General features: G+C 46.3%; 1 protein-coding gene across 1 annotated transcript; it reads right to left on the minus strand.

Annotated features, from left to right (window-relative positions):
• Positions 1 to 311,294: 311,294 nt before the first annotated feature.
• Positions 311,295 to 838,723, minus strand: VPS45 (vacuolar protein sorting 45 homolog). The gene is made up of 15 exons (XM_069652302.1): positions 838,513 to 838,723; positions 755,642 to 755,776; positions 754,773 to 754,833; positions 748,325 to 748,404; positions 724,655 to 724,723; positions 723,629 to 723,766; positions 665,550 to 665,660; positions 663,178 to 663,312; positions 655,977 to 656,090; positions 620,283 to 620,450; positions 568,744 to 568,902; positions 567,171 to 567,278; positions 509,121 to 509,242; positions 452,161 to 452,292; positions 311,295 to 311,901 (listed from the first exon to the last, which is right to left on the minus strand). Exons 1-15 carry the CDS (start codon positions 838,603 to 838,605, stop codon positions 311,814 to 311,816), a joined length of 1,713 nt encoding a protein of 570 aa, XP_069508403.1. The 5' UTR covers positions 838,606 to 838,723; the 3' UTR covers positions 311,295 to 311,813.
• Positions 838,724 to 1,153,433: the final 314,710 nt, after the last annotated feature.

Consider the following 1,153,433-nt stretch of genomic DNA (forward strand, 5'->3'; position numbering starts at 1 on the left):
CCTTTAAAATAATGCTTTCTTAAAACATGAAGTTCATTACACTCTATAAACAGGTGTTTTAAAGTTTGCAAGCTTTCTACGGAATAGCCAAATCTAAGACCCCTTACTATCTTATTTCCCGCTCCCAAGAGTTCAGTGGTTGGATATAAATGTAACTTTAAGCACATAAAATCTAAAATATTCTTCGTATTTGGAAACTTAATTAGGCATTTTGAGAGGAAATTATAGGGTTTATCTTGCACAGTAATAAATGAAGAAGATTTGAAGTTCCCTGCAACACATGTGGTTAAAGTCCAATCACAAATATATAGTTTATTTTTTACTTTGTTGGGATTTTCCAATAAAAGCGTGTGTGTTGCATCTTAACTTTTCAGCAACTCATTACATTCTTTGATCCACACATTTAAAACTGAACAGATCCTGGAATTCATTAGATCTCCAAGATACCCACACAAGGGATTACTAGGGGGGTTTACAACCTTCTGTATAACAATTTCTTCCATAATATTATAGTCTGAATAGAAATCAAACTTAATTTGCATCACATAGATAAAATAGGCACACTCAGGGGAAGATGTAACACTTCTTTTTCCAGAAAAGAGATTCCAGTTTGTTCTAATCTATTTTCAATTTCTGGAGATAAATGTCAGCACCATAAATCATTTTAGGAATGACTAGCATTATATAAAATCAAACTAACAGTGCCAATTAAAAGCACCCTTATTTCAAATTTTTATTTCATTTGAGCCACAAATCAAGAGACCAACAAACCAATTTTTTCAAAAGATTTATCTGCATTAATGCCCCCTTCAATAGTGAAACCAAGATATTTCCAATGACTCTCTTTCTCTAGTCCATTATTATTTATGGTCCATGAAAAAGTACTAACAAGTCAATGGGCCTGAAAAATCAAAACCTATGACTTATTAGAATTGATGGCCAGATCGTTTTTCTTCACATAGGCCTATCAGACAAAGGCTTGATTTTCTGATCCCTCCACAACTTCCCTGGACCATGACTCTGATCCCAAAAGGACTGCCATACTTTCCGCACAGAAAGACTGTTCTGTTTGGTAATTTCATGGACACTGATCCAACTGCTTTTACAGGACTATGGACTGCACAGAGTCCATATATTCCTTTGGAAGTTGAGCACTTGTGAGTATACACTGCACCCATTGGAATAGATTTTGCTTTTGGCGCATGGATTCCATAACATATAATCAAACCTCTGCTAATGGATATTTTGTGGGTTGCATCTAAAGTGATAAGTTTTGTTTGTAAAAAAAACAACAACACACTTGGGGACTTAGGGTGGGTAACTGACATGCAAATGTACCCTAACGTTTTCACACACAAAAGACACAGGTCTATGATTTCATTTACTTTCATTAAATATTGTCAATGTGTACAACCTAAATTGCCCTCCAACCAAACTTGCTAAGCCCTCCTGCAGTGTTTAAGACATAGGTTGTGGTGGTGTGCCGCTTATCTGGGGATAGGGGACAGACAGAAGAGGCTTTCCCTATCTATTGCGGGCATTGGGTTGTGAGACTATGCTGAAGACCAGTGGAAGTTTGGTCAAATAGGAACTGGTCATCTGCGTATGCTAGACAATAGAAGGGTATTTCATATAACTGAGGCGGGAAACACTTAAAGCGCATCAACTCTTGTGCCAGATCTAGAGTACACAAGTTGAAAAGAGTCAGCTTTAAAACAGCAAAAGTCTCTGTATGATGGAATTGGATCAGAAAGAGCACCATTAGCATTTAAACAAGCCTTAACTTCAGTGCATGTATGCAGGGCTGGGCGAAATTGTAAGATTCCGTTTCACCAGCCACGGAAGGGAAATCTGCCTGATTTCTTTCCGCTTCACCCCAATCTGCTGTTCCGCCACCATGTGTATCAAAAAGAGTGGCGGAAAGTTTTGTGTGACGCTGCGCAAACCAAAAAGAGTGGCCCAAAGTTTCTCGTGCCACTGCATGATTGGAAAGGAGCCACACAAGGTGCCACATAGTTTAGCATACAAATTCAAGTCCCAGAGAAATAGTAATAAGATTGTCCGTCTACAGGATGAACTTAGTGGCCTACATGAAGACGAACCTACAAAACGCAAATCCTGTCTCACTATTACAAAAAGTTGTTTACGGCTGGGACTCCTGATGGGGCTCATCAAGATGATTTTATTCGAGACGCACACCTCCCTCTAATCTCAGAAGATGATAGATTGACATTTTCAAATCCCATAATGGTTGAAGAATATCCCAGGCTATTCACACCCTTTCTACCAATAAGGCTCTGGGGCCAGATGGCTTTACAGCTCTGTTTTATAAAAAAAGTCTCAGAAATATCATCTCCCCATTTGGAAAAGCTATTTAATACTTTCACAGACACAGGGACTATTACATCTACCCTGGGAGAATCAACTCCAATATTGATAGGTAAACCTGGCAAAGATCTTACTCAAAGTTCTTCCTATAGACTTATTGCAGTCCTCAAATATGTTTCTTGCATCTACTCTAAAATTCTAGCCACTCGTCTAACCACTGTGCTCTCGGTTGTGGTGGGTAAAGATTAAACAAGATGACCTTGTTGCCTCCATTATTGTACATCTTCCAGGCTTTACCAATATGGATTCCAAGAGAGGTGCTTAAGGACTTTCAGTCCCACATTTGTAGATTGATATGGGCCAAAAAGCTCCCCAGAACTGTTAGACATATGCTTATGGCAGCAAATAAAAGGAGGTTTAGCAGCAGGGCTCAAGTCGAGGGTACACGCGGGGGGCGGAGTCCCCCCACTTTATTCAGAGGGTGGGCTCAGTCCCCCCCAGCTAAAAGAGAACATTCAATGTCCTCTTTGAATTTATGAATTGAAGCAGACCTTGGGGATCAAACCACAGTCGTCAGGTTTGCAGGCTGGTCACTTCACCACTGCAGTATTTAACCTGATAAAAAAAATAACAAACAATTAAAGGTGAAATATCGCATTTCGGTACTGCAGGTCCCAGGGAAAACATTTTTATTGGTTCTTGGAGTCTAAAAGAGGCACACATTTCAACGTTTTCAAAAACACAATTAGAAGAAAATATCCTTTCTTGGTTTTGTGTGTTTGTGTGTTGATATTATGAAAGGCAATTGCCATTCTTCCTGGTCAATTTAGGTGGTTATGCAAAGCTAATTTAATGGAATGTGCATATTTAACTTTGATATGCTAATTTCTGGCATCGTCACAACCCATTGCCTTTGTTGATGAGTCCCTCCACTTTAATTTTTAGGACTTGACCCATGTTTAGCAGTATCGGACATCAAAAGTTATCTGAGTGGGGGGGAGATAGCTGATGGTGAGACGCATTATTCCCCCTTATTTTGTATATCCAACCCATCCTATGTTTTAAGATGCTTCGAGGTCCCAACTTCCCCCTCCCCTTTTTACACAAACACTGGGCCAAGGAAGAGGGTGCCTGAGAGTTACCAGACTAACTCTCTCACATCTTACTGGACCTGTCCAATTAATCGGGTCAGGCACTTTACACTAAGCGCATACACCTGATACCAGTTAGCTCGCCTCACATGAATAAAAGGCAGAACCCAAAGACACACTCTGAGCAAGGTGGAACACGAGTACGAGCAGAACCTCCGGGACAAAGGCAAGCCCACTGGAGCAAGCGACGGACCAAGAGGTGAGAGCAGCGGGTCAAAAACACCAAGAGCTCTCTACTGGAGGTCATTGCCTCTTACATGCAGTGGAAAACACGTGGAGGAGGCCTGATCCCGCAAGTGAAGACTGCATTGTGTTTCAAGGATTCCAGCGACCCTCCTGGGTGAACAGCAGAGTTGGGGAGATGAGGCCAAGCTTGTGGTACTAAGCTTGACTCTTGAATTGGGAATCACAAAACCAAGAAAAGGACGCACACAGCCAGTGAGTTGGCAAGCGGTGTGTGTTAAAGATTGGAATAGCAACATTTTATCACAAGTGAAGGCTACACGTGTGTGAGTGAGACGTGAGAAAAGGCAGACCTGTGAATGAACTTTGAAGTAAAAGTTGGCTGCAAAATCAGCAATACTAAGTAACAGAGTGGTCAGGCCAAGGGAAGTAGCCCACTTGAAAGTCTCAGTGAAAAGTAAATTGTTTCAAGTGATAAAGCGAATGAACAGCAAAAGTGAAATAAAGAAGTTTAACTCCTAAAGAAGGGGAGAGTGAAAGTTGAACTGTAAACTTTCAGTCAAAGGGGTCCTGCAGTGGTCTTAAAGAGAGTCATGCACATTTGAATGTCTTCGACATCCGAAAGTAGTCCGAGCCCGACAGAGGGAGACGCAAAGTGAAATAGGCTTAGGGAAGGGAGCCCCCCCCGGTAAGTTTGTGTTGAACTTTATCGTGACAGGCCAGGACAAAGACTGATATGTTTTGGATATTTCTCCTCTGTGAAAGATAGTGAGCTAAAGAATCGTAAGGCTCTCGTAAGTGGGACTAATGTCCGGCAGAGGAACTGCCAGGACCCCCTTGTTTTTTACTCTTTCTAGTAATGCCACAGCTCATTTTCAAGCATTTGTATGGCAGAGAGGAGGGGAGGAAGACAACTTGCATTTCCACCACCTTCCTTCCTCTACACCATATATATGCTCCAGCATTTGCATCAGCATGGATTTACAAGCCGGTGCAAATGCTGGAGATCCCTGTGGGGTCCACCAACTTTATGCACCAACATAGGCAGCGTGTACACTTACATTTAAATCCTGCCCAGCAGGCAATCATGTTAAACAGTGTTTAATTATAATTGTGAGCGCCGCTTACCATGCAGCGCTCACAATTAAAAGTAAATTCTGTATGGCTTATAAACATGCCAGCCAGCGTTTACTCACTTTTTTTTTTTTTTTATATTTTTATTGGTTTATTTACAAACCTTTAAAAAGAAAAGCAAAAAGGATGAGACTATGAATCGCTCTTCATTACATTCACATTATCCACATTGATTTTTGAGCCACCACATTAGTCCATTAAACAATTCTCAATTAATGCTAACAAAGTTGTCAGTGGTAGTATCAATTTTTGATCCGTTCCTCTAAACATGTGAGACCACCACTCCTCAGCATTGAGGGAAGGGTGACTCTCACTCCAGTTACCCAGCAGTCGGGTTCTTTCTGTGCGTAGATTTGTGCAAAATAGCACTAAGTGTTTTAAAGTTTCTGGTTCTTGATCACAGAGTCGGCACATTGGATTCGTATTCCTGTTAGCTGTCCATGTTCTCAGACGTTCTTTTGTTTTGAACATGTTAAGCCGAAACCGCATGTATAGTCTTCTTGCGTTCGGATCAGGAAATAACTCAATGTATTTTTGCAATTTGTTAAACGCACAAGCCTCGGGTGGCACTTCGCTCAATAATTTCAAGGCTCCTCTTTCAGAACAAGTCAGCTCCCAGTCTAGACGCCATAGTTTTAATTTTGCAGCATCCGGATTTCCTTCTAGCAGGGCTGGTTTGATGTCATATTCCGACATTAAGCTTTCACAGCGTTTTAGCCACATTTCTAGTACTCCTAAAGCTGATATAGTTTCATTGTTGAAAATGGCAAATTGCGGAATTCCCTCTCCGACTTTTGTTTTTCGGTATAGAGACAACAAACTCCAGCAAACACGTGCGTGCATGGAGATCAGTGATAGTTCGTACCTAATTGATGCTGTTGAAGTCCCTTTGGGTAGTCCCAGGACTTTTACCCAGAAAATATTCTCGAGCGTGGACCAAATTTTCCAAGAGCACCCCAAGGCGTTTTCAGCTCCATATATTAGGGATGGGATTACTTTTTGTTGATAGAATTTTAGTACCACTTTGAGTGAAAACCTGCCGAATCTATTCTTTAGAACTAAGGCTTGGTTTGCTAATTGTTTACATTTACGTTTTGTCTCTGTTACCCAAGGGTTGTCATTAAGACAGGAACTGACGATCATTCCAAGGTATTTTACACTCGGCGATATTAGAAGTTTTTCCGTTCCTATGAACCAAGATTGGTTTTTTCGCGTTCTTTTCTGACCCCTCTGCAAATTGTTTAACACAAGAATTTCACTTTGCATGGTGGAGTACAATGCAGGGCAACAGGCAATGTACACACGTGTATGCTGCCTTTTGCCCCACACATTTGCACTCCGCTGTTCAAATGATGAACATTTGGCACCAGGGTCCTGGCTACGCCTGAGTGCAAACGTACCAGGTCGCTGCTGTCAAATTACACACATGAGCAACATGAGCTCCTGTACGTTTTTGAGAGTAAGAGAATGCAACATGCTCTCAGAATCATTTGGAAGTAACGGATATTTGTGGGCTTTAAGCCAATTGTTAAACCTTTGTTTGAATTACTTACGATCTCCCACCTGACCTTCAGGATCAAGGATTTGAGGTCTTCTAAGATTCCATCTCTGCTCTCGTTTCTTATTTTGAACAACAGGATCAAAGACATGTTTCCTACTACGTGAGATAGTTGAGGCAGCAATATTGTTATTAAAATGTACCTCCTCCACAAATACCCCAAGAGAATCAAGAGGGATGTAGAACAACATTGTATCCCTATAATCATTCGGAAAAAAAGTCATACCAGTTAGCCTTTTTCTTATTGAGTGCAGAGATCTTCTTGGGTTTCCATTTAATTAAATTTTTAGCATTGTTGGTCCTTAATATGCCCAATGATTCACCTGCGTGGTTGTCATGGGATTTTAACTCACTACTTAACTGTAATGGGAGATGGTCACTAACTAAAAGGAGTATCCGTTATTGACAGGTGAATACATTTGTCAAAGAGAGTTTGAGTAACAAAAATGTAATCTAAAGTTGAGAAAGAGGCACCACGTTTCCATGTATGCAACAAAGGAATGGGCCCCTCAATATTGCCATTTCATTAAAAAAAAAAAACAGACACTCATAACATTAAGCCAGGCTTGTCCTCTGGAGAGGAGAGAATCAGCGTCATTAAAAGGCGATAGATGGAACCTATTTTGGTCGGGGTCACCATAAAAACAGTTGCGATCACTCCCTATTAAAATATTAGAGGAATGGGTATAATCAAACCAACTATTAAGGATATCCATGAAAGGTATATAAATTGACTTACTTTAGAAGGATATCAGTAAGTAGCAATTAAAGGATATGCAATGCAGGTTCTAATAGAGTGCCCTTATACGTGAGTTTAATTGCCAAAAAATTGTGAGATTTCTCATATCAAACTATAGAGTCAAAAGCAGCATTATTTTTCACTACAGCAATTAAAACTCCTGATGGCCGGCCTCTATCCACCTTTAGGTCAGTGTTTAAATACACCATAAAACCATCCAGGAGGAGTTGCTCTTGAAAATATCAAAAGTATTAAAAATAAAATATTCCATCTTATTATGGAATAAATGACTAAAACCTTGTGTATTCCAGGAGAGAATTAGGGGGTCTTTAGAGTAAAAGATTAAATTATTGTGATGTGACCTGGCACTTACAGCTAGTAGTGATGAAGGGGGGCAACACCAATCTTTTATTACCAAGAGATCTGATTTGTTAAAACCATTGTTAATGATTACAGAACACATATCCTTATCACAATGAATTTTCATTTGGGAGATAGCGGCAGGTTCCCAGATTCTTCCTCTGGATGAACACAACTCTGTGCTATCAAATTCCTCATACAAGTCACAGTTAGCCAATTGCACATCATAACTAAGGGATAGGAATATGTCTGTTTCAGCCAGAATAGCTTTACCAATTAAATGTGAGTATCGATAAACCACTAAAATGTCTGTTCTTTCCACCTTGATGATAACCAATGTTATCTGACTTTATTTTGCGTATGATTGTCCGTATTGTAACTGGTAATGAGTCGGATCTATTAGGTACTTGTCTTGCAGCACCACTTTTGGTTTTGAGCAGATTTCTCCTGATTTCGCTTACCTTTTTTGCTGTGGATTTACAGTGCTTGCCATTGTACCCTCTTTGGATAAATCTGGCTTGAATGAGGTTGCTTTCTGCTTCAAAATCTCTTAGTTGTGAGCAATTCCGACAGGCTCTGATAAGTTCTCCCATAGGTCTATTAGAGATAACTTGTTTCTTATGGCAGCTTGCCACATGTAGTACCGGGTTTACAGATGTGCTTTTACGAAATGTTCTGGTTTCAAAACCTTGATCTGTGATTGAAATTGAAAGATCTAAGAAATCAATGTTATTATAGCTGGAAGTGCAAGTGAATTGAATGCCCCATGTATTGGGGTTGAGGAATGTTACAAATTGAGACACAAGTTGAGCGTGTATCTTATGATCTAATGATGGAATGAGTGTATGAGACGCATACAATCGCTTACATCTGCCCTATTTATTCTTTATCATTTCATATGGGTTTGTTTCCAAATTTGAACCGACTTTCACAAGGACGCTGACCACGCATCTAAATTTTCATGGCTCTTATATTAGAAATGTACATTCCGCAATTGCGAAGAATTGATGGTATGCCCGCCCCCCTCAAGCTTCGCTACCAAGGTAATTCTTAATTGATTACGGTCTAATGATTTCATGTCGCTAATTTCAATTTTATAATTGTCTCTTATTTGTCAATAATGATGGAATTTTCCAGTTGCGACAGATCAAAATAATAAGATAGATCATCAGGATATTTTACCTGCATTTCCTCAACCACTGATCCTATCAGATTTCTTTCAAAGACAAGGTATTTTATATTAAATTACATGCGCATACCCAATCAGCTCCAGTGAATAGATGCTCTTTTGTATATCACCCATGCATCCTAAAACAGAATTCAATCTAATGGCCAATTTGTGTGTTTTTTTCTTTTCCTTTCTTTCTTTTTATTATGGCTCCTTCTCTCCAACTGGCAAATATTACATTCACAGTATTTGGCTTTTTCTTTCTTTTTTAATTCGTACCATTAATGTATTCGGGGTCTTTTTGCTTTTTCTACTACGCATTTCAATGTAATACAATTATGTTGCTTGATGCATTTTCATGTACTCATTTTATGTGACATTAACATGGCTGGTCAATTATTGTGTCTGTCCGTCTTACCTAAAACTCCCCCTTGTATGTCTGCCTCCACCGCCTCTCCTGTTTTACTTGAATTGTGAATAATGTATCACCTTGTTCATTTTATTTGCCTTATGTGGAATAATTGACATTAATTGTCTTGTAATCAGCCTCAGAGGAAGAGCATGAATGCGCTCGAAACATGTGTCAGGCTGCATATGTCAAATTAAATACTCCTGCAAATCAAGCAGTTTCCAATAATTTACTTTTGGCACAGAGTGACTGGAACTCTTGTTTACATTTTCAATTCCTGTGGTGTACTAACGTACCCACACTTTCAAGCCACCTACAGCCTTTGTTACCTTAATTTAATTGCAAGCGCAGTGGACTCATTGGACTTCCTTGCCTCTTCTCTCTTTGAGAATTCAAAGTAGCTCTCTTTTGAGCCAAAGTCAAAAATATTGAAAGATCAGAAATAATAAGGTCATCCCTTGCCCAAGTGACAGATTTCAAAGGTAGGTGGGAGTTGGTGACTATATCCTCAAAAGAGTAGGTTGAAATATCACTCAGATTTATCATCATCAAGCTCGAGTTCAGATCATCATGCTTCTCTTGAACATTAGACAGAATGCATTGAAGCGAATATTTAGTAGCTTCATGCGGCCGCACCAAAACATCATTGGGCCCACCCTCATTATCACTCAATAACACTTGAGCACAGTTTTTACTTTTACATCTCATTTTGGCAGTGTGATGAATCTGGGGATGTTGTCCCTTCTCCCATAGGAGGAAACCATTTTCATAGGCGCAGGACGTGCGTCCACAGTACAATAGTCCCCCTGGGGGTGATTTCTGTGATGGGGCATCACATGAGGAAGCAATCTCTCTATGGAATTGGGACAGCTTTTATTAGAGAATGCAATATTCCCCCCCATACAATCAACCCTAAATCCTCCTTCCCTCTCTCTAGATATGTTTAATGTACTTTGTGCAGAAATCAGTCAAACCAATAAACATGACAAGACTGAAAGACCAAAAGATATAAGTGTTTCACCCATAATGTGAGAACTGGTACTGTGAAGGTGAAGATTATTGCAAGGTCGAGGGTCACCCTGGAGAAGCATAGTGAGCGGTCTAGCTTCTTACCACAGGTGATTGGCCCGGTGAAGTACAACTATCCTGAGCGGATGTTCCAAGGGGGATCAGCTGAGGAGTCGATGAGAGAGAGCGGTCCTCGTAGGACAAACAGCGGGAGCCGTGCAGGAAAGCCGTCGTCACGTGCAGTAAGAGGAGACCTACTGAGAGGAATGGGAGAGTTTCCTCTAGGCGTCCCAAACACTGGCAATGTGCGTAAGAAGGAAAAAACACAAGCCTGGAGGTGTTGTGAGACTGCAGAGCAACTGCAGACCCCGCTGGGAGTCCAAACGCTGCCAGTGACTCACAGAGGGACACAGCTGCCCGGGAACCTCAGAAGCTTGTCAAGAGGAGAGAAACAGTTATGCAGGGTGTCTGGGAGTTGCAGGAGGTCTGGCAAAAGCATTATAAAGCTGGAACAAGAGGGCCTGAGACCCTGAGTGACTTGTACACTTGTCAGGAGAGTAAACCAAGCATGTACAACGATGAAGTGCAAGTCTGGGACCCGCACCCAAATAAGAGATTGAGAAATAGAGGTTCTGGGACCCTGAGTGACTTGTACACTTGACAGGAGAGTGAACCAAGTGTGTACAACGAGGAAGTGGGAGTCTGGCACCCGCGCCCAAATGAGAGAATGAGAAACAGAGGGTCTGGGACCCTGAATACAATTAAAGAGAAAGATTAGTATGTATGTGTTATGTCACCTGGTATCCACGGGGGCACCACACAATACTGGATGGAGGTCTAAGCAATATCATGGACCCCTCACTGCTTGGTTATGTGCCAGACGTTGAGTAGCGCCTTAGGTTTTTGTGCGTTGAACTCTCCGTTCTGGCTCTCTGTGCAGGGGCGCGTGGTTGGTGTGGGCGTTCCATGTAACTAGTTGCTTCACTGGTCCGTGTGCCCTTATATCGGGTCCAGACCGGTTGTGACTCTGATTGCTGTCTTCCAGGTGAGTTATAATGTCTTTTCCGTCTTTATTCTGTCTCTTTCCCTCCGTTTTCTCTGTCTTCTCTGCATCTTGCTCCACTACGCTGTTCCCTAACAATGTCTCTTTTTGTTTTCACAGGAATGGTTCGATCTCGGAGTTGCCGTGCTGATGGCGAAGACCACGGTGAGTTATCGATGCGCGGAGCGCTGCACTGTTTATTGGTGTTAATTGCTAACCTGTGTTCTCTTCCCTTCTTTGTACAGGTTGCAGTGATGTTCCGGAGTGATGAGCGATCGAAGTTCTGCTGGCCCAGGCAAGTGCTTTGTTAATGCTGACCTTGTTCCTTCTCCCTTGCAGGTTGTGGTGAAAGCCGGAGATAGGCGAGGTAAGGGAAGCGCAGGGTCCACTCTTCACTGGAATCCAGAGTTTATACATGGGCAATACTGCAGTGGTTAGATGGGGTACCGATGGGAGAACCTCTGGTAGCATCAGAATAGATAAGGACGTCCGTCAGGGATGCGTCTTGGCCCCCAAGTTCCTCTATGTGTTTATCAACGGTGTGATCAAAGAGTTGCAGGCTGCACAGACAGATGCATGAACCCTGGCAGGAGATAGGATGCCATCCTTGCTGTTTGCGGACGACGCAGTCTTGTTAACACTGACACCCACGGGCGCCCGCAGTCAGCTGGTCATATATATTGCATTCTGGAAAAGAAACAGCTTGGAACTGAATGTCGAAAAGACAAAAACTATGATCTTTAATAACAATGCCAGAATGAAACATAAGGGATTTAGACTTGGCTTGGATGAAGGGGTGATTGAACAAGTGACATCATACGATTACCTTACGGCTGGTCGATTCAGCTAAATAAGGCTAGGTTAACGCTGGCAAGGCCTAAAGGAGCACTTGCCAGATTCACTGCAGAACATGGAAATAGGGCCATGCGGGTTTCACTTGAAGCATACAAAGCTCCGGCCCAGCAAGCTGCAATGTACAGAGCAGAACTGTGGGGGCAGATGAATGCACATACCCTGGCAGTTGTTGAAAATGGGTATCTACAAAACCTATTAGGATTGCCAATCTGCTCCCTGAGCAAACCAGTATTTTTAGAGACTGGCATGCAAGGAATAGAATCCATTTGCCAACTGTGCCCAGTCCTCTATTGGGTCCTTTTGTGGACCAACACAAACCTCCTTAAATACAGAGAAGTATTGCAGAAACATGTTGTCTCAGCAAGGGGTCATGAACTGAAGTGGGCATCCCATCTAAGGAGGTGCTTGGGGGACTTGGGTCTTGGTGGCTATTGGAGTGACCCACATTTTATTACTACTGACTGCAAAACCAAGGTTAAAACTGATGCTTCGGATTCCAAGATGGCCGCCGGGGTGAAGAGACGCGCCTAAGACGCTCTCTCCCTGGGCCGCCGATAATTAGCACAACGAGGAAGGCCGCATCGAATATAACGGCGTTAGAGACTCCCGCCGACACTCCTATATGTCCGGAGAAATCCCCAGTGCCCGGGGACACCGCAGCGGACCAGACGGGGACGGGGAATGAACCGCCCCTCCCACATCGGGACGCATAGAGCTCCAGCCTGGACCCGGAGTCGGGAGCAGCGATCGGAAGGGGGGCCGCGGTCCGGGGGAGAAACGAGGGGCCAAGACTTCCCCCCCCCCAGCCGGCAGCATGAGACTCCGGTGTTTCCTGATCCCGCCAGGCAGAGGAGCTCGCTGAGAAGGTGCCGCCTACCCACTCTGCTGGCGCCATCGAGGGGCCGGGGACGAGCGGGGCTCTACAGGCGACGCGAGGCGTCGTGACTCCACGCTCCTGCATATCAGCGCCGGACCGTGGCCGCGACCACCGAAGCCGCGGGCGGACCGCACTGGGAAGGAGGCGGGGGCCGCCTGTGGAACCCCCGACGACAGCGTGCAAAAACCCCTGCGTGTCAGCGCCAGGCCGAGGCCACGAGCACCTAAGTGCGGGCGGACAGCTCCGGGAAGAGAGGCGGGGGCCGCCTGGGGATCCAGTCGACAGCGTGCAAGGTGAGCCCCATCGGTCCCCCGAGACACGGGGACCGCGAGGAGGGGAGAGTTGAAGGGGCGGTCCGGATCCCCAGGCACGGACAGAGGGAGACACCCGGCGGGGGGGAGACATATGCGAACCAGCTCCCAACACGACCCTCCCCAGGAACACAATAACGGAGGAGGAGTGTAGTATCGGCCCCCGCAAGCACTTAGAAGTTGGGCATAACAGCAGGCACAGAGCCACTCCGCAATCAGGCAGCTTCAAAGGTTACCCTCCACAACACCACTAAGGACCATACGGAGAAAGTCACCCAGAGCGCAGGGGACAGTGAGAAAATTACCCCCTGCTGAGAATCGAACCAAATAAGAAGGGGAAGGAATGTTGTAGTGCGGATCTTGCACATCATAGACAAGAAACAGACCACGTAGAGGGTCGCGGCGTGAGTCAGGTCGTGTCTCCCCACACTCACCCAAGGACAAGACACACGCAACAGATTTAAAGCCACAAGAGGGTCACATAAAATGTCAAGAGCAAAGGGGAAGGGCGGCTCCACGCTACAGACACCACAATCCTCTAAGCAGGACGCTAACATACTGCATATGTGGTCAACGGACAACTCAACACAACCTAAAGGGAGAAGCCAGGATGACCCACAAGGAGAGGATGACACCCACACGAACAGTCAGCGTCCACCCTCGAGAGAGGATATGCAGGCATGGTTTAAGGAACTACAAGAAAAATTCATGTCCACGGTGCAGGAACAATTTGCAACCATGAAAAACGACATGAAGCAAGCAGTACAAGACATCAAAGTAGACATAGCAAACTTGGAGGAAAGAACGGACATAATAGAGAGAACAATCCAGAGTGTCGAAGAAGAAACCCAACAGGTCAGCGGAACACAAGAACACCTGGTGTGACTCACCCACAATCTGGAGATTCAATGCGAGGACCTGGAGAATCGCTCAAGACGTTCCAACATACGCATCAAAAACATGGCGGAATCGGTCCTAGATAAGATCTCAAGACGGCGGTGAAAGAAGTATTCAGGGATATCCTGGAGGCTCAAGATACAGAAGAAATTGGAGTAGACCGGGTCCATAGGGTAGGGCCGAAGAGATCGGGGGCACCGGGTGAACGACCACGGGACGTCCTGATAGCTCTCTCCTACTATCCGCAAAAAGAACAGATATTGAGGAAGGCAAGAGAAATGGAGCACATAAGGATGAATGGACAGGAGATACAACTATATCAGGACTTAGCCTTCGTGACCCTGCAAAAATGAAGGGCTATGGCCCCGCTGATCAAGGCATTGGTGGCGAAAGAAATCCGCTACAAATGGACCTTCCCGTTTGGACTGATGTTAACATGGGAGGGAAAACAAAGAAGAGCAACCACGTGGGAAGAAGGCTTCAATATAATGGGAATACAGGAAGATGAAGTGGACTCGGGTGACCCAAAGCATAGGGGAGATCAATCGAGACACCCGAAAGGCTGGGAAACGGTCAAACAGAGGAGACGTAATGCAGGAAAAGAAATCCGCAAGAAACAATCATGATTATGCTACAATTCTAGATGGTCTGATGAAGGCTTATATCAACGCGTCGGCAATAAACCGCCCCGTATACGGCGGGAGAAAATAGTGAAATGCTACAACTACAACTACAAGGAGACGGAGGCCCAGGAATGACCCACCGTCTTGGAATTCGGTAAGGACAAATGGAAAAGTGGGGTTTAGGATCCCCCACAAAATGTTCCCCCGAGGGTGAGAAGGGCAGGGAGCGATGGGCGCAACGCCCTAGCAGCAGTAGGAACCCTCGCGCTACTCGGGTGCAAGTTGTTTGGTTCATGTTATATAGTTGGGGGGGAGTTAAGGGGAGGGGGACAGGGGGGCATAAGCATGACACAAGAAAACAGTGCAAGGCCAGGGATCAAGGCCCAAAGATTAGAACACTTAATAAAATGGGGAAGTTGCACATCTTAACCTACAACGTTAGGGGGATGAACCACCCAACGAAGCGGCCAAAACTGGAGAAACAGCTAAAGAGGGAAAAAGCAGACATACTTTTACTCCAAGAGACTCATATCAGAACAAAGGACAAACAGAAAACCCGCAGGGGCTATAAAATATGGGCGCAAGCAACGTCAACCGAGAAAAGAGCGGGGGTGCTGATAGCGATAAAGGAAGGGGGAGACGCCAAGGTGGAGGATGTACTCTCCGATAGAGAAGGGAGGTATGCCTTTGCCAATGTAATGATAGAAGGACACCAAATTACCCTGGCATCAATATATGCACCAAATACGGGGCAAGATGGCTTCCTAAGAGATCTCCTGGGAAAACTAGAGGGCTTCGCAAGGGGGGAAATGATCCTGGGGGGAGACCTAAATATGGCATGGAACCCACAATTAGATAGAAGCACAGGGAATGCCCAAGGACAAGGGGCTCCATCAAAATGCCTTAAACAACAGATGGATCACATGGCCCTAAACGATGTATGGAGGGAATTGAAGGGGGACCAAAGGGGCTATACCTACTTCTCGCACGTACACAACTCTATGTCTAGGATCGACTACTTCTGGGTTTCAGTGGGACTCATGGGTAAGATTCATGGTCTGGAGCTGGGAACAATCACACTCTCTGACCATGCCCCGCTTTGGCTAGAATTGGAACTCCCGGGGAGAAAAAATGGGCTCTGGAGGTGGAAACTACCCCAGGATATAATCCAAGATCCGGTAGCAGGGGAATCCATAAGGGGAATGATAGAGGAATACTTCACTCAAAATGATACGGGGGAGGTCTCCTTATGTATGGTCTGGGAAGCATTTAAAGCAGTAATCCGGGGGAAATTAGTGGCGATGAAAATCACTAGGGAGAAACAGAGATACCAGTGGGAGGAAGAACTGGAGAAAGCTATAGCGGATTTACAAGGGAAGATTCTGACCCACCCCACAAGGGCATTGAAGAAAGCATTGAGACACACGCAGGGCCAATTGGATATGCTGCGCACTAAAGAGGCGGAGAGGAATCTTCTCTACTTAAAGCAAAGATATTATGTAAAAGCGAATAAAGCTGACAAGCTCCTAGCAAGGCAACTCCGCACCAAACAGAAAGACACTACGATTATGAACATACGAAACTCGAACGGGGAAAGCCTATCACGCACACAAGACATAGGGGAAACGTTTAGAGAATTCTACCAGAAGCTTTACTCCACGGACTCCCCGGATGGAGACACACAGGACACATATCTAAAGTCCCTCCCCATCCCTCAAATCACTGAGGAAGAGAGACAGACCCTGGAAAGCCTGATAACGGAAGAGGAGGTTAAAAAAGCAATATTAGGACTCCCTATAAATAAAGCACCCGGCCCTGACAGCTTTACGGCCCCATTCTACAGGAAATACGCGGACCAATTAATCCCGGTATTAACAAGGCTCCTGAACTCATTCAAAGATACTGGCAATGTGACCCCCACTATGAATGAATCGAAGGTATTGGTCTTCCACAAAAAAGGGAAAGAACAGACTTGCCCTGCTTCATATAGACCAATCTCCCTGATAAACCTAGATGAAAAAATACACACCAAAATCCTCGCCGCTAGGCTATCCCCGCTTCTCCCAAAGCTAATCAGCCGTGATCAGTCAGGCTTTATCCCGGGCAGACAAACTCATGACAACCTCAGAAGGCTCATACATCTGGTAGAAAAGATAGGCATTACACACACCCCGGCGATACTACTCTCTGTAGACGCCGAAAAAGCCTTTGACCGGGTGGAATGGTCGTTGTTATTTAAAATATTAAAAAGCATGGGGTTTGGAGAGCAATACATGGCAAGAGTGAGATCAAACTATAACTCCCCTACAAGTAGAGTAGCCATTAACGGGGAAGTGACAGGGAAGATACTAATCACAAGGGGAACGAAACAAGGGTGCCCACTCTCCCCACTATTGTATGCAATCTTTCTGGAACCCTTGTTAATAAAGATAAGGGAATCGGCCCACATTCGGGGGATCGAAATGGCGGGAAGTCAACAAAAAGTCATTGCATATGCGGACGACCTGCTAATTACCATAGAAGACCCGGGGAAAACACTAGCGCTAGTAGTGAAGGAAGTAGAAGACTTCGAGGCCATTTCAGGCCTAAAGATTAACAGGAAAAAATCAGAAATTCTAATTTTGGCGGGGGACCGGGAAGAAATAGGAAGGGAGGCAAAACTCTTAAAATTGCACCAGAGGCCATAAAATACCTGGGGATATCAGTAACACACACGGTAGACCAACTCTATGGGGGAAACTACCCTCAACTCCTTACAAGCATACTCAGAGACTTAGAAAGATGGAACCCTATGATGATATCTTGGTGGGGCAGGATACAAACGGTCAAGATGTCCATCCTCCCAAAACTTCTCTATCACTTCCAGGCTTTACCGGTGGGAGTTCCCAATACCTTCTTCAAAACACTGGCTAAGGTGATCTCCGCATTTGTATGGAATGGGAAAACCCAGAGAATAGCTAGAGCGACTTTAACTGCTCCGATCAAGGACGGGGGGATGGCGCTCCCCCATTTTAAGAAATATTATCACGCGGCGCAACTGAGGGTGCTAAGGGAATGGATGGGGGACAACCCGCAACAGATTTGGGTAAAACAAGACAGGGCGGTAGCAAGAACACCGCTGGTGGAACTATTATGGAAGCAAAGACATCACAGACATCCAAATATAGGGATTAGTGAAATAATGAAGACCACAATGGAGGCGTGGGACATACAGACTCGGAAAGGAACAATGACTTCCTCACTAGGCCCGTTCACACCAATAAATAGGAATCCCCAATTCCCACCGGGGATGGAGCAAGGAGCACTTGAAAGTTGGGAGGAGGCAGGTATCACGAAAGTAGGGGAAATGTTCATCAACAACGATATCAGACCACTGGAGTCCTGCTTTCCTGGTGCGTCACTCTCTAAACAAGTCAAATACAGATATGAACAGCTAAGGCACTGGCTAAAATCCCCAGAGATAACTAAAGCAGCTACGAGAAACCTCACGCCATTTGAGAAATATGTCATTTCTAACACAGGGGGAAAAAAATGGATCTCGACACTCTACTCTTTCATAAACTCGCAGGAGGAGGGAATCAAATGGTCATTTATGACCAAATGGGCCAGAACATTGGGGGAGGAACCTTCAAGAAAACAATGGGAGGACGTATGGAATCTGATTCCCAAAATGACGCGCTCAGCTCAGACAAGGGAAATGTGGATCAAAATTGTAACACAATGGCACTATACCCCAGAAAGGCTCCATGCCATGCTCCCCAAAACATCAAATCAATGCTGGAGAGGCTGTAATGAGGTGGGAACGTGGAAACACATCTGGTGGGACTGTAAACAGATAAAACCCTTCTGGGAGGCAGTGAGGGAGGAGATGGGAAAGATGTTTCCGGAGGTGGGACTAATGGGAGAGGGAGTTTGGTTGTGCGGACTTAGGGATGAAACGGCTAATACATTTAAAAGGAATCAATGGAGAAGTTTTATGGGCCTACTAATTGCAGCCTGGACTACGATCGCCCAACATTGGAAGAAAGCAGAGACCCCGATGACGTTCACGTGGCTCCAAAAAGTGTGGGCCCAAATGGCGATGGAAAAAGTCACCCACTCAATACAAGGCACGAAGGACAGATTCACAAAGGAATGGGGAGGGGTTCAGGAATACCTCCAGTCAGACTTCATGAACCAGTGGTGCCCCCATAACGTCAAAGTAGCGGACATATTCAGCGCGTGAAGAGATCCCCGAGTAATCGAACAATTGGTCAACATTGCCCCCCCATGGAGAGGGAGGGGTGGAGTTGGGGGGGGGGGGAGTTGCAACCGTTTGTTGTACTGTTCATATGTGAAAATTAATAAACACATGTTTTAAAAAAAAAACTCATGCTTCAGCTAAGATGCAGCGGGATCTATTGGTCAAAGCCTCATCACCCGAGTCCTTAGCACATTACCTAGCTATTAAGACGAAGCTGGTTTATGACCCTTACCTGGATTATATTAGCCCCAAGTTTGAAAGGTCACTGTACGTGAAATTTTGCCTACAGCATAGTTGATGAACAGCTGGGACAACAATGTTTCCCCTATGTGTATGTTATGTATGAATGGCATGGAGGACCTGAAGCATATGGTAGTGTTTTGCCCAGTCACATGGCCCCTGAGGAGACCCATTGTTCCGGGGCGTGGGCGCAGATCCACGGAAGGGGCGATGGCAATCTGCTTAAATTCAGTGTACACTCCGACAGTGTTTGCGATTAGTCAATATCTGAAGTGGGCCTGGAGAATAAACATGAGAAAACAGTATGGATTGCATTAACAACCAATACTGAAACCTAAGTTTGTATATTATCTTTATTTTGATGGTCCATGTGTTTTATGTATTTTATGATGTGTGTAGATATGTGCACTTTTATGACTTGCTTGTCGAAATAAAGATTACAAAGTATTTGAAGTAAAGAGAAGTTATGTTGTAAATTAGTTGTATGTTTGGCAGGAGAGTGAGTTAGGTGGATATAAAACACAATTGCGAGTCTGGGATCCGCAACCATATGCAAAGCCAAAGTTTAAAACAAAGGGTCTGGGACCCTTTGAGAAAGAAGAGACAATCCATGAGAATCCAATGGCTGGACAGGAGAGTAAACTAAGCCACTTTTACAAGTGTGGACCCATATGCAAGACTGAGAATAAGAGGGTCAAGGACCCTGAGGTTGACAAAAGGAATCCTGCGCTTGATAGTGGAGCATGCCAAACTGACATGATATACAAGAAGCAGTTCCTCCTAAGCTATCTAACAACTTGGGGCAAGAAGTTTAGGGGAAAGGAGCAAAACCCTAGCTTTGAAATCTTGCATTTTCAAAAGGTTTTGCAGCACCTTTTACTACCAGCAAAACTGGGAACTTTTATGTTGTTTGAAAACACAAAGAACACCTGTCACTTTGAGAAGAGAAGGTCCTTGGGCTGTTATTAATGTTAGGGACAGAGGTAGGTTTGAGATATGACAGTGACAGAGTTTATAGTTTTCGACTTCCTAACAATTTCACTAGTTTTCTTTGAGGTAGGAAAACCCTTCTTGGATTTAGGGACAGAAAGGCATTTTTCCAACCTCCTCACCATTGTGTCTGAGACTTACTTCTGCACCTTTACTACAGCCATTGAGTTTAAAGAGGGCCTTGGAGTCTCATGCACTTGTGAGAAACCTGACGGAGTCTCACTGACTAGTCCCTCGTGGTCTGTCATCAGGTGGCCAGGACACAGCCATCCCTAATGGATCCAGTTCCTGGGGGTGGACCACTGAGGGAGGATCACCTGGATGGGGGATCCTCTGGGAGTGGAAGTAGGACACCGATGGGTGAGACACGGTATCCCCCTTCTTCCGACAACATTTCCCCAACCTAGCACGTTGGATACACAAGCACTTTTCCCCCCTCCCCTTTTCCAACGTGAATACTTTCGCACATTAGGAAGGACGACGGACTAACACTCAAGATATTTACCTAACATGTCCTAACACCAGGGTCAGGCAAAGTTAGGCAATTGACCTGAACCACACACACTGACTGCCCTTTCCCTTCCCCACAGGTATAAAAGGTGGAGCACAAGAGAACAATACAAGCAAGGCAGACCGCACAACATGAGAGCTAACTCAGCATGACAGTTAGGAGGAGGAGAAAGACGCGCATACCGAAAGAGTGACAAGGAGAGAACCAACCTTGCCCTTTCCGACCAAGACCCGTAAGACCTTCGCAGAAGGAATCGTAACACTGCAAACAATAGCCAGCGTGTGTTGCAGCAGATTTCATTTATGAAGATACCATGTTCCAGCAGATACACGGTACAAGTATGGGCGCTATGTTTGCACCTGATATTGCAAGCGTATCCATGGACTCATTTGAAACAAAACACATTTATAATGATGCAAATCCCCTCAGGTTGAACATAAGAAATTGGCACTGCTACATAGATGATGTTTTCGTCATATGGAGAGGAACAACAATGGAATTGGAAGCTTTCAAAATATGGCTGAACCTCAAGTTCACGATGACATCAGATAAAAAAGAGCTGCCGTTCCTGGATCTTATGATTCCAAAAGATCGAGAAGGAAAATTGGAAACAACTCTATATCCAAAACCCACCGACAAAAATACCCTGCTGCATTACAGGAGTTATCATCCTACCAATTTGAAAACAAACCTTCCATACGGACAATTCCTCTGCATCAGAAGGAACTGCATCACTAATGATCAATAGGAAGAACATGCTAATGATCTCGTGGAGTGTGTTACACAACATGGTTATCCACCGAAATTCATCAAAAAGGGCAAGAAGAGGGCAAGAAACACCCCCTGTGAAGTGTGTTTAACCAAACATGTCAAAACAAAGGAGGAAAAGATCACATGCGTGACAACGTACAGCCCTCTAAGCAATGCCATAAAGAAAACTATTCTAAAACATTGGCCTCTTATCCTGACTTTGGATTTTCAACCACAAAGACCTAGATTTGCCTTTAAGAAAACACGTAATCTAAAACAAATGTTAGTCCATACATTTGATGAGAAGAACATCAAAAATAACCAACTAAATTTGTGGGGCCTCCCCCCTGTAGTAGGGCATTTTAAGTGTGGTCAATGCTCCGTTTGTGCCTTGACTGACAACATGAAAATGATCAATCTAAAAAACATCAAGTGGGTTTTCAGAGAATTCACAAATTGCAACACTTCATGGGCCATATATGGAATACGCTGCCCTTGTAACTTGCTATACATAGGCAAAATAAAAAGAGAAGTTCGGCAGCGCATATGTGAACATCGGTCATGTGTGAAACACAAAGTAGTGGACAAACCGCTGGTAGAGCATTTCCAGGCCAAAAAACATACTCAAGCTGACTGGTTTGTTATTCAAACGGTAACAATGAAACAATGTGGAGGCAACAGAGATCTTGCCTTAAAATGCCTTGAACAAAGATGGATCCAGAAATTGAACAATGTGAACAATGGCTTAAGCACATGTATTGAATGGAATTTATTTTTGTGAGAGTCTAAGTGACTATTGTTAAGGATTTCAATCAGGCGACACGCCCTGGTCTCAGCCTAGTATGCAGCGCAAAACTGAAATGCTTATGTCTTTATATGTAGATTCAATATTTGAGATATACACCACTCATATCATACCCCCTTTTCAAATACCCTTGGCCACGATGGACTGGGAACCAGGCTGGTTGGTAAAGGTAATATTAATTTTTTCTTTAAAATTCTAAGAAATCATACACTTTATAATATGGGGCAGCAATCACCAATGTGGTGACAATAACAATAGGAATGGAGGCAATGCACTTAATTCAACGCTTTAGCAACACAGATAGAAAACACCAGGGAATAGAAACACTTTTTGGTTTTCGGAAAGATAGTACTCAAGTTAGGATTTCCCCCTACAAAATTCCCTCAACCCACAAACAATCACTTCTGAATGGATATAAGGAAGCAACAGGCAGTTAGGGATATGAATCTGGAAACGGAATTCAAATCTAACTTTCCCTCCTCAAATGAGAGTGAAAAACGGATTTGAAACCCTTGCAATGTTAAAAATGACACTCGGAAATGGCTGGAGCGAACAATTAATGTGTGTAAAAATCTTGAAACAAATACAATTTTTCAGTGGAGCAACACTGGAAAGATGCTAGCAATCACAAGCTATGGATTGAGCAAAAGCATACAATTTGAAAATGAATGGAAGATGAAAACAGTTTATAATAAAAATTACACGTGGGAGACTTGCAAATATTTCGATTCCCGCCTGAAATTAACCAAACGGTTTTTTAGTTGGGGTGTAGCTATAGATCTTAGGTACAATCTGGAAGTGAAATTAAGTCTCTACTTATTAAACTGAGGGAGATAGGCAAGATAGAATGAGGTGCTTTTTTGGAAAAATAGAGCAGAGAAAAACCGAAAAAAGCGGCTTTAAAATGGATTTCAAACATGACTTAAGCAGGATTTAATGACTAAGGAAAAGAGAATGTCACCAGTGAATCTCCACAGTTGCATGGCCATTGTAACCCTTCATGTGGTGTACCCCGTTTCCTTTATGGAAAATGTATTTATTTAATCAAAATCACTAATGGCTTATGTTCTAGCAAAACAAAAATGAAGAGAAAATCGGTACTAACACTAGGAATCAAAGGCAGGGTTTCACATATAATTCTGACAATGTTAACAGGATTTTGGGGTCAGAATATGATAGTATAGAGATTGGGATAGGACAAAGCAAGGCAAGGTATACTATGAATTACTATGGATTCCTATTGATACTCACAGTCCACTTTTTAGTGTTTGGATTTTGGACAGTCAACGGTTTTGGTCACTACATGACAAGGCACCTAGCAAGCCAGCTGGACAGTTCTGGTCACCTGACTGGCACTGGACTGGCACCTTTGGTCACTGGATACTACAGAACAGCTAGATGGCAGGTTTGCAGCAGGCATGCATTTCGTGAGCAGCAAGCCAGGTTAATTCATGATGCTTCCCAAAACACCACAGCTTTTCCCTTGGTTATTGGGATTATTTTAGAATTGAGGCCTAGCTGAAGCAGGATCAGCAATGCATGTGGTTTGGATCTTAAGTCTAGATGGATAAATGCAAGATGAAGACAGGAACAGACAGGAACAGGACACCGGTGTAGGAAATCAGGAATCAGTGTCTCCTGTGTGTTGTCAGGGGCTCTTATTTATAATGCCTAGTGACATCATCACAGTATATGACTGGGGCAGGCTTTACTACACCCGCCTCTATCAACCGGATTGGGCTGGGGTAATAGTCTCCGCCTTGCTATCAGTTGGTTGGATTTCTAAGGGAATGATGTCAGGTTTATGAGGTGAGTTTTACAATGTCCAGAAACTCCCACATTTACTTTACTGAAAATCTGATTTTGCCAAAAACATACATTTTTTCAATTACAAACTCTTGGAAAATTATATACACAGGTTACATATTATGTGCATCACATTTCAGTCCAAACCTCAGGTCTGTGCGACTTTGTTTCGACCTTCTGATACATTTTGGTAATTTTAAACATGAAAGATTTGGCCTAAAATTCCACAATTTTATACACAGATGCAAATTGTCCCCAGGGATGTATGTACAAAATGTTACGTTTGCACCATTAATACTTTCCTTGGACTCTGTCATATTATGTAACTTCTGTTCTTCATGCGGCAATGAGTTCTACCAAGTTTTAAAAGATAGCCCATAAAATTAGATTTGAAACTGCAGACTTTTTACATTTTGACTAATTCTTGCTGCAGAGATAAAAAGTCTTTAAAGTTTCTTTTTAAGATAGTCTTTGTAACCAAAAGGCAGTTGCTTAGTTGGGTAATTGTTTTTCTTTAACTTTAACTGCAACCAACTGTCATTTCATCCCTGTGTGGGGTGGGGGTTCTCCCTTGACTAGAGTTATATAGCCCTCTTCGCACCTCTGGCTTCCTTTGCTGTGAGCTGCATTGTTTGGGTCCCAGCAGAGACAAATGTCTGTTCAACCCCGTAATTATCAGGGGTTTGTCAGTATCTGCTGAGAGTTCTTATATATAGTCCCCTTCCCCTTGGGGGAAGTTTCAGCCTGCCATCTGGAATAAGATATTTCTTCTTAGCTTGCAAGTTCAGCACAGTTGGTCCAAAATCTTCATTTCCTGATTTTTGGGTCCTGAATTAAACAAACCTAATGAATAACAAATAGCTCATGGGTGTACTTTTCCCAGCAACAAAACCTCTTCATATTGCTAAATAAGGCGGGCTTTCATTCTCCAGTTTACTTTTTAAATGGACATTTTTTGTCTTTAGCTTGCACAAGCCCATTTTACATGTGTGGTGAAAACTGGTGTTTCCTCTAATTTTGGTTTTGCATCTGTCTTTCCAATATGGCTTACACAACAGTCTGGACAAGGCAAAGGTCTCCATAAAACTGACATGTGTACATACACCTCTGATTCCTTTTCAAACAGTGAGTTTGACGCTTTTTAGCCAAAATTAAGCGCTTTTCCGTGTTTAATGCAGTACAGCATTTGTTGGTTTTCAGGTTTTGGCTGGCACAGCCTGTCATTCTGGAATAAGGGTTGGTTTTGCTGAAGCACAGTGAAATATCCTGGCCATTGTGGGATGTCTTAACCCACTTATCCAAGCCCTGCAACATCACTGTGCATTGCTGGCAGCAGAAACATCATAATGGCCGCCGGAAAGCATGCTGCTCGCCAGAAATCACCAGAAAGTGCGCAGTGAAAACCTGAAAAATAGGCCACCATCTACTTTTGCCTATATCAGTGGTAACACAGGACACCACTGCGAAAATCCATTATTTGGCTGCTCACAGAGCAAAATCATTGCAGAAGAAAAAGAGTTCTTTCAAAAATCAGTTTTTATTTGGTGTCAAATCTGCACAAATCATGGCTCACAAACCACCCAAAAAGATCCAACCTCCTTGTTGGGTGGTCAACATCATTCTCCCGCAAGAATCTACATAAATATAAGGTCCACAGAAGTGTATCGATATCTGAACAAAGTCCACTTTTGAGGATTGCTTGCCAGAAGAAACCTGTCAAAAATGGGTGTAATACCGTTACTCACCTCTACCAGAAGCCGGCGTTTTAAAACCATTTTGTGTAAAGTTGTACATTGAGCCCAAACTATGCCAAAGAAAGACTTGCTATCAGAAGCCTAAGAGGTGGATACAATTTAAAACTATATTCTGAAAAGGCTTGAAGCAAGAAATTGTTTAATGTATGTGTTAAAAATGTGAGTTATATTATAAGATAAGACAGTTTTTGGACATTGGGTTTCAGAGTTAAAAGTTTCCCACACTGTGTTCAAACGAATTCCACACCTTCTCCCTGGACAAAGGAGACTTCCCCCTGCCCTTGGCTAAGAGATTGACAGGCTGGTGTCAAAAGGAACTGGGAGTGGCACCCTGGCCTGTTGCTCAGTGCAGACAACGTGCACTGAGAAAATGCTAATTCGTGTGTGACGGACAACAAACTGCTGGCAGGAAGGAGAGACATGTGACCTCTGAGTCAGCCCAGACCTTGGAGGCGGAGACAAACCATTGTGTGGATTCAGAAAGCACAGCACATGTATGTTTTAGAAAAATGCTTATGACAAATTGCACTGAACTGACCAAAATGTGAAACTTTGAGATTGTTAAAATGAAAAATTTGCTCACAGTTGAAGACTAAGCTGGACTCCATGCGATGTTCTGAGACCAAACCCCGGAATTATTCATATTGTAGCTACTATGTTTATGCCAGGAACCTGAAAAAGTACAGAAATGTGCTCAGATGGGGTGTGCATGCATGGATACAAAATGGTGCAGAAATTATATTGAGAAACCCACCAAAAGCGTGAAAAAGTGGTCATTTCTGAACCAAAGCTCTTAGGAAGATGAGAGTTGAACAGAAATGTACCTTAGTTAATCTGTCATGTGATTTATGTAATATTAACAAGTTGTGTATATTGTAAATATGTGTTTTATGAAAAATAAGATATACTGTACAGAGACAAAGGGGAGTGTTTTCCCCCAAGCCATAAAGATGACACAGGATGACAGGCTGATCCTTTCTCCAATCAAGGGACAGGGAATCCTCTAACCTATCAGATCCATAGAGGGTTGGGCATTGTAGAGTCAGCCTTCCCACCCACTTTGGAAATACATAAATAGGGACCGCAGAGGACAGATAGGAGACACACACTTTCCACTACTCAACTGATTTCTTGGCGAGGCACCCTGCAAAAAGATCCAGACCAGATCCAGACAATATCCAGACAGAGACTCTAGAACCAAACTCTAGATCTTTGAAGCAGACAGGCCTAACCCCAAAAGCTGAACCTTTCTAAGCAGGCCTGCAGAATCTAGCAACTTGATTCTAACCCCTAAACTTCCAAGGGGCTCTCACATTCAACAGCCGGGCTGTGCTGTTTTGCTATTCTAGCCAAGAACCCTGTGCTAGAACCAGGATCCAGACCCGCAGAGCAGAGCTGTAACCCAGAACCTATCAGATCCAGTCCAAGAGGCTGCACAGACCGCAGTGCTGTGCTGAGACCAGAGTGCCGGAGACCTGTTCGGTGGCGAGAGAAAATCCCAGCCAAACCCTTGACCAGATCTTTGACGGGGCCCACTCCATTCCAAAGTCATAGGAGTGAGTATCCAGTCTAGAACTGTACAGAATCAATCTCTTAGTTTAAAGTAATTCTATTCCATCCATCTCAACCTGTCCAGAACTGCATTACAGAACCTCTGTTGTCTAGCCTAAATTCTTCTCTCCTCCACATAATCTTTGCTCATTGTCATGATAATCATCTTGGCGCTAATATATATTTTCTGGAGAAAGGCAATCGTCTTGTTCAGACAGAAACCATCCGGAGGCGCCTCTGGATAGGTGGCTGGGCTGTCGTGTAGTTTGCGGCTCCATAGACTCTTCAGGGTTAAGAAATCTTTGTTTCAAATCTTCAATAGCGCATCTTTCATTTTGAAATCTTGACTTTATTTCTGAAAAATCCATTCCAATTCCCTATAGTTTTTCCACAATCGCGTTTCACGCACGCGGAAAAATTGTCACAAATTGCATTTTGGTTAAATTTCACCACATGTCAGAATAGCTGTTTCTTGTTTTCAACTGCTGAATTTCGTTTTCAATCTGATAATCATTCATGAATCATTGCTAGTGTTGACATGGACCAATCCAAAGTACTATAATTTATCCTGATTCTCCTTTAGTGAATTCAAATCAATTTAGCATATTTTCCCTTTCATTGCCAATCACAATCAAAAGCATTTTTGCCTGTTTTAAAATCATACCTGTTTTCGATAAGCTTGCTGGGGGACTGGGATTGAACTGCATCATTGATTGTATTCCTGGAACCTGTGTGCCCTCATTTTAATCCCTTCATATTGCATAGTGGGGGGAGTGAGTAGTCACAGGGGAAAAAGTAATTATATTGTCTTTTGATTGAAACCATATCAAGTTTATTTCTGTGTTGCATTTTCCCATCCTGGCATTTCCTTGAATCATATAAAGTATTCTCTGCTACCTTATTCTCCTATTCCTACTCCTAACTGATTAACGAGATTGTTGATATTGTAATATTACCCATTTCTGATCTCTGTTCATATTCATAAGTGTGCTATTCAGATATTATTTTATTCATAAAAGTGTTATATATATATTGTTCCATTCTTCAAATAAACCTTTTTAATTTGCAAAACAAACTAGTGAGGTCGGGGAGATCCAAAGAGAGGGGCGTTATATAAGGGTTCATCATCCAGATTTAAAGAACTTTGACATAAAAATATATAAATAAGGACTTCCATTGGGCATCCCATCCTAAGCATTGACTTAGTTGGAGTGCTGGATTGAAGTCACTTACAAATTGGGGGCTCGTCGCGGGATTTCTGGATTAGAACTACCACTTGTGCAGCTTAATACAGTGTGCTAACTAATAGGATACATGAATCCTGTTGGGCTACCACGCTGTGTTACGCTGTAAAAGCACCCCTCAAAAAGGAACGCTCTCAGGAAACGGTCTGTTATGCAAAATAAAATAATAAACTTCTGTAAGCCAGGAAGGAAATCAATTTCCAAAATGGCGACATTGGTAGACATCAAGATAGCTAGAGAGCACCTTTTACGTAAGCTATTTGTGAGAGGTGAGTGGACTGAGCAGGACCAGAATGCGTGGTTGCAGGCGATCACACAACAGGTCACTGCAACTGGGTTAGATATCTGGAGAGATCAGGGTCCCTTACATGTGGCCCTGAGTGAACTATATATGGCCCTAAGGCCAAGGATGAGCACAACAAGATTGCCAGGATAGCGGCATATTTATATTTATATATGGGAGCCATAAAGGACAAAAGTGCTGAAGGCCAAGATCTGGAAAGTAGGCAACTGTTGGCATTAGAGAAGGCCCAATCTGATCTGGACTCTTCTGAGAAGAGGCTGCAGAGGAGCCAGGAGTCAGAAAACGAAAGTAGGCAGTATTTAATTAAAATAAAAGAGGACATGGGTATCCTGCAACAGGAAAGGGCAGACCAGGTTACCAGAATTCTGGCCTTACAGAAGGAGTATCAAGAAGGTTTGGACTCCCTACTGCAGAGCCAGAAAAAGCTGGAGCAACAACTGGATTTCAATAGGGTATGCACAGAGCAGGTAGTCACCCTGCAAAGCCACCTGGATAGAGAGAAGGCAGAGAGCAATACATTATTTCTGAAAGACCTGGACACCCAGGCAGAATTTGTGGAAGAGCGCCAGAAAGCTGGTGCCCTTCAAAGACAGAGGGAAGACCTGGCGGTGCAGAGGCAGGCTCTTGCTCAGGAAAGGGATACCTTAGGCCAGGAAGTCGTTAACTTAAAAGGGAAGCTGGAAGAAAATCACCTGGACCTCCAGGGACTGGGTGACCTCCAAAAAGAGCATCAAAACTTGTTAGAGCACACCAGGAGGGTGGAAGATGCTCTGGCAAGGAAGGATCAGGCCAGTAGGGACGGGACTCAGGAGGTAACCCTCCTGCAGCAAAGACTGGCCAAGTACTCCAAGACAAACCAGGAGGCACACAGAGAAAATGAGGCTCTCTGTCAGCACAATGATAGGCTCCAGCGACAGGTAGCCATGCAAGAGAGACTGATAGAGTCTAGTAAGGCCTTGATTGAGGAACAAAAAGATCAGGCTCTTGCATGGCAACAGGGAGCAGGCGCTGATAGAGATGAGGTTAGCTGGGAAAGGGAAACACCTGAGCATAACCTCAGGAGCCCTAGTACCAGAGGCCTTCATCTCTCCCAGTCCCTGGACTCTGCCACCCCCATGTCCCCTGGCGCACATGAGCCCAGGGCCACGGGGATGGCAGATTACTATCCAGTCAGAAGTATGGGGCTCATAAGCCAGTACCTCCCAGGAATGGATGGGCGGGCATCCAGGTATGGGCACTCAAGTACAGTGCAATTTAATGGGGAACCCCAGGAGAGTAGGCCCACTAAGGGCATCCTGAAAACCTCTGCCCAGCTAGGTCAGTGTGGGGGGGTACCCATCAAATCCTGGGAGCAAGGAGGAATCAGAAGATTCCTCTGAGCGTCCCAGGACACAGGAGATTAGGTCCCCACATTCTGCCAGCCATTCCTAGGCTCGCAGAATCCGGGAAAACCTGGAAGATCAGACAGGCACCTCTGGGAGCAGTGCCTCTGAGTCAGAGGATGAATGGACCAGGGTTACTCAAACCAAGAAGGCCAATAAGGCCAAAAGGGCCTTGCTTAAGGACCCCTTAAAACAGATTAAAGCAATAAGGAGTTTCATCACGCCTTATCACAAGAACACCAAGTATTCTGTGTGGGAACACTTAGAGCTCTTTGAGCAAATGATGGAGACTTTCCATTTGAAAGACAGCAGTAGCTGCACATTCTCCCCATAATATTCCAGTTTCTTTGCGGGGCTGGAGGACCAAAATCATTCAAGATGGTCCACATATAGGGTGCCCATCCTAAAGCATTTTTCTGTTCACAGAAATCCTCAAGAGGCTCGCAAGGCAGCCTACAATTTACAATGTGGGGAGGATCAGGCCACACAAGAATTTGTGCAGGAGTTGAAGCGTGCCTTTGCGCAGACTACCAAAAGGGTGTGCACGGACAGCAAAGAATTTGTTAATACGTTTTTCCATGCCTTATCCAAATACATCATGACCCAGCTAGTGAGAGAGTTTCATGAGAAAAGGTCACTAGACTGGGTCATTAAACAGTCCACCCGAATATATGAGGTGCAGAAGCCCATAGAAAATAAAAACAATGCTCAGAAAAGCCCTAAACTGACCAGCACACCTGCCGCTGCTAAGGTGTCAGAGGTAAAGGATGCCCCCATGTTAGATTTGGAGATGGGGGGCCTAAAAATTTGCCTGCACCGAATAATTCCAAGCCCAGAAGGCCCTCGGGCCAGTCACAGACAGGGAGTCAAGGAGGTAGTCCCACAAATGGGGTCCCTCACTCCCCTGACTATGTAGGTCCCTGCTACAAGGGAAACCGACCCATCCGGGGTTATGTGTGGACTCCTCCAGCCCAACGGGGGGATCCAACCAAGCACCTAACCCAGGGAACTCCCCTCCTAACTTCCCCCAGGAGGGAAGAAATTCCCAGAATCCTGGGCAGAACTTTTTCCCCACATACCCACAGAACTTCCAACCCCAAAATCATCCATCCTTCTTTCCCCACTTTCCTGAGCCCAGACAACCTAATCCAGGAGAGGGGAGACCAAGGGTGGAGGGGTACCCAAATCTTCCCAACCCGGGGTACTACCAGAGAAGGGATAGCTACCCTTCCCGGGATCAGCCCAGGGGAGAAAACAGAACCCCGTCTCAGCCTGAGCGGGTTTCACAGCTTGTGCGCCAGGTCCAAAACATGGCACAGGATCTGGGTCACATGCTGAGGGCTCAGCAGAACCCTCAGATGAGCATGCCGGCATAGAATGCCCCAAACTCTGGACCTGGTGCTCCAGAACAATGACAGGGGCAGCACCCCGACAAACCACCGGTTCCCAGGGAGGAGGCACAAGGGGAAGGGGGGTGTAAAGCCCGGGAGGAGGCTTCCTCCCCCACTTGTAAATAGCCCCTGGAAACCCAGGAACCGGAAACAAAATCTCCTGCCCCTGAAAGCCTGCCACCCAAGGAGCAGGGGTGGGGGGAGGTTGGAGAAACAAAGGACCCAAACAGACCCATTTTGTGGAGGAGGTAAAAATCTTCCATTTTGAAGGAGAGGGATCCTCCGAGGAAGGATCCTGGGAAAAGGATCTTCTCCTTCAGAGATGGGGGAACTCCTCCCAAAGAAAAATGGTCCCCAAAGGATTCAAATTCAGACTGGGTAGATGTGGGGACTGAGCTAGCGCCGCCCATCATCCCATCCCAGAACCAACAACATCAAAATCCCCTGGTTCAAACCCATCCTGGTGACTGCCTCCAAAAAGGGGGGGGGGCGGCCCACAACCGGAACAAGGGGAACCCAAAACTTCTTCCATCTCTAGTTGCCACCTTTTACTTGCAGATTCCCAAGACGCTCCACAGAATTCTGCCCAAATCTCTTCTCTTTGTATGTCCAAAACTAAAAAACTAGCCCACCAGTTGTCCAAAAATGTGCATTATCTGTGCCCCCTTGCGGAGAAGGAGGGAAGATACTATGCCCCGTTTCAAGTACAGGGGCAGGGTACAATTGTGGCACTGATGGACACTGGATCCCAAGCTACCCTTCTGTCCAAAAAGGCCTTTAATGAACTAAATTCAGGAAGGGTGGAGAATTACCAAATTCCTCTCACCTCTCTTCCTGGACAACTTCAGAACTTTGGCGGGAAGGAAATTCCCGTCGAGGGGACTGCGGATTTGGACATTAAAATTGGGCGACACAAGGTGAATCACCCGGTCATCGTAGTGACTCCAGAGGGCACCCCTTGTTTACTAGGGATTGACCTCCTGAGAAGGTTGTCATCCCTAATAGATTGCGTAAACAAGGTCCTCTGGACCCAGACTAGCCGACCAATAAAAATGAAACAGAGTGTCAACCATGTTAGTTTAAACGGCACATGCCACATGGTTGAACAAAAATCTGACCAAGTAGAATTTCACTTCCAGAACAACCAAATTCCAGACGTGACAGTAATAGCAGTAGGACAACAGACTGGTGATGGGGGGCCCTCTCTATTTCTGAAAATCAACCTTCCTTCCAGTCTAAGGTGGTATTCCACACTGGAAGGAAACACTCTGAAATTCTTTACCAATCCACAATCAGACATTCCCACTCCTATAGTCCAGAAAGATGTGAAATCAGCTCAGAGCCTGGCTGATGTTCAGCAAATTGGAGAGCAGTTGGTCATCCCAGTTCAGTTAAATGAAGGGAAGGACTCTGTTTACGCCGAGTGTGTGTGAACAACGGTAAGAGCTTCATCAGCGAAGCCATGTTCCGCTAACTCCCAAAAGATCCAGCCATTCCCACATTTAGACTCATAGACAAATGGGAAATGGATCTGGAAACACTCAATTCCAAACATCTCCTGCCAAGCAGGTGTATGCTCAAAATCTCCATAGGCAACAAGAGCATAGTTCATAATTGTTGGGTCGTGTGAGACGTCACTGCCGGCTTTTACTTAGGCAGTGACATTCTCAATCGCTTTGCCATTAGTTTGGACCTAATAAACTTCAAAGCTTGGTCCCGATTAGCGGATAATCCCGTGGGCTTTGATGATCCAGAGAAGGCATTTAGGTCAGCTCAACTGCTGCCTTATGCAGTTGAAATTCAGGTTCTATACGAATTGATCGTTTTACAACTGCTCGAATGACAATTGACCTTTTCACAATTGACCGAATTGTGACGGTCAATTGTACCATATATGTGGGGGGAAACCCCCCACAACCCCCCACCCAACGCCAAACCCCCCAAAACCCATATATATATTACCAAACTGATATATATATATATATATATATATATACATATATATATGTTGAAAAAAGAGGAGAGGGGCGCACTCCAGTTCCCTGCACAGTAAACCTTCTCAGCCACAGGTGTTCTCCTCCGACCGGTTTCTGTGCCAATACACGTCATCAGGGAGGCTGTCTTAACTTGCAGCTCACAGCAACTGCAGGTGTTAACACTTAGTGATAATTCTGCTGCAAGGACTTCTGGTAGCTGTAGTCATCAGGTTTGCAAGGAACAGACTCACACCCAATCCCATAAATGGGGAAAGGGGGGGAGTAGCCTACAGTGAGGCACTCCAAAGTTGGGCATAAATTACCCCGGTGCAGCACCCTATAAGATTTCTGAAGATTCCACCCTTCAGAAAACTTGCAAATGTGTTGAAAAAAGAGGAGAGGGGCGCACTCCAGTTCCCTGCACAGTAAACCTTCTCAGCCACAGGTGTTCTCCTCCGACCGGTTTCTGTGCCAATACACGTCATCAGGGAGGCTGTCTTAACTTGCAGCTCACAGCAAGTGCAGGTGTTAACACTTAGTGATAATTCTGCTGCAAGGACTTCTGGTAGCTGTAGTCATCAGGTTTGCAAGGAACAGACTCACACCCAATCCCATAAATGGGGAAAGGGGGGGAGTAGCCTACAGTGAGGCACTCCAAAGTTGGGCATAAATTACCCCGGTGCAGCACCCTATAAGATTTCTGAAGATTCCACCCTTCAGAAAACTTGCAAATGTGTTGAAAAAAGAGGAGAGGGGCGCACTCCAGTTCCCTGCACAGTAAACCTTCTCAGCCACAGGTGTTCTCCTCCGACCGGTTTCTGTGCCAATACACGTCATCAGGGAGGTTGTCTTAACTTGCAGCTCACAGCAAGTGCAGGTGTTAACACTTAGTGATAATTCTGCTGCAAGGACTTCTGGTAGCTGTAGTCATCAGGTTTGCAAGGAACAGACTCACACCCAATCCCATAAATGGGGAAAGGGGGGGAGTAGCCTACAGTGAGGCACTCCAAAGTTGGGCATAAATTACCCCGGTGCAGCACCCTATAAGATTTCTAAAGATTCCACCCTTCAGAAAACTTGCAAATGTGTTGAAAAAAGAGGAGAGGGGCGCACTCCAGTTCCCTGCACAGTAAACCTTCTCAGCCACAGGTGTTCTCCTCCGACCGGTTTCTGTGCCAATACACGTCATCAGGGAGGCTGTCTTAACTTGCAGCTCACAGCAAGTGCAGGTGTTAACACTTAGTGATAATTCTGCTGCAAGGACTTCTGGTAGCTGTAGTCATCAGGTTTGCAAGGAACAGACTCACACCCAATCCCATAAATGGGGAAAGGGGGGGAGTAGCCTACAGTGAGGCACTCCAAAGTTGGGCATAAATTACCCCGGTGCAGCACCCTATAAGATTTCTGAAGATTCCACCCTTCAGAAAACTTGCAAATGTGTTGAAAAAAGAGGAGAGGGGCGCACTCCAGTTCCCTGCACAGTAAACCTTCTCAGCCACAGGTGTTCTCCTCCGACCGGTTTCTGTGCCAATACACGTCATCAGGGAGGCTGTCTTAACTTGCAGCTCACAGCAAGTGCAGGTGTTAACACTTAGTGATAATTCTGCTGCAAGGACTTCTGGTAGCTGTAGTCATCAGGTTTGCAAGGAACAGACTCACACCCAATCCCATAAATGGGGAAAGGGGGGGAGTAGCCTACAGTGAGGCACTCCAAAGTTGGGCATAAATTACCCCGGTGCAGCACCCTATAAGATTTCTGAAGATTCCACCCTTCAGAAAACTTGCAAATGTGTTGAAAAAAGAGGAGAGGGGCGCACTCCAGTTCCCTGCACAGTAAACCTTCTCAGCCACAGGTGTTCTCCTCCGACCGGTTTCTGTGCCAATACACGTCATCAGGGAGGCTGTCTTAACTTGCAGCTCACAGCAAGTGCAGGTGTTAACACTTAGTGATAATTCTGCTGCAAGGACTTCTGGTAGCTGTAGTCATCAGGTTTGCAAGGAACAGACTCACACCCAATCCCATAAATGGGGAAAGGGGGGGAGTAGCCTACAGTGAAGCACTCCAAAGTTGGGCATAAATTACCCCGGTGCAGCACCCTATAAGATTTCTGAAGATTCCACCCTTCAGAAAACTTGCAAATGTGTTGAAAAAAGAGGAGAGGGGCGCACTCCAGTTCCCTGCACAGTAAACCTTCTCAGCCACAGGTGTTCTCCTCCGACCGGTTTCTGTGCCAATACACGTCATCAGGGAGGCTGTCTTAACTTGCAGCTCACAGCAAGTGCAGGTGTTAACACTTAGTGATAATTCTGCTGCAAGGACTTCTGGTAGCTGTAGTCATCAGGTTTGCAAGGAACAGACTCACACCCAATCCCATAAATGGGGAAAGGGGGGGAGTAGCCTACATATTCGGTCAATTGTGAAAAGGTCAATTGTGACCCTTTAAATTCGGTCAATTGTTCATTCGAACAATTGTAAACGACCAATTTGGGTAATACCGAAATTCAGATTGGAGAGGAAGTCACCATCCCAGAAAGGACCCGACAATTCTCCCTGGAAGTGAAAGTTAAAAGAGGACAGAAATTGAAAAACCCTGATGCCTATATTCATCTAAATGCTTCTCTCCAGCAGCAAGGGTTGAGGGTAAAACCCAACACCACTAGTCAACATAGAACATGACACCATTCCAATAGAGGTGGATAACAGCAACTTAAAGAGTATCACTCTAGCCGCAGGCTAGGCGGTTGATGATCGACATTTTTCCATTGATTTAGGAAATTAACTGTTAGGACCCATCTCCAAGGACTGTTTTGACAGTGATGACACCACAACACCAGACAGGATCTTTACCCGGCATGGGGGGAGCTTCCTGGTGTACACTTCCTGCCCTTATGGCAAGGAATATGCGACTTGTGACTTCAGGAGGGATGAGGTGATTTTCCAGGTCCATGAGGGCTGCCTTTCCCACCTGAAGCCACCAGTCCCAATCAGCACTTTGACCAGGGACTTCTCCACCCAGCTGGAGGAGGCCGCTGAGATAGCAAAACCAGAAGTCTTTCCAGGCTTCAGGCAGATGGTTGAAGAGAGAGTCAACCTAGCTGATACCTGTGAGACTCTGGAGCAGAAGCAAAAGTTGAAACAAGTTTTCTTGGATTCTCAAGATCTCTTTGCGGTGGACTCATATGACTGTGGTTGCGCCGACATCCACACAACAACAATTCCCACGGACCCTGGTATGACTCGAGTGTTTGTGAAGCAATATCGCTTGCCTCTTGCATCAATGGAGTCCCTTACTGAAATAATTAAGAACCTTGAGTCCCGTGGGATAATCTGTCCAGTCCACAGCACCTTCAATAATCCGGTGCTGGGGATATTGAAGCCAAACGGTCAGTGGAGACTCTGCGCCGACCTTAGGGAGCTCAACAAACGGATCCATACTTCCCGATGGCCTCTTCCCTACATTGACCAAGGGCTGGCCCAGATCCAGGTGTCACAGGTATTCACTGCAATAGACCTGACCAATGGATACTGGACTGTACCTGTCAGTAGGGAGGACCAATACAAGCTGGCTTTTACCTTTGGGGGCCAGCAGTACACATGGAACCGGACTCCCTTCGGATACATCAACTCCGGCAATGAATTCAACATTTTCCTACATAAGGCCATGCCCGACCTGGGTGAGAGGGGTAACCTGGCTTATGTAGATGATGTCCTCATCAAAAGCTCAACTGTGGAGGAATACATAGCGGAGATCCGTTATGTTCTGACACAGTTGAGGGCCGCTGGAGCAAAACTTTCCTTTCAGAAAGCACAGTGGTGTAGAACCCTAGTTAATTTCTTGGGGCATGAGATTACTCCTCAGAGTCTCTGTCCCCAGGAAAAGAAAGTGGAAGCACTCCAGAAATTGAAAGACCCCACCACTCTGCGGGAACTAAGGAGCCTCCTTGAACTGACTAATTACAGTAGAAAGTTCATTGAGGGCTACGCAGAGATCACCAGACCCCTGATTCATCTTTTGAAGGGGGGGTCAAGTGCGAATGGGGTCCAGAACAAGCCGAGGCAGTAAGATAACTCAAAAGAAGCCTCTCACAAGCGCCTTGCCTAGCTTACCCTGTCAGAAACAAGGAGTTCTTCTTGGAGACAGGGTTCTCTAAAAGTAAAACTTTATCCTCTGTGGAGGAAAACTTCAACGATTGTGAGAAGGCACTCCTGGCAACGGTGTGGGCATTGAAGAATTACCGTCCATTTATTCAGGGGGAACACATCATAGTGGAGCCTCCACACCAGCCTCTGCAATATCTCCAAAGTGACAGAATCCGGGCCGGAAATGTGAGTAATTCCCGAATTACTTCCTGGATTCTGTCAATGCAAGGCTTTCCTGTGGAGGTCAGATATGGCCAAAACAAGTAGAGTCCCCTCGCGCAAGGTTTGGCTGACTTGCATGATTGTGCCAGAGAAAACTGTCTCGAGGACGAGAGTCTAAAAATCAAGGACAACATGGAGGCATACCTTAATTCCCCACACAAAGTCTTTGAAGAAGACAAGTGTGAGGGAATGCCCACTGTCTATGTGGATAGATGCTCTTACCATGTTGACAACAACGGGGAAAAAGAACTAGTGGCCGGCGTAGGGAATGCATGGGTGAATGAGACCCCAGAACTCTCCGCTGGGTACAAGAGTGGTCCCCTAAGTAGTCAAGTGGCAGAGTTGATGTCTGTACATCAAGCCATCCTCACTGCTGTCCAACATCAACTCCACGAACTGGTCATAATCACAGATTCGGATTATGTACGGAACGGTTTCGTGGAGCACCTGGTTAACTGGAAAACCAGAGGCATGTTATGTGCTAATAACAAACCCTTGAAACATGGGAAGTTAATTCAAAATATTGATGATCTGGTCACCTCGAATGGGATGACCATCTACTGGAAAAAGACAAAGGGTCATTCCAAAGTAGAGGGATCAGACAAAACTGGAAATGACTTAGCTGATCAGCTGGCCAAAACCGGGGCCATCCAAGGGGATCTAATGGAGATCGAGTCCCTGTTGGGGGAAATCCAGGTCACTGCTATCACTAGGTCCCAGACAAATACTCACAATGATCTTTCAACTGCACAATGGAGTAAGGAGACCCCAGATGCTGATTTGATTACGGCTCCAAAAGGGGATCCGATAATTGGTAAGTTTAATCAACACATTAAGGACCCTGAGAACTTTCCCCTGATGGATACCGATTACATTGGGAAAGAGGACCTCAGAGTGTTGATGAAATGTCCAAAAATGTTCCGAATCCAAGACGGTTTGTTGGTAAGGAAATCCCTAGCTGGCCATGATCAGTGGGTGGTTCCTACCTCATTCCGAAGCCTGATGTTAAGTCACGCCCATGATGCGGCCACAGCCGGTCATAGGGGGTTTCATACAACACTTGAAATCTTAAGAGAGGTTGCATACTGGCCACACATGGGGTAGGACCTCGACCAATACTTGAAGGGGTGTCTTGTGTGTGCACAATTTCAGTCAACATCCCTCACACACCGTGCGCCTCTCCAAAAGAGGGGGATGACGCTGCCATGGTCAAATTTCCAAGTAGATTTAATTGGGCCCGTGATTCGCTCCTCTAGGGGAAATAAGTACATGTTGACCGTGACATGCTTATTTACTAAATGGGTGGAATGTCTCCCGGCCCCAAACTGCAAGGCAGAAACAGCAGCTGCCCTGATGATCAACCACATCTTTTCACGTTTTGGACTACCCCAAAGGATCGAGTCAGACAGAGGTAGCCATTTCACCAGCGAAGTAATGACAAAGATGTGGGAGATTCTTGGGGTTAAAAGGAAGCTACACATTGCTTACCGGCTAGCCTCTAGTGGTGCAGTAGAATGATACAACAATACCATTGTGAGCATATTCAAAAAAATTGTGGCAGATTCTGGGTCAAGTTGGGATATTCGATTACCTCTTGTCCTAATGGCCATCAGATCTACCCCTTCATCTGCAACTAAAATGTCACCGTTTGAGCTGATGACTGGACGCAGGATGGTGCTTCCCCAGCATCTGCTCTACAGGACCCAAGATCAGACATTAATCAATGCCTCCACAACTCATGAGTATGTTGAAAATTTAAGAAAACACTTTCAACATGCTTTTGCCTATGCTCAGCAAAATCTAGAAAGATCAGCCGATAGCATGAAGACCCACTATGACTTAAAGACTCCCAGAAAAGAATACAATGTAGGAGACCGGGTTTATCTATACAATTTCCAAAGGAACCAGGCCAAACAGCGGAAATTTCTGCCTACCTGGAAGGGACCTTTTGAAATTGTAGACAAGATCTCACCAGTCGCCTACAAGATCTGCATCCCCAAAGGCAGTTTGGCAGAGGGGGAAGACAAGTGGGTCCATATTAATCAACTAAAGTGTTGGCATCCTAGGCACACTCTGCAGCAACTGGAGGAGTCTTCTGGATCCCCAGAGGGGGCCACTCCAGACCATAAAATTCCAACCCTAAAATATTCCACATATAGTATATAAAATACAATAATGCAAATGTCTCCTGATTTATAAAATGTATATGTCCGCCCCACTACATTAATAGTGGTGGGGAAAAGTCTACAAATATGTTTTTTGCTTTGTCATCCTAGGAGAAAGAGAGAGAGATAAACCATGGAGACTGACCAAGGAGGACGACCCGGGGACCACCAGGAGCAAAGATCCGAGGGGCACGGAGTATCGCTCAATAATCCCATCAGGACTGGCGAGGAGAACCAAGCAATCCACCCCTGATGGAGGAAAAGATGCTGAACTTTGCCATGTGTGGAATCCGGAGAGATGAGGCTGACATCCCAGTCTTGCGAATTTCCCTTGATGGAAGATCAACGGCCATCGCAAGAGGGGGGCTTGTGGGATGTCTTAACCCACTAATCCAAGCCCTGCAACATGACTGTGCATTGCTGGCAGCAGAAACATCATAATGGCCGCCGGAAAGCATGCTGCTTGCCAGAAATCACCAGAAAGTTTGCAGTGAAAACCTGAAAAATAGGCCACCATCTACTTTTGCCTATGTCAGTGGTAACACAGGAGACCACTAAGATATACTGTACAGAGACAAAGGGGAGTGTTTTCCCCTAAGCCATAAAGATGACACAGGATGACACGCTGATTCTTTCTCCAATCAGGGGACAGGGAATCCTCTAAGCTATCAGATCCTTAGAGGGTTGGGCATTGTAGAATCAGCCTCCGCACCCACTTTGGAAATAGATAAATAGGGACTGCAGAGGACAGATAGAAGACACACACTTTCCACTACTCAACTGATTTCTTGGCGAGGCACCCTGCAAAAAGATCCAGACCAGATCCAGACAATATCCAGACAGAGACTCTAGAACCAAACTCTAGAACTTTGAAGCAGACAGGCCTAACCCCAAAAGGTGAACCTTTCTTAGCAGGCCTGCAGAATCTAGCAACCTGATTCTAACCCGTAAAATTCCAAGGGGCTCTCACATTCAACAGCCGGGCTGTGCTGTTTTACTATTCTAGCCAAGAACCCTGTGCTAGAACCAAGATCCAGACCCGCAGAGCAGAGCTGTTACCCAGAACCCGTCAGATCCAGTCCAAGAGGCCGCACAGACCGCAGTGCCGTGCTGAGACCAGAGTGCCAGAGACCTGCCAGGTGGCGAGAGAGAATCCCAGCCAAACCCTTGACCAGATCTTTGATGGGGCCCACTCCATTCCAAAGCCATAGGAGTGAGTATCCAGTCTAGAACTGTACAGAATCAATTTCTTAGTTTAAAGTAATTCTATTCCATCCATCTCAACCTGTTCAGAACTGCATTACAGAACCTCTGTTGTCTATTCTAAATTCTTCTCTCCTCCACATAATCTTTGATCATTGTCGTGATAATCATCTTGGCGCTAATATATATTTTCTGGAGAAAGGCAATCGTCTCGTTCAGACAGAAACCATCCGGAGGTGCCCCTGGATAGGTGGCTGAGCTGTCGTGTAGTTTGCGGCTCCATAGACTCTTTAGTGTTAAGAAATCTTTGTTTCAAATCTTCAATAGCGCATCTTTCATTTTGAAATCTTGACTTTATTTCTGAAAAATCTACCTTCACAAAAACCTCTGTAACTTTGGAACCTAGAACCGGAATTTAACTGTCATTTTGAAGCTAAGATCCTAAGCTTTCTAAAGAATCTAAAATTTCACCACATGTCAGAATAGCTGCTTCTTGTTTTCAACTGCTGAATTTCGTTTTCAATCTGATAGTCATTCATGAATCATTGCTAGTGTTGACCTGGACCAATCCAAAGTAACTATCATTTATCCTGAATCTCCTTTAGTGAATTAAAATAATTTTAGCATATTTTCCCTTTCATTGCCAATCACGTTCAAAAGCATTTTTGCCTGTTTTAAAATCATACCTGTTTTCGATAAGCTTGCTGGGGGAACGGGGATTGAACTGCATTATTGATTGTATTCCTGGAACCTGTGTGCCCTCATTTCCATCTCTTCATATTGCATAGTGGGGGGAGTGGGTAGTCACAGGGGAAAAAGTGATTATATTGTCTTTTGATTAAAACCATATCAAGTTTATTTCTGTGTTGCATTTTCCCATCCTGGCATTTCCTTGAATCATATAAAGTATTCTCTGCTACATTATTCTCCTATTCCTACTCCTAACTGATTAAAGAGATTGTTGATATTGTAATATTACCCATTGCTGACCACCATTCATATTCATAAGTGTGTAATTCAGATATTATTTTATTCATAAAAGTGTGATATATATATTGTTCCATTCTTCAAATAAACCTTTTAATTTGCAAAACAAACCTACTTCTTGGCTCAGTGAGGTCGGGGAGATCCAAAGAGAGGGGCGTTATATAAGGGTTCATCATCCAGATTTAAAGAACTTTGACATAAAAATATATAAATAAGGGCTTCCATTGGGCATCCCATCCTAAGCATTGACTTAGTTGGAGTGCTGGATTGAAGTCACTTACAGCATGACAGGGCCTTTTCAATCACAGTGGTTTCAGATGAATGGATGGAATTGGCATCAAACAGCATTTTTAAAGGGTGAAAAATGTTTCATTTTGAAGGGGAATATTGGGTTTTCATCAAAGCAATGCTGCCTCTTGACTTAATTCCCTTTATATGTTTCAGGGCACACTGGCACGCTCCTACAGTGTGTCCCCTGTTTCATCCTGCCTGAAGTGTGTGTGGCAGGATGATGCAGCCATCTTTTTGGTTGTTGCAAAAACACAGTTTTGAGGTAAAGGGCGCGCAGAGGAGCCAGCGCAGCCATTTTGCTGTTTCTTGCGCAAATGCAGCTTAATGATGTGGTAAAGCACAGCAGAGTGGGTCAATATATCCCACACTATTAACCATCAGTAGGCTGATGAGATGCCTATGTCAGACTTGCCAGATATGATATGAAAAATGCACATTATATAGAAAGACAGGTGTATGTTCAATCAGTTTCGTCACATGTAATTCGATTATCTGCAGTCTAGAGCTACTGGTTCTGTCACATCCTTTTAAAACCAAAGGGTGAATACCCTAACCTGCAGTAGCCATTTGTTGGCAGATGACCATAAACATCTGAAGGGAAACACACACATTGTTTTCCTGATTCACGTGTGTAACATGAACAAGATGTTGTTAAAACAAGTTATAAAACAATTAAGTACAAGTCAAGGGAATGCCCCCTGTGATAGTCTCAAATGTTACAATATCTGTCTCAGTTGTGCCACATGATAAACTTGAGCCGAATTACGAGTCCGGCGGTAACCTGCCAGTTTTTCCGGCTCGGTTACCGCCAGACTCGTATTACCATTCCGCCTCCGTGATTCCTTGAATTACCAGGGCATTACAACCCCGTTGACCCGGGAATTCCGGAGGCGGAATTCCGTAAACCCCCGCTCCCATTGAGTCCCATAGGACTCAATGGGAATGGGGACCATGGAAACACTGGCACCATCTCGTGATGGTGCCGGTGTTTCCACGTCCGTCTGCAGGCGGGCGGTGTTAAACCCGCCAGGTCAGACCTGGTGGGAATGACACCTCCGCCTGCAGGACTCGAGATCACCCAGTATGGAAACAACGGTGGCGGCGGTTTACCGCCACCGTTATTTCCATACTGGGTGACTTGTAATGAGGCCCTTAATGTACTGTTTTGTATTATGACATAAGTGTGTGTACTATGTAAAACTGTGCCCGGATCAGAAAGATCTATTGTATCTGGATCAGGCTTTGCATTAAGTTTTCTGCCTAAGCTTTTTGCCTATGTTTTTGAATTGTGCCTTGATTTTATCCTTCACCATTGCTATTACACCATTTGGCAATCTGGAATACAGATGGGTAAAGGGGTATATAATCTGTTACTCCTAAAATTGCTGAGGTTTGATTTGTTATTTCAAAATTGCCAACTTAGTGTCGACAACATTCCCTCTTCTCTGGTCCCTATGTAAGGGTTCCGGTAGGTCTGTGCATTATATACAGGTATGGCACACACAGAGCTATTTGGGAAATGTGAGTCCTCTTTCTAGCTCCATGAATAAGATCATACGGCCAGATATTCGCGCCGCAACAGATTTTTAATTTCCAACGATAAATCCAGTGGTTTGCAGGTTGCACCTGGATTCTAATCTGTAGATTAGAGCAATTAAATCTCCCTCCCTCTAACAACATTACGGGAGCCCACGTGAGTAAGTAGTCTTTCGTCTATTTAGGACTCACGTGTTGTGATCAGCTGACTTGCAACAGCCTATACAAGGAAATATTTAATACCGTGACTGCGGCGCTGCCCCTGTTTCTGCGACAACTTTTCACAGCACTTAGCAGTGACCCAGAGAGCGACACGAATTAGCCGCACGGCACATCGGAAGAGAATTTCGTGGACATGCCATGCTGTAGTTATGAGCCGCACGCCATTTGGAGCCTATGATAGGTGAGCTCTAAACATCTTTGAGTATGGAAAGCCTGAGTAGCTGTATACTTTAACATTAGTGCATTCACAGCAGTCAGTTAGCTTTCTGCGAATTGCGCACACAGAGAGACAAAGGCCTTTTGCTCACAGTCCTTGCCGCATCGACATATGCGGACAGAATTTGCCACAATATTTTGATTATTTTAATTCTGCATAGCCAAATTGAAACCAGGTGGGTTTTGGTCTCTGCAGGAATGGGGCAAATTTGGAAATACTCCTTTCTGGCTGTATTTAAAGCCATCCGACCCCCGCACTCCGCTGAAGACTCCCAGCAGGAAGCAGACTCCTGGTGTAATTTCTAAAGAGAAGGTATGTATTGTAATCTTTGTGTTGGTTGATAAGTGTGTTTTATGACATACTGTGTAACCTTTGAACATTCGCACATGCCCGTAAGGTACTAGCAGGCCTGTTTTGTGATTACATCTAACAGGGCCTACGATCACAGAATTTTGTGAGGGACGCCTAAATGAACATCCTGTCCCTGCTCTGTCCATCACAATAAGAAGAGTGGACAACAACCTAGTAATCACCCACATACGCTCTATTATGTTAGAGCTACTTTGACCTACAATAGATGCTTTCAATTTTGTTGTTTTTATCTGTTTTTAATTCCAGACACTAGAAGTACCACTGGGTTTAGAAGATTTAAGATCTCAATAGACCATGTATACCTGTCCTGATGAAGGCCCGGCATGAATAAAGAGAAGATCAAGGTTAGATGCGGTCTATCTCTACCATTTGGGACGAAACGCACTGCGTCAAAACTATTTTTGCAATTTCATCCATTGCGAATCAAGCCCACAGAGGTGATAGGTAGTAAGCACCTTACAATCTACAAGAGAACTATTTGTCCTCTTTTCTTTGAGAATTGGTTGGAAATCAAATGAGCTGGTACTCTTTGATGTATTGTAACGGATTATTTTGTTGTTTTTTGAACCCAGATCTAATGTTTGTATATGAAAATATGTCCAATGTTAGTGTATCGTTTGTGACATATGTTTTTTATGTGATTGAATATAAAAGAAAAATGTGGTTTTGTGAAAAACAGGCACTCAAGATGAGTTAAGAATAAAATATGGTTTCCTGTTTAAAACCTTTATTAAAAAAAAGGGTGGTTTGATCAATAAAATGTTTATATGGTTTATAACTTCAGGGTGTACCCTTGGTTCTGATGACTGATAATCAGCCAAAATGCAGGAGTAGGAGGAATTCTGTGGTTCTCTTTGTTATTAGAAGATTTCAACAGTACACAAGACTCTCCTCCGCTGATAATTAAGCCGGGGAGAGACGCTTATCTCTGTGGTAGCAACCCTGACTCAGAGGAGAAAGAAAGCCAAGCAGTTCATCGCAGCCGAGGAGTCAAGGGGAGAGTCGATAAGAAACTGAACTGTGTTGAACGAAAAGTAGCAAACGACTAATTGAACTTTGAAAGCATAACATTGATATAAAACGGGGAAAACGAGCAACAGAGGAGTCCAGCACCACGTGGGTGCTCACTCAGGACCCAATTGTTAAAACTACCAATACCAGAAGGCCTTGGGAAAGGCAAGGAAAAGGGTCAAAGTGGTCATATAGGGGTCTTGTGAAATCCTCTGTACAGTCGAAAGTCTTTGACCGAAAGATGATTTTGAAGCTAAGGGAAGTGAATCCTGCATCGTGAGAATTGAATGGAAAAGACAAGATTGACAAGAATGAACCCAAACAAGGGATGCCGATAAAAATAGGGCAAAGTCTAAAGTCCCAAAATACAGTGTGTTGACAAGAGTGAACCCGAATGAGGGTAGTCCACAGTGAACTGTACAAAAAGATATTTGGGGGCTGATTCCTGGAATTATGTGCGCCGAAAAACAGGCTTTGTGTGCCATTCTGCTCGCCAATCCCCATTTGTGAAACAGGGATTTGCGGGCAGAATGGCGCACAAAGCCCGTTTTTCAGCGCACATGATTCCATGAATCAGCCCCTAAGACTTGTGAAGAATTCCATAGTGAACCCGAAGGAGGGAGGCGAACAGTCAAGAGGGGTCTGAGCCCCGACGGGGGAGATACAAGGGGTGAGCAGCCACTCCTTGGAAGATTACGTGCAGACAGAAAGGAACTTTGAACTTTTGTTTATTATTTTGAACCACAGGCCCTCGGAAACCTAGCTATCGGAGGTCCTGGTATCATCAAGGAACTTTCTAGGGCTCTGCACCCAGAAGAGGGGGATCCAAAGGTGAGAGGCATCACCCAACATGCAAGCAGAAAATAACTTTTGTTTATTATTTTGAATACATCAGGGCCACGGCGGCAAGAGACTTTTTGATAGGAAACAGACTTAACCACCAAATGTCCTGATTGCTGAAAGTGTAACTGTTAGCTTGTGCTGGGAAAGCTCAAGTGTGTGCTGTGCTCTAAAGTCCACTCTTGTCCCGTGCTGAAAATGTGGGGAAGGGAGACCTCAAGTACCGCATACTGACTTAGCATTTCTTTCTTAACAATATTATCCCACACTTCTTTTTGTATTTAGCGTAAGGATTGGCAATAGGTTTTTCTTAGTATAGGCCCCTTTATTTGACACAACGTCACTAAGACTGCCTTATTATTATTTGATCGCCGAAGCTTGCTCCCATCTTAGATTTAGGTTTAGATTAGGCATTTTTCCAACCTATCTTTGCAGTTTAATAAACACCCTTGAACTGTGATCAGTTGTGTCTGTCTTTACTGTTGCCACCATGAATTCCTTACACACCACAGTAAGCTGTTGAGCGGAATTAGAGTCCAAAGCATTTGCACTAAGATTCCACAAGAATTTCCTAGACTTATTATTCCTCAAGGAACACACGTTTTTCAAATTCTTGGACTTTTTTTGTTTTGTTGTTGCTTACATATAGGCTTCTTAAAAATGGATGTCTGTAACTTAGTTTGTTGAGCCTGTTTCTATGGGTGATGCTAAAGAAGCAGGGGCCTGATGTAGAAGCCACTACCGGTGGATAAGTGGGATCCTTAATATGATGTTGGAATAACTCTGTGAGGTCTACTTGTGTGCTCAAGGCTGCCATATCATCCTTTAAATTATTGTTTTGTTTAGCATAAATAAATCCTTCTAAAAATGAGAGCTTACCATTTAACTTGTGTAAAACGTGAAAATTGTTTTTCAATTAATTATTTATATTTTCATATAGCTTTAATAAAGAGTTTAAAACAAAGAGCAGAGCAAAAATTGTTGATTGCCCCAAGACTTGAGGCTGATCAGAGGCATCCAATAGCTGGGGTGAATTTAATGGAATCGGAGCTGGTTCATATGAAAAGGCAGACGGCTCAAAGCGCAGTGTTTTATTACCAAATGATGCGAAGATCTGGGTGATATAGTTGAGAATACCCGGGAGTCACAGAGTGGATCAAGAGAAAGTCTGTCTTTAATATTGGAGGGAATTGGATCACTCCGATTATTCCTTTGTATTGTAGATTTGGGAAGAGGCACAAAGCACTGAGCTGAAAGAACCGCCTCATGTTGAGTATATAAAAGCTTGAAAAAGTTAGGGCTCATGTAGGAAAGGTAGGTTCCTTGGACATATCTGTCAGGTTCCACAGGTAAGCTTTATTCCACTTACACTTAAGATGATAAACATGTACCACTGGGACCCATCACCCAGGCTGGACCTCTCCAACTGACATCTGGTGGAACTTTCACGACAAGCATTCCAGCACTCACAGCCAAACATTCTCTCAGACACTCCAACATTCTCTCGTGCATTCCCAAGCACCCGCATTTACACCAAGCATGATACAACACATCTCCCTCCTTCACTCACACACACAAATCCATTAAAGGAAACATACATGGGAAACACTCACACAGTGCATCTTTTTTATGAGAGATGCAACTCAGAAGAACGGCGGAGGGCGTCCCCCCCAATATACTGGCTGTGCCTCCAACACAGCCACTCATTCATACAGAAGGCATCCCCCTATTTACTCATACTCTATTTAACTTGGTACATGAGTGGGAAGACGACGCCCCAACATACTGGCTGTGCCTCCAGCAACAGCCGCTCACTTGTACGGATGGAGTCCCCCCTATCTACACATACTACTTCTCAAACACAACTGACCCTGCTCACTTTAACTCTGCATGCCTGCAAAATACTCATTCCTCACTTCACTTAATCTCTGCATGCAACAATACCAGTTGACCAAACCTCACACCGAAGGAGAGATCCCACACTATCTCCATACACACACTTGTGTAGGCGCGGTGTCGCCACAAACCATACCTCATGCAAATACCCTTACCATCTCCACTATGGTTGCACAATGACCACATGCATCTGTGGCACTCTAACATTTTGACAAAGCCCTACAGTCAGCAACTGACACGTCTGTTGACCTGGACCTCCTTAAGCAGGTCACACTACGCATAATTTCTACACAACATATTTTTACTCAAAAGGTCCACATACCCTACTTTTACCGAAATAAGAATATCCTCCTAAATGTTCATGGCTGATATCAGCTATAACCTGCACATTCTCAAAACATGTTAGTCCTTGTGAGTATTTTCACAACAAAAGTCCAACCACATTGGCCTCTCCACTGCACCTGCTTACAAACAGATTATGCTAGCAGACACTGTGAGACTTGAAAACTGAAAATCCATGTTGCCTGCAACCTAAAAGTCATTTTTCCTTTGCACTCACACAGCCCGCAGGCATCGAGACGCTGTTGCAGGATTTTTTTTTAATTTAAGTTGTGTAATTGTTTTTGTCTTAGTTGCATATTTATAATGCTTAAACACGCAGAGGTTTTTAAGCGCGGACCCGGGGATCGAACCTGTGTTGCTTCACGTTGTCTTGCTTCCAAGGCGTGCACGTTGCCGCTGAGCTACCCTCCTGGGACTGGAGCACGTTGTTGCTGTGCAATTCATAAAAATCCTTGTTGCGGGCAGCAACTCTAAAAATCCATGTAGCTCCCAGTACCCTGAAGCTAAAATTCCTCAAAAGTGTTAAACGAACGCATTCAGACCAATCACTCTCACTTCAGTCCACTCAAATCTTCCCCTATCTATAAACTCTACAATACTCTCAACATCCCTAAATCAACACACTTTAACCATTACATATAGTTTTACATGGCTAGCACTGGGCCTTAACAAAACTCCAAAAGGATATCAAAGAAAAGCTCTCCTTGGCTTGGTCATTTATCTCCTGTGTGCTATGTCTGCACAATCCCCTTTACCAAGTACCCGTTACGCATTGCAGCCGCGATTCAGCATCTGCTAAGACCACCATATCAGCCCATTGCCCTGCTCTCAATACAGTATGTCTGGGTGCCATCTTTGAAGGCCTATCTTTTCTACTTCGACACACCCAGTCTTCTCTGCCTTCACACAGCCAGAGATTTGTGAGTATCTGCATGCAGAACCTTAAGTGTTCTTTGCCCCACAGAGGACCAGTGAAACACCTCTGCTCTCTGAAGTAACCCAGTGAGTGGCAGCCTATCTGCATCCTTCGATCTCAGCCAGATGCATCCAAGCTCTCCTCTAAGGATATCGGGACACATACTGCACGGCGCACCCCTGCCGATAGGGTCCCTTACTCCAACAACACAGAGACACAACCGTGCCAGTTCCACTAGCAGCAGAGGATGCCTATATGTCCCTCTTCTGATCCAGTAACCTCATCACCAACAGTCATCCAAACGCCTGCATCAAAGGTCGCTGACTCACACACTGTCCAAATGACGTCACCACTTGGAAGGTGAGCACAGGGCCTTTTAAGCACTTTTGGGGTCCGGGGCACAGACACCTCCCTAAACCCAACATATTAAGGGGTGCAGAGTACCTGGTCGCGCCCGCAACATCGCAATCACAACACATAGGTTACTATGCTACCTCGCAGGGATCAAAATAGGCAAGGGTACCCTTTTAGTCCTCTTACCCTCATCATGCTTGCTGTAATCAGAGTGATAAACAAGTAGCATTTCTAGGAGAAGATTAGCAGTCCATCATGAGGGTACTTATGTTCTATCATAAGTACAGTACACTTTTCATCAATAGCTGCCATGAGGAAGGTATACCTGCCATAGTATAAATGTGGGACAGATCATATTAAAAATGAGCACATAATCCAGAATAGACAGACGACTCAGATTAGCTGTCTCACAGAATGCAAAAGTGCTCAGGCATGGCTACAGGAGACACATTGGATGCAAGGAGTAAGCTACAAATACTGTATAGTAGATAGTGGATGGAGATTAGAAGCTACCAGAGAGGTGTCCTTATCCAGACAGACTGTGATTATAAGAGGGACATGGTTTTCAAGCATAATTACCATTGTATAGCAAAGAAATAAGTGGATTTGGTGTGCAGTATATCAATGCCTACTATTTTTATAGAAGAAGCAGCACTAAAGCAAGTGAAACGAAATAACTCTAAATGCGAAATTTTTGAAAGCTTTAGAGACTGGCAATTCTGATAGGTTAGGTAATACAAGATTGAATGGGATGCCTAGGATCACACATTGGTTAAGATATGAAGCTGGGATTTTTACCCACTCTGCAATTCCTGCACTTCACCACTTTCATTTTTAGCACTTACAATGAACTAAAATAATCACATTGTATAGAACTTACTTGGAAAGTAGACAAACTGTATAATCGAACACGTCAACTTTGTAAAACAAAATGATATAGAAGCGTATTATGCAAAATGTTAATGTTGTTGCTTCATTGTCTCCATCAACAAGGGTAGTAATTGACATGATCTTAAAATACTTTTTCTGGCGTTCTCTTTTCTATTTTAAAGCTTTAAATTCACCCAAAACACAGGCTTGTGAAATTGTTATTGCTAAATGAGCAGACACACCTCTGAGTTGTTCAACAAAGCCAACTGTTTTATGTCCAAGAAGCAGACTTTAAAATATGCTTGCCAGAAGCCTTCAACATCTGGTCCTCCCTCTTCTGTCTTGAAGCCTTTCTACACAAGTGGCCTATATTAAAGAATGATGATCAGGTAATGGGCTAAACAACGCCATGAGCATTTGAAACGGCATTCCTTTCCACGAAGACACCACAGTAATGTCAGAGATATAAATGATTTGTCCAGGATCACTGTCCCGTCTGCTGGCATAGCCAGGATACAAGCATGAACTATTTGGTTCCTCATTTTTGAATATGGATAGCTTATCACTTCTCAAAACTAACACTTTATGTTCATCATTTGGGGTGGCTGCCTAGGTTTTACAAAACCCCATGTGAACAAACCAATTTCTAGACCTTCACCATATTGATGCTTTGTTTGCTTTTACAGCAACCACTATGTGGTGCAGGTACATTGCTAATAATAGCACCTGATGTGCTAAAAAACAAACTACATATACACAGATGTTTTCAGATTCAGATATAGGAAATGCTGAGTTGACCTTGCTGGGATTTGTTACTGTAATCTTGCATATGAACACAGACCTCTGCAATGGGTGCTTAACACACTGAGCTATATTCTGAATTATTGGAGCACTCACATTTATTAATAAGCATTTGAACTTTGACTATTGCACATGATCAATATAATCAAGAGAAAGGTGAGAATGGTACAAGAATTGTGTCTTAGCGAACACACAAACTATGAATATCATAGTGAACACAAACAGTTACATGATTAATGGATCAAAGCAGAATTTTCTTTTCAACAACAGTAAGGCAATAGGATTGGAGTCTCAGCAGCAAGCCTTTAAATATCCTGAAATGTGCTATTTAAGTCGGATAGACTATGTGAATTGATTTATTTAGAGTTGGCAGCCTTGTGAGGCCCCCTCTAAGGTGGGGGCCCGGGGCAAGTGCCCCTTTTGCCCTCCCATGAAGACATATCTGGGTGAGCATTGGTGGATGCAAACCTCAGCTTGTTCAACCGCACCTCACGGCTCCTCTCTCCCAGGCGGGCTGTCCTTGCATACAGTCATGGAATTTGTGAGGCATTAACAAAAGACTTAACAATACACAGCCCTTTTTGTCCCCTGAGCCCGCTGGACCCAAAAGCAGAACCATTTGTTCCGCTTCATGCCACTTAATGTAGGCGCATCACGAGCTTCCTCTTTAATCATGATAGCTACCTGCATAAACACCCCAACCGTCCTTTACTCCTGTAACCCTACGATCTATGCTGTAATCCTAGGAGGTATGCCGCTCCCGTAGCTTCTCGTCATTTCCCTCCCTCTGTTATCTGAGGCACTGCGGCAGGACATCTGTCTATTTCCATTTTCCCTGGGGCTCTCGTTGGGCGCAGCTCTCATTTATTCATTCCTTATGGGTTGCAGCTGTCCCTCTTTCCTCTACTTGGGGTACCCCTTCATCCTTACACTGCAATTACCAGCAGCTCTCCTTCTTACTTGTAGCAATGATATCCTGGGCTGCCGCACCCCCTTATCTTGTTCATGGGACGCTGGGTGCAGCTCCACCAGTTCTTTCTCCCCGGGGTATCAAATATCCTGCAACTCCCCTGCTGTTGGTCCTGGGTAATGGGACTCGTGTGGGGGGCAGTGGTTCCTCTCTTGCTTCTCTGCACCCCCCGCAGCAGAATCTACACTCTTATACCATGTAGGTTATTTTCCTTTCCTTTGAGAAAGGCCAACTCGTCGCCAGTGTGGAAAAGTAGGTTCCTTGGACATATCTGTCAGGTTCCACAGGTAAGCTTTAATCCAGTTACACTTAAGATGATAAACATGAACTACTGGGTCCCATCACCCAGGCTGGGCCTCTCCAACTGACATCTGCTGGAACCTTCACGACAGGTACTCCTGCACTCACAGCCAAACATTCTTATCAACATTCTCTCATGCATTCCCAAGCACATGCATTCACACCAAGCACGATACAACAGCTCGCAACAGGGCTTGGATTTAAGCTCGCAAATTCAAGTGATTTAATTACATAGTAGTCTATAATGTTGGACCCAGACTTCTTTCTCATTGCAGGCCGAGGATCTTTAAGAAGCAAAACAGCATCTCCCTCTAATACATCTGCAGTCTCTCAATGTGCATAGCTCAGAGCCACGGGAGCAGTTACAGAGTTGTGTGATCCCACAGTAGCTCTGCTCTAGAGCACATACATTCAGTATCTAAGTTCAAACCACTGTGGACACGCTGCAACTGGAAGTAAGGAGTCAAGGCCCCAAACTCTGGAACGCCCTCCCCAACGCACTTAGAGCCGAATCCTCTCTCACAGCTGTCCACAGAAGTCTTAAAATGACACTCTTCAATTAACTCTCTTCCCCAAAGGCACACCCCCACTTCATCCAGATAACAGGTACTGCCAGATAAACAATTGCTGTATATCTAGATGAAATTCAATGTAAATACGTACCTTCTCTCCTGTAACCAGCAAGGCTCTTGTGTGCCACCTCTGTAGCAGCGTCACGATGCCCTAGGACTGTTGTGCGCTATATAAATGCTAATAAATAAAGGCGCTTACAGTTTAAAGATGGCAACAAAGGAGTTAAACTCACTGCCGACTGCACACACTGCAAACTGCTGCCAAGTGCACGTGAAACAGTGCTTTTCGCACTCTTGCGAACACGGCAGATTTGAAAGGCTGCGCGTCACTCTGAGTCACTCAGCCCCTCCTCGTGAACGTGGCATGCAAAAAGCTCTAAGAAGCCCAAAGAATGAGGGGGCAACAAAAGCTGATCCTCTCCGCGCACTCGGCCTCCAACTGCATTTGACGCAGCACTTCGGATACATTTTTAGGCTTGAGTCGAGAGAACTTTAGCTCTTTCTCAGAGCTCTTTGAGGTATATATGTGCAGTTAGCTTAACTGCTTAAGCACTTGCCTAAAATAATTAGGTCAGAACAGGACTCTTTACGTGAGCCTGACTAACTGGAGCGGAGCTACGGCAGTCTCCAAAACTGCACCCAAACCGAGCAGCGCTCTGTCACCCATAAGCATCCCATGCAATTTCTCCTGTGAGCTTGTCCTTAGTTTGAAAGCGGCTTCAAGAGACTCGCTGTAAGCACAGGGGGTGAGGCGGCTGATTGATTTACAAGCTCTGTGAAGCAGTTATATTAATAAGACGTCACCCTTCGGTCAAACAGAAAAGCCCAACCCTCAAATCCATAAGCTAATGCTATCTAAAAGAGTATATAGTAATTGTGGTTTGCAGATATTTTACTATTAGGGTGAATGTTGTGTCAACTGAAATGAGCAGAGAGCCAAGCGTGCGTTACACGCTCAGAAGGTCTTCATGATTGAAACATTATCACACACATATTTCAAATATAAATCATTATGTTTCCAAAAATGCTCTTAGATTTTGGGAATATCTCCTGGAAACCACATTTCTGCTATTTGTCTCTCTACGCTTTTGCGTGGGTGAACTATTTACAGAATGAGGGTGATTTACTAATTCGATTGAATTGTTTAAATATTGAGGTGCTATAACCGAGAGGACGGGTGGACCCTGCCGGTAACAGCTGCTGTCCAAGGTAAGGGCCTAAGCGAACCTAGGGTCCTTTAACACGGGCATGGTCTGCCTGCACTTGAGGGTCAAATCACTATTAGCACCCACCAAGGGCTAAGGCTCGAAAGAAAAGAAAAGGGAAGAAAACATAGCAGAGCTATTCACGACACCACAGGGTTTGGTCAAAGCCGTTTTCAGTGTTGATGACCGTGAAGTCATCGACACTGAAGGGGGACTTTGCCAACCTTTAGCAGCCTTGTGGATTATTGTGGTTGCTTGTAACTCAGGCTTGTACCCATGAATGCATTGCAGCCTGTGTTCGGAGCATTATGACTGGATTGTACATTTTTTCAGGGTCTGTTGGTGTGTGGTTTGGGTCAAGTAGCAGCCCTTTAAGGTCACGCCCATCACTATTTAAGGCAACACCCCTAGATGGAGGAACCCCCTTGGATTCACATTCAGCTTAAAGCACTGGATGAGACTGCACTCACACAATAGAATCCCAGCTGGAGCAACACAGCCCTTCACCCTCACAAATATAAGTTTGAATATGATCAAATTGGGTAATATATACACTATTATTTCAGACCTTAGAAATATTATGTAGGGTTCTCTAAGGGAGTGTGAATTTTTGTGGGGGTAGTCAGAGGCGTAGCCAGGATTGTCTAGCAAATGGGGCCTGATGCTAATGTAGTTGGGCCCACTGCACTGACAAAAATATCTGTAAATTCCCACACAGCGCTGCTGAGTGGGCATTTACAGATTTTGGGTGGGCCTTGCACCTCAGGCCTTACCCTGCCTACGCCTCTGTCTCTCCCCCAGGGCAAAGAGTGGGAAAGGCTCGCTACAGCAAGAGTCTTTTAAATCTTTCACTTTTGAGAGCAGAGTGTTTACATTTAAAAATCAGCCCAATGGGTTAATGCACCTACTGCAGCCTCCTATGTGTAGCCAGTAGGCAACACATTCAGTTGCTGGTGAGATGCTGATACAGGTTTGCTTGCTATGCATGGGTCGGGGGTCACCTCGAGAAGGTGTCCTGTTTGAGTCCCTGTGCAAATATCTTATCAACCATGACCCGAAGGTTACACTTTTTCCCCTCGTTTTTTCCAAGTCAGTTGGGGCCAGAGAGACAAGCTTTTCTATGGGCTTTACCAAGGCCATAGTGCAGAAAACAAAGGCACAATTGTTAGTAGGAATGCAGGTATTGAAGGGGCATTGGGGGCGGTGTATGGAACTTACTACAGAACGCACTTTGAAGTCCTCAGAAGCTGCCCACAGAAGCTGCCTCTACCTGATCCGGCATTGCGAGCTGCTCCCTGCTCCTGCCGCGAACGCTGCTCCAACACGCTTCCTGGAGGAGACGTGGCAACATCGGCACGTGACCCCATCACGTGACTCGGGCCAGCCTTGAAAGGACAGAGGCTACCACCCTTGCGGCGTTAAGCCCTTCAGGAGTAAAGCCCTGTGACTGTAAAGCGACTGTTAGGCACAGGTGGCTTCATCCAACGTACTCTTGCCGAGCCGCCGCAAATAATGACTTTATCGGCAGACGGCCCACAGACCCGAAAAAAATCCTTACAGCAACGGCGCTCTACAAATCCTTGGTCCATGATGAAAGCTGCAGTCGGCCCTAAGGTAAGCAAAGCTACTGGGCGTGCGCTTATGGCTACAAATGGGTTATTACCAACAGAAGCTATCAGCTCTCCAAAGCCCCTAGCCTTGTTGTCTCTTGAAGAGCGATGCGCGCAAACCGATGCCTTAATTCCACCTGTACTGCTCACAGTTCCATCTAATGCCTTAGCAGCACAGTCAGATAATCCCGATTCATTGAGATTCCCCACTATCAATTTGGAATGTAATCCAGCTTCTAATGATGAAATCTCATTTGTGGATGAAACAGACATATCAGCAAACAGAGCGGGTAAGGTGGATTCACTGAACTCAGTTAGCGTCCTAGGCGATATTCCTGTGCCTCAGTCCGATGTTAAAACATCTGATACACCACGAACGACGCAACCGGCTATAATGGCACCTATGCCCTTTCATAACAACAACTTCATGAATGCTGCTGGTCTTTCTACAGACAAAGGTCTCTTGTCACATTTAGTGACTGATGAAGAACTGTTAAAAATCTCGAATCTTGAGACGGGAAACTTTGCGATGAACGATTTACTTCCCAAACAAGCTCTGAGCAATAAACGACTATCTACGCCATCTATGGGGTTGACTTGTCTCCCCACAGTCAATGACATTCTGTTACAGGAGGAAAGCGCCTGTCATTTTCCGGTTCAGTCGCGCGGCCCCAAGAGCGCCTTGGTTAGCACCGAAAATACATTGATGGCCCCTGCTAATATTCCACGTTTTTTGGCCACAATCAATCCAATTTATTCCCAAATTGATCCTCCCATTCTAAAAACAGCAGGTCGTACTGCTCTAGGAGCAGCCTTTGAATGCACCGAACTTGATAACGATAACGCTTTGGCATGTCAAGCTCCAGACGTTGGTCGCTCTTCCATCTCGAGTGCAAATGATCAGCTCAGCGATGTTCAGCCATTCAGCACCCCTCAGCCACCGGCACCAGAATTCAATCCACTCCATATTCAATGCGATCGGAGTGCGATTGCTTGCGCTAGTCGCCTGCAAAGAGTCTCCGAGCTTAAGGCAAAACGTACTTCCATCATACCTCCTGTATGTGAAAACTCAATGCTGAATGCAAGTACTCCACACCCAAGGCCATCTCAGTTTGGCGAAGAAGTTCATCCGACGATTTCTGCAAAAATATTTTCCACCTTTAACCCGCATTATAACTTGGACAATTCTGTTGGCTCCTTGTCCCTTCATGATTCTGCACCTCAATCGCTTGGCATTTCACCTGAACCCTTTCTCAGATACACAACAATGTCTTAGCTGCCTCGGCTGTTGCCTTAGCTCCATTCACCAAAATTTTTGAATCATTGATAGGATCTATAAGTGATCAAGGTGCTGCCATCTCTAACCTAACGGCAAAAATCGATAAACTTGAACACTTTTCGTGCTTCCTTCAAGCCCAAATGACATCAAATGCTGAAAATGCGGCGAGATGGCAAGACAGGTTGAGCAACCTCGCTGCTCGTCATCATTGTCAAAACGACTCTCTAATGGAAGGCTTGTTGGATGCCGTGAAACGGATGCGAAAAAACACAATCTTCGCCTCCCGAGACGCTTGCAAGACACAAGAAAATTCATCAGGATCCCCCCATCCTCAAGTCTCGACCGCACCTACGACAATTGGAAACGAACCCCGGCAGTCTGATCCAACAATGAGCCTTCTGGCTCCTTCCCATGACACTTCGGTTCCAAACTCGAAAATGCAGGGATCAGTCCCTCAAACAAGCAGTCTCGCAACAAAAGCAATTCCGTCACAAGGACATGTACCGGCACAAACCTCCACATCAGTGAATTCATTTAATATATTCAAAGGGCCAGCAAAAACAATCATTACAAGCGCCGAAACTAATCTGAAAAAGTCTGCCGGACAACAGGCAGAGCTTCCTAACAAAAAATTTACACAACCTAAACAAAAACAGCAGCAAATCAAAACAATCTTTATAAGGAACCTAACAACCCCAAAGGAGACAAGTCTGTTCACTCGGCATGTTCATACAATGACTGTAATAAAACCTACAAACAATGCACCATCAAGATCAATAGGTGCTAGACCGAGTCCCTCAAGGACCTCAGTAAAACGCCGGAACATAGCCTCCAACGATGTTTCCATTGGAAATGGTTCTCATGACTCTTCTGTTGACCTATGTGATCTATCAACTTACTCAGCTGACCTTGAGAATTCCACCAATGCTTCTATTGTAGCCCCAGCTGTAATATCGACTGGGCCATCAATGAGGGAGAAGCTAGAGGCAAATAAAACTTCGAAGATCGCACAATCAAGGACCAATGTTCGACAAATCTCACCCTCAACAAAGAGGAAATGTGGAATATATAACGGAAACGTCTTCCGACCAAGTGTTTCTCCATATTTCATCGACGGCGGTAAAAAACATGCTACTTCAAGCAAACGAAGATCTCCTGCTTTACGGCTTCAATCTCACCCTCGAGCCTCTTACTACGAGAGCCGTTTCATCTTCCAAGGCAAATCGTGACCATGAAGCAAGTCACGGCACCACCAGGCGACTGGCCTTGCGCCAGTCTCTAGTCTCATCACCCGACATTTTAGATGCTGCCACGCATCAGTCATTTGAAAGAAGAGCCAACAATGCGAAAAGATTCCCAAATGGACCACGTAAATAACAATGAGTCAACGTCAAACAACAAGAACTAATTCTACTGTCATGGAACACGAGAGGATTCACGCACTTGTTTAACACATTTCAAGAATCTTTGGTGAATGTGTTTGTGATATGCCTACAGGAAACGTGGCTACGGGATCCCCCCACTCGGATGGATTCATTACGCTGATAAATCCAGCTAGCAAGAACCCAAAGGGTCGACCTTTTGCGGGCTTGTTAACACTCTTGAAAATCCAGAACTGGTGGTCGCTCGTCGTCTCCACGAACCCTAATCCATTCGTGCAAAGCACTCTGATCAAACTTTCACTAAGAGCCACCGTTTCCAATCTTCTAATAATAAATGGATACTGGAATCCCGCCATGATCTCATCAACATCTTTCATTCAGTCAGTATTGAATGAAATAGATCACACCTTTTTAGAATACGACAATGTTTCTGTACTCATCTGCGGCGACCTCAACTGCAGTTGGTTTAAATATGACCCACTTACTAAGTTAAACGTTCGGCTTCCTGATCTTGAAGTAGCTCAGCGAGGCCAAACTTGGTCAAAGGATCTTCTGGAACGCAACTGCCAGATGCTAAATGGAACAATAAAGGGCGATTCTCCTGCAAATCCGACGTGGCATTGCATGGCTCGAACAAATACCCTCGACTATATTTGGGCCTCGGCGGATCTCTTTCACAAAGTCTCTTCCCTTAAAGTGCGGCCGATGGCATCTAGCGATCATAACCTGCTGCGGCTTGTTTGGCATGAAGAGCTCTGCAACACGCCAGACAAATACTCCTTTCAATTACAAACAAATGCAGCAGGCAATCGATTAGTAATCAATGGATCTGCTATTGTCAATCTAAGCCACAGCGTAAACGAATTCGAGACAGTAGAATATAGACATCTGCTGATGGACCACACTCAAATAATTTCCAACTAAAGAACGTTCGGATCACTCCCGAAACATCTATATAGTTCTGAAATTGCATTGGCAAAAAAAATATTAAGGAAAGATCTCAGGCAAATTAAAAGAGAGCCGTGCGACCTACGTTGTAAGGCAATGAAGATCAAGAACCGACGACAAGATTATCGAAATTGGCTGAGATCACACTCAACCATCATCGATCAAGGTCGAGCAGAAACGATGTTAAAACTTCTCGTACAGAAAAATACCCGTGAAATCTGGGCCATCCTGAATAAGGGCCGCTCCAAATCATCCCCAGCAATATCTAATGAAATCACCGGCGACAAATGGCGCGAATACTTCACCTTAATGTACGAAAAACCTGAGTCTGAAGATCCCTCGCAGCCTGACGTGACACTTTCTATTTGGGACATCACACCTTCTTGCAAAGAGATTGAACATGCAATCTCTAAGCTGAAAAATTCAAGAGCTGCTGGCCCAGACCAAATATCAAATCTCATGCTCAAAAAACACAGCGTACACTGGGCGAAATTCATCCACGAGTTGTTCTCTCAGATTACAAATAGCAGGAAACTGCCTTCCTCCTGGTGCAGGGCAATTGTAGTTCCGATATACAAGAAGGGATGTCGAGCTGATCGTACTAACTATCGCCCGATCGCCCTCCTAGATACTATTGGGAAAGTATTCGGCTCTTTTTTGCGCCAACAGCTGGTGAATTGGGCAATTTCAGCAGGGAAACTTGACAGTCGCCAAACAGGGTTCACGAAAAACGTGGGGACTGACGTGAATCTGACAATATTATCATTCTTAAAGTTGTCAGCGATGGAGACGAAAAAAAGAATCTTCCTGGCGTTTGTCGATCTTCGACAAGCCTTTGACGCCATAAATAGGACCAAACTATGGGCAAAACTACGCTTGTGGCATTGTCCAGAGCATTTGCTAGAGCCCATCATCGCCCTGCACTCCAACACGTCCATTCAAATCAGAGTCAATCCACAAGGCGACCTTACAGATCCAATAAGAACATTTAAAGGCGTCAAACAAGGCTGCCCCCTCGCAGCAGACCTTTTTAAACTCTTTATAGCTGATTTACCAGAGTGGCTAAAGTCTGTCCATTGTTTTCCCCCCAAGCTAAATGGAACCTTCATTAATCACCTGGTTTATGCTGACGACATAGTGTTGGTTGATCAAACTCAAATTGGCCTTCAACATCTTCTTTTTCGCCTGCATGAGTTTCTAACTTTTAACGAGCTCTATTTAAATGCAGAGAAAACAAAAATCATGTGCATCGGTCAAGGTAGGTCAAAAAAAGACAGGTCTTTCCAATGGCACATAGAAAAAAAAGTGCTAAATGTTGTCAAGTCTATCCGCTACCTTGGAGTAATAGTCAATGACTCGGTCTGCAAAGCTGCATGGACCAGTGATCTGATGGACAAAATAAAGATCCTGAGTCTCCAAGCTGCCAAAATAAACATTGACTACGGGAAATTTTCTGTCACTCCCGTAGTAATGTTCTATCTTCAAAAAGTAATTCCAACTATCACTTTTGGCGGCGAAGCATCCTTGAATATCAATCACAACCTATGGTGCAAATTGGAGGGAAAGTTTTGGAGACGTGTCCTGAGCCTTCCGAATTATATCTCTATGTCAGCTTTGAGATATGAGCTAGCTTTGAACTCTATGTAAATGACAATTGTCTGGAAATCTCTATCTACCTTGCGCAAAATACTACTCGGCTCTACCATCCCGGCATACAACATCTTCAAGCCGGGGCAAGAATCCATCGACAATGTCCTTATTCACACATGGAAGCTCAAACTAAATTCTATTATGGCTGATGCAGGCATATCGGAGGAAGAGCTAGTCAGGCGCCCACAACACGCCAAGAAGAAGCTAGCAAAATGGGATTGGATCACAACCTACAATACCCGCCTAGCCCTCAAATCAACCCTGCCCACTTCCAGAAGTCAAGTCAAATTGAACTGTCAACCAAAATATCTCACGAACTGTCCGTCTCGCCACCATAGGGCACAATTTCTAAGGCTGCGACTGAACGCTCTAAATACTAATGAGATGCTCTGGAGGCAAAAGAATGAAGAAACAGCAAATAATTACTGCCGCTTTTGCAAAACTACAGAAGTCGAATCCCTAAAGCACCTAGCTATATTGTGCCCAATGCTGACAGATCTCCGTGAGGTGCATCTAAATGAATTCAAAACACAATCCCAGGAGCCTGACGATTGGTGGGACCACGCCACAGCAGGTCACAACATCAAGCTCTCCTGCAACCTCATCAACTTCTTTGATGAAGCCCTGAAGTCAGTACCCAACTGAAGGCCGCTAGTATCTGAAAGATCTGCCTTCTTGGTGGTTGCCCTTTCCGGTAACTATGTTACCCTATAGTAGAACATCTATTGTTAAATTTGACTAAGGCTACCCAGGGAGGAGATGAAAAAGATGAAAAGATGGAAAAAAAAAGAAAATGTATCTAAATTTTCTTTCTTTTGGAAATGTAACAAAAACATATGAAATATCAAGTTGAAGTTTTATAATAAAAAAAAAAAAAAGAAGGGGCATTAGCTGTTGGCTGATCGCACAGGGCAATTCATACCCATTTTGAAAAGAAAAAAAAAGTTGTAAAAAAAAAAACATGCCCTGGCAGATTCCAGACATTGGATTACAACTCAGGTCTCCAGTATCCCAAGACCAGGCACTTACCATTTGAGCCACAGGTGGCTGTGCTTCTAAGTGTTGCTTTTGGGCATATATATATTTCTTCTGCATGCCCCTGTGAGCATACCCATTTGCATTGTGAAACATGTTCACTGAAGAACATGAGGATAGAACATCTGGCCCCCCCAGCTCCACCAAATACCAGCTAACTGCAGTGGCCTAGAGGTTAAGTGCTTGCATTACAGTGCTGGGGGCGCTGCTGAGTGGGCATTTACAGATTTTGGGTGGGCCTTGCCCCTCAGGCCCTACCCTGCCTACGCCTCTGGGGGTAGTAGTTATCAACCTATTATGCCCAGCAACCAGTGTCTTTGTCTTCAAAATGTGAGTAGTGTTACATTTGTGAGGAAACAGAGGTCAAACCCCACCTCCGATCAAAAGTATCAATTGGTTTGTCCTCACCAAGGAACTGGGCCACACATCGATTTCAGTTTCAAACTTTTTATTGTATTCAAATCTCTCAACCCTTGTAAGAGAGCCCTTCTGGTGACAGGTGTTTCAGCACTCCCTGTGCCTTTTTCAAATCAGGGCATTAATTATAGTATCACTTAATAATTCTATTATTCGAATACTTTGCAAATAATAATGTACATTTCAAGACAGAAATAAGGGAGTGGTGAAGGGGAGGAGTGTTAGGGTTAAAGAAACAAAAAAGTATATACCGTCAGTTTGTTTGTTATTATTGTGACAAATTGGTAATTACACGTGTATTCTGACTTAATCCATCATTTTATTGTGTACGAGTTCTGTCGTATTAAAAGCAAAGATATCACTTGTGTCAGAAAGTTTCATTGCTTGTCTAATTTGATCCTTGACGTCATCCATTAATGAATATCCATGTACTGCATTAACATTTCATTGACTAGAATCCCAAACCAAAATTGTACATTGTACATTCTCTAAGGGAGGCCAGGCGCCTGTTTGTCACCATGCCATCCACTCTGGGCTAAGTGGTGTGATCAGCTTCCTGGCCCAGTATCTTTTCATTCATTGTGTATGCCAGTACACCCGCCAACACCGGCTCAAGGAGCGCAGCCACACAAAAGCCCCCCCAACCCCAGAACAGAAAATAAAGGGTGCCTTGCCTCCAGCTCAGTGTCATGTAAACTTAAATACATTGGTCTGGCCCAGCGCCTATTATAAAGTCGCGTGATTCTTTTAAATGCACTGGTCCAGACCGATATTTAAGTTTACATGACACTGAGCTGGTCCTTAAACACAATTATAAGAACAGCAGGGGGCTCAGATCTGTTGCTCGACTGATACTCAGCCGAACAACAGAAAGGAGTCCCATGCTGTTCTGCATTTGTGGTGGTTTGGCTATAATGCTGTCAGAATGTTTGGAAGGGTGGGGTTGGGGGGTGGAAATGTGGGAGGGGCGCACTGAAAATCTCGCTCAGGGCGCTGGGCCGCATGACTGGATCTGAATTCATGTTCCCCTCTTTTGCAAAGACTACAATTGTGAAAAGGATTTTGTTTGTCCTCAAATCCATTCACCTGTGAAGCATGTCTGTGACCTGACATCTCATGCCAGTAGCTCCCAGCAGCTAACTAATACCGGCTCACAGAGTACGTTTTCTTTTTTATTGGATCAAGATATAATACGTTCTATAGTTTTTATTATTATTTATTTATTTACAATTATAAACATAAGCAAGAAGTAAACAAACTGAGCAAGCAATTACAAATACCACATAAAAAAATTACAAATCAGATAAAAATAAAAAATTAAATTAAAAAAAAACTTTAAAAAAGTCATTAAACTTATTCCAGATCCTCTCATACAAGGGCAATTTACGTTTCAATTTGTACATCATTTTTTCAGTTCTCGGTAGGCAGTGCATCTCCTGGACCCAATCTTCAAAATACGTTCTATATTTGATTTTCTTGAATTACAAAACCTGGAATCCAACATAAGCAAGCCCCTGCCCCTCTCCTGTTGAAAACATGGTAAACTAACAAGAGAATAAGGAAACATTACATTTAAAACGTTGGCTATAAAATGCATCTTTTCAACTCGTTATTTAAAAATCTGTCCTTAAATGTTATGAACTCACTTACTGCACTCACTCAGGCCAACTCAGGGCAAATATTTTACCTCCTTGATTGATTGAGTGATTGATTTTGTATTTATTATGCGCCTATACACAAGTGTTTCAAGGTGCAACAAGGCAAGGAAGGGGAACAAAGGGAAGGCAAGACAAATGATCTTACTAGGCCTCCTGACATTCAGATCGTGCAAGTGTGCAACGTGAAAAGGAGGGGAGAGGGTGTATGGGGAAGTGCAACTAGGGTACCGGGCTTTGAGTTAAGTGTGAGGGAGGCTGGGACAACAGGGTGAAATCCCAGCCAGGAAGTGCAAGGTAGGACAAGTGGCAGTGCAAGATAGGCCAGGCGGCAAGTGCAGGAGGACTGGTGTGGGGCGGGGACATGGTGTCCTGTAAGACTTGGGGCACGAAGCAGCCAGTCACCAGAGTAGGAGGAGCAAGTGCAAGGGTAGGTTAGCAGGGGAGAGAGAAAGAAGAGGGGGGTCTTGAGGAGCTTCCGGAACTTACGAAGTTCTGGCTCAAGACAGAGAGAGGCAGGGAGGCCGTTCCAGAGGGAGGCTCCTCCAGAGGAGAGAGATCTTCCCCACACGCTCTGCTTGGGGAAGCGACTGACCCGCAGAGAGTTAGAGGTAGATGAGCGGAGAGCTCTAGCAGTAGGGTACATAGGAAGAGGAAGTTGAAGATAGTGAGGGCCACAGCTCCAAAAAGCATTGTGGACAATTAGTAATTCATCAGCCGCCACTGGCTTAAAGCCTAACTCTATGGCAAGTGAAGTGGATTTTTTAAATGTATTTTACTAACCAGCTCCTATGTACCATACATTCTTCTCTGCAACGAATCAGGATTCCCTCTGTTTATTCTTGCACTTTCTGCTTGGTGGTCTGAAAACAATGATAACCAACTTAGCGTCATTGACTGCCTTGGTTGCTATTGATTTTATTTCTGCAACCGAGATTTCACAGAAGTGCTAAAAAAAAGTTCCCCTTTAAAATACGGTCGGATTCATTTAGCTTCTGTGTACCAGTCTGCTCTGAGCCCTAATAAATGTGTCATGCTGCTTTGAATGGGCCCTTACATGATTTACCAACATCGTTGCAAAGAGTTTGTGGGAACATTTTCCTCACCAGAAGACAGATCTGAGACTCCCTTCCAGTCCTTCAAGTGTAGTTTAGATTTGACCTTTATTTGGCAATAACACTGCAGGAACGGTGGAATTCCTTCCCTAAGCTAACCCAAACTCCGTTTATGCACTTACGAATGCTTCTCAATTGTTACACATCATAACAAACGCATTCATCAATATTAACTGTCCATTACTGCAACATAGACTTTTTTTTAAATATTCATTAAACTCGAAGTATCGTTCATCTCCTGTACAAAATGTACATATAAAACAGATACATAATTATATCGTATTTCATGTCATATTTAATAGGATTTAAGACGCCAAAATAGGAAAAAATGGTTGCTTATATTGTACTTTGAACTGTGCCAGGGTTATCATGAAATAGTGTTTACTATTCGTTGGCCTTAACCAGACGATGAGTCCTGTTATTCGTGTAATGAATTATAAATTAATTAAATACTTTGGAGCTCATGTTCCACAAAATCGTAATTTTCGTCATTTGCACAGCAAAGTGCAAACGTGCAGTGCAAAAGGCGGCATACATATATGCATGCTGCCTTTTGCTTTGCTCTTTTGCACTCCACCATGCAAAATGACTAAATGCTGCCTTGTATGCCAGGAAGAGTTTACTTGTGAGCCCCTCTTGCCATGGCAAGAATTGCTTACAATTACAATTGAACGCGATCCTACATCGCTTGTCAGACAGCGTTCATTTTTCATTGTGAACACTGCTTACCATGAATACATGGTAATAAGTGTTCAAAATTACATTAAATGCGAGCATAGCAGGCAACTTGTAGAATGCATCCCTATGAGTCCGCCTGCTTTATGCTATTGCATAAACAAGCACATTCCATATGGATCTGCAGAATTTGCTCTGGCTTGAGAATCCATGCCAGCACAAATGCTGGAGCATTTGTATGAAGGAGAGGAAGGGAGGCGGCTAAAACGCAAGTTGCATTCTGCCCTCCTCTCCGCTATAGAAATGATTGAAAATGAGCCGTAGTGTGAATGGAAGGCATTAAAGCCAAATTCAAGGCTTGTACGCCTTCCATTTATGTTACGGCTCATTGGAACACAAGGTACTTCTTTGGCATATTAATGGCTTATGCTTCCTACCTTCCCTGTTTATTTATTTATAGCACACTTAGAAGCCTGGTCTTTATGAAATACCATACCATTTGTTGTAAAACAGAAATTGAACCATTTAAAACTAACTTGCTTGAGATGTATGTAGCATTAGAAGTAGGAGGCGCAAGCGTGTGTGTGTAATGTGTTATGGTCCCATATACCTTGTTGAATGCCTTCAGTATGGTCGGCCTTCAACAGTTTCTTCAGGGCCTGTTACAGACCACAGGGTAGGCCTGTAAAGCTTACGTATAAGCCTTGGAATGTTCACTTAGTGTTCTCATTGGACACTGCAGGCTATACAAACCAGAATATCTAGAAGAATGTTTTGTTTAGGCCACAGACTGTTCGCAATACTACATTCCATATGGGACGACCTAAAGATAAACGCTGACAACAACACCCAATCGGCCCTCATACAACTGGACATATCAGTTGCCTTCAATAAAATTAAACACACAACATTAATCAAGAGATTGGAAGAATCCACTATTCAAAACTTTGCACTACAATGCCTGAAATCTTTCCTCACTGACAGAACCAACCTAACACAGTTTACATCAAACACAAAAAAAATCACCTACAGCATACCACAAGGATCAAGTCTCTCCCCACTCCTCGTCAATGTTTATATGACCCTCCCAGTGAAGCTCATTCAAATTCAAGGTCTGGCAGCCTATGAATACACAGACGACAATGAGCTCATTTTCAAGATAACCACAAACTACGACACAGACAACACCCTCAATAGATTCCTCACTGATATAAACACCTCAATGGCAACCTTAACCTAAACCCAACCAAAACAGAAATAATGATAACCCCACAAGGAGACAATCTTACACAGACATCTCTCACCTGGCCACCGAGCATGGGAACTCAACCAGAGACGTCAACAGTGATAACAAAAATGGAAATCTTCATGGACAGTGGTCTCACTTTGGAACCTCAACATAATAGCAACATAATATTTCTGCCACCTTCATGTAATAAGAGGGGTCCTCTCTTAAGTGTACGTCTCACCGAAAAACTACAATGCATCCAAAACACTACTCCTGAAACTAAATAGAAGAGAGAACATCACCCCAGCCCCGAGAAGTCTAGACTGGCGGCCAGTGAAGAAATGTATCAACTTTAAAGCCCTCTGCATTGCCCATATATCACTACATGGACAAGGAGCCAAATTCCTCCAAGCATAAATCACTCAATACCAGCCCAGAAGAGCTTTATAATCTAGCACCGACCTCCAAACAGAAACAAGACACTACGAGAAAACACATTTCGGAAGAACGCCTTCTCCTTTCTGGTAGCCAAACTATGGAACTCAATCCTGAAGGAAATCAGAACTACGGAAGACCACCTTACTTTCAGGAAACAGCCAGCTAAAAACCTGGTTATTCAACCCACAGATATAAAAAATGGAACCACAACAACTACACAACAAACTTCCTCACGATTAGACTACTCCACCAACATAGAATGCCAAACCACATCCACAAAGGCATTAAAATGTAACCCAGAATAAGGGAACCGCAAGATCAATGCCCACAAAAAGAACCAGTAGCACAGCTACACAATACCCAGAGTCCACTGAAAACCCACTAACCATTTCCCTTTTCTATTCACATTCCAACACCTCACACTTACCATACACGCTGTCATGGGCACTAGCGTATCTAGCACTTCCAAGTCACCTTCATATTCAATTCATGGCAAGAGGGGAAAACAGATAGGAGCACTGTGGGTGAGAGCATGGCGAGCAAGGATAGGGTTAATATCCATTTCATCCATTGGTACTCCCTACTCCCATAGAATAACATGAGACTTCCTGTTTCCACTAGTATGGATCCTTTTTGTGCCAACCTGGAACTAAGTTGAACACTCTAGTCTTTGGGCGTGGCTCTCTATAAAAGCCACGCCCAATGAGCAACCCATGCTTCGTGTGCTTTCTGTAGCTTCGAGCACACGCTTACCTGGTTCCTGAGACTTCTACAGCTTTCTTCAGCCCTTGTGATCGGCAGATCAGTCTTCTTCACAGCGATCACCTCTCCTGAAAAGAGAAGACCTAAACTGACAAGCGGTTTTCTACTCACCTTTTTTCAGCGCCCCTCCGGAGTTTTCACAACTCCTTTTCCACTTGCGGATCGACAAGTCACTCCCTCTCACCTTCTCTGCAAGCTATTCTGGATTTTCCGCCCCCGAGTGACTCCGGCAACCTGCAAAGAGAAAAAACAAAGGAAAAGCAGGTTAGGACTTAAAGACACTTTGTTGGCAAAGACCTTCATAGACAATACGAACCTGAACTCTTTCACACGCGCTAACCCAGTGAAGCAACTGGGATTCCAAGGACATATAGCACTTACCTTATTTCAAAAAGGACTCCTTTTGTGCACATCTGCTATTCCCGCAGTACGAAGGTTCCAGTGAGGTAACTGGCCTTGGGACACTCTTTGGGAGCTCCAGAACTCCACTGTCCAAAATAAACAGTGGAGTTTACATCGCGGAACCAGTGCAGCAACCAGCAAAACCAGCACCAAGTCAGCGCAACAGCCTGCTGGTCCCGCACCGTAGCGCCCCTGCAGAGGCAGGATGGAGAGCCCGCCATCCCAAACTAAGAGGTGAGCCCCCAGACACTATGTTGCAGCACACAGAGGGGAGAGGGGGTTCCCTGGGTTTGGGTAGCACCACTCACTAACCCGTCATTCTCCTTCCAGGTTTAACTCCCAGTATTCCGGGTGAGAAGGGGGCAGAGCAGAGGTCGGCAAACTCCATCGCTCCTGTGGAGATTCAGGTGAGCGTGACACATGCTTAGACGGACAGAAAACCACCCTGCTAAAACATCCAAACTGCACATCACTCTGTAACCAAATCCCAATCCCAATAACCTCAGACACTAAACGCAAACACTGGATGCCGTCCACCCAGAAACAATAATCAGTTAATGCACAAAACAAAGCACATGCAGAAAGCTCACATGCATAGAAACCAGTTACTCCTTGTTCTGCACACATCAACAGATGATCTCAACAGCTATCCTATCCCTCTTTCCCTCACTAACGAACCCACTGCACTTTACCTCACAGAGGCAGACGTGCACCTGGAGACCATGGAAATGGAAGTGATGCGTTGTATAAATAACCGTAACATAATATAACATAACATTCTAATATTGGCAGCACAGCAAGTGCCTGAAGCCAGTTCCCTGAAATCTCCCAGGTGGATTTATGTTATGTTATTTGGTCTTGTACCATGCACTGCTGCCACTTCTGTGGTCTCTTGGCGCTTTGGCAGATCTGAACAGAAGTAGGGCTCGGGGGGTGGTTAGTGGGATGAAGGGGAAAGGCGCAAGAGCCTTGATGTGTGTTGGTAGTTTAATTTCTAAAAAAACGGTCACTGTGTGCTGGTTTGTGATATTTGGTGGTTGTTATATTCTGCTTGGTGTAATGAATCCAGTGATGTCATCACTCCCTCTCCAAGGAAACTCTCTTCCAATATGGCAAGGGGGAGGGCAGCCTCTACCTGATCCTGACCCTGGGGATGGCTGTCTGAAGGAGGATCAAATGGAGGAGAGAACCTTCATGGCAGGGAAGGAGACTTGTTGGTAAAATCATGGTATCCCCCGCTCAGGGTATGATAATTCATTGACTTCCCAAACATCTATGGCCTATTGTAATATAGACCCTGTCCAACCACTTTGTACTGACTAGGGATCTGCTGAAACATTTTTGTGAAACTATTGCAACAAGGAGTTGCCAAGGAGTAATGCAGAGCACTGGAACTGTCAAGCTAGAAGAGCGCTCTTGTGGTTGGCTGAAACCAAAATATGCCGGGACCTTTAAATTCCTGACACCGCAAAGGAAAGAGAGAGAGTGCTTCCTCCTAGCTGTGGCTGAGAGTTCAGCAAATGGTGTGAGCGCTGTGGCAGCACTGACAAGAGCAGCAGGTTGAGAGAAATCAGAGTGCAGGCGCATGATGTGTCCCTGAGAGCTCTGAGGCCATGGCATAAGGTAGGCCGATGAGGGGAGCCAGAGCAGGTGTTTGTTACTGGCGTGGAGAGCTGGAGAGGCAAGCAACACTGATGCGCTGCTGAGACGCCCTGCCGGTGAAAGACCAATCTGCACAAACCAGTAAAAGACACACAGAAGAGCGGGGGAAAGCCAAGGAAGAAGTTGCATGACTGGTGAACCAATTGTGAAAGTTGTGGGATGCCAGAAGAAAGCCCAGACAGTTTGAAAGGGTACAGGGGGAGAAAGAACAAGAAACCCCTTTGCCCTCCTGCAAGCTATACAGTACCAATGATGTGTTGGCTGGGAAAATAAGGAATGAACATTACAAACATTTGGTGTGATACTAGGATGGAAGTACAATACCCCTTTATGGTGCAGTTGTATGTGAAAGTCCTGTCAGGAGAGTATACCAGGCAGTGAGATAGCGAGTCGGAGACCCGCACCCTGAAGAGAAAGTGTATTGTAAGAACATCCTGGCAGGAGAGTACACCAGGCAACTTGCTGCAAGTCTGGGGCCCACACATAAATCTTTAAGTGAACTTCGTCACAGTCCTGGCAAGCGATTACACCAGGCAAAGTGGTTGCAAGTCAGGGCTCAGCAACCAGTTATAAATAAAGACATTCAAGACAGTTACTGCAAAGTGTGTGAAGCCTAGGGAAAGGGAAACATATCCCTATGGTTGGAAAAATCACTGAAATGTACATTGTTAAGCAAGTCAAGGGGTGAGGAAGAACCCTTGCATGTGGGAGTCTAATGAAAGGAGGCCATACTCCCTGGATTGCATAATTGTCTTTTTATCAAGAGAAGGGAACTGTGGTTGAAAGTTATAAAAAGCTGAGAAAACCTAGGGGAAGGGGATCGCCCTCCTGAGGATTGTGGAACTTTATCATTTGTATATTTGTGCACTGTATTGGAACATGTTGGAACATTGTAGAACGCGGGCCGTTTGAAAGACTTGATCACTTTTCACATTTTCTTCAGTTTAGCTTCTGAGGGCCAGGATAGGATTTTCAACCAAGGGCAGAGAACTCTATTTTTGGACATTCTGACACTAACATCCTTTAATTTTGTTGAGGCAAGGAAACCCCTCCTAGTGTTGGGACAAGATAGGTCTTTCTACTACCCTTTAATTACTTTAATAAAAGTCCATAGCAATTATCATAATGCCTCTGTGTCCGCGTCTTACTCCTGATTCATTACAGTGGGTGTGTTTGTAGTTTGCCTGGTTTGCGTGGTTTGCTTAGTTTCATCTTTTGTGCAGTGTGTGTGTAGTTTATTGTAGTTTGCAATGGGACTATGTTTTGTTGTGGTAGATGTATGTTGTATATTGTTCTGTGTTTTAGGGTGAGTAAGTAGAATATTTGAGAGTTGTTACTGGGTTCGTGGACAGTTGTATAATTTTCTTCTACATTCAACAAATTGGCTAACCTCAAATACATCCAAATCCAGCACACCGGCCACCCACAAGTTATATCCAAATTCAATACATTGGCTACCTCTGAATCATATCCACATTCAATACACTGGCCACCCCCAAACACATCCATATTTAATACATTGGACACCCTCAAGCACATCAAGATTCAATACATTGACTACCGTCAAATACATCTAAGTTCAATACATTTGCTGCCCAAAAACATTTAGCGTGCAGCTATGCATCACCCAATGGCAGTTTAAAGCATAGCAGAACATAATGTAAGTAATATAGAAGTGGCAACCTTCTCCGGAGCGTGGCAATGAATGTTCTCACAACTTACATCACCTTACCTTTTGGCAGATCGGCATTTGATTGTTGCTTGTGGGTGATTGAGTTTCCGGTGTGTGTCGGGTGTTGTGGAGAGAGGATAGAATGTCTACTTTCTTTTGAATAGTGAAACCAAAAAAGTGATCGCTGGAAGGTTTTGAATTAATCTGAACCACTGGCACTGCTCTGGGCAGCCTTCCACACCACAATTATGAGCCCGTCTGCGCCATTGCAAAACGGGTCCAGCCAAATCATTCAGGCACTGGCACCAATGGGAGCACCCCTGCCCGAACCGTTAGGCCAGGTCCCCTCTGCACAGAAACACAAGCAACCCCAGACATGTTTTGGCCTTGTTGGGCCTCATCAGTGAGGTGCAGCTTGGTTCCCCATGGCGTAGCGAGCAAGGGACACACGTCTGGGCATACCCTCTCTCACATAGGGAGACAAACTAAAACCAAAAAAGTGATGGGTGGAAGGTTTTCAATTATTCTGAACCATTGGCAGTGCTCTGGGCAACATTCCACACCACTGTCTTTTAGCCCGTCTGCGCCATTGCAAAAGGGGTCCAGCCATACACAAATCAGTCGGGTACTGCCACCAATCGGAGCAGCCATGCCTGAACTGCTAGGCTTGGTCCCCTCTGCACAGAACCACAAGCACCCCAGACATGTTTTGGCCTTGTTGGGCCTCATCTTTGAGGTGCAGCTTGGTTCCCTATGGCGCAGTGAGCAAGGGATCCACGTCTGGGCATACCCTCTCTCACAAAGGGAGACAAACCAAAAAAGTGATGGGTGGAAGGTTTTGAATTAATCTGAACCACTGGCACTGCTCTGGGCAACCTTCCACACCACTGTATTTTTAGCCCGTCTGCGCCATTGCAAAAGGGGTCCAGCCGTATGCAAATCAGTCAGGTACTGCCACTAATGGGAGCAGCCCTGCCCGAACAGCTAGGCCAGGTCCCCTCTGCACAGAAACACAAGCAACCCGAGACATGTTTCGGCTTTGTTGGGTCTCATCAGTGAGGTGCAGCTTGGTTCCCTATGCTCCAGCGAGCAACGGACCCACGTCTGGGCATACCTAATCTCACACAGGGAGACAAACTAAAACCAAAAAAGTGATGGGTGGAAGGTTTTGAATTATTCTGAACCACTGGCACTGCTCTGGGCAACATTCCACACCACCGTCTTTTATCCCATCTGTGCCATTGCAAAAGGGGTCCAGCCATATGCAAATCAGTCAGGTACTGCCACTAATGGGAGCAGCCCTGCCGAACAGCTAGGCCAGGTCCCCTCTGCACAGAAACACAAGCAACTCGAGACATGTTTCGGCCTTGTTGGGCCTCATCAGTAAGGTGCAGCTTGGTCCGCTATGGTGCAGCGAGCAACCTTCCACCCATCAGTTTGTTGGTTATAGTTTGTGCCCTATGTGAGAGAGGGTATGCTCAGATGAGGGTCCTCGATTTTATAGAGGATTTGGGTGTCGTCTGCGTAGTTATATTAAGTGAGACCATGTTTTTGGATGAGGTTGATTAGGGATGTCAGGTAGATGTTAAAAAATAACAGTGACAGCAATGAGCCCTTTGGGACTCTACATGTTGGTTTCTGAGGTGTTGATTTAAAAGGCACTAAACAAGTTGTTTCTGTTAGGAATGATGTTAGCCAAAGGAGAGCTATGTTGCCGATCCCAATATCTTCTAGTCTTTTGATGAGAGTGTTGTGGTTTACTGTATCTAAAGCTGCTGAGAGATTGAGCAGTATTAGTGCTGAGTTTGTGTTGGATTCTGTGTTGGTCTTTAGATAATCCCAGATAGATAGTAGTGCAGTTTAAGTTCTTCTCATGGGTCTGAAGCCACCTTGTGCCTAATCTAGCAGCTGGTTGTTTTCCACATATTCCAAGATTTGTTTGTAGACATAGCTTTCTAGTAGCTTTGCCGGGTATGTGATATTTGAAATTTGTCGGTAGTTGGTAAGGTCTTCCACGTTTCCCGAAGTATCTTTAAGGAGTGGTTTGATGTAAGCCAGTTTGAAGACTCGCGTCACTGTTTCTGTCACTAGTGAGAGTTGAAGAGGTTGAGATAATATGCTGCAGGTTTTCCCTGGGCGAGGATAGCTTTGTAGACGTCTGGTGGGCAGGGATCTGTTGGAGAACCTGCTCTGTTGCTTTAACTCACAAGCTGTTGAATTTCTGATGAGATTGGGGGGAGGAGGTTTAGTATGGTTGGTGGCTCCGGTGTTGTCTGGTTGATGTGAACAGTGGGGTTTTTTGGCCTGCTTTGTATGATTTGCTGAATGTTAGTGATTTTGTTCTTAAAATGGTCGGCAAGGTCGTTGCATAACATTTGTGTAGGGATCACTGTGTTGTTGCACATGGATGGGTTTCCTATCTCGTTTAAGATTTGAACATTTCTTTCTGGGTGTTGCCTGCTTGTTTGCGATCCGTTCAATGTAGTATGTCTTTTTGTTTTGAGTATTTCGGCTTTGTATAGTCTGTATAGTCTAATCTGTCTTTGATATGTATTTTCTTTTGTATTGGTTGCAGCTTTTCCTCCATTGTTGTTCTATTTTTCTGTTTGTTTTTTTCAGTGCTTTGAGGTGGGGGGGTGAACCACCTTTCCATTGTTTTCTGTGAGTGACGGTTTTGTGGCTTCCAGTTTCACATTTAGGTCCACATAGTTGATGGTTCTCCAATTTCTTTTCCGGTTGAAGGGTTATTAGGGAGATTGTCTGGTATACTTGATGGTGGTTGGAAAACAATGAGGTGGTTGCTCTAGAGGATTCGCATTGGGCGTGCAATTGTGACTACGTTTTTGTTGCCGTAGATTGCATCTGCAGTGTGGACTGCTGTGTGCGTCGCTCCTTTCACCATTTGTCGTAGTTGCATTGTCGCTAGTTGGTTGGTTGGTTAGTGTTTTGGCTGGATTTGATGTTCACTTTTTCGAACCACATGTTGAAGTCTCGACGAATGATCAGGTGGTTGTGCTTAATGGCCATGTTGGTAACTGCTTCTATGAATAATTTTGGTCTTGTTTTGGTGAATGGCTTATTTCCGTTGAGCGTATGGGTGTGCTGTCCCTTGGTGTGTATCTATTTCCTGGTGTGGTATTCCGAGATTGTTCCATTTCATTTGCTCTGTTTTGGTTGTTCCTTGTGCATCAGTCTTTCCTTGTGTGTGACCTATTGAGAGGGGTACTGTTCTGAGAGTGGGTTTTATTCTAGGGGGGGTTTGTCATGGGTCTGGCTTTTCTGGGCACTGGTATATCCCAGAGGTGGGGTGAGGTGTTCTAGTGGCTGTGGACTGGCCCTGGTACCAATGGATTACCCTGGCAGTAGGGGATATTGTTTACTGCCTTAGACTATTCCTGCCTTTTTGGGATTAGCCTTGGTGGTAGGTGATTAACTTTGGTGGTCAGTACTAGGTTTGACAATTGGTTATATCAGCTTCACAGTACTGAGAGCATACCTGTGGTGCACTGTGGTTTGAGTTTTCCTTGAGGGTTCCTGTGTGGCCGTCTCTTCTTGTGAGATGTTGAAGTTTAAGAAGTGGTAGTTGTATTGGATTCTCAGTGGCGAGGGCCTTCCTGTGGTTATCTGTGGTGGCCTGTGATTATATCTACCCGTGTGTGGTGCTGTATTGCTGAGCCTTCCTGTGGGTTTCCTGCCAATTTTTAGTTGATTTTGTATCAGGTTTACAACTGTGAAATCCTCCCTGTGATTCTCTAGGCTTGATTTTTCCTTGTGGGAACCTCTGGTGTTGTAATTGTATGGGATTCACAGTGGCTAAAGCCTCCTTGTGGTGATCAGTGGTTTGTATTATCTCTTGTGGGTCCTGTAGGCTGTCTCTCTTTGTGAGCTATTTTATTTGTATTGGGTTCAACAGTTGTGAGTGGTTCCTTTGTTCACCTGTGGTGGTTAGTTCTTCTCTTGTGGGATCCTGTGAGGGGTTAGCAATGAGAGGTGGATACAAGGTGTTCGTGTTTTAACATAGACATGGGCAAGTGCCATTCTAGCACTATTCTAAAGAGGAATTTCATCTAGAAAGCAACACTAAGGATCAGTCTGTCTTTGTCAGGAAGACCATAACTAATAATCTGTCCTTGTGTCCATAATGTCCTATCCTGGCCCTCACACTACGAACAAAACAAGAAAGAGTGCAAGGAAATGTCTCTTACTTGAAGATGGCAAAATTGTTCAAAACCAATAATTTAATAATAACTCCAACAAATATGATCTCCAAGGTAAAAGATCCTTTGTATTTAGGGCATGTTTCCCTTCCCTCAGATTCTTCAAACAGGATTGCAAAAGTGGTCCTTTAAGTAACAGTTCCTTTAGAACTGCTTTGTTGAAATCACAGGTTTTGCAACAGTGTTTCTGTAAGGCTTTCTTTACTTTGCAGATTGCCTGGTGTACTCTCCTGCCAGGAATCTTAATTCAATCTCAATTACCTGGTATACTCGCCTGCCGGTTTCTTTTAAAGTTCCTTTCAGATCACATGGTATATTCTCCTGCCAGGGATCCTTACCTAACTTCAATTGCCTGATGTACTTGCCTGCCAGGACTTCTTTAATTGATTCACAGTTCTTCAGTTATACCAAAATGGCTTAGAGGTACTTGGTATATTGGCATATGGTAACATTTGTTCAAACCTCTCCCCCACACTGGCATCTCATGGACCTGTATTGGTTTAGGGTTTTTCTTTGTACTGTGTCTTGTCTGCATCCATTCTTCTTATTGGGTGTTGCAATAATACTGTGTCTTAAATGCATTCAAACATTCTTCTTATGCTCTTCTTTTCATCATTAGTAGTCTTATATTTATCAAAAATGGGCTGGTCGGGGTTCCCAGCTGCTTTGGGTAGACTCACTGGTCTCTTCCTGTGCCTCTGACTCTGCGAAACAGCTGCTTCATTCGCTTTCCACCCTTTAGTCAGCTGAGATCTCTCCAGGGCTCTGCGGTCTCATGCTGGCTTCCTCTCTCACTCTGGATGGAGCGGCCTGACACCCAGGAGCTTCGTTTGAGACCCAGGAGCTTCTGTGCAGCTCCTCATGTCTCCACAGCTTTTCCTGCTTCTCTGCTGCATCCTTCCTTCTTTCCAGGTAACCTTCTCTGTGTGTCTCGTGCACGCAAACCTCTGTCTGGAGTTCACCGTCCTCTCCTGCACTGCTCACTTCCGTAGTGTGCTTTCCATCTTTAAATGTCCCGCGCACTGCAGGTATGGCAAAACAACTAGTCTGCTGAGTTCCTGTTACTTTGCACAAACTCCTTTCTCCTTTTCATGTCAGTGCCTGAGTGATTATGGGAGTTGGAGTGCATGGATGGCATTGGATTCTTAACTCTTATTTGGTTTTACATCGTGTTTTTACATAGAGGTAAGTTAGAAAAAGGTGTCATGTATGTGCTAACTCTTAAGTGTTTTTTCTTAGGGTTCTCACATGAAGGCACATTAGAAAAAGATGGCATGTATGTGTTGACTCTTGAATGGTTTTTCTTAGGGATTTTTCATGAGGGTATTTCTGTGGGTTGTGGATGGTTGGGTCAAAGGTGGAGTTTTCACCAAAGGAATTTAGGGAGGAGTTTTCTGTACTTTCTCTACAGGGAGGAACCATTAGCTGACAATAAGCCATTAACGTCTTGGATGCGAGATGGTCTTCTTCATAGGCAAGGGGAGAATACAGCGTTGTCTCTAATGGAGTAAAAATGTCTCCTCGGTACTTGCCCTCTCCCATTTGATCTGCCCTCATATAACTGCCCCCAGGGTCAGGATCAGGTAGTGGCTGCCATCCCCTGGCCACATGGGAGAGGGTTAACGCTGGGGAATTTGTGATGACTCCACTGGATTCATCACAGCTCCTGTGTGCTTGTCTTTCCTTGTGGGGTCTCGTGGTTGGGTCTTGTTGTAGCCAGTTCACAGAGGCGATAGCCTCCAAGTGGTGGCATGTGGTTTGATTTCCTTGTAGGGTCTTGTGCGGTTGTCTCCCTTTGTGGGCTCTTGTTTTGTATTGGGCTCATTTGGTGACCTGAGTTGGTAAGTGTTTCTTTGTGGGATCCTGTGTGGCTGTCTCTCCTTGAGGGTTCCCTGGTTGTGTCCTGTTGTGTCCTGTTGTATCCGATTCAGATTCAAAGAGGTGGTAGCATCCCTATGGTGGACTGTTGTTTGATTTCCTTGTGGGGGCCTGTGTGGTTGGCTCTTCTTGTGGATTTTGTAGCTTTTATAGTAGTTTCTGGTTGTATCCGGTTCGCAAGAGGCAGGTGCTTTCCTGAGGTGACTTATGGTATCCTGTGGTTAGCTCTTCTATTGTATAGGTTCTACGTGTCTCTCTCTCCTTATAGGGTTCTGTAGCTTTTAGTTGTATCTGGTTCACAGTATCCTTCCTGTGGTGGCCCAATTCTTGTTAGTTACCAGATGATGTTAGTCTTACATCTGCTCTTTGTTATCTGGGGAACGCTGTGGGAAGAAGTGCCGTTTGATGCAGTGTGTTGTAGCCTACTGCTACAGCGTTTATATTGTGAGATTTCACCTAGATTCGAAAGGCAGTGTAGTGCAAAATAATAAGAGTTTGGCAGTGTTTAGGTACTGAGAATTCACCTGGATACAGTAGTGGCTGTATAGCAGAAGTCACATGAATTCAACAGAGTTACAATGGTCACATCAGAGCACATGTGTGAGCAATGTACCACACAATGGCTGCTTCAGGGCATGCAAATCTAAATACCACATGAGTTCTGCAGTGTTTCCATTGTGAGAATTCACCAAGATTCAGCAGTGGTTGTATTGCAAAAATCACATGAGTTCAGCAGTGTTTATATTGTGAGAATTCACCTAGATTCAATGGTGGCTGTATTGCAAAAATTCAGCATTGTTATAATGGCCATTTCAGGGCCCAGCTATGTATCACTCAATGGCTACTACAGAGCAGAGCAATGTGTCACTAAATGTGCTGCACCATCGCAGGGAATTGGCTTCAAGAATAATAACATATATATGTTGGCATTATGGACTTGTAAACCACGTTAAATGCCTTTTCTGCGCTTAATTCTCCAACTCTGTCTTCAGGGCCCAACACACCTGGTATTGCCCTTGAACCAGTTCTATACAACTTAATTTTAATCCTTGGAATGTTCACTTAGTGTTCTCATTGGACAATCTGTGGTCTATAAGAACAAGTGTAGCCTGTAAATTAGTTCATATAGCCCTCAGCTTGTTGATAATGCTACATTTCATAATGACTGCCAGCGGTGTGTGTGTCTGCAGCCAATCCTCTGCAAACGTCCAGAAGGATTTATGTACTACTTGCGCCTGCATTGCTGCAGAGAATTGGCTACAGGACTAATCTCTTACATATAATTTGTACTTTCAAGAAGGACTCAGGTTATAATATCTATGAAGAATCCATTCTCGGGCCATACAGAGTGTGATGGGCCTGTAAACCTCAGCCTTTAACTCAGTCTTCAGGGCCCATAACAGCTAGAACAGCCATTGGATGAGGTCTAAAGAAATTCATGATATCCCCTGGAATGCTCAAAGTGTATTCTCATTGGACAATCTGCAGGCCATATGAACCAGTGTAACCTGCAGGTTGTTCAGAACACCCTATTCCAGGTCTATCAGCAGTGTGGGAGGAGCCACAGCCAATTCCCAGCAGATGTATGTACTAATAACTTTAAAATACTTACATATACTACATAACATGGTAACTCATTATGTGACTTTTGAGATGTTTTGGGCTGCAGCTCCCACGATACTTCACCAGTGCTTTGATGGCTGCGGATTCTTTGAGACGAACTCCAAAACATCTGGGCCTAATATATGGTAATTATTTAACATGCTACACTGTATTAAGAGCGACGCAGGATATAATAGATGTATCGACGCCATCTCTGGGCCATACTGTGCATTGGGCTCATAAACGTGCATTGAGCTTGCTGAGCTTGGGCCTTTAACTCGCTCTCCAGGGCCCAAAACGCCCATTAAAGCTTTCGGGCAGGGCCTGTAAAGCTTAGTTACAACCCTTGGAATGTTAACTTAGGGCCTCTTTTAGAATTTGCCAGTAATTTGGCAGTAAATCTGTGAAATTCCTCCAAACACCGAATACCGTTACTACACTCTGTCCCGTGGAATTAGCACGGAATTGTGAGTGGCTGCACGCCAGTGCAAAACTCCAATTTTGGAGTACGTAGGACTCCGTTGGGATTTTAGCAGATTAACCGTGATCAGTAATTCCGCTTTTGAAAATGTGGAAAATGATTGGAGGTAACATGTAAGATTTACCTCCAGCGTTTCGCTGGAGTTAACTCCTTCTCTTCACCTCCAAACCACTCAGTATGTTGGTGCGGTAATGTCCTGGTACAGTGTAAGTAAAATAATTACAGCCATGTCACTGATATTTGTAACACCACCACCGTACATATAATGAGGCCCTTAGTGTTCTGATTCAACAATTTGCAGGCGATACAATCAGTAAAACACATGGGCCTCATTACGAGGTAGGAGGTAGCCATGGTGCTACTAGCACCATGGCTACCCCCTTAACGCATAGCGACTCCGGGTTCTCAGAATGGGTGCTTACCGGGTCATTCCAACCTTGGAGGACCCGGTAAATTCCTATTCTGAGAACCATTCCCCATTCCCATTGAGCCCCCATAGGGCTCAATGGGAATGGGGAAGTAGCTAATAACGGTACCGCAATTTGCGGTACCGTTATTAGCTCTGAAGTCCCTTAGCGGGTCCCGTCCTTAACACCTGGTCAGACCAGGCGTTGAGGAAGGGACCCTCTAAGGGACCTCGGAATATGGAGGTAAGGGATTACCGGCACCCTTACCGGTGCTGTAATCCTTTACCTCCTACCTCGTAATGAGGCCCTGAATGGCTTGTATGGCACGCAGATTGTTCAGTAAACTACACGCCAATGACCCCGGCAGCATGCTGTGTATCTGCTGCCCTCTTCCTGCAACTGCCCAAGCAGATTTATGTTGTAAATCTGCCTGGGGAGTCGCAGACACTTGGCTGTCAAGAGCAATGTGGGTTATGAAATCTTTCTAGACCATAGCTGTGGGCCATACTGGGTGTTATGGGCATGTAACCCTCGCAAAGACACTTAGTGTGCTCAGGCCTTTAACTCGGTATTCAGGGTCCATAACGCCCAGTACACCACTAGGACCAGTTCTATAAAGCTTAATGAGATGAGCTTTAGTTTAACAAGCTCATGAGTTCAATCCCGGATGAGGCCTTTCTCATTCTTTGTTAGAGTACGAACATCAGTATCTGTCATACCTGTAACTGAGCCCTTATTTAAACATTCATGAAGTGTTTGGTCTGTTTTATGTGCTGGCTGCTTCCATTCACAAAGTTCTGCTAATGTCCGCTTATTCACCATGCTGATCCTAAGGTAGAAATTAACAATGCCTTATTGAAGGCATCATGTCGGTACCCTGTGATTTCAGAATGTCTTGGAATCTAGGATATTTTGGGTGGTTGGCCAATAGGCAGTCTGCATCAATACTATACCTTCACATTTCTTCAGTTAAGGATTGCAACACTGAACCACTTGCCTCTTTCTGTGCAAACACCAAAGCTCCAATAAATTAATTGCATGTGCGTGTTTTAAGTCCACCTTGTCTTTTTTGTACCAAAAGAGGAGGGCCGGTCGTTGGTATACTCTTAATATGCCTTTATACAAGAAGCGCTAGCAAAGATTTGCAATGACTCCTCTAAGAAGAATATACCCAGATGCAAGCACGGTGGCTGTCTCCCCTGTATGGTGTTAGATTCCAGCTCAAGGCACCAGAGAGCGGAAGCAAAGGGATATTTACACTGAAGCAGGTCAAAAGTGTCAAGAGGTGTAAGTGAGTGTCCCATGTGGTAAGTCATTCCACGAAGTCCCACTTCAGACCCGGAAATGCCAGCTGCACTATGAGGACATACTCCAGATCCATGATTAGAACTTTCAGAAGTGTGTGCCTCATTCCTGTGGTTGGTAAAAAAAAAAAAGATCAGGGGCACCAGCCGTAAGAAACATTGCTGACAGAAGAGAATGAGCTACATTTACTAATCTCTTGAAAAGCGGGCATACAACTCAGGCTGCCAAGCTATTTCATAATTCCTCTAAAGCACTGCAGATGCTGTAGTGCAGCTCTAATTCTTAGTAGATGAGTGCAAGATGGCAGACAGCTGTTGTGGTGATCTGCTTGTGAGGCATTGGCCATAGGGATCTTCAGGGATATAGGTGGAGAAGCAGGAGGGATTTTAGTTGATAGTGGCAATAGGGAAGACCTGAAATTGGGTAGTCTAGATTGGGTAGTCAAGGCCTAAAATTTTAGAAAATAAGGTAATGTTTCCTTAAGTGTAAAGTCGTATTATAAGAACAGAGGCTAACTGTGATAAGGTGAAGGAATGTTCTATGTGACCCGTCCATTGACCTTAGAATACCTTAGAATGTGGCCTTACCAGACTGCATTCATCCAATATTATGCATGGGTAACCGCTCGTTCTGGAAGCAAGACGACGCAGAGCAACACAGATTCGAATCCAGGGTCTGTACTCAGAAACCTCTTTGGTATTAAGCGTGTTATAAAAAAAACATTTATAATAATAATTCAAAACAGACAGGACCTCTGCAACAACCTCAATGATTATTTTAGTTCAATAGTGTCTAAATTGTCAATGAAGTTTCAGCATCCTGTTCTGACGACTTGACCACTAAGTTCCCCTACAATACTTGACACAACTCAATAGGATCTTTACTGACGAGATCTTGCCACCAACAAGAAGACTCAAACCCGACAAAGAATCAAATGATAGCTGCCCTGCAGGTCATGTAGTGGAATGCATAAAATCTTGATAAACTGCTTTATGGACTTCAATAACCTCTCCTTGTCTCAAAGCTCAGTCCCAGAAGATGCCAGAAGATCTTTAAACATTCTTCTTGTAAAGAAAGAACTCCTGAACCACAAATGCCAACAAACTGCCAACTCTATAGTCACACTTCTTAATCTCTTGGCTTAATTTTGATACTGCGAACCGCTCTTAGCTGCGAGTCTGGCTTGAACAGGTAGCTGCCAGCTCTGTTTAGAATTTGAGATGGTTTCAAGACTTTTACTAAACGCCATCAACAAGACAGGCTAGAGAGTGTCATCTCATCTTACCTCCTGAACCCCAACAGAGTTACCAAAGTCTCCCACCCTCATGAAGTCTCTCATGCACCTTCACCTCAATTATAACTTTAAATTACCTTACTATGCAGACAATATTCAAATCTACCAGTGAAGATTTGATTTTTTTCTTGAGCCTATCAAGAAGTTTGACTGCACTAGAGGAGTGGATGCACAAAGACAAACTAATACTCAACAGCGTTGAAACTGAAATTGGTCTTCTTGGTCCAAAACACTTTGGGATTTACCTGGTGCCCAGTTTACCTTCTTTGGTACCCCCTTCGCCAAATCCTCAAAATGCAAAAAATGGGGTGTCATACTGGATGCTAATATGACCTCCCAAATTGGATCAATGGCAAAATTGTGCTTCTTCCAACTAAATTCACTTCGGCAAAACCTTCCTTTTGACCCACACAAGAATCCTGATGGCTCCTTTTTAAAGTTTTGATTTGACTACACCAACTCTCTTTTGCCAATCTTTCAGCCTACCAAATTAAAAGGAGTTACTGGTTCAAAACACTTTGGTCTATCTCATCACTGACATTCGGGGAAATTGCACCCACCTCCCCTTTCCAGGGACAACTCCCTTAACTACCAAGAAATATAACACATTCACTTTGAACTGATATGCCTCACCTACAAACTACTTCATGTCCTTTTTCCTGCTTACCTTGATGTGCAGACCCACCTATGCCACCCCACCAGAGATCTATGCTCTGCTGATCAACTACAACTAAAGGTTCCCACGTCGACAAACCATGACAAAGGCGACAGAAGGTTCTTAGCGGCAGGTCTGACGGCATGTCTGACTCTTTGGAACAATCTAACCTTTCTCTGCCTTTCTCTCCTATCACACATGATGAGATCACCAGAGTTGTCCCCTGCATGAAAGTCTCCTCCAAACATTCCTCCCACTGTTCGTCCAGAACCGTTAAGGACAATATTGGCTCTGTTGCCCCTGTACTTGCTGATTTCCACAACCACTCTTTTGCCACTGGATCTTCCCCCTGCTCCCTGAAGCACTCCCTTGTGCGCCCCCTCCTGAAAAAACCTACTGCAGAACCGTCTTGTCCAGCCAACCACCAACCCATATCTATCACCCCTTCCTTGGGAAACTCTTGGAGAAGTTGGTATTCCCACAACAGACGCAGCACACTGAAATTGTTGGTTGCCTGCACGACCATCAATCTGGATTCAGAGCATCCAGGGGCACGGAAACTGCTCTTCTGAACACCTGTGATGAACTGCTTGCATCTCTTGACTCCAACTTCCAGCTGTTCTCATTCGACTTGATCTCTTCTCTGCATTTGATACGGTCAACCACTCCAACCTTATAAAACGGCTCCACCATACCCTAGGTATTCCAGAGCGGGCACTGGACTGCTGACCTCCTTCCTCAATGGCCGTCCGTCCCAGGTTATTCTGGCCTCTTTCTCCTCCCCCACCTCGATCTCCATCTGCGGCGTCCCCCAGGGCTCCAACCTTTCTCCCTGGCTCTTTAACAACTATCTTGCTCCACCTACACACCTCATTTCCACCTTTTCTCCCAACTTCCAGTGTGATGCAGATGACACACAACTCTTCTTCAAACTTCCCTCTGATCCTCTCCTTACTTCCTCCATCATTCCTGACTGCCTATCTGCCATCCTGGTGGCTTCCAATGATTCCTGCCACAACTCCAGCAAGACTGAGATCCTTCCTATTGGTACTCCTGCTCCCTCTTTCTTCCCCTCACTCTGGCCATTTTCTGTGGGCTCTCCCCTTTCTCCTTCATCTGAAGCCAGAAACCTTGGAGTTATCTTCAACTCCTCTCTTTCCATCCTCCCTCACATTCAGGACTTTGTCAAGAAGGCCAACTTTCAACTCTGCATCCTCAAAGGAATTCCTCCTTTCCTCACTTTCCCCCAGAAGCTCAATGTCTCTAGAGCTCTGGTTATCTCTACGCTAGACTACTGCAATAGCCTTTTCCTTAATCTACCCTCCTCTTCTCTACGACCCCTCCAGCTAATCCAGAATAGTGCTGCAAGACTTATCATTGGCCTCAAGCCCATGGACCACATCTCTCCAGCCCTAAAATAATCTCTCCACTGGCTCTCAGTTGCTGCAAGGATCAAATAATTCAAATCCCTCTGCATCATCCATAAGGCTGTCTGGGGCCGGGGACCACGCTATCTACAACTGGCTCTCACTAAATATTCTCCCTCCAGATCTTTACGTTCCTCCAGCACCAACTCTCTTCTGTGTGTCCACCGCTTCGCTAAACAGCAAGCTGGTGGCCGATCTCTTTCCTCTGCAGGCTCTCTCCTATGGAGCAGCCTCCCCCTTCCTCTGCGTCTTGAGCCAGATCTCCTCAAATTCTGGAAGCTCCTCAAGACCTTCTTTTTCGCCTCCTCCTTCACTTCCTCCCTCCTCTGCTAAGCCCCACAGTAGCTGAGATTGGTGATCAGGGCCCTTATGTGTCCTCCTGGGTCCTGGCCTCCCACACCCAATCGCCTTCAGCCTCTGCCTTCTCCCAGCACTTGCCTTAGCACCCACTGGCCTGTGCCTCCACAGGCCTGCACTTGCTTATCTATTGGCAGCTGACCACTCTCACCTAGGCACAGCAGCTGATTACTCCCTAGCACTTTCCTCTTTGGTACTCCCAGCAGTTATCCCCCACCCGACCCGCACTCCCTCATCCCTTCTCTCTCTCTCTGCACTTGTACGTTCTGAATGCTCATAAGGCCTAGTAGGTCTTCCTCTATCTTTCATTGTTATATTTGCTTTTCATTCCCATATTCCCTCCCTGTTGCCATGTGGGCACTTTGAAACACAATATACTTGATGTATAAGAGCCTTCCAAATGCACAATAAATAAAATAAATAAATAACCACTTACAACCAACAAGCAACCTCCTTATACTAGTTCAGACAACTCTTAAAGGTCCCGGCTATTCATTCACGCCTAGTAACTTGTTCTGCTAAACTTTATCGCTTGCCCGCCAACCTTGTTCACTGTTGTCCCTGTTGCCTCTTGGTCCTCTTAGTGCCTAGTAACAATTTATTTTGTGGTGTGTGCACAAATGTGTGAATTCTTTTGTTTTATTGATCAAATTGCACACAGCATCACGCAGCAGCAGCTCGCCTGGCACTCGGGGCCCCTTGTTTGACTCCGACCCTGACCCTGCTACGGCGCTTGCATTGGCTTCCTGTTGCGGTCCGCATTGATTTCAAGATTTTGTGTATTGTTCACAGAGCTATTCACAATGTGGGCCCACATTTTCTGAAAAACAAATTGCTAAAATACTGCCCCACGCGACACCTTCGGTCAGATTCTCATCAGCTTCTTAGGGTCATTCAATTCTGTCGGAAGCGTCTTGGTGGCCGCTCTTTTTTGGTGCTGGCCCCCAGCTTATGGAATGCTCTCCCATTGGACCTGAGAGCTTTGGTTGACTACTTTTCCTTTAGGAAAGCCCTGAAGACATATCTGTTTCATCTTTTTCTTTCACTCTGCTAATGACACTGGGCCTCATTACACGGATGGCGGTAATGGTTAACGGTCACCGTTAATGGTAACGGTCACCGTTAACCATTACCGCCTTACTACGAGGTCCCTTAGCGGGTTGGTGCTTTAACGCCTGCTTTTTGCAGGCGTTAAAAACCACCCCGCTAAGGGACCTTGGTGCTAATTACGGCACCGCAAAATTGCGGTGCCGTAATTAGCACCTTCCCCATTCCCATTATGCCCTATGGGGCAAAAATGGGAATGGGGAAGGGCAGTGGTGGAAGGGGGAATTACCGCCCCGCCAACCTTGGAATGGGGCGGTAATTCCCCCTTCCACCAAGGCGGTGCCGCTATTTTACCGGCATGGACCAAGGTGCTAACAGCACCTTGGTCCATGTGCTAATACCGCCATCTGTGTAATGAGGCCCACTGGTTGAGTATTTGAGCCTGCCATCCCATCCGCTGTCAGCGCCTAGACGCCCTGTTGGGCCTTAGAAGCGCTTTATACATTTTAAATAAATAAATAAATATTGATGGGTCCAAAATGTCACAACTGACCTTAAAAAAAGACTAAATAGCAAACTGTATCATTGGATATGAAGTCAGGCTTTTCGACGGGTTCAGGAAGTGGTAACATGTCTGTATTGTACACCCCACCCATGATAAGCCAGTCTGCTGCATTGAACCAGCTGTTTTCTGTCTTTACGTTCCAAAAATACGCTTTCCCACGGAATACATTGCACACAATATTACTTTAACAGGATAATTAGAATAATGATTTATCTGAAAGTGGTTGCTCACATATCCACAGCATGCCATTAGAATATTGCAATGAAATTCTCCTATCCGCATATAAACACGTGTTCCTTCAATTACTTAGCGAATAGTCCCAGTAGAAAACATTTAATATGATTCTTGAACAATGCATTAGTCCTTCGTGTAAAGGAGCGCGGCCAGAACAATAATCAGACGTTCGCTCAATTCCTAGAATTTCCACACAGGAACCTAAACTTTAATAGATGTCTGGAGGAACAATGCCTCTGCTCACCTCAATGCATGTGCACAGAAGTCCCTGCATCTCCATTGCAGGACTGTGCTTTTGGGTGCTTCAAATCTAAAGAACCATGGGGACACAGTCAAACTGCAGGAAGAACTGCCATTTGTTTTGGCTCCCTGATTACAACGAGTATGTTAGAATGGGTGTAGATGGGGGTGCGCTTTCTGGGACCATACCTCAGCCAGTGAGAAGTATTTATAAGCAACATTTATTTTCCAAGATCCCCCAAATTTAGGACGAGGTACCTGCCAACAAAATCACAGATACTTTGACCATAAACAAAACAAGCCAAGAGCTAAAGGTTATGCAATACTTTCCCAAATATTATGCATGGGGTTAAGTATTGGTCAGAAATGTGTAATACAGCCGCACTCCATAGTCATCCAGTTGAAGTCAAAGGGAGAGGCCTACTAAATTACCCTTTTGACAACGCACACATCTCCAATGAAAGTGAGGCAGTCTTAAATGGCACCCATTTCCCCCTGCAATGTAGTTTGCTCAAATTAACTATTGAGGGAAAGTTGTCATGACATTTTACTGGCAGTGCCTTGGCCCGCCATATGCTCATTCCGAGAGGTCTACGTCCACCCAATGTCTTACAGAGATCAGACGAAGACTGTGGTGGAAGAAAGACTCTCCTGCTCCTGGAAAAGACTGGAACTCTTGGGCACCCGCCCATACACCGCAACACAAATTACCTCACAGATTAAATGACAGCTTTCTATTGCCACCAACAGATTCTGGAAAGGGCATGCCCTTTGTAGCCACGCAAAAGGACACTGCTCCGAGTTCAGTCAGCAATCCAATCCCATCTTTGCTTTATTATTGAAGTAGGGAACCACGTCCTGTTACATTTAAATATATTGAAAAAAAGCTGGTGAGCGACTGGCTCCTTCCAACGAATCACAAACTGTTTGGGGATTGGGCATGGCCAGGGAGCAGGATTCATATTTCAGTGTCAACAGAAATTTATTTTCTTGTTGGAACCTGTGACACAGTCCCATGCTATAGGCTAGGGGTATGCACTTAGGGTTTGGTCTCTCCTCCATTTCACCTGCCCTATTCCTTCATTATGTGAGGTCGGCCACCGAGGTAGTAAGGGATGGGTCCCTCAAGCCCCTTCAGCCTGTCAAATAATAGGAACCAGTCAGCTCTGTCCCATTGCATGTCTTTTGTAATGCCTGGCTCTCAGGGACCTGCCACCCCCCCACTTCCTGTCAGTCTCATTCTCTGGTTAGTGCACCTGCCTGTCAGGTGTTGGAAACGTAGCTGTGGTATCTAGAATGCTAAGTCTCTCGTGGGTGCAGACAATGGGGGTGGATGAAGCAACTTTCCTGATAGCTCAAGTAGTGAAATCCTCAACGAAACACTACAAGTAAACCAAATAATCATTCCGTTATAAAAAGATACCGAGCAGTCCCACTTTGGGTTACAGGAACTGTGCTTCAAGGCAGAGAGGGACTGGTTCAAGCGACTGCAGCATCCACAGAGACCAGACAGTAGCGATCAGTGGCGCTACGGAAGGGGGCCAACTGTGGACCAATGCTGCCACTGTTGGTGTGAGTAAAACCAAGATGGAAGCTAGCCCAGGTGTAAGCTCAGACATAGGGTCAGACAGTGGTAATCAGCTTTTACTTAAAACACAGGCTGGGTTGGCTTGGTATTTTCACCAGCAACCAACCAACCCAAATCTATTCATGCAGCCTCGACCCAGATGTACACCCATGAGGAATTAGTGCAAACAGGGGAGAGGAAGATTCCCTAGAAAAAGAGTGCACGTGAATCAGCTAGGAGGAAGGAAGTCAGGAGTACACGCCATCAAGAACAGACTACAACTATGGTTTGTCCGCGAGAAGGGAACGGACAGGGTGACTCCTGAGCCACAAGCGAAGGGAGCAACACGGAGAGCGATGGAGGGTGAAGGAGGTTGGAGCAAAGATCAGGCTTGAGCATCACATGACTGCAGGGAGGGAAATGATGGAGGAACACGGGAGCCGCTGGGCACCGTTCAAAATGCAGAGAGTGGTGGAGAGTGGACATGAGCTGAGAGGAAATAAAATAAAAGGAGGCAAACACCTTCTACTGGGGGAGATGAAACAAACCTAAGGGAACGACGAGAAGCGAAGAAGAGCAGGGCAAAGAGAGGTGAGACCAAGAGAATGAGCTATTAGAGAAATTCAAGCTACTAGGGGAACCTGGGCAACAAGGCCCAACTGGGAAGTGATGCTAATAAAATCAATTTAGTTGAATTCAGGTAAAGGAGGTAGCAGGAAGATAAAGCCCACATGACCATAGCCAGACGGACCCACCGAAGTGATGATACAAATGAGGGAAAAACAGCAAGTACACTAGCATGTACAAGATATGACCTCCACTCGGAAGGACTACATGCCAGAAGTGGCGGTAGAATCCTGGGGGGAATCCTGATGGAAGGTTTTAAGTCTGGAGCACCTTTCACTTAAAGACCGGGTGGGTCGCATCAAAGGATTCAGAAGTCACAACATGCTGGATTGATGACACGACCAATGATCATGTAGCCCAGCAGTAAAAAGCACAGCCTACAAGGAGAAGCAGACGTCCAAACAGCTAAAAGAAGCAGTGGGGTGCCACTTAAGAATAACGTGGAATGCAAGTGCCAGTTTCTGTGCAATCACCAGGAAGGCAACCACTGATGGAAAGAGGGAAGGAATTAAGAACTGCAGTATGAAAAGAATTGGAACTCTTAGCATTATCTGCACCAGTGATCTTGTTAATTTTTATTTTATTTCTGACTAGCAGAAGTACCCGTTCTTCGGACGGGTTCTGTAGACAGACATGATAACACTGATCCTGGAAGTCGCTGTTCTGATTCGCTTATCGCTTAATGTGCTTTGCACCCTGAAGTCAACTGCACTGAGAATGGGCGTGTGTGGCTAGCTGGAATACCCTGGAGCAGATATTGGGGGGAGGCGAGAGTTGGTGTGCTGCTGCATACTGGGACCTTCTGTGCTCTACCTGACCTGTCACCTCGCCCTGGCGTGGTGCAGTTCATTGCGCTACAAATATCTTGGAAACCATGCATCCTAGGGCCTGGACGTCGTGTCTTGTTCCTCGTGTCAGGACCGGTCGTTCTACAATCACATTGATGTTTCACTAATTTCAGGCAACCGTCTAATATGTGAAGGTGCTGAAATCCGGGGAAAGAGGTGGGGTGTCCAAATGTCATATAGCCAGTAATGTCCAAAGGGTCCTAACAGGTAACCATGCAACATTTGGTGAAACAGTGTGGAATTGTATAAGGAACAAAGCTTTGCCATAAATCCCGTCACAAACAAACACATTTTCACTTTTATAGATAGATAGTTAGATAGATAGATAGATAGATAGATAGATAGATAGATAGATAGATAGATAGATAGATAGATAGATAGATAGATAGATAGATAGATAGATCAAACCTAACTCAAAAGCAATGGGAGTGTGTCAGCAACGGGCTTGGCATTTTATACATTGTTGGTTGAGTTAGGGAGGGTTTTATTCATCCTGAAGGTATTATTGAAGCAAAAAAAGAGGAGGATGTTCCCAAGATGGGGAACTCCCGCCCCCTGCACACTATCTAATATCTGTATAGACAGATCAATGATTTGTGCAAGTGGTGTATAATTACCTGGCAATAGGACTATTACACAGTACAACCACTTGTTGCTACTAAGTACGATTCTGTAAATTTTTTACATAGCATGTAAACAGGTTTTAGTAAAGACAAAACATTTACAAATGACAGTCTTCAAATTTATCACAAGAGCTTGAGATTTATTGTAATTGATGGCCCAACACGTTTTGAGAATTCACTCTTCATCAGGGGCAAAATAAATATTTCATTAGTTCTACAAAATGAAAGAGAAGTTATGACAAACTTAGTAATCAGGTATACCATAGTATTTCATAATTCAAGACTTCATGCCAGTTCTTGTCACAATAAATCATAATAAGAAATTGTACAGTCTTATCATTTACTACCACACGGTAGAAATGTATAAATAACAAATGAAGAGTAGTCCTAATCTTTGACAGCTCATCATCAACATTCACTGATTTGTAGATTGTTGTGATTGTTGTCACTTTTTGTATTTGTATTTATTGTTTTATATTTAGCACCTCACAGCTCTTTACAGTTAACAACAAGAACACATTAAACATGGAACAGTAGAAGCAATAACAGTAAACATGAATCAAACCAGAAAATCGGCATGTAGAACAATTTGCATAAGAAAAGGGGAAAGGAGAGGAAGGGGGTGGGGAAGGAGAGAAGAGGGAGAGAAAGTAGTGAGTAAAGTGAAGAGTAGGAGGAAGGAGAATTCAGAAGAGAAGGGAAAAGATAAAGAGAACAAAAAGAAGGGTACTAGAGGGAGGTAGAGAAGGGTGAGAGGGGGAGGAAAGTCAGGGACAGGAATGAAGAAGGAGTGATTTCAAAGAGGAGCGGAAGGAGGAATAGGTAAGGTAGGATAGGGAGTTCCAGTGTAAGGGGGCAAGGAGCTGAAAAGAGCAGAAACGAGCGGAGGCACAAGGGGACGGGGGGACCGAGAGTAAGAAGAGATTAGCAGAACGAAGAGAGCGCGAGGGGGTGTGGAAAGAGAGGAGAGAGGAGAGGTAAGGAGGAGCAAGGTCTTGAAGTGATTTAAAGATGAGTCAAAGGGAGTGGAACTTAAGTTGGGAGTGGAAAGGAAGCCAACCTTAGTGAGAAAGGGAGTTGGAAATGGAGTCATGAGTGGAGAGAAGACCGAGGGTACGGATGGCGGAGTGGTAAAGGGATTTGAGAGGGGCAAGATGGGAAGCGGGGAGACATAAGAAGAGAGAAGAACAATAGAAGAGGCGAGAAAAAATGAGGGCGGAAATAAAGAGTTTAGTAGCATGAAAGGTGAGAAAGGGAAGGATTTTACGGATGTTGAAGAGATGCTTGTAACATGCCATGACATGCCACATGCCAAATCATTGATCTGTCTATACAGTTATTAGATAGTGTGCAGGGGACGGGGGTTCCCCATCTTGGGAACATCCTCCTCTTTTTGTGTTATTTCCAACCTAGATGCCAAGGTTGAGACTATTTCTCCCGCACCTCAAAAGCTCAAAACTTGATTAAAAAATAATACTATAACCTCTCTAATCAATCACCTATACTCATGAAACGTTAGGTGTGCTTAGTGTTTTACATTGGTATTGTTGAAGCAGCCATGTTTTTAGAGTTGTGCGGAACTGGAGGAGGGTGAGGACATTTTTCGAGCTTCAGCCAGGATTGAGTTCCAGATGGTCTGGGAATGACGAGAAAGGGACGGCGATCTTCGACTCCATCTGTTTGATCGTTTTGCTATGTTAGGCTCACAATACGGAAGTGGAACTACATAGATTTTTCCGAAACATACGATTAAAACATTATTTTGAGATGCTTTTGCCAAAACAAAAGAAAGACAACCAATCCACTAATCATGTTGAAAGTGTGCCTAATGTGACTGGACTGAAAACCAAATCTGGCTTCAATCCTCCTATATATGCTTGTCCACCGGAAATTGTGACATTTGAAAATCGGGTAACAAAAGAAGTTCTGAAAGCCATCCAAACAAAGAACTACACCCCAGACAATTTGAATACCAACGAAAGAGAGGTGTTGAGAGTTTTGTGTGATCGAAGAGACATTACGATCAAACCCGCAGACAAGGGAGGTGGGATAGTGATTATGTCCACAGAAGATTACGAAAAAGAATGCACTTGTTTACTGAGCGATGAGAATTCTTATCAAACACTATTGCTAGAACCAACATCTAGACTAGAAGAAGAAATCAAAAGTTTGACTAGTCACACAGAAAGGGAAATGTGGATTAGTAGTGAAGAAGGCCGTTTCCTGAGAAAAAGCCACCCTAAAAAGGCGGCTTTTTACACTCTACCTAAAATTCACAAAAGGATGATTGATCCACCTGGTAGACCTATAGTGGCGGCCATAGACTCCCTCCTGGAACCTCTCTCGGTATACGTGGAATTTTTCCTAAAACCTTTTGTGGCACAAATGCCATCATATGTGAAAGATTCAGGAGATATGATCAGAATAACACAGAACCAGACAATAGAGGCCAATGACATCTTGGTCACAATGGATGTAGAGTCACTCTGTACCTCCATTCCCCAGACAGAATGTCTAGAGGTGCTTGGCACAATCCTGAACAAGAGAACTGAACCGTATACTCCACCTACAGAGTTTATACAAGAATGTGCACGTATTGCGATGACCGAGAACTTTTTTCTGTTTAAACAAACTCTCTTTAAACAGAAAAAGGGAGTCAGTATGGGGGCAACATTCACACCAGACATTGCGAACTTGTTTATGGCGGATTATGAAGAGAAATATATCCTAGGTGAACACAGTCTTCTGAAACAACAAGGTGGTCTGTACCAGGGCCTTCGGGTCTGGTACAGATACATTGACGATGTATTGTTGATATGGAGAGGAACTAGTGAAACTCTGAATCAATTTCATCAATGGTTAAACACATGCGACAACAACATCAAATTTACTATGGAATGGCACGAAACCCAGGTAAGCTTTCTAGATTTACTCATTAAAAAAATCACATCAACAGTTGGAGACCACACTTTTTCGTAAAATTACTGATAAGAATACGTTATTACACTATTCTAGTTTTCACCCAGTGGGTCTTCGCCAGAATTTACCCTATGGGCAGTTTTTAAGGATACGGAGAAACTGCACCGAAAAGGATGAATATAAAAAACATGCAGAGGATCTGAAGGGAAGGTTACTGAACAGAGGGTATCCAAAGAAATTAGTCAAGGATAATTTGAAAAGAGCCCTGAACAAGAACAGAGACGAATGCCTGGTATCAAAAGAGAAAAAGAAACAGGAGAGATTGAAGTGTGTTACAACCTTTAATCCAATAAGCAATGAAATTAAAATAATTATGAATCGAAACTGGGATATAATCAAACAACCAGGAAGCCTGTCGAAGAAACCTATCTTCGTTTTTAAAAAGAATCAAAATCTGAGACAACGTCTAGTGCATACATACAGAGATTTGACCTTAGAACAAACGGTACTGAATCAATGGGGATTACCCCCAGTTAGAGGTCACCATAAATGTGGAAACTGTGTGTCATGTCCACTATCTGAGACAAGACAAGAGTTCAATCATGGGCCAATAAAATGGAAAATGAACACACATACAAACTGCCGCACGAAAAATGTGATCTATCTCATTAGATGTCCCTGTAATCTCCTTTATGTGGGCAAAACAACAAGAGAGATTAGACAGCGCATAGGGGAACATCGCAGCTGTATCCGGAATAAGGTAGCTGAAAAACCCCTGGTGGACCATTTTAGTCTCAAACAACATAAAGATACAGATTTGAGATGGTTTGTGTTACAAACCATAAAAATATCAAAAAGAGGAGGAGAAATATCCACCATTCTACATAGATTGGAACAACGATGGATATATCGTTTAGACACAGTGAGGAATGGCCTCAACCTTTCAGTCGAATGGGGAGCACTGATCACACACTAACGAATGAACCGTGGAGATCGGGCTCTGGTTGCACTATAGCACGTCTCAGAATTCGAGACTCAGATCTCTTTGAATTATTTCTCCAACAGTAGGCAGTCAGTGTCAACATATCCAGGAAGAGAGTTTTTTCTCTCGTCTTTGATGGTTACAAATGAAGCAATGAGTCCCTTTTTAGTGTTCACACACGGAAGATGAAGGGTTGTCCTCTTTCTGCCTCCATGGATTCGCGAGCATAAATAAACACGCAAGAGATGCACTAAATCGGCGCTGGAAGACGAATGCGACACGGCACGTAGATGGACTCTGCAAGCGGAATGAATCAGGTAAGCAGGAGAGGGCGAATGGCAGTCCGGGAGGAAATGAGGGGGATATAGAACAGAGGGAGTGGGTTCAAGATCTAAGAACCTTGAAGATGGACATTTGACACTTTTCAAACTAACAAAATATGCTCATGAGGGCTAGAATTGAAATGGAAATCAGCAGAGAATAGAGACAGGGAAGAGTTGTGACAGGCTATAACGGAAATATCTATTCTTGAGTAGTAACCTAGAAAGATGTGTGTATCACAATGATATAAGTTTGTAAAAAGGCCAGTTTTTCAGTCAGCTTCCCGTAATCTATTTTTTCAGATCCTGCTGTAGGATCATCATCAGAGCGGTACTTTGTGGCTGCAGGTTGATAAAAACAACCCCCTGTATAAGAATACATTACAACAGGTGTAAGTATTTTTAATCCACCATCAATCATAGTTCTTCCACTTCATTATGTATATATTGTGAAGAGTATCAATGAATCCCCTTTCCCTTGTAGGAGCTATTTTGCAATTAATAGCCCTGCCTAAAACGTGAAGAACCTTTCTTGAAGAGTCCATACTAAATACACAAATGGATGAATACAGCAAATTAATTTGAGTAAGTACATGAATGAAATTATGTTCAGTTTGGGTTTATTTACATCTTTTGATGTGGACAGATTAGAGTGGCCATTATGCAATGATGCAGATAGGATTAAATCCGACAATCAATTGAATGGGTGTTAAGAAGTTAATCGCCCATTAATATTGATACAATGATTACTGTTTAGAATCATTTTCTACACATTTAATGTGACGCGAATAAGAGGGAATAGCTTATAATAATGAAATAGAATATATGAAAGTTTGAGTGATGGTTAGTCAGGTCTGTTGATATTCTGTATTGTATTTTAGGTGGTGATACTCACCCTACTTGAGGCTTACAGGAACAAGGCTACTCCCGATTTTCTGTCCTGAAGAAGGTTGCAAGATCCAAGGGGCTACGAATGTGGATGTCCCGAAAAGACAACCGAAACACGTGTAGACATAGGTCTGTGTGATTAGGAACACGCAGGCAGTACCATCACAGGAGTGGATAGAGGACTTTTTTGATAATTGTGTAAACAAAAATTAGAGGCTGTCCATGTAGGCGGCCAAAAGACAAAAAGATATATATATATTGTGATAACAAAGCAAAGAATGGAAAGATTGGTAGGAGTGAATCAGTATGAATGCTTGATGCAGATATTTGTTTGTTATGTTTGATTTTATATATTTTTTTATGAAATTTTGATATGTGAATAAAGGTTTTTAGAAATCAACAAATGGAACATTTATTGGTATTGGTAAATAAATAAATGTTGTGAACAGCTATTCCCTGTTCTGTTGGTCCAATATTATATTATTGTTATATGACGCCTGGAGGACCAGGGACTTTAATCAGGCACCCCTTTGTTGTATAATATTGTGGTGCAGCCCGTGGCTGTAGGGGCAACAAGCTATTGATTGACTGCATCAATCCAAATATGGAAGGAGTACATCTTTTCTCCTTTACGGATGAGCACTATAGAAAAATGTTAGGTGCTCCAGCATTACTAGGTGATGCAACACCAGTAGCTGCAATTAGCGGCGGGGTGGACGATCTAGAGAAAATCAATCAAAAAATGAAGAAATTGACAAGGATAGACCTACACGGCAAATTAATGCTTGAATATCTCAAGGCGGGAATTATTCCCGATGGGTTACAGGTCAGAAACACCCGCGGATATTTGTTGACAACCCTAAATTCCAGAAGAATATTAGCGGGGTTGGCAACAGATGTTCGCGGGATTGGATTCTTTCGATTGTGAAAACTGCAGAAGAAGAGGCTAATAAACAGGGAGAAGAATTGGCAGAACTAGAGAAATTGTTCCTAAATAATAAAAACATCAAAGATGCAAAAAACTATTGGAAGATTTGGGGATAGAAATAAAAAAGTTTAAACAACTGAATTTGGACCGAAAAATTATAAAATTACAAAAAGATGTATCCAATTACAGAGAAGAAAGAACCTACCCATACTTGAGAGAGGGGTTCTTCACGGATCTAGCCAAAGCCCAATCTAATAGAAGGAACAATAGATATGTATCTTTTTCCAATACCTCGGGACCTTCCAGTGGTTCAGATCCCTCCCTCAATAACCAAACGGGTTCTAATTTAGGGGGGCGAGGAAGTGCCTCCAATCAGCGGGGTTTCCCCAGAGGCAACCAGAGGGGACAGCCAAGACAGGGCCCAGGAATGCGTACCAGGCAGTGGTACACGAACCAGTGAGCCAAGAACAGATCCCTGTTTTCAATTTATCCATAGAGACCCTAGGTGTGGTAGAACTGAGTTTGTTGTCTAGAGGTCTTTCGTTTGTGCCTGCCACAAGAGCGGACAGCTTAGATATGGAAGTGGAACTACATAGATTTTTCCGAAACATACGATTAAAACATTATTTTGAGATTTTTTTGCCAAAACAAAAGAAAGACAACCAATCCACTAATCGAGTTGAAAGTGTGCCTAATGTGACTGGACTGAAAACCAAATCTGGCTTCAATCCTCCTATATATGCTTGTCCACCGGAAATTGTGACATTTGAAAATCGGGTAACAAAAGAAGTTCTGAAAGCCATCCAAACAAAGAACTACACCCCAGACGATTTGAGTACCAACGAAAGAGAGGCTTTGAGAGTTTTGTGTGATCGAAGAGACATTAAGAGCAAACCCGCAGACAAGGGAGGTGGGATAGTGATTATGTCCGCAGAAGATTATGAAAAAGAATGCACTCGTTTACTGAGCGATGGGAATTCTTATCAAAAACTATTGCTAGATCCAACATCTACACTAGAAGAAGAAATCAAAAGTTTGACTAGTCACGCAGAAAGGAAAATGTGGATTAGTAGTGAAGAAGGCCGTTTCCTGAGAAAAAGCCACCCTAAAAAGGCGGCTTTTTTACACTCTCCCTAAAATTCACAAAAGGATGATTGATCCACCCGGTAGACCTATAGTGGCGGCCATAGACTCCCTCCTGGAACCTCTCTCGGTATACGTGGAATTTTTCCTAAAACCTTTTGTGGCACAAATGCCATCATATGTGAAAGATTCAGGAGATATGATCAGAATAACAATAACACAGAACCAGACAATAGAGGCCAACGACATCTTGGTCACAATGGATGTAGAGTCACTCTATACCTCCATTCCCCAGGCAGAATGTCTAGAGGTGCTGGGCACAATCCTGAACAAGAGAACTGAACCGTATACTCCACCTACAGAGTTTATACAAGAATGTGCACGTATTGCGATGACCGAGAACTTTTTTCTGTTTAAACAAACTCTCTTTAAACAGAAAAAGGGAGTCAGTATGGGGGCAACATTCGCACCAGACGTTGCGAACTTGTTTATGGCGGATTATGAAGAGAAATATATCCTAGGTGAACGCAGTATTCTGAAACAACAAGGTGGTCTGTACCAGGGCCTTCGGGCCTGGTACAGATACATTGACGACGTATTCTTGATATGGAGAGGAACTAGTGAAACTCTGAATCAATTTCATCAATGGTTAAACACATGGGACAACAACATCAAATTTACTATGGAATGGCACGAAACCCAGGTAAGCTTTCTAGATTTAGTCATTAAAAAATCACATCAACAGTTGGAGACCACACTTTTTCATAAAATTACTGATAAGAATACGTTATTACACTATTCTAGTTTTCACCCAGTGGGTCTTCACCAGAATTTACCCTATGGGCAGTTTTTAAGGATACGGAGAAACTGCACCGAAAAGGATGAATATAAAAAACATGCAGAGGATCTGAAGGGAAGGTTACTGAACAGAGGGTATCCAAAGAAATTAGTCAAGGATAATTTGAAAAGATCCCTGAACAAGAACAGAGACGAATGCCTGGTACCAAAAGAGAAAAAGAAACAGGAGAGATTAGTGTGTGTTACAACCTTTAATCCAATAAGCAATGAAATTAAAAGAATTGTGAATCGAAACTGGGATATAATCAAACAACCAGGAAGCCTGTCGAAGAAACCTATCTTCGCTTTTAAAAAGAATCAAAATCTGAGACAACGTCTAGTGCATACATACAGAGATTTGACCTTAGAACAAACGTTACTGAATCAATGGGGATTACCCCGAGTTAGAGGCCACCATAAATGTGGAAACTGTGTGTCATGTCCACTATCTGAGACAAGAGTTCAATCATGGGGCAATAAAATGGAAAATGAACACACATACAAACTGCCACACGAAAAATGCGATCTATATCATTAGATGTCCCTGTAATCTCCTTTATGTGGGCCAAACAACAAGAGAGTCTAGACAGCGCATAGGGGAACATCGCAGCTGTATCCGGAATAAGGTAGCTGAAATACCCCTGGTGGACCATTTTAGTCTCAAACAACATAAAGATACAGATTTGAGATGGTTTGTGTTACAAACCATAAAAATATCAAAAAGAGGAGGAGAAATATCCACCATTCTACATAGATTGGAACAACGATGGATATATCGTTTAGACACAGTGAGGAATGGCCTCAACCTTTCAGTTGAATGGGGAGCACTGATCACACACTAACGAATGAACCGTGGAGATCGGGCTCTGGTTGCACTATAGCGCGTCTCAGAATTTGAGACTCAGATGTCTTTGAATTATTTCTCCAACAATAGGCAGTCAGTGTCAACATATCCAGGAAGAGAGTTTTTTCTCTCGTCTTTGATGGTTACAAATGAAGGAATGAGTCCCTTTTTAGTGTTCACACACGGAAGATGAGGGGTAGTCCTCTTTCTGCCTCCATGGATTCGCGAGCATAAATAAACACGTGAGAGATACACTAAATTGGCGCCGGAAGACGAATGCGACACGGCACGTAGATGGACTCTGCAAGCGGAATGAATCAGGTAAGCAGGAGAGGGCGAATGGCAGTCCGGGATGAAATGAGGGGATATAGAACAGAGGGAGTGGGTTCAAGATCTAAGAACCTTGAAGATAGGCATTTGACACTTTTCAAACTAACAAAATATGCTCATGAGGGCTAGAATTGAAATGGAAATCAGCAGAGAATAGAAACAGGGAAGAGTTGTGACAGGCTATAATGGAAATATCTATTCTTGTGTAGTAACCTAGAAAGATGTGCGTATCACAATGATATAAGTTTGTAAAAAGGCCAGTTTTTCAGTCAGCTTCCCGTAATCTATTTTTTCAGATCCTGCTGTAGGATCATCATCAGAGCGGTACTTTGTGGCTGCAGGTTGATAAAAACAACCCCCTGTATAAGAATACGTTACAACAGGTGTAAGTATTTTTAATCCACCATCAATCATAGTTCTTCCACTTCATTATGTATAAATTGTGAAGAGTATCAATGAATTCCCTTTCCCTTGTAGGAGCTATTTTGCAATTAATAGCCCTGCCTAAAACGTGAAGAACCTCTCTTGAAGAGTCCATACTAAATACACTGATGGATGAATACAGCAAATTAATTTGAGTAAGTACATGAATGAAATTATGTTCAGTTTGGGTTTATTTGCATCTTTTGATGTGGACAGATTAGAGTGGCCATTATGCAATGATGCAGATAGGATTAAATCTGGCAATCAATTGAATGGGTGTTAAGAAGTTAATCGCCCATTAATATTGATACAATGATTACTGTTTAGAACCATTTTCTACACATTTAATGTGACGCGAATAAGAGGGAATAGCTTATAATAATGAAATAGAATATATGAAAGTTTGAGTGATGGTTAGTCAGGTCTGTTGATATTCTGTATTGTGTTTTAGGTGGTGATACTCACCCTACTTGAGGCTTACCGGGAACAAGGCTACTCCCGATTTTCTGTCCTGAAGAAGGTTGCAAGATCCAAGGGGCTACGAATATGGATGTCCCGAAAAGATAACCGAAACACGTGTAGACATAGGTATTTGTGATTAGGAACACGCAGGCAGTACCATCACAGTAGTGGATAGAGGACTTTTTTGATCATTGTGTAAACAAAAATTGGAGGCTGTCCATGTAGGAGGCCAAAAGACAAAAAATATATATATATTGTGATAACAAAGCAAAGAGTGGAAAGATTGGTAGGAGTGAATCAGTATGAATGCTTGATGCAGATATTTGTTTATGTTTGATTTTATATATTTTTATGAAATTTTGATATGTGAATAAAGGTTTTAGAAATTAACAAATGGAACATTTATTGGTATTGGTAAATAAATAAATGTTGCGAATAGCTATTCCCTGTTCTGTTGGTCCAATATTATATTATTGTTATATGACGCCTGGAGGACCAGGGACTTTAATCAGGCACCCCTTTTTTGTATAAAATAGGCTCACAAGCCTCCAGAGGTGTAGAGTCTAGACACCAATTAAGTTTGTTTATGAACCACAAATAATAAACTTAGGAAGGAACAAGTTACTTACCTGTAACTGTTGTTCTCCAGCATGGGTCTGGCATGGATTCACATGCTCATGAATGATCCCCGTCATCAGGCCGGGAATCCTCGGTAAAGAAAAAATCAGTATCAGTTTCGTTTCTGATCTGTCTTTCTCAGTAGTAACCAATCACTGGTCTCTGGGTCATACTGCCTCCAGCCAATGACTGCCCTCTCCCTAAGCCCTGCCTCTGGCAGCCATCTTCAGATTTGGTAGCACGCAAGTGGCAGTATGACCAAGTGAAGAGCCGTAGAGGGGTAGGAGGGAGGGTTCGCATGTGAATCCATGCCAGACCCATGCTGGAGAACAACAGTTACAGGTAAGTAACTTGTTCCTTCTCCAGCATGGGGTCTGGCATGGATTCACATGCTCATGAATATAAGAATACATAGCAGTACACACATGCACAACCAACATGAGGTGGAAAAAAGGCTCAACATTAAGCATTACATCAACACTCAACATTAAGCAGTTCTTACCTCCTCACCAGGCTCACCTTAGGCGAACAGGTTGCGCAGCACCACTTGGCCGACCCTGGACTCCTCCCTGGAATCCCGGTCGACGCAGTAGAATCTGGTGAAGGTGTGCGTCGACCTCCACGTAGCAGCCCTGCAGATGTCCAGCAGGGGCACACCAGACAAGAACGCCGTGGTAGCAGAGATAGCTCTGGTCAAATGGGCTCTCGGACGGCCAGGCAGCGGTCGGTTTGCCAACCGATGACAGTGCGTGATGCAGCCGGAGAGCCATCTGGAAATGGAAGCCTTCGAGAGAGCCTTCCCTTGGTTCACAGGTCCAAAGTTCACAAAAAGCTGTGATGTCTTCTGAAAACTCTTCGTGCGGTCCACGTAGAACTTCAGCGCTCTAGCCACATCCAGCGAGTGCAAAGTCCTCTCGGCCGGTTACGAAGGTGACGGGAAGAAAACAGGTAACACCAAGGGCTCGTTGACGTGGAAGTCCGACGGCACCTTGGGCATAAAAGAGGGGTGCATCCTCAGCACCACCCTCGTGTCGTGAAAAGTCAAGTATGGAGGCTTGCAGGATAGGGCCTGGATCTCTCCCACTCGCCGTGCAGAGGTGATGGCCACAAGAAACGCAGTCTTCCACGACAGGAATTTCAACAGTGCCGAATGCAGGGGCTTGAATGGCGCCCCCATGAGCCTGGTCAGCACCACGTTGAGTTCCCACGCCGGGGCAGGGGCCTTCACCGGCGGGAACGGTCGGAACAGTCCCTTCATAAATTTCTTCACCAGGCGATGGGACCACAAGGACGCCCGCCCTGTGGTTCTGGTGTATCGGGAGATCGCAGCCAGATGTATCTTGATGGAGGCGTGAGCTAGTCCAGCCTTGGCCAGCGACAGTAGGTACGGCAGCACTTGAGGGGCCTTAATCTAATCCGTAGAGGGTTACTCTTCTGTGCACGGCACCAGACAGAGAACCTCTTCCACTTATGTCCGTAGCACTTGAGAGTTGAGGATATCCTGGCTTTTGCAAGGACCTCTCTGCAGTCAGCCGGGATATCATACCCTCCAAACTCTAGTGCTGCAGGAGCCAGGCCTGCAAGTTCAGCGACTCCGGGTTGTGATGAAGTATGGAGCCTCCTTCTCTGGAGAGAAGATCCGCGTCCGTTGGCAGCTTGACTGGTGGGGACGCTGACAAGTCCAGAAGGTCCGGGAACCAGATCTGCCTCAGCCACGCTGGCGCGACTAGGATCATCCTGCACCGGGACCTTTTGAGCTGGTTGACGAGTCAGAGCAGCAACGGCAACGGAGGGAACGCATATAGGAACAGGCCGTCCCAGGGGAACGAGAAAGCATCGCCCATGCTCCTCGGATGGGGAAACCTGCTGGCGAATCTCTGGCACTTGGAGTTCGTCGCCGTCGCGAACAGGTCGATCTGCGGTTTTCCCCATCGTCGGAAGAGTCGATCCACTTGATCCGGACGTAGTTCCCACTCGTGGCACGAGCGCAGCTCCCTGCTGAGTGAGTCAGCGATGGTGTTCTTTATCCCTGCCAGATGAAAGGGCACCATAAACATCCATTGGGGGACGGCCCAATGCCACAGATCCTGGGCTTCCTTGGAGAGGGCTGGGGATCTGGTTTCTCCCTGCCTCCGGATGTAGAACATCGTGGTGGTGTTGTCAGTGAAGATTCTCACCACCTTGCCCTTGAGGGATGGGAGAAAGGACCTGAGGGCCCAGAACCCTGCACGGAGCACTAGGATGTTGATGTGGAGCGTCTTCTCCTCCGGGAGCCAAAGGCCTCTCGCGTGAAGTTCTCCGGGGTGCGCTCCCCACCCTTCCAGGGAGTCATCCGTCATCACCATTATCTGGTGGGATGGGGTCTGAAAGTCTGTGCCCACCGTCAGATGAGCGTGGGTGCCCCACCACCGGATCGCTCGTCAGAAGGTCTCGTCGAGCGGGATCCTGTCCTCGAAGCTGCCCGTCGCTTGGATCCAGCGGGAGTCGAGGAACTCTTGCAGAGGGCGCATCCGAAGCCTGCACAGGCGCACAAGATATATGCAAGAGGACATCATCCTGAGGAGGGACTTGATGGACCTCACCGTGGCCACGTCCGTGGTCAGCAGACGCTGCACCTTGCCCAGGATGGCCTTCGTCCTTTCCTCCGACGGCGAGGCCAGACGCGCCACTGTGTCGAGCTTGGCTCCCAGAAACAGTGCGACTTGCGACGGGACCAGGTGGGATTTGGGAAAGTTGATGGAGAATCCCAGGTCCGTGAGCAGATGGACGGTCTTTGCTGTGTGATCCACGGTTAGCTCCCTTGTCCTTGCTCGGAAGAGCCAGTCGTCCAGGTAGGGGTAGACGTGGATCCCATGCAGGCGCAGCCGCGCCGCCACCGGTGCAAGCACTTGGTGAACACCCTGGGTGCCGACTTCAATCCGAACGGGAGGGCCTTGAACTGGTAGTGCCGTCCTTGGACCACGAACCTGAGGAACTTTCAGTGTCCTTTCAGAATGGGGATGTGGAAGTACGCATCCTCCAAATCCAACAACGACAGGAAATCGCCCTCCTCCAGTTGTCCCAGTACGTGCTGGAGGGTGACCATCCGGAACTTCTGTGCCTTGATGTACTTGTTCAGTCGTCGCAGGTCTAGGATGGGGCGCCATCCTCCTGTCTTCTTGTTCACTAGGAAGTACCTTAAGTATACTCCGGAGCCCCGGAGCCTCTTCGGGACGAGCTCGATGGCACCTTTTTTGAGCAACGCCCTTACCTCCAATAGCAGTTGAGGGGCGTAATTTTCCTTCCTGACCACGGGTGGAATGCGGGGGCACTTTTTTAGAAATTCGAGGGCGTGCCCCTGGGCCAGGGCATCCAGCACCCAACGGTCGGTGGAGATGGACTCCCACACACTGACGAACTTCGCCAGCCGGCCTCCCACCAGGGTGCTTCTGTGGGGGTCCGACACCGCTGTCGGTTCAATCTTGCTTCGAGGACGCCTTGCCACCTTGGCCTCCCTGGCGATGACAGCAGGGCCCACCCGACTTACCTCGTCTTCTATAGGCTTCCTGTGATGAGGAGCGGGCCGCTTGGCGGTAAGTAGAGGAGCCACCGCCGAATCCCTTGGAGGCACCCTGCTTGCCTCCGGTGCACCGAAAGGACGGCCTTCGTTGCCAGAGAACGCCTAGGGCTCTAGCTGTCTCTGTGTCCGCCTTGATGGCTTGGAGGGACTCATCCACCATTTTCCCAAACAGGTTGTTCCCATCGAACGGCATGTCCAACACCTTGGCTTGTACATCCTGGCAGAAATCTGTCGCCTTGAGCCAACCTCGTCGTCTAAGGCAAGCGCCGTGGCCTAGCTGGCGGAAACGGGTGTCGGCAATGCCCGTTGCCACCGTAATGGCGTGGTCTGACGCCACTTCACCTTCTTGCAAGATCTCCAGGGCCTCAGCCCTCTTGTCATCCGGTAGGAAGTCCAACAGGGGGGTGATCTTGTACCATAACTCACTGTCGTAGCAGGCCACGATCGCGAGGGCGTTGGCCGCCTTAATCATCGTCCCATTGCGTCCAGCTTCTTCCCTTCGCCGTCAGGCAGGGAAGTTGACGTTGAGGCCAATGCCCCCCCGCTTTCTTCTTGGCTGCCGCTGAGACGACCGAGTCAGGGGTCGGTTGTGCCCTAAGGCACAAAGGGCTGCGTCGGGGACCCAGTACTTCTTCTCGTACCGATCCCTCTTGGCAGGCGTCGTAGATGGGTTCTTAAGAAGGGTGAGACCCTCGTCCCAGATGTCATCCAGCAGAGGCACGGCGAGGACTGCCTTCCTCTTGGCCTCGCGCCATTGGTAAAGGAAACCTTCCTTCTTCTTCTCTTCGGGGCTGAGCTGAAAAAGCTCGGATGCCCTGGCGATCATTGCATGGAAAGATCCAATCTCGTCGGACGGGGAGGCCCGGGCTGCCGATGGGAGCTCCGTCCCGTCGTCACTGCCGTCGCCGTCGGTACCCATCGTGGCCATGTTGGTTCCCGTGTCATCCCCAGGGACCGGGGACGTTTGTAAAGGCTGAGCAGGCCGCGAGGGCTGAGAAGGCGGGGCTGGATGGGTCCGTCTTCTCTTGTTCGGGGGGCTTCCCGCCAGGCCTGGCTCTGGTTCCTCCGTCGAGCCTGGTTCCGGATCCTCAGTCGGTGATAAGGGCAATCTCGTCCTTATCTCCGAACATAAGGATTGTATTGCCAACAAAATGGCCACCGAGTTATCCTGCGGCTCCGGAAGCGACGGGTGACTAGGACCCTCACCGGTGCTGCCGTCACTCTTGTCATCACCCTCGTCGGGATCCCTCCCGTGGACACGGGCCTCTTCGACGCCCTCGTCGAGGCCCTCCAAGACTTCTACCAGCTCCTCCTTGGATGCTGTGTCCGTGTCCACAATGGCCTCCGGTCCCCACACTCTTTTTCTGCCGGTGTCTTCACGGGGGTCTTTTCGATGGATCTGAAAGAGACTTCCCTCTGCGGAGACAGGGAGACTCTGGGCCCCGAGGTCGCCTCCACCGGTGTAGCCTCCACAGGCTGTGCCAGGGCTGCCGCAACTCCCTCGATAGAGGCCTTGGCCGGGTGAATCAAGGCCTTCACCGCCTTAGGTGTGCTTGAGGCCTTCACCTTGGGGAGAGGGTCACCGCCTCGCTCCCCCTCGGCCGAATCCTTCGAGATCGACCGGGGCCTCTCCAGAAGCTTACCCGGGTTCTCGGATTTCCTCTTCCCCGAACCAGAGCATTGGCTCGTGGTTGATGGTGCCGGGGAAGGCGCGCATTGCCTGGCAGCCGAAGAGCCCGACCGTTCGGCACTCCCGGTGCCCGCGGACTCGCAGTGCTTTGCCTTCTGTTGGGCCCCCGTCGCCGGGGCGCCCTCACTGGACTTAGAAGACCGCTAGGACTTCTTCTTCTTCTTCTCACCTGACGGACTCCTTCCAGCCAGTTGGAGAGATGAAGGTGTCGGTCCCTGACGGTCCGTTCCGACATGTTCCTGCAAAACGCGCAGTCTTTCTCCACGTGCGCTTTGTCCTCATGAAGGCAGTAGAGACATTTTGAATGCTCGTCCTCCTTGAACACATTCTGTAGCTGGCATCTAGGGCAAACCCTGAACAGCTTTCCGTCGAGCTTCCTTTCTCCTGGGACATGTTCGTGTAGGCTGCATAAACTTCTGGAATCCCCCAAGAAGCGTAACTCGACTAAATCTTCACCCTTGAGGAGCGTAGAAAAAAATCCGACACGGATACTCGTTAATCGGATGTAGAGACGGTGGAGCTTGAGGCTCTGTTTGACCGAAAAATTCGAAATTCCCTTTGAAAAAGCGCGAAAACGCAGCAAAAGCTCGAGAGCTAAACACGAGGACTCCCAACACTTGAGAGTGCGGTAAAAATCTGAAGATGGCTGCCAGAGCCGGGGCTTAGGGAGAGGGCAGTCATTGGCTGGGGGCAGTATGACCCAGAGACCAGTGATTGGTTACTACTGAGAAAGACAGATCAGGAACGAAACTGATACTGATTTTTTCTTTACCGAGGATTCCCGGCCTGACGACGGGGAATATTCATGAGCATGTGAATCCATGCCAGACCCCATGCTGGAGAAAGGTACACCGTGGTATTGAGTCTTATTTGCTCACTCAGCTCTTGGAAAAACACAACAAAAAAACTGTGTAAGATTGTATGTATTCAAGTGCAAGCTTAGCTCCTCTGGCCTCTCCACTCTTACTTGGCTATAGGTCATGACACTAAGGAGGTAATGCCAGAAGTCACAGGAAACAAAACCGCTTCACATTACATAACATTAAAGCCCTGTTTGCAGTACCTCTGTACAAGACACTGCAAGGCTGTCTGGGAAGAACGTAGTATCGGTGGGCTCTGCCAACACAGAGGCTTCCACTTTAGACACCGACAAACAATCTTAAGGGGCATACAGCAGTGGCATATTTCAGGATTACCGCACTAAGGGGCTTTCCTACTAAATACCACAGGCACTCCATTAGGATCATGGCAGAGAAGGAAGTGTGGGGATCCCTTTTTTAACAAAATGAAAACAAGTATTTTATTTGAGCATAACATCATATGATTGTGACCACACACCTCAGATATACATATAAATGTATGATATGAGAAGTCTTTATTTTTTTTAATGCATGAATTATGTAATGTAATGTAATCGGAATTATAAAGCAAAAAATCAAGGCCAAAAAGGCATCTGGGCGCTAGCGAAACCTGAAAGAAGGCAAAGAAATACAAAAAAGGGCAAAGAAGAAACAACACCACCACCACATGCCCAAATCAGAACAGAAAGGTCTTGAGTGCTCTGCGAAACCGAAGATGACCCGGAAGCTCCCATAAGAAACTTGGGAGAGAGTTCCACTGAACTGGAGCGAGCACTGAAAAGGCACACCCTTCTGCTCGAACTTTAAAGAAGCGAGGGACTTTAAGCAGATTGGCAGAGGAGGAGCATACGGAACGAACATACTGTTGAGGCCTCACAGGCCCGGAGCGCTTGCGCGTGAAAAGATCAGACGCGGAGCCACTCAGTAGTACAACCTGCTTTATTGAACATAAGGCGCCAACTGCCGTAATCCCTGGATCCCGCCCCCTTCCACAACCCAGTGCAGCGTAGCGTCCTGTACGCTTGGACTGCAACGGCAGTCCACCCACACAACGATGTGGGCTGGCTAACATCTCCCCCCTTTTTAACGTGTGAGTCCATTCTCACTTCTTACCCCATTTCTTCTATGAGGTGTAGTGATTTCATACGACTCCGTTGTGGTCGCCTTGTCCTGCTTGGGGTTGCCTCCTCGATGGTCTGCGTCATGGTATTTCATTCACCCTCCGACTCTTCCCCATCACCCATGTACGGCTCATCCCTGGTTCTTTCTTCTTCATTGTCTCTGTTTCTTTCCCATTCTTCACCCCCATTAGATGCCACTCGCTTGAAATGTGATATGTTCCGGGTCACTGTTGAGCTGTCCTGTCTCTGAGCCGTCACCATCGTGCCTTTTTTTTGTGTTACCACTAACAGGGTGGGGGCATACGTAGCTTCTTCTTTGCGAGTCTTTGGTTGCCGGAACCAGTCCTCATCTCCCAGCTGTATGGGGTTTTCGCGAGCTCGTCTTTTGCGATCGGTTACTTCTTTAATTTTCACTTTCCTTTCGTCATCATTCGCCATTGCCTCCTGCTCAAGTGCCGTTGGTTCTCGTGGCCGGGGGTCTTCTGGTAGCCTTGTTGTGATTGGTCTCCTGAACATAAGGTCCGCAGGGCATATTCCTGTCGTGCTATGTGGGGTGTGCCTATACTCTCTGAGCAATTGATTTAGAGCCTGCTCAAATGGTTTGTTTTGCACATGAGCAATTTCAAGGGTTCTCTTGATGCTCGCCATGAATCTTTCAATCATGCCATTTGCCTGTGGCCAGTGTGGGGTTATCTTACGATGTTGGAAACCCATGTATTTGGCAAAGTTCTGGTAGTCATGGCTTATAAATGAGGGGCCTTTATCCGACTTGATGATCTTGGGAATTCCATATGCGGACAACATTCGGTCAAGTGCTGGGATGATGCTTGACGTTGAGCTGCTTTCCACTATTAGTGCGTCTGGGAATCTTGAGTGCTCATCCATGAGTACTATTACATGTGTGCCATCGCTCAGTGGTCCAAATAGGTCTACAGCGAGTTCTTCCCACACTTGTTTTGGTAGCGGCGATGTTTGCAAAGGGTTTGGATGTGGTGGTGGTGATACTTGTGCACAGACGTGGCACCCCCCTACTACGTTTTCTACCAGTCTGTCCAGGTGTGGGAACCACACCTTCTGCCTGAGCAGGCGTTTTGTCGCGACCACTCCCCGGTGATCTTCATGTGCTAAGTGCACCGTTTTGTCCCTGAGGGTTCTCCGAATGACCACTTTGCATCCTTTTAGTAAGACGTAGTCGTCCACTATCGTCAACTCGTCTCTCACTTGATCGAGCCATTTGACGTCTTCTTGAGTGGTTTCTGCCTCTGATTTTGCTTGTTGTCTCATGAGCATCTTTTTGTTGTTCTGGAGACATTGTCGCATGATGCGAAGGGCTGGATCACATTCAGATGGAGTGGTGATCTCTGTCCACCCCACTGGCAGCGATTGGAGGTGGTGAACCAAGTAATTTATATAGGCGTCTGCGATGGAAGGTCGTGTCTCTGCGGAGGCCACTGGATGACGAGACAGGTAATTCGCTGGATTCTCGTCCTTCCCTGGGCGATGTCGCACTGTGTATTTATAATCCTGTAGGCGTAGGCCCCACCGGGCGATCCTTGGCGGCATTCTGGCCTTTGGGTCGCCATATATGGTAAGCAGTGCCTGATGGTGCGTGATAATTGTGAACTCCTTGCCAAACAGGAATAGATGAAAATACTCACAGGCCCATACTACCTCCAAACTTTCTTTTTCCACCTGTGAGTATGCCCGCTCTGTGGCTGTGAAACTCATGCTGGCGTATGCTACTACGTATGTGTTGTATGAATCTGTAGGGTCCTTTTGAGTGAGTATGGCGCCCAGTCCTACCGGGCTTGCGTCGACAATGACTTCGGTATCCCGACGGGCATCGAAATATGCCATGTCGCCAGCTTGTGAGATAGCATTCTGGATAGTTTCGAAAGCCTTCTGGCATTCTAAAGACCAGATGAACGGTGTGTCTTTGCACGTGAGTAGTCGCAGGGGGTTGCTCACAGTCGCATAGTCCTTCAGATATCATGCACAATAGCTGGCAAGACCTAGAAATGAGCATAGGTCAGCGACGTTTTCAGGTGGTGTGGCTGAGTTGAGTGCCTTAACCTTTTCAGGGTCCTGTCTCGTCCCGTTTTCTGAAAAGATGTGACCGAAGAATCTTAATGACCCCTTTGAGAATTCACATTTTGTCTTGTTGAGGGTAAGTCCCGCATCTTGAAGGGCTTGGCACACTCTGTGTAGTGCCAGGTCGTGCTCTTCCTGCATTTTTCCATAAACCAGCACATCATCTGAGTAGTTCAGACAGTTCGGAACGTGGCGGATCACTTTGTGTATTTCTTCTTGGAATATCTCGGCGCCCGATGAGATGCTGAAACTGAGTCGTTTATATTGAAAAAGGCCAAGGTGGGTGACGAAAGTAGTGATATATCGAAATTCTGGGGAAATTTCAATCTGATGATAGCCTTTTGTTAAGTCTAGTTTTGAGAAAATGGTTGCCCCAAGAAGAAGGTGAATCATGTCCGTGATTCGTGGCGCCTGATGCCTTTCCCTTTCAATGGCCACATTGGTCCTGCGCATGTCAACGCACAGACGGATGGATCCGTCCGGAGACTTCTTGGGAACAGGGACAATGGGCGACACCCAGGGCGTGGGGCCAGAGACTGGTTCGATGACGTTCATTTTGATCAATTTGTCCAGCTCGTCCTCCACCTGCCTTTGTATATTGCCGGGAATGCCTCGATAGTGCTGTGCCACTGGTTTGATGAGTGGGTTGATTTGGAGACAGACTTTTCTCCCTTTTAGTTTTCCAAGTCCTCGGAAGAGATTTGGGAATGATTGTTCAATGGAGTCTGGTTTGGAAAAGTACTTGTGGGCCATCAGTTGGTACAGAATGTGTACGAGGCCCATGTCCACTGCCGTGCGAAAACTCAATATGCATCCGCTATTGCTTCAGTTTTCAAAATGTGCAAAGGAATCTTGGCTGAGTGCTCTTTATGAGTGCACCCTGCTGTGATTTTGCCTATACAGGGCAGGGGTGTTGTGGCCCCGTACGGATATATGTCCACTGTGGCTGGTTTTATTTTTGGCATCGGCGTGAGCGACTTGAGTTCTTGTTCACTGATAATATTAACTGTCGCTCCTGTGTCTATTAGAAACTTCATCGGGGTGTTGTTTACGTGTAAGATGAGGGTGGGACTGCGTTGCGTGGCCGCGGTGTTGTCGTTGAGGGCCCACACATATCCCTTTTTCCTCTGATCCTCGTCTGACGAGGGGGACTCGCTGCTGGTAGGGGACCGCATTTCGATGTATCTAACGAAACGTCTTCTTTGTGGGCATCTCGCTTCTTCCTGAGGTCGTCTCTCTTCGCGCGAATAGGTGTTTTTCCGGTCCTTTTCCTCCCTCTTGTGAACTGGGCGGTCAGAGTCTCCTCTTGTTCTCGTAGGGCTTCGGCGGGAGTATCTTCGCCTGTCTTGGGGTTGATGTCTGTACTGGGATGGTCCTGGTGCGTTTTTGCACATAGCCCTGTAGTGGTCCATGCCCCCGCAAGCAGCGCACTGTTTTCCTAGCGCCGGGTAGTCTCCCGTGTGTGGGTATTCATAGCCGCACTTATAACATGTGGCGTCGGGGCGTTTGTTTTCTTGGGGAGGGTTCGCATACAATTTGTTTACATAGTCAACGTTTTCCCTGTGCTGTTGAATAGAGACTTTTCCCAAGTTGTCTAATTGAGAGTCTACTGTGGCCTCCATGCGGGCCAGTGCTAGGATTTCCTCGAGAGATCTCTGTTTCTGCAGCAGTTGTTTCTGGAATGGTTGAGAGAGACAGCCGGCGATGACTTGCGATCTGAGCACCTCTTCGTTCGAATATTTGTGGAATTCACAATGTTTGAGCTTAATGCGGAGACGCATGACGAAATTGTCGATGGATTTCCCTTTTTCTTGTCTTGTCATGTGGAAAATGTGGCGTTCATAATCAACATTTGTGTGCGGGGCGAAGTATTCCGACAGCTTAACATGAAGTTCCTGGTATGTTACAGTGTCCCCGTTCAACAGTTCACCTGCGATGTCTCTTACCGCTGATCCTACTGCCATGAAAAGTGTGTTTTTGAGTCTGTCATCATCAGTTAGCCCGATGGCTCCTGCATAAAATTTTAAGTCCCGTAGCCATGTGGTCCAGCGCGGTCCTAAGTTTGAGGTGTCTCGTATCTCAGACGGGCTGGGCATGTGCATCACTTGCGATGATCCACCAGTGGCTTGTGGTTGTGGTATGTCGACTCCTTGAGGGTTGTCGGCCCCTCCTGAGGATGATGCAGTCACAAGTGCTGGGTCTGACATGTCTGCGCAGTAAATTGAGCGGTTTCACTGGAAGTTGGGGCCCTTTGGAATGTTCCGGCCTTGGGAATTTGTACTGATAACAGGGGCCTTTATGGGTGTTCTGGCCATAGGAAGTTATTTCTGAAATATTCACACTGTCTTAAGCCTGGGGCCCTTTTTGTTATTGTGGCCGTGGCAGTGTCCCGCCCCCTTCCACGCCCGAGCGCAGCATAGCGTCCTTGGACCGCAACAGCGGTTAGATTGAAGAAATGAAGGCCTTGTATGAAAGAAAGCCTGATGAACCATACACAGTGTTTTGAATTTAATCCAACTCTTGGCAGGAAGCCAGTACAGCCTTACTAGCAGTTGCGAAGTCAAACACCGAAATGGAGCATTAAGCGCCAGAAATGCCGCAAGATTTTGGAGAACTTGAAGGCGATGGACCAGGAAGTCAGGTTGACCAAAATGAATCCCATTACAATAGTCGAAGGCAGCCATAATGGATGCAGTAACTACCGGTGCCCGAAAATGCTGAGGCACAAAAGGGAGTGCTTTCCTAAGCAGATGCAGTTTTAAAAAAATCTGATCTACATACGGCTGCAATCTGCCCTTCTCTAGAGCCTGAGGGCAGCAACTTCACCACAAGACTCTTAACCGACAATGTCCCAAAGAGTCTGGCCAAAAATCACAGTGCCAGAGAGTGTGCGACTCAAGAGGGCCGGCTAATATAATCTCAGTTTTATCACTGTTGAGATTTAGCAAATTTTGGGACACTGGGCGGTTGATCGCTCCAGGGCAGGCTCTAAGCTTAGCAAGTGGATCAGACACCACCGTGTCCAGCTTAAAAATTGAGTATCATCGGCGTAGGTAAAAAAACGTACACCCAACGACTCAATTATGTTAGCCAGAAAGTGCAGATATAAGTTCAAAAGCAGCAGTGACAATGAGGACCCCTGTGGCACCCCACACCGAATTTGCATAGGCAGGGTAAGAAAGCCTGAAAGGGAAACAGTCTGCACACGATCCTTCAAAAAAGAAGAGAACCAGCCCAGAACTGGGCCTGACACACCGACCTGTTCTAGGCGCTGAAGAAGGATAGTGTGATCAATAGTGTAAAATGCCACGAAGAGGTCAAAGAGAATCAACACTCCACTCCCACGCGGTCCTGGACCAGCGGGAAACCATCCAGGATCGAGACCATAACTGATTCCGTACCCCTGAGCGGTCTAAAACCAGACTGAAAGGGGGTGCAGCCTCTCATTGGTCTCAAAGAACCTAGAAAGCTGAAGAGGCACAATAGCTTCCATCAGCTTCATAACTACCAGGAGGAGAGAGCTTAGATGATAATTAGCAGGAAACAAAGGGTCCTTCTTTAATAACGGGACCACAATCGCGTGTTTCAAAGGAGCCAAGATAACCCCACTCTGGAAGGAGTGACGGACCGCCACAGTAAGTAATGAAATCGCCTCTGAAGGCAGTGTTTGCAATAGACTCAGAGGACTAGGATCAGCCGGCGAAGACGTAGCTATGCCACTGTAGCTATGCCACTGTAGTTATGTCACTGTAGTTATGCAAGCATGCACCACTAGCCCCCGAAATAAAAAAAACATTCAGGTTTAATGGAAGTGGGGGACCCCAATAAATAAATAGGTTGTTCTTAGATGAAAGTGGCTGGGTGTAAAGAAGATTGAGGAAGGCACATTGTACATGCCTCTATAAGGGAAAGGGTAGTGTCTTCACAATACAATGGAAATCAGGTTTCCACGTGTCCAGTACGTTATATTATTATTATTTTTTTTAACCTTTATTTATTTCTGACAAAACAGAACAGAGTACAGTGTGGGACATTTTGATATTTTCTTCACAGTCTAATTAATGCAAGGATTGACAGTTATCATTCTGTCCAGTAAAGTAAATAATCTCAATTTCTACATTTCCAGTAAAGAAGATATTGCCAGTTTCCACTATAACCTAGAAAAACCCACATTGGCAGTTTCTAACAGTGTCATGCTTCAATAAGGTCTATGCATTTCGGACAATCACCCAAGTCATGGCAAAATAATCTCTAGTTCAGACAGTGCACCAGAACAGTGCTTCGTACCCTATCCAGGCATTGTTTCCAAAAATAGTTTTGAATGCAAAAGTTTCGAAAAATAATACATCGAAAAAATGCATTTGTTTAGCAGGTAAACTTCTGGCCTTTGGGTCGCCATATATGGTAAGCAGTGCCTAATGGTCCGTGATAATTGTGAACTCCTTGCCAAACAGGAATAGATGAAAATACTCACAGGCCCATACTACCGCCAAACTTTCTTTTTCCACCTGTGAGTATGCCCGCTCTGTGGCTGTGAGACTCATGCTGGCGTCTGCTACTACGTATGTGTTGTATGAATCTGTAGGGTCCTTTTGAGTGAGTATGGCGCCCAGTCCTACCGGGCTTGCGTCGACAATGACTTCGGTATCCCGACGGGCATCGAAATATGCCATGTCGCCAGCTTGTGAGATAGCATTCTGGATAGTTTCGAAAGCCTTCTGGCATTCTAAAGACCAGATGAACGGTGTGTCTTTGCACGTGAGTAGTCGCAGGGGGTTGCTCACAGTCGCATAGTCCTTCAGATATTTTGCACAATAGCTGGCAAGACCTAGAAATGAGCGTAGGTCAGCGACGTTTTCAGGTGGTGTGGCTGAGTTGAGTGCCTTAACCTTTTCAGGGTCCTGTCTCGTCCCGGTTTCTGAAAAGATGTCACCGAAGAATCTTAATGACCCCTTTGAGAATTCACATTTTGTCTTGTTGAGGGTAAGTCCCGCATCTTGAAGGGCTTGGCACACTCTGTGTAGTGCCAGGTCGTGCTCTTCCTGCATTTTTCCATAAACCAGCACATCATCTGAGTAGTTCAGACAGTTCGGAACGTGGCGGATCACTTTGTGTATTTCTTCTTGGAATATCTCGGCGCCCGATGAGATGCTGAAACTGAGTCGTTTATATTGAAAAAGACCAAGGTGGGTGACGAAAGTAGTGATATATCGAGATTCTGGGGAAATTTCAATCCGATGATAGCCTTTTGTTAAGTCTAGTTTTGAGAAAATGGTTGCCCCAAGAAGAAGGTGAATCATGTCCGTGATTCGTGGCGCCTGATGCCTTTCCCTTTCAATGGCCACATTGGTCCTGCGCATGTCAACGCACAGACGGATGGATCCGTCCGGAGACTTCTTGGGAACAGGGACAATGGGCGACACCCAGGGCGTGGGGCCAGAGACTGGTTCGATGACGTTCATTTTGATCAATTTGTCCAGCTCGTCCTCCACCTGCCTTTGTATATTGCCGGGAATGCCTCGATAGTGCTGTGCCACTGGTTTGATGAGTGGGTTGATTTGGAGACAGACTTTTCTCCCTTTTAATTTTCCAAGTCCTCGGAAGAGATTTGGGAATGATTGTTCAATGGAGTCTGGTTTGGAAAAGTACTTGTGGGCCATCAGTTGGTACAGAATGTGTACGAGGCCCATGTCCACTGCCGTGCGAAAACTCAGTATGCATCCGCTATTGGCTTCAGTTTTCAAAATGTGCAAAGGAATCTTGGCTGAGTGCTCTTTATGAGTGCACCCTGCTGTGATTTTGCCTATACAGGGCAGGGGTGTTGTGGCCCCGTACGGATATATGTCCACTGTGGCTGGTTTTATTTTTGGCATCGGCGTGAGCGACTTGAGTTCTTGTTCACTGATAATATTAACTGTCGCTCCTGTGTCTATTAGAAACTTCATCGGGGTGTTGTTTACGTGTAAGATGAGGGTGGGACTGCGTTGCGTGGCCGCGGTGTTGTCGTTGAGGGCCCACACATATCCCTTTTTCCTCTGATCCTCGTCTGACGAGGGGGACTCGCTGCTGGTAGGGGACCGCATTTCGATGTATCTAACGAAACGTCTTCTTTGTGGGCATCTCGCTTCTTCCTGAGGTCGTCTCTCTTCGCGCGAATAGGTGTTTTTCCGGTCCTTTTCCTCCCTCTTGTGAACTGGGCGGTCAGAGTCTCCTCTTGTTCTCGTAGGGCTTCGGCGGGAGTATCTTCGCCTGTCTTGGGGTTGATGTCTGTACTGGGATGGTCCTGGTGCGTTTTTGCACATAGCCCTGTAGTGGTCCATGCCCCCGCAAGCAGCGCACTGTTGTCCTAGCGCCGGGTAGTCTCCCGTGTGTGGGTATTCATAGCCGCACTTATAACATGTGGCGTCGGGGCGTTTGTTTCCTTGGGGAGGGTTCGCATACAATTTGTTTACATAGTCAACGTTTTCCCCGTGCTGTTGAATAGAGACTTTTCCCAAGTTGTCTAATTGAGAGTCTACTGTGGCCTCCATGCGGGCCAGTGCTAGGATTTCCTCGAGAGATCTCTGTTTCTGCAGCAGTTGTTTCTGGAATGGTTGAGAGAGACAGCCGGCGATGACTTGCGATCTGAGCACCTCTTCGTTCGAATATTTGTGGAATTCACAATGTTTGAGCTTAATGCGGAGACGCATGACGAAATTGTCGTTGGATTTCCCTTTTTCTTGTCTTGTCATGTGGAAAATGTGGCGTTCATAATCAACATTTGTGTGCGGGGCGAAGTATTCCGACAGCTTAACATGAAGTTCCTGGTATGTTACAGTGTCCCCGTTCAACAGTTCACCTGCGATGTCTCTTACCGCTGATCCTACTGCCATGAAAAGTGTGTTTTTGAGTCTGTCATCATCAGTTATCCCGATGGCTCCTGCATAAAATTTTAAGTCCCGTAGCCATGTGGTCCAGCGCGGTCCTAAGTTTGAGGTGTCTCGTATCTCAGACGGGCTGGGCATGTGCATCTCTTGCGATGATCCACCAGTGGCTTGTGGTTGTGGTATGTCGACTCCTTGAGGGTTGTCGGCCCCTCCTGAGGATGATGCAGTCACAAGCGCTGGGTCTGACATGTCTGCGCAGTAAATTGAGCGGTTTCACTGGAAGTTGGGGCCCTTTCGGAATGTTCCGGCCTTGGGAATTTGTACTGATAACAGGGGCCTTTATGGGTGTTCTGGCCATAGGAAGTTATTTCTGAAATATTCACACTGTCTTAAGCCTGGGGCCCTTTTTGTTATTGTGGCCGTGGCAGTGTCCCGCCCCCTTCCACGCCCGAGCGCAGCATAGCGTCCTTGGACCGCAACAGCGGTTAGATTGAAGAAATGAAGGCCTTGTATGAAAGAAAGCCTGATGAACCATACACAGTGTTTTGAATTTAATCCAACTCTTGGCAGGAAGCCAGTACAGCCTTACTAGCAGTTGCAAAGTCAAACACCGAAATGGAGCATTAAGCGCCAGAAATGCCGCAAGATTTTGGAGAACTTGAAGGCGATGGACCAGGAAGTCAGGTTGACCAAAATGAATCCCATTACAATAGTCGAAGGCAGCCATAATGGATGCAGTAACTACCGGTGCCCGAAAATGCTGAGGCACAAAAGGGAGTGCTTTCCTAAGCAGATGCAGTTTAAAAAAAATCTGATCTACATACGGCTGCAATCTGCCCTTCTCTAGAGCCTGAGGGCAGCAACTTCACCGCAAGACTCTTAACCGACAATGTCCCAAAGAGTCAGGCCAAAAATCACAGTGCCAGAGAGTGTGCGACTCAAGAGGGCCGGCTAATATAATCTCAGTTTTATCACTGTTGAGATTTAGCAAATTTTGGGACACTGGGCGGTTGATCGCTCCAGGGCAGGCTCTAAGCTTAGGAAGTGGATCAGACACCACCGTGTCCAGCTTAAAAATTGAGTATCATCGGCGTAGGTAAAAAAACGTACACCCAACGACTCAATTATGTTAGCCAGAAAGTGCAGATATAAGTTCAAAAGCATCAGTGACAATGAGGACCCCTGTGGCACCCCACACCGAATTTGCATAGGCAGGGTAAGAAAGCCTGAAAGGGAAACACTCTGCACACGATCCTTCAAAAAAGAAGAGAACCAGCCCAGAACTGGGCCTGACACACCGACCTGTTCTAGGCGCTGAAGAAGGATAGTGTGATCAATAGTGTAAAATGCCACGAAGAGGTCAAAGAGAATCAACACTCCACTCCCACACGGTCCTGGACCAGCGGGAAATCATCCAGGATCGAGACCATAACTGATTCAGTACCCCTGAGCGGTCTAAAACCAGACTGAAAGGGGGTGCAGCCTCTCATTGGTCTCAAAGAACCTAGAAAGCCGAAGAGGCACAATAGCTTCCATCAGCTTCATAACTACCAGGAGGAGAGAGCTTGGATGATAATTAGCAGGAAACAAAGGGTCCTTCTTTAATAACGGGACCACAATCGCGTGTTTCAAAGGAGCCAAGATAACCCCACTCTGGAAGGAGTGACGGACCGCCACAGTAAGTAATGAAATCGCCTCTGAAGGCAGTGTTTGCAATAGACTCAGAGGACTAGGATCAGCCGGCGAAGACGTAGCTATGCCACTGTAGCTATGCCACTGTAGTTATGTCACTGTAGTTATGCAAGCATGCACCGCTAGCCCCCGAAATAAAAAAACATTCAGGTTTAATGGAAGTGGGGGACCCCAATAAATAAATAGGTTGTTCTTAGATGAAAGTGGCAGGGTGTAAAGAAGATTGAAGAAGGCACATTGTACATGCCTCTATAAGGGAAAGGGTAGTGTCTTCACAATACAATGGAAATCAGGTTTCCACGTGTCCAGTACGTTATATTATTATTATTTTTTTTAACCTTTATTTATTTCTGACAAAACAGAACAGAGTACAGTGTGGGACATTTTGATATTTTCTTCACAGTCTAATTAATGCAAGGATTGACAGTTATCATTCTGTCCAGTAAAGTAAATAATCTCAATTTCTACATTTCCAGTAAAGAAGATATTGCCAGTTTCCACTATAACCTAGAAAAACACACATTGGCAGTTTCTAACAGTGTCATGCTTCAATAAGGTCTATGCATTTCGGACAATCACCCAAGTCAACGCAAAATAATCTCTAGTTCAGACAGTGCACCAGAACAGTGCTTCGTACGCTATCCATGCATTGTTTCCAAAAATAGTTTTGAATGCAAAAGTTTCGAAAAATAATGCATCGAAAAAATGCATTTGTTTAGCAGGTAAAGTTTTTTTTTAACTAAAATGGGTGTTAAGGGGTAAAAAAACGGGGTTTTCAATGCATTTTTTGTCGAAACCTTTGCATTCGAAACTTTTGTAGTCGAAACAATCGCTACAAACCCTTCGTACACCACCCGCCAATCCTTCCCACGAATCCCCAGAACGGATCCCTAGCACAGACCCCTAGTTTGACTTTCCCGGTCCTCCTGCCTTAGGTTAACTCCATTCATGAAGAAAGAAAACTAGACAGAAGCTTTCACCTTATTTAGCTGCTCCCTAATGGCAGCGTTCCAGCATTCTCCTCCGCAGTTTGCGTGACCACTCCTTCATCACACTGCCAGGACAGGGTCCCATTGGATGAGAACCTCCCCATAATACCCACCCAATTCACCTCCCTCACATTCCGGTCCCGTTCCTCCCTAAGAACACCTGAAACAAGGGGATCTTACATTCACCTACACGTCTCCCTTTCAAGCCCCTAGGGCACCACTTCCAATTCCTCTCTTCTCCGCCTTCGTTGTACCCAAACCCCAACAAACCTTAAAGTCTTAACAAGTAGCCATATTCACAACAAGTCACCTGCACGGCATGAGCTTCCACCTTCCTATCATGAGCTTGGCTCTGGGGAGGAGGGTGTGTATCCTGTAATAGTGTGATACTAAAGTTGTGGCCCCATAAAGACCAGGAATGTGTCACTGCACAGTCAACTGTTCACCCAGCATGAGCCCTGAATATAGCGTGTCTCAAATCATGTATTTGAAGTAAACACAGTCACCGAAGCAAAGGGCCAAGAGGCAATGGATGAGGGATTTATTTATTGCATTTGTTAAAGAAATTTGGATGATAAAGAAATAAAGGGAGGAGGCAGAGAATTCAAGTTACCATGCTTCCATGGGTCTACTTACCAATTTTATTTTTTCTGGGATGGGGTCCCTGACTTCCATATCAAAACCTACTTTTATTTCAAAGTTTTAGATTTTACTTTTGACCTTATGAAATAACACTCATTCATTATTCCCAACACTTTCATCCTTGTGTCTCTCTTCATCCTCAACATCTGTGTCTACTCTGGAGTGCTCTTACTGTACAATCCTATATATAATTATCTTTGGATGTCTTTGCATTGGGAACGTAGCATGTGCACAGTCATTCTTACACTGAGACCCAGACACAATTATGTGTGGGGAAAGGCAACATTATCTCCAGATGGTCCTTGGTATGCAACGGAATGACTCTTAGAGCCGTTTCTTTCCCTTACCTCCAAACACTGAGTCTGTCCAAATGATTATATATGCTTCAGTAACCTTGAGGTAAGTGTTGTGAAAAGCACCAACCCCACTGTATTTTGTATTTGTATTTTATATTTGTATTTTATTTATATGTATTGCGCACCTGGCCCAAGGGCTTTATATACTTTATATACTTAGTGATTCATGCATACTACCATTTTATTACAGGCATCATGCAGTGTCTTTGCAGACCACATCCAACATAAAATCATGACCATTCAACAGACCATACAAAACAGACCATGCAACCACTACACTGAATACACTGAACGATTCAAGGAACACCAGAACAAACTCCGAAACTTCCTGCACATATCAGTGGTGGGTTTCATCAAACTCGTAAATCAAAGCAACAAATCGGGCTCCCCCGCGGATCCCTGCCCTTGACATCTACACATCAATCCTCGCACAAGGAACATCCTCAACCAATCAATCTGAACAGGAAGAGTGCCTCAAGCCTACATATCAGCATACATCAAATCACTCCTCAAGGATACAACAGGAAATGTAGAGGACCTCTCCAACTACAGACCGATCTCCAACATCCCCTACCCAGCTAAACTCCTGGAAACACATATATAAAGAACAACCCAAGATTTCATAGAAGTACATCACCTATTATACCAGGCAGAAGTAGGCTTCAGACTGATGAGAGGAACAGAAACAGTACTTATTTAAATCTGGGATGATCTAAAGGCGAATGCAGGCTCAAACAACAGCACCGCTCTGATATGTCTAGACATCTCGGCGGCTTTCGACACAGTTAACCACGACATCCTCATCATGAGACTGGAAGAATTCGGAATCACTGACAACGCCTTAATTTGGATCAGATCCTTCCTAACAAACAGAACAGAAACAATATGGATGAAACCCTACAAATCAAACCCACGAGAATCATCATGCGGAGTCAGTCCAAAAAGGATCATCCTACTCACCACTACTATTGAACATCTACCTGTCACAGCTAATTCAGATCATCGAAAGATATGGCCTCATCTGTTACAACTACGCTGACTACACACAAATAATCTACAAAATACAAGACTCACAAGAAGACAACTCAACACTAGAGAAATGCCTTTGTGAAATATACAACTGGATGAACTTAAACTACCTTAAACTCAACCCAGGCAAAACAGAAATAAGGATCATCACAAAAAATGGAGAAGACAACCTCTACATCCCATGGCCAACTGAACTTGGTGAAACCCCAGCCCAATCATCGACTGTAAAAAACCCGGGAGCCCTTTTGGACAACAAACTCACTCCAGAGCCACAAGTAAATGCCCTAATCAAGAAATGCTTCTTTCTCCAGCGATCGGTTAAAAGGATGCTACCATTCCTCTCATTCACCAACAAAACAACTGCTGTCATCGCCCTCATCATGTCCAGACTAGACTATGCCAATAGCCTATATCTGGGCATGCCTGAACGACTCCTGAATAAACTCCAACGTATACAAAATGCGGCGGCCAAACTGCTCATTAAACTACCTCGAAGAGAACAGATCACAGCAGCGCTGAAAACGCTGCACTGGCTACCCATCAAACAGTGGATCAAGTTCAAATCAATCTGCATAACTCACAGAGTAATCCACAACCAAGGTGCAGAGTTCCTCAGAAGAAAACTAAACGTACATCACACTACAAGGCCACTCAGATGCAGCAGTGACATCCATTTGGAACCCAAATCATGTAACAAGAGAAAACTCAGAGGATCCTCTTTTTCTCACCTCGCTCCAAAAACTTGGAACGAACTACCAAAGAACATATGGAACACAAGAGATCACCTACAATTCAGGAAACTCCTCAAATCATGGCTCATCACCCCATAACCAGAAAGAATGCCCACAAGGACATACACAGAGGAACTAGGCTGAGAGATGAACTTACACTGATTCTCTAAATCATCAACCCTTATAAATAAGGATATACGGATCTGTAACATATCCACTTATCAATTAACAACAAACCACATTGAATCATACCAAAGAACACCCAAAGATCAACTGAAAGTGAGAGCAAGGTATGACCCAGCAATGGTACCTGGCACCCCTCGAAAACACAGTCAGCAATGGACCACCAACAGTAATAGATAGGAAGGAACGGGGAATGAGGGATTATGCTCGCCCCCTAGGTGTACTAAGCTCAATAACGTAGCTGGAGGCCAGCCTCACCACTGCCCTGAAACTAGACAGTCGGGAAAGGGAAGAGAAGAATATATCACCTGTCATATACACTGGGGAACAGGCAGGGGCAAGATGGGTTAGGGCCTGGCAAACTAGACACGCCTTGCAGACATCCACTATTCTCTTGCAGGCATCCACTGCTCCCATCCATCCTCTCACTCCATAGGGCTCACTTTACAACTGCCCCCTTTTTCTGAGCCTGATTAGTTCAGCCGTACTTCCTGTACACCCAACATGTGCCCTGGCAGCCCCTCACAGAACCTTGCAGCACACTCTACTCTCTGCGTGTGGTTGGCTTTATAAGCCACGCTCAAAGGCAGGTCTGTGCTTCGTGTTGCATCTAGGGCTCCAAGCAACACACGCACCACGATCCTGCTCAGTGTGGGATTTATTGACCCACTTTTGCTCTGCTATGCTGCATCACTCTGTTATGGTGGTGCCAGAAACAGCAAAAGGGCCGCAAAAGCCTTGTGCGTGCCAAAACCCCTGATACTCGCGCTTTTCAACGCACAAAAAGATGGAACCAATCTGCCATGCATGTTGTCAGTGGTGGAACGGAGCTCGCACTACTGAAATGTGTCACTGGGCTCCACAACAATTGAAAGTGAAGTGCAGAAGAAAAAAGCAGTGCTTTGCTAAAATGAAACTCCAATGTTGCTTTAAATCACCTTTTCTTTGCTGCTGAAACTTCAGAATGCGGTACAGAACACCTTCCAAATATTCAAATTTCTTGCTGGGTGCTACAATTCACTTAGTTTAAGGAATCACTGTGAACTTACAAGGTCCTGAAAGGCTAAGAGCGTAAAAAGATTTCCACAGCAAAAGTGGCCTGTCTGTGGATCTGTAAAAAAATCTCTGTGCAGCGGAGGGCTACTGTGATGACAGCTGTCAGGGGCCTTCCTGATTAAACTTTAACAAGTTATAAACTAAAAGTAAAATGTTTGCAATATGAGAGGCCTGTTACTGATAGTAATCCATATTATAGTTGTTTTTGATCCCACAGGTTTAATATCTTGGAGGAGAATTCGATTTGTTATTTGATAAAACAAGTTTATTTTGTGCTAAGGAAAAGTCAAACGAATTTAACAATTAAATTAAGCCTGGCTGAAGCTGCAAAACTGGAATAGCAGGTTTTTCTCACAGAAGGAAGGCCTTCCCTCAGCAGGAACTCACGGGGAAGTGTTAATTACAGGGCAGGAAACAATCTGGTCTACAGAGGGAAAAGGAACAATGACAAGCTGCAGCTCAGGAAACTCGAAGTGTGAAGAGGGTCATAAATGGCCTCTGCAAGGAACAAACAAGGAGGAGCCTGCTCCTGGACTGCAGGGAGACAAAAAGAGGTGGACCCAAGCAACCATCTGTGGCTGAACATTAACAAAGAACACTTTTTAAAAGACATAACTTGCTAGTCAAAATGGTGAGAAATATAAAAATGACAGAGTTGTTCATTTCATTTCTGGCTGCACGTTTTAAGAGGCGGCAAAACGGTGTGACATGTTCTGGATAGGAATGGCAAGAAATTTGATTCTACGCAAAATGCATGACTGTTAGAATTGTGAAAATGTACACGCATATAAGTATTTTAGGCCATATTTGGTGTTTTCGCCCAGTCTATACTAAAGATTTTAAAAGTCCTCTGACAGTGGAAAAGCCACTGTTCCTATGGCAGTTACCTTCTCCGTTGCCATTACTCCCCATATCTAGGTAGCCATGTGTCCCGATGCTGCGTATAAACCCTCTGCCTCCTCTCCCAACAGAATCACCTTAGGTAAGAGTGGTAAGTCTCTGCCAGTAATGTCTTTGATGTGGCCCAGTATCTCCTTCCAATAGGAGATTGCCTTGGGGCATGACCACCACATGTGAAATAGATCCCCTCTCCCTCCACATTGTCCCCAGCAGTTTGGGGGATACTCTGGGTTTATTTTGTGTAATCTGTGGGGGGACATATACCATCTGTAGCATAATTTATATGCAGCTTCTTTAATTGCTGTACATTTGGAGGATCTATAGGCTCTTGTCCATATCTGGTCCCACTCTCTTACCGTTATCAACTCTCCTACATCTTTTCCCCAGTTCTCTTTATATATTAGGTTGTCCGTTGGTTGTGCCCCAATGAGCAGTCTATAGATTCTTGATATCCCCCTCTTTGGTTCCCCCTCTTGCATTGTTAGTTCCAAGCCTGTTGGGGCTCTTGTTCCCGCACTTTTCACTGACGGATGGGAGATCCAATGTCGTACTTGCATGTATCTGAACCTTTCGTTTTCCCCCAGATCGAAGTTCTTTTTTCATTCTAAGAAAGGGATTGGGTTACCGTTTTGGGACATGTCCTGCAGTGTCAGGGTGTCTGCGCCCTTCCATCCCTCCCAAAATTTCTTCTTCAGGCCTGGGGTGAAATCGATGTTATGTGCAATTGGGGACAGTGGGCCCAACCCTCGTTTGATCTTTTTCATTTGCATGGCTCTGTCCCAGTTTCTCAGGGCTGTTTTAGTGGCTCCTAGTAATTTTCCTTCTGCTTCACGGGCATTGGGGATCAGTGCCAGGAGCGCTGTTATCGGGATCTGTGTGGATGCTTGTTCTATGCCTCTCCATCCTTTGGTGTTGGCTGGTTTAGCCCACTGGAGCATAGGGGCCAAGTGTGCTGCCATGATGTATCTGCCCAGATCTGGGACCCCCAGGCCTCCCAGGAGTGGGGGACAGGTCAGTATGCGTCCCTGTATTCTGTGTCTCTTTTTCACCCATATGAAGCTATATACTGCGTTTTGGAGTTCTCTGACTAACTGTGACGGGATCTCAGCAGGTATTGAGCTGGTCACGTATAATAGGCGGGGGAGAAGGGTCATCTTTACCGCTGCTATTCTGACAAACCACGATAGTTCCTGGCTATCCCATCTCAGCAGGTCCGCTTTTAATTGTTTCCATAGAGGGGGGATGTTTATCCTGCATAGGTCCTCGAATTTCCTTGCCAGGTGAACTCCCAAGTATTCTAGGGTGTTTTTCTCCCATTTCAGGGGGAATCTCTGCTTCATGCTGTTTATTGTATTTGTGTCCTCCGTTATGTTCAGTGCTTTTGATTTATTGTAGTTGATTGTAAACCCGGATACAGTGGCAAATTCTTCCAGTGTCGCTACGGCTCGCGGTAATGTATTCGTAGTGTCTCCCATGTAGAGTGTCAGAACAGTGAACCTTGATAGGGTAAAGCGCCTGGTGACCGAAGAGAAGCTGTAACCGTAACCCTTCCAATCCACCAAAAACAAAAGTACCGCACGAGATAGCTTGGTGTCCAAAATAGCATTAACCTCATATTCCTCCACCCCTTGTACCAACAGGGGGGGGACGGGCAGGTAGCCTCACCTGCTCAGAACACGGCTTGACCAAAGACACATGGAATACGGGATGTATTTTCCAAGCAGGGGGTAGTTCCAACTTGATCACAAGGGGACTAATCACCTCCTTAACAACATAGGGACCCACAAAGCGAGGTAACAGGGTCTTGCGACCTGGAATACTGAGATTCTTGGTAGAGAGCCAAACACGCATACCAGCAGTGTACTGCGGTGCTGGCTGGCGATGGCGATCGGCGTACTTCTTGGTCTGTTCCTGAGCATGTGTCAAGTGTTCCATAACGCTCTTACATAATGATGTCAGGTCCCTAAGACAAGATTGGACCGCTGGACAATCCGAGGATGAACAAAAGTCCAAGAGCAGAGAGCGAGGGTGTTGTCCATACATGGTATAGAAAGGAGAGACCCCCGTAGAAGAATGCGTGGAGTTATTATAGGCGAACTCTGCCATGGGCAATACGGAGAGCCACATTTCTTGGTGTTGTAGAATAAGGCATCTCAAGTATTGTTCCATGGTGGCATTGAGCCGCTCGGTTTGGCCATCTGTTTGTGGATGGTAAGCCGTAGAATATCTCTCGTCAATGCCCATAGACTGTGTAAGATGTTTCCAAAAACGAGAGGTGAATTGCGCACCCCTGTCAGATATTATGATCTCCGGAAGACCAAAGAATCGGAAGAAATTACGTAAAAACAAGTCCGCCAGGATAGTAGCGGATGGAAGACCCCGACAAGGCACAAAAAGGGCCAACTTCGTAAAACTGTCGACTACCACCCAAATAGTGTCAAAACCACCAATCAAAGGTAGTTCCACTACGAAGTCCATGGAAAGCATAACCCAGGGTTTAGCAGGTACTGGCAGGGGTTGTAGAAGACCCATTGGTTTGGCCGGGGCAGTCTTACATTGAGCGCAAACTGCGCAGGTACAGCACAATGTCTTTTAACATGGAAGGCCACCAGCACCAACGTTTGAGTAATTCCAAAGTTTTTCGAGGAGCGGGGTGTGCAGCCAACATGGAGTCATGACACCAAGACATGGCAGTTCTGCGGGTATGAGAATCTGGTATATATATTTTACCTTGAATGTATGGCAAGGATTGAATAACGTCCAGATTAAGATCATCCAATTCTGGATGTTTTTCTGAGACCCACTGCTGAATGGCAGTCTTCAAGGATGGTTGCAATGTGCAGCCACACACAACCTGGTTGGGCAAGAGTAGGCGACCTTCCTGTGGCCGAAGCACCGGGTCTTCATAAAGTCTTGATAGGGTGTCTGCCTTGGAGTGTAACGTCCCCGGACGGTAGGTCAGTACAAAGTTGTACATAGAGAAAAACTCATGCCAACGTGCATGGCACGCTGTAGTGCATTTCAATGATTGAAGGGCCAGTAGATTTCTATGATCAGTGAATACTTGAATCAGAGTCTCTGCTCCCAAGAGATGATGCCTCCAAACTGTAAAGGCCTCCCGGACAGACAATAGTTCACGTTCAGTGATGGTGTAGTTTACCTCATATGGAGTAAGCTTGCGTGAATGATAAGCGACAGGATGGAGGACCCCTGTGTCAGGACAAGACTGGGACAGGACTGCCCTTACTGCCACGTCTGAAGCATCAGCCTCCACAACAAACGGTTGTTTGACGTTAGGGTGCTGAAGTACCGGAGCCGAAGTAAACGCCTCCTTGAGAGTCTCAAAGGATTTTTGTGCTTCGGGATTCCATTGAAACGGATGCTTATTACTTGTTAAGGCAGTAAGTGGAGCCACGATGCTAGAGAAGTGCCTGATAAATCGACGATAAAAATTTGCAAACCCCAAAAAGACTGCAAAGCTTTTAGTGTGCCTGGGACTGGCCATTCCAGTACTGCCTTGACCTTAGTTTGGCTCATCTGAACACCCTGGTTAGTGATGTCATAGCCCAGGAATTCAACTGAAGTAGTATGAAAAATGCACTTCTCTAGTTTTGCGTATAGTTTATTCTTACGCAAACATTGTAGCACTTCAGTAACATGTTGAATGTGTAGTTCAAGAGAAGGGGAATAAATCAAGATATCGTCTAAATAGACGATCACGAACCGATCAATCATGTCCTGAAAAACGTCATTGATAAAATGTTGAAATGTGGCAGGGGCATTACATAGCCCAAACGGCATGACCAAATATTCAAATAGGCCGTATCTGGTTTTGAATTCCGTCTTCCATTCATCCCCCTCTCTTATCCTCACCAGATTGTACGCACCCCTGAGGTCCAATTTGGTGTATATTACTGAAGAGCCTAGCTGGTCCAAAAGTACAGAAATCAGTGGTATGGGGTACTGATTCCGTATTGTAACTGCGTTCAGGTCCCGATAATCTATACATGGTCTCAAGTCCCCCTCTTTTTTCGGAACAAAGAACAGGGGAGATGCAGCAGGAGAACAGGAGGGGCGAATGAAACCAGAAGCCAAAGCCTTCTCCAAATATTCCTTCAATACTGCATCCTCCTTCAAGGTAAGAGAGTATATGCTCCCAGAGGGGATTCTAGCTCCCTCCTTAAGGTCAATGGGACAGTCATCAGTACGATGAGGCGGTAACTTTTCTGCCTCACCCTTGTCAAAAATATCTGCGAAAGCCTTGTATTCTGGAGGTAAAGGGGTATTGACAATGCCACCTACCATCGAAACAGATTCCAATAAGGCTTGACATGGGTTGTTTTTCACTTGGCTTGATGGGCCACAATGTCCTGAACAATAAGTTGAGGTAAACGAGACAGACCCAGCAACCCAGTCCACCAAGGGATTATGGATCCTAAGCCATGGTATACCCAGAATTAGTCAAAATTGAGGTGCAGAAATGACATCAAACGAAATGACTTTGCTATGACAGCCGTCTATAACTAAGTTCAGGGGCACTGTAGACTCCGTTACCAAACCTGAGAGCAGTGTGGTACCATCAACTGCGTTGACCACTTCAGGTTGTTTTTTAGGTACTAGTGGAATGTTCCAGTCTTTAACATACTGGAGATCAACATAGTTTCCAGTAGCCCCGGAATCCAAAACCGCTTCAGAGGACCAGGTTTGGCCGTCCGGAGATGCAAGAGCGACGTTAATAGTGAAAGGAACAGAGAAATTGGAGCCCGGAAGATCAGTGCTCGGCATAGGGGCTCCCTCTATTGCCGGACTTTGGAGTTTCCCGACTTTGCGGGTTTCTTGGGACATAAACTCAAGAAATGACCAGAGGAACCACAATAAAAGCATAAATTGTTCCTTTTACGCTTCTCTCTTTCTTCACTAGACAGTGGTCCTCTTACCGCCCCTATTTGCATGGTTTCCCCATTACCTGAAACTGAACTTGTCAGACTGACAGGGACCGGGAGCAAAGTCCTCTTCTCCCCCTTCCTTTCCGCTTTACGGGCATCGATCTGAAGAACTAGATCCAAAAAGTCAGGAAAAGAGATGGGGACCACAGGTACCGTAGCAATGACATCCTTGAGGGAGTCTTACAGACCCTTAGAGAATAAGGCCGCCTTCTTCTCGTCTTGCCAGTTAGTTTCAGCAACCAATTGGTTAAACTTAGCAAGATACGTCAATAGAGAAGAATCGCCTTGCTGTAAATTCAATAACTCCAAATCAGTGGCCTGAGACTTGTATCGGGTGTCAAAAACTCTCGTAAGCGCCTCTATGAGAGCGTCACAGTCAAATAACAAATGGCTTCCTTGTTCCAAGAGAGGATTAGCCCAGACCGCAGCAGTACCCCCTAGATTAGACAATATAAAAGCGGCCTTAGTGGTTGAATCGGGAAACGATGTTGGTCTATAAAGAAAATGCAATCTGCATTGATTGATGAACGTTCTGAAGGCTTTTGGATCACCCAAAAAACGCTCAGGGGGAACCAACGGAAACTGTGCAGTCATAACTACCGGAACCGGCTCTGCCCTGGCCTGAGCACCGACCGTACTAGACCCGGAAGCCACTGCAATTGATGGGGGTTCTATGGCGCTAACCCTTAATCCCGCTTGAATGTCATCAATACGGCGATAGGTAACATCATGGGCAGTTTGCATGTCAGCACGTAAATCAGCCACTAATTGAACCAAAGTAGCCAGGGGATCAGTGGCTGTGTCCATTTTAAGGCTTCTGATTCTGTCAGAACAGTGAACCTTGATAGGGTAAAGCGCCTGGTGACCGAAGAGGAGCTGTTGAACCCGTAGTGCAGTAGATTATTTCTTCCCACCAATGTAACACTCAGTTGTGCATAAAAAACAGTCTGAGCATTCAATTGGTTGAAAGATGTTTGAAGAAGGAACAGGACACTCTGGAACCCCTGATGACTGCGACTTCCTTCAAGGTGCTTGGCAACTGCACAGGACACGCTGGAAACCCACTGAGTGTCAGTAGGGTAATGTGCATAACATGTCCCACAAGAAAAACGACAGCAGATTGGAACTAATCAGCCTCTGGAATGATACAAGAGCTTACATAAGACAAGGATAAACAAAAGAGCGAATAACTGGAAAAAGAACAAGAGGTGAGATTTCTTACTTGTATATCCGTAAGAAGAGATGCAACGAAGAAAGCGTGATGTAGTTGATCTAAACGGATCCAAAGGGAAAGTCCAAGAAGAAAGCAGTCTCACAGGTGCTGAAAGGTTTCTTGGGTCCAATACAAAACCCTATTCCCGCCGGCACGCGTACGCCTAGAGTGTTCAGCGAGTTCTCAAGAGTGCTGTAGGCAGTCTCTAGTCCAGCACCAGTTTCCTATTCCCGCCGGCACGCGTACGCCTAGAGTGTTCAGCGAGTTCCGAAGAGTGCTGTAGGCAGTCTCTAGTCCAGCACCAGTTTCGTATTCCCGCCGGCACGCGTACGCCTAGGGTGAAAGATCCTTCTTCTGAGAGACGTAAGTAGACAATCCAAACAATGAATCTGAGAGCGGTCCGCGTCAAATCCAAGTAAGCAGGCAAAGTGAAGCAGGAGACGTGAATCGAAGTCAAAAAAGGAAGTCCGGGTCGTAGCAGCAGTTCGAAGCAGAAGTACCGTGGGCAAGACAAGAGCAAATCCAATAGACAGGCAAATGTCGAGAAGGAGCAAGATCCAGGATAACAAAAACGCCACTGTTGTGTTACGAGGAAAACGATCAGAAGCACCGAAGCAGCAAACGGGGCTGCCCTAAATTTGCGTGACCACAACGCGGGAGTCACGTGAACGGGAAACCGGAGCAACAAGTGACTGCAGGCGTACTAGCGGCCAGCGTCGCCATGGCAACCCCCAATGCCTTTGAAACAAGCCTTTAAAGGAACGGAAGCGATTAATGTTGTTCCTAGCTATTTTGACCCCAGAAAGTCTGTCGGGTAAGCGAGAAAGTCCACTAGGATTCGGTGTTCTGACATAGAGCATCACATCATCAGCATATAATGCTATTTTCTGCGGGGTCTCCTTGATTTGCACTCCTTTTATATTGGAGTCTTCCCTGTAACGCACTGCTAATGGTTCCATAACCATTGCAAATATTAGTGGGGATAGGGGCAACCCTGGCGCGTACTTCTCCGTATTTCCACTTGTTTTGAATTGCGGCCGTTTATCCAGAATGATGTAGATGGGCGTTGAAAGTTTGCCAGGATCATCTTGCTGAATTATGTCCCGCACCCGAATTTCTCCAGGACCCTCTTTAGGTATTCCCAGTCCAGGCTGTCGAAAGTGTGTGCAGCGTCGAGGGCCGCTATCGCGAATTTCTGATTTGTGCTTCTCCCCCATTCGATTACATCTATGGCTCTTCTGACGTTATCTTGGGTGTGTCTTCCCCTGACGAACCCTGCTTGAACCTCGTGAATAATGTCTGGGAGGACCTGCAATAGCCTATTCGCTAATATCTTTGCATATAGTTTTGCGTCCGTGTTTAGGAGTGCTATTGGGCAGTAACTTGAGCATTCAGTGGGATCCTTGTTTGGTTTCAGCGTCAGGATTGTTGAGGATCTTGCCATATCTGGGGAGATCGATCCAGTGTCTCTGATTGTGTTGAAGAGTTGGGTGAGGGGACTCAGTAGTTGCGATCGAAATGTTTTGTAGTACGCATTTCCGAAGCTGTCTGGCCCCGGGGCCTTGTTCCTTGGTAATGAAGAGATAGCTTAATTGATTTCTTGGGCTGTGAATTGTCTCCCCAGGATTTCTGTGTTCTTGTCCAAGATTATGGGTAGATGAGTAGCCAGTAGATAGGATTTTTGGTCCGTCGCATTTAGGTTTGCTCCCTGTAGGAGTTTTTCATGGAATCGGCCATTATCTCCAGTTTTTCTTCCTCTTTTTTGATCACATCCCCTTTTTCATTTCTTAGGGCAACTATATAATTCTGGGTTTTCTGTTTGTTTAATTTGGCCGCTAAGAATTTATTTGCCTTTCCTCCGTGGACATAATAGGATTGCTTAGTGTTAAGCAACATCTGCGCTACCGTATCAGCGGTGGGACCTTTCAGTTGAGCACAGACTTTCTTTAGCTCTCACCACGATTTCTGCGTTTGTCTGGACTTGTGGTTTTTCTCTGCGTCTTTTAGAGCTAGTTCCATCTTGCGGGTTAGTATAGCTCGCTCCCTACAGTATACCGCTGCCTGGGCCATGAATTCTCCCCTGATTACGGCCTTCCCCGCATCTCAGACTGTTTTCCAGTCAACCTCGTCATTGTCGTTAGTATTGCGACCCCTTTTGATTTCGAGCCGCTGGAGGCAAAGTATTGTTGTGGAAATGCCTTCCTTTTTTCATCCGCTTTCAAGAGGTGGGTTTCTTGCAGGATCGCTAACTTTGCAGGCATCTTCTCGAGCCTGTTGAGAATCGCTCGGGGTTTTCCGGGGGAATTCAGCCCTTGTACATTTAATGAGATGATCAGTGTATCTGCCATTATTGTATGGGATATGTTTGTTGCTTGCTGTCCGGTCAAATGGTCGAAAATAAAAGATCGAATCTTTTTATTTATTTATTTGTATATTGTTTTAGTTTTGTTTGGTAAAAAAAAAATTAATATAGAAAAAGAGGGGTTGGGGGGAACCCCCATAAAAAAAAAAAGAAAAAAATTGACCTTTTTTTCAACCATTTGACTCTCGATCAAAAGGCATTCGATCATTTGGTTTTCGACCAAATGACCTACAACCTTGTTGCTTCTGTCTTTTAGTGTGTCTTGTTTTGGGCTATTTTGAAGTTGCCCACCTGCTTTGGTCAGGAATCTCCTCAGGTTCTCTTCCAGTCGCTTCTTTATTTTGTGTCTTCTTCAGGGTGTCTCGCTCGTGATATTTGAAGGGGCCTGCCAGTTTCTTTTCTCTGTTAGTCCTTCTTTTCCTTTCGGATGACCATTCCCATTGGTTGTTATGGCTGCTGGGTGCGCTATTTTGTGGGCTAGTTTCGGTTTGGCTTTGTTCTCCCTCAATTTGTAGTAATGAGAGGCCTTCCTCGCATGTACTGATCCTCCTTTTTTTCTCTTTCCAGGAGAAGGCTAGTCCAAAGGAGAATGTCCATCTGTATGCAATTTGTTTGGCTTGTAGTGCTTTTGTAATCGGTTGCATAAGCTTCCTCTGATGTAGGGTGACTAACGCTAGGTCTTGGTATAATTTTATCCACCCTCCATTGATTGTTAGTTCTTTGTGGGTACGTGCGGCTCTCAAGATGTCTTCCTTCAGACTATAGGAGGCCATAGCGATGAGAATATCTCTGGGTCTCGCACCTGGCTCGTTCCTTTTTGGGCCTACTCAGTGAATTCTGTCAAATACAAATTGCTCTGGGGGGGAATCGTTCAGGATGCTGCTGAAGAAGTGCTGCATGGTGTCCTGTTGGTCTTTATCCTGGATCGTTCTAAGAGGCCCTTGACCCGGATGTTGGATCTTCGTGAGCGATTTTCCAACTCTTCGGTTTGGATCTCAAGATTATTTGTGGCCCTGGCAACTTGGTCTAGTAGGCCATTGTATTGCTTTGCCTCCTCTGCCATATGTGAGAGACCATTTTCTAGTGTGTCTGCTCTGCCTCCGAGTTAATCTATTTCTTGTCGAACCTCTTTCAGGGATGTCTTCAGCTCTTCTTTCATCGTTTCAAATTGGGTCTGGAGTGTGTTTGTTAACCTGGTTTCCATGCCCCTGTGACAGTCAAGTAGCTCTTTCTGGGGCGTGGAGTTGCTAGGCATTGTTGGTTCTCCCTGATTCCGGGGGGTGCTGGGGGCAATTTGTTGTGTTGTGTTCCAGCAGCTTTCTAGCATACGACTCTGATTTTTCCCCGGTGTTTTGGTCCTCGGTTGGGTGGTTTTCCCCTTGTTCCCGGGCATCAGGTTCTCTCACAGCTGAGACTCCGTGTGGGCCTCCTGACACTTGTTCTTGTGGGTTTCTGCTGAGGGTGGTTCCGTCCGTTTGAGTTTCCCAGCGGTATTCTGTGTGGTTGGGTATTATGGGATTTTTATTGCCTAGTGTTGATGATCTGTTCGGGTGCCCCCTGGTGTCACAATGGTCGGCTGGGCTGGGGTCAGATCTGGAGTAAATTCCCTTGTGTGGCAACTCTGGTCACCACTTGGCGTTTAGTGGTCCCTCTTCTCGGCGATCACCCCCTGGGCATCTACCTCCCGTCCCATAGGCCCCTTTAGGGACTATTGCTGGTACTAGAATGGTTGTGGGGAGTGCAGGCAGACGGCGGTACGTATGAAGGGGGAAACGTTCAAGGGAGCCAAAGGGGGCACGAATAGTATCAATCCGACTGGTGTCTCCACGTAGCTTTGTGTCTGCAGCTTATGGGGCCCAGGGGCAGGAAGAAGGGTGGGCGGTCTTGAGCAGCAGTCGGGCAATCAAGTCGTACCCTCCAACCTCAGGCCGAATGGACTGTTGTCTCCCACGTATGCAGCCTTGTGGCGTGTGTCGTCCCCTCCAGGCCTCACCTCAAAGATCATGTGGATGGGCCTGGGGGACAGGCTACTTGTGAACTTCGTTCGGCCGTGAGCAGTGGTGATGTTTTCTTGTGAGAAGCTTGGGTGTACTGAAAAACAGATTGTCCATTATGTGTTCCCCTATAGGCCAAAAGGATAGTGTGAACGTTGGTGTATTTTGTAAGTCCCGCCGTGAGGGGTGCAGTCATTCTGTCCCTAGCAAGCTGAGAGGACCAACCGGCAGTCCAGGGTCCGACCCGTGGCTGGGGGAGGCCGAGCTCCGATACAGGTGTAGGGGTGTGTCACCCCTTATTGCGAGAGGCAGCTTGGGCAAGGATCAGGCTCACCGTCCTCCAGTAGGTGCCACAGGACCACTTTGGTCTAGATAATGCAGTTCTGGGCGCTCATCACGCCCCTGTTTGTCAGCTCGCTGTATGTTTTTTCAGGCACTGGGTGCTGGGGTGCTAGGTGCTCATGGGCAACGTCCAGATGATGGGGGGTGGAGGGAAGGGATGCCCCGCTGCCGCACCCCTCACTGGGGGCTGGCCTCCTGCTTTCGGCCGCTCCACCACGGGACGCTATATCGATCCCCACCCCCCCGGCCTCCTCACCTCGATTGGCAGCAGAGTTCGCTCCGGTGGCTCACTCTCTCACGGCACTCCCGCCCGGCTGGGGGAGGGGAATCTGCTGTCCCAGCCTCACAGACCTGGTTTGGGTGGATTGCCGGCTTCTCCCCTATGCATGTGGCCTTGGGGCAGTGTCTCTGTGCAGCCCTCTGGAGGGGGACTGCACGTACTAAGTGTGCCAGTTGCTTTTCCAGTGTATTCTAGGTTGTCCCAGTGCTGGGGTTGGACAAGTATCCGCCTCACTCGGCCGCTTGCCCTTCTTGTGGTTTAGGTCGTGCCCCTGTCCCCTGTCTTTTAGCGTGTTGGTGTCCCCTTTATGGCCCCTAGCCTCCCGGGATCACCGGAGAATGAGCTCCAGGAGGAAGTACGGCACCGGAGGGGAGGGGATTAGTACTCAGGGGGTGGCTCACCTGGGGTCCAGTGGGGTTAGGCCCGGGTCTCCTGTGGGTGTAGTGGTATCTGTGTCGTCGACACACTCTCTGGGAGCACAAGTTTACAGCTTCTGGGCTTCTGCCCACGTATCAGTTGCGGCCCCTTCTTCCCAGTGAGCGTAGTCTGAAGTAATGTCCATGCACCAATGCTGGGGTCGCATTATTGCCGGCAGGTTCTGCCTCCCATAATTGGTCCTGAGGCCGTGGCCGAATGTTGCAATTTCGGGTGGTTGTGGATCGCAGGGTGTTGGTGGGCTGTGACTTCCAGGTGCGGCAGATGAGCTGACCCCGCTCTTGAACGGCTCCTTACCCGCGTGCTACCAGTCACTGCACTGCAGGCCACAGGGGGAGAGAGTCGTCACTGCCGGCGAGCTTGCCCGCGCAGTGCAGTCCACCCTGGGCTGCTCCTCATCAAACCCCCAGGGTGGGGGGAGGGCGGCGTGTCGCAGGCAACAAACCCACAGGTCGGCTCTGGTGTATTTGGGTGCCCTTCCCACTTCTATGCCCCCAGTCGGGTGATGCGCAGGTCTCTGGTAGGGCTCCCCGGTCTTGGAAGCACCGGACACAGGCAGGCTTCACAGTCTTAATAGTTATTGCGTACTTGCGCCCACTGTATGCCTTCCCTCAGTCTTTATTGATGGTGGGAGCTTGTGGGAGGAGGGTCCTCTGGCCGTACCACGTTCCTCTGGCAGCTCGGGCCGGGGGACTGAGTTCTCGACGTGGTCACAGGTGGGAAATCCCAGAGTGTCCCGACCTCCTTGCTGCGCCACAAACATGTTTCATGAAAGGGACAGGGCGCTCTTTATTTTATTCTCCCCCCTGGGAGGGCCGGTATTATTCACGGTTCTGCTGTCAATGTTACTGGGGCTTTCTTAATGAATTCCGGCGTTGCGAGGGAGAAGTAGAGGCGTTCCACTTCCTTGCGTACCCATCGGGTCTGTGTCCTTTGCGAGTGCCGGAGCCCTCACTTCTCTTCGCCCGATGGCACGGGGGAGAGGAGGAGACACTTCCCACTGCTGTGCAGTCCTGAGCCCGGTATGTTCTCCGAGCTCCAGAGCCATCCTCTCGTCCTGCCGTATTGGCGCTTCCCTTTCGAGGCTTACTTAGGTCTGACCATGCATCGCGGCCGCCATGTTTTTCCTCCAATGCAAATCCGGAGGTCTGGCTTGCACATTCAGTTTACCGTTGAAGGCGCGCACGGTTTCGCTTGAAATTTCTCCCACTGATGCATGGTTTATTCACAATAGAAAACATTCATTTTGAAGTTCTGAGTCTTCGTTTTCTTGCAGATTTTCCTTGCGTAGTGATGCCCAAAGAGGGAGACAATGGATCAGGCTGCCATCAGGTCTGCGGCCCCTGGTCGACCCCCAATAAATAACACCTTTTACAAGCCAGCCTGATTTCTGGTCCAGCGTGACCCGGGGTATTCTTAAATAAGGGGTGTGATACGAGTGGTACATCTTTCAAATAATTGAAACCATATATCAAATAAGTTTTTCCATTGCACTGTACACTAGGCCGGGAGCAGGGTGTATCGCCTGATTGGCATCCTTAACAAATCTGGGGACTCGAGTCCGGGGTTTGATTGACTGCCACCTGTGACAGTCTAACACAGCAGTCTAAACTGCAGAGTAATAATACTTTGTGTAGTGTGAGTACTATGCTACACTGTATAAGCGCCCCTAAAATACATACTCTAGAAATAAGGCCTGTTCGAAAAAGTAAATTTACCCTGAAATAAGCCAGAAGGAAATTAATATTTCCGGAATGGCGACGAGTGGAAATCAATATTGCAAGGGAACACCTACTGAACAAATTGTTTGTCAGGGGTGAATGGGTAGAGCAGGATGAGAATGTCTGGCTGCACGAAATCAAACAAGAAGTCACTGCCACAGACTTAGATACATGGCAGGACCAGGGTCCATTCCACCAGGCACTTAGTGAATTGTATATGGCCCCAAAAGTAAAAGAAGAGCAATGTAAAATTGCCGAAATAGCAGTTTACCTGTACCTCCACATTGGAGTAATGCAGGAAAAATATGCCAAAAGCCTAGATCTGGCAAAAAGGCAAGTACAATCCCTAGAGAAAACCCAAACTGATCTGGACTCTGCAGAGCAAAGGCTACAAAAGAGCCAAGAATCGGATAGAGAAACCAGACAGTACCTAACAAAAGTAAAGGAATATCTGGATCTCCTGCAGCAAGAGAAGGCAGAGCAAGATACCAAATTACTGACACTGCAAAAAGAGTGTCAAGAAAGGTTGGATTCTCTACAACAGAGCCAACAAAAGCTGGAGCAGCAATTAAATTATAATAGAGCCTGTGCAGGGCAGATAATTGCCCTAGAAAAGTCAGATTGATGAACAAAAGGAGGAAAATAATAAATGAATCATTAAAGATTTAGAATCCCAAGCAGAGTTTGATAAAGAGCGCCAGAAAGCTGGTGCATTAAAAAAACAGAGGGACGACCTGGCTGCACAGAGGGGCACTCTAACTCAGGAAAGGGACGCCTTAGGCCAGGAAGTCAGCAATTTAAAAACCAAGTTAGAAGAAAATCACCTGGCCCTTCAGGGACTGGGTGAACTCAAAATTGACTTTGAAAAACTGTTAGAGCATACCAGGAGGGTGGAAGATGCTCTGGCAAAGAATAATCAGACCAGTAAGGACCAAACTCAGGAGGTGAATCTCCTGCAGCAAAAACTGGCCCAATATTCCCAATTCAGGCAGGAAGCACAGAGAGACAATGAGGCTCTCTGTGAAAAGAATGACAGGCTCCATAGACAGATAGTCATGCAGGAACATCCTTCCCGGGATCAACCAATGGTAGATCAGAGGACCCTGTACCAGCCAGAGCGGGTGTCCCAATTGGAGTGCCAGGTCCAGAACATGGCACAGGATCTAGGTCGCATGCTGAGGGCTCAACAGAACCCTCAGGTGAGCATGGCGGCTCAGAACCCCTCAAATCAAGGGTCTGGTGCTCCAGAACAATGACGGGGGAAGAACCCCGACAACCCACCAGTTCCCAGGGAGGAGTCACAAGGGGAAGTGGGGTGTAAAGCCTTAGAGGAAGCTTCCTTCCCTGCTTGTGGAAAGCCCCTGGAAACCCAGGAACCGGAACCAAAATCTCCTGCCCCCGAAAATCTGCAACCTAAGGAACAGAGGGTGGGTAGGAGAAATAAAGAGCAGAAAAAGGCCCATTTTGTGGAGGAGGTCCAAATCTTCCAATTTGAAGGAGAGGGGTCCTCAGAGGATTCTGGCAAAAGGATCTTCTCCTTCAGGGACGGGGGAACTCCTCCCAAAGAGAAATGGGTCCCAAGAGATCCTGATCAGGACTGGGTAGATGGGGGCACTGAGTTAAAAAAAAGCCCATCATCAAACCCCAGAATGACCAGCAAGAAAATCACCTTGGTCAAATCAATTCTGGTGACTGCCTCCAAAAAGGGAGGGGGGGGCAGCCCAGAATCAGAACCAGGGGAGTCCAAAAATTCTCCCATGTTCAATTATCCTGTTTTCTTTGCAGATCCCCAAGACCCCACACAGGATCAGGCCCAAACCTATTCTGGGGACTGCCTCCAAAAAGGGGGGGCAGCCCAGAATTAGAGGAAGAAGAGTCCCTAGCTCCCCAAAACCCTTCCAAGGACTGTCTCCAACAAGGGGGGGACAGCCCTGAATCAGAAAGGGAGGAGCCTGAGACTCCTCAAATCACTGAGTATACTTTCCAAGAGATATTTGGCAGTGTGTGAAGCCTGTAAGCTTACAGTTATTTTTGGTACCATCTGCATTGTACCTTAGAAGCATTAGTATGACATATTGGCTATGTGAGTTTATTTGTATGGTGGAACGATTGTCTGAGTTGCAAAAAGGGCATAATATGCCATAATTTTCATTCTGAAGAAGCTGGTGAAATGGAATGGAGTCACAATTTGGTATTGATACATATAGAAATCGTTCATTAGGGATGTGGTCTTGTGAAACATGGTTGCAGAGAGTGCAAGTATGTTTCAACGTGTATCAAATCTGGAAGATTTCATTTATAGGGATGTTTTGGGTTTCCAGTACTTGTAGTAAGTACATTAGGAATTCTTGTGGATCTTTGTGTGTTCATGGCACATTTGACCATTCCTGCACAGTAGTCCAATTCTTGCCTTATGCCTGAGACACTGTAAGTGTTGTCAGGATTATTTTTGGCATTTCTGTGAAGGACAGGCATTTGCAAACACAACTGGTCTGAGCCGTTTAAGTAAATGTTGTGAAGAATTGGTGGCAATTGAAAGAGAAGATTCATTGTCACATTAGCATAACAATTTACTCCAGTTGTGTTTGTGAATTTAAATGGACCAGAGAGTTCTGTTTGTGGATGGTTATGTGGGCTTGCAGATGTTTGTGGAGAAGAGACATTTGTGTCTTTCATTTCTGATGGATGTGAACTTGACTTTGTACTACATAGTTTTGTGGTTGTATTGTTTGATGCAGCAGTTGGTCCTTGTGTTTTAGTGGTATTGTTGGGAAATCTGCTATAGATTCTGTTTCTATCATTTGTCGTTTAAAAGGTTTCTTTTTTTGAGGTACAGGGTACATATTTAGCTGAGGGGTGTATAGCGCCCATAGCCTCTTTTATTCCAGCATGCAAGGAAAGTCAGCATTGACTTTGTTTGCATCAAGGTTAACTAGGAATAGACCATTGAGTGCATGCAGACGTGAAAGTGCTACGTAACTCATACCTTCTTTAAAGACTGTGCTGCCAATGTATGTCAATCAATGCTTGATCTAGGGTTAGACCTTGTGATGTGTGAATAGTGACAGCATATGCAAGTGACAGAGAGAATTGCTCTCTGTGTACGTACATGTCTTTGAAAAGCAGGAAATATCCTATTTTTCGGCCAATTTGTTTAACCTCTTCAAGTTTGTCAAAGTGGATATTGACAAAATGAAAGTTGTTGTCATGCGGATATGTCTGGAAGCCAACAACTGTACCAATTGCTCTATGCACTAAGCCTTGTTCTACTTCAAGGTAATGTTTTAAAATTACTCTGCAGTTTAGACACAGAGTTAATATTTTCTCCAATCCGACTGTGTTGAAGATACATTTTTCTAAGCTATTAAGTCATGCTGTTGCTTGTTGACACATAGGAAGTGTCATTCTGTGCACTTCTAGTTTGTCTGTGGAGTTGATAGGTTGCATTTGTTTTTTCAACATTGTTTCGTTGAATTGACTACAGCTTGCAAGGGTTGGCATTAAGGGCACACATTTTAGATTTTGTTGCGTTAATTGTTCCATGACATCAGGAGCAGATGTTTTTCACCCATATAGCTCATGGATTAGTCTACTTTTTAATATGGATTTTGCACCTTTAGTAAGCTGTCCAGTTCTAATGCATTTTACAATGTTAGCATATGTGAGGTCTGCAGGCTGGCACATGTTTTGATTTAGTTCTCTGTTGGGAAAATGTTGCCAGAGATTTACAGTTCCAATGCTACCGAGAGCATTACGGCATTCTTTGTTTCCTAATGTTTTGAAAATAGGTTGCCCTTTCACTGGCTTTAACTATTGGGGGTCTCTGCAAAAACAATATATGTTTTCCTCCAAACAGTTCCTCGTAGTTGGTTTTTAGGACTTCTTGCATTCTGAGATGAACCAACATGAGGTTGGACACCATGCTTACTTCATCTATCAACAGCACTTTCATTTGTTTTAGAATTCTGCGTACCTCAGTTGCAGCTTCTGCTGATCATTTGTGGTATTCTACTTTGTTTTGGTGTTCTACGAGGAGGAGTAGTAGTCAGTGTAAAGTGTCACCATCTATGTTGTAAGCAGCTAAACCTGTGGGGGCTGTTACTAAAGCGGAAAGGTTGTTGTTTGTTAAATTTTGTAGAAATTTGCTGATTATTTTAATAACAAATGTTTTGCCAGAACCAGCTTCACCACTTACATACAGGAGCAGAGGATCAGTACAGGTTTTACTTTCATGTTTAAAACCATTAATTTCTTGGGTGACTTCCAGATAAATGGTGAGTTGTTCATCATTTAGCTGAGATCCCAGAACTGACAAGTCTTCCTCAGATTGTTTATATTGATACATGGTATTTTCTACCTCGGCCATGGCTATTTCTGCTTCATTTATAATGGGTGGTTCTCCAAGTGGGTCCTGGCTTCTTTAAGGGAAGGTTGACTTGCCTCAGAAGTGTATTTATCTAGTTGAGCTTCAATTTCTTCCTCTTGTTGACGTTCATTGTCCAACATTTCTTTGTATTGTTTGAAATTGTCATTTGTTATACTGCTTTAAATGCGGCTTCAAATGAGTCAAAGTCACCTAATAATAATCTTTCTTTTCTCCAAGGTTTAAAAAAGTGGAGTCAGGCCATGTAATACAGTTCTCTATCTTGTGGAGTTTTAAATGATAACTTTACATGATTAATTAGATTGGGTTTAGTTAGCTTCACTGGGCTTCCTTCACAAGTTGAAACTGAATATTTGCCAGTTGTCTCATTTGGTGTGGCATTGTTTTTGTAGATTTAGTTTTGGGCAATGTCGTAGGGACACATGTTTTCCAAATCAGTACTTCTGTTTGGGTAGTATGTGTCAAGTAAATTGTTTTTTAAAATGTCCTGGCTGTTGGGATCACTTGTGGATATGTTTTCTATCTCTTGGTAGGATTTTAGTACTCTTTTTTGGGATGAGGCTGGTCCAAGGTTTAGCCAGACAATGTGCTCAAATTTGCATATAAGTCTGTACCTGTTAAGCGGTCTGCAGCTTCGTAGCACCCACATTCTCTATGGGAGAGCATTTTAATACCGAAGCTGTGCAATTTCTGTGATAGTGCTTTGTAAAATGATATGTCAACCCAGAGGTCCTTTAGCTCTGTTTTCTCAGCTTTGGTGAGATAGGCTGTGACATATCTTGCAACTGCAGTGTAATTGTCTGCAATGTATTGTATGTCTATGTTTGCATTCCAAAGAGGGCAATGATTGCATTGTAATCATGGATGTACTTGGATGTTTCATCCCTTCTAATGTTGTATGTATTTGTAGGGGATTTGCCTTTTTTTACGCTGTGTCTAACGGAAGACAGTAAGCTCTTAACTTGTCCTTTTTTGCAGACTGGTCTAGGGAAGCCAAAGCAACATTTGGTATAGTATTTCCCTTTGTTTTTATATCTGTGTCGGCAGCATTTGCCACATTTATGTTTTTGGAATCGTAACACTTGTGTAAGTAGGTCAGTTTGTGTGGTTTCTGGAGGGATGTCACAAGTAATGCTTTTTTCAATAAATTGTAAAACAGTGGCATCACAATTATGGCCAAATTTTGGAGCATCTTTTATCCACCAATGCATGTGGATGTGTGGTGCTTCTCTGGATTGATATACCTTTCTCCAAAAGAAGTGTTGCACTTCTCCGAGCGCAGGGGTAGTTTTAATGCAGATAAAATGCAGCATGGCTATGAAGCGATGGTGAAAGTACCTTTAAACATTTACAGGGTCAAGAGAACAGAGTTCTCACGGGTGTTTTTATGTCTATTCCTTCTTTATTTTGGTTTGCAGTGCGTACAAAGGCATGCAAGTCATCCCATGCGTACTCTGCACAATTTAAAGTAACAAACCATGTTGGTGGCCCTAGGTTCCTTAGCATACAACGTACATCAGCGTGACGTCGGAACCAGTATTTGTTTGTACCATACGTTTGCCAAGAGACTTGTGACATTTGACTGCAAAACTTCATCTTTGTTTTTTTGAAGAAGTTGGTTAGCGGATATGTTTAAAAAGTTAGAGCTTGTTTTTAATGTGTGTGCAACCCCATAACATAGAGTTGCAAGGACACTTTCGACGAGGAGGTGGAAAATGTATTCGACATTTTGCCTGAATCGGGGGTCTTCAGAAAAATTAGCAAAGAGTGATATTCGGATGCACTCATTTGTGTGGACCTTTCATTATATCTTCCTACTTTTCCTGTAGGAAAGAGTAGAGGAAAATGAACGTGCTTCTATACTTTTCCCATATGCTCATTGGGGATCCTTTGGCTTGATGCATTTGATATGTTTCTAAAGCATTGTCTATTGTGTCTTTGGAGTGCGGTGGGTGAATGGTAAACTGGTCTAAAATGTTGGCTGCTGTAACAGGATCTAAAACAAGGAGGTACCCAGACAGGGCACTGAGAATTCATTACCCCTCACTACTCTTACCCTAGAGAGAGTAGAGATTGAGGAATTATCATTGCACGCAGTTTAACATAGCACAAACAAAGTTGCCGGAACACATTGACATAAAGTTAAATATACAGTCCAAAAAAGATACCCAACAGCAGCAAATTCATACAAAAGTAATTTTAATCATATAAATGTTAAAAAAAGATGAATTCATACATCAATGTATCCGAAAAGATACAGCAAAAATGAAAGACATGAAACAAAGGAGAAGAATCAAAAAAAATGAGTCATTCAATAGCCCTATTTTCAGAAGACAAATTCATATAACTATACTGTCTATCTTTAGACATTAGCTGAGACAGAGAGTGTCGACATGTTTCGGCCCAAAGGCGAATTGGACATTTGCTCAAATGTCCATTCGGAGGTGAATGTAATGGCCATCTTCAGGACATATGATTTCTTCACAATTAGTCTTTTCTATGATGTAGATTAAACAACGTAAATCTAAAAATCTAAAAGAATATGTGATATTAATACACAATTAAAAATACAAGCTGCAATACATTTCATAGTTGGTCTATTCTTCAACAGTAAAGTCAGTGAGAAAGAAAAAGGAAACTGTGACATATTCCGTGGTTAGTCTAGTCAGACATGGAGCTGTTACGAATTTCTATAGTGTTCGGTATAACCCTTCAATGCTTGTATTTACCTATAGCCATTGATTATACCAAAGAAACTACACACATAGATGTTGCCCCTAAACTCAACAAAAGGAGACAACACACAAACAAATAACTGAGATAACATTGTGTGACACATAATGTATTCAATCTCTTACTTGATTCCTCTAGGGAGAGTGTAACCATGTCGGAGAACAAATTGCATCCGTCTTTCATAGTAATTTTAGAGTCCACAGAAAAGTTGGCTGATCGTCAGTTCAATGGCAAGGATCACTTTATCCTATATTTCTGGGGGAACATATATGAACCAGTTATCATAGGGCCTCTTCTATTATTAGGCTATTAACTATTGGTTAAAAAACGAGGATAAGTTTGGAACAAACTAATCCCCTAACTCTGAAAACAGCACAGAACTGGAAAGCAAATTCCCCAGTGCTATCAAAAGTAACGTGTCAGTATTGCTAAAGAATTTTTTTAATTGATTTTCAAGCAATATGTCAAGAAACAGACTTACTAATAAAGGTGAATAGTTGGCACCATTCCATATGGTTCTGTTTTGCTATCTGTAGTTATTGGCCCCAGGAAATCACGCGGGGCGTGGCACGACACCTGACATAGGTTAATCGTAAGCTGCATAAAGATGCAAGAATAGAAAACAACAGATTTAATTTAAAACCCGCTCTTTATCCAAAGGGTGAGCTGTACAACAAATGGTCAGCAACTTAACAAAAAGTACCTCGAAACTCTCAATAGATGGAAGGGAGATCGGTCTGTGCCCGAAGTAAATGGTTCAAAACCCAGGATAGCAGTGGAATTGTAAAGGGATCCGCGATCGTACAGAGAACAAAATGCGCATCCAGATATGATCTGTTATGAGGGAGAGACAGAATATCAATTCCCGCATTCACAAGGAATTCAGAAATTGCCCAGGATGTAACTTAGAGCCCACAATGTAAATTAATCACAAGTAGTTGAATTTACTGCTCACATCCAGTCAAATGGAGAACACTGACGTCAACCGCATTAGCCGAGGACACTCGCTATGCAAGACAGAGCGAACAAGACCGTCGGGTTAAATACGTGAAGCTACGTGTCTGCGTGCCGTCCGCGTTTGAAGACACGAGTCACATAACTACAGATGGTTGCCATATGACAAAGGTGGTGGCTTAATTTTAAAGGTATTTGGTATAATTACACCGAAATGCAGGGAAAACCCATTTCACGCTTAATCCGCTGTGTCACAAACGCTCATGGTACACAAAAGAGAAAATGCACCCGTGATGTGCAGAAACTCCAAAAAAGCAGTGTGCCAGACCACACGTGGCAGAACGAAATCCAGGGCATGCGCCCAGGCGCAGCGTGATGAAACCGCATCCCACCTCATCTACAATCACTAACAAACGTGGCCAAAAAAGTCTGTGCAATATCATACACAGAAAACAGGACCAGTGGGGAAATGCAAATGCATGTGGACAGAAGACTATGACATAGATGTCCATCAAAACATATTTTCGTCCAGAGAGTATTTCCCCGGATATTTCAGTGAAATCAATCTGATCCAGTAGATGACACAAAGAGGACTAAAGATCTATCAGAATAGGATCTGAGAAGTAGATACAGTCAGTGTACCTGTCTCCACGTTTGCGTGGACATGGGAAAATAAAAGTGCCGGATACAGTGCGAGCCTGCCGATGACATAGGGAACCGCAGAGGGATGACCAAGGAAATACGGAAAAAACACAGCCAAAAGTGATCTGATATGTAATTCCCGGGAAGTCAGGACAAAGGAGTATTAGATAGAGTGTTCGGTTATCACATTATTCCACTCTACGGATACATTCAAACCCTGATTGACCGTATCCAAATTATAAATCCATCTTTGTTCCACTACAGTCAATGCCAAGTCTCTATTGCCACCCCTCGGTGAGGAAGACATTTTCTGAATGACAAACCACTGCAGTTCTGTGTAATTGTGTTTTGCTGATATATAATGGGCCACCAATAGTTTTTTGTCCGTTTTATTTTTGAGACACGATCTATGCTCATATATTCTTTGCCTTATAGCTCTACTAGTTTTCCCAATATATAGTAAATTACAGGGACACTTGATGCCATGGATGAGCCAAAACGAGCCACAATTAGAAAAGAAATTAAGTTTCCATGTCATCCCTTTAAGTTCCAAAGTTTTACAGTTGGTAGCAAGGGAGCACACTGAACATTGGCCACACTTGTAATGACCAAGAACCGGAGGTAAGTTCCAGAGGGTAGATTGTGTGGATAGAGTCTGTTGTTCTGGATAAGTGTGAACTAGAATATCTCTGAAATTCTTCTGGCGTTTGAACGCAAATCTAGGTTGAGCTGGACAAAAGTCGTCAGTCGCTAGAATTGTGCCATTGTTTTTTGATGGTTCTACGCAGAGCATTGCTAATAGGGCTAAAGGTACTCACGCATGTGACCCTTTCCTCTGAAATCTTTGGTTCTGGGTGGAGACATCTGTCCCTGTTGGCATGTTTTGCCCTCTTGTAGGCTCGATGAATACATTTTTTGGGGTATCTTCGGGTAATTAACCGCTGTTTGAGGTCCTTACCCTCTTGAACAAAATCACCAACTTCAGAACAGTTTCTCCTCACTCTAAGAAATTGCCTTACCGGAAGGTTCTCTCGTAGACTCAATGGATGGAAACTATTGAATCTTAATAGAGTGTTTTTATCCGTCGGTTTTCGAAAAAGCTTTGTTTTCAACAGGCCCAACTCAGTTTTATAAATGGAGAGGTCAAGAAAAGGTATGGTATGTAAGTCATACGTCATGGTAAAAGTAATATGCTGATGTTGATTATTAAGCCATTCTAAAAAGATTGGAGTATAGTCGAGTCGCCCTTCCAAATAAGGAAGACGTCGTCGATGTAGCAAAACCACTTGATGATATTGTTCTTGAAAGGATTTTGACGATCAAAAATGGAGGTGGATTCAAAATGATCCATAAATAAGTTTTCTAAATCGGGGCAAAAGTTGCCCCCATACTCGTACCATGTATTTGTTTATAGAACGTGCCCTCATACAAAAATAAATTTTCCGTCAGGGCAATCTTGATGCATTCCATGATAAATGAGGTAGGAACTTTACTGAGGGTGTCAGTACGTTTGTTGAGATATGATTCCATGACAGTCAGGCATTCTCCCTGGGGGATACTCGTGTAGAGTGAGGTAACATCCAGAGTCACCAGGAGATCTGTGGCTATTAATTGAATGGAATCAATCGGATTTATCATGCTGGTGGTGTCTTTTACGAAGGACTTCATAGATCTTACAAAAGGACGAAGAAACCAATCGGCATAGATAGACAGAGGCTCAAGAATGGAATTAATGGCTGAAACAATCGGTCTACCGGGGGGGTTGGTGGAATTATTATGCACCTTTGGTAAAAGATAGAATGCAGGAGTGGTAGGTGAAGTTTTTATCAAGAATTGGTGTTCATCTTGGTCAATCCACTCCTGCAGAAGGGCATGGTCCATCAAACTTTTGATGTCACCTCGTAGGAGGTCTGTAGGATCTCGATTCAGCTTTCGATAAAACATCGGATTGTCTAACTGAATACAGGCCTCTGCTTTGTATAGTGCAGTATCCCACAGAACAATCCCGCCACCCTTATCAGCTGGTTTAATCAAGAATGCTTGGTTATTTTGTAGGGTAGTGAGGGCCGCTCTTTCTGCCCTAGTTAGATTGTCTTTGGGATGATTCTTGTCCCTTAGCAAGTGCTTTTTTCTTTCTAGGATCTTATTTTCTAAAGCTAAAATGGCCGGGCTGACCATGGAATTAGATGGAGTAAAATTAGAAGGTATTTTTAAACCTGTCGTGCTGGGTTCTTTTGTAGATGCATGTCCGTCTTTAAAAAAATATTTAAGACGGATTAAACGGAAAAACTTGTGTAGCTCCATCTGTGTATCAAAATCTTTAGCTTTTTTGGTTGGAACAAAGCTCAGTCCATTTTTCAGGACTGATTCAGTTTCTGAATCTGTCAAGAGGTGTGTGGACAGATTGAAAATGGGAATCACCAATTCTGTGGTGGCCCTTTCCAATTGCGTGTTTGCATTTGAGGGGGCCCTTGTTGCCAGTGGCGTGTTTTTTTGCCTCGTACCTGAAAAAACTGGGGTTGGTTGTTCGGATTTGTGCCATTAGAGGCAGAGGCATTATCGGAGTCACTGCTGGTCGTGGTATTCAATGTGTTAGAGAAACTTACATATTTGTTTCTCTGGCGGCCTGTATTTTTGTTTCTGCTCTGAGATAATTTGTTTTGATCTGAGTAGAAGGTTTCTACAAGATACGGCTACGTTATGTTTTCCTTGTAATTTTCAATCTTTTTTATATTTCCAGATTTATTTGTGCAAGGTAAACTTTTTAAACTTAACAATTTCCTCTTCCATTTTAGTAAGTTTATCTTTATGTCTTTGATTAAGTTGTCCCCTTTCATCTTGTTTTCTAAAGTTTCAATTTCCAATGTTTGTTTTGTTGCCTCTTCTACTGAGGTATCAATAATCAGAATTAATAATCACCATCAGCATATTACTTTTACCATGAGGTATGACTTACAACCATACCTTTTCTTGACCTCTCCATTTATAAAATTGAGTTGGGCCTGTTGAAAACAAAGCTTTTTCGAAAACCGACGGATAAAAACACTCTATTAAGATTCAATAGTTTCCATCCATTGAGTCTACGAGAGAACCTTCGGTAGGACAATTTCTTAGAGTGAGGAGAAACTGTTCTGAAGTTGGTGATTTTGTTCAAGAGGGTAAGGACCTCAAACAGCGGTTAATTACCTGAGGATACCCCAAAAAATGTATTAATCGAGCCTACAAGAGTGCAAAACATGCCAACAGGGACAGATGTCTACACCCGGAACCAAAGATTTCAGAGGAAAGGGTCACATGCGTGAGTACCTTTAGCCCTATTAGCAATGCTCTGCGTAGAACCATCAAAAAACAATGGCACATTGTAGCAACTGATGACTTTTGTCCAGCTCAACCTAGATTTGTGTTCAAATGCCAGAAGAATTTCAGAGATATTCTAGTTCACACTTATCCAGAACAACGGGCTCTATCCACACAATCTACCCTCTGGAACTTACCTCTGGTTCTTGGTCATTACAAGTGTGGCCAATGTTCAGTGTGCTCCCTTACTACCAACTGTAAAACTTTGGAACTTGAAGGGTTGACATGGAAACTTAATTTCTTTTCTGATTGCGGCTCGGATTGGCTCATCTATGGCATCAAGTGTCCCTGTAATCTACTATATATTGGGAAAACTAGTAGAGCTATAAGGCAAAGAATATGTGAGCATAGATTGTGTCTCAAAAATAAAACAAACAAAAAACCATTGGTGGCCCATTATACATCAGCAAAACACAACACAATTACACAGAACTGCAGTGGTTTGTCATTCAGAAAATATCTTCCTCCCCGAGGGAGACTTGGCATTGACTGTAGCGGAACAAAGATGGATTTATAATTTGGATACGGTCAATCAGGGTTTGAATGTATCCGTAGAGTGGAATAATGTGATAACCTAACACTCTATCTAATACTCCTTTGTCCTGACTTCCTGAGAATTACATATCAGATCACTTTTGGCTGTGTTTTTTCCGTTTTTCCTTGGTCATCCCTCTGCGGTTTCCTATGTCATCGGCAGGAACATGGAGACAGGTACATTGGCCATATCTACTTCTCAGATCCTATTCTGATAGATCTTTAGTCCTCTTTGTGTCATCTAGTGGATCAGATTGATTTCACTGAAATATCCAGGGAATACTCTCTGGAAGAAAATATGTTTTGATGGACATCTATGTCATAGTCTTCTGTCCACATGCACTTGCATTTCCCCACTGGTCCTGTTTTCTGTGTATAATATTGCACAGACTTTTTTGGCCACGTTTGTTAGTGATTGTAGATGAGGTGGGATGCGGTTTCGTCCTGCTGCGGCTGGGCGCATGCCCTGGATTTGGTTCTGCCACGTGTGGTCTGGCACACTGCTTTTTTGCAGTTTCCGCACGTCACGGGTGCGTTTTCTCTTTTGTGTACCATGAGCCTTTGTGACACAGCAGATTAAGCGTGAAATGGGTTTCTCTGCATTTCTGTGTAATTTTACCTTATACCTTTAAAATTAAGCCACCACCTTTGTCATATGGCAACCATCTGTAGTCATGTGACTCGTGTCTTCAAACGCGGACGGCACACAGACACGTACCTTCACGTATTTAACCCGCCGGTCTTGTTCGCTCTGTCTTGCATAGCGAGTGTCCTCGGCTAATGCGGTTGACGTCGGTGTTCTCCATTTGACTGGAAGTAAGCGGTAAATTCAACTACTTGTGATTAATTTACATTGTGGGCTCTAAGTTACATCCTGGGCAATTTCTGAATTCCTTGTGAATGCGGGAATTGATATTCTGTCTCTCCCTCATAACAGATTATATCTGGATATGCATTTTGTTCTCTATACGATCGCGGATCCCTTTGCAATTCCACTGCTATCCCGGGTTTTGAACCATTTACTTCGGGCACAGACCGATCTCCCTTCCATCTATTGAGAGTTTCGAGGTACTTTTTTTGTTACGTTGCTGACTATTTGTTGTACAGCTCACCCGTTGGATAAAGAGCGGGTTTTAAATTAAATCTGTTGTTTTCTATTCTTGCATCTTTATGTAGCTTACGATTAACCTATGTCAGGTGTCATGCCACGCCCTGCGTGATTTCCTGGGGCCAATAACTACAGATAGCAAAACAGAACCATATGGAGTGGTGCCAACTATTCACCTTTATTAGTAAGTCTGTTTCTTGACATATTGCTGGACAACCAATTAAAAACATTCTTTAGTAATATTGACACGTTAATTTTGATAGCACTGGGGAATTTGCTTTCCGGTTCTGTGCTGTTTTCAGAGTTAGGGGATTAGTTTGTTCTGAACTTATCCTCGTTTTTTAACCAATAGTTCATAGCCTAATAATAGAACAGTCCCTATGATAACTGGTTCATATATGTTCCCCCAGAAATATGGGATAAAGTGATCCTTGCCATGGAACTGACGATCAGCCAACTTTTCTGTGGACTCTAAAATTACTATGAAAGACAGATGCAATTTGTTCTCCGACTTGGTCACACTCTCCCTAGAGGAATCAAGTAAGAGATTGAATACATTATGTGTCACACAATGCTATGTAGGTCATTTGTTTGTGTGTTGTCTCCTTTTGTTGCGTTTAGGGGCAACATCTATGTGTGCAGTTTCTTTGGTATAATCAATGGCTATAGGTAAATACAAGCATTGAAGGGTTATACCGAACACTATAGAAATTCGTAACAGCTCCATGTCTGACTAGACTAACCACGGAATATGTCACAGTTTCCTTTTTCTTTCTCACTGACTTTACTGTTGAAAAATAGACCAACTATGAAATGTATTGCAGCTTGTATTGTATTAATATCACATATTCTTTTAGATTTTTAGATTTACGTTGTTTCATCTACATCATAGAAAAGACTAATTGTGAAGAAATCATATGTCCTGAAGATGGCCATTACATTCACCTCCGAATGGACATTTGAGCAAATGTCCAATTCACCTTTGGGCCGAAACATGTCGACACTCTCTGTCTCAGCTAATGTCTAAAGATAGACAGTATAGTTATATGAATTTGTCTTCTGAAAATAGGGCTATTGAATGACTCCTTTTTTTCGATTCTTCTCCTTTGTTTCATGTCTTTCATTTTTGCTGTATCTTTTCGGATACATTGATGTATGAATTCATCTTTTTTAACATTTATATTATTAAAATTACTTTTATATGAATTTGCTGCTGTTGGGTATCTTTTTTGGACTGTATGTTTAACTTTATGTCAATGTGTTCAGGCAACTTTGTTTGTGCCATGTTAAACTGCGTGTGACGATAATTCCTCAATCTCTACTCTCTCTAGGGTAAGAGTAGTGAGGGGTAATTAATTCTAAGTGCCCTGTCTGGGTACCTCCTTGTTTTCTACATTTTTGTCCCATTTGAGAATTACTCCCCCGTTAACAAAAAATGTGCGATTTTGCCAATCTTATATTACTGCTGTAACAGGATCTACACGTTCAAATTGGCCAGTTTCTGGTGACTCTTGAATAATGTGGGTGGTTTATTTTAACTTTTCCTCTATGTTTATATTTTATTAGTATTAATTGTTTTCTTTGTCTAACTTTGCTTAAGTTGACTAGTTGTTGCCAATTTGTTTTGTCTTTTGTTGGCACACCATTAACTAGTATAATCAAAGATTGATCTATTGGCCTTTGTAATCCTATAGTTTGAACATTTTCTTTTAGGTCCAATGCTAAATATACTACTTTGCCACAGATGCCCTTTAGTAGCATGGATGGAGGTAATTTGGCTGAAGACGTATTATAGCTTGAAATGGGTGCACTATTTGTATTATAATGCTCTTGTACAAGTTAAGCTGTTGGAGAGCTTTTGGGAGTGGGAATATTTTTAAGTTATTACTGATAGCACGTGATGGCATTTGGCTATTGTCAAGCTCTGTGTTGCAGTACGTGCACACTCTTGAGGGGTTAGTTAGTTTGTATTTACCTTCTACTGTTAGATATAGAGCTAATTGGAACCATTGGGATTTTTCATTATCTTCTATTTTGTAAACTAGATCTACTATTTTTGTGCTCTTTTAATAAAACGTTCTGAGGCAGCAGACACATATTTGGTCTGGTATTTCAGTAGATATGTTTTGATACTTAGCTATTTATTTTTTGTATGTGTTTATTAGAATGTTGGTGTTCATCAGGTTTTCGGTAATGTTTTCTGAAGGTACAGAATTCACTAAGTCACCTTCAGTTTCAAAGTATTTAAGTTGGATGTGCTCTATTTCTTTGGCTGTTCCATGAAGGAGAATGTTATTTAAATTTTGCAGTTCTAGAGCAGGACTTTTTTTCATAGTACAGTTGATGCACAACAATCAGTTTAGTGGAATGCTGTGTCGCTAACATTTTGATGTGGTGGAAAGTGCTTTTGCACGCAGTTCCTACAGTGTAGGCTCATGCATGTCCCCGCAGACCAGTGTGGCTGCACAATGGACATGAGTCTATGGTTTGTAAAGTTTTCATTTGACTTTTGTCTTTTAATATTAAATAGGGATTGAGGACTTGCCATAAAGGTTTAAAAGATTGTTGGCGTACATTACACATTGAGCTGCATGTCCATGTGTACACTGGACGGTTTGTTTGGGTGAAAGGAGTATTGGTTCGAGGTTTTCTGGGGATTTTTCTTCTGTAAGGGTTTAGTTTTCCATAATGGTTTGATTCACCATTTCATACCCTCAACCACTATTGTCTTTGGCAATTGTTTTTTGTTGTTCTTGTTTACAAGCTTCTTCATTGAAGTATGGATCAGTGCTGCTTGTATGCATCCATCACAGAAGTTTGAAAAGGTCTCTATATTGACACTGTGCATTTTTAGAAGTACTTGTAATTTATTTATTAATTTAGGTAGTGGTTTCATTCTGTTTAAAAACAATATAGGCAATTTTCTCTTTAGTACGAAAGTGCTGTCGATCAGAGCTTGCAGGGTTACTCTCCTGCAATAGTTTTCAAGGGAAAATCATGACTTTTCAGATGTCTTTATAAGATTGTGAAGAACTCTACGGTGGAACATTTTTTGTAACATTATTTCTTTTAATTGCTTTACCGTGACTACTTTAAACACTGGTAAATAGAGGATTGAGTTAGTTAATAGGTGTGCTTTTCTTTGTACATAATGATTTACTTTTTGTTTTAGCAAGAGGGGCCTTGCATTCTTTAGTTGTGGTTGGTTTAGTTTTATTGAATGAAGTCACTAGCTCTTTTGTTTTAAGGTTTTCTATAAATTGTTTTAGAGGTGGGTGACTATGTGGTGTACTTTTAGTCTTATCTGCTCCAGTTTTTCTTTCTTTTCTACTGAGTTGCTGTTTAATGGGCTTGCTGTGTATGTTTGGAAAAGAGAAAGGTTGCATTGGGAAGTTGTGCAATGTATATGCATGTATGGTGCATGGGTATATGGGTGTGATTGTAGAGGTGTATAGATGACTTTTTGATTGTGAGGTGATATATTAGTTGTGGTTGGAAAGGTTGTGGAAAGACGAGTGTACAGAGGTGTGATGGTATTGAGTTAGTGAGGTAGGTAGTGGTAGTGCGATGGAATCTGTATGGTGATTGTGCTGTTTTGAGGAAGAGTGGGTGTTGCAGTGGTGGTGTGTATATGGCAAGAGTAGGAGTGTGCATGGTGGAATATAATGTGCTACAGTGAAAGAAATGTTGGTTTAAAAAAAAGTAGTCTGGGGTAATATATATAGTGGCACTGTATTGCTATAATAACAGACCATTATCCATTAATGTACTTAGTTTGTCGAATGCGAAGGGTATTCGTTTTTCGGTTCTAGATTGCAGTGATGTGTTTCTTGCCTGTAATTGTAAAAGAAAGTTAATGGGCATATGTGGTAATGGTGAAGCACTGTTAGGATGCAAGGGTTATATTTGTAATGGAAAGGGTAGTGGTGGGGGTAAAAGTTAAGAAAATTCATGGACGGTTAAAAATGGTTGCATTTCGGAGCATTTTAATGAAATGTAAGAAATGTGCATGTGCATTTGCAGAAGCTCTGTAACAAATTGTAAAAGCGAAGAAAAGTTGATGGAAAAGTTTTGTAGTACCCTTTAAATGGCAGTTGGTGTGTATAAGTTTAATGTGGTAAGAGTATATGAATAACGTGTTTATGTAGTCATAGAGTTTTGATTGCTTTGTGGGACTTGTAGTTCCACTTTTACTATTATAAATGTTGGAGTACAAGTCACAGAATGTAGAGGAAAAAGTAGGACTGCACAAGCAGCTGAAGAGTGGAATGGGTTCTGTTAGGAATTATGCATGTACTGTTAATATTTTAAACTGGCACACACAGAGCGCTAATTACAAATGGTGTACAAATCAATTTTTCATGCTTTTGCTTTGTTTTATGAGAAGGTGAGACAGTGCTGCAGGAAATGCAGATGTGCATTTGTTTACTTTCTTAAAAAGGCTTCCAAAAAAATATTTAGAAAAGCACAGCATTACAAATGTTTATTTGGAATACATGTCACAGTTTCGAATTGTGAAGTTTAGTTGTGGTTTTTTCTTTGCATTCTGGGACTTGTACTTTCGATTTTATAATGGGTGAAGTGAATTGGAACTGACAGAATGCAAAGGAAAAAAGAAATACTTAAGAAGCACCTACACATTGGAATGGGCGATGTTGGGATGTATGCATGTGCTGCCAAGATATTAAACTATGAGACACTAAGTGGCATTTCAAAATGGTGTACCAATCTATTTTATTTGGTGTTCCCTTATTTTATGGAAAAGTGACACAGTGCTGCTGTACATGCACATATGCATTTTTTTACTTTCATCAAATTGCTTGTAAAAATAAACATTTTGAAATGCAGAGCATTGTAATTGTTTGCTGCTTCATGTGAGCAGGTGATGAATGCGGCAGTAGCAGGAACCCTGTATATATATATATATATATATATATATATATATATATATATATATATATATATATATATATATATATATATATATATAATATATATTTGGCTGGCTTATAACTTCGCTCCCACTGGACGAATCCTCACCAAACTTAGCAAAAAAAGTATATGGCCCAGTCTGAATTGTTTTGCGAAGTTTGGAGAGGTTTGGTCCAGGGGGGGGAAAGTTATAGGGGGGGCCCCAAAACTTTTGTTTTTTCCTATAGACATAATGGGAAAAATCTTTGCGCACGGCTACAGCCCGAACCGCTGGACGGATTTACACCAAATTTGCGGCAGGAGCGGCGGCTTGGTCCCGAAAGTGTGCTTTTGCAAATTTGGTGTAAATCCGTCAAGTAGTTTTTTTTAAAAATGACCAAAATGTAAGGCAAAAAAATTAGTGATATCTGTGTTCGCTTTGCGGACGGACTTCCCTGTTCGCTCCGCGGACAGCACCCCGATTGGCCCATGGGCTTGCGTCATGTCCGTGGAATGCAACGTGTTCGCAGTTTGGACGGCGTGGGGCGTGGAGCGCGTCAGATTTTCTGTGGCGCCCGCCATCTTGTATTCGCCGTCGACCGCGTACAGCGCGGTGAAACTTCGATTAAAAATTGTATTTAGTGGAGTGTGTTGGTGTGTAAGAGTGTTTGGGGAACGTGGGGGAGTATGAGATAGGTTCAATGTTTTGCTTTTTTATGTGCTATACGATTTTGTTGTGTTCGATTTGTCCACAGAGAACACGGCTGTTCTGACATTTTGTAAATAAACTAAATGATGGGGTGTTCAGAGGACGGAGTATGTGTCCTTTTTGTTCGCAAGGAAGGTCAAATTTAGCTAAAAACACTCGCGGTGTATTTAAATGTTCGTAAATACACAAACTGGGGGTGTCCTGAGGACGCTGTCCATATTGTAATCTGTCAAGTTGAATGTGTTCTAAGAACACTCACGGTGTCCCGAAATGGTTGCAATTACACAAAATGGGGGTGTTCTGAGAACGTTGTTTGTATTGTTCGTTGTCAGGTTGAAAGTGTTCTACGAACCCTCCTTTTGTCCACTGATAGTACAATTTCCTATGGGCCTCACCCGACTTTTTGTCCACTAAAGAAACGATAAATCAGGCTGGTGTGCACCGACATTATGTGATAATCCTATGACTGGCGCTATTGACCTGGCTGACTTGCTTTTGCGACACTAAATCATATCTCCCGCCCCTAAGCCTGACATTATGAAAGCATTCATATTCCCCGCCTCTCTCCGTGACATTACAGGGTGCATCATCAAACGCGCCCAGTCGTCTCCAGTCCTACCCGACTTTACACAGAACCCGGAAGACAACACACATTATGTCACAACACAGCGCGCCACAATTCGGAATATGAAACTGTGATTTAAAAGCAAACAGCAAGATTGTAAATTTTGTAAAGTACATTTATTTGACATCAAATGTTTAGAGAATATTCAGCGATTTGCATTTGTCTTTGTTGTCGATCCGCAAAAGTTCATGTTGAGCCACGCGATGTTCCTTTGCGGTACAGAGGGTGTTAGATCAGCTTAGAACACAGTACGCCACAATTCGGAATATGAAACTGTGGTTTAAAAGTAAACAGCAGGATTGTACATTTGGTAAAGTACATTTATTTCACATGAAATGTTCAGTGAAGATTCAGCGATTTTCAATTGTCTCTGCAGTCGATCAGCAAAAGTTTATTTTGAGCCACGCGCTGTTCCTTTGCTGTAGATAGGCTGTTGGTTTATGATAAAAGCAGTAAATGGTCGCACTGATAATCGGAAGGTTGGTCCAACAACGAGGCATTAGACCACCATAATGGTTGGTATGTTGCTTCTAGCCGCTAATACTGCATAAGGGCATATTGGTCCTTGGCAATTGTCCCATAAAATGGTGAGGGTCATGAAGTTGCTTACATGGAGCTGCACCTGGCAGTTGAAAAATCCATCCGCTGGAGTCTGAAAATCGTGACATTGGCAAAATGGGGCAACATACCTGTTTTAAAAAACATAAATTAGTGTCACCAGCCGATCTTTATTAAAAATATTCATTTTATTTATTAGGGCGTGAAACTATTTGCTAGCGAAGATAGTGCAACGGAGTATGTTAATAATAAAATAATAATATTTTCACATTTATATAGTGCTAAGAACCATCAGGTATCTTTTATCGACCACGGAAGGATGAAAGGCTGAGTTTGGCCGTGCCGGGATTCGAACCTGTGTTAGCAAGCTGTGCACGGATGTCAAAGTGAGCGCTCTACTTGCTGTGCCACTTGACCGGCTACAGTGAAGTGGCACAGCGAGTAGAGCGCTTGACCGGCTACAGACCGGTTAAATTATTTCTATTAACTCACCCTGTGTCGTCTGCCTTTTTCAGAGCCCTCTAAAATACAGGGGATCAATTTGGCGGTGATAGTGCGTGGTAGAAAACAATATGTCACATTGAACGAACAAGTACAACTTGACCGGGCTTTAATGCCACGCTATTGTTATTATATTCCGGTATAAAATAATCTAAAGGGTTACTTACATTATAATTGCATTTTCCATTGTCCAAGTGTAGTGCAGTCCCAAAATACGACTCCGCGTGTGCCAACGATCTTTCTCAAAGTGATATAATATACAAAAGTGGTTTCGTTTCAGAAATTTCATCTTTATCGTGTCTTACGTTTTTGCTACACTTCTTCAAAAGAAGTCTTTCAGCACAACCTCTGTCTGTCAAGGTAAAAAAAAAATAGAACCTTATACTGGGAGTCGTGGGCCTCTACGGGCCGCGAGAAATAAATGGAAGCAGTTGACCTTCACTGTGAACGAGCATAAATGCTTACTTTGCAACATTCTGTGTAAAGCCATCTGTGAGAACTTGCTGTTTACAATACATCTTTGCATATTGTTTGCATGCTAATAAAAAAAGTTTGTTTAAGGGACATTATGGTTCCAAGTAAAGCCGAAAAACCCCTGAAATTAGCCAGTTATGGTAAGCTAAGCAACCATAACTCGCGCCACCACCGTGCACTACTAAGACTAACACCCAGGACATCAAAGATGACATAGCAAATGTCATTGATGACATCACTGATGACATCACATGTGCATTTACTTTTCATGAAATTTGTGTACTAGGGTTTTTTATTATAATGTTGCGAAAAAAGTGTCAAGGATCATTGCAATAAATATCATACCGTAATTAGTGCTTTGAACGATGCATTGATATAAATAGCATTGTATTGTGGGGTTCTATCTAGTATACTGAGCTACTAATGGAGAAACATAGCATTGTGTGCAGCGTACAAGATGAAAGTATAATATTTGTAATGTTAATATGTTGAATAATGAAATGATAATTGTCTTGAAATGTTCAAAAAATAAACAGAATGGGGGTGTTCTGAGGACGTTCTTCGTATTGTGTGACTGCTTAGCTGTATGCAATGAGGGAATGGCACAGAGAGTAAAGTGGAAATGGTAGAAGGGGTGTCGAAGAGTTACGCGGTCCGCGGACACCGCGGCTGTCCGTGGACAGGGCGTGCTACATCCGGGGTTTTCCAGCAAATCCAACATGGAAAGAAGACTGTACGGATTAGCCAATCAGATGTCGAGGTTGTGGATTTGTGTTGAAAGAGACTGTGTGTGGTGAAGATGGCAGAAGTAGAGAAAGTCAGGGTGTTGGTGCTTGGAGATATGTTTGTGCATGGTTTACAACAGTACGCTCGATGCAGGCATGTTGAAAAGAACTTTGATGTGAAAGGAGTGGAGGTGGTGTGGAGCACTGTGCCTGATAGCAATGTACAGGGAATTGTACAAGTTTGTGAGGATATGGCCACGATGAACAGTCCGCATGTGGTAGTTTTGCACTATGGTGCTTTCCATTGATTTGGAACGCTTGGTTCAAGCCGTAATGAAGATCCTTCCAAATGCGAAAGTAATTTTTTCTGGATTAATACCTAGGGCAATATGGGACAATAGTTCCGTTTTTTGTCCTCAGCAAAACATTGCTTGGTGTGTCATCAACCGAGGCGTGTGTGTGTCATGATGCCTACCTCCAAGGAGCCAGGTCCGACCCAGCAACCCCAGAGGCAGGCATCATTTCCCCCAGGGGAGTGCCAGCGGGCCCAAGCTGGGGCCCTTTCGACGCAGTCCTGGCGCCTTAGGCGCCAGGCTCATGTTGGACCCCTGTCCTGGCGCCTTAGGCGCCAGGCTCATAAAGCTAGACATGTGTTCAAGTGTTTTAATGTGCACTTACCTGATGCAGACCATGCAGCCACATCCAGGCCCTCTTGAGGGCTGAATGGAACTACTTTACCTGTGGGATTACTTTCCACCCGGGTGTGGTCGGGGAAGGTTACATACCTGATCGGAGGAAGGATACACACTTGGAACTTCTTCCAAAGCTATTTAAACCACACCCGATCAGCAACTCACACTTCGCGTTGTTCTGCTCCTCGCAGCTGGACGCTCACCGTGTCAGCTCCTGCATCTGGACCTCAGCCACACCTGTCAGTATCCTGGGTCACCTGCAAAGGGAGACAAAAGACCTTACCTGCTAAATCAGCACCACAGAGGCATCACACTGACGATCCTGAAAAGGAAGACATCATTCTAAAAGCATTTCGCTACGATCGCTGCAGCGCTGCATTTCACTCACCTTTCCTGGACGCCACCATCTTCAGCAGCGATCATCCGGATCCACAGCCACTTCCCAGAACCTAGAGAGAAAGACAAGAACAAGGTGAGAGAAGGAAGGGAATAGGAAAAGCTCAGTTTCCTTCTAAGTCTTACCTGTTGGGTCATTCCCATTTCATTTCGGGTCTTGCCGCTTCCAGGCATCCGGACCCCGGCCCCTATGGGGAAAAAAGACAAAGACATTGAATGAGCGAATGCAAAGACATTACCCGAGCGCTCATCCAGAACTTACCTGTCATTTACTGGAACTGCACGTATCTCTTCGGGTCGGCGCCATATCTCCGGCATTCCGAACCCCGGCCCCTAAGGGGAAAAAGATAATGAACATTATTATTAAGCTTGGACTTTTGAACTTGCAACAGAACTTTTACAGAGCCTTACCTGAATAGTCAAGCTTACCTAAACTCCCATAATCCTCAATCCAGTGAAGTAACTGGGTTTCAACGCGCCCCTGCATCAGAAGCAGGATGGAGAGCTCATCCTTCCTGAGCCTAAGGTGAGACTTCACGGGGAATCGTGGAAGGGTATCGTGGAGGGTTGGAAGAGAGTCGGAGGCTTGAGTATAACTCAGTCAGTAGGTAATACTCCCTTTTCACGCACAGGGGAATATTCCTGCGAGCCGGAGAAGCCAGAGTAGAGGGGCCCTTCCTGTCCATCTTCAGAGTCCTGCGCTTCACCATTGAAGAAGCATCAGCACTCGAAGCCAGACCTGCGCCTCCGTGGGAATCAGGTGAGCGTTACAGTGTGCCTTCATGCTTAGAGCTGGTATGTTCTTCTGTAATAATGAGAATATTGATGCCAGTAATACTGTTAATTTTAAAGAAGATGGCATCTCTTTATCTTTTACGGGAAATGCCTTTCTATTTTGGAATGTAAGGGTTGCTTTGGAGAAGGTTATGTGAAGATTTTAGGAGTAAAGTAAGAAAGAAAAACAAGAAAAAAATTACAAAATAACAGGTGTCTGTCAAGCATCTGTAAAAAAAACAAATAAAACGGCTCTTTTCAGAGCCTACTTCAAAGGGGAAATGGGGCACACTATTTAAATTTACATTCACCACGCTCAGATTCTCGATATGTCCGCGGACATGGCGGTAGTCCACGGACATCAAAATCACTACGTGGGGGTTCAGTGTGTTCTATGTTACATGTATATGAAGTCAGGGATATTATAGTTAAGTTGTGCTACTAAAAACCTATGAAATTCAGTGAAAAAATGTTGTTAAAGGGACGTTATGGTTAAGTTGCGCTACGAAAAACCTATGAAATTCAGTGAAAAAACTTTGTTAAAGGGACGTTATGGTTAAATTGCGTTACTAAAAACCTATGAAATTCAGTGAAAAAACTTTGTTAAAGGGACGTTATGGTTAAGTTGCATTACTAAAAACCTATGAAATTCAGTGAAAAAACTTTGTTAAAGGGACGTTATGGTTCAAAGTAAAACCGAAAAACCCCTGAAATTCGGCAGTTATGGTAAGATAAGCAACCATAACTCGCGCCACTGTGCACTGCTAACACTAACACCAAGGACATCAAGAGGTCAGAGGTCACGGTGCAACTGGTTGTTATATGTGCTTGCGTAGTGTGCATTGCGCAGATTAGTAAGTGTTGTAGTGCACTACGCACCATTGGTTCTATGCACGTACTAGAGGGTTGGGAGCAGGCACAATGTTGTGAAGATTGTCTTGTTTGGTTGGCATGCTTATAATGCTTTGTGATTGGAAGTCAGTAGTGGTGCCAAACACAGTGATATGTTTCTTCATCACGGTAAGTGGAACACATGTCTTTGCCTCCCTGCTTAATGGTGCAGCGATTGGGTTGAAGTGCTGGTGTGTATGTTGCCTTTGTGATTTCTGGCACATGCCTACATGGTCACCTGCGTGGCTGTTATGTTGTGATGAGTGGGGCCAAGGCCTAGACTGTTGGGTGCATGGCCGAAGGCCACAGGCTGTAGGCCATGCACCCAACAGCCTAGGCCTTCGTCACAGCCACCACAACAAAATGCAGCGATCCAGTTGTCACACTGCATGCATTTGAAGTTGGTGGGTTGCTCACAATGGTTGCAGAGGACATTGTGCACTTGGTAGAACAGCAGAAGTGAGCTGCTATGCGTACATTAGCATATGGTGTTCATCATGCCCCTGTCGCACAATAGGGAGCCACATGTCACCATTTGCATTTGTATGGTTAGGCCCTTATAAGACCCTTGCTTGAGAAAGTATTTGAACACATTGCGCCATGAAAGGAAGTCATCAGCATCAGAAAGTTGCAATATGGACAATGTACACAGCCACTCACATACTTTAGTACAGGCAACACAACGTCATGGAGCCATGCATGTAAAGATGTGGCCAGGGTGAAAGTTGGCAGGCACAATTACAGATGGGGATTGCATTACACATGACATGAGCAGTAAAACATGGGTTGTACTAGGGTGTGCTGTGTGTGGTGAGGCCCTAACGGTAAGTGATGGTAGAGCAATGGCAGAAGGGGAGTACAATGAAGACCACATGAAACTTGAAACGTACACTGCAGTACGGTGTGTTGCGTGTGCCAAGCCAGTAGCCCCTTCTATGAATGGGTGGCCACCTTGCACCGCCAAATATGTGCCCTGGGTTGAAGTAGGTTTCACATTGTTGCCTTCAGTGTGAGGTTTATGATCATTGCATAAAATGTTGATTTCATGGTAGTGGGGATTGGTTGCAATTCTTACACTGTAAGATGTACATGCCTGGACCTGATGGAGTGTCGACTCCTCTAGTGTGTCCAGTGGGTGCAGTGGTGAAGTAGTGGATGCTTAGAAGTGGCTAGGGGTGACCTGCATGTACCTGGCCACTTGTTCACCTGCATGACTCTGTTATGTTGTGCTGGGTGTGGCCAGCGCCTACACTGTTGGGTATATGGCAAAAGGCCTAGGCTTGCACCATAGCACACCACAACACAGACATGCAGATTTAAGTATGCATGTTTCCGATGGTGGTGAGGTTAAAAAAATTGTTCTGCAGGACCTTGTAGACGTGGTAGAACAGCACAAGTGACCTGATATGCATCCAGTACCATATGGTGTACATTATGCCACCACCTTGGACATTAGGGAGGCATATGGCGGTATTTGAGTTTGGCATGAGTTGCCCTTTGCACCACCCATTCTATGTTACGTTTGTGGATTGTGCTATGTGGCAAATATTCCCCTTCATGAGGCCATTATGTTGTGCTGGGTGTGGGAAGGCCTAGACTATTGGGTACATGGCCAAAGGCCGTAGGCCATTGGCCATGCACCGAAGAGTCTATCTCTTGACGACAGCCAGCACACCATACTGCAGCCATGCAGAGTTGCCTCTACATCTCTCTTAGAATGGTGACCTTTCAATAAGGGGCGCGGAGAGCATTTAGCACTTGGTGGAAGAACCAAAGTGAGGTGCTATGCGTTCACAAGCACATGGTGTAGGTCATTGCACATGTTGCACATTAGGGGGCCATATGTTAGCATTTCCGTTTGCTATGGGATGGCCTTTACAATACCCTTGCTTGAGGAACTGTTTTAACATATTGCGCCATGAAAGGACGTCATCAGCATCAGAAAGTTGCAATATGGACAATGTACAGAGCCACTCACATACCGTTCAGCACAGCCAACGCAACGTCGTGGAGCCATGCATGCAAAGATGTGGCCAGGGTGAAAGGTGGGAGGCGCAATTGCAGATGGGGAATGCATTACACATGACATAAGGAGTACAACCTGGTGTGCACTAGGGTGTACTGGTTGTGGTGAGGGCCTAGTGTCTTGGATGCATGGCTGGAAGCCTTAAACAAACAGCTATGTGGGTTGCTTGCAACTACTCCTGAGATTGTTGCATTTAATGTGTGGTTTGTGAGTTGTGCATGCATTGTTGATTCCATGGGTGTGCTCATTGTTCACACATGGTACATTTTCCTGTGCATGGCAGGAGCTTATGGAGTGAACAGTTCTGCAGTGTGTCCACTCAGTGCTGTGGTGAGAAATTGTGTGTACCAGTGCATAGGGTTCAACTGCATAGTGTATGTGCTTGAGTGGTGTGCATTGTGCAGATTACTAACTACTGTACTGCACTTTGAAGTATTTTTTCATTGAAGTTGGTGGAGTGCTTGGAGGAAAAAAACGATGGCTACCTGCAGTTCGTGGTGCTGAGTGCCGCTCTGGGTGAATGTGGATGCTGCAAGCGTGCATCGGTTTGGAGAGCTGTTACCTGGAGGTGCTTTCACATGACACAAGACCTGTACTGTGAGTGTGTAAAAGTACATCTGCAGTGCAGTGCAGAAATGATAGTGTTCGATGCTGAGGTCTTGGATGTGAATTGTACATGCGTGTGTGAACATTGAATACTACCTAATGCGGGAGTGTTGCATATAGAATAGTGGAAACCGAATAAGGAGTGCCTGTGCTTTACTGGGGTGTGGCCCTCGCTGTAGCTGGGAAGACACGCGTGCTACAATCTGCCCTTCTGATCATGGTGCCTTTGCAAATAGAACTGTGGGGATTATCCAATCAGTTGTCGAGGGTTTGGTTCACAGGAAGGGCAGTGATATATTTCCTCAGACATCGATGCATTGACGTTGGCAGAGATGGCGAGACGCAGAGTGCTAATCGTGGGTGATACCTTTGTGCAAGATCTACACATGTATGCCGTGGAAAGAGGCTTTGATACTAACTTTCATTTGGAAGGAATGGAGGCTTTTTGGGGCACAGTGTATGAGTGGGGTTTCAGTGCCATGGTTCTCCTTTGTACATGTGTGGCCTCTGTCGGTACTGTGGATGTCGTGCATTATGGAGCACTACATTTAGGATACACGTCATGCTCACGTTTGCTCCGTCACCTCAAGAAGTTGATGACAGCAGTGATGCCATTTTTTCCCACTGCCAAGGTGATTTTCTCCTCCATACTACCAAGAGGTGCATGGGACCATGCCGGTGTAATTTGCCCACAGCCAGAAGTCGGGGGGTGTTTCATAAACAGAACCATGTGTAACTTTATGTGCAGTGTTGGGGACAGCATTAACGAGCAAGGTTTGCAGTGGTTCCAAGGAAATGGCATTTTTTACCTCCATTGGCAATGCTGTTTTGTTTGCCACTGCACACAGCATTGCAGACAATCCTGTGGAACTGTACGAGAAGCTTTGACGTTCAGTCCGTACAAATGTCAGAAAGAAAAGCAAACAGAAACTCATTGAAAGAGAGAAAAATATAAAAACATGCATGCAAGCGCATACATAACAAAAACAGGAAAACAAAAAAAAGTTTGTTTTCTGAGACAGTACTACAGTACTACATACCAAAACCCCTACCCTGTTTTAAACTTACAAAGCCAACGAGGCAAATGGTGGGGAAACAGAGGGTAGACAGGGACAACAATCCTACTAGGCCAGGTGTGACTTAGATTGCCCAAGTGCATGGGTGGAAGGAGGTGAAGGTACAGTGCATGGGAAGAAGAACAAATGACTATAAGTAAAAATACGGGCCAATTGTGCCAAGTGCACGGATAATTGCACACAACAGGTGGTGGATGCACTGTTAGGCATACAGCAAACAGTCCTCAAATGCGGGGTTTGCTAGAAAGCCAGTGCAGGGGGTCGCCTGTCGGGGGGATGTGACATGGGCCTGACATCACAGAGTCGACAGGTAAGCAGGCTTTGAGGTGCTTCTGGAACCGGCACGTGTCAGAGAGGCAGGGAGGCTATTACAGAGGGAGGCCCCAGGCGAAAAAGCACATCTACCACCAACTGGTTTTTTGCAGAAGCACCTGACCCTGAGGGAGTTGGAGGCAGATGAGGGAGGAGCTCGAGCACGCAAATATATGGGGAGTTAGAGTTGAAGGTATTGAGGTATCAGGGCCCAGAAGGCCTTCTGCATAAGGCAGAGTCTTCTCACTTTATTCCGTGCAGCCACTGGGAGCTATTGACGACATTTCAGTGCAGGAGAGATACCATCCCAAGTAGCACACTCCTCTTCTGGATGCGTTCCAGAGGGCGTAGAGTAGAAGGGGGCAGATTTAAAAAGAGCCTGTTGCAATAGTGCAGCCTAGACAGAAGTACAGCTGTGCAGACAGTGATCTTCTGGAAAGTTGCCTTCGCTTGGTATGATACATGCAATACTGCTATTGGTTGCCTTTTTTTTCCATTTATGTTGGAGGTGGTTTAGTGGGGAAAACGTTTCGTAGCATTGTCGGAAGGAAAGCACAGAGTGCCTATTTCGATGTTACACTGTATGAGATGGGTAAATGAGAATGTTGCAAGCACATATCACTGAAGTGTCACTTCAGGGTAGGGGATCCGAAAAAAAAACAGTATGCTTTTCCAGAACGTAATGGCCGCTCAGTGGCAGATACCGTGCGCAGAGGCACTTATAACACAGTCATACACACAGTGCAGAAAAAGTTTCCATACCTCCATTTTGTGGTGATGGGTGTGCAAGTGGATGAATGTGGATGCACAAATCTTGCAATCTTTTACTGAACTTTCTACTGGACGTGCTGTCCAGTGACAGCACACTAGCAGGCTGAATTTGTAACGGTACCTATGAAGTGTTGTGCAGAACTGGCAGTGTTAGATGATAACTGTGAGTGGAGGTTCTATCTTTGGTCAGTTGGTGAACCCCTGCCTGGGTGATGGGCTGCCAGCGTTTAATGTCCTTTATGTAACTTACTAAGAATAATATAACTGCTTGTCAAGGTGTCATAAGAAGATGGAATAAGCCTTACAAGTATATTCAGAAGGTATGAGAGTCACCTTTTAACAATGGCGACGAGGCGGTCTTCCAAAGAATCTGTGCAAGGAAAGCTGGTGAACCTGCTGCGGGGGGTGCAGGAGAACGGAGAAGGACAACATTGCCCCCACACCAAGTAAGGCCCATCACCCGGGTCGGGAAGGGGGAAGCGGAAAGACATAGCCACTTATGTATGTCAGAGCAGAAAGGGAAGTTTTCCTTTAAGGCTATAATCCCCGTAAGAAGGAGGAAGGGAAGGTACTGTCAACAGCCCATAAGATCTCAGTCGGGATATCAGAGTATGAAATCCATGCGAATTGTCCATGTCTCCAGATGGTACAGAGGGTTATGTGGCTAGAAACAGCATTCAGCAACCTGTAAAGGAACAGTACGGGTGAAACTCCATCTGTTGCTAAAGCTGGTAATCGATGGAGCAAGGCTGGGTGTTTACTAAATAACTGATGTTGCTAGAAGATAAGCAACTCATACCCTATTTGTCAGTAAACTATTGTGATGCAAGGTCCAGCAGCATTGTGACCGTTAGTCAGCTGGAGCTCCTGACCGCTCCGTGGTGGATGAGTGACTAATTACATCACACAACAGGCCGGGGGAGATGGCGATGCTGTGGAACGTTAACCGCCTTCAAAGGAAAAAGAATGGTATGACAGGTGAATGCGCGGCACGGAGGAGGCTGTATCGCTCCAGTGAAGGAGCGGCACACTTTCAAGCAAAGGACCCTGAAAACGTGTCCATACCTGCTCAGGAAGTTCTGAGCCAATAATGGGAAGGAGCGGATGGCAGCCGCGGCGGTCCATCAGTGCGATGGAGGAGCGGCATGGAAACGGTGTGTGCTTCGTTGTCGCCAGCGAATCCGCCCCGCGGTCGGTACCTCTGGGGTTCATCAAGAATCGACTGTTTCGTTTGGACAATAAGGGTGCCGACGGAGGACTATGTGAAGTCATGAAGAGGAAACTTTGGATGGTGCGTGAGGAGTAACTGGTAACTGGCATCCGACGTGGGACAGACTTGACTACTGCAGGGAAGGTAGTAATTGTTATTGGCAGTTCCTGCAACGGTGAGGAGGAGACCATGATATGGCATGGGACAGATCAGAGTCTGGTGGAACTTTGGTTAGACAGTGACTTTTTCATTCAGGAAAATTAAAATGTATCCTTTACTACTCAATGTTCTATTAGCATTGGTGAAGTTTGAGTATTATATGCTACAGGAATATAGTTCATGAGTCTGTGGTAATGTCTGCAGTAACTGAAAACATTTATTTACATAATTAGGCATAACGGCAATATATCTAAGTTTGGTATGTGTCATGTGCAGTGTCAGTTTTAAAATGTCACCGGACACCGTTATGTATTTCCCTGCTGTAGGTGGTGTGTTTGGTTAAGTGAAAAGGATTAGTTTGGGAGTTATACGTGTGTAGGCGGGAAGTGTAATAGTTGAGATATACTGCATTTATAATAACCCATTTGAGGATTTGCAGGTTTGGAGTGCCACATACTGCATTTATAATAACCCATTTGAGGATTTGGAGGTTTGGAGTGCCGCAGTATTGGGCACATGGATTTTAGTTTGCAAATTTTGTTATTGTTTTGTTTGGACAGATGGTGAGAGTGCACAAGTGTGATAGCTCTAACACCTTGAGGATTTGCAGCATAGAGCCTGTAATAGGCTATGGACATTTAGGGGATTTTTGCAGGTCATTATGTGAAAGTAGTTTGGTTATGGATGAAAGAAGATCTAACCAAATTTGAGGAATTCCAGGTAAAGCCAAGGACTGGCTGAGGACTCTTGGGATGTGTGTCTTTTATTTTGCCTTATGGTGAATATGACACTTTAGTATACATAAACCCATGTAATTTAACGGCATGGTTTATGTTTATGATATATAGTGTTTTAAAATAGTACATTAATGCGCACATTTATAGTACATTTGGAATGTAATATGCATATTGTATTATGTGATGTACGGTTGAGTTGGGTATGAATGGAAATGGTTATGAGTGTCTTTAAATCTTGTTATTGGATAGTGCTTATATACATGTCAGGAGCATATGCTTTGGCTGATGGTGAGTGTACCTAGCCGACATGTTTGACCTACCACATGTGGTAGCTGGGTGGTAATCTCGGCAATGTATTAAGTATGGTATGGGTGCGTCTGTGGTAGGGGCGTGCATGGGTTAACGGTGTATGTGGGTTAATGGTGGTTTCACCTCCACTTCCGTCAGGGCGTAACTGTTTATTTGGTTATGCATGGTGAAGCAACGTATGCTGGTGCATGGTGGTAGCGTCACCATTTCAGTGAGGGTGTGACTGTGTTGATAGTCATGCAAGGTTAGTAGCTATCATTGCTGGGTGGTAGCGCCCCCAGTCAGTCGGGGTGTGACTGTGTTGATGGTCATGCATGATCTATAGCTATTATTGCTGGGTGGTAGCGCCCCCAGTCAGTCATGGTGTGATGTGTTAGTCATGCATGGTATAAAGAGGTATATGTGATGGGTGGTAGCGCCCCCAGGTTTTTGGTGAGGGCACTTCTGTGGTGATGTGCATTAGGAGTCACGCATATACTTCGACCTAGTGGTCTTGCTACCAATTATATTTCATTCTTTTGCGCGCAGGCGGTTGCTTCTGACCGCACTGCGTGCCCACTTAAGACTCGCTCCATCTTTCAGGGTCCAGAGTGTGCTAGTATTTAGTTGTTGGTCCCGGTGTGCCTGGCCAGTGCACTGGGAGTGTCAGAGCGTTTGTGCACACGCGATGTGCCTGCCCTGGTCATCTGAGTCGGTGTGGATGGGGTGTGTTGGTGTGTCCCGTTGTGTTTTGTATGTTGTGGATAAAAGCAAGGAGGGGAGATGTGTTGTGTAGTGCTTGGTGTGTGTGGTGTGCCAATGTAAAGGGGGAGATGTGTTGTATATGTCTTTCCTGGGTAAGCAGGAATGTTGTGATGTCATGCGGAGTGTTGATGTCTAAGTGTTAGAATGTGTGAGTGGACGTTCTAGCCTTGGTCAGTTGGTGAACCCCTGCTTGGGTGATGGGCTGCCAGTGTTTAATGTCCTTTATGTAACTTACTAAGAATAATATAACTGCTTGTCAAGGTGTCATAGGAAGCTGGAATAAGCCTTACAAGTTGTCAGAACACAGAATCCTAGTGGACTTTCTCGCTTACCCAACAGACTTTCGGGGGTCAAAATAGCTAGGAACAACATTAATCGCTTCCGTTCCTTTAAAGGCCTGTTTCAAAGGCGTTGGGGGTTGCCATGGCGACGCTGGCCGCTAGTACGCCTGCAGTCACGTGTTGCTCCGGTTTCCCGTTCACGTGACTCCCGCGTTGTGGTTACGCAAATTTAGGGCCGCCCCATTTGCTGCTTCGGTGCTTCTGATCGTTTTCCTCGGAACACAACAGTGGCGCTTTTGTTATCCTAGATCTTGCTCCTTCTTGACCTTTTGCCTGTCTATTGGATTTGCTCTTGTCTTGCCCACGGTACTTCTGCTTCGAACTGCTGCTACGACCCGGACTTCCTTTTTGACTTCGATTCACGTCTCCTGCTTCACTTTGCCTGCTTACCTGGATTTGACCCGGACCGCTCTAGATTCATTGTTTGGATTGTCTACTCACGTCTCTCAGAAGAAGGATCTTTCACCCTACGCGTACGCGTGCCAGCGGGAATAGGAAACTGGTGCTGGACTAGAGACTACCAACAGCACATTTGGGACTTCGCATAACTTCCTAGGCGTACGCGTTCCGGCGGGAATAGGAATCTAGTGCTGGACTAGAGACTGCCTACAGCACTCTTGGGAACTCGCTGAACACTCTAGGCGTACGTGTGCCGGCGGGAATAGGGTTCTGCATTGGACCCAAGAAACCTTTCAGCACCTGCGAGACTACTTTCTTCTTGGACTTTCCCTTTGGATCCGTTTAGATCAATGACATCACGCTTTCTTTGTTGCATCTCTTCTTACGGATATACAAGTAAGAAATCTCACCTCTTGTTCTTTTTCGAGTTATTCGCTCTTTTGTTTATCCTTGTCTTATGTAAGCTCTTGTATCATTCCAGAGGCTGATTAGTTCCAATCTGCTGTCGTTTTTCTTGTGGGACATGTTATGCACATTACCCTACTGACACTCAGTGGGTTTCCAGCGTGTTCTGTGCAGTTGCCAAGCACCTTGAAGGAAGTCGCAGTCATCAGGGGTTCCAGAGTGTCCTGTTCCTTCTTCAAACATCTTTCAACCAATTGAATGCTCAGACTGTTTTTTATGCACAACTGAGTGTTACATTGGTGGGAAGAATTAAACTACTGCACTACGGGTTCAACAGCTCCTCTTCGGTCACCAGGCGCTTTACCCTATCAAGGTTCACTGTTCTGACAGAATCAGAAGCCTTAGAATGGACACAGCCACTGATCCCCTGGCTACTTTGGTTCAATTAGTGGCTGATTTACGTGCTGACATGCAAACTGCCCATGATGCTACCCATCGCCGTATTGATGACATTCAAGCGGGATTAAGGGTTAGCGCCATAGAACCCCCATCAATTGCAGTGGCTTCCGGGTCTGGTACGGCCGGTGCTCAGGCCAGGGCAGAGCCGGTTCCGGTAGTTATGACTGCTCAGTTTCCGTTGGCTCCCCCTGAGCGTTTTTTGGGCGATCCAAAAGCCTTCAGAACGTTCATCAATCAATGCAGATTGCATTTTCTTTGTAGACCAACATCATTTCCCGATTCAACCACCAAGGCCAGCTTCATATTGTCTAATCTAGGGGGTACTGCTGCAGTCTGGGCTAATCCACTCTTGGAACAAGGAAGTCATTTGTTATTTGACTGTGACGCTCTCATAGAGGCGCTTACGAGAGTTTCTGATACCCGATACAAGTCTCAGGCCACTGATTTGGAGTTATTGAATTTACAGCAAGGCGATTCTTCTCTATTGATGTATCTTGCTAAGTTTAACCAATTGGTTGCTGAAACCAACTGGCCATACGAGAAGAAGGCGGCCTTATTCTATAAGGGTCTATCAGACTCCCTCAAGGATGTCATTGCTACGGTACCTGTGGTCCCCGTCTTTTTTCCTGACTTTTTGGATCTAGTTCTTCAGATCGATGCCCGTAAAGCGGAAAGGAAGGGGGAGAAGAGGACCTTGCCCCCGGTCCCTGTCAGTCTGACAAGTTTGGTTTCAGGTAATGGGGAACCCATGCAAATAGGGGCGGTAAGAGGACCACTGTCTAGTGAAGAAAGAGAGAAGCTTAAAAGGAACAATTTATGCTTTTATCGTGGTTCCTCTGGTCATTTCTTGAGTTTATGTCCCAAGAAACCTGCAAAGTCGGGAAACTATAAAGCCCGGCAATAGAGGGAGCCCCTATGTCGAGCACTGATCTTCCGGTCTCCAATTTATCTGTTCCTTTCACTATTAAGGTCGCTCTTGCATCTCCGGATGGCCAAACCTGGTCCTCTGAAGCGGTCTTGGATTCCGGGGCTACTGGGAACTATGTTGATCTCCAGTATGTTAAAGACTGGAATATTCCACTAGTACCTAAAAAACAACCTGAAGTGGTCAACGCAGTCGATGGTACCACACTGCTCTCAGGTTTGGTAACGGAGTCTACAGTGCCCCTGAACTTAGTTATAGACGGCTGTCATAGCAAAGTCATTTCGTTTGATGTCATTTTGCGCCTCAATTTCGACTAATTCTGGGTCTACCATGGCTTAGGATCCATAATCCCTTGGTGGACTGGGTTGCTGGGTCTGTCTCGTTTACCTCAACCTATTGTTCAGGAAATTGTGGCCCATCAAGCCAAGTGAAAAACAACCCATGTCAAGCCTTATTGGAATCTGTTTCGATGGTAGGTGGCATTGTCAATACCACTTTACCTCCAGAATACAAGGCTTTCGCAGATGTTTTTGACAAAGGTGAGGCAGAAAGGTTACCGCCTCATCGTACTTATGACTGTCCCATTGACCTTAAGGAGGGAGCTAGAATCCCCTCTGGGAGAATATACTCTCTTACCTTGAAGGAGGATGCAGTATTGAAGGAATATTTGGAGAAGGCTTTGGCTTCTGGTTTCATTCGCCCCTCCCGTTCTCCTGCTGCATCTCCCCTGTTCTTTGTTCCGAAAAAAGAGGGGGACTTGAGACCATGTATAGATTATCGGGACCTGAACGCAGTTACGATACGGAATCAGTACCCCATACCACTGATTTCTGTACTTTTGGACCAGCTAGGCTCTTCAGTAATATACACCAAATTGGACCTCAGGGGTGCGTACAATCTGGTGAGGATAAGAGAGGGGGATGAATTGAAGATGGCATTCAAAACCAGATACGGCCTATTTGAATATTTGGTCATGCCGTTTGGGCTATGTAATGTCCCTGCCACATTTCAACATTTTATCAATGACGTTTTTCAGGACATGATTGATCGGTTCGTGATCGTCTATTTAAACGATATCTTGATTTATTCCCCTTCTCTTGAACTATACATCCAACATGTTACTGAAGTGCTACAACGTTTGTGTAGGAATAAACTATACTCAAAACTAGAGAAGTGCATTTTTCATACTACTTCAGTTGAATTCCTGGGCTATGACATCACTAACCAGGGTGTTCAGATGAGCCAATCTGAGGTCAAGGCAGTACTGGAATGGCCAGTCCCAAGCACACTAAAGGCTTTGCAGTCTTTTTTGGGGTTTGCACATTTTTACCGTCGATTTATCAGGCACTTCTCTAGCATCGTGGCCCCACTTACTGCCTTAACAAGTAATAAGCATCCATTTCAATGGAATCCCGAAGCACAAAAATCCTTTGAGACTCTCAAGGAGGCGTTTACTTTGGCTCCGGTACTTCAGCACCCTAACATCAAACAACCGTTTGTTGTGGAGGCTGATGCTTCAGACGTGGCAGTAGGGGCAGTCCTGTCCCAGTCTTGTCCTAACACAGGGGTCCTCCATCCTGTCGCTTATCATTCAAGCAAGCTTACTCCATATGAGGTAAACTACACCATCACTGAACGTGAACTATTGTCTGTGCGGCAGGCCTTTATAGTTTGGAGGCATCATCTCTTGGGAGCAGAGACTCCGATTCAAGTATTCACTGATCATAGAAATCTACTGGCCCTTCAATCATTGAAATGCACTACAGCGCGCCATGCACGTTGGCATGAGTTTTTCTCTGTGTACAACTTTGTACTGACCTACCGTCCACGGACGTTACACTCCAAGGCAGACGCCCTATCAAGACTTTATGAAGACCCGGTGCTTCGGCCACAGGAAGGTCGCCTACTCTTGCCCAACCAGGTTGTGTGTGGCTGCACATTGCAACCATCCTTGAAGACTGCCATTCAGCAGTGGCTCTCAGAAAAACATCCAGAATTGGATGATCTTAATCTGGACGTTATTCAATCCCTGCCATACGTTCAAGATAAAATATATATACCAGATTCTCATACCCGCAGAACTACCATTTCTTGGTGTCATGACTCCATGTTGGCGGCATACCCTGGTCCTCGAAAAACGTTGGAATTACTCAAACGTTGGTGCTGGTGGCCTTCCATGTCAAAAGACATTGTGCTGTACATCGCAACCTGCGCAGTTTGCGCTCAATGTAAGACTGCCCCGGCCAAACCAATGGGTCTTCTACAACCCCTGCCAGTACCTGCTAAACCCTGAGTTATGCTTTCCATGGACTTCGTAGTAGAACTACCTTTGATTGGTGGTTTTGACACTATTTGGGTGGTAGTCGACAGTTTTACGAAGTTGGCCCTTTTTGTGCCTTGTCGGGGTCTTCCATCCGCTACTATCCTAGCGGACTTGTTCTTACGTAATGTCTTCCGATTCTTTGGTCTTCTGGAGATCATAATATTGGACAGGGGTGCGCAATTCACCTCTCGTTTTTGGAAACATCTTGCACAGTCTATGGGCATTGACGAGAGATATTCTATGGTTTACCATCCACAAACAGATGGCCAAACTGAGCGGCTCAATCCCACCATGGAACAATACTTGAGATGCCTTATTCTACAACACCAAGAAACCTGGCTCTCCGTATTGCCCATGGCAGAGTTCGCCTATAATAACTCTGCGCATTCTTCTACGGGGATCTCTCCTTTCTATGCCATGTATGGACAACACCCTCGCTCTCTGCCCTTGGACTTTTGTTCATCCTCGGATTGTCCAGCGGTCCAATCTTGTCTTAGGGACCTGACATCATTACGTAAGAGCGTTATGGAACACTTGACACATGCTCAGGAACAGACCAAGAAGTACGCCGATCGCCATCGCCAGCCAGCACCGCAGTACACTGCTGGTATGCGTGTTTGGCTCTCTACCAAGAATCTCAGTATTCCAGGTCGCAAGACCCTGTTACCTCGCTTTGTGGGTCCCTATGTTGTTAAGGAGGTGATTAGTCCCCTTGTGATCAAGTTGGAACTACCCTCTGCTTGGAAAATACATCCCGTATTCCACGTGTCTTTGGTCAAGCCGTGTTCTGAGCAGGTGAGGCTGTCCCCCCCCCCGTTGGTACAAGGGGTGGAGGAATATGAGGTTAATGCTATTTTGGACACCAAGCTATCTCGTGGGGCACGTTTGTTTTTGGTGGATTGGAAGGGTTACAGTCCGGAGGATCGCACCTGGGAACCTGAGTCCAACATCCGTGCCCCCACGCTGTTATTTCGGTTTCTAGCATCTCGAGGTCTGGGAGGACCTTTGAGGGAGGATACTGTCAGAACACAGAATCCTAGTGGACTTTCTCGCTTTCCCGACAGACTTTCGGGGGTCAAAATAGCTAGGAACAACATTAATCGCTTCCGTTCCTTTAAAGGCTTGTTTCAAAGGCGTTGGGGGTTGCCATGGCGACGCTGGCCGCTAGTACGCCTGCAGTCACGTGTTGCTCCGGTTTCCCATTCACGTGACTCCCGCATTGTGGTCACGCAAATTTAGGGCCGCCCCTTTTGCTGCTTCGGTGCTTCTGATCGTTTTCCTCGGAACACAACAGTGGCGCTTTTGTTATCCTAGATCTTGCTCCTTCTCGACCTTTTGCCTGTCTATTGGATTTGCTCTTGTCTTGCCCACGGTACTTCTGCTTCGAACTGCTGCTACGACCCGGACTTCCTTTTTGACTTCGATTCACGTCTCCTGCTTCACTTTGCCTGCTTACCTGGATTTGACCCGGACCGCTCTCAGATTCATTGTTTGGATTGTCTACTCACGTCTCTCAGAAGAAGGATCTTTCACCCTAGGCGTACGCGTGCCGGCGGGAATAGGAAACTGGTGCTGGACTAGAGACTACCTACAGCACATTTGGGACTTCGCATAACTTCCTAGGCGTACATGTTCCGGCGGGAATAGGAATCTAGTGCTGGACTAGAGACTGCCTACAGCACTCTATGGAACTCGCTGAACACTGTAGGCGTACGCGTGCCGGCGGGAATAGGGTTCTGCATTGGACCCAAGAAACCTTTCTGCACCTGTGAGACTACTTTCTTCTTGGACTTTCCCTTTGGATTCGTTTAGATCAACGACATCACGCTTTCTTCGTTGCATCTCTTCTTAAGGATATACAAGTAAGAAATCTCACCTCTTGTTCTTTTTCCAGTTATTCGCTCTTTTGTTTATCCTTGTCTTATGTAAACTCTTGTATCATTCCAGAGGCTGATTAGTTCCAATCTGCTGTCGTTTTTCTTGTTGGACATGTTATGCACATTACCCTACTGACACTCAGTGGGTTTCCAGCGTGTCCTGTGCAGTTGCCAAGCACCTTGAAGGAAGTTGCAGTCATCAACGCTTCCAGAGTGTCCTGTTCCTTCTTCAAACATATTTCAACCAATTGAATGCTCAGACTGTTTTTTATGCACAACTGAATGTTACATTGGTGGGAAGAATTAAACTACTGCACTACGGGTTCAACAGCTCCTCTTCGGTCACCAGGCGCTTTACCCTATCAAGGTTCACTGTTCTGACACAAGTACATTCAAGAAGGTATGAGAGTCACTTTTTAACAGTAACATCTTGGATGGCATTGGTGGAATCGTGTGTGCCCATTTACCCGTACCCAATGAGGTTGTGCTGGACAAAAGGTAATGGAAAGGGAAGAAGGACTGCTCCTGCTTTACTGGGCTGCAGCCCTCGCGGTACTTTCGGCACCGCACATGCCACAATCTGCGCTTCTTATATTGCTGGCCAATGGGCATGGGATTTTTGGGGTTATCCAATCAGGTACTGTGGGTGTGGTTCACAGGAAGGGGCGGTCAAACTGCTGTACATTATACTCTGCGTAGTGAGGCTGGCTGACATGGCGAAACGCATTGTGTTGCCTATAGGTGATGCCTTTCTACTAGATCTGCACAAGTATGCCCTGGAAAGAAACTTTGATGGCAATTTCGGGTTGGAAGGAGTGGTCGCATTGTGGAACGGTGTCTACGAGCACAGTTCCGCCGACATGCATGCACTTTGCAGAGATCTGGCTACTTTTGCTAGAGCCGATTTTATCGTCATCCACTACGGCGGCATGCAAATGGGTGACGTGTCTTGTTTAGGCTTGTTCCATCGACTGGAGAGATTGCTAAATCTAGTGAAGAGGCTTTTTTCCACTGCCAAGGTGCTTTTCTCATCCATAGGACCATGAGGAGTATGGGACATTGCTCCTGGAAGCTGTTCCGAGCCAGAGACAGGAAGGTGTCTCATCAACAGAAGCATGTATACTTTTGTGTCCGCTGCTGGGATGTTCTTCTGCAACAATGACCTCATTAGTTGAGGAAATGCAGAATTTTTCCAAGCAAATGGCATTTCTTTGTCACCCATTGGTAATGCTGTTTTGTTTGCCCATCTACAAGATGCGCTGAAGAGTTTACTGTAACAATGTCTGCACAAGAAAACACAAAATCAAATAAAAAGCAAAAAAAGGTGTTTCTCTAGAAGCATCTAAAAAAAAGAAGAAAGGCTCTTTTCAGAGCCGCCACTTACAACAACCTCCCCCTACCTGGTTGCAAGTTATTCCCCCATGCTCGCACGCAGCACAAAAGCCACATCTGGGGATTTTCAGGATGGCAGCCATGGAAATGGGACTGTGGAGGGATTGCACATCAATGTTTCTGGGCGTGGTGTGTACTCAGAGGACTATTGTACAGATCCGATACTGTTACATGGAGAGCTCTTCAATGTCATTGGTGGAAGCGTGTGGAACTTTTTAATAGTACGCAATGACGGGGTGCTGCAAAGAAGAAACTGGAAAACAAGTAATGTTTCTGCTTCATTTTGACACGGCCCTCGCTGTCCTTGGGGAAAGACATGTGCGCATACTCCTCTTTGCTGCCAGCTACCCATGAGATTGAGACAATGGGGACTATCGCAGCTGTGGGCGTGGGTCATAGCAAGGTCCGTTCATAATTTTCGCCATTACTGTGCGTACTCAGCCGGACTGACATGGTTGCTATTAGTTGCAGACGCACTGTAGCACAGCAGATTTGGTGCACCATTACTTACAGAGCAAACCTGTGTGGCCTGCTACTCTGTTCTCTAAAGTTGCAAACAGATTGCACAGCACCTCTGGGGTGTGCCCTTTTGTAGGGTTGCTGTGGACAACTTTCACCCAGAAAGCAGGCCTACATTGTTCCAAATTAACAAGGGGGATCCTGGGAGTCTCTCTGCCAGACATTAGTCCTGGTTACGAGAGACTTACCCAGAGTTTTTAGGTCACTATCTTTCACAGAGAAGAAATATCCCAAACATATCAGTCTTTGTCTTACCCTGGGGCAGTCCGGCACAGAAATGCTAGGCAATTCTCCTCTGAACAAGAGTAGCAACAGCAACCCCAGACACGTGTTTCGGTCTGGTGGACCACATCAGTAGGGTGGAGCTGTGCCTCTCTAAGAATAGTGAGCAAGGGGCCCACGTCTGGATTCCCCTAGTAACTTAGGGTGAGACCCAAAGTTACTTAAATATGCAAATTAACAAGGGGGGTCCTGGGAGTCCCTCTGCCAGACATTAGTCCTGGTTACGAGAGACTTACCCAGAATCTTTAGCTCACTATCTTTCACAGAGAAGAAATATCCCAAACACAGCCGTCTTTGTCCTGACCTGGGGCAGTCCAGCACTGAAATGCTAGGCAATTCTCCTCTGAACAAGAGTAGCAACAGCAAACCCAGACACGTGTTTCAGTCTGGTTGGACCTCATCAGTAGGGTGGAGCTGTGCCTCTCTAAGAATAGTGAGCAAGTGGTCCACGTCTGGATTCCCCTAGTAACTTAGCTATTTACATTCTTCCAAGACATAAATACATGGGCAACGGCACATTGTGGTGTGTTTGTGAGCGTGTACTTTCCGAAAAACACTCTGTACATTGCTCAAACCTGCACTTTGCCACTGTTCGAGGGTCTGCATCCTGTCACCGAAATAAGGGCCCACGCGCAGCGTGGGTGCGGTTGCATGGTGACATCACCACTGTTCTCCTTTGGGACGGCTGTCCGCTGGATGCGTTTTGGGCGGAATACGTTGTGCGCACGTGCATGGGTTTCCTATGCACACCGTTGCCTCTTCTCTACGAACTAAAAGTGCACCACACGTGCGTCGACCATTTTGGGAGACGCTGGCTATTTATAGGGTGCAGCAGGTGGGATGTTTATCTGTATAGCTACCTGTAGGATGTGGGTGGACGCCCCTACCTAATTAACATTCCTTCGCATATGCTGCACAGTGGCAATGTTACCAAAACCCAGAGGAACAGATACACATGTAACATAACGTCCCTGTAACAACGTTTGTCCATTGAATTGCATAGGTTTTTACTAGTGCAACTTAACCATTATGTCCCTGTAACAACGTTGTATGTCATTGAAATATATATATGTCAGTATTCCAATATAAGAACAAACTCATCTTTACTTTGCGCATGCCACTAGTAATTATACTATAAGAAAACATGTCCAGGCTGGCTCAGCCAATATATGCCAATACCCATATGTGGGCAGGTGCCGGAGCAGTACTTTGTCAGCGCCCCATTGAGTCTGGATCTGAGGGAAATGAGCAGGAGTTCCCCCTCATACATTCAGACATGCATTTCCCCAGCATGCATGACAGTGAGCCATGCAAGGCTGGGGAAGCAAAACGCCCACATCCTTGCATGGTACATTGGGAATATATTTAATTGTATGCTTATGTAACCATGTCTAAATTGCGCCCTGATGCCTCTGGGCCTGATGGTGCGCGTTACAAATAAAACAAATACAAATACAAATGTGCTCTGGGGAACATAACTGTAAAAGGGAAACCATGTTTCCCTTTGGCAGTTTAACCTGTGGCTACTCACCAATGGCAGAGAGTTCTGGCGGGTCAGCACCGCATCACCCATTATGGATGAGCCGACCCTGTTCCTAACGTTCACCTTCGTGACTCAACCTATCTTACCAGGCTACCACCCTCCCTAAAGGCCAATCTTCCTATGACTTCCCCATCTATGGGTGCCCGGCTTTCACCCTTGCTGCAATTTTTAGTTCGGCCCCTTCCCCAAAATGTCTTGCCTTTTTAACCACCCACCCAATACTAAGAATTTCAAATAAACCAACACCCTATTTCCAGCTTCATCTCAGACTCCGACCTCTGGCTCAAGCAAGGAAATGTGGGTTTATATGCATTCACGCTGAAGCCTACACTGGTCCCTCCCTACTCTAAACTGTCTCTTCCAACTCTCTACTGCTTGGGCTGCTCTTTGCCTTCTGTACTTAAACCTCCCCTCCCCTTCCCCTTTTCCACTCCCTCTACAGACTCAGGTGTGGGAACCCCAGGTGTGAGAACAATATGATCCCCAGGGAAAAACGTGCTGCCACGAGATCACTACTTTAGTCAATGGTGTAGTATAAGTGTTTATTACATTACAGTGCATTACATTGTATATCTGTACTACCCCATCTCCACAACCAGCAATAGCTTCTCTTGTACCCATATTTAGTTTTAGCTATTAGGTGGTGCTGAAAGCGCTGCCTATAAGCCGAAATTATTGTCCTGGGAAGTGAGGATAGGCGGGAGACGACATGTAAGCAGGGATACACAGCCTGTGGGTGTTGTTTAGCTATTTACCCACCTATTGAACATCCATAGCCATGCTAGTCCTGATGCCCATTACAATGCACTACCAGTCCCTTTCCACCCAAAAGACCCATTGGATTTCTGAGTCTAGCCATGTGCTTTCTGAGCAGCCTTCTGAAAGTTAATGGCTCAATTGCAGCTGTCAATCTGTTCCTGGTGTTTAAATCTGTCTTACACATGTGCGTCTTCGGCCACTTGATTTATAAGCAGTATGTGTGGCTTTGCATCTGTTCTTTGCACTAAACAAAAGCATTAAAAAGACAACAGTTTTGGCTCTTCTATAGGCATTAGATGGATATTTGCCAGGCACTTCCATACTATGCCCCGTACTAGCACCATTTCCCAGGTTTTGCCATCTTATGGCCAGGTAGTACCTTTGTAGCAGTGACTGGAAATTGCAGATCCCATGCCTACACAAAACCCCAAAATGTTGGCTTTGCCAGTGCTTATTAAAGTGGACAAAGAGGCGTGCCTCTGTGTGTTTAACTACACTACGCCCTGCAGCCCAACCTACTGCAGACAGACTTCTTCCATTGCAGGATCCTCTATCGCTCATGTGCCAACTTGAACATGCCAGGTTTAACTATTGTGTTTGTTTTATGGCCAGAACCCACAGTCCTCCCACCAAAAACGCATGCTTACACTGAAGTTGTTCTAACTTCCATCACTTCTCCTGTGACACTACCGCCTCATCTGAAGTCCAACCCTACTGTTCTCCCATGTTCGTCTTTACTTTCATCAGCACTACTCATGCACTGTGCACCTGCTGACAACCCCCCCCCCACACCTCACATCTTAATCCACTTGTTTCCCTCTCCTTGGTTTCTCCAAACGCTGTGATATGCCTACCCAAAGGCAACATGTAGGCACTATAAAGCGAAAGCCAAAAACAGAAAGTGCTGAAATGAGATTCTGTATCATCTCTAACACCGCGGCGCGTTAATCCACTGCACCACAATCTCGCCCTGCAGTCACCCCTGCCAGTACACCAATGAGACAACACACAGACCTTGCAGCAAGCACACCTGAACCCCTTCCTGTAGACTGATCAACACAGTATAGCACAGAGATAATGGGAAACTCTAGCTACACACCTCAGTTACACAATTAATTGACCCTGTTGATGTTCTAAGGGAACAACACAAAGCTCCGGGACTGCACTTCAACCGCACCTGGCAGCACAGTATGCTAGTACCCTACTGAGAAAATACACAGCTCTGCAAAATCATTACACCACTTTCAGGCAGTAACATCAGTACTGATGTTTCTATTCATTTACTGTATCCTACATAGCACCATTCTGTTGCTGAATGCACACTTCGAAGCGTTGTGGTATCATCCAAGCACTTTGCTTCCTTCTGGACACTGGGATGTCCCAGAAAGCAGCAGCAAAACAGTCTATCAGCCCATAATATAAGACAGCATAACACTCTAGTAATGCTCCTCAACCATGGTCATGTGGTGTCAGTGCTTGGAAAACCCACACATCCACTGATGCACAGTTGCACTGCCGTGAAGCAACTACTACTTCACCACTTATGTAAACCACGGGTGTCTCGGGAGGATAGCTCAGGGGCAATGTGCTCGCTTTGGAAGTAAGACGACACGGAGCAACACAGGTTCGATCAGAAACAGGGTGCTAAAATATAAACACTGAGAATGTGAGGGCGGATGCAACCCTATCAATTGACTGCAGAGAAAAAAACAATAAATGAACATAGAAAGAGTTCAGAAAGAAAGATAACTTACACTGCGCGTGAGTAATGTAAGCATTCTAGAGTCTGGTATTAAAAAGGTGTCAAAAAAGATCCGTTATTAGGGTGATAGGATGTGAAGATGGACACACAGCCTGTTGGTGTTTTTGGCTTTTTACTGACTTATTTACTGCCCGTAGTCATGCTAATGTCCATGGCCAGTCACACCCACTACCTGTCCCTCTCAGCTCAAAACACACGCTTTGGGAATTTCTTTGAGCTGGCTCTACCACACAATAACATCAAGCTATGTGTTTTATGGGCTGTGTAAGGATGCAGAAGTAAGGCTCGGACACAATGGTGGCATATTTTTGGCTACAGACTTTTATTAACTAAAAAAGTGTTGGGAAAAAAAAGCCTATCTATAAAGCTAAGAGGGGGATATCCCTGCATAAAAGAAACTTGTGAAATTGTCAGGATGTCCAAAACCAAAAAGTCTGTCAGCGTTGTATCTCGAAAGAAAGCCTACCTCTATCCCTAACACTAACAACTTTAACCAACTGTGCAAGGATGATCGCTTCCCAAAGTAGTATTCATGGTAATTCCAACAAATAGAAAAGTTCCACGTCTCTCAGACAATCAGTGATGAAATAAACAATGTTCATATGTATAGGACTCCAAGACTAGGGTTGTGCTCCTTTCCCGTAGACTTCTTCTATTTCATTGCTTTTTGGACTTCTGAGCCCTGCATCCTTTTAGGTAAATGTCACTGGGTAATTGACAAGGATAGTCTTCTCAGCTTTACAATTCTTTTATCCCATAAACTTGGCACACTTCCTTACCAGGCATAGGATTAAATGCTTTTCACTTCCATGGTCCTTGACCCCCTTATTCTCAAGTTCTTATGTGGGATGTGGGTCCAGACTCACAAAGAAGTGAACAGCTTGGTTTAGTCTCCTGCCAAGCGCTTGTGCTCTAATAGACTCCCTTTTTCTTTCTTTTACAGGGTCCCAGACCCTCTTGTTCCTCGTTTCTTCTGGCCTTTGCCTTTCGCATGGGTGCAGGTCCCAGGCTCGCAATGTAGGGTTGTACTTGCTTGGTTTACTCCCTTGCCAAGCATACCACTTTGCCTTGTTTGCTCTTTCTTCAATTAGGGTCCCAGACCCTCTTATTCCTGGTTTCTCTTATTTCTTGGGGTCCCAGTCCCACTTACACTTTCACTTCCATATGGGTGCGGGTCCCAGACTCGCAGTCCCTTCTCTGGCTCCCAGACCCTATTGCTCCAACTTCTCTCTTCACTCCCTTGCTTTCCGAGACCTCCAATTCCACTCAGGCAACCTGTGTTCCTGTTAGCTTCCTCGTTGTAGTTATCAGCATTTACCAAGCAGCTGGGTTGTTCCTCGAGGCTTCTGTAGAAGTTAGATGGAGCTGTGGGGTCTGCAGCAACTCTGCAGACGTTGGAGTCTGCCCGGCTCTGCGTACCTCCTCGTAGGTGCTTCGCCAGGGCTTGGGTGCACAGAGATTTGTTTCGGCAGCACCACGAGCGGCTCTTCCAGCATGATCCAGGTCTGTGTTCTTCTTTTCCTCCGTTCATGGCTTCCCATTTGGCTGTCATCTGCTTGACAGATGCACGGCTCCTGCAGTTCCCCCTCATAGGATGGTTCTCCTTCTCCATTCCAGCTGAGCTCATTATGAACTCCCACGCTGGTGTGTTGCTTTTGTTTGGACCAATGACATCCCATGAGAAGCTAGAACGCTCACGTTGATCCTTGAAAGTGATCGTTGGACTCTCGCTCATCTTCTTCTTCACAGTACTTCTTTTAAAACCTGATGCAAAGTACTTATTTGGTATTTCAATCCTGTCAAGTATATTAGTATGACTTCTTTGTCAATAGAACATATTACCTCTGGCTAGAGGGCAGTGGGGGAGGACTTACTGCTGGAGAAGGGGTTGGTAGTTCTGAAGCAGGGGAATACCTCGTCTCCTGAAAATATTCGTCCACAATCCCATAGGGGTTTCCTTCACCATGTGATCCTCCCTTGGTGTATCACCCCCCCCAGGGGGACTATTGTACTGTGGACGCACCGCGCTGGCCCCATGGGAAAGGTCTTGCCCTAGGGGAGAGGGGACGTCATCCTCAGATTCGTAAATCAGTTCCTGGTGTGATAAAAATGGCTTAACTAAGTGAACCTTTAGCTAATTGATTTTTAAACAATAGTTCTGTCCTTGAATCTGTTTGTTTCATTGAATTCAGGTAAACAAACATTGGAAAAGCAAACAGCTTTAGCTCTTTTATCGCATTATATAGGCATTTGCCAGGCACAGCCATCATACGCCAGTTATTGACCTTATTTGCCAGCTGTTGCCATCTTATGGCCAGGTAGTACCGATATAGCACTGCCTATTCCATGCCTACTCAAAAGCCAAAAACTGTTGGTTTGCCAATGCTCGCCTTTCTCATGGCACGTCCTCATAGACCTGATCGAGATGTAAATCAAAGATAGCGGGGCAATTAACCAGCCGCAATGGAAACTTACTAACAGTGGAATGCGCACATTAAAACTTTGTGACATTAAAAAAAAGCACAAAGTATTTTTAACAAACGTAAGGTTATACGTTCTATAATTTCTCTTGGCATACATTTTTTAAATGTAAGTTATTTCGTTAAACGGCACTCTGGATAAACACGCGAATTACTGAATGTCACTTTTCATTGTGACTGGCCTGGCTTTGCAGAAAACATGAAGGGCCTCGCTCCCCCATCTGCATCTGGGCTGGAGGTCGCCATGTGCAAGAATTTTAAAATTGCACAAACGAGAGAGGAAGAGAATCACCCTTTGTGCTGTGACGCACTTCGATCACAACATCTCAAAAGGCCTTGTGTTTTCCAGGCAAGCAGGAAGTCTTCAGTGTGGACGCCAAACAGCGACTGAGCTTCCTGAGCACATGTTGTGGCTGGACAAAACGGATTATTTTATGATGTGGGAAGCGCACTGAAAGTAACAACTGCAGTTCACGCACAAGTTCAAATAGTGTAACATATCAACAGGAAGACAAAAGGGTTCCAACAGGAAACAGAAGGCATCGCTGCAGGTGCAAACCTATCCGCTTTGGCAAACAAGGCTTATTCCAAACTCACAGCATGAGCCAGCGGGTACATTTATAGAGCAAAGCAAAAGTGTGGCATGCGACTACTTACGCACAGAAGCAGTGTGATTTATATCAGGGGTAAATTTACTGTTGATTTGTAAAAGTATGAAATGTCCACTTTAAATGTGGTAGCCCATGGCCAATTAGGGGCCTGGCTAAAATGGGCTGCATGCGCTTCCCCTAAGGGAAAACCTAGACAGAAGGAGAAACGCAGACACTGGGGTTAATACCATTTTTTTAATAAAATGTGATGTGTGTGTGTGTTCTAGGTGTGTTTTTTTAATTAAACCATCCAGCCCATTATTGGGCTGGATAGAATGTTAGAAAAAGAGAGAACAATGGAATAGAACTCCCCTGCCCAAAAATGGGCTAGGCAGGGGAGAATGGAATCCTAAGGGGATTTGAAAAAGAAAAACTGTTAAAATACAGTTGAAAAAATAAGAGAAGACAAGATAGGGGGAGAAGAGAGAAAACAGAGGACAGAGAGGAAAAGAAAAGAAAACATTTACCTTGGGGGTCGGTGCCTCGAGCGCCACCCCCCCCCCCCACGATCTGGGCGCTGGCCGTGTGTGTGTTGGAACCCTCACAGAGTTAACCGTAAGGGTGAGCTGCTTGTCTGGGGCAGCTCAACCGCCAACCGGACCATGATGGGTGTCGGCCTGCCCGAGGGCCACATCGGACAGGCCCACAACTATTCAAAGGCCCGGGCAGCATGCATGGGGCTGCCCCGGCTGAAGAGAAGATGCCCAGTTCGGGCCACACGAGGGGGGGCAGCCCGAACCAGGCTGCTTGGCCGTGCCCCCAGTTGGTTCGACTCATGGCCAGCGAGGAGGGCCCTTCTGAGGGTCCTCCCAGGCTGCGCAAGCCAGGTGGCAGTCCGGGAGGTGAAGATAGGTGAGCCTGCTCCACTCCAGAGGGCAGAGCGGTGAAGAAAAAGTCCTGGGCCGGCACACCAATCGGCCTGGTGAAGAGCAGAATGCAGAAGGCCAGAACGCTCTATCAGGCAGCCCCCTTTTTAGAGTCCCCCCCCCCCCGATTTCACATTCCTCTTAAAGCACTGAACGTAATCAAGTGTGTGTGTGTGTCAGTGGTAGAGCAAAGAGGGGCCAGGTCCCTTCTTCCATGCCGGTGTGCCCTCTGAGCCAGTCTCCCATGGGTTGAGCTAGCATCAAAGCACTGCCCTTAAAAAATAAAGGTGTAACGGTGTGAGCTGTGCAACGCACTGACCCTACGGTATTCAGGCACTGCATTCTGTTGCCCACTGCTTTCTAGGTAACCAGGCTAGAGCCTGTCCGGTGCATGGCTTGTTACAGACTTCAGTCATTGCGCCAATCAGGCAGATACAAGACTACCAAAAGCAGCAACGTGTGAGCTTGAAGATAAGTTAAAACAAAAACGAGCGTATGTGTGCACGTTTGAATCTATTGCAATTTATGTGTGCACAATTTTGAATGTGTGTTTGTGTGTCTTTGTGCAAAAGTGATATGTGCATGTATTTGGCAGCACTGCTGCATCATGAAAGTTGTTCATAGTGACATTCTGCAAGGAACTGGCCAACCCTGCCGCAGTCTCTTCCTCTCCTGTCCCCTCCCAGGCCCTCTGTACGGCACTGGCGTCTCACTTCAACTCAAAAACTCAGGACATCCTGTCCTCTCTCTCCTCCTACCCCCTCCCTGCCCCCACCCTCTGCTCTTCCTTTGGCCATTCTGCAGCCACCACTCCTCCCTCCTTCTCTGCCTTTCCCCTGTTTTCTGCAGACAAGGTTTCCAGACAAGTCCGTTCTATGAAAGTCTTGTCGAAACAGGTTCACCCCTGTTCCTCCAAAACTATCAAGGACCACATCGACTCCCTGGCCCCTGCCCTGGCTGATTTCTGCAATCACTCCTTCACCACTGGAGTCTTCCCATCCCCCCTGAAGCACTCCCTTGTGCACCCTCTTCTTAAGAAACCTACTGCCGACCCCTCCTCCCCGGCCAACTATTGCCCAATCTCCATCACTCCCTTCCTGGGCAAGCTCCTGGAGAAACTGGCCATCTCCCAGCTTAATCTCCACACTTAATTTGTTGGTTGTCTCCATGACCATCAGTCTGGCTTCAAAGCTGCCAGAAGCACGGATACTGCTCTCCTGAACATCTGTGAAGATCTGCTCTCCAACCTTGACTCTAACACCCCTTGCGTCCTCATCCTGCTTGATCTCTCTTCTGCCTTTGACACTCTCAACCATGCCATCCTGCTCAACCGTCTCCGTGATAACCTGGGTATCACTGGTCAGGCTCTGGCGTGGCTGACCTCTTTCCTCTCCGACCGGCCCTCTCAGGTCCAACTTGGGTCCTTCCTCTCTGCTATCTTTTTCTCTACCTGTGGTGTCCCCCAGGGGTCTAACCTCTCTCCCTGGCTGTTCAACCAATACCTGGCACTCCTGTCCCACTGCATCGCTGCTCTGTGCCCCAACTTTCAGTGCTACGTGGATGACACTCAGCTCATCTTCAGGCTACCCTCAGCCTCCTCCTCTACTTCCCTCATCTCTGTCTGCTATCAAGGAGTGGTGTGCTGCCAATGGCCTCTGCCTTAATGCCAATAAGGCTGAGATTCTCCTCATCGGCACACCCGCTCCCTCCTTTTCTGTAGCTCTCTGGCCGGCCTCTCTTGGCCCTCTTCCTGCTCCCACCTGTGAGGCTAAAAACCTCGGGGTCATCTTCGACTCTACACTCTCCTTCTCTCCTCACATCTCTGACCTCTCTAAAAAGTCACAATACCAACTGCACCTCCTCAGAGGTATTCTTCCTTTCCTCTCCTTCCCACAGAAGCTCACTGTCTCCAGAGCTCTGGGTCTCTCCAGGCTGGACTACTGCAACAGCCTCTTTCTAAATCTTCCTGCATCTACTCTCCGCCCCCTGCAACTTATACAGAACAGGACTACGAGATTTGTCCTTGGCCTCAAGCCCAGGGATCCTATCTCTCCAGGACTGAAATCCCTGCACTGGCTCCCAGTGGCTGCGAGGATTAAGTTCAAAACCCTCTGCATCGTCCACAAGGCCTTCTGGGGCCTGGGGCCTCAATACCTTCAACTCTCTCTTCCTAAATACCTTCCTTCTCGAGCTCTCCGCTCACCTGCCTCAAACTCCCACAGGGTCAGTAGCTTCTCCAAGCAACGAGTTGGTGGTAGATCTCTTTCTTCGGCTGGGGCCTCCCTCTGGAACAGCCTCCCTGCCTCTCTTAAACTTGAGGAGAATCATCTTCGGTTCTGGAAGCACCTCAAAACCTTTCTCTTTGCCTCTGCTTTTTCCCCTCCTCTCCCTTGCTGACTTCCTGGCTGACATTGATATTGCACTGGTTGCCTGGCCACCCTCTGATCTCGGGCCTGGGCCTGCTCCCCCGCCAGTCGCACTCCTGCACTGCCCTCCTGGCAACCCTGCACTTGGACTGTTTCTGTATCCCTACAGTCCCACTACCAGCACTTGACACCTGATGTCTGCACTTACCCTTGCACTTGCCACCTGCTGGCCTACTTTTACTTTGTTTATTTATTTTCTTATCCCATGTACTGCATTGTCCTCCTCCCCTTTAACCCGCACTCTCCTCCCTCCCCTTCCCATGCACTTGCGCAATCTAAATGACACTTGGCCCAGTAGGATCGCTGTCTGTCTTCCCTCTGTTCCTCTCCCTTGCCTTGTCGCGCTTTGAAACACTTGTGTATAGGCGCGTAATAAATGCCATATCATATCATCACATCAATAACGGCCTACTTTGTGCAACTCTGAATTCTATAAGGGCACAATTCCTTCTTTGGGGCTTCTACTGTCCCATTTAATGGAACCCCTACACTTTTCACTTTTACCCCCTTTGGTGTCTAGGATCTCTGACTCATGTTTGTGGTAAGGGGGACCTCTACTGAAGTCCCCTTGGCACTGCAACCCTTTTTTAGTGTATTGCCCATGATAGACAATATGGCTAATTGGACTGGGATGTGCTTTACATTGGTTTTGGTGAGAAGGCTGGTGGCGGCTGTAGTTTTGGCTTCTGAGCAGGTACAACCCTGATTTACTTCATTACTATCCCATTTTACCTTTTAGGTAGCCATTGGGGTATTAATGTATTTTTAAAGTCCTACTCTAAGTCATTTTGATTTTGGGCCTTTCTTTTTTCTGGGTAAACCATGAAGCAGGGCTAAAATAAGCATTGTGTATACACTGGCTCACTCTGAGCTCATCCTCACACCCTCTATTGTGGCTTGGACGGGTTTAGGTTGGTTCCTAGCCCTACACAGGCCGAAATACATAATGTGTGTGTGGACCTGGGTGTTTGGAGGTTTATCTTGATTGGTTGGCCACCAAAACCTTTGTGTGAGTGCCAGTTTGTGTGATTGGATAGCTGTCTTGGGACAACTAATGAGTAAATGTGCATATCTTTGTGTGATCCTGACTCTTCCAAATGAGAATTTTGTAGGTTGCTTACTTGCAGGGAGGAGACGTTCTACCACATAGATGCTGCTGCAATTTTAGGACTACATTTGGCCATACTGGATGGGCTCTGTGTCCTTACCCTTAGCTCTGGTTCATTTTTGGCTGATGGCGGTCTTTCCTCGGCTGTCGGCCTCCTCCTCGCTGGATGAGCTGGACATCCAATGCTGGGATCATTTCTGGGTTGTTTTATCAGCATCTTCCTGTACTATCCTCACTGTCATGTGCCGGAGGATAGGAAGCTGCCATTGTCCAGAAGTGTGGCAGGACATCACTTCCCTAACTCTGCTTTTTATTTGGGCAATCCCGATTCACCGCTGCTATTCTTTCCTTTGTGTGAACATTTTCTGCAGGCTGGCTACTCCTTTTTGCCCATCATGCCATCGGGATCTGTTTGGTGCTTCCGTCTTCCTCGTGTCCTCATTGCCATTATTTCATTATTGGCTGGTGGGTCACCATTGTGGAACGGCTGATTGTTGTTCTTTTAGGTCGTCTGGTTTGTTATTGGTTGGGATTCAAGGCCCTGGGTGTCCAGATCCTGTAAATGGGCCTTCCACAGAAGACGTTCACTCACCAGGTTATTTGGAGCAGGTATTTTGGAGGGGAGAGTTCCCATCCACTGGAACTCCTTGCCTCTCTCTATCTGCTCTTCTCCTACCCTTTCCCCTTTCCGCACCTCCCTCAAATCTCACCTTCTCCATTCACTGCCATGACACCCCCCCTACTCTCACTCCCTTCTCCTCCCCCCTTCTCCTCCTCCCCCCTTATCCTCTCCCACCCCCTCCTTCCAACCTCCACCTACCTTCCCTCCCTCTTCTTCCTAGCCCTCTCCCTCCTCTCCCCTTCCCCTCCGAATAATTGCTCTACATTCGGTTTTTGGTGACTGATTCATGTTTGTAATTTGCTTCTGTTGTTATAATTTTTTGTTATGTTAAATGCACTCTGTTGTAACTGTACAGCGCTTTGGTATAAAGTGCTATATAAGAATAAATACAACACAATACAATACAATTTCGCCGTTCCTGAGCCCTGTTCCCTGTAGCTACCATGTGAGCAACTACCACTGAGTCCTGGACTGGTGGGATATTCTTCAACCATACCCTGAGAGTTCCCTGTGCTCATTGGTGTCTGCACGTCCCCTTCTACCAAGCTCTGCCATAGACTTTCATTGGCCCGAATCCTGCTTTGCTGCTCTTCTTACTGAGTCTTCTGAGTCTTGAACCCAGAACAGATGCTCTTCAAGAGGGTCTCCTCTTGCATTACCTGGAGTTGGTTGCTGTCTTCTCTGCACTTGTGGGCTAAAATTCAGACTTAGTTGTCTTTTCCCCATGACTGTGGCTCTGCCTACCAATGTTTGTGCTTTAAATCCCCTGGGGAACTTTTCCTGAATTGGCAAACTCTGCTTACATTACTTTTGACGGTTCTTACCTGGACACTGGCATTTGCATGGATCCCTCTAGGATGCCTGGAGTTTCCTACAAAAGACTGGAATGTCAGCATGTGCTCCTGATTTTATCTGTATTTTGAAAGCCTTGCTATTACACTTCTTTCAATGAAAGCCCATTGGTATAACTGTTAGTTATTACGGTATCTATTTTCTAGGAGTGCATTGATAATTTACGGGTCCAGTGGTATACATTTTACCTAATCCTAAATTGCGGTGGCCCTATGGGATTGGCTGTAATAATTTGTTAACACCTTTTTGTCCCTCTAGGTGCAGTATTAATGTTTGGTGTGAATGGGTAACGTTCATGCTACTATGTGCTAGTGGTATAAGAATTATACTGACTGTTTTCTGTGCAGCATTATGAGATACTTACCATGACTGCATCAATGTTGTTTTATTGTCTACGGTTCCCTTTTCTTCACAGTCCTTAGCATTGTATTATGCCTTCCACCTGGAAGTGTGCAATAAAAGTAATTTAGGAGTGGGTTGTGTCTTCACTGATTATTTATGTGTTCATGCATACACTATGTTTTTCCTTATGCTATGTTTAACCTAAGTGCTTATTTGACCTAATAGATGTTAAATGTGTGATTATATTAAAAGTGTATGTTTTTCAGTATACCTGTGTGTTCTTTGCGGTAACTTTGGGGATTAACTGTACTTCATTGCTAGCCTTCCTCTCTTACTTGAATTAAGCCTGACTGCTCTGCCACAGCTATTACAGATAGGTCTAGCCTACCATTTGGTGGGGACCATGTTTTACTACGAGGTTATATGATTTCACTCTCATCCCCAGAGGGATGTGGAAAGGTCTAACAGTCATCAAAGTGCTACAGTGGGAATTATGCAGCTTTGTGAAAGTGATTTACAGTGATCATACTGGCATAGATTGTGTCTGCAATACCAAAGTGATTTACCCTTGGAATCCTTGCAAGTATTAGTGCTACAGCATCATGAAGTGATTTACAGTGGCAAGGTTCACATATATCAAGGACAGAGCTGCACGATAGTGACTGTAATGCATTACAACAAATGTAACCCTTGATTCCAAAATGGAGTCTAAGTAAAATGCATTCTGTGAACACAAATGAACATTTGAGTTCAAGCTCAAAGAGAAGCCCATTTCTCTGAGCACAATGTACGTTTGCTGGAGCGATGGAAAGACAGCTTGTTTATGTGTTCAGATGAAGCTTGTTTTGTATTCTTTTAGCAGCCTAGAGAAAGGTCTGTCGGGTCCTCATGAGAATCCAGAGATTATTTACTAATTCAGTGGAGTCCAGTAGCTGCAACGGCCGCGCAGCTGTGGGATTCTACTGATGGTGAACCTCTCTGGAAAAATACTGGATTATATTTGGAGGGAAAGACATCACACAGACAGGGAAAGAGCAAGTCACTTCACTTCTTGACTTCTTACTTTGAACTCCGGCTTGGCTGAATGAAGCAGACGTGTTTCCGTAAGCCTGTTCCCATTGGCAAAGGATTCTCTCTCCCACCCTGGTGATTCCCAGTGAAGGCTTGGCAGGAATGAAGAATGTTAGAGAAACACTAATGCTGATTTATTTCTGTTTCATTTCTATCTGTCTTTTGCTGTGATCATCTTTAATTGTGATAATAAAGAGACCTAAGACAGGTCTGTTTCAAACTTTACATGAAGTGTGAATTAATTCTTTGCATTCCAAGACAAAGCACATTGCCTTCCAGCCTTTTTTAAGTGCAGAGGGAAACCCCTTAAGTTAAAAGATATCTTTAAATTAGTGAGAAAAACAGGAAGGAAAAACAATTGGCATCACGATCAGTGGCCTTGAGCTGGTAATTCCTTGGCAGACTAATTGGTAGTTTTTGTGCTTTGGTGCGCAAGACTAAGGGGCTGAATCATGGAAAAATAGGGATTTGTGCGCCATTATGCCCGCAAATCCCTGTTTAACAAATGGGTATTAAAAGGTCTGATTTTTTTTTTCTTTTGGCTTTGGTTTCATAACTTAAAGTGTTTGTTGTGTGTGCTGCTCACGGCAGTGCGCAACTGTTTATTTTAACTTTTTTAAAGGGACTGCAGTGATTTTTTGCTGTACTTGAATTAGTACGTAGTTCTGTGGTAATATGCACTCAATATTGAGAAAAAGAGATAAAACTTGTCCTGCTGGCAGGCACTCTTGTGAATTACTCATTCCTGGTTGGAATTCTGCCCTGTATGATGCGTTAGCTGCAGAATTTGCATTTAGCTCTGGTTTGTGTGAGCAATGGGGATAATTTTTGGCTAGCGCACAGCCTGATGATGTGATTGCTTGTTTGCAAAAAGTCCCAGTAATTAAAGGTAGTGAGTCTGCTGCTGTGAGCAGAAGAGGTTGGATTGTACTTGAAGCTTATCGTAAGGTACATCAAAGGACTGTGCACTTTCCGGTGGAAGTGAAGTGCGTAGAAAGAGAATTGGCAACAGAAAGGCAAGCTTCTTTAATGCAGCAGTTGCAGTTAAAAATTTGGAGTGACAAGGCTTCTAAATTTCAATAAATTGCAGAAAATGCAGCAATTAGAGTGGCCCAATTCCGATATAGGAATCGCAGAGGTAGAAAAGATAAACGCAATGTAGCAGGTGTCATTTGAAATGCTGATTATAAACTAGAAATTGGATTGTTGGGATGCGAATATATGGCATTCCTCTTCGAATAGTACATCTTCTGACACTTAAATGAAGATAGAACCTACAGTTAAACAAGATGTGAAAAAGGTGACTGTGAATGTGGTGTAGGCACAGGGACGGACCTCATTTGCATAATTCAGCAGGGGGCATAGTTGATTTAACCATACATGAGGATTTCACTGAGCAAGAAGGGGGTGAAATATCAATAGATTGAGACAAAAGTCCGGTGAGCCGTTATTGACTTGGATGCTGAGGTTATATGATGGGGGTGGGGTAGGTTTGTTAGTGTATTCTATGGACTCACTCATACTAATGTTCAGGAACTGTTCCAAGCTGGTTCAGGGCATGATGCCAATGGTCAAGCCTCGCAGGTGTCTTTATTACACCTTGCAGCTCATGGATGTAATAGTAAGTACCCAATTATCACTGATTGGCCATCTGAGGAGAAGAGATGGTATGCTTTGAAAGAGACAGTTCAAAAGATCAGGGAACATGCAATGAAGGAGGCAATCCATGTTGATGAGCCGGGACATAGGGGTTTAGTGCCACTATCGGTGTCAACCAGAAATATGGTTATCAGAACTGCCCCTCCAGCATGCAAGAGTATCAACATGACTTTGCTAGTACGGATGACTGGCAAACCCACTGATGAAGTGGTGGATGTCATATGGCAATTGTTAGATCCGGGGGAATGGGACAAAACTGAAGACAAGCCTCGTGAGAGGGGGGGTCACAGTGAGAAAAGAACAAAGGGCAGGAGACAAGATAGTAGAGATTCCTGTCTGTCATGAAAGGACATGTTTTTAGCACTATTGAAAATGGTGTGCCACGGGAAGGAATAGATGGTATTGAGACCAGGGAAATGTGTGAGTTGTACAAGAGGAGAGGGCTTGCTGGGAAAGAGAACTATAAGCAGGTCAAGAGACAGTTGATGTCTAAGCAGAAGGGTGACACCTCACCTTCTGCGCCTCCTGAGGATAATCAGGGAGAATGTTCTATAGGAACTCCTTCCCAGTACCAGCCAACATATGCTGGGTTGAGAAAGGCAGTGAGTGCAATGTTGAAGGCTGAGTCTGGGCACACTCACTCAAAGTCTGAATAGGATTATGGCCAAGTCCCATTGGTGTCAGCTTGTATAGAAATTGACAGGCGACCTCATGTTGATGTAAAGATATTTTGGAAGCCTAGAAATACACAAGAGGTCAGAGTTTTGATTTACACCGGGCAGAGGCCTCATTGATTCATGATTCATTGGATCCTTCAAGATTTAAAGGCAGACATTTTACCATTACTGGACAGGGTGGAAAAGAGACACCAGCAGTACAGACAGGAGTGGAAATGAAGATTGGCAATTTGAAAAAACAGAAATATACGTGAATACATTATTGGTTAATATAATGAGGCCGGTGGACGAGGCGATGAGGGATTGTAAAAATGCTAGGATTATCATCTGTGGTGATTTAAATATTAAGTTATTAAACAAAGAAGGCAGCCCTTTGAATGATAGGGAATGCGAGTTGAAAGTGCTTAAGTGGATGACGATCATGAGAGGGAGGAATATGTATATGCTCAATGCACAAACTGAGGGTGAGATTCCGGGGGAGTGTACGTGGAGGTGTGGGGTATTAAAAACCTGTATTGACTATTATTTTGTATTGTAAAATTTGAGGCAGAGGGTCGATCGATTTGAAATATTACAACAGAAATCGAGCGATCATGACCTACTGGCAATCTCGATCTCCCTATTGGAATCAGTGAAGTGCCCGGAAAAAATGGGGAAGGTGGATTTGGAATGGGGCATGAATCGTCAAAGATTGAGAAGTGAAGATGTGACCCGAATATATAGCCAATACAAAGCTATATATCCAAGAAAACCCCTTAGGAGTGGAATATTTGAATATTTTGAAGGAATTCTCTCGAAAGGGGCGTAAAAAGGGGTAAGGGAATGAGATGCAGTAGCATGTGTATGACCAGGAATTGGTGGTGGCTAGACGCCAGATGCGAGCCTCTATTCGATAGATTCGTAGAGATGGGGGTGTGCTAATGAAGGAAAGAATCCAGAAAGCCAGGCAAAAATATTGCAATTGGCGGATTCGTTCAAAAATAGGGAGAGCCCAGAGGGACGCTGAACACATGCTAAAGGTGGTATATTCTAAGAACTCACATAATTTATGGAAGTTGATAAACAATGGGGGCACGTTTAGAGCGGCCAATATGATTAGCATGGTAGTGGAAGAAGCCTGAGTTTCCCACTACACCACCCTATTTACAAACCCGGGGAGGGTGGGAACGGAGAAAGCTGACTTTTCAACTCTAGTTGACATTTCTTATTTAATGAGGAGGATGGCCAGCAAACGATCAGCAACTTAAGCTCATCTAGAGCTGCGGAGCCCGATGGGGTATCCAACCAAGAACTTAAGAGAAATAAGGTGCAATGGGGAAAGCTGCTTGTTGTTATGTTTGCACTGATCATGCAGAAAAAGGAGATACCATCTACCTGGAGAGCGGCTAATATTGTCCAATCTTTAAGAAAGGGGATAGGGCGGATCCAAAGAACTACCGCCCTATCGGTCTCCTTGATTCAGTTAGGAAACTGTTTGCAACCCTACTATTGAGAGATTTAAGGGTATGGGCAGCTAGGAGTGGGATCTTAGACCCAAGACCAACTGGCTTTGTCAGGGGAGTGGGGACAACTCTCAATCTCTTTATTATTTACAATCTTAAAGAGAGGGCTTTGTCCATGAAAACCTGCCGGTACCTAGCATTTATGGACCTCAAAAAGGCCTTCGACGGTGTACTCAGAGAAAAGCTTTGCAGTGCCCAGTCATCCTGGTCGAGGCCATGAAGGCATTATATTGCAGCACCTCAGTTAGGATCTGCTGATCGGAGAAAGGTCATCTAACAAGACAGAGCCCTACCCATCGAGGCTTAAAGCAGGGGTGTGCTTTAGCCCCCCTGCTATTGTGCATCTATATTGCTGACCTAGCAGGATCTCAGAAAGATGTGGCAGCCTTCCTGCCAAAGATTAATTTGACCGAAGTTCCCTGGATTCTATTTGCGGAGGATCTGGTCTTATTAGACCAAACGCCCATTGGTCTACATAGGAGAATCGAGGCATTCAATAACTTTTTAACAGAAAATGGGATGATGGTTAATGTGGCCAAGTCAAAAATATTGACTATGAGATCTGCTCGCAAGAAGAAGGGTAGTGGATTTACGTGGAGAGTGGGTGATAAACCTCTCGAAGTAGTCGAGATATACCCTGGGGTAGTTGTAAATAGGAACATGGACGAAAAGGGCCAATATATTCATTTAAGAGCACAGCTATCCATTTTGATAAATCAAGGAATGGCCCTTCATCAAAGATATGGGACAATTTGATGATACCAATCATATCCTTCTACAAACAAAAGGTGGCTCAGACTCTGACCTATGGGTCAGAGGCCGTCCTACAACTATCCTGGCAAATCTGGGAAAGATTAGAGGGTTTGTTCTGGTGAAACATATTAAGACTGCCCAATTCGCTCTCCAGGAGTTTGATTAGACACAAACTGAGGCTGCAATCGATTGAATCACTGGTCTTGTGGAAGTCTGTAACTCTGTATTGAAAATGTACATATGAGAGTGCAGTCATTCCGTTTGCTATTTTTGATCCAGGCAAAGGTGGGCAGGATAGATTCCTAATGGAGTGGAGAAGGAAGATCGAAGGCATTTTAGAGAGAAAATGGATTGATCTGTGTGAATTGGAGGGAAATCGGACTCAAGTAAAAAGACTGGACAACAACAGTTGAGAGATAGGAGCAAGATAAGTTGAGACAACCACTTGGCTTGGAGCGTAAACGCTTAAGCTGTCTTCGAGTATATCTTCAAAAATTCCTGTCGTGGATATACCGTGATATCCTTCTAAGTTGTCGGTTAAATGTGCTAAAAACAAGAGAGGTCCAATGGGCGAGGAAAATGCCGTGAATTAGAGATACCCAATGTAGGTTCTGTAATGAAATAGGAGGTGTAGAAACACTACTCCATTGGGTAAGAGCATGTGAAGCACTAAGGGAAGTCAGAAGTCAGTTTTTGGATGGGAAGTTGCATGGGTGTGCGACATTGGGGCACTTGCAATGGTGGGAATGGGTTTTGTTGGGAGAAAAATACAATCTTGTGATTGCTGTGATGAAAATGGTGGAATTTATCCTAAGAAAAATCGTGGAAATTGAGGGTGAGCCATTAGGAGACGGTGTAAAAGTGAAAGAAAAAAAAAAACCTGAGGGCCTTTTCCGTCCCTATCATTATCTAAAATCCTTCTTCTCTCCTTTTTAGCCCCTCTCTCCCCTTTAAGTTGTGCTCTGTGATTGGATTCAAATGGATTTTAAGGAAGTCTGTATTAGAGGACGCTATTTTAAATTAATTGATTGAATAGTAGAAAGTGATTGTGATGATTTGATAACAGACGATTGAATGATATATATGTTAAAGGTTTAATTTTTATATTTTTCTTTTAAACCAAAAAAACATTTTTTAAAGGAATTATTGGTTTTGACATTTTGGAAGGGTTGACTTTAGGGTTAGGAAGTAAAACATATCAATTTGGAGTAAATGCATTGATTTGTACACCAGTGATTGTAGGCAAAATGAAGATCCCTCCAGTGCACGTGCCATTGGCCACGAACCGTCTGTCAATGAAATTATACCGTATTCCAGGGGGGACACAAGGACATTTCAGACACCATCAAAGAGTATGTGGAGGCAGGTCTGTTAAGGCCAGTCTCTACTGCTTGAAACAACCCCATCTGGCCTCTTAAAAAGGGGAATGGGAGCTGGAGGATGACTGTGGACTATAGAGAGTTAAATAAACACACTCCCCCTTAATTCCTGCAGTGCCAGATACTGTTACCTTGATTGATTGAGAATATCCAGAAGTTTGAGGGAACCTGGTACACTGTGCTAGATTTGGCAAATGCCCTTTTCACAATGCCAATTGCTGAAGGGTGCCAGGAGCAGTTCTCATTTTCTTGGTGTGGGCATCAGTACAACTTCACAGATTGCCTATGGCGTACATGCATAGTCCCACTCTCTTTCACCGGCTGGTGGCAGAACACTTAGAGAAGATACCATGTAAGCCTGACACCCAACTCACCCACTACATTGATGACAATTTGACTCAGGGAAAGGATGATCGCAGTGTGCAAAATCAATTGGAAGCAATCATTGTAGGATTGAAACAGGAAGGCTGGGAAATGAACCCTAACAAGATTCAAGGGCCAGCTGAGACTGTGATACTTTTAGGAATTCAATGGCCTAATGGCCATCGAGAGATAGTGCCAAAAGCAAAGCAAAAGATACTTGAATATGCTACGCCAATGAACAAGAAGCAAGTTCAATGGTTCATAGGGCTGTTTGGGTTTTGGAGACAGCACATGCCACATTTAGGGCAAATCTTGGCCCCACTATACAAAGTGACATGAAAGAAATACGAATTTAACTGGGGAGAAGAGCAGCAAAGAGCCTTTGAATTGGCAAGGACACTGTGCAACATGTGCTTTATTTGTGGCCTCTGAAGCCAGGAGAAGTAGAGTTAAATGTCTATGTACAGGAAAATGATGCTTACTAGTGTTTGTGGCAGAAGCATGGCAATATATAGCAAACCTAATTGAGGAACAAAACCTGGACCTTTGTGCACTAACGGAAACTTGGGGTTGGAAAGCTGCAGCCCCCTCCTTGAATCTGGCCATACCGGAAGGGTACAATATGATCAGGAAAGATGGGGCGGAGGCAGAGGAGGTGGGGTAGCGTTTATTGTTAAGGATGCCTTAACAGTCTGGGAATCAGCGGGTCTAGCCATCGATGGGGTTGAATCCCTTCACGTTAAAATAGGTATGAATTCAGAAGCTACTACTAATTTTGTCCTGATTTACCGGCGTCCCACTTCTAAGACAGATTTATCAGAGGAAATTAGTAATTATTTACTACCTCAGCTGAAAAGCACATCGAAATACATAATTTTGGGTGATTTTAACCACTGGCTGGGATCAGCTTCTGATCAAGGGGCTGCTGCCTTGCAGTCGTCACTGAGTAATTTGGGCTTTGCCCAATACATAACGTCACCTACCCATGCTCAGGGCCATACTGTGGACTGGCTTTGCGCGCTCAATGTTTGTTGTAGTGAAGTGGCTACTAGCGCATGCCCCTGGCCTGACCATTTCTTTGTTAACTTCTTCAATACTGTCCCATTCGCTAGGAGTAAGAAAGGTAAACTGTCGGGAAGTATGTCCTGTAATCCAAAGAAATTAACTGAAGCCAACATAGAGCCTTTGATTGCTAACTCATTAGATTTTTCTTCTGGTAAAGGACTAACGGAACAACACATGGCCATAGCTCTCACGAAAAGCTTTAATAGTATATCTGACAATCTAGCACCATTAAAATCAAGAAAGTGCCAATAACAAAAAGATTTGGTTTACAGAAGAACTGAGAAGACTAAAATCTGTCTCCTCAAAGGCTTTTCAGAAATGGAAAAGGGAGCCCATCTCAGACTTACTAGAAAAATACAAGAAGTCCGTAGGAGTGTATAAATGTGCCATTTTTCACGCTAAAAGAAATCATCATAATACTCGTATAAGCAACGCTGAGTCCGATACCAGAGAATTGTTCAAAATTCTTAAGGAACAGGAAAGTACCCCGGCTCCATCAGGCTTAACTGAATTAAATGATAAAGACTGGTGCCAACGGATCCAAGATGGGCTTCAAAACAAGCTTCTTAAAATTCGCTCGGTAATGCTTGAAAAAAAGTTACAGAACCAGGCTTGTCCGGACATTGGCAACCCTAAGGTTTTCACAAGGAAAGGATTCATGCAGTCTGCTCCTTTGTTAATGCCTCATTGGCAGAGGTCATAGTACCCAAAGAATTGAAACACACTATGGTTACACCAATCATCAAGAAGCCAGGTCTGTCAAGGGCTAATCCTTTGAATTTCCGACCCATCTCAAACACCCCTTTTCTTCTAAAAATACTGGACAAGGTAGCGTACCAACAAATTTCAGAACACCTGAATCAACACACCATCCTGCACTCCCACCAGTTGGGTTTCAGGAAACTCTATGGGACTGAGACTTCTCTCCAAGAACTTAAATCTAGACTACTCTCACAAATGGATAAAAGTAAGCTCTCACTGATTATATACTTGGACCAATCAGCGGCCTTTGATTTAATCGATCACACTATATTAAACATAAGGCTAAAGGAAGTAGCCAACTTCTCGGAGCAAGCAGCTCGGAGCAAGCAGATCTCTTCCTTTCTTGAACATCGGCTGAGTAGTGTGTGCTCGGACACGGCGGAAGCAGATCCTATTGCGGTACTCTATGGAGTTCCACAGGGGGGTAGTACATCGCCATGCATCTACAATCTTTTTATGGCTCCCTTCTTTTTCATGTTAGAACAGGAGGAGGTTGTCTTCTCAAACTATGCTGACGACACTCACTGCATAGTTCCATTGACAGGCAATCATGGACAGGATGAGGCTGAAGTAAATAGAGTTTTCAGCCTAATCGAGAGGTGGATGTTAGACAACTATCTTGCCCTCAACAGGAGTAAAACGGAATTAATGATTGTAGGGAGTCCACACGCAGCTAAAATGTTAAAATCATCCTACAGTGCCTTTAAGTTAGGGGATGACATCATTAACCCTCTCCCCAAAACCAAGATACTTGGTGTTACACTGGATCAATCTCATAATATGAAAGCGCATGTATCCTCTGTGGTAACCTCAGCAGTATACTATGTAAAACTGTTGTCACATTTGAAGCCTCTTATCTCCCAGAAAAGTGCCGAAACTATTGCTAGGGCCATAATAGGGGCCAAGCTGGACTATTGTTGCAGTCTTTTGTTGGGATCCAGTATGGGGGTCATACAGAGATTACAGGTGGTCCAGAACTGGGCCGTGAGAGTGGTGGTCAGCCTCGCTAGACATGAGCATGTTACAGAGGCTAGACGAGGCCTAACACTGGCTGCCAGTGGAATCTAGAATTACATTTCGAACGATGATAATTACCTTTAAGTGTCGAATGTTGTTGATGCCTCCGTACCTTCAATGTTATATTACAGATAAAGCTATTAGGAGATCCTTAAGGTCAGATTCAAAAAAATTCTGGAGCAACCTAGAGCCAGGACAGCTAAGGCCGAACAGGGGGCCTTTGCATTTAAGGCACCAAGTGTATGGAACAATCTTCCAGACTATCTGCGTAATCTTGGTTGCCTTGTTAAATTTAAGAAGGCTCTTAAAACCTTCCTTTTCTGACTTATAATTTCTAGTTTCATCCATTCATTCCTGATACTTCTAGGGCATTAGGGGTCTTTTTCTCTCCACTCTTTTTTTGTTGTCCGCGCCTTCATGCCTGAGGGTCTATAGTGCACTATATAAATACCTTGTAATGTAATGTAATGTAATAAGTGAGTCCCTTTGGGATTTTGGAGTGGCGAATTACCTGAGGCAGGTGATAACTACACTCCATTTGAGAAGCAATTGCTGGCATGTTACTGGGCTCTTATTGACACTGAACAATTGGCTGTGGGTCATGATGTACTGATTACACCTGAAATCCCAATTATGCAGTGGGTATTGTATTGTATTTTATTTATATAGCATGCCGAGCCCTTAGGCATTTGGGCACATATGGGGTAGAGAGCTCTCCTAAAAGTTACAGTATAGGTCATGCCCAAGAGGCTAGCATAAACAAATGGAAATGGTAATTTCAAGACAGAGCTGATTCAAGAAAGAGTGTAGCTGCAAAATTACATGAGCAAGTGGTGAATATACCACCCGTAGATTACATGCCACAGGAAGTGACTGAAGTACAGGAATCTCCAGTGAAATGGGGAGTAATTATGGAGATCTGACAGTGGAGCGGACAGAGCATGCTTGGTTTACTGATGGCTCTGCTCACTATGTAGGGACTGAGCGCTACTGAAAGGCAGTGTCATATAATCATAAAACAAAAAGGATCTTGACAATGTCAAGGAAAGGGAAGAGCAGTCAGTTTGCAGAACTCTGCAGTCTATCAAGCTTTGAAACAAGAGACACCTAGTCAATGTCATTTTTACACAGATTCATGGTCAGTGGCCAATGGCCCAGCTATGTGGCTGCCAACATGGCAAAATAATGGGTGGAAAATACATTCAAAAGAATTGTGGGAAAAGGGACTGTGGCAGGACATATGGGAAATGCTATCACAAAGGGAAGTAACATTGTTTCTTGTGGATGCACATTGTACTACTGACTCATTAGAATGTTGGTTTGGTACTGTTGCAGATGGATGCACCAAGATTTCATCTGTGGACACAGAGGCTCAGGAGGAGGATTTGGAGGGCCTGGCCAAGTGGGCTCACCAGAAATGCGGGCATCTTGGAGAAAAATCTACTTGCATCAATATCCCTTTAGAAGAAGTGAAAACTGTTATTTAGAATTGTCCTTCAGCGACATAGACCCACCCCTCATACTGTCCAGGGCACTTTGCAAAGAAGCAAGTTACCAGGTCAAATCTGGTAGAGCGATTATATTGGGCCAATGCCAATCAGTAAAGTCTGCCAATATGCATGTACTATTGTGGATACTTTTTCAGGTTATCTGATGGTGTTGACATGCAAGAGGGCTAAACGGGTGAACACCATAAAGTTGCTAGACCAGATTATATTGCATTATGGAGTGTCCTTGCAAATTCCGAGTGACAATGGCACACATTAAAAAAGGCAAACTAATTCAGGAGTATTGTCAAGAGACAAATATTGAATGGCTCTACCATGTCCCTTACCATCCTCAAGGGGCAGCCCTCATTGAGAGAATGGACTGCTGAAGGAGAAGTTAGGTAAGTCAGGGAATGGGAGCCTAGTAGGCTGGCGTGAGTGAATTTTTGATGAAGTTAAGATTTTGAATAATCGCCCTGTGTAGGAGTGTGAAACTCCTTTACACACGCCTTTGATGCCTACTGTACAGATGCAACCTCAGTTAGCTACAGAAACACTAATTTAATGGGAACTGACGCCAGGTGCTTTAGCTCCTTGTCAAGCAACTCCAATATCTGCGGGAGTAGATTTGCATGCTCAGAAAGAAATCAGACTGGAACCTAGAAATAGAGTAGTCATTGAGACAGGGATTGGAGTACACATTCCCTCAGAGCATATAGAACTAATTGCCCCTAGATCTGGATTGGCCTTGAAAGGCATTCACATGTTGGGAGGAATGATAGATGATGACTCTCAAGGAGGGGTTAAAGTTATTTTGATGAACAGTGGAGATCAGATTGTGCCTATTCATGTAGGAGATAGGATAGCCTAATTGATTGTCAGACCTGTCAAACTGTCTATGGTCAAAAAGGGAGAGCCCCCTAGTGTATTCAATTATTCGGGGGGACCGTGGTTTTGGTTCATCAGACCACATGGTACTGGATGCAAAAGTGTGTGTAGAGAAGAAGAGATAATTGCTGCAGGCAGAGAGCAAGTAGTTCTAGTCATGGAACCTGGCCAGAAAAAATTGAAGTATGTTCCTGCTGAAAAGTGTTATTTAAGAGAATAATTAGCAACGCTGATATGCCTGTTTCTGGTTTGTTTTGCAGATTTTGTATTGGATTTTGTACTGGATGTGCCTAACTGGTGCAATTGCAAGTATCAATGGTCTCCATTTGGAATACTTACAGCAAACAAAAAATTGAGAAACCAATCCAAAATGCCACACATGGTACCAAGATCAATGTGCAATTGAGGAAAATGGAGAATGTGATTTACATATCAAGTGATGACAATGACAAAACAACAGTCCCAGCAGGCACGAAGAAACGGATTTGAAAGGCAATAAGAATTACGCAAATTAAATTTACTCAAACACAGAATAATTGGAAATATTTGCCAAATAAATCTTGAATACGTCTTACTTTTGCCTATTGGATGTTGTAAGGGATCCCCAATTTACAGGGGTATCCCTAATTATAAGGGAGCCCCTAATCACGCTCACACCAGAGTATGTGTACACCAATCCCTATTTCAATGACTACTCTATTTCTAGGTTCCAGTCTGATTGCTTTCTGAGCATGCAAATCTACTCCCCTCTAGGGAAGTAAGGCCAAGAGTCTATCTTGCAAGGATAACAAGTTTAATCTTTACAGAAATGAGGATGGCAGCAACAAACTCTGCTCCCTGAACGGCCTTCTGTCCCTCATCCGTTTCTTTCTCCTGCCAAACTGGAGTCAGGCAGGAACATATATACCCCTGGCTTGCTGCAGTTGTGTCACTGGATACGGGCCATGGTTTCATCCCAAACTGTCCTGTTGCCATACAAGGGATGCTCCAGTCTTCCTTTCTTCATTGTCAGTGATTTCTGTCCGGCCATGCTACTTTACATGTGCTAGCCTATACAAAAATCCCGTCGCTCATGTTTTTCATCATTTTGCTGCATATGAACATTTATATATAAAAAAAATATTCCCATCATTCTCTCCATATTTAATTAATTCTACTCATATTTGTATCTGGTCTTATATTCTCCTTAAAACCTTGTTTCCCATAATTCTGCATTGTGTGCATTGAACCTTAGCCTGCCTGGCTCTTTGACAGACAGCAGACAGATGGTGGGTCACGTGTGCTCTGCCAGTGCTTGGCTCTAGTGACGAAAACACAGCATGAGCCCTGCAATCCATTTCTAGCACACGCCACATTCCTTCTGGGACGGAGTTAGACTCCTCTATAACATTTAAGATTTTACATTTGCCTAGGATCTGTCATTACAAATGTATTCAGCTAATAATTAATTGTGCTTTATATTTAAACAATAACTGCCTTCTTTAGTGTCTGCCCATGTCCGTGTGTGTGATTATATTTGCATGAAAAAGCTTTCCCAGTGCCCTCCTCTCCCCTGGTCCCTTTGTAGTGCCTACAAGAAGTCAAAAGAAGTATTGCCTAATTCCAAAACACTTGGGGGTGCGGGAAGACCCTAGTTCCTTCCCAACATTGTTCATAATGGAACAGACCTACTGATGACATGTCTGGTAGCAGTGCCAGCACCTGCTCCAATATTAAAACAAATCTTTCAAGGACTTCACAAAGATGATTCAGTTGAGGACAAAGATGTTCGTCAAACTTTTTCAGTGTACAGTTCTTTTCAATTTTGCCAGCGGACAAATGATACATGGAAAAGCATGACCAAACTCTACACTTACAACTTTGCCAATTGAGACATTTGTTTCAAAATGACTTGTCAGCCAAAGGAGGTTGGCAAGTGTCAACAATTTATGGTACAGCAAGAAATCAACCAATCTGTGTTTGAAAGAGAGTCTATACTGCGCGTGCCCCAAGCACATGCACCAGCGTCAACAATGACATGTGTAAGCAACTCATGGTGTCAACAGTAAAGACCGACACAAGTGATCACAGTTCAAGGGTGTTTTTTAAACTGTAAATGCAGGGTGGAAAAACGCCTAATAAAAACCTAAATCTTGGATGAGAGCAAGCTTCAACCATCAAATGAAAAATAAGGCAGTTCTTGTGGCGTTGTCCCAAAATAAAAAAGGGCCTATACTAAAGAAAAGCGATTGCCAATTCCTTACAACTAATTACAGATAGGATTTCAATAAAGAAAGAAGTGTTTCAAATAATAAGTCAGGATGTGATTGCCAGCGTCTCCCTTCCCCACGTTTTCAGCGCAGAACAAGGCAAGGTGGGACGAGCTGACAGTTCCGTTCCAGCTATCAGGTTCCTTGATGGCTAAGTCTCTTTTCAATAAAATGTCTCTTACCTTCGAGGGCCTGATGTATTCAACAACCAATAAACAAACAAAAAGTTCCTTTTCAAATGGACTTTGGGTGAGGACTTTTCACCCCTGGATCTCCCTCGACCGGCCTCGAACCCACTTGACAAGGGGGACAATTCACTTCCCCTAGTCTTCCAATACTTCTTACTTTCAGGAGTCTAATGTCTTTTTAAAAGGTTCTTCAGGCTTCGCCGCTGATTGTCGGCTTCCCTCTGCCGGGTTCACTCTGTCGCCAACCTTTACCAAACAGTATACTAAGGGGGACTCATTTCCCTTTCTTTCACAATCATCTGTCGGTCAAAGACTTTCAAACGGTACAGAGGATTTTACAAGACCCCTGTATGACCACTTTGACCTCTTCTCACCTTTTCCCTAGGCCTTCTGGTTATGGTAGTCTCTACCGTCGGGTAATCGCCCAGAGTTTCCTGTGTAAGCACCCACATAGTGCCGGAATCCTCTGTAGCTGGTTTTCCCCCTCTTTTCTCAATAGTTCCTTTAAACCTTTCAAAGTTCAAATTAGCCACTTGCTACTTTTCGTTCAACACAGTTCAGTTTCTTATCGACTCTCCTCTCGACTCACCGGCTGTGATGAACCGCTTGGCTTTCCTCTCTTTCTAGTCAAGGTTGGTACCACAGAGACCAGCGTCTCTCCCCGGCTTGGTTATCAGCAGAGGAGGGTCATGTGTACCGTAGACATCTGCTGCAACATAGGCTGGCTATTGTTTGAGGTCTTAATATTCCTTCTGTGGAGGATTAACGGGCCTTAGTCAGAAAGAGCAAGGTCGCTTCTCTTTTTGTCACCCTCTCGGTATGCACCGTCTTTCTGTTGCTCTTGAACTGCTGTGCTGAGTTACCTATCACATTGTGCGGTCTGCCTTGCTCCACCTCTGCTCTTGTGCTCCATCTTTTATCCCCCGTGCGGAAGCGAAAGGGCCATCAGGTGTGTGTGATTCTGGTCAATTGCCTGACTTTGCGTGACCCTTGTATTGAAACATGTCAGGTAAACGGCTCTGGTGTTAGTCCGTTGTCTTTCGTGTTGTACGAAAGTGTTTGTGTCGGAAAAGGGGGGGGCAGTGTTTTGGAATATCCTAAGTGGTAGGAGGGGGAAAAGTGGTTGAAAGTAGGGGGATCTGAACCGTCTGTGTCCCACACCCCTAGCACTCCCCATCCAGGTGATCCTCGCTCACTGGTCCACCCCCAGGAACTGGATCCAATAGTGTTGGCGGTGTCCTGGCCACCTGGATGACAGGTCCCTGGGCACTAACTAGGGAGACACCGACAGGTTTCTCACACATGACATGTATGAGAAAGCCAGTTTTGCAAAACAGAGCTATTTTTTATCATCTTTTATTAAAGCATAATTTAGGGTATCATGCATTTGAAGAGGGTGTGTTGTTTCACTTTGAGCAAAATCATATCATCAAATGAAGGAATTGACCAAGGAGGTTACTGCTTTTCATTCACGTAAATGGTGCCATTGGCTATTTGCATAGATCCCAAATATTGGTGGGATCCTAAGTTATGCCCTTGCCTGCATTTTCTGTTATTTTAATTATTTTGGTTTTATTGTGTTGTTGTTCATAATGTTTTTCTAGCTCAGTTATAATGCTGCATAGATTTCAAAAACCTAATATAGTGCCATTTAGTTATGAAAGTCAAATGCCCAAGAGTGGGATGTAATGCATTACAAAAAATTTAACCTTTGATTGCAAAATGGTGTCTAAGTGAAATGCATTCTGTGAACACACATGAACATTTGACTTCAAGCTTAAAGAGAGGCCAATTTCTCTGAGCACAATGTGCGTTTGCAGGAGCGATGAAAAGACAGCTTGTTATGTGTTCAGATGAAGCTAGTTTTACATTCTTTTAGCAGCCAAGAGCAAAGTCTGTCGGCTTCTCATTAGAATCTGGAGATTTACAAATTCAGTGGAGTCCAGTAGCTGCAACTGCCACACAGCTCTGGGATTCTACTGATGGTGAACATTTCTCGAAAAATACTGGATTATATTTGGAGGGAAAGACATCAAACAGACGGGGAAAGAGCAAGTCACTTCACTTCTTGACTTCATACTTTGAACTTCTGCTGGGCTGACTCAAGCAGATGTGTTTCTGTTAGCCTGTTCCCGTTGATGATTCCCAGAGAAGGCTCAGCAGGGATGAAGAATGTTAGAGAAACGCCAATAGTGATGTATTTCTGTTTCATTCTGTCTTTTACTGTGATAATCTTTAATTGTGATAATAAAGAGACATGAGACAGGCCTATTTCAAACTTTACATGAAGTGTGAATGAATTCTTTGCATTCCAAGACAAAGCACATTGCCTTCCAGCCTTTTTTAACTGCAATGGGGAACCCCTTAAGTTAAAAAGATATCTTTAAATTACTGAGAAAAACAGGAAGGCAGAACAGTGACTTACAATGGCAATGCTGGCATATACTGTGGATACAGGGACCATGTCATTGTTGTACAATGCTCATATGTACTCTTAGTGACATAATACCTACTGTTTTTTTCAGTTGTTACCCTAGAGAACTATTTTGAACATTTTACGTCTTTTTACCTCCTTTTTCTTACACATTTTTCTGTAAAATGTAACCCCTCTACCTTAGTTAGGGCTCCCAAGCTATGCTTTGCGACTTTGACCAATTCCTGATAAACGTTAATGATCTACCACTAACAATATTCACCTGTGGCCCTGACCTTGAATCGCCCCCTCACCACCGTCACAGTAGAATGGTTGGAGAAGGGCAGTGCTTTTTATTTCATTTCATATGGTTTTATTACATGCCAAAAACCCGACAGGCATCAGGGCATGGGAACATAAAACACACAACACAACAAAACAAATTACACTGAGCCTAAAGTGGTATATCAGATTAAAGATATATTAATGACTATTCAAACAGATGTGTTTTCAAGCCCTTTCGAAAAGATGCCAAGTTACAATCCATGCGTAAATTCAACGGAAGTGTGTTTCAGAGGGAGTGTGCGATATACAGGAATGATTTCCGGTTTGCTTTCATCCGTTTGGGTCGTGGACAATTCAGCAGCATAGCGTTGCTTGAACATAATGTTTTAACTGGTTGGTAGGTATTGATTCCTTTCTTTAGGTATTCAGGGGAGGTACCGTATATGGCTTTATGGGTGAGGACTGCTAATTTAAATTGGTTTCTAGCTTCAACAGGGAGCCAATGAAGATTCCTCTGGTGTAGAATAATGTGTTTGCCATGCGGTACTTGCTGTATAATGCACACATTATTTTGAACCACTTGTAGGCTATGCAGATTCTTTTTAGATGCGTCTTCAAAAATGGCATTACAATAATCCGTCCTCGAGAGGATGGTGGCCCTAGCCAGAGTTTCACAGTTTTCCTCAGAGATCAGAGGTCTGATTTGTCTAAGTAGTTTCAGATGATATTGAGTTCTGTGGATAATATTATTTACTTGTGCATCAGTACCAACATTACAGTCAAACACAGTGCCCAGTGTTTTCACTTTAGACTCGGTTTTAATGACACATCCATCAAGCGTGAATTCAGTGTATCTTTCATCAAGTTTGGTTCTCTATGGGGGTGAACCAAAGAGCAACAACTCTGATTTAGCATCATTTGGGCACATCCAGTGTTCCACCATCCACTGTTTTACAATTATAAAGACCTCATTTAATTTAGCAGAATCCTGTTCATAATTTTTGTCTATACTCAGCAGAAGCTGAGTATCATCCGTGTAATTAGTGAAAAGGATATTCACCCCCTCTAATAGATCACACAATGGTTTGACATAAAGATTGAAAATGGTGGCGGACAGACATGCCCCATGCGGTACTCCAAAGGAAAATCACGCATAATCTGACGGAGCTTCCCCCCAGTGGACGCCTGACACTCTGTGTCATTCCCATAACACATCGAGTGTACCGAAGATGTTATGCACTCAGACAGCCATATAGAATGTCTCCTCACATTGAAGTAGAAGGATGCCGTACAGAAGGATGCCAGCATGCACCTATGGACATCATGGAGCGGTAAGTGAAATCTGATGAGAGCAGAGTGATGTCATAAAGAAGATATATGAACCTATGATGAAACGATATGAACATACTGAAGAATAACAATGTAAGTGAAGCATAAAGAGAAACATGTACCCAAAGCTAAAGTAATCCTGACTAAAAAGAAGAAGTAACTTACTGATCAATAATTGTAAATACGCAGTAATGCAAGGTAGAAAGGAAACATATAGGGCCTCATTACAAGTGAGGCGGTAAGCGGTTAACGGCGCCGGTAAAGGTGCCGGCGCCGTTAACCCCGTACCGCCTCATTACGAGGTCCTGTCGCGGGACCCGCTCTGGACGTCTGGTCAGACCAGACGTCCTTTGCGGATCCCGCAAGGGGACCAGCATGCTAACAACGGGCCCGTCATTAACGGGCCCGTTGTTAGCATGCTCCCCATTCCCATTGAGCCCTTAGGGCGCTCAAATGGGAATGGGGATGGTCCGGGTCCGGATTCCCTGAATGGGGAATACCGGCTCCTCCAAAGCCGGAATGGCCCGGTATTTCCTCATTCAGGGACCACGGACCCGGACCCGAGTTTGGAGGCAGCCATGCCCTTATTAAGGGCATGGCTGCCTCCAAACTCGTAATGAGGCCCATAGAATCTTGTTATAACGGTATATATATAACGTGGCTAGGATGGCCATGATAGGAAAATGGATGCCGATTCATGTCTGATACAACCAAGCTACCTCAGAAACAGACTAAGGCTGCATGATCAGGAGACGCAGAAGATTTGCTCTGTGTGCAGAACCAACGATGAGTCAAGGTTTGCTCAGAGTAAAGGATACTATTTAAAGGGATAAGCACAGAACACAAAGGGAGTTACATGGATACACTCTGAATATGGGACATTCCTCATAGATTGAAGAATAAGAAAACATCTGCAAAAGCCAACTGTTGATCAATTAAAAGTGTATAAAGTGCATATGAGAGAGTGAGCAAGTCTCTAGAGGCCAAGAGGAGAAAGTGCATCCAGCATAATTAAATCAAATTGCAGAAAATAGAAGGATGACATTGACACATTTGTGGTCTGCTGATACGTGATTTTCGGAGCAGAGAACAAGGGCTATACATTAGGCCTCGAAGATAGAGGTGTGCTCACACTCCCTTGAATGTTCCAGGCCAGTGAGCAGTCAACAAGGTCAACTACAAAAGGAATACTTTGGCTTATGGCCTACCGGTGAGAGGTGATGAACTAATTGGGAAAGCGGGGAGTAGTCGGACGGGAATCAAACACCTAGGTTTCGTTTTGCTTACGGGCTGCTAAAAGAGTCGAAAGTCCAAGGTTGGGATAGTATGCCAACCAATCAGTGAGTTTGAGAGACAACCTAACATACAATGTTGCATAGACCAATCCACAGACAGTTTGTCCATTATAATCAGCACTGTACGTATGTAGAGGTAGTTTAAGGCATGCCCTACAGATAAGGGGTAGCCAATGATGCACTAATCCTTATATATTCTATGAGTAGATATGATCCCTTAATCAATACTTGCCTTCAATAGGTTTTGTTTTTTGCCACATAGAATGACATCATAGATGAAGCTTATTGGGGTATAAAGACCGCTGTGTCATAAAACTGCTTTGTGAGAGTACATGCATCAGTCTGATGTTTGTCAGGTCTCCCTACTTTGAATAAAGTAGTGTTTCAACATATTCTTTGAGTCTGTCTGGTTATTTGTTCTGTGATCTTTATTTGTAACTCCATCTAGCACAAGAGATGCTTCAATGTGGTAGAGCACATTTGGTAGCGGTGCGGATGGTTACGATCTAATCGACTTAGACCCAGACTTCTGGACAATCAACTGCTCCTGCCATTAGCTAGACGGTCGCAGAGCTTCCTGCGGAGAACAGAGTGCCAAAAACAAGTTTTAGAAGAGACAGTCAGCAGGTGCCCCTTTGACGAAATTCCTGTTCGCTCCCCGCCGGCACCGGTTGACGAAAGGTGAATTGGTTGATTCCTGGAGAGTCGATGCCGGGGGACTCAGCTGAGCCACGGACGCAAGTATAACATTGATAGTGGAAAAAATGAAGGGAGGGATTGTGTTGTAAATAATAAGTATAAAAAGTAACAGGATTTGGGGGTATTATAAAGAGAAGAAGTAGATACCTTGATTCCTAGTTCCAAGAGGGACAGAAGGGCACGCACTAACAAATTAACGATTCCTGAGGCAAGGCCCGCAGAAGAGTGAGTATCACACTCCAAAATGGAGTGAAACTGAGAAATGATACATTTACTAAAATAGTAAAGGAAGGTATACGCAGTACAATTGAATAAGTGCACATGATATATGATATATGATATATGATATGGCATTTGTAACGCGCCTATACACAAGTGTTTCGAGGCGCGACGAGGCAGGGAGGGGGGAACAAGGGGAAGACAGACAACGATCCTACTAGGCCAGGTGTCATTCAGACCGCGCAAGTGCAGGGGTAGGGGGAAGGGAAAAGGTGCAAGGGGGAAGGGGGGAGTGCAGTACAAATAAGTAGAATAGAAATAAAATAATAAATAAATAGGACCAGCTGGTGGCATGTGCAAGGTAAGTGCAGACAAGTGCTGGGGGTGGGGGGGCTGTAGTGATACAGAGACAGTCCCGCAGTGCAGCGGTTGCCAGGGAGGCAGTGCAAGTGAAGAGTGACTGGGCCCAGGACCGAGGTCGGTGAGAGTGGCCCAGTTGCAGAATCAGTGCAGTTTTGGTGAAGAATTTAGCAGGGGAGAGGGAGAGAGAAAGCAGAAGTGAAGAGGAAGGTTTTGAGGTGCTTCCGGAACCTGAGATGGTTCTCCTCAAGTTTCAGGGAGGCAGGAAGGCTGTTCCAGAGGGAGGCCCCTGCCGCGGAGAGAGATCTACCCCCAGCTCGTTGCTTCGAGAAGCGGCTGACCCTGAGGGAGTTGGAGACGGATGAGCGTAGGGCTCGGGAAGGAAGATATTTAGGAAGAGAGAGTTGAAGGTATTTAGGCCCCAGGCCCCAGAAGGCCTTGTGGACAATGCAGAGGGTTTTGAACTTAATCCTCGCAGCCACTGGGAGCCAGTGTAGAGATTTCAGTCTTGGAGAGATACGGTCCCTGGGCTTGAGGCCAGGGACAAGTCTCGCAGTTCTGTTCTGGATGAGTGGCAGAGGGCGGAGAGTGGAGGCAGGCAGATTAAGATAGAGGCTGTTACAGTAGTCCAGCTTCGAGAGAACCAGGGCTCGGGAGACAGTGAGCTTCTGGGGGAAGGAGAGGAAAGGAAGAATACCTCTGAGGAGGTGCAGCTGGTAATGTGACTTCTTAGAGACGTCAGATATATGAGGAGAGAAGGAGAGTGTGGAGTCGAAGATGACCCCGAGGTTTTTTGCCTTGCAGGTAGGAGCAGGAAGAGGGCCAAGAGAGGCCGGCCAGAGAGCTGCAGGGAAGGAGGGAGTGGGTGTGCCGATGAGTAGGATCTCAGTCTTACTAGCATTAAGGCAGAGGTCATTGGCAGCACACCATTCCTGGATAGCAGACAGACAGCCAGAGATGAGGGAGGGAGAGGAGGAGGCCGAGGGTACCCTGAAAATGAGCTGGGTATCGTCCGCATAGCACTGAAAGTTGGGGCAGAGGGCGGCGATGCGGTGGGCAAGGAGTGCCAGATACTGGTTGAACAGCCAGGGAGAGAGATTAGATCCCTGGGGAACGCCACAGGTGGAGAAAAAGATGTCAGAGAGGAAGGACCCAAGTTGGACCTGGGAGGGTCGATTGGAAAGGAAAGAGGTCAGCCACGCCAGAGCCTGACCAGTGATACCCAGGTTATCACGGAGACGGTTGAGCAGGATGGCATGGTTGACAGTGTCAAAGGCAGAAGAGAGATCGAGCAGAATGAGAACACATGGAGTGTTGGAGTCGAGGTTCAAGAGCAGGTCCTCACGGATGTTCAGGAGAGCAGTTTCCGTGCTTCTGGCCGCTCTGAAGCCAGATTGATGGTCATGGAGACTATCAACAGCTTCAGCATGGAGGTTAAGCTGGGAGATGGCCAGTTTCTCCAGGAGCTTGCCCAGGAAGGGAGTGATGGAGATTGGGCGATAGTTAGCCGGACAGGAGGGGTCGGCAGAGGGTTTCTTAAGGAGAGGGTGCACAAGGGAGTGCTTGAGGGGGGATGGGAAGACTCCAGAGGCGAAGGAGTGGTTGCAAAAGTCAGCCAGGGCAGGAGCCAGGGAGTCGATGTGGTCCTTGATAGTTTTGGAGGAACAGGGGTGAATCTGTTTAGACGAGACTTTCATAGATCGGACTTGTCTGGAAACCTCGTCAGCAGAAAAAAGGGGAAAGGCAGAGAAGGAGGGAGGAGGGGTGGCTGCAGAAGGGCCAGAGGAAGAGCAGGGAAGAGAGGGGGGGAGGTGATAGGAGAGTGAGGACAGGATGTCCTGAGTTTTAGAGATGAAGTGGGAGGCCAGTGCAGTGCAGAGGGCCTGGGAGGGGACAGGAGAGGTAGAGACTGCAGCAGGGTTGGCAAGCTCCTTGCAGATTTTGAAGAGTTCAGCCGAGTTGTTAGATGCCGCAGAGATGCGGGCTTGGATAAGGGATCTCTTCTTGGTGAGAACAGAGAGACGGTATTGCCTTTGGAGCAGGCGGCAGGCCAGTTTGTCAGAGGATGAACATGAAGCACGCCATTTCCTCTCTGCCACCCTGCACTTGCGTTTTAGGGTGACGAGATCCGAATCATACCAGGAGTTACATTTGGCTTTGGGCTTCAGGCGGATTTTCATGACAGGGGCAAGGATATCAAGAGTATCAGATATAGCAGAGTGGAGCAAGGAGAGGGCTGTGTCAGGGTGGGAGTCAGCCGAAGGGGGAGGGGGGGCGAGAAGGTGGCAGCGAAAGCCGCAACTGACACGCGCTTCATGGGTCGGGTGACCGAGAAGGTGGGTGGCAATGATGAGGGTGGCTTTGCCTGTGGGGTAGGGAGGGTGAGGTGGGAGGATAGGAGAAAGTGATCACTCCAGGAGAGAGGAGTGGAGAGAGGGACAGAGAGGGGAAGGTCAGAAGAGATCAGAGCATCAAGAGTGTGCCCTGCAGAATGAGTAGGCCCAGACGGGAGAATAGAGAGTGAGAGAGAGTCGCAGAGGTCACGAAAGAGTCCAGTGGGGGGACAGGAGGCATCTAGGTGGATGTTGAAGTCACCAAGAAAGAGGAGTTGAGTGGTAGAGGACAGGAGTGAGGAGGAGAGGTCAGCCCACTCAGAGAGGAAGGAGGAAATTTGACCAGGTGGCCGATAGATAGTAGCCACGGTAAGGGAATGGCTAGGAGAGAGAGAGAGTCGGCAGACAAGACATTCAAAAGAGGAGTAGGTCTGCGTAGGAGTGACAGTGGCAGGAATCCACTCAGGGAAGATAAGGGCAACACCCCCCCCTGCACGGTTGGGCCTGGGCACAGAGAGGATCTTGTAACCTTCAGGTAGGAGTGTGTCAAAGCTCGTGACAGAGCTGGCTGTGAACCATGTCTCAGTGAGACCGAGGACGTCAAGGTCCAGTTCCTCAAGAAGGCGACAGATATCGGAGGAATGCTTGATGGCAGAGCGAGAGTTAAGAGTGGCAAAGTGGAGAAGGTTGCCATCCTTGAAGGACTTCCGGGGAGGGGTACAGATCAGAGGTACGCCCTGCGGATGTGTAGAAGAAGGAGGTGAAGAGGGAGTGCGAGAGGGGGCAGGGAGGGAGGGTAGAGGCAAGGTAGCCGAAGACAGGGGGGGACAGCAGGGGAGGAAAGGAAGTTGATGAGGCGAGGGAAGCGTCTATCAAAGAGGTGAAGGTTGGCCTGAGGGCCTTGGACCAAGACAGTCCCATTAGCGTAGACATTAAGCGGAAGGGGGCCAAGAGGACATCCCAACGGGTGCCACCATTAATGGGAGAAGAGGAAAAAGGAGAGAGCACAGAGACCATATGAAGGGTCCATAGGTCAGGTGAAGGCACGAAAAAGAGGATGTCAGTGAGAGTTTCCTTAGAGCAGGCACTAGTGTAGGTGTCAGCGATAGGGAGGCCTGGGTTGGAGACCAGGATGTCCTTTTTAAACTTTTTCCTACCAGATTTAGTGAGGAGAGCAGGATAGTCAATAGAGAAGCAGTTAGAGAAGATAGGCGAGATAGAGAGCACCATGGAGTAGGAGGGAGTGTGGGGGCGGGAAGACAGGCGATACGAGAAGCACGCAGGCAGGACGTGAGCGGCAAGCCCAAGTTTACCACATTTCAGAACAGTGAATGAGTATTAGGTGCAGGCCACCTAAGTTAGAGAATCCTGCGAGGGGAGAAAAAACCCAAGTTTACTGCGAGGGGAGAAAAAAACCCAAGTTTACCACATTTCAGAACAGTAAATGAGTATTAGGTACAGAGGCCACCTAAGTTAGAGAATCCTGCGAGGGGAGAAAAAACCCAAGTTTACCACATTTCAGAACAGTAAATGAGTATTAGGTACAGAGGCCACCTAAGTTAGAGAATCCTGCGAGGGGAGAAAAAACCCAAGTTTACCTCAACTGTGGAACACAGTGAGGTGAAGACACCATGCGAAGGAAGTGACCAGGTGTAGGTGGGGTGGGCCGCGCAAGGTGGAAATGGCAAAGTACAGGCGCCTTGCGTCCCCTGCGGACACCTGCAGACACACAGGGAGCCGCAACTGAAGGAGTCGCCCTTGGCCTTGGGGCCCTTAGCCGCAGGGGGCTGCCGGGCATGTGTGCGGTTACGTTAATTTCAATATAAAGATTTAGTTGTGTTTATACTAACAGATGTAAAATGACAGTAAAAAAAATAAGGTGATGGTCGTGATTTTTTTACCAAGAGATAACAGAATATCATTGCATAGATTTTTAAATATAAAAGTAACCTGTTAAAATAGTTCCTTGTGGGATTATAAACAGTGATTGATGGTGTCTGTGCCAATTGATCAATTTGGTATATTTGATAAAATAAAGAATCAAACAAAACATCGGGTAAGTATTGGCAGTCGATATCGACTTGCCATTATGGGGGACACTCCTCTTTTACATTTATGTAGGACACTGCCAAGATATACAGTGAAGATAAGGAAATATTTGGAATGGGTTTGAGGCATGACTAATAAGACACTCATGCTGTGGCCTCAGGAGGGTTCGCTGTCAAAAACCATATTGCGGCATATAACAACTTATTTGCATGCCACATATAAGGGAAAAAATTTACAGAAAAGGCTGACCATTTGAGAGTGTTGGAAGATGTACCAGAGTGAGAAAGAAGATCCAGCCGAGAAGGAGTGAATGCTTAATCAGCATAAAGGGAAGAATAAAACGCCTTTGACTCCCCTTTCCCCTCCTGAAGACAAGAGCCTAAATACAGAGGAGAAGGGATTATACCCTTTAGAGGAATTAAAAGCAGAGGCAGGGTATGTTGATCCAACATATGCGCCCCCCGCTTATAACAGTGAGGACTATGTGGAAGAGAGCCAAAACGGAGAATGCAAAGATATATTAACACGCAATGAAAGTAAACAGTGTGACGGGAGAAAGGACAGACAAGAGAGGCAGACAAGATAGAGGAAGAAACAAGGAAGCAGAAAGAAATAAAGAACAAGGCTGAGGGAATAGCGTTAGTACAGAATGAATGGATGGGAGGACAAATATTACTTAAGTCAGATGATAAGGGCATAGATGGGGTTTGAGAAAGAGAGGAATGAGAAGAGCGGGAAAAGTAGGAAGAGGAAAGAGCATACAAAGAAGAAAGGGATAAAGAATGCAATCGAAGGGAAGAATGAAGAAGATATGAGGCAAGAAAAGAAACAGAGAGATTAGAAGAGAAGAAAAGGGCAGAGATAGAAGCCCAAAGAATGAAAGTACATAGGTTACAAAGAAGGCGAGAAGAAGATGAATTGAGGGAGATGAGGAGAAGAGAAGAAGAAATGAACAGGAGTAGGGGATTAAAAGATGATGAGAAAGAATAATTATGCCATAGGAGCATAGCTCCGATTGATGCACAGGAACGATTGGAGGAAGGGAGAGGGTCACAACAGCCCTGTAGAGAGCTGCAAGAAATACTGAGATCAGCATGGGCTGGTGGGCAGGACGCAGTAGAACTAGAGCAAAGGCTCGGGAATTTATACAGACAAATGAAGGATACAGACAGGTATAAAACCGAAGGGAACGCAGGGGGATCCCTATTAAGGGGGACTTAAGGTAGGTTAGATGACGTCATAACAGACGAGTGCGGAACATTGTCTTTAAATAGATTAGATCTTGAAGACATGGAAAAGGACAATAGTCACACAAGTTGGGGCATAATGATGTCAGACGAAGAAAGGGAGGAGAATGAGAGGATGCAGAGAGAGGGTGCATGCCAGTTTTCAAAAGAATCAAGCATTGAAAAAGGGGTAAAATGGTCAGATTTAGAAGACTTCAAAGAGAGAACCCCGGAATCAACATTATATGACTATCGATCACAAGAACTATTGCGCAGTACAGGGGATATATCATTGCCTTATGTAAGTAGATTAAGGGCATTACCAGGAGGCAGACAAACGAGCAAGACAAGCCCGGCCTGGAAAACAGGAAACATGGGCGGGAGTGATTATGACCCGGGATTTTCACAATTCCCATTATTGGAGAAGGGGGACCATAATATATACTGTGTTCGCAGATGGATAAAGACAATTTAAGATGTACATTGCCGAGTTTGACTTCTGGTGCGGGAAAATTGATTTATAAGTTCGAAAGAATGACATCAGGAAGGATGCTAGCTATAGGTGCCGTCAGTGGCCGAAGTGCGTGGGAGCAGAGCTCCTCTACTTTTTAAAATTACGTTTTACTGTGCCTATACTTTTATTTTAAAAAAGAAACCGTTCCGGAATGGTTTCATTTTGAAATAACAGTATAGGAAGAAGTTGAAACTTGCAATTCAGAGCACTACACTGAACGCTCCTTTAATAATAATAATAATAATAATAAACAGCAGGCACATGTGTTTTGGGGTTGTAATACACATAGGAGGGGGCGTGGACGATCGGGTTGGTGGGGAGAGGGGACAGCCCAGCAGGGAACATAGTTCCACTACTTTTTTTTCGTACACTTCCACCACTGGGTGACGTTAAAGGCTTACTAGCAGCTATTCTTTAGGGGAGAGCTGATGACATTTGGTAATGAGCAGGATACGCAGGTATGACTGAGTAAAACACGACACACGATGGAGTACCATTTAATAACTGCAGAGCAGACATATGGCGGGCGCTCAGAGTGCAATAACTCGATACATCATATATGGGTGCGATTATGGCTTGGAAAATGGGGGAGGATGAAGGTACTGTTGTGTATATTCAAGATATATGGCATCAGATGACTTGTGCACTGTGGGATAAAATGGTAGCATTATTTTTCCACATTTTGTGTCAATGGCTGACTGAACCAGTGCAACGGCAATTGAAAAAACAGGTTGGATTGGAAGTAAAGCCACTGGCCAGAAATACAATTGACAGTCGTGCAAGAGAAGAATAAAAAGTAAACCGAGAATAGAAAGCAGGAGGAAGCAAAGTCAGTCCAGAAGAAATTGTCAGAAATAGCCATAGAAGGAGCTGTATTGATGAGTAGTAAAGGAAGGGTGACACAGGAAATACAATCAGGGCAGCAAAATAACACCGGGTATCTCACAGATCAGAGTGGGTACAATTTGTGGCCAAGAGGAAGACGGAATGGGTTTAGAGGAGTAGGACGAGGTGGATTTCAAAACCCTCAGTGAAGAGGAGGATTTAATGGCAGACAGCCACAACAATGTTGGAATTGTGGAACAATAGGACATATAGCTAGGACATGCAGAAGCAGAGGAGGCATTCAACAGAATTGGCAAGCTCCAAGAGGGGGGATGGATTATGCTCCACAATATAATACAGAACGACAGGAATAGTATGGCCAAGATTACACGTAGGCTCAGACATATGTGCTGCAACCCCAAAAAATGGAGTCAGTGCCACAACAAATGCAAGTACCCATGCACGCACAACAGGTACAACTGAAGCAAGCACAGACACAACAGACTATGGCACCACAATGGGATATGAGTACAGGCAAGCCCCTGCACCCAAACTGGGGAGTGTGACTGTGGTAGGAGGAAATCATTTCAGAGGTACGGGCATGAATGTATTCCCACAAAAGGATAGCCCACAGGGTGACCTGATACGTTCAGTACTATCAGTAACACAAGAGCCCCAAGGGGAACCAAGGGTCAAGGTGACGATCGGAGGCAAGGCATTTTCATTTCTTGTAGACACTGGAGCCATTCGTTCCTGTGTTCGTGAAGGAAAATACCCAATTGTCAGGTACTGCCATGAATGCTCAGGGATTCTCTGGTGTGATGAGTTTAGTTCCTATTACAGACGAAATACCAATCTCTATAGGAGAACATGATATGTCAATGCCATTATTACATTTTAAGGAGACGCCAGTTCACATTTTAGGGCGTGACTAAATGATGAAACTTAACATGACAATAACTTTCACTGATGATGGGATAGTGTGTTCAACCCCAGGGATACATTACATGAATGTGGGAGAATTTATATTAGCTTCTACAGGCCAAAAGGCATTGCAAGGAGTTCCTTTAGATCCAGAGGTATTTCTGTACGGAGTGACCATTTTATTATCATGGTTACCCAGACTGATAGGTAAAATATTTAGAATACCTGATTAATTTTTCTTTAGGACATAAATCCTTATGGATGAGGAAGAATTCCCTTAGAATCAGAAGCAGCAGTGGTTAGAGATGAAAGGGTGATGCTCCATGGGACATATGATGAACAGTGATAGCTCTCAGTGAAAGATACAGACTGACAGATTTGACTGACGAAGAGCTGTTTAGAGATGACTACTCAGATGATGAATTAGTATTTTTTATAAGTCTAATTTATTGGATTAAAGTAAACAATATAGAAATACCACAGAGAATGGCATTGGTAAGAAAGAAACCGCAGTTTTTTCAGGAAGACTTAGAGAAAGTGTCAAATATTCTTAGGACCACAAGCCCATATGATGTGGGTCTATTAAAAGGAATAGGGGCAGTTAAAATTAAGATTAAACCAGGAGCCCTGTTGCCACGTGCAAAGCAATACCCTATGTCTAGAGAAGCCAATGAAGGCATATTTTAGACCATTTCTGCTCTAATGTTAATGTTAAAGGATATTTTTACCGTGCACTATTACCACTGGAGTGGTCCCCTGGCGCTCTGGCGGCTCTGAAAAGGGGAATGTGGGGGTGAGTTAGTGGGAATAAGATGGAAAAGTGCAAGAGAACAGTGATGTGCTGTTGGCAGCCTCAGCCCGGTGGGTCCGTTGGCTGGGTTTGGGGTGTTTTACAGTCGGTAGGCGTTGTGTGGTGTTGTACAAGTCTATGGGCCTCATTACACGGACAGCGCCATGGTTGCCGCCGGTATTTTACCGAGTCCGCCTTGGTGAATGGGGGAATTACAGCCCCATTCCAAGGTTGGCGGGGCGGTAATTCCCCATTCACCAAGGCCCTTCCCCATTCCCATTTGAGCCCCCATAGGCCTCAATGGGAATGGGGAAGGAGCAAATAACGGTACCGCTACTGGTGGTACCGTTATTTGCCCTGAAGTCCCTAACCGGGTCCCTTCCTTAACGTGTGGTCTGGCCACACGTTAAGGACGGGACCCGCTGAGGGACCTCGTAGTATGGCGCTAAGGGATTACCGGCACCGGTGCCCTTAACGGTGCCGGAAATCCCTTAGCGCCATCCGTGTAATGAGGCCCTATGTGTGGTTTTTTTGTTGTTGCAGTGTAGTGAAGTTTGTGCGGATTGCTGTATTTAGGTTTGTGGTTGTGTTTGGTTAGAGTTTGAGAGGTAATTCAGAGGGATGAAATTGTTAGTGGATTGTTTAGTTGGTGTTGCTTTCCTTGCGATTGTGTCTACGTGTGATTCTTGCTATCATACACTATTCCATCTGAGTGTGGCACTTGCTAATCTTCAATATCCTGTCCAGATTTGAGGCAGGCTAGTGATCACGATTCCATCTAAGTGTGGCACTCGGTGACAATCAAAGTTCCATATAAGTGTGACGCATGCTAGCATTCACATTTCTATCTAGATGCGACGCAGGCTAAGGTTAAGAATGCCATCTAAGTGTGGCGCACGCTAACATTCACAATCCTAGCTAGATTTGACGAAGGCTAAGGTTAGGAATGCCATCTAAGTGTGGCACATGCTAGCATTCACAATCCTAGCGAGATGTGACGCAGGCTAAGGATAAGAATGCCATCTAAGTGTGGTGCATGCTAACATTCACATTTCTATCTAGATGTGATGCAGGCTAAAGTTAAGAATGCCATCCAAGTGTGGCGCATGCTAACATTCACAATCCTATCTAGATGTGATGCAGGCTAAGGATAAGAATGCCATCTAAGTGTTGCGCATGCTAACATTCCCAATCCTATATAGATGTGACACAGGCTAAGGTTAAGAATTCCATCTAAGTGTGGCGCATGCTAACATTAACAATCCTATCTAGATGTGACGCAGGCTAATCTTCATAGTTCTCTCTAGGTATGGCACTAGTTAACATTGGCAAGTATATTAGTATGTAATGCGGCAACATTTACTGTCCATCCATGAGTAGATTTAGGCTGGTGGTCACAAATCTAAGTATGCATGGTGCAAGTCTATGGCAGTCTACGTTATGGAAAGGTAAGGTAGAGTGGCAGGGGCTTTCTGGAGTAGAGTAATTGCTCTATACCACACTCATGCCACACTTACAGTTTTTAATGGTGTCTGTTGACTGCTGGCTTCATTGGCTTCCCCTGCGAACACCTGCAGACACGCCTTGGAGCTGCCAATGTAGAAGCCGCCCTTTGCCTTGGGGCCCTTAACCACAGGGGCTGCTGGGCAGAGGGCTGCCCTGGGTGGGTGTGCTAAGAAGGGGCAAATAACCAATCATGGTTGATAGGTGGGAGGGGAGGAGGGTACCGGCCAGGGCCGGTACAGGTTCTGTTTCGAGCTGGATGGGCCAATCACAGGGGGGGGTGGGAGAGCTGGGAGGTGGGTCGAGGGGGGGGAAGGGAAGCCAGGAACCGGGGCTGCAGGCCGGGGCAGGGGCCCCCAACCAAACACCAAAATGGTGCATCCAGAAGCCCAGGAGGGTCTTCTCGTGCCCCAACTCACCTGCAGCGTCAGATGGAATAGCGGCTGCAGGGAGTGGGGCTCCATACGAGCCTAGCAAGGCTCAGTGTTAGGCTGCCCAATCAGGGATCAGGGGCTAGGCTGGGAGGCAGTCCGAGGGAGGGAAGGGAAGCCAGGAAACGGGGCTGCAGGCCGGGGGCCCCAACCAAGCACCAAAATGGTGCGTCCAGAAGCCCAGGAAGGCTAATGAAGCAATGCAAATTAGTGCCTTCTGAATCAACGTATAACAAGGCCGTGTACCCTATGAAAAATCAAAGGGGGGTCATGGAGATTTATTCAGGACCTTTGCCCCCAAAACAATATAGTCGAAGCAGAGTTTACTCTAGTTCCAAGTCTTGTGACAATATTGTGCAACATCCCATCTAAAGCCAAATATTTTACAGTTATAGATTTAAAAAATGCATTTTTCTCAATTCCCCTACACGAAGAATAACAAGATTTGACTTCCTTTTACTACAGAACGATCCACCTGAAACATACTCAATTGCTCCAAGGGTACTGTGAGTCCCCTTCAATCTTTAACAGAGTCCTCCAGATGGCCTTGGGTAATGTCCAACTCGAAAGTGCGACAATCTAATATGTGGATGACATATTGGTGTGCAGTAAGACAGAAGAAAGATGCAGAGAAGACTCAGTTGAGCTTGTGACAATACTCTCAGAGAAAGGGTATAAAGTAGACAAAGTAAAGTTACAATATTATCAGGAAGAAGTCTTGTTAAACTCTCATGAAAGGAAAAAAGTTACACCTGAAAGAGCAGAAGCAAACATGAAAACCTCCGCACCCAAAACAGTGATGGAAATATACCAATTTCGAAGCTTATGTAACTACTATAGAGCCTTCAACCACTTATAAAGGACTTAAGGAAGCTCAGGTAGACAAGAGCACATTAGCATGGACAGCTGAGATGACTGTAGGATTTGAGGAATTAAAAATGGTCATTAGTACAGCCACTGTGTTAGGGATTCCACATTATCATGAAGAATGCTACTTATTCTGCCATTCAAATGGAGAAGTTATGACCGCAGTGCTCACACAAAAGACAATATTAGGGTATGGGCACAAGCCATTAGCTTATTATAGTGGGATTAGCAGCTGCTGCATTCACAATAGAAAAACCTTCAAGTATAACAATGGGGTGTTCAATAACGTTATTTGTAGAGCATGTATTATTTACAATTTTAGAGAAGCTCAAAAGTACATTGACCACACAAAGAGCCCCTGGGTATGAGGTCATTGTTTCAAACCCTCCGATTAAAATTGTTAGATGTAATGATTGCATAACGTATGTTGAAAATTATAATAAAATCCCCCAAGTTACAGAAAATGCTCTTGGGAGGGGGAAGTTGTCTTTATTGATGGATCATTGAGAATTGATAAAACAAACTGGGGAAAGGCATACGGGATCAGCAGTAGTAAAGCTGAATAGAGAGTGTGAATTTGAGGTAGTGACAAGGGCAAGATTGTCCTTGAATTACTCAGCACAGGCTGCAGAATTAGTGGCTCTCATCGAAGCACTGCAGAGCTTTGAGGATGAGTAAGTGGCGGTGTATGTGACTTCAACTGGGCAAGCAGGTTTGTCATGCTGGAAAAGTAGGGGCTTCCTTTGTGCAAACTGCACTCTGGTGCAACATGCAGCCATATTAGATAGGCTTAGGAAAGCATGAAGTCTTCCATTGATCCTAGCAGTTGTAAAAAGCTCAGCGTATTTTAAAAGAGTAGACATAATTTTGCATGGAAACGAAGCCGCAGATGTACAGGCCAAAAAGGCAGCCTTTTATCCGCCTATGTCTAGTTTAGAAAGTAAAGATGCTTAACTAATGACAGGACGATGCATGTTAGTAAGGGAGGGCTTTAACTTGCTCTCTATTGTCCAGTTAATTGAAATACAAGGAAGAGCTTCGAAAGAAGAGCAGGATTTATGGAAAAAGGGGTGGTGTTCTTTATCCCCCACTGATGCAATTTGGAGACAGGAAAGCACTGGAAAGCCAGTTATGCCTCTAGTATTATTAAGAGTAGCGTTGGAGCAGCTTCACTGCCCAGCACACACGACTGACGAGAATCTTGCTGCTGCAACTGCAGAAGAGTGGTTCTCCCAAATCAGTTTATTGTAAATTGCATCTTGTGTCAGAAATTTACTGCAGGACACACTTTGCGAACAGTGACAGGAGCAATTACCAGTCCCAATGGTCCCTTTCAGCATTTGCATATAGATTATGTGGATATGCTACAGACCTGCAACGGGCTACAGATATATGCTGGTCGTGGTATGTCCATTCTCTAGGTGGATTCCAAGTATCCTGAAATTAAGACGCCGAGTAGAGGAACCAGTGGTGACCCGCTGGAAGGTTTGGCACCCTGAGACTGCTGTCGTCCCATGGGACCCCTCTGCCTCTGGTTGTCCTAGAAGCTCGGCGAAGACGCTTCGACCCATTGGAATAGTGGGACCAACTACTCTCGGCACCTTCATCAAATCCTGCAAGTAAGCCTTTTTTGGAAGTGTCCCTGGGCCAACTAGTGGGCTGAAAAGCTTGCGCAGGAGTTTTGCCCTGATACCGCTGTCGTTTCAAGGAGGCCCTTGAATCTTGGTACATCGCAAGCTCTGTGTTCACGGCTCCCTCACACCAAATTTCGTACACTTGGCTTTCCCAGGTCTGGAGTAAAGTGAGTGCACCCGAACCGGAGTATACACGGTTTCCGTGTCGCCCAGCCGTGGTGACAAACTTTGCAAGTTCATTGCAGCTGCGGTCCTCTGTGCCCTGATGCTTGCTACAGTGGAACTGGCCTGATCCATCCACCAGGAGCGGAAAAATCACCACTGTCCCGTAGGGGAATCAATGCTGTATCTTTGTTGCTGAAAGGCGCATAGCCACAAGATTTCTGCATTTGAACCTGCAACCAAAGTGGACTCAACTACCGAAGTTTGGTCCAGAGTGCACCAGGAGTCGGTGAGTAAGAGTAATTGCAACCCTTGCCGGTGGCCCCTAGCGCATCGATCCATTTTTATGCACAAGTGGCCCCTGAGGACCCCTCTCCTTTCCACTGCTAGTGCAAACTAGCAAACTATTCCCAACTCTTGGAATCGACTCTGCCCTCAAGTGGAGGCCCTCCTCGAATAGTGGGAACCTATTCTGCATCACCTCACCTACCTTCCTGAGCTGCTACAGCCCTTACAAAAGATACTGCTTTGCCCATTTGAACTACCTTGTGCACCAGCTTTGCAAGTACATTTGAGCATTAGGCTCCCCTCATTTTAGGGATAGGACTGCCTTTCAGTTAGGACTGTGTTTGATGCAGAAGGGCCTAGAGACTATTTGCACTGCTTCCTTCCCTGTTTAGGTTGTGGACCCATTTGGTGCATTCATCCTTTAGACCACATTGGTCTTGTATATATGTGTATAAATCGGATTGTATTGGTTTAATAGTATTGCTGTGATTTTCTTACTGTGTGTTGAGTTGCAAGGGCCTTGGAATAAATGTATTTGTGTTATATATACACCTGACTGGGAGTGATTTGTAAGTGTCCTTTAATCTGTGTGCTCATTGAGATCTTTCAGTCACCCTCATGCCTCCTGAGACCTAGTCTTGACCGCCACCAGGCTACCTTGATTGGTCTGGCTTGTCCAGAATATTACCCTGTTCCAAGAAACTAGGGGCCTTCTGAACCTCTGCCCACCAGGTCAGAGTTCAGAAATCCGTCTTAACAGTTGAACAGATGAAGAAGCTGAATTGCTCAGAAATTAGTGAAAAACCAGGAGAGCCAAGATGTGGAGCGAGAGCTCAGCTAGTGGCATATGGATGTGTTGTCACCAGTACCAGATGGGAAGAAGGACTATTGGCATGCCTTGCACATTTATTGAAGAAAGAATCAGCAAGCATAGTGCAGATAGTGGGACACACATTCCTAGGATCATGGGCCAAGTATTCAAAGTTACTCACATGGGTTGACAATGAAGCAGGACCTGTATCTATAATACCACTAAAGAATGCAAGAACATGCTTCAGGAATGATGGCCTCCTCCTGGTTGGAGAAAACAGAAGATGTGGACAGATAATCGAAGTCCCAAAAATGAATGGAGGAACTGCAGTATTGATGGACCGATATTGGGCCTGTGGATCCAGCGTGTACATGCAGTTGCCTAGGAATTGGGGAGGAATATGTTCCATGGTAATGATACATATTCCAGCATTGGTGATGCACCCAATGTGACCTTTATATTGCTGAATTTCCGGTATATATTGCTGAATTTCCAAAAATGGATGATCATATGAGAAAGAAGAAGTCACTCAACCTCCAGCGGCAGAAGAGAAGTAATTATATCTCAGCAAAATCAATGGAGGCTTATGAGAATATTCCAGATGAACATAAACTGTTCAGCAAGACAGCAGTAATAATGGCAGCTATAATTTTGCCAGGACTCCAGACTGCAGTAAATGCCAAGTGGCTGCAAATTGCAAGATGGGAGCTGCTGCAGATGATCAATGTAACAATAAAGGATCCAATGCAATCAGAGAAGAATTAAGAGCCATCATGCTGATGACTCTCCAGAACAGATATGTTCTATATCCAATTACAGCAATGGAAGGAGGCGTGTGCGCCAAGATCGGGCCTTCATGCTGTACATGTACACCATCTCATGACGGATGGAAGGGAACCCTAACAGAGGTAATAACTATGCTGACGACTCTGCAAACAAAAATGGAGGATGAAGTTGATGAGAAGGCGGTAGATGATTGGTTCTCATTGTTTATATCATGGATTCCAATCTGGCTGGCTAATGCTTTCAAAGTACTTGGAGCAGTACTAGTGTTGGTATTGCTGGGATTCTGTCTCATAAGGATCATCTTGGGACAATGCCAGAAGACAGCCAAGAAAGCTACTGATTGACATAAATACTGCAAATGGAGAAGTGCAGGATGAGGAAAGTACCAGTGAGAATAGAAAGAAGAGTTCCCTTGCACCTCCAGGAACAAAGTTCTATCATCCCAAAGAGCATAGGAAATATGTAGGGCGTTGGATATTCTGTCCACCATCTGGAGAGGGCTGTCACATGACCTAGAGTGTGGATGAGCACCTAAATAATGCAGGCGACCTGAGGGGGGGTGACAAAGATGGGGATTCCAAAGAAACGATCATATGAAGAGATGATAAAGGGGAATGAAAACCAGTATGAAGAGAAGATGAAGGCAAATGATGAAGAGAAGATGAAGACAATGGAAGAAGAGAATATGCTTGAAGATTCAACCGGGGGGGGATGGGGAGGAGCAGGTCTCTGCTTTCTCACTAGTTCCTGACCACTCACCACCATCATACTAGTATTGTCAGCGAAGAGCGGTAAATGGGACACTCTGAGTCATTCCCATATCACATCGAGTGTACGTAAGACGTTATGCACTCAGATAGCTGTACAGAATGTACCCTCACATTTAGCCAGTAGAAGGATGGTGTATAGAAGGATGCCAGCACGTACCTATGGACATCATGGAGCGTTAAGTGAAATCTGACGAGGGCAGAGTGATGTCATAAAGATGACGTATAATCCTGAGTTGAAACAATATGAAAATACTTAAGAATAACAATATAACTGTAGCACAAAGAGAAACATGTACCCAAAGCTAAAGTAATCATGACTACAAAGAAGAGTAAGTACTTACTGACCAATAATTGTAAATATGCAGTAACGCAAGGTAGAAAGGAAACCTATAGAGGCTTGCTTTAAAGGTATATATAGCATGGCTAGGATGGCAATGATAGGAAAATGGATGCAGGTTCATGTCTGATGCAACCAAGCTACCTCAGAAACGGACTAAGGGCCTGATTCACAGAAGTGTTTTATAATGGAGCAATCCCATAGGAAAATGTTCTGTGAATCAGGCCCCTAAGCTGCATGATCAAGAGATGCAGAAGAATAGTTCTGTGTGCAGAACCAACGATGAGTCAAGGTTGGCCCAGAATAAAGGATGCTATTTTAAGGGATAAGCACAGAGCACAAAGGGGGTTACACGGATAAGCTCTGAATATGGGACATTCCTCGTAGATTATAAAATAAGAAACCATCTGCAAAAGCCAACCATTGGTCAATTAAAAGTGTTTAAAGTGCATATGAGATAGAGTGAGCATGTCTTTAGAGGCCAAGAGGACCAATTGCATCCAGCATAATAAAATCAAAGAGCAGAAAATAGAGGGCTGAAATTGACAGATTCATGGTCTGCTAAAACATGATTTCGGAGCAGAGAACAAGGACTGTTCATTAAGCCTCAGACAAAGATAGTGGTGTGCTCACACTCTCTTGAATGTTCCGGGCCAGTGAGCAGTCAACAAGGTCAACTACAAAAGGAAGACTTTGGCTTATGGCCTACCGATGAGAGGTGATGAACTAATTGGGAAAACGGGGAGTAGTCTGACTTGAATCAAACACCTAAGTTTCATTTTACGTACGCGCTGCTAAAAGAGTTCAAAGTGCAAGGTTGGGATAGCATGCCAACCAATCAGTGGGTTTAAGGGACAACCTAACATACAATGTTGCATAGACCAATCCACTGACAGTTTGTCCATTATAATCAGTACTGTACATATGTAGAGGTAGTTCAAGGCGTACCTTACTGATAAGGGGTAGCCAATGATGCACTAATCCTTATATATTCTATAAGTAGATATGATTCCTTAACAATCCTTCCCCTCGATAGGTTTTGTATTTTACATCATAGATGATGCAATTCCATCTAGCACAAGAGACGCTTCAAGGTGCTAGAGCACAACTTTGTCAAAGGCGGCACTAAAATCTACAAATGCCACAAATACTCGTAAGTTACGTATCATCCATGCCTGCTGGATGATCGTTACTAAAGCCAAAGTGTTGATTGAAGTGCCCAGGCATTTGCAGAACCCAGTTTGGTTGAATGGCATGAGATTATTTGACTCTACCCATTCTTCAAGCTCCTTCAATAATACCAGAGCAAATATTTTCACTGGGGCATCCAACATCGCCAATAGGCTACAATTGCGAGGGTTAGCATGATTACCCTTTTTTTACTGGGACTAATATACTGCTACACCAGGAAATAAGGATGATTTGTGGATTTGGGTTGTTTGACCGTGGTAGAATTGATTGCGGCGGAATTGACTGTAATCAATTTTGCCCCAAATATGATTTTATCGTGGCCAAACACACTAAACCCATGTTCTCCCAATTCCCTAGTACATCCTCCACTACCCTACTTACCTTTTCTCCATCAGCCACCTCAACTGATGCTGTGGCGTCAGTTCCGTCCCTCTAACGTGAGTCGGATCTGATGCCACAGAGAACCATTTTCTTTTTTTTGTCCCCCGACTCCAATGTTCAGGAGGCGTGGGACACCCCTGCAGCCCCAAAAGCCAAAAATACCAAACATGGGGAGCGGGGACACCCCCGCAATCCTTGCTCCACATGTTCGGTATTTTTTATAATCAATCGAATGGTACTGGCCAAATTCAGTCAAATGTACCATTCGATCGATCATATTCGATCAATTTGGGTAATACCTGATTTGTGTCACTCCGATCCAACGGAACAACCAATGTAATTTTTTCGCCCAAATTTCTGTATCTAAGTTGATCAGCGTACTACACATCCCATCCAGAATAAATAAAAAAATCTCAGTAGCAGGACTTTCATTAAAGGAACCACTACAGACTCCAAAGTAGTATCTGCATTTTAGAAAACTGTTAAAAAAATATTATAAACAGGAAGTGAGTATTGGCCTCTGAAATTGTATGGAATGTTTCATTAACTGCTGGTATTGGTCTGTGTTCGAGCCATCTGCTGGCCACTGCATTTAATTAGAATAACATACCTTTTGGAACCAGGCTGCTATCCATCCTCTGCTGACTTCCCTTCGCCAATTCAGTGTGAAGGGGGCACCGTCATTTCAGAAGGAGCTCCAGTTTCCGTTTCCACTACAGACATCTTTGTTTTTCCATATGTGGCAAAGTTGAGTGAGGTCAAAGTGCCTCACTTTGGGAGTGCACCCATCACCTTTCTGATTTTCAGGAAAAAAAGTATCAGCGTGTCTTTCCCAGTTGCTAATAGCCATGTAACCTTTCATACTCGGCTATACAAGACTTTAAAGGTGCCAAACACCATGTTCACTTGGTATCCAGACCGTTAATTCCTGGTATATCCTGCTGCTATGCTGGTCAATAAAGCCACATGTTCGATGAATCTACATTGTTCTGACGGCAATGTCTTAAGAATTCCTGCTAATGTTCTTGGTTGTTAATGAAAAATGATCAGGCTCGGACTGGCCTACAGGGCAATAGGGCAATGCCCGAACCAAAAACGCAAAAATGCTGGTGTGGGCCAGTTTTTGTTGGTCAAAATGGACAACTCTTTTGGCCAATGTGTGTCAGTTTGATGATTTACTTCACTATGTGGCTAGTAATTTATACTATTGTTGCTGAATAAATATTCTTTAAATAGGACAATTTGCATTATTTTTTTCATCAAAGAACTCCTGCTTGGGTACTATTCAAACAGTCTGTCACAAATGGTTGAATTTGCACTTTTTCATTGGTACCCGAGATACTTTTATGCCCCAGTCCGACCCTGAAATCGATTCCATCTCTGTTCTGCAGCTTAACAAAACTCCACCCAAAAAGTGCAGTATTTATGAAATGTCAGTCTACGCAAACCGGGTTGGCACAAAAGGGTGCTGTGAGGGTTCAGCAATCCGAGGCAGACAACTGTTTGATAATTGTTCTAAATATGCCATTTTATTAAAGTAAAAATTATATTAAATGCCTTGGTAACCCTACTCTGCTGAGGATTTCCCAGCCTAACTAAACTAAAGGGAAAAACTATAACACAGGATATCTGGCCCTCACTCTTTAACATCAAATAAAATATATGGCAATTCAAATAACAACATTTACAGTTTCTTAATAACCTCTCAATTGCCTGGGTGAGTTTCCTTCCCCAGGATTCAATGTGAAGTCAGCTCCAATATTTAAGAAAAATAAACAAGGAAATCCATGTAGGTAAGATAGTTTCAGATCAGATATTGGTGTTTCAATGTCAAGGTAATGTTTTGTTAACCAAAGTTCCAACTATAGCAAGTATCTTCTTCTTTGTGAAATATGGGTCCTCATTACGACATTGGCGGAGGTCCATGGCGCTATTGGCACCATGGACCATGGCGCTAAGTTGCCAACTCCGCCATGGTGGTTGGCGGACTTACCGCCCCATTCCGAGGTTGGCGGGGCGGTAAGTCCCCAATCCCCATTTACCCTTCCCCATTCCCATTTTTGCCCCATAGGGCGTAATGGGAGTGGGGAAGGCGTTAATTACGCCACCGTAAATTACGGTGGCGTAATTAACATCAAGGTCCCTTAGCGCCATGGATTTTTACACCTGCTAAAAGCAGGTGTTAGATCCGCCATGGCGCTAAGGGATCTCGTACTCAGGCGGTAAGGGTCAGCGATGTTTACGCTGGCGTAAACCCCTTACCGCCAGGGTCGTAATGAGGGCCATGGACTTTCCACTTCCTCAAAACTACACCAATGGTGTTCCCAGTAACAATGCTATGCCACCACTTCCAATAATCCAAGAAGACTTGCAATGCTTCAAAAGAAATGCACCTTTTACAATCGTTAGTGAAACACAGTTCTTGGTTAACAGTTATTATGTCACTATTCACTTTTAGGGGTCAGAGTAGGTTTGTCAGGAGGACTTCACAGTACTTCTGCTTCTACTTCAACAACTTCACTTCTACTATAATGTACCATGAGGTCATTCTCCTTTCACAGCACTCGACTTCACTTGCACTACTGAAGTTTTGCATCCACTGACACCCAAATATACCACTTTGTGATTCTACCACAGCTTCAGTATTTTGTGATTTATTACAGGTTTTAGTTCTGACAATATGTACGTTAAGGCACTTCAACACCTTCAAACAGGCAAGGCACTCTTCCTCTGAGTATCTCTCTTCAAAAGGGGCAGCCTCTTTGCCTCTCCTGCCTGTCTGCCACAACAGCTCTCAGTTTGCCTTTATGACCCACTTCTTTCTGATGTTCAAAGTCTTTGGCAATATAGATTGTGTCAACAGCAAATGGTATTTATGAGCAGCAAGTTTCCCTTCCTCAATTTAGCATTCATCTCTCTGCCAACTGTTAGCCAAAAGATTACACAGACCTTTTGGTGCCACTCTCTTGGCTTCAGGTAATGCTTGCACACTTGTATCTTAAGTAAAGTTACACTTCGATTGGGCTCACAGTCTTGGTTGAATTGTTTTCTGGCTTTTAGAAAGGCTGCTTTCAGTCGTAATAGGGAAATATTCTTGGCTTGTGCAATGATTGTTCTTGCTTCAATTGTAGATACAATGCTTAAACACTTCATTTCTTTTATAAGTATTTAAGGTTTGCGTGATTAAAGCTGTAAATGTCACTCTTTCCTTGTAAAGTGAAATTAGGCACACGCCACCACTTCTTCATATAATTTGCAATGTTTAAATTGACGAACAATCGCTTTCGTTAGCGTTTGCTTTTCATGCGGGTGAAGGAGCAATGACCAATCACATGAAGTGCTACTTTCCCAGTGACCCATTGTGAAAGGTTAAACAAACAACTTCAGCTCGCTTCTGCTTATAAGTGAGTGAAGATTGGACTGGATACTGTTGCCGGCAGTGTTCATGCAATGGATCAGCACGCCTGGTTTGACTCACCAGCTTCTGTGATCCTTGTTCTGCGGGCCACACAACTTCCACAGCCTCTGGTACAACTTCTACTGCTTCTGGATTCACAGAGACCCACACCAGTCCCCAATGAAGGTGTCTCCCATGTGCCACTCAATTAAGGAGCCCCTCTTGCCCCTTAGACACACAGCTTCACAGCAGCTTCTTGCCTCAGTCTCCGACATGCTTCTCGCTGTGTAATCTCTGCAATTAGGCTGACATGGGGAAAGGCAGTCTTCCTGCATGCCTTCCGCTGTGCACCCTATGCACTTCAGAGTTTTGGGGAACAGGACCCTCACAGGATAAGCAGGTGAAATCTGCTGCATCAAAATCCTGGTGTCCTTTTGGGTCTCCCACTTCTGCCTGGAATACCAACACTGTCATCTTCTTTCTACCCTGCTACTACAGCACACACTACAGCCACAGTTCCAGCTACTTCTAATTGCCTGCACCTGAGGGGCCTTTTATATCTTACAGGTTCCTTCAGGTGTGGGCTGTTAGGCTTAATTGCCTGGCTACTGCTACAGAATGCCACTTCAGCCCTTTTCCTCGTCCCAGTACATCTGGGATTATGGGACTTGTAGTCCCCAACAACAAAGTTAATTCTTTTGGGTAACTGCTTGATTTTAAGGGTAGCTTTACTTTCCATAAAATCATTTTAAGATGAACCATTAGGATTTGTTGTTACAGGGGAAGACAATCTACTTAAGGCAATATTTAAAGATTTCTTTCCATTATACCTTTGAGAGTAAGGAGGGTGTATATCCTGAAATACCTTGAAGGGTCTTTATTTTGGTAAGACTTGCTCAGATTTTAAGGCACCTATGCTGAGAGTCACAGATCTTATATGTGGGTCAGATGCATTATATTGACAATAAGCCATTACTTGACTTGCCCACCTTAAAAGGTCCTCCCTTTCAAAGAACAAATACTGTGTCTCATCCCACGGGATCTTCTCATCACCCTGGGCCTTATCTTCTCCCAGGTGATCCTCCTGCAGTACACCACCCCCAAGGATAGGATCATGAAGCGTATGCCTTTCCCCAGCTGCCTGGGAAGAGACTTTAGGCAGGGTTTCCGTGAGGTATCCGTAGGATTCATCACAGTGCAATGTGCAGGTATGACGCAACACGTGTACATTCAGAAACAGATGAGCACTCATGACCTACGGGGAAAGAAGCAATCATCCTCTGCATGGCAGAAGAGGTCTTATTTCAATGGGAAATCTGAAACCCTGCGCTATTATTTATTCTGCTTTATGCACGTGTAACAGTCACTGTGGTACTTTTTTGTATATGGCCACAATTAAAGAATCGTTTTTGTGGATTACATGATAAACGGCTCCCTTTCTTCAGCATTCTTAAGGAAATGAAGATCAGCTGGCCAGAGCGTGGCATGGATGGGGCGCACATGTGACAGTGCCGAAATAAGCACATGTTGAACTGCTATGTAACATATGTCTTGTTCCACACTGTGGCATAAAAAAATAATTAGCGGCTTGATTATGAGTCTGGCGGAAGTACCTGCAGTAACACTGCCAACATCATTAACTGTTACTGTTGTAAAAATCTAGTACCCAGAGGCGGTTTCATGGTTCCAAGTCATGTGGTCCCATCTTTTTTCACCATTTTGGAGTCTGCTAGGACTCCATGGGGATCAGAAATTACTGCATGTGGTTATTGCTGAATGTGGTAATCTTTATATATAAAGCTGAACGTATCTATGTGTGTGTGTATGTTTGTCCGGCTATACAAATCCACACCGTTAAACCCACGTGTACCAAATTTTGCATGAATTTCTCTTTTGTCTCGGGCAAGATCATAGTCTATGTTTGGATGCAAAAATCTTATATGAAAAAAAAGTGGATGTGTGTGTTTGTTTGTTCGGCTATACAACTCCACACCGTTGAACCCACCGCTAACACATTTTGCATGGATTTGTCATTTGTCTGAAGCAAGAATGTAGAAAGCCTCATTTACTGATGCTCACCCCGATTCACTACATTAGGCACTAGAAGGAGGCAAAACTAGGAAAAGTGTCTCAAGCAAAATGTTCGATGTGTTGGTTATTCCTTTGAAATGTATTACTACTGTATACAGTTTGAAAGCATTTTTTTATCATGCCACTCCTAATATGGGAAATGGCAAGGTTACAGTTTACTTAAGTTCATTCACGAGAAGAGAGCACAATTAATCAATCTTTCTTGGACTTTTTCTCAAATGTGCTGAAGCCATTAAGTGACTGAAACATGCCGCACAAAAAACAAACATCACTTGGAAAAGCTCTGACTTTATGCAAAGCAAAAATCAATATAGAGCGCTTCTGAAACACAACAACAAACAGCAAAACGACTTGCCGGCCAGAGGACAAGAGCAACTTTCTCCAGGGCACATGAGACACCAGAGCAAACTGAAGCAAGACTTGCCGACAAGAGGACAAGAGCGACATCCTCCAGGGCACACCAAACACCACTCGATCAGGACACAGGCAACGCCAGGTACCCCAGCTAGTTACTGCTACACCACATAAACAGGTGCACACATTTGGCAAAGGGGTAAAACATCTGGCATTGTAAAATACCTGATGTTTTGTGGCAAAATGCACAGTATTGTAAAATGGCAGATGTTTCACCACCCAACCAAACTTGCAATCAGGTCCTAAGCGTCAGAGGCTGTTTAGGATCCGTATTTAGAAACAACACAAGAAAGGACTAAAATGCATAATTCAGTTCTCAAACCTCACATTCGATATTGAGAAAAACAAAATACAAATAATAGATAACTTTGGGAGCCAACATCCTACTGAATAAGACCACCTGCCAAGTGTAATTACCGATAAAAACAAACAGGCATACCGGAAATTACTTCTCCTTAGGTAGGGCACGGGGCAGCTTCAGACAAGGTGGGTATTTAGTATTGAACTTCACGAGGCCAACAGTGGTCCTCGCAGTACGGTTTGAGACTATCCCTGAGGAGCCTGCAGTCAACATCGATTCAAGAGCAGCATCAAGGGGCATAGGGCAAATCGCTGAATGATACATGCAGCCCAATACATTCAGGTTTGAGACGCCATGCCAGCAGGATTAATCTGCGTTTGGGGCCTAAAGGACAGCAATGAAACTGTGCTCACCAACAATAGCGCTGGACCGCCAATTACACAGGATTAGATGATTAATAAAGGGTCATACTTCCAGGAACATCACACTCCACCCCGGGCAAACTGCTTTCCTTTCATCCGGACCTTTTCCATGGGACATCTTGCTGGGAATCATCGGTCTCTCGGGCCTGGCTGCTCTGCAGAGGACCTCAAACAACAGAGACGCAGACCCTCCTCAATAGGAAATAAATAAGAACATGAGATCAAATAGGTTCTAGAAGGATTTCCCCCACCTTACAGGAGGATACTGTCACGAAAATTAGCAGGACGAACACACAAATACACTGCTTTGAATGTCTATGGGTGTTTTATTCTGGATAGTCAATATATGGTGACTTTTCTTAATCGTAACAAGGTCTCCTCCGTTTCATAGGTATTCTCTAGGCGCAAGGAAGAGTCTCAATATACAATCTCTAACAGAATCAAATGGGTGTTGCTGGAAATCCTTCCAGATGTAGAATCAAGGGGTAAACGTTGCTAGGATTGGGCTTTCCCCAATTCTTATGCCATCAATCAAAGAGGGCCATACTAAATAGCAGGCTATCTTCTCTCGGAGGGCAAACAAAAAAGAAATCTCTAGGATTAAACAGTCTTTGAATCAGGCCTCCCTCCCAGCAATATGTGGGAGTTTTGATTTGTGGCATTTAAGTGTCTCCTGCACTTCTTTCCTGCACCAGTAGCAGGCAATTCTCCTAGTGTCTTGCTTCTTTTCTCCTTGTCTTCTTTGGGGGACCCTTGACAAATCAGCTTCAGGGCACCCTTAGTCCAAGGATAAATATCGGTTTCTAAACCATCAATCACCCCAACACCTTTAGTACACCAGATAGGATCCGAACAGATTGGAAATGCAAGCCAATTTTAAACCACCTTGTCCAATTGTAGTAACGTGGACAGAGCGGCAAGCTCATCTCCGAAGGATCATGAACTGTTGCTTTGTTTCAACACAGCGAAAATACAATTATTACCCAATGATAAAAGGGACTGTCCAGTCAAGGTTGTATACAAATATCTACTTTATTATTATCACAACAGACAGTTCTAGCACACCACAAAATACAACCCCCCCTGTAGAGAAATGCAGAGGACAGGAAGGTAGTCAGTATAGTAATTAATCGCAATAGTTCAAGGATACTTGGTTTCAACACAAAGGGAGCAATGGGTCGTAAAATGCCAATAGGGGCCTTCAGAGAAGGACCAGGGGGACAGAACCACAATGTACCTTGTGCTATAAGAGTTCTTGGTGTTCGACTGGGTTGAGTCAGTTTCAGGGACTTTTGCAACTTCGGCGACAGAGTTCAAGACAGGAGAGAGCTGTAGGTATCAGGCGGGAGGCAGTTTGGCGAGCGAAGCTGGACGGACCACTGTAGGCTGGCCTACATGGCAGCTCAGGGTCAGGAAATGTTTTCTCAGTGCTGGTTGGTGGTTGTGAAGCACTGGTCGTGGCGTCTTGGACGGTGTTACAGACTACGGTATAACAACAATCAGCGGTACAGTCGGTTGCAGCTTGAGGAGCTTGACTGGCTCGAAAATGTCCGTTAAGGCAGATGTCGGAAGATGCTTGTCGATGCACTCCTCCTAGCTTCTTAACTGGGCTCGTGTTGTCCTTTAAGGTGGACGGCCCAAAGCTGTGGAGAGTGTTGCAGTTAGCTGCCTTGTTCTTGGTTTGGTTCAGAGACTCTTTGGCACTTCCCACCTAGGAAGCTTGCTGCAGAGCCTAGCAGGGCAGGCTGTGTGCTGGCTGGGTACTGGTTCTGGAGCAACAGGAGGGCCCTCTGGATTCGGTATCTCCCTCTGTTCCCTAGGAGATGTATAGGGGAAGGATCTTACTTCCCTCTTTGGAAATCCTGGCCTTCCCTAACTGGCAGAAGATGTAAGGCAGACTGTACCTTCAGCCAGGGCCCAATGTTGAGTTCTTCTTTCTGCTTCTGGTGAAGTCTTCAGATGATCTCCCAAAAGGAGGGCTCAGTCCTCTTTAAAGCCAAATGGGCCACAGTGATTGGTGTAGGCTAAGCCTACCGTAATTAATCAATCCTGGGTCCCCACCAATAATCTGCTGTATGCATGAAGTCATAACCAGAGAGCTTTCTTCAACAGAAAAGGTTAAGGGGTAAAAACATTTAATACTAAGTCACACCCATCTTCCTGTCTGCTGTGGATCAAAAGGTCTTGCTGGTTAATGGAGATCTCTGTGGTTCCTGATTAAAATGGCAGGTCTCCCTTGAAGCTGTGGCGAGACCGGACTTTCTGTCTCTGCCAATCCACATACTCGCACATTCTGAATGGGGTCTCCCTGCAGGGATGACTATTGTAAACATGCAGTCCCAGATATGACATTTCCCTGTCAACCGATACTGAGGGTGGGAGCTGCCATCAGGTTGACACAGTGAATATGAATGGGTGTTGGGGTTTCCTGTTTCCTTTGTTAGCCTCTGCAGCTAGGCCCCATGTGGGCCAGTTTGAAGTACAATCTAGTCGCATGTTAATTATGTTAATCATTGCCACCAGATGCAGGGCTCAACAAAAGGACATGGTGGATCCATGGAGCCTTTGTTAGTTAAATATGCTGGCCATGGCAGGGGGAAGGTTTGGGCCTCTTCTTTCTGGCGATACGTTGTGTACTTCACCTGTCAGATCCCAACTGAAAATGACAGGGGGCCTGCGCCTCTAAGCTGGCTCCACCCATATTACACAGGTCTATGCGTATGTCGTACAGTGAGCATAGGGAAATGTGTGTAGATTAGCCCCAGACATTTTTGGTAGGTTGATCTATCATCATTCAATTTCATTTAAAATTTCAAAAAAGTCCAGGCGAGCGCACACGCACCATGCAATGGTCGAATTCCTCACAAACCCATTTGTCTGGGTCTCTGTGCATCCTCATCCAAGGCCCAAATGGTGAGGAAGGCTGGGACACTTGCTGTTGGGCCTGCCCGCAGAGTTTCCCTGAGGGCTAAGGCAAGAGAGCTGCTAACAGGCCATGAGTGGGACTGGTTTCCCTCTCCCTGACCAGGGTATCTGTTCCTACTCCCAAACACCACTCCTCTCTCTGCATCCTCATCAAACCTGCTCATCCTCATTAGTAAGGGCCTCCTAATTTCTCCACTTCCCGACCTGTCCCACTTAACTTCACTTGGTTGCCATGTCACCTCCCTGATGTTTCACCAAAAGCTTGTCCTTCCTTTCTTTCTCCACTCTGGTCCAGCGGTTTGTAATGTAAATGGGGCTCCTTCCCTCCCTGCCCAGTCCCTCCCATGGGGTTCCTATTGTCCACCTGTCCTTCCCTATTCCATCTGTCTGTTGTCACCTTGTTCTGAAGTAACATCCCCTCTGGCTCCTGATTTTGGAACCCCTGTTCCTCCCGATAATTCTTCTTCTTGATGTCACCTCACCACTACCTCCTCTAGCCTCACCTCTTCCTTTCCCAGATGTGTCCAATCTCCCCTTCTCTTAATTCACATTCTCAATCCTCCATCTCTCCTCTCAACTGCACAAGGCTCCTTCTCCCACACTCTTCTGTGAACTCCTATTCCTACTGCAGTAGTGTTTCTCCGCCTGCCAGGGGATCCCTCTCTCAAGAGTGGGGGGATTTATTTTGAAAATAGGATTGGTTTGTCGTAATGGTTAGGTTCTCCTCAAACTTCATTATTTCCTCTACCTCACTCCCTTGTGGGTCCACGGTGGCGGCACAAGCCTTTAGGTGGGGCTTGCAACCTCTTGGTGCCCCTGTTTGCATGTGGGTGGAGATTTTTAGTGTCTGCATCAGATAGGGCATTTAATCCCTCCCTCAGTATTATAGCTGCGACGTATGGGGTCCTTTAAGAGACAGGAGGGCCTAATCACAGAAGCGTTTTATAATGGCAAAACCCCATTGGAAAGCGTTCTGTGAATTAGGCCCAGAGTATGCAGGCAGTAACAAAGTCCCTTTGAAGCAATCATGGGAGGGTGGGGTGTATACCGAAGCATCACCCTCATATCGCCTCGCGTCCTGCATCACTGAGCCCGCCCCCATGATCACCCCGCCCCAGACTTTAAGAGCCAAGCACGGAGCGTTGTCGCAGTACATAAACCCAGAAGAAATAGTACCACTGAACGAGAAGCCTACGTCAGGAATTGGTGCTGGACCGAACCATTTTCGCGCTGCAAACTTTAATGTGCATATTATTATTTTTACCTGTTCTCTGCTTGAATCATATTTTAATAGTCCTTAGTACAGGACTTAAAAAACGTCCAACAATTACTCAAACGCTGCATAGCATAGATTTGGCAATGCTTAGCCATGTCAATAAAGCAGTCGCGTCATTGTATGTGGGTCTCAGTGTACACAGCCATTTGGACAAACCCGCGTAGAGGGTCAGGGCCACACATACACGTATCATTTCCCTGGCTGGTGACGCTGCATCAGACTCTTGGCTCCGTGTCAATTCTTTCACTGAAAAATGCTGAAGGGTCGATTCCCGCCGCTCGATGGAATAAATGCATACGGGTGGCTATTTATAAAGTACCACGAGCTGGTCCGTTTTACAGGGCCCTGCATGTTGGCAGAATGAAAAACAGAGGTACAGCAATGCCAGGCTCACGGGTTTAGAATTCAGGTCTCCAGCTTTCAAAGTCGATAATTTCAGCACTAGGCCACAATTCCCGCCTTTCCTATCCTTTGATCTATGTGGCGCCGTGGTGACGTCACCCATGGAACCTAGCAGATGTGTTATAATGCGCACACTATGAACTGGTCACACACTACATCTCGGACCTTGTAAAAGGGCACTAGGATGCCAGGTCTGCCGGATGAAAATGTATCAGAATGGTTTGGTTTGTCCTGAAATGAATACATTACAACACTTTATGGTGGGTCACAATAACCCTATTGGTCTCTAGGTGCTGGTGATGAGCTAATCTCCAGACTTAAAGAGCCAGGTTTTCAGATTGCTCTAAACTGGGACAGGGGGTTGGATGCTTCTGATTTTTTTGTAGGCATTTGATTCCAAATGTTAGGTACTTCCACGCAATATTATCTTCCTTCTTTGGATTCCAGTTGTTATTTAGGGATCATGCTGAAGCAGAGCCCAGAGGCGCAAAGTTTTCTTTTAGGCAGGTAGGTCGCAATATGTTTTTTCCAAGTATCCAGAATCTTAGTGATGTATACCATTGAACATCAAGCACTCTATCCCGAAGACCACTTGCTCAGCACTAAGAAACAAGTGCCAAACCCGGTCGGCTTCTGGCACATAGCGGTGTCAGCCAACACTGCCAAAACATCAGTCAAAGTTTAGGGATTCCTATTCTCATATTTTCCTAGACAAGGTATTGGGAAGAAATGACTTAAGAATTATGTGTTCGAGATAATTCACTCACTCAAGGTTTCTACGTGCACAATAGTCATGAGGGGATAATCAGTGTGTGTGTGGGAAAGTTGTCACAATATATTATGCAGCATAAGCATGTCAGGGACCTTTTTCCACTGCACAGGGCGTGTGCACAATTGAACCGCTTTGTATTTTTACAATCCCCAAATGGTTTTTAAGGAGTCCTCCAACCCGTCTCACACCCAACCTCCACCAGCACCCTTTGTCCCAATATGCCAGGAACCAGGCCGGTGGGTTATCAATTAATACTTTATTAATTTATTATTTTAATATTCAATCAGAACAAAAATACGACAGCAGCCAATAAAGTCATGGCAACACAATGCACAGGCTTCTAGAACATCACCAGTTTAAGATAGACTTCAATGCCACACCAAATTTGGGTTGTGAAAAGCAATGCCAAATAATTTCCCTCAACTGATTGCAGGAAGGTTAAGCGCTCCCCCCTGTTACAATGGACAACTGTGGTTTAATATTACTGTTATGGGATAGCACACAAGGGCACTTTGTCCTGCTTACACCAGAGAACAAAGAGGGCTTCAACCCCCACTAGACAGGACACATAGGAAATGTGTACACAGGCAACACATGAGAAAGAAAATCCAAAAAGTAAAGGGAATGCAATTCAAAATTAGTGAGAGGGGTCTGATAGAAGAAGAAGGATAGAATAGGAAAAACGAGTTTTCAAAGGATAAAATAAATTTTTTAGAAAAACGAAAATTTAAATCACCTAAAAATTTGACTGGAGCTGCAAATGACGGAAGATTTAAACCATGGAAAACAAAGGAAAGGCAATGCAAAATCCGAGCTCAGAATCTGATAGAGGACTACTCTAGAAAAAACACTTTTTAAAGGATGAGAAGAAATATTTGGAAAAAAACGAAATTAGAAATCCCCCTAACTTTCGCTGGAGCTGGAACTGACAGGCAAGCTCAAACCCATGAAAAATGAAAGAAAGGCCATACCAAATCCGAGCTTAGAATCTGATAGGGGAGGGGACTACTTTAGGGAAATCACTGTTTAAATGATGAAAAGAAATATTTGTAAAAACAAAATCATAAATCCCATATATTTTAGCCAGAGCTGGAAATGACACACACGCTGTCAACTATGAGACAGGCACATAGGAACCACAGTTTTTAGGGAAATGACAGGGATAACTCACAGGTATGTTTTGGGCAAAGAGATTCTCACAGTGGGAACAACAGTTTGGGTTTAATATGACAGATGCACATGGAATTAGTTTTTAAACACACAATTTAACACATGGACAAATTTGCTTTTAGCTCCTAATAGGAATAGTTCTTTTGGGGCAACACTTTAATGATTATAACAATTAAATAACAACACTGGGCACAAGATTGTTGATTTTCAATTTCAACAACCTTGCTCTGTACATTTCAATGGGGAATTAATTGATTTATTAGGCAAAATACTAGGGAAATAACTTACTTAACTATGCAAACCAACAAATGACTTTTCAGGGGAAAAAGAACTATGATCATCAACAGATACACAAGGGATGATTTTGTTCCATAAAAAAGATGACTTAGATGCACAGAGGTACACAGTATTTGTCAAGGGGAGAGTTACCAAAGTGCACAGACAATTAAATCATTTTTCAATAGAAAAATTACTTTCACAAACAGATAGAATAGAGGATTTTTCTAGAATAGTGCTTAAATAGATAGGACTTGTTTAATCTATGGCCCCGGAGATCTATACTTACATAAGAAAAAGGACCCTATAGTCATCAATGGCGCTAGAGCTCCACTGCCAGGACCATCAAAGGGGTCAAGCAACGCCTCACCCTGTCCTCCCAACCAGTTACTCCAGGTCCCTGCTTCACTCCAGGACTAGGCCCGATTTCTGCAAGTATAGCTCCAGATCTTCAGTCAGCTGCACAGACAGATTTTGTAGAGAGAATCCCCAGTTAAGGAGGAGTAACCTATTTATAAGCCAAATGACATCACAGATGTGTCATTTTACTCGCACAACTGATAGGGCAGTGGTCAAGGGGTCCCTCCCCCTCTGCACACCGATAGGTCTAGTGAATGCAGGTGTGGTTCGAGCAGCCAGGGGAAGATACCCCATCAATCATATGACAAAACAGGGGGCTGGATCTGGCTTTGGTACCTAGAAATCTTACATTTTAATAACTACCCTTTCTCATCATGTTATGTCACCGATGGCCATATTTCTAGATACTATATTTTTTAGGCAGTCACCTAAACTTTATTTGATGACCGTGGGACCCACTGAGGAAAAGCTACAGTTTCCCCTTGTTTCTGCCCCAACTATATTACTGAAAAATCGGGCATTCGATAGGCAGAAGGCCTATCATCTGTTAGACATTTTCTCAAATGTTTATGATTGTCATATATACGCAGAGATCATAATCAATTTACCCTTATAACTTTTGTTAAGTTGGTGTCACCCAAATCATTTTGGTTGATCAGATGCAGCTTGTGGACAGCTTTCCAGAAATCCGCAACATGAATATTCTGAGATGGATACGGGGAATTTTACTCGACAAAATGCATATTTCCCCATTGTGTGCAATCGGACACCAACCCCCTCATTAAATCGGCCCCCACCCTCTGCCATGTGGGGCTGTGATGTCACGAGGGTTGCTGTTCTTGCTTCAAACGGCTTGATTGCCAACTACAGCAGAGTTTATGAGGTCCTTAAGTGCTTTTGGTCATAAAACTGGGAAGGCAGAGAATTCCTCAACCCATCTCCTTGGCAATGGGGTTTGGACGCAGCCAGGATCACACCTCAGGAGCCCACAGCAGAAACGAAAGTGAAACTCCAGCATTTCCCCCAGTGCAAGCATTTTCTTAAATCAACTATTAAATTGGCACAATTACAATATTTAAAAACCTTCACATAGTGGTTGCCTGCAATCCCTGATGATAGAAAGGCACATAATGCATTTTACAAGACTTTAACTGAAATATTCACACTTGGACGCTCCGCGTCATAGGTGTGACTTAGCATCAGGCTTCGGAATGAGGTAGGTACCACCCACTGGTCACATCCAGAGATGGATCTCCGTACCAACAAACCGTCTTGGATTCGGAACATTTTGGGAAGCTTCATCAATAACCGGAGATCCTCTTTCCCGACGCAATCGGTTTCGGTCAGAGGAATATTCACAGGGTCTTCAATGTGTTGATAACATTTCCCAATTATCGGATCCCCGTTTTGTGCCGTGATCAAATCAGCATCTGGGGTCTCCTTACTCCACTGGGCAGTGAGAGTTCATTTTGGGCACGTGTTTGGGACCTGGTGACAGCAGCGACCTGGATTTCCCCCAACAGGGACTCATGCAAGTCAGCCAAACCTTGCACGAGGTGACTCTTCTTGTTTTGGCCATACCTGACCTCCACAGGAAAGCCTTGCATGGACAGAATCCAGGAAGTTATTCTGGAATTACTCACATTCCCCGCCCGGATTCTGTCACTTTGGAGATATTGCAAAGGCTGGTGAGGAGTCTTGATGATGATGTGCTCACCTCGGATGAACGGGCAGTCATTTATCAATGCCCACACCGTTGCCAGGAGTGCCTTCTCACAATCCAAGGCATAAATTCGTTTTCAGAAATTGATTAGCAGAGTTTGCTAATTAAAATGTTCTTGATTAGCAAACACACCCATTTGATTAGCAATGTCGTACTAATATGTTTAATGTCACTAGAAGTTATTTGCATCCAAAACATAAAATGAACATCAATACACCATTTTTATTTAGCGCTGAAGTAAGGTATTAGAGACGAATCAGGCCTTGCAAATTCTTTAAAATTCTACTAGTAGACCTGCAGGTTAAGTAATTTAGTTTACCTACTCGACATAAAAGAAATGCACATGACGTATAGCAACGGGTGACAATGTAAATGCGCTTTCTGTAAAGTGGTCCATGTCACTACAAACCCACTTTATGTTTGGCACACTGCTGTCAGCTAAGCGCAGTAAAACATTTGACATGCACTGCAAACAAGTCAATGTTACGTAAAGGTTTCAAACAACCCCTGGAAATGGGAGTGGGCGAGTGAACTTTGCAAGCTCTGGCTGAGTGTCTGTAAAAGGTTAGGTGCAACAAAAAAATAGATATGATAAAAAGACTCTGAAAACAGTTTGGCCAGCTCTATCCAGCAGGTGCTAATATACAATGCAATCATAATAGAGCAAAGTGAGCTCTGGAGGCTAACTACAGTGTGTTGTATTGCAGTAGATATGTCGATATACAAACATTGGATGGAACTATTGATCATTCTTTTGCATAAACATCTAGTTAGCCTTGTGTATTCATTATGTTGGTGGAAAGAAAGTAAGAGACTAAGAGTAGATGGCGTAGCAGGCAGATAATTGGTCAAAATGAAACACAAACGCGCCCTCCAAATGACTAATGCGCCACACTCAAGATTCTGCAATTCAAAAAACGGTTGTTTATTTGTACAAGCAGTTCTGAATGTACATCACAATCTGCCCTATGTTGATTAATAATTGGTCAGACTAAGAGGAATATTGTAGTTTGCTGCCATCTCAATTTCAGGGTAACTGGTATAAAACCTCTCATCGGTTGAACACTAGTTGCAGAGATAAATGCAACCAGCTGGTCACATAACTAGATGTGCCATTAAAAGCAGTTGGCCATGGGATCTTGTACATTTTCAAAAGTGTTCACTCGTCAATTTGATGAAACTTACCCAACAAAAGAAATCTAGTGAATAATATGAGATTTAGATACATTAACCTAAACTTTACTGTAAATCATGGATACAATGCAGTGTTTTACATAAGAAAAACTGTAGTTATGCATTATGTAACAACTTAAATTGTTAGGAATGGAATTGCATGACTGTTTTTAATAAAGTTACACATACTGGCCTTTGGAAAGATGATATAGTTAGCTAATACAAGTATCATTCAGATTACTTCTGGTTTTCAATTGCTTGAAAAAGAAAATAAATCTTGCCTAGTGCTCCCACACAAGCCTTTGGCACTTAAGAGTGAAGGAGATTATTACTATTTCACTCTCTCCATTAGCCCCTTTGAACTTGCAGTAAACATAGAAGACGGTAGCAAGAGCCTTGAGAGCCAGAGAGGAATTCTGGGTGAGAAGTGCTTTCATTGAGCTGGGTAACTTAAATAGCTAACATTGCTACACAAGTGTCAATTTAATTAGCAAACCAACAGAATTGCATAGCAAAGTGCTATGCGACACTGCTTATTTTATGCCTTGCAATCGTTGAATTTTTTGTCCAGAGGGGATAAAGTCTTACTCGCATAAGAGATGACTTTATTGACCTTGTCATGCTTCTGGTATAATACTGCTGTCAGGCAAGTACTTGAGAACCCAGTCTCCAAGAAGAACTCCTTGTTTTTGACAGGGTAAGCTAAACGAAACACTTGTGAGAGGCTTCTCTTCAGTTGTTTCACTGCCTCAGCTTGTTCTGGACCCCACTCCCACTTGACCCTGGCCTTTAGTAAATGGACCAATGGTCTTGTGATATCTACGTAGTCTTCTATGGACTTTCTACTGTAATTAGACAGTCCAAGAAGGTTTCTGAGTTCACGCAGAGTCATGGGGTCTTTTACTTTTAGTAATGCTTTCACCTTTTTCGCCTGGGACAGAGACCCTCAGGGGTGATTTCGTGCCCTAAGAAGTTCACGCGGGTCTTACAACACTACACCTTCTGGAAGGACAGTTTTGCTCCGGCTTCCTTCAACTGGGTCAGAACATAGCGGAACTCCGCAATATGTTCCTCCATGGATGAGCTTTTCATTAGAACATTGTCTACATAGGCCAGGTTTCCGCTTTCACCCAAGTCAGGCATGGCCTTCTGTAGAAAAATGTTAAACTCATTACCAGAGTTTATGTATCCAAAGGGGGTTCGTGTCCACGTGTACTACTGCCCCCCGAAGGTAAAGGCCAGCTTGTACTGTTCCTCCCTAATCACGGGTACTGTCCAGTATCCATTGGTCAGGTCAATGGCGGGATACACATTTGACCCTTGGATCTGGGAAAGTTCCTGATCAATGTAGGGAAGAGGAACAGGAAGAGGATCCAAAGTTAGAATCCTCCCGTCCCCTGCACACTGTCTATTACTGTCAAAGACAGTTAAAGGTTCAATTCAGAGTCCATGTATTATACAAGTTTCAGTCAATAAATTCAAAAAAGTATTCAAACAGGTAATGTAAATAAAATTAGCAATTTAATAATGAAAGATTTTTCGGCAAAGCTATCGGTTAGTCCAGTATCAGTGGCTGACGCGTTTCAAGGATGAATCCTCTTCTTCATGAGCCTAATTGGACGCAGGCGGGGTGTCACCATCAACTTGTGAGGCCGGCAATTGCCATAGACTGTCCTGAGTTGATTAACGCACAAAATGCTGTTCGTAATCTGATGTGTAGTCAATTTAGAGTACGGGTAACCCCATGGGTTAATTCCTGCAAATAAAGAATTGCTGTCTAACGGTTTCTACGTCGGAGCCAGAAAAAAGTTCACTCTGTCTAAGTCTATTTTGTGCATTAATCAACTCAAGACAGTCTATGGCAATTGCCGGCCTCACAAGTTGATGGTGACACTGCGCCTGCGTCCAATTAGGCTCATGAAGAAGAGGATTCATCCTCGAAACGCGTCAGCCATTGATACTGGACGAACAGATAGCTTTGCCGAAAAATCTTTCATTATTAAATTGCTAATTTTATTTACATTACTTGTTTGAATAGCTCTTTTTGAATGTATTGACTGCAACTTGTATCATACATAAACTCTAAATTGAATCCTTAACTGTCTTTGACAGTAATACACAGTGTGCAGGGGACGGGAGGATTCTAACTTTGGATCCTCTTCCTGTTCTTGTTTATAGTGTTGGTTCTGTGCCAGGACCTCAGTTCCTCCCCTGCACCTTGAATCTCTTAAATTGAATTATTTGATTGTATGTAAAGATTATACTGTGAATAATGTTGTGCACCAACTATCCTTGTTCTTATACAATATAGGGAAGAGGCCATCGGGACATGTGGACCTGTTTGTTCAACTCCCTATGGTCTGCCCATAGTCTCCATTGGCCATTGTGTTTTAGTATCCCCTGTACCGGATGGTTAAAGGTACTGTGGACTGGACAAATTATTCCACGGGACTCAAGGTTCTTTATGATTTCCGTGAGTGACTCGATAGATGTGAGAGGCAACAGATATTGCTTCACGAATACGGGAGTCATCCCAGGGTCCGGGGGTATGGATGTAGAAAGTATCTCAGTACGACCACAGTCGTACGAGTCCACGGCAAGATTTTTTGAAAATCCAGAAACACCTGCTTCAGCTTCTGCTTTTGCTCATCGGTCTCACAGGCATCAGCGAGGTTGATCCGTTCCTCAACCATCTGCCTTTAAAGACCTCGGGTTTGGCAATCTCCGAGGTATCCTCCAGCTGCGTGGAGAAATCTCTGGTTATGCTGTTGGTCTGGACAGGAGGTTTCAGGTAGGAGAGGCAGTCACTGTTGACCTGAAATACCACCTCACCCTCCCTGATGTCGCAGGTCACCTCTTCCCCTCCTGTAAGGGCAGGAAGAGTACACCAAGAAATTCCCCCCTTGCCAGGTGAACTTTTTTTCTGGAGGTAAATCATCATCACAGTCGTAGAAGTCGTTGGGGATTCGTCCCATGATTTAATTCCCTAAGTCAATGGAGAAATGTTGGGCATCAACCGCCATGCCAAGAAAGGTGTCTGCGCCCAGAGTGATACTCCTAGGGTCGCTGTTATCTACCAATATTGGAATGGTGTCATGCTCTAAGTCTCCTAGTGGGGTTGGGTTCAAATAAAACCCCTGCTCTTGGAGATGATGATTTAAATTTACAGAAGCGTCCGGGTTTTGGAGTTTCTGCCCTCTCTTAATTTTTAGGGGGATAATGAATTGTTGGGCCAGTCGTGCGATGGTGAACTCTTCTCCAGTATGAATTTCATCAGGACCAGACTTTGTAATTAATGAGGTCCAAATTAATTGCGAATCAATTGAGAATGTCACTGCCTAAGTAGAAGGCAGGGGGATATCTTGCACAACCCACCAATTATGCTCTGTGCTTTTATCACCAATGGAAATTGTTAGCATGCACCTGGTAGATAGGAGATGTTTGGAATTGGGAGGCCCATTTCCCACTTATCAATCAATCTAAATGTGGGAATGGTCTGATCTTTTGGGAGTTTCCTGAATAATGCTTCGCTGATGAAGGTTTTTTCCATTATTCAGGCATACTCTGGCAAGAACAGGCCCCCCCTCATTTACCTGAATGGGGAGGAACAGCTGTTTACCCTTTTTCTGACTATCAGCCAAACTTTGAGCTGGCTTTTCATCATCTTGTATCATGGGGTTTGGGTTTTCAAATTGTGGATCAGTATATATTTTCAGGGTATTTCCTTCTAGTTTGGAATGCCACTTAAAACTGAAAATAAGGTTGATTCTCAAGAATGGAGAAGGGTTCCCATCACCAGTTTGTTCTGCTACAGCAATTACCGTTATGTCGGGGACTTGATTGATCCTAAAGTGGAACTCAATTTTGTCAGACCGCTGCTCAACCAAGCCTCTAGATAAGGTGCGTACTAGGCCTTTTTACGCATGAAAATCTTGTAAATACGACAGCTTTATTAATTTCCTGTATACATTTACACACAGGTTTAGAGCAGAGGGCAGTGCAAAGGTCGGGTTAATTGACAGAAACCAGAAGTATTCTTTTTATTTTTATCTACATGGATGTAATTGTAAGCCACCTCTGAAACAGAATTTATTTACCTGCAGCCTTTAAAAAAAGAAACAGCACACTGTGATAAAAGGAATGTTTTCTTTCCATTCAGCTTCTGCTGTGTTGATGCTCATGGAGAAAACAAAAACAATGTGCATATTTATTTTCCTAGATTTTTAGGAATGTATAATTAATAAGATGGAAAACTAAGTTGCAATTGAGAATTAATATTGTGTAACAAATTATGCTTTTTTTCCAGTGAAAGCAAACCAGTATTGCACAATTGTATTTTTCAGAGAACTGGTGCTGTGTGCATAATCATGCGGAGGCACATCATTTTTGCACTTATAATTTAATTTACACTCTAATTAAAACAGTGTGTAAAATGATCAATATGGAAAGTCTAGTTTGCATCCATTCAACCTTGCAGTCAGTGTGGTATATTACTATAAATGGTCAGTGGCATCAGAGTCTTTGCTCAAGGGTAAGTGATTGTCATTACACCAATCACAGGTGTTCTAGCCTCTCAAATCTTCAAGACTACAATTAAAACATCCAAGACCTGACTCTCCAGGAAGTGCAATCGCAGTTCAAAAACAAACAAATGAAAGTTACGTTGGAAATTGAAATAGAAACTCAGCAAAACCTGTCCCTGTGATAATCCAGATTGGTATTTAACTTTATGTAGCACTTTATAAATGGTTTGTCCAACATCTAGGTACTGTGATTATTATACCTCAGTCGATAGTCTGTTAACCTACCTCTCAAGGATGTTAGCCAATAAGATAGCTCAGCCAGTTGAGCACTCATTGCTGCAATCTGTGCATGATCTGTAGGTTGCAGCTTTGAATCCTGGCAAGGCCAACTCAGCCTTTCATCCTTTTGAGGTCGATAAAGGAGTACCAACTTTGGTTTGGTGATAATTGTGATAAATATGTTCTATGTACAGTGCTTTTGGCAAAGCGCTATATAAATAACCATTTGACCAATAACATGGTGTCCTTGCCTCTCTGCACTGGTGTATCATAATATTGGCATAGCATTAGGTAGTAATAGCTACTGGAAATGACGACTTTTATTAAATGTCAAAAGACAATTCTGCTATCGAACCTCAAAACATAAAATACAATTCATGTTTGCTTTACTATGTAATTGGCTAGGTTTTTGTGATTTCAACATTTAAATATATACAGGAGAGATCAAATGACCAGACCTTACAGAAATAATGAAACGTGTATTCTGTCACAATGCAGAAAGCTGCCGCATAGTAATGATTTCCATACAGTTTTTGCACATATCGGCTGGATGTCACATATATTTTACTCAAAGTTTAAAAATAGGGAGTAAAATACTCGCACCTCAAATCTTATCTGGAGCCCTGGCTGATGCACTGTTTTATTTTATTGGCCGGTTATTCTGGGTCCAGAGGACCTTGTTCACACAGTCTATTGGGGGTGACAACCTCCAAAGGAGGTAATTCCCTAAGAGACAGTGTTACCTCTGGAGTGACAACTATAACCGGGTGTTTCACCTTGTGTCGCCCAATTTTGATCTGCAGATCTGCAGTCCCCTCGATGGGAATGTCAATGCTGTCGAAGTTCTGGAGTTGTCCAGGAAGAGGTGTGAAGGGAATTTGGTGACTCTCCCCACTTCCTGCATTGAGTTGATCAAATGCCCCTTTGGAAAGAAGTGTGGCTTGGGACTCTGTATCCCCCAGCGCTGAAAATGCACAATGCCCTCGCACCCTGATGGGGGCATAAAGCCTACCTTCTTTCTCATCAAGGGGGCAAAGGAAATGTGTATTTTGGGCCAGATGGATGGTTAACTTCTTTATTTTGAACTCCGACACTGTGTGATCTCAGGCAATTTTCTGTGTCGGAGTTCAGGAATCTGAAGAAAATTTGGCAACCTGAGATTTGGGGGATTTGGGAATCCCCTTTTTCCCTTGATTCTGTGCTGTCACCCTTTTCCTGGATACAATCACTCAAACCGGTTTGGGGGGGCATCCCTCATTTATTTGTGAGTTCTCGGGACATTTCTGGGGTTCAGGAGTTAGTGGCCCTGGGGCAGTACGCATACTTACCCAGTCTAAGTTAGGGCCTTTTGCGATCCAAATTTCTTTGGGAGGAACCCCCCATCCTTGAAAGAGAAGACCTTCTTCCCAGAATCCTCCAGGGATTCTTCCCCTTCAAACTGGAGGACGCAGACTTCCTCCACAAAATGGGTCTTCTTGATCATTTGGTTTCTCCTACTTACCCTCTGTTCCCTAGGTTGCAGCTTTTTGGGGGAAGGAGATTTGGGTTCAGGTTCAGAGGTTTCTAGGGGCTTTTCATGGGTGTGGAAGAAAGCTTCCTCTAGGGATTTGCATCCCCCTTCCTCCCAAGCCTCCTCCTCTGGAACCTGTTGGTTTTCAAGGTTTTCTCCCCGTCATTGCTCCGGCGCGCCAGACCCTGGGTTTGAGCTGTTCTGCGCAGCCATGTTCATCTGAGGGTTCTGCTGAGCCCTCAACATGCGACACAGGTCTTGGGTCAAGCTCTGGACCTGGCGCTCCAGTTGTGACACCCTCTCAGGTTGATATGGGGGTCTAGGATCAAATCTTTGCTGCTCTTGGGAAGGGTAACTGTCCCTTCTCCCAGAGTAGCTTTGGTATGGACGGTTTCCCTGGTAGCCCTCCATTCTTGGTCTCCCTTCTCCCTGATTTGGTGGTCTAGAATCCTGAAAGCAGGGAGAGAGAGGGGGATTATTCTGGAAGTTTGGATTTGGAGGATGCCTAGGGAATAAACTTAAACTGGAGGGTGGAAGATTACTGCCCTCCTGAGGGAATTTTGTAGGAAAGTTTCCTGGGGCTGTACTTACCTGATTGGACCACCCCCCCCCCGAGCCAGGGGAGTCCAAACGTACCCCAAGATGGGTCTGTTCTCCTTATACCTTGGGCTAATGTAGTCGGCAGAGTCAGGTGACACCTTTGTGGGGTACCCTGCCTGTGTACCACCTGCTTGGGACTGGTCAGAGGGTCTTCTCTGCCTCTGGTTTGGTTTGTTAGCAGGATATGTATTTGTAGGCCCCCTATTTCTAGGTCCAAAATGGGGGTATTCTTCACCTCCGCCACCTTGGCAGCAGTAAGGGTGTTGGTTGTTTTGGGATTTTTGGGGGAATTCTTATTTTCCACAGGCTTTTGGACCTCATAGATCCGGGTAGCTTGCTCTATTACCGAGTAAAGGGTCCTTTCTTCGTGGAAGTCCCTAACCAGATATGTCATTATGTACTTAGGGTGGGCATGGAAATAGGTGTTAATGAACTCCCTACTGTTTGTGCGCACCCACTGCAGGTTGTAGACCCCCTTCACGCCTCCTGGGGGTTCCGGTGCACAGAGAAGTGCTTCAAGATGGCCACCTTGTAGGTAGACCCCCTTGAATGATCCTCCAGCTCAGCAAAGAAGCTGGAGTATTCCGGGGAGAACGTCAACTTGGCAAGCTCCATAGAATTATGGTCATTTTTGATGCCAAATTACATCATCATCTGGTCATACAACTCCAGATGCTCCCAGACTGAGTATTTGCCATGTTTATGGTAAAGGGTCATGAAACTTCTAATAGCTTTTATTTGTCGAATGGGGTGTTTTACCTAAGTTCTCTTTTGTTGGGCAGCCTTCTTTTTCTGCTGAACCCGAGTCCATTCGCCCTTAGACTTAGAGCTGCTGCTATTTGATGTCCCATCCCCATCCTCTAGGCACTCTCTGATTCTTCGAGATTGGGAGTCTCTTCCAGAATGACGGGGTCTAGTCTCTTCTCCCCTGTTGTATTGTGGGCTCTCTGTGTCACTTCCCTTGGACTACCTCTTTCGAACAGGGGAGTACTCATCTGCCTCCTCTTTTCTTCTGGGGTTGGTGGAGAACTCGCCCCACCACCCTGATTGGGTGGAGGGTTTCAGGATGCTCCTTTGGGGCCTAAACTCAGACTCCTTTTTATCTGCAAGTGGATCAGGTGGTCCCTTTGTAGCTGATGTTTCTGCCAGTCTAACTCCCTGATCTTCTCTTCATAGGAGTCCTCCTGGTCAGATACATTTTCCAAAATATTTTTGAACTGAAGCAGTGATGCACGTCCATCAATCTCTGATGGGGGTTGGCCTTCCGGTTCAATCATGCTAGGCCTACTTAAGGCAAACTTCCTCCTATTATCTTGTTCATGTGAACTCATCGGCACAAAGTTAGCAGTGCCTTGTGCATGCCAGGTGGTGAATTGGCTTGAGGCCCTTGGTACAGAGGGCATCACACTGTGATCAGGGGTTGCCCTGCCACTCTTTAACTGTTCGGGGTTCCTCAAGTCCCGATTAAATCTAGCCCATTATTTTTTCACCTCTTGAATTTCTCTTTCTCAGCCTCTATTTCTTGATAGTATGCAGAGGCCTGAGCCTTGTGCTCTGCTATCAGGGCTTGACTGACTTCTATGACCTTCCCTTGTGCTACTAGTTGGCTATGGATCCCCTTGTTCTCCTCACACATGGCCTCACTTTCTTTCTGTAACCCTTGTAGGATCTGGGAATACCCAGACCTCTACTTTTGAATGAGGCTAATCTCCTCACTCTGTGCAGTTCTGCTCTGTGTTGTCTGCTCTACGTCAAATTCTATTTGTCTCATGTGTCCCATTAATTTTTCATACTCTACTTTTATCTCAGTCAGTTGCTGAAGACATTACTCTCCTTTCTCCAGGTGTGCCTTCAACTGGCACACTTCCTGGCACAGGGCATCTTTTTCCTGACACAGCCTACTATTCTGTTCACTAAGGTGATCTCTCTGCTGTTTCATAGCATACAACTTCTGGCGTTCCTGGTCAAACTCTGCTTTGGAATGGAACTCCTTTATAACCCACTGATTAATCTCCTCTTCCAATTTCTTAATCTGCTTTTGATATGCACACAAGTCATCTAAACAGGCTCTATTGTATGTCACTTGTTGGTTCAATTTGAGTTGAGTCTCAGGGAATCAACCCTTTCTTGGCACTCCTCTTTTAGTGCAGATAACTGGGGTTTTCACTCTGAATTGGTTTTGTGCTGTAATGCCAACTCATCCTTTAGCAGCTGAATGGTATTTCCTAATTCTAACTCAGAGTTTTGGCTCTCTCACACTTTTTCCTCTACCTGCCTTCATTCCCCTTTTACTTGCTTCAATAACTCAGATTGATTCTGCCAGGAGGCTACACTCTCCTGGTACCTTTCTTCCATGATTATCATGTGGAAGTACATGTATCCAGTGAAGTGGACCATTTTAATTTGCTCATCTTTGGTGGTCTGCGTCATATAAAAGTCTGTCAGGGCTTGATGTAACAGGCCACTGTCTTGCCACACATCCATATTTATAGAGGTCACCTGTTGCATCGTATTCGATAGCCATGCTTCATGTCACTGTTCTGTCCATTCCCCTTTAATGAATAATTTGGACAGGAGGTGCTGTCTAGCCATGTTAATTTCCGCGGTGCTCATTGTGAAGAGTGTTCTTCCTTTGGTTATCTATGCAAGGGCAAAATCTCCACCCTGCTCCTTCCTAGTTTATGGTTACAATATTTTGTTTGTCCACACAGCTCTGACACCTAGGGTACTAGTTTGGCTGGCGCCTTCACAATGTAACACAGCTTACTATCCACTAAATGCAACAATACTTCAATGAGCTAGTCTGCTGCGCTACACTGTCACGGGTGGAAACACTGCTTAATCCCAGACTCGAGCCCCAAAGTTGTCACGATATATTATGCAGCACAAGCAAGTCAGGGACCTTTTTCCCCTGCAAGGGGTGTGTGCGCAATTACACCGCTTTGTATTTTTACAATCCCCAAATGGTTTTTAAGGAGGCCTCCAACCCGTCTCACACCCAACCTCCACCAGCACCCTTTGTCCCAATAGACCAGGCCGGTGTGTTGTCAATTAATACTTTATTCATTTATTATTTTAATATTCAAATAGAACAAAATATGACAGCAGCCACTAAAGTAGTGGCAACACAATGCACAGGCTTCTAGAACATCACCAGGTTAAGATAGACTTCAATGCCACACCAAATTTGGGTTGTGAAAAGCAATGCCAAATCATTTCCCTCAAATGATTGCACGAATAAGCGCTTCCTCCTGAGACAATGGAAAACTGGGTTTTCAATTATTTAATATTACTGCTATGGGACAGCACACAGGGTACTTTGGGCTGCTTACACTAGAGAACAAAGAAGGCTTCAAACCCCACTAGACAGCACACATAGGAAATTTGCACACAGGCAACAAATGAGAAAGAAAATCCAAAAAATAAAGGGAATGCAATAGGAAAACCGCTTTTTAAAGAATGAAAAGAAATATCTGTAAAAACGACATTAGAAATCCCCCTAACTTTAGCTGGAGCTGGAACTGACAGCCAAACTCAAAACCATGAAAAATGAAAGAAAGGCACTACCAAATCAGAGCTTAGAATCTGATAGGGGAAGGGGACTACTCTAGGAAAATCACTGATTAAAGAATGAAAAGAAATATTTGTAAAAACAAAATCATAAATCCCATATATTTTAGCTGGAGCTGGAAATGACACACACGCTGTCAACTATGAGACAGGCACATAGGAACCACAGTTTTTAGGGGAATGACAGGGATAACTTACAGGTATGTTTTGGGCAAAGAGATTCTCACAGTGGGAACAACAGTTTGGGTTTAATATGACAGATACAAATGGAATTGGTTTTTAAACACACAATTTAACACATGGACAAATTTGCTTTGAGCTCATAATAGGAATAGTTCTTTTGGGGCAACACTTTAATGATTATAACAATTAAATAACAACACTGGGCACAAGATTGTTGATTTTGAATTTCAACAACCTCGCTCTGTACATTTCAATGGGGAATTAATTGATTTATTAAGCAAAATACTAGGGAAATAACTTAACTATGCAAACCAACAAAGGACTTTTCAGGAGAAAAAGAACTATGATCATCAACAGATACACAAGGGATGATTGTGTTCCATAGGAAAGATGACTTAGATGCACAGAGGTACACAGTATTTGTCAAGGGGAGAGTTACCAAAGTGCACAGACAATTAAATCATTTTTCAATAGAAAGATTACTTTCACAAACAGATAGAATAGAGGATTTTTCTAGAATAGTGCTTAAATAGATATGACTTGTTTAATCTATGGCCGTGGAGATCTATACTTGCAGCATAAAAATGACTCTATAGTCATCAATGGTGCCAGGGCTCCACTGCCAGGACCATCAAAGGGGTCGATCAAGGCCTCACCCTGTCCTCCCAACCAGTTGCTTCAATCCAGGACTATGCGCAATTTCTGCAAGTATAGCTCCAGATCTTCAGTCAGCTGCACACATGAATTTTGTAGAGAGAACCCCCAGTTAAGGAGGAGTAACCTATTTATAAGCCAAAAGTCATAACAGATGTGTAATTTTACTCGCACAACTGATAGGGCAGTGGTCAGGGGTTCCCTCCCCCTCTGCACGCCAATAGGTCCAGTAAATTCAGCTGTGGTTTGAGCAGCCAGGGGAGGATACCCCATCAATCATATGACAAAGCAGGGGGCTGCATCTGGCTTTGGTACCTAGAAATCTCACATTTTAATAACTGCCCTTTCTCATCATGTTATGTCACCAAAGGCCATATTTCTAGATAGTATATAGGGCCTAATTCATGGAAGTGTTTTATAATAGCAAAACCCCGTTAGAAAACATTCTGTGAATAAGGGCCTATATTTTTTAGGCAGTCACCTAAACTTTGTTTGTTGACCGTGGGACCTACTGGTGCGAAGCTACAGTTTTGCCTCGTTTCCGCCTCAACTATATTAAGGAAAAATCAGGCATTTGGTGGGCAGTAAGCCTATCATCTGTTACGCATTTTCTAAAATGTGTATGATCGTCATATTTACGCAGAGATCATAATCCATTTTTCCCTTATAGCTTTTGTTAAGCTGGGGTCACCGAAATAATTTTCAGTTTGATCAGATGCAGCTTGCGGACAGCTTTCTAGAAATCCGCAACATGAATATTCTGAGCTGGATATTGGGGATTTTACATGACAAAATGCATATCTCCCCATTGTGTGCAATGGGACACCACCCCCTCATTAACTCAGCCCCACCCTCTGCCTTGTGGGGCTATGATGTCACGAGGGTTGCTGTTCCTGCTTCAAAGGGCTTGATTGCCACCTACAGCAGAGTTTATGAGGTCCTTAAGTGCTTTTTGTCGTAAAATTGGGAAGGCAGAAAATTCCTCAACCGCTCTCCTTGGCAACAGGGTTTGGACACAGCCAGGATCCCACCTCAGGAGTCCACAGCAGAAACTAAAGTGAAACTCTGGCATTTCCCCCACTGCTAGCATTTTATTAAATCAACTATTAAAATAGCACAATTACAATATATAAAAATCTTCACACAGTGGTTGCCTGCAATCCCTGATTATAGAAAGGCACACAATGTATTTTACAACACTTTAACTGAATTCGGAAACTCCAAGTGTGAACATTTAAAGCACAATTGCCATGAATACTTCAGAAAGTTCCAGCTGTGACCCTTCATTCTGTTGCAGTTTCACATTACTCCACATGAATTTTGCGAATTATGTCTTTTCATGATGGGCTCAGGATGAACAAACTTACAGTTCCTTTATGGCATATCTTTTACACATTTTGAAAATCATGTCTTTAATATAATGAGAGGGAAAAGCAGATTTATGAAGACAATCATTCTTGTTACAGTAAAAACCCCAGTCTGTTGTGCAGGTTTCCACACATTTTGGCCCTTTCATTTACATGCTGGATGTCGCCGTTTTTTGCCAACATGGTCTCAGCCTTTCTGGATCTTTCGCAAAAGTGCCATGAGGTCTTCCCCTCATGTGTGGCAAGGAACATTTTCAGGCCTCAATTGGCTTAAATGCCTAAATGTGCACCTTTGTGTTTGGGCACAGGCCTCATTTTCCACGTGTTCATGCGCAGGCCTTTTGCTGAGGGGCATATCTCCCCCTCTGACTCCGGCCCGTAGTTATGGCATTTTAGGGCTATTTCACCCCACAAAAGGAAAAAGGGGTATTCCTATTAGGACCCATTCAACCCATAATGTTACCCTTCTCAGGCCCAAGGTGAGCGGCATAAGGCTGCCAGTACAACCTATGGGGCTTGATTACAAGTTTGGTGGAAGTTGTAAAGCACCTGTTAATCGCCATTACCATATGTTTTGCTACTCAACCAAATTAGGAGTTTTCATTTTAGAAACTCTTCTTTCTGTCTGCTTTTGTATGGTGGAAATTAATGCCACACACAATCATTACTGCATGCAGTAACTTCCAGGTGCAGTAATAACGCATGCAGAAATTACCCGAACATCATTGAGACCTATGGGATCGCACAATGGGGAATAATGATACGGTCTGCATGACTTGTAGCCATGCAGACCCACTAGGACACCCAGTAATTGCTGCATGAGGCAATAGTAAACAAGTTTGTAGGTATTAACAAGTGTAATACCTCCAAACCTATTCTTCGGCAGTTAAATGTCCAGACTTCCTTCGGGATGTCCACCTTTTGACTGTCTTCTGGTACAGCCAATCAGCTTCCTGGTGGGCATAGCTGCCTGCTAAAGTGCTACCCTTCTGACTCAAACGCTCGTTATCACACTCCAATGCACTATTCCTCCCCAGGCCCCCCAAACACCCGCGTGTCTGTGTTTCTCCTTCTTAGCCTGTATGCTCCATGCGTAAAGAAAACCGGGAACTAGTTTCCTGATGGTACTGGCAAAGACTGGACAGCAGTGGCGCCCAAATGAGAATATCCCAGGAATAATAACCTGGACTGAAAATAATCCAGAAATGTTGAAGAGGTAAAAACAACTAATTGTACAGCCAAGTAATGTAAACAGTAAAAGAAAAATGATGAATAAAGTAAACATTACATTTCATATTTTCCTTTTTTTCTTAAAAAATGAAATTCTGTGCAAATGTGTTTGTTTTAAGAATACGTTTTTGATTTCTTATTGGATTTAGAGTACCAGTGGAACCAAACTATACCACCCCAGCTAAACCCATCACCCCATTTGCACTTACACATTTCCTGCCTTGAAGATGTACTTTTAGAATGGCTGGACTCACCCCAAGCACCAGTCGCACACTCATGCTCCCCTCGCGTGCATTAAACCATAAACTAATCCCAGATCTGAGTTATTTACCATTCACATTGATCAATGTTATATATATTTCAAATTAAATATTAAAGTAGGGATGTTTCAGATTCCTTAATTTTTGCTTACGGTATTTTCAACAAACGATATGTGTATCTGTTGATTCTTAGTAGTCTTTATTTTTACTTCATATCGGCAGTTGCTGGTAGTTGTCTAGATCTGGGTATTTTTCTCAAGATCCTAGAATCTTATCTATGGGCTGATGTCCAGACTCATGTAGCCACCCGCTGCCTCCCTAATGGTGTCGTCCCTCACTTCTGGTTTGGCTGCCTTCCTCTTTACTTTGGCAGGTCCTGTTTTTCACTACCCACCCACTGTGTCGACTGTCACAGGCTTATGTGGCGCTCTTTTTGGGGATGGGGATTTCCTCCTTTTGCTCTCTCTGTAGTTCTACCCCACCTCCCAAAACGTCCTTTTGTCTCTCAGTCATCCAGGGTGCTCTCGTCTCCTTTTTCCAGGTTTTACTTTCTTTCAGCCCAATTCAGGGTAGATCTCCCTACTCCTCCAGGTTTCCTCCTCTCTTCTAGGTCTCCACCTCCTGTTTATCTTCTCCTCCAATATCCAACCCCTTGTCACTACCTACTTGTTACTTCATGAAGTCCTCTCTCCGCCCACAACACTGAAGAATGATGGTTGGAAAGTTTTAAATGAACAAAAATGGCAGGCATTGTTCTGGGTAGACTTCTGGATAAGTCTTTCCCAGTCTGCCTGCCACCACAGAAGGCAAATTACCATATGCAAATCAGGGTTGGTCCCACTTGCAGCCCAAAAGTGGCAGTCCACCACAAAATGCTGGGTCACATGCCTTCTGCACGGCACCATAGCAACCCAATGTTCAGCTTCATTTGGTGTCCTCAGTGAGGTGTAGCTTGGGTCTCTAGGCACAGAAAACCCGAAACCCATATTTGGGCATACTTGCAGCTTCCTGCTCTTCTCCAGGCTTCTGGTTTTGGCTACCGCTCCCACCTCTCTCTTCATGCATTTGTGTTAAGCTGCCATTTGTCTTCCATAAGCTCCAGGAGTCCCCAAGTTGTTGTGGCGGACACACACTTTTTATCGGCCTGTTGATTGGCTAGTTGAGACCCTATGCAGCTGGCCATGCTTGCTGAGCAGGAGAGGTCTACCAGAAATGAATGGGGAGGAACCCCCCCTTCTACTGCTACCCTACCCCAAACCATGCACCTACCATCGGGAGTCCTCCCACCATCAATCCCAAATATGGACTCTACCACCTCCAGGGCTGCAGTAGATCTACTCCAAGGGAGTGAAGCCTCCTTGCCACCGGGGCCTCCTACACTGCCTCACCCAGCAAAGTTTTGTCTCTCGTGAAGTCAGAGTCCACACCTCTCATACTCCCATCGTCACACTCTGGTAAGTTCCAAGCTCTATCCATGTCTTAACTTATGGACTGCATAAGTGCTACCATGCCATCCCAGACCTTAAAAGGGATCCACATCTCCATTCTCTACCCATGTAGCCAAAGGGTACCAACCTTAGGAACTAAGTTTTCACTATGCCTCTCAATAGAAACAGATGAGCTGCATACGGCCCGCCAACATCAAAACACAAGTACTTTTACAAGATCCTGGTATGGAACACACCCTTTACTATGGAACCAGTCGTGGCTCATTATAGAAGATTTCCCATCCTCCATGTCCGAGTTCAGACATGTCACTTCTTCACAATGGACAGAAGGAATGCAGTCCTAACATTAGCCTGACTGCTGTGTTTCCAGCCAACTGTGGATTGGCTAGGCTGCCTTACAGCATACTGCATTAATCCAAGGGGCAATTAACTGCAGCACTCGAGACAGACCACCTAGAAACAGACGCGCACTCAGCACCCGGGTGCTTCCAAACTGCCTGCATCAATGCCAGCACAAAGCTAACTTGCATTTTCCTTCTCTCTTCACTAATCTAATGTACCCCCCTTCAATAATCTAATGTACCCCCCCTTGCCTCCTATATATAGTAACATGACATAACTGACAATAATGGACCTGTATTCCTGTAAAGGTAGGTGAGCAGATCTTCTCAGGATCATTCAATGAAAATGGCCATTCCCGTAAACTGCTGACCATCTCTTCATGTGTTATTTTGTGAGATGTTGGATTTTCATGATACTACACATTAATATTCATGAGCTATATTTACATTCAATGATTCTAAATGTATGCAAATTTGTTCTCATGAATCTTAATGAGGGATATCATGAAAACCAGTCAGGTGTCCGGCCTTTAAGGCCTGGAGATGAACAACCCTGGATAATTAACACGTTGAATTAATCAGGTGGATGGACATGTACTTTTGTTTATGCTCATTAAGGTCTCAGGGAAAACGGGACGGCCAATGTTTTTGCTGACATAATAAAAGTGTTTTTAAAATTAGGATATTGCAACGTATTGGTAGGAGGCTTAGCCTACTGGCAAAATGTTCAATACAATGGCTGAAGCAGAATAACAGCAGCCGTAGTGGCTTACCAACATGATGCACAGTTCAGTAGCGAGGGTGTGGTCTGGGGGGGAGGGATCTAGGAGATAAAAATGAGGATTTGTTTTTTCGATGTGTGGGTTTGTGAGGAAGTATGCGCTCCAGTGGCACCTGATGATGCAGCCCGGTGCCAGAGGGTGTGGTCTGGTGGTGATATGGTCATGAAGTGCACTTTAGTTGCTAGAATTGTGTCATACAGGTGCTTTTCTTGCAGAGGCAGCGCGTTATATAATGCCAGTGGTACATTTTAGTGGTAGCATGTGTGTACTGGAGACTTGCAGGGTGACCTGAGTCCAAAGGTTTTAGTGATCAGGGGTGTGGTCTAGAGTGTGGGTCGGTGGCAATATCCGACACCAAGACGGCTCTGGGTTTGAGGCCGGCGGATGGGTAGCAGGAGACATGGTCTATTGGCACTGCCTGTAGGCAGATGCTGAGCTATGGCAATGGTGTAGACAGAGATGTGGTCTTAGGGTAGTGGGTGAGATCTAAGGACAGGGTGTGTAGTGAGGTGAAGGAGTCTAGGGGGAGGATTGGATCAAATATCAGAGTGTTTTTTTAGTGTGCAGTTCTGTGGCTGGTGTGATCTAGTGGTAGGGGGTGTGACCTAGAATGTGTACTATGTAGTGTAAGCGGTCATAGGCCTCCAGAAAAAAAGCAATAATCAATGGCAATATATGCTGGCAGAAGATCAACAGGAATTGGTAGTCGAGACATGGAGTGGGTGGTCAAGGTAAAGGGTTTGGGTTCTAGAAGAAATGCACGCTTCACTTGTGGTCTAGAAGCAAATTGAAGCACTGTCTAGTTTTGGCGTTAGCTACAGTGTGTCAGGTCCGAGCTGAATGACTTATCAAAATTATAGATATTGGACAGATCGCTGCATGTGGTGCTCTGGCGCTCAACTGTAAATGAGAAGCTCTTGGAATGGCAGTAACAGCTAGTATTTTCTCTTGGAGACCCCAAAAGTCAAAGCGAGCTCCCCATTCGAATGGCGATGAAATAAGAGCCAGCAGTGGATAAGTGTTACTAAACAAAACAAGTCACGAATTAGGCAAAGCCTTACTTTTAGAAATCGGTCTTCATTTTCACGCATTCCTACAGGGTCAGCTGATGATGCCTCCACTGCAAGGTTAGCAGGGCTGCATACTTGCCAACATTCTGTGACCAAAAAGATGTAGGATTTTTCAAGTTTGAAAAATAATAATTCCCATAACAATGACATCACAGGAAAATACTAAACATACAAACAGCACACCAAATTGTCGGCAGATGCTGTGTGATGGTGTTACACTGTGCCACTTGCTTTCACTGCTGGTTCACCTGAGGGCTGTACCGGCAAGAGTGCAGGAGAGAGTCACATAGCTGACAGGTCAGTGGATTGGTCTGAGCCCAATCAATGTAATCACTGACTAGCCCACTGTACAGACAGACTAATTAATGTGTTGCATGTTTTGTCCTGGGCTGGTCTCAAGCCTTAGAACCACATAAATTACTTAACACCCATTACCTCTTACCAGCACTCCTCACCTCTTCCACACTACTAGGACAACTACCAGGACCATAACACACTGACAACACAACACAACTCCCAGCCTGTATTGGGCCAGACGTCACCAAAGACAACCATGTCACAAATAGACAGGACCAGAATAACGTGGCAACAAGAGCCATGGACCCCCCAATAACATTGGGCTACCCATCCCTCAATGTCTAAAATTCAGAGGAGCACACATTTCTGCCGTACCAGAGACAACCATGTCACAACCAGACAGAACCAAACCAGTCTGTAAATTAGAAGCCATGGTCCCTTCAGAAATATGGGACCTCCTCCCCTAGGTGACATTACTCGAAGGAGCTCAATTTCTGGCTCCATTCATTCTCACAACAGTGAAGTATACGCAGACTTCAATTGCAATTTCCCCATCTTGCCCACTGGCACATGATTATCTTTGCCAGACCCAACTAGACCATACTTCCCAGCAACATACTTGTAGCACCCACGTGCACATGTACCACTCACAGGAGATTCCTAAGCGACAAACACCCAACGCGCATGTATGAAAGAGAAGAGACTCGCCAGTCGCTGCACACGCATGCGCACCACCGGTATCACTATGCATAAACAGTCAGGACAACCAACTAGCGACACACGAGCAGGACGCTACTACGCAGAGCAACATGGAATATTAGATAAGCAAACCCCACCATTGACTTACTGGACCAACGCACCCCCTCACGGATGCCGGCTCTATTCACCACCCCAATCCCTCACATATTACCAAATACAACTATCACCACGCACCGGTAACTAAGTTGTGACAACAACTTTGTGAGCCTAGCTAAATGCTAAATCAGTGACCACGACTGGGTATCTTCCCAGTCAAGCAACAGTACCGCAATATATTTGTCGCCATATACGAAGCGCTCTGATTATGTGTACAGCTAACCAACCAAGGATAATGAACCATGCTGAGCACGCACTACCCAGCTTCACACTTTATTAGCGGTCGGCCCTTAACCAGTGCTACTAACACTGAAAATGCGCCCTGCAGGTTTTTAGAAACCTGCCCACCATATAGCAACCACCAATAAGGACTACCACTAAAAGCAGAGCAGCCCTTTATGATCACCACGGCACACTGCCAACAAACCCTTAGGCCACCGTATTGCATGGGCACAACCAGTATATTATGGTAGCAGTAACAACCACTATCCCTATAAGCAGGACATTGGACTCGAACTCTCATAATATTACAGGGCCCAACAAGAGCCCAGCTCTAATTACAGGAACTAACACAACTTATCACACAAGGACCCCATAGGGGGCGCTGGACCGCATTACATAGGTAAGAGGACATTAGATCCACCAATATCACAATCCTGAACCTCTTCTTGAACTAATGCTGACCTTGCTTTCTTCCCTCTCTCTCTCCTTTATCTCTCCCCCATATGATCCATACTGGTTTCAACTAAACTACAACATGTGCAAATGTATGATCCATGTCATGACCCTACACTCTTTTCCACCTAACACCATGCACCTTGCACAAATTAACACGATCTATGTCACCAAATGTCACACGAAACACAAAATGTCACTATATTTATGTGATTTTGAGCATGTATCAACCTTGAAATGGACCTACGGGTCAAAAAAACACGTGTCGACTGACGACATTCGGGACAGAAGAGCCCCCACTGTATTTATAAGAGGTTTTCTCAAAACAATAAGACAAAATAAAACAAAAACCGTCTTGCTACCAAGCACAAAACGTGATATAACCGTGTTGAAAATCTACTTCTGCTTTGAAAAAACAGATGCAAGGTATCCAGGTTAACCCCCCTTCTCTCACATAAATTACTTGCCACTGTAAAAAGCAGTGGGATCTGTCACTGAAATCTGTAGGCGGTAGGGCTGCTTCAAAAGCAGTAGCATACTGCCTAAATGTGTAGGGTTGGCAAGTATGGGGCTGGAAGCAATTGGCTGCAGTACTCAATTTCCAGTAATGGAGGCTTCAGGATGTCCCTGCGCACTGTCTTTTTCCAGCGCCCGCCCTTTCATTGTTAGGTGCGCATCTCATTTCCGGTCAAAAGAAACAAGATGCCCTTGAGTGTTTTGCTCTGTCAGCGGCGCATCGGGCAATGACGAGAGTTGCCAAGGCAGGCTCGCAGCCCACAGCGATACATTCTCCGAGACAACTCCCTTCGCAGAGGGCTGCCAAGGCTGGGCCACTGCACTTTAACATCCCAACTTCACAGTTAATAGAAAAACAGTCCCCGGGCGTCACTGGAGCTGCCTCCGCGCCAACGGCCACCGTTTGTTTTTGTTGTGATCTTCCAGCAGCAGGCAGCTGAGGTCATCTCCCCTCCTGCGCAATGAAGTCAGGGCTCTGGCGGCGCGGCTGTGACTTGTCGGCATTGATACTTTCGCTGTGAGGGAATTCTCTCGCAGGTGATGTGTGTGAGGAGGAATGCGGGGGCAGTCTGCCACAGTTAAAAGGAATGAACAATAACATATTCTTGATGTTTAGAGCACTACGCGATCTACAGTGGAGAGAGAGGCTATGTGGGTGTGTGTGTGTATATGTGCGTTTGTGTTACACTTGGTATCACATACAGCTGCTTAAAGCCAGCTTCTGTGTGAACCCAATTTCGTAATTCGAATGTTAAAAATCACATCGTACAGCTGCGACATCCTCACAAGGCCGTTTACACAATAGTTTTGTCACCTGACAAGAACAGAGCGTTACAATATTAAATACAAAAAAGATAGCCACCCCACCTTAGACAGTGACAGAAGGTACAAGGTGAGGGAGGAGGGAGCAGGAGGGGGATGGGGGGCGGGAGGTGCATTCAGGCAACCACAATCTTTTTTTATACGTCAGATGGTAATAGTGAGCTAACTTAATAGTTGCAGAGGTGTCAAACATTATATCCACAATTGTGACATTCTTTGCTCAACCGAATTAAAAGTACATATTTTACTTTTTACTACACACATATTTTCCGTTCAAGTAATAGATCACATAAGGTGTGATGAATGAAGCACTACGTTGTGATGTCTTTCACTCCCTGGTGTTCTCCAGGGTAGAGAACACTTGGCCCCTCACTATAAGCTTGGCTAATTTAACAGCAAAAAGTCTGCACGTGGTAAATACTGTTAATCCATGCACAACAGTGAGCGAGTCAGCCTGATTACAAGAAATGTAATCTCAGCGTGCAGACTGCAGAGAATTCAATTCAGCATGTGGTGAATGTTAAGTACCTCTACTGCATGCAGAATTGCCAGGGAAAAAATAATGTTAACATATGCACACAGAAGCGTTGTGGCTGCCATTTTGAAAAAGTCAATCACCAGCTTCCTGTTGCCATCCAGGCAAAGGGGGAGGCCAGTCCGAATTTGGAGGGTATGGAGGCGGTACTGGTGCTGATAGGCATGACCTCAGGAGGGCAATTTCATTTTTTTTATTTATTTTACATTTATAAAGCGCTCACACAGCCCGCAGGCATCGAGGCGCTGTTACAGGAATCGTTAGTTTTTCTTAGTTGTGTAATTGTGTTTTTTCTTTGTCTTAGTTACGTATTTATAACGCGCTTAAACACTCAGAGGTTTCTAAGCGCGGACCCGGGGATCGAACCTGTTGTTGCTTTGTGTCGTCTTGCTTCCAAGACGCGCATGCCGCTGTGCTATCCTCCCGGGACAGGAGAACTGTCAGAGGGAGAACTGGAGGTGCTGGGGAAGCGTTGGCTAATGAGGTGCTTCGGGGGCCCCCTGGCGGTGAGCCAGTGCCTGGAGGATTATCTGCCTGCACAAGGCTATCCGAGTGAAGGATGCTAGGCCTAGTACAATCGTTTGTCTTGTCTCTCCCTTGTTCCCCTCCCTTACCTGGTCTCGCCTTGAAACACTTGTGCATAGGCACATTATAAAGAACTTATCAATCAAACCCTTGCCCCATTGATGCCAAGAAGTGGTGCAGCACCGAGTCCACACGCTTGTGTCAGAGCACTGAAGGGTGAATGTGGCCACAAGAGGAGGACTCTTTCCACCGCTGTTCCTGCGACCATGGGAGGAGTGGCCAGCTCAGTCATTAACATTTTGCGGGTGATGAGCATTGAACACAGAAGGTGGGAGAAGGAACCTTTGCAGCCTGGTGTGTGTGCATTTCAAATATATATTAGGCCGCCACAAGTCCACCTAACATATAACTATGTGCTTTGAATATATGCCATTTGGAGAGTTATGTATCAGTCACGCCCAACAAAACCCCAAGGTGCAAGCATGTTTTTCATCCAACCCTGTTAGACATCACCCATTACGGTCTGGGAAATGTCGCAAACAATATCATAGAGAGCGACGTAACAATTCCCAGGATGGCATTGTGAAATGCTTCCCAAAAGCAGGCCTGCCGGCAAGGCCCCATTACTCTACACATCACCAACCAAGACATATTGGCCATAATTCAAAATCTACGGACAAAAAGCGTGCATCGAAGGTTCCCTTTTGCATACTCAGCAACAATGTAACATTCTGCTAGCCCTTTGAGTGAACTCCTATCATGTTGGTCACTAAACCTGACGGTTCCCGGAGATTCTGTATCGACTTCCATCAAGTCAATGCCATATACGACTTCAATGTCTATCCCATGCCACACATCAACGACCTTATTGATAAACTTGGAGCAGTCACCTTCCTATCTACCCTAGATTTAACCAAGGGGTACTGGCAAGTTCCCGTATATGGACCAGATAAGGAAAAGACTGCATTTTTAACACTGCAGAGACTATTCCAATTTAAAGTCCTACCTTTTGGTCTATACAGTGCGCCAGCCACTTTCCAATGCCTCATGGATCGAATCCTCGAACCCTATTCTGATTTCTGCGGAGTTTACATTGACGATATCATCATTTATAGTAAGACTTGGGAGGATCAACTATTCCATCTATATACCATCATGAAAGTCCTCAGAAACGCTGGCCTAACTGCTAATCCATCTAAATGCAGATTGGCCCTATCAGCCGTAAAATATCTTGGCTTCTTCGTGGGAATGGGAATCTACAACCACAACATGAGAAGGTAAAATCCATCTTAGATACACCAACTCCCAAGACCAAAAGAGATCTTGGAGCTTTTATTTGGGTTAATAGCATATTACCGAAGGTTTATCCCCCACCTTTCGTATAAAACAGCTCAGCTGACAGATAAACTTAAGAATGCCAAACCCCAGAAACGTCATTGGAATGACAAGGGATATGTTATAACACCTTGAAACAGAACCCAGTCCTAAAGGTAGTCGACTTCTCTAAGGTATTTGTCTTACAGACAGATGCCTCCCTCACAGGGTTAGGAGCCGTCCTGTCCTAGGTTTGCAATGGATTTGAACATCCCATATTATTCACCAGCCACAGGCTGTTCCCACGTGAAAAGAATTACTCCGTGTTGGAACTGGAGGCCCTAGCCATCAAGTGGGCCATTATCCATCTTAGGTACCTATTGGGACAAAAGTTTGCACTCTTTACAGACCACTTACCCCTAGTTTGGATTAGCCAATGCAAAGACTCCAACCCTAGAGGTCATGCAATAGTTTCTAGACCTACAACCCTATTGTTTCACAGTGGAACACTCAAAAGGAAAAGACCAATGAAATGTGGATTTTCTTTCCCGGTTCCTCTATGAAACAAATGCGGCTTCATCGCATGGAGGAAGGATATTTGAGAGACCTGAAGGTGTCTTCATGGATAGTCCACGGGGATCTGTCACCCAGGTGGCCAGGACACGGCCATCGCTTTGGGATCCAGTTCCTGGGGGTGGACCAGTGAGGCAGGATCACCTGGATGGGGGGTGGGAGTGGGACACCGACGGTTGAGAAGCGGTATCCCCCTTCTTTCAATACTTTTTCCCCATCCTACCACGTAGGTTATTCCAAAACACTGCCCCCCCTTTTCCGACACGATCACTTTCGCATAACACGAAAGACAACAGACTAACACAAGAGCCGTTTACCTGACATGTCCCAATTGAAGGGTCAGGCAAAGTCAGGCAATTGAGCTGAATTACACACACCTGACAGCCTTTTCCCTTCCGCACAGCGATAAAAGCTGGAGCACGAGAGCACAGGACGAGCAAGGCAGACCGTACGACTAGAGAGCTAACTCAGCACGGCAGTTCAAGAGGAGGCGAAAGACGGCGAATACCGAGAGGGTGACAAGGAGAGAAGTGACCTTGCCCTTTCCGATCAAGGCACGTGAAACCTCCGCAGATGGAAAAGCCAGCGTGTGTTGCAGCAGATGTCTACGGTACATGAGACCCTTCTACGCTGATAACCAAGCCGGGGAGAGACGCGGGTCTCTGTGGTACCAAACTTGACTCGAAGAAAAAGAAAGGCAAGAGGTTCATCACAGCCAGTGAGTCGAGGGGAGAATAAATAAGAAACCGAATTGTGTTGAACGAAAAGTAGCCAACGGCTAATTTGAACTTTGTTAAACATATAAAGAAACTATTGAGAGAAGGAGGGGAAAACCTGTAACAGAGGCGAATGGTCTTACGTGGGTGCCCACGCAGGAAACTCTGGAAGATTACCCGATGATGAGAGTCTACCTTACAGATGGCCTTGGGAAGAGGCGAAGAGAGGTCAAAGTGGTCGTACAGGAGTCTTGTAAAATCCTCTGCACCGTCGAAAGTCTTTGATCGGCAGAAGATTACGAAAGCTAAGGGAAGTGAATTCTGCATGGTGAACATTGATATATGAACAGTGTTTTGTAAAGGTTGATGAGAGTGAACCCAGCAGAGGGAAGCCGAAAAAAGGGGCAAAGTCCCAAGGACTGTTTAAAAAGACTTTGTGAGCAGTGTGGAAAAATGCCCCAAATGGCGTGAATGTGCACTACTAGAGTAGAGAAATGCCTAGTGAATAGAGTGATTGCATGCGTGGCTGCAGCCGTGTGGTTAGGCTGGTGATCTTCCACTATCACCTATGAAGAAACGTGAATATGCGGGGTGCTAACCTTCCAGACTGCGCTCTTGCAAAAAGTTCTTCCACATTTGGAGATGTGTTAGAGTTTTACTTGAAATAATTGCAAGTTAGAGGCAAAGTGATTGGATAATGAATTGTATTGACATGTAGACAACTGTCTGGTGACAACTTCAAAGCAAAAAAAGTCGTAATAAAATCATACACTTGAAAGATTACTGATCTTTGTGCATTTTCACAAACCATAGAATGTGTGTCATATGTAACTGTCAAATGCCTCATTACTAACAAAGAAAACTACGTCGCGCCAACACGTGTTTCAACCTAACTAGGCCGTCTTCAGGGCGTAAAGGTGGTACTGAAAACATACAATGATTACATTATTTTAAGCCATAATGTTGGTTAGCAATTCTTGTTCAGGAACAAGAAAAGAAAAAAGGGGGAAAAAGGGGATGGAAGCAAACACAGAGAGAAAGGAAGGAGTAAAAATAGGTTTAGAACACCGAATTTGTAAAATGCATACATTCAATCCATTGAAGATACATATCGTAACATCCTCTTATCTAAGAATATATTTAGCAACTAAATATCGGTTCAGTGTGAGGTGCACACATATACATGTTATAGCATTCTCTTGAAAAGAAAGAGATTTCACGCTTGAGTGATGAATAGGTGTTTGGTCTGAAACAATTATTGCTTTGACTAAACATAGGGGCAGAAAAGCATGCATTAGGTTATTCCGATTGTGCCAAAATCGCTTAATAGTATGTTTGTATCATTTCAAGAACGATAGATTGAACAATAAATTTGAAATATAAGTTGGATGCTCAGCGGCAAAAAATAATTGGGTACCTGCTGTATTAGGTGGTCACAGGTCTGCGCAAATAGCCGGTTATATTCATCCTTTGAGATACGATGTAGTATGTGCTCTCTACTGCTGTTATTGAAGGCTTCTGAGCCAGTCTGGCACTTGGTGCTCGAGTTGGATTAACTATAAAATGGTTGACATAGATAAACGTAATGTTTTAGATCACTAATTCTAATTGGTATGCCGTTATATCTACATCATCCAAAGTTGATTTTTTGTGATACTTAGATATTACTTGACCTTAAAAAGCATTTACCTCAGGCAAAATTGATGTGCTAGAAGTTGTAGTATGAACGCCATTGGTAGGCTGCAACGTTATTTCTTCTTAAGTAGTAGCGCCGTATTCTAGAAATTAGACAAACATGGTAACTATAATTGACATTCCCCAAACTAATCTACGTTTTTTAGATAAAATCGCATTAGATTTGTTAGTAGAAGAGCGCACATACTGTGCGCGGCTTACCGGCAGATTTCTAAACGCACAATAATGGTGGACTCTGTCGGGCAGTACTGCAGCATCGGCAGACTGAATCCGTAGCTATAGCAACGTTAGTTACCCTCCTAGTCATGTGATGCATCTTACAAATCTATTACCAAGGAGATACACAAACACATGGATGGTGTGCAATCAAGCTTCAGCAGTAAACATAACAACCTTACAAACGGTGAACGTCGTGCTTTACAAGAAATATGCAATGACAGTTCAATTATTATAAAGGAAGCAGATAAAGGGGCAATATAGTCATCCTTAACAGAACTGACTATATAAGAATGGGAGAGGAACATTTATCCACCCCAGGCTGTTACATGAAACTCACAACCAACCCCACGGCTTCAACCCTGCAAGAGCTACAGTCTATGTTACAACATTGGCATAATCAAGGTCTACTATCTGATGAGGAGAAGTCTTTCCTAACAGTGTCCAAACCACTAATGCCGACCATATATTTTCTGACGAAAATTCATAAACCCTTTGACTATCTGCCAACAGTGAGACCAATCATGAGTGGGCAAGGAGGGGCCACAGAAGCACTAGCAGACTATATAGACAGTAGTATTAAAAACATAGTACCAGAGATTCCATCGTACTTAAAAGGTACTATGCACACTCTGCAAATACTAAAAGATGTAATATGGAAACCCACATATGCTCTAGTTACCCTAGACGTCACAGCATTATATACATCTATTCCACATTCTCTGGCCTTGGAAACAATAGACTACAGCTTTAGAACCTTTTCAGCTTCCCACAATACCCATGTACAAATCATGGGAGCAAAATAGGCGCCCTCTTTTGCCAATTTATTCATGGCTTTCTTTGAAGACAAATATATTTGGATTAACAATCCCTTCAAACATCATATTATCACCTGGAGAAGGTATATCGATGATGTTCTTGCTAGTTGGGAAGGCACTAGAGAAGATTTTGAGTCATTTTTGCTCTACTTAAATAACAATACGTTTGAAATCAAATTCACAGGACATATGGACATGTCTAAAATCTTGTTTTTAGACTTCCAAATCAATATTGTTTCTGATACAATCCAGACCTGTACCTATAGGAAGGTCACTGCGGTGAATTCAATCTTGCATGGCACCAGCAGTCATAAACGCAGTGTAATCCTCAATATCCCAAGAGGCGAGTTCCTTAGATCCAGAAGGAATTGTAGTCAAGAAGATGCCTTTATAACAGAATGTAAGTCGATTGGCAACAGATTTCAGGAAAGAGGGTACCCAAAACAGCTCATCAGGCAAACCTCCAAATCTATGCAAAAGGTCGCAAGACCAACACTACTTCAAAATAAGACTAAAACTGACTCAACAACTTATCCAAAATTTGTGAACTTTATTACCAAAATACTCACAAGACAGCAAATTCCTGTATCAGATTTTGAATAAACATTGGCATATACTGCTCCTAGATGCAGACCTGACTAACTACATTGGAGAACGACCAAATATCATTTTTACTCAGGCTACTACCCTAAGAAACCTTCTAAGTCCCTCTTTCCTCAAACCCGAGCCAATTAGACAGGATCATTGGTTAACATCGAGCACCAAACCAGAAGGTTTTCACAAATGTGGCTCATGCAATTTTTGCAAGTATGCACTTTCACCGACTAAAGTGTTCAAATGCCCTGGAGACTCCAAATCACAATTAAGGACTTTATTAACTGCCGCTCCAAATATGTCATATATGGTATCCAATGTGTTTTTAAGAGGATATATTTTGGCAGTACCATCCGTGAAGTCCGTTTTCGAATTTGTGAACACCTCGATAATCTCAGCAGTCAAGACATCAGATTACCATTCGCCTTACATTGGCAGGAACATCATCAATTGGACAATGCTAAAGACATCCGATACATTGGACTACAACAGATCAAACCACATTTGAGAGGTGGAGACAGAGAGCTGAAGCTACGCCAACAGGAGGCGAAAATGATTTGCAAATTACGCTGTCTTTCACTCGGCCTCAACAAGGAACATGAGCTCAATGTCTTTTTATAAAGTGGCACTACACACCGTTAATTTGTTTGCTTTTAAATATCAGTACTAATCAAGGCATGAAAATGTTTCACTACTTCAATATATAAGCCATTCATGCTTAAATGTAACAATTATCAGTTTATTCAAATTGAGGAGCATTCCACAATCAAAATACCGTAGATATATCTCCAACAATCCAGGAGGTACTGGCAGTACACTACAGCATCATACTATACTCTTCAACACATTTTACCTGCAACATTATGTTGCTATATATATTTAAATATCAATGTATTCATTCCAATAGTGAGAGTTTTATGACAAGGTCACAAGGCCACTCACTAACTAAAAGACTATGGATCCAATTGGACCACTTCACATAGGCCGAGTGCTGTATAAATTCAATGCATCATTTCACAAGTTTATTTCAGTACAATATGTATTATACAATAGTATGCGTACGGCAATATCAGCTAAGCAATAGGCACAATATGCAGCAAATATACTTCACGCTTTATATTATTGGCATATATACTTGCCGGCGAAATTGCAGTAAAAAATATCCATTTCCTGATACTATCTGTTTCTTAGCAACCCAGAACACGTGTTGTACCACCTGACTATGTGGAACTCACGATGTCATATATCTAGATGCAGTCTGCAGATGAAACAGACCAGCGGGACTGCGTGAAACTAGGGCCAGTTTGGTCTATACACTAATGTTACATTAATAATTATACTGTATGTAGTACACCAGGAACAGTGATAGACATCCAACTTACTTGCACTGCTGTCACTTCCGTACTTCTTTGGATCTCCTAGCAACGTAGGACATGTGATGCATCACGTGACTAGGAGGGTACCTAACGTTGCTATAGCTACGGATTCAGTCTGCCGATGGTGCAGTACTGCCCGACGGCATCGTTTAGAAATCTGCTGGTAAGCCGCGCACAGTATGTGCGCTCTTCTACTAACAACTCTAACGCGATTTTATCTAAAAAACATAGATTAGTTCGGGGAATGTCAATTATATTTATCATGTTTGTCTAATTTCTAGAATACGGCCCTACTACTTAAGAAGAAATAACGTTGCAGCCTACCAATGGCGTTCATACTACAACTTCTAGCACGACAATTTTGCCTGAGGTAAATGCTTTTTAAGGTCAAATAATATCTAAGTATCACAAAAAATCAACTTTGAATGATGTAGATATAACGGCATACCAATTAGAATTAGTGACCTAAAACATTCCGTTTATCTATGTCAACCATTTTATAGTTAATCCAACTCGAGCACCAAGTGCCAGACTGGCTCACAAGCCTTCAATAACGGCAGTAGAGAGCACATACTACATCGTATCTCAAAGGACAAATATAACCGGCTATTTGCACAGACCTATGACCACCTAATACAGCAGGTACCCAATTATTTTTTGCCGCTGAGCATCCAACTTATATTTCAAATTTATTGTTCAATCTATCATACTTGAAATGGTACAAACATACTATTAAGCGATTTTGGCACAATCGGAATAACCTAATGCATGCTTTTCTGCCCCTATGTTTAGTCAAAGCAATAATTGTTTCAGACCAAACACCTATTCATCACTCAAGCGTGAAATCTCTTTCTTTCCAAGAGAATGCTATAACATGTATATGTGTGCACCTCACACTGAACCGATATTTAGTTGCTAAATATATTCTTAGATAAGAGGATGTTACAATATGTATCTTCAATGGATTGAATGTATGCATTTTACAAATTCGGTGTTCTAAACCTATTTTTACTCCTTCCGTTCTCTCTGTGTTTGCTCCCCCCCCTTTAATTCCCCCTTTTTTCTTTTCTTGCTCCTGAACAGGAATTGCTAACAAACATTATGGCTTAAAATAATGTAATCATTGTATGTTTTCAGTACCACCTTTACGACCTGAAGACGGCCTAGTTAGGTTGAAACACGTGTTGGCGTGACGTAGTTTTCTTTGTTAGTAATGAGACAATTGACAGTTACATATGACACACATTCTATGGTTTGTGAAAATGCACAAAGATCAGTAATCTTTCAAGTGTATGATTTTATTACGACTTTTTTGCTTTGAGGTCGTCACCAGACAGTTGTCTGCATGTCAATACGATTTCTTATTTTTGTTGTTATCACCAGACAGTTGTCTACATGTCAATACAATTCATTATCCAATCACTCTGCCTCTAACTTGCAATTATTTCAAGTAAAACTCTAGCACATCTCCAAATGTGGAAAAACTTTTTGCAAGAGCGCAGTCTGTAAGGTTAGCACCCCGCATATTCCTTTTTAAAAAGACATTGAGATTCGTGAAAGTAAGAAAGGGGCCCGAGCCCGAAAGAAGGAGATCCGGGGTGGAAAGTCGACATTCAAAAGTGCATTGAAAAGCAACTGTTGAGTACGATTTTGTGAAGTTCTATGCCCAGAAGAGGAGGGCCCAGGGGTGAAACCATCACCTAAGGTATACGTGAAGCAGAAATTTGTGTTTGTTTGTTGGATACATCAGGCCTCGAAGGCAAGAGACTTTTTATTGAAAAGAGACTTGGCCATCGAAGAACCCGATAGCTGATGCGGAACTGTCGGCTTGTGTTGGGAAAGCTTGAGCGTGTGCTGTGCTCAGGAGATCTACTTAGTCCTGTGCTCAAAACGTGGGGAAGGGAGACCCCCTGGCAATCACATCCTGACTCATTATTTATGAACACTTCTTTCTTTATTGAAACCCTATCCCAAACTCTTGCTGTAATTAGTTGTAAGGATTTGGCAATAGGTTTTTCTTTAGTATAGGCATTTTTGTGTGATACAACGCCACTAGGACTGCCTTATTTTTCATTTGTGGTCGACACTTGCTCCCATCTTTATGTTTAGATTAGGTGTTTTTCCACCCTGCATTCATTTTTCAATAAACACCCTTGAACTATGATCACTTGTGTCTGTCTTTACTGTTGTCACCATGAGTTCCTTACAATATTCAAGGAAAAAACTTCAGTTGCAAGGACGTTAAGGTGAGAACTTAATGCAACAAAACCCTGGAAATTCAGCTAAAGCAACCTTAACTTATAAATTTATATTTTCACTGAAAGAACTTTAAAGTTTAGTTAAGGTGCCCAAATGTATTGCAACAAAACCCCTGAAATTCAGCACATTTGGGAAGTCAGGAACGGCTTAACACGCCCTGCTGCCGTTGATGTCCCCCATAATGCCATTTACCCTCATAATGCATGTTGTATGTCATTGTGAATACCTTCTTTTATAATATGTATGTGCTCATGGGCTTTGCAACGGGAATGTGCAGAGTTAAGCTGGTCTGGACTTCCCAAATGTGCTGAATTTGGGGTGATAAATTTGGGCACCTTAATTAAACTTTAACTAAAGTTTTTCAGTGAATTTCCAGGGTTTTGTTATACCAGCAACAGCCTTCCCCCGTGTCCACTGTATATTTTACAACATTACCAGGCCACTAGCCATGACCCTTGGCCATGGCCACTGGCCACAGCCTTTGACTATGCCCACTGTATATTTTACAACACTAACAAACCACTAGACATGGCCTTCGACCATGGCCAGTGGCCATGGCCTGTGACTGTGATGTATATTTTACAACACTACCAAGCCTCTAGTGTGTTATTTTACAACACTACCAAGCCATATACTGTGATGTATATTTTACAACACTACCAAGCCACTAGCCACGGCCTTCGGCCATGGCCACTGTATATTTTACAACATTACCCGGACACTAGCTATGGCCACGGCCTTTGGTCGTGCCCACTGTATATTTTACAACATTACCAGGCCACTAGCCATGGCCATTACCTTCGGCGGTGCCCACTGTATATTTTTACCACATTACCAAGCCACTAGTTACGACCGTCACTGTATATGTTACATTACAAGGCCATTGGTCATGGCCGACACTGTACATTTTACAGCACTACGAGGCCACTAGCCATGGCCTTTAGTCACAATCTTCGGCCATAGTCACTATACATGTGAATCGGGCCTACTAACTGGGCCCACTGTATATTTTACAACATTACCAGGCCGCTATCCATGGCCTTAAGCAATGGCCAGTGGCTCTGCCCTTTGGCCATACCCACTGTATAATATACAACATTGTAGGCCTTCGCCCGTGCCCCCTCTATTATTTAAAACACTACCAGGCCACTAGCTATGGCATTTGGCCATGGCTAGTGATTTTACACCCCCTACCTCACGGTAGTTGTCAAAATATTTAAACTTTTTCCCCATAACCGCAGCTATAATAACTATGTACTACAGTTAGCCGTGGTTATTTGCAGTTGTTAGATTATCGGGAAAAACAACAGAGTGCCCCCCTCGTTTGTGCCTGCTCTCTCCACTCCCCTCAAGACCACTTCACCTCCCCAGTCCTCTCCCATCCCCTCCCCCCTAACACTCGTTCCTTTGTGACGCACTTTAATTCCTGCTCGCCTTTTCTTCTGTAACCGCGGTTATCCTTCTGGTAATCGCGGCAACGGGAAATCGGTTGTGCTCTTAACTTGGTCCCTGCCCACCCTCCAACTCCCAAATTTCACATGGTGTCCTCCTGAACAGCCCTCCTCCACCTCTAGCCTGATGCCATTTAATCATTTTTCCTGCCCCAAATGGCCATTTTCTGCTTTTGGTTTTTGGGTAGACGCTGGTATAACTGCGGTTATCTCTGGCATCAGAAATAAAAGATGGCAGGTCTGTCATTTGTGAGAAGCCGCTATCCTGCAAAGCACCATGGGAGATGTCTATTTTTTTTGGGAGAATGTGGCACACCCTTCTCTGTCAAATATTGCAAAAAGACCAGACCGAATAAGTCCAGAGCACAAAAGGATTGCGAGTCAATGCTTCGTGCCCAAGTTATTTTCGGACATTGTCCAATTACATCCAGCAGTTTTCGCTGTGCATCCGACAAAAATGTAACTTTTTTGTCTATGGGAAAATGAATCTTAACGAATCTTAACAAATCTTACCCAAACTTTTCAGCCAAATTCGTTGTACAAATCAAAAGTTACACATTTTTTAATTTCCTATGGTACTCACCTGAACTACAGTGTGCCGACTGCCACACTATAATAAATATAAGAGAGTGCATGCATACACTATGCAGGGCAGCAGTAATTGGCATGCCAGCAGTTGTTAGGCCGCACAGTATCCAACATAAAAGTATGCAAAGCCAAAACTGGGCACATCCAGAAAGTAAGTAACAATTTCTCAAGTAGGACTTCTTTTAAAAGCGTAACCGCCACAAAGGAATCCCTTTTTCATCATACAAGGGTCTATTTACACATCTCACTTTACTAATCCAGTATTATAGAGTGACGGGGGGCGTGGCCAGCGCTGATGGCGTAAAGACGTGACTGTGTGGAGCTCCCGTCCCGATCCTGGCCCAGATCCTTTACTCGACCTATATTCTCGACCCGATCAAGACCCAAACTCACACCCAGGAGGGGGGAGCGACTCCGACCCCGCTCGGCGCTGGAACGAGGGGAATCGGAACCGGCGTTCCCGAAAACGCAGCTTTCGTACTGATGCCCCCGGGTGAAACAAGATGGCGGACGGCGGCGAGGCCTGACGGAGGGACGGACCGAGCTGGCAGCGAGGCAGCGGGGAGACAATCCATCGGGCGCCGCCTCCCCTGTCTCGGAGCGGAAAGACCGGACACCCTTGCACCTCCCTGCTCCTCGGGGGACGTCCCGCTGCTGGGGGCCCCCGAACACGCGAGAGAACCTCCGCATTGCCCAGGGGAGCGGACGGAGCCACATCCGCGGCTCCTGGATCGCCGCGGAGGAGACACGGAGAGCGAACGGACCGCTGCCACCACGTGGGAGACCCCGTCGGCGATCTGCCGGCCGCGAGGAGCTCCGTGTGTCGGGGCAGCGGAGACCTAAGCAGGCCCCTGTCGCCGCGGCGAGCTACGCGGGTCCCTCCTCCTCTCACCCTGAACAGATAGCTGGGCGGCTGGGGAGTGAACAGTTCATGCACAGATGCACCGGTAAGCCTGTAGACCCTAACCCAGTGCTTGGGAGCCGGGACTCGCCTGTGCCATAGACGGCAGGGCCCAGAGGGGCTGCGGGATAGCGGCCCGGTGTGCCAGGGGATCGCAGAGCACCCCGTTGTCCTGCTGGGGGAATATTCTGTTTTGGGCCACATAATTACCTACACCCCCTTGTGCCCTCCGGCGCCGCCAAAGAATACCGCCGAACTTCACTGAAATACGCAGTCCTGTGTGGCTCACATTGTTTTTACACTGCCTAGGGGCCGTTTGGGGGCTCATCCCTGCCGTCACAATACCAGGAAGGACAAATGTCTACTTCACGCAACAAGAACAGGGGTGCAACAATCATGGACTCGTTCTCAGGGGCTAAACCCAAACAGCCCAGCCAATATGAGATCCCCACGCAGACAGAACCCCCAACAACCGCTGCCGACCCCAGCAATGCCCAAGTGCTACAGGCTATCGCAGCACTCCAGACGTGCATGGAGACCAGGATAGATGAACTCAAGGTGGACATACAGCTCATCCGTCAAGACGCCCGCAACCTAGCGGAAAGAATAGACAAGGTGGAAATAAACCTACAGGACACCACAGACACTGCCAAGGACTTAAAGCAAAAAGTCATCACACTTGAGAGACAAGTGGCTCATCTTGAAGCGAGATCGGAGGAAGCAGAGGGGAGGGCTCGCCGCAATAACATCAGAGTCCTTGGCGTTCCGGAGGGGATGGAAGGCACTAACCCCACAGAATTTATTGAGTCCTTACTAGTGCAGGAAGTCGGAGCTGGCAAGCTCACACAGGGCTTCTCCGTCGAGAGAGCCCACCGCGCCCTACAAAAGCGACCCCCTCCGGGATCACACCCTCGCCCAATGATCGCCAAGATCTTAAACTTTCGTGACAGGGAGACGATCCTCAAATTTTCGAGGGACGGAGGTGAGATCAGACGCGATGGCTCCAAGATCGTAATCTATCCCGACTACACCCCGCAAGTGCAGCGAGCCAGGAACTCATTCATACCTGTCAAAGCCCAACTGCGGAAGCTCGACCTTAAATACATGCTCCTGTACCCCTCGCGCCTCAAGATACTATACAAAGGCAAAGCCGTCTACATGGAGACCCCGGCAGCAGCCACTATGTGGATGGAGCACAACAATTTGGCTGAGGGAGAGGACCACATCTTGACACCCAACGGCTAAAACCAAATAGATCTTTTCACAGCAACGATTGATTGGCTCTTTCCAGGACGGGAGCTCTACGGACCACCCCACAGACATCGTCACAACCCACCCCACCCCAAGCATGGCTGGCCCAGGGCCAACACCACATCCGCACCACATGACCTGGTCAGGCCGATGGGTAGCGGAAGCCCCCGAGCGTTGTCCTCCCAGTACAGCTGCTGGGGGCAACACACAGTTAACTTTCTTGTTCAATCCACCTGTTCGAGTGGAAGTTAAATTTGTTCACAAGTCTCCGATTAGCACATCAACGCAACAATCAAGGTCAGCAGGTAGATTGCAGAGCACGGACCCAGGGGGCAACCGCTCAGCACATGGAGCTGGCTCGTGGAGGGTTGAGACTGCCACGGGCTCAGCGCCCCGGCTCCTTTGCCACCATCATGCCCACACGCCTTAAAATCGCCACCTGGAATGTGAGGGGTCTGGGTACCTACTTACGCCGGAACAGAATAAAATCCTATCTGCACAGAAAAAGGATAGGGTTGGCCCTATTACAAGAAACCCACTTAACCAAGGAATCCATGGCGGCACTCAAATCGTACTGGGGTGGACAGGGGTTCGGGTCCACATACTCCAAATTCGCCAGAGGGGTGTTCACCTGGATCAGTCCTCACATCCCCTTCCAGCTTACTAAAGCTGAACTGGACCCTGATGGAAGGTATGTTATACTCTTGGGCCACATTGAACAAACAGAGATATGTATTGTCAATTCATACCTCCCCAACAATAACATCCCCGCGCATCTCACCATGTTATACACAAAGATTGCACTCTATAGAGATGCATTCCTTATCTGGGGAGGCGACTTTAATTGCGTCAGCGACCCCGTGCTTGACAGGTCGGCTCCCCCCTTGGCGGGCCCGTCGACTGCTACCACCGCCATGAATACCATGCTAAACCGTCTAGACCTGGTGGACATCTGGCGGGAACAACACCCCGGGGATCGGGGCTACTCTTTCTACTCCTCGCCACACAATCTTCACACCAGAATCGACTATCTCTTCACCGGCAGAGAGAGCTTCCCCCAGATTGACTCTTCTAACTACCTGGGTCGCACCATCTCCGACCACTCTCCCCTGGTAATTGAATGGAACATCACTGGACCCAGTTCTCCCATACCCACATGGAGGATGCCCACCGAGGCACTTAAAGACTCAGTGTTCAGGGACAGCCTCAGAGAATCTCTAGAGAACTACATCAGTGAGAATAAAGACAGTGTTGACCACCTAAGCACGGTCTGGGATGCTCTCAAAGTAGTCGTAAGGGGAGAGGTCATAGCAAAGGCTGGAGGCATGAGGAAACACCTAAGAACCGAACTTGAATTATTAGAAACTGAAATAGAACAGCTAGAATCCAACACCCTGGACCCCCAACCACAGGAGGACAAGCTGGCCAGTACTAGGGCCGCCTGCAAGGAAGCCTGGGACAGACTGGCCAAATTTGATTACATTACCAGAACCAACAAAACACACGCCCACGCCGACAAACCTGGTAGGCTACTCGCCTGGCTGTGTAGGAAAGAACACCCTAGGTACTCGACCACAGCCCTAAGAGATGCTGATGGCACGCTACAACGGTCCCAACAGGGAATTAATAACACCTTCGGGCAGTTCTATACCCGACTATACTCCCATACTGATATGGTGCCTTCCGAGGAAATCTCAAACACCCTGGACGAAATTGGTCTGCCCCCACTCCCGCTGCCGCATAAGGAGGCTCTGGATGCTGATATCAACATAGATGACATAAAAGATGCCATCGAGTCCCTGGCCACCTGCAAGGCTCCGGGCAGTGATGGGCTACCCGCCGAATTTTACAAAACCTACGAGCCGGAACTGTCCCCGCTGCTGCACGAGGTGTTCCTAGAAGCCTATGAGTCGGGCATCCTGCCTGGGAGCATGCGTGAGACCTTGGTGGTTCCGCTCCTCAAGCCTGGTAAGCCTGCAGATGACTGTGACTCTTATCGCCCTCTCGCTATGCTCAATTATGATGTTAAAATCCTCACAACCATCCTGGCCAAGCGGCTGTCCAGGGTGATCGGAGAGGTGGTGCACCCCGACCAGAGTGGCTTTGTGCCGGGCCGTAACACCACTGCCAATCTACGTAGATTACAACATGTATTGTCACATCCCGCTCATACAGGTAAATCCCACGCTTTGCTTTCTTTGGACGCCATCAAAGCGTTCGATTCAATTTTCTGGGAATGGCTGATTGCGGTACTTAGGGAGTTTGGTTTCGGAGAACGATTCATTCGATGGATCACAGTTCTCTACACCAAACCGCGAGCTCGGGTGAAAACTGGTCGGCTCATCTCCACGGCATGGGACATACAAAGGGGCACAAGGCAGGGCTGCCCGCTCTCCCCCATGCTATATATAATCGGGCTTGAACCCATTGCCATTTTCTTTAGGAAACAATTCTTTGATGCTGGTATAAGGATTGACGGGGTGGACCATATAATTTCCCTGTATGCGGATGATGTTCTCCTTTATGTGAGGGACCCGCAGCTGAATGTCCCAACCATGTTGGAGGTCCTCGGCAACTTTGCCAAGGTATCAGGTATACACTTTAGCAAACACAAGTCTTGTCTGTTTCCGTTGGGCGCCCTCCGGAACACACACGTGGATGACCTCCCCTCATTGGGCATAGGTTGGTGCCCCACCACGTTCCGCTATCTGGGCATCAATATTTATCATACGCCTGAACTCATGCATGCCAACAACACGGTAGCGGCGCTGCCTCCCTTGCGCAAGTCAATTGGGTTTTGGGCTCGCCTCCCCCTATCCATGATGGGTAGGGCCTCCATCATTAAGATGATTGTTCTCCCCAGATTTCTCTATGGTTTCCAAAATATTTTTTATTACATTAGAACTCCCTTCTTCCGTCTTTTAGGGAAGATACTCAAAGACTTCCTGTGGGGAACTAGTAGGCACAAATTTGCATTATCCACGCTGACCCTCCCCTACGAACAAGGAGGCATTCGGCTTCCTGACCTGGAACGTTACTACCTGGCTGCCCAACTAAGCTTTGTGGCTAAATGGCTAGCCGATGATGTTACCCCTGAAACGCTGCTTTTACAGCACCCGATTGCTCCAATCCGGTTAAATGAACTCATTTGGGCCCCTCAACGTCTTATGGACGGGATTCCTTTCTTAGCTACCCTGGGTCGTCAGGTATGGCAAAGGGTTATGAGTCTTCTTCACTTGAAACACAGATACAACCCGGACATACCGCTCTTAGCCGACCTATGCCAGAACTCGGTGGACCTTGCCTCCATTCGACACTGGGAAAGGCTGGGAGTATACACTTGGGGGGACCTATACAATGAGGGCACCTTCCGGGATTTCTCCTCCTTGCAATCTGATGATGGCGTCCCGGCTGGTCAATTCCTTTGGTACATAAAGATCCGCAAATTGGCTAGGACTAAATGGGACACATGGCCCGAGGAGCCTGAAACTGACTCCTTCATAACACACCTATATAGCTTGGCGGATGGATGGAGGCCTGTGTCCCGCATATATAGTCACCTAATTGACAGGCCCAACCCCCGTAGTCAGGACCTCAAAATCAAATGGGAGAGAGACCTGGGTCACGAACTGTCTGAAGCCGAATGGGGTAGAGCACTAGCGTTCCCTAATGCGGTATCCAGAAATTCTAGATTTAAATTGATACAACTCAACATGCTATACCGTTCGTACTTGACACCACTTAGAATAGCCAAAATATATAAGCTACCCCAGCATAACTGCCCATGGTGTGGCAGAGACGAAGCAAACCTCTTACACATGTTCTGGGGATGTGTCCAGGTCCGGCGACTATGGGCGAGAGTGGAACTCCTATGTAGCGAGGCAGGCATGACCAGATATGAATGGACCCCGAAAGAGTGCCTTCTTGGAACGTATCCCAGACTGGCCAAGTTCAAACACTCAGTCAAGCTCATGGACCTGGCATGCATTCTGGTCAAAAGGACCATTGCTATGGCTTGGAAGCGACCTGGAGGCCCACAATACCAGGTATGGCACAACGAACTGGAGCGCTGGATAGGGGCAGAAACCTCAGCTTGGGAGAACGGCCTCACCACATCCCCTGAAAACACGAGCTTGGGACTTGCTGCCTGGAAAACTCTTACCTGGGCCTTACTTAACCCCTCCAACGACGATAAACCCCCTTGAGCATCTAGCCCCCGTTGACACACGATATCTGGAATGGAATACTGGCGCAGCACCTAACCTGTGCTCGCTTGCTGCCTGACCCCCCCCTTGTTGCTTACATCATCGACCATATGGAGACTTGTTAATGTTGTTATTGTTTTGTTATTTCTGTTTAATCGTTAATTCACAAATGGCCTATTTTGTGTATTCCTGACTATTACTATTGTGATTGTTTGATTCAGTGATGCAACTGTTTTATTACATAAATCCCAATAAAGAAATTTGAAAATAAATAAATAGAGTGACGGAAAGTATGGTGTGGAATTCATTTGCTAAAATTCATCTATGAAAATGTACAATTTGTAGACCAATTTGTAGTCTGAGTCTACAATTTGAAGGGTACCACAGGAAGATGCACACCAAAGGAGCTCAAGTATGCAGGTATAGAACCATAGCTATTCTAATTTACACATTGGTCATCTTTGAAATAAAAATAGGAATTTGAGAGCAAGCAGATTTCAATCATATATAACTGTACCACCCACAGGTCTGGTGGAAGAATTGATTGGTCAAAAATAAATATGAAACTATGGCTTGAAATAGTGGCCTACAGAAAGCTACTTGTAAACTGGCCTAAACATATAGATGTCATTATATTCTCAGGCTTGTTTCCAGTGACTCTCCTGTTGGAATGTGTGTATCAGCATGTCTGGGTTGGGGGTCCTGGCTCTTACAACAGGATCAAACCCAGCCCAGGATCCTCCCATTGTTTATGCGTGGGAAGACTTGTCACCTTCCCAGAGAACAGGACAGGCCCCGGGGGGCAAGAATAGGTCCAGGGCTACGAATAACAAGCTCTGCTAGCAAAAGGGAAGCCACACCATCGGGTAATTACTATAGTCATCTTTGATGTAGTACAGCCAGGGGGAGGGATGAGTCATAGTAGCCAAGAGAGTAGTGAAAGCCCAGAGAAGGGTTCCACCACATTGGATTTTCTTAGACCACTCACCTTTCATATGCCTCCTCCCAACTTCCTGCAGACAATGCCCTGAGACCGACCTCACCAGACACTGATCACAGCAGCCAGGATTGGATCCTTGCAAAAGGCTTGAAATTGACCAATACGCAGTGACAGATTGACTATATAAGGGGGTCAGAACACCCCTTCACCTGCACCATCTTAGGACATCAAAAGAAGGATTTCACTTAGATCATTATCAGGGTACAGTCTGCCCAAAGTTTCCTGCCATTGTGATGAAGATAAAGACTCCAAGGCGGGAGGGAGAAAGAGCCCCCCATCACCCATCGCAGATGTACATTTGGGGTGAACTGCTGTGTGAAGAAGGCCTACTGGCTGCCTGGATACTGGAACAAGGATCACGCTCCCTGGAGGTGAAAGCCACTGCAAGTGCTCTCTGGCAACTTTCCTGGTTGGGAAAGGCAGAAAAAGTATTCTCCTTGTCCTTGGAGAATCTGGACGGGGTCCCACAAAAACCCAGGCGTGAAGGAACAACACTGGGCTCTCTTTCCCATCTAAATTCACTTTTGAGCTCATTCGACTGCTTTTGAATCATTCGAGATGCTGCAGGTCTCCCAGAGCTGCTTTTGACAATGACTGCGTTTTGATATAATTCAAGGTATAGAGTGACTGACTTTACCATCATTTTCCAGCGCTCCAGCCGTTTTAGCCGATGGCCATTGAAGAAATGCATCACATTGTTGGACCTTGTCGAAACCGATTCAACCAGAACAGGACTGCAAGACTTGTCCTTGGGCCTCAAGCCCAGGGATGGTATCTCTCCAGCTCTGAAATCTCTTCACTTGCTCCCCGTGGCTGCAAGGATCAACTTCAAGACCCTCTGCATCATCCACAAGGCTTTCTGGGGCATGGGACTGCTCTACCTCCAGCTTTCTCTTCCAAAACGTCTTCCTTTTGGAGCTCTACGCTCATCCACCTTCAACTCTCGGAGGGTCAGGCGCTTCTCCAAGCAGGGAGTTGGGGGCAGATCTATCTCCTTGGCTGGGGCCTTCCTCTGGAACAGCCTCCCTGCCTCTCTCAAACTTGAGCAGAACCACCTCTGGTTCCGGAAGCAACTCAAGACCTTCCTTTTCGCTTCCCTTTTCTTTATTCCTCTCACCTGCTGATGCACCTGACTGCTTTGTGCACTGGTCACCTGGTCACCCTCTGAACTCGGGCCCAGGCTCCTGCATGTCCAGTTGCCCTACAACTGCCTCTGGCTGCTCCCCAGCACTTAACGGTCTTTATCTGCAACCCTACTTTCCCTTCTCTCTGCACTTATGAGCCACCCGCTGGCTGCAATTGTGAGTTAACTGCACTTCCCACTTCCCTCCCCCTTGGCACTTCTCCCCTTCCCTGCACTTGCACGATCTGAATGATACAAGGCCTAGTAAGATCGTTATTTTGTCCTCCCTTTGTTTCCCCCTCCTTGTCTTGTCGCGCCTAGAAACACTTGTGTACAGGCGCGTTATGAATGCCACATCATATCATATCCGCTTCCAAGAAGCCAGCTCAACCATCCCATGCCTGTTCTTCATTTGATTAGAGCCGATCACCGCTGCAGGACTGCATCACAGGACAGAGTCGAGCCAACTCAACTGTTTAAGCACATTCGATCCATTGGGAACATCCAATTTGACCCATCGTAAAGTGCCTAAAAGCCTGTCTTGGTGTGTCAAGCCTCAAGAACAAGCACACATGTATTTGTTGTGGTTTTCCCAGCATGGCCTGGCTTTAAAGGGAATGAGGGACATTAAGAGCCCACTCCTTACCTGCCATCCCTCCATTATCTTCATACTCAGAGTGCCTCTTTCATTTTAAAGTCTGCATATTATGTGCCTTCCTTTAAAGGGGTGGGCTATTAGTGTTTTAATTAGTGCATTTGTATTTTTAGTTTAAGTACATTTTTTAAATAGAATCTCGTTTGGGCATTTCCTTTATGTTGTCATTACAGTACTATAGTTGTTTGGATACATCTTTGCTAGCACACACCCCTCTTGAAGTGTATAGGCTGCCCTCAGCCCATGTCACCATAAGAAGCACAGGAGGTGTGGCATTCATGTTGTGCCTGTTTCACATTTATGATTGAGATATCGACTGATCTATTAATAGTGTGGGGCTGAATAAGTGTTTAGAAACAATACACATTTCTATACTCTGCAGAGCAGAAGTCATTTTTATCAAACTGGTCATTAGCGGTTGGGATCTAGCACAGACTGCATCTATAAACTGTGCAGGTAACATTTGAAACATTGGCAGGTCAAGGGGAAAAGGGCTTCTCATATCAAGAGGGCCATTGGGGCCTGAGCTAGGTACTAGCCTGCTAGCTGGTGTGTCAGTCAGGTGAGCGAGACCTTGGGGGATAGTGAGGATCACCATTCCCAAAAGGCACCAGAGGTTGTCCTAGAGAAAGCTAATCCTAGTGTTAATATGGGGGACATAGTTCGAACCCCCTTACTTTAGCCTCCCGCCCTCATTTATTTAGGCCACTATCAGGTGCAAGTGGACATTGTTGAGTAGGTTTGCATTCTGGAAGGCACATTCAAGGTACGGCAGGTAGCTGAATGCTACTGGGTAACCAGTTTTAGGAATAAGTTGTCCCGCGAGGCGTTGTTAGATTTAAGGCCCGCCAGAGATACATTTATAATTACATGAGAGGTAGTCTGGCAGGTCACTTCCGTGATACCAGGGAGCAGTATTTTAGGCATTCTAGTGTGCAAACACAGATCTGGGAGCCGATTTCCAGTTTTGTTGCCGGTTCCACTGACATGGATGGTCTTTTGGATGGTCGGAATAAGTAACATTTCCCCACATTTGTGAGAACCAAACAGGGCCGGTCAGGGATTCTCTCCCCCTCACCCCCCGCACACCACCCCCAAGCAGAATACATGACTTCCTAGGTGGTTACCATACCAGTCCACAAAACACAGGCAGCTGGCAGAGACCACTGAAGAGAGGGCGAGCTCCGAGAAAAGTAGATCAATTATGGGAGGGGATCCACCAGCAAAAAAGTGTGCACATAAAAAGAGGAAAGACAGAGGGCCTACCCCTAAATGTCATCCAGGGCGCTACAATAAAAAAAATGTGAGAAAAGCCAAGGGGAAATGCAGCTGACCCAAAGGAACATTTGGAAAGAGATGGGTGCCCTAAACACTGGGTTGCCCCGTTCCAAACCCAAAGGGTGCTGGGTTTGTCGGGAAATATCCCATACAGGGGATAGAGCCTGAAAGGTTTCACCGAGAGGTTAAGTGACTGGTTCAGGAGCCTCTTTGGCAGAGCCTGGGGTGAGGCAGGAAAGGTTACCCTGTGCCTTATCTCATATGTAGGGCCAGTGACAGACCCACGGGAGATGCTAAGACGAGGGGTAGCTGCCACAGGAAAGGTTGTGCTACGTCTATCACTCCCTAAAAGTGTTCCTGGACAATGCATTGTCTGATCCGATGGCAGCGGCAGTGGTTTGCAAAACGCACGCCCACCTCCTCAGGATAGGTCTCATGGGTTGGATCCTAAGACTGGGAGCAGTCAAGAGGGTTATTAGGCATGACCGGCTCAAAACCCGCTGCATCTTCTACTCATGAGGGAGCGGGGCCTCTGTATTGCTTACGTCTGAGTGAGGGCACACACAGAAGAACCAGATGTACCTAGTTTCTGTGAAGGAGGACCCCTCCGAGTTGTCTACGTCGCAGACAGTAAGAGGTCCAGACCAAATAGGTTTCCTTTTCACGCACACCTCGGATGTACAGCCCTTGATTTCCTGTATTCGCAGGTTGAGAATACAAACAGCATGGATCCCTGCAGTGGGACAACGGGGGCCATTGGCCCATTCGTTTTCCACTAATATGGGAGTGGAACCAGTGGCTTCAGAAAGTCCTATTACAGGAGAGGAACCAAAGTTGGCCTTGGTACCCCAAACTTTGGCCATTGGGGTCTTGCCTGTTGTGACCAAGTTGCAGTCTACAGGAGGACCAGATCAGGCGGACTTTAAACAGGTCCTGCAAGAACAGCCTGTCCTGAGGGATTTGTACACATAGGGTGTTAAGTGCAAGGGGGCACCATAGCACTGGATGAGGTGTTAGGGGGGAGAGGAATCTATGCCTGGTGGCTAGGTACTCCTGCCCTCAGAGCACATCAAGGTTTCAGCCTGAAAGGGTCCATATAGTTAATGTCCTAGGGACTTTGCAGGCCTCGGAGTGATAATCCTGTGGTTCACACACTTGGGTTATGTTGCCCCTGGTTAGGGGAACTGCCCCATGGCATCTCCAAGGAAAAAACGGACAGCTATTGAGAGAGCTTTACTATCAAACTGGTCCATAAGGTTTTCAACCTAGGGGTGACGGAGAATCCTTTCAGTGAACCAGGTCAGGAGATGCCTGCACCAATCTCAGCGAGGACTCACATGGGTCCAGTTGGGCTACCCAGCCCCTGAACAGGGCAAATGTTCCATGGCATCTTTGCTGAGAGTAAGGGCAGTGGCACAGAAGGAACCTCAAATGCAGAGACCATTCAAGATGGAATTCCAGTTCTGAGGGTCATGCCTTGGCTACGTTGCAGTCATCAGGAAGCCAATATCAGACTGGTTCAAGCCAAGTACTGAGAGAGCACACTGTCCTTGCAAGGCTTTGCCCGCAGGAGATATCCAGACCCAGGGGGGAAACCTCTAAACTGGAGGAGGTAGTCAAGGAAGGAGGACCCATATCCCCAGGACACCTGAAGCCTGTTGCGTAAAAAAAATAACCCATTACAATCCATCCCTATGGTCACCGATCTAGAGACACCAAAGGACTCTGAGCGTGAGTGCGATGCCTGACCCCACCCCACAGAGACACCAGATTAATTCAGTTGGCCCATTCTGTCCCTGGATGCGGAAGCTGCCCACTGACGTTTTTTAGGAGAGCCAGGACAGCAACCCAACAAGTGCTATCCTCAAGTCTATCCCTGTGGTTGTCAACTTTGGGACAAAAGTTGACTCACGGAACGGGGAGTGCATCGGACAGCCCATCGCAGATTCAGCAGTTTATGAATCTATATGAGTTTACCGCTAATCAGGATGGGAACAGAGTCTCTTAACCTATTGTCTGAGGGGCAGGCCTGTGATCCAGTAGTCCAGTCCAAGAGAGAGACCTCTGGAATGGACATGGAAAGTCCCAGGGTCGGATGCATAGGCCTCAGGGATATGGACTCATACCCTGAGATTGTATGGTAGACTCAAAAAAGCATCCCAGAATTGTACTGACCAGGTTAAAACAGGGACTAACTAATCTATTATCGACAACAAAGAACCCTAGGTCAGAAGCAGTTTATAACCCCCACCTAAATGATAGGGTGGAACAAAAAACCCTATATCACTGTGTCCTACGGACTACGGCTGTGCTTCCTTTAAGGAATGAGACCTATACTAATGTCATGACCAACTTGTAGTTGCCTGGTTAAGCTTCTGGCTACCTCCGACAGTTGTTATTGTTGTTTAATGCTATGCTGATGTCAATGTGTTGTGCAATGAATCTCTCTAATAAAATGTTGGATTGAAAAAAATATATGTTTATTTTAATACATAGAAAGTAAATTCAATAATCCATATAAAAATTGACAAGATTTCACAAACATGTAAAAAACTTGGCAGTTCCTACACATAAATCAATACAAAATAGTACAAGACAAACAAACCCAATGATTCCTAGCACCTATACACAATTGCTTGTGTGACAAAAATGTACACTTCTGTTCTTATAAGTCTTTCAGGTCCAATGGGAGAAAAGTGCTCCCAACGTGTTCTTAATGACCATCCAGCTGAGCCCTACATGTTTCAATCCCACTGGTGGGTATGGGGATTTTCATCAGGGGCTACTATATCCTATTGGTCGATGCACAGTGCCGAAAAGCGGGTACCGGTTCTTTTTATTTTTAGCGGGTAACCGCCAGCCTTCTTTATGTTGAGGGACGTGTCCTGCAGGTTGAGTAGATGTTAGGTATCCTGAGTATTGAAAGATGCCAAATGGGGATATAGAGAGTAGAAACATTGGTTGTTAACCTACCTCTATCTACTGCAGGGGGATTCTGAATATCCTGCACGTCCGTGTTACAGCTTACAAATGAGCAAACCCATACCATGAGATTCCCAAGAGATGTGTGGTGTCTCGCGTGGTTCACGTGTTACACCATAGGGACTGCAGATGGCTCACTAAGCCAACAGGTGCATGAATTACTTGGCGCTGCCTTAGGAGAGCCTCCCACCAGCCTCACTGGAGCAAATAAGCCCCTGGGCATGGTTCCTACTATAGTGTTATCTCTCAATTGATGGATTGACTGCCAGGGAGCCTGGAGTGCTCTCTGGCTGCCCGCCACAATGTGCTACTGTCCTTGACCATAATGGTGGGATAGAGCACCTGGAGAGCTGCAAGACCTCGAAATTTACGTGATGAACTTGTTGCCCAGATATACAACTAAGAGGGCGGAACAAAGGATTTTATGAGTTCACGCCCCACCATAGGGATAGCTGAATCAACTCCCAGTTGGAGAGACCAAGGTATTTAGACGTTGGCTTGGGAGAAGTGGTTAGCTCGGCCCAGAGTAAGTCTGATAGGCAGGTACTGAGAGAGGTCGGGTCCCAGGAACCAAAGAGGAAACTTTCACCCACACTCCAGGGTAATACAGACTGGCCACTATGGGTTCCCAGTCTGCTGACTCTCATGGAGGTGAAAGAATCCTGGAGTGGGGAAGAGTGAAGGAGGCAGAGGGGGGAGGCAAGGAGGGAGGGAAAACTAGAGTAACAATTTCTCAAGTAGTTTCTTTTTAAATGCATAAATGGCACTAAAGAAACCCTTTCACATCATACAACAGTCTATTGACACGTCTCCCCTCATTAATCCATTATTATAGGCTTAGGGAAGATATGGTGTGGAATTGCACTCTGCTAAAGTTACATTCATCAGTAGTAATATAGCATTGCAGCCAGATTTAGCCCAACATGCGAACATTCCCAAACAGGTCCCAATGCCACGTTTGTCGAACATGTCTAGAACTATTAATGTACACCCACTTCCAAAAGGTGCCACCGAGAACACAGGATTGACACAAGTAGGGAGTGGAGGAGCACCAGCCAGCAGCAGCCTGCCGCCAGTGGAACTGTGAGAGCACCAGCTGTGTTGACCATCACATGCATTCACTCCTATCTGCATTGCTACACCCCCTCATCTCTACCCACAATATCCACTACCCCCACTGCCACCCTCACATCTCTGGATGTAACAATCTTCACTGCCTCTGCTCCTATCTTTGCCCCTATTCCCCAACCCCCTGCAGCAAGGGGCAGGTGGCCAAACTCCTCAGTAGAGTATGCTGCTATCCCGGAAGTTACATGGGATTTCGGGGCTCCACTGCCATCACACTGGACGCATCTGAGGAGCCCGGCCCCACACTGAGCTTAGGTATGTGGGGCATGGGGAGGAAGCCGATACAGATGCATTGCACTACCCAGAGTGGCAGGACTCGCAAGACGAATCTCATCATCATCATCATCACGATGACACCATTTACCACAGAGATGATGATGATGGAGGTGTTGATGGGGGTTAGTCTGGAAGTACTACTGGTACTCCTCGCAGCACACCACCCGTGCAGGGGCGGGAGGGAATCCACCCAGTTTGCCTATTTTAACAACCGAAGCAGTGCCTGAGACGTTCAGCACCATGGAGCACAGGCTGGAAGCTCGGCTGCTTCTGGCATCTAGATCATTGGCGGTGTTCCTTGGCATCTGGAAAGGCAGTGGGGAGGAAGCAGGGAACAGCAGTAGAAAAGTCATGCATGGTGCAGAAGGACGCAACCCAAAAGCTCATCTCTCAATGCATGCAGGATACCACAGAAAGCATGCAGATCGCAAATGTCCTTATTCATGACATCCTGGAGAGGATGGACGGGTCCTTAACCTAGCAGGCTATCAGCAGAACCACCACAACCCATTCTGTCTCCAGAGACAGCAATTCCCCCACTGCTCCCAACCCATGCTGGAGGTCTTGGTAGACTGCTTCCCTACCACCCCTATCCCCCACGCTGCTTGGTCATGACAAACGGCCACACAGGCAGTAGTGTGCAGACTTGAGGAACTGGGTGGGTTTTAGTGTTCTAAGGGGAACAGTGTTAGGAATTAGGTTGTGTGTAAATGGCATCTATTAAAATAAATAGCACAAAGTTAAAACACTTGTGTACCGGGCTGTAGTTGTAGAAGATGAGGGTGATAGGTGGGGTTAAAAAAACAGCAACTTCTCCTCTGGTGATTGCAAGTTTGCTTAGGTTTATTTTCACATATATTGGCCGGCAAGATAGTTCAGCAGGTTGTGCGTGTGGTGCTGTGATCTGTAGATTGCAGGTTCAAATCTTGACAGTCAACTCGGTCCTTCATCCTTCAGAGAGTGATAAAAGAGTACTAACTTCGGTTGGGTGATACTGTATTTAGTTATACTCTTTGGTGAAAGTGCTATATGAACAACAAATCGTTACCATATTGTACAGACTGCAAGCTAAATACGTGTTGGAACTGGCAACCATCAGGCAAGTGTGACAATTTACTCATAAAATGGTGGGGGAAAGTCTAGATCTGGCAGGAAAACTGGGGACGCAAGATTGTGAGGGTTCAGAAGAGGATCGGGCTTGGAAGTAGGGGAGAGGGCGAAGAGACAGCAGGCATCGCAACCAAGGAGCGAGACTAAAGCAGAGGGTTAGAAAATGAAGGTTTATATTATTGCCCTGAAATGCATGATGAATTCGAGGGCTCTAATGTGGGGGAAGGGCACAAGGAGTTCTGCAGACAGTGTTCTCAAAAGCACTATTCATTCTTGATCGACAAACTAAGTATTATGTCCATCAGGCCTGCCAGGCTGACCATACGAGTCGTCCTGGTCATACTGGACCCTGCTGCTCCAGGAGAGCTACTGGCACCCGAACCGTATCGTTATTTTGTAGAAAATGCATCAGCGGGTGGCAATCTTGTAAACTTTGTCTGAACTCTGCTTCAATGCATCGCCTGTATGCTGCAGCCAACAGAAAGGCGCCTTCAGCAGCCCAGATATGGGGCCACGGCTCATAACATATGGCCCATTGTAGAGTTTCTCCTGTTGGGTGTGGTCTATCCGATACGGTAATAAGCCATGCAAGAAGTGGGTACTGCCGTGCAGTTAAATGGCAAATGCCCTGGTGATATGCAATACACTGCCGTAGGTTCGTTATTAGGGTCGTCTTCCACCACATATCCCTGTGCGAATGACATGATGTTGGTGTAACATTTCACACCATGAAAGGGAGAGGAAGTGGTTGAATGGATAGATTTATTTATTCATTCATTTATAAACCGCGCATTGCCCAAAGGCGACTAGGCGCTGATTACCGCTCAAGGATATGGTTACAACTTTGAAGTCTTAGAGGCATTACATTACAGGCTACAAAGTACATTACATATAGAGCATTAAGCACTCGGGCAATTGCATTACCAGTTACACTGTACATTACGTATAAAGCATTAGACACTCCAAGCATAACATGTTAAACAGCAAATTTACATTATGCTCAAGAGCAAGAATCTCAAAATGTACATATTTATATATTGTTGCTGAACCTTGTCCTAGTTTGTACTGGAATGAAGGGCTTAGGGACTATTGCAGGAGGTCAGATCTGGAGAGCAGGGTTTTAAGGTTTTATTCTGAATGACCACATTCAGAAACCCACTGTGTGGGGGATGCAATGGGTTAGGAGGGAGGCTAAGGTTACCAGATCGCCATATGTCACTGGGGACACCAAGCCCGAGTCCTAGGTTTTAATTTCTCAATCAGATGTATTAGGGGGTGTTGCATTTAAGAAATTAAGGTTCAAATGAGAGTAACAGGAAAGGTCAGAAGTGGAATGAGGTGTTCACAACGAAGGAGTCGCCCGTCTACCTTCGGTGGGAGAAGAAAGCCCAAATCACAAATACTTTCTCTTGTCACATAACTAGCAAGAAGGTTGTGTTGGTCTCAGTGAGTCAATGAATCGGGCCAGGGAACTTCTGTGAGTAGGCACAGAAGTGAATGATGATGAGGGCACCATCTTATGTCATCTGCTTGATGGAATGTTGATGTTCCTTTATGCAGGGGGAGGGGTGAAGGAATATTTGAGAAGCCCAGTACCCGAGCACATTAGGGAAGCCAGCACTGGCAAATACTTTTGCCTTAGGTTCAGTTTAGATCTTGCTGTTATGGGGACAGACATGTGGAGATCGGGGAGGGGCAGCAAGGCATCCAGGACTTGGGGTGGCACAAGACTAAGTCTGGCGGTACATTGGGACAAAAGTCGAGGACAGTCAGCATCTTGTATTAAGGGGTTATGTGTTAGAGACTGGCCCCATCTCCTTCTGTGCAATACTCATTGGATCGCGAGGTAAGGTCTGTTCCTCTCATTCACCACTTTGACAACAAATACGTTCCTCAGACAAGTCGCTTAATGGAAGATGAAACCATTGAGGAGAAAACTTCTTTATAGTCTTGTGCCCAGATATGATGGCTCCAAGGGGAGTGGTAACAGGAAGGGCTGGAATGCAGGAGGCTTTTTCCAGAATAGACGAGCCCAGAATAAATAGACGGGTTAAAAAAAAACAGCAGGTGAGCCCGCTAGATAGCAGGAATATTCTGGGAAGGCAAGACATCAACACAAGACTGCTGCAAGCAGCAAGGCAGTAGGAGCACGGTACATCAACAGAGGACAGGAACAGGAGCAGGGGGTGCTGAAAAGGTGGGAAAGGAGAGTAGGCGAAAGCAGACATCTGAGACCGTGGCAGCACAAGAAAGGCAGAGTAATTGGGGGAACATCTGGAAGCAAGAAGGCGTCATCAGAATGGTAGCTATCAGTGTTGGTGTAACAACTAACAAACCTGCTGTGACACACAGAGCTGTTCTCTTTCGGACCATACATAGAGCGTATCCGTGGCTTCTCTTGGAAAGAAAACAAACATTGGCATTGCCAACAATTTGGGCTTTTGTGTAGGCATGGGAAAGGCACTTGCCAGGCACTACCACAGGCAACTGGGTTGATTTTGGACGCATTTTCTCAAGATTCAAAGTATAGAGAAGCATGTTTGGATGGCACCAATGTCTGGGCAAATGCCAGGGTGAAACTCAAACTCTGCCCCCAATACAATACTCAGGAGTCTTTCTGTTTTGATCAGCCATATTCTTGTATTGTTTCTGTGCAGATTAGAGGTTGGCTTCAGCTTGCTGGTGACCTTTTCATATGACATCTAAGAAATTATCAAGAGAAAGTATGTTGGTTTTTGAATGAGTGGCTTCAAAAAGCCTAGTTGGGTGATATCTGAAGGTAAACATAACTGATTGGAGCCCAGTGGATGCATGAGAGGAGTTTTTGTAGTCAAAGTTTGCTGTGGAAAGGAGGTCGTATCTTGGGCACAGGGAGAAAAACAGCATACATATTGCTCTAATGTCTGATTCAGTCCCTCCTTCTTCCCATTGGACTGAGGGTGGTAAACAGAGGTAGTTCCAAAATGCAGATGTCTATTTGGAACCAGTATTAGAGATGATTATGGATGGAAGTATATGTAACCGAAAAATGTCCAAAAGAAATATCCTGGCCATTTCAGCAGCAGATGGAACTGACTTGAGAGCTGAAAAGTGTGCTAAGTTAGAAAAGGAGTTGAGGGTAACCATTGTGACAGTATCCCCTCGGGTAACCACTGTGACAGTATCCCCTCGTGAAACAGGAAGGTGTTAGGGTGCAGTAGGAGAGTGACAAGGAAGGCTCATGTTTGTGTCTACAAACTTTTATTGTGCAACTTAAGAAAACCTTCTTCTCCCTACTTCTAAGGGGCTTTCCCTGCTTCAACCTAGGAAAACATTTGTGAGCCGTAAGAATGTCTGTCCAAATTAAATATACTCCGTCCTCCATCAGAAATCAACTAATCTAACCCTAACACTCTACACATTAGCCTTTAACTAAAGTAAAGTTTGAGTTTCCTTCACCAGGATAATGACTCCTTCTCCTGGGGTCTTTTTTCAGTCTTATAGAAGCAGCAATTATTTCAATGTCCCTTCAAAAAGGACCAAGAGAATGACTCCCTTCTCCTGGTTCCTTTAAACAAGTTCTCCACAGTGGTCTTTAAGCACTCTTGCAGAAAACTTGGATCAGTCTCTAGCTCCTTCCAGGAAGTAGAAAAACGAATAGCCTTATTTGGCTTCCATTTAAGATTTGGATGATAAATATATTTTCCAGGCTTCTCTGTATCTTTCTTGTAAGTCTTTCTCAAGTCTGTTTGAGCAGTGGTATTAGGTGGACCACTGAAACAAGGGAGATGACTCCCAACACAGTCTGCTTGGTCAGTGGTATTGTTTGAACCACTGTAACGCGGTAGAGGACTCCAGATGTGTTCTACTTGAGCATTGGTATTGACTTGGCCACTGCTACGAGGGAGATGACTCCTGATGTACTCTGAGTTGGGCCTCTTCCCGGTCCCTACCTGGTCTTCCCGCCATTCCTGTTACCTGTGGTAACTTGGGGACACTGCTCTGGTGCTTACCAGTGTCATGGGGGATTCTCCTCATCCTTGCTTCCTGAATGGCTTAGTGGCAGGCTCGTGGTCTCTGCACCATTTCTGGACCCAAAGGTCAACCTTCCAGTGGTCATGCCACCATCAAGTGAGTCGGCCTCCTACTGGCTCTCAGGACACTCTGGCAATGTCCTGTCCTTCCTCTCTCTCAGAGAGATACAACTGCTCCGGCTGCAGCATTCCTACTTTGAACGTTGCATACTCCTGGCTTCTGCAGTGGGAGACCCTTAGTACGTTCTTGCTTTCTTCTTTATATTGTTGACTCTGCCATTGTGTAACATCAACACTATCTTGGAAAGTTTCTATGGCACTCTTCATGCCTCCAGTGAGCCAACTCGTTACAGTACTTGATTGGCTTTGCATATGGTTACTCCAGATGCCACATGTTCTTTTTCATCTAAGTATGTTTTACGCTTGTCACAGCCATGGAATTACAATAACACATGGTTCCACTATCAATAGTGGGAGAAAAGGGTAACCATGGGGGTAGGGGTTTAGGAGGTGGGGTTGTATGGAGGCTTTTCCCCAGGTGGTTGTCCTAATCCCCAGGAGGGAAGTCCCTCTCTATTAGGTTCTCCCACATATCACCACCACTAGGGAGACTATTGGGTAGCAGCCTCACCTCCCTAGCATGTAGGAAGGCGCTACCTACCCACCACCACACCCGGGGAGAAGTGACAAGTCCTGGTAAATCATCACACAGGTCAGTAATTCAGTCAGTTGAAATGGTGTGTCACGGATATGAAGGTAAAGGAAGAGGCAGGAGCTTCCTTGATGGCCATAGAGACTGTTTGAAATGGGCACATATCTTGCATGTGGTCCCATGTTGGTTTATGGTTCTGTTACGTTTTGTTACATCCGTAATGCCTAGGTTCCACACACCCTCCATTCCACACCCTATCACTGAATGATATGCGCCCCACTATTTCCTCACCTGGTTGCTTGTAGACCCCCTGCTGCCAAATTGGCCCCCCTCACCCAAATTGCCCCCCCACTCCCTTTTTTCTCTGCTTCTCTCACTGGATTATTCTCCCTATGATTATAAAGCACTCTGTTGCTTTCCGTAGCTAGGTCCGCATTTAACAGATACCCCAATAGTAATAATAATCCCCACCAATACGAGCATTTCACTAGTTTACATGTGGTTTTTATCCCATGAAGACTACCGGCTTTGCTGTCATAGCACAAGGCTATCACTTGTTCTTGTAGTTCCTTTGTAGGCAGGAAGCTGCACGTTCCATGAACAACCCTTGCTTGATGCTTGTTGAGTTTCTTCATGGGTATCAAGTCAGGCTTCCATTCAGCATCAGCTACACATTCTTTCCAGGAACTTGGTACAGCACGAATTCTGTTTTTCCTGCTAGGATCTGGTCATGTGGCTCAGAATGATGTCTGCATTTTGGATATCAGCGAGATAAAGATTCAGCTATGATGGTCCATCCTTATTGCCACCAAATGCTTTGCTCCTAGCAGACAGTGTCTCCATGCAAGGCAAGCACCCTCTTTGGTTCAACGCTCTCTCTAATACTGAATAATACTGCTCACTGGTGAATAAGGTCTGTGAAAGTAATGGCGTGTTCCTCAGTCTTCTTGCTATTGTTTTAAGACCGCTTCATTAGCCCTCTTGGAAGCATCTATTTTGACGATTAATCCTCAAAGTGGATTTGGTTGTCGCAGAATAAAGCAAGGTCTTCTTCCTTGGACTAGCTATAGGAAGAATAATAAAGACATTTCCCAGGATTAAGTTGGCCATACCTAAACGTCATTTAATTTCCTTTAAACTGGTTAGATGGGGTGGGGGAGGGGAGGGCATTCTAATATTGTGGGCACTCTTCTTGGATTCATCTTGATCAGATGAGAAGACGTAGCCCAGAAAGGAGATGACATATGGATGAAACAGATCTACATTGTAATACCGAATCCCAAAAGCCCGAATTACTTGCTAGCATTTTGTAACTCAAGCTTTTGGGATTTTGGTTGTTTGTCCCCCGCTATACATTTAATGTATGCGGAGGACACCCCTGCAACCCACAATAACGAACTAGGGGGATACCCTGCAACCCTTGCTCCCCTTGTTCAATATGGCTTTGGTTTATTTGACCATGCTGAATGCACACAAAATACGCATTCGGCTTTTTTAAACATTTTTTTGGGGTAATACCGGATCAAACACACATTTCTCCAGTTCCACTAATAACCAACGGTGGTGAAGATGATTAGGGACTTGCAGAACATGGGAGATAGGCTCATTAGGACGTCTAACGACATCCGAAAGGCCATACGTCACCGGCTTTTATCCTGATCATATGACAGGCTCCTCACACGTAGAACCTGGGGACTACACCAGCCCCATCAATAGCTTCTAGGATGTTAGAGATTAAAGGAGGATGCTATTTATCCTTGATGGTAATTTTATTTAATTCCCTGAAGTCCAGAAAAGAGCATAGATATCTGGTATCTTGACAGATATGAAAAAGAGGGAGGCCATTCTCCTGGAGATTAGGATCTACCAATAAGTCGATTTCTTATATTGGCATCCAAATATTCCTTGTGAGTTTCTTTCTCAGCCTCAGAAATGAAAAACATCTGTCCAAAAGAGACAGCAGCATTGGTAAGCACATCAATGGCACAATCTTTCTTCGATATGAGGTGGTCATTCTTTCTCTTGAAGTTCTTAAGAAACATCTTGGAATATGTGTTATTTTTTCAGAAGCATTTCTAGATTGGAAATGGACATGACTGAGAAGGGTGTGACTGATAAGGTACGCCCTTCTATAGGGTTCGAGGTAATAGATTTCAAACAGTTCTTCAGGCAGCGTTCAGAGCCCGAGAAACAAGGTATAAGCGTCCCAACTCACATTAGTGTTTTGCATTTTCAGCCCAAGTAGTCTCAATACTACAGGGCAATGAGCTGGCCGAAAGAGCTTAAAGAAAATGGCTCCAGCATGCTTGCCAACTTACATCAATAGGGGAACTGAGTGTTCCACCACAGGTTCAGAAACTATTGGTTTTGCCGTCTATGCCTTTTACGGTTTGAGCCTGTGGTTTGGTTAACTGAATCATCCAAAGAAAGACCAGCAGCCCCTGAATTACTTAATGCCAGTCCCTCCACCTCCAGATGTACTCCTCCAAGGAAACAAATTGAAATGACACAGAGAGACCATTTCCCATCTGGAGTAGTGCCAAACAGCCAGAAAGTGCAAGGGGACTTGCTGCCTTCTACTGTTCTATCGTCTAATTTAGGAGTGGGAGCAGGCGTTGCCCACCTTACGACAGGGTGTGACTGGACAGTGTCGCACAAGATGACCACTTGAACCGCAGTACATGCATAGGCCTTCTGCCTGCCGTCTTTCTTGGCCAGGTAGAGTTCCTCTAGAGCTCCTATTTGTAGAAGTCCACTCTTCTCAGGTAAGCCCAGCCCAGGTGTCTTGGCCTTTGCATGTACAGAAGGCATAGATGGCTTATGTGATGGCTTATGTTTGCGTTTTCTTGAGACCGCTTTCCTGCAGAATCTAACCATAATAACAAAATCACCATGGCACCGAAGGTGGCGGGACATGCTACTTTAGCCAGTTCTTCCTTCAACACTTAAGTCCTCAGCGTAGAAAGGTAGGTCCTGAGTCCTCTGGACATTTGTCCCTCCTCCCCCCAATCTGTTTGAATTCAGTAACATATATTAGGAGATCAATAGTACCCTGCGAAAAGTCAAGGAAGGATTCTTGTGCAGTATAAACTAAATTTGGGCCATCCTCTGTAATTCCATACATAGCACGTGTCTGCCACTTTTCATGGAAAGGAAAAGCGTGCAATAATTTGGTGGCCATCTTAACATTGGTCCACACTGTGGTGCTTATACATTTTGGCAGTGTGTATGCTATTTATGTCATCCTGAATAAGATGGATAATGGCGGTGATGGTCAATCTGTTCAGCCTGTGAAAATACAGTACTCGCTCAATACCGAGATGTAAAGGCGATGGTTTTGGCCTTGTGATATGGGCCTGCCTCCTCTTCCTCTGGGCCAGCTGTCACTTTTTGTCCTCCCTCTGGTCGCGAAGGGGGAATTATGCATATGTAGCTGGATCTATATTTAATTGAAAAAAATCTGATTTTGCAAAGTGAGACAAAGTTACTAAAGCAAGATGAAGTATGTTGTGCAAGGCCGATGGCAAGGTGCCACAAGATCAGTTGTCTCAGAAAATATACACAGGGTATAAAAATGGACCAAAGGCTATGAAGTGCTTACACAAATGTTTCAAATCTGAGTTTAATGCATCCTCAATAATGGGAACTATTATGGTTGTAAGCAGTCACAATATATGATTGAAGCTTGACTTGTGCTCGTTTTGAGGCTTTTCAACAAGCAATTCACAACTTTTTAGAGGTTAAATGTTAAGGGTATTTGTACCGCGCACCGTCACCAACAGAATTGGTCCCCAGGCGCTCTGGCGGATCTGTAAATGATAAGGTGGGAAGGGTTAGTAAGGTGAAGAGGGAGTAGGATAGTGAGAGGTGTGGTGTTCTGTTGGCAGCTTCAACTCGGTATACACCCTGTGCTGAGCTTTGGTGCGGGTATCGGATCGTTGTCAGTCCGCTGTTGCTCCGGCTTATCTGTTGTTGCAGTGTTGTGAAGTGCGTGCGGCTTGTTGTGCGAGAGATGGTTGTGTGAGTTTTTTGAGTGAGATAAGTATGCAGAGTCTGAGCTTATATTGGTTAGTGGGTTACCTGACTTTTTACATGCTAACATTCACAGTTTTGTCTAAGTGTGGCACTTGTCGGCCTTCACAATCCCATCCAGATGCGGCGCAGGCCAACGACCAGAATTCTATCCAGGTGTGGGCATGCCAACATTCACAACTCCATCTGGATGCTACACAGGCTGGTGTTCACAATTCTAAGTGTGGCACTTGCTAGCATTCAAGTTTCTTCCAGGCGCGGGCATGTTATCCTTCAATCAATCCTATCCAGATGCGACACAGGCCAATGTCCACAATTCTAAGTGTGGCCTATGCTAGCCTTCAGGTTTCGCATAGGTACGGGCATGCTAACATTCAAAGTCCCATCCAGATGCAACGCAGGCCAACATTCACAACTCCATCCAAGTATGGGCATGTCGACATCCAGGTTTCACCTAAGTGTGGGCATGCCAACATTCAAGGTCCTATCTAGATGCGACCCACGCTAATGTTCACAACTCTAAGTGTGGACATGCTAACATTCACAACTCCATCCTAGTGCGGGCATGCCGTCATTCAATGTCCCATCTAGATGCGACATAGGCCAATATCCGCAATTCCATCTAAGTGTGGCCATGCTGATATTCACAATTCTATCTGGAAGCGTCTGCCGGTATGGATATGGTTCATCCGGTACGTACGAGTGGGAGAGTCAGTTGAGGGCTTTCGTCTGGGTCTAGGTATATGATCAGTCTATGGAGCCTTCCTTTTGTGGCTATTTTCCATGATATCTTATGCTCTGTCGAGTGGTTGGTTCTTTGGTTTGAGTGTTTGTCCAAAATATTGTGTTCCTGGGAATATACCATTTCAATTTTCCCTCAAAGGGATGCAACATGCAGCATCACTAGACTTTTGGGTGGAGGGTGGGAGGGTCAAATCAAGGGAACGTGTTTCTGCCCCCCAGCTCTCTCGATCAGTGAACCCATTGAAGGTGAACCCTAAGGTCTCTAAAAGCACCATTCTGCTGGGACTTTAGTTCACGAGTCTGTAGCCTTTTGCTATCCAGATGTTTTGAACTACAACTCCCATCAGTCCTAGCCAGCATTAATCAATGATGATGGATCATGTAATAAAAGGGGTCGACTGCTTCCCTGCACTGGTTTGCCAAGCTACATAACTACTCATCCCTGCTTCTGAAAGCCCAGGCAACAGCAAGCTCTCAGTTGCTACGAACATTCCGTTTACATAAGTCTTTCTGCATTGTCATCTCCTTCCTCCTGTTGGTGTGGTTGAATAGCACCTCAACACATTTCAAGATGGGGTGCTATTCTGTACAAGTGGGCGCATTTAACTCTAACAGCAGCAAGCAAATGAACATTGGAAAAAGTTCACTTCACGGGACAGTGCTAGGGTAGTTCCAAAAGGCCACTAACCATTTCCATGTCACCACCATCCAGGGACAAGCAGGTCAGTTCTATCAAACGTGCCCAGGCAGACACAAATGGTCACCCGCACTGCGCAGACAAGGGCGCCTTGTGATGTGAAATTATTAATACAGTCACTCCCTTGACAGATTTAAAAACACGGAGAAGCATTGTGGCATGAAGGATTTATTAACTCCACAGTTTTTAAGATAACAGTAGATCTGACGGACTAGAACACTTCCACAGTGATACACTTACTGTTGCTTGAGGTCAGTGCACATTTCTGATTAGAAGCCTGCTGCCTGGGTAGGAACTTCATTAAACCATCAGAGTGGAAACATATGGGCAGCGGCGGCAGACCCAACTGCACAGCTCTGTGAGAGAGGCACAGAAAATAAATACCAGTTCATGTAAAGGAGGTCCTACACCTCTAGATGGAGATTGCAAATCCAGATGTTACGTTCAATCACCCTTTCCTTGTGCTAAGGATTACCCCACTGTCACAGTGTTCCATCCTGGACTCATCATTTCATCAAAAAGCCATCATACTGTGGACTCCATGAGTGGTCTTAAAGTTCAGAAGTGGATCAAGGGGCGAGCTCCAAACATCACCGGAACGAAGGAAGGATAAAAGGACTGGCTGGTCTATAAGCAGGCAGCCTGGTGGCAAGGCTCCATGTGCCCACATCTCACCGCCTGGACCCTGGCCGCGCTGTCACATGAATACTCTCTGTGCTTCTGCTCTGGAATCCGGAAGCTTGGACCTCTTCTAGAAAACTGAACAGAAAAGCGCATTATTAGTACGATGATGGACAGAGGGCTAGGGCAGTAATACATTTGCTGAAATCTGGACACTAGCATCAACTCTGTCATTATTCCTAAACTGAGCAAGCAAAATAACATCTGCACCTCGATGCAGACTCTCTGCTTGGTTCCGAAAGGATCTGAGCATAACAAATGCATCATCATCATCAACAACAAGCATGTTCTTATATCACAGCTCATCATGTCTTGGAGAAGGGTAGTGTGCGGAAAAGCCCTTTATTGTGGCGGTTAGATCTCTCATCATTCAAACATTTCAACATTCACAATTTTTTCAAGTATCTAACCATCTGACATTCATACCTGGATAAATGGAATATCATATGCATCCTGTTCATGGCAATGTGGAGGAACAATGACTTACAAATATTGGAGAACACAGATAGGCAGAAGTCTGATATTGACCAACAATCATCTCATCCACTAGGATTAGAGCTTGAGCTGCAAAAGTCAGGCAGCGTGCAGTCTCTCTACTTGCCTCTTCATGAGAAATACAAGTACTGTCGAGTTAGGAGGATTGCAGCCGTACTCTAAAGTGTCAGTTTACTCTCCCACTTTAATATTACTGGCATACAGCTGCCTCGCCCCTTTTACAGCAAAGGAAATTGCTCACACCTTGAGGATGAACCATAAATGACTACTTTGCTTCAAACGGAACAGCATGAACTGCACATGCACATCCCCCAGGGTCACTAGTCCAACCACTCCCATACAGACATTATCACCCTGTCAGGGGGCATGGGAGTACAGCCCGTTCAGGAAGCTCGGAACCCGGGCTGTATTCACTGTTACATGTTTAGTTTAGTTTATTGTTTTTGTATAGCTCTGCCTGGCCCTGGGGCATCTGGGCGCTTGGCATGGTTACATAAAATATATACATATACTTAGATTGTAGTGCATGATGATATATACATCTACATAGTTATTTTGGTACAGGATATGTAAGGTATGAGCACCAAAAATAGTCTGAGAGTGTTAGATATATATATAGATATTTGAGCAGTAAGGTATTTACAGGTTGTGGTAGCTATGTATATCTATAAATATATGTACAAGTGTCGCGGGTGGGTGATAGGTGCGGGTTTAGGCTTCTTTGGCGAGTAGCCAGGTTTTGGCATTTTGTCTGAATCAGTGGAAGGATGGTTCAGTTCTGAGAGCAAGTGGTAGGGAATTCCAGAGTTTCGAGGCAAGCACAGGGAAGCTTGTGCCACCTGCTCTTTGGAGCTTGTGTCTGGGGACATTTAAGCAGTGGGTTTGAACTGATCTGGTTGGCCTAGATGGAATATTGAGAGTGAAGTTGTCTGCCAGGTATCTGGGGGATTGGTTGGACAGGCACTTGTGGGTGAGGGAGTGTTTTTTGGTACTTGATTCTTTGGGGTACAGATAGCCATTGGGTGGATCGTCTTAAATCTGAGATGTGTTCCGATTTTGGAATATTCAGGGCTGCTCTTAGAGCATTGTTTTGAACTACTTGTAACTTGTTGATGTTCTTTTGGCTAGTGCCCAGGTATAGTGAATTAGAGTAGTCGAATTTTGAGAGTACTAGAGCTCTGGCGAAGGTTGTGAAATTGGAGGGCGTTAGGTAGGGTCTGCAGGCGTTGATAAGCTTGCAGTGTAGGCGTAGGAGGATGAGATGGCGTTGATTTGCCTAGTCAAGGTGAGGGAGGAGTCAAGGTATATCCCTAAGATTTTGACGTGGTAAGATACAGGACTGTTGTTGCCGTCAATGGTGAATGTTTGATAAAGTTTGTCAAGGTTGTCGAGTCTGGATTGGGAGCCTAGGTGAAGAAGCTTTATCTTTTCGTCATTGATGCAAAGTCCATGCTTGGCCATCCATTCTTGAATGATACAACAAATGTCGTTGAGGACTATGTTGTCAGATGAGTATTTGAGTGTCATCTGCATAATTTGTGTAGATGACACCCAAATGATCCAGGATGTCGAATAGGGGTTTGGTAAACACATTGTATAATGTGGGTGAGACGCATGATCCCTGTGGGACGCCGCAGGTTACGGGGGCTGGTTCGGCGGCGGGCGCAAAGAACCTCATGGATCTGTTATTCAAGAAAGATTGAATCCAGGTGTTGGCTTTGTCAGAAAAGTTAGCTGCAGTTGCTAGGTGTTTGCATAGAATGTCGTGGTTAACCAAGTCGAAGGTGGCCGAGAGGTCAAGAAGGAGTAGAAGGGCCAGTTTGCCATTGTCTTTTAGGTTGTCCATTTGTGTCTTGCGGTCGAGCAAGGTGGTCTCTGTGCCATGTTTAGGGCGGAAACCCGATTGTCTTAGTCCAAGTAGGTTGTTTTTCTCTAGGTGGTTCTGGATCTGCAGGTAGGCTGATCTATCCAGAATTTTTAAAAGGAAAGGCACTGTAGTGATGGGTCTGTAGTTGGTAGGGATGTTGGGATCCAGTGAAGGTTTCTTGAGCAGGGGTAAGACCCAGGAGTCCTTAAGGTTGTCGGGTACTATGCTCGATGTGAATGATGAATTTATGAGTGAAGTGATGAATGGAGCTAGATGTTTGGCCGCGTCTTTGATTACTGGGGCCGGGCAGGTGTCGCCTTGGCATTTGGATGGTTTCAGGGTGGATATTATGTCTTCGACCTCTTCGGTGGTGATAGTTGAAAATTCGAATGGGGTATTGTTGTCTATTTGTTTGGTGGGTGGGGGTGAGGTATGGCTATCAGCAATGGTGAGGCTTGCTTTCTTGGACTCGATTTTTGTTTGAAGCATGGCAATTTTTCCTAGAAGGGATTCTTGGATGTTCATGCACCAAGAGGTATCTTTGGTGCATGTGTCAGGTATAGGGATGGGGATTGGCATGTCTCTTGTTTTTGGAAGGGTTTTTAGGTCACGGGTGAACCAAGAATTAAGGTGCGCACGTGGTTTGGGTTTGCGTAGTTTAAGTGGCGCAACACTACTGATGGCTTTGAGAATTGTTGTGTTGTAAAGGTCTACTAGATCCGTGAGGTTAACAATGGTGGGTGTTAAGTTGATGATGGGTTGGAGCAGTGGGATTAGTTTCTCGACTGTGATATTTTTGCTATTTCTTGTGAGTGCAGGTGGAGCATTAGATGGTGGTGGTGAGGCTTGTTTATCTTTATTGATGCTGAAGGTGATAAGGTGGTGGTCAGTCCAGGCACAGGGTGTGTTGGATAGAATTGTGGTGTTGCAGTTTAGGTCCGCTAACCAGTCAAGGGTTCTACCTTTGTTGTGAGTTGGTTGAGAAATGTGATGGGTGAATCCTAGCTCTGACATAGTGTTGGCGACCATGTTTGCTTTGTCATCTTTGGTGTCGTTATAGCCGAGATTGAAATTGCCTAGAATAAGTATCTGTGAGTTAGGTTTGGTGTTGTTAGAGAGCAGGAGAGCGATATCATCGTTGAAGGAAGAGATGGGGCCAGGCGGTCTATATATGAGGTGGATGGTGATGGTGTTCGTGTTGGCTGTGGATAGTTTGATGGTGAGTAATTCTGCAGGTGGGAGTGTTTGGTTGAGTATGTGTCTGATATTGAGGGAGGTCTTTGCTATGAAGGCGACACCTCCGCCTTTAGCTGTTCGTCTGTCTAGGCGGTATATGGAATAACCATTTGGGATGGCTAGTGCAAGGGTGGGTCCTGATGCTGCATGGAGCCAGGTCTCAGTGATAGCTAGGAAATCAAGGTCATTGGTAGAGATAATGTCAGCTATGTCGAGAGCGTGTACGGTTAGAGATCTTGCGTTAATGAGCGCACGTTTGATCGTTGGGGTAGTGGACTGTGACTTTCTACTGAGTAGAAGTGGGGTGGAGTCATTGGGGACGGGAGTGTGCGAGTTGTCAGGAGGTGCTATGATGTGTGTGTCAGGAATAGCAGAATTGGGTTCCGTTGCGCTATGATGGGAGTGTGTGTTTGATGTGTCCTGGAACCTAGTCTAAGGTTTCTGGTCGTGGTGGTGCAGGGTAGGAAGGTGGAAGGTCTGAGAGCATGTGGCCGTGCACCAGGCACTGTATGTTAGGCTTGGTTGGCACCCCCCTCTGCTCAACCCGTTGCATGCTCCGACAAAGGCCCTTGATACTGTGAAGAACACACAAGGTTGAAAAGAGCTTGTTTGAATAAAACGGTGTATTACTTATCCACCAAGTGGGGCAGGCTGGGGGGACAATAAGGAATCTGTGGTAAGAACATCCATCAGAAGTGACATAACCAAGAGGTAACTAATTTGTTCTTCTAATTGATCCTTTCCTGACACAGATTCCTCATCTATGATAGACTTCCGTAGCAGTACGTTGATCTGGAGGAGGGAGGAGAGCAAGAGGACACCACCTAAACCAGAAAACTGGAGGATTGTTCTGCTCAAGCATGTATCCTGCCCTAAAAGGGAAACCAAGCAGTAATGTTTGTGAAACGTGTGTAGAGAAGCCAAGGTAGCCACCAGCATAACCCACAAAAAGATGGTAATCTTTCCTGACGTCCCTCGACCAAGAGACTTATTTAGTTGAGAGACTGCACTGGGTACAGCAGATGGAACCGCTCCTCTGCCTTAGAAGGATGGGGCAGAGGAAAAAACAATAGAGGTTGGATCTTTTGAGAGAGATGAAGTCTGAGCCCACCTTTTGGAGGAATGACTCTCAAATCAACCTGGAAAATTACCTTAAAGATGACCAATCTAAGAGAACATGAATGCAAGGGCTCAATCAGAGCACCTGTAAGACATAACACTAAATTCAAATCCCACAGTGGAACCGCAAACTGCCATGGTGGAAATGAAATTAACAGTCCCTGCAAAAATTGCATCACAGTGGGAATTGTAAAGGAAGAGCCTTGCTCAGGGTCCTTCTGAAAACTTTGAAAACCTCACAGTGCTGATCTGCAGGGCCGCTGGGCCTTGGAAATCAAACAATCCCAAACAAAGGAGAGGGACAGGGTCATATCTCTCTTCCGGGTCCAAGACATTAGTTTACACCATCTGTAGACATACATAGGCTTGATGAGGTTCCACCTGATATTTTCGCTTCTAAAAAGACCGATTATTTTTGAATGATTTTTTGCAGCCTGCAAAAAGTGAAAATATCACATTCCTTTTCCCCGCACCCACGCTGGCAGGATGTCTTCAAAATCGAATCCCTATGTCTCAGCCGCCACCACCTCCCTTCCCCACCCAAGAATTCCCAAACCCATAAACACAAAAACATGCAACAACACACACACACATATATACACACACAAATAAACACTAACCTGTTCTCCAGCAACGCCTTGTCCGGGTTCAGAAATTGCCTGTCAGCCCCTACAAGCACTTGTGTGTGGCAGGGGCATGACAGTTTGATTTAGAAAGACCACTCTGTGCAGTCACATAGCAGTCTTTCTAAACTGGTCTTTTTTCTATTCAATGAATAGATAGAATACATTTTTACTCCATCCGGGTTGGTGTGTCTCTGAGCTGAGAAAAGCACAACCAGGACATTGTGCACCAGGTCCCACTCTTTGTATCTCAGCCTCTCAGATGCCAAGCATGAAGGTTCAAGCTGCTGAGGTTCCAATGGAGGACTCACCACTCCCGCTGGGAGAGCAGATCCATTCTCTTTGGGAGGGGCAAGGGAGAGCAGATGGACATGTCCAGCAACTCCGGGTGCCACGTTCTCGGAGTCCAGTCTGGAGTGATCAAAATCAACATGGACCTCAACAGGCTTAGTTTCCTGTGAACCAGTGGTATGACAGGGATTGTCAGAAAAGCATAGTGGTGGTCGAACGTCGAGGCTATTGTCAGTGTGTGCCCCATTGCTCCCTGCCGAGGAAATTCCCTGAAGTGGAACAACTCACACTTCCTGGTCACACTGGAAGTGAAGAGGTCCACTTGAGGAGTCTTCCAGTAGGAGAACTCCTCCAGAAGTTCCTGGTAGAGCTCCCACTCGTTGGAGGCTGACGTCTGTCTGCTCAAGGCATCTGTTATGACATTCTATGTTCCAGCAGGATGAGCCGCCGTCAAAGAGACCTTGTTCTGCAGAGCCCAGAACCACAGTCGTATTGCTTCCCTGCAGAGATGCAACGACCCCACACCACCTCGCTTGTTGAGATGAGTGCATGTCTATATGTTGCCCGTTAGGACCAATATTCAGTTGCCTTACACATAGAGGAGAACGACAACCAGAGACAGCCTGATTGCCCTCAATTCCAGCCAGCTCTAGTGCTCCAGAGACAGAGTCCGCTCACCATCGGATCCGATATGTGAGAAACTCAACCTTTCAAGGACCCATCAGTGATCCCAGTTAGCTGAGGGCAGGGTTGCAGAACCGAAACCACCTTCAACAGCTTATCTCGCATGGACCACCACCTGAAGTCTCAAGAAAGTTTGCTCAAGACCTGCAAAAGTTTGGACATGTTCCCCTGATACCGAGACCAATGGCAACCGAGGAGCCACTGAAATGACCTTATGCACAGTCAGGCCTCCGGAACTACCAGAATGCAGGAGGCCATGAGACCCAACAAGGGAAGGAAGGCTGAGGCAGGAAATTATTCCTAGGATTGGAAGACTGACACCATCCAAATGTGTTCCCCCGAGGCGAGCCGCGACCACTGCCAGCAGCTTGATGAAAACCCTGGGTTCCAAAAATAGACCGAACCGCAGGACTTTAAAATGGTAGTGGCAATGGCTCACAATTAATCTCGGGTACTTCCTGTGCTTTCTGTGATTGTCACATAAGGGCGCAAAATGTATAAAGTAATAATTGAATCTTGGTGAGTAGGAAATTGTGTGCTGCCTGTACATATAGTATTGAGGTGGTGAGTGACTTTTTATGGCTAGCTAGTGGCTTGCAAACTGAATTTGTGCCCCTTGGCAGTAACCTCAGATTCAGGAAGGGGGCGCAAGCACCTGTCCTCCTCCTCCTTCGGAACCAGAAAAAAAACTGATTACCAGCCTCTGCCTCGTTCCGAACGAGGTTCCAGTTTGATCGAGGGTTTGGAGGCAAAAGAGGGCTGGAAGGAGGATGATCTGGAAGGTTTCAGTGAAAGGCAGACAATATCCCTGTTGAATGGCCTGCAAAGCCAAGCATCGGACCTAATGCACTACCATTCCAAACCGAACCAGGAAATTCTCCCTTACACTGGGGACTCATGAAAGAAGTGCCCTTCCCTGGAGCTTTGCACTGGGGGCAGCAGAGGGCACCACTGAGGCAGAGATTACACACCTTGGAGCTCCTCTGCCCCTGCAAAAGTTGTTGTTGCTGTTTGCCCGAGGATGCTTGCACCTATTCCATGATGGGCATATATGCTGGAGGGCTGAAATCCTCTTTCCCTACCAGCGGGAGTCGAGGGTTGTTGCACTGCTAGACCCAGGGACTTTGCAGTGGCCTTAGAGGACTGGAACCTCTGTAACAAGTCCTCAATATTGGCCCCAAAGAAGTATTGCCCTTCAAAAGGCATATCTAAGTGTACTGCTTAGCAAGTAAATACCAGGGTTAAGGCACACAGTTTCACTAACCTGGATCAGATGCTGCAGTGTGAAGAGAGTGAGAATTCTCCTGGTCACCCTACCCTCTCTTAGTGAAATTGCCAGGAGAGAATAGAGTTTCCAGGGAAATCCTCTGGGGAAGAAAACCCTGCGTCTTCTCTGGATGGTGTTCTTCAGAACTGGGATGAAGAGGAGATGGATAGTGCCCCGGAGGTGGAAGTCAATCTGAGCTGAAATGTAGGGAGAAGGGCTACAGAGTATTCAATAACAAGGGTAAAACTTGAGATAGGGGGGCATGTAAATACCCTTAGTATGTCAACTGGGTATTTGGGCTTGTTGTTTCGTGCTCCAATGTAATAGACGTAGACCATTTTAGAGGATTCACAGTTGGAAACTCCAATGGAGCTGAAGAGGAAAAGAGTAGAATGAAGAAGGTGGCTCGGGCTCAGGAAAGCAGCTGGGCACGGGAAGTCACCTACTGAATATTTTGTCTGTTAGCGCAGAAGGTGCGGTGATGAGGGTCGTGGTCTGTACGTTGTCTGCAAGGTAACGAAAAGCTCTGTAAGTGGAGCTAGGATCTGCCTGTATGGCCAGTACCGTAGCGAAACATAGGCTGTCGCTGATAGTTTGGAAGCTGTGATAATGAGAATCAGGGTTACAGGGAGAAGGCACGAGGAAGGAGGGATCGAAAATTAGAATTCATACCAAAGTGGGCATAACCACTAGGACCGGGAGACTCAACGCAGAAAAGACACGGACTGAAAGCAGAGGTTCTGGAAGAGAAAGAACAGGAAGGAGGATGAGACTGAGCATAAAGTATTGGATTCAACAAGGAAACAAGGAATAACCTAGGCGAACTCACAGAGCGTTTGCTTAGAAATGTAGCAACGCGAAGCAACTCGGGCTGTGCTTCGTGAAATCCTCTGTCCACCTCAGCGGGCGGAGTCAACCTTCCGTGAGAGTCGCCAGAAACTGGAATGCCGCAGCTACTAAGAGCAGCCATTTTGGGGAAATATGGAGCACCAATCCGCTTCCACCGGTGCCACACGGACCACTGCAGCCTATCCCTGACACTAGGAGCTTTGCCTCCACTTCCTGTGTGAACCCGGAGGTCCTCATCCAGGAGCACCTTCTCACCACTGTGCCCGTAGCCATTGCCTGTCCCACACAGTCAGCTGTGTCCAGCCCTGGCTGCAATGTCTAATGAGATGCTGCTCTGCTATCTTGAACCAGGACCTCAAAGCCCTCTCTCACCTCCCCGTCAGGTAGGTGTCGAGCCATCCCACACATTGCAGACCATAGGCCAAAATAAGATTTGTATCCAGGCCACAGGAAGCATTTATAACTCTGAGGGCAAGACAGCCCGAGGTGAAAACCTTTTTCCCCATGTATCCAACCTCTTGCTTCCTCTATCCTGTGGCAGCAAAGGAAATCTGGGCGTTTTCAGGTTGGACGTTGCAGCTTTAACCTCCAAGCTCTTAAACCAAGCATGGGTGGAGAGAAAGGCCATGTTTGAAGAAGCTGGGTGATGTTTCTTTGCCAAGACGGAGGCAGGCCTTTCCCAAGCATCCATCACCGGCGCCTGAACTGCTAGGTTGAAGGACTGCAAGTTCTCTATCTGAAGACATTCATCCTTGACGTTCATAAACTCAAACTGAACTTTCAGCCTGGAAGGGGTTGACAATCCTAGGGTCTTCACCACTTTGGCTAACACCCGTTGGAATGTGTCTTGCCCGGAGTCGACACTGATAAAATGTCAAACTCCGGGGATGTAGCCACATAACTGGCCTCCTACAAGTCGAAAATCAATTTCAACACTCCTTCCCCCTCACCATAGAACTCCCCTGGGAAGTCCTTCAGCCCTCGATGGCATAGGGGTTCTATTCCCGAAAGGGATAGTGTTAACCCTCCTCATCAGAGATCTCTCTCATCTTTGACATAAAATCGGCCATGCTGAGCAGGGCATACTCCAGAGGAGCCTCAGCATCATCAGCGTTGAGCAACGCCAATGACGCAGAGGAAGAGGTGGCCGGTGCCGATCGTTCGATGCCCAAGCATGGAGGGTATCGATGCAGGGATGGGTCCTCGCCCATACAAGCCAAAACCAAGCACTTAGGCAGGCAGTCGCAGTGCTTTGCAGGATCCCTGCTGGCTTGTCCAAGCAGGGCAGTGGGCCTTTATGCCACTTCCGGGGTCGATGCCGGAGCCTTTGCGACAATGTGAAGCATCTTCAACCTGAAAGCTACGCATTTCCCTGTGGTGGAGGATTGGGTGGGAAACAATGCATGTGGAGCCACTTCCTGGGAGTACTGGAGTGGCGATTCCTCGAATTCAAAGAGAAAGAAGAGTGCTGCCTCCCCCTTTTGGGCCCGAGATCTGTCTTCAGACATCCACCCACTATCCTGCGACCACAAACAAGATCTCTTGCTGTCTTTTTCCTTGAGGAAAAGGGTGAAGAGCTTCTCTACCCATTTCCAGAGAACCTTCAGATGTGCAGACTGACGCAACCTGCGTATTAGGGGTCATGCTCCTCCCGCAAGCCGTCTTGACAGATCCTGTGAGGGTCAGAAACCGACATTCAGCTCATTCAGGGCTTGAAGCCGAGGCCTTTGTGGGAGTAGGCATTTCTTTTACAAAACACGGAGTAGAAGTGTTCAGGAAGCGAACCCAGTGCACAGATAAGAACTGCGGGCATGGGGCACAACACCTCGATATATAGTGGGCCAGCACGGGTCATATAGTGGTTTTAGGCAGAGGTGTGCTGCGCCCTCTGGTTACGCTGGAGATAGAATATCATAGATGAGGAATCCGTGGGAGTAAAGCATCCATTCAAATGTATCAATAAGGGCTGCGGATATAAATGTTTAACATGCAATGGTGGGCGTGATGAGGCAGGTCAAAACAAAACAGTCGTTTCACAAGAACATTATGTTCTGATTGGCACCCTTCATGTAGGGACTCCACTTAAACCTTTGCCCGCTGCAAAGGTAGACAGGGGGTGTCTCGTCTCCAATACCGTGTGTTATCCACAGGACAGGAAAGCCAGGCTGCAATGCCAAACAGTGACTCTGCCTTCGCGTTTGGAGAAGGCTACCCCTGATAAAGGGCAGGGTTACAAACTGCCGCTGCTTCTGCTGTGTCACATTACAACTGCTTACTCAGCTTACCCATCAACCTTTAATTTCTCTACAAGGCAAAGGGGATGTGATAACAGACTTGCGAGGAACAGCCAGCTTATCTGCTTCTTTGTTCCACGGAAAGTCCACCGCTAATCCTTACAGTGATAGATGTTCGACAGAGTGATGGCCCGTCAAACAAAAGCCATCGCATTAATACTGTGTCTTCTTGAGAGCGCTGCCATCGCTGCCTCTCCTTCACAGGGAGGTAGTGGGTTTAGTGCCAAAAGCAGAGAACCGAATTCAGGCACTGAGGGCTTAATGAAACTCAAACAAATCGTACGTTGCTATTTAATGGCAAATGTCATGACTACCATAAACAACTGCCACACACATCACAATGTTTATATACACTCAAATGTGTGAAGTACACTGATGAATTCCTTCAATTTTGGGAGTGGGATTGGTGTGAACGCTTAAAATGTCATTCTGTGCTTTAGCTGACACAATGTCAAATGGGGTGAGGTTTGAAAACGGCCTCTTTAGGTGGCATTGATACCTTTCCCTTCAGTGTAGGGTGGCCAGACGTCCTGGTTTTGCCAGCACTGTCCCAGTATTTGGTGCTCTGCCCTGTCCCCTTTCTCAAGAGTATGTTCCCATTGGAAACTGCAGTGGTCCTGGCAGGGACGTCATTCCACCAAAATGCCAGGGGTAGCGGAAGTGACATCACACAACCCTGGACCCCCTGATGACATCACAGGAAGTGATGTCATTTGATCCCACCCCGAAGTGATATCGCGGGAAGCAATGGAACACACCTGGTTACGATATCACTATAATGTGATGTACATTTCATACAAGAATGGATCGCCATATGTATCGTTAAGATCAGTGTATATAGGCCCATATTACCAAATTACTGTGAATGTAAGCACCATGACCAAATGATAATGATGTGTTATTATATAGCAATTACGCTTAAGCGCTTTATATAGAAAAAATACACACCCAATATCACCCAACCTGTGTTGGTACTCCTTTATCGACCTCAGAAGGATGAAAAGCTGAGTTGAGGCGTTTAAGAACAGACTAAATCAGTGACTCGTCCCCTGAAGTGTGCCCGAAATAAACCTTTAATGAGTCTAGCAATTATTGTACAAATTTCCAGAAAGACACATTATTTGGTATTCCGATTCTTTCTCATTTATGGTCAGTGCTAAAAGTGTTACACTTGTGGCACACCCTTGTTCTTATTGTTCTTTTTTTTTAAAGGGGCTTGAACAAGAAGGCCAGCCACTCCAGAAGTAAAGAGCCACATGGTGCTGGCCAGACCCCAGGAGCTTATGCATTCCAAAAAAAAATAAAAAATAAAAAAGTTCTGTGTTTATTTATTTATTTCTTTTTTCGGAAGGGAGACCACAGAGGTCGCAAGGGAGACCTCACAGGTTTGGCGACCCCTAAATGACGTCCCTGGGTCCTGGTTTTTTGTAGTAGGTGGTCGTCATAGCTGGCAGCAGGGAGGCATGCACAATCTCTCAAAGAAGAAATTCTGCATTTTACAACTTAAGATAGTGTTAGTTTGTGATTCATTAATTATAATATGTATTTCTTGGAGCACTAACACTTAAACCCCCCTTCTCCTCCAAACGCTACTGAAGTGTAGTGCCTTGACTACCACTTACAAGAGTTAGTCCTACTTTTATGTTAGTTGCCGTGTCCTGGTTGGTCACCCTACTTCAGTGCTGTGGCAAAACCCCCGCCAGGAAATTGCAAACGAAGATGAACTGTGAGTTTTTTTTCCTCATTGAACATAACCCTGCAACGCTTCCCGCGGCATCACGAGCCCGAGGCTGTGAGAGGGGAAGCAGGGTTGCCAGACCAGGCTATTTCCCACACAAGTGTGCGGGTTGCCCAATAGTGGACTGGTTTGGTCTACTTTCCACGGCAGACTGAATTACCTCAAAAAGTAGGTAACAAGGCCAGCAGAAGGCTGAGCCGCAAGGGGGCCACCGAAGGCTTTTCTCTCCTGGGGGATTTTCAGCACCCATTTACCTTCAGAACGACCATTAGCAGGACACTGTGTCAAAAGCATCACGCTGCCAAATCTAGCATTAAGGACATGCAAATGACGTCATGTGTCTGCGCACATCTGAACGGGCAAACTCCGTGTCCAGTGTGAATGGCAGCAAGTGTCCATATATTAGCGTTGATATTTGGGTGATAGGAGATGATGCAACCGAGAGCCCCCCCACTGCTCCACCAGTTGACTACTGAAATATTCTCTCAAGACTCATTAAAGGAGACACAAAATAACCCATTACCCTGGTTTTAAAATGTCTTTATTTCAACGACGATATGAATGCGTGAAAACTGTTTCCCCCCCTTTATTCAACATTTTCTTTACATTGTTCATAATTACAAGCTGCAGATTTGTGTGCCTAAGACCTGAAGTTCAAGAATCAATAGGTGAATGATTAGACTTGCATTACTCTGCATTCTGTTGCGTTTATGCTTTCACTACAAATATCAAATAAAGAGCTGTGAAAGGTACACAAATCAAAATAAACGAACTTGACCAAAATATAAAACCTTAAAGAAATATGTAAATAAAGGAATTGTGGATGTTGCTTTATTGTACCCACCTTAAATGGAAAACAGGTACCACCATGCAATGTGAACATATAAATACTCCTTTGGGTCTTGACAAGTACCACCATGCAATGTGAACATAAAAATACCCCTTTGGGTTTTGCAAATGCACTTTCCATACACAACAAAAGATGCAATGTGAACATAAAAATACTCCTTTGGGTTTTGACAAGTAACACAATGCAATGTGAACTTAAAAATACTCCTTTGGGTTTTGACAAGTACCACAATGCAAGGTGAACATAAAAATACTCCTTTGGGTTTTGACAAGTACCACAATGCAAGGTGAACATACAAATACTCCTTTGGGTTTTGCAAATGCACTTTCCAAACACAACAAAAGATGCAATGTGAACATAAAAATACTCCTTTGGGTTTTGCAAATGCACTTTCCATACACAACAAAAGATGCAATGTGAACATAAAAATACTCCTTTGGGTTTTGACAAGTAACACAATGCAATGTGAACTTAAAAATACTCCTTTGGGTTTTGACAAGTACCACAATGCAAGGTGAACATAAAAATACTCCTTTGGGTTTTGACAAGTACCACAATGCAAGGTGAACATAAAAATACTCCTTTGGGTTTTGCAAATGCACTTTCCAAACACAACAAAATATGCAATGTGAACATAAAAATACTCCTTTGGGTTTTGACAAGTACCACAATGCAATGTGAACATAAAAATACTCCTTTGGGTTTTGACAAGTACCACAATGCAATGTGAACATAAAAATACTCCTTTGGGTTTTGACAAGTGTCACAATGCAATGTGAACATAAAAATACCCCTTTGGGTTTTGTAAATGCACTCTCCATACACAACAAAAGATACTGTGTGATAACTTTATTGTATGACAGAATGCAATCGTGAAGTCGATTGAGCGAACACACAACAGGGCTAGAAGCTTTCGGGCTCACCTGGGCTATATATATATATATGTAGGTATCCATTTCTGGCAACCCTGAGGGGAAGACCTGATGATGCTGCAACGAGCAACACAGGGAAGCAATATAGAGCCCATTAAGGCAGACAATGTCACAAAGAGAGCCTGCAAGCACCAGAGAGAAAAAGATATTGGCCACATGTAGAAAGCATGAGAGAGAAGGCTGCTGATAGGTTGGGGAGTGAGAAGTAGAGATGGAAAGCCAGAATCTGTGACCACACAGAGCCACCAGAGGAGTCCCTGTTTGGGAAGACTACACAAGGGAATAGACAAGAAGAAAGAGGCGGAAGACAAGTGGAACCTAAGCTGGAGAGAGAGTTGCTGAGGCTGCCATTGTGGATTGGGAGAACCGGTGGGAAGACCACACGATGAAGACAGGATACCCAAGACAAAACCCGATACAGCCATTTGATAAAGTGATAGCAAAGAGCAAGTCTTGTGGCTGGAACCAGGAGGGATATTGAACAGCGTCATGTGAAAAACGGACTCAAAGGAGAAATGCCACAAGCAGGAAATTGAAGACCGAGTTCCCAGAGCCAATGCAGAAACTGTCAGGAATGGCACTCTTTCAAGAGTGGCACAGGGTACCCAGGTAGATTTTGGGTGGCTGTGTCGAAGTAAGGTAGCAGATAAGCACACACAGCAGGGAGTTAAACAAGAAAGAAGAGTAGGAAACTGTAGCTGTGAGCCAAAAGGGGCAAAAGATACAAAGGTACAAACAGACTGGATTCCCTCTTAGGGTGTATGCTGAAATGGGAAAGAGTGTTCCACGAACCTTTGGAAACTCCAGCCTTCTGCACAGATTGCTATAACAGAGGCCCACACTGTATGCTCATGGCTGGGAACAACAGCAGTGGGTGTCTGTAACACTGAAAACGCGACAAGGGAAGGGGTAGAGGTTGCCTGCCGGAAACCAACAGGCAAGCTCTGTACATAGGGATTACATAAGACACATGAGAAGACAAGAACAGATATATCCAGCGAAAAGGAAGTCAATGAGCAATCTAGCAGAAGGAAATTAAGGAAGGCAGTTAGATTGAAGTAGATATGAAGTAGATAACCTAAGGTGGAGTACAGAGGACTCAAGGAAGAGAACAAGGGAGCAGCAGTCAGGAAAACAGAAGGGCTGCAAAGTAGGAAGCAGGTCTGCAGTCAAGAGTGGCACTAGGTGCAGGCAAACTGTAGTGGACTGCGGAGGACTGTAGTAGGCTGCAAGGCAGGGAGTCCAGAAGAACAGGACAGAGAGAGATTAGTAGGAGGCGACAGACAGAGAGCCCAAAAGAATAGGGCCGCGAGGTAGGGAGCCCAGAGGAGCAGGGCTGTAGGCAGCTAAGTGTAAAACAGGCTGCACTGCAGAGGAGTGTAGCAAGCCACAAGGCAGGGAGTCCAGAGGACACGGGCTGTAGGCAGCGGAGGGAGCAGGCTGCAAGGAAGGAGCCCAGAGGACAAGGGCTGTAGGCAGCGAAGAGGTGCAGGCTGCAAGGTAGGGAGCCCAGAGGACAAGGGCTTGGAGACAGCAGAGGGTTGCAGGCTGTAGGGCAGGGAGCCCAGAGGACAAGGACTGTAGGCAGCCGGAGTGAGGCAGGCTGCAGGGCAGGAAGCCCAGAGGACAAGGGCTTGGAGACAGCAGAGGGTTGCAGGCTGTAGGGCAGGGAGCCCAGAGGACAAGGACTGTAGGCAGCCGTAGTGAGGCAGGCTGCAGGGCAGGAAGCCCTGAGGACAAAGACTGTAGGCATTTGGAGTGAGGCAGGCTGCAAGGCAAGGAGCCCAGAAGAGCAGGGCAGCAAGGAGTGAGCCCAGAGGAGCAGGGCTGCTGGCTGTAGAGGGCTGCAGAGGACTGTAGTAGGCTGCAAGGCAGGAAGCCCAGAAAGGGCACTGGATCAAAACAGGATAATGCAGCAACAGGAACAGCATACAAAGTAGCGGGTCAAGGCAAACAGGAGGGGGGAGATCTCAAGATGCAAGACACAGTGCTCCTGCAGGCAGCTGCTTATATACAGCCTTCCCCTGTTCTGAGGCAGGCTAATTGACAGCACCTGGGGCAGCACACCTGATGACAATCTGCCTCCTTCCTCTCTGGTCCTGAGCAGGTGGAAGCAGCACTGGCCGCTAGGGCTTCTGGGGATTGTGGTCCCAATAACGATGAATGAGAATAGCCAGGAATTGAGGACTGTAGCCAGGTGCATTATGGTAAATGTAGTTATTTGAATAAAATAAGAAAGAACCAAAGTTGAGCAAATGGAAATAAAAGACCAAGGCGTGAAAAGGAGTTGTTCAAGGAGTATTAGGAGGATAACTGAGTACCAAGTAGTCCATGATGGTTGCCAATGCGTGTGCCAGCGGCGCGGGCATGACAGAAACTGAATGCAAGGAGAAATGCTCCATTCAGGAACACAATGGCAGAGTTCTTGGAGCCAACTGAGAAACTGACTGAAAGGAGAGACGCTGCATCATGCTGGAACAGTTCACAGAGCCAAACACCAAAGTGACCAAAGAGAGAAATCCTGCAAATTGGAATTTTAACACAAAGTTTCTAACTCCAATAAATAGACTGAGATAACACTGAAACACAAAAACGAAGTTCACACGAGGAAGACCTAAGGGAGAAAGGAAGCAAGGTTACCCAGCAGAATTAAATCAGAAGTCCAGACCACGGACAGACCTTATGAATAAAGTTGTTGAACTCTAACCATGGTCTTGCACTGTTTTTTTCTCTCCAAATAATTAACTAAAGTGTAAATCAAGAGCACGGCAATTGCCACGTTTGACATTCATACAATGTTAAGTAGGGACAAGAAGAGCCATTGGACATTGTATAGTGGGAACTGTGCCTCAGACCAAGCTAAAAGCACACCCAAACACACAAATGCAGATTGTTTCAGAGGCTTTTTGTTGAGCTTTTCCTGTGGGCAGGTCTAAGGGATACCTGCAGACAATACTAATTAGGAGGTATGCATCCCCTTGTTCAGCACAATACAAACCTGCGCAAAGAACACAATGGATGAACAAGGATCTGACCAACACACTGAGAGCTGAAGGGCGTGATTAGCGAATTCTCTTTGATCAAACACAGAGGCACTACCAAAGTAAAGAGCTACTGAATACAACGTCCTAAAACACAGCAAGAGCTGCAGAGTACTATAATTGCAATCTGTGTGATCACACACAAAGTTACCACCAAACACTGACAACAACACATTATTATCACAGAAAACCCTGAAAAGGCCATGGTGAGGATTTCTTCACTGGCTTCTAAGGTCACAAATGTTGGTTATTCTGCCCAGCACTGTCCCGATAAATAGGTAGGACCGATAGAGATCTTACAGACCTTCGAAACTAGAGTATCAGACTACCAAAGAGCAACAAAAAAATAATCACGTTAAACAACTGTAAAATAATAACTGCATGGAAAAATCTGCCGAGACAGATAGTCTTGTTATGTAGGATTGCCTTCCCATTGAGATGCAGTGTCGTCATTGAGTACACAAGACTGTGTGCACCTAGTCTGTTGGACAGCATAGATACAGTCTCATGTAAACCAGCTGTTCGGTGGACACAAGCACTGGAAAACAAACACACGGGATTACATCCGATTTATGATGAGATGCCCAGACGATTAATATTGAAATCCTACTGTGTACCAGATACCATCTCTAATCCTGTAGTACTAGCGAACAGTTAGTGGCAAGAAGGCCCAGGATTATTGCTCAGACCAGCATTGTGATTAAAATGTCCAGTTATTTGAAGGTTGTTAACAGATTTTTTAGATAGGTCCACTTCCTGACACATAGGCAAATGATAAACAGAGCTCAATCATCTGCGCTAAACATACACCAAAGGGTTATTTGAGGAAAATCTGATTTAAAGAACAAACTTTTGATGGCACGATATATGGCAAAGCCATTGCTAGAGACAAAGAGAGGATGAGTGCTGAAAAACAGAAAATCTGGTTGGCATGGCAATTAGCACTGCCCGTGGATTTTGGCCAATCAGTAGTGTAGGATGCTACATGTATGGAATTTCTGGTTTGGGGCTGCACAGTGATTCACTTGCTCTGGCCAGCCACCAATCTCTGTTTGCATGTCGCCTCGCCCTTTCCATGCTCACAGCAGCCAGGACCAACCAGGCACCCCTCTCATAGTCCCACACCCAGTCACCCATCTCTCCTTGGCTTGCCTCAGGCAGTGATTCTCCCCTCGGGGTGCTGAAAGAGGTGGCAGGAGGAAGGTTCCGGGAGAGGCAACTAGGTAGGGCAAGAGCAGCAGATGCACACAGGAAGGATTGGGCAGCAGCGCTGGCTCTGTTTCTTCAGCAACGCTTTTGATTTTGTCTATTTTAGTGTCCCCACACCACCCTGACCACCCCATAGTCTCGGCATCCTGACTGAAGGGGACAGCGACAGCCATCATTCGATGGAAAATGAAAGGAAAGCTTGCAAAATAAAGGAAATTAAAGTGTTTGTATGCACGTCTGTGATGAATTAAATATGTGTGTTCACACGTTTAATTGAGTGTTAAAGTGTTCATGTGCTTGCCTTTTGTGAATTAAACGTGATCACACGAGAGTTTGCATGAATTCTGCACATGAGTGAATGTTTGCGTGTGTGTTTTCTAAGTGCTTGTTTGCGTGCAAGTGTTTGAATGAGTGTGCACATGTGTCCGTCTCAGAGAGAGACTGTGACAGACACATGCATGTGTATGCTGGGGGGCTGCACCAGCTCCGTAAATGTGTTGTACAGTAGCATATATTGCAGCACAATCACAAAAAGTGCCAATACTGCTACATAGTTGGGCATGTGCGACAAGGTCCGGGGCTTGACCCTGTCAAGGGGAGCAGGGACTCTTCCCAGCCCCGGACAGGAGGCCTATCAGGGTTTTTACCAGAACCAGTCCTGCCCCAATGTTGGGATGAGGGAGTTGGGAGGGGCTCAGTCTCTGCCCCTCTGGATGTACCTTGTATAGTGAATGTGGCGCCACAGTCAAACATTCCATTCCTTGCAGTTCCAATACGGTCCTCAGTTCTTCTTGTGTCTTTACAGAACTACCAATACCAGCACGCCCAGCTGCCACCAGAGGAGGGACAGGAGAAAGTGGAGAGAAGAGGAATGAGAGAGGAGAGGGGGGGAGAAGAGAGTGGAGAAGAGAGGAGATAGGAGAGTGTGAACATTTGAGGGACAGACGAGGGGGTCCAGCAGAGATAGGACAAGGAGGAGTAGGAGAGCGAGAACATTTTAACTTGAAGCGCACTTACCTGGGAGTTTGTGAGGCCATCTGTGGTATGTGACATTTTTCTGCAGGGCAATGCTACCTATATATTGACACAGGCCTCACAAACCCGTGTCTAAAAGTAGTAGTGGTGGCATGCATTGTGGGCACCATCAAGAAACTGTTTTACAATGCCAGCATATATTTGACCACTGACAGCAGAACAATTTAACAGGGCCAGGCTGGTATATATTGAGGCATCATGAACCTATGCCTCAAAGCGGTAGTGGAGGCATATATCTTGGGCACCATCATAAACGTGTATTACAGTGTGTCATAAAGACATGAGGAAAACGAAATCAAACAAGTACGTTTTGGTTTAGCACATGATCGCTTTCGGGATTAAACAAAGGATAAAGTAAACTAACAGCCATAGGGATAATTCTCCCTAGTGACCTACTGCTCTATGTCCCGAACAAGTCTCAGGAGAGGGTGCTATTAAAGAAAAGTGTCTCAGAATTGCTCTCCTAGGAAATGCCTTTTCTGGGTGTTATGGGTATGCCACGGTCCTGGGACTCTCCGTAGTCCTCCGACCTGGCAGTAGGGCCCCTGGTCCACTCCTACGATCTGCCCAAATGGGTTCGTTTGCAAAACAAAGTCTCAGTCCAATTACAGGGTGGCTCTTCTTCTAGAGCCACAATGAAAGTTCTCAAACAAATACTCTCTTCGGGTCTCTCCCCAGTGTCACTTTCAAACTCTTATGCAAAACTCCCAAGAGTGTTATTGCATCCAGGTTCTGTCTGGGGTTCTCGATGCAGCCGTGGGTTGGGCAGCGTCACTCAGGTAGAGTAAACACGTTTGTTAAACTTCAAAGCTGTTTCTGTACAAAGTCCCCAGCATCTTGCATGGATGAGGTAGGCCAAGAGGGCTTCTACAGGCCTGGTCAAGTTCTACAGTGCTTCACGGTCTCAGGGGCCTGATACTATTACCCAAGCCCATTTACTCTTGCACTCTCCTCTTCCCCCTTCTTAGTCTCCTCCTCCAATCCTTCCAGTACAATCCCCCCCACCATGTTCTCCTCTGCTAACCTCTTTTGAGCTCCCTCCCCCCTTGAACTAGCAACTCTTTGCACCTCCACCTCTTCTTGCACCTTGTAACGGTTTATTGAGAAGCCACCCTCAACAAAGGGATTTCCTTCCTTCGCCACTCAAGGTGTGACTTAACAAACTGTTTTTTTCTTCAGCCCTACTTCAGACACATATCATGCCCCTTGGATCCCTCCCCCTGAGCTAACAATGAGCCAAGAACCAGTCCGCTGTACAGGAAATATATTGGCATTTATTTAAATTAAAAGTAAAAGAAATTAGCACAAAGAAATGTCAAACACCACTTCATCCATGGCACCACACAATCAACTTTTCCCAGCATAAATAAATCGTGAAAGTGAGTTGAAAAGAACACAATCACAATTTTGCAAATTTCATTTAAAGAAATAATTACACTGATCAATAATGAAAGCAAATATGTAGTGTGGGATTTTTGATTTTCCTGCGGGGTTAAAAGGCTAGCAGTAGGATTTCAAGATTGGTACAAATACATATGGCAATTATGATTTTGCCCACACGTCTGGTTTAAAATAAACACAGGGTGATTTAGCTGTTTGTTTTCCAGACCACCCCTACTTTGGTCTGTGTTGGGGAAGCTGGATAAAAAGGTTGGACTGATTTAAAAACAAAGACACCCCTCGTCCTTAAAGAAGTCGGGGTCACCAGGACTAAAAGGATTACCCAATGAAATGATAGGCTATAGTTTTCAGCACACACTGGGAAGTGAGCTTTGTTAATTCCAAATTGTAACAAAATTCACCCTGTAGTGGTCTGCCAAATGGGGAATTAATTAAATTAATATTTTTTGTTAAGTAGGCTAAGAATCTACACAGTTTAGCTATAGGGAAAGTATTCAAGGCAAGCGGACTTCCCCACCTTTTGGTTTCCCAGGGCTCAGTTATACTTACACAGAAAGCCTCTGTTTAAAGTTCAGGAAAGCCAGCTGCATCTCAGGACACTCTGGAAGGATTGGTCAGGGGTCTGGTCACTCCACTCTCAAAGATGGCCACACGACTCCACCATAGAACCCAGTCCGCTTCGAGGACTTCCTAGAAATAGACAGCTCCACCCAGATGCATCCTCAGCAATCTCCTCTGGTGTTTCCTTACAGCTGTCAGATGGTAAGTTTCAACAGCCCTCTCTGTCTCTCTTCCTGTCTGTGTCTCTCTGTGTCACTGTCTCTTGGTGTAGTCCCCCTTATGTAGCAGCGATGACACCACCAATTTTACAATCTTGGGGAAGTACCCTGCAATAATCCCTGCAACTAGGATTGGACACTTACCCATCTCTCTTGCCCCAAACCCAGCCTCCAAGTCAGGATTAGTTTAGGGGTCTGGAGCAACTTATGGCAATTCCCATTTGTAATCGGCAAAAACTAGTTATGTATCACAACTTCATAATTTTACTAGCAACTGCCATCATATACATATTTTCGGATTCAGCTAATCATGGGGAATTAGATACGTTGACCACTAGGTCCGTACCATGTAGCACAGCCATGTGGCACCTTTCTGCCCATTTCCATAAAAAGTATAACAGTTATGATTATGTAAGTTATTACCCATATCCCTATTTTTATTTCCACCCGCTCACCGAATCTCACATATGGAACATGTTCAGATCAGCTGAAAACCTAGTTTAACTGGCCTACAATCGCCTGGAAATTACATGAAAAATAGTACGAAAATGAAAAAAATCCGCCTTATGGTTGCAAATTAATTGTTGAATCTTCCTGTGGGACAAATGGCCCTCTCCTACCTTCCGGCCATTTGTTTTCACTGGATCAGCCTGTACCCACAGTTTTTTTAATTAGTCTCTTTGTGTTGGAAGCTTGCTCTTTGAAGTTGTTGCCCCCATTTTCGCACATATTAGTCGTGCTCTGGCCAAGGGGAACTTCTCCTGCAGTCAATGCCTTCAGAGCCAGCAGGTCTGGGGAACACTGAATTTCGACACCTTTAGCAAGACACTTTATTGCAGTTGGTAATTAGATGGGAAACGTGACATCGAGACTGGGAGTGAGAGATTTCCTCTTGAAGTTTTCCCACAGCCAGCAAAAGGGTTTGTCTTGGGCTAACATTTTTCCATGAAAACAAAGTGGCTTTTCAAATGTCACTGGTGTTTTGTATGGGAAATATAATATGCCTTGCTTTTTGTCAACACGCACATCATGTCTTTTCCCTGACATTTTTCTGTTAGCAGTGATACATTTTCAAATTTTAACTGCTTTTATTTGCACACACCTGTGCAAGCCGTTTTTGCGTCACTGTTTAAAAATCCTGTTTCCCATGTGACCGATCTTTGATTCCTCCTTTTGTAAATTAAAATGCTGCTTTTCCTTTGGTAATGACAGGTAGGTCCCTCTTCTACATGGCTCTTCAATTTTACTTGAAAAAAACCAAAGGCCAAGCCATTTTTGTTTCAGGGTTTAAAGCCCTGCTGTTCATGTGACAGGGACCTATGTTTGGGGCCTTTGAATGCACGACACATGCCCCCCCGCTGTTCTTCCATGACTATTTGTAGGGGGAAGAGCAGGGCAGAGTGGGGTTTCATTGGGCGTAATTTCCTTCATCAGGGAGTGGGCACTTCAGTCTCCCCTTCCATCTCTGGGTTGGGGGTATGGCATAGCACACCCTTTTCTTCCTCCTTTTGGGAGTGGGCACTCCAGCCTCTGCTTCCATCTTTGGGTTGGAGGGTGGGTCACAGCACCGCCTTTCTACCTTCCTTTGCAGGTCCCTGGTGTTCTCACCAGACTCCTCTCTCACCTATATATCAATATAGGCTGTACGAAATGATCATACAACCACAAATTCTGTCAACTGCATCATACGGTTCCATTATAGCGAACAACAGTAACAGGGGTGTCCCCCGCTCCCGTTGCTTGCTGTAACGAGAATAAGGGTTGCAGGGGTGGCCCCGCTTCCGGGACATTTGAAGCGGGGGACTTTCAATAAAAAAAATAATAAAAAAAAAACAGAGAAAGGGACGCTGCGGCGTCAGTTCTGACCCGAGTTGCAGGGACGGAATGGATGCTGCAGTGTCAGATGGAAAGCGGACGATGAAAGGTAAGTGGGGGGACGGTGGGGATGTATTGGGTAGTTTGGAGGGGGGCATGGATTGGTATGATTTTGCCAAAAATGCTCAATTTCGCCGCAAACAATTATGCCACAGTCAAATCATACCAATCCCTCCAGGCTGGAAGTTAAGGAGGTTAGTTCTCTAATTAACAACAGAAAACGAGTTGCAGTTCTTTTTACACACATAGTTCCCTGGAAGATTTACATAGAATTTACAACAACAACATACATTTATAACTTGACATTTTCACCATTTCACAAAACATATATTTTTTTTTATTTTCTTCACTTGTACAGTAACACCAAGTAAATTACTCCCTGTTTTATATATATATATATATATATTCATCTTAGTTTCTATCAATTTTTTCATCCTTCCTTTTCATTCTTCAGATGGTTCCTCTGCTCGACTTTCAACTGGCTCATCAAACAGTCGAAAAGCGTGTCTGAGATGACAACTTTCAATTGGTTGATGTGGACGCATTTTTCTTCTGTATGTTCTTCTTTTGGGATGCGGATTTTGTAAGCAACAGGTCCTATTTTATCTACAATTTCAAAGACACCACGCCAAGATGAGAGGAATTTCTGCTCCTTGGCCTGATTCCTTTTGAAAAGTGTACAGGTAAACCTTACATGTTCAATGTACTCATGAGTAGTGGACACATTTATCAGTGTCTGCTTTTGAGTTCTATACAGCAGATGCTGTGGTAACACCATTTTCTGTCCGGTCATGAGCTCAAATGGAGACATCTTTGTTGCATAAGTTGATGTACACCTAATAGCTATCAGGAGAAGCAGCAATCTGATGTCCCAACTGGGTCCAGAATCAGCCACAAACTTCTTTAAGATATTCATAATTGTTTTGTTGTATCTCTTTACCCCAACGCTTGTGGCCCGGCGGTAGGCAATGTGGAATTTTCTTTTTACCCCTTAGAATCTTCCACATCTTCACCATCACCTCACCTGTAAACTGTCTTCCTCGGTCCGACTCAATGCTTTGTGGGAGACCGAAATTAGAGAAGATGTGTTTGATCATTAGTGCAGCAGCTGTCTCTGCCTTACAATTCGGGGCTGGAAGACATTCTACCCACTTTGTGAACAAGCATGCCACATTCAACATGTACTTGTTTCCTCTAGAAGAGCAAATCACTGGGCCGATGAAATCGACTTGCAAATCTGAACTGCCAACAACTCTGCAACCTACTTTGGGGTCCTATTTTAGAACCAGGAGAGGGTTCCAGAGTATCATTCACCCAGGGATTCTCAATGCCAGCGACCAGTTCTTTTTCCCTGTTACTATCAACATGGTAGGTGCACCCATCCACAAACTGTGGGTATCCCCTGACGCATGTCCTCTTCATAGACCTTGTGTGGGGAAGTTAAGTACGCCTCCATGTTGTTGTTGGTCATTTGACTTGCGTCCTCGAGACAGTTTTCTTGAGCACAATCATGCAAGTCTGCCAACCCTTGCGCTACGGGACTCTTCTTGTTTTGGCTATATCTAACCTCCAGAGGAAAGCCTTGCATGGACAGAATCCAGGAAGAAATTCTGGAATTGTGAACGTTCCTCGCCCATATTCTGTCACTTTGTAGATATTGCAAGGGTTTATGAGGAGTCTCGACAATCATGTGCTCCCCCTGTATGAATGGGCGGTAATCTTTCAGCACCCACAACCTTGACAGTAGTGTTTTCTTGCAGTCATCAAATTTTTTCTCCACAGAGAACAAAGTCTTGCTCGCGTATCAGATGACTGTTGACCTTGTCATGCTTTTGGTACAACCCGTAGAACCCTGTCTCCAAGAAGAAATCCTTGTTCTTTATGGGGTAAGCCAAACGACGAGCATGGGAAAGGCTTTTTTTCAGTTGTTTAACTGCCTCAGAATATTCTGGACCTCACTCCCACTTGATTCCAGCCTTTAATAAATGGACCAAGGGTCGAGGGTCGAGGGACCTCTGCATAGCCTTCAATGAACTTCTGACTATAATTACTGAGTCCAAGAAGGTTTCTTAATTCTTGCAGAGTGGTAGGGTCTTTTAATTTCAATAAGGCTTCCACCTTCTTTGCCTGGGGATTAAGACCCTCAGGGGTGATCTCGTGCCCTGAGAAGTTCACTCGGGTCTTACACCGCTGTGCCTTCTGAAAGGACAGTTTTGCTCTGGCTTTCTGCAACTGGGTTAGAACATAGCAGATTACTGATGTTCCCCCACAGTTGAGCTCTTGATCAAAACTTCATCCACATAGGCCAGTTTTCCCCTTTTGCCCAAATTGGGCATGGCCTTATGTAGGAAGATGTTAAACTCATTGCCAGAGTTTATGTATCCAAAGGGGGTTCGGCTCCACGTGTACTGCTGGAGTACAAGCTCCAGAGGTAAAGGCAAGCTTGTACTGGTCTTCCCTACTCACAGCTACTGTCCAGTAACCATTGGTCAGGTCAATGGCAGTGTACACCTTTGACCCTTGGATCTAGGCCAGTCACTGATCGATGTAGGGAAGGGGCCATCTTTACATGTGGACCCGTTTGTTCAACTCACTCAGGTCTGAGCATAGTCTCCATTGTCCGTTTGGTTTGAGTATCCCCAGTACCGGGTTGTTGAATGTACTGTGGATCAGACGAATTATCCCACATGATTCCAAATTCTTAATAATCTCTGTGAGAGACTCCATGGATGCGAGAGGTAACTGGTATTGTTCCACAAATACTGGAGCTATCTCGAGGTCCATGGGAAGGTGGTTGAATGAATGGATGTGTGTTCACAGTGGTAGGAGTGCACTGAAAAGATATCGTGGAATTCCAGGAAGACCTGTTTTAGCTTTTCTCTTTGCTCCTCAGTCTCACAGGCATCAGCAAGATTGATCCTTTACTCGACCATCTGCTTGTAACCTGGGAAGACCTTAAGCTTGGTAATTTCAGCTGTAACATCCAGTTGGGTGGAGAGATCTCTTTTGATGGTGTTGACCTGGACAGGGGACTCGAGGTAGTGGTCCTTGACTCTGAACACTACCTGCTCCCTACTAATGTCACAGGTCACCTCTTTCACACCGTAGGGGCAGGAAGAGTACACCAGGAAATTCCCCCCATACCTAATACAATTTTTTTCTGGAGGAATACTGTCGCTGATGTTGAAACAGTCGTTTGGGATTGCTCCCATGATTTCATTATCTAAATCAATAGAATAATGTTGGGAATCAAACCGCCATTCCAATTGAGGTGTCTGTGCCCAAAGTGATACTTCGAGGGTCGCTGTTATCCACCAATATTCGAATGGTGTCGTGTTCTAGGTCTACTAGCGAGTCGGATTTAAATACAAACCTTGCTGTTGGAGATGGGAATTTAGATTTATATAGGCGTCCTGATGTTTGAGGTTCTGTCCTCACTTAATTTTGAGGGGAGAGAAAATTGTCGCACCTGCCCTGGGATGGTAACCTCTTCTCGCACTTGAACTTTAACAACATAAGTCAGCAATAGAGATGACCTGAATGCTTTTTCAATGTTGTGAAAGCCAAGGGGGTTACCCCTCAGTCGGGACCAGGCTTTATGGTTAATTAGGTCCAAATTGCGAATTGATTGCGAATCGGTTGAGAATGTTACTTCCCAGATAAAAGACAGAAGGGACGTCTCTCACGACCCAACAACTATGGTCTATGCTTTTGTTGCTAATGGACATATACACCTGCTATGCAGGAGATGTTTGGAATGTGGGGTTTCCAGACCTACTTCCCATTTGTCAATTAATTTAAATGTGGGAATGGTCTGATCTTTTGGGAGTTTCCTGAATAATTCTTCGCTGATGAAGCTCCTCCCATTATTCAGGCATACTCTGGCGAGCACCGGTTCCTCCCCCTCATTTAACTGAACAGGGGAAAACAACTGCTCGCCCTTTTTCTGAATATCCGTCAGACTTTGAGCAGGTTCTTCCTTGTTTGGTCTCACAGGACTCAAGGTTTCTTCTGACTTTGGACTGGTGTAAAACTTTACGGTGTTCCCTTCCAGTGTGGATTTCCACTTAAAACTGTAAGGAAGGTTGATTTTCAAGAATGGAAGGGATGACAGTGATGTCTGGGACTTGGTTATTCTTGAAATGGAACTCTACATACTCAGAATGTTGATCAATTATGTGACAGGTACCATTAAGGCTTACATCATTGGTACTCATTTTTAATTTTATGGATTGTTAGTCTGGCTCCAGAGGACCTTGGTCATACAGTCGATCAGAGGTGATAACCCCCTCAGGAGATCGTTCCCCTGTAAACAAGGTGTGCCCTCTGGAGTCACAACTATCACTGGGTGTTTCAGCCGATGCAGTCCAATTTCTATGTCTAGATCTAAAGCCCCTTCGACGGAAATATCATCACGGGAGATTATGCAGTGGACACTAAAGCCTTGAATGATATCTACATGGTTATTCAGGCATGGATGGCACAACATGAGCTTTGCTTCAATGTCAACAAGACAGAACTACTTGCTCTGGGTTCACACCAACGTCTTAATAAACTTGACCCTTCCTTCAAGTCATTCATCATTGATGGCAACGTCATTAAGGTCTCCAAGGACACCAAAACTTTAGGAATCTACCTCGACTCTACACTATCACTGTGCAGACAAACCAACACTGTCAGCTCAGCATCTGCATATACATGCAAACCTATTGCTGCATGTAGAACATTTCTGACTACTCCCAATTGCATTACACTGCCCAGAACATTTGTCATGCCCAAGATAGACTACTGTAGCACCCTTTATCTAGGGACTAGTCAATCAAACCATAACAAACTGCAAGTCATTCAGAAAAATGCCATTAGAGCAGCATTAAACATACTTAGAAATCACCATATCTCCAACCACAGGCGTGATCTACATTGGATTCCTGTTGAGCATAAAATCTCCTTGAAAACACTTGCCTTGACTCACAAGTGCCTTTCCAACCAGGCAACCATCTACTTAGCCAACCGTCTCACACCCCACACTTCCGCCCGGCCCATGAGAGCGGCCCAAGCCCACAGTTTACACCTCCCTAGGTTTAACCTACAAAAAGCGGGCGGCGCTTGCTTCCCGGTACTTGCCTCTAAGCTATGGAATACCTTTCCTAATGCTACAAGAGCCTAGCCTTCTTTCCAAGCCTTTAAGAAAAAAACTAGAAGGTGGCTCTCAGTACAAAACATATGAGACATCTTACGTCACACTTTGGCTACTGCCACTTTGTCACCCACCTTAGCACTCTGCTGTATAGTTCACACGTATATAATGTGTGTATTCCTCTTTGCACCTATTTCTTGTGCGTAGATCACTTATCTTCCTGTGCATATATTTTTGTGTGAACCTCCTATATTCTTATGCCCTAATTGTGAGAGAAATTGTTTGTATATCCCTCGTGCCTGTACATGCCTCATTCTATTCTATATTGTACGAGTCCTACCTGCATGTTTACTGTAAGCTGGTAGAGTCTTCTATTCCATGTATGTAAACGTAACTTTGCCTTCTATGATATGCGCCCAGATGCCCTTGGGCCCGGCACGCTATATAAATAAACAAAATACAAATAGAAATACACATTCCTGTCGAAATGTTTGAGTTGTCCGGCAAGTGGTGTGAGTGGAATTTGGTGGCCCTCCCCCCGTCCTGACTTTAGTTGGTCAAAGGCCCTTTTTGACAGGTGGATGGCTTGGGATCCATTATCCACCAGAGCTCATAATTCACACTGACCAAGCACTTTGACTGGTACATAAAATCGGCCTTCTTTCTCTCCAAGGTGCAAAGAAAGGACAAGTTATTTGACAGTGCAGTGGTCATTTTCTTAATATTGAACTCCGACACTGTGTGATCTTGGGCAGTTTTCTGTGTCTGAGTTCAGGAATCTGTAAAAAAACAAAATTTCAGAAAAAAACATTGCAACTTGCAATGGGAGTTGTTATGGAATACTCCTTTTCCCCAGCTCTTTGGCTGTCCCCCGTTACCTGGCAACAGTTCTCAGAACCGGTTTGGAGAAAGGACACCCCCTCCGTATCACTTATGACTGGTTCACATGTTTGGGGTTGAATAGTTACTGGTTTCTCAGTCCGTCTCCATACTTACCCTGTCCCACTCAGGGTCTCTTGGGACCCATTTTTCTTTGGGAGGGATCCCTCTGTTTTTGAAAGAGAAGGTCTGCTTACCTGAATCCTCCAGGGATTCTTCTCTTTCAAACGGGATAAAGAGTTCCTCCACAAAGTCGCTTATTCTTTGGCCTCTCCTACTTACCCATTGCTCTTTGGGTTCTAACATTTCGGGAGTAGGAGAGAGTCTTTCAGGCTGAGAGGTTTTGAGGGGTTCCGTTTGTGTGAGAAAGTGAGCTTCCTCTAGGGCTTGGCATCTCCCCTCCACCCGGGCCCCCTCTTCAGGAACCTGTGGTTTGTCAGAGGTATCTTCCCGTCATTTCCCCGCTGGGGCATCAGGCCTGGGTGTTGGGGAATTCTGGGAAGCAGGTTTAGTTTGAGAGTTGGACTGAGCCCTCAGAAAGCACCACAGATCATTGGTCAATTGCTGGACCTGTCACTCTAGTTGCGACACCATGTCTGGATGGTAGGGAGGTCTCAAGTCATACCTCTGCTGCTCCCGAAACGGGTAACTGTCCCTTCGCCGGAGTAGCTCGGGTGCTGGAAATTCCCCCCATAATTCTCCACCCTGGATCTCCCTTCTCCCAGGTTCAGGGATCTATTGTCTGGAACCGGGGAGAGGAGCATTGTTTTGGAAGTTCTGATTTGGGGGCTATCTGGGGAAAAAGTTCAGATTGGGACGTAGAGTGATACTTCTCTCCTGAGGGAAGTTTCCAGGGCAGTACTTACCGGATTAGTCCCCCCCATGGGCCCGGGGGAGTGTATGCATACCCCAGGATTGGTTTAGTACCCTTGTACCTAGGACCTATATAGGTGGCGGGTTCAGAGAGATCATTGTTCTGGGCCCCCGCCCGACTACCATTCGATTGGGCCGGGTTGGGGGACCCCTTCTGCTTTCCATTTTGCACGTTGGCAGGAGGGTTACTTTTAGGCCCTCTGTCTCCAGATCTAATGAGGGGTCGATTTTACCTCTGCCACCTTTGCAGCATTAGGGGTGTTAGATGTTTTGGGGGTTTTGGCAGTATTTCTACTCTCAGCAGCCTTTTGGACCTCATAAATCCTGGTGGCCTGTTCAATCACCCAATCCAGGGTCCTATGCTCGTGAAAGTCACGCACCAACTGAGTCATTATGTATTTGGGGAAGGCATGGAAATATGTAGTTATGAACTCCCTTCCCTACTATTGGGGTTAACCCGCCCAGAAGTCTGAGAAAATGCCTGCTTTAACTCCTGAACAAACTCCGTAGGTGCCTGATCTTCCCCACACTGCAAGTTATATGCAGTCTTACAGGCCTCTTGAGGGTTCCTATGAATGGAAAATGTTTTCAATATGGCTGCCTTATAGGCGGACCAGTTGTCCTCTAACCCTGCAAGGAAACTGGAGTACTCAGGTGAGAACGTCCATTTAGCAAATACTATACAATTCACATCATTCCTTATCTGGAATGATGCCATCATCTGTTTATAAAGTTCCAGGTGTTCCCATACCGAATACTTGCCATTCTTGTGGTATGGGGTCATGGAGACAACCAACAGATTCATTGTGGAGAGTAAGCTGGGAGATGGCCGGCTTTTCCAGGAGTTGGCCCAGGAAAGGAGTGATACAGATCAGGCAGTAGTTTGCAGGACAGGAAGGATCGGCAGAAGGCTTTCCAAGAGGGGGTGAACAAGAGAGTGCTTCAGGTGAGAGGGGAAAGTTCCAGTGGCAAAAGAGTGATTGCAGAAATAGGCCAAGGCTGGAGCGAGGGTGTCAATGTGATCCTTGATGGTTCTGGAGGAGCAGGGGAGATCCTGCTTGGATCAGACTTTTCTAGAAATATCGTCAGGGTCGTCAGAAAGAAAAAGGAGGAAGAGAGGTAGAGGTGGCCAGGGTGGGGCACAAGAGAAGTAGAGGTAGAGGAAGAGGAGAGAGAACAGGATGTGCTGAGGTTTAGTGGTGAAGTGAGAAGCCAGAGCTGTGCAGAGGGCCTGGGAGGGAACAAGAGAAGTAAAGACTGCAGAAGGAGTGGCCAGTTACTTGCAGATTTTAAAGAGTTTGGCATTGTTGTTAGAGGCCGCAGAGATGCGGGCTTGGATGTGGGCTCTCTTCTTGGAAAGAACAGAATATGTTTTGCCTTTGGAGCAGGCGGCAGGCAAGTTTGTCAGAGGATGCGCCCTATGCCCTACACTTCCTCGCATCCACCCTACACTTGCGTTTCAGGGTGGTGAGATCGGAGTCATACCAAGAGTTGCACTTGGAGGTAGGCTTCAACCGGATTCTCATGACAGGGGCAGGGAAATCCATAGTGTTGGAGATAGAAAGATGCAGATTAGAGAGGACTGTGTCAGAGTGTGAGTCAGCTGCAGGTGTAGGAGGAGCAGAGAAGAACAAGTTACTCTCTTACCTGGTAACGTTCTTTCGATGGAATGGTCCGACAACGTATTCCATATCTATGACAGTAATCACCACAGCTGTGCTGCTTTGGAAAATCTTCGGCGTCTGCGTCCTGCGTCGATGACGTCGATACGCTGTCCTTGAGCCGACGTCATCAGATGTTATAAGTACGACGCACGTAGCTTCAGTTGTAGATTTTTCCTCAGAACGTGTGGCACCAACTACTGCCAGTATGACCACAGAAAGCCTTGCGGAAACGTAAGCTGCAATCGCATAAGAAATTCTGTAGTGGGGTAGGCAGGGAGGGAGCGATATGGAATACATCGTCGGACCATCCCATCGAATGAACGTCACCAGGTAAGAGAGTAACTTGTTCTTCGAGGGGATGGGTCCTCCGACGTATTACATATCTATGACAGACTCCCAAAGCAGTACCAACGTAAGGAGGTGGGAAAAGAATTTAGAATACAGAAATTTAGAATACACAATCAAATTGCAGAGTAAAGGACCGCCTTGCCAAAGGCCAGATCCTGCCCATGGATAGAATCTAGGGAGTAGTGTCGTACAAAAGTATGGACCGAAGCCCATGTGGCTGCTTCACAGATCTTACGAGTAGGAACACCCCTCTCCAGGGCAGTAGAGGCAGCCATACCCCTAGTAGAATGGGCCCGTAAGCCTACCGGAGGGTCCTTACCCTCCAAGCGGTAACATTCAGAAATTGCCAAGATAATCCATCTAGACAAAGTCTGCTTAGTAACAGCTTGTCCCAAACGCCTTCCAGCGTAACCAATAAAGAGCTGATCGTCCACTCTGACCCGGGACATGCGCGAAATATAGAAACTTAAAGCTCTCCTAGGATCCAACCTATGGAGCCTCTCCTCTTCCTTATCCGGATGTGGAGAAGGGTAAAACACCGGAAGAATAACCTTCTGGCTTAAATGAAATTCCGACACCACCTTCGGAAGAAAGGAAGGACGAACCCTAAGGACAACCCTGTCCTTATGAAACACAGTGAAGGGTGGCTTAACTGAAAGTGCCTGCAACTCACTCACTCTGCGAGCGGAAGCGACCGCAACTAAAAATACAGTTTTAAGTGTTAACAGTCTCAAAGGACAAGAATGTAAAGGCTCAAATGGAGCACCCATTAGGAATTTTAGAACAAGGTTCAAATCCCAACCAGGCACCTGGAAAGGTGACGTCGGGAACACGTTAGTGAGCCCTTTGAGAAACTGAGAAATGAAAGGAATTTTGAAACAAGAACACTCCTCAGACGAGCGCTTAAAGATAGACAGCGCCGCCAGGTAACCTTTAATGGTACCCACTTGCAACCCCTTGTGGGCTAACGAAAGCAAAAAAGACAGAACCACAGGAATGTCACATAAAAAAAGATCCACATTCTTAACCCTGCACCAGTCGCAGAACTTTCTCCAACGGCAACGTTAGAGGGACTTTGTTGCCAGCCGTCTGGCCGAAAGCAACACCTCCATTACGTCTTCAGGGAGGTCCCAATCCTTATACCTCAATCTTTCAGAAGCCAAGCGTGAAGATTGAGGTATCTGACCTCTGGATGGAGAACCTGACCCCAACTCCCGTGAGAGCAGATCGTCTCGGTAGGGAAGACGACGTGGCGGGCAGATGGACAAGTCGAGAAGGTCCGGGTACCACGTCCTCCGGGCCCATGCCGGAGCAATGAGGATCATCCGGGAACCGAACCTCCGTAACCTCCGCAGCACTTGCGGGATGACGGAGACTGGAGGAAACGCATACAGCAGTGGGAAGGACCACTCCACCACGAACGCATCTCCTGAGGCTCCTCTTGGAGGAAATTCCCACGAGCAGAACCTTTCGCACTTCCGGGTTGACACTTGAGGCCACCTGAGGGGTCCCCCAAAGGGCGAAGATCTCCAGGAGAATCTCATGAGCCAGCTCCCACTCATGAGAGATCGCGCTCTGCCTGCTCAGAGTGTCCGCCATCTCGTTTTCGTCTCCGTCCAGATGAACTGCCGAGATCGAAATTTCCCGCTGGATGGCCCAGAACCAGAGTTGCATCGCCTCCCTGCACAGAGTAAGTGACCCTGCCCTCCCCCTTTTTGTTGAGGTAGTGCATGGCCACTGTGTCAGGACATTCTTTCCTCGCACAGTCGGCAGAAAAGCCTTCAGGCCAAGCCTGACGGCCCTCAGCTCCAACAGATTGATATGGAGTCTGGACTCCGACAGAGACCGCTGACTGTCAACTCGTTGGCATGAGCTCCCCATCCCGTGAGGGATGCGTCCGTCACGATCGTCACCTCTGGCCAGGGTAGCCAAAATGGAGCCCCCCCCTCATCAGATTGCCTTCGACGGCCCACCACAGAAGGTCCTGGGTGACCGAGGGCGGCACCTGAACGGGGTCCGACATCGTGCCGGAGGACTGTGACCACTGCATCTTGAGAGCCCATTGCAGAGATCTCATCGGCAACCTGGCCTCTGGTACCAGAAGAATGCAGGATGCCATGAGGCCGAGCAACCTCAAGAACTCGAACGTCGGGAGAGTCTGGGCATGTTGAAACTTGTGCACCATCTGCTGAATGTGATGAGCCCTCACCTGGGGAGGAAAACACTGCCCCAGGGACTTGTCGAGCACTGCTCCGATGTACTGGAGCCGCTGAGTTGGCGTCAAGTGGGACTTCTTTAAGTTGAGGGAGAAGACCAGCTTGTGAAGGGAGTGGCAGGTGATGGACAGATGATCCAGGACGTGCTCGGGAGAGCACGCCCTGATCAACCAATCGTCCCGTTAGGGGCAGACGTGAATCCCCCCTTTCCTGAGACACGCTGCCACCACCACCATAAGCTTGGTGAAGACTCTCGGGGCAGACGTCAATCCGAACGGCAGGACCCGAAACTGAAAGTGCAAGTCACCAACCGCAAACCTCAGGTACTTCTTGTGCTTTGGATGGATCGGCACATGAAAATAAGCGTCCTTAAGGTCGAAAGACACCAACCAGTCCTGAAGTTGAAGGGCCTGGAGGACTTGAAAGAGTAACCATCTTAAACTTGTCCTTCCTGAGGAGCTTGATCAAACCACGCAAGTCCATGATGGGTCTCAATCCCCCGTCTTTCTTCTAAATCAAAAAATAAGGGGAATATCATCCCTTGTTCCTCTCCGCTACAGGCACCAGTTCTATGGCGCCTTTCTCCAGCAGGGATTGAATTTCCTACACAAGGAGCGGATCTGGACTCTTCAAAGAGAGATTCCCCGGTGGATTGTCATGAGGCCTCTGCCGGAAAGGAAGACAGTCGCCGTGGGCTACGATCTCCAGAACCCACACATCTGAAGTAATGGCACGCCACTCTACAAGATGCTGCGCCTGCCTTCCCCCAACCGGCGAACCATGGGACATGGCCTCATGACTGAGCTGAAGCGGCTGCGGCAGTGCCTGAGGGCAAAGAGGCAACTGTCTGAGCGGCCTTGGCACCTCCAGTACCCTGTTTTCCACCTCTGGCACTCCTACGGTGGCCCCATTGACTTGCTGCTCCTCTCGATTTACTAAAGGATGAGTAATATCGAAAGGAACCTCCCCTCCATTGCTGTCCCCTAGGACGAAAAGGCAGAGGTTGGCGAACTGCAGCGTTCAACGACTTTGCTGCAGCTTTGGAGGTCTGCAACCTCTCAAGGCTCTCGTCAGCCTTGCTGCCAAAAAGATGTTCGCCGTCAAAGGGCACGTTGAGGAGCCGGGCTTGCACATCAGGAGAAAACCCCGACTTCCGCAACCACGCGAACCTGCGTATTGCGGTGCTCGCAGCCATGGACCGGCTGACGCAATCTACCATGTCCAGACCCGACTGAACGGACTCACACATGGCATCATTGCCATCCTGCACGATAGCAAGAAAACCATCCCGTTCCTCCCCTTCGGTAATATGTTCAGCCACTAAGGAAATACAGTTCCACAGAGTGTGCGTGAAACGTGACAAGGCACGGCACATACGGAGTTGGCTGCCCGAAGAGCCATACCCCTTGAAGAAAACACCTTCTTCGCCCAGCCGTCAAAATGTTTGTCGTCCCTATCAGGAGGGATGGTAGGGTACTACGCCTGCTTTGCGGGGGCCGTAGCCGCCCGCACCACCAAACTCCCTGGAGTAGGGTGCGTGGTCAAGTAGCCGGGGTCGTCACTGGCTGGCTGATATTTATTTGGACTTGCTCACTGCCGGGAGACTCTCCGGAGAAGTCCAAGCCGCAGCCACCCTTCTCTGCAAGGCTATATGGAATGGCAGCACCGGATCAGTTGGTGGACCTTGGTCAAGGATATCAGTCAGGTCATCCTGCTGAAAATCCCCAGGGGGGGCAGACCACCCCAGGTAATCCATGACCCTCGACATCCGGCGCCGATATGAGGACTCTGCATGCGTGCCAGGCTCAGGCCTACCAAACTCCACCTCCGGAGTGGTGTCTAGACCACTGGCGTCGTGCAACGACTGACGCAGGTCCTCAAGTTGGCTATGAACAGAAAGGAGGTCATCCGGAACCTCTGCAGGAACCTCACCTTCCTCAGACCCCTCATCCACCTCAGAAATATAATCCAGAGGCCGGAAGGAGGGTACAGAAAAAGGAACAAAGACATTTTAGCCATGGCTAGAGCCTTTTTGGGGGGGTTCTACCGTGCCACGGGGAACCTCTGACAAAGCCACCTCGAAAGGCGTCAAACGCGTCTATGGAATCAGCGTCGACGTCAAGCGCGGCACCGGCAGCTTCGACAGTGTCAACACAGGCCTCGAGGGTAGAGCCCCGAGCGTGTCTCTCGACAGCCTTGGCGCCAATGGCGTCGACGACTTCCTCGGCGCCACAGGCGTCGATGTCTTCTTCAAAGACTTCACAGGTTCTCGCGGTCTCGAGGGCATCGAAGACCAGGACCTGGAACGGGCATGTCTAGAGCGACCATCCTTGTCTGACCAGGACCTCGAAGGCGCCCGGTGGTCGCGATGACCATTCGAGCCCGAAGGCGTACGAGCAGCGTCTCTAGAACAGTCACGGCTGGCGTCTTTCGACGGCGCGGACTGACCAGAGCCCTGCGATTGGAAAATCGCCAACATCTCCTTTCGGAAGGAATCCCATTCCTCAGGAGTGGAATGCTTGTTGGGACAAGCAAACCGCCGAAGGGCGGAGTCCTCGGACGAGGACGGGGAAGGCGACCTGTGACGGCGCTTCCTGGAGTGCCTCGAAGAGGCAGAGGAATGGCGGGACCGACTCCCAGACCGAGAACCCCCGGACTCACGACGACGATGCGGAGTCGCCCCTCGAATCAACCGTCGAAAGACCAGTGGAACGCGACTTCCGGGGCTTGGCCACCTTACTGACCGACAGCTTCTTCTTACGCTCCTGCAAGGCCTTCGATGTGAGCGATTGGCAGTCGACACAGTCATCCGTATCGTGGTCTTCCCCGAGGCACCAGAGGCAAGCGTCGGGCGTGTCGCCAGCGACATCTTGGACCCGCACACCCGGCACTTCTTAAAACCGGACCGCGGGGTGGAAGAAGCCGAAGACATCATAAGAAACAGGTTCGAAGAACCGAAAGAACAGGATTCAGTTGAACCGAGGCGCACCGAGATCTCCGAAGCAAACACGTTCGCTGAAAAAACAGAACTGAGGCTACGGGCGTCGTGCATCCTACTTATAACATCCGGTGACGTCGGCTCGACTGAGGCCCTCGAGGACAGCGTATCGACGTCATCGACGCAGGAGCCAAACATTTTCCAAAGCAGCACAGCTGTGGTGATTACTGTTATATATATGGAATATGTTGGAGGACCCAATCCCCTCGAAAGTACCGGCAAAGGCCTCCACTGACACACGCTTCATGGACCGGATGACCGAGGAGGTAGGTGGCAGTGTTTGGGTCTGATTTGCCTGTGGGACAGCGAGCTTCAAGTGAGAGGAAAGCATAAAGTGGTCAGTCCAAGAGAGAGAAGTGGTGAGAGGGTTTGAGAGGGTGACGTCTGAGTAGATGAGAACATCCAAGGTGTGCCCGGCAGAGTGTGTTGGACCAGAGGGTAGAATGGAAAGAGAGTGTCGCAGAGGTTGCGGAAGAGCCCACAGGAGGGATTAGAAACATCCACATGGATGTTAAGATCTCTGAGGAGAAGTTGAGCGGTAGAGGCAAGGAGAGAACAGGAGAGGTCTGCCCACTCTGAGAAGAAGAGGGCGACCTGGCCAGGTGGCCTGTACATGGTGGCCACAGTCAGAGATAGGCCAGGAGAGAGTGAGAGCCTGCAGACCAGGCATTCAAAGGAGGAGTAGGCCTGAGTAGGTGTGACAGTGGCAGGGACCTACTCAGGAAAGACCAGTTGGTTCTGGGTTCTGAGAGCATCTTGTAGCCATTAAGGAGGAGGGTGTCCAAATCTGTGACAGAGCTTGCCGTGAACCATGCCTCAGTGAGCGCAAGGACATCCAGGTCACGTTCTTGAAGGAGGTGGCAGATGTCAGACAAGTGTTTGACAGCAGAGTGAGAGTTGAGAGTATTGACGTGGAGCAGGTTGCCACATTTGAAAGACTTGTGTAGAGGGGTACAGGCTTGAGGTACGCCAGGCAGAGGTGGTAGAGGGGCCCAAGAGTGGGCAGAGGAGGTGGCAGAGGAGCCGGAGAGGTGCTGGTAGGAGTAGCAGGAGAAGGATGGAAGTTGATAAGACACGGGAGACGCCTAACAAAAAGGAAGAGATTGTGCTGAGGGCCCTGGACCAAGACAGTGCCATTCAGATAGACATTAATGATGGTCTTGGAAGAGTGGAAGGAGGCCAAGAGGACCTCCCACGATTGCCACCTTTAATGGGCAATGAGGAGAGACCATATGAAGGGTCCATAGGTCTGGAGAGGGAACCACAAAGGGGATATTGGCAAGAGTAGGTCTGGGAAAAGCACTGATGTAGGCTTCAGCGATAAAGAGGCCAGGGTTGGAGACGAGGATATCCCCCTTGAGCTTCTTCTTTCCTGACTTAGTGAGAGGCATAGGATAGGATATAGAGTAGCAGTTAGAGAAGATAGGGGAGACAGAGAGCACCATAGAGGGTGCGAAGAGGAAGTAAAAGGAGGGGGGAGCGAGAGGAAAAGATGCACAGCCTGTGCCGCGCAACACAGGATGCACAGCGGTATGGGGGGGTGGTCACACAGAAGGGGCAGACAGGTACACTGAACAGTACAAATGGTACCCCTGGTGGGGTCCTAGAGAGTGGGAGAAAGCATAAGACGACACAGATCACAGTAACCACATTAGGGAGAGGGGGTGTCCTAGAGAGTAGGAGAGGGCCTAAAAGGACACTTGATCACAGTACAATAGTAATTGCAAATGAGGGACCTAGATAAAAGACAGAGAACACAAAGTACGGCTAACCGCTGGAAGGGGAGAGCCTAGGATTGCGCAGGGACAGAGTACGTTATGACAGATGGTTAGGTGGAGGTACGCACAAAGGCAGGGAAGCTTAGCAGAGAGCGGCTGCTCTCCCTACCTGCACCTTTCTTACCCTTCGGAACGCTGACCCCTTCCCCGCCAAACACCTGTGTCACACAACACCGCACCCTTGTCCTGCGAGGGTTTTGCCGCAGGGGGTCAGTTCCTCGGTTCTTAATGGTTTGGATGCGTGTACGTCGGTGCAACGTATTACGGGTCTACGGGGAGCATCTCCTGTGCACCTGTGTCGCACAACACCATGGCCTTGTCCCGCGAGGGCTTATGTTTTGGAGGCATGTGTGCTGATGCATTCACACAGAAATCGATAAGCAGAGCCAACTCTGCTTGTGATAGCCCAGCTCGCCTGTGGGCTCTGCTTGTTTCTTCTACTTGCGGGTAAGGTTTGTCTCCCAATTTCAAGTGACCGCCCATGACCATGCAATACCTACAGGGTTCAGTTACCAAAGTCTGTGGAATTGCTACTTCTGCACTAGGTGACAAGCCCCTAGCTCTTGTTTTGTCAGGGGAGCTGTTAATCTTCACCATAAAACCCTTGCACCACAAAACATATGAGTACCACTCTGTGGGATAATAATGTCTTCTGTTATTTCAGCGCTCAGACCTATAGTTGTGTGGCGCTATATAAAAAATAAATTATTATTAACAGGTGGTGGAGCCCAGCCCCTTGAGGTCACCGACCCCCACAAACACCAAAAGGATTAGGCAGGGACATTGTCACAAGTGGCAGTGGTGCTATATATTTTGGGGAGTCGGTGCCAACACAAAAATGTTTTACAGTGGTAAAACTGCCAGATAGATGGGCAAAGGCAGCATGATAACGTGTTTTAAATGGCTATTGCTGGCATATATTGCAGACCAAAGTATCATTAACATGTGCTTTACAGAAGCAGTGCTGATATACTGTGTGCACAGGCATCACACAAATTAAAGTTACTCACTATAGTGACTAGAGTACTCATAGTCCTTGGTCTCCTTTCCTTCATCCTTCTGGGCGTCCCCCAACATGGGGACGATACCGGAACCTTTGGCAGTGAAAAATGTAGCATCCCTTTAAATTTAGTCCAGTGCACAGGGACGCGCCCCCGGGTTTGGGAACGCCCCACATCGGATGCTTTAATAACTGGTAATACTGAATACTTTAGCCCCCTGGAATACAAGTCGGGGTGGTGGTTGGAAGGTATGGAGGAAAGGGGACTAAGGACTATGAGTACTCTAGTCACTACAGTGAGTAACTTTAATTACTAATGCGTCCCGTCCCCTTTCCTCCATCTTTGTGGGTGATTCCACCGAGCAAGACCATAGGGAGGAGCTGTGACAACCTGCCTCATAACTACGACGAATCAAAAAGGTTCTTCAGAACCGCCTGACCGAACTTTGCATCTTGCCTGGAGCTGGTATCCAGGGAATAGTGCTTACAGAACGCTGATGGAGCGGCCCAAGTAGCCGCCCTGCTGATGAAATCCCAGGCCTCCAAATGGCCTGGACAATCCACCGGGCGATAGAAGATTTGTAAGCCTGGATGCTGGGAGATGTGCCCACAAACGTGATAGACAACGCCCTAGACTTCCTGAAAGATTCTGTCCAAGAGAGGTAGTACTTGAGGACTCTCTTGAGGGCCAAGGAATGCAAAACCCTTTCGGCATCCGACTTCGGGCTCGGGAAGAACAACAGGCAATAGATTTCCTGATTCAAATTGAATGGAGTGACCACCCTGGGAAAAAAAAGAGTTAGAATGGGTGCGCAAGGTGACTGTGTCGCTTTGAAACGTGGTGATGGGCTTGCATGATGACAGAGCCTGCCGCTCGCAGTTACTGCGTGCCGACGTGAGCGCCACCAGTAACACTGTCTTTAGTGTAACCAGCCTGATGTCCACCGAAGCCATCAGCTCAAAGGGTCTGCGCTGCAAGGCCGCAAGAACCACATTGAGGACCCTGACCGGATGAGGCCTGTGAACCGGATTAAAGAGCCTGGACAACCCCTTGAGGTGCACCTTAACCACCGGTTAGGCTGCTGAAAAAACATGCTTTGAGGAATTCTTGTAGGCCCCAATGGCCGCCAGACAGGTGCACCAGGTATCGACCTGAACACTGGAACGAGCTAGATGTGCAGAAAAAGCCAGCATGTCGTACAGGGAACAGGTAAGGGGGTCAAGCCCCCTGTCACAAGCCCTGTGGCAAAACCTTGTCCACTTCCTCTTATACAGGGCTTGCGTACACAGCCTCCTGAATTATGTCCCAGTTGTCCTCAGAGAACTGAGCATCGTGGAGTCTCAGCTGGTCAGGAACAAGGCCGCTAGGGCAAGCCTGGCAAGGTACGGGTGCTCCACTACCCCGCCCTGCTGCGTTAGGAAGCCCCTGCTGGGGATCAGAAGATGGACCAGTCCCTGGGAGCACAACTGCAGGAGATCCGAGAACCAAGCCCTCAACACCCAGTACGGGGTGATCAGGATGAGGCTGCAGCCCACCCGGAACTTGCGGAGGGTCTGCTGGAGCAACGGTGGAGGAGGAAACACATTGTGCTCCCCGAGACCTACGGGTGAGTGGTGCGTTATATAAATTTAAGTAAATAAATAAATAGCACTAACGGCTGTGCCAGCAGAGCTGGAACCCGTCCCTTTGAGACCTCTGACCCCAGCCCACCCAAGAGGCAAACTGGGGGCACATGGAATTCAGAGGAGATGCAAATAAGTCCAGATCCAGAAACCCCCATCTCTGGAACAGGGGCAACAAGGAGGTTATGTGTAATTCCCACACATAGGTGTTGAACCCCAAGCGGCTGAGTTGATCCGCTTCTGCATTGTTGTCTCCCAGGAGGTGTACCAAGGAAATTCAAATCCCTTCCGCAAGGGCCCATTCCCAGATCGCCACCACCTCCATGCACAGGAGTGGGGGAATGGGTGCCACCCTGCTTGTTCAGGTAAAACATTGTTGTGGAGTTGTCAGTCCTGACCAGAACTGCTGTGTCCTTGATGGAGGCAGAAAAGCCTTGAGCGCCAGGCCCACCGCTCTGAGTTCGAGCAGATTGATATACAGGAGGGTCTCCCCCTGGACCATGCGCCATGAATGGAGTAGCCCCCGAGTCCGAAAGAGAGGAATCCGTCGTCACCATCAGAGTTGACTCCGGCTGGTTAACGGCGGCTCCCACTGCCACACTGCTGTCCATCAACCACCAGCAAAGGTCCGGGAGGAGGAGCGGGGGTATTGGGATCCTGTCTGACCGAGCCCCCAGCTCCTGGTCCCAAATGGCTGCCAGGTGGAGCTTGAGGCATCTCATCTTGAGGTGGGCGTGCTGGACCGTGAGCAAGTAAGATGTCATCAGTTCCAGAAGGTGTTGCACCCACCATGGTAAGGTGGTCGAGTTGGCCAGAAAGTGCCCTATCGCCTTGCAGAGGGAAAGGAGCCTCTCAGGGGCGGGGAACACCTGCTGCACCGCCATGTCCCAGTGCACTCCAAGAACACCAGATCCTGGGCGGGAGTCAGCTGCGACTTCCGCCGGTTGAGGGAAAAGCCTAGCTGGTGAACGTCTGCCAGTCATTGGCAGGAGTGCACCGGCCCCTTGGGTGAGCTGGCCCTGACCAGCCAGTTGTCTAGATCAGGTTATAAGTGGCATCCCTCCAGGACAAGGAGACAGGCCACCGCATTCATCAGCTTCGTGAACACACGAGGAGCCGAATTGAGGCCGAAAGGCAGCACCTTGTACTGGAAGTGGTATGACTAATCGTGAACCTCAGAAATGTCTGATGCGCCTGGTAAATGGGGACATGAAGGTACGCATCCTTAAGGTCTAGGAAACCCATCAAGTGCCCTGAGCACAGAGACTCTGCTATTGCGCAGGAGTAATCATCTTGAAGCGTTCGAGCACTAAAGACAGGTTGAGAAATTACAGGTCCAGGACTACCCTCAGGCCATCTGGTGTTCTTGGGTACCGCAAAACTCCTGGAGTAGAAGCCAGAGCCCCTGTCTGACTGAGGAACCGGTTCCACCGCCTGCATCTGCAAAATAGAAAGGATCTCCTGTAATAGGGCCGGGACCCTATCTGACGCAGAGGAGAGAATGGTAGAGGAAAAGGAAGAGGAAGACTGAAGCTTGTGGAGACTATAGAAAGGATCCAAGGCCTCTCGAAATTACACTTCCAGCTGTCCTGGATGAGAGCCAGCTGGCCCTTTACAGGCAAGCTGTCTACTCTGACCGTTATATGTCACTGCTTTTTGGCATCTGAGGTGGCAGCGGAGGAGGGGGAGTGGAAAAAACCGTGCACAGTCCTCTGCTGCTTCCTCCTGTGGTCACTGGGAAACTGCCCTGAGAATGAGGGAAGAATTTTGCCCTGGTTTAGTTAGGATGGCCATGGACTGTGTCGAGGTCTTCTTTGTCAACTCGTCATCAGTGGACGAATGAAAAAGATCCAAGCCCTCAAAAGGAAGATCCAGGATCCGCTCTTGCACATCTGAACAGAATTCAGTGGCATGCATCCAAGCCGCCCGTCTCATCTTGACCCCAAGGCACAGTTCTCTGCTGGCTGTGTCGATGTGGGCGACCGAAGACTCCATGAAGTCCTGCGCAACCGCCCGGGAGTCCGCCATGCTGGCCTTAAAGGAGGCCTGCCTCTCCAGAAGGAGATCAGGCACAAACTCCCCAAGCTCTCACCACAGCTTCTGGTTTGCCACAGCTAGGAGGATGTCAGCGTTAGCTTGCTGCAAATGCAGCCCTGAGATGACATAGCAACCTTTGCCAAAAGACTCAAGGACTTTGTCCTCCTTGGACAGACAACTGGAGGTGGCTCCCTCAGAGGAAGACGATGCTTTAGAATAAAATGAGGCCGCGCCCACCACTGAAGATTGAGGCTATGGGCGGGAGGCCAGGATGACTGACTCCTTATCCAAAAGCCTGAACCGGCTGTCCAATTTCTTGTTCAACTGGGCGTTGGCCCTGGGCTTTTCCCAGACCTTTCTCGCCACCTGGAGGACATTCTTCTGGAGCGGAACGCCCAAGCGGCTCGTGGTAATGGGCGTAATGGAAGGCCTTTACAGATGCCATGGATTCGTCGTCCTGGGTGTCGTCATCATCATCGACGTCATCGTCCCCCCTCCTGACCCCACTTTCGAGATGGAGGGGAGTCCGGGTCCTGAGACAACGGAGAAGGAGGGGTCGCCCCTGGATCCGGACCCGAAGATAGCTGTGGATCCAATGGCTGCTCTGGGGGAGGCATTGCTGATACAGGAGAAGGCAGAGAGGTTTGAAGAACTGGTAGGGCCTGGACCAGAGGAGGACCAGGCAATAGCATCAGAGGAACTGGTGGAGGGTTCAGAGGTGGAGGCCCAGGAGGTACGACCTGTGGGATCACTTCCTTGACTATACCTTTGAGGAGCCCCGTCATCTGCGGGGAGTGCATGAGGAGGAGGTATCCCGCGAAGAAGCGATCCTCGTAAGCAACCGGATACAGAGGAGCCCAGCCCTCAGCAGTGCTGGGTCTCCGTTCCTGATTGAAGCGCTGAGGCGCCTGTGGATTGTAGCTGCAAGGCTGTGATTGGTATATGTAGCCTTGCAGACCAACCGCCTGTACTGTAAAGTCTGCTGCCGCTTCCAGAGGGAAGGGGACTGGAACCTTCTTGATGGCTCACTCCATGGATGAGGGACTGGGAAGGCCCTAGTTTGAATCCAAGATGGCCACCGGTTTGAAGGTTTCCGCTATGTGCTTGTCTGCTATTTTACGGCCTTGCGCCCCCCCTAGGTGAGAGGGCGCGAAGGCCACATGCAGTATAAGACATGGGAGGACTCTCCTTCGCCCTCGAACCTGAAACAGAAGCGTCAACCTCAGAGATAGCTCTGGTAGGCTCAGAGCCCTCTGCCTGCTGGCCAGTAGTCGCATCTCCCTGAACCATGCCCTCGGACATGGCTCCGGTAGGCTGTGCTCCCACAGCAATAGAGCTGGTAGTTGTGCTGGATTGTGCTAAGGACTGACTCTTGGAGGAAGAACATGACAAACCCTTGCCCACTGGGGCTGAAGAGGACGAACTTGATTGCCTCACCGTGGACTGCCCGGTAGAGCTCCTGCGCCCCTCGGCTTAGGAGCCGGTAACCTTGCCTGCCTCGGGTCTGTCGACGGATCACCCGGAAGAGCCCCTGGACCCCTCTGCTTGGGAGCCGGTGGCCTTAACGGCCTCTGGTCTTCCAGAACCAGTATCCAAGTTGCCCTTTCCTGAAGGAGTCTCTGCACTGAGGAGCCGTACTAAACAAAAGGCCTGCGAGCCGTGCATGCGTCCCAGCAGTGGTCGGGCCCCAGGCACTCAAGATAGAGCGCATGGGGGTCCGAGGCCGGGAACGAGCGACCGCAGGATGCGCATCTCGTGAATCCTCCTGCAGCCGACATGCGCCAGGGGAGTTGAAGCACTGATGGGAGATGAAGATGATTAAAAATAAAAACAATAACGGGGAGCAAGCAGAAAAATAAAGTCTCTGCGCCTAGCTGCCAGGTCCAACATCGTCCATACGGAAAAAGGGACTATGGTGAGGCACTGGAAGGCGGGACACAGGGGGGCGTTCCCGCGCCCCTGCGCGCTGTACTATATTTTAAGGGGGAATCTCAATTTTTCACTGCCAAAGGTTCCAGTACCGTCCCCATGTTGGGGGATGCCTACAAGCATGGAGCAAAGAGGAAGGGACGTAGGAGTATGTTGTACAGTGCTGCTATATACTGTTTCTGGCTTGGTATCCATCTAATGGATTTTCTATTCCACTCTCTCCGCCCTCTGATTTCCCCTCCCAGCACTCTCATTCCCCATGCTCTCATTTATTCCCCATGCGTTGTCTTTCTGCCCCACTGAGCTCTATTTCATCTATGTGAAGCTGTCTTTCCTGCCCCCAGGACTGTCTTTCATGCCCCCAGAGATGCCCTTCCTGCCCCCGGAGCTGTCCTTCCTGCCCCCGGAGCTGTCCTTCCTACCACCAGGGCTGTCCTTCCTACCACCAGGGCTGTCTTTCCTCCCCCCAGAGCTGTCCTAGCTCTCCCCAGGGGTGTCCTTTCTTTCTATGTGAGGCAATCTTCTTCAATTGTTCATTAGTTCCTTTGAGTATTGCTGTCTTCTTATGTTACTTCTTCAATACATTGTGTGTGAGTGTCAGTCAGTCTGTCTGTGTGCATGCCTGAACTTGGTTGTTAATGCAGGGCCCCGCACATCCGAAAGAATCCCAAAATGCCATTCTTAGTATTTACCGGCACATGACACTAATAATACACATGGTAAACAGACTTCCATTCACAGCTGTGTACAAACAGAAGTCTTTATACTGTGTAAAATTAATATTGATACGTATTTTTAAACATTTATTTGCATTAAATATTGAAACATTGAAAACATTACTGTGCATGTAAGGCTAATGTGCTTTCTGAATTCATGTCTATTAATGTAAGATACAATAAAAAATACAAACGCCAAAACCCTTGACTTTGCCAATGTTTGTTTTTAAAGATCCTACAGTATGTTATCCTTTAAATACAGTTGTGAAAACTTGTACTCATGGGATTAAAAAATAAAACACTTAGATACAAAAAACAAATCACTGACACAAAGAAATCATTGCTAATGAGGTACTGATGTAAACGCAGGATGATGTCATAACTTTAGGTCAATGCAAGATGTCATCATTGGTGTACATAAATGCAGCATAACAATCACTGTACATCAATAATTGATGCCTTTTAGTCTAAATCATTGCAGGATGAAGCTACAATTATACATTAACAAAATACATGGGTGGGTTCCCAACATGTGCCCACATGATTTAAAAGCATGATTCTAACTTATTATGTGCATAGAATGTTGGTTCCTTAAGGTTTATGAATGGGACCTGCAAATAGTAAAGATACTTTTCATCAAAAAAACCTGTGTATTTTTTTCTCTTTTTTGTGATTTTATATTCACTAATACATATTTTTGGGGAAAAATATATATCGTTTTACTATGTCTGTGTGCTAAAAAATGACCTGTAGTAGGCTAGTAATCACAATCAAATCAGTTGAAATAACAAAAAATAATCTATGACGTAATGCATAACGAATACAAGGAATGATGCAGGTTGGATGAGGTGCTACAAACTAAACCAAGTGCAGAAATTCAACACATAACATACAACCAATCAAACAATGTTGCAAGTTCTGGTAAGAAAGGATATCAGGGTCTTCTTGGCCTTAGTGAATAATCATTGCAGGTCCCAAGCCACTTTTTTCATGCAAATAGTATTCAAGAACAGGAATGGCCGGATATTTTCCTGGGGAGATTTGGTTTAACTACAAATTGTTTTCAACGGAATTCGACGACGATGAGGTCCTATTAAAAATTCAGAAGGCAAGCACATCCATCATATACCATGGGACTCAATATGCTCACAAATGTTTTATTCAAATCTGACCCTGATCTTTGGACGATAATCTTGGGATTTATTTTAAGACAGATTCTACTTAGAAATGAGTTCCCAGTGTCATGGCAGACTTTATATGTCATACATGTGTATAAAAAGGGCCTGCGCTTTGACTCCAGTAACTTTCACCCCATCATGATCATGGACGCGGATAGCAAGATATTCACGTCCTTGGTCCTTTCCCAACTGGAAAGATGGGCGTAGGAGAAATGCATCATTCAGAAAAATCAGACAGGCTTTAGACAAGGCCATGGGTCAGCTGTAAATGGCTTTATGCTGCATTGTTTCCAAGACCAAGCTTGAAGAAAGAAATAAGAGTCTATTTATGTGGCGTCTGTTGACCTTACGTCGGCCTTTGAACGTGTGGATAGGGGTAGCCTTTGGACCAAGTTGGCAGCGTGGGGTTTGGCAGATGGACTGCTGATATTCTCATTAAGCTCCTGTGGATCTGGGAGAAACTAGAGGTGTTGGAAGGCTCTGTGTGGAGGCGTGCATTGAAACTACCAAAATGTATTCCTGCGGTGCTCACTACATATGAGCTGGGCCTGCTGGCGCTTAAAGCCAAGGTGAATTGTAAATTGCTATTTTTGCTACATTTTGTAAACCGTTAGCCCAACCATTATACGGGGATACGAAAAGCTTAATCATTCAAGCCCAGAATGAGACGATAAGTTATATGGTTGCTTATTGTCAAGAACTTGGAGGAGGATTTTAATGAGGAAGATTAGCTTCTCAGGCCTGGTTATGTAAAGCGTTCTCTATATCAGTCAGACTGCATTGTCACAAATGAGAAGTTGCATAAGTACACCTCTCTGGTTCACTTGCAGTATGAACACAAAACATTGGGTGTGATAGCCCCCTATTTATTGCAATGTCCGAATGGGTATGTGAGAGGAACATTAATCCGTTTCAGGTTTAACATCCTGCCGACAAGGTCAACTATGGCTCGAAGAGGGGTGATCTCGAAGGAAGCCTCCAATTGCATACATTGTGGCGTACAAACAGAAATAGAGACATGGAATCAAATGTTTTGGTCCTGTCCTGACCTCTTATTCTTAAGAATGTTGCATCGGGGACAGTTTGTGTACTGCACTCGAAAGTTGATAATGATGCAGTTTGGCAAAGGCTATTGAGCTTCCAGAATTCTAAAACTGCAATGGCAGTCTGGGGCTTTATTAATTGCTTAAAGGTTTACACAAACCCCATCAGATGAATGAATTAAACCATGTTTTAGGCTGCAATTTAGGTGCTTCTTAATGGATATGTAGTACTGTATGATTTTAAAAATCGTTGAATGAAATAAAGGATGTTTACGGGTAGGAAAAAAGGTGACGTGAAAATGATTAGGTATGGTTGCATGGTCTTAAACTGATGAACGAATTGAATGAAGTTTTAATGGTTAAAAGGATATGATGTTAAAATGGATAAGACTTATTGTGTACTTTTAAAAAATAATAATGTTTGAATGGAATTACAGTCAACTAAAGTGCTAAATTATAGGTTTCTTACTGAATGAAGGCAAAGTTGTTTTTGACCTGTTTTATAGTGAATGAAATTAGGATATGTGTTCTGGCCATTTATTTATTTGATTAAATGTTTATAATTTTGGTTCTTATGATGTTAAATTGTAAAAGTTGATTTTGGTATTTCAACATTTTTACCAAAAAAATAAAAAATGTTTAAAAAATAAAATAAGATCAAACTAAATGTTCTTAAATGTTGCAAACCACTGTATTATTTAGAAATGTGGTGGTTATGATGCTTATTTGAACTTAAGAAATAAATCCTTATGCATATCTGCGACTGAAAAAAATTAACAAGGGCCCACGGGAGTGCCCTTTTAACCCATTGACAATGGCTCATGGCCTAACGGTCTTCCGGCAAGATGTTTTGGGAACTGTCTATAACTTGTCTGTTGCATGTGAGCATACGGAATAATTTGTATGTTTCTCTCTTAGGTATGAATGAATTAATCCAAGATGGCCGACCGCTCCTAGGACTGTGGAGCCTCTCTTCCATGGTTGCTTCCCTGTGCTCTCAGTGGGCTTCCTTTCCCTCTTCAGGCTCGATCGGCATATTGAGAAGGGTTGCTTGTGTCTCTAATGTAAAGCCTAACTGGCGTAGCCATGCATGGCGCTTTATAAGAGTACCCTCTGCGATGATTCTACCAGCATTATCAGCCGCATCTAAATTATTTTTAAAATGCAGTTAGACACCGTCTTCCCTTCTGCTTCTGCGAGGGACAGTTGGGACTTTAGAGGCTCTGGGTATGAGGCCATTAGTGTGGCAATTTCCTCCCACTTGTGGCAGTTGTAACTGGCCAGCAAAGTGGTGTTGTTGCCAATTCTTGTTTGATAAGCAGCAGAGGTGGCCACTTTTCTTCCGAAAGTGTAAATCTTCTTGCTCTCTTTATCGGGGGGTGCCTCTGATGAAGCAAGAGGTGTTCCCGCCCTTTTGCTTGTTGTAGTAACTACCAGTGAGTCTGGCTTTAATTGACCTCTGATGTAAAGGGGGTCTGTGGGCGCTGGGCGGAAAGTTTTCTCAATGTGGGGTTTTACTGCCCGCATTAGATTAGGGGTTTCTAGAAAGGGTTGTATTCTTCTCTGTACGGATTGTAATATGGGTATAAATTGGGTTACAGATTTTTTTGTCGCCCAATATGTCTTCGACAAAATCCTTGTTGAACTGTGTTTCCTGCATTTGAATTTGGAAATGATCTGCTGCTTTTTGGAGCAGGTCATTAAATTGTAGTTGTTTATCTACCGGTGAGTCTGCCACCAGTGGGTCTACGTGATCTGGAGAGGGTAAGACGTAAATGTCTTCTTCATCTTCATCATAGTAATGATCTACCTGCCCTAAGGTCTCTTGATCCTCAGAATCTGTATTGGGGTCATAGAGAACAAATTTGTCTGGGTCCTGCTGTGGGGTGTCTTGAAGGTTGTCTGGCTGTGTCCTTTTTGCTGGGGGTTGAGACGATGTGGCCCGCTAGCTGGTGGCATGGTTTGAAACTTTTCTATTGCTTGAGGATTATTTTCAAACAAATCGGCCATAAAGGACATACGTCTCATCCCTCTATCAATATCCTCAGCAGACCACTTCGAGGAACTCGGGATAACTACAGGAGAGGGAGTTAGTTCAGATGTAGGCTGCCTCTTATGTTTCATAGTTCAGACATAGTACCCTCCCCTTGGGAAACACTTTCTTTCTCCCTATGGGATCCACTCCCTTCCTCCTTATGGGATTCGTGGCTCTTCGAAGTGTGGTATTTCGAAGTCCGCCCTGTACGCAGTGTTTCAGGGACATATTTCTTTACAAGATGGGACAATTTCTACGTTTTTGGTGACTTTGCCGATTTCAACGTTAGTATAGAATGTTTTTTGGCGGATGAGCGAGCCGGAGCCACGTCTCTCAACAGTCCGTCTTCGGCGGCAGTATTGACACAGCGTCCAAGTCGGATTCATCCCTCGACTTTTGGGGCCTGTCGTGAGGTGCACATGATCGCGAATGCCCAGAGGACAGGGAACTGGTGGACCTTCCCCTCGACGCCGTGTAGACGGTTTTGTCATCGACTTATGGCCTTGGGTTGTATGCTTTACGTGGGATGATTTGCCTGTGCTGATGCCACCGAGTGTCGTCCCCGTAACAGCGCCGCCCGCCTGTCTGATGGGGTTAGGGGCTTGCACGTGGGAATCCAAAGGTTCCCTTTCGCCTTGGTCGTCCGAAAAGACGCTGATGCTGCCGTCGCTAGAAGCACCCTCCGTGTCAATGGCGGCCTCGCCTGCATGGCATGGTGGGTCCAGCGTTTTGTCTTTTGGTCCTTTAGGGTCTTGGGTTTAAAAAGCATGCACGCTTTACAGTGACCCTCGTTGTGGTCCCTCGGGAAGACAGAGGTTGCACACTCGGTGCAAGTCTTTCCAGGGAAAGATTTTATTATACTTGGGGAAACATTTTAAAGGTGTATTTTCCATGTCTAATTGGAAATCCAGCTTGGTGATGATAAAGGGGGCAAAGGGAAATATGCATTCTCTTAGTTGCCTAAGATATGTCCACCCCCCCACTCGTCCTACTGTATGGGCCGAGGCCCGGAGTGGCCTTCCGAGGCTGTATGGAATGTCATTGAGGCAAGTTCTGCGTCCAACGACGTTTGTACTTGAAACCATTGTCGAAGAGGTTTGTCAAAGAATGGCAATATAAAGGACAGAAAGAGTAACTAGCTCTAATTTCGTTGTTAATAAATGGCGTCAGCCGAAAAGGAACTCTGCGTTTAGCGTCCGATGATGATGCCGGAAATAAAACGATCTGAGGGACCTAGATGAGTGAAGGACCATGGGTACAGTGGACGTCACACTAGGGATAGTATTACTGACACGCCCTGTCGACGTCCCTTTTCGAGTTTTGAAAAAAACAACTGTAATACTCTGCAGCTTCCGTTAGATGTCGGCCTATGCATAGTATGTGATCTAAGCAGATTCCACAAGCCTCAGAAATATATATAAGCACCTGGCTATTCGTTCTGCTCCGAAGGGCGCAGGGGTGTTTACGGGTGGTGTGCATGTGTGAAGGCCTGGTAGATGGTTAAGGGGGCCACGCCTAGGCGCTTTGGCATATAGGTAGAGGCAGGTTGTCAAGGGGGCTGGTGATTTCAATAATGCAGGTCAGCAAGAAATGTAACCTAAAGGGGCCTGACCTGTGTGTGTCTAGTTTGTGAATCCACCAACCCTCTTTGCGGTTGAGGGATGCATTTATATTGGATGCATTTGATACCACCTGAAGCACCCACCAGCAGATTTCATCCTGCGTGCGTTGGTGGGAGACCACTGAGGCTGTGACAGTCCAACATCTGATCTTGGACCAGTGCTCAATTATTCTTTTAGGTACCGGTCGGTATTGAAGACCTGCAGGGACACTGTATGCAATATAAGACATTGGCTGTTTTGCAGTTAGAATAATGTTTAAACTGCAATGAATGTCCTGCCATTGATTTCAAAACCTGGCATTTTCTTTTCGAATTTGCATGTGCTACATGTGCCGCAAGGGAAGTGCCCCATGATGGGTCTCATATTCCACAATGTGCTTCTACTGTTGGGATTTCTGAAACATGAATTAGTAAGTAGTCCCTTAGATTTCTTTGATCTTTTGAGGGCCATTAAGGGAGCCGGTTCATTAGGGAGGGTTGTTTGAACTAGTGGTATACATTAAACCAGGATGAGGTCTACAATGTATGGGAAGGCAGAAGAGATTATTGGTCCTCCACCACCTAAACAGTGGTGTGACAAGCTACAGCACTTTTTTTGCGCTTAGGATTGAAGACATTCATAACAATATACTATCAAACTCTAGGGCACCCAGAGGTTCTAACACCTGGTCCTTACAAGAGACATCAGGATGCTCAGTGCCAGACTATTGGGCTCTCCTTGAACCCAATCAGCCATAGTGATATTTGCTCCATTATAACAACCTTAAATCCCACCCCCCGTCCAGGGACCCTCAATCGTGATCAAATCACATCTGGACAATCTAGCCCCATTTATCTGCTCCGGTTAAATTGCTAATTGCCCTCATCTTTCAAACATTCTGGACAAAGTGATATCCATTTAGTTACAGGACTTCATTGAGGATTTCAAGCGCTGGGGAGATCGACCGCCAGGCTTTGACTAATAGGTGCAAAACTCGATGCTTCCCCTGGTGGCAAGTAAAAATATGTGGCGGTGTCTCCAGGTACTCCACAACACCAGGGATCAAATTGTGACCAACACACACAGACATCATCATGTTTCACCAATTCCTAGAAAACGTCTTTGGCTTCCAGATTAGGCTAGAGTTCATTTCAAGGCCCTAACAATAATTCATAAAACATTTTATGGTCATGCACCATATTATTTAAATGTGTAAAATGAATTGGGAGGATCCTATTTCGGGGAGCGCCACCTTCAGGGATCAAGACTCCTAACTTACTAACTGCGACGCTCCTGTGGATCGACCTTTCCCAGAGACTCCGGAAATAACAAGCAAGCGAGTAGGATTTCTCTGACGAAATGGCGTCTGACCCGCCTTTCGCGTATGCTTCACCACAAGTACTCCACAAATAGTACTTGACATATGTTAGATCTACAACAATAGGGGCTCTCAACGCTCAACTTTGAAGTCTGATTACAGCGGACAATAGCTACGGCACCTCTCACGGCTTCCCACAAGGGGCAGCTGTGCATCACTGGAATAAACCGTGATTGAGTGGGATACAGCCGACCACATCAGACTCTTACAACCAGCAGAGCTGCACCTCTGGCTTAGAGGAGTTATATTTCAAATAACACTAAGAAGTTCTTTCTTCTTCGAACTCATAATTTGCAAATTGAATAGTAAGAGTGGGGTAAAAATTGAAACAAGTATGAACAACTAGAAGTATTCAACACAGAAAAATCTCTTTGAGATGAATAGTCCTTTTTTGTCCTGAAGACGGCTACACCTGCAATAACAAGCATATTGTGAAAGTGTCTGATTGTTTTTGTTGCTATTAGCCGAAACATATGTCGACTATCACAAGAGCCAAGGATTCCTAAAAGGCTCATTTCTTGATAAAGCAGCGTCCTCTGAACAAGAGTGTTCTACCCCCTTGCTTTTTGAATAACAGTGTTATAAAAAACGCAAACGCACGTACTAACCCCACTATATATTTTTAAATGTCATGTATCAGACCTTAGTCTGTTCTTGTTTGTCCTATACTGTGTTTCAAAGATCTTTTTTTAGTAAATGTTTTTATATATGTTTCCTTGATAATTGAATAAAAAATATTTTTTGTTCTATTTGTATGGTTTCATGACTTGTATTGCATACCAGTAGGAGTGCATCAGGAGGAATTAATTTCCATCAATACAGGTATAGATTGAATCTCTGTTTTGAGTAAGTGACATTTACCGATATAGGCACACCTACTGTTAGATGACATAATCAAGAGACAGGGTCACCACGTTTGCTGTGCTCCTTTTCCATATTATTTAAAGAAAAATATCTCAAGGTACACAGAAAACTGAGCTCAGCCACCAGACTCCTCCTCCTTCATGTTACCAGTTTCAAATGGAAAAAAGTTATGAGCCGCGCATTTCAAATTTAGGCGTTTTACTATTGAGATTTATCTGACCGAATAACTGTTGACCTTTCAGGAAAAAACTGAAAACATTCATTCAATAATGCCCCTCGTGGTGTTGCTCTTCCTGTTGTTCTTTTACTGGTTCCTCAAGCAGTTAGATAGCGATGTGGTCGTAAGCACAACACAAATGACTATCAATAATCAATCAATCATTGCACATTAATGCAGAATTATGTTCCTGCAGGATAATGTCATTACTATGCATGAATGCAGGGTAAATTGGTTTTCATTGTAAAAGGGTGTCATTGTATTCTAATACATTACGTATGTATGTCAGTAATGTCATTGTACATCAGCGCAGAATATTGTGTCGGTGCAGAATGAAGTAACTACTGTACATCAACAAATGAAAATGTCATCAATATACATAAATGAAAGATGATGTAAACATAGTAACATTGTATGAAACTGTATGATAATGTCAAGTTACTTCAATGCAGGATGATGCCACTCAGTCAATGCAGTGATAATCAATAAAGTTCTCAACAATGCATCACTGACTAATAAGAGCATTGATCTAGCACAGTAACCCTGTGGTATCTGCAGGCACTAATAGTGTGCCAAATCAGTAGGAGATTACGAGAAGCAGGGTACGAGTTGCTTTCTGAGGTCGAAGATGTGGATGCGAGTGTTGTACGGAGAGTGGGAGATCAATATGTGTTTTAGTAGCCTGTGATGAAAATGCACAGCCACCTTTTCCTGGTAACTTATACCCAAATATCGTAAATAGAGCAGTAACCCATGCTATCATGACACGTGCTGGCTCATAATGATCCACTTTCATTATCATGATCATAATGACCGTCCCTTTCGTACGGGTCGTTCAGCCACCATTACTCTGGATGCTTCTCAAGTCTGTTTATGTGACTTTGCGAAAGGCCGGGGTTAGCAGTCATGGCGCAGTTGTTGGACTACACGGTCCACCCACTACGGGTCATGACATCAAAAACCCATCTCCCTCCTTCCATTGGGCCGGTTCCTGGCAGACTGGTCCAAAGCGGTCTGTGCGTCTCACAAGCGAACATATGCTTGTTTTGCCGGGGTGCTGTGCCGATTCTCCTCTTTCAGGACACATAATTTCTTGCCTATGGATTTCAATTAAATGTTGCTCTTTGCTGAAATAATAGGTCAAAGAAGCTGATAACTAAAGTCAAGCAAGAAAGAACGAAAAGTTTGGAGGTTTTGAGAGAACAAGGGGTCCAAGCCAACTCATCCCAGTTATTTGTCTTCCTGGCCGTTCAAACTCGACATTGGCTACTGGAAGATCTCCTTCACCGCCTAGCCATTCCTGTACATTAGGACACCAAGACACCCAGAAAAATCTGAAAGGGTCATCAATCAATCCCATTGGGCAGCTAAAGTGTGACTTGAACACTCGTAAAAACGGGGTGGTCCTTCACTACAGTACCTCAGTCTAAACCTACCAAAACAAATGCCTGATCCAGTCAACCGATTTTTTAAATTGTATTGTTTAAAGCACGGACCTAGCTCGAGAGCAGTAGAGCAGTACAACGTTTGCGTAGCGAGCATTTGAGCTGGCATCTTTCAACCGTAGTGCAGTACTGCGATTTGCGTTCTGCTCATCCTTTGAGATAAGTCCATTGTCAGGAGCTGTTGAAAAAGACATTTAGATATGTGGAACTTAGTCGCCAGGTACGGTGGTGTCTTAACCATGACTGCTTTGTAGATGATGCAAATCGCACAAAAGGGCAAAATACTCACAAGACATCCAGAGGACAAATTAGCAAAACTATAGACACAAACTGGGAGGTCCCCAAGATGAATCACTTCAATTATTAATCTTCAATCGGTCGACCTATATTTAGGTACGCCCATTACTTTTGGTGCTAAACAAATCTATCAGTAGGCACACATTTAGGTATAAGGCAAAACGATTTTTATTTTATTTAATACATAGACTACACAGGCGAGGGTCAAATAAATTACTACAATCCCTGCCTGACTGCTCTGAGATAATCACCTACTTGAATCTTGAAGTAGCCTTTTGACTATTGCTTTGAGTAATTTTAAATACTTGAGTTTAGTTTCGTTTTTTGAGACTTTTGTTCTCGCTATCCCTGTTAGACAAGCGGCACATCACAGGTGACTAGACACTGCAGCGACTCCGGTTACGCTATTTCTTCCTGGGGGACAGGAGAAGTTTAGAATTAGGTTCTCTTATGAACAGGATACATATTGTCCACCCTTGTGTGTTGAAAACCTGCTTTCTTGGTGGACTATGTTCGTCCCTAGGGAAGTTAAGGTTAAGTAACTTACCGTGTGTGTGTGTTCTTTGTCCCTTCTCATATGTCATTTCCCCCTGGCTACTCTAATGCAGTAGTTTCGGCTTTAATAGCCAAAACGAAAAAGAGTAACATTGTGCACTGAAATCCGAGGCCATGCTCCATAAGGAGAACCATACAGTAGTGGGAGGTCCTCGAGCTCTAACAGACAGGACCTGAATTACCAGAATACACAAATGGCATCAGGGTCCATGAGGGGTCTTCATTAGCACCTGTGGGGTGGGATGGTGGGATGGGGTGACACTGTAGCCAATATTGACAATCTAGCCTTCTGGGATCCCAGGATGCGTTCTGCACACAGTGCCCATGCTTCTCGGCCTAACAGCTGGCAGCGCTGCCATCAAGCCACAGGGATGAACCTAAACTCTCTGGTGACACTCTGGTGACATGCAGGCATCTCATAGCAGTCTGCTGCTGTAGAGTCCCCAGCTCGGCGCGGCTCTTCATTAGAGGCAACTAACTGCGTGTGTCACTGTGCAACGTCTTCCCACGTCTTCAAGACCTACTGCAGGAGTGCCGTGGGAGCCCCGCTCTCTGGTCGTGGGTTGAGAATTGACACCGTCTCACCTCACACATCTGTCAAGCCCGGGCGTTCATCGCACTCAGTCTCAGCCCTACGTCTCCCCCCTGCAAATCTGTCACACGACTCTCTTTTCTATATAAATAATTCAGGTGCGCTCTCAGTTTGTCACTACACGAGGGGGTTGTTTCTAATGTTACCTGTCACAGAGGATACACGAGGCCTCTCCACTCCGCATGAACCGGGCGGCTTCACCAAGCCTTGCCTTTTTCCAGCTCTCTCTTAAATGGCGTCTGCGGGTTGTTTTTCTCCAACTTTGAATCGTGCTCGTTGATTCCACTCAATTATTCAACACTTTTGGTTATTTTTGAACGTACATACGGCGCCTGGCGCACCAAACTGTCAGTCATACAAGTTCACTCATTATATATTTTTTTCATTTCATTCCACGTTCATTAAAAACAGATATGGCAGCAGAAAACTATTTACATTGTTGCAGAACAGTTAGCAGGGTTTACGGACGCATAGAACATGAAAAGGGAATTCATAAGGCATGCGCTTATGCATTTAACCGTGTTGAGGCATTTCTGTGCATGCGCTTATGTATTACATGTGCACAAGTACATACGCATTGAATGCCTAGTGATCACAACAAAACTTAAGGCATTCTGAATATGAATGCCCCTTACTGTGGAGCCTGGCGGCCTGCTTCCATGCTTCACATGTAGGTGCAGAGGCGTTGCTGGGGTGGTCGGCTGAGGGGGCTATAGCCCTGGGTCTTTTGGCGGTAACCCCTGGATAGAATCTCGGGGGCTACAACCAAAAGGCTAGCTAGCCCCCGAGCTCAAACAGTCCCGACATTAGTGTAGCCCCGGATCTTTTCCGGACCTAGCAACACCCCTGTGTAGGTGTCCCTCATGCAATGTTGGGCCCTCTGGAAACCATGCAGCACGCCTCACCACAGGACTAAGACAATTCGACATCACCCTTACCCGCCAGAGGCTGCATGGGTTACTCCTTCAAGCTGGTTCAGGAGATCAAACACTGCCTGTTGTTGCCAACAGGTACCGCCCCCCCCCCATGCACTCCGCTGTGACTAATCGCAAACTCAATCCATAGGTTTCAAGCAGTATCAATATGTTAGAAACAAGGAATAATTCATGTAAGCCAAAAAAGCTTTTAACCACAGTGATTCATACAAAAAGTAAAGAATTAATATAATTAACTGTATTGAAAATCAAGTAAAGTTTATAAAGTATCTGGCATGTGAAGCCGGTAACATAGCTCAGCAGCTTGAGCGCTCGCTGCTGCAATCGGAGCGTGATCTGCAGGTCGCAGGTTTGAATCCCGGCAAGGCCAACTCAGCCTTTCATCCTTCCGAGGTCAATAAATGAGTACTAATTTCGGTTGGGTGATATTGTATGGAAATATTTGCTCTGTAAAGCGCTTTGGATTAAGGCGCTATATAAATAACACATTATTATCATTATATACATAACTCCAACACTTTCGGCAAGGTAAAGAGTCTTTTTCTTTTTTCAGGTACATACAAGTAACAAAAAAACCTCGAAGTATGTGAATCATACCAAGAATGAACATTTCAAAAAAAGTTTGAGCAAACACCAAGCAGTCACAATAGAAGTGCACAATCCTACAAATGCTATTCAGTGCCACCGCAAAAAAACGGACGCGTTTCGGAATCTAATTCCATTTTCAAGGCAATGGTTTTAAGTTTCGAAAGGTTTTTAGTAGCTAAAAAATATAGTATATAATTACTATACCATAAAATTAACATTTCAAATCTTCCATCATAAACAAATCCATTACTGACCTCTCACTGAAACGTTTCCTCGCATGGGTCTAAGTAAGGAGCCCAGTCAGTCACTAATGTTTCAAATCATCTAGCCAATCATCTGACATACAGAAAATGTAGCATGAAGTACACTCCCCCACTGGCAAGTATCGCGGTGCCAACGTTTCAAAACAGAAGCCAATGGTAATCAGCTCTCAACATCTCAAGCTCTCATCAATTACTGCAACAATACGGAGATGTAGGGGGGTCAGTCTATACTCCGTCATAAACAACATACAGCAATGTTAACCAGTCCCCACACACTCACCAAAACTATGTGTAGAATCACACGCACAAACTTCGACGAACGCAGGGCATCAGATGGGAAAACCGGCCGGGGGGCCCCATGTCTGTTATAAAGACAAACAGTAAAGGTCCTCCCCTTCAGCAGGAATGGAAAAGAAGGATACTTGCACCGGCCACCTTGGAAAGGTGAATGCTCACACATGTAAGCCTCAAGAGAGTGATCCAGAATCCATTATGGTACACTGAATCCACAGTGTGACACACCAAATAGTTCTACATTAGTACTTCCAAAGGGAATGGGTATAGCACCAAGCAATTAAGAATATCTCAGTTATGGAGTAGTTCCTATAATAATTCCCCAAAGGGGATAACCGGTAAATAGTAGCAATATGAGTAGACATCCCTACGACCAAACGATACAATGGCCAATGTTATTTTCCAGTGGGTAACCGATATAAAACCCCAGTCGCAACAACAGGATTACTATCGCTCAAGTCTGTAGCGTAACAGTTGCACAATGTACCCATAAAACTCTCTGTGGTGCAATAATCAAGATGTCCATCTCTTTAATAGTCAGAAGGAGACGTTCCTCTGGGAAAAATAAATGTTCCACCCATAACTATCTGTAATGAAAGCAAACTGCACCAATTAAAACAACTAAAGGAATGTACTGGTCAGTGGTACCCCTCTCGGGCGAACCCACTACCGTTCTTAGTAAACAACACCAAACAATGTATCTGAACCCTCCCAGAGACATAATACACAGTTCTGCAGATATTCACATGGGTAAAGTTATGGCACCATAGTACCCAGTCGGACACCTCACGGGAAAACACACTCACATTCTCAGTCAGAAGTTCTTCAAAGATATTGCCTCCCAGATAACACTGATCACTATCTATAGAACACCCAAGGACCACTTTCACAGCGAGTACCCCCGTGTATTAAAGTGTATCCCCTGTTAGCAACTAGTGTTCCCAATGTGCAACACCAGACCAATACCAAAGAACTTCAGTCAGAGATTGTATAGATAACAAGTCAGGTCTCAGTCACTATTCATCCCTCTAGGTGTCAAGAGTCCAATTTGTCAATCCAAACAATTTTCATCTGCATATGACCTACAATGACTTACCACTTATTGGTGGTATACCGCCCGCCTAGCCCTACAGGCAACTTTCTCGAAGGTTTTCCTGATTTAATAGCTCAACTTCAAGTGCAATATACCCACTTGATTGTCTTGGGCAACTTCAATATTAAATCTAACCAACCCAGACCACCTATATTCAATAAATGTTTTGATAGTTTACACAATCTCGACCTTCACCAGTTTGTCAACACCTCTACACATAAATTAGGCAACACGCTTGATCTGATTTTTGCTAACAAAACACTAATGACCATACAGGCCATTGAACCTGTTCTTTGGTCTGATAATTTCTTAGTGTCCTGCTCATTGGAAACACCTGGGCGCCAACTCAAGACCCCTGTGGCGAAAATCCTGAGATGCTCATGGTGGTCCATTGACAGCCAGAACATGGCATCTCTAATTACGGCCAAATGCAGGTGTGATCTTGTAGTCTCTCTCTCTCCTCTCTGTCCCTGGCCCTTGAAGAAGCTGCTAACATAGTGGCTCCTCCACACCTGATTCAACCGTGCAGTCTACCATCTGAACCTTGGTTCTCGGACCATCTAAAATCCATACGACTTAAACTAAAACAGGCCGAGAGACAATGGTGTAAAGCCTATGACCACAAGCCAAGGAAGTTATATAAAGCTTGCTCCACAGAATATTCAGCCGCTATCAAAACAGCTAAAGGGACGTACATTGCCACAAAGATTGAATCATCCATAAGCCAATCTATAGCTCTTGTCGTGGCAGTGAACACACTGGCCTCGACGGAAAAACTGACTTCGAAGGTCACTCCCACTCAGGAACTCTGATGACCTATCACAGTATTTCATTACAAAGATCAACACTATCTGTCAGAATATTGCTGTGTCACTTGCTACTTCAACTTCTATGGTTAAATATGATCTCCCTGCTTGGGACCTTGCTAACCAGTCTGGCTGGTCGGTTTTCCCCATATTCTCGGAAGAACTAGTTATGAATGCAGTCTCTAAAATTAAATCTTGCTCTCCCTCAGATACTATTCCACTAACGGTGATGAAACAGATTGCCCCAGCTCTCCTTACAGAAATTAGGGCAGCCGTTAATAATTCTTGTCAATCTGGATTGGTCCCTCAAGAATTGAAGGCCGCTATAGTGATTCCTCTCTTGAAGAAACCCTCCCTTGATCCGGCAATTCTATCTAATTTCCGCCCTATTTCCCTTCTTCCTTTTCTATCTAAACTGCTGGAATCACTGGTCTCCCCTTTACTCTCTATCTTTCTTGAATCCTCATGTCTACTCGACTCTGCTCAATCTGGGTTCCATCCTGTTAGAGGCACTGAGAGTGTTCTAGTCGCCGTCCAGGACGATATGGCCAGACTGGTGGAGGCAGGCAGAGTGGGTGCTCTGATTTTGTTAGATCCGTCAGCAGCCTTCGACACAGTCGACCACTCCATTCTGCTGTTCCCCATTGCCCAGTTGGGAATCTCTGGACAGTTGGTTGCCTGGTTCATGTCCTTCCTGGCGGACCGTACTCAGACTCTCTCCATACCCCCCTTTTCCTCCGCTCCCTGCCACCTTAACTGTGGAGTCCCGCAGGGCTCCTCCCTGTCGCTGATTCTGTTTAACATCTATATTTGGGCTCTTGTGTGTCTCATTCTGTCTCTTGGCGTCAGGTGCTACTCGTACGCGGACGGCACTCAGATCCTGATCTGTTTATATCTGGATCAGGCTGAAGTCTGGTCGAGCCTGCGGCAGTGCCTGGCGGCCGTAGGAAAGTGGATGGATCAAAACTAGCTCAAATTGAACGGCGACAAGACAGAGGTTATGGTGGTTGGCTGCCCCCTGAAGCATACACTTTGGGTGTCTTCTTTTTGGCCTTCTTCGCTGGGTCCTCTCCCCACTGCGGAAGACAAGGTAAACAATCTGGGGGTAGTGCTATCTGCCGGCCTGTCTATGGAGAAGCAAGTTTCTGCCGTGTGCCAAGCTGGTCATTTCCAACTGAAAACATTAAAGAAGATGCTCCTGATGATACCTGCCCCCTTACGTCCCCCGGTTGTAGCAGCCATGGTGATCTCGCGGAATTGACTACTGTAATTCCCTTTACTTGGCACAACCTAAGGGAGTGATTCATAGGCTGCAACGCCTTCAGAATCTGGCTGCTAGTAGGGCCACCGGCTCCCCTTATGGAGCCCATATATCCCCTGTTCTCCACTCCTTGCACTGGCTTCCGGTGGTACTACGGATCGACTTTAAGGCACTGTGTATTGTTCATTGTGCTGTTCATGGCCAAGGGGCGACATATCTGCAGGCAAAATGTACTCCCTATGTCCCTCGGCGGCCTTTGGGCTCTGCCTCTGTCGACATGCCAATTGTCCCCTCATATATACGTGTTCGGATTGGAGGGCAAGCCTTTTCGGTGGCAGCTGCAGAGCTGTGGGATAAACTTCCTCTGACCATCAAGAAAATCTCGAATCATCTAGCTTTTAGAAAAGCTGTCAAAACCTGTCTTTTTTAGACTATTGGCTCTGATCAAGCCACCTTCCCTCTAGTGCCATGATGCCCTCGGGTGACTGTGCGCTCTATAAGTGTACTTAACATCACATAAGTCTTCTTGTTACATCAACCCCCCCTGCTTGATCCAATAACCTGTTCAAGAATAGTACACGTCATTTGAGCTATGTTGTGTCTCGCCTCAAGGAAATGTGTTGCAACAGGTGATATTAAGTTCTTTGTTCTAATATTGGTCCAACAATCTTTTGCCTTTCTAGTTGTTATACACACATAAAAAAACCCACATGGGCATTTTAGTGCGTATATAATGTGGGATGTTTTAACCCACTAGTCCAGGCCCTGCAACATTCCTGTTCGGTGCTTGCATCAGGAACATCAGAATGGCCATCAGAAAGCATTATGCACACTAAAAATCACCCAGAAGTGCGCAGGAAAACCTGAAGAATAGGCCGCCAATCCACTCTTTGCCTATGTCAGTGGTAACACAGGAGACCACTGCCAAAACCTATCATTTGGCTACCCACAAAGTCAAAGGAAACTACTGGAAAAAGTCATGCTGCATTGCAAAGAGAAACACAGAGCTGTTTGAAAATCTGTTTTTCTTGGCTGTCAAATTTACAAAAACCATGGTTCACAAACCACACAAAAGATCCCACGTCATTGTTGGGTGTTAAACATCATTCCACTTCAAGAATCCACATAAATACAATGTCAGCAGAAGTACATTTACCAGAAGAAAATACACATTTAAAGATGCTTGCTTTGAAAGTATGTTGAAAATGGGCGCAATACCGCTACTCGCTTGTGTCAGAAGCTGTCGATCTCTAAACCTGTCATGTTAAACTTGTGTCTCAAAATCTATGTGTGGGGAAAGAAGAGACTTCCAATCAAAGGCAATCTAGGTTGCGACTACTTAATGTTCATGTTGGAAAAGACTGGAATTGATGATATGTTTGCTTATTTTTAAAATTGTAACTTTAAATTTCACAAAGAACAATGTCACAATTTACTGTAAAATACCCTGATTCAGCTAAACTTCAAAGAGGTTTCCCCCACTGAGAACACACCACCCATTTCCTTCCCACCAAAAGGAGAGGATCTCTCATTTGGATGCAATGAGAAGAGGAGAAGACTTGCTCTGTTGCTCTGGTAAAGAGACAATGGGCTTCTTGAACTGAAAGAAAATGCTAATTTAGGGCATCAGCAGAAACCAGCCCAGGCAGGAACAAGCTCCTATTACTCTCTGACTCAGCCAAGCCTTGGAGGCGGGCCAGACTGAAAATGTGGATTTGAAACTGAAGAAACTGTATGTTTGAGAAAAAGACTTATAGGAGATTGTGCTGAACTGGTAAAAATATGGAATTTAGAGGTCATTAAAAGGAAAAGATCGCTCACAGTTTAAAAGTAATCTGAAATCTGTGCGATGTTCAGAGACTGAACCACGAAAATGTTAAGATTGTAGCAATTGTGATAATGTTAGGAATATGAAAACTCAGATGTTATGTGCATATATGTAAAAAACAAATTGGCAAATCCGACAATGGGTAACCAACCAAAAGCGTGAAAAACTGTCATTTGTAGGAAGAGGAGACTTTGACAGAAATGTACCTTAGCTAATCTATAATGTAAATATGTATTATTAACAAGTTGGGGATATTGGAAATATGTTTTTTATGAAAAATAGATTTTCTGGGTAGAAACAAAGGGGAGGTTTTTTCTCTGGACCATAAACACAGTGTCACTTTGACACATCATGTCACATCATGACACACTGTTCCCTTCTCAAATCAGGGGAGACAGAATTCTCTGACCTATCAGATTCTTAGAGGGTTGGGCATCGTATAATCAGCCTACCCACTCCCTTGGAAAATACATAAATAGGGACTGCTGAGGACAGATAGACACACACATTCACTCATCAACTGATCCACTGGTGAAGCACCCTGCAGGAAGAATCCAGAACTATCCAGACTCCAGAACTATCCAGACTCCAGAACCCTGAAGCAAAGGCCCAATCCAAAAAGCTGAACCCTTCTCAGCTGGCCTTTGAAATCTTGCAACTTGATTCAACCCCAAACTTCCACGGGGCCTAACCAATTCAACAGCCTGGCTGTGCTGTTTTGGCTGCTTCTGGCTAAGAACCCTTGCTAGAACCCCGAGATCCAGATCAGTAGAGCAGAGCTGTACCCAGAACCAACCCGTCCGATCCAGTCCAAGAGGCCGTGCAGACCAGAGAGCCTTGCTGAGGCGCCTGAGACCTGTGGCGAGCGAATTCCAGCCAAACCTTTGACCAGATCTTTGACGGGCCCATTCCTACCCATAGTTGTGAGTATTTAGGATAGAACTGTCCATAGCAAATCTCTTAGTATTAAGTAATCCAATCCAACCCATTCCAACAAATCCAGACTGCATTATAGAATCTCTTTTGTCTATCCTGAATCTTTCTCTAATCCATATAATCCTGTGATAATTGTAGTGATAATCATCTTTGCGCTAAATATATTTGCTGAAGAAAGACAAGTGTCTCGGCGGGCAAAAGTCAGAGCAGAGGCGCCCTGTTCTGGTGGCTGACCTTTCGGGTATCTTGCATCTTCATAGCCTCTTAGTGTAAGCCAATCTTTGTTCTAAATCTTCAACAGCGCATCTTTCATTTTGAAATCTTGACTCTTTTGAGAAAAATCTACCTTTACTAAAACCTCTGAACCGTACTTCAATTCCTTATAGTGTTTCTGTAATAGCATGTCTCGCGCGCTGAAATCTTTGCCGCGATTTGAATTTGGCTCAATTTCACACCATATAAAAATAGCTATTTCTTGCTTTCAACTTCTGAATTTCGTTTTCAATCTGATAATCATTCCAACATCATTGCTAGTGTCTACCTGAATCTATCCAAAGCGGCTCCCACTAGTTTTGAATCCCATTTAGCGAATTAAAGTAATTTTAGCATTTTTCCCATCACTTCATATTACATTCAAAAGCATTTACCTGTGTAAAATCATTCCTGTTCTCTAAGCTTGCTGGGGGGAATTGGGATTGAACTTGCAAGTGTTGATTGTTATTCCTAAAACCTGTGTGACCTCATTCCATCTCTTCATATTGCATATTAGGGGGGATTGAGTAGTAACAGGGGGAAAGAGTGATTACATTGTCTTTGATTGAATTCATATCAAGTTTTATTTCTGTGCTGCATTAATTTTGTATCATTGCATTTCATTGAACCCACACAAAGTTATTCTCTGCTACACTATTCTTCCTATTCCTACTCCTAATTGATTAAAGAGATTGTTGATTATTGTAATACTACCCATTGCTGATCATTGTTCATATTCATAATAGTGTGATATTTAGATATTGTTCATATTCATAAAAGTATGATATATATATTGTGCAATTCTTCAAATAAATCTTTTAACTCTGCAAAACAACCTACTTCTCGGTTCAGTGAGACCGGGGGGATTCAAAGAGAGGGGCGTGATATAAGGGTACATCATCCAGAAATAAAAGAACTTTGACATAAAAATACATAAATAAGTGTTCCAGCTGGGCATCTCACGCTAAGCATTGACTAAGTTGGAGTGCTGGGTTGAAACCACTTACAATAACATTTGCGGAGTCACATGTGCATGAGTGTCTACATTGAAATTTGCGCTCAGAGTATGGATGTGAAATGATGTCCTCCTTGACAATGTCACAATGTTGGCAGTTGTGACAAGGTTGTGTGTCAGAGAAATCAGTTTTTGACTTGCCAGGAGTGCATAATTCAGCTCGCACTAAAGAATTCTTGATTGCCCTGCTGTTTCTGTAGGCAAAAGTTGGAGGTCACATATCATTTTCAAGACAGCCAGCATCACCTACAAAACAGTTGCATCCAAAACACCACTCTACCTGGCCGAGAAACTCACCATCTCTGGATGCCTTTCCCAGATTTGCACCCGGGCTTTGGAACAAGTTACCAATGCAGGCAGGACTGGCCCCCTCCATCCTCCGTTTTGGGCCTGACGATGCTACTCTTTAAAGAACATCTCGCGAATCCCTGATCACTGCAGGGACGTAATGTGCCATATGGCCATTTGAGCTATTCGTTTTTTTGGAATTCCATACAAAATTGCTAGACTCATTAAAGTTTATATCAGGCACACTTCAGGGGGTGAGTCACTGATTTAGTCTGTTCTTGAACACCTCAAATTCACAATGCAGACAAAATCCTCCAAAAAGCATTTAGTGTACAATAAGCATCCATTTTGGACTACGTATTTTGCTTTTCACAAGGTGCAGGTATGGCATGTTTTTTTCTTCCGATACATATGGTGATCCATTCTTGTAATACATGTATAGCATGTTACAGTAATTGTGTAACCATATTTTTCATAGTGTACTTGGAAACAATGCTTTGTGATGCCACTTCCTGCTTTGTCAAGGGCTAAACCGTTGTGTTCCATCACTTCCCATGATGTCACTTTGGGGTGGGTCAAATGACATCACTTCCTGTGATGTCATCAGAGGTCAAGGGTCATTTTATGTCACTTCGGCCACCCCTGGCATTTTGGTGAAATGACGCCCCTGCACTGCACGCAACTCTAATTCCCCACCCCTGCTCCCCTTATCCATTCCAGCTCCTCTGCTACCCCCACTGTAAATCCCTTGGTTTCTCCCCCATGTATAGTGCTCTGTTTCCCAGCTCGCTTTGTTCTTAAGAAATCCGACATATACAAACCTGATAAGATGGTTCAGTCAGTCGAAGTGACACATGTTCAAACTGCAGGTCAGAAGCTCACACACCAGTGAGCAGAATCACCTTTTTCCGCTTCCCAAGCCCATAACATTGAGGTTGTCGCCAGAGCTGCCTAACCTCTGGGATTAGCCCAGAGACTCCTGGTTTCTCAGTCTCTCTCGGGGTCACCGTGAGAGGCTTCTGGGATTTCTGGTGTGCTACCCGAGTCTGCGACTGAAGGGCCTCCTGGCCTCTTTGCAGATTGTAACATCCAGAGCCTCTCTCTTAAAAAGGACTTAAAGGGGAGGCGGTCTAATCACCCAGCCGTCACTTGCCTAAAACAGCTGTGTTGATGCCTGTTGCTGGAATAGACAGGATACCATAAACATGTTTGTGCATTCTGGTAGTTGTAGTATTCCAATAAAGATGGGAGGGAAAACAAAGCTGCAATTTACTGTTTGCTTAACATATTTCCATAAAGATTTATATGTTTGTCAAGCTGGTTCATTATGACGTGCAGACTTTCAAATAATCCCTTTAAAACAGAATATTCTTAAATTCCACACTAGGCCTCAGAAATACGGAGCCAAGTTGCAGACTAGTCTTAAAAGTGTGATACTGGGAAAACCAGTTTACCCTGTGCTTTTTCTGTGGGAGTTCTAATGTGAAGCACATAAATAAACCTTATTTTTCCAAATAAAGGAAGATCTAATAATTAAAAAAGACACATCTGCGTGGTTGTTTTTAATTAAGAACAATTCAGCAATCTTTAGGTTCGCCCAGATGGAAATTAATTGTAATATGCTGATGCTAAGTTGCAATAACTGCTCTTTTTCAGTTTACTTGATAGAAGTGTTTTATCATACACGGCAAACAAATATACACAAAATGCATGTATACGTCCATACAACCTCTTACCCCTAGGATGAGGCAATGGTAGAATTTAGATGATTTCTGGCCATTGGCATGCGCGTGCCTTGAGTGAACAGCAGAAATCTACGGGGTTTTTATATTCAAATGTAGATAGTCTCGTTGGCACTCGAGAGCCAAACAGTGCGGAGAGGCCCTGCATGTCTCCATGGCATGTCATGCTATGATAACTTACCGATACTCTTCATTACTCCTAGTCCTAATCTTCCTCGTCACACTACTGACCTGCGAGGCCCCGCCTCCAACCCAGGAACCCTTCTTCACTTTATTTTCCCTTCATCCATAATACCACCTCCTTACCCACACACCCCAGTTCTTAATGACGACGCCAGAGCAAAAGGTCCTCCCCGTAGGGTGGCAGAGGAGGGTCGTCAGTACTGCTACAAAGAAGAGTAGGACTAATGAAGATTACTGCTAAGTAATCATAGCATTACCTCCACGTCCCTTTTCGTTGTCCCAGTACTTACCTCTGAGGTATATCAAAGCATAGCCAACGGGCAGAGGTCCCAAAGAAACACAGAGACAGAATTGCTGCAACACAAAACAGCACTCAGAGAATCACATGCCAACAGACAAAAGACAATTCCAAAGGAGCCAACCCAGGGGTGAGAAACATCCAGCTGGGATGGGGTGAGAAACGTGCACTGGTCCACCCAGCGACCAGCCCCACTAGTCACCTGCAGAGACACCCCAAAGGCCTCCGCCCTGGAAAGCCGCCAACCCCCTTGCAGAAGGACACGGACACAGACAGGCACAGTCAAGCCAGTAAAGACATAAACTAAGCAGAGGATAATCCGGAGCCAATGTCAGACTGACACCGAGGCCTACCACCCAGCCCCAGCAGAGCCAAACAAAACAAGCAGACCAGCAGAACGATGGACCAGCACCGTCTGAGAAAGGGAGTCCAAAACAGCCCACCTAACAGCAAAGGCCTGATCCCGTCAAGGGCCTGGGACCCTGGAAACTGGGATAACCAGAACCAGGGACGTGGGAAACTAGACACCACCGCCGGCAAAACCTGGGGACACAGTGCAAAACAAAGGAATCAGGGAGCACCCGCAAAGAGAGAGAGCCATACAACAGAGCCCCCACACCACCCAGAACCAGGGCAGACGGGAGACCAAAGGAATGGCGATATCTGCAAGGGGATCAAAGGCGGACCCAGGAGGAAATTGTAAAATCAGAGGAAACGCCACCCCCGCCCGCCCCTGACAGAGGAAACCCCACAAAGGCACAGGGATGAGAAACAGCCAGACCCCCAAGGAATGGACGCACCAAGCATCCCCCACCATGAGTGCCCAGAGAGCTACCCTCCCCCGGAAACCAGGGTTACCCCTGCCCAGGGACGACAGACCTGCAACCACCACAGCAGACCCGAGAGACCAGTACAGCGGCAACGTACACCTGAGAAGCCATAAGCCAGTGGCCCAGAAGCAGCAGATGCAGACGGAGGCGGTACCAGAAACACAAGAGGTCACGCGCCCCAGCAGAGGAAGCAACAGGCGAGCAGGATCCACAGCCGCCAGAGATCCCAGAGGAGGACAGAAGAAAGCCGCTGGACCCCCTCCAGAGACAAGACATTCTCCCCACCCAGGAGCAAGCCAGAGTCCCAAATAAACCAAACCCAGGGAGCGTGTGCAGAATCCTGGGGATCCCCCACTGAAACCCTGCCTAAGGTCTCTTCCTAGGTGGCCAGGATAGGACAAATGCTTCCTGATCCCAATGCTGGGGTGGTGTACTGCAGGAGGATCACCTGGGTAGAGACAAGGTCCAGGATAGTGGGGAGAGTTTGCACGATGAGACACAGTATTATATCTAGAGAGGGACACTTGTGTTACTGGGTTAAAGGAGGAATTGGCATATTGTCAATTTAAGGGATCTAAACCTGGTGCTAATAAAAGGAATAGGACAAAATGACTGAGGGCAAACGTCTGACCCCCGTTTTCCTGCAGATATATATGTGGGGGGGAGTAAAGTTAATAAAAATGTATAGGGGTAAGGTGGGGGGGCTATGGGGGTGTCCTCCCACATATATATATATTTGCGGAAAAATGGGGGGGGGGAGGTCAGACTTTTGGTAGTCGGACTTTTGCATTCGGTCATTTCACGCAGATCCTAATAAAAGGGAAATAAACTGCCTAGGTACAACCCAACAAAGTAGTATATTGAGGGAACCAGTCTTTTGCCACCCTAAAAATATCTATCTGCCCGAGACCAAAGGTATACAAAAAGGGATGCTGGAAATGTGGCCATTCTTATTTCAACTATCTCTAAGAAGGCTGACTCTTACTGTTCCTCTTCTACAAATGTTAAGAGAAATTAAACTGCAGAAAAAAACCATCAAAGCAGTATAAATAATTTTCCCAGAATCAATTCGATGTTCATTCTTCTGGAGTTTTTTTTTCCGCAGCACTTTTTGCTGAAAAATGTTTGCCAAAAAAAATCATCTCATTGTTTTTATTTGGGGGGCAGGAGGTTCCCCCAACCCCTCCTCTTATATATCCCAATACACCACCCACCCTACCCCTTATATGCCCTCCTCCCCACCCCCATATATTTTGATGTTTTTTCAGCAAAAATGTTATGGCAAAAAGTGCAGCGGAAAAAAAACGGGGGATAAATGAACATCGTACCCCAGAATCCATCGGGGACTGTGATGAAGAAGAGGGCTAAAGAGGCATGCAGAGGTGGAGAACAGGCAGGCAAGCAAGCCTAATAACCCTATGGCACGGCCAGGCAATTAAGACTGAGGGTCTGCACCTAAAGTCAATTAGCCCACCTGAGGGGAATTAAAGGCTGCTGCAGGAGGGTGTCGCAGGGTGAAGCTGGAGCAGGAGCTAGAAGGGCAGCAGTAGCAGTAGGAGAAGGAACAGAACTGGAGGCTGGCAGTTCACAAGGAAGTGTGACCACGGAAGGGACGCCAGAGCAAAGAACAAGCACATTTCACCTACAAACTCTGAGTTGGTCCCGTGCTCACAAAACCTGTCTGGCTGAGGCTGCATTAGTCTTTCCAGGTGCGCCTGATTGTCGTGAATGCAGAGCTGAAGTCCTGTATTTTACCCGTGTTCCGTGTGCAGAAACAAGCTGAGGGAAGCTGGAAAGAGGGAGGCACTCATTGATGAGTGCCGATCCGAAATACCCGTGCTGAGGAAAGGTGTGGATCCTGAGAGTACCTGTAGTAGCAGTAGCAGAGGAAAAGAAATTGGGAAGTCGAGGCAACACACATCCTCTGTAATATTGGAGCCGGTGAATGAAAGACCGAACTCCAGAGCAGCGACTCCTTGCCAATAACTGTAACCAGTGGAATTTCATTTGCGCTGAAGTCGAAGCGAGTGAAAGTCTTCGTAGTTGTGGGAAGTTCTATTCAACAAAGGGGAAATGTATCACAGGCTTATTCTGAGGTAACTGAAATGCTCGCGTGTGAAGAAAGTCTTTATTTCCCATTGTTCATTAATCAACGACGTCGCGTGTCTCCTACTAACAGGGAGAACGGTGGTAGTAATGATCACATAAGCAATAACAGACTTTCCCACTGTGTTACAAGGAAATATCACTTCAGAGAGGCCTTGGTATGCGAGATTCTGTTTCCAGACTGTTGATACAGATGAAAGCCATCTTTATAAAAGGGAACGCAAGTAGCAAGTCACATTTCACAATCAATAAGTTATTGCGTGTGCCTAAAATCAATTGTGAAGTGACTGTTAACTCTTGTAACATCCTGCTTTGAAATATTATATAAGTTGATGAAGTTTCTAACCATAGCAGCAGAACAAGCTTTGCCCAAGCCAATAGGCAGAACCTTCCCAAGAGGAAACCAGCTGAAATAAGAACTAAAGCTTGCTGAGGCTAATACTCACCCAGGATCCTATGATATAGGGGTGACATGGTCTTATGAAACTGGGGAAGTGGCATTACAACTTTGAGGAAGCCCTGAAGACGCAGAGAAGCATATGAAGGTGGGGAAGGGAGCTGGGTGCTTGTAACCAGAACCAATTATATATCAGTTAAACTGACAGTGTGGCAGTCAGAAACTGAAGCAGATTTCGAGGTAGCTACTTCACTATACCAGGCTACAACAATAGAAGTTGAATTGTGGTTGTCTAAAGTTTTGTCAGAACTATTGTATGCTGAAGAAGTTGAAGTAAAAGTAGTCTGTGAGAACGGGAAGCCTACTCACAGTAACTGTAAGAAAGGAAATTGTCAGAGAGGAAGCAATTTCCTTAAAAGTAGCATCCTGACAAATTGCAGACAAAACTCTGCAGGAAGTAAAGTTGATATAACATAGATGTGGTATTATTTATTTGAACTTTATCCAGGATTACCATTGGTGCTGTTTTCTTTATGGAAATTTGAACAGGGAGCTTTTCATCTAGAGAAGAAGAAACTGTTGCCTTTGGATTTTTATTTAAGTGACTTTAAATTTTCTTTGGAACTTTCCAAGAACTTATTGGAGACTTTGGGCCTCATTATGAGTATGCCGGTCCAGTAACAACGGTGCGGGTAAGCTACCGGCACTGTTGTTACCGGACCGGCATACTCTGAATTCTGCGAGCGGGTGCCTTTCCGCCCGCCAGGTCTCACATGGCGGGCGGAAAGGCACCCGCTCGCAGACCTTGACGGATGCACCGGTACTCTCGCACACAGTGCTGGTTCATCCGTCCTCCCCATTCCCATTGAATCCAATGGGACTCAAATGGGAATTTTTCCTGGCTGTAATGCCCCGGTAAGTCCCCATTGCCGGGAGCCAGAAAGAAAATGACTCTTGTGGCAGCCGTGCCATTTTTACCAGCACGACTACCGCCGGGGTCATAATGAGGCTTTTTGTTTTCACTGGAAAAAACTGACTGGATATTATGCTTTGTTTAAGGATAACATTTTATGTGATTAGTTGTGTTAGATTTTTAGATTTCAAAAGTTTGTATAAACTGTGTGAAATAAATTTTTAAAAAAATAATAAACTGACGGTGGACATTTCTGGGGGAGCAGAACCTGCCCAGATCCAGCAGAAGTAAACCAAGACCCTAATTGTTTGGTAACATTTTATTTATTGTTGCTTTATATGGTTTGTTTGATTGTTTAGTGTGAGAGTTCGTTTTGTGTATGCTAGGAGGTGTTCCCTTAGATCTTAGAATAGGCAGTGGAATCCCCTAGTCAAATAGGTTTAGTTCGGATTTGTATATTGTTTCTTTTGCTAATAAAATGTCAAACTTTGAAGAAACTAACTTCAGTTGTGAGCCTCACATTACTGACCCCTCACAAGGGACACAGGCAGGAAACGCACCAGTTGGACAGAAACCCCCAGATGTGGGAACAAGTGACCTGGAGAACCAGGGACGCCAACCAAACCTCAACGAACCAGAGGGAGAAACGTATAGCAGTCACAACGGGGAGCCCAAGAGAAGGACACACTGCCTCTGCCCACATACGCACACAGGGACCACTGACCCCCGGGCAGAAAGAGCGACAGCTACAACAGGGAAGCAACTGCTGCAGGAAGGTGGGCCCCGAGAGACTATGACAGCAGAGAAGCAAGTGCCACAGCGTATGCCAGAGGTCCATGTAGCAATCAAATGCCTGTAAGAAATCACTATTCTGAGCCAAATGTTAGCCACCACAACAGGACCAAATAAAATAAAACAACTCACTATCCAGCACCTCACATAGTGCACAAATGCTGTATCAGTGGAAGCAGAAATGCCATACCGGACCACCACAGGAAACTGACGAATCCTACGGATACCTCACTGAAACCCTGCCTAATGCCTCCTCCCAGGTGGTCTGGGGAAGGCAGACGCTTCCTGATCCCAAACCTAGGGTTGTTGTACTGCAGGAGGATCACCTGGAAGGAGACAGGGCCCTGGGTGGTGAGGAGATTCTGTGGGATGAGACACAGTATTTTTCCTCTGGAAGGAAGTAACTTCCCAAGATACATAAAGAGGTAATGGCTTATTGTCACTTTAATGTCCCTAACCCTCATGCTAGATCTAGAGTTATGGACCTTAATGTTGGGACGGTTGAACAAGCTTTACCAAAAGAAAGATACTTTTGGTTATCCCAAATTAAACACCTTCCTCAGACCTAAGGGTGCAATATACAGGAATGTGGAAATACTGTCTTCAATAAACTTCCTCTGTAAAGGATAATTCTTATAGCCCCTCTCTTTATACATTTACGGGAATTAAAATCTACCCTTAAAAGTAACTTAAATATGACAAAAACAAACTTTATTGAAGGAAACTACAAGTCCCAGAATTCTAGAGGGACAGACAAGTAAGAGGGTTGAAGAGGCATGCAGGTGCAGCAGTCAGGCAACTAAGCGTAACAGCCATTGCAGTAATCAGGCAATTAAGCCCAACAGTCATTGCAGTAGTCAGGCAATTAAGCCTAACATCCATTGCAGTAGGCAGGCAATTGAGCCCAAAGGCCATTGCAGTAGGCAGGCAATTGAGCCCAACAGCCCATACCTAAAGGGGCCAGGGAGGCATAACAGGCCTACTCAGGAAGAGGAAGGAGTGGGAGGAGCAGGAACGTTAGCTGGAGTGCAGGCTGTAGCAGTAGAAGCAGAAGGAAGGCACAAGGCTGGCAACCTAAGCAGAAGTGAGAGAACAAGAGGGACGCCGGAATGTGGAGACAGCAGATTTCACCTGTGTGTTCTGAGAGAGTCCTGTCCTCCCAAACTCTGAAGTGTAGAGGCTGCACAGCAGAAGTGCAGGAGAAACGGCTTTCCCCCATGTGAGCCCGATTGCTGTGGTTGCTGAGCTGTTGGTGTGCCAGAAACTGAGTCCAGAAGCAATTATGAAGCCGATGGTCTCGGGAGCAGAGAAGACTCACAAAACGTGTGGCCGGGCCTGAGATACTTGTTCAGGAGAAGGGTGTGGGTCCCCAGCGAGCCAGAAGTAGCAGAAGTCAGGAAAGCAGTGCGATCCGAAGAGCAAGTGTTTCAGAAGCCGGTGAGAGAAGCGCAACTTTCTAAAACATTGCACAAGCCTTGTTGGAAACTGTAACCAGCTCCTTTACCACTCACGTAAGACTTCTAAGAGAGTGGAAGTTGACCATTGTATTAAAAGCCATCTGACCAATGGAATTGTAACACGCGCACATAGAGAGAAGAGCTTCTTAATTGCACAGGAAGCGAATGCTGTTAAAACCCATTGTTCCATTAACCGAAGACTATTACTGTTCAGAGAGTGATCGTGTGTCCCTAATTAAGGAAATCGAACACTGTGAAGACAATCTCAGAATGCTGAACTGTGATGATATGAAAGGTACAATCTTTACCATGGGAAAACTGCATTAACAAATGGTTACGTGTGGGGGGGGCGCTGTTGAGCAGCCGAGGAAAATGGCTGCCTAGTCGGTGAGCTCCGTCTGTACCCATCTGAATCTATCGAACATCGGCGTTAATCTGCAAGCCTGCCTGGCGCTGCTGCCATGATTCTGCTAATCTAACTATCCTGTGCGTGCAGTCGAAGTCTGGGGAGGAATCGGTGCCTGGAGCCGGCACTGCAGACATTTGGGCTTGCGGCCCCGTGTGGCCTCCTTGCGGACCCCTGCTATGGCCGCTCGCGGCCTGCGGGCACGCCTCTCTCCCTGGAGGCGCTCCCCCGCCTAACCATCGGGTGCCGCCGACGCGGGCTTCCGGCGCTGCTCTGGCGCCCCAGAGATCGGATTCCGCCACTGGAGCCCTGCTGGTGCCCTGCGGATCTAGCCTTGGTGCGGTGCACTAGCCGCCCGCGGACGTGTGCTGCGGCGCCCTGGGCTGCTATTCCGACGGCCGCCGGGCTCGTTGGGCTGCCGCTCGGATCTTGCTGCCGCGGGCTGGGCTGGAGCCCCCCCGCGTCCACACAAAGCCACAGCTCCGCTGCCCTGGAGGACGGGGGCGCTTGAGCTGAGCTGTGCCGGGAGACGCCGCATGGATGGAGCGGCCTTGGTCTTCCGGCAAGCAGTAATCTCCTCTACTGACGCCGGTCGCGGGATGTGGGCGCGGCCCTCTGAATCTGTAGACCTGCAGCTCCATCGGGGGCCTACCATCATACCCCAGTGACACACATGCTTTTTTGTGTGTTCTCAATCAATAACGAGGGCGGTGCTGACCACCGGCTGGCTGGTACCCTCTATGCCGCACTGACCCGGATCCGGGCCTGCCCTTGCGGGGTGGGGAGCGCCCCTGAGGGACAAATCTCAAGCCACGGAACAAGCGAGCCTGGTCGCCCTGAAGATCACAAGGTGGGTGTTTGTCCCCGAATTACACCCCTCTGCTCCAATTTAGAGGGGCCCCCTGCTCACCCCTGCAGTTCATGCTGTGTGCTTGCACGGGAGCTTGGCCAGCTCCCCCCAACTCACGCTACTTTCACCGCCTCAGCCCCCCACATGCCATACCCCGGACCTTGAATCCCCATCACCCTACTGGAGTAGTAGTATACCCTCGTGGCCACTGCCCCACGAGGCTCCACATATCCACGACCCGGGGCCCTTGCGCCATTGAGCTGCTGCTTCCGCGGGGCGGTTAAAGGCTACAACTCCCTGCCCTGTCAATGTACACTGCTGAACGCAGGGACACCACTCCAGCCGGTGGGAGGCCCCTACCTGTCTTACAAACGACGCAACGCCCGGCACGCCATACCACACTTCTGAGTGACGCCTATCACTTAAGGCTTGTCGCCCCCCCCGGGCTCACCCCTACCTACAGCTCCGCCATCACTGCCTCGCCACAAACTGGCCCCCTCCACCCTGGCTCGACAATACCAACCCCACTGCTGTCGGGCTGTTCAGGCGCCGCAATCACTGCCCTACTACCATCCTCTCCTCGGGGGGCTCGCCTGAGGCCACCTTCAACCCCAGCAAATCGGGCGCTATTTTTCTCCGCTGCAATGCCCAGCAAGGCTCGGGCTAGCGGCAAAGTAGGCGCCATGGACAAGTTCACCAGGATAGCGACCAGAGAGGACGAGGCGTCATCTTCTGTTGTACAGGAGGGGGAAGAGGACAGGCCGGACCCCCCGCAACCAGACTTATCCGCGATGATGGAATCCATGGCCAAAAATTTCGCCGCCTTCCATGAAAAGCTAGACGATATCAACGCGAACGTGGCCTCCCTGAAAGCGAAAATCGACCAACATGGGGCCAGGATCACTGAGGCGGAGCATAGGATAGGAACCAATGAGGACAATGTTCATACCCTACAAAACACGGTCACTGAGCTCGTCCGTGACATGAAACAAGTCAAAGCTAAGTGTGATGACCTAGAATCAAGGTCCCGAAAAAATAACATTCGAATAGTGGGGGTTCCCGAATCTGCACTAAGGGGCCGCATGGAACTTGCGGTCGAACATTTCATCAAGGACCTCCTTGACAACCCTACACTCTCACCATTCTTCACTGTGGAAAGGGCACATCGCTCCCTTGCACCCCGACCGAAGCCGGGAGACTTCCCCAGACCAATAATTGCGAAATTACTAAGTTATAAAGACAGAGACCATATACTCCCACTGGCAAGGGAGACAGGGGAACTTAAGCTGGAGTCTCAAGTCATCAGGATTTTTCGGTGGCGGTGCAAGCAGAAAAATGTTAAGAGAAAGACATATTGAGTATGCAATGCTTTTCCCTGCTCGCCTAAAATTCACCCACCTTAACAAACTCTACTTTTTCACTGTCCTGGATGAGGCGGTCAAGTTCATTGAGGCACAGATCCCACTAGTAGATCCTCCTGAGGAGCGGATGGAGGATAACTAATGCCAGGACTCCCTGACTCCCGCAATTGACCCCAGTGGATGTGGTGTATCTACTGTCGACTCTCCCTTGGGCTCAAGGCTCCCCCTCTCTGTCCTGCTGCAGCCCGCTGTGGCCTAATATCACTGCAGTAAGCGCACAACTTCCTGGAGAGGATACACCCTTAGCCCAATTAACTCTGGCACCACTCCCTGGGCCCGAGCATTGCAAAGCCTAGCTTCACTGTTGCACACTGTTTTAGGCAGTTCTGCCTATGTCCTTGCTACTCTAAAACATGAGTGTCCTTGCTTCGTAATCTTAGTTTCATCAGCCTTTCAAAAGATTAACGATGTATCATCCGAATAAGGTAATACCTAATGTGGGTCAAACGGCAACGGCAGCCCCCATTGCAGCTGCAATGCCCTTTAAGGCGAACTGTTTGCATTTAAGCCCCTCTTGGGCGGTTTCTCAAGCGTTGCCAAGTTGGGGACGGCACGTAGTTGTTTGCTCTAAGGGTGGGTACCTATACACTGCTAGGATACACAGGGCGGTGAGGGTTGGGGGTGGGGAAAGGGGGGAATGTTATACACAAAATGGCAAGTTGGTTGTGACTGGTTTCACAGAGGGGTGCTCTTACCCCACTGCAGTACACATGATAGAAATGAGAGACAGAATCTACACCAGGGACGTCCCATAAGATACCTGCATGGCTATTAAAATTATGACATGGAATAATCGGGGACTGATGATTTCACAAAAGTCCCGCAAGATAACGGCATACGCACAAAGACATGGGGTCAAGGTGCTCCTATTACAGGAGACACACGCTCTGAGACTCTTGTCCTCGAACCTAGCACACACCTGGGGTTCCACCCAATACTCAACTCAAGCCAGGGGAGTGCTTAGCCTCATCCACAAATCTGTTAACTTCACACTCCACACATCCCACATCGATACAGAGGGAAGATACGTGATTCTACACTGCACCTTGGCTAATGAAGAATGCTTGCTTGTCAATTTGTACGCGCCCAATACTGATTCCCCTGAATTCATAGATGCAATGATCGCCATCCTTACGAAATACGTAGAGATAACGATTATATGGGGAGGGGACAAGAACCTCATACTTGATAATGTCTTGACAGAACAACCACTACTCGCAGGGCCACAACTTGGGCTGCCACGCGGCTCCGTATACACATGAGCTCTCTGAATCTACACGATGTGTGGAGAACGCTCCATCCCCAGGAAAGAGACTATACTTTCTATTCAACTGTCCATGACAGTTCCTCAAGAATAGATCTGGTCCTCCTGTCTGTTAGCCACGTGGGCAGGGTACTGGAGGTCAAAAATCCTTGCACGCACGCTCTCTGACCACTGCCCCGTACTGCTGCAGATCCAACTGGGTAATACACTGTCGGCCTGACCCGCCTGGCGCTTTAAATCTGACGACCTATCTGACATTGTTTTTAAGGCGGAGATCCTAGCGGACGTAAACACATTTTTTGAAAACAATATGTCCGACACACCAGAAGGTATCCGCTGGGAGGCATTTAAAGTATACATAAGGGGAGGTGTATCTCTAGGGAAGCCGGGGTCCTCAAAACCATCAGGCAGGCTTTAAACAACTCGGAAACCAAGCTCAAGACCCTAGAACGAGAGTATGTTTCCAAGCCAACTCCAGCAACCCTAGCAAAGATCAAAACTGAACTGGAACAATTGAGTCACATGCCTTAAGCGAGGTGAGTTACTTTGCTTGCCCCATCGCCGCCCGTAGATACGGTGAAGGAGACAGACCCGGTAGAACCCTGGCCAGGCTGGTGCGGGCGGAGGGGGGCAGGACCCATATTGATAGCATAATTGACGAAAAGGGCGTAAGACATTGGTCGGACCAGGCCATTCTTGACACCTTCGCCAGCTTCTACGCCAATCTATATGGCCCCCAACCTGAACACACAGCCCAGGACCTAGACGACCTGCTGGAAGACATTCCCATGACCCTTATCTCTCAGAACACCAGAAACTGCCTTGATGCCCTGTTCACCCTAGACGAGATAGTCCAGGTAATTTCAGACCTTCCCAAGAACAAGGCCCCGGGCCCTGACAGGCTCACATCTGAGTTCTATCAGGAATATGTCACCATATTAGCACCTGTACTGTACGGGGTCTGGACTGAATCACTTCGGTTAAATACCCTCCCTCCTTAAAAGAAGCCGTAATAACAGTCCTCCCCAAACCGGGGAAACCCCCGGATGAATGTGGATCCTATAGGCCCCTCTCCCTCGTCAACACGGACACGAAAATCTTCGCCAAGATAATCGCCAACAGGTTCCTCCCACTTATGCCCCATCTGGTCCATGCTGACTAAAGTGGTTTCGTCCCCGGTCGCTCTACGGCACTTAACATCCATCGCTTATTCAACGTGCTGTCCAGAATCGATCCGAATGTGGATGCAGTGGCAGTAACATTAGACGCCCAAAAAGCATTTGACATGGTCTCATGGCAATACTTATGGGCTGTGCTGGAAAAAATGGGAGTGGGTCCAAATATGATCTCCTATATAAAACTACTATACACAGGACCACTGGCGAGGGTGCTGTTCAACTCTATTCCCTCCTCTCCCTTTGCGCTACATAGAGGCACACGTCAGGGATGTCCATTCTCCCCCATCCTTTTTGCGCTTGCCATTGAACCTATGGCTGACCACGTACGGGAACGACATACCAATAAGGGCATTAGGTTACAGGACACGCAGGAAATCATCTCACTATACGCGGATGACGTACTCTTATATGTCAGAAACCCCTCCACATATTTAGACCCGATCATCCGAGACATAACTAAAATTGGCACATACTCCGGTTTCACTATTAACTATTCTAAATCAGAAATGTTTCCTCTCACTATAGCAACTCAGCAACCAGTGTGCGAATACCCCCTACGCTGGTCCCCGGGCGGCATCAGATACCTAGGGGTGCATGTGTCGCTAACCAGAGCTTCCTTGCTGGCGGAAAACTTCGAGACAACAGCACAGCTCATTGAGTCCAAGATGCTCAAATGGCGCAATCTCCCACTATCCCTTGCGGGCAGACTCGCTCTAATAAAAATGATAGTGGTCCCCAAGCTCCTCTACATCTTTGCTAACGTGCCTGTGTGGCCCGGTAGGCAATAATTCAAGCGGCTCCATTCTGAGTTCGCCCAATTTCTGTGACACTCTGGTGCGGTCCGCAAGAAGTGGCTACAGATGACCTTACCATATGAAAAAGGGGGTTTTACAGCCCCAGATTTAGTATTATACTGGAATGCGGCGCAGGCCCAGCATGCTACCCACTGGTACACACACCTAAACCCGCCCCCACACGTAAAATTAGAGAAACTAGCAGGGGCTGGGACCAACATCATGACCCTGCTACTTCACCACACACTCCAGACAGACGCTCCATCAGATCCGGTGGCCACCACGATCAGAGCGTGGAAGAGTATTCTGCACTTTAATCATGAACAATACCCATAATATAAGTGGCTCCCCATATGGCAATTTCCCGGGCTCCCCCCACACATGACCAGCACCTCTCGTGATACTGGGAAAACCAGGGCTATCGAGCCCTGACCGATTTATTCCCTGACGGTACCTTTATCACCCCTCAAACATGGCGGCCCGAACACTCCAACTCCGCGCTCGAGATGCTGCAATATTACAGGCTCAGAGCAGCGATACAGGCAATTTGGCCTTCTTACCAAGACGAACCCCCAGACTCACCTGAACTCCAACACATAGCAAACTCTGCAGGCAGTTGGGGCATAATATCCTCTCTGTACAAAATGCAGCTGGAAAAAGGAGCAAATATATCCTTCAAACCACGGGAAGCATGGGCCAGGGAGCTCGAACCAGAAATCACGAAGGATCTGTGGAGCAAAATGTGTGCACACGCGCGCAATGTTTCCATTAGTGCCAGATTCCGCTGTATACAATACAAACTCCTCAACAGGCTCTATTATACACCGCATAGAGTTGCGAAATTCACACGCACCCTGACTCACACATGCCCGAAATGTAGATCAGGGGTGGCAGATCATATGCATATGTTTTGGTCTTGCGCAGCGCTCAAATCATTTTGGGTGTAAGTGGCCAAAGCGCTCTCAGAAATAATTGGGTCACCAGTAGACCTGGACCCATTAGCCCTATTGTTCAGAATTTGGGTGGGGAAAATGAAAGGAAAATGTCAAAATTTCTAAGTGTAAGTACTGTTGTCGCCAAAAGATGCATATTGCAATGCTGGAAGGGCCGCTATCCCCCCACCCTCCAAATGTGGCTGAAAGCCCTCACCTGGGTACAAAGGTGCGAAGAAGAGTATATCGGATCCCTGCCCTTGCCATCGCGCCCCAAAAATGTGTGGTCAGAGTTCTGCACTTTCTTGAATGGTAGAGATGAGGTTGAGTGGAGCTCCACCCCCCCACCTGCCCAGCCCAACTCACCATGAGGAACGTGATGTTTATACTTTTCTATGCTCGTAACTCCCCTCACCCCGGAAGGTCTGAAATGGTTATGATGTAATGTCTCTGTACGCTATTATGATGTTTGATTGTCTCTGCTATTTCTGTGCTGCACCTGTCTTAACCTTCTGCCAATAAACAAATGTTTTTTGTAAAAAAAGAAAATTTGGTCACGTTTGCCGTATTGTCATTCCCAAAGGGGGTCTGAACTCTATCCTTTGCTTCTACGGAAATACAATCACATATCCATCTTTAAAGCCTGAAAACTACATGAAAGAGTGGTCGCGTGTGCCAAATTGTAGTTTCTACCACAAGACTGACCCTTATACTTTGAATAACAGTAACATACCTTTAATTTACAATAAGTTAAAAGACTATAACCATTTGAAGAGAACACACATTGCCCCAAGCCATGATGAAACCCCATACTAATTGTAAAGCTGAACCTTTTCCAGCGTTTAGAGCAATCCAGCTGCATTGTGAAGTTACTAAGAAGCAAAAGGCCTAAGAAACACACGTGCAAGTATTACCTGAAGCTAAGAGAGTGGCACCAAGGCTTCTGGATAATTGTTTGGGCTGATAGTTGGGAGAAAGGTCAAGCTGGGAAAGGGGAACTGGATGCTTGTATCAACGTATTTTGAAGCAGACCTAACCTGTAAGCCCCAAGACTACTGAAGCCAGAGATAAGAGGGTCTTGAAGGCAACTCCAGGTTACTATTGTGGCAGTTAAGACAAGAGAGGCAAAGAGGATGCCCCTCTGAAGAAAGCTATTCAAAGGAAGAGTGCCTTGTCTACCTGAAGAGGTTGAAGTACTTTAAAATGATATCTTGTCGAAGTCTGTCTAAATGTTATGGAAGCTGTGGCAGTAGTCCAAAATATTGGAACTAAAGAGGTATATCTGGTTGTCAGTAGATGCTACATTGCAATTGTCGAAACAAGGTGAAATACTGTGGGACAAAGGTGACTATGAATATGAATCCCAAACTGTTCCCAACTAGCAAAATGGAGATATGGTGGTCATTCAGCCAACAAGGTATTGAATACTTGTATATAATGATTGGGTTTCCTCTCGTGTTTTACGATTACCTTCATTTAAGAGGATAAAAACATGTTTAGATGACCCTTACTTAAAAGGATTCTAACAGCAATAGAAAGTGTGCTCTCTCTTTGTTGTCTAAGTTTACACACGGAACTTTGTGGATAAAGTTACGTTTAAAACACATATGTAAACCAATATGTTTGAAATGAATCACTAATATATAATTAATATTGGATTAATTTCTTCTTTATAGAGTTTTTTTGTAAGAATCAAGAATACTTTGCCCCTGATGAAGAGTGAAAGCAATACTCGAAATGCGTTGTGCCAGATTGAAATTGAATGTTTTTGTTTCTAATATAAATATCTGTCTTATATACATATATGAATTGTCAAATATCAATTGGGTCACTATTGAGAATTTTCCCTGCTATAGCAAGGACAACAAGTATACCAAATGTAAGACACACGTACTGTCCATAAACTTAAGAGGCCTTTATTCTCTGTACTTCCTCTACAGAAGCACAGACATATCCCTCTACTAACAAAAATCCATACAGGCCTTGGCCTACTTTGAAAGTGTGCAGGGGACGTGGGTTTCCTAAATTTAGGAAACCATCTTCCGTTTGTATATTTGACCAGCCTAGATACCAAGGCTGAGCACTTCTCCCACGCACCTCAAATTACATTAACCATATGACTAATTATCTACAGCCAATATCTGAAATTCTTGAAATAAAAAAATCACGAATAAGGTGTGCATGGTGGTTAAAAATTGGTTTTCTTAGCCATCAAACTTTGCCCTCAATGTGCCTGCAAGTGTTTCCTCAAAGGAGTCTTCTGAGAGTTCATGACTTCATTGGAGTTGTAAACACGTAACTGGTGTAATAAAAATGTCTTAATCAGGTCTGCCTTTGGCCACTCAATTTAAAAACACCCTGCGTGTCTTTCGCTGAAGTTCTTTTAAAAATAAGCATTGGCAAAGCCAACAGTTTTGGCGTGTGTATAAGTATTAGGTATTTACCAGGCACTGCTATTAGTTGATCAGGTACTCAAACCATTTTGCACTGGCACTATCAATGGCCAGCTAATACCAATACAGAAGTGCCTTTCCCATGCCTACACGAATGCCCAAACTGTTAGTATTGCCAGTGCCCTTTTTGCTTTACCCTTGATGCACAGGACTATGCATCAAGGGTAAAGCAAACATACTACTTGGCTAAATTGCCCCACATTGAATGTAGCCCAATCTAGCCAATAATAACACTTATGTTACACAGTCAGCCTGGATATACTTTCTGGGCATTGGCATTTCTACTGGCTGGGAATCCGTGCATGGTAATAATGGCATATATTGATGCAGCCTGCATCAACATAATTAGAACAACCAGCATGAATATATTTTTACACTAGCATATCTCGCATGGAAAGGCGGCATGAAATGTATTGGAAAATGTTCCTATGCACAATTTGTGATTTGCAACTATTGGGAATTTCCATGTACTTCCATACAAAACCAATTGCAAACTGTGTGGATGTCTACCCAATTTTGCAAAGAAAGTGCTGTAAAATGCATACTTTTAACCCAATGTTTCGAACATTTTCTTGGCAGTGAGAACCCCCCTCAAGCAACCCTGGTTTGGTTTGGGTTCCCTCACTGTGCTCTGTTGATCCTGCCTAATTGGCACAAACATTTAAGCCTCTTAAGTTCAGAAATGTACCAGCCTCCACTGTACATCATTTGTCACTGTGTATGATGTGTGTTTTAATGCGCACACAGGGGCAGGGTGCTCCTTAATGATATATGGCATTTATAACGTGCCTGTACACAAGTGTTTCTAGGCGCGACAAGGCAAGGAGGGAGAAACAAAAGAGTAGGACAAAACACAGATCTTACTAGGCCTTGTGTCATTCAGATCGCGCAAGAGCAGGGAAGGGGGGAGGGGAGAAGTGCCGAGGGTGGGGTAAGATGCAGAAATGCAGGAACAAAGGAGAAAAAAAAGAGTGCAGCCAACGGGTGGCAAGTGTGGGTACTCATAAGTGCAGCCAACGGGTGGAGAATAAGAGCAAGAGCGGGGACTGTAGGGTTACAGATACAGACCACAAGTGCAGGGGGTCAAGAGGCAGTGCAGGATTGCAACAGGACAGGCAGGGACCTGGCCCCGAATTCAGAGCTTGACCAGGTGACCAGTGCATGGATCAGGCAGGTGATCAGCAAGGGAGAGGAATTGAGAAGGCAGAAGCAAATAAACAGGTCTTGAGGTGCTTCCGGAACCAGAGAGGGTTCTCCTCAAGTTTCAGCAAGGCAGAGAGGCTGTTTCCAGAGGGAAGCCTCAGCCGAAGAACGAGATCTGCCCTCAACTCTTTGCTTGGAAAAGTGACTGACCCTCAGAGAATTGGAGGTGGCGCAGTGGAGAGCTCATGCAATCTTATATATATTTATTCATATGATAAAAAAGTTAGTCTGGCATTAACCTTTCTTCAGTAGAGAAAGGAGTAATAAACCATATTTGGGATCCTGCACACAAACTCAAGGGTAGATTTCTTGAGTCTCCTGTTTGCGGATGTGCCGCCGCTGGCCGAGTGCATAAAATTGTAAGGGGGCCTCACCAAATGTTTTGCCCTGGGCCTCACCACATCTTCTGACAGCCCTGACCGGGACACATGCCTGAGCTCAGACAGAAGGTGAGAAGTATAGGCAACTGTAATACTACAACTGACAAGTGTAGCAACACTCACAGATAAAGAAAGATACAAGCAACAACCGCGTGCATTGGCCAGGCGAACAGCACCCTGGGACGGCACACTGAAATTCAATAACCGGAGACCCCAGCAGCAGGACAGGCAAAGAATCCACATTCATCAACAAGAAGGAAGGTAGCAATGCTAGGCAAACAAGATGGCGATGCCCACACACATCTCCATGCAGCCAACATGATAGTGCAGCTAATTCACAACTGAAAGAACCAGAAACAGAGAAAATAGGGATGGTTGTGAACAGCAGGACACTCAAAAGCCAGCAGCCCAAACACCGGGCAAGGTCAGTGAAAAAGACAACGTCGAGAGGAGCGCCATCAAGACCGCCAAAGCAGTGCATGGTTTGACAGGGAAAAGAGTACAGTAAAACTGCGCTTCTATCCGTCCATCAAGATACCAGAGGAGGAAAGCAATTTGCTCTAAATACCATGAACAAACTGACAACAGGTACAACTTGCCACCAATACAATCGGAGCAAAACGATAACCATGATGCGCGATAAGGGACATGCAAATATTAATCCTATATCAAGACACAAGTCATGTCTACAGGCCACTGTAAATCAAACAACTGCCATTGCAAGTACCACCGCCACCATAAATGAACAGGAGGGAATTGCAGCCCAAACCCCAGTTAAAAAGACACAGTCCAGAGCAGCCACGGGCAGGAGGACAGTGGGAGCTACCTGCCCAGATGTGTAAGAGGCACGCAAGAACATATATCAGTGCCCAGGGACATAATCTCTGACAAAGTAAGCAACAGGCCACCCTCCGAACTAGCATTAGCACCAACCAGTCCGACATAAAGCACAACCCCTTCAAAGCTACGCGCAGGGACAGAGCAGAACATCCACATCTGCAGGGCCTGGAGCGGTCCGACAGCTACCCCACCACTGACCCGATGAGTCAGAAATGAGCCCGAGAGCCTGCCAAATCACCAACAAATGCAGAAACATGAACGGGAATGCCCCCGACCATACTCCGGGGAAAGTGGGCAGCACATCTGCATGTCGATACTTTATCAGGGTGCATCATGAGCGGCACAGAGCTGACGGAAATACACAACGGATGTGTTTCTGTGTCCGTCCAACACAAGAACAGCCAAGTGACAAGTATCCTCAAGACCACAACAAAGCACAAGCCTGGCAAAGCCACAAGCAGGGGACAGATCACAACCAACACAGCAGGGGGAGGGGCCAGATCGGACCAATAGCCACCATTCTGACGAGCGGCAGGGACATGGCATTAGTCCCACCAATGCTGAAAAGCAGGAAGCCATCCAAGGCGTCTGCACCAGTCAGAAAGGTGGCAAAAAAGGGGAGACCCGTGCACCTGCTTCTGGGCGCTGCAGCCAACCTAGCCGCACCTGCAGGCAGACGTACGTGCATAGAAACCGGACCCCTGCGAGCCCAAAAACCACCAACAAGCCCCTGGTGCACCCGAAAGGCGGCCCAGAGCAAAAGCAGAGAAAACTGCTGGTCGCGACCGGTGGTGCCAAAACCCCCCAAAAGACAGGCAATAGGCACACGTATAGAGAGCCCATAACACCTGCAGCAGGAAGGCTGCCAGCAGAACCGGCATTAGGGCAGGACAGGCCGGGTGACTGCCCAAGGCACCATAGTCCCCCAGGGCACCAGCTCGGGGGAGCCTTTCAAGGACTCCCCCGGGCTGGCGTAGTTGGAGAAGTGTAATTTTGAAATTAAGTGCACTCACGGGAGCGGGCGCAATTAACAGCAACAGGGTGCTGGCCCCTTATTGAGATAATTACCAGCCTGCTCCGGCGCGGGAGTGGGGCGATAATCATCTTAATAGGGTGCCGCAGCACCCTATTGCTGCTAAATGCGCCGGCTCCTGCGAGCGCATTTAATTTTAAATTGACACTTCTCCCACCACAAAAAGAAACATTTGGCGCTTCTACCCTGCCCCCTCCTATTGACCAGGGGTGCGGCGGGAGCCAAATTGTTCTTTTTCTGCCCGGGGCGCAGCTGCCACTAAGGCCGGTGTAACGTCACTTTTTCCTATCTGTCAAAAAATCCTATCTTGCTGACTGAGCATGCGTGCGCATGCTCAGTCAGTACTTAAAGGATAGGATTTTTTGACAGCAGGAATGTGGTGTCCCTGTGTTTGTGGGGTCCCAGGGGTGCCGTTTCTGTAACTTGATGTGAGCCAGGCTCACTGAACTAATAGAACATGGCGAAGCCCTGTTAAGAGCTACTCGGAAACGGCCGCAAACCTCACGAATCCACCGGACACCGGAAGATAAACACAGGGGACACTGTGTTTCATAAAGTCCCAGGATTCTAATAATCACTAAATGTGCAAAACATATGAAAGTATGCATAACAAATATATATGTACGTGTATGTGAAGTAAGTGCATCATTATCACGTTAATAATGCACTCATTTCACATACACGTACATATTCGTGATAAATCCGGCTGACTGTGCATGCTCAGTCATGACTTGTAGTTTTTTTTTTTTTTTCTTTTTTTTTTTCGGTTCATTTTAATTCCAGCATCTCATGTCTCAGTGTTACTTTTATCTTGTGACAATGAGGCTTTAATTCAAAAGCGATATCCTGGTAAAATAAAATTCATTAGAAGACTTGTATTTTTGAACAGTCGATATTATCTTATGCTTGATATTGCCACACGTTTGCCATTGTTCACTCTTCCTTTAAAGCATATTCCCTGTCTGTATTGCCATTGCGCTCTCGGGCCATACATAGGAATCCAGCACAAACGTGTCATAATCACTGTTATAGATCTTTGCGCGGATGAATGCCTCCTTGTCTTGGGGCTCAGGCTGGACTGATGCTGTATTGGTGCTGTAGGCGTGTTTCACAATCTTGACAGTGAGCTTGAGGGAAACGTCTCTGATAGTTTACAAGCGGCCCTCCTGCAGATGCTGATCAGAAACCTGCTGTGCTATGAGCTCAGCAGTAATAAGGAATACTTCCTCGCCTCATTCCACATGCAACAACACCAAGGGCCACTCCAGGAAACACATAAGCATTGTTACCCTGTCCAGGATGCAAAGTAATTCCGCTTGGGAGTGTGACTGGGTCAAAGGGACTTCCACTCGCAAATATGCGACAACCCTCGGTCAGAGTGTAGCACTCTTCTGCGGTGCACTCAGCATTGCTGGTTGGATTGCTGAGAGCAAAAATGATAGGTCTTTCATTAAAGGAAGCCATGTCTTTGATGATTTTCGTAGTAAAGGCACCCCCGATCGGGTGCACAGATGGTGAGGTACAGCCAACCCAGAAGGATTTTTAGAAATGGAGGCACAGATGCAAAACCAGTCTGTCCCTCAATTTCTAAAAATCGTTTTGGGTTGGGTGTATTTCTACATCTGTGCACCCCTGTTGGCAAGAGGGATGCACAGATGTACAAATACACCCAACCCAGAAGGATTTTTAGAAATGGAGGTACAGATGCAAAGCGAGGGAGGGGGCAGGGAGCAGGGGCAGGGAGAGGGAAAATGAGACTGTTTGCATGTCTCTGAGTGTGCACGTGGTGAGGGTGAATGCTATGGGCGGGGAGCGGAGGCGTATGAGCCAGCACTTTCTAGTAGAGCTGCCATATTTGAAATGGGGCAATGCTGGTACTCCTCAGTTAGCTGGCTATACTCTTGATGGGATAGTACTGCTGTAACAGGGCTTCTATAATTGTTGAATCTTCTCAGCGATAATACTATGCTTTTGTTGAGGCAATGCTAGTTTATCTTAGTGGGGCTGCTATACTTTTGATGGGACAACATCAGCACCTCTCAGTTGAGCTGCTACACTCTTATTGACAAGGCCCCAGCACTTCTCAACAGATGTATTTCTTTTTATTTCAATTGGTTATTTATAATGCGTGTACTACCCAGAGGTTTCTAAGCGCGGACTGAGGGATAGAACCTGTGTTGTGCGGACCGAGGGAGCGAACCTGTGTTGTGCAGACCGAGGGAGTGAACCTGTATTGCGCGGACCGAGGGATCGAACCTGTGTTGCTCTGTGTCGTCTTGGTTCCAAGGTGAGCACGTTGCCCCCGAGCTATCCTTCCGATACTCTAAAGATCTGAAGTACATTTAATGATACAGAACCAGAACTATTGAGCAAGTCTGTCATCATCAGAATAACTCAACACTGTCGTGGTTATACAAGAGCTCATATATTTAAAGGGATGGAATTACTCAGAATGTAGCAGCACTATTCAATAACCCAAAGTTCTTAAGCATAGTTAATGTGAAAATACTACACTTCTCACCGTTGGGCCAGTACTGCCACTTCTCACAGAGGCTTTTACACCTTTTATGGGGAAGCACTGATCCAGCCTACTGCTCACATGCTCAGAATTGTCATTTCTCAGCAGGACGCAACACTATACCATTGTGTTCTGTGTGTTAAGTGCTTCTTCACCACCAATGTGGATTCATGGCTCTCTCCCAGTGTCTCAATAGTAGATCTGTCTACATTCAATTGGTAACAGGCATGTCTGGAGCTGCATGCTGTCCATAAGCTGCCGCTCAGGATGTTGGGAGCCGTGATGGGGCAAGGGATAGAAGGCTCGAGCCTGTCGGATAGCAGAATCAGCAGGATTCTTAAAACCTGCTCACTGCTTCTGGAGGGGCCATGGGGCAAAATGTGCCTGATCCCACATACAGGGGGTTGTTACCCCTTTATCTCTCCTGAATGAAAGAATGAGCTCTCTCAGACACAAGTTATCACCCCTGCACACACTGAATGAATATGGTATGGATCTATAGATCGAGAAAACTGGAGTGACAATTCAGAGTGTTTTAACAGAAATATAATTGTCTTCCCAGATGGGAGACTGACTCCATTAATATACATGGGGTCACTGAGATGACCAAGAGTGAAACTGTACATTCAGTTGTGAGATTGCCAGAAACGGTTGATACTATGCTCCAAGGAGTGAGGTGCCCACTCAATATATCACACTGTTTATAGGTGTGAGACCCATCCTGAATGCTTGCCCAAAGAGCCTTGGCCAGAGTTTCACACTGAAGTAGTGAGCATGCGGTCCGGGGTCTGCAGCCCACACACACGCAGGGGATTCCCATGCTCCCACTTGCGAGATTTGCACCAAATTAGTGAGATTGTGCTCCAAGGTAGGAGGCACCCGCAGTCTTTGCTCTGACGTCTGACACACTCACAGGATGGGACGACATTTCGTTCTCCCATCCTAGTTGTGTTGCTCTGCCTTTCGAGGGCTACTACAACCTGGATGGTTATAGAGGGGTGGAGTAGGGGCAGTGATGGCCTATTGGAATGCAACTTGAAGGCTTAAATCTCCTTCTTACTTGACTTTAGTATATGCAGTACATGCTAGCCAATGTTTCCACTGTTCTGCGCTGCGTGTGACTCCACCCCCCCGAGCGCTCTTGCCCCAAGTTGGCGACTACATGCAAATTTGTGGTCCTATAACTGCCAGTGATGTCACTTCCTGTATTTGAACCCCCCCCCCGCCCCCAGGAAATTCATAAGTCGGCTCCCCTCCCACCATGTACACGGGGCCTGGGTTTTGAAATGGCACAGAAGTGTGTTGGCAGTTCAGCTGTGCCATGCCACGTCCAGGTATATTGCGAGGTAGGATGATTTTGGACAAATGGTATCATTTTAGTAAAATAAATGACAATTACTATGTGGGAGACTACAGAAAAAACATGGAGGGACTGGCAGTGTCCAAAATTGGACTGTATATAAACGGTAAGACTCAGGTCCACAGGATGAAACTTGAGTTGCTTGAAGCTGTTTGCATCTCTGTCATTCTGCCAACGCCCCAAAAATATGCACCCATCACTGCGTGGTGCAGTGCAAAGATAAAGGTAGGCCAGCATTCTGATGTCAAAGGAGCCTCAAAATACAATTGTAAGGTGATTGCTGTGCTTCACTGCAGACTGTTAAGGGCACTGCACAGACAGAGAACCTCACCAAATGCCAAATTACGGAGCATGTTAGGGAGAAGTATGGAGATGAAAATCCCACCTTTTACAGCCAAGATGATTTGAAGATGTTGTAAACACAACTTTATCCTGGTACTTCAGTGAAATGGAAGGCATTTCACTGGGAAGATTTATAGATAAGAATAGCCTCTACCTATCATTGAGGATGGGTTCACCCCTCCACCTCTGTGCACCTCTTCATTCTCCAGGCATCTGACAGTGCAAATAACAGATACAAAGTTCATTATTGTTGGGTACTAATCCGTGAGGACAATTCTGAGACTAACTTCAGTGAAATGTGAAGAAATTGGATAGATGCATTGGATGCTGTAATGCCTCGCACAATAAATGAGACTTCACTATTGGCTAGAAACTGTTGAATGTTCTGGAGCAGCGTGGACATGCTCACGCCTGTCTTATCAGAAGTGAATGCGGGTTTGTTCAGTCCTGGACCACAGGCACCTGGATTCCGTAGACAGGTATAGTCTTCTGCTTATGGTCATCTTTCCCAGAGAAGGCTCTCTTGCTGTCCCCTTTCTAGAGTATGCACTAGTGCCTCCTATTGATGAATGCCACTTTGCCTACGAGAATCCGCCTAGCGCCTGAGCTGTCTTCCTAAAAAGGGCTGCCCTGTGCCACCTCTTGAAGTGCCACCCAGTGGAGACACATTGCAAGCCCACATTTCTAAGGATGGCACATGCAAGGCTGACTATTGCCCATCTACTGGCTGACTCTGAGTGGACAGGGGTTTGGCATCATCTTAATTGATATTGGGTGGGTAAGCTGTAAAGAGGTTCTGGTGCTAATGGAGTAATAGAACGCAGAGCCTTTGATTGATTTGATAAGCGGCCCCCTTCCCCATGTGGCCCCAAAGCATGGGGCCACAGCGCTGGAGACCCCTGGGGGCAGATGATCACTGCCCCCAGGGGTGAAAAAGAAAAGAAAAAAAAGGTGAGGGAAGGGGGGAGGTGGGAGGGGGTTTGGGGCCCTGGGGCCTACTAGGCCACCAGGGATATAGAAAAAAGTGGTGTCCTTGGAAAGGGGAGGTTCTCCCCTTTCCAAGGACACCACGTATATGACGCATTGCTGGTCACGGATCAGCGCAGCGCGCTCGATCCGTGACCAGCAACCCACTGGACCACCATGGAAACGTTTGTGACGTGGGGGGAGGGGGGCTGCTTCAAGTAAGCAGTCCTCTCCCCCCCTGGCCTCTCCCTGGCCCCCAAAGCATGGGGGCACATATGTGCACAACCCTGGTGGCAGATGGCTGATCATCTGCCCCCAGGGAAGGGGGGCAAAAAGAAAATAAAAATAATAATAAATAGAACGGGGATGGGGGGTGGGGGTGGGGATCCTGGGATTTTTTTGCCCCCATGAAATGGTGGTGGCACTCCCCCTCCCACACCAAGTGGAAAGGGGGGCCACCCCTTGTAGCCTTCCCTAGGGGCAAATTTATGGCCCCAGGCAGGAGTACATGAGGTGGACCCCATCCAATTGGGGGGTGGGCTACCAGGAATTAGTGTGCAGGCCCCCCAAAGGATGGGGCCTGCAGGTTAGGCCCCCCCTGGGGGCAGATGGCTGATCGTCTGCCCCCAGGGAAGGGGGCAAAACAAAAAATTAAAATAAGAAAAAGGGAATTATGGGTGGGATGGGGGGCACTAGCCACCAGGGATATATTTTACAGAAATGGGGGGTGGCCCTCACCCCCTCACCCCAAGGGAAATGGGGCACCCCTTGTAGCCCTTCCTGGGGGCAGATATCCGCTCCTAGGAAGGGGCATCGGACTCCAGGGAGGGCTGCATGAGATGCCCCCCTCTTATCTGCCCCCAGTGAGGGCTGAATGAGATGCCCCCCTGCATTTGGTGTGGGGGATAGAGGGTCACCCCCCAGTACATTAGAAAATTACCTGGTAGTTTAGGGTGCCCCTTAGCCCGCCCTAAAGTGTAGTGTACCTTTTCCATTTTTTTGTTTGTTTACGAAACTTGCCTTGGCGCAGAGGGGCACATTGGTGTGCCAATCTGGTGCCAGGGTGCCCAGACCTTACTGCCTCACCCACGGGGGGGCCTGTCCCACCATTTTTGGGGGCCCTCTCCCTCCCTACCCCAAATGGAGGGGGGTGTGCCTCACGCAGCCGTTTGTAGGAGGCCCGGGGAGGCCTGCATGAGGTGCCCCCGCCACCCATTTGGGGTGAGGGAGGAGAGGGCCCCCAAAAGTGGTGGGACAGGCCCCCCAGTGGGTGGGGCAGTAAGGTTTGGGCACCCCAGGGCCAGATTGGCACACCAATGGGCCCCTCTGCGCCAAGGCAAGTTTCGTAAACCAAGAAAAAAATGGAAAATGGTGGAATGCATTTTAGGGTGTGCTGTGGGACACCCCAAAGGGACAGGGAATTTTCTAATGGGACGGGGTGGTGACCCATCTCCCCCAACCGCAATGGAGTGGGTGCCATGTCATGCAGCCCTCCCTGGGACCAGATATCTGCTCCTAGGAAGGGATGCCTGAGCCCATGGAGGAGTGCAGGAGAGCCCCCCCACTTATCTGCCCCCAGGGAGGGCTACATGAGATGTGCCACCCCTCCAATTGGGGTGGGGGTGGAGAGGTGCACCCCCCTTCACATTAGAAAATTCCACGGCGGTGTAGGGGGCCCCTCTGCCCGCGCTAACGGGCAGCCTGCCATTTTGAATTATTTTCTTTGTTTACTATACCTCCCTTGGCGCAGAGGGGCACATTGGTGTGCCAATCTGGCGCCAGGGTGCCCAAACCTTACTGCCCCACCCACTGGGGGGCCTGCCCCACCCACTGGGGGGCCTGTCCCACCATTTTTGGGGGCCCTCTCCCCCGCACCCCAAATGGGTGGCGGGGGCACCTCATGCAGGCCTTCCTGGGCCTCCTACAAACGGCTGCGTGAGGTACACCCCCCCTCCATTTGGGGCGGGGGGGAAAGGGCCCCCAGAAATTGTGGGACAGGCCCCCCAGTGGGCGGAGCAGTAAGGTTTGGGCACCCCGGGGCCAGATTGGCACATCAATGTGCCTCTCTGCACCAAGGGGAGTTGGGTTACCAAAGGAAAAAAGTGAAAATGGTGGAACGCTTTTTAGGGGGGGCTGTGGGGCACCCCAAAGGATCTGGGAATTTTCTAATGGGATGGGGCGTTGACCCCCTCGCCCCCTAGCCGCAATGGAGTGGGTGCCATGTCATGCAGCCCTCCCTGGGACCAGATATCTGCTCCTAGGAACGGACGCCTGAGACCAGGGAGGAGTGCAGGACAGCCCCCCCTTATCTGCCTCTGGGAGGGCTACATGAGATGGGCCACCCCTCCAATTGGGCCATGTGTGGATTCCCACGGGTGTCCTCTTTTGGGAAATTCATGGGGTTCCCTGTTTTCCTTGCTGGCTTCGACACCCTAGGCCTAAATCTGTAGGTAGCCCACATGAACAAAATGGTCAGTGGCGAAAGGCTTGGGGTTACCAGTGGGTTACCCTTTTCCTTTTGCGCCCCCGGTAGGTGCACCCACACATGTGAGGTACCTTTTTCATCGGGACACGTGTGGGGACGTGGGAAGGTAGGCCATGTGTTGTTGGCGGTGTGTTTCGGTGGGTGGTCAGAGCAAAATGTCTGAGAATTGTCTTCATTTGCAGCCAATTTCAGAGACATTTCCCTGTGTCCACTCACCGAAACACGTCGCCAACAACAGATGTCATACCTTCTCGCGCTCCCACAGGTGTCCCGACGAAAAAGGTACCTCACATGTGTGGGTGCACCTACTGGGGGCGCAAACCCGCTGGTAACCACAAGCCTTTCGCCACAGCACAATTTGTTCATGTGGGCAACCTACAGATTTGGGCCTAGGGTGTCGAAGCCAGCAAGGAAAACAGGGAACCCCATGCATTTCCCAAAAGAGGACACCCCTGGGAATCCACAGAGGTCTGACTTGCGCGAAGCGGCACAACATTTATTACCCCCAACCCCAGACAAAGTGAAAATTGTGTTTTTATTTGCACCAAATATCACACTTTGTCAGGGATTGTGGCTAATAAAAACTGGGGCAATTTGCGCAAGGCAGACCTCTGTGGATTCCCACGGGTGTCCTCTTTTCGGAAATGCATGGGGTTCTCTGTTTTCCTTGGTGGCTTGGACACCCCGAGGCCCATATCTGTATGATGTGAGAGTGTGAAATTCAGGTGTGAAAAAAGACTTGGGGTTACCTGTGTTTTAGGCTTTCCCCTTGGCGCCCAGGTAGGTGCACCCACACATGTGAGGTACCGTTTTCATCGGGACACCTGTGGGAACACAGAAAGGTATACCATTTGTTGTGTTTGTGTGGTTTTCCTAACGTTTTGACCCATTTGATGGTGCCCTTTGTCACACAACCCTTTTCATTTCCCAAATGTGACCTACATTTAGTCGCTGCTTTAGGCACCATACACTTTTGTAACCTGCTCAAGTCACATACCCTTGAAAAGGTCTGCCTGTGCTCTTTCAAAAAATGGATGCTTGCCGTTCCTCACCACATTGGTTTTCCCGATTTACACATGCTAAGTGCATCTGTTCAGGCCGTGAGCATAAAACTCCTGTGTACCATGGCTCAGTGTTTGGCTTGTGGTATTGCTTGTTTAGTAAAACACTACAAGAAATGTGTGGTTTCCTAACTGCAAGAGTCGGGGGAATGTAGCGGAGCATTGCTTTTCTCAAAATTCATAGAAGCCATTGCTGTACCAAGCCAACCATGTCCAACACATACCTTTTTTTTCGGTCATTTTCCCGCTTTTCCCCCAATCTATGGCATTTTCCCCTACCTAGTTGTTGCCTGACCTATGCAAATGACCCCTTCCTAAACTTGGAATTTTGTCTACTTTTCAGAAATATATGCCTTTCTGTCCTCCAATTCGGCTTTCCTACCCTTTTCTTCCATTCCGTCCAGGCATGTCCAATTGGCAAAAATGGCCAAAATCGCCTACCTCTCAAAAAACAGTTGATAACTACATCAACATCAACATAATGATGTTTCGTTTCCACTCAACCTGTTCTTGAAAGCCAGGAAATTGGGGAATTCAGAACAGCAAACCATTTGTTCCTAGCTCTTACAAGGAAAAAACCACAGGCTTCTTTGTACATCATTTTATTGGCATTTTTTTAAAAAACCCAAACTTTTCGCGCTTTTTGCTTATTTTCTCTCACCCCCCTACAGCAACCTAGGATTCCTGGGTGCCGTTACGACCGCCTACATGTGGGGAAAAAAGGAGCCAAATTTGGCCGAGATATATCATGTAATAAAAAAGTTACAAGGATTTAAATGGCCACATACCGAAATCACCAAAAAAGGCCTTGGCACTGGGGGGTAAAACCCATGGCAGTTAAAGGGTTAAATAATAATATGACAAGTAAAATAAACGGAAATCACGAATTATGATAGTGAAAGCAAATTATTTTTCAGGGCAGCACAGGAGCGATGAAAAGAGTAGGCAGAGCAGATAGGGAGAGGGAGAGTTCCAAAGTATGGGAGCAAGTAACAAAAATTAGCAAAACTGGGATGGAGCCCAGGGGATTTGCGGACAGAGATACGGAGAAGAGGTTCAGAGCAAAGAGAACGTGCAGGAAGGTAGAGAGAGTTAAGAGGAAAAGATAGGAAAAAGCAGGACCCTTAAGGCCATGAAGACCGTGCAGAGAAAGTGAAAGAGAAGTCGGTTGTCAAATGAAAGAAGGAAATTGGAGCATCAGTGACTGCTAACGGAATCACGAGCAGGAAGAGAAAACATGAGACGAATAGAGGAGTTGAAGACTGAGCGGAAGGGACGGCGAGACAAGAGACCAGAAGGGACGGGCACGACAACCTGAGCGGAAGGGACGGTGAGACAGGAGACCAGAAGGGACGGGCACGACAACTGTTATAAAGGTGATAGCGGCCGCACAAGCAGACATTGCTCCAACAGTTGCCAGAACATGTGCAGACTTGAAATCCACCGCTGCAGAAAGGAAAGGGCCAGAAAAAAAGTATTCCCTGTCTATGCCCCAAGACTATGGAACCTCCTCCTCGTTAGCATCAGACTCACCCCCACGCTCCTACAATTCAGAAAGGAACTCAAAGACCCACCTCTTCAAGGAGTCGCTCATAAACACCTAGGCCATCACATCGCCCCTTGCACCACCTGACTCACTAGATGGCGTCTGCCCCTCTCCTCAACACCACCCGGTACAGCTGTACCCCTCCTCTGTGCTCCCATGTATCCTACACCCCGATGTATATCTGTTCTGTTGTTACCTCTGAAAAGCACTCTGTTATGCATCTGTACTTTTGTATACCCCTCTACAGAGCTCCATTATACATCTGCACTATTGTATACCTCTCTTAAGAGCTCTGTTATGCATCTGTACTGTTGTATACCTCTCTAAAGAGCTCTGTTATGCATTGTATACCTCTCTAAAGAGCTCCGTTATGTATCTGTATTGTTGTATACTTTTGTAAAGTGCTCTGTTGCTTCTCAAAGCTAGGTCCGCCTCAATAGATACCATCATATCAATAATAAAAGCAGTAGTAGAGATATGAGTAGTGAAAGAGAGTGAAGACTCAAAGATTACACCAAGATTTCTCACAGTAGAATAAAGGGGATTAAAGCAGGTGGGAAGGAAATACGAGAAGGGTAGGCAGAGGGAGGCAGAGTGGAGGAGGGGAATAAATAGAAGCTCGGATTTTGACTGGCTTTAAGGTGAAGAAAATGGGTGTGGATTCAGAGTTTTAATAGCTGAGAAGCAAGCAGAGACATTGGCCTCAAGGGAGTCAGAAAAGTTAGAAAGAGAGGAGAAAATGTTGGGTGTCATCTGCACAGAAATGAGGCAAAGATTAAAGGAAGATATGAGATAGGAGAGCGGCAGTGTATAAGGAGAGACGACAAGAGGGACAAGCACAGAACCCGGCAGGACACCAAATTGGAGAGGACGAGAGTCAGATGTAGAGCCAGACCAGGATACCAAAAAGATTGATAAGAAAGGTAAGAGGTGAACCAACGAAGGACAGCACAAGAGAGCAAGTCAGGCAAGGGAAGACAGGAGAGTGGAGTGATCAGCAATGTCGGCAACCGTTGACAAGTCAAGAAGGCTGAGAACAGAAGAACGTTAGTTGCGCTGGGCAGAATAAAGAACGTGGCATGAAGGAGGGCGGTGTCTAGTTTACCTTAGCACTGAAACCCACTCACTCTAGATTACCACAGTAGTGAATCCCAACCATCCGAGCACACCCCAGTCCTATGTTATGTTATGTTACTTGGTATTTATATAGCGCTCTATATATCATTGGTAGGACCTCAAAGCGCTGGTAGGTTGAACGCCCTCGGGAACCGTAGTTCTGGTCAACAACTTACCTGCCTCAGCTTTGCCCTTCCTCCATCCATGTACCCTAGTACATGCCAGCCTAAAGCTCACCACACCCAACCCCACCCCACTTCACTTCATCCACCCAGCCTGTCCCAACGACCTCACCTCACCCTAAACCCTCACCCAGAAATCTCAGACCGGCCACAATCACCCCACCAATACACCTAATTCCACCCAGTCACCACCTCTCCTCAACCAAACCAACCCCCCACTACCTCACATCACCCCATCTACAGCACCCATCCAACCATGTCACCTGCTCACCCAACCTCATCACATTAGCTCGCCTCATCCAACATAATATCACCCCACCACCTCACTGACCCCATGACCCCTCCCACCTAGGCTAACAATCGCACATACGCTTGAGGACCCTAGCTTACCCTAGCACAATACCCACCTACCCTAGCTCATCCAGGCACAACAACTCATTTTTCATAACTAGCCCCAGAACACCATAGCTCACCCCAACACCCCACTCACACACGCTAGGTCACCTCAAAGTAACACACCACCCACCCAACCCAGCGTGCCCCGCAACCCACCCAGAGCTCACCCCAGGAGTCCACCCACCCAAGCATCTCAATAGCTCACCCACACTTGTTACCCCAGGATCACACCTAACCCTCTACCCACTCTTCCTCACCTAGAATCCCCCCTGCTCGTTGCAGCATCACACCAACACACACACCCTAATAAACCACCCAACCTCACTTCCATACCCTAGCCCACCTCATACCCTATGACACCCTGATCACTCCCAGCCCGGCTATATCACTGCAACACATGCGGCTCACCCCAGCACCCCAACCACCCTTGTGCACCAAAACAAACCCTAACTCACGCCAGCAAACCTACCTCACCCCAACACAACCAACCACACCCAGGAACCCTAGCTCAGCAAAGCATTCACCCCAATGCAAATGCAATAAAAACAAGCACAACTCATTCAACATAGCTCATCCCAGCTGCCCACCTATCCAACCACCGCCAAAGCACCCCAGAAAACATGAGTTCACCCCAGCGCCCCATTCTCCCCAGTCACACAACCTCCCTCACACTTCACCCAACCTCATACACACCACCAAACTTCAACAAACCACTTTGCCGCATCCTACACAAGTTTACCCAACGTCACCCCGCCCTAGCTACCCAGCATAACACCGACCCACCCTAGCTCACAACATAGCTCACCACAAAAAAAAACATTCCACTCACCCTAACTCTTACTAGCATACAATCTACCCGCCCTAGCTCACCTGTTCAGTACAACCCCAACCGTCACTTTTTCCTACCCCTGGGTGGGTTGCCCTTGCTAGCTGTCGGTAGGATTTTCTGACGGGTAGGAAAAAATGACAGGTCAGGCTGTCAGATTTTCCTACCCCGTCACTTTTTCCTACCCCTGGGTGGGTTGCCCAATGCCTGCTCTCGGTAGGATTTTCTGACGCGTAGGAACAAATGACAGGTCAGGCTGTCAGATTTTCCTACCCTGTCACTTTTTCCTACCCCTGGGTGGGTTGCCCAATGCTAGCTGTCGGTAGGATTTTCTGACAGGTAGGAAAAAATGACAGGTCAGGCTGTCAGATTTTCCTACCCCGTCACTTTTTCCTACCCCTGGGTGGGTTGCCCAACGCCTGCTCTTGGTAGGATTTTCTGACGGTTAGGAAAAAATGACAGGTTAGGCTGTCAGATTTTCCTACCCCGGGGTGGGTTGCCCAATGCCTGCTCTCGGTAGGATTTTCTGACGGGTAGGAAAAAATGACAGGTCAGGCTGTCAGATTTTCCTACCCGTTCACTTTTTCCCACCCCTGGGTGGGTTGCCCAATACTAGCTGTCGGTAGGATTTTCTGACGGGCAGGAAAAAATGACAGGTCAGGCTGTCAGATTTTCCTACCCTGTCACTTTTTCCTACCCCTGGGTGGGTTGCCCAATGCTAGCTGTCGGTAGGATTTTCTGACAGGTAGGAAAAAATGACAGGTTAGGCTGTCAGATTTTCCTACCCCGTCACTTTTTCCTATCGGTAGGATTTTCTGACAGGTAGCAAAATGTGACGTTAAACCGGCACTGGCTGCCACTATACACTGCCGCGTGGCAGCGTATCACCACAGGGAACTCTCCAGCATGCCCTGTGTCCGATGACCCAGGGCAGAAAGCAAAGGCCTCCAAGCACCACCCACTGCAAGCCCCAACATCCCGCAAGGAACCGGGGAGAGCCTTTGAGCTCAACCGGCCCCCGAGCCCCACAGGGGAACCAGGAGCGAGCCCCAGGAACCTACAGGGGTCCAGCAACATAGCCCTCCGGTGCTCCCCCCACCCCTGCACCGAAAACAATCCTGGCCGGAGGAGAGGAACATTTTAACAGGGGCATGTGGGTAAGGAGGTGGTATTATGGATGAAGAGAAAAGAAAGTGAAGAAGGGTTCCTGGGTCAGAGGCGGGGGCCTCACAGGTATGTACTGTGACGAGGAAGAGGGACATGGAAGTAATCACTATTCACTGACATGATGATGGAGAAAGACCAATTACCGCCTCTCAGCAGGCATGCTGTGGCTGAGGTCTAATGCGTTTTGGCAAAGAGGCCATGCTGACAATAAAGTTAATCAGGTAGGACACAAAACTGTGGAGCAAAAACTGCAGACAAAGGCAGCGCACACATCGATTTTTCCACAGCGTACGTTCTGCTCAGCATGAGAAAAACTCAGTCCGGCGTAAATCGATAACAAATAGAGGCATTTCCAAACCCACTGCATGGATGCCCAGCCACCCCTCCCCCCGTCGCGCTGCGCAGGAGGGAACACTGCAGGTCTACGGCCTGTAAATACGCGGCAGTCACACAGAACCACAACATGGGCCAAAACAACATTAAACACCATAGACTGACGAGCAAAAATTCGTCTTCAATCTGTTTTAGAGGGTCCTACACGGACCACAGGATGGTCCAGGGAGGACTACTATGGTCTGATATGTAAATGTAGTAACTGTACTTCGCATCTCCTTCATAGGCAGGCGCGTCTCACAAAATCTCACGACTTCCCTCTAGGCCCGCCAATGGAAAATGATTAGTTAAAAAATCTGCAGACACAGCTGTCATATGTTATAACGGGCCGAATGGGAGGGGCTTATGTCTGAACAGTATACATAAAAACCGAAATGAAAAAATATTTATGTTGTGTCCCTCCAGTCTTATTTTCGAATCCCATTCGCAGCAAAACAAGGTCTACCTTCAAATGTGCAAATCTTCATTGAAGTAAAAGCCTTCATTAAAAATCTCTCGGCCAAACGGTCTCTTATTGTGAGATTTACTGACTAGCGATTAGTCAATAACAGCCCTTTCCCTATTCCTCGTTTAATCGCACTATACAAAATGCGCCTCTACAAAACAATCTCATTTTACAGTGACAGGTACATGGTTTTAGGCCTGTAAATTAACGACGTCGGGGTCTATACTTAGCGGCATCTGTGTTCTCTCACAACGAGGCACCTGTATTTAATATAGCACCTGTCAAAAAACTCAGACGTGGCATCTATTTACCGCCACCCGCAAGCTGTAGAGGTCAGACCCGTGTGAGCAAAGGACACGGGCAGGCGGCATCGTCAGGCACCAGTAGATCCTTGGGGGGTCTCTGTTGCACAGGTTTTGGTGGCATGTTTAATAAATTAGCCCAGGGACTGACAGGGTGACGCTGCGCACCAGCATAATGGCCTAGTGCAGTCAGGGGAGTATCCAGCATTGCAAGAGGGGGTGTTGGAGGAACTGGGGTGACTCATCTGTTAGAGCTCCGGAGGCACCATGGAGGTAACTTTAGAATAAGTAGCCAAAAGTAGGCCAAGTGGCAAATAACGTATTGGTGAAACATATTTAAATTGCACTATTATTATATATGGAGCACCTCTATAGTCATCATTTTTTTATAATAGCATGATATATAAGCTATGAAGTGAATCAGAATCACTTACAGAGCTGCAGATAAGAGACGGTGCAATTAAACCATTTGCCCAGGTTCACACACTTGGATTAAATGGCGAAACTGGGATATGGACAATTTAAGCAACTGAGCACATCTTCCAGGTTTAGTTGATATGGATATTTATTAAGGTTTTGCTTTGCATTTCATGTGCTTAAATAATGCTTTATTCATAGCAACGCCTTGGAAGATACCAAATTACATAATAATCTAGCCTTCATAGTAAACTAACACTGTGGGCCTAATTCACAGAAGAGTTTTATAATGGCAAAACCCTATTGGAAAACGCTCTGTGAATCAGGGCCTATATACATTGTCATAGAAATATGTTGAAACATAAGAGTATGGCTTTAGTTTTATTCTCCCCATCCTGTATGCAAAGTCACAACAGCATCATGCAGATTAATGCGAGCCTTACAAACCCCTCTTGAGTGTTAAAAGCCATAGTCCTCATTCCATAAAGCATGTGACATTATGCACACTTCTCACTTCTGATCACTCCCTCCCATTAACATTTCTAAAGGGACAAAATTCCCTTCTAATAGGCCCACCTCCCTCCCATCAGTGCCTAATGGCTCATGTTGTAATGCTCTGTTGACAAAGAGCAACGCGAGAGCCCCTCTGCTGCTCGGACCTCATAGGGACATTGTCCTGCCAGTGGGACATCTCTACCGTTTGGAAAGGGTAAGGTGTCCTGCTGCCAGGACAATGAGCAGGAATTGCTTGGCACACATTGTCCAGCCAGCATTACCCCTTTTCCGTTGGGCACCCTCATTGAGATACCGAATGGGAGAGGTGTCCCACTGGCAAATGTCACAGTGGATGGTAGTGGCAGCTTGCGCCCCACCCCAGCACGCCCGCTCGGTATGCCACTGAGTGCAGTGCTTTAAGTGGGCTACGAAACTGACTTCTATGCAAGTCGATAAGTAGTAAAAGTAAAGGGGGAATTCCTGCGTCTCATAGAATAAGTCACATCTTCTAACGGTTGACACAGACCAATGTAGAGGAACTTTCTATGAAACATAAGTAGATCATTGTGTTGTAACTAAGTACATACTTATCAAGGATCAGTTTAAAGGTTAAGAATTTGGTCCAGGGTCCCCCTTCCTTTGCAAAAACAGTATTGGAAATTTGATAAAATGTTATGCTCCCTTGTCCAGTCCAATATCCTGGTAGAGCATACTCTCCTAAACAATTTTGCAGAGGTATCAAGAAGGGAGATAGGACGGTAACATTTAGGGCGATGTCGATCTCCCTTTTTGAAGAATTGAACCAATATTACTTCCTTCCAGCTAGTGGGGAAGATTTGTACTGATAGCAGAAACGCATTAACTGCAAGTCCATCTTTTGCCCTTCCTAACCAGAAAAGTTGCAAGGAAAACCTGCAGGGCTTGCCACTTCAGCAGGCAGAGTTCAGAGTACCCGGGTCCAGCTGCAATCAGGCCTTTTCAACAGCAAGTCACTTAAAATATTCCCCCGAAGCAGAACAGGAGAAAGGCTGCATCCTCCTTGGAAATGCTTCCCTTCACCCTATAAGGGTACAGAAGTACGAGTATGACACACAGGTGGTATATTGGTTGATATAAACCTTTTAGTTTAAACACCAAAAGGAAAAGAAAAGCCTATCTTGCCCCATTTACTACGAGCGGTTGCCCTACCTCAACAAAAATATTAAGTACCTAGTCAGGATGTCCGTAAAGTAAATGTCCACCATCCTGTGTCTAAACCTATTTCTGTCCCGTACACTTTCAACTAACTAATGAAACACTGGATGTCTTATTTACCCATAAGGAGGCCCCTCTCACTCTGCATGTGGACTCCAAGGCACAGTTCTTGTGCAAAGAATATATGGTTAAATATGTATTGCTTGTATGTTCAAACCAGCAAAAAAAACACTGTTCCTCAAACCCCTGAGAGGAAGCTTTTCCTTGGATCTTGCTTCTACTTGTGAACATAATATAGCTCCTCAAATCCTCTGGAGGAATCAGTTTCCTCTTTTCGTTTAAACAAAATGCACCTTTCCAGTCTTTTGCCAGGTCTGGTTCACTAACCTGCCAGACTTGACTTCACAACATTTAGACCCAAAAAGATGTTTGCTTTGTCGCCGGTTTCCTGTTTTATTTCTCCTTCTGTTATTTAGGCACTGTTGAGGGCCCTCAATCCTTAAATATGTTACTGTTGGGCCTTGCCCGATTCCATTTGGGTTCCAGACCCTGCTGCATGATGGTGTGGCTTCCCCATTTCCATGTGGGTCACAAACCCTGTTTTCTCTGCTTCATCAGGATTTCCTTCCCTCTTGTACCTAATAGTCCATTTGGACAGACCAGGTATACTCTCCTGCCAGGCCCTATACCACATAGGTGGCTTCCTAATGTTATTCTGTTGTGCTATAGGGAGGTCTGATGGTATTAAATTATGTCTCTCCCCCGTGTCAGTTAACAGACTGGTCGTCACCACTGAATAAGACTCTACCAGGTCCTCCTTCTACTCTTTCAAGATGTTAACATGATAGATCTGGGATTTGAGTCTTCTATCTGGTAGCAATATTGTATAATTACATGGGCCAGTCTGTGCTAAAACTTCGTATGGTCCATACCATTGAGAGAGCATCTTATTCTCTGATGCAGGGAGGAGTACCAAGACCTTCTGTCAGATGTAAAAAGATTGGTGACTGTCTTTCAGTCGTATAACCCCTTTTGATGTTCTTGGGTTTCACTTAGATGGGAATGTACTAGTTCTCTGACAATTCTCATATGCTCTTTTATTTTTTAAGCGGTCTGGGATAAAGGTAGAAGAGCTTCTTCCCTTTCTTCCCAGGTCTCTCTGAACATATCTAACACATCTCTGGGTTCACGTCCGTATAATAGCTCAAAAGGTGAAAATCCGAGGGACGCCTGGGGGTCTTTCTCACAGCAAAGAGAACCCAGGGAATCATTATATCAGTCTCTTCCATCAGTCTCCACAGGCTTTCTAAGGACCATCTTGAGGGTCTTTTTAAAACGCATCTGTCTGTTTGGGGATGATACACTGATGTATGCAGCGTTTTAATTTGAAGGATCTCTTTCACTTTGGCCATCAGTTTACTCATGAGGTTGGTTTTCCTGGTCGAGGGAGAATTTTTGTAGGGAACCCCACGCGTGATAGAAAAGGGATGAGGTGTTTCAGAAGTTGTTGGGTTGAGCTATTTCGCATGGGAAATTCTATGGGTTTAGCTGGTTGCGCAGTCTAGCTAGTATGTATATATTTCCAATCCATGATGGTTCCAGGGGACCCACAATATCTACCCCTATCTGGGAAAAGGGTATCTCTATAATGGGTAGGGATTGAAGGGGGGCTGGAGCGGGAAGCTATTGAGTGGTTTTCTGACATAGTGTGCATGTTGCCACTACATTCGTTACCTCTGTAAAGATTTCTGGCCAGTAGAACCTACTTTCTACCTGTGCTTGGGTCCTAGCTGCCCTTAAGTTTCCGGTGGTAAGGTGTGCATGTGCAATTTCTAAGACTATTCTACAATGGCCTTTTGAAACTACGATTTGTGAGCGTTGTGAGGAGTAAGTAAATGCAAGTCGGACAACTGCTTGTGTATTTCTCAGTGTTAAAAATGTTATTAATAACACAAAGAGCAAAGAAAACCTTACTAAACCCACTCTACTAGGGAGTTCCCTACCTAGTCTAAGTTCCAAGGGTCCTAGCATACACAAAATGGGCCCTGACCCTAAACAAAACCTTCAAAGTAAATCATATTCAACATAAATAAGTGATTACCAAACAACCAGTGACTTGGATAACCTTCACCTGTCCTGAGTAGATCCTTTTCCCAGAATTGGAAGTCAGTCTCTCCAAGTGTTGATAAAGAAAAGTAAAGTCTTGTTTCAGTAGAGTTCCAAAACAAACACAAGTTCACCCAAACAAAAATCCACTGGTAACAGTTCTCTAGCTTTCTGTTGAAGTTCCCCTTCCAATTCTAGCAAACGAAAACAGCACCAACTTCAACAACTGTCCATATGTTTAGAACCTCTGCAGCGTATTTGATATCATTTGTCAGGTTGCCTCTTCCCAGGGTGTCACTTTACTCTGGACAGCCCCCTGCTACTACTGTTACTGTGGAGGCAGGCTCATTTGCCCCACAGTATGCCACTGCTTCAACCACCTTGAATACAACATTCACTGTCAGTTTTATAGACAACCACAGTTCTGATAGTTCTGCGTCAACTTGGTGCGTTAGGCAATTTAAAGACGAGATTCTTCGACCTCCAAGGTAGGCAAGGCACTCTTCTTTCCTATGTTATAAGAAAACTTCTATATTTATAGAATACTTGTTCTGGATGTTACAAGGTTCAAGCTTCACAAACAAAACAGATTTAGGTACACATGACCACTCTTTGATGTAGAATTTTAAATGTAAAGGATTGTAAGGACTTGCATTCACTTTCATCAACAAAGAGTGATACTTTGACTCAGTTCGGAAATTACAATTGTCCACATGCGACCTCTCTTTCATGTAATATTTCTTGTAGCAGTTTGTGAAAGTTTGCTTCACTTTTCTGAGTGATTTAGCAAAGCGTTCCAGAGACATGCAACCACTCTGGTAAAGGTATAAAGTTCAACAAAGGAAAATTGAAAGCTTTTTGTTTACGCAAGCACTCCGACTTGCATTAGATGTGCGTGTGTTACATTTTCTTTGTTATCAGGACTACTCACAGCAACAAACAACTTCTACTCGCTCCCACTCTTATGCAAGTTACAACTAAGTTGATAACAGTTACCAGCAAGAGTTTTTCAGTGCATCTGAAAACATAGCTTCACTCACCGGCTCCAGAAACACTGCATTTGTGGGCTGTTTCTACTTTCCGACTTCTCTTCCTTCTACTACTACTTTAGGCACTCTTGGGACCCACATCCCTATGCACACACAGGGAGTCTTCTTCACTCCTCTGTCCCTCGGCTTGCTTCTGCACACGGGCCTCGGGTTGCAGCACAATCTCGGCTAAGCAATTACAGCCACTAGGGACTCCTGGGAAGACCTTCAATATCGCCACATATCTCTCAGTGCAGCCACCGCAAGGCAGGGTTTGTAAACAAAGGACCAACTCAAAACCTGCAGGCGAAATTTGCTCTTCTCTTGTCCCGGCGTCCCTTAAGTGATTACACTTCCTTCTAAACTGCCAGCCTTGTGCTCTTCTCCTTCTGCTACTACTATCAGCCTTCCAGCTCATGTTCCAGCTCATTTCTCCAGCTCCTCCCTGCTGCAGCTTTGTATGCTTCTCAGATGGGGCAATTAATTTCAGGCGCAGGCCCACAATGTTAATTGCCTAACCCTAGCCAAGGCTGTTAGGCCTACTTGCCGGTCCTTCACTTGTACATGACTCTTCAGCCCTCTTCTTCGTCTCAGTCTCTGAGGGTTTCTGGGACATGTAGTTCACTTTAGTGACATTAGGTTTTCCCGCTCCTTTTATACCTTTAAGGGTAGTTTTAATTCCCTTAGTATTTTTAGAAGAGGGATTGTGGGTTTCAAGCTCATTAGAAACAGATGTTAATGTTAAAGGATAATTGTACCGTGCACTATTGCCACCGGAGTGGTCCCTTGGCGCTCTGGTGTATCTGAAAAGGAAAGGGGGTTGGGGGAGAGTTAGTGGGAACGAGCGGGATAAGCGCAAGAGAGCAGTGATGTGCTGTTGGCAGCTTCAGTTCGGTTAACACCATTCACTGAGCTTGGGGTGCTTTCCGATTGGTATCCGTAGTGTGCTGTTGTGCAAAGCTTTGTGTGGTTTGTTTATTGTTGCGGTGTAGTGAAATGTGTGCGATTTGTTGTGCTTTAGGGTTGTGGTTGTGTTTGGTTCGAGTTTGAGAGGTGTATGCAGAGGGGTGAAATTATTAGTGGGTTAGTTATTGGCCTCGCTATCTAGAAGTGATATGTGCTAAATTTCCAAATATTTTTCTAAATGTGGCACGTGAATATCACTGCATTTCTTTCTAGAACCGGTACTGGTTAATATTCACAATTCTGTCTATATGTGACACTCACCAATATTCACAATTATATCCAAATATGGCACTTGCTATCATTCACAAACCTATCTATATGCACCGCAGACTAATGTTCACAATGCTAACTAAATGTGGCCATTGCTATCATTTACAATTCTGTCTAGATGCGACGTAGGCTAATGTTCACCATTCTGGGGGGGCGTGGCTTGGAAGCCATGTGAAAAGACGTGCCTGTACGGGGGCTCCCGTTGATCCGTACATTATCCGACTGATAGCGCGCAAGGACCGCTGCGATTTGGCGAAGATTGTGATGACTGCGTACATGAAGTTCGGCTGCTCGCGAGGATACATTTTTACACGGGTTCGCATTGCGTACATGTACTTAGGAGTCGAGTAAAGCGCTGGTGGCGAGACCGCGACGGACGACAAAATGGCCGCCGCCGCTTGACGAGGGGACAAAGGAGCGGTGGACCGGGACCACAGCATACGTGCGCCCCCTCGGCGTTACGAAGGGGGCAGCGCGACCCGGCCCATCTGGGGGGAGCGCCGGACAACAGCGGTGCCTGAGATTGTTGGGCGAGCTGGGACTCTCAAACTGAATTGTGGTGTATGGGCATAGTGCCTCCCAGCCTTGGACCTGAGCGCGGCCAGAAGGACGCTCCTGACTGGAGATATGTCGAACAAGCTTCTGAGAGCGAAGAATAAACAGCCCAGGCTCGACGAATACGCCAAGACGCCGCCCGGCCCGGAAGGAGCCAGGAGCAAGGATAAGGCTCAGACCAAGGAGATGGCCGCCGGTGGTGCGAACCAGGAGGTCCTCGCTGCGATCGCGGACCTGAAGGCGACGTGGGAGACTAAGCTCCAACTTGCTGTGGCCGAATTGAAAACTGCGATGGAACTACAGGTTGGGGCGGTGCAGGAGGACGTGAACCTCCTGAGGCAGGGTGTGCGAGCCCTGGCTGAGCGCACGGAAACTTTGGAAAAGGAGATGGGCCCTATTGTGGCGGACTGCACCGCACATAAGCGTGATATCCATGCCCTGGTGCAGCGGGTGGGCAACTTGGAAAGTAGCGCTGAAGAGGCGGAAGGACGTGCCCGGAGAAACAACGTTCGCATCGTGGGCCTGCCGGAGGGGGCTGAAGGCCAGAATCCCACGGAGTTTATTGAGAACTTGCTGCTGCAGGAGATCACTGGGGGAGCCCTGTCGCAGGGGTTTGCGGTGGAGAGGGCGCACAGGGCCTTGATCAGGAGACCACCGCCGGGGAACCCGCCTAGGCCTGTGATCGCCAAGATCCTCAATTATCGGGACCGGGAAAGGATCCTCGAACACTTTCGTAAGGGGGGCACCATACGGCGAGGAGAGGCGACCATTACTGCTTACCCCGATTACACCTTGCAAGTGCAGCGCAGTCGCATGAACTTTGGGGCGGTTAAGAGGCGATTGCGGGCAGCTGGGTACAAGTATATGTTGCTCTACCCGGCCAGACTGAAGGTTTTCTTCAAGACTAAAATGCTGTTCTTTGACACTCCGGAGGAGGCCATGGAGTGGCTCGATGCACAAAACTGTCCTCAGGAGCCAGATGAGCGGACGGCGGATGGAACGGGAAGAGATAAGTGACGATGCGGGCCCGGTTGGGCTATGAACATTGGGACTGGAATGTGGTCTTTGTGACTTTGTTATGGAAGTGTACGCGTTAGGAGTTTGGAACATGGTCCGTGTGCGCGGATGCGGATGCGAGGGAGAGGAACCTCCAGGGGCTGTTCTTTGTACCCCAGTTTGAGTTTAGGTTAGTCACTGTGTGTGGGGTGACACCCTGTCGGGTTCTCTACTTGGGTTCCAGAGAGAACCGAACACGGGGATGCCTGAGATCCAGGGATGGAGCTGGGCAGTTGGTTGGGTTAGGGGGGTCGGTGTGTTAGTTTTTACATGAGCCTGGGAGAGAAACTGGAAATGGGGGTCCTTGAGGTGGGGGGGGAGGCGAGCAGACCTGGGAGGGAGGAGGGAGCTACTGAAAAATCATGGGGGACCTTAGGATACTAACGTGGAACGTTAGAGGGCTTAACAGCTACCTTAAGCGTAACAAGGTCATGTTGTACCTAAAAAGGCAAAAGATAGATGTCGCCTTGTTACAGGAGACGCATCTGACACGGGATAAACTGGAACTGGTGGGGAGGAAGTGGAGAGGGACAGTAGTTGGATCTACATATTCTGCCTATGCTAGAGGTGTGCTGGTTTGGGTTGCACCACATGTCCCGTTTAAGCTACTTGGGGAGGTTGTGGAGTCTGATGGGAGGCTGGTCATGGTAAAGGGGCTTGTGGAAAATAAAGTAGTGTGCATTATAAATACTTATGCTCCCAACCAGGACACGGCGACATACTTTAGGACGCTGATCACTAGACTTGGTGAAGGGATGGGGGGGTCCGGTGATTTGGGGTGGGGACTTTAATTGTGTACTAAACCCCAGGGAGGACAGGTCGGATGACAGGGTGGTCAGGCCCAGCCCGGCGGCTAGGGTACTGCAGACGCTGCTGGTAGACCTTGGCCTGGCAGACGTGTGGAGGACGAGACACCCTGGCGTGAGGCAATATTCGCATTATTCAGCCCCGCACCAGCTACACACAAGGCTGGATTACTTTTTCGCCACTCCGGACGTTGACGCGGAGTGTGACCAGATAGACTACAGGGCGAGAGTCCTTTCGGACCACTCGCCCCTGGTCATGCGATGGCAGCTTTGTCCCCCACGTGCGCGAATTCCAACATGGCGCCTTAGGGCGGAAGCGCTCAAGGATCCAGTCTTCAGGGAGGACATGAGGGAGGAGATAGTTGCTTACTTTGAGGCGAATACAGGTAGTGTCAAGTCGGCTGGCACTTTGTGGGAGGCCTTTAAGGTTGTAATGAGGGGGGTTGCCATTGCGAAGTCCAAGGGATTAATGGGTGGAGTCCTGGCTGATCTGCGTAAGGCCGAGATTGAGTTGGAGAAAGAGCTGGGGGAGGGTGGGATTGATACGGAGGCGGTCACTAATCTGCAGCAGAGGTGCGCAGAACACTGGGACAGGCTCTGTAATCTGAATTACAGGAAGTACATTGAGAGGTTGCATGCGGGAGGGGACAAGACGGGCAGGCTTCTTGCTTGGCTGTATAAGAGCGAGACCCCGAGAACCCCGATCCGATCAGTTATCACTGAAAAGGGCGTGGAGGAGGACACCCAGGAAGGGGTGAATGGGGCATTCGCGGAATATTATCAAGTATTATATGAGGATCGAGAAGGGGGAAGCCGGGAGGAGATAGAGGTAGTACTTGAAGACATTAGGCCTGCCCAGGATAAGTGACGAAGAGCGAGAGGAGATGGATGCTCCGATCACTCTAGAGGAGCTGCAGGAGATTGTGCGGCAGCTACCCACTTGCAAGGCCCCAGGAGCGGATGGGTTCCCCAGTGAATTTTATAAAGCGTATGGAGAGGAGGTGCTCCCGCCCATGCTGGAGATGCTTAATGAAGCGTTCGAGGTGGGGCGGCTGCCGGAATCGCTCAGGGAGGCGATTATAGTACCGCTCCCTAAACCCAATAAACCGGGACATGATTGTGGCTCCTACCGGCCCCTGTCGATGCTGAACCAGGACAGCAAGATCCTAACAGCTGTCCTGGCGGCCAGAATGCGGAGGGTGATAGGCAAGCTGATCCATCCTGACCAGACGGGCTATGTCCCGAATCGGAATATTACTCAGAATCATAGACGCCTTCACAGGGTGGTTGAATGGGGGTGCAATGAGGACAGCGGAATGGCGATAGTGGCGTTGGACGCGGTTAAAGCGTTCGACTCTGTTCGATGGCCGTGGCTGCTGGCGGCTTTGGGGCGGTTTGGACTGGGACCGGGCTACATGAGGTGGGCCGAGCTATTATATAGTGCGCCTCTGGCTAGGGTCCGTACGAGAGCAGTGGTGTCAGATAGATGGCAGTTAGGCAGAGGCACTAGGCAGGGGTGTCCTTGGTCCCCAATGTTGTACATACTGGCCCTCGAACCCTTAGCAATTTACCTCCGGCAGCAGTATGATCCGGTGGGCATAGAGGTGGGAGGGGAGTGCCATCTTATATCCCTGTATGCAGACGATATGCTGTTATACTTGAAACATCCGGAAGAGAATTTGCAGTATATCTTGGAGGTATTGGAGAGGTACGCCGGGTTGTCCGGCATAGCGGTCAACCCTCAGAAATCCGCTCTATTCCCGCTAGGCAGTTATGTGGGGATACCGGTGGAGAGGTTGCCAGTGCTGCGGATCCCGTGGGCAACGAGCTCCTTCCGGTACCTGGGCATTGACGTGGATCACACGACCGAGGAAGAACACAGGCATAATACCGAACTAGCTGTGGGAAAGATTGAGAAGTGCATGAGGTTCTGGGAAAGATTGCCTTTAGCGATGATGGGTCGGGGAGCTCTGCTTAAAATGGTGGTGCTGCCCAGGCTCCTGCATTACTTTAATAACATCCCGTATATGATACCTAGGAAGTTTTTTGCTAGGTTACATAGTGTATGTAGGAATTTCCTATGGCACGGCACGCGCAACAGGGTCGCATTGTGGAAATTGCAGAACTCTTATGAGAAAGGTGGCGTGAAGCTGCCGAACTTTGAGACCTATCATATGGCGGCGCAACTGCAATATGTGGCCAGGTGGCTCTCGGATGAAGAGACCTCCGAACACAGGCTGCTAGGGAAAGACTGTTCCCCCTTCTATCTGCGGGAGGTGATCTGGGTGACCGGTTCATGGATGAGGGAGCGTCCTAAGATGCTAGCCCTTGGCAGGAACATATGGCGGCGTGCCTGTCGGATGATGGGTGACCCCTTGCCGTGTATGCCGCAGTTACCTCTGGTCGCCCTGGCGAAGGAAGACGGGCAGCTGAGAGCTATTCTCCGGACATACTGGGAGTCAGTGGGGTTGATCACTATGGGTGACATCTGGCAGGATGGGACCCTGATGGAGTTCGATGAACTGGAGGCAGGGTCGGGGCTACACAGGGGTCAATATGTGACATATCATAGGGTGGTCCGGGAGGTCCGGAGCACGTGGCCCGAAACTACTTTGGCCGATGAACCGGATGCCACGCTGGAAATAATGTATGACGCATCAGAGGGTGGGCACGAGGTCTCTAGGTTGTACGAGATGTTGATGACAAAGGTTGGGAAGGATTTGGGGCACCTGAGACTGGAATGGGAAGCGGAGATGGGGGCCTCGATGGCGGATGGGACGTGGGAGCGCGCCCTGGGGTACCACAAAAAGGTATCGAGGAACGCCAGGTTTAAGCAGATACAGCTCTATATTACGCACAGGGCATATATGACCCCCCTTAGAATTTCCAAATTTCTGGATAATGGGCGGCAGGCGTGCCCCAAGTGTAACGAAGAGAATGCGGACATGATACACATGTTCTGGGCGTGCCCAGTGATTGCAACCTATTGGGGTGAAGTGGCGCGGAGGCTGGCAGGGAGGGGTATCACACTTAAGGTGGATTCGGCTTGGGCCTGTCTGCTGGGAGGGTATCCCAGGGCGCGTAAGCTTCGACATGTTGAGAAACTTAAAGATCTGGCCTATGTGCTTGCCAAACGCAGGATAGCCATGGGGTGGAAGGAACGTCATAAGCCGCGAGTGGAGGTCTGGTGGCGAGATCTCCAAAAATGGGCTGATGCCGAAACGGCAGCGTGGCAGGATGGCAGTATGACAGGGGAGGAGGAAGAAACAGGCTCTCTCACGGCATGGAAGTCATTGGTAGCTGAGCTGTTTGGTATGGGGTCGGCCTCGGCTGGACTTGAGAGCGATGAGGCCCCACCGCATGGAACGGACACTGATGGCGGACACTCTACAGGCTCATAGGGGGGAGGGATGGGGATTGCAGTGCCTTATTTTTTGTTTGTTTGGTTTTTGTTGTTTTATTTATGTTTCGTTGTAATGTTGTTTGGTTGAGATAAAATAAAAATATATTTAAAAAAAAAAATAAATGTTCACCATTCTGACTAAATCTGGCCATTGCCATCTTTCACAATTCTGTCTAGATGCGACGCAGGCTAATGTTGACAATTCTAACAAAATCTGTCCATTGCTATCATTCGCAGGCTAATGTTCACAATTCTGACTAAATCTGGCACTTGCTATCATTCACAATTCTGTCTAGATGCGACGCAGGCTAATGTTCACAATTCTAACTAAATCTGACCATTGCTTTCATTCACAATCCTGTCTAGATGTGGCGCAGGTTAATGTTAACTATTCTATCTAAGTGTGGCACTTGCTAACATTCACAATCCTATCTAAATGTGGTACTTGCTAATATTCACAGTTCGAACTGTGGCTTTTTCTAACATACACAGTTCAAAGTGTGGCTTTTTCTAACATACACAGTTCAAAGTTTGGTACTTGCTAACAAACACAGTTCTAAGTGTGGCACATGCTAACATACACAGTTCTAAGTGTGGCACATTCTAACATACACAGTTCTAAGTGTGGCACTTGCTAATATTCACAGCTCTAAGAGTGGCACTTGCTAACATACACAGTTCTATGTGTGGAACTTGCTAACATACACAGTTCTAAGTGTAGCACTTGCTAACATACACAGTTCTAAGTGTGGCACTTGCTAACATACACAGTTCTAAGTGTGGCACTTGATAACATACACAGTTCTAAGTGTAGTACTTGCTAACATACACAGTTCTAAGTGTTGCACTTGCTAATATTGACAGCTCTAAGTGCAGCACTTGCTAACATACACAGTTCTAAGTGTGGCACTTGCTAGCATACAGAGTTCTAAGTGTGGCACTTGCTAGCATACACAGTTCTAAGTGTGGCACTTGCTAGCATACACAGTTCTAAGTGTGGCACTTGCTAACATACACAGTTCTAAGTGTGGCACTTGCTAGCATACACGGTTCTATCTAGATGAGGCGTAGGCTAGTGTTCACAATTTTATCTAGTTGTTAAGCAGGTTGGTGGTAATATCCAATCCTGGTATGCTACAGTATGAGGGTAGGTAGAGTGGCAGGGCTTCTGTAGTAGAGTGATTGCTCTACTCCCTACCCAGGCCACACCTACCTTGATGGTTGCTGGTGATTAACGGCTGGCCACTGGCTTCCCCTGCTGACACCTGCAGACACTGGTCCTCATCACAACTTCGGCGGTAACCCTTAAAATCGGCGGTAACGCTATCTGCGCCGATTTTACGGGTCCGTCGGATCACGAGTCCAAATACCGCCGGCACCATTACAGCCGGCTGTACAAGCGTCGGCTGTAAAAGCGCCAGTAACCATTCGCGCTAAAACATCAGCAATCACGAGTCTGGCGTAGGCGCAATTAGCGCCAGAAAAGTGGCGGATAATCCGCCGAAAATACCTCCAGGAAAAAGCTGGAGGTAACAGAACACAGGCCACAGCAATAAGGGCTCAGGTGAAACCAATGCAAATCAGAGGCCTACAAAGGACCCCCCCATGCACAACACACCCTCCCCAACACCATTACACCAGCAGGAGCAGGGAGGAGACAGCAATAAGGGCCCAAGTGAAACCAATGCAAATCAAAGGCATACAAAGGACCCATCCATGCACAACACACCCACCCCAACACCTTTACACCAGCAGGAGCAGGGAGGAGACAGCAATAAGAGCCCAGGTGAAACCAATGCAAATGAAAGGCCTACAAAGGATCCACCCATGCACAACACACCCTCACCAACACCACAACACCATGCTGCCATTTGGAGCCGGGAGCCTTGATGTTGACTTCTACCTGCTGCGCCTGGAGCTACAGAGGCCAGCCAACCAGGCCTGGGGCCTGGGAGTGCAGGTGGTAGTGGGGATGAGGAGAAGGAGGAGGAGAGCAGCACCAGCAAGGCGGCCAGCCATCCCCAGGGTCAGGCCAACACCCTGGACCCTGACTGATGGCCAGTTGGTGACGGAATATCGACTGGACAGGGCAACCATCACCCAGTTGCTGGACACAATCCAGGGCGACATCGGCAGCCGCATAGCCACCAGCACAGCAGTACCTCCCCTAGTGAAGCTCGTGTCTGTGCTTCAATTCCTTGGGACTGGCAGCTACCAACATACCATTGCCATGATGCATGGAATGGCCCAGTCCACATTCAGTGCCATGCTGGGACAGGTGCTCGATGCACTGTTGAATCATGTGAACGAGCACATTGCATTGCCAGCCACAAAGGCACAGGTGCACCAGCTGAAGGGTCAATTCTATGCCATTGCCCAAGTCCCGAATGTAATAGCAGCCCTGGACTGCACACATGTGGCACTCGTACCACCCCAGGCACATGAGGCAGCCTACAGAAACCAGAAACAATACCATTCCCTCAATGTGCAGATGACATGTGGACCTGACCTCACCTTCAGCCACTGCTGTGCCCGCTACCCAGGTTCCACCCACGACTCCATGGTCCTGCGCAATAGTACCCTGCCGGCGTACATGGAAAGGCACCGAGGCCAAAACACATGGCTGCTGGGTGAGTACAAATGTATACCATAATGCATCTCAATCCACAACTGATGGTGCATGTCATGAAATCCATGATTCACAATAGGCAGCACCATTACTGCAGCATTCACATACATGCAGCTTGCACAACAAACCTTGGACATGTCCAACACAGCAGAACACACCCATTCAGGATGACAAATACATGTGGCAGCACAGTGACATATGGAGGCCACGCCACCATAAAGCCTCCTGTGTGAGTAGCACCATGGCTCCCAACACTGACACAGTACAGAAATACCACCCTGCCCACCCGCCAGTAATGAAATTCTAACCCATAAGCTGGCACATTCACAAATGCACCACACATAGGTAGCCTGAGTAATGGCAATGTGCATCCCACGAACACTGTCCCCAGAATGGCCAAGCAAATGCATGGAGAACAGTACAGAATAGTGACAACCAGCAAATGCAACTGTAGCCAAATGGAATTGCAATGACACATGAGGCAGCCACTTCTGTCATGCAGAAGTAGATGGAAGGGCCCCCTTACCCAGCGACAAGTGAATGAGTACTGTTACATCCAGAAACATAGGCGTACCAAGTTGAGAGTACCTCATTGATTCAATTGTGCCCTTAGAACAGCACACTTCACAATGTTGTAGACCTAATGACAATTATGGCAAAATGACACTGATGACAGAGCTCTGTACACCCACTGGACTTACCTTTCTCTCCCATGCAGGTGATTCTGGATATCCCCAGTACACGTGGCTCATGATCCCTGTGCGTCAGCCACACACGGCAGCGGAGCGGGCATACAACCTTGCCCATGCCCGTACACGGATCAGCGTGGAGAGGGCATTTGGACTGCTGAAGGCACGTTTCCGGTGCCTCGACCGCACGGGAGGGGAGGGGCAATGATGTATGCACCAGAAAAAGTTGGCAAAATTGTACTGACATGTGCCATGCTGCACAACATCTGCTATCGCAGAAATGTGCTACTGCCCCCTGATGCTCATGTGCAGCCACCTGAGGATGGGAGTGAGGGTGATGACGTGCCAGAAGGTGTTGCACATGCACAAAGGTTTGGGCTGAGGGAGGGGAGGTTGGCCAGACAGGGATTGATTGATGCATTTTTGTAACACGGGTTTTGGGTAAATTGAACGGTTACCAGTCAAATGGTCGAAAACATTTGGTCGACAGACAATTTGGTCGACACCATTTGGTCGAATGCCAAATGGTCGAATTTTTTTTTTTTTTTTTTAACCCATTTTTTGGTTTTTTTTGGGGGGTCCCCCCCGAACCCCCTTTTTTTTTCTTTTTTATTTTTTTTCCCCACACGAAAACCCACAAAACACATATATATATAAAAAAAAAAAAAAATTCGACCATTTGGCATTCGACCAAATGGTGTCGACCAAATTGCAGTCGACCAGTTTGTTGTCGACCAGTTGACTGGACACCAAATTGAACAGATGTCACCTCAACATTAAATTGGATTTGTCAACAATCACTACTGTCCATGCCTTGTGATTTTTCAAACGCGATTTATTTTCAGTCCAACAATCCCCCCTGCCCCAGTGAACACCCAGCACACAATCCCCCCTCCCCCCAGTGAACACCGAGCACACAATCTCCCCTCCCCCCAGTGAACACTCAGCACACAATCCCCCCTCCCCCCAGTGAACTACCCTCAACTGTGCAGATAGGTGCATGTGTCTTATCAGGGCACCAACAACGATGCCATGCACCACTAAGATGGTCGTGGGCGCTTTCCTTTTCTGGGCCCCTCTGGTGTGTGTGTGCCCTGAGTGGCGCATAGACCGGCGCCTAGGAGATGGCTCGAGGGAACCCTCCGTGGATGTGGTTGATGTTGAAGGGACTGAAGCGGCGGCCTGCATGTGCTGTCGCATGAGGATGTTTCCCTCCCTTGTTTGCTCAGCAAGTGCTGACACTGCCTCGCTCAACTCCCTCACTCGTTGTCCAAACCCCGTCAGGGCAGCGGTACATTGTTCTACGACTCTGCGTGTGCGCACATTGTCACGCGCTATGTATTTGCATCCATGCCGTATAGATGCACTGACAGCCTTGATGTGCCGGCTCTGCACCTTGGCCATTGATTCCACCCTGGCCTGTTTGGCCTCAATAACGTCGAGTCGGCCCATCACTGCTGCCCCTGTGACGAAGGACACCCCTGGTGTGTGTGTCATGTGCTGGCCTGCGACTTGTGCGCTGTCGGGGGGGGGGTGCATGGGGACATGGCGCCGGCTTGGATTGGGCTGCCAGGCTCTGAGTGCCGGTCTTTCTGGGCTGCCATATGATGGTGTGTCCTCGTCCGGCTGTGGTGTGCGGACACGACGTACAGGCACATGTGGGCTTTGTGCTTGCTGTGTTCCAGGCCTTGGGGTTCCCTGTGGTGTGACCATCCCTTCTGCGTCACTGCTTCTGGGTGAATGCTGTCCTCCTGCATGATGAGCACGTGGAGGCATACCTCCCACGTCAGGCTCCGATCCACAGCTCAGTCCCTCTGCATCGGGGCTGTGTCTGGTGGCTTGGGGCGAGCTGGTGGTGGCCTCCCTGTTGCCATGTGGGTGCTGCTGCCGTCTGATAGTGCTGCGTTGGGGTGAAGTGGTGGGTGGCCTGGGTCGTCTCCCTTCCGTGCGGCCTCTACATGGGGTGGTGGTGCTGGTGGAGGGTTGCTGCCGTGGGCGCTGTGTTGGTGTGGCCTCCGCCCCATCGTCCTCGTCCTGTTGGGTTTGACGTGTGCCTGTGGGGTACACAGGGTGTGGTTTGAGTTCAATGCTACCTACATTTGTGTGATGCAGTTCATGCCAACAAGTGTGATTGAAGACAGTATCAATCACGCATTCAACTTAAATTCTGCTCAGTCACCATGTGGTGCTTGTTGTGAGTGGGTATGGAGGTACACTGCATGGGAATGTCAGAGTGACAAGATTGCATGCGTGGTTGGGGTGCACTTCGCTCAGGGTTTAGGGGGAAGTATTCATGCACACTCAAACTCTACGTAGCTGTCCCATGGCTATGGATGTCTATCCCCTGCCCCTGTCATTCATGCATTGCACGTGCAGGGTTGTCTAGGTAGCTCTACACTTCAATGGATGTAGGCCTCACTTATGGGTGTATGCAGTTCCTCACACACATTTCTAAGCATTCATTCACTCAGGGTCTACATGTGTGGTACTTTCAGCTGCATGCATTCGGGGTGGGACTCACCTGCAGTTGGATCAATGCCAGTGCCTGCCTCTGCTCCACCTCGATGGTGGCAACATCTATCAGGGCACTCATTTTCTCCTCCCAAGGTGTGAGTTCGGGTGGGGGTGGTGGTGGCCCTCCTCCAGTGCCCCTGCTTGCACTCCTGTGCTGTGACAGGATGCTGCGGACTCGCACGCGCAGGACGTTCAGGTGCTTGCGGCAATCCTCCCCATCCCGGGGCACGCGCGCCACAGCAGTGACCCTTTTGCTGATGGTGCGCCAAATTTGTGCTCTGCGCTGCGCACTGGTTTTGTGCTGCTGCAGCTTCACATGATGAGTATCAGCCTCCTCCACCAGTACAGCTAGCTCCTGGTCACTGAATTTGGGCTTTCTCACCCTGTCCAGGGCAGTCTTGCCCCTAGTGCGCTCCTGTGACATGTTTTGGTGTCAGATGGTGTGGATGGCTTCCAGGGGCTATGATATCTGACGGATTGTGATTTCCAAGATGGCCACCGCTTTGTTTCCCGTTCCGGCGGTGACGCGTTTCCGCGAGCTCATAGTGCACGCTATTAGCGCGATATGGTGGTAGCGCACGGACCGTTGGATTTAAGAGTTTGCGCTATTTGCGATAACGCCATGGACCGGGGCGCATGCACGATAACCCGTGATTTGGAGGATTATCCGCTGGGGGACTTGGCGTTAGCGCTATTTACGTCCGACGGGAAAACCGCCGCGTTACTGCCAAAGTCGTGATGAGGCCCACTGTCTGGAGCCACCAATGTAGGAGCCGCCCTTTGAGTGAGGGCTCTTAGTCGCAGAGGGCTGCCGAGCAAGGGGCTGCCCTGGATGCAGGGGTGGACTGGCCTATAGGGAACTCTGGAGATTTCCCGGTGGGCCTCTGCGCCCTGGGCCTCTTTTGTGTGGTATTTCCAAATGTTCTCATTGGAAAAGCATTGGGCTTGCTGAAAATGTGTCATATGGGGCTACTTTGAACTTTATGTCCAGGGCCTCTTTTGGTCCCCAGTAATAACTTCCAGGGCCTCTTTTAGTTCCCAGTCCAGCCCTGCCTGGATGGGTTCCTTAAAAGGGCCTACGGGGCCAATGGGAAGGTGCTGGGCAGGATGGGAGGTGGGTGGAGTGGGGTCAAGGAGAGGGATTGGATGGGAGCACAAGTTTGAATGCACAAAGGGAAAGGAAATAAAAAAAAACACAAACAAGGAAGGGGATCGGGGAGGGTTGGGTTAGCACACAGCCGATGGATGCCAAAATAAGTGGAGTTAGGGCATTTTACGTGGTCGGAGAGCAGCACAACACTTACCATGTGCACTGGGACTATGTCGATGTGGTATTGGAAGAAAAGGCCACATTTGTCCACATGTGGTACAGAAAAGGTCACATTTCCGCCATTCCTTTAAGTATACCTTTGGTATTGAGGAAGGCATTTATTTTTAGTGCTACAAAAGATTTGTTCTTTTGATATAATAAGTTGCAGGGTTCCAACTTTAGCATTTACCATTTTAGTTTTACTAGGAGGTTGAGATATGGTAAAGTAACAATAAGCCATAACCTCTTCTGACACGGTGGTAAGAGTATCCCTCTCAGAGGAAAAATACAGTGTTTCATCCCCTGGAATCTCCTCACTACCCTGGGTCCTGTCCACACCCAGGTGATCCTCCTGCAGTAAACCACCTCCAAGGTTGGGATCAGGAAGTGTCTGCCTTCTCCTGGCCACCTGGGAGAAGACGTTAGGCAGGGTTTTGTTGAGGGATCCGCAGGATTCATCGCAGCGTATAACACCATCCGCGTTGGTATATCCCTTATAAAGTAACCCCCGTTTGTGGAAAAACAAGGGAACCTCTCCTTTTCTCCCCACTTCCTCCAGCATTACCTTTTGGAAAGCCTCGGTTCAGATGGGATCATTGCGCCGAGCAAGGGCGAGGTCTGGCATGATCTCCATTTCCTCAGCCTCTGCTCTTGGGCTGGAGCTTCCTATTTTGGGTTCCTCCCTAATGTCAGCTTCCCCAAAGCCTTTTTCACCTCTATCGGTTTGGTCTTGGTCAGGGACTTCTAGATGGTCACGGAATACAGCTTTTTCAAATATCCCTTGTGCTTATTATATCACCTACCCTAATGGGGCAGGGCTGTTTCCCGTTGTTCTGTAGGAGGACCTTAACATCTCCTCTATAATCACCCCAGCTAAGACATCCAACCCATACTTCTACGCTAAGCCTGATTTAGAAGTTAACCTAATGTATGTTCCCCTGGGGGCTGCCAGGACTAAACCGGTTGATATTACTTATCGCTCCCCAGGGTTTATAACAAGATATTGGCTGCAGGACAAATCAAACCTGTAGAGGAGGTCCCAGATACGACCTGCACCTCTGCCCCCCATTGCGAGTTGCCAGTAAGGTACTCGCCAAGGTATGTGGCGTACGAGGAGCAGCTGAACCAACAAAGGGCTGCAATGGGCCCCTGCCCTGTGTACATTAGAAGATCAATACCTGTTGAAATGCCCATAACCAGGCAACCCTGGGCAGCACGGTACCCAATCAGACAACCGTACCTGCCATTGGTACGAAACAACGAGTATTCACAGACTGTTCACAAGGAAACCCTGAAGGCCTTAATGGAAGGCCAATGGAAATAGACTAAGGGCCTAGGCAGCCCCGAGAACAACCAGAAGTGGCTACTGAAAGCTATGCATGCCAGTACCGACAACTGCAAGGATAATTGTAATGGACGAAGGGGAGAGACACTGTGAAAAACGTATGAGAATGGTGCCATGAGACAAGATGGAAGCAACCGCCCTATTGAACGTGTGTAAATAAGCTTGAAACGCAAGAAGCTAAGTAATCGATACCGCCTGCAATGCTTAAGTAGAAGAATAGAGCGGCATGAGCCAACTATATATGTCTATCTCAATGCAGCACAATGTACACGTGCGACTCCATTTTGTATAAGCAGAAGTACTCACAGGCGGCCAAGGCCTGACTGGCCAGGTTTCATATCCAGGTCCAAGCCAAGGAAAGGAGCAGAATCGAAACCTAACAAAGGATGGCTTAAGCCTGGGGAATCGAGGTCAACCCGGGAGGGGAAGGCAAGCTCAACTAAAGAGTGTCGAAACTTCAGAGCATACCAGCCTGCCCTGTGAAGGTCAGGATAAGAGAGGCCCATGCAGGTGGCCAAGCGAACACAGAATCAAATGCACGAAAAGACTGAGAACTGAAGCAGATTCATGGTGAACAAACACGTGACCAGACCGACGCGAAGATGTACCACCGCCTGATGTCATCCAGAACCCGAGGATGCCATAAATTTTCCTGATAAGAGACTACAGATCCGAGGCCATACCCAGCCAACTAATTGACACATAGCCCTAAAACACTGATTGATGGAAGGGAGGAAGGGTGAATCTTGGGACACTAGGCACCTGGGTGTCTATTCTGCATGCTGCTAATTAAAGTGGAGATTTATGTTTAGGGGTGTAAGACGCCCAATCACAATGGACCATGTAATCTAGGGTCCTATAGAAATTGTGACCAATAGGACGTCGTACTTTCAGTGACGTTAATCACGTGTGTTGTAGAGGGATGGGCGTAGACGCCCACCCGATAAGAGTTATCCAATCCGTATGCTTTATTTTCATATACAGATATAACCCCTATACTTAAGTTACCTTTCCCAACCAATTATATTGCATGATGATTTTTTATAGAAGTGTACGTCAATGATGACGGAATTTGCCAATAAAAGAGGCTGCTTGACTGAAGTTCGGGGAAGTCGGGGGGAGACAGGTTTGTTTGTTTGTTTGTTTGTTTATTTATTTAGTATAGCGCGCAAAACCCAGAGGTAACAGGGCGCAACAGAGGTCAGGAAGATAGGATTACATAAAAACTTGGTTACAGAATAAGATAGGCATGAGAAAAAGAGCGATGCTGCTGATTTCCATAAGCTGATGTATGTATCATTAAACGGACTTCCCTTTGCCAATTTACTGAGTCCTGATTATTGATTCTTGCCAGAGTATGTGAATCCTGCACTCTGTCCTCACCTGGTGCAGCTATCTTGTATTACAAGTTTTCGAGGGTGAGTGCTGACCAATGGGCCCGTCAGTAATTACCTCTCCTCGTCAACACTTGGTAGCAGAGGATGGTTACGGCCATCGATTATTGATAATCGATTAATATAGTTATAAGACACCTTTAAACCGACGGCACAAAGTAACTCTGGGCCTCCGGTTACATCACAAGTCCTTTCGCTATTCCGGCTGAGTAGGCTGAGAAGCTTCCCGTGGACAATGATAGTGTAATTATTCCCAAAAAATCTGCAGTGGGTCTGAAGGAACCCGCCTTTCCAAACATAACCCTTCTCATTCCCACGGGCAGCGGATCAGACGAAAACCATAAAAGCAGGAAGAGGAAGGGGCGGTGATCCTGAAGTTCCAGAGAGGAAAAGAGTTGATTGGTGAGTGAAACAACAAAACTCGTTATCCTGGCAAAGGTCTTATAGGCCTTAGAGTAAGAAGGGAAAGGTAACGGTGGGTGGCGGAGAAAAATAATACAGCTAGAAGTAGAAAAGACTGTATATATATAGAGGGTAAGGACCCGGACACCTGAAGTAAAAACTGTAAAGAATACCGGGGGGGCACCCGAGATTAAAAACTGTAAGGAATACCGGGAGGGCACCCGAGATTAAAAACTGTAAGGAATATCGGGGGGGGGGGGGGCACCCGAGATTAAAAACTGTAAGGGATACCGGGAGGGCACCCGAGAGAAAAACTGTAAAATTCGCCTTGTTCCTGCGCTTTAAAGAGTGGTCAGAAGGAACTTGAACCCAGAGCCCACAGAGAGGGGGACGCTAGGCAACGATGACGTTTAAAGACATCATAAAGGGGTAGTTCAAATCCGATGACGGGGTAATAATTAGAAGGCAGGTATACGTTGACCAGCTGGTGGTCTGTCTAGTCTGTCGAGCGTCTGTCCTATATGTTCTGTGTATGCTGAATGTGGAATTGTTGTGATATTAAATGATGGTAATGCATTTCTGTTTTACGCGATTCTGTAAATGAGAGGGAATCGCCACTGAATTGATGTGTTTTGAGTAAGACCGTTGGTATAAAAGGTTGCGGAAAATTGGATAGGAGCTTGCGTATGTGGTGCATGCTCATAATAGTGTAAAGTTGAAAACTGCACGAACATTGTTGGTGACAAAATTAAGAATGGAGGAAGTTACCCCACTTGCACACTTGTGCAAACAATTGCCAAAACACGCTACAAACTGAATAAATATAGCCAGGAATGGGTTAAGGGCACCGCAAACAAAATGTTTATGCCATGGCCCCCGAATGGGTCATTGTCTAAGGTTGTCTTACAGCACATGACCACGTTTCTACATGCCACATATAGCGGGAAGAAGCTCGAGAAACGCCTTGCCGTTCGAGCTTTGGAAAATGTTTGAACAAGTGAAGGAAGAATAACCTCCCGCAGACTGGATATTAAATGTATGTACGGAGGGGGGTGAGACGCCTACCGCGCCACCTGCCCCGCCGGAACCAGTTGTTGAGGGAAGCAAGTCGGAAGGCCTTTACCCACTACGAGAACTTAAAGCAGCCACTGGTTTTAGCAACCCTGCATATGAGTCACCTGTGTGTAGCAGTGACAAGACGATAGAGAAGTAACAGGAAATTGACTCGGCCTCCACAATCCTGTGGGACAAAGAGAGGAGAGGCGAGAAAAGGAAGGACCAGGCACAAACGAGTACACCTCTCGATAGAGAGAGACAGGGAAAGAAGCGGAAAGGAACCGATGAGGTAACATTTGCAAAGGACGAATGGATGGGAGGGCATACTATTGAAATGAGATGGAAAAGGAAGTGATGACGCAAGGCCGAGTGAACGGTCCGTCGAGGCGCAAAGTAAGGAAAAGGAGAAAGAAATGGCTATGAGAGACGAGAGGGCAAGAAAAAAGGATAGGTTGAGGCGAGACCAACTATATCGCGAAGAGCAGGGTATAATGCTCAGTCGCACGCAATATGGAGCCTATGAAAAGTGCAGGCAGAACATGCTAAAGTTGGTGGAAGAAAGGAGGGTGCACGAAAGGAAAGTGAAGAAGAGAGAAGATGAGGAAAGTAGAAGGGCAAAAGAACGTAGAAACGAACGGATGAGGGAAGTAGATGAGGCTAGAGAGGAGGCGAAGACGCAAAGAGAAATGGATGAGGAAGCAGAGAGTAAACGCAGGCAAAGGGCACGAGATTTGGAATATTTGCAGCGGGAAGTGAAAAAACCCAATCCTGTTGTAGACTGGGAAGACATAGAAGAGTTCTTCCCTGCAAATAATGCGGTACCAGGTACAAGCGGGACAGTTATTGATGATGACTTCGACACCAGAAGCATCGGGGAAGCGATTGATAAAATATATGATGAGATGGGATTGGAACGAATTTCCCAAGAGGGAAGGGAAGATGAGCGCTTAGAGAGCACTCAGCTATATGAAACTGAGGATGTCACCCGGTGTAGTGGGAGTAGGGGACGTTCCCTAGATAGACTAGAAGTTGGGCAGAACAAAGATGATGCAAGAAGTTGTGCAAACTGGGAGTACTCAGTCAGATTACAATGGAGAAGCAGAGGAAGTGGAGTATGATGAAGGGAACCGAGGCGAAAAGCGGCTCCCAGGGAACCGAGAGGGGCAATGGTCTGATGCTAGGGGGTCCATAAAAAGGACACCGAAGTCCGCTGGACAGTCCAGCCGACATGAAGAAACACCCCACAGTCAGAGGGGGGCGTCGGCACCTGCCTATACAGATAGGTTAAGGGCACTGCCAGGTAGAAAGCAAGATGGGAACGCCACCCCAGCAAGAGACCGAGGAGGTAAAGAAAAGGAAAAGGAGGATTGCGCATTCCAATTCCCACTGCTAGAGAAAGGGGGAGTAACACCGCAATATATTCCATGGCCACACATGGACAGAGAGAATCTCAAAAATAAGCTTCCAATGTTGACATCGGGAGCCGGGAAGTGGATACATGAGCTAGAAAAAATGACGGGGGTGTCCCCCTAGCCATAGGAGACATTAAGAGTCTCCTAATTGCTATACTCGGAGAAAGAGCAGACAATGTGTGGAAAAGGGCAGGCTATCCTAGGGTAACCATAACTAACACCTCTCATGACAGAGCGCCATTTAATAACTGCAGAGCAGCAGTGTGGAAAGCCCTGCGTACGCTATATCCAGACACATCCGATATGGGAGCTATATGACTCGAAAAATGAAGGAGTCAGAGGATCCGTTGCTTTATATCCAGAATTTTCAAGACGCGTGGGTGCTCGAAACGCATGAGTCTTGGACAAAATCTATCCCTGTATTCTATCATATACTGTGCCAAGGGTTGCCAGAACCGGTCCAAAAACAACTAATAAAATTGGTAGGAATAGAAGCTAAACCGTGGGCCGAAATCCATTTGACAATTGCCCATTATTGTAGGCTGTTGCAAGAAAAGAATCGAAAGAAAGAGGCAACGCGTAAGGGAGAAGAGGCAAAGCTGGTGCAAAGGAAGCTCTCAAAGTATGCGCTCGAGGGAGCCATGCTAACAAGCCCAGCCGATTCGAGTGCACAATGTGTCACTAACCTGCCGCAAAACAATCAGGGTAACGCGGGATATTATCCGAGAGGATGGGGATTTGGAGGAAGAGGATGACGGAGTAATCAGGGAGGCTTTAGAGGTAACCAAGGAGGTTTTCAAAATGTTCAAGGTGGTATCCAGAGCGCACCAATGGGCAGTCCAGCTATGCCAGATGGACAGATGGCCCGACCACCGCCAGTGTGTTGGCTGTGTGGAGTGACAGGACATGTGGCACGCATGTGCAGAAGCCAAGGCATGTGGCAGAACAATCAAGGGATGGGGCAGGCACGGTGAATCAACCGGCTACCCCACAACAGGGCAATGCTCAAAACTATACCGTGCAGCAGCAGGCAGCTGGCTTGCAGCAAGGTGCACTGCAAGTGGTCCAGCCACAGAACATGAGGAATGTACCACAGGGACAACCCCAGCAGGCACTGTCGCAAGTGGCTCAGGGCACTAATTCCAGTGGGGAAAACCCACAGGCATATAGTGGACCAAACCTATATATGAAATAGGACGGCTCACAGGGATCTCTGATGTGTTCTATCCTATCAGTGACACCAGACCCTAACAGGGAACCTAGGGTAAATGTCACCATAGGGGGAAAAGAATATTCCTTCTTAGTTGACACGGGTGCAACGCGCTCGTGCATACGAGAAGGCAAGTTCTCCTTGTCCGGCGAGGCAATAGACACCCAGAGTTTTACTGGAGCTTATAGCAGAGTTCCCTTTACAGATGCACTCCCAGTCTCAGTGGGAGAGTGCGACATGAATGTACCTTTACTGTGCTCCCGTCAGTCCCCAGTAAACAGCATGGGTCGAGATCTAATGACAAAGCTGAATATGTCAATCTCATTTACTGAGGATGGCATAGTGTGCTCCACGCCAGGAATGCATTATTCCAACGTATGCAAAATGATCAGGGCATACTCGGGACGTGCAGCTATGAGAGCTTTACCGCTGGAGCCAGAGGTCTTCGAATATGGCAGAGGTCTAGTGCTTATGGCGGAATTGCCGGGCCTCGCAGCGAAAACTATGAGGACCCCTGACAAGTTTCTTTTTAGACCAAGGATACCCATGCATGAAGAAGAGGGACAAATATTTCCTTTGATAATACAGTTTGCCGAAGTAAAGGGGAAGGTGGTTTTAGTAGAAGGATACGATGACGAAGGAAGGCAATGGGGCGCTGTTATCGCCATTGAAGAAGGGTATCGAGTGACTGACGTCACAGATGATGATCTGTTCGAAGAGCACCCTGACTTAGAGGAGACACGGATGGAAGTAAGTCTCATTCTGGGTCAAAATGATCAAACGACAAGTGCCACAGCGAATGATGCTAGTGATGGCACAACCAGAATACTTTGAGGAGGACATGGCCCAGGTGCCAGTCACAGTATGGACAAAAGGGCCTTATGATGTAGGACTCCTGAAGGGGGCAGGAGAGGTGAAGATTAAACTCAAGCCTGGAGCGATCCTACCAAAAGCACGACAATACCCCATGTCCAGAGAAGCAGATGAGGGGATTGCAAAGACAATCTCTGCCATGATGGAACAGGGCATTCTGGTAACGTCAGAATCACCTTGTAACACGGTGATCTATCCTGTCAAGAAATCGAAGGGAGGATCTTGGCGTTTAATCCAGGATTTACGAACATTGAACGACATAGTCGAAGCCGAGTTCCCTCTAGTCCCTAATCCATCCACTATTTTGTGCAACATACCCACGGAGGCAAAATATTTCACGGTAATCGATTTGAAGAATGCATTTTTCTCGATTCCATTGCACCGTGACTCACAAGACCGGACGTCATTTACTTTCAGACAAATGCGCCTGAAAAGTACAAGGCTGCCACAGGGGTATTGTGAATCTCCGTCCATTTTTAACAGAGCCCTGCAAATGGACCTAAGCAACATTGCGGTAGACAGTGTTGTATTGCAGTATGTAGATGACATTCTGATCTGCAGCACCAATGAAGAGCAATGTCGACATGACTCTGTCCAGCTATTGACCATATTAGCTGAGAAGGGATACAAAGTGGACAAGGACAAGTTGCAGGACTGCCAGAGGTGTTATACATAGGGCAACTAATCTCACATGAGGGGAAAAAGGTAACACCAGAGAGGGCTGAAGCTATCATGAACACGGCTAAGCCACTCACGGTAAAACAAATGCAGAGCTTCTTAGGCCTATGCAATTATGTCGGAGCATGAATCTTCGATTACAGCTCATATACCAAGCCCTTGCTCCATGCCTTAAAGAAAGCCCAGGCAACAGGGGAAAAAATTGAATGGACTGAAGAGATGGAAAAGGGGTTTGCCGAGCTCAAGGGGGCAATTTGTAAGGCCCCAGTTCTCGGGATCCCCAATTATGCAGAGGAATTCTATCTCTTCTCTCATACCGATGGAAATTTTATGACGGCAGTGCTCGCTCAGCGAACATCGCTGGGGTACAAGCCCCTAGCGTACTACAGTGGGAGCTTGAACCCGGTCATGAGGGGCCACTTCCCATGCGAGCAAAATGTAGCAGCCGCCACGTTTGCCATCAAGAAAGCGTCATCCATTGTGATGGGATTCTCCATGACATTATATGTTGAGCACTCATTATTTGCCATATTGGAGAAGCCAAAAGGCACCTTGACTCCACAGAGAGCATCCGCATATGAGGTGATTATCTCAAATCCATCGATCAAAATAGTGCGATGCAAAACTGTGAACCCTGCTATGTTTATTGCTGAGACAGTTACAGAGGGAGAACCTGTGCATGACTGCGCCAATTATGAAGAGTTTTATAATGAAATCCCCAGAGTAAGAGAGAAAGCTCTACCAAGCGGAGAAGTCGTCTTCATTGACGGGTCATCGAGAATTGACCAAGACGACAGGCAAAGGTATACAGGCGTGGCCGTGATCAAACACATGGCAAATGGAGAGTTCTAAGTACTTGTCAGTGCACGAATACCATCCCACTATTCGGCACAGGCTGCAGAACTAGTGGCATTGATACTCGCCATTGAGAATCACGCAGACCAGGAAGTAACAGTGTACAGTGACTCTGCCTATGTGACGTCCACTGTGCACGTAGGCCTGGCACGATGGAAAAGGAGGGGCTACCTCCGAGCGGACGGCACGCCAGTGCAACATGCAGCCTTGTTGGACAGGCTGATAAAAGCACTACAGCTCCCCGTGTGCATAGCGGTCGTCAAGTGCGCCGCTCACACCAAGGGAACAGATTTCGTGTCACGTGGAAACCATGAAGCGGACACGGAAGCCAAGCGCATGGCATCCAAGGGTGAGACAATCATGGACGTGGAGGTGGCATGTACCCATGAATGAATGATGATAGCCCGAGCCACTCCATAAGCCTATAGCAATATGGGGCAGACACAGTTAATGGAACTCCACGGCGAGGCACCTCACGATGAAAAGAATTTATGGAAGCATCGAGGGTGTTCTTCAAACCCCTCTGATGGGTTATGGAGGCAGGACAGCACTGGTAAACCAGTAATGCATGTCACCCTTCTAAAGGTAGCGTTAGAACACCTTCACTACCCTTTCCATATGTCAAAAGAAAATCTTGCTGCAACGCTCTCAGAAGACTGGTTCACGCCGAATTTAGCAGAGCATGTTGCATTCTTTATGGTCAATTGCATAATTTGCCAGCAATTCACCTCTGGGCACACATTGAAAGTGATGAGAGGAATCATTCCCAGACCTGAAGGGCCTTTCCAGCACCTGCATATCGACTATGTCGATATGATTCAGGTTTGTAATGGGTAGAGGTATTTAATTGTCGTGGTGTGTCCATTCTCCAGATGGATAGAAGAAGGGTCCTGTACACACCCTGACGCTGACTGAGCTGCCAAGTTCCTGGTGAGGGAGGTTTTCCCTAGGTGGGGGGTGTGTGAGGTTATGAGGTCAGATAACGGGCCCCATTTTGTAAACTCAGTGTTTGAGCAGATTAGCTTGTTGCTTGGTATAAAGCACACATTTTCATCGGCGTATCACCCAGAAGGAAATGGCATATGTGAACGGCTCAACGGCCTGTTGAAAGAAAGGATAGCTAAGTTGAAGTTCACATTAAAGAAGGGATGGCTGCACTGCCTGCCATTGGCACTGTATGCGCTTCGGAACCAGCCAGGCTCCGACCATCACCTCACGCCGCACAGAATTATCACTGGTAGAAGGATGAGAACCCCTCCTACCCCCCGAGATAGAGCTAGATGTGATGCCCAGCCTGCTAGGGAAGTTCTGGGAGAAGAAATGAAGGATTACCTTGACTGTCTTACCTCTAGTACATCTGTCATTTCAGGCCAGCTGCAGCGACGGCATAAAGGGAACAGCACATCACAAACCGCAACAGACAGTGCTGAGACAGGCGCAGCACATAGCCTTTGTGCGCCACTCATCTTCCCTGGTGACAGCGTTTTGGTGAGGAAGAAATGGGACGAACCACGATTTAATGGCCCTTTCATCGTAGAGGACTGCACCCCGTCCCCTGTCAAGCTCCAAGGAAGAAGAGCCTGGATCTTCCTGAATGAAGTCAAGCCCTTTATAGGAGAAGGCACTCCTACTACATCTACTGCCGAGGAATCCGCAGACAACGGAGAAGAACCTCAGCACGCGCAGACAAGGTCTATGGTGAGGAAGAAGGACGCACAAGCAGAAAAGACAAACTGAAGAACTCGCTGTGAAAATTGTGGCTATACATTGAACTTTTTCTCTAAGCACTGAACGAGATGCAAGACTTTTCAAACAAACGCAATGTGCAGCTGAAATCGCAGAGCAAAGGAAATGGTCACATACTTTGAATCTGCAGTGACGCTGGTAACGTAAACACGTAGAGCCACAGAGTAGTGAACAAAGAACTCTAAGACTCCGAGGACACTCTCATAAGCTAAAACTGTTATCCTGAAAGCATCCAGTGTCTAGACTTTGTTCACGAATTTATGGTACTCCCCAGCAGAAGCCTTAAATGGGATGTACTCACCTACTTCCAATTAGTTACATTGACTTATCCATCACTCATAGGGAGAGAAACAAGTGTCACAGAATTCATCCAAGATCCAGAAAATAAGAAGATAATCAGACAACTATTGACTGTCATCACAGAGGTCCTCGCTGAATTGCCCGAGCACGAGGAGCAAAAGACTGATGCTACCACCACAAGCAGTCATTGATGAGATTACTTACGCGTTGTTCTTTCGGATCGTAGAGGAGTGCCCAGAACTTGTCGGGAGGACCACCGACACACTGACTTATATACGAAATCCCCGAAATAATCAGTTCCTGACCCAAATATGGAATAAAATAAACCACGTGGTAGCCATCCACACAGCAGGCAAGTGCAAAGACTGCTCAAAGCAAAATCGAGGCGTGCGATTGGGACCCAGCAAGGCGAAGCAAATGCCACTGTCCCCCGCAGACACGCAGCTAGCCCACAATGTTCTGATTAGATTGGTCACAGACTTTCCTGAAATGGTGGGAAGGCCCTCTGGTGTCGACGTTGCAACCTTCCTCAGACATCCAGCCAATTTATTACACATGAAGACTCTTCTCCACGGAATCATGCTCCAGGTAGAACTGACCAAATTTCAGCAAGAATTCCTCAGGAGTCTCCAGTGAAACTTTCCGCCGAGGGACAGATTGGGGAGATAAGCAAAGCAACTGTTCATGACCGCAAAAAACCTTGTGATTGAGACTCTGCAAAACAAATAAATGTCCCTGTCCCCTGAGGACAGCCTACTAGCCCACAATGTCCTCTTTGGCTTAGTAAATGACTTTCCGGAAATGGTAGGGAGACCTGCTGAGGTTGACGCCCTCACCTTCCTCAGAGACCGTGCCAACGCGAGAAAGATAGGAACACTCTTCTACAGCATACAGCTACAAATGGAACTGTCCAGCTTTCAGAGGGAGTTTGAGAGAATTCCAGTGAAATTATTCGACGAGGGACAGATCGAGAAGGCAAGGACTGATCACACTGCAAAAAAGACCGGTGACCTAAGAGACAGAGAACCAGAGCAAATGTCATTATCACCTGAAGATAGCAGAATTGCCTTCACAGTCTTCTTTCACCTCATCGAGAACTTTCCAGAGCTAGTGGGTAGACCCATCACTGTCGACGTGCACACTGTGATCCAGCAAAAAATGCACAACTCAACAGACTCCTGAGAGCTATTGCATCACAGCTGAGAAGCAACCATGGACATCAGCTGCTGAGAAGGGCTTTAGACGGGAGAGGTCCAAGATAAAACTTTTTCATCATCTCCACCCCCAGGGGCAGAGCACGGAAATAAAGACGCAGTTCTCCATGCTTTTAACGGAGGACAGATCGAGGAAAGCAGAAACAAGGGTACCAATATCATGATTTTATTTTTCTGTTTTTTCTATTTTTCATCATCCTCCCGCAGTGGAGTAAATGGGGGGAGAGAGAGAGACTTTGCAGCAACTCGACCTCGAAGAACCAAGCGAAAGGAGCAAAGCAATGAACTTCACTTCTCATATGTTCACTTTTATTTTTATTTTTGTTTTTATTTTTTCAATGGTTTATCGATGCGTGATGTGCAGCGAAGCCACCCTTTTATGGTGCCCCAGTGAACAGATCCCTGTATGTCCTCAGGGCCTAATCGACTTTGAAGAATGTCCTGGGACAACGTTTATCATAGAAATACAAAACGAATGTGATATGCTGGAAGCGATAGTCTAACTTTTTTCCATAATCTAGCAGAGAAACTGTAATGCATTAAGCAGAGACTACCATCATCATCACCCGTAAAAAAAAAGGGGGGACATTGAACTGCACTTGTCACTTTAGTGTGTATTGAACTTTGAGCAACGAGCCAGAACAAGAAGAAAAATTGACTATTGACTATGGACATATTTGAAATGGGGGCCCAAAACAGTAATTTAGTCATGCCACCAGCAGAAGGACGCCCCCGGTTTCCTGGAAAGAGATGCTGCAAATTGTCCTTTAAAGCCATAATATGTATATGCATAGTGATTATTGTAGTGTTTTTGTCTCTAGCTATCAGAACTGCATTGATTATCGGTGCATGGAGCGTCCCAATGTCTGTGCTTCCACCAGGTAATGAACACTGGGGCCCACAAAAGCACCCAGACCTTATATTGTCATCCCTGTTCCAAGAAAAACTGATGATAAAACAAACGATTTACAGTTGAATGTAATTAGCAGTAACACGTATACACTTGAAGTAATGAATGGTGAGAAAGGCTGGAGACAGGGTCAGCACGGAATGAATGATAACATAGCAATGTCCACGGCACGCACCCATACACTGAGTGCACACGAACAAGGGCAAGTGTCAATGGCTACAAAACCGCAGGCCAAACTAACTGAAAGGGAGAAATCACCGGTGGAACAAGCAGCTCCAGAAAGCAGGGAGCAAAGTGAGAAACCGAAGTGAGAGAGCACAATCACTCAATGAAACTGAGGAAGCTGCAAAAGAAATCACTGAGAAAACGCATGTGGTAGTCATGTATGTGTTCCCGCTCATAAGTAGAGCAAAGAAACTACATGAGGAGTTGAGCAAGAAAACCACAGAACCTGTAATAACGAGCACGTCTACTCCAACGCCAGAGATAAGCAACAGGCCTACAATGCCACCACGCGTTGGGAAGATAACGAGCCAATGGTGGTGGGAAGAGTTCTACAACAGAGTGTACGAGGGAAAGAAAAGAAATGCAAGCCCTTCCTCTACCATGACAGTGCAGGAAGTGAGACCTGCCCCACCAAGGATAACGCCAGAGAGACTGCCTGAACGAAAGAGCAGTACAGACGCATTCAGAGACAGTGATAGCCAACTACAGAAAAACGCTAAGGATCAAGAGAAGTCCATATGAAACTGATGACGAGTTAAACGATTACTTTCGGCCAAATCAGAAGAGGCATTTCATGCGATTCCATACGAACACCGACTGTTTAGCCTCACCTCAACAGTATTCATCACAATGCTCTTGCCACACATCCAAATTGGGGTGAATGCTAAATGGTTGCAGATAACCAGATGGGAGTTACTGCAGACCATCAATACCACCATAAAAGGGTTCAACGCAATCAAGGAAGAACTGAGAGCAGTCAGACTGATGACCCTCCAGAATAGATATGTGCTTGACATGATCACCGCAACGGATGGAGGTGTTTGCGAAAAAATTGGAGAATCATGCTGCACTTTTATACCATCACACGACGAAGAAAATGGAACCCTCACAGAGGCCATAAGCATGTTAACTACCCTGAAAACCCAGATGACTGAGGAAACAGATGAAGTAGATGATGACAGCTGGTTTGGGAACCTATTCTCATGGGTCCCGCAATGAATGGCCGATATATTCAAGTTTCTGGGAGCTTTGCTAGCAATGGTGCTGCTAGGAGTCTGTGTTATCAAGATAATCATCACACAATGCCAGAAAACTGCAAAGTGCAAAGAAGGCCATTGGGATGGAAATTATGGTCGATGTCGAACCAGGCTGGAAGCCCAGAGACCTGACAGATGAGGAGATAAAGGATTTCGTGAAGGCCAGTGAATTTGCACCAGAGGGAACGAAATTCACTTATCCCAAGAAACGAAGAAGGTATGAAGGCAAATGGATTTACTGCAGTCCAAATGGACAATGCCAATTGATGACCTGGAACAAAGATGAGCATGTGAAAACAGCAGGAAGCTTGAAAGGGGTGATAAAGATATGGACACCAAAATTGCATACTTTCACGCAATCTTGTGTAAACCCAGGAGACGATGAGCAAGAAGCTGAGGAATCAAAGAAATTGAATATAAAGGAGGAAGTAGGAGTGGTCGATGAACTGACCAGAGGGGGGAGTGTAGAGGAGGTCCCAGATACGACCTGCACCCCTGCCCCCCATTGCGAGTTGCCAGTAAGGTACTCGCCAAGGTATGTGATGTACGAGGAGAAGCTGAACCAACAAAGGGCTGCAATGGGCCCCTGCCCTGTGTACATTAGAAGATCAATACCTGTTGAAATGCCCATAACCAGGCAACCTTGGGCAGCACGGTACTCAATCAGACAACCTTACCTGCCATTGGTACGAAACGACGAGTATTCACAGACTGTCCACGAGGAAACCCCGAAGGCCTTAATGGAAGGCCAATGGAAATAGACTAAGGGCCTAGGCAGCCCCGAGAACAACCAGAAGTGGCTACTGAAAGCTATGCATGCCAGTACTGACAACTGCAAGGATAATTGTAATGGACGAAGGGGAGAGACACTGTGAAAAACGTATGCAAATGGTGCCATGAGACAAGATGGAAGCAACCGCCTTATTGAATGTGTGTAAATTAACTTGAAACGCAAGAAGCTAAGTAATCGATACCGCCTGCAATGCTTAAGTAGAAGAATAGAGCGGCATGCGCCAACTATATATGTCTACCTCAATGCAGCACAATGTACACGTGCGATTCCATTTTGTATAAGCAGAAGTACTCAGAGCATCACTTCGCACAGCAAAAATAAAAAAAAACTCATGATTGCACACCATTGCAGATGGCATTCAGTCACGAGGGAATGGGCCCTTTGATCCAGATAAAACTTCAAGAAAGAAGTATATAATTTGTCGACAAACAAAAGCAAAGAACATCCTATCACGCACTAACCCTAATTGTTTAATAGGATAACTGTAAAGAACGTCTTCGTTTTATTTTTCACATTATCAATTAGAGAAATTAGAAGAGAAGCCATTAACTGGAAGCTTGGAGTGCAGCAGCAGTGTGCTAAGCTTTGTAGACATTCTACGACTCTGTTTTCTGCTAATCAGCCTTGTCACCTGTGTATTGTCTATGACCGATATCCCCGAAATACCAAGGGGTAGCCTTCTTTGTCATTTCATCATTTACCTTTCCACTCAGCAGCACCAACATATCATGGCAGGCTGGGGACGCTTATCAAGTTTAACAACTGCACCCCAGCCAGTTCAGTTATATGAAAGAACAAGCCCTGCAGACTTGGTAGGTGTGGATGCTTTTTCAGCACACATTGAATGGCGACTCCATCCCATTGAATCTGTACCCTGTAAAGCGAGGCGAGAGCTTCCCAAAAAAGGCGAGTACACATCTGTAATCACCCTCTTCTTTCTTAGTTAACATTGAACCAAACCAAGAAAGTCTCATGTAAAGAAAATAATGCGGTCTGTATCCTAAATGTATGTTAACTAATTGGGCTTACAGGACACGTTTCTGACAATGCAGTTCGTTAACATGAGCACATCATAGCGGGTGGCATGAACATGTCTTGGGCGATGTTCGGGGGATAGAGGGTGTTTTTTTTTTAAAGCATACAATGTGGTGTTCTTTCCTACCCAAGCTATTCTCAACTGGAATGTTTTGAAGTCTCCGGGGTAACAGTGTGTGGGGAAGAGAGATGTTAGTCCCAGACCATTCCATGGCTATTGACAATAATGTAAAGGTTTTGGCATGGCCACAACTGAACAGCTATATCTGAAAAGACAATGGTGCCCCTTACCTCTTTGTGTTATGGATGGTCGTTCCCCCCAGCACTATTCGGACTCCAGGCGTGGTGCGGTTGAGGTTATAGACGGTTAATGCTTCCTCGTAGGTGGCTCCACCGATCAGAAACACAATAATATCCTGAGGCCTGCAGTGATCAAATAAAAGAAACACTAATTCCAGACACAAGGAGAGAAGCGAGCAAAACAAATTCACACGTCATACTTTGAACTTAATGTTTACATTTAACCCCAACTTGGCAAAAAGGCTCCAAGCACACCAGGCGCCTGTGCCCAGTGATGTGACAAGTACAGGAAGCCATTTTAGTTGAATAAATGACGTTGTATCAAAGGTGTTCGGTATTATGTGCTTCTGCACAAATCAAAGCGTTGCCTCCCTGTGAGGAATTAGACCATGCGCACAGGGAGTGTGTGCACTCACCTGGCCTTTTTTGAAATGTTTAAAGAAATGTAACGATGTGAGATCAATCTCAGAAAATGTGTGGGGCTAATACGCACACATTTTCCTATGCTCGCCGCACAACAAACAAATAGTCAAGTTTACTCCGGGTGGGGGGACACAGCCTACAGGTGCAGTCCTCCCGGTCATGTTCAGCTGGAATGTGACATCCACAGGTAGATGAAAGCATCTCAAGAAGGGGGGAAGGCAACACCTTCCTCCAGCCATGGCCAGCCTAATTAAAATATCAAAGGCTCCATGGATCTGCCCTGTTCTGTTGTAGTTCTGTGTGTTGGCAGCGCATACTGATGAGTTAATTGAAGCAGGCCTGCGAAGGGGCTTGCTCACAGAACACAAGGGACAGGAAACACCAACCAACCCCTCTTTGATATGCAATCTGTCAACTTGAAGCTAGCTCCCACCCCTATTTATACAGTGCAGTGAATGGCATGTCTGGGACAACTGTTTACAGTAGGCAGCCCCTGCAGGGAACCCCCTTTTTAGAGGGAAGAAGTATTTGATTTGATGGAGACAGAAAGTCTGTTCTCGCCACAAACTCCAAGAGACCTGTGCTTTGATCTGGAGCCACAGAGAAGTCAATTAACCAGAGAGACACTTTGATCCACAGCAGACAGGAAGAGGGGTGGGACTTAGTAGTACATGTTGTCACCCCTTACCTTTCCTGTTGCAAAGCACTCTGGCTATGATCTCACGCATAACGGAAGATTTTTAGCAGAGACCCAGGATTGGTTCAATAAGGTAGGCTTAGCCTGCACCAATCACTGGGACTCATTTGGCTTTAAAAGAGGATTGAGCCCCTCATTTGGGCAGATCATCCGACAACTTTGAAAGGAGTAAGAAGGACTCATTTGGTCCAGCAGCTACAGAACCGGTACCCAGCCAGCACACAGCATGCCCTGCTAGGTCCTACCAGGAAGCTCCCTAGGTGGGTAGTGCCATATAGTCTCTGAACAAAGGGCAAGGCCGTTGCCTGCAAACACTCTCCTCGGCTTTGGGCCGTCTGTCTTAAAAGACGACACGAGCGCTGCATAGAAGCTAGGAGGAGTGCCACAACAAGTATGATATGATATTTTATTTATAGCGCGCCTACACACAAGTGTTTCAAAGCGCGAGCATCAACCAGTGTCCATCTTTTAAGGACATTTTCGAGGCAGTCGAGCCCTCGAACTGCGACCGGCTGCACCACTGACTGTTGTCACGCTGCAGTCACTAAAGCCTTCCAAGACGCCTCAACCAAAGTTCCAGATCTGCCAACCAGCACTGAGACAATTCTTGACCCCGAGCTGCTGTGTAGGCCAGCCTGCAGCCGTCCGTCCAGCCTCGCTTGTATAACTGCCTGCCGATTGATACGCGCAGCTGTCTCCCGTCTTTAACTCTGCAAAGCGTCCTGGAACCAATCATCTCAAGCACCAGGTACATTGTGGTTCTGTCCCCCTGGTCCATCTCCGAAGGCCCCTAGTGACATTTACAACCCCTTGATCTGTTGGGGCTGAAATCAAATAACTTTGAACAGATAAAACTGATTGCTTTACCGACTACCGTCCTGTCAGTATCCAGAGTGCATCCATTTCCTTTGTGAAACTATCTGTCCTCTGTGTTCCTTTACAGGGTGGGTTGTATTTTGTAGCGTGCTAGAGCTGTCTGTTGTAACAATAATAAAGTAGATATTTTTATACAACCTTGACTGAACATTGGATAATAATTGTATTTTCGCTGTGTTGCAACTAACCAACGATCCACGAACTTGCGGACATAAGCCTGCCGTTCCATCCACATTACCAAAACTGGACAAGGAGGTTTATAATTGACTTGTGTTTCCAATCTGTTCGGATCCCTTCTGGTGTACTAGAGGTGTGGGGTTGATTGATGGTTTAGAAACCAATATTCATCCCTGGCCACTGGTGCCCGGAAGTTGATTTGTCTCACTCCCCCGCCCACCGGCCTGAGAGAGGTTACATTGTGAAAGGCAGATGTGAACATATTCCAATGATCAAAGAGTTTTGCGGTATCCCAAACAGAATTATAACCATCTCACCGTACACGTTCTTATGTACGTGAGCTTCCATGTAGCACTGTAAGTAGGCGTGATTCAGGACACCTAGACCGTCTTCTCCATGTGCAACAAAGAATTATAGATGAGTAACTAGCAACTGCTGGGATACATTCCACCTTGGTGTTATGAGTGACATTTGATAAATGAAAGCAAAGAGGTTGAATGCGCCCATTAGTTGAAAGCTACCCACCTATAAGTGTATGTTGTGTATGACCTCCCCTGCATCTCCTTTGCACCCCAGAATTGTTCCTTATAAACCAGCACTGCAGGAGGTGCAGTGTGAAGTCATGAGGGGACCATATACAACATACAAAGTAGCCAGTTCCCTCCTTCCTCATCCCACAGCAAACAGAAGAATGGGCCTGGCAGAGAAATGCTGTGAGATGTCCGAGCAGTGGATTATGAATTGCACAATCATATGTCATGAGATTACAGTATGAGAATACAGCCTTCAGAAGGGCAAATAGTTGCTAATGGCGCAACACGTTTGCAAGAGGGTGGTCCCGGTTTACAAGGAACGTCATCTTGCACCTAGTGCATAGAGACCAGCCGTTACTATACATTATTTCAGGATTCTTCTAAGTCTAAATGATCTGACTACAGAGAAGCCCCCTACGTATGTATCCCCCCCCACCCCCCGAGCACCTCAGTGTACCAGACCTGCATGAAGGTTGTACACAATGCATCTGTGTATGGCAAATTATATAAATTAACCAACAAAGTTATGAAGGGCTTGAAACAACCCTTGCACCTGAAAAGACAATTTCCTAAAGCAAAAGCCCTGCATTTGGGCCAAAGTGTATACCCACAATGCCTTGCTGGTGAGGCCCTGAACTGGAGGTGAACTTCCAGTGACGGTTACTAGGTGGCATTATGGCATGTGCATTATTACACACACACACACACACACCCACACACTTCAACTACATTAAAAAAGCATGTCAACAATATACTACCACTAAGCACAAATAGCAAAACAAACAAATCAACATGCAGACGTCATCAAATCCTACATAATTGTATGATTCAATGTTCCTAATACAGGAGTCCATCATATTTGCAATTCATTCACAAAACCATCTCCTATTCTTAACTAGTGTGCTCCAGTGGCTTCTCACGTGTAATGCATAACAGAACAAATATATCATTTCTTTATTCATTCTTTCTAACCAAACTGAAATTTGTGAACATTCATGTATACTTGGTTGCCCACAGAGACATCAGGAAAAACATTCAGATCACTCAATATACAAACCAATGGTACCTATGCCCCGTTTACTCACGTCTGTGTGTCGCTATTTTCGCTCCTACCTCTCTCTTAGGAGGGAAAAGCACTGTGCCTGGGAATTGCTGTCATACTGCGACTGCTCGCTAGGCGTCGCTGTTGCAAAAGTAGCAACCTGCTCCCATTTCCCAGAGTGCCTAGACCTAAGAACCTCGGCCAGCAGGTCTAGGTTCAAACCTCTCAACCTTTTGAGTCATCAAGGTGGCTACATGTAACAGCGCCGTGATGCCCTTGGGCTGCCTGTGCGCTATACAAATACAAAATAAGTAAATAAATAAAAACATTATTTTGTTTTTAGTGGCTGAGAGCCTACTGACAGTGGCGCCCGAGACATTTTTCACAGGGGTGGCATGATGAGGTTCTTGGGGTGGCACATTCATAGACTCTAAGAGGCAGGCGGGGGCGGTGGTGGGTCCAGTGTTTTTATAAGCGTGACCGTGGCTCCCCTTGGCGCCCTCTTGGTGGCGCCTCCGCCATTGAGGCCTATGGATGGGTAAGGGGCTTGGAGGGTCAGTGAACTGACTCCATGGCAGCTGACACCCACCACAAGCATGTGACCTAAGAGCTATGCAGGTTACGGATGCTGACATACTGTAGATCTTATACTGCATGCTCGTTCATGCCTTTGGTCTACTGTCACTTCCCCAAATCTTGTATTTGGCAAGCTTTCCGAGCACGCCTTTACTATTGCTCATCTATTCGTCAATAAACAATTACCAGATGGGCCCCAGATAAAGGGGGATGCCCCACGTCCCTCCCTTAACCTAGAGCGATAATTAGGTACATGTATAACACACCATTTTGCATTTAAAGTTGCACTTAGCAAGGTCTGCACATGCAGTCGCCCAGATCACAAAAGGTCACACACAAAAGCGTGCTGTGCTGTGCCCCAGACTTAGTGCAGCCCGAAGAGAAGAGAAGCAAGCAGCCGGAGGCCAGAGCCTGATTAAGCAAGTGGGGGAAGGGTTGTAGGGTGCCACATAGCGGCTCGAGGTTCTGGGCCTTGCCCCACCCCACAAAATGGACCAGGAGAGGGCCACTCAGAAAAGTTCGCATCTGCGGAGTTGCTGCCTTTTGTGCTCTGCCAATAGACATGAACGCAAGGTGTGAACCCTTCTACAGTCACATACTGGTCATTGCTGCCTGGGTACGTGTAGTGCTACCATCCTTGATGTGTTGGCGAGGAGGCACTTCCGTGCTGTCAAAAGCTAGCAGACGCCCTTGCTATATTTTCAGGAACAGATCATCAAGATGCAAACTAGCATCAGGAATGGCATAGGACAGCTGGCCGTCCCTTAAGAGAGGAGAACTCTCATGCCATCTGTTCCGCCTTCAAACCAATAACCACCAAAGAGTTAACAGCAGCGTCTCAACTGCGGCCCTGCTACTAACAAAACTCTCCCCAAGGATTCTCTTCCATTCTCCTCGCTTTCCACATGCCCCAGTGGAAAAAAGCGAGAAAAGCTGGGATTACTTTTGACGAGTGCTCCCATTTGCCACACAGATAAACGATGTAACCACGAAAGAGAGTGAAATCCATGATCCACCAGCGCCAACTCCTCCAGAACAAGGCAGCAAGTCTAGAAATGGCTCTGGCGCACATAGACCAAATCTCACCAGCACTTAAGACCATCCACTGGCTCCCCGAGGATCAAACAAAGCTCCTTGAAGTTTGTGTGTCATACACCCATTACTACTGAAGCATAGGTCCTATCTTGCCCAAACTCATGCAGTACATTACACCTGGAATCCTCAGAGCCACACGTCTGATGACACTTTACACATCTCCTTTCAAAAGGAAACGCCATCGAGGAAGAACACGGTCTGTCAATGGGATTATCCTCAAGGAAACCTTCCCTTTTAATCTGCTGAGGGAAGAAAGCAAATCTCAGGTTGAGGAAAGCACCACAACCTACTTGCCTGTTCAAATTAAGAAAAATCCTTAGTACCCACGTTCCATCTCAGCCCTTTACAGCCCCAGAACCTCACCCAAAGTCCTTCCAGTACTTATCCCATGTCCGGTTCCCTCTAGAGCAGTGGTATTCAAACATTGTCATATCGAGCACACGCTTAAGTAAAATAATTTATCTCTGGGCCCCCTGACCGAGGGCTTCGCCCCCCCTAGGGGGCCCAAAGGATGTCCACGGGGGTCAGACTCTTCAAAATATAAACAGATTTTCGACTGCTTATATTTCCTATTAAAAGCAGTCACTGTACTCATTTTCATATTAAAAACAGTAATCCCAATCCCTTTCTAAATAGTCTGCCCTCCCCCTGGACATACTTCAGGCCCTGCCATCGCCACTGTCCACATTGCAACAAATAACCAGATCCCACCAACCAAGACCAGGCTCTGGCCCTGGCCCATACGCCCCTCACTAGTAAATAACCAGATCCCATCTGCCATGGTCTTTGGCAGTGGCCAGTGTCCACTCTGCAACAAGGAGTATATTAGACAATGGTCAGGGTCCGTCTCCCCCGCTTCTTTCATCTCCGCAGCATCAGGAATTTTCCTGCAGTAACATTACTGTGATCACCATGACTGCCCCTTGCAGAGATAACAATTACTACAGTTATGCAGCCTTTTCCGATTACCGCGGTAATGCACAAACACTAAAGTGTTCTCCCTCCCCACTGCCTCTCTCCATGCCTCAGGTATCCTCTCCTCCACCCCGACTGTAGATCCCTCCCCATTCGACGGGATGCACTTTTTTTCAGCGGTACCTTTCTGAGGTCCTTCTTACCGGCTTCCCGCGGTAAGAAGGAAATTACCTGGCCCAAAACAGGCTACCCAGCGCTTCCGAAAGTGGCCACCTAACTATTTGGTCTTCGTTACCCACCCCCTTCCCGCCTCCAAATATCATTTTGTGCCCTTTTCTTTTTCACCTTCTAGCGGGTGTCGCTTGCATTTAACATAGAAAATAATAGCTGCCTTATCAGTTCAGAAAATCCTCAGTGCTGCACTGCACCATGAGAGATGTATACACGTTTTTTAGGACTGGGCCACCCTCTTCTCTGTCAAACTTAAAAACTACTTGACGGATGTACACCAGACCCCAAAAAAAGGAATGCCTGCATTGCTTTGTGCTCAGAGGTTTTCCTGGTGCACGCGTTCAATAGCAGCAGCTTTTTCGCTATGGGAAAATGAATGTGAGTAGACTGAAAACGCCTTTTCTTCTTTGCCTAATAACCTTTGACCCGTTAATGGATTTTCCACACATTTCCAGTTTTGAGGAGCCTGTGGCAGGCATTCTTTTGAGAAAATGTCGGCCTAATTTGTCAAACGTTATTAGCAACAGAATTTTGGAAAAAGTCAATGCAAATGGATTTTACCTTAAGTATAAGGTGGGGATTGGCAGCCTGGACATTTACAAGTAGAGGACAGTATTCCTACTCTGATTTAAGATAATAAGTTTAGAGGAGAAAGTTCAGGGCAAAGCCCAGATGTAATTTCAATGAGCAGGAATTCAACTGTAGAGGAAAAAGATTCTCCTCCAGGGACGGAATGGGGCATAAAACTGTCTCGGGCACCAACGGAAAAGCGGCCCACCGTTGCAAATGGGAATTCATTCCTTTTGTGACGCTGTTTGAATAGTACCCAAGGGGGAGGTTTTCGATAAAATGTGATGCAAATTGTGCATTTTAAAGAATATTTATTGAGCAACACTGGTCAAAACTATTAGCCGCATAGTGGAGTAACTCATCAAACTGCCCCACATTGTCCAAAAAAGTGTCCCACTTTGACCCAAAAAAACTTGCCCAGACAAGCATTTTGCGTTTTTGGTGTGGCTATGGGCCTATTGCCCTATAGGCCAGTCCGATCCTGTTCTATTCCCCTCCTGAAATCCTGTTCCCTCTCCTCAACTTTCCAGCCCCTCTAAAGTAGAATAAGTTAACCAAATGCTGGACACTAATTGCATTTATGGCTTCAAGTAGAGGTGGTATTGTACAGTCTAGGGCTCGTGAAAACACAAGGCCAAGTACTATTGGTAAAACCTTAACCCATACCCCGCCCTCCAATACAACCCTCTGCATCCTCCAGGTCTGCCCATTCGTTTGGTATATTTCAATCTCCCTAACAACCCTTAGGGCAAGGTAGGGCAAGGTAGGGCACTCCGTTGCAGCACATACCAAATTCCATACCTCAGTCCGACTCTCTGCGAATGCCTAAAGAACAGAGAGCGTGAGGTGACTGCATCTTCTGCAGGAAAGGGAATACTAATACAAGAGTCACTTGTACAACTTAGTGAGTAACTTCTACATCCTAGAGCCCCTTTTCCACACACTGCCAGGATCGAATATGCTGCACCGAGAAGCCAGATTTTAAGTGGGACATGGTGGCAACAGTAATCTGCTTAGCCAAAAAACTTCTTTAGAAACTGGTCAGAAAGAGCATCCGACATAAACCAGAAGCTCAGGAGTAATGTTGACAGTGCACCACTGGCGCTACCCTAGCCCTTACAGAACATGCCCGAATGCCTGCTGGAGGAGGAATTCTCTGCAACGCTCACTACTCCGCTACTACCAATGCCCACACCATCTACTTCTCTGCCCAGGCCTTTACGAGCTATGTTCCCTTCCCTTGGGCAGAACGTCTTCCTATGGGCTGCATCTGGGTACGATAGTTACTCTGTTTGGTCTTGGTTGGGCTGCAAGGATTTGAGGCAATTGGGTGTTTAATATTTCCCTCACGTTGGATCTCGCTAGATACTGTCTAGGCTACAAAAGGCCAGTCCACCATCTTGGAATCCTTTGGCATTTGCACGTAGGAATCTAGCCAACAAGTCTACCACGAACTGTGGAGGGAGGGGTCACTATTCACTGTACCCACGGGGTGGTTCTGCTGAAGACCAAGGTCTGTACAGTCTGGATCCCTCTTCTCAGAATTTAAACCTAGCATATGGGTTTAGTTTCTTTAAATGGCCGGTAGTGGATTTAATGGGACAGTCGCCTGCAATAGACGCCCAATGTTTTGCGTACAGCCAGCTCCAATATTAAGTAGCAAGTGGTGGGTCCATGGCCCATCAGCACCTTCCTTCTGCCCCCACAAGATTCAGCGGCAGCCCCAACCTCAACGACAGGGGGTGCACATCGCAGTCCACGTCGTCTGTGCGATAGCAGAGCACACTGCCTACCTGGGAGCCACACAAGGTCATTCACATGTATCATCGATTTTTCTCCCAAATTTTAGTCACACTGTTCCCTCCCGCTCATCTTCTAAATAAAGAGATGGGAGAGTAGTAACAGGTGGAACCACAACATCAAGATCAAGTACTTTGGCAACTGAGGCGGCACCTAGGCCTTACTCGGGCACTTCAAGGACAACGCCAGGCTCCTCGTCTCTGGAGCCCAGAATGAGGTCAGCTTCTCGTGGGATGATCCTGTGCCCGCGCTCCCACAGAGAAGGCGCGCAGAACAATTCTATCGCCCAGAGGCGTGCTTTATCGTGTTGCTAAAGTTAGACGAGGAAGTGTGGCTTTTCTCTCTCCCATGGTGATGTCAGATGCGCTGGCAGCAGCTTCTCGCAGAGCTCCTCATTAGCCCATCTTGCGGGGGAGCGACGGGGGCTGAGGCACTGATTAGAGCTGCAGGTGGCACCCGGGCCCTCCCTCAGTAAGAATGAGTGGGCACTCCCCTAATAAGACAGAAGAGCGAGGCCAGGACGTAGGGGAGGCCCTGGACACAGAGGAACGTCGGCCTGGTTTGGGGGGGGGGGGATTTAATCTACTGTCCGGTGGGATCGAAAAACGCCTTCAGCATCTGAGGCAAGCCAGCACAAATGAGAAGACTATTTCGGGCTGTCTTGTGAATCCAACTGATTAAAAAGATAAGGAAGAAATTCAGTGGAGGATTTAATTTTGGGACCAGCGATGGTCCTGGCATGCCGGAAGGCACAGGGACACTTTAAAGCTATTACAATTAGCCAATGGGCAGCAATATCAAACCAGGGCCGGGGGGCCAATCAGAGAAGGGTTAAAGTTAATTTACAGCCTTTTTCACTACATCAAAGTGGTACTGAAAAATTCAGCCAATCAAGCGCTTGAGATGCCAAAAGGAAACTAGGCACCCAAAGGCAAGGGGCTTTCCCTCGTTTGGGTAAAGCAAAACCAAAAGTTGACGGGTGGAAGGTTTTGAATAAATCATAACGATGGATACAGCTCTGGGCAACCCTCCAGACAATGGTTTTCCAGCCTGCCAATCCATTACAGAAGTAGAAAACCAATAAGCAAATTAGGTTTGGACCCACCCCAAAAGGTCCCACTCCAAAAGGGGCAGTCCAGCCCAAACTGCTAGGTCACATTCCTTCTGCAAAAGACCACAAGCATCCCCAGACATGTTTCGGCCTTGTTGGGCATCATCAGTTAGAGCTGGGCGAGCCTTGCCGGGCTCGGGTCGGCCCGAGCCCCAGCTAGGGCTCTGGCCTGACCAAAGCAGAGGCCAGCCACAAGCCCCAGCGGGTGCTCGCCCATTCCGTTTTTTTTACAAATAAATGAAAAAAGACGCACCTGACTGCCAGCATCAGGTCCCAGCCTTGCTCGCCAATGTATCCGTGCTGTATAATAAGTAGCACTGTTCTTTGTTTGGTTTCTGATGAATCCGTGCAGAGACCCGTAGCTACACATGTTTTCGTGTTTGGGCTTTACTTGAGGCAGCAGTACTTGGGTCTCCAGTCCTTTACCGTTTGCTTGTGCTGGCTGAACCTCTCCCTCACCCCAGGCCCCACCCAATTTACTTTGGCTGAGCATGCTGGTGGCTTCTGTGTCACCAGGAGCAGTGCCAGCCTTAGTGCGCAGGGGCAGGGTGGTAATTATCTCAATAGGGTGCCAGCACCCTATTGTTGTTAAATGCTCCCGCAAGCGCATTTAATCTCAAAATGATACTTCTCCAACCACGCCAGCTCTGGTAGCCCTTGAAAGGCTCCCCTGAGCTGGTGCCCTGGGTGCTAATTGCGCCACATGCGGTCGCTCGGCCCGTCCTGCCCGAAGGCCAGCTCTGATCCAAGAGCTGGTTTCAGGATGCTGAATAAGCGTACACCAGCTTGCGCGAGAAAGACGCCTCTGCTGGAGGCGGGGTGTATCTGACACTTCGGGGACAGACATAGGGGGTAATTCATAGAATTCAGCGCACAAGTGGTGCACGCGGCTGGCGCACAGTGTGCGCGTGCGAATCCCTGCGCCAGCCGCGTGCGCTAAAATCCATTTCCGCGCACAGCGTATTCATGGATTCCAGCCACCAAAACCAGCCGTGGCGCACAGTGGCGCAGCGACCCTGCAGCAGCGCCAGTTACGCCCCCAAGAACGCCTCTCGTGCAGGGAAAAGCCATCAATATACCCAATCCAGCGCAAAGGGCTGCGCCAACCCTGTACCAGCATGGCAAGCGGGCTACGTGCATCACTGGGGTGCGCGGGAAGTTCCACACGCGATTCCCGCAGGGTACGTGTATTTCAGGGGTGCGCGGGAAGTGCCACACGCGATTTCAGCAGGGTACGTGTATTACAGGGTGCGGGGGAAGTTCCACACACGATTTCAGCATGGTACTTGCATTTCAGGGGTGCGCTGGAATTTCCACATGCGATTGGGCCTGTGCGAGCAGGGTACGCGTATCTCAAGGGTGCGCGGGAAGTGCCACACGCGATTTCAGCAGGGTACATGTATTTCGGGGTGCGGGGGAAGTACCACACGCGATTTCAGCATAGTATGTGCATTTCAGGGGTGCGCGGGAATTTCCACACGCGATTGGGCCCGTGCGAGCAGGGTACGCATATCTCAGGGGTGCGCGGGAAGTGCCACACGCGATTTCAGCAGGGTACGTGTATTTCGGGGTGCGGGGGAAGTTCCACACGCGATTTCAGCATGGTACGTGCATTTCAGGGGTGCGCGGGAATTTCCACACGCGATTGGGCCCGTGCGAGCAGGGTACGCGTATCTCAGGGGTGCGGGGCAAGTTTCACATGCGATTTCAGCAGGGTACGTGTATTTCAGGGGTGCGCGGAAATTTCCACACGCGATTGGGCCCGTGCGAGCAGGGTACGCGTATCTCAGGGGTGCGCGGGAAGTGCCACACGCGATTTCAACAGGGTACGTGTATTCCAGGGGTGCGCGGGAAGTTCCACACGCGATTCCATCAGGGTACGTGTATTCCAGGGGTGCGCGGGAAGTTCCACACGCGATTCCATCAGGGTACGTGTATTTCAGGGGTGCGCAGGAATTTCCACACGCAATTGGGCCCGTGCGAGCAGGGTACGCGTATCTCAGGGGTGCGCGGGAAGTGCCACACGCGATTTCAGCAGGGTACGTGTATTTTGGGGTGCGGGGCAAGTTTCACACGCGATTTCAGCAGGGTACGTGTATTCCAGGGGTGCGCGGGAAGTTCCACACGCGATTCCATCAGGGTACGTGTATTTCGGGGTGCGGGGCAAGTGTCACATGCGATTTCAGCAGGGTATGTGTATTTCAGGGGTGCGAGGAAATTTCCACACGCGATTCCATCAGGCTACGTGTATTACAGGGGTGCGCGGGGAGCACCACACGTGAATTGCACGTGTGGGTCCTCCCAGGTGTTCCCTCTACACCCTCCACGGCCCCTGCAGGTGGCTCACACCACAGGGGCCTACCCTGCACATGTCCTGCAGGCACCCCATCCACCATGGCCATGCCCCCCAGCCAACCCACATGTCAACTTGCACTACTGCCCACCAATGCATGTCCCCCTGCACCCCCAGCCACCAGGGGCACCCTCCACCAGGCCCCCACCCATGTCTCCCACCACCCCCCAGCAGTGCAGGGGCAACCTCCACCAGGCCCCCACCCATGTATCCCACCACCCCCACCCCCCAGCCACCAGGGACACCCTCCACCAGGCCCCCACCCATGTCTCCCACCCCCTCACCCCCCAGCACTGTGGGGCACCTGCCAGCAGGCCCCCATCCATGTGCAACTCATGTCTCCCACCACCCCACCCCCCAGCCACCAGGGGCACCCTCCACCAGGCCCCCACCCATGTCTCCCACCCCCCCACCCCCCAGCACTGTGGGGCACCTGCCAGCAGGCCCCCGCCCATGTGCAACTCATGTCTCCCACCACCCCCACCCCCCAGCCACCAGGGGCACCCTCCACCAGGCCCCCACCCATGTCCCATCCATGCCCCCCTGCACCTGGGTCCCACCAATCCCCAATCATGTCCGTAATGGCCATCCTCCCCTGCCAAAAGGCCCAACCAACTATCACATCCACCCACATATCAAAGGCAATTACATGTTACATACCCAATGTAAATAATGCAAATGAACACATGTCTGTCACACTCAATGGCTGCAAGTGAATGTTAAAACACCCAACATGGCATGCATGAAAGCAATGAGATGATACGACACATTGAAGGATGAAAATAAAAATGTATTTAAAATCAACTTGAATGGAAATGAAATGAGAAAAACCACAAAGCAAAACAACCAAAAGAAGATGAATGTCCATGACAAATAATCAAAAACACACAGCACAATCAAAATAAATGGTGTCCAAAGTCACAGTCAGAAAAGTAATCCAAGTGTAAATGATAAACAAAAACCATTGCTCCATGGCAATGAAAAAAATCCAGAAAATAAAAAAATCCATTGAAGAACTATTTACAAGATAATCCCGGGTCCATGAGCCCAACCAAATGAAACCTAACTATGACAACTAACTAATAACTGAACTACATACAAAAATGTGGCGCATTGTCCAATCGCAACCAAATAAAAAAAAAGAATAAAGGAAACCTAACACTAACTATATAACTATATACAAAGGCGGTGGGCAAGTCCAGCGGCTCACTCCGTGGTGTTCCGGGCCAGGGCATCATCGAACTCCTGTTCGATGTCCCGGAGGTGGTCCTGTTCCATGGCCCCGAGGGTCCGCAGGGACGACGCCATCTCCTCCTCCAACCCCCTGCGGATTGCCTCGAGGCACTCGGCCCGCCTCAGGGCCCTCCGCATGGAGTTCTCCGCCCTGACCATTGTGAGCCACGCCTCTTCCGCCCGCCGCCGCTCCGCACCTATCTGCTGGCCCAACCGCTGCCACACGGAAGACACTTCCCGTCCTGGGTCCTCCTGCCCTCCGGCCGATGCCTGTCCCTCCGATGTTGATGGCCCGAGCCATGATGCCTCCCACGTGGACTCCGCTGCTGCCTCCAACGCCACTACCTCTGCCAGCACGACGGCATCCAGGCTGATGGAATCCACCGACGCCGTCGTGCACGTGCCCTGCCTGATGATGCCGGCACATCCTCCATCTGCTGGGGTACAGTTGCTGTGGTGTCCACCCCTGCTGGACCTCTGACTCCCGACTGTGGCAGGGATGGGATCCCCAACGAGCTGGCTGCATTGGTCAGGGCAGGTCCACAGGGGGCCCTGGTGGCATCTGGGCCGGAAGACGGCAAGGAGAACGACTGGCGTATAGTCTCCACAGAGGAGGAGAGGGCCGCCAGATTGGCCGACACATGCAGGAAACCCCCGAACATGGACGATCCCAATTGGGCCACATCGGCACGGTGCTCTTCGTGATGACGTGCGTGCTCCTCCTTGGAAGCACGCACGGCAACACGAATCACAGCTGTGCGCATCGCGACCCCAATCAGGACCTTCTCCATACGGCCAGGGGTCCCCTCGTCCGCAGGTGGAGGGGAGTCAGATGACATGGACATCCCCTCTACCTGCGGACGGGCCTGGGACGGGGCATCCCTGCTGGTGCATGGTGGTGCACCCACAGGGTCAGGGACAGCGACATGCACAGGCCCCTCCACGGTGACCTGTGCTGCCTCCTGCCCCTGCCCCTGGACTGCACCACTTGCACCAGCAGGGATGCCCCCACCAGGCCCCATGTGCACCTCAGTGGCGGCCTCCTCCTCCTCTGTGGAAACCACCAACCTGGATGGCTCCTCACCGTCTTCCGCCGTAGCAGGCCCCTGTGGGGGCTCACCCACCCCTTCCGCTGCAGCTGTGGGGGCATCCCCGCCGCCTTGCTCCACAGCGCCGTCTCCGCCCTCTTCTTCACTAGCCGCTGCGTAGAGGGAGACATAGAACACAAGCATCAGGGTACTGTACAATGGTCCCCTAGACAGGAAGCAATAGCAGATGAGTGCCACTGTCAAAGTACACTTCCATCATGTCCCTCCACAACACATGTGTCAGTCCAGGCAAAACACACACAGTGACAGTCATGGTGCATGCCATGGACAATTCCATACATGTCCAATGGACTCTCGAAACATACAATGTAATGGAACTCACATGCATCATGGGTCATGCCTATCACATGCACACACTTCACCTCAGTCACATCCATCTGGCCCCGTACACCCCAATCACAGTGGATACAAGGATGACTAGGCTGCATCAGTGAATCTGTACATTGTCACAGACATGTGTCATGCATCCATGGCATTCACAAGTCACAGACACGCAGGTCAGGCACACAGACATGCATACCATATATGTACCTGGCATCAGCACCCATCCCTCACCCCCACCCATGTCCAGGAACAGAGACTGCCATGCTCTCGTGTGTACAATCTGCATAGGGCTCCCCACGTCGCATTTAAACACATGCAACAACCGTGCGGTTCACACATTACTGGTCGCACATGCATTACCATGATGTCCCTGCACACATACATGCCTACATGGCCTATGTAACACATACAGGCAAGTATCAGACAACCAGCACACTGCAACATGCCCTGTCTCACACAGCAATGCTTGGCCACTTACCGCTCAACTCCAGACGGGTCTCCCTTTCAAGGACCTGGGCGTGGAGCGCTGGGTGTACGCGTTCCAGGACCCTCATCTGGATGGAACTCATGCGAGGCGCCGGGCCTTTATGAGGGTCCTGGACCTCAAGTCCTCCCAGCGCTTCTTGACCTTCTGGATGGTGCGGGTTGCCACCCCCTCCGCGTTGATGGCAACCACACAGTCGGCCCAGATCCTCTCCCGTCCTTCCTTGTTGGCGCGGGACGATCCGAAGAGGGCATCATACTGCCCCAGGACTTGCTCCACCAGGACACCAACTTCGGTGGCAGTGAAGCTGGTGCCCCTCTGCCCCTCTGGCCGGGGGTTGCCACTGGTGCCAGATGTTGATGTGCCCGGCATGGCAACCCCAGGGGCAGGAGTGGGTGGGCAACTGGGTCCTGGGGCTGGGCTGTGGAGCGATGTTATCCGAGTCGGGAGTCTTCTGTTCCAGCAGGGGTGGACACAGCAACTGGACCCCTGCAGATGGCTGATGTGCAGGCACCAAATGGCAGGGCACGGTGGCAGCAGGCAGGCAGGGAGACAGCAGCAGATGGCACGTGGGAGGCTGCTCGGGGCACTGGGGGGCAGTAATTCGGCCTTCTGGGCAGGAGCATGGTCTTCCGTGTGTTTTCGCGTGGCCAGCTTGATACGGAGTGATTTGGCACGTGAAAATCCTGCATGTTAGCGTGAAATTCGAGGAAAGGCCCTTAGCGCGTCAGCACGCGTACGCAATTTCATTGGACCAAAGGCCCTTACAGCGTAAGCGCGTCTGACATTCCGCGCATGGGCGTTGCCCTGGCAGGGCTTGGAGATCCCGCGTGCCTTTAAACTGCTCTGTACGTGCTTTTCGTGCGGTGCGTGTGTTTTCCATCCGTTGGGGTTCACACGCTATTACTTCACAGCGGGTGTTGGCTACGCGTTCTTCTACACGCAAGGCAGACGGTGAGTGGTACCCCGGTCCCCCCCCCCAGGCCCGATCGCGTGAAAAACTTCACGCGAACCCCTGATATACACGTAGCCCGCTCCCCCAGGCCCGATCGCGTGAAAAAGTTCACGCGAACCCCTGAAATACACGTACCCCGCTCAATCGCCTGTGTAACTTCCCGCGCACCCCCGAAATACACTTACCCCGCTCAATCGCGTGTGTAACTTCCCACGCACCCCCGAAATACACGTACCCCGCTCAATCGTGTGTGTAACTTCCCGCGCACCCCCGATATACACGTGCCCCGCTCACACTGGCTCAATTGCTGTATGTTGCCACTTTTGTAATGCGCAGGGACGCTACCGCCTGCCTTCGTGTGGCGGACGTGTTTCGGCTTGTGCGTGTCTTTGGCTGTGCGTGGCTTTGCCCTATTCGATTCCATGAATACGTGTGGTTCGAGTGCGTGTGGGCGTTCCGTCTGCTTCCCTGCAGTACATCCCCAGTTACGCCCTTATTTTCGCGTGTTGTTCCCCATTCCGCGCGTTACGCCCCGTGTTCCGCCCACTTTCTGGTGTATGCGCCGAGGTTGTGCGCTTTCACTGTGCGCGTCGCGCACGCCTTTCGGGATGTTGCAGTGACTTGTGCGCCATGCACAGGTTTGGCGCACATCCCGAGGTAAACACGCGCAGGGACTTCCATGAATCGCACATGTGCGCGTGTTTTTTTGCGCTTGCGCCTGCTTGCGCCTGTTTGCGCCAAGATTTTCGGCGCACGTTTGTTCCATGAATCGGCCCCCATATGTTTCATGGTGGAGAATGTGACCGACTGTCGGGAGAGTATGTCTTTTGGGAGTTGGTGCTTCTGTGTGGGGGGCAGGCTTATGCTACGAGGCACGCTTTGAGTGGTGTGAGGTAGACCTAGGTACTATGGAGATACATTTCCTTAGTGTTGGGTACGGCACGCTGTCAGAGCGCCCCGCAAGAGTCTAGAGAGAGACACCAGTGCCCAGTGGCCCATCAGATGGTACAGGCCCTTTAGTGATTCTTACTCGCTTTCTTTCTTTAAGCAGCGCATTAGAGTGGGCGCGATTTACAAATGATGCCCATTTAAGAGACCATTGTTTTGGAGGAGAGGTTCGTAATGTTTCTGTGTTAAGAAATGCAAATAGGCATTTTCATTCAGAAACCACAAAGCACCAGTTAGCTGCCTGAATCTACCTTTCCTCTGGGTCAATTACAATATATCCAACAAAACAGTTTTAAATTAGCTACATTATTTTCAGATCTTCATATTTAACACACCAAAAAGTATATTTTTGGAAAAATGTGATATTTTCATCACATACTAGATGAACTCTCCATTTGTCAAACACTGAAACACAAACCTTTTTATTATAAGTCTTGAAAATACATTTTCAAACCCCAAAGGGCTTTTTTTGTTGAATTGTATTCTGGTATTTGTAGTCTCCCAGTCAAGATGCCAGTATAATGCCACAATTGTACACTTTTTGCTTAACATATTTCTGTAATGATTTATATATTTCAGTCGGTACCTTTCTATGTATGTGTACTTTACAAGTCAACTTCATAAAGCAGAGTATTGTTGAAAGCCAGGAGTGGGGTTGAGGAGGGGGAATGATGAGAGGGCAAGTGAGTCCTGAATATTTGCCCAGCATGTGGCAAGAGAGGTTGCAATCCGGGAGACTGGTGCAGTTATTTTTCCCTGATTGTGGCCATGTGCTGCTTTTCAGGGCACAAGTAAAGGATTCATGTGGGTGTTTTTCTGAGGGCGGTCACAACCCCCTTTTTGAAGTTGGCAAGCTTGCTCAAGCATTTTGCGACCAGGATTTCACCCAAGTTGTAATGTTTCCAGTGCAGACACTCACCCACCCACAAGATGCATAAAATGATCATCAAAGCACATGTTCTTATTGGGATTTTGTTTTCTGGGGAATATTTCACTACATATTGCTGGGTTAAAAAGGTGAGCACCTTTTTATACTTGCCAGTGTATTTAATGAAAGCTTTCCTCTCAGGTTATTTTTCTGTTGGTGAAAACTATTTTTGAAAAGCCAATGCTCTTTTGTCTGGTGCACTTTCTTCCAATGGGAAATGTCAAGTGAACCAACTTTTTTATCTTTCACTTTAAGATATGTTCACTTATGTATATTCTTGGGTGCCAGCTTTTGATTTTCGCTATGGGGGCAATAGCTCCCACACCGAGTGTAGAGCAGGAGCCATACCCATCCTCCAAGTCAAAACACCATATTTTACAGCACATGTTGCTGCAGGAATAGGAAAGAAGGCATGATTTACAGGAAGGTCAAAATGTAGAACATCTCAGCAACAGTCTCCCAACCTGCTCAGTTGCCTTTGCAACTTTCTGCTATCGGATCCAATGCTTTTCTACACCCCGCGAACAGTTTTGGCCTGCTCACACCCTATGATAATGGCTCGGGGGTACATTAATGAGGCTACCTTCTCATTTTGTAGTGAGCAGCACTTTATAAACGTAGTTATTAGTTGCTATTAGTTTTTTTGACCATCAAAATAATCCTTATCTGTAGCTTCTGAAATAAAAGCATATCGCCACTTAACCAAGGTGAGAACACCCGCACCATTTATCACACTATAAATTATCTGCCAAAGTTAGAAGTCTGTAGAAGGTATTCAGCAGTCTACTACTTCAAAAAATGCCTCACTCCTGATATTGCCACAAAGGTAAATGTTAATATTGACATTTCATATACTGGACGTCACATTATATTTGTCTACTACCTTATGCATGGAAACATGTTTTTAATGTAATCTCCCATGATACCTTTACTTATCACTGATGTCTAGTGACTATTTATGTCACTATTTATGCAAATTAGGGAGGCCCACACATCCTTTGCTGCCCAGGACCCTGCAACTGCTGGGGCTGGCACTGTGGGCCATGTCTCAGTCTGGCACTGGTGTATACCATAGGTGAGGCGCTGCAAAGACTGGAAGAACAAATGCTTTATTGAATACTCGTAAATAAATATTTCCACATACAGATCATGAGGGTCTAGTGATGGATCGATATATAGAGCAGAGTCCCGGCACTGGCCCTGCGCACTGTGTGCTTCTCCCATCAATACATGTGATCTCTGGCCTTGTTCCCCGTAGCCTTCTCCTTCCTTCTATAACCAGCTGTTGCTAACATGCTGTATTCTCTTTGTTTTCACTCAGACCTACTTCTTCTCCCCGGCCTTATGTTGTGTGGAGACAGCGGCCATGTGCCGGTCTTGAATATCAGTTTCCGAACACATTGATTGTTCTATGCTGCAGGACTTTCTGTTTGTACAAATCATAGGATGCTCACGCTCCGTTTTTTTAATTACTCTTTTCCGGACACAGATGTTGCAGCAAAATAGATTCACAAGAGTGACACTGAAAATGTTCCCTTTAAAGCTCACTCTTTTCCTATTTAACTGTCTCTTGCCGTACCATTGCTACATGGTATTATTGATGGTTTGTCACCATCTTTTTTTACCCTGACGCAGCCCCCTCCTCCCCATCCCAGAGTTGTTTTGTGCAGCCATTTCCCAGGCTCAGCCTGTGGTGGGCTCCTAGAGTCAGGCCTGACCCCCCAGGATCGGCCCCGGCTTGGCTCTACCCATGAAATCTCTGACTCCCCCACCTCTATCATCAGTGAGGAGTAGCTTGGGTCTCTAGGCCCAGTAGGCTCGGGATCCACATCTGGGTATATCCGTCCAACTCAGGGTGACTAAAGCAAAACAGAATGCTGATGGCTGGAAGGTTTTGAATAAATCATCACCACGCGCACACTCTGAGCAACCCTCCAGACCATCGTTTTTCAGCCTGCCAAGCCATTACAGAAGGATGAAAAACCATATGCAAATTGGGCATGGTCAGTCCACGCCAAACTGTTTGGTCATATCCCTCCGGCATGAGACCATAAGCATCCGCAGACATGTTTTGACCTTGTTGGGCATCATCAGTGAGGAGTAGCTTGGGTCTCTTGCCCCAGCAGCCGCGGGACCCACTTCGGGGCATACCAGTTAGTACAAAGCCAGGAGTGCAGCTAGTGTGCGCCATGGTGTCTGGGTCAACGAGGAAGCCTATTGGCTCATCAAAAGCAGTGTTGGCATCACCAAGTTACTTTGATCGCGTCGGGAACGGGAGGGTCCACATCACGGGATGGTCCGAAATTTACGGACCAATTCACAAGAACCCACCAATTATATGGGGATAGTATAGATGTTACAAATCGGTCAGGGACTTGCGGGGGGGGGATTAGCATGTTCTATAGGTGGTAGCCAATGAGGGTGGTGGGATTATGGTGTACTCATTATTTTGCATAGTATTGTTAATGTGTTTTTTTTTCGCTATCAAAGATGTAACGTCTTAAAATAAGATGAGCTACGTGTCACTTTGGTTATACGGGACCGTCTGGGACCCTTTTTGCATGTAATAATACTGGTTTTCCCTTGCAAAGAGGTACAGTGATTATTTTCTCATTTGGATTGTTTGTATTCACTGTTCTTCGGGCTGCCACTCTTACAATTTGGTGACCCCTATGTGATCCCAGACTCTCTGTGAGGTCGGTGTGCCCCAGCCGCGCATCTAGGGTTGTCCATCTGCAGTGACCAGTCCCGTGCACGACTTCAAGAGAGGTTCAGAAGCGTTGTATTGCTAGATGGCCCGTCTGCTCTTTGGAGGGGGGCACTGCTCCCAGGTTGTGCATGCTGCTGAAAGGACCCCGTATCAGAGGAACTCGGGAGAACACACAAATATAAGTGCACCTTTGCGGGAGAAAACAATAAGGGGAAAGTGTGCATGTATGAAGTGAGTGATGGGGAGTGAGTAAAGTATGGGAAAACCAAGTGGCAGTATATAGTAGTTTTGTATAAGGTGATGTCACAGTATATTTTATGAAGTAAAAGATGACGGAAGTGTAACAGGAACTTCTCAGATTGTGAAAGAAAGGCAGTGCTTCAGGATAAAATAAGGAGTGACGTCTCACCCTCCGCTCAGCACAAGGGAGTGTGAGAAGGTAAATTCCCTCTTCCCGAGGCAAGAGGAAAGACGAAGGGTCTACACCATTTGTAAATAAGTGTGATTTTGATGTGTAGGCCCATTATATTGCAGACCTGTGGTCCCTTCACCTGGAAGAAGGGGGCGTAAGGAGGTAAATGCCCTTGTCTCAAAGTGGAGATTGAGGAAGGCTCTAAAGCATTGTGTATATATTACTGTTTTTATTGATTTGTGGTTTAAGATGTTATTGAATTGTTGTGATATGAAGGAGTGGTTGGTGAATGGTGTGGGGAGTTGTGTGGGTTATTTAGTGTGTGGTGTGTTGGGCAATGAATGGAGGGGTAATGGGAAGTGTGAACAATAGTGGGAGGGTGAGGAGGACGAGATTGCTGGATCGGCGTCCAGGAAGTGAGATAGCGTTACGAGGTCAGGTTTGGTTACAACATGAGTTCCCTGACGCCAGTCGAATATTTGTGTACAGCACTTTAGCTGTCCCGGTGAAAAAAACAGCACAATCAGTGGGTGGTTGAAATGAGAAGGGAAATGTATAAACCCTGGCCAGAAGAAGGAACAAATAATATAGACGTATGGAGTCAAATGTACACGTATCTGGTGGCGATATGATATGATAAGGCATTTATAACGCACCTATACACAAGTGTTTCAAGGCGCAACAAGGCAAGGTAGGGTGACAGAGGGAGGACAGAGAAACGATCTTACTAGGCCAAGTGAAATTGAGATTGCACAAGTGTAGGGGATAGGGGAGGGGAAAAGTGCAAGGGGAGGAAGGACAAGTGCCGTACACAGGATCAAATAACAAGTACTGCGGCCAGCAGCTGGCAGTGTAAGGGTGAGTGCAGACATCAGGTGTCCAGTATGTGCAGGTAAGGGCAATGTAGGGTGGCAGATACGGCCCCAAGTGCAAGAGTTGCCAAGAGCAGTGCAGGTGTGCGACTGGGCGGGCAGGGAACCTGGGCCCGAATTCAGCGGGTAGCCAGGTGACCAGTGCAGTATCAGACAGGAGATCAGCAGGGGAGAGGAAGAGAGAAGGCAGAAGCAAAGAGGGAGGATAGCTCAGTGGCAGCGTGCCCGCCTTGGAAGCAAGATGACACGAAGCAACACAGGTTTGATCCCCGGGTCCGCACTTAGAAACCTCTGGGTATTTAAGCGCGTTATAAATATGCAACTAAGACAACAACAACAAAAACAAAAATTCTGTAACAGCGCCTCGATGCCCCCGAGCTGTGTGAGCGCTTTATAAATGCAAATAAATAAATAAGGTCTTGAGGTGCTTCCGGAATCGGAGATGGTTCTGCTCAAGTTTCAGAGAGGCAGAGAGGCAGGGAGGCTGTTCCAGAGGGAGGCCCAAGCCGAAGAGAGAGATCTACGACCAACTTGTTGCTTGGAGAAGCGACTGACCCTGAGGGAGTTGGAGGAGAGAAGAGCTCGAGTAGGAAGATATTTCTGAAGAGACAGTTGGAGGTAAAGAAGGCCCCGGCCCCAGAATGTCTTGTGGACCATGCAGAGGGTCTTGAACACGATCCTTGCAGCCACTGGGAGCCAATGAAGGGATTTCAGGGCTGGAGAGATATGATCCCTGGGCTTAAGACCACAGACAAGTCTCGTAGTCCTGTTCTGGATGAATTGTAGAGGGCCGAGAGTAGGAACAGGCAGAATTAGAACCAGCGCTCTAGAGACAGTGAGCTTCTGGGCGAAGGTGAGGAAAGGAAGAAAACCTCTGAAGAGGTGCAGTTGGTAGTTTGATTTCTTAGAGTAATCAGAGATGTGAGGAGAAAAGGAGAGTGTGGAGTCGCAGATGACCCAGAGGTTCCTAGCCTCACGGGTGGGAGCAGGAAGAGGGCCAAGGGAGGCCGGCCAGAGAGTGACAGGAAAGGAAGGTGCAGGTGTGGTGATGAGGAGGATCTCCGTCTTACTGGCATTAAGGCACAGATATTGGTGGCACACCACTCCTGGATTGCAGACAGACAGAGATGAGAGAGGGAGAAGAGGTAGCTGAAGGGAGCCTGAAAACAAGCTGAGTGTCATCCATATAGCACTGAAAGCTGGAGCAGAGAACAGCAATGTGGTGGGCGAGAGGTGGCAGGTATTGGCTGAACAGCCAGGGAGAAAGGTTAGACCCCTGGAGAACACCACAAGTACAGAGTGAGATAGAGGAAAGGAAGAACCCAAGCTGGACCTACGCGGGTCGGTCAGAGAGGGAAGAGGTCAGCCAAGCCTGGGCCTGATCGGTAATACCAAGGTTATCACAGAGACGGTTGAGCAGGATGGCATAGTTGACCGTGTCAAAGGCAGAAGAGGGATAGAGTAATGTTGAAGGATATAGGGGATGGCGAAATAGAAGGGGGAAAAGTTGAGAACTAGAAAGGGCCTTCTCGAATGGTAGAGGATTTGGAAGATGTTGCAGAGGATTCCAAAAGAGGAAAGGTGCCTTGCATTACCCCCACCAATCCTAGTATCACGACGGTACCCTGTGAGCAGCCCAAAACACCCAAACCACCAAGAACCCCCACAGCCCTGCCACCCCCACAGTGGTGTTACCGCAAGCAAGCAGCTGCAGGGTATACTAACCCAGAGTATGTGCCCCATGCAACTCTGCGACAGCAAGCCCCTGCAACATAAGAAATGTCCCACAGCCCCTAGCAGCAAGTGCCGTGCGCAACCCATTAGTGATGGAAATAGAAAATAGGGCACAAAGAAATTTAGAAACATCGCCCCGAAGCACAGAAGCAGAGCTTGCATGAGTAGAGTGCTGATAGGTACAGACAAGTGTAGAGTGGGAAATATTTTCTTTAGAATTGACAACACTGCGTTTAGAGATGTACATGTTGAAACGAGGGATGATGGTTGCAATGATGAAGGATATTGGGAGGGCGACCTCAAGCAGATAGTTTAGATTACTAATCTTTCCAATCAGATGCTGATGCAGGAGTAGCGATGGGGGGGACAGCGGGGGACCGACGAGGAGCAGGGAGAAGAGGTGCCACCTACAGTGAGGCCAAGACTAGATAGTTTGTGGGGCCCAAGATTAAGAGCGTGACCAGGTCATATGGCAGTGGTAAAAAGGGAGGGGGAAGAAGTTACTAGTGACTAGCGAAGCAGGTGGAAACAAAGTTTCCATTGTTACATAAAGGCCCTGGCAGAGCACAGTATGTGTCCTCGCGACACATGGATAGAAACAATTTAATTACGGTGATGCCCTCACACTCGAGAAACAGACTGCAGGCATTACATTGGCAGTAGGAGATTTGCCGCAATATTGGGGGATCAAGCAGATGACATTTGGAAGCAAGCAGGATATACAGGGGTACGAATGGGTGACAGCACTCATGATGGAGCACACTTTAACGATTATCCGGCTAAAGTCTGGGCTGCATTGAGAACAGCATACCCTGACACACTGGACATATATTCAATAAGGAGCGCACTATGAACGACGACGCAGATCCAGTGCAATACATATTACAGATTCAGGAGATGTGGAGGGCTGTGACAGGGGAAGCATGGGATAAGACACTAGCTATATTTTATCACATGTTAAAGAAGGGACTCCCAAAGGAAGTGCAGACAGACTTGGATAGGGTACTAGTAATTGAAGCAAAGGGATGGGCAGCGACTCTGGCGATTATAGTGCATCATTGTAAAAGGCGTCAGGAGAAGGAAAAGGAAGTAGCGGATAACGCACAAAAGACTGGGTTGGTGCAAAATAAATTGGTGAAATTGAGTATAGTATGAAATTGAGTGTGTGCGCGGTTTCCTTGGCACACAGGACTGGTACAGTATAAAATCCCCAGTTTATGGCACACACCTTATTATTTTGACCATCTCTCTCAAAATAAAAGATATCCAGCTATCGCCTTCTTTACTTTGATGTGCCCCGGTCTCAACCAAATAAGGACTGCTCTCAGAAATATTTCCTGTTCTCCGTGTGACGCTTCCTCTCAATGGTAAACGGTACCAGTCCTGTGTGCCAAGGAAACCGTGCACACAAGAAAAGAAGTCCATTCAGAAGATTGGTCTGTGAGACACCCCGAGGGAGACTCCCCCTTTGGCTTTCTAAGCAATTTGATCCACCCTACTAGGTCTAAAGGGACGTTATTGTTGTTCCTGTTTGTCCTGAAGATGGTTGGTGTACAATATATAGTGGACTGAGTAAAGTCTAGAAAATACAACCTGAAACACGTGTCGACTAACTGCCTAACTTGAGACAGGCAGTCATCCATATGTGAAGATTGTAATAAGAGGATCGAATACTGAACAATAATATATTAGACTATTGGAGTGTGACCGAATTTTTGCAATTATATTGTATTTGTATGAATGTTGGTGTGATAAAGTTAAATGAATGGTATGTAGGGTTGAATGTTTTTTGTGGATCTTAAACAAGTGTAAACTGTGTTTTATGTTTTAAACAATTCTTACACCATTGAGTGTTATTTTAGATACAAAATATTATTAAAAAACTCTGTGTTTAAGTAAAAATATTGAATCATTTGTTATTTATTAAAAAAACAAATGCACATGGTGTCATCCTCCAACTATGGGTTCATTTTCTGTATTGTATTGTACATTTAGCCCAAAGGACCCTAGATTTTTGGGCTATGCCCTTTAATTTTGAAATATACTGGAAGAACAGCGAGAGCACTGCGTGTGACACCAGGTATCGTTCCAATACCGCATTGAAGATATGACGTTACGCACTCAGACAACCACATCGAATGTACCCTCACACTGACGTGGTAGAAGGATGTCTGCATGCATCACTAAACATAGAAGAGCTATAAGTTAAATCAGACCAGAGTAAAGGGATGTCGTGAAGAAAAGACCCAAGAAAGAGAATTGTCAGGAAGGTCAACTACAGAGAAGAAGCCTTGGTTTAGGGCCCAGAGATGGCAGGCTAACTGACCAAGTGGGCAGTGGTCTGACATTGTTCTCCACACCTGGGTTTTGTTTTGCTTACGTGCTGCTAACGAGCCGAATGTCCAAGGTTGGGAGAGAATGCCAACCAATCATGAGGGCCTATCTAGCAGTGTACCATACATTGTTGCAGAAGCCAATCCGTTGCTGTTATTCTGCTATTAATCTGTATTATACGTAGTAAGAGGTCATTCAAGGCGTGCCTACTAGAGGGAGCAGCAATTATGTTACTAACACCTATATAAAGTATAGGTATATATGTTATGATATGATATGATATATTTTATTTGTATATTTGTAGCTCTTACAGAAGGGTTTCAGAGCTAATATTCCCTTAACTAAACCCTCCTTTCGATAGGTTTTTACTGTTTGCCACATAGGATGAAGTCATAGCTGACATACATCGAGGTATAAAGCCTTTGTGTAATCGAAATGTAAATGAGAGTGAGTGAGCTGCAATCTGTTTGTTCATCAGGTTTCCCTACTTTATTTGAGCTGATAATAAAGTATTATTTTGCCATATCTTTTGAGTCTGTCCGGTTATTTGGGTCTGAGATCATTAATTGGCAATTCCATCTGGCACTTGGAATGCTCCAGGTGCGACTGCACACTATCGCTTTTGGATCCCAACCCTGTGGGGTGGATATGCTAGGGAGGATCAACTGTGTGGAGGGAATGTGGGGAGTGGGGAGAGGACGTCTTTAGGTGAGACATGATATCTCCCATTCCCATTTAAGAATGAACCTTCTATCCCTCAAGCCTTTGTAGGCTGTGAGCCCTTTCTATTTTCTTCCCCCGAAATGTCCCACAAAAGCACCACTTTAACACTGGGACGAGGAAGAGACCAATTAGGAGGATACTTCCTCATTTGGGTGAGATGACTATTTGAGCCTTATATTGTTAATACACACACATATCAGTCACATACCACGATGAGGAAGAATCAACATAGATTTATGCACACTTCCTGTGATTCAAATATCCCCAAACACCACTTTGATACTAAGACGAAGATGAGGGCTACGCAGGAGTTCAGATGGACCAGCCAGGCATGTTCTGTTAACTATGGTCAGACAATTGGCCTAAATGACCGCCACCTGTGGTCACTTAGCAAGCCTAACAGACATAAAAAGTTGGGCTGTCCACGAGAGAGAGGGAGAAAAAGCAGGCTGGGGTGTGGAGCCAGCTGGAGCTGCAGAGAGGTGGACCGGAGAGACAGGAGTAGGAGACACGGGTGCTGGGAGCCGTGTCAAGCAGGGACAAGAGACGACGGGGCCGGACCACAGAAGGTGTGGAAGGCCTGTACACCCTCCATGTTGGGTGCAAGCAGAAGGAGCTGAGGGGCACCAAAGCACATCAGTCACCGTGGATCTCCAGGAGAGCGAGCAGTGCTCTCTCCCCCCTCCGCGAGGGAAGAGCGGAGTCAGTGGAAGCTGAATGCAGAGCGAATAAAGGAATAAAACCAACGGGATCTTTCGCATGAAGCCAGTGAGTGCAAACAGGGAACACTCATACCGGGGCACTCCGGGAACCCGAAGCAAGCATTTCTTGAATATCGAACAAATTGGAAGTCGTAAGCACTTTTGAAGGCTGAAACAAGTGCCTTTAAATCTCGAATGAACTGAAATTAGTTGCAAGGCTGAAACAGATGAATTTTGAATACTGAACGAACTGAAAGATATAAGCATTTATGAATGCTGTACCGAACCAAATCAAGTTATGAACCTTTCTGATTGTAATGAAGCATTTCTGAATGACGCACAGAACTAAAGCAATTAATAAGCATGATTGAATCGAATAAAAGCAAGGTGGTACAAGGGGAATATAACACAAGAGTAAACTGGTTGAAATACAAGTGTTGGCAAAGCAACCAGAATCCCAAGACAGGGATGAGAAGAGAAACAAGTATTGACACAAGCAAAGTGTTAAAGGAACTGCAGGTTAAGAAGAAACCTGTATAGACAAGATTCAAGAGAGTATAGAAAGAGTAACAAAGTGAATGGTGGACAAACTAGCGTTGGCAAAGTGTTGGAAGAGTATATCTTCACTGTCAAGGGAAAGCAGTGGACAATTGTTAATGAAAAGCAAATGAGCATCGGTTGCGTGACCTGTAATGGGTGGACAGCGTGGTCTGACAACAGCGCCTACACAAAGTGGCCCTTTTTGAAAAAGCCAATGAAAGTATCTATAAGGAAGTGTGTGTTTTGCTGCAATTGCTCAAGTGATTTTGAAATCAAGAGACAGAACTATTTAAGTGAACCAGTAAAGAGTACTGATGACAAGAGAGTTTGGAAGTGTCCCAAGGAATTGTGTAATTTTTGAAAGCTGGAAGATTTGAACTTTTGTGCTTGAAAGCTGGAAGATTTGAACTCTTGGGGAAGGGAATCCCCAATACTTTGTGAACTGTGTTCAATTTGGGGAAGGGAAGCTGATTACAAGCCAAGAGATGAAAGAAGCTCAGAACTATTCATTTTGAGGCCGACATCCTTACAAATTGTATTCATTTAATTGTGAGGGCAAGTATAGCTTTTAGACACAGACTCACTTTTGATTCAGACTCCCTGACGCAGACTATCCGTACTTTTATTTAGGTAGGTAAATCAGACATTAGCATAGGGCAAGTTAGGCCTTACTCCATCCTGACATTTCAGTTAAAATAAAGTTTGTTAAGAAAACTTGAACCTGTTGTCTCTGTCCGACTCATGATGCTTTCACAGTATTGACCTTGTTCAACCATTGAGTAGAGTGTTAGATGGACAGTTGTTCGAAGATGCTGAAAATGACGGCGAGATGATCTTGGAGGTTTGCATTCCTTGTCAAATAATGATTCAGCATAGGAATGTCCCATGTCTTGTACTTACTGCTAGAAGCATCCCTGCACATGTACAAAACAAACTACAAACTGTTACAGGTTGCAAGCACTTTATGGACAGACAACCCTCATGATGTAGGCCTCTTGAAGAGCATAGGAGCAGTACGTATTAAGTTGAAGCAAGGAGCAGTATTACAAAAAGTGCGACAGTACCCACTGTCAAGAGAAGCAGATGGAAGGGATACATGAGACGATTGTTGTGCTATCACGACAGGGCATTATAGTGCCCTCAGAGTCACTGTGTAATACAGCAATATACCGTGTCAAAAAAGCAAAGGAGTCAAGTTGGAAGTTCATACAAGATTTAAGCCCATTGAATAGCATAGTGGAAGCAGAGTTCCCACTTGTACCAAATCCCGCCACAATTCTTTGCAGCATACCAAAAGAGGCCACATATTTTACTGTCATCGATTTGAAAATGCATTCTTCTCTATCCCATTACTCCCTGATTCTCAATATCTTAGCGCATTCATCTACCATGGGCAGAGGTTTCAACACATGGCTCTCAGTGATCCTGCGAGTCCCTCAGAGGCGTTTTTATGGGAGGGCAAAAGGGGCACTTGCCCAGGGCCCCCACCTTGGAGGGGGCCCTGCAAGGCTAGCTGATCTGAAGAAGTAAGATTCCATTGTTCACCGGTCTTAAATAGCACATCAGGATATTTTATGGGGTGCTGCTGAGGCTCTAAACTCCTTGCCTTTCTGTTTTGGAAAGTGCATTCTGCCTTAATCAATTCAACATGTATTGCTTTCTGTGTTCACTGTGGTATATATAGTTTGTATGTTCCCTGCGGCACAACTGTGTAGCATTCTTTCCTTCCGTGAAAATTATGTTGATCATGTGCAATAGGCAATGGTGACATGCATATTGATAAATTGAGTGCCACAATGGTTCTGAAGTTAGCTATGTGTGTGAAGCAACCATTGCAGAGATATGTGCTCATATGCAAAATTAGAATATCACATTCCAGCAAGGCTGGCTGAGCCTTCCCTATGTCTGAAGTTTATAAATTTGCCTGCATATGTACTTGGTTTTGCAGAACAGCCTCTGCTATTATCAGCAATGTACCTGTACCAGATAGGGGTTGCTATACAAACTAACATATTATCCGTATGGTGAAGGTCTAGAAATTGGTTTGTTCAGATGGGGGTGAATAAGTATCCAAATTCAAGACTATGGAACAACAGCGTTCATGTTGGTATCCTGGATTTGCCAGCAGACGATACAGTGATCCTTGTCAAATCATCTAATATATTTTATATTACTGTGCTGTCTTCTGTGAGGTTTGCCTTCTTGCATGCTGCTGGTAGCGTTTAGCCCATTACTTGATCTTTCTTCTTATGCAGGCCATTTGGGTGGAAGAGTTGGTAGACAGAAAAGAGCAGACCATATGTTGCAGGCCTCAGGCAAGCATATTTTAAGGTCTGCTTGTTTGACACAAAGCACGGTTTGCTTTTTGGTAAAAGTCAAAGGTTTTTATGCACGTTTATAAATGAAAATGTGACAAGCCATTGTTTTGGAAGTATTTAAAGCTTTCAAATACAAAAGACAAACCTAGATAAAATTTGTTAAATCACATAGATTGTTATACTGGTTCTTATAGACTTCCGTGATGATGGAGAGAATGAAGCTAGAATCATTTCCATTTTGCATAGCACCCTTCTATAATATTTTGTTTAAAAATGGTCATGTTTGGTAATGTGATTTGTGTACTTTCCAAGTCTGTTTTTTAATAAAATGAGATTGTTTTAGTTCATGGTTGGCACAAATCCCAGCTTCACCCCCTAACCAATGTGTGATCCTGGGCATCTCATTTAATCTTGTATTGCCTAACCTCTCAATATTGCCAGTCCCTAAACCTTTCAAAATGGTCAGCCCTTCCAAGTGATTTCCTTCTCACGGTATGATCTTCACAAAAGCCTTATTTATGGTTGCACACCACAGGCATTTGTTCCTTTGATATCTAATGGCAACACTATTTGAAAACAATATCCCACTTCTAATCTCAGTCTGTCTGGATAAAGACACCTTCCTGGTAGCTTCTAATCTGCCTCCACTATCAATGCAACGGTATGTGTAGTGTTCTCCTTCCTTCCAATTGGTGGGCTCTATCCATGCATGCGCACTTTTGCATTCTGTGAGGCAGCTAATGTGAGTTCTCTGTCTATTATGGGTTAAATGTACATTTTACATACATTAATACTACATCTACCTTCTTGGATGTTATTGATAAAAAGTATCCTGTATGTACTAGAACAGTAACCTCTTTGTGGACTGCTAATGTTAGTCTTCAAATGCTACTTGTTTATCATTCTGATTAGAGCAAGAATGAAGAGGGCAAGGAGACGTAAAGGGAATAAACGTGCTTATTATGCTGCGATACAGCAAATCAACCTATAGGTTGTGAGCGCAACGGGTGGGGGCACGGCCAGTATTCTTGATCCCTCAATTCCTTTGGTTTGGTGGAGGGGGCCCCAAAGATGTCAGTTAAAGTGCTTAAGATGGCCCTGGACTCCCTGACTATTTTTAACAGAGTATTACACATGGATTTAGGCAATATACATGTACCAAGCACCATCATTCAGTATGTATATGATATGATATGATAGGTTATTTATAACACGCTTAATACCCAGAGGTTTCTAAGCACGGACCCGGGGATCAAACCCATGTTGCTCCGTGTCGTCTTGCTTCCAAGGCGAGCATGCTGCCCCTGAGCTATCCTCCCGAGACATGTAGATGATCTTCTAGTATGTAACACCACAGAAGAGATGTGCAGAGCAGATTCTATCACACTATTGACATTGCTTGCAGACAAATGATACAAAGTAGACAAGGAGAAAATGCAATATTGTCAGAAAGAGGTTGTGTATTTGATACAAATAATATCATCAGCAGGGAAAAGAGTAACTCTGGAAAGAGCTGTTACAGTGAAAAATACACTACAGCCCACTACAGATAAAGAGATACAACAATTCCTGGGTTTTTAGAGCTTGGATTTTTGACTATTCTAATTACACAAGCCTGCAGGGACTCAAAGTAGCACAGACAAGGAAGGGGTCACTGACATGCACAGGAGAAATGGTGACATGTTTTGCAGAATTGAAAAATTCTGTAAGTAATGCTATAGTACTCGCAACCCCTAAATAAACAAAATAATTTTATTTATTCCCACATTCTAACAGGCAAACATTGACTGCTGAATTGGCCCAATAAACATCCCTGGGACACAGGTCCTTAGCATATTACAGCAGTAGTTTAGATTCAGTAATGCAGGGCCAATTTCCCTGTGAACAGGGGCTGGCTGCTGCAGCTTTTGCTAATGAGAAAAGCTCAACCATCACTATGGGGTGCTCAGCTACATTCCTTACTGGAAAGATTGATTTATGCATTATCCCACTCCTCCTTGGTATCAGTGGTTAAATCTGCTGCTCACACCCAGAATACAGACCCCATTGCAATGATGCAGCAGGCAAGGCCACACAAAAGGAGCGTATCACAGGGACCCAGATGTCACTGCGTTTCCTGAGTTGGCAAATCAGCAGTTACAGTTAACTATTACATACACTGCAGTACCGATTACACAAATAATTGAGTTGCAGGCACAGGCACACCAAGAGGAGAACGATTTATGGGTAAAGAGTGGTTCCTCGTAGTACCCACCGGACGTGATTTGGACACAAAATATTACAGGTAAGGTGGTAATCCCACAGAAGTTGCTAACGGTTGCTTTTGAGCAGCTGCACTAGCTGGTGCATGTTTCGAAACAGCACATTGCTGCAGATATTTCAGATGACTGGTTTGTCCCCAATTTGCAAGAGTTTCTCAGCACATATGTGGCAAACTACACAATGTGCCAGCTCTACAACACTGGCCAGATGCTCAGGACGGTGTGTGGTACATTGCCGTGTCACACTGGGCTGTTCTGGCAAATTCACATGGACTATGTGGATATGCTTAACAGGTGTAGTAGTTACCATTACCTTATTGTTGTAGTATGTCCGTTCTCCCGTTCGGTTGAGGCTGGCCACTGTGCACACCCAGATGCAAAATCTGTAGCAAAATGTCTAGCATGCAAGATATTTCTATGTTGGGGGTGTGTGATGTTCTAAAATCTGATACTGGAACTCACTTTTTTAATGATTTATTTAAGGAGATTGCATCTGTATTGAGAATTTGGCATTAGTTGTGCTCCATATAACACCCTCAAGCCAACGGGATTGCTGAAAATAACTGACTTTTGAAGAGCAAACGATCTAAGTTATGTGTAACCTTAAGGAGAAACTGGTGCAATGTCTCCCTCTGGCTCGGTTTACCCTGAGAACGCAACCCAGCAATGACCACCAGTTGACCCCGCACAAGATAGTGACAGGCAGAAGAATGCACACACCTCTTATTCCCACACACACAGTATCAGATGCTTATAGGGCAGGAGTTTTGGGGGAGGAGTTTCATGGATATTTCCATGAATTAACCAAATGCATTAAAGTGCTCTCTCGACAGATTGCTCCTAGAAGAGAAGATGCAGCTTTAACATTGGCGATCGATGAACTGACCTTGCTGCCACTACAGTTATTTCTAGGAAAGGTGATCTACGTTCATAACTTAGTCTGCCGCTGTAACCAGCAAAGGTTCCAGGGACCATTCACTGTGGTGTTTGTGAAAGCCATTTACTGTTAAGGTGAAGGAGTTGCAGTATTGGGTTCACATATCCGACATTCGGAAGGCACCAGACACCGCTCCACTTCTCATGAAGCAGACCTGAGTATTGATCCAGAGTAAACTGCATATTGCTTTAGGCTTCAGATTGCCTCATTACATTTTGACTTGAACTAAGTATTGACCCACTATGAGTTGTATCTTGCAGTACATTCCCTATTGATTTATTACTGTACAACACGTTTCCTTTCTGACCCAGTTGTTCATTCAGATTAAAGTGCATAAACTATCACAATCCCTTTTTGATAGTATAGCAGATTCTGGTACCTTTTCTAGAATGATGGATTTGCAGTTGTTTGCATGGATGTCTGTATTTTCTCTCCCTCTGCGAGGTGCAACATCACAGACATTGTACAAGGAACAAGTTACTTACCTGTAACTGTTGTTCTCCAGCATGGGTCTGGCATGGATTCACATGCTCATGAATATTCCCCGTCGTCAGGCTGGGAATCCTCGGTAAAGAAAAAACCAGTATCAGTTTCGTTTCTGATCTGTCTTTCGTAGTAATAACCAATCACTGGTCTCTGCGTCATACTGACCACAGCCAATGACTGCCCTCTACCTAAGCACCGCCTCTGGCAGCCATCTTCAGATTTGGAAGCACGTGAAGTGGCAGTATGACCAAGTGAAGAGCCGCAGAGGGGTAGGCGGGAGGGTTCGCATGTGAATCCATGCCAGACCCATGCTGGAGAACAACAGTTACAGGTAAGTAACTTGTTCCTTCTCCAGCATGGGGTCTGGCATGGATTCACATGCTCATGAATAAAGAATACATAGCAGTACACACATGCACAACCACGGGAGGTGGCAAAGGCTCAACATTAAGCATCACATAAACTCAACATTAAGCATCTTACCTCCTCACCAGGCTCACCTCAGGCGAACAGGTTGCGCAGCACTGCTTGGCCGACCCTGGACTCCTCCCTGGAATCCCGGTCGACGCAGTAGAATTTCGTGAAGGTGTGCGTCGACCTCCACGTAGCAGCCCTGCATATGTCCAGCAGGGGCACACCAGATAGGAACGCCGTGGTAGCTGCGATCGCTCTGGTGGAATGGGCTCTCGGACGGCCAGGCAGCGGTCGGTTTGCCAACCGGTGACAGCACATGATACAGCCGGAGAGCCATCTGGAGATGGAAGCCTTCGAGAGAGCCTTCCCCTGATTGACAGGTCCAAAGTTCACAAAGAGTTGTGACGTCTTCCGAAAACCCTTCGTGCGGTCCACGTAGAACTTCAGCGCTCTAGCTACATCCAGCGAGTGCAAAGTCCTCTCAGCCGGCGACGAAGGCGACGGGAAAAACACAGGTAACACCAAGGGTTCGTTGACATGGAAGTCCGACGGTACCTTGGGCATGAAGGAGGGGTGCGTCCTGAGCACTACCCTCGTGTCGTGGAAAGTCAAGTACGGGGCCTTGCAGGAAAGGGCCTGGATCTCTCCCACTCGTCGTGCGGAGGTGATGGCCACAAGAAAAGCTGTTTTCCACGATAGAAACTTCAACGGGGCCGAGTGCAGAGGCTCGAACGGAGGTCCCATGAGCTTGGTCAGCACCACGTTGAGCTCCCACGCCGGGGCCGGAGCCTTCACCGGCGGGAACGATCTGAACAGTCCCTTCATGAACTCTTTCACCAGACGATGAGACCACAAGGACGTCCGGCCCGTGGTTCTGGTGTATCGGGAGATCGCAGCAAGATGAATCTTGATGGACGCGTGTGCCAGACCAGCTTTGGCCAGCGTCAGCAGGTACGGCAGTACTTGGGGAGCCGTAATCCGTAGAGGGTTAATCTTCTGTGCGTGGCACCAGACAGAGAACCTCTTCCATTTGTGTCCGTAGCATTTAAGAGTCGAGGACGCCCTGGCCTTTGCAAGAACCTCTCTGCAATCGGCCGGTATGTCGTATCCTCCCAACTCTAGCGCTGCAGGAGCCAGGCCTGCAAGTTCAGCGACTTCGGGTCGTGGTGGAGGATGGCGCCTCCTTCCCTGGAGAGTAGATCCGCGTCCGCCGGCAGCTTGATCGGCGGGGACGCTGACAAGTCCAGAAGGTCCGGGAACCATATCTGCCTCGGCCACGCAGGTGCGACGAGGATCATCCTGCACCGTGACCTCTTGAGCTGGTTGATGAGCCGGGTTAGCAGAGGCAAGGGAGGGAACGCGTAGAGGAACAGGCCCTCCCAGGGGAACGAGAAAGCAACGCCCATGCTCCTCGTCTGGGGAAACCTGCTGGCGAACCTCCGGCACTTGGTGTTCGTCGCCGTCGCGAACAGGTCGATCTGGGGTGTGCCCCACCGTCGGAAGAGGTGATCCACCAGATCCTGCCGTAGCTCCCACTCGTGGCACGAGAGCAGCTCCCTGCTGAGTGAGTCGGCGATGGTGTTTTTTATCCCTGCCAGATGAAACGGCACCAGAAAAATCCCTTGGGCGACGGCCCAATGCCACAGGTCCTGCGCCTCCTTGGACAGCGCTGGGGACCTGGTTCCGCCCTGTTTCCTGATGTAAAACATGGTGGTGGTGTTGTCGGTGAAGATCCTCACCACCTTGCCCTTGAGGGACGGAAGGAAGGACCCGAGGGCCCAAAACACTGCACGGAGCTCCAGGACGTTGATATGTAGGGACTTCTCCGTCGGGAGCCAGAGTCCCCTTGCGTGCAGATTTTCGGTGTGCGCTCCCCACCCTTCCAGGGAGGCATCCGTGGTCACAGTCTCCTGGTGGGCTGGGGTCTGGAAGTCCATGCCCGCCGTCAGATGCGCGCGGGTGCCCCACCACCGTATCGCTCGTCGGAAACTCTCGTCGAGCTTGATCCTTTCCTCGAAGCTGCCCGTCGTCTGGATCCAGCGCGCATCCAGGAATTCTTGCAACGGGCGCATCCGGAGCCTGCACATGGGAATGAGGTAGATGCAGGAAGACATCATCCCGAGGAGGGACTTGATGGACCTCACTTTGGCCGCGTCGGCCACCAACATCCGTTGCACCTTGCCCAAGATGGTCCTGGTCCTCTCCTCCGACGGGGAGGCCAGAAGGGACACTGTGTCGAGCCTCGCTCCCAGAAACAGTGCGACTTGCGCGGGCACCCGGTGGGATTTGGCGTAGTTCACGGAGAATCCCAGGTCCGTGAGGAGTTGGACGGTCCTTGCCGTGTGGACCACGGCGAGCTCCCTCGTCTTGGCGCGGATGAGCCAGTCGTCCAGGTAGGGGTAGACGTGAATCCCCTCGCGGCGCAGCTGCGCCGCCACCGGTGCAAGGCACTTGGTGAATACCCTGGGTGCCGACCGTAGCCTGAAGGGAAGGGCTTTGAACTGGTAATGACGCCGCAGGTCTAGGATGGGGCGCCATCCTCCCGTCTTCTTCTTCACGAGGAAGTATCTCGAGTAGACTCCAGAGCCCCGAAGCCTCTTTGGGACGAGTTCGATGGCGCCCTTTCTGAGCATCGCCTTTACCTCCAGGAGAAGTTGAGGGACGTGAAGTTCTTTCCTGGCCACGGGGGGGACGCGCGGGCACCTTCTTTGAAACTCGAGCGCGTGGCCCCGGGCCAGGGCGTCCAGCACCCAACGGTCGGTGGAGATGGACTCCCACACGCTGACGAAGCCCGCCAGCCGGCCTCCCACCGGGGTGCTTCGGTGGGGGCCCGACCCCACGGCCGGTTCAATCCTGCTTGGACGCGGCCTTGCCGCCTTGACCTCCTTGGCGACGACGGCGGGGTCCACTAGACTTGCCTCGTCCTCTGTAGGCCTCTTGCGACGACGAGCGGGCCGCTTGACGGTAGGAAGCGAAACCGCCGCCGGAACCTTTGGAGGCGCCCTTGCCTCCGCCGCTCCGAAAGGGCGTCCGTCGTTGCAGGACTCCAAGGGCCCGGGCCGTCTCCGTATCCGCCTTGATGGCCTGAAGGGAATCGTCCACTGTCTTGCCAAACAGGTTGTTCCCGTCGAAGGGCATGTCCAGGACTCTGGTCTGGACGTCCTGCCGGAAGTCCGTAGCTTTGAGCCATCCACGACGTCGAAGGCAAACGCCGTTGCCCAGCTGGCGGAACCCAGTGTCGGCGATGTCCGTCGCCACGGTGATGGCGTGGTCCGAGGCCACCTCACCTTCCTGCAGGATCTCAAGGGCCTCCGCCCTCTTGTCGTCCGGCAGAAAATCCAGCAGGGGAGCCATCTTGTACCAGAGCTCCCTGTCGTAGCGGGCCACGATAGCCAAGGCGTTGGCCGCTTTAATCGTCGTCGCTGCCGACGAGATGACTCTACGCCCCATAGTATCCAATTTCTTTCCCTCGCCGTCCGGCGGGGAAGTCGATGTGGAGGCCGCACCCCCCCCGCTTTCTTCCTGGCTGCCGCGGAGACGACGGAGTCCGGGGTAGGCTGCGCCCGGAGGCATAGGGGGGCCGTGTCCGGGACCCGGTACTTTTTCTCGTACCGGTCTCTTCTAGCTGGCGTCGTGGAAGGGTTCTTGAGGAGGGAAAGGCCCTCATCCCAAATGTCGTCCAACAGAGGCACTGCGAGGACCGTCTTCCTCTTGGCCTCGCGCCGCTGATAAAGGAAGCCTTCCTTTTTCTTCTCCTCAGGGCAGAGTTGGAAAAGCTCGGAAGCCCTGGAGATCATGGAGTGGAAAGATCCGATCTCGTCGGGCGGAGAGGCCCTGGTGGGAGGCGACGACGGAAAATCCTCGTCGTATGCCTCGTCGTCCGTACCCGTCGCTGCCGTGTCAGTCCCCGTATCATCCCCTCGGGTGGACGGGGAGGAGGGCTGGAAGGGGCGCGACGGTTGAAAAGGAGGTGGTGGATGGATCCTTCTTTTCTTGGTAGGGGGAACACCAGAAGGTCCCGGTTCTGGATCCCCCGACGGGAGAGGTTCCTCCGTCGGTAACGGTAGCCTCGTCCTTATCTCGGAGCATAAGGACTGTATGGCCAACAAAATGGCCGCCGAGTTGTATTGCGGCGCTGGCAGAGGGGAATCCGACGGGCGAGCAGGGGCCCCGTCGGTATCCTCGACGATGTCGTCGTCGTCACCTGCGTCGGGGTCCATTCCGACGGGCTGGCCTTCTTCCACGCCTAGGCCGTGGCTTAAGACCTCGATCAGCTCCTCTTCTGAGGTTGAGGCCGACTCTACGACGACGCCCTGCCCCCCCTTCTTCTTCCCCACGGGGGGTTTCACGGGGGTCCTATCGATGGGCACAAAGGAAGACTCCCTCCGAGGAGGCAGGGAGATTCTGGGCCCTGAGGTCGCCACCACTGGTGCAGCCACCACAGGCTGAGCCAGGGCCGCCGCGACCGTTTCGATAGAGGGCTTGGTCGGATGGATCAAGGCCTTCACCACCTTAGGTGCGCTCACCGCCTTATCCTTGAGGGAGGGGGCACTGCCACGCTCCTCCTCTGATGGGGCCTTCGAGCTCGACCAGGGCCTCTCCAGGAGCTTCGCAGAAAGAGTGTTCGTCCTCCTTGAAGACGTTCTGCAGCTGGCATCCAGGGCAGACCCTGAACAGCTTTCCGGGCGTCGAGCTTCCCTTCTCCTGGGCCATCTCCGAGACCGGGCCTGAGAAGCTTCTGGAGTCCTCCGAAGTGTAGCTCGACGAAATCTTCACCCTTGAGGGGCACAGATGAATCCGACACGGGTCCCCGTTGATCGGATGTAGAATCGGTGGAGCTTGAGGCTCTTTTGACCGAAAGAATCGAAGTTTTTTTTTGTAAAAAGCGCGAAAAAATAGCACTAACGCTCGAGAGCAATAGCACGAGGATCCCAACACATGAACGTGCGGTAAAAATCTGAAGATGGCTGCCAGAGGCGGTGCTTAGGTAGAGGGCAGTCATTGGCTGTGGTCAGTATGACGCAGAGACCAGTGATTGGTTATTACTACGAAAGACAGATCAGAAACGAAACTGATACTGGTTTTTTCTTTACCGAGGATTCCCAGCCTGACGACGGGGAATATTCATGAGCATGTGAATCCATGCCAGACCCCATGCTGGAGAATATACATGTTATGTTGTATATATATTGTTTTTTCCTTACCAGTTGTATACAGTTTCTATGAGATTACTTTATATGGTGGGGACATACAAAGGGTTGTTAGCAGGATTATGGAAGGGAAACTGAGGAGGAGTATAATCTGTATAAGGGTGTTACACTTGACACTATGGCCGATGTGCACCACCCTGAATCGGACAACATGTGGAATAATCACATGCGCAATGTGGGGAGGGAGAGGTCAATTGAGAGATGCTACGTATGCTCTTTAATACCTCATGCGACGGGCTCATCTAATTTGCTTATATACCAAGAAATGCTGTCTCCAATAGCCCAGTGCATGATACACTTAGCCCTGTGCAGAATACAGAGTCTTTTGCAAGGGCACACTGTTCAAGAAGTAATTATGGACAGGGATGATGAAGAATGTGCAAGAAGAAAGAACCAGCACGGTGTAAGGTGCAGCCATTATTGAAGATGGAAGGGGCGTTGTTTTCCAACAATAGATGGGTGGCAGGAGTAATGAGCTGTACAGCAGGGGGCTTACTGGGGTTTCCTGAAACATGGTGACACGTGTCAACCAGAACTGAAAAATATTGGTCAACTATGTGCCGAATTTGACCTGGATGTAGTTAAACGAAACACCATTCAAAGTACAAGTACAAAGGTCAGCAGAGTACTCTTTTTGCTTTCAAGGAAATGGCACTGAACCCATAGGAATGGACAGCCGTTGTAATGAGACATTATTCATCCCTAATCTAACTGAGGGCACAGCAGCGTTAATGGACGTGTACTGGTTGTGTGGACAATATGCATATTTACACCTCCATCCATCATAGAGGGGTGTATACTCGCTGACCACCCTACACTCCACAGTTCTAGTATTCCTGATTCTCATCTATCAGTTATAAATCTGAAGGCCCCAGAACCAACTAAGGGCCGAATCGTTAAGCGTTTTCATTGATCACTAAGAGGTCATCGTCAGAAGAGATCCAACTATCTGTCCAAAGAGTCCTCTGAGAAACTAAAGGAGATTCCAGATCAATACCGGTTATTTACTAAGACAGAACCCTTTTTTGCCTCCCTTCTGTTGCCAGGTAGTCAGAATGAAGCCAACGCAAAGTGGCTGCATATAACTAGATGGGAGATGATTCAGATGGCTAACTAAACAGAGGAGGGCCTTAATTCAATAACGACCGAGTTGAGAGACATTAGGCTCATGACTCTCCAGAAACTATATGTTTTGGACCTGGTCATAGATATGGAAGGGGGCGTATGCAAGAAAATTGGACTGTTTTTCTGTACGTACCTAGCCCAAAATGATGCTGACAATAGATCGTTATACCATGCGATAGGGGTCCTTCACAATTTGAGGATTGCCATGGAGAAAGAAACTGGAGTGAGTGCAGAAGACTGGTTTGATACCATGTTTTCATGGGCACGATCATGGTTAGAAATATCAGTAAAAATACTGGTTCCCATTGTATTTCTGTTAGTTTCTTTTGTTCCTGTCAGATGATCCTGAGGTGCTGCACAAAGATTTTGCTGAAGAGCACCAACATTATGATGATTTCAATAAGGGCGGGTTAAGCTCCTCCTTTCACAAAACACAAGTACACCCAGACTGATAGATGGGATGGGGTTGTTAGGCCAAGAATGGTAAAAATAGAGCGACCTTTGGAACCCCTGGGAACGGTGCCCACACCCACATCAGGCACAGATAATTATATTGAGTGTTGGATCGATTTGGCAGGGGATGGGGGTGCTGTTTTATGATTGGCACCCTGGAAGAATATGCCAGAGGGGCTGGCTGGGGGAGTTTACTTCACATGTGTAGAGCATGGGTACTCAAGGACGAGGAAGGAAGGAAGGAAGGAAGGAAGGAAGGAAGGAAGGAAGGAAGGAAGGAAGGAAGGAAGGAAGGAAGGAAGGAAGGAAGGAAGGAAGGAAGGAAGGAAGGAAGGAAGGAAGGAAGGAAGGAAGGAAGGAAGGAAGGAAGGAAGGAAGGAAGGAAGGAAGGAAGGAAGGAAGGAAGGAAGGAAGGAAGGAAGGAAGGAAGGGTTAGTTAATGGTGTATTAACTATAGGGAGAAGGGTTGAAGTTACTTACCTGTAACTATTGTTCTCCAGCATGGGTCTGGCATGGATTCACGTGCTCATGAATATTCCCCATCGTTAGGCTGGGGATACTCGGTAAAAGAAAAAACTGCTTCACTTTCACTTTCAAACTGTACTTCTCCTCTAAACCAATCACTGTCCTCTGGGTTATACTGGCACCATCCAATGACCGCCTTCTCCCTAAGCCCCGCCTCTGGCACCAATCTTCAGATTTAGTAAGCATGTAAAGTGTCAGTATGACCAAGAAGAGCCGCAATGGGGTCGGAGGGAGGGTTTGCATGTGAATCCATGCCAGACCCATGCTGTAGAACAATAGTTACAGGTAAGTAACTTAAACCTTCTCCAGCATGGGGTCTGGCAAGGATTCACCTACTCATGAATAACGAATACACAGCAGTACAACATTATACAACCATGGGAGGTGGCAAGGCTCAACAGAAGCAATTAACGCTTACCTCTGGAACAGACTCACCTCACGTGAACAGGTTGCTTAGCACTGCTTGGCCGATTCTGGACTCCTCCCTGGAATCCCTGTCGACACAGTAGAACTTCTTGAAGGTGTGCATGGACCTCCACGTAGCAACCCTGCAGATGTCTAGCAGGGGCACACTAGAAAGGAATGCCGTTGTCGCAGCAATCACTCTGGTGAAGTGGGCTCTCGGACAGCCCGTCAGCGGTCAGTACGCTAACCGATGACAGTGCATGATGCAGCTAGAGAGCCACCTCGAAATGGAAGCCTTGGACAAGGCCTTTGCATGGTTCACAGGATCAAAGTTCACAATTGAGAAGACTTCCGAAAACTCTTTGTGCATGTCACGTAGAACTTCAGGGCACGAGCTATGTCCAGCGAGTGCAAGGTCCTCTCCACCGGCAACAAAGGTTTTGGAAAGAAAACAGGCAACATCAAAGGCTCATTGAGGTGGAATTCCGACAGAACCTTCGGCATGAAAGAGGGGTGTGTACGCATTACCACCCTCGATTCGTGGAAAGTCTGGTACGGTTGCTTTCAGGATAGGGCCTGGATCTCACCCACACATCTGGCAGAGGTGATGGCCACAAAGAAAGCAGTCCTCCACGAGAGAATCCTGAGTGGGGCCTGATACATAGGCTCGAAGGGGGCCCCAATGAGCCTTGTCTGAACCACGTTGAGTGCCATACCGGGGCAGGAGCCTTCACCGGCGGGGAGGATCAGAAAAGTCCTTTGAGAAACTCCTTGACGAGTCTGTGGGACCACAGCGAGGAGCTCCCCGGGGATCTGGTGTAGCGTGAGATGGCAGCCAGATGTACCTTGATGGATGCGTGAGTCAGCCCAGCTTTTGCCAAGGACAGCAAGTATGGGAAATTCTGTGGACCCGTGACCCTCAGAGGGGTAATCTTTTGTGATCGGCACCATGTAGCAAAACGCTTCCACTTATAGTCGTAGCAATTCAGAGTCCATGACGCTCTGGCCTTGGCGAGGCCTTCCCTGCAGTCCGATGGCAACTCATAACCTTCCAATTCTAAGGCTACAGGAGCCAAGCCTTCAGCTTCAGCGATCCTGGGTCGCGATGAAGGATTGGATCTTCCTCTCTGGTGAGCATGTCCGGAAACAACAGCAACTTGACTGGTGCTGATAGGCTGAGAAGATCTGGATACCAAATCTGCCTCGGCCACAATGCAGCGATGAGTTTCATCTTGCATCGACACTGTCTGAGTGTGTTAATCACAAGTAGGAGGAGAGGGAACGGGGAAATGCGTACAGAACAGCTCTTTCCACGGGAAGGAGAACGCATCCCCCCAGGCTCCTCGGCTGGTTAAATCTGCTGGCAAACTTCTGGCATTTGGAGTTCACCGCCGTGGCAAACAGATCGATCTGGAGTCTGCCCCATTCGACGAACAGGAGGTCCGCCAGATCATGACTAAGTCCCCACTTATGGCAGGAGCGCAGTTCCCTAGTGAGGGAGTCTGCAATGGTGGTCTTAACTCCCGCCAGGTGGAGAGCGACGAGGAACATCCCCTGTCTGATGGCCCAGTGCCACAAGCCCTGAGCTTCCTTGGAGAGCGCTGGGGATTGAGTGCCCCCCTGCTTCCTGATGTAGAACATGGTGTCGGTGTTTTCCATGAAGATCCTCACCACCTTGTCTTTCAGAGATGGTAGGAACGACTTGAGGGCCCAGAACACTGCCTGTAGCTATAGGATGATGATCTGCAGATCCTTCTACGGCAGCCACAGGCCTCTGGCGTGCAGACTTCCGGTGTGCACCCCCCCAACCTTCCAGTGAGGGGTCTGTGGTGACCATCTCCTGGTATGTTTTTTTTTTAAATCCAATGTCTATGCGTGGATCCCCCACCTCTCTATTGCATGCCGGAACTCCTTGTTGAGAGGGATCTTTTTCCGTGAAACCTCCGGACACTTGTATCCAACGGGCATCCAAGAATTCCTGTAGGGGCTGCATCTGCAACCTGCAGATACAGACACAGTAGATGCAGGACGACATCATGCCCAGTAACGACTTGATGACCCGCACCGTAGCCGTCTTCACTGACAACCGTTAAGCAGGACTTCGGATAGTTGACAGAGAATCCCAGATCCGTCAATAACCTGACGGTCATCTTTGTGTGTTCGTCGGCCAGCTCCTGCAAGCAGGTACATATCAGCCAATCATCCAGGTAAGGATATATATGTATGCCCTGCAGACGTATATGGGCCACCACCATGCCAGACATTTTGTGAAAACTCTTGGGGCTGACTTCAAGCCGAATAGTAGGGCCTTGAACTGGTAGTGCTGGCCCTGCACCATGAAACAGACATTTTTGATGTTTCCTGTGAATGGGGACATGGAATTAGGCATCCATCAGGTTCAACGACGTCAAGAAATCCCCTCTTTCCAGTTGGCCGAGCACGTGTTGCAATGTGACCCATCATGGGAGGCTTGCTGAAATCCGCGCAGGAGCTGATGCTGATCCCACAGACCCTCACCAGGAGTTCCCTGCTCAACCCTATGTTTACAGCTGAGTTGAGAACCCCAAGGAAGGGAAAGGGGTAGTGGATAAAACAACAAACGAGACACAGCAGACTCCCAACCTTCTGGCCCATCTCTGGTCTCTGTAGCAGAAAAATACACCAGGTTACATAAGCTCAGTGTAGATCAAGTGTAGTTAAAATAATATCAGTAGTTAAGAAATCTATTACCTCTGCTACTAGCTTAGAGGCGTAGTATAAATTACTGAATACTTTCGAAGTAACTGTCTTTGGTGTACTCAGTTTTGAATAGTTGAGGTTAACAAGAGTTATTTTATCTGATTCCTCCGGGAACTATACTGACTTATAACTTTCTGCATTTACTGTTGAATACTGGAGTTTATGGGCCTCATTACGAGTATGGAGGCAGCCGGTATGGAGGGCATGGCTGCCTCCATACCGGGTTCCAGTACTGTGTTCCTTCAATGAGGAACTTTGGAGGACCCGGTAATTCCTCCTTGAAGGAACCCATCCCCATTCCCATTTGAGCCCCCATAGGGCTCCATGGGAATGGGGAGGGAGCTAATAATGGGCACGTTAATAATGGGCCCGTTATTAGCTCCCTGGCCCCTCGCGGGACCCGCAAAGGACGTCTGGTCTGACCAGGCGCCCTTACCGGGTCTGCAAGGGCACCTCGTAATAGGGCATCCCGTAATGAAGGGTGCCGGTCCCGACCCGGCACTCTTCATTACGGGAGCGCCTATGTTGTAATGAGGCCCTATGTCTTCACATGAAATACAATTGTAGACTGAAAACGAAATCTTTTACATGAACTTGTAATTGTAGAAGGAAAACAAGTCTTTTTCATGAACTTGTGCGCTTGTAACCAGAAAACAATGTCTTTTCCTTACTTTCAACAATTATTTAGTATTTATTTTACTTTAAATTGTCTTTGCACTTTCATTTGACACGGCTGTGCTGCAAGCATAAAGGAATTCTCTTAATTTAGATTTCCCCTATTAAGTGCATAGTCCTCTTTCTGTTTCCTTGAATTTCTCTAACTAGACATGATCACGAGTTAAGCTAACTCGCCGAAATGTTGCTGCTTGAGATTTTCAAACGTTGTTGCTTGCTTACAGGTACCGCCGCGCACTATGTTATTACACCGTGCCACATGACACGCGCATTGCTGGTCTCCCGCTGACTGAAGCCATACCACACTTCAGAAATATATTCAAAGACTCGCGCTGGAATTACAGTGTGATTAACTTCACTTGCGCGCATCGACGCGCTCCTGGAATTGCTGTGCAATTGACTTCACGCGCGCACATGGACAAGCGCCTGGAGTTATAAAGCATACGCCGCCGCGCTACACACATTTCTTCACCCGGGCTGTGCATATTAACTATTAAATGTTGGCAGCTTCCTTTAGGATACTTGCTGTGATTGTTAACGGCTGTGATTACAAGCGCAGCATACACTTTACGAGTAAGCACAAAATATATCCCATGCAACTCGCTTATTCTAACATTACAACTTTAACTTTAAAAATGAAACTAGCAGGAATACAGTTCTGCAATAATACTATGGCAGTATCAGCTCCCTTTCTTTAACTGTAGAAACTTCTTCTCGTATCAGCTTTTCTTAATGAACTGTTTTTGGTTTGTTGTTTTCTAAGCATTTTACCTCAAATTGAAACGCTTCCACCTGTGGGATTCCACCAGATTAATAAATCTCACAACAGCAGATGACTTCTTACTTCTTTGGAGAGGTTTCTGGACTCTGGACTGGGCTTAAATTAAGGAACTAAAATTACACAACCTGTCACAACATCTCTATGGGATGAAAGGCAGTTATAGAACGCTGTGCACCAGCACACCATTGTCATCAATGACATTTGTGATGCCATCCTTCATGTCCTGGGTGGTAGTGTTAGCAGTGCACAGTGGTGCGGGCAGTTATGGTTGCTTAGCCTACCATAACTGTCGAATTTCAGGGGTTTTTCGATTTTTCACTCTGAGCCATAATGTCACGTTTATAAAGTTTTTTTAGTGAATTTCACAGGTTTTTAGTAGTGCAACTTAACCATAACGTCCCTCTAACAAAAAAATGTTTAGTGAATCAAAATATATACATACAAACCACTGCTCGCTTTACTCACCTAATTACTTAGTTCATACTCTTGTTTCATAAGACATAGGCTGAAACAAAACTCTCAAATCATGTTTTTTAAGTCCTGGCATTTAAAGTACATCATTTTGCATTCCGGTTTAGTTTTATAAATGTAAGTGGACAAACACCAGAATGCAGTGACGCTAGTCGTTTTCCACATTTACTTAAAAGTAAAATTGCTGATAGAGCTTGAATTCTGGAAATTGGGATGTGCATAGAGGTGGTCTAGTCCATATCATGGCAAATTCCATGTTAATGTTTAATACAATGGGGTTACTGCTCTATTCAGTATCATCAATTAAAAAATTAAATCAGTTTTATCATAAACAACAACACCCACCACTAGAATTACCTTTTTTCTTGCAAGCATCATTTGCTCCCCCCACCCCCATAAAAAGGGCCAGAATGGAGAGGTGGTGTGCGAGTTAGAAGTTAGAAGTACAGAGTATGTTGCCGGGTGGTGTGAGAAACCTGAAGGTGACTCGCTTACTAGTCCCTGGGGATCTGTCATCCAGGTGGCCAGGACACAGCCATCGCTATCGGATCCAGTTCCTAGGGGTGGACTAGTGCAGGAGGATCACCTGGGTGAGGGGTCTTCGAGGGGTGGAAGAGGGACACTGAAGGGTGAGACGCGGTACCCCCTTACTTATGACACAGTTTCCCCATCCTACCCTATAGTATATCTAGAAACTCACCCCACCCCTTTTCTTGACATAAACACTTTCTTACAGACCGATAACCACGAAAGACGACGGCCAAACACCAGAGCCCTATACCTGACATGTCCCAACACAAGGGTCAAGCAGAGTCAGGCAATCGTTGAGAATTACACACACCCGACTTCCCTTCCCTTTCCCTATAGGGATAAAAGGCAGAGCATGAAAGCACACTTTGAGCGAGGCCAAAGGCATGAGGAAGCAGCTATCCCAGGACAGCAGTACAAATGGAGGAGAAAGGTGGCGAGACCTGAAAAGACTACAAGGAGGGAGTTGCCCTTGCCCTTTTCAACCCAGACCTGCGGAGCCGCCGAGGAGGGAAACATAAGACCGGGAATTGCAGCTGGCGAATGGTGCGAAGGATGTCAGCGGTACATGGGACCCTCCCACACGGATATTCAGGGTGGTGAGAAGCAGTTGCTATCGTGGTACCGTCTTTTACTCCAGAGGCAGGAGATGCCAACAGAGTTCGGCACAGCCGGTGAGTCGGAAAGAGCTGACAATAGATCGGACTGTGTTGGGCTCAAGGTTGTCAAGAGCAACATTGTATGAAAAAAGAAGACTAAAGCAAAGATCTTTTTTCAGCAAAATAGGTATCAGTTAGAGTGGTCCGGCGCCACGTGGGCAGCTCAATCGAAAGACTCTGACGGATGCCCTGCTCCTGAACAGGGAGAATGTGTTGAACTGAGAAATCGAAGTGGTCCTACGAGGGTCAAGCCAAACCGCTAGTACAGTCAAAACTCTTTGGTTGTTGTTGAAATTACAAGTATCAAGAGGCCCTAGGGGAGGCCGGCGTGAGGTGTCGAGGTGGTCATAGAAGGGTCAAGCCAATACCATTGTACAATCGAAAGTCCTTTGCACGTTGCAGTACTCTTTGAGGAATATGAAAGTGTAAACCCGACTAAGGGAAATGTGAAACTGGCGTATGAGCATGGATGAGGGGAACACTGTATGAACTGTGATATTTTGAAGGACGTACTTGCCAGAGAATAACAGTAACCCAGCGAGACGTGATAGTCCTTCGGAGGTCTTTGTTTGAATTAGCAAGTGCTTTAGTAAACCGATGACGGAAGGTCTGAGCCCGGATGAGTGGGACCCAACTAAACTAGATGGTTGTTTAAAAAGATTTTGAGACTATTGAATATTACAAATGAAGAGAGTGCGATTGAAAGGCGGTAGTAAACCCGAATGAGGGTCGTCAAGCAAAAAGCTAAGGGAAGTGAATCCCACATTGTGAGAAAACTAAATGAACAGTGTTATCTTGGCAAATGTGAACCCGGTTGAGGGATGTCAACAGTGGTTGGTCTGAGCCTGACTGAGGGAGGCTAACGTTGGGAGAAGGATCAGAGGCCGGCTGAGGGGGACCCAAGGGTGAAGAGTAATTGCCCGATGTGAAGATTAGTAGAAGCAACTTTTTTTTTGTTGTTTACGGCATATCAGGCCCTCTAAACCAAGAGACTTTGCATGAAAGAGACTTGCACACAGAAGGTCCTGATATAGAGAAAAGGAACTGTGGCCTTGTGCTGGAAAAGCCCAGGAGTGTGCTGTGCTTAAGAGTCCCGCTTTGTCCCATGATAAAAACGTGGGGAAGAGAGACCCCGGCAATAACATCCTGACTTATCATTTTGTGTACCCTTCTTTTCTTGTGAACACTATCCCACACTATTTTGTAGCATAGCGGTAAAGATTGGCAATAGGTTGTCTTAGTATAGGCCCTTTTTATTTGAATAGACGCCACTTGGACGGTACTCTTATTATTTGATGGTCGTAGCTTGCTCCCATCATAGATTTAGGTTTAGATTAGGCGTTTATCACACCCATTTTTACAGTTTGATAAACACCCTTGAACTGTGATCACTTGTGGCTGTCTTGCTTTGATACCATGCCTTCCTTACAGTGGCGAGGAGGGGGGAAGGAAGAAGCAGAGAAAGAGCAGGAGTGAAAACAGATGAGGAGAAAGAGAAGCCAGAGAGATAAAGAGGTGGGAAGAAGAAAAATATAAGACAGGCTATGGAAAAGTTAGACGAGAAAAGGAATGAGGTGGAAGAATGCAGGGTGAGGAGAGAGAGAGTGAGAGACAGAATGGGATGAAGGTAGGAGTTGGACCCTGAGCCTGTTTCGTAGAAAACTTTTTACGCTGGTGAATTGACGTCTAGCTCAAACAGAGGAGGCCCCTACATACGGGAGGGGAAACCTGGGAGCCTGTGGGGTCCAAGGAAGCTGAAAGAGTCTGATGCCTGGACCCCCAGTAGACAACCCAAGGAAGCAGCACTGTTGGTGCCAAGAAGTCTTCACGTCCTGGAGGAGCAACACATTTCGTCAAGTCCAGAATTTGACAAGACAGACAAAAGACAATGTCAAGAAAAAAGTGTGGGATACTATAAATCCCATAGATAACAATGTTGAACAGAGCAGTAAAACATCCAGGATGAAAATTGTCTGATATCTAGGGCGAGAAGCAAATGAACAATGTGTTCATTATGCACAGCGAGGCCACCAAAAGCGGCAGAAGGGCGCTTCACGGGACCACTTAGATTAAATTACATATCCTAATCAGAAGCAGACAACTTCCAAGAAAGAAGCGTAGGACAACTAAAATCCCAAGAACTGTGAGTGACGTTTGACCAACGTCAAAAAAGGGGGAACACGGAGGAAGAGAAAGAAGGACTTAATTTCTACGGTCTGACAAGTAAACTTGAATTGTTCAAGTTTTGTGGAACCTACTAGTCCTCTGTAATACCTACGTTTTGTGTTCATGGCCAGAAAGAGCCTCCTTGAAACAGTGTCTTCGGTGCTAGTCATCAGTTGATCCTTTGGACGCCTGACACAGCTTAGCCATCACTAGTGACTAGAAGTGACTGGGCTCACTCTGCATGTGCTCAGCCCTGTTCCTTGATATTGACAGATGATGGACATTTGATTTCATGTGGGAAAGACAAACTTTTGGCCCATCACGGAACTGAAGCAGAGGGAGAAAAAATTATTTGGCCATTATTTGGCCAAGATCAAACCACTATGGTCACAAGGGTCAAATCACATTAGGATCCACATCACTTAATTCCAAAGTCATCAAATTGTTACTTCATTGCAAGTCAACTATTCCATATCCTTGCCTCTCCTTTTTATTTGATTTAACAACCGAAACTAGCATTCAGATTATTTATTAGAGCACGAGTTTCGTCAACTAGGGAAACCTGGAATAAAGTCAGTGGCTTTATTTCACCAAATTCACTGAGTCACGGAAGGGATACCATGACACCTGTGAGTCATCAAGGACATCACGGAAAAGAATATCAAATGATTCTCAACTTTGATTGTGTCCATTTTATGCTTTGGAAATTATATTTACTGGAATTATGAAAATGCAGAATGGAAAACAGTATTTAAAAAAGCGCCCCCAAAACAGAGTTTTGAAAAGGTACAAAATGTTACAAGGCATACTGACTGTTAACAGAATAGTAGCCAGAATTGTTAAATCATAGGAGTCACAAAGCAGTCTGCAATGTTTGCATGCAGAAACACATGGGAAGAAAATATGAACCCTGAATTTGGTCCACGATTATGATCCAGAACCTCTGGTTGCAAGGTCCATAATGTAAGCACTGCATCATGCGTCTCCTCGTTAGTCTTTTTGATGTACTACTGTACTTTATGCTGGTGATCAGTGTTTTGAAAAGTTCAAATGTTTTGTCAGACATTGAAACCTACAGTAGAGCATGCATCTTCAGATTCTAAAGTAAAAATCCTCACTGCCAGTCTACATAAGTTGCCTCTTCAATCTTTTTGATTTAGTGTAGTCCATTATACTGGAGTTCAATTTGTTTCTAAGCACTCCCTTGTCTGACATATAAGGAAACTAGAGACAGCTAAAGCGTTTTCCTCATGTTTACACAATGTTAGTCAAGTGGGGAAGCCACTTACTCTAGTTCTTAAGTTCAGCTACAAAACCACATGCATCCTCTCTTCTATTTCATTGTAGGAGCAGGCTGCCTCTGACTTCTTTCCTCTTCCTAACAATCTTTTTGATGTAATGTTGCCCATTATGCTAGTGTCCAGTTTATTTCTAAGCACTCCAATGTTTGGCAGATAAGGAAACTGGAGTACATAGAGCTGATGCAATGTCTGAACATCAAAACAACTTTGGACAATAGGGAAAGCCAGAATTCCAATTCATGTGTTCCGGTTCTGATGTTTGCAGTCCAAATGTCTTCTCCTGGCCAGTCATTTTGGTGTAATAAAGTACATTATTTTACCTGTAAACCCTCCAATGATTGCCTGATAAACACTGTATGAGAGGACTCTAAAGTGATGTGCTCAAGATCACACAATTTTAGTGAAGTGGGGCATCTTGGATTAGAATCAAGATCTTCAGGTTGCAATGTTGTCACTGTGGTACCTATAGATCTTTCTTTGCTTTCCTATCCTCTACTCCATCTCCTTCCTTACTCCTCTGCTACTATCTATTTCCACTTCTCCTATATGCCTGTTGTCTTTGGAGAGGTGTGTAATGGTGGCGGTATTTGTCTGTGGGAGTATGGATGGAAGGCGGTGCTGTGTCTGGGGCGATTGGTGGCTGGATGGACAGTGAGGATATCTCTGCAAGGGGTGGATGGGGAATGCACATGTGTGGTGCATTGGGGATGTGCCAGTTGGGATACGTATAAAGAGTGATGCGATACAAATGGGTGGAGTGCAGGAAACTGTCTGTGTGAATGGTTCCAAGTACAAAGCACCGAGATGAGAATGTGGAGTCTGCACATGGGGGAGGCATTGTGCTTGGGAACGCATGAGGACGATTGTGGGTGGACCTACCTCTGTGGGGCTTTGGTAGTGATTGTAGTGTAGTGTGGGAATGGTTGTACGTATGTTTGGTCAATGGAGTGTGGAGATGTACATGTGGGGCCATTGACAGTGGGTGGGAAAGCTATTTGTGTAGAGGAGGTGGGTTGGGATTGGTCGGATACATGGGCAATATAACGTTCAAGCTTTATGAAATGTAAATATGGTTAATCCAGCATGAGATTATCATGGTTAACGGCCCGGGAGAATAGCTCAGGGGCAATGTGCTCTCCTTGGAAACAAGACGACACAGAGCAGCACAGATACAATCCCCAGTCCTGCACTTAGAGGCTGCTGGGTCCGGCATGAAGCGAGACAAAAAAGTCAATAAATCCAGTATGCTAATCTTTATTGATAATACCACACAAAATCAATATAGTTAATCCCCCGATTGATCACTCTATATTGGTAATCCACTGCTAGTTGATCACTGAGTTTCTAGCCCTGCCTGTAGGTTTTGTACCTCCCAAAGTCATGAATCATCGTGACATTGTGAATCACTGCAGTGGTCCCTTTATCTGTGACCCGTTACCAGCTGGCCAATACTGCAAATTCTTCTTGATGGTCCTCATTTCGAATCCTTTCTGATGGACATTCTTGTTCATCCTTTCTGATGTCATTATTCCTCTGTAAAGTTCAGCGATGTTGGTGTTTATGACTAAAGAACTTGAGAAAAGTGTGCTCGATAAACAGAGTTTGGCACCTGAATAAAGAAGCATTTTAGCGGCAAAACACCCTTAAATTGCTTTGAAACAGGTTATGCGTGTTGGCTCACTGGCCCGGTACTTTGCCCCAAAGTGATCTAAAGTTTGTGGGAAATGCTTTGCAGGCTTGTCAATGTGTAATGGCATTTCCAGGAAGGTGGAGCTGGACAATATATTTTTTTTTACTTTGCAAGGACAAAGATCTCCGGGGAATCCTGAGCATTAAGCTTTTTAAATTGGGTTCCTGAGAAGGATGAGAGGATGGTTTTTGTTAAATTGTGTCAAGGATTTCAGTTCATCCCATCACGTGATGAGGTTGTCAGTATCAGCTTCTGGGGCATGGAGAGGGCGATCCGATCATATCGTCTGAATGTTCGTGTGAAAACGAATGGCAATTTTATCACAAATATTTCGAGCGGATAATGTACAGCTCAATGCTAAAGCGCTTTGATCTTTGTTTGCACTTTAAACCAGTCTTGTGAGAAGCTGTTACTGTTAAATATTCTGTTTATATAGAAACACAATATACTGGATACGGGTTCCCTATGACTTGTGTTACTAGATCATATATTCTTTGCTGTGCTATTTGCAATTCATAAATGATAGTGTTACTTTTGATGTTGAAGCATCTACTGCAAAATCACCAACTTCGTGTTGCCATCATTAGTCTAAATTTATTGAACTGTATCCCTCCTAATAGCCCAAGTCGACCTATAAATTGCTATGTAGAAAGTGGGCCTCATTACAGGTCAGCCGGTAACCGCCAGTAAAACCGGCAGGTTGCTGCCGGACCCGTCTTGAATTACCAGTGCCTGACTTCCCAGTAACACCACGGACGTCATTTGGGGGTAGCCAGAGGTTGCATGTGCGACCTCTGAGGTCTAACTTGCGACCTCTGTGGTCTCCCTTGCGACCTCTAAAAAAAAAATACCAAAAAAATATTTTGTTTTGTTTTTTGGAATGCATGCTCCTGGGCTGTGGCCAGAACCATGTGGATCTTTAATTCTGGAGTGGCTAGCTGCCTTGTTCAGGCCCCTTAAAAAAAGAAGAAAAATAAGAACATGAGGGCCACAAGTCTAACACTTTCAGCACTGAACCTAAATAAGAAAGAATAGGAATGCCAAAAAATGTGTCTTTCTGGAATTCTACACAATAATTGCTAGACTCATTAAATGTTTATTTCAGGCACACTTCAGGGGGTGAGTCACTGATTTAGTCTGTTCTCAAACGCCTCAACTCAGCCTTTCATCCTTCTGAGGTCGATAAATGGGTACCAACACAGTTTGGCCAATATTATATGTATATTACTTCTATGTAAAGCGCTTAAGTTCTGTATAATAACACATCATTATCATTTGGTCATGGACGTCTACTTACAATCACAGTAATTTGGTAATATGGGTCTATACACACTGATCTTAATGATACATATGGCGATCCATTCAGGTATGAAATGTACATCACATTATAGTGATATCGTAACCATATTTTTCGTAGTGTACAATGCTGCAATGCCACTTCCTGTTTTGTCAACGGGTAAAAGGTCGTGTTCCATCACTTCCCGCGATATAATTTTGGGGTGGGGTCAAATGACATCACTTCCTGTGATGTCATCAGGGGACCAAGGGTCATGTGATGTCACTTCCGCTACCCCTGGCATTTTGTTGAAATAAAGTCCCCGAGTAACACCGGGGTATTCCGACCCCAGAGGCCGGGAAGTCAGGCGCAAGTAATTTTGTAAGTCCACATTCCCATGGATTTCTTGGGAATGGGGACCACGGAAGCACCGGCACCGTTAACAAGAGTGCCAGTGCTTCCGGGAAACTCTTGCAGGCAGGTGTGTTTCACCCGCCAGGTCTGACCCTGGCAGGCGGGACAGCACCCGCCAGTAGAGTCGTAGTGTGACGGTCCAGAAACAACAGTGCCGTTAGGCTTACCGGCACCGTTGTTTCAGGACCGGAACACTCATAATGAGGCCCACTGCGTTAGTTTGTGTTATGATACCGAAGTGCACTATTGCAAGAATTTCTTTGTATCCGGAAGTCCGCTTCTTGCTCCGATATCCAACCATCATCGTTTGCTCTTATTAACCCCAATTGAATGACATCCTGTCATTCAAGTATGGGATCTTCTTGTATTCTACTGTATGACACAGCAGAATCTTTCATTTGTCTTTTCCATTCCCTTACGTAATCTTGGCGTTTCAGTGTCCCTATGACTCCCCCTTTACCTGCTTCCCCTATTGCAAAGGCACACTGTTCGCCAGATTCTTTACTGCTCCTTCCTCGTCCTTGCTTATATTTAAAAATTCCTGGTGGGTTCCTTCTCCAATCGCTCTATGTATTTCATAACCTTGTTTTGAAACACCATTAATTCATTGAGCGCATCATGCACTTTATTTATCAAGACACAAACTAACACACTTTATATATAGAACTATATGTATGTTATCTTGGTCTATTGTAAGGGCTACTGTATAATAAATTGAAACAAATGATAGCAACAACGGGGCTGATTCATGGAATTATTTGCGCCGAAAAACAGGGATTTGTGTGCCATTCTGGCCGCAAATCCCTGTTTAACAAATGGGGATTTGCGGCAGAATGGCACAAAATCCCCGCTTTTCGGCGCAAATAATTCCATGAATCAGCCCCCATATGTTTGTCATTTTGCAGCAGATGCGTCAACACTGAATGTAACGCTTTATGTAATTTATGAATTCATTAATAGAAAAGCAAAAAGCAAAGTGAAGAATATATGATCCAATAACACATGCCACGAGCCACGAGCCTATGGTGTTTCTATGTGAAGTTGAGTATAACCCGCTATTGATGTGGGTGGAGTGCCGGTAGATCTTACACCAAGTATGAGCGAAACAGTCTGTTTATGACATTTATTTTAAACATTGTTTATGTCCTAAATTAGTTAGGACGAGCTTCAAATTGTCCTCATAACATTTTGCGATTAACCACTTAACTCGAATTTGCAAATTGAGAGTTTTGTGCGAGACCATGGTTGGGTTAGTGTTTTCCTGTCGGGTTTAAATGTGTTTTTGTGTCACCAAAGTGATGGAGGGGTGCAACCAAGAGCAGCACTTTGGGAGTAGAGGGTCTGTTGCATGTGATTTGAGGCAGGATCTCTATCAGCTGCTGTGGCTGTGCGGATGCAAAAGCAATGGCATCAGGCAGTGCAAGTGCTGGTTTGCGAGTTTAGGGCCATTGCGCTGTTTGGTTTTTGCTGTACAAAATATGAATGGGAGCTTGAATACTGGTCCACCCAGCTCAACTGCTGGGGGGCTACCAAGTCGATACAATTGACAGTTTTGAGCACCGTGGCTGAGGATATGCATATGGTGTACCACCAGTTGGCCACAATACAGAAATTCCATTAATGCTTTCGCTAGGCCAATGGTCTCAACAGATATGCCCTTCTCTCTTCTAGTCGAGATCTGGGCGCTGGGTCACATCATCTCCGTCCTTACCTGTCTCGGAGGGTGTTGGGTCCCAAGTATGGGTAGAGATTATCCTTCAGTTTCCCTTTGATGAGCTGGTCCAAAGTCTCGTGCAGCAAGGGCTGGTGTTGGGTGTAAACATTTTCCACTCCCTGTCATGTGAAAAGCATATGTGAGCATTAGAAGGCTACTATTAAGCAACAGATAATTACATCTCTTATTACCGGTGCACCAACAGATTTACCTTCATGCATAGTGGGTATCTACTGTATACATGCAGATTATCACACCCATTATTAAACAGAATAATTTCAGTCATAAAAAAACAATTCTGTGTCAGCTCTGAATTAGGGGGCATGAAAAAAAACCAATGAATGAGCTCCAGGCAGTCGTGAACTGCCAGTGGTCGACCTGCAATATTAGATTTGGTAATTGTTCCACTGGATGAGCGCCAAAAGGGAAAAGGACGGAATGTTTATGCAGTGCAGGGGGATTGAGATGTAAAACAGAGTTGAGGTTTTGTGATCGTAGCTCTGGGCCATGGGCTTAGAGATGCATTGTTTGTGGATGTGAAACCGTGGACCAATCACAGAACTAGAATGAGGGCCTGGCATGGGAACCGGTGGTGCAGCTGTGAGGTGGCCTGCCTGTGTCCTGAGAGGGAGGACGTAGGAAGGCTGGTAGTGACGCCGATGGCAGATTGGTGTGCTTTTCCCGGGCTTGGAAGATCACGCAGCGGTGGGGAGATGGATGAGAAGGCTGTTGCAGTAGCCCACCTCGGCTCCATGCACTCAACAAGCCCTTGCTGGGCACACAATCATTTGGGCGGGATTTTGTGGAAGAGCTTTGGCAGGCACTTTGCCCTGCTGGGGGCGCTACACCGTTCTGCTGGGGCAGTTCAAGTGGTCTGTTGGCCTGCTCCTTTCAGAGAGGCCATATACACCCAGAGCACTAAACTATTGGGAATCAGGCTCTATGTATCTTAGACTGGATGCTGGTGGCCGGCACAATTAAATCATCATCTACATCTACAGCAATACGCGGTCAAAATGAATACCAAAATAGGAAAATGGGTGCGTGGTACAAACCCAGAAACATCACACGAATTAGCAACGCTGCGGGTGGTTTTATTTTCATCGTGACTGCAGGCAGAGGTGAAGCTTCTTTAATCTGGTCCCTTTTTGCCCGATGATGTATAAATTTAGTCCTTGCACATATCATTTGCCGGCTTGAACACAGCAGTAATGTTCCGTTGTATTATTAGAAACGCGAGAAGAATAGACGAGAGACGCAACAGTACCCAAATTGCTCAAATTAAATTAAACTACGGCAAGAGAAGGCATTTTCAGACCGTTTTTATCTGTATGTTGAGGAATTTAGCAGTTCGTGTTTTGTTCCTTTAACTTACCATTGTCGAGTGTATTTATTCATTCTTTTGGATACACACAGCTACATGTATGGAAAGAAAGCCAGCACAGTAGACTTCTGTGACTGGACAATGACCTGCCCTGGGGACATATTCCAAAGGCAAGTGATTAGAAAAAAACAAGCATTAGCAAAGCCAACAGTTTTGGGTTTAGTGTAGAAATGGGAAAAGCATTTGCCAGGGATTACCATAATGGTAATACCTGGCCATAAAATGGCAACAGCCGGAAAATGGCATAAGCACCTAGGCATATGATAGCAAGCCATCTAATCCCCAGAACAAAGCCACAAATGCTAGCTTTGTTAATGCTTGTTTGTAATAGGACTTCAGTGGAAAGCCCAGATATCAATAAAGGTGCGGATGGCACACTTAATTGGGACATTTCTATTACATCAGTAACATTCACTGCTGCAATTGTGCCATTACCTCTCAAGAGGCTGCTTAGAAATAAAAACTGACAGGCCATGGTTTGATGTTACTGCTTCATAGAGCTAGCTCAAAAAGACCACAGCAGGGTGGGGTTTGGGTGCAGGTAGTGAATGGGAGCGGCTATACCGATTATGCATACAGATTAGCATAGCCCTAGGCAGTCAAAGTGTGGGTAAATAACCGAACAACCACAGGCTCTGTGTCTTGCCTCACATTTCAACTCCCTCATATGTGTACTCCAGTGCAATACCTTCAGTTTATTGATGGTGTTTACACACCACCTATTAGCCAAAACTAAAAAGCAATATGCTCAATACGTATTCAAGTCAATTACGAAAAGCAAACATAAATGAAGAACCCAAGGTACCAAATGACTTATGGTCTCTTTTCACTATTCTCAGTTTTCCTTCTAAAGATTTGATTTTGTGCAAACAACAGTTTTCCCCTTTCCACCTTCCTTAACCGAAACGATAGTAAATGTGTCCTTTTTGAATTTGAATGTTTTGCTTCTACGACTTTGATATGATATGATATATGATATGGCATTTGTAACGCGCCTATACACAAGTGTTTCAAGGCGCGACGAGGCAGGGAGGAGGGAACAAGGGGAGACAGACAACGATCCTACTAGGCCAGGTGTCATTCAGATCGCGCAAGTGAAGGGGTAGGGGGGACGGGAAAAGTGCAAGGGGGAAAGGGAGAGGGGAAAGTGCAGTACAGGGTTAGTAATGAACAAGATAAATAATAGAGCCAGCTGGTGGCAAGTGCAAGATAAGTGCAGGCAAGTGCTGGGAAGGGGGGCTGTAGGGATACAGAGACAGTCCCGCAGTGCAGGGGTTGCCAGGAAGGCAGTGCAGGGGAGAGTGGCTGGGCCAAGGACTGAGATTGGTGAGTGGCCCAGTTGCTGATTCAGTACAGTTTCAGTGATTTAGCAGGGGAGAGGGAGAGAGAAAGCAGAAGCAAAGAGGAAGGTTTTGAGGTGCTTCCGGAACCGGAGATGGTTCTCCTCAAGTTTCAGGGAGGCCGGAAGGCTGTTCCAGAGGGAGGCCCCTGCTGCAGAGAGAGATCTCCCCCCAACTCGTTGCTTGGAGAAGCGGCTGACACTGAGGGAGTTGGAGGCGGAAGAGCGAAGTGCTCGAGAAGGAAGATATTTAGGAAGGGAGAGTTGAAGGTAATTTGGCCCCAGGCCCCAGGAGGCCTTGTGGACAATGCAGAGGGTTTTGAACTTAATCCTCGCAGCCACAGGGAGCCAGTGTAGCGATTTCAGTCCTGGAGAGATACGGTCCCTGGGCTTGAGGCCAAGGACAAGTCTTGCAGTCCTGTTCTGGATGAGTTGCATAGGGCGGAGAGTAGAGGCAGAGTAGAATAGAGGCTGTTACAGTAGTCCAGCTTCGAGAGAACCAGGGCTCTGGAGACAGTGAGCTTCTGGGGGGAGAGGAAAGGAAGGATACCTCTGAGGAGGTGCAGCTGGTAGTATGACTTCTTAGAAACGTCAGAAATGTGAGGAGAGAAGGAGAGTGTGGAGTCGAATATGACCCCGAGGTTTTTTGCCTTGCAGGTAGGAGCAGGAAGAGAGCCAAGAGAGGCTGGCCAGAGAGCTGCAGGGAAGGAGGGAGTGGGTGTGCCGAATCTCGGTCTTACTGGCATTAAGGCAGAGGTCGTTGGCAGCACACCATTCCTGGATAGCAGAAAGACAGTCATAGATGAGGGACGGAGAAGAGGAGGCCGAGGGTAGCCTGAAAATGAGCTGGGTATCATCCGCATAGCACTGAAAGTTGGGGCAGAGAGCAGCGATGCGGTGGGCGAGAAGTGCCAGATACTGGTTGAACAGCCAGGGAGAGAGGTTAGAACCCTGGGGGACACCACAGGTAAAGAAAAAGATGTCAGACAGGAAAGACCCCAGTTGGACCTGGGAAGGTCAATTTGAGAGGAAAGAGGTCAGCCAAGCCAGAGCCTGACCAGTGATACCCAGGTTATCACGGAGGCGGTTGAGCAGGATGGTATGGTTGACAGTATCAAAGGCAGAAGAGAGATCAAGCAAAATGAGAACACATGGAATGTTAGAGTCAAGATTCGAGAGCAGGTCCTCACGGATGTTCAGGAGAGCAGTTTCCGTGCTTCTGGCAGCTCTGAAGCCAGACTGATGGTCATGAAGGCTACCAACAGATTCAGCATGGAGATTAAGCTGGGAGATGGCAAGTTTCTCCAGGACAGGACTTTGGTTAATGCATTGACATAAAAAAATAAAATGTGCCTTTACACGTATTTAAATTGCGCCGGATGTTGCATAACCAAGTGCAAGACTGCCAATTCAACCAAACTTGGCCACAACAAGGTTTTGTTAGGTCTTTCATGAACCACACTTTCTGTAAGAATCAGAGAAGCGCTTTACACAAAACACTCACTGAAATAGGAGCATTGAGGAGCTGCATATAGAACAGTAAGGTTTGTGTGTGTGTGTAGTGGGTGGGAGGAGAAGGCCTTCTAACTAGGCCTTTTTTCCCTCTTTTTGAAAAGTCCAATCTAGTTTTGCATTGTGGTTCTGTGGTACTGTTAACTGTGCCCCATTAGGCTCTCTCCTAATCCCTAGATCCCCACCACGCTGAGGATACAGTTGTACTGTTGTGTGTCTTCTCCTGTGTGTTCCCTACTATGTAATCCGCAAGCCCCCCTGTGCTTCCTGCATCGCTTGGCTGTGTCCCTCCCTCTCTCTTTCGCTCCCTCCTCCTCCTACCTTCCTTCTCGTACCTTCTATGGTGCTTTCCGTCCCTCCCATCTTCTCTAACTTCTACTCTACCCTATCCTTTTCACTAAGTCAGGAAGGGAGCAGTTCAAGAAGGACATCCCAGTCTACAACCCAGGCCTCCGCATCACTGATATTGCTGATACCTACATCAGTGCTTCCTCAAGACAGACTCTCACTGACATCCTCTTTGTCGTTCCCTCACAGACCTATGGACCCCACATATGGTCTTGGCTCTCTCTCCTATCTCTTCCTCTCCCATTATTGGTGGCACTCGGTGGGGGGTCCTCTTGGGCTCTTTCCACTCCTTCAAGACCATCATTAATGTTTATCTGAATGGCACCGTCTTGGTCCAGTGTCCTCAGCTCAATCTCCTACTTTTCGATAGGCTCCTCGCACTTCTTATCAACTTCCTTCCTTCTGCTGCTACTCCTACTAGCACCTCTCTGCCTCCTACGCCATTTCCTGCCTTTTCCGCCTACATGGCACCTCCTGCTACCACCTCCGCCCACTCTCAGGCCCCTCTTTCAAATGTAGCAACCTGCTCCACGTCGCTACTCTCAACTCTCGCTCTGCTGTCAAACACTCCTCTGACATCTGCCACCTCCTCGAAGAACTTGACCTGGTTGTCCTCGCTCTCACTGAGACTTGGTTCACATCCAGCACTGTCATGTGTTTTAACACTCATTCTCTGAGGGCTACAAGATCCTCTCCAAAACCCATAACTAACCGACCCGGAGGTGGAGTACCTCTGATCTTTCCAGAGTGGGTCCCTGCTTCTGTCATTCCTATGCAGGCCTCCTCCTCCGTTGAATGCATGGTCGGCATGCTCACAATCTCTCCTGGCTTCTCTTTGACTGTGGTCACCATCTACAGGCCACCTCGCCTCTTCTCTCCTTACCTCTACCTCTCAACTTCTCCTCCTCTGAGACGTCAACATCCACTCAGTTGCTTCTATTCCCTCCTCAGGACCTCTGCGACACTCTCTTTCCATTCTACCCTCTGGTTCGACACACTCTGCCAGACATACCTTGGATGTTCTCATCTCCTCAGACATCCCCTTCTCTAACCCTCTCACCGATCCTCTTTATTGGACTGACTACTTTCTGCTCTTCTTTCACGTGAAACTCTCTGTCCCTCTGGCTAAACCCATCCCAGCACTGCCACGCACCTTCTCTGTCATTTGGCCCATGAAGTGTGTGTCAGTGGATGCCTTCGCCGCTACTTTCTCTGCTCCTTATATGCCTGCGGCTGACTCACACTCTGACACAGCCCTCTTTAACCTGCATCTTTCTATCTCAAATACTCTGAACGTCCTTTCCCCTGTCATGAGAATCCGTCTAAAGCCTACCTCCAAGTGCAACTCTTGCTATGACTCCAACCTCGCCACCCTGAACCACAAGTGCAGGGTGGCCGAGAGGAAGTGGGAGGCTTCGGGCGCATCCTCTGACAAACTGGCCTGCCGCCTGCTCCAAAGGCAATGCAGACTCTCTTGTCCTGTCCAAGAAGAGAATCCACATCCAAGTCCACATCTCTGCGGCCTCTAACTACGTGGTCGAACTCTATAAAATCTGCAAGTAGCTGGCCAATCCTTCTGCGGCCTCCACCTATCCTGTTCCCTCCCAGGCTCTCTGTATGGGGCTAGCTTCTCACTTCACCACTAAAACTCAGGACATCCTGTTCTCTCTATCCTCTCCTTCTTTCAGCCCCCTCTCCCTCTCCTCCTCCTTTCTCCTCTTTCTCTCAGACAACACCTGACGATGTTTCTAGACAAGTCCGATCTAGGAAAGTGACGTCCAAACAGGTGGTCCCCCGCTCGTCCAGAACCATCAAGGACCACATTGACACACTCGATCCAGCCTTGGCCGATTTCTGCAATCACTCTTTCGCCATTGCATCTTTCCCCTCTCTCCTCAAGCACTCCCTTAGGCACCGCCTTTTTAAAAAGCCTAGCGCAGATACTACCTGTCCAGCAAACTATCACCCGATCTCTATCACTCCTTTCCTGGGCAAACTCCTGGAAAAGCTGACCATCTCCCGGCTTACTCTCCACACTGACGCTGTTGGTTGTCTCCATAACCATCAGTCTGGCTTCAGAGCAGCCGGAAGCACAGAAACTGCTCTCCTGATGACCCATGAAGATCTTCTCTATAATCTCTCCTCCAGCCTTCCTTCTGTCCCAATCCTTTGTTTTTGACACGTCTAATCACGCCATCCTGATCAATTGACTCTGTGAGAACCTGCGCCTCACAGATCAGGCCCTGGAGTGGTTGACCGCCTTCCTCCTGAACTGACCCTCCCAGGTCCAACTTGGGTTCTTTCTCTCCACCATCTCTCCCTCCACATGTGGAGTTCCCCAGGGCTCTAACCTCTCACCCTGGCTCTTCAATGTCTACTTGGCACCTTTGGCCAACCTGATCTTTACTTTCCTCTAACTTTGAGGGTTATGCGGATGACACTCAGCTCTGTTTCAAGCTCCCCTCAGCCTCATCTCCTGTCTCGCTAACTCCGGACTGTCTATCCACGATTCAGGATTTATGCCAGTAAGATGGAGATCCTTTTCATTGGGACTGTGTCATCAACCGACTCCACTCCCTCCTTCTCTCCTCACATTACGGACCTTGCCAAGAATGCCCACTACCAGCTGCACCCTCCTCAGAGATATTCTTCGGTTCCTAACTTTCCCCAGAAGCTCACTGCCTCCAGAGCCCTGGTTTTCTCTGGACTGGACTACTACAACAGCCTCTTTCTCAATCTGCCTCCCTCTACTTTCTGCCTTCTACAACTAATCCAGAACAGGACTGCAAGACTTGTCCTTGGCCTCAAGCCCAGGCACTGTATCTCTCCAGCCCTGAAATCTCTCTGCTGGCTCCCAGTGGCTGCAAGAATCAAGTTCAAGACCCTCTTCATCATAAACAAGGCATCTGGGGCTGGAGCCCGCACTACATCCAACTCGCTCTTCCAAAATACCTTCCTTCTCGACCCCTCCGCTCAGCTACTTCAAACTCACTGAGAGTTAGACGCTTCACCAGGCAGAGAGTGGGGGTATATCTCTCTCCTCGGTAGGTGCCTCCCTCTGGAATGGCCTCCCTGCCCCACCCTGACGTTCAAGATCTCCCCCCCCTCTTCCTCCTTTTTCCCACCCATCTCTCCCTCTCTACCTGTCTGTTGACCGACTGGTTGCTTGGCTACGATCATATTCTCACTGGGTACCCGGCTCATCCATGATCAGTCTCACCACACTGCCACCGACCTACCAAACACTTAGGGGCTGTAACTGTAACCCTACAATCCCCTGCCTCCTTGCACTTACTCAGAGCTGTGCTGCCCTGGTTGCACTTCCCCTGTCCCACTCCCTGGCAATTCCCCCTTCTCCCTTCCCCCTGCATTTTGCATTGCTGTACTGCACTTGCACGATCTGAATGACACAAGGCCTAGTAAGATCGTTTGTCTTGTCCTCCCCTCTGTCTTCCCCCCCTAACGTTGTTGCGCCTAGAAACACTTGTGTACAGGCGCGTTATAAATGACATATCATATGAAGGCCCTGTTCAGACCAGATTACAATCACCATGATCTTATGAGGTATGCACTAGGAACACAAAACTGGGCCCATAAGATATGCCCTGCATTACAGTTTGTTATAACAAATGTACAATTAATAGAGACAAGAAGTAAAAATGATTTGCTGAGATTTTTGGTCAAGAGCAGTGCTGAGTCTGGAACCCAAATCTGCAGATTCCAAGATCGTAAGCGAATTACAGGCAACGATCCAAGAATACCAACACAAATGCAAAGCTAACAAAACATAGAAGTTGAGTGTTTCACATGCATCAGAGTTAATACATTTCACATATATTCAAATATGATTGTGTTCAATAATCGGCAGTTGAGGGGACATAGGATCCGCTGGGTAATTAATCGATAACCGAATATTCTCCATTCGGGAATTAAATAGGTTAGAACCATTTGCCCCGGCTCTAGTTCAGCGTGAAATAATTTTCTTCAGTGGAATATGAAGGGTCTATTTGGCAGACTTTGAAGGTAGCAGGAGCAGAGTTATCCCAGTGTTGAGCTGTAAGAGATTTCACCAGTGCGATAAGCTAAGACATTGAGTTGTCTTTCTTACGTTGAGGAACTCTGCCTAGTAACAAACAATCAGAGAAAGTTCCACCATCCACTTAGTGATCTCCGACAGTCAGGCAAACTGACACAAGGCCTTCACAGGCACCCAATCCCTCATTATATGCATAAAGGTAGCTCTAGGGTTGCTACAATGTGGGAATGGGCAGAATGGCTGCGAATGGGCAGAACAATCGGGAGAAAACCCATGCATAACTGGAATCAAATTAGCACTATCCAGACAGTTGCACTGAATGAAGTTCCAAGCAAGAATTCATATATAGTACTTTTGTGTGATAACATACTCATTCACTGACTCTCTGCTCTGTGAAGCTTAAAGCTAGGGCAGTAGGAATGACCTAATCGTCTAGTGATCCTCTTTCCCCCTCAACAAGACACTTGATAGCCACCTGAGATTGCATCCGCGAAGACAGGCCACGATTTGCACACCACAGCAAAAGTGGCAGCGTATACCAGTAATGGACTCTAGTTTCACCCAGTTATTTAAAGGACTCGGTTGATGGTGGAAGTGCAAACAGATATGCTGTAGCACAGCCCAGCAGGGTATACAATGTGGATTTTCATCAATTACCTATAAGATCAGATACTATGCCATATCGTTCAATCGTTCTAACATTGCAGGCACATTTGCAGACGTGGTTTAATATGCAGTAATAGGTCATCAGCAAACAGAGATACACCAGGGTTCACACCTGCCCATTGTATGCCATAATGTGCAAAGATGGGCCTGAATGTACACATTAACGGATCCATTACCAGGGCAAATAGCAGGGGGGGCAATGAACACCCCTGTCTAGCACCCCTACAGTGTTCCTCACAACAATCATGAAATGGCAATACCTAGACATCCCTGTATAGCCAGCCCACTGACAAGCCGCCTCTGTTAATCCACGTCTCTCTACTAATGGGTATGGCAGACTTTTCAACATGGAATTCCCTCATAATGGCATATTCATTGCAAAAATGCAGGTCGTCATACCTTTGCAGCCAAGACCGGTCTAGGCTTTACGCAATATTTTCAAAGGAGCAGAACATGCATTTGCAGTAATCCTATCAGCCCATAACACAATGATCAGCTTCCTAGGGTGGATCCATTTGTCAGATCATTTTTCCGGGCATATACAGTACACCCCCCAACACAACAATACATCACATATTCAATCTGTACAGCATGACAGTACTTTAACTCAAAGGGCACTATACGGTGGAAGGTGCTCTTCGTGGAGAGCCACCTTCCAGAAGGTATTAGTGGTCAGTCTAGCGCTCAAACCAGGCAAGAAGAGATAGTTGTGGGAGTTACACCCTGCTGCTCTTTAGGCTTGACCTAGAGCAAGCTGGCATGGCTGTTCGCCTTAGGTCATGCCTTGAGGCCATTGGTGAGTGCATAAGCTCCCGCTGTCTCTCGATCTATCTCAGACTTTGGTCTCTTTAAACCTAAACTTAAAACCTATCTGATCTGTTGAGTCTTTATGTCTCATCTATCTTGAGGGAGGTGGGGAGAGTAAACCTACATTGCGCACCTCCAGAAACACTTCATGAAGACATCGACCCACAAGTTCGAAAAGCAAGCATGAAGCTCAATAACTAGGCCAGTGCTTTCCAATTCCTCGACTGTTTAGCCCAGTAAATTTCATGCCGATCTCTGTGTCATGTAAGCAATGCGACACAATCTCAAATACCTCTAATGATTGCTCTGAACCCTCTCTCACTTGACGGGTGTATAACCTCTTCTGTAAAAGTGTGAAGACCTCATCATTTACCTGCTGATCATGGGAGACACTACCACCAGCATATTCAAGGCGGGTAATGGGTTTTCTATTATGATCTCCAGAGACCATCCATACTCGTGCCTTGCCTATCCCCAAATCTATGCGGGTACTTTGTATAGTCATTATACTCCAATATGCCCAAAGCATCCAGTGCCCGGTTAAGTGTGTCCCTTGCTATCGCCAAATGGAATGCAAAAGCGATGTTCATATCCAGACGTCCATCAAAAAACTTAATCTGATTATCTAAGTCATTCATATCTTCGTTCATCTTTCTCCTAACCCCATACATAAACTTGTAATACTTCCCAGATCTTGCACATTGAGTCAACTGAACCATTATTACTAGAATCATGTCTGATTCGCAACACTCATCTAGTTCACATAAGTACCAAACAACAGAGATGCTTGGAATCGAAAGGTTTGCGCCAGTGTAACCCGCTGCCTACTCTTAAATTAATGCACAATGGGCCTCATTGCGAGTACGGCGGTAGGGGGTTAACAGCACTGGTAAGGAAGCTGGTGCCGTTAACCCCCTACCGCCACATTCCGAGGTCCCTTAATGGGTCCCACTAGGGCCGGCTGGTTTTACCAGCTGCCCTTAGCGGGACCAGTAAAGGGACCAGGGAGCCAATAACGGGCCCGCAATTTGCGGGCCCGTTATTAGCTCCTTCCCCATTCCCATTGAGCCCTATGGTGGCTCAAATGGGAATGGAGAATGGTTTTCAGAATGGGGACTTACCGGGTCCTCCAAGGTTGGAATGACCCGGTAAATCCCCATTCCGACTACCCGGACCTGGACACGGGTTTATAGGCAGCCATGGTGCTGTTAGCACCATGGCTACCTCCAAACTCTTAATGACCCCCAAAGTAAATGTTTGGTTAGTGAGCTAAATACTCACAATTGTATATTCTAAAGATGTGAAAGTGATTGATAAACATATCTATTCTTGTGAGAGAACCATGCAAAGGAGACCAGTACTAACGTCCTTGCTCCTCTTAATTCTGTCCTTTCCATATATAAACGGCCATGATGTTATCGTATTATATTCAATAATGTTATGGATGCAGCGCCCAACAGACAGCCACTCATTTATTTATTCGCATTTGTAGAACGTGCAAACAGTCCAGGGGCACCGTGGCGCTTGTTACAGAAAGGTTCTTAGTTACAGAGGTGAAGAATTACATTTTTGGTACAGAACAGAAGTATATACAGTGCAATCAAGGATTAGTTGAAGAGAAAGGTTTTCCGTTTTTTACGGAAAGCAACGGGGGAGTTCTCTGCTCTGATATCTGTAGGGAGCGAGTTCCAGAGTTTTGGCGGCTATTTAGGGGAGGCCGATCCCACCTGCTTTGGCCCTCTTGGTGTGGGGAGTGTAAAGTAGATTGGAGTAGCGGGTTCTCGTGGGTCGAGTAGATGTGGATTTAGCAATGGTCTCTGATAGGTATGACAGGGCTGTGAGGGCGAGACATTTGTGTGTGAGGATTTTAAATGTAATGCGCTCTTTAACAGGGAGCCAGTGTGCAGTCTAGCGTGAGAATTGGAGCTCAGATTGGAGCTTTCATCAAGCAAGTCCCTTGGTCGAAGAATAAGGTTGTCATTTTAATAGAAGGCTGTGCATCATCTGTATTAGCTAGGTAAGTGCTTAGAAGAAACCAGTGTCACATGAACTCTCTATTTCAAATTACACATTAGGGGCCAACCAGTTTGCCATGTCCCTCACAGGAGAAGGACAAAAAAGAATGGTCTTTCCTCATGGTGTGCAGCTTAGCGTGTGCCGCTCCTTCATAATGAGTGTTTTATATCATCGCTATATTGGTTTTCTCTCTTCAAAAGGTAGGACTCCACTCTATTCCTCTTGATATCTCTGTTTATAACCCACATATTCCAAGATAGAAGTTCAATATCGCTGAACATGAGGGTCTAGAAAAAGACATTGGGCCTCATTAAAGCTTGCTGGTATAAAATCGGAATTACCGGCATGCCGGTGCAACCATGTCAGTGTGGCACTCCTGCCGGAATCACTGGTTGATTCTGTGTCAGCCTGCACGTGCATTCCTGCATTGCGGAAATGGTAGCACCAGCATGTCGGTAACACCACCAAACGACCCCAAAAAAAACCATACCAGCAGCCTCGCTGACACGGACACTGACTCCGATTCCGATTCTGGCTCTGCGCTCACAGACATACCGGTACTGGTATAACCCTGACCGGAAATAATGTGATCGCGGGAACAGGAAATGTACCAGCGGCCATTAACAGAACACAATCCATTGCAATCCTTAACGCACAGGAGTCAGAGCCATATCCATAGCACTGAAAAACGTCCCCAGACATGTCCTTAAGGCAACCAGCTGCACAGAGGCACAATCCGCGTTTCAGTGAAGCTGAACTCAACATGTTGGCGGACATGCTAGTGGAGAACTCAGAGGACGTCTTCTGCAGTGACCTACGCCAGCAAACCCAATCAAGGAAAAAGGCCATCTGGGAGGAGGTGAACTGGAAGGTCTCAGCGGTTGGACTGCCGCAAGAGGTGGGACGATCTAAGTCTCTGGGTGCGGAACCTCCTGGCCGCACAGCTCGCCCAGGGCATGGCCACAGGAGGCAGACCTGCATCACCAATCAAACTCGAGGTCTGGGAAGAAACCTGCAGCAGCATAATGCACCTCGAGGAAGTTGGAGATGTGGCGGCTGGAGATGTCACATCTGATGAGGCTGGTGAGTCCCCTGTAACACCAATGTCATTTCACACACCTTGTAGCCACAATGCAAATGAGTAGGCCAACATACCAAGTATGTCGTACCCAAGGCCAGTACAGCCATGCAGGCAGTCCACACACCGTCAATCTGGTTGCACACATCCACATCGAACCTGCCCGCAAACCACATCCATACACCACTCACACATCAAACAGGTTCTCTGTATTGCCCCCACAAGATGCACCTGCAGGCACTCAGACACACATCCCACTAACACTGCACCACTGCTGTTGGCACTGCTGTGCTACCACATGCACAAAGTCACGTCAGTGTCAAGCAACCCCACCGCCAGCAAATGACAAGATGCACACATCAATGATACATGTGGGCCACTTGACCCATCCACCATGTCCAATCCCGCTAAATCACCATTATCAGCGGACCCCTGGCAAGGTAAGGAGTCTCCTCACCCTCACCTCCCAAGAAGGCAAATTTAAAAATAAATACATGGCGCTTAAAAGCACCATCCATTGCACACTCGGTGCGTGGTTTGTCTCCCCGGCGCTGGCCGCTTCCTGGTCTCCCTTGTGCCCGCCTCCCCGTCCCGATTGGCCCATCCAAGATAATAAAAAAAAAAAGAACCAAACAGAGGCCGCAGCGAGGCTCGGCTCGAGCAGCACCCCGCCATTATCAGAGGACCCCTGGCAAGGTAAGGAGTCTCCTGACCCTCACCTCCCAAGAAGGAACATTTTAAAATAAATACATGGCGCTTAAAAGCACCATCCATTGCGCACTCTGCGCGTGGTTTGTCTCCCCGGGGCTGGCCGCTTCCTGGTTTCCCTTGTGCCCACCTCCTAACCCGCCCACTGCACCCGGATTGGCCCACACACCCCATATCAAGAACATCCCAAGGCAGCCCTCTGCCCGGCAGCCCCCGCGGCAAAGGACCACGAGGCAAAGGGCGGCTCCTACATTGGCGGCTCCAAGATGTGTCTGCAGGTGTCCGCAGGGGACGCCAAGGAAGCCAGCAGTCAACAGACACCAACAAAAACTGTGAGTGTGGCATGAGTGGGGAGAAGAGCAATCACTCTACTCCAGAAAACCCCTGCCACTCTACCTTACCTCCAAATAACAGAGTGCCATAATATTAGCATGTCCACACTTAGATAGAATTGTGAACATTAGCCTGTGTCGCGTCTGGACAGAATTGTGAATGTTAGCATGTCTGCACTTAGATAGAACTGGTAAATATTAGCATGTGCACACTTAGAATTGTGAACATTAGCCTGTGTCGCGTCTGGACAGAATTGTGAATATTAGCATGTCCGCACTTAGATAGAACTGGTAAATATTAGCATGTGCACACTTAGATAGAATTGTGAACATTAGCTTGCGTCGCAACTAGATTTTGACTGAAGGATAACATGTCTGCGCCTAGATGAAACTTGAATGTTAGCATGTGCCACACCAGCCTGCACCGCATCTAGATAAGGCTGTGAATGTTAACATGCCCACACCTAGATAGAACTCTGAACATTGGCCTGCGCCGCACCTAGATAGGATTGTGAAGGCCAACAAGTGCCACACTTACACAATACTGTGAATGTTAGCATGCAAAAGGTCAGGTAATCCACTAACCAATATAACCTCAAACTCTGCATACTTATCTCACTCAAAAACTCACACAACCATCTCTCACACCACAAGCCGCATGCACTTCACAACACTACAACAACACTACAACAACACATAAGCCGGAGCAACAGCACACGCGGACCGACAACGATCCAATACCTGCACCAAAGCTCAGCACCCGGTGTATACCGAGTTGAAGCTGCCAACAGAACACGATTCCTCTCACTATCCTACTCCTTCATCACCTTACTAACCCATCCCCCCCTTATCGTTTGCAGATCCCCCAGAGCGCCTGGGGACCAATTCCGTTGGTGACGGTGCACGGTACAAATACCTTTAACATTTAACATTTAACGCAGCAACTGCCATAGGCAGCAGTCACATGTGTAATACATCCGGGTCACAATCAGACAACACCATGCCATACAGCTTGTGTGGCCCACCCATAACACCCAAACCGGAAAACACCAATAGCCCAGCCAACAGCCACTGCACACACCATGTACACACACCACACATGCACCCACACAGCATACATGACACATGCATGTGTGCACCATGCCATGGCCACCACCATGTCCATGACAATGCACATATATATGAAAGTACTTGCACTTATGTCTGTCTGATGAATCCACACCCATCACTGATGCCCTGCCTTTCTGGCCCACTCAGGCACATCATCTGGCAATGAGGCCGAACAGCCGACCACATTGAGAAACACCAGGCCACGCCGCAGCTGGACAACCACCACCTCCACCCAGGATTCAAGTGCATCTGCCAGCAGACGGGAGCAGGCACTCCCACTGCTGCCCAGCCACCACTAGACCAGGTGGCAGCTGCGACCAGCCACCACCCGAACATGCGGCTCCTGTGGCACATCAATCAGCACAGCGGAGGCACCTGTGTCTCATCCACCGGCAGAACAGGAGGCACCTGTGGCACAACCACCAGCACAGCAGGAGGAACCTGTGGCACAACCACAAGCACAGCAGGAGGAACTTGCACCCCTTATGAAAGGGGGTCTACCCGACAACAATGGGGAAGACGGTGGGGTCGAAAATCTATCTAGCGACTAGAGCTATGCGGAGGCAGAGGGATTCAGTCCAGTGGGCCTGAATCCCAGCCCCCAACCCAGAAACCCACCATCCCTACGTAATGTTAGGGATATAGAGGAGTGCCTGTCAAGGATGGAGGCAAGACAGGAATCGATGGCCAGAATGGTGCAACAACATCTGCACGACGGCGCAGCTCATGCGTAAGACAATCCAGGCCACCTCCAGGAGGTCAACACCAGTGCAGGGCCGAGCCACAGCAGCCATCTACCATCTGGCATAGCGTGTGAGGGAGGGGAACGGGGTAATGTAATCCCTGGTGGAGTCCATATCGGTATTGGTGCAGGCACCTGCCGACCAACAATACATGCCCTTGCCACTGGCACCATCCACAAGTACCACTCCCGCAGGTTCACTACCAAGCAGCCCTGCAGAAGGGCACACCCCTCAGCCTAAGAGGGCATGTAAATAGGACACTGTTGGGTGTGTGTGGGGAGGGATAGTTGGGGAAGGGGTGTGGGGAGGGATAGTTGGGTGGGATGGTAGAGGGAGCGAAGGCCTTTTTCAATTGTAAATATTAATAATCACAATATATTTTGTGTTGTCAAAAGAAATCAGGACTGGACATTGATCTTTCAGTATGAGTGCATTTATTCAAGTACATTGCCCAGTGCGCTCAATGTCCTGTGCCGTGTGTGTAACAGGTGCTCAAAAGTAGTTATCAATAAGTTCCTCACGTGTGGCACGTCCATCCCTGCCCTTGCGGCGTTGACCAATAGCCTCCTCATCATCATCATCATCATCATCAGTGTCATCATCATCCTCTGTTGGCAGCATGTCCATGTCAAGGGCAGGGGGACGTTGCGCCTGATGCACATGTTGTGCAACATGGTACATGCAAGCACAATCCTTCCAACCTTTTCCAGGCTGTACATCAGCGTGCCACCAGATCTGCTGAGGCAGCAGAACCTGGCTTTGAACAGGCCGAAAGTCTGCTCAATGGTGCAGCGAGTACGGAAATGGGCACGGTTTTACGCCTGTTCGTGGATGTTCGTGGATGTTGTGTTATGTTATGTTATGTTACGTTAAGGAATTTGTAGTGCGCACCAGGTACCCGTAGGCTGATGGGCGCAGACTAACAAACACAAAACAGAATTACATATACATCAAAGCTAGAAGCATTCCAAGGTTAATACTGATACGGCTCTAAACGAAGAGCAGTGTTTTCAACTTTTTTAAAAAAAAGTTCTGTTGAAACCAGAGTTCTTATATAAGAAGGGAGGGCGTTCCAGGCTGTAGGAGCCGCAACTTCAAAAGACCCTTGTCTAGTCTTATTGGTCCTATGCCGGGGAACAACAAGTATATTCGAGTTGTCAGATCTCAGTGACCTTCCCTTGTTTTTCATAACAATGGCCTCCTTCAATTACGATGGCATTGGACCCACAATACATTTCGGAGTTATCAGGAGGAGCCTGAACTGAATTCTTGCTCCAACTGGTAACCAATGTAGACTCCTTCTGGCCTCAGAGACGTGATCTCTTTTTCTCAGGCCTTTTACCACTCTTACTGCCCCATTTTGGATGACCTGAAGACGATGAATCTCCGACTGCGGAATGCCCACCAGGAGACAACAGCCATAATCTAATTTCGAGCCAATAATGGCTCTAGCCAGCGTCTGAGTTCTTTTCAGAAATGAATGGGCGAAGATGGCGGAAGAGTTTGAGGAAGTAGGAGGCTGACGAGACGAGGCTATTCACCTGTGCCTTCATATTTAGATGTCTATCCAGACATACTCATAACGTCTTAACCTTGGACAGTGTATTAATAACACAATTGTCCAGGTTAATATTCTTATATTCCTCTCCTAATTTGTCCAGTTTGCTTGGCGACCCTACCAGGAGGAGCTCCGTTTTGGCACTATTCAGGGCCAATCCGTTGGCTACCATCCAGTTTTGGATCTTCGCATAAATTCTATTAATAGAAGCTTTGTCCTTTTGATGTATTCCTGAGATGGGAAGGATGCATTGCGTGTCATCCGCGTAATTTGCAAACACGATCCCTTCCTCCTCCAGCATCTGGAAGAAGGGGATCATGAAGATGTTGTAGAAGCACGGAGACACGCATGCTCCCTGTGGAACTCCATATAATAGGAGCACAGGATCGGCTTCTGCTACTTCACTGGCAACTCTGATTTGCCTATCCTTTAGGAAGGATGATACCCATAGGATGGCCTCTTCAGAAAATAATGCATTCTCTTTTAATCTGGTGGACAGAATCGAATGGTCCACCAGGTCAAAGGCTGCTGAAAGGTCCAGAATCATTAATAGGGCAATCTGGCCCTTATCCATACCTTGACAGAGATGAGAGTTAAGTGTGAGGAGCACTGTTTCCGTGCCATGATTGCCATGGAACCCAGATTGGTAATTATGTTAAATTTGATTCTGTTCCATGAATGAAGAAATCTGGTTGTACGCCACCCGATCTAATATCAATAACCATGGCTTCAGGGGATACCCAGCATCACCTTCACGGGAGCAACAGAAAGTGTACATGTCAATTTCCTGGTTATATCATGTTGGCACAGGCTGTATAGTATATAATGTATTTCTCGACTGCATTATATGTGCCGCTTTACTCACCGCGCTGACTGAAGAGATGAGGTTGTCCTTTTAAAGATTACAACCGAAAGCCTCTTGAAGCGCTTCCAATAGTATTTCATTATTTATGTGCCTGCATTTTTAGGTGTTGTTTTTACTATTAATCACGGTTGCTCTTAATATATTGGCCGCAGTGGATAACTGTTTCTTTCATTGTGTAGGACGCTGCTGGTGCGGTTAGTCCTCTTTCTGCTTCTTCAGTGGGCATTTCTCTGCCTCACTTGCATTTCTCGACTGCATTTAATGTGCCGCTTTACTCGCCTGCGCAGCTGACGGGCACAGACAGGCTTGCTTAAGCGTGCGGACTGTGCAGGACCTTCATGCTGTTACAGGTAACTCCAGGGAAATGAATGGCCTAGAGCACAGTGTACTGCTGTCTCTGGCCCCTTCTAATACTAGATGGCCTGTGGGTTTTGTTAGGTCTTCCATTACTACTAAAACTCTGCCAGCAGTAGGCCTGCAATGTGGCCTACTTAACACCCGCTCTCTAGTGGCGCACTATATGGGATGCCACGATTTAGTTTTGAAATGTCAGCTTGATTTTAGGTTTTTGATAGAGACCTGGCTTTGTGACACATCCGGTCCAGCCATTGTTCAGGCCCTGCCCCCAATTATGAGCTGGCACACGTTGATCTCAAGGCAACCCATGCCAGCGGTGGGGTGGCCATTATCTATAAAGCCAAATCTAAAGTTGTGTGCACTGTACCTAAGCACTCCCACAAGATGGAGTGTCTCTTGGCTCGTATCTGCTCTTCCCCTACCTCGACACTCACTGTTTTGGTGATCTACCGTCCCCCTGGGGTCGACAGCCTGTTTTGCCTGGAATTCCCGGCTATAGTCCTGGAGCTCCAGATTATATATCACAGTTTACTGATTGTTGGTGATTATAACCTGCCTGCTAATCCAGCTACTAATGGCAGATAGCCAATTATTGGGCCCTTATGTAAGATCTTGGGCTCCCTCAGTTGATTTTAGAGCTGACTCATCAACTGGGAAACATTCTGGACTTTATCTGTGGCCCCAGATTGTCTACTATTGTATCCTCGCCTAGTCCGGTAGTATGGTCTGATCATTTCTTGGTGCCTTTCTCTATTCTCCAAGAGGTCACAAACCCATCTCCTCTTAAACCAGCTATTCTTAAACGTAGCTGGTACAAGGTGTCCAACCACAAGCTAATTGCCTCCCTTCAATCACGGTGTGATCGGGATGGTTCTTGTTTCCTGGCCGTCCTGGAGGCCTCATTTACAGCAGTTGCTAAGCGGCTGGCCCCCTTAGATTATGCAAACAGAAAAGCCACTCTTCCGAGCCCTGGTTCTCTGATAAACTCAGGGTTGGAAAACTACGTTGTAGACAAGCGGAGAGAAAATGGCGTATTAGCTACTCCATTGAAGCTAAATCTGCTTTTCGGAACTCTCTGACAGCCTACCAGAAAGCAATTATTAATGCTAAAAAAGTTTTCTTTAGTCGCAAGGTGGAAGATGCTGTCAATCAGCCGAAGGCTCTTTTTTAACTGGTCCAATCTCTATCGACCCATACTAAGGCAGGCCCTCAAGTGCCGGCCTCACATTATCTCTGCAACTCACTCTCCTCTTTTTTCTATATTAAAATGATGATCATTCATGAAAACATCTCCGGTGGGGTAGGCCATCTGGGTACTGGTGCTGTTCCCGGTGTACTACCCCCCACTGGCCCTCTTGAAGGAGATTGTGTGATTTGATTTCCCAAATGACTGCAGCAGTTAATGCCTCATTTGCTGATGGGGCTATTCCTAATACTTTGAAGCACGCTTTGGTGATCCCCTTAATGGAAAAACCCTCTTTGGACACTGAGGCGCGTGCCAATTTTCGGCATATTTCCCTCCTGCCCTTCTTGATGAAGGTATGGAGGCCTTGGTTTCCCCTCTGCTCTTCCTTCCTCTACCTTTTGGGTTCTTAGTCTCTTTTCAATCTGGGTTTTGGCCTGAGAGGGGCACAGAATCAGTCGCCCTTGCCTGCCTGGTGGATCAGGGTGGTGTTGGAGCAGTCCTTTTGTTAGATCTTTCTGCTGCTTTCGATGCGGTTGACCATCTCACCCTGATCTCCCGTCTTTCTGCTGCAGGTCTTTCTGGCTAAATTCTAGGATGGTTCACGGCCTTCCTGGCCGATCGCTCTCAGTCGGTCTCCAGTCCTCCTTTTCTGTATACATCTGCATTGCTTTTACCCATATTATTCAATATTTATATCAGGCCCCTTCTGCTTCTTATCTTGTCCCATGGGTTTCGATAATATTCCTATGCCGATGACACACAAATCTTGGTCCGCCTGGATCTCAACAGACCTGATATGGCGGCACGGCTTAGGAGGTGTCTGGAGGATCTGGGTTCATTGATGGCGACCAACTGGTTAAAGTTAAATGGAAACAAGACCGAGGTTCTGGTTGTTGGTACCACCTCTCCTCTTTTTTGGACTGCTCATTTTTGGCCTATATCTCTTGGTCCTTTCCCCTTGCCGTCACCCTCTGTGAGGAATTTGGGGGATAAAAGTACCTCATCTCTTTCCATGGACAAACAGGTGGCTGCTGTTTGCAAGACCGGCCACTTCAAGCTTTGCGTCCTTCGAAAAGTTCTTCCTTTTATTCTGGTTAAATGTCAGGCCCCTGTGGTGGCCATGCTTGTTTTGAGTGCGGTAGACCATTGCAACTCACTCTATTTAGCTCAGCCTCGTTTTCTTATTAATTGTCCGCAACTTCTTCAGAATGCCCCGGCCAGGTCCATTCTTCATCCTCCATTTGGAGCCCATATGTCTCCTCTGTTGAGAAAGCTCCACTGGTTACTGTTAGGGAGAATTCTCATAAATGGTTGATTTCCCTTACCTACTGAGTCCCTCAGCAGCTTTGCTGAATTTCTAGGATTTCTTTTTTTCACCTGGTAAGAGTGTGAGCCTTTTTTCCCACTCTTACATGTGTTTTGCTATGTGTGTTTCTACTTTTTGTGTGATCTTGGGAAATGAACCTACTCCAGGGCAACCTATTTTTCATGTGTGTTACAAAGCACCTTCAGTGCAGTGACACAGGGTTGTCTTTTAGACTTCCCGCTGACTCCATTTTCTGGGGCTGACTGCAGTCCCCCAGAAAAGGGTAAAGTTGCCATTTACTTTACCTTAGTCACTTTAAACCACAGACCCAGTACACCCCATCTTCCATGGAGTATTGGAAAGGGTTAATTATTATCCCTTTTTGTCTGTGCCTCTTGGGGCCTTGTTTCGCTCCCTTTACATTAAGACTTGGATGGTGGCAGTGGTATCTACCCTAACTTTTCTACCGCGATTATCTTACATAAACGTGGTAATGTTTTAGGCTATTATATTAGCCTCAAACATAAACCTGCTTGACCAAATACATTTTATTTTGGCTCTGGCCGGGTTTATTCACCATTTCTTTTTGTTAAAGTCTTTCTCGTGTTTTACTCTGTGCGCCAAACCAGGTTTGGTCCCTTTGTTCATCGCTTTTTCGCCGGCTTCCACACAGAAGCCCTCCTTTAGGCGCCTGAGAATCTGGGTAGGCAGGATGTGAAGGAGGGGTTTTAGGACCCCTGCCATGGGTTCCCTTGGTAACCCAAGTCGCACTCCTATCTGATTGGCTAAGGGGACTGGCCTTGCCAAGCCAGCCACCCTGCTGTGTGATTGACAGCCAGGCTGTATGAATGGGGGAAAACTGCATAAAAACCAGGTCTCTGGGAATGGAAGAGCAGAGTCGCCACTGGAACGAAAGAACCAAAGAGGAACTGGAAGAATAGGACCTCTACAACGACTGAACCGCCCGGTGAAGCCCTGCTGCAGGTCCGAATCTCCAGAATCCGACAACAGAGAAGATCCTCCAGGAAACTTCTTCCCTTGAGCTGGGGGGACCAACCAGTTCACCCAAACTGCAAGCCAGGACCCCTCCTCTGGTCGAATTCGCTGTACAGAGCTACAGTGGGTCGGATAGCCAGGAAGGTCAGACCCTGCTTGGGTTTTAAGGAGCGCACCTTTTATTCGTTGCTTTGCTCATCTGCTGGTTTCTTCCCTGGGTAGAGCAGGATCCTCAAGTCTTCCTATTTCTGATCAGTCCGACAGTCGCTTCATGAACCGTGAGCCTGCAGGAACTACCAGGAACTTCTGCCTCAGCTACAGCTCCCTCTCCGTTTTAAGGAACTGTGCAAATCCGGTTGTGCGTTTCGTTCAGCCGCGGTGAAAGTGTTTGAAATCTTTCTCTAATCCGAGGGCTTGTCCTTCTCTTCTCTTTGAACTAACTTTTCTACCAACCAATCTCGTCCGGAAACCGTGCCACGAACTTTACCGCAAACTACCCTGAACTGTATTATCTTGAGCAAAAGACTTTTGAACCATTGACTTTGGCCCTAAGCCTTTTTCTATCTGATTTTATCATTGTAGTCTCTCTGGTTCGCTTTCCCCCGAGTACTTACCTGTTGGTGTGGATCCATTTCTGTTAACTTTTGTCTTTTCCTCCCTTTTAAATTGCTGGAGTGCCATTTTGCTCCCACTTCATTTTGTGAGCTTAACCTGTCTGGAATTGAAGGGAAGTAGTGTGGTGTATTAAGAGTGTGATTTTTAGGCTGCTTATAATAGTGTCATGTTATACAACTGCAGAGTGAAATAAATGTATATTCTTTTACTTGAAAACCTTGAGTCAGTGTTTGCATGGATCATAGTAATTGCTGTCCTTTGTGTAACTATTTGATACTGCTCACTTACTCTTGAGATAAGTCTGGCTGCTCTGCTACTGCTACCACTTTAACTGTGTAGTACAGGCTTGTACCAAAGGTAGAATTGTGCTGTCACTTGTAGTCTTAACTGTGTGTGGTGTTCCCAAAGGGTACTGAATATAATTCTGCCTAACAGTTACCTATTGAGAAACAGATTATTTTCCAATCCATGTGCATCGTTCATCGTGCTTTTCATGGATTAGGCACAGAATACTTACAGGCTAAGTTTCCGTGATACGTTCTTGCCCATGGTCTTCCATCCCAGTCCGCTCTTCAAGTTCTTGTTCCTCGTATCGGACTGTCCCGCATGTGTGGCCGTGCTCTTTCGGTGGCCGCTGCCAAGGCCTGGAACGCTCTTACCCTCTCCGTGTGACTGCAGACCACCTAACCTTCTGTCGGTTATTGAAAACATTTTTATTCTAAACTCTCTATAGGAAATACTGTTGTCTCCTGCTTCTAGCGCCAAGATGCCTTCGGGCGAACGTGCGCTTAATAAGTACATGTAACATAACATAACATACATTTGAGACAAATAAAATGCACAAGTACAATTGAGTTTAGCTCTCATTCTTCATCCTTTGTGTACCAGATAGGGCACTTGGTCAGTATGTAGGGGGTGGGTTTGCCAGTTGCATTCACATGGACCATTCATACACCACATGAGCTACATCACTTCTCGTGCAAGTGATACACATGGAATTGATGTGTCAGTTATGGGTCACAGGTGAAAAGGTACTATATGTGCATGTAGCACAGTGTCCTTAGCATTACATGATGTGCACGTGTGACTTAGTGGTACGAAGGGTATGCAGTCTTCATGACAAATTCTCTATACAGACTTACTCACACATATGGGTCTAATGTGTGAGTGTGGTGAGGACTAGTATGTACAAAAGTGTGGGGGAGGGTATTTAGGGCTGGAAGGCTTTGGTTGGTGACCACTCTAATCATCATAGATTGGAGACGATATATCTTTCAGTAATGTTAAGTACTGCAAGTTTCAGTATGAATGCATGGATTTGGACAGTGTCCGTAATGGAGACATGTATCCGGTACTTATAAGCTGACTGTACCAGTCACATGTGTGTGCAGCAAGATGATGTTTTGGGGGTGTTAGCCCATGCGGCCTGTGGCTATGAATCATGAGTTGTGTATTTGTTTGACTGCATTTTTGCTTGTTGTAGTCACAGTGGTGTGGTGCATTCAGGTACATATAGTTTCTAGGATGTTTGGGTATGCACCAATTACATTAGGCATGCCTGCAAGGGCAAGGAATGCTATTTTTGTGGCATTTACCTCGTCAGCACTCTGGGGTAAGCTGATGTGGTCCTGTATGTGACACAGGAGTGCATCAAGCACCTGGAAAAGCACACGGGAGAAATAGGGTTGGGAGAGCCCATGCAGCTGCCCAACTCTGTGCTTATATGTGCCTATGGCAAGAAAGTGTAGCACAGACACTACCTTCAGCAAGGGGGGGATGGCTGTACGGATGTTTATGAGGCTCACCAGGTCATCATGTATTAGGTCCACTATAGTGGTGATGTGTCCCGGTCTAGCTAGTACAGGGTGTGAATCTGACCAAGGGTGAGGATGAATGGGGTGGGCCGTAGACAAGGGACTGATGGCTGCCTGCAGGGTGCAACCTGCTGCACATTGGGTATTTGCTGGGCCATGATGGCCCTCATTCTCCTGATGCGTCTCTGCTGCATCCTCAGCCTCACTGCCTCTTCAATCATTAGCTCTGCAGGTATGGCCTCCAGGTCCTGTACTGCTACAGCTACTGCTAGCATTCTGGTTTTGGAAGGGGTGTGGGATATGGGTGTGTTCCTTTTGTGCAGTGGCACAGCCCATAGGGAGCACCTGTGCTGATTTTGAGCACCTGTGGCATGTTTCTACACACCAGATTGCACTTAACGCCTGGTCCGTGATGCCAGTGTTTCCGGCATCATTTTCATGTTGTTACCGGCATATCCATGCCGGTGATTGCGTTTCCGTGCAGCTCAGGATGTGCACTTACTTATGCCATGCCGATATCTCTGGCACGGCTGCCACGTGTCCGCAGATACCGGTAACGGTGTTGCCGGATGCAGTGGGTCACTTACAATGCCTGTGTTACCGGCATTACGACTCGGACTACGCCGGTCTGGGAAAAGGGGGCGGTATGGATATACCGGCACTACTATTTCCAGACCAGCATACTTGTAGCCCATTCTCTTCTTAGTGTCAGTACTGTGCCCAAGCATGGATTTGCGGTGTTTGCCCATATTGGAAAAGTTTGCGGCCGAAATGACCGTAGCTTACTTGACCGTTACAACCCAAAGTAAATGCCTCCCCAAGCATACCCTAAAAATACACTCCTCCACCCATACTTAACTTTTGGCGGCACACCACGTTGCGTGCCGCCGGCTCCCTGCGACACCGTTTCCCTTCACTTATGTGCTTGGGAACCGGCGCCGCAGGGTCCTTTCCTTTTTACTGTTATTTTTTCTTACTTTATTCCCCTGTGCGGGGACACCCCCGCAACTCCCGAATCAGAAAATGCCAAACATGGGCAGCGGGGGACACCCCCACAACCCCTGATCCTCATGTTCAGTATTTTCCGATTCATATGAATGGTACAGGCCTTTTTCGGTCTTTTGTACCATTGGTACAAATGGATGCAGTCTTTTGGGGTATTTCCCGCAAGCAAAGGTGAATGCAGTCACCTTATTAACCTAATTAAACAACCCTACCTCCCATGGATCCCAATCTCAACAAGATATAAAACAACATTATGCCATAGTACTCTTCTTTGGGGCTGTGTAGCAACCCTTGCCTCCTTAGCAACACAAATTGCAAACTTCTTGGGTTCAGAACTCGATGATTCCCAGGAAGGAAGTAAAGTCATCCAACTGGGGGCCAGGGTCATGACATAAGGCACCAAACCATGCTGTCCAGTAACACAAATGTGTACAGACCCACAGCATTAAACACAGAATAAAAAACATGGTGCCAGGTTTTTCCAAGTATGCACATACCCAATCAGGGTGTACATATTATGGCAAGTCATAAGAAATGTCACAAATAATTCTAGTTTAAGAAGACTTATTTGTTTTGTGATTATTTGTGTTAGTTTCTCTGGAGTTTTAGCGTGCCTCCCAAGCTATGAGAAGTCTCCAAGGGGTTAGTGCCTAGGCCACACCAAAGGGTTGCCCTTGCATATAATTGACCAACTCATTCTTGGTCAGGCCTCAGACCTTCCCTTGTCTCCCTTTTCTCTGAATAGAGCTTTGGCTTTTCTTTTCTGTGCCATTTCCTTGGCCGGGGTGGTGTCCTTTTCCCTCCTCATTCCACTACGGCTTTTGCCTGTTTGCCTTTTGCACGGTCTCTGAGAACTTGGATTGAACCTTTTTCCTCTCAACCTTCTCTTTGGCCGTTGCATCTGCCTTGACATTTACTTCCCTTTGAAAGGCCACAGTCTCGGCCTTCTCTGGGTGTAAGGTGGCCCACTCACCTTCTCTCTGCCTCTGCCTTTTCACGGACCACAGGCTCTGTGTATTCATAAGCCACACCCTCTTTCTTTTCTGGGGAAAAAGTGCAAAAATCACTTTCTTCTCCTCTTGGGGTAAACTGTTCCAATCTTTATGTTTAATTTTCTCCACTCTTCAGGCTCTCTTTCATTCCAACTTCCTCCGCTCTCCAGGTTTACTATTTCTCTCCACTAGCTCCACTCTCTGGGATTCCTCTTCCACACCATGTTCCTCCACTCTCCAGGATTTACAGTTTGCCTCCTCCACACTCTTCTGGTGATCACCTCCACCAAACCACAGTCCTTGCCTCCTCAACCAACAGTTCTCTGGCTCTCTGATATTACAACTTGCCAGCATTGCACTGAAACTCCTTTTCATCGATGTCCTGGGAGGTGGTCTTTATGCAGGGCTTGAAATAAATGGCATCTTCATATGTGACTGGAATGGTAAGGTGCTTTGTCTGAGCATGCTCAGTAGCAGGGATGCTTTGTAGTGCTCTGTCTAGGATATAAGCCGGTAAACAGGGCATCCACCATTTTGAATTCATTTTCTGTTTAGAGCTGTAAGCTGCTGTGATGGCGTAAGTGTCCTGACTCTCTTCGTTAAGGCTGCAGAACAGGACCTCCCTTTCTTTGGAGTTTGGTCTGGCTGTCCCCCAGTACTCATTAGGTTAGTTTGAGGGCTACAAATGTATTTTTCGGCACTAGGCATTTGGAAAATATTTCTTTTGTGTTGCATGGGTATTTCTCCTGTTGATTTCAATGGGGTTGTTGGCTGCAGGGAACTCCTTCAACTGGGCTGCATCTGTAGGGAAAACATGGTGTTTCCTTTCCACAGGTTTTCCTGTAGTGTGAGGAAGAAAGTAAGTCCTCTTTGTGTATCTGGTTGTTGCACAGGGAAGAGCTGGCTTCTCCCAGTCACCATAGGATTTAAATGGAAACAGTGATAGTCTTCTCAGGGTGGGGAAGATCCCCACCCTGAGGAGACCCTTGGGCGCTCCCCATAGTATTTCCTCATTTGGATCTGTAGTTTTACAGATCTGCTCAGGGTTTTCCCTCTGTAAGAGGTACATTCTCAGTGATGTCGTGTTTATTTGTTTGGTCCTACAAAATGACCTGGAAAACTGGTCCTTGGGACAGGTACATAAGAGTCGTTCTCAGGATTGTTGTCTTAAAGAACCTGGTTATGCCACTCCCAGGCCCTTGTGACATAACCAGAAGGATTCCAAGTTAAAATATTCAACCAACAGCATTACAACAAATTTCCTGGTGTGGCACTGTGGAATAGCACCATGGCTACCTCCAAACTCGTAATGAGGCCCCACGTCTCGGATGCAAGACAGAGCCTGCACTGGCTCACTGTGCAAGCCAGAGTACGCTTTAGGCTGCTATTAATCACCCAGAAATGCATTCTGGTCATGGGCCAATCTATTTAATGGATGCAGTGGTAATAAAACCGACCTTGAGATCATTAAGATCTGATAACTCAACTGTCCTTAAAAGCATTCGCTGCAAAACCAACATAGTGCGCAACTGAGCCTTTAATATAGCAGCCCCACTTGCCTGGAATGCCTTAGCCCCGGATCTTAGAACTATTGAGTCAACTGATGTGTTTAAGAAAAAATGTAAAACCTTTTTATTCTGCTAGTCTCTATACGGGTCTCACTCAATTCAGGTCTCAGCCTATATTGTTCTTGCCGTTGGTCTTTGTAGTCTCTTTATGTTCTGCGCGTTACAAATCCATAAACATAAACATTATCTCAGCCCAGGCCATTCCAAAGGGTCCAGTTTGTCCCCATCTAGGTATACCAGTCCTAACCTTGGAATAATGTGCAGAGAACCGATAAGGGACCCCCTTACCAAATGAGCGAGCCGCCTTCTTCCTTTAAACAAACGTTTAGCTCCAGTATAGAAAAAGCTGCCTTTCCCTTTAGCATAGGCTTGCATAATAGCCTGGCAATTAAGAGGTTAAGGGAAAACACTTCAATTCACTATACAGTGCTAGCGTGTGTAATAATATAAGTTAAAACTTTATTCGGAACATCAGGAAGCACATTTCGCAACTAAAATGGAACATTTGATAACTGACAACTCATTCACTCATGAGACTTGGTGCCAGAGTTAGTAGAGGGGGACGGAACCCCAGAAAGCTTGCATCTAGATCAATCAAAGAAAGAAGATTAAGGAACTCTGTGAGCCCACAAAGCCAAAAGACATGGAGGTGAGGTAACCTTCCATAAACTCTAAAAAGACATGGGGCCTCATTATGAGTCAGCCGGTCCGGAAAGAACGATGGTGGTAAAACCGCCACCACCGTTCTTTCCGGACCGGCTTATTCCGAGTCCTGCAGGCGGGAGGTGTCATTCTTGCCAGGTCTGACCTGGCGGGTTTCCCACCACCCGCCTGCAGGCAGAAATGGAAACACCAGCTCCGTCATAGACGGAACCAGTGTTTCCATTGCCCCCATCCCCATGGAGTCCTATGGGACTCCATGGGAATGGGGACTTACACAATTCCGCCTCCGGAATTCCCGGGTCACCAGGGTCGTAATGCCCCGATAATTCCGGGAATCACGGAGGCGGAATGGTAATTCGAGTCCGGCGGTAACCTGCTGGTTTTTCTGGCTTGGTTACCGCCAGACTCGTAATGAGACCCATGGACATTGGTCTAGAGGCCTGAAGGACTGGCTACCTGCATCCAACAGGCGAGACAATCATTCAGAGAAGACCATCCTGATCAGTAATATTTCTTGCCTGAGTTCTTTTTAATTTACCCTTACTTCCCATACTAGAAATAATGAACCAATGGTACATGGTCTTGGAGTCCCTCTTATCCGAGGTGTCCTAAGTGACAAGAATATAATGACAATGATATGGATCATCAACACAACAATTTCTGATCTCTCCCATCACTCATGGCCTTTAATATACATTGCTGTTAAGACCGCCCAGAGACTCCAAATTCCAGGCAGAGCCACACCCAGCGCATACCGAACACCCCGTTGCCTGGCGCCTGTATCCAAGATGGCGCTGATGGGCAGCACCAGGCGAAGGGTTTTCGGACGCAGAATGGGTGGTAACTAGTTACTTCCGGTTAGCACAGACAAGAGGAAACACTGCGATAGACTCAGCGACTCAGCAATAAATGCAACTCCTTGTTCCAACGCTGTCAACCCCTTCCGTTTGCTGCTGCGAAAGTCCTTGTCCATGCCCTGCACAAAACTGAGTATAACCTAGTGAGAGACAGCAGGAGACTTAGGTCTCGTAGAGAGATTACTTACTGTTCTTTTGGGTTCCTGTTTCAGATTTGTTGTTTTCTACAGCCTCTCAATCGCTGTCTACCCTAGCCCTTGATAACAGAGCACCAACACATTCACCCTCACAGACCTTTCACGCATACCAAAGCCCACAACGGCTTGTACCTCCCACTTCCACTAGTTACATACCATTCTTCATCTCCATCACCAGTCGCCAATGCAACAGCTTCACACAAAGAAGTTCACCTGTCTGCCCCACAGCCATGCCTTATGAAGTACACTGTCACCTAGCAGCACTACTACCATTTCTGTCCCTTGCACAGATATCCCACTACTGAACTGTGCACTAATCAACGCTAGGTCTATTCAAGCGCATCCTCTTGACATCTTAGACCTCATCATGGTGAATAACCTTGATATGCTAGCTGTTTTGGAAAATTGGCTCAACACCACCTCCGGCCCTTGTCTATCCATTGCCATTCCCCCTAAAGTATACCATATTTCGCTGTGACAGACTTGACACGAGGGGGTGAGGGGGGCAGTAGCCCTGATAGTACAAAACACCCTATCAATCAGACAAATCAGCACTACACAGTTGGAAGATTGTAACCTACTCCTTCAAATTACCCCTTTCCCTACACGGAAACTATCACTCTGCATGTCATATATCGGACTCCAGACTCCATGAACTCCTTTGGGGAGTACTTGCACCACATGCTGAGCACCAGTATCAAACCCACTTCCAAAATGATTCTCCTCGATGACTTCAACTTAGCCTCTCAATCGCTGTCTGCCCTAGCCCAATGACCCCAACGCTGCCTCAGTAGAAAACACCTTCAATGCCTTCAGCTTTAATCAATGCCTCTTAGCACCTAGCCACCATAAAGGTCGCATGTATCTGGTCAAATCATTGTTTCCTGACATGTCGTCTTGGATTACCAGCTAAATCTGTAAGAGTGCATGCCAAAGCACATACGGTTAAATCACGGAATTTCAAGAATATCACATATGATATTTTAAAAACTAGCACAGAGTTACTCTTAAGTATAACGGATGACCTAGACGATCCTGAGAGACTCATAAAAGTATATAATGATGTCATGTTAGAAATGCTAGATAAACATGCACCTATGAAAGATACAACAGTTAAAGATCGGCCTAATCGTCATAAGTGGTTTTCGCCCGCATTAGCTGAACTTAAAATCGCTAAAAGGCAAGCTGAACATACTTGGCATAAAAACAAAACGGATGATAATCTGCTAGCTTGGAAACATATTGAAAAGCGTTATAGAGTGATGACTATAGAAGCTAAGAAATCCTTCTATGATACGCAAATAAACCAAGCCGGAGATAAAACTAAAGAGCTCTTTCGTCTCTTTAGGTTATGGGAAAAACCTACTGTTTGTAATCCCTTGATCAAATCCATTACAGATGACTGTAGTAGAGTCCAGAAGGAATTTGCAGACAAACTGTTGAAGGCACAAAAGAAAATTGAGCAAGAATTACTAATTTCTCCTTTGCCCAATCCCCTGTTAGCACCAAAAATATCTAAATTAGGTATCCCTATTAGTACCTTAGGTAATTTTAATTTTGCAGAACCAAATGTAACGCTCACCTGGTTCCCACGGAGGCACAGGTCTAGTCTGGATTGCTGTGGCCTCTTCAAGCGTGATGCGCAGAGCCCGGAACACCGATTGAACTGGTTCCCCAAATCTTGCTTGACTGGCCCGTAGGAATATCCTTCTGCAGATGAGAAAGGGAATTAACCGTCTGCAGAATAGTGTGCTTGATTCCCCCCTTGTTCCCCTTCGTTCTCCTCTAACTTCCTCCTCCAAACCCCCGGTTTAAGCTCACCTTATGGTTTGGAAGGATGAACTCTCCATCCTGCGTCTGGTGCAGGGGCGCACGTTAGTCCAGTTACTTCACTGGTTTTCAGAATGGCACTGGCAAAATCCTCTTGACTTTTCTGAGCGAAACGCCGTAAGTATGAAGATTCAAAAGTTCAAGAGTGAGCCCCCTTTTATGTTGTCTTCCTAACTTGTGATCTGTCCTTTATTTCAGATGCAGAATGAAGACGATGCGTTGAAGGGGTTAATTGCCGATGGTAAACTCAGGTGAGTTAGTGAGGGCGATTCCTCTAAATGTCTTTATCATTTCCCAATAATGTCTTTTGTCCTTTCCCCATAGGGACCGGGGTGCGGTACCTGCCAACGGAGCGGCGCCGACCCGAAATATGGGATGACGCCAAGAAAAGCTGGCTGTATTATTATTATGGCTGTAAATTAGGCTTTCCTCCGGTGTTCCCTTTGCTCACCTTTTGTCTCTTCTTCTCTCCCCTAGGCGCAGAGATGTGGCGACATGTGCTGACAGCCGCGAAGGAGCCGGGAGATGTCTCGAGGACAGGTGAGTGAAGAGCGCGCTGCAGCGAGCAACGCGATGCTTTTAAATGGAAGTCCTTCTTCAGGGATGCTGGAGTGAAGATTCCGGATGCAAGTAAGAAGCTTGAAATAGTTCGTGGTTTTCACCTTTCTCTTCTCTTCTTTCCTAACAGGAGTTCCAGATTCGAGGCGGGCGTGGCTGGAGTCCAGGAGCAGACACGGTGAGCGTTCAGCTGCTGGAATGCAGAACAACGCGAAGCATGAGCTGCTGTCTGGGCGTGGCTTAAATAGCCTCCAAAGAAGTCCCAGGTATGTATCCTTCCCCAACTAGGTATGTATCCTTCCCTGGCCACGCCCGAGTGAAAAAATAGTCCCTTTCAGGTCTCAGGGAGGCCTGAAGCGTGCAGCATGGTCTGCATCAGGTAAGTGCACCAAACACCTCCCTTTATGAGCCTGGCGCCTATGGCGCCAGGACTGATGTCCAACATGAGCCTGGCGCCAAAGGCGCCAGGACTGAGTCCAAAGAGCCCCTATAAGGGGCCGCTGGGCTTTTACCCGAGGGCATGATGCCTGCTTCCAGGGGTGCTGGGCCTGGCCTGGTGCTCCGGGGGCAGGCATCAGGACACCAAATCTAGCTGAAACATTGTTGCTATTGAAAGATATGCATCCAACAAATTGCTCAGGTGAATATTTCCATAAAAATATATACTGGAACATCAAGAACTGTTTGCTCTTTTTCTTTGCAGGTTTATAAAGTCCTCTTTCCGTACAGGTTCTATCCCTGACTATTAAAAATGTGGCTGTCACTCCTTTGATAAAAAAAACAGGTCTGGATCCATCGGACGCAACTAATTTAAGACCAATCACAAATGCACTATTTTTCCTTAAACTTATAGATAAGGCAGCGAACATCCAGCAACAAACCCATGTGTTCAACTCTGGCATATTACATGTGAAGCAATCAGGTTTTCGAAGCTTCCATGGAACGGAGACAGCTTTATTGGATCTTCAAACACATATGTTGGATAAATTGGAACATAGCAAGTTGGGGCTTCTGATGTTATTAGATCTATCGGCAGCCTTCAACTTGCTAGACCATAAGATCCTGCTCAACAGAATGGCGTCGGTCGGTGGACTCTCTAAAAATGCCATATCCTGGCTTAGATCTTTTTTGGAGGGTCGTCAATCTCGTGTCCACTGGGGTGACTGTGCTTCTGAGCCACAGGTGGAGTCCCCCAGGGAGCATGCCTCTCTCCCCTGTTGTTCAGTATTTACATTCTTCCCTTATGTAGTTGAACATAACTTGGAATTATGAGGCTGACCAGCAAACGGTAGCCGAAGCATACGAAGTCAAAGCAATGGATGTCAACTAATTGGCTCTGTTTGAATGCTGCTAAAACCAAGCTGATGCTTTTCGGCTCCCAGCATGCCCAATCCAAACTAAGCCAAGACTACAATTGTTTCATGATAGAAGGTGCTAAAATTAAAATCGTAATGAAAGTTAAGACCTTGGGTACCTATGTGGAGGAAAACGTGGATAGCGAGGCACATGTCACAGCCATTTCTACTAATACAAACTATCACCTAAAGGTTTTGAGACAAGTAGCCCCGTTGATTTCAGTAGAAAATCGCATAAAACTTGTGAGAGCAGTAATATTGCCTCACGTAGACTATTGCAACGCACTGCTGGGGGGGGAGCTAATAAAACTGACATCCAACAGCTGCAGAAGATACAAAACGCAGCTGTCAGAATCATCTTTCAGATGAAAAGTTCTGAACCCACTAGTGCAGCCAGGAGAAAACTTCACTGGCTTCCAGTGGCAGCTGGGATCCAATTTAAAATACTTACCATGTGTCATTTTTGGAAATGCTCCCGCATATTTGAAGGAGAAAATCAATGTCTACCAACCAACAAGAAGTTTACGCTCCTCAGTTTGATCTATGTTAGTTTTGCCCCGGATAAAAAGGTCTCGTGGCTTAGGTCGGGCCTTTTGTGTCTGAGGCGCACAAGCCTGGAACTCTCTTCCGACACAGATGCGCACGACAGAGAACCACCTTGTGTTTCGTAAACAGTTGAAGACAATACTGTTTAAATAGATTAATTCCAGCTCAGCTAGTCTTCTACCTCTATCTTTCGGCGCCTGGATGCCTAAGGGCTTTGGCGCCTTATAAGTGTAATTAACATAACATAACATAACATCCTGGACTGGCTAACTGTCCTAAACTGCCAGATCTTCATCCTGTCCAAACCTGTCCAACCTCCCTTGCCCATGGACCGACTACCACATAATTTCTTTTGCAATCACCCTTAACAGCACCCCCGCCTGTAGCACCACCCCACTGCCACCTACTATTGCACGTAGCGTGAGAAAACCTAACAAAGACCCCATCCTGCTATAACCAGCCCACCTGCCCAAACTTGACCCAGACATGCTCGCCAACTTATATTCCATCACATTGCTGCATGCAGTCGACACCATTGCACCTTGTGCACCTTGAAAATCTAAACCCACTACACACCTCAATGCATGGTTCACACCTGACCTCCAGGCACTCTGTGGTATGAAACTTGAGGCAGAGTCTAAATAGAGAAAGACCCCCTTCACACTACTGAAATCCACTTTCAACATTGCAGCCAAAACGTACAAGACACCCATTTTACAAGCGTAATCAACCACATAAAACACAAGAATCGCCAATGCGAAACTGAATTCCCAAGAAATGTTAACCATTCTCAGAGAACTTGAAATGCCCTCTGCCCCCACACTCAACTTCCCCAAAGATGAGACCTGGTGCATCAAAGTTCAGAATGCCCTCCTGGATAATACGCCCTACTTCACAATAAACTCTTAGAGAAGCAAGTCACTACCATCCCTAACAGTCCTCCTCTCAAAATCGCCCCATCCCAACAGCCTTACAAGACAGCTGCCCCTTCTGCTTTAACACCATCCCTGAGGACGAAGTCACCTCCTTACTCAAAGGTCTGAAGCCCTCCAGATGCAAAGGTGACTCCTGCCCTGCCACAATTATTAACCCTAGTCCCCTTCATCACCACCTTTATCAACTCATCCTTCGCCTCTTGCTGAGTCCCTATCAGCCTGAAGGAAGCATGCATACTTCCGCTGCTAAAGAAACCATCTCTGGACCCCACCACCCCCAGAAACTACTGACCTATCACAACCCGTCCACTTCAATTTAAAGATTTTGCACAGAGCAGCTTATATCCAAATTCAGCATTACCTGGAGTCCAATCATATACAAGGGATCCGTCAATCAGGATTCTGCCCGGGACACAGCACTTAAAGAACCAGCTTGATGAAATAAAGGATGCAGGGAAATCAGCCCTCCTACTACTGCTGGGCCGCTCAGCAGCATTCACCTTAGTGGACCACAAAATACTTTGCCATCATCTGACCTTCGTGAGCAACTTCTCACCAGAGGCATCCAGTTGGGTCGCCTCATTTTTGAAAGACAGAACCATCACAGTCTTTGTCAACAATGCAAGTGCCCCCACCCCACGCACCTATCTCTGCAACAACAGGGAGAGGTGCAGACTTTGCTTAGGCAGTTTTCCCCCATGTAACCCCAGGGCTGAAACCTTGATGTAAGCATGACAGATACAGGAGATAGTGTGCCTTCTAAAAGTAGGAGTTACAGAACGTCAGAGTGAGAGCAAACATCAAGTGTGAGGTCAAGAAGATGTTGGACCTAGGGATGACCGAGCCCTCTATCAGTCCGTGTTCCAGAGTAGTAGTTCTAGTACCAAAAGCAGGTACCACAGATTTAAGGTTCTGCGTGGAACCATACAGCTCTTAATGCTGTCAGATGCTGACCCCCTTCCACAAACCCATGAGTTAGTGAAAAACAAGGTGCTGCAAGGTATCTCAGTACCTTTGACCTTACTGCAGGGTATTGGAAAATATCCCTGACAGAAAATGTTTTGTTATGCCAAGTTGATATATACTGTGCAGCACTGCCATTTTCATAGTCTCCAGGCGCTCACATAGCTCTGTAAGGAAAAGAGGGTAGGTTTGGTCAGTGAGGGAGAGAGCGATAGGATAAATGTTGTGCTCATCTGTTGGTGCGTGCAGAATTAGAAGCAACTAGAGTCTGTGCGTGAGCTTTTTGGATATGCTTGGTTTTGTGCACTGGGGCTCGTTATGCCTGGAAGGGCGGCATCCAGTGTTTAAGCTGTCTGTTGTCTGAGGTGATGGGGTTTGTAACTTGGATTTAGGCGTGATGTGCAGTTTGCATGTTTTGTTGAGTTCATTCACTAGCCCTCTGCGCACGTGTTGTAGGGGAGAAGTGTGGAAAAGAGAACTGGTTAGTGGGTTTTGGGTGATCTCTGGGCATTTGTAGCTATGTTATTGTTTTCCACTCTGAGTTGACCCCTTCTCGTCCTTGTTTCCGGCTTATGGTTTGTAGAAGCAGGGATTGTGTAGATGGGTGGTCAGTTTGTGGCGGTAGTTGTTGAACAGTTGGTCTTTGTATCTCGGTGAGTTGAACAGCCAGGTTTTTAGTTTCATGAAAGTTAGGCGGTCACCCATCATTCTTATTTCCTTCGGGATCGAGTTCCATAGTTTGCCTATCAGACAGGAAAAGGTAGTTCCACTGTATGTTCTTTTCTTGTGCCCCCTTGTTTCTATTTGGAGGTCGGTGGTAGATCTTAAATCTCTTCTCGGTTGGTATTGGGAGATTTGTGGGATGAATTCAGCTCCTTGTCCATGTAGTGGTCTATTGGCAATGCAGAGGGCTTTGAAGGTGATGTGTTTTCTTTACCGGTAGCCAGTGTAGAATTTGTAGGGCTAGTGTGATGTGGTTTTCCATTTAGTCTCAGGAATAGTCTTGCTGCTGTATTTTGGATGTTTTGCAGTTTTCGGGTGAGGCGTTCAGGCATTCCCAGGTACAGACTATTTGCATAGTGTGAGAAACCTGCCGATATTTTCCCATGTAGACCCAGAGAATCGTCTATTCAGGTGGCCAGAGGAAGGGCACCACTTTTGAATTCCAACCCTGGAGGTGGACAAGTGAGGGGGAGGGGGGATCACCTGAGTAGGGGAGGCCGGGGTTGCCCTCAAGATAATACCCTAGGAGAGATGAGGTATGCTAACAGGACAGTGGTGGAGGACGAGGAAGTCCCAGATGCCTTCTTGGGATATCTTGATTCCCATGACCCAAATCTAGGTAGCAAAATCCTTAGATCTCATTCTATCCGTCATGACCCCATACTGATAAGATAAGCAGTTCATTACCCAAGAGGGCGTGGGAAGAAGACGCAAGTAACACAAGATCAGAGCCCTGAGAGCACAATGTATTCATCCTCTCCAAATCATAGGAAATACCACCTAGGACCCTATACACAAGGCATTGGCAGAAAAAAGAAGGGGACAACATCCTCCTTAGTGGAAGAGCTATTCAGGAGATCTTCTTATATCCCCTGTCAATACCCTGATAAGATGATCAGACCCCAATCTAAATCTTGTTCCACTTCTAATCCCTTTCCCTTAAACTCAAGGAGATATTTGCAATCTCATCCAATCTCCCACTGTGCATTTCCAACAAATACTGAGAGGAGGAGGAGGACACTAAGATCAGTAAGATTACCCAGATTAATAACATGGGGAAAGTAAGGGAAACCTAGTCCCACTAATAGTCAGGCAGGGTCAGGCATTCAATAGTAACATCTCACACCTGACTCCAATTGACTGGTTTGTTCACTATAAAAGGTGTGGTCGTGCACACCGAAATGAGCGAGCTTGGGATGCAGTCCGGACCGGAGGAGCCCAGCAGCAGAGAGAAGGAGCTGCAGGCTAGAGGAGGATGGCATGCGGAGACGCAGATCCAGTGTCGATTAAAGGCTGCAGCATGGTGAGGGAGCCGGAGAAGTGCAGTCTGCATTCTGCCCGCCAGGTTCAGAAGAGTGCTCGGTCCCTTGCGGCCTGTGCCGACCCCTAAGGGTGCCTGAGGGGGAGGTGGTGAGACCCTGACCTCAACCCCGCATTTCCTGGAGGAACCGCCTCTCAATGCGACGATGCCCGGTGAGTTTCATGAAGAATGTGAGAGAAACACGGGAGCGTGCGTGTGGATGAGAGCGGAGCGTTCGAAATTGCAAGGAAAGGAAAGTGTAAAAGCATAGCTGAAAGCAAGAGCGAAGCAGAAAGTGTAAAGGCTAAAAGCACAGCTGAAAGCAAAAGTGAAGCAGAAAGTAAGAGAAGCAGATCGGAGCGGAAAGCGAGAAAGACTGATCAGAGCGGAAAATGTAAAAGAGTGAAAGAAAAGGAAAAGGGTGCACATGGGTGCGAGTGGTCCGTAACAGAAAAGAGAGGGGCACGAGAAGAGTCAATGAAAGGTGCCAGGGCCACGTTAAAGAGGAAAACAGAAAATAGGGTGCAAGCTAGCACAAGGAGAGTAATGGACAAGTGCCAGGGGCATGATAAGAAAAGCAAGAATAAACATTGCAAGTGTGCACGGAAAGGAAAGAAGGTGGTATCAAGTATCAGTAAGAAACCAAAGAGAGGGGCAAAGGATCCGAGTGATTGCGCTGAGGAAAAGCAAACAGCCTGGCGTTTTCGAAAGGCTTCGATTCTACCCCGTTAACGGGTGGTATCTGAAAAAGAGTGTCAGTAAGAAAAAGGTATATCCTGACGAGCTCAATTTATGTTTTGGATTAGAGGGGCCTAAACCTGGGGAAGGGCACCCTGTGAAATCAAGAATGAACTGTGGTAAATTGTGTTTTGTTTTTGAAAACTGGAAGAGGCCTGAGCTTGGGGAAGGGGACCCTAAAAGGCCTACCAAGGAAACGAAGTGTAATCAGATAAAACTGACTCGGTACTAAAAGCTGGAAGAGGCCTAACCTCGGGGAAAGGAACCCCGAAAGGCCTATCAAAGGAAGCATCCTGATAACAGAGACTTTGTGTTTAAAGATTGGAAGGGGCCTGAGCTTGGGGACGGGAACTATAAGCGTCCAACCAAGTTGGAGACTTGTTAGTGTTGTTGTATTGTTGAAAGGATTAAAGCGTGGGGAAGGGAACCCCGAGAAGCTTGCAAAAGAACTGTGTTACATTTCTTCCATGGTGTTTTGAAACTTGACTAAGCTGAAGCTGGGAATAAATACAAAGGCCCTGTGGAGAAGGTCTTATGAACAGTCCTGTTAATTGAACTAATTTGTATGACATTCACCAAACAACACCTGGTGAGAAGACCACCTGAAACCAACATTGGTTTTCCAATTTTTGTTGAACCACTATTTTTCCTTTTTTAAAAGACGTCCTATCACATTTCTATACAGAGTGAGAGCAACCATAGGTTTAGACACAGACCGACTTTTATATTGGACCATTAGACAACAAAGGCCATTAGAAACATCAGATAAGGGAATTACCCCTCATGCATTACACCAACCAAGGAACCTTAATAAAGGTTTTCAAACAGACCCTTTTGAGCCTGTGTCTCTCTTAATACCATGCCTCTCACAATAGTCTATCCTTGATCAGACCAAGGAGATCATTGTGAGGGTTCTTTGTGCGAAGTGGAATTCCTAAGCACTGCATCTGACCACAACTAAATTCCATGTCCTAAAGTTACCTCTGAACTCTTAACCCCTGTGACTTCCGTGGCGGGATCAAGCACAGAAGGCACTGCCCCCAACGGAATTCAGAACCTCAAAAGTAGTCAAAGGGGTAAGTTAACATACCTGTTTCTGCACTCCCCGTGTTCTACTCATCCGCCCGTGTTATCCCCTGTTCTACATAGGGTTACATGGGGATAAAATCCTGTCCCTAAATCAATCTTTCCTGACTTTGGTCAGTGAAGGCCTGGTCAAGAATCCCTTACTAGGGTATGGGATTGAGTGAATTTACTTACATGAACTTTCCCTAACTCTTTGACTCTTAATCATGACCACTCAAAATCATCAATCTCTTAATAAACCTACCTGTGTATTGTACATTTGGAACTGGTAACCTTTGGGCAGAAGACCACAAACCATTTTAGGGTTGGACTTCATCAACTCTAGGGAAGCTTTTCTTGGTTATTCTAAAGTGTCTTTTTACTTATTGCATCCGAGTACTTATCTGCGTTGCATGCTTTCCCATATCACCTAAGGATGAATGTATATAGTTGCAGCCCTGATTTTGAATAAGCTGAAAGAGTGGGTGAAGGAAGGAATCCTGCAGATATGATATACAGCAGACAGGCTCTGTGTGAGGAATAGGCACTAGTATAAATGTATTTTTTTTAATGTATTTTTTTTAAAAGAGCCTGTGAAAAGGGAACTCCTATCTATATGGTCTACACTGATTTCACACAGGCCTTTGATTGCGTAGATCGCTTATTGCAGTGGAAAAAGCTGAAAGCCTGGAAATGTCCGGGAGATCTGCTGGACATTATTGGTGCACAATAGTGATCACTCCCATCTAGACTGGCTGAAGCAACATCGGTTTGCCCAGCTAAGCTTGTGGGCTTGCGTGTTTATTCTGCTGAATTAGCCATTTGTTAATATTAGAGTGGTGGATCGCCCCGTTCAAGCCTTGCTGTAACTACATTTACAGCTGATCATCCTGCTTGCTGTACAGCTGTAATCCAGGTTGCTCTTTACTTATTTCTATATCACATCGCCATTGTGCCCCTCGAGGCATAACATAGGCTAAGATGGCCGCTTTGTTTATTTGAGGAACTTTTCACTGCCAAACTCTCCACGAGCCTTGCCCCTGACGTCTGATTGGAGCCCTTTAATATTTGTCCACCAACCAGGCGCCGGCAGGCGTTAGCCGGCTCCCGAAACTAAGGCGTGCAAACAAAGGCACCTGTCCTGAGTCAACAGGCTCCCAAGTCAGAGACTCTGCGTGACTCCTGTTTCACATACTACAGACTCCGCTTGGTGTATTACTCCTTACAGATCTACTGACATTGCACTGTTTATCTACCTACTATTGTCTACTATGCTTCTCATATACCAGAGCTAGCGGTAAGCACTGCATCTGTGTCTGTGTTAGCTTTATAATACGCTGCTTGTACCATTAGATCCTTTACCTAAGTGCCACCTGCGCCCATTGCTAGTATTTAGTAACATAGTCTACCCTGCTGTGCTTGCTTGTCACTGTACGCCAATACCCAGCCTCCTTTGGTCATACTATCTTGAGTCTCATTGGGCCCTCATATATGTGTCTCTATTGCACATTTTGTTAGGAGTGGCGGCTCTCTGCTCCCTTGTATTGCACTAGACCGATTTGTTTGTATCCTGCTTATTATGCCCTTGGTTAGCTTGATGTAACAGTTATGACCTGTAACACCATCTACTATCCATACCCGCGTAGTTGTCCCCAATACTGTGGCCTTCGCCTAAATATAAATGCCACCTCTACATAACAAGTAACTCCTTTGAGTAGAATGTTATTGTCAGCATTACGCTGCATTTAACTGCTGCACCCTCATCACTGAAAATGTCATTGGGCACACTATGCCTTCAACATTGCAGCCCATTGTGCCCTGTCTTTGAAATTTGCATTTAGCTTTCTGTGGCGTAACACCGGAAGTGGTTCCTAGTGTACTGTGCCCGGCCTTTGAAAACCGCATATAGCATTCTTTGCCTTAACATTGCAAATTGCCATACTGTGCCTTTTACATTGTAGACCATTGTTCCCTGCCGTTGTAAATTACATCCAGCATTCTGTGTCTCATTACCGCAAGTGGCTCTAGCTTACTGTGCCCTGCCTTTTGAAAATTGCAATTAGCTTTCTTTGCCTAACATTGTAAGTGCCCTATAGGGAACAAGTTACTTACCTGTAACTGTTGTTCTCCAGCATGGGTCTGGCATGGATTCACATGCTCATGAATATTCCCCGTCGTCAGGCTGGGAATCCTCGGTAAAGAAAAAACCAGTATCAGTTTCGTTTCTGATCTGTCTTTCGTAGTAATAACCAATCACTGGTCTCTGCGTCATACTGACCACAGCCAATGACTGCCCTCTACCTAAGCACCGCCTCTGGCAGCCATCTTCAGATTTGGAAGCACGTGAAGTGGCAGTATGACCAAGTGAAGAGCCGCAGAGGGGTAGGCGGGAGGGTTCGCATGTGAATCCATGCCAGACCCATGCTGGAGAACAACAGTTACAGGTAAGTAACTTGTTCCTTCTCCAGCATGGGGTCTGGCATGGATTCACATGCTCATGAATAAAGAATACATAGCAGTACACACATGCACAACCACGGGAGGTGGCAAAGGCTCAACATTAAGCATTACATCAAACTCAACATTAAGCATCTTACCTCCTCACCAGGCTCACCTCAGGCGAACAGGTTGCGCAGCACTGCTTGGCCGACCCTGGACTCCTCCCTGGAATCCCGATCGACGCAGTAGAATTTCGTGAAGGTGTGCGTCGACCTCCACGTAGCAGCCCTGCATATGTCCAGTAGGGGCACACCAGAAAGGAACGCCGTGGTAGCTGCGATCGCTCTGGTGGAATGGGCTCCTGGACGGCCAGGCAGCGGTCGGTTTGCCAACCGATGACAGTACATGATACAGCCGGAGAGCCATCTGGAGATGGAAGCCTTCGAGAGAGCCTTCCCCTGATTGACAGGTCCAAAGTTCACAAAGAGTTGTGACGTCTTCCGAAAACACTTCGTGCGGTCCACGTAGAACTTCAGCGCTCTAGCCACATCCAGCGAGTGCAAAGTCCTCTCAGCCGCGACGAAGGCGACGGGAAGAACACAGGCAACACCAAGGGTTCGTTGAGATGAAAGTCCGACGGTACCTTGGGCATGAAGGAGGGGTGCGTCCTGAGCACTACCCTCGTGTCGTGAAAAGTCAAGTACGGGGCCTTGCAGGAAAGGGCCTGGATCTCTCCCACCCGTCGTGCGGAGGTGATGGCCACAAGAAACGCTGTTTTCCACGACAGAAACTTCAACGGGGCCGAGTGCAGAGGCTCGAACGGAGGTCCCATGAGCTTAGTCAGCACCACGTTGAGCTCCCACGCCGGGGCCGGCGCCTTCACCGGCGGGAACGATCTGAACAGTCCCTTCATGAACTCTTTCACCAGACGATGAGACCACAGGGACGTCCGGCCCGTGGTTCTGGTGTATCGGGAGATCGCAGCAAGATGAATCTTGATGGACGCGTGTGCCAGTCCAGCTTTGGCCAGCGTCAGCAGATACGGCAGTACCTGGGGAGCCGTAATCCGTAGAGGGTTAATCTTCTGTGCGTGGCACCAGACAGAGAACCTCTTCCATTTGTGTCCGTAGCATTTAAGAGTCGAGGACGCCCTGGCCTTTGCAAGAACCTCTCTGCAGTCGGCCGGTAAGTCGTATCCTCCAAACTCTAGCGCTGCAGGAGCCAGGCCTGCAAGTTCAGCGATTTCGGGTCGTGGTGGAGGATGGCGCCTCCTTCCCTGGAGAGTAGATCCGCGTCCACCGGCAGCTTGATTGGCGGGGACGCTGACAAGTCCAGAAGGTCCGGGAACCATATCTGCCTCGGCCACGCAGGTGCGACGAGGATCATCCTGCACCGTGACCTCTTGAGCTGGTTGACGAGCCGGATTAGCAGTGGCAAAGGAGGGAACGCGTAGAGGAACAGGCCCTCCCAGGGGAACGAGAAAGCATCGCCCATGCTCCTCGCCTGGGGAAACCTGCTGGCGAACCTCCGGCACTTGGAGTTCGTCGCCGTCGCGAACAGGTCGATCTGGGGTGTGCCCCACCGTCGGAAGAGGCGATCCACTAGATCCTGCCGTAGTTCCCACTCGTGGCACGAGCGCAGCTCCCTGCTGAGTGAGTCGGCGATGGTGTTTTTTATCCCTGCCAGATGAAACGGCACCAGAAACATCCTTTGGGCGACTGCCCAATGCCACAGGTCCTGCGCCTCCTTGGACAGTGCTGGGGACCTGGTTCCGCCCTGTTTCCTGATGTAAAACATGGTGGTGGTGTTGTCGGTGAAGATCCTCACCACCTTGCCCTTGAGGGACGGAAGGAAGGACCTGAGGGCCCAGAACACTGCACAGAGCTCCAGTACGTTGATATGGAGGGACTTCTCCGTCGCGAGCCAGAGGCCTCTGGCGTGCAGATTTTCGGTGTGCGCTCCCCACCCTTCCAGGGGGGCATCCGCGGTCACTGTCTCCTGGTGGTCTGGGGTCTGGAAGTCCATGCCCGCCGTCAGATGCGCGCGGGTGCCCCACCACCGGACCGCTCGGCGGAAACTCTCGTCGAGTGTGATCCTCTCCTCGAAGCCGCCTGTCGTTTGGATCCAGCGCGCGTCCAGGAACTCCTGCAACGGGCACATCCGGAGCCTGCACATGGGAATGAGGTAGATGCAAGAAGACATCATTCCGAGGAGGGACTTGATGGACCTCACCTTGGCCGCGTCGGAAACCAACATCCGCTGTACCTTGCCCAGGATGGACCTGGTCCTTTCCTCCGACGGGGAGGCCAGAAGGGACACTGTGTCGAGCTTCACTCCCAGAAACAGTGCGTTTTGCGCAGGTACCAGGTGGGACTTGGCGTAGTTCACGGAGAATCCCAGGTCCGTGAGAAGTTGGACGGTCCTTGCCGTGTGCTCCACGGCGAGCTCCCTCGTCTTGGCTCGGATGAGCCAGTCGTCCAGGTAGGGGTAGACGTGGATCCCCTCGCGGCGCAGCTGCGCCGCCACCGGTGCAAGGCACTTGGTGAATACCCTGGGTGCCGACCGTAGTCCGAAGGGGAGGGCTTTGAACTGGTAGTGACGCCCTTGGACCACAAACCTGAGGAATTTTCGGTGCCCCTTTAGGATGGGAATGTGGAAGTAGGCATCCTCCAAATCCAACGACGACAGGAAGTCTCCTTCCTCCAGCTGCCCCAGGACGTGCTGGAGGGTGACCATCCGAAACTTCTGCGCCTTGATGAACTTGTTCAGACGTCGCAGGTCTAGGATGGGGCGCCATCCTCCCGTCTTCTTCTTCACGAGGAAGTATCTCGAGTAAACTCCGGAGCCCCGAAGCCTCTTTGGGACGAGTTCGATGACGCCCTTCCTGAGCATCGCCTTTACCTCCAGGAGAAGCTGAGGGACGTGAAGCTCTCTCCTGGCCACGGGGGGGACGCGCGGGCACCTTCTTTGAAACTCGAGCGCGTGGCCCCGGGTTAAGGCGTCCAGCACCCAACGGTCGGTGGAGATGGACTCCCACACGCTGACGAAGCTCGCCAGCCGGCCTCCCACCGGGGTGCTTCGGTGGGGGCCCGACCCCACGGTCGGTTCAATCCTGTTTCGACGAGGCTTTGCCGCCTTGACCTCCTTGGCGACGACGGCGGGGTCCGCCAGACTTGCCTCGTCCTCTGTAGGCCTCCTGAGACGACGAGCGGGCCGCTTGACGGTAGGTGGAGAGACCGCCGCCGTAACCTTTGGAGGCGCCCTTGCCTCCGCTGCTCCGAAAGGGCGTCCGTCGTTGCTGCAGAACCCCAAGGGCCCGGGCAGTCTCAGTGTCCGTTTTAATGGCCTGAAGGGAATCGTCCACTGTTTTCCCGAACAGGTTGTTCCCATCGAACGGCATGTCCAGGACTCTGGTCTGTACGTCTTGACGGAAGTCCGTAGCCTTGAGCCATCCACGCCGCCTAAGGCACACGCCGTTGCCCAACTGGCGAAACCCAGTGTCGGCGATGTCCGTCGCAATAGTGATGGCGTGGTCCGACGCCACCTCGCCTTCCTGTAGGATCTCCAGGGCATCCGCCCTCTTGTCGTCCGGTAGGAAGTCCAGCAGGGGAGCTAGTTTGTACCATAGCTCCCTGTCGTAGCGGGCCACGATAGCCAAGGCGTTGGCCGCTTTAATCGTCGTCGCTGCAGACGAGATGACACTGCGTCCCATAGCGTCCAATTTCTTTCCCTCGCCGTCCGGTGGGGAAGTCGATGTGGAGGCCGCACCCCCCCCCGCTTTCTTCCTGGCCGCCGCTGAGACGACGGAGTCCGGGGTAGGCTGCGCCCGGAGGCACAGGGGGGCCGCGTCCCGGACCCGGTACTTCTTCTCGTACCGGTCTATTCTAGCCGGCGTCGTGGAAGGGTTCTTGAGGAGGGCGAGGCCCTCATCCCAAATGTCGTCCAGTAGAGGCACCGCGAGGACCGTCTTCCTCTTGGCCTCGCACCGTTGATAAAGGAATCCTTCCTTTTTCTTCTCCTCAGGGCAGAGTTGGAAAAGCTCGGATGCCCTGGCGATCATGGAGTGGAACGATCCAATCTCGTCGGGAGGAGAAACCCTGGTGGGAGGCGACGACGGTAGATCCTCGTCGTATACCTCGTCGTCCGTACCCGTCGCTGCCGTGTCAGTCCCCGTATCATCCCCTCGGGAGGACGGGGAGGAGGGCTGGACGGGGCGCGACGGCTGAAAAGGAGGTGGAGGGTGAATCCTTCTTTTCTTGGGCGGGGGAGCACCAGAAGGTCCCGGTTCAGGATCCCCCGACGGGAGAGGTTCCTCCGTCGGCAACGGTAGTCTCGTCCTTATCTCTGAACATAAGGACTGTATAGCCAACAAAATGGCCGCCGAGTTGTCTTGCGGCACTGGCAGAGGGGAATCCGACGGGCGATGAGGAGCCCCGTCGGCACCCTCCACGATGTCGTCGTCACCTGCATCGGGATCCATCCCGACGGGCCGGTCTTCTTCCACGCCAAGGCCGTGGCTTAAGACCTCAATCAGCTCTTCCTCTGAAGCTGAGGCCGAATCTACGACGACGCCCTGCCCCCCCCTTTTTCTTCCCCGCCGGGGGTTTCACGGGGGTCCTATCGATGGGCACAAAAGAGGACTCCCTCCGAGGTGGCAGGGAGACTCTGAGCCCCGAGGTCGCCACCACTGGTGTAGCCTCCACAGGCTGAGCCAGGGCCGCCGCGACAGTATCGATAGAGGGCTTGGCCGGATGGATTAAGGCCTTCACCACCTTAGGTGCGCTCACCGCCTTATCCTTGAGGGGGGGGACACTGCCTCGCTCCCCCTCTGATGGGGCCTTCGAGCTCGACCGGGGCCTCTCCAGGAGCTTCGCCGGGTGCTCGCCCTTCCTCTTACCCGACCCAGAGCGTTGGCTCGTGGCTGAAGGTGCCGGGGAGGGTGCGCCCTGCCTGGCGCCCGTAGAGCCCGACCGTTCGGCGCTCCCGGTGCCAGCGGACTCGCGGTGCTTGGCCTTGTGTTGGACCCCCGTCGCCGGGGCGTCCTCAAAGGTCTTAGAAGACCGCTCGGATTTCTTCCTCTTCTTCTCGCCTGACGGGCTCTTCCCTTCCAGCCAGTTGGCGAGACGTTGATGGCGGTCCTTCATGGTCCGCTCTGACATATTGCCGCAAAACGCACAGTCTTTCTCCACGTGCGTCTTGTCCTCATGTAAGCAGTAGAGACAAAGGGAGTGTTCGTCCTCCTTAAAGACGTTCTGCAGCTGGCATCCAGGACAGATCCTGAACAGCTTTCCGGGCGTCGAGCTTCCCTTCTCCTGGGCCATGTCCGGGCCTGAGAAACTTCTGGAGTCCTCCAAAAGCGTAGCTCGACGAAATCTTCACCCTTGAGGGGCGCAGGCGAATCCGACACGGGTCCCCGTTGATCGGATGGAGAGTCGGTGGAGCTTGAGGCTCTTTTGACCGAAAAAAAACAAAGTTTTTGAGAAAAAATGTGAAAATATAGCACTAACGCTCGAGAGCAATAGCACGAGGATCCCAACACATGAACGTGCGGTAAAAATCTGAAGATGGCTGCCAGAGGCGGTGCTTAGGTAGAGGGCAGTCATTGGCTGTGGTCAGTATGACGCAGAGACCAGTGATTGGTTATTACTACGAAAGACAGATCAGAAACGAAACTGATACTGGTTTTTTCTTTACCGAGGATTCCCAGCCTGACGACGGGGAATATTCATGAGCATGTGAATCCATGCCAGACCCCATGCTGGAGAACTTATGGCGCCGTATCTCTGAAAATCGCAATTAGCTTTCTATGCCTCACATTTTAAGTGGATCTTAGCCCACGGTGACCTATTTTTGAAAACTGCATTTAGTCCACCGTACCTTTCAACGTCAAAAGCAGCATACTCGCCAAGAGGTCACGCTGTATCATTCCATTGCACTATAATATGACTATTTGCAGTCTAGACGTGTAATGTGAACACATGACATGCCTATCTAGCCCTTCATAGTAATTGAGCCACTAGCGCCTGAACCTACCTGTAATATCAACTCTGTTCCGCTACTTGCCTGTGATCTCAAATGTGTTACGCTACTTTTGTACTTACTCTGCAATCAACTTGCATTACATCTAGCACTTTATAGCTCACACCAACTGGCTGTAGACCCATAGCCCGGACTACCGCACAACCAGATGGTATACGCAGGCACCCTGTTTATCTTTATTTGAATTAGCCATGCAGTTATCTCACCTAGTGCCAGTCTACATCATAGTCGTCCTCACTTATCGAGACCTGCCCACATCTGCTTTCACGACAGGCAGACCTCCCATGAGAGCTATGGACACATCCACTAACTACAGAGTACCAGTTACTCGCCAGTCTATGTCACCCAACCTCCCGCCGTCAGCCCACATACCACCATGCATACTGCTACAACATTGCCTGCATTTTAAACGCCATCATCCTCAGAGATTACCTCCACTAGACTGAACTACCAAACACATAGCCCAGTATTTGACCGACGCACCCCCCAGGTCACATCAACACAAGCATTTGCTAAACTGCTTTCCTGCAACACCAACACGCTACCTTATCACTCACCTACACCTTACTCTACCTCCCCTTGCTCTATACCAGTTCGAAACCTTAGACTCAGTTCTAGATTTCCATGTCAACATCCTACACGAATCACTAAAGTTAGTATTGCAGCAACCTCTATTCCAGCTATTACAGCCACAATATCCACGCTTCTGGAATCAGTCAGAGGTCACCCAAGGACAAACCTAACAACCCCACACCTATTATCAAAGCCGGCCTCATCAATGCCAGACACTTCACGATCTGGACTTTATTGCCATCACGGAAACATGGCTCCATTCAGCATCAGGCCCTTCACTCGCCCTTGCCATCCTGGATACCTATTCCATTCTACGATCTGACAGAGACACCAACACTACGAAAGGAGGAGGCATTGCTTTCATGTATAAAACGGCCCTAGGTCTTAGAAATGTCAATAATCAACCTCTACCTTCAGCAGAATTATTATCTATCAAATTTCCTACATCCACCACATTCACTATCTCCATCCACCTGATTTATCGTCCACCAGGCCCAACTACAACCTTTGAAAATGATATATCACATTTGTTATCAACCAACACCAAAAGTAACACTCGTAATTATCCTGGGAGATTTTAATTTAGGTTTTCAAGACCCTAAAGACCTTAAAGCATGTGCCCTTAAGGATACCATAACTGAATTAGGGTTTATACACCGGATATCCAATCCCACGCACAAGAAAGGAAGAACATTAGATTGGTTAGCAGACCTTAATTGTAATATTGGTATACTTTCCAATACCCCCTGCGCTTGGACTGACCACCACCTAATATCTTGCACTATCAAAGACTCCGTACTACCTATTCCTCAAACCCAAGCACCTGCCTTGATGACAAGAAATAAACGTAATCTCACCTTAGAAAAACTCTTACCACTATTTTCAACCGATTATTCACCCCACCATAACAAACTCAGACCCGACATTATTAGTAGACCTGTATAACGAAAATATCCTTAAGGCTATCGTTACTATAGCGCCCCTTAATCTACGCAAATCTAAACCTTGTGCGCACCTCAACAACTGGTATACCCCCCACTTGAAGACTGTTAGGAAACTGAAAAGAACGGCTGAAACATTATGGAAAGGCACCCCATCATCACTTAACAAGGACAATTTCACTGCAGCCTCATTTAACAATAAGATAGCCATTGTCCAAGCTAAAAACTTCACTGACCGCATATCCAAAGCTAAGTCTAGCACAAAGGAATTATTCAACATCCTTAAAGAGATGGAATCACCTGCTCCACCTCCCGATACTTGTACCAAAGACGCCCTATGGTGCACTAATATACAGAATGCGCTTCAAGACAAAATCACCTTGCTTCAAAACAAAATAGAAACTAAGAAAACCCTGATCACCGACACTGAGCCGACTCTTGATTTTCAGCTTCTTTCTAGGAACAATCTGCCCCAATTTAATTTCTCACCCCTTTCTATCAAAGAGGTGGAGACCATCATCAGGAAACTCAAACCATCCAATTATCAGGGAGACACTTGTCCAGCCTTGCTTATCAAGGAGGCGGGAAATGAAATGGCTCCATTCATCACTTCCTTCATCAATGCCCCATTCAAATCCAGTATAGTACCCAATAATCTGAAAGACGCCTGGGTACTCCCTCTATTAAAAAAAATCTTCACTAGACCCCAGCAACCCTTCAAATTACAGACCCATAGAAACGGTTCAATATCTGTTAAAAATTCTGGATCGCGCAGCCTATCTGCAGATACAGCAACACCTCGAATCCAAAAATCTGCTAGGACTGAGACAATCAGGATCTAGACCCAGACATGGAACAGAAACAGCACTAATCGACTTGAAGACCCAAATCCAGACTTTGAAAGACAAGGAAAAATTAGCCCTGCTTCTGTTACTTGACCTATCAGCGGCATTTGATTTGGTGAATCACGAAATCTTATGCAAACCCCTCTCATCTGCTGCGCACTTCTCGGATCAAGCAAATGCTTGGATTGAGTCCTTCCTAAACAACAGATTCATGATGGTCTTTGCACCCTCAGCTTCTGCCTTACCAACCCCAGTCACCTGCGGGGTCCCACAAGGATCTTGTGTGTCCCCTACTCTCTACAATGAGTTAATTAAGCCACTTTTTGATCGACTTGACTATCTGGGGGTCACGTATATCAATTACACGGATGACACCCTGACACTCATCCCTATCACTGGTGATCACATTGTAGACAGCAAGACCCTCAAATACATCTACAGCATTATACAGCCTTGGATGGTAAAGCATAGGCTCTGTCTCAACAATGAGAGGTCAGAGTTGCTTCTCCTAGGGTCCACTGCCAAACTGAACAAATTGGGTGCGCTATTCACGTCATTCAATATCAATGGCAATGTCATTAAAGTAGCCAATGTTGTGAAAACTCTAGGAATTTACATTGACTCCACGCTCACCCTATCGAGACAAACCAGCGCCCTGGCATCCTCCACAGCTCACACCTGCAAGCTCATTACGGCCTGCCGCCCATACTTAATTACAACTAACTGCATTTCAATAGCCAAAGCATTAGTACTATCGAAGCTCGAAACAAAATGCAAGTCATGCAAAATAACGCTATCAGATCAGCCCTGAACATTCCCAGGAAGCAACATATCTGTGCGACTAGACACTCAATAAATTGGCTTAACATTAAGCAAAGTATCGACCTGAAAACACTTTCCCTCACCCACAAGTGCCTTTCCAACCAAGCCCCTACTTACCTATCGAACACCATCACTCGTCATTCCACCACTCGACCTATTAGAACAACCCAGTCACGCTGTGTCTCCATCCCTCGTTTCAAGCAACAACGTGCAGGCGGAGCTAGTTTCCCAGTCCTTGCAGCTAAGAAAATGGAATTCACTACCAGAGGAACCCTCATTTCTCTTATTCCAGAAAAAGGCTAAAGCCTGCCTCCACGAGCTAGACCTGAACATGGTTGTATAAATAGCTAGGCTAAATAGAAACAATCACCATCTGTTGTACATATGTGACCTTGAATAGTTTGTAATGCTGACCTATGCCTACTTGTAAATATGTGTATCTTCCTGTGTAATGCTGACCTATGTATATTTGTTAATATGTGGATCTTCATCTATGCTAATTTTTTATTGTATTTCCAGCTTTGTATATTTTCTGCTTTAACTTGTACGAATAGCGCCCAGATAGCTCTGGGCTTGGTTGTGCTCTACAAATAAATAAACTAAACTAAACAATATAGTCAAACTACACTGCGAGTTATCAACAGGGGAACCTCTCAAAAACAAACACCAAGCGAGGACTCAAACAGTGATGTCTTTTAGTGCCAGCACTATTTAATTTGTTTATTTTAGACTTGGATGAAGCCCTGGGAAAGTTAATGCCTTCCCTCCTTGATATGATATATGATATGATGTGGTATTTATAATGCACCTGAACACAAGTGTTTCTAGGTGCAACAAGACAAGGAGGAGGAGACAAGGGAGGACAAAATAACGATCTTACTAAGCCTTGTGTCATTCAGATCGTGCAAGTGCGGGGAAGATGGAAGGGGAGAAGTGCCAGGGGGAAGGGGGAAGTGCAGTAAACTCACAAGTGTAGCCAGCGGGTGGCTCATAAGTGCAGAGAGAAGGGACTCTAGGTTTGCAGATACAGACCCTTAAGTGCTGGGGAGCCCAGAGGCAGTGCGAGGGCAACTGAACATGCAGGAGCCTGGGCCAGAGGTCAGAGGGTGACCAGTGCGCAGAGCAGTCACGTGCATCAGCAGGGGAGAGGAAGAGAGAAAGCAGAAGCAAAAAGGAAGGTCTTGAGTTGCATCCGGAACCAGAGGTGGTTCTGCTCAAGTTTGAGAGGCAGGGAGGCTGTTCCAGAGGGAGGCCCCAGCCGAGGAGATAGATCTGCCCCCAACTCTCTGCTTGGAGAAACGAGGTGGATGAGCGGAGAGCTGGAAAAGGAATATGTTTGGGAAGAGAAAGTTGGCGGTAGAGCGATCCATGGGAACAGAAAGTGTTGTGGTCTATGCAGAGGGTCTTGAAGTTGATCCTTGCAGCCACGGGGAGCCAGTGAAGAAATTTGGGAGATAGAGAGATAGGATCCCTGGGCTTGAGGCCAAGGACAAGTCTCGCAGTCCTGTTCTGGATAAGTTGTAAAGGTCGAAGAGTTGAGGCATGAAGATTTAGAAAGAGGCTGTTGCAATAGTCCAGCCTAGAGAGGACCAGAGCTCTGGAGACAGTGCGCTTCTGGGGTAAAGTGAGAAAAGGAAATATAACTCTGAGGTGCAGCTGATAGCTGGACTTCTTGGAGACATCAGAGATGTGAGGAGAGAAGGAGACGGTGGAGTCGAAGATGAGACCAAGGTTCTTAGCCTCACAGGAAGGAGTAGGAAGACTTAATGGAAGGGCAATACAGTGGCTCCTTTACGCAGATGACTTTGTATTGCTTGGCAGAACTCCAATAGGATTACAAAGGCAATTAGATGCCCTCCATAAGTATATTGAGGGAAATAATCCAATGACAAAATCAAGCAGCTAAGTCTAATATCATGGTTTTTAAATCCCCAAAGGCAAAGAAACAGAGTAAGTTTACATGGAAGATATGAAACATACCACTAGTGAAAGTTGACATTTATCGTTATTTGGGCTTCATGGTAAATGTCTATGGAAAGGATCATTAAATGAAAATGCCTTAAAAGTTGGTAGATTGACAAGTTGTGGCCTTTGCTTGAGGTGATATTTTGGAAAGGATTGTTGGGGGTACCGAGAGGCTTCCCTGTACATATTTTGTAGTATGAATTGGGCCTAGTATCCCTTGCGGGCCTTGTGTTATGGAGAAAATGTACTTTTTTTTAGATAATGTTTGCTTGCACAGGATATGTCTCTGTTTTATTGAAAGATGCGTTGCTCTCAGTAGGATGAGTTTTTAACAACTTACAGAAGGGAATGTTTGGACATTATGACGGAGATGGATATTGATGTTATAATGCTAGTATATGATGTGGGAAAAGCAAGGTGTTGGGCTGCAGAATGGATATTATCACAATGTGCCTCTTACGTATTTGAAAATTTGAAACGAGAAATGAAGGCACTGAATCATCTGCCATACTATCTAAAAAAAGATGTCCAAATACACATTTTGGGAGTACCTTTTTAAGATTCCATTTAAATTTGCATCCTATGCGGGATGTTCTGGGAAAGAGATCAAATCTGAGGCATGAAGAATGTCTGTAGATTTTCTTATGATTTATCAGAACAGGAATCTCTGAAACATTTATTTTTGAGATGAGCGTCCTTGGCTGAGCTAAAAGGATTGTATTTGGGTAAATGTATATCAGTCAATATCTGACTCGGACACAAGAAGAGTGGTGGGCGATTATCAGAAAAGGGGAGAGTCCCTCGCTAACCTTTGCAGTGATTAGACTTTTGAAAAAAATGTACTTGTAGAAGGATGGCTATTTTTAATTGACGGGACGGTTTCTAATGCATTGTATGTTTTGTGTTGGGATGGAATTGTATTATGAAAGTTTTATATATCTATATATAATGTATTTATGCATAGGATTTATCTTTGTTTTTCTTTTTTCTTTTTAAAACCAAGTGTATAATGAAATATTGTAATGGCTGTGTTTTAACTTTATGTGATTGTTTTATGTAATATGCTTGATCAAAGGCCGAAAGATTAGCTTAAAGCAAGTCATAACGCTTCAATAAAATTAAAAAATAAAAGAATGTATAAATCTGTTTTATAAGTGTTGGTGTAACAATATTTGACTAAAAGGTTTACTTGCGTAGTGTGCGTTGTAAGGGACTAATAAATAATTGTATATTTTTGTACTTTAGCTGTCTAACTGGATGTATTGGTGTTGTTCTGTGTGGACTCATTGTAGCCCTAGACCACTCTCACAACCCTCCTGAGACTAAGCCTTGCCGCTCTGCTATCTTACCTTGATTGGGTTTGGATAAAATCTCATTATCTCCTTGTTTACCATAGTATGGTGGCTTCCCAAAATCTACCATGCAAAATACAAGGCGGACTGTTACAATAATGTGTATCCTCACACTGCCGTAATCTACAAACCAACTAATAGCACTATGAGGAACAACTCAGCAATCTAAAAGTACACTGTGGGACCGTGAGATCATTTCAAATATAAAAAATACTTTTCTCAATTTTTATTATCACATACACATATAAGAAAAATAAAAAAACCTTCATCAATAAACACACACAATATTTAACAAAACGGATCCAATTCAGGTGGTTAGTAAAAATGCAGTGCGCTGAAGTACAAAGTCAATTAACATTCTTCAGAGGATATACTCATGTACTTTGACTTAATTTAGCAGTAGTACTAGAAAGAAATAGACCGGTCTTTGTTTGACATTTCCATGAATAACCCTAGTGCATTGTCATTACTATAGTTCAACATCACTAGAGGTGAAACTGCCGGTGACAATTTTTTAATATTCGATAATATCACTGGCCTCTTCAGAACATACAACATCATCTACAGATTGTGTTTCGGCCAGACAACCGAGGATACTGTCACCTCTCTATGTCCCTTTTTATTCTTATATCAAGGTCTTCATCAGGACCAAAAACATTGCAGAACAATGAATGTGCCCCTTATACACCACATTTCAAGACGGAAATAGTGCATCTGTGCTTCTTAAATCTTGATGGTCGAGTACATTTCAATGTAACACCTTATTTCATGTATGGCTCCTATTAAGGAGCCCTGCAAACTGTCTGGCTGCGCTCTCCGCCGCTGGACATAATCCAAATCTCATTGTTCCCTATTCAAACATGGGAAAGCTCATCAAATGCTTTCACGACACTAGTGGCGTAACCCCCCTCCCCCCGCATCTTCGAAAACTCGACTTCCTCGGGTACCTCATAGTTGGCTCCCAAAATCTACCCCCATGGTTGATTTTGGAAATCTATCCTAATAATGGGGTCTACATTTTAGGTTAAGGAATTAGGCTTTTACTGGCCATTTACTGGTTTTTATCTTCACTATGTTCTGCTAGGTGTTCTCTATAACCCAGGTTCTTATTTTTCCCATCATAAATATTTGTATGTGTGACCTTATTAAAAAGTGTATATATTTTCAGTATACCGGTGTGGTGTATTCTTTTTTGTGTGCAGGCTACAACATATCCAAGGCATTGTTTAATTGGACAAAAGCAACCGTGTCGCAAAACGGTGAAAGTAGCCCGTTAAGCCTGAACACTCCCAACAAGTTAGTATAAATGATTAAAGTGATTCGGTCTTCTTCCCCATCCAGCACAGTTCAGAGCAGTGGAGGGACCATTTCTCAGCACATTCATGACAATGGAGAGGGCTTCACCAATCCATGCTCTTTGACTTGGGTCTCGCGGCATCAGGAACACCGATGAGGCAGTCCTTTTGCCTTTTTTGAAACCAGAGTGCAATAATTGATTGAAAACATTCACTTGGTTAATTTGCGCCCAGTTACCGGGCACAGCTACCTGAGCACAGCTGTCAACATGTTCCACAAGTAACCTAATTAAATACAAGAGTGTCATTGGTCTGAAACCGCTCTAGAATTTGCCTCCCCATACACAATTGAATCTTGCACTGGAGACATAGAAAAAGGAGCATTGTGCCCACCTATATGTTTTGCCCTGCATTAGGTCCATGTATAGGTGTAACCTACCTTTACAAGATTCCTTCGACAACCAAACCAGACTATCTCGGAACATAATTCCCTTATGAAAACCAGATGTCTGGGAAAAGCTCCGGATTCCAACATAAAATCTTTGATTCAGAACAGAAAATTTCCACTTAAGGTTGGCTTTGTACATCAGGTCCAAAATCACTCTCAAGCTCGTACTCAGTCATTGGCCCTCATTCTGAGGTTGGTGCTAGTCATGGCGTGATTAGTGCCATGACTAGCACCAATACCGGTACCGCCAACGACTTGGTGGTATGGGCACTTACCGGTCTATTCCAACCATTGCGGGACCGTTAAGTCCCCTTTTGAAAAGCCATTCCCCATTCCCATTTGAGCCCCCATAGGGATCAATGGGAAGGGGGAAGGCGTCAATAACTGTACCGCAAATTGCGGTACCGTTATTGTCCCCGGTATCCGTTTGGATGTCCCGTCCATAACGCCTGGTAAAACCAGGCGTTAAGGGAGGGACCCGCAAAGGGACCTCGGAATAGGGCGCAAAGGGATTACCGGCAACGGTGTCATTACCGGTGCCCGGGATCCCTTTGCGCCCAGGTCGTAATGACCCCCATCGAGCCTTTCCATCCAAATGTGCCTAGGAAAACATTCCTCACTTTTCTGCATATGATCTGGGCATTCAAGGTTTTGGCTCCCTCACAATTAATGCTGCAGCTAAGGATTATTGGTCTTCTCCTCTGCCAGTTCTAATGCTTTACGAGAGTACTGAATTTTGTGCCAACGCTTGAACTATACTGAAAAGCTAGCACCAACACCAGAAGAAGTCTGCATTGGCTGTTGGTGATGCACAGCTTTGAATTAAAGGTGTTAAACATTACCTACCCTGGGTTTCACCAGATAAGTCTTCCCTTTTAAATGGACAACACAAACCATTCTATTAAAACAGACAATTTAGATTTGCATTGATCTTACTGCTGAATCTTCCAATGATAAATTATGGAAGCCTTAAAAAATATTATTTCCACAACAGACATGAAGATTTTACAAAGTCAAAGATCACATGATTGCTACTGTAACACTCTAGCATCAAGAAGCAAAACAGCTGATATAAAACCTCTTAAGGATGGTTAAATGTTTTTAGACAATTCAGAAGTCAGAATGTCTCTAATCCTGCAATATGCAGCCTGAAACCTTAGTTGCATTTCACTCATTGCTTTTCATGCAGTCTGCATGTGATGAAGTCTCTGGCGAGTTGCCCTAGCATTCACAGAAGTCTGATTTCACTATAATTACCTTTAGTCCTTTGAAGAACTGCTTGGTAATTGCCACGGCATCCTTGGGGCTGAAGAGGTCACTGCCACGGACCCGTTTGCCACCATAGTCCACCACTGCGGAAATCAACTGCACAGCAAAAGAAAATAAAAAGGGATCTAGCAATGACTGTGATCTGGATAGTTAAAGGCATGAGTAAAACATGTTCTATCTGATGATTAATATTACAATTAGCAAAACATGTTCCATCTTTTCACCAGCTCCTACATCCACCACATTCTGACCCATCAACCCGTTCTGCTCTTACAACTTAGGATTTCGTAATTATTTCACTTTCAAGTTTGACCACCTTGGATACTCTTACTAACACTAACCTTTCTTCTCTCCCCTGCTGTTGCTCTGTCTACTGAATCCCACCACTCTTATTGGCAATTAGCACCCTGGACCGAGAGAGCAGCCAATTAGGTTCCGTGGATCGCGGGCTGAAACTGCTAATCTCAGCCGGCATTGAATCAAACCTGGAGGTTGCTTCCCCTGCCCTGGAGCGCCATCTTCTTCCCACCCTCCCGTTCCCTTCATTTCTTTTAGAACCCCTCTCCTCAGCCCCACTAATCTGATTGTGGTGGCAGCACTCTGTCTCCCTTTGTCGGCCGCCATGGAGCTCCGCCTTCCCTATCCATGGCGGCCCTATTGTACCTGTATTGTCATTCAAGGAACAGGACGCATGCAGCGTTGCGTTCCTTGAATGAAACTCAATTTTTCCTAATAACCCGGGTGCTAATAGCCTTAACACCCACTCTGGCATGCCAGAGTGGGTGTTATGGGCCCGGGGACCCTCTTTAAAGGCCCAGACTCGGGCCCCGGCCGATAACACCTATCGAGCATGTTAACACCATGTAGTTACTCCTCCATTTGTCCCATCTGCTCGGCCTCCGTAATCGCTCTCTTTCCTAACTGTTGTTCACCCTCACAGTTGGCTTTTTTGACATTTATTCAGACACATCCCCCCTATTTGACCCTCTTAACCCCCATAAACGAACTCATGTACAAGGCACTGGGCAAAGCGCTATATACATTTAGTAAGGCAAAGTGGAATTTAACTTGCAATGGAAAACAAAAACATGTTATGATCCACTGCAATCCTCTCCTCGCATAACAAGGGTTTTCACTCCAGAATCAAGGCAAATTGGCAGTATGCACATTCTCTGCTGAAGACCACAACCCTTCATCATCAATTATTGCAAAATAAAGCTCTGAATAGTGCTAATGTAGTTAAACACGACAATGCCAGCCAAACTCGGTTGCAACTTATTACTCGATCATGAAGCTAAGAAGTGGGTGTTCTTCACCAAACTACAATGACCTCGATTCCATAAGAAATCGTTCTGAGAGATGTGTGGCATGAAGACCATGATGAGCATGTTCTGTTCCAATGGCACGTGCAAGAAATGGTATCTGTTAAATAAAGAGCTGGTGCAACTGGGCTGAAGAGCCCATTCTAACAGTAGAAGTGGGGCATGATGAAGACATGGTCCAATCTCTCCTTCTTCCGACAATCAGAAGACAGTGTTATTTGAACAGGCTGTTGCATTACCTTGCGGTTCCTCTCCGAGATGCCCCGGTTCTTTAGGTCCATCAAGAGTCCAGGAAGGTTGTTGCTGCTGTGACGTTCGTAATGGAGGGCGTAGAGCATTACTAGTCGAACTGCATCAGTTTCGGACACCCTTAGATTCTGCACTAGCCTGCGAACATTCTAAAAGTTGAGACATCGAAGTGTTACATGACTATTGACACACAAAAAAAGCACTTTGTGATCTCCCTGAATTGGCCAGAAATCAAACCAAATGGAGCTTTGTTCTTTATCGAGTCAGCCCTTGTTATTGTAAGATGTTTGTTCTTATTGTTGAGGCATACTGGTGAAATGCAGTAAGTCGAGTGAGACAGCCTCAGCAAGCCCTTGATTCAGAAATCAAAGAACGTTGGCCTTCCAGTATGCTTTTATACACAGGAATCAAATTATCTAAAACTAAGGTATATCAGCATCGAAATTGTTGTAACATTTCAAATAAAACATTTTCCCACACTTTAAGCTTGCCTTATTTCAAGCAGCGTGGTGTGTGCTTTAATTTGCAAAAAAAGGAACATTTCGAAATCGTTTTGCTATTCTCATCTCTCTTCCCCTGGATGACATAGACGTAGTCCATATTATTTAAAGTCTGCATTTTAGGGACTGTGAGTTAGAACGGCTTCTCTGATCCCTGTGACCTGGGGGTGAGAGCCACTGACCCATAGCTAGGCAACATGGATGATATGGCAAGACACAGAGGCAAGTGTTAAGTTTCGCTTTCTTTACTGAAGTCTTCAGCAGTAAAACAAATGTACATGAGAAACTACATTTCACATCTTGCTAGGTTTTTTTTGTCGTTTCACCTAAATTTGAAACATAGTGATAGACAAATTCACGGTCTCCAATACTATCCTACTGTCTCCAGGTTATAAGAACTTATCATAAGACCTTACTTCATTTTGTTAGCCTCCTCTTTCTTTGCTGCTCTTCAGTAAGATAGGTGAATTTTATTTATGCTTTTCATTTTTCAAGCTTATAGTGTGTGTGTTACTTTGTTGGGTGTCTAATACTATCACTAAAGATCAAATGAGGGACCACATTGAGTGCTGGATGGCCCAGTGCATGGGGGCTCTTATTGTTTCAGTAGTCCCTGGCACTGTAGCAAGTGTGCCCCCATTCGGCTGAGGGCAAGGGAAAGCTTAACTATCTACTCCCCCGTTAGCCCTCCCACTGAAAGACCATTTATTCGTGTTAGAGAGACAATCGTACAAGGCGCACGTCTGTGGTCTTGTCCGTTCTCGCTGTTTTAGGGTCAGCGCAGCCCTTACTTTGAACTCCCCACCACTGGTGCTAGTGCATAACATGTATCATGTGATAAATTAAGAAATACCCCAACCAAGTAGGAATATGGATACTGACATTTATTTGGGAAAACTCAAAGGTGGTGGGTCAATATAGCAAAACAAAAAGGGGAATAACAAATTCAGAGGAGCCCCAATTCTCCCAAGTCGTAGGGTTACCCTCCTCAGGTTTAGGCTTCATACGCAGTCTTCCCCTTCTCTCACTCTCTTTTTTTCTCTCTCTCTCTCTCTCTCTCTCTCTCTCTCTTTCTCTGGTTCAGTTATTGCTGGTGATTTTTTTTAATTGGAGAGGCATAAACATTTCGAATGAATGTTCGCTAATGTCCGAGCGTAGCGAGCAAGCCCGTCCCGTTTGACTTATTATTTGAAAAAATGTCTAACTGTTGCATTTTACAGCACTATTTTTCAGTGAAAAAATTGGTAAAGAGCCACACTATTTACAATCAGTGTTGTAGGGTAACATGAAAAAATACAAAAGATGTCAGGTCACCAATAGTGCACAGAAGCAGTTTCCAACACATTTTCCTTTGCCCACAATCTATGCCAGTATTCTGCCATTATACAAAAAAGTGTCCATGGTAACTGCATCATTAGATGCCAGTATTACTAAGTAAGAACAAATGTCTGTTTGATTTGCCCATAATGACAGTAGAAAATGTTGATACTGCATGCACCAATGTAGGCCAGTATGCCCATGTAAGAATACTAATCCTGTTAGCTTTTCCCATAATGCCAGTACAATTTCTATGCCACTACAAGAAAACATGTTCGTACTGTGTGCTCCATTGTAGCCCACTACAAGAACACTCAGGTTAGCTTTGTGCATAATACCAGTAAAAATGTCATGCCGCTGTAAGACAAAATGTACATAATGGTTGCACCAATATAGCGTCCTCTCCCGGAAGTACACTTCTTGTGTTAGCTTTGCCCTTAGTGCCAGCAAAATGCTATGCCCAAACAACAAGAAAGCATGTTCATGCTGCCTGCACAAATGTAGGACCCCCTGCACCTCCACGTAAGAGCACTTACACTTCAACATACACACTGACTGTCCTCTTATTCACACTTGCACCAACAGAGACACACCCTTATATGCACGCAAAAATACATACAGATTTATTTTGTACCTGCTCCAGCACCAGAATCCAGAGGTGCTGCCAAGATGGCAATTTGGACACCCCTACAGAAACTTGGCCTTGCACCACCCCAGCCAACCTTTCCAATGGGTCATTTAAGGGTGGTGAAGCAATATGCTCCTTGCCTTGCATGGCCCATTGGGAAACTGTACTGTCAACGTAAAACCCAGTTTCCCTTAAACCAGGCCAGGAGCGCATGCAGAGTTGTTAGCTGGAGCTGAGCAAGTGCTCAGTGTTTTCACTGGGTTAGCTTAGCTTATCCATAGAGCAACAAGTCGGTTTCCTATCGCCTATTATAAATGAACTGTCACTGGTCTGATGACTCCTCAAGTGCCGTTTCCAGCATAGGGGGAACTTTAGTCCCAGGTTCATGGAAATTTCCAATATCCTATTACAAACTGTCCTTTGCGGGCTTTGCAGGAGTTCCCCAACCCTTTTCTAGGCGGTCCCATTGGTGGAAACCATCCACACCTTGTCCATGTGGTACTGGCATTATTCTCTTTGCAGCAGCCTGAGGTCTTGGGAGTAGCATCCCAGCATAGCAGAGATGTTGAGGAGATCTCCGGACTCTTCTAAGGCTGGCCTGCCTGTTCACCATCACATGCCTTTACAAAGGTCTTCCTGCCCTTTCTCAGCCACCATAAAACATATTTCTCCTCCCTTCTGATAACCTGCCTTGAGCCAACCTGGCCCACTGGTGCCTTCCTGGATCATCTAACTAGCAGAATCATTGCCTTACCTCTTCAACCCTCCAGCCACCCAACATCTCTTACACCTCCTTCGAGTGTATTCTCTTCTGGTTCTCCCTTCTACTCTCTCTGCACTTTCCTTCTCCAAGGGTGTTACAATTTATTCTGCATCTCTTTCCCCACCTTCAATGTTATTACCACTTCCTCCTTGCTCTTTCCCCTACCTTCCTTCTCAGGTCCTGTTACCACCGCCTCAACAATTTTTGGCATCCTACAATGAAGGAAGGACCTGAAGACCCTATTCTTCAAAGTAAATGTTTCCAATCACGGATCTCTCCATTTAGCCCCAATTCTCCTCCTCCAAAGTCCCCCCTGGGTGCATCCCCTCTGTATAGCACTCCTTTGCTTACTAGCTATGTTTGGGCTTTATAAATCGCACACATATTTGTGTCAACGCTTTCTCTTACTGACCCCACCTTGCTTTACTTTTGTTGTCACAACCAAATCCTTACTTCTCCCACCTTCGTCCACTGTTATTGCCACCTCCTCTTTCTGTCATCTTCCTCGATTGTTACGAATGCCTCATTACCACTCACATTTCTCCACTACTTACTTCCTCCAATTATTACTAACTCCTCGTCCTGCTGCATATGCTCCCTGCACTGCTGCAGTGTCCACAACTTCACAAAGTTTCCATGCTCCTGTATGTTTTCTCCAAACACTATTTCACACACTGTTCTGCACAATTCGGAACCCACCTACCATGTCTTCTGTCCCCAAACACCCACACCAACTGCCTCAAATGAGGTCTTTTTATACATGCATGTTTTCCTCCACAGGACCGAGACTTGACCTGGATCTTGAGTCTAAACATGGCTGATAGTTGGTAAGCTAAGCGTGGCACACTAGAATCTGATTTGGGCCTCCAAGTGTGGATCAACCGTACATATGGTGGGTCCGCTATCTTGGATTCAGTCCTTCCTCCCGCTCAACCCGTTTGGATGTCTTGACAACCAGTGTGTGTTTTTCTCAACCCTGTCGTATTTTACATCCCCAGTAAGTGTAAAAGAGGAGCTTGGTTGCTCACCACGAACCGCATGACAACTAGGTTCACACACCACGAGCTTGCAAGAGTGTAGCCGTGCGCCATCTTGGAAAAACATACAGGAGCCCCATGCGCCCTCTTGTCGGGTATGCTGTTTCTCCAAGTGGTGCTATTTATTTGGGCCATGACTGACATTCCCAGCCTGTGATTGAATGTGGTGGAGGGAGATGGCGGGCTCTCTAAAAAAGAACTATGCTTTTAAAGAAATGTATGCAGGTGGCCATGTTCCTCAGTTGGACCTCAGAGGGTGGAGCATTACCCTCACAGGGATTTGGGGGATGAACTCAAATCTATTGGCCCCTACTAAGGGGTAGCTGGGTGTTTAGCCATCTGGCGACTGTCCCCTGCCAAATGTCAGACAAAGGGAAGGTGACAAGGGGATCCTCCCACTAACAACACTGGACCATTCATCCACTGGCTTAAGGCGACACTCCTCATTGGTCATTCCCTTGAAAGATTAGTAGGTCCAACCAAATTCAACTCAACAACACAAACAGTGAAGAACATTATTTTCAGTGAATGGAAATCTTCACAAAGGAATAATAAATTGAAAATAATCACATAGAAACCACTTATGTGCACACAAAAGGGAAAGTAACCCAAGGGCCACGTTAATCACACCTGACATCTTAAAATAGGCGCACCAATTTGTCTTTGAGATTCCACTGAAGGGTATGTGCCCATTTATAAACTCTTTAGTATGCAACAACCTTTCCAATGGAAACACATTCACATAACCATCAAGTGGAAAAAAATGCTAATCATTAAGCATCCTGGCTCAGCAAATATGTCAGCTTTATCATACAGTGCTCATATGCAATGGTGTTTGTGGGTGAAACAACCATAACATTACATGAACGCATACCGGCGGTCACCTGAAGGTTTCTATGAAATCATTGGTGGCAAGACATGTCAACAGTATGGATTGAAGCAGATGAATGCATCATTTGCACCTTCTGCCCTCACTTTGCCCCATTGCAGCAAGGGTGATAGATGTTACAAACTGAGACAGCCTTACCACCCCATGAACCTTTCCGTGGTTGATAATATAAGTTAAACTGAGATCCATGAAACAATAAGCTTAACCACAGTGAATGTACATGCAATCTGCCACAAATAAGTAGTTAGGTTGTGCGACACACAAGGACTAAAAGTAGTTTGTAGAATGCACACATATTGTGCCGTATAAATAGTGCAACACAGTATAAAGGGGAAGGAGGTTCCTGTGTACCAAGAAAGGGACTCACTACACAGTTAGGGCAGTTGAATTATAGGTAGATAAGATGCTAAATACACAGGCAGGGACACCATTGTATGGCAGACATACTAGACGAATAGACGCGGCTATTGGTCGCCAATATGGTAATAGGAATACAGAAGTGTAGCCCTTTTCCTAAATGCAGAGGGTGCAGAAGGTCTCAGAATTAAGGCCTCTGAACTCAAGATGCTGAATTTACAAAAAGACATGTGTTCTAGAAACTCCTGCAGAGCCCAGGCAGTAGCTCAGAGCCAAGGTCAGGAACAAAGAAGGGAAAGATGAATATGGCGCAGACACAAGATAACCGTTCCCGGGACGGAAAGCGGTAGACTCCCAAGTTGATAAATTTTAATAAGTGCACAAGCACCCATTGATGTCCAGGTGCACGAGATCAGTAAAGCCAAAGGACTTCATAGACAGTAGTTGACTAGCACCCCAAGTGGCCACAAGGAACACAACATGTATGTCAGAATTAGCTAAAACCTTAATAAACAGAAGGAAATCCATTCTCAAGCACGGTACTTTAACACGTGCTCCAGACAGGCAGAACACTGGCTGTTCATCATGAGCCAAACAGATAAGACACCTGCAGAACTCCCGCAGTACACACACACACACACACACACACACAGACACCAGACAGCACACAAGGCCAAGTACAAAGGTAAGGGAAGGCCTCATCGCATCGGGATGACCAGGAGTAATCTTTAATTGAAAATACGGCAGACTAAAGAATCTCTTCCCCCACTTAAGTGCCACTAACATCTTGTCAAAGTGTCCAAGGTTGGTAAGCTAGGTGCCAACCAATAGAAAGTCCACTTGCCACACCGCCTATAATGGGTATTGCCAACCACTTAACCGACCCTGTAATGATGTATTAGAAGTACTATCTATAGTGGGATGGGTCCAGGCAAAGCCACCAGATAGGTATAGACCAAGAAGGTAACTAACCCATATGTATCCTATATGGAGTTTGAGCTACTAAACAACTCAACTTCCCTGTAGGTTTTGTAAACTGATAATGTAATGGGACATCATCGCTGACTTCGTTTTTGTACAAAACTTGTTTGCAAGCAATGAGGACGAGATGCTGGACATGCACCCTAGTCCTCCATCACTGAGTATTATTTGGACTAATTGTGTGATCTTGGGCGCACCTTTACACTTGGCAGCAGAGGATGGCTCTCTAGCAGTTTTCGGACTATTGAGGGTTCCTTGCCACGTCCGCTTGGACAGCAAGAGTGGTCTGTGGAGCGCACTTGAGAAGAGAGGTCGGCAGGTACTGTGAGGGGTCAGAAATGAGAAGCGGACACAAAGTTGTAAAGTTTTCAACATCTTTATTAACATAAAAGCGTTGGATAAAGGCCTTTCTGTCCCTATCCTAAAGAGTTTCCCTTCCTAGGAAACTAAAACTAAGGATCTGTCTATGTCTCGTCAAAATCATATACACGGTCCTAGTTTCCAAAACATATTAATCTGGCCCTCACACTAGAAATGAACAACTACGACTGTAAGGAAAATGTCTCTGATTCAGGTTTGGCAAACAGTGTTCAAAAGTAACACAAGTAGATAAATCCAACAAAAAATAGTCTCTCCCAAGGAGAAGTCCTTGGATCCAGAGAGTGGCTCCCTTCTCCTGGATTATCTCAGGTAGGATGGCGCAAGTGTCTTTTCGAAACAATAGTTCTTTAAGGATGGCAAAAGTGTCTTTTTCACACAACAGCATCTTTGGTTCCTTATATATACGAGTAAGGAAGTTTCTGTGGAACCAACATATCCTGCACCATTCAGCTCTTTCCAGGTTTCCTTGCACTGAGTTCACAAGTCAAAGGGGTCTTATTCACAATGAGATGTTTCACATAGGGTTCTATGCAACCTCTGATATTTTAGCAGACCACCTGTTATACTTGTCCACCAGGGATCTTCCCATGAGCTCTTTAGGTCATTATTTATACCCTTCCTGCAGGTATCTGGATTTCAACAGGAAAAATGTCGTTGCTCAGTTTCACCACTTCCGCTGGTGACCATGTGAAAGGGGATCCCAGGTGCAAGAGTAAACCTGCAGGGGTCCAATCTGTCTCCTCAGCCTTCATCCCTGAGGAGGAAGCTGAAGTGCCACTAACATCTTGTCAAAGTGTCCAAGGTTGGTAAGCTAGGTGCCAACCAATAGAAAGTCCACTTGCCACACCGCCTATAATGGGTATTGCCAACCACTTAACCGACCCTGTAATGATGTATTAGAAGTACTATCTATAGTGGGATGGGTCCAGGCAGAGCCACCAGATAGGTATAGACCAAGAAGGTAACTAACCCATATGTATCCTATATGGAGTTTGAGCTACTAAACAACTCAACTTCCCTGTAGGTTTTGTAAACTGATAATGTAATGGGACATCATCGCTGACTTCGTTTTTGTACAAAACTTGTTTGCAAGCAATGAGAACGAGATGCTGGACATGCACCCTAGTCCTCCATCACTGAGTATTATTTGGACTAATTGTGTGATCTTGGGCGCACCTTTACACTTGGCAGCAGAGGATGGCTCTCTAGCGGTTTTCGGACTATTGAGGGTTCCTTGCCACGTCCGCTTGGACAGCAAGGGTGGTCTGTGGAGCGCACTTGAGAAGAGAGGTCGGCGGGTACTGTGAGGGGTCAGAAATGAGAAGCGGACACAAAGTTGTAATGTTTTCAACATCTTTATTAACATAAAAGCGTTGGATAAAGGCCTTTCTGTCCCTATCCTAAAGAGTTTCCCTTCCTAGGAAACTAAAACTAAGGATCTGTCTATGTCTCGTCAAAATCATATACACGGTCCTAGTTTCCAAAACATATTAATCTGGCACTCACACTAGAAATGAACAACTACGACTGTAAGGAAAATGTCTCTGATTCAGGTTTGGCAAACAGTGTTCAAAAGTAACACAAGTAGATAAATCCAACAAAAAATAGTCTCTCCCAAGGAGAAGTCCTTGGATCCAGAGAGTGGCTCCCTTCTCCTGGATTATCTCAGGTAGGATGGCGCAAGTGTCTTTTCGAAACAATAGTTCTTTAAGGATGGCAAAAGTGTCTTTTTCACACAACAGCATCTTTGGTTCCTTATATATACGAGTAAGGAAGTTTCTGTGGAACCAAAATATCCTGCACCATTCAGCTCTTTCCAGGTTTCCTTGCACTGAGTTCACAAGTCAAAGGGGTCTTATTCACAATGAGATGTTTCACATAGGGTTCTATGCAACCTCTGATATTTTAGCAGACCACCTGTTATACTTGTCCACCAGGGATCTTCCCATGAGCTCTTTAGGTCATTATTTATACCCTTCCTGCAGGTATCTGGATTTCAACAGGAAAAATGTCGTTGCTCAGTTTCACCACTTCCGCTGGTGACCATGTGAAAGGGGATCCCAGGTGCACGAGTAAACCTTCAGGGGTCCAATCTGTCTCCTCAGCCTTCATCCCTGAGGAGGAAGCTCCAATGATAGGGGTTCACTTTCACTTACTAGCTGAATAACCCATTGGAGTTCAAGCTAGTGTTTCTTTAGTGTGCTTGGATCACAACATTGATATGTATAATACAATCCATGACAACATCAAAGAGTATTACAAGGACAGTGTACTTGTAGATGGACAGGAGACTCATGCCATTAGAGACACTGGGGCCAGCATTACAGTGGTTGATGAAAGCTTTTTCAAACCGGAGTATGTGACTAAGGCACGCAAGGGTCCCACTAAGCTTGCTGGATGCCCTATCCAAATGGTCCCCATTTTGCCAGCGCTCATTCAGTGTAATACCATGACTGTACACATTCCTGTTAATGTGCAATCTGAAGTACCTGGGAGAGTCGAATTGGGTAATGACTTGAAAACTAAAGGAGTAGTCTCAAGCACCCCGAGGCCTTCCAGTAAAAAGTAACAGGAGCTGACAAGATTGGCCAGAGAGGCAACCTTAAAACACTCTTACTTTGAGGTTAGGGAGCAATCCAATATCTCAAATCCACAGGCATGCCAACCTTCTACTTCTCACAAGATCAAAGAGACCAAGGAGACATCCAGAATCTCTGGGAAGAAAAAGGGCCTCAAGCCCAGACCTGCTCGGAAGAAAATTACTCTGATCCCCTCCCTCCCCCCCCAAGAGGATAGTCTCAGGTCACACCAGTGACCCCAACTCCAGTTGATGCTGAGTTGGTGGTTGAAGAGACTCCTGATGAACCAGCTACTGGTGAAACAGGACTGAAGGACATCTGTCCCTGCTTGAAAGATCTAGAACCTAGAGACCATCCTGAGCTGCAGACTTTACTTGCAGAAGGTGGTCTTTCCAGGGCAGATTTCAGCAGAGGACAAAGAGAGCATCCCTCTCTATATGGTCTGCGTCAGCAGACAGCTTCCCAGCTGGAAGGGCAAGAGCCAGGGAAGCACATACTCTACTTGGATATAGGGTAAGTTGAAAGTAGCTGTACTATTTTGGAGGCATACAAGGCGGTTCCCAGCTGGAAGGGCAAGAGCCAGGGAAGCACATACTCTACTTGGAGGATGGACTCCTCTACAGTGAGCCTACAGAGTCTACTCCAGGGGACTTCAGGAGACTGGTAGTACCCCAAGAGACAAGAGAAAGGTGTCTACAACTAGCACATGAGATCCCTCTGGCTGGTCACGAGAGTTCCAAGAAGACCAAAGAGAGACTCTTCTTGTACTTTTACTGGCCCAAGATGGGTGCAGATGTTGACAAACATTGTAGAAGCTGTCATACTTGCCAGCTCTCTGGCAAAAGTTGTACCAAGAATGTGGCACCTTTAGTGCCACTCTCCCAATCGCAGGAGTTCCTTCTGAGAGGGTGGTGATTGACATTGTTGCTCACCTAGACCCTCCAACCTCCTCAGGCAATCGATTTCTATTGGTTGTAGTAGACCATGCTATTAGATACCCTGAGACGATACCTATGAGGATTGTTACTGCTCAGGCCCTCCTTGGTATTTTTATCACAGTAGGGTTTCCTACAGAAGTCATCTCTGACATGGGGTCACATTTTATGTCCCACTACATGCAAGCCATGTGGAAAAACTGTGGAGTTACTTACAAGTTCTCAACTGCCTACCACCCTCAAACACATGGGTTGGTAGAGAGGTGTAACCGTACAATGAAGAGCATCATATGGGCCTTAGAAGAACCCCTGAGAATAAAGTGGGACCTTCTACTGCCATGCCTTATCTTTGCTTATAGAGAGCTGGCTCAAGCTGCAGTAGGTTTCAGCCCCTTTGAGCACCTCTAGGGTCATCCCGTCAGGGGCCCTTTGGCTCTGATCAAAGAAAGATTGGAGAGTGTTCCACCCTTAAATCCAGTCTATGTAACTGGCTATGTCCTAGGCATCAAAAGAGGATTGTGCAACTAATGACTGAAGCTTTAGAAAACGTGAAGGCTGGTCAATTTCTGGTGAAGCATTGGCATGACCACAAAGCTAACATGATGGAGTTTCGTCCAGACCAGCTGGTTCTTGTAATGGTTCCCACATGACAGAGTCTTGCAGGGCAAATGGATAGGTCTCTTCAAAGTTGTAGGCAAACCTGGAGAGGTCAATAATTTAGTGACTTAGGCAAACACAAGAAGGTACCCAGGGTATTTTACACTAATCGTTTAAAGGCTTATGTCTCCAGACCAGAACTAGGAGCTTTGCTTCTAGCCTCTGACCAAGAGGAAGAGGCGAGTGAACCTCTCCCTGATCTCCTCAGGGGAAACCCTTCAGATAAAACTATAGAAGGAGTAAGACTCTCTTCTGATCTGACGATCTAGTAACAAGAGGAGAGCACAGCTCAGTTTACTCGGTTTGCCTCTCTGTTTTCTCTGACACCAGACTTGACCCTTTGGGGGCAGCATTATATCCTCACTGGTGACAGTCTCACTGTCAAAATCAGGGGCCACAGAATGTCTGATCAAGAAAGAACTCATAATGGAAGAGGTCAACAGGATGCCTGACCTTTGGGTTATTGAGCCATCTAGCAGTCCATGGGCTAGTCCAGTTGTATTAAGAGGTGAAATTCTGTGTGGGCTACAGGGCTCAGAATGTAGTCACAAAGACTGATGCCCATCCTTTACCTAGGACAGATGAGCTGATGAACAAACTTGGAGCTGCCAAGTCCCTCAGTATATTTAACCTAACCTCAGGCTGATTGGCAAATAGCTGTGACAGACCATGCCAAGGAGAAGGCTGCGTTGTCTACCCCTGGGGGCTTGTACCAATTCAAAGTCATGCCCTTTGGACTACAGAATGAACAGGCCCATCTGACCATAAAGGAAAACAAATGTCAAATTGATCAGAGTAAAGTAGTCTACCTTGGACATGAGGTAGGAGGAGGTGAGATTAGACCCTTGCCTAGTAAAGTACAAGCTGTACAGGACTGGGCCACCCCTACTACTCAGACCCAAGTGAGAGCCTTCATAAGTCTCACAGGGTACTACCGAAACTTCATAGAGAATTATGGAATCATAGCCTATCCACTAAATGTCATCCCTTCACACATTTGCAAAGCTGTTTAGATGGAATGGAGAGTGTGCTATGGCATTTGAAGGGCTGAAAAATGCCCTCTGCAAAACTCCAGTACTAAGAGCTCCTGATTACACCCAAACCTTTATTGTACAGACAGATGCATCTAATACAGGAATAGGGGCAGTCTTGAGACAGCTAGATGAGCAAGGCAAGGAACACCCTATTTGCTTCATCACTAGGACACTGAAGGACCGAAAAACAAGGTGGGCAACCATAAAGCAGGAGTGTTTTGCCATTGTGTGGTCTCTGAAGAAATTTAGGCCATATTGTTCTACATTCCTTATTCAGACAGCCCATCAACCCTTGAGATGGGTAATGCTAATGAAGGGGGGAAATCCTAAACTGCTCAGATGGGCTATCAGCCTCCAAGGGTTTATTTGTAACATTGAGCATAGGTCAGGAACCAATCTTCAGAATGCAGATGGTGTCTCCAGGAAGTATGAACGGCTGGAACAAGAAATTAATTCAGGAGTGGATTAAATCCCCCTGTGCTAATCACCTTTAACTTGAGCGACCCCAAGCACTTTTGCTGGACTCTGGACTTTTTTTATTTTAAGCTCCCGAGTGAGTAGAACATTTTACCACTCACTCATTCTTTTTCTCTGACTGGGATTTTGATTCGCTACCGTTTTATGGAGTTTGGTAACCTCCATATGGGAATACAGGTATCTGCTTTTTGTTTGGTGACACCCAGCAGCTTCTGTTCAGTGTTACTGGGGAGTCCCTTAGACTTCCCACAAGAAAATGCATTGAACATGAAGTGAAGTACAGTTCCCAATAATAGTAAGGTAACTTTTATCTTGCATACCTTTTTTGTTTGTGGGTCGAGCACACAGCACCACATTGTAACTCCTTCTCCCACTCCTCAACTTAAATGGCTGGTGGCAGTAGTTACTTTTTACTACATTTTGTGCAGGTTATTAGCAGTCTGAATTCTCAGCTACAGTACAGCACCCATGGTGACGATTTTCTCAAGATGGCTTTGGTCTTTTTTCACCATTTTGTCGATTGTCAGTTTCTTCTGGGCTTTTCTCCTATCCTTTAGAGTAGATTTGAGTCCTTTGTGGGTTTTATCCTTGGTGGGCTTCTGCCCTCAAGCCCGCCCAGGCTCCAGTGTGTCTGGGAAGGCAGAAAGTGAAGGAGGAGCCCGAAACATCACTGTCCTTTGTCTATAGGTATGCCTGGATCAAACCAGTTCTAACTGGGCTGTTGGCTATCCTGCAACCCCCAAGTGATTGGCAGCTCTGTGTGTGAATGAATGGGATATCCTCAAAGCCTTCTTCATTTTGGGCCATCTCCCAACATCCTGCGACTTTCCCAGGCTGCAGGACACCAATACCCAGGGAACCTGGACCATTATTGAGTGCATTGTCTTTGGAAGATCAAATCCGGCTGAAACTTTGCATGCATCCATGTGGACCTCCGGAGGCAGGAATTCTTCATCAAAAGTCCCCTCACCAGAGTTCAGGACTGAGTAATCGAAGAGAAACCAACTGCCAATATTCGTTTCTTCTTGGCGCTGAGAAGGCGGTGCCAAAACCACAAAGAGCTGCTGAATTGAGCTGAATCCCTTGCTACCGACCCCTTCTCCCGAGAGTGGCCACAGAAGCCCACCAAAGGTCCACCCATTCGTCACCACGACCAAGGAGCAGGAATCTGGGTCTGCAACGTTGCACCTCGTAGGAAGACAGCTACAATTGCTTCTTCTTCTTTGTGCTACTGTGGGGCTTGGGGTGTAATAAACTTGTGTCATTTTCGGTGCTTCAAAGTTTGTAAAGTGCTTTTTTCTTCAAGTAAGAGTTGACCTCAACACCTCTGTGCAGGCTTTGCAGCCAGTGTCTGAACAGGAAGGCTCCACTTGAGCCCTGTGTTTTCTTCATGAACTACCGACTGCTTAAGTTACTTTTCCTCTGAAGATCTTCATTAGAACTGGAACTGTCCATTTGACTTTGGCTGTACTGGCTCCCAAAAGGTCCATCTTCTGATCCTAATGGCTTTGGCAATGCTGGGTCCTCCATAGGTTTTAATTGTGAAAACTTGTATTGCTAACAACCAAACTGCCTATACCAAACTGACTGTGTCACTCTCTGGCCGGCCTCCCTTGGACCTCTTCCTGCTCCATTCTGTGAGGCTAAGAGCCTCAGGGGCATCTTTAATTCCACACTCTCCTTTTCTCCTGATATCTCTTGACATCTCTAAGAAGTCAAACTACCAACAGAAGTATTCTTCCTTTCCTCTGCTTCCCCCCAGAAGCTCACTGTCTCTAGAGCTCTGGTTCTCTCTAGGCTGGACTAATGCAACAGCCTCTTTCTAAATCTGCCTGTTTCTACTCTCTGCCCTCTGCAACTCATCCAGAACAGGACTGCGAGACTTGTCCTTGGCCTCAAGCCCAGGGATCGTATCTCTCCAGCACTGAAATCTCTTCATTGGCTCCCAATGGCTGCAAGGATTAAGTTCAAGACCATCTGCATTTTCCACAAGGCCTTCTGGGGCATGGGTCCTCAATACCTGCAACTCTCTCTTCATAAATACCTTGCTACTCGAGCATTTCGCTCTTCGCTCCTCCACCTACAACTCCCTCAAGGTCAGAGGCTTCTCCAAGCAACGAGTTGAGGGCCGATCTAGCTCTTCGGCTGAGGCCTCCCTCTAGAACAGCCTCCCTGCCTCTCTGAAACTTGAGGAGAACCATCTCTGGTTCCGGAAGTACTTCAAGACCTTCTTCTTTGCTTCTGCATTCTCTCTTCCTCTCCCCTGCTGATCTCCTGTCTGATCCTGTACTGGTCACCTGGCTACTCTCCGATTCGGGCCCAGGTCCCTGCCCGCACAGTTGCACACCCACACTGCCTCCTGGCAACCCTTGCACTTGGGTCTGTATCTGTAACCCTACAGTCCCCCTACCTGAACTTACACCATTGCTCCTGCCACATGCTGGCCGCACTTTTTGTTATTGTTTGATCCCATGTGCAGCACTGCCCTCTCCCCTCCCCCCTGTACTTACGCGATCTCATTGTCACTTAGCCTAGTAAAATCGTTATATCTGTCCTCCCTCTGTTCCCTTTCCCTTGCCTAGTCGTCTCGTGAAACAATTGTGTATAGGCGCGTTATAAATGCCATGCAATATCATATCATAGTGTAATTGTTATTAACAGTGGTTACGCTCACCTCATATCCCCGGAGGCGTCTGCAAGGCTCTGAGATCTGGAACCCTGGATGCGTAGTTGCCCAATGCTGAATAATGAATCTTAGTTATTTGTAGGGTGAGCTATCCGTCCTGCGTTTCTTGTGCAGGGGCACTTGACGTTTGTTGGCGAGCTGCACGAGTTGCTTCACTGGTGCAGTTCACCTTCCTTGGGCCCAGGCCTACTGTGACCCCAAATCTGCTGGTAGGCAGGTAGGTTTGTTAATTGTAAGTCTTTGTTCTGTTTATGGTGGGAATTCATTAATGTCAATATCTCCTTCTTTTCGGGTGTGAAGGTCTTGATGCTGGCGTGCCGGATGGAGAGGCATGTTTCTAGGTAAGAGAAAGCGCAGCGCCTTTATTGTCTTTTGTAGCTAACCTGTGTTTTCTTCTTCTTCTCCTCACAGGCCGCTGTGGTGCTGCGAGTGGATGAGAGTGCGATGAAAAACAGGCCCCTGGAATCCGTTAAGGTAAGTACAGTGCTGTGCGGTTGTTTAATATTGAAAGCGAACCTGAATATGTCTCTTTTCCTTTGCAGATGTTGCTGTGGTGCTCCGGATGGAAGCGTGGCGTAGCGCGATGGAATTCAGGTCAGACTGATGGAATTCGATGTTTTGGAAGCGCTCGTCCTAATTGTTTTTCCCTTTCTCGTTATTGCAGGTCGCAATGTTCGAACAGCAGCTGTGGTAGCGGTTCGCCGGAAGTGCTTAAGCTAGTACTCACAGGTGAGTGTTGTTTCTTCTTCTCTCAGTTTCCACAGATTGCAGCCCAGTTGAGATGCTGAGTGATGGTGTTTTCTCAGGTAAAACAGAATAATCTTGTTCTTGCAGGATTACAGGAAGATGCTGAAAACCAGGAGCTGGACCCGGTGAGCGTCAAGCTGCTGGTTGCAGAATAACACGAAGCATGTTCTGCAGTCAGGGTGTGGTTTATAAAGCCCAGGTAAAGTAGTACCAGGGAAAGTAGTTCCAGGCCTGCCACACCCAAAACACTAGACCGCATGGCTTGGTTCTTAGAACTAGACTGTGTGGGTGCTTCCACGTTGGATTTAAAGGCCCATGTACATAAATGGGACCTAGTTTGGACAGCGCTTCCTTCCTACATATGAGCCTGGTGCCAAAGGCACTGGGGCTGGCTCCAGGAGCCCTTTTGCAGTGTTCTTAAGGCCCTCAGGGTTCTGGTGGGAGCCTGCTTGTGGAACAACTTGTGCCCCCCTCACAGTGGTCATGGCACAGTTGTGAAACTGTGTACTGTATAACCTTTATTTTCCCTCCGTACTCAATTTTGCAAAGGTGATAACTAAATGCTTTACTGACCTTAACCGACGTCACTCTGTGTGCTGAATAGGAAAAGTATAACCAAAAGTTACTCACCTGCATTATTGTTCCATGTATAACGTAATTCCATTTCTAATTCCATGTTATTGGTAGTTGCTACATTTTAGAATTGACTGTGCCTTGTGTATATATAAATAAATATATTTCAATATAACTAAGTGAGTGTTTTCCTGGGTGTATGTACTGATTCCTTTGTACTGCTCTATAGCTCACATAATTCCCTCTTAAGATAGTCTGACTGCTCAGTCACTCTGCCGACTTGTGTAGTACAGGCCTATATTAACAGTTGGGTTCCTAATACCAAGAGATAAGTCTTATTAAGTCCCACACCAGTTGGACTTTAGAAATACTTACCTAACACATGTGTTGCAAAAGTATGTTTCTTTCTATGATTTTTGTGGATCTCCTGGTATACTCCCCTGCCAGGAATTGTATAGTAGGTTCATCATATTGCCTGGTATACTCTCCTGCCAGGTACTACTCTCCTGCCAGGTACTACTCTCCTGCCAGGTACCTTCCTGCAATCATAATGTACTTATTCAACTTCAGCTTGCCTGGTGTTTAGACTGCCAGGGCATATTTGAATTTGGTTCTTAGATCTCCTGCTATAATCTCCTGCCAGGTATCTTTTCACAATGTCTTATCCTTCTGTATATTTCAAATAGATTTCCTGGTGCACTCCACTGCCAGTGATCTCTTTCTGGGGTCTTGCAGATCCCCTGGTATGCTACTCTGCCCGGTATCTCCCCCCCCCCACCTCCCAAAGGCTTACTGCCTGATGTGCTTCTTTTACCAGGACTTCTTTTAATGTCCTCATTGTCTTTCAGTATAGCACAGCTGTATTCCTTCACTGTCTATACTTCTTTGGTTTAAGGCACTACTTGTTCCAACTTTCCTCATATTGATATCTGATACATGAGGATTTGTGCAAATTCTCTCTTTGTATTCTACTTGGTCGGTATTGATGACAAGTTCTTAATTTCTCACACGCCTGTTGGTACGCCCCCAACATCTCTGGGTAGACTCACTGGTGTCTGGTAGCGTCCTGACCCATGGCATGTTGCTGCGGTGAAGCTTTCACTCTGGGATGGCGTTTCCCACTCTGCAGACCTTCTCCTAGCTCTTCTGCCAGCTCTGTGTTCATCCGCAGGCAAGACAGCTGCTGCTTGGCATATCCACGTCCCCAGAAGCTTTGCTGCTGCTGGTTCCCTAGCAGTTCTCCCACAGTGCCTGCTGTGCCTCCAGCAGCCTTGCGCCATGCCGGTAGTTAATGCTTATGGGTGGCAACTTGGAAGCACTTGCCTTCTTCAGCACGGTCCGTTCCCCTGCTGTTGCCTTCTCCGTCGGCTCTGCTATCCACTTTTCTTGTTCTGATTTTCACTTCTCCGACTCCTGTTTGAGCATGCCATTTTTAATTGTCCCACGCACTCGGGCTTCATTGCAAACACTAGTCTGCACGTTCAACTTGGTATTTCCTTCAATCCACATTAACTCCTTCTTCCTCTTCCTTATCTCAGTACATCAGGTTTTATGGGAGTTGGAGTACATAGGATTTATGGGATTTCTAAAGTGATTTTGTTTAGGATTTTTATTTAATCCAAAAACATCAGAGACTTGAGATGTTAGGTGAGTGTTAAGTGGATGTGAGGTATACATTGTATTCTGCTTAGAGTGTTTTACAGGAAAGGGTTTTTGGGGTTTATAACAGAAGGAACTTGTATAGTGACAACAAGCCATCAGGTCTTCTTCTCTGGCAAGGAAACAATACTGCGTCTCTCCTGATGGGATCACCACCTCTCCACGACAGTCGTCTCCTACCATGTGATCCTCCCTCATAATACCACCCCCAGGGTCAGCAATCAGATAGCGACTGCCTTCCCCTGGCCACATAGGAGGAGATCTCTGACTGGGGATCAGTAATGACTCCACTGGATTCATCACATGCCCTTCCCCTAAAGATCTGGCCTCCTGCTCTAGGGTTATTGGTTTGTTGAAAACCAATAGAATCCCCCATATAAAGGAAGAGGCTCTTTAGTTTGGGGTTCCCAATCCCAAACAGGACTCGTTGACGGGAATCCCTCCTTTTCCCAGGAATAATTGGAGAATATGGAAGGGATGTTTAACTAGCATTCCTATGAATCCTTTCAAAATTGGGAAAATCTGTACCAATAATTGTTTCTTTGGGTAACCCGGGAATGACAGCAGCATTTATCCTAGTAGCCTCCCCTTGAAACCTAATAGTTACTGGGGTTCTATGATACACAAGTAACTTTAATTGGGGTTCCTTTTTTCCGATCTTTGGGTGATATTAAATTAGATCTTACGGCTGTTCTTTTACTCCCAGAATCAATTAAGGCTCTAACTGGGACTTTGTTAACTACTGTAGTGTCATGGGTTTTAAAAGAATTACTATCAAGCAAGAAGTTACCAGTAACTTCTACTTCTTCCTTGTCTAACTCATCCTCCTCCCAATCCTGGCAGTGGATGTGTTCTACCAACTTTTGTGTAGTTTTTACCCATGGCTTGTACTCACAGTCCGGTAATGCACAGAAGGGTCACATTGACCCAAAATGAGGACTGTACTCAATTTACGCCATTTCTTGTGTGCTTGTTCTCTCTTGGCCCTTCTTCTGCCGTGCTGGGTGGGTGAGGTCCTGGTTTGACTATTGTCTTTGTCAGGAATCCTTTAAGTCTGCCGAGGTTCCAGCGTGTCTGTGAAGACAGGAAACGAGGGAGGAGCCTGAAACTCAGCAGTTCTTTGACTTCTGGCAAGCCTGCCTGGAACCAATTTCGACTGGGAGGCTGGCTGTCCTAAAAGGACAGCCACCCCTCAAAGTCTAAATGCAGCATGAGTGCCGATTGGCTGGGTTCCTGGATAAATGTCTTGGATCTTGAGACTGAAGACAAGTCGAAAGCTGGAGCTGGATTCAATGAGGAAGAAGAAGAGAAGACGCCTGTAGCTATTTTCAGCAATGGGAGATGCCTGCCGAGTGACCACTGCTGTGCTGACCCTTTCTTCCACGCGACAGAGGAGACCCGAAGATCATGTCTCTTTCCCTTGGACTGGTGGGACCAATTAGTCTTAAGAAGACCTGCATTTTGAGCCATCCTACGACGAGCTGTGACCTTCCTGGGCTGCAAACCGCCAATAATCTGGGACTTCGAGGCTGAGTGCTTTGCATCGCCTTTTGAAGAACACATCTATCTGAATCTTTGGTAGATGCCTGCTGCAACTCCAGAAGCAAGATTCCGCTCCTTGAAGTCCCCTCAGCAGAGTCATGGACCGACAAAGTGAGGCGAATAATTCGGAAAAGAACCGTTCTTGTGGTGTCACGAAAAGGACACCAAAATCACAGAGCCACGAGAAACAATGTAGAATCCTTTGCTGGCGGCCTTTCCACTTGGCTGCTGCTGCAGAATCCCTTCCAGTGTCCTTTCTTTTGTCTGAAGACCAAGAATCCAATGACCTGGTCCTGTAACTGCTGCATCGTGAGGGCGTCCACCTGCATCATCTTCTTCACTGCTCAAATACTGTGAGACTTAAGGTGATACTGTGATGAATCCTACGGATCCCTCACTGAACCCATGCCTAGATTCTCCTCCTAGGTGGCCCAGGAAAGGCAGACGCTTCCTGATCCTGGCCTTGGGGGTGGTGTTCTGCTGGAGGATAACCTGGGATGAGAAAAGACTCAGGGAAGTGAGAGAAATCTGTGGGGTGAGACACAGTATTTGCCTTCCTATAGGGAAGACATATCACAAATGCCAAGGTATATAATTGCCTGTTGCCACAATAACCTAGCTGTTCCACATGTTGAACATCTTAATGTAGATGAAAGCAACCAGACCAGAACTCTTGTGGTATAAAATGGGACAAAATCAATTCTCAAACCTATAGAGCTAGAAACTTCCCTAACTCAAAAGGGGGTAATATTGATGGAAGTAATTTGTGACTAATAACTGTCAAAATTCTAGAAGGCCTTATTCCCCTTTCAAAACAAACTGTGTGATAGTCCTTCAATAAATATTGTAGAGAACGGAGCTCAAATCAGAAAAGGTTAGGAAAACTAATTTTGCTGGTAGGGACTTGAAGTCCCATAATTTCCTCAGTACTGATACGAGGAAGAGGGGTGCAGGCGAATACTCCTGTAGGAGCGGTCAGCTAATTAGTGTAAACGACCTACACTTGAGGGGGACTGAGAGGCTTAAAAAAAAAAACTCAGGTACAGGCAGCAGAGCCCGCATGAGCAGCAAGAGCAGCAGGAGAGGAGAAAGCAGTGCTGACCGTGTGTGCAGAGGAAAGTGAAACAGGAGGCGAGAGAAGCCGCCAGGACCACTCTAACACCAAATGCAGTAGCGGGTCCTGGGAGGTTCTTTGCCTAGAGTTATTCCTGTTGCAGAGGTCGCGCAGCAGGAAGCGTGAGAGAAGGAAGCTTGCGGGCTCTTTGTGTAGAGGTCGCACAGCAGGAAGCAGAAGTAGCAAGGGAAGTGTACCCTCTTTAGAGGCTTCATGTGGCTGGGCTGCACCTGTACCTCTCCATTAGCGAAGGAATCTCCATTTCCGAGTGGCGCAAGCAGAGGTAGACCAGAGGAGGCTGCTCGCCTGATGGTGAGGAGCCACGACGACAGAAGACTTGCAAACACCAAGCGGAATGTGAGCGAGCTACTTACCCGGTGAGTTCACAGCTTGCAAGTGACTCCAGAGCGCTCCAATGCTATTTGTGTGTTCGCAGCAAGCAGTTTCACTCACGTGTGGGTGAAAGAAGCAGTGATATAAAGTTTGAAATCTGTTCTTACTCTAGGAGGAGTTGGAACATACTATTTCCCTTGGTACATTGTTGAGACAACAGAACTTTTTCTTATCAAGTTTAAATCCTCAAGAACTGTGTTGGAACTTTGTGGCAAACCAGTATTAGGGAGAATGTTCAGTTTCTGTGCTAATTTCCTTTAACCTGAGAGACCCCCAGTACTTGTGCTGGACTCTGAACTTTTTTGATTTTAAACTCCTGAGTGAGTGGAACTTTTTACCACTCACTCATTCTTATCCTCTGACTGGGATTTTTATTTGTACTGTTTTATGGAGTCTGGTGAAGCCCATATGTTTAATACGGGCATCTGCGTTTTGCTTTGTGACACCCAGCACCCTATGTGCAGTGTCACTGAAAAGTCCCTTGGGCTTCTCTTTATGTTTAAATACATTTCCTTGTGAGAACAACAGTTCACAAGAGTAGTAAGATAACTTTGATCTTACTTAACTTTTCTGTTTGTGATTCCAGCACACATCACATTATGTGGGGTGCTGGGGGTTACATTGTAACTACTTCTCCCACCCTTCATGTAACTTTTTGTTACACTGACCAACTTAAATGGCTGGTGGCAGTGGTTACATTTTACTACCTTTTGTGCAGGTTACTAACAGGCTGATTTATCAGTTGCAGTACATCACCCATGGGTCACCATTTTTCGTTTGTCAGTTCCTTCTGGCCTTTTCTTCTATCCTTTGGGGTAGATTTGGTTCCTTTGCGATTATGGCCTTTGGCGAGCTTCAGGCCTGAAGCCTGCCCAGGCTCCAGTGTGTCTGGGAAGGCAGAAAGTGAAGGAGGAGCCTGAAACATCACTGTCCTTTGTCTGTAGGTATGCCTGGCTGAAACCAGTTCCAACTGGGTGGCTAACTGTCCAGGAGGACAGCCAACCAACAGCCAACCCCCAGATGAGCTCTATGAGTGTGAATGAATGGGTTCCAGCATAAAAGGTGAGGATTTTGGGACTATAGGCAGAGTCAACCATTGGAACAAGGAATCCAAAACAGAAGACGAGCAGGGACGCCAGCAGCACCTTCCAAGACAGCGAAAGCCCCAGTGAAGCCTTGCAGCTGTGCTGATCCCGTTTTCACATCGACAGGGAGGACCCGCAAAGGATGACTTCCCCCCCTTAGGCTGGTGGGACCAACTAGCCTTAAAACCTTCATTTTTGGTCATCCCCGACTTGCTGCGACTTTCCTGGGCTGCAAAATCCCAATACCCGGGATACCTAGACCATTATCGAGAGCAGTGTCTTCCAAAGTTTGAACCCGGCAGTCATGTGGACCTCCAGAGGCAGGAATTCTTCACCAAAAGTCCCCTCACCAGAGTTCACGACCGAGTAATCAAAGAGAATCCAACAAGCAATATTCGTTTCTCCTTGGCGCTAAGAAAAGGCACCAAAACCACAAAGTGACGTTGGAGTGAGCTGAATCCATTGCTACCGACCCCTTCTCCAGAGTGCTGCTGCAGAAGCCTGCCAGAAGTCCCCCCCATTTCTTCACCACGACCAAGGAGCAGGAATCAGAATCTGCAACTTTGCACCTAGAAGCAAGCCAGCTATAATTTCTTCTTCACTTTCTGTGGGGTTTGGGTTCTAATTACCTTGTACCATTTTCAGCGCTTCCTTGCTTGGGAATTGCTGTTTTCTTCAATTATGAGTTCACCTCAACTCTTCTGTGCAGGCCTTGCAGTCTGTGCACTATCAATTAGGCTCCCCCTGAACGCCTGTGTTTCTTGAAGAACCACTGACTGGTTAAATAAGTTTTCCTCTGAAGATCGTCATCAAAACTGAAACTGTCCATTTGACTTTGTCTGTCCTGGTTTCCAAAAGGTCCATATTCTGATCCTATTGGCTTTGGCAATGCTGGTTCCTCCATCGGTTTTAATTGTGAACACTTTTATTGCTAGGAAACAAAGTGCCTATAGCCCTCTGCGTGAGTGTACTTGTTATTTACAGTTGTTTGTTTGTTAGTTTTATTATTTATAATACACACCAGACCTGAGGGTATTAGGGCTCAGAGAAATACAAGAAGATTTTCAGCTTAGGTTACAATGCTGTACAAATGGTACAGTTGTGTTCTGCCTCCCATATCAATTTTTCAAAGGTGATATATATAAGTGCTGATATTGACCATAACTGAGGTCACTATGTGCTGGATATGTAAAGCATAGAAAAAGTTACTCTATCTGCACTATTGTTTCTTATTTAAATTAGTTCCATTTCACATTGAATGTTGTTGTTAGTTGCTGCATTTTAGATTTGCTTGTGATGCCTTGTGTATATATGAATTCATCTATTTTAATATAACTTGAAGTGAGTAAGTGTTTACTTGATACCCGTGTGAACTAATTTCATTGTACTGCGCTACAGCTCACATAACTCCATCCTAAGATAAGCCTGCTGGCTGCTCAGCTACTCTAACTTGTGTAGTACACGCATTATTAAGTTGGGTCCCTAATACCAAGAGATAAGTCTTATGAAGTACCACACCAGTTGGACTTTAGAAATACTTGCCTAACAACCAGGATTTCCTATTTTCTTCTCAACTGTGGAGCAAAACCTTGCTCATACCTGGGGAAGGGGGAATTCACCCACGTTATTAGAAGAGACATTGGTTACATTGCGAGTTTGATCATATGATATATATGTTTGTTGAATTGAACTGCCATGCATTTCCTTATTGCTTTATTGAATGTACAGATATCCGTTTGTTAGAGTGTTTCCTTTAGTTTATTTTAGGCAGGGAAATCCTCGTCAAGGTAGGGATAGTGAGGCCTTTATCCAACCTTTTTATGTAATAAAATGGCTGAAGTTGAAAACTCTTTACAATGTTGTCCACCGCACATTTCCGACTCCTCACATTAGTTAGAGTCGTTCTGTCGCTCCTGTGTTACTAGGGGGGTTACTTGTGTAGTTGGGAGTTCGCCCATCCATGTTCGCCCAGGCCTAACACAGGAACGCATTCAGGAAGCCTTCTATGAAGTCCCTGAAACCTTTTACCCACAAGAACTGTAACTTAACTATTACAAAATAATTCCACAGGAACTCTTGCCTCTTCTACAGCTCATGCCTGCCTTTTTCACCTCCAATCTGACCCTGAAAGAGACTCAGAACTAGATAGGGAAGGACTCCTAAAGCCTAGGCTCTGTGAAAGGATTGCTAAATAACTTACCTTGTGTTGATGTTGTTTCTGTCGTAAGGATCTGAAACAAAGTACTTGCTTACCTTTGGATTGTGTCTACTATTCTGAAAAGTATTACAAGCGCTACAACGTTATTACTCACCTCTGAGTTGCATATTGCCATTCTAGAAAGTTTAACAAGGTTTACTACACAGTGATTTTTACTTACATTGAATGGCATACTGCCATTCTATAAGTCTTTTACACGATGGTTCACTAACCAGAAGTATTGTATTGGTTTTAAATTGTGCTTGCTAATTGTGATAGTACTTACCTTTCTGAAGATTCATCTTTACCTGTGTATATATACATATGATAAACCAGTATTTTTAAATAACTCTAGAGTGTATACGTGTTTTTTTCTTCCTTCTTCCTGCAGTCCTCTCTCCCTCCGAAGATAAGCCTGACTGCTGTGCCATTGCCACTTACTTTCAGTAGTACAGACGTATACTAGAATTTAGAGCTCTCTATTGCCAAATAAAGAGTCTTATAAAGTCCTTTGGGTGGAATTTAGGAAAAAAGCTCCCTAACAGGACTGCCTTTGCCTACGACGGTCTGAAACCGGTTCTTGACCGGAGCAAACCACTCAAGTAGCTTCTGTTTCTCAAGCTGCTAATGACATTATTGCCTTTTCTTAAAAATCCAATGAAGTTGCCCTTGCATAATATAAGTGACTACCTATCCGCTATCTCCCTCTTTAACTGTGGTGTTCCCCAGGGGTGTAACCTCTCGCCCTGGCTTTTCAACCAATACCTGGCAGCTCTCACCTACTGCATTTCCATTTTCTGCTCAAACTTCCAGTGATATGTTGATGACACCCAACTAATGTTCAGGCTTCCTTCAGCCACCTCCTCTCCTTCCCTCATCTTGGATTGCCTATCCGCCATTCAAGATTGGTGTGCTGCCAACGATCTTTGTCTAAATGCCAACAAAACTGAGATCCTCCTCATTGGGACACCTTCACCATCCTTTCCACTCACTCTCTGGCTGGCCTCCCTTGGCCCTCCTCCTACCCCTACTTACCCCAGGGTTATCTTTGGCTTAATACTTTCCTTCTCGGCACACGTCTCTAACGTCTCTAAAAGGTCAAACTTCTTATTACACCTCCTTAGAGGTACTCCGCCTTTCCTCTCCTTCCCCCAGAAGCTCAGTCTCCCAAGCTCTGGTTCTCTCCAGGTTGGACTATTCTAACAGCCTCTTTCTAAATCTACCTGCCTCCACCCTCTGCCCTTTACAACTAATCCAGAACAGTACTGCAAGACTTGTCCTCGGCCTCAAGCCCTGGGATCGTATCTCTCCAGCTCTGAAATCCCTTCATTGGCTCCCAGTGGATGCACAAGATTACATTTAAAACCCTCTGCATTGTCCACAAGGCTTTCCGGGGGCTGGGACCGAAATAACTTCAACTATCCCTCCGTAAATACCTCCCTTCTCGAGCCCTTCGCTCATCTAAGTCTAATTCCCTCAGGGTCGGGTGTTTTTCAAAGAAACGAGCTGGGGGCAGATCTCAGTCTTCAGCTGGGGCCTACCTTTGGAACAGCCTCCCAGTCACCCTGAAACTTGAGAAGAACCATCTCCGGATCCGGAAGCACCTCAATACCTTCCTCTTCGCTTCTGCCTTTGCCCCTCTTCTCCCCTGATGATCTGTTTCTCTCTCTCGGCACCGTGCACCTGGCCACCATCTGTCCTTTGGGCCCAGGTACCTGCGAACCCTGCCTCCCTCTTGCACTGCCTCCGGGCCACCCCTGGCACAGGGATCTGTATCTATACCCATACAGTCCCCCACTCTTCCTCTGCATTTATCTGATAAACCCTATCTGACTAATCATGCACTTGCCACTTTGTCTGGATGCACTACCTTTTTGTCTGCATTTATTTATTCATCCCACTTATTATTTATTCTGTTCTCTCCTCTGTCCGAACTTTCCACTTCTCCCCCTCCATGCACTTTCCCCCTTTTTCCCCTTTTCCATGCACTTGCGTGTTCTTAATGTCACTGGACCTAGTAAGATCGTATGTTTGTTCTCCGCTGTTCCCCTCCCTTTGCTTGGTCGCGCTCTGAAACACTTGTGTATGAGCATGATATAAATAAAATATATTATATCATACATAGTAGGCTATTTGTGCAGCAATTTTAGAACAATTTTAGAACAAATCGGAGCCGTAGGCGCCAATCCAGGATGGAAACAAATATTTTCAAACATCATTAGAGGGTCCCAATCGCATTCTTCAAGATTGCCATTCAGTTGGAATACGGTTACAGTATGTTGGGTAAAGTTCTGGTCAAATACATAACATAATGTATTTAGACCTCTGCCAGAAGACATAGGGCCTCATCAGAAGGTTGGCGCTAAAAATCCTGCCGAACCGGCATGGCGGTAATAACATGTCCGGCTTGGCACCAACCCGCACATAGCGGACGATCAAGAGTGCGCGGGCGCGCGCATCCCTGCATGCCGGTTATGGCCGTACCGGCATGCCGGTAACAACCCCCACACAGCGGCATCGACCAATACGCACAGAACGGCTCCGCCCTCGGCAACCCCTAAATACCGTTACCATTATTAACATAGTGCAAATAACGAGTGCGTCAATACCGGACCCGGAAGTAACGCCATCGCGCCGGAGCGGGAAATGCCATGGCGGCCATCTTTAAAAACACAATCCATTGCCATCCTCCACCTACAGGACCCTCTACAACCCAGCTCCCAGGCCACCACTGACAACATGTCGAAGACCACACGGAGAGGCACGGCCCGCCTGCGCAAACCACGTTTTACAGACGATGAGCTGAACATGTTGGCCGACACCCTTGTGGCAAATGCAGAAGTGGTGTTCTGCAACGACCTCAGGCGTCCAGCCCAGCTCAGGAAAAAGGCCATCTGGGAAGAAGTTGCCCAGAAAGTAAGTGCAGTCGGCACCACCGCACGCACAGTGCGCGATTGCAAAAAACGCTGGGACGACCTCAGGCTGAGAGTCCAGCACATATTGTCAGCTAATCGGAGCTAGGGGCTGGCAACAGGAGGACCACCACACTCCCCACTGAAATTGGCCAGATGGGAGGAGACCTGCAGCTCCATCATAGACGTGGAGTCCATCGAAGGAGTCGGTGAAGCAGAGTTTGGCGTGCCAACATCGGCAGATGAAGGTGAGTGTCCCTACTGAAACAGTAAAAATCATCATAATCACCCTCCCCCAATTGTGGCTGCTACACCAGCCAACAAATGGGCCATCATGCACACCTACGCATATCCATGTACGCATTTTGGGTCTACCACCATCCCATCCCATCCCAATGCATGTTGCGGTCATACACGAATACACCCACAAGACACATATCATGGGCATGTGCCACCCAGGACGACCCTCCCAAAACACATCAATGTGCAACTGCACCCAACAATGTGTACATGTGGACACGACTACGCTATCAGAATCCACTCTTCAACATTGCATGTACACAGTCCCCTACAAATGCACAAATGCAACTGATCAGATGGCGCCACATGTCCAATGACTAATGCATGCACAATGCAAGCGGAACAATCACTGATATCCTGCCACTCTCTGTCCCCCACAGGTACGGATGCTGACAGTGATGAAGCGCAAGGTAGTGCACAATGCACAACACCAGCCAAAATGCCTAGGAGGCAATCTGATGGCACAGGTCCATCAACCGCAAGTGGACCAAGGATGGGCCATACGGGAAGCGGGCCAAGAACCGGTGCAAAAAAAGCACCACAGACAAGTACACAGGAAGAGCTGACACCTGCACCTGCATCCGTGGTCACACCATCCATACTGGTTGAGGACACAGCAGGCATGGAGGATGGCACACATTCTGCTGCTGCCAGCACAATTGGGGAGATGGCTGCATCAGGTGATCATAGTGTTGAAGAGGTAGCTGGGCCGGACAATGAGGGCGATGCAGGACTTGTCCACTCAGAGCCTGTAGTGCTCACACCAAGCCCGCAGGCCACCCCACAGGACACACCTCAGCGGGACACATCCGACCAGGGCAGCCATGGACAGTGGTCTCCGGCCATGCACAGCCCCATGATCCATGCTGTGCTAACACATCACCCACCAACCACAACCCACACTGCCATACGGGACCTTGAGGGACGTCTCTCCAGGATGGAGGCCCAGCAGGATGTGATGCAAGGCTATGTGCAGCAGTACCTTGCTGAAGGGGAGACAACACGCCGTATTATCCAGGACAGCACTGCGTCCGTTATCCAGGCCATTAACTCAAATGCACAGCAAGTGCGTGATGGCTTCAATGCCTTGGCTCAGATCCTCACCAGGATTGCTGACCGCATGGATCAACGGCAAACCCAGCCCCTTGGATCACAACCATCCGGGTCATCCGCATCATCCACGCCATCGGGCTCGAGGCAGACCAGCCCTGTGCGCATGTCCCTGCGGAGTTCGCGCCGCACAGAGATCCAACCCCCAACTCCCAAGGGGGCTCAACAGTAGCAGAGCCACCCTGCATAATCCCTTTGGGCATACATGCAGACACGTCTTGCCATAGTTGACTTTGGGTGTTAGGGGGTGAGTGGAGGGGTGGTGGTGGGTTTAGTGTGTAGTACTGGGGTGTTTGGGGGAATGGGAGTAGGTTGGGGGTGGGTGAAGTGGTGGTGGGGGCGTGGCTTGTTGTATAATGTTGTACTTATATCCTCACGAATACACCAGTTGTGTAACAAACATCACATGAGTGGACATTGCTGATTTATTGCATGTCAATTTATTGCTTCATGGTGATTCGCGCACATGTGCCCACACACCCAGTGCCCACAGTTCACAACACATGGCACCCTCTGCATCAAAGTACATCAGAATGATTGGTCTATGACCATTTGGCGCAATGCGCGACCCTCACGAGTTTCACGTCCTGGCCTATGTCCTACTTCTGCTCCTTCCTCTCCTTCTACTTCACCAGGTGGTGGCAGCTCCACGTCAGGTGGCAGGGGTATGTTCCGCCGGATGCACATGTTATGTAGCATTACACATGCCGTGATGATCTTGCCCACCTTCGCAGGCCCGAATAGGAGTGCCTCTCCCGACCTGTTGATGCAGCGAAACCGTGCCTTCAAAAGGCCAAACGTCTGCTCAATGACCACATGTGTACGTGTATGTCCACGATTGAAGTCCTCCTCGTGCCCGTTCAGCGGGTTCCTGACAGGGGTGAGTAGCCACGGCTTCAGGGGATATCCAGCATCACCTACATGGGAGCATAAGGAGGTATGTATGAGGATGAGGCTCAGTTGACAGGTGTGTTCAGCCTGTACATCATTCAAGGTCATATGCACTATCCTGTCATTGGCAGCCACACCCACATGACTGTCAGCCCTGTACAGTGCATGCCAATCCATAGAGGGAGCCTTGTGTGACATACACGACCTAGGGTCCTAGGATTTTAAAGCACCAGGGAATGTATGTCTTGGCTAGGGGCATTTTGCATGCATATGTGAGGGCTGTGTGTCTGCGGATGACTTAAGAAACTACCATTCCCCCCAATCCATCTGCCCCCATGGCCCAGAGGGCATTCCCCTAGCATATGCAGGCACCTCCCCCCCAATCCATCTGCCCCCATGGCCCAGAGGGCAGACTCACCCAACAGCCAGCCATTTCGTACAACGTCTCCTTCCATGTAGCGGGGTAGTGAGGAGTTCCGCAGCACCATGGCATCATGCGTGGATCCTGGGTATCTGGCACAGCAGTGTGTTATTATCTGGCTGGCATCACACACCATCTGCACATTGATGGAATGGTATAGCTTCCGATTGCGGTAGACCGCCTCCACGGCATGTGGGACTACCAACTCTACATGGGTACAGTCGAGGGCACCAATTACATTGGGCATGCCTGCCAGTGCATGGAATGCTACTTTGGTGGCATTTGCCTCCTGTGGTGTCCTTGGTAAGGATATGTAGGCACTTGCGTGCTTCAGTAGTGCATCCAGCACTTGGTTTAACACAACAGAGAAGCACGATTGGGACATGCCATGCATTTGGCCCACTGTGTGCTGATAAGTGCATGTGGCCAAGAAGTGGAGCACAGATGCCACCTTCAGCAAAGGGGGGTGGCTGTGCGGATGTTGATCAGGCTGACGAAGTCGTCCTGTATTAATTCCACTATGTTGGTGATGGTGTCTCTGTCCAGGCGGTATAGGGTGTGGATCTGTGCTGGGGTTAAGTCAAATGGATTGGACCTTATACGTTGGATTGTTGGCTGTCTGCGGGGAGCGACTGCCTGCACTGGTGGTATTTGCTGGGCATGTCTCACCCTCCTTCTCCTCCGGCGTCTCCTCTGTGTTTCCTGTTGTACTGCCTGCTCAAGGAGTAGCAGTGCAGGCATGTCCTCCAGGCCCAGTATGGCAAGTACAAGTGGTAGAATTTTGCCTTGGAGGGGGGTGTGGTGTGTGGGTGTGCTCCTTTTGTGCTGACCCTGACTCCATTGCCTCCACCTGTGCTGATTGAGTGCACCTGTGGCACTTGGTTACACAGCAGTTTGCTGTTTACGGGTGGTCCGCGATGCCGGTATTGCCGGCATCATGGTGGCCCTTCTTACAGGCATTTTGATGCCGGTATGTACTTGTACGTGTGACTCGTGGTCTCCCCTTCTTTGCGGCATGCCGGTATTAAGGCCTCCCCATATGCGCGCGTGCCGGTACGGTGGTGCACGGCCACAGCGGGTCCTTGGCGATGCCGGTAGCAATGGCATCTAGGGTCATGATACACCGGCCTGGTAATGGATGCCGGTATTGCCTTACCGGTGCCTTTCTTACCGGATCGCCAACCTTGTGATGAGGCCCATAGTATGGGTGGAAATGGTGATGAGGCTTCCTTGAGTACACTATGTTAATGTAAACCTTGAAGCCAAAAAGTACAAGAACCAAGTAAAATAGATAAAGATGGTCAGTCTAGCCTTTTAGGATTCCTATATGAATGAAAATGTATGTGATTTCTTGGAGACTGGGAGTAAACCACTCACTGGCCCTCTATTCACTAAAGGCAGATTTGCTGCATGAAAACGATTTATCAACAATTAACCCGGCTACAGCCAAAAAGCTTTGCACAAGGGCAGACTAGATTGCTTGCACACACTGGTGCAGGAGGAAAGATGGTCAAATGCCAGTTCACCACATTTTTACACTCTGCGTGAAACAGGCCATAAAAGGCACTTCAAAGATTTTCTCTGTTACCTAGGACAAAGACATCTAAAGGCCCCACATCTACCCATTGTTGATCCAATACAGAACTAGTGTTTTGCGCTACTTTCTAGTCTTGCAATCCATCGGCAAGCAGTCTTTAACTACATTGAAAACTTTGCTATAGAAGAAACCTCTACTGCCATAATGTAAAAAGTACAAGCTCATGCTTGCAATACAAAAATTTTACCAATGTGTATGTCAGGTTGACTGAATCTGCACTTTGCATATAAACTGTTTCACTGCCTATGGAGTGCTTACTTTTTATGTATATTCAGAAATTAATAGTATTCTCTGCTTTTTACATCCCTAATTCTTTAAATACAACGTATCTGTTGACAGATTTTATGGATGATCAATATTTGTATTGATTCCTGTGGTTTTACAGAGCATCGATGAAGTATTCATTAAGAAACATTGAAACTTATGCAAATCTATTTTTAGGAATAGCAATAATAATAAGATAAAGTATAAAACCCTGCCCTTAAATCTTGCTGAGAAAAAAAGAGCCTCCTTGTAAGATTAAGGAATATCACCTTGTGGTGCATACCGTTACCTTTAGGTCTGGCGCAATAAGAGACAGATATCACTGAATTGTGTGCGAAATGGCAAAAAGATGTTCTGAAACGCATCCGCAACAGAATGGATTACAAAAGAACAATGTTGAATATATTTCTCGCAAGAGGAACTTTGAAGCTAGGACCCTTTTTCTGTTGCACATGCACAGAAAGTGTGGCGGGAAGGAGACACGTTTTAAGACACCATAAAGGGAACACAAAAGCAGACTGTAAATCCAGACCAAGCACACAAAAAAAAGTGGGAGTCTTAAGGTGTACAGTCAGTCGGTCAGAGACCGGGTTCTGCATAGGAGCAACGATTCAAAAAACAATTTAAATGGACTTCCAAAGCATATAGTCCAGTTTTAAATGGTAATCCTTTGCTGGACTAGACTTCCATGAAGCGTACATGAAGAGGACTGGCCAGTAAAATTCTTATTGATAACTTCATCAACAAAGTATGTGGAGTACCAGAAAACATCCATGACTGTAATACATTAATGCGAGTGAGTGACGTCAATTTTTGAATGAATTATTGGCCAGCCCCATTTTCACAGCACTAACTGTTTGGTACCCCTCAGGGCAGAGTCTGGACCTCAATGGGCCCATTTTCCTCACATTGTCATCCGCAATGGGGCATAAAGCCTGTACTGTTAACTGCCACCCAAATCCATTAGTCATTACTGTCGTCGCGTCGGGTCAGTCATGATTTTCCACAGGCGCTCGAGGGGTCAGAGACATTGTCGCTCAGGGTTGTGACTGGACAGCATAGTCTTCAAGGCATGCTGATTCTTAATTACATTATTACAACATTGCTTTGGCTGTCCAATCAGTGTGACTCGGAACCTTGTGACCTGCCAGCATTATGTGGCTAATAATATATTTTGTAGAGGGAAAAGCAGAGTTACTAACAAACCAATGAAGCAGAACGAGGATTGTCATGTGGTGTCATAAGAGCTAGGTCTCTTTAAGCTCTCCCTCTTCACCTTTTCACTAAGCACAAAAAATGTTCTTCCCACCGCACCTTTCTTTGACGTGGGTCCCTGGCCAAAGTAACCAGGTGCACCTGCACTTATGCCCAAGTCGAAAAAAATAAGTAGCAAAACCTTAATTCTGTGCAATACAGGGGTTTAATGAAAGAAACTAGTCTCACTGACTGCAGATCGCCACAAATGAATACCAGTATCATCGCTACTCCCTCATAATGTGAAGCTAATAAGCTGGCAATAGTATGGGGACATTATTACCTCAACAATGATGGTTTTGCCTTTACTGGATTGAAGAACCCATTGTATAATTGAAAACACAGAGTTTTGTAGACTTGCTCTAGTACCATGTGAGCCCATTTCCAACTCCCTCAATTCCTGTTAACTTTCACTCTGGTCCACTTTTATGGCAAAGTGCTATCAACAACCCTGAATCGATTGAAAAATCCAGTTGTATGTGTATTTTCCTCACCAACTTCATCAGAATTGTGTTATCCGTTACAGAGAAGTTTCAAAATACTTTAATTAGGATTTTATAGTTGGGGATCTTTTGGAAACACAGCGTTTGTTGTGAAAAATTACTGGTAAACCCAAAACAAGATGTTTAAGGTCAAGACTTCCAAAAGAAACAGGTGGATGCCTTTCTATTAACTTAAGCTACAACTGATTGACCCAATTAAATAATACATGGTTGCATTTGTGAAACCACAAGATTTTCTCTTTAAAAACTAGTTCAATGGTTGGTCAGGGCCAAACTCCAACGCAGAACTCAAGTCCTCAACAACACCTTTGAGATGGCAGCCTTACCCAGCATTGATTCAGCCTCCAAAGCGTAGGTGACTCAGCATTTCACTCCTTATAAGATTTACCTTTAGCGCATTGGCACACCGAGCATTTATCTTTGGTGTGGTCCCTTGGAAGGCAGTTATTTATACTTATACACTGTTTGTGTATCCAGCAAAGGAATCTTTGGGCTGCACTCAAGACAGAATTTAAACTGAGTATTCTCCATGACTTCAATCGAGGTTAGTGTGTGGGGAAATAAAGGCATTTTAATGCTACAGGAATAATACTATGTTGTATCCTTTCCCACTCTCTCTACTGTGTGCCTATCAGTGGTTGTGTAACTGTCGATTGGCTTCAGAGGAACTACTCGCGGTCTGCTGCTCTACCTCCGAATGATGAGACATCCTTTGGTGCTGAACAAAGTGGTCATAAGGCATTGAAACAAAAAGTTATTCTCTGTTCCACTTAAATGCGACCAACCGATGGCAAAAATAAAACAATAGGTGGATGTCGACCCACAAGTTTTTCTCCCTCTCCCTCAAAGAAAAAAGCTTGTTATACTCCAGGCAAACTACAAGATGGCAGCCGATGCAAACCATGTCGACCTAAACAGATTATCTAGCCGCAGAGATTATAATATATATGTACATACAACACAAATATTACTTACCTAGTAATCGTATTTCTATGGCTTATGTATGCTTAGAAACACATGCTTTTGTGTAGGCCACCAGCTAGTGCTTGTCTCGGGGTATTACATGTTTTTCAAAGAAGGGACGTTGAAAGGGGCGTACCGGTCACACCATCATTCCCTACCCTAAAGAACTTGTGAAGGGGATGTTCACCCCAAATGAGAATCTTCCACATACTCTCATACTGTACTTTGGGGTCACATTCACATTCATAGCAATATTTCCATCTCCTCACCCTTCCTCCCGTACCTCTGAGCATTTCCACCTTTGTTTGCCACTTACCATGGCGTCTAATTTTGGACATTTTGGTCACCTGTTCGTTATAGGTGTTGATCTGAGAAACAACTTTCCATCTTCGCAGGTGTTATCAGACCTTCTCACAGCAAGCACAGTTGCAAACATGTGTTCACCAGGCAGTGGACAATCATGGGCCAGCTTTCCATCACCAGTTTAACTGCATTCTGGTCTCTCTGAGCCTTGGCAATATCTGCAACCTTTGAGGTCTCAGCAACAGCTCCTTCTTGTGTGAAAAACCTGAGGATATGCTCACTCCTACACCCCCTGGATGCTCTTCTTAGATGGCTATGGAAGGGCCATCGCTCTTGGATCCCGTCCCTGGGTGTAGAGAAGCGAGAGAGGATCACCTGGGTGGAGGGTCAGTGGGAATTGGGGAGAGGGCAGCCTTGAGGGAGACATGGTACTTCCCCTCTCCATTCCACAATGAACCTATAGTCCCCAAGCTTTTGTGGGGTGCTGTTATTCCATTTCCTTTGGTCAAGATACTATCAGGAAGAATTATAAACCTCAGAGATGCAAATAGAGGGAAGGAAAAGAAAGATGCCCCCAGGCGAGACATGGTATTCCCATTTCCCTGATAATGACCAACCTAGCTCTCCCCCGACCTTTATGGGCTACTACAAGACTACTCCCATCAGTTCCCCACATTTGACAGTTGACAGTACTGGGACGAAGAAGAGGAGACAGAGTGATACATCCTATACCTTCCTTTTACCACTATGGTACTGGCACAAAGAAGATGCCTCTAGAGAGTCAGGCATGTTCCTTTAATCACGGTCAGGCAAAGCCAAGTGTATACACACACCTGCAACCTGTTAACTGGTTGCAGGTGTACAAAATGAGGGTCAGAGAAGGAGAGAGGCGCGCAATAGGGAGGTTGCGTGGGAGAGACCAGCAGAGGAACCCTCATGTATGGAGGCCGCCATGGTGGGACCAGCGCGGCAGAGACCCCTTAGAACTTGTGTGGCCCAAGACAAGTGGGCTGTGTTGTGGCACAGGTGTGGTAGCCTCCAGCGTGTTGCTTGAGCAGCAGGAGCTGCGGGAGAAGGCGGGAGAGAGAAGATGCCATCCAAGTCCAGAGAGAAGCCTCTCCGAGTGCCGGCGTCCAGGGAAGACTGCCCGGCAAGCGAGTAGTCTTTGAAACAAGTACACTATATGCCTATTTATTACTGAACCAAGCAGAAACTTGAAATTACATATTACGAATGCCTTATAAATACTGAACTGCATGAAAACTTACAACAAGCATAACGGATGCATCGTAATTACGGAACTAAATGGAAACGTCGAATTAAGCCTAAAGAATGCATTTTTAACACAGAACCGAATGAAAAGGAGAAATTGAACATAACAGAAGTATATTGAATACCGAACTGAATGAAACCATGAAATTAGATACAATGAATACAGAATACACGAAAAACTTTATGAACAAAGCCAACCTTGAAGGGCAATTAAAGTGCCCATGTGAAAATAAACTACAGAAAAAGGGCATACGTGTGAAAGAGTGCCACAGAAGGTGGGTGTGAGCAATTCAACATTCCGCACAGTGGGTGTGCGCTCACCTGGACTTTTGTAAAATTTGTAAAATTTTGTATGAAATTGAATGATGGTAGACCAACCTCTGGAAAATCTGTGGGGCTAATCTGCACCCATTTTCCTATGCTCACTGCACGGTATACACATAGACCTGTGTACTCTGGGTGGACACAGCCTACAGGCGCAGTCCTCCCTGTCATATTTATTTGGGATCTGACAGGTGGAGTACACGATTCATCTCAGAAGGGGGAGGGCCAAAATAGTCCTCCTGCCACGGCCATCCTAATTAACTATCAAAGGATCCATGGATCCGCCCAGCAATTAGCAAACTAATAGAGTGTACTTCAAATAGGTCCACATGGGGCCTGGCTGCAGAGGCTAAAACAAAGGTTACAGGAAACCCCAACACCCCTTTCATATACACTGTGTCCACCTGAAGCCAGCTCCTGCCCTAAAGTATCAATGACAGTGAGCTGTCATGTCTGAGACTGTGTTAAAAACAGAGAACATGGGCCATTCACTCCATCGCGCACACACACACTCAATCATTCATACTCGATTCATATTTCTTCAACTTAACAATAGGTTTTAACATATATATAACATACATAACAGGTTTCAACATATATGTAGTCTATTCACAAATATTATTTACAACATATTTGTACACCCCTTTCTTGAAATGGTGTGTTTACCTGTCAAGACAACAGACGGTATTTGTCACAAATACCGTCCGTTGTCTCCGTGTGTGTGAGATGGAGTGAAATGACGAAAAGTTATATTTTATTATGTGATTGACATGTATATGTTTGAAAACCTATGCTGATCTAACACTATAGTAAGATTGTTATGAACTTTGAATACATTGAAAATGGCTTTATGTTAACTTGCGTAAGTCTCTTGCCACTCTCAACTGAACGGTCCATGTTCTCCGTTTTTGACTTTAACTTACCTGGAGGACCGTTCAGTATAACAGGTACCCTTCTATTTTGTAACTGGGACTATGTGTTTACAGCAGGCAAGCCCCGCAGGGGGACCCCATTCAGAAGGTATGAGAATGTGGTTTGCAGGTGACAATGGGCCTCATTCCAAGCAGGGCGGTAAGGGATACCGGGCACCGGTAAGGAGACCGGTAATCCCTTACCGCTCTACTACGAGGTCCTGAACGCCTGGTCTGACCAGGCGTTATGGACGGGACCCGTTAAGGGACTTCAGAGCTAGTAACAGTACCACAATTTGCGGTACCGTTATTAGCGCTTTCCCCATTCCCATTGAGCCCTATGGGGGCTCAAATGGGAATGGGGAATGGCTTTTTCAATGGGGACTTACCGGTCCCGCAAAGGTCGGACTACACCGGTAAATCCCCATTGAACCATACCGGCGCCGGTACCATTATTGGAGACAGTCATGGCGCAAATAGCGCCATGACTACCACCAATCTAGGAATGAGGCCCGATGTCTGTTCTCGCTGCAGCTTCAAGGGAGACCTGCCGCTTTAATCAGCAACCACAGAGAGCTCAAATAACCAGAGAGACCCTTTGATCCACAACAGACAGGAAGATGGGAGGGGCAGTATTACATGTTTTCACCCCTTTATCTTTTCTGTTGCAAAGCACTCTGGTTATGATCTCAGGAATACAGGATTGGTGGTGGGGACCCAGGATTGGTTCATTAAGGTAGGTTTAGCCTACACCCATCACTGTGGCCCATTTGGCTTTAAAAGAGGAATCAGCCCCTCTGCTGGGCAGATCATCTGAAGACCTTGCAAGGAGTAACAAGAACAACTAATTTGGACCCTGGCTGAAGGTACAGTCTGCCATAAAGCTTCTGCCAGTAAAGGAAGGCCAGGCTTTCCAAACGGGGAAGCAGGACCTCTCCCCTAAATATCTTCCAGGGACTAGAGGGCGATACTGAATCCAAAGGACCCTCCCGCAGCTCCAGAACCGGTACCCAGCCAGCACACAGCGTGCCCTGCTAGGCTCTACAAGGTGGAAAGTGCCAGAGAGTCTCTGAACCAAACCAAGGACAAGGCCGTTGCCTGCAACACTCTCCTCAGCTTTGGCCCATCCGCCTTAAAAGATGACACAAGCCCAGTGAAGAAGCTAGGAGGAGTGCATCGACAAGCATCAACCAGCATCTGCCTTCAAGGACATTTTCGAGCCAGTCGAGACCCTCGAGCAGCAACCGACTGCACCACTCACTGTTGTTATGCCGCAAATGCTCACGCCGTCAGAGACGCCTCGACCAGTGCTTCAGACCCGCTGACCTGCACTGAGACAACAATGCCTGACACTGTGCTGCCGTGTAGGTCAGCCTGCAGCCGCCTGTCCAGCCTCGCTCCCCGAACTGCCTACCACCTGATACCCATAACTGTCTCCCGTCTTGAACTCTGTTGCAGAAGCTGCAAAGCACCCTGCACATCTACAAGCACAAGGTACATTGTGGTTCTGTCCCCCTGGTCTTTCTCCGAAGGCCCCTAGTGACATTTTACGACCCATTGCTCCATTTGTGCTGAAACCAAGCATCCTTGAGCTATTGCGATTAATTACTTTAGCGACTACCCTCCCGTCAGTATCCAGAGTGCATCCCTTTTCCTTCTTGAAACTGTCCACTGGATTCCTTTACAGGGTGGGTTGTATAAAGTAGATATGTGTATACAACCTTGAGTGGACAGTCCCTTTTATCACTAGGTAATTGTATTTTCGCTGTGTTGCAACTAACCAACGATCCACAACCTTGCAGAGATAAGCCTGCCGTTCTGTCCACGTTACTAAAATTGGACAAGGAGGTTTATCATTTGCTTGTGTTTCCAATCTGTTTGAATCCCTTATGGTGTACTAAAGGTGTGGGGCTGATCGACGGATTATAAACCTATATTCATCACTGGACCACTGGTGCCCTGGAAGTTGATTTGTCACAGTGGGACAGGAACAAAACACCACCAAGGTGAACTTGTATGGATGAATGAATGCAATGCGGCAAGACCACAGACTGGCGAGAGGTGTGTGGCACATGGCAGCAGAATCAAGAGTTTGACAAGGAGAAGCCAAAGAATTGTCAACTTGCACATAATGCGAAGAAGCCAACAAAGTACAATTAAGAGAATGTGACTTGGTACACAGGGGCAGGAGCTGAAGAACCTGTGTGGACCAGAGCCTAGGGATCCTGGTTGCGCGACCTGTGATGGGTGGACGGTGTGGTCTGAATGAGTTGTGAATCAAACCAAGGAGAAATATTGTGAATAAACTGGTGAAGCCAACAACAAAGAGAATCAAGTTGACCTCGAGTTTTGTTGCACTTATTGAAAGACTAAAATAAATCTGGCGGAGTTGAAGTCTTGAGGCAGGGCACCCAGAGACTTGAGGAACTGTAGATGTTGCCTTGAGGGCAAAGCCTCAAGACCCCTTTTCATTGTGAACTGTGTTGCTTGGAATTATGGAAGGGAACCCCAAGGATTATTTGGAACTGTGTGGCCTTGAATGTGAAGAAGCTAATCTTGAGACTTTTTGTGGAGCTTTCTTGCACTTGGGAAAAGGAAGCGGAAAAAAAGCTGAGAGCTGGAAGAAGTTCAGACTTTGAGTTGAACAATGTTGTGAGGGCAACAATAGGTTTTGGACACAGACAGACTTTTAACTTCAACACTCTGACTCTGACTTTCCTTAGTTTTGTTCAGGTAGGGAAATCCCACCTTAGTATAAGGCAAGTTAGGCCTTCAACCATCCTGACATTTAAGTTAATAAATACCTTTTGTTTGAACTTTAAGTTTGTTGTATATGACTTGCTTCATGATGCCTTCACTCTTGTTGGCATATACTTCCGACATTCTCCTGTCTGGCTCTTGGCCATGTGTCTTCATCCTCTGCGACTTTTTTCACCATAACCACTCCACTTCTCTGGCCGTCTTCTACTGCTTGGACCCACGGGATCACGTGGTCATAGTGATTGAAGAAAAACTGCTTTTCTCCCTAACTTTATGTGGCAAAAGTTACTGCTTCATCACACATACCCTCTTTCAACTCCAAGATAAAAAAAAAAACAATAAAATCAGTGTTTTGATGAAGCCTGCCGGTACGATGCTGAACCACAAAAACAAATGAAGATAATACAAAAAACTATTGGATGACTTGAGCATTTCAATCCTTAACCCTGGCAAGACATGCAACTTTTACATGGCCAGTTATCAGAGTAAATGTTCCGATAGAAAGAATCTCTCAGCGCTTCCCACCACTTAACTGGCAGACGCTCACAAACAATTATTGGACATTTCATTTCCCTTGGAAATCGTTTTCTGCTGAAGTATGACCTTCTCTTCCAGGCTAGGTTCTGAAGATACAACTGTTCTAAAAAGACTAGGGAAGTGTTGGGCTGCAACATAAAAAGTTTGGTAAAAATATGGGGAAATCAAAAATGAGGCAGTGCAGAAAGTTTTAGGAATTGAAAAGCCTTTCTGGCCTGATCTGCCTATCTCGGATCGTTCAGGTGATTATTGGACAGCGTACCAGTCAATATGGTAGCTCTGGGAAATAATTGAGATATACTTCAAAGATAATAACCTAGAAGGTTCATGATCCCTTCTTGTCGGGAAGTTTAATTGACCGGTTTGGACCTTAGGGTTTTCTGACCACATTGCCTTCATAGTAGCCTAAGTATTTCACAGTATTTATGGGTGTATTTAGCAGGACCGGCTGTTAACCCTGCACCTCTTGGTGCTGTATTTGCAGAGCAAAGATGAAACATATGATCAACCCATAAATTCATATACATATGAATATCATCCAAATAGACACATTAATGTTTTTGTTGTTGGATGAGGGGGAGATCTGTCAGTCACTTACAGGTGGCTGGGGCCCAGTGTAGCTCAAACAGCAGAAGGCTGGCGAGGGACAGGCTCTGATTTGGAGCAAAGGCAGACTTCTCTTTATCAGTGAGATGGAGGGGATCTTACCAGAATCCCTTTGTAAAATTCAAGCTGGAGATGAAGGTTGATTTTTATAGACACTTGATAAACCTGTTTAGCAAGGATTAGGGTAAATGTCAAACTCCTATATGATGTTTAACTTCCAAAGTCAAAACTGACCCTCAATATTTTGTCAGGTTTAGGGACTAGTACAATTGCTAATTACCATTCACTGAACAGTCTATCAATTACTCCCATGTTCGTCTTATCACAACATTCAGTGTGGTCAGAAAACAATGTATGGTGTCCATTATCCTTCCAGATCGTCTTTTGCATCTGTGATATATGTTACCGGGGTGGGTTCTTCATGGTATTGTTCCTGCCAAATCTTTAACCTGTTCATATATATCTCTGGTCTTTCTATTGCCTACCATGCTTGTGAATTCAATAACTACATTTCCCAATGAGTAATGTTACTTTGTAGCAACCATTGCACTGAGCTAAAAGTTGATTGACTTTATCTGGTAGTAGGGCAAATATCAGAGCCCCTAATTAGACGATCCTTAGTTTAGTGTCTTTGTTGTAACTAACTGTCTGGTTGAACTGGGCTTCTGGAAGTTTCTCCCTGACTGATTGTTTTACTGCTCTCTTAAGTTATTCATGTGCTTCTTATGGTCTTCGTTTACTTAGCGTATGACTGAGTGCCTTATTGAAACCCTTGACAAGACCATCCGAGGATGAAATATTAACATCCAGAGTTTTAAAACATGTTTCGATAAGCTTTATTTTTGTGCGTGAACATTTTATTTTGATAGTAAATTGTTGTACTTATTTGCAATAGGCAAACAATCATTGAGTTCACATTTCTGTTATTATTTCCTGTAAAATTTTCAACCTTCTCAAACTGTGCATACATATTTGAAGAGTGAATTTCTGTTATTACTTCCTGTAACATGTTCAACCTTCTGAATCTGTACATCAATATATGAAGAGGGAAACAAATCAACAGGTAAGGCAAAATAAAGATATAAAAACACAACCTACAGAGCTGTATTGTTCCATTCCTGGGTATTCTTTGGGGGTTGCTTGGATTCCAGTCTCATCGTCACAAAGCATTCTCTGCCCAAAACATGACAGTTGACTCCCAGCCATTTTAAAATCACATACATTTTCATCCTCCCCATCCCTTTTCCAAAGGCCTTCAAACGATCAAGAGTTTTTTTCCATAAAGTGGGCCTAAAAAGTAATCTTCTAGATCTTTGACATATTCTATTTAACCAGGAACAAGTTAGGAAATACTTCAGGAAACCATTGTGTGAGAACTGTGAGAAACCCAACAATATTCTCCGGCCTACTCCCTCAGGATTTTCCATTCAGGTGGCATGGTAAGGGCCATCGCTTTTGGATCCCAACTATGGGGCTGGACTAGCGAGGGAGAATCACCTGAGTGGAGGGTCATGAGGGATTCGGAGAATACCCATGTGCGAGACATGCTATTCCCCATTCCCAATAGTACCCCAACCCACTCTCCCTCAGCCTTCATGGGGTATTTTCAATCACACCTCATCTTGTCCTCCCCATTTCCAACAAACACTGAGACGAGGAAGACGCAACTAAGATCAATGAGGATTAGCCACAGGAAAGGTATTGGGAAGCAAGACAGGGCTTACTACTACAACCTACCACTAGGCTGTCCCACTAATAGTCAGGCAAGGTCAGGCACGTTATCCCAATTGTGCACATCAGACTCCACTTGACTCTTCCCTACACTATAAAAGGTGGAGTTCTGCCAGAAGCAGTGAGCGAGCTGGGTATGCCATCTGGACCAGAGAAGCCAAGGAGCAGAGAGAGGCAGGAGCTGAAGGCTTGAGGGGAATGATGTGCGGATATGCTGGCCCAGTGTATGTGAGGGTCTGTGGCATGGTGAGGGAGCCGTGTCTCCAGGGAGCCGGAGTGAGGCTGCCTGCATCCTACTGGCAGCGTTCAGTGTAGTGCTCATTCCCTTGGGACACGTGCCGGCCACAAGGGTATCTAAGGGGCAGATAGTGAGACCCAGACCTCAACCCTGCACATCCTGGAGGGACCACCTGTCAACACAACGGTGCCCAGTGAGTTTCGTGAAAGTTAATGAGAGAGAAGCTCGGGAGCGTGCGTGTGACTGCAGCGGAGCAGGAGAAAGGCACTGAAGCAAAGTGGCACGGAGCGAAAACAGATTGTGAAAAGGCATAACACATGAAAGCAAGTAGAAAGAGTGTAAAGCAGCATGAAAGAAACAAAGCTGAAAAGAAAGAGAAAGAGAGAGAGAGAGAGAGAGAAAGAGAGAGAGAGAAAGAGAGAGAGAGAAAGAGAGAGAGAGAGAGAGAGAGAGAGAGAGAGAGAGAGAGAAAACAAGCAGAAAGTCAGAAAGAAAGCGTGAAGGAAAATGTGCTAGGGGCACTGAAATAAGAGGAAAGTGAACTGTAAGAAATATAAGAGAAAGAAGGGTGCGAGTGACCAGGAGCAGGAAAGAGGATGCGAGGAACCCAAAGCAGGAAAGAGGGTGCGAGGGACCCGACAGATTGAAAATGTAATGTAAAAGCGAGAGGAAGTGAAAAGAGGATATGAGCGACCCAAAAGTGAAAACAATAAAGTTCGAGCAGCACAAGAAAGTGACAAGAATGTGCAAGAGTGCACAACCAAAGGAACAGAGAGTGCCAGTGGCACGATAAAGGAAAGAGAAAGGTGTAAGAGGCATGACAAGATAAAACACGTGTACACAAAAGAAAAGAAGGCGTGCAGGAGGCACAGTGAAGTGGAAAAGAACAGAGTGAAAGAGGCACAGAAGAGAAAAAGTGCCAGAAGAAATGTACAGCGAGCAAGGAGAGGGGTTGCAGGTCAGAGTGATCGTAATTGGGAGGAGCAAAGAGCCCAGCATTCTCGAAAGTCTCTGATACTACCACATGTAAGAACTGTACAGTGAAAGGTACATCCTGAATAGGAGAACTGTGTTTGTTTAAAGATGAAAGGGGCTTGAGCTTGGGGGAAGGGAACCCTGAGAAGCCTAACAAGAGTTGTGCAAGCGACAATGTTGAACTGTGTAAAGAGAGGCCTATAGTTGGGGAACCCTGAGAGGCCTCACCAGAACTGTGTATTTATTTCATTTTGGAACTGGAAAAGTCCAGGCTTGCGAAAGAGAACCACAAGAGACTCAACGATAATGTGAACTTTGTTGATTTGTTGCAAGAGCCCTGTGTGGAAGGTTCTAAGGGGCCCTTTTGAATTGAACTATCTTGCACTGGCAGAACTACTCCATTGGTAAGACTATCTGAAACCAGCTGTGGTTTACATCTCCTTTTCTTTGAACCACTATGTTTTCTTTTTAAAGTCTTCCTAATACATTTTTGTAAAGAGTGAGGGCAAGCATAGGTTTAAACACAAACAGATTATTGTTTTGGACTTTTAGGCATCAACAGCCTTTAGAAACATCAGTTAAGGGAGCCATCCCTTTAGGGTTAGGGCAAGTTAGGCATTCCACCAACCCAGGAACCTTAGTAAATAAAGGTTTTGAAATTAACATCGTTGAGTCTGTGTGTCTCTTGATACCATGCATGTCTCACCGAGCATTATGATCCTTTCCATAGCCGATACCTCCCAAATCTTTACCTACCAGTAAGCTATTATGGGTCATACAGGATCTTTTCACAACTGAGCTCGATTTTGGCTGGCTCTGTTTAGTAAATGTGTAATTAGAATCATGGAGGCCATTGCATCAAATATAAGCCTTCTTCATTTTTATTACCCAATAAAATCACTTTCGACTTCATTGATAATTGGACTCCTGTTACATCTTTAATTGACAACTTTTTCAAATATCTTTGTCTTTTGACATTTCCACCACATGTGATCCATGTCCCCAGTCGCCTCACACCCACTGCAGAAAGAAGGGGTTGAAGGAAACGCCATTTTAGGAATACTAACTAGTGTATTGTGCCATTGGTAACAACTTTTATAAGTCCTTCTTTTATGGTGGTACATTTGGAGGCCTTGTGTGTTCTCTCCCATAGCCGAGCCCATGACTCCTCAGAGATGGAAATATCTAGTTATGGAGTACTCTGAAGAATTTAGAAGGACTCAACCTTTTTTTTTTATCACCTCTCGTGAAATGAGACATAGGTTCAACAATGATATAGGAGTTGCTGGTTTTTCAATATTTCTTCATATCTTAGTATCAGGGGTCAGAGTACAGTCCAGCAACGGCCTGATTTGTGATGCCAGAAAATAACGCTTAATGTCTAGTACTCCTAATCCTCTTAATAACGGGTTTTCATCATAACTGTTTGTTGTGTTCTCAGGAGCTTTTCCCAAAGTCCAGATGTTTTTTTATGGCCAGTAGTTTTTTGATATAATCCATAACCCTCAACATGAAGGATGTCCCCTTATAAATCAGGATTAAAACCTGAGTAGCATATGAGATTAATACTTTCAGCATGTCGTATTTATTTTCATCCACTTGTTTGGGATTTTAAAGAGCTAATGATAACTTTGGCAATCCAATCAAAGGGCACTTGAATGAAAGAACATTTCAAAAGTGTAGGTTTAAGTATGCCTTTATTATTAATCTTTTGGCAGATTGGGCAAGTCTGACTTCAGCAAGTGATTGTGCTGCAAATCCCTCTCCAATATCAGATCATATAGGGGATAATCTACGCAAGGTTAGTCCCGCCCTGATTGTGATTTTTGTTTGTTTCTGTTGACATACCTCTGGTTGCAACTGTGCCTGTGTCAGGCCTGGCAGTACAACACAAAAAGGATGCCAGCTAAATATGTACCCACATTAGTAAGATGTTAACAAAAAGGCAAACATTTTTACTTGTTCCCACACTCCGCCTACACACTCAAAAACAGAGAGAGGGGACTGTATTGTCTTCTTGTTGTTAGTTATTTATTTTTGTGTCTTTTAAGCCTTAGCTCCCACGGATCAGCCGGACAATCTGTAGGCTATTAAAGTAGGACACACCCTACTAGATGCCTGGTGCTCTGAATCTGGGTGCGCTGTTTTAATATTTATATCTTTCTCTTCCAAATGCGTACACATAATGGAAGAGTGTGGTTAATGTATTACACCCTATAAAAGTTGATAGTTTATCTCTTATTATACCTCTGTTAGATAAGCAGCACACCTGCACGACCAAGGTGAGGTTCCTGGACGAGGCAGGGATAGCTAGAAATAGCTAGAATTTTGCACTATTCTTTCTGTCCTTCACCACAGCCTTGTTCCCCTTCTTTTTGTCCTTACCACTGAGGTTCCTCGTCTGGATCTTAACTGGCTATAACTAAATTACGATACAGATGTGTCTTGCCCAGTTTTTGTGTTAAACTGTGTATATAGTAAGGGCATCACCCTGGTAACTTACTTTTTGCCCCCATGTGTTTTGTTAAAAGCTGCACATTCTAGACCAATAAAACCTATTAAATGTGCACGTACTAACTCTATTACTTTCGCTGAAGTGGTTCAGGCACTACCAATTGGAGTCAATGTTGTCCTTTCCCCTTGAGATTAGGGTTTACTCTAAATAGCAGGCCTTATTGTTCAGTAAAAAAACTGTGTTTTTCTCTAGAAAAACCTCTTCATAGGTTTGTACATATACACAAGAGTGCTGTAACAAAGTGTAGACACTCTGTGCTTTTGCAAACTTTAATGGTATTTCCTCTTTCTCCAAGTCCTTTTCCGTTGCTTCCCATTTTAATGGAATCAATCACCAGTTATCAGTGCTGTGTCTCACCCAGATATTTAATCTCTTTCACAATTAGATATCTGTTAAGGAGGTTTTTGTACCACTGCTGGGGGCACTACAACCACTGACCTCAATGTGGCTAACATACCTGACAGGAAAGGGAAGCAAAACCCCTCTTAAGTGAAGATAACAGGGGAAGAGAGGCACGGCTCAACTCTCAGTTAGGGGTAACAGATTGACACAAAGGTACAATTAATCCACACGCATATCTCTAGAAAATACGCAGTGATATACTGAAAAATATATACTTTAAATCACATATATAACTATCAGGTCAAATAAATACTTAAATAATAATAGACCGTATTCAAAATAATCCCAGTATATAATAAAAACAGTAATGTCTATGAAAGGGCTCTCCTAACCCCACTGCGATAAGTAGGCACCCAACATAAATTAACAGGGGGTGGGGAGAACAAGGAAAGCACAACATGCATAACAACTTCGTACAGTGTCCTAAATACACAACCCATCCATGGTATATGTGGAAGCCCGACCTAACACAGATAGGTACGGGGTGGGAGAAAAAGGGAAACACCAACAACTTTACCCATGAGGAAAAATATTCTAAAAATCCATAAGGCCTATAACCATGATACACATTAATTTGGACCCCTTAGGATATATTAAAATTAATTCAAATGCCCTCACGACGATAAAACAACACCAGAGACGGAAGTATGCAATTTCAAAGCCAAAGTCTGCCAAGAATAACTAGAATTTATTTACATTATTCATTTATTTCAGGGAAAGTATTTACAATGTCATCCAGTTAAAAATACAGTCCCATTGGAGAAATACAGAGCATGACTTTAAAAATGATAAAAACTCAAAGCTAAATATGAAAAGTATGATTCTTGGCCCAGAGATCACTGAACCCTTTATGAATCCAGGAAAATGTCCAGGGGCAGGCAAGTACCCCAGAATCAATTTAAGGAAGTTCCAGATCAGGTTGAAAGTTCCATATAAAACAATGGGAGGAAAGGAAACAGGCCATACACTTTTGTGGAGGTAAGTCAGTTTAAACCCACAGGTGCAGATTCTGCGCAAACAACCTCAGGGAAGGTCAGAAGAGACCCCATCGAAAAGTTCCAGAGGTTGATAGATGGATCAGAAGCCCCAGGGGAGGAAGCAGCAGAGCATGAGGACCCTGTACTCCAATAGAAGTCTGTGGAAAGGTTAGTACAGACTCGCCTCTAAAGACTCTCAACCCCAGATCAGAGGGATGCATGAGGGTGAGTAGCTTGAATAATCACCCAACCCAGGACCCAAAGGTAGTTACTCAGATTGGCAGTTTTGGCTAAAACTCTCCAGCAGCACAAAACAACCCGTTAGGTACAGGGCTTCTTTCTTTCCACAGGTGCCGTTTCCAGTACTCAGTTCCCAATGGCTTGCAGACCGAGCCAGTGATGGTCCTAGAATCCCAAGAAAGGAAGGTCTTCCTACATCATCGAGCTTCAAGCCAGGAGTGGAACACTTGGTGAGCAAGACACCAGGAAGACATGGGAATCCACAAAGACAGCTCCCTGCGGCTCTGTAGACAAAACATGAAGGTAGAACAGCAGAAAATGATCCCAGGACAGAGAAACGTCAGGAGGCACCATCAGGCATCCAAAAATGTAGAAATGACAGCATGGTGAAGTCTCACAACCCGCTCGACACAAGCAGTGACCAACAGTCAAGCACAAGAGCCTGGCAGGAAATGGCGGGGTCCAGTGGTAAACGGACCAGAAAATAGTTCTGGGCTTGACCTAACAGATGTGGGGAGACAGCAAGAGTCTACAAGAAGCTTGGAGTGGACTTCCAGAGGCCTAAAAACCAAAAGCGGGATATGCCCAAGCCACAACCCTCTGCTAGTTTTGCCAAGTAAAGTCTTAAAAATCAACACCAATAGTGGAGAACGCTGGAAAACACCTTCAAGCAGGTCAGCCAATCTGCCACCTCCAAGTTCTGGAAGCGCAGCAGCAAGAGAAAGTGAGGCTGGGGCAGGTGGGAGCCTAAATAGCACCGAAAAAGGGAGCTGGCCAAAGGCCAGCCAGCCAATCACTAAAGAGGGCTGGGATCAAAGGGCCAGATAAGCCAACCATTCTTGTTGGTCACTGGAACTACCACTTAGCCAAAGCCACCCCCACAAGAAGTGAGAGGGAGAACCCTACATTGGCCTAAACCAAAAGCACACATGGTTTGAACAGCCATTTGAGGCCACCTCGTGGTCACCTAAATAAAGGAAAGCCCCATTCTACAAAATGACAGAGCTAGATTTAAAGAAAATGCACTAGTGCCCCAAATGGCCACCAATAAGGCACATTGGGCTACCAATGCAGTACAATGGCTTGCACCCTTAGTGAAGCCAAAACTAAAGTTTAGCTGCCATCAACTTACTCCCTACCTGTGTTGGTGGATAAAACCCAGGGCTATGCACCTTAGGAGCGACACGATACCATACACATTACGTAAGGTTAAAAATGATGATAATGGCAAAGGGACTTCAAGAGAGGTCCTTCTGGCTACCAAAAGAAGCCAATGATGCAAAAATCACAAGGGGAAAAAGGTAAAACTTCAAGATGCCCCAAAAAGTGGCCTTACAATCCCCAAAAATAGCAATTCTGACATAACAATATCCACTCTTCATGCAAATACTTTGGGCAGTCTGTCACCTAGTTGTATTTCCAAAAGAAGGCTGGTTAGAAAAACAGAATCAATCTCACATTTCTGTTGCAATCTTAATTAATTATGTTAGCTCAGATTTTGCCAAACCTTTTCAAAGTAAGGCCAGACCTGGGAGTAATTTGACGATAATACCTAAAAGGAAGTTCTATCTGCAAATGCGTTGACATGCGCATCGGTTCATGAAGTGTAAGCCTGTAGATGTATGCACTATACAAACATGCTCCAGCAGTTCCTTCATCAGCCCTGGCAGCTGTAGAAGCCTGAAGAGTTACAACAGTTTGAAGTGCAATCCTTTCTCTTGCGGTTTTTGGGCTTTGGATGGGTTTATAGTGATAATGTCGAAAAAAAATGTCGAAAACAATAATGTCGAAAACCTATACATATAATGAAGAGTCAGTTTTTAGAAAAAAAAATGTCAAAAAAAATGTCATTTAGCACTATCAATAAATACATAAGAGTCCCCCCAACCCCCCTCACCCAACACCCCCGTCACCCTCCCAAACCCCCATCACCCTCTCACCCCTCATACTCAACACATTTTAATTATATATTTATTTATTTATTCAATAAATAAATAAACAAGAAGAGTATCATTTACTAGGGGGGTCCCCCCAAACCCTCCTCACCCAACACCCCCCTGCCAGCCCCCCCACCCCCCCGCCCTCTCACCCCTCATACTCAACACATTTTAATTATATATATTTATTTATTTCTAAAAATTCGAAAAAATGTAGAAAAAATTCAACATTATTGGTTTTCGACATTATTTTTTTCGACATTTTTTTTTCGACATTTTGACTGTCGACATTATTGCATTCGACATTATCACTGACCACCCTTTGGATGTAATCCTTTCCTGCTGGGTCACGTCTTTGTTTCAGATCCCTCCGATTCCACTTATGAAACCATTTGCAGCGTTTTGCAAGTGATGACGTCACACTCAATTTAAGTATATAAAAAAGGTTTTACAATTTTCTTTGTACACAATTAGGTATGTTCAAGATGGACCTCTCGCTCTAGCCATCTCTCAAACTCTCCCTTTCTAACTTAAAGACCAGCATGTTGCGGTGCATCAGATAAAAAAAAAATTTAAAAAAAAAGAGTATGAGCATCAGCAAGACTCCCAGTACCTTCATATCCCCACTTTCACTACTAATATCCCCAATTTTGATCACTGTCGTTACATTCACAATGGTTTTAAAATAAGCATCAAGCTAAACTAAACAGGAATCTTTTTGACAGAAATATGGGATTGTTTGAGCTATGTAAGAACATCACTGTTCTAGAATGGTAGCAGAGCATGCATTTTTTCACACATCTGCTGTACTCTGAGAAACTCAATGAAACCCTACAATTTTTTCTAAAGATCCTGCCCGAGGGTGGAATGCAAAATAGGATTACAGAAAATTGCACAGAACATCTCCCTGAGACGTCTACCCTATAGTTGTGCAGTTGTGTGTCTTGCCCACTTTCATTCATTGGGTACTGTGAAGGGGCAATAAAAGTAAATATAACATGTGAACAATGCAGAACATAATTAAGAGTGAAATACGTGAGGAGTCTCAAACATACTTGAAGGGCGCTGGAGTGATCATTCTGGCAGGCTAGCTCCTGCTCCACCTCCGACACCTCCATCAAGTGCCGATCACTGACTAGCCGGGACAGCTCTCCCACCACAGTGACGTGCTTCGAGACTGTGCCGGACATCTTCTTAAATTGAGGATAATTCTCAACAAAGGCCTGAAACACAAAGAACAGAATGCAAAAAGGCCCAATCTGATAATCTCTGCTCTTAAAAGGTAAACCCAAAAACAGAATGTGCTCTAAAATTCCCAAAGAATTAAAACTATAATTGCAGACATTATTGGAAAAATTAGAAGACCTTCCTCTCCTAGACCCAGAAGGCCCTGGCAAAGGCGTTTGGTTTCAACCAGTCATTGTTTGATCGTGTGGCCCAACTGAGAACTGAGGAAAATCCCTCCTCTGCCATCCTCAATCCCAAATCTTTCTCTTTAACTTTGAGTTTGAGACCCTGCTTAGTTTCAGTCGGACCACTGTGTAACTTACCCCCGATAAAACACTGAATTTAAAAGAGGAAGACTTTAAACCATTCCAGTTTGGGTTAAAATAAAAGGGCTCTAAGGCATGTGAAAACGACACAGGCTTCATCATAAAGAAGTAGTGAAAACAAGCATTAATGTCAGCCCTTCCTAAAGTGGTAGCATCTTTTCTTAGCAGAGCAGGAACATCAATAACATGTTTTGGACAGTGGCGCTTAAACCGAAATTCCTACTAATGCGTAACCCACTACAATTAAAGATACTTGTGCTGATTAGCTTCTTGACTCTAACCCCTTTCATTTTCTATGCTTCTACATCAAAGCACCTACCTAAGGATGGAAGAACCAGTTTGGGACCAAAAGGGAATTATGTCCAAGCAGGACTCTGGAAAGGACTGCTCGCCTAGCAGGGTCCAAATGAAATCTTCTTCAAGGGTGCAAGACACCTTTTCTTAAAGGTAAAAGTTCACAGGTGATTGGACTAAATCTAGGCTGCTTTATGGCCTTCCAACATCACATCCAACGTGCTTTGTGCACTGCTACAGGAAGTGGAGTGGACGTGGAATAGAAAGAGAGCCAGAAAGAAACAAGATGGCAGAAGTTTCCAAAAAATTGTACAGATCTCACTCTGGCTACACTAACCCTCCCCCAGCACCCCATCTCAATAGAATCAAAGGCATTTAGATATGCAGCATCCGGGTGTGAAGCCTAGCCCTTAGTGAATGGGTCTGCCCTTTAATTTATGTTCCCAGGCCAGCTACCTGTGGAATGGCTGTCTCTGGGGAAAGGGTGCTACCTGCCCTTACAAAAAGGAACAAAGAGAGGCAACCCCCAAGACTTTAGTTATGCCAGTGGGCTGACACATGTACAATATCAATTTGATGTGCCTCTGGATCCCCAGAGTTAAGCAGTTTTTGGTTCATGGGTGCATATCCTAAATGCAGCCCCCTTTGTGGCAGAGACTTGGCAGTCACTGCCGACGTTAAGAGGGAACCTGTGACCTCTGAACCTGTTCTGTGTCACTGGTACAGAACGTGCTGCGAGTTAGGCTACTAATGCAGCTGGGTACAAATACACACTATGCTTTTGGAATGGAGCCTATGAAAGGAGAATCTGATCAGCAGATTTCCCTTTCAGGGATGGAAATACCTGCACCAGTGTATTACTTAATAAAAATTTAAAATTAGAAGTCGTGGATCCTACACCCTTGGCAAAGGCAATTCCTCACACACCCCTCAGCGAAAAAGGTTGAGACTCACCCTTCAAAGGGTCTGGCTCATCCTCAAGTCGCAAGTATCTACTGAAGCCAGCTGCATTAGAGTGCTTTGACCCAGGTTTGTATTGATGCCCATGTCCAAGCCCTGTAGGGATTTGGCCCAAAGCAACAGCTTGGGATTCTCATCCTGATTAGCCATAAGCCACCTCAGAGGTCTGTGGTCCGTTTGGACAGTAGAATGAGACCCAAATATGTAGGGCTTACAAGCCACCCACATTACCGCAAAAGCCTCCTTTTCAATTGTGGCCCTGTTGCGCTCTTTATTGGTCAATGGCCTACTAAAATATGCACAAGCTAGCTCTAAACCCTCAAAATGTAGCTGCGCTAACACTGCACCAATTCTGAACTCACAAGCATCTATCTGTATGATGAACTCTTGCTGCTGATCCAGGATCCTCATAACTGGGGCTTTGCACATCACATACTACCTGAGGCCCCCCCGGAATTTGTGAAGAAACTTACCAACACATCTACTGAGTACTTTGATAGGAATGGCTCTTCACTCTTGAGTCGCACAACCTTATGGGAGGGTTATAAGGCAGTATTAAGGTTGGTGGCTGCAATCACGCTGTGGAGACTGCCCACCAGGTCTACTTGTCCTCTAGGGCCTGAATATAGCATACTGGGAATAAGGCGGGGCAAATGCTTGCGTGGCGAGCGGTACCACCGAGCTACATCCAGACAGTGACGACAGCATCTAGTGCACGGCTCTCAGAAGACACTGATCAGCAAGTCAAATGCGTAATACTATAGGCACTTCTTCTGGCCACTCGAGGAACGGTTGTCCTTAAATCATATGGATCTCCTAGAATCGATTCTGTTACCCAAGATTACGTCTCAGCAAAGGGATTCCCATGACTCAGATATTACTGAAGAGGCAGTGGAGACAACAATAGCCTCACTACAGTCAGGTAAATCCACTGGACCTAATAGATTCCCAGTGGAATTATGGAAAAGGCTGAGCAACATAATTGCTAGAAGAAAAGAACAACATAATTGCTGACCTAATGCTCTCAATGCTTGTGGTGAGTAGGAAGGAGAGAGGTACTCCCCCCCGATTTACGAACTTCCAAGACAATCACAATATCAAGGAAAGACAAGCCACCTGATAAATGTGCCTTGTATATGCATATTTCGCTTAAAGGATAGTTCCGGGACTTTTTTTTATTGTCCCTACGGTTCGGCCATGTGTTTTTAAGCATAAATCGGTAGATCGTAGAAAACTTTCCTATGGACCTTACCCGACTTTTCGTCCATTAACGCACTCGAAATCAGCCGCCATTTTGTGATAATCCTATCATTTCCCCCCATCGCCCTGGCTCACCTGCGTTTAGGGCACTAAATCAAATCCCCCGCCCCTGAAACAGACTTTATCAAAACATTCATATTCCCCGCCTCTCTCTGTGACGTTTCTGTGCTGCGTAGGCAAACGCGCCCAGGCGTCTTCTACGCGACTCCACACAGAACCCGGAAACCAACACAGATCAGCTCACAACACAGCGCGCCACAATTCGGAATATGAAACTGTACTTTAAAATCAAACAGCGATACAGTACATTTGGTAAAGTACATTTATTGGACATAAAATGTTTAGAGAATATTCAGCGATTTGCATTTTTCTTTGCTCTCGATCCAAAATAGTTCGTCTTGAGGCAAGCGATGTTCGTGTGCAGTACACAGGGTGTTGGTTTACGATAAAATAAGCTCTTCGGTCGCACTGATAATCGCATGGCTGTTCCAACAACGAGGCACTAGGCCACCACAACGGTATGTATGTTGCATCTAGCCATTAGTACCGCGTAAGGGCATACTTGTACTTGGCGATCGTCCCATAAAATGGTCAGGGTGGTAACGTTGTTCACGCGAAGAAGCAACTGGCGGCTGTAAAAGCCGTCCGCCGGTGTCTGGTACTCATGACACAGACAATAATGAAGGATGTACCTGTTTTAAAAACATAAAAAATGAAATTAGTCTCACCATCAGATCTTTATTAAAATTATTCATTTTATATATTAGGTCGGGAAATTATTTCATAGCTAGGACAGTGCAACTGGGTATTATACGTCATTTCCAGTAACCCACCCCCTCTCCTCCGCCTTTTTCAGACCCGCCTGAGCGCCAGTGGACCACTTCGTCACTGACATGATATAATATGGCATTTGCAGGGCCAGCTGGTGGCGAGTGCAAGGTAAGTGCAGAACAAGTGCTGGGAAGGGGGGGCTGTAGGATACTGAGACAGTCCCCCAGTGCAGGGGTTGACAGGGAGGCAGTGCAGATGGAGAGTGGAAGGGCCCAGGACCGAGGTCGCAGACAGTGGACCAGTTGTAGCAGGGGAGAGGGAGAGAGAAAGCAGAAGCAAAGAGGAAGGTTTTGAGGTGCTTCCGTAAAAGTGCGCGGTACAAAACAATATGCCACATAGAACGAACAAGTACAACTTAACCCGTCTTTAAAGCTACTGTATAGTAATTAAATTGCGGTATAAACTCATCTAAAGAGTTACTTACATTATATTTGCATTTTCCATTGTGTCTGTGTGTAGGGCAGCCCCGAAATACCACTCCTTCTATGCCGACGTTATTTCTTCTAATGAACGAACATTAAATGGCTTTCGTTTCTGAAATTTTTTTCATTATCGTTTCTTACGTTATTGCACCACACCCCCAAAAAGAAGTCTTTCGGGATGGTCCCGGCCTGTCAAGGTCAAATAACAATAGAACCTTATACTGAGTCGTGGGCCATTCCGGCACCCGAGCAAAAAATCAAAGCAGCTGACCTTCACTTTGAACGAGCACACATTCCTAGTTAGCTACATTCAGTGTAAGGCCATCTCACAGGACTTGAAATTTACACTCCATCTTTGCATTTTGTCTGCGTGCTTTGCAGCCCCAGAGAACCATAAATACGGAGACTTTCTATATTTTTTGAAAAATGATTTATATTACTGTTTGGTTTAATTTAATGCGCAAATGAACAAGGTTGGAGACACACATTGCATGTACACTGAGCAATCACTTTTATTTACACAATACATAGCTACACATATTCAATGGGCCTGCGACATGAGGAGACTCGAGAGCAAAGTCACAGGTGACACCCGGGTGGTTCGCACTACTGCACGGTGAAGGGAGGGGCAAGGGTGTAGAGACACAGTGCATGTACAGACAATCAAATTACAATCATTTAAACCGTGATGTGTATTTCTCAATGAGCTCTGCTTTAGGTGGACATGGAACAGAGGCAATGTTGGGTGGCAATGCAGTTGTCCCCTGCACAGGTTCGTTCACAACTCCATGTATGTGCCTATCTAGGACATCAACAATAAGTCTCTCAATAAACTCATATTGCATATCCTCAAACACTGGTTTGATCACCCATTGTTTACTTCTTTTAGTGAAGGCCTTATTGTAGCGAAGCGTCCCTAAAGTTCCGGTCGTCCTACTTTGCTGACGGCCAACATTATGGTTATGTGCCAAGACCGCTAGAAGAGTCCGATTTATCATGCCCTCCATGCCAAAATGCAATCGTTTTGGCCTGTACTTTAGGCACATATTGTGGAACACTTCCAAATATCCTGTGTGGCAGAATTCCGTGAGTCCCCTCAAATCTCTTGTTATAGTTTTATCAAATACAATCTTTTCAATGGCTTTGTGAGTGGGTGATGAAGGAATCAACCACTTCTTCTTCCGTGCCTCCTCTGTGGACAAATGGCCATGTTCACAATTGTGGAAATGTTGGTTTGTGGTCCAGCGGTGAACGTTGCTACAGTGTAGCATTACTGACCGCCATTTTTCCAGTAGAATTTCCAACGACCCTTCACATGTTTTTGAGCTCCACCAAAGATGGTTGCTGATTGACTTGGACCACTGTGAAATACCTTGCATATCTTTTTTTTTACCTGCAGCCGACATTTTTTTATTGATTGTTTTTGCAAGATGCCATACGTCAAATTGGTGATTTATATTTTTGTACTCTTCTCTCATTGTCTTGGCAATTGAAACGTGTCTGTCCGTGGCTATCAGGTCGATCACCATTCCCCGCGATTGTAGTTCTTGCAATGATGCTACAAAGCCAACTTTCTCCATGGCCACTGAGGATGTACTTTGTGACACCTGCACGACCACCGAACTCACAATTTTCTTACTTTCCATGTCCTGAAAGTGGTAGGTGCAGTACTTGGCTGAAAATCCTGGGCTGTCGCACTGTCCATCACCGGCTAGCCTGAACCGTTTGCCCGCGAATGTACTTTCAATAGACATTTTTTCCATTCTCCAAGCTTCGCTAATGGCTGGAAATAGATAATCGGTTTGGTATTTGTAGAACTGAGTTTTCGCAATGAAATGGATTCCCACAAACTGAAAGAAATACTCTAACTTTTTAAAACTTGAACCACTAAAAAGTGCTGCCGCTGCACAAAGTAGATTGCCTGCTGGCAGTTGCCCCAGCATGGGTTGTGCAGACCATGAGAACGGATGATATTGTGTACAGGTGGCATGTATTTTAAGGTTAGTGCCTCGAATGGCACGAGTCACATTAATCAATGGCTCCCCACATACTTCCCCACCAACCGAATGCCCACATTTCATCATAACGATAATATCAATCAAACAACTATCGAATACAATGAATTTGGCCTCTTTCCTTATACTGTCACTCTGCATCCCAGCTGGTTCGGCCTGTAACGTTGAGGACATGTCACTCACATTAAAGGTACAATCTCTGATATCGTCTTCCGCTATGTTCAGTGATATTGATGGTGTTTCATTGTCGTCCATTTCATTCTCTTCCATTGCAACATCTGTTCCTTCTCCGGCGATAGGAGAATAAAACAATTTCTTCAACTTTCTCGCGTTCTTAGTTTTTGCGGGTGTGGATTCTGTGAATTGATCTCCGACTGCATCCGAACTACCAGGAGGACATTCACTATCAATGGCTGGTGGTGGTATAGCTCCGTTGTCAATCACTTCATATTCTTCCCATTGGCACGATGCATCTCCAGTCTCAAGTCCCTGCCAAAAGGTTTGACAAGCAACATCTCTCGTTCGCTTCACTGTCTGTGTAGATCTAGTTCGTACACCCACTCGCAACTAGAGGACAGATTGGAAAAGGGATGTTCAGTTTAAACACAACTAACAGTATTGAACTATTAACAGTGAAAAACAACATAATATAGTGACCAGGACACTAACCTTCTTTTGCTTTCTTTTCTTTGAAACTTTCTTGCCTCGAACTTCAACATCTGGACGCTGTTGCTCCGACTCGTGTGTGCATGTCTCCACTTCCTCTTGCGCTGCAACGACTATATTTTCCTGATAAACACATCCATCACGCACTGACGCTCCGTCGACTCCCTGAAACATAGAACTTTCATTACTATGTATAATAATATTGAAAACACAAAATGTACTTGGGGACCAATACCCACGTACATCTCAATAGCAAAACGCGAATGAACGCATTGTGTAGAACATTCAAACGACAATTATTCACGCATTGTTGATCTAGTTAGATGGAACTGTCAAGATCCATACCTCGGGCTCCGCATAGACTTCCATTGATGATATTATTGAAGATGACGCTTCAGCAACTCCCTGAAACACAGTAATTGCATTAGTATGGTTTTCTATTTTGTTAAAAAGAACATAAACTTTGTGCAGGCGTCAACGGCTCATCTAAATAGACCTGCACAAATGATCAGTTGTCTAAAATAAATAATGGATATCTAAATATGATTCGATTTGCTCGATCGTTGGAAGTGTCACCACCCAGAGATCTGCATCAACTACTAGGGGTGATGTTCTTGTAGAAGAAGCTCCGTCATCTCCCTGAAACATAGTACTTGCGTTAATAAAGAAGGAAGTATAGCGGATGTAATCACGTCATATGATCTCGCTCGATCGAGCTGTCAGTATCCATACCTCGAAATGCATAAGAACATCAAGGGACGCTGTAACTGCGCTGCACACTTCTGCAAGCTGTTGCGCCGACCCGTAACTGCATGCTCCCCCTTCTTCTTGGACTAATGCTCCATCGACTCCCTGAAACATAGGACTTTCATTAGTAATGAACACAATATTGAAAAAAGAAGACACATAGGAGGGCGACGACAGAAGGACATATCAATGGCTAAAAACGAAAGAAACATTGTGTGTAACAATCACGCTACAAGAATGCAAGATCTGATGATCTCCATCGATGGAACTGTCCAGAAAACGTACCTCGAGCATCTGAGAGACATCAACGGTTGTCGTCAATGCGTTGGACTCCTCAGCATCTCCCTGAAAGACAGTACTTGCATTATTTTGGATAACAATAATTATAACTGAAAACAAAGACTAGAGGACGAGTACTAGGGTGTACCATTAGGTAAAATAATTACACGATAAATTAAAACTATTGATTTACATGCCTAAAACAAGTCAGTGGCAGAATAGCTAAGTAAGATTACCCGATAGGCACTTGAAGTGGCTGATGACTGCAATAACGACACGGATGGAGAATCTTCCGCCTTCATATTGAGTGGATACATAAATGGGGAAATTATTGTTAGCTAATGCTACACACTACCGCAAGGCCGAGAGCTAAATCCGTAAACTTGACTCACCAGTGGAGGGATGTGGACGAATAGAGTGGGAATAGCGGTTGAGAGCAATTTTCGCCTCGCTCGCGGTGTTTTATTCTTTATTAGCAATGATGTGGAGTACATGTCTGAGCTAAAGTGCCTGCTGCAGATGCGGTATCGATCACCCCTCTTGTCCGCAAAGACTTCTAGGACTCTACTTTCAAGCTCAGACGGTGGATATCCGCAATATCGGACCCATTCTCTTATCTGATCTATTGTCTTAGGGAAAACATGCATTATAGTACCTTCAGATTTATTATGGGTCTTCGAAGGGCAACCGCCAATGGAACAGGCAGGCATTGTGGAAAGTTCTGAAAAGTAAAGATCAACAATTCTCAATGAATACCAATGTGTTAAAAAATTAAATGACACATAAAAGGTCCAATGCAAGGTTCGTTTTGGTTCTTGGAACTATACACGTTATTCACATGCGGATAAGTATTTGAATAACTTTAAAATAATAGAAAAATAATTTGACTAAACTCAGAACATGTGACTAGTTCCTTGCATGTACTGTCTTGAACGAAAAGAAAACATGGATGCAATTTGATGACTACTAGCAAATAGATATAAATTAAAAAATTGGACGCAAAATGATTATGGTACATGGCCTTACCTTGATGAACATACAGTTAGATGCAGGGATCAGAGTAGTTTCTTGTCGTAGAACAGGGAGCAGTTCACAGGTTGCAAACTGACGAGTTTGCTCGAAGTGGTCACGGAAGTTCACAGAGACGAAGAGCAGATAACCAGAACCTTCACGGGTTGACTAGCAAAGCGCAAAGAAGTTCTCATTAGAAATATGAAGTGGGTTATAAAGAATTCGAAACAGGGGTGTGTTTGTGAATGCATGACGTGTATATGTCGTGGCATTAAGCGGTTTGCAGGGGGACGTCCAGCGTGAGGGGGGATGCTTGGCAGGAGACACGGGGTCTGGAGGTAGACATGGGAACAACAACCCATGCTCTATAGACCCCTTTGAAGTGTACATGGTCTTTGGCACCTCTTGGCCTTTATCGCTCCCTGACAGATCCGTTTGCCAGTTCAAGTACCCCGGTGCGAACTGCCTTTGATAGGGCGGGGGGTGGATTGGGGCGGTGGTCGTGCAGACAAGACACAGGAAGACTCGTGAATGGAGACACACTTATGTGGATTGAAGGTGGGCGGCCAGCGTGAGGGAGGATGCTTGGCAGGAGACACGGGGTCTGGAGGTAGACATGGGAACAACAACCCATGCTCTATAGACCCCTTTGAAGTGTACATGGTCTTTGGCACCTCTTGGCCTTTATCGCTCCCTGACAGATCCGTTTGCCAGTTCAAGTACCCCGGTGCGAACTGCCTTTGATAGGGCGGGGGGTGGATTGGGGCGGTGGTCGTGCAGACAAGACACAGGAAGACTCGTGAATGGAGACACACTTATGTGGATTGAAGGTGGGCGGCCAGCGTGAGGGAGGATGCTTGGCAGGAGACATGTGGTGTGACAAGACAAGGCACAGGAAGACTATTCAATGGAGACACACTAGATTCATTTAAAACATCAAAACAACCATTGTTAAAATATATGTTGGGTTTTATTTTAGATCTTAATTTCAATTGAACATAAATAATAAACATTACACATTGTAAAGTTCCGGTTGCAGCACATCCAGGGAAAATCCGCGGTATTGTCCACTGTCGCTGGGGAAATGTTGCCTAATGGCAAGTACCGCACAGGCAGGTATTACTCTCCGAACGCGGTGTCCGAGCCTCCCGTGAAGCCACCAAGTGAAGCAACGATAGGCCACCAGCCTGTACCACCTGTGAAAAAGAAAGAAGCAAACTGTATTAAAATGACAAAACTTTCTTATCAATGTCGATTCAGGTAAACAATGTCATTCTGCTTTGAAATAGTAGTGGCATCATTGACATCACAACCAGAGTATACTTACTCGTTACTCGGATTACGCGGACGAACAGTGCCGCGAAGTTCGTGCATAAGCACCATCATCATCCTCAACACGGTCCGTGAGAGGCAGGCTTCCCTGAACTCTGGCAGCTCGGTGATGCATTGCGGACTTGGCTCGCCTTCCGAAATGTAGGCCAAGCACCCGGAATTTTCACGGCAGCAGCAGTTCTCCTCCTCAGTTGGCATTAGCTCGCACCGATTGCACGTGCACCAGGTGGAGACGCCGTCCATGCGACATGGTCCAGGCTCTTCATCCGTTGACTGGTCCTCCCAACTGCCGTCCGAATCCCCATCGTTTTCGCGTGCTTGTCTTTCCAGTAGTTCCTCCTCGGTGTACTCGGCCTCGTACATATACGGCATTATTGTAGCCATTGTGTGGTAAAGAAAGTAAAATAATTTACAGAGATGGTACAGGTGTTCACAAGGCCTAGAAGCGGCAAAGGTAGCTGACCAGAGCACTGAAACGAGTCACAGAATACTCAAAGTAACACAGAGAGAGGAATGGAATCGGAAATCGGCTGCTGTGTGTTGTGAAACGGTGTGTTTATACTTATTGAGGAAAGAGACGTCCTGCCATTTCCATGGCGACACTTCATTAGCTGAGGCGCAGCGATTGTTGACACGAAACGTGCTTTGGCGTTGGGAAATGGGCGGTACGCGTCTGCTGATGTCTGTTTCAGGGGCGGGGGATTTGATTTAGTGCCGCAAACACAGGTGAGCCAGGGCGATGGGGGGAAATGATAGGATTATCACAAAATGGCAGCTGATTTCGAGTGCGTTAATGGACGAAAAGTCGGGTAAGGTCCATAGGAAAGTTTTCTACGATCTACCGATTTATGCTTAAAAACACATGGCCGAACCGTAGGGACAATAAAAAAAAAGTCCCGGAACTATCCCTTAATAATACTGAGGCTGAAATGTTAGCAAAGATCTTGGTGACACGCCTGTTAATGACAACACCGGCACTGGTTCACCCGGATCAAAGTGAATTTATGCCGAATCAGGCCGCACGGATGAATATTCGTTGACTCCATATCGCACTTGACAAAGCGGAAAACCTCCTGAGCTCTCTCGCCATTGCAGTGATTATTTTTGAGAAGGCCTTCGACAGTGTGTTGGGACTTCCTGTGGGCTGTGATGGTTCAGGGGTAAATTCCTACAATAGATTAAGTTACATGACCCCCAAGCAGCGACTCAGGTGAATGGAGTGGCATTGAAGCCCTTCCCCCTTGGAAAGGGGCATGCGCCAAGGGTGCCCTATCTCGCTGTTGCTCTTTGTCCTCACCATGGAGCCTCTGGCGAAATGGCTGAGTGAGGATTCCCTGATGAAGGGTTTTCAGTGGCCCACTGGCCGGAAAGATAGGGTCTCCCTCTATGCAGATGACCTTCTCTTAGATCTGGGTAACCCACAGAGATTCTGTGCCAGGGTGGTAGACATTCTGCAAACATACTGGAGATATAGGGGGCTTCGGATGAATTGAGATAAACCGAACCTGTTCCCAGTGCAGGGTGGGACGACAACAATTAAACTAGCCTACTCATTTCGGGTGGCTGTTGACTCTTTCGTGCATCTGCTGGGTATCTGTATTTGTTGTAGGTTGGAGGATGTCCTCAGATACAATCTTGAGCCTGTACACATTTCTGGCCGATGTGAAATTCTGATCAGCTCTTCTTCCCTCCTTGTTGAAGTGTGCTCCATTTTTCAAAATGATGACCCTGCCAAAATATTTATATGTTTTGCAAAACACCCCAGTCCCGGTCACTAAGGATTGGACAGACCCTGCAGGGGCTATTATGGCAGGGATCCCAATCCAGAATCGCCCTAGACACATTGTATTCATATCAGCATGCGAGGGAGACACAGGCCTTACTGATGTTAAAAAATATTGTTGGGCCTCTCAGCTGGTGGTGGCAAATGAGTGGCTACACGATGACAGTACTCCCCCGCACATTGCAATTGAGTGGTCCTGGCTCATCGATTGCAACCCTTTACACACGATGTACTGCAGATGCAGAATCACTGCGTTGCCACTGGCAATACAAGTCACCCACACACATAGAATGGTCACTAAATTGCTGGGCGGGAAGTAGTGGGTCTACTGGCCCCTCTTTGGAACAAATGCGACTTGCCGGAGCTTCATACGTTAGATTTTGCAAGGAGGTGGTGGGTCAGGGACACTAAGGAGATGGGGAACGTTGTCCTAAAGAGGGAGCTACAACCGTTCACGGCTCTCGTGCAGAAATTCGTGCTGCATGCCTCCAACCATTTCCAATAACGGAGGCTTAAGCATGCAATGAAGATGCAACTTCAGGGCCGGGTTGATCCCCTGGCACAATCTCCAACAGAGGCCAACATCAATGAGATACTAATTCCCCATAAATGCCCTTTCTGTGCTGTACCAAGTAATACTTAACTTTACTCTGCACGCCCTCCCAAAGCTTAAGCAGAAATGGGAAGAAGGCGTGGGGTTGATCGAGATGGGAGGATTGGCAGGAGATATTAATGGCACCTCGCGAAATAGCCATTCCAGCTCACTTGCAGCTGATCCAACTGAAATTCCTCCATTGGGTCTATTACGCACAGGATTACGAGCTATTACAAAATCCAGAGGTTCTGTGGGATGGTCTCACACCATTTATCTTATATTCTTGGCCAATTGGTACCGATTGATTCAAAAGGTTTTCTACTGGGTATTTGGGGGAGCTCCGTCTTCTCCCAATATGAAAACATGTTCTTGCCAATACCTTCATTGTTGCAAAATGCAATGTCGCTATGCACTGGGGCTCTGATATCCCCCCCTCAATTTCAAAATGGTAACGTGACACGGGCCACTGTATGCTCATGGAGAAGCAACTATAAATTGCTGGGTTGCACCCAAATACATGTTAAAATGTGGGATTAATGGAAAGCTGGAGATTTAGCCGAATAGTCAGTTTAGGCGTATATTTTATGGAGGGGCGAGTATATAAATGGTGTGGCTGCCCCCAAACAACATGGTCAAATCTGGGGTAAATGGAGCGCTGGGGAGGCATCTGATCTGTGTAATCACTTTATGTGAATGTTTTAATAAATGATAGAAACATTTACTATACGATGGGACTGGAATGTTGACTGTGGTGGGGATCGCTTGTTGTTCATGAATTCAAATGTCAAGTTGTATTCTTTCTGTGCTTGCTCTAAAAAATCAAAGAATTTTGTTTAAAAAGATAGGCAACGCTCAAGTCCAGATAGGACCGATTCACCATCCTCTGAGAGATAGCAGTGGCATTCTTTAAACTAAAAAACATCACAATGAACTGGTAGTTCCCTTCTGATGTGGAGAAGCGGGCCTCTCTTTTGCTTTGTCCGTTATGCCAACCTGTCAGTACCCCGCTGTGAGGTCAAAGGTACTCATAAATTTGGCAGCACCTTACTGGTCAATTTGCTCATCTGCCTGAGGTATAGGGTGTGCATCTGTCTTGGTGACAAAATTGAGCCCCCCCCGGTAGTCCACACAAAAGCAGACTTCAGTTCTCCACTACTGGACTTCTTGGGGCACAATACTACTGGGCTACCACAGGGGCTGTGGGAAGGCTCAATCACCCCTAAGTCCATCAACTTGGAGACCTCCTCCCTGATGGTGTCCTTTGCCTTTTCGGACATCCGGTGAATTCTGCTCTTCACCCGCTTACTGTCCCCACTGTCAATATCATGGATGCACCAATCAATTTTACCTGGAGCCAGTGAGAACAGACTTGCGTACTGGCCCAGCAGATGCTGGCAGTACCGCAATTGCTGTTCACTCAGGTCTAGGGAGATCTGAGCTCCCGCTTGAGACCCATCGGTAGACTCTGCGTGCAACAAGTCTGGGAGGCGATATGTCTCTTCATCAGTCTCATTGTCCGTCACAAGAGCCATCAACAATTCATCCTAGCTATAATGAGGCTTCAGTCAGTTGACATGAAAGACCCTGTGCATCTGCCTTGGTGTCTGTGTGTCGATGAGGTAGTTATCCTCACTGATCTTTCAAGCACCACATAGGGCCCAGTCCACTTATCATGAAGGGCACTGGGTTTGAAAGGCTCCATAATCAAGACCATCTGTCCTAGTGTACACTCAGTCACAGTGGCTTTCTGGTCATGCCGTGTTTCATGAGCTCCCGGTTGGCCTTCAGATTTTGAGTGTTCTGTTCTCTGTACTTGGCTATCTTGGATCTCAGGCCAAGTACATACTCCACTATGTAGTGAGTAGGAGTTTGGGGATTGCCCTCTCATCCTTCCTGCACCAGGCTTAGTGGACCCCTAACATGATTGTTAACAGAGGTTCAAAGGGAGTACACCCTACACTGCTCTGTGGCACCTCCCGGTATGCAAATAGAAGGCATTTCAAGAAAATACCCACTTTCTCCTCAGGTGCTCTTCCAAGCCACCTATCATGCCCTTTAGGGGCTTGTTGAACAGCTCAACTAGCCCACTGATTAGTGGGTTCCGCTGAGAACTTTTAAGCAACTCCACATTCATCCGACATAGCCTTCATATACGTGTAAATGAAGTTTGATACCGTCAGAAATTACTTCTTTGGGGAGTCCTACAATATCCCTATCAAAGCGTTTGCCACCACTGGGGTTTTGAGGCTTCTTAAGGGTACAGCCTCTGGGTACCGGTGGAATGGTCTACCACAACCAAAATGTACCGGACCTACAATGTCCATGCCAATTCTCTCGAAAGGCCGCCCGACCACTGGTAGTGGAATTAAGGGGGCTTTGGTTTCATTGTTCCGCCAGAGTTACCAGATGCTTGACAAGTCGGGCTGGCCCTTACAACCACCTTTATTTTTACACCCCTGTGGGGCCAGTAAAAATGGGCGGACAACCTTTCGGTGGTCTTGGTCACTCCTAAATGACCTGACAAAGGAATGTCACGAGTCATGTCTAGAAGGAACCCCCTGCACCATTGGGGCACCACCAACCTCTGGTTGGTCCCTGCCACAGGATTCTTAAGCTCACAGTAGAGGAGACTGTTCTCCCAGTACACCTTTAACACCCCAGGGGCTTCCCCCGAGCCTGTTTCTCTTCCTGTTCACGCAGATCTGCCAGAGTTGGACAGTCATGTTGCGCTTGGCATGGCAAAAGTTAGTCTGGCTGGGACCTCCAGCTGTCAAAATGTCACTTAGCTCTGGCAGGCCCTTGAGGTAAGACTACTGTGTCCTCCACACCAGGTTGGGGCTCTACACCTCTAAGCAACCCTAGGGTAACTGAACCTGGTGCCACCACAGTAGACACCTCAGTGGCCACTAGGTCCTCTCTGATAGGAGCAGGTGCCTCTGTGGACTCTAGACAAAGACTAGGCAGCTGGTAGCATGGCCTCTAGGTTTGCTAACCGCGCTACTTCTTTGGCTCTAGATCTCGTGATTGTGGCAATTATTTCGCCATCAGGCTTGTCATTCTCTAACAGGCAATCTATTGGAACAGCGTTGTTGACGGCAATGCAGATTTGAGAGGTTTCACCCCTCCAGCTAAACATTACGATAGCCAGTTGGCATCTGGTGAGGCCATCAATTCCCCCAGACTAACTTGGGCGGACCAGTAAGAATCTGGTACTCGCGCACCCATGATCAGCAGTCAGCGTTAATATTCGCAGCAGTACCAAGAACTGCTGGGGCTTTTCTCCTGTTTATGAACACATGGTCCAAAATGACTGCAGTGTTAGCGCCAACCGGGTTCTCGTGGGGAAACCAGCACCTTTCCCACATAGCAATATCAGGGTGCATTCGGCAAGCCCCTGGTCCTGGGGAATTCATCATCTATGATGCCCACACTGACTATTGCCTCTTCCCCTATGAGGGTAGCACTAACTACTGCCTGCTTGCAAGCTGGATCTTCTCGCCTACGTTTCATATCACCAGATAGAAAGCTGCGTTTTGGGGCTGTGGAGGTAGGTGCCCCACTGCTAGGAGTATGTGCACTAATTCTTTCAGTGGGTGCAGACAAACCATGTGTCAGGGATTTACCTTTGTGCTTGTGGGGCCCTTTCTTGGCTGGGGAGTGAAAGCCTGTGCTCTTACCCTCCTCATATTTAATTTTATAGATTGCCTTATCTGGTTTAGCTGCAGTTGCCCAAGCCTTCCTCTGGACTCCAATGCTCACATAGCTGTCGGCAGAACTTTGCAAGCTCCTTTGGGTCTGTAATACTCCTGTGCACTAGATGCTGGTGTAACTCCATTTCACAATTCTAAAGTATATTCTCATGTGCAATCAGATTGAATATGCCCTCAAATCTGTCAACTTTGTTCCCTGTAACCCATCCATTCAGATATTTCAAGGATTGATGCACAAATGCCTCAAAGGTTTGTCTTCCTTTCTTGGTGAGCTCTCTAAAGCTCTCGAGGTACTGTTTCGGGATCTTGCAGAACTTCCCGAGGATGGCAGCTTTCATTTTCTTATAAATGGGCCTCTCCCCAGGAGCCAACTGAATTATTACATCAGTACCAGCCGTCAGTAGACAACTTCTAAGGGCTGCACCCCACAACTCTTCTTCCACATCCTGCATGCAGAAGGCGAGCTCCAGTCCCTCAAACCAATCGATGATGTCCTTCCCTATCTCATAAGGAGGGACTACCTCCTTGGGAATGTATCGTCTAGGCCAAATCGCCAAGCCCTCTTCTGGTTCTCTAGTTCCATTTTGAGCAGTAACTAAATCTCTGTTTCTTTCTCTCAGCCTGCCATTTCTATTCCTCTAAGGCAACTCTCCTTTTCTCTAGGAGGTACCTTCTTTCGTCTAGGCCCAAGCAGAAGCATGTGTCCTTACAGAATTATGGAAGCCGACAGAGGCTTGGGACAATTGGGACTGCTGAGACCCCAGAAACTCCAGAGAGATTACACTAGCTGCCCTCCGGGCAGAATGGTGGGAAGCACTACTGTTGTCACTCTCCCCATCTACTTCCACACCCTCCATATAAATGTAAACTGGTACTGGAGGTTCAATACTGCTACTGGCCTCATGGGAATCCTCTATGCCCCTGGCTTCCACAAAAGCCTTGAGGCTTTTCAACAGCTCAGCTTTCTTCACCTTACTGCTGCAGGGGAGTCCCCTTACTTGACGGTGCTCCCAGAGTTCACCTATTGACAAGGTGGCTGCAGAGCTCATGTCAGTTTCCATTGTAGCACTTAAAAATATATGCCTTGGCAGTGAAACTAACGTTACACGTACACTCTTATTTTGGCTGACTAGGCTGTAGGCACAGTCTGTTCCAAATCCCAACCGCGGCCTACCAATGTGACGAATTGTCTTCTACCCTGCAACACCCATTAAGCCCCACTCTTCTACAAGCCAAGAGCCAACACAGTCAAAGTAAAAAAAAGCACAGTCAAGAGATATAACTTCTTCGTCTTTTGTGGCAACGTCAGCCGAGGGAAGGCTATGCTCTTAAGAGGGGTGTGAATGTAGTTCAGTAGCAACCCAAACAGAAAAGTATAACAGTCCAAAATAAAAGGTATGTGCAATCAAGGTTCTATTAAAATATATACTTTTAGCAAACACACCATGCACAATAATAACCAACTACAAAACACTAACAACTGTGGCAAACCCGAAGAAGAAGCCAAACGAATTACTGACATGTTCAAAGGCTTTATTTAAATCAAAAGAAAAATGTCCAGCTATCCATATCGCTGTGAGGGAATTTCCCTACCGAATAAACAAGGGTGCACATTAAAGCCCAAAGTAAAAAGCCTGAATCCTAACCCAATAACTGGCCCTACCACTTTAGAAAACAAATCAAAAGAAGGGGTACATGACAAGGCTGAGACTTGTGTCTGGCCCAACACTTGGACATTTCTTCCAAACAGGTTTCTCAGGAAGTCATTTTTTTAATAAAGTTACACAAAGTTCAAGGTTTATGTGAAGCTTAGAAAAATTCTACATTTTTGTACAATACAGTTCTTAGATCTCCCCACAGACTCTAGATATCAACTTTTCACGTCTTGATATAAGGTTTCTTTCTGCTCGTGAAAGATAATATTTCTTTAACATGACTACGCCATTTACATCTTGGTGATTGACAGTAAGCTTTTCTTACTCTGACGGGTTTCAAACTCTCCAGGTTCGTTCTCGAGTTCAGACTTCTTGTGTTTCTCATTTTTGTAGGGTTCTCCGAAGCCCTCTGGCTCTCTGGTAGCCTTGCTTTATCGCTGTGCAGGTTTTATCTGGCTCCCGTAACCCTTGTGGCTTAACCAGCCTTGGATATCAACGTTTCTCAATGTCTCAGGGCTCTCTGAAGCCCTTTGGCCCTCTGATAAACCAGAGCAGAGAGAAAGCGAGCCTTTCGGGGCTCAGTAAACTCGTCAGCTTCCCCAGGCTTGACTACCAATGTTCTGTTGCTCATCTCAGCAGCAAATACACTTCTTGTGCGTAGGTCAGGGATCTGGGCTCCCCTATGCAGTCTGGTCTCAGCGTCAGTTGTTGGGCCCCAGGTTGACCATGGGGTCACGACACCAGATAATGGGCGGACAACCTTTCGGTGGTCTTTGCCACTCCTAAATGACCTGCCAAAGGAATGTCATGAGTCAAGTCTAGAAGGAACCCCCTGTCACATTGGGGCACCACCAACCTCTGGTTGGCCCCTACCACAGGATTCTTAAACTCACAGTAGAGGAGACTGTTCTCCCAGTACACCTTTAACTACCTGCTCACGCAGATCTGCCAGAGTTGGACAGTCACGTTGCGCTTGGCATGGCAAACGTTAGACTGGCTGGGACCTCAGGCTGTCGAAATGTCGCTTAGCTCTGGCAGGCCCTTGAGGTAAGACTACTGTGTCCTCCACACCAGGTTGTGGTTCTACACCTCTAGGCAACCCAGGGGTAACTGAATCTGGTGCCACCACAGTAGACACCTCAGTGGCCACTAGGTCCTCTCTGATAGGAGCAAGTCCCTCTGTGGACTCTGGACCAGGACTAGGCAGCTGGTAGCATGGCCTCGAGGTTTGCTAACTGCGCTACTTATTTGGCTCCAGATCTCGTGACGTGGCAATTATTTCGGCATCAGGTTTGTCATTCTCTAACAGGCAATCTATTGGAAAAGCGTCGTTGACAGCAACGCAGCGTTGAGAGGTTTCACCCCTCCAGGTAAACACTACGATAGCCAGTTGGCATCTGGTGAGGCCATCAATTCCCCCTGACTAACTTGGGTGGACCAGGAAGAATCTGCTACTTGCACACCCATGATCAGCAGTCAGCGGTGATACTCACAGCAGTATCAAGAAGTGCTGGGGCTTTGCTCCTGTTTATGAACACATGGTCCAAAATGATTGCACTGTTAGCGCCAACCGGGTTCTCATGCGGCATGCGCAATGGTGCAGCGGCAAGCTGGAGTCGATTCGGGGTTGAACAGAATGTGGCTGCGGTCTCATATCGTCTACTCGTGTTGTGCCGATTGGGCGGTCACCAGGTTTGGTCAGCAGTCGAGGTTCGACAGCAGTGAGCTGGTACCAGTGTGTAAAGGCAAGTTTATTCTAGGTGGAAACCCAGAGGTCACTGTTCGGGAGACACCGGGGTTAGGTTGATCGACTTACAGGCACGCCGACGTCGAGGCTGGGGTTTCAGATGGAGAATCAAGCAATGCAAGGCAGTGGAGCTGCATTGGTTCGAGCAGAGGCAACAGTGTGATTCACCTGGCACAGTGCATTAGCAAACAGAGTTGAGAAGTGTGAGAAGTCAGTAATGTGAGACTCACAACTGTATCGAGTTTGCTCAGGATTTGCCATTTTGTTATACACCAAATAATAACACACATCCTAACTTAACCTACTCTACCAGGGGATTCCCTACCTAGTTTATGATCTATGGGAAAACCTCAGAGCTTCACAAAACTAACTCTCACCATAAACAATATCAACATTTAAACAATATAAATACAACATAAATAAAAGGTTTACCAAACAACATGTGTTGTGGCTGACTTCTCATGGTCCTGGGCAGATCTTGCTCCCCCAAGAATGTCCAAAAGTCTGTCTTCTCCACGTAACAAAAAGTCTCAACCAAAGTCTTGAAAAGTGCCAAAGAAACAAAAGGTTCACACAAATAAAGTCCAATGGTAAAAGTCTCTTCTTTGTTTGGTGAAAGACTTCCTTCCTTCTTTACAGTTCCAAAAAGAATAAACAGCACCAATGGAGTTTCCTGGGCGACTTCCTTAAGTAAGAATAGACGAAATTGACAAAAGTATCTTCTCCCACTTTGCCAACAACTTCTTCACTTCTAGATTCTGCAGTGTCTCATTTACAATTGTCAGGATGTTCTTGCTGAGATGTACTCCTCTCTCAACCAACTTCCTTTTGCAGTGTAAGTGTGAGATCAGTTCCCTTGGGCCCACAGTTATCTTCAACAGTACTGAGTGCTACAGTCTTGCTACTGCAACTACAACTTACACTGCTTCTCAATGTGCTGCTAGAATGGTAACTTCAAAATAAGGCACTGCTACAAGGCATCTACCTCCGTAGGCTGGCAAGGCACTCTTCTTTCTATATCCTAAAAAAGGGCAATCTCTTTACCTGTCTTGCAGCTACCATAGGCTCTGCTTCAGGCTTCTAGACCATTTCTCAATTTCCAGACAGTCTTTGCCATGCAGATATAAAACAATTTGGTGAACAAGTACCCAACTCCTTTCCCCAGCTTTATGTACACCTGGTCTTCAGTAGTTACCCCAAAATGGTTGTGTCGCTCTCCCAACTTTGGATGTATACTCTTGGGTAACAACACATTCCTCTGCTTCAAAACACCAGTGTACATTTCTTAAATGCATGAGATTTGGCTTTCATAGAGATCCCTCTATGGGATTGGTCATTGCCTGCTCTATCTTCAGCTTCTACTACTACTGTATTCTGCTGCTTCAACCTTTGATGTGTTGCAAGATATGTGTCTTCAATGGAACCCAAAATTTGGCGCACGCAATTGCGTTTTAGTATTGAACTGCCATTTCCAATAAAGACATGTACCCACCTTCCGGTCAGCACTCAGCCTCCAATACACAGGGAACCACTGTCTCATGCATGTGGTCCTTTTAACAACACTTGCAACTCTTTAGGAAAGTCAGGTTCGCTTTGCTTAGGCTACTGGTAGCGTTCTCCTTGTTAATCAGAGACACATGACCGCTCGGCAACAACGTATTGCTGCTCTTCGGGAATGAAAAGCATTTCATCAGACACAAGGTTTTCAGGTAAGCGCGTGTTACTTTCCCATTATTAAAAAACTTCACACTTCTACGGGTGACTCTCTCATAACTCAAGACGAGTACAATTGAAAGCTGGCTAAAGTTACCGGCAAGGAACTTCCCTGTTTCTCAGGAGCACAGAGCTTCCTTTTCTGACTCCCAATGATAAAGACTGCGTGCTGCAGTTGCTTCCTGACTTTGCTGCTTCTCCTGCTTCTCCTGCTACTAACTACTGGCACTCCTGGAATCCACACCCCTCTGCTGCACGGCTATCTGTGATCCGGCCTCATTAAGGCAGAGCTTCCCACTCCCCAGTTTCCCTCGGCTTGACTCTGCACACAGGCCTTTGGAACAAATGCAACTTCAGCTCTGCATACACAGTATTGAGGCACACCTGGAAAGATGGCCTGCTGCCTTCTTTTCCTTCCAGTGCTGCCACAGCTATTCAGGGTTTGCGAGCACAGGACCAGCTCAGAGTTTGCAATTGGAATTTGCCTCTCTACTCCGGCAACCCTGTGGTGCTCACACTTCCTCGTGGTCGGCTGGCTTAGTGCTCTGCTTCCTCTGCTTCTACGATTTACAACCTGCCAGCTCCCACCCCCGCTTCTTTCTATTGCTTCATTCTCAGCCAGCCTTTTATGCCCCTCAGGTGGGCTGATTAGATTCAGGTGCAGGCCCTTAGGTTTAATTCGGGATCTTGATTTTGGGTTGCGCAACAGAGGTGACACCATTTTCTTTGTTCTCCTTAGGTTTCATTGCCTGACCTTGTTTAGAGCCATTAGGCTTACCTGACTGACCTAGACTCCTGCCTGGCTCTTAGCCCTCTTCCTCTTCACAGTCCAGGAGGGATTCTGGGACTTGTAGTTTGATTTAGAAAGATACTGTTGTACTCATCTAGAATGGCAAAAAGCCATGAAAAGGGCAGGGTTATGGGGAATATTAAAAAGGGGTTCTCCCAGTCATCCTTGTCCGCTTCCCCTACCCATGAGATCCTCCCACAGTACACCACCCCCAGGGTCAGGAACAGAGGGCACCTGCCTTCGCCATGCCACATGAGCAGGGTCCCAGACCATGTACCTCGGGGGAATCCCATCAGATTCTCCACAGAAGGCAAACAGTGGTTAGAAGAACAAAGAACGCCAAAAGCAGCGTCAAAGTGCCCTGATAATTACCTAGGTATCGAACACACTCAAATCAGGGATCACAGCGGATCGACGTTGAAAACAGGGATCTCGGATGTTCAGTCCTTTCTCAGGCTCCAAAACACGGGGAGGTTGGCACACATCTTCAGGGGTCCTGCAACGCAGTGAGGCCGGATGCAACAGGCTGGCAGGCCGATATGAGTTCTTGGTCCAGCAGTAGAGGTCACCCCCAATGGTCCTTGGGAATGTTTAGGGGACAGAGCTTACCTCTGCCTTAGAACACCCGCCGTCACCTCACACCTTGAGGACCCTAGAAAGGACTGTTCTACCAGCAGGGTCCAAACTAAATCTTCAAGGGTTGGAGTCCAAAGGATGATTGCCCGAAGTTGTACGAGATCCCTTCTTTTAAAGGTTAAAAGTCCACAGGTTATTGGACTAATGCTAGCCTGCTTTACAGGTCCAATCCCTGCTCATGAAATGAGTGCACTTTGCCCTTCTGACATCACACACAAAGTAATTTGCGTTACAGGAAGTAGAGGGGGCAGGAAAGAGAGGAAGAGAGCTAGAAACAAGATGGCATAAGTTTCCAACACTTGTACAGACCCCCCTCTGGCTACACTAACACGCCTCTTCCCTTCTTAATAGAATCAAATGCTTTTAGATATGCAGCACCCTGCTGTGAGGCATAGCTATTGGTGAATAGGTATGCCCTTTGTTTCCTATTCCCAGGCCAGCTTCCTGTGAAGTTGCTGGCACTGGGGAAAGGGCATTACCTGCCCTTACAAAAGAAACAAAGAGATGCAATCCCTCCAGGCTATAGTCCTGCCAGTGAGCAGGTGGATGAGGTGTCTGAAATTAATACACATAACCCTGCCACAGCTGAACTGGGCCCACAGGGCTGACATGTACGATATCAATTTGACGTGGCTTGGATAACTATGAAAGATGCTGGCCACCATACCCAAACTTGGGTATGGCTTATATTTACCGTTTACCGTGCCACCAAGCCAGGATCCCCACAGTTATGCACTTTTTGAAACAGCGGTTGCTTATCTTAAATGCAGCCCCTGCACGGCAGAAACTTGGCTATCACTGCTGCTGTTAAAAGGACACATGTGACCACTGAACCTGCTCTGTGCCACTGGTAGAGATCAAAAAGAAAGGCTGAAGCCAATAATCAATCTGTAACAGAGTGGGTATACGGCTTATCAACACAAGAACAACATTGTTTAATCCCAACCTGAAATTTCAGAAAATGTATAACCCGACGCCCATCAACTTGGACGCTCCATTGCAATAGGTTACTCTGGTGAAAAAGTTTTTACATTTTTTTTTTAAAACAAAATTCATGTATCAATCAATATACATATGAAAAAAACAGACAGGGCCTCATTACAAATCAGGTGGTCCGGAAATAATGGTGGCGGTAAACCCGCCGCAACCGTTGTTTCCAGTCCGCCTGATCCCAACTCCTGCAGGCGGGAGGTGATGTTCCCGCCAGGTTTGACCTGGCGGGTTTAACACCGCCCGCCTGCAGGCGGACGAGGAAACACCGGCAGCATTACGAGATGCTGCCGGTGTTTCCATGATCCCCATTCCCATTGAGTCCTTTAGGACTCAATGGGAATGGGGATTAACACCATTCCGCCTCCGTGATTCCCGGGAAACCGGGGTTGTAATGCCCCAGTAATCCCAGAAATCACGGAGGCGGAATGGTAATACGAGTCCGGCGGTAACCAGGCGGTTTTACCGCCTCGGTTACCGCCGGACTTGTAATGAGGCCCACAGACTCTTATGGCAGGGATACAAACAGAATTTCAACTTCCCATCTGTGCCTTGAAGAGAAAACACATCTTAATGATCAAACAGTAATCAAGTGATACTATACACAACACAAATCTACATAGGAACCCTAAACCTTACACTCATAACAATCGCGTTACAGTCACACCCATCATACTCAACATACATGAAAAGAATGCAATGCAATGACACAACAAACACAAGATTGTGAACAAATGAACTAGGTGTTAACTAATCATAGGGGATGTGTACAATTAATGTAGTTCACTGCATCAAACCTTAAGCTTAGCAGTTTACAGAGGTGAATATATAGGTCTCGCTGGTGTGACTGAACACTTGAAGAAATTTGACATGAGAGAAATAAAAATAACAAAACAGTAATCTCATGGCTCCCAGATTGCTGAACTGTCGACTCGACTTTCAGGCAACCCCGGTCTCAGGCGGAAGCCAGGACCGGCCCTCTTCAGGACAGTATGTGTGGAGGTTGGGGGATTTTTGCTTCCAATAGTTAGATGCGATAAAATGTATGAGCCAAGCAGCCAGGACACTTCTTAAAAGTGCTGCAATGGAGGGAACTGTTTGCAAGGGGCATCACGACCACTTCATCATGTCGTGGTCCAAGTGCAATGAATCCCTATGGACAACCGGCCTTTGTTGAATTGTTGAAGGAGGCATGAGTTAATGTTTGACTGCTCCGGTGTGGCGATGAAAGCCAACATTCCCTTGTAGTTGGAGACATTTCCTACGAACTATTATTTAATTTAAAAAAATGTAAAATTCCGAGCTCCTACACGCTTGCCAGATGGAAATTCCTCACAGATACAATAGAAAAAATGAATTTTCCACAACACATTACACACCTCACACCCTCCAATTCGTTTACTGAGGAACGTTACCGTAAATCAAGGCAAGAACACAAGCCCCCGTTTTAGTTTTGAGTGTGCAGAACAAAAGCTTATATCAATGTCATACTCCAAAGCCAGAGGCACTTTAAGTGCAATTGAGGTAGCGAGAAACAGACATCACTCAAAGATGCTCAACAATTGCATAATTATTTGTACTATTTGTTGCTGTTGTTGTGATACAGTTCAAATGCTTTTAGCTTTCAAGAATCACAAAGTCTGCACTCTGGTAGCCACAAGGTCAGCCGCAGCCAATCTTCTTTCTCAGAACCCAACACAGAAGAGTATAAGCCAGGATCACAACAAGCCTGGCACTTATAGTGGAAAACATTTGCATGTGGGCCAGAGAAGCTGATGAGTGTTGAGAGTGTTTGGGATAAAGAGTGCACTCTGTAGTTACTTGCAAAGAACTGCATTCTAAAACAGGTTGTGGCCATAACAGAAAGAATCGGAGTGTAGAACCACTCATTACTCCAATTACTGCCATCATCAATGCCTCCATCGCTGCAAACACTGTCCCTTTGACCCTCAAAGAACCTTGGATGAACGCCCTGTTTAAAAAAAAAAAACTCACTTAACCCAGCCATCCACACAAACTACCAACCAATTACCACTGTCCCATTCCTCCTGCAAATCCTAGGCAGAGCTGCCTACACCCAAATCCAAGCATTTCCAGAAGAACACTCCATCCTCAGACCCCGCCAATCTGGGTTTCATCCTAGTCACAGTACAGAAACTGCCCTCCTTGACCTAAAGAATCAATTGAATGACGCCAACGGCGAAGCAAAAACTCTCCCTCCTGCTTTTACTTGATCTCAGTGGCGTTTGATCTTGTGGACCACAAAACGTTATGCCACCTGGGGCGTTGTTGCGCAAGACGGTGGGCTAGGTGTGTGGATCTAGCTACGATTCTGCACAGGGGAGGCGTTCCGACCTACTCATACCGAAATAGTTACGGCTGCTGGGAGCCCTGCAGAGCAGGACTCATCCAGAGTGCGGGAGGCAGGGATTGAAGCCCCGACAACCGGTGTGAGGCGCTGAAAAGAAGGGCGAGTGAAGTGGCGGCAACACAGCGAAAATGGCAGCGTGAGGTTTGCTGTTCCGGAAGCGCACACTGAAGGAGGCGGCCTGGAGGAGGAAGGAGCGGGAGCCCAGGACACTACTCCGAGAGGGCTCGTGCTTGCCAACCGAGCTAAAAGACAGAGATAGGGGAGGCCGAAGCCGGGACCGCAGTGATAAGGTGAGCGGGACCCGGCGTGGCATTCCCTACGCAGGCAAGCTCAGCGTAACAGAGCGGTACACATCATATGACTGCGGCGGCCGAGTAGCGAGGAGGACCCAGGGCTGACCTGAGGTGGGTAGAAAGCGGCCCGGGACTTTGCCCCCGCCCCCCGAGGGGGACAGCTGGGAACCTGGAATGCCCTTGAGAGTGGCTGAGATGTCAGAGTGGCAGCAGTGCCTGAAGCCTGGTGAGGGCCGGAGGGGCACATCCTGAAGATCAAAGGAGGAGAGAGGGGGCGACCCACATATTGGAGGTCCTGGATGGGCTTGGGGGAGCGGACAGGCCCTGGCCCACAAATATAGCACATACCACGCTGGTAGAGGCGGACTGGAGGAGCGGGGGCCGCCTAGGAACTAAACAAGCTGCTGGGGGTGGTGAGAAAAAAAACAGAGCACTATGCCGTTGGGGCCCAAGATCTAGAAGGCCCGGGGGAGTGGTGTTCTGGGACACCAGGAGGTAAAGGGCCGGACATTTACCATGGTTGAATAGGATCTGGATCACCCTCCAGTCCCCCGGGGAAAAAACAGAGTAAGCCTCTGAGGACGGGTGGGAGTGAAGACGCTAGCGGCCCCTGAAGTCAAGGAGTGGACCACGGAGCACAAGGGAGAGTAAGGGAAAGGGGGGCTCTGGAAGCACTTAAAGGAGCCAGCGGCCGACGGATGAATGGAGGTGGGAAAGCTGCACTTCCCGACACAGCAGGGGCAACGAGTACCAGAGGAGGGGAGCACCTTGGCAAAAGAAAAGGGAAGAAGGGCCGCCTGCAAGTAAAAATGGATGCCTTCACAATCCCCCACCCAAAGAGGCAGCAGCGGGACAGTGAGCGGAGCGGCTGGTGGAGGAGAAGAGCCGGGTGCATCGCCCTCCATGCGGGAGCTCCTACTCGCCATAACAGTATCTAAAACTTTGCTTGAACTAAAGGTTGATGCGGTGGGAGCAGAGGTGAGCTTCCTGAGGCAAGATATGCAGAAGATATCGGCCAGAGTGGAGGAGACAGAATAAAGAATTTCAGACATGAGAACGCCCTGCAACCATGAAAAAAGATATCCAAGAGCTTAAGCAGAGGATAAAAGTGCTGGAGGACAGGGCGGAGGATGCGGAGGGGAGGGACCCCAAGAATAAATAACATCAGTGTCCTGGGCCTCCCCAGAAAAGTAGAGGGACAATCTGTGGAAATGTACTTGGAGAAATGGCTGGCAGAGTGGATGGGTCCGTCAGGTCTTTTAAAATTCTTCTCCGTGGGGGGGTAATGTGTTCTTATCTGTGTGTATGCGCCTCCAGCGTTACACTACAACAAGTCCAAAATTGGTTGGTGAACTATGGGGATACATCATACTGGTGGGGAGGGGAACTTTAATGACACAGTGAGGCCTGAAATAGACAGTGTGCCATATAGAGGACGGCAGGGACAATCCATCCCAAACTCAGAACATTTATGGAGGCCACAGGGCTAAGAGATATATGGCAGGACCTACATACGGAAGAGCAGGGCTTCTCCTTTTATTCTAACGCACATTCAGACCTTTCACGAATAGATGACATGTTCCTTCCCGGCACGTTGGCGAGAAGGGCGACGTCAGCTAAGAGATGTGGTCATGTGTCTCCGATTCCGAAACGAATATCAGACCACTGCCCATTGATGGTTCAGGTGCAAGGGAGGGGGAGGCTGCAAAGAGGAGGGTGGCGGCTCAACGCGTTCTACTTAAAGGACACAAAGATAGCAGACGCATTAGCGAGGAATCAGAAGCATACTTACTTCTCGATCAATAGGGGGACGGGGAATAAGAGCTCCACCCTATGGGAGGCGTACAAGGTGGAAAGCGATGCAACTGGTCCGGCAACATCTTAGGGAGAGGAGCGAAAGACTGGACCAACTCGAGTGCAAGGTAGAACAGGCACAGCAGATTGCACACAATGCAGAGTGGGAGGAAACTGTCTAAAGGGATAATTGTGGTTGCTTATTAGCATGGTTAGACAGGAGGGATGAGGAGGTGAGATGGGTGAGGGACATCCAGCTGCCGGGCGGGGGGCATAGCAAGGGAGAATGACAAGATAGCAGAGGCGGTCGCAAATTATTACTGAGGGCTATATGGGGAGGCCTCAACCAGGGATACGGCGGCAGACCTCCGTCAAGCCATGGTAGTGGTGATACACAAGAAGGGATGCCCGCTAATCAATGTGCAGCATACCGACCAATATCAGTGATTAACAGGGAAACGAAGATCCTCGCAAAAGCTCTAGCCAATAAATTGTGGCCGCTAATGGGCAAATTGATACACCCAGATCAGTTTGGGTTCGTTCCTGCAGGGCGACCAGAATGAATATTCTACGCCTGTGTAACATGCTGGATGCAATCCCCTCCCTAAGGGGCCCACATGCTGTTATGGCGATAGATGCTGAGAAAGCATTTGATTCAGTGGGGTGGGAGTACCCATGGGCGGTAATGGATACATTTGGATTTGGGCCCAGATTCGTTAGATGGGTTAAATTGTTGTATAAAGACCCAGATGCAAGGGTAAAGGTCAACGGCAGGATCTCTAACAGATTCACACTCCAGCAGGGGAAAAGATAGGGCTGCCCGCTCTCGCCACTGCCATTCTTGTTGGCCATGGAGCCCCTGGCAGCGTGAGTTCGATCAGACACGAGATACAAGGGTTGGAGAAACTGGGAGAGGGGAAAGACTGTATCTCACTATACGCAGACATCCTTATCTACTTGAAGGATCCCAAAAATACAGGGCCTCGAGTCATGGAGGATGGTGGGAGAGACGATTCCCGAAGCTGTTCCTGCTGAATGTGTGGGGAGACACAGGCTTCAGCGCTAGGGATAAATCATTACTCCGCACAGCTTTGACACTGGGTAAAAAGATGCTGGCGAAGGAATGGGGTACCCCGGAAACCCCCAGCTACCACCAATGGTTGGAAGACATGAACTATTGTGCAGGGCTAGAAAAAAGGGTATATAGAGACAGGTGGATGCCCCCAGAAGTTTAAAAAAATGTAGGTGTCATGGTTGGAGACGGGATAGGCTTTTGTGGGTGGGTGTGGGGAATGTGGGATAGAAGGGAGGAGGGTGACAGGAGGACAGGCAATGTGGGCCATTATGACCCTGGCGGTAGCTGTGTCAGTAAATACCGGCACGACTGCCGCCGGAGTCATGAATTTTCTGGTGCCCGGGAATGGGCAATTTCCTAGGGCAATACAGCCCCGGCGGACCCGGTAATTGCCCATTCCCGGGCACCAGAAAATATTACTTCCCTTTCCCATTTGAGACCCATTGGACTCGATGGGAATGGGGAGGCCGGATGCACCGGCACCATTCATGAATGATGCCGGTACATCCGTCAAGTTATGTGTGCGGGTGCCGTTCCGCCCGCCAGGTCAGACCTGGCGGGCTGAAAGGCACCTGCTCGCAGAACTCATAGTTTGCCAGTCCAGAAACAACGGTAATGGCCAAGTTTACCGGTACCGTTGTTTCCGGACCGGCAAACTTATAATGAGGCCCAATGTCTTTTTGGGGGTGGAGGGAAGGGATATGGGGCAAGGGGGGGCAGGTACACTTTATGATTATGACAGAGCAATGTTTGACCTGTTGTTGCAACGTTTTGTTTATTCATGTAGGCGGTTGATGAAGAAAACTAATTAAAATGTTTACATATTTTTTTTTAAACGTGGTGCTACGACCAGACATCAGTAGCATGTTTCTCACCGGAAGCCGCCGGTTGGGTTGCCTCCTTAATTGACAATAGAAAATTCATAGTTTTCAAAGGGGGGGAGGGGTTGAAATCCCCCCCACCGGCCCCAAGACCCACTACATGTAGTATCCCGCAAGGTTCATGTGTGTTCCCCACCCTCTACATTTACACAAAACTGCTATTCAACCACCTCGACTCATTGTGCATCTCCTTTACGAACTATGCAGATGACACACAAATTCTCATCCGCCTTACAGAAGCCTATGACCAGGACTGCAATACTGAAAACACTATTAAAGAGACAATACAAACCTGGATGGCCCAGCATAATATCTGCTTGGACAACGAGACTGTCTACTAGTTGGCCCCCCCACCCTGTTTTGCGCCTCTTCACCATAGATGGCCACAAGATCCCTGTCTCCACCTCAGTAAAAACATTGGTCATTTACTTGGATGCCTCGCTCAGTATGACCCGCCAAATTAACGATATCACCTCTGCAGCTGCCTACACCACAAAACACATACGAGCAAGTAGACCGTTCCTCTCCACTATCAGCCGACTTACGGTGGACAGCACCCTTGTGGGGTCCAAGCTGGATTACTGAAATGCCTTACTCTGTGACACCTCTGAAAAGAACTTGAACAGGCTCCAAGTTATACAAAACAATGCTCTTCGAGCGACACTGAACTTGAGCAAATCCGCCCATGTCTTAGATGCCAGAAGATCTGTCACTGATTTCCCATCAGCAAAATAATTAAATTCAAAACCCTCTCAATTGCCCATCGCTGCCTGACCAACAAGGCCCCTTCCTACCTTGTCCAGAGGATTAAGAAATACCCAACAGCCAGACCATTCAGATCCTCCTACAGCCACCGCCACATGACCCCAGGATTCAGACAGATACAAGGCGGTGGCTTTAGCTTCCAGGTGGTGGTCGCCAACCTCTCGAACAATCTGCCATTTCACTTATGATCTGAAACCTCCTACCAGCTATTCAGAAAAAACTTAAGACACACCTGTTCATCTAACCCCAGACACTTACCTAGCTGCTATTTCTACCTGCTGCACTTTCTGTCTGCAACCAGCGCCTAAATGCCCGGGTGCTTTGTGTGCTTCTATAAATGTAATAATAAATAAAAAAGTATTGTTAATTTATTTTATTTTGGACTATCACACATTTTATCGGGAAGGGTGAAGTACTGTACTGTTAATGGTTGTTCGAAGGGAGATTGCATAATTAGTGTCAAGAAGGGCTTGCTTTAATTCTGTTGATAACAATGGCTATTCGTGGTGTGTATTGCCTACGAGCAAAGAAAGAGCTGATGATTACCCTGTGCTCCTGGCATTGTAGCAGTCAGGAAGTGGTTCTATTAACTAACATCCTAAGACTAACAATCCCGGTCCACAACAGAACAGTACAAATGAAGAGGTTAAAAGTAATTGATTTGTCTTTGAAACGTACTGAATGTAAACAGTAAAGCAAACCGAAAGCGCGATGGTGGCAAGGTTTTGAAATCAATCATAACCCTGGGCAGACTTCTCTGCAACCCTCCAGACCATTGTTTTCCAGCCGGCCGTGCCATTACAGAAGGGGGTGTGCAAACCAAGCTTGGTCCCCAAGCAACCCATGTCTGGGGATGCTTGTGGTCTCATGCAGAGGGGGTGTGACTTAGCCGTTCGGGCTGACTGCCCCTTTTGGGGGGGAACAAGCCCGAGTTGCATATGGTTCCTCATGATAACCTTGGAAGGCTAAAAGACGATGAACAGAAGGGCTGTCCTGAGGCTATGATTCATTCAAAACCTTCCAGCTACAGTAAAAACAAAGAAATTATAAATGAATTAAGTAAAAATAACTTGTTTACCATTGTACTTGTCTATCTTAAAAGGAAATGCTGTCTAAATATATGTATATTTTATTTAAAAATGTGTTTTTGGTTTCTTACACATTTAGTATTATGGGGGAACTCTGCTTCCACCCCACCCCACGGGTCAACTAACCTACATCTTCTTGTAAACTTTACATAATCTGTCTGTGAAAGTATACTTTGACATCCAAGGGGAGGCGGGACCTATATCTCCTGTGGCATACATCTACCAGCCCAGCAGAACCCCCTACCTCACCAAACTACATCTCAGCAGTCACCAGCAGAATGGTTGTGCTGGCCCCGTTGAGCACTCTTCCTTTGCATCAAAACTGAGTTTGGCAGCTACAAAAATGATGGCTGCGCTGTTTCACCAGACACATATGGGGCAAGAGGAAACACCGAACACTGAGAATTGCTGCCAGTAATTTCTTCATTTGCACCAGAGAAAAGAAGTCAAGGGCAGCATTGCTAGGCTGCCAGCTCAGAATTTCCCATAGAAAAAGAAAGCATTCTGCATTTAAAAAAGATTGCGCACTGATGCCCCGTCCATCCTTTCAACTGTACACAATTCGGTTCCAGTAAAACCCAGCTATGTTTATCCACCTTCAGGTTGTGCTCCAGCAAAAAGGGGCATTTCTCATTGAATGACAGGCTGTGTCAGGCAAGATCTGTGAAATAGCAAAGAATTTCACTCCAAGCTGTATTCAAAACACTTTACTTTTTGCAACAAAATATCACTGACAAGCTGTTCACAAGAAGCCCTCTCTCTCTCGTTCTCTGTGCTCATGTCAGTTTCAGTGGACCCTTGCCTTGAACAGATTTCTGTGTATGAGAAATTGACTAGGGATACAAATAATGTTTAGAATCTAGATGAAAGAGAAAACCGCATTGTAAAGTGACAGAAAAGGAAAATTAACCACGTGTAAAATTGTGCTTTTTACAAACAAGACAATGTTGGTTTGAAAGTGAAAATGTTATATTAAGGCCCTGTCCTTGCAGAGAAATGTGATGGGGGTTGGTTTTAAAACATATGTAGGATATTTAATTCCAACAGACTTGCTTTCTGGTTCAGAAAAGAAAAATAAATAATAATAATTTGCTGAAGCCACAGAACAGGTTTTTTTCCTGGCCTGGCTTCAAAGGACTTTGCTTCCTGGGAACTGGATCTGCCTCCCTTCAAGTGGACCAGCCATGGGGGCATATGAATAGGCAAGGGTGGTGGATCTTGCACCCTGGTCAGACAGTGAGGCAGTGTTCCAGCCTGATACAATGTCACATAGGTGTGACTTTTTAGCAGCACCTGCCCTCAACTCAAACTGAGGAACTTCAAAGAAATCATCATGACAACCTCTGTGCCAGTGGGCCAGAGAAAGACATTTGGCTTGGAAGGTTGGAAGACTGCCCCTCTTTGGGGGTTAAGCTGGCCCACTTGGTTCTAAAGACATTTCTTCGTAAAACTTGTATTTCTGTAACCTGAAAACTTAGTAATGTACATTTTTAACAGTATGAATGTAAATGTTACGCTTTTAAAACAAGACGATGTAGACCTTTCTGACAGGTTGTGGACTCAAATGCTGGAAAAATGACATTTCTGGGAAAAGTAAAAAGGACCCGGTTATTCAAGTTGGTTGTAACTATGACCCACATTCATATGCTTCAGTGCACCGAATTGTAGAATTTTAGGTGAACCGGTTCCCACCAAAAATTGTCAAAGATTATTAGAAGGTCTAAACCACCTTGTACAAACTTGTGAGTTGGGTGCCATCTCAATCTGAATTCTTAAAAAAGAAAGTAAAAGTATTTTGATTGTGCGCTGCATCCTAGGCCAATATCAAGAGCCCTGGCCTGGTGTGTGACGCCCCTTTAAAATTCTTAACACTCCAAACAATCTTCCAGCCCTCCTCCGCTCTCTTCACCTACGTTACCCCTTAGAAAGTGACTTGTTTGTCTGTATTGTGTGTTTCTTTATAAATTATATACAGGTTATGTTTCGCTTAATATTTTGATTTGTTATTCTCAGTAATAAATATTTTTCGCTCATCATTGTCAAGGCTGTTCATTTTTGTAGTCCCATTTTATCTGTGCAGTAGGAAATGGGCAGCTGATGCGAAAGGTCCGCAGAAGAAAATAACGAAAGTTATTTGAATGAAAGTGACTATTGTTTTTTCATCCCGCTGACATTTCTGGCAACTCGCTCCCCTCCCACCCCCTTAATTACCTGTTGGCGGCACACCTCTCTGTCTCTCTGCAACGCAAGTTCCCTTCACTTACGATCATGGGAACCGGCGCCATAGGGTCCTTTTTTTTATTTGTATTTTTAACTTTAACCTATCAGGAGCGGGGGACACCCCCGCAAACGCAGATGCCATTATAGTGAACAAGGATGCGGGTGACACCCCTGTAGCCCCCGCTTCCCTTGTTCACTATAATGGCTCTGAATGGTATAATTGTTCAAAATGTGTGGCTGCACATAATTTTGGTACAGCCAAAATTTGAACAATTCTACCATTCATTTTTTTTCTCAAATATTTATACGGATACCTTAAGGTCCAATATGATTATAAATTTTTACTCGCAAACTTTGCAGTAAATCTGCTCTTTTTATATGTTCCAAGACACTTCCAAGTAACATAATGCCACTGCAGCCACTGTCCACACTTATTATTTTGTCTCCCAAGCCTGTGTTACAAATTCTGAGAAACAACTCTTCTTCTGTGAAGGCACAAACATATATAGAGGAGCGGCACATTCAGAAGATGGAAGAAAGCATTTACCATGATGCAGCTGGCACAATCATAGCCTTCTTCTTATGTTATTGTATTTACCAAATGTCCTTTAGACCTAAAAAAAGAAAGCTAATCCCAAAATGTACTCTAAAGAAGTCGCCTATCAGTTATTGCAGACCTACTACAGCTGAAGAGGTATAATCCTCACTCTAGTTCCTTAACTTGGAGGCCTACTGTTAAGTTTGTGATTCAGGAGCACATATCACAACGCGAGACACAAGCAAAGTCCCGGAAGCTACAATTAAGCAACAGCGAATGAGCAAGTCACTCTTGGCATTTCTCATCCCACCAACATTATCTTCGGAAATATGGTGATGTGTAAAAGGGACAAGACTGCTAAATTGGGAATCTACAATAACATAAAGCCCAGTGGAAAAATTGGGGTGATGGGAGGGGTGGAGGAGTGAAAATTAGAAGGTTGTAATCCAGACCATCCCAATCCCAGGATCACCTCATCCTACCCTATGAAAATTGTCGATGTAACGCGATCTTCAATCTTACTTTCTTCTACATCCAGGGACCCATTGATGTAATAACATAGGTGCAGCATATGTTTAGTATGCTGAGCTTTAAAGATTAGTCTTATGTGCAAACAGATAGGTGGTAAGTTCTACATAAAAAGCACACAGGAGCATGCAAATAATTATCAGGCCCCCACCCAAGCAGGACAGGATAATGGGGGCATTATTGCAGGTCCCTCTAATTCCCATTTACCTTCATGTCCGAGATAGACTCCAGCTTCTGCTGGTCCTTGGGTTTCCTCTTCTGGAAATCTTCCATTAAGTTTTTGATGTTGGTGCCAATCTCGCCAAAGTTCAGGTACATGTTCTGCATGTGAGGAAAGCATAGAATAGTTCCCATTAAACGGCTGAGTACACAGTGCCACAGTCAGAAGGGCTTCAGCTAAGGAAGGTTCTAGTACCCAACTTGGATCAGGAAAAGCGAGTTGAGGTCAATGGCGACTATGAAGGGGGCCAAAAGTGCTGTTGTGATTTCACTGAGCGATTGAGGCAGGGAAAGACCATTTGCAACAGTGCTGCAAGCTACATGGCCTGTGACCTTAAGTCTGAGATTCAGGTTCCTTTATTACCCTAGGCGAGGCTTTGCTTTGGCAAACGAAATGCCAACTTGTGGATTGTCAAACAAGGGATTCTGGAAGAAGCCTGCTCACTTTCAGAAAGAGTTGCTGCAGCAAGAGTGCAGGGTACTAGGAGGGCACTTCAAACCGCTGCAGAGCTCTTTCAGTCAAGACACCACAGGAAGCAGTAGCTGTGTATTTTTCACAGCTCTTCATTATTATTCTTGTAATGGTATTTATTGAGCAGGGTCCTAGCTTTGGGAAGCATCGGGGTGCTTTACAGTTACAGCGAGAAGTACACAGCGAGGAAAGCAGTGATGCAAAGGGGCAGGAAGCGAACCATAGCACATCATTCACGGTCATTTAAGACTACAATTCCCATAAAGATAGCTGTGCAGAGAATGCTAAATAATACAAAGTGCATGGGCCAGTCTAAATTGAACAAACTTTGCATATCAAATTGGAAAGCAGGTTACAATACCCTAACTAAAGCCTACTACTTTACGGGTATTCATAAACAAGGCATTCGAGAGGACAGTCTAAAGCTACACGCGACATTGCCAATGCAACCCTTCCTTAGAGGGGGAAAGAGGGGAGGGTCTACCCAGAAAAAAAAACATGAGCAGAAGCTGTGAGTTTTACAATCGCTTCAATCATTTCATGCACTGGGTTAATACAAGAGATAAGTGGGGCGACGGGGGGAACTCTCTTTTTTGTTTACGGGGCCTGCAAGAAAGGGAGTCAGAAGCTATCCGTGTTTAAAGACACAGTAGGGTCGGTCCAAATTGCAAAAAAGAACTAGCTTTAAGAAATACTAGCCAAGAGCCACAGTCAAACAAAAACCGAAGTGTATTCAATATTTATTTTAGGACAAAGATCTAAAAGTTGTTTCAGATATCAGATAGCCGACACAGCAACAGCTCTGCAGCCCCCGGAATAAGGTACAAGGAGATCCTGTTAATCTGTACTGCGTCCATTGCGGCATCATCAACCAACTCTCCTTCTTTTCGCCTGGTTTCATCTACTATACAGACAACAAAGAACCATTCAAATGTTGCCAGTACCAAGCACAGTAGCCGTCCATTTATTTGAGTTTAAAAGACAAATTCATGGTACTCTACAGTACCCTGTCCTCCAACATCCTCGTCCTGATGACAGTTCGGTCCCTTCAGACAAACTGACAAGATAGAACACCTTTTCCGAACCAGAAACACCAACTACATAAGGTGTCGACAATAATGGCGTACTATTATCCTTAAATAGTACTGAATTCTGCACAAAGATTATTGCTACTAACCCTCACTACAATGTATTGTTTAACATATCATTGTATATTTTTGCACTCATGGGCTTATGTATGTCTTTTTTAAGGCCTTGTGTGACTTACAGGCCTACCAACTTTTAGATGTTTGTCCTAAAATAAATATTGAATACACTTCGCTTTTTGTTTGACCATGGCACTTGGCTAGTATTTGTTAATTAACTGCCATGGGCCCCCCCCCCCCCAGTGTCAAGGCCTTTTTTGGTGATTTTGGTATATCACCATACAATGCCTTCTAACGTTTTCTCTTTCATTAACCCCTTAAGTGCCAAGGACGAGTTATCTCGTCCTTGGCAACAGGGAGGTAATCCCAAGGACGAGATACCTCGCCCTTGGCACTTAAGGGGTACCTAGTCTTTTGCTGCAATTCGGACCGACCCTACTGTGTCTTTAAACAGGGGTACCTTCTGACTCCCTTTCTTGCTCGGGGTTACAACAAGCAAGTGGGGGTTTCCATCTTTAAAGTGCACCCTAACCTCTCCTGCCTGTATTGATTCTGGCGGGAAACAACTGAGCAAAGTCTGCATGGAGAGGGTGCACACATTATTTTCGTAATGAGTTGGGAGATACTTGCTAGGGAATACCTAGGCTGTGGTATACGAAAGAAGGTTGGGCTATGGCCATTGGTGAGGAGCGCAGGATTACAGAACGAGATCACACTGGGAGGGTGGTGGGTGGGTTTTTGGGTGTAGGGATCGGAGGCGCAGTTGGGGCTTGTTCATGCAGGGCCGATGTGAACGTCGTGTTGGTGATTTACGCTGTAATGATGTTAGATGCTATTAACCTGCAATAAATACATTTAATTAACAAATGATGGATATTTTCTCTTGGATAGCAGAGTGGAAGATGTATTCCTATTGTATTTGTGTACATACCATACGAGGAAGATTCTTCGGATATTATGGATGTGGAAATTGGACTGGTCTATAAAACGGTCCTACATCTCCCTCTAGAGGGAGACTTCGGCCATTACAAAACCTGCATCAATTTAGTTGCATGTGACCAAGAAACTGCTGCTCCATGCATTTAAAGTCTCTAACAGGGGGAAACATCGGACTCGCATTAAACTAATTTTTAAATAGGCACTTTTATTCTCGAGATTTATACAGACCCAAAGTGTCTGGGCTGGTGCGAGCATTTATAGCGTTGCAGCAGAAGTGCTATATTGGCGCTACTCACAACCCCATTGAAATTAGGCTAGATGTTCAGTTGTTGGAGGCAACCTGGCTCACTGGTGCCCCCCTCCTTCAGGGCATGCCCTAAGTGGCTACCTAAAATTGCCTGACTGTAGAAACCCCATGCAGAGGGCTGAAGCTGATGGCATAAGTGGCTCGCTTAGTCCTGTTCTTTTTGCCATTGCATTCTGGTAATAGTAGACCTGCATTTATAATGGGAAAGCCCCAGGCTGACTTCCAATATTATATGGTAGGTTATTTATAACGCGCTTAATACCCAGAGGTTTCTAAGCGCGGACCGGGGATCGAACCTGTGTTGCCCCGTGTCATCTTGCTTCCAAGGCGAGCACGTGGCTAGTGAGCTATCCTCCCGAGACAACGGCTGGATGAGATACCGACGCCTCTAATCAGGCCACTATCGAGCTTTGTTCATGCTTCTTCTAGCCAATCGCCAGCTTTTCTCAAAATCCTCTCTAAAAGGAATGAGCATTCATCTGTAGAACAGCCCCTACTGCTGCACTCCCTTTCTTTGGGATCAGATATCCAGGCCTGTCCCGCTCCCGCCACCTACCTTCACTGTCCGCCCTCTCCCCTCCCCCTCTCCCTCCCCCTCACCCACCTTCACCCGCAACCCTATTTGGTCCCTTACCGAGCGCCCAGTCAAAGAATGCATGTACACAGTTTGTTCAGTTTCGGGTTCTTGCTTTTTTATTCTGGAACTGTATAATTCTGAACAAGAAGACAACACGCAGGGTCAGAATGGGCCACAAACCGGACAGGGCACCAATAGAAAAGTGACCCCAAAATCGCAAATCACTTCCATTACTTTTTTAAACAAACTGAGTAGCGCTCTGTTAAGGCAGTTTTTGTCCAACCCTTTGTTAAGGGATCTACAAACACTGACCTTAATGGAGAGGCTAGCACAACAGACAAAAAGGAGAAGCCAAACCTCTCAAAGGTAAGTAACGTGGACAGAGCAACAAGGCTCAACTCTCAGGTAGTGGTAGTAGGGTGACACAAAGGTACAATTAGTCCACATACTTGTCTCTAGAAAATACACCACACTGATATGCTGAAAAATATATACTTGAATTATGTTACACGTGTAAATCTCTATCAGGCCAAATAAGTACTTCACAGAATATACAGTATATATAAATATGTAGTATACTATAAAAAAAAATTAGGTTTTTAAAAGGAGTCTTCATACCACTGCCTGTAGGTGGGCCAGCCATCTCAGTTAGGCAGCAAACATAAATGAACAGAGGGGGGTACAAGGGAACCACACAACCTGGTAAAGCAGGAGAGATCCCCTATGGGACTGCGCAGTTCAGCATATTTGTTAGGACCTAGACCGGGGTCAGAACCCAACAAACATGGATATGGAAAAAAGGGAAGCAGACATTTTAGCCCACCAGTAAATTAGTATAACTCCCCATCCCCCCCAACCAACCAACCCCTTCCCTCCCCCAGGTCCACAGCAACACCCCACAATAATTCTGACCCTCTAGAGCATAGTACTAAAAATATTACATATACACACAACTCTCCATCGTAATAGAGGATAGGAAATATATTATAACCATAGCAAAGGCCTCCAAGAATTAAGGATACATTTTCGAAACAGTTTGCTTTGCAATTCACTTCAAGGAAAAATATGTACACAGTCACCAAAACTATTTACTGTGTAATATACATTTACAATATGAGATGTAAGTCCAACAAATCCAGTTTCTGGCTTAGAGCCCATGGAATCCCTCGCAGGTACAAGACAAATGTGGCGGGCCAGGCAAGTACACCCTGAGTCACTTTGTGCGGGTTCCACCCGCTTGCATGGTAGTATTTTAGCCCACAAGTGAGGATTCTGCAGCAAAGAACCCCAGGAAGGGCCAGAAGAGACCCCAAACAAAGAGATACAGAATGTTCAAAGGATGAAGCAGGAGCCCCAGAGGAAACGGTAGCAGAGCAAGACCACCCCCAATGTTAATAATGTGGTTGAGACTCTCCTCTGAATAATCACAGCCCGGACCAAGGGGACCTCCGAGGGCGAGCCTCTTTAACAATCATCCGCCCCAGGACCCAGAGGCAAGAACTCCTGTCAGCGGTTTCAGCGTTAACGTCTCGAGCAAGGCAAAGCCACTCGGATAAGGACGGGCTTCATTCCCAAGTGCCCAGGGGCTTGAACCCATAGCCAACAAAGATGCCCACGACCAAGAAAGGCCACACTGACAACCTCCAATACCAGAGGAAAACTCTGGGAAAGTGAAGGAACTAATGAGCATGGCTCCCAGCAGCTAGTGAGCAAAGAAGCAGAAAACAATTCCAGGAAGCAGATAACAGCGGGCGGCACCTTCGGGCATTACAAGCAGCCGATCAGGTGGGATGTTGGCGTCGCAGCACCATCCAGTTGACAGCAGAGGCGAACAGACAATTGGAAGATCCAGGCTGTAAAAGGGCGGGCAACAGTTGTAAACGGCACAAAAAACGGTACCTGCATGGAAAGATCGACCCAGCAGATGAGGGAGTCGGCAGCGGAAAACTGGAAGCGCGGACTGGCCCTCCAGGGGCAAAAACGCAAACCTGGATATGCCTAAACCACTACACCAAGCCAGTATGGCAGTTAAGGGTTAAAATATGGCAAAAACATTATTCGTAGGCAGACCTGCATCTTTCAAGCCGCAGAACGGAACAGCAAGAAAGAAAGGCAGGGACTAGACAGGACCTTCAGCACCCCTGAACAAGTTGCTGGCCAAGGGCCAGCCCACCAATCATGAGAGGGGCTAGAGCAAAGAGTCAGATGACCAATCATATTGGTTGGCCAGTGGGACTGCAACTCATCCTAGACCACCCCCACAGCAAGAGAGAGAGAGAGAGAGAGAGAGAGAGAGAGAGAGAGAGAGAGAGAGAGAGAGAGAGAGAGAGAGAGAGAGAGAGAGAGAGAGAGAGAGAGAGAGAGAGAGAGAGAGAGAGAGAGAGAGAGAGAGAGAGAGAGAGAGAGAGAGAGAGAGAGAGAGAGAGAGAGAGAGAGAGAGAGAGAGAGAGAGAGAGAGAGAGAGAGAGAGAGAGAGAGAGAGAGAGAGAGAGAGAGAGAGAGAGAGAGCGCGCGCGCGCGCGCGCGCAGGGATACACACTGGCCTGAATCACTGTAAACCAACACGGAAGCTGTTATGAGGGCTTACAAAGAGCCCAAGAGGTCAGAACGGCAATTTTAAGCCATCCTTGTGGTCGCTCTGGTGAAAGCGAGCCCTGAAATACAAGCACCTGGCTGCTAAAAAGGTACATTTGTCTACCAATGCAGTGAAATGGCTTGCAGTGCTCGGGAAGCCAAAACAAAAGTACAGCTGCAAACAAACTAATCCTTAAAAACAATGTAGAGTAATAGAACCTCCACCGGGCAATATCGTGGATCTAAGAGGTATCCGTGGACGGCTCATTACCATAAGTAAGGTAAAAAGGGTTGTACTGGCAGGGGCTTCAGGAGAAGTCCCTCTGGCCACCAAAACTAAGTCAGTGATCCCCAAAAAATAAAGAGAAAAAGCAAACGTTGAGGGGCCCGAAAAGGTTGGCGGCGAATCCCCAAAAATAGGAATCCTGTCTTAACACCCCATCAGGTACATTTTTTAATAAAATTTGTGGCAAATGAAGAATTGGAATACATATTGGGTCTATACCATTGGTAAAAGTTATCAGATGCACAAAGCATTAGCTCAAACTCATTGACCATTGCAATCATGGCACTATTTTACAGCTTTGTTGCAACCAATTTAAGATTCACATTATTTTTAAAAACTGTTTGTCAATTAATGAATAGGTTTAAAGTATGCCTTTCTTTTTATAAGTGTGTGGAAAGTTATGATCTATAAATGATAGTAAAACAATTAGCTCATTTAAAAGACCCACATTGTCTCAGAAAAGAGGCATTCATAAGGTGACTCTCTCCAGGCATTGCTCTAAAGGGCAGGGCAAATCCTTAGAAAGGAAACCATCAACTTTAAGATTTGAAAAACAATTCTAAAAGTTAACCAATGGACTGCAAAACAAAGGCAACTCCTGGCACACATCTTTCAATTCCATCCAGAGTAACATGCCTGGTGCTGCCTCAGGCTTATTTAAGGCAGTCATGTGGGCAACCTCCTGCTGTTCAACAACATGTCTGCAAACATTGTGTATTGGGAAGGTGGAATACTGGGGTAGCAAAGGGGTCTGCATCTCCAATCAAACCAACCCGCATACCCAACACCAGCCAGGCTTTACTACTCCGATCTAGAGTTCAATACCTGCGTCTCTACCATCAGTTCCATTTCACCCCGGAAGTAAATCTACAGTGCAAGATGGACGTACGTTAGCATAGAACTCGTCATTCTCTGCAGACAGCACCACTTCCCGGAGGTCTTTGTTGATTCCAGGCACTCGAGAAAGGTCGATGCGGTTGTTGTTTATCCCCAACAGTTCATGGACCATCGCTTGATACGTCCACTAGAAAGCACAAAACAAGAGGCAGGAATGGATTCATATTTTCTTACAGAAACATCCTGTTGCATCACTTTTCTTGTAGACAGGTTCTCATCTGTTATTTGTGAAAAGTTTTAAACACAACTTTTCTCAACCATAGACATCAATGACACAAAAGGATTTTGTCCTCTGTTGCGACACATACACCTAGAATATCACCAGCCCCAGTAAATGTCTGGTCCAAAAGGAAAAAAAAAAGGGTGCATATTGAGTCAGGGCTTGTGGGGAAATCGTGATGGCTCTGGAAGGGTATACAGTGGGTGTAAGGTTAAGAATGAGGTTGGCTGCTACTTCACTTCGTCTTTGGTCACCCCAAAGAAGAAGTGCTAGAACTACACTGGTCATGACCTGAGGAGGAGGGAGCTTGCTGTGTAACCCAGCCCATGTACTGAAATGCTCTGTCTTGTAACCCAAATTGCTGGCAACTGTTGATGATTTTGCGTGGCCGTGTAGTATGAGGCCAGGGGTCACATTCTGGGTATAGGCGATATATTTGTTTTAACTGTTATGGTCCTTGCTGCTTCTCTGCTGCTTAGCAGTGGTGGTTCCTGAAACAGTCACTACAAACGCTCAACCGCATTAGGAAGAAGTGCCCATTGTTTGCCCTAATGACACTGAGAGGCTGCGAGTGATGGTTCACACCTGGGCATGAGCCGAGATTCATGTTTGGTCACTGAAAAGACCAATGTGGCACTAATGGAGCTTTCTAACCGGGGGGCATCAAGGGGGATTAAGAGGTTACATACAATTGCACGTAAGTTATGTGAACTGGGGACCCACTAACTTGCACCCTACCCCACAAATTCCAAGAACTTGCCAGCCACAGCAGCTAATTCTACATCAATGAATGACTTCAAAGTTGGATTCCATTTCAGGGGAACTAAGGAGTCAGCCCCTTAGGTGCGGTGCTGCCACAAGAAAAGAAGCACTTTTTGCTATCCATAACCAACTGTACCAACTGTCATTAACAGTGTATAAGAGTATCTAGGGTTGCAACTTGGCAAGGTAGTCTTTGACAATGGGGTCCCTTTGCTAGCCATCAGGCAAAGCTGATAACCTCTGTTGGGGAGTCTAGGGAAGAAGTCCCTGTTCTGGTCACTTAGCCATTGATGGGGAACTGGGGCCAGTAGTCTAGGTTCCCAGGCTTGATCCACAGCAATGATGCCTAATGTGGGACATTCTATAAGGCACAAAGGAAAACTAAAGTTTGCATATTTGTGCGTCTCGGTTTGAATATTTAATATAGTGGGTTATGTGCACGAACACTCTTCATTTGTAGTTCACCTGTTCTCAAATGATACTGCATGAACATTGTAGATTTGCCCCGCTCACAAGCATCTAATATTTTCACTGATGCCAATCTAGGTTTACTTGAATAGAGCAGTGACCTGTATTATCCGCACATTCTGCACATCTAGTGGCTACATGCATTTAAACGTTGCTTTGTTACTGAAGCAGCAAAGGGTCAGGCCTTGGTCTCCTGAAGCCTTCGCCTACAAGAAAGTCAAAGCAGAACACTTCACACCCTGAAGAGAGCGCCTCCTTTCAGCCCTGGTGTCTATCTGCCCCACGAGGAACAGACATCAAAGAATACAAGAGTGATAGCTTAACAGGCCCTCAGCCACTCCCTTTATCCCTATACTTAAGTGCATCAATAAGTGAAAGAAAAGGGAATAAGGGAGGCTCTGTCACAAGACACTCAGGGCAGATCAGCGAAACATCACGCCGGTGGCTGTTTCACTGCCGTTTTTGTGGTTTTTATTGCGGGGCAAGCCAACCATGCTCCCATCCCATTACTCTAAAAATCAATTAAATCTGCACCTCCCCCTGTTCCTTCCGAAAGAAATGCTTGAAAAAAATAGGCGAAAAGGCCGATTAGCAAATGCATTGAAAAGGATGCGACGAGGAGTGCAGGTACCCTCAGGGTTGGCATGGACGGGGCAGATTGGGGCTATATGCAGATAAGAATCAGCAGCTCCCATGTGTTCTCTCTTTCAGACATTGGGTCTATCTTGCAGTCACACCTCTTTCATCTCATTGCCATTCCCCCAATTCCTGACTCACTAGTACAACTGGATTAAACTAAATGATTATTCGCAGCTCAGAGTGAGACCCCAATTCCTTTCCCTACCACCCCCAATTTCCAACTTGCTACCATGCACCGATCCCTAAAGACCATCTATGCAGCTCTGTAATCTCACCTGGTTCAAAAGTGGGGTAATGGCATCATCACAGCGATCCAAGATCAGCAATAACGGGGGCACCTCGGTCCTTCGGAAGTCAAAAAGCTCATATTCCTTTGTGATGACTTGCTAGTGAGAGAAGAAGGAAAGCGCCTCATAAATCATAGCAGAAATGGAAAGGACAGGCCCATCAGCCAATAGCCCATGAATGCTGCTCAAGGGGGATGTAACCCCAAGTGTTTAACTCGCCCAAAAATGGCACTCTTCATACCACTCAATAGATTACAAGGTCCTATTGACATCTAACAAAAGTACTAAGACCAAAAGGTTGCTGCTCTGAAGAAGGGACTCTTCCTGGAACCCCCAGCCCACCGCTCTACACCCCTTCAGCTATTGCTAGGTGTTCTGCCTGCCAGAATTCAAGAGCTGCTCCCACTAGAAGAAAATGAATGGCCTGGGATGCAGCTTCCATCCATCTTTCTAAAGCACACGCATTTTTATTGCAAATAATTAATTAAATATGTCTCGGGAGGATAGCTGACACAGAGCCCCAAAGGTTCCATCCTCGGGTCCGCGCTTAGAAACCTCTGGGTATTAAGCGTGTTATAAATAACCTATCATATCATATCATATCATTCATTTCAGTAACAAAACATGAATTAAAAATATGTACATGTAAAATGCATGCGTTGCTCAGAATCAAAAATACGGGGGATGCCATGCAAACATTAAGATTGTTGGAAAAAAAATGGGAACGATTAGGGGGTCACTCTAAAGCATATGGGAGAAAGGATGACATAATGTAACCGAAGAAGAGAACCAAAACCATTAAGACACACATAATAAGGGGGAAGGAGGAGTAAAGCAAGGAACAACAAAGAGAGGGAGGTATAGGAATATAAAAAAGGCAAACATAATTACAGCAACTACCAATAATACTATTGTAGCGTAGCAATATCATGGCAACAGCGAGAAAAGCAGAGGAATACACCATCCTTGGATGGTATTGTTGAACAGTAATCAAATGAGAAGACACCAAGTGTTTTGCATTCACATAAAATGACAATATGGTACCAAAGGGCTATGGTTGGGGGAGGAAGCAGCAAAATCTTGCGTATCACCAGGGATAATTCATCTCACTGAATATGCGACCTCCCCCCAAAGATTTAATGTGATTAGGATCCCAAAAGGTGTTATGCTCCTCACTCGAGCGCAGATGCACAAATCCCCCCCACCCAGGTCACCCACGTGACGTGACTAAAGACACCAGATTTATATTGTTCCAATTCATAGTGATAGTCCTAATGGCTGATAACATTAAAAAAATCTAGGAGTGACCTTACGTGGGTAAACCACAGACAGAATAAAAGAACAGAAGGAGGTTCATTTTCCCTGAAACTGGGAGAATACTTTCAACTATATATATAGATCTCATACACATGACCAAGTTATTCATCCATCGGCATGAAAACATCATGTGTTGTAAAGGGCCAATTTAAGAGAGACAGTGACAGAAATTCGGGGATTGAATGAGTCCAACTTGAAATACTTCAGGATGGGTCAAGAAGGCCATCCGAAAAAAAAACAATGCTAGTTTGGGGTAGGGTAGCAGAGCTGATCTCCAGGATTACCCTGACCAAGAATGTCTCAGTGTAACCTCTCCAGGACAGTCCCCAGCTGAAGCTTGCGCTTATTCAGTCCCAAAGTTGATTGATGAAAAAAAAAGAGCATCAAACTGTTTTATAAACTTTAGATGTCCAATGACCCACGGATGTCAATCTGGAAAATATCTGCACAATGTATGCATCTAGAGGGGAATTCAGTGAGTGGAGTCTTTAGTATGGCATATCCAAGGAACTGGGCTCAGGTAACTTAGAAGATTTCATGGGAGAGGAACATGATTTGATATTCCCATTACATCATATCCCTATTTTGTGGATACCACTGTAGATCCATCTGACAGGACTTTTGCTTCTTGTAATATTATGATCTCCCCAAATAGACACACTGGAAGCTTCAGCAAGATTGAACTTAATGTTTTTTTTATCAAAATGAAGATAAAGAAATTGTTCAGGCAGCACATTCTTAGTTGAATGAACAATAGGGGCCGTAGTTAATATGTTTTGGCTCTGATTGGAGGTGCATGCTATGTTCCACCAGCCGCCACTGAGGGCTGTCAATGCAGTAATTAACGGAGAAACATAGCACCTCTTGTCTAACTAATAAGACCACATGGGAAAGCCTGGCATCTATGTGACCCAAAGATCTTCACGTTTGGCAATGCAAAACAGGCTTTTTGCCCTTTTCAAACAAACGCAGAGAAGAAATGATCAATTTTTACAAGGATAGGAGAAACACAAAAACCAGTAAATATATGGCTTGTACTTTGGGGTGCTATAATCAACCTGCGTGGCTTCAACCTCACACCACCAGAAGAGATATAACTGGGAACAGCTGTTGATGGATATATTGATGGAGTCTAGAAGTTTCTTGGAGTGCAATGATATCTTATCTGCTCATAACATTCACAGATATGTTATGCTACTGAAACACAATAGAAGACAGATGCGTTTTATCCCATTTAGAGTGCATAATGTATTGAGAGGAAAAGAATCTGCTTTGCTTTTATTTAGCGAATAGCCTAAGGCCAAGCCATACTCTTGGATACAGTTTACTATCAGGGGGACAGATATTTCATGGTCTGAGACAGAGTAGGAAGTCATCAGCATATGTCAATAGGTCAATCTTTGGTTTCTGCAAGATGGCAAGTGATGGATTTGGATATTAGGCCTTCTAATCTTTCATTGCCATATGGACCATCACATTACGCTAACAGTAAGCTTGCCGGTACCGCTGTTACCGGACCGGCAAACTACAAGGTCTGCTTGCGACTGCCTTTTCGCCAACACCCGTGAGCAGACCGTGTCGGATGCAACGGCACCATTCACGAATGGCACCAGCATCCGGCTCCCCATTGAGTCCAATGTGACTCAAATGGGAATGGGGACTAATAATCTCCGGCGCCCGAGAATGGGCAAGTACCGGGTCCACCAGGGTCGTCATGCCCTGGTAATTGCCCATTCCCAGGTGCGGAAAAAAAATGATTCCAGCCGGTTTTACCAGCACAGCTACCGCCGGTCTCATAATGAGGCCCAGTGTCTTTAACGCAAAATTTTCCCAGAATCTAGGACATTCTACTGTAGGACCATAGATACTAAAAAGGTTGAGAGCAGATATTCTAATCTCAACCTTCGCATGCGCAGTTCTGCCTCCGCTATCTTCCTTTAGACACATGAGCTTAAGCTTTGTCGTTTTGGAAAATAAAACTGTGACCAATAGCGAGAGAAGCGAGAACCGGCTTTAAGCAAGCACCCTTAGAGTATAATAACCTTGGGCTGCAACATTTCAAAAAGTTCCTTCTTTAAATGTAGCAATACAATCTTCAGAAGATTTGTTCTGCCATAAGGTTCTATTTAGGACAGTGCAAGCGATTAAAATATATAGCAGAATTTGCCATCCTGCCCATGGCCACGATGAGATCTTGAAGGTAATGCTACACCCCCATGATCCAGTAATTTCACACACACAAAACAACAAAAACAAATCACACATTAAAACGAGGGACTGCAGTGGGTAGAAACAGTATAACCATAGCATCCACCCTATCCCTTTAGGCCATTGTACATTTAAGGCTGAATGACAATGGTGAGTAAAATGTCTATGCATCAATACATGGTCAGTGTTTGCAGGTCTGGGAGGGCTTTCTTTAACCAGGACCTAGTCAGGGCAGATTTAAACGCGTTTGGAACTTGACTTTCCATGAAACTAGTTGATAAACTCCTTAATAAAGAGGGTTAGTAAATGCCACTGGCTTCGATAGTCCAAGATGGAATAGGGTCAACACGAGAATCAGTGAGCTTAATTTTAATCCAACGCATACAATCTCTAAATTCAACATGTGCTCAACACCAAAAGATAGCATTGGCAAGTCCAAGTCTACTGCATAAACCGGAACTACCAAGAGAAGAGATGCATTTGGGGCAGCAGATAGCATTGCAGTCACAACGAGGCCAGCCCTCACATCATTCACATTATTATTATTATTATTATTATTATTATTATTATTATTAAAGAAATGAGAGAGGGTATTATATAAATTGAGCGGTGTGACTAAGTCCCATGGGTAGCTAAAGTGACATCACACGCCCAGGGAGCCCCATGACAAACATCTGACCTGATGACATCACATACTTGGATATCATATGACTTTTGACCCGAAGATCTCACAGGAAGTCACATTAGTAAAATGGCCAAAACATTTCCTCAATTAATGAAATACTGACATAAAATACACACTATTACTGAAATAGACAATTGATTGAGAACTATCCGAATTGGTGCATACCTAAACACTATTAGACCAAGCACCTACACTAGAAATTCTCCAAGAGACATATGTACACTTGTTCACCCAGACGTCATGAAGATAGTTTGCGAGTAAAGTACCTGTGTGAATCTCCCACACGCATGGACAGGATACCCGTTCATTAGTGAATCATTTTATATTATACTGGCAGATGTACCTGTGCTTTGCACTGTAATTCCTACTTCAGTCCCAGTTTGACATTTATTTAATGAACTGAACCAATGTTTCTTTGTAGACAATATTGCTAGTCTTTCCTGTAGGAGGTAGTGTGAACAAATTGTCTTTATTTCCAACTCTGGAGTAAGCCACATAAAGATGACCATGAGAAAAGCATGAATCCTGTAAATTGGTTCCAGCTACTTTGAGTTGGACCATTGAGATTGCGCAGCAACATTATTGGTGTCCTGATCTAAAGCCGAAGCAGCAGCGACCTAAGCATAAGTGCTGCATGTGTAGGGCTGAAGCATGTAAGCTTGAAGTGCCATACCCGTACATGTACGGCTGAAGCATGTAAGCTTTGTACTGTTGAGATGGCATACATTCATCAACTTCCGTGGGAAATTAAGTTTCTGTAATCATCATGAGAGATTTGCCACGATGTGACAGACAACATCATTGCGGACACTATTGAAGAGACATGCACCGGTTCCGGTCACACGCATTACTACAAAAGCAGCGTATTGTGTCCCCCCACAAGACTTCAAAAGTGAGTGCCGCTAATGTCAGCTAGAATGCTGATAGTGAGGAAAGTTTAGGAACAATGAACTGCTGAAGTTTTCATGAATCGCTGAACTTTATGAACAATGAACGTAGAACTACGGCACAAAGGGGCATATGGCAGGGGTATGCATAGCATTCTGCTTAAAAAGTAAATCCGAAAAGGGTATATTTTATACTTGTTACATTGTCTACACCATGGAGCCTACCCAAATGCCACATTTCAGGTTTGTAGCATGTTGGGGGGTATGCTGAACATTTCGAACAGACACACACTCACATATTCACACATATCCCATATATATATATTACACAGCCACATTAGTGGCTGTGTAGTTATGGTTAAGTTGGTGTTTCCATAGGAAGAGCACTTTTTGGGCGGCTTATGACTTATCCCCCTGGACGAATCCTCACCAACCTTTGCTAAAAAAGTATATGGGACACACTGAATTTTTTTGCAAAGTTTGGTGATGTTTGGTTTAGGGGGGGATAAACTATAGGGGGGGGTCCCAAAATGTCTTTTCCCATATACTGAATGGGGGAAAAACTTTGCGCACGCCTACAGGCCAAACCGCTGTACGTATTTTCACCAAATTTGCGGCAGGGGGCAGCGGCTTGGTCCCAAAAGCGTGCTTTTGTAAATTTGGTGACAATCCGTCCAGTAGTTTTCTTTAAAACGACCAAAAAGTAGGTCTAAAAAAATAAGTGATATCTATGTCCGCTCAGCGGTCACACTTCCCTGTTCGCTCCGCAGACAAGATACCGATTGGTTAAGGGGCTGGCGTCATGACAGCGGACACGCAACGTCCCCGCCGATTGGCTGCAGTGAGCCATGTTCTGCGTCAGATTGTTTGGATGCGCCCGACATCTTGGATCCGCCGACAGCGCGGCGGCAACCAGCGGCGAAATGCTATTTCGGAAACTGTTTTGGTGTGTCAGAGTGCTTGGGGAGGTTCAGAGAGTAAGGGATGGGTGAAATACTGCATTTGTTTAGGCGGTAGGTGGTAATTATGTATTCCCCATGCCCGCCTTGTTCGGGATGTTTGTAAGTACAGAAAATGAGGGGTCTCATAAGGATAGTACTTCAGTCCGTGCTGTGCGCAGGCAACTTGAAACTGTTCTAAGGACACGCGTGGTGTTAGCGAACATTGAAATTGAGTACATGCCGTAGGTACATTTTTTGTTTCTATGGGTGTGCTATTGATTTATACGCCGCCATGGGTGTGACATGCGGCGGTGGTTGTGGCCAGGGCCTAGAGTCTTGGGTGCATGGCCGTAGGCCATACTCCCAAGACGCTAGACCCTGGCCACAACCACCGCAGCATATCACAGCTATAGATACACCCGTAGTATTGCATATCGATAAGGTGGTTGTGGGGAGGGTCTACAGTCTTGGATGCATGGCCAAAGGCCATGCACCCAAGAACAAAGTTATAAGCACTGGAGTTATAAGCCACTGCACACCCATACATTCAAATATCTATGGCCTTACACCCAAGATTCTAGCCTCTGGCCACAACCACTGGAGCATATCACAGCTATAGGTATACTCATAGTACCAAACATCAATCAGGTGGTTGTGGGGAGGGCCTAGAGTGTTGGTTGCATGGCTGAAGGCCATGCACCCAAAACCAAATTTATACATAGTGAAGTTACAAGCCACAATCGGTGCAATATGGTGTGGTGGTTCTGGGCAGAAGCTAGAGTCTTGGGTGCATGGCCGAAGGCCATGCACCCAACAACAAACTTATAAGCACTGAAGTTATAAGCCAACATGGGTTTCATATAGTGCGGTGGTTGTGGGCACGACGAAGACTTTTGGGTGCATGACTGCAGGCTGTAGGCCATACACCCAAGAGTGTAGACCCTGCCCACAACCACTGCAGCATATGACATTCATACAGCACACCCATACAATCGATTATGTATCTGGTAGGTGTGGGCAGGGCCTAGAGTCCTGGGTGCAAATTGAGTACATGCTACAGTTAAAATGTTTCATTCTATGGGTGTGCTAATGATTTATAAGCGACCATGGGTGCAATATGCTGCGGTGGTTGTGGCCAGGGCCTAGAGTCTTGGCTGCATGGCTAAAGGCCGCAGGCCGTAGGCCATACTTCCAAGACTCTAGGCCCTGGCCACAACCACTGCAGCATATCACAGCAATGGATACACCTGTAGTATTGCTCATCGATCAGATGGTTGTGCACACACATAAATTGTACAACAGACCAAACCATGCCTTCTTTTTTTCAACAGACCCCATAGAATGCCTACCAAAAAGCAAGTCCGTAGAAAGGAACGCCGAAATAGAGCAAATGAAAATAAAACTGTCCAAAGTAAGCAACCATCTGTAGCAGAGTTTGTAGAGAACGTTGGAACAAAACAGCTAATACAGTCGTTTAGCGAAACAAAGGAAGCTTCAACTACCGAAACTGTGGCTCCTCTATCAAAATGTGGCACGAAACAGAAAACTCTTTACAAAAAATCAGCTACCAGTACTGCTAACAATGCTCCTATTAATCCTGATATAGTAACAAGAACCCATAGTAAAAAAAAAAGTATTTTAGCAAAAATGTTTCGTCACAGTCTCCTTCAGAATCTAATAAGAAGAGGACCGAAATCATCCTCAACCCTTAAAACCTACCGTAGAAAATTAATCATACAAGCTCTCGTAGACAGTGCAATCCTTCTCAAAAGGAAGTTATTTATTTTAGTGTTAAATAAGATGAAACCACTGACAAAACTAAGTACTAAACTACAAAAGAAACTTAGCAATAAACAGAATGTCAACAAAAATAACTTCTTAAATATTTGTGGAGGTGAATGGAGTCACACAACAACCACAGGACCATATTTTAATGAAGAAGCATACAAACAAAATCTAACAAACACAATTGCCATCCATACCAGTGGACGAGGGTATGAAAAAATCAATAATACCATCATGGAACAAGAAACACTGCTTACAAAAGTATCCCCTGAAAACTCAGAATTACCTCTCCATTCGACTGAACCAGACCGTCCAGTATACAAATGGCTGTGCATGTCAATGTGTGACATTCCTAACAAATCTTTCAAATCTTTACGTCAGTTCCTTAATCAGTTTGTGAAAGGTAAAGACAAAATCAAAATGAAACTGCTGCAAAATATGGATATCTGTCGAGTACGCAAATACACAGGATTACAAGGACATTCATTAGCCTGCATTTCAGGACCTATTTGCAAAATCACCTTCCATGTTATCAAAAGGATATCAATACATCATTCAAATGTAAGAAATCTAATGTATAAACTGTACTATGCTAAAAGTTCAGCTTTAGAATTAGCCAATTTAAATAACACTCTTCTACATGGTACACCCACATACCTACAAGAAGAAATCGACCGTATCCAGAGAAAATATTTTGTAAGTGAAAGCCACTTACAAAATGCTATAGTTTTAGAACAGACTAGCAACAATTCTGCATATAGCAACTTTCTATTACAGACATACAAAAAAGAAATACCAAAATTTAAAAGTGCATCAGCTGAAGTACCAAACCATGTGTGTGTGTGTTGCCGCAGAACGTTTTACAAAATGAACACAAAAACTATAGAATTTACATACAAAAGAGAAGACAATGAAGATTCCAAATGATGGTTTGAATTAGCTCTCTACCTTTTAGCAGAAAACAAATACCAAATAAGTGAACCCCTAATATGTTGCAGTTACTGCACTACAAAACTGGACAACAACCAAACTCCTTCACATGCTATCACACATAATTTAGAATTATTCCCACTACCAAAACCCCTACAACACCTCAATTTGCATGAGAGCATCATAATTCAAACTGTTCACCCATTTCAAGCAATAATACGCCTTCAACCAAAAACAGCAAAATTACCTCCCTCTGAATTGGTGAAAGGCATTCATGGCAAACTAGTTTATTTGCCATTAGATCTGACAGAAAATGTACACACTCTAGGAGTGCAACGTCCAATAGAGCATTCTTTAATTGTCTTAGTAAATGGTGTACCAACAAAAGACAATAAAATTTGGCAACAACTGGTGGACCTACATAAAGTTAGACAAGCCTTGCAATATCTGAAAGACAATAACGAATACTACAAAGAAATAAATATTGAAGAAAGCTTAAGGGAAACAACTGAAATAATTCAAGAGTAATCAGAAACTGGTCAATTTGAACTTCTGGATCCTGCTGCAGTATCCACTCTTTTGGACAATTACACAATTCATCCATTGCATTCCAATGAAAGCATAGATGATGCACTAGAAACGTACCAAATGCGACAAACCAAAGGGTCACCAATGAGCATATGGGAAAAAAGTATAGAAGCGCATGCTTTTCCACTGCTATTTTCTACTGGCAAAGGCGGAAGATACGATGATAAACCCACTCAGATTACGGCATCAGAATACCGCTCATTACGAATGAATTCTCAAGATCCACATTTTGTCCAAATCTAGGAATACATATTCCACCTACTCTTTGAAAGTGAACTAGCAACTCTTTGTTACGGAGTTGCACACATTTTGAAATCTGGAGCCCACTTGCAAAATATGTCAGCTACGCAATTAATACAAAAAGTACAAGAACAAGATGAGGTTTTACAATCAAGTATAACAAATCTGTATGCAAACATGCGTGGTACAAAAGAATACTGGTTCCGACGGCACAGAGACGTATGTTGTATGATCAGAAACCTTGGACCACTGACTTGGTTTGTTACACTAAGTTGTGCAGAGTATGCATGGGAAGATTTACATGAGTTCCTGCGCATATCAAACAACAACAAAACCAACATAGATATATTAACACCTGGAGAACTTTGCTCTCTAGATACAGTTAAGGTGTCAAGCTATTTCCATCATCGTTTCATTGCTATGCTACACTTTATTTGTAATAAAACTGTTCCTCCCCTTGGATAAGTGCAACACTTCTTTTGGAGAGAAGAATACCAAGCGAGAGGAGCACCACATATTCACATACTTTTATGGATCAAAGGTGCACCTAAATTTGGTCACGACAGTGATGCCACTGTTTTGCAGTTCATCCAAAAATATGTCACTTGTGAAATTCCTTCACAACGGACACATAGTAACCTGCATGGACAGATTTTACAATTTCACACACAAATGTGGCAAATATTGTCGTCGCAAATACAAAAGCAAAGGGAAATACTACACCACATGCCGCTTTGGTTTCCCTAGACCAGTTACAGAAACAGGTGAAGTGAACAACTTCATGTCTTCAGTTCGACAGTGTTAAAGGTAAATCACCTGAGAACATGTATTACATACAAAGAACAGAAGAATCAAAATATATCAATGATTACAATGCAATCATTGCCCTCTTATGGAATGCAAACAGAGATGTGCAGTACATTGCAGACAATTCCACTGCAGTTGCACGATATGTTACAGCTTACTTAACAAAAGCAGAAAAAACAGAGCTTCAAGACCTCTGAAATGACCTATCATCAGACAAAACACTATCTCAGAAATTGTACAGCCTAGGCATAAAATTGCTCTCTCAGAGAATGTGGCGCCTATGAAGCGGCAGATCGTTTAACCGGTACTGCTTTGTATGGAAAATCAGACAACATAGTATGGCTAAGTCTTGGTTCTGCTAAATCTAGAAAAAGAGTTCTGAAATCATATGAGGACATAGAAACAATTGCCAGAAATGATCCCAACAGCCAAGACATTTTAAAAAACAATTTACTGGACACATACTATCCGAACAAGAGTAGCACTTTGGAAAGCATGTGTCTATACCACATAGCTCAAAACTTTGCATACAAAAATAATATAAAACCCGATTAAAGCAAAGGTAGATATAGTGACAGATAGTGACAGATTGTGAAGGCAGTTTAGTGAAACTTACCAAACAAAGCTTAATTAATCATGTCAAATTGTCATTAAAAACTATATTACATGTCTCTGCTACAACTTTTTAAACCATGGAGAAAAGAGGAAGAGATACTAGATAACTATGACTGCTATGAAGATGCTTTCAAAGCAAATGAAAGCGTTATCACCAATGTGAACTTTACACAGTACAAAACAATGCTGCACAATGAACAGTAACACGAAGAAGAACTTCAGGCCCAACTAGATAAGGACACTTCCGACAGCAGTTAACCTTCTGTAACAGGAAGCCAAGAACTACTAGGACAGCCACTAATTGTTACACTCACCTGGCTCCCACAGGGGCGTCGGTCGGACCCGGACAGCTGCGGTCTCTACCCATGTGATGCGTAGTGCAGCGATGACTTACTGGATCTGCCCTCCTAATCTTGTCTGCTTAACCCATAGAAATATTCTCCTGCAAGTGGAGAGATGGATTTAGCCACTTGTGGATTCAAGTGATGGTACCCCCCACAGTCCTCCCCAACTAATCACCCCCGAAATGCCCTCACAGCAATCTCACCTTATATTCTGGAAAGATGAGCTCTCCATCCTGCGTGGATTTGCAGGGGCGCGTCGATTCCAGTTACTTCACTGGTTTGAAGGCTCGGGAGAGTTCCGGAGAGTATTGACTCTGAGGTTCCTGGTGAGGACCAGTAAGTATTAAGTTCATAAAGTTCAATATGTCCGATGTTCACTCTTGTTCCCCCCTTCCTTTCTTGTCTTGCAGCTGGCTCGTGAAAAGATGCTCTTGTGGCAGCTGGTGGCGCTCAGGTAAGAGTCTGTATTACCAAGCGCTGTCCGGTAAATGTTGCACGAGGAAAAATGTGTTGTTTTGTCTCTCTTTACAGACACGGCACGTGAAAATATGGAGAGTCACAAAAGGATGCCTCCGGTGGTAAATCAGGTAAGTCTATGGTGGTAAGAATTATATTTGTTGGTTCCCTCGGCTCACCTTGTGGTTTTCTTTTGTCTCCTAGGTGCCGAAGTTCAGCGAAGAAATGATGGAGGCAGCGCCGACCCGAAGGATGCTGTGAAGACTGGTGAGTATGGCGCGGCGCTGCAGCTGGAGGTGCGGCACGTGCAGAAATGATGTTCTTTACAGGTCCGGAGACAAGATGGATCCAGAATCAGATGTGGAATAGAAATAAGTTTGTTTTCTAACCTTGTCCCTTTCTTTCCTCTTTGTTTTAGGAGCTCCGGATTCGAGGCGGGCGTGGCAGAAGACTGGATGCAGGCTGCAGGCACGGTGAGTGTTACGCTGCTGGATGCAGAATAACGCGAAACGTGTGTTGCTGGTCGGGTGTGGTTTAAATAGCCTCAAAAGTAGTCCCAGATAAGAAGTCCCTAGAACCACACCCGAGTAAAAAATAGTCCCTGTACAAAAATAGTCCCTTTCAGGCTTCATGTTGGATTGGAGTCATTTGCAGCATGGTCTGCCTGAGGTAAGTAATGACTATGAGCCTGGCGCCTTAGGCGCCAGGACTGATTCCTACTATGAGCCTGGCGCCTAAGGCACCAGGACTGAACCCAGATAGCCCATAGCCGAGGCTGCTGAGGTTTTACTAAATGTCAAGATGCCTGCTCCCGGGGCTGATGGGCTTGGTCCGGATGCCTGTGGGTAGGCATCATGACAGCACTCCGAAACCCCAACCCCCCCCCCCCCCCAAGGCCCCTCCTAAAGTTGTTCTTCCCCTGGGCCCTGGTTTGTCTGGGAAGTTCCGATGGAATATTTTCACCAACCGAGGTGCATGGACGTGGTCACTAGGTTCCCATGACCTTTCCTGTGGTCCGTAGCCCTTCCAATCGATTAAATAAAAAAGTTTTGATTTAACCATCTTGGAGTCCAGGATATTTTTTACCTCGAATTCAGGTTCTCCATCTATCAAGATGGGGTCGGGTGGTTTGGTTAATCTTGTTCCTGGTTGAACTGGTTTTAAAAGTGAAACATGAAAGACAGGATGAATGCGCATATTAGAGGGTAATTCCAATTTGACGGCTACCGGGTTGATAATGGCCTTAATAGTGTAAGGTCCCAAATATCTAGGGTTAAACGTCCGAGTTCCCTTCAGAGGTATGTGTTTTGTAGCCAGCCAAACTTGATCCCCAATCTGGTATTGTGGAGTTTCACTTCTATGTCGATCAGCATTTTTCTTATATTTCTCTTTTGCTTGTTTCAAATGTTCTGTTGCCTCTTTAAAGGCTTGTGTAATAGTAGAATGCAAATGACTAACTGCAGGCATTTCTAAATGCTGAGGCGAATCTAGTTCTGAGGTTCGAGGGTGATGTCCATATATGGTATAAAAGGGGCTTTGTCTGGTTGCTGAATGTACAGAGTTATTGTATGCATATTCGGAAATCCATAAAATATCTTTCCAATTACTTTCGATCTGGTGTAGCATGCAACGTAGGTACTATTCAAGGGTCTGGTTGGTCCTCTCCGTCTGACCATCGGTCTGGGTATTGTGACTGGTTGATAACCTCACGTCGATTTGCGCCAGTTGACAATATTTCTTCCAAAAATGTGAAATGAATTGACTACCTCGGTCAGAGACCAATACGGAAGGAAATCTGTGTATTCGAACAATGTTTTCGAGGAACTCCTTGGCCAGAATTGAAGCAGAAGGTAATCCCTTTAGAGGAATAAAGTGGGCCATCTTGGAAAAAAGATCCACAATAACTAGAATGGTGTTAAATCCATTACATGGAGGTAGATCTGTAATAAAGTCTAACGATAAGGTGTGCCGTGGTGTAGGTGGAATATCCAAAGGTTGTAAGAGGCCAGCTGGTTTTTTCTTCTGACTTTTGTTTTGGGCGCAAATGCCACAAGACATTACAAATGACTTTACGTCTTTTCGCCAGGTGGGCCACCAGAATTGTCTCTTAAATTTAGCTTCAGTTTTTGCGATACCTGGGTGTCCTTCCATCAGGGTGTCATGTTAATTGGAGATGACTAGTTCTTGTAGTTCCTTGTGTGGTAGAAATAGTCGCCCTTGATGACTGAGTAGTCCGGGCCTTTCTTCACCCAGTCCTGCAGGGCTGTTGGATCGAAGAGTTGTTGCATCTTTACTTGAATATCCTCTAGTGTCTGTAGAGTGGTTATGCCAAGAATTCTTTGTTCTGAAATTATAGGCACCGGTTCCGGGTTCGCATATGCTTCTCCCATCCCTATTCGGGATAAGGCATCTGCCTTGCCATTTTTACAACCTGGTTGATAAGTGATCACGAAATCGAACTCGGCAAAGAACAATGCCCATCGAAGTTGACGCGACGATTGGGCCTTGGCTGTTTTTAAATACTGCAAGTTCCGGTGATCGGTGATTACCATAATGGTATGCCTGACACCGAGAAGATAATGCCGCCAAGCCTTGAAGGCGGATTTGATGACTAATAATTCTTTATCGGTAACCGCATAGTTTAACTTGGGTGCCGAGAACTTTCTGGACCAAAATGCTACTGGGTGAAGTTGACCGGTTTCAGGATCCTTCAGGGACAGGACAGCTCCCATGGCTAAACTGGATGCATCAGTTTCAACTATGTATGGAAGTTCAGGGCGTGGATGCTTTAAGACAGGTGCAGACGTGAATTTCGCTTTCAGCTCTTGGTAGGCCTTTTCAGCTTCTTCGGTCCACAAGAAGCGTTTGTTTTTTCACAAAAGTGCTATGATAGGGTGTACAACATGTGAGAATTCCGGAATTAATCTGCGGTAGAAATTAGCAAATCCGAGCATGCTTTGTACCCCTTTAACTGAACTGAGTGATGCCCACTTGAGGATTGCGTCCACCTTTCGAGAGTCCTTTCGGACTCCTTTTGGAGTCAGGATAAATCCATGGAATTCAACTTCCATAGCATGAAAAACGCATTTTTCCATTTTTCCAATTTTGCAAATAACTTGTGCTGGTGTAGTTTCTCAAGGACTGCACGAACGTGCTTCACATGGTCTGATTCTGAAGAGGAGTACACTAGAATATCGTCTATGTATACAACAACACAGACGTCAATGAGTTCACAAAGGACATCGTTCATAAAATATTGGAAGGCTGCTGGTGCATTGCACAACCCGAAGGGCATCACCTGGTATTCGAATAACCCTTACTTAGTGCGAAAAGCAGTCTTCCATTCGTCGCCTTTCTTTACACGTACCAGATGATATGCCCCTCGGAGATCTAATTTAGTGTAGATGCAAGCGTCCTTTACTTGGTCTAGTAATTCGAGGGTCAGAGGCAATGGGTATGGGTTCTTAACCGTGATCTGATTTAATGCGCGGTAGTCTATGCACGTTCTGAGGTCACCTTCCTTTTTAGGCACGAAGAACAAAGCTGAAAATGCAGGGGACTTGGATGGACGAATGAAGCCATTAGCAAGGTATTGGTCCAAGTATTGTCGTAGGAGAAGGTTTTCGGGTTCCGTAAGGGAGTAGATCCTACTACATGAAGGTTGTGCACCGGGTATGAGATCGATTCCAGTTACTTCACTGGTTTGAAGGCTCGGGAGAGTTCCGGAGAGTATTGACTCTGAGGTTCCTGGTGAGGACCAGTAAGTATTAAGTTCATAGAGTTCAATATGTCCGATGTTCACTCTTGTTCCCCCCTTCCTTTCTTGTCTTGCAGCTGGCTCGTGAAAAGATGCTCTTGTGGCAGCTGGTGGCGCTCAGCTAAGAGTCTGTATTACCCGGCGCTGTCCAGTAAATGTTGCACGAGGAAAAACGTGTCGTTTTGTCTCTCTTTACAGATGCGGCACGTGACAATATGGAGAGTCACAAAAGGATACCTCCGGTGGTAAATCAGGTAAGGCTATGCCGAAGTTCGGCGAAGAAATGATGGAGGCAGCTCCGACCCGAAGGATGCTGTGAAGACTGGCGAGTATGACGCGGCGCTGCAGCTGGAGGTGCGGCGCGTGCAGAAATGATGTTCTTTACAGGTCCGGAGACAAGGTGGATCCAGAATCAGGTGTGGAATAGAAATAAGTTTGTTTTCTAACCTTGTCCCTTTCTTTCCTCTTTGTTTTAGGAGCTCCGGATTCGAGGCAGGCGTGGCAGAAGACTGGATGCAGGCTGCAGGCTGCAGGCACGGTGAGTGTTACGCTGCTGGATGCAGAATAATGCGAAGCGTGTGTTGCTGGTCGGGCGTGGTTTAAATAGCCTCAAAAGTAGTCTCAGGTAAGAAGTCCCTAGAACCACACCCGGGTAAAAAATAGTCCCTGTAGAAAAATAGTCCCTTTCAAGCTTCATGTTGGATTGGAGTCATTTGCAGCATGGTCTGCCTGAGGTAAGTAATGACTATGAGCCTGGCGCCTAAGGTGCCAGGACTGAACCCAGATAGCCCCTAGCTGGGGCTGCTGAGGTTTTACTAAATGTCTAGATGCCTGCTCCGGGCGCTGATGGGCTTGGTCCGGATGCCTGGGGATAGGCATCATAACACTAATAGCAAATGAGGCAGAATTAGCTATGACAGAAGTGGAAAACATCATGTGTCACTATGAAGAAGATGTAGAAGACTTAACTGTACTACAAGCAAAACTTAACAAAGATCAGCGCACCATTTTTGAAGAAGTAACAAAACAAATTGCACATGGTGTACAACACGAAAATAAAGAATGTACCTGCCAAAATTACAAACCTATACTGCTGTATGTCAGTGTTGAAGCTGCGAATAACAAGGGGGGTCCTGGGAGACTCTCTGCCAGACAGGAGTCCTGGTTACAAGAGCCTTACCCAGAGTCTTTAGCTCACTATCTTTCACAGAGGAGAGATATCCTAAACATATCAGTCTTTGTCCTTCCCTGAGGCCGTCCAGCACCAAAATGTAAGGCAATTCTCCTCTGAACAAGAGTACCAACAGCAACCTCAGACACATGTTTCGGTCTGGTTGAACCTCATCAGTAGGGTGTAGCTGTGCCTCTTTAAGAATAGTGAGCAAGGGGTCCACGTCTGGACCAGACTCTGGGTAAGTCTCTCTTAACCAGGACTAATTATTATTATTTTTTTTTTTTTTATTGGAACTTCAGCTCAGTGAGCCTGGTAGCGAACTAACAGGCAACCAAACATTTGTTACAGTAGGACATCATTGTTCCTTTGATATCTACAAAACATTGACAGTTGATAAAAAAGAAAGAGAACTTCTTTCCCTTTGAAGACATTGTGTAACATTGTCATCTACTTTGACATTTTGTTTTGCATGAATTCCTTAAAGTTATTTCCCATTTAAGTGTAGAGAATCTACAAAGTTCACAATGGCACAGGTCAGCTTGATGTTCTGGCCTGTTGCCGCGTAAGACCACCAGTTCTGGGAATCGGAATCAACAGGTGTAAAGTCTCCTAGATGGCGCACTCGTTGTGTGATGATCGCAGGGCATCTTGTAATTAGATGTTCGATGGATTCAATTTGGAGATTGCAGAAACGGCAAAGATTGCCATTTATTTTGTCGATGTGTCTTACAGATTGTATTTCCCTGGTGTACAGGGCATTCAAACGCATCCTCAAAAATTGGTCGCGATGATGTTGTGATGGACACATGACCAGATAACGACTTTGGACATTGAGTTTGTGCTCGCCGATTCCTGATCAAGAACGTAGGCTTTGTACGTAGAAAGTCAGAATTCTGAATCCAGCACCATAGTTCAAATTTCTTCTTGACACATCGCGGTCGGTTAAGTAGATCATCTAGGCTGAGATCTGCATTAGTTAGGACTACTTCCAGGAGCTGTTGCCAAATTTTAAGTAGACTTGGTTGACTGCTTCCCGATGGATGTTCAAATATTTTATATGCTGGGTTTAGTGGATTCAGCTTCATCTTGCGTAGTAACATCAGGGACTTCCACATGACGCAACTATGCAGTGAATTTAGTGAAAGTTTGTATCAAAGAGACAATATTGAAATATAAGAAGTTAAGAGCAATACACGACGCCTGAATAGACCATCGAGCTGCTGCCAGAATTGGGCGTCGATATTCCATCCCGGTTCGGACCCAAAAGTGATGTCTGGTAAGACCTTTTGTACATAGAATGTTAGTACTGGTTCGAATGAGAGTTTTCCGTATTGCTTGTTTATTTTTGATGCTTGAATGCTAAATTGGATCATTCGATTTACAAGGTCCATTTTCCAATGATGTTTGTTGATAGAAGTATTGAATATAGATTCCAAGATAGCGGATAGAATTTACCAGACTCAAAGGGATTCCGTTGATCTTCCACGAGAAGGCCTTCTGTTTTTTGGTGCCGCCTGCTCCAATAGTCATGATCTTGGTTTTATCCGTGTTTAATTCTAGCTCGTTCTCATTAAGATACTCGTGCAGACTTGTTAGGAGCCGTTGGAGGCCGATCTGCGTGAGATCTAATAGGACGAGATCGTCAGCGTAAGTTATGCAACGGATTTCGATGTTGTTTATCTTAGGTGGAAAGCAACAGACAGATTCTAGATGATTTGGTAGATTAGCAATGAACAGTTAAAAAAGTTCGGCTTCCAGGGGGCATCCCTGTTTCACGCCTTTGTCAGTTGTTATTTTTTTCGATAAATCTCCTTGATTATTTAAGCGGATCCGAATGGAGGTACTGGAATGCAACGCTTTAATCGGTTGGAGCAAATTTTGTGGACAATTCCAAAGTGTTAGTTTCTGCCAGAGCTTTGTGCGATTGACGCTGTCAAAAGCGCCTCGAAGGTCAATGAAAGCCAGATGAAGTTTTCTTTTTGCTTTTATGGATTCCAATTTCAGTATGTTGAGGATCAATAGATTCACCTCAACTCCAACTCCTTTTGTGAATCCAGTTTGGCGAATGTCACAAATCTCTTTATTCTTAGACCACAGTTCAAGTCGTTGTCGCAGGAAAGAGGCAAACAACTTTCCTATCGTGTCCAATAGGGCAATCGGGCGATAGTTGTTGGGATCAGCCCGATTCCCTTTCTTGTATATAGGCACGATAATGGCCTCACGCAAAGGACTCTGGAATGGTCTTCAAAGAGGACAAAGAACAGAACAAGGCTTCTATGAAGATTGACCATTGCTCCGCATTTTGTTTTAGCATCGTGTTTGATATCATATCCGGACCTGCGGCGTGTGAGTTTTTTAATGCGCATATTGCAGTTAGGATGTCATCTTGAGGAATTTGCAGGTCCCATAGAGTCTCGGTGTCGGGTGAGTTAGTCACTGGTTCGCTCACCGAAGACCTGAGAATTATAGTGAAATGAGACTCCCATGTGGATGCTGCAATTTCATTTAATGGTGTTGGTAAATTGGATGAATTTCCTGCATTTAAAATAGCCCAAATTTCACGAGAGTTTTTTGTTACTAGCCTTTTCATCATTAGTTCTGCTTTGCCTTGTTCAATGATGTTCTTTTGAGATTTTAGCCAGTTTCTGTACGTTTGGCGTCGAACTCGGATTGCTCTTTCAAGGTTGTTATCATGTGAGCCTGTAGAGAAAGACTTCTTTAGTGCTCTTATGTCACGGTGCATCCCCATTTTTACATTTGCTATTAGTTGGGATGAGAGGTGTCTATGGGAAGTACCCATGACTCTATCAGATGTTTTGACAGTGATGAAGTTGGCCAAGAGTGGTGCATAATCTATCGACTGTTCCTCATTTTGCATAAAGAGTTGCTGACTTAAGATGTGGATTTGAGAATTATTCATCCGGAGTCGATTGCCTCTGGCATTCACAGATAAGGTGAAATCATAGGAGTTCTCTCGATCTGGCCATTCTAGTAGGCAAGAGAAACGCAGCAAGTCATGATCGCTGTTAATCATCGTGCGTACTTCGAGATTCAGATCTTGAGCAAAGAACGATTGAGATACCCAGAAGTAATCAATGATTGAGCACGATTTAGAGTTCGACCATGTTGCACACGGTGGTTGGTCGCCTTTCACATTGCCATTGACCATTTGGCAGTTTCGATTTTGTAGAGCCGTGGTCCACATTTGGCCTCTACTGTTCACCTCTTCAGTCAGTAACGCAGAGAAATGCCTTGAGACACTATTGAATTTAAACCATGTACAATTTAAGTCGCCGCAGCATATGATTGAGGTGTTTGAGTAAGATGTTAAGAATTCGTCCATGGAAAATGTTATGGATTTTAAGAAATCCTTGGTACTAATTTTATCGGGATTCCAATATCCATTTATGAGTAACAGATGTTTTCTTGCTGACGGATTGTCGTCGCCAGTCTGCATTAGGATCACTTGAACATAGGGATTCGGGCAGCTTGAATTTACAATTGACCACCAGGTATTGATTTTTATTAGTGTCAACAAGCCCCATGACGGTCGCCCTTGTGCATTTTTGATGGCTGGGTTCATTAGGGTGACATAGCCGTCCCTTGAGGGAGCTTCACTTAGCCAAGTTTCCTGGAGGCATATGGCAAAGGCATTTTCCATTGAAGCATCAAATCTGTTAAACAAATGAGTGAATCCTCGAGTGTTCCATGAGAGAAATTGACAAATCTGGTCGCTTACGGCTTGTGATGGCTACTTAAAGTTGACCTTGTTATTCCGGGTTCCATACGTATTGGACGGTTGTCTTTGGGAGTCGATGTTATGGTGACGATGGTCAACAGAAGGTTTCATGGCTCTGCGTAACTCACAACGTTGGTCAGAATGAGTATCATTCAACTCAAAGTTCATTCCTAAAGTGCTTGTTGTTGAACAGATATTAATTGGTTCAAGAGTGAGGTCAAATCCAAATACAAGCAATTTGTCTATGGCATTCAAAAGTGTTTTACGTACTGATGCAGATTCAACATGCAGAAGGACCTGATCACAACATTTTTCTGTCGCATATTCAACTATTTTGATGTCGTCCGATGGTATGGTGCGAAGAGAGGGAATGCAGCTAAAAAGTTTCATCACATTTCTACGGTTCAGATTAAGATCTTCATCCTCATGCTGGAGATTCTGTAGTCGCAGTTTACTATTAGTTGAACTGGATTTGACGATATGAGAGGCATGAGAAATGTGATGGATTGAGATGTTTTTCTCAGCACTGGTTTGGTTTGGGTTCAGACTTGAGGTCGCTGCTAATTTATGTGACCATAATCTCCTCTGACTCACTGCTTGCTTATCGCCATGATCATCTGGTTTGTTCATTTTTGGTTGATTTAGTATTTCAGTTGCGACACTGTTGGTAGCTACTTCGCGTCCTGTAGCGAGCTCGACTTGATTGTCAGAGTAAGTTGATAAATTACAAAGGTCGTTGACAGAATCAATTGACCCTTCAATGGAGCCGTCAGTTCCAGAATCAATTCTTCGACATTTGTTTGAGGGTACAGTTACTCGACATTGTTCATGTGATGTAGGTTCTTCAGAATCAATTATCATTGGGGCCTTGGACGTCTGTGTTCCTGTCCTACTGAACAACCCAGTTTTGGTTGGCGGACCTATGTTTCTGATAAATTTTCTTTGTTTCATTGGTCTTTGGTCTCCTTTCGAAGATAGAATTTCATTGGTTAGTGGTTGCTTCAAAAGGAATGTTTTCTTTGCAATTGATTTTGGGTCGAGAGGCATGGATTGCATGATTGATTTAGCAGCGCCTTCGAAAATCCCAAAAGAGACCGCTTGAGGCACCAGACTGTTTGACTTGTTATTACAAGATGTCTGTGGTTTAGCTGAGCTAGACTGAACAGGAGTTTCATCCGTTAGGTTGATCACTTTCATGGTAGTATTGTCAGAGTTGCATTTCAGGGACTCAAGAGTTGTTTGAGTAATAAAGGAATGTTTGTCTGCTTTTCATAGAGATCTATTAAGTGCTGCTACTGAGTTGTTTTTTTTTGTTTGTTTTCAGTGTTGAATGTGACCTTTGACTTGACGGTTTCCATGTTGGATCCGGAATTATGTGATTTATGACTGAATATCGACTTTTCTCTCGGCATTTGCACACTTTGAAGAGTTGCAGCAGTGGAATGTCGCATCCATTTGACTGGCTCCAGTAAACCGTCAGTCAAAGTGTCGTTTTGACAATGATGTTGTGCCACTAGGTCACTCAAACTTTCTTGCCAGCGGCTTGTTTGGTCTGCTTCGCTTAGTAGTTGGTTCTGTAGAAACAGGTTTACTGTTTCAAAAGGTGTCCATTTTTCCTTTTAAGTCGGAAATGAGAGACGTCTGATCTTTTACGGCGTCCAAAAGTGAATCATACATTTTAAGAAATGGCAACAAGGCAGTTGATGAAGCTGCAAGAACGTTGTTGTATATTTGCATAGCAGCAGCTGTAGACAGACTGGGTTTAACACTTGTGCCAGAGTTCTCAGTGGTAGACGAGTGCAGGTTAGGGCTTGTTTCACAATGGGGATCAGCGATTGCTGATGAGTTTGCGAACGGCAGGGCGCAGGAGACACTCGTTAGATTTGTGTGCGTTGGTCGAAGTCCTGCTGGGCGCGGGGTACTTGAAGACGCCTTACTGTTACGCAAGGTTTTAGATTTCTGACAAAATTCCGGCTGTGAGGCGTTATTAGGTAGGCATTCAGCCAGTACTGCAGATTTGCCAATTGTCAGTTCAGGTATAAGCGCGCACTCCGCATTTGTTTTCAAAGGCGTATTAGTACAAGGCTGCGTCCCCGGACTGTTCTCGCCAGTCATGTGCAGAAGGGGGTGTGCATGTGTTTCGTCTACAGTCCATGTCGTGTTAGCGTTCTCGTTAGGCCTTTTGGGCTTCGAAGATTCGGTACCTAAACATTGGTGGACGATGTTAGGTACTGTTTTTTCTTTGGATCTGGACTCAATGTCGAGGGTGATTGCAGTCTTTGGGAAAAATGTCCTCAAAGCTATGGTTATTTGTTCAGTGGAGATGGCTGTATTGGGATTAAGTGTAAATGCTTCTTCATTTTGGGAAGCCGCCATTAGCTCTGCATCGGTACATTCAAAGGGGGAGAAGAAGACATCAGCAGTTTCATGAGTGGAAGTCGGTCTCTCTCTTTCACTCTCGCTCGACGTAGAGATCGTAAGAGGAGGGACAGAAGATTGAAGTGGAATGAGGGATGAGTCATTTAGGGTGAGAGGTACAAAATGTTGTTGTCTTTTCGCTCGACCCACAACAGGAGCAGCCACAATTAGAGCAACCTCAGATGGAATAATTGGGATAGTTGAGATAGCGTCAAGGCGAGTCACCTCGCTTATGTGCGGGGCGGCGGTCGACGACTCATTATCGTTCCCCAAATTAGCCGTATGATTACATTGTTCGTGGGAAGCTGGAGACGCATCTCGGGGCGGGCCTTTATTGGCCGTGTCTTCCGCATCTTCCACATATTCTGGGTCTTCCTCCTGCACGGATGAGTCTCTAGGCCTGACAGGGGCAGCCTCGAGTGAAATAACAGAGGGGACGCCAGATGAGGGATCAAAGGGTAAGGGTGAGGAATGTAAATTATCAGTGATTAGTTGAGTTGCGTGCTTTGAAACGCGTACCTTCGAGACTTTAGTAACCATGACAGCGGCAGTAGCTGAATCAGATTTCAATGCAGTCCATGATTTTTGCATTCGTCGTTGTTGGAGCGTTTGTTTCCGTGTCGTAGGGCCCTCGTGGTCAGTGTTTGCAGTCATTGCAAACCAGGACGGACCAGGGCGCACTGGGGCAGACTGGAACTCTGCTTCCTGACTCTATCATTAGAAACAAGTCACTTACTTCCACTTAATTAACTGAGTCAAAATAACTTAGAACCCACTATCTTTGGCAATGGGAAGTGTGTTATTATTATGCCTAGATTAAGCAGATGTGGAAAACTAAGCAATATGCTGCTCCAAGGCAAAAGCCCGCAGTCACAGCGTATTAATGTCCGGAGAACGATCAGATAGTAGTTTCCCCAAGATTGATGGACACTCGTCTAATTAATATGAGATAGTGATTACCTGGTGTCCGAGGTGTATGACCTGCAACGAATCCGCGAATTGCCAAGTCCCGGATTCAGCGCCTCTCAGAGCCAAACAGCAGCAAAACAGTTCTTGCAAAAACAGAATGCACCGCCCTTTACTCCGCGGCTGGTCATAACGCCGCAAGGGTGGTTGAGGCTGCTACTTGAAGTCGAATGAAGTCACGTGACTGATCGCGTGACTGGCGATGGGCTCCGCTGTTAGGGAGAATTCTCTCTTTAGGCTGAATTTCCTAACCTAGTGAGTCCCCCAGCAGCTTTGCTGGATTTCTGGAGTTTGTTTTTTCCTCCTGCCAAGAGTGAGACTCTTTTTCTCCCACTCTTGGACATGATTTATGGTATTCCTTTGACTGGTAATGTGCTTTATGGGCTATGGGGTCCTTTACTCCATAGGGTCTCATGTGTTTTTCCTATATGTGTTACAGAGCACCCTCCGTGCCGTAACACAGGGGTGTCATAGTGACACCCCACCATAGACCCCATACCCTGGGACTGACTACTGTCTCACAGGACATGTAAAGTTACCATTGGCTTAACTGGTCCCAAATTATTAACAGAAACCAGTAAAAACCATCATATTGTGGACGTACTGGTCGGGGCAATTCGATTGCCCTGGGGTCTATTAGTCGAGGGGGCACGTCTCCGTCCCCCCCTGATCGAGTTTTGGCTGGTGGCAGTGGAAACTACTTTTTATATTCGACCGCAAATATTTTCTATGGGATTTTCCCATTGTTCGAGGCTACCAACTTTAATTATTTAATTCTTATAGCCTCGAACATACCGCCGGTTTATTTAATTAATATTAATTCTCCGGTTGGTATTTTTTGCCAAGATCGATTCTAAAATGGCGTTTGTGTTCTCTTCTGTGACTCCAACCCAAGTTGAGCCCTTTGTTCCACTTTTTGGCAGGCTTCTCCACAGAAGCCTCCAAAAGTGGTGCCACTTGGTCTGGGTAACACAGGGGGTGTGGGAGGGGGTTTAGGCACCCTGGACTGAGTTACCTTGGTAACTCAAGTCACACTCTTGTGTGATTGGCCCAAGTGGTGAGCCGGCCGGCTCACCACTTAGCATGTTTGAGTGACAGCTAGGCTGAGAGAATGGGGGTTTTCTGCATAAAAGCAGGGCTTTAGGGACTGGAACTTCAGAAGTCGCCACAGGACCTGAGAATCCGACGAGGGAGAAGCTGAGCCGACCTACCACGACGACACCACCGGTGGAGCCCTGCAGAACCGACTCACCACTTCCCGACAACAGAGAAGATCTCCCGGCTGGAGAGGCTACTTCCCCTGACTGGTGGGCACAACCAGTTTACCTTTCTTTCTTCGCACCCCAGCCCGGTTTGTGGTCGAACTGCCCATGCCAAGCACCCCGGCAGCCGGATAGCCACTCACCACTGAACCGCGAATCACCGGACCGCTGCTTGTACCTGAGAAACTCCGTGGCTGGTTTCTTCCCTGGCAGTGCAACGGACTCCTGTCTTCCTCCACGACGAGATCCTCTCTTCCCTCGGACGAAGCACCAACTTGCATCCGCTGCCAGGAACTGCCCCCGCTGGAGCGTTCTCACCACTTTAAGGTACCGTGTCCGCCAGGCCTCCCTTTCTAAAGATTGCTACATGGTAATAATAACCCCTTAACCTTCTGGACTGGGCTGGCCGCCTTGACCCTCTAACTGGTCCCTTTCTTTGGTCCAACTCCTTTTTGGACCTTTACAAGACTTGTGCACTGCAACCGTGTGACCCTGGAAACATTTAGTTTGGATCCTCTGAAAGTGGATCCGGCCTCTTGAACTCTAACTTCACGGTTTTACATTGCCTTCCTCTCTTGTTATGTTCTGGTAAAAGTGTTGGGATCTGTTTCAACTTGTTCTCTGCTTTTCTCTCCCTTTTTAAAACAAATTATTAGAGTGCCATCAACGTTAAACGCTATCCGCTGTATGAAAATAAGTGGGGCTTTACTTAAGACGTGTCTGATATTCTTTTAAGGGAGTGTATATCTTTTAGTGACCGTGTTTTTGAATTGCTTACTATTAGTGCCTGTGTGTTTTTCTAGATGTGGTTTTAAATAAATAATTATATCTCTTTTACACCAAGCCCTGGTCAGTGTTTACTTGTTCTACTGTGTCCTCTTGACCTATTGTGAATACTCTGTATACTGCCTAACTCTTCTTGAGGGAAGTCTAACTGCTCAGCCACAGCTACCAAGTGAATCTGTGTGGTACAGACTGCTACCAAGTGGGTTTACTGCCAAACACCTGTAGTCCTAAATCTTTTGCAGTGGTCCCAGAGGGAACTGCACAGGTTTCTGGCTAACATCCGCCTCCTCCAGGAAGCGAGCACGGAGTAAAGTGGCAAGAGTCCCAGACTTGCAGTGCCAATAGAAAATGCTTCGCAGATAGAACGTTCACAGTTCACTGGCAAACTTCCTCAGTGCAGCACGATACCAGGACTAATGTCTGGCAGAGGGACTCCCAGGACCCCCCTTGTTAATCTGCATATTTAAGTAACTTTGGGTCTCACCCTAAGTTACTAGGGGAATCCAGATGTGGACCCCTTGCTCACTATTCTTAGAGAGGCATAGATCCACCCTACTGATGAGGGCCAACCAGACCGAAAAACGTGTCTGGGGTTTCTGTTGGTACTCTTGTTCAGAGGAGAATTGCCTAGCATTTCGGTGCTGGACTGCCCCAGGGCAGGACAAAGACTGATATGTTTGGGATATTTCTTCTCTGTGAAAGATAGTGAGCTAAAGACTCTGGGTAAGTCTCTCGTAACCAGGACTAATGTCTGGCAGAGGGATTCCCAGGACCCCCCTTGTTAATCTGCAGTGTTGAAGCTGGGTCAGGAAAAACATTCTTAATCAAAATCATCAGCAAGTTCCTTCAACAATTGACAAACAACAAACTGTCAGCTGTTGTAACTGCCCCCACAGATTTAGCTGCCTACAACATAGGCGGTATCACTTTACACCGAGTACTACTCCTTCCAGTAGAACACCAAAACAAATTAGACCATTACAAACTTTCTGCAGAAGCTACAATGGAACTACGCAGAGTATTAAAACAAATTAAAATGCTACTAATAGATGAAGTGAGCATGGTCTCCAACCTAATGTTGGCTTTGATTCACCTCAGATTGCAAGAAGTACTTAAAACAAACTACGAAGAACTCTTTGCAGGGAAACACATTATCGTTTTCGGAGATCTTCTACAATTGACACCAGTGAAAGGTGAACCTATTTTAAAAACCTTAGGACACAAACTCTGCCGTAAAACTGTTGGCAGCATAGGAAAGGTCAACCTTTGGCAACATTTCCAATACAGAGAATTAACAGAAAACATGCGGCAATCTGCAGATCTCACTTACGCCAAAATTTTTAAAAGTATTAGAGTTGGTGTACTATCTCAAAAAGCACAAGTAGTATTGAAAAACGACACATTCATTCACTTTATGGCGATAACGCATGTGCTTCTGATGTTATGGAACAATTAGCGCACAACAATGTCAATTGTATGGCCTTAATGCCAACTCTTGCAAGCCGTTTCAAATTCAATGAAACAATGTTAAAAAAAGAAATGCAACCAAGAATGGAAATTTGCGCCACAGACAAACCAGACGTACGTGGTATGACACTACCCATGTATGAGCAAGCCACAACAAGACTAAATACCTTAGAAAATTCAATCTCCAACACAGCTGGGTTGGAAAAAATATTAAAATTATCCTTAAATTGTAGAGTAATGCTTAAACGTAACCTTGACGTGGAGAAAGGGCTGGTTAATGGGGCACCGGGTACAGTTGTTGGCTTTCAAACATACCCACGTGACAACAACATTCAGTTTGTCAATATTCGCTTTGACAAACTTTCAGAAGTGAGAAGGATAGGGCGCTCAACTGCTCGATTCCTTCTCTTCAAAGACATGTATGTACGTAGAGAACAATTTTCTCTAACTCTTGCATATGCAGTCACCATTCATAAATCCCAGGGTCTTACCCTAGAGAAAGCATTGATAGATATAGGAAACACAGTCTTTAAAGAAGGCATGAGCTACTTAGCACTATCACGCTTACGTACACTTGAGGGTCTATTTCTAATCAACTTTGATGCAAGTAAACTGAACGCTGATATTCCTTGCATTTTAGAATACGATAGACTGCGTTCACTGTACACCCCCCCATCTGAAATCATATCCTGTTCCAGAAAAAGTAAAACGTGATAAAAGAAAACGAATTCAAACAGAAATGCAACAGAATCTGACAGCAAATCCTTCAAAGAAAACAAAAGAAGGTAAAACTTCATCAATTACCACACGCAAAGAAGAACCTATTAGGGAAAGTAAATCGGGTACTTCTTCAAAGAAGCAACAGAAACTCCAAAAAAGCACTCAGACAGAACTAGCTGGTCCATTCAAATTTTCAAATGAAACTGGTGTAAATTGCTATGCAAATGTAGCAATGAATATTCTATTTCAATTGCCACCAATTGTTAACAATATTTACTTACACAGTACAGACCAATTGTGTTTGCAAATGTTAGTCCTTCATAGAAACGCAACAAACAATCCTGACAACACGTACAGTGTTCACGGAATAAGACAAGAATTGGACTACTTTGCTGGAATGGTGAGATTCACTATAAACTCACAAGAAGATCCACAAGAATTTCTAATGTACTTACTACAAGTACTGGAAAACAAAAACATACCTATAAATGAAATCTTCCAGATTTCATACATGTGGAAACATACATGCACTCTCTGTAACAATGCGATACAGGAACAAATCCCAAATGAGCGATTTGTGTATGTATCCATACCTAATTGTAAATCCATTCCCTTTCAGCAACTTGTACAGAATGCAAACCATGGCAGATTATGTACTATGTGCAATTCAGATAATCGCTCAACCTTACTGGTACAAACACATAGTAACTACATAATACTTATGCTTCTACGTTACAATGCAGATGGTACCCAAAACAACTGCAAGCTGACTGGATTCACACACGGTCAAGTGTCACTTGGGAAGAAATCCTTTACAACAATAGGTATAATCTACCACGCAGGAGCTACAACCAATGCAGGTCACTACACTGCATACATTAATAAGAAATGTGGCAGGCGATTCACTAGATGACATTCACACCTACCTGGCAGAACACCCTCTACCCAAGCTGTCAGAAGAGGCCCTGGAGGGGGAGATATCGGAGGAGGCCCTGGAGGGGGAGATATCGGAGGAGGAGGTGGAGGGCGCCATCAAAAGACTGAAAGCGGGAAAGGCACCGGGGGTGATGGCTATACGGCGGACTTCTATAAGCAGACCCAATCTGTCCTCCTAAAGCCACTAGCCAAACTATTTAACCAAATCAATAACCAAGATTCAATTCCCCGACGTTCTTACAGGCCCTCATCACCGCCATACCTAAACTCGGCAAAGACCCGACGGAATACGGGTCTTATAGACCTATTTCGCTCCTAAACCTGGTTGGCCAAAATCTTCGCAAGAATCCTGGCCTCCAGATTAGAGTGCTGCCTTCCTTGCCTGATACATCCTGGCCAAGCGGGGTTCGTTCTAAATAGACAGGGCTCCAACAACATGCGGAAGACTCTCCACGTGCTCACATCCAAGGTGGTTCGGGATGAAGGCGCACTCCTACTGGCCCTTGACGCGGAGAAGGGCTTTGACAGGGTCAGTTGGGCTTTCATGGGGGAGGTTTTCACGACAATGGGCATGGGCCGAAAGTGGCTTGGTTGGATGTCTGCGCTTTATTCCTCGCCCTCCGCCAGGGTAGTAGCGAATGGGATGGAGTCCAGAGTGTTCCCCCTCGGGCGCGGCACACGACAGGGTTGCCCACTGTAACCGTTAATTTATGCACTTGTAATGGAACCATGGGCAATCTTGGTCCGCAATAACGAAGCCATCAGGGGGCTACAGATAAGTGATAAACATTGCAAAATCTGCCTTTTCGCAGACGATGCTCTGCTATACATCACAAAGCCATCCCAGACGGTCCACAGGATGCTACCGGGTCTCGCACGTTACGGAAAACTGTCCGGCTACAAGGTCAACCTGGAGAAGTCGGTGGCATTCATAGGGGGTAACCTGTCGGACCCAGAGGCAGCCTATGTGAGAGAGCTCCCATTTGCCCGGCGGGGGGAGGGGTTCCGGTATCTGGGGGTCCAGGTGACGCGTGACTACAAGGACCTCTGGTCAGCAATCAGAAAAGACGCAGAAAGATGGGCGGGGTTGGGTCTCTCCTGGATGGCACGCCTTAATCTCATAAAAATGGTTGTCCTCCCCAAGTTCCTATTCCTCTTCCAGATGCTCCCGGTACTGGTCCCTAAAACATTGTTCACGGAAACGAAGCAAGTCCTTCTCAACTTCCTCTGGCCCCTCTGGTCAGCAATCAGAAAAGACGCAGAAAGATGGGCGGGGTTGGGTCTCTCCTGGATGGCACGCCTTAATCTCATAAAAATGGTTGTCCTCCCCAAGTTCCTATTCCTCTTCCAGATGCTCCCGGTACTGGTCCCTAAAACATTGTTCACGGAAACAAAGCAAGTCCTTCTCAACTTCCTCTGGGCGGGTAAAAAACATAGGATCTCTTACGAGGTACTGACCAGGCCGAAGGAAGACGGCGGGGTGGGATACTCCAACTTGGAAACATACCACAGGGCTTCCCAGCTGAGAATCTTGATTGACCACTTTACCCCAGGTACAGAGAAACAACGGGTGGCTATGGATAATAGGGTTCTCGCACCCGTCACAGTGGAGGAGTGGCTCTGGGTCCCAAGGAAAAAGATCCCAAGAAGTGTCTTGAACCATCCAGTCCTGAGGGTGCTGTGGTCCCTGTGGAGGGAGGGAGGTTACTATCGCTGGCTCACGACCTGGCCCTCTCCGCTGAGCTGCATTTGGGGTCTCCCCCTTCTTAGCCAAGATAGCAGAACCAGCAGCATACCAAAAGTGGTTTGAAGCCGGCCTTAGCAGGACCGGCCACCTTTGGGTGGGGGGCACGTTCTTACCCTTGAAAGATCTAGGAGGAGGCCCTGGGAATAGGTACCTTGTCCCCTTTCCGTTATCTCCAACTCAAGAGAGTTCTCACGGAACCATCATGGGGGGATACCCTCAGGAAGGACCTTACAGACCTCGAGAGACTCCTCCTCTCTGCCAGAGGCTCTAAGGGGATAATATCACACCTCTACAAACTCTTCCTGTTCTCCGTCCCAAGTGACCCACCCCCGGCACCTACACAATGGGAGAAGGAACTAGGAGAAGAAATCGATGACGAAAGGTGGGCAGCGATGTGCAGGCGGGCTAACCGATCCACGGCCTCCCTCCAATATCGCCACCAGGCCCTAAAAGTCCTGCACCTCTGGCATTACCCCCCACAGAATGAGGTCGGGATACAACCCGCATTGCTGGAAATGTAAGACAGCGAGAGGGGACTACATTCACATGTGGTGTGGTGCCCCATGGTCCAAAAGTACTGGAGTGAGGTGTTAATGTGGATCAAAGGGGTTGGCGGGATTGAACGACCCGCTTGCCCTTGGCTTCTCCTCTTTGGAATTGACTCCGGAGAGGGGCAGGAAAACACCCAGGATCACATGCTGCATATCATGTTGGTGGCGGCCACGTGCTGTCTGGCACAGAAGTGGAAAAACCCTGGAATGCCGGGGGAAAAAGCATGGGTCACCAAAGTGCGCGCCATCTACAACATGAAATTCCTTACACACCTACTTGACGAGGCTAAATCAAATATCAAAGAGACATGGCTGCCCTTCTTTGACAAATATGGTCGCCCCATCTAATGCGAAACACCCTGGCCGGGGGCTCCTCCCCCAAGGGTGATGGGTTGCTACCCACTAACTCAATTGCGAAACTTTATGAAACCTGTCCTGTGACTTTGGCGTGCTAAGTAACTCATTCTGATGGCACCGCTATGCTCCTCAAGAACCCGCTAAGCAACAACCAGATGCAAACTTGAACTGGAGGTGGGTGGGTGGGGGTGGGAGGGAGCAAAGGAGGGAGGGAGGGAGGAACAGGGGGGGAGAGTTGGGGGACGTGGTATGATTGGTTTCTTGTTATTACGTTCTTCAATATGTTCTGTGATGTTATAACACATGCAAAACCCAATAAAATATGATTTTCAAAAAAAAAAATAATGTGGATGGTTCGAATGCAATGATAGCACCATTACTCTAAAGCAGAGATTGCCAGCTAATCTTACAAATGCAAATTTAATCTTCTTAAAGCCAAAATGTAATAACTAATGTGTACTTCAACATGAACAAAAATTCAAGTAAAAGACTATAAACAGAATACGCCAACAGGTATCTAACTGTTTTTAAAAATGTGCAACAAGCCAACAGACATAACATTAATCAGAAACAACAAGTAAACACTCAAAGAAAACAAAGAAATAGTTTGTAGCATAGCAAAGAAAGGGTTTTAATACGACAAGGATTTTTTTTCCCCAGACCCAAGGATTTGAAAAACAAACACAGAAACTGAGCAAAATGCACAGTACACTGGTTTGTAAACTAAATAGGAGGATAAAAAAAAAAGCTAAAATGTCTATTGTACAATGTAATAAGTCTTTATAAAATACAAACACTAACATGCTCTTTTCTTTTATCACAGAAATTAAAAAAGGATATTTCCGCCAAGTACTAAAGTCATGTAAGATACATGGATTCTCAACAAAGTAAACAGTAAGGATAATTTCACACATGTCATAGATATTCTGAAGGCCCTAGGGGAGGTGGTGGCGGTGGAGTGTTTGGGGGTGGTGCTGAGGCTAATGAAGCCACAGCAGCCATGGATGCCATAAGGATTAGTCGATGTAACGCTCACCTGGTATCCAAAGGGACGTCACTCAGCCTGTTCTGACCTCTTACGACCTCGAACCCTTCCCTGGAGTCTACTCGACTGGAGACTGGGCCTGAAACACAGGATTGGTAGAGTTTAACTCCCTATTGTCTGTGTGCTTGAACCCCTTCTTCCCCTAGGTCCAACCCTTCGCTTCGATCCACAGCTCACCTTGTTTTCTTGGAAAGTGTGCTCTCCGTCCTGCTTTCAGCGCAGGGGCGCGTTGATTGATGCAAGCTCGTTGCTGCCTAGTTACTTCACTGGCAGGAGTCCAACAGGTAAGTATAATGAGTCTTTTGAACAGTTCTCTAACTTCTTTCCTTTCCTTCCTTAGATGATGGCTGGCGTCCGGGGATGGCGACGTGCTGCTGAGATGAGTAGCGCTGAAGGTGAGTGAGAGCGCGATGCAACCCTTTTGTATCTGTATTGAACGGAGTTCTTTTTCTGTATCTTTTAGGTGCCGCAACGTTCTCAGCGTGGATGCCGGTTATGAAGAAGAAATGTGGTGAGTAAGCGCGGTATGCGGCACCTCTAGATGTTTCCACGCTAACCTGGAGTGTCTTTTCCCTCTTGCAGATGGATGAGAAGTTCCAGAGACAGAGTTCCCCCAGATCGGCTGGGATTCAGGTAAGCGTTTGAAGCTCGTACAGTCTTTAAAAATAAGCGAAGATTTGATGAATGCTTACAAATGCCTTTTTTCTGTTCTTTTTCCTTTGCCCTAGGAAGCAGCGTGCCGGGATGGGAATGGCACAGCCAAAGATGCCCGCAGAACAGAAGGAGCGATGAATGATGGGCAGAAGCGCTGCAAGGTAAGGCTGTTCCTAACGGTGTTCTTGCAGGAGCTGAGCGCAGAAGAAAGATGCAGGTCTACTGGAGACCGATCCAAACACAGTGAGTGTCACGCTGCAGGTGCAGAAAACACAAAGCATGTTTCTCAGCCTGGGCGTGGCCTAAATAGTCTCTGGGTATCCCAGGTGTCTCTGGGCTGAACCACACTCAAAAGACTGGACTGCACATGCAGTTCTGGGAACCGAAATATGTGGGGGCATCCATCTTGTCCCCATCAATACACTACAAGTCCAATCCCCAATGTTATCCTATGGGAGTGAGTGAGTCTGGTGCCACAAGCGCCAAGTCTGACTCCAAGTGGGTCTTTGGAAGGATGGAGAGGCCCTTGAGGGCAATGTAGGTGATTGTGGCCTGGCACCAGCCTGACATCTTGGAGGGCTGGAGACATGAGGGGCAGGAATCATGACAGCCGGCTAATGTTCGCTACAGCAGTAAAGGCAGCACAACTGAATCTGCTATAGCCAGAAGCACAATAAAGATGAGCTCGGGAGTGTGGCCATTTATAGGGGTGCGGTTCGTGACCGTATCGATCACTCAAAAGCGTTGCAAAAATTCTAAACAATACTTTGAAAGGTAGAGCCATTGTATGGGACATGTGAAATGGCGATTTTATACTGTAAAATAATTATGGTAATTTTTTTATAAGTTCTTTCGAAATGTTGCGGAAGCAGACAAACTGCACAAATTAGTCCACACACTCAGCGTGGGTGCGGTCACATGATGACGTCGTGAACACATCCGCAAAGGAAATGGCTGCCCGCTGGACACCAAATGCAGAGTAACTGACGTGCATATACGCACGGGAGTTCTACGGACAGTGTTCGGGTCTTGAAACTAATTAAAAGTGCGACAAAAGTGAGACAGACAATTAGGGACAGGCGCGATGTTCGCTGTACTTATGGGTGTGGTGCGCATGTGCTTAGATGTTCTGCTGACTGCACGGCCAGGTGCAGTGTCCTTAGGACAGCTCCATTTTGTGTGACTACGGACATGCCGGACACCGCGCCTGTTCTACGGACAGTTCCATCTTGGCTCCGGATGGTACGGATAGGTATACTGTCCTTAGGACACTCCCATTTTGTTCATTTACAGACATCCCGGACACATGGTGTGTTCTAAGAACATGTTTTATCTTGGTTGTGACCAGTACGGAGAGAGAGGTCTAATGTCCTTAAGATGCCCCCATTCTGTCCATTTACGGAGAACTTGGACACCTGGTGCATTATAACATTAGTTCCAAATTGGTAGCGATTGGTACGGGTAGGTGTATTGCCCCTAGAACATCCATACTATATTGATTACGGCCGAGCCCGAAGAGGCGCGCTGTCCGCGGACATTTTAACTCTTTTTACAAAAATGTTTTGCCTCAAACCATTTCACTACAACTAACATAAAAAAATGTTCAATACACACACACACACACATCAATCAAGAGAAATACAGGGGGAAGCAGAAACTGGAATGAATATAGGGGAATTAGGGTTTAACGGGCTGGTTGTAAGGGTATGAATTGTGAGGGGATGAAGGGATGGATGTTTCATCAAAACGTTTATTTTCTTCTTGAAGGTTTGGGGATGGTTCACTAGGAAATGGAGAAGGGGGGCAGTTACAGGTGGGACAGTGATATCGTATTTTACCTCTCACATATTCCTCCGCAAATTGCCTTAAACGGTTAAAATTGTCATTTAGTATGTCCATTTTCACTTCTATCAGTTTCATCCTGTCTTGCTCTGTGTCCTTTGTTGGAGTTTCTTCTTTTTTTACCTGGTCTGTTAAAAATAAATATATATATGTTAAATGCCCATAAAATACTGACTATTAATTTCCTTATGCAGAGTAGTGTGTACCATTATTATCGCTATCTTCCGACATTTCCCCAATCGGAAAATTCTCCTCCAGCCACTCCAAAGTACTGCACATTTCTGTGTCAGAACAACAGAAATACATTATTTTTTCTGCCCCTCATACAAAAAAAGTACACACAAGAAAAATGAAGTTCACTTACTATTTTGTTGTAATTTGTCTTCGTTGTACTGTGTGCGTCTACTGTCGCTCCTGGCTGCACAGTTTCTGTGAGGTAATTACGTTGGAGGCATACCTTTTTTTGTTATGGTATAAACCATTTCATTCTACATGGTCATTAAATGCATGTATAATGTTTCAGACGTTTAGGTTCAATTGGTTATTTATTAGTACTTATAATGTCTTTATGTGTTCTTTTTCAAAGTTGTGCATTTTTCATATAACACAATAGTACAATTTCAGATACCCCCCTGACTGTTTGGGTAGTGTTGATCTCATCCGCGCCCGTCTGCAGACAGGCGCTCAGTCCTTGCCTTTCAAATATCATTAGCTAAGGGGGTTCAGTATGTTCTATGTTACATGTATATAAAGTAAGGAAATTATAGTACATATGTCCCAAAATCACATGATGAAAGTGTATATTCAGTTAAAAATACTTTGTTAACGGGACGTTATGGTTAAGTTGCCCTACTAAAAACATGTGAAATTCAAAAAAAAAACTTTATAAACGTGAAATTATGGTTCAAAGTAAAACCGAAAACCCCCTGAAATTCACCAGTTATGGTAGGCTAAGCAACCATAACTGCCCGCACCTCCTTGCACTGCTAACACTAACACCCAGGACATGAAAGATTACATCACAAATGTCATTGATGACATCACTGTTGTGTTATGTTGCTTTATGATGCAAAACTCAATAAAAATGGTTTATAAAAAAAGAATACTTCACAGGAAACCTTGCAACACGGAAGTGACTTGCAAAACCAAAGAGCTAGAACGACCTAAAATGTGTTTAGGAAATGGACGCACGTGCAGTAGTTATCACAGTTGCATGATGTGTTGCCCTAGAAAGGAAGGAGCTTCTTGAATACTTGCTCCTTATTCTAGTATCCACAAATGTAAACGTGGAAATAGTTGCTGTTTAAATATTGGAACACCTCTGATAAGGTTGATGGAGGTGGTTAGTGGAGAAAGGCAACCGTTTAGATCCAAATCTGAAGTTATTGAGATGGTTTATCTGGATGTATGCGTGGTGGGGATCATGGGATATGGAATGGGGTAGTGGGGTGCCCTAAATATCAGGAATAGAACAGCATGATAAGGAATGTTTGAGAGATTAGTAGGACTGTTTCGATTAGTTCAGAGTTATTATACTAAAAACAGAAACCCTTTTTCTTTCTGTTGTCAGGCATGCTATTGCAGACTACCACCTTGGGCCGGTTACATCGCTTATCTGACCTCAAAGCTACAGTTTACCTAGATCTTCATGTGTGAATTAATATAGTCGCCCAGAATATTCCAGGAATACATTTGCCAACGAAACAGAAAGCCATGATGTTTGCTTACTGAGATGGATGCCCAAATAGGTTTTCTACAAGAGACTCCCCTGACTCAGCAGGATGAGTTTAGGCAAAATAATGCAACTTTCAACTGCAATATTCTACTTTTAGAGGGTGTACAAAAAAGGGTATGGCAATCCTATTTCACAGAAGGCTTTTGATTCGGAAAAGGAGATGTACAATTAGACACAATGTTGCCCCAAATCGCCATTGGTCTTCATGCTTTCAATGGAAACTTTGACAAAGGCAATTTGCTGAAGTGAGAAGATCACTGGTGTGAGAAGCGGGTCCAAGAACATGAAATGGCAGTTCACGATGATGATCATATACTCATCTTGAGCCAAGTTGATGGTTCCCTTCCTAGCACAGCAGAGACATCTGGACATTTTAGGGAGTCCTCAGGCTTTATTATCAATGATTCAAACAGGTTTACATTTTACTTAATCATCAAAGGTATTTTGAACGTATCTCTAATCTTCTCCCAGTCACTTGGGCAAAGGATGATGTAGAATACTGAGGGATTAAAATAACTCCTCCTTATGACTCCTTTTTCAAGGCTAATGTCTTTTTTTTTTTTTTTAAAGGGGGGGGTCTGTATTAACGAAATTACTATGTTTTCAGAGTGTTACCTATGTCATTCCCAACCAAATGGTTTATCATTTTCAGGGGAAAATGTTCTCTTATTTGGAGGGAGGCTAAAAAACCAAGGATCGCTCATTAGATCTTAATGCAAGCCCCGCATATGGGTGGGCTGGGAATCCCTTACATTAAAATATAACCGATATCTGCCCAAACTAGCACAATGCTCAATTGGAAGCTGCTCTAAGAGGAGAAGCATTGAAAAGAAACAGAACAGCAGTCATCAAGGATACTGTAAGGGATCAAGACTCTGACACAGTAATCAAATCGATGCAAATGTGGAGTTTTATTGATAAGATAAAAATAAGATGGGTTGGGGGAACCGATCTGTCCCTAATACTAAAAGGGGTTTCCATGCCTCAACAAAACTAAGGAACGTCTGTGTCAGAATGTCAAACAAAACAGCATCCTCCGTCCTGTGTCCAAAAACCCTAAACTGACCCTTAAGCTCTAAACTCAGTATACTGTGCAAGTTCTAAAGGTACAGCACATAAATAAAAGTTCCGCATTCAATACTTTAACATCCTTCCACTTCACAACAGGAGAATAAGTCCTCCCTTTTCAATTCCTCCATTTGTTACACTTAAATCCACAATTCAACTGTACTCAAGGAGCTTGACGTTTCCCTTGAGTACAGTTCACGACAATATTACATTAGTCATACTTGATCCTCTTTCTATCCCTGGTATACTCTTGGTAGTGTATTTGTTTTTTTCTTATGGAGCCTTAAAGGGGGTATGGATCATCCCTCTTGTATTTACAATTTCAGGTTCAATTCTCAGCTCACTCCTGGTTTACTTCTCCTGTCAAGGTATCCCTTCACTTTTCTTCTCAGTCCTGGTTTACTCTCCTGCCAGGATATTACTTCACTTCCTTTTATCACGCTTGGTTATTCTCCTGTCAGGATATATATATCTCCTGTCGGGATATCACTTCACTTCACTTCACTTCCTTTTTATCTCTTCTGGTTTACTCGTCTGCCAGGATATCTCTTCACTTCCTTTTGTCTTCCTCTCTTGGGTGTGAATCCCAGACTCACAGTCTGTCTGGTTAACTAACCTGCCAGGGCCTTACCTTTCTCCATTCACTCCTTCTTCCATACATGCAACAACGTTTTTCCAATATTGAGTTACTGACCCTGTTTTGACAAAGTATGTTTGTTTCTGTTTTAATTCCTCTTTTCAAGTGTTGGGTCTCCATCCCTCTCTCAACACTATTCACAGACGTATCAAATCTTCCTCTCAAGCATTGGGTCTCTGACCCACCTTTAACACTGTTCACATATGTATTAATCCTTTCTTTGGAATAATGGGTCACTTCCCCTTTCTTAACAATGTTCTCATCCGTGTAATTTTCTTTGATATGTTCGATTGGGCTATCCTGCGTTATCACTGTGAAGCAGTATTTGACTTCCTGGTAAACCAATTTGCTCTTCCTGGGCAGGTGACTTTGGCAGTTCTCGTGTCTCTTCTTCTGCTTCTCTCCCAGTCCGCTCATTAGGCGTGCATCCCGTCAGCAGGTCAGCTCCTGCTTTGTTTTCCTTCACTCCGGGCAGCTCCAGCTGCCCACGGTCATCAAGCAGTAAGCTTCTTCTGGCTCTGTCTCCCTGCACACAGTTTGTGTCAGCCTCTGTGCTGCTTTTTACAATCGTCTCATCTCTGGTGTCCCGACCGGTGTCAAAATAAGTTGTGAAAAGCTTCTGACTCTGCCTTTTTCTGAGATACCCGTCAGCTGTGGCAGTGTTAAACTTACCGACATTGGTCCATATTTTCCAAAGACTTGAATGCAGCGTTGGCTTAGCGGTTCTGGTCATCTTCTTTGCTCTATTCCTCTTCCTCGTCTCAGTAGTAAAATGGAAAGGGGGGGTGGGGTAAATAGGGTGATCGGTTGGGAAAAAAATGGGAAATTAGTATCTATGTGACAATAGGCCATACAGGTATGTTGTAAAGCTACATGGGTGTCATTTGGACTTATGGCAGGAAGGTTATTTTGGTTCAGTGTTTTCCTACCTCTCTGGAGTTGGTCTTCCCCTACGTGGTCCTCCCGCAGATAGCCATCGCCAGCATCAAAGTCAGGTAGCTTCAGCCTTTTCCTGGCCACGTAAGAGAAGCTTCCTTCCAGAGAATTAGTGACGATATTGTTAGATTTGGGACAATACCATTTGGAAAGGTACTGTTTCTTTCTAATATGGTAAGAGTGCAGGCAGGCCATTTATTAGAATCCACAAAGCGCTCACTACATTATTGCGACAGGGGTAAGAACATGACTTGAATCACGCCCACTCTGGGCCTCCAAGTCCTGGTGGTTGGTAACCCAGACATATGGGAATGCAACAACAAGCCTATACGATTTGGGAAAGACAGGGGCACAGGACTTTGGACAAGTTATATGAAGGAAGGCATCCCTTCACCTTTAAACAATGTAAACTTAAATTCTAGATCTCGGAAGGGGAACAGTTTTGTTATATTCAGGTGAGACATATTGGATTTCCAAAAAGGAGGTGCACATGGCTGGAACCAAACAAGCTAGGGGTCTGGAATTGTTAGTAGCTGAAGGTATGCCATGTGGCCAAATATCTCAATGATATGAATTAATTGTAACACTACAGCGGATGGAACCCCTGCCATGCATGTTTAAATGTGAGTGTGAATTAGAAGTAGCGATACCTGGGGAGTTTTGGTCCCATATCAGGACTAGAGCACGTAAGGGATCAAAGTGTATGTTTATAAAAGAAGGTGTCTACACAATATTCTTCAGGTGGCACGTGACTCGTCTAAGGTTACAAAAAATAGATCCATCTGTGTCCTCTCTATGTTGGAGACATTTTGCCAGATTGAAAACTTAGCACATATGTGTTGGCACTGCAATAAAGTGCAGGGCTTTTGGAATAAGGTGCTGAAACAAGACCACAGATTTGATGGGGTGCTTCTACCTCAGAATGACCTGGTAGCAGTCCTAGGGAACAGAATGGAAGAAAAGACAGCTGTCTGATTTCAAGCCCCCACAGCCAGCCTTGTCATGCATTTCTCTAATGCTGCATGCTTAACACTGGCTCCCACACAGAGTGTGATAATCGGTCAATGGCAATCGAAGGTCTGGAACACACTGGCCATGGAACATTTGGTAGCATTGACTCTGAATAGGTTCCAATTATTTCTCAACCCCTGGTCTCCATTTACAGAATTTGTAAAAGATGGAGAATACATCTATCACAAGCCTGTGATTCTTACAAATGTTAATGTACAGTAGAACAATGTCAAATAGTGCATAGAATAATATGGAAGTATCCTATGAAGAGCCATGTATAAGATTGACTAGGGAGTGGGTAGGTGAACTTGAAACAGGTCGTTATATCTAGATTATTTGAATGTATTCATTAGTATTTATCGATAGGCTTGTGTGAATTGTGCTTTGCTTCCCGTTCCCCTTTGTTATTTGATAAAACAAAAAAGTCAGTTCACAGATTTCATCCACCATTTATAGTTGCAATTACTCAAGTAACCACAGATAAAAGTAGATACTTAAGTGATGTAGGTTCACAATCAAACATATTGTAGGTTTCATTCTGAAATACACTTTCTGAACACCTAAAGGACCCTGGTATATACAGTGTTAAACACACCACACTTGGAATCGCAGCTACGGCTTGGAATAAAACATGCAGGAATGTAAAATGTGACACTGAGTTCATTGTATTCCACTTCCATCCGCAAGCAACTCCTTTTTCTACTGCACATTCTGCATTGTTGCCTTCTGCTTCCTTCTTCAAATTCCTTCATCTCTTCTGTGACCCGTCTCAACTTCAGATTTCTGTAACGCTCACCTGATTCCCGCAGAGGCGCCGGTCTTGACATGGTGAATGCCGTATCTTCAAAGGTGATGTGTAACACACGGTTGGTTTTTTGGGCTGGACCTCTGTGCACTGTATGTCTGACTCGAAGAGTAAGATGTCTGCAGATAGAAAATATGGGATTAATGAACTGGGGTTATTGGGTGCCTCTCTCCTCTTCCCTTTCTCTTCTCCTGTAGAACCCCAAAGATTAACACCCTCACCTTAGGTAAGTGAACGCCGAGCTCTCCATCTGCCTCGGGGCAGGGTGCCGTAACCAGTTTCTTCACTGGATAAGGGTGCAGGCCTCTTGACCTCAGAGGACTGCTGTCCGTCGTTAACTGCACGAACGGTAAGTTCTGGGCACTTCAAATGTCTTAAAAGTCTTTTGTAATGATATCTCTTGTTTTGCAGGGTTCCGGCGAAGGCAGATGGCGGGCTGATGAGAGTTGAGGATCGAACCCGCGTGAGGAATAGAAGCGCCTGGAAGCACGTAAGTAAGCGCTTGTAGCCTGCTTCACGATGCGCACTAACTGTCCCTTTTATCTTGCAGGTACAAGTTCGGAGCTTTAGAGAAGCTGAAGGGTGCTGGAATACCCACTGGATTCGGCGTGGGAAGGAGTAATGGCACGTGAGTAATAAAGTTGCCCAATGTCTTTAAACGCACCTTCTTTTGTCTTTCAGATGCGGGATGCAGCGCCGAAGGCCTCCGGAGCGTGCGAAGAGCTGGTAAGCTTTTGTCTTTCAGATGCCGGAATGCAGTGCGAAGACCTCCGGAGCATGCGAAGAGTAGGTAAGCCTTTGTCTTTCAGATGCCGGAATGCAGCGCGAGGCGTTGGTGACAGCCGATGGACCAGGTAAGAGATGCGCTGCCACTGAAGACCGTAGTGCTAACCTGTTCTTTCTTTGTCTTTACAGGTGCTGCTGAAGACTGGATTCCAGGATGGTAAGCCTTTTTCCCTTAGGCCCAGGATCAGAAGCAGAAGACACGATGAGCGTTCTGCTGCAGAGAATGCAGAATAACGCAAAGCAAGATTCATCCATCGGGTGTGGTTTAAATAGCCTCCTGTAGTGCTTAGGTGTCTCCTTCCACAGCCACGCCTAGGTAAGAAAAGAGTTCCTGCTTTCCAGAAGAGTTCCAGTGTTCTGAACCTAGGGAGTGGCTCCTGCCCCACCCAACAGGAAAAGTAGTCCCAAACAGAAGAGGATCAGGGGTTCAACTGGCAGGTAAGTAAGCAGCATGGTCTGCTGCAGGTAAGTCCACCCAAGCATTATGAGCCCGGCGCTTCCAGCGCTGGGACTGGGCATCTTTATGAGCCTGGTGCCACTGGTCCCAATTGGGACTGGCTGGCACTCGGAACCGGGGTTATGGGTCTGCTTCCAAGGGAGTCGGGCAAGTCCTGATCTTTTGGAAGCAGAGATCATGACAGCACCCCCCCTCAAGGCCCCTCCCAAACCGGGCTTCTCCGGGGGTTTGGGCTTGTTAGGAAATGTTCGATGAAATCTTTTGATTAGACGAGGCGCGTGGACATATTCTGCAGGTTCCCAGGATCTTTCTTGGGGACCGTAGCCTTTCCAGTCAATCAGGTAAAATAGTTTAGATTTGGAGATCTTGGAATCCAGGATGCTTTTGACTTCAAACTCGAGTTCTCCATCAACTAGAATAGGTTTTGGAGATGTAGTTAGTCGGGTTTGAGGTTGCACGGGTTTTAATAGAGAGACGTGGAAGACCGGATGTATCTTCATGTGAGGGGGCAAGTCCAACTTGACCGCTACTGGATTTACTATGGTAGTGATGGAATAGGGACCAAGGTATCTTGGGTTGAATGTGCCTGGTCCTTTTAGAGGTAGATATTTGGTGGATAACCAGACTTGATCTCCTACTTGATATTGGGGGGGCTTCCTTCCGATGTTGGTCTGCTCCTTTCTTGTATTGTTCTTTAGCCCTTTGAAGGTGAGAAACAGCTTCCTTAAAGGCTTGGGTGATTGTAGAATGCAGGTGGTCTACTGCTGGTGTTCCAAGATCTTGGGGTGGATCCAACTCCGAGGTTCGAGGGTGACTACCGTATAAAAGAAAAAACGGGGTCTTCCCAGTTCCCGAGTGGACAGAGTTATTGTAGGCATATTCGGCTATCCAAAGGATATCTTTCCAAGTTTTTTCAGTTTGTTGTAGCATGCAGCGCAAATACTGTTCCAGAGTTTGATTGGTCCTCTCGGTTTGTCCGTCGGTTTGAGGGTGCTGGCTGGTCGAAAGTCTCACATCAATTTGAGCCGACCGACAGCAACTTCGCCAAAAATGAGAAATAAATTGACTACCTCGATCCGAAATTAGAACTGAAGGAAAACCGTGCAGTCGGACGATGTTTTCGAGAAATTCTCGGGCCAGAGTTGCTGCTGTTGGTAAGCCTTTGAGTGGAATGAAATGCGCCATCTTGGAGAATAGGTCCACGATTACTAGGATCGTATTGTATCCGGAGCATGGAGGTAGATCGGTGATGAAGTCCATAGAAAGCGTATGCCAAGGGCGAGGCGGGATGTCAATAGGGCGTAAGAGGCCGGCTGGTTTTTCCTTTTGACTCTTGTTTTGGGCGCATACTCCACAGGACATTATAAAGTCTCTGATATCTTTTTTCCAAGACGGCCACCAGAAGTAGCGCTTGATCTTTTCCGAGGTCTTGGTCATACCGGGATGTCCTTCCATTAAAGAATCGTGATAACAAGAGATTACCTTTTTCTGTAAATCTGTGCTGGGCAGGTATAACCGTTCTTGGAAATATAATAGGTTGTCCTTCACCGTAAAGTCCTTTCCCTGCAGATGCCAATTCTGTATGTCTGCTGGAGTTACCAGTAGCCTGGCTTTATCCTTAACTTCCTCTATGGATTGTGTGGCGATTACACCTAGAATTCTTTGTTCGGGAATGATAGGTACAGGTTTAGGATTGATCAAATGTTCTTCCACTCCCATCCGAGAAAGGGCATCAGCTTTACCGTTTTTTGTACCAGGTCGATAGGTAATTATGAAGTCAAACTGGGCAAAGAATAGTGCCCAACGGAGTTGCCTAGAGGATTGAGCTTTTGCGGTTTTTAAATATTGCAGGTTTCGGTGATCTGTAATCACAGTAAGGTTGTGTCGGGCCCGCAGAAGATAATGCCGCCAAGCCTTAAAGGCAGACTTGATAGCTAGAAGTTCTTTATCAGTAATAGTGTAATTGATTTCAGGAGGCGAGAATTTGCGGGCCCAAAATGCCACGGGATGCAACTGATTGGTTACTGGGTCCTTTTGTGATAGAACTGCCCCCATGGCAAGGCTCGAAGCATCAGTTTCAACGATGTAGGGGAGTTCTGGGCGAGGATGTTTTAAGATCGGTGCAGAGATAAATCTAGTCTTCAAATTCTGGAAAGCTTGTTCCGCCTCGGTAGACCATTCAAAACGTTTGTTTTTCTTTAACAAGGCGGTGATGGGCTGGACTATTCGAGAGAATTCGGGGATAAACCTGTGGTAAAAGTTAGCGAAGCCTAACATGCTTTGAACACCTTTTACGGAGGATGGCGATGGTCATTTGAGAATCGACCTTCTTTGAATCCATACGCACTCCGCTAGGTGATAATATGAATCCCAAGAATTCAACTTCAGTCACGTTGAAAACAAAATTTTCCAACTTAGCGAAAAGTTTGTGTTGACGCAATCTCTCGAGTACCATTTTCACGTGTTTCCGATGTTCAGTTTCCGATGAAGAATAAACGAGGATGTCGTCAATGTAAACAACAACACACACATCTATGAGCTCTCTGAGGACATCGTTCATAAAATATTGAAAGGCGGCCGGGGCATTGCAAAGTCCGAAGGGCATGACCTGATATTCAAATAGCCCATACTTGGTGCGGAAGGCCGTCTTCCATTCATCGCTCTCTTTTACTCGTACCAAGTGGTAGGCTCCTCTAAGATCCAGCTTTGTATATATGCATGCTTTTCTGACTTGGTCCAGGAGTTCAGGGATTAAAGGTAACGGATATCTATTCTTAACGGTGATCTGGTTCAGGGCGCGATAATCTATACAAGTTCTAAGGTCCCCTTCTTTTTTTGGAACGAAGAACAAAGCTGAGGAAGCAGGGGACTTGGAAGGACGAATAAACCCATTCGCTAGGTATTGATCCAGGTATTGTCGGAGGTGAAGATTCTCAGGCTCGGTGAGGGCATAAATTCTACTACAAGGAGGAGTAGATCCAGGTATCAGGTCTATCTGGCAGTCATAAGACCTATGAGGAGGTAGAGAGTTAGCCTGATCCTTCCGGAAAACATCTTGGAATTCTAGGTATTCAGGAGGTAACTGAGGAGCCTCCGAGGAAATTGCTGCCAGTGCAACACCAGGTCGAGGGTGACAAGTAGAGACACATTCTGGAAACTGAACCGTTCTTGCTCGCCAATCGATCTGAGGATTGTGCTTCTCTAACCAAGGAATTCCTAGAATAATCTGGAACTGAGGGGCCTTGATCACATCGAACACGATCTTCTCATGGTGTCCATCTTGACTTACTAGCGTCACTTCTTGGGTGGTATGCATTACTGGTCCGGAGGCTATCTCCGTGCCATCCACCGTAGTAATGACGTCCTTTACAGCCTTTGGACAAAGAGTCAGATTCATCCTCAAAACCATTTCATGATCCACATAATTGCCGATGGCACCGCTGTCGACGTAAGCTTCAATCGCATGTAATCGATCCGGATGTTCAGGGCTAATGAGGACCATAGGTATCACGAAATGCGAGGTCACGGAACTGGTTTTAACGCTCGGCAAGAGGACCTCTATTCTTGTCGGGCGAGGTTGTTTCCCTGCTCAGAGTTTGTGACCCTGGTAACTGCAGCTCCTACTGCCTTCTTGGCTGGTTTCACCGGACAGTCTCGAAGAAAGTGCCCAGAGTTTCTGCAATAGAGGCATAATTGCCGCTGTTTTCTCCTTTCCCGCTCCTTTTGTGTTAGTGGTCCTTTCAGGCCCCCTATTTGCATGGGTTCCCCGGAGTCTACTCCTTTGGTAGGAGTTGGTGGTTTGGAAAATACTCGAGCATCAAACTTGGAACGATCGGCCTTCCTGTTCTGCAGTCTGTGGTCAATTTGAACGACTAAGTCAATATAGTCCGAACAGTCTTGCGGGGGATTCACTACTTGGGCTAACACATCTTTGAGCTCTCCACGTAGACCTCTATAAAACAGCGTAATCCTTTTGTCCTCAGGCCATCGAGTTTCCACTATCAGTCTGTTGAAAGACGCAATATAAGCCAAAAGGTCTTGATTATCCTGTCGCAATGAAAGGAGCTCATTGTCCAAGGCCTGCCCCTGTGAATGTCTTGCAAACAGTTTTTCCATACTGAGCTGAAAAGCTTGAAAATCATGGAGAACCGGATCATCTTGATTAACTAGAGGGAGCGACCAGTCTGCCGCATTGCCACTAAGGTACGAAAGCACGAAAGCTACCTTAGCTTGATCAGTTGGAAAGGCTGCTGGCCAGCATAAGAAATGCAACCGGCACTGATTGATAAATACTGCAAACCTCTTTGGGTCACCAGAAAAACGTTCGGGCGGAGCCAGAGGTACATTCCCAGGTAGGTTGATCTGCACTGGGTTCGTAGAGGATGTTGAAGTAAGATTTGCCCCTGATGCGGGTAAGAGTTTGTCCGGCTTGTGACTGTAGCAATTGTCTAGCGAGAACGTCTGTTCGCTCCTTGGAAATAATCAGTTCCCTTCTTAGAGCATTCGTTTCCTGACGGGCTGCATGCACTTCTGCTCTTAGTTCCCCAAGTAACTGGGCTTGCTGGTCGGTATCCGAGGTTTCCATAGCGCCTGGGTGGGAGTTTTGCGATAGGCTTTGCGTTCTGTAACGCTCACCTGATTCCCGCAGAGGCGCCGGTCTTGACTGGGTGAATGCCGTATCTTCAAAGGTGATGTGTAACACACGGTTGGCTCTTTGGGCTGGACCTCTGTGCACTGTATGTCTGACTCGAAGAGTAAGATGTCTGCAGATAGAAAATATGGGATTAATGAACTGGGGTTATTGGGTGCCTCTCTCCTCTTCCCTTTCTCTTCTCCTGTAGAACCCCAAAGGTTAACACCCTCACCTTAGGTAAGTGAACGCCGAGCTCTCCATCTGCCTCGGGGCAGGGTGCCGTAACCAGTTTCTTCACTGGATAAGGGTGCAGGTCTCTTGACCTCAGAGGACTGCTGTCCGTCGTTAACTGCACGAACGGTAAGTTCTGGGCACTTCAAATGTCTTAAAAGTCTTTTGTAATGATATCTCGTTTTGCAGGGTTCCGGCGAAGGCGGATGGCGGGCTGATGAGAGTTGAGGATCGAACCCGCGTGAGGAATAGAAGCGCCTGGAAGCACGTAAGTAAGCGCTTGTAGCCTGCTTCACGATGCGCACTAACTGTCCCTTTTATCTTGCAGGTACAAGTTCGGAGCTTTAGAGAAGCTGAAGGGTGCTGGAATACCCACTGGATTCGGCGTGGGAAGGAGTAATGGCACGTGAGTAATAAAGTTGCCCAATGTCTTTAAACGCACCTTCTTTTGTCTTTCAGATGCGGGATGCAGCGCCGAAGGCCTCCGGAGCGTGCAAAGAGCTGGTAAGCTTTTGTCTTTCAGATGCCGGAATGCAGTGCGAAGACCTCCGGAGCATGCGAAGAGTAGGTAAGCCTTTGTCTTTCAGATGCCGGAATGCAGCGCGAGGCGTTGGTGACAGCCGATGGACCAGGTAAGAGATGCGCTGCCACTGAAGACCGTAGTGCTAACCTGTTCTTTCTTTGTCTTTACAGGTGCTGCTGAAGACTGGATTCCAGGATGGTAAGCCTTTGTTCCCTTAGGCCCAGGATCAGAAGCAGAAGACACGATGAGCGTTCTGCTGCAGAGAATGCAGAATAACGCAAAGCAAGATTCATCCATCGGGTGTGGTTTAAATAGCCTCCTGTAGTGCTTAGGTGTCTCCTTCCACAGCCACGCCTAGGTAAGAAAAGAGTTCCTGCTTTCCAGAAGAGTTCCAGTGTTCTGAACCTAGGGAGTGGCTCCTGCCCCACCCAACAGGAAAAGTAGTCCCAAACAGAAGAGGATCAGGGGTTCAACTGGCAGGTAAGTAAGCAGCATGGTCTGCTGCAGGTAAGTCCACCCAAGCATTATGAGCCCGGCGCTTCCAGCGCTGGGACTGGGCATCTTTATGAGCCTGGTGCCACTGGCGCCAGGACAGGGTCCAAAAGGTCCCAATTGGGACTGGCTGGCACTCGGAACCGGGGTTATGGGTCTGCTTCCAAGGGAGTCGGGCAAGTCCTGATCTTTTGGAAGCAGAGATCATGACAATTCCCTCTCCAATGCCAGCTCACCTCCTGCAATCCCCCATTACCTACCTTTGTGATCACCTACATAAAACATTCTTAATTCCCTTCTTTTTCTGGACATTGTCTCGTCTCTTTGTCCCTCTCACCACCTACACCCCCTTCTCTGCCCCGCTTCTCGTATAGCACCTATTTCTCTCTGCCCTCCTCACCTCTTGTAGCTCTTGCTTCCCTATCCGTATTCACACCTCTTGCAGGCCTGCTATTTTCTGTCACTATTTTTTAAGATGGATTTCTAGAATCTGGCCTGGTGGAGGCCACCATAGATATAATGAAGAGGAAACTCTGAGAGGTTAGCGCAAAGCCAATCAAGGTGGCAATGGAAAGCAGTTAAGGCTATTCAGGGGCCCACATTGAGTCCACATAGTTAAGTACACAATAGTTCAATTAAGACAGGAATATATACAAATAAAATGTTTATTCTAGGCCTTAAATACACACTGAAAATAGCAGGTGATATTATTGCACAATGCTCAATAATAAACACAAATATTCACCATAGGTTCTTAAAATGCATTCAATTACTTAAATCAGCACAGGGTGTTGGTGCATTAATGCAGCAAAGATGGAAACAAGTCACAAATGATTTTCCCCAACTTCAGCAGTGCAATCCATACGACGTCTGGGGCCTTGTGCCCAAAATTGACAGGAACCACAATGCGTCTCCCCAGAATGTATCTGTAACTAGGAAGTTAGTGTGTTGGTGGTGGATTAAAAAAGCTGGACACTGGGGGGTCACCAAGAGGCCTGTTGAAATTGATTATGAAGCTTCATGATAAGACTGGTATTACAGTATGGTTGAATTGCGCTGGGCACCTGTCACAAATGATTCCAACAAGCTCAGGACTTAGGCAGGAGTGTGTTCTAGCCCCCTCCTTATTTAATCTGTATGTATCAGACATTCACAAAAGCTTAGCACTTGCAGCCCTCGTTTCCCCCGAGAGCAGGTAGGGAGAAGGTGTCATGGTTGGCCTATGCCGATGATTTCCTTCTTTTCAACAACACCAGAGTTGGCTTGCAGAGATTGTTGAGGGCTTTTGAGAGTTACGCTACACACAATCATCTGTTGATTAACCCTAGTAAGAAAAAGATCTTGAAATTATCGAGGGGAAGGAAAAAAATAAAGTCGGTTGGACCTTGGCAGGCGCAAGAATTGAATGTGCAAGGAGTCTTGTGTAGTTGGGTTTCTATGTAAATGCTCAAAAGGCAAATTGCTTGGTGAATGAACTTGTAAGGTTCAATAGAAAGTTCGGTAAATTCTAAATTAGGCCGGCAATCTCTTGAATTGTGGAATGATGGTATGCATCAAACTTTAGACCTTGTAAAAGCAAATCGTTGGCGCAGAGTCAGTCCTGCTGCCGGCTATCCGGTATGAGCTGGGGCATCCATCCCTGAGAATAAGAGTTACCTGGAGAATGTTAGCTCTATTTAGGGGCATTTAGGGTTCCCAGGTAAATGCACTGTATGGAGTAATGAAACATTATATGGAGTTGAGTGTATGCTCTGGAGGGAATTATGGGTACTTAATACAATTAAAAAATTGTTGTGAAAATATGCTGATTGAACTGAATCTGGAGTTGGATGATCTGCTACTAACCCCTGACCGGGTAAAGAAAGCGTTGTTTGATTATGATTGGACAGGTACAATTGATGCTTTCCACGCGTATCCTTCTATTGGATCACTTGACAGAAGAAGATATTAAGAAAGAAAAAAAAAAAAAAAAAGAGTGCCTTCAACACTATTTAAATCTGTTTCCAAATTGTTATCTTCTTGACCTCTCCTCTGCCTTTGACACAGTAAACCACAACATCCTGATCGCACGTCTGCATGACACCCTGGGAATCACAGGTCAGGCTCTGGCATGTTTAATCTCCTTCCTTTCTGACCTTTACCTCGCTCATATCCGATTGTCTGTCCACAATTCAGTCATGGTGTGCTGCAAATGACCTCTGCCTCAACGCCAGTAAGACTGAGATAATTCACCTTGGGACTCCTGCTCCCGCTTTCCCACTCTCATTCTCACTTTCACTCTGGCCGGCCTCCCTTGGCCCTGTGCCCGCACGCACCTGCGAGGCATAAAACCTTGGGGTCATCTTCGACTCCACTCTCTCCTTCTCCACTCACATTTCGGACATCTCTAAAAAGTCCAACTACCAGTTACACCTCCTCGGAGGTACTTTTCCTTTTCTCACCTTCCCCCAGCGACTCACTGTCTCTCCAGAGCCCTGGTTCTCTCAAGGCTGTACTACTGCAACAGCCTCTTTCTCAACCTCCCTGCCTCTGCTCTGCGCCCTCTGCAACTCATCCGGAACAGAACCGCGAGACTTATCCTTTGCCTCAAGCCCAGGGACCGCATTGCTCCGGCACTGGAATCACTCCACTGGTTCCCTGTGGCTGCAATGATCAAGTTCAAGACCCTCTGCATTATCCAGAAGGCTTTCTGGGGCCTGGGACCTACCTATCTGCAATGTTACCTACCTAAATACTGTCCTTCCTGAGCCCTCCGCTCATCTACCTTCAACCTTCTGCAAGTGAGCTGGTTCTCCAAGCAGAGATTCAGAGGGATATCTGTATCCCCTACATGGGGCCTCCGACTGGAATAGCCTCCATGCTGCACTCTGTCTTGAGCCTGATCTCCTTAAGATCCGTAAACTCCTAAGACATTCCTCTTCCTTCTCTCGCCCTCCACCCTGCTAACCTTTCTCTCCGCTCTATCCCCTTCTCCCTCCTTTTCCGTGCAGCCTGCTGACTGGCCACCTGGTGTACCTCAGAGTCTCAGATGTCCCAGACAACCCTTGCCAGTCCTCTCGCACTTGCCTCCAGGCCTTGCACTTGCCTGATCGGCACTTAACCAAGCTCCTGACTGACTGGGAGCACTTGGTTCCCTCCACCACCCTCCCCCCACCCTGTGCAATTGCCCCCCCTCCTGTACCCGTCTGTGCACTTGCACAATCTGAATGCACCATGCCTTGAAGATCGTCTATCTGTTTTTCCCTTGTCTCCCCTCCTTGCATGGGGGCACCTCAATGCACTTGGAAAAAGTGCAGAATCGTCGTCAGACATATTTGCTGTTACCTACACGTTAATTGTATTACAGGCACTTGTTCCATGCACCCACTCTGCCCGTGCAAACTTGCATCGTTCAGAATCTCAAGGGCTCTGAATGACTGCCCCCCCCCCCTTGTTCCCTCCCTCCTTCAGCACTTTGAAACACTTGCTTTGTATATAGACACTTTACAAATAAACAATGCCATACCAAACCATACAAATCCGCGTACCAAGCCAAACCACTATAGAGTATGCCATCTTGGGCTCACAAAGAGACCAATTGGCCAGAACAGCCCTTCTAAGGCCTGTCTCATGGCTTCCCGAAACAAGAAGAAGAGGGTTTAACCCATTAGTACTCCAATGGCTATCATAAAGGTCCATTGTCCTACTAATGCTGTAAATCAGCTTGCACCCCCGGTGAAGCCAAAACGAAATATTAGCTTCTGCAAGCCTACTGTAACGCTCACCTGATTCCCGTAGAGGCGCCGGTCTTGACTGGGCGTATACCGTATCTTCAAAGGTGATGTGTAACACACGGCTGGCTCTTTGGGCTGGACCTCTGTGCACTGTATGTCTGGCTCGAAGGGTAAGATGTCTGCAGATAGAAAATGTGGGATTAATGAACTGGGTTATTGAATGTCTCTCTCTTCTTCCCTTTCTCTTCTCCTGTAGAACCCCAAAGGTTAACGCTCTCACCTTAGGTAAGTGAACGCCGCGCTCTCCATCTGCCTCGAGGCAGGGTGCTGTAACCAGTTTCTTCACTGGATAAGGGGAGCAGGCCTCTTGACTTCAGAGGACTGCTGTCCGTCGTTTACTGCACGAACGGTAAGTTTCGAGTAATTCTAATGTCTTTAAAGTCTTTAGTAATGATGTCTCTTGTTTTGCAGGGTTCCGGCGATGGCGGATGGCGGGCTGAAGTGAGTTGAAGATGGAGCCCGTGTGATGAATAGAAGCGCCTGGAAGCACGTAAGTAAGCGCTTGTTGCCTGCTTCACGATGCGCTCTAACTGTCTTTTTATTTTGCAGGTACAAGTTCGGGGCGGCTGCAGGGTGCCGGAATACCCACTGGGTTAGATGTGGAAAGGAGTAATGGCACGTGAGTATTAAAGTTCCCCAATGTCTTTAAACGCACCTTGTTTTGTCTTTCAGATGCGGGATGCAGCGCCGAAGGCCTCCGGAGCGTGCGAAGAGTTGGAAAGCTTTTGTCTTTCAGATGCCGGAATGCAGCGCGAGGTGACAGCCGATGGACCAGGTAAGTGAAGAGCTGTCACTGAAGACCGTAATGCTAACCTGTTCTTTCTTGTCTTTATAGGTGTTGCTGAAGACTGGATTCAGAATGGTAAGCCTTTTTCCTTAGGCCCAGGATCAGATGCAGAAGACACGATGAGCGTTCTGCTGCTGAGGATGCAGAATAACGCAAAGCAAGATTCATCCATCGGGTGTGGTTTAAATAGCCTCCTGTAGTGCTTAGGTGTCTCCTTCCACAGCCACGCCTAGGTAAGAAAAGAGTTCCTGCTTTCCAGAAGAGTTCCAGTGTTCTGAATCTAGGGAGTGGCTCCTGCCCCACCCAACAGGAAAAGTAGTTCCAAACAGAAGAGGATCAGAGACTCAACTGGCATGCAAGTAAGCAGCATGGTCTGCTGCAGGTAAGTCCACCCAAGCATTATGAGCCCGGCACTTCCAGCGCTGGGACTGGGCATATTTATGAGCCTGGTGCCACTGGCGCCAGGACTGGGTCCAAAAGGTCCCAATTGGTACTGGTTGGCATTCGGAACCTGGGTTATGGATCTGCTTCCAAGGGAGTTGGGAAAACCCTGACCTTTTGGAAGCAGAGATCATGACACCTACCCCCAAAACCAATGTCGAGAGATAAAATAAACTTAAAGCAAACATGGGGTGCCTGAGAGGCTCCCCTTGTACTGGCCGCCCTATAAGCAACCAATATCATAGACATGAAGGTAAAAAAGCTTGTAGTGCAGGGTGACTTCAGCAGAAGTCCTTCTAACCACCAAAGTACAATAGAAACCCCGGAAAATGAAGAGGGAAAAAGCAGAGAGTACAGGGCCCATACAATGACACTACAGACCCTCCAAAAAATGAACTCTGCTCTACGACCCCAACATATTATCCAGTGAGGGAGAGCTTGGCCATCTGCTGAAGTCCTGGAGAATATAGCTGAGCCAGATGCAGCCCTAACCAAGGGAGGAGGAGGCACAGCTCAGGGTTCAAGATTTTAGACTCAGAGAGGTCAAGACAACCAAGGGCACCAGGAGTGGTTGTGCAAGGTGTTTTGCAGTAGCCCTAGTAAAGCAATGAAGCATTCTGATCAGGACCATCTAAGCCAAAAAAGACCCTGCAAGACTGTCAATAACGAAATGCAGAGACACTTAAATCACCAGAGAATGTTAGTAACTGTCTGCCACCAAGAGGATGGATTTACTCATGAGGGAGAGGGGGAAAGACTGAGGACCATGCTCTTAAGATAATAAAACATCTTTGCACCCACTTTGTGAGCTGCAAACCTGTGATCTTGGTTAAACCTTTCCCCTGCTATTTTGTTTGCTATTATTAAGCTTTTGTGATCCGACTTCGGGCTTTATGTTATTCGATACGGCGATTTTCAGAGAGTGGAAACAAGATTAAGGAGGAGGAATCAAGTTCACCACAGATGTAAATGCTTTCTGGAAAGATTCTTCAAATAAGGGATATATTACATTGCAGTCTCTGGCGCTTCTTAACATGGGAGGCCGTTCCAAGCCTGCAATCGCTACTACTGATAAGCTCCACTGAGTTGACAATCTTCCCAGCCAATTCTAAGGGGACCTCCACTGCCATACACAAACACAAACAAATGAGCATGGTCGAACAAAAACAGCACAATGTGACAAGACTTGTAAGGCACAAGGCTCAATATTTAGCATTTTAGATGCGCCCCACAATCTTGCGCTTTCCTCTGTTCCATTTAGTTTGGGAAGAACCACCAGTTTAGTTTCTTGCCAAAACACAGCAGTTAATGGAGTACAATAGATAGACTTTCTAGTAAGTTCTATTCTTAAATTTTGCTCTTCATTGGATGCATTATTCTCACCAACAGGCCGATCGGTCACCTGTCCCTTTCAAGCATAATAGATACTTAACATCAGAGAACACGCTTGTGTTCACAACTTTAACCACACACTCATAGATGTACTGTTGATTATAACAAACCTATTTTTTGAAACAATAAGGTTTAAACATATGTTATATGCTAAGGAACAAGCATTTGATATACCTAAAAATGCCTTGATTTGTTGTCTTTTGAATTGATACTGTGAAAATTGTCATTACCACGTGCACTAATGTATATTATTTGAATATTTCTGCTAAAAGAAAGTGTTGAAAATTGTTCTTTGTTGCCCCTGAAGAAGTGATTGCTCACGAAACGCGTTGGGCCACCATTAAAACAGCTAAACTTAACCAGAAAATTTGATTGGGTCTATTTTTCGGACTTGCAAACGAATCTCAAATATACATGAACTGTCTAATTAATGCTTTATAAATTAATGTATTTGCAGATAAGAATACAGATACAATAATAGTATTTTTTCAAAATCTTTAGGGCTCACTTTGAGCCACCAATAGTGTGCAGGGGACGGGAGTTCTTACAATTGGGAACTTGATTGTTTTTTTTATTACTGAAAATCACTCACACCTGACGTCCATTAAAACTACACACGGATAAAAGGCGTGGCACGAGAGCACACGAAGGAACAGCAGTTTCTAGTTGGCAGCTTAACGAGGGGAGAAAGACAGGAAACCAAGTAGGGTTCGTAAGAAGGAAATTACCCGTGACCTTTCTGGCAAGACGCCATTACTTTCAAGAAACCTTTGAGGCAGAAAGCGTAAGGCCAGGAAACCAGACTGAAGAATCCTGCATTGTGTGTCAGAGATACCGAAGGCCCTCCTGTGTAACTGACCAAGGCGGGGAGGATAGGCAGCAGCCCCCGTGGTATCGTTCTTGGCTCCAAGAACAAAGAAGCGCCAGAGAAATCAACACAGCTGTTGAGTTGTGGAGACCGATGCAATACCTATCTCTGTTGAAGTCAAGGTTGCAAGCGGCAACATTGATTGTTAAACGTGTGTGATGAAAGACACGAGCAAAGCTAAACTGCTGACTGCTGATGAATGTTTGAACTTGAGAAGGAAAGATACAATACCGTTGTCAGAGTGGTCCGGCACTGTGAATGTGCTCAATCGATGGTATCTAAAAGGTATCCTGCCTAAAGAAACGAAAGTATAGATTGATTAGAGCAATTGTGTGAAGTGAATCGAAGTGGTCCTGCAACGATTTAAGCAAAACCAATCGCTCATTCGAAAGTCTTCAATTGTGATATCAAGAGGATCCAAGCCCAAACGAGAGAGATCCATGTCAAGGGGATCCAAGCCCAAAAGAGGGAGATCCATATCAAGGGTATCCGAGCCCGAACAAGGGAGAACCATATCAAGAGGAACCGAGCGTGAATGAAGGGGATCCATATCAAGGGGATCCATATCAAGGGGATCCGAGCTGGAACGAGGGAGACCAAGTGTGAACACTGTGATAAAAAGGGGGTCTCAACATAAAGGTTGGAGGCCCATGATGAACATTGAAAGCGAGAACTTGTGCATGTGACAATCCTGATAAGAAGGCAACTTTGAGATTTGGTTGTTACGACAGACCCTCTGCAGTAAGAGACTGTTATTGGGAAAGAGGCTATGGCAGAAGGCCCTGATGTCTGAACTTTGAACTGTATCTGATGGCCGAGAAGCCAGAGTGTGTGTGAAGCGCGAACGTGCCGCCTTGGACTGTGCTGAAAACATGGGGAAGGGAAGTCAACTGCACAACCGTCCTGACATATTATTTCTTGCACACTTTTCTTTTTGCAAACATCATTGTCCCACAAGCTTTTGTATTTAGAAGTAAGGATTGGCAATAGGTTTATTAGTATAGGCCCTTTTATTTGACAGAGACTGGTCTAGGACAGCATTATTATTATTTGATGGTCGTAGCTTGCTCCCATCCTTAGATTTAGGTTTAGATAGGCATTCAACCAACCCATTTTAAGTTCAATAAACACCTTTGGACTGTGATCACTTGTGTCTGTCTTCACTGTTTGATACCATGCCTTTCTTACACACACGAGTCAGAGATAATAGCCCACCCTAATTTGAGAGTGTGGAAGGAAGGAGTTCATCGTACTGTCTCCAGGGTACTGCCAGAGTCTAGCATCAGCCCTTTTCTCCAGACTTAGCTAACCCAATTCTCATGGCAATGCATAGAAAGGTTAGGAGAGGTGACGTATCCCACTTAGACATAGGGCTGAAAACAGTCCTATGTCTAAATGCTGCGAGTTCATGCAAGAAGGCGAACCAAACCACAGCGTTCACTACATAGCAGACTGGACAGGGAGCACACCACCCTCACCCTAAAGACTGCATCCCACCAACCGGAGAACAGTTTGGTAGTCGCTCTCTTTCAAACGCTAGATCAAATAATCCATAGTCCATTCAGGCATCGCAGTGGTCAATCAACACAGGGAAGACTTCCAATACTATGGCATGGAGAAGAATGCCTCATGTCACTATATACAACATAATTGTCGAGTTCCAAAGGGAACAAGCCTTCCTAGCCAGCTTGCCCTTCCACAGCATGACCAGGTCCCTCCAGCCCCACAACGAGAACAGATATGCTAGATTCAACAGACATTTGAGATAGGGCCACAAGCTTCATCGTAAACATTTTGGGAAGACCCTAAATGCCTCAAAGTTACAAATCAAACCAGAATACTTTTTTTGCAATGATCACATCTAGTACGATGGGAACATCTAAGCTAAGGATGTATTGAAGGCCCACTAGATTGCAAAACCAAAATGAAAAAAATACAGTATACTTGCCAATGATTAACCAAAAACTGAAGCCAGGCTTCATGGCATGACGAGGTTGGTCAATATGACAGAAAATCAAAAGCAGTAAAATACAAATGAAATCACTTTCTATGGAAATATAAACACAGACCCTTTCTGTTCAACGTATGCTGTGGAATTGTTTTTTGAAATTACCTTTCACTGATATAGGGCCAACCAACGGCATTGCTTTCTTTTCTAGGAACTGCAAACTGTCAAACATGTTGGAGCCACAAATGTCAAAAGAACTTGGCTCTGTAGGCAAATAAGTACTCACTGACACTGGATGTACCAACACAGTCAATCCCTACCTTGACTCCTTCAGCGAGCCTCTTAGCTGTGTCCGAGGACAACTGGTAACGGATCATTGGGCACTTCTTCAAAGACAAGAGCAAAGCGGTCAGTCCTTGGGTTGTTCTTGACAGTTGAACAGGATCCCAGTTTCGTCCCTGATCAGGGAAATTAAAAAAAAATAGATGTATGCTGGAAGAACACCTACATTAAAAAGGATCTTCTATAAAGGAGACTGAGAGTTCAACAGTTTTAAAAAAGATCTGCATAATTTTGTGCTTAAAGGCGGCCATTTAAAAAACGGTGCCATTTCAGACTGGAGGACAGTTGCTTAGTAGCTAACGGGCGAGTAGTTAGTGGCTTCAATCCATTTCCTATTGTGCAGTCTGCATAATGTCACTTAAAGTTAGTAGATTCCTATACAATCCACTTAAAGGTTTCTGTAATGTCCAACTATAAATATACATTACAAAGATTATGATGTAGCTCATGAAACTACTAACTCAATTATAGCAAACGGGCAGAGCCAACCAATCATCTAAGCGGTACAATTGGCAATCATTGGGTTGTTTGCGGCCCTGCACCTATCCATCTATGGCACAGAGATTCAATGTTTCCAGTTCACACAGCATGTTACTGCATTCACTCATCTGCACAATTTCTATTTTGATCTACTCTGACCCTTACATCAGAATAATGCCTGAACTACACATCACTCAGAAAAGTCTGCAATTAACAGGAAAGAGATCCCCGAAAGACATGACCACCTTTCACTAAGGTTTATCAAATGCAAGTCCTTCACCTTTAATCAATGATCTTCTATAACCTTCATTTTTTCATTTTGTAAAATGAACTTTACTGGCAAAAGAAGAAGTGCGTCATTGTTAGATCACAAGAGTCAAAGTTAATAAGATGAAAAGGATATGCAAAAGAAATGCAGGCGATTTATACCCCACTAGCAGGAAATCAATGCCTGATCATGAAAGAGAATAATAACAGGTAAGTCACTACAATGCAGTAAATAGGAATATTGCTCTGTTCCATACCTGACAGCAGCCCAGAATGTTCAGAGAAAAAACATGTGGATTCACAGCAATGTAATCGCCATAAAATTCCTGTAAGAATCAAAACAAAATATTATATTTTAAGATTACATCTGCACTTTAATAACATTAAACAATAGGTGTTCTGTTACCCAAGCTGTACTATGGCTCTTATACCAATCACTTATTATTGAACTCTTCAATCCACTTGGACTGCCCAGAGAATTTGTCGGAATCTACAAATTACCAACTTATTGAGATGGTGGCATAAAAAGGAATTTATTTCTTCATTTTAATTAATTAGGGGCTTGGCTACAGAAATCTTCGTACTCGTCAACTGCTTCCGAGCAGAACAGTGGGAAGAGGAAAGGGATCATTGGGGGTTGCAGAGGGTGGGAGGATTGCACAATTCAATTCAAGTGCTACTTCAGTGTTCAGAGTGCCCCACTAGTAAAGACACATCTTGATTTGTTTATACAATCGAACAATGTCAAATCAGGTAAGTGCATACCTTGTTTCAGCTAAGGAACAGTCAATCCTACACTAGACAATGGAATACCACAACGCCAAAGGTGACTCTTCAACACATGAGTAGTCCTGGGAAAGGTACTCCTAAAGTCTGGGTCTGGAGTATGCTGTTTTCATCAATGTTATTGACTCAAAGTGCTTTAAAATACACAAATTGAGGGTAGTGGGGATTGCAAGAATTGAAGGTGGCACTTTCTGCTGAAGCACTGGTGTTGGCTCCCATCTAGCAGCCGATTCATCAAATAGGATCGGAACAATATGTGAGCAGCCGCAGTGACGCTTGAGGGTGAAGGCACCATACATTCTGGATCAAAGCAAAACAGAAGAGAAGGTGCTGTGGCGCGCGTATTCCAGCGTGACCCTCATTTCTCCATCTGAACCCTGCAAGACTGAGCCAAAGTGGACCTGACGCTCATGGTAGAGGGGAGCCACAAAACCCACAGGACCAACATTCTCCAAGCCGAAGACCTAACTAAGGGAGGTAGGCAGTGGCGCAACCACGGGCAACGAGGAACTGATGATATGTCATACTTTTCCAATGCTTAGTGGAGTCTGTGGCAAGGAGAAGCTTGGGTATGTGATCAGACCTGAAGGGCTGGCATGTGCAGGTGGCAATATTTGAGTCAGGCTGTGCCCTCTCTTCCCCCACTGCATGCATGCAGTGTGGTGCTTGCCTGGTGTGGGAGTGAAGATAAGCTGAGGTAGACAAGAAGGTGATTTGACCTCCTGCCCAGATTGGAATGGACTCGTGGGTGGAACAGCAGGGTTCATACCCTGGAATCCCAAGAGTTTTGTCAATCTGACCATGTGCAGTGTCCTCCATAGTGATCTTATAGTTAAAAGCAGAGAGATTTCAGAACTGCAATCTGATGGATCAGGATTTACAAGTCGCAGATAGGCAGGAAAGCCTGGAGATCATGGTCCATATTGTTCTTAAAGAGGTAGTGCAGATTGCAGCGACTGATAGGAGTGTGAGAGTCTGTAAGGCATTCAGGTTGCCTACTCGAGATCCTACGGGATAGCGAGCAAAGGCACATACTGTGATTGTGGTCATTGAGAATCCCCAGGTGAGAAAGCTGGTCTTTTAGACACTGTCCAAGAAACATGAATGGCGGTTTCAGGGTAGAAGGAGCTTACCTTTGCCTAATGTATCCAAGAAAACACAAACGCAGCAAGGAACTGAATGGCATTAAAAAGGAGTTCATACAAAGAGGGTTGAGGCATTAATGTTATGTGTATTAAGAAAGAGAAAGACATAGATATTTATGCAGGTGGAGGCAGCTCACACTCACTTATAGGAACTCCGATGAAACAAGGCCAATATGGCAACACCATATACTGTGCAAGAGAAGTGCTCTAGGAAGTGTGCTGTTCATGTTGGTGGTCATATGATCCATAACGTGACAACATGTTCATTTGACTAGACCCGCCTTGGGGATGATGTCTTTTCATCATCATCCGCATGGAGAGTAGCTATGTGTATTGCTTGAGGACGACTTTGTGTTGTACAAGTAAAGAAATGAGAAAACCGACAGCAGAAGTCTTAGATCCACAGAAGACTTCAGGCCAGTCCCACCTGATCTCTGACACAACCTGGTGGAGACAAAAGACGACAAGGAGGTTACTGCCAAAACATCCGGCAAGCATGAGTAGAGTGATCCGGGGGTATGAAATCAATAGAATTAAAGTTTCCAAGGGATGAGCTCTGTGCAGAGAAGCAAGAGAAACAGAGCAAGCAAGACAAGGACAACCACTGCCCACACGACAACAGGTGAAGAGGGAAAAGCCAGTGTATGTGCATCTGGACACTCAGAGAGCAAGAGGGGAGCATGGTCGAGAAGAGAGCCAGATGTGTAAATATTGAAGGAGTAAATCTCAACACTGGAAGAGCGAGGCCAGAGGGAATCTGACGAGATAACCAGTTGATGAAAACATGCTGTAAACTGGAAAATGGAATCTGAAATTCCCTGGGTAATGTGGGATATTTTAACCCATTCCAATGTGCCCCACTGCATTAATTCATAAATGGTGAAAGAAACCGCCCAAAATGGATGCGCTGACCACTACATGTGCCAAAATCTGCAAAACTGCGTTTGGGTCACAACCAAGGAAAGGCTGCACCCCTGCCACACACGGTCAAAGTGGGGGGGGCAGAATCCTCACTGCAGGTGCATGCCAGTGGGCTTTGCCACATTCAACATGGAACGAAACAGCAGAGGTGTGCTAAAAACCGAAACTGCCTTTTAAAAGGTAGTATTGGAACCTTCAAAGTGGTGTTTTGGCGCTACATCCATTTTATTTTCCAGTGAATCATTGAAATTAAAAGGGTACTGAAATAACAGATCTTTCAGGTGGCTCAGACTGACAGCAGCTAAGAAATGTATCTCATGAAAAACCAGCCCCGCAATATTTGTTTTCAGTTCCATGGGAAAAATGCAGCTAAAACTGGCAACATGTAACAATTTCAGTTGTGCACACCAAGCAAAGGCTGGATACATACATAAAGACTGCAAACAAATCCCAGCACTCAAGGGAAGAAATCATACTGAATCAAATGTATATGTACTGCATAGGAAAAATGGATTTAAAAGAACTCAGTTTAATGTGTTTATCCATGAAGAAAGTGCAAAATCGCCTGTTTTAGAATCATGTTTTGTTTAAAGGTTTAATTCTTTCAGAATGATTAGGGATTGCTAATGTAAACATCCATCGATAAACTATGTTCATTTTATTTGTTTTAATGAAAGATGTAGGTGAATCCTAAAGTTAACCCAGTCTTGAGTTGATTAACTATTTCAAAAAAACTACAATTCTGCTTTGACAGTCCTCAGCCTGGGAAAGAGTGACACTTTAGGTTGACATTTCACTGCTGGCAGGAAGGCCTAATTGCTATGGGGAGGCCTTGCATACTCAGAACAAAGGCCCTCATTAGACATTCCTCTTTGCTTCAGGCACAGGAAATAGAAGTCTTGGACACCCACCCTCCCAGACGAGGGGAAGGATGTGGAGGAGGCTTCTCAGTGAACTTCAAAGGACTGGCCATTTGCTCACTTGTGAAGAAAGAAAAAAAACCTGACTTGTGATTTTGGAGTTAATTTGCTTATTTTGCCAAGGAACTTCATGACATTTAAATTGGTGGCAAAAATAAGTAAAGGAAGGACAAGTACATACATTGAAATCTGAATCTATGATAGACATTTGAAGATTTGGTCGTTCTTACTGTGTAAGGAACAGAAGTTACGCCAAAAGACTAATTTCACCAAAACTATTAATGCTGCAAATCTAATATTTTGTAACCATGTTCTAGGGGTGATTGCACATATATGTACCTAATTAGGAATTGTTCGGCAAACCCTTTATGATTAAAATTGACAAAATTCAATAGAAAGATAACGCCAGGTCCTACCGACTAGGGAGTTAGAGGTAAATGTAACCCACAAAATATGTAATGTATGTGTCTGATTTTATTAGAGGGTAGTATTTGTGGGAAAGTTAGATTTTAGTCAAAATAACTGGGGGAGTTTCCCAATCCACATCATAAAATACGACAACCCTTTCTGCCATCCTACCAGCAAGGAGCAAGGAGGGAGCTGTGCCTTTGGCAATCAAAGCCTTGGGGGTGTGGGTTGTAAGTCTGCCCATACCATAAACTTAGTGATGTCATTTGGCAGGATATATAGAGGAACCTCACAACACACAAGACACCGATTCCTGACTCCATCCTGATTTCCGCGTGACGCTCTGTTCCTGACTTCTTCATCTTGCTACTGATTCCAGATTTCTTTACCAAGCCGAGGCCTCAGCATTTGCTGAACTCTTTTCAGGAAGGCCCAAATCCTGAACCATCCCAAATTTCAGGGAATCGATTTTGATCCAGTCTGGCTTGCCACCATTACGGCCTGCCTGCTGAAACTCGCATCCCACTGATCTACAGTGTCCAGCAACCAGAAGGGCCAATCCAATCCAGTCCAGTCAAGTCCAGTTTGAGCTGCCAGTCCAATGGACCAGAAACGCCCAGCTAGTTCTGGGTCTTCAGTGAGTTTCTCCTCTTTAAAGGGGTCTTGGCTCCAATGACTATCTGAAGAATGGCTACAGGAGTATTCCATTATCTCGAATTCAAGCTGGAGTTGCCCACATGCCCACCAATGGTAAAGATCTGCACCGTTTAAACTGGCATGGGCGGTCCAATTATGACAGCCTACAGGCACGATAGCTGCACAGCAACAGACACACTTTGGCCAGGATGTGGACTGGAACCAAGGAGTCCCAGTCACCACATCCGGTCATAAACACACACTGCTGCATTGCCTGGGAAAGCTAAGTGTCAAGGAAAGGGTTTACCATATTATGGCAAATTCGGGCCTCAAAGTGCAGAAAGAAGGCCAGAAGACAAGATAGCCAAAGACAAGGCGAAATCTCACAACACAGCCATTTTAAAGCATATGGTTTTTGAAAAGACATTTTCAGGTAAGGGCATGTGAGAATGTATAAAAAACAGTTGGAAAATATCCGCTGGCACCAGCCTATGCTGGACACATCATGCAGTAACTATAAAGTAACTAAAAACAAAGAGAAAAGGGTACAAAGTATTACCACTGGAGTTCACTGTAAGAGGATGAGAGGATGTGCGAGGTGTAAAACACACAGGGGATTTCATAATGGGAGGACAGAGCCCCCCTGCACTGGAAGCCAAAGGAACTGATCAGTTCAAAATAGATGATGTTACCAAGGCAAGTAAAGCAAAAAGTCTTTCCTTGCCTCCAAAAGTCAAGTCAGATTCAACATGGCAACAAAATGTTGGAGTATTCCCCGACTAACGAAAGGGGGATGTAATCCACTCCTGGATGGATTTAATGGTCCATTCGGTTAGACATCATGAACAGACGACTAGCTTTGCTATGTTGGGGACGTGGCTCAATAGTGAAGTCAAAGTCTTGAATGCTTATGGACCACTTGAGCAATTTATGATTTTCACTATTCATGCTATTCAGCCAAGTTAAGGGCTTATGGTCAGTCAGAATGGTGAAGTGAGCCCTGAGAGGTAGGTTATCTGTTTCCAAAGTGCTCACACAATGTAAAAACTCTTTCCACCATGGCCCACCTCAATTCTCTGCCTTTAATCTGGCAAATGATTAAGCATATGGGCTGTTCCCTGCCTTTGTCCTCTAGCTGTGAGGGGATTGACCCTATTCCAGTGCCAGAGGCATCAGTCTGTACTATAAAGGGTCTCAGAAAGGCAGGTGCCCTGAGAACAGGTGCCTGGCACAATGAAGCATTTAAGGCCTGAAAGGCCTGCTCACATTCAGACCAAGAGAATGTTTAGGTTTATTTGAAGTGACTAGAGTAGTCAAAGGGAAAGCTATTGTGCCATAGTCTGTGTTAATATTCCTGCAACACCTAGTGAGGTCTGAAACACCCCTTACCTGGGTTTCGGTTGCAGGGGTCTTACAACCTGCACTTTGCTAGTTAAAGGCTGAATCCTGCCCCCACCAACCTTGTGCCCGAGTTAGGTCACTGAGCTATGACTAATCTGGCAATTGGTAGCCTTCAGGGTTATGTGAGCCTGGTGTAGGGCCTGCAATGCTATCTGGTGGTATCGCCTATGTAGAGCTGAAAACTACAATATTATCTAGATATGCCATGCAGAATTCATAAAGCCCATTTAGGACATTTAATCAATCTCAGGAATGTAGCAGGGGCGTTTAAGTCAAAGGGCATTACCCTGAACTGGTGAAGGCCATCAGGTGTGGAAAATGAAGGAGTTTCAACCCTAGTAAGTCTTTCAAGCTCTATCTAAAAAGCTCTGTTCTTCTCCTTTTCTATTTAGCCTGGCTCCATCATAGCCAACTGTGACAGAGTAAGGGACCTGACCATGTCAAGGGGGGTTGGGGACCCCTTTCTTCCTGGGGAAGGAGGCCCATCAGGGTGTTTGCCAGAACCAGTCCTGTCACAGAGGAGGGGTGAGGAAGTTGGGATGGCCCCAGTCTCCGTCCCCTCATCGTGTGCCTAGTTACAAAGATTAAGTACCACATTTGATCGCCCTGTACCTGCCATGAAATAAATGCTTTCCAGTGTTTTTTCTTTTCTCTTATAGGAATGGTAAGTCCAGAAGTCCCAGCAGCAGAGGAAAAGATATGTAAGCCACCCGCAGCGGAAACAGCAATGAACATTGTGGCCCCCGGAACAATACTTAATACAAACCAGCGAACTGGTCACTCCAGACCACTAGATTAAAGACTTTAAAATGTACTGTTTTGGTTGCGGGATGTCATTCCTAAACACAGGCAGACACACGTTTGATAAAGGGGAGAGGCTAAAGAGGTGTTTTAAAGCCTTGTGCATGTATAACCTAATCCCTGGGGAAAGTCAACACATGGATTGGCCTGGGGAACCAGAGCCAATGTGATGGGGAGGAGGAGAATAGAAATGGGACAGTTGAGGTCAAGGGAAGACAAAGCAGACCGAGAAACGAGTGGGAGAGAAAGAAAAGAGTGGGAGGGAGACAGGAGCAGAATAGAAGGGGAAGGAAGCAAAGAATATCAGGGCAAGGTGCATGACAGCATGAGAAATAAAAGACAAGAGTGAGACCTGGGTGATCGGAAGGCACCATTTTTAAGATGCTTCTTCTTTTGGGACCCCAGGATAGGATCCACCTAGGAAATTCTCAGGAGGTAGTCGGAAAGGTAAGGGCTTTAGGACCTCATTTACAGCCAGCCAGAATTCAAATAGCAGGTTTACTGATCTCTAAAGATTCAGGGACGACTGTGTTAGAGAGGGAAAAACCTACCAGAGATGAGAGAAGGACAACCCTTAACGAGACCCTACTTAACTATTTTAATAAAGAGATTTTGTGTGTTCTTGAGGCCATCTGTGACACAACTTATACTTCAAATGTATTTCCTGCAGCCTAAAACTTTCTTTTCCAAGATCAAAGATAGCCTAAGCATCAGCAAGTATTCACAGAGAGGACATCCTAAGAACTTTACTTCTTTTTTTGGTCTCAACTTCTAAGACTGCCCGTTAGCTTTTGACAACACTTGATTGGGCTACTTTAAAGACTCCTAGCCTCCTGCAAAGGGCTCCTTTGGGAACCGTGGCTTTAAGGTCATTTACAGAGGAAAGGACTTTGAACATGCATGGTCTTCTATTTATAAAGCTTTGTATTGTTTTGTAACTCCTTTGCTTTTCATCTATTATTTCTCAAATTGGTTTAATTCTTACTTTGTGTTTTTCTTCACTTGCTTTGCTGCCAAGCAGTGTTCTAATTCTGACCTGTGTTTAAATGTAAACTGTGGGAGCTCTGTAGCCACAACCTCCCTCAAAAGTGAATGTCTATAATTGGTTGTGTATGTTTAGTGATTTACGTACCTGTGATTTTTGATTAATAAGAGTTGTCCAAGTCCTAAATAAATATATGTGTATTTTCATACATTCTGCCTAACTTGGACCCTTCACTACTCTCACACCCTCTTATGTCTAAGCTTTACTGATCGATCACATTATCTTGATAAAGTTTGGCTAGACATTACATTTGGCTTTCCCTGTTCACCAGGATAGAGTGGCCTCTCAGAATCTGTTCAAGGTGCTGATTCTGAAAATCCATCTTAACAAGGACCCAAAAAGTAAAAAAGATAACCTTTTTCTGCCTTGTTTGAACACACAGAGAAGTGCGGTGAGCATAATCTCTGAAAAGGCAAACAGACCCCGATTTGATCCCTCATTGCCTTGAATGTGGATATCAATAGCAGTAGGGTAGATGGCATAAAAAGGGCCACCCAGCAGATAAGGTGAAGCTGAAGTCACTAGTGGGCAGATTCACATGGGTTTAGCAGTCTCAGAGCAAAGGAAAAATTGAGAAATAGGCAAAGATACGAGTGGAGGCAGAAAACGCCCTAGAACAGCAAGGAAGATTTAAAAAAATGTGCTGTTGAAAGTGTTTTACAGGTTATTAGAGGAATGGAAAAGAGGAGCTTTTGGGGTGTAGGAATACAAGCAATTGGGATACCATTTGATGTGGCCAATCCACGTCATTGAAAGCATGGTCTCAGAAATATTCTGCTAAGGGCACTGGTCTGGGAGACACAGGTCAAGAAACCGTTCTGATGGTAACACAAATCGGCCAAGCATAAAGATTTACAGGCCGATTCATGGAATTAATGTGCGCCGAAAATCTCCGCGAAAGCGTGCGAATCGCAGCGCAAGTGCGAAAATCGCAGTGCAAGCGTGCAAAAGCCGCGCACATCGATTCATGGAAGTTCGTGCGCGTGTAAATACTGGGATGTGCGCCAAAATCCTGCGTGGCGCACGCGGGCACACACGTTATCAAACGGCATGCGCTACGCGCACAGCGAAAGCGCACATAGCGCGGCGCACACAACAAAAGTAGGCGGAACACGGGGCATAACACGCTGAAAGGGGAACAACGCGTGAAAATGTGGGCGTTACGGGGGAAGTACAGGAGGCAAATGTGCGGAACGCCCACACGCGCGCCTACAACACGTATTCATGGAATCAGACAGGGGAAATGCGCGTGACAAAAAAGATGCGCTAATCCGGAAACACGTACGCCAGCAGGAAGCAGGCATACGCAGATCCGCGCAGCATAAAAGTCCGCGCAAACAAGCTCAGACGCTACGATGAATATTCCGTTCCTCGCAGCAGTGGTCGTGGGACACCGCAGGAGGAGGAGGATAGTCAGGGCCAGAATTTTTACAGCCAGGAGTAGCCTTTTTGGGATGCCTGATGACCAGGTGTATGGAAGGTACAGGTTTCCACCTCACATAATACTCGAACTGGTGAGTGAGTGGGAGGATGACCTCACATCACCCACCCTGTGCTCCCAAGCACTGAGCCACTTGGAAAAGGTGCTCAATGTACTGCACTTCTTGGCCACTGGTTCATTTCAGCGTACAAGTGCCATAGTGGGGGGGGTGTCACAGGCCACGCAGTCACGCTGCCTACACCAGGTGTTGGACATCATGACTGCACGCCCATCAGTCCGCAGGCACATTTACCTGCCCAGAACACCTGCAGAAAGGCAGGCTGCCGTCCAGGATTTTTACGGGTTGGCACACTTCCCCAAAGTGCTAGGTGCCATTGATTGCACCCATGTGGCTCTATGTCCTCCCAGGGCAACTGAGCACATCTATAGAAACCGCAAGCACTGGCATTCCATCAACGTGCAGGTAGTATGTGATGCCAAGGGTATCATCACCTCAGTATATGCCAACTATCCAGGGTCCACCCATGACAGTTTCATTTACAGAATGTCAACCCTAAACTGGGACCTAGAAGCTGGGCGGCATGGCGATACATGGCTGCTTGGTGAGTATAAATGCCTCTGCACATGCATGCATGTCAGATACTGAGTAATGTCACAACTCCACTAATGATACCCATCATCACCTCCCCAGGGGACAGTGCCTACCCTCTGAGCACCCACCTGATAACGCCAATTCGGAACCCCACCACACCACCCGAGGTAAGATACAACACAGCCCATATTGCAACCCGGGGCATAGTGGAGCGCACATTTGGAGTGCTCAAGTCACGCATTCGCTCCCTTGACCGCTCTGGTGGGCAGCTGCTATACACGCCCCCAGTAGTGTGCAGGATCATAGTGGCAGTATGTGTCCTGCACAACGTTGCAACCCGCCGGGGCCTGCCGGTGGACATGGTGGTGGCCCCACATCCCCAACCACATGCACGGCCGCTGCGCATGGGAGGGGAAAGGGCACATGGTGAGGCAGCCCGTACGCAGCTGGTGGCTAATTACTTCACCTAAAATCACACCCCTGTGGAGTGCACACAGCCCTGGTACATACCGGCTGACAATCAATGATGATGACATAAGGGACAGTCAACTGTCACAACCATACCAGCCTGAGATTGGTCACCTGGAAGTGTTACATTGTGTGCATCCCTAACTACCTAAAGACAACCAATGCTATGTCACAAAGACACACATTTATGCTGCATGAATGACTACCCCCTTGCAAAATAGAACATGAAAACAGTGCCATGTCACCCAACCCCTCCCCATCTCCGCTACCCAACATACCATGGCATGTCATGCAATGTGAAAGCAAACAAAGGAATGCACAACACATGGCACAAGTGTCACAAAGTGCACTGTCCCAAATGGAAACAGGCCACAGACAATATGCTCCCAGTAATCAATAACAAACAGCACACATGACCAAATACTTACCAGCAACACAGGATGAAACATTGCCAAAATATGACAGTACCAAATCAAAGTAGTGCAAGTTTTACAACCTGAATGAGCCAGCACATCCACCCCTTCCAACTGCAGAGTGTTGACGTCAGGCAAATGTGTCAGTGTACTGCATGCAACATGAACTGCATCCGCAAAGGAGACGGCCTTGTGAAGACATGAAGAAGGTACCTGTGAATAAGGAGGAAGACATGGATGCACAAGCACATATCAATACACCATTCAGTGTTCAATACAACACCAATCCCCACTAGGGATGTACACACAGTTTTGACTACAGACTGCCCACACAGCTCATGGGAGCCTAATGTCACTGTGTAAGTCCCTGTCACTTGGTCACACCACACCCTTTGCAAGCCCATGGAAAGGGAAGCAGGAGGGGTGTGTGTGTGTGTGTCAGGAACCCAAGCATCTAACCCAAACACAGGACAAGCCTGCATGTGCCCAGCTGGAATACACAGTGGATGCCAACGGGAGCCACACAGGGCAACGCACTGTAAAAAACAAAAAAAACAAAAAAAAAAAAAAAATGGCCATGTGGGGCCCAGGGGAAGAGGGGGGAGAGGCCACCCAGGAGGTTCAAGGACAGGGTGCACACCAACACCCACCTGCGTGGATGTTGCGAGAAAAGAAAATACCTCCATGGGCTCATGGCCTGCACGGCTAAGCTATTGTGGGAGAACTGCTGCTGTCGCTCTCTTCACCCTCTGCTTCTGCATCAGGAGGTGGTGGTGCTATGGGAGGCAGCCCACGCTAAGCCCTGGTATGGTCCTCCATGGCAGCAAGCATGCGGGTGTTGAAGGTCTGATTATGGAGGATAGTGCGGAGATCCCCATGCAGCACCTCACGGGTTGCCTGCATTTCTGCACGCATGGCCGGATCTCCTCCCGAGTTGCCTGCAGCTCAGCTGAGAGCGAACGTGGGAGCTGCTCCAGCTGCTGTTCTGACCTTAAATTTCAGGAAGCCTCAAGGTCACTTAGAGTCTGCTTGAGGAACTGGAGTTCTAACCTCAGGGCTTCCCTGTGGCCCTGTGACTCTACAGAAATGGCTTCCCACAGAGTCTCCAGTGCCGCCCGTCGGTTCCTGTTGGACGCCAACATGTCTTCCCTGTGTGATTGGCAAATGGAGTCTGTTGCCTGCTGTTGTTGCTCCATCTGCCTTTCAGGGGGGGAGAATGGAAGTGGCCACCCTCTGCATTGCCTGAGCCATCATTTCAACTGATGCTCCCTGTTGTGCTGCTATACCGTACATGGAGTTTTCCCATACAGTATTGCTTGGTGGCACACGGCCACCGCGTCGGCGGGCACCACACCTGGTTGGGGCAAGGCGATCTGCACCTTGCTGTGCCGGCACTGCCTGAGGCAGCAGGACTGCATTCCCCCTCTGATCTGCTGGCCCAGGAACAGGATCAGATGTTGTGGAGTGTGACCCTGCATCCGAAATCACCAAAGGCGGAGTTACCAACACGGACATCCCCATAGAGGGTTCTACCTCTGGTGCAGGTGGGTTGGACAGAACAGAATCCCTGCCAGAAACACTCACCTGTGACAGCACATAAGTCTCATCATCCGATTCAGCACCTGAATCATAGAGGTCTGGGGATGTGCAACCAGAGACACCCCTGGACAGTATAGTCTGCAATAAGATTGGGTTTTCACCCACCACCACACCACGTCCTCTACTGGTGCCCGGTCATGCCTGAGATTCCTCCTGGGTCTGCACCATCGCCTCAACCTCAACAGCATCAAGTACAACATCACCTGCAAACACATGAAAGACAACAAATGGAAACAGGCATGAGCACTGTAGCACACACACAGGCCTGACAAGCCAGCGATCCAGTACATGATTTACACATGTCCCATATGACAATAACCCTGGCATGCATGCACTGTCAATGAGTTGGAAGGGGAGGCAAAAAGAAGACACTGAGGACACCAAGATGGAAAAGCAACACATTTGCTGCATGCTGGGTAGCACTGGCATCACACATTAGCCTGTGAGTGGCATGTCCACTACACATACATGACACATGCCAGCACACAGATGGCATGTAGCCTAGCCATGGTACATTTGACAAGTACAGCCATATGTCAGTGAATAAGTACTGTCACCCATCCATGTGAGATGGACATGATGAGATGAAAAATGCTAAATAGTGTGACGGAATACGCATGTGCAACACATCCAGTGTACAATACTACAGTGATCGCAGCAGATGTACACATTAATGGTTGGTCACTTCAACATGACAGGAAACAACTATCATGTTCCACATTCAAACAGGCCCCAAAAATTAATGTGAGCAGGCCAATACTCAATCAGCCTGAATGGTCTAATCATTCACATAATAAGGCAAGAAATGTGGGCCAATGTGGGGTGTAATCAATGACAGAAGCATGTCACATATGTGGCATTAGGGCTGAAAAATGTGTTGCAAAAATGGGAGAATTGAAACAATCAGCCTGAATGAACACTGAAAAATTCAGAACAATGTTGTAGCAAGATGACAGTTCAAGGGCAACTGAAGTAATGTGGCGCTAATTGGCTACTGTGGGCGGAAGGGATACTGTCATACCCAAATCCAAGGCCGGTGAATGTTTTGGAGGAACCACATGGGTGACCCACAACCACTCAGGAGTACACACCCTCACCTGGCACTCAATCAGAACCCGTCCCCCAAACAACATACACATGGATTACACACACATGCATGGGCACTCACCTGACAATGCGTCGTAATCTGGTAGGTCTCCCACGCCTTGGATCTGTTCCTCTGTGACGAAGGTTCCAGCAACAGACTCATGTTCAGTGAAGTGGTTGTCCTCTGGTGGAGACCCACCGCTAGTCACCAGAGTAGAGGCATGATTTGAGGCCAGCTTGTTCTTTGCTCTGCGTTTCAGGTCATTCCACCGCTGGTAGCAATCGTCAGCTGTGCGCCTCACAAATCCAAGGGCACTAATGTGGTCCGCGATGGTCTGTCAGTGTGCCCTACGTTGACCAGGTGTGGTCTTGCACCCTGCAGTCACCACCATTTTGTGGCTATGTGCCGACACATAGGCCACAAGTGCATCAAGTTCGGCGTCATTAAAGCTAGGCTTCCTTGACGTGCCGGAGTGTGTAGCCATGTCTGGGGTCTCAGCCTGTAGTGCCAGAGCACCCTTCTTCTTTTTCAAAGGTGGTGCGGATCCTGAGTGGCTTACGCCGCTCTGGTCAGTAGGGGCAGAAGCGCAGGTGGACTGGGTACAGTATGATGTCCTCTTTGGAAGTTCGCGCACCGACAATGAAGGATGGACCAGGATCTGGATGGACATTGTGACTGCCATCAACGAGGAGGGGGTGGCAGTCCGCAACATCAAACATGTCCGGAAGCGCTGGGAGGACTTCAGGTCCAGGACCCTCGACAAGGCCCACCCGTCAGACCACCAAATGAGGGTCCTGGAACGCATACGCCCAGCGCTCCATGTCCAGGTCCTTGAGAGGCAGACCCGTCTGGAGTCGAGCGGTAAGTGTACATGCATACTGATTGGATGCTGTGCATGTTGTGGTGTGCCAGTAGTGTGCAGGTTGCACATGTGTTTTTGTAGGGCCATGTATGGATGTGAACAAGGGCGTGAGGCTGACACATGTGAGTCCTCTCATGTGTGAGACACATGGATGGTGTATATGTTGGTAAGCATGCAGGCCAAATGCAGGTGTGGGAGCACACATGTTTGAATTACTGTGTATGTACGTCGGCATGGTTGTGGTGTCACACATGGATGGTGGATCAAGCTGCATGTATCTGCACTGTGTACATGTGCATGTGTATGCATTTAACAAGTGTGCAACTGTGATGCAACATGGATGCATGTGACACTGACATGTAGAAGGCTAAATGGCAGATGTGACATGGATGGTGATCTCATCACTGCAACAGTTGGTGGAGATGTACACATGCATGTAAGTGTGGTGGCCTGTGTGCATGTGTTGTGCACTCCCCGTGTTTCTTGTGACATCAGGCTCACCTTCGGCTGCTCGTGCTGTTGTTTGTGTATGGATGGTGCTGCCTGGTGGAATAATGCTGTTGAATTGCTCATGTGTGTGAGTTGAAATGACATGTGTGTTGGGGAGTGTGATGTCATGTCTGACGTTTGACACTGACACTCATGTACAACTGTCATGTGTGTATCAGTCCATTGTCCAGTGCCCTGATGCCTTTGTTCTATCTCTCCCTGTCTGCAGCGTCAACTGATGAAGAGGGCGGAGAGGGTGCTGTGGAGCAGAGCGGCAGGGATCGCACCACCAGCCGGAGACGCAAGGCCCGGCTCCCCTTCCAGGTTGCCATTTTGTCGGGGAGTGAGGAGACTGGTGCCGCGTCCCAGGCCGCAGCTGCCGAGGCTAGGTCCAAGAGGCGGAGGTTGGAGGTGGACTCCTCGGCAGCAGAAGGGGCAGCTGAGACCCCACAGGGTCCGACAGAGGAAGATGGCACGGAGTCATCCAGGTTGGTGGGGGGTTTGGTGGAGGAGGAGGCCGTGGAAGGGACACACACACAGGGTCTGGAGGTGGGGATTCCACTGGTGCTAGTGGTGCAGTGCCGGGGCAGGGACAGGAGGCAGCACAGGCCACCGCGGAGGTGCCTGTGTGTAATCCTGTCCCCGATCCTGTGACTGCATCATCCCGCACAAGCAGGGATGCCTACGTCCAGACCCGTTTTCAGGGAGGGGGTCTGCTTACAACAACTGGCATTCCTCTCCCTGCAGACGTGGCTATCCGGGACCGGGTTGAGTCTGTCCTGAGTGGGATGGCGTTGCGTCAACGGGGCATGCAAGGTGACCTGCAGTGTTTTCGTGAAGACACTGCACATCATCTCGAATGCCTCATTGACCGCGTTGACCTACTGGGACTGGTCACCAGGGCTGGATTCCTCCGTTTGCTGGACCTTGATCTGACCCCCTCCTCACCAGAACACCCTACGCGCCAGTCGTCCTCCATGCCATCTTCCCACCCATGTATCACCTGGGTACCCTGTGGAGCTGCCTCTGACCCAGCGGCCAGGCTGGTGGGGGACACATCCGTGCCACAGTCGTGAGTCGGACGTCCAGCAGGGGTGGCCACCACGACAACTGCACCCCAGCCAGAGGAGGAAATGCAGGCAGCAAGAGCAGGGGCACAGGCACAGCAGCAGCAGCAACAAGGTGGGAGCCATTATGGCTCAGGGCCATCGACATCGGAGGGGCAGGCATCGGCCAGAGGGCAGGAGGACCCAGGATTACAAGTGTCTTCCGTGTGGCAGCGGTTGGGCCACGCCACAGCTGCGGAGCGGCAGCGGGCGGAAGAGGCACGGCTCGCAATGGTCAGGGCGGAGAACTCCATGCAGAGGGCACTGAGGCGGGCCTAGTGCCGCAAGGCAATTTGCAGGGAGTTGGAGGTCAACATGTCATCGTCCCTGCGAACCCTCAGGGCCATGGAAGAGGACCGCCTCCAGGACATTGTGCGGGAGTTCGATGATGCCCTGGCCCGGGACATCGAAAAGTGAGCCGTCGGACTAGCCCGCTGCCATTGTAAATAGTTTTAGTGTTAGGTTTCATTTTCATTTTCCATTTTCCTTTGATTTGGGGTGATTGGACTATGCCCCACACATTTGTATTTAGTTTTCTTCTTAGGTAGGTTTCATTTCTTTTGTTGGGCTCATGGACAATTGACAATGGATTGTACATAGTTGGACAATGGATTAATTTGAATTTTTTCTTTGGATTTCACCATGGATTCATGGAATTTTCTTTTTACGTTTCCTTTGGATTTGCTTTGGTGGAGGGAGAGTTTGGACTATTTTTCTTTTGGATTTCTTTGGATTGGTTATACTTTTCATTTACTCATCTTTTGGACATGCTTTTCATTTCATGTTTGCTATTTTTTTATGCTTTCATTTCATTGCTTTATTTTTGTCCATAATACATTTTGATATTTTACTTCCATGTGTGTGATTCGCTCATTGGGTTCATGCATGTGAAAATGTGGGTTTACGCAATCAATGCCAACCAGTGTGTGTGTGTGACGGACATGTGTTGATGTACATAGTTGACTTTTGCTTTGTGTCTTAAGATAGGCATGTCAGTGCGGGGTGGATTGGGAAATCATTGCGTTTCAAGACTGGGGTGGGGTGCTGTAGAAGTTGGTGTAGAGGTGGGCCATGATTGTGCATCTTTATGTCATGTGGGGGGGACATGGGTGGGGGCCTGCTGGCAGGTGCCCCTCACTGCTAGGGGGTGGGGGTGCAGTGGGACATGAGTGGGGGCCTGCTGGCAGGTGCCCCTCACTGCTGGGGGGTGGGGGTGCAGGGGGACATGAGTGGGGGCCTGCTGACAGGTGCCCCTCACTGCTGGGGGGTGGTGGTGCAGGGGGACATGAGTGGGGGCCTGCTGGCAGGTGCCCCTCACTGCTGGGGGGTGGGGGTGCAGGGGGACATGAGTGGGGGCCTGCTGACAGGTGCCCCTCACTGCTGGGGGGTGGGGGTGCAGGGGGACATTAGTGGGGGCCTGCTGGCAGGTGCCCCTCGGGGCTGGGGGTACAGGGGGGCATTAGTGGGGGCCTGCTGGCAGGTGCCCCTCACTGCTGGGGGCTGGGGGTGCAGGGGGACATGAGTTGGTGATCACTAGGGCAAGGTGACATGTGGCCTGGCTGGGGGGCATGCCCATGGTGGATGGGCTGCCTGCGGGACATGACCAGGGGTGCAGGGTAGTCCCCTGTGGTGTGGGCTGCCTGCAGGGCCCGTGGAGGGGGTAGAGGGCACACCTCGGAGGACCCACACTGTCAATTCACGTGTGGGACTCCCCGCGCACCCCACTGGATACACGTACCACGCTCTGAGAGCGAAATTGCGTGTGAATCTTCCCGCGCATCCCCGAAATACACGTAGCCCGCTCGCAAAGGGCCAATCGCGTGTGAAACTTCCCGCGCACCCCCGAAATAAACGTACCCCGCTCGCACAGGGCCAATCGCGTGTGAAACTTCCTGCGCACCCCCAAAATACACGTACCCCGCTCGCAAAGGCCCAATCGCGTGTGAAACTCCCTGCGTACCCCCCCAAATACACGTAGCCTGCTCACACAGGCCCAATTGCGTGTGAAACTCCCCGCGAACCCCTGTAATACACGTACCCCGCTCGCACAGAGCCAATCGCATGTGAAACTTCCCGCGCACCCCAGAAATCCACATACCACGCTCGCACAGGGCCAATCGCATGTGAAACTTCCCGCACACCCCCAAAATCCACGTACCCCGCTCGCACAGGGCCAATCGCATGTGAAACATCCCGCGCACCCCCAAAATCCATGTACCCTGCTCGCAAAGGGCCTACCGCGTGTGAAACTCCCTGCGCACTCACCAAATAGACAAAGCCTGCTTGCACAGGCCCAACCCCGTGTGAAACTCCCCGCGAACCCCAGTAATACACATACCCCGCTCGCACAGGGCCAATCGTGTGTGAAACTTCCCGTGCACCCCCGAAATACACATACCCCGCTCGCACAAGGCCTACCGCGTGTGAAACTCCCCACGTACCCCCCCAAATACACACAGCCTGCTCGCACAGGCCCAATCGCGTGTGAAACTTCCCGCGAACCCCAGTAATACAGGTACCCTGCTCGCATAGGGCCAATCGTGTGAAACTTCCCGCGCACCCCCAAAATCCACGTACCATGCTCGCACAGGGCCTACCGCGTGTGAAACTCCCCGCGTACCCCCCCAAATACACGTAGCCTACACACACAGGCCCAATCACGTGTGAAACTCCCCACGAACCCCAGTAATACACGTACCCCGTTCGCACAGGCCCTACCGCATGTGATAATTCCAGCGCACCCCAGGAATACACGTTCCCCGCTCGGCGTTTGCTGTGTAGCGGCCCTGTAAACTGGTCCAGGGTTAGCGCAGCCCTTTGCGCTGGATTGGGGATTTTGATGGCTTTTCCTTGCGCGAGGGGGGTTTTGGGGGCGTAACTGGCGCTGCGGGATGTTCTCTGCACCAGGGCTCTTTTTGCCTTGGGAATTCCATGAATACGCGGTGCGCCAGAATGCTGTTTAGCGCACACGGCTGGCGCACGCTGGTGCATGATCCCTCTCTGCGCTGCTCGCGTGCGCTGCCTCTGTGCTGAAATCTATGAATTACCCCCTTAATATTAAGAACTGTGATTCATAAAAAGGAAATACAATAAGCAGACAGTACCGTCTTATTCCTGGAGTTGAGCCCGAGGACACTGGCTCATAAAGGAGAAATATTTGCTATAAAGAATAAGTTGTAAAACATATGGGTTTTGACTAGGTTTAATAATACTGGGAGGCATAAAGTGTCCCCACAGAGCATGAATTTGCTGTTCTCCCAAATCGATGCTGCTTAAGCCCTTGTATAATAAATTAAAAGAAAGTGTGGTATGTGCTCTCCCTGAATGATGTTTTGTGCTATGTGCCTAGGGAGGCGCTATTGCTGTAGCAAGGATGAGCTCAATGGGGTTCAAACTGGTATCTAGATTGAGTTTTATGGGGAATTGACTTTACTTAAACCCACCCCGAATTCTATGTTCATTGAAGTGTAGAATGTAGTATAGAGTTATGCTGCTGGAGGATTTACCACCATTGCTGCATTTTAAGGCCCACATTTGGACATAGTAACTAAAATGTCCTTGGCTTCCAAGCATCCAACCTGGGCTTCCTCAAGTTGATGAATTTTGTTTAGCAATCTGTGCTACTTTCTTTAACAACAGAATGTGGGGGGGGGGCTAGACCCCTGCTACCCAATTTAATTCCCCCCATCTACATACATTACCAGTACTTACAATCTATGATTTAAAAAATAAAACCTACAAAATGACTGTGTTACCACTGATCTTGTAAAGGGACTGGCATGACATACCGAGCTTCAACTGGACTGCACATACAATGACTGACACCTAACCAACCCCTTCTGCCTTCCTGAGAATACACAAACAGGCTGGGTTGTTTTTTCATTTCTTTTCCATGCTCTCCACTTTACCCTATTTAACACAGTGTACCATTTAGGCCTGGAAGATTGCAAGGTGTGTGGGGGGGTTGAACATCCACATGCCTTTCTGAGCAAAACTACAAATCGGGCACAGACAGACATAAATAACGGTGCATCTACAGGGGGGGGGGGGCTATGAAAGCTGTAATGCTGTGATGTTTTCCAAATGCTTCATGTTATCTCTGCCTGAGGAAGTGGAGACATTCCACGAAAGCTCCCAAATATGCAAAATAAATAATTTTGTTAGCCAAATTAAGGTATTGACTAGTTGTTTTCTTCTGGATCAACATTCTATCCAACCCTTGGCTAACATGATACAACTGAATTGATATATATACGAAAATGCATTCAGTAAAGCTGCCATTCTGCAAGATTGGGGAATAAGTCTGCCCCTACTTGACAGGCCTTCCAACCTTGGACAGTCTCTGGCCCGTTCAGCTGCTGTTGTCCCGTTTTATTACTGAGGTTGTCCCACCTTGGTGCTGGAAGCTGCTGCTTCCGGGAAGGGTGCTGAGACACCAAAACCCCGCCTCATCAGGGCCACCTTTGGTCCTCTCCACCATCGTCTTCAGGGGACTGTGTTATGTGACTGGGCACCCTCTGCTTGTCCTCAGAGTTGCCATATCACTTTGCTGAGTTCTTTCACCATCCTAGAGACGTCTTTACCATTTCTTTCACTTCTGGCTTGAGGGGCTCCTTTGTGGGAAGGCCGCGGATTCTTCTTTCCCACTGTTGGGGTTGTTGTTGGCCCACAGTTTCTCCTGTCCGTTGCAAATCGCATCCTTTAAACCGCACCTAGAAAAGAAGGTCTGCGCTCACCAGCAGAGGCGTTGCTAGGGAGGGTCTGGGGGTGGGGACAGGGGCAAGAGGGGGAGCCCCTGGTCTTTTGGTTGTAGCCCTGGATAGACGCTCAGGGGCTACAACCAAATGGCTAGCTAGCCTCGAGTCCCGACATTAGCCTAGCCTTGGATCATTTCCAGACCTAGCAATACCCCTGCTCACCAGGCTGTTGCACCTTATCTGTGGGCCTTAGGATGGTGGGTTACTCATGATATTCACCCTCAGGGTGTCCCTGTGGTCCCGGTCTGAAACTTCACAAGTGAGTCTCAACCTCAGTTCCCCACTGGTTTACATTGGGGCTTTTCCTGCTGTGCTGCATCTTCTTCTGGGGCTCATGTTTTACAAACTGACCTCTGGATCTCTTCTGGGTGTCTCTTCTGGTCCTCCCTGGGGTTGCTGGCTGCCAAGTCCACACCTATGGGGTAGAACTGGGACTTACCCGACTGACTTGGTTTTGTTGACTTCTATGGGAACTTTCTTCTCAAATGAAACTCTTCTAACGTGATTTTCGGGGTCGCTTTATGTCCATGGACATGTTTCTCTGCATCCAGTTTGGGTCCTGTGAGTTTTGGGCCAAAGACTAGAAGTTAGCATTTACCTGGGATTGGTAATGTATTTTCAAAGATCTACTATCCACTTCTACAAATGTGAGTGCATATTTACTATGTGACTATTTTGGTTGACACTGTAACTAATTTGCCTTTAAGTGTGTGGACTTTGTAATTCTTGCTAAAATGTATCTTGTCTTTTCGTGGCCTGTGGCTATGGTTTAGAACAGTTTTACCCGCTCTCAGCAACTTACTGGGATACGTGCATTTGTATTTTTCAACTGCTTCGGTTGAGAGGCGTAGAAGTACTGTGACTTTGTTGGTGTTGGCACTAAGGATGCTGAATTACTATTTTAACTAGGTTTCAACGTCTGGTTCCATTTTCTTCCCTCATTTGTTTTCTGAATGCTGTACATCACCAGTTAGTGGACCTAAAATGTAATGCAGCAGTGGGTAGTCTCTATTATGACTATGCACAGTATTTGTGCAGGCACTACATATTTTAACTGTGAGTTATTAGGTCTGGTTCCCCATTTCTCCCCCCTCCTTATCACTGTAGGTTTTGTGTTTATCCTTGGATAGTGGACTTATATTTTGGCATAGAGGTCTGAGGTGTCTTCACATTAGCTGTTTTATAATCCAGGAGGTCGGTTTACTGCGTGTATTGTGTTTATTAAAGTACGTATTCAACTCACAGATGAATATATACGTATAACAAAATATATGTGCCTTCATGTTTCAGTACACCATTGTGGTGCATGTTCTATGTGGACTAAAAATTGTACCATTGCGTCAGCCTGGATCCCATTCCTGGAGTTGAATTCCACTGCTCTGCCACTCCACCATTCTAAGAGAGGTTTAGGCTTTCTTTTTGTCAGGGTGCTCTGTCCCACCTTAGGGGTAGTGGTTGTACAGCCCTCAACAGGGCCTTGTATAAACACTCCCTTAACAAGCACCCTTGGCCACTGTGTGATTTCGTACTGAAGGATGTGTTTTTCTCAGAAGTTGGTGGGTTCATTTAAAAAAAAGAAACAGATAAGCCAGAGAGGCAATCTATATACTATTTGGAAGGTATCAGATTTTTTGTGTCATCTGACATCACTTGGAGGCAACATACCACTACGCACCCTACATTTTTGAGTGCTCAAGGCTTCTAAATATCAATTGGTGTGCACAGGATTCAAGATCTAATCTTTGGAATTATCCCAGCAATACTTCTGTCTAGAGAAAGTCCCGTGGGTCTGGGTCGAAACACATGTTGGCCGTATGTTTCAAGAACATTGTACATGGGCACAGTACCCGCAACATTTATGCACAATTATTACATTTTGCAAGTCAGCACAGTGTGACAGTGTCCATCTAATCTCAACCTATATATTACACATCTTCAGTGAGTGGGTGGAGAGAGAGGGACGGGTAGTCCTTGCCTACCTATGGACATTAGGAAGCCTCAGCAGTAAAGGAGCAGCTTATTGTGATGGGGTACTGGTACTACACCATGTCCTAAGAGCCAAAATGCCCCTGGTACGGTCAATCTACGGCTACTTTGAGATAAAGCTTTGCCCCCAATCCTAGCTGCTCCCCTATGAACAAGTGGGCGAATTGAGCAAATTAGCAGTTGCTTTTGGGGGATTATGTGGTATCATTTTCCACTGGTGAGCACAGTGCTTCCTATTAATGTTTCCAGACAGTACAATACAAAAAGTAGCAATCTTTCAAAGTGCCTTGAGCGGCATGTTACTTTTCAGAGATTTCTTTAGACACAGGCCACCATCGGGAGATAATTTATGTATGAATGGAATTGCCTTCTTTGCTAGCTTAGATCTCTTTTCAGCCGATTCACATAGTAATGTGAATTGTATTCATCACTGGTGCTGCGGACACTTCACACATGGTTTGACATGTCTGTTTCACAGACGGCTTGCAAACACCCTAACAGAGGTGTGTGCTGCAGTCTTTTCCTTTTGTGAGGAGCTGACCGCACCTATGTGGATCAAGCTGCTGGAAGCAAAATTAGCTTTTTATCCACCATTTATTTGCAATAGGTAAGGGACGAATCGATATACATTGCTACAACTAATTTCTCTCTCCCAGTTGTGCACACTGGGATAAGCATTTTGCAGAACCATACGATTATGACTAGTTTTCAAAATACTATGACTTTAAATCAATGTTGAAAGATTGGAAATTATAGATTAGTCATCACAGTAAAGAATTACACAAAAAGGTGTAAATGTAAGGCGTTGAAATGAGCTCTGAAAACATCAAAAATATATGTCAGTTGAAAGCCTTGTGAAACTGTTACTTGTGTTTTTTCCTGTGCTACTTGCCATTAAAATAAAGGATACTGAACTGACTGTTACAATGAAAAACCCTTGAGTTTGCAATCACATAGACTGCTTCTCCCGTTGTCGCCAACGTATTACAACCCATAATGTCAGAGTGTGGTATAGTTTGCAGCTCGTAAGATCAAGCGGTTTTTGTTAAAGACAAACAATGTACCTGAACTTCGGCCACAACTTCCTGCTCATCAGCCTCGGCCAGAGACTTGACATCGCTCTTGCTGATGACGTTACTGAAGTCTGAAATCAGTAAGACAAACATGTGAGAACATTGGAAATGTTGGTAAGATAAATGAGCACGGACTGAAAGAACCCAGTGTCCCACCTAATACCTACGCGGGCTAGACAGCATGTGATTTCCTATCAACAACCAATGTAAACTTTTTCCATGGGCAGAGGCAGTACCTAACCAGGATTTACAACAGGTTCTGATACAAACTCTAAATCCAGGTCTCATAAAATCTACAACCGGGAAGAAGATAATTTGGAAGCTAGGAGAGGCATATAGCCTGGTCTCCCGATACCTTCTTGCCAAAGTTCCTGGAGTAGACCCAAGGTCAAGTACACCTACTTTTGACAGGGAACCACTGGTGTGTTCTAGCTGTGGGTAGGTATGTGCTCTCTATAGAAAAACAATCACTTTAGGGTCACCACTCTGCCAAAAAGTTTTAGCAGTTGTCAAATGTGCCAGTTGCAGTGCTAATGTAGTGATGTGCGTAGAATGCCTGTGATAAAGTGGCCAAGTAAACACTTGAGACAACAAAATATAGTTCAGCAGGTCATGGTTGAATTCAGTGGCATAACACAAAATAAGGAGACCTCCGCGAGCCCTCCCGAGGCCCAGTTTCCCCCAACCTCCTCAAAGAGGCATAGTCTGCACCACAGACTATCGGGCCTACCTGGGCCACCACTCATGCCTAATGATTAGGATGATAACGCTGCTGCAGCGGAGCGATGCAGGCTATGCAAGGAGAAAGATGTAAGGTTTTAAATCATAAATCACATCTTCTACCTAACATTAAAAAAAGGGGGGTGGGGGGGCCCGACCCCGGGACCCAAATGTTCATGCAACCATAGTGTGTACGGCCAGTAGCATTATTATGCACATGGCAGTAGCCAAGGCAGCTTTTGTTGACAGGGATTGGGGCAGCAACGGGGAGCGGGGGTAAAGGGGGGGGGGAGTGCGGTATTAGGGCACTAGCATTGTAAATCATTCATGGTCAGTGGGGACAGGTGAATATCTTTAGTGCAGGGGCATTAACATCTTCCACAAATTAGCACAAGCAAAGCAAGAGAGCCAAAACGGTCCCCTCGCTAAACAATAACTCGTGCAACCATGGCCCAATGATATGTCCCTATAAGGATTTGATCCGCAATTCTCGGATTCAGAAAAATCCTTAAGCTTCACCATCGACAGCAGCCAGTCTTTCCAGAAACACATAGCCAAGGAGACCCAAAATGGCATGGCTCCAAATCTCTACCCTTTGCAAAATCAAATTCTTCATTCCGCCGCAGTACTTCTTGACCATAGTGCGGGCCCTTGTGGTCTTGCAAATAGATGGGGAAATGCCCTCCCGATGGGGCTTCCAGCTGCTCACTTTGCTCCACTAAAATCAGTCTGCTAAACACTGCTGCACGTCTTACGCAAACTACATTGGCTTCAGGCAACATACTGTTCAAAACTGCATGCATCATCTACAAAGCAGTCATGAGTAGCACACAAGTGTACCTGGCGGCTAAACTCCACATATCTGGAGGCGCATGCCCCTTCTGCAGCAAATCAACCAACCAGCTTGAATCACAACCCATCTGCAAAGAGACAAACTGTAAACATTCCTTCTCTTGTCACACACTCAACCTCTGGAACTCCATCTCAGAATCAGCTTGGAATGCCCACAAAATTCTCCAATTTCACAAATCTCTCACTCGCACTTCTGCGCTACTGTTAAAAGACACCAGCCCAAATGCTGGCGACCCACACCCTGTACAGTGCTCTTCTGCTCTTGAGCTAGGTCTGTGCTTTAAACAATAAAAATAAAATGGGGGAGATCGAGTGTTTGTACGGAGAACATCATTATATAATCTCTTGAAATGGTGCATTTTGCAGCAGATCATTTGAGAAAAATTGGTTAACTAGTCATACATTGTACACTTGATTCTCTAGGGTAAGCATGGAAACGATCTAGTAGATGCCATGTTACCAACAGCAGACAGGAGCATTTGACAACATTTTCAAGATGTCAGAGTTCACAACATTTACCAGCATTGCCATTGTAAGTAATTTTTATGCAGCTGTTCCCATGACTTATACAGGCATGGCTAGTGTAAATCATTCCATGAAGCAGAGTCCAAAATAAGTTCCAGCATTCCTAGTACAAAGCACTTTGATTCTGTGGTCACAATCTATGCAATTACGGTCACGGTATATAATTTTTATGAAGCTGCGAAAACAATCTAGCCTTGCATGGTCACTGTAAATCATGTTGAGAAAGCTGCAGCCACAATCTATTCCAAAATGTTCAATATACCAAATTGGATGATGTTGCACAAACACGATAAGCCAGCATTGTCACTATCAATAACTGCATCCCTGTGCGCCGCCAAACACATGGATGCACTGCGCACACTCACACAATAATTTAGAAGCAAGCAGTCAGGACTGGTGTAGACCTGAGCTACGTGGTTGCAGGAAGGAAAGAACCAGTAGAGAGGCCTTCTCTGTCTATGCACCCAGACCCTAGAACCTCCTCCCAGTCAACCCAAGATGCGCCCCCTCGCTTTTACATTTTAGGACAGAGCTCAAGAATCTCCTCTTCAAGGAATGGCTTCTCCCCAAGGCCTAAGTCCACACACCCTCGCTCTCCAACTAACCGGAGACAGGGTGACAAGTCCGCGGTTTACTCTCCTTCTTACTTATAGATCTCTTGGTGCCAAATTGCCCACCTTGCTCATCCCCCATTTCAGCTCCCGGCTCACTTGTACTGATCCCTTGCAATCTGTTTCCCTCACCGTGTACTTCTCCCTATGACTTGTAAAGCCCTTCCTTACTACGCGAAACAAGGTCTACGCTCAACAAATACCTTCATAATAATGATTATAAAAAATAATAATAAAAATCATGAGACACTGCCAGCATGTATATTGGGACACTCAGCATGATCTTGGGTGGTATTGTTTGCATCCAGGTTGTATTGTAAATACATTTCTCTGGACCAGTTTGCAAATAAATTGTTGTTTATAAATGAAATATTCTCTCCCTCAGTATATAAACAAATCAATAAGTGAGTAAAACACCCTCATTCTGTAAATAAATCTCCTATGGGAAAGGGTATTAGGATAACTGGCACAATAGTTCCCGGCTGCTTTAAATAAAATCAAACAGGATTTTTTTACGAACATAAAAATGGACAGAGTTTTATATGCAACACATATGACTGTGCTAATGGTGTAAGCATGCAACTATTTTGAGCAAACAATGCACACTGGGCTTGTTTTTCATTTGTCACATTATACACCCTAAAAGTAAAATCTCTACAAAATTGGAGTCATAACAATTTATATATGCTTTTCTTTTGGGTGCAAATGTTGTGATTTGCAGAAAACGACTTCTCGTTTCGCTCGCTGTATTTGTCGGACATGGAAAGAACGTCTCTGGTGACCATTAGTTGGGAAAAGCAGCTTGCGACTGGTCTCTTTTAGGACCCCCGCCCACCCCGGCCTGTGGTTCTCTGCTGCGCCAATGGTTGAATTAATGCACAATGGGGTAAGTGAATTTCTCTGCAGAAAAGAACAGGGTGGCTGGTCTGATGTAGGAAGATCAAAGAGCAGCTAGGACGAGATTAACTGATAACCTCCACACCTTATCAGTCCTACTGGGTTTCGATGGTCCTCCCGGGGTAAAGGTTCAATCTCTTGATTAAGCCTAAGCCAACTCTTTTGGCTAAAATCTCTTGTTAGGTAAAGTATGGGATGTCTGAAGGACCAATGGGTGCATACTACACTCGTAAATTGACAGCAAACCTAAAATGGCAGGATGGAAAACTAATTAGGTGTAAGGGGCTATCAAAATGTCTCCTTGTCCTGGTCTGGATCCCCTGCTCTTGTACACACAGTCACAATGTTTTAGCGTCCCGCTCACTTTTTCACTTCACAATCCCAGGTAAATTGCATCCTTCAGGCCCTCTGTTCGCCCCCTCCTTGGTCAGGACTCTGCCAGTGTCTGGGATATGGCCACATGAGGTTTTCAGGTTTCTCTCTGGGTCTCAGGGTCCCAACCTCGGGCTGGTTCTTTTCCGGGGTCCGTTTCTGAATGATGGATAGGGTGGCCTTCTCAACAGATGAGGTGTAGGGAGCCCTGGTCTTTTACTCTCGACTGTTCTCAGCTCGCCTGGCTTTTGCCTTGCCTGTGAGTTCATGGCTCTATCATGTACATGTGCGCTTCTGCTTCCCTTTCCTCAGACTGGGAAACTAGTGCTTATTTTATACTGCTTGAGAAAGGTGTCCTCTCTGTTATTGGCAGAGCTGATCAGGGAGTTCTCTTCAGTAATCTTATTAGAAGCAGGAGTTGCAGTTCAGAACTCAGAGCAGCAGGTTTCCCCCTCTCCATGGTTTGCTGTCTTATTTGCAGGTAAATGCGGTTAATTAAACCTGTGAAAGTTCTTGAGCCTGCATACTTCCCTTTTTCTTCAGGCATTTTGAGTTGATGTTTCCAGTGTGGTTTTAGAGCCTGTGTTTTGTATACCTAAGGCATGCTGATGGATGGTGAGGGGGGATGTTTTCAACTGGACTGTTCTGCCGGAACTAAGGGGGGTACTATTCATGACTTCAGGAAGTACCAGGGAGTGTTTTCTTTCACTCTTGGAGTACCTTGCCTCTTCTCTTCAGTGAGCGGGCGGGGGATTGCATTTAAAGTCAATGTGGAATATTGCAGTCTTGGGAAGTCATATCTTGGGTGGATCCCTGACAAAAGGGGGTTGGGTTTTCTGGGACTCCCACTGTGAATGGGTGGATAAAGGAATATCGAATTGTGTACTCCCACATGTTTGTTAACGGGGGTCAAGTCTGTTTGAAAGGGAGAGTGTACACTGTATTAAAGCAAAAGACAGACTGACTACCCCTCTCTAGCGATCCTTTATGTACAACCGGGCGAGACGATATGGCTCTACCTTATTAATGAGTAGAAAGGTCACCTGGGTAGATTTGGATTTCAAGCAAACAGCTTTTATTGCAAAACAAAATTCTCTTTTAATTATTTTTCATAAACATTTGATCCTTTGATCATCATTCACCACTTTCATTCAACATAAACTAATACAATCATGGGGTACTTCGAATTAGTTATTCTTCAAGCATAACAGTCAGTGAATTAAAATCCAAATCCCAGGTGGCCTTTCTACTCATTAATAAGGTAGAGCCACATCGTCTTGCCCGGTTGTACATAAAGGATCTCTAGAGAGGGGTAGTCAGTCTGTCTTTTGCTTTAATATTGGTGGATAAAGGGACATCCCGTAAGAAGTCTTGCCTGGGAGCCCTGTCATCTACTCCCTACTCCCCGGTGTACCAACCAGGACGCACTATGGAATGGGGGGGGGGGCAGGCAGCGGAGGGGTTCTAGGGAATCCCCTGTATATCCTGTCCATGATTCTCATCAGTTAATGGGTCAAATCCCCTGATCCCCATAGCCCCTCTCTCCTCTCCCCCACCCCCAATGCACAACTGGGGAGGCTCTCAATGTGACTTTGTTACACGCTGAACATGCAGAGAAATCCAAACATAATGTCATTACTATTCAAGGTCATCGCATGCACAGGATCTTTCATTTGTGAGGCTTAACATTGTCGGTGTATCATTATAACATTAAACAGACATACAATGTAACACTTTGGACAATACATAGGTGTATTGTCTTTATTTACAGTTAGATAATCAAAAAGATACACGTTCAATGGTATTAAACTGGCAACATTTTACCACTTGTTTTCTGTTATTGACATTTCATCAGAGATTCCTATATTCAGTCAAATTCGGACAATGAAAGGCAGGGGTGAACTGGGAACCAAAAGAGGCCCTGGAAATAATTATTCAAGGTTCCCCCATATTACACATTTTGAGCAATCCCAACCCTTTTCCTATGAGAAAATGTGAAAATAAAATACAAAAGAGGCCCAAGGTTCGGAGGCCCACCGGGAAACCGCCAGAGTTCCCTGTAGGCCAGTGCAGCCCTGATTAACGGGCCAGAGGAGCCCCCGAACATCGCCACACCCCAATTTGCAATGTGCAGCCCCTGTCTTTTCCCATCCTTCTGTGAAGGCTCCCTGGTTTACTTGTGATGGCCCAAGGGGGAGGAGCAGAGAAGAAATAGGATGACCACCTCCAGCCTATAGGAAAAGGCAATCAACAAGTAAGAGGGTCTCCCATCAAAAGGAGTTCATGGCCATCTTCTGCATGCAGGACCTAAAGCCCGGGATTACTATACTAGTGATTTAAGAGTAAATTCATGAGGAATGTATTCTTGGATACAAGCATGTTTCGTTGACAGTACTTAGCAGAAGACGTATTTTACATTCACAGTGCTTGGAAAAAATCCCCATAAGTGAACAGATACTTACAGATGAAATAAACGCAGTACTTGGGCCTACGCAGTTCTTGGATGAGGTAATCAACGTTTTCCTACACAAACGAGAAATGAGGAAAAACAATAATATTGGCTTTCTACCAGGGCTCGTAGCCCAAACGGCAAATGATGCAGATGAGAAGTAACGGCTCCCAAGCGACCCGTTACCAATGATGTGACACGTTACAATAGGGAGCCTATTGGAAACCTAGCACAGGAATGGCGACCACAACATCACTCAAAGGGCGCAACGGTTACATGAGTAATGCAGTGTCTGGAAACACCTGTGATGTGATCCACGCCTGCCTTGTAGCTTTAAGAACTTCATAAAACATCTTACTAGGGGTGCCTGGATGGGGAAGACAGCACGTTTTGACTCAAAATCAGTATTCGAGTTCACAGCTGCAGCTCACTTCCCTTCCTGCATTTGTCATTGTCAAATCAAAACAAAAAATCCGAGGCCATTCTTTTTGTGTAGCTCGGTTAAAGTACTTGGGTACATCGTAGTAACATACCCTTCTCTTTCTGTGGAGAGAGGCTAGCCTCTTTAAAATTTCAAAAACGGAAATGAAACTATCATGTTGATAAATGCTTTCAATTTAAGTTAAGTTTAAACAAAAAATATTTGAACATACATCGATAAACTGTCGTAGAGTTGATACACAGAAACACTAGAATGTGATCTAGTGCAACACCTATTAACAGGTCCTTAAACATGCTATAAACCATACAATGTGTGGTTCAATTTGCTGAAATGTATCTCTAAAGCACACCGGTCAGACCCACCTAAAATATGCCATTTCTTAGGCCACGCCTACCTTCAGGATCTACCCCAATGGTTAATCCCCACTGTAGCCTAATTACCTTAGTGGGTCGCAGGAAGCATATGGCTTTAAGGTGTTTCATGACATCTCGGTTCATAGAATCAATGCGCTCAAAGAGGTAGACTTCCTTCTGGAGGATCTCGGACTGGGTGTAAACCATGCTGACTATCCCAGTCTAGAAAAAAGGCAAACAGAACGGTTAACACGTACTGCGGTAAAAAAAATAAAAAATAAAAAATTATAATAAATCAATGTGCATAGGAAAGGAATAGCAATACAGAAAAAACAGGCATTGGCAAGGCTACCAGTTTTGACTTCTGTGTAGCCATGAGACATTTGACAGGCACTGGGATAATGGCAATACAGGGACATAAGATGCCAACTTTTGGCAAATTGGCATAGGATGTCAGATCCAGCTGTACTGTCCACAACAATATCTTCGCTCAAGGGAGCAGAACATATTGCAGGTCCCATTAGTGAGAACAACTATCTGGGGCGACAGGCGGTTCTCTTCTTCTGGCCCTCGGGCCTGGCATTCTCCCCCATTAGCCCTTCGAGGTATCGATTCTTTGACTGTCTTCAGGAAACAGTTAAAAACCTATCTTTTTCTGTAACTGCCCTTACCTACTACGACAGACTTTGAGCTAGTCCGATGTATTATCAGTTGTTCACATCAGCGCCTAGATGCAGTTAATGCCTGGTCCCCTCGGGGTATGCGCTTTATGAATAACCAAATCAAATCGGTGTCTGGCAAATGCCCATTTAATACCTACACACAATCCAGATCCGATGGCTTTTCCAATACTTCAGAATTCAGTGCAAGATGCGAGGACACACATATTGCTTATGAATTAAGTGGCTGAAGGCACGCTTTGTTAAGACATTTATATTGCACCTGGAGCTCCCTTACAGCTGGAATTGAGCCATGAACTCTCAAAATACAGTCTACAAACACACTGGCAGGCCCAATGCAGCTTGATGTGTGATGCTACTACCTGTTCGAAATACTCCAAAGAGATCACAGCAGGATGATTTTTGGTCTAGTTGGTGCTGGTAGCGGCATGGAATGGCCGTGGGGATTAGCACTAGCGTGTGCATAAAGCACCAAAGAAGACCCACAAGCAGTGAGTCCCGCCTCACATCCCATCTACCTCCTACATGTAATCCCATACAAGCATAGTTCTGGCGCATAGGTGGGGCTAAATTGGCCCATAATAGCCAAAACTAAAAAGAGAACTTCCAAAAGTAGTGTGAACAGTTGACCCCTGAAACACCTTAAACACTGCTACTGCTGCTTCAAAGGTGATCAGTAAAATATCTGCATTCTCTGACTGCCCAATCACCATCTCTTGAAAACTGTCATTATTCCATTCCGTTTTTTTTTTTAATATAGCGAAGACAACATGGAATTGGCTTCCAGCAGAGGTGATGGAGGCCACAGAGGGTTGCTGAATTTAAAGCATTTCAGGCACAGAAATAAAGGTTAGGAGTGGGAAAGCAAAATAAAAACGTAAAAGGCAAACGCAATCTGCAGTTGACGGAGATATAATGGGATTTGAAGAAGAGTTGGTGAAGGGAATAACGTATACAGAATCATTCAAATTACATGTAGGCATCATGTAAAAATTCAAGCATGAACACGACATAACAATAACACAGACGCCCTGCAATCAATCATCCCTGTATGCAAAGATGTCCACCCACTGCTACCTTCACTGCTGCAGTTGCCAGGAATGCGACGCTGATGTGCAACACTGAAAAGAGTCACATGCAAACCATTTCCTTCTGCACCACCCGCACCTTCGCCCTCCCTCTGCCATTTTGCAAGAGGCACGTTATACATGTGCATAGATAATGATATTTCATGTCAGGAGATCGGAGTTTCAATTGTTGGTTATTAAAGACAAGGACCTGGACTGTCCATAAAACATAGGGCCAGGGTAAAGAGCTGATGTTTTGTACGATGGTCTTGGGGAGAAGTACGTATGTTATATCAGTTTATGTTCTATTGAATGAAAGCGCCGAGACCTTGTCCGCAATGGAGAGGATTGTGGCCGCACGCAGGCGACAACCAGATCGTCGTCTGGCTGAAGAAAAGAGAGGGAAAGGCAGAGCGAGGTGGGGGACAAGTCAGACAGACTGTTAGGGTGCTAGTGGCAGAGATGGAAGTGTGGTATAAATCATTGGTGCACTGTACCACTAGATCTTTTAATTTGTACGGAGCGTACACTTAGTTCAACGGCTGAAGAAACGCCTCCTTGCCGCTTTTCTCTGGCACAGGCTGGACATTCAGCGTCTGTCCTTGGCTCTGCAGGTCGTTGAGGTGCTTAGGTTGTAATTTCTCTCATGAGTGGCAGAGCCTTTCATATGCATGATGGACCATTTCCAACCCAAAGAGCTCACAAAGCACCAGTTACCTTGCAAATCTGTGATAGTTAAAGTGAGCAACACAAAGCGCCCATTTAAAGGTTTGTTTATATCCATGATGTCTACTATCTTGATATGCAAGACAATGAAGTTGCTTTAAGTCACTAATCAAATGTTTTCAACATCATGAATAACAATGCTCTGGAAGCTTATGACAAAGAATATTCACATCTATCTTTGTGTATTGCCAACCTAAAAAAATCTAGTTAACCACAGGTTAACTTGATTTTTCAGGTTGGCATTATCTTGCATTCTGGAATTCATAGTTTAGGATTTGAAAATGTAAGCCACAATGATATTCTTTTGGCTTAACGTGTTGCTATAAGGATGTCCATGTTGCCATGTGGTTTTATTATGCAATTTGTGTTTTTTGTACGTAAACGCCTTAATACATTATTACTGTAATCTAGACCTTGAAATCCATGAGTCAAAGTGTGTGATCCTGGTCACCTCCAACTCGACACCTGTACCCTGCACCCCTCCCCGCCATCTGTCCGACCATCCCACTCGCTCCTTTTTCTAGCAGCCAGAGTGCCACTAGTTCCTTTTTCCCCTTCCACCACTGGTTAGTTGCCGCAGGGATGCTTGTGAAAGCTGAGCATCTTTACTAAGGGAAAGGGGGGTCAGGAAAGCTAAAAGAACAGTCCTTATTGCCACTCTCCTTTTATGGCGGTTGTTAAAAGTGTTGATCAAATCTGTTTAAATCGAGTTGTAGATGTCCGATGGCCTTGAGATGTGCTCAAGACCAGATACTAGTGTTAAAGCTCCCCCCAGAGGAGAGTACTGGGATCTGCTGAACACCAGCCCACTGACAACAAAGCCAGATCTGAGAGCTGATGGCTGTGCGCCGAATGTATGCTGGGGGCACATGAGGAAAATAAGACAAAAAGACCTCTCCGGCAGCCCTGTGACTAGCTGATATGAAATACATCAAATGCTTCGATTATGCAGTGCTGCAAGACGAGGACCACTGGAGGGGCGTGAGGAAGAAGACACGATAAACATTGCTGAACTCTGATATTTTGTGAGTAAACAATGAAAAAACAAGTACATTGATGCGTGTAAGCAGTAACATATGCACACAAAGCCAAATCTTGGTGGATGCGTTAAATGCCACAACGTAAGTATACTAAAAGAAAAAAAAGCGCACATCAGCAGAACCAAAATGATTTCTTATCCTAGAATGCATTTCAATTGGGTTGCACCAATTTTAAATATAGTATTCATTAACAAATACGGAAAATAGAAACAGTGTCATAGTAGTTTTCCCAACTGGGTTACTGAATGGAGTCAGAGTCAGATGGAGAGTTGAATGTGGGTGGCGAAGGAAGTTGGGGGATTGGCACTGCACACAACCACTGACTGGTTTTCGGTGCCCATGCTGTGGCTGTTCAAAAACTGCACATTTTCTCTATGGGAAAATGAATGGGCTGAACATTATGAAACTGTGGTGTTTAGTTTTCTTAATAACTTTTTCTATTTTATAACATATTGTTCCCAAGTTTGCAGTTTGGTGGTGGGGGCGTTGACAAACTTTGTTTTGAAAATGTCATCCAAATCCATCCAGCAAGTCAAATGTTATAAGCAATTGAATTTTAGGGAAAAATGGCTGCTTTTTCATTTCTGAAAATCCTGTCAACCTCTCCGCTGCCAAGCACCATGGAAGATAGCACTATAAATTTGGGAGAAGGGGGCAACCCCTTCTCTGTGAAATATTAAAAAAAACTACTGGACACAAGAACCCCAGAGACACACCGCCCATCCCCTGGAAATTTAGTCAACACTGCGTGCCTAAATTGCTTCTTGCTTGGTCCAATTCTGTCCAGCGGTTTTCGCTGTGCATGCAAGCAAAAATTTGACTTTTTCCTCTATGGAAAAAGGAATGGTGACTAGGCCAAAACTGCGTTTTTTTGTTTTCTTAATAACTTCTTCAATTTTTAAAAGATCTTTCCCAAAGTTTCCCATTTGGGGGAGGGGCAGGGCAGGTAAGTATACTTTTGTTTGCAATATTTCAGCCAAATCCATCGTAAGAGTCAAACATTATTAGCAATTCACCTGATGTATCATTCTTTCGGTTCCTGGGTCTACAACTGTGTTTGCCATTTTCTATATTTTGTAAACCGTTAGCACACTGTAACAAATGTGTGGCCCACTTATACATTGCCATGGGGAACCTGATCATTGTCCCTTTCCAAAAAGGAAGGACATTTTGAGAGACACATTGGGTGTTTATTCTCGGCAAAACAAGCTACTCTAAGCTAAAAATAAACTATTTGATTGTAAAATGTTAAAACGAGGTAGTTTGCAATGTACAATGGTCATTTTCGTGACACTTCTCTTAGTTAGCAAAGCATATTATCAAAACCTAAAATAACCATATACATTATTTTCAGATAAAAGGTTATCATTCCAAAATGGGCAATCTGATAAACACATATTATACTCTTTCGAACTACCCATGTGAGAAAGGCTTCCAAGTGCTTTTCCACAGTTCGAGGACTACTGAGATTGGTCGAGTCGGGCTTCCCAATGTCTCGAGTCAGCATGAAAGATCATTGCCTCCACGTGGTCGAGTTTTAGTTGGCGCTGAGACATGTCAAAACTATTGCTTCCACTTAGTCGAGTTGCTGTTGGAGACGATTGCTCCCAGCTTGTTGAATTATCATTGAGAAGGCTTGAAGAAGGGTCTATGCAGCGTCTCAATCTGCATGGAGCGATAAAAGCAGCTATGTGGGTCCTGCAGCAGCTCAAAATAACTCAAACACAGTTGAGTCGGCACAAATAAAAGATTGTGAGGTGGGAGGCAAAGCTGGAGGCTGTTCCTTTGCTTCTCGGTTGTTGGTCACCTCCAAGGGGCTGTCACCTCCAGTCAGCAGCATCCTGGTTTCCATTGTTCATGCAGCAGATAGGCCTTGCCACACAGCAGTTCATCCCAACTGTTTCTCTGACGTAGGAGAGGGGAAGGTCTTTCTCTATCCTTGGAGGCCTATACCTTCACCTCTATGATAACCTACTTTGGGCAGACTGTTTCCTGATAGAGTTCCTGCAAAATCCTTCTTCTGACGATATTCAAAGATCATTTTATTAAGGGGGTCGTCTCGCCCCCTTACGTATTCAATCTTTCAGAGTGGATTGGTCCATTTCAAGCCTTCGGCAACCAATCCTGGCTGCTGCGATCAGTGTCCTTACCGGATGATATTAGTCCCATTGTGCTTTGTCTGCAGGAAGTGCAGTGGAGGCACAAGAAGTGTTGGGTGTGTTGGGAGATTCCATAATGATGTGGTACTTCACTGGACTCTAACTCCTCTCCTGGCCATTTTAACTTGGTCTGCTCTCCTGTCTGTCCGCATTAAAGTTTTTCTACTAATTACCACCCTGCTGTGACCTTCCTCTTGGTGGCAGAGCTTGTGCTTAGAAGCATTGTTCCTCGCTCTGTCCCCTGTGGCAGGTTCTGTTCTCCTAGAAGATGACAAGTCTTTCGCAAAGAGAACAAAGTCTTTTCTGGAGCTGAGCCCAATTGGTCTGCTTTGAGACAAATAACACCAAAGGGGTTTGGTCAGTATAACTGTAGATTCCAATAGACATTACTTATATTTTGATATTTATCTGGCTCGAGAGTCTGGGACAAAGCAATGATGAGATATGTATCGGGTATACCCACAATTAAAGGCAGCCCAGAGCTATTGGAATTTTGGGTTCCGTCAGACAATTTGCAGGAATGGACAGGTTACTCTGTAATTGGCATGTTACCAAATTACACGGCTGCTAAGGGGTGTCGGTATACAGGTTCAGCAGAGTTACATATTTGCACTATACTTTTCACCATGCCACATTATGAAAGCAAGTCTGATTAGCAGAGCTTGCTTTCAGAGGCAGAATTACCAGCCCCACTTTAGAGTTACAAAAATAAAAAAAAGCTCATGCGCCCTCACAGATGGCATTCTATCACATGAACATATAGCACAAATTAAGGTTCTTAGCTACTTTTCATAAAATCAAATATTTGAAATTGCTGGAAGCCATTTAGCTCCTGCATGTGGCCGGGAAGAGGGTATTCCCTCAACAAAACGAATAAGAAAATAACGAGGTCGAAAAGGTATTTCGGAGATTCGAATAAATAAAAACTCGCATTTTCAGCCTCATTAATTTTTTGTTCGGTATTTCAACGTAGAAACAGCAAGAGCCTGGTTAGTTTAGCACCAACTGCCACAAGGAGTTACATTTGACTCCCCAGACCAACTGTTGCTATACAAACAAACCTACCCGAGGTTAATTTGGTGTGCTTGTGTGTAAAGGAACATTAGGACCCCTTTAGAGGGCATTTAAAGCACACGAGATCATATATAATAGTTTTAAAAGGCTATACTACATGTAAAAGTTTGATTTGGGTCATGCTATATATTGCTGTTTACTAATTATTCCCCATTGCTCATTTCATTTTTCCACAACACTCACCCTAACACTGAACGTGACCAACAACCATACATAACCATTAGGACAGCATCAGGATTTGGATGCAGGGAAACAATGTCTGTTTCAGCAACCAAGTAAATCTTTGGCAACTAGTTGAAAAAGAGCTATGCAGAGTTAGTGTGCACACAGAACTTTGCTGTAGCACCTTGAAGCATCTTTTGTGCTAGATGGAATTACAAATAATGATCTCAGACCTAAGGGGGGGTGTGGCTACATGGCCACAGGCTAGGACGTGTTCCCTGTGAGCTCCTGCTGATCCGACGTCGAACCGCTCAAAAAAACATACTTTGTGTTTGCAAAGAGCTGCCTGTTTTAAGCTGAACATACATGAATATGGGAAGCATACGGAGATCGAAGAGCTGGCGAGAACTGTGCATGAAACGCCATGATGTGAATTAATGAAGTTGGTGAACACCGGATGGCGAGCAAATCAAAATGGCGCTCAGGTGAGAACAAAGGGAGTCCCGGGACAGCCAAATTGCAACATTGCGGAGCAGCGCCGTTCGTCAACAAAGGCGGCTCTACTTGAAACGAATGACCGACTGTGGCAGCGCTCCCCGCTGATGAGCTTTGGAGGACCGGCAAAGACGTGCACACAGAGGATCAAATGCAAAAATGTATCGCCGCCGGAGCCAACTGTGAGCGTGTGAAGGAGCGCGGCATGGAAGCTGATCAAAGATATATGGCAACAGGCTGCTGGAGATCGAAAGCGCTTACACACGAAGCGCCGGAGCAAGAGAAGGAGAAATACACAGCGTGAGAGGGATGTGGCACGCGACGCTGACAAAGCCAGGCGGTGGGCCCCCATATGAGTAGTCGGACATATGGAGGAGTACAGGATATGCTCCGCACACAATACGGAATGGTGAGCAATGTCGGGCATCGTTAAATCCCTAGCTGACACCGCCGGAACTAAGCGCGCACGCACTGTAGTGCTGGTATACAAGTGAAAAGGACAAGCCTGCAGTTGCGGGCGAAACGAAACGGCAACTATAAAGTATTGGACCCAGCAGAAGACGCCGAAATTTAATCAAGATGGCGGCTGCTTTCATCCAAAAATAAAATAAAAATATAATATAGTGCCTGCATTCTAATACAACGCAGATCGCTGCGTGCGTGCTAGTGACACGGCCACAGCAGGAGGGGGAACGGTGAAGGTGACTGGGAGTTAAATAAGTGTGCATGATACTTAACTCCCTTGGCCATATAAGCGCTGGAGGACATCAGAGGCTCAGAGGCCGGAATCCAGATAGCACAGCACACAATGCAGTATTGATTCAGTGTCCCGGGCGAGGACCAGTTGCTAGTGACCCACAGTTAATCATTCAAGACCGGAATAATGTCGGTGAGAGGGGTCAAAACGAAGGCCAAACAGCCAACTATAGACATATTTTCAAGGACTCCGACCACCCCAGTACAGACCTCCGCCAGCGCGCCAGCAGAAGGCACACCCCCGAGAGATGACCAGGTGATCCTAGCTGCCATTACAGAATTGAAAACCTTGTGGGGATCAATGATGGCAGACCTGAAAGTGGCGCTGGAGACCAAAATAGACGCTGTGGGAATAGAGGTCAATTTATTACGGCAAGACATGAGAGCGCTCGCAGAAAGGACGACTTGTCTCGAAAGTGCTGTGAAAACTATTACATAGACAAGTGCCAGTAACGCTAAGGAGGTTCACATATTGAAACAGCAGGTATCTAACTTAGAAAACCGAGCAGAGGAAGCCAAAGGGAGAGCGAGACGCAACAACATACGTGTGGTGGGCCTTCCGGAAGGAGAGGAGGGCCAAGACCCGACGGACTATGTGGAAAGCATTATCATGCAGGAGATTGGAGCAGGCAAGCTCTCCCAAGGGTTCGCAGTCGAACGCGCACCCAGAGCCCTGATGAGAAGGCCGCAGCCAGGGACTCCACCCCAAGCGTTCATAGCGAAGATCCTGAACTACAGGGATCGGGAGAAGATCCTGGAGTTCTTTAGGATAGGAGGGACGATTGAAAGAGAGAGGGCGACCATAACAGCATACCCTGACTACACCATGCAAGTGCAGAGACAACGCTACGGATATGTAGCGGTGAAAAGGAGACTAGGCACAGCTGGTCTTAAATACATGCTCCTGTATCCTGCAAGACTCAAGATAATACATAAGAGCAAAGCACATTTCTTCGACACCCCGGATGAAGCAGCGAATTGGCTGGACGCCTAGGGTTGCCTGGATGACGAAGTGCAACAGAGGCGAGAGGCACAAGATAAGTGACATGATGCAACGCTGTGGGTAACCAAGAAAGGGATAATGTGGGAGAGACACCTGATAGTAAATAACGGGGTAGCCTCACAGAGTGGCATTGATGGCATAGGATGAATAATGTTGGACATACTGGACTGGAATATAGACGGCACAGTTAATTATTGATATTGATATCCAAATATGATGGTTAATGTAGGAGACATAAGAGGGGCATGGCCTACACCCGGTAAATAGAGTGAGGAGGAAAGCCATTAGGGCAGAACCACCCTGCTGAGCACCGAGCGCGCAAATTGTCGGGTTAGGGGCTAGATGCAAGGGTGCCTGAGATCCAGGGATGGAGCTGGGCAACAGTTGGGAGGGTTGGGGAGAGGTAGAGGGGTAGATATTGTGTTGGGGCAAGTTGGGAAGGGGGGAAGAGGAGGGTGGGGTGGGTGTTCGGGAGTTGAGTGTGTTTTTTGAAGTTGGGGACCGAGCCTATATGAATCTACATGCGGAAATAAATGTTCTGGATTGGAACTGCGCCGGTGTGGAAGGGAGAGACACATTGATAAATAATGGGAGATCTCAGAATCATCACGTGGAATGTTAGAGGGCTCAATAGCTACCTAAAGAGAAATAAGGTTATGATGTATCTGCGCAGGCAAGAAAATAGATGTAGCATTAATACTGGAGACTCACCTCACGCGCGAAAAGCTAGAAGGGATAAAGAAAAAATGGAGAGGGCCTGTGGTAGGTGCTACATATTCGGCCTATGCTAGAGGAGTGATCACATGGGTGGCACCGCATGTCCCTTTTCATCTTCAACTACGGTGGAAGCGAACGGGAGGATGATAATGATAAGAGGGCTGATAGAAAACAGAGAAATAAGTATTATTAATACATACGCCCCGAACCAGGACAGAGTGGCATATTTTAGGTCTCTGTATAGTAAAATGGGCAGGTGCCTGGGAAGGATGGTGATTTGGGGAGGAGACTTTAATTGCGCGTTGAATCCAATAATTGATAGATCAGATAACAAAATAAATAGACCCACCCCAGCAGCCAGAACATTGCAAGCACTGATGTCGGACCTTGGGTTCGAAGATGCATGGAGAGTGCAACATATGCCTGAGAGACAATACTCCCATTTCTCAGCCCTGCAAAATTTGCGTACAAGGTTGGATTATATATTTGACACGCAGGAGCTGATGTCGGAGATAACACTTAAAGAATATAAAGCTGGGGTCCTATCAGACCATTCGCCGCTAGTACTGGGATGGCAATATCAACCCCCGAGAGCAAGGATACTGACTTGGCGACTTCGTGCTGAGGCGCTGAGGGACACTACATTTAGAGAAAGTCAGAGATGAAATAGTAAGCTATTTTGAAATTAATACTGGTAGTGTTGAGTCAGCCGGGATGCTATGGGAAGCCTTTAAGGTGGTAGTAAGGGGGATAGCTATAGCAAAATCTAAAGGATAACAAGGAGGAATCGTGATAGAATTACAAGAAGCTCAAAACTAACTAGAGAAAGCGCTAGCAAAGGGCGGCACCACCGATGAAGAGAACGCTGAGATAAGACTGCAGCAAATATGTGTGGGATGCTGGGAGAGATTGTGTAACCTGAACTATAAGAAATATGTAGAGAGAATGCATGCCGGAGGGGATAAACTAGGAAGACTGCTGGCATGGCTTTACAAAAACGAAACCCCTAGGCCTACTATCAGGACGATTATGAAAGATGATGGGAGCATGGTTGACACTCAAGAAGGGGTTAATCAAGAGTTCGTAGGATATTATACAACCCTATATGGCGATAAAATAGGAAGTGATCATAGGAAAATAAATGAAATGTTAGAAGATATAGCCTTGCCACAAATCAGCGCGGAAGAACGAGAAGACCTAGATGCCCCGATCACACTGGAAAAACTGGAAGAAGTAGTGGTGCAGTTGCACACGAGCAAGACCCCAGGAGCTGATGGGCTCCCGAGTGAATTTTACAAACAATATAAGAATGAGGTGCTCCCCCCGCTTTTGGAAATGCTAAAATGAGGCCTATGATAAGGGTAGGCTCCCGGAGACCCTACGAGAGGCGATAATTATACCACTCCCAAAACCCAACAAGCCAGCTAAGGAATGTGGATCATATGGACCATTGTCAATGCTAAATCAGGACAGCAAAATACTCAAAGCGGTTTTAGCAAACAGGATGAGAGGAGTCATCACCAAACTCATACATTCCGATCAGACAAGGTATGTCTCAGGCAGAAATATCACTAATAACCAAAGGCGGCTCCATCAAGTCTTTGAGTACGCAAATCAGGAAGCGGGAGAGATGGCAATTGTATCAATTTGCGCTATAAAATCATTTGATTCAGTTAAATGGCCCTGGCAGGTGGCTGCCCTGACCAGCTATGGGATAGGGCCAGGGTACCTTGGATGGGTGTGCGCCTCTAGCCAGTGTGAAAACGGGAGCGATAATATCAGAGAGATGGCAATTTAGCAGGGGCACTAGGCAGGGTTACCCATGGCCCCCAATGTTATATATCTTAGCCTTAGAACCCCTAGCAATATACCTAAGGCAACAGTACAATGTGATAGGTATCGCCATAAAAGCAGAACCACATCTAGTCTCCCTGTATGCAGATGACATATTGTTGTACTTACAATACCCTGAGGAAAACCTCCAATACGTGCTAGAGGTGATGGAGCAATTTGCGTTATTGTCTGGCATAGCAGTAAATCCCAAAAAATCATGCATGTTCCCGCTGGGTAGATAGAAGGGGATCCCGCTGGAGCAATTGCCTGTATTACAAACACCATGGGAAGTGGACACGTTTAGGTATCTTGGGATAGACATCTACCATACGCTGGAGGCAGAGCGCCTACATCACACTGAGAGGGCGGTCAAAAGTATAGAAAGTAGCATGAAGCTCTGGGCGAATCTTCCTTTGGCAATGATGGGGAGAGGGGCAATGGTGAAAATGGTGGTCCTGCCGAGACTATTGCACTATTTCAGTAACATACCGCATTTGATTCCAAAGCGATTCTTGTCCGATTACATAGTATATGTAGAGATTTCCTCTGGAGTGGGACGAGAAATAGAATCGCCCTCTGGAAGCTGCAAAACACGCACGAGAAAGGGGGGATAAAATTGCCAAACTATAAGGTTTATTACTTAGCGAGTCAATTACAATATGTAGCGAAATGGTTATAGGAAGACTCGAACTCGGAATCCAGGCTGTTTAGACCAGAATGTGCACCATTCTTCTTACAAGAAATGATCTGGCTGCCCAGAGTGAATGTGAAAGAGTGTCCGAAAATGATGTTGCTGGGATGGGACATATGGCACAGGGTCTGTCCGGTAATGGAAAACCCCTCCCCATGTTCCCCGCGGGTGCCACTTGTGGCGCTTGTAGGAAAAGACGGCCAAATAATGAAGACAATTAGGAAGCACTGGGAACCAGTTGGGATAGCAACGCTGGGTGATGTGTGGCAAGAGGGGAGGATTATAGAATTTGAGACTTTGGAGGAGGAAACCGGGCTACATAGGTGACAATATATCGCGTAGCACATGGTGGTGCGGCGGGTTAAAGAAACATGGTCAGAGATAATACTGGAGAGTCAACCGGACGCCACCCTCGACGTGATATATGACATAGCAGAAGGGGGACACAAGATATCCAGAATATATGAGATGGTTATGTCCAAAGTGGGGAAAGAACTAGCACAATTAAGACAAGAGTTGGAGGAAGAGGTGGGTACCCCTATGACCGATGGGATGAGGGAGAGAGCCCAAAGATATCATAAAAAGGTGTCAAGAAATGCAAGGTTGCAGCAGATACAGCTGTATATCACCCACAGAGCGTAATTGACGCCCCAAAGAATAGCCAAATTTGCAAATACAGAACGGCAAGCATGCCCTAAATGTAACAAGGATGATGCTGGGATGGTGCAAATGTTTTGGGCATGCCCAGTGATTGAAAGATTTTGGAGGGAAATGGCGGAACACCAAAGGGGTTAAAGGAATGGTTTGGTCAAAAATGTTTATTGTCCCTACGGGTCGGCCATGTGTTTTTAAGCCTAAGTCACACGATTTTAGAAAAAGTTCCTATGGACCTTACCTGAGTTTTCGTCCATTAAATGCACGCGAAAACAGGCACCAGGGCGCTGCCATTTTGTGATAATACTATCACTTGCCCCATCGCCCTGGCTGACCTGCTTTTGCGGCACTAAATCATATACCCCGCCCCTGAGCCTGTCATCAGCAGACGCGTACCACCCATTTCACAACACCAAAGCACGTCTCGTGTCAACAATCGCTGCGCTTGAGCTAATGACGTGTCGCCATGAAAACGGCAGGAAGCCTCTTTACTCAATAAGTATAAACAGACCGTTTCACAACACACAGCAGCAGATTTTCGATTCCATTCCTCTCTCTGTGTTACTTTGAGTATTCTGTGACTCGTTTCTGTGCTCTGGTCAGCTACCTTTTCCGCTTGTAGCCCGTGTGAACACCTGTACCATCGCTATAAATTATTTTAGTTTGTTTACCACACAATGGCTACAATAATGCCCTACATGTGCGAGCCCGAGTATACCAAGGAGAACTACGGGGAAAGGGAAACACGTAAAAACGATGGGGCTTCGGACGGCAGTCGGCAGGAAGAATCAACGGATAAAGACACTGGACCTAGTCGCATGGACAGTGTTTCCACCTGGTGCACATGCAATCGGTGCGAGCTAATGCCAACATGTGGCCTACATCTCGGAAGGCGAGCCACGACCGCAATGCATCACCGAGCTGCCAGACTTCAGGGCAGCCTGCCTCACACGGTCCGTGTTGAGGATAATGATGGTGCTTATGCACGAACTTCGCGCAACTGTTCGTCCTCGTAATCCGAGTAACGAGTAAGTATACTCTGCTTGTGATGCCACTCCTATTTCATGGTCTTCTACTATATCCAAAATTACATATACATATCATGTTAACGCGTGAAAGTCGTTCAATAGTGTGCAGTCTCTAGATAGCATTTGTCCAAGCAGAATGCTATTAGTTACAAGAATTGTCATCGACAACAAACGTTTAATAAACTTATCTTGTTCATTTAAAAACAGTTTGTATCATTCTTTTTCACAGGTGGTACCAGCTGGTGGCCTATCGTTCCTTTACATGGTGGCTTCACGGGAGGCTTGGACACCGTGTTCGAAGAGTAATACCCGCCTGTGCCGTTCTGCCATATGAGAAACTTTCCCGAGTGACAGCGGTCAGTACAGAGGATTTTCCCTCGCTGTGCTGCAACCTGACCTGTACAATGTGTAAAGTCTTGTATTTTTGTGGCATCAAAATAAGATACAAAATAAAACACCACATATATTTCAACAACGGTTGTTTTGATTTTTTTAATGAATGAAGTGTGTCTCCATTCAAGGATAGACGTCAGACATCTGTGCTCCGAATGGGTGAAGGCCAGGTCGCTGTGAAGCGAGGTGGTCACTATCTAAGCTAACATAATATATTCTCAATAATGCATGCACTAAATAACACTTGTTCAAAGTCTTTCAGTAGGTTATGTCTCTATAAAAGTCACACATATATCTATACTATCAATTAACACACTGGTTGAAGTGTGGGTCTGTGCTCACAAAATCTCCGGTATGTGTCATTTGTTATTGATAGGCAACGATATACTGTGGTAGGGGTCTAATGTTAGTTGGGGATCTGCTAGGTGGGCATCATGGCCTGGTCAGTGGTCTGGCACATGCAGGGACACAGGGTCAGAATGGCAGTAAGTTTCCACTGGCGAGGGTGCGTGGACAAGGACACGTTTGTGGAGATGAACGAGCTATGTGCTTAGTTCAGGCTGGTTCACATGCAGGACAGTGATCTCAGAGGAAGATTGATGTGTTACATTTATTAGCTGTTGTAAATACCTCCTGGGTTTTCCAGTCAGAGTGGGAACGAGGGTGGGAGCCATGTGCTCTGCGCGCTGTACTATCGCAGTGAGGCCTGGTCATCAAGATGGAGTCGAAAGGGGGTACAAAAATGGATGCCCAGTGTCCTGCTCAGTGGTCCCATCTACGCGAATGTAAACCAAAGTTAACATCACATAAGGGCAAGGGGCTAACCCACTACTGGAGGCACTTGGTCCGAGTTTCTACTGAGAAGTAAAGCATGAGAGGGGCCTGATGGCCCCTCGCTCCCACACACTTGCCTGCATGCCCACCGGCCCACCCATCCGCCCCCCTCCCCTATCAAAGGCATTTCACACCCATGGATGAGCGCTGCCACGGTGTGCTGTCGGGGGCGTTAACGGCCAAGGTGCCAAACACCATGTACACTTCAAAAGGTATCCCACGCCAAAGGGGCAATCGCTCACATGGCCTCCTCAGAGCCTGTGTCTCCAGGCAGGCCTCCCCCAACGCTGGCCGCCCCCCTGCAAACCACATAATACCACAACATACACACGTCATTCATACACAAACACACCCCTGTTTCTAAAACTTTATAACCACCTGAGAACATCTTTGTGCTTTGCAAGTCAACTCCTGAACGTTCTACCTGAGAAGCACTGAGATCTATGCTAATCTGCTCGTCGTCGTGCCATCTGTGACCGCTTCGAGCAAACTCGTCAGTGTGCTACCTGTGGCCATCTACCTGTTCTCCTGCAACATACTGCTCGGCCTGCTGAATCCAACTGTTTGTTGGTCAAGGTAAGGCCATGTATCCTAGTCATATTTCGGTCATTTTTAAATGTCTATCTATTTGCGATTAGAGTACCCAATAGTGGTATGTTCATTTGGCTCATTGCTATTGACTTGAGTTTCAATTTTTATGCTATCGATAGATCTATTTATTTTCATCTGTGTCAATTGTCATCGAATTGCATCGTTCAGGGGTCCAGTCTATAATGTAAGCATGTTTCCTTCTCGTGCAAGACAGAACATCCAAGGGACGAGTCGCATGTTCAGAGTTTAGTCACATCATTTACAAATTTCTGCAACCTATGCAAACACTAAGCCGCACATGATGAACTGGTATAGTTCTGGTGAGTAAAACAAACTTTGCATTGAACATTGTATGGTTCATTTACTTTTGTATCACATTTTTATTCATCAAGATTGTTTAATAATGTCGATATTTACTTTTCAGAATTTTCAACAATGCCTGCCTGTTCGATTAGCGGTTGCCCTTCGAAGACCCATGCTAAATCTGAAGGCACTAAAATGCATGTATTCCCGAAAACTGTTGATCGAATAAGAGAATGGGTCAGACATTGCGGATATCCACTGCATGAGCATGAAAGTAGAGTCCAACAAGTCTTTGAGGACAAGAGGGGTGATCGATACCGCATCTGCAGCCAGCGCTTTCCCTCGAACATGTATGCCACATCTTGGGTAACAAAGAATAATAAACGGGGAACGACACAAAAACTGCTCGCAAACGCTATTCCCACTCTATTCGTCCACATTCTGCCACTGGTGAGTCAAGTGTCCGTTTTTAGCTTTAGGCCTTGCGGTAGTGTGTAGGTAGCCGAATGGATTCATTGATATTTTAGGTGTTGTTTCCAATTTGTAATACTTTCGACATTGATATATATTATTTTTAGATTTCATAACCCACAAACGAAATCTATATATGGGCACAGGGAACTGTGCTATATTGCGCATTTCGAAATGCATTACTCAAGTATTCTGTCTCCTTACATGGCAATTTTAAATATTGGCATTGCATTATCAAACAATAATTTACCTTTACAACTGCTTGTAAAACTGCTTGAATCTGAAGCAAGAACATTCTACTTCCGTGACGTGCTCGCAGTTATCAACCACTTCTAGCGTGTATCAGGTAATCTTACTTGGCTATTCCGCTACAGACTTGTTTTATGCATGTCAAGTAATAGTTTTTATGTATCGTGTGATTAGTTTACCAATTGTTTGGTTAGCGCTTTCCAATTGATATACACCTTGGTTGTCGTCCCCTGGTGTTTTTTTTCAGTTATAATTAGTGCTATCCATACTAATGCAAGTACTGTCTTTCAGGGAGATGCTGAAGCGTCCACCACATTGACAACAGCCCTAGATGTTCTTCAGCAACACGAGGTATGGATACCGACAGCTCCATCGACCGTGATCATCAGGACTGGAACACTTGTCGTTTGTTCTACACCATGTTTCATTCGTGGTTAGCCATTGATATGTACCTGTGCGGTCGACCCCAAGTGTGTGTTGTGTTTTCAATATTGTAATCCTTACTAATGCAAATACTATGTTTCAGGCAGTTGTTGAAGCGTCAACCCCCGCACTTGATGCAGAGCCTGACATTCAAGTAATTCCAGGGGAAGTGGAAGCGGGACCATGTGGATACGAATCGGCGCAACAGCTTTCGGAAGTGCGCACTACATTTACAACATCCCTAGATATTCTTCGGCAGCACGAGGTATGGATATTGACAGCTCCATCGAGCGTGATCATATAACGTGATTCCATTTGTTATAATTTCTTCCCTATTAACGCAAGTACTGTGTTTCAGGGAGACGATGGAGCTTCCACTACAATCACAAGATCCCATTTAGATTATGCAGATGTAAAGAAATCGGAGAAATAAGTCGATTAAATCGGATCATAATTAAATATTCCTTGATTCTTTTAGACAAAGCATCATTGTGGTTATCTCTTTATATGTACCTGTGCCGTCGACCCCAAGTGTGTGTATGTTTACAATATTGAAAACCATACTAACGCAAGTACTGTGTTTCAGGGAGTTGCTGATGCATCCTCTCCAATACAATCATTCATGGCAGTCCATGCAGAGCCAGAGGTATGGATACTGACAGTTCCATCGAACTAGGTCATCAGAGCTCGAATACTTGTCATTTGATTGTTCTACACAATGTTTAAATCGTGTTTAGCTATTGAGATGTACCTGTGTGTTCGTCCTCACGTGTGTTTTATGCTAACAATATTGTGATTCATAGTAATAAAAGAACTGTGTTTCAGGGAGTCGATGGAGCCTCAATCCGTGCTGTCTATGCGGATACAGAAAATATAGTCGTTGCAGCGCAACAGGAAGGGAAGAGATGCGGAAACGGATCAGAGCTACAGCGTGCAGATGTTGAAGGTCGAGTCAAAAAGTTGAAAAGAAACAAAAATAAGGTTAGTTACAATCAGTTCATAACTTTAGAATTTTCTTTGTGCTGGGGACTATTTTATGTTTTTTTCCAGTCAATTGTATTATACTTTATCTTGTGTTTAAACTGAACATCCCTTTTCCAATCTGTCCTCTAGTTACCCGTGGGTGTACGAACTATACATACACAGACAGTGAAGCGAATGAGAGATGTTGCTTGCCAGACCATTTACACTATGGAGGAACTATTAATTCAGACGCCGCGTGTTGAGACTAGAGATGCTCATGTCCAATGGCCAGAACATGAAATGAATGTGTCCGGAGAATCCAGTAAAGTTGTAATGGACCATTGCTACAGTGCGACTGCAACACCACAAGAAGATGATACTGAATGTATTGAAGATAGCTCTGAAGTAGTCGCAGATCAATTCACACAATCTACACCCGCCAAAAAATTGCCACCAAAAAAGCTGTCAACATTGTTGTGTTCTCCCATCAATATTGAAGTAACAGATGTTGAAATGACAGAGAATGAACCAGCAGCAGCATTCACCGATGCATCAGAACCTGATATCGGCGATATTTCTTTCAATGCTGCTGATATGTCCTCAACGATGCAGTCCAAAACAAGTGTGATGCCGGATGACAGTCTAATGAAAAAGGGCAAATACATAGTATTCGACAGTTGTTTGATGGATATTATAAGTATGCTGAAATGTGGGCATTCCGTCAGAGGGAAAGTATGTTGGAAGCCATCGATTCATGTGACTCGTCAAAAACAAGGCAGCAACGTCACAAAACATGCCGCCTGTAGATTAAATCATACGTTCTCATGGTCTGCACAACCGATGCTGGGGAAACTGCCAGCAGGCAATCTACTGTGTGCAACTGCATCACTTTTTAGTGGCTCCAGTTTTAGAAAGTTAAAGTCTTTCTTTCAGTTTGTGGGACGAACGACGGCGGCAGTTCGATCCATTGTCACACAAGATGGCCGACAACATAGGAAACGACACTGGGGTACCTGATGAGGACGAATAGAGGCGGCGGCCACCGGGAAAGAACGGCAATGGCGAGGTGAAGACAGAACAAAACCCCTGGTGGCTGTGGGCCTTGGGGGCTGGCCCGGACGGCAGGGGCCTGAGGGCAACAGAGGTGTGAAAATGCAGGCCGCACCACGACAAGCACGAGCGGCGCTCGCTCGGCATTGATCAGCAACTAGCAGCGGTGAGAGGATGTCGTGACTGCCTTGAGATCACCACGACGGTCGGTGAAGAGCAGAAATTACAGTTGGGAAGACACTCGGACGCTAGGGAGACCAAACGGAGACTGGAATATGGCAGCGCGAGGGGCCGTGGGCAAGAATAAGAACAAACAACCCACAATGGATATTTTTGCGAAAACACAGCAGTCTCCTGCAGCCAGTGCAACCAAAGGCCCGGTGGCACAGGCTAAGGGCGCCACAGCGGCTGATAATCATCAGATTTTAGAAGCCATCACGGAGCTGAAGGAATCTTGGAATCTTGGGGGGTTGTGATGATGGACCTACGCACTTCCCTGGAAGCTAAAATCGAAGCAGTGGGCATTGAAGTCTCCCTGCTGAGACAAGATGTTAGGGGACTGGCGGAACGCACTAGCTACCTGGAGGGTGCAGTGAAATCTAACACGGACACCAGCACCAACAATTTAAAGGAGATCCATGTCCTTAAACAACACGTGGCCAACTTGGAGTCTCGAGCAGAAGAAGCAGAGGGGAGAGCGAGGAGAAACAATATTCGCGTGGTAGGCTTGCTGGAAGGCGAAGAAGGCCAGGACCCGACTGATTACATTGAGAACTTACTCCTACAAGCAATTGGGGCCAGTACACTCTCGCAGGGTTTTGCGGTGGAGCGCGCACATAGGGCCCTTATGAGGAAGTCGAGACCAGGGGCCCCTCCACGAGCGATAATTGCTAAAATGCTGAACTATAAAGACCGCGAGAAAATATTGGAATATTTCCGGGGCGGAACAATTGAGAGGGCCTCGAGTACCATCATGACATACCCGGACTATACTATGCTGGTCCAAAGGCAGCGGTACAGCTATGTAACTATCAAAAGGAGGCTGCGGGCTGCTGGGATAAAATATATGCTGCTGTACCCTGCGAAACTGAAGGTCGTACATAAGGGCAAATTGCATTTTTTTAACACTCCGGAAGAAGCAACAATAAGGCTGGATCTGCAGGGCTGCCCGGATCAAGACACAGAAGAGACACAAAATGGACGCGAAAAGTGACTTAGATACGGTATGCATACTGCTAGGGCGGTGAGCGAACTTCCCGAGGGCGCCTAGGCGAAGGCTGAGAACGATGGGCCCTGCTGTAGGAGGCAGATGTTCGATTAAATATTGCTGATTGTGAGAGACTTGATGAACTGGAATATAGTGGCAGTTACATATATTTAAATTTTTTGGCAATATGTAGTTGATTGATGTGCTATTGGAGCGCAGGGCGGAAGTACCCTACCCCCCGAACTATAGCTGTTGTAGGTTGGCCACTAGGGCGGCCTCACCCTGCGGAGCTTCGAGTACAGGGGAAAGCCGGAAAGAGCTAGATGCGGGGGAGCCTGAGATCCAGGGATGGAGCTGGGCAACAATTGGGGGGAGAGTGTTGGGGAAGGGATGGGAGGCGGCAGGGAGAAGGAACGGGAAGTTTGGTGTGTTTTTGGTTAAAGGGGTTTTAGAATGGAATGCGAGCCTATATGGATTGGATTGGAACTTGAAGCTAAACGATACCTGGGGGGGAGGGAACGGGACTATACCAGGCCATGGGGGACCTTAAAATACTTACATGGAATGTGCGGGGGCTTAACAGCTATTTAAAAAGGAACAAGGTTATGCTATATCTGCGCAGGCAGAAAATAGACATTGCATTGCTGCAGGAAACCCACCTCACACGTGAGAGGATGGACATGATTGCGAGAAAGTGGAAAGGGGTGTTGGTGGGCTCGTCTTACTCGGCCTACGCAAGAGGAGTACTTATATGGGTAGCGCCACATGTCCCGTTTCAGCGGTTGCAAGTGGTGGCTGAGACAGACGGGAGGATGGTTATGCTGAGGGGATTGGTAGAGAACAGGGAGATAAGTATTGTTAACACGTACGCCCCGAACCAAAACACAGCGCTGTACATTAGGACACTGAGTGCGAATCTGAGCGGGTGTGTGGGTAGCGCGGTGATCTGGGGAGGGGACTTCAACTGCGTACTGAACCCGAGGGTGGATAGATCGGAAGGGAAATTAGATAGACCGGCCCCTGCAGCCAGGACGCTACAGACACTGCTTGATGACTTTGGGCTGGAAGATGCATGGAGAGTGTGGCACCCTGGGGAAAGGCAATATTCGCATTACTCGGCCCCACAGCAGTTATCAACGAGGCTGGACTATGTCTTTGCATCACCTGACATGATAGCGGAGATGGCATACATAGAGTACAGGGCCAGGGTCCTCTCGGACCACTCGCCCCTGATTCTTGCATGGCAATATTGCCCCCCGTGCGCGAGGGTCCCGACATGGCGCCTACGAGTGGAGGCGTTGAGGGACCCCTTCTTCAGAGAGGACTTGCGGGAGGAGATAGTAAACTATTTTGAAATCAACACTGGGAGTGTGGACTCGGCGGGGACATTATAGGAGGCCTTTAAGGTTGTCATGAGGGGGGCGGCCATGGCGACATCCAAGGGCCTACGGGGGGGGTTTCGGCTGAACTGAGGGAGACGGAAGCAAAATTGGAAGAGACCTTAAAAGCAGGGGATGATACAGCGGAGAAGCTAGATTTGATACTTAAGCTACAGCAAAAATGTGCGGAATATTGGGAGAGGTTGTGTAACCTTAATTATAAAAGGTACATAGAGAGAGCATGTGGGAGGCGATAAACCATGGAGACTTTTGGCGTGGTTATATAAGAGCGAGACCCCCAGAGCCACAATTAGAAATATAGAGAGGGAAGATGGTGGCGTAGAGGATACCCAGGAGGGAGTTAATGAAGCGTTTGTGGATTACTATAAAGGGTTATACGGGGAAGACGGGGAAAGCAGCCGTGTAAAAATAGAGAAAACGCTGGAGGATATGGGGCTGCCCAAGATAAGCGAGGAGGAAAGAGAGGAATTGGCCTCCCCGATTACCCTGGAAGAACTGGGGGAGGTGGTGAGGCAGTTGCCTACTAGTAAGACCCCGGGGACAGGTGGGCTCCCAAGCAAATTTTATAAAGGTACATATAGAAGAGGTCCTCCCCCGCTGCTAGAAATGATAAACGAAGCATTCGAGATGGGCCGCTTACCGGAGTCACTGAGAGAGGCTGTCATAGTACCTCTCCCTAAACCAAATAAACCTGGGCGTAGCTGTGGCTCCTTTAGACCTGTGTCGATGCTGAACCAAGACGGCAAGATATTGACTGCAGTCCTGGCGAATAGACTGAAGAGGGTCATTAGCAAGTTAATACATCCGGATCAAACGGGCTATGTCCCCCATAGAAACATCACCAATAATCATAGGCGACTCCAGAGGATCATTGAGTTTGGCAGTGGAAGGGATGAGGAAATGGCAATCGTGTCCTTGGATGCGATCAAGGCCTTTGACTCCGTCAAGTGGCCGTGGCTGCTGGCGGCCCTGAAACACTATGGGTTAGGGCCTGGCTATGTGAGGTGGGGAAGATTTTGTACAGTGAACCGCTGGCTAGAGATAAGACAGGATCTGTGATTTCAGAGAGATGGCAGCTTAGCAGGGGTACTAGACAGGGATGCCCATGGTCTCCTATGCTCTACATACTGGCCCTGGAACCTCTTGCGATCTATCTGCTGCAACAATATGACACTATAGGCATTGGGGTAAAAGGGGAGCGGCACCTGATTTCCCTATACGCAGATGACATGCTACTGTACCTACGATTCCCAGAAGAAAATCTCCAGTATATCCTAGAAGTGATGGAGAGATATGCTGTGTTGTCTGGTATAGCAGTGAATCCCCAGAAGTCCAGCATGTTCCCATTGGGAGGGTACAAGGGGATTCCATCGGAGCGATTACCTGTATTGCAAGTGTTTGGGCGGTTAGCACGTTTCGGTACTTGGGGATTAATATATACCACACTGTGGAAGAGGAGCACTAGTCAAACACAGTAGTAGCCATTGGAAACATCGAGAAGTGCATGCGGTTTTGGGCGAAGCTGTCTCTGGCGATGATGGGACGGGGAGCGATGCTAAAGATGGTGGTCCTGCCGAAGCTCCTACATTACTTCGGGAATATACCATATCTGATTCCTAGGGGGTTTTTCACTAAACTAAATAGCATGTGTAGGGACTTTCTGTGGCACGGCACACGAAACAGAGTGGCGTTGTGGAAGCTTCAGAACTTCCATGACAAAGGGGGAATTAAGCTGCCCAACTACGAGGCGTACTATGTGGCGTGCCAGTTGCAGTATGTTGCCAAATGGCTATCGGATGAAAAGACCTCCGAACACAGGTTGATTGTGCACCTTTTTATCTGAAAGAAGTCATGTGGGCACCCAGAGCAGAAATGGGGGGGGCGCCCTAAAATGATGCTACTAGGATGGAAGGTGTGGCGCAGGGCATGCCAAATGATGGGGGACCCGTCCCCATGCTCACTGCAGATGCCATTGGTAGTATTGACAGGGGCGGACGCTCAGCTGCGACTGATACTCCGGACCCACTGGGAACCGGCTGGGGTGGCAACGATGGGGGACATCTGGCAGGAGGGCTCTAGTGTTACTTTTGAGAGGCTACGGGAAGTAGCTGGGTTGCATGAAGGCCAGTACATTACGTACCACAGAATGGTACAGAGGATTAAGAGAACATGGCATGAAACTGTGCTCGGGGAAGAATTGGACGCCACCATAGACGTGATATATGATATAGCTGAGGGGGGTCACGAGATTTCCAGACTGTATGAGATGTTGATGTCTAAAGTGGGGAAGGAGGTCACGCAGTTGAGAATGGACTGGGAGACAGAGGTTGGGGCCCAAATGGGAGATGGGATGTGGAAAAGGGCGCAGGGGTATCATAAGAAGGTGTCTAGAAACGCGAGGCTCAAAAAGATACAGTTGTACATAACACACAGGGCTTACATGACGCCTTGGAGGATATCGAGATTTGAGAATGCAGGTCGGCAAGCATGCCCCAAATGTGACGAAGAGAACGCGGGCATGGTGCATATGTTCTGGTCATGCCCGATCATAGAGAGGTTCTGGAGGGGTGTAAAGGAGAAACTAGAAGGAAGAGGGGTCAAGATGGTAGTGGATACGGTGTGGGCCTGTCTGCTGGGGGGGTTCCCAAGACCACAGAAACTCAGGCACGTAAGCAAACTAAGGGACCGGGTTTATGTGCTAGCAAAAAGGAGGATTACCATGGGATGGAAGTCATGCCATGTGCCGTGGATAGAGGTGTGGTGGAAGGACTTGCAAAAATGGGCAGAAGCCGAAACCACGGCATGGCAAGAAGGGTGTGGCAATGGGGGGGGGGGGAATGAGTCCCTGATTGCCTGGAAATCACTGATAGCCGGACTGTTTGGGTCACTGGACGACCCGACTGAGCCTGTAGAGGAGGTGACCGAACCACAGGGTGTGGAAACTGAAGGTTCAATGCAATAGACTTGCAAGGGGGGGTGGGGTAGAGGGAGTAGTGGTTAGGAAGTTAAAAAAAAGTGTATTGAAACTGTTGGAACATGCACTATTTGTTCGTTTTATTGTTTGTTTGTAAAATTTAATAAAAACTTTAAAAAAAAAACCTTTACGCTGGCCTAGTGCCTAGTTGATGGAACAGCCTTGCGGTTCACTGTGCGACCAAAGTGCTTCTTTTAACGAAAACCAACACCTTGTGTACCATAAAGGAACAGAGTGTGACTTACGATAAAATGGAACAGCATTTGCGGATAGAGAGAAAAATAAATAAATAAATCACATTCCGATTTAATATGCCAATTGATGAATATTCTATAAACATTTAATGTCAAATAAATGTACTTTACCAAATGTACCGTGTTGCTGTTTGATTTTAAAGTACAGTTTCATATTCCGAATTGTGGCGCGCTCTGTTGTGAGTTAATCTGTGTTGTTTTCCGGGTTCTGTGTGAAGTCGCGTAGAAGACGACTGGGCGCGTTTGCCTACGCAGCACAGTAACGTCACGGAGAGAGGCGGGGAATATGAATGTTTTGATAATGTCACGCTCAGGGGCGGGGGATATGATTTAGTGCCGCAAAAGCAGGTCAGCCAGGGCGATGGGGCAAGTGATAGAATTATCACAAAATGGCAGCGCCATGGTGCCCGTTTTCGCGTGCGTTTAATGGACGAAAACTCGGGTGAGGTCCATAGGAAGTTTTTCTAAAATCGTGCGACTTAGGCTTAAAAACACATGGCTGACCCGTAGGGACAATAACATTTTTTGACCGAACCATTCCTTTAAGCTAATGGTAGATTCGGCATGGGCATGCCTTATAGGAGGGTTTCCCAGACCAAGTAAACTGAAACATGTCAGCAAACTCAAAGATCTGGCATATATACTAGCGAAACGAAGGGTAGCTATGAACTGGAAGGCATGCCATGGTCCGATAGCAGAAGTGTGGTGGAAGGACCTACAGAAATGGTCAGAAGCTGAAACCGCAGTATGGCAAGAAGCAAGTAACTCTGGTGGGGAGGAAGAAGCAGAAACACTTAAAGCTTGGAAGCATTTAGTGGCTATGCTATTTGGGCCCACGCACGATTGGTCGAGTGACCGAGACTCAGTAGAGAACCTAGATGAAGGATCCCACCAGCTTCATCTGAAGCAGAGCTACTTCTGCCCCAGGAACTGTTTGGGTAAATCACCCGCCCGTAGGGCACCAAGAGACCTAGGTCTATGGAGCGGAAACGGGAATGTCAGAACGGGGAAAACCTCGCTAGACGCGTTTTGTTTAGAAGAAAGTTGACGATTATAGTTCACTCGAAAGGGGACCCCATAGGGCGAACCCAGTTAAAGTTACACAGGTTACAGACCAAGTCCACCCGCTGCAGGATCACTTTGGGGCTAGCCGGGCCCACCCGCAACCTCGCCCGGGAACCACCCACAAACTCACAACTATGTGTCGACCATGGCTGACACAATCAAAATAATGTCCTGGAACGTCAGGGGCCTAAACAGCTATGTCAAGCAACACTGCATCCTTTCCTTTATGAAACGCCACAAAGTTGGTATCGCCCTCCTGCAAGAGACGCATCTTAACGCACCCAAACTCACTGCACTGGCCAAAGTCTGGAGAGGAACCTGTGTTGGCTCCACGTTTTCCACTTACGCAAGAGGTGACCTGATTTGGATCGCGCCCTCAGTCCCCATTACCCTGTCTCACACCAAAACGGATAATGAAGGCAGATGGCCCTAATACAAGGCTCCATAGAGGGGAAAGACCTTTGCCTAATCTGCACCTATGCTCCCAACCACAACGCCACTGTCTTTTTTTGTTCACTGTATACCCGCCTGAGCCCTTGCAGGGAGGGTCTCATAATTTGGGGAGGTGACCACAATTGCACCATAGACCCGCGCATAGACAGATCAGACAGCAAACATTCTCATCCCTCCCCCCAGCCAAGTGCTCAACGCCCTCACGTAACAATTCGCCTTGAAAGACCTGTGGAGAGTACAACACCCTGACGCTAGAGCCTAGTCCTTCTATTCCCCGCCGCACAACGTGCATACTAGAATCGACAGCCTTTTTGCCAGCGAGGAACACCTGGCCCACTTCGAACACACACAATATCTGGCCAGAGTGCTCTCTGATCACTCACCACTAAACACTACATGGACCTTGACAGCCCCTAGACCCCCCCGTCCCGACATGGAAGCTTAGAAGCGAGGCGCTCCTTGACAAAGCCTTTAACGAACAAATCCGACAAGGTACGGCGAACTACTGGCAAACTAACATTGACAGTGGTCAACACATTAAGCATAGCATCGGAAGCATATAAGGTAGTGATAAGGGGGGAAATGATAGCCGCTGCGGGAGGAGCTCAAAAGGCACACCACGTCCCAGCTTGAGCACACTGAAGCTAAGTTGAGGGACCTTGAAGCTACGCCATTCCCTGACCCCTCTCACATGCATAAAATAATAGAACTCAAACAGGCTTGTCTAAAACACTGGGAGACATTAGGGAAACTAAGCTATGCAAAATACACTGAAAGGAACCACGCCCTAGGTGATAAGCCTGGTAAACTACTCGCGTGGTTATACAAACGTGAGACCCCTAGAACACCCATCTGCCTTCTCCGAGGCAATGACGGCCTGAATATCCTACGCAAGCAGGGATAAACCTAGCGTTTAAAGAGTACTACCAGACCCTATACTCTGATCCCACTCCCCCCACAGACAAGGACATTGATGATGTCCTTGACATCATTAGGCTGCCGTACCTAGACGAACACATAAGCAAGGCCCTGGATAGCCCCATCACGCCCGACAAAGACATGGCCACCATTAGAACACTGCCCTCGGGGAAAACACCGGGACCAGATGGACTTCCTGGGGAGTTTTATAAGAACTACGAGGACTTACTAGCCCCCTTACTATCCCATGTATATAACGAGGCGTACGAAGTAGGCCGCCTCCCCAACACCATGAGTGAAGCGGTCATCATCCCCCTGTTGAAACCCAACAAAGACAGTCTTGGCTGTGGCTCATACAGGCCTTTGTCCATGCTCAATGTGGACTATAAGGTGCTGACAGCACTGCTAGCTAGGAGACCGCAGGCGGCCATCCCGCACCTGGTACACCAAGACCAAACAGGGTACGTGCAGGGCCGTTCTATCACCGAGAACCTACGTAAGCTGCACCACGTCATACACAGCACAGACAAAGAACCTGATAAAAGCGCGGTGGCGTCCCTTGACGCCTCTAAAGCTTTTGATTCAGTCAGGTGGAAATGGCTCCATGCCACCATGACCAAGATGGGGATCGGGCCTACCTTCCTAAACTGGGTCAAACTCACCTATGCTGACCCAACCGCCAGAGTCCGAACCAATTACACCTACTCTGACAGATGGTGTCTCTCCAGAGGAACCAGACAGGGGTGCCCCATTTCCCCCTTACTCTACATCCTGGCCATCGAACCAGTAGCAGCATATCTTAGACAGGAATATGGTGATGGGGGCATAACAATAAATGGAGTGACCCACCTTGTCTCCATGTACGCAGATGACATGCTCCTATACCTGAAAGGCCCTGAACACATACTACCCTACATACTGGAAACTCTGGAAGGGTTTTCTAGATGCACAGGGATCCTAATTAATCAAGACAAATCCTGCCTATACCCCTTAGCAGCCCTAAGTAAAACCAGGAAAGAGCACCTCCCCTCACTGGCACTCCAATGGGAGCCCACCACATTCAAATACCTGGGCATCAGAATCCACCGCAACCCTAGAACTGAGCACACGCTAAACACAGTAAGGGCTTAGGACTTCTGGAGCAAACTGCCCCTTTCGGTGGCAGGCAGAGCGGGTCTGCTCAAAATGGTGGCGCTGCCTCGACTCCTGTACTTCTTTACCAATGTCCCGTTCTACATCCCGCTGCAATTTTTCAAAAGCCAAAAAAACTCTGCCGGAAATTCCTATGGAACGAGGGGAGACACAGAGTTGCTCTAGAAACTACACAAAGGCTGTATGACAAAGGAGGCCTCAAAATCCCTAACTTCGAACTCTATTATTTGGCGGGCCAACTGAAGCATGTGAGACAGTGGATGCCGGACGACACCTCCACGGACACTTGCTTACTACAGCCCACAAACTCCCCGTGGCTGCTCAGAGACTTACTTTGGTCTGAGTCGGAACAGAGTCACCGTGACTCATACTTAATCCACCTGGGTATCCGAACTTGGAAGCGGGCCTGCAAGATCGTCAACCTGGCTGACCCCTAGTCCCCACAGATCCCAATAGTCGCAATAATGTCAAACAGACCAGAGGACCAGAAAGTGATTAGGAACATGTGGGAACCCTTGGGCATCGCCACCCTGGGAGACCTTGCAGATGACCAGGGCATTCACAAGTTCAATGAATTGCAGGGAACCACAGGGATACCATCTGGGCAATTCCTCCTACACGGGGCAGTAGTGAGCAGACTTGCAAAACGATGGCCAGAGATGGAATCCCTCGACACCGGGCACGAAGCTATCGAGAACCTACTGTGTGTGGCGGAGGGAGGCCATGAAACCTCGAGGCTCTACGAGACCCTGCTAAACTGCGCCACGCAACAAGAACTCAAGAGCAGGAATAAATGGGAACGTGATCTTGGCGAGACGTTGAAAGACAAGGAGTGGGAGGTTGTGACACAATATCACAAAAAAGTATCCCGAAACGCCCGCTTCCGGCTCATACAATTTTACATTATTCACAGGGCTTACCTCACCCCAGACATTATCTCCAGATTCAGCAGCACAGGCACCGCAACATGCCCCAAATGCCACAAACCCTCCGTGGGAATGTCTTGCATGTTCTGGGGATGCCCGGCACTCCAAACCTTCTGGTTACAGATCCAAGCAAAGGCGGCCAATGCAGACATAACACTAGACGTGCAGACCCCCAAAGCTTGCATCCTGGGCCGATACCAAAGAAACAAAAAAAATAGGCCACTGAACAGACTCAAGGACCTAATGTATATCTTCGCAAAAAGGAGAATCGCCATGGCCTGGAAATGCCCTAAGGAGCCCAGTGTAGCAACATGGTGGGAGGACCTCCGTAGATGGACCTCCGCCGAGACGGGGGCATGGGAGCTGGCGCAGAGACACCAAAAAATGGACACCTCAGATGATCTACTGCAGTGGGTGGCCCTTACGGTGTCCTTGTTCCGCCCAGAAGAAGACAGCTCAATCGATGGTGACCCGGACAGCCCACACTAACTTTTGGTGAACAGAGACTGCAGCACACTGTTATATACTTGGTCTATGGGGGGGGGGGGAGGAAGGGGTAGTTATTAACAATATTCAGTTGGCTTGATAAAGATACCTTGTCTGTATGACTGTATTGTTATTGAGAATAATAAAGACATTTAAAAAAAAAATGAAGGATCCCACCAGCAAGGCGCAGGAACAGGAGGTGTGGAAGAATAGGCTCGGGAGGGAGGGGGGCAGGGGTGGAGGGAGCAGTATATATCATTGATAAGAAGTAATATTTGAATGATGTTAAAATGTACTGTAAGTTTGGTTTGTTTTGTTGTTAAAATAAAATAAAATTTGTTTAAAAAAAAATGATCTCAGACCAAATAATCAGACACACTCGAGGATTATGGTACTACCTTATTCTCATTTAATAAAGCAGGGAGAACTGACCGTCGGACTGATGCATGCACACTCCCACAGTAGCTTGATTACATAGAGGTCTATACCCCATGTGTCATCATGATGTCATTCTACGAGGCAAATTATAAAACCTATTGAGGGAAGGGATTGATTAAGGGAACACATCTACATATAGAATACATAAGGGTTAGTACTTCATTGGCTGACCCCTATCTTTAGGGCACGCCTTGTACTACCTCTAAATACATATAGTTCTGATTATAGCGGACAAAATGGCAGTGAATTGGTCTATGCAACATTGTATCTTAGGTTTCCCCTTAGAACCACTGATTGCTTGGCATGCTATCCCAACCTTGGACTTTTGGCTCTTTAGCAGCACCTATGCGAAACAAAGTGTTTGAATCCCATCAGACTACTCCTCGTTTTCCCAATTAGTCCATCATCTCTCATCAGTCGTCCATAAGCCAAAGTCTTATGTCTGTAGCTGACCTTGTAACCTGCTCACTGTCCTGGAACATTTAAGGGAGTGTGAGCACACCACCATCATTGTCTGAGGTTCTAATGAATAGCCCTTGTCTTCGACCTCTGGGTCACATGTGAAGAGACCGCAAATTTATCAATTTCAGCCTCTTATTTACTGTTATTTGATTCAATTATGCAAGGCCATTTTGCTCCTCTTGGCATCTCGAGACTTGCTCACTCTACCTTGCATAGACTTTATACACTTTTAATTGTCCAATACTTTGGCCGCTGCAGATGTTTTCTTCTTCTTTAATCTAAGAGGAATGTCTCCCTCGTTCATAGCTTATCCTGGTCAACTCCCCTTGTGCCTTGCAATTATTCCTTAAAAAAGCATCCCTGATCCTGGGCCAACATAGCCTTTCTGTTGTTGTGCACACAGAGCTTTCCAGCCTCTCCTGATTCTGCAACCTTGGTCTGTCTCGGAGGTAGCTTAGTTGAATTCGACATGGGCCAGTGTCCATTTTCCTTGCCACGTTATATATAGAGGCTTGCTATAGAGGAATATGTTTTCGTTCTATATTGCGTTACTGCATATTTACAGTTATTGACCAGTAAGTTACTTCATCTTCTTTGTATTCACGGTTACTTTAGCCTTAGGTAGATGTTTTTCTTGGTGCTTGAGTTACATTGTTACTCTGGTGCTTCAGTTACATTGTTACTCAGAAGTATTTTCCTATCGTTTCAACATAGGTGTATATATCTTCTTCATGACATCACTCTGCCCTTGTCAGGTTTCACTCTAACGTTCGATGTCCATAGCGGTGTGCTGACATTCTTCCATGCAGCATCCTTCCACACTTTCACTGTGAGGGTACATTCTGTATAGCTCTCTGAGTGCATAACGTCGCTCATACACTCGATGTGTTATAGGAGCAATACAGGGGGTCCCATTTACTGCTCTTCTTCTACTATTCCAATATTACGGCAGTGAGGGCGGGAACTAGTGTAAAAACACCCACCTGCTCCTTTACAGCACCTCACACTCCGCATCTGCACATCACAGATGTGTCTACAATACTGAAAGTGTAGATGCAGATCCTCTGCATCACTTTTGGTGAACTTGAAACGTGGCTCGATATTGTAATTTGCTAATGATTGTTCCCTGTATTTTACTTGCTGTAAATTGTTGAAACATTGGTCCTATTGTTCAGCCAACAGGTGGGGCGTGCAACAAAAATAAAGTAAATTAAAACCAATATGTGTTCTATTCTTGGTATGCTCACTCTGCCATCTTGTGACCTGTGTTTGTATGAAAGCAGCAGGGGTGGCAGCCTGCTTAATAGAAAGCTAGTTTTTTTAATCAAACAAGAAGCTGCCGGTCTGCACCATTGACACCTCCTGGGTGCAAAGGTTTAGCCTCTTTTTTAATGGTGTAAAACTGGTGCTGTGCCTTCAGACCCTGCATGGACCAACAGCTCTGCATTTTTGTGGTTATTGTCATGCCATATGGCGAGAAAATGTGGCAGGGAATGAAAGTGTCAGATTCCATTTTAGCCCCGCAACTTTTGTATTGCTGCAGAATATGGTGCTATTTAGAAAAGTGTTAAGATGGTCAGTGTTTCCTACATCCGCTGAATTACATGTTCTGCTGCGATGAACCAATTATCTTACCTCTCTATGCTTAAGTAACTTGCTTCAGTGAATTTTAAAGCTTTTGTTATGCCATATCATCTCCAGGTTCCATGGCCACAGCCACTGTTCATGTTGCAATGAAGATTCTTAACCTCGGTAGGACTACCTATAAAAGGAGGTACACCCTATGTCTCAGCTCTTCTTGGTGTGCTTATGTTACCTCAGGAAATTGCTATTGCAAAATGCAAGGCTCACCGAGTTACAAAAGGAAATGCTTTAACAGATATAGTGGCTAAAGAAGCGACTCTTTCCCACACTCAGGCTATGTCCATGTTCTTACAAATGGGCCAACTCCAGTAGCCCCCATTTGCACCCCTAGAGGATCTTGCTATAAAAACAGACAATGCACCAGAAATGTAAACATGGTCATGAAATATTCTGTGGTGCCACTTAACATCGTGATCATCTTTGGTGTTCCCCGGATGGCTGCTTGGTTGTGCCAAAGGTGCCATTGTCTTATTTTGCTTGGGTGCATCATGGGATAACACATGTGACAAAAGCAGGGATGGTTGCTGCTGTGAAAAGAAATTAGAATGCTCTATTCTTCCTACTATAGCACAACACTATTGTGAGCATTGTGTTATTCGTCATAAATATAATGCTGAGAACACTGCAAAAACGAGCACTTGAGCACACACCCCCTGATAGAGACTCTTTACAGATATTCTGATGTCATACAGGTACTGAAGGGTTGCGGATTTGAATGCATAATTGCTCTGTTAATAAGGCTGAAAGGAAAGCAACTGAATAGACTTTAATGAAGGACTTTGAGTCAATATTTGGAGTGTTTGAGCATAAAAAGTGACCGGCTCCCCCGGACAGGCTAAGGAACTTTGTGCAGTGGTAAATATTCAGAAAAAGCTCCACTATGCAAACCATTCTCAATCATCAGAGGAAGCGGAACAGAAAAATTGCAATCTAAAAAAATACATTAGCCAAGATGCGCTCTGAAAGAAATCATAAATGGCCAGATGCCCTCCCATTAGCTCTTGTGAGTATTTGAATCATGGTTAATTGATAAACATACTTACAAGGCGTCCAATGTGCCTTCCAGCATTGAAAACAGTAATTTGGTATATACATATTCATCTGGCCGATGCCTCCATGCTAGAATATTGCAAGACTGTTATGAAATATGGCAAGGCTCACCAATCACATGCTCAAGGAAGCACTGCCAAAAGAACCAGAGCAAGTGTGCCATTTCCTAGATCCCAGGGATAGGGGTTATGTTAAGGTAAATGCGCAAAAGACAGCCCAGGCACCAAGCTACAAAGCTCTGTATCAAATTCTCCTAACAACTAATACAGCTGTCAAGTGTCACAGACTGGACATCTGGTTTTATGTTGCCAACCGTAAGGGGCAAGCCCCAAAATATGCTGCCCCTTCATCTGATCATTAGTGTTGTTTACGTTAATTAAATCGACCAGGAGAGGTTTCTGAGAAGAGCAAATCGGCAAATGTTTTCTAACAATAGCACAAGGAATATGTAGATATGAAAGTGCCATGAAAAAAGTTAGAAAGTGAACCGTGACTTGCCATGCAAGAAGGTATTGGATAGGTAACCATGTTTGTTGGCCAAACGAAGCATAAATGCAATAAGACATGGAGTATAAGATGGCAGGGTACATAAGGCACTGAAGAGATGGGAGCACAGAAGGTCTTATAGCACATGATATGATGGAGTGAGGATGTCTAAGCAAGGAATGATAACACGTGACCAAGTCAGTCAGGGATGTACAAGTGAGAGATGGAAGGAAACTGTGCTATTATGGTAAAATGTTGCTTTTTCATAAGGTCGCGAAAACCACCATCGTCCTACTCCCTATTTGTTATGAAAAAGGCTATATAAATGGTTTGTTCTGTCTGTTTGGGGGTTCACTTCTAATGACATTGATACCATGTTGGGATGTTTTCTTGCATTGCAAGGAAATTAAACAGACTCGGTTACCTGTTGCAAGACGAAATCGCAGAATGGAGTTATTGCTTTGACACAGGGGAGGCCCCAGGAACACCAAGGATAACTTGGGATTCAAGACAATGTGTTAATGAGTTATTTGTTTCAATGCTCCCATAAAATGCTTCCAACCCAAGTCCCAAATAGGTGCCAGGAGTGCTGAGCTGGCTTGAGGGGCATGGCCCACTGCTGCTTTTTGTGAGTTGAACTGAGTCCGAGGGTGTGGGGAGACTAAGAAAGAGAGGAGAGAGTGCATGTTCCAAACACACGGCCCATTGTCTGATGTTATGAACATGTTTAAATAAAGCAGAATGTAGGTGAGGATGTGATCTTTTGCAGCATTTCAACGCTGAAACTGGCCCGATTAAATAAAATGTTCAAGGTGTAAAAATTGTGCTTGATGCTTCGTGGCAAAAAAAATGATATGCGAGAACACTTAAGGAGATTGACATCCATTTACCTGCTCGCCTGCAATCGTCATGCTCAAGCTAATAAGATACAAAACACAATCTAAACATTCATATGCCCAAGAACAGCTCTTCTACACTATTCATGGCAAGTGTTAGATCTTTTGGGGCAGCTTTATAGATGATACTGGAGATGATTTTAGATGGAGACCTACCATCACTCCAGAGAAACCCAACATAGCTCAATGACAAAGCGTACAATATTTTATTAACCATGGAATACCGCGATACCAGAATCACTTTTCTAGACCTAAAAATAAACCTAACACAGAACATTACAGACAACTCTATTTATAAAAGGAAAACACCATTTAGAAAACGTGCGGCTGCCAAATCAGTATTGCATGCCACAAGCCGTCACCAAAAACGACTTCTAAAAAACACTGCTCATGAAAGGTTCCTCACTCTGACCCTACCAAGGCCATGCAGGGCTGACGGTTCGGACCAGCCCCGCCTGCATGATTGACTGATAGATTTTTTTATTTATTATGCCCTTATACACAAGTGTTTCAAAGCACAGCCATGCATGGGTGGGGAAGAAACAGCATACCTGAGACAGGAATACAGAGATATCGGAATAAACATAGACGGGGTGGCACACATTGTATGCAGATGACAAGTTAATACACTTACGAGATCCGGAGATTAACCTAGAGTATGTGCTGGAGGTCCTGGAGAGCTTTGGCACATTATCAGGGATAAAGATAAATAAGACCAAAGCCACCTGGTTTCCTCTCGCCCAGTTGGCGAAGGCAAGGCAAACAGACTTGCCCGTGCTTCCACTGCCATGGAGCGTGTCCTATTTTAGATATCTAGCGCTCAACATATACCATGATCCCAAGTAGGAGCATGAATGGAACACCATTCGAGCTAAAGAGGGTCTGACCACCTCTATGCAATTTTGGCGCAAACGACCTCTCTCTATGATGGGCAGAGCTTCCCTCCTTAGAATGGTGGCCCTACCTCGACTAATGCACTGTTTCGGGAATGTCCCATTTGACGTACCCAGGAGGTTTTTCTACAAGTTAGATAGGGATTGTAGGAGCTTTTTGTGGCAGTGCAGCAGGCACAGGACGGGGTTACATACGTTGTAGAGACCTTATGAGAGGGGAGGGTAGAAGACACCCAATTTTAAACTATATTACATGGCGGCCCAGCTACAATGTGATGAATTGGATGGTGGACGAACCCACAGTTAACACTGCTCTATTGCAACCCGCGATCAGGAGGCTACACCTGAGAGACCTGGTGTGGGTACCTGTGCGCGACCCCAAGGAGTACCCATACCTAGTGACCCTGGGCATCAAAGTATGGCACAAGGCATGTAAGGTCATGGGAGTAAAGGACCCGATCCCACCGCAAACGCCACTGGCGACAGAAATGGCTGACAAAAAGGAACTGCAGGAGGGGGTCAGGGCACATTGGGAACCCTGTGGGATAGCAACAATAGGAGACCTATGGGAGGGTAATAACGAAGTCGCTTTTTCCGAACTACAGACATCAACGGGCATACACAGTGGCCAATTCCAGATTCCTCGGGAGGATAGCTCTTGGGCAACGTGCTCCCCTTGGAAACAAGACAACACGGAGCAAGACAGGTTCGATCCCCGGGTCCGCGATTAGAAACCTCTCGGTATTAAGCACGTTATAAATAACCTATCATATCATATCATGACTATTTTAAAAACAATCAAACAAAGATGGCCAGTGATAGACGGGGCTCAAATAATTAATGCAGACATGGAAACCATGCATAACGTCTCGGAGGGTGGCATGCTGTTTCAAGGCTGTACGAGATCCTAATTGGGAGCACCTCAAAAAAGGAAATTAAATGTAGAATGGGATGGGAGATAGAGAACAAGGAAGGTCCTTTGAAGATAAGGAGTAGTACACCATTATAGCAAACCAAAAAAAGGTTTTGAGAAACTCTACGTTTCAGATGCTCCAATTTTACATAACCGAAAGAGCATACCTCACACCTGAAGCGATAGCCAAATTCAAAGGTGTGGGTACCCAGAAGTGCCCCAAATGCAGCACTGAAAATGCAGGTATGACGCACACGTTTTTGGAATGTGCTGCCATACAAGAATTCTGGAATAACATAGCCACCAAAGTGGCGGTGGGAGGCATCGTCCTGGACGTACAGTCAGCAGGGGCATGTTTATTGGGGCAGTTCAAAAGAGGTACGAAACAAAAAGCAATGGGGAAGATCAAACGCCTCATATATGTATTAGCAAAGCGTAGTATTGCCATGATGTGGAAAGCCAAAGTTGCCCCAACTGTGAACAAGTGGTGGGAGGACTTGAGAAAATAGTCTACAGCCGAGACAGGCATATGGGAGAAGGCGATAAGGGAGCAAAAACAGGCACCTGGACCAGATCTAACGCAATAGATAACCCTAACTGGGACCATGTTTTGTCAGACCGTAGATAATGACTAGCCTCAGATGTGATATTCCAAACGATGTAAGATCAGCAGAACCACTGCAAATATGGTGTACTGTTGAAGGCTTGGAGTGGAAGGGAGGGGGGGGTTGTTGGGGTAAGTTGGAATGGCTAATTTTTTAAGTTAGATAACACTGTCATAACAGATGATTGATTGATGTGCCATAAGTGTAAGTTCATAAAAACCAATAAAAGATATTAATTTTCTAAAAAAACGTAATCTTTGCAGCCACAGGGAGCCAGTGAAGGGAATTCAGAGCCAGAGAGATGCAGTGCCTGGGCTTGAGGCCAAGGATAAGTCTTGTGGTTCTGTTCTGGATGAGTTGAAGAGGACAGAGGGCAAGTTGAGAAAGGGGCTGTTGCAGTAGTCCAGCCTAGGGAGGACCAGGGCTCTGGAGATGGTGAGCCTCTGGGGGAAGGTGAGAAAAGGTAGAATACCTCTGTGAAGGTGCAGTTGGTAGTGGGACTTTTTTAGAGATGTCCGTGATGTGAGACGAGAAGGTTAGAGTGGAGTTGAAGATGATATGATAGGTTATTTATAACGTGCTTAATACCCAGAGGTTTCTAAGCGCGGACCCGGGGATCAAACCTGTGTTGCTCCGTGTTGTCTTGCTTCCAAGGTGAGCATGTTGCCCCAGAGCTATCCTCCCGAGACATGACCCCCAGATGTTTTGCCTCATTGGTAAGTGGAGGCGCAGGGCCAAGGGAGGCCGGCCATAGAGAAAGAGGGACGGCGGGAGCAGGAACCCGAAGAGGACAATCGCTGTTTTACTGGCATTGAGGCAGAGGTCGTTTGCAGCACACAACTGAATTGCAGACAGTCAGGTATGAGTGAGGAAAGGCCTAGGGTAGCCTAAAATCTGCATGTTGGCAGTTAGGACCAGCCACTCACCCTCTTCCCCGAACCCTGCTCCCTCCCATTCCTCGTTTCTGTACAGTTGCTTTGGATTTAAAATGTATAGATTGTGTACGTTTTGGCAAACCCAGGATCTATCGGTGGTGAAAAGATAAAAAATAGGGGAAGTTTAAGCACACAAAATCCAACTGAAAACAACATTGAACTGCTTGAGCACTTCAAGCAGCAACCCCACTCCCCCAGAGTACTACTGACTGGTAGTACCAGATCCGGCAGCTAGAACACACCTCCAAAGTATCAGCGCCTCAGCTCTACACCGATAGTTGTCTGCACTTCCTCACCCAAATGAAAGAAGTCGAGCCCACACGCACCAATTTACACACGCCCAACCCCATTGCCTTTTCGTACCAACCTTCTACTTTCTGCTTCCTACACCTACTTTCTCCAACTCCTCTCAACCCGACCCACATCTGTCCACCACAGACACAATCTGGAAACCCAACTGTGGGCAGAATACACTGTTATCCACTTGGGCAATCCTCGGTGCAGGGAGACCGCTACAGTGGTAACGGGAACATAAATGCTTATTACATTATATTAAGTTACATTAAACCGCAGTAATCTTAAACGACTTGAGAAACATGCAACTGAAGCAACTAATCCATTACAAAAAGGAAACGAGTACTAATTTGTCTCGCAATAAAGAGCAGCTTCTTCCACTGAAAAGTCAGACAGACTGATTTGCGATTCCTTTCAAAAGTACAAAGTGATCACCACCTAAAACGCCCACCGTCACACGCGTGAAATCTTCCTTTTATTTCACAGTTATATGCTAAATATTGACGGCTGTATTTGGTCAATAATTTTCATGGGCCGCAGAGACGAACAACGACTCTTGCTCTCCAGCACCTTGATGCACCTTAGCACTAAGTGTGTATCCCATTCGCAAGCACCCTGGGAGTGTGGGGGTGCAAACATCAATCATTCAGGGCTTTACACATCCTAAAACAGGACCTTATTAACACTGCCAAAGAAAAATAGGCTCCCGCACGCTCGCATACAGTCTTAAATTGTTAATTTATGTTACAAACAGTTTTTATATTTAAAACTCGCACATTGCATTAACAAATATGAACCTGAATGAATTTTCACCACACACACGAATAAGGACATTTGCATTCAATTTAAAAATCATATAATTCATAAGTTAACAAAATGGATACGTTATTTTGTTGTTGTGCAAGCAGTCTAGTTGTATATTGAAGCCAACTTTAGTTACCAGAAAAGGCTGGTCACATTTAGCCGAGATTGCAGGCTGATTGCAAAACACCCACATCAATCAGTTTAACTCTCTACAGAAATACATAGCAGTTAGGGTAAGACGCAGTGTTCAAAATGTAAAGTTTTACATCTCTAAATGTGTGTACATCATTTTCCCCAATTAGCATCCTCACATGTTTGTGTACCTTAATTTCACCTCGAAAATGTTCCATTTTTTTTTTTTTTTTTTATTTTTGTTTGTATATAATTGTATTACAATTTTTACAAATTCTGTCCAAATTTTTATATCCTTGTTTCCTGTTTTCCTTTGGGACTGTCCTGGAATTTTCTGTTCAATGGGATGTTTGAAAGCTCTCTGTTGTTATTTCTTTTTCGTCCAGCTTCAATTTTTCCAAGAAGGTCGCTGTGGCGACCGTCAAAGATACGGAATTGCCGCACATTAGCATATTCCACCAGGTTTCTTCGTTTGCCGTTTGATACCGATCTTTGAGTGGTTTGAGATGGATAGTTCGCATGGTTGCCGTTCCTGCGCAGTGAAGAAGAAGATGGCGTAGTGTTTCGGTTTCCCTCTGCTCCCAATATCTACAGTTTTTGGTTGTCGACTGTTTTCTTCGAAAGAGAATCTCATTGGTTTTCAATATGTTTAGCCTTGCTCTCAAGAAAGTTGTTCTCAGTCGTTTGTCTGGGAACTTTTTTAGGTAATTTCTGACTTCATCTACTTTTTGGGTGTTCATAGTGTAATGTGTTGTGATTGTGAGTTCTTCTGTCTTATCTAAAGTCTCAATCCAGTCTTGTATTTTCAGTTTTTTCTTTACTTTTCCCGGGATCCGTTCTATTTCCCATTCAGAACATCCAATTTTTTCCGCTTGTTCCAATAGTCTGCTGTACCAACTTGATAGCATTGGGTTTGTTTCACTCTTCATCTCTTGATATATTATCTCCAGTATTTTAGGACGCGGCTGCCTTATGATTTTACCCAGGAATAGGAGACTGTTTCTTGTTACCAAAGATTCCAATGATTGGAGACTCAGTTCGCATCGAATGATTGTCGCAGAAGTGGAATTTGGAAGATGTAGTACTCTCCGCCAAAATATACCTTCTAATTTAGCCCACAATGACTTTGGCAGGTATAGCATGGCCTCGGCTCCATAGGTCAAAGTTGGACCTACCTTTGCTCTATAGAAGTTTATTAATGGGAGGATTGAAAATTTCCCAAATTTTCTGTCCAAGGATATTGCCTGAGCTGCTAGCATTTTTGTTTTGGAGATAAGATGCTCTTGCATAGATATTTCAATTTTGCTCGACGATAGTTTTACCCCTAAGTAGGTACAGCTTTTCACTATTTCTAGTGGCTCCGAGTTTGCGAACCATTTCTTTTTTTTTTTTGTTCTCGCTGGTTTTTCTAAGATCAGGATTTTTGTTTTAGATGTATTAAGTTCCAAGTCATTTTTAGTCAGGTAGGCTGTGAGGCTGTCTATTTGTCTCTGTAGACCAATTGCTGTTTGATCTAGCAATAAGATGTCGTCTGCATACAGCAATCTTGTCACTTTTGAGTCGCCTATTTGAGGAGGAAATGATCTGGTGTCATTTTCGGGATCTGCAATGTCCGCCATGTAGGCCTTATATAGTGCCGGTGCCAGGGGGCAGCCTTGTTTCACCCCTCTGTTTGTTTTTATATTTTCCGACAACAAGCCTGCTTCATTGAGTCGAATTTTGATCGATGTTCCACTATATAGCGCTTTCACTTGAGCGAGAATGGCTGATGGACATTTTTGTTTCTCCAGTTTTTTCCATAGTTTTTTTCTGTTCACACGATCAAAAGCTTGCACCAGATCAATTGAAGCAATGAATATTGGTGGTTGCCCCTCGAAGACCTTTGATTTTAGTATGCTGGTCAGCATAATATTTACCGACGTTCCCAGGTTCTTCTCGAATCCTGATTGAAAGGGGTCAGTTGTTTTTGCCTCTTTTTGCCATATCTGAAGTTTGTCCAACAACAATGATCCGTAAAGTTTGCCGAGTACATCTAGAAGTGCAATTGGCCTGTAGTTTCTCGGATCGTCTCTTGGGCCCTTTTTGTAAATTGGTACGATGTTTGCAGTCTTCCATGTCTCCGGAATAGTTCTCGAAATCCTAGATCTCCTAAAGATTTCTGCTATTAATGGAGCCCAATTTTCAGCATCCTGCTTCAGAATGGCGTTGGAGATGCCGTCCGGTCCGGGGGCCCAGGAGTTGTTCAGCTTCTTAATCTTAGACAAAATGTCCTTTTCTGAGCATACTATCCAGTTGACCTCTTCTTGGATAATCGATGTTACTTCTCCTGGAGTGGGGTCATTGTATAGATCATTAAAATGGTCATTCTATTTTTCTTCTGCGACACTGTTTGTAATTCTTGTGTCCATGGGCGAGATTTTATGTTTTACGATTGTCCAAAAATCTCTTGAATTCCTTTTACAAACTGCTCTCAACATGTTCTCTGCGTCCATCTGGTATAATTTCCATCGTGTCGCTTGTAGCCAGGATTTATACAATTTTTTAGTTTTAGATGCCAGGTCTACATTTGTTTGTGTTGGATTTGTTCGTGCAAGACGAATCGCCTTTCTTAGATTTGATTTCTTTGCTCTCAATTCCTCATTGTGAGTATGTAAATGAGTTTTATCATCTACTCTTTTACGTCGTGGATGGAGATAAGGGATCAAGAGAGGCGTGTAATCCAAGTTTGCTTTCAATGTATTTAAGGTCGTTTGTCCGTTATAGGCTGCCGTGATGGAAGTTATGCCTTCTGTTGTAATTTTCAATCGGTTTCCTTGTTGGTTTAGTTCCAGATTTTTCGACATTGTCACCGGCACCTTTTTTTTTGCTGGCCATGTTACGGTTAGTAAATTATGGTCACTGGCCGTAGTCTTCACTACCTTGAAGCTTGTGGTTAGGAGATATAATTCTTTAGAGGCAAAGATGTAGTCAATTGTACTTCTTTTACCCGCACTTTCCCATGTTGGAATTCTGGATTTGGCTGAATCAAGGGAGTTTAAATTGTACAAATCCCTGGAGTCCATCAGTTTGACCCATGCTGCACCTCTCGTTGTTGATTGAGTGTTGCTCGTGTTGTGCGTTGGTCTTTCTTTCTCCGATACCGGGCAAGAGGCGTTTAAATCGCCACATATCAAGATGTGGTCCATGTCATACATCTCTGTTGTATCTGTAAGGATTTTTTCCACCTTGTTTAGAAAGTTTTTTGTCTTTGTTATTGACGGATTCCAGTAGATGTTTAGTACCAGGATAAGCTCCTGCCTTGGTTTTTTTTTTTGCCGGGGGTCCTCTTTATTCCATTCCAGCAATGTCGCCTGAATTGTCAGAGATGATATCAGGTTATGAACTATTCTAAGCGCTCCGCCAGTTTTTACAGCTGTCAACAAGCCTGAGGTAGGACGTCCTCGTGTTCCTTTTTGTGCCGGCGAGAGTGATACTTCAAAACCATCCAGGCTCGGTTGAGATAATAACCAGGTCTCCTGCAAAGTTATTAGGTCAAAAAGGCCAAGGTTGACATCTCCTGAATGAGTCAGGTGAATGTGGCCTCTTGTGTTCCAGGAGCCAAGAATGATGTTTTGATCCGGTTCTTTGCCCTCGTGTAGCTCCTTTAACGTCTCTCCAACGAAATTGTCAGATTGACGATTTGATTGCTATTTCCTCACATATTTTGTTAGTGCTGTAGAAATCCATGCCCATTTATTGGTGTTTTTTTCTATTTCTTGCGTCTGGATCTGTGTTGATGTGTTTCTACATGTGATACGTTTATCTTTTTCTCTGCTGGACTGTGTCAGAAACGGCCCTTTCGGGTATTTTGGGGGTAGTCTTTGTGATTTCTTATCATTTTGTATCCGGTTGTCTTGGGCTGAAGAATTTTCTTTGATCTTGTCTCTTTCTTTGTCCTTTTTCTTTCTTAAATCACTTTGATCTAATGTTTCTCGTGGTTTTCGACGTTCATCTTCTTCCTTTTGCTCTTCTCTTTCCGGTGTATAGTTGTGTTTTCTCTTTGTTCTTGTTCGTCTTTCAGTTACAGGCGTTGTCTTCCATGTTTCTTTTGCGTTTGTCACGTGTTTACATTTTTCTTTTGTGTCATACTCATCCTCTCTTCTGTGCCCTCTTTCTTCTGCAGTTGTTTCTCTTAAGGTATACCCTCTTTTGGCTAAATCTCCTGCCACAGACAACAGCAGTTTCTTCACTGTATGAGATGTAATGTGGAGGAAGATACTGTCCGTTCTAGTTTTATGTACGAATTCCACTATGTTTAGGTCGACACTTTTGATTTGATCTCCATTCTGTACTTTTTGTAGTAATCTCATGGTTGCTCTCCTGTTTAATAAAAGTTTTTCTCCCTTTTTGTCACTTTTTTCTAGTTTCAAGGTACGTGATGAATTGCTCTTGTGAGTGAAAATTGTTGATGTCCGGGTGGGGTTAGACTGTGTAAGGTGATCCGAAGGTCTTCTGTTTGATCTCTTATTTCTTTCTGAGTGTCTCTCACTTGAGCTCGTTTTTTCTCTTCTTTTATTTCGATTTTCTGGTGTTTTTGTCCTTTTTCTATATGGAGAAGTTTCTGGTTTGTATTGTCGAGCATTTTTGTTATATTGAAAGTGTTGTTTGTGGCGTGTTCCGCTATTCGGCGTATATCCGGCCCATTCTCTCACGTGCTTTTCCTTTGTGTTCTGTGCAGGGCCATCCCTGACTTTTTCGTGTTCAATTTTGTTTATCTTTGTGTTGGCCACTCGGAACAACGTTTTCCTTTCTGGGGTTATCCGACTTCTTCTGTAGCTTAAGTCATCTGTTTTATTTATTTCTTTTCCAGGTGCTTTTGATTGTATCTGCTTGTGATTGACCCTTTGTTCTGTTATTGGTAAGGTATCTTCCATAAATGACACCTTTCTTTTTTTTTTTAATTGGACGAGGAATTTCTGACTCTGAGTTTTCAATCGAATATGTACTCAGGTCCAACAGGTTTGACGAGCTCTCCTCCACCCGTTTGTGATTTGCTTTCATGTTTGTCTCTTGTAATTCGCTTTCTACACTTTTGGTTTTTTGGGATATCCCAGCTATCCATTTGGAAATACTCAAATTTGCATTTTTTTCTGTATTTTGTTTCTCCTGTACTTTTGACCCTGTAGTGCTCAGTTTATCTTTTTGACTTGAACTGATTTTTGAGATCTTCTGTTTCTGGGATTGAGGGTTATTTTCATTTATTGTTTCGTACAATTTCCCAAAAGGTGCCAGAGCAATGGTCATGGCTGACATTACAGGTAAGATGTCCGAGTTTTTAACTGGTGAGTTTTTTTCTTTTTTTTTCAATGGGGTTCCAATTTCGATTTTTGCTTTCTGTGGCGTTGATAACAAAACTCGTAAGGCATCTGTCGAGATGTCTAACTTTTTATGTTGCGGCGAGCGCTTCTCGCCTATAGTATTCTCTCTTTGTTTTAGCATTTTTTTATAGTTCAGTATTGCTTCTGCCAATTTTATTTCTTCTTGATTCCACATATGACTTGGTTTTGGCTTTATCAAGTCTTCCACTTTCTTGTCCTTTTTTGTGTTTTTATTTTCGTTGTCTATAATCTCAATAGTTTTTTCCACTGGTTTGTCTGGCTGTGTGTACCCCACTTTTTGGTTTTCGTTATTTGTTACCTCTGATGATTCCCTGGCTTTATTGTTTCCTTCTGTCTGAATAGAGTTTGATATGTCTTCCTGTTTTTTTTCGATATCCTTTTCTGATGTTACCATTTTCAGTATTGATTTGTTTTTATCTTTCTCGTGCTCCTGAGGTCTATTCTCTGTAGTTTTCTTGTCTATGCCAGTTTTAGTTGTTTCTGTCCTTTGGCATGCAGGAGGTTGGCTTGGGTGCCAACGTATGTGTGGTAGTAAGACTCCTCCCTCTGTCGACTTTTCTATCTTCAGTGGGTTAATTTTATTTCTTTGGGGGGATGGTGGAATTCCTGCCAAGATTTCTAAATCGGAAAGCTCAAAACGATTTACAGTCGGAGGCTTCCCCAGTTTTTCAAAGAATCTTCCAATCGGGTTGTTTGACGGTATTAACGGTTTTCCCGTTTTTTTCGTTTGTGGCTTTGGTGGGAATCTATTTTTCGGAGTCGACGCCTCAGTGGGATTGTATTTTTCCCCTCCTAGTCTTTTTGTTTGTTGGTCCATTAAAAGTTCATTATCTTTGTGACTAGAAAGTATTTGTGTTTCTTTTCCTTTTAAGTTGTCCTCAAGTAACTGTTTTGTTATTGGTTGATGAGGCTCTTCTTCTTGCTTCTCTAGTTGTAAATAAGTATGTGTTTTTGCCCAGTTATGTTCTCTCAGGATATTTAATTCATCCATATCTTCTCCTTCCTGTTCCTCCGAGTATGATAGGGTAATGTTCTGACAGCTCGCATCTCTGGGCTCTAATTGATTCCATTCCGGGCTGGGTAGGTCAGATCTCACTGTCACTGGATGAAGGTCACTTTCGCATGTTTGAAGATCTTGTGGTTCTGGCCTCTTATTTGTCTTTCTCACCTCGATCTCTGTATCCTTTTGTGTGTTTTCATTTGTACTGGTTAAATTTGTAGCTTTGCACTTCTTCGCTGTACCACCAGATGGCGTCTCCTCAATCCGCACGGCGGCGGGCCCGTGGGCTCCGCTCTCCAAGAGCTCCACGCTCAGCCCTGAAACCGCTCGTGCGGGCTCTTCTTCCATGACAGTTTCTCTTTGCTCTCTCAGCAAGTCCTCCGGTGGTGTCTCTTCCTTCTTCTGCACGGTGGAGGGCCCGCGAGCTCCGTTCCCCAAGAGCTCCGCGCTCAGCCCTAAAACCACTCGTGCAGACACCTTGCTCCTATCTGTGACTTTGCACTCCTTCGCCCCGCCCTCGGCAGGCACCATCTCTCCCTGCATAGTAGTGGGCTCGCTAGCTCCGCTCCCCGCGGGCTCCGCACTGGGCCCTGGAGCCACTCGTTCCGGGTTGGCCTCGATTCCTCTCTCCCTCACCCTCACCCCACAACAGTCTCTCACATCACTACCGCTGCCCGACACACCTTTTCCCCATTCCTCCTGAGCGGGAGACGGCGGAGCCCGCCCCGATCTCTCTGGGAACACCTCCCCTTCATCATCGCCCGCCTCGCCTCGCAGAGACCGAGACTGGGGCACCCGCCTCTCCCAGCTCTGCGGCCGCTCACGTCCCTCGCATCCAGGCTCCGAATTCATCTCCTCTCTCCAAGGTGAGACATATTGGTGGGGGGATCTGAGGGGGGGTATTGGAGGAGAGGCTGTGCTGATTTTCGAGATTGAGGTTTCAGTCGTTTTATTTAGTGTTTTTTTCGTGTTTCGCTCAACACTGTTTCTTTTATATTTTGTGCGCTGCTCCTTAACACGCGGCCCGTTTCTTCATGTTCTTTTGACCGTGGGTTGTTGCCCCCAGTGGTGTCCTCCATGGTGTCGCAAAACTCTCCTCTAGATGATTTTTTTGTTTGTTTCTTAAACAGTGGGTCAATAGAGATGTATTGTAATGGGGGAGGAGCGGTAGGGTGGGTATCTGTTTTTTTGTCCATTCCTAACAAAGGGTACCGACACTTTGTTTAATCCTTTTCAAAGTTGCTATATGTTGACTTTATGCAGTCTCAGTACCCAGTGTTCCAGCGCTCCAGCGGCCAGACTGCCAGACTGCACCTCCTCGCAGCTCTCCGCGGCCGCTCCGCGGCCAAAATGGGTTTTTAAGCCCTTGTAGCAGTAGACACTGTAGACAGACTTCCACTGCAAACAGGAAAAAAAAAAGATCAGAGTTTCCTGCCAGACTGCACCTCCTCGCAGCTCTCCGCTTCCATTTTTGAAATTTGCCACTCTCAAAAACCCTCATAATCCTTCATCTTTCTCCTGCATGTCCTTAAAGGATATCCTAACCATCCCTGATGTGTCATTTCTTTTTAAATGTGATCAAAATGTTCTTCTTATGGCCTACTAACCTGCTTCAATTCCTAGCCCCAATTACACATATTTTCACCTACACATTTATGATTATTAGGGTGATCAGACGTCCTGGTTTGGGGAAGGGGAGAACAGGCAAGGTTTTTCACACCAAGCCTAGTTGCTCCAACAAATTCATGCTAAATACTCAAATTTTGACTTTTTACGATAGGCATTGGAGCTAGATCTTTACTGCAGCAGCACTACCACTTAACTAAAGGATGAATGCAGGTCAGGTTGCGGCTTTAGGGAAAGCATGGGGTGAGGGTGAGACAGTGCAAATGTGACCCTCTCTTAGTTACTGGCAGAAGATACAATTTCTCTTTAAATGAGTTTGAAAGAGAAGTAACATGTTTTGGAGGGTGATCTGACTGATATCGACGCAAGAATTTTTTGGAGGGCAGCCATTTGTCAAGAACTTTTCAGCTAAAACCAGGAGAAGATATTTCATATTTTGTGTGAATCAGTTAAAAACTATGGAAGTGAGGAGTCCTAGGCTGGGCATTATGTTTGAAGCAAGGGGGGCGTGGCTAACTAGCTATGTAGGAGGTTAGGCTGCTCAGGAGCTCCCGAGGATCCGTTCATTATCCTGTTGATGCCCGCCGCCTAAACTACTGAAAACGCACTACACAGGCGAATTGATGGCAAAGTAAGCTGCATGCAGCGAGACGTCCAGGAGCCGTAACTATGTTGCACTGAGGAAGCTGTCCGAGTTAAAAGGAACTAAATGTTACAAAGAATACTGCAACAAAATGGCCGCTCTGGAGAACAAAGGGCTCAGAAGACCGAGCGCTGCAGCGACAAGCGAGCGCTGACTCGAATATGAGACGAAAAGGACTGGAAAGTGCTCGACTGCGAGCCTGGCTGCGTGTCGAGGAAAGGGCATGCTGACAATTGAAGCGCATCAGCCCTGCATGCACGTAGACCGCAGCCCCCGCACAAGGCTGTGACTTCAGGCTCTGACGCGGAAGACCAGCTGGTAGCACCCGAGCCGGTGCATGAGAGTGTGCCTGCGCGTGAAGGCCCCCATGGCGGATTGGGTCTGTACTGCCCCCAAAGAGCCGCACGCAGTATGCGGCCGAATGAGAGCGAGGCGGATGCCGGCTGCATCCAATGCAGCTGGAGCATCCACACTATAGTGCTCAAGCACTGGCCGCGAATGTTGAAGGGGACGCAAGGCCAATGCATATGAAGCACATGGAATGAATCAGAGGAGTGGGACCCACCGGCAGGCTAAGCAAGGCCAATAAAACACACGGCTAAACACTTAGAAGGGGGAGACACCGCAATATGAAGCCCCAGCCCCATTTGGATACACGCAGGGGCGCAAGAGGAAGGACAGGGGTGCATGAGACCGGCGGAGGTGGCCCCACTACATAATTCTCAAGTAAAGCGGACCACACCGGACAGTGGCTTGAGAACACAGCACCAAGTAGGGCCACTGCTCAGAAGGACTCTGGCATATAAGATCTTCCAGACAAGGCAGAGCCAGTGCCTCATACAGAAGGGGAGACATGGCTGGGGCATAAGAGACACCATGTGTCTCACTCAACCTCTGATCCTACCTGTTTGTCCTTCGCCGCTCTCTTCTTTGTGGGTTTCTCTGAATTCCGAGAAGTGCTGGACTTGAACAGGTACGGCCGGTGGTCCTCTATATCCAGCGTGGAACGTGGATGGAGACAGAGGAAGAGTTCAGGATTCCGGGAAGCAAGGGTAGACTACGTTCAGGAAAAAGCGTGGAACCAGGAAGGAAGTTGCTGCTCGTAAGCTAAACGAGCAGGGTGAATGCACGGAGCAAGGAAGGGAGTCAGGAAGGAAGGAGCGAGGGGCCTGGAAGAGGAGTAACCGCTGCAGGGTCCGGGAATGAAGGGGAGAAGGATTGAAGTATCGGAAAAGCGATGTGAGGAAGGAATGCAAGGCACACTAGTCGCTAACTAGTACAGAAGCGTTGAGACACGGAGCGCCGCGGGGGCGTGTCCTTTTTGTAGGAGTCCATTGCACCGGCATAAACCCTGGAGCGCAGCATGACTGATGCGGTGGCCATGTTGAGCGGAACACCGCCCGGTGGTACGATGCATCATGGACCAGGAAGTCCAGAAGGACCGCGAGTGGCGGTTCATGACAGCATGCCCCCTCCTAAACCCCGATCCACCGGGCTTGCCTGGGCGAATCAAATGGAATTTCCGCACTAGGCGAGGGGATTCATGTTGAAGACAGGTTACCAAGTTTGTTCACTGGGAGGATATCCTTTCCATTCCACCAGGTACTGAAGTTGACCTCTTCTATATCTAGAGTCACAGATCCTGGAGACCTCGAATTCAGTCTGCTCGTTGACTAGCACTGGATTGGGTCGGCGAGTTGACCTAGTGGATAAAAGATAAGGTTTGAGCAGGGAAGTGTCAAAGACAGGATGAATCCCTCTCCAGGATTCTGGTAACTGGAGTCGATAAGCCACTTGATTGATGACCTCCTTGATACGAAATGGCCCATAGAATTTGGGGGCCAATTTATTAGGATGTAGATATCGAGGTAGTAGTTTTGATGGTAGCCAGACCTTGTCACCGATCCCATAGACAGGGGCAGGTCTCTGTCTGGCATCAGCATGTCTTTTGACATCCATCCTGGCCTTTTTCAAAATGTTCTTTAGCATCCCTGAAGGAGCGTGGAGAGCGAAGGAGCGTGGGAGCGGCCGAGTGTGGAGAGCGGCCGAGTGTGGAAAGCGGCTGAGAGTGGAGAGCGGCTGAGTGTGCGGAGAGCGGCTGAGTGTGCGGAGAGCGGCTGAGTGTGCGGAGAGCGGCCGGGTGTGCGGAGAGCAGCCGAGCGTGCGGAGAGCGAACGAGGGTGTGGAGAGCGAACGTGGGTGTGGAGAGCGAACGAGGGTGTGGAGAGCGAACGAGGGTGTGGAGAGCGAACGAGGGTGCAGAGAACGAACGAGGGTGCAGAGAACGAACGAGGGTGCAGAGAACGAACGAGGGTGCAGAGAACGAACGAGGGTGCAGAAAACGAACGAGGGTGCAGAAAACGAACGAGGCTACGGAGAGCGGACGAGTGTGTGGAGAGCGAACAAGTGTGTGGAGAGCGAACAAGTGTGCGGAGAGCGAACGAACTTGTGGAGAGTGAACGAACTTGTGGAGAGCGAACAAACGTGTGGAGAGTGAACGAGTGTGTGGAGAGCGAACGAGTGTATGGAACGAACGAACGTTGTGGAGCGGACGAACGCATGGAACAAATGAGTGTATGGGTGAATAGTGCATAGAGCGGATGTGAACCAAAACACATAGAACGGACCTGACCGCTCAGAATTGCGCGACGTGCATATTTTGTTTTGGAATGCAAGGAATCTTTGAAAGAGCATACTGCATATCACACCCCACGCTTACTCTCTCCTTACACCACCATTCAACTAGAACACAGATATACTATGACACCATTCGGTATAACTGTTCTCATATCAACATCTGCCGCTCACCCCCCATCACTCAAACATGGCTGGTCTCACACCACCAGCCAGGCGTTTCTCCTCAGGCCTAACGCCGCCACACTCGGTCTGGATAATTCCAGCCAGACCGAACACATATCCCTGATCTCTCAACCACCACACCTACCGCTAAGAAGCAGCTACCACATGAATTCCGCACCAGCTGCACACATACCGGTGCGCACACGCACCTTTGGACTCTCTCTAATCTTTCCACTGACCCGAACTTCGGTTCCCAAGGGCGTTCAACCTACCAGCGCCTTCAGACCATACCAATGGTATATAAGGCGCTATACAAATTCAAAATAACAATAACAATAACAATCCCTGTGCGAGGTGACCAACCTTTCAATCCAGGAATCAACCGATGGAACCGTGGTGGCATGAGGTAGAATGGATGGTAGCAACGATAGATGAAAACCTTGACTACAGAAGAAGGGGCTTGTCTTAATGGCTGAGTGATCAGAATTGTTATAAGCGAATTATGCCACTCGAATCAAGATTGACCAATCATCCTGGACTTTGGCTGAAAAGCAGCGCAAATATTGTTCTAAAGTCTGATTAACTCGCTCTGTAATCCCATTGGTTTGAGGGTGGTAACCTGAAGACAAGGCACGTTGGATGGCCAGCATGTGACATAGGTGTTTCCAGAACTGTGAGATGTATTGAGGACCACAGTCTGAAATGATCTTGGAGGGTAGTGCATGTAATCTGAAGATGTGTTTCAGAAATATACCTGCCATTTCCTGGGCTGAAGGTAACTTATGCAACGGGGTGAAATGAGCCATGTGGGTGAACAGGTCGATGGTAACCATTATGGTGGTAAATCCTTTGGAAGGGGGCAGCTCTACGATAAAATCGGTAGCGATTATTTCCCTAGGATGATCTAGCAACGTAGGTTGATGGAGAAGACCAGCAGGTTTCCTATTATCTGACTTATTCTGACTGCAGACCGGGCAGGCTTGGACATACGCCTTTACGTCATCCTTCATGTTACGCCACCAGAATTGTCTCTGAATATGACAAAGGGTGGAAGTAATTCCTCGATGCCTGGAATGGAAGGTGTCATGACAAAGGTTTATGATCTTGGTTCTCAACTTGTTCGTGGGTACTGCCAACCTATTATCTTTGAAGAGGTAACTATATTTTGTAATTAAAGTCCATTGGTTCTTTCCGACGAAGTCCTTCCACAATTTAGAGGATGGGGTTTCAGCTCGAAACCTTTCCAGCAGGGAGTTGGCTTGGGCGACAAACACAGTGTCAGAGAACATTTTTGGAAAGGCACGGGCCTCCACTGGCTCGTAATCCGGGCACCTAGATAAGGCGTCAGCAATTACATTGTGAGATCCAGGAACGTGATTAATGTGAAACTGATACTGTGCAAAGAAATAAGCCCGACGAGCTTGACAGCTGTTCCTGCATTCCAGGGATTGTAAAACCTGTAGATTTCTATGGTCAGTTAGCACCTGGACAGGAAGTTTGGCACACAGGAGTAAATGGCGCCAATCAGTAAAGGCTTGCCGGATGGTGAGCAACTCTTGCTCCAGCACTGAATAGTGGGTCTCACTGGGAGTTAAAGTTCGAGATAAATAGGTGATGGGGTGTTCGAGGTTGTCCTCGAATTCCTGTTTCAGTACGGCTCCAATTGCGTGATCTGAGGCATCAGTTTATACCAGGAAGGGTCTGTCGATAGCCGGTTGGGCCAGGATAGGACCCTGAGTAAATCTTCGTTTTAATTCCTGGAAGGCCACTTCTTGAGCTTCGGACCAAAAGGATGGGAATGTCTTTCTTTAACAATGCAACTATTGGCTGTACAACATCAGAGAAAGTGGGAATGAATTTCCGGTAAAAGTTGGCAAGTCCCAGGAAGGATTTAATCTGTTTTACTGTGGTAGGGGCTGGCCAAGATAGGATAGACTGCACCTTGGAGGGATCCATTTCCATTCCCTTTGCACTCAGGACGAACCCGAGGTAATGGACTGTTTGGGTGTGGAATATACATTTCTCAGGTTTGACCAGCAATTTGTTCCCACGTAAACGTTGTAATACCGATGTCACATGTTTCTGATGTAGCTGAGGATCCTTGGAATAAATCAAGATGCCATCCAAATATACTATGACAAAGAGGAACAACATATCCGAAAAGACTCCATCTATGAATCGCTGAAACACTGCAGGGGCGTTTTCAAGGCAAATGGCATTACCAGGTATTCAAAATGCCCAAAGGGGGTCCGGAAGGCTGTCTTCCATTAATCGCCTTCCCTTATCCGGATGAGATGGTAGGCGCCTCTTAGGGCAAGTTTAGTAAACATTACAGCTCCCCTGACTGCTTCCAATATGTCGGATATGAGCGGTAGGGAATAGCGATCCTTGAGGGTGCATTGGTTGAGTCCCCGATAGTCCAGGCAGGGTCGAAGTTCCTTAGTGTCTTTCTTGGGCACAAAAAACAAGGAGGCACCGGCTGGAGATTTGGAAGGTCGAATGGTTCCATTGGCAAGATTGGTATCCAGATACTCCCGCAATGCCCTTTTTTCCGGCTCGGAAAGGATAAACATTCTTCCAAATGGTATCACCGCAGAGTCTTCTGTGTCGATAGCGCAATCTTCTGGTCGATGTGGTGGTAGTGATTGAACTATAGCTGTGGAAAACATGTCGGAGAAGTCATGATAAATTTCCAGAACCTGGGAAATACTTGAGACACAGATGGACGGTCGTTGGGAAACCTGGGATTCCATATCCACATTCTGAATCATGTTTTGGGGTAAACAATGGGACAAGCAGTATTCAGATCCTAGGAAAAAGGACCCTGCCGCCCAATTGATATATGGGTTGTGTTTTGGTAGCCAGGGCATTCCCAGAACCAAGGGATAATGTGCTGCCTTCATGATGTCAAAACAAAGCATCTCCTGATGATTGTTGATCAAGAGTAACAATTTTGTGCTTTGTTGGGTTATGGGTCCTGACGAAAGTGGTTTTTCATCAATTCCTTTGACAGCCTGAATTGTTCCCTTAGCTTCCCGGGAAATGCTGTGTTTCAAGGCCCATTCAAGGTCCAAGAAGATTCCCATTGAGCCACAGTCTACTAGGGACATAACAGAACGAGTCTCCTTATTGGCGGTAGATTAGGATGTTTGTAGGACCACCAAGGTGTTCAATCGAGGGTAATGTAATGAAGGAGCTGAGGCGGAGCAAACACCATTCTCCCGAAGCTGGGCTCCGCTCAAGATCGGGAGCTGGCGTTTCCCGAACGCCGGGGTGGAGCAATAGGGCAATTCCGTACTAGATGTTTATCCGAGGCACAATACATACAGAGCCCTGTGTTAATCCGATGCATCCTTTCTTGTGCGGATATTGGACCCCGTATGGAGCCCAGTTGCATAGGTTCAGGATCAGGAGAGTGAGATGTGGTCGCTTCCTTAGGGCTGGGATATTCCATGGGAACCTTAGGAGAAGCTGTTTTGGTTTTTTTCTTTTCTGCTCTTCTTTCCTGGATTCGAAAGTCAATTTGGAGAGATAGGTCAATCAGGGCCTGGAAGGAACTTGGACGGCCACTATAGCAAGTTCGTCTTTGATTTCGTTGTTTAATCCCCTTCGGAACAGGTTAAAGCTTGCTTCCTGGGACCAATCTGCTTCTTTAGCCAACTGCTTAAAACGGGTTACATATGAAAGCATGTCTTGACTCCCCTGTTGGAATTCTAGGAGTCTTTCCTGAGCACTGTATACCTGTTCAGGACTATCGAACATGGTTTTGAAGGCTTCCACAAACCCGTCTTAATTATCCAGGAGTGGGTCCGCAGAATTGACTAAGGGAGTTGCCCAGGCTAAGGCATTTCCTGAGAGATGAGCAATTATAAACCCCACTTTGGCTCGAGGTGTAGAAAAATAGTAGGGTTTAAATGTGAAATGCACCAAACAGGAATCAAGGAAGGACCGCAGTGATTTGCTGGAACCATCATACTTGTCCACTATGCCCCCGACTAGAGCACTTTCCTGTAGTGCGGAATCCCGGGAAAGCACGAGTTGCTTTAAGGCTGCATTTTCTGCCTTGAGGTTCTGGACCTCTGTTGTTAATTCCTGCATTCTTCTCATTAGATCCTGGACTGCAGCCTCCATATTGAACACTGTATCAGGTTTGTGGCGTCGCAAACTGTCACACTCAACCCCTGATCCTACCGGTTTGTCCTTCGTCGCTCTCTTCTTTGTGGGTTTCTCCGATTTCCGAGAAGTCCTGGACTTGAACAAGTACGGCCGGTGGTCCTCTATATCCAGCGTGGAACGTGGATGGAGACAGAGGAAGAGTTCAGGATTCCGGGAAGCAAGGGTAGACTACGTTCAGGAAAAAGCGCTGAACCAGGAAGGAAGTTGCTGCTCGTAAGCTAAATCAGCAGGGTGAATGCACGGAGCAAGGAAGGGAGCCAGGAAGGAAGGAGCGAGCGGCCTGGAAGAGGAGTAACCACTCTGGGGTCCAGGAATGAAGGGGATAAGGATTAAAGTATCAGAAAAGCAATACGAGAAAGGAATGCAAGGCACACTAGCCGCTAACTAGTACAGAAGCGTTGAGACGCGGAGCGCCGCAGGGGCGTGTCCTTCTTGTAGGAGTCCTTCGCACCGGCGTAAACGCTGGAGCACAGCATGACTGATGCGGTGGCCATGTTGAGAGGAACACTGACCGGTGGTACGATGTATCATGGACCAGGAAGTCCAGAAGGGCCTCGAGTGGCGGTTCATGACACCATGGAATAGCAGGCGAGACTGGCGCCAGCACAAACACAAGTGGAAATCGTATGGCACAGCCCCCCAGAACACACGGGGACAGCCACCGCCATCGGCAGGAAAGAACAATTGAATTTCAGATCAGTGAAGAAGAGGCTTTGTGAAGCGGGCCTCAAATACATGCTGATGTATCCGGCGAAGTTGAAAGTGTTCCACAGGAACCAAGGCAATATTTTTTGAGACCACTGAGGATGCAATGGAGTGGCTGGATACACAGAACTGTCCCATGGGGACAGATGACCAGAAGGAATGTGAAACGGAGAAATGAGGCACTGGCTCCAGGTGCTGTATAAACTGGGACATGGGGACTTCATTATAGACCTGTGAAGCTAGACGAAGGCGGGCAGAACTTGATCGGGAGGTACAGAGGACCCAAATTCATACCCCAGTAGTTAGTTTAGTTGGGCTACCAGTAGTACGGTAACCCCCTGCTGGGCTCCTAGAACCGGGTTAGCCAGGGTAGGGCCAACTGCGGGATCGCCTGAGATCCAGGGATGGAGCTGGGCAACAGTTGGGGCAGGAGGGAATTTGGGGAGTTTGTTGTGGAGTTTGATGGGGAACGAGCATGCACCCACGTGCCACTGCGCGTGATACGGAGGACGAAAGAGGTTAGAGGTGGAACAGGGTATGGCTGAGAATAGGGGACCTCAAGATAGTAACCTGGAATGTCAGGGGAATTAACAGTTATTTAAAAAGGAATAAGGTAATGATGTACCTGAAGAGACAGAAAATAGACATTGCCCTACTACAGGAAACCCACCTCACAAGGGACAAACAGGAAATGATATGGGGAAAATGGAAGGGAACCACCATTGGGGCAACATATTCGACATACGCTAGGGGGGGTGGCTACCTGGATCGCTCCACATATACCTTTTCAGCTAATACAGTCCACAGAGGACACAGACCCGAGGATGGTTGCGATAAGGGGATTGATCAAAATAAGGAGGTGAGCATCATCAACTCATACGCACCCAACCAGGATACTGTAGCATATTTCAAGACCCTATATGGTAAAGTCAGCCCATACCTAGGAGGGGTAGTTATATGGGGAGATGACTTCAACTGCACGCTGGACCCAGGGATGGATAGATCGGATGATAAACAAAGTAAACCCACCCCCGCTCCCAGAACCTTGGACCTTGTTAGGGAAACTACAATTAGAAGACATATGGAGGTTACGCCACCCACAAGATAGACATTACTCGCACTTTGCGGCCCCACAAAAGCTATACACTCGGCTGGATTACGTGTTCGCCTCTTCAGAGGTGACTGGGGAAATAGCGCAGGCAGAATACAAAGCGAGGGTCCTCTCGGACCATTCACCACTGATCGTAACATGGCAATACCTGCCCCCAAGGATCCCCACACGGCGTCTCAGGGTTGAGGCATTGAAAGATACGGTGTTCAGAGAGGATTTAAGGGAGGATATTATTGAATATTTTGAAACACTGGTAGTATACGATCGGCGGGCACCCTGTGGGAGGCTTTTAAAGTGGTGGGAAGGGGTTTGGCCATATCAAAATCTAAAGGGCTCCAAGTTGATATAATTTGGGATCTACAAAAAGCAGAGGAGAAACTTGAAATATCCATTAAAAAGGGAGATAGCTCGCCGGGGGGCGCCAAGCCATAAGTAAACCACAGCAAGAATGTGGGGGACAATGGGAGAGACTATGTAACCTAAACTATAAGAAATATACGGAGAGACAACACGCAGTGGGGATAATCCGGGGAGGTTGCTGGCATGGCTGTACAAAAAGCAAACGCCCAGATCAGCTATCGGAGCAATAAAAGGGGAGAATGGTCAAATGCTAGACACCCAAGAGGGAGTGAATGATGGGTTCCTCAAATTTTCCCAACAACTGTACCAAGATGCAGAAAAGAGGGAAGGGAGCGAGATTACAGAAATATTGGAGGATATAGCCCTACCAAAGCTGAGTGCAAAAGAAAGAGAGAACTTGGATGCCCCGATTACGCTAGAGGAGTTGGAAGCAGTGGTAAAACAATTGCCCACCAGTAAGGCCCAGGGAACTGATGGACTGCAAAGTGAATTTTATAAAATGTATAGCACAGAAGTACTTCCCCCAATGTTAAATATGCTGAACGAGGCGTTGGAAGCTGGGAGGTTAACGGAATCCCTCAGTGAGGCTATCATTATCCCACTTCTCAAGCCCAACAAACCAAGCACGGATTCTGGGTCATACAGACCGCTCTCCATGTTAAATTAGGATAGTAGGATCCTTACGCTGTACTGGCAACCAGATTGAGACAAGTCATAGGCAAGCTCATACACCCAGATCAAACCGGATACGTGCCACACAGAAGCATAGCCGACAACTTAAGAAGGCTCCACCATGTTATAGAACAAGTAGAATGTGACACGCAGGAAGTGGCTATAGCCTCGCTAGACGCGGTGAAGACCTTTGACTTGATCAGATGGCCTTGGCTGCTGGCCGCCTTGAGCTGCTGGCCGCCTTGAAAGAATCCTGAATAGGGCCTGGGTACTTACTATGGGCTAAATTGTTGTACAGCTCCCCATTAGCCAGAGTCAAGACAGGGGTGATCATCTCAGATAGATGGCAGTTCAGCAGGGGCACCAGACAGGGCTGTCCCTGGTCTCCAATGCTGTACATCCTGCATTGGAACCCCTAGCGATATACCTGAGACAACAATACGGAACTGTGGGAATCCACACCAAGGGGGGACCACATCTCATATCGCTGTATGCTGATTATATACTGTTATATCTGAGATATACAGAGGAAAATATACAATATATCCTTGAAGAAATGGAGCAATTCGCGTCGCTCTCTGGGATCGCAGTCAATGCCTTGAAATCCAGTCTGTTCCACCTTGGTAGATGCAAAGGGACGTTGCGTGAGGACCTACCAGTATTACAGATACCTTGGGAGTCCAGTACCTTTAGATACTTGGGGGTTGATATATATCACAGGGTGGAAGACGAACACATACACAACACGGAGAGGGCAGTAGCAAACTTGGACAAGAGCATGAGATTCTGCGCAAAGCTCCCCCTGGCCATGGTAGGGAGGGTGGCGCTGTTGAAAATGGTGGCACTGCCCAGGCTATTACACTTTTTTGTTAATATCCCCTATATGATACCCAAGCGATTCTTTGGTAAACTACATATCTTATGCTGAGGTTTCATATGGCACAATACCAGAAACAGGGTAGCCTTATGGAAAATGCAGAACACGTAGGATAGAGGGGGTTTCAAACTACCCAACTTTGAGATCTACTACCTGGCTAGCCAATTACAGTACGTGGTTAAATGGTTGAAGGAGGACCCCACAGCTGAGTCCAAATTGCTTAGGTCCGAATGTGCTCTGTTGTTCCAGAAAGAAATTATATGGGTGCCCAAATTAGTACTGAGCGGGCGATCGAGGCTGTTGGAACTGGGATGGAGGGTATGCCGTAAGGCCTGTCAGGCCATGGAGAACCCGACTCCGTGTCCGTGGTGGGAGTAGATGAACAACTGCGAAAGACGATTCGTAAGCACTGGGACTCGGTGGCCATCGCAACTGTGGGAGACCTATGGCAGGAGGGAAAGGTTATAGAATTTGATGAGCAGATAGATAGAACAGGATTACACCCGGGCAATACATTACCTACACCCGGGTAGTTCGACAGGTGAGAGAATCATGGCCTGATTTCGTGCTGGAAGACCAGCCAGATGCAACTGTTGAAACAATTTATGATATCTCGGAGGGAGGACATGAGGTCCCCCGAATCTATGAACTCTTGATGTCCAGGGTGGGGAAGGAGGTAATGCAACTGAGGCGGGATTGGGAGGAAGAAGTGGGGACACCCATGCATGACGGGCTGTGGGAGATGTATGAGGATTCAATTCAACACTACAGCTAAGTCAATGCCTAGTCTGGGATACTGAATGGAAACCCTTTTTAATATATCTTTATGTCCAGTTCATGCGTTCTGGATGACTACCCCTATATAACACCCCTCTCTTGGAATCCCCCTGACCCCACTGAGCCAAGAAGTAGTTCTGTTTTGCAAGTTTAAAGGTTTATTTGATAATTTAAACAAAATATATATATATATATCACACTTTATAATAAATTAATAATTGAATATCACACTTAATCTGAGCAGTAATCAATAATGGATAGTCCGGCACTAGCACACTTCTTTATAATCAATGATGAGTGGTTATAGGATGGATAAGATAGCAACACTGGTAAATAGGGACAGAAGAATAATGTGGTAGAGGATGCTTTATAGGGTTCAAGGAAATGCAAGGTTGAATGAATGAAATGCAGTATAGAAATACTCAATATGACTTCAACAAAACAATGTAATCACTTTTCTCTGGCAATCCCCTCCCCCCTTTATGCAATGCAAGGAAATGGAAGGAAAGCACACAGTTCTCAGAAATGCAATCAAATGTAATTCAGTTCACCCCAGCAAGCTTAGACTACAGAAGTTTGAAAAACAGGCCCAAAATGCTTTTATATGTGATAGCAATATATTGGAAAATGTGCTAAAATGCTTTTATATGTGCTGGCAATGAAGTGAAAAATATGCTAAAATGCTTTTAATTCCTTCTAGAGGTTCAGGGTGAGTGGTATCTAGTTAATATTAGTCCAGGCTCACTCTAGCAATGATTCAGGGATGGTTCTTAAGAGGCAAACGAAATTTAGTAGTTCAGGCAACAGCAGCTGTCTTTTTACAAGTAAAGAAATCGGGCCAAATCGCAAATCGTGGCAAAATTCGCGAGTGCGTTTTTTGCGATTGCGGCAAAAGTGTATGGAATAGGAATGCGGTTCTAGGTTCGTTGTAAAGCCAAGATTCCCAGCTTTCAGAGGAAAGTTACTGCAAGTCTCTAAGACAAACGGTCACGGAGATATGAGCGATATGGTAAAGGTCGTTTTTCAGATTTTAAATTTTAAAAGTTCAAAGTGACAAGTGACAACTAGCAGCTAGAAATGACAGGTGACAGCTTTTAGGCAGTTCTACTTAGATTAAAATAGATTCAATTATATTATTTTAACTAAGAGATTGGTTCTGCACAGTTCTGCTAGGTACTCACAATATATTTTTAAATTCGGCCTCGCCAGGGATCTTGTCAGGTTTTGGACTGGACTCCGGTCTGGTCTGGGTCTCTTCACAGTGATCTGGGTCAGCTCTCTGGTTCTGCTAACAGCGGTCTGGGTCAGCTCTGCTCTGCTGGTCTAGCCTCTCTGGATTCTGGAGATTGATGGATTTGAAGTCTGGATCTCTGGATGTTGTATGGTCCGGCAGCATGCTCCGCAGCAAATGGAATTGAATGTAACTATCTGTCCTGACTGTCTGCTTTTATGTGTTTTGAAAATGGGTGGAAAGGCTAGCTTCCTAGGCCCTAGCCCTCTCCACTTGTCATTGGCCACTTCCTCCTCTTCCCCTTGATTGGGGGAATGAAATGAAGTGTCATCATGATGAGGTCTGTTTATGGTACAGAGAACCCACCCCTGTCAAATTACACACAATCTATATTTTGACCCAAAAGACATATTTGCACAGGTACACATTTGTTTAAAATTACATGCACCCATCACATATCACAGGAGGTATACCCTGTCCAAATCTGCTCTTCCTAGGAGCTTGCATTCAGAAATGGCAACATATTTCACTTTTTGGTCAAGTTACCAATATCAGATTCTTATTCAAATTTACCCAAATGTGTGCAAGGCATGCAGGCATTAATTGATGAAGTATCAGACTTTTCACATGCAGACATTTTAAGTAATACCCTCTTAACTGCTAGTTTGCCCCCAGATCATGCCACTGGTTCTAAAAACCTCTTAAAATGTGGGCAGAAAAATCACAAGAATTATGGTATCATTTAAATAATCATGACAAGTCCATACTATGAGGTATTCATCTTTTTCTAAAACCATATTCTCGCTCCAAAGGGGTGTGGTTTCCCCCAGCACAAGGTTGAATTTCTGGTTTTTCCAGTTCTGCCAAGCCAGCTTGCTCTCACAGGCAGTGCTCCTCCCCTTTTCTTCCAGGAGGAAGCCACTTTTATGGCCCCCATGATAAACCATCTGCCTGGGCCCTGGAACGCCCATTGTTCAAGAGGAAGCCATTTATGGCCACTTCAATACACCCTCTGCCTGGGTCCTATGTTTAGTCTCTAGCAGTCCCTTGATAATCCAATCAGAGAAGTGTCATATCCCTTTTGGTGGGAACAGCAAAAGGCAGGTAGGCCTGGGAACACAGCTGTTGTGCAAGTCAACTCCTGTCGGGGGTAGCTGGTGGGCAGAATTCAGTTCCTTAAGCCAGGCCCCAGCTAATGTCACTTTTAGTTACCCAGTTTTCTGCATTCAAATAAAACTAACCATTTTACATATGCAGCTAGAATGCGGATTCTAAGTTTAAAACTATGACATTTAAACAAATGCAACCTATGTGACACTCAAAAGTAGGTCACTCATTTCTTTTAAACATTTAGGTTTTTAGTGTCTTTCAGTCCAAATTTACTTAAACTGCTGAAATCCACAGCTTAGCCAGTCTTGTATAAACCTTCAAGTCACTTCAGAATATAACTGTCATGATCTCTGCTTCCAAAAGGTCAGGGTTTTCCCAACTCCCTTGGAAGCAGATCCATAACCCAGGTTCCGAGTGCCAACCTGTCCCAATTGGGACCTTTTGGACCCAGTCCTGGCGCCAGTGGCACCAGGCTCATAAATATGCCCAGTCCCAGTGCTGGAAGCGCCGGGCTCATAATGCTTGGGTGGACTTACCTGCAGCAGACCATGCTGCTTACTTGCCTGCCAGTTGAGCCTCTGATCCTCTTCTGTTTGGAACTACTTTTCCTGTTGGGTGGGGCAGGAGCCACTCCCTAGATTCAGAACACTGGAACTCTTCTGGAAAGCAGGAACTCTTTTCTTACCTAGGCGTGGCTGTGGAAGGAGACACCTAAGCACTACAGGAGGCTATTTAAACCACACCCGATGGATGAATCTTGCTTTGCGTTATTCTGCATCCTCTGCAGCAGAACGCTCATCGTGTCTTCTGCATCTGATCCTGGGCCTAAGGAAAAAGGCTTACCATCCTGAATCCAGTCTTCAGCAACACCTATAAAGACAAGAAAGAACAGGTTAGCATTACGGTCTTCAGTGACAGCTCTTCACTTACCTGGTCCATCGGCTGTCACTAACGCCTCGCGCTGCATTCCGGCATCTGAAAGACAAAGGCTTACCTACTCTTCGTGCGCTCCGGAGGTCTTCACACTGCATTCTGGCATCTGAAAGACAAAAGCTTACCAACTCTTCGCACGCTCCGGAGGCCTTCGGCGCTGCATCCCGCATCTGAAAGACAAAACAAGGTGCGTTTAAAGACATTGGGGAACTTTAATACTCACGTGCCATTACTCCTTTCCACATCTAACCCAGTGGGTATTCCGGCACCCTGCAGCCGCTCCGAAATTGTACCTGCAAAATAAAAAGACAGTTAGAGCGCATCGTGAAGCAGGCAACAAGCGCTTACTTACGTGCTTCCAGACGCTTCTATTCATCACACGGGCTCCATCTTCAACTCACTTCAGCCTGTCATCCGCCATCGCCGGAACCCTGCAAAACAAGAAACATCATTACTAAAGACTTTAAAGACATTAGAATTACTCGAAACTTACCGTTCGTGCAGTAAACGACGGACAGCAGTCCTCTGAAGTCAAGAGGCCTGCTCCCCTTATCCAGTGAAGAAACTGGTTACAGCACCCTGCCCCGAGGCAGATGGAGAGCACGGCGTTCACTTACCTAAGACATCTTACCCTTCGAGTCAGACATACAGTGCACAGAGGTCCAGCCCAAAGAGCCAGCCGTGTGTTACACATCACCTTTGAAGATACGGTATACGCCCAGTCAAGACCGGCGCCTCTACGGGAATCAGGTGAGCGTTACAATAACTTTACATTGGATCCACCTCTCAGTAAGTCTTTCTTTGGCCTGCTTTGGGTTCATTTATTCAGTTTTACACGAAAAAGAAAAAAGTCTGGTGTTGTTTTAAAACGCCGGCTTTCTGATAGTGGTGAGTACTGGTAATGCACCCATTTTTGGGATTTAAGAAAATGAATTCCCCACAATTCTAGGTTGCTTTTGGCAATCAGCATTGCCATTCCCAATGGTTTCAGACTACTGTGTGGGTAGTCCAATGGTGGTTTTAGGCAGTGCCCTTCTGTGCCCATAACATCAGCAAAAATGAGTGGCAGCCTATTCTTCATGCATTTCCCTGTGCATTTTCTGGGAAGCTCTGGCCATCATGATGTTTTCCATGTCAGTACTGCACAGTTTTGAGGTAGGGCTCGGATGCATGGGTAAAAACATCCCACAAGCCCCCCTCTTGCGATGGCCATTCTGTTTCACTGATGGGACTCGCAAGACCTGGGATGTTTCCTCATCTTCTTCCAATAGATGGCACAGTTCAGCATCTTTTCCTCCATCCGGTCGGATCGATCGGTTCTCCTCGCCGGTCCTGATGGGAAGATTGGGCGGTACCCCGGGCCCCTTGCGTCTCTGCTCCCGGTCTCCGGATCGTCCTCCTTGGCCAGTCTCGAGGTTTTCTTTCTCCTAGGACGACAAAGGAAGAGCGGCAATACCTATTCATAGACATTTTTCCCCCACCATTGATATAGTGGGGTGGCATATAAATTTATAGTCAAAACATATGGACATGCACATTTCTTTTTGCATTCAAAAACGAAAACACCCACATTGAGAAACTCAGAATTTGATAGGCGATATGTAGGATATTTTAAGTTAGAACTGAATTAATCTGAGACAGTACCCTCTAGGATTCCAGAGGATTCCTCCAGTTGTTGCAGAGTGTGCCTGGGATGGCAACACTTCAACTGGTTAATGTGCACCCACTTGTCTTCCCCCTCTGCCAAACCGCCTTTGGGGATGCGGATCTTGTAGGCCACAGGGGAGATTTTGTCTATAATCTCAAAGGTTCCCTTCCATGTAGGCAAACATTTTCGCTGTTTGGCCTGGTTCTTTTGGAAATTGTATAGATAGACCCGGTCCCCCACCTGATATTCCTTCCTGGAAGTCTTCAGGTCATAGTGGGTCTTCATGCTATCAGCTGATCTTTCTAGATTCCGCTGAGCATAAGCAAAAGCATGTTGAAGGTGTTTCCTTAAATTCTCCACATACTCATGAGTTGTGGAGGCATTTATTAGTGTCTGCTCTTGGGTCCTGTAGAGCAAATGCTGAGGAAGCACCATCTTGCGCCCAGTCATCAACTCAAATGGTGACATTTTGGTTGCAGATGAAGGGGTAGATCTGATGGCCATTAGGACCAGAGGTAATCGGATATCCCAACTTGGCCCAGAATCTGCCACAAACTTCTTTAATATGCTCACAATGGTTCGGTTATATCTCTCAACTGCCCCAGAAGAAGCTGGCCGGTAAGCAATATGCAACTTCCTTTTGACCCCCAGTATCTCCCACATCTTTGTCATTACTTCACTGGTGAAGTGGCTACCCCTGTCTGACTCAATCCTTTGAGGTAGACCGAAACGGGAAAAGATGTGGTTAATCATCAGGGCAGCTGCAGTTTCTGCCTTGCAATTTGGGGCTGGGAGACATTCCACCCACTTGGTAAACAAGCATGTCACAGTCAACATGTACTTATTCCCCCTAGGAGAGCGAATCACTGGGCCTACAAAGTCGATTTGTAAATCTGACCATGTCAGTGTCATCTCCCTCTTTTGGAGTGGCGCACGGTGCGTGAGGGATGATGGTTGAAATTGTGCACACACAAGACACCCCTTCAAGTATTGGTCGAGGTCCTGCCCCATGTGTGGCCAGTATGCAACCTCTCTTAAGATTTCCAATGTTGTGTGAAACCCCCTATGACCGGCGGTGGCCGCATCATGGGCGTGACTTAACATCAGGCTTCAGAATGAGGTAGGAACCACCCACTGATCGTGGCCAGCTTTGGATTTCCTTACCAGCAAACCGTCTTGGATCCGGAACATTTTTGGACATTTCATCAATACCCTTAGGTCCTCTTTCCCAATGTAATCGGTATCCGTCAGGGGAAAGTTCTCAGGGTCCTCAAGGTGTTGGTAAAACTTACCAATAATTGGTTCCCCCTTCTGAGCGGTAATCAAATCAGCATCAGGGGTCTCCTTACTCCTTTGGGCAGTTGAAAGGTCGTTGTGAGCATTTGTCTGGGACCTAGTGATAGCAGTGACCTGGATTTCCCCCAACAGGGACTCAATCTCAATTAGATCCCCTTGGATGGCCCCGGTTATGGCCAGCTGATCAGCTAAGTCATTTCCAGTTTTGTCTGGTCCCTCTACTTTGGAATGACCCTTGATCTTTTTCCAATAGATGGTCATCTCATTCGAGGTGACCAGATCATCAATGTTTTGGATCAACTTCCCATGTTTCAAGGGTTTGTTGTTAGCACATAACGTGCCTCTGGTTTTCCAATTAGCCAGGTGCTCCACGAACCCGTTCCGTACATAATCCAAATCTGTGATTATGACCAGTTCGTGGAGTTGATGCTGGACAGCAGTGAGGATGGCCTGATGCACAGCCATCAATTCTGCCACCTGACTACTTCGGGGACCAATTTTGTATCCAGCGGAGGGTTCTGGGGACTCATTCAGCCATGCATTCCCTACGCCGGCCACCAGTTCTTTCTCCCCGTGGTTGTCAACATGGTACGAGCATCCATCCACATAGACAGTGGGCATTCCCTCACACTTGTCCTCTTCAAAGTCTTTGTGTGGGGAATTAAGGTATGCCTCCGTGTTGTCCTTGATTTTTAGACTTTCGTCCTCGAGACAGTTTTCTCTGGCACAATCATGCAAGTCAGCCAGACCTTGCGCGAGGGGACTCTTCTTGTTTTGGCCATATCGGACCTCCACAGGAAAGCCTTGCATTTACAGAATCCAGGAAGTAATTCGGGAATTACTCACATTTCCGGCCCGAATTCTATCACTTTGGACATATTGCAGAGGCTGGTGTGGAGTCTCCACTATGATGTGTTCCCCCTGGATAAACGGGCGGTAATTCTTCAATGCCCACACCGTTGCCAGGAGTGCCTTCTCACAATCGTTGAATTTTTCCTCCACAGAGGATAAAGTTTTGCTCGCATAGGAGATTACTTTATTGACCTTGTCATGCTTTTGGTATAGTACTGCTGTCAAGCACGTATTAGAGAACCCCGTCTCCAGGAAGAACTCCTTGTTTCTGACAGGGTAAGCTAGGCAAGGCGCTTGTGAGAGGCTTCTTTTGAGTTGTTTTACTGCCTCGGCTTGTTCTGGACCCCATTCCCACTTGACCCCCCCCTTCAGGAGATGAATCAGGGGTCTGGTGATCTCTGCGTAGCCCTCAATGAACTTTCTGCTGTAATTAGTCCAAGGAGGCTCCTTAGTTCCCGCAGAGTTGTGGGGTCTTTCAGTTTTTGGAGTGCTTCCACCTTCTTTTCCTGGGGACAGAGACCCTGAGGAGTAATCTCATGCCCCAAGAAATTAACACGGGTTCTACACCACTGTGCTTTCTGAAAGGAAAGTTTTGCTCCGGCGGCCCTCAACTGCGTCAGAACATAACGGATCTCCGCTATGTGTTCCTCCACAGATGAACTTTTGATGAGGACATCATCTACATAAGCCAGGTTACCCCTCGCACCCAGGTCGGGCATGGCCTTATGTAGGAAAATATTGAACTCATTACCGGAGTTAAGGTATCCGAAGGGAGTCCGGGTCCATGTGTACTGCTGGCCCCCAAAGGTAAAAGCCAGCTTGTATTGGTCCTCCCTACTGACAGGCACAGTCCAGTATCCATTGGTCAGGTCTATTGCAGTGAATACCTGTGACCCCTGGATCTGGGCCAGCCCTTGTCAATGTAGGGCAGAGGCCATCGGGAAGTATGGACCCGTTTGTTGAGCTCCCTAAGGTCAGCGCAGAGTCTCCACTGGCCGTTTGGCTTCAATATTCCCAGCACCGGATTATTGAAGGTGCTGTGGACTGGACGGATTATTCCCCGGGACTCAAGGTTCTTAATTATTTCAGTAAGGGACTCCATTGATGCGAGAGGCAAGCGATATTGCTTCACAAACACAGGAGTCATGCCAGGGTCCGTGGGGATTGTTGTTGTGTGGATGTCAGTGCGACCACAGTCATATGAGTCTACCGCAAAGAGATCTTGGAAATCCAAGAAAACTTGTTTCAACTTTTGCTTTTGTTCCAGAGTCACACAGGCATCAGCTAGGTTGACTCTCTCTTTCACCATCTGCCTGAAGCCTGGAAAGACTTCTGGCTTGGCTATCTCCGCGGCCTCCTCCAGCTGGGTGGAGAAGTCCCTGGTCAGAGTGCTGATTTGGACTGGAGGCTTCAGGTGGGAAAGGCAGCCCTCATGGACCTGGAAAATCACCTCATCCCTCCTGAAGTCACAAGTCACATCTTCCTTACCATGAGGGCAAGAAGTGTACACCAGGAAGTTCCCCCCATGCCGGGTAAAAATCCTGTCTGGTGTTGTATTGTCCTCACTGTCACTGTCAAAACAGTCCTTGGGGATTGGTCCTAACAGTTCATTACCTAAATTGATGGAAAAATGTCGGTCATCAACCGCCATTCCAATAATGGTACCTGGGGCTAGAGTAATACTCTTTAAGTCGCTGTTATCCACCTCTATTAGAATGGTGTCATGTTCTATGTTGACTAATGGTGTTGGGTTTACCCCCAACCCTTGCTGTTGGAGAGAAGCGTTTAGATGTATGTAAGCATCAGGGTTTTTCAAATGTTGTCCTCTTTTAGCTTTCACTTCCAGGGAGAATCGTCGGGTCCTTTCTGGGATGGTGACTTCCTCTTTGATCTGAATTTCAACTGCATAAGGTAGCAATTGAGCTGACCTAAATGCTTTTTCTGGATCATCAAAGCCCATGGGATTATCCGCTAATCGGGACCAAGCTTTGAAGTTTATTAAGTCCAAACTAATGGCAAAGCGATTGAGAATGTCACTGCCTAAGTAAAAGGCGGCAGGGACGTCTCGCACGACCCAACAATTGTGGACTATGCTCTTGTTGCCAATGGAGATTTTGAGCATTCACCTGCTTGGCAGGAGATGTTTGGAATTAGGTGCTTCCAGGTCCATTTCCCATTTGTCTATCAGTTTGAAGGTGGGAATGGCTGGATCTTTTGGGAGTTGGCGAAACATGGCTTCGCTGATGAAGCTCTTACCATTGTTCATGCACACTCGAGCGAGAACAGAGTCCTTCCCATCATTTAACTGAACAGGGATGAACAACTGCTCTCCAATTTGCTGAATATCAGCCAGGCTCTGAGCTGATTTCACATCTTTCTGGACTATAGGAGTGGGAGTTTCTGATTGTGGATTGGCAAAGAATTTCAGGGTGTTTCCTTCCAGTGTGGAATACCACCTTAAACTGGAAGGAAGGTTGATTTTCAGAAATAGAGAGGACCCTCCATCACCAGTCTGTTGTCCTACTGCTATTACTGTCACGTCTGGAATTTGGTTGTTCTGGAAGTGAAATTCTACTCAGTCAGATTTTTGTTCAACCATGTGGCAGGTGCCGTTTAAACTAACATGGTTGACACTCTGTTTTAATTTTATTGGTCGGCTAGTCTGGGTCCAGAGGACCTTGTTTACGCAATCTATTAAGGGTGACAACCTCATCAGGAGGTCATTCCCCAGTAAGCAAGGGGTGCCCTCTGGAGTCACAACTATGACCGGGTGTTTCAACTTGTGTCGCCCAATCTTAATGTCCAAATCTGCCGTCCCCTCGACGGGAATTTCATTCCCGTCAAAGTTCTGGAGTTGTCCAGGAAGTGAGGTGAGAGGAATTTGGTAATTCCCTCCCCTTCCTGCATTCAGTTCATCAAAGGCTCTTCTGGACAGAAGGGTAGCTTGCGATCCCTTGTCCACCAGTCCACCAGTGCCAAAATTGTACCCTGCCCCTGTACTTGTACCGGGGCATAGTATCTTCCCTCCTTCTCCTCAAGGGGGCACAGATAATGCACATTTTTGGACAACTGGTGGGCTAACTTTCTGGTTTTGGACATCGCTAGCGAAGAGATTTGGGCAGAATTCTGTGGAGAGCCTTGGGAATCTGAAAGAAAAAATTGGCAACTGGAGATCAGAGCCATTGTGGGTTCCCCTGGCTCCGGTTCCGGGCGGCCCCCCCCTTTTTGGAGGCAGTCACCAGGATGGGCTTGAACCAGGGGATTTTCTTGCTGTTGGTTCTGGGATGAGATGGTGGGCGGCGGTAGCTCAGTCTCCACATCTCCCCAGTCTGAATTTGCATCCCTAGGGACCCATTTTTCTTTGGGAGGAGTTCCCCCCTCTCTGAAGGAGAAGATCCTTTTCCCAGGATCCTCCGAGGATCCCTCTCCCTCAAATTGGAAGATCTGTACCTCCTCCTCAAACTGAGTCTGTTTGGGTCTTTTGTTTCTCCTACCCCCCCCCCTCTACTCCTTAGGAGGCAGACTTTCAGGGGCAAGAGATTTTGTTTCCGGTTCTTGGGTTTCCAGGGGCTGTTTACAAGTGAGGAAGGAAGCTTCCTCCAAGGCTTTACACTCCCCTTCCCTTTGTGCCTCCTCCTTGGGAACCGGTGAGTTATCGGGGTGCTGCCCCCGTCATTGTTCTGGAGCACCAGGTCCAGAGTTGGGTGCGTTCTGCGTCGGCATGCCGATCTGAGGGTTCTGCTGAGCCCTCAGTATGTGACCCAGATCCCGCGCCATGTTTTGAACCTGGCGCTCTAACTGGGAAACCCGCTCAGGCTGATACGGGGCCCTGTTTTCTCCCCTGGGCTGATCCCGGGAAGGGTAGCTATCCCTTCTTTGGTAGTACCCCTGGTTGGGAAGATTTGGATACCCCTCCACCCTTGGCCTCCCCTCTCCCGGATTCGGTTGTCTGGGCTCAGGGAATTGGGGAAAGAAGGGTGGAGGATTTTGGGGCTGGAAATTGGGTGGATACCTGGGGAAGAAGTTCTGCCCAGGGTTTGGCGAGTTTCTGCCCTCCTGTGAGAAGTTGGGAGGGAAGTTCTCTGGGTTAGGTGCTTGGCTGGATCCCCCCCTTGGGCTGGAGGAGTCCACACATAACCCAGGATGGGTCTGTTTCCCTTGTACCGGGGGCTTACATAATCAGGAGAGCGAGGGACCCCATTTGTTGGACTACCTCCTTGACTCCCTGTTTGTGACTGGCCCGAGGGCCATCTGGGCCAGCATTATTAGGTGCAGGTGGGTTTTTAGGCCCCCCCATCTCCAACTCTAAAACGGGGGTGACCTTTACCTCTGCCACCTTGGCAGCAGCAGGGGTGTTGTTGGCTTTGGGGTTTTTGGGCACATTATTTTTATTTTCTATTGGCTTCTGCACCTCATAGATCCGGGTCGCCTGTTCAATGACCCAGTCTAAAGATCTTTTCTCATGAAAATCCCTCACGAGCTGGGTCATTATGTATTTGGGCAAGGCATGGAAAAACGTATTAATAAATTCTCTGCTATCCGTGCGCACCCTTCTTGTGGTCTGTGCAAAAGCACGCTTTAACTCCTGCACAAACTCTTGTGGGGCCTGATCCTCCCCACATTGTAAATTGTAGGCTGCCTTGCGAGCCTCTTGAGGATTTCTATGAGTAGAAAAATGTTTCAAGATGGCCGCCTTATAGGCGGACCATGTTAAATGATTTTGGTCCTCCAGCCCCGCAAAGAAACTGGAGTATTCCGGGGAGAAGGTCCACTTTACATATTGAATACAGCTTTGGCTATCCTGCAAATGGAAAGTCTCCATCATTTGCTCAAACAACTCTAAGTGCTCCCAAACAGAATACTTGGCGTTCTTATGATAAGGCGTGATGACGCTCCTGATTGCCTTAATCTGCTTTAAGGGGTCCTTAAGCAAGGCCCTTTTTGTTTTATTGGCCCTTTTGGTCCAGGTAACCCTGGTCCATTCATCTTCTGACTCAGAGGCACTGCTCCCAGAGGTTCCCGTCTGTTCTTCCAGGTTTTCCCGGATTCTGCGAGCCTGGGAATGGCTGGCAGAATGTGGGGACCTGGTCTCCTGTGTCCTGTACCGCTCAGAGGAGTCTTCAGATCCCTCCTTGCTGCCAGGATTTGATGGGTACCCCCCCACTGACCTAACTGGGCAGAGGTTTTCAGGATGCCCTTAATGAGCCTACTCTCCTGGGGTTCCCCATCAAATTGCACTGTGCTTGGGTGCCCATACCCAGATGCCCGCCCCTCCATTCCTGGGTGGTACTGGCCTATGAGCCCCATGCTTCTGGCTGGATAGTAATCTGCCATCCCTGTGGCCCTGTGCTCATGTGCGCCAGGGGACATGGGGGTGGCAGAGTCCAGGGACTGAGAGAGATAAAGGCCTCTGGTACTAGGGCTCCTGGGGTTATGCTCAGGAGTTTCTCTTTCCCAGCGAACCTCATCTCTATCCGCCCCTGCTCCCTGTTGCAATGCAAGAGCCTGCGCCTTCAGTTCCTCAGTTAAGGCCTTACTAGACTCTATCAGTCTCTCCTGCATCGCTACCTGTTGTTGGAGCCTATCATTGTGCAGGCAGAGAGCCTCATTCTCTCTCTGCGTTTCCTGATTGGTCCTGGAGCACTGGGCCAGTCTTTGCTGCAGGAGGGTTACCTCCTGAGCTGTGTCCCTATTGGCCTGCTCCTTTCTTGCCAGAGCATCCTCCACCTTCCTGGTGTGCTCTAACAAGTTATGGTGTTCTTTTTGGAGGTCACCCAGTCCCTGGAGGGCCAGGTGATTTTCTTCCATTTTCCTTTTTAAGTGGCAGACTTCCTGGCCTAAGGTATCCCTTTCCTGACTAAGAGCCTGCATCTGTGCCGCCAGGTCGTCCCTTTGCCTTTGGAAGGCACCAGCTTTCTGGCGCTCCTGGTCAAACTCTGCCTGGGTATCCAGGTCTTTCAAAATCAGTTTATTGCTCTCTGCCTTCTCCCTATCTAGGTGGCTTTGCAGGGTGACTACCTGCTCAGCACATGCCCTATTGAAGTTTAACTGTTGCTCCAGCTTTTTCTGGCTCTGCAGTAGGGAGTCCAAACCTTCTTGGTACTCCTTCTGCAAGGCCAGAAATCTGGTATCCTGGTCAGCCTTTTCCTGTTGCAGGATGTCCATATCCCTCTTTATTTTAATGATGTGCGGTCTACTCTTATTTTCTGACTCCTGGCTCCCCTGCAGCCTCTGCTCAGAAGAGACCAGGTCAGATTGGACCTTCTCTAACGCCATCTGTCGCTTATTCGCCAGATCTTGGCTTTCAGTACATTCATCCTGCATGTCTCCCATATATAGGTACAGGTATGCCGCTATCCTAACCATCTTGTCTTGTTCATCCTTAGCTTTAGGAGCCATGTATAGTTCACTCAGGGCCACATGTAAGGGACCCTGATCTCTCCATTTATCTGACCCTGTTTCAGTGACCTGTTGCGTGATGGCCTGCAACCAGACCATGCGGTCCTCGTGAGTCCACTCACCTCTCACAAATAACTTATGTAAGAAGTGCTCTCTGGCTATTTTCAGGTCTACTAAGGTCGTCATTCTGGAATTTGAGTTCCTTCCTGACTTACAGAAGTTTGTATTTTATTTTTGCAAAACAGACCTTTTCCTTAGAGCGTTCCTTGGAGGAGTGCTTTACAGCGTAACACAGCGTGGTGATCCGACCGGATATGTGTATCTGGTCAGCTGGCACACTGTATTAATCTGCACAAGTGATAGATCTAACCCAAACGTCCCACTCAAGCCCCCAATTTGTATGAGGATTCAATTCAACATGACAGCTAAGTCAATGCCTAGTCTGGGATATTGAATGGAAACCCTTATTAATATATCTTTATGTCCAGTTCATGCGTTCTGGATGACTACCCCTATATAACACCCCTCTCTTGGAATCCCCTGACCCCACTGAGCCAAGAAGTAGTTCTGTTTTGCAAGTTTAAAGGTTTATTTGATAATTTAAACAATATATATATATATATATATCACACTTTATAATAAATTAATAATTGGATATCACACTTAATCTGAGCAGTAATCAATAATGGATAGTCCGGCACTAGCACACTTCTTTATAATCAATGATGAGTGGTTATAGGATGGATAAGATAGCAACACTGGTAAATAGGGACAGAAGAATAATGTGGTAGAGGATGCTTTATAGGGTTCAAGGAAATGCAAGGTTGAATGAATGAAATGCAGTATAGAAATACTCAATATGACTTCAACAAAACAATGTAATCACTTTTCTCTGGCAATCCCCTCCCCCCTTTATGCAATGCAAGGAAATGGAAGGAAAGCACACAGTTCTCAGAAATGCAATCAAATGTAATTCAGTTCACCCCAGCAAGCTTAGACTACAGAAGTTTGAAACACAGGCCCAAAATGCTTTTATATGTGATAGCAATATATTGGAAAATGTGCTAAAAAGCTTTTATATGTGCTGGCAATGAAGTGAAAAATATGCTAAAATGCTTTTAATTCCCTCTAGAGGTTCAGGGTGAGTGGTATCTAGTTAATATTAGTCCAGGCTCACTCTAGCAATGATTCAGGGATGGTTCTTAAGAGGCAAACGAAATTTAGTAGTTCAGGCAACAGCAGCTGTCTTTTTACAAGTAAAGAAATTGGGCCAAATCGACAATCGCGGCAAAATTCGCGAGTGCGTTTTTCGCGATTGCGGCAAAAGTGTATGGAATAGGAATTCAAAGTGACAAGTGACAGCTAGCAGCTACAAATGACAGGTGACAGCTTTTAGGCATTTCTACTTAGATTAAAATAGATGAATTATATTATTTTAACTAAGAGATTGGTTCTGCACAGTTCTGCTAGGTACTCACAATATATTTTTGAATTAGGCCTCGCCACGGATCTTGTCAGGTTTTGGGCTGGACTCCGGTCTGGTCTGGGTCTCTTCACAGTGATCTGGGTCAGCTCTCTGGTTCTGCTAACAGCGGTCTGGGTCAGCTCTGCTCTGCTGGTCTAGCCTCTCTGGATTCTGGAGATTGATGGATTTGAAGTCTGGATCTCTGGATGTTGTATGGTCCGGCAGCATGCTCCGCAGCAAATGGAATTGAATGTCCCTATCTGTCCTGACTGTCTGCTTTTATGTGTTTTGAAAATGGGTGGAAAGGCTAGCTTCCTAGGCCCTACCCCTCTCCACTTGTCATTGGCCACTTCCTCCTCTTCCCCTTGATTGGGGGAATGAAATGAAGTGTCATCATGATGAGGTCTGTTTATGGTACAGAGAACCCACCCCTGTCAAATTACACACAATCTATATTTTGACCCAAAAGACATATTTGCACAGGTACACATTTGTTTAAAATTACATGCACCCATCACATATCACAGGAGGTATACCCTGTCCAAATATGCTCTTCCTGGGAGCTTGCATTCAGAAATGGCAACATATTTCACTTTTTGGTCAAGTTACCAATATCAGATTCTTACTCAAATTTACCCAAATGTGTGCAAGGCATGCAGGCATTAATTGATGAAGTATCAGACTTTTCACATGCAGACATTTTAAGTAATACCCTCTTAACTGCTAGTTTGCCCCCAGATCATGCCACTGGCTCTAAAAACCTCTTAAAATGTGGGCAGAAAAATCACAAGAATTATGGTATCATTTAAATAATCATGACAAGTCCGTACTATGAGGTATTCATCTTTTTCTGAAACCATATTCTGGCTCCAAAGGGGTGTGGTTTCCCCCCAGCACAAGGTTGAATTTCTGGTTTTTCCAGTTCTGCCAAGCCAGCTTGCTCTCACAGGCAGTGCTCCTCCCCTTTTCTTCCAGGAGGAAGCCACTTTTACGGCCCCCATAATAAACCATCTGCCTGGGCCCTGGAAGGCCCATTGTTCAAGAGGAAGCCATTTATGGCCACTTCAATACACCCTCTGCCTGGGTCCTATGTTTAGTCTCTAGCAGTCCCTTGATAATCCAATCAGAGAAGTGTCATATCCCTTTTGGTGGGAACAGCAAAAGGCAGGTAGGCCTGGGAACACAGCTGTTGTGCAAGTCTCAACTCCTGTCGGGGGTAGCTGGTGGGCAGAATTCAGTTCCTTAAGCCAGGCCCCAGCTAATGTCACTTTTAGTTACCCAGTTTTCTGCATTCAAATAAAACTAACCATTTTACATATGCAGCTAGAATGCTGATTCTAAGTTTAAAACTATGACATTTAAACAATTGCAACCTATGTGACACTCAAAAGTAGGTCACTCATTTCTTTTAAACATTTAGGTTTTTACTGTCTTTCAGTCCAAATTTACTTAAACTGCTGAAATCCACAGCTCAGCCAGTCTTGTATAAACCTTCAAGTCACTTCAGAATATAACTTTACATTGGATCCACCTGTCAGTAAGTCTTTCTTTGGCCTGCTTTGGGTTCATTTATTCAGTTTTACACGAAAAAGAAAAAAGTCTGGTGTTGTTTTAAAACGCCGGCTTTCTGATAGTGGTGAGTACTGGTAATGCACCCATTTTTGGGATTTAAGAAAATGAATTCCCCACAATTCTAGGTTGCTTTTGGCAATCAGCATTGCCATTCCCAATGGTTTCAGACTACTGTGTGGGTAGTCCAATGGTGGTTTTAGGCAGTGCCCTTCTGTGCCCATAACATCAGCAAAAATGAGTGGCAGCCTATTCTTCATGCATTTCCCTGTGCATTTTCTGGGAAGCTCTGGCCATCATGATGTTTTCCATGTCAGTACTGCACAGTTTTGAGGTAGGGCTCGGATGCATGGGTAAAAACATCCCACAGAGAGGGCCCAAAGATACCACACAAAAAGTGTCCAGGAACACAAGGTTGAAGCAGATCCAACTATACGTAACCCACAGAGCATACACGACCCCTCAGAGGGTCGCTAGATTTAAAAACACAGGAACACAAGCCAGCCCTAAATGTGGGGAGGTGAATGCTGGGCTGGTGCACATGTTCTGGGCATGCCCGGAGATTGGGAAATTTTGGGGCAAAATCACCCAACGATTAGCCGAGAAAGGAATCCAGCTAGACGTGGAATCAGTGTGGGCATGTATGGTAGGGGGCTTCACGAGACCTTGCAACCTGAGCCTTGTAAGCAAACTCAAGGATCTAGCCTACATACTGGCCAAGCGTAGAATTGCCATGGGGTGGAAGGCGAGCCACAGGCCCAGAATAGAGGTGTGGTGGCAGGACCTCCTGAAATGGGCAGAGGCGGAAACAGCGTTATGGTATGAGGCGACCAATAGGGGGGGAGGAAACGGAAACTCTGATGGCTTGAAGACACTTAATAGCTACACTGTATGTGGTCTACACAGGATTGGCCAAATGAACAGAACTCCTCTAGAGATACAAAGGGTAGTGAACCTCTGGAGTACACCACAGTGCAAGGTGTGGGAGAGTAGGCTCGAGTTGGGGGAGGGTTAAGGGAGAGCAGTGGTTAACTTGCAGTATTGTGTCAAACGCCTGATAAATATGACAAACTGTTGGATTGTTTTTGTGTGTTGATTGTTGTTAATACAAATAATAAAAACATTTACAAAAAAAAAGAAAATGTATGAAGCAAGGTACTGCAAGTTAGGATAAAACACAAACACATTTATACTTTTATTTTAGGGCGGTAAATAGCCCTCAGTACCTATATAGGAACCGTTTTATTCATTATGTTAGATTCTTAAAAATGCAGACGACCTGTGGCAGTGAATGAGAAATGAAAATCAGCATGCATTAAGATTAGCTACAGTTGAGTTTGGTTGCAGTTTAGTATACTTTTTAGAGCCAACGTTTAAAAAAAATATAAATGTTCATTATATTTTAAGAGATTCCTAGTGGAAATTACAGCTGAATTGTTTTTTGGCGTGACTATAGGATTTTAATTATATTTATATGAAATTGGTATTGTTTAGCATTACATTTGATGATTGTGTCAAAAGGTTTTCTGTTTAGCTACAACACATCCTAATGATATTTTTTTTTATTTGTTTATGGTTAATAAACATTTTTACAAGATAACATACATTTACATCTAGTTATTTGTTAAAATTCTTCATAAAACCAAAAATAAAAATCATTAAACATTACATTCTATGATACAACTATTGTCATTCTTTGACTTTCCTACAATATTTTACATTTCACAAGGGCCGTTTCTAATTATCAAAGCATTACAAGAAGTGGATACGATGTATTTACACAGGCCAAAAAAATATGTTTTAAACCATAGGAACTGGCATTACTAAGTATCAAGTACTATTACATCAAGGAAATACGATACATAGTATTCATATTTTTCCTTATGAGCAACATAAGATACATGTTTTAGAGAATTTCCTCCAAGTAAAACACATTTATACAGTTAACGACAGAGAGTCCTCAATGAGCCTTAGCAGACCTACCAACCCAAAAGTTAAAGGATTATGGTTCCCTACCATCAGCCTTTCCCACAAAAATTATAAGCACTCATCGAAGTCTGGATTAACAAATCTTAACAATAGTTTTGTGCAAGGTGTTCTGAATTGAGGACATCCTAATACCAGGTGGTTCTGAGCAAATAGCAAATAGAAATTTCACCTGTCGCAAGCCTGTCAATGAGTTTTCCCAGTACTCGCAACGCTCGCGTGTGTGAAATTGATTAAGCTTGAAACGTATAAAATACATGCGTGTCTGCATGCAAGGAAACATAGTTAAATATAAACAACACAGCAATCTTCTGTGCGTAAATTTAGCGTACTCAGCTGTTCTATTGTAGTTAGCTAATCCCTCTCACAATTTCTTCTTTACAAAAGCTGGTCGGTAACATAGGTCATCGTTAGTAACAGAAAGAGCCGCTAATGTCATCTGCATCCGTCTTTGAAATTTGTTGAGAGATTCAACACTTTTTGATTCCATTATCTCCTGCAGATCTTTATAGACTGAATTATTAGGGCGGTTCAACATTTTTGCGTAATTCGTCAAAGATCGCCATACATGAGAGCGAAATTAGGCCGAATTCGTGGCGAATAAAGAAGTTTGGGATGAAAAGAGCTAAGTGCAAAGCACTTTTAATTAAGGACCCCTGTATGGTTTCTAGTACATGGCTTAGATCGATCAGACACATGTCTAAGCTATAAATTAATACACCATGGACTTTCATTATTAGAAAGTCGTGCTGGGGAGTTAGGGAGAAATCAACAGTATTTGGCAAAAATTAGCTTTAACTGGCAAGCCAGAGGACGCCTTTTCTGGTGGAGTCTGTCTTTCCACAATTTAGCAGAGGAGTTTGAGCTTAGATAATAGCCTAAGTATACTATTTCTGGCATCTGGCGGATTGCCTCACCTCCGATTTTCCATTTATAAGTCTTCAATTTCTTTCCTGCGTTAAATACTAGCGTACTCGTTTTGGATGCAAAACGGGTTAGGCTGTGAGCATAGGCATATGTCTCGAACATGTGAAGTTTGGCTTGTAATCCAGCTTGAGTCGAATCTAATAGTATAATATCATCGGCGAATGCTAGCCAGTACATTCGCAACGCTCCCATCCTCACTGGGTTTATACCCATGCTTTGCCATTGCTTCTCTAGGTCGCATAAGTACAAATTAAAAAGTGTTGCAGCTAAGTTACACCCTTGTTTCAGGCCTATGTGTGTTTTTATAGGCTTAGTTGTTACACCCTCTTTGGTAATCCTAACTTTATATGCTGTAGAATAGGCGATCCAAAAGATCAAGAGCCCCGGGATGCCAGTGTCTGCCATTTTCTTCCAAAGCAGGTCTCTCACTACAGTAGCGAAGGCTGAGGACAGCAGCGTTTAGCGTTGTACCCATCTCCCTCCTAAAACATATTTGGAATCTAGACAAAATATTGTGCTGTGCTATGAATTTGTGTAGGTCATGTAGGACTAGGATTGCAAGTATTTTTGCGATACGATAATATCAATTAAAGAGATGGGACGGTAATTGTTAGGATCTTTAAGGTCCCCTTTCTTATAACTGGGTATAATTATTGATGTACCCCACTTTTCTGGGATACATTTAAAACAGTGGTGTAAAACAGGAGACTTTTTTTAGACGCACATTAATTTGCATTATGGGACTTGTAGTTTTCCATACAGGGTGTGGAAACTCAAGTTTAGATATTTGTTTGGCTTCATGTTTTCATAAGGATTTACATACTATCGGTTTGCTTTGCTATGCAATTTATGTATTTCTTAATTAACTCTATAAGATAATATTGTTGTAGCCCTTGAACGCCGAAACTTAAATATTTGCATCAAGTAGCACCCAGATGAGATGTGGTAAAGTTCCCCAATTGCAGATTGGGTTAAAATCCTAGCTTCCCTGCCTATCCAAAGTGTGTGCTCCTGTGCAAATATTTTATTCTCGCTGTGACTTAACTGCAAAAATTGGCATCCTTAGAAGTGGTTAAGTTCACACTATTCAACAAAAAAAGACTTTGTTGCGATGGGGTATATTTAATGATTTTAGGAACAAAATGGTGTCCCTATGTGCTTTCCTGCCAACGTCACATGGGCCATCACATAGCCACATTACATTGTTGTTGCATTGGCCCTCTCTCAGTCCCACTCACTTGATTTTATAGGCAGATGTAGAGTCTCGTCGGTCATTTGGTGCACCAGAGATTCTAGTGTATCATCAGACTGCAGCAGAAGCAACATTATTTACCTCCTCTGTGCTGCCAATCAGCACGTTTTTTGGGGCGCCCAGAGTACTGCCCCACAGGAGAACGAGTGAAACTCTTTGCTCTGCGGTTACTGTGTTTTGTATAGTACTCATTTTCACAGTTTCTTGGAGCTTCATGATCTAAAGAGGTGGGGTAAGGACTGTAATAAAAGTGAAGCAGGACTTCAGTCCCCCAAAACAAAGCACTGCTCGGGCTTTTTTGTACCCCACAAAAAGCCCCTACAGGATTTACTCAGCACGCACAGGATACACACACTAGATTGATTACCCAAAAACAAACTATGAAAGGAATGCGTACATGGAAACACGAAATCATCTCACTCAAGCAGGACAGCCAATGCTGATGGACACAGATGTGAAAAGATATAGCTTGCTGTAGTGTGGAAGTTTAAGATATTTTGTAAAATGTCATAACACTGTTTAATGTGAGCACCAAGTTGCTAATGTACATTTTAGTGTGTTTTTCTTTGGTGTATGTCAGAGTGGTTCTGAAGGAGTGTGGGGAGCTGTGTTGGTGTATCTCTGGCGGGGTAGTGAAATGTTTAGAACATTTAGTGCAAATACGTAACTTCGGATGTGAACGTTCCATTGTAACCTGTGTTGTTTGGGTTCTGGAGTTGTGTGGCGAGATGTGTCATTAGTTAGGATGTGAGGTAGAATAGTTTTGGGGTGATCATTGTTACCTACCTTGCCCAACAGACCACTCAATAACAACTGAGAACCACCTTTTTAGTTTGCTAAGGTGTCACCTAAAAGCCAGGAAATGCTGGTAAACTATGTGTACACGAGGGCATATGATGTCAGTGCTTAGAAAATGCCTAACACCTATACAAAAGTCAAAGCTGTTGGCTTTGACAATGCGTGTTCACTTTGGATACATCACAGTTGGTAGTATTTGTTTATATCCATGCAAAAGATTCCTTCTCCAGCTCTTATGCCTTGCTATGCCATAGTATGTGATGTTAGCCTAAGTGATGCTACATCAGGTGACTGCCATAGCATAGCACAAATTCAGGGCTCAAAGTTTCTAGTCAGCTGCCCAGGAACGGCCTTCTGACTGCCCACTGACACGTCCAATACATTCCAACCTTAGCGCCTTTCAGTTTTACATTGGATTATGGTACAATGCAGGTGGACGCGCACATCTCCTCTTACTCTTCTTTCCGCTCTTCCTTAAAATCCCACCTACTTCACCTTCCCCCCTGACTGCTCTTACTACTTCCTCCCTGCACCCCCCAACCCAGATTCTTAATCTAATGTACTCAGCAAATTGTTCAACATACTGTTCTCGTTGGTTTGACTCGTGACTTGTTCATATTGCTTCTATTGTATCTTTGATGTTCTTATGTGAAGCGCTTTGGATTAAAGCGCTTTATAAAATTTAATAAAATACAAATACATGATCTATCAAGTGATAGAGCCAACCACGCACCACATCAGAATCACAGCATTTTCAGCCTGGCATGTAAAATTACACATGTGCATTTTGCCTGCAAAGCCTATTTTGTTTTTGGCCAATATCACTGCCCAAAGGTGATTTAAATTGCACAAGTTTCTGCCAATTTGACACTAGATGCCAGAAACATCCCTTGGGCAAGGGGGGGGGGGGGCCAATACAAGTAAGCTTGCTCCACCCACACATCAAGTCTTTGAAGGTAGCTCCTCCCACACCATTTGAAGCCTTAGCACCTCCCACTAGCCCCCGACATTTCTGTCTAGCTACTCCCCCGGAGGGCTACCTTGTACTATGTGGTGATGATGCAGGGCTGTGTGTTCCCTGGGCTGGCATCAGTTAAGTGCTCTATGTGTACTATGGGCTGCTGACTGTGCAGGGTTTAGTGCTAACCATAAGCTGTCGAACTGTATGTGTACAAGGTGGACTGAGGACGGTGAAATGCTCTGGTGGTTTAGTGCTTGGGTTGTGCAGTAGAGCTATGTGCATACTATTGGCTGTGTGTGGGGGGAGGGGTGGGGGTATGCAGGACTTGGCATCAGGTGCAGGGCTGAGAGCTATCGCTGGGGATAGTGCAGGGCTGTGTACGTACCATCAGCTGGTGCAAAGCTCCACCTTGGGCAGTGGATGGTGCACGGCTGTAGCATGGGCAGTGTTCAAATCATGTGCTGTGGTGGTACATTCGATCCTCTGAGTGTACTATGGAGGAGCAGGGTGCAGGTCTACGTGCACCGCGGGCTGAAGGGCTCCGCACGTACAATGGAATGACACAAGTACAGGACTTTGTGTATACAATTGATAGGGATGGTGTTTTGTCCTGTTTAACACTGTACGGGTAAGGTTGAGGGTGGGCATGCTTTCTCACCGTCTCCTTGTCCATGAGCAGCACCTTCATGCCTGGCCCACTCTCCTCTATCATCTTGGACACATATTGCTTTACCGCCAACACTACGTTCATGATCGCTGATGGCAGTGGCACTGCAAACGTATTCTTCTGCTGCAACTGCACACCGCTTCCGACTCTGTCTGCCTATGCCAATCTACAGCTTCTTTTCCTGCTTCGACTTGAGGATTGTGGGAAATGTAGTTTTGTGTCTTCAATGAGCACATCCCAGTATCGACACAGACGAAGGACTTTTTTTTAACAACTAGTCATTCAAAATAAATACATAGGATCTAGTGAAACATATATAGATTTCTGTTAACGAGCGTAATGCACAAACACATATTTGTATTTACATATCTTACTTAGCGATAATCTTCATTACTGGCATTCTTCTTCGTCTCAGTACTTACTCATGAAGGCAGGGCGGGCAAAAGATACTAGGGAAAAGGGCCCATCAAAATGTTGTGTGGGCCGAAAGTGCCTCAGTTGGAAAAAACTGTATAGGGTAACATAAATGCAATGATCTGGTGGTTTTCTAATTCAAATAGTAAATACGTTTTCATACTTGCCAACATTCTGTGACCAAAAAGATGTAGGATTTTTCAAGTTTCAAAAATAATAATTCGCATAACAATGATATCACAAGAAAAAACAAAACATACATTGTTAGCACAATTGAAGCATTCTAAAATACACAACCCATCAAACAGCATAACATGGAAAGATGTTCAAATATTAAAAATGTATAATTCTGAACGGTAGGTTAACACCAAATTCAATTACCTAACTTCACAGAAGGTAATCACACAGAGCTGGTAAGCAACATTTGCCACTGTTCTGTAGCAGCAGTCTGTGCAATTCATATGTATTCCTGCAGTGCAAGTTGAACACTGAATGGCATGGAGACTAATACCTCCATCAGTCTGATAGGCAGATGCTGTGTGATGGCGTTACACTCTACCACTTGTCTTCACTGGTGGTTCACCTAAGGTTTGTACCGGCAAGAGTGCAGGACAGAGTCATTTAGCTGTCAGGTCAATGGCTTGGTCTGAGCCCAATCAAAGTAATCACCTACAAGACCACTGTACAGACAGACAAATTACTGTGTTGCATGCTTTGTCCTGCAGCCTGCCTTAGAGTCACATACATTACCTGCCACTGTAAAAAGCAGTAGGATCTGTCACCCAAATCTGTTGGCGGTAGGACTGCTTAAAAAGCAATAGCCTACTGCCTAAATCTGTATGATTGGCAAGTATGCGCTTTTTGGGGCAGTTTCAGTTGGTGCAGTTTTTTTAATCTCAGGAGCACATATCTGATCATACAATCATATAAAATACGAATGGAAAGAATGATTTCAGTGCAACATAGGTAAAAGACTTATGTTGGGGAGGCAGCTTAACATAGCTCTCAACTCACCCGCTTTTGGCGGGTGTCACCCACCTTCAAAGCAGAGAAAACACCCACCAAGTCCCTCATACGCCCATTCACTTCAATGGGCCTCTCATCCGCCAAAAAGAAAATCGGGTGTTTCCACCCGCCTAGGTGACAAAAAAGGTTGGGAGCTATGGCTTAATGGTGCACACATCGTTGTGTTCCTCCCTGCCAGTGCAGTCAGCGTAGGGAGAGATGATCAGGGCCTGTGTCAGGGGCCCTACAGAGGAGCCAACAAAGGACGCGACACGTTTGCTCTGGCTCGTGCCCAGAACTGCCTGCCTTCGGCAGGGCGGGCCCTTTATTAAATATGCACCTCACGTCGCCACGCATGCGGGACGTGAGGCGTATGTAACATTCCTCCTTTATTCCAACCAAACACACCAACACATGAATACAGAACCACATCAAACAACATCACCAACTTTCCTGTGCAAATCTAGTCCGGCACAGTTCTGCACTCTCCACCTTGTAATTTCACCACTCATAGTCTCTTAGCCTCTCTGAAGCCTTCGGGGCTGCCCTTAGGTCATACCGGCTGGGATTTTGCCGGGGAGCTGTCTCAGGGCCAGGTGCCCCCTCTGGTCCTTCTGGTTGCTCCTCTGGCTCTCCACTCGGGGTCGCTTCTCCCTCGCTCCGGTGACTCAAAACATCTGGTGGCATCTCTGCCTCAGCCTGGGACTGTCTGTGTCCATCAGTCCACATTTGCTGGGGCACCCTCATGAACCACAAAGCATTCCCGGCACTCGTCTGTTGCCCTCTTGCCACTGTCACCATCGTTCCTTCCGTTCGGGTCACTGTCCACGGTAGGCAGTCATACCGTGTTTCAAGCTTGGACTTTGTGGGGTTTCGCAGCACCAATACGTGGTTGCTGACCTTGTGTCCCGACCTTCTTGCATGCCTCCGGATGCTCATGTGTTTGTTTGCTGCCACTCTCCTTCGTTGAGTGCGGTTGCTATCGAAGGTGTCTACTCCTCTGCTTGGGTGGTATGGTATGGTTGAGTTTACCAATGTCCCATACATGAGGTCCTCCGGGGGTAAGTTGGTGGAGCTGTGGGGCGTCACCCTGTAGTTCCGTAGAAATCTGTATAGATCCACTCTCCAGGGGCTGTTTTGAGCCCTGGATATGCTTAGCACTTTTTTTGATTGTCTACATGAATCTCTCCACATCGCCATTCGCCTGTGGCCACTGGGGCGTGATGTGGTGATGTTTGATGTGCAAATCGTCCAGGTATTTCATGAGCTCCGTCCCCTGATGCGTTTTGGCAGGCCATGTGTTCCAAACATCTTCTCGAGTGCAGGTATCGTGAGTGGTCGTCAATGGCCACAAGCAGTATGTTCCTTCCTGTAGTGTGCAGAAGTCGATGCTGATGGCATCGCACCTCGATAACCCACGCTCCGCCGAATGTTTAGGTTCAAGGTTTGGAGGTGATCCTGTGATTTGGCAAGGGTGGCAGGATGTAATGACTTGCTCTACCTTGGTGTCAATGTGAGGAAACCACACCCTGTGTCGTATTCTGACCTTTGTCTTGACCATTCCCTGGTGGCCTTCGTGTGCCAGCGCCACAATCCTGCTATGCAGGCTGCTGGGGATCACAATGCAGGTTCCCCTCAGGATGACCCTTCGCTGGTGACAGACAATTCCTGTCGTACTCGGAATATGCCAGTAAGGAAGTCTCTGGCCGCTGGCGTGCAGTTATGTACATGGCAGAGGAAGGATTTCCAATCACCTGATATGATAGTGTTCTTGACTATGTCACAGTAAGGGTTAGTGTGCGTGGCCTCCATAATGTCTTCGATGCCGACTGCCTTGGGCTTCATGGTGTGAATGATTTGGCATATGTGCTCCTCCGTTTCCTCTGCTTCACTCACTTGCCCCAAGGTCGCAGCCCTTGGGTTCCTGGATAGGAAATCCGCCGGATTGTCTGTGCCCGCTTGGTAGGCCAACTTGAACTCATACTGCTGAATGTGGAGCAGCCACTTCCCAATTCTGGCCAGAGGGTGTGCTGATGACCCTGTGAAGATTGAGATGAGTGGCTTGTGATCTGTGTAGGCCCTGAATTTTCGTCCATCGAGGTAAATGTGGAAATGGCGGCAGCCCCAGAGCACCGCTATGGCCTCCTTCTCGATGTGTGAGTATCACTGTTCAGTGGGCGTGAGTGCTCGGGAGGCATATGCGATGGGCTTTGTTTTGCCTATCCGTGATAGTTGAACGAGGATAGCCCCAAAGCCGACGGGGCTAGCATCAACATATAGCTCAGCCGTCAACGTTGGGTCATAATATGCCATTGTTGTTTCCGATGACGTCTTGATTCGCTCAAACGCCTCCTGGCATTCAGAGTTCCAGTTCCATTTGGTGTTCAACCTGGTGAACTCCCTGAGAGGCTGGGACATTGTTGCCAGGTTGGGGATGAACCTCCTGCAATAGGTTGCCATCCCCAGGAAACTGTGTACCTCTGTGGGTGTTGTCAGAGGGGAGGACTCCTTTATGTCTGCCACTTTTTGTGGGTCGGCTGATACTCTCTCACTGTTGAAGACATACCCAAAGAATATTATCTCCTCTTTCAGGAACCCACATTTGTCCCGGGTGGATGGTTAGGCCTGCGGTCTCCAGCCTGCTGATCACCATCTCGAGGCGACGCATGTGTTCCTGCATGCCGGTGCAGCCGGCGGAGGGAGGGATGATCAGGGCCTGCGTCGGGGGCCCTACAGAGGAGCCAACAAAGGACACAACACGCTTGCTCTGGCTCTTGCCTGGAACTGTCTGCCTTCCGGCAGGGCAGGCCCTTTATTAAACGTGCACCTCACGTCACTGCTCATGCGGGACGTGAGGCGTATGTAACACACATTACAATAGACATGCAGCAAGTTTGTTTGTTGCAACTAAGCCGAAAGCGACATAAGCAACAAAGCATATGTGGTGGCCCACCACCGGTCACAAGGGCAGGCTACACCACATGCTGGGAACATCCAGCTCCCACCTCACGTGTAGCAACAAGTGCCCCTGTAGCAAAGAGGGCAGCGTCTTAAGAGGACCTTGCGGCAAGCTTCCAGCAATTCCAGGACAAGGTCTCAGCATCATTTCAACTAAAGTTTACCCCCTTTACTACGGAAATCAGGCCAACATTATCTGACTTCAGTAAAGATATTGCCACTCTCGGTGAGCAGACTGATGTTAACGAACGGGCTATCCAGGAATTGACAAGGGAGAGTAAACAATCAGATATCACACTTGCAGAGCTGGCCAGGGCAACACGCAACCTCAAACTACAATATGAGGATCTACAGAACAGATCTCAACGCTCTAATATCCGGATTAGAAATCTACCAGAATCAATCCTAGATTCGGATTTGAAAGACATAGGGCCTCATTACGAGTCCGGTGGTAGCCGTGCCGGAAACACCGGCAGGCTGCCGCCGGACCCGAAATACCATTCCGCCTCCGTGATTGCCAGAATCACCAGGGCATTACAACCCCGGTGACCCGGTAATTCTAGAGGCGGGATTACGTAAATCCCCATTCCCATAGGACCCCATGGCGATGGGGACAATGGAAACACTGGTTCCGTCTATGACGGAGCCAGTGTTTCCATTTCTGCCTGTAGGCGGGTGGCGTTACTCCCGCCAGGTCAGACCTGGCGGGAGTGACACCTCCCGCCTGCAGAACTTGGAATCAGCCGGTCTGGAAACAACGGTGGCATCAGATTTACCACCACTGTTGTTTCCGGACCGGCTGACTCATAATGAGGCCCATAGTGACTCATATCTTTGCTGACTTGATCTCGGGGGAAGAGACCCCCACAATCTCTCTGGATCGCTTACACAGAACAGGACCAAAAATGAATGACCCTGGGGCCCGTCCACGTAATGTTCTATTGTTATTGTTATTGTTATTTTGCATTTATATAGCGCCTTATATACCGTTGGTATGGTCTGAAGGCGCTGGTAGGTTGAACGCCCTTGGGAACCGAAGTTCAGGTCAGTATAGAGAGTAGAGGGAGTCCAAAAGTGAGTGTGCGCACTAGGTATGTGTGCAGCTGGTGCGGAAATCGAGTGGTAGCTGCTTTTTAGTTGTACGTGTGGTGGTTGAGAGGTCAGGAGTATGTGTTTGCTCTGGTCGGTTTTACCCAGAACGAGTGTGGCTGCGTTAGGCCTGAGGAGAACGCCTGGCTGGGGGGTGTGAATCCAGCAATGATTACTTAGAGTGATGTGGAGTAAGAGGGAGATGTGGATATGAGAACAGTTATACCGAATGGTGTCATAGTATCTCTGTGTTCTACATGAGTGGTGGTGTAAGAGGGAGAGTAAGCGTGGGGTGTGGTATGATGTATGTTTTCAAGTGTTTCCTTCATTCCAAAGCATATTAAGCATCGTCTGTTGTACAAATTCGTCCGTTCCTCATATTCGTCCGCTCCACACATTCGTTCAATCATTATCATCGTCTAGTTCACACCCTCGTACACTTCTAAACGCTGCTGGGAACAGTTCTGAATTCAACTTTCACAGAGAGGCTATTGGGTGCAACTTTCAAGTGTAACTGGGTACACTTCTAAAATGCTATTGGGTACACTTCTAAATTAAGGTGGGAACCGTTTTACAATCAGCTATCAGATAGGCTATTGGGTGCAGCTTCTAAATGCAATTGGGTATATTTCTAAAATGCTGTTGGATACACTTCTAATTGCAAGAGGGTACAATTCTAATTCAACTTTCTCTGAGGAGGTGCGGGGTACAGTTCTAGTTGCGAGTGGGAACAGTTCTTTATTCAACTTTCACAGAGAGGCTATTGGGTGCAAACTTTCAGGTGCAACTGGGTACACTTCTAAATGCAAGTGGGAACAGTTCTAAATTTCAGCTTTCACAGAGAGGCTATTGGGTGCAGCCTCTGAATGCAATTGGGTACACTTCTAAATTCCGTTGGGTACATTTCTACATGTAAGAGAGAACAGTTCTAAATCAACTTTCTCACAGAGGCTAACCGGCGCAACTTCCAACTCTAATTGGATACACTTCCAGGAGCAGGTGGGAGCAGTTCTAATGCGGGTGGTAACGGATTTAAATTCAACTTTCGCAGAAAGGCTATTGGGCGCAGCTTCTAAATGCAATTGGGTACAATTCTAATGCAGGTGAGGACAATTCTAAATTCGACTTTCTCAGAGAGGCTATTGGGTCCAGCTTCTAAATGCAATTGGGTACACTTCTAAATGCCGTTGAGTACACTTCTACATGCAAGAGGGAACAATTCTAATTCAACTTTCTCAGAGAGGCTATCCGGCGCAACTTCAACTGCAATTGGGTACACTTCTAGATGGAGGTGGGAGCAGTTCTAAATGCGGGTGGTGACAGATCTAAATTCAACTTTCACAGAGACGCTATCGGGCGCAGCCTCTGAATGCAACTGAGAACACTTCTAAATGCAGGTGGGAACAATTTTAAATTCAACTTTCACAGAGAGGCTAATTGGGGACAGCTTCTAAATGCAAATTCGAGTGTATCTTTCTCAGAGGGCTATCCGGCGTACTTCTAAATTCTAACATTCACAATTCCATCTAAGAGTGGACATGCTAACATTCACAATTCCATCTAAGAGTGGACATGCTAACATTCACAATTCCATCTAAGAACATGCTAACATTCACAATTCCATCAAGGAGTGGACATGCTAACATTCACAATTCCATCAAGGAGTGGACATGCTAACATTCACAATTCCATCTAAGAGTGGACATGCTAACATTCACAATTCCATCTAAGAGTGGACATGCTAACATTCACAATTCCATCTAAGAACATGCTAACATTCACAATTCCATCAAGGAGTGGACATGCTAACATTCACAATTCCATCAAGGAGTGGACATGCTAACATTCACAATTCCATCTAAGAACATGCTAACATTCACAATTCCATCAAGGAGTGGACATGCTAACATTCACAATTCCATCAAGGAGTGGACATGCTAACATTCACAATTCCATCTAAGAGTGGACATGCTAACATTCATAATTCCATCTAAGAGTGGACATGCTAACATTCACAATTCCATCTAAGAACATGCTAACATTCACAATTCCATCTAAGAGTGGACATGCTAACATTCACAATTCCATCTAAGAACATGCTAACATTCACAATTCCATCAAGGAGTGGACATGCTAACATTTACAATTCCATCAAGGAGTGGACATGCTAACATTCACAATTCCATCAAGGAGTGGACATGCTAACATTCACAATTCCATCTAAGAGTGGACATGCTAACATTCACAATTCCATCTAAGAGTGGACATGCTAGTATTACGGCACTCTATGTTATTGGTAGGTAAGATAGAGTGGCGGGGGTTTTCTGGAGTAGAGTGATTGCTCTACTCCCCACCCATGCCACACTCACGGTTTTTGTTGGTGTTTGTTGGCTTCCTTGGCGTCCCCTGCGGACACCTGCTGACACATCCAGGAGCCGCCTCTGTAGGAGCCGCCCTTTGCCTTGGGGCCCTTCGCCAGAGGGGCTGCCGGGCAGAGGGCTGCCCTGGGAAAGGCGGGGATAAAGGGGAGGTGGACGAATCAGGGCAAGGGGAGGACAAAGGGGGCGGGACTGAGGGAGGAAAGCTGCCGTGCAGAAGGGAGGCAGCAAGGGCCTCCTGGCCCCAAAATGGTGGCATGGGGGGGGCAGGGGCACAGAAATTCCTTTGTGGGGGGCATCTGGGGTCGGCTTGCCCTGCGCAGCACTCACCTGCTTCCCGATGGTAAAGGAAGCAGGGAGGCTGCCGCGGGTCGCTAGACCCGAGCCCACGGGCCCAGTTAGCCAATGGGGAACAGGGGGCGGGATGGGAGGCGGGAGCAGGGATCCAGGAAGGAGCGGGGAGCGGGGACGCAAAGAGGGTACAGGGGCCTGGGGGCACAGAAATTCCTTTGTGGGGGGCATCTGGGGTCGGCTTGCCCTGCGCAGCACTCACCTGCTTCCCGATGGTAAAGGAAGCAGGGAGGCTGCCGCGGGTCGCTAGACCCGAGCCCACGGGCCCAGTTAGCCAATGGGGAACAGGGGGCGGGATGGGAGGCGGGAGCAGGGATCCAGGAAGGAGCGGGGAGCGGGGACGCAAAGAGGGTACAGGGGCCTGGGGGCACAGAAATTCCTTTGTGGGGGGCATCTGGGGTCGGCTTGCCCTGCGCAGCACTCACCTGCTTCCCGATGGTAAAGGAAGCAGGGAGGCTGCCGCGGGTCGCTAGACCCGAGCCCACGGGCCCAGTTAGCCAATGGGGAACGGGGGGCGGGATGGGAGGCGGGAGCAGGGATCCAGGAAGGAGCGGGGAGCGGGGACGCAAAGAGGGTACAGGGGCCTGGGGGCACAGAAATTCCTTTGTGGTGGGCATCTGGGGTCGGCTTGCCCTGCGCAGCACTCACCTGCTTCCCGATGGTAAAGGAAGCAGGGAGGCTGCCGCGGGTCGCTAGACCCGAGCCCACGGGCCCAGTTAGCCAATGGGGAACGGGGGGCGGGATGGGAGGCGGGAGCAGGGATCCAGGAAGGAGCGGGGACGCAAAGAGGGTACAGGGGCCTGGGGGCACAGAAATTCCTTTGTGGGGGGCATCTGGGGTCGGCTTGCCCTGCGCAGCACTCACCTGCTTCCCGATGGTAAAGGAAGCAGGGAGGCTGCCGCGGGTCGCTAGACCCGAACCCACGGGCCCAGTTAGCCAATGGGGAACGGGGGGCGGGATGGGAGGCGGGAGCAGGGATCCAGGAAGGAGCGGGGAGCGGGGACGCAAAGAGGGTACAGGGGCCTGGGGGCACAGAAATTCCTTTGTGGGGGGCATCTGGGGTCGGCTTGCCCTGCGCAGTACTCACCTGCTTCCCGATGGTAAAGGAAGCAGGGAGGCTGCCGCGGGTCGCTAGACCCGAGCCCACGGGCCCAGTTAGCCAATGGGGAACGGGGGGCGGGATGGGAGGCGGGAGCAGGGATCCAGGAAGGAGCGGGGAGCGGGGACGCAAAGAGGGTACAGGGGCCTGGGGGCACAGAAATTCTAGCTGCTTTGTCTGTCATATCAGAAGGAGCACATTTTACAGAAGGCTTGTGAGCAATCTTCGATTACCTACAATGGGCTTGAGATCCAACTCTATCAGGATCTCTCCCAGATCACCCTTCAAAAAAGACGCAAAATGCAGCCGGTGGTCAAAAGATTGCAGTCACAAGGAGTCAAGTACAAGTGGACATTTCCTTTTGGATTGGTTTTCTCTCTTGAAGGTAGACAACACCGGATCACCTCGCGAGAGTTGGGCATGGCCTTATTACAAATTGAAGAGGATGAAGTGGAAGTCCCATCCGAGGCTGGGAACGGCTGTTCGACTCAACAATGAACACTCTGGGAATGGTCGACTTCGTCGCGCCGAAGGAGGAAGCAGAAAATTCAACAACGAGAAGACTGGAAAGCACGACTAAGAGGACCCATCGCTAAACCACTGGAATAAGGAACTGTCAACTAGAAGTATCCCCAGCACAAGACTTAAGCATCACAACATTGGACACATTTTGAGGAGAGGCCGGAGCACAACATCTTGGAACACATCTGTTCAGGTAACAGATGGGGTTACTAGGTTATCCTGCACGTTGCCCTGGGGTTTAGTGCCCCAGATTATGTTAGGTACCGTTGCCCACACCAGGGGACATCATTGGGGTCTATAGTGGGAAGAATGGGGTTGGGGAGAATTAATGGGGAGGGTGCTGCTGGATGAAGGGGGACTCAGTCTGGGATTTCAAGGTACTCAATGGAAAGATTAAGAATGCTGGTATTCGTATGATCTTCTGATTCATTGAGTTCAGTGAAAAATTGGGACAGTTTAAATGTCTAATGCTAAATATTAGGGGTTTAAAGGCGCCGGTGAAACGCAGGAAGCTGGAAGCTCTATTGGGGTGTCACCAACCAGATTTGGTGACGCTACAAGAGACCCATATCAGCCTGACACACATACATAAATTGCATCTTCGCAGATACCCGGTGGTGATTCAGGCAAACGCTGTGGGAAAGGTTGTAGGTGTATGGATAGTAATGAAGCTTGCTCCCCACATCAAGGTGCTTTGAACAAAAATCCACAACTAGGGATGTTATGTTTTTACAATATTGGGAATAGGCCCGAAGAGAATAACGGATGCCTCCATTTTTTAAAATCAGTTATCACGCTACTGAAGCCTTTAGCGAGTGGGAAATCATTCTATTATGTGATTCTAATTAAGCTTGGGATCCCCTGTGTGATCGGAGAGTGGCTACTCGCTCAACACAACAGGCACCTTCTAAAATATTAAAACAAACATTTGCAAATCTAAAGTGGTGGATGCCTGGCTAACATTAATGGGAGATTTGAAAGGATACACTTATTACTCACGTGTAAATCAGTCTTTTTCCCATATCGATTATGCCTGGGTTTCCAAAGCATTGCTAGGTAGGGTTACCCAAATCACTTGTCAGCCAATTACGCTTTCAGATCATCCACCCTTGAACATAGATATGAATATCGTAGGGGCCAGCCAGAGGGTATGGTCCTGGCGATTCCCATCTGAAATATTGCAGGATGCTGTAATAAAAGTCAAAATTGACAGCAAAATAGTGGAGTTCTTTGAAGTTAATCAGATGCAAGACACTTCTGTCAAATAACCTGGGATTCAAAATGGAAACAAAAAATGGTGTTGGAAATAGAATTGGAGCAAGAACCTCAAAAAATAATGGGAAAAATGGAAACAAATACAGGCCCCTCCATTCAAAAAGCATATAGAACAATAAAGGGTAAATTGAATTTGCTTCAAGCGAAAAAGGCAGAAAAATCCCTCTTCTACCTTCGTCAGATATACTATGTGGTGGTCAGTCAAAAGGTCGAAAAAAAAATCTCGAATGTCAATAATCTCGAAACAAAAATCTCGGAAAAAAAGGTCAAATTTATTATTTATTTATTTATATGTATTTTTGGGGTCAGGTAAGTAAAAAAAAATGGGTAAAATAAAAAAAAATGAAAAAAAGGGGATTGGGGGGGGGGTGGAGCCCCCCATTTCGAAAAAAAAGGTATTGAAAAAAAAATGCGACTTTTTTTTCGAGATTTTTTTTTCGACCTTTTCACTATAAACCATACTATGTTAATGCAAATAGGGCGGGGGCGCTTATTAGCTAGACAATTACGCCAAAGAATAGCGTCGCAAACTATTCAGTCGATCCAATCACCTGTAGGGAATACAGTAGCAGACACTCCTCAAATACTCTTGCAATTTCACAGCTTTTACTCAACCTTTTGCTCTGATCTTTACCATTCTGAAAATCCAGACGAACAAACGCAGGTGATGTATCTAAAAACAGTCACGCTTTCCCGGATAGTAGTGGCGGACCGGGAATGTCTAGAGAAGGATATCACTTCGGAAGAAGTAATAAGGGTTATAGATTCTCTCCCTCTAAACAAATCTCCAGGTCCAGATGGATTTCCTGCACTGTTTTACAAGGCGTATAGGCAAACACAGGTACCGAAACTTGTATCCCTATACAATATGTTCATAAATTCAGGTTGTATATCTCCCACTATGGAGGAAGCAAAGATAGTTTTATTTCCAAAGCCGGGCAAAGACCCGGGTACATATGGATCCTACCGCCCCATTGCACTTATTCATCTTGACGCTAAAATATATTCCAAAGTATTAGCTAATCGGATAGAAGACTTACTTCCCTCAATCATAAATCCGGACCAATCGGACTTTATAAAAACCTGACAGACCCACAACAATATCAGGCGTACTTACCACATTTTAGAAAAGGTTGTAAAAAAAGATATCCCTGCGGTTTTTGCCAATAGACAGCAAAAAGGCTTTTGACCGGGTTGAGTGGTCATTCTTCTTTCAAGTATTGGTAAAAATAGGCTTTGTCCCCAGTTCATAGCCTGAATAAGAGTAAACTATAAATTTCCGGTAGCCCGCTTACTGATTAACAGACAACTTTCTTCTCCTATCGCTCTTCAAAGAGGGACAAAAAAGGGGCGTGGCCAACATGCAAGCACAGAGGACGTGAACCTCGTGAGCTCCGCTGGCCGCCGATGAAAATCCTGAAAGCAATCCTGTTTTGGCGGTACGATTTTAGCTGTCTTTGCATCCCCAGAAGGGTGAATGCCCACGGCTACCCGTGGTGAAATCCCAGGTCTGAACAGCTATTCCTTCGGGTGGAACCAATGGACAAAAACTACGAGGCTGTGGGAAAGGAAGGCCACCTAAAATGGCCACCGAGTCGGATCAGCGGAGCTAATGATCAGAGAAAGAAGGCGCAGCAAGTAACACACCTGCGACCCCGCGCACACAGCGAGACCCAGAGACACAACGGAGGTCTGAGATCCTGATCCCAAGCAGCACCACCGTGGGACACGAACAGGAGGAAGCAGCCTGGAGGATCGAGGCAGAGACTGCCCCTGGACGCTCTGAGCACCGGTGGAGGGGTGTTCCACCTCCCGCGTAATACTCTGAGGCCTTGGGGGCCAACCACGGGGCCAGACCAAGGGAACCTGGAATGGGTGAGCCCCCTCGGACTGCGCTGGCGGCGCACTACCCACGCCAGATATCCGGAGAACGGAGCGGACAACACGCAGCCTCCTGCATCCGTGGGTCATCACGCAGCCTCCCTGCAAGCCGCAGCTGGATACGCCAGGGAGGGCGTGAGTGTGTGGAAGGATCCCTGGATTGTGCCTCCGGAGCTGCAGTGTTGGTCATCATCTCCCTATGCTGAGGCAGTCAGCCTCTAGGACATACCGCCCGAGGTTGCCCTGGGACACCGACGGTGCTGAGGGCGTACTCCATTCCGCGAGGCACCGTCCCACATCGAGCTCACAAAGGAGGGAGCGCCCTAAAACACAGCATCACACCCAAGAGACACAGAGACATGGGGAGCACACACCTGGAGAACATCACCCTGAAACCTGCGGTACAGCCTCCAATGGCACCCGCTATAAAGCACGCCAGCACGTCCAGAAGGCCCAGAGACATGAGGTGCGCACTTCAGGTACCCTGCATAGTGATAGCACAGTCTACAGGCGCAACCCACACAGAGGCAAACCACAACCCAGCCATTGCCTATTAGGTACGTTCACCAGGCGGTATTGTTGAACACCCTGGTTAAAACCCTGCTCCTGCCCACATCCTCCCAGTGGGCCGCACGACGGTCAGGAACACAGCAAACAAGAGCCTGAGGCGATACGGGTGGTCTGCTCCTCTCTGCAGAACACCACTGGGCGGCTGGAAGAATCATAATAGCCTGGGAGCCTTCCCTCCCATAGAGACGTTAAGGGCGCCCTCTCACCATGCCCTACCACACCATATCTGGTGTGCTACCGTCGGGGACGATGGGCAAGGATAAAATTAAGAGAACCACCACGCAGAGTACTATGGACCAATTCGCCACAAGCTCCTCGACCGCAACTCCTGATACGGGGCCACAACCGCCCCCGGGGCCGCCAGATGACTCCTTGACACTGAAGGTCATGATGGCGGCCATCACCAACTCCCGCTCCTCAATGGAAAAAAGATGGACGGTATTTCGTCCAAGGTGTCCTTTCTCCGGCACGACCTCCAGAAACTCTTGGTTCGAACTGGAGAAGTGGACAATCGTGTGTCTGGAGTGGAGGACGGCCTCGGCGGGGTGCAGCAACAACTATCCCAGGCACTAACACGCCTGAAAACGCTGGAGGCGCGTGTGGATGAGAGCGAGGGCCAATTGCGCAGAAGTAACATCCGCATACTGGGCCTTCTGAAAAACACGGAGCGGCCCAGCATGGTACTCTTCCTTGAACAATGGTTGGCAGATCTTTTTGCGCCCAAAACCCTCTCAAAGTACTTCACCAGTGAGCGGTCCCACAGGATCCCAGCGGGCAGACCAATTCCTGGATCGTCCCCGAGAACGGTTATCGCCAAACTTTTAAATTACTGTGATAGGGACACAATATTGCAGATGGCCCGGACCAAGGGGTCGATCACGTATAATGGCAGCAGGATCGCCTTTTTTCCGGACTACACTCGAGAAGTGCAGCGGGCCAGACAGTCATTTGAACACCTCAAGAGGAAGCTGCACACGATGAATTTGAAATATGGCCTATTATTCCCGGCCCACTTAAGGATACAACATCAGGGCACCACTATCCATTTCACTGACCCTCAAGAAGCCTGGAAATGGGCGGAAACTCATATTGACGGAGACTGGTCAGTGCCAGAACCTGGAAACAGACCACGGAACAGACCACGTCAGGAAAGACTGCCCAGACAACCCATTCCACAGGAAATGCCGGAACCAGGAAGAAACGCGGAACACTAAAGACAGCTGAACACGAAGGCTTGCGGAGGCAAAGCAGCCACTTACAGCTAGACCAGGGTGGTCACTATCCCACCCTCCACTGGCCTCACCAACGCCTCACCCGCTGATGTCGGCGGCCAGGCTGGCTACCAACAAGCCCCCCGGCTCCCCTGCGAGGGTAGTAAGTACCGGGAGTGACTGTGTTTGGAAAGTTAACTTAGTTAAATAAGCTGTTGCCCTAGTTCCCCAGCGGCAGCCATGTTCGGGCGACAGATACTTCAGGTTGGGGTGGAGTATGGGGGCAGGGGGAAATGTTTTTATTCACAGGGGAGTTACACCAGTTTTACTGCCACTCAAGAGACCGCCAACCGCCCTTTCCTGGACATACCCAAGGTTGCCCTATGTGACCGCTATGTCCCTAACTGCAATCTTACCACTGCTCACTGCGCACGCCACCACATCCCTCACAACAGAGCATTCACGTAGATCACCACTGACCATATGACGGAGGTACACAACCTGCCAACAACCGCAGACCACCTCAAACCCCTCAAATTCCTCACTTGGAATGTAAATGGCATGGGATTGAGCATTAAGCGACGTCTGGTTGTTCAATTTCTGAACAGACGTTCCCCCACGTGGCCCTCCTTGCTGAGACCCACCTAGCTGGCACGACCTGCCAATTTTTCTGTAGAACAATTACCGCCAGGCGTTCTACGCGGGATATACCATTGGGTCTCGGGGGGTCCTGATACTTCTACACAAGCGACTCCCATTTGAGTTGAGTGCGGTGGAGCAGGATCCCAGCCGCCGGTTCGTGCTGGTGCGCAGCAAGCTCTGGGGGGAAACACTTGCAATACTGGCAATATACTCCCCACCCGGATTAGGGGAAGGGCTGCTGAGGGAAGTGACCGCCATGCTGGCTCGTCACCAGCCGTATTTGTGGATCCTGGGGGGAGATTTCAACGACGTGTTATGCAACACTCGTGACCGAACCCACATTCGGAAACATAACCCCAACATACCTACCAGACTGGCTACCTTCTCATCCGCGCTGGGCCTATGTGACATGTGGCGGGAACTCCATCCCGGAGCACACAGGTTTTCCTTCCACTCGGGCACTCACGCATCCCTGTCCAGAATTGACTTCTTCTTCCTCCCAACTTCCGAAGCGGGTAGAGTTATCAGTGCAAAACATCTCCCCTGAGACATCTCAGATCACTCCCCCCTGGAGATGACGATCCGAACGAATCGGCCACAGCCCCCCAAGACGTGGAGACTAAACAGCTATTATCTGGGCCTTCCCGAATTTGTGGAGTTTGTCACAGAGAAATCCGATGAATACTTTGAAATAAACACGGGCTATGTAGAGAACCCAGTTATACTATGGGAGGCACACAATGCAGTGCTCAGGGGGGAGGTGATCGCTTGGATAAGTAATAGAAGGAAAGAGCATCACAGGAAAGTGACAGAGGCAGAAAGGGAAGTGGAAAAATAGGAAACTAGATACATATCGGATTCCTCCCCTGAAATACACCGCTCTCTGATAAAAGCCAGGGAATCCCTTCACAATACAGCACTAGATAATGTAAAACAGGCGCATAGTGAAACTAGGACCAATCTATACGAGTGTGGGGATAAGGCGGGCAAGTTGCTGGCCTGGCTGGAGAAACGCAAGGAGGGGCATAGATATGTTCGGCAGATCCTCAATAATGGGAATAGACCGGCACAAACAGACTCAGATATAGCAGAGGCATTTGCTGAATTCTATGCAAATCTATATAGGGCTCCAGCCGCCCAAACAGATCCGTCCCTCCTGGACGAAATCGTGCTCCCACAATTATCGGAGCAGCAACGAACAAATCTCGATAGGGAGCTGGAAGAAACCGAGATAGCGGCGGCCATGGCCCACTTACGATCAGGGAAGACGCCGGGCCCCAACGGGTTCCCGGTGGAGACGTGGAAAAGGATGGGATGCGACAAGATGGCAACACCCCTTCATAAAATGTTTCACGCTGCTAAGGAGCAGGGCACTCTTCCCATGGACCTTAGAAGGGCTAGCATTGTGGTAATCCCTAAACAGGGGAAACCCCTTGAATCGTGTTCATCATACAGACCAATATCACTTATTAATAGCAAGGCCAAAATTCTTGCCAAGGTAGTAGCCACCAGACTGCAAACGGTCATATCCACTCTGGTTCATCCGGACCAGTGCAGCTTCATGCCGCACAGGTCGACTAGAATGAATCTACGCCGCCTCCACCTATTACTGGAACGTGCCCCAATTCCTGAACCACCGCTTGTTCTTCTAGCAATCGATTTTGAGAAGACGTTTGACTCGGTGACAAGGGGAAGTCTGTGGGCAACGATGCGGCGCATGGGGATCGGAGAAACCTTTATTGAATGGGTTCAGCTTCTATATGAGGGCCGACAAGCGGAAGTCAGGGTGAACGGTTGGTCCTCCAGAACCTTCCCATTGGGCAGGGGCACAAGGCAGGGTTGCCCGCTATCCCCCCTCCTTTTCGCGCTGGCAATGGAACCACTGGCACAATGGCTTCGACAGGTCTCTACATGGTGCGGGTTTCGATGGACGGAAGGACGAGAGGATAAGGTCTCCCTCTATGCGGACGATCTGCTACTCTACCTGCGTGACCCAAACCATGCTGCCCCGATAGTGACCCGGATGTTGACGGCCTTTGGGGACTTTAGTAGTCTAAAAGTAAACTGGGGCAAATCGATCCTGTTTCCAGTTAAAGGAGGAAACCGGGCGATTCCACGGGACGTCCCTTACCGAGTGGAGAGGGAGGGCTTTCGCTACTTCGGTATATGGATCTCCGGGAACCCCTCGACCTACGTACCCCGTAATTTGCACCCACTAACAGATCGATTCACCGAAGATGTGAATCACTGGATGCTTCTCCCCCTCACGATAATGGGTAGAGCAGCGATTTTCAAGATGCTGGCACTTCCACGCTTTGTATATGTGTTGCAGAATGCCCCACATGCGGTACGGGACGCAGAATTCGTCCGAGTGGAACGCCTCGTTAGGAAGCTGATATGGAAGGGCGGGCAACCCTGGATCACGTTAACAATGCTGCAGAGGTCCATTTGGGAGGGGGCATTGGGGTACCACACCTCCAATCCTATTACTGGGCCACCCAGCTGGCGGTGGTCAATGACCTGCTTCATGGGGACCAGGAACTCCCACATATTAGAGCAGAGATGTCCGTCATACAAAGCACCCCACCACTCGCCATACTATACCAGAACCTACCCAGACCACCCCTGCAGACTACATCCGCACATATTGCAGTCACTTGGAGGCAGGCACATACACATATAGGCTGGGGGAATAGACTAACCTTAGCGCAACTGCTATGGCACAACTACATGCTTACCGAAGTGCGGAAACGTGCGACAATAACCCGTTGGGTAGGGACTGGAATGACCACAGTCGGGGATGTAATGATAGATGGCTCCATTCTCCCATTTGAAATGCTCCAACAAAAAAACAGAATACCCGAGAACGAGCGCTACGACTACTTGCAGCTGAAGCATGCCCTCAGCGGTCACCGGCAGGCACTCGCGGACGCACCAGAATGCTCCCCCCTGGAGCGTAACCTATTTCCACAACTCATCTCCACCAAAGTCACGTCAATTCTATACAAAGCTTTAACTGCTTTTGGTACACCGGAATTGGCCAGCCTCAAAACTGAATGGGAAAGGAACGTGGGCCCCATAGAAAAGGAAGACTGCATCCAAGTACTCATGCACCCACGTGAGATCGCCATAGACTCCAAGATCCGACTGGTACAACTCAAGATACTCCACTGAATCTACTACCCCCAAGTTGCCCTGTTTGGATGGGGGCGGGACGCTGATCCCAACTGTTTGAGGTGCCGGGGTGAGGAGGGCACCTTTTTCCATTTGATCTGGGAATGCCCCCAGATAAAAACCTTTTGGACGCAATGCTGCCAAAGACTGTCCGGGGTCCTGAGCCGCACACTGGCAATGGAACCCACGAAACTGCTGTTGGGGGTCCCAGACGAAAACGTATCAAACAAGTGGGACGGTATCTTCCTGTCCAATGCAATGGGCCTAATAAATCGGGATATAGCACAAAAATGGGGAGCCCCGGACAGCCCAACCCTAGCCCAATGGTCCGCCGAAATGGACGCCTGTGCAATAAAAGAACACAGAATATATACTGCACGGGGATGCCCAGCTAAGGCTACCAGGATCTGGGGGAAATGGGAGAAGGGTGCGGACTGAGGACTGCGGTGTGGAGGTGGGCGGACGGTTGGGAGAGTACTCAACGATGTAGCAGTGGGGCACACTGCCGTAGAGGCAAATAAGATGCAACACAACGAAACCTCATGGACCTGATAAGGCGGCTGGAGGCGGCGGGGGGTGGGGGGTGTTTGCAGTTTGTATGTTGTACAATGTTATTAAAACTAATAAAATGAGATATTAAAAAAAAGAGGGACGGACTAAAAAGGTTTGCCCGATGTCATCATTACTATATGCCATAGGGTTGGAGCCATTTTTAGCAAGGGTTCGACAAATGGAAGACATCCAAGGCATACAATTTGGAGGGATAGGGCATAAAATGATGGCTTATGCAGACGATATGTTGCTAGTTATATCCGAACCGGTAAGAACATTACCTGCAATAGAACGTGAGTTAGAGAGGCTCAATAGCAGGTTTAAAAATCAATCTGTCTAAATCGGAAATCTTAAATGTATCTCCGCCCGCTAATGAAAAACTTTCACTATGAGCTCAAACTCAATTTGGCTGGACACAAAATCAAATTAAGCTATTGGGGGTCGCTTTAACCCCTGATATAACTGGATTGTATGAGAAAAATGTTCCTCCCTTATTGAAAGTCATCATGGAATAATTAGCGAAATGGGGCCCTTTAACAACTTCATGGCTAGGGTGAATTAATGTGATAAAAATTACCATCCTTCCTAAAACACTTTATTTTTTCCAGGCACTCCCAATCTGAGTTCTGGCTCCTTTTTCAAAAATGCTTTGAAAAACGATTTCTGCTTACGTATGGAATAATAAAACCCCAGGGGTATCATATGAGGTTTTAAAGGCTCCTACTAGCAAAGGAGGTATGGGCCTTCCTAACTTCCAAAAATTCAACAATTGGCTCCACTCCCAATAGTAAAAGAGTGGTGGGATGTGGATGTGGAGAAACGCTGAGTGCAGATGAACGAGCATTAGGTCGACCGCAATTTGGTGAAATCTTATGGCCCCCTAAAAGAGATCGACCCACCCAATATTCATAGGAGTTAGATAACAACTAGTAGTAGAAGAGGTCTGGGATACCGTGGCTAAGCCTTATAGATAAACATAATTTCCCTCACCCTGCATGTCGCTTTTCTTTCACCTTAATTTCCCACCGGGCCTTGATCCTCTGGCATTTCTCAAATGGAAACAAGCAGGCTGTATGTAGCTGTGAGATATGTTTTTTGGCAAGGACTCTAAGCTGTTACGTTAATCTGGTCTCTGCAGGGACGTAGGGGCACGGTTGCAGCCCTCCCTGGAAGTGAATCCCCCTTGTCAGGCTTCTTCCCCTGCTCATATGCTTTGGGCTGTGACAATTGTTGACACTGCTCCTGCATAGATATGAGAGCTCATAAAAATGCTGCTATGTGACGGCTGTCTCTCTCGAACCCTTCTTCCCAAAATTTGGTGAGCATGTGCCGACCCATATAGTCTCACCTGTTGATTATTGATAACAAGCTCTCCTTCCTGCTTCTCACTGCAGGGGCGCTTCTTGATGGACCGAGTTCCTTCAGTGGCCCATTGTGCGTGGCAGCCCAGACCAGCTGTGGCTTAACCACTCCTGAAGGTAAGTGTTTTATGGCTTTAAAATATCGTGATGTTGATTCCCGATTAATGTCCGTATCTTTTAATGATGTCTGGGGGCATTGCTTGGCAGCCATGGAATAGGCTGCACGCATCCGGAGCTCCTATATCCGTCAAACAATCCGACTGAAGCGCAAGCCTGCAAACTTCGCGAACCAACAAGAAAAGATGTCATATGCTGTATGAAATAAAGCGCATCCCAGCGAGAGTTGTTTCATGCAGCTGGGACGTGCACAACAAAAGTTATGGATGGTTGAAGCTTCAGTAAACAACCGACGGACTGTAACCAAAATGGCTGTCGTCCCCGAACAAAGGAGCCTCGGAGGGTGATACAAAGAAACAACGCTTACGGGACATCAAAGCCTTTCCCCAACGTGCTGACAACATCAACCGATGTGGTAAAGGCTCGGCGGGCACGAAGATCACTGGATGACTGCGGAAAAGAAACACCGGCAGCTCCATACGGCATCGGCCCCCCCTGAGGAAGTTGAGGAACGAGAACCACATTACTGAAGAAGCGCACAACAAACAGGCAGCTGACCTGTATCCCCCCGCGACGCAGACACTGCAAGCGTCAATCTGTGCGGGCCGGGGAACTGAGGAGAGCGGTCTGTGGCTGCATAATGCGGGTGGCATTGCTAGTACAGTGAGGCTGGATTGGCATACGGTTGGTGCCCTCTCGAGCCGTGCTGAAGCGCGGAAGAAAGTTGTCTCCGGCGGACTGCAGAAATCAGCTGAAATAACAAACTAAGCACCGCGGACTGGCATACCCCATAAGACGAAGCTTGCGCAGTCGATACAAGCTCAGAAACGATAACAATGTTGCAAGTCATGCACGCGAACAACGCACACGCCATCTAACGAACGGGCACTCGAATGCGAGCAGATAACTCCCCAGGGGATAAAAGCCAGGGAACAGGGCCCAAGGGCTCCAGCAGAAGGAAAGCAAAGTGCGTGGACTCTGGGAAGGCTCAGTATACACATAAAGGCCCTAGAGGCATATAACATTGGGGAAAGCACGCCGGTGTGACAGGAAAAGATACTGACTGACCCCCAACCCAAGCACATAGGAATAAGCTGCATGAACAGCACGCCCCAGATGAGAAGTGTAGGCTGCCACACAATAAGGATGGCGGCGACACTTTAAGGGGGACCCTGCGTGCCATACATTGAGCGGGCTCGCTGGTGGAACCAATGTTGGATTTGTCTCACCTGGCGGCGAAGACGGATGGGGGACCCATGCACGGATAGCCAGTAGTGCCATCAGGAGCCCCGATAACAGCAGGCCACATCTGGAGCGCAATTTGGCCAACAATACTCAACTCTAAGCAGAGAGCGCAGCACAGAGGGATGTCCCTCACAAAAAATAAACAACACAGTGGTTAAGGCCGAGTTGAAGGGAAGAAAGGAAATCCCGCAACGGGGTGCAAGGAGCGCCTTCAGAGCTCCTAACCCGGAGCAGCTAACACCCAGCCCGCCAGCCTGTAAAACAGTGCATAAACCCTTTGGCGGGGCCCGGACCAAACAACAAGAGAAACTAAAGAGGAGGAAGACAGGAAGAGCGCGACGAGCCACGCCATAGGAAACCTACAGCCACAGGAAGAAGCTGGGAGGGTGCATAAAACCTGCTCACTTCTGGAGAAACGGATCCGGGCGTAAAAACAGGGCGGAAAATGTCTGTGAGAGTAGGCAAAACCAAAGGCAAGCAGCCCACAATGGACATTTTTGCTATGCCCCAGCAGGCCCCCAACACCCCAACACGAGGTACGGCTACTGTACCCGCAGCAGAGGAATCGCCAAGTGAAAACCACTTGATCTTAACAGCTATCACGGAGCTGAAAACCTTGTGGGGAATAGCGATGGCAGATCTGAGGACTGCGCTAGAAACCAAGGTAGATGTGGTGGGGTCGAAGGTCAATCTGCTGAGGCAAGATATGAGAGCGCTTGCAGAGAGAACTAGTAGCCTAGAGAGGTCTGTGAAAATTAACACGGACACCAGTACAAGCAATGCCAAGGAAGTCCACATATTGAGGCAACAGATGGCCAACCTAGAGAACCGGGCGGAGGAGGCCGAGGGGAGAGCGAGACGCAACGACATACGTGTGGTCGGCCTGCCAGGGGGGGAAGAAGGCCAGGACCCCACGAATTATGTGGAGAACATGATCATACAAGAGATAGGCACCGGCGGGCTCACCCAACGGTTTGCAATCGAGCGTGCGCACAGGGCCTTGATGAGGAAACCGCAACCCGGAGCCCCACCCCCCCCGAGAGCAATTATAGCAAAGATCCTGAACTACAGGGACAGGGAGAAGATCCTAGAATTCTTCCGGAAAGGAGGGACGATAACAAGAGTGTCTGCGACCATCACTGTATACCCTGACTACACTATGCTGGTACAGAGACAGCGCTATAGCTATGTGGCGATCAAAAGAAGACTGCGCGCGGCTGGATTGAAATACATGCTCTTGTATCCTGCAAAGCTTAAGATTTTACACAATGGCAAAGCGCATTTTTTGACACCCTGGAGGACGCAGCGACATGGTTTGATGCACATGGCTGTCCGGAATGAGATGAGGAACAAAGCCGAGAGGAACACGATAAGTGATTAAACAGCCATGCATGATAAGAGGTGGGTGGGGGGGCCAGGGCAGAGATAATAGAACAGACACAATGGTGCGACTAGAAAAGACAGTAATGGGAGACTCTAACATGTGACATTTGAACATGCTGGACTGGAATATAGAATGTAAAATGGAATATGGGCGGCGTTAGGCACGCTTAGCTTGACAAAAAAAGGAGTAACGAGATGGAGACACCCTACCCCCGGGAAGTAGAATAGTAGGACCGCCAATAGGGCGATATCTCCCTGCTGAACCGTGAGTACGGCAATAGCTGGAAAAGGGCTAGATGCGGGGGTGCCTGAGATCCAGAGATGGAGCTGGGTAACAGTTGGGGCAGATGGGGAAGGGAGGAGCAAGGGAAGTTGGGGAAGAGTTGGGGAGTGTGATGGGGATGGGAAGGGAGGGGGGCGGGAAGGAGGGGGTGAAGGGGAAGTTTTTATATTTAGGGGAAGTTTGTATTGGCGAACAAGCCTATATGCAAGGGGGGAAACCTTAGACATGGACTGTACTTGCGGAGGGAGGAGCAGGATTCAAATATGTCATGGGGGAGCTTAAAGTAGTTACTTGGAATGTTAGAGGGCTCAATAGCTATCTAAAAAGGAACAAGGTCATGATGTATCTGCGTAGGCAGAAAACAGACATAACCTTGATACAAGAGACTCACCTCACACAAGAAAAGCTGGAAGTGATCCGGAAGAAGTGGAGGGGGACCGTTGTAGGCGCAACATACTCAGCCTATGCTAGAGGGGTGATTACCTGGGTTGCACCGCATGTCCCGTTCCAGCTATTGCAATCTACAGTTGAGACTGACGGGAGGACAGTTATAATAAGAGGGCTGGTGGAAAATAAGGAAATATGTATTAATAACACATATGCCTCGAATCAGGACACACCGGCATACTTTAGGACCCTGTACAACAAACTCAGCATGAGCTTAGAGGGGGCGGTGATTTGGGGAGGAGACTTCAACTGCGCACTAAACCCAAAAATCGATAGGTCAGACAGCAGAACAGATAAGCCTACTCCAGCCGCTAGGGCACTGCAGTCTTTGTTAGCAGATTTTGGGTTCGAGGACGCATGGAGGTCTAACCATCGGCAAGATAGACAATACTCACACTATTCAGCTCCACAAAATTTACACACCAGGCTGGACTACGTGTTCGTCACACAAGAGCTCATGACAGAAATAGCTGAGATTGAATATAAAGCAAGGGTCCTTTCAGACCACTCGCCCCTGATACTGGTATGGCAATACCGACCCCCGAGAGCAAAGATACCGACATGGCGCCTCAGAGCAGAGGTGTTGAAAGATACAATTTTCAGGGAGGATTTGAGAGAGGAAATAATAAGCTATTTTGAGATTAATACTGGCAGTGTTGAGGCAGCGGGCATGCTCTGGGAAGCCTTTAAAGTGGTAGTGAGGGGGATAGCTATAGCCAAGTCCAAGGGACTACAAGGAGGGATCTTAGTTGACCTACAAGAAGTGGAAATGGAGCTATAAATAGCATTGAAAAGGGGAGGTACTACCACGGAAGATAATGAAGTAATGCTTGGGCTGCAACAGAAATTTGCAGGACATTGGGAGAGATTGTGCAATCTTAACTACAAAACGTACATAGAGAGACAGCATGCAGGAGGGGACAAACCAGGGAGAGCCCTGGCATGGCTATATAAGAGCAACACCCCCAGACTCATGATCAGAACGATAACGAAGGATGATGGGCGCATAGTGGACACCCAAGATGGTGTTAATCGAGAATTTGCAGATTATTATCGACTCCTGTACGGAGACGAAGGGGAGAGTGATAGCAAGGAAATAAGAGAAACACTGGAGGATATTGGATTGCCGCAGATTACCGCAGAAGAGCGAGAGGAGTTGGACGCTCCGATTACTCTAGAGGAACTGGAAGAGGTAGTGACGCAGATACCCACCAGCAACTCCACAGGGGCCGATGGACTCCCTAGTGAATTTTATAAAATGTACAAAAATTAGGTACTCCCCCCGCTCTTAGAGATGCTGAATGAGGCATACGAAGTGGGGAAGCTACCAGAGTCCCTAAGAGAGGCAATTATCATACCACTTCCCAAACCAAATAAGCCTGGCATGATTGCGGCTCATATAGATCCCTATCGATGCTGAATCAGGATAGCAAAATATTAACAGCGGTCCTGGTAAATAGAATGAGGAAGATCATCGATAAATTAATGCACCCCGATCAGACTGGCTTTGTCCCTAACAGGAACATAACCAACAATCTTAGACTACTCAATCGAGTCATTGAACACGCAAACGAGGATGCGGGCGAACTGGCAATAGTATCGCTGGATGCTATAAAGGCCTTTGACTCTGTCAAAAGGCCATGGCTGATTGCGGCCCTCACCAACTATGGAATAGGACCTGAGTATCTCAAATGGGCCAGACTATTATATAGCACGCCGCTGGCTAGGGTTAAAACGGGAGCGATAATATCAGAGAGATGGCAACTTAGTAGAGGCGCTAGGCAGAGATGCCTGTGGTCCCCCATGCTGTATATTCTAGCCCTAGAGCCCCAGGCGATATACCTGAGGCAACAATAGGACATAATAGGCATCACCATAAAAGGGGAACCACATTTAATTTCCTTGTATGCTGACTATATGTTACTGTATCTAAGTTACCCGGAAGAAAACCTCCAGTATGTTCTGGAAGTGATGGAGCGATTTGCAAGGCTGTCTGGCATAGCTGTGAACCCAAAAAAATCCTGCATATTTCCACTGGGTAGATATAAAGGCATCCCACTAGAGCAGTTACCAGTTTTACAGATCCCATGGGAGGTCAGCACGTTTCGATATCTTGGAATAGACATATATCATACGGTGCAAGCAGAGCACCAAAATAACACTGAGAAAGCGATCAAGAATATTGAAAATAGTATGAAGTCCTGGGTGAAGCTCCACTTGGCGATGATGGGACGAGGGGCAATGCTTAAAATGGTGGTTCTGCCAAGACTGTTGCACTACTTTGGGAACATCCCATACTTGATATCAAGGCGATTCTTTGCTAGGATAGATAGCATATGCAGGGAATTTCTCTGGCATGGGACGAGGAACAGAAGGGCCCTTTGGAAGCTACAAAACCCACATGAGAAAGGGGGAATAAAATTTCCAAACTACGAAATCTATTACATAGCAAGTCAGCTGCAATATGTAGCTAAATGGCTTTCTGACGGAACAACCTCAGAGTCTGGGCTGTTCCAATTAGACTGTGCCCCATTCTTCCTAAAGGAAATGATGTGGTTGCCCATATCGAATATGGAAGGACGCCCAAAGATGATGCTACTCGGGTGGGAGATATGGCGTAGAGCGTGTCAGATAATGGAGAATCCATCCCCGTGTTCCGCGCAGGTGCCATTAGTTGCACTGGCGGGAAAAGTAAAGCAATTAAGATTGATGACCAGGAAGCACTGGGAACCGGTGGGGATAGCAACAATGGGCGACATGTGGCAAGAGGGAAGGATTAAGGACTTTGAGGTGCTGGGGGAGGAAACAGGGTTACATACAGGACAGTATATCATATACCATAGGGTGGTGCGGCGAATCAAAGAGACATGGACCGAAACAGTACTAGAGGATGAACCGGACTCCACCATAGATACAATATACGACATAGCAGAAGGGGGACACGAGATATCTAGAATATATGAGCTGATGATGTCCAAAGTGGGGAAGGAAGTGGTACAACTGAGACAGGACTGGGAAGAGGAAGTGGGTGCCCCAATAAGTGAGGGGATGTGGGAACGAGCCCAAGGGTACCACAAAAAAGTGTCAGGAAATGCCAGACTACAACAGATACAATTATATATAACCCACAGGGCGTATATGACACCCCAGAGGATAGCCAAATTAAAAAATACAGGAAGGCAATCATGCCCCAAATGTGACAAAGAAAACGCCGGAATGGTACACATGTTCTGGTCATGTCCAGTAATAGAGAGATTTTGGGGAGAAATAGCACAGAGGCTGGAAGAAAAAGGGATTAAGATAGTGGTAGATATAGCGTGGGCTTGTCTGATAGGAGGGTTTCCCAGACCACGTAAACTCAAGCATGTAAGTAAACTAAAAGACCTGGCGTACGTACTTGCGAAGAGAAGAATCGCTATGGGGTGGAAGGCATGCCATAGACCACGAATGGAAGTATGATGGAAAGACCTACAGAAATGGGCTGAGGCTGAAACTACAGTATGGCAGGAAGCAAGCAATGTTGGGGGGTAGGAGGAGGCTGAAACCTTGATAGCCTGGAAACACCTAATAGCTGAATTATTTGGGCCCACGCAAGACTGGTCAAGTGACCGGGACCCCACAGAAACCATGGAAAGGGCATCCCTATTGCAAGACGAAGAAAGGGAACTTGAAGGAGAGTAGGCTCGGAAGGGTGGGAGGGAATGGGTGAAGCAGTGGACACAGATAAAGAGATGTATATTTAAAACGTTACTATATGTACTGCATGTTTGGTTTGTGTTTGTTGAAATAAAACTAATACATTTTTTTAAAAAAAAATCTTTTAATGATGTCTTTCCTTCGCTTTCTCCCAACAGATGAAATGCGGCCCAGCGGTAGTTGTGGTGCATGAAGCAAGGCCAAATGGGAAGAGAATTGAGTCCACGATGCTCCGACAGAAGGTGAGTGTTGATTTAAGGTTAAGCGTGAGGATTTGTTAAAGCGCGACCTTAAACGTAATGTCTTGGCGAATTCTAACCTTGTCTTTATCTTTTTCTCTTGCAGGCACCGTCTTCTGATGGATTGCTCGTAGTGTCACAATGTCGGCCTGGAGTGCTGCTTTCCGGAGGTCTGGAGATGGATGATGAATGCCAGAGTCAACAATGATGCTTGCCGAAAACAGATTCCAAAGTAAGTGCTGCTGCTGGTAGCTGGAAACAAGGTAAGATGCGCATAGGCGGCAGTGAGCGTTACGCTGCCATCAGCAGAATAACGCGAAGCGCTTGCATGCAGGCTGGGGGGGCTTATATAGTCTGGCTCTGGCCACGCCCATTAGTCTTGGCCCAACGGCCCCACCCTGCCACTCCTAAAGGATGCTGCACGTGCAATCCAACTCTCTCTATAAGCCACACCCAAACACATGCACATGGAGGCCTCTGCAGAGATAACAAGTACTTTGCACCAAATAAAAGTTTGCCAGTGCACACTTATTCATGAGCCGACTGAGTCCAGCTGGGCTCTCTATGCTGTATTGTCCACAAGGGACAATAAAAGGTTGTGTTACCCCTTGCTCTCGTCCCCTGATGGTGCAGGGTCTATGGTTCCGGGCCAATGGCCATGACATAAACATTTTACCCAATGCAAACTAGAACTGGGACTGAATGAATCAGATCGCTTCCAATATTTTCAGGTCCGGGATTGGATACTTGCCCCTCCACTTAAACAGGGAGTTGACCTCCTTTGAAGTGAATTTTGGTTTAAACTGTTAACCCAATGGCATTATACTCCGGCTCACTTGCATAAAATGAAAACATCTATATCAGAGCAATGCTGGAGACAATGTGGTGCGCCTGGAGGTTGGGGGCATATATGGTAGAATTGTCCGATGCTGGTGGGATATTGGGCAGAAATTGATGTTTGTATGAAGCAAATCTTTGGTGTGTCAAAACCTACTTCCATGAAGTGAATTTTATTGTTGATCCTAGAGCCTAGTATGTGCCATAGCTCGAAAGCAAAATGTATTACTTTTATTATGTTACAACTGGCAGCATTTCTAGGGATTGCACAGAAATGGAAATCGCAACTGGCTGAATGGCTATCCAGAATTTGGAACTTTGTTGCACTTGAATGGATCACTTACACGATCCAAGGAGACCAATCAAAATTGTCACAAGTCTGGGCTGAAGTACTTGCCTTCTTACAATCTGACTTTAATGCTCGATACTGTCCTCAACACTTTCGTATTCTCAGCATTCAGTGATTTCTTGGATATTTTAACTTGTACCATGCAAGGGCACTTGGGGCAAGGGGGGTCCTAGTCCTAGTTCTGAAGGGGGAGGGGACAGTGGAGGGTTGAAGTGTTATTATTTTAATTTAAAATGCCAATAAAAATATAAAAATAAAAAAGAGATATAATAACTTCCTTAAATTGAACCGGAACCACACCTTCAGCTAAGAATGAGTTGATCAAAATTCTGATAGGTTCAACAATAGTCTTCGGAAAAGATCTTGCCGTCAAGGCTGGTAAAGGGTCCTCAGAGCAAATAATTGGTTTCAGGTGTTTTAATAGAACCAACACTTATTGGATGCAATTCTAAACTACAGGATGGTTGGACAGATACAGAAGGAGCTACTAGTCTCTTCTCCATAAAGGATTGCCTAAAGGAGCTCTCTGTTTTTGTGACTATCTTCTACTTCAGAAACAAAGAAATAGTTTAAAGTTGTGCATTGTACATTGGTGCAAGCCAGAGGTAGCTTTGCCAAGGAACTTGGGTATAAAATGTCAGAGATGGTTTGGAATAACTTTCTGGGGATATTATCAGGTCCAAGAATCTGTTTTTGGAGAAAGTCTTTTTTTGCTTCAAAAATTGTAACTTTATATGGATATTTTTAAATAGAGTTTAAAGTTATCTCAGAATGTTGTTTTTTTCCATATGCTTTCTGCTCATAAAACAGAGGTTTTAAAAATCCTAAGGTTGGATCCAAACCAAGGTGAGGATTTCTTATGCTGTCCTTTGATTTTTGATAACTCGGAACGGCACACTTGTATCGCAGATATTACTAAATAATGATGACATCATTCATCTGCGTAAACCTGGCAAGAGGAATTAGGACAGAGAGTTGTCATTTCAAGATAAGTCTTTAAATCAGATGAAATAAGGTTAGATCTTTTACGAACAAGTAAAATAGGGATTTGAAGGGTGTGTGTACTGGAATAATGAACTTAATTTAGATTGAAGAACTCGATCAAATGTTCCGACCAATCTACCTGTACATTTTCTAAAAATTAAATGTTCAGAAGAAATGTGCCCAAAACTCCAGTAATCACAGATTTGTTAGCAAATAGGTTACTAAAGTGCTTCAGCCGTTGGTCTGCCTTGGCTAATGAAGGAACATCTGAACCAGCATCAGTGGCTCTACTATAGGCTACTAGCTGCAAGAATTTCTTTAGGTCTTTCACGGTTGCAGTCTCCATTATCACGGGTCAATGTTCATATCCTCTGGCTGATTTCTTCTCAGCAATAAAAGATGTACACTCTGAGCGAAGAGCTGAGATTAGAGCAGCATCTGAATGTATATCCTTTCGAGTTCATCCCATAAACGTCTCTTAGCTTCCCTGCATTCTATATCTAAACACTTTTTTTCCTTTCACAGGTGACTTTAGATTTTAGCCCACAATTTTTTATAGAAACTGTGGGCAATATCTATTTACATAATTCCTCATTAATCCCCTTTATATCCACTTTGCCTAAAGGTAGGTGCAGAATAAAAGAATTCTCCAAAACTGGTAAAAGTCTATAATACAGAGGAGGAGGATGCCAAAACTCCCTTCCTCTTCCTCACCTGAGTCTTCGATCGATGAAGGAGATGGGGGATCTTCTTGGGATGTCTTTTGGTTCTTGTTCTTCTTTGAAGCTCTTCTCTCCTTGTGGAGATTTGGTCTGCTATGGAGGGAAGCCACCATGCCAGACCAGGAGGAGTCGAGACACAGGACCTCTCCCCGGAACTGCTCGTAAGGGGAAAAAGCTGCAAGGCTCAAAAAATCCCTGTGAAATGGAGCAATGATAGTATTAGGTAACAGCCTTCAATGTACAATATCAAAGAGGAGAGGATTCCATATAACAGACCACATATGATACTGATAAGGTATGGCAATTGTCAATCGGAAAGAACGAGAGCAAGATGAGAAACTCTGAGCGAAAGGAGAGCAAGTCAGGTAAAGCATGTGGAAGATAAGAAGCTCCCAAAGCAAAGATAAGGGAATGAGAAGCCAAAGTGGACCCCTAGAGAGCGCACAGCAGAGATGAGGGACAGGTCTGCAAGCAGTGCGCGGAAAGCAGGAAGGGAGGCAAGCAAGAAAGTTAGCAGAGCACGAGGCTCAAAGGGAAAAACTCACATCATCTGGCCCAAAGAGAAACGGGTTGCAACGCGATGAGTGCAGGCAGTGGGAATGCATACATGCCAACATTAAAATGCACCTGGGAGGGAGATTTCCACAGGGAAATGGGGAGACGCATATTTCCCTATAGGAATGCATTGTGGCTACAGTTATTTTAGGCGGGAGACTGTAAAAAATAGCAATATTTTTCACTTCAAAATCGAGAGTCTCCCACCTAAATCGGGAGGATTGGCATGTATGGGAATGGGATATGCCGGCAGTGACCATGTTGAAAAAGACTAGACCGCTAGTCGACGTTCAGCAGGGAACATGACGGCACCTCAATGGCGTCAGAGCTTCCACTTACTCCAAAGACACCAGGAAGAAAGCGCTGTCACAGAAGACAGGAGTCTGGATCTAAATGAGACCACTTAATTCTCCATCTAATGTTTGGGCAAGCAGCATCACTAACTGTAGAATAACTTGCAGTCTCAGGGAGAGTTCGGAAGTGTTTAACCTTTCAACAACAGAAAATGTGCAGGTTATTCACTGTTATGATGTTCAGGTTGTTCAGGTTTTTCAATGTTTGATCGAGTGCTCTGCAATGTAACACACCGGGCAGGAGAAATGGTAGGAAAATACACTAATGGGTATATCTCTTTGGTCTCCCATGGGCTTTCCCTCCCAACCCCATGCATCCCTGCATCCCAGGGTTCCCTACCAGCACTTGGTAACACCTACTATGTCAAGCTGGTAATGATGGCCTAAAGGCAACATCCTTATCTAGCTGGCTCGCTAAGAATGTTGTATAGAATCCCTATACTAACACTTTCTAGGATTGTAAAAGTGTCTTGATGGAATCTCACCAATCTCAAATGCTCTGGTTCAGTCGCTTACTTTCGCTCCTCTCCCTGATCTTATTACCTCCTTCCTTTCTTTTCTCCCATTGACTCCCCCCTTACTTTCTACTCCCTCTGGTCTTCTTACACCCTCTCCCTCTCTCTTCTTCTCTCACCGCCCTCTTCCCCCTCTTGTAGCCGGTCACTATACCACCCCCCCACCTCTTACTACACCCCTATCCTCACCTCTTGCTACACCCCTATTCTTACCTCTCACTATACCCATCTCCTCACTTCCCACTATACTCCTCTTCTCACATCTCACTACACCCCTCTTCTCTATCTGTGCTTTTCCACATGCTTTCCACCTCTCTTGCCACTACCTTCAACCCTTTCTGCTTCACTCTGCCCACACTTCTACTCCCACCACTGCCTTGCACTCTCCACAGCCTATCCCATACACACTTTCTCACACTTTAACTCTCTCTAATTTCCACTAAACCACTCCCACTCTGTCACTTTCATTCTCACTCACCTCTTACACAGACCCCCTCCTCACACTACACTACACGCAAAACCAGTAACACTCTTTCTCACAAATATCTCACCTACGCTATGCTCTGCGACCAACTCTCCAGTACTACGCTCTTCTGTCTGTCCTCCACCTGGTCTCTCGGTCCACCTTCATGCCTTCTGACCTGACCCCTCCAACCCACACTCTGCCTCTCCTTCTGTCTCCTTTTATATTGTTGCACTGCTGGCCCACCCCACCCCCATTTTCATTGGCTGCAGTGCCAATTGGTTTCAGGTGTTTTAATAGAACCAACACTTATTGGATGCAATTCTAAACTACAGGATGGTTGGACAGATACAGAAGGAGCTACTAGTCTCTTCTCCATAAAGGATTGCCTAAAGGAGCTCTCTGTTTTTGTGACTATCTTCTACTTCAGAAACAAAGAAATAGTTTAAAGTTGTGCATTGTACATTGGTGCAAGCCAGAGGTAGCTTTGCCAAGGAACTTGGGTATAAAATGTCAGAGATGGTTTGGAATAACTTTCTGGGGATATTATCAGGTCCAAGAATCTGTTTTTGGAGAAAGTCTTTTTTTGCTTCAAAAATTGTAACTTTATATGGATATTTTTAAATAGAGTTTAAAGTTATCTCAGAATGTTGTTTTTTTCCATATGCTTTCTGCTCATAAAACAGAGGTTTTAAAAATCCTAAGGTTGGATCCAAACCAAGGTGAGGATTTCTTATGCTGTCCTTTGATTTTTGATAACTCGGAACGGCACACTTGTATCGCAGATATTACTAAATAATGATGACATCATTCATCTGCGTAAACCTGGCAAGAGGAATTAGGACAGAGAGTTGTCATTTCAAGATAAGTCTTTAAATCAGATGAAATAAGGTTAGATCTTTTACGAACAAGTAAAATAGGGATTTGAAGGGTGTGTGTACTGGAATAATGAACTTAATTTAGATTGAAGAACTCGATCAAATGTTCCGACCAATCTACCTGTACATTTTCTAAAAATTAAATGTTCAGAAGAAATGTGCCCAAAACTCCAGTAATCACAGATTTGTTAGCAAATAGGTTACTAAAGTGCTTCAGCCGTTGGTCTGCCTTAGCTAATGAAGGAACATCTGAACCAGCATCAGTGGCTCTACTATAGGCTACTAGCTGCAAGAATTTCTTTAGGTCTTTCACGGTTGCAGTCTCCATTATCACGGGTCAATGTTCATATCCTCTGGCTGATTTCTTCTCAGCAATAAAAGATGTACACTCTGAGCGAAGAGCTGAGATTAGAGCAGCATCTGAATGTATATCCTTTCGAGTTCATCCCATAAACGTCTCTTAGCTTCCCTGCATTCTATATCTAAACACTTTTTTTCCTTTCACAGGTGACTTTAGATTTTAGCCCACAATTTTTTATAGAAACTGTGGGCAATATCTATTTACATAATTCCTCATTAATCCCCTTTATATCCACTTTGCCTAAAGGTAGGTGCAGAATAAAAGAATTCTCCAAAACTGGTAAAAGTCTATAATACAGAGGAGGAGGATGCCAAAACTCCCTTCCTCTTCCTCACCTGAGTCTTCGATCGATGAAGGAGATGGGGGATCTTCTTGGGATGTCTTTTGGTTCTTGTTCTTCTTTGAAGCTCTTCTCTCCTTGTGGAGATTTGGTCTGCTATGGAGGGAAGCCACCATGCCAGACCAGGAGGAGTCGAGACACAGGACCTCTCCCCGGAACTGCTCGTAAGGGGAAAAAGCTGCAAGGCTCAAAAAATCCCTGTGAAATGGAGCAATGATAGTATTAGGTAACAGCCTTCAATGTACAATATCAAAGAGGAGAGGATTCCATATAACAGACCACATATGATACTGATAAGGTATGGCAATTGTCAATCGGAAAGAACGAGAGCAAGATGAGAAACTCTGAGCGAAAGGAGAGCAAGTCAGGTAAAGCATGTGGAAGATAAGAAGCTCCCAAAGCAAAGATAAGGGAATGAGAAGCCAAAGTGGACCCCTAGAGAGCGCACAGCAGAGATGAGGGACAGGTCTGCAAGCAGTGCGCGGAAAGCAGGAAGGGAGGCAAGCAAGAAAGTTAGCAGAGCACGAGGCTCAAAGGGAAAAACTCACATCATCTGGCCCAAAGAGAAACGGGTTGCAACGCGATGAGTGCAGGCAGTGGGAATGCATACATGCCAACATTAAAATGCACCTGGGAGGGAGATTTCCACAGGGAAATGGGGAGACGCATATTTCCCTATAGGAATGCATTGTGGCTACAGTTATTTTAGGCGGGAGACTGTAAAAAATAGCAATATTTTTCACTTCAAAATCGAGAGTCTCCCACCTAAATCGGGAGGATTGGCATGTATGGGAATGGGATATGCCGGCAGTGACCATGTTGAAAAAGACTAGACCGCTAGTCGACGTTCAGCAGGGAACATGACGGCACCTCAATGGCGTCAGAGCTTCCACTTACTCCAAAGACACCAGGAAGAAAGCGCTGTCACAGAAGACAGGAGTCTGGATCTAAATGAGACCACTTAATTCTCTATCTAATGTTTGGGCAAGCAGCATCACTAACTGTAGAATAACTTGCAGTCTCAGGGAGAGTTCGGAAGTGTTTAACCTTTCAACAACAGAAAATGTGCAGGTTATTCACTGTTATGATGTTCAGGTTGTTCAGGTTTTTCAATGTTTGATCGAGTGCTCTGCAATGTAACACACCGGGCAGGAGAAATGGTAGGAAAATACACTAATGGGTATATCTCTTTGGTCTCCCATGGGCTTTCCCTCCCAACCCCATGCATCCCTGCATCCCAGGGTTCCCTACCAGCACTTGGTAACACCTACTATGTCAAGCTGGTAATGATGGCCTAAAGGCAACATCCTTATCTAGCTGGCTCGCTAAGAATGTTGTATAGAATCCCTATACTAACACTTTCTAGGATTGTAAAAGTGTCTTGATGGAATCTCACCAATCTCAAATGCTCTGGTTCAGTCGCTTACTTTCGCTCCTCTCCCTGATCTTATTACCTCCTTCCTTTCTTTTCTCCCATTGACTCCCCCCTTACTTTCTACTCCCTCTGGTCTTCTTACACCCTCTCCCTCTCTCTTCTTCTCTCACCGCCCTCTTCCCCCTCTTGTAGCCGGTCACTATACCACCCCCCCACCTCTTACTACACCCCTATCCTCACCTCTTGCTACACCCCTATTCTTACCTCTCACTATACCCATCTCCTCACTTCCCACTATACTCCTCTTCTCACATCTCACTACACCCCTCTTCTCTATCTGTGCTTTTCCACATGCTTTCCACCTCTCTTGCCACTACCTTCAACCCTTTCTGCTTCACTCTGCCCACACTTCTACTCCCACCACTGCCTTGCACTCTCCACAGCCTATCCCATACACACTTTCTCACACTTTAACTCTCTCTAATTTCCACTAAACCACTCCCACTCTGTCACTTTCATTCTCACTCACCTCTTACACAGACCCCCTCCTCACACTACACTACACGCAAAACCAGTAACACTCTTTCTCACAAATATCTCACCTACGCTATGCTCTGCGACCAACTCTCCAGTACTACGCTCTTCTGTCTGTCCTCCACCTGGTCTCTCGGTCCACCTTCATGCCTTCTGACCTGACCCCTCCAACCCACACTCTGCCTCTCCTTCTGTCTCCTTTTATATTGTTGCACTGCTGGCCCACCCCACCCCCATTTTCATTGACTGCAGTGCTCACCTAACTTTAGGAACCAATCTGTGACTGCCTTTTACCCAGGGTCTGGGTTACACGGGTGAAAGGCTTTAAAATCCCCTGTAATCCCCTCTCGCTTTTCCAAAACAGTTTTGGAAACAGCCTCTGATGGTGTAGCAGCCAGGAGTTCAGGCTGCTCATTCTTCCTGTGGCTTTACTCCGATGTGGGTGAGTTTTGCTGCCGATTTGTTTTGGGGAGGGTTTCTGTGTCTCACCTATCCCCTTGCAGTCTCTCCTCACTTCCAGTTTGTTTTCTGTTGGCACAGCATTTCCCTGGGATCCGTCTGGGGTTGGCCGACGGCTGTTGGGTGTCTCATTTCTAATGGGCACTGACATTCCCAGTTCCTTCTTGGGCTGTGCTTGATTCCATTCTCCTGGCTCCGGTCTGAGTTTTCTTAGGTGTTCCTAGTAGCACTATAAGGGTTGGAGTCCTGCAACAGACAGAAGAGAACTGTGAACAGCAACTGTACTGGGAGGCATTGAGTGTTACATGGCGGAACCATTGATGACATTCTTAGCACATAGGGGGGTTTCGGGCACTGCCCCCCTCCTTTGACAGGATCATGACCCTGACCCTGTCGCAAGTAGTAGTGTGTAAAAAAATCCCTCTAAGTGAATTTCCAACAAGATTTGATCATGGTCACTTTCCATTCCAGGCACAATCGAAGGCCAATAGCCAAGAACCTTCTTTTCAAACATAAAAGTATGTAATCAGGTGAACGGTACTAACACCTCTTCAAATTGTGGGAGCAGCTGGGGGATTGCCCCAAAGTCTACCATACACTTCTATGAGCTGTTGCTCTGGGAGCACCATAGCTTTCTTCAATGCTTTGGGCTGACAACCGCAGGGTACATTGGCCTGTGGGTCTAGAACATTCCATGCTTCATCTAATTCATCAGTTATACCCCAGATGACCATCAAAGGTTCATATTGGGCATTTCGATTTCCTGCCACAATGCTAACAGTGTCATATCACCACTCATTAGAGCATTTTACTAATAGATAATTTCCCCCATGATCTCGAAATGTCTGAAGCCTAACTTACAATTCATTGGACTTATATATATATATATTTATATATATTAAATAAAACAGGTTTAACGAAAGAGGTATCCATAAACTTCAAGCACACCAAATTATAGCAAGAGGTTTCAACCCTAATAGCAACATAGCGTAAATCCCTGTAAACCAAAAAAGCTACCTTTCCACTAGGCGTCCCCCAGGGCCTTTAGATTTCAGAGCTTTAAAAGATTGTAGCCCTCTTTAAACATTGGGTATAAAGGGCACACTCCCTGGAACATACACTAGTGCAGAACTCAGTAAAGTCAAGCCTGTATTCGTGAGGGAACAAGGGCTGTTAGGTTCAAGAGATCTATATCAGGTGGAGGGCTGCAACATCAGTCAACCGAAGGATTAACATATAGGAGGCTATGGGTATTCACACTGCATAAGGCCACTGTGAAGGATTGCCAACTGGCAAGGGTGTGGGAGCCTGGCTTTTTTTCTTTTTTCTTAATAATAAAATGATGCAGGTAATTCTGTTTCAGAAAGGGTGGCCTGCTAACCAGACTCCCCTCAGGAAACCCCATGTCAAAAGCATAGTGTACATCAGTATCCTGATCTGCAGTGCCTGCTCTCGTGGCACAGAGCAGGTTGAGAGGGCACAGGTACCCTCTTGAATGCTGCAGTGACAGCCAAGTCACTTCAGCATAGGAGCTGCATTTTAGATATGCATCTCTGTTGCCAAATCACATAACTATGAGAGTTACCATCCTGGTGGCAGTTGTAAACTTTAAAGTTTGTAAGCCCCTCTCTGCGACATTTGATGCCATCGACCACAACATCCTCACTGACAGAATCCACTCACTTGGCATAAGGGATGCAGCAGTAAGGTGATTTTCTCCATCCCTCGCTTACAGATCACAAATCACTCTCTTCCCTCCCTTCAACTCACCCCCTGCCCTGTCACCAATGGGGTCCCATAGGGCATCTCCCTATCGCCCATACTCTTCAACCGCCACATGAGCCCCATCCCTTCCCTTGTTCTCTCACATAACCTAACCTGCCACAGCTATGTAGACAACACCCAGATCATCTTCAAGATTCCTATGACCTCCCCCACCACCCATCCCGACCTTGCTTCTTGCATCACAGACAACGACCACTGGACCACTGGATGACGAATAACCACCTCCTCCTCCTCAACCCCCGGAAAAAACTGGAATCATGATCTATGGGACTATGGCTTTCTTCCACCAACCCATCCCTTGGCCATCCAACCTAGGCTCTCCCCCCACCGCATCTAATGCAGTAAAGAACCTGGGAGGCGCCATGGACGCTGCTCTGACACTCTCACACCACATTAACTCTGTCTCTAAATCTTCCTATCTACACCTCTGCATTCTCAGACACATCTTCCCTTACCTCTCCTACCCTCACAGAGTCAATGCAATCATGGCCATCGTCCACTCCCACCTAGACAACACCACAAATGAACTCAGAAAGCTCCAATGGATCCAAAATACTGCAGTTATGCTCCTCCGGTCCCTTGGCCCCATAGAGCACATCACACCCACTCTACATGTTCTCCACTGGCTCCCTGTCGGGCGATGGGCCACTTTGAGGGCCATGTGCATCACCCACATTGCCCGCCACAAGACAAGCCCAGAATACATTCAACAGAAAACTCATCCCTTACCAACCTAACAGAAACCAGCGACCAGGCACTGCACTCCTCCTTGTGATCCCTCCCTTCCAAAACAACAAGAATAGGAGGTCCTCCTTCTCCGTCCAAGCCCCCTCAAGCTGAAACACAATTCCCCTTAGAGTCCATCACCTTGCCGTCCAGAGGGCCCTTAAGACCTGTTTTTTCTCCCACACTGCATACTGACCAATCCTTGCTACACTTCGAGTTTTTAACCACCTCTCAGGTTGGTCTGGGCAGCAATGACCCACCATGAAATGTACTGAGGATGGAGAGAATAAACTCCAGCAGAGCACAGGACAGAATCCACACCACATCTACAAAACCAAGAAACCAGCCAGAACACACGGCTAGGTATGACACTCCATGCTTATAAAAGATAGCCAAAGGCATGGTCACCCACCTGCACACAACTGCTATCATACACTACTCTAAACACATTACACAGCACCTCTACCATAAGAATGCAGCTATCCCCCACAACAAAAATTAGGTCTAGCTGAACACATAATTAGTCTCCTACACTTGCTACTCTCCAGTCTACCTCACAGCACCCATCCACATGACAGCTCAACATGGGTAGCTAACAAGGACCTGCCCACCCATACCTACCTTTGTATTGGGTAAAATGCACACATGCATTCTCCTCCTTGGATGAATTTCCTTTACCTTGGAATTCAGTCACCCGAGGGCATTCACCTACAGCGCTTTGAAGCTATAACAATGGGAAAAGGAGGTATACAAGTGACAATTACATTACATAAGCCATACCTGAGTTTTGGGTTAGGTGGCTAGTATTTTGCATAATTATTAAAGCCACACATGAATCTGTATGATCATACATGTGTCAACACTGTGAGCCAGCCCAGTTATGGATAGGCTGTGTGTATTCCCCCTAGACTGGTTGTCTCTGCAGCACAAAGCAGGACCATTGCCAGTGGGGCTTCCTTCTATTGATCCTTTGTGAGGTCAGGTAACATCTCTCTCTAGAGAGAAAGCCACTCAGCAGTGGTTGTCCTGGGAAACAATAATCAAAGGTCACACCCTACACAAAAGGACTTGCCTCTCACTAGGGTATTTTATACCAAAATATCTTTGTTGCTATGGGTCTGAGAAGGGGGGCGGGTTAGTGTAGGCAGAGGGTGCTCAGGAGAAGTGGGGAATGGTTCCACCATCTTGTTTCTCACTGTAGATTTCTTTCCTTCCAGTCTCCACCACTTCTTCAGCACAAAGCACTTTGGGTAGGATGCAAGCAGGCAAATCCCACTTGTCACAAGAACAGGGCAGGAATGTCAATTGGGGATTGCCATGGGTCACAATTGCAACCACTGGCAACGCCTGTGCGACCCCTGGCTCTGCCTCTGCGACACGTGGGGTCTGCAAAGCAGAGTGAAACCGAAAGTAAAGAGGACTCTCAGACGACATTCATTTCTTTTTTTAAGTCAGTCTGACTTCAAAAAGAAATTATTTCCATTACAATTTGAATTTCTTTTTGAAGTTAGACTGACATCAAAAAGAACCCTCTCCCCGCGCACCCCAAAGTACATGGAAGGGTCTATCTCCCCTGCTCTGCGCATGACAGGCAACAGAGCTGGTTCCTTGCGTGCGTGGAGCATGCAAGATAGGCCTGCCTGCAGAAGAGTTCCTCGTCGGAGCAGCAGTGGATTTGGAAAAGGTAAGAAAGTGGGTTTATTTGTAAATGTGTGTGCGTGCGTTTATGAAAGGGCGTGTGTATGTATATGTATGTTATGTAATGTATATTATGTAATATGTGTGAGTGAGTGCATGGTGTATGTGTGTCTGGAAGTGTGAGTGAATGGTGGATGGGTGCAGTATAAATGAGCATGTGAATGGTGTGCTTGGGTTAATGCCTAGATTACTTACCTGTAATCTTCAGCACTCATAATAATACTCTTCCACGTCCCAGTACTTGCCTATGAAGCACCTTGCCTCATACGTAAGTACTGGGATGAGGAAGAGGGAAGTGGAGGTAATGCTGGGCCATGGGGCTGAGTTTGGAGCTGAGGAGGAGAGTTGGAGGTATAGGGGTGGTGTCAGGAGGGTGGTGCAGGTGGGGGGGTCACACTATCATGTAATGGGAATTCATGATAAAGCAGGCATGATATATGATATTAGTGTCTAGACTTGCATTTTGGTACAGTGAGTCTAGTCCTTTCTTACTGTGGCATGACATTTGTACAGGGCATCTATAATAAAGTAAGCATGATACGTGTTTATTACCTGTCTAGACAGGAATTTGGGTGTAGCCAGTCTAGTAATTTCTTACTGGGATATGACATTTTTACAGGGCATCTCTAATAAAGAAAGCATGATAGGTGTTATTATTTGTGTTATTACTTGTCTAGACTGACCTTTGGGTGCAGCCAGTGTAGCCATTTCTCACTGCACAATAGCATAATATTCTGGGCATCTATAATGAATTAAGCATCATAAGTGTTATTACGTGTCTAGACTAGCATTTTGCTGCAGCTAAATTAGCAATTTCTTACTGTGGCTTGACATTTTATTCTGGACATCTCTGATAAGGCAAGCATGATAATTGTAATCTCCTGGCTGGACTGGCATTTGGGTGCAGCCAGTCCTTACTGTGGCATTGTATATTTTTCTGGGCACTATGATATGGCAAGCACGATAAGTGTTGTTACATGGTTAGATTGGCATTCTGGTGCTGCCAGTCTAGGTATTTTTTTACTGTGGCATGGCATTTTTTACTGTGCATCACCAAGGCTACAGCAAACATGATAAGTGTTATTACATGTCTGGCCTAGATCGTGCAGCCAGTTTTGACATGCTTTCCTATGGTGGCATTGCATTTTTAATAGCAAACTGGTAAGATAGCTCAATGGGTTGAGCACTCACTGCTGTGATCTGTGTGTGATCTGCAGGTCGCAGGTTCAAATCTTGGCAAAGCCAACTCAGTCTTTCATTCTTCCGAGGTTGATAAATGAGTACTAACTCCGGTTGGGATGATAATTGCATGTAAATATGAGCTATGTACAGCGCTTTGGTGAAAGCGCTATACAAATAACAAATCATTATCATTAAAGCATTAATGCTCCTGTTCAGTGAAAGTGACTTACATCTGGATTTTTTGGATGCTGTATTATCGCAGCAACTGGCAATGTAGGACATTTACTTTTCATATAATGACAATACCCGACATGCAGCTATAATTGGCATAATATGGAAGTAACTTGAAATACAATGCTGAAGTGGCCTTACTATGGCAGTGCCCAGGCCTATTTTTTGTGTGTTTATAGTTTATTAAAAACTTTAACACATATTTAATCATCATATACTTCACAACTCTTTGTTCATTACAAATGGCAATAAATGACTTCTGGTACAACATTCTAACACAAACATTACAGACATGAATTCATTCAACACAATATAACATCATGTTCTATATATCTATCAGGACCTCCCTTTCTAACGCCCAAGATTACATTTTCCATCTATCCGACAAATTACTCCCTTCCCTACTTCATTACGGTGGAGTAATTGAGAAAAACATTTTCCCCAAACATTTTGTGTACAGTGTTAAACTATTCATTAAAACAATGGTCATTACAATAGATTATCCATACAAGAGCCTAGTCCACTTGATCTCACTGTTTAAATCCTCCTTTTGAACTTTCCCAACCACATTTTCCTCAGTCCTAGTGTTAATGTTTTAGCGTTTCTGCTTCACCTGGCTTTTTACAGAGCCAACAATTTCTTTCTTGCCAAGGGATTCCTCTTATGGGACTCCACCTTTCTAGGAAGCCTAATGAGTTAAGTCAAAAGCGCATATAAATGTAACAATATTTCGGACCTGGCAATTTCATCACAGAAAACTGTATCCCCTTATATTTCCTCAGGTGTGTGGTTAGCTCCCTTTATAGTCGATACAATGACCTTCTCTGTATATCTTTCCCGGTTTTACAATTTTCATTTTGTTGTACTTCTTCACCAGGCTTTCCATCAACGTAAGCTTGTCTGAGTCCATGTCAGCAGGAACCTGGTTACAGCATTCCCCAAAACTGCTCAATGCTAAGGCTTCATCACGAGTTGGCCGGTAGCCCTTAAATTTAGCAGTAACACTATTACTGCTGCATTTAAGGGCTGGCCATATTATGGGTTGGGGGGAAAGTGTGGAGTTTTACCTCCAGTTTATTTCTGAAGGTGATAATATTGCTTTCTGCTTATTTTGGACACTATTAGCACAGCTCCAATTGCGCTGGCGTTTATAACGCCATGAAAACCCCAATGGTCAATAGGCAATAACTGCCAAACCGCTACTCGTGATACAGCACTAATATCGCTAAACCAACCAACGATGGCACTATTTGCGCTAGCGATATCCCAGCGGTATTGCCGCTGGGATACCGCCAGACTCGTGATCAGGCCCTTTGTCATAATTATTGCTTAAAGATGTATTCAAATCTTCAAATAGCAAACCCAGTGGTGGAACCAATGTTGCCTCGGCCTATGTTGTGCTATTGGGTGTAACCCATTATATCATGACCCCATCCATGGCATATGAAGGCAGCAATCTTGTTAGATTGGTTGGTTGGTATCTAAAATATTCTTGTCTGCTTCAGTATGTATTTAGTCATTTTAAAATGTTTACCTTTATGTACTTTTTTTCCCTCCCGCAAGCCACTTTCGGTAATGTCACCAGGGTTAAAGAGGAACTGATGACATCCAGTTCAAAGGTCAAGTGACATCACTTCCTGTAATGTCATCAGGTATGTGATGTCACTTCCGCTACCCCTGGCATTTTGGTGAATCGAAGTCTTTGGAACAGGCATTGGACCATTAAAGCATCCTTGCTTTTGTCCATTTACCTCAGCACATTTTTCTATGAAAGAAGGGGTCTACCAATCCTTCTTTGATTCACCTTTGGACAAGCCAGGATTTAAGGTGAATTAATTTGGAACTTTTTCAGAAGAGTTGATTTTTCTAAAGCCCTCAGCCATTGAGGTGAAGGAGTAGTCCAAGGTAGAGGTAAGCTCTTCTGCCTACCCACTCCCATGACATGTTAGTGGTGACTCTTACCAAGGATCAGGACCTGACGCATATCTAGACTGGGCAAGCAGAACCTGAATGGACTCATCCTGTCCTAGACCCCATGCAGTGCGTCTCACAGAATTTGGAGGACCAGATCAGCCAAAGCTTCCCGTTCTACTGCATTGAACCAGTCAAAAAGCATTCAAACCGTGTTCACACCTGAGGGACTCACTGGTGCTGCTTTTGGCACTCCACCAAACTTTGAACTGCTGTTGTATCATACCTGTTGAACCAGCTTGCCGTTGCATCATTCCAAGCCGAGCACATCACCTGTTTGACCCCTGCTTGCTACTGTGGACTGAACTCTAACTGCTGCCTCTTCTAACCCTGCATCGGAGCAGCAAGGTCACTGCATCGAACCAACAGCTCTCCACTTGAACTGTTGGAGCAACGCGCCAACCTGAACAAGTGGTTGGTTACCAATGTCTCAAATCAACACGACACCCGATCCGACCCTGGTCAGTCATTTGAAAACCATGACCCAAAATCTGCCCTCGAGTTGCATCGAGCTCCCACTTCAAATCAACTAGACACCAAGTCACCGGTTTACCTGGCATGACTGAACCTGATTCTACCGGCACTGCAGTATAGCTTGAAGCCTGGTTGCGACACTATCAAACCGCCTAAGAACAGCAAAAACGGTACAATTGACTCATAACTGCCCTCCTGGTCCATCTGCGGGCCCCAGAGACTGGTTAGGTCACTTTGCACTGTTTTTCTCTGAAAGACATAGGGGGTCATTCCGAGTTCGGAGGTAAACACGCTGCTATTTGTGGCATGGCTGCCTCCGAACTCGTCCAAACTCCGGCCTGGTGAATGGAGTAATTACTGGTCCATTCCGAGGTCTGAGGGACCAGTAATTCCCCATTCACCAGGGCCATTCCCCATTCCCATTTGAGCCCCCATAGGGCTCAATGGGTTGGGGGAAGGCGGCAATAATGGTACCATAAATTACGGTACCGTTATTGACCCCGGAGTCCCTTTGCGGGTCCCGTCCTTAACGCCTGCTAAAAACAGGCGTTAAGGAAGGACCCGCAAAGGGAACTCGTAGTAGGGCGGTAAGGGTTTAACGGCACCTGTCTCGTTACCGGTGACAGTTTACCCGTACCGCCCTACTTGGAATGAGGCCCATATACTCTTTTAAACTCAAATTGGTTGTGTGAGTCTTGAAATTCCCTCCCATAGCATAGCCGGTGTATTTTGTTGGCCAAAAACCAACCACATCATGTGTTCAGCATCGTTTGTACAGCCTCATGAGCATGACCAGACAGTGTCCATTTTGTAGGAATAGAATTCGCCATTTTGATTCATTTTCACTTCTTGCTTTCTGTTCAAACTGCTTTGCTGTATGCGTATTCTATTCCGTTGTTGCTCATGCATAGAGCAAGGACACAAGATACATGTTGAAACACAACGTAGGCATCCCAGAAAGCAATGCCCGGTCTCCTCCCTCACAAGTCCTTGGAAGTAAGCAACAAGGCATTTAATCACTATGCAGGTACCAGCTAGTCTCGCTGCTGCGGTAGAAATGGTAGGAACAAACAATTAATGGCTTGAATTATGCTCTCCTTTGTGGGCCCCTTCACTGAGCCCTGTAGAGCGAGTTGACCCCTAGCACACGAATAGAAACTGGAAGATAGTGAGGCCTGGAATGTGTCTCTCCCCTGCACGCAGCTTGCTTGCAAGAACAAGGGCAGTATGTTCCCTAAAACAAAGAAGCGTGTCTGCAAGTCCGTAAATTGCAAACTGTTGCTAAATGAATGTCTGAAGGTGTCCTATTCGTCACAATTATCAATCATCAAACCTATTTCAAAGGAAGTACATTATGGGCGGTATTGAATATGTCATTTCTGATAATAAGATGTTTGTTTTGTATATATGTAACTGTTGTAGAATGCTCACTCTCTTGTGCCCCTCGGGGTCTGGAGACGCATGTCGGGGGACGTGAGACCCAGTTGGCCAACTGAGACTATTTGCTTTGCAATAAACCCTAGATTTTGGGAATTGAACCTCGTGTCTGGTGTATCAGTTCATGTGTGGTGATTGTGCCTTGTTTCCATACGCAAGGGTCCCTATGGGCCCCATCAGTTGATTATTACATTTTCACCCTGTTTCATTAACCAGAGATCTGCCTCTTTCTATACTTTTGCATATTCATTACACAAGAGTGGGTTTGTATAGTGTTTTTTTATAGTTATGTGTTCATTGGGGTGTTTAATCAAATTACATATGGACATTCTTTGTATTTTGGACTGTTGTACTTTTCTTTTTGGGTTGCTACTGGATCACATTCACATCCCTTCTGGGAGTACAGCCTTCCTTCGGCCGACGTTACCACAAAAGGCGAAAGAGGTACATCTCTTAGCTGTGCCTGTTTTACCTATATGATTGGGAGCACTCTTGTTTTGTAGAAGTGTTATAATATGATATCGCATTTATAACGCGCCTATACACAAGTGTTTCAAGGCGTGACGAGGCAAGGGAGAGGAACAAAGGGAGGATGGACAACGATCCTACTAGGCCAGGTGTCAGATCGCACAAGTGCGTGGGAAGGTGGCAGAGACAGTGCAGTACATGGGAATAGATAATAACAATAAGTAAAGTGACGGCCAGCATGTGGCAAGTGCATGGGTAAGTGCAGACATCCGGTGTGAAGAGCTGGTAGGGGGACTGTTAGGATACAGAAACAGTCCCCAAGTGTGGGGCTTGCCAGGTGGGCAGTGCAGGTGTGACGCTGGCAGTGGAGGGACCTGGGCCCGAGATCAGAGGGTGTCGAGGTAGCCAGTGCAGTTCCAGTTACAGCCAGGAGGTCAGCAGAGGAGAGGAGGAGAAAAAGGCAGAAGCAAAGAGAAAGGTTTTGAGGTGCTTCCGGAACTGGAGATGGTTCTACTCAAGTTTAAGGGAGGCAGGGAGGCTGTTCCAGAGGGAGGTACAAGCTGAACAAAGAGATCTACCACCAACTCGTTGCTTGGAGAAGCAAGTGACCCTGAGGGAGTTGGAGGCGGATGAGCGAAGAGCTCGAGAAGGAAGATACTTAGAAAGAGAGAGTTGAAGGTATCGAGGCCCAATTTTGGTGCATTAGTCACAAGGAATACATTGGCTAGGGCTGATTTCTTGAAAACCTCTTCAGTATGAATACCACTTCCTCACTTGTAACCCCCAAACCCGTACTCAAAACCCTTATCATGTCAAAAAATTCAGTCAGACTTACCACAGACTTCTGTCTTCTTCTGGATTTGAAAATGTAAAGCCTGTTCCTGTAGTAAGCCAGCCTGTCACCTTGGTGGGTACAAGTTGACCAGAGGGGCTTCCCCAAATACGGGTCCTGGATGGAGGAATCCCGCAAGAGGATGAAAACCTCCACCGGCTGCAGCTGAAGAACTTCTGATAGGGGGGCCTGGAGGACTCCCAATGGTGGCTTGAAAAACCTCAGGACTGGTAGATGTTGGATACTCTAATTCCTCTTAGTGGCAGGAGAGAAAGAACTTCATGTAAATGAAGATTGGGAAAGGAAACTACGAGGGCGACGGACAGAAATGAATATGCCTGGGAAGAACAAGAACACAGAAATAATGCAGAAATCAACTCACAGAACAAGTAGAGTAAAGGAAACAGAAGCAGCCTGAGGAATTGCGATGCAGTGCGCATCAGGCTCCTCTGTAATGTGATGTGTAGCGGTCATCATCTTGGAGGAAATCAGGGGCACCACCATGCTGGAAAACACTAGATGGCCAATGCTGCTTCCCGGTAAGTACGTAGTGAGCTCCTGTATGCGTCCTGTGACAGCATATTGTATCCCCAGGCACCAGCCCCCAGGCTTAGATGGATGATAATGATGAATGTTGTTATACACATGGGGGCACACACATGGTGGGCCGGTTCCAATGTCCTGTCACAAGGCGAGAAGCCCTTTTAATGCACCAGGTATTGCACAAGACCCCCCCCCCCCTACAATGATGGGAGTCACAGATGTCTGCAATTTCATATTCCATCACGTTCACATCAAAAGGTAGGAGTCTGCAATAAGAAGCTTGTCCAATGCGATCCTGCACATAGTCAGGAGAGATGCGTGAAATACTGAAAAATTCTGTGCCATAAGGCGGCCAACTGCAGTTTAAAGGGTTCCATGTGTAAAATTTGCAGCAAAAATGGTCGTTTACACAAAAAATCACAGCAAAAAGGCAGTGGTTTTGCTGCTGCATTCCATGTAAAGGATGCAGGGGACACCCCCGCAATCCCCAGACCCATTACACAATTTAAAGGGAGCGGGGGACACTCCTGCAACCCCCGCTCCCCTTAAATGGTATAATGGGGCACACCTTTACTGGGTCAAACCACAGCATTTTTGCTGCAATTTTTTGTAAAGGCGACATTTTTGCCACAATTTTATTACTGCATACCGTTTAAAGGCCACAGGGTTAACATGCTGGATGATGTGAACAGTTCCAAAATACCCAGGATGGAATATGATGTTTAGAAAGTTTCTTGGAAGCAAGCCAAACCATATCATCAACACCAAAGGCCAGTTCTTTCTTTCTGTGATGAACCACAATCTTTTTCATATGATTCTGTGCAGATACTAGGTTCTCCTTGATAGTTCTATGAGCAGCCTGCAGTTCGACGATCCCCTGATCCACGATCAGCACTTAGATTTCAGGGATAGGACAATCCAGAAAACCTCTAGGGTAGAAACGCTATATAGGAAGCAAAGAATGGGGATATCTTGATGGACGTCTACAAGGAGCTATTATATAGGCGAATTCAAACCACAGAGCAGAGGGGAACAGAACTGACCATTAGAAGCTTTGGAAAAATAACAGAGATACTGTTCAAAGATCTGGTTTATTCTATCTGTCTGTCCATTAGATTGATGTCGGTGCCACGAGGACAGACTTGTATCAATGTTAAAGTCTTTGTATAAATATCCCCAGCATTTGCATACATACTGTGGTCTGCAGTCCGACACTATTGAGGAAGGTAATCTGTGTAGGCTTAATATCTCTTGAAGAAATATTCTTGCCATTTCAAGAGCCAAGGGTAGCTTAGCCAATGCCACGAAGTGAGCCATTTAAAGTAGTCATATTTCTAGACAGGCGATAGATCTACTATTAAGTCCGTAGAGATCGATTCCCACGATTTCGAAGGAATTGGTAGTGGTCATAACTTCGCAATGGTTAACTGATGAGAATTCTCATTCTGAGCACAAATCGAGCACCATAGTATTCACTCAGGTACGTCTTGTTGCCACTTTGGCCACCAGTAATAACGGGATATGGCTGACTTTGTAGTCATAACCCCTTGGTGACCAGCTGTGGGGTGGTCATGGAACAGTTGGAGCACTCTTTTCTGTAAAGGGGCAGACAGAATGAATAGTTTCTTCTCTTTAAAGGCATAACCCTGTTTTATGTACATCTCAATTCTTTGAGCAACTGGAGGGTACATACATTCGGGAGTCCTTTGAGTACCTTGAAGAATTTGCTGAAAAAAGGACAACACAGTAAAAAATGCTTTGTTTGCCGATGTTGTAATCAAAGGAGCTCTACAACTCTCGTTCCTAGAAAGAACATCTGCGTCAATGTTGGTGTTACCGGGCATGCAGGTGATGAAAATATCAAATTGTCTAATAAAACAATAGACACATCTGGCCTGTGTGCTGGTTTGAGATTTTAAATGTTCATGGGTCTGTAAGCTATTGTGGTTGGTTCTGAACTCAACTTGATTTCTAGCTCCTAAAAGTAAGTGTCTCCTGTCTATGCTGGCGTGTTTAAGTGCTAGCATTCCCTTTTCAACACAGGATAATTTATTTGTCTGATCATAAGGGAGTAGGACAGGTAGACAGTCGGGAGTTCTTTTCTATCCTGTTGTAACAGAACTGTTCTATAGCTGATTTTGAAGCGTCTGTTTCAACAAAAAATGCCATTTCAATGTTGGGCTGACACAGACCACGAGCTTGAGTTGAAGGCATTAGACCCTGAAAGGCTTTTTCGGCCTCCTCTGAGCAATTAAATGGTTGTTTTCGTAGCAGCTTGGTAAAGGGTTTCCCTTGTTGATAGAAATTGGCTATGAAATTGCAATAGAAATGTGCCAATCCTAAAACCATTGTACTTGTTTTGCGGTAGTAGGAGACCCCCATTCCAGCTTTGCGTGGATCCATAGCTATACCTTCTAAGGGTCTTAGCTAAGACATGGAGTATTTGTTTAAGATACACTTTTCCACAAACTCAAATGATGAATGTGTGGATGTGGTAGAACGTTGGTTACATGCACAGTGAGTTTGATAGAGGATTTAGAGAAAATCAAAATATCATCCAAATAAACAGTCCCCAAAGTAAACAGGAGATCTTCAAAAACTCTGTCCATGAATGTCTGGAATACAGCGGGGGCGTTTGCTAACCCAAACGGTATAACCAGATATTCAAAGAGTTTAAAGGGAGTCCGAAAGGCAGTTTTGCACTCATCACCCGCCTTTCTGTGAATTAAATGATGTGCCCTGCACAGGTCTAGCTTTGAAAAGGTGATGCTTGTCATTCGGCCTCTACAATGTCATTGATCAGTGGTGGGGATACTTGTCTTTCACAGTTCTCTTATTCAACCCTCTCAAGTCCAAGCATGCCCTGAGATCTGCAACTTCCTTCTTCCAGACGAAAAATACTGATGCCCAGCTGGAGGCTTAGGTTATCAACATGTACATGTTCTCATTCATATATTCTCGCAGGTCTTCTTTTTTTGATTCAGACAATGCATATAGTTCAACAAATGGAATTATGCTCTGTGAGGGGTCTGACCATGGAGACAGACACAGTTTTGCTTGCTCCACAATGCTTTTATTTGAATAATGCCTCACTAACCATAACTCTATGAGGGGTTTGCATACCTCAACAAAACAAACTAATGAAACAGTCCTTATCAGAATGTCAAATGAAAGTCACCCTCCTGTGTCCAAAATCCTATTCTGCCACACAAACTCTATGTTCTACAAAATTACTATCAGGGAAAATAAAATGTCCTTGGCTGCTTTCCTGCAGCCTTCCTCCTCTTGACTATACCAAGTTTCAATTTGGAAGTTCAGCAACTCAAAGCAATGCAGAATGTTCCTAAAATAAAGTTATAAGTAAGTTCCTGTTACCTGTTGGAGCATTCCCTTATTGGGAAGTGACTTTTTTACTTGTCAAGTGGATTTTAAATGCCAGGGAGGGCATCTGCATCCCCGGTCTTTCCTCAGATTTATGGAGAATACCTTTTTTTTAAGCCATAGCTTAATTAATGTTGTATTGTCTGGTGCAATAGTCAAGTTTCTCCCCTTCTTTGGACAGACTCAATATCCTTGTCTGTCAAGTTCTGCCAATTGTTATTCCCTGAATCACTGGGACGAGGAAGAGTAGGGGACTATAAGTAGTACTCTCTGGTGTATTTTCGATTGCACTGAGTTCTATATCCTTCTGAGATAACAGACTGTTAGGTGTAGGGGAACAAGAAGATAGTCCAGGTATTTCTCTTTATGCATTTAGGCACCTCATGAAATCATCATTTCCCAATCTGTACCTGTGTTTCACCAACAGATCAACTGCAGTATGTTTTGCTCCTCAGTTCCTTTGACCACAGCCCCACGCAGGGGCGCCGAGTACGCCCCCCCACACCCACGGCAAAATCAAGGCGGGGCTGAGCCTCCCCCCCCCGCCCTTTCCATCGATACTGCATCACTTCTCTCCGGCCGGGTATAATCGCGAAAATGTGCGATTAAGCCCTCCCCTCTAGGCCTCATATTGGTGTATGGTCCTGGTGCGGGAGGGCTTAGGCGCAGCAGTATTCAAACTGTGGGGCATCCACAGTTTGAAAAAAAAAAAAAAAGAGGATAAATAACCAAAGGATTGGGCTGTTGCTTCATCAACAAGCAGCAGCCCGGTCAACGGCCCCTGCCACACATGCTTATAAAATAAAAAGCGCACACCTTCTTTTGCCTTGATGATGGTCATCGCGGCAAAAGAATGTGTGTGCTTTTTTTTGTCTTCATGAATAGGCTCTTAATGGAGCCTGAGGCCCCACAAAGGCCCGGCCTCTGTCACACTATGGGTGGTGGCAGCAGGGTCGGATTGCCCCCCCACCGAGCCGAAATCGTCCATGGGGAGTAAGGGATGGTTTCAGGCCATGCTTGGGGTGGTTTGAAAAAAAAATATGGGATAAATTAATTTTTTTCAAATTTATTTTTTCATTTTTTATTCTTCAAAAACCATTCATCCTTCTTGGGTTGATATGAGTACCAACACAGGTTGGGTGATATTGTATGCATATTTGTTCTATAAAAAAGAGCTTAAGGGTAAGTGCTATATAATACCATATTATCATGTGGCCTTGGACGTCTGCTTGGAGTCACAGTAATTTGACAATATGGATCTATACACACAGATATTAATGATACGTATGGTGATCCATTCTTGTATGAAATGTATATCACCTTAGTGAAATCATAACCATATTTTTCGTAGTGTAGTTTACTTAGGAACAATGTTATTTGATGCCACTTCCTATTTTGTCAAGGGGTGAAAGGTTGTGTTTCATTGCTTCCCGGGATGTCACTTTGGTGTGGGGTCAAATTACATCACTTCCGGTGATATCATCAGAGGTCAAGTGTCGTGAGGCAAGGGGTGGGCCACTTTTTTGAGGCGAGGAGTGGGTCACACTTTTTTTTTGGGTGACCGGGCCTATTTCTTGTCCCAGTCTGTCCCTGGGTGGCAGCAGTGGTGTGGAACTGCCCAAGTGTCACAGAAGTGCTAGAACATATTTGGGCACAGGCACCTACTGTTTTACAAATTAAGCACTTGGTATACACATGCAATTGCAATTAAATGTTCATTAAAAAAAAAGTATGCCCTCAAGAGTATGCTATCACAAAGAAACAGGGACCCCAAAGCCACTTGAACTACCCACTCCCAGGTGTGCTACTGAACAGGTAGATGTAAGTCGAGAGCCAACCAACCTCTTTCTCCTATCTGTGCTACTGTACCATACAAATAAGGGGGAATCGCTCTCCTGCAGCCTCTCTCCCAGTCATCGATTCTTGATGATTTACTGGTGAAGTCACAAAAAAAATATTTTTTGGGGGTCCATTTTGTTTACAAAAGTAGCGCATTGCTAAAACCCCCTGGCTGCCAATTCATTGTCCTTGGAGCGTCCCAGGCTCCTTACCCCCTGAGAGCCATCAACCTTGGGTGCTGTTTTATAACAAATGAAAGACGCAGACAGAACAATAACTGTGTGAGTCAACTGAGAGATGAATGCACTCATGCTCCATTCAGAGAGAGGCTTTGAAAATGTAGCTCTGACAAATCAGAGAATCAGGTGGGCAAAGAAGCACTGCACATCTCCGCTCCCTCTTCATGGATTTACGGTTGCCACCTGAAAGGTTGCCAGCAGCTAACCTGCCATCCTGTCCCAACTCCATGCCTCGTGTGCTATTCCCTGGTCAACCAAACCCTGTGAACTCATAGGCCGCATAAACCCACAGAAGTCTTTTTACCGCCCGTCCTGAACGCTTCTTGCACTAGTGCTATTAACGCGTGCAGCTCCAAGGTATATTATTAACAACCAGTGTTTGTGGGTAAAGGGCCGACATAAAGTCTCTATTTCAGAGCCAGAGTCAAATGATAAGGTGCTTGTGGCAGTATGGAGTTCCAGGCCTCTGCTTGGAAGCCGGATTCTGCAACCTTTAGCTCTGCAGATGTGTTGGACTACAATGCTCATCAGCCCCAGCCAGCATAGTCAATGGTGATGGATCACAGGAGTCGTAGTCCAAAACATCTGGAGAGCCACATGTTTAAGACCCCTGGCTTTAAGGAACAGGAAGTAAAATAATCCATGAAAGTAACAGGAGTATGACGTTCCTGGATCTACATGGGTAGAATAAAAGTAGACTAGAAGAACAGCCTGGGGGCATCAAGTTTATGTAGGATGGAATGGTGGGGGTCTGAGTCACCTGAGGAGACAGGGGTATCTTACAGGTCTGAAACCTGGTAATCCACTTTACAATAAAAGACAACATGGAGAGAGGTGATGTCTCTGTGTGGCCTGTAAATCTGCCGAGATACCACCAAACTGTACTGCCATTACTGCCACTTGGTCTGGTGGTATTACTGCCAGATTACAAGTGGTGGTAGGCAGTGTTAGTCCCCATTAACTGGAGTCCATAGGAGTCCATGGTGGATTTCAGCGGTATTACTGCTGGTAGTAATTTTGCTGGTTGTAATATCCCAAATTGTTCTATTTTGGGCGATATGGTGGAAGAAATACCTCCAGCTTCTTGCTGGAGGATTTTCCTCCACCTTTGCCCTCAAACTCATAGTTGGGCGGTGCGATAATGTGGCTCTATACGGTATTACCAGTGTTGCCAGTCAGAACTCATTTACCTCAACAATGTATTCAGTTCTCCGTTTTTTGTCCTGACGCTTAAAATGTGCGATTTGCATTACAAGCTGTGTGCCGCAGACTGCTTCCACTCTAAGCGAGGGAGAAGTTAGGACTGTGGGGACTGAGATGGCAGGACTTTTCAACCTTTTGACACAAGGGGCCTTCACTGAATCTTGGGGGGGCGTCACCTCCCACGGGATATGGTACAGTATAATTACCTCATTGCTTTCTATCACTGGTTCCTCTACATCAGCCTCTTGCTGACATAGAAGGGTTTATAGCTTTTCAGTGGGCATTCAGTGGTTTAGATCTATGCTGGCCTGCCATCTTGTGATAAACGGCAGCTATTAACCTTAAATTTGTCGCCATTGCAAGTCTCACTTCTCCCACAGCAACAACAGAGCCCGCTTGCCAGTGCCTGATAATACCAAAATTCTCTGTAATTTTATGCAAAGCTGCATTTTATTTTTATAAGGTTATTTTACTCACTGAATGCTGTTCAAGTGTTTTAAGTCTGGACTTTATTAACTGAGTGCTTGTAATTGCAGCACAAGCACTCTTTACAATCTAAACTAGAGGTGTGTTTACAATGTTGATTGTTCAAAAATACATCTCCTAGTGCGCTGCTTTGGGTCAGGTGCCCCCCTTTAAGCTGTACACAATGATATATTGTCTGGTTGACATACTATGTGATTTGTGTATTTTATAAAGGAAAGTAAGACCACTAGAACTCACCACCCCAGAAACTCCCAATCCCACCTTTGGGGACATTCCTGTGGACATGGGAACACAGAGGAAAGAATGAATAAAAAAGTATTTTCCTTCAAGAGGAAGCTAGACCTTTGCAAAAGAACAGTTGGAGCTGGGCAAGCCACCTAGCAACATTAAGGTCCAGCTTTGATGAATACTTCCCTGAAGTAAATGCTGGCATTAATGACTGGGTGATGCAGACTTTTCTGGCGAAGGAGGTGGTGCATCATCCATTTGATGCCCAGGAAGGTTCAGTCGGACACTACTCTGCAATCTGAATTTAGGAACATTGCAGTGGGTGAATTTTGACTGAAGGTAATCCTGGAGTATCCTACATTGGCATGGTCTGCTATACAGTCGCTCTTACCCTTTGGGTCTTACTACTTGTGCGAAATAGGCTTTTCAGCATTGGCTTTTTTACTGACTCCTTCATTTTTTGAATAAGGGGTGTTTCAAATGAATGTTGAAAACCCGGAAAGTGGGAGTTTTTAAAACATGGAGACAACCATGGCTACAACATTTAGACGCGAGTGCTTCCATCAGTCCCAGACATCACCTGGGTGCAGGGTGAGCCTGGGTAACTGCTTTTTAACATTATACACTACTTTACCAGAATTTCTGGTTAACTACAATGTTAAAAGCACTTAAAACTCTTCCCCCCAAGTCTGAAACCACACTTGATTGCATTACACTTCAGCCAGGATTGCATTATACTTCAGCCAGGATTGCAGTATACTTCAGCAGCACATCTGATGTGTCCACTGAAAGGTTTAAGATTAAGCTACATCCCTAACTCTATCTGGTTACCCAGAGGTAACATCTTAGCAAATGTCACTTGTGGCTGGCCAATCTACAGTGGCACTATTGTAAGTTTGAATTGTTGATGTTTTACTGAACTATGGCACCACACACGACTTGCTGGTAGTTTTTCATCGGGAAACGTCTTTACTTCTCGTTTCCCTTGAATTGGGAACTTTTTTTTGGTGACGGTGGTGGTACTCCACCTTGCAGCTGTACCTTCTGTTTAGCAAGCATTTCATTCTCCCATCCTAGTTGTGTTGCTGGACGATTATAGAGCGGTGGAGTAGGGGCAGTGATGTCTTGCTGGAATGCAACTCGAAGGCTTAAATCTCCTTCTTTCTTGACTTTAGTATATGCAGTGCATGCTAGCCAAAGTTTCCACTGTTCTGCGCTGCGCGCGCCAACACCCGCCCCCCCCGCACCGTTGCACCAAGTTGGCGACTACATGCAAATTTGCAGTCATATTACTGCCAGTGATGTCACTTCCTGTATTTGCTCCCCAAATTCATAAGTCGGCTCCCCTGGCCTGGCCCCACGACCTGTCTTCCACGGTTGTTTCAGTGGTCTTCATAAGGTTTCCAAAAGTGTTGCCACTTTTCAGCCGATTGCTGCTGCTAACACCAACCAGGAAGTCTTTGCTCCGACGGCTTCCTCCTGGAGCCTGTAGTCGGCTGGAGGTCGCAAGACGGAGCGGCAGTGCAGCCTTTTTGGATTTTGATAATCCACTTCCCCCGTCTGCAAGTGCGGGTCCGTCGCTTGTCTGGGAACGTTTCTGAAGCTCCAATGCTGATCCTGCCTGTGCCGTTCCTCACAGATGTTTCCCATACCACAGGAACTGACACTGCCTCTACTGCAGCCTTGCTGGGGCAGTCCTATTTCCTGCGTGGTGTTCCCACAGTGCCCAGCTGCACTGTGACCCCCTTGGAGTTCCGCGTTGGCAGTCGCCGACAGCTGTCCCCTGTCAGGAGTCTCTCCGGGTATTTTCTTTGGTTTCAGCACACGCATTCTACACGTTCCTGGACTCCAAGGGTATTGTCGTGTGTCTCTGTTGGTGTCTTAAAAACGAAGTAGCACCACTAAAGAAAGCCCAGGTTTCTGCCAGTGTAACGTCACTTTTTGCTATGTGTCAAAAAATCCTACTCTGCTGACATTACTTAATGGATAGGATTTTTTGACACCAGGAATGTGGTGTGCCTGTCTTTCTGAGGTCCCGGGGGTGCAATACTTTTCACTTTATGAGAGCCAGGCTAACTAAAATAACAGAGTAGAGTGAAGCCGTGTAAGGAGTGACTCCAAAAGGAACGGACAAAGCGCGAACCCTGCAGATGAAAGAACCTGAACCCAGCGGACACTTTGTTTTATAACCTCCAGGATTCTAGGGAACGGTGTAAAACCCGGAACAGGCCGGAACGGGCCGGAACGGTACCCTAATATATAAAATGGCAGCAAAACTCACCTGAAAATGATGCAAACACACATGAAGAACATTTTGGAAATGGGATAGGTTGAACAATGTGCTGTCGTTAACCCATTACTGCCCAAAATCTAAATTTTCAGACAAAAAAGTACCCGGAACGGCCCGGAACGGTACCCTAATATATAAAACGGCAGCAAAACTCACATGAAAATGATGCAAACACACATGAAGAACATTTTGAAATGGCAAAGGATGAACAATGTGCTGTCATTAACCCATTACTGCCCAAAATCTATATTTTCACACGAAAAAAAACCCGGAACGGGCCGGAACGGTACCCTAACATATAAAATGGCAGCAAAAAGCACCTGAAAATGATGCAAACACACAGGAAGAACATTTTGAAATGGCAAAGGATAAACAATGTGCTGTCATTAACCCATTACTTCCCAAAATCTACATTTTAACACGAAAAAGTACCCGGAACGGGCCAGAACGCTACCCTAATATATAAAACGGCAGCAAAACTCACCTGAAAATGATGCAAACACACATGAAGAACATGTTGAAATGAGAAAGGTGCACCAATATGCTGTCATTAACCCATTATTGCACAAAATTTACATTTTATCACGAAAAAGTACGCGGAACGGGCCGGAACGGTACCCTAACATATAAAATGGCAGCAAAAATCACCTGAAAATGATGCAAACACACATGAAGAACATTTTGAAATGAGAAAGGTGCACCAATATGCTGTCATTAACCCATTACTGCCCAAAATCTACATTTTATCACGAAAAAGTACCCGGAACGGGCCGGAACGGTACCCTAACATAGAAAAAGGCAGCCAAAATCACCTCAAAATGATGCAAACACACATGAAGAACATTTTGAAATGAGAAAGGTGCTCCAATATGCTGTCATTAACCCATTACTGCCCAAAATCTACATTTTATCACGAAAAAGAACCCGGAACGGGCCGGAACGGTACCCTAACATAGAAAAAGGCAGCCAAAATCACCTCAAAATGATGCAAACACACATGAAGAACATTTTGAAATGAGAAAGGTGCACCAATATGCTGTCATTAACCCATTACAGCCCAAAATCTACATTTTCACATGAAAAAGTACCCGGAACGGGCCGGAAAGGTACCCTAATATTTAAAACGGCAGCAAAACTCACCTGAAAATGATGCAAACACACATGAAGAACATTTTGAAATGGCAAAGGATGAACAATGTGCTGTCATTAACCCATTACTGCCCAAAATCTAAATTTTCAGACGAAAAAGTACCCGGAACGGCCCGGAACGGTACCCTAATATATAAAACGGCAGCAAAACTCACCTGAAAATGATGCAAACACACATGAAGGACATGTTGAAATGAGGAAGGTGCACCAATATGCTGTCATTAACCCATTACTGCCCAAAATCTACATTTTATCACGAAAAAGTACCCGGAACGGGCCGGAACGCTACCCTAATATATAAAACGGCAGCGAAACTCACCTGAAAATGATGCAAGCACACATGAAGAACATTTTGAAATGAGAAAGGTGCACCAATATGCTGTCATTAACCCATTACTGCCCAAAATGTACATTTTATCACGAAAAAGTACCCGGAACGGGCCGGAACGCTAACCTAAAATATAAAGTGGCAGCGAAACTCACCTGAAAATGATGCAAACACACATGAAGAACATTTTGAAATGAGAAAGGTGCACCAATATGCTGACATTAACCCATTACTGCCCAAAATCTACATTTTATCACGAAAAGTACCCGGAACGGGCCGGAACGCTACCCTAATATATAAAACGGCAGCGAAACTCACCTGAAAATGATGCAAACACACATGAAGAACATTTTGAAATGAGAAAGGTGCACCAATATGCTGACATTAACCCATTACTGCCAAAAATCTACATTTTATCACGAAAAAGTACACGGAACGGCCCGGAACGGTACCCTAATATATAAAACGGCAGCAAAACTCACATGAAAATGATGCAAACACACATGAAGAACATTTTGAAATGGCAAAGGATGAACAATGTGCTGTCATTAACCCATTACTGCCCAAAATCTATATTTTCACACGAAAAAAAACCCGGAACGGGCCGGAACGGTACCCTAACATATAAAATGGCAGCAAAAAGCACCTGAAAATGATGCAAACACACATGAAGAACATTTTGAAATGGCAAAGGATGAACAATGTGCTGTCATTAACCCATTACTTCCCAAAATCTACATTTTAACACGAAAAAGTACCCGGAACGGGCCGGAACGCTACCCTAATATATAAAACGGCAGCAAAACTCACCTGAAAATGATGCAAACACACATGAAGAACATGTTGAAATGAGAAAGGTGCACCAATATGCTGTCATTAACCCATTATTGCCCAAAATGTACATTTTATCACGAAAAAGTACCCGGAACGGTACCCTAACATATAAAATGGCAGCAAAAATCACCTGAAAATGATGCAAACAAACATGAAGAACATTTTGGAAATGGGAAAGGTTGAACAATGTGCTGTCATTAACCCATTACTGCCCAAAATCTAAATTTTCAGACGAAAAAGTACCCGGAACGGTACCCTAATATATAAAACGGCAGCAAAACTCACATGAAAATGATGCAAACACACATGAAGAACATTTTGAAATGGCAAAGGATGAACAATGTGCTGTCATTAATCCATTACTGCCCAAAATCTATATTTTCACACGAAAAAAAACCCGGAACGGGCCGGAACGGTACCCTAACATATAAAATGGCAGCAAAAAGCTCCTGAAAATTATGCAAACACACATGAAGAACATTTTGAAATGGCAAAGGATGAACAATGTGCTGTCATTAACCCATTACTGCCCAAAATCTACATTTTATCACGAAAAAGTACACGGAACGGGCCGGAACGCTACCCTAATATATAAAACGGTAGCGAAACTCACCTGAAAATGATGCAAACGCACATGAAGAACATTTTGAAATGAGAAAGGTGCACCAATATGCTGACATTAACCCATTACTGCCCAAAATCTACATGTTATCACGAAAAAGTACACGGAACGGCCTGGAACGGTACCCTAATATATAAAACGGCAGCAAAACTCACATGAAAATGATGCAAACACACATGAAGAACATTTTGAAATGGCAAAGGATGAACAATGTGCTGTCATTAACCCATTACTGCCCAAAATCTATATTTTCACACGAAAAAAAACCCGGAACGGGCCGGAACGGTACCCTAACATATAAAATGGCAGCAAAAAGCACCTGAAAATTATGCAAACACACATGAAGAACATTTTGAAATGGCAAAGGATGAACAATGTGCTGTCATTAACCCATTACTTCCCAAAATCAACATTTTAACACGAAAAAGTACCCGGAACGGGCCAGAACGCTACCCTAATATATAAAACGGCAGCAAAACTCACCTGAAAATGATGCAAACACACAAGAAGAACATGTTGAAATGAGAAAGGTGCACCAATATGCTGTCATTAACCCATTATTGCCCAAAATTTACATTTTATCACGAAAAAGTACGCGGAACGGGCCGGAACGGTACCCTAACATATAAAATGGCAGCAAAAATCACCTGAAAATGATGCAAACACACATGAAGAACATTTTGGAAATGGGATAGGTTGAACAATGTGCTGTCATTAACCCATTACTGCCCAAAATCTAAATTTTCAGACGAAAAAGTACCCGGAACGGCCCGGAACGGTACCCTAATATATAAAACGGCAGCAAAACTCACATGAAAATGATGCAAACACACATGAAGAACATTTTGAAATGGCAAAGGATGAACAATGTGCTGTCATTAACCCATTACTGCCCAAAATCCATATTTTCACACGAAAAAAAACCCGGAACGGGCCGGAACGGTACCCTAACATATAAAATGGCAGCAAAAAGCACCTGAAAATTATGCAAACACACAGGAAGAACATTTTGAAATGGCAAAGGATGAACAATGTGCTGTCATTAACCCATTACTGCCCAAAATCTACATTTTAACACGAAAAAGTACCCGGAACGGGCCGGAACGCTACCCTAATATATAAAACGGCAGCAAAACTCACCTGAAAATGATGCAAACACACATGAAGAACATGTTGAAATGAGAAAGGTGCACCAATATGCTGTCATTAACCCATTATTGCCCAAAATTTACATTTTATCACGAAAAAGTACCCGGAACGGGCCGGAACGGTACCCTAACATATAAAATGGCAGCAAAAATCACCTGAAAATGATGCAAACACACATGAAGAACATTTTGAAATGAGAAAGGTGCACCAATATGCTGTCATTAACCCATTACTGCCCAAAATCTACATTTTATCACGAAAAAAGTACCCGCAACGGGCCGGAACGCTACCCTAACATATAAAATGGCAGCAAAAATCACCTGAAAATTATGCAAACACACATGAAGTACATTTTGAAATGAGAAAGGTGCTCCAATATGCTGTCATTAACCCATTACTGCCCAAAATCTACATTTTATCACGAAAAAGTACCCGGAACGGGCCGGAACGGTACCCTAACATAGAAAAAGGCAGCCAAAATCACCTCAAAATGATGCAAACACACATGAAGAACATTTTGAAATGAGAAAGGTGCACCAATATGCTGTCATTAACCCATTACAGCCCAAAATCTACATTTTCACATGAAAAAGTACCCGGAACGGGCCGGAACGGTACCCTAATATTTAAAACGGCAGCAAAACTCACCTGAAAATGATGCAAACACACATGAAGAACATTTTGAAATGGCAAAGGATGAACAATGTGCTGTCATTAACCCATTACTGCCCAAAATCTAAATTTTCAGACGAAAAAGTACCCGGAACGGCCCGGAACGGTACCCTAATATATAAAACGGCAGCAAAACTCACCTGAAAATGATGCAAACACACATGAAGGACATGTTGAAATGTGAAAGGTGCACCAATATGCTGTCATTAACCCATTATTGCCCAAAATTTACATTTTATCACGAAAAAGTACCCGGAACGGGCCGGAACGGTACCCTAACATATAAAATGGCAGCAAAAATCACCTGAAAATGATGTAAACACACATGAAGAACATTTTGAAATGAGGAAGGTGCACCAATATGCTGTCATTAACCCATTACTGCCCAAAATCTACATTTTATCACGAAAAAAAACCCGGAACGGGCCGGAACGGTACCCTAACATATAAAATGGCAGCAAAAAGCACCTGAAAATGATGCAAACACACATGAAGAACATTTTGAAATGGCAAAGGATGAACAATGTGCTGTCATTAACCCATTACTTCCCAAAATCTACATTTTAACACGAAAAAGTACCCGGAACGGGCCGGAACGCTACCCTAATATATAAAACGGCAGCAAAACTCACCTGAAAATGATGCAAACACACATGAAGAACATGTTGAAATGAGAAAGGTTCACCAATATGCTGTCATTAACCCATTATTGCCCAAAATGTACATTTTATCACGAAAAAGTACCCGGAACGGGCCGGAACGGTACCCTAACATATAAAATGGCAGCAAAAATCACCTGAAAATGATGCAAACACACATGAAGAACATTTTGGAAATGGGAAAGGTTGAACAATGTGCTGTCATTAACCCATTACTGCCCAAAATCTACATTTTAACACGAAAAAGTACCCGGAACGGGCCGGAACGCCACCCTAATATATAAAACGGCAGCAAAACTCACCTGAAAATGATGCAAACACACATGAAGAACATGTTGAAATGAGAAAGGTGCACCAATATGCTGTCATTAACCCATTATTGCCCAAAATTTACATTTTATCACGAAAAAGTACCCGGAACGGTACCCTAACATATAAAATGGCAGCAAAAATCACCTGAAAATGATGCAAACACACATGAAGAACATTTTGAAATGAGAAAGGTGCACCAATATGCTGTCATTAACCCATTACTGCCCAAAATCTACATTTTATCACGAAAAAGTACCCACAACGGGCCGGAACGCTACCCTAACATATAAAATGGCAGCAAAAAAATCACCTGAAAATTATGCAAACACACATGAAGTACATTTTGAAAGGAGAAAGGTGCTCCAATATGCTGTCATTAACCCATTACTGCCCAAAATCTACATTTTATCATGAAAAAGTACCCGGAACGGGCCGGAACGGTACCCTAACATATAAAAAGGCAGCCAAAATCACCTCAAAATGATGCAAACACACATGAAGAACATTTTGAAATGAGAAAGGTGCACCAATATGCTGTCATTAACCCATTACAGCCCAAAATCTACATTTTCACATGAAAAAGTACCCGGAACGGTACCCCAATATATAAAACGGCAGCAAAACTCACCTGAAAATGATGCAAACACACATGAAGAACATTTTGAAATGGCAAAGGTTGAACAATGTGCTGTCATTAACCCATTACTGCCCAAAATCTAAATTTTCAGACGAAAAAGTACCCGGAACGGCCCGGAACAGTACCCTAATATATAAAACGGCAGCAAAACTCACCTGAAAATGATGCAAACACACATGAAGAACATGTTGAAATGAGAAAGGTGCACCAATATGCTGTCATTAACCCATTATTGCCCAAAATTTACATTTTATCACGAAAAAGTACCCGGAACGGGCTGGAACGGTACCCTAACATATAAAATGGCAGCAAAAATCACCTGAAAATGATGTAAACACACATGAAGAACATTTTGAAATGAGAAAGGTGCACCAATATGCTGTCATTAACCCATTACTGCCCAAAATCTACATTTTATCACGAAAAAGTACCCGGAACGGGCCGGAACGCTACCCTAATATATAAAACGGCAGCGAAACTCACCTGAAAATGATGCAAGCACACATGAAGAACATTTTGAAATGAGAAAGGTGCACCAATATGCTGTCATTAACCCATTACTGCCCAAAATCTACATTTTATCACGAAAAAGTTCCCGGAACGGGCCGGAACGCTACCCTAATATATAAAACGGCAGCAAAACTCACCTGAAAATGATGCAAGCACACATGAAGAACATTTTGAAATGAGAAAGGTGGACCAATATGCTGTCATTAACCCATTACTGCCCAAAATCTACATTTCATCACGAAAAAGTACCCGGAACGGGCCGGAACGCTAACCTAAAATATAAAGTGGCAGCGAAACTCACCTGAAAATGATGCAAACGCACATGAGGAACATTTTGAAATGAGAAAGGTGCACCAATATGCTGACATTAACCCATTACTGCCCAAAATCTACATTTTATCACGAAAAAGTACACGGAACGGGCCGGAACGCTACCCTAATATATAAAACGGCAGTGAAACTCACCTGAAAATGATGCAAACACACATGAAGAACATTTTGAAATGAGAAAGGTGCACCAATATGCTGACATTAACCCATTACTGCCCAAAATCTACATTTTATCACGAAAAAGTACACGGAACGGGCCGGTACGCTACCCTAACATATAAAATGGCAGCAAAAATCACCTCAAAATGATGCAAACACACATGAAGAACATTTTGGAAATGGGAAAGGATGAACAATGTGCTGTCATTAACCCATTACTGCCCAAAATCTAAATTTTCAGACGAAAAAGTACCCGGAACGGTACCCTAATATATAAAACGGCAGCAAAACTCACATGAAAATGATGCAAACACACATGAAGAACATTTTGAAATGGCAAAGGATGAACAATGTGCTGTCATTAACCCATTACTGCCCAAAATCTAAATTTTCAGACGAAAAAGTACCCGGAACGGCCCGGAACGGTACCCTAATATATAAAACGGCAGCAAAACTCACCTGAAAATGATGCAAACACACATGAAGAACATGTTGAAATGAGAAAGGTGCACCAATATGCTGTCATTAACCCATTATTGCCCAAAATTTACATTTTATCACGAAAAAGTACCCGGAACGGGCCGGAACGGTACCCTAACATATAAAATGGCAGCAAAAATCACCTGAAAATGATGTAAACACACATGAAGAACATTTTGAAATGAGAAAGGTGCACCAATATGCTGTCATTAACCCATTATTGCCCAAAATTTACATTTTATCACGAAAAAGTACCCGGAACGGGCCGGAACGGTACCCTAACATATAAAATGGCAGCAAAAATCACCTGAAAATGATGCAAACACACATGAAGAACATTTTGAAATGAGAAAGGTGCACCAATATGCTGTCATTAACCCATTACTGCCCAAAATCTACATTTTATCACGAAAAAGTACCCACAACGGGCCGGAACGCTACCCTAACATATAAAATGGCAGCAAAAAAATCACCTGAAAATTATGCAAACACACATGAAGTACATTTTGAAATGAGAAAGGTGCTCCAATATGCTGTCATTAACCCATTATTGCCCAAAATCTACATTTTATCATGAAAAAGTACCCGGAACCGGCCGGAACGGTACCCTAACATATAAAAAGACAGCCAAAATCACCTCAAAATGATGCAAACACACATGAAGAACATTTTGAAATGAGAAAGGTGCCCCAATATGCTGTCATTAACCCATTACAGCCCAAAATCTACATTTTCACATGAAAAAGTACCCGGAACGGTACCCTAATATATAAAACGGCAGCAAAACTCACCTGAAAATGATGCAAACACACATGAAGAACATTTTGAAATGGCAAAGGATGAACAATGTGCTGTCATTAATCCATTACTGCCCAAAATCTATATTTTCACACGAAAAAAAACCCGGAACGGGCCGGAACGGTACCCTAACATATAAAATGGCAGCAAAAAGCTCCTGAAAATTATGCAAACACACATGAAGAACATTTTGAAATGGCAAAGGATGAACAATGTGCTGTCATTAACCCATTACTGCCCAAAATCTACATTTTATCACGAAAAAGTACACGGAACGGGCCGGAACGCTACCCTAATATATAAAACGGTAGCGAAACTCACCTGAAAATGATGCAAACGCACATGAAGAACATTTTGAAATGAGAAAGGTGCACCAATATGCTGACATTAACCCATTACTGCCCAAAATCTACATGTTATCACGAAAAAGTACACGGAACGGCCTGGAACGGTACCCTAATATATAAAACGGCAGCAAAACTCACATGAAAATGATGCAAACACACATGAAGAACATTTTGAAATGGCAAAGGATGAACAATGTGCTGTCATTAACCCATTACTGCCCAAAATCTATATTTTCACACGAAAAAAAACCCGGAACGGGCCGGAACGGTACCCTAACATATAAAATGGCAGCAAAAAGCACCTGAAAATTATGCAAACACACATGAAGAACATTTTGAAATGGCAAAGGATGAACAATGTGCTGTCATTAACCCATTACTTCCCAAAATCAACATTTTAACACGAAAAAGTACCCGGAACGGGCCAGAACGCTACCCTAATATATAAAACGGCAGCAAAACTCACCTGAAAATGATGCAAACACACAAGAAGAACATGTTGAAATGAGAAAGGTGCACCAATATGCTGTCATTAACCCATTATTGCCCAAAATTTACATTTTATCACGAAAAAGTACGCGGAACGGGCCGGAACGGTACCCTAACATATAAAATGGCAGCAAAAATCACCTGAAAATGATGCAAACACACATGAAGAACATTTTGGAAATGGGATAGGTTGAACAATGTGCTGTCATTAACCCATTACTGCCCAAAATCTAAATTTTCAGACGAAAAAGTACCCGGAACGGCCCGGAACGGTACCCTAATATATAAAACGGCAGCAAAACTCACATGAAAATGATGCAAACACACATGAAGAACATTTTGAAATGGCAAAGGATGAACAATGTGCTGTCATTAACCCATTACTGCCCAAAATCCATATTTTCACACGAAAAAAAACCCGGAACGGGCCGGAACGGTACCCTAACATATAAAATGGCAGCAAAAAGCACCTGAAAATTATGCAAACACACAGGAAGAACATTTTGAAATGGCAAAGGATGAACAATGTGCTGTCATTAACCCATTACTGCCCAAAATCTACATTTTAACACGAAAAAGTACCCGGAACGGGCCGGAACGCTACCCTAATATATAAAACGGCAGCAAAACTCACCTGAAAATGATGCAAACACACATGAAGAACATGTTGAAATGAGAAAGGTGCACCAATATGCTGTCATTAACCCATTATTGCCCAAAATTTACATTTTATCACGAAAAAGTACCCGGAACGGGCCGGAACGGTACCCTAACATATAAAATGGCAGCAAAAATCACCTGAAAATGATGCAAACACACATGAAGAACATTTTGAAATGAGAAAGGTGCACCAATATGCTGTCATTAACCCATTACTGCCCAAAATCTACATTTTATCACGAAAAAAGTACCCGCAACGGGCCGGAACGCTACCCTAACATATAAAATGGCAGCAAAAATCACCTGAAAATTATGCAAACACACATGAAGTACATTTTGAAATGAGAAAGGTGCTCCAATATGCTGTCATTAACCCATTACTGCCCAAAATCTACATTTTATCACGAAAAAGTACCCGGAACGGGCCGGAACGGTACCCTAACATAGAAAAAGGCAGCCAAAATCACCTCAAAATGATGCAAACACACATGAAGAACATTTTGAAATGAGAAAGGTGCACCAATATGCTGTCATTAACCCATTACAGCCCAAAATCTACATTTTCACATGAAAAAGTACCCGGAACGGGCCGGAACGGTACCCTAATATTTAAAACGGCAGCAAAACTCACCTGAAAATGATGCAAACACACATGAAGAACATTTTGAAATGGCAAAGGATGAACAATGTGCTGTCATTAACCCATTACTGCCCAAAATCTAAATTTTCAGACGAAAAAGTACCCGGAACGGCCCGGAACGGTACCCTAATATATAAAACGGCAGCAAAACTCACCTGAAAATGATGCAAACACACATGAAGGACATGTTGAAATGTGAAAGGTGCACCAATATGCTGTCATTAACCCATTATTGCCCAAAATTTACATTTTATCACGAAAAAGTACCCGGAACGGGCCGGAACGGTACCCTAACATATAAAATGGCAGCAAAAATCACCTGAAAATGATGTAAACACACATGAAGAACATTTTGAAATGAGGAAGGTGCACCAATATGCTGTCATTAACCCATTACTGCCCAAAATCTACATTTTATCACGAAAAAAAACCCGGAACGGGCCGGAACGGTACCCTAACATATAAAATGGCAGCAAAAAGCACCTGAAAATGATGCAAACACACATGAAGAACATTTTGAAATGGCAAAGGATGAACAATGTGCTGTCATTAACCCATTACTTCCCAAAATCTACATTTTAACACGAAAAAGTACCCGGAACGGGCCGGAACGCTACCCTAATATATAAAACGGCAGCAAAACTCACCTGAAAATGATGCAAACACACATGAAGAACATGTTGAAATGAGAAAGGTTCACCAATATGCTGTCATTAACCCATTATTGCCCAAAATGTACATTTTATCACGAAAAAGTACCCGGAACGGGCCGGAACGGTACCCTAACATATAAAATGGCAGCAAAAATCACCTGAAAATGATGCAAACACACATGAAGAACATTTTGGAAATGGGAAAGGTTGAACAATGTGCTGTCATTAACCCATTACTGCCCAAAATCTACATTTTAACACGAAAAAGTACCCGGAACGGGCCGGAACGCCACCCTAATATATAAAACGGCAGCAAAACTCACCTGAAAATGATGCAAACACACATGAAGAACATGTTGAAATGAGAAAGGTGCACCAATATGCTGTCATTAACCCATTATTGCCCAAAATTTACATTTTATCACGAAAAAGTACCCGGAACGGTACCCTAACATATAAAATGGCAGCAAAAATCACCTGAAAATGATGCAAACACACATGAAGAACATTTTGAAATGAGAAAGGTGCACCAATATGCTGTCATTAACCCATTACTGCCCAAAATCTACATTTTATCACGAAAAAGTACCCACAACGGGCCGGAACGCTACCCTAACATATAAAATGGCAGCAAAAAAATCACCTGAAAATTATGCAAACACACATGAAGTACATTTTGAAAGGAGAAAGGTGCTCCAATATGCTGTCATTAACCCATTACTGCCCAAAATCTACATTTTATCATGAAAAAGTACCCGGAACGGGCCGGAACGGTACCCTAACATATAAAAAGGCAGCCAAAATCACCTCAAAATGATGCAAACACACATGAAGAACATTTTGAAATGAGAAAGGTGCACCAATATGCTGTCATTAACCCATTACAGCCCAAAATCTACATTTTCACATGAAAAAGTACCCGGAACGGTACCCCAATATATAAAACGGCAGCAAAACTCACCTGAAAATGATGCAAACACACATGAAGAACATTTTGAAATGGCAAAGGTTGAACAATGTGCTGTCATTAACCCATTACTGCCCAAAATCTAAATTTTCAGACGAAAAAGTACCCGGAACGGCCCGGAACAGTACCCTAATATATAAAACGGCAGCAAAACTCACCTGAAAATGATGCAAACACACATGAAGAACATGTTGAAATGAGAAAGGTGCACCAATATGCTGTCATTAACCCATTATTGCCCAAAATTTACATTTTATCACGAAAAAGTACCCGGAACGGGCTGGAACGGTACCCTAACATATAAAATGGCAGCAAAAATCACCTGAAAATGATGTAAACACACATGAAGAACATTTTGAAATGAGAAAGGTGCACCAATATGCTGTCATTAACCCATTACTGCCCAAAATCTACATTTTATCACGAAAAAGTACCCGGAACGGGCCGGAACGCTACCCTAATATATAAAACGGCAGCGAAACTCACCTGAAAATGATGCAAGCACACATGAAGAACATTTTGAAATGAGAAAGGTGCACCAATATGCTGTCATTAACCCATTACTGCCCAAAATCTACATTTTATCACGAAAAAGTTCCCGGAACGGGCCGGAACGCTACCCTAATATATAAAACGGCAGCAAAACTCACCTGAAAATGATGCAAGCACACATGAAGAACATTTTGAAATGAGAAAGGTGGACCAATATGCTGTCATTAACCCATTACTGCCCAAAATCTACATTTCATCACGAAAAAGTACCCGGAACGGGCCGGAACGCTAACCTAAAATATAAAGTGGCAGCGAAACTCACCTGAAAATGATGCAAACGCACATGAGGAACATTTTGAAATGAGAAAGGTGCACCAATATGCTGACATTAACCCATTACTGCCCAAAATCTACATTTTATCACGAAAAAGTACACGGAACGGGCCGGAACGCTACCCTAATATATAAAACGGCAGTGAAACTCACCTGAAAATGATGCAAACACACATGAAGAACATTTTGAAATGAGAAAGGTGCACCAATATGCTGACATTAACCCATTACTGCCCAAAATCTACATTTTATCACGAAAAAGTACACGGAACGGGCCGGTACGCTACCCTAACATATAAAATGGCAGCAAAAATCACCTCAAAATGATGCAAACACACATGAAGAACATTTTGGAAATGGGAAAGGATGAACAATGTGCTGTCATTAACCCATTACTGCCCAAAATCTAAATTTTCAGACGAAAAAGTACCCGGAACGGTACCCTAATATATAAAACGGCAGCAAAACTCACATGAAAATGATGCAAACACACATGAAGAACATTTTGAAATGGCAAAGGATGAACAATGTGCTGTCATTAACCCATTACTGCCCAAAATCTAAATTTTCAGACGAAAAAGTACCCGGAACGGCCCGGAACGGTACCCTAATATATAAAACGGCAGCAAAACTCACCTGAAAATGATGCAAACACACATGAAGAACATGTTGAAATGAGAAAGGTGCACCAATATGCTGTCATTAACCCATTATTGCCCAAAATTTACATTTTATCACGAAAAAGTACCCGGAACGGGCCGGAACGGTACCCTAACATATAAAATGGCAGCAAAAATCACCTGAAAATGATGTAAACACACATGAAGAACATTTGGAAATGAGAAAGGTGCACCAATATGCTGTCATTAACCCATTATTGCCCAAAATTTACATTTTATCACGAAAAAGTACCCGGAACGGGCCGGAACGGTACCCTAACATATAAAATGGCAGCAAAAATCACCTGAAAATGATGCAAACACACATGAAGAACATTTTGAAATGAGAAAGGTGCACCAATATGCTGTCATTAACCCATTACTGCCCAAAATCTACATTTTATCACGAAAAAGTACCCACAACGGGCCGGAACGCTACCCTAACATATAAAATGGCAGCAAAAAAATCACCTGAAAATTATGCAAACACACATGAAGTACATTTTGAAATGAGAAAGGTGCTCCAATATGCTGTCATTAACCCATTATTGCCCAAAATCTACATTTTATCATGAAAAAGTACCCGGAACCGGCCGGAACGGTACCCTAACATATAAAAAGACAGCCAAAATCACCTCAAAATGATGCAAACACACATGAAGAACATTTTGAAATGAGAAAGGTGCCCCAATATGCTGTCATTAACCCATTACAGCCCAAAATCTACATTTTCACATGAAAAAGTACCCGGAACGGTACCCTAATATATAAAACGGCAGCAAAACTCACCTGAAAATGATGCAAACACACATGAAGAACATTTTGAAATGGCAAAGGATGAACAATGTGCTGTCATTAACCCATTACTGCCCAAAATCTAAATTTTCAGACGAAAAAGTACCCGGAACGGGCCGGAACGCTACCCTAATATATAAAACGGCAGCGAAACTCACCTGAAAATGATGCAAGCACACATGAAGAACATTTTGAAATGAGAAAGGTGCACCAATATGCTGTCATTAACCCATTACTGCCCAAAATCTACATTTTATCACGAAAAAGTACCCGGAACGGGCCGGAACGCTACCCTAATATATAAAATGGCAGCAAAAATCACCTGAAAATGATGTAAACACACATGAAGAACATTTTGAAATGAGAAAGGTGCACCAATATGCTGTCATTAACCCATTACTGCCCAAAATCTACATTTTATCACGAAAAAGTACCCGGAACGGGCCGGAACGCTACCCTAATATATAAAACGGCAGCAAAACTCACCTGAAAATGATGCAAGCACACATGAAGAACATTTTGAAATGAGAAAGGTGGACCAATATGCTGTCATTAACCCATTACTGCCCAAAATCTACATTTCATCACGAAAAAGTACCCGGAACGGGCCGGAACGCTAACCTGAAATATAAAGTGGCAGCGAAACTCACCTGAAAATGATGCAAACGCACATGAAGAACATTTTGAAATGAGAAAGGTGCACCAATATGCTGACATTAACCCATTACTGCCCAAAATCTACATTTTATCACGAAAAAGTACACGGAACGGCCCGGAACGGTACCCTAATATATAAAACGGCAGCAAAACTCACATGAAAATGATGCAAACACACATGAAGAACATTTTGAAATGGCAAAGGATGAACAATGTGCTGTCATTAACCCATTACTGCCCAAAATCTATATTTTCACACGAAAAAAAACCCGGAACGGGCCGGAACGGTACCCTAACATATAAAATGGCAGCAAAAAGCACCTGAAAATGATGCAAACACACATGAAGAACATTTTGAAATGGCAAAGGATGAACAATGTGCTGTCATTAACCCATTACTTCCCAAAATCTACATTTTAACACGAAAAAGTACCCGGAACGGGCCGGAACGCTACCCTAATATATAATAAGGCAGCAAAACTCACCTGAAAATGATGCAAACACACATGAAGAACATGTTGAAATGAGAAAGGTGCACCAATATGCTGTCATTAACCCATTATTGCCCAAAATCTACATTTTATCAGGAAAAAGTACCCGGAACGGGCCGGAACGGTACCCTAACATATAAAATGGCAGCAAAAATCACCTGAAAATGATGCAAACACACATGAAGAACATTTTGGAAATGGGAAAGGTTGAACAATGTGCTGTCATTAACCCATTACTGCCCAAAATCTACATTTTAACACGAAAAAGTACCCGGAACGGGCCGGAACGCCACCCTAATATATAAAACGGCAGCAAAACTCACCTGAAAATGATGCAAACACACATGAAGAACATGTTGAAATGAGAAAGGTGCACCAATATGCTGTCATTAACCCATTATTGCCCAAAATTTACATTTTATCACGAAAAAGTGCCCGGAACGGGCCGGAACGGTACCCTAACATATAAAATGGCAGCAAAAATCACCTGAAAATGATGCAAACACACATGAAGAACATTTTGAAATGAGAAAGGTGCACCAATATGCTGTCATTAACCCATTACTGCCCAAAATCTACATTTTATCACGAAAAAGTACCCACAACGGGCCGGAACGCTACCCTAACATATAAAATGGCAGCAAAAAAATCACCTGAAAATTATGCAAACACACATGAAGTACATTTTGAAATGAGAAAGGTGCTCCAATATGCTGTCATTAACCCATTACTGCCCAAAATCTACATTTTACCATGAAAAAGTACCCGGAACGGGCCGGAACCGTACCCTAACATATAAAAAGGCAGCCAAAATCACCTCAAAATGATGCAAACACACATGAAGAACATTTTGAAATGAGAAAGGTGCACCAATATGCTGTCATTAACCCATTACAGCCCAAAATCTACATTTTCACATGAAAAAGTACCCGGAACGGTACCCTAATATATAAAATGGGCAGCAAAACTCACCTGAAAATGATGCAAACACACATGAAGAACATTTTGAAATGGCAAAGGATGAACAATGGGCTGTCATTAACCCATTACTGCCCAAAATCTAAATTTTCAGACGAAAAAGTACCCGGAACGGCCCGGAACGGTACCCTAACATATAAAACGGCAGCAAAACTCACCTGAAAATGATGCAAACACACATGAAGAACATGTTGAAATGAGAAAGGTGCACCTATATGCTGTCATTAACCCATTATTGCCCAAAATTTACATTTTATCACGAAAAAGTACCCGGAACGGGCCGGAACGGTACCCTAACATATAAAATGGCAGCAAAAATCACCTGAAAATGATGTAAACACACATGAAGAACATTTTGAAATGAGAAAGGTGTACCAATATGCTGTCATTAACCCATTACTGCCCAAAATCTACATTTTATCACGAAAAAGTACCCGGAACGGGCCGGAACGCTACCCTAATATATAAAACGGCAGCGAAACTCACCTGAAAATGATGCAAGCACACATGAAGAACATTTTGAAATGAGAAAGGTGCACCAATATGCTGTCATTAACCCATTACTGCCCAAAATCTACATTTTATCACGAAAAAGTACCCGGAACGGGCCGGAACGCTACCCTAATATATAAAACGGCAGCAAAACTCACCTGAAAATGATGCAAGCACACATGAAGAACATTTTGAAATGAGAAAGGTGGACCAATATGCTGTCATTAACCCATTACTGCCCAAAATCTACATTTCATCACGAAAAAGTACCCGGAACGGGCCGGAACGCTAACCTAAAATATAAAGTGGCAGCGAAACTCACCTGAAAATGATGCAAACGCACATGAAGAACATTTTGAAATGAGAAAGGTGCACCAATATGCTGACATTAACCCATTACTGCCCAAAATCTACATTTTATCACGAAAAAGTACACGGAACGGGCCGGAACGCTACCCTAATATATAAAACGGCAGTGAAACTCACCTGAAAATGATGCAAACACACATGAAGAACATTTTGAAATGAGAAAGGTGCACCAATATGCTGACATTAACCCATTACTGCCCAAAATCTACATTTTATCACGAAAAAGTACACGGAACGGGCCGGTACGCTACCCTAATATATAAAACGGCAGCGAAACTCACCTGAAAATGATGCAAGCACACATGAAGAACATTTGGAAATGAGAAAGGTGCACCAATATGCTGTCATTAACCCATTACTGCCCAAAATCTACATTTTATCACGAAAAAGTACACAGAACGGGCCGGAACGCTACCCTAATATATAAAACGGCAGCAAAACTCACCTGAAAATGATGCAAACGCACATGAAGAACATTTTGAAATGAGAAAGGTGCACCAATATGCTGACATTAACCCATTACTGCCCAAAATCTACATTTTATCACGAAAAAGTACACGGAACGGCCCGGAACGGTACCCTAATATATAAAACGGCAGCAAAACTCACATGAAAATGATGCAAACACACATGAAGAACATTTTGAAATGGCAAAGGATGAACAATGTGCTGTCATTAACCCATTACTGCCCAAAATCTATATTTTCACACGAAAAAAAACCCGGAACGGGCCGGAACGGTACCCTAACATATAAAATGGCAGCAAAAAGCACCTGAAAATGATGCAAACACACATGAAGAACATTTTGAAATGGCAAAGGATGAACAATGTGCTGTCATTAACCCATTACTTCCCAAAATCTACATTTTAACACGAAAAAGTACCCGGAACGGGCCGGAACGCTACCCTAATATATAAAACGGCAGCAAAACTCACCTGAAAATGATGCAAACACACATGAAGAACATGTTGAAATGAGAAAGGTGCACCAATATGCTGTCATTAACCCATTATTGCCCAAAATCTACATTTTATCAGGAAAAAGTACCCGGAACGGGCCGGAACGGTACCCTAACATATAAAATGGCAGCAAAAATCACCTGAAAATGATGCAAACACACATGAAGAACATTTTGGAAATGGGAAAGGTTGAACAATGTGCTGTCATTAACCCATTACTGCCCAAAATCTACATTTTAACACGAAAAAGTACCCGGAACGGGCCGGAACGCCACCCTAATATATAAAACGGCAGCAAAACTCACCTGAAAATGATGCAAACACACATGAAGAACATGTTGAAATGAGAAAGGTGCACCAATATGCTGTCATTAACCCATTATTGTCCAAAATTTACATTTTATCACGAAAAAGTGCCCGGAACGGGCCGGAACGGTACCCTAACATATAAAATGGCAGCAAAAATCACCTGAAAATGATGCAAACACACATGAAGAACATTTTGAAATGAGAAAGGTGCACCAATATGCTGTCATTAACCCATTACTGCCCAAAATCTACATTTTATCACGAAAAAGTACCCACAACGGGCCGGAACGCTACCCTAACATATAAAATGGCAGCAAAAAAATCACCTGAAAATTATGCAAACACACATGAAGTACATTTTGAAATGAGAAAGGTGCTCCAATATGCTGTCATTAACCCATTACTGCCCAAAATCTACATTTTACCATGAAAAAGTACCCGGAACGGGCCGGAACCGTACCCTAACATATAAAAAGGCAGCCAAAATCACCTCAAAATGATGCAAACACACATGAAGAACATTTTGAAATGAGAAAGGTGCACCAATATGCTGTCATTAACCCATTACAGCCCAAAATCTACATTTTCACATGAAAAAGTACCCGGAACGGTACCCTAATATATAAAACGGCAGCAAAACTCACCTGAAAATGATGCAAACACACATGAAGAACATTTTGAAATGGCAAAGGATGAACAATGTGCTGTCATTAACCCATTACTGCCCAAAATCTAAATTTTCAGACGAAAAAGTACCCGGAACGGCCCGGAACGGTACCCTAACATATAAAACGGCAGCAAAACTCACCTGAAAATGATGCAAACACACATGAAGAACATGTTGAAATGAGAAAGGTGCACCTATATGCTGTCATTAACCCATTATTGCCCAAAATTTACATTTTATCACGAAAAAGTACCCGGAACGGGCCGGAACGGTACCCTAACATATAAAATGGCAGCAAAAATCACCTGAAAATGATGTAAACACACATGAAGAACATTTTGAAATGAGAAAGGTGTACCAATATGCTGTCATTAACCCATTACTGCCCAAAATCTACATTTTATCACGAAAAAGTACCCGGAACGGGCCGGAACGCTACCCTAATATATAAAACGGCAGCGAAACTCACCTGAAAATGATGCAAGCACACATGAAGAACATTTTGAAATGAGAAAGGTGCACCAATATGCTGTCATTAACCCATTACTGCCCAAAATCTACATTTTATCACGAAAAAGTACCCGGAACGGGCCGGAACGCTACCCTAATATATAAAACGGCAGCAAAACTCACCTGAAAATGATGCAAGCACACATGAAGAACATTTTGAAATGAGAAAGGTGGACCAATATGCTGTCATTAACCCATTACTGCCCAAAATCTACATTTCATCACGAAAAAGTACCCGGAACGGGCCGGAACGCTAACCTAAAATATAAAGTGGCAGCGAAACTCACCTGAAAATGATGCAAACGCACATGAAGAACATTTTGAAATGAGAAAGGTGCACCAATATGCTGACATTAACCCATTACTGCCCAAAATCTACATTTTATCACGAAAAAGTACACGGAACGGGCCGGAACGCTACCCTAATATATAAAACGGCAGTGAAACTCACCTGAAAATGATGCAAACACACATGAAGAACATTTTGAAATGAGAAAGGTGCACCAATATGCTGACATTAACCCATTACTGCCCAAAATCTACATTTTATCACGAAAAAGTACACGGAACGGGCCGGTACGCTACCCTAATATATAAAACGGCAGCGAAACTCACCTGAAAATGATGCAAGCACACATGAAGAACATTTGGAAATGAGAAAGGTGCACCAATATGCTGTCATTAACCCATTACTCACAAACATGGTCTATAGTGATTTGTCTGCCAGTACCTGGATATATGGAATAGAACTTGTCAGTTAAAGGTATGAGGGTATGCTGTATGGTAGAAGAGCGCAGTCTTATCACAGAAGCATTAGCCGATGGCTGTTCAGGCAAGGCTGCCCTGGAGTTCTTCAGGATGAGGGACACGTGATTCGCTCATGGCCCAATCCAGGAGTTGCAGGCGGACCAGGGTGTGCAGGGGTGAAGGTCAGGGAGGGACTGGGAAAGGACCAAACAAGCAAAAAAACACTAAGACGAAATGAAAGTGGAGGGATGGGGGACAGTAAGAGGAAACACAAGAGCAGGGGCACTCACCAGCAGTGTCTGGTAGGGCTGCGCAAGTGGAATCAAGTGGGTGAGGGGAGCACATGCAAAGGAGAAGACTCTCCGCTCTTCGCTACCTGTTGGGACAAGTGACTCGCTCAGTATAACTTGGCTAGTGCTGTGGATATGCTTATGTTTATATACATTCCACTACACAAGTGGAAGGCACAGGCAGAGGAGTGCAACTTTGTGTGACAAGTTTGTAAGATGGGGCATTGGGTATGACTGCAATGAATACCCAAATTCAGCAATGGCACTAAGTACAATTCACCAGTGTCACTTACCACCCTCAGTGTAATAAATCAGCAAAGGCGAGAGACATTAGTACTTGTATGTTAGCATAGATTTTATAACATTTAACCAAATGTAAATACATGAAATAACATTGTAAATGAGACACTATAACATGGTTTCAAGCTACCAATAAGACATGTATGGATGAGCTCTCTTTCACAATATATGCCATCCCTTTCTTCAAAATCTTGACCAAGCCACCTGAGAGCCTTGGGAGATCATCTCACTTGTAGGATGTCAGTAAAACCTGCCTTCTATTCCTGTTAATCTAGCACACGAGACAAGCAGATTGTGTTGCCTGAACCAGCTGCATCTGGCAAATGTTGTGCTAACAAGTCACATAAAACTTAACATAAAATGTCTTTCAAAGGTTGTCCATAAACTTTGATGCAGTGTGAGTGTCATATTTTATTGGTCTTTTGGTAGACATCTGTGTGTATTTGAAGAGATTTATTCTGTTTTTTCAAATACATAGTGCTTCCCTAAATGCACTTCGGACATTTGTACAGACCACTAGGGAAATGAGCTAGGTCAAGGCAAGACAAATGATACCAGTCCTGGCATAGTCCCTGGCAGAGTATCATTTTTGATTTTGTTGGTTTTTTACAGAGTTTACCCATGAAACAGAGGAACCAAGTTGCTGTGTAATAGTCATCTAATGCTGTAGATAAGAATTCAACAGTGGATGTTGCCTCTTTTGGAGGATTCCTTGAAAAAGGTGTATTACAATCTTTCTTAATATTCTGCTTAATCTCTTTTTTTGCTCTGCAATATTTTTGTTTCTTTAACTGTGATTTTGGGAGAAAGGATTTTCCACTAATTAATTCCATAGCTATCCACTGCCGCACAGCAGTCATGCCTGCAGGGAATGGTACAAGTGACCCACTACACAATGTATGTGCAAATAAGCAGAGAAATAGTCCACAACTGGATGAATCATGCTGAGCTGGTACATCATGAGGAGCATGGATTGTCCACTTAGACCAGTCAATTGTGGATGCCACCTGAATGTCCATGAATGTTTGTAGTATGTTTATGTACTTTGTGTAGAGGGTTTTATTGGAGTCTAAATATAGAATAATCTTCCACTTCATGAACACCAGCATAAGTACCCAGTGAGTATTTTGCACATTTGTGGGGATGATCCAGATGTCCTTTGCCATAATATCTGATTTGATGCCAAACTCGTGAACACTTGAAGAGTATCCACGTAAGTCAATGGAATGAATTATGAATGGACTGAAAACACTCACACGTACATCACATTCAGTGACATGTTTTAGAGAAGCTCTAGTAAGCAAGACGCCTTCAATGACTGTGTCAACCAGCCAGTTATCACCTAAGAGAGATTTCATGTCTTCAACATTGATGTAAATATTTTGAACTAGGACACTCTGCATGCGTGGATAATCTGGTATTAAGTCCCATGGAAGGGGCACCGTTTTATTTGTTTGTTTAGGTGAGCTTGACCGCTGCGGTACACCCAGATCATACTCGTCTACCAGAAAAGAGGTAAAATGTTCTTTCTTGGGAACATTCTCATATGGGTTCAATTGTTTAGTATGTTTATTTTTTGCTTTAATGTCTTCCTGAGTGTCATCAAATTTAGTTTCACTCATCAGAATAGAATCCATTGCGGCTACAGTCTGCAGCTCATCGTTCTGTCTAATTCTTTTCCTTCCAGATTTGCCTTTTCTGACATTTATCCTGAGCATTTTCAGAGAATACACTATTCTTTTCTTACTTGAACTCTTACCAATTGACTTCTGTGCAGCCAGAATGTGGTAGCATGTTCGTGAACTGTTGCAAGAGCATGTTTCAACTGGGAATAACTTTACCACATGCTTTTTGTCTCGTAATCCGGTAACTATGAAACATCCAGACTGTGCCTGAAGAAATACTCGGTTTTGCTTAACTATCAAGTCTGCTAGGCCTTCCATTGCATTTGATTTGCGCTCATCACCTTTTGATATTGTTACAGGTTCTTCATCATAGTGACCCTTCTTTATAAAGTCCACTATCTTTTCCACAGGTATGTAATCAAATGGGAATTCAATATCACCAGAATTAAGTTTTTTGCCAGCATGCCTGTTTGACAGGTGGTAATTCCCCATACCACACTGTCCTCTCAACACTTCCTTTAGATAAAATGTTTGCAAAAAGTAGATTGCCAATACCATTTCATCCATGTGAACCTCTTTGTGCTTAGTCAGTCTTTTCATCACTGCATTCATGCTTTCTGACACATTAGTCGTAACTCCACTGGTTTTCCTATAAATGCCAACTGTTTCCAAGACCCATCTGCCTGCCTTTGTCAAGATGTCTTTGCTCAGTTTTTCCTCAGAATATTTCACAAAAGAAGCACTCCATGTGGCCCTTAGTTTTTCCAACAATGTTAGAAAGTCTTCTTCAGTTTTGCAGTCTAAGAGCTGTAGAATATTATTGGTGTACACTTTTCTGTCTGCTTTTCCTCCTTCATGACCTGAAACCCAGAATTCCACGTCTTTCAGTATGTGGTTCCAACAAACCACATGCTTGCATCTTGGAATAATATTCTCTACAGATTTCACAATAGCAGCTTCTCTGTCTGTTACTATAGCAATGGAACTCTGGTTAATTTGAGGCATACGCTTTGCTACAAAAGAAAAAAATGTTTCATGGACAATCGTTGTGCGTTTATCATGAATCAGTACAAAGGCAGGGATTGCAGGATTTTCCTCAAACAATGAACATTGAAATATTAGTGGAGAGAGGTAAAAATCACCTAATTGAAATGTTGTGTCATATGAAATTAGGGTTCTTGAATTCAACTTCATCACTTCCTCAAAAATATTGATAATGTCTGGAAGAGCCAAAGTTACAATAAGTTCGGGAACCAGAGAGTAATGGCATACAAACCCTTCCAGTGCATAGTGAAGCTCGAAGATGTTATATAAATCATCATGACTGATACTACATTTCTGTTTCCCATACTTAAGTTTATTTTTTATTTGCTCTGTATTTTTCGGCACTGTAACTCTCATGTGGGTAGGGGAAGCATCGCATTCTGCAATTATTTTCTGGTAAATTGAAGTTGGACCTAAATCTTTATTTTCAGCAATTTCTATCAGCACAGATGGCATTGTGCGAACATGAGCTCTTAAGGGGTATTTTCTCATATTTCCATGAGGCATGCATGGCACAGGTGTTTTGTCTTCACCTAGATAATGGACAATCACTTTTTCAACACTTCCATCAAGAACTTCATAGCCACATCTGTAAAATGTAACTTCCTCTCTACCAATTAATCTTTGGAAGTAGGTCTTCCACACCAGAGGACTGGCCCTCGGCAGAGCATGCCTTCCTTTCTGAATCCATTTATACTGATCACATCTCCAATCATCTTTTCTATGCTTTTGTCCTTCATAACTGTATAGGAACACCTGACCATTTTCTGGATTAGTTGCCGGAAGTGTGGAAATATTGCCTTTTAGGTGATGCCTTAAAATGTTGAATACTTCTTGTGGTGAAAGCGGCGTTTGTTTGTTCATATAAACTATGCTGCGCATTCTGGAGGATAAAGTAAAAATATGAATTAAATTAAAAATGAACACTGTTTCCCTCACACCCTAAGATCATTACAAATACGCAGGCAGTGGGTTTGTTACTCAAGAAGGGACATAGTGATAAGGGATGATGTCGGGACATAGTTATAAAGGAAGCATGTCTGGACTTAGTGGCCTATTCTGATGGAGGTGTAATTATGCTAGAGGTGTAATTCATGGGTGAATTCCCCATTCGGAATGTACACCTGTTTTTTACACCTGTTTCCTATCTTTATAATGGGCCTATTCTGCTAGAGGTGTAATATCCCCATGGGGTTGTTCCACCTCTAGCAGAATAGGTCCCATTATAAAGATAGAAAACTGGTGTAAAAAGCAAATGTACATTCCGAATCAGGAATTCACTCATGAATTACAACCCAGGCAGAATATGGCCCTAAGGGCCATGGATGTGTTACACCTCTAGCAGAATTGGGCCCTAAATTCCACACTATATCATAAAATGGGTCTCTATGTGCCGATAACCAGTAACCTGTGTGTATCAATGGGGTAAACACCATGGGCCTCAATTCGACCTAGGCGGAGGACCATGGTGCTTTTAGCACCATGGTCCATGCCGGTGTCCGCCATGGCGGAATGGGGAATTACCACCCCATTCCGAGGTTGGTGGGGCGGTAATTCCCCATGCTGCCATGGCCCTTCCCCATTCCCATTTTTGACCCATAGGGCTCAATGGGAATGGGGAAGGCGCTAATTACAGTACCGCAAATTGCGGTACCATAATTAGCACCAAGGTCCCTTTGCGGGTGCCTACTTTAACGGCTGGAAAAACCAGCCGTTAAGGTCGGGTCCCGCAAAGGGACCTCGTAATTAGGCGCTAAGTGTTTAACGGCGCCGCAGCCTTTTACCAGGGTCGTAATGAGGCCCCATATCTTCATCAGCCTCACTAGAAGCCCTTCACACTGATTCCTCTAACTTTCCCTACTCTTACTGATTATCCTAAAAGGATGGCAGAATGGGTAGCAGGATGGCAGGATGGGAGGTCTTATGATCAGTAAACACACGCCATCCACCTCTCTCCCCAATTACTTAATCTCATTTTCTTTTGAGTATGTTTGTATTCAGCTCCTTGCTCCACCTCCTCTTGCATAATTCTCATCTATTGACCTCTTTGAGTCTTAAATCTCTCTTTTCCAATGACTTAGACCTCTTAATCAAATCTCTGACACTGAACACCTGTCAATTCAACCTGCCGTAAACATGACTACAGCCACTGTCTTCACCTTGACTCCTCATACTCTGACCATTTTCTGGTCACCCTCCACAATCAGTCGGCCCAATTTTTCTGAAACTCACTGGACTAAATAACTCCTCATCTGAATAAAGTCAGGCCCTTCCTTTAGGTGCTCTTTCCATCTGTTACCAACTCCAGTGAGAAGGCCTTCCCAGATTTTAACCTAGCACTAGTGCTCTCGTTGAGTACCATTATCCCTCTTGCCTGTGCATTGAACCTTGGATTTCCCCAACCATCCAGCATCTCAGAACCTATTGTGAGGGGTAAGAAATGTGAGGCCGACAACTTTGTAAAGAGTTTTCAACTTTAGCATTTTATTAAATAAAAAGGTAGGATAAACGCCACTCTATCCCTAGCCTGACAAGGATTTTCCTGCCTAGAATAAACTAAAGAAAATACTCTTACAAAAGGATATCTGTCCCTCACACTTGTATACTCAATAAATCAATAAGGAAATGTATGGCAGTTTAATCCAACAATTATATATAACATAAAACCACATCACAATGTGGCCACTGCCTCTTCTCATAACCTGGGTTAATTCCCCTTCCCCAGGTTTGAGCAAGGATTTGCTCCACAGTTCAAAAGAAATCAGGAAATTCTGTTTTGCCACAAAGTTCCAACACAGTTCTTTCGGATTCAAAACTTGATAATAAAAAGTTCAGTTGTATCAACAATGTACGAAAAGAAGTGATAGGTTCCAACTTCTCCTGGAGTAAGAACAGGATTTAAATTCATCTCCTTCAAGTAAACAAACACTGTCTTTGTCAGGATGATATGCCATTGTGTCGGGAGAATAGCTCTGGGGCAACGTGCTCGCCTAGGTAGCAAGACGACGCGGAGCAACACAGGTTCGATGCCCGGGTCCGCGCTTAGAAATCTCTGGGTATTAAGCATGTTATAAATAAACAATTACAATTGTGGGTGACTTTAATCTTAAGGTCAATGAGGTGGAGAACTTTAAGATTCAAAGCTTTCTGTCCTCTATGAACGAACTCTCCCTCCCCCAGCAGGTTCATGAACAGACCCATTCCTTAGGTAACACCTTGGACCTGATTTTCTCAGCAGATGCTGAGATCACTCTTTTTGTGGCCTTTCAAATCCTGTGGTCTGATCATTTCTTTGTTCCCTTCCCCTGGGGCATTAAGGGCCCGCCATCTGCTCCACCAGCCAAATTAGTCCAGCGGCGTGGATGGCGCTCAGTATCTAAATCTGATACGACCTCTTTGATACTTGCCCGACTTTCAGGGCTGTCCCCTGTGGACATGAATTCTTTAACTAGTACTCTGACCGCAGTTGCAGGCAGCCTTGCTCAGCTCAAGACATCTAGGCTATCTTCACGCCCCTCTCAGCAGTGGTTCATGGACAAGCTGCGTGCCCTTCGCCTACAATCAGGCAGATGGAGCAAAAGTGGAGGCACTCTTATACCCCCAGGAAAAGGTTTGCCTTGTCTCTGGTCACCTCCCAGTATCACCTAGCCATTTCATGTGCCAAACGTGTCTACGTTGCATCTATTATTGAAACTTCTGTGAATCACCCCAGGGAGTTGTTCAAAGTGGTTCGTAATCTCTCTACTAGCTTACCGGTTCCTCTTCCCTCCTCTCAGGCCCTCTGTAATTCCTTGTCCACATGTTTTATGGATGAAATCATTTCTATTCAATCGAATATTGCTGTTACTCACCTTCCTTCTGAGGCTGATATTTACATGATATGATATTTTATTTGTATTGCGCCAATACACAATTGTTTCAGAGCGCAACGAGGCAAGGGAGGGGAAACAAGGGAGGACACAACAACGATCTTACTAGGCCCAGTGACATTAAGAACGTGCGAGTGCAGGGGAGAGGGAAGGGGGAAGTGCGAGGGGCAGGGGAAGAGTGGAAAGTGCTGAACACGTGATAGAACAACAGGTAGTGTGCCCAGTAGGTGGTAAGTGCGAAAATAAGGTGTAAACAACGGGTGTATTATAAGTGCTCGAAGGGGACTGTAGGGTAGCAGATACAGACCCAAGTGCAAGGGTTGTCAGGAGGCAGTGCGGGTGTGTGGCTGGGAGGGCAGGGATCTGGGCCCGATATCAGAGGGTAACCAGGTGCCCGGTGCCAAAGCAGACAGTTTAGCAGGGGAGAGGAAGAGCGAAGGCAGAAGCAAAGAGGAAGGTCTTGAGGTGCCTCCAGAACCGGAGATGGTTCTCCTCAAGTTTCAGAGAGGCAGGGAGGCTGTTCCAGATGTATGCCCCAGCAGAGGAAAGGGATCTACCCCCAACTTGTTGCTTGGAGAAGCGACTGATCCTGAGGGAGTTGGAGGTGAAGGAGCGAAGAGCTCAAGTAGGAAGGTATTTACAGAGGGAGAGTTCAAGGTATTGCGGAACCAGGCACCAGAAAGCCTTGTGGACAATGCAAAGGGTCTTGAGTTTAATCCTTGCAGACGCTGGGAGCCAATGAAGGGATTTCAGGGCTGGAGAGATACGATCGCAGGGCTTGAGGCCAAGGACAAGTCTCACAGTCCTGTTCTGGATGAGCTGCAGAGGGCGGAGAGTGGTTGCAGGTAGATTGACAAAGAGGCTGTTGCAATAGTCCAGCCTAGAGAGAACCAGAGCTCTGGAAACAGTGAGCTAATGGGGGAAGGAGAGGCAAAGAAGAATACCTCTGAGGAGGTGCAGTTGGTAGTTAGACTTTTTTTGAGACGTCAGAGATGTGTGGAGAAAAGGAAAGCGTGGAGTCGAAGATGACCCAGAGGTTCTTAGCCTCGCAAGTGGGAGCAGGGAGAGGGCCAAGGGAGGCCGGCCAGAGAGTGACAGGAAAGGAAGGTGCAGGTGTGCCGATGAGGAGGATCTCTGTCTTACTGGCATTAAGGAAGAGGTTGTTGGCGGCGCACCACACCTGGATTGCAGACACACAGTCAGAGATGAGAGAGGGAGAAGAGGTGGCAGAGGGGAGCCTGAAAACAAGTTGGTTGTCATCCACATAGCACTGAAAGTTTCAGCAGAGAGCGGAAATGCAGTGGGCTAGCGGTGCCAGGTATTGGTTGAAAAGCCAAGGAGAGAGGTTAGACCCCTGGGGAACGCCACAGGTAGAAAGTGAGATAGAGGAAAGGAAGGACCCAAGTTGGACCTAGGAGGGTCGGTTGGAGAGAAAGGGTGTCAGCCAGGCCAGGGCCTGATCAGTGATACCAAGCTTATCACAGAGGCGATTGAGCAGGATGACATGGTTGACCATGTGAAAGGCAGAAGAAAGATCGAGTAGGATGAGGACAGATGGGATATTAGAATGAAGGGTGGAGAGCAGGTCTTCACGGATGTTCAGGAGAGCACTTTCCATGCTTCTGGCAGCTCTGAAGCCAGACTGATGGTCATGGAGACAACCAACAGAATCGGAGTGAAGATTAAGCTGGGAGATGGCCAGCTTTTCCAGGAGTTTGCCCAGGAAAGGAGTGATAGAGATCGGGTGATAGTTAGCCGGGTAATAGGGGTCGGCTATGGGTTTCTTGAGAAGAGGGTGCACAAGAGAGTGCTTCAGAGGGGAGGGGAAGGCTACAGAGGCGAAGGAGTGGTTGCAGAAGTCGGCCAGAGCAGGAGCAAGGGTGTCGATGTGGTCCTTGATGGTTTTGGATGAACAGGAAATAACCTGTTTTGACGATACTTTCATAGATTGGACTTTCTGGAAATCTCTTCAAGGGAGAACAGAGGAAAAAATGAGAAAGAAGGAAGAGAGGCGGCTGCAGGGGGGCCAAAGGTAGCAGAGAGAGAAGCGGGAGGAGGAGGAGAGGACGAGAGGGTGGACAGGATGTCCTGGGTTTTGAGATGAAATGAAAGGCAAAGGCCATGCAGATGGCCTCGGAGGCGACAGGAGAGGTAAAGACTGCAGCAGGGTTGGCCAGCTCCTTGCAGATTTTAAAGAGTACGGCCAAGTTGTTAGATGCCACAAAGATGCAGGCTTGGATGTGGGCTCCCTTCTTAGTGCGGACAAGGAGCTGGTATTGCCTTTGTAGCAGGCGCAGGCCAGTTTGTCAGAGGATGCACAAGAAGCCCGCCATTTCCTCTCAGCCACCCTACACTTGCGTTTAAGGGTAACTAGGTCAGAGTCATACCAAGAGTTGCACTTGGTTTTGGGCTTCAAGCGGATGTTCATGACAGGGGCAAGAACATCAAGAGTATCAGAGATAGAAGAGTAGAGCATGGAAAGGGCTGTGTCAGGATGTGAGTCAGCCAGAGGAGGAGGAGGGGGAGAGAAAGTGGAAGTGGAAGCCTCAACTGACACGTTTCATGGGTCGGATGACCGAGAAGGTACATGGCAGTGTTGGAGTTGGCTTTGCCTGATGGGTAGAGAGGGAGAGATGGGAGGAAATGAGAGAGTGATCACTCCAGGAGAGAGGAGTGGTCAGAGGGATAGAGAGGGGGGTCTGAAGAGATCAGAGCATCCAGAGTGGGCCCAGCAGAGTGAGTTGGGCCAGAGGGGAGAATAGAAAGAGAGAGAGAGTCACAGAGGTCGCGAAAGCATCCAGATGGATGTTGAAGTCTCCAAGAACGAGGAGTTGAGTAGTTGAGGCCAGGAGGGAGGAAGTGAGGTCTGCCCACTCAGAGAGGAAGGAGGTGATTTGACCAGGTGGCTGATAGATAGTAGCCATGGTAAGTGAGTGGCAAGGAGAGAGAGAAAGCCTCAGACAAGGCATTTGAAAGAGGAGTAGGCCTGCATAGGAATGACAGAGGCAGGAATCCACTCTGGGAAGATCAAGGCTACACCCCCTCCAGAACGGTTGGATCTGGGCACGGAGAGGATCTTACAGTCATCGGGAGGAGAGTGTCAAAGCTTGTGACAATTGTGACAATTGACAATGTGACAATTGTGACAAACCTGTGGTGCTCCATGTCGTCTTGCTTGTAAGGCGAGCATGTTGCCCCTGAGCTATCCTCCCGAAATCTTGAGCAATGGTTGTTATATTTGTATTGCCGGGTTTTTAAATACTCTTTTGCTTGGTATTGTTTGTATGCTTTTGTTTGGACTAAAGCTTCACCACAGGGATTTTGGCCCTTCCACCAACTCACATGCTTGCTTGCACAGTCACTTTGGTTTAATAAGTAAAACATTTGTTGGTTTTGTACGGTTCAGTATTCAGAATTGTAATCACTGCTTCTCTCACTCACACGCGAGTGAAACTGCCTGCCGTGGATAGTGTCAGAGCGATCCGGAGTCACTTGCAAGCTGTGAACTCACAAGGTAAGTCGCTCAATCTAGCTCCGCTTGGTGTTCGCAGGTCTTCTGTCATTGTGGCTCCTCGCGGTCAGGCAAACAGCCTCGTCTGGTCCACCTCCGCTCACGCCACTCGAAATTGGAGCTTCCTCCACTCGGCAGGGGCTCAGGTGCAACCCAGCCACCTAAAGCCTTTAACGAGGGTACACTTCCCTTGCTACTTCCTCTTCCTGCTGCGCAACCTCTGCACAACAAGCCTTCAATGGGCAAGCGTCCCGTTCTTACGCTTCCCACTGCGCAACCTCTGCAACAGGAATAGCTTGAGGCAAAGACCCTCACAGGACTTGACACCGCTCTTGGCTGCACAATGGTCCCGGCGTCTTCTCTCGTGCCAGCTTCACTTTCCTCTGCAGCCTGCACTGCTTTCTCCTCTCCTGCTGCTCCTGCTGTTCATGTTCTCCCTCTTCCTGCACCTGAGGGGGCTTTTTATGCCTCTCAGTCTCCCTCAGGTGTAGGCCGTTTACACTAATTAGCTGATTGCTCCCACAGCAATATTCCTCTGCATCCCTTTTCCTCGTCCCAGTACTGAAGAATTATGGGACTTGAAGTCCCTGCCAACCAAGTTAGTTTTCCTAACTTCTTCTACCTTACAATAAGCCATTCCAAGATTGGGGGTTCAGAGAAAATTAAACAAGGGAGTTTCTCCTTCCTCCTGGCCTGTTCCCACCCCATGTGATCCTCCCGCAGAACACCACCCCCAGGGTTGGGATCAGGAAGCATCTGCCTTCCCCTGGCCACACGAGAAGGGTCCCAGGTCAAGATTCTGGGGGGAATCACTACTGATTCATCATACTATATGGACATCCATCGCTGCTGTAAAATCCTTTCCCAGGTTCTTTTTGTCGCCTACAAGGAATCACTCCCCATACTCTGTTACATCCTGCACTCTGTCACATCACACTGCTACACCAACCTCATCTCTTCTCTTCATTTTTACCGTCACAAACTATCCAGGACCATCAGTTTTTACCCTTCTTCCCCCGACCTCTCTTCATTCTTTCGTCTCTCACTGCAAAAGGCTTAAAAATCTGTGATCTCACTAGCCTCCTTTCCCTCCCACCCCTCAGTACCTTCTCTCCACTATCCCCCATTCACTCAGATTTTTTCTACACTTCCCATCCTCTGCTCTGCCAACCCTTCCTGTGTGCCCACAGACCCCTTCGTACCCCAGACCTGGAGCCCCAATCAATGCCTGCGGGCCTTCGCCACCATATTTAAATAAATAAATAAACTTTAAATACATAAAATCCCCTCAACCGTCCTACCAATGAAATGCTAGAAAAACATCACAACTGAAAACACGTCACCATCCACACCGTTGACCAAACAACAGGAATTCACACAAGGGACCGGCCTGAAACCCCACGGAACGACTGCTGACTACCCATCTCAACCAAACAAAACCACTTTATCACCTAACCAAACCAACACTGAGGCTGCTCGACAGACAAGCAATACTACACCACCGCAAATAGATGGCGCATGAAAATGCACCACCAGTGCCCCAACAAGGAGCACCCCAACCACAAGAACAAAACATAGGTTGAGACCACCACATTCAAGGTGTGGGAGTGACACCCCCACAAAGGGTACTGGGGTCCCCCCAACACACAATGGCAAAGCACACTTGACCAAATGGCAAAAAAACATGTGAGTGCGGGGTCCACCTCCACAGAAACAAACTAATGAGGTAAACTACACTCAACAACATTTCTCCAGCCACAACCATGAACGCAAATGGCACGGGCACATAATACCTCCCCAAAGTGCTGTGGTGTGCCATGTGCTGGCAGCTAGCAGCCCAGGTGGCTGGCACTACCCTGCCACACAAAACACAAACAAAACTGTCCAACCCCACAAGGTGGTTTGCCAGGCCACCCAGTGAGCACAACACACACAACACAAGTAACCCCCAGTAAGTCCATGCCCTATTCTCACATCCATATTCTGACAGACCTGTGGAGGGAAAAGTTAAATCAACATGCAAGAACAAACCAAATTTCAACTTCCTTCAACTAACAGAGGACATGTCTTTACCAAAATACACCAGACACGTCCCAGATCCACCACAATCCACAACGTACCAATGGACAACTTACACCCAAACAGGCTTCACTTCATATAACACTGTTGATCAATATTCACGGTTCAGCATGGACAGCTCCCTGAAAAATGACAAAGCCCTGATCTAGCTTGTGGAAAACTGCCATATATTGACTTCTTGAATCACCCAGGTCAGCCCCACAACCAAGGCAAAAACCCCAGAGCTCTTCCCAGCGAACAGTCAATTCCTGCTTCCCAGAGACGCAGTCAGGATACAGCATAGTTCCATCCACACCATACCCGGAGCAGCTGTCAAGCTGGTACCTGTGACCCCGACCCCAACACACGTTGGGCCCAACCTCCATCACTGCCAACTTGACTGTTTCAGGTACCAGCTGTTCACTGAGCTGACTGTGCCCACATGGGTCTCCAAACACAGCACCCAGCTGTTCACTATGCTGACAGCACTCACACGGCTCTCCTGAAACAACTCCCAGCTCCGGCTCGGATAGCATTCCATGCTGGGCGCCGCACTAGATGTTACCTGCCGCTTTTTCTTATCAGCAGCATTACCATCAGGACACATCTCCTCCTCTGAGACTCAGTTCAAACCCTTAGAGGCGTGCAGCGGCAAACCGTTGTACAGTGTGTGATGCTGTCCATCCCCTTCAATGGCACATCATTCGACATCCTCAGCCATTAGCCACGTCACAACATCCTCTCTGATTGGCCGCTGAAGCCTCAATGCCATCATTCAAGCCCCAGCCTCCAAACTGCAAGGAGCTCTCAAACACTCTCTCAACATTCCAGAGGCAGGCATTCCACAGCACCCAGGCTCACAACACAGGAACAGGGGAGAAAGCAAGACATAACACATTACACAGAGAAAACAATGAAACAGCTTTCTTCATGATGCACATCTAGGTTTCTCCTAGGAAGAGATGATGTGTCTGATTTTTAAGGGCCCCTTCTTAGGGATTCAAGCTTCCTTGTTTGCATGAAATGTGTTTATAAGCTTCTGAGCCACCTTGAAGACCTTTTATGATCCTTGCTGTGTCACATACGAGGCTGGGCCCTGTCCACTTGAAGACCTCTTTCCAACCAAGTAGTGAAAAGGCAGGGTGGTCCTACATTTGTCAAAGTTGCTGCAGCAGAGCTTTTCTATAAGAAATGATCTGGTCAGCATGAAGCAATCCATTGTTGCACTCTTATGCTCAAGGCTTGCAGAGAGAAAAAAAACATAAATCTGACCTGTATCTAAACTCAAGGTGATCAGCACAGACAAGATGAAGCTGCAACATCTAAGTGAAGAAGAAACATGTGAAATGTTACCACTTCCTGAAACAAGGATATGCATAGCTCTCAACCTTTTTCGATGCAAAGGCGGGTGAAATCATCCGATTTTGTGTTTGGCGGGTGAGAGGCCCATTGAAATGAATGGGCGTGCACGAGGCTTGGCGGGTGACTCACCTGTTTACAAGGCGGGTGACACCCGCCAAAAGCGGGTGAGTTGAGAGATATGGATATGGAAGTGATAAAGGAAAACCTGACTATGAACACAACTAAACAGTTACTGCTCCCTCTAGTGTTCAGTAAGGTGTAGTCACCCTCCAGTAATATTTTGAAATATATAATTTCCCTTCATGTCAATCAAATCAAAAGTGTTACAATTCTACCTTTATGTGACTAGAGTATATTTAGGTAGATGAGGATTTTCTAGTACAATATAGATGTCATCACAAAGTCCCTCTTTGAGTTTACTTATTAGCTGCCTTTTTACTGAATTTTGGGCAGTAATGGGTTAATGAAAGCACATTGTTCAACCTTTCCCATTTCCAAAATATTCTTCACGTGTGTTTGCATAATTTTCAGGTGAGTTTTGCTGCCGGTTCATATATTAGGGTACCGTTCCGGCCCGTTCCGGGTACTTTTTCGTGTGAAAATGTAGCTTTTGGGCAGCAATGAGTTAATGACAGCACATTGTTCAACCTTCCCCATTTCCAAAATGTTCTTCATGTGTATTTGCATCATTTTCAGGTGAGTTTTGCTGCCATTTTATATATTAGGGTAGCGTTCCGGCCCGTTCCGTGTACTTTTTCGTGATAAAATGTAGATTTTGGGCAGTAATGGGTTAATGACAGCATATTGGAGCACCTTTCTCATTTCAAAATGTACTTCATGTGTGTTTGCATAATTTTCAGGTGATTTTTGCTGCCATTTTATATGTTAGGGTACCGTTCTGGCCCGTTCCGGGTACTTTTTCGTGATAAAATGTAAATTTTGGGCAATAATGGGTTAATGACAGCATATTGGTGCACCTTTCTCATTTCAACATGTTCTTCATGTGTGTTTGCATCATTTTCAGGTGAGTTTTGCTGCCGTTTTATATATTAGGGTAGCGTTCCGGCTCGTTCCGTGTACTTTTTCGTGTTAAAATGTAGATTTTGGGCAGTAATGGGTTAATGACAGCACATTGTTCATCCTTTGCCATTTCAAAATGTTCTTCATATGTGTTTGCATCATTTTCAGGTGAGTTTTGCTGCCGTTTTATATATTAGGGTACCGTTCCGGCCCGTTCCAGGTACTTTTTTATGTGAAAATGTAGATTTTGGGCTGTAATGGGTTAATGACAGCATATTGGTGCACCTTTCTCATTTCAAAATGTTCTTCATGTGTGTTTGCATCATTTTGAGGTGATTTTGGCTGCCTTTTTATATGTTAGGGTACCGTTCCGAGTACTTTTTCGTGATAAAATGTAGATTTTGGGCAGTAATGGGTTAGTGACAGCATATTGGAGCACCTTTCTCATTTCAAAATGTACTTCATGTGTGTTTGCATAATTTTCAGGTGATTTTTGCTGCCATTTTATATGTTAGGGTAGCGTTCTGGCCCGTTGCGGGTACTTTTTCGTGATAAAATGTAGATTTTGGGCAGTAATGGGTTAATGACAGCATATTGGTGCACCTTTCTCATTTCAAAATGTTCTTCATGTGTGTTTGCATCATTTTCAGGTGATTTTTGCTGCCATTTTATATGTTAGGGTACCGTTCCGGCCCGTTCCGGGTACTTTTTCGTGATAAAATGTAAATTTTGGGCAATAATGGGTTAATGACAGCATATTGGTGCACCTTTCTCATTTCAACATGTTCTTCATGTGTGTTTGCATCATTTTCAGGTGAGTTTTGCTGCCGTTTTATATATTAGGGTAGCGTTCCGGCCCGTTCCGGGTACTTTTTTTCGTGATAAAATGTAGATTTTGGGCAGTAATGGGTTAATGACAGCATATTGGTGCACCTTTCTCATTTCCAAATGTTCTTCATGTGTGCTTGCATCATTTTCAGGTGAGTTTCGCTGCCGTTTTATATATTAGGGTAGCGTTCCGGCCCGTTCCGTGTACTTTTTCGTGATAAAATGTAGATTTTGGGCAGTAATGGGATAATGTCAGCATATTGGTGCACCTTTCTCATTTCAAAATGTTCTTCATGGGTGTTTGCATCATTTTCAGGTGAGTTTCGCTGCTACTTTATATTTTAGGTTAGCGTTCCGGCCCGTTCCGGGTACTTTTTCGTGATGAAATGTAGATTTTGGGCAGTAATGGGTTAATGACAGCATATTGGTCCACCTTTCTCATTTCAAAATGTTCTTCATGTGTGCTTGCATCCTTTTCAGGTGAGTTTCGCTGCCGTTTTATATATTAGGGTAGCGTTCCGGCCCGTTCCGGGTACTTTTTTTCGTGATAAAATGTAGATTTTGGGCAGTAATGGGTAATGACAGCATATTGGTGCACCTTTCTCATTTCCAAATGTTCTTCATGTGTGCTTGCATCATTTTCAGGTGAGTTTCGCTGCCGTTTTATATATGAGGGTAGCGTTCCGGCCCGTTCCGTGTACTTTTTCGTGATAAAATGTAGATTTTGGGCAGTAATGGGTTAATGTCAGCATATTGGTGCACCTTTCTCATTTCAAAATGTTCTTCATGTGTGTTTGCATCATTTTCAGGTGAGTTTCACTACCACTTTATATTTTAGGTTAGCGTTCCGGCCCGTTCCGGGTACTTTTTCGTGATGAAATGTAGATTTTGGGCAGTAATGGGTTAATGACAGCATATTGGTCCACCTTTCTCATTTCAAAATGTTCTTCATGTGTGCTTGCATCATTTTCAGGTGAGTTTCGCTGCCGTTTTATATATTAGGGTAGCGTTCCGGCCCGTTCCGGGTACTTTTTTTCGTGATAAAATGTAGATTTTGGGCAGTAATGGGTTAATGACAGCATATTGGTGCACCTTTCTCATTTCAAAATGTTCTTCATGTGTGCTTGCACCATTTTCAGGTGAGTTTCGCTGCCGTTTTATATATTAGGGTATCGTTCCGGCCCGTTCCGGGTACTTTTTCGTGATAAAATGTAGATTTTGGGCAGTAATGGGTTAATGTCAGCATATTGGTGCACCTTTCTCATTTCAAAATGTTCTTCATGGGTGTTTGCATCATTTTCAGGTGAGTTTCGCTGCTACTTTATATTTTAGGTTAGCGTTCCGGCCCGTTCCGGGTACTTTTTCGTGATGAAATGTAGATTTTGGGCAGTAATGGGTTAATGACAGCATATTGGTCCACCTTTCTCATTTCAAAATGTTCTTCATGTGTGCTTGCATCCTTTTCAGGTGAGTTTGGCTGCCGTTTTATATATTAGGGTAGCGTTCCGGCCCGTTCCGGGTACTTTTTCGTGATAAAATGTAGATTTTGGGCAGTAATGGGTTAATGACAGCATATTGGTGCACCTTTCTCATTTCAAAATGTTCTTCATGTGTGTTTGCATCATTTTCAGGTGAGTTTCGCTGCCATTTTATATTTTAGGGTAGCGTTCCGGCCCGTTCCGGGTACTTTTTTTCGTGATAAAATGTAGATTTTGGGCAGTAATGGGTAATGACAGCATATTGGTGCACCTTTCTCATTTCCAAATGTTCTTCATGTGTGCTTGCATCATTTTCAGGTGAGTTTCGCTGCCGTTTTATATATGAGGGTAGCGTTCCGGCCCGTTCCGTGTACTTTTTCGTGATAAAATGTAGATTTTGGGCAGTAATGGGTTAATGTCAGCATATTGGTGCACCTTTCTCATTTCAAAATGTTCTTCATGTGTGTTTGCATCATTTTCAGGTGAGTTTCACTACCACTTTATATTTTAGGTTAGCGTTCCGGCCCGTTCCGGGTACTTTTTAGTGATGAAATGTAGATTTTGGGCAGTAATGGGTTAATGACAGCATATTGGTCCACCTTTCTCATTTCAAAATGTTCTTCATGTGTGCTTGCATCATTTTCAGGTGAGTTTCGCTGCCGTTTTATATATTAGGGTAGCGTTCCGGCCCGTTCCGGGTACTTTTTTGTGATAAAATGTAGATTTTGGGCAGTAATGGGTTAATGACAGCATATTGGTGCACCTTTCTCATTTCAAAATGTTCTTCATGTGTGCTTGCATCATTTTCAGGTGAGTTTCGCTGCCGTTTTATATATTAGGGTAGCGTTCCGGCCCGTTCCGGGTACTTTTTCGTGATAAAATGTAGATTTTGGGCAGTAATGGGTTAATGACAGCATATTGGTGCACCTTTCTCATTTCAAAATGTTCTTCATGTGTGCTTGCATCATTTTCAGGTGAGTTTCGCTGCCGTTTTATATATTAGGGTAGCGTTCCGGCCCGTTCCGGGTACTTTTTCGTGATAAAATGTAGATTTTGGGCAGTAATGGGTTAATGACAGCATATTGGTGCACCTTTCTCATTTCAAAATGTTCTTCATGTGTGTTTGCATCATTTTCAGGTGAGTTTCGCTGCCATTTTATATTTTAGGGCAGCGTTCCGGCTCGTTGCAGGTACTTTTTTGTGATAAAATGTAGATTTTGGGCAGTATTGGGTTAATGACAGCATATTGGTGCACCTTTCTCATTTCAAAATGTTCTTCATGTGTGCTTGCATCCTTTTCAGGTGAGTTTCGCTGCCGTTTTATATATTAGGGTAGCGTTCCGGCCCGTTCCGGGTACTTTTTCGTGATAAAATGTAGATTTTGGGCAGTAATGGGTTAATGACAGCATATTGGTGCACCTTTCTCATTTCCAAATGTTCTTCATGTGTGCTTGCATCATTTTCAGGTGAGTTTCGCTGCCGTTTTATATATTAGGGTAGCGTTCCGGCCCGTTCCGTGTACTTTTTCGTGATAAAATGTAGATTTTGGGCAGTAATGGGTTAATGTCAGCATATTGGTGCACCTTTCTCATTTCAAAATGTTCTTCATGTGTGTTTGCATCATTTTCAGGTGAGTTTCACTGCCACTTTATATTTTAGGTTAGCGTTCTGGCCCGTTCCGGGTACTTTTTCGTGATGAAATGTAGATTTTGGGCAGTAATGGGTTAATGACAGCATATTGGTCCACCTTTCTCATTTCAAAATGTTCTTCATGTGTGCTTGCATCATTTTCAGGTGAGTTTCGCTGCTGTTTTATATATTGGGGTAGCGTTCCGGCCCGTTCCGGTTACTTTTTCGTGATAAAATGTAGATTTTGGGCAGTAATGGGTTAATGACAGCATATTGGTGCACTTTTCTCATTTCAAAATGTTCTTCATGTGTGCTTGCATCATTTTCAGGTGAGTTTCGCTGCCGTTTTATATATTAGGGTAGCGTTCCGGGCACTTTTTCGTGATAAAATGTAGATTTTGGGCAGTAATGGGTTAATGACGGCATATTGGTGCACCTTTCTCATTTCAAAATGTTCTTCATGTGTGCTTGCATCATTTTCAGGTGAGTTTCGCTGCCGTTTTATATATTAGGGTAGCGTTCCGGCCCGTTCCGGGTACTTTTTCGTGATAAAATGTAGATTTTGGGCAGTAATGGGTTAATGACAGCATATTGGTGCACCTTTCTCATTTCAAAATGTTCTTCATGTGTGTTTGCATCATTTTCAGGTGAGTTTCGCTGCCATTTTATATTTTAGGGCAGCGTTCCGGCCCGTTCCGGGTACTTTTTAGTGATAAAATGTAGATTTTGGGCAGTATTGGGTTAATGACAGCATATTGGTGCACCTTTCTCATTTCAAAATGTTCTTCATGTGTGCTTGCATCCTTTTCAGGTGAGTTTCGCTGCCGTTTTATATATTAGGGTAGCGTTCCGGCCCGTTCCGGGTACTTTTTCGTGATAAAATGTAGATTTTGGGCAGTAATGGGTTAATGACAGCATATTGGTGCACCTTTCTCATTTCCAAATGTTCTTCATGTGTGCTTGCATCATTTTCAGGTGAGTTTCGCTGCCGTTTTATATATTAGGGTAGCGTTCCGGCCCGTTCCGGGTACTTTTTCGTGATAAAATGTAGATTTTGGGCAGTAATGGGTTAATGACAGCATATTGGTGCACCTTTCTCATTTCAAAATGTTCTTCATGTGTGCTTGCATCATTTTCAGGTGAGTTTCGCTGCCGTTTTATATATTAGGGTAGCGTTCCGGCCCGTTCCGGGTACTTTTTCGTGATAAAATGTAGATTTTGGGCAGTAATGGGTTAATGACAGCATATTGGTGCACCTTTCTCATTTCAAAATGTTCTTCATGTGTGTTTGCATCATTTTCAGGTGAGTTTCGCTGCCATTTTATATTTTAGGGCAGCGTTCCGGCTCGTTGCAGGTACTTTTTCGTGATAAAATGTAGATTTTGGGCAGTATTGGGTTAATGACAGCATATTGGTGCACCTTTCTCATTTCAAAATGTTCTTCATGTGTGCTTGCATCCTTTTCAGGTGAGTTTCGCTGCCGTTTTATATATTAGGGTAGCGTTCCGGCCCGTTCCGGGTACTTTTTCGTGATAAAATGTAGATTTTGGGCAGTAATGGGTTAATGACAGCATATTGGTGCACCTTTCTCATTTCCAAATGTTCTTCATGTGTGCTTGCATCATTTTCAGGTGAGTTTCGCTGCCGTTTTATATATTAGGGTAGCGTTCCGGCCCGTTCCGTGTACTTTTTCGTGATAAAATGTAGATTTTGGGCAGTAATGGGTTAATGTCAGCATATTGGTGCACCTTTCTCATTTCAAAATGTTCTTCATGTGTGTTTGCATCATTTTCAGGTGAGTTTCACTGCCACTTTATATTTTAGGTTAGCGTTCTGGCCCGTTCCGGGTACTTTTTCGTGATGAAATGTAGATTTTGGGCAGTAATGGGTTAATGACAGCATATTGGTCCACCTTTCTCATTTCAAAATGTTCTTCATGTGTGCTTGCATCATTTTCAGGTGAGTTTCGCTGCTGTTTTATATATTAGGGTAGCGTTCCGGCCCGTTCCGGTTACTTTTTCGTGATAAAATGTAGATTTTGGGCAGTAATGGGTTAATGACAGCATATTGGTGCACTTTTCTCATTTCAAAATGTTCTTCATGTGTGCTTGCATCATTTTCAGGTGAGTTTCGCTGCCGTTTTATATATTAGGGTAGCGTTCCGGGCACTTTTTCGTGATAAAATGTAGATTTTGGGCAGTAATGGGTTAATGACGGCATATTGGTGCACCTTTCTCATTTCAAAATGTTCTTCATGTGTGCTTGCATCATTTTCAGGTGAGTTTCGCTGCCGTTTTATATATTAGGGTAGCGTTCCGGCCCGTTCCGGGTACTTTTTCGTGATAAAATGTAGATTTTGGGCAGTAATGGGTTAATGACAGCATATTGGTGCACCTTTCTCATTTCAAAATGTTCTTCATGTGTGTTTGCATCATTTTCAGGTGAGTTTCGCTGCCATTTTATATTTTAGGGCAGCGTTCCGGCCCGTTGCGGGTACTTTTTCGTGATAAAATGTAGATTTTGGGCAGTATTGGGTTAATGACAGCATATTGGTGCACCTTTCTCATTTCAAAAAATGTTCTTCATGTGTGCTTGCATCCTTTTCAGGTGAGTTTCGCTGCCGTTTTATATATTAGGGTAGCGTTCCGGCCCGTTCCGGGTACTTTTTCGTGATAAAATGTAGATTTTGGGCAGTAATGGGTTAATGACAGCACATTGGTGCACCTTTCTCATTTCAAAATGTTCTTCATGTGTGTTTGCGTCATTTTCAGGTGAGTTTCGCTGCCATTTTATATTTTAGGGTAGCGTTCCGGCCCGTTCCGGGTACTTTTTTTCGTGATAAAATGTAGATTTTGGGCAGTAATGGGTTAATGACAGCATATTGGTGCACCTTTCTCATTTCCAAATGTTCTTCATGTGTTCTTGCATCATTTTCAGGTGAGTTTCGCTGCCGTTTTATATATTAGGGTAGCGTTCCGGCCCGTTCTGTGTACTTTTTCGTGATAAAATGTAGATTTTGGGCAGTAATGGGTTAATGTCAGCATATTGGTGCACCTTTCTCATTTCAAAATGTTCTTCATGTGTGTTTGCATCATTTTCAGGTGAGTTTTGCTGCCACTTTATATTTTAGGTTAGCTTTCCGGCCCGTTCCGGGTACTTTTTCGTGATAAAATGTAGATTTTGGGCAGTAATGGGTTAATGACAGCATATTGGTGCACCTTTCTCATTTCAAAATGTTCTTCATGTGTGCTTGCATCATTTTCAGGTGAGTTTCGCTGCCGTTTTATATATTAGGGTAGCGTTCCGGCCCGTTCCGGGTACTTTTTCGTGATAAAATGTAGATTTTGGGCAGTAATGGGTTAATGACAGCATATTGGTGCACCTTTCTCATTTCAAAATGTTCTTCATGTGTGTTTGCATCATTTTCAGGTGATTTTTGCTGCCATTTTATAGGTTAGGGTACCGTTCCGGCCCATTCCGGGTTTTACACACACCCGGATTCTAGTAAGCACTAAATGTGCAAAACATATTTAAAAATCCATAAAAAATGTATATGTATGTGTATGTGAACAAAGTGCATTATTAACGTGATAATAATGTATTTAGTTTGCATACACATACATAGTCGTGATAAGTCCTGCTGACTGCGCATGCGTACTCATGCTCAGCGTTTGCAGGAAGCCGGAATACACAGTGCGCTCTGTGTGCATCTCTCAATCAGCCTCAAGGATACAGGTCTCCATGTACGCTCTGAACCTGCGCGCTCAAGCCTTCACAATAAACACAAAGCTGTTCCATATCACACAGTCCTGCTTTTCCTTGTATTTGCATTCTGTGACTTGAAGCACTTTATACATTTATAATGGGGAGAAAGCAAAACTGTAGTATCAAAATGCAAAGAAAAAACGTACGACCAGTTTACGTTGGGCAACTTCAGATCGTGTTTATATAGCACACCATGTGGGTGTCTTGAGGTGCTAGACTTAAAATAGCTAGGCCACTAATGTCCATCGTGTTATATGATGGCTTAATTATAGTAACGAAAGTCTATTACTGATGCGGGTTCAATGTAAATGTCTACACCTATTAATGCTTGTTATATGTACAGCATCAACACATGGCTTATATCATGTTATAATACTGATTTGTATCTACAACATAGTAATACCGCTATGATACGTGTCATTTATGATGTGCTCAAATGCCATTGCACATAGCACTTGCGGTATCTAATAAATAGTATTGGTAGGACTTAAAGAAATGTAAACATCTGGCACACTTATGCTTGCGGAATGTAATCGTCTGTACGCCCCTGGTACCTATCAGAATGGTTTAATACTATACATTTCATATGGTTTGTGCTGTCTGGCCACATTGTATCAGATGCTAGTGCATGGTGCCGGTCTGGTCACATTGTATCAGACGCTAGTGCATGGTGCAGGTCTGGCCGCATAGTAGCCAGCACTAGTGTATGATGCAGAACTGGATGCATTGTATCAGATGCTAGTGCATGGTGCAGGTCTGACCGCAACGTCTCAGATTCTAGTGCATGGTGTAGGTCTGGCCACATTGTATCAGATGCTAGTGCATGGTGTAGGTCTGGTCACATTGTATCAAATGCTAGTGCATGGTGCAGGTCTGGCCACATTGTATCAGACGCTAGTGTATGGTGTAGATCTGGCTGCATTATATCAGATTCTAGTGCATGGTGCAGGTCTGGGCCACATTGTATCAGATGCTAGTGCATGATGCCGGTCTGGCCAGATTGTATCAGACACTAGTACAGGGTTTCGGTCGGGCCACATTGTATCAGACACTAATACATGGTGCTGGTCTGGCCACATTGTATCAGACGCTAGTGCATGGTGCAGGTCTGGCCACATTGTATCAGACGCTAGTGTATGGTGCAGAACTGGCCGCATTATATCAGATTCTAGTGCATGGGGCAGGTCTGGCGTATTGTCTCAGATTCTAGTGCATGGTGCAGTTCTGGCCACATAGTATGAGATGCTCGTGCATATTGCAGGTCTAGCCGCATATTATCAGATCATAATTCATAGTGCAGGTCTGGCCGCACAGTAGCAAGTGGGCAGGAGCATCGGGTGGGCAGGAGCCCAGCATGCATCAATCCAGCCAGCTACTCTGCAACGACCGAGCCGCTGCAGAAACTAACGCCGCATCCGCATCTAGGAACGCATCTAGGAACGCATATCAGAACAATCCGTTGCTGTTTTACTACACGATCCCAGGAGGGTTCAGGTATCTATTGCCACGTTATTTCTACTGCCCCAAACTACCAGAATCCACCTTATCTGGCTGCATCTTCATTTACAGGCCACGACGAGCCACCAAAATGGCCGCCACTGATTTTGTTTGTTAGGTTGCCTAGCAACCACACAGCAATCCCATTGGCACGTCAACACCTTTTGTTGGAAGAGGCCTGCCGGAAGGCGTGAGCTGGTGTAATGTCACTTTTTTGTCAAAAAATCCTACCCTGCTGACTGAGCATGCATGAGCATGCTCAGTCATTACTTAACGGATAGTATTTTTTGACACCAGGAATGTGGTGTGCCTGTCTTTCTGGGGTACCGGGGGTGCAATACGTTTAACTTTATGAGATCCAGGCTCACTCAAATAACAGAACAGGGTGAAGCCGTGTCACTACCAACTCCAAAACAGACGTAAAAAGCACGAACCCAGCGGACGAAAGAACCTGAACCCAGCGGACACTTTGTTTTATAAGCTCCCAGGATTCTAGTAAGCACTAAATGTGCAAAACATATTAAAGAATCCATTAAAAATGTATATCTATGCGTATGTGAACTAAGTGCATTATTAACGTGATAATAATGCATTTAGTTCGCATACACGTACATATTCGTGATAAGTCCTGCTGACTGTGCATGCGTACGCATCCTCAGCGTGTGCAGGAAACCTGAATGCACAGTGCGCTCTGCGTGCATCTCTCAAGCCTCAAGGATACAGGTCTCTGTGTACAGCTCTGAACTTGCGCGCTCAAGCCTTCACAATAAACACAATGTTCAGTGAACATGAGCAGCCTTCATAATACACACACACCACTGAGTATACAGTCTTGACCATGCACCGTGTACACACCGGCAAACTTCACAACACAGTCACACATAACTCTACACCAGCCTTATGTATGCATTCCTCCTCACTGTAGTGTGTAACAGCAGCATTCATAATACACACATCATTCCGTGTACAGCTCTGACAGTGCACACAGTGCTCAGGAGCCACCAGCAGCTTGCACCATACAGACAGACTTTACTGCCTCGGGACAGAACAGTTTTCACAGTACACACAACCCTCGGTGTACAACGGTAGAACGCACAGGGTTTGCCTTTGCCAACTATCGGCCCGATTCATTGAATTTTTTGCATGTTTCAAACTGACTTTGCACTGCTGAAAAGTGACTTTGCAGTAGTGCAAAGTCACTTTGAATCGTGTAAAATAGAAGAGACTCAAGGACTCAGCGCCATCAAAAATGTGTGTATGTTTCATTATATCACATATTCACACTTCTTGAACAAAAGCCCATAAACGATAACATGTTTCGGCTCTGCTGAGCCTTTTTCAAATCTGGGCCTTAATGGCTTGTAATAAATCCATAGGACTATTGTCCCTGTAGTAATAACTGGGTATAATCCCCAATAGGAAGTCTGATTCCTACGGACTGAAAAATAACACGCGTCGGCATCCCTGCCGATGCAGGGGATGCAGGCACAACAATGGGAAGAACACGGGCAGGGGGTGGAGAGGGAGGACGAGACTAGGAAGAGGGTGGACAACACTGGGACGAGGAGTCTAGGCAGGACGTGGATAGGGAGGACAGCAATGAAAGGATTTAGGCAGGGTGTGGAGAGGGAGGACAACAATGGAAGGACATAGGCACGGTGTGGAGAGGGAGGACAACAATGCAAGGACATAGGCAGGTCCTGGAGAGGGAGGACAAGACTAAGAAGAGGAGGAGAGGGTGGACAACACTGGGACGAGGAGCCTAGGCAGGGCGTGGAGTGGGAGGACAGCAATGGAAGGACATAGGCAGGGCGCGGAGAGTAAGAACGAGACTAGGAAGAGGAGGAGTGGGTGGACAACACTGGGACAAGGAGCCTAGGCGAGGGGCGTGGAGTGGGAGGACAGCAATGGAAGGGCATAGGCAGGGCGTGGGCAGGGAGAACAACAATGGAAGGACAAATGCAGAGCGTGGAGAGGGAGACCGAGACTAGGAAGAGGAGGAGAGGGTGGACAACACTGGGATGAGGAGCCTAGGCAGGGCGTGGAGATGGAGGACAAAAATGGAAGAAGCATAGGCCGGACGTGAAGAGGGAGGGCAACAATAGAAGCACATGGGCAGGGCGTGGAAAGGTAGGACAACAATGGGAAGAGGAGCATAGCCAGGACATGGAGAGGGAGACGACCCTGATAAGAGGAGCATAGGCAGGGCATGGAAAGGGGGAACAACCCGGACGAGAGGAGTAGGGCGTGAAAACAGAGGACAATACTGGCAAGTGGAGTATGAGCTGGGTGAGGAGAGGAAAGACAACACTGGGAAGGGTAGGATAGGCAAGGTGTGGAGAGATGACGTCCACAATCGTAGAAGCATTTCCGGGGCATGGAGAGGGAGCACAACAATGGGAAGCAGGCATATATAGGGCACAGAGAGCAAGGACAACACTGGTAAGAGATGTATAGACAAGGCACAAAGAGGAAAGACAGCGCACATCAGGACATAAGCACGGAGCAGTACGGGGGCGGATGCGCATAGAGAAGAAGCATAAGTAGGGAAATGGGGTGGAAGGCAACATAGGGCAGCACATAGGCAGGGTGTGGCAAGGACAATACTGGTGTTAAGGAGGAGAGGAATTCACTGACGGGCCCATTGGTCAGCGCTCACCCTCTAGAACTTGTAAGACAAGATAGCTGCACCATGTGAGGACTGGGGATGCAGGATTCATTTACTCCGACACGACTCAATAACGGGGACTCAGTAGTTTGGCAAAGGGAAGTCAGTTTAATGACAAGTACAGCAAATAGAGAAAGAAATGGAAATCTGCAGTAGTGTGATCACCTGTCTCTAACAGCACCCCCTTTACTCACCCACCCTAGCATGCCCTGGCCTGCCACTCATTAACCCAGCCGAGCCCCACCCAAAATCCCAAACTTTCACTAGCCCCTCAACCACCAACCAACCCTTGTTGACCCCAGATCACCTACTTCAACCTAGCACCCCATCTTAGATCGTCTTGTCACCCTGCCCACTCCCGAAGCACACCTAGCCTAGTTTACCTTAGCACTGAAACCCAATCGCTCTAGATCACCCCAGTAGTGAATCCCAACCATCCCAGCACACCCCAGTCCTATGTTATGTTATGTTACTTGGCATTTATATAACGCTCTATATATCATTGGTATGACCTCAAAGCGCTGGTAGGTTTGCCCTTTCTCCATCCATGCACCCTAGCACATGCCAGCCTAAAGCTCACCACACCCAACCCCACCCGACTTCACTTCATCCACCCAGCCTGTCCCAACGACCTAACCTCACCCTAAACCCTCACCCAGAAATCTCAGACTGCCCACAATCACCCCACTAATACACCTAATTCCACCCAACCACCGCCTTAACCAAGCCAACCCCCCACTACCTCACATCACCCCATCTACAGCACCCACCCAACCATGTCACCTGCTCACCCAACCTCATCACATTAGCTCACCTCATCCAACATAATATCACCCCACCACCTCACTGACCCCAAGACCCCTCCCACCTAGGCTAACAATAGCACATACGCTTCAGGACCCTAGCTTACCCTAGCACGATACCCACCTACCATAGCTCATCCAGGCACAACAACCCATTTTTCATAACTAGCCCCAGAACACCATAGCTGACCCCAACACCCCACTCACACACGTTAGGTCACATCAAAGTAACACACCACCCACCCAACCCAGCGTGCCCCAGCAACCCACCCAAGCATCTCAACAGCTCACCCACACTTGCTACCCCAGGATCACACCTAACCATCTACCCACCCTTCCTCACCTAGAATCCCCCCTGCTGGTTGCAGCATCACACCAACACACACGCACCCTAAGAACCCAGCCAAGCTCACTCCCAAACCCTAGCCCACCCCATACCCTATGACTCCCTGATCACTCCCAGCCCGGCTACATCACTGCAACACATGCGGCTCACCCCAGCACCCCAACCACCCTTGCGCACCTTAGAAAACCCTAGCTCACCCCAGCAAACCTACCTCACCCCAGCACAACCTACCACACCCAGGAACCCTAGCTCAGCCAAGCATTCACCCAGTACAGTCCCCCGGCCTTTCGTGGGTGTTTTGTTTGTTTGTTTGTTGGCATTGTGAAGTCAAACCCACGGAAATTCAAAATAGAGCCATGGGAGCTGACAGAAAGGCGGCCCTTTGTGGAGCAGATGCGCAATTCTGTCAAGGTAGGTGTTTCTCTGCTACTGAACAACAATGCAGCCAGTTTATCTATGCTTTCTCCTAGGCGACACACACTGGGCTTACGCCGCCCGTGAGCTATGCCTCCTCTCCGCTGCTTGCACGCAGACTGCGCCCCATACATAATTGATGCGTGATGCCCCTGGTGGCTAAAGTTGTGCCTGTGTAGACCTTGCGCCCCAGAGACATGCAGGCCTGAGCGGAAGTAAACTTGAGGTCCCTGCGCATGCGTGCAGAGAGCTGCACAGACCACAGGCTTTGACTTGCGCTGACCTCGGCAGAAGAGGGCAGAGCATGGCATCAGCGAGGCAGTGCCCTCACAGGAACATGGCTTCAGCAGGAGCACAGCTGCAGAGCCACCAACAAATCAATGAAGCCGCGGGCGGCTTTCCTTCCCTGTACCCCTCTCTCTATGTCCTTCCCTGAATTCTCTTCTCATCCATATTAGTGTACCCCATTACTGCAACCTCTTGTACGGCTACATGCGAGCTATAAAAAAGTGAGTGCACACCTGCATGCAGATATGTATCCTATGTGTGCGGCGGTTGTGGCATTTTTCCAAATGGAACCAGAAGTACCTGGACCAGGATACAGATCCCACTAACTCAACCCTCAATTTTCTGCATACTCAACCCACTCACAAAACCATTTCTATCCCAGCAATCCCATACCGCACTTTACCATACCGCATCAACAACACATAGAGCGAACCTACAGCACACGAGGCCTCGCCCGATCCGATACTTGCACCAAAGCCCAGCACTCGGTGTATACCGAGCTGAAGCTGCCAACAACACACCACTTCTCCCACTCTTCTACTCCCCTCCTCCTCGACTAACCCTACCCTCCCTCATCCTGTTTACAGATCCGCCAGAGCGCCTGGGGACCAATTCCGTTGGCGACGGTGCGCTATATAAGTACCTTTAACATAACATAACATTTCCAATATTATGGACATTTCAATATGTAAAGTACTGTTGTGACATGTTGCCAGAAAAGGTGCAGACAAAGCTCATCCTGTTGGCAACTCTCTAAGTTGAATATTGTTTGAGCTTATAGCCGTCAACAATCATGTCCTTGTATTGTGTCTTCGCAATACTAATGATCAAAATAGTAAAGCAGTGGTGGGCATATAGAGGTTGCGCAAGCTGCCATCCTTAAAAATGCACTTTGAGGCAGTATGGTGACCCAAAAAGTTTCAATCCACTTGGGCTTGTCATCAAACTGAAAAAAGAGTAATTGTTTCTATAACCTCTTACTCCACTTACCCCATTTTCCCGGTACACGGGCAAATGCCTGCTCTAGGTAGGATTTTCTGACGGGTAGGAAAAAATGGTTCCATGTGTTAATATCCACGCAAAAATATTGTGATACAAAAATATCGCCGTATTTTTGCAGCGATATTGAGTCATGGACCCTGCGGGGGACACCCCCCGCAACCCCAGCATTATTTTTAAATGTATGGGGGACACCCGCGCATCCCCCGCTCCCACAAATTATCCCCCCCAAAAATATTGCCTATGGCAAGACAAACAACCATATATACGGCAATATTTTTGGTGGGGATAATATGTAGGGTTACCGAAAAAATGACAGGTCAGGCTGTCAGATTTTCCTACCCCGTCACCTTTTCCTACCCCTGGGTCCTACCCCGTCACTTTTTCCTACCGCTGGGTGGGTTGCCCAATGCCTGCTGTCGGTAGGATTTTCTGATGGCTAGGAAAAAATGACAGGCCAGGCTGTCAGATTTTCCTACCCCGTCACTTTTTCCTACCCCTGGATGGGTTGGCCAATGCCTGCTCTCGGTAGGATTTTCTGACGGGTAGGAAAAAATGACAGGTCAGGCTGTCAGATTTTCCTACCCTGTCACTTTTTCCTACACCTGGGTGGGTTGGCCAATGCCTGCTCTCGGTAGGATTTTCTGACGGGTAGGAAAAAATGACAGGGCAGGCTGTCAGATTTTCCTACCCCGTCACTTTTTCCTACCACTGGGTGGGTTGCCCAATGCCTGCTGTTGGTAGGATTTTCTGACGGGTAGGAAAAAATGACAGGCTAGGTTGTCAGTTTTTCCTACCCCGTCACTTTTTCCTACCCCTGGGTGGGTTGCCCAATGCCTGCTCTCGGTAGGATTTTCTGACGGGTAGGAAAAAATGACAGGTCAGGCTGTCAGATTTTCCTAACCCGTCACTTTTTCCTACCTCTGGGTGGGTTGCCCAATACCTTCTCTCGGTAGGATTTTCTGACGGGTAGGAAAAAATGACAGGTCAGGCTGTCAGATTTTCCTACCCCGTCACTTTTTCCTACCTCTGGGTGGGTTGCCCAATGCCTGCTCTCGGTAGGATTTTCTGACGGGTAGGAAAAAATGACAGGTCAGGCTGTCAGATTTTCCTACCCCGTCACTTTTTCCTACCCCTGGGTGGGTTGGCCAATGCCTGCTCTCGGTAGGAGTTTCTGACGGGTAGGAAAAAATGACAGGTCAGGCTGTCAGATTTTTCTACCCCGTCACTTTTTCCTACCCCTCGGGGGTTGCCCAATACCTGCTGTCAGTAGGATTTTCTGATGGGTAGGAAAAAATGACAGGCTAGGCTGTCAGTTTTTCCTACCCCGTCACTTTTTCCTACCGGTAGGATTTTCTGACAGGTAGCAAAAAGTGACGTTACACCGGCTAAAGGGCTTTCACGGTAGTTTTCCACCGGACTTTGTGTTGAATTCGCATGCAGCACTCCGGCCCTCTTTGTCTTTTCTCTGCTTTGATTTCTCCGGCTCCAGCAGCTGCTCTCTCTTTGTCTCAGTCTCCACTGTTTCTTTGCCCTCCTTCGCTTCTGCTACGGCTACTGACACTCCTGCTGCTTCCACTACCACGACCACTGTCACTACTCTCTGAACAACGTGCTCTTGTTTCCTGTCTGTGTTTATTTCCAGGCCAGTTTCCCTTGTTGTGGAACCACTAGAACGTTGACAGCAGTGCTGTTCCTCCTTCTGTGGCCTCCTCATCTCAGTATTGTCTTTTCTTAGTACCGGAGTCGTGTTTAATTGCCAATGAAAAGGGGTGATACTTTCCGGTTCATCACATCTCTCTGGTAAGAACTCTATTAAGCAGTCTTCAGGTCTATGTGGAGGAAGTTCTCCCCGAAAAACATCCATGAATTCTGCATACTCTTTGGGGATTGAGCTGATATTTGCCAATGTGAGGCCTTAGCTGTGGTCCGTAGTTGATACTGCGTACATGTTGCTGATCCCAGTGAGACTACCAGCTTTCCAATTCACTTAAGGGTTATGTTGATTTACCAAAGGCATCCCCAGGATAACAGGGATTTGGGCAATCAGCAATAGGCAGGGAGAATAATTTAAATGGGGTGTGGGGTGATGTCCAAGTCCACTCTTTCCTAATGTCTTTGCTTTGAAAATAACGGCTGATTCTTGATTGTCCACTGGAAAATAGGTCAAAGGAAGCGAATTGTCAACCGGGAGCACACCCATGAGTAAGAAGTCCTTTACAAACTGTTTAACCATTGTGGAAGAGAACAATTTGCTTTGAAATCGAGTCACTCCTAGATGATATTAGAAGTGATAATTCTTTGGAATATATTGAAAAAGGAGCAGTATCGGGAAAAAGGGCTTAGCTCCGCAAGCCACCTTACTTTGTAAAAATCCATTAATCCAGTCAAAGTTGCCTTTCATTCAGGACACAGAGACAAATACTGCTGAAACTTTGGCTCAATTTGAAGTTCCCCGACTGGAAGGGGGGGGGGGGCGGCGGCGTACTTACAAATTACCAGCAGAAATCCATGTTTGGCCTGGCAGTACAGGTGAAAGTATTACTACCAGGAGGAGATAGAGATGGAGAACTTGTCTCAACCGCGGTCGATTGCCGAGGACATTTTAGTAGCAAATAGGTTAGCAGTGCTTGATATTGAAACAGGGGCTAAAAAAATATTAAAGTCGACCAAGCCCAGATTGTAGACAGTGCTAATGCTGAGAGAGTTTCTCTGCCACCCACTCTATATGACATTTGGCATTCGTCAGAAGCCTATTTTTTATTTTTTTATTTAGCTGAATTTAATCAACTTTTAAAAACAAAGAATCATATGGTTACATTTTGTTCACAAATTGATAATTACAAAGATTGAGAACATTCATATAAAAAGTTTAAAAGAAACAAAACTATAGGTTTGACAAGGATTTTTCGAGTTTTAAATTAAAAGTTGTAAACCAAGTACAATGAATAAAACATGATCATATGATAAGGGTAAAAGTAACTCCAAAAACAAAAAATGAATAATCAAATGATAAAAGGTATTGTAACATTGGTCAAGATCAAACATCATGTTCATCCATTTGTTTATCAAGTAGCTTCAGCTCTGAAAGAACCCTGATCACATTAATTCTTAATGAAGGATTATTGCGTTGTAAGATTAATTGCCATAATAGGTCAGGAGAATGTTCCCTATAATTCATTAAAGAGGTCTCAATAGTTGGGTACGCTTTTGACTAAGAACATCACATTCAGTGAGTAAATGGTACAAAGTTTCAGGCTGTTGCTGTTTCAAACAATGTCTACAGTAGTTACCTATAGATGGAATAATCTTACGCCTTGCCAGGATCTCCCGAGTGGGGCACAAGTTGAATTTTAGGGCCTCATTACGAGGTCGGCGTCAGGGGTTAACAGCGCCGGTAAGGATGCCGTTGCCGTTAACCCCTTACCGCTGCATTACGAGGTCCTTTAGCGGGTCCCGCTAAGGGCGCCTGGTTTTACCAGCCGCCCTTAGTGGGAACCGCTAAAGGACCAGGGAGCTAATAACAGGCCTATTATTAACGAGCCCGTTGTTAGCTCCCTCCCCATTCCCATTGAGCCCTCTGGGGGCTCAAATGGGAATGGGGATGGGTAAATTGAATGAGGAATTACCGGGTCCTCCAAGGTTGGAATGGCCCGGTAATTCCTTATTCAAGGAACCCGGACCCGAGTTTGGAGGCAGCCATGCCGCAAATAGCAGCATGGCTACCTCCAAACTCGTAATGAGGCCCTTAGTCTTGAATATGCTATTCTATGGGCCACTGACGGTGATTTGATCAAGTATGGTTCAGCTGTGCCACACCATTTATGTGATTTAAAATGGCTTTTAAAGTCTTGTAGGTGTAAGCAGGACGCTCTATTTTTAATCCACTCATATATAAACATTTTAGTTTTGACTCTTGTAGGGTTCTCAATAAGTGTCTGAAGAGAGACATCTGCATCAGCTAGAGTGTCAATAACAGTTTGCCGCCAGTTTCGTGTGCGCAGGTAATTGCTCGAAAAGACATGGTTAGATAGTGTGCCTATGAGCATGGACGTGTCGGTTGTCATAATACATTTGCAAGTGGCTGACAATCAGCCACAATTGACGTATGTAAAGGGAAATCAAGCCCAATTCATGTCTGATCCAACAGATCGAAATACAGTTCGGCAGGCCCAAACAACGCCTCCAGTATAACCTTTCTAGCCTGTTCCAAAACAACTCGGGCATTAGTTCCTGAGGTTCCGACCCATAGAGCAAAATGGGCGTCACCTTCTGTCGAAAATAAGTTATGGCAGGAGAAATGGAAAACGTACCCAAAGTTGCTGTGTCTGGGATATCATCTGATTAAGTTTATCATTTAATTGCAAAAAGTCAGAAGCCTATTCAAAAGACACACCCTAGATGCATGCGTTACCATGCGGAATTTAGTTATTTTTGTTGCTTGTTTTTGGCAGATAAGCTGAATGTACTGTTGTGAGCCATTTCTGCCATTCACCCCTAATTGCAGTGCTTCAGATGATGAAAGTTGAATCCTTGAAACATTTGAATACAATGAAACCTACTATTGCACCTGATCAAATGATTACATGTGGGGCAAAGGAATCTCGAAACTGTAATATAGAGAATACTATTAAAAGAAACCCTCCGCCTCAGTCCCCAAGTATTTGTGTGGACCAGGTGCACTTGGATACCAATAGCACCCTTTTTTCTAAACATCAGCCTTCCAAGCTTTTGCCTGCGGTAGGTTGTCCCTCTAATTTGCTTGACAAGCCTAGTGCGAACAATATTGTTGGTAGATCCCCTAGACCATTTACTCTCCCTGTTGTGGGGAAATTATGTCTTGGTAAAAGTAATATTTGCCATAGTATGATATGGTGCGGTCAGGCCACCACTCCCTGTGGGCCCGCTACGTCCTTGCTGGATGCTGTGGAGAGCGAGTCTCGCAAGAGCAGCTCCAGCCGAAGCATGGGCGGCGTGCAACTGTGAGAGAGGTCCCACTGCAGTGCGCCTCCTGCTGAGGGCCTAGCTCCAAAGAGACCTGGCAGCTTTTACCAAGACTGCACACATATAAAGACCCATTAGACTCTGGCATTACAGTGAATCAAACTGTACCTTACTTTCTATGATCATATGTGCGTTTAATAAATAAGGTCTCACAGCCAAGAGTCTGAGTCATACTTGTAGGCCACTATATAATTGGCGACAAGGGACAGGATCAAGCCTGCCCTGGGAGGGGTGGATTACGCCCCAGGAAGAAAAAAGGCCATGTTATTGAACACAATGAGGGTGGCAGGCCAGAGAAAATATGACAGATTGAAGCCAGAACAGAGTGTGGATGAAGGCGATGATGTATACAAGGAAGCCATCAGAAAGATAGCTAACAGATGTTCCAAAAAGGAAAACACTGGGCTACACAGAATACGATTTTACAACCGGAAGCAAGAGAGTACAGAGCAGGTAGATGATTACATCACAAGACTGCGAGAAATGGCAAAAATGTGAATTTGGTGACAACACAGAGAACATGATATGCGACATGTTGATAGTGCACACGAACAGCAGGAAGGTGCAAGATAATTTAATTCTAGAAAAATATAAAGCCATTCAGATCGCTAGAGCAGCAGAGAAGACCCAGCTGAGACGCAAAGAAATGGCAGGAAATTCACTGAATGCAGAGGTGCACTTCATTCAATACAGAGGTAATAGATAAAGGACCCGAAGCAATGCAGAGAAGAGAGGGACAAGCAAAAGGAACCTCTGAAATGCCACTGGTGCACAAGCACCTTAGACCTTGCAAATGACAAAGCAGGCCCGGCCAGAGGGAAAGAATGCACAAATTGTAAGAAAATTGGACATTTAGCCACAGTGTCACTTGCAGAGAAGAGAAGTGACATCAATAGAAGCAAGGGATGAAGTAGCGGATGATGAATCTTCAGATGATGACAAACCAATGACCATTATGGTGAACAGTGTGAAGGCTAAAAGAGAGCAGTTGCACTGCCTGATTACAGTATATGGTAATGAGACCAAAGTAATGGCGGATTCAGGCTCGAACTTGACAATATTACCCATTCACACCTACAAAGAAATGGTAGGATAAGACAAAGGGAAAGTTCTAAAGAGAAAACATTGTCCCACAGTATATAGAGGTGCTGCAATACATCTGTTGGGGTACATTAATGGGACCATAGAATTTAAAGGAAGTCAGACAGTAACAGGAGTGTACTTTTCAGAGGAGGGTCGGGCAGTGCTGGGTTGGGATGATCAGGCGAAGTTGAGCAACAAGCTGGATCCCAGCACAGAAGACCAAGCACTTTCCTTAAGAGCAGGAGGAACATCAGTGTCCAGAGACAAGTTCCCAAAGTTGTTTTCAGAAGGTTTGGGTAGGATAAAGAACTATGTGCATAAGATTCAGGTCAAGGAAGTTGCAGTGCCAATCAAACACAGGGTTAGACCAGTACCACACAGCGAAAGCTGTGTTGCAGAGTCAGCTGAGGAAGATGGCCAAGTGGGCACGATTGAGACGGAGGAATCATCAGAATGGCTAAGCCTCATTGTATTGATAAAAAAACATGAATCCAGCAATATTCGAATCTGCATTGATCTTTGCAGTTTCAATCTGGAGATTATAACGGACAGCTACCCGTTGCTGAGCATCAACAAGTTGATTGTTGTTTATTATTTTTTTGATGTGCATTTTAGTTTATTTAAACCTCTAGCAATTCACATCAGTCCTTTAGTGCATTTAAGATGCTTTTGTCTATCTTCCTTGTCAATGGTTCCTAAGGGTTTTTCTTAAGAATTTAATGGCTGCTGTTGTCAGTGAGTTTTTTTCTCCTTTTAGTAGAATAGACCACCATTCTTCCACTGATATTGATGGAGCTTCTTCTATACATTTTATGAAGAATAAACTCCTTGTCGTTGTAAGTGCTGGACAGATGATGAATATATGATACAGGTTTTGCATTGAGCCCTCATCCTTAAAGAACCTGCATACCACATTCTTTACAGGGTCCCTGGATCTCATCGAGAGGATCTCTTTAGTTTCAAACACGTTTAATCTCATTCTCATAAATTGTGACCTATATTGTGGGTTCAGGAATTTCCTTAGGTATGATGGCACAGTACCCAAGGCTTTATTTTCCTGCGATAAGTCCTTAAACCTTTTGTATTTGGATGTCTTTTTGCAAGTCAGGATGCTGTCTCTTTGGAACGGTTTCCGTTTGACTTTGTCTGGGTTAGGCCAAAGTTCCTCTGTTGTAGTACTGAGGTTATCCAGTAACTGTCTGCATGCAATGCTTCAGTCCATTGCCACCGTGCTAGCCCCTCTCTCCATCTCAGACCCGATTGATCCCAGGAGGGTGGTGTGATTTTTATTTTTTATACATTTCTGAAAGAAGGCAAGAGCTTTCCAATCTACTCTTGTCCTCAATGATACAAGCCCCAGCTCCTTTCTGATGACTTGAATTGGGACAGAGTTTGGTAGTCTTAAGACTTTTTCCCAAAAAAAGCCCTCCAAACTCACCCAGTTTTTTTCCAGAAGCCACAGCAATCAGTCAGCGCAGTATGGTAAGGTTGCTACCACTTTAGCCCCGTAGAATTCCAAGTGAGGAAGTATTGAGTAACGACAGAACTTCCCTTTCAGAATGCACCCTTGGTTTCCCAGCATGTTTTAGGTGGTTTTTAGGGAGAGAAAATGATGGACTTCCACGGTGCTGTTACAGATTTTCATCCCTTAATATTTAAAGGTTTCCACCCTTTCAATTAGTGAGGCGTCAAGGAACCATTTGAAGTTTCGACTCGTCTTACCTCCACCCTACTCCATGACCAAGATTTTTGTTGTGTTGTTGTTTATTTGCAAATCATTTTCCAGGACATATTCTGACAGTTTGTTCAGTTGCCTTTGGAGCCCAATTGTGGTGAGATCTAAAAGGACCAGATCGTTGGCGTATTAGAGGCAGCTCATCTTTTTACCCCCTATTTTAGGAGGGAAAGACCTGATTTCTTCTATGTATGGGCCAAGATCGGAGAGGTAGAGATTAAAGAGGGATGGAGCCAGGAGACATCCCTGTTTCACTTCTTGTTTCATTGGGATTTGGTGCACAAGGCGTCCTCCTGCGTTTAAGCACACTCTCAATGTGGTATCTGTATGAAGGGCCATCAGCTGTTCAACCAAATCTCCCGGACATTGCCATTTTCTCAGTTCTTTTCACAATTTCTCCCTGTTCATGCTGTGAAATGCTTTTGCCAGGTCCACAAAAGCCAGGTATATTTTGTAGTTTGTTCTTTGGAACTTGTCTTTCAATAACGACAGTATAGGTAGGAGGAGTTGCACCCAGCCCCTTAACAAAGCCTGATTAAAAGATGTCATATCGGCCCATTTCCTGGGACCAATCGATCAGCCTCTTCAATAGGAATTTGGCATAGGTTTTTCCCCATGACGTCCAAGAGGGCGATAGTTGTTTGGGTCTTCCCTATGGCCACTCTTGTATATTGGGACCACGTTCACGGGTTTCCATGACAAAGGTATGATCTTGGGATCCATTATGTTTTCCAGTATCATACCCATCAACATGGCCCATTGGCCAGGGTTCTCTTTCAGGTCCATATTGGTGATACCGTCTGGACCCGGTGCTCGAGAGGTGGTAGATGTTTTTATTACATCGATTAAGTCGTCCTTGTCATATCTTATTTTCCAAATATGCTGGTACTTGGTTAGCTTCAGTTTTTCTTGACCTGGAGCAGCATACAACTCCCTAAAGTGTTTTGTCCATTTCGCCTCTGATACTCCATTTATTTGGCGTTGTCTTTGAGTCTGTACCACACCTTGTATGAGACTCACCATATATACCAGGTTAGCCAGTTTTTGTACGTGTTTGTTAGTCCTCTCACCTCTTTTTCCTTATTTGTCGACAAGCTTTGTTTCGTGCCTCTGATGGCTGCTCGTAACTCTTGCCTCTTCTCTGTTATTTTACGGTAATAGGCGTGTCAGTGAGAGATTTCACTCAAGGTCCCAACATTTTTCCTGACCTCAAACACATCCAAAATTGGGGAGTATCTGGTACCTGGGATGATTATAGGGGCATACTTCTTGTTGTCAATAGCAAGTAAATGTGTTAGATGTGTCCACGTCATGGTTTAGCAAGAGTAGTGGTCTTCTCGTATCATCCTTGATCAGTTGATTCTGATAATGAAAGAAGTCAAGTACTTCTCAAAATGGGGACGTGACTAGACAGCCATGGAATAGGCTGCATCTCCTGAGAGCTCTGTGATCCGCAAATCGATCCGTGGTAGCGCGTGCAGCCCAACAGCTGTTTCCAGTTCCAAAAGAGCACCAGAAGTTCAGGAATACGCTGGGACCGGAATACGTGAGCCGGCTGGAAGTTCGGGGCAGTGTAGCAAAAGTTATGCTACTTTGTATCTTAGGTCAGGAGCCGTGAAATGGACACCAAGATGCAGGCGAACTGATACAAAGGGATCCTCTGAAGGGACAACAGCAGAAGAGGAGCGCGCCTCAGAGAAAGAAGAACCCGGGACGTCGCTGCGGCGGTGTCTGGCAGCTGAGCGGCGTTATGACATTGGGCCATGTGCAGACTGAAAGACGCTGCGAAGTAACTCGCAACGCAGTGCTGGAAGCCCTGGCTGCATGGGACTGCTTGTGGAGCACCGAAGCGGACAGCGGAGAACACCCGCTGTATGCACTTCATACACGCGTTGCGGGTGGAAGACGGCCCGACACATAGGGCTGCAGTTCCAACCCCTGCAGTCCGGCCGGGATAGTGATAGACTGACGGTCGGCAACCCTAAGGGTTGGAATATTGAAAACCAGCGCGGGGAGCGCTCGCACACACGTAAAAGGGAGAGAGATTCAGAAAGACACCAGCTGGACCCGTACTCACCGCCTTGCAGAAGTGGGGATAATTCCTTAGAAGCATAGTCAATGCTAAATGGTCCCGCAACAAAACAAACGCGGCAGAACAAAGCAGCTCTAATGCAGCAACATGTAGATGGCCCAGTGCAGTGATATTACCCTGAAAGCTGCAAGTGCATTATAATACAGAGGCGGCGGAAAAGTAATCCATAAAATCCATAAACAACAGACGTCAAGATGAGACGTGTAGGCAACACAGACAACACAGCATACGAGAAATGGCTAGCAACACTGAGACCCTGACAGGAGTGACCGAGGGACAAACCTCAAGCGACAAAGAGTAATCACTGGAGGGTGAAAGCGAACAAAGAGGCTGCTATATGAATGAGATACCCAAGGCGAGACTGAAGGAGGCACAGTGGAACCTGCAACAGGCAGCACAACAGTGCACTGAAGGCAGCCCCACGTACTGCCATGAGACACTTGATCTGAGACTGGCCTGCCAAAAAGGGTAGACTGGTGGTAGGGCCGCATAGAGTGAATAGCCACATGCTAAGAATATTGGCAGACACGGCAGCCTACGGTGAGGCTGCACAGAGACCACGGAGGCAAGGGTCAGCGAATGCAGAGAGCTGCAGCCAAAAACTGGTCAATCGAAGTGCCTAAGCTCATCTGAGTGAACTACGGATATATGGACTTTAAGCACACAATGCACAGGATTGATCCCCAGGAGGGACGGACCCACGCTTCAGGCAAAAGCGAAGTGGGAAGCACCATTATCAGGACCCCACAGCAGAGTAAGCGAAGCAGCGGACCAACACAAGAACCGAGACGCTAAGGCACACGGGGACGCCCAAACAATGGCCCAAAAAGGAAGCAAAGGCAAAGTGAAGCAGCCGACAATGGACATATTTACCAAAGCACAGCAGCCCCCAACCACGCCAGCACAGGCCATGACGCAAGAGAACGCGAACTCGCCAAGAGACGATCAATGGATCCTCGCTGCCATCACGCAACTAAAATCCTTGTGCGGTATGGCAATGGCTGAGCTGAAAGAGGCACTGGAACTTAAGATCGACACAGTGGGAATTGATGTCAATTTACTGAGACAAGATGCGAGGGCTTTGGCAGACCGAACAAGTGGCTTGGAGAGCACCGTTAAGACAAATACGGAGGCTAGTGCCACCAATGCAAGAGAGGTCCATATATTGAAACAACAAGTGGCCAATCTGGAAAACCGAGCAGAAGAAGCCGAAGGACGCGCAAGACACAGTAACAAACGAGTGATGGACCTACCGGAAGGAGAAGAAGGCACAGACCCCACAGATTATGTCGAGAACATGATACTCCAGGAAATAGGAGCTAGTAAACTCTCCCAGGGGTTCGTGGTTGAACGGGCACACAGAGCCCAGACGAGAAGTCTTCAACCAGGGGCTCCGCCCCGCGCTATCATTGCAAAAATATTGAACTGTAGAGATCGAGAAAAGATCCTAGAATTTTTTCAGAAAGGCGGAACAATAACCTGAGCGTCAGCAATGATCATGGATTACCCGGACTACACCATGCTAGTACAGAGACAATGATACAACTACGTGGCAGTCAAAAGAAGATTGCGCAAAGCTGGACTGAAATATATGCTCCTATACCCGACGAAACTAAAAGTCTTGCATAAAGGCAAAGCCCACTTTCTTGAGACCCGGCAGGTAGTGACAAGCTGGCTGGATACGCAGGGGTGCCCAGAGACGGAGGAGGACCAGGACCGAGATGGACAGGCTAAGTGGTTCGACGGCATGTGGGCTACTGATGGGGGCGAGAGACATTACAGTTGTAAAGGCGTAGGGATTGTTAAGGCTGGGTGGTAGAAGTGTGGGGACCACCTGCCATATGTACTCGCCAAGTGGACATTATGGACTGGAATATAGAGGCGAGTAGATTAGACATGTGACGCACAGCGCAGCGATTTATAGCTATACCGGAGCCACAGGACACATGCATTCTATCCCCATTAGGTGAAATAGCAGGTGCGCCGATAGGGCAGCATCTCCCCACTTGGTCCCAAGTACAGGTAGCGCTGAGAAAGGGGCTAGATGTGGGGGAGCCTGAGATCCAGGGATGGAGCTGGGCAACAGTTGGGAGGGGATTGGGGGTATGGGGAGTTGGGAGTTGAGTTGGGGCTGGGAAGGGTGGAGGGAGGGATGCAAGTAGGGGAAGTTGTAGTTGGTAAATGTTGGGATAGGTTGGGGGACAAGCTTACATACACGAGCGATGGCCTCCGAGCAAATCTTGGAGATAGACAAGGGGAGGGGTGGGATGTGATGAGGTTATGGGGGACCTTAAGGTAATCACCTGGAATGTCAGGGGGCTCAATAGCTACTTAAAAAGGAACAAGGTCATGATGTACCTGCGCAGACAGAAGATAGATATAGCTCTGATACAAGAGACTCACCTCACGAGAGAAAAACTAGAGGTAGTCCAGAAGAAGTGGAGGGGCCATAGTGGGTGCATCATACTCTGCCTATGCTAGAGGGGTGATCACCTGGCTAGCACCGCATGTTCGGTTCCAGATACTACAGTCCACAGTGGATGCAGATGGGAGGATGGTGCAATAAGGGGGCTGGTGGAAAATAAAGAAATATGTATTATAAATACAAATGCCCTGAACCAAGACACAGTGGCATACTTCAAGACTCTATACAACAAAATGAGTATGTACCTAGGGTGGGTGGTGATTTGGGGTGGGGATTTCAACTGCACTCTAAACCCGAAAATAGACCGATCAGACGGCAAAATAGACAGACCCACACCCGCTGCTAGGGCGCTGCAGTCAGTATTGACAGATTTTGGGCTCAAGCATGTATGGAGAGTGCACCACACACAGGATAGACAGTATTCGCATTACTCAACCCCACAAAATTTGCACACTAGGCTTGACTATATGTTTGCCACACATGAGCTGATGGCGGAAATAGCACGGGCAGAATATAAAGCGAGGGTCTTATCAGACCACTCGCCATTGACCCTGATGTGGAAATATCGGCCCCCCAAGAGCTAGGATTCCAACATGGCGACTCAGAGCCGAGGTACTAAAAGCTATAGGGCCTCATTATGCGGTAGGCGGTAAGGCGGTAGGCGGTAAGGGATTACCGGCACTGATAAGGGCACTGGTGCCGGTAATCCCTTACCACCCTATTCCGAGGTCCCTTAGCGGGTCCCTTCCATAACGCCTGGTTTAAGGGACTTTAGGGCTAATAACGGTACCGCAAATTGCGGTACCGTTATTAGTTCCTTCCCCATTCCCATTGAGCCCTATGGGGGCTCGAATGGGAATGGGGAATGGTTCCCGGGAATGGGCACTTACCGGGTCCTCCAAGGTTGGAATGACCCGGTGAGTCCCTACTTCAGGAACCCGGACCCGGATGCGGTAAGGGGGTAGCCATGGCGCTAAAAGCGCCATGGCTACCGCCTACCGCGTAATGAGGCCCATCATGTTTAGGGAGGATCTGAGAGAAGAGATTACAAATTATTTTGAGACCAACACTGGAAGCGTTGAGTCAGCCGGTAAGCTCTGGGAAGCCTTCAAAGTGGTAGTAAGAGGGATAGCTATAGCCAAGTCCAAAGGACTACAAGGAGGGATACTAAGAGAACTTAGGAAACTGAAGCAGAACTAGAAGGGGCCCTGGATAGAGGGGGTAGCACCAAGGACGAGGCTGAACCCATACTTAAACTGCAACAGAAATGCATGGGACATTGGGAGAGGCTATGCAATCTGAACTATAAAAAATATGTAGAGAGACAGCATGTGGGAGGAGACAAACCGGGGGAGGATGCTGGCATGGTTATACAAAAGGGAGACCCCCAGAACCACAATCCGAGTCATAACAAGGGAAGATGGGCAAATAGTGGACACCCAAGAGGGTGTGAATCGTGAGTCCCTGGAATATTATCCACAATTGTATGGGGACGAAGAGAGAAGTGACCGCAGGGAAATATGGGAAACTTTGGAAGACATAAGCATGCCACGAATTAGCATAGAAGAGCGGGAGGACTTGGATGCCCCCATTACCCTAGAGGAACTGGAAGAGGTGGTACGTCAGCTACCCACTAGCAAGACTGCGGGGGCCGATGGACTCCCTAGTGAATTTTATAAAACAAATAGTAATGAGGTACTTTCCCCGCTTTTACCAATGCTGAATGAGTCATATGATACAGGAAGACTGCCAGAATCCCTAAGAGAGGCAATCATCATTCCTCTCCCCAAACCCAATAAGCCAGGCAAAGATTCTGGATCTTACAGACCGCTATCGATACTGACCCAGATAGTAAATGCTCACGGCGGTACTGGCAAATAGAATGAAACGGATCATTTATAATCTTATACACCTGGATCAGACTGGATATGTGCCACATAGGAATATATCTGATAACTTCAGGCGATTACATCGAGTCATAGAACATACGAAAGGGGATTCGGGCGACATAGCGATTGTATCGCTGGATGCAATAAAAGCCTTCGACTCAGTCAAATGGCCTTGGCTGATTGCAGCTCTGACTAATTACGGGATAGGGCCCGGGTATCTCATATGGGTCAAATTACTATATAGTGCACCGCTGGCCAGAGTCAAAACGGGAGCGATAATATCAGAGAGGTGGCAACTCAGTAGGGGTACTAGACAAGGATGCCCGTCGTCCCCAATGTTATACATCTTAGCACTGGAACCTCTGGCGATATGTCTGAGGCAGCAATACAACATAATAGGGATTGACATCAAAGGGGAGCGCATCTAGTCTCATTGTACACAGATGACTTGCTGCTCTACTTACGGTACCCTGAAGAGAACCTCCAGTATGTCCTGGAGGTGATGGAGCGATTTGCGTTGCTATCTGGAATAGCGGTGAACCCCAAAAAGTCATGTATATTTCCTCTGAGCAGGTATGGGGGGATCCCACGAGATCAGCTACCAATTTTACAAATACCATGGGAAACAAACACGTTTAGATACCTTGGGATAGACATTTACCATACGGTAGAGGCAGAACACCAACACAATACTGAGAAGGCGATAAAAAACATAGTAAATAGCATGAGGTTCTGGGAGAAACTCCCCTTGGCAATGATGGGGAGGGGGGCAATGCTGAAGATGGTAGTTCTGCCGAGATTATTACACTACTTTGGGAATATACCATATCTGATACCAAGGCGATTTTTTTGTCAAACTACATAGCATATGCGGGGACTTTCTTTGGCACGGGACGAGGAATAGAATTGCCCTCTGAAAGTTACAAAACACATATACGAAAAAGGGGGCATACAATTGCCAAACTATGAGATTTATTATCTAGCTAGCCAACTACAATATGTGGCTAAATGGCTATCAGAAGATCCGACCTCAGAATCTAGATTGTTGAGACTGGAATGTGCCCCGTTCTTCCTGAAAGAAGTGATATGGCTGCCCAAATTGGAGATGAAAGAACGCCCTGAAATGATGACACTGGGATGGAAAGTATGGCGTAAGGCCTGGCAGGTTATGGAGAACCCAACCCTGGGTTCCCCGCAAGTGCCACCAGTCGCACTGACGGGAAAAGATGGGCAGTTAATGAAGATGATTAGGAAGCACTGGGAACCGGTGGGGATAGCAACAGTGGGAGATGTAAGGCAAGAGGGCAGGATAATGGGATTTGGGATGTTGGTCGAGGAAACGGGGTTGCACAAAGGACAATGGGCCTCATTACGACCAAGGCGCTAATGGGTTAACGGCGCCGCAAAAGGCTGCGGCGCCGTTAACCTATTAGCACCTAATTACGAGGTCCCTTTACGGGACCCGACCTTAACGGCTGGCAATTTGCAGCACCGTACTTAGCGCCTTCCCCATTCCCATTGAGCCCTATGGGGCAAAAATGGGAATTGGGAAGGGCCCATGGTGAATGGGGAATTACCGCCCTGCCAACCTTGGAATGGGGCGGTAATTCCGCCATTCACCATGGCGGACCCCGGCATGGACCATGGTGCTAATAGCACCATGGTTTAGCGCCGGGGTCGTAATGAGGCCCAATATATTACATATATCAGAATGGTGAGGCGGATTAAAGAGACATGGTCCAAAATAATACTAGAGGAGCAAACGGACGCTGCCATAGAAACAATATACGACATAGCAGAAGGAGGGCACGGGATATCTAAAATATATGAGCTGCTGATGTCGAAAGCGGGGAAGGAAGTGATACAACAAAGACGGGACTGGGAAGAAGAGGTGGGTGCCCTGATGAGTGATGGGATGTGGGAACGGGCCCAAGGGTACCACAAGAAAGTGTCGAGGAATGCGAGATTACAGCAAATACAGCTATATATAACCCACAGGGCATATATGACACCCCAGAGGATAGCTAAATTTAAAAACGTGGAACGGCAAACTTGCCCCAAATGTGGTGAAGAAAAAGCTGGGATGACACACATGTTCTGGGCGTGTCCAGAGATGGGTAAATTCTGGGAATAAGTAGCCCATAGATTAGACGAGAAAGGGATTAATATAAATGTTGAAACAGCATGGGCATGTCTGATAGGAGGGTTCCCTAGACCACGCAAATTGAAACACGTAAGTAAATTAAAGGATTTGGCGTATATAGTTGCAAAGCGTAGAATTGCCATGGGGTGGAAGGCATGCCATAGACCCAAGGATATGCGTATGGTGCAAAGACCTCCAGAAATTGACTGAAGCTGAGACAGCAGTGTGGCAAGAAGCTGGTAATACAGCTTCAAAAGCGACCGCAAACATAAATACAACGTTTTTAAAGCTGCGGTTTTATTTCTAAGTTTTCCGGGCTCCTCCAGCCCGGAAAACTTAGAAAAAAAAACGCAGCTAGTGCTTATTTTTTGTAAAAAAAAATAACTAGCACTTACCGAGATTCAGCTGCAGCTTTCCTGCTCTGGTCTCCGGTCCCCGTCCTCCGCCTACAGCACTAATGAAGGGAAAGCCACCCAGCGGTAGCCTTTGTTTACTACAGCTGGCTGGCTTTTCCTTCATTAGTGCCGCAAAAGCCAGCACAGGAAGGCCTCCATTTCACAAAATGGCTGCGCCCATGTGCTTGCTTTTGTGAATTTTGAGCTTGAATAGCTCAAAATTTTACATAGGAAGTTTTAAAATGGAGAATGCTAGTATTTTCTTTTATGCTGCCTATCTATTTTTTAAATAAAAATTTTTACTAGACCATCCCTTTAAGGCAAAAGAGGTGGAATATCTGGGATACAAGAAGTCATGGGAGGGCATTAGCCCCCAATTAAATTTGCTTCAAGACATAGTGAATGCCACAGCCCCAGCAAATAAGGAGGAACTGAGATTGTTTTTAGGGCTTGCAGAGTATTGCGCGAAGTTCGTACTACGAATCTCTGAAATGACGGCTCCCTTGAGAGAACTGCTAAAAAAGGATGTAGAATATGAGTGGCAGCATGAGCAGAAAACGGCATTTGAAGAAGTAAATAAACTAATAGTAAAAGCCCCATGCCTGAGACCATTCAACCCAATGTGGAAAACCTACATCACCACAGACGTGAGTGCATATAGATTAGGAGCGACACTCACACAGAAAAGAGGGAAGGTCGAGCATGTGGTGGCATTCACATGCAATGCAAGGCACTGTCCAAGACAGAGAAAAATTACTCCACATTGGAAAAAGAAATGCTAGTGTGTGCATGGGCTCTGTAGTAGTTCAGGACCTATCTGTGGGGCACTACCTTTTATTTAGTAACTGATCATGAGCAATGGGTGCACATGGAACTTTAGACTATTGCAACGTGCTGTTTCTCATTCAACCTGCTTTTCTCCTCCAGCGGTTGCAAGTTGTCCAAAACTATGCTGCCAGGTAGGCCATTGGGGCCCCCCCGTTACTCCTCCACCTCTCTGATTTTGAATATGCATTGGTTGCCTGTGACCAAGCGAGTCAAGTATAAGGCCTTGTGCATGGTCCATCAGGCCTTTTATGGGGCAGGACCATAATATTTGCAGGCCAAATTTAGTCATTACGTCCCTTCCCGTCCTTTGTGCTCCTCCACCTCCTTGCTGATCATTGTGCCCGCTTCAAATATTCGTGTGTGGGTGGCTGCGCTTTTTCTGTTGGGTGGCCCTATTATGGAATTCCACCCCACTGTCTCTTCATGAGAAGGTTGACCATTTTTCCTTCAGGTGGGCCCTGAAGACTTTCCTGCTTACTGCCTGAGTTTTTGTGTTCCTCTGCTCGGCTCCTTGTACAGTTCTAACCCCATTAGCGACATGATGCCCTTGATGGTGAATTTGCGCTCTACAAATGCAATTAACATGACATAGGGGACGCTAGAGAGCCCGACCAATATGGCCGCAAGTCTGTGAAGCTCTCGAGCGCCCGCGAACATCCGGACGATTATCCTGCGGTCAGCTGCTCTGAGACAGCATTCTGGTGATGTGCATGGGTGGCGGACAGCACAGAGTCCCCGGGGAGTGAAGGCGGTGGTCTCCAGCTGCTGAGGAGGGCCGCGTGGAGTGGAGGAGGTGCTGCTCGGCAGCCCGGCGGTGGACGTAGCCGCAGTTCGGAGTGCTGACGGACGGAGTGCTGCAGGCGCACTGACCCCCTGGTGGTGGAGTGGCAGGGAGGAGTGCAGAGTCGCTTGGCTAGAGAGGCCCCGAGGTGTGCCCTGGAGGATAGGGTCCGCCCGGCGGGTGTGCAGCGGGGCGACCCGAGTGACGTTGCAGCACCGCTCCTGCACCGAGCTGTGGAGAACTGCGGGGGAACGGTGGGCTACCACTGCAATTTGTGGGTCTGTGCCCGGTACTCTTCTGGACACGACCGGGGGGGCCGCGGTGCGGTGGAGGTGGCCGCTGGAAGTAGTGCGCTTGGATGTTGGAGCGTGGCCTGTGCCTTCCCGTGGGACACGGCGGAGGGGGGAAAGGAGGCTGGCCCTGCCGAATGGAAGCATAGAAGCAGAGCTGGGCACATTCTGGAGGTGCCCTGGAACTGGCGGCGGCTCCGAGGAGAAAGTGAGGTGTGCAGTGTTTTCTTTTTTGGAGGGCTGGTCAGTGCATTGTGCCCTACCGGTGTGCTCCTGCTTGTGGACCTCGGAGCATTGCAGCAGTGTTCCAATTAGCCAGGTGGGGGCTGGCAAGCCTACGGAGTTGGTATCCGGGGATTCTCGTTCCTTTTGTTCCTGATGGTCCCCTCCAGCTAACGCAGAGGCCTGCATACAATAGAGTGAAGAGTATAGGAAGGAAGAATACTCTTCCAGATGCGATGCTAGTGGGTGGATCTACCTTGGAGCTGCTCTACACCTGAATGGAAAGTTGTCTGGATCCACTACTAGGGGAGTAGGCGTGAGACCCTGGAGTCACGCTAGCTGATGCGTTGGGCTAGCGCTGCTCACTGGACGAGGCTCCTGCTCACCTGCCGGCTCGGTGGGGCAACGCCTGTGAGGGAACCCTATATTGTAGTGGCATTGACTTAGTTGTGGGACCCGGTGCTGCTCCCGCCTATAACTATTGGCGGGGTCAGGTGTGCGAAAGGTGGCGGACTACAAGTGGGGAGCAGCATTGAATGGGACCATTGGTCCGGAGGTACTCAGTGTGTTTGGGGCCCTCCTGCCTGCTCCTTGTGTCAGGAGACCATGTCGAAATCAGGTAAATGCGGCAAGCAACAATCCAAACTACACTTTGAAGCATCAGCTCAGTCTAAAACCAATGGGGTAATGATGGATGTACCCAATTTGCGAAACCTAGAGTCAGAGGCGGACCCTGCTGCGGCCTTTCGGGACATCAAGGTCATGTTTACACAACTACAGTCCGAGATACAGTCTCTCGATGGGAAACTAGATACGTTGACATGTAAGGTTGACCACATGCAGGTCCGTCTGGACAAACTTGGGGAATGGTTGGATGAGGCGGAGGGTCGGATATCCGAGGTTGAGGATGTGGCGGCCTCGGTGTCGGGTGAGATGGCTGGAGTGAGGAAGGCCCTGAAGGAGCTTAAGGAGAAGCAGGAGGACCTCGAATCGAGGAGGAATAACATTAGGATTGTGGGCCTGGCTGAATCGGCAGATCAGAGGGATGTGGAGGCTTTGGTGGAAGGAATCCTAAAGGAGTCTCTGGTCCCGGAGGTCTTTTCCCCTTTATGTGTAGTTGAGAGGGCACATAGAATTCCCGGCGGAAAGAGACCGGTCCCCGGAGCTCCACCGAGACCGCTGATTGCCCATATGCTAAATTACCGGGATTGAGACACTGTGCTCCGGAAAGCCAGAGAGAAGGGGAATGTCACTTATAAGGGGAGCACCATCAAGTTCTTCCCGGATTTCTCCGACAGGGTGCAGGTGGTCAGGAAGACATTTCTAGATGTGAAAAAGCGGATGAGAGACAGAAACCTGAAGTACGCGATGCTGTACCCGGCTAAACTCCGGGTGGAGCATAGAGGCAAATTACTCTTCTTCCAGACCCCTGAGGAGGCTGCATCCTTTTTGGATATGTTACCAGAAGCATCCGGGCAGCCGGGTGACAGTGGCGCATGATGGGGGGGTGCGTGAGTGCTTGTGCTCCGTGCGCAGCCCTGCTGTGTTGTCTGGGCCTGTTTCTTTGAGCAGTTGTCAGAGTATTCGGGGTGGGGTGCTGGAGGGACGGGCTTGTAGCTACCCCCAGTGCAGAAGCTGGTTAAGTATATGTTGTGGGCGGTTGGGAGGCCGGAGAGTTGGGGTTGCCAGCGTGGATGTGGGGTTGGTACAGGGGGGGTGGCTGGGAGGGGTGATGATGCACTGACAAGTTGGGGAGTTGTTGGTAGGGGAGGGAGGTGGGAGACTAATGGCACGGAAGGTACGATCCCCTGGGAGATCGGTTGGCATACGGATGGTAAGCTTTGAGGTGCTTGGTAATGGCGACACTTAAACTTTTGACCTGGAATGTTAGGGGCCTTAACAATCCACCGAAGTGTCGAAAGGTGCTGCAATACCTACGGTGTCACCAAGTAGGCGTGGCCTTTCTCCAAGAAACCCATCTGACGGTGGACTCAGAATCTAAGTTTGTTAATGTTGGGGGTGCCATAGATATTTTTCTTTGTATTCTTCCTTTTCTAGAGGGGTGTGTATTTTAGTCCACAGTTCGGTGGGATTTCGAATGACCAAGTTGTTAAGGGATTGGGAAGGGAGGGCGCTCATAGTACAGGGAGTCATCCAAGGGAGGTTTTATATGTTTATTTGCTATTATGGCCCTAATCAAGATACGACTGAGTCGTTGGAGTGGGTGGAAAGGCAATTAGTGGACATGCCTGCAGGGGAGATTGTGTGGGTGGGGGACTTTAATGCGGTGCTGGACCCTTCTCGAGACCGGACGGGTCATCATCCGCGCTTAGGCAGTAAGAGTTCTGTTAAAATCCAGGGCATGCTGGTGGTGTGGCGACTGGCGGATATCTGGAGGGTGCTGAATATGGCTATAAATCAATACACACACTATTCAGCGCCGCACAGCTCAGCTGCATGCCTGGATTACTTTCTGGTGTCCAAGGGTCTCATGGGACAGACGACCGAGGTGGAGGTTTTAGCTTGTACTCTCTCTGATCACGCCCCGGTTTTATTAGCTATTCTGTTGAGGGGGCGAGATGGGGGAGGCCCCCCTGGAGATTCAAAAGTGCTGAGGATATGGTTTTCAGGGAAGAGTTAGGTAAAGCCATTGACAGTTATTTTGAGATGAATGAGGGGTCAGTATCCTCGGTGGGCGTCCTGTGGGAGGGGTTCAAATGTGTGATCCGGGGGAGTGTATAGCTAAGGAAGCGGGCATATTGAAGAGAATACGCAAAGACTTGGTGGAGAAGGAAGAGGAGATACGCATCTTGAAGATGGCGGCCCCTGTTCCTTCCAAAACTCAGCAGGGAGCTATAATAAGGAACCTTCAGGAATTCCATGCGCTGGCTCAGCGGCAGATTAAATATTTGTGGGATAGGTCGGCCCCTCGGAAATATGGTGAGGGTGAAGCTCCGGGACTATCACTGGCTAAGGCCACGCGATTGAATACCTCGGGAGGCAGGGTGGCAGTAATTACGGATGAGGGAGGGACGAATCATTTTGAGGATGAGGCGATACTCCGCGAGTTTTATATATTCTATACTCGCTTGTACGCTACCCAGTCCCGGGCCGCGCAAGCGGATATCGAGGCTTATCTTGACCAGGTGGGTTTGTTCTGGTGTTCGGAGGAACAGAGGGCGTGGTTAAACAGGCCGGTGACGCTAGAGGAGGTGAAGGAGGCCATAAGTGCGCTGCCTAATGGGAAATCCCCAGGCCCGGACGGTTTTACGTCTGAATTTTATAAATGCTTTGTTGATAAATTAGCGCCCTATATGCTGCGTGTATACCAGGAGGCGGTGACTGTAGGCTGGCTACCGGAATCTCTCAGGGAAGCTTTGGTGGTAGTGCTGTTGAAACCAGGGAAGCCTGAAGGGGATTGTTCTTTGTACCGCCCAATATCCCTGATTAACTTGGATAATAAGATCTTGGCCAAAATGTTGGCGTCCCGCCTGGCACCACTGATGCCAACGCTGGTTAGGGCTGACCAGGCAGGTTTTATCCCGGGACGGTCGACGTCATTTGGTCTGAGGCGAATGTTTCGGTTGATTGCTGCCCTACCAAGCACAGAGCCAGCGGCCGCAGTTTTGTTAGATGACACTAAGGCTTTTAATTCTATTGAATGGCCGTTTCTATTCACGGTCTTGCGTAGATTGGGCCTGGGGAGGTTTTTCTTGTCTTTAGTGTCTCTCTTATATGAAAGGCCGGTTGCAAGGGTGAGGGTCAATGGGCAGACGACTGCACTAGTCCCGCTGGAAAGGGAGACGCGCCAGGGGGGCCCTTTGTCCCCTTTATTGTTTGCTCTGACGATAGAGCCTTGGGCTGAGAGAGGGGTTTACATATTCATTGGGGGATTCAGTTATTCACTCACAAGGTGGTGATTTCGCTGTATGCGGACGATATGGTCCTGTTCTTACACCACCCTGAGGTCAATTTAGATCCAGTTATGTTAGATATTCAACAATTTGGGGAGCTCTCAGGGCTAAAGGTGAATACTGGTAAGTCGGTGATCTTCCCGTTGATGAGCGGACTGGTCCGTTTTCGGGATACGTGGGGGTTTCAGTGGGACATGCTTAGTACTCGATATCTAGGAATCACCTTGGCTAGGACGGTGGAGGTGGTGTTCCGTAGTAACTATGGAACCGCACTTCGGTCGGCTAAGGAGGCAATGCAGAGATGGACCTCGCTTCCACTTAACCTGCTTGGTAGGGTCTCTGTTGTCAAGATGTCCATTCTCTCCCGGCTATTGTATGTGTTTCTTAATGTTCCCATTCGGATACCCAAAAAATACTTCCAAGATCTCAAATCGGCAGTGATTCAATTTCTCTGGGCTGGGAAGCAGGCACGGTTCGCGTGGGATAAGCTCATTGCACCTGTCCTTAGGGAGGGTCTGGCCCTGCCCGATTTTGAATTATATTATCAAGTGGCCCAAGCTAGTTACCTGAGATACTGGTATGGGATGGCGGCTGAACACAGGCATGTTGAGATAGAGCGGTCAATAGCATCCCTGTCATTGCTGAGATCGGTTATCCTGATGGCTCAGGTTCGCCCGAAGGCTGCTCGGAACTTGGTGGGGTTAACGTGTAGGGCTTGGTCTCTACTGGAAGAAAGCGGGGGGTGGTATACTTTAGTCGCCGGAACTCCCGGTCATGTTTATTCCGGGGATACCTGTGACTAGTGAGGCGGGTTATGTTGCCATGATGAAGCGGATGGGTGTCACCAAATTCGCAGATTTGTTCCCGGATGGCAGGTTTATTACCATTGATCGGTTGAGAGACGGGGGGCCCTATCAGCGCTGGATGTGTTTCTGTACTTTAGACTCCAGGTGGCGCTGCAGAGGCTCTTCCTGACCTTTCCTGAGCAACCTCCAGTGGCAGGGTTGTTGAATAGGGTGATAAGGGGGACCTGGATCGGAGGATGCTTTCAAAACTTTACGCATTGTTCTTGGAGGGTAAATCATCGACTGCAATGTCATCCCGGGAGGAGTGGGGAAAGCTACTAGGTAGGGACATATCAGAGGATGTATGGTTGTACTGTTATGAGGGCATTAGGAAGGGGGCAATCAACACCAATTTCAAACTCGTCCATTTCAAATTCCTGCATCAATATTATTATTCCCTGGTTCAGTTACATCGGTACTTCCCTCAAAGATCTGCAGCCTGCATTAGGTGTGTGTGTGAGCCTACGGGATTTCTCCATGTGGCATGGGAATGTGCACTACTTGGCCAATTTTGGGTGGGGGGGTGTTTGATGTGATTGGGGAATTTACGGGCCAGCAATTTGCTCCGGACCCGATAATGGGCTTGCTGGGGTATACGGCTCAGATACCGAAAGGGTCCAGGAAACTGGTAAGCCTCCTGCTGATCCTTGCCAAACGCAGGGTCGCTATGGAGTGGGGTAAGTGGACTGCCCCGACAATTGCTCAATGGACTCAGGACATTCTGTACTGCAACGACATGGAACTGAAATGGGGCGTAATGCAGGGGAAGGACTGGGGGGCACTAAGATGTGGGATGCATATATGTCATACCTTCTCAATCAATCGGACGGCCGGGGATCAAGCACCTGTTTATCATGGGAACTTTTGAATATGTCACCATCAGACTGAATGGTCCAAAGGCCGCAGTGCGTCTATCATAATCAGATGGCCTCGGATAACTGAGCAATGGGGGAGGGGGAGAGAATGTATTGTGCTGTGGCCTTATTCTTTTCTATTGCGTAGATCTTTAGGACTTGTTGCTGTAAGGCGTATGCTTTTCATTGTCACACCGTGGTCTATCATAATCAGATGGCCTCGGATAACTGAGCAATGGGGGAGGGGGAGAGAATGTATTGTGCTGTGGCCTTATTCTTTTCTATTGCATAGATCTTTAGGACTTGTTGCTGTAAGGCGTATGCTTTTCATTGTCACACTATGTGGTTTGTGGGCCGTGTGCCTTGGTCTGACTCAGGGTGGGGTGATCATCCATGTGCCATGCTGGGGGGTGGATAGGCAGGGTGGGATGGGTTGGGCTTGTTGGATTGGAGTTGTTGTTTATATGAAATGTCAATAAAGAAAATTAAAAAAAAAAACATAACTTAACATGCTGAGTCCAGTGGGCACGAAGACATCCACTCTGAGGTTGGCCCGCATAGCTACAAAACTTCAGGACTACACGTATGAGATAATGCACATCCCCGGGATGGAATAAAGTGATCAAGTCACCACGCTTCTACAAGATGAATGGGTGGTGGCATCAGTTGGAGACTTGAGGAGTAGAACATTCATGGAAATGAGTGAAAAGCACTGGTTGGACGATGAGGTGGTGGCGCAAGTGACGAAATGGGTCAGGAATGGGTGGCCAAATGAAAGGGAAATTCCGGAAGGCCTGCAGCCGTACTGGAAATTGGCAGAGGAAACATATCTGGATAATGGTCTGCTGCTCAGGGGTGACCAAGTGATACCTCCAATGACCATGAGGAAGCTCATATTGTGCAGAGCTGATTCTGCACATGTCGGAAGCAACATGATGAGGCGTAGGTTGAGGGAGTCATATTGGTGGCCCTGCATGGACCAGGATATCAGAAAAATGATGGAGAAATGTCATGAGTGCCTCAACAGTGACAAGAGACTGAAAGTAAGGCAGGTGCCTCTTGTCCCGACAGATATCCCACAAGGTGTATTGCAGAAATTAGGGGTGGACTTCATAGGCCATGACATCAGAACACAGATGCAGAATTGTGATGGTGGATTATCGGTCAACATGGGTAGAGGTGGAATTTGTGCCTGACATCAACACGGCAACGGTCATTGATTTCCTCACGTCAGTGTTCCAAAGAGAAGGGCTACCAAAAGAGATAGTGACAGACAACTGAGCCCAGCTGTCGTTCAATGAGATGGAAAGATTCATGAGAGAGAATGATCTAAAGCAGCCCAATACCACCCCCAAGCTAATGGGCTGGTGGAAAGAACCTTACAGATTTATGAAAGGAGCCTTACAAATGTCAATGGCATCAGGCACGGATCCATACAAGACAGTGAAAGAAGTTGTGGCTGCTCACAGACTGACTCTAAGTAGAAACACCATTATGTCGCCCTTCCACAGGATAAGAGGCAGAAAACCTGCATCCATGCTAGTGCCCCAATGGCTGTCAAAGTAAGGAAAGATGACACCATAAACATGAATGAAGTGGTGTGAAGGATCAGGAAGAGCAAAGACCACATGAAAAGGTGGAGTGACAGTCGCAGAGTGGTGCAAAGGACAGAGGTAGAAGAAGGAGATCTGGTAAAAATCTGACTACCCCATAAGGACCAGGTGGGTTCCATTACAGTCAACCCATCAAGGTCATGCAGAAAGACACAAATAATGTGTGTACTCATGATGGGGAATGATGGAACTTAGAAAGAGTAGCAGTGTTTAAAAAAGGACTTTTGGGGGAAAATAGGTTGTTACCCCATGTGCAAGCAATACAAGGGATAAAGCCTCCGAAGGGAAGTGAAGATATCAGTGGAAGGAGTGAACTGGGAATGACCAGCGATACAGGAGAAATAGAGGTTGAGTCAAGTGGAGTAAAGGAAGTGGAGTGAGAACCAGGAATCCAGCCACTGATAAGAAGCAGTGATGGCGGTGAGGAAGAACAACCACCCACTGCAGTGAGTAAGGCCGGCCGGCACAGCACGAGAGAAGGCAACTTATGAAGTACCAAGATTACATAAGGGAGTAGGACCATGCTCTTCAAGAAAAGGAGGTATGTGGAGAGCCAGTCTCACAAGAGTGGCTCCGGCTGTCATTTCACGAGACCTCGCCCAAGCGGTGCACAGCGTGAGCAAGTTCCAATCAAAACCCAACTTCAGGAGACTATGCCCAGCAAATTGGTCCAGGTCGCAAGGTATTGGGGAATTGCAGCCGAAGATAGTCGCAGCTATTCGATGTAGGGTGGGGAGCGGCGAGAGAGGTTGCAGTGCAATGCTCCGCCTGCTGAGGGCCTAGCCCCACAGAGACCTGGCTAGCTTTTATTAAGACTGCACGAATATAAAGACTCATTAGACTCTGGTAGGACAGTGAATCACACTGTACCTTACTTTCTTTGATCATATGTACGTTGAATAAATAAGGTATCACCCGCCTAGTGTCTGAGTCATACTTGTAGGCCACTACAGAAGCAGTGTAAGCGTCTATTCTTCTATAACTTGGCGGCTTCTTTTGGTTCCCAGTCCACTGCTGTATGGGAAGGGTGGGTTTAATCTTTAGCATGCCCCTTAAGAGGTGCCAATGGTGGGTGATTGGAAAGGGGAGGGTGCATAAAGCTTCATGCAGGTAATGGGGGTTGTTTAAAATGCATTTTGCATTTTCTTTCACTGTGTTTTTTTCAGCCTTTACACAGTGCTGGGGGTGGAATGGAGGAAAGGCGGATCCAGACATGCGGTTTGTATTGCACGTGGGAGGGGGTGTGGCGATGGGGTTTGTAGGTAGCGGGGGCGGGCCAGCAGGGAACATAGTTTATGTATTTATTTATTTTGTCATTTGTAAAGCGCACCAAAGGCATCAAGGCGCTGGTTACAGTAAACACATCTTTGTGAAACATATGAAGATGCTAGTCTCGGGAGGATAGCTCAGTGGCAAGGTGCTCACCTTGGAAGCAAGACGATATGGAGCAACACAGGTTCGATCCCCGGGTCCACCCTTAGAAACCTCCTGGTATTAAGCGCGTTATAAATAACCTATCATATCATATCAGGCGCTGGTTACAGTTGGCGTGTCTTGGTGAAGCATAAGGAAATTGTAGAGATATACACATTCTGAGATGATCATTGATAACGTGGGGCCATGAAAGTTCACTGTCTGTGATTGAGGTGATTGAAGAAAGGTTATATGTCTTGTGAAAAAAGCCATATTTTGAGGCCTTTTCAGAAGGACCAGATGGGTGGTTCTGATTTTAACATTAGCGGTAGGGCGTCCAGTGTTTTGCAGCCACTCCGGGGAAGCTACAGCCCCCACTCTTTGTAGTTTGAATCTAGGAATAGTAAGAAGGTGTGAGTGTGAGGCTCGTGTATGTCTATTGGATTGCGATTTAGCAAATGTTCTTGTTAGGTATCTTGTTGCAGTGTTTGAAAGGCATTTGTGAGTTAATATGAGGGTTTTAAACAGAATACACTCACGAATGGCCAGCCAATGAACACTTCTTCTGGCTAGTGATATATGGTCTTTTTTGGGACATTCAAGGCTGCTCTAAGAGCATTGGTTTGTATTATCTGTAATTTCTGGATATTGCAGGAGGTGGATGCTGCAAAAAGAGTGTTACAATAGTATAATCTAGAGATGATGAGGGCTCTTGCAATTGTAATGCAGCTGTCAGTGGTAAGACAGGGTCTGCATGCGCTGATAAGTTTTGTTGTGTAGTACGCGGACGACGCAATTGACTTTACCTGTCTGGTTAGTGAAAGGGATGAATCCAAGTAAACCCCCAATGTTTTGACTTCCGTGGAGACCGGGATGGTAATACCGTCGATGATGAAAGATTTGTATTTTCCATCAAGGTTGTTTAGAGTGTTTGTAAGGAGCAGCTTGGTCTTGTTATCGTTTAGGCATAGAGAATGTAATGCCATTCACTCTTGGATAGTTTGATAGAATTAACCGAGTGAGTTGGAGTCAGTGTCGTAAGTGCCTGAGATTGGTTGGGGAATTTGGGTACCATCCGCATAGTTAGTATAGGAGATAACCAGGGTGTCAAGGAGGTTGAAGAGAGGCTTTGTGAAGATATTGTAAAGCATGGGAGAAACACAGGAGCGCTGGGGTACTCCACAAGTGACTGGAGCAGGATAGGCTAATGCGGATGAGGAGAAGACTCTCATTGTTCTGTTTGATAGAAAGGATGAGATCCAGGCAGTTGCTTTAGTGGAGAAATAGCCTACTGAGGATAAGTGTAGGCAAAGAATGTCATGGTCCACTAAATCAAAGGCCGCTCAAAGGTCTAGCAAGAGTAGGAGGGCAAGTTTACCATTGTCTTTAAACTCATTCATTTGGATTTTTAGATCGAGGAGTGCTGATTCTGTTCCATGACCTGGGCGGAATCCGGATTGGCGCAGCCCGAGGAAATTATTGGCTTTGAGATACTTTTGGATCTGTAGGTCTGCTGCTCTGTTCAGTATTTTAAGTAAGGAAGGGACTGTCGTGATGGGGTGGTAGTTGGCTGGGATGTTTGGGCCTAAGGTAGGCTTCTTGAGGAGCGAGAGGACTCAGGCGTCTTTACGGTTCACTGGCACATTCCCGGTAGAGAAGGCGGTGTTAATGAGCGATGAGACTGGAGTGAACTCGAACCGGTGGGTGTCTGGGGGTGAGCCGGTGCTAAGGATGTTGGGTGAGGTGATGCTTTAATGGCTGTTAGTTTGTTTTTCTTTGCAAGAATTTTTGATCGTAGTTTGATTTTGTCCAGTAAAGCATATTGAATATTGGAGCACCAGGCAAGGTCTTTAAGGCAGCCGGCTGGGGGTGGACCTGGCGATTCCAGTTCACGCAGTATAGCAAAGAGCTCCCAACTGCCTGAGTTTGCCCTTTCAATTTAATCGTTGTATGTTTAGCTTTTGGCTAGGAGTATGGCCTGTTTGTAAGTTTTAGACAGGGAAATTAAAAGATCTTTATTAGAGGCTGATGGATGCTTTTTCCAGGTGGTCTCAGGTGCTCGCCGGTGGCTTGAAGGGCTTTGAGGTTAGGGGCGAACCATGTGATAATGTGAGCTGACGGCTTAGGTTTGCGTTTGCTCAGGGGTGCCACTTTCTCAATAGCAAGTAGGAGTGATTGGTTGAATAATTCTACCATTGTAGTAAGGTCAGTTGTTATTTATAGGTTGGTATGCTGTCAGGGGCTTCAGCAGCTGGAGCATGATGGCTGGTGTAATGTTCCAGGCATTTCTTGAGAGGATAGCTGGTAATGGTTGTGGCATGGTGAGGAAGTGGCTGTTCAGGGGGATGGAGAATGATATGATATTGTAGTCTGACCAAGAGCAGGGCACATTAGATACGATGCTGATATTGCAATGGAGGTCTATTAGCCAATCTAGAGTGCAACCCTTGTCATGGGTTGGGGCTGTGATGCATTGGGTGAAACCCAGGGCTTCGATGGAGTTGGTTGAGAGTGATTGCATTGGTGTCTGTCTGCGTTGGAACCTAGGTTTACATCGCCCCTCAGGACAATTCTAGAAGAGGGTTTGGTCTCCAATGAGAGGAGCTGTGAAATATCTTTCTCAAATTATCTTACCTGGTGGTCTGTAAATGAGATGAAGTGTTACGGTGGCAGCGTGGGACAGGGTTAGTTTGATTGACAACAGTTCCCCAGATTGGAAGTTGGAAGACATAGTTATTTGTTTCTCTAATGGGTAGGTTTTTTTGGCAATGATGGACACCCCTCCACCTCCCTTGGCACCGACTCTGTCTTTCCTGAAGATGGTGTAATTGTCAGGAATGGCAAGTTAGAGGGAGGGACCAACCGCAGAATGTTGCCAGGTTTCTGTGATGGCTAATAAGTCAAGGCTGTTAGAGATGATGAGATCAGAAAGGTCAAGGGTGTGAATTACACTACATCTTTTCGTACACTTCGACCACTGCCCTAGTCCCTTTTCCATAAAGTTCTTCCTCTCCTGCCACTACAAGACATTGGAGTATCTGCCAGGCCTTAGTCTTGGGAGTCTTACAGGCACCCTCTCTGAGGAGTTCTTCAGTTGGTGGGGATTTTCCTTGTGGGCTTCCTACAGGAACCTGCCTTTAGATTCAGACGACGACAGAAGACAGTTGTAAGTTAAATGTACGTTTGTGATAGTTTGCAACCGCACACTCCACTGCCTTATATGAAGGAGCAAATCCATGGTCTTGTGAATGCAGCATGCCCATAGAACCTGACCCTTAGACAAGCAGTATCAGCCTGAGAAGATCTCCTTTTAGACAAACCTGCAGGCATGCTTACCACAGTTGTAATTTTTACAAACCTGGGCATGAGGAACAGATCTCATCCAGTGAAATTAAATAATACCACGTTCTAAACCCATCATCGCTTTCATAATGCCTTGTGGCGTGTTCCAGCATTCTCTGCAAAGTGCAGTCTTGCAGTGGTTGTCTGAGCTGTCGAACCCAAACTGTGTTCTGTTACCTGTCTGCATCATTGTAAGAGTTTGGGTTGCGTTCTGCACGCATTTAAAAAGCGAAAGGGTACGCAAAACGCCCAAAGTGTAGCAAAGTGCAGTCTTGCAGGATTCTAAGAGCGTGTTAAACAAAAGGTAAGATCAGAAATCATGGAATTTTTTAGTACAGGAGTAAAACCCAGTGCCCAGCTATAAATCAAACTAACAGTGATAATAATGGAGAATTGGGGACAGTAAATGTGGACATTGGGATCTTAACCCACAAGTTGTCAACAGATCTGTGAAAACCATAAAAGCTCTCTTTCATGTGGAAATAACAAAAGTCCTTATTCAAAAATACCAGATTATTTCTCAAATGTGTGTAAAAAGAAAAAGCTGTTAATTGAAAAGAGTAAGGACAAAAAGATTTTAGGAAACAAAGGCCAAGCTGTGGGTGAGAAAGAAATCGATAGAGTACAGAATATAGACCCTTCATTCACAAAACTATGCATAAGCCTAGAGCATCAACAAAAGAATCCTTGTTGCATATAAATTGTTGAAGAACCCTCATGCACATGCATGCTCGGCTTTGTTGTTAAGGAAAAATTACTTGGTATGCTTAGAAAACACTCGTGTAGATTTCTTGGAGGAAAGTTGTTCACGGCAACTATTTAACACAGTAGCATTTTATACCTTAAGTGCTGTAAATATGTTACTATGGTTTAAAAATAGCTAGTCTCACTTGATGAGAACATGAAAAAGGAGTTAGAAATTCATACTAAGGTATTGGAAAAACTGTTTTTGAAATTTGCAACAGACTGGGAAGCTCTTCCTACGTAAAATCACATCAAGAACGTCGAGGAGCTAATAATGCTCAGGCAAGTGCATCAGAAATAGATGACTAAGAGATTAGAATAATTTCATCAAGTCTAAGGGAGACACTTATTTGATTACAGAATTTAGAGAATCCCTGTTGATAGATGGTGGGACTCCTGTCATCCCAATTGTACCTTCAATGCAGTCCACACCAAATAATCAAGAAAAGTACTAGGTAAAGCAGAAACATAAAAGCAAACAAAAAAGGCGCTGTTTGAGGAAATCTAATAAATGAATGTAAAGGAAAACAGAAAATAAGAATCCTAGATATACAAAATGCAAGTCCCAAACAGAATTTGACAAACTCAATGGACAATCCACTAGATTTAAGAACTGCAGACAACTGTATTTCAAAGAAAGTAAAACAAATTCAAAAGAAAAGGATGAGAATGGGGATTTTCAAGCATACTTTAAGCCAACAAAACCTAGCTTGGTTGAAACTAGAAATGACACAGGTGTGGCTCTAGTGGTTGATTCAAATGATTCCCCATGGGAGTGGGGACACGGAAGTGCCGGCACCGTTGCTAACGGTGCCAGTGCTTTCGTGACGGTCTGCCTACCGTGGCCGCTGCGCCCAGCAGGGTCAGACCTGTCTGGAGCAGCAGCTCTGGCAGGCAGACTCAGAGTTTGCTGATCCGGAAACAAGGGTGCCAGTGAGCTTACTGGCACCCTTGTTTCTGGACCGGCAAACTCCTAATGAGGCCCATGTTTAACAGGTGAAGTGGTAATCGATAGTTATGTATGTTACATAAATCTACATAAATCCAGCAATACAAGATCAGAGGGGTCATCCTTCGGAGGACTGTTATTCCCTAGTTTTGTTATCTATATTTATAAAAGTGAAAATGTGTGGGTTTGTGGCTGGGCTTGTGGCTTGGCGAAGCGTCCTTATACTAGTCCCCACCGTTTTACCAATCTGCACCAACCTTTGCATAGTTATCTGTTAGGACCCTCCGGACAATACTGGCTACTGTGAGAAACCAAAAGGTGTCTCACCCACTGGTCCCCGGGGATCTGTCATCCAGGTGACCAGGCCACGGCCATCGCTTTTGAATCCAGTTTCTGTGGGTGGACCAGTGCAGGAGGATCACCTGGGTGAGGGGTCTTTGGGGAGTGGGATGTCACATGGTGAGATGCGGTATCCTCTTCCCTATAACACCTTTACTCCATCCTACCATTTTGGATATTTAGGAACTCTACCCCTCCCCCCTTTTACAACAGGAACACTTTCTCACGGACAGCCCGCTATGAGAGAAAACAGACTAACACCTGAGCAGTATACCTGATGTGCCCCAATACAATGGTCAGGCGAAGTCAGGCAATTACTGACCATCACACACACCTGACTTCCATTAAGCTTCCGCACACTCTTAGCGAGGCAAAGCACATGAGGAAACAGCAGTTTCGAGACAGCAGCTGAATGAGAAAGGAAAGATGGCAAAAAAGAAGGGGACTGCAAGGAGGGAAGTTCCCTTGACCTTTTCGACAAGGAACCATTACTTTTCTGAAACCTCAAGAATAGAAAGTGTAAGACCAGGAAACCAGGCTGAAGAATCCTGCATTGTGTGTCGGAGGTACCAGCGTCAATAATCAAGGCGGGGAGAAGCACCAGCCACTGTGGTACTTTTCTTGGCACCAAGAACAAAGCAGCCTCAGTAAAATCAACACAGCCAGTGAGTTAGGGGGAACGATACAAGACCGGTCTGTGTTGAAGCCAAGGTTACAAGAAGCAACATTGTATGGATAGCGCTGGAACGAACATTGTTAAAACGCGTGTGATAAGAAACGCAAGTAAAGTTGAACTGCTGATGATTAATTGGACTTTAAAAGCAAGCTACAATATCTTTGACAGAGTGGTCCAGCACTGTGTGGGTGCTCAGTCGAATGTCTCTGTAAGGTATTCAGCTGAGAATTGGCAAAGTGAAAGTAAGAAAAGGTTATCAAGCAGAGAATGAGTAATTGTGAATTGAAGTGGTCCTGCAACGGGTCAAGAAAAATCCTGTGCACAGTTGTCAACAATGGTCAGGGTTTCCTGACCTGAATCCTCCTCACTCGAAAGGCTGGGTGAACCTTCCGGTGTTGGAGCATTTCCCTGCTTTCTAGTGGATCGCCGGTCCTTGAAGAGATAAGGCCGACCTTGTGATGAAGCCACTATGCCCGCTGAACCCACGGCCAAGGCAAAAGACTCCTGCCCGAGAAAGACCAAACAGAGGGAAAAAGCCAAGAGGCAGAAAAAACCCTTCTGTCCAATATCTAGCCAATGGTGTGATGCAAATCTCAAACCTTGCACAAAGTGGTGGCATGGCAATACGGAGGAGTGGAAATCCTCAGGAAGTAGCTGGAGCTGATCAGCTGTCGAGGTGGAGTGATGATCCGATTCCTCAGAGTGGTCTTTAGAGGGAAAGGAACAGCTGACTGGCACTAGTTCAGAAACGAGCACATAGTAATCGGCTTTAAGAAGGTGGCGTAGGAAGAACTGAGGAACAGTGTCCAGTTTCGAATCTTACATCCCAAGTAATATCAAAGAGGCGTGGATCACTCTGCTTATTAAAAAAGACAATCTTGATCCTTCAGTCCCTGGAAATTTCAGACCCATCACCAATGTGCTATTTTTATTAAAGATAATCAACAAAATCGCATACCAACAGTACCAGAAATTTGTAGAAAAAAATAACACTCTGGCGGATGAACAATCAGGTTTTCATACCAACTATGGCACAGAGACTGCTCTTTTGGATTTGTTGCTTCTATTATTGAAAAGGGAATCCGTGCACTACTCCTATTGTTAGATCTCTCCTCGGCGTTTGACCTGATTAACCACGATCTCCTTATTGAAAGACTAACAACATTTGGTAGATGTTCTCCCACTGCAGCAAATTGGTTCAAATCCTTTCTGGGACCCAGAAAGGCGGCAGTTTTTAATGAGAACTATACTTTCCTAAAAACTCTGCTGTTTTGCGGTGTCCCACAGGGCTCCTGTTTATCTATTCTTTAACATCTTTTCTTTATTACTATGCGACATGCTACGAACCCTGAGTGTCAGTTTTACGAACTACGCCAATGACACCCAATTGGTGTTTAGGCTGTCTGGAGTTTATGAAAAGGATGTACAAAGATTAGGCGAGGTATTTTATGCCATACAGAAATGGATGGCAACAAACTCGCTAGCCCTCAATGAAGCCAAAACAGAACTACTGATTGTTGACACTCCACAAAGGCAAAAAGAATTTGAGGACCAGTACCAACGTTTTAAAATCAACAATAACAATATCCGGGTCTCTGAACACGTGAAGACGCTTGGTATCTTTATGGACTCTCATCTATCCTTTAAAAGGCATGCATCATACTTAAAATCCATGTGTGCCATCTATTCCAATTTTCAATGGCAAATCCGCCCATATTTATCAAAGCCTAACCTTGCCGTGATTGCTTGGGCTATAATTAATTCTAAATTGGACTACTGTAATAGTTTACTAATGGGCACCTCAAAATCCAATTTAACCAAAATGCAAACTATTCAGAATGGAGCAGTCAGGGCCGTCAATGGACTCAGCTGACGCTCCAAGATTTCAATTGCTAGGAGGAATCTTCGCTGGTTACCGGTTGGACAGAGAATAACATTTAAAGGTGCAGTTATGGTCTTTAAGTGTTTAGCCGGCACCACACCGAACTATCTTTCGAGAAACCTGCGGTCAAACAACAACCATGACCTATTTCAACATTGTCGACTTCTAAAAATAGTTGGCAGCACCAATTTTAACTTCTGGGCCCCCTTCGTCTGGAATTCTCTTCCTATGTCCTTGAGAAACTGTGAATCCATCAACATTTTCGAAAAGCAACATAAAACCTGGCTGTTTGGCAAAGGAACAGTGTAATTAGCTTCCTTTCCGTCCGCTTCCCGAAAATCATCACCTTGTGGCTCGTTCCTCTGTCTGAATCAACGTCTGTCCGTCTTTGTGAGCGCTCTGAGGCCTTTGGGCGAACAACGCTATATCAAAATAAACATAGATCGATAGACAATAACAGTTCCGTAATGAGGACAGAATGAAGGAAGAGGGTACAAAAGCGCTGCTGCCGGTGAAAGAGGGACAGAGCAAGCAGATAATTAACAGGGTGAAAGGCGCACACTGCAGAGAATAGAGGAAAGAGACCGCAGCGATGCACAGGGAGAGGGGGATAGGATAAAAACACAGAAAACAGATAGTAAGCACATAGAGCACTCGGCACTATGACAAGCGTCTTACCGCTAAGCAGGAAGGAAGTGGGTTGCAACACGTCAGCGGTGCTCGGATTGCCGGTATAAGAATGGAAAACGGCTAGTCGGGAAATACCAGACGCACAATTAGTGGGTGAACGTGGAGGCACTTTAATGGTGCCGAAAGCACCACTTCTTCCATAGCCCTCAGGAGGGTCCATTGGTGACAATAGTCAAAAGTCTTTGATTTTGATAAAGTAGATACATATTCGGTTCGAGCCCAGCGGAGGGAGACCAATTGAAGATTTTGTGTTAAGGTGGGTCTGAGCCCAGCAGAGGGGCACCCGGGGTGAACAGTAATTCACCTGAGAAGTTATATATGTGAACTCCTAAGAAGAAAGGAACTTGTTTGTCGTGTTGCATCAGGCCCTCTGAAATAAGAGACTTTGAATGGCAAAGAGACTTTGGCACAGAAGGCCCTGATGTTGAGGTTTTGAACTGTATCCTCATGCTAGAGAAGCTGGAGAGTGTGCTAAGCTCGAGTGTGCCGCCTTGTCCCATGCTGAAAACGTGGGGAAGGGGAGCCAACAGCTCAGGTATCCTGACATTTCATTTCTTGAACACTTTTCTTTTGCATAACATCGTTTCCCACACTATTTGTATTTAGAATTAAGGATTGGCAATATGTTTATTAGTATAACCCCTTTTATTTTGACAGACTTGACTAGGACTGCGTTATTATTATTTGATGGTCGTAGCTTGTTCCTATCTTTAGATTTAGAATTAGATAGGAATTTTTCAAAACCAATTGAAGTTCGAAAAACACCCTTGAACTGTGATCACTTGTGTCTGTCTTACTGTCTGATACCATGCCTTCCTTACACTACATGACATTTGTATACCCCACCCCGTTCCCCCGGATTTTCAGGAAAAGTCCAAATTTGTTTGTGGGTTTCTGGCTTGGCAAAGCGTTGTTCCTTATACAATTCCATACCATTTCACCAATGATATGATATGATATGATAGGTTATTAATAACGCTCTTAATACCCAGAGGTTTCTAAGCACGGACCCAGGGATCGAACCTGTGTTGCTCTTTGTTGTCTTACTTTCAAGGTGAGCACGTTGCCCCTGAGCTATCCTCCCGAGGCGAGGCACCAAATTCGGCTTGGTTACCAGTGAGGACCCTCCGGATATTATTGACTACATGACATGTGGACACCCTACCCCTTTCCCCGGATTTCAGCACAATTAAAAATAAGTTTGTGGGTTTGTGGCTTTGCAAAGCGTTGTTCCTTATACAATTCCACACTGTTTCATCAACCTGAACCAGATTTAGCATAGTTACCTGTTAGGACCCTCCGGACATAACTGGCTACATGACATTTTGGCACCACACCTCGTTCCCTGGATTTCAGCACCTTCACACATGAAATGGTTGCCTGAAATCAGCGAAACATCAATGTGGTCGTAAAAGGGTGGTCCTCTACCCTAAAATGCATGGTTTCTGGTACATTTGCTCCGCAATGCACCACAACGAACTGTACCCCGCCAGGTTGAGGAAACGGGTGGGGAGAGAGCACAGTAGGTCCCAGTATGCAGCAGCACACCAACTCTCGCCTCCCCCCAACGTCTGCTCCGGAGTATTTCAGCCAGCCACACACACCCATTCTCAGTTAAGTTTACTTCAGAGTGCAAAGGAAATCAAGCGAAAAGCACAACAATTGATGAGAGTGGTGTCATGTCTGTCCACAGAACCCGTTGCTAGTCCTATATAAATTCAGAATAAGGGAAGGTTTAGTAGTAATGCTTTGTGAATGGTCTGCAGCATGGCTAATGATTAATATGTATAACAGCCCCAGCTTCGCGTAAAGTGATTGGTGTCAAAGAAACAGTAGGCGTTAGAGATAAGGAATGGTATTCTAAAAAAGTATCAATAATGTATTATTATTAGGTGATATAAATGCTAAATGCCATGATATTACAATTAGGAAATTGTGTTATTGAAAAAAGGATTTGAATGCTAGTTTAGCACAGTGTTTTCCTTATTCCCAGAAATGTAATGGAGCAGGAATTTTGTGGGTCAAATTTTTAGGTGCATGGGATTTGGTTATGTTGAAGGGAAGGGCACAAGGGGATATGCCAGGAAACTGGCCATTGACTGCGGGGGAAAAAGCTGTACACATTAGAATACATATTTGCCACAGTCTCAGCATGCACATTTGTAATAGAATTAAATATTATAAGAACAAAACAGAGTGAACATAAGTGTTTGCACTTAGGAATTGCCTGTGGTACAATATGTTATAGTAAAAGATATGTTACAGGTCATTTAATTGTGAATTCAGATAGAAATAAAATACAATGGACAGATTTAAATGTTGCCAAATTCAATTCTGAGATTTTGAGGCAAATAAAAAATTAGTTAAGTTGGAATGGCAGTCATTCTTTAGTAAATACCAGCTGTTTCTGACAAGAGTTTAAACAATGTATTAACACAATTACTAGACCTGTGAATAGCAATATGTTATAGTAAAAAAATGGGAATGTAAGTTTTGGTTCATGTATTAGTGATGGGAAAAGGCCTCTTCGAAGGGAAATGTGATTGTTGGTGAATGATTTAAGAAGAGAAAATTGGGAGGAAATTGAAGAGAAGTAAGGCCAACTTTGTGAAACCTATAAGAACTGATAACAAATACACATACGATCCATTAAATACAGAAAAGTGTAGAATGTTATTATATTCAATAGAAAATAAGGATTTGGCTTGCTTTTGAAAAATAGTATCATCAGGATTGGGCACAAAGGTAGATGAGGCTCAAATTATTCTGATAAACGAAGAAACACGGGTAAAGTATTTAGGACAAAATATGGTATTAATGAAATGGATTGTACTCTATTATATATTTCATGTAGAGGAAGTAACATCAGATATCCAAAAATGAAAAATTCAAGAGCTGCAGGTCCTGATAATCTAAATGTGCAGGTGTTTAAATAAAAACAAAATTGTTGGGGAAAATGTATTGGGAATTTTATTTAATACATGTGCAAACAAATCTATAGTACATTCTTGTACAACCAAGCTAACTATTCCAATATTCAAAAAGGGTGCAAGAAACTCACCAGAAAATTACAGACCAATAGTTTTATTGGATATTCCTGGGAAAATCTTTGCTTAATGTGTGTTGGAAGGATTACAAAGATGAGTAAAAGAAAACTCGGTGCTTTTTTAAGGCAAAGGGGTTTTAGGAATGGTCTTGGAACTAAAATCTGTGGTTTTATGCTAAATTACTTAAAACACAAGGTTTGCTATGAAAAAGCAATGTGTCTGTATGTAGCATTTCTGAATTACAAAGCCACATATGACACAATAGAAAGGAACGTGTTATGGCACAAGCTTTTAAGAAGAAACATTCCAAGAGGTTTGTACAAAATATGTTTTTTTTTTAATGAAATGTTTTGATAAAGACTAATGGTACGTGGGAAAATATCATACATGATTGCTGTTTCCAGATTTCGGAATTGTATTCATAATACATATTTTGTTATGAATATTTAGGAATTGTAAAGTTATTGTGTGTGATATAATGATATATTGTATACACTGTGTATTTATGTAATTGTAAATGTATTAAGAGGTATGTGCTAGTGGTGAAGATAATGTGCTAATTGGTATTAATATGTACCTTTCAGTGTTATGCGGATGACACTCAGTTCTCTTTCAGGCTCCCCTCAGCCTCCTATCCAGTCTCGCTTATTGCTTACTGTCTATCCACGGTTCAGGACTGGTGCACCTCCAACAATCTCTGCCTAATGCCTTAATGCCAGTAAGACAGAAAACCTTCTCATTGGGACCCCTGCTCCCACTTTCCCTCTATCACTCTGCCCACCCTCCTTGGGCCCTCTTCCTTCATCTTCCCGTGAGGCAAAAAACCTTGGTGTCATCTTCGACTCACTCTCGCCTTCTCTCCTCACATCATGAACCTTGCCAAGAAGGCCCACTACCAGCTGCATCTCCTCAGAGGTATTCTTCCTTTTCTCACTTTCCCACAGAAGCTCACTGTCTACGGAGCCCTGGTTCTGTCTAGGCTGCACTACTGCAACAGCCTCTTTCTCAATCTGCCTTCCTCTACTCTTCGCCCTCTGCAACTAATCCAGAACAGGACTGCAAGACTTGTCCTTGGCCTTAAGCCCAGGGAACGTATCCTTCCAGCCTGAAATCTCTCCACTGGCTCCCGGTGGTTGCAAGGATCAACTTCATGACCCTCTGCATCATCCACAAAGCTTGCCAGGGCCTGCACTACATCCAACTCTTGATTCCAAAAAGAGCCCTTCGCTAAACTACTTCAAACTCTCTGAGGGTCAGACGCTTCTCCAGGCAGAGAGGGGAGGTAGATTACTCTCCTCTGCATGTGCCTCCCTATGGAATGGCCTCCCGGCCCCTCTCAAACTTGAGCCGGACCACCTGAAGTTCTGGAAGCAGCTCAAGACCTTCCCTTTCTCCTCTGCTTTCTCTCTTTCTCTCCCCTGCTGAACTACCTGTCTGCTGTGCCGACTGGTTGCTTGGCTACCCTCAAAGTCTCACTGGGTACCAGGCTCCTCCATGACCAGTCTCCCCTGCACTGCCTCCGGGCCTACTGTGCACTTAGGGGCTGTAACTGTAAGCCTATAGTCCCCTGCCTCCTTGCCCTTACCCAGAGCCACGCTGCCCTGGCTGCACTTACTCAGAGCAATGCTGCCCTGACTGCACTTCCATTTCCCTCTCCCTGGCACTCCCCGCTTATCCCTTACCCCTGCACTTTGCGTTGAAGCACTTGCACGATCTGAATGACACAAGGCCTAGTAGGATTGCTTGTCTTGTCCTCCCTCTGTCTTCCCTCCCTTGTCTTGTCGCACCTAACTCTTGTGTACAGGCTCATTATAAATGACATATCATATCATATTGTATAAACTATATAGCACACGTTTTGATGTAAACCAAAATTGATAATAAATAAAAATTCTCATAAGCCATTGGACCTTTCTTCTGCTTCTCTTTTTAAGCAGATGATAGACCACCTCCTGGGCTAGTTTGCAAATGTTGTCTGTTTACAGGATGACATACTCGTGTCTGGGAGTATGATTGAAAGCCGCAACAGCACACTGGAAAGCATGCTACGCAAACTACAAGCAAAAAGGAACACACAAAGCGAGGGGTTGCTACTGCTAGGTAGCTTAATTAACAATTACTTCATTGACTAGTCAAGAAATATTTACTTCATCACTTTCATTTGAACCTCTTCAGCTGAATTCTAAAAAGACCTGAGTGCTCCTGCAAATTAAAGAAATAAATATATCTGTATTCATTTAACTAAATCTGTAAAGCACAGATAGTTCTTTTTTTATACTGTTTGTGGAATCCATGTACAGACTTAATTGTCAATTTAAAATATAGCATCCTACTTCTACGATGGGAGCAAAAAGTGAAAAGAGAGAAAACTAACATGAACAAACAAGGATAAACACATTGTAAAACACAGAATGTATAAAATGCATACAGTGCAATAAGTACAAAACATATTCCAATCCATCGTTAAATATGACATACATACATAAAATGCTAAAATTGAAACAAAACAATATACAATATAAGAAAAATCCTTTCATGCATTCAATGCATCCAAAACAGGTTAAATTGGAACTAAAAGCGGTTATTGCAATTGTTGACTGAAAGAGTCCTGGTTGGTTATTATATCTGAGATGGAAGTGAGCAGGTTGGTCAACCTACAAGCAACTGGACTTAACCTAAAAAAAGGTTGGGCGCAAGGCAGAAGGAGCGACAGTGCATGGGTAAGGAGCAGCCGTGTAAGGGTGGGAAGGAGAGACAGCACAAGTGGGGAGAACATCTGTTGGTTGTATGTATAATTGCAACCTTTGTTCACAGTTGTCGTATATTGTAGTTTTGATGCCATTGGGGCTCATTTTCAGCCCAGCATAGCATAAGCAAAATAGGTGCTTATGCCTCACCCCGTTTTCAATCATTTGTTTGGTGGAGAGGAATTTGCATTTCTGCCACCTTCCTTCCTCCCCGCCATACAAATGCTGCAGCATTTGCACCGGCATGCATTTTCATGTCGGCGCAAATGCTGGAGATCCCTATGGGGTCCGCCAGCTTTATATGCTAGCATAAAGCAGGTCAACCCCATAGGGATCCATTGTAAATGCTGCCTGCCATGGGATCATGACAGGCAGCGTTTACAATTACAATGAAACGCTGCCTGGCATTGTAGACATTGCCTGCCATGATCATGGCAGGCAGCGTTTATTCACTTTCACGGCAGAGTGCAAAAGTACAAGGCAAAGGAGACGTACACGCATGTCCGCCTCCTTTTGCCCAGTACATTTGCTCTGCACTGTGCAAATGACCAACATTTGGTGGAAGGGAGATGTCTACTTGTATGTCTACACGTAATAGCTCCCTGCTGCCAATTTACAGGGGGCTTGAAAATGAGCCTCAATGTGATTTCTTAAAAGGGCATCAGTATGTTGTCAGTGGTACTGCTATGAACTACAACCTGCAGATGCCCTCACAACATATTTTATTAGAGAGCTGCAGCACCACTGACAACATACAGATGTCCTCATAGGAAATCCCATTACGATTAGAGCACTGCAGTACCACTGACAATCTACAGAAGACCTCATAAGAAATCACATTGAGGTTGGGACAACATACAGATGTCCTCATGGTATTTCTTATGAGGACCTCTGCATGTTGTCAGTGGTACTGCACCTCTCCAAAATATAGAGGCTTGTATGGTAACAGTATTTAGGAAGGGAAACATACATGTAGCCCAGCAGGGCCAAGAAAGTAGCCCAAATATATCCCAACTGCTGCTGTCTCCAAAACTAAAGTATACTCTGCTGCCCTAGCTTTGAAAGTGACACGAAATGTGACATGTACTCCTGATTGGGAGAAAATTAGTTAAATAACCCAAAATTGGATTACACCGGCACAATAGAACAAGAAATAAAGCTAAGTGCATTGGCCAATTATGCCACAGCATTCCAGTTGTCATGCCAACCACAACATCAGCTTTCTGGCACCACTTTCTTCTCTATAGCAATGAGGTGTTGGTGATAGTTTGCTGTTTGTGCCGCCAAAATGCACCAAAACCAAAAAGGAGGCATTACTGGCATATATTGTTGAAGGAAACCTTCTGAGGGGGTTTGGGAACAAACAACATGAACATGTTTACCATGGAAATGCTAGTGTATATTATTTTGAATAGGGCTGTAACGCTCACCTGGTATCCACGGGGACATCACTCAGCCTGTTCTGACCTCTTACGACCTTGAACCCTTCCCTGGAGGCTATTCGACTGGAGACTGGGCCTGACACACAGGATTGGTAGAGTTTAACTCCCTATTGTGTCTGTGTGCTTGAATCCCTTCTTCCCCAGGGTCCAACCCTTCCCTTTGATCCACAGCTCACCTTGTTTTCTTGGATGGTGTGCTCTCCGTCCTGCCTTCAGCGCAGGGGCGCGTTGATTGATGCAGGGTCATTGCTGCCTAGTTACTTCACTGGCAAGAGTCCGACAGGTAAGTATAATGAGTCTTTGGAACAGTTCTCTAACTTCGTTCCTTTCCTTCCTTAGATGATGGCCGGCGTCCAGGGATGGCGGCGTGCTGCTGAAATGAGTAGCGCTGAAGGTGAGTGAGAGCTTGATGCACGATGCACCCCTTTTGTATTTGCATTGAACTGAGTTATTTTTCTGTGTCTTTTAGGTGCTGCGACGTTTTCAGCGTGGATGCCGGTTATGAAGAACAAATGCGGTGGGTAAGCGCGGTATGCAGCGCCTCTAGATGTTTCCACGCTAACCTGTAGTGTCTTTTCCCTCTTGCAGATGGATGAGAAGCTCCAGAGACAGAGTTCCCCCAGAGCGGCTGGGATTCAGGTAAGCGTTTGAAGCTCGTACAGTATTTAAAAAATAAGTGAAGATTTGCAGAATGCTTACTAATGTCTTTGTTCTGTTCTTTTACCTTTTCCTTAGGAAGTGGCGGGCCGGGATGGGAATGACACCGCCGAAGATGCCCACAGAACAGAAGGAGCGATGACTGATGGGCAGAAGCGCTGCAAGGTAAGGCTGTTCCTAACGGTGTTCTTGTTCTTGCAGGAACTGAGCACAGAAGAAAGATGCAGGCCTACTGGAGACCAATCCGAACACGGCAAGTGTCACGCTGCAGGTGCAGAAAATGCAAAGCATGTTTCTCAGCCTGGGTGTGGCTTAAGTAGTCTCCATCAATGCACTACAAGTCCAATCCCCAAAGTTATCCTACGGGAGTGTGGGAGTCTGGTGCCACAAGCGCCAAGTCTGACTCCCAAGTGGGTCTTTGGAGGGATGGAGAGGCCCTTGAGGGCCATGTAGGTGATCGTGGCCTGGCTCCAGCCTGACATCTTGGAGGGCTGGCACATGAGGGGCAGGAATCATGACAAGGGCTCTGCTAACTTAAAATCTCAGTGTTGACATTTTGTTGAGGCAAGGCTCATGCTGGACTTTATTTGCACAAGCAATATGGTAATGATTTTAGATGGCAGTGCTAGCTTATATTATTTGGTCAGGACTCATAATGTTCTTTTGGTGCACCTAATTTACAAAAGGGGAAAGTGCTATCCTATATTGTTGAGGAAACTTTTTAAGACATTGGGACTGCCAGAGGATGGAAACTGAACTAAGAAATGCTACTGTGTTTGTGCTCTTAAATCACCAGTGTCTGCGTGTTTCATGTTAGGTGTGAGTAAATCATTGATACCTTGCACTGTGGTACTTGTAGTTTGACAATGCTTAATGAATACAGGACTACAAGTCCCATAATTCAAAGACAAGAAACAGGATTCACTTGGAGGGGCAACTGATGCCTGGCATGGTACCTTAGTGCTTGACCATTCACCACAGTTCCGAAAAATTATCTATTATTTCTTAATCTTTTAGATTTGAACCTGCATCTGTTTTAGTCACTCAATCATGATGGTTACACACCTACTCTAAACATGTAAATAACATGTGTAGCCTAGCACCGATTGTGATTGATAATGTCTTTTATATGCCCATTTTCTTGTGTTTAAAATCGTTTATTGACGTTTTCCAAGATTACAGCAAACAGCTCATTGAATGTGGTGTTCACTATCTTGTTACACTAAAAAGGTAAGTAAAAGTAAGAATTAACCAATCTAGACAGATGGAATGCACTGGTTCTTCAAACTTCATTAAATGATTGGTACAGTAGAAACAGGTCCATTTTCTAACCATAGAAGGTACCAACAATGCAGCAGTACATTTTATGTCAAGACAGAGGCGAGCATTATGCTTAATCTTCCATGAATTCCTGTCTCCAGCAGGAAAAGAGGAGGAACCACTCAGTGTATGCTGAGTTCATGTTTCGGATTGATGCTGATTACTGCTGAGATGTAAGTAGGTAGTTTAAGGAAGATAGAAAAAAAGAAACGGACAGGGAGAAGGACTAGCTCTGTGGGTAGGTATGTGTCAGTCTGCTGTAGAGAGGGTGAGAATGTTAGATAAGGAAAATAATGTATATATATATATATTTAGTGTGTACCATTGTGGCCATCCTCCAACACGGCCTTTGTGTCTTGATCTAGCTTTGCTAGGCTGAGGGTGTTGTCACAAAGGCAATGATCTCTGAGTGAGTCCAGTTATTTTGTGCTGTAACAGTAGAAAATATTATTAGAAATGCTCTGGGCACGCGTAAAGTGGAGTTTTGTTCTATGAAGGTTTGCAGACCTCTGCGTTTGTGAAATTGCCTAACAACTTTTGTTGTGATCGGTTTAGATATTCTTCTAGAGGTCTCCCACTATCTGTACATTTAATATGTGATAACAGGTTTCGGTTCAGTGTTTTTTTTCCAGTTTGTGGGGCAGACAGACTGACTCAGCTCCATCATGCCCTGTGGGAGGGCGGATTGTGGTTCTTCCAGTGGGATGAGATCATTTGGACTGCTTCAGCTATTAGAATTTGTAGAGGTTGAGTGTGTTTGAAGGTTTGGGGAGCTCCCATGGTTAAGTTGTTTATGGAGAGTTATTTTATTGAGTAACAGTAACGTCTTGTAATGGTAAAGTATAAGGATGGTATTCTCTCCCACTTTCTTAAGGAAAAATCAATTAATTGTCAAGACAGGAGGCTCATATTATGCTCACTTTACACTTTACTTCTCAAGCAGTCTTGAGAGGTAAAGTGAAGAGACTGTGAGAGCACGCTGTTATCTAGTGGTTCAGGCGCGATAGTGCTGTTAGCGTGCACAATGCGCGATGCACACAAAAACATACACGTGCTGACGCAAGATCACGTCACGAGGTTAAATAATGCTGACCCCAAGCACGCTGGGTAATCAAGCTAGTCTGCACGAGTCAGTTACTAGCAGTAGAGCTGATGCAAGCATGTGAGAGGGCCTGATGACGTCTGCAGGCTGTCTCTATTGCTTTTGAGCTGAGCTCAGCTCTTCACAGTAGGAAGATCCCTGTTGATTGTTGCCCTGCCTAGGCCCCCGACTCAACAACTAGTGACGAGAGTGGGAGGGCTAAGTCAGATAAAGCCGAAGCCTTGGCCCTGTTGATGGCCACTGATGCCTCGCACATCAAGTAAGCCAGAAACACCCTCCATACCCATAGAAGAGTTTGATGTACAAGGCGCACCCTCAGCATTGGGCCCCAAATGGGCCATATGTACAGCAAAACTGGACCTATATTTTGGCATGATTCAAGATTTTATTCTGGCCCGGGGGTGCATACAATATTTAAAATACTGAACCCTGTCAACACTTTGTACCAAGAAGCCAGACGTGTGCTTACTGAACACTTCAGTCCTCAAGCCAATGCAGATTTTGAGCAGTTTCAAAGGAGACATGTCAGGCAGGCACCACTGGAACAGACTGATGCTTTCCGTGCCGACTCAGACAGTGAGCCTCGACGGGCCGTTACTCGATGAAACAGATGAAGTGAAGGTCCAAATGAGCAGATTCTGTGGGAATCATGCAACAGGTTATAGAGCATCCTAGAAATGGGTCATTCCCAGGAGCTCACCGAAGTGAGGGCTGGCAAAATGAAGGTGGGCTTCCAAGCAATCATCATTCAATAAGTATAAGCGATTGGAAAGAAGAGACCAGGAGCTCACCGAAGTGAGGGCTGGCAAAATGAAAGTGGCCTTCCAAGCAATCATCATTCAAGAAGTATAAGCGATTGGAAAGAAGAGACCAGGAAGAGCGAGCGAATACAATCAAGCCACCAGTCAACAACAGTGAGGAAATAACCCAAGCTGATCCAACCAAAAGATCCTGCGACTACTGCAGGAGATATCTGCCCCGTCGAGGACGATGTCCCGCATGGGGAGCTGAGTGCAGCAAGTATGTTCACATTGCACACTTTGCAAAGCTTTACAAATTAGGTTCTTTTGTGCCACCATCATGTCTAGTAAGGAAGCAGCAGGCCAATATGTGACGCATGGACTCAGTAACACCCGAAGACCAAGAAGACTCAGGCGATGATCGGGACGTGTTCCTGCTCTCAGCTCTTGGCAAGGGACTGAATAAAAGAAAACAACCAAGGTGTCCGATCATCATAGGAGGAAACCCCATGCCCTCCGACACTGACACGGGGTTTCAGTCAATGGGATGACTATGACACAATTTGCCAATTTGCACACATGAAACCTCGTCCAACCCTGCGACCTACAAAGCTACGCATATTTCCATTTTCTGGCAGTGACACGCCAAATCTTTTACAGGGTGTAGCTCAGGTGGTGTTTCAACACAACAACATGTTGAAAGAAGGCAAAATGTATGTCACAGACATGGTCACAGCCATGCTCCTAAGCTGTGACATCGCTGAAGACCTAGACATTGTGAGATTCGCCTTTGAAGTGCATGCAGAGGACACCAAAGAGTTACTATGCGAATCTAATGACATATTCAAAGGAAAAGGATGTCTGTGACACATTGACCCCAACATTCAACGGATTGCTCTCAAGAACCGACAGATCCCTTTCCACCTTCGTCCAAAAGTCAACAAGAATTTTCGCAAATTAGAAGAGGCGTTTTCATAGAAAAGGGCAGTGGCCCCAGCCCATTGTTGTCACCCGGAAGCTAAAGAATCCCCAAGAAGTGAGGGGGGAGACACCCCACTCCCTCCACCGATGGCGTCCTAGCGGACATACAAGAATCACAGTTTTTCTCTAAATTAGATTTAAAGGTTGTATACCACCAGATTCCATTCCACGAAGACTCACGGTATATCACAACCTTTTCTTCGTATGTAGGTTTGCACCGATATCAGTGTCTAAGCTTTGGTGTATCTTCGGCCGCTGAAGTTTTCCAAAGCACTGTAAGGTGAGTTATTGCCAGGATTCGTGGAGTGATAAATGTCAGCAATCACTTCTTGATTTTTGCTTTGTCGTATGGTGACCACCTCTACTGTCTGAGAAATGTCCTGTGCCAAATCTGTGAACATGGATTTACCCTAAACCGTGAAAAATTTGAGTTCCTAAGAGATTGCCTCTAGTTCTTCTCTTTTGTTTTCCAAAAGTCAGGTGTTTCTGCTGACTTGAAAAAGGTCAATGACATTAAAACTTCAACAGCACCGACTAATCCACCTGAGATGCACAGTTTCCTCAGTATGTTCTACTGTTGTGTAAGGTTCATCCTACACCTAGCGGCCATATATGAACCCTTAAAGCGTCAGACCAGAGCTGCCAAACCCTGGGAATGGGGTGCCGTCCAGCAAGAGGCGTTTGGAGCAATCTAATGCACACTACAATACAATGCTACTATGTCATACTTTGACCCCCCAACTGCCCATTGATCTTCTCATCTACACCAGCCCACATGGGCTTGAAGCAGTGCTGACACAGCGAGCAGCAGATGGTGATACATTACCCATTGCCTTCGCAAGCCTAACATCCCCGGAATCCAGGTATTCACAAATTAAAAAGGAGGCGATTGCCGTCCTGTGGGGTTTCCCGACACTTCCATCTTTACCTGTACTGGAGGTGATTTAAAGTGTTGACAGACCACAAGCTCTTGATTCTGATATTTAATCGATGTCTTTGCACCCTCCCCCACAACTCCAGGAATATGACTTTTCAACCGAGGATCGTCCGGGTGTTATACTGAAAAATAACCCCATAGCCGAATTAGACGTATAATATGTTGGCCAGAAGCGAATCGCATCATGTGACAAACATCGCAGTCCGAGAAACCTGAATGTAACCAAAGGGAGTCCATTTTGTGTAACGCCGGCCATTTTCTTTTTCTGTAACGCTTTGCAAATGTATTCTATGCTTAGATCTGCACACGGTGCGAGGCCATGGCTTGAACTCTGAAATACAAACGCAGACAAGAATGCAGGGCTGTACAAAAATACATTGTTTTCCCTACTCAACAACCTTGAAGCTGGCTGCGCGGATTTACAGACCTACAGGCCAAGAGACTCCACAAAGCACAATGGGGGAGTTTCATGGGCCTAGTCATAGCGGCATGGGCAACGATAGCCCAAAACTGGAAAAAACAAGACCCCCCACTGGTGTTCACCTGGCTACAAAAAGTCTGGTCGCAAATGACCATGGAAAAGATAACGCTCCACCTACAGGACCAGAACAACTCCTTCATGAAGGAATGGGGAACGGTGTTGGAATATTTGAAATCGGACTACATGGAACAATGGTGCCCACACAACATCAAAATATCAGACATATACGGCAAGTAAACATTTCCCGAAATGAAATCCGAAAGGGATCCTACTCTTCCGGGGGGAGTGAGGGCGGGGGGAAGAGATGGGTATTTGATGTGTTGTTGTTTTATGCACAAAATCAATAAAAATATGTTTTCAAAAAAAACAACCGTGAAGCTGAGCAGAAGCCGCACCTAATCAGTAGTCCAGGTGCCGGTCTGTCTTGCTAACACTGTTGTAAAAGGCAGTTAAACATGAATTATATGCTCCTAGCGGTGCTCCTTCATGGAGGATGGTATTTTCTGCTTCAGAACTATATGACCCTTAGCTCATGAGCCGTAGCAAATAGATAACGTAGTATGGAATGTTTCTCTTCTTAGAACAAGATAACCTTACCGAGCCAAAGCTCCATGTTCCTCATAACAGAAAACTGTCTCTGCTGCCTTTGCTAGAATAACTAATATTTAGACTGAATGAAGATTTGTCATAACGTGTCATAATTGTCAATCACTGAACCCTAGCCTGTATGATATGTATAAGGGCGGATCAAAAAGCTTCTAACTAATGATGTTGTATTATGTATATATACTGCTGCTTGAGCGCTGTTCACTCTCTCGCATCTCACGGGGTCTGGGAATACACGTTGTGAGGCATTGAGACCCAGTCGGCCGACTGAGAATATCTGAATGAACCCAGACTTGTTTGGAAAACGAACCTCGCATCTGACCTGTCATTATAGTATATGGTTATTGTGCCTTAGTTTCCATATGCGGTCTTTATGGCCTAGCAAATATGGCACCCGAACAGGGACCCTCCGATTAATGCTCCATCGCATACGTTGAAGTTCAAGGAAGGCAAAAACGAGTCGTGGACGAAGCCGTCGGACCGGGATCCAAAGGTGTTCGGGGCGCCCCTGTTCGGAAATGATGAGAGACTCCTCTGCAGAGCTGTACACAGCCGATCCCTGATCGACGAGCTGCGCCTAGAGAGCATCGAGGTGAGGGTCCTGGAAATGAGGCAAATTGAGCCAGACACACAGTCGCGACGGTTCTTGGTTGCGCCTGTATTCCGGCGAATTGCGTCCTGAGTGACGAATTGGTTGATCAGGTGAGTCGTGCCCCGATTCTTAAATGTCCTGATATTGGTCAAGTGTTGCACTTGCAAGTTCAAACGCACAGGGTAAGAAAAGGGTAAGATTTAACCATGCCTGAGAAATTGTCTTCCTGTTTAGTAAGTTTTTTTCACTCCGGTAGACAATCTTCGGAAACTGGCCAGGTCACGCCACTCGAAGGGTCGCCGGTGTATGAGATGTACATCAAATATGGAATAGGGGCAATAATGTTCAATGCAGTTTGGCATAGGCAGACCAGACGTGTATGAGACCTTCAGTGGTCTAATAATGGAAGCTTTGAATTAGCACACATATAACACTTCGAATCAGTATTGTTATGCAAAAAGGCCAGACCTGCAGCGTTCGACGTTGTAAGACACTGGAGAATGGAAGATAATCTCTGTTTGAAAAGTGTGGAGAAACGCGCACATAGACATAAAACAAATACAGAGAAAGTGCTATAACATGATCAGCACCAGCAGACAGAAGCCATTAGGAACATGGATAGGGCCTTCCAATTAGATATACAGAAAATATATCCTTCACAAGATTTGCATATATCAGATGAACTAATAAACAAAATATTAAATGAGCGAAGAAATGAACATCAAAGTACTGACCCAGTTGCACCTCCTCCTTATGTACCTCCTATTCCCGTGATGCCATCCGCACCTGCAGTAAGCATTCCCTCTCCATCTGTACCTGTGACATAATTTCCTCTACCTCCTTCAGAGCATGAGTTGTCTGCTTTAGCTGGCAGTTCTACAACAAAGGGGCCGGAACGAGGAAGTCTTAGACAGACTCGTAGTACAATTACTAAGGGAAGGAAAGAAGAACTGAAAGAGTGGGCCGAAACGTATATTGATGATGACAATGAAGCAGCTGTGCAAAGTTCCATATCTGATCATAGAAGCCTTGGTGAACAACAGGTATTGTTAGAATGTATGGGGAATTATCTGGTTAAAATATGGAGTGATTTGACCGATAAAGTGGTACCGCAAGAGTTGCGTGATTTGGTTGTCCTTTCGGGTTTACGAGATGATGCGGCGAAAGTACGAGAACATGTAAGGCGAATATTTGTGTTTAAGCAAGAACTTGATCAATTGCATAAGGAAATAATGAAAAAAGATGAACCGCATATGTCGTACGTTCAGAAACGTTTTTTTCCGCCATTGAAACCTGTTAGTGAAGAGATGCAAATTTATACGGGGGATGCGCTTAGATGGATTATGGATGCCGCCAATTGAAGTGCATGATACGTTTAGTCAGTATACACCAGAAATGCAAAGAAAGGTGTTGCAAGTTATGGTGGAGTATTTACAGGATGAATGTATACAAAATTAGATGTGTTGTCCTGCTGATTTAATGACAATTTATAAAAGAGCATTTTCACCTGATACTGGAACGACAGCTTTTTCTCTTGATCTAGCTTTGTTGCCTAATAGACGAACGAATGTAGAATCTCCTATGTTGCAATTACCCATGAGGGAGGTGCCTCCCACGTTTGTCCCGAAAGTAGAGGTTGCTGCCGATGGAGCGACTCCAGCACGAACAATAGAAGCTCATTATATCACACAGTTTGTACATGTCCCATTTTCAAGGCAAGAAGTAAATACTATGGAGCAGACGGTCCCTGACATTAGGAAAAATCCAGCCGGATTCTATAAGGAAATTGAATCTGTTTTGAATTAATCTGTTTTTATGCTCAGTGACAATTTCCGGTAATTCTCCCTGTGGATATATGGAAGCAAGTTAGAAGTATAAATGAAACGCCTTTGTTAGGCGATACATGGGAGAATTTGATTAAAATTGATAGTGAGAGAAAGGCTGGAGAAAAACCGCTGCAAGTAATGTTGGTTTTATCATCGCGAATAGTGGAGAAATTGAAAACTTTAGTGCCCGAAAAAAGAATAGTTTGGGATAAATTGACTGCTTGCTTACAAGGCAAATCAGTAGGAGCGATGAATTCTTTTAATCGATTTGAAGAGGTATTTGCAGATTTTAGTGTTCAAGATCTAAGTACTGAACCTGGGAAGATATTGTTTGTTGATAAATTTGTGCGAGGATTGTTACCAAAAATTCAGGTGTTAATAATGACATCTGAAAGTGCATGGCAAGCAAAAACACAAAGTGAAGTATTACATATGGCCTAATACTATGAGAATAGAGTGAATTCAGAAAAGGATAAGGAAGTAAGAGAAAAAGGAGATTTGAAAACAAGAGTGTTGTTACAACAGGTAGCGAATAACAACAGAGGTGGTGGGAACGCACCGTCTAGAGTCCAATTTGCATTAACGTCCAACATGCGAGGAGGGCCAATAGGTATTAATCAATGTGCCTATTGTAGACAAGAAGGCCATTGGCGAGCGCAGTGCCCGCATATACAGAACAGAAATGGGACTATTCCAAGAAGACAGAATAGAGGTCGTCCAGGAATACTAAGGCAGAATAGAAATTAAACGAAGCCACAATTTCAGGATAATCAGGGTAATCAGAATCAAGAACGGAGCAACATGAATGGTGAAAATATTTTTGATAACCCGTCCAATGCATATTACTCTGGCGACTTTACATCTGACGATGTACTGTTCCCCTAGGACAGCCAGAAACAGGGGTTGGAACTAGTGCCTATTCCCGTTGACCAGAAAGGGCGCTACATAGAAATGAAGATTGGGAATAGGGAGCACATTATTTTAGTGGACACAGGTGCACAAAAATGTTCAAATGATCAACAGCGGGTTCCAGAAATACCACTGTCAAGGCATAGGAATGTCTCAGTAGGGTTCTCAGGTATGCCAGTAATTAGTCCGGTCTCACAACCAGTGGCAATCACACTAGGTCCATTTACTAAGTCTTGTCCGTTTATTTTAACGAAAAAATGTGGTAAAAATGTGTTGGGATTAAATCTGTTGAAGAAATTGAATGCAGTCATTTATTGTTCTCCTGATGGAGTGTATTTGACAATATCGCCACAAAAGACTCCTGTATCGCAATTTGTGTCCATGACATTGCCGACTGAATTGAGTAAGGTACCGGCTTGTATATAGGCAGTAAATGATAATGATGTTGGATGTTTGAGAGTAGAACCAGTAAACATTGTGTTAAAAGAAGGAATTATATTACCGCGTATTCCGCAATACAAAATGAGGGTGAAAGAGCTTTGAAGTGCATTGGATCAGATTTGATTGCTAGGAATGTAATTGAAGAAACTACTGGTAGTATCTGCAATAGCAGATTCTTCCTGTTTACAAGAAAGGAGGTAATGGTATACCTTACCATTTTATAATTGATTTACGGGTGTGAATAAAGTGGTTGATCCGCAATTTCCGTTAGTCCCAGATGTGACGACAATCTTGACTATGATCCCAGCATCGGCATCGTATTTTAGTGTAATAGATCTGAAAATGCATTCTTCAGTATTCCAGTGCATCCAGATAGTAGATATTTGTTTGCTTTTACTCTAGGAGGACGTTCATTTACATTCACACGTATTCCACAAGGCTGCACTGAAAGTCCAACAGGGTAATTCATAGAATTTCGCAGAAAAGTGTCGCAAGCGGCTGGCGCAGAGTGTCCGCGTGCGATTGTCTGCGCCAGGCACGTGCGCTAAAACCGATTTCCGCGCACAGTGTATTCATGGATTTTAGGCTCCCAAACCAGCCGTGGCGCAGAGTATCGCAGCGACCCTGCAGCAGCGCCAGTAACGCCCCCAAGAACGCCCTCGGCAAGGAAAAGCCATCAAAATCGCAAAATCATCGCAAAGGGCTGCGCTAACCCTGGACCAGTTTACAGGGCTGCCAAACAAGGAACGCAAAGCGGGTAACGTGCATATCAGGGGTACGCGTGAAGTTATATACGCGATTAGCCAGGGTACGTGTATTACAGGGGTACGCAGGAAGTTTAACACGCGAATGGCCAGGGTACGTGTATTACAGGGGTACGCGTGAAGTTTTACACGCGATTAGCCAGGGCACGTGTATCACAGGGGTACGCGGGAATTATCACACGCGATTTGGCTGGGTACGTGTATTACAGGGGTACACGGGAAGTTTTACACGCGATTCAGCTCGGTACGTGTATTACAGGGGTGCGCGGGAATTCTCACATGCGATTTGGCCAGGTACGTGTATTACATGAGTGCGCGGGAATTATCACACGCGATTTGGCTTGGTACGTGTATTACAGGGGTGCGTGGGAAGTTACACACGCGGTTAGGCTGGGTGGGTCCTCACATGTGTTCCTTGTACACCCTCCACGGCCCCTGCAGGCAGCCCACAAAACAGGGGACTACCCTGCACACCTGCTCATGTCCCCCTACACCCACAACCCCCAGCAGTGCAGGGGCAGCCTCCACCAGGCCCCCACTCATGTCTACCACCACCCCCACCCCCCAGCCACCAGGGGCAGCCTCCACCAGGCCCCCACTCATGTCCAAATCATGTCTCCGACCACCCTCACCCCCCAGCCATCAGGGGCAGCCTCCACCAGGCCGCCACTCATGTCTCCCACCACCCCCACCCCCCAGCAGTGCAGGGGCAGCCTCCACCAGGCCCCCACTCATGTCTACCACCACCCCCACCCCCCAGCCACCAGGGGCACCCTCCACCAGGCCCCCACCCATGTCTCCCACCACCCCCACCCCCCAGCCACCAGGGGCACCCTCCACCAGGCCCCCACTCATGTCTCCCACCACCCCCACCCCCCAGCCACCAGGGGCACCCTCCACCAGGCCCCCACTCATGTCTCCCACCACCCCCACCCCCCAGCAGTGCAGGGGCAGCCTCCACCAGGCCCCCGCTCATGTCTACCACCGCCCCCACCCCCCAGCCACCAGGGGCACCCTCCACCAGGCACCCACCCATGTCTCCCACCACCCCCACCCCCCAGCAGTGCAGGGGCACCCTCCACCAGGACCCCACTCATGTCTCCCACCACCCCCACCCCCCAGCCACCAAGGGCACCCTCCACCAGGCCCCCACTCATGTCTCCCACCACCCCCACCCCCAAGCAGTGCAGGGGCAGCCTCCACCAGGCCCCCACTCATGTCTCCCACCACCCCCACCCCCCAGCAGTGCAGAGGCAGCCTCCACCAGGCCCCCACTCATGTCTACCACCACCCCCACCCCCCAGCCACCAGGGGCACCCTCCACCAGGCCCCCACCCATGTCTCCCACCACCCCCACCCCCCAGCCACCAGGGGCACCCTCCACCAGGCCCCCACCCATGTCTCCCACCACCCCCACCCCCCAGCCACCAGGGGCACCCTCCACCAGGCCCCCACTCATGTCTCCCACCACCCCCACCCCCCAGCAGTGCAGGGGCAGCCTCCACCAGGCCCCCACTCATGTCCCCTATTACCCCCACCCCCCAGCCACCAGGGGCAGCCTCCACCAGGCCCCCACTCATGTCTCCCACCACCCCCAACCCCCAGCCACCAGGGGCAGCCTCCACCAGGCCCCCACCCATGTCTCCCACCACCCCCACCCCCCAGCCACCAGGGGCACCCTCCACCAGGCCCCCACCCATGTCTCCCACCACCCCCACCCCCCAGCAGTGCAGGGGCACCCTCCACCAGGACCCCACTAATGTCTCCCACCACCCCCACCCCCCAGCAGTGCAGGGGCACCATCCACCAGGACCCCACTCATGTCTACCACCACCCCCACCCCCCAGCCACCAGGGGCAGCCTCCACCAGGCCCCCACTCATGTCCAAATCATGTCTCCGACCACCCTCACCCCCCAGCCACCAGGGGCAGCCTCCACCAGGCCGCCACTCATGTCTCCCACCACCCCCACCCCCCAGCAGTGCAGGGGCAGCCTCCAACAGGCCCCCACTCAGGTCTCCCACCACCCCCAACCCCCAGCCACCAGGGGCACCCTCCACCAGGCCCCCACTCATGTCCAACTCATGTCTCCCACCACCCTCACCCCCCAGCCACCAGGGGCAGCCTCCACCAGGCCCCCACTCATGTCTACCACCACCCCCACCCCCCAGCCACCAGGGGCACCCTCCACCAGGCCCCCACCCATGTCTCCCACCACCCCCACCCCCCAGCCACCAGGGGCACCCTCCACCAGGCCCCCACTCATGTCTCCCACCACCCCCACCCCCCAGCAGTGCAGGGGCAGCCTCCACCAGGCCCCCACTCATGTCTACCACCGCCCCCACCCCCCAGCCACCAGGGGCACCCTCCACCAGGCACCCACCCATGTCTCCCACCACCCCCACCCCCCAGCAGTGCAGGGGCACCCTCCACCAGGACCCCACTCATGTCTCCCACCACCCCCACCCCCAGCCACCAAGGGCACCCTCCACCAGGCCCCCACTCATGTCTCCCACCACCCCCACCCCCAAGCAGTGCAGGGGCAGCCTCCACCAGGCCCCCACTCATGTCTCCCACCACCCCCACCCCCCAGCCACCAGGGGCACCCTCCACCAGGCCCCCACCCATGTCTCCCACCACGCCCACCCCCCAGCCACCAGGGGCACCCTCCACCAGGCCCCCACTCATGTCTCCCACCACCCCCACCCCCCAGCAGTGCAGGGGCAGCCTCCACCAGGCCCCCACTCATGTCTCCCACCACCCCCACCCTCCAGCAGTGCAGGGGAATCCTTCACCAGGCCCCCACTCATGTCCCCTATTACCCCCACCCCCCAGCCACCAGGGGCAGCCTCCACCAGGCCCCCACTCATGTCTCCCACCACCCCCAACCCCCAGCCACCAGGGGCAGCCTCCACCAGGCCCCCACTCATGTCTACTACCACCACCCCCACCCCCCAGCCACCAGGGGCAGCCTCCACCAGGCCCCCACCCATGTCTCCCACCACCCCCACCCCCCAGCCACCAGGGGCACCCTCCACCAGGCCCCCACCCATGTCTCCCACCACCCCCACCCCCCAGCAGTGCAGGGGCACCATCCACCAGGACCCCACTCATGTCTACCACCACCCCCACCCCCCAGCCACCAGGGGCAGCCTCCACCAGTCCCCCACTCATGTCCAAATCATGTCTCCGACCACCCTCACGCCCCAGCCACCAGGGGCAGCCTCCACCAGGCCGCCACTCATGTCTCCCACCACCCCCACCCCCCAGCAGTGCAGGGGCAGCCTCCAACAGGCCCCCACTCAGGTCTCCCACCACCCCCAACCCCCAGCCACCAGGGGCACCCTCCACCAGGCCCCCACTCATGTCCAACTCATGTCTCCCACCACCCTCACCCCCCAGCCACCAGGGGCAGCCTCCACCAGGCCCCCACTCATGTCTCCCACCACCCCCACCCCCCAGCAGTGCAGGGGCAGCCTCCACCAGGCCCCCACTCATGTCTACCACCACCCCCACCCCCCAGCCACCAGGGGCTCCCTCCACCAGGCCCCCACCCATGTCTCCCACCACCCCCACCCCCCAGGAGTGCAGGGGCAGCCTCCACCAGGCCCCCACTCATGTCTCCCACCACCCCCACCCCCCAGCAGTGCAGGGGAATCCTTCACCAGGCCCCCACTCATGTCCCCTATTACCCCCACCCCCCAGCCACCAGGGGCAGCCTCCACCAGGCCCCCACTCATGTCTCCCACCACCCCCAACCCCCAGCCACCAGGGGCAGCCTCCACCAGGCCCCCACTCATGTCTACCACCACCCCCAACCCCCAGCCACCAGGGGCAGCCTCCACCAGGCCCCCACTCATGTCTACCACCACCCCCACCCCCCAGCCACCAGGGGCAGCCTCCACCAGGCCCCCACCCATGTCTCCCACCACCCCCACCCCCCAGCCACCAGGGGCACCCCACACCAGGCCCCCACCCATGTCTTCCACCACCCCCACCCCCCAGCAGTGCAGGGGCACCCTCCACCAGGACCCCACTCATGTCTCCCATCACCCCCACCCCCCAGCCACCAGGGGCACCCTCCACCAGGCCCCCACTCATGTCTCCCACCACCCCCACCCCCCAGCAGTGCAGGGGCAGCCTCCACCAGGCCCCCACTCATGTCTCCCACCACCCCCACCCCCCAGCCACCAGGGGCACCCTCCACCAGGCCCCCACTCATGTCTCCCACCACCCCCACCCCCCAGCCACCAGGGGCACCCTCCACCAGGCCCCCACTCATGTCTCCCACCACCCCCACCCCCCAGCAGTGCAGGGGCAGCCTCCACCAGGCCCCCACTCATGTCTACCACCGCCCCCACCCCCCAGCCACCAGGGGCACCCTCCACCAGGCACCCACCCATGTCTCCCACCACCCCCACCCCCCAGCAGTGCAGGGGCACCCTCCACCAGGACCCCACTCATGTCTCCCACCACCCCCACCCCCCAGCCACCAGGGGCACCCTCCACCAGGCCCCCACCCATGTCTCCCACCACCCCCACCCCCCAGCCACCAGGGGCACCCTCCACCAGGCCCCCACTCATGTCTCCCACCACCCCCACCCCCCAGCAGTGCAGGGGCAGCCTCCACCAGGCCCCCACTCATGTCTACCACCACCCCCACCCCCCAGCCACCAGGGGCACCCTCCACCAGGCCCCCACCCATGTCTCCCACCACCCCCACCCCCCAGCCACCAGGGGCACCCTCCACCAGGCCCCCACTCATGTCTCCCACCACCCCCACCCCCCAGCAGTGCAGGGGCAGCCTCCACCAGGCCCCCACTCATGTCCCCTATTACCCCCACCCCCCAGCCACCAGGGGCAGCCTCCACCAGGCCCCCACTCATGTCTCCCACCACCCCCAACCCCCAGCCACCAGGGGCAGCCTCCACCAGGCCCCCACCCATGTCTCCCACCACCCCCACCCCCCAGCCACCAGGGGCACCCTCCACCAGGCCCCCACCCATGTCTCCCACCACCCCCACCCCCCAGCAGTGCAGGGGCACCCTCCACCAGGACCCCACTAATGTCTCCCACCACCCCCACCCCCCAGCAGTGCAGGGGCACCATCCACCAGGACCCCACTCATGTCTCCCACCACCCCCAACCCCCAGCCACCAGGGGCAGCCTCCACCAGGCCCCCACTCATGTCTACCACCACCCCCACCCCCAGCCACCAGGGGCAGCCTCCACCAGGCCCCCACCCATGTCTCCCACCACCCCCACCCCCCAGCCACCAGGGGCACCCTCCACCAGGCCCCCACCCATGTCTCCCACCACCCCCACCCCCCAGCAGTGCAGGGGCACCATCCACCAGGACCCCACTCATGTCTCCCACCACCCCCACCCCCCAGCCACCAGGGGCACCCTCCACCAGGCCCCCACCCATGTCTCCCACCACCCCCACCCCCCAGCCACCAGGGGCACCCTCCACCAGGCCCCCACCCATGTCTCCCACCACCCCCACCCCCCAGCAGTGCAGGGGCACCATCCACCAGGACCCCACTCATGTCTCCCACCACCCCCACCCCCCAGCAGTGCAGGGGCAGCCTCCACCAGGCCCCCACTCATGTCTACCACCACCTGCTCCTGTCACTGCATCATCTTGCACCAGCGGGGATGCCTACCTCCAGACCCGTTCTCAGGGAGAGGATTGGCTTACAACACCTGGCCTTCCACTCCCTACGGATGTGGCTATCCTGCACCAGGTTGTGCCTGTCCAGGGTGGGGTGGCGTTGCGTCAACGGGCCATGCAAGCTGACCTGCAGTCTTTTCATGATGAGTCTGCACGTTTTCTCGCATGGCTCGTTGACCGCGTTGACCCACTGGGACAGCTCACCAGGGCTGGATTCCTCCGTTTCCTGGACCTTGTTCCGACCCCCTTCTCCACAGAACCCCCTATGCCCCAGTCGTCCTCCATGCAATCTTCCCACCCATGTGTCACCTGGGTGCCCTGTGGAGCTGCCTCCGACCGTGCGGCCAGGCTGGTGGACAACAGATCCCTGCCACAGTCGGGAGTCGGACGTCCAGCAGGGGTGGCCACAAATTATTTTACTTGTGTATTTTGGTTGATTTTCATAGCCGTTGCTGTTGTTTTTAATACATTATTTTGATTTTTTCATTCTTCAATGTGTGGTTTCATCTCATTGTTTTCATGCATGTCATGATATGGGTTTTCAGGTTCCCTTGCAACCATTGTGTGTGTGTGAGACACATATGTTGATTTACATTGTTTCCATTGGAGTAGTACCATGGGCACATGTAATACTTGGTTGTGTCTTTGGGCTGTGGTGGCTGGCCATGAGGCACATGCTTGAGGATTGTCAGGGCCTGTGGGCAGGGGGACATGAGTGGGGGCCTGGTGGAGGGTGCCCCTGCACTGCTGGGGGGTGGGGTGGTGGGAGACATGAGTGGGGGCCTGGTGGAGGGTGCCCCTGGTGGCTGGGGGTTGGGGGTGGTGGGAGACATGAGTGGGGGCCTGGTGTAGGCTGCCCCTGGTGGCTGGGGGGTGGGGTGGTGGTAGACATGAGTGGGGGCCTGGTGGAGGGTGCCCCTGGTGGCTGGGGGGTGGGGGTGGTGGGAGACATGAGTGGGGGCCTGGTGGAGGGTGCCCCTGGTGGCTGGGGGGTGGGGGTGATAGGGGACATGAGTGGGGGCCTGGTGGAGGCTGCCCCTGCACTGCTGGGGGGTGGGGGTGATGGGAGACATGAGTGGGGGCCTGGTGGAGGCTGTCCCTGCACTGCTGGGGGGTGGGGGTGGTGGGAGACATGGGTGGGGGCCTGGTGGAGGGTGCCCCTGGTGGCTGGGGGGTGGGGGTGGTGGTAGACATGAGTGGGGGCCTGGTGGAGGCTGCCCCTGGTGGCTGGGGGGTGAGGGTGGTGGGAGACATAAGTTGGACATGAGTGGGGGCCTGGTGGAGGGTGCCCCTGGTGGCTGGGGGGTGGGGTGGTGGTAGACATGAGTGGGGGCCTGGTGGAGGCTGCCCCTGAACTGCTGGGGCGTGGGAGTGGTGGTAGACATGAGTGGGGGCCTGGTGGAGGCTGCCCCTGGTGGCTGGGGGTTGGGGGTGGTGGGAGACATGAGTGGGGGCCTGGTGTAGGCTGCCGCTGGTGGCTGGGGGGTGGGGGTGGTGGTAGACATGAGTGGGGGCCTGGTGGAGGCTGCCCCTGCACTGCTGGGGGTGGGGGTGGTGGGAGACATGAGTGGGGGCCTGGTGGAGGGTGCCCCTGGTGGCTGGGGGGTGGGGGTGGTGGGAGATATGAGTGGGGTCCTGGTGGAGGGTGCCCCTGCACTGCTGGGGGGTGGGGGTGGTGGGAGACATGAGTGGGGGCCTGTTGTAGGCTGCCCCTGGTGGCTGGGGGGTGGGGGTGGTGGGAGACATGGGTGGGGGCCTGGTGGATGCTGCCCCTGGTGGCTGGGGGGTGGGGGTGGTGGGAGACATGGGTGGGGGCCTGGTGGAGGCTGCCCCTGCACTGCTGGGGGGTGGGGGTGGTGGGATACATGAGTGGGAGCCTGGTGTAGGCTGCCCCTGGTGGCTGGGGGGTGGGGGTGGTGGGAGACATGAGTGGGGGCCTGTTGTAGGCTGCCCCTGGTGGCTGGGGGGTGGGGGTGGTGGGAGACATGGGTGGGGGCCTGGTGGAGGGTGCCCCTGCACTGCTGGGGGGTGGGGGTGGTGGGAGACATGAGTGGGGGCCTGTTGTAGGCTGCCCCTGGTGGCTGGGGGGTGGGGGTGGTGGGAGACATGGGTGGGGACCTGGTGGAGGGTGCCCCTGCACTGCTGGGGGGTGGGGGTGATAGGGGACATGAGTGGCGGCCTGGTGGAGGCTGCCCCTGCACTGCTGGGGGGTGGGGGTGGTGGGAGACATGGGTGGGGGCCTGGTGGAGGCTGCCCCTGGAGGTTGGGGGGTGGGGGTGGTGGGAGACATGGGTGGGGGCCTGGTGGAGGCTGCCCCTGGTGGCTGGGGGGTGGGGGTGGTGGGAGACATGGGTGGGGGCCTGGTGGAGGGTGCCCCTGGTGGCTGGGGGGTGGGGGTGCTGGGTGACATGAGCAGGTGTGCAGGGTAGTCCCCTGTGGTGTGTGTTGCCTGCAGGGGCCGTGGAGGGTGTAAGGGAATACCTGGGAGCACACAGCCAAATCGCGTGTAGAATTTCCCGCGTACCCCTGTCATACACGTGCCCAGCCAAATCGCGTGTGGAACTTCCCGCGCACCCCTGAAATCCACGTACCCGGCCAAATCGCGTGTGGAACTTCCCGCGCACCCCTGAAATCCACGTACACGGCCAAATCGCGTGTGGAACTTCCCGCGCACCCCTGCAATCCACGTACCCTGACAAATCGCGTGTGAGACTTCCCGCGCACCCCTGCAATCCATGTACCCTGACAAATCGCGTGTGGAACTTCCCGCGCACCCCTGAAATCCACGTACCCTGACAAATCGCGTGTGAGACTTCCCGCGCACCCCTGAAATCCACATACACGGCCAAATCGCGTGTGGAACTTCCCGCGCACCCCTGAAATCCACGTACACGGCCAAATCGCGTGTGGAACTTCCCGCGCACCCCTGAAATCCACGTACCCTGACAAATCGCGTGTGGAACTTCCCGCGCACCCCTGCAATCCACGTACCTTGACAAATCGCGTGTGAGACTTCCCGCGCACCCCTGAAATCCACGTACCCTGACAAATCGCGTGTGGAACTTCCCGCGCACCCCTGAAATCCACGTACCCTGACAAATCGCGTGTGAGACTTCCCGCGCACCCCTGAAATCCACGTACACGGCCAAATCGCGTGTGGAACTTCCCGCGCACCCCTGAAATCCACGTACCCTGACAAATCGCGTGTGGAACTTCCCGCGCACCCCTGCAATCCACGTACGCTGACAAATCGCGTGTGAGACTTCCCGCGCACCCCTGCAATACACGTACCCTGACAAATCGCGTGTGGAACTTCCCGCGCACCCCTGAAACCCACGTACCCTGACAAATCGCGTGTGAGACTTCCCGCGCACCCCTGAAATCCACGTACACGGCCAAATCGCGTGTGGAACTTCCCACGCACCCCTGAAATCCACGTACCCTGACAAATCGCGTGTGAGACTTCCCGCGCACCCCTGAAATCCAGGTACCCTGACAAATCGCGTGTGAGACTTCCCGCGCACCCCGGTATACACGCACACATATTTTTTGTCAGCGGGTGTCCGTGTTTGTGGGTACCCCTTTGCACGTCATTTGTCCTGGAGGACCACAGTATAGGACATTCATCATGGCTGTATATAGGTGCTATTTGTTGGCGCACCTTTTGGCGCACATTTCTTATAGGCGCAGAGACGCTACCGCCTGCTTTCTTGTGGCGGTCGTGTTTGTGCCTGGGCGCTGGTTTGAGCGTGTGCTTTTTTGCCCTATTCTATTCCATGAATACGTGTTGTAGGCGCGCGTGTGGGCGTTCCGCGCACTTGTACCCTGTACTTCCCCCGTGACGCCCACATTTTGGCAAGTTGTTCCCCATTCCGAGTGTTACGCCCCGTGTTCCGCCTACTTTTGTTGCGTGCGCCGCGCTATGTGCGATTTTCGCTGTGGCCTGTGCGATTTTCGCTGTGACCTGGCGCACGCAGTTAGATGGCCTGTGCGCCAACGTGCGCCGCGCACTTTTTTATCGCACATCCGATGGTTTTCTCGCGCACGGCCTTCCATGAATCGATGTGGGCTGCTTTTCGTGCGATTTTCGCACTTGCACTGCGATTTTCGCAATTCCACTGCGATTCGCACGTTTTTGGCCACTTGCGCCGCGCTAATTATTCCATGAATCGACCTGCAAGTATTTACAGTAGAGCATTGAAAGAACAACTAGATATACTAGAATTACCTTCAGGGTGTGTATTATTGTAATATATTGATGGCCTGCTTATAGCAGCAGACTTGAAAGATATTTGTAAAGAAAGCACTGTTGCATTATTGATACATTTAGTGACACACGGTCACAAGGCATCATTGAAAGAAATGTCAGTATTGTCGACAGGAGGTGGCCTATTTGGGCAACCTCCTATCGAAGGAGGGAAGAAGATTGACACCAGAAAGAATAGAAAGCATCTCTGATATGCCTATTCCAAACACGCAGAAAGAAGTCAGGGCTTTAATTGGCATGGCTTCATATTGTAGACAGTGGATCGCAAACCTTTCTATGATTGTCAGACCAATAGTGGCATTGACAAGGAAGGATGTTACCTTACCTTTGCCATGGAACATGGATTGTCAAGAAGCATTTGACCTACTCAGAGCTGCGCTATGTTCAGCTCCAGTTTTGGGTACGCCAAATTACGACAATAGTTTTCAGTTATTTGTGCATGAAAATGATGGATGTGCTTTGGCTGTTCTGACTCAGGAGCACGGTGGGAGAAATAGACCATGCGGTTACTTCACTTCCACGTTGGATCCTGTTGCATGTGCTTTGCCGCGTTGCTTGCGAGCTGTGGCTGCAGCTGCTGCGTCAGTAAAACAAACCGAGGGACGGTTTTAGGTCATGCTTTAACCGTGATGGTACCTCATTCAGTAGACGTTTTTTTTTTTAACCAACTTTATTTTTATTCATTTTTAACTGTAAGACAACGATTAGCTTTCGGTTACAGAAATATTACAACCATTAATGACTGTGTAAACATATTAATTGACCATCTCGAACTTAGGCTTTGGAACTATTGTCTTCCAACTTTCCCCCCCAAAAGCTCCTCCGCCCACCCACCCTATCCCACCCTCAACCCTTAGAAAAATTCTGAAGCAAGCTGATTCAAGGTTATAACCAGAGCAAAGCAATTCCCTGAGCTCGTCCCACCTCCATGTCTTCTGCTGTCGTTATCTGATGTGAATGTTTCTTAAGGTCCTGGGTTTAAAGAATTGGGCCTCCCTCTCCCCCACATAGTCCTGAAGAGGATCCCATATGGCTAGGAATTTCAGGTATGTTCCTGATTTTGTGGCGCAAATGTTCTCCATCGCCATCACTCCCCACACTTTCATCCACCACCATGGGGCTGTTGGGCCTTCCACTGTTTTCCAACGTTGGGCGACTGTCATCCTTGCTGCCACTAGTAGGTGGGTGATGAGGGCCGCTCTGTTCCCTGAAGCTGCGTATGTCCCTTCCGCCACTACCCCCAACAGGATAACCTTGGGGGATTGAGGTAGGTCTGCACCCGTTATGTCTTTAATTAGACTCAGAACTTCTTTCCAATATATCTTTATCTTTGGACATGTCCACCACATATGGAATAGGTCGCCTCTTTCACCGCACTGGCGCCAACAGTCTGACGGGTACGTAGGGTTAATTTTATGTATTCTACTTGGGGGCAGATACCATCGATAGCATAACTTATATGCTGATTCTTTGATTGCAGTGGACTTGGAAAGTTTGTGAGCCCTCCTCCAGACTTGACACCATTCTTCCTGAGTGATCTCCTCCCCCATGTCCCGCTCCCAATCCTTCATGTATTGGAGGGATTCGTCTGCTTGCGATTTATCTAGTAGCTTATACAATCTGGTGATCCCCTTTCCCTGTGCCCCCTCCCGTATCCTGAGTTCTAAACCAACTGGGGGGCGTAGTCCAGCCCTTTTAACTGCAGGGTGTGAGATCCAGTGGCACACTTGTATATATTTGAATCTGTGCTGTTCAGTGATGCCAAATCTTTGTTTGCATAAGTCAAAGGAGAGTGGGGCATCATCTTGGAAGAAGTCTCGTAAGGACAATGTGTCTGCTCCCTGCCAGCCATCCCAGAACCTCTGTTGGGGCCCAGGGGAGAAATCTGGGTTGTGTATAATAGGAGACATTGGGCCCAGACCTAGTTTGATCCCTCTGCTATGGATCGCTGAGTCCCATGTGTGAAGTGTCATCTTTGTCGCTTGCAATAGGATGCCTCCCCTCTCTCGTGCTTTTGGCTTAAGGAATGGGAGCACACATAATGGGGTATCGGTCGCGAACTGTTCTATTTCCCCCCACCTTGGGAGGGGGTCACTACCCGCCCATTTCAGAGCTGGCGCCAATTGGGCCGCTAGGACGTATCTCCCTATATCCGGCACACCCAGTCCCCCCAGAAGTGTTGGGCGCATCATGATCTTTTTTGGGATACTTGGCTTCTTGTTCCCCCAGATAAATTTGAACACAGCTTTTTGGAGTTGCTGAATCCTTTTCGGGGGTATTACCACCGGAGTGGAGCTTACCACAGTAGACGTTGTTTTAAATAGAACACAGACGCAACATTTCACATATGCCCGACTAACAAGGTACGAGATCATCCTATTTGCACCGCATATTCAAATTAAGAGATGTTGTACTTTCAATCCGGCCGAGTTAATGCCTCCCCCCAGTGAAAATAGGGGTGAAAAACAATTCTCATATGATTGCTTAATGCTTATTGAACAAGAGACAAAAGGAAGAATTGATTTAATAGATAGTCCACTGAAAGAGCCAGAGGGAGAACTGTTTTGTGACGGTTCTTGTTTTAAACTACCGAATGTCACATCAACTGCTGCTTATGCCATTACGACACTGAAAACTATTGTAGAGAGCAAAAGAATCCCATATAACTCAGCACAAGCTGCCGAAATAATAGCGCTAACTAGAGCATGTGAAATTTCTGCAAACCTCAATGTAAACATATATACTGACAGTCAGTATGCATTTCGGGTGGTACACAATTTTGGTTGATTATGGGCTGAAAGGGGTTTCCCGACGTCACATGGAACCAAAATTCAACATGGCACGTTGATCGTGAGCCTATTGTCAGCACTTGCGCTTCCCAAGCGATTAGCAATAATGAAATGTGAAGCACATAAAAAAATAACGTGTAATATTGGAAAGGGAAACGCATTTGCAGACAGAATCGCAAAACAAACTGCCATTGAGTTGCATACAAAAATGTATGTCAAAACAACAGAAGGAGTGTCTTGCATGATAGAGGACGGAATTGAAACAGTTAAAGAGATACAAGCAGAAGCCACTCTAGATCAAATAAAACAATGGTCTGAGGGTCAAGCAGAATTAGATTCTGAAGGTTGTTGGGTGGACAAAAAGAATAACCGATGGATGTTGCCAAATGCCTATGTGATGGCCATGGTTAGTATGGCTCACAGTCCAACACACATATGTGTGAGAAAAATTATTCAGCACCTTGATTCTGTATGGCAGAATGGCAGAATACTAATATTAGGAAAACTGCTTAAAGATTGGTTCAGAATTGCATGACTTGTTTGCAACATAACATTGGAAAGGGAACAGTGACACCAGTAGGAAGTTTTGGCCCACCGTCTTATGCCATTTGAAGTCATCCATTTTGATTTCATAGAAATGGAGAGGTGCCAAAATAATAAATATGTTCTCGTAGTGGTCTGTGCATTCAGCAAATGGGTAGAGGCTCATGCCCTGAAAGATTGTACAGCTATGTCCACAGCTAAATGCATGTTAAAAGAGTACTTTCCCCAATTTGGGCTACCCCGTATCATATGGTCAGATAATGGACCCCATTTTATAGCGGCCATGATATTGCAGATTTGTGCAGGTCTCCAAATTGATAAGCGATTCCATTCGGCCAGACACCCGATGAGTGCTGGTTTGGTGGAACGCCAAAACGGTATGTTGGAAAATAAATTAAGTAAAATTTGTGAAGGGAGCAATTTGAAATGGCCCGATGCATTGCCACTGGCTTTACTGAGCAGGCAAGAACCGGCCTCTCTCCATATGAGATAGTTATGGGGAGACTAGCCAATGTCTGGAATGTGCTACGCCCAAGAAAATTAAGGGATGTTGAGTATCCATTGCTTATTGATTACTGTAAACAGTTGACTCAAAACTTGTGTTTGATTCATCAGCAGGTGCAGGGGGCTCTTCCTGTCAGATATACAGGCCCAGGACATTGTCTGCAGCCAGGAGAGAGGACTTTAGTCAAGAATTTTTAAAGAAAATCTTTGCTTACACTGCGATGGAAGGGGCCTTTCCAGGTGCTGCTGGCTACGCAGACTGCAGTCCGAGTGACTGGTGAAAGCATTGGATTCACGCAACACACACAAAAATAATTCTGTTTCCTTTGCCACATGAGAAAGAGATTGATGATCCTGATGTCAAAAGCAGGACAGCTGCACCTGATCACAAAGACATCCAGCCAGAAGTCCTTCCTGAGCCCGAGAAAGGGCCTGGGAAGATTGCAACAAAAATCGAAAGACCAGTGTTGCCTCAACATTGTTCAACTACTGCCTCATCACCACTTATTGAATCTCGAATTGGCACTGATCCTGCATCTGGAGATAACAGTGCATTGTTCATCGATCATACTGTACCTGGAGCTGTAAGGTACAATCTACGTTCACGAAATTGGAAGTGATCAGCTTTTTTTTTGCCTTTGTTTCTAGCTCACGGATGAAGCTGGGAACGGAGGCCTAGGGAAAAGGAGTGTATGAGCTGTAGCGGTTGAGAGCTCTGACACACGGTTTCCCGGTGCTATCATTGAAAGTGAAGGCCTTTGCAACCTCGCGCGGACAAGCGGGAACAAATGGTACCGACACTATAAAATTGATACTTGCTCCTGCCTTTTTGGACCTCTGTGAAATTAAATGTCAGCTTGATGCTATCTTAAGTAGGCTGACCTGAATTGTTTGAACTTTTGAACTTTGAGCTTTTTGCTGCTAACGTGTGTTGCTGTGGAGAACTTCTCCGACAGACGCTGGAGTAAACAAGATAGACCATGCCTGTATTTGCTCCTGCTCCCGCCTGCACCAATGCTGTTGATCATATAGACATTGACATTAAGTCTGCACCAAGAAAGCCTTTGTTTAGAAAGACTACTGTGTTCTTAATTATGATACCTCTTTGCATTTTCATTACACTGATCCCAATGTTTTGGTACTTGGGTACTATATATCCCATAAAAACTATATCGTCAGCTACCAATACTCCCACTATGAGTACTCCAGCCCATGTGCTCTCTTATACTCTTCAATCACAAGGAGTGAAACATAGAAAAGGTTACGAGAATAACACTTTACTGCTGATTATGAATATGACACATGATATTTTGAATAGGTCCAATTGTTGGGTTTGTTCCCATTTACCCCAGCATGGGGAAAGAGGAATGGGTTGGTATAAAGATCCATTACCGCTTAATACGGCCTGTTATGCCTCATTAAGAGCGCTATTTTTCAGAAAATGGAATGATAGTGTCACTGGACAATTCGATGGAACAAATATAAATTAATTTAAAAGATTGGTATTAGAACCGTACGGTTGTTCTGTGTTTACAAACAGAAGCAAAATAAAAACTGCAACAACTAAGCCAATAGATAAGCCCTCAAGGCCTTACCAGCCTCTTATCACTTTTAAAATGGCTCCAGTGTGAAACAAAGATGATGTGCCCCCCTCCTATACCATTAATCATAGTCCACATTCCGTTCCATTTTGTTTGCGGAAAAAGGGTTCCCACTCAGTGGGAACATTTACTAGATGTATGAATACTGCTGTGCTTGAAAAAGAAGATAAACCATTATATATAGGAGATTCTGTTTATTTTGTGTGCGTAGATCAGGCTTATCCATGGTTACCTAGAACTGGGAAGGGAATTGTTATTTAGGGATACTTTTACCTGGTGTATTTCTTGCCAAAACATTTGAAATAGCAAAAATATCTAGATCTTGGCCACAACAAGATGATACTGGTGGGCAGGGTGTTAGAGAAAACTATAGATGGAACAACTGATATACTTTACAATATGACACTGGGAAAAAAAGCAATTAGATTAGTTGCACTACAAAACAGAATGATACTTGACATTATTTTGGCTGATCGTGGAGGTGCATGCAAATTAGTGGGGTCAGCATGCTGTGTATTCGTAAGTGACTCCTCCCCTACGATATTTGAAGCAATCAAGAAATTGCATGTCTTAAGCTCTGAAATTCATGTCCCCACAGGCGGATGGAATCTGAATATAAGTTCATGGTTCTGGGAACTGCTACGATCCTGGGGATGGAAACTAATTGCAATCTGTGTTATGATATTTGGGATCTTCCTATTCTGCTGTTGTTGCATGCAAGGCCTGCCAGTCATTTGCTCCCAAATTACAAATGATTGTGTACATGCAATTAGTACTAAACCTCCTCCTCGTATGAAAAATTGATGGTACAAAGCACAAAAATGAAATAATTAAAGAATTTATGGCAATTAGTATTTCTGATGATGAAGATAGGGACATGGGTAGTTCAGAATTGGAAACTTGGTCCGATGAAGATGCGATGTTTGGCTGATGCTATTGGTTTAAGGCCAAAAGGAGGGTTTGTTATACTGAAAAATAACCCCATAGCCGAATGAGACGTATAATATGTTGGCCAGAAGCGAATCGCATCATGTGACAAACATCGCAATCCGAGAAACCTGAATGTAACCAAAGGGAGTCCATTTTGTGTAATGCCGGCCATTTTCTTTTTCTGTAACGCTTTGCAAATATATTCTATGCTTAGATCTGCACACGGTGCAAGGCTATGGCTTGAACTCTGAAATACTAACGCAGACAAGAATGCAGGGCTGTACAAAAATACATTGTTTTCCCTACTCAACATCCTTGAAGCCGAGCAGAAGCCGCGTCTTATCAGTAGTCCAGGTGCCGGTCTGTCTTGCTAACACTGTTGTAAAAGGTAGTTAAACATGAATTATATGCTCCTAGCGGTGCTCCTTCTTGAAGGATGGTATTTTCTGCTTCAGAACTGTCTGACCCTTAGCTCATGAGCCGTAGAAAACAGATAACGTAGTATGGAATGTTTCTCTTCTTTGAACAAGATATCCTTACTGAGCCAGAGATCCATGTTCCTCATAACAGAAAACTGTGTCTGCTGCCTTTGCTAGAATAACTAATGTTTAGACTGAATGAAGATTTGTCATAACGTGTCATAATTGTCAATCACTGAGCCCTAGCCTGTATGACATGTATAAGGGCGGATCGAATAGCTTCTAACAAATGATGATGTATTATGTATATATTCTGCTGCTTGAGCGCTGTTCGCTCTCTCGCATCTCACAGGGTCTGGGAACACACGTCGTGAGGCGTTGAGACCCAGTCGGCCGACTGAGAATATCTGAATAAACCCAGACTTGTTTGGAAAACGAACCTTGTGTCTGGCGTGTCATTATAGTATATGGTTATTGTGCCTTAGTTTCCATTTGCAGTCTTTATGGCCTAGCACGGGGGCCGGGGGCCTCCAATCCGGCTGACTTCCTGTCACGACATCCGAGAGCGGCTATGCTTGGTGATTCGAAGGCTGTAGAGTGACTGGACGTGCATGTGAACATGGTCTCAGAGGATCACCTTCCAAAGGCTCTCTCTTTCAGAGATTAGAGATGCATCTCTACATGATGAGTGCTTCACAGCTGTCAAAGCAGTGCTGGCATCGGAGAACTGGGAGAATGTCCTGAATGAACACTGTCACAGGACAGAAGCCACTTAGCGTAGCCTTTTTTTTAAAAAAAATTCTTTTAATTTTATAGCAACAAAACAACCAACAAACAACAACCAAACTTACAGTACGTCTTATAATATATCACACTTTTAACACCACAATCCTTGTTGACTACTTTTTCCTAACCCCCTCCTCTCCCCCGAGCCTACGTCTCTTCCCGATCACCTTCTGCGGTTTGCAGAGGGGTTCATCTACTCACACTCTCCTCCGGGTCCTGGTCTCATGACCACTCTTGTGTGGACCCAAATAGTGTAGTTATTAGGTGTCTCCAGCTCATCAAGGTTTCTGCTTCTTCCTCTCCCCCCACTTTACTAGCCTCCTCCCATACTACAGTTTCATCTTCTGCCCATTTCTGGAGGTCTTTCCCCCATGTTTCGATCCTAGGTCTGTGGCACGCTTTCCATCCCATAGCGATCCTACGCTTCGCCAGTATATATGCCAAGTCTTTCAGTTAGTTTAAATGTTTGAGTTTACGGTTCCTGGGAAAGCCCCAAGCAGACACGCCCACGCTATACCTACAGTTATCTTAATCCCCTTTTCTTCCAATCTGTGGGCTATTTCTCCCCAGAATTTCTCAATTTCCGGGCACGCCCAGAACATATGTACCATCCCAGCGTTTTCTTCACCACATTTGGGGCCTATTTGCCTTTCCGTATCACTAAATTTGGCTAACCTTTGGGGAGTCATATAAGCCCGGTGGATTATGTACAGCTGTATTTGCTGCAACCTCACATTCCTTGACACTTTCTTATGGTACCCTTGGGTCCTCTCCCATGCTCCATCACTCATTGGGGCACCCGCCTCCTCCTCCCAGTCCTGTCGTAGTTGTACTACTTCTTTCCCCACTTTAGACATCACCAACTCATATAGCCTGGCTATCTCGTACCCTCCCTCTGCTATATCATATATTGTCTCTATGGTGGTATCCGGTTCTTCCTCCAATACTACTTCTGACCATGTTTCTTTAATCCGCTGGACCACCCTATGATATGTAATATATTGTCCCGTATGTAACCCCGTTTCCTCCACCAGCGTCCCAAATTCCTTTATCTTCCCCTCCTCCCAGATATCTCCTATTGTCGCTATCCCCACAGGTTCCCAGTGCTTCCTGATAATCTTCATTAGCTGCGCCTCTTTCCCTGCCAGTGTCACCAGTGGCACCTGCGGGGAACACAGGGTTGGATTTTCCATTAGCTGGCAGGCCTTACTCCATATCGTCCACCCCAGTATCATCATCTTTGGACGCTCTTTCATGTCTGGATTGGACAACCATATGATTTCCTTCAAAATGTATGGGGCACATTCTTGTCTAAACAATCTGGTTTCTGAGGTTGGGTCCTCTGATAGCCATTTTGCCACATATTGTAGCTGGCTCGCTAAATAGTAAATTTCAAAGTTTGGCAGGTTTATGCCCCCCTTGTCATATGCATTTTGCAATTTCCAAAGGGCGACCCTGCTCCTCATCCCGTGCAAAAGGAACCCCCTACACATGCTGTGCACTTTGTCAAAAAATTGTCTCAATATCAGATATGGTATATTCCCAAAATAGTGCAGCAATCTAGGCAGGACAACCATTTTCAACATTGCCCCTCTCCCCATCATCGCCAGAGGGAGCTTTACCCAAAACTTCATGCTGTTTTCGATGCCCTTGACTGCCTTCTCAGTATTGTGCTGGTGCTCCGCCTCAACCGTGTGGTAGATGTCTATCCCAAGGTATCTAAATGTGTCAACCTCCCACGGTATTGGTAAGACCGGCAGTTTCTCTCGTGGGATACCAACATATCTGCCCATAGGGAATATGCATGATTTACTGGGATTTACCGCTATGCCCGACAGCGCTGCAAAACGTGCCATTACTTCCAGAACATATTGTCGATTTTCCTCTGAATATTGTAAATACAACAGCATATCGTCAGCATACAAGGAAATTAAGGCAGTTCTCCATTCATATTTATCCCTATCGTTTCATACTGTTGCCTTAGGTATATCGCCAGGGGCTCTAATGCCAGAATGTACAGCATGTGGGCCCACAGACATCCTTGTCTAGTACCTTGCTAAGTTGCCACCTTTCCGATATTATCGCTCCTGTTTTTACCTTGGCCAGCGTGTGCTGTACAACAACTTGACCCATTTAAGAAACCCAGGTCCTATCCCATAACTGGACAAAGCCGCCATCAGCCATGGCCATTTGACTGAGTCAAATGCTTTTATTGCGTCTAGTGATACAATTGCAATTTCCGAGGTTTCCCCTTGTGTGTTTTCTATAACTCGATGTAGTCGACTAAGGTTATTCGTTATGTTTCTATGTGGGACCTACCCTGTCTGGTCTGAGTGTATTAGTTTATCTATAATCCATTTCATCCTATTTGCCAGCACCGCTGTGAGCATTTTGCTATCTTGATTTAGCATTGACAGTGGCCTAAATGAACCGCAATCTTTTCTCAGCTTATTGGGTTTAGGAGTGGTATAATAATCGCCTCTCTCAGGGACTCCGGTAATCTTCCTATCTCCTATGCTTCATTTAACATTTCCAGAAGCGGGGGGAGCACCTCCTTTTTGTATAATTTATAAAATTCACTTGGGAGACCGTCAGCCCCTGGAGTCTTGCAAGTGGGTAGCTGCGTCACCACCTCCTCTAGTTCTTCCAGGGTTATCGGGGCATCCAGATCCTCTCGCTCCTCCGCACTAATTCGTGACATACCTATGTCTTCCAGTATTTCCCTTATGTCCCTGTGGTCACTTCCCCCTTCGTCCCCATACAGCTGTTGATAATACTCTAGAAATTCTCTGTTCACACCCTCTTGGGTATCCACTAACTGCCCATCTTCCTTTTCTATTGCCTTGATTGTTGGTCTTGGAGTCTCGCTTTTATATAACCATGCTAACACCCTTTCCGGTTTATCTCCTCCCGCATGTTGTCTTTCCACATTTCTCTTATAATTTAAGTTACACAGTCTCTCCCAGTGTGCGGCACATTCTTGTTGCAACCTACTTATGGCTTCAGTATCCTCTTTAGTGTTTCCTTCGCTGCTCATCATTTTCTCCAACTCCCTTTCTGCTTCCTGCAGCGCTGTTAATATCCCTCCTTGCAATCCTTTAGTCTTAACTATGGCTATCCCCTACCACTTTGAAGGCTTCCCAGAGCGTACCCGCCGACTCAACACTGCCAGTGTTGGTCTCAAAATAACTCACTATGTCTTCTCTCAAGTCCTCCCTAAACATTACATCTTTTAACGCCTTAGCTCTGAGGCGCCACGTCGGTATCCTTGCTCTTGGGGGTCTATATTGCCACGTGAGGGTCAATGGCGAGTGGTCCGACAAGACCCTTGCCTTGTATTGTATCTGTACTATTTCTGCCATCCGCCCCTGTGTGACAAACATGTAATCTAGCCTGGTGTGCAAATTTTGTGGGGCCAAGAAATGTGAATACTGTCTGTCCTGCAGGTGGCGCACCCTCCAAGCGTCCTCAAGCCCGAAGTCTTTTAACAATGAGTGCAGTACTCTAGCTGCTTGGGCCGGCCTGTCCATTTTGTTATCCGACCTATCTACTTTTGGGTCTAGCGTAGAGTTAAAATCTCCCCCCAAATCACTGCCTCCCCCAAGTACGTGCTCAGTTTGGTGTACAGGGTCCTAAAATATGTCACTGTGTCTTGATTTGGGGTGTAAGTATTTATAATACATATTTCTTTGTTTTCCACCAACCCCCTTACTGCAACCATCCTCCTGTCTGTTTCCACTGTGGATTTTAACAGCTGGAACGGAACATGCGGCGCCACCCAGATGATCACACCTCTAGCATAAGCCGAATATGTCGCACCAACTACCATCCCCCTCCATTTCTTCTGGATGACTCCCAGCTTCTCCTTTGTAAGATGTGTCTCCTGCATCAGGGCTATGTCTATTTTCTGTCTACCTTATTCCTTTTCAAATAACTATTGAGCCCCCTAACATTCCAGGTAAGTACTTTGAAATCCCCCATTATCCAATACCTTCCCGTCCCTCCTTATATGGGTCTGTAGGTTTTACCTGCGCCCCATTGCTCAGATCTGTAGGCTCTCTCCCAAGCTTTACCTTCCCCCCTATTCTTTCCTTTCCCAACCCCAACCTGCTTCCCAACTCCCAACTTTCCCTCCCCACTGCAACAAACACCCCATCACCTCTCCCTCCCCGTTCCTCGCCCCCCTCCCTTCTCAGGCCCAACTGGTGCCCAGCTCCATCCCTGGATCTCAGGCCCACCCGCATTTAGTACCTCCTTGGCGATGCTGATACTAGGACCCAGCAGGGGGTTGCCACCCTACTGGCAACTTTACTTTCCTATCTATTGGGGTTTACGAGTGCATCCTTCGCATCTCCTGTTATCTGCCATACTAAGTTGTGCACCTTCCGTATTACTTTCTCGATCTGTCACCCTTTAAGTTCAACACAGTCCTACTTTGTCTTATATTCAAGTCCCAAAGTATCAATGTATACAGCACCTCGATCTCAGGGTCAGACTTCACTTATCCGTGCCATCCTCTTTCCGACTGTCCGCTTCCTCCGGGCAACTTTGGTTGTCCAGCCATTCCGTTGCATCCTCCGGGGTCTCAAAGAACAGAGCTTTGTTTTTGTGGAACACTTTCAGTTTTGCTGTGTACATCAGCATATACCGCAGTCGCGCTTCCCGCATTCTCCTCTTCACGGTCCCATAATTCAATTCGCCGATGCCCTTTGGATGGTGCCCCCTTTCCGGAAATATTCCAATATCTTCACTCTGTCCCGATAATTTAATATCTTGGCAATGATCGGCTTGCGGGGGAACCCCGGGGAGGTCTCCTTGTGAGCACTCTATGTACTCTCTCCACTGAAAAACCTTGCGAGAGAGCCCCAACTCCTATTTCCTGCAGCAACATGTTTTCAATGTAGTTCATCGGGTTAGGGCCTTCTTCTCCCTCCGGTAGGCCTGTTATGAGTACATTGTTCCTCCGGTCCCGCCCTTCTGCCTCCTCCGCTCTGTTCTCCAGGTTGCTGACTTGTTGCTTCAGGATGTGAATCTCCGCGGCATGCGATGTGCAGGCTGTCGTGTTTGTGGTCACTTCGTTTTCCAGCTCATCTGTACGTTCCGCTATTTTCTGCACATCTTGTCTAAGAAGATTGACCTCCTCCTGCACTGCACCCACCTTGAGCTCCAGTGCTGCTTTGAGTTCAGCTGTGGCTGCCTCCAGCTTGCTTTCCCACGTAGCCTTTAAGTCCGCAATCGCCTCCAGGATCTGTCGGTTATCGCGCGTTGGGGTCATCTCTGCCTGTGGGTTTTTGTCCTTAGGTCTCGCCCCCTCTGTCTGTTGTGGGGTTTTGGTGAAATCCTCCAGTGTGGATTGCTTCCCCCTGGATTTGGGGAGTTTGGATGTCATCCTGGTGCCTAGGTTTGCACAAGTGCTACCCCTCTGAGGCTCCACGTACCTCAAACGTGTAGCAGTGTCTTGCCAGCCCATTGCTCCGTTGTCATAAGCAGCAAGTGTTTGTTTATGCTCCTGCGGTGCTGCCGCCCTGGTGTTATGTCTCAGCTGGATGCCTCCTTCTTGGGGCGGATTTGCTCCTGGATTCTGCTGGCAGTGATCTTGTTCTCTGGGGTGCAGCATCTGCCCCTGCCCCTTCCAGTACAGTCTTATCTCTTTGTACCCCCTTGCACACATTATTCCATACTCGGTTGGCTCTCCACTGATGTCGGCAGGGCACTCGCCTCCTTCTGCCAACCGTGTCACAGGCTGTGGCACAGTCCCTTGGCCCTCCTCAGAGTCAGCCCAGTGCAGTGTCCTTCTGATGTTCCAAGACAGGCGCGGTGCGCTGTGATGTTTTGGGCCCCTCTGCTGCCCCAACCGCACTGCCAGTGGCGCTTATGCGCAGGCGAGGTGTCCTCACCTCTCACCTGCGTGTTTGCCAGGCATTGCGCCCTCCTCATTCCTGCCGGCAGCCCCACTTTACAGTATATGATGGGGCTTCCCCCATCTGCATATGTTATGCAGCGATGCGCTCCTTTGTCCTCCGTGTGCACGTTTCGGACTCCTCAGCTACGCTGGGGCGCACGTCCCACACATGCACCCTGAGGGGGGTTATGGATTCCGCGACAGCCCGTATGCTCCAGGGGAAAGCGCGGTCGCCGGCTGCCGGGACGTGCACCCGACAGCTTTACCTGATACGTGGGCCCGGAGGCAGCAGCAATCTTTTAGCTTCCTTCTGATTGCTTGCGCTCCAGCTGGCGATACACCCCGGATCTGCCCAGCGGTCTTCCTTTGCGATGGCTGCTCGCCTTCAGCGCTTGTGGGCACACCAGTCTGGCCAGGCTTCCATCAGCGTATTGCGTTACTTTGTGTTCGCCCGCCTGCCATCTTGGATTTTCGTGCGGCGGACCCCTCGTTACTTCAGGGCGCAGATCTTCAGACTCAGGCAGGTTAGATGCTCCGTGTCCCGCTCCGAGTCTGCCTCATTCCTTCTTACGTGTGGTGTATTATTCCCACACGTTTCCAACGATTTCTGGTGCACATGTATGCCGGCTCAATGAGAAGTATGCAGGAGCTCCTACGCAGGACATACGTCTACATGGCCCTGTAGCCACGCCCCCCCTCGCTTAGCGGAGCCTTATGAGCCTATTCTGTATGAGAGATAAGCTGTCAGTGTCCTCTGAGGCAATGCTGCAGAGGGGCTCTCGCATTGTTGTCCCGGCTTCGCTCATCGAACAGGGTGGTGCTCCTGCCACACACAGTTCACCAAGGCATCAACAAAACCAAATCTCGTTTGAAGGAGAAGATCTGGTTCCCGGGGCTGGAGCCCGCTGTTGAGGCAATTGTGTTGTGATGTATCTGTGCCAGTCAGCAGGGCTTACCAAACATCGAGCACAGATTCAGTCCATGACCAGTGGTAATCTTGGGAGGATAGCTTAGGGCCAATCTTCCCTGGATCAGGGTGAGTGCAGATTTTGGGTTGCTACAGAACAGACAGTACAGCCTGATTGTGATTGATGAATTCCCATTATCAAGAGGTGGAATTTGTTGATTCCACAGTGTCCTCCATTGTCATCTCCAAGAAAACTTTTGGCACGCACTGTCTGCATCTTTTTTTAAGTCGAACAACAGTCCTCCTGTTCAGGGATCATACAAGAGGGCGTTCCTGGAGAGAGACTGGGCATTCGTCACTGGACAATCATGCCCTGATGGCCGCAGACAAAAAGCAACGCAGAGCGGTCATGAGAACACTGAACAAAATGCTGTAGATAGCGATGGAGAATCAGATGGATGCTGAAAGGGCAGACTCAATTCCGAAGGAAATATCGTGCCACATCACATTCAACCACTGGTGCTGCACCTGCAGTGGTGTTGTTGGAGAGAAGTACTCGTCAGAAACACCAGACCGCAAAACATATTTGCACTCCTGTTCCATCCATCCCCCATGAGGGCCACAGCCTGAGAAGGCAGTATAATTACAACTATGAGAGGGTCGTCGTTCATCAATCGCAACTCATCTCACTTCAAACACTTTCCCTGTAACTCAGCAGTGGTGGATGCTGGAAATTAGCCAGATTATTACCTACCTATCTCCTCAGAGGCGGAGGTCCATCAGGAAATCGAAGACTCTAGGTGCCTCATCAGGAGTTGGGCGTTAATCGGGCACTAATTCTGCCTAGCGGAAATAGCTTTACCGCCGTGACCCATGGCGCAAATACCACTGCTTCAAAACAATGCGAGCACGCGCAACGGGCTCTCTCAGAAATGTCATCTTAAAAGGGACTATTGCTGAAAAATGCAGCGCTAATAGCACTACTGCCCGTTGCCGGAACAGGAAGCACTTTGGTGGCCATTTTGGAAATCACAATCCATCAAATAACAGAGTTCCCTGCAGTCATCCACACCAGCAAACCAGCTAGAATGTCTCAGGAGAGGGTCAGGGGCAAGGCAGCCCAAGATCGCATCAGAAAGCCAAAATTCACTAAGGGTGAGCTGGTGGCACAACACGACGAGCTATATGGGTCGAGGCAGCAGAACACCTGCACACAGCCATCTGGCACGTGGTGAGCCAGAAAGTCACAGCAGTGTCCAGTGTCCCCTGGGACGGCGAAGAGTGTAGGAAATGCTGGAACGACCTGTGGGTCCGGGTCTGGGGACTGCTACCCTACTACCGGCAGGAGAGCATGGCCACTGGTGGAGGGACTGTGCCGCCACTTGCACTAACGGCATGGGAGGACAAGTTCAGCTCTGTGTTGGACATAGAGGGCATCAAGAGTGTTGGAGGTGCAGCGGCGGGTGCCGGCAGCCAGGAGGCAGAAGGCGAGTCAACCCCCCATCCCAACCCATGTGCATGCAACAATGACAGCCTAGCACAGTATACCCCAGTAGATTGACCCATGAGCGAGGCATTGCGACGGGTGCAGTGAGTGGATGCCACATCAGCCACCTACCGCAACAACCATGTGCCAGTGCACCAAGGCCACCCCTGTGAGTCAGAGCAGTGATGAGGGCAGCCAAGGGACCCATCCAAGTGCCATGCACCACATACCCATGGAGGGAGCACAGCAGTGCCCCATAGGGACCTGCCAGTGCCATGTACTCTGCCACCCTCCCCAACCAAATAACAGCCACATAGGCAATGTGGCTGCATGGGGAACAGAAGCCCCCCAGCCAGATAGCAGATGCTTCAGCACCGACATCTAGCCATCCGCACACTGGCCAAATGCAAAACACCTATGTGCCCCCCACATATCTGCCCCCGTCTCCATCAGTCTGAATCCACTTGCAAACGCCCCTAACCAGCGCCCATCAGCTCAAAAGCCCCACTCATCACCATGTATTCAATGCCATAAATGCCAAGACACGTGGTGGAATGAGACCTAATGCCATCACCTATGTCCCCTACAGGCACACAAGCAATGACACAAGCAATGACAAAGGCATCAGAGGATGAAGAAGTGGTTGGCCTGTCTGTGAGTGCGCCGTTCCGGCACACAGACAACACCACCACGCCGGAAAGGGGGCAGACATGCCACACATAGGCAGAAGACACAGCAAGCCACTCTGCATCGCTGCAGGAGCACGCCCAAATCCCGCATCCAGCCCTCCAGCAGCAGCATAATTCCATAGCAGGCCTCTGCCACACTAGAGAGCTGACCACGCCGCTGGTGCTTGCAAATGCCAGAGCCGGACACAGACAAACCCTCCATTGGCTCCCCTGTTGCAAGCCCACACCGACAACGCCACCCTTCACCACCACAGCCTCCAGCTACATTTGGCATGTTGATGCAGAGGCTGGAGGGACTGGACCAGCGACAACAGGAGATGTAGGCCATTGGCCAAACCCACTCCAGGCATATGCAGACGATACGTGATACGTCACTCCAGGAGTAACACGCAGGATGGCACTGGACAATGCCAGGACCCAGAGGGTCACTACTGTGAGCACTGTTGCCCTGATGGCATTTGGCCAAAGGCTGAGGAAAATGATGGATAAGTCTCAACTCTTGCAGAGGACATCCATCAGTGTAATGAGCTCCAACGACAACAGCTCCAAGGGGCAGGCTCAATCCCTCCCCGTTCCAGTACACCTAGAGGATTCCCAGCAAAGCACCTGTAGACGCCAGTCCCTGCACCAGCTGCTTACCAGATCACCGACTGCTGGGAGTCAGGGAAAGACGCCACGGCCATAGTGATTGGCATGACGACTGTTGGCCCGAGTGCCCAAGCCATGGACTCTTTGGAGGGCGGAGGGAGGGGAGATTGTGTAATGTGGTGTTGATAGTGGCCAGGGGGAGAGGGGGGATTGTGTGCTGAGGTGTTGGTGGTGGGCAGGGGGAGGGGGATTGTGTGCTGGGGTGTTGGTGGTGGGTGGGGGTAGGGGGAATTGTATGCTGGGGTTTTGGTGGTAGGCAGGGGGAGGGAGGATAGTTGGTTCAAAATGTTACATAAAGGTTTGTTGAACATCAATAATGCATGGACATTCCTGAATGTGTTCATGTGTAGTTTATTCACAGTGCTGGAGGTGGACTGAGGCAGGGTAATGTACTAGAACAAATTGTCTATTAGTGTCTGCCAGGCCAGTCTCCCTTCCCTCACGTCATACCTGGGAGTTGCTGCTCTGACTCCTGTCTCATGCTGTTCATCTGGGTCTTCCTCTGGGTGTGGCCTGTCCGCGTCGGGGGGGGGGGGGGGTAGTGGCATATTCCTCCCCAAGCAAATGTTATGTAGCATTGCACACACCAGAAAAAGTTTCCCAACTTTGTCAGGGGCATACATTACGGCTCCACAATTGCGATTTAGGCAACACAGAATTGTGCCTTGAGGAGTCCAAAGGTGCGCTCAATGCATACACGGGCATGGCTGTGGGCATGGTTGTAGGCGGTCACGTGCGTTGTCCATGGGTCAAGCACAGGGGTCATCAGCCACGCCAGCTGCGGATATCCAGAGCCTCCTGCATGGGTTGGCATACAGACATCAGTCAGTTGTCTCATACATGGGTCTGCTATCACAATGTATTGTGGCATTGTTAGCCGTGTGCATGCATGTGTGCATCCTGCCTATGCAATGTATACGGGTGATGTCTGTGCAGACTTTGTAAATGGTGACATGCATAACTTTGCCTGTACATGCACCATGTGGCACTGTGGCAGGTGTTTTGTGGCGTGTCCCAGGTGGCTGCACATGGGCACATGGTTGTGGCACGGGTGGACATGATGTTGGGTGCTGCTGTGTGGATCTGCGCAGTGTCGCATTCCAGCTGCATTGTGGTACATGTGGTCTAATGTGTCGTTGTGATGGCAGCAGTGTGTTTACATCAGCATGTTTGTCCAGGTTGGTCCAACATTTGCATGGTCGCTTGGATGCCCCCTGTCATTGGTATAGTTACTGCCCAGGTGCTGTCAGTGCATCCACTTGTCATGCCATTCTTTGTTTCGGTGTTGCACCTCCCACCCCCTTTTCGTCTGGTGCTTCACTGTGCATATGTGGCAGGGATTGTGCTACTACCACTATCCAGGTCTGTTGTCTTTTGTGCCTCTCCATGTGTCCTAGAAGTGTGCTGTTGCATAGGACCATGGAGTCGTGGGTGGAACCTGGGTAGCGGGCACAGCAGTGGGTGATGATGAGGTCAGGCCCGCAAGTCTCCTCCACATTGAGGGAGTGGTAGTGCTTCTGGTTCCTGTATAAGGCCTCATGGGCCTGTGGCGCTACCAACGCACATGGGTGCAGTCAATGGCTGCTATGATATTAGCCTGTTGTGCAGTGACATAGAATCTTGCCTTCATGTCGTTGACCTGGGCCTGGGTGGTGGGCAGTTCAATATGTTGGATGACATGGCGCAGGAGGGTATCCAGCATCTGGCCCACGACTGCACAGAATGTGGGCTGTGCCATGCCGTACATCATGGCCACAGAGTGCTGCAAGGTGCCTGTCCCCAGGAACTGCAGGACTGCCACCAGCTTCACCAGTGGGGGCACAGCTGTATGGATATTTATCCTGCTCCCTATGTCTTCCTGGATTGTGGCCAGCAGCTCGGTGATGGTCTCCCTGTTACGGCGGTAATCATTAACCAACTGGGTGTCGCTGAGGACCCATGGTGATGGCCTGACCCTGGGGATGGATGCTCGTCTTGCTTGGACCCGTCTCCCCCCCCCCACCGCCTGCACTCCCTGTGCCGTGGCCTGGTTGGCCTGCACCTAAAGGTCCAGATGCAGCATGAGCAGCTGCCTGTTGCAGCTTTCAGTGAATAATAGTAGCATGGTGTTGGAAACAGTGTTTGGGGCCTGGGTGTGGCTTATGTAGCTCTCTGGTGTGCTTTGTGTGCCCCTGTGGCTTCATTTCTGACACCTTGGTTAATTTACCTCCAACTGGAGCCGGGAGGTATTTCTCTGCTATATTAGTGCCGGTGTTCGGCGCTAATACCGCCGTACATGCACTTGTTCCATTAGCACTGGGTTTAAGGGCTACCGCCCAACTCATGATGAGACCCTATGTAACTTAAACGGTTATTGGAAAGAAGGGATGTGAGAGCATGCCGCGGTCTAGTGGTTCAGGCGAGGTCCCGCTGTGTTAGCATGTACCATGTGCTGACCCCCACGCACACAAACACACACAAGAGGACACAGGACCACATCACCACGTTAAATAATGTTGGGTGTTATGTGTGGGTCTAGTGTTTCAGGTGAGAGTCTCTGCTGGCATGCACAAAGGAATGCACCCCAGGAAGCGGCAACTTGTGTCTGTGTCTCCTTATGTGTCTCCTTATTGTGGTGTACCTTGCCACGTGATTGTGGCCTGTCTTGGCCGGCCCGACTGGGTGCCCCCACTGCCGAGGCCGCCAGGTTATGGGTGCCCCCAGCCGATGTACTCCGTCCGGTGATCCGGGACTTGCAGGGTGATCGCTGCATCTGGCTCGCTGCGTGACCGCAGCCAACATACCCGTGTCAGCCCATGTGCATGCAACAATGACAGCTTAGCACAGTATGCCCCAGTAGATTGACCCATGAGCGAGGCATTGCGACGGGTGCAGTGAGTGGATGCCACTTCAGCCACCTACCACAACAACCATGTGCCAGTGCACCAAGGCCACCCCTGTGAGTCAGAGCAGTGATGAGGGCAGCCAAGGGACCCATCCAAGTGCCATGCACCACATACCCATGGAGGGAGCACAGCAGTGCCCCATAGGGACCTGCCAGTGCCATGTACTCCGCCACCCTCCCCAACCAAATAACAGCCACATAGGCAATGTGGCTGCATGGGGAACAGAAGACCCCCAGCCAGATAACAGATGCTTCAGCACCGACATCTAGCCATCCGCACACTGGCCAAATGCAAAACACCTTTGTGCCCCCCACATATCTGCCCCCATCTCCATCAGTCTGAATCCACTTGCAAACGCCCCTAACCAGCGCCCATCAGCTCAAAAGACCCACTCATCACCATGTATTCAATGCCATAAATGCCAAAACAAGTGGTGGAATGAGACCTAATACCATCACCTATGTCCCCAACAGGCACACAAGCAATGACAAAGGCATCAGAGGATGAAGAAGTGGCTGGCCTGTCTGTGAGTGCGTCGTCCCGGCACACAGACAACACCACCACGCCGGAAAGGGGGCAGACATGCCACACATAGGCAGAAGACACAGCAAGCCACTCTGCATCGCTGCAGGAGCATGCCCAAATCCCGCATCCAGCCCTCCAGCAGCAGCATAATTCCATATGACAGCACCTCTGCCGCAGTGGACACCGCCATGGAGGACACGCCAACAGGTCCTGTGACATTGGAGGCACAGGGTGACAGCAGCACTGAGCCTGATAATGCGGCAGTGCCAGCAAGCCCTGGCCGCAGGCTCCACCAGCAGGCCTCTGCCAGCAGGCCTCTGCCACACCAGAGAGCTGACCACGCCGCTGGTGCTTGCAAATGCCAGAGCCGGACACAGACAAACCCTCCATTGGCTCCCATGTTGCAAGCCCACACCGACAATGCCACCATTCACCACCACAGCCTCCTGCTACATTTGGCATGTTGATGCAGAGGCTGGAGGGACTGGACCAGCGACAACAGGAGATGTAGGCCATTGGCCAAACCCACTCCAGGCATATGCAGACGATACGTGATACGTCACTCCAGGAGTAACACGCAGGATGGCACAGGACAATGCCAGGACCCAGAGGGTCACTACTGTGAGCACTGTTGCCCTGATGGCATTTGGCCAAAGGCTGAGGAAAATGATGGATAAGTCTCAACTCTTGCAGAGGACATCCATCAGTGTAATGAGCTCCAACGACAACAGCTCCAAGGGGCAGGCTCAATCCCTCCCCGTTCCAGTAAACCTAGAGGATTCCCAGCAAAGCACCTGTAGACGCCAGTCCCTGCACCAGCTGCGTACCAGATCACCGACTGCTGGGAGTCAGGGAAAGACGCCACGGCCATAGTGATTGGCATGACGACTGTTGGCCCGAGTGCCCAAGCCATGGACTCTTTGGAGGGCGGAGGGAGGGGAGATTGTGTACTGTTGTGTTGGTAGTGGCCAGGGGGAGAGGGGGGATTGTGTACTGAGGTGTTGGTGGTGGGCAGGGGGAGGGGGATTGTGTGCTGGGGTGTTGGTAGTGGGTGGGGGTAGGGGGAATTGTATGCTGGGGTTTTGGTGGTAGGTAGGGGGAGGGAGGATAGTTGGTTCAAAATGTTACATAAAGGTTTGTTGAACATCAATAATGCATGGACATTCCTGAATGTGTTCATGTGTAGTTTATTCACAGTGCTGGAGGTGGACTGAGGCAGGGTAATGTACTAGAACAAATTGTCTATTAGTGTCTGCCAGGCCAGTCTCCCTTCCCTCACGTCATACCTGGGAGTTGCTGCTCTGGCTCCTGTCTCATGCTGTTCATCTGGGTCTTCCTCTGGGTGTGGCCTGTCCGCGTCGGGGGGCGGGTAGTGGCATATTCCTCCCCAAGCAAATGTTATGTAGCATTGCACACACCAGAAAAAGTTTCCCAACTTTGTCAGGGGCATACATTACGGCTCCACAATTGCGATTTAGGCAACAGAATTGTGCCTTGAGGAGTCCAAAGGTGCGCTCAATGCATACACGGGCACGGCTGTGGGCATGGTTGTAGGCGGTCACGTGCGTTGTCCATGGGTCAAGCACAGGGGTCATCAGCCACGCCAGCTGCGGATATCCAGAGCCTCCTGCATGGGGTGGCATACAGACATCAGTCAGTTGTCTCATACATGGGTCTGCTATCACAATGTATTGTGGCATTGTTAGCCGTGTGCATGCATGTGTGCATCCTGCCTATGCAATGTATATGGGTGATGACTGTGCAGACTTTGTAAATGGTGACATGCATAACTTTGCCTATACATGCACCATGTGGCACTGTGGCAGGTGTTTTGTGGCTTGTCCCAGGTGACTGCACATGGGCACATGGTTGTGGCACGGGTGGACATGATGTTGGGTGCTGCTGTGTGGATCTGCGCAGTGTCACATTCCAGGTGCATTGTGGTACATGTGGTCTAATGTGTCGTTGTAATGGCAGCAGTGTGTTTACATCAGTGTGTTTGTGTCAGGTACTGTCAGGTTGGAGTGACATAGTCTTTACATACAGTATCATATACTCATTTACATTGGGTCAGGGGAGACACATATTTAGTATAGAAAGGTTTTGGGAAGTTACTATGGGTTATATTTTTAAACAGCCAATTTTGACCTTAACCTTCATTGCAGTCTATGGAAAATGCCCCAAGCCAAGTTGGAGGTTCTCAGTCTAAATTCTAATTGGCTGGAGATTGTTTATATGGAGGACAATGAACATTCTAAACTGCCTTTCATCGTCCTTGCCCAGCTGAGAGGTCGTGTGCCTTGCAGCTCCTGCTTAACTTGGTCATGGGTGACAAGTTTCTAGCAGTTGAGCGGATAATCTGAAAGTATAACAGGAGTCGTGTATGGAGTTTGGTGGAGACACAGGACAGGAGTTAGAAACTTCCAATTTTCTGAGAAAAGAAGTTTTCTAGTCTCAATCACAAGATAAGTGACTTTCCATTTTTGTTGAACTTTGTAAAAAGGTTATATTTATTTTAAGGGATTGAAATCGCAAATCTGTATCTAAAAAATTGAAGCGCGTATGTTTGTTTTTTATCTCTACGTGTCAATTCAAAGAAGCGCGTGAGATTTTTCCCGTTACTTTGAGCCCGCGCGTGTGTCTCTGCGCGTGAGAGTGAAGCGCGAGCGTGAACTTTGGACTCGCGTTTCTGTTCATTATACGCGAGGGTATTTTCTACGTGATAAAATAAAAGCGCGTGTGCTTTTTCCCGCGATTTGGTTTTTTAGCGCATATGCATATTTATTCGTGGGTTGGACTTTAGCGCGTGTAATTTTTTATCGCGTCTTGGACTTTAGCGCGTGTGCGTTTTACCCGCGAATTGGATTGTCAGCGCGTGTGCGTATTTCCTGCGACTTGGAGAAAAGCGCGTGTGTTTTTTACCCGCGAATTGGATTGTCAGCGCGTGTGCGTATTTCCCGCGACTTGGAGAAAAGCGCGTGTGTTTTTTCCCGCGATTTGGATTGTCAGCGCGTGTGCGAATTTCCCGCGACTTGGAGAAAAGCGCGTGTGTTTTTTCCCGCGGTTTGGATTTTCAGCGCGTGTGCGTCTTTCCCGCGACTTGGAGTAAAGCGCGCGTGTTTATTCCCGTGGCTTGGATTTTCGGCGCGTTTACGTTTTACCCGCGGTTTGGATTTTAGCGCGTGTGCTGGCTTTCCACGTGAAGATTTCATCGCAAGTTAAAAATTTGTTCCTGAGTAAAAGACACTCTACAAAGAAAATATAAGAACAAATACAAGAACTTAAAAGACCTTCCTTAAACTTATTTGAAGAACTTTAGACCTTGTTCAAGAATCTTAGGGTGGAGCAGACGAACTACAAAGTTAAAAATTACATTCATGGACCTACTGAGAAGGCTGAATGATCTATAAGATTCTGGTCCACAAGTAAGGAAGTCTTGTCTGCTTATCACTTCTCTGGGCATACTGAAGAGAAGTACCAGGTATGGTTTTTTGACTATTTTGGTAAAGGATATAGAGTTTAAGGTTAGTATAGTAACCCATGAGTAATGAGGTGTATTGCATGTTTATGTTTTAACTACAGGTGAAGAACCAGCGAGTTGATAGCTTCCAGCCTGGTGTTTGTTTCTTTGTCCCTTCCCCCTTTCCCCTGAAAGTGAGGTAAACTGAGCAGTTATATATATATCAGCTCAGAGTGCCACATTTTGGGTGGATTGTCGGGGGTTCAGCAGCTTCTGCAGACACCAGGTTCTCAGCATGACAGTTTGTCCAGGTTGGTCCGACATCATTTGCATGGTCCCTTGGATGCCCCCTGTCATTGGTATAGTTACTGCCCAGGTGCTGTCAGTGCATCCACTTGTCATGCCATTCTTTGTTTCGGTGTTGCACCTCCCACCCCCTTTTGGTCTGGTGCTTCACTGTGCATATGTGGCAGGGATTGTGCTACTACCACTATCCAGGTCTGTTGTCTTTTGTGCCTCTCCATGTGTACTGGAAGTGTGCTGTTGCATAGGACCATGGAGTTGTGGGTGGAACCTGGGTAGCGGGCACAGCAGTGGGTGATGATGAGGTCAGGCCCGCAAGTCTCCTCCACATTGAGGGAGTGGTAGTGCTTCTAGTTCCTGTATAAGGCCTCATGGGCCTGTGGCGCTACCAACGCACATGGGTGCAGTCAATGGCTGCTATGATATTAGCCTGTTGTGCAGTGACATAGAATCTTGCCTTCATGTCGTTGACCTGGGCCTGGGTGGTGGGCAGTTCAATATGTTGGATGACATGGCGCAGGAGGGTATCCAGCATCTGGCCCACGACTGCACAGAATGTGGGCTGTGCCATGCCGTACATCATGGCCACAGAGTGCTGCAAGGTGCCTGTCCCCAGGAACTGCAGGACTGCCACCAGCTTCACCAGTGAGGGCACAGCTGTATGGATATTTATCCTGCTCCCTATGTCTTCCTGGATTGTGGCCAGCAGCTCGGTGATGGTCTCCCTGTTACGGCGGTAATCATTAACCAACTGGGTGTCGCTGAGGACCCATGGTGATGGCCTGACCCTGGGGATGGATGCTCGTCTTGCTTGGACCCGTCTCCCCCCCCCCACCGCCTGTACTCCCTGTGCCGTGGCCTGGTTGGCCTGCACCTAAAGGTCCAGATGCAGCATGAGCAGCTGCCTGTTGCAGCTTGCAGTGAATAATAGTAGCATGGTGTTGGAAACAGTGTTTGGGGCCTGGGTGTGGCTTATGTAGCTCTCTGGTGTGCTTTGTGTGCCCCTGTGGCTTCATTTCTGACACCTTGGTTAATTTACCTCCAACTGGAGCCGGGAGGTATTTCTCTGCTATATTAGCGCCGGTGTTCGGCGCTAATACCGCCGTACTTGCACTTGTTCCATTAGCGTTGGGTTTAAGGGCTACCGCCCAACTCATGATGAGACCCTATGTAACTTAAACGGTTATTGGAAATAAGGGATGTGAGAGCATGCCGCGCTCTAGTGGTTTAGGCGAGGTCCCGTTGTGTTAGCATGTACCATGTGCTGACCCTCACGCACACAAACACACACAAGAGGACACAGGACCACATCACCACGTTAAATAATGTTGGGTGTTATGTGTGGGTCTAGTGTTCAGGTGAGAGTCTCTGCTGGCATGCACAAAGGAATGCGCCCCAGGAAGCGGCAACTTGTGTCTGTGTCTCCTTATGTGTCTCCTTATTGTGGTGTAGCTTGCCACGTGATCGTGGCCTGTCTTGGCCGGCCCGACTGGGTGCCCCCACTGCCGAGGCCGCCAGGTTATGGGTGCCCCCAGCCGATGTACTCCGTCCGGTGATCCGGGCCTTGCAGGGTGATCGCTGCATCTGGCTCGCTGCGTGACCGCAGCTAACATACCCGTGTCGGGTGACCCTGACTCCTGGTGTGGCCCGCCCCGGTGACCGGAGGCGGGCCACCACAGTGGGTCTGCGCACGTGCAGGATTTGCAGGGTGATCAAGCAAGGCTGCCTGCGAGCATGCGAAAGGGCATGATGATGTTTACAGGTTGTCCCTAGTGTTTATGCGCTCTATGGTCTCCATCCACACCAGGAAGATCCCTGGTGATTGCTGTCTTGCAAAGGCCCCAAATCTCAACATAAACCATAGTAGTAAAGTGCAGACCATTGAAGTAAAGTGTAGATCGTTTGTTTATATTTAGTTCCAGCTAAACTAAATATAAACAAATAGAGATGTAGAAACCACTACTGTGTCCGTGCTCTTCAATCGTGCTCTAATGTCCGTGTCAGTGATGCTGTCTTAATAGGCCCACTTTCTTAAGGAGAAACACTCGAATTAAATATCGTTCTATTTCAAGACGATATCAGTTACAAATCACAGCTATAGATGCTCATCTACCCTTGACTTTATATTTGTGTTGCCGCGCCTATGTTTCCATTGTCAAAGTTATATGAGACATCTTCAATGACGGACAGTTGGCGAACATCTTAGAATAGTTTTGTACATTTTCTAAGATAATTATACACCGGAATGGAAACTCTGGAATGAAATCGAATACAATGTAGATAGTTTGAAAAGAATTCAAATATTGTGAGTCAAACACGATCTACTAAGTTTTATGCAGCGCAGGATGTGGAGCAAAAGAAATTCCGAAGAACTTTCCAAAATGTCAGAAGCATTCGCACGAGGCAGACACGTCGTTTCGAAGTCCTTCTTCCATTTCATTAGCACTGATATTCTGAAGGAGCGGGACTCTTAAATGTTCACTGTGGCCCTGTGCACGTGCCGTGGGATTTTTTATGAACCTTGTCGACCGTTAGGGGAAGATAACAGCAGAGGCAGCCACGCGTTAAGCCATGTAAGGATGAATCCGTTTATGCAGACTCATTAAATCTACAGTTGTATAACCTTCAGGTTTGTTTATATCATGCATGTTCGATGGGCACTGTCCGTACTATTAGTACGTATACACGTCTTTGTTACTTAATAGTACTTACCATATGTACACAGTGTACTAGCTCCTCGTAGTAAATAGACATGTTATAAATGGCTTTGGAAATCTGCGTCTGCATGCATGAAATTAGAGAAGATCACCAAAACAAAACATTTTCAACTTCCTTTTCTTCAAATCCTGCTGTGCTAGCACCAAATGACGGGGTGTGATATAATATGATATGTTATCGCGCCTATAAACAAGTGTTTCAAGGCGCGTAAGGGTGTGGCCTAACTGATGGGCGCGTCTGAAATTGTCGGGTTACTTTTTTTAATTTTTATTTTCCCATGATGGGGATTTGTACCCCGAGCCAGTGTCGCATTGCACTGTGCTATTTCATAGGTGTACAATGTCTTCGTTTTATTCAATTGACTGCTTGGCACACAAGAAATCCAGCACCTACGAAATAGCACTGTGCTATTTCGTAGGTGCTGGATTTCTTTTGTTTAATTCAATAGACTACTTAACACATGGGGCCTCATTACACGGTAGGCGGTAAGGGTTTACCGTTACCGGTATTTTACCGGTACTGGTAAACCCTTACCGCCTTACTACGAGGTCCCTTTGCGGGTTGGAGAATTTAACACCTGCTTTTTGCAGGCGTTAAAAACCAACCCGCAAAGGGACCAGGGAGCTAATTACGGTACCGCAATTTGCGGTGCCGTAATTAGCACCTTCCCCATTCCCATTATGCCCTATGGGGCAAACATGGGAATGGGGAAGGGCAAGGGGGGAAGGGGGAATTACCGCCCCACCAACCTTGGAATAGGGCGGTAATTCCCCATTCCACCAAGGCGGTGCCGGTATTTTACCGGCATGGACCAAGGTGCTAATAGCACCTTGGTCCACCGCCTTCCGTGTAATGAGGCCCATGGTCTATTGAATGAAACAAACGAAACCCAACAACTATGGAATAGAATGGTGCAATGTGACACTGGCTAGTTACCGGCAGTGCGCAGGTTCGAATTCCCTGCACGGAAAGAAAAATAAGTGGCTGATTGGGGTGGTGTGAGACCCAGCACTATTGAGGTTTTGGGAGACTAGCAGGGCTTAACCCCCAGCCCACTTAAAGCCCTGACTAGCAGTGAGGTCAAGCAGTGATGTAGACTTTTGCGGGAGTCTCCTTCAAGCCCAGACTACCTCCTTTTTAGTTTGGGCTGTTAGGTGAAACTATTGCATTTGCACCCGGGAAAGACATATTGACCAATCACACTTTGCCTTTCCGAGGCGCATTTGTGCAATCACCGCGGCATAAAATAGAAAAGGGATAACTGCGTCAATTTTTTAGCGTTATTTATGGCCGTCATCATCCGGAACTAACGTAGTCCCTTTTCCATTTTGATGGTGGTGGCCATTGTTTTCCCCCTTTTTTTTCTCAGTCAGGAGATGGGCTTGCACATTCCGCGCTGAGCCGGTCTCCCGACGAAGAAAAAAATGAAAGAAAACCATGTGCATCCGGTGAAATCTCAGGATGCAAATGGCTTTCACCCCCTTGGCGGGTACTGACATGGCTGGTAACGGCCCACAGTCCTCGCTGAAGCCCTTACTTCGTTCTGCCCTACCTCGCCGCGCGGGTGAAAGCTACATTAGATGAGATAGGGAGAAATTACATATGAGGTGGGACACACTGCATGTATGTTTTGTTTGGTTATTTGCCCACCCATTGACTGTGCATGACCATTCTAATGCCTACAGCTAGTTCCTGTAGTTCCTTGCCCGAAACAGCTCATGGGAACTCTTTGAGCTCACTTTAATCCAAACTTTGCACTTAAGTGCCTCCCAGTGTTTTTTCAAAGCAGTCTTCTGAGAGTTAATGACTTAACTGGAGCTAGAAAACTATTATAATGCAGACATTTGTTAGCCAGTCAGCGATAATAATGTGTTATGGATTTAATGTTCTGTTGCATGTCATCCCTGAAAAGGTTTGCGTCTGCCCAATATCTTATGACCATAAATTTAAAGCAACAAGGGTTTACAGTTGCACCTAGATAAAGTTCCAAAAGGGTTATTTTCAGATCATTAGAAAAATAGTAAATGTCACTGATAACTTCTTTTTCAATTTCCATTAGATGGATAATAAATAACCTCAACGCGTGTTTCACCACTTGGCCCGTGTCTCATCAGGAGGATTTATGAACACAATGGGCCTCATTACGAGGTGGGCGGTAAGGGATTACCGGCACCGGTAAGGGCACCGGTGCCGGTAATCCCTTACCGCCCTACTACGAGTTCCCTTTGCGGGTCCTCCCTTAACGCCTGGTTTTTCCAGGCATTAAGGACGGGGCCCGCAAAGGGACTCTGGAGCTAATAATGGTACCGCAATTTGCTTTACCGTTATTAGCGCCTTCCCCATTCCCATTGAGCCCTATGGTGGCTCAGATGGGAATGGGGAAGGGCCCTGGTGAATGGGGAATTACCTACCGGTCCCGCCAACCTTGGAATGGACCGGTAATTGCTGCTCCATTCACCAGGGCGGAGTCGGTAGGGTTTTGGAGGCAGCCTCCAACCTCGTAATGAGGCCCAATTATTATATCCACATGTTTTCTTATGGAAATTAAGACAGGCACATTTTTCTATCAGCCTTCTTGAATTCCCATTACATTACTTTCTTTACACCTGAAAACGATATAAAACAATCTTGTCAGTAAATGTATTTTATCGAAACAATATCAATTGGAAACAGTTCACATCCAGCTAAAATTTACAGTAATGTATTTTGGAACTTTATCTAGGTGCACTGTAAACCTTTGTTGCTTTAAATTTATGGACTTAATTGAAGCATGAAAAAGCTACTGCCTTCAGCTACTCGATTTATAAGCACTATGCATGTCCTTAACTGAAGTCCTGTAAAAAACAAACCTTGGAAAAGCCAACGGTTTCGACTTGTGTATAAGTATTAGGCATTTGCCAGGCACTGCTATTAGATGCCCATGTACTCACCAATTTTCACCTGCTACCATCACTGTCCAGTTAATACTACTACGGCAGTGCATGGTTAGTGCCTTTCCCATGCCTACCCAAAAGCCCAAACTGTTGGCATTGTAATGCTTGTTAGTATAGGCTATTGGGTGCCACTTACATACATGCCAACATTTGAACTTTTGTAATGGTAGAAATGTGTTTGGCCTTTCGGATTCATGTCACCTTTTAATGCATTTTATTACCAACTGGTAAGATTTGCTGCACATAGAGATCGACCGGATCTATCACAAAAATAAGGTATGTGTTCATGTCTTCATAACCATAGAGGTTAAACATGTGGAAAGGCAGTGTGGTAGTGTAGTAAGTACCAGTCAATATAGCTTCAGGACGAGCTAGTGACAAAGATACGCTGGACTTGAAGATGAGCTTGCAACAGCTGAGTGCATCACATATGCTCTTGTCTGGTCACTGCAATGCCACAAATGACTATAGTATGTTAGTCTACGGATGAATAGTCTGTTCAATCTATTTATTGAACTGGTGAATAAAATATTCTGGCTACGAGGATGATCTGGGCAAAGCAATGTTGTATATTTGTGGTTTGCAATGTTAAAAGCGAGGCAAGTTAGTGTTGTGGCCTATGAAGTACATGTGTTGAGGTCTGGGAGATGAAGTGCTGGTGGTGAAGATGAGCTGGTGTGAGAGCAGGTTACAGAGGAGATACTAGCTCATGCCATAAAGCAGTTGTATTTGTGTGGCTCTGAACGCCAAAGATAAGAGGAGTCACCCCTGCACCCACGAAGAATACATTGTGACCTCAGTGAGATGCTGTACTGGTGAGGTAGAGCGGGAAGAGCATATAAGTGCAAAATGGGCTTGGAAGGAGAGGAGTCAGTTCCCAACCAGTGCAGGGTGCTCGGTTTAAAAGCAGATACATGGCACACTAAGAAACGCATTCCTACCAAATACGTTGTGCTTCAGCAAAAAATAGACCATTGTAAATGGTGTTCCAGGAGAAATAACAGTTGTAAATACTCTGAAAGGATATAAAATGTCTATCAAGATTCCTGTGCCAGCGAGTGTCCCATTAGAATTCCTTTACCAGTAAATAAAATGCCATAAGGATTCCTTCATCGTACGCTGAGTGCTGCCCAAACAGGACATATTGCTTCTCAATGTCACAACTTTGGGCATGGGACAGTGGTGGTTGATATAGCACAGGGTCTGTCGAGACTGAACACTAGAATGTGCCCTGAGAAAACTGTAAATTAAAACATAGAAGACTGTCCAGAAAGAGAATAATTGACCCATGCAAGAAAGAACTCCACCTAAACATCCAATGACAAGCTAAGAGAGATAAAACCAGTTTTAAATTCTGCGCTACGAAAAATAATCTTGCTGATCACCGTTCTTCTGAACACCATGACAATGAATGCCATCTACTGTCAAAGTGCTGCCACTTATAGTAGAGGCATCTAAATAGGCCAAGGCACTGCCAGTAACAAATGGATGGTGGTAAATATGCTTTATTTCTGTCACTACACAATAGGGTGATTTCGAATTTGCTTCAGTGCGTTAATTATCACTATGATGTTTCCCAATGTGCTTAAGCAATACAAGCACCATTAAACTTAAAGGCCAATGTATTTTAGTACCATCAGGCAGTTGTCAATTTGCCAGAGGGTTGCCAATACAACTATAACTAGCCTCAGATTTCAGCAACCCACAGGCAGCATGATCAATGCATTCAGGCAATTTAAGTTGTATTCATCCTCAAACAGTAAAATGAGTACCGTAACCAGTACTTCGTACATTGTGACAAGCGTCACCCCATAGAATACGATTAATAATTAGCACAAGTAAGAGTAATATGCCTCATAGTTTACTAAGCATCATTGAGGATGCAAAGGTAGATAAGGTGCCTCACTAAGAGAGAAGTTCAACCTAGGATCCAGTCTGCGTGGCACCTTATTGTTTTGTTTAAATCTGTTTATTTGCAGTTTTGCAAAACCCAGTACATCTTAACACAGCCAATATCATATCATAATCAAATCACAATATTTCACCTCCAACAGCTGCTACAAAACTAAATAACATGCAAAACAACAGCTTGCCTTACACTACTGTGACTTATGTGGTGGATTAGGAGGAATCGGACACTTGAGGGACATTTCTACTAATGTTTATTAAAATAATAATACGGATAAGACCTATCTTTCCCTATTGCTGGATGTATATCCCTGCCTATCTAAATAAACGCAAGGTGCTCGTCAGTCGGCAGGTAGTGCCAGGTCCAAACTAGTTTTAACTGACCCTACCACTATTTTAACGAACTTAAAGTATATCAGGAGAATAAAGTATATCAGGAGAATTTCTCCCCTCTCCTGGTAGTCTCTTATTGAAATGTGTCTTCTTTACTCAAAAGTTCTCTTTAGAATTATATCTTTAGATAGTCTCTTGCCACCTTCTGCATACGTTCTTGCAACTCTTTCACAATACACTTGGGATTTACCCCCACTTTAGGGCCTGACTTTGGACAGTTCTCCTTGACGGCCTTTCTTATAGTCTGTTCTAGACCTATGTGTGTTTCTGACTCTTGTATCCCAAACCTTCTTAGTTTGGGTGTACTTTGCTGTTATTTGACTTTCCCCTTCGCCTGGGGCTTCTCACTTTGATTATCTCTCCTGTAGCGGGTTAAAAGAAGGATACAGACTTTAAGGACATTTTTCAACAAGGTTAATTAAATAATATAGTGCACATCTAACTATCCCCATGGCTATGGGATATTCCCTACCTAAAGGAATAACTAAGGTGCTTGTCACTAGTTTTTTCAAATGTCAAAAAATTATCTGTCCACCCTCTAAATATGAACACTTTCGGACCCTATCACTATTCCAAACAAAATAAAGGGGCAGGAGAATGACTCCCTTCTCCTACTCGGTGTTTTCTCAATATGTGCCTTTTCAATAGGTCTTGGTAACTACTTTTATCAATTCATTCAATTCTTTCCTCACGCTACTATATTTAATCTTCGCTTTAGATGTGTTTTTACTTAGCTCATATTGATTGATCATAAAGACCGTTTTGGTCTCCAACTCTTCACATTCTTTCTTTCTTTGGTCCCACCCTTCTGTTTGGGACATAGGTTTTATCTTTCTTTCCAGGACAAAGAGTTATTTACTTTATTATTCCCTCTTTTGGGTATCTGTGTCTTTCTTTCATTTATTCAAAACACAGTTCATTAATGTTGACGTTAAGCTTTTCTCACTCTCCTTCACCTCCCTTTTCAGTATTGTTCTCATTCCTTTTCTTATATTTGCACAGTTCAGTTTTTTCAAGGATATCACATTTCCATTCTCCTCCCCTACAGGGATCCATATTGTTCTCTTTCTCAGACTGTCACCGTTCACATTCAACAAGTGTCACAATCACACTTTAAAGGAAAGGAAGAGAGCTCGACACTCTCCCCCGAACCACGGAAGCCAAATGAACTCGACCCTCCCACCGTGGTTGGCACAGACGCCTGATGTATAAAACAGGTCGCCACGTGGCAGCCAATGGGGGGAAGAGGGGTCAGGGAGAGGTGTGGATAGGATGGGGAATTTAGGAACACCGGAAAAAGGGTAAGGAACTCCTACTTTGGATGGGACAGGGGAAGCACCAGGAAAGAACCCTACTCTGTCCAGCATGTAACACTGTCCACGTAAATAACCTGACTTCCTATCTAGTACACCTTAATACGTGTACTAATCCCTGTTGGTTCACAATAAAACACATAGGCAAGCAACATGATGAAAACAAACATTAGGAAAACTTCCCATCATGATAAACAAGACACATGGCCCTTCGGGCAGCAAAGCAACATACAACATAAATGATTTCCCTCCTACACTAGTTTACTGCACCAGTGAAGATTTGGTGAACTTGGTAAACGTAATGTCCATGTATCATATTGAGTCTTTTGTCAGTAAATAGTTCGTTACTCATAGAGACCCATTAAAGATGCAGATTCACTATTGCTTGATACACACTAGGCTTGCCCAGCACAACCGTAAATGAGTGAACACCCTGGGTGTTCCAACGCAGCAGTACATGAGCGCATACACTGTGTTTTCTCAGCACAACATTAAAAAAAAACATTTGCCGCTATTTTTCTTATGTCTGGGAGCCCTCAGGACTTCCCAGACGAAATGCGACCCGCTGTAAATCACTCCCAACAATGTAAGCAATCACCGTGCATTTCCCCGTACTTATCTTTGGTCTGGGGAGCCCCACGGGACTTCCCAGACAATGACCGTAAAGCCGTGATCCTTATCAGCACTCTCTTGCTTCTTCCGAAATGCGGGCGTCTGTAGTTCATGCAGTCCTGGTCTCCATCATTCCTCTCCGCACGCGGCCGGAATGCCTCCACGCTGAATCAGAATAAGCCACACCTGCACGCTGCCGTTATCAGTTAATATGCTGCCCTTAATCCCAGACAGCTGGCCATGCGCGCGCGTGTCGAACTACATGCAGACCCAGAGAATGCTGGGAATTGTAGTTTCTAGACCTACCCAGTTTAAGAGGCATATCTAAACACTCCTCGTCTTTGTCAGCCCTGAGTCCTGTCAACAAGGATATTCCACTTCCATTCAATGTTCCTTCAAAGAGAGGTATTGCTCTCCTCCTTGCCTTATCACAGTTCAAATTCAATAGATTTTTCCTCTGTTTTTTTTTTTTTTTTAAATATGTTTATTTATAGCAAGGCAGTATAGGTTACAAACAGTATCGGGTGGCAGTATAACATTGCAAAGAAAAGATTCTGGCTTTGTGTCCCTTTCCCCCCATCATTCCGGTTTTCCCGGGCCAAAGATTCAGTCTATCACCCCCGCCTGGTGCGTACTCTCCAGGTCCCCCAGGGCCCAACGGGCGTTGATTGGCTTGAACGTCATTGCAGGAAATCGCTGATCATAGTCCAGCACTGGAGCCCATACATTCTGGAAGCGGTGCAGAGTCCCCGCTCTCGCAGCGGCGACCTTTTCCGCTATTAAAATGTCCCACAATTTTCCCCACCAGTGGGCTAGGCAGGGGCCGTCTTGCGAATTCCAGAAACGGGCCAGAACTGTCTTGCCCGCCAAGAGGCATTGTGTGAGGAGCTTAGCCCTGCTGCCGGAGCGGGGGTAGATTCCGGGGACCGGGATCCCCAGTAGAATTGTCTCAGGGTCCAGTGGGAGGGCGGAGCCGGTGACTTGTTCAATGGTTGAGAGACACCTGGTCCAGAATTGCTGGATCTTGGGGCATGTCCACCACATGTGAAAGTAAGAGCCTGGTTGACTGCAGCCTCTCCAGCAGGCGGGGTCCACTTGTGGATTCATGTGGTGGAGTCTGAGAGGGGGGGTAATACCAGCGCAGGGTGAGTTTGTATGCACATTCTTTGTTGGTGACGCAGGTGGAGGAGGAGTGGGTGCGGGACCATATGTCTACCCAAGTTTGGTCATCGAACGGATGGCCTAGGTCCGCCTCCCACTGAGCCATGGATCGAGTTTTTGCCGCCAGAAAGTCCCCCGAGAAGCATCTATATATGGCTGAAGTTCTTCCTCTAGCCGGCAGATCCGCGAGGGTTAGCTCCAGTGGAGTCGGGGGGCGAGTTGCCGCCTGGAGGGTCTGGGGGTGTGAACACCAGTGGCGGAGCTGGCAGTATGTGAACCTGTCCCTCTCTCGAAGCCGAAAAGTCTCCTTGCACTGTTCGAAGGTCCGGGGTCTGTTTTCGGAGTACATCTGCCCCAGGGTTTCAAGGCCCTCGTCTATCCAATTCTGGAAGTTGCGGGGGAGAGATCCCGGGGAGAAGTCGGGATTGTGAAAGATCGGCGAAAGGGGGCCTCGGCCCCTCGGGATTCCTTTCTGCTTTAGAGCCCAGTCCCAGGAGCTTAGGGTCTGCTTCGTTGTCAGTAGGATGTCCTTCCAGCGCGCCCTGAGAGAGGGTTGGATGTGAGGGAGGAACCGGAGGGGGAGCGGGAGCTGGGCTTGCTCCAGTTCCACCCATCTGGGGCGGGCTGTGCTCGACTGCCAGGCGTGTAGGTGTGACAGTTGCGCCGCTGCCCTATAGGCCTGCAGGTCCGGGACCCCTAGGCCTCCCAGCCTGGCGTTACCAATCAGAGTCTTGTGGGGGATCCTGGCCTTTTTGCCTTTCCATATGAATTTCGATATCTTCCTCTGTAAGTCGTGGAGGGTCTGGGTCGGGAAGGGCACCGATAGAGATGAGCAGGCATAGAGGAACCTAGGGAGCAGGTTCATTTTGACAGCTGTGATCCGGCCCATTAGTGAGATCTCTTGCGTGGTCCAGCGCTTCAGGTCTTCCTCCAGCTCCTTGATCAGTTTGGGAAAGTTCGCCTGATAGGTCTCCTTTGGGTTTGCTGGGATGAGAACTCCTAGGTAGAGGATCGAGTGGTCCCGCCATTCAATCGGGCACAGACCCGTTAACGCCTCTTTTTCCTCTGGGCGGAGGCCGATTCCTAGGGCCACTGATTTGGCGAAGTTGACAGTAAAGCCGGTGACCTCCCCCAATTCCTTTATTTCGGCCAGGGCGTGTTTCGCTGAGGTACTGGCTTCCGTGAGTGTCAATAGTACATCGTCCGCGTAAAGAGCGATTTTGTGGTGGAACGGGCCCACCTGAAGTCCCTTAATGGATTCATTCCGCCTGATCTTCTGGGCGAAGGGCTCCATTGTGAGGGCGAAGAGTAGGGGTGACAGCGGGCAGCCCTGCCTTGTCCCACAAGACAGAGGTATCGGGGCTGAGTGGGCGCCATTGATCCTGAGGATGGTTTTAGGCTGCTTGTAGTTCGCCAGGATCATGGCTCGGGCTGTGGGGCCGAACCCAAATGCTTCCAGGGTGCATTCCAGATAGGACCAATCGACTCTGTCAAAGGCTTTGGTTGCGTCCAGGGCCATTAAGGCAAGGCCTTGGGAGTCGCGGTGGGCGATGTTCACTAGGTTCAGAGTCCGCCGGATGTTGTCCCCTGCTGCTCGGTGAAGAATGAAGCCTGTTTGGTCGGGGTGGATTATTTCCGGGAGGATAAGTGCCAGGCGGTTGGCCAAAATCTTCGAGTACAAGTTGGCGTCGATATTCAGTAAGGCGATGGGTCTGTATGACGCCGGATCTCTCGGGTCTTTCCCCGGCTTAGGAAGGAGGACCGTCACCGACTCTTGCATTGTGGGGGTTACAGATCCCGAGACCTGGAAAGAGTTGAAAAGGGCCACCATGTGGGGGATAAGCTGGAGCTTAAATATCTTATAGAACCTCGGGGAGAATCCGTCTGGGCCCGGGGCCCGCGATTTGAGGGCCTTGATGGCTCCGTCAACTTCTTCATCTGTTATTGGGGCTTCCAACTGCTCTCGTGTGGAGTCCGGGAGACGCGTCAGGGCTGCGTTCCGCAGGTATGCCTCCTGCTTTGACCGATCTCGGGGGGGTGCTGTCATGACCTGGGTTAAGTGGTCCGAAGCTAGTTGTAGTTTCGTCTGTTCGGAGTGATGTATCACCCCCTGTGGGTCCCGGAGCCCTATAATTGTGTTGGTCTGTCTCGTTTTAGCTAGCTTGGCCACCAGCAACTTGTTGGCCTTGTTGCTTTTGGCATAGTAAAATTGTTTGGTCTTCGCCAAAAGTTGCGCAGTGTGTTCTGCATAGTGGGCCTCCAGTTTCTTCCTGGCCGAGCGAAGCGCTCTCTGTGTCTTGGGAGACCAGCCACTCTTTTTCTGGGCTTCCTCAGCTGCTCGCAAGTCCTCCTCCAGGGATAGACGGACTTGTTTCCGGTTTCGATGGTAAGCTACGCCTTGGGCTATCAAGGATCCCCTAACTACAGCTTTCATTGTATCCCAGTTATTGGCTAGGGAGGTGTCTGCGGCTGGGTTCTCCTCAAAGAAGTTCTTGATGGTGGTGGTTATATTGTCTCTGATTGACATATCATTGAGGATTGGGTCATAGAGCGCCCATCTGCGTGTCGCCTTGGCGTGGGTGTTCTGAATGCTTAGTTCCATTATTATCGGAGCATTGTCCGATAGAATTCGCTGGCCTATCGACACCTCATTAGCGAGGGCGAGAGTTTGGGGGGAAGATAGAAGGAGGTCGATTCTGGAATAAGTTCGGTGAACGCCCGAGAAGAAAGAGTAGTCTTTCTCGGTGGGGTGAAGCACCTGCCATGTATCCACCACCTCCAGGGTTCTGAAGAGCCGCAGCAGACTGAGGGCCTGACCGAACTCGCCAAGAGCAGGGGGGTTGGATTTGTCCTTAGTGGGGTCCGGAACCCCATTGAAGTCCCCTCCGATTATTGTCTGGCCTTCCGCAAAGCTTGAGAGGGAGGAGCCCAGGGAATCATAGAAAGTTGCCTGTCCCGAGTTGGGTGCATATGCCGATACCAAGGTGTAGAGGTCCCCCAGCAGGAGGCACTTGATGGCCACGAAGCGGCCCTCCGGGCACATCATGGAGTCCAAGATCTGGGGGCGCAGGTCTTTCCGAAACATAATTGCTGTGCCCCCCTTTTTGGAGTTCCCTGAGGCGAAGAACTGGCGTGGATACATGCTAGATCGGAGCCGGCCAAAGTCTCCCGGGAGGAGATGAGTCTCTTGAAGGAACACCACACCGGCCTCCTCATCTTGTAGCTTCTGGAGAATCGATTTGCGCTTGGGGGGAGAGTTGAGTCCGTTAACATTCCAGTAAAGGCATCTCAGCGTCTGGTGTTCCAAGATCGGGGAGCCAGAGGTTCCTTGCTTGGGGGATGGAGGGGGGACTCCAGGTTGTCCATTAGCTGCCATCGTGAAGAGGGTGTAGAGGTGATCTGTACCGCACTTGCAGTTTTAACAGAGGCCCCCAACGGGAGGCCAACTTTTTAACTAGCGGGGTGGGAAACATTGTGGGTGTAACCCCACCCCAGGCCAACAGGGCCAATTGTGTCTGGCAAAGTAACGTTTGCATCCAAGGACTCTAAGATGAAGCAGACCTTGGAGGGGGGCATAGGCCGTGAAGGAAGCCCGCCGCGCCGGGCGAACGTAGGACTGTGTTGGGCCGGAGTTACTGTTTCTGAATTTAGCTGAAAGGGCGTTGGGCGTCCGGGACGCCGGAGGAGCGGAGGACATCTAGGGCCGCTCGAACTCGGATTATCTTCTCCTGTTTCGGGAGGCCTTGGACCATGGAGGACGCCCGGGTTGGGGAGGGAGGGCTGACGTAGGGCTCCCCGAGGCTTCCAAGTCTGGGGCGGTAGTTCCCTCCGGGGAGGAGGATGTCTGCATGATTTTAGCGGCATCTTCTAAATGGGATATTCTCCGGAGGGAGCCATTATATTTCCTCTGTTTTTTAAAATGAGTTCTGAGACGAGTTATTTGTGTTGTATGATACTCGTACGTGATCTTCCTGTGCCTCCCCTGTCACCACGTTACCTTCGGTCTCACCAGGAAACGTCTTCAGAGATCTTACGGGTCTGGTGATGCTTTTATTTCTCCACCGCACAATTGAACCGACTTCCTCTGTGTCTCGCGTATATGCTTGTTTCTCCTCCTCTCGGTTATTCAGAGTCTGAACAGGGAGCCTCTCCGTTAGTTGCAGATTCCCTGTGGTGGTATCAGCTTAGTTGCATGGGCTGGCTGCCCACCATGATTCTCTTGCAGTCACGCCACCAACAATAGTCGAAGCCCCATTCAGCTGGTCCCTTCTCAGGCTCTTGGTTACGCAGCAGATATGGATTATGCAGGCTTCATATATCCTGGTTCACGTTACTCTTCCAGCCTCTTCCCAGGTTCACGTTACCAGGGTACCTCCCCTGCTTGGAGACGCTCTTGCTTCTCGTCTCCCTTTTCGCCTCATACTTGACGAGCGGTCCTCCTTTTTTAAAAAAATATTTTATTAGGATCCATAGTTTGAACATACAGAAAAATATAATTCTCCCTTATCAAGGGAGGGAGCGGTGAAACAAAAACATGAATCACATTTTTTTTACATTTTATATTTTCACAGAAAAAGGAAAGAGTAAGACATAGATGGTGAAGTAAGTAAGATAGACATAGGACCCACCCCTCTTTCCCTCCCTCTGCCCCTCCCTCTCCTTCTCGAGATACCCATTGTTCAGTTGGGAGCTGGAACTTATTGTGATCCTGGCAATAGGCTGTCAGTAGGTTACTGACCAGCGTATTCTCCTATTTGTCACAAATGCTTCACTTGACCGCAAGTTTGTGCACATTGGTAGTGTTCTTAGCTTGGGTGGGGTCTCTCAATGGTTTAGCTCGAAGCGGGGTCCTTTGTTGCCACAGGTGGATGTGGGCACTCACTGCTATGTGGGTGTGCTTGTGGGGGAGGTGGTTGCGAAAGCGCAGTTTGCTTCCCAGTACTCTAAGAAGGGGAGCCATTGCATGTCGATTGTGCGTGTGTGTTTCCTTCAGTGCGGCTTTAAGGCTTTCCATTTCATAAATGTCTTTAGCTTTGTGCAGCCATTCTTTTTTAGTGGGCAGAAGGGCTCCCTTCCACTTAACAGTGATACAGACACGTGCTGCTAAAAGCTGATTTCTGGACATGTGCGGAAGGACTCGAAAGTGCTCTTCTAATCTTTCTACGCTGAACAGCACTAGGAGCGAGGTGAGTTCTCTATTGATTCCTTCTATTTCTAGGATCCAGCCTAGGATCTCCTTCCAATAGGTCTTTCCTCTGGGGCAGTCCTACCACTAGTGCCAGTATGTGCTAATTTTTGTGCACCCTCTCCAGCAATAGGGGCTGGTGCCGGCGTACATTTTGGCTAATAGGTGAGGTGTGAGGCGCCATTGAGTGAGAATCCTGCAGTTATGCATTTTGTATTGGGCAGCTATCGATGATTTCCAGACTGCTCTGTATATTGTTGATTGTTCTCCCATCCCAGTGTTGCCTCCCACTGAATTTGGGTGTGGGTAATGGGCAGTTGGCCCCTCTAGAAGTTCTCTGTACATCTTCGTGAGCAGGCCTTTGGAATCCGACTGTGTGTTCAATATGGTTTCAAAGGGAGTGAGGGGGCGTTGCAGCTGTGTTTTCCATCTTGAGTCAGGACCCCTTTCAATTGCAGGTAGGGGAGTGGCTTGATTTTGAGGCCTTGCTGTGCTTCCTCTAACTCCTCTCTGGTCAGGAAGATTCCCTTCCTCCACATCTTGCCCGTCCTGACCAGCCCCTGCTCATGCTGTGGCTGAACGCGGATTGGGTCTATGAGGAGGTCTCTAATGGGGGGAGCCCAGATGCAACTAAGGGGTGATGGCCAGGAAGTTACCCCTGACAAACTAGGGCTATCCTTCTTCCAAATCGACCATAACACACCCAGAACCGACTGTTCTCGTGCTTTACAGGGGATGGCTTTTTTGGGTACCCAGAGCCATTTCTCCCAGGGTGACCGGGGTAAAAAGCCAATTTTCTAGGTGGTCCCACTGCTTATGCTTTGCCTCTCATGTGGTCGAGCAGCAGTTGGCGCTGTGCTACTCTGAAATGTTCCTGAAAGTCGGGGTATGCCAGGCCGCCCTTCTCTCTGGAGAGGATGAACGTATTGTATGCTATGCGCGGTTTCCTTCTTTCCCATAAAAATGCAAGTAGCGTTCTTTTGACTTCTATCAGGAAAGCATCTGGCAAAATAATTGGAAGGGATTGGAACAAAAATAGAAAACGCGGCAAGACATTCATCTTTATTGCCGTAAATCTACCCGCCCAGGACAGGCCTAGCCTTGCCCAGTTCTGTGTGTCGCGTCAAATGTGCGTCCACAGCGGTTTATAATTTGCTAGATACAGATCTAACTGTTTTGTGATGGTTATTCCCAGGTAATTAAAGTCATTTTGGGATACTTTTTGGCTCCAGCGCTCTGGGTTAGAGTCCGAATGTACTTCACCATTTTTTAGGTGTAGGGCTACTGTCTTATTTCTTTTGATACGGAACCCTGAGAGTGCGCCGTATTCATCCAGTCTGGTCAGGAGTGCTGGGATGGATTGGGAGGGGTGGGCTAGATAAACCAGGACATCGTCTGCATAGAAGGCTAGCTTATATTCTCTGCCAAATTTCTGAAGGCCAGTTATGGAGTTGTCATTCCGGATCGTATGGGCCAGAGGTTCCATAACCAGGACGAAGACTAGCGGCGAGAGGGGGCAGCCCTGCCTGGTTCCTCTGGTAAGTTTGAATGGGGTGGGAATGCTATGCCATTAACAACTACTCTTGCATTTGTATATAAAGTGCTTGTGCCCCTTGGATCCAGCTCGGCCCAAGGCCTGCTTTTTTCTGAGGATTTGATTAATGAAACTCCACTCCACTCGGTCAAATGCTTTTTCTGCATCTACCGAGAGGAAGGTGGGGTCAGCATCGAGCAGGTCGACAGCTGCCATCAAGTCAAGCGTCTTACGGACATTGTCTGAGCCTTGTCTGCCTTGCACATACCCCACTTGGTCACTGTGGATTAAGAGTGGGAGGACCATGCGTAGTCTCTTGGCCAGGATACTGGCATATATCTTGGCATCAACATTGAGTAGCGAAATGGGCCTGTATGAACTGCACTCCAGTTTATTCTTCCTCTCGTTTGGGATTACTATTATTCTTGCCTCGGTAAACAAGGGTGGGGCTTGGCCTGTCGACATAATGTCGTTAAATAATAGGGTAAAAAATGGGGTGACTGCGCCTTTTAGCCTCTTGTAGAAAGCCGGAGTAAAGCTGTCCTGGCCATGGGCAGAGCCTGGTTTCAGGTTTGAAATGGCATGGTCTATTTCCTCTCTTGTTATGGGGACATTGAGCTTTTCGCTGTCTGCGGGCTGTATTTGGGGAAAGGAGATTTTTGGCATGAAATTTGCCCTGCTCTCAGGGGTTGGATGACAATCTGAAGTGTATAGCTGTTCATAGAATTGGGAGAAGCGGGCCGTTCTGTCCTTCGGGTTAGTTAGGGTGGCTGCGGTCGGGGAGTTGATTTTGTTCACTGCTCGGTCAGCTCTTTGCTTTCTTAGCCTGGAGGCTAGGAGCGTGTCGGCTTTATCGCCTTTCTCGTAATACTTTTGCTTGATAAATCTTAGGTGGGCTAGTGCTTTCCCCTGCCAGATTCCTTCAATTCCTATCTCAGTTCCCTTGTTTCCGTTAATGTTTCCTTTGCTCCCGCTGTGTTTGATTCTAGTGTGGCCTCTTTTTCACGAATCAATTTTTTTAGTTGGGTTTCTCTAAGCTGTCGGATCCTTTTAACTGAGGTGCCCTGGCTTATTAAGAGGCCTCTTATCGTCACCTTAGAAGCTTCCCATACAGTACTGCGAGGGAGGTCCCCAATGTCAATTCTTTCGAAGAACTCTATTATCTCAGAGTCCAGGGATTCTCTAAAAAGCGCGTCTCTACATAGCCAGCGTCTGTCTATCTGTTTGTTGAGACCCAAGTCTAGGCCTACTGTTATCATGTCATGGTCCGACCACACCACTGGTTCTATGTTGGCACTCCTCAGGTGGTGCTTTAGGTCTCCTTCCAGGAGAAAGTGGTCTATACGGGTAAAGATGTTGTGCGGGGTGTAAGTTTTTTGCGAGGAATGGCGGGTTCTCCAAGCGTCAATCAGCAAGTGTTCATTCACTAGGGTCCAGAATGCTCCTGTGTCCCTCGGGGGGGGGGGAACTGCTCCTTCTTCCCTATAGGACTTCCAATCTAGTGCCGGGTCCATGATCAGGTTAAAATCACCTCCACAGATCAGGGAGCCTGCCCTTTCCTTATCTAACAATGCAAGGAGGTCTTTCCAGAAACTTAGTTGTTTGGTGTTAGGTGCGTATACTGAGCACAGTGTGACTTATTTTGTTCTGATGGTGCTATGCAAGACTAGAAATCTTCTGCTTGGATCCCTGTACGTTTGTGACAGAGCGCTCTAGAGAATTGCAATATATGATGCCCACTCCCCATTTCTTGTCTGGTCCTGAGGCCCAGAGTGCTCCTCCCACTTGTTTTCCCCAAAGCGGGAATTTCTCTCTATGTTTATACTTCGTTTCCTGGACGAACAATAAGACTAGCTTAGATTGTTGAAACAACTTCATCAGCATTGATCTTTTCTGCGGCAAGTTGAGACCCTTAACATTTAGAGACCCCCACCAATATAGCATCAGCCGCCATTGTAACGGTGTAGCACAATCGTTGGGTGCGGCTTTTTGAAGTGGGTGCATTGCCTTTCGCTCAGCTTCCATGTGTCTGTGTACCTCCTGTGCACTGCTGTCGCTGTATAATGTGTGTTCGGGCATTTAGACATTGAAATTCCAGCTTATTTGCGGATCACTGAGCTTGCATGAGGAGTATCTTCCTCAGGCCTCATTTCCTCTGCAGCAATTTCACCCATAGGTCTCGAGATTCCCCGCCCCCCCCATTTCTCCCCTCTGAGTGAAAAAGTAAAGATAGGAAAAAGAGTAAGTAAGAGTGTCTTTGACTGTGGAGACGCCCTAGTGCGTAGCATAGGGCCACACTATGGGTGTCTCCTTGTGAACCCAAACTTTTTAACTTTCAAACTTCTTGACTATAAAGAGGGTCGTATGTCTCTCGACAACTCAAGTGACTGCCCAGCCCAGCAGATTGTATTTGTCAGAGTTCAGAGTGGGGAAGGACACTGAATTGAGATCTTTCTTAAGCTTCCGTTTGCGTGATTTAACCAACTTTTATGAATTTTCAGTTTCTCTTTATGTCTCCTTCCCACTCTTCGGGACTCTGTCCGTTCAGTACGTTCCTTGAATCAGCTTATTCTTCCTTAACAGGGGTTCAGCCTTTTTTTTTAATCAAAATCTTTTTATTGAAACATCAAAACATTGCATTCATCAATAAACAAGTCAGTGGCAAAATGGTTGATTAAACAATACATCAATCAGTCGCCCCCTTGGCGCCTGTCCCTTGAATCCCTTCCTACCACTCATAAGGTTTCATAAAGTTCGGCGTTTGTCACTGTTCATACAACTTCAATTAATTTGTCACAATGCATTAACATTTCATTTTAACATCTTTACAATTCTTGGTATTATAACTGATTCGTGGATATCTTTTTGGGGTATAGTATTGCCGCTTTGCATTCCATAATGCACTTAATTGGAAGAGAGAAGGAAGGAAAAAAAAAAAAATAAGACATTTACAGTACCACTTTTCTCATAGTCACCGTTAAATTCATTTAGATTCAGTTCATATCAACCCCTTCTTCAATTTTCCCCTAGATCCAAGTGTTGTCCTCAATGTCCCTCGGGATCTCTGTCCTTGCTCTCCAATCAATGGATCCTTCCTTTATTCCCAAGGTGTTCAGGGTTGAAGAAGGAATTTAATCAGTCTAGTTTGGAAGAACATGTGTTCTTTTTCCTCAACGTGTTCTAGGAATGGACCCCAGGTATTTTGTAATTTGTTCAATAGGTTTTCCATAGTAGCTGTTAATTTCTCTACTCCCAAAATGTCCCAGACTTTAACCCACCAGTGCGCAATGTGGGGTCCTTCTCACTCTTTCCAGAATCGGACGCGCGTGAGACGTGCCGCCATTAACAGCTGAGTGATTAGCCGCACTCTGGGACCAGGTTGAGGGTATGATCTGTCCTCTGGGGTGTCGCCCAGTACCATTATCAATGGATCCAAGGGGAGAAGAGTGCCGCAGATATCCTTTATTTTGGACCTGATATCTAGCCAGAAGGATTGAATGATCGGCCAGTGCCACCACATGTGTCCCAAATCGCCCCGCAGCCATGCCAACAATCATCTGGGTAATCTACGTTTATTGCATGCAGCCTCTGTGGCGTAAAGTACCATCTATAACATATCTTAAGTGCACACTCTCTGGTAGTTGTGCATCTACAGGACCTGTGTGCCCTGTCCCATATTCTCTGCCATGATTCTGGAGCTATCTCTCTCCCTATATCCCTTTCCCATGCTGTCATGTAAGACAATTTTTCTTCTTCTGGGACATGTTCCAGGAGGCGGTAGCAGGTTGCCACCTTGTGTGTTGGCTGCCCTTCCGCGCCTGTCAATTCTAGACCCGTGGGCTGCCTAGGGGCCGCTTTCTTCACGTTCGGGTTGGTGATCCAGTGTCTAAGTTGTATGTATCTAAATCTCTCCGTCTCCGGGAGGCTACATTTTTCTTTACATTGGATAAACATCAGGGGGTCATTATCATCATATAGCTCCTTTAGTCTCAGGGTCCCCGCTCCCGACCAATTATGGTAAGATTTAGAGTGGAGCCCTGGGGTGAACATTGGGTTCTGCGTGATCGGGGTCAGGAGGCCCAGTCCCGGGACTAATCGTCTAAGAGGGTTCAGCCTTTTGTATTTTCTCTAACCTTTTTGATCGCTCTCTCCTTGATTCTGGTCCTAGCGGCTTTCGTGTAGGCTCCGACGAAGACGGAATTTCCTCCCCTGCTACTATACTGTTTCTTTCTCTTAATCTTGTCAGCACTTGCATTGCTTCCTCTCCAGAAACTACTCTGTATTCCTCGTCTGCATAGTCTGCAAGTTAAGTGAGAAGGGGTGGGCCCACCTGTATCTTGTGCCCTGTTCACTCAGCCAGGTGGTCAGGGGGCGGCATGCTCGTCTTTGGGCGAGGGTAGCGGCGGACAGATCTTGATAGATCTTTACTCTGGAGTCCTCAAACTCTATGATCTCTCGTTCTCTCGCTAATCGTACAAGTTCAGCTTTTTTCCTGTAGTGGTGGCATTTTGCTAGTACCAGTTAAGGATTTAGAGGCGTGGTGAAGAGAGAGATTACAAACGCTTTCACTTTTATTTCTAAAATTGCCGGGTTCTCATCTGGGGTCTCTTTTAGTCCCTGAATATGAATATTTTAAGTCATCGACCTTTGCTGCTAGGTCGAAATTACTTTGCTCCAGATCCTGAAGCCGACCTTCTATTTTCATCTCCATAATGTCCGTAGATTGCTGGTAGTTCTCCAGCGCATCGACTTTATCCTCCACCTTATGTACCCTCTCTTGAAGCGCATTGACTGTAGCGATCATGTTATTGCTTAGGGTCCGTATTTCTCCAAACAATAGTCGCACATCCACCTTGGTGGAAGCTTTGTGGTCTCCTCCTGGGATGAGTGAGACCTCTTGAGACTGGGAGGTTGCCATGTCGCTGCTTTCTCTTCTGAACTTACGGAGCCTCTGGGCTGTATTTGGACTGAGAGTCCCCTGCATGCGCACCTGGCAAGCTGCTGACTTGGTTGATGTCTTGGATCCTTGGACTGCCAGCTTTTCGTGTTGCGTAGTATTACAAGCGTTGAGGGGAAGCTGGGGCTCTTGCAGTTCGCAGCAGCAATTCTATTCTTGCAGGGGAGAAGTGGGCATGGGGAGATTTTTAATAGTGCAGGCCGAGCCTGTTTTCCAAGTGCAGTCTAGGCTTGTGTTTGAGAGGCTGGCGTTTCTCGCTCAAGCTTTGCTCACTTACTAATGTGACCATGCAGTGCTGTTTGGCGCCGCAGCTGTCCTCAGTGGGGGTTTGCTGTGTCTGTGGGATCCCTACCGTTTGTTAGAAGCTTGCTTCTTCTGGGCCTCCTTGACACCAATCTCTCAACGAAGTTTAGGCGAGCCCCTTTAGTTTTAGTGTTTCTGTTTTCTGGATGTTGCTCTCCGTATTCAAAGGGCAGCTCAGGGGGCGCGTGTGGACCTTGTATGGGACCTCCCAACGTGCACTTTATTCCTTTTTTATCTCTTAGAAGCAAGGCCCAGACCGCCTGCTTCTGACTAATGCTTCTCCCTTTGTGCGCGGGGGGTTTAAGTGTCTCTGTGCTTAGTGGGTGCTTCGTAGCCTCATTCGCTGACTCATTCCCTGTCAAGGTGCCTTGTGTGCAGGGGACCGGGCCCTGTGGCTGCTGGGTCGTTGGAGGCCAATAATAGTGCCTTGCGGGATTGTCTCGCTGCTTACTGTGACTTTCTGGACCCCACCGCGCAGCTCTAATGACCTTGGTTGAGTTGAGTGGTGTTTATAAGGCCGCCTCACTCCGAGCCCACGGAAGTATGTTGGCGGCTGCTCCCGCGGTGAGCCTTAGGCTGTGTCTTTGTTTTTAATCTTTTTATTTTTATTTTTCCCAGGTCCGGGGGGGCCCTTATGAGTCTGCGGGTTGTGAGAGCCACCTTTCCCCTTCTCACAGGGTGCCGGGTCGCGCTATGTGATCCGATCTGCTATGTGCGTGTGTCCCTCTGTTAGTTTATGTGGCGGTTGTGCCTCGGCCTCGGAGGGATGGGGGAAAATAGAAGGAGAGGTGCTCCAAAACTCTACTGTCTGTATTTTACGCCCCTCCCGGTTCCACTCCTTAACGGGTTGATTTGTGCCGGTGAGCTGCAGCGCTGCACAGCTGGGGCTGCTTCTCAGTGTCCCATTACGCGGAACTCTGCCGTCATAGATGGCATCGGAGGGACCCCGTCCTCGTTTTACTGCGGCTTCCCTTGGATTCGCTGACCGGCAACTCTCTGATATTGTGGAAGGGCATGTTGAATGGTGCTCTCTGTGTTGCACACGGATGTTGTGGAGGGCTGGGAGTGATCACTCCTCTCCCTTCCTTCTGCTGTGCTGCGCCGCTTCGTGCTCTTCCAGCTTCGGTGCACAGGCTCCCCGCGACGTGGCCGCCGGGCCTCCGGAGTGCTGTTTGTCAGGGCTGGTTCTCTGGCTATCCCTCACCGATTTCTGTCAGGCTTGGACTGGATGATAGCTGATCCTTTGTTTCAGCTAAACTGCGGCATGAAACTGCTCGCGGGCGGGGCAGATCGCATTTAGACCACCATTACTTATGGGTGCTCGAGGAGGCTGGCGTTCGGGCTTCCATCTTGCCTGTGCCCCCTGGCAGTCTCTGAGTGTTCCTCTTTCAATCCACTCATCTCAGTGCATTGGTCACTTTTTCTTAAAGAGACAGTTTCTCTTTCTTTGGAATAATAGCATCGGTTATCTTTTTCTTCGGCCCAGTCCTGATGGTTGACAGGGTTTGATAGACTTCTTTTCATCGGCAGGCACACGTGTGCAGTCCTGCGCCTCCATCCTGGCCATATGAGGTGTCCCTCTGTGCCCCCTCTATCTTATCCATTTGCTTTCTTGTGTTGTTTTTTCTTGTTTTCCTTCTCTTACTGTCCCCGTACCAGGTTTCCCTCTCCGACTCCTCCCCTGTCCTTTCCTGCCCTCTTCCCACCTCCCTTGACCCTGATTGGTAGCTTCCCATAAGGAAGCAGAACTACCTCCGACTCCGTGACCAGGATGGTTTCTTTTCATCGGCATGCCTGTGTGTGCCTGTCCTGCTCCTCTGTTTTGGCCGGATGAGGTAAGTGCCCCTCTCTGCCTGTCCAGCTTGCCCGTTTGCTTTCTTGTGTTGTTATTTCCTGTTTTCCTTCTCCTGCGGCCCCCATATCAGGTTTCCCTTCCTGACCCCTCCCCTGTCCTTTCCTGCCTCCCCTGGCCCTGATTGGTGGCTTCCTATAAGGTAGTTCCCTCTTGACAGAGGCCCCCAGGGTAGCCTTTCCAGGCAGCCCCCCTCCTAGGCAGCTCCAGTCCCTGTTTGCCTGTGGACGCCCGATAAGTCATCCAACTGCGACAACCAGGTAAGGTGGTACGGGCGGGGAGCACAGCCATTACTGAAAACCATGCCACTCTTATACAACTACTATTGTGAACTGTGCTATGACCGAGCCATTGTGTTCAGCTGTACTGCGTCCCCAAGTTAGCATTGCACTGCAACCTATAGTTAGCCCTTGCACTGCGATCTATAGTTAGCCAATGTGTTGAACTGTGCTGCGCCCCATAGTTAGCCATTGCACTGCGCCCTAAAGTTAGCCATTGTGTTGAACTGTGCTGCACCCCATAGTTAGCAATTGCACTGCAATTTATAGTTAGCCATTGTGTTGAACTGTGCTGTGCCCTATAGTTAGACACTGTTGATTTAGATAGATTTGCGAAGATTAGCCATGCGTCACATCTGTATAGATTTGTGAAGATTAGCCATGCGCACATATAGATAGATCTGTGAAGATTCGTGTGAGGGGTCAGAAATGAGAGCCGGACACAAGGTAATCATGTTTTCAAACAAAGATATTTATTAAATAAAAATTGGGCGGGAAAATACCTTACTAGTCCTATTCTAAAGAGCTGTTTCCCTACCTATAAATTAAAATGAATGGCCTTGTTACGAGGTTGCCGGTAGGCCGCTGGTACTACTGTCAAGCTCGGCTTACCGTTTCCGCTGCCCGGTATTACTAGGATATTACAGGCAGCGGCGGAACGGTAAGTTCACATTCCCGTGGAGTCCAGTAGGACTCCACAGGAATGGGAACACTGGAGAACCCGCACCATTGTTAACAGTGCCGGTGCTTTAGTGATTAATCTGTTGGTAGGGGCCTGAATTACCGGCCCCTACCAGCAGACTATGAGTATGCCGGTAACCGTTGTTACTGGCACCTTTTCCAGACCGGCATACCCGTAATGAGACTATAAGGCTCTGTCTGTGTCAGGATGTCAGTAACTGAAAACGTGTCCTTGTGTCCTAAACGTCCTCTCCTGACTCTGACACTATAAACAAAACAACAAAGGGTGCAAGGAAATGTCTTTGACTTGATGTTGGCAAACATTTTCAAAATCAAAAGTATAAGAATGACTCTAACAAAAATGTTCTCCAAGGTAAAGAACCTTGGATCTAGAAGGTGGTTCCCTGCCCTTGGATTATTTAAATATGATGGCAAAAATAACTCTTAAAATAACTGTTCCTTTGTGTCTTCTCTGGACTCATAAAGTTCTTGTTTAAGCAATGCGTTCTGTAACAGTCTCTTTCTGTAGAATTTCTTTGAACTTGGCAGATTGGCTGGTATACTCTCCTGCCAGAAATCTTTCTTCAGATTCAACTGCCTGGTGTACTCGCCTGCTAGGACTTCTTTTATAGTTCTTTTCAGATCACATGGCATACTCTCCTGCCTGGAATCTTTATATATTTTCAGCTGCCTGGTGTACTCGCCAGCTAGGACATCTTATACATTTCACAGTTCTTTGTCTATACCACAATAGGTAATGCAAGTCCTTTTTTCCTGGAGCTATTACTTCTACCTAATGGTATATCTGGCTATGGTAATATTTTTTCAAACATTTCCCCACACCGGCATCTCATGCATCTGTGCTGGATTGGGGTTTGCCTTTGTACTTGCATTCGAACTTTGTCTTGTCTGCTGTGGAGAATCCTGCGGATCCCCCACTAAAACCCTGTCTAGAGCCTCTCCCAGGTGGCCAGGAGAGGGCAGACGCTTCCTGATCCCAATCCTGGGGGTGGTGTACTGCAGGAGGATCACCTGGGTGGAGACCAGGCACAGGGAAGTGGGGATATTGCACAGAGGGACACTGTATTTTTCCTTAGAAAGGAATATTGGTAAGCCAGGTTTAACATAAAATCTGGCTCATTGCCATTTTGATACATCTCGATCCTCTATTAAGGATAAACAGGTAAAGCCTGAAAGCGTGACTTCACTTTGTGTTGAACCCAAGAAACCAGTTGTTATACATCTAGGGTCCCATATCCTCCACAAGATCAAAAGTATTGTAATAGAAGCCATGAACATGTAATTTGTTCTGTGCCTTCTGTCTTTAAAAGGGTTAAACCTTATAATTCTTCCATCAATAAAATCTGGGGAATAAAAACGATGTTTACATCTTTTGAAGAAGAAGGGAAAACTAATTTAAAAAAAGAAGGGGACTCAAGAGGCAGGCAGGAGTCCATATCAGGCAGGCAAGCCTAATGACTAAACACGGTCAGGCAATTAAGCCTAAGGGCCTGAACCTGAATCTAATCAGCTCACCTGAGATGGGGCATAAAAGGCTGCCTGCGAGTTAAGCAGCAAAAAAGAAGCTGGGGCAGGATCTAGAAGGTCGGAAGGCACAGAAGCAGAGGAAGCAGAGCGCTTAGCCAGCAGAACACGAGGCAGTGTGACCGCAACAGGGACGCCAGAGTAGATGGGCAAATATCAATTGCAAACTCTGAGTAGGTCCTGTGTTCACAAACACTGAATGAAGGGCAGTGGCAGCACTGGGGAGATGGAAAAGCAGAAGGCAGTATTTCCAGGTACGCCTCCTTGCTGTGTGTGCCGAGCTGAAGTTGCAGTTGTTCCTAAGACCATGGTGCAGAGTGCAGCTGAGGCAAACTGTAGAGTGGGAAGCTCTCCCTTAAAGAGGCCGGATTGCAAACACCCGTGCAGTGGAGGGGTGTGGATCCCAGGAGTGCCCATAGTAGTAGCAGAAAAAGCAGCAAAGTCAGGAATTCACAGCCTGCAACCTTTATAATGGGGAGTCAGAAGAAGAAGCTCCGTACTCCTAAGAAGCAGAGATTCCTTGCCGGTAACTGTAGCCAGCTTACAATTATTCTTGCTTTGAGTTATGAGCGAGTGAGAATCAACCGGAGAAGTGAGGAGTCTTTTAATAATGGGGAAAGTATCACACGCTTACCTGAAATGCTTATGTGTGATCAGGCCTCCAGATAAGGTTTGTACCAGACCTTTTTACGCATGCAAATCTTGCAAATACGACAGCTTTATTATTTTCCTGTGTACATTTATGCACAAGTTTAGAGCAGTGGGCAGTGCAAAGTCTAGGTTACTTGACAGAAACCAGAAAGCATCTTTTGATTTTTATCTACATGGATGTAATTGCAAGCCATGGAGAAAAGCCTATGAAACAGAATGTATTTCTCTGAAGCCTTTCAAAAAAAGAAACTGAACACTGTGATAAAAGGAATTATTTCTTTCCATTCAGCTTCTGTGTTTTGTGTAGCAAACAGAAGCACTTTGCATATTTATTTTCCTAGCACTTTAGGACTGTATAATTAATAAGATGGAAAACTAACTTGCAATTGAGAATTAATCTTTTGTAATAAATTATGCTTTTTTCCCCAGTGAAAGCAAACGAGTATTGCATAGTTGTATTTTTCAGAGTTCTGGTGCTGTGTGCATAATCAAATGATGAGTATGCACTGTCTAGTTTACATCCATTCAACCTTGCAGTCAATGGGGTACATTACTATAAATGTTCAGTGGCAGCAGAGTCTGCTCAAGGGTGATTGGCATTACACCAATTACAGGTATAGCCTCTCCAATCTTCAAGACTGCAATTAAAACATCCAAAACAAACAAAAGAAAGGTACAATTTGTAATTGAAATAGAAACTGAGCAACACCTGTCCCTGTGATAATCCAGATAGGTATTTAACTTTATGTAGCGCTACATACATGGTTCGTCCAACATCTAGACACTGTGATTATTATACCTCAGTCGATACTCAGTTTACCAACCTCTGAAGGATGTTAGCCAATAAGATAGCTAAGCCGGTAGAGCGCTCGTTGCTGCAATCTTTGCAGGTTCGAATCCCAGCAAGGCCAACTCAGCCTTTTACCCTTTTGAGGTTGATAAAGGAGTACCAACTTCGGTTTGGTGATAATTGTGATAAATATGTTCTATGTACAGCGCTTTGCCAAAAGCGCTATATAAATAACCATTTGACGATGAGATTAGGCATAGAATTTAGCATGGAGTCCTTGCCTCTATGCACTGTTGTATCACAACATTGGCATTCCATTAGGTAGTAGTAATAGCTCCAGGAAAGAAGACTTTCATTAAACATCAAGCGACAATTCTGCTATCGAACCTCTAAACACACAATACAATTCATGTTTGCTATACTATTTTATTGAGTAGGTTTTTGTGTTTTCAACATTTAAATATATACAGGAGAGATCAAATGGCCAGACCTTAGAGAAATAATGAAAGGTGTATTATGTCACAATGCAGAAAGCTGTTGCATGGGAATGATCTCCATACAGTTTTTGCACACATCGGCTGGATGTCACATGCATTGTACTCTCTTGCAAAGGAGAAAAGTAATCTTTACTCTCTTGAAATCACATTTACTCTCAAAGTTTAAAAATAGGGAGTAAAATACTCCCACCTCAAAATCTTACCTGGAGCACTGCGTGTAATAAAAAGCCTTTCTTTTTCCGAGAAGCCGAAATACTTTGTTGCAGAGCGCTCACCTGTCTCTGATTAGCACCAAGATGCTGCCGGTAGTTGAAGCAAAGTGAAACTGACTTTCATGAAGAGTGGCAGGTATTGTTAAAGGGACCATGCACGTGAGACAATGTTTCCCTGTGCCTTGGAGGCTGAATGCTGACTGATATGGTGGGAACAAATCTTTTGAAAAGGCAGTTCAATGTTACAACGCGATCGCATGAACCTCATTTTGGTTTCCCTTATGAACAATTAACTTGCAACTCCTCAAACGTTGAAGCAGCAGCAGAACGACACAGTAGAAGTTGAACATAGAACAAGCAATACCCAAGCCTATACAGGGATCTCTATGATAGCCAAATCCCACACACATAAGAACAGTACACTGGTGGTTTTGAAGTTGCTGAAGTTTTTAAACCAATAAGTCTACATCCAAAGTTGGGAGGGCAGCACAACCACTTTGGCGTAATCACTGAAGACCACATATACATAAAGCTGGGGAAGGGAGCTCGGTACTTGTTCACCAAAGTGAAGCAGAATCTGTGGTGGCTGCAAGACAGGCAAAATGGCTGCCCTTTCTGAGGAGATAGAACGAAGAGTGCTTTGCCAGCCTGTGGAGGTAGATGTCTTTTAGCAATGACTACTTTTTAAAGTTGCCATGAAGCAGCATATTGAGAAGCAGTAGAAGTTGTAGTAGCAGTAACAAGACTGGGGTTGTCAGCATTGGTGAAGTTAACTGTAAGGCCAAGGGAGGTGTTCTCACAGATGGATTCTAGAAGGAAGTTGAATGAGAAAAGAATGAATCTCAAGCAAGAACATCCTGACAATTGTATAAAAGAACCTCCATTGGTGTCGTTGATTCTTTGTGGAACTATAAAGAGGGAGGTCTTTCACCCAACCAAGAAGACACTTTGACCAGTGAATTTTATTTGTGTGAACATTTTGTTTCCTTGGAACTTTTCAGGACTTTTCCTTAGACTTTTTGTTGCTTGGAGAAAATTGACTGTGGACATTTTTGGGGGAGCAAGATCTGCCCAGGATCATGAGAAGTCATCCAAGACACTGGTTGCTTGGTAACCTTTTATTTCTGTTGCATTTATGTTATTTGAATGTGGATATTGTTTATGGTGAGGGTTAGTTTTGTGAATGCTAGGAGGTTTTCCCGTAGATCTTAGAATATGTAGGGAATCCCCCGGTACAGTAGCTGTAGGATTTTTGTTATTATTTTGTACATAATAAAATGGCAAATCCTGAGAAAACTCAATACCGTTGTGAGCCTCACATTACGGATCCCCCACACTGCATTGAAACATTTTTCTGATTGGGTGTTGAATTTCTAGACCAGCAATTTCATACCATTCAAACAGTTGGTGGTGCGCGTGTTGGAACACCCCGGGTCCCCAGCTGCTTTGGGCAGAGTCACTGGTCTCTTCCAGCATCTCCAGTCTTGCTCACGCCTCTGCGGTGCAGCTTCTTCACCCCTTTTCCACTTTGTGTTCCTTTAGCGTCCAGCGCGGCTGCAGGGTGACATGTTGGCTTTCCTTTTTGGCCCAGACTGAAGAACGATGTTTCTCCGAGCGACCCGGCACCCAGTAACTCCTGCGCGGCTCCTCCGAGCGACCCGGCACCCAGGAACTCCTGCGCGGCTCCCAGTGTCTCCACAGGCCTTCTCGCTCGCCCAGGGCTTCTCCCCTTCTGTCCCAGCGGTTTTCTCCTTTCCAGCAAGCCTGTCGGTGTGCTTCGCGTTCGTTAGTCTCGGCCTGGGGGTTTACGTCCTCTCCTGCACTGCTTGATGCCATAGTGCGGTTGCCATCTTTAAATGTCCCACGTACATTTGTAACGGTTTAGTGAGAGGCCACCCTCAACGCGGGAAGTTCCTTCCCTCCCCACTCAAGTTGTCACGCAACAAACTGTTTAACCCTTTAAGTGCCAAGGGCGAGGTATCTCGTCCTTGACAGTGCACACGCAGTGCCAAGGAGGGTTGCATGAGGGCCACCACAAACCCTACTGCCCCATCTATTGGGGGTCCTGCCCCACCTTTTGGGGTGCCCCCCGACCCCACCGGCAATGGCTGGGGGACACACCTCATGCAGGCCTCCCTGGGCCTCCTCCAAACGGCTGCGTGAGGTACACCCCACCTCCATTTGGTGTGAGGGGGGAGAGGGCCACCCCAAAAGGTGGGGCAGGACCCCCAATAGATGGGGCAGTAGGGTTTGGGCACCCTGGGGGCAGATAGCCACACTAATGTGGCCATCTGCACCAAGCAAAGTTGGATAAACAAAAAACAAAATACAAATTCACAGGCTGCTTTTTAGGGGGGGCTGAGGGCCACCCTAAATTGGCAGCGAATGATGTACCGCAACGGGGGGAAGGACCCCCAATAGATGGGGCAGTAGCGTTTGGGCACCCTGGGGGCAGATAGCCACACTAATGTGCCCATCTGCACCAAGCGAAGTTGGGTAAACAAAAAAAAATATACAAAATCACAGGCTGCTTTTTAGGGGGGCTGAGGGCCACCCTAAATTGGCAGCGAATGATGTACCACAACGGGGGGTGGCCCTCAACCCCCCAACCCCAAATGGAGGGCCCCACCTCATGCAACCCTCCCTGGGGGCAGATATCTGCTCCTAGGAAGGGGCATCTGACCCCAGGGAGGGATGCATGAGGTGGGGCCCCACCTATCTGCCCCCAGGGAGGGGTGCAGGACAGCCCCCCCTTATCTGCCCCCGGGGAGGGCTACATTTTGCTGGTGTGACCGTAGGTAACACATGTTCTTTGTTTTGTTTACAGCTTTTTCTACCCGAGCAGCTGCAACGTTATGTGAGTACTATTTTTTATTATTCTATGGTTAGGGCCCACTGTCAGTGGGGTGGGTGAGACTGGGGCTGGATTGTTGGTGGTGTGGGTGGGAATGGCCCGTCTGGGCAGATCACCTCCAACTGTCCTGGAGTTGCGGCTGGGCTGCATTACAGCTTTTCCCTTCTGGGAGGTATTGGCACACTGCCGAGACTCCTTGGTGGGGAGAAGCTGTAACGCAGGGCAGCCAGGGCTCCAGCAAAGTCGGCGGTAATATCCCTGGCCTTGGGCACCCTTCTCCCATGTGGGTCTTTCTGGTCGTTCTGGGTATTACATTCTGGGCCGATTTGCGTAAGTCAGACCTCTGTGGATTCCCACGGGTGTCCTCTTTTGGGAAATGCATGGGGTTCCCTGTTTCCCTTGCTGGCTGCGACACCCTAGGCCCAAATCTGTAGGTTGCCCACATGAACAAAATGGGCAGTGGCGAATGGCTTGGGGTTCTCAGTCGGTTACCCTTTTCCTTTTGCGCCCCCGGTAGGTGCACCCACACATGTGAGGTACCGTTTTCATCGGGACACCTGTGGGAACGCGTGACGGTAGGCCATGTGTTGTTGGGGGCGTGTTTCGATGGGTGCGTCGAGCGAAATGTGCGGAAAAAGCGTTTTTTTCCCCACATTTCGGACTTTGCAGGGGTGTCTGGGTAAAAAAATCTGGGGCAATGTGCGCAAGTCACACCTCTGCGGATTCCCACGGGTGTCCTCGTTTCGAAAATGCATGGGGTTCCCTGTTTTCCTCGGTGGCTTGGACACCCGAGGCCCATATCTGTACGTTGTGCCGGTCGGCAGAATGTCTGAGATTTCCCTCTGAAAACAGACTTGGGGTTACTTGTGTTTTAGGCTTTCCCCTTGGCGGCCAGGTAGGTGCACCCACACATGTGAGGTACCGTTTTCATCGGGACACCTGTGGGAACGCGTGACGGTAGGCCATGTGTTGTTGGGGGCGCGTTTCGATGGGTGCGTCGAGCGATATGTGCGGAAAAAGCATTTTTTTCCCCACATTTCGGACTTTGCAGGGGTGTCTGGGTAAAAAAATCTAGGGCGATGTGCGCAAATCACACCTCTGCGGATTCCCACGGGTGTCCTCTTTTCGAAAATGCATGGGGTTCCCTGTTTTCCTCGGTGGCTTGGACACCCGAGACCCATATCTGTACGTTGTGCCGGTCGGCAGAATGTCTGAGATTTCCCTCTGAAAACAGACTTGGGGTTACTTGTGTTTTAGGCTTTCTCCTTGGCGGCCAGGTAGGTGCACCCACACATGTGAGGTACCGTTTTCATCGGGACACCTGTGGGAACGCGTGACGGTAGGCCATGTGTTGTTGGGGGCGTGTTTCGATGGGTGCGTCTCGCGAAATGTGCGGAAAAAGTGTTTTTTTCCCCACATTTCGGACTTTGCAGGGGTGTCTGGGTAAAAAAAGCTGGGGCGATGTGCGCAAATCACACCTCTGTGGATTCCCACGGGTGTCCTTTTTTTTGAAAATGCATGGGGTTCCCTGTTTTCCTCGGTGGCTTGGACACCCGAGGCCCATATCTGTACGTTGTGCCGGTCGGCAGAATGTCTGAGTTTTCCCTCTGAAAACAGACTTGGGGTTACTTGTGTTTTAGGCTTTCCCCTTGGCGGCCAGGTAGGTGCACCCACACATGTGAGGTACTGTTTTCATCGGGACACCTGTGGGAATGCGTGACGGTAGGCCATGTGTTGTTGGGGGCGCGTTTCGATGGGTGCGTCGAGCGAAATGTGCGGAAAAAGCGTTTTTTTCCCCACATTTCGGACTTTGCAGGGGTGTCTGGGTAAACAAATCTGGGGCGATGTGCGCAAATCACACCTCTGCGGATTCCCACGGGTGTCCTCTTTTCGAAAATGCATGGGGTTCCCTGTTTTCCTCCGTGGCTTGGACACCCGAGGCCCATATCTTTACGTTGTGCCGGTCGGCAGAATGTCTGAGATTTCCCTCTGAAAACAGACTTGTGGTTACTTGTGTTTTAGGCTTTCCCCTTGGCGGCCAGGTAGGTGCACCCACACATGTGAGGTACCGTTTTCATCGGGACACCTGTGGGAACGCGTGACGGTAGGCCATGTGTTGTTGGGGGCGTGTTTCGATGGGTGCGTCGAGCGAAATGTGCGGAAAAAGCGTTTTTTTCCCCACATTTCAGACTTTGCAGGGGTGTCTGGGTAATAAATTCTGGGGCGATTTGGGCATATCATACCTCTGCGGATTCCCACGGGTGTCCTCTTTTCGGAAATGCATGGGGTTCCCTGTTTTCCTTGGTGGCTTGGACACCCGAGGCCCATATCTGTATGATGTGAGAGTGTGACATTTCCGGTGTGAAAACAGACTTGGGGTTACTTGTGTTTTAGGCATTCCCCTTGGCGGCCAGGTAGGTGCACCCACACATGTGAGGTACCGTTTTCATCGGGACACCTGTGGGAATGCGTGACGGTAGGCCATGTGTTGTTGGGGGTGTGTTCTGATGGGTTTGTCGAGCGAAATGTGCGGAAAAAGCATTTTTTTCCCCACATTTCGGACTTTGCAGGGGTGTCTGGGTAAAAAAATCTGGGGCGATGTGCGCAAATCATACCTCTGCGGATTCCCACGGGTGTCCTCTTTTCGGAAATGCATGGGGTTCCCCGTTTTCCTCGGTGGCTTGGACACCCGAGGCCCATATCTGTACGTTGTGCCGGTCGGCAGAATGTCTGAGATTTCCCTCTGAAAACAGACTTGGGGTTACTTGTGTTTTAGGCTTTCCCCTTGGCGCTCCAGGTAGGTGCACCCACACATGTGGGGTACCGTTTTCATCGGGACACCTGTGGGAACGCGGGACGGTAGGCCATGTGCTGTGTTTGTGTGGTTTTCATAACGTTTTGACCCTTTCGCTGGAGCCCTTTGTCTCACAACCCTTTCTTTTCCCAAATGTGACCTACATTTAGTCGCTGCTTTAGCCACCATACACTTTTGTAACCTGCACAAGTCACCTACCCTTGAAAAGGTCTGCCTGTGCTCTTTCAAAAAATGTATGGCTGCCGTTCCTCACCACATTGGTTTTCCCAATTTACACATGCTAAGTGCGTCTGGTCAGGCCGTGAGCGTAAAACCATGTACCATGGCTCAGTGTTTGGCTTGTGGTATTGCTTGTTTTGTACAAACACTACAAAAATGGTATGCTATCCTAACTGCAAGAGTCGGGGGAATGTAGCGGAGCATTGCTTTTCTCAAAATTCATAGAAGCCATTGCCGTACCAAGCCAACCATGTCCAACACATACCTTTTTTTTCAGTCATTTTCCCGCTTTTCCCCCATTCGATGGCAGTTTCCCCTACCTAGTTGTTGCCTGACCTATGCAAATCACCCCTTCCTAAACTTGGAATTTTGTCTACTTTTCAGAAATATATGCCTTTCTGTCCTCCAATTTGGCTTTCCTGCCCTTTTCTTCCATTCCGTCCATGCATGTCCAATTGGCAAAAATGGCAAAAATCGCCTACCTCTCACAAAACGGTTGATATCCCCATCAAAATAATTTTTTTCCATTTCCACTCAACCTGTTCCTGAAAGCCAACACATTGGGGAACTCAGCACAGCAAACCATTTGTTCCTAGCTCTTACAAGGAAAAAACCACAGGCTTCTTTGTACATCATTTTATTGGCATTTTTTGAAAAAACCCAAAATTTTCGCTTTTTTTCCTTATTTTCTCTCACCCCCCTACAGCAACCTGGGATTCCTGGGTGGCGTTACGACCGCCTACATGTGGGAAAAAAAGGAGCCAAATTTGGCCGAGATATCTCATGTAACAAAAAAGTTACAAGCCATTGAATGGCCACATACCAAAATCACCAAAAAAGGCTCTGGCACTGGGGAGAAATACCCATGGCACTTAAAGGGTTAACAGATTCTTTTATTCAGCCCTATCTCCAATTCATCTAATAGTCCTTGGATCCCTCCACCTGAGCTACCAATGAGCCAAGAACTAGGCCAGTGTACAGGAAATATGTTTAGGTTTATTTGGATGAAATGTTACGAAGCTCGCACTGAAATGTCAAACAGCACTTTATCCGTGGCACAACACAATATACTTCTCTTTACATAAATAAATTACAAACGTGAGTTGAAAATAACACTAATCACAATTTTTTACTTTCTACAAATTACACTTCAAGAAATAATTAGCGCTGGTCAGTGAACACATTGATAGATGTAATGCTGTGCAGTTTCGATTTACCTGCGCGCTTGAAAGGTAGCAGTTTATTTTTACAAATTTGTGCAAATGCATATGTCACTCATTGTTTCACCCACACTTTCGCTTTAAAAGAAATGCAGGGGGATTAGCGGTTGGTTTTTCAGACCGCCCCATACTATGGTCTCGGTTGGTTGGGTAAGTCTGACTGAAAAATTGGAATGATCTGGGAATTTTGGATTTTCAACCCCCATGAAAGGTCTGCGTTGGGGAAGCAGGATGGTAAAATTGGGTTTGAGGATTTAGGATTTTAAGCCCCCTCACCCACTTAAAGGCCGTTGTGTGGGGAAAGATGGACAAAAAATATTGGACTGATTTAAAAACAAAGACACCCCTCTTCCTTAAAGAAGTCTGGGTCAACAGGACCAAAAGCATTACCCAATTAAATTATAGGCTATCGTTTTTCAGCGCACACTGGGAAGTGAGCTTTGTTAATTTTGAATTTTAACAAAAATCACCCAGTAGTGTTCCACCAAATGGGGAATTAATTAACTTCATCTTTTTAGTTAAGTAGGCTAAGGATCTACACGGTTTTGCCCCCTGTCCACTATAAAGCGAAAGGATTTAAGGCAAGCAGATTCCCCCACTTTTCAGTTTCCCAGCGCTAAGTTTTACTTACATAGAAAGCCTCTGTTTAAAGTTCAGGAAAGCCAGCTGCATTTCAGGACACTCTGGAAAGATAGGGCATGGGTCTGGTCACTCCACTCTCAAGGATGGCCTCCCGCTCTCCACCATAGGACCCAGTCAGCTTTTAAGCCTTCCCAGAAATGGACAGTTCCACCCAGATGCGCTCTCCGTAATCTCCTCTGGTGTTTCCTTGCAGCTGTCACGACCCTCGCCCAAAACCCCCTCTGGCAAACCCATTGGCCAGGTGGAGTCAGGACTTGGGCCTCTAGAGCCTGGCATCCTCTTCAAAAGCCCTAATGGGGCCAGTCCTGGCGCCTATGGCGCCAGGCTCATACACCATGAAAAACAATGTGCTTGGGAACTACTTTATTTTATTGTCAGCCACCATGGAGGCATCCACATAGCTTGGTTCTTAAGAACCAAGCTATGCAGTCTAGTGTTTTGGGTGTGGTAGCCTAGGGACTACTTTACCTGGACTATTTTGTTGGGGCTATTTAAACCACACCCGAGCAAGACAACACGCTTTGCGTTACTTTACAGCTTGCAACGTGACGCTCACTGTGTCCAGCTATTCCCTCAAACCTCGGAGAAGCAGAACCTGCAAGGAGACAGAAGGAACATCATTAGCAGCAGCATCTTACCTGCAGTCTTCATCTTTAAACACTCGCAGCTACTGAGAACAGCTTCCTCGAACCTGCACGCCTCCCGGACAGAACGACCTGAAAGAGGAAATAGAGGCAACATTAAAGAAAGCAGTAGAGACATTTACAAATTACGAACTGCTCAAAAGGCTTACCTGGCTGGTCGCCTCTCGGCTGGCACCACTCCGGACATTCCACTCGCGCTGAAGAACACCGCAACCTACAAGGAAGGAAAACAAAGGTTAGCAAAGGCAAGACTTTGCAGCGCTGCGCATAGCGCTTACCGCATCATAGCGCTCTTAATGCGCCATCATTTGCCAGCGGGGCTCAACCAAGCCAGTTCACCGCGCTGAAGCTCTGCATACCTAAGGGATTAAAAAGAGACATTTTAAACAATGAAAGGCATTCAGGATAGCAACAAAACTAAAGAACAGCAATAAAACCTACCTGAACAATATCAAACGGGCCGGTGTCAGTGAAGTAACTGGACCACACTCGCCCATGAAAGACAACGTGCCCCCCGCAAAGAACGCAGGACGGAGCACACACTAATTCTACCACAAGGCAGAACCTTCCGCGCAGACTACATCAGGGCAAAGCTGAGAAGCATACCAGGCAGTAACCTGGCTGGGTGGCGTCCCTGTGGATACCAGGTGAGCGTAACAGAACGCAAACCCTACCATAACAAATCCACCTGGGCGCCATGGAGACATCAGAAATGGACCAATTGGCCCAATTACTAGGAGAGCTTCGTGCTGAGGTTCATTCTGCCCGACAAGAGACTAATGCCCTCCGGAGAGACCTAATAGTGACCAAAGAACGCACTGAAGAGATTAGCAGGCAATACTTGCAATCACAGGCAGGACAGACGCCTCTACCTGGAATCAATCCAACGATGCAAGACCCTGCCATATCGCCCACTCCGATACAGATCACGTTACCTGGAACAGTGCCCCTGCCACCACCAGAAAGGTTCTCTGGCGACCCACGGAAGTATGCAGCATTCATCAATCAGTGCCGCCTTCATTTTCTTTGTAGGCCTGGAGCATTTCCAAACGACCAAGCTCGGGTAGCTTTTGTCTTATCACACCTGAGTGGTAGTGCAGCAGATTGGTCGGTACCGTTGGTAACCCATGACGATCCTCTATTACATGACTTTGGGGGGTTCCAGAGAGAAATGGAAAAACTTTTTGCTCGCCATACCCAGGAACAAGCAGTAGACAATTAACTCTTGTCCCTCCGACAGGGGAATCAGGACTTGTTAACATACATTGCTACCTTCAACAGACTGGTTGCCGAAGCTAGGCGGCCAGAAAACAAAAGAACCACGTTATTCCATCGAGGCTTACGAGGCGAATTAAAGGACGTCTTAGCCCAGGTGGTTGATCCACCTAGAGACTGTGCAGAATTCATAAATCTGGTTGTGCAGCTAGACCACCGGTTGCAGGACCGAAAGGCAGACCGGTCGAAGACGGACCCTCGGACCGTCTATGTTCGACCAAGGGAAAACACACCCTGTGTACTTGAAAAAGCTGTAGAACCCATGCAGATTGGAGGGATACGGCCTCCATTAACAAAACAAGAGCGGGACAAAAGAAGACAACAACAGCTTTGTTTGTATTGTGGGAAACCAGGACATTTCCTGAAGGACTGTCCAGTAAAACCCCCCAAGAAGAACAGTTGGGGCCACAGAGAAGGATGAAGCTAAGGAATCGGAAAACTACCAAGCTCGACAAACGTAGAGGTCCGTTTGTCGAGTGAGAAGAAAGAGTTGCTGACCTCGCACTTTGCAATACAGTGATCTTAATTAACCACCAACAGTCATCAAGAATGCATGCCGTTGAAGCATACATCGATAGCGGAGCAGTTGGAAATTATATTGATCAAGAACTGGCAGCAGAGATGGGGCTTCCTTTGTGTTCTAAGCCAACTATGGACAAGGTAACCACCGTGGATGGGATAGAAATCGCTTCCGGACCAGTAACCCAGTGCACAGCCCGGGTAAACTTGCTGTGTCAGGACGGACATCGGGAGTCTATTTCATTTGATCTCATCAAGGCACCTCAGTTCAGGCTAATACTAGGGATGGGATGCCATGGTTGGTTGCTCTCAACCCTTTGATAGACTGGCGGGCATGAAAATTAACCTTCCCCGGTGACGGCTCCCGTGCCTGCTAATACCAAGAGGAGAAACCCGACGTCTCTATCTCCATGACTCCCAGAGCGACAGTATCAACCCTGGGAGCAACTTATACCTTGCCAAGTGAATACCATGATTTCCAGGATGTTTTCCGAAAGGACCAAGCCAATACATTGCCACCGCAAAGGCCCTATGACTGTCAGATCGACCTTGTTCCTGGTGCACAAATCCCTTGCGGCAGGATCTATGCTCTCACAGAACCAGAAAACCTTCATTTGAAATCCTATTTAGACCAGTACCTTGCAAACGGATTTATCCCTCCTTCGAAGTCCCCTGCAGCCAGTCCTTTGTTCTTCGTACCGAAAAAGGAAGGAGACTTGAGAACCTGTATTGACTACCGCGCATTGAACCAGATCACCGTGAAGAACCGCTACCCCTTGCCACTTATCCCTGAGATGCTAGACCAAGTTAAAGATGCCCAGATTTATACCAAATTATACCTTCGAGGAGCATACCACCTGGTCCGAGTCAAAAAAAGAGATGAATGGAAAACCGCCTTCCGTACTAAGTACGGCTTGTTTGAATATCAAGTCATGCCCTTCGGGTTATGCAACGCTCCTGCGGCATTTCAGTATTTCATGAATGATGTCTTAAGGGAGTTAATTGATGTGTGCGCCTTAGTGTACATAGACGACATCTTAGTATACTCAGCCTCGGAACAAGATCATGTCAGGCACGTTCGTTCAGTCCTCACCAAGCTCTGTCAACATCGCTTGTTTGCAAAGCTTGAAAAATGCTTTTTTCACGTCACCGAAGTAGAATTTCTCGGTTTTATCCTTACTCCAGGAGGCATCAGAATGGACGTGCACAAGGTAGATGCCATTCTGAAATGGCCTTCACCGACGTCTCTGAAAGGGGTACAAAGCATGCTGGGCTTTGCGAACTTCTACCGCCGGTTCATCCCAGACTTCTCTCAGGCTGTGCACCCAATCACAGTACTATTACGAAAAAAACAATAAAAAATTTGCTTGGACCGAAGAAGCAGAAGAAGCCTTTCAGGAACTTAAACAAAGGTTTACCTCGGCTCCAATCTTGCGACATCCTCGTCCAGACCTCCCTTATGTCGCTGAAACTGATGCGTCCAGACTCGCAATGGGGGCTGTCCTTTCACAGAGAGACCCGGAAACCGGCCAGCTACATCCTGTGGCCTTCTGGTCGAAAAATTTCTCCCCTCCAGAGATTAATTATGCCATCACGGACAAGGAACTCCTGGCTATCCAATCCGCCTTTAAAGCCTGAAGGCACTACCTTCTGAGGGCCAGACACACCATTATAGTCATCACAGACTACTGAAACCTGCAATATCTCAAAACAGCCAAGGCCCAGCCCTCGCGCCACTTACAGTGGGCTCTTTTCTTCGCCGAATATGATTATGTAATCACATTTCGACCAGGAGTCAGAAACAGAAAGGTGGATGCCTTATCTCGCATGGGCATAGATGAAATAGTATATACAACTCCAGACCCAATACCTATAATACCTGAAGATAAACTCTTGGGTATCACGACAGCCTTAACACAAGCAGAACTACGAAAAGAAATCCAACGGACAATGAATCCTGATGCCTACCTCGCATGGCAAACTCAAGGAGAACAATATACCATCAAGGACCATCTACCCTTTTTTACGGATCGCCTATATGTACCCAAGAAGGAATTACAACAGCATATTATTTCAAACATTCACGATTCACTGATCGAAGGGCATCCTGGGATCGCCAAAACCCTAGCTAAGGTGAAAGAGAACTTTTGGTGGCCTACCTGGCGTAAGGACATCATTCAGTATATTTAGTCCTGCAGTGTCTGCGCACAAAATGAATCACAGAAACAAAAACCATCTGGTCTCCTACAACCAATGGACATTCCTCCATTTCCATGGCACACTCTTTCCCTTGACTTCATCACTGATCTACCTCCAAGCCAAGGGTTCAACACCATCCTTGTAGTTGTAGACTTATTCTCGAAGATGGCCCATTTTATTCCTCTCAAAGGCCTCCCAGATGCAGCCACTTTAGCAAAAGTGTTCCTGGAGGGCGTGGTTAAGCTACATGGCTTCCCTTCGATTCTGGTCTCTGATCCAGGCAGCCAGTTTGTTTCAAACTTCTGGAAAAAATGTTGTGCAATGGCGCAGATCGACGTTCGGCTATCTACCAGTCACCATCCCCAAACGGACGGCCCAACCGAGAGAACCAATCAGACACTCGAGCAATGTTTACGGTGCATGCTGCACCACGAACAAAGGAATTGGAAAGACCTTCTATGGATAGCCGAATAAGCATATAACAATTGTTTGCATTCAAGCATGGGACAAACACCCTTCTATACCCTTTTTGCCAGACATCCATGTACCTCTGAACTAGACCTTCCAGCCAGCTTGGAAATGCCAGCGGTAAAGACTCTACACACAACCATTACTCAGGCTTTCAAAAGGGCAAAGGAACACCTTATTCATGCCAAAGAAAAACAGAAGAGATTCGCTGACCGACACCGGAAAAAGGCCCCTGATTATCAAGTAGGAGACAAAGTTTGGTTAGCCGCTTAATTCGTACCCATCAAGGGAACCCGGACCTTTCATCCCAGATTCTTAGGACCCTATACCATTAAGGCAATCATCAACCCAGCAGCCGTGAAACTGGATTTACCACCTAATCTACACATCCACCTGGTATTCCATGTGTCCCTCCTGAAACCAGTGCAACCCAGCACACGGATTGGGACACCACCTAAGCCCATACTTGTTGACGGAGAACCAGAATTCGAAGTCAAAGATATCTTGGACTCTAAATACTCTAGGACCAAGCTATATCATCTCGTCGATTGGAAAGGATTTGGACCACAAGATAGATCCTGGGAGCCCAGTGAGAATATCCACGCACCACGTCTAATCAGGAAATTCCATCGGAACTTCCCAACCAAACCTGGGCCAGACAGAGGGAACACCATGGGAGGGGCCTTAGGAGGGAGTGCTGTCACGACCCTCACCCAAAACCCCCTCTGGCAAACCCATTGGCCAGGTGGAGTCAGGACTCGGGCCTCTAGAGCCTGGCATCCTCTTCAAAAACCCTCATGGGGCCAGTCCTGGCGCCTATGGCGCCAGGCTCATACACCATGAAAAACAATGTGCTTGGGAACTACTTTATTGTATTGTCAGCCAACATGGAGGCATCCACATAGCTTGATTCCTAAGAACCAAGCTATGCGGTCTAGTGTTTTGGGTGTGGTAGCCTAGGGACTACTTTACCTGGACTATTTTGTTGGGGCTATTTAAACCACACCCGAGCAAGACAACACGCTTCACGTTACTTTGCAGCTTGCAACGTGACTCTCACCGTGTCCAGCTATTCCCTCGAACCTCGGAGAAGCAGAACCTGCAAGGAGACAAAAGGAACATCATTAGCAGCAGCATCTTACCTGCAGTCTTCATCTTTAAACACTCGCAGCTACTGCTACTTCCTCGAATCTGCACGCCTCCCGGACAGAACGACCTGAAAGAGGAAGATAGAGGCAACATTAAAGAAAGCAGTAGTGACATTTACAAATTACAAACTGCTCAAAAGGCTTACCTGGCTGGTCGCCTGTCGGCTGGCACCACTCCGGACATTCCACTCGCGCTGAAGAACACCGCGACCTACAAGGAAGGAAAATAGAGGTTAGCAAAGGCAAGACTTTGCAGCGTTGCGCATAGCGCTTACTTACCGCAAGATAGCGCTCTTAATGCGCCATCATTTACCAGCGGGGCTCAACCAAGCCAGTTCGCCGCGCTGAAGCTCCGCATACCTAAGGGAGAACAAAGAGACATTTTAAACAAAGAAAGGCATGCAGGATAGCAACAAAACTAAAGAACAGTAATAAGACCTACCTGAACAATATCAAACGGACCGGCGTCAGTGAAGTAACTGGACTGCACTGGCCCATGAAAGACAACGCGCCCCTGCAAAGAAGGCAGGGCGGAGAACACGCCTAATTCTACCACAAGGCAGACCTTCCCCGCAGAGCACATCAGGGCAAAGCTGAGAAGCATACCAGCGGGTAACCCGGCTGGATGGCGTCCCTGTGGATACCAGGTGAGTGTAACAGCAGCTCTCAGATGGTAAGTTTCAGCAGCCCTCTTGATGGTACATTTCCACAGCTCTCTCCCTTCCTCCTAGTACAGCCCCCCTTATATAGCAGCGATGACACCACCAATTTTACAATCTTGGGGAAAGTACCCTGCAAGGGTTCTCACAACTAGGATTGGACAGTTACTATTCTCTCTACTCCCAAATCCAGCCTCCTCAATGGATTGGTTAAAGAGTCAGGAGCAGACATGTGGCAGCCCCATTTGGAATCCCCATTTGTTCACCTGTCACATTTTTGGCAAAAACTAGTTATGTAGCAAAACTTCATAATTTTACTAGAAACTGCTATAATATATATATTTTCCTTTTCAGTTAATTGTGGGGAATTCAATAAAACGAAAGCCACGTCTGCACCATGTGCACGGCAGTTCAGCAATTATCTGCCATTTTCACAGAAAGTATAATAGTTATGAACAGGTCATTTATTACCCATATTCCTAATTTTATTCTCCACCCGTTCACCAACTCTGACATTTGGAACTTTTTCAGATTAGCCAGAAACCCATTTTAGATGGCCTTGACAGTTCCTTGAGTCGCAGGTGGATGAATTTTATATCACTGCAATCGCCTGGAAATTACATAAACATTGACACATAAATAAAAATAATCCGATTTATGGTTGCTTGGAAAAACGCCTAAATAATGATAGTCTTTTAAAGTTAATAGTACATCTTCATGTGGGACAAATGACAATTCCCCTGCCTTCAGGCCATTTGTTCTTTATTGGACCCGCCTGTAACCAGAATTTTTTATCATTCTGTTGTGTTGGAAGCTTGTTCTTTGAAGTTGGAGAGATCCAGCCTCTTTTTTTGTTTACATAACTTTTAATTTGCCTTTTTAAACAATACATTTCAACTGTAGTTGAACCATTCCCCCCTCACTTCTCCCCTCCTGGTCCGGTTTTGGTCCTTGACTCTGCTCTATACTCCTGTGAGTGTCACCACTATGAACTTGGAAGTATTCTGTGGCATATGCATGTCATGATCCCTCTGTAGGCTCTTCCTGTGGATTCCCCGGGATACATTTTGTGGAGTTTCGCTGGGGTTAAATGCCACTGTAAGATCAGTTTTAAGGACGTTTATTCTGCCTAGCCACGTTATGGACAGTGGGTCCCAGTCTATAAATCTGCTCTTTATGGACTCTAGAAGGGGCGGATAATTCACCATGTAGAGGTAGTCTGTTTTCTTTAGCTAATTTGACTCCCAGGTACGTTATAGCCTTCCCTACCCATCTGTACAGGGAACCTCTTTTAAGCTCAGCCTCTGCCTCCTTTGGGATTGTCAAATTCAATATCAGACTTATGTGTATTTATTTTGAGTCCTGCAACAGCCCCGAATTATCGCATCTCATCTTCTATTTCCATTAGGGAGGTCTCTGGGTGAGTCATTGATAACAAAATATCATCCGCGAATGCAGCTATTTTATTTTCCTTTCTCCCGAATGGCACCCCTGCTATTCTCTTATTGATGCCAAGAGAAGCTCCAGATGTATTACGTTATTTTATGTTATGTTATGTGTATGCTTATATTGCATATAGCAAGGGTGACAAGGGGCAATCTTGCTTTGTGCCCCGCTGTACCTTAACAGGTTCTGTTAGTTGGCCATTTATGGCCAATCGCAGCAGAGGGTGTTGGTAGTTAGCTTCAACCCTAGCCAAGAATTTGTCCCCGAAATCCATATTTTTCATGGTTGTGAACAAGAACCCCCACTCAACCCTATCGAAAGCCTTCTCGGCATCCAAAGCTATGAGGGGGGCCAGGATTCTTTTTTTATTGGCCTTTTCTTTTTTTCTTTTTTTATTTATAGTGTAATTGGTTAATTTAAACCTTAAACATTTATACAAATTCAATTCATACAAATATATTGTTTAACATATACATTTAAATACATTTTTTTAAAACAATATAGATTGTGATATAAGTTAATCAATCAACCATTCGACAATGTTATAAAATATTATACAAATACAAATATTAAATTCCATTTTATATGGTCCATTGCCTAATAATATTCTAATCCTAAAATACCAAAAATCCTGAGATCCTGAGTTACTGAAATGAAATAAAATGAAATAAGGGGGATATTAAAAACCCATTAAAAGACGTTGAGGCATTCCACACTAGATTAAATAGAACATCTGATAAGTTTAGGCATCTGAGCCTCCAAACTCGCTGGGTGTTCAGAGGTATGGCTACTCAAGAAACTATTACATCCTCCCATTTCTTAATTATCTCTTTCCATATATAATAGGCCGCACCTGTCAGGGCCCAAGGGCTAAATCCAGTAGTGGTGGCTTGACACGTCGTGACGCAATTGAGTCTTTCTGACAATATACCCGTCAAGAGTACAAAAGGACAGATTGAGGTGAGTATTGCCCGAAAATAATGGTACACCCTGGTACTCAGACAGCTGGCTGCAAGAAAAATTAACCAAGTATTAACATATGTCTTAAGGCAATATCTCAAAACAAGGCGATGAACTGATACAAGCAAGAAAATCAGCATGGGACTGAATAGTTCCAAGCTAGATTGGTGAGTATCCTGAAACAAGAAAGGTAACTATAACCAGGAGTACTGAAGAGTAAGAGAAAGGAGGAACCAAACTGTTTGTGCTTACCAAATGAGTGGTCTGGGTAGATGCAGCAGATGATATTTGGGAAATGGCGTGGTAGTCGTTGAAACACAATGGGGGTAATTCAAGGAATAAATGTGTGCCGAAATCAGTGGCGCAAGCATGCGCAAGCGTGAAAAATCCAGCGCACGCGGGCGAATCGCACGTGTGCGATTCATGGAAGGACCTGCGCGTGTAATTTTCGGGATGTGTGCCAAATCCGCGCGAGGTGCACACTGGCGCACGTGCATTTCCGCATCCCGAACGCCGTGCGCCAATGCGCACAGCGAAAGCACACAACGTCAGCGCACAAATCAAAAAGGGGGCGGAACACGTGGAATGGGGAACAACGCGTGAAAATAAGGGCGTAACAGGGGAAGTACCGCTGGGAAGTACGCAGAACGCCCACACGCACGCGAACTACACGTATTCATGGAATCCAACAGGAAAAACCTGCGCACATCAAAACACACGCACACGCACAATTACGTCCACCACACGAAAGCAGACGGAAGCGCCCTGGCGCAGCATAAAAGTGCGCGCAAACAACAAACAAGCATATACAGCTACGATGAATGTCCCGTTCCTCGCAGCAGTGATCGTGGGACACCGCAGGAAGAGGAGAATAGCCAGGCCCCGCATTTTTTTGCTCAGGATCAGCCTTTTTGGGATGCCTGATGACCAGGTCTACGGTAGGTATAGGATTCCACCTCATATCATCCTAGAGCTGGTCAGGGTGTGGGAGGATGACCTCACATCGCCCACCCTGTGCTCCCAAGCATTGAGCCCCTTGGAGAAGGTGCTCAATGTACTGCCTTTTTTTGGCCACTGGGTCATTTCAGCAGACAACTGCCATAGTGGGGGGGGTCTCACAGGCCACCCAGCCTACACCAGGTGTTGGCAATCATCACTGCACGCCCCTCAGTCCGCAGGCACATATACATGCCCAGAACACCCGCAGAAAGGCAGGCCGTGGTCTTGGACTTCTACAGGGTGGCACACTTCCCCAAAGTGCTCAGTGCCATAGATTGCACCCATGTGGCCCTACGTCCACCTAGGGCCACAGAGCACATCTATCGAAACCGCAAGCACTGCATTCCATCAATGTGATCAGGTGGTATGTGATGCCAAGGGGATCATCACCTCTGTATATTCAAACTTCCCTGGGTCCACCCATGATAGTTTCATATTCAGAATGTCCGCCCTGAGCCGGGCCCTGGAAGCTGGGAAGCATGGCGACACATGGCTCCTAGGTGAGTGCAAATGCCTGTGCACATACATACATGTCACACACAGACAAATACAAAAGCCCCACTAATGACAACTATTATCACCTTACCAGGGGACAGTGCCTACCATCTGAGAACCTACATGATGGCGCCCATACAGAACCCCACCACACCACCCCAGGTAAAATACAACGCAGCCCATATTGCAACTAGTGCCATAGTGGAGCACACATTCGGAATGCTTAAGTCACGCTTTCGCTCCCTTGACCGCTCTGGTGGCCAGCTACTATATGCACCCCCAGTAGTATGCAGGATCATTGTGGCAGCATGTGTCCTGCACAACGTTGCAACACAGCATGGCGTACCGGTGGACTTGGTGGTGCCCCCATATCCCCAACCACACGCACGGCCGCTGCGCATGTGAGGGGAAAGGGCATGTGGCGAGGCAGCCCGTACCCAGCTTGTGGCCACATTTATTACCTAAACTCCAACCCCTGCGGACTGCACACAGGCCTGGCACATACCAGGTCACAATCGATGATGACAAAGGGACAGTTAACTGTCACTACCTTACCACCCTGAGAATGTGTCCACAGAAGTGCCACATTGTGTGCATCCCTAGATACTTAAACACAACCAATCCCATGTGACCAAACGGAACACATTCAAGGCATCCCTCCCCCCTTGCTAAACAGGGCATGAAAAGACTGGCATGTCACCCAAACCCTCCCATCACTCCTCGACCCTGACTGCCACACCATACCATGGCATGTAACGTGAAAACATCCAACCATATGCACCACACATGACACAATAGTCATGAAGTGCCATGTGATAAATGTAAGTAGTCACCAGACAATGATACCTCACCTGGAATCGGAAGAAAGGAGTGACCAAAATCTCACACCCAGAAAATGGTGCCACAAATGCATGCCACCAGTCGTATAAGCAACAAAAGTCTGAATACCTTTCGCCATGCACACTGGACAACAGCAAATGGCCATATTAAACACTGCACACTGCACAGCACAGTGAGTGTGCATTACATTTGTGAAAACACCTCTGCATCAGTTCTAAAAAGCATACAACCAAATATCACCCTTCCATGCAAGTTCAACAATAATGACTCGTAAGTGAACATGGATTGTCGTGACACAGCATGCATGAGAAGGCAATCTGGGTGCAATGTATCTGGGGGCGGTGTTGCCTAAGTGTATTTGTCCATATTATAATACATGATTGTGAAATGAAGTGAATGCCAGTGTCCCATACACAGCACATATGAACATAGCACCAAGGACCCCCGCTGTGTCTCAAACCTCACCAATCCCTTAACACGTCAAAATAAATCACACATTGCATCAGCCATTGACCAACAGAACATATCATGTACAGAGTACACCACATCGGTAATGGCAGACAGTGACCCATCAGTGAATCATTGAAATCGATGAATTGAACAACACACAAACTTTATCAAAGTGCATCAAGTAGGGTGTGAATAAGGGAGAAGAACAGTACATTCCTACATGTCCTTCAAACAGTCCAAAGTGTGAGAATGAACTGAAAGCAAAGTACATATAATAAATGCCAGGACCAATAAGGGAGAGCCTAGGGACGGATTGTAGGATGGCATAACTAGCATCAACATATCCATGCCTGATGGGAATAGTCGCAGTGCAGGAGTCACATAAGGAGGGGAGTGACGGAAGAGGGTGGAAGAGGTGAGGAGAGTAACAAAACAAGTGACAAACTATGGTAGGTCTACAAAGATTCAACATAGTGCTGGGGAGGCGGAGAAGAAAGTAAGAAGGGAAAGGGGGAAGAGATGACCTGTAATCAGTGGTGGAGGGACTAATGATCAAATAAGCTGTCAAAATAATACTAAAATTGCGAAGGTGGGGCGTGGAAGGACTGAGGCAGAAGAGCAAATGTCTGCAAAGAACAAGCGCCTATGTATTACCATGGTCAATGGCAATTGGGCTAGTGGTTGAAAATGACAGCCAGAGTACAAGGAGGAGGCCAAAGGGGGGTGGAGAGGGAGAGGGTGGAGAGAAGGGAGGAGGGGGCCAAGCTCAAAATGACCAATGGGGGAGATGGTGAAAGAAAGCACTTATAGGGGGCAGAGGGAAACCTGCCGGTAAGGAGAGTATGGGATGTGATGATGAAGGGGGGGAGACAGAGGGACAATGACAGGGGCAGGAGAGACAGGGCAGTCTTCAAATGACTGAGAAGGCACGTGGACAGGTCTAGACAGGGGCACCTTAGTGGCCTTTTGATAGTGGTGGCAGGCTCAAGCATCCTGATTGGCCGGATTGTCACAAGGGCCAAGTGCAAACAGTGGGGGGGGGATCAGGTCCAGGACACAAACTGATAGTTAAAATGACAAACAATGTAATCATAACTCAGATGTCACATCCAAACACCAGCCAGGGCTTGAAAATGACCAAAGTGGTGCTAGCAAGGAATGGGCGGTTGTGGGAATGTGTTGTGAAAGGGGTAACTCAGCGTGCAGCCTTCATGTGGCATATCAAAATCACTGTGGGAAAACTGTCCCAATTCCACATTCTCAGCACATGGACACCAGCAGTGTGTAGTATGCAGACAAAGGGTGCAGGGTACCAGCTACAGCAGGAAGTGCATCAACATACACATTCAATACATAACAAACATCTCAAGCAACATGATGAAATGTACAGTCAGCTTAATACTCACCAAAGTGAACTGCAGACATGCATAGGAGAACCCATCTGGAATACTCACTAGGGGTGTACACACAAGTAGAACTGCAGGCTGGCCACAGATATGACGGAAGCCCAATGCCCATGTGTGATATGTTGTTATACCGAGCCATCCTTGCGAGCCCATGGAAAAGGGAAGCAGGAGTAGCATATGTGTCAGGACCCCAAGCAAAACACATACGCAAGACAAGCCTGAATGGGCCCAGCAGGAACATACAGTGGATGCCTTCTGGTGCCACAAAGCACCACACTGTCACATGTACGCACAATAGACAAAATAAAAAATAAAAAAATAGAATTTGAAAGAAAATACAAATAAATACAAATAATGTATTGAAAGAAATAAAATGAAAAGAGTAACGAATCAAACAAAACCAAAATCAATAAACTAGAAGAAAACATAAAAAAATAACAAAAATAAAACTAAGTGACATAATTGAAAAATAATTGCAAAACAACTGAAAATTCTAACCAAATGAAAAATGAAAATGAAAAGATAACATACCAAAATCCATACAATTTTTATGAAAAATCTGAAATATATTCAGATTAAAAAGTGCTGGAAATATATTCAGATTAAAAAGTGCTGGAAAGAAGAAAATAAATGTGCAGGAAAAAATAAATGGCCATATATGACCCGGGGGGTCACGGGGGCACTCAGGAGGGGGGGGGTACAGGGTGTACCTCTACACCCACATATGTAGATGTTGAGGTAAAAAAGAAAACCTCACTGGGCTCAGCGCCTGCACGGCCTGACCTATGTTGGAGATAGGTTGTCATCGTCACCATCTGGATCTGAATCAGAAGGTGGAGGTGGTGCAGTTGACTCACCACGCCTAGCCACACCTTGCCCCTCAACAGCAGCAAGTATGCGGGTCTGGTAAGCCAGGTCCTGGCGGGCAATGAGACTGAGGTCAGCATGCATTACCTCACATGTCACACGTGCTTCCTCCTGCAGGGACTGACGTGTGAGACGGAGTTCTGTTTGCATGGCCTCACATGACAAACGGAGTGATTCCCGGCTTGCACGGAGTTCAGCCGAGATGGTTCTTTCAAGCTGTGCAAACCTGTCTTCTGTCTGCCTACTCTGATCCATCATGAGGTCAGCTAGAGTAGATCGGAGGGCTTGTTGTTCCACCCTCAGAGCCTCACTGTGTGCCTCTGCTTGAGCATTAAGTGCTTCATGCAGCGCTGCCATTTCAGCCCGGTGCGCCCTGTCATACGCCGTCATGCCCAGCCTGAGTGAGCGGCACGTGGACTGTGTAGCCCGCTGATGGAGCACCATTTGCCTAACAGAAGGGAGGATGGAATGGGCCACACTTTCCATACCTTGAGCAATCATCTCAACTGCTCCCCCCTGTTGCTGTGCTATGGCAATCTTGGAACGCTCCCACTCAGTTGACCCCGGTGTCACACGGCCACTGCGTGGCCGGACACCACACCTGCTAGGCCCAAGGAGACGTGGTCCTTGCTGGGTCGGAGCCACCTGCGGCTGCAGGACTGCATCCCTCCGTCGACCTGATGTCCCAGGAACATGGCCAACTGGTGTTGAGTGTGACCGTGCACCCGTAACCACCACAGGTGGACATTCCAACCCTGCCAGGCCCCCTACTGCAGGTGTTGCAGATAGAAGACCATCTGACACAGGATCACCTACTGGCAATGACACGTCATGATGCAGATCCGGCTCAACATAGTGGTCAGAGGATACATCAGAGCCTGACTCAGAGTCAGCTCTGGACACGATGGCCTGGAGCACCTGTGGGTTTTCGTGGGCTGCCACCCCAGGGCCCCCACTGGTGCCTTGTTGGTCATGTGAACTGACCACCGTTTCTGGTATGACATCTTCATTCTCTGCTGCCAGTCGTCATCATCTGCAACATAAAAAGAAACACAAGAACACGCATGTCAGTAGCATATACCACACACATACAGTTCACGACATTGACAGACCAATAATGAAACAGCCATGTCACAGGAAAATCAAACCCCAACATGCATCCAGTAGCATTGCAATGCAGGGCAATTCCAAAAGAAGTAAAGGATGTGTGCAAAATGTGAATGCAACACACGTATTGGATGTTGCACATCACCTGCATCACACACAACTTCTAGAGGGCATACATGCTAATCAAAAATGAGAGATGGTAACAAATAGTTGGCACCTAGCATAAGCATGTGTTACCACACAGATAGACAGAGCTAGACATGTAACCGAACACACCATGATACATGTAACATGCATGTTCATGTGTAGCACTCTACTACAATCAACTATGCACAGTACATGTGTCATAGGAGGCATCTACGCTAGTGCATTTCAAAACTGTGATGGGAGGGACATGGTGACATACATGTCAGGTCAACATCACACAGCACCATCATGATTGTACATGTACACAAGTGGGTCAGAGGGCAAACAAGCAAAGGGAGGGGAACAAGGGAGAAAACGAAATCAAAACAACTATCAAACTGGGCACAGTGACATACAGAACACGCTAGTGCATGGAGAAGGGATAAAGGGTTGAAGACCCAGGAAGGGGGAGAAGGGAAACGTGCCAAACAGAACAGACCAAAGAAGGCAAATGAAGTGCAATGATAGAATGTCCATTCAAATAGTGGTAGTGCAGCCAGCAAGTGGCAAGTGCAAGATGATTTGGACAACGCAAATCTGATGAGTGCATACAAAGAGTGCTGGACTGTATGGGACAAGCACTGGACCCATTGATATGGGAGGCCTGTAGGCAGTGCAGCAGGGAGGCAGGGTGAGCAGGTACCTGATCCGATGGACATAGTGTGTGCCGGGGCACAATGCCAACAGAGGAAACTGTTCAGCTGGGTAGAAGAGGGGCTAATACAGGAGCAAGAAAGAAGGTTTTGAGGTGCTACCAGAGGCAGATATATCTCCCCTCAATACAGGAGCAAGAAAGAAGGTTTTGAGGTGCTACCAGAGGCAGATATATCTCCCCTCAAGATTCAACGAGGCCAGTTAGCAGTTCAAAAGTGAGCTCTCAGCTGTACACACAGACCTGCTCCTACCTCATTCATTATATTTCACGACTGAGCTTGAGGGAGTGTGGGTTAGAGGATGAAACGACTCAAGGGGGGATGAATTGGTAGATGGATTGTGTAAGGTATCTCCTACCCTTACCCAAAGAAACCTTGTGCACAATGCAGAGGGTCTGAAGTAACATCCTTGCATCCACTAGTAGCCAGTGAAGGGGTCACATATCTGGAATGATGGGATCCCAGGGCTTGTGGCCAAGGACAAGTCTTGCAGTCTTGTACCGGATTAGTGGTGGAGGGTGGAGGCCGGTCGATTATTGAATGAGACTGTCACAGTACCCCAACCTTGAATGAACCAGAGCTTGAGAGACTGTGAGCATGTAGGAGAATGTTAGGGAGGACACAGTACCTTTGAGGTGGTGGAGCAATAAGTTAATCCATTCCAAGATACATCACAAATGTGTGTGTAAAAGGGATGTGTTGAGTCAAAGGTGACCCAGAGGTTCATGGCCTTGCAGGTGGAGGCAGGAGGGGGGGCAAGTTGGGCTGGCCAGAGATTGATTGCAAAGGATGGAAAAGGTGCATCAATGAGGAGGATGTCAGTCTTGCTGGCATTCAGACAGAGACCGTTGGTAGAACACCAAATGCAAATGGCAATGAGGCTATCTGAAATAAGGGAGGGACAAGAGGTGACAAAGGGCAGCCAGGAAATGAGTTGGTTGTCATCAGCATAGCACCAGAACTGGTATAAAAAATGATAATGCAGTAGTCAAGAGCTGCCAGGTTCTCTTTGTGAATTGAGGCCGAAAGTTCAGACCCCTGGTGAACAACACAGGTGGAGAGGGAGATTGAGGATAGGTAAAAGGCAACTAGTAGCTGGTCGGGTCACACATGCCAAACACACTTGTCATTGAGTTGCACGCATCAATACTCACCAGATGATGCATCATAGTCCATCCTCTCTCCCACTCCACGGATTTGTTCCTCCGGATGAACTCTGAAGCGATCTCCCCATGCTGAGTGAGTTCATCCTCCTCTGATGGTGGCCCACCACCATTCACCAGAGACATGGAGTAATTGGAGGCACGCTTTTGCTTAGCACTGCGTTTGAGGTCATTCCAGCGCTTGTAGCAGTCCTGAGCTGTGCGCACCTGGAATCCCATGGATGTCACACCATCCGCAACACGCTGCCAGTGGACCCAACGCTGGTGATGTGTTGTATGGCACTGTGGGCCCACAAGCATATCGCGTTGGTGTTCCGACACGTAGCTCACAAGGAAGTCCAGTTCCTGATTGCAGAAAGGCTTTTTCCTTGATGTGCCGGAGGCTGGGGCCGTGTCTGGGGTCCCAGCCTCTTGTGCAGGAGCACGCTTTCTCCTTTTGGATGGTGGTACTGACCATGAGGGGGCAATGTAGCCCTGTTCAGTGGGGGCAGTGGCGCTGGTGGACTGGACCAATGCAGTGGGTGTTGGTATGAGGACAGAAGGTCTTGCTCGGGTCTGAGTCACTGCCGGGGTAGTGTTGGCTGCATCTGCACATGCAGTTACCACCACCCGGCTGCTTGGGGCAGCAGATGTCAGTACTGCCCAGATATGTGTGCCACAGTCACAGCCACAGTGGACGCACATGAGCCCACCTTCCGGACATGATGGAAATCATCCTGGGAGTCCTCCTCACACGACGAAACATGCGCTGCCTGACTCAGAGCCCGGGTGGAGGTGTCCACAGCTGCACCTGCAGCTACCACCGGTGGGCCTGTGACAGCAGAAGTAGATTGCTGTTGGGTGATATGGGCGCCAGGTTGTGATGCAACAGCTGCATCACCAGGAAACACAGGGGGTGGTGGCATGTCTGCACCAGCACATGGCTGTGCATCCTGTCCCAGAGGGGCACCCCTGCCTCTTACACCCCTGTAGCCAACCTGGACTCCCTGTCCTCCCTGGTCTCCGCGTCCACGTGCCCGACCACGTCCAGCCCTTGGAGGACGGCCAACCTTGCCACCCTTAGCCTTTGGTGGCTTCCCAACCATTGCACCGATGGAAAATGGGCTATGGGAGGTTCACTCAACAATTGTCCTGGGCAATTGGCTAGAAGGGGGTGGGGTACTTGATGGTATGGGTACCCAAGTGCCCCTGCAAGGCTGTCTGTGACCCCTGGGGAGAAATGACGGGTCACGCAATGCTTAGGCACCCCCTGAAAAAAAGACAAAAAAATGAAAAATCAAAAGTTAAAATGAGATTATGCTCACCAAATTAGAAAAAAATAAATGTGTGCACGCGACCCCAGTAGCCCACATGCGTGAATATTACCTCCAGCAGTATGGTGTGGCACCCAGGAACACAAAAAACACATACGCGTGGAACACGTGGGCTACAATGACCTCTAAACGGTATGCATGCACAGGGGGTACCACAGTGGGAAAAAAGCATATGCGACTCACCGTCTGCCTTGCGTGGAGAAAAAAAAAAAAAACGTTTGTGCGTGTAGGCAGCACCCCGCAAGAAGAAGAGGTACAGGCTTCAGACGCTGTGAAGTAATCGCGTGTGATTCCAGCAGAGTAAACACACGCGTCGGTCTCCACGGACAGCACGTACAGTGTTTTGCTGGCCCGCGCTCACATTTAAAGCATGCAGAGAGCAACATCTGCGCGTGTAACATCACAGACGCGCTTACGCGCTAAGGGCCTTTCCTCGAATTACATGCATGAACACGCGAGCGTGCTGTTTTTTCACGTGCTCAATCACTATGCACCCGTCACAGGGAAAAGCCTGCGTGTGTAACGTCACAGACGCGTCTACGCGCTGAGGGCCTTTGCTTGAATTACACACTGATGTGCAGTTTTTTCTTGTGCCAAATCACTCCGTATCAAGCTGGCCACGCAACAACACACGGAAGACCACGCTCCTGCCCAGAAGGCCATTTTCCTGCCCACCAGAGCCCCGAGCACGCTCCCACCTGCCATCTGCTGCTGTCTGCCTGCTGCCCACGTGGCCTGCTGTTTGGTGCCTGCACGTCAGGGTGCAGTTGCTGTGACCACCCCTGCTGGAACAGAAGACTCCCGACTGGGATACCATCGCTCCACAGCCCAGCCCCAGGACCCAGTTGCCCACCCACACCTGCCTTGAGGGTTGCCATGTCGGACACAACACCAACTGGCACCAGTGGCAACCCTCCAGCAGAGAGGCAGAGGGCTACCAGCTTCAGTGCCAATGAAGTTGGTATCCTGGTGGAGCAAGTCCTGGGGCAGTATGATGCCCTCTTTGGAAGTTTGCGCGCCGACAATGAAGGACGGAAGAGGATCTGGATGGACATCGTGACTGTCATCAATGTGGAGGGGTTGGCAGTCCGCGACATTCAACACGTCCGGAAGCGCTGGGAGGACTTCAGGTCTAGGACCCTCAACAAGGCCCGGCGCCTCTTGAAGGCAGCAGATGCTGAGGGGTGGCGGGTCCGCCTAACCAACAACCAGATGAGGGTCCTGGACGTATATATGGATGTGTATGTACAGGGACATGAGCCTGCCGCATGTGAGTCCTCTCATGTGTGAGACACATCGATGGTGTATGTGTTGGTAAGCATGCTGGCCAAATGCAGGTGTGGGTGCACACATTTTTAAATTTCTGTGTATGTACTGTGGCCTGGCTATGGTGTCACACATGGATGCTGCTTCCACCTGCATGTATCTGCACTATGTACATTTGCATGTGTGTGTATTTGACAAGTGTGCAACTGTGATACACCATGGATGCATGTGACACTGACATGTGGGAGGCTGATTTCCAGATGTGACATGGATGGCGATGCTGTTACTGCGACAAGTGGTGGAGATGCACAGATGCATGTATGTCTGGTGGCGTGTGTGCATGTGTTCTGCACTCCCCGTGTTGCATGTGACGTCAGGCTCACCTTCGGCTGCTCATGCTGTTGTTTGTGTATGGATGGTGCTGCCTGGTGCAACATTCCTGTTGATTTGCTCATGTGTGTGAGTTGAAATGACATGTGTGTTGGGGAGTGTGATGCCCTGTCTGAAGTTTGACACTGCCACTCATGTGCAACTGTCATGTGTGTATCAGACCATTGTACAGTGCCCTGATGCCTGTGTTCTATCTCTCCCTGTCTGCAGCGTCAACTGATGAAGAGGGCGGAGACGGTGCTGTGGAGCAAAGCGGCAGGGAGGAGTCTGGTGCCGTGTCCGTGGCCGCAGCTGCAGAGGGTAGGTCCAAGAGGCGGAGGTCAGAGGTGGACTCCTCGGCAGCAGAAGGGGCAGCTGAGACCCCACAGGGTCCGATGGAGGAAGATGGCACAGAGTCATCCAGGTTGGTGGGGGTTTGGTTGAGGAGGAGGCCGTGGAAGAGCCACACACGGGGTCTGGAGGGGGGATTCCACTGGTGCTAATGGTGCAGTCCAGGGACAGGAAGCAGCACAGGCTGCCGCGGAGGTGCCTGTGTGCAATCCTGTCCCCGATCCTGTGACTGCATCATCCAGCACCAGCAGGGATGCCTACGTCCAGACCCGTTTTCAGGGAGGGGAAGAGCGCACAACAACTGGCCTTCCTCTCCCTGCAGACGTGGCAATCCGGGACCGTGTTGAGCCTGTCCTGGCTGGGATGGCGTTGCGTCGACGGGGCATGCAAGTTGACCTGCAGGGTTTTTTGGGTGAAGACACTGCACGTCATCTCGGATGCCTCTTTGACCGCATCGACCTACTAGGACGGGTCACCAGTGCTGGATTCCTCCGTGTGCTGGGTACCCTGTGGAGCTGCCTCTGACCCAGCGGCCAGGCTGGTGGAGGACACATCCCTGCCACAGTCGGGGGTCTGAGGTCCAGCAGGGGTGGCCACCCCAACAACTGCACCCCAGCAGGAGGAGGATGTGCAGGCATCAAGAGGCAGGGCACAGGCACGGCAGCAGCAGGCTCAAGGTGGGAGCGATGATGGCTCGGGCCCATTAACATCAGAGGGGCAGGCATCGGCCGGAGGGCAGGAGGACCTGGATTGGGAGTGTCTTCCGTGTGGCAGCGGGTTGGGCCAGCACATAGATGCGGAGCGGCGGCGGGCGGAAGAGGCACGGCTCACTATGGTCAGGGCGGAGAACTCCATGCGCAGGGCTCTGAGGCGGGCCGAGTGCTTCGAGGCAATTCGCAGGTAGTTGGAGGTGGACATGGTTCTATCCCTGCGAAACCTCGGGGCCATCGAACAGGCCCACCTCCAGGACATAGAACAGGAGTTCGATGATGCCCTGGCCCGTAAATCGACAAGTGAGCCGTAGGACTTGCCCGCCGCCATTGTATATAGTTAGTTAGTGTTAGGTTTCATTTATGTTTTTCTTTCATTTGGGGCACTTGGACTATGCCCCACCTTTTTGTAGATGGTTCTTTATTAGGTAGGGATTTTTCTAGGTTTCCTTTCAACTGTTGGGCTCATGGACCCTGGATTTGTTCTTTGTATATAGTTGAAGACTGCTTTTCTCATCATTTATTTTGTGTTTACCATGGAGCAATGGATTTTTCAGATTTCTTTGGATTTGGTTTGCTGGACGGACACTTCGGACCCATTTTCATTTGGATTTATTTTGATTCTGCTCTCATATGTTTTTTATTTCATTTTTTTGGAACATGCAGCATTTTGTTTATTATTTCCATTATTGTGTGATTTCATTTAATTCCCTTGCTTTTGTGTTTAATACATTTTTTTCATACTTCAATGTGTAGTATTCTCTCATTGGTTTCATGCATGTCACGATGTGGGTTCTCTCATTCACTTGCACCCATTGTGTGTGTGTGACGGACATGTATTGATGTGCATACTTGCCATTTAGGAAGTATCATGTAATAGGAATTTCAATGTAGGGTGGATGGAATACTTGGTTCAGGGTTTGGACTGGGGTGGCGTGTTGTGGGATTTGGGTGGCCATAAGGGCCGTGATTGTGGATCGTGATGACATGTTGGTGGGGGTACATGAGTCCGGGCCTTCTGGCAGGTGCCCCTCACTGCTGGGTGGGTGAGGGGGTGCAGGTGGACATGAGTCGGGGCCTTCTGGCAGGTGCCCCTCACTGCTGGGTGGGTGAGTGGGTGCAGGGGGACATGAGTCGGGGCCTGTTGGCAGGTGCCCCTCACTGCTGGGTGGGTGAGTGAGTGCAGGAGGACATGAGTCGGGGCCTGCTGGCAGGTGCCCCTCACTGCTGGGTGGGTGAGTGGGTGCAGGGGGACATGAGTCGGGGCCTGCTGGCAGGTGCCCCTCACTGCTGGGTGGGTGAGGGGGTGCAGGGGGACATGAGTCAGGGCTCCCAAGTGTGCTCACAAGTGCATGGTGCCATGTCGGCTGCCTGCAGGGCATGGTGAGGGTTGTAGGGTAGTCCCCTGTGGTGTGGGCTGCTTTCAGGGCATGGGGAGGGGAGAAACCGCACTCCCGGGAGGGCCCACGATGCCAAATAGCGTGTAAAACTCCCCGTGCACCCCCGAATACACGTACCCCGCTCGCACAAGGCCTATCGCATGTGTAAGTTCCCGCGCACCCCCCAAATACACGTAGCACTCTTGCACAGGGCCTATCGTGTGTGAAAATTCCCACGCACCCCCCAAATACACGTACCTCGCTCCCACAAGGACTATCGCGTGTGAGAATTCCTGCGCACCCCCCAAATACACATACCCCGCTCGTACAGGGCCTCTCGCGTGTGGTACTTCCCGCGCACCCCCGGAATACATGTACCCCACTCATACAGGGCCTCTCATGTGTGGTACTTCCCGCGCACCCCCCAAATCCACGTACCCCGCTCGCACAAGGCCTATCGCGTGTGTAAGTTCCTGCGCACCCCCCAAATACACATAGCATGCTCGTACAGGGCCTCTCGCGTGTGGTACTTCCCGTGCACCCCCGAATACACGTACCCCGCTCGCACAAGGCCTATCGCATGTGTAATTTCCAGCGCACCCCCAAATACACGTAGCACTCTCGCACAGGGCCTATCCCGTGTGAAAATTCCCACACACCCACCAAATACACGTACCTCGCTCCCACAAGGACTATCGCGTGTGAGAATTCCCGCACACCCCCTAAATTCACATACCCCGCTCGTACAGGGCCTATCGCGTGTGTAACTTCCTGCGTACCCTCCAAATACACGTACCCTCCTCGTACAGGGCCTATCGCGTGTGTAACTTCCTGCGCACCCCCCAAATACACGTACCCGCTCGCACAGGGCCTATTGCGTGTGAAACTTCCTGCGCACCCCCCAAATACACGCAGGCACCCCATCCACCCTGGGCATGCCCCACAGGCAGCCCATGCCACAGGGGGGTGCTTTTTGTATGCGATTTACCTGGCACGAGCAGGTACGTGTATTCTGGGGCGTGCATGGGGAGTTTTACACGCGTTTCCGTGGTTGGGGGCTGTATGCTGCTCCACTGGCCGTTGCGCCATGTACTAGATTTGTGCGCTGTTCATGACGCACGGGCGGGGTTGGGGGCGTAACTGGCGCTGCTGCAGGGTTGCTGCACCACTCTGCGCCACGGCTGGTTATGGATGGTGTAATCCATGAATACGCTGTGCACTGAAATGGGTTTTGCGCCAGCCGCGTGCGCCACTTGTGCGCTGATTTCTATGAATTACCCCCAATGTCTTGTTTCCTATTCCCACCAGCACAACAACGCCTAAGGAGTCAATTGATCCTTGCGCCGTTTTGCTAATGTTCTTTCATCCTTGCGCCGATGCGCAAATGTCCTTTCTGTTCCTTAGAGTCTTTGAGCGGTAAGAGAGTGAAGACTTAGCACTGGTTGTAGTTGGAGTAATCCAATAGACTTCGGTCTTGGCAAAACAGGTAAGACGTGAGGAATGAGACGAAGGCAGTCTGTGGGCGTTCCGAGTTTGGCAATAATCAGGTAAAATGTGAGAGGTGAGGCAAATGCAGTCCGTGGCCGTTCCGGGTTTAGCAATGAGCAGGTAAGACGTGCAGGGATGAGACGAATGCAGTCCGTGGCTGTTCCGGGTTTAGCAATGAGCAGGTAAGACGTGCAGGGATGAGGTGAATGCAGTCCCTGGCCGTTCCGGGTCTGGCAATGAGCAGGTAAGACTTGAGGGATGAGGCAAATGCAGTCCGTGGTCTGGCAACAAGCAGATAAGACTAAGGCAATGACAAGAACAAGGCAGGAAAGTCACAAGGCAGGCCAGGGATTCAAGAAGCCAGAAGACAAGGTAGCAAGGTGCATAGGTTTGAAAATTTACAAATTCAGAAGCACTGCTGTGTGCGGGGTGGGGCTTAAATACCAGTCAGCTGACCGCACGCATAACACGGCACCGTAGGACTGCGCACCTACGTGAATGCAAAGGCGCCAGCGTCTCCAAGGCAACTCATAGCGTTTTCTGAAAGGGAGCGTGGACAAAGATGAACCATGGTTCCGAGGTGCTAAAGAGAATTCTGCTTTGGAATGAAAACTGCTGCTCTACTGGGAATTCTGGAATGTTTTCTCCTGTGCAAGACCGATCTATGATCAGACAAAGAGACATCTAATGGAACCCTGACAGCACCTACATACATCAAAGAAGAATCCATATAGATACTTGACCAGAACTGATCAGTTGATATCATTCTTAAGTCATGGGTCAAATCTTCATATCCCTTATAGTATAGTTCGGTTAATTTGTCGCAGTTCGTAAGAAGGTGTCTGATAGTTTCCACCTCCCCTTTACACAGACTGCACACCCTTTTATCTCTTGTTATGCCTGTCCATCCTCCCACATACTCCAGACAAGGAAGAAGGTTAAATCTTAATAACATCATGAATCTGGACAGTTCCATATTTGAAACACGTGTCTGTTGACCACGAGATTATCGCATCAAGAATAAAATTCCCTTTTTATGAAAAATAAGAATACAAAGAAAAATTTCTTTAAGAATAAATATTGTTTGTGCGCGATATCTGGGAACAGAACTAAGAGATATTTGTGTTTTGTAATACAAATTAGTGATTTTCCAGTGGCATAAAACATACAGGGCCTCATTAAGTCTTGGGGCGGTATCCCGGTGTAAATCCACCAGAATACCGCCCAAACTAATTACTGTCACTGCCACTTGGCCCGGAGGAATTTCCACCAGATTACAACTGGTGGTGGCGGTGTAATTCCCCATTCATCCATATTGTGTCCATTGGAATAAATGTGGCTTTTTGGCGGGATTACCGCAGCGGAAATTCTGACGATTTTCAGAATTGAGTTGGATGGTTTACCTCCAGGATTTTCCTGGAGGCAAATCTTCCACTCCAGGCCCGAACTGACACGCGTTTCGACCCCAGGGGTCTTTATCAAGGCTGGTGCGTTATTGTTCCTTGACCGTTAGGTAGGTTGGCTCTTGGTTGTGGGTTGGGATAGGTGGGTTCCACTCCTTGAATAGGCTGGCATGTCAATAGGCGACCCTGGTGGTGGCCCTCAAATATCTCTTGTCATAACTGATGGGGCTGTCAGGAAACTCACACAGAATACATTGGCAGATGGATTAATGCCAATTAAAAGCAATGTGTTAAAACATGCTAAAGGAGTTCAAGTGCCACTTTAATTAAGTAATTCAAGGGCCAGGAGAACATGCTTCTAATAATTTGTGTATGGATGATAATTGCATCAGAATAACTGCACCTTAGAATATGATGATCCAAAATTCCTGTGCCTCTGCTTACTATCCACATTACGTTCTCCTGTGGATAGTGATAAGACCAGAGTCAATGCTAAAATTCACCAGGCGGAGGTCTCCGCCAAAAATAAATGCACTCGTAAGTGAGTTTAACAATCATTTATTGCAATAAAACAAAGCTTCCGCGGAAGGGCCGACATGTAGCATCATCAGAGGGATGCTGCTAGTGTGCTGCCAGTGTTACGGTGAGCATGCTTTTTATAGGGAAACGATTACATTGAGTCTTATGCCTGGCTCAGAACCAGACAGTTTCCTGTCGGAACACTTTTGGCTGTATTCCCAGACATTGCGGCGAGATTTTACAAAGGCGGGCATCGCAAATGGTCATCACTCATATAACTTATCTAAGCAAGTCATAATACGCTTCAAGTTGCAGATATAACCTTTGACATGTATGGTCGTACAACAAGCTAATTCATCACACTTGATAAAGGGGGAATTTTGCAAGCTATACATATCCTGTTGCTGTAGTGATAATAATGTCCATTTATGGGCTGTTGAACAAAAGCAGGACATATCTTTTACAGAGTGACGCACGAGCGCCTGGTACAATCCCTTTCACACACATTCCAGTGAATAACAAAGTCAGTACAGATGGGTTCGTGCTTATGTTCCCAGGAAAGAGCGCGGATGTCAGACAATCATTATTTATAAAAGAGACTCTAGGGTCGGCGAACACTGACCTGCAAAGCTGCACACTGTGGGAGGGAAGTGTAAAAGTGCTAACAGATGTTGTTTATGTAGCCTCACGGGAAAAGAGAGCAGGGGGACATTCCTAAGTCTATAAGTAATATGCACTCGAGGTGAAAACCCTGGGCCTCGTGTACGGACACAAAAGCAGTTGGGTTAACATGGACATAATGCTATAACATGGACAATGTTTTAAGTCTTGCTGAGGCAAAGAAACATGGTAATTACATTATTTTGGTATTTACAAACAACCCTTTTGCGTCAGCAAGACTTTATCAATAATACCCCTGGTTTGGTTTGTATTTAATTGTTCTTTCTTTTTCATTATCTGATACGTCAATCTTGTGTAACCCCTCGATCGCCTCGTCCAATTTTATCATCTCATTAGTGACCATGGCATTTGTGGGCTTGGGTGTGAGTGTTCCCATCATTTTCCTGCAGCAGTCTCCTATGACGGATATGCACAAGGGAAAGCACTGGATGCAACAGCAGCAAGCAGCTATTAATCCTCCCACGACGAGAAGAGGGGTGAGGAGCTTCCATCCCCAGCTTCGTAATAAATCCCAGAACCAGGATGTCCCATCTCCAGGCCCAAATTCAGAATGGATTTGAGCTGCCATTTTATGCATTTCATCGATCCCTTTAAAGATATCGGTACTATATTCAGGTATAAAAAAGTGCAGCAGGAAGTGCCAATTATTTTACAAGCCCCTCCTACCTCTGCCAGCATTGTGTCTAATACCAGTCGATTTTGTAATGCGACCATCCGGACTGCCTGTACTTCTTTAGTAAGGTTAGCCAGTATGTCGCCGGTCACATTTAATTCCTTCTCCACTAACCTAGCCAGGTGCCTAATGCTCCTGGAATTCATAACTATTCCCATTGGCATCACTATGCCTTTTAGAAAATCAAATAATTCATCCCAAGTAGTGTCTTCCTTAGTGATAACACCTCTTTTCCATCACCCATAATTTCCCATCTTCAATTTTATTCTCTTTGCCTTGGGCTTTAAGTTCACTTCTTCCACAGATTTGTAATGCAAACCTAACATTATGTAACCAACGGTACATCTACCTTTTCAATAGCGGGGTAACCAGAGGTATGCTTCTTTCCCACAAATAAACATTGCCCCCTTAGGGGGACTGAAGGGTGCTGTTATACAATTCAGATCTACTGTATTCTGGCAGTTGTGTCTACCCACGAAAACAGCCTCTGCATGTGTTTGGTTCCGTTGGTAGCAAAAGGGGGCCCTACGAGCTATATTTTGTACCGGGATTGGACGGGGTAGTACTGCTTTCTCGTCCCTTTTGAACGTGGTTAAAGGAATCATTCCTATTTCATTGGACGGGCAGGAAGTGGATCCATTCAGATACCTGGTTGCATTTGGTGTCAGGGGAATGTAAGTGTCTCTCAGAACCCAAGAATTAGTAATTGTTTTATTATGTTTTCTAATAAAGAATGTGACTGATAGTTGTGTTTCATTATAGTTACGGGAGGCACGCAAAAGGTAATCTCGCCAAGGCACGCATGTATCACTCGTAGCAGGAGTTGCGTACCATTCGGGTCCGCTTTCATGGCTATGGGGAACATATGTGCAAATGTAACAGTTGGTCTTATTCAGGATCTGATTCGTATCATTCATCCATGTCAGGATGCTATTCCTGGGGTGTTTCTTCCGATACTCCTGATCTACATGGGGAATAGTCACTGGTTCTAGTTTAGGGGGCTGCGATGTGGTGGGTAGCAGGTTACGGGCAGCATAAATATCATGATGCTCAAGTTACCAGAGGAATATGGCGAACCCTATTGTTATAAAAATACAGACAAGGGATAAGATGAGCTTTTCCTTTGGGGTGCATGCATATCTATTTACTCGGGTACGCCTCTGTCCTGCATCCTCATTATCCATTTTAACAACCTACTTTGTTCCCTCGCACAGGGCTGATCCCAGCTGGCTAAGTTCCGGAACTTGGCTGTCAAATGTCACACTATATATATATATACATATATATATATGTATATATATATATATACAGTATATATTTTACACAAAAGGTTCAAAGTCCCTAACAATTACCCTAACGGTGCCGTCCGTTTATGCGCTAGATCGCAAGGGTTGCACAGTATAACCCGTCCTGCTGTCACCACTTCTGGCTCCTACCTTGACTCGTCTCGTTGAGGCTACTTCCTACCAGGCCACTTCATCTGTATTTTCAATTGTCCTTGCTTGTTCCGACCCTTTATCAAGTCCTTTCTAAGCCAGATGTCAGAGTTCAAACATAGGCAATCAATGTTGCTTCCTGGGGCGCAAGTTATACCTTGGAGTGTCCTCTGTTAGTTCGGCGGCAAAATGATCTGTGTCCTTGGTCGGGGGGTGGAATATCTGAGGTGTTGCCTTCTTGAGATGATTGGCGTGTATCCACGTCTTGTGACCCGCTACCTTGACAGCGGTTTGTGTTGCTAAGAGGACCAAGAATGGTCCCTTCCAGCGGGCTTGCAGGCAATTTGTGCGATCAAAGCTCTTTACCAGGACATAGATCCCTGGTTTGATGGCGTGGCCCCCTCCTTCTAGGGCCGGCGGAGCTGCTTCCTTCACCTGCTGATGGTTAATAGATAGTTTATGTGTGAGTTCAGCTCAGTAATCCCTCAACAATGGCTGTTCAATGTTACCAATAACCCTTTGTTTAGGGACAGACCAGGCACTTGGGGGGCGGCCCATCACGATCTCAAAGGAGGACAATTTGTGCGTCCCCTTAGGAGTGGTCTGCATACTCAACAATGCCAAAGGAAGGGCATCTGGCCACTTCAGGTTTGTGGATTTTTGCCAATTTGTTTTTAACTACGGCATTCGATCGTTCAATAATCCCGGCACTCTTGGGATGATAAATGGAATGGAATCGCTGATCGATGCCTAAGGCAGTACATACATACTTCACAACTTGACCAGTAAAGTGTACTCCATTGTCGGAATACAGAAGGCTGGGCACCGTGTACTGGGGCATCCAGTATTTCAGGATATATTTAGCTTTGGAAATAGCAGTGTTGTTTCTTAGGGGGTAAGCATCCGTCCAACCAGAGAATCCACACCTCATTACAAGACAATATTTTATTTTAGCAACTGGTTCCATTTGTATAAAGTCCATGTATACTACTTCAAATGGCTGCGTAGGGAGTCTGCTATGACCCGCTGGTACCTTCATAGATTTGCCCACATTGTGCTGGAGGCAGATGGCACACTGTGCTGCCCACCTCCTGCAATACGATCCAATTTTCCGGTTCTTCCACACCTTGCTTAGAATATCCTCCATTGCACCTGCATTGACATGGGCATTCCCGTGCGCCATGTCAACTACCATGGGTAAATAACTGTCAGGGAGCAACCACCTCATTTTGATTTTCTCCAGCCACACCCCTTTAGAAGTTTGTCCATTGTTACTGTCCTTAGTCCATGCTTTAATTTTGAAATCTACCGCTTCCCTTTGAATGTCCTTTACTATCTCCTCAGGGTCCTTTCCCAATTCACCCTCATCCCTCTTCCCATCCACATTCCTTTGCAGCATGTTACACTCTGGAAGGGGCAGTTTACAGTGTTCCGCAGCATATTTAGCCACCTGGTCTGCAAAATCGTTTCCCTGCCCCACAAAATCTACCACCTTTTTATGGGCGGAGCATTTCACTATAGCCACCTGAGCGGGTTCAGCCAATGCTGTCAATAATTTGTTTATCAAATTACAATGTTTTATTTTGGTACCATGTGAGTTGAGAAACCCTCTTTCTTTCCATAGCAGGCCAAAATTAAAGGCCACACCATGTGCATAGGCTGAATCCGTATAGATGGTTACAGCTAGACCTTTGCTTAATTCTAGAGCCTTTGTCAATGCCCTTAATTCTGCAGCTTGCGCTGATAACTCGGGTATGCGTTCCATATGGACAATTTCACTTTCAGTTGTAATCGCGTACCCAGCCACTGTCTCCCCACTTTCCAGCTTGTAACACGAGCCATCACAAAATAGAACCCCAGCACCTCCCTCTAGGGGAAGGTCACTCAGATCGACCCTACCTCGGGTCTGCTCATCAGTGCGTATAAGGCAATCATGCATGTCTTGATCTCCCTCACCACTCGGCAAGGGCAAAAGGGAAGCTGCGTTTAAAGTATTACATCTCATGATAGTTGCATTTGGTGCAAACAATGTCAATTCATATTGTGTTAAGCCGGCTGCTGTAAGATGCTGGGTTTGAGTTCTATTGAGCAACACATCTACGGCATGGGGAACTCTCACAATTATAGCAGTTCCTAGCACTAAACCAGCACTCTGTTTGAGAGCTACCGCAGCTGCGGCAGCTGATCGCATGCAAGGGGGCATTGCCGCAGCCACACTGTCCAATGTGCCAGAGAAATAAGCACAAGGCCTTTGCTTTCCGTTTTCTTCCTGAGTCAATACAGCTAGGGCACAAACTTTTTGTTCCTGTACAAAAAGAGTAAATGGCTTGTCATAATTGGGTGTCCCAAGCCCGGGGGCACTACACAAGGCGCTTTTCAAAGCGTTGCAGGCCTCTCTCATTTCTTGCGTGCAGGTGAAGGGTATCTGATCCTTCTCTGTCTTCAGACATTGTAACAGGGGTTTTGCTAGCAGGGAGAACTCAGGGACCCAATGGCGGCAATATGAGGTGATACCCAACAGTCGTCTCAATTCTTTAAAGGTACTGGGATAGGCCATTTCTTGGATTAATCGTACCCATTCAGGTGACAGTGATCGATCCTCTGCAGTGAGGACATATCCCAAATAATCAACCTTAGGCATTACATATTGCATTTTCTTAAGCGACACTTTGTGATAATGATATGCCAAATGTTGTAACACGATCAAGGTACCTTCTTTACAACTTAATTCAGTGTCTCCACAAATAAGAATATCATCCACATACTGGATGAGCATCACACCAAGGGGTAACAAAATTTCATCCAATTGTTGTTTTAGTGCTTGGCTAAAAATAGCTGGGCTCTCTGTGTAACCTTGGGGCGCTCGACAAAACCTATATTGCCGTTGTGCTAACACAAAGGAGAAAAGGTATCTGGATTCTTCAGCTATGGGTATGGAGAAAAAGGCATTTTTCAAATCCACGATGCTAAAATAAGTAGCCGTGGGAGGGACCATAGTAAGAATACTAGTCACACTGGGGACAACTGGATACCTGGGGTCCACAACCTTATTAATTCTTCTAAGATCAATAATAAATCTGTATGGGGTCACTTCATCTCCTTTCTTATGGACTGGAAGAACCGGGGAGTTACAGGGACTGTCATCACATTCTTCAACAACCCCAAGCTGCATCAGGTCCTGTACAATCCTAACCAATGCTGCTTCCCCTTCTGGAGATATTCTATACTGTGGGGTTCGGGGTAGAGGGACACCATGTTTTACCTTGATCACAACAGGGGGAATGTTCAAAACCCCCCACATCATTACTACTAGTAGCCCAAAGCTCTGCGGGCAATGCCTGTAATTCTGGCGGCAAAGGTTCAGTCAAATAACAACCACCAACTTTGGATTTACATATGGTCATTCGCACACCTGTCGGAGAACAATAAATGGTTGCATTTAGAGCTTTCAAAAGATCTAATCCAAGGAGATTCTCGGGACACCTGTTAGTAAGTAACCATTTGTTAGTCAATTTTACTCCACATATAGATGTTTCAACTTTCTGAGACACTGGAGTACATATGGGTTCCCCACCAAACCCTACAGAAACCTTATTTTCACCCGATAGTGGAACTGAGGGGACGGCCTTGGCGTCAACCAAGCTGTTACCTGCCCCGGTGTCAACCAAGCATTTAACAGTGGGGTGCTGTCCTATTTGTAATTTAACATACGGTCCTTTCTGGTCTATAGGAACAGACACCGCCTCCCCAGGTTCACTAGGGGCGTTTCAACTCATTGCTGCTGTGTTATCAAAGAACATCATTCCACTCAGTTCATCTTCTGCAAACCCATTGCCATTCACTTCAACCATTTGTCGCTGTGCCGCGCCAGTTGAGAATACATTATTTTTAGGGTTTACAAACCTTCCCTGTCCTTGGGATGGTCCCGTATGAGGTCCACCTCGGCCTCTTCCTCTCCCACCCGCCGGTTGACCCCCTCGTGCCATCAATATAGGACACTCATTTTTCCAATGCCCCGTCTGTTTGCAAAATGAACACTGATCAATTCGTGGGGGTGTCGTTTGTGGGGCATTACCTGCTGGGTTTCTTACCTGGGGTTTCTGCCCCTTTTGTTTACTATAAGATGGTTGTACCAGTTGTTGCATTAGCACCTTATTTTTTAAGTTCCTGTCTGCCTGTTTCTTACCTTCCATTGCTTCCTCCTCCTGCCGTTCGTAATATTTAGCCATCTCTAGAATCTGGGACGGAGTGCTTGCCTGCCAAGTGCTCTCGGCCAATTTGAGTGGTTTCTTAATTCCTTTACGCAAACCCTTCACAAAGCCCATGGCGAAATACCTCTGACCCGTAGGGTTGCTAACAGACTGACCACTGTGTGCCTTAAATGCACTTTCAAATTTCAGGAAATAGTCCCCAACTGTTTCTACAGGGCCCTGTATAACAGCATCCATGTTCTCAACATTCACATCTACCTCTGGAAACACGTCACTTAATGCTTTTAATATTCTCGTCCCTAGTGTTTTCAGGCCCTCTGGAATGGGGTCAATTGGTTTCCGGTCTGTATCCTCTTTTTCTAATGCTGTCCAATTGATAACATGGCCAGGAGGGTCCTGAGATCTAAAGGGTTCCCATACATCAGCCGGTGTCACGCCAGACATCACATGATCAATGTCCTGCAAAGTCAAGGTACACATTTTGAATAGCGCTCTTAGCTCCCTATAGAATCCTGCGGCGTTAGTCCTAGGGTCCGGGGTGCTTTTTATTATACTAAACAATTCTGCTCTAGTGAGGGGTACATAGACATATGTCTTGGTTACAGTGGGGTCTTTGGCTGGGTCTACATTTGCTGTAACAATAGGCGCGCATTCCCTCAGGGGTGCCATCATTGGGGTTTTTGGGAGAAATACTTCTAATAATTCTTTGAACAATCTGCGCGTCCTGAGATCCTCTACTTCCCAGTTAGGCTTATACGTTTTTAACTCGGCCTCGCACTCTCTCACCTTTTTACAAACTTCCTCCCGCCCACCTGTTCCACATTCCGATCCTATTCTGTTCAAAAGTCCTTCCAGACATACCAGTCGAGTTGCCTCTCTATGGGTGGCAAATATGTCCGTCCAATATTCTAACTTCCCTGGCTCCTCAACTTTAATTATCCTTTTAATCAAAGCATTAGCCGTCGGTTTGGCATCACGCAAGGACTGCGCTCTTCTACAATTTTCCTCTTCTTCCCACATCAGTTGGTCGTGGTAATCTTTCATTTCCTTAGTTACCCGGTCAATTATCTGATTGTATTTATCCCATAGAGCTGCCCGATCTTTTTCAGTGTCAAGGTCCTTATAAATGTTATGCAAACCCGCGGGCCACGGGCGCTCGGCATCATCTCTCAACCACTTATTAACAAGGTCGCAATGTATTTTCATTACCTGGCGAAAATCCTTCTTCTGGCAGGTGTTCAATTTCTGTTTTACCCCTCCAGCCGGGTTATCAAACAAATCGTTTGCTATGTATTCTAACCTGGTAAATTCAACCGGAGTGAATAAGGGCGGCTTTCTAGGCAAATGCCCTGCTTCCTCTTCCTCTGTACTATTTGGATCCATGGTGCCGATCTGGGTACCATATGGGGGTGGAGGAGGAGGTGCAGAAGGCACTTGAGGCGCAATATTAGATGGGGATATGACTGGTACTGTTAGTCGCAAAAGATTTTCTGTTAATCTGACTGCATCCTGATCAGCTTCGATGTTAAAACTGGCGATTTCCTTTTCTGTTTTAGGGAGAAGTGGGTACATACCTTTACTATATTTTATTAGGGCAGCCCGATCCTCTACATCTAGCTGGTGCTCAAACTCTTTATTATCCAACTCACAGGCCTTCTCCTGCAAGGTTCGTTTTTGTTTCTTTCTATCCTTTTTATCCTGGGACATTTTCTGCTTTATCGCTTCTGTTCGCCACTGGCGAATAGCATCATGCTGGGCGGGGCAGACCTTCTTTCTTAATAATACTAATTCCAAATACTCGATTGTCTTAACATCAAAAGTCCCGACTTTAGGAGGCCATCTAAATTGAACGGACTTCTTTGTGTAGTCCTCCCAATTTTTGCAAAACTGTACCGCCCCCAGCCCATAGTTAGTTAGCATAGTATAACATGGAGTGCCTTCAGCAGGCGCATGCATAGGTTCCTCATTTTTATTTCGGTCACACAAGTTTCCTATTATTAATAAAATACCCTACCAAACCCAAAAAAGAATATGTACCATAAAACTGATACCAATTGTGGCTTACCGTCCACCAATACAATTTCTGCAGATACAATTCACTCACTGCACCAAGGAGACCTCCCCTCTGTCTGGTTCGTCTGGTCCTTGGCAGAGCAGTCGTCTCTCCTTCTTCCTGATCTCCGTCTCCAGATGAGGACTTGCGCTTTTGCAGAAAAGGTGCAATAGAATTTGGGCCCAATAAGTCGTCCACCGGAGACGTGAGCTCACTGGAAGGCACGCATCAAAGCGATGGGCTGCATCTGCAAGGCCACCAGCCAGGGACGCCAATTAGTCAATGCTAAAATTCACCAGGCGGAGGTCTCCGTCAAAAATAAACGCACTCGTAAGTGAGTTTAACAATCATTTATTGCAATAAAACAAAGCTTCCGCGGAAGGGCCGACACGTAGCATCATCAGAGGGATGATGCTAGTGTGTGCTGCCAGTGTTACTGTGAGCATGCTTTTTATACGGAAACAATTACATTGAGTCTTATGCCTGGCTCAGAACCAGACATTTTCCAAACATACAAATTCCTGTCAGAACACTTTTGGCTGTATTCCCAGACATTGCGGCGAGATTTTACAAAGGCCGGGCATCGCAAATGGTCATCACTCATATAACTTATCTAAGCAAGTCATAATACGCTTCAAGATGCAGATATAACCTTTGACATGTATGGTCGTACAACAAGCTAATTCATCACACTTGATACAGGGGGAATTTTGCAAGCTATACATATCCTGTTGCTGTAGTAATAATGATGTCCATTTATGGGCTGTTGAACAAAAGCAGGACATATCTTTTACAGAGTGACGCACGAGCGCCTGGAACAATCCCTTTCACACACATTCCAGTGAATAACAAAGTCAGTACAGATGGGCTCATGCTTATGTTCCCAGGAAAGAGCGCGGATGTAAGACAATCATTATTTATAAAAGAGACTCTAGGGTCGGCAAACACATGCTGACCTGCAAAGCTGCACATTGTGGGAGGGAAGTGTAAAAGTGCTAACAGATGTTGTTTATGTAGCCTCACGAGAAAGGAGAGCAGGGGGACATTCCTAAGTCTATGAGTAATATGCACTCAAGATGAAAACCCTGGGCCTCGTGTATGGACACAAAAGCAGTTGGGTTAACATGGACATAATGCTATAACATGGACAATGTTTCAAGTCTTGCTGAGGCAAAGAAAACATGGTAATTACATTATTTTGGTATTTACACCAGCCTTAGAAATAAGAGACGTATGCACCATGAATTTTTACTTCCTAAAAAAGGAAAATGTTCCTAACAAAAACGAGAAACAATGAACATATCATTGCTTCAACTCACAAAGCTCCACTGATATGTTTGCGAATTAGTGACCAGCAGAGCAGTGGCATAGGAAGGAAGGAACTCTAATAATATTAATGCCTGATCTCAAAGGGAATTTTATGGGGAAAGAACATCTTTTAATAAGCAGAAAGTATCCCTATTGGCAAAGAAGCGCCTTGGTGTAAAGCACTCTATAAATAAATCAATCAACGCTAATTACTTTGCTACTCCCTGGAAAATCATTTGATTCCAAGTAGGGAGCAAAATATGATTAAAGCCCTGCTTGTCCCCCTGACATAGGGAGTGAAATGACAGGGCACATAATAAAGTGGAGGGGAGACGGCGTGGAGCGGGCCGCCCACCTTGAGGCCGGCGAACGCAGAAAACGGGCTGCCAGAACGGGAGGCGGCCGCATCGGAAGGCGGCCCCCCGCCCCCCCCCCCTTGGGGGGGAGAAAAGAAGTGTCATCCGACCCCGAGGGAGAATCACAACCCGGGGTCAAAGAGCTGGACTGCCAGAGCGGACAAACATCTGAGGGAAACCCGCCTGCGAGAACACCTGAGAGCGAATCCGCATCAGCGCCACCTATTGACCAAACTCAAAAACCCACAATATTACCCAATGAAGCCTCAATAAATTTGCCATCAGCTAACCTCGACGATGAAATCAACGAGGAGACTGCTTCAAACCGACCACTACTCAATGAAGAAAAGGGCTCTGCCTTTAACGCCACAAAAAAAAAGAGACCTCGGTCATTTGACGATCCAACAAAAAAAAAAAAAGTTTACGAGGAGGAAATAGCAAGCAAACAAAGGAACCCAGACAGTTCTGCCAAACAACTACCAAAACACACGACCTTTATTAAAACACTTCGCGTGGTCACTAAAGACTCAAGAAAGAACATGAAAAAACCTCAACGCCCCTTGAAACTATTATCGGACTTCTTCCACAAGCACTCCAAAGCTATCCAACAAAAGTGCAAAGAACTGACAGACGCAGAAATCTTGGCGGCAGCAGATGCAATCACCCCCCCTCGAAAACATCGCAGGGTAATACAAGTCCAACGTAAAGTACCCCTTCCTCTTACTAAAGAAGACAACAGATCAGCAATCACTATAGATCCGACAAAATGGCACTTTTCGGGCCAAGTTACTCCAACAATCCCACAAATAACGACAGACGAGCCAGGGGTGCAAATCGCCCCTAAACTGACCTCACCCGCAGCACCCTCCTGTAAACCGGCGGTACCTCATTCCGGCAATACAACGGTGCAAATAGCACCATCAATTTTGGCCCCTCAACAAAGTCAAAAGAGCTGCGACTATAAATCACAGATCCAACCCCAGCCCCACAGCCAAGAGACACAAGAGGGTGACAGACCCATATCTTCTCGATACAACCTGTCCCCGTTGAAGCAAGTAGACTCCCCTACGACAAACAACACTCAACCTACACCAATAGATATTCCAAGTGATAGGGAGGCTTCACCTCAACCAAACAACAGCGATAAAGAACACTTACTTGAGACCTCGCCATGGCCTTTGAGAGAGGCCCACATATCTATTCCGCAAACCCGGGAAAGAGACTGTGAAAGAAACCACCCGGCAAAATCTAAAAATAGAATCCAGTTTGAGAAAACTCTAGATAACTTCTACTCAAACTTGGACAGCTATAATAACCAAAGAAGACATTCCTCAGATCACGCTTCTAGAAGGTTATCTGCAGTCACTATACCAGCTACACGACCGTCATCACCTACCAGAGGCAAATCGACACCGTATAGCCCTTCACCATCAAACGACTTACAGTCAAAAAAACTGGACACTTGCACCCTGATGTCAGCTTTATCCATAGCTTTAAATCCTTTTGTCAAGCTATACGAAACAATCGGAGACACAATGAAGGATCATACATCACTTCAAACGGTAATGCTAAATAAACTAACTTTTCTGGAGGGTTATATCACGGCCCTAGAAGCTAAAATAGCATCGATTGAAAACAACCCAACTCAAGACCAGATGACGCTTCCATCTCAACAACCAATTCAACCTACGTGCCCTGTTCGTGAAGAAAGACCGCAAATGAAGTCATTGGGCACACAAACACTCTCATTCATCGACTTAACGGTGCCCACATCTCTCCCGACAGACAATTGCAAGTCGACAAAAGGAGGGAAAGAACCCAACTACAAAAGGAAAAAAACAGCATTACTAGAACCGATTTTCCAACGACAGGTCCCAATCAGCTTAGAAACAACAGCCTCGTTAAAAAGCCCTATAACTAAACCCAAAGGGAAAGGGGAAGCTATAGACCAACGGGAAGCAAACACGGAAGCTCATGTAACATGTAACCACTCTCCTAGAGGGGCGGAAGCCTTTCTAAACGACGAGGATTTGATGAACATTACTCAACATTTCTCAGATCAATCCACAACTTCAATCCAAGCAGTGCAAAGTGCAAACGACTCTTCCCCTAACCCCACAACGTCCTCAGAACACCGCAATAAAGAAAAGGAGACTATAGAATCTCCTTTTTATACCCTCGAAGAACGAAGACAGTGGCTGTCCAGGGATACTAACAACCTAAAAGAATCCCCATTGGGAAAACTGGGGACAGTACCCAACCCTAAACCCCAAAAGCCAGAAAACGAGAAACGGGATAAACAATCACATCGACGATCATTAAGGCACACTCAAAGATCGAGTAACAGCCACTATCGCCATCGTCCAACAGGTCAATCAAAGAATCCTACACCAAGACCATATCCAAAGGAGGCTCCAAAAAGAACCTTCAAATCAAAAACTGTTAAACATCACACAAAACCTCAACCACGATGGATTCTGAAACTAGAGCAGATTCCTGGGAATTCCAATGAAGTAACTCTAAACAGAAGAGCAGTTATGGACCTGTTTAGTTTCATTCCGAAACTACGCTCAATTAAATCAGATGACCTTCAGATCGTAGACCCAAGCCACCAAGGCCACAGAGCAATTTCACATCTATACATCGCGTCACAAACAACAAATAATGCCCTTAAATCCGCCCTGGAAGAACTTTTAATAATGGGTTACGATCTTACGGAATCTACGAGAGAAATCAAACCTCGTAATCACCGAGAAACTAGAGAATCCCAAGAGCGTAAAAGAGCAACGGAGCACCATCGACTTTCTTATCAAAATTCTTACTCGACATCGAAAAAGACAGTCAAAACAAATGTTAGAGTCCAAAATCCAAACTCTAGCAACGCACCTCATCAACAAGAATCCACTCGGCCAGTAAAAGGTCCAGTTAGCTCAACTTTAACTGTCAAGGAAACAAAATCCTCCAAGATTCTGGCCAAAACCAACCACCCGACAGTAGACCTAAAGCTCCAAAGGACAGTCCGAAACAAGTCTTCTCCAGCAGACCCATCACAATCCCAAACCTCGTCGCTGCATTCCCTCTGGTCTTGGCTGCCGAAAGCCCTGAAGCTAAATTCACAAAAATAGCCACCCGAGAAAAGGATCCACAGCAACGCTACCGTCTACCGGAATTCTAACCCTCAAGACCAACTAAAAATGTGTTCGTGGAATACTCGAGGTTTTCTTCACTTAACAGCCCCGGGGTCCGTGACCCTTACAGCATATGATATCATCTGTCTGCGAGAGACATGGCTGCTCCAACCTCCAGTCCTTGACGGTTACGAGACCCACACAGTGTTGGCCAAGAAGGGCCTTTTAGGCCGCCCAACTGCAGGTCTCCTTATAGCAATTCGCAGTGGACGAGGCCTAACCGATACACAAAAATTAAAGGAAAAGCATTTCATGATGATGGTAAAATTAAACTGGACTACAAGAGATGAAAAAACAAATAAAATACTGACGAAGAAATTAATAATCGTTAACATATACTGGAACCCAGCAACCATCGACTGTACAAAATTCATCAATACAATCGAACAAGATCTAGACTGGGCTCAAGTAACCCACCACCCCGACTATGTAGTCCTATGTGGTGACCTTAACATCACTAGACAACCTTACGAGAGCATAAAAGGACTTAAATTGAAAAAACGCCAAATTGACCAAAGATCGATTAAATGGCAGAACCTAATGAAGTCTAGATCTTACGACAACCTAGACGAAGCCTTCCCTGACCCAAATAGATTACCAACATGGGAAGGAGCTAAATCGAACTCAACAATCGATTATATCTTAGTATCACGCCCTTTGTTACTGCATATTAACTCCTTTAAAGTTGTCAAAACCAGAGAAAGTGACCATAACCTTCTCGAAACCACCTGGACAACAAAGGCTCCGATTAACCATACTATGAGCGTAGACATTGAACCTAACGACCAGGGGACTAGACTAAGGATCACAGAAAAGGCCATAACAACCATTTCATTGCTTTACAGCGAGCACAAAACCACTCCAAGCAATAACGAAGTAGATTATACTCCACTGCTGACAGCATTTAGAATTTCAAAACGAAACAAGAAACCAATCGCCTCAGACCAAAAACATAAGTATGACACACTAGTCGCTGAAAGAAAAAGGGAGCTGAGGAAAACAAAAAGACAAGCTCGTAAACTCGACTTTCCACAGTCAACTGCCATCATCAAAGATGCAGTTAAAAACTACAAAATTTGGCTTAAAAGCTACCGGCACAAGCTTTACCAGCAAGACGCAGAAGATATTCTGAAAGCTATCACAGGAAACCACGCAAGAGATTTTTGGTCCCTACTCCACTCAACAACCCCTGGCGCTAGACCTTGCCAACTGAACGGAATAGGCCAGCTAGAATGGGAAACACACTTCAGAAATCTCTTCAAGAACACCACGACCACATGGCCCGTGATGGAAAACAACGATACCGCCTGGATCCGTGTAGATAATATCGAAGAAATCGTAACTTTAATCAAAAAATTAAAACCTTCACGCGCACCAGGTCCGGACGGCATCACGAATTTTGACCTGAAGGCCGACCCCGAAGCCTGGGCGCCTTTGTTAAGCCAAATCTTCAGACGATGTGCCACCACAAAATCCATCCCTCCATCGTGGAAGAGTGCTAACGTGGTACCCATCTATAAAAAGGGCAATAGATCAGACCCTAGCAGTTATCGACCTATTGCCCTCCTAGACCCAATAGGAAAATTGTTTGGATCCCTTTTACTAAACCATTTCACCACCTGGGCCAATGACGCTCCCTGCCAAGACAATCTCCAAACCGGCTTCAAAAAGAACTTAGGGACCAACGCCAATATACTAATACTGAGTGCCTTGAAAAGCAAAGTTTTGGAGGGACGTCCAAGTCTGTTTATCGCGTTCGTCGACCTGACACAGGCGTTCGACAAGGTGGATCGCGACAGATTGTGGGAGAAACTTGCACGATGGAAATGCCCTCCTGGCATCCTCACCCCAATCAGAGCCCTTTACTCCAACACTTCAATGCGAGTACGCCTTAACCAACAAGGCCTCTTAACAGAAGAAATAACAACGGCTAGAGGGGTAAAGCAAGGCTGCCCCCTAGCCCCGGCTCTGTTTTGGACCTACCTAGGAGACTTCCAGGAAACAGAAAAACTGGTGAGAGCATTTCCTCCTAAACTCGGAGGTGATCAGATTAGTCGCCTCCTTTACGCTGACGACCTCATCCTTTTGGACAACACTCCAATAGGCTTACAACGCCAACTCTCAAATTTACAACAATATATGTTGGCAAACAACTTGGAAATTAACCAAGCAAAAACCAAAATGATGGTCATCGAGAAATCTGCAAAAAGGAACGCCATTCAACCTTTAAAACTAGGTTCGATCACCATCGAGAAAGTCTCCAGCTTTAAATACCTGGGTGTCATCCTAGATAGTTCGCACAGAGAGAACGCGATGAAGGAAGAACTGCACGCAAAAACCATAAAATTGGCCGCACAAGGGAAAACCATCGATATAAAATTCGGCAGATTCTCAATCATCCCGGTACGAGACTTTTACAAAAAGAAAGTCATACCATCTTTGACTTATGGCGCCGACGCAATGCCGAATCTTCCACAAGAACTGTGGCAAAGCCTGGAAGCAACTTTCTGGAGATCAGTCCTTGGCCTCCCAAAATCTACCCCGATAACATTAATCAGACGGGAACTCACTCTCTCCTCCTTAAAATCTACCACGGACAGCAACAGTGTGCTACTATATCGGAAATGTATACTGCAAGACGCCCCATACGCTTACAAGCTGATAAGAGAAGAAATCCGTCTCGGGACATGTCAAATGCTTAACCGATGGGAAACTAAAATCCAGTCCATGCTGGACTCAGTCGCCTGTAATATGGAGGACCTTATCAGCAACCCAGTCAGAGTAATTAAAAAAATCAAAGAAATGGACTGGATTAACACCCTTGAAACAGCTACTCGATATAAACTTACCAACCACCTCCCCCCGTTCTGTAAAAAATTAGACTCTGTTCAACCATACTTGAAACTATTCCCTAATAGATCAACTAGAAACTTCTTCTTAAAAATTCGACTCAATCTACTAGAAACAAACGAAATCTTGGCGATTAGATGCATATCCACGACCAGTAATTGTCGGCTTTGCAAATCTACAGAGACTAAAGAATCCATAAGACACCTGCTTTTGACCTGCCCTGCGACGACAGACATCCGTCGAACTTACTTGAAAGACACCTTCTCAAACTTCACCTTGCAAGAAGAAGAAGCGTGTTGGAACAAACTGATAGACGGAGACAAACAAACATGGCAGCTGGCAACAACAAGCATCATGAAGCACATTTTTAACGTCCTCCTTCCGCTGCAGTCTCAACACAATGTTCCTCCGATTCAATGATTTTCTTTTCCTCCTTACATTGACAAATACATGAGGCAGTTCTCGACTATTTAACTATTAGGAACGTCAAACGTCACAACCGCATCAAACGCGTCTTCAAATTTTCTTTCTTTGTTAAAAAATCTTATTTAGATTAAATACAAAAAAAAAAAAAAAAAAAATAATAATAATAAAGTGTATAGTTTTGCCCACCCTTCCGCACCACAGCCTAGATAAAATTAAACAAGAGCCTTAACGAGGTTTATTATGGAGCCTTGTTGAAGAAAACCACACATATATGCCTTTTAAGTTAATTGCATCAATACATCAGAGATACAAATGATTTAGTGCCTTCTTCTACATCTATGGATCCTTCCTCTGTAATTTTTTGTGAACAAGTTAAATAAGATTCAGGGAGATGCTAGAGACTGCACAAACAGAACACATGGTTATATTGAAAAGCCCTCAGCGGTGTAGCATACAAAGAAAAAGAAGGTGCTGTTGTCCAGATGGGTACTAGAATTTCCTATCCTTTAGCAAACATGCAACATATTACCTTCAGTGTACTGCCGAAACGTCTGACTTGGTCTTTGAAATTTGCTGCTTTGTTCATCACCTGCAAGGAGTGATGCTTCCACCCATGCCCCTGTGCTTGCCTCCAATACTAGTTGATAGAACACTGTAAAAAGTGAGGGATTGTAGCAGTAAACAGTCACTGGGATATTTGCAGACCCACAATACTTTGCAAGCAAGGTATATTTAAATGCCTCAACATATGATGGGCATTTTAGGAATGTCAATGCTCTGCATGTACACAATTCATTTGCAGTGCATACAAGATTGTTTGCAACATACCCCACCTTTATAACATTGTGTAGGATTACACAATTGCCAGTGAAACTGTTTTTCTATAGAAGCGAGTTACCATATTATGTGTGAAGGTCCATACCCAAAGGAATTCTGAACACTTGGAAATTATGCAGATTGTGTGAAAAGCATTCTCCTGTCTGAATATCCAGTGCCCTGGTACTATGGACGAGTAATCCCAGGCATAGTCCATACCCATTTTCCCTTGTAGGCTAAATAAATGATATTGCAATGTTGCACTCTACTTATAGGGTAATGTTAGTAATGCTAAAGTAGGAGACACTGAACAACACATTTGTCTTTTCAAATTCTGTAGTGGGCAAATTCATATTTGAGTTTCATAATGCGATAACTTATACGTGGGCCGCTTCAAAGCACTTATGTGACATATGTAAAAAGAAGAGGAAGTATGGGAATTGGTTACACATCCAAGTAGCCTGCTTACTTACAGCCAGTATCCGATATTTGAGCTGGTAGTTAGATTATATAGTGTGGGTGACGCTTTTGGTAAGGCACAATGAGTAACAGAAATACTGGCGCGTGAACGTTATTCATGTTACGACAAACCTAAAACAAGTGGATGTCAGTACACGTCTGCAAACCTTTCACAGAGCCAAGAGAGGAAGAGTCAAGGTTGTTCGGTAGTAAGTCATATATATATATATATGTATATATATATACCAAACATTTCATATTCTGTGTGCACTTCATACCTTCATACTGTGGTCCGGTAGGCCGCTTTACTTTTTGCAATGTGCATTCCATATTTCTGATATTCCGATTCAATCGTGCCTTTATTTCATTTGCATAGTTCGTGTCTGTGTTTGTTTACATTAATATCTATCAGCCTTGTGTTTCCGTATGATAACGTCGTTTTTTTTTTTAATGGAGGCACGTCGATCGACGCTCCTATGTCCTTTCTTCTAATGTTTTAGGCTCTTTGTTTACTTCCTTAAATATCACGTATTTGCGTGACATAGGGTCCTTTTTTTTTCTGTGTTTCTTGACGCCGCGTACCAGCCATCAGCCTTCACGCTCTGCGCACCAGTCTTCACGCGCTGCCGGTACGTTATTTATTATTTAAAAATTTCTGTGAAGCTTAACCCCAATTATAGTCAATTTCACACTGTTTCTGTCCTTTCGCCACGTGCGCCTACCTTAATTGTATCTCGGCACACGATTCTATCAATCCTTTCCTTGTGCTCCGTTTTTCTGCCACAATGGGCCTCATTACGACCCTGGCGCTAAGTGACAAACGATGGCGGTAAATGCTTACCGCCATCGTTTTCCGCCAGGTCCGATCATGACTCCTGACCGTAAACTACGATGCCAATAGCGGCATCGTAGTTAACGCTGCCGCTAACTGCGCTAAGGGTGCGCGCACGCGACCGCCCACACCGTACTTAGCGCCATGGCGGAAAGGCACGCAAATGCCGACCCAAGCGGACATGCACTTAACGCCATCACCGAGGCCGCAAAGTACCTTACCGCCATGGTGCAAATAACGCCATCGCGAACCAACCGTAAAGGGCCAATTCAAGTGAATGCAGCTGCCACAGGTGCACAGAAACAGCACAGGTGAAGGCAATACAGACTCAGGGGAGTACAAAAAGAGCACACCCCACCCCTACCCACACCCAGTCACCAGCAACAACAACAACAACAACAGGCAGCACAGAGGAGACGCAGGAGGAGAAGGAGGGCAAGGCAGGCCCAGCAAGCCCCACCAGCACAGCCAGTGCCACCACGCAGGCAGCCCCCAATCCCACGCATCAGAGCCAATCCAAACAACCTCACTGCTGAGCAGATCCACACCCTGTACCGTTTGGACCGGGACACCATCACCGCCATCGTAGACATGATACACGATGACATCGTCAGCATGATAGAAAGTCCAACCGCCATCCCCCCCCTACTGAAGGTAGTGGCTGTACTCCACTTCCTGGCCACAGGCACCTACCAGCACACAGTGGGGCACCTGCATGGCATTTCACAACCATTATTCTCACGAACACTCATCCAAGTGCTCGATGCCCTCCTCAAGCACACAGACGACCACATCTCATTACCACGGACTGCCCAGGAGATTGCAAACACCAAAGTGGGTTTCCATGCACTAGCCAGCATACCCGGTTGCATTGGTGCCATCGACTGCACCCATGTGGAATTGGTGGTTCCACGTGCCATGGAGGTACCGTACCGCAACCGGAAACAGTTCCACTCTATCAACGTGCAAATGGTCTGTGACTCCAACAAGATCATCACACATTGTTGTGCCCGATTCCCCGGATCAACCCATGATTCCATGATCCTGAGGAACTCCACAATACCACGCTACATGGAGCGACATGCAGGCCCAAGATCCTGGCTACTCGGTGAGTGCTATGTCATGGAAGTGGGCATGGGAATGACGTACCAGTGCATACTCCACCTGGCAGAAAGGGGGGGGGGGATGATGCATACTCCACCTGGCAGAAGGGGGGGGGGGATGATGCATACTCCACCTGGCAGAAGGGGGGGGGGGATGATGCATACTCCACCTGGCAGAAGGGGGGGGGATGATGCATACTCCACTGGCCTGTGAGTAACACAGAGAACGGATACAGAGGAAGGGCACTCACAATGCACAAAACCCCTCTGCATACATAGGGTGATGGCATGCAAAACAGGCCATGGCAGCAATGAGCATATACTGGTTGCATAGTGTGAATCAATTAGTGCATGTAGAAGTGAGCCAAGGTAACAGTTCCATGCCAGCCATGGTGGAACATCATGTTCCTGATCAGACAACATGACTGACACATACATTTTCGTCTACATACAGGTGATGCAGGCTACCCCCTGAAGAGGTGGCTCCTCACGCCAGTCCGGAACCCGCAGAACCAGCACGAGGAGGACTTCAACCGTGCACATACACGTACTCGTGTGGTCATAGAGCAGACATTTGGCCTCCTGAAGGCACGGTTCCGAAGCCTCAGCAGGTCTGGTGGGGCACTCCTGTATGGCCATGAGAAGGTGGCAAAGATCGTCATGGCATGTGTCATGCTGCACAATATGTGCGTCAGACGGAATGTGCCCCTGCCCCCTGACGCAGAACTGCAACCACCTGACGATGAGGATGAGGATGAGGAGGGTGCAGATGGGGCGCCACCACATGGAGGAGGCGATGTACAGGAGGGGCGTGCCATGCGCCAAAGTATCATCAACCACTGCTTCTAGCACACACGGCTGGTGTTCATCGCATGGAGACTGCACTTGGGGCACTGTGTGTCTCTGGGGCATGCACACTGTGGACTGTACACCAATAAAGCACACATACGCAATGAAAATGTCCACACATTTCCTTTTTTTGAAAGAAAAAAGTGTATTGGAACCATGAACTGTCGTGTCACACCCCCTCCCACCTCCCCCCTGCACACCCCAACACACCCCCTCCCACCTCCCCCCTCCCCCCTGCACACCCCAACACACCCCCTCCCACCTCCCACCTCCCCCCTGCACACCCCAACACACCCCCTCCCACCTCCCACCTCCCCCCTGCACACCCCCACACACCCCCTCCCACCTCCCACCTCCCCCCTGCACACCCCAACACACCCCAAGTAGCTGTCAACAGATGCCTGTGACAGTGTCCACAGGCCGTCACAAGCCCCCTCTCCCTGCACCCGGGGCACCCCTGGCTGTGGAGCGCAGGTTGCGTCCGGAACGGCGCACGGGGCTGCTCTGCGCAGAACTGGCAGTGGAGGATGTCCCTGGCTGCTCCTGTGCATGCACGTCCTGTCGTGTGTGGGTGAGGCCAATGACCGCACGACGCAAGGCCGCAAGTTCTGCACAGATGTCCCTGGACATGGCCTGCATGGCATCCCTCAGGGTGGCAGTGCTCTGCGCCACTTCCGCCCTTAGTGTCTCCGTGGCCTGTTCAATGCTAAACCTAGCCCCCACACATTCCGCTGCATGCTCATCCAGCATTGCGGACAGTTGATGCTGCCGTTGTGTGATGTCCTCGAGGGACGGCTGGCCGTGCTGGCCCATGGCCAGTGCAGGTGGAGTGATGGAGGGGCTGGTCCCCTCCTGTGGAGTGTGGACAGGGCATGGGGTGGAAGGCCACTCCTCTGCCTCAGTGTGCCCCTGTGTGTCGCCCTCATGGGGGCTGGCGTCTGAGAAACAGGGGGAATGTAGTTGGTCAGTGGGGTTTCTGACCTCCTGCTCCATGTCCGAGTCAGAACATGCAGCTGTTGCAGCTGTCTTCCCGATGTTGCTGCTGGCCGCTGACCCCCTGCCTTCTGTGGCAGGCAATGTCGGTGGAGGTGGAGCAGCAGCTGCTGGCCTGCTGCCAACAGGGGTGCTTGCCGGTGGGACCTCCGGTATGCCTGCAGTGGGACCTGCTTGTCGTGGGGTCTGCCTCACTGCAGCTGAGGTTGAGGGTGCAGGGAGGTTGTTGGTGGACTTCGCCCTCTTCGGCGCAGGGGTCTCCTGGTCCTCTGGGTGTGATTCTGTGCCTGTGGTGGAGCAAAGGTGGGAGGGCGTTATTGATGGGTATACGGACTTTTGAATGACAATGGTTGACATTATTTTGGCCAGTGGATGAGGCAGATTTCAGGCAGTGCCATGCAGGTTGTCTCCTTTTGGTGTGGCATGTGGATGCAGGTATGCGGGTGCCAGCAGTGTATGCAGGGTGGTGCTCGCATGTGGCTATGGGCAGTATTGATTTGTGTTGCATTTACACTCTAGGGCAACCTTGTGCTACACATGATTGGACTGCTGTGTCTATGGCATGTCTTGTATGAGGCACCTACCTTCATCGCCTGATGTCGGGGCTCCCCTTTCCATCCCTCCAACGCCTTCGATGGATTCCATGCCGATGGTGGCAGCACAGATCTCCTCCCACGGTTGGAGTTTCAGGGGGGATTCTGACCCTCCACCGGTTCCCTGGGAAAGGTTGCGGTTTGCCGAGATGACGGCTCTGACCCGTATGCGCAGGTCATCCCAGCGTTTCCGGCACTGCTGTGGGGTGCGGGGTACGGTCCCCACCGCGCTGACGCGCTCAGCCACCAGGGCCCAGATGGCCTTCTTCTTCCCAATTGCTGTCCGGCTCATTTCAGGGGAGAAAACAACACCTGCGTTGTCCTGCAGGGTCTCTGCTAGCATGCAGAGTTCCTCCCGGCTGAATCGCTCCTGGCGCTGGCGGTCACAGGCCTTTTTCACGCATTTCGGCATTTTCGGGTACTTGGGTGGGTGGGTGTTTTGTCGGGACAGGTGTCAGGGTTGGGTCTGGTGTTGTTTGGTAGGATGGCGATGGATTGTGTTTTTAAAGATGGCCGACGGGCTGCTTCCCGTTCCGGCGCGATGACGCTATTTCCGGTTTGGCCTTTTACGGCCACCGTAGATTACGGTGGCCGTAATTTACGCTGGCCGTAAATTACGGTGGCCGTAAATTACGGTGGTCGCTACTTACGCTGGCGGATGGGCACCTTGCTCGCTTAGCGATGGCGGTAGGGGCCTTTTCCGCCATGGCGTTATTTGCATTACCGCCATGGCGTAATGCTCGTGCGCGATGGGTCGTGATGTGGCGCTCTTTACGCCATCGTCCCACGGCGTAAACGCTCATTACGCCATGGCGTTAATGACGGGCGCTTACCGCCAGGGTCGTAATGAGGCCAATATGTTTATCTTCTCGTTTTTCTGCCACAATACGTTTATCTTCTTCTAATCTACTCGCTCTGTTTCTTCAGACATGCTCCATCGCTGTGGACTTTGTTTCCCCTCGTCGCCAATGTTATGTATTTCTAATGCAAATATAATACATGTACTGACGCTGTTATGAATAGCCTGCCATCTTCTTTATTCCTTTTTCAACTGACCTCAGTCTTTACATTCTCCAGCATTGGATCTTTCATGGATTCACATGCTTAGAATATTCCTCATCGTCAGGCTGGGAATCCTCGGTAAATTATATAGACCTTTTCCATAGGAAAATTTCGACACTTTTGTGTCCTATCTACGTCATTTTGGTCCGCGTACGCCTGCGCCATTAGGACGTAGAGGTATAAGTAGCCCCGCCCCGCGGCTCCCTCAGATTTCAACCGTCTACCAAAGTAGTGGGATTACCTGGAGTATCTACTATTTTATTAGGTTGTGCGTTCTTCTACTTCTGCTTCGACTGTTTCTTTTCGAAGTATGTCTGGAAAGGCGTTATTTCGTGCTACATGCGGTCTTAAGAAGGTATATGAAGGAGACGGCCATATGGACTGTATTTACTGCCTTCACCCTCATCATACGGCGGACACGTGTGAGATCTGTCAAGGCTTCTCACAGAAGACCCTGAAAGACCGCAACAGACGCCTGGTTACTTGGCTCAATAACGGAGCGGGTGCGTACCCGGCATCGGAGGTAGGCTCTACAGCCTCGAGATCTAAGTCTCCTGTCCCCCCTCGTCAATCAGGGTCGGCGGAGCCTCCGGCGAAGAAATCGCGCTCATCTGAAAAACGGCCCTCGGAGAAACATCCTGTGAAGTCCTCCTCTTCACATAAGGCTTCGTCTTCTTCCTCCTCATCTAAAAAGGAGAGAAAAGACCCATCGAAATCCTCCTCAGGAGACCGTCATAAGTCTACCTCGAGTCGAGAGTCCTCGTCCCACAAGTCGAGGCCAAAAACGGCGGGAACGCCTCAAGGCCCTGCTCCACAGACTTCATTGACGACGGTCCGGTCATCGACGCCTGCTTTGTCTTCGGCGACAGCTCTTCCAAGATGTCATCGTCGACGGTGGCCCTGTCGGTGGGATGGCAACCAGAGGTTTTTGACCCGTTTCCGCCTGAAGCCTTGCTGCAACCAGAAGCGGCTTTCTCCATCTCGTCGGCGGAGGATGACCGCGATCCGGTCGCACATCCAACCGATCTTGGACTACAACCAACGGGTTCGGGGTCGCTCTTTAGTGGAAGTGCCATTCCAGTTACCTCTTCCTTACTGAATCCCCAGGCTGTTCTGTCCCTGGAGGTGTTGAACACATTACATAAGCTGTTGGAGCGGTTGGACACTCGGTTACCTCAGCTTGTCCCGACAGCGCCGCAAGCCTCGTCAGTCGTCGACGAGCCAGGCCCGGCTCCTCGCCCTCCACCCAGAATTCCTACCGCTTACCCGGTTGAGGTAGATCGTTCTCGTCCGCAGGAAGAAGGGGAACTGTCAGAGTCGGAACGTGAAGGGTCGGTTTCAGACATCTCGTTATCCCCCTCAAGGGACCCTACATGGGACTCTGAAGCAGAGATGGAAACTCCGAAGAGTCCAGCTCAGCCATCACCACCTGATGATGTGGGTGCTTTCCATGCCATGATGGGTAAGGCATGTGCAGAGTTTGGCCTAGTCCCAGAAGAAGAGAAAAAAGATTGTTTTCTGTTCGATCATATGGGCAACAGAAGAAAGGCAATATTTGCTATCCCCATTTTAGACCATGTCTGGCAGGAGGGACTGAAAACCATGCGTCACCCTTTTTCAGAACCGGCAGTAAAAGGTCGATTGGAAAAGAAATTCAAGGCTCCGGAATCGACCCCCAAGTGCTTGACGTCTCAACCTTCGCCGGAATCAGTGGTATCCGCGGCGGCGGCCAGAAAGGCAAGGTCGCAACACAAATGCACGACCCTGCCCGATAACGAAGCCAGGAGACAAGATGCTTTTGGAAAGAAAGTGCTATCGGTCGGAGCGACTACAGTTAAAGCAGCCAACTCCCTGGCTATTATGGCTAGGTATGATAGGGAAATGTGGCATCGACTAGCTCCTATCTTGCCGGAGGAACACAGGAAGTCTGCCATGCTGCTCGTACGTGAGGGAGAAGAGGCCTCCAATCATTCCATTAACATTGCTGTCGACCTGGCGGAATCGGGCTTTAAGCAAATTAACAATGGCGTAGTGTTACGGAGGCAAGCCTGGCTTAAATGCACGACGTTCAGACCAGAGGTACAATATAAGGTAATGGATATGCCGTGCGAAGGAGAACACCTGTTTGGGGAGAAAGTCGGTTTGGATCATCTAGAGACCGAGGTTTCACCAGGCCCTCCTACTCTTCCCAAGGCTACAGACGTGCAGCCCAAGCTACTCGAAAAGGCAGAGATTACCAAACCTCCAGACGACGAGGCGCCTACTCCTCGTCGACGAAGGATTAACAGACCAAAAGCCAGCAATGACAACTTACAGGGCGTCCTGGGGGGCAGAGTGTCTCGTCACGTCGACGAGTGGGCACGCATAACAACAGACCAATGGGTTTTGGACACAATACATCTGGGCCATTCTGTACAGTTCAAAGACAAGCCGCCATGCATTCCACCGGTGTTCTCGACGCAGCCCCACCTTCAAATACTAAGGCCAGAGGTGACGCTTATGCTGCAGAAAGGGGCTATAGAACTGGTCCCGGTGGCAGAAAGAGGACAGGGAGTGTACTCACGTTACTTTGTCGTCAAGAAACCCAATGGAAAATGGCGTCCCATTCTAGATCTACGAGCACTCAACAAACTGCTCAAGAATCTAAAGTTCAAGATGCTTACGCTCCAAGAAGTGATCCGTTCGATACAACCAGGAGACTATTTGTCAGCGCTAGATCTTCAGGACGCATACTTCCATATCCTGATGCGTCGGCGTCACAAAACATTTCTAAGGTTCGTCGTCGGACGAACCCACTATCAGTTCAAGGTCCTCCCATTCGGTCTAAAATCGTCTCCCAGGATGTTCACCAAATGTCTGGCTCCAGTAGCAGCCTGGTTAAGGAAAGAAGGTCATCATGTGTACCCTTATCTAGACGTTTGGCTAGTGAGGGGGTTGTCTCCAGAAAAAGTCTGCATGCCACCATGTGCCTCCTACAACGTTTGGGCTTCGCAATAAACTTTGAAAAGTCCTCCTTATTGCCATCAAGGACCTTGGTCTTTCTGGGGCAGAGTTGCAGACGCAGTCAGGACTGGTAAAGCCATCCGTCGAAAGGGTTCTGAAACTGCAGCAAAAAGCATCGGAGTGGAAAGTCAACACCAGAGTATCAGTGCGAAGGTACATGTCCCTACTGGGGACCATGTCGCCCTGCATACCCTTAATCAACAATTGTCGTCTCTTCATGAGACCGATTCAAGAATTCTTGGCGGATCGATGGGCACAGACTCAAGGGCATTGGTCGGACAAATTGACCATCAACAGCAAACTCGTGCAGGCACTTCAGTGGTGGAGAGTTTCCATAAATCTGACAAAGGGAATGCCCTTACTGGAACCGGTGTTCCAGATGACGGTGGTGACGGATGCTTCCCTAACTGGATGGGGAGCTCATCTGGATTCCCTACAGGTTCAGGGGCGTTGGTCATCGGAGGAATCCGGCCTTCATATCAATGTACTGGAATTAAGGGCGGTGCGTTGGGCCCTGAAATCCTTTCTTTCACGGATAAAGGGATCGGTTGTACGGATTATGACAGACAACACAACAACAATGTTTTATCTAAGGAAACAGGGAGGAACTCGCTCTAGAACTCTGTCATCCGAAGCCCAGGAGATCTGGCATTGGGCCATTCAGCAGAAGATATATCTACTGGCGTTCCACTTGCCAGGAGTCAAAAACGTGCAAGCAGACTCTCTCAGCAGGGAAATGAACCGACTACACGAATGGGAATTGAGCGACCAACAACTACACTGTGTCTTCGAGAAATGGGTCATCCGGCCCTCGACCTCTTTGCAACGAGAGACAACAAGAAATGCCCACAATACGCGAGCAGGTGGCCGCAGCAAGACTCACTAGGGGAAGCGTTCTCTTTCCCGTGGACGGGCAAGTTTCTGTATGCCTTCCCCCCATTTCCGCTCATACGTCGGACGCTGCAATGGATCCACAGATATCCATGTCGGGTGATCCTGGTGGCCCCGTACTGGGCCAGACAAGTGTGGTTCTCCGCTCTACTCCATCTTTCAGCGGCAGAACCAATGAGGTTCCAGAAAGTCCCGAACCTTCTGTCTCAGGAGAAAGGGGTTGTTTGGCATCACAACCCCGACAGCCTCAGTCTGACAGCCTGGCTCCTGATTTCTCCGGGTTTGGTACATTAGAGATTCCAGCGGACTGTCGTCGCATTTTGCAAGCGGCAAAGGCGCCGTCCACGAACTCTTCATATTCATACAAATGGAGGAGATTCTGCATATGGTGCGCAGGTCAACCAGGTCTGGTTCCGCTGGATATCACACCGGAACAGCTTCTACCATACTTGCTACTCCTAGCTCAAAAAGGCTTGTCTGTTTCATCCATAAAAGTGCATCTAGCTGCCATTTCGAGATTTACTCGGAAGAGACATTCAACTCCGTTATTTAGTGACCGGCTGATTAAACATTTCCTTAAAGGGTTGTTCCGAACCTTTCCTCCGGCGAAAAAGTTCCCTCCAAGCTGGAGTCTTAACCTGGTTCTGGCAGCGCTGATGAAGCCCCCTTTTGAGCCGATGTCATCGTCATCATTGAAATTTTTGTCATGGAAGTTGGCTTTTCTGGTTGCTATTACTTCGGATTGACGACTGTCAGAAATACAAGCTTTAGTGATCGATCCACCGTACTTGAGATTTTTCAGTAATAAAGTTGTGTTGGCTACTAATCCTCATTTAATTCCTAAAGTACCTACCATGTTTCATAAGCACTCTTCTATAGTGCTGCCGACTTTTTTTCCAACACCTTCGTCGGTTGCGGAGAAGACTCTCTATACATTGGACGTGAAAAGAGCTTTAAAATTTTACCTCCATTGCACTCAAAGCTTCAGAGACACGAGACAGCTATTTGTGGCTTATAGCCCTTCGGCTAAAGGTAAGCCGATCTCGAAACAACGACTAGCCCGATGGGTCTCGTCTGCTATTTCCTTTTGTCACTCAAAAGCCGGAAAACCGCTGGAGAAGCGTCCAAGGGCCCATTCGACGAGATCCACTTCCTCGTCGACGGCGTTGTGGTCTGGAATTCCGCTGGGAGACATCTGTCAGGCGGCTTCCTGGTCGGTACCACACACGTTTACCCGCCATTATTGCCTTGAGCAGCAACATGCTGAGGATACACAGATGGGTCGCGCAGTCCTATGGCACCTGTTTCAATAAGGTAAGCCCCAATTAAGGGGTCACATCCTTTGGCTAATGTAATTTGAAGTGTGATGTTGTCACTGTTAACATACTATACGGTGATGTTTTGCCATGATAAATATGCATTATGGTTATGGAGATATTGGTTTGCATACACACCTCCATCTATGGGGGATACTGCTGTACAATCTATTCTAAGCATGTGAATCCATGAAAGATCCAATGCTGGAGAAGGGAATAGTTTCTTACCTGTAACTCCATTTCTCCAGCATTGGTATCTTTCATGGATTCACATGCGCCCGCCAGCCTCCCCTGGCTGCAAAACGATGTCCCCCCAGACTACTTTTGGGGTCGAAATCTGAGGGAGCCGCGGGGGCGGGGCTACTTATGCCTCTATGTCCTAATGGCGCAGGCGTACGCGGCCCAAAACAACGTAGATAGGATACAAAAGTGTCGAAATTTTCCTATGGAAAAGGTCTATATAATTTACCGAGGATTCCCAGCCCGGCGACGGGGAATATTCTAAGCATGTGAATCCATGAAAGATACCAATGCTGGAGAAATGGAGTTACAGGTAAGAAACTATTCCCTTCTTCTAGAATCCCCCTACCATTCTCATTCTACATTCTAACACTACATCAATTTCAATACATAACAGGAGGGAACATTTTTGGTTAATGTGTGCAGGCATATCATGGCTTATTTCAGGAGAAAGAAAATGTAATTGCTGTCTTGTGCCTTATTAAATCTTCTTGAATAGTTGAGAATTTTCTGTGTGCGCTGCTAAAAATCGTCTGAGCAGCACGCAGAAGGAAGCTGGGCAATCGTACATGCGCACAGCTTAGAGGGAACATTGCTGCCAACCAATTTTAGCAAACCATCTTCCTTTTGGGATAGCATTCTTATATAAAGTTTACAGAAATGTATCTTCCATATTGTGGTGAGAGAGGTAAGGCCTAATTCACATCTAATTGCGGCCATAAGAGTGGCTCCGGGAAGTCTTAGTGCTGGTTTCCACAATTTACCTTCTATTTTGTCCAAGTGTGCCAAGAATCTAGAAGGCAAAGATTCAAGGGCATACAGGGTGCCCGGTACTATGCAGCTTTTATACCTTTCTAAAAGGCCTTCAATTGAGTGGCCACCTTTAGTGGAGATGTATGATCTAATCACGTTCCATTTCCTAACGACTTTATCTGCTATCATTGCATGATAATATTTGGCGGTATGTTTTTCATAGATTGGCATGCCCAAGTATGGGTATACCTCTACAATTTCAATGGTTTGTGTATCAATTTTACAGTTGTATTTAGATTTCTTACACTTGCCATGACTTCCCCCAAAGATCATGATTTTGATTTTCCTGGCATTTATCTTAAGATTGTTTTCTGCTGCATAGCTTCGGAGTTCGTCCAATGACCCCTGCAGGCCGATCAGCATCCTGTCCATCAGCACAGTATCATCTGCATAGGATAACCAGCACATTTGGCCCCCTCAATTTTAGGTGGAAAGTTTCTTACATTATCAAACCTTTCTCCCATATCCGCTACATATAGATTGTATGACACCGGGGAGGTGGCACATCCCTGTTTAAGGCCAAGGTTAGTGGATATAGGAGAGGATCGAATGATACCTTTATTCAAACAGATGGTAACATAAGTGTCTATACATTTCCCGCAAAAGATGTAATACCAACGGATTCATATTCCATATAGCTAACTTACTCCATAGTCTGTCCCTATTCACACAGTCAAATGCTCTGGGGAAGTCTATGAAACAAGCGTACAATCTTGATTCTTTGTTTTTTCTAGTTTCTCCTAGTATGCAATTTAGGGCTATCATATTATCCAAGGTGTTAAAGCCTGCTCCTAAGCCAGTTTGATAGGGAGATTATTATCTTTGATCCAGTTATTGATGATAGTCAATAATAGTGTGCAGAAGATTTTACAGCTGGAATCAGTCATTGCTAATAAGCGATAATTGTTAGGGCATTTTCTAATCTCCTTTTTAAAAATGGGGATGAATAGGGCTTCTCTCCAGCTAGTAGGAATTTCACTGCTTTTCCAAATTAGCGCGAACAAAAGCAACATTATCTCGGCCCATTTCAAATGATTTCTCTTAATCACAATATTTGCTAATTTGTCCGGGCCAGGAGCCCTTGAAGCTTTCATCTTATTAATAATGGCCAGCATATTATGCAAATTGAACAGGAAGATTCTGTCCTCTCCTGACGACCCCATTTCGTGCCTAATATTCGGCAGATTTTCAACAAAATAAAGGTCTTTAATGTGCTTAACCCATAGATCCAAAGCTATGGTATTGATATAAGAGTCATTTTCCTCCATAAGATATTGCCTATAAAAGTACCAAAGCTTTTTTGAATCATGGGTACGACATAAAGACAAAATCATTTTCCAATTAGCATTTTGTATACTGCTCTTGTGCAACCTAATCCAATTTTTGTATTTTGTACGCAAGTTTCTGATAGACAATATTTTATCTATATTCTGAATGTCCATATTTTTTTTAATTTTGATTATCCTTCTTCAATACTATTTTCTTTTCTTGGATCTGACAGTCATAAAGATTCATATGTGTCTTTAGTTTGTTTCTCTTAAAATGGGACAGTACAGTGCTATTTGTTTTCATCACCATATTTAAGAGGTCCCCAATCACGTTAAGACCATTTAGAGTGATCTCCTGGCCTACTATAGGTAAGTAATCGAACAGTTTATCACAATTTTTTTTTCCATCGACCAAATACAGTTATAGGCCCCATTAATTTGTACATTCAAGCTTTCGCCTGCCATACCCTTACTAACCCTATTGCCTTTAAAGAGGCATTTTAACACCTTATGATGACTTAATAGGGAAGGGACATGGTCAAACCTTATTATTCTATTTGTCAATTCTTGATCTATAAACATGTAGTCTAATCTATAACTCACAGTTTCGTTGCTCCAAGTATCATGTGTGGTATCCCAATTAGAGGGGTCTACAAAATTTTAATCTCAGTGCTGCAATAGATTCAGCCAGGCAATACCATAATTAATTTGAGGCAACATTTTAAAGCCTGAGTTCCCAGTAAACGTAGGGGGTTTGGCATCATGTATACCACATTTTTCTGTCCAATCCGCCATTTTTTCCCATAGCCATATCACAGTAGCTATTTAAATCGCCCACTAACATAACATGCCCATCGGGCGATTCCTCCTTCCAGTTGTTAATAGTATATCTGATGACTTTTTCTATGCTTTCAAAGTCCTCCCCTCCTGGTCTAGAGTACACATGAATTATTAATAGATCTTTCCCCGAAATAATTCTTTCAATAATAGCAGATAATACCCAGGTTGAGGGGTCAGATGGCTCATATTTTCTAATATTGAAAGTGAATTTTACACCAATGCAGAGACCACCCATGGGTCTCCCCCTATTCCCAGCTAATGCTGGCTTCATTAGAATATTATAGCCATCCATCACTATGGGTCCAAGGACCCATGTTTCTTGTAGTGCAAATATTTCGTTACTCATTAATAAAAGCACACTTTCATTCTGTAAAATAGAGCGGATGCCTCTGCTATTCCATGATATTACTGTGATACCTGATTCCTCTGCTCAGTTTCCCAATCTGTAATTTTCGTCAGGAATCCACTATGCAGATTTTATGGATTCGCCTAGGCTGGTAGTAGATGTGGTATTATCCTCTCTCGAACAAGATTTGGTATTGCTGGGAAATTCTAATTTATTACATAGTACAATTTCATATTCGTTATTCCAAATCTCACCTGAGTATGCTCTGAGTAATTCAACAATAACAGCTGTATTGAACTGAACGATGGCCTAGTTTTTCCAGCTCCCTACCTTAGGTAAAATTACTCTTTCTATGTCTGATGATTTTATGCTTTGCAACTGAGGTATTCTGCCCAAACATTCTAGCAACCATTTTCTATTTAAATAGGGGCTATCCTCAGTAGGATTTTTCTCGATAATCTTTATACTTTTGCCCCTATTTATTGGCAATAGTTGTTTATCTCCGCCTATTTCCTCGTATAGCTGCTCATTACTCCTACTGCTTCTGCTCAAGTCTCCCTGTCCCCGAGTTTCAGCCCTCCCCTTTCTGGGTTTTACCAAGATATCTAAGAATTTCACTGTCAATTCCTTTATCTCCACCTGAGGGGTGGGATCAGCTGGTTCACAATTATCTTCAGTACCTATGATGTCAACCTTTATCTGAGGATCTATTATTTCCTCTATAGTAGGCATTTTATTATTGCCATTTAACCAATTACTCAAAGTTTTTGGCTTAGGTAATTCTTTGTTAGTAATGCTATCTTTAGGTGCATTATTTTCATTTAATTCAAACCTATTTGCAATCTCTATACATTCTACATCGTTAAGTGTGGTTTCTGCTAGTGCTAGCCTATTCTTTCTGGTTGAATCCTTCTTTCTAGCTTTAACAGTTTTACCGTGTTTAGAACTTCTCTTATCATTTCTTTTGTGGTGCAATCTGGGTCTGTGGCCTTGAGACTGTTTAACCGATGTCCCTATAACTGTTATCTCACCTCTCCCACTTGGCGGCATCTTCTCTAGTTCAATAATTGCTGTGATACCTGCTGCGATGTGGCTCTGTTCAGCCTTTTCCTCATTTGCCAGTTGGCAGGGTTCACTCAAATCACCATTAGAGCCCTTTTGGTCTTATAGGTTTTTTAAATTTTAGCCACTCAGCAGGGATCACAGTTAGCAGTTCTTTCATATTTTCATTAACCACCGTACCCAGATCTTTCATGATTTGTTGTTCATTTATCAACCTTGTACAAATGCCTAAAAGAATATCTATTGTAACAATAAGTGAGTCAATTTTTCCACTCATTGTAATAGAATGACCTTCCGATAATTCAGAATCATTCCAAGCGTCGCTTATCTCATCCTCAGACAATGAAACAATATCCTCCTGTGCTATTTTTTCTAAGTCGGGTGTCATGGATAGATTAGTACCAATAATATTATTCATACTGTTGATTACTTCCGTACTTTTTTCTAGCTGAGAGGGTAGAGAGCCTACTTGGAGACCCATTGAGTGACGTCTGAAATCATGGCATATATTAAGTTGAGGATTGTTGTCAATCATAGAGCTATTTGCCGGCATAGGGATAATATTTCCTCTGGAGAAGTCTTTAACCAAATCGACCAAATCGTAAGGAAGTCTGAAATTTTGGGCTGTTCCAGGTTAATCATTTCCTTATTGCCCTTATTTTCTTTCTGTGCTAAAAAGAGCACTTTAGGGGGCTGAGACTTAATATTTTCAATATCGCCCTTCTTCCGTGCATTTTTATTAGATCTCAATTTAGGGGCCATCTTCAAGTGGAGTCATAGCTAGATGTCGTATATGAAATTATACAATATATTACTTTTCGGAGTAATCGGAGTGGAAAGTCAACACCAGAGTATCAGTGCGAAGGTACATGTCCCTACTGGGGACCATGTCGCCCTGCATACCCTTAATCAACAATTGTCGTCTCTTCATGAGACCGATTCAAGAATTCTTGGCGGATCGATGGGCACAGAGTCAAGGGCATTGGTCGGACAAATTGACCATCAACAGCAAACTTGTGCAGGCACTTCAGTGGTGGAGAGTTTCCATAAATCTGACAAAGGGAATGCCCTTACTGGAACCGGTGTTCCAGATGACGGTGGTGACGGATGCTTCCCTAACTGGATGGGGAGCTCATCTGGATTCCCTACAGGTTCAGGGGCGTTGGTCATCGGAGGAATCCGGCCTTCATATCAATGTACTGGAATTAAGGGCGGTGCGTTTGGCCCTGAAATCCTTTCTTCCACGGATAAAGGGATCGGTTGTACGGATTATGACAGACAACACAACAACAATGTTTTATCTAAGGAAACAGGGAGGAACTCGCTCTAGAACTCTGTCATCCGAAGCCCAGGAGATCTGGCATTGGGCCATTCAGCAGAAGATATATCTATTGGCGTTCCACTTGCCAGGAGTCAAAAACGTGCAAGCAGACTCTCTCAGCAGGGAAATGAACCGACTACACGAATGGGAATTGAGCGACCAACAACTACACTGTGTCTTCGAGAAATGGGTCATCCGGCCCTCGACCTCTTTGCAACGAGAGACAACAAGAAATGCCCACAATACGCGAGCAGGTGGCCGCAGCAAGACTCACTAGGGGAAGCGTTCTCTTTCCCGTGGACGGGCAAGTTTCTGTATGCCTTCCCCCCATTTCCGCTCATACGTCAGACGCTGCAATGGATCCACAGATATCCATGTCGGGTGATCCTGGTGGCCCCGTACTGGGTCAGACAAGTGTGGTTCTCCGCTCTACTCCATCTTTCAGCGGCAGAACCAATGAGGTTCCAGAAAGTCCCGAACCTTCTGTCTCAGGAGAAAGGGGTTGTTTGGCATCACAACCCCGACAGCCTCAGTCTGACAGCCTGACTCCTGATTTCTCCGGGTTTGGTACATTAGAGATTCCAGCGGACTGTCGTCGCATTTTGCAAGCGGCGAAGGCGCCGTCCACGAACTCTTCATATTCATACAAATGGAGGAGATTCTGCATATGGTGCGCAGGTCAACCAGGTCTGGTTCCGCTGGATATCACACCGGAACAGCTTCTACCATACTTGCTACTCCTAGCTCAAAAAGGCTTGTCTGTTTCATCCATAAAAGTGCATCTAGCTGCCATTTCGAGATTTACTCGGAAGAGACATTCAACTCCGTTATTTAGTGACCGGCTGATTAAACATTTCCTTAAAGGGTTGTTCCGAACCTTTCCTCCGGCGAAAAAGTTCCCTCCAAGCTGGAGTCTTAACCTGGTTCTGGCAGCGCTGATGAAGCCTCCTTTTGAGCCGATGTCATCGTCATCATTGAAATTTTTGTCATGGAAGTTGGCTTTTCTGGTTGCTATTACTTCGGATTGACGACTGTCAGAAATACAAGCTTTAGTGATCGATCCACCGTACTTGAGATTTTTCAGTAATAAAGTTGTGTTGGCTACTAATCCTCATTTAATTCCTAAAGTACCTACCATGTTTCATAAGCACTCTTCTATAGTGCTGCCGACTTTTTTTCCAACACCTTCGTCGGTTGCGGAGAAGACTCTCTATACATTGGACGTGAAAAGAGCTTTAAAATTTTACCTCCATTGCACTCAAAGTTTCAGAGACACGAGACAGCTATTTGTGGCTTATAGCCCTTCGGCTAAAGGTAAGCCGATCTCGAAACAAGGACTAGCCCGATGGGTCTCGTCTGCTATTTCCTTTTGTCACTCAAAAGCCGGAAAACCGCTGGAGAAGCGTCCAAGGGCCCATTCGACGAGATCCACTTCCTCGTCGACGGCGTTGTGGTCTGGAATTCCGCTGGGAGACATCTGTCAGGCGGCTTTCTGGTCGGTACCACACGTTTACCCGCCATTATTGCCTTGAGCAGCAACATGCTGAGGATACACAGATGGGTCGCGCAGTCCTATGGCACCTGTTTCAATAAGGTAAGCCCCAATTAAGGGGTCACATCCTTTGGCTAATGTAATTTGAAGTGTGATGTTGTCACTGTTAACATACTATACGGTGATGTTTTGCCATGATAAATGTGCATTATGGTTATGGAGATATTGGTTTGCATACACACCTCCATCTATGGGGGATACTGCTGTACAATCTATTCTAAGCATGTGAATCCATGAAATATCCAATGCTGGAGAAGGGAATAGTTTCTTACCTGTAACTCAATTTCTCCAGCATTGGTATCTTTAATGGATTCACATGCGCCCGCCAGCCTCCCCTGGCTGCAAAACGATGTCCCCCCAGACTACTATTGGGGTCGAAATCTGAGGGAGCCGCGGGGGCGGGGCTACTTATGCCTCTATGTCCTAATGGCGCAGGCGTACGCGGCCCAAAACAACGTAGATAGGATACAAAAGTGTCGAAATTTTCCTATGGAAAAGGTCTATATAATTTACCGAGGATTCCCAGCCCGACGACGGGGAATATTCTAAGCATGTGAATCCATGAAAGATACCAATGCAGGAGAAATGGAGTTACAGGTAAGAAACTATTCCCTTCTTCTAGAATCCCCCTACCATTCTCATTCTACATTCTAACACTACATCAATTTCAATACATAACAGGAGGGAACATTTTTGGTTAATGTGTGCAGGCATATCTTGGCTTATTTCAGGAGAAAGAAAATGTAATTGCTGTCTTGTGCCTTATTAAATCTTCTTGAATAGTTGAGAATTTTCTGTGTGCGCTGCTAAAAATCGTCTGAGCAGCACGCAGAAGGAAGCTGGGCAATCGTACATGCGCACAGCTTAGAGGGAACATTGCTGCCAACCAATTTTAGCAAACCATCTTCCTTTTGGGATAGCATTCTTATATAAAGTTTACAGAAATGTATCTTCCATATTGTGGTGAGAGAGGTAAGGCCTAATTCACATCTAATTGCGGCCATAAGAGTGGCTCCGGGAAGTCTTAGTGCTGGTTTCCACAATTTACCTTCTATTTTGTCCAAGTGTGCCAAGAATCTAGAAGGCAAAGATTCAAGGGCATACAGGGTGCCCGGTACTATGCAGCTTTTATACCTTTCTAAAAGGCCTTCAATTGAGTGGCCACCTTTAGTGGAGATGTATGATCTAATCACGTTCCATTTCCTAACGACTTTATCTGCTATCATTGCATGATAATATTTGGCGGTATGTTTTTCATAGATTGGCATGCCCAAGTATGGGTATACCTCTACAATTTCAATGGTTTGTGTATCAATTTTACAGTTGTATTTAGATTTCTTACACTTGCCATGACTTGCCCCAAAGATCATGATTTTGATTTTCCTGGCATTTATCTTAAGATTGTTTTCTGCTGCATAGCTTCGGAGTTCGTCCAATGACCCCTGCAGGCCGATCAGCATCCTGTCCATCAGCACAGTATCATCTGCATAGGATAACCAGCACATTTGGCCCCCTCAATTTTAGGTGGAAAGTTTCTTACATTATCGAACCTTTCTCCCATATCCGCTACATATAGATTGTATGACACCGGGGAGGTGGCACATCCCTGTTTAAGGCCAAGGTTAGTGGATATAGGAGAGGATCGAATGATACCTTTATTCAAACAGATGGTAACATAAGTGTCTATACATTTCCCGCAAAAGATGTAATACCAACGGATTCATATTCCATCTAGCTAACTTACTCCATAGTCTGTCCCTATTCACACAGTGAAATGCTCTGGGGAAGTCTATGAAACAAGCGTACAATCTTGATTCTTTGTTTTTTCTAGTTTCTCCTAGTATGCAATTTAGGGCTATCATATTATCCAAGGTGTTAAAGCCCGCTCCTAAGCCAGTTTGATAGGGAGATTATTATCTTTGATCCAGTTATTGATGATAGTCAATAATAGTGTGCAGAAGATTTTACAGCTGGAATCAGTCATTGCTAATAAGCGATAATTGTTAGGGCATTTTCTAATCTCCTTTTTAAAAATGGGGATGAATAGGGCTTCTCTCCAGCTAGTAGGAATTTCACTGCTTTTCCAAATTAGCGCGAACAAAAGCAACATTATCTCGGCCCATTTCAAATGATTTCTCTTAATCACAATATTTGCTAATTTGTCCGGGCCAGGAGCCCTTGAAGCTTTCATCTTATTAATAATGGCCAGCATATTATGCAAATTGAACAGGAAGATTCTGTCCTCTCCTGACGACCCCATTTCGTGCCTAATATTCGGCAGATTTTCAACAAAATAAAGGTCTTTAATATGCTTAACCCATAGATCCAAAGCTATGGTATTGATATAAGAGTCATTTTCCTCCATAAGATATTGCCTATAAAAGTACCAAAGCTTTTTTGAATCATGGGTACGACATAAAGACAAAATCATTTTCCAATTAGCATTTTGTATACTGCTCTTGTGCAACCTAATCCAATTTTTGTATTTTGTACGCAAGTTTCTGATAGACAATATTTTATCTATATTCTGAATGTCCATATTTTTTTTAATTTTGATTATCCTTCTTCAATACTATTTTCTTTTCTTGGATCTGACAGTCATAAAGATTCATATGTGTCTTTAGTTTGTTTCTCTTAAAATGGGACAGTACAGTGCTATTTGTTTTCATCACCATATTTAAGAGGTCCCCAATCACGTTAAGACCATTTAGAGTGATCTCCTGGCCTACTATAGGTAAGTAATCGAACAGTTTATCACAATTTTTTTTTCCATCGACCAAATACAGTTATAGGCCCCATTAATTTGTACATTCAAGCTTTCGCCTGCCATACCCTTACTAACCCTATTGCCTTTAAAGAGGCATTTTAACACCTTATGATGACTTAATAGGGAAGGGACATGGTCAAACCTTATTATTCTATTTGACAATTCTTGATCTATAAACATGTAGTCTAATCTATAACTCACAGTTTCGTTGCTCCAAGTATCATGTGTGGTATCTCAATTAGAGGGGTCTACAAAATTTTAATCTCAGTGCTGCAATAGATTCAGCCAGGCAATACCATAATTAATTTGAGGCAACATTTTAAAGCCCGAGTTCCCAGTAAACGTAGGGGGTATGGCATCATGTATACCACATTTTTCTGTCCAATCCGCCATTTTTTCCCATAGCCATATCACAGTAGCTATTTAAATCGCCCACTAACATAACATGCCCATCGGGCGATTCCTCCTTCCAGTTGTTAATAGTATATCTGATTACTTTTTCTATGCTTTCAAAGTCCTCCCCTCCTGGTCTAGAGTACACATGAATTATTAATAGATCTTTCCCCGAAATAATTCTTTCAATAATAGCAGATAATACCCAGGTTGAGGGGTCAGATGGCTCATATTTTCTAATATTGAAAGTGAATTTTACACCAATGCAGAGACCACCCATGGGTCTCCCCCTATTCCCAGCTAATGCTGGCTTCATTAGAATATTATAGCCATCCATCACTATGGGTCCAAGGACCCATGTTTCTTGTAGTGCAAATATTTCGTTACTCATTAATAAAAGCACACTTTCATTCTGTAAAATAGAGCGGATGCCTCTGCTATTCCATGATATTACTGTGATACCTGATTCCTCTGCTCAGTTTCCCAATCTGTAATTTTCGTCAGGAATCCACTATGCAGATTTTATGGATTTGCCTAGGCTGGTAGTAGATGTGGTATTATCCTCTCTCGAACAAGATTTGGTATTGCTGGGAAATTCTAATTTATTACATAGTACAATTTCATATTCGTTATTCCAAATCTCACCTGAGTATGCTCTGAGTAATTCAACAATAACAGCTGTATTGAACTGAACGATGGCCTAGTTTTTCCAGCTCCCTACCTTAGGTAAAATTACTCTTTCTATGTCTGATGATTTTATGCTTTGCAACTGAGGTATTCTGCCCAAACATTCTAGCAACCATTTTCTATTTAAATAGGGGCTATCCTCAGTAGGATTTTTCTCGATAATCTTTATACTTTTGCCCCTATTTATTGGCAATAGTTGTTTATCTCCGCCTATTTCCTCGTATAGCTGCTCATTACTCCTACTGCTTCTGCTCAAGTCTCCCTGTCCCCGAGTTTCAGCCCTCCCCTTTCTGGGTTTTACCAAGATATCTAAGAATTTCACTGTCAATTCCTTTATCTCCACCTGAGGGGTGGGATCAGCTGGTTCACAATTATCTTCAGTACCTATGATGTCAACCTTTATCTGAGGATCTATTATTTCCTCTATAGTAGGCATTTTATTATTGCCATTTAACCAATTACTCAAAGTTTTTGGCTTAGGTAATTCTTTGTTAGTAATGCTATCTTTAGGTGCATTATTTTCATTTAATTCAAACCTATTTGCAATCTCTATACATTCTACATCGTTAAGTGTGGTTTCTGCTAGTGCTAGCCTATTCTTTCTGGTTGAATCCTTCTTTCTAGCTTTAACAGTTTTACCGTGTTTAGAACTTCTCTTATCATTTCTTTTGTGGTGCAATCTGGGTCTATGGCCTTGAGACTGTTTAACCGATGTCCCTATAACTGTTATCTCACCTCTCCCACTTGGCGGCATCTTCTCTAGTTCAATAATTGCTGTGATACCTGCTGCGATGTGGCTCTGTTCAGCCTTTTCCTCATTTGCCAGTTGGCAGGGTTCACTCAAATCACCATTAGAGCCCTTTTGGTCTTATAGGTTTTTTAAATTTTAGCCACTCAGCAGGGATCACAGTTAGCAGTTCTTTCATATTTTCATTAACCACCGTACCCAGATCTTTCATGATTTGTTGTTCATTTATCAACCTTGTACAAATGCCTAAAAGAATGTCTATTGTAACAATAAGTGAGTCAATTTTTCCACTCATTGTAATAGAATGACCTTCCGATAATTCAGAATCATTCCAAGCGTCGCTTATCTCATCCTCAGACAATGAAACAATATCCTCCTGTGCTATTTTTTCTAAGTCGGGTGTCATGGATAGATTAGTACCAATAATATTATTCATACTGTTGATTACTTCCGTACTTTTTTCTAGCTGAGAGGGTAGAGAGCCTACTTGGAGACCCATTGAGTGACGTCTGAAATCATGGCATATATTAAGTTGAGGATTGTTGTCAATCATAGAGCTATTTGCAGGCATAGGGATAATATTTCCTCTGGAGAAGTCTTTAACCAAATCGACCAAATCGTAAGGAAGTCTGAAATTTTGGGCTGTTCCAGGTTAATCATTTCCTTATTGCCCTTATTTTCTTTCTGTGCTAAAAAGAGCACTTTAGGGGGCTGAGACTTAATATTTTCAATATCGCCCTTCTTCCGTGCATTTTTATTAGATCTCAATTTAGGGGCCATCTTCAAGTGGAGTCATAGCTAGATGTCGTATATGAAATTATACAATATATTACTTTTCCAAGTGTGATAAAAAAGGCAATCCCAGAATTGCTAAGGAAGAAAAACTTAAGAAGACAATAGACCTCTAAAATATAACAGAATCTCTCTAAAAAGACATGCCTAATACAATATTAAATAGAAGCAACCAATGCCGAATTAAAAGTCTCCCTTAATCAAGTTATATTTGAATAAGAAGGAGGCAGAGAGAACCTTGCAGCCCCCCTCCTTATATACTAACTGTTTAAGTGAAGTTAAATCAATTGAATAACTCACAACATATATTAAAAGAGTCAGATGCTATTTTCCACCACGTAGGTCAGTAAAAAGTTTTAACTGGGCGAGGAACGCCCAACAGCTCGAGGAGCCGCCAGAGTCTGTCTCTCTCCCCGCCTTGCAAAAAGACACTTCCTGCGTGTGTTGATATTGTGATGTGATGATATAGCTTCTGGCCTCATCACAATCCAATGAAGATAAACTTGAAAAGCTCACCCACTTCGGAGATTGTTCCTGGTGTTTGGCTGTTTTTTTTGATCGACTGAGGGGTGTGGTGCACATTCCGGATGGCTGGACTTTACAGGAATAACATCAACGCCCCCACGCCCAACAGCTCAACAGTTGGATCGCGCCCTTTTCGCTTGCGGGCTTAACAACACAAGGGTAATGCCCATGCACTTTTATTTCCAAAGTGAAAGTGGGCGGGGCCAAATGCCGTCATGTTGAGTCTCTGCAAAAGATTAGAGCAGCAGATTTCTGGGCTGCAAATACAGTGTTCAGGAACTCCAAACAATTTAGACAGTATCAAAGTTTACTGCGAGCCTTGAGAGCCCGGCACCTTTATTTCCAAGCGCTGTCACATTGAGGCTCTGCAAATAGATTAGAGCAGCAGATTTCTGGGCTGCAAATGCGGCGTTCAGGGACTCCAAACAATTTAGACAGTATCAAAGTTGGCCTTTTCAATGAGATGCGCAATTCTTCTAATTATTTCGCTGGTTTGTCGGCCCCTGACGAAACCTGACTGGTCTGTGTGAAGGATTTGTGGGAGGATTCGGTCTAGTCTGCTTGCTATTGTCTTCGTATACATTTTGGCATCGACATTAATTAAAGTGATTGGCTGGTGTGAGCCGCACGCTGTTGGATCTTTCCCCTTTTTGGGTATGAGAACCACCTTCGCCTCTTCCATGGATCGCGTAATGCCCCCCGCACTAATTTCATTGAATATGACGGTTAGGCGTGGTAGAAGGATTTCCCTGTGTAGCTTATAAAATTCTGTGGTGAATCCGCCCAGGCCTGGGGCCTTAATGGAGGGCAATGCTTTTATGGCCGCCCAGATTTCCTCTTCGGTTATTTCTTGTTCTAGGGCTTCCCTCTCCTGGACCGTTATACATGAGCGACTAATATCCTCTAAGTATCTTTCTTGTGCTTGTAGCGATGGGTCATCTGAGCTGTAAAGCTCAGTATATAATCTGAATAATTCTCGTTTGATGTCTTCTGTGCTAGTGCTCGTGGTGTCCCCTTCAATTTTTATTTTTAATATCGCTTTTGGCCTTCTCCTCCCTCCTCAGCATCCCAGCTAATAATCTATCGGATTTGCAGATTTGTTTGCTTTAATGTAATACTTCTGCTTGAGGGATAATTGGGCACACTCCGCCGCCCTAGTCTGCATCAGCTCTAGTTGGCCCCTTATTGTCCTATATTCCTTCCTTGTCTCCCCGCTCACCCCCACACCCATCCTAGTAATTATCTCTTTGAGCTTTCCCTCCAATTTCTATTCTTCCAGTCTCATTTCCCTGTCTCTGCGTGCCTTGATGGCTATAATCTCCACCTTTATTGTCACCTTAAACGCGTTCCACCTTGTCTGCGGTGACGTATCCGCTAATTTATTAAATTTAAAAAAGCTCAACATCCCTTCCGTGACTTCCTGCCTCAGCTTGTCGTCCTTAAACAGGAAAGCCGGGTATCTCCATTTTCATAGGGCAGGGGAACCTTGGATTCTTTTTATTGTCAGTCTCATGGGGGCATGGTCTGACAGTATAATTGTCCCCACACTTATTCCTTTTATCCTACCCAAAAGACCCCGAGAGGTCCACGCATAGTCTATCCCGGAGAGTGTGTGGTGGACATGTGAATAGAATGTGTATCCTGCTTGATCCCTCCTCTATCTCTCACCAGACGTCGATTAAGGCCAGATTTTGTATTTTCTCCTCAAGCTCTCCCGAGGGTTTCCCTTGTGTTGTTAAGCCCTTTTTGCTCCTTTCCCTTGCAGGGTCCCATGACATGTTAAAGTCTCCTGTAAGGATAATAGGGGCCTTTGCGAATTTCTCCAATCTGTTCTGAGCTTTTTTGGATGAATGCATCCTGCCCCGTATTGGGGGGTATATTGTGGCTACCATATAGCCCTCCCTCTTTCCCTTTTGGATTATCGCTAGGTTTCTCACTTGGTGGTCCCTGTTGGTATCCAGAACTGCAAGATCGAGGTCATTCCTCAGGGCCGTTAATAACCCCCCCTTTCTTGCTTTCATGTGTTGATAGGTAAATTCGTCTGAAACCCCATTTTCTTTGACCTGTCTATGTCCCGTGTGTGAATGTGGGTTTCCTGGAGTACGATTATGTCACGACGTTCCCTTTTCAGGAAACCTTCCATTTAATTTTTTAATTTTATTTTTATTTATTTTTTTCCTTTTAACTGGGGAGTTTAGCCCGTTATCGTTGAGGGATATGAGTGTGAGATTGATGTCACTAGCCATTATCCAAAGGGTGTTCCAGTATTTGTTGCCTCTTGGTGGACCAGCGTTTGGACCCCCTATGTTTACCGCCCTCTCTGTGCCCATCCCCCCTCGCCACCTCCCCGATTTCCCTCTCTCCCCGTCCCCCATCCGGGCGGATTCAACCTGCCTCTAGCCCCCCTCGATTCAGTGTCTCGAGGATTGAACCCTTCCTTTCTCTGAGATTGATCCTCAGCAGGTTCTCCCAAACCCAATCCATGACTTGCTCTTTCAGGGTTCTTTGCAGGGTAATTTCTCCTCTCTTGTGGCTGTCCCACAGTGGGGCCTTTTAGATGTGGCTGGTATCCCCCTTTCTTGGCTCGCTTGGGTTTCACCTTTGAACATTCCCAGGGTTTAAGACTGCTTTGATGCCTAGCTGCGGCGTGATCTGGAGTTGGGCCCTCATCTTCGGTCCCCAGAAGTCTTGCTCCCTCCTCGTAGGACGTGATTCTGTGCTGCTTCCCCTGCCATTCGAAGAGGAGGCCGAATGGTAACGTCCATCTGTAGCGGACGTCTTTGGTTCTTAGAACTTCCAGGGCTGGAGCCATTCTCTTCCTCTTGCTAATAGTTGACTGGGCCAAATCTGGGAAAATACCTATTTCTACCACCTTGTAAGTTATCTGTTTCCTCTTTCTTGCTTTTAAAAGTATCCTTTCCTTAGTCGTGTATTCGTGAAGGGCTACTAAGACATCCCTTCGCCTCGCCCCTGGGTCTTGCCTGCGAGGCCCCACTCTATGAATCCTGATGAATTTTATTTCCGGTGTGTTATCAACTTCCAGACGGTTAACGAAAATGCTTCTGACCTATGCGTCAAGCTCCTTGTCCAGGACCTCCTCGGGAGACATTTAAGTCGGATGTTCAACCTCCTGGATCTGTTTTCCAGGTCTTCGGCTTGGAGCTCGAGGTTGTGGTTTGCCGTTGCCAAGCTCTCCAGAAGGGGATCGGATCTCCTTGCGTCTTCCGTCAGCTACTGAATCGCTCTTTCATTTGTATCCACCATTTCTTCCATTTTGTTTATGTCCCGTTTGATTTCCTGCAGACCCTCCGCTAAATCTTCTCGTAGTGTGTCCATTTGCTTTTGAACTGCGTTGGTCATTTCGTCCCCAAATTCATCAAAGGACTGCTTGAGCAGCATTTGGGTCACTGACAGGTCCTGGTCGACCTGCACAGGGCTTCCTCCTGGTTCTGGTTGGTCCATTGGTGTTTGTGCCTCCTCGGGGAAGTTGGCTTCTTTGGCCCAGATCTTTTCCAAAGCCCCCTCCTGATTATTCTTAGCTCTGTTTGATGGGATCAGCGGTTCTCTTCCCCTGGACTTTGACATTCTTGGGTGGGGGCCAGTGGGCCCGCTTCTCTGACCCTCCCCTCAGCCTTATCAGTTGAGTGCAGTGCAGGTCTCTGGGGGTCTCCTTGTGGTTCTTGCCTGAGTTTGCTTAGGCTCTCCCTGGCTCCCCCCTCTGTTGCAGGGCCAGGTCCTTTGATCTGTCGCTTCATGACTTCCTTTTGATCGGATGCCCCTTCTCCTGGGGTCCCTAAGGTGCCTCACTGGTGTAGATAGGCAGTTAGGGTTTTGGCGGTGAGGCCGGGGGTTCTGTTTTCAGCGGTCAGGTGTGTCCACTTTCCTTCTTATACCTTCCTCCTGTAAGTTGCCTGAGATAATGAGTGGGCGGTCCCCCTCTTCTGCTTAGATGCTTGTGCTGCCTTTTAACATCTCTCCGATCCTGGATGGATAGTTAATTATCTCTTTGGGTTGTCTCTCCCCCTTTCTTTTTCCCCATTCAATACTCAGCCAGATCTTTATCCTCTGGTCCCTTTGCGCTTCCCCCGGGCCTTTGCCTGGTATCCTGCCACTTCATGGAATCTCTGTGCTGCGGTAAGTCTCCCACGCCCGGGGTGTGTGCTAGTGGTGTTGCCGGGGGAGAGAGAGAACCTCAGCCGCGCACCCCCGAACAGGGTTTACGCCACAGTGAGTGTTCCCCAGCTCATGCGGTTCTGTCCTGGGGAGGGGTTACCCGTGCCGGGCCTTCCCGGGTGCATATACGGGCCTGCGTCGGGAGCCCCTTCCCCCCCTGCTCGTCCCCTCTCACCTTGGTGTGCTGGAGCGGGGAAAGTTGGCTCCGGATCTCCTCTCTCCCTCACGCTGTAGGATGATGACAGGGGTGCCGGTCACTCCTCTGCCGCTGCTCCTCGCCCCTCCTGGACAGCACTCTATTCCACCTCGCTGCTGCCATATCACTTGTTTGCCTTCTGCACTGGGGTCCGGGTAGGTCCTTCTGTGCGCTGGGGTCAGGGGACCTTCTTGGGCGCACAGGTTCCCCTTTGTCCGGTCCTGTGTTCATGGATGTCCTCTTCAGGTCTCCGGTGCAGAGTTCTGCCTCTGTAGACCCAAGGCGTCCCTCTGGATGGGCCTCCTCCTCTCTCGGCCCGGAATCTCCTACTCAGCGCTTCATCCTGAGGGTTCTCTCGGTTTCTTTATCGGTCCACTCCCCCACGAGAGGGAAGTGGAGCCAGTTCTATTGGATGCTCTCTCCGGTCGCTGTAATGCCTGGGGGCGGCTTTGGTGAGTGCTTGTTACTGCTTCGTTGATCCCAGGGTTCGGGAGCGCATCGATTACGGTGTTTCCCACCCGACGGCCATCTTCGAGTCTGATTCTGCCTCTCTTAATGGTAGCGTGCGTCTTCACACCTACGGTCTACATTCTGGTCATGTATCAGCAAAGGGAAATGGTCCTGCAGAGACAGCCAGTCTAAAAGACCCTTGGTTTTCCACACCTTCCAGAGCAAGCCACATTTTATTGCAGATGTAAACACTAGGATGCCAGCCTTCCAGTGGGGGAGTTCTTGTGACATGTGTTCCACAACCAGCAAAAGGGTTTGCCTATGGTCTACAGAAACATTTCCATGGAAAACAAAGTGGGCATTTCTATGTCTGTGAAACATAATATACATTACTTTTTGTCAACATGCACCATGTCCTTTTCCCTGATGTATTTCTGTGTACAGTGGTACACAGTGCTCCATATAGGATCTTGAAGTTAGAGTATTTTACTCCCAATAATTAGAATTAGAGAGTAAATCCAATTTCAAGAGAGTAAAAATGAGTTTCCTCCTTCCCAAGAGAGTAAAAAGTGTCTGACAACTATCCATTTTGTGCCTAAAATTAAAACTTTGTTCGAAAACATTAGTGACAAAACAGCTGTATATCTAAGTGGTTATACATAATTTATTGCACCTGTTTAAAACATTTTCCCCACACAAGAACCTTTCAGATGCATACTACCCAGCATCATCTTCATGATACTTGGGCACAAACTGTGTTAAGCTACAGAGGTCAGCTAGTTACATCGGGTGATTCATAAATCAAGTCCCTCACTCTACCAGCATCACTTCTCTGCCTCTCATTATACTGTTGCTGCCTGGCACTACCGGCTTGATAGCTACTCCATGTTTTTGATCCATCTCTTCTTCCCTTTGCTACTCTGTTTCCCCTGTCTCTCACTTTCTGACCTCTGCCTCTCGCCCTAAGGTTTGAAATGCCATGTTTTGCGGTCTGTTTCTTTGTCACTCTCCCTCTCCATCTCTGCATTTTAAAGTTGCTGTTTCCCTCCTATATCGCGCTGTATCGGTCGATATAACTCCTCCTCCTCTACACCACCACCCGGCCCGGTGGTGGTATAGCCTTGATCTTCCCTGAGTGGATTTCTGCCTCAATCATCCCCACTCAGACATACTCCTCTTTCGGTTCGGATGCCTTGTCTGTAGGCTCTGTCTCTCTCCTAGTTATTCTCTTACTGTTGCTACTCTCTACTGGCCCCCTGGTCAAATCACCTCTTTTCTCTCCGAGTGGGCAGACCTCTCCTCCGCCTTCCTGGCGTCTACCTCTCAACTGCTTCTCATTAGTGACCTCAACATCCATCTTGATTCTCCCTGTTCCTCATCTTCGCTTTTTTGCGACCTCTGCAATTCACTCTCCCTCTCTATCCTCCCCTCCGGCCCGACTCATTTTGCTGGACACACACTTGATGTCCTGATCTCCTCTGGCCTCCCCCTATCTACTCCCCTCACCACTCCTCTCTCCGTGAGTGATCACTGCCTCCTCTCCTCTCATCTTTCCATCTCCTCCCCGCAGGCCAAGCCCACCCCAAGATTGACACCCACCTTCTCGGAAATCCGGCCCATGAAGCGTGTGCCAGTCGAGGCTTTCACTGTCACCGTCTCACCCCCTCCTTCACCCCAGGCTGATTCACACCCTGACACAGCACTGTCTCTGCTTTGCTCCTCTATCTCTGCCACTCTTGATGTTCTTGCCCCTGTCATGAGGATCGGTTTGAAGCCCAAAGTCAAGTGCAATTCTTGGTATGACTCCGAGAGAGGAAATGGAGGGCTTCTTGCTCATCTCCTGACAAACTGGCCTGCCGCCTGCTCCAAAGGCAATACCGACTCTCTGTATGTAATAAGAAGAGAGTCCACATTCAAGCCCGTGTTTCTGCGGCATCTAACAACTCGGCTGAACTCTTTGAATCTGCAAGGAGCTGGCCAACCCTGCTGCAGTAGCCACCCCTCCTCTCGCCTCTCAGGCTCTTTGTAATGCCCTGGCTGCACACTTTGTCTCGAAAACCCAGGACATCTTGTCCACTCTCTCCTCCTCTCCCACTCCTCTCCCTTCTCTACTTGCTGGCCCACCCTCAGCAAACCACCCTCCCTCTTTCTCCTCCTTTCCTCTTTTCTCCCCCGATGATGTCGCAAGACAAGTCCGATCCATGAAAGCCTCATCAAAACAGGTCCATCCCTGTTCCTCTAAAACTCTTAAGGACCACATCGATACCCTTGCTCCGGCCCTTGCCGATTTCTGCAACCTCTCCTTTGCCTCTGGGTCTTTCCCCTCCCCTCTGAAGCACTCTCTTGTGCATCCTCTCCTCAAGAAACCCACAGCTGATCCTTCTTGCCCGGCTAACTATCGCCCAATTTCCATAACTCCCTTTTTGGGTAAGCTCCTGGAAAAGCTTGCCATCTCTCAGCTTAACCTTCATTCTGACTCTGTTGGCTCTCTCCACGACCACCAATCTGGCTTCAGATCAGCCAGAAGCACGGAAACTGCTCTCCTGAACATCCGTGAAGACCTGCTCTCCAACCTTGACTCTAACATTCCCTCTGTCCTCATCCTACTTGATCTCTCCTCTGCTTTTGACACAGTCAACCATACCACCCTGCTCAATCGTCTCAGTGACAACCTGGGTATCACTGATCAGGCTCTGGCCTGGCTGACCTCTTTTCTCTCTAATCGACCCTCCCAGGTACAACTTGGGTCCTTCCTATCTTCTATCTCCCTCTCTACCTGTGGTGTTCCCCAGGGGTCTTAACCTCTCGCCCTGGCTTTTCAACCAATACCTGGCAACTCTCGCATACTGCATTTCCATCCTTTGCTCAAATTTGCAGTGCTATGCTGATGACACCCAACTCATTTTCAGGCTTCCTTCAGCCACCTCCTCTCCTTCCCTCATATCTGACTGTCTCATCGCCATTCAAAATTGGTGTGCCGCCAACGATCTCTGTTTAAATGCCAACAAGACTGAGATCCTCCTCATTGGTACACCCTCTCCATATTTTCCCCTCACTCTCTGGCCAGCCTCCCTTGGCCCTCCTCCTGCCCCTACCTGCAAAGCTAAGAACCTCGGGGTCATCTTTGACTCTGCACTTTCCTTCTCCCCACACATCTCTGATGTCTCAAAAAAATCAAACTTCATATTGCACCTCCTTAGAGGTACTCTTCCTTTCCTCACTTTCCCTCAGAAGCTCACTGTCTCTCAAGCTCTGATTCTCTCTAAGTTGGACTACTGTAACAGCCTCTTTCTAAATCTACCTGCCTCTACTCTCTGTCCTTTACAACTAATCCAGAACAGGACTGCAAGACTTGTCCTTGGCCTCAAGCCCTGGGATCGTATCTCTCCAGCCCTGAAATCCCTTCATTGGCTCCCAGTGGATGCAAGGATTCAATTTAAAACCCTTTGCATTGTCCACAAGGCTTTCTGGGGCCTGGGTCCAAAATACCTTCAACTATCCCTCCGGAAATACCTCCCCTCTCAAGCCCTTCGCTCCTCTACCTCTAACTCCCTCAGGGTCAGTCGCTGGAGGTAGATCTCTGTCTTCGGCCGGGGCCTCCCTTTGGAACGGCCTCCCTGTCACCTTGAAAATTGAGGAGAACCATCTATGGTTCCGGAAGCTCCTCAAGACCTTCCTCTTTGCTTCTGCCTTTGCCCCGCTTCTCCCCTGCTGATCTGCCTTTTTCCCTCGGCACTCTGCACCTGGCCACCTTCTGCCCTTCGGGCCCAGGTACCTGCTCACCCTGCCATCCCCCTGGGCCACCCCTTGCACTGGGGCCTGTGTCTGTACCCACACAGTACCCCACACACTCTTCTTCTGCACTTATCAGATACTCCCTATCTGACTAACCTAGCACCTTTGCCGCTTACAGGCGGCACTACCACTGCTAACACTCTAATTATTTATGTACTTACTATTTATTGTGTTTCTCTCCTATGCTCTGCACTTTCCACCTTTTTCCCTTCCCCATGCACTTTCCCCCTTTTTCCTTTCCCCATGCACTTGCGCGTTCTCAATGTCACTGGGCCTAGTAAGATCGTTGTTTTTGTTTTCTCCCTTGTTCCCCTCCCTTTGCCTGGTCGCGCTCTGAAACACCTGTGTAAGAGCACAATATAAATAAAATATCATATCATATCATATCACATCCTCTTCCCCTCTCATGTCATTACTCTGGCTAGATCTGTTTTTTCATTTTCTTGTTTGTGGTTGCTATTCCTTTTGATTATCTTTCTTGCACTGTCTCAATGGCCTGCCTTTCTCTAGTCTTGCTTTTCTATTTCCATCTCTCCCCACCTGCTGTTGATCTGTTTTATTTCACTGTCTCTAAATGTCTCTTTTGCTCCACTTCTATGTCTGACTCCTATTGTGTGTTGGTCCTATTATTAACTCTGTTTCCCTTCTCACCTTCTTTGTTGCCCTATCATGTAGCTCATTGCTCTCTCTTCCTTTTGCTCAAATTTCTGTTTTGGACTGTCTAGAATGTTCTCAGTCCCTTCATACCCCCCCCCCCCCCCCCGCCCGGCCACACCTTTGTTCTCCTGTATTGCTTAGGTTCAGAGTTGCTCGTTCTCTGCTTTTTTTCTGTTTGTCTTTTATCATAGCATCAATAAATATCCAAACAGCTGAAAATGCCATTTCTGTTTAAAAATCTTGTGCAGCTTTACCATTGGGTGCTCCTTTTCAGATGTGTGAAAACCTTCTTTTGGCAATTAGGGTGGGAGCTGTGTGTTCCGAGCCATTACAAATATAGCAGCCCAGATGTGATGTGTCTGTTCTGAGCTATTACAAGTATAGCAGCCCAAATGAGATGTGTCTATTCTGCGCCATTACAAGTATAGTGGTCCTCATGGGATGTGCATGTTCTACCTCTGAGCCATTACAGGTATAACAGCCCTGATGAGGTGTGTACTCTGAGCCATCGCAGGTATAGAAGCCCTGATGAGGTGTGTGTTTTGAGCCATTACAAGTATGGCAGCCCAGATGAGATGTCTTTGTTCTGAGCCATTACAGGTATAGCACCCCTGTTGAGGTGTGTGTTCTGAGCCGTTACACATATAGCAGTCCTCATGGGATGTGCTTCTTCTGAGCCATTACAAGTCTAGCAGCTCAAATGAGATGTGTCTTTTCTGAGCCATCACAAGTATAGCAGCCCTGATGAAGTGTGTTATGAGCCATTACAAGCATAGCGGCCCTGAAGAGTTTTGTTCGGAGCAATCACAGGTATAGCAGCCCTGATGATGTGTGTGGTCTGAGCCATTACAAGTATAGCAGCCCTGAAGAGCTGGATGTTCTACGCCATCACAGGTATAGCAGCCCTGATGATGTGTGTGGTCTGAGCCATTACAAGTATAGCAGCCCTGAAGAGCTGTGTGTTCTACGCCATCACAGGTATAGCAGCCCTGACCTGATAAAATGTGTGTTATGAGCCATTACAAGTAGAGAATCCCGGATGAAATGTGTGTGTGTGTGTGTTCTGAATCACTGAACATTTAGTAGTCGTTTTGATAAGTCGGAAGTTAAGTCAACTCTGTTAGAATTGAATGTTACCTGCATCTTAAATGCATATCTCTGATGCAGACTCATTAACTCACCTATCAGTAGGATTTTAACTAACAGGTTACACAATAATCTCTGCAGCAGGGTTATTGACCCACTGAGCTACCTTTCCCAACAGGCTGTTGACACTGAAAAGCACATAGGGTTAGGGTACTGACAGTTCCATGTGAGGTTTGCTAGACATAAATGGCTTGTCAGCATATTCACGAGGCATTGGAATGTGCTAGGGTTTAGGCACTGGGGCTGAGTAATTGGACGTGGGCGAAGCAGATGCTTTGAAAAGCGCAAGACCGAGTAGAAGGGATTGAAGTATATGACAGCAATGCTATCTTCTCACACTGTCTGAGGTTGGTGGGAAGAGATCAGACACTGTTCTTGCTCAGTATTTTAGCTCGCTGCAGAAGATGCCAACACATGTTCATGCTTTCTTAACAGCAGCTCAGTTAAGAAATTCAGGTACTGTCCCAAAACATAGCAGTCCTGCTAGGAAATGTGGGCATGATGCAATCAGCACTGCTGTGAATATTTGGCATTGTGCCATGACATGCGTATAGCAGCTCCGTTGATACATTAGCTACTTTGCCTTAATATATAGTGGTCCTGTTGAGAGGTAGCAGTACAATCTGAGCCATTGAAAATATGTACAACACTGCTTCTACCTGTATCCATTATACCTGCTTCGGTGGGTGGTCAGAAAGGGAGTTCAAGTTCAGACCACATGCCTTGCTATTTGTTGCTCTAAAAAAAAAATCTGTATATAGTGCCCTTTCATGCATGCGAACACATGCAATCTTAAGGCAAAAAACACACATCCTCATATAGAACACCATAAACGTTTTCCCCCGCACAAAAGCCAAATAACTGCTTGCTGGGAGGCACCCATCAAGAGATCAAGAACCCAAGCCACTGAATGTAATTCCTCCATGCTGCTGCAAGTGCGCTGCCTCTATCAAAGCAGATTAAGACCGAGGAAAATGAAGCAGAAATGCAGCCCTTGTTTTTGGCAATTTACATTTTACACAATACTACTTGTGTCCTAAAGTAAAGTGGAAAGCATGTCCATGATTCAAGATGCTTTAATAACACTGTAACCTACAAAATGCAGGCAGTTGAACAAATCCCCTTTTACATTACTCGGAAAGTATTATCTT

Source organism: Ambystoma mexicanum, chromosome 1p (genome assembly GCF_040938575.1).
Source record: "Ambystoma mexicanum isolate Mex_15411 chromosome 1p, UKY_AmexF1_1, whole genome shotgun sequence".
In the NCBI taxonomy this organism is placed as follows: Eukaryota; Metazoa; Chordata; class Amphibia; order Caudata; family Ambystomatidae; genus Ambystoma; species Ambystoma mexicanum.

Coding starts and splice junctions, on each gene's coding strand:
- VPS45 (XM_069652302.1), bottom strand. CDS start 838,605: ATGAACGTAGTGTTGGCGGTAAAGCAATATGTGTCCAAGATGATAGAG. Junction 754,834..755,641: donor GCTTCCTGCGACCCACTAAG/GTAATTAGGCTA, acceptor TCGTTTGTGTAG/GAAAACGTTGATTACCTCAT. Junction 567,279..568,743: donor TCTCGGAGAGGAACCGCAAG/GTAATGCAACAG, acceptor TTTGCTGTGCAG/TTGATTTCCGCAGTGGTGGA.